This window comes from Oncorhynchus mykiss, chromosome 1, assembly GCF_013265735.2.
Source record: "Oncorhynchus mykiss isolate Arlee chromosome 1, USDA_OmykA_1.1, whole genome shotgun sequence".
NCBI lineage: Eukaryota > Metazoa > Chordata > Actinopteri > Salmoniformes > Salmonidae > Oncorhynchus > Oncorhynchus mykiss.
The window spans coordinates 25,670,073-26,713,509 of NC_048565.1; the positions used below are offsets into that span (position 1 = coordinate 25,670,073).

At 42.4% G+C, this 1,043,437-nt stretch overlaps 6 protein-coding genes, 1 long non-coding RNA gene and 1 pseudogene across 13 annotated transcripts; 5 read left to right on the forward strand and 3 right to left on the reverse strand.

The window, feature by feature from the left end:
• Positions 1 to 9,836: 9,836 nt before the first annotated feature.
• Positions 9,837 to 42,366, reverse strand: LOC110520015 (solute carrier family 66 member 2). Its single transcript, XM_021596976.2, has 4 exons — positions 42,292 to 42,366; positions 36,145 to 36,437; positions 35,702 to 35,835; positions 9,837 to 10,429 (listed from the first exon to the last, which is right to left on the reverse strand). The coding sequence occupies exons 2-4, from the start codon at positions 36,348 to 36,350 to the stop codon at positions 10,209 to 10,211; spliced, it is 561 nt and encodes a 186-aa protein (XP_021452651.2). The 5' UTR covers positions 36,351 to 36,437; positions 42,292 to 42,366; the 3' UTR covers positions 9,837 to 10,208.
• LOC110520022 (heat shock factor-binding protein 1) lies at positions 42,351 to 62,130 on the forward strand. The gene is made up of 4 exons (XM_021596988.2): positions 42,351 to 42,680; positions 43,753 to 43,819; positions 44,244 to 44,370; positions 61,813 to 62,130. Exons 1-3 carry the CDS (start codon positions 42,636 to 42,638, stop codon positions 44,366 to 44,368), a joined length of 237 nt encoding a protein of 78 aa, XP_021452663.1. The 5' UTR covers positions 42,351 to 42,635; the 3' UTR covers positions 44,369 to 44,370; positions 61,813 to 62,130.
• A 752-nt stretch (positions 62,131 to 62,882) lies between these two features.
• LOC118966628 lies at positions 62,883 to 77,147 on the reverse strand (annotated as a pseudogene).
• A 30,391-nt stretch (positions 77,148 to 107,538) lies between these two features.
• On the forward strand, positions 107,539 to 119,327 carry LOC110520029 (malonyl-CoA decarboxylase, mitochondrial). Its single transcript, XM_021597000.2, has 5 exons — positions 107,539 to 108,214; positions 113,852 to 113,964; positions 115,492 to 115,648; positions 115,809 to 115,961; positions 118,388 to 119,327. The coding sequence occupies exons 1-5, from the start codon at positions 107,666 to 107,668 to the stop codon at positions 118,928 to 118,930; spliced, it is 1,515 nt and encodes a 504-aa protein (XP_021452675.2). The 5' UTR covers positions 107,539 to 107,665; the 3' UTR covers positions 118,931 to 119,327.
• Positions 119,328 to 225,143: 105,816 nt separating this feature from the next.
• LOC110520038 (cadherin-13) lies at positions 225,144 to 831,419 on the reverse strand. Of its 4 annotated transcripts, XM_036974547.1 has the most exons (15): positions 831,249 to 831,419; positions 678,312 to 678,429; positions 627,413 to 627,624; positions 576,412 to 576,525; positions 552,867 to 552,872; positions 552,494 to 552,646; positions 491,577 to 491,721; positions 403,323 to 403,501; positions 340,693 to 340,833; positions 320,973 to 321,155; positions 319,676 to 319,929; positions 283,621 to 283,763; positions 239,170 to 239,400; positions 235,431 to 235,649; positions 225,144 to 227,255 (listed from the first exon to the last, which is right to left on the reverse strand). In XM_036974547.1, exons 1-15 carry the CDS (start codon positions 831,291 to 831,293, stop codon positions 227,248 to 227,250), a joined length of 2,151 nt encoding a protein of 716 aa, XP_036830442.1. In that variant the 5' UTR covers positions 831,294 to 831,419; the 3' UTR covers positions 225,144 to 227,247. The 4 variants fall into 4 exon arrangements, with proteins under 4 accessions (XP_036830442.1, XP_036830437.1, XP_036830432.1 ...); XM_036974537.1 differs by lacking the exon at positions 225,144 to 227,255 and having other exon boundaries at positions 233,887 to 235,649; XM_036974542.1 differs by lacking the exons at positions 225,144 to 227,255; positions 552,867 to 552,872 and having other exon boundaries at positions 233,886 to 235,649.
• LOC110520043 lies at positions 817,117 to 822,275 on the forward strand. 3 transcript variants are annotated; one of them, XR_005048946.1, is made up of 4 exons: positions 817,117 to 817,293; positions 817,697 to 817,836; positions 818,592 to 818,679; positions 821,881 to 822,275. It is a non-coding gene; the product is annotated as an uncharacterized LOC110520043 (long non-coding RNA). The 3 variants fall into 3 exon arrangements; XR_005048902.1 differs by having other exon boundaries at positions 817,118 to 817,293; positions 817,700 to 817,836; XR_002472931.2 differs by lacking the exon at positions 817,117 to 817,293 and having other exon boundaries at positions 817,561 to 817,836; positions 821,881 to 822,274.
• Positions 831,420 to 841,584: 10,165 nt separating the features above from the next.
• LOC118966629 (uncharacterized PE-PGRS family protein PE_PGRS54-like) lies at positions 841,585 to 868,290 on the forward strand. Its single transcript, XM_036989341.1, has 3 exons — positions 841,585 to 842,194; positions 842,590 to 843,072; positions 868,211 to 868,290. Exons 1-3 carry the CDS (start codon positions 841,585 to 841,587, stop codon positions 868,288 to 868,290), a joined length of 1,173 nt encoding a protein of 390 aa, XP_036845236.1.
• Positions 868,291 to 1,010,138: 141,848 nt separating this feature from the next.
• si:ch211-216l23.2 (uncharacterized protein LOC565061 homolog) lies at positions 1,010,139 to 1,025,946 on the forward strand. Of its 2 annotated transcripts, none has more exons than XM_021597033.2 (9): positions 1,010,139 to 1,010,394; positions 1,014,294 to 1,014,380; positions 1,016,035 to 1,016,111; positions 1,016,202 to 1,016,322; positions 1,019,457 to 1,019,656; positions 1,022,718 to 1,022,996; positions 1,023,256 to 1,023,417; positions 1,023,567 to 1,023,827; positions 1,024,216 to 1,025,946. In XM_021597033.2, the coding sequence occupies exons 1-9, from the start codon at positions 1,010,342 to 1,010,344 to the stop codon at positions 1,024,251 to 1,024,253; spliced, it is 1,278 nt and encodes a 425-aa protein (XP_021452708.2). In that variant the 5' UTR covers positions 1,010,139 to 1,010,341; the 3' UTR covers positions 1,024,254 to 1,025,946. The 2 variants fall into 2 exon arrangements, with proteins under 2 accessions (XP_021452708.2, XP_021452717.2); XM_021597042.2 differs by having other exon boundaries at positions 1,010,141 to 1,010,394; positions 1,014,297 to 1,014,380.
• The last annotated feature ends 17,491 nt before the right edge of the window (positions 1,025,947 to 1,043,437 follow it).

Here is a 1,043,437-nt window from a genome sequence, read left to right on the forward strand (position 1 = left end):
CTTATCATACAAAATGGATGATGGACATCCACAAATTAATACCATACCTAATGTAACATATCATACTAATTTGAGTATTCCAGCTCTTGGTTGACTATGTTACGTCTACCCCTGAGTCCAGGTTGGACAGAATGGCACAGGAAAATACTACACATGACACACTGGTATATTTATACCTCCCTCCCTCTCTGGGAGTATTTTGTGTTTCCATTGTACCATTTGTTTTTATGCTTTGGGGATGTAGCCTAACACAGTGGATTGAATGAAATATTGGATCTCTCTCTCTCTCTCTCTCTCTCTCTCTCTCTCTCTCTCTCTCTCTCTCTCTCTCTCTCTCTCTCTCTCTCTCTCTCTCTCTCTCTCTCTCTCTCTCTCTCTCTCTCTCTCTCTCTCTCTCTCTCTCTCTCTCTCTCTCTCTCTCTCTCTCTCTCTCTCTCTCTCTCTCTCTCTCTCTCTCTCTCTCTCTCTCTCTCTCTCTCTCTCTCTCTCTCTCTCTCTCTCTCTCTCTCTCTCTCTCTCTCTCTCTCTCTCTCTCTCTCTCTCTCTCTCTCTCTCTCTCTCTCTCTCTCTCTCTCTCTCTCTCTCTCTCTCTCTCTCTCTCTCTCTCTCTCTCTCTCTCTCTCTCTCTCTCTCTCTCTCTCTCTCTCTCTCTCTCTCTCTCTCTCTCTCTCTCTCTCTCTCTCTCTCTCTCTCTCTCTCTCTCTCTCTCTCTCTCTCTCTCTCTCTCTCTCTCTCTCTCTCTCTCTCTCTCTCTCTGAGAATGTACTCAAGTACGGAACATCCCTAGTTTTATAACCAGAGACCTGTATCTCTATAGGACAACTGTGGGGCTTGATGCGGAATGCTGACCCCCTAGGGAGTTCCTCAATGATGCTATGAGGTTATCACAGCATGGGAAGGTCAAACTCCTACCCAGCGCTGCAGTTTGGGCACTGACCACCCCAGGGACATGACAACTAATGAGGAAATTATCATAATTAGTATTAGCCTGAATATAATTACTTGGATAATTGATGTAACAGCCTCTATATTAAAAGGCCTTTTTACAATATCATGACCACAGAGACATCATTGAGCTCTGACTTGACCTTGGGTCTGAGTACAGCACAGTAGTCTGAATACAATCAGCACCATTTGTCCTCGGGACAGAATAACCACACTATGAGACAGCTCAGTACAGTAACAGAAGCAATCCTTCTTGTTCTGTCCTCAGTTCCATGCAGATACAGTTGAAGTCAGATGTTTACATACACCTTTGCCAAATACATTTAAACTCAGTTTTTCACAATTCCTGACATTTAATCCTAGTAAAAAGGTCCCTGTCTTAGGTCAGTTAGGATCACCACTTTATTTTAAGAATGTGAAATGTCAAAATAACAGTAGAAATAATTATTTATTTCAGATTTTATTTCTTTCATCACATTCTCAGTGGTTAGAGGTTTACATACACTCAATTAGTATTTGGTAGCATTGCCTTTAAATTGTTTAACTTTAACTGCTTAATTGCACTAGCATCGAATAGTTCCCACGATATGCAACTTTTCAGGGAAGTCAGGAACCAATACACTCAGTCAGTCAGGAAAGCAAAGGCTAGCTTTTTCACAGAAATTTGCATCATATAGCACAAACTCCAAAAAGTTCTGGGACACCGTAAAGTCCATGGAGAATAAGAACACCTCCTCCCAGCTGACAACTGCACTGAGGGTAGGAAACACTGTCGCCAACAATAAATCCACGATATCGAGAATTTCAATAAACATTTCTTTGCTTTTCTCCTGGCTACCCCAACCCCAGCCAACTGCTCCGGCACCCCCCGCAGCTACTTGCCCAAGCCTCCCCAGCATCTCCTTCACCCAAATCCAGATAGCAGATGTTCTGAAAGAGCTGCAAAACCTGGACCCATACAAATCAGCTGGGCTAGACAATCTGGACACTCTCTTTCAAAAATTATCCGCCGCCATTGTTGCAACCCCTATTACCAGTCTGTTCAACCTCTCTTTCGTATTGTCCGAGATCCCCAAAGACTGGAAAGCTGCCGCGGTCATCCCCCTCTTCAAAGGGGGTGACACTCTAGACCCAAACTGTTACAGACCTATAACCATGCTGCCATGCCATGCCAGATCATTGACCATTTCGAATCACACCGTACCTTCTCCGCTGTGCTTTCCGGTGTCCGATCTGGTCACGGGTGCACCTCAGCCGCGCTCAAGGTGCTAAACGATATCATAACCGCCATCGATAAAAGACAGAACTGTGCAGCCTTCTTCATCGACCTGGCCAAGGCCTTCAACTCTGTCAATCACCGTATTCTTATCGGCAGACTCAACAGTCTTGGTTTCTCAAATGACTGCCTCGCCTGGTTCACCAACTAGTTCTCAGTCAGAGTTCAGTGTGTCAAATTGGAGGGACTGTTGTCCGGACCTCAGGCAGTCTCTATCGGGGTACCACAGGGTTCAATGATGTAGATTTTGCTGCTGGTGATTCCCCGATCCACCTCTACGCAGACGATACCATTCTGTATACACCTGGCCCTTCTTTGGACACTGTGTTAACAAACCTCCAAACGAGCTTCAATGCCATACAACACTTCTTCCGCGGCCACTAACTGCTATTAAATGCTAGTAAAACTAAATGCATGCTTTTCAACCATTCGCTGCCCGCACCAGCCTGCCCGACTAGCATCACTACTCTGGAGGGTTTCGACTTAGAATATGTGGACAACTACAAATACCTAGGTGTCTGGCTAGACTGTAAACTCTCCTTCCAGACTCATATTAAACATCTCCAATCAGAAATTAAATTGAGAATCGGCATCCTATTTCGCAACAAGGCCTCCTTCACTCACGCCGCCAAACATACCCTGTTACCAAAGCCCCATACACCACCCACCACTGCGACCTGTATGCTCTCATCGGCAGGCCCTCGCTACATATTCGTTGCCAGACCCACTGGCTCCAGGTCATCTATAAGTCTTTGCTAGGTAAAGCTCCACCTTATCTCAGCTCACTGGTCAAGATAACAAAATCCACCCGTAGCACGCGCTCCAGCAGGTATCTCTCACTGGTCATCCCCAAAGCCAACACCTCATTTGGCTGCCTTTCCTTCCAGTTGTCCGCTGCCAATGACTGTAACGAATTGCAAAAATCTCTGAAGCTGGAGACTTAAATTTCCCTCATTAACTTTAAACATCAGCTATCTGAGCAGCTGTACATAGCTCATCTGTAAATAGCCCATCCAATCTACCTACCTCAACCACATATTGTTTTTTTATTTACTTTTCTGGTCTTTTGCACACCAGTATTTCTACTTGCACATCATCTGCACATCTATCACTCCAGTGTTAATTTATTAAATTGTAATTACTTCGCTACTATGGCCTATTTATTGCCTTACCTCCTCGTGCCATTTGCACACACTGTATATACTTTCTTGGGTAAGTGCTAATGCCGTTTTTATGAAATATAAATATATATTAATATATATATATATATAATTTGCAATGAAATGTGTGATGAAATATGTGGTTTGTTTGGGTATTTGTGTGTGTGTGTGGGTTTGTTGGTTTCTTTGGGTGTGTGTGTGTGTGTGTGTGTGTGTGTGTGTGTGTGTGTGTGTGTGTGTATGTGTGTATGTGTGTATGTGTATGTATATGTATGTATATATATATATATATATATATATATATATATATATATATATATATATATATATATATATATATATATATATATATAATTTTCCATGTCAGACATATGTATTTTCCATTTTTTTATTCAAATGGGATGGCGTAGTGGAGTAGATGGAGCTACTCCTCTCCATTTCCATATGAAATAGCCATTGGGTGCTGTTCGGGGGAGGGCAGGCCCACAACAATGGCCGGAGTTGAATGGAACAGCACTTCACCTTAGTGACTGTTCCCTCTGTACTATACAATACATATCTGTTTATTTTATGTGATGATAAAAGGCTCACAAATACAAATATTTTTTTTATGTTTTCTTTCACAGTGATAGCGACTCTGACTGGGAGTCCCCGGTGCCAAGCTGCCCGCTCTACCTCTGCCCCCTCTACTCCTGCCTCCAGTGGTGTTCATATGCCACAGTTCATTACTGCAGGCATGACTGTGCCTCAGGGCCAAAAGGGCAGAGCATGGAGGCGTCGTTGTGTTCTGTGTCGCATGACCTGCACCACTTGTTCAGTTTGCCTCTGCTTTACATCACAAAGAGACTGCTATGGGACATGGCACAGGCAGCAAAATATTGTGTAGAGGACTTCCAAAGGGTCTACTGGTTTTTTAAATATTTATTTTCTAATATTTTTTTTAAACATTTTTCTATATATTTTTTTGTGTGTTAGAATTGCTTTTTGATATGTTGTATATAGTTATTTGCACTGTTGTATATAGTTATAGGTCATTTAACCAATTCGGCCACTTGGGTACATTTGGGCAATTTGTGTGGGACACCTGGGTGACTTCATGCTAAATGTCATGTAGCTCACCCATTCCTGAAATTATCAGTCTGAAACTTTGCACACCTACAGTTGCCCTCTTGTGTTAACCATCAAAATTATCTCCAGCATCCTATCTGACTGTGTGGCTATTCTAGTACATGTGAAAGATGATGCTACAACAATAAAAAACAGAAAACATATGCTCTTTCTTTCTCTTTTATTCCACCAGATCTACTGTGTTATATTCTCCTACATTCAATTAACATTTCCACAAACTTCAGAATGTTTCCATTCAAATGATACCAATAATATGCATATCCTTGCCTCTGGGGCTGAGCTACAGGCAGTTAGATTAGGGTATGTCCTCAGGCGGAAATTGAGAACAAGGGATGCAGCCATAAGAGGTTTTAAGTGTCTGGGTTAGTGTCCCGCTCCTTGAAAGCGGAATCTCTAGCCTTTAGCTCGGTGCGGATGTTGCCTGTAATCCATGGCTTCTGGTTGCGGTATGTAAGTACGGTCACTGTACGGTCACTGTGGGGACGACGTCGTCGATGCACTTATTGATGAAGCCGGTGACTGAGGTGGTATACTCCTTAATGCCATTGGATGAATCCCGGAACATATTACAGTATGTGCTAGCAAAACAGTCCTGTAGCGTAGTGCCCGTGTCATCTGACCACTTCTGTATTATCTGTAGTATTTTACCAGACGTAGCTGCTCTGTCCTGCTGAAAAACGGAGAAGCCAGCCAGCTCTATATTATCCATGTCGTCGTTCAGCTAAGTCTCGGTGAAACGTAAGATATTACAGTTTGTAGGACTGTCTTAATTGTAGATCGTCCAGTTTGTTTTCCAATAATTGCACATTGGCCAATAATGCGGAGGGCAGTGGTGGTCTACTCACTCGGCGAGGAATTCTCACAATGCACCCAGACCTCCGCCCCCGGTATTTCCGTATTTTATTCACGCGAATGGCGGGCATTTGGGCATTGTCTTCACAAAGCAGTGTATCCTTCGCGTCGGACTCATTAATCAAAAAATCTTTGTCCAGTTCGAGATGAGTATTTGCTGTTCTGATGTTCAGAAGCTCTTTTTGGTCATAAGAGATGGTAGCAGCAAATATAGCAGCAACATTATGTACAAAATTTGATACAAAAAATGCTAAAAAACAACTACATTTCAGAGCTGGTTAGGAGCCTGTAAAAAGGCAGCCATTCCCTCCGACAACCATCCCCTCCTCAGCATTTCTGAGAGAGCAGTGTGTGTGTGTGTGTGTACCACATTGGGTTTAGTGAGTGTGTGAGTGTGAGCATGTACACTACCGTTCAAAGGTTTGGGGTCACTTAGAAATGTCCTTGTTTTTGAAAGAAAAGCACATTTTTTGTCCATTAAAATAACATCAAATTGATCAGAAATACAGTGTAGACATTGTTAATGTTGTAAATGACTATTGTAGCTGGAAATTGCATATTTTTAATGGAATATCTACATAGGCGTACAGAGGCCCATTATCAGCAACCATCACTCCTGTGTTCCAATCGCACGTTGTGTTAGCTAATCCAAGTGTATCATTTTAAAAGGCTAACTGATCATTAGAAAAAACTTTTGCAATTAAGTCAGCACAGCTGAAAACTGTAAAAAAGCAAAAAAACTGGCCTTCTTTAGACCAGTTGAGTATCTGAAGCATCAGCATTTGTGGGTTCGATTACAGGCTCAAAATGGACAGAAACAAAGAACTTTCTTCTAAAACTCGTCAGTCTATTCTTGTTTTGAGAAATTAAGGCTATTCCATGCGAGAAATTGCCAAGAAACTGAAGATCTCACACAACGCTGTGTACTAACTACTCCCTTCACAGAACAGCGCAAAATGGCTCTAATTAGAATAGAAAGAGGAGTGGGAGGCCCTGGTGCACAACTGAGCAAGAGGACAAGTACATTAGAGTGTCTAGTTTGAGAAACAGATGCCTCACAAGTCCTCAAATGGCAGCTTCATTAAATAGTACCTGCAAAACATCAGTGTCAAGGTCAACAGTGAAGATGTGACTCGGGATGCTGGCCGTGTACATGTATTTGCATCCTCAGCACCATGCATCCCACTGGATCTGGCATGTGAGCTACGTAAGAACCTCACAAAGAAATAAGCTACAAGATCAAGTTGGCAGGTACACACGAAACAAGGCCCATTGTCACGCCCTGACCTTAGAGAGACGTTTTATTTCTTTATTTGGTTAGGTCAGGGTGTGATTTGGGGTGGGAATTCTATGTTGTCTATTTCTTTGTTTTTGGTCAAGTATGGTTCTCAGAGACAGCTGTCTATCATTTTCTCCGATTGGGGATCATACTTAGGCAGCCCTTTTCCCACTTTCTGTTGTGGGATCTTGTATTTTTGTGTTGCATGTGTTTGCACTACTAGCTTTACGTTCGTTGAGTTGTTTATTGTTTTTTGGTGGAACATTTTAAATTAAAGGAAAATGTACGCCTACCACGCTGCACCTTGGGCTCATTCCAACAACGGACGTGACAGAAGATCCCACCACAACTAGACCAAGCAGCATGCTCGGGAGGAGATGGCATCCTGGTCTATAGAGGAGGTTGAGGAGAGAATAGCCTGGACTTGGGAGGAAGTATTGGAGAAGTATAAGAGCCTGCCATGGAGGCAGGCAGAAGCAGCGAAGGAGGGACAGCAACGAAGTCGGGGAGGTAGGCCACAGAAACACCAAGACATTTTTTGGGAGGGGCACATGGAGCAGTCGGCAGTGCCGAGGAGTGAACCAGAGCCAGTCTGGGAGAAGAAGGAGGATTTGGAGAGGAGAGAAATGGGAGAGTTGTTGAGTTGGTGGAGGATACACAGATTTGGTATAAAGGAACGTGTTGTCAGTTTAGTGCCACCTGAGTCAGCTCCCCGTACTCATCCTGAGAAGTATGTTAAAGTTCCGGAACTATTGATGCCGGCTATACACACCAGGTCTCCAGTGCATCTTCACAGCCCAGTGCGTCCTGTGCCAACTCCTCGCACTCTCCCTCAAGTGCGCTTTCCCAGTCAGGTGTGTCCTGTTCCTGCTCCTCGCACTCTCCCTCAAGTGCGTGTCCCCAGTAAGGTCCGTCCTGTTCCTCCTCCCCACACTCGTGAGGTGAGTGTCATCAGCCCGGTGCCACCTGTACCGGTCCCACGCATCAGGCCTCCAGTGCGCATCCACAGTCCAGTACGTCCTGTGCCTCCTCCCCGCACTCGTCCTGAGGTGTGTGTCATCAGCCCGGTGCCACCTGTACTGGCACCACGCCCTGACCTTAGAGATACGTTTTATTTCTCTATTTGGTTAGGCAAGGGTGTGATTTGGGGTGGGCATTCTATATGGTATATTTATTTGTTTTTGGCTGATTATGGTTTCCAATCAGAGGCAGCTGTCTATCGTTGTCTCTGATTGGGGATCATACTTAGGCAGCCCTTTTCCCCACTCTCTGTTGTGGGATCCTGTCTTTTTGTGTTGCATGTGTTTGCACTACTAGCTTTACGTTCGTTGAGTTGTTTATTGTTTTTTGGTGGAACATTTTAAATTAAAGGAAAAGGTACGCCTACCACACTGCACCTTGGTCTCATTCCAACAACGAACACATGAAAACTGTGCAGTGCAACCAATTTGTTTGTGGACCCGAAGCATAAAGAGAAGACGCGATTGATTAATGTGTAAAGGCACGGAAATAATAGCACAATATAGTGTTTGATACAATCAACAAATCACTGTTTTTTAAAATGTTATCATCATTAATTTTTCCACAAATTTCTTTATGCAATTAATTGTTTAGAATTGTTCATGACTGGTGCTTTTGTTTAGGAATACAGCAAATAATTTCACCTGCACACCTGGCTGGTTATATTATTATTCTCATATTTTTTTGTTTCTAATTTGTTAAAAGAAGCTGTAACTGGACTTTATTAGTTACTATAACTCTATTACTAATCAAATCTACAAATAAAGTTGATCAAATGGATTACACTGTAATGTTTTTATTGTAAGGGAAATGAAAATAGGCTACAGGCCTACGTTTTTTCTAGGACTTTGTAGAATTATACAAAACATATCCTTGACTCTATCTATCTCTGTTGTTATTTTTGTTTGTTTGCGCGCCTTGCAGGTTGAGAGCATCTGATGCATATGCTAAAGGGGAAGCCCAGCAACTTTCTCTAGCTGGTACTTATATTCTAAAAGGCTAGACGGTTCTAGTTTTAATGCATTTAATATATTATTATTCCAGTCTTTTACCGTTCTGATTGTTGGAGTAGACACGTTGTTTGCAGAGCACACAACCTATGCTACACTTGTGAGAAACAAGTTTTGGTTCATTTCATTCCATTTAAGCGCTTTGTCAATTTCGTCACTGTCTTTTGTTTGGAACCCTCCTGTCAATGTTGAGTAAGGATGCGCAACTGATTACACATAGAAGTAGGCCTATAGGCTACCGGACCTGCGCAGAAATGTATGTATATATGTGTCCATTTGGGGATATGATAGTATTTCTGATTGGCTTAATGCACCACGACTAATGAGCTGTGGAGCTTCTCAAAGTAATGTTTTCTTCACCTCATACAGCAAGAAAATGGAGTCTGTTTCTACATCCATTGAGAATAACAATAGCTCCTCAATGTATTAGAAAAATCTTTCCAGCTCTCTCCCTTTCGATATCCACTCAGCGTGAAAGGAAAAAATGTCATACTCTGACCCAGTGGAAACATCATAAAATAGGCCTACCCAAATACTTCTTATCCCTTGAGCAAATAGTCTACAGCGGTGTCTGTCCCGAGCTCACTGGCGCAGGAAACTCTGAGGGCCCAGAATATTTTATACAATGTTGCAAGGAGCTTCTGTAAAGACCCAAGTTAATAGTTGATACAATGTTTCAAGTGTGTTGCAGACAGGCCAATGTGTCAGGATATTTTCTACCTGCAGATTGCAATGTTTTCATTTGTTGGCTTTATAGGCAATTTTTACATAGTTGGCAATGGCAATAGAAGTAACTTTTTAGGTTTGTACCATTTAGATTTGGATAGAATTTTGATTAACCACATGACAATGATTTTGAGATATGAAGACATTATTATAAATTAAATGAAACTGTTCCACGAAAATGTGCATTTGAAAACCCTAACTGGCACGCAGATTGGTAGAATTTGTAAGATAAATCGGCACTCCTCGTGCAGCCTATTACCGGCAACTTCATGAGAGTAACTGCAACATTTTCGAAAGCCAGTAGGTGTGGGAGGAGGATGGTCGGGACAGGTTAGGTTTTCTTTTCTTCTGGTTATCTTGATCTCTGGCTCCCTCTTGAGTAATTTGTGTCTTATTTCATCAAACATTGTGCTTAAAGCATCAGACAAGCTCAATGCATATTTGATTGATTGATTTTTATTATAACACATAGGGTGTGTCTATATATGGAAAAATGCAAGTTTAAAAATTTCGACCAATCGATTGGTTGAAAGAACAGATTACTTTTGGTCGGCCAACGGACAGCCCTAAATCATATACAATATACAATGTACAAAGTCTTAGAGTGATGGACTGTGCCATCCCAGCGGCCTCCGCAATGATTAGTCCACTGAGAAGGCGCGAATCAGACAGGTGTCTTGTATGTCATAAAAAAAATCTAAATAAATTTGCGACCGCTCAAGAAAAAAAAAAACTCTGTCGACCAACAGCCTATTGACATACAGTATACACCACACAGGGTTCATGGAGTGTGTTACAGCCAGGCCACTCACTCACCTCATGCCGAGGGTGGAGTGGTTGTGGAAGTTCTGCAGCAGCTGTGGCACCCCCATGATGGCATCGAACAGCATAGCCAGGGAGCCTAGGCCCTCCACAAACAGCACAGAGTCCAGCAGGAGCAGGGTGAGGAAGGCACACAGCACCGTGAAGGCAAAGCAGAACAGCAGGTATTCCTCAAACGCATTCCAGCTCCAGAAGTAGCACAGGTCCAGATCTGAGAGGGGGGAGGGAGGGAGAGAGGAGGGAGAGAGAATGAGAGAGAGAAGGAGAGAGATGGGGAGGAAAGGTGAGGGGGTGGGGGTGGAGGAAGGAAAGACGGGAGAGAAAGAGAGGGAGATAGATGAGGGAAAGAAGTGGAGAGAGATTCCTTCATTAGAAAATGCAGACATTCATTGAACACAGCACATAAATCAATAGAGTGCAGGTAAGTGAATTAAACATTGGAGAGACTTTTTTAAAAAGCTTTTCACATTTACATAATATCTGGCTCTGGATCCTGCAAGCGTCATCACTGACATTATTCCATCCACATAGCGCCAATACAGAGCTACAGTACATAGAGCTATTCTAATAACTCAGTCAACCAGATTAAAAAAAAATAAAAAATTAGATTAAAAGTACAGAGTGAAGTAAAATTTAGCCCCAGAGACTAAGCCTACACTCTGACCAATGAGAAAAAGAGATGCAATGTGGCAGCTAAAATAAAATGTGGTCAGACAGAGCTCCTCTCTCACTAACAAATATTAATTATTCAGATATTTTAAGACTATTTCAACTTCCATCCATTATTTTCCATGTTTGCACTGGCAGCCCAATAGGGTAGGCCTACTGTATATAGTAGCAGAACTCAGGAGAGGAGACAAACCGTTCACAGAGAGGCATGTAAATATACAGTTCCAGATCTGCTTCACTGGCTTTTATTGCCATTGTTCATCGCATTAGAGTCTAATGGATATGGATATAAAATCCTAAAAGGAGAGAGAAGGAAGGCAGCGTGACATCAAAGCTCAGAGAAATCAGAAATAGAAAGGGAAATACCTAGTCAGTTGTACAACTGAATGCATTCAACTGAAATGTGTCTTCCGCATTTAATGCATTTAACCCAACCCTGAGTACTAAAGAGAGCCCTGGGGGTCACAAGCTGAGATAAGGGTCTAGCTGAGTGTGATACCTAAAATCCAGACACAACCATGCATATTGAGCGCCAGAGGTTCTCGGTTTGGTAGTGGTAGGTATAGGACCAGTCAGCTCCTCACAAGACAGTAATCCCACATGATGAATGGCCTCGTATTCCTTTGAAATTACCAGAGAGGGGGAATTGAACGAGCTGACATCAGCTGAATGGAATTGATAGCTAAATAAGAGCCCATTTGTAAGTGAACCGACTGGACTCTGATGTTCCATGTAGGAAGTGGCCGTGTTCCGCGTATTGTCAATAGGTTCTGCATTCTGAGATTCTGCAAAGAACACTTGGCAACACCTGTCAGGGGAACCGTGATGAAGATGGTACACCCCCGTCAGGAACACAGCACCTTTACACACCACCGCTGGGCTCACGGAATTGTGGGAGAGGCAAGAGTAAGACGTCTCATAGCGAGAAGAATGCATGATTAATGTCCTTATCATGGGACACCTCCTACAGATCCAATACAGAGATAGAACAGGAGATAGGATCTGAGGGGGACAGGACACAGGCACGAGCGTTGAAACACGCCCGCACACACACAGAGTCGCGTCCGTCCTTGTAGTGAGGGCCGGTGCGGTGCCCAGGCTATCTCAGCACATGAATAATGTTTGTAGAGTCAGACGCTGACACTGATAGCTTCTGAACAGGGCCTGGCAGAGAGGCCTTATTCAAAGAATCCTCTGAGGACTTCATTTTTCACCTGTGAATAAAATCAGATTGATTTTACCCCGCCACCTCCCACAACCCCTTATTCTAGTGTGCTGGCAGCTGCAGGGGCAAGCTCTGCCATTTGTCAGGAACATGAAAGCTCTTCTCTCCTTTAAATAAGGCAGGCAATGCTGCTGAGAGCAGCAGTACTACTGGCACTCCTAAAGCTTGACCTGTTTTCCAAACTGTGGTCTGTTTTGTCCAAATACAGTATATTGTAGTTCCCTCTCTCTATTCCCCCCTCCTTCTCTCCATCCACTCACCCTCTCCATTTAATAAAGCCTGGTAGTTTTATTTGCACAATCATAAAAACACCTACCTCAAATTGTTAAGTAAAACATAATGAAGAAACATAACCAATGGATCTGCATCACACCCAAAAGAAACAAATCAGTAAATCTACCTCTCTCTCATCTCTGCCCCTCTCTCCCTCCCTTGTCATCCTTCTCTTTCGCTCTCATCCAGGCTGCTGCACCATCTGAGGCAGGCTGGCCTTACCAGTGAGATCCCTTTCAGTGTTGTGCTTACCTTAGCCAGTCTGGAGAGCAGAGCAGTAATGATGTGCAGGTCAGCTGTTTGTTCACCCGCACCCGCCCGCAATTGGTAGCAACCCATCCCCAACCACCTGGGGATGGGTAACTAGGATGGTGCCGGAGAAGAAGGGTGACGTTTTACATGTCCCCAACCAATTTTGTTTTTTTCTAACGTATTTTTAAAATTTATTTTGAACATAATGTTGCTGCTACCGTCTCATATGACCAAAAATAAATTCTGGACATCAGGACTGCGATTACTCACCACGGACTGATAGAATCCTTTTTTTTCTTTAACGAGTCTGACAACCCCGACATGAATGACATACTGCTCTCCTGGGAACAGGCCCAGATACCCATGATTTGCGTGAAGAGAAGGCGAAGAAAAAGGGGCCAAAGTGCAGGCTGCCTTCTGAGAATTCGTAGGCGATCTAATAAACCCCCACTTCCTTCCATTCTGCTAGCAAACGTGCAATCTTTGGAAAATAAAATAGATGACCTACGCGGAAGATTAAACTACCAACGGGACATTCAAAACTGTAATATCTTATGCTTCATGGAGTCATGGCTGAACGATGACACTATTAACATACAGCTGGCTGGTTATACGCTGTACCGGCAGGATAGAACAGCGGCGTATGGTAAGACAAGGGGCGGCAGACTATGTATTTTTGTAAATAACAGCTGGTGCACGATATCTAAGGAAATCTCGAGCTATTGCTCACCTCAGGTAGAGTATCTCATGATCAGGTAGACCACACTATCTACCTAGAGTTTTCATCTGTATTTTACGTAGCTGTTTACATACCACCACAGACTGAGGCTGGCACTAAGACTGCATTAAATGAGCTGTATTCCGCTATAAGCAAACAAGAAAACGCTCACCCAGAGGTGGCTCTCCGAGTAGCCGGGGACTTTAATGCAGGGAAAATTAAATCCGTTTTACCAAATTTCTATCAGTATGTTTAATGTGCAACCAGAGGGAAAAAAAACTCAGGACCACCTTTACTCCACACACAGAGATGCATACAAAGCTCACCCTCCATTTGGCAAATCTGACAATAATTCTATCCACCTGATTCCTGCTTACAAGCAAAAACTAAAGCAGGAAGCACCAGTGACTCGATCAATAAAAAAGTGGTCAGATGAAGCAGATGCTAAGCTACAGGACTGTTTTGCTAGCACAGACTGGAATATGTTCCGGGATTCCTCCGATGGCATTGAGGAGTACACCACATCAGTCATTGGTTTCATCAATAAGTGCATTGATGACTTTGTCCCCAAAGTGAATGCATGTACACACCCTAACCAGAAGCCATGGATTACAGGCAACATCTGCACTGAGCTAACGGCTAGAGCTTCCGTTTTCAAGGAGCGTGACTCTAACCCGAAGCTGACAAGAAATCCCGCTATGCCCTGCGACGAACCATCAAACAGGCAAAGCATCAATACAGGACAAAGATCAAATGGTCCTACACCGGCTCTGACGCTCATTGGATGTGGCAGGGCTTGCAAACCATTACACACTACAAAGGGAAGCACAGCCGAGAGCTGCCCAGTGCCACGAGCCTACCAGACGAGCTAAACTCGCTTCGAGGCAAATAAAACTGAAACATGCATGAGAGCACCAGCTGTACCAGAAGACTGTGTGATCACGCTCTCCGCAGCTGACGTGAGCAAGACCTTTAAACAGGTCAACAGGTCAAGGCCGCAGGGCCAGAAGGATTACCAGGACAGGTACTGCGAGCATGCGCTGACCAACTGGCAAGTGTCTTCACTGACCTCTTCAACCCCTCCCTGTCTGAGTCTGTAATACCAACATGTTTCAAGCAGACCAACATAGTCCCTGTGCTCAAGAACACTAAGGTAACCTGCCTAAATGACTACCGACCTGTAGCACTCACGTCTGTAGCCATGAAGTGCTTTGAAAGGCTGACCATGGCTCACATCAACACCATTATCCAAGAAACCCTAGACCCACTCCAATTTGCATACCGCCCCAACAGATCCACAGATGATGCAATCTCTATTGCACCACACCGCCCTTTCCCACCTGGACAAAAGGAACACTTACGTGAGAATGCTATTCATTGACTACAACTCAGCATTAAACACCATAGTGCCCTCAAAGCTCATCAATAAGCTAAGGACCCTGGGACTAAACACCTCCCTCTGCAACTGGATCCTGAACTTCCTGACGGGCCATCCCCCAGGCGTTAAGGGTAGGTAACAACACATCCGCCACGCTGATCCTCAACACAGGGGCCCCTCAGGGATGCATGCTCAGGCCCCTCCTGTACTCCCTGTTCACTCATGACTGCACGGCCAGGCAAGACTCCAACACCATCATTAAGTTTGCGGATGCCACAAGAGTGGTAGGCCTGATCACCGACAACAACTAGACAGCCTATAGGGAGGAGGTCAGAGACCTGGCCATGTGGTGCCACGACAACAACAAAGGAGATGATTGTGGACTACAGGAAAAAGAGGGCCGAGCACGCCCCCATTTTCATAGACAGGGCTGCAGTGGAGCAGGTTGAGAGCTTCAAGTTCCTTGGTGTCCACATCACCAACAAACTAACATGGTCCAAGCACACAAAAACTGTCATGAAGAGGGCACGACAAAACTTAGTCCCCCTCAGGAGACTGAAAAGATTTGGCATGGGTCCTCAGATCCTCAAAAGGTTCTACAGCTGCACCATCAAGAGCATGGTTGCATCACTGCCTGGTATGGCAACTGCTCGGCCTCCGACCGCAAGGCACTAGAGGATAGAGCTTCCTGCCATCCAGGACCTCTATACCAGGAGGTGCAAGGCACTACAGAGGGTAGTGCGTACGGCCCAGTACATCACCGGAGCAAAGCTTCCTGCCACCCAGGGCCTCTATACCAGGCGGTGTCAGAGGAAGGCCTTAAAAATTGTCAAAGACTCCAGCCACCCTAGTCATAGGCTGTTCTCTCTGCTACCGCATGGCAAGCGGTACCGGAGTGCGAAGTCTAGGTCCAAGACGCTTCTAAACAGCTTCTACCCCCAAGCCATAAGACTCCTGAACACCTACCCAGACTATTTGCATTGCACCCCCCCCCCCCCCCCCCCTCGTAAGTAAACATTTCACTGTAAGATTTTAAGCATGTAAGATCATTTCACTGTGGGATCTACACCTGTTGTATTCGGCAATTGTGACTAATAACATGTTATTTTATTGGATAAAGACAGCACCTTTACAGACAGTCCTCCACTCCTGTTCCCAAGTCAAAATGGGGGATATAATTTTACTGCAAGAACTGCTTAATTCTGTAGAAGTTAATATTATGTAAGGCTATGTGAGAGGTTATAGACCTACAGTCAGTGTTCTCATTTCAGTTACTATTCCATTTAACCCATCCAAACAGTACAGTTCCCTTCACATGCCATATTTGAAGTAGAATTTGTTCAGTGCCTCACAGTCATCACACATAACATCTCTCCCAAACATTAGGTTACTGTTCTGGCCCTCCCTTCTCTTTATTTAAACTTTAAACCCACTCCGACATTGTCCTTTTTACCTCAGTGAATCGATGTTAAATTTTTTTGCCTAAGTTCCCAAAAGCATTTGGCAATTGCCGTGAATTTGGCAGGCTTACAGCTAAAGCTTAGGCTTACACACTAACGTCAGATAACAATAATGAAAGAAAAACCTCAATGTAGCCTATAGATCTTTATTGCACAAGAATGATGCATTTACCTATTTTAAAAAATCTTGATTTAACATGACCGCCACCCACCCAGCCTTCATCCACACAATATTGTACTACCTTAAACCCGCGTGCCCGCCCGCCATGCGGATATAACTGCGGGGACTGTAGGTTGTGAGTAATCCCGCGCATCACTAGAGAGCAGACTTGTTGACGAGCTGCACTTCAAAAGACCCACACAAGAGGCACCACATCAAGGAGGAGTGGGGTGGTGAGGTGCACTTATTTTTTCCCCCAGCTCTTCAGATCAAACATTTTAATTACTAAAATAGCAGAAAAACTCAAAGCACTCAATGGAAATTCTTCACACATCCGTGTGACAGTGTTGGTAGCCCAGGGCCGGTAGGTCTACAGCGGAGTCCAGCTCAACCACATCTAGAATGCCAGAGGGTTTACATTCTGCTAGTCATCTGTAAGACATTCAGCTCAGCAGCACTAACAACTGCTAGTGTTAGCAATAGAGGTCTTCACGGGTCCATTCCGAAATGGGCCTTGGGATTTTCCATCCGGACCCGATATACATAAATACATTTTTTTTAACATAGCGACCCGTTCCAAATTGACCCGAGGACAACTAGACCCATTGTCCCTTCACCTGCAGGGTCACCATGGCCAAACCAGCCATCCTGTCTCTGTCTGTCAGCTGAACAAATAACTCTGGGACAGGTCAACCATGGGCACAGAGATGATGCCCTTTCAGCTAACAGTACACCCATGAGTATTGATAGTTCAAAGGGAACATATAACACAAGCTAGGTTGAATCCAGAATAATAAACCATTAAATCAGACCTGCCTGACAAACTAATAGAAAAACAGGAAGTTGGCTATGCCTACATACGATCAGTGTGGTCTGCACATATTTTACACAACATCACTCAGACTGACTGGTGAGGGGACTCCTACAGTAACTCACCACTAGCAGTCCTAACAACATGGCACCTATGCCCAGGTGGCATGGCCTATGGGTAGAGAGCTGGCTGTGTGAGAGGGCATCTGGCAGGGCAGGAGGAGGTTTGTGGGTTGTGTACACGTTTTAATGAAGGCAGCAGACACAGAGGGCCTGGTTTCTGTACTCCCTCAGTCAGCAGTGGGTCTCATTTGAATAATGCAAGAGCTTCAGAAATAGTGGGCTGATTGGCCTCTCATTAAGAAACACTGGACCACTGTCCTTTCTCATATTGCACAAGTAGGCATGTAAGTGCACATACTCACATGTAAAGAAAACATACAAGTGTGCACATGCACACACATAAGCATGGACACATGTTAAACCTTCAAGCTTCACCTCTCTGTCATGTCACAGTTTACATAGGAACACAGCAGAGCAAAAGTGTCATTAAAATCTTGCCCCAGGTCAAGAAGTAGGATTTGTAATTTATCAAGTCAAATTTAAATGAACTTGATAATGGGTTTCGATTACAGCTGTATTACAGCATACAGTGCCTTGCGAAAGTATTCGACCCCCTTGAACTTTGCGACCTTTTGCCACATTTCAGGCTTCAAACATAAAGATATAAAACTGTATTTTTGTGAAGAATCAACAACAAGTGGGACACAATCATGAAGTGGAACGACATTTATTGGATATTTCAAACTTTTTTAACAAATCAAAAACTGAAAAATTGGGCGTGCAAAATTATTCAGCCCCTTTACTTTCAGTGCAGCAAACTCTCTCCAGAAGTTCAGTGAGGATCTCTGAATGATCCAATGTTGACCTAAATGACTAATGATGATAAATACAATCCACCTGTGTGTAATCAAGTCTCCGTATAAATGCACCTGCACTGTGATAGTCTCAGAGGTCCGTTAAAAGCGCAGAGAGCATCATGAAGAACAAGGAACACACCAGGCAGGTCCGAGATACTGTTGTGAAGAAGTTTAAAGCCGGATTTGGATACAAAAAGATTTCCCAAGCTTTAAACATCCCAAGGAGCACTGTGCAAGCGATAATATTGAAATGGAAGGAGTATCAGACCACTGCAAATCTACCAAGACCTGGCCGTCCCTCTAAACTTTCAGCTCATACAAGGAGAAGACTGATCAGAGATGCAGCCAAGAGGCCCATGATCACTCTGGATGAACTGCAGAGATCTACAACTGAGGTGGGAGACTCTGTCCATAGGACAACAATCAGTCGTATATTGCACAAATCTGGCCTTTATGGAAGAGTGGCAAGAAGAAAGCCATTTCTTAAAGATATCAATAAAAAGTGTTGTTTAAAGTTTGCCATAAGCCACCTGGGAGACACACCAAACATGTGGAAGAAGGTGCTCTGGTCAGATGAAACCAAAATTGAACTTTTTGGCAACAATGCAAAACGTTATGTTTGGCGTAAAAGCAACACAGCTGAACACACCATCCCCACTGTCAAACATGGTGGTGGCAGCATCATGGTTTGGGCCTGCTTTTCTTCAGCAGGGACAGGGAAGATGGTTAAAATTGATGGGAAGATGGATGGAGCCAAGTACAGGACCATTCTGGAAGAAATCCTGATGGAGTCTGCAAAAGACCTGAGACTGGGATGGAGATTTGTCTTCCAACAAGACAATGATCCAAAACATAAAGCAAAATCTACAATGGAATGGTTCAAAAATAAACATATCCAGGTGTTAGAATAGCCAAGTCAAAGTCCAGACCTGAATCCAATCGAGAATCTGTGGAAAGAATTGAAAACTGCTGTTCACAAATGCTCTCCATCCAACCTCACTGAGCTCGAGCTGTTTTGCAAGGAGGAATGGGAAAACATTTCAGTCTCTCGATGTGCAAAACTGATAGAGATATACCCCAAGCGACTTACAGCTGTAATCGCAGCAAAAGGTGGTGCTACAAAGTATTAACTTAAGGGGGCTGAATAATTTTGCACGCCCAATTTTTCAGTTTTTGATTTGTTAAAAAAAGTTTGAAATATCCAATAAATGTCGTTCCACTTCATGATTGTGTCCCACTTGTTGATGATTCTTCACAAAAAAATACAGTTTTATATCTTTATGTTTGAAGCCTGAAATGTGGCAAAAGGTCGCAAAGTTCAAGGGGGCCGAATACTTTCGCAAGGCACTGTATGAGACTGACTGGGTACCAGACAGACTGACCTGGACATGACTGCTGATCAGGGAGCAATAATGTGGGTCTGAAAGTGGATCCATTCAAACTCGACACTAGAAAGACAATGTACTGTACCCCTCAATATTTTGAACAAGGACAAAGACTGTGCCGATATAGCTATGTCATTAAGTTCATATTCAATGAGGCAGCTCTAAGTTCACAAATTAAATTGAAATAAAATATACTTTCTAAGTCATTTAGCCATTCAGGCATGTCCATATTTGCATTTAGCTATATATAGTAGATGACTGCAGTAATATTCTATTGTCTTGTGGCTCTGCTGCAGTGTTCTGTCTTATAGGTTGACCTTTCATCAACCCCTACCTCTGTGTTTAATGAATATGCATTCAAATAAATGATAAGAGGACTGATTTGCATATACTGTACATACCATTATAAGATTCCGATGCATAGTAGTATCACACTAATTTATCCTGGAAGATTATTTCAAAGGCAGCACAAACCAAGGCAATCACATCCCTGAATGCTCACTAAAGCAGGTCATGTTGAGTAAGCCTTTTCATGGTACTTTCCATAATAATCTAAGACAGGGTTCCCCAACTAGCAGAATAGTTTTATTTGTCATTGTTGGACATAAGACTGTAAAAACACCAAGGAAATCAGCTCCAAGTTATTTTAATTTTACAAATCTGTTACCAAGTATTCCCATGCATAATAAGAGAGACAGGTGATCGTATATACAAATGTAAGCAAGGAGCTGACAAGGTAAAAATCTGTCGTTCTGCCCCTGAACAAGGCAGTTAACCCACTGTTCCTAGGTCGTCGTTGAAAATAAGATTGTTCTTAACTGACTTGCCTAGTAAAATAAAAGGTCAAATAAATAAATAAATAAATAAAATCCCTGATCGAAGAGAACAAACTAAACTTTGCAGTCAGGCAGAAGACTTGAGTTTAAGATGAGCGAGGGTATCTCAAACTTTAGCATGACATCAAGTCTGCCATTGATTTAACTTAGATTAATCTCTTATACAATGGTTTAAAGTTATGTATATTAACCCCAGGTGTAAAATAGTAAATAATAATTACTTCTCAGAAAGTATTGAGCTATTAAGAGGAGTTAAACATGGCTGTCCGTTGTCTCCATATCTATGTATTATGGCCATCTCGAAATGCTAGCTATTAAAATCAGATCCAACAAGAACATCAAAGGGTTAGAAATGCAGGGATGTCAATGTAAGCCGATTACTCAAGTGTTTTCTGAAATCTGCAATCCAGATCCCTTCACAGTCTCATTGAAGATCTTGATCACTTTTCTATCCTCTCTGGACTAAAACCCAATTATGTCAAGTATATCATATTACTTATTGGAAAAGACACAATGTTTAAACTACCTTGTAGTTCACCAATAAAATGGGCGGATGGTGAAGTAGAAAATATAAATTAACTTACCACAACCAATTTCAATTGAAAGTTTGCAAAAATAGATAAGATTCTGCAACAATAGAGAGGTAAGTACTTGTCTATAAATGGAAAAATCACATTGATTAACTCTTTGGTCCTATCACAGTCTACTTACTTCCTAATAGTGCTGCCTTCTCCAGACAACTCATTTTTTAAATCACATGAGCAAAATATATTTTACTTTATTTGGAACGCAAAAACAGACTAAGACAAAATTAAAAGTGCCTGTTATATAATGAATATGGTTTAATGCTTTAAATATTAAACCAGTAGATTACTAAGTAGATTACTAAGAAAGGCTCATCCTTTGTTAAAAAAAATGGCCTTTTCCCTTTATACAGATTACAATTTAGAATTTCTGACTAATGGAAAATTCTACTTTGTTTAAAGTATGGCCCTTTCTTCAACAAGCCATACAAAGCTGGTTAAAAATAAAATGTTATCCTCCAGAAAAGATACAACAAATATTACAACAAATAATATAGTTAATCTCAAATATATTGATTGATAAAAAAAACAGTGGTATTATACAGTACCAGTCAAAGGTTTGGAAACACCTACTAATTCAAGAGTTTTTCTTTATTTGGACTATTCTCTACATTGTAGAATAATAGTGAAGACATCAAAACTATGAAAGAACACATTTGGAATCATGTAGTTATCAAAAAAGTGTTAACAAATCAAAATATATTTTATATTTGAGATTATTCAAAGTAGCCACCCTTTGCCTTGATGACAGCTTTGCACACTCTTGACATTCTCTCAACCAGCTTCATGATATAGTCACCTGGAATGCATTTCAATTAACAGGTGTGCCTTGTTAAAAGCAAATTTGTTGAATTTCTTTCCTTAATGCATTTGAGCCAGTCAGTTGTGTTGTGACAAGGTAGGGGTGGTATACAGAAGATAGCCCTATTTGGTAAAATACCAAGTCCGTATTATGGAAAGAACAGCTAAAATAATTGTATTTAAAAAATAAAAAAAACTTTATTTAACTAGGCAAGTCAGTTAAGAAAAAAATATTATTTATAATGACAGCCTACCCCGGCCAAACCATAACCCGGACAACTCTGGGCCAATTGTGCACCGCCCTATGGGACTTCCAATCACGGCCGGTTGTGATACAGCCTGGAATCTAACCAGGGTCTGTAGTGATTCATATAGCACTGAGATGCAGTGCCTTAGACTGCTGCGTCACTCGGGAGCACCGAGTGGGGACAAAGAGAAATGACAGTCCATCATTACTTTAAGACATGAAGGTCAGTCAATCTGGAAAATGTCAAGATCTTTGTAAGTTTCTTCAAGTGCAGTCTCAAAAACCATCAAGGGCTATGATTAAATTGGCTCTCATGAGGACTGCCACAGGAAAGGAAGAAGTTACCTCTGCTGCAGAGGATATGTTTATTAGAGTTAACTGCACTTCAGATTGCAGCCCAAATAAATGCTTCACAGAGTTCAAGTAACAGACACATCTCAACATCAACTGTTCAGAGACTGCGTGAATTGCTGCAAAGAAACCACTACTAAAGGACACCAATAAGAAGAACAGACTTGCTTGGACCAAGAAACACAAGCAATGGACATTAGACCGGTGGAGTCCAAATTGGGAGATTTTTGTCTTGGACCGCCATGTCTTTGTGAGATGCAGAGTAGGTGAATGGAAGATCTCAGAATGTGTGGTTCCCACCGTGAAGCATGGAGGAGGAGGTGTGATGGTGCGGGGGTGCTTTTCTGGTGACACTGTCAGTGATTTATTTCTAATTCAAGGCACACTTAAACTGCATGGCTACCACAGCATTCTGCAGCGATACGCCATTCCATCTGGTTTGCGCTTAGTGGGACTATAATTTGTTTTTCAACAGGACAATGACCTAACACACATCCAGGCTGTGTAAGGGCTATTTGACCAAGATGGAGAGTGATGGAGTAATGCATTAGATGAACTGGCCTCCACAATCACTCAACCTCAACCCAATTAATATGGTTTGGGATGAGTTGGACTGCAGAATGATGAAAAAGCAGCCAACAAGTACTCAGCATATGTGGGAACTCCTTCAAGACTGTTGGAAAAGCATTCCAGGTGAAGCTGGTTGAGAGAATGCAAAGAGTGTGCAAAACTGTCATCAAAGCAAAGGGTGGCTACTTTGAAGAATCTCAAATATTAAATTGATTTAGATTTGTTTAACACGTTTTGGTTACTACATTATTACATATGTGTTATTTCATGGTTTTGATGTCTTCACTATTATTGTATAATGTAGAATAGTCCAAATAAAGAAAGACCCTTGAATGAGTAGGTGTGTCCAAACTTTTGACTGGTACTGTATGTATTAATTATATTATGAATAGAGAATGTAGTTATGTCACATATGTAGCTATTGAAAACATATGGGAATGTCTGCTCAATTCAATGTTACAACCAACTGATTTCAGCATTACTGCAGAAAATGCAGGAGGCAAGTGGAAGAGGAGAAAGGGAGGCAACTTGTTTGTTTGCCATATATTGGGGCGGCAGGGTAGCCTAGTGGTTAGAGCGTTGGACTAGTAACCGGAAGGTTGTGAGTTCAAACCCCCGAGCTGACAAGGTACAAATCTGTCGTTCTGCCCCTGAACAGGCAGTTAACCCACTGTTCCCAGGCCGTCATTGAAAATAAGAATTTGTTCTTAACTGACTTGCCTGGTTAAATAAAGGTAAAATAAATAAATAAAAAAAAAAAAAAAAAATTAAAGATACAAATTGTCTGAAAAGGATTGGCATAAATAGAAAAATATACCAGTTTAATTTGAGGACAAAAATGTGGACAGCTGCGCCATACAGGTTGCTAAATGAATTGAAAGAGATTTTCTAGATTTTCTTCATACAGTGCCTTTCGAAAGTATTCAGACCCTTTGACTTTTTCCACATTTTGTTACGTTACAGCCTTATTCTAAAATGGATTAAAGAAAACGATTTCCTCAGCAATCTACACACAATACCCCATAATGACAAAGTGAAAACAGGCTTTAATCAATTTTAGCTCATAAAAAATAAAAATAATAAAAATAATAAATAATACCTTATTTATGTAAGTATTCAGACCCTATGCTATGAGACTCAAAATTGAGCTCAGGTGCATCCCGTTTCCATTGATCATCCTTGAGATGTTTCTGGGGAAGGATGCCAAAACATTTCTGCAGCATTGAAGGTTCCCTAGAACACGGGGGCCTCAATCATTCTTAAATGGAAGAAGTCTGGAACCACCAAGACTCTTCCTAGAGCTGGCTGCACGGTCAAACTGAGCAATCCAGGGAGAAGGGCTTTGGTCAGGTAGGGGACCAAGAACCCGAAGGTCACTCTGAGAAAGCTCTAGAGTTCCTCTGTGGAGATGTGAGAACCTTCCAGAAGGACAACCATATCTGCAGCACTCCACCAATTAGGCCTTTATGGTAGAGTCCCCAGACGGAAGCCACTCCTCAGTAAAAGGCACATGATAGCCTGCATGGAGTTTGCCAAACGTCACCTAAAGGACTCTCAGACCATGAGAAACAAGATTATCTGGTCTGATGAAACCAAGATTGAACTCTTTGGCCTGAATGCCAAGCGTCACGTCTGGAGGTAACCTGGCACCATCCCTACGGTGAAGCATGGTGGTGGCAGCATCATGTTGTGGGGATGTTTTTCAGTGGCAGGGACTGGGACACTATTCAGGATAGAGGGAAAGATGAACTGAGCAAAGTACAGAGAAATCCTTGATGAAAACCTGCTCCAGAGCACTCAGGACCTCAGACTGGGGTGAAGGTTCACCTTCCAAAAGGACAACAACCCTAAGTACACAGCCAAGACAACGCAGGAGTGGCTTCGGGACAAGTCTCTGAATGTCCTTGAGTGGACCCGCCATATCCCAGACCTGAACCTGATCGATTATCTCTGGAGAGACCAAAGAATCCCAAGAAGACTCAAGGCTGTAATCGCTGCCAAAGGTGCTTCAACAAAGTACTAAGTAAAGGGTCTGAATACTTATGTAAATGTGATACTTCAGTTAGATTGATGAGGGGAAAAAAATATTTAATCAATTTTAGAATTAGGCTGTAACGTAACAAAATATGGAAAAGGTCAAGGGGTCTGAATACTTTCCGAATGCACTGTATATCTAAAAAACTTCATTGTTGACATGCAAAATATTGTGAGACTATATCAACAACGGACTAATGAAACAATACCGAAAGATAGTTTTGCCGTGGAATATTCCTTTAATATTAGGTAGAATCAGGACAAGACAAGGACAGAGCCAATAAAGGGCTGCGTTTTATCTCTAGTTCTCTGAGCTAAATGCAAGTCACACAGCAGGATTAAGACTGCAGGACAGGATAATGATAGTGTGTGAAAGAGAGAGACACAGAGAGATTGAATAAATAAAACAAAGCAGCTCTGATAAAAGTTACATAAGAAACAACCATGCAAGCCAGAGAGAGGGAGAGAGAAAGAGTGGCATGGGGTCAAGGGCAGAGTAACAGTAACACATGCACTACAGCAGGGTTTCAGCAGGGTTCCCCCCACAGCAGCATGCTGATGATGCCAGTCTCCAGGCTCTACTCTACACAATGCCAAGCGGCACACCTGACTGGGATCCATTTAGGCTAGTTGATTTGGGAGAGAGGGATAGAGAGGGTTGGGGAATGAGTGAAAAATGAAAGATTAAAGGAGAGAACAATGACAGGATAGGACAGAAATTAAGTATAATAGACATTACATTAGACAAGGAGAGGGACAACAGTATATGCCAACTACTTTGAACCTACTTCAAAGTCAGTCTAAAATGAACAATAAAATAAATAAAGAGGAAATAAAGATGCCCAGTGCATCTATCTTCCTATCAGAGAGCCCGGTGTGGGACAGTGGGGGTCACAGTGGTTAGGCCTCCCTCACAGGGCTACCATGGAGCAATGAGACAGCAAGGACAAGCTGGATGACAAAGAAGGGGAGCGTTTTCTGACAATGACTTGGGAAGATCACATCACCAAGACAACTATTTTTTTTTTTTTTTTTTTTTTTTGTCCAGTCGGATAAACACTCCAAACAGCCTACCCGACCGCTCGGAGGTGTCCGCATGGACCTAAAGCACACCGTTGCCTTGTTTTGTATCACATTCGAATGATAAAACTGGGGGACAAAAACACAATTTCAGAATGTGGGGAGGACATGTCTTTCCTGTCCCCAGTGAAAGTTGCGTCCCTGCATATTGAGGACAGTGGCATCACTGTATTCTGGTGAATGTGGACGATATCATGGCCATGTCCTTTTTACTATTGCCCTTTGTAGCAAGAGAAATCCTAAGTAACTTCCTCAACCTTGTCAGACCTTGCTGTCTGAATCTCTCTTTAAGCCCACCGAAATGGAGCCTCCCGAGAGGCGCAGCGGTACAAGGCACTGCATCGCAGTGTGAGATGCGTCACTACAGACCCGGGTTAGATCCCAGGCTGTGTCACAACTGGCCGTGACCGTGAGTCCCATAGGGCGATGCACAACTGGCCCAGCATCGTCTGGGTTAGGGGAGGGTTTGGCCGGGGGGGCTTTACTTGGCTCCCCTGGCAACACAGGGGTCAGAGTTCAGCCAATTGATGCATTGAGAGAAAGAGAGACTGTATGCGTTGGATCATTATTGCCAATGTAGCTAATTAATAAAATCTTGTCAGAGTCAAAGGGCTGGAGGCACCAGACTACTCTGTCTAATCACACCCTTACTGGATAGCACAGCATGCAGCCACACAATCAATGAGGGGTATCAGCGCCAACGGGGAATCAGCCCCAAGGTTAGAGCAGCAGCACACTTTTTAATGGAAGACTGGCTTTACACTAAACCAGAGCTGGTTTCCCTTGGTGTGACATAAACTGGTGCTGTGTTTGGAAGGCAGGGTTTGGGGCTATGAGAACAGTGTGAGACAAGGTAGAGGAGACTGGAGCCTGCCTCTGGGAGAGCCCTGGGAACAAACAGGGCTGGAAAATCTGCAGCCCATGTTTGCGTCACAACCAGAACTCTGGAGGCTAAGAGTACACTCAACAACAAACACACAAAAACAGTCACCAGACATTTTACATGCACACACACAAATGTGTGCACACACCCCCCTTCACTGTGTCACAGCTCTTTTGTCGGACATATCACAGCTGTGCAACAGCACAGAATAACACTGCACAGGTTTTTATGTGCAATCTAATGAAATAGGGGAGATATTTTAATTTGCTTTTGATGGGTGCTGGTGTTGTCTTTAATGGGTCCATAGGGTGAGAAAAGCAGTTCATAGTGCAAGGAGCCTGACACTGTGTGTTTGTGTTTGTGTGTGTGTGTGTGTGTGTGTATTTCTCTCTGTCCAAGATGGAAATGTGTCTATTTCCAGTTTCAGATCTGTGGAAAATGGGAGTGAGAGGAAGGGAGGAGAGGAGGAAGGGAGCAGAAGAGTGGAGAGCAGGGGAATGGAGAGGAGAGAGCAAAGTGGTGCTGCAGGATAGGTCTCGGCAGGTGTCCAGGGGCTCCCTGTGTGTGATGTGTGATGAGATTACTTTAATGAGGCAGCCAGAGAGGTGAGGGTTCAGCCTGTAGACATATACTAGGATCAGAACAGACCAGGGAAGCACTAGAAAATACTTCCAAGAACCGATCAGAACCTGTGGTTTGGCAGTCTTGGCCTCTGAACACCACATTATATTCTACATTCTTTGATAGACCGTGAAGTTTGGCTGAACACTGACCCTGGGTAAACTAATGTCAGCCATGCGTTGCCTCGATCACTGTTTCAGATGGTGAGGAATATGCCTTTCGGGAGCCATCATCAGCAACCGTCTGTCTGCCACACCATTAACTTGTCATCCTCTCACTCACAGGATGGAGAGAGAGGGAATGACAGAGGGGGAGACAAAAGACTGGAGACAAGAGGGAAGGCACGGGGAAATTAATGGGACAGTGGTGGAAAGACAAACATGGCTGCTAAGAGGGGATTGAGATATACTGTTGTTAACAGGGAGATGATCTCTAGCCGTGAAGCCTATCAATAGTCTGGGAGAAAGCACAACACATATAGACCCTCTGTCTGTCTGCTCTGGATTGACACTACTGTTGGAGTGATGAGAGAACTAGTGATCAATGGTGTTGGTGGAATAGGTCATCTTTTCTCATCTTACACTGATGTGACCAGGGGGGAAGATGGATAGAACTAGAGCACTTAGATTTATATATTCATGAGTTCATCTTTGACCTATCTACAAATAACCAATGGTATTCATACAGGCCCACATTGCAGCAACTGTCAATGTGTAGTGGGGATAGGAGCCACCATAATTTGGAATTCTACTCTGCACAATGTCAATTTGACATTTTTAAGGGTGCCACAATAATGTCCATTAAAAACATCCTCGCAAATTCATACAATATAATGCAAACAAAGCAGACACAGGCACACTTTTTCCACTCTCTAACTCACAGGTCAGTCTACCGGGTATCTGCTGTATTTCTTGGAATTTTAATAATTCATATGACCCCGTGGGAGTAGCCACTGTCAGTAGTCTGACTCAACCTTTCCTAGAAAAGGACTGAGCACTCTTCTTGTTTAAGAGGGCCAACACTTAACCAGAGACAGAGCTTATGCAAACTTTCCCATGGGGATAATTCTAAAACAAGCACAAAATCAGAGACATGGACAAACACAAAACATATCAATTTAGTTAACTTCAGCAAAACTAACTTCAGCAAAACTAAGGAAAACTGAAGTGTTGGCTACTGTGTAAATTTTGCTTATGTCACCAACTGTACTCTACTCACTCATATACACCTGCCTAGCTTCATTTGACTTGTTAATTGGATGTCTGTTATCTAGGCTTCAATTAAAGTGTACACATCTATATGTAAATGCAGGGGAGTAATAAACTCTGTCTGTGCTGAGAGAGGTCACACCTGATTCGCCTCGCTGCAATGCTGTACGCTGCAGATAACGCTGCCTGAGCGGCAGACAGACTGGCAGTCACATCCCACATTGCAGTAGAGACCCTACACTGACTCAGCACAAGAAACCCACCCCAAAAAAACACACACAGACCACTCTACTAAGGCACCTGGCATAGGTACTCTCTGTACACTGTCACATCACTAAACAAGGAAGTCTACCTCTGGGTCAACAACACATCAGTCCATTCCCTTCACTTTCAACACAGGTAGTGTATGATAAAGAGATATGAACAGACAGGGTCCAGTTATGACCAGTAGAGGGCTCTGTTGTTTCATTAGAACAACATACTATACATGAGACTCAATTATTAAACAATTATACATGACCTTCACCCACATTTGTGTGTTGCAGAAGTATTTGTAATGAGGTGTGATATGTGCTGTTGAACTACTCTAGCAGATACAAGGCACCATCATTGGTGCACATTGATTTCTCTATTCTTGAGGTTGGAAGGAGGCTCTTATTTAATGCTACACCAGGACAGAGACACAACTTATGCACTAACAATTAAGCAAATAAAAAGCTTGGGAGGGGTGAGGTTAACATACAACACATTGTTCAAAAGAGTTGTCACTGTAGCTTAGCCAAGGCCAACACTGGCTTTAACAGCAGTATAGAGCAGTACAGTATCCAACCTCTGCTAAGCCTTACAGGAACTCTGAGCCACAAGGTCTTCACCTAAGGAACATACCTGGGGCCTCATCTACAAACGCTGTGTATGCACAAAAGATGCGCCAAATTATGAGTGCACCAGTTTTCACGGAACAGTTGGCCTTTATAAAAACTTGACGTGAGAATGTGCTTATCATCCACCAAACTTTAGTTTTAGTTGCAAATTATGGTGGAAAATAAGTATTTGGTCAATAACAAAAGTTTCTCAATACTTTGTTATATACCCTTTGTTGGCAATGACAGAGGTCAAACGTTTTCTGTAGGTCTTCACAAGGTTTTCACACACTGTTGCTGGTATTTTGTCCCATTCCTCCATGCAGATCTCCTCTAGAGCAGTGATGTTTTGGGGCTGTTGCTGGGCAACACGGACTTTCAACTCCCTCCAAAGATTTTCTATGAGGTTGAGATCTGGAGACTGGCTAGGCCACTCCAGGACCTTGAAATGCTTCTTACGAAGCCACTCCTTCGTTGCCCGGGCGGTGTGTTTGGGATCATTGTCATGCTGAAAGACCCAGCCACGTTTCATCTTCAATGCCCTTGCTGGTGGAAGGAGGTTTTCACTCAAAATCTCAAGATACATAGCCTCATTCATTCTTTCCTTTACACGGATCAGTCATCCTGGTCCCTTTGCAGAAAAACAGCCCCAAAGCATGATGTTTCCACCCCCATGCGTCATAGTAGGTATTGTGTTCTTTGGATGCAACTCAGCATTCTTTGTCCTCCAAACACGACGAGTTGAGTTTTTACCAAAAAGTTATCTTATTGGTTTCATCTGACCATATGACATTCTCCCAATCTTCTTCTAGATCATCCAAATGCTCTCTAGCAAACTTCAGACGGGCCTGGACATGTACTGGCTTAAGCAGGGAGACACGTCTGGCACTGCAGGATTTGAGTCCCTGGCGGCGTAGTGTGTTACTGATGGTAGGCTTTGTTACTTTGGTCCCAGCTCTCTGCAGGTCATTCACTAGGTCCCCCCATGTGGTTCTGGTTTTGCTCACCGTTCTTGTGATCATTTTGACCCCACGGGGTGAGATCTTGCGTGGAGCCCCAGATCGAGGGAGATTATCAGTGGTCTTGTATGTCTTCCATTTCCTAATAATTGCTCCCACAGTTGACTTCTTCAAACCAAGCTGCTTACCTATTGCAGATTCAGTCTTCCCAGCCTGGTGCAGGTCTACAATTTTGTTTATGGTGTCCATTGACAGCTCTTTGGTATTGGCCATAGTGGAGTTTGGAGTGTGACTGAGGTTGTGGACAGGTGTCTTTTATACTGATAACAAGTTCAAACAGGTGCCATTAATACAGATAATGAGTGGAGGACAGAGGAGCCTCTTCAAGAAGAAGTTACAGGTCTGTGAGAGCCAGAAATCTTGCTTGTTTGTAGGTGACCAAATACTTATTTTCCACCATAATTTGCAAATAAATTCATTAAAAATCCTACAATGTGATTTTCTGGATTTGTTTCCCTCATTTTGTCTGTCATAGTTGAAGTGTACCTATGATAAAAATTACAGGCCTCTCATCTTTTTAAGTGGGAGAACTTGCACAATTGGTGGCTGACTAAATACTTTTTTTGACCCACTGTATCTATGTATTTTAATCCCTCCCCATATACTACCTACTGACCCCAGACAACCTCTACAAAAGGAAGCTAAATGTTATCCGAAAGCTGGTACTTGTCGGCATGTGTGTTTATGGTTGTGCATGTTAATTATTGTTTGTGCATGTATGTGTGGTTGTGAACGTTTATTGTTGTTTGTTCATGTGTGTGTTGTTCATGTGTGTGTGGTTGTGAATGTTTATTGTTGTTTGTGCATGTGTGTGGGCGGTTGTGAACGTTTATTGTTGTTTGTGCATGTGTGTGTGGTTGTGAACGTTTATTGCTGTGTGTGCATGTGTGTGTGGTTGTGTTGTGTAAGTATGTGGTAGGGTTAGATGGGGACAGGTGCTGCTGTGCTGGTTGTCATAGAGCAGGATGTTCCGGAGGTAAGGACAGTAAAGTAATGATTGGGGAGGAAGTTAGGGCTATTCTGAGCCTGGACCACCACACCCCTCCATTCCCTCTGAAATCAGACAGCTGACCTGCCCTTCAGCTGAAAGAAGTGGCCTGGAGTGACGATCTGTTGTCCTGTAGTGTCTGTGGCAGGGTGATTAAAACTTCTCTGGGATATCCTCGCCACAGCCAGTGAAATTACAGGGCGCCAAATTCAAACAACAGAAATCTAATTTTAAAGATAAACTTCTTGTTAATCCAGTCAGTGTCTGATTTCAAAAAGGCTTTATGGCAAAAGCACACCTTGCGATTATGTTAGGACAGCGCCTAGTCAGAGAAAACCATACAGCCATTTTCCAAAGAAGGAGTGGTGTCACAAAAGACAGAAATAGCGTTAAAATGAATCACTACCTTGAATGATCTTCACCGGATGGCACTCCCAGGACTCCACGTTAGACACTAAATGTGTGTTTCGTTTGCTAAAGTTCATCTTTATGTCAAAAAACCTAATTTGAAATTGGTGCGTTATGTTCAGAAATGTATAGTCTCAAACAAACATCCGGTGAAAGTGCAGAGAGCCACATTAAATTACAGAAATACTCATCATAAACGTTGATCTAAGATACAAGTGTTATACATACGATTATAGATAAACTCCTTAATGCAACCGCTGTGTCAGATTTAAAAAAAAACATGCAATTATGTTAGGTCAGCGCCAAGCCACAGAAAAACATACAGCCATTTTCCAACCGAGGAGAGGTGTCACAAAACTCAGAAATAACGTTATAAATATTCATTTACCTTTGATGATCTTCATCGGAATGCACTCCCAGGAATCCCAGTTCCACAATCAATTTTTGTTTTGTTCGATAAAGTCCATCATTTATGTCCAAATACCTCCTTTTTGTCCGCGCGTTTAGTCCAGTAATCGAAATGCGCGAGCGCTAAATCCAAACGAAAAGTCAAAAAAGTTACATTACAGTTCGTAGAAACATGTCAAACGATGTATAGAATCAATCTTTAGGATGTTTTTATCATAAATCTTCAATAATGTTTCAACTGGACAATTGCTTTGTCTTTAGAAATGAAAGGGAACGCAGCTCTCTCTCACGGCCACGCACATGATTTAGCTCATGGCATTCTGCCAGACACCTGGTTCAAACAGCTCTTCTTTGCTCCCCCTTCACAGAAGAAGCCTGAAACAAGGTTCTAAAGAATGTTGACATCTAGTGGAAGCCTTAGGAAGTGCAATATGACCCCATAGACACTGTATATTGGATAGGCAAACACTTGAAAACCTACAAACCTCAGATTTCCCACTTCCTGGTTGGATTTTTTCTCAGGTGTTTGCTTGCCATATGAGTTATGTTATACTCACAGACATCATTCAAACAGTTTTAGAAACTTCAGAGTGTTTTCTATCCAAATCTACTAATTGTATGCATAGTGTTCTCTAATGGTTTGGTTGCTGAGCTCCTATGATACAGTACTGACAATCGATGTGAGTAAAGATGGACTGAGGACTCTGCAGCTCCCACCAGGGGACAACAGAATCAGTCTGGAACTCAGTGTCTCAGCAGACTACAAGACCACAGTCTCTCTCATACATATCCTATGCCCAAACAAGGATTATCTACAGTATAACACAAACTCAGACTCGTGCATGGATACACAGCACACACACACACATACACACAAACCCACAGTAACTCACCGATATCTACAGCATGAATAACTTAGCATCTATTCACTAATCAATCAACATGACAGATACATTATTAGGGCCGAGGAATTAGAGATCTAATAACACACACAACACACTCTTTGCATTAGCGTAATATTGCAAGATTTCATTTTGTTCCCAGTCAGACTAATAAAAAGCTGACCTAAGATTGGCTCTGTAAATGTAATGAAAGAGATTTAATCAACCTGTAGTTCTGTGAAAACACAATTATCCATAAACTCACTCACTCATAGAGCAGACCCCCTGTCACTGGCCACACACTCTCACCCTCAGAGCTGAAATAATCTCTTCTATGTGAAAGCCTAGTGACTATATCCATCCACCATTTCCCCGTTATTCTCACACACACCAATCCCCATAATTACATCCACAAGATCATCACTCAACTCAAAGGACCTCAGGCGTGAACATAGTTTACCATCTGGCCTATAAAATCTACCAATCAAAACTACAAATGACATAAGACCGATAGAGAGCGAGAGAGTGAGTAAGATAAAAAGACGGACAGAGAGAGGGAGAGGGAGCAAGATTCTAGAGTGATTATTCCTTCTCCTATGGCCCCCTCTTTTGGCAAGAGCTTAGAGTTGAAACTGAACGCCACTACATAGGCTTATGTGTACAGTCGAGGCCAAAAGTTGAGGTTGACACAAATATTCATTTTCACAAAGTCTCCTGCCTCAGTTTGTATGATGGCAATTTGCATATACTCCAGAATGTTATGAAGAGTGATCAGATGAATTGCAATTAATTGCAAAGTCCGTCTTTGCCTGAATCCCCAAAAATATTTCCACTGGATTTCAGCCCTGCCACAAAAGGACCAGCTGACATCATGTCAGTGATTCTCTCGTTAACACAGGTGTGAGTGTTGACGAGGAGAAGGCTGGAGATCACTCTGTCATGCTGACTGAGTTCAAATAACAGACTGGAAGCTTCAAAAGGAGGGTGGTGCTTGGAATCATTGTTCTTCCTCTGTCAACCATGGTTACCTGCAAGGAAACACGTGCCGTCATCATTGCTTTGACTATTTGCAAAAGGGCTACACAAGCAAGAGTACTGCTGCCAGTAAGATTGCACCTAAATCAACCATTTATCAGATCATCAAGAACTTCAAGGAGTGCGGTTCAATTGTTGTGAAGAAGGATTCAGGGCGCCCAGGACAGTCCAGCAAGCACCAGGACCATCTCCTAAAGTTGATTCAGCTGCGGGATCGGGGCACCACCAGTACAGAGCTTGCTCAGGAATGGCAGCAGGCAGGTGTGAGTGCATATGCACGCACAGTGAGGTGAAGACTATTGGAGGATGGCCTGGTGTCAAGAAGGGCAGCAAAGAAGCCAGTAAAAACATCAGGGACAGACTGATATTCTGCAAAGGGTACAGGGATTGGACTGCTGAGGACTGGGGTAAAGACATTTTCTCTGATGAATCCCCTTTCCAATTGCTTGAGGCATTCGGAAAAAAAGCTTGTCCGGAGAAGACAAGGTGAGCGAGCGCTACCATCAGTCCCATGTCATGCCAACAGTAAAGCATCATGAGACCATTCATGTGTGGGGTTGCTTCTCAGCCAAGGGAGTGGGCTCACTCACAATTTTGCTTAAGAACACAGCCATGAGTAAAGAATGGTACCAACACATCCTCCGAGAGCAACTTCTCCCAACCATCCAGGAACAGTTTGGTGACGAACAATGCCTTTTCCAGCATGATGGAGCACCTTGCCATAAGGCAAAAGTGATAACTAAGTGGCTCGGGGAACAAAACATCGATATTTTGGGTCCAAGGCCAGGAAACTCCCCAGACCATAATCCCATTGAGAGCTTGTAGTCAATCCTCAAGAGGCGGGTGGACAAACAAAAACTCACAGATTCTGACAAACTCCAAGCATTGATTATGCAGGAAAGACCTCCCATCAGTCAGGATGTGGCCCAGAAGTTAATTGACAGCATGCCAGGGCAGATTGCAGAGGTCTTGAAAAATAAGGGTCAACACTGCAACTATTGACTCTTTGCATCAACGTCATGTAATTGTCAATAAAAGCCTTTGACACTTATGAAATGCTTGTAATTATACTTCAGTATTCCATAGTAACATCTGACAAAAATATCTAGACACTGAAGCAGCAAACTTTGTGAAAATTAATATTTGTGTCATTCTCAAAACTTTTGGCCACGACTGTACTATAATTGTGTGTTCATTTTTCAAATTTGATGAGTGGTCAAGTTAAGTACATGCATTAAATTGATTTACCTAGCAATAGAATATATTTTTCCCAGCAATAGACCAATTTGCCTGTGAGGTGTTTTTTTGGTGTTGGGACCTAATTTAGTGTTGTTTAGCACTAGCTGTAATAATAATACATACATAATACAATTCAAATAGGGCTATTTGCCTGGCGTGTTTATGGTTTGGTTGGCTTACCTGTGAAGTGGCGCTTTTTGGTGCTGACGCGGTTGGTGTGCTGGATGTTGCAGCAGAGATGGAGCATAGCCAGCATGGTAATGATCATCACAACACTCTGGAGGAGCAGAGTCAGTTCAAACTGCTTCCCCATCCTGTAGGTAGACAACATTACAGTGGTTAATCAAATGACAATGTCAGCGCAGACAATGCTTCTCACTTCCTCTAACCACTGCTCTATCCGTGTTTCAAGGAAACAAAACAAACCTGCACTGTTGTATGCTCACAAGTGAATTGCTTCATTAGGTCACCATGTGAGCATACTGTACAATCATTTATAGGTTTCTTCTGTTTACTTTGAACTGTTTTCTCTACACAGCACCTGGCAGTTTCACTGGATGTGTACACTGTGCATATACCCACTGTAATCTGTCCCAAGTGAACCCTCTCTATCCTGGCCTCACCAGAAGATGCGTAGGATGTTGGCGATGAGCAGAAGCAGACAGACGCGGGTGGAGAATCCCTCAGTGATGCTGCTCCTCTGGATCTCCTGGTACTGAGGAAGGTAGGGCAGGGTCCCTCCAAACACCATTACACAGGAGGCCAGCCACGATAGCAGGGTCCACGAGCCCTCCATGTCCTCCTCCAGGATGCCCACCTCAATGTCCATCTCTAGCTAGGGCCTCGCAGATGGCAGCCTGGTCTCACAGTCACGCCCAGGACCGTGGAGTGGACAAACAGACACTTCTGATCATGACTGGAAGCATAGAAAACAAATAACGAACTCTAACTGCCGCTCCCTCTCTCATGCTTTGTTAGAGAACTCACCGTCATACTTACAAAACTAAAGATATCAACACATGCAATACTAAAACTAACTATCAGTTATCACTGTAACGCAACAACAATTCGTAAAGCATGAGTCACCTTGCCACCCACGCTCATTTTATCACACCCCTATCTGAATTAAGGATATCCAAAATAGCCCTCCAGTAATATGCCAATGCTTCAAACCTGCAAGAGACCCCAAGGTTTTCTTCTTAGTAACTTAGCTCTACCATAACCCATAAGACAGACCCTCTCACACACCTACAAAATATGGTCTCTGTCTCTCTTTACTGTAATTCAAAATTGATGCAAAAGATTCTAGAGCTTTGAGAATGCAAATAGTTTTGGAACTGTCTGTGAGCTGTTACCAGACATGCATTTAGAGTGGGCCAACTTTTAGAATTGTGAATATTGTTCCAATTCTTTCTGTTACAGAGCATTATTTAAATATTCCCCCTGCAATGTTAATGGGGGGCTGCAACTGCTGCCATAAAATGTTGTAGTGTCATGTAAGTGCACCATAATGCTCATTCTAGACTTTATATACCCATTGTAATGTTAATGGTGGCTAACAAGGCTGCCATAAAATGTTGTAGTTTCAAACAAATGCATCAGAATGCAGAAACTGCAATGGCCCAACTTTCTGAATACATTGCTCTGGCGTATTCTATTCTAGCCTATGTGAACATTACTACTATACATACCACTACACTAAAGTTCTTGCCTTTTTCCATGGAGGGTAGGAAAATTCAGGAAGGGATAACATAGACCTGAATTTGATATAATGCTCTTTCTCTTACTAGTCTCCACTCTACTCTGTTACATAAAATGCAACACGTGGGATTAATATTTGCAGAAGCTTTGCCAAATATTGAGTGCTTCTAAATATAGTCCATACAGAACTGCCAGTATTTACATTGGGGGAAACATTCTTCTTTTTCCAGTTTTCCCTCTCTTTGGCCCAATCTCAAAAATGACTCTAGCGGTACAGTAAAACAGAGGCCCACTTTTCCCCCCTAGACAGCCAGGGTAAGAATATTGAAACAACAAAATGTAACACTGCTCCTTCTGTAAAAAGAGCTCTTTAGGGTGTGATGAATAAAATATGTCCTTCGTGCTTTACCAGTGAGGCACTTCATCACTGTACACACCCATAGGAGTTACTTCAGGGCATTGTTTCCTGTGTGGAAACTGGAAGGTTGGTATGCAAGACACTATGAACAGAGTGTGTGTGTGTGTTTTGAAGGAATTTGTGTAGTCAGCTGAAGGCTGTCAATTCAAAATTATGTTTTACAAGTAAAATAACTTGACCAAGAAGTATTTTCAAAACAATGTTGCTGTGACTGCTAATATATAAAAGTGTTGGGTAAACTTAAGGCTGTGGAAATGTTCAAGCACTATAGACCACAGGCTCATATTGGAGGAATGTTCACAGTTGGCGTAGTAACACTTCATCAATAAACAGAGATACTTAATTACCTTGACATAATTTTTACTCTGCATAACTCAGCTCTAATTGTCATTCAGGATGACACAGTGTCTACCACCACGGGATTCCTCTCAATTAAACTTTTAGTAGGAGGACAGTAGGCAGTAAAGAAAGACAAAACTGGGAATGCAGAAAGAGTGGGTGACATTTCACAGGAAATAGACACTTTGGTGACATTCAAAGTCTGCAAGTGAAAATACACGTGTTGTCATTTCTAGTATATAATAGTTCATTAGACTGCATAGAGCAGCATGTGAAATGTGACAGTTAAAGAACCCTGGCCTAGAGTGTCCTTTGAAAAACAATCCATCACATTAAAACTAAAGGTCACTAGAAGTTAAGTTTTTTTTTTTTTTACTTTTTCAGCTGAACATTAAGCTACAGTGAATAACTTGGATATCCTATCCAATAATACCCAACATAAAATATTCTCTTGTTTTCTTCACAATATGCTTTTTGGCTAAAGAGTTTAGGTGGGCTGTCATTCAATGTCTGTATTATACTAGGCTAACTGTATTTGGATGATGTGGGGAAAACAGAAGAAAAAAAACACTTACAGTGCCTTGCGAAAGTATTCGGCCCCCTTGAACTTTGCGACCTTTTGTCACATTTCAGGCTTCAAACATAAAGATATAAAACTGTATTTTTTTTGTGAAGAATCAACAACAAGTGGGACACAATCATGAAGTGGAACGACATTTATTGGATATTTCAAACTTTTTTTAACAAATCAGAAACTGAAAAATTGGGCGTGCAAAATTATTCAGCCCCCTTAAGTTAATACTTTGTAGCACCACCTTTTGCTGCGATTACAGCTGTAAGTCGCTTGGGGTATGTCTCTATCAGTTTTGCACGTCGAGAGACTGAAATTTTTTCCCATTCCTCCTTGCAAAACAGCTCGAGCTCAGTGAGGTTGGATGGAGAGCATTTGTGAACAGCAGTTTTCAGTTCTTTCCACAGATTCTCGATTGGATTCAGGTCTGGACTTTGACTTGGCCATTCTAACACCTGGATATGTTTATTTTTGAACCATTCCATTGTAGATTTTGCTTTATGTTTTGGATCATTGTCTTGTTGGAAGACAAATCTCCGTCCCAGTCTCAGGTCTTTTGCAGACTCCATCAGGTTTTCTTCCAGAATGGTCCTGTTTTTGGCTCCATCCATCTTCCCATCAATTTTAACCATCTTCCCTGTCCCTGCTGAAGAAAAGCAGGCCCAAACCATGATGCTGCCACCACCATGTTTGACAGTGGGGATGGTGTGAGCTGTGTTGCTTTTACGCCAAACATAACGTTTTGCATTGTTGCCAAAAAGTTCAATTTTGGTTTCATCTGACCAGAGCACCTTCTTCCACATGTTTGGTGTGTCTCCCAGGTGGCTTGTGGCAAACTTTAAACAACACTTTTTATGGATATCTTTAAGAAATGGCTTTCTTCTTGCCACTCTTCCATAAAGGCCAGATTTGTGCAATATACGACTGATTGTTGTCCTGTGGACAGAGTCTCCCACCTCAGCTGTAGATCTCTGCAGTTCATCCAGAGTGATCATGGGCCTCTTGGCTGCATCTCTGATCAGTCTTCTCCTTGTATGAGCTGAAAGTTTAGAGGGACGGCCAGGTCTTGGTAGATTTGCAGTGGTCTGATACTCCTTTCATTTCAATATTATCGCTTGCACAGTGCTCCTTGGGATGTTTAAAGCTTGGGAAATCTTTTTGTATCCAAATCCGGCTTTAAACTTCTTCACAACAGTATATCGGACCTGCCTGGTGTGTTCCTTGTTCTTCATGATGCTCTCTGCGCTTTTAACGGACCTCTGAGACTATCACAGTGCAGGTGCATTTATACGGAGACTTGATTACACACAGGTGGATTGTATTTATCATCATTAGTCATTTAGGTCAACATTGGATCATTCAGAGATCCTCACTGAACTTCTGGAGAGAATTTGCTGCACTGAAAGTAAAGGGGCTGAATAATTTTGCACGCCCAATTTTTCAGTTTTTGATTTGTTAAAAAAGTTTGAAATATCCAATAAATGTCGTTCCACTTCATGATTGTGTCCCACTTGTTGTTGATTCTTCACAAAAAAAAACAGTTTTATATCTTTATGTTTGAAGCCTGAAATGTGGCAAAAGGTCGCAAAGTTCAAGGGGGCCGAATACTTTCGCAAGGCACTGTATGTAAACAAAGCATGAAGGGGTTGGGCTACAACATGCCCAAACATAGAATAGGTTATTTTAACTATGTCTAGTTGCGTGAAAAAGTTGAACTACTCCAAAATCAAAATTGGTACTTTTTGTTGGTTGTATATAAAGTAAAGAACCCAGATTGTGTATTGAGAAGTAAAGAACTTCTCCCAGCAATGGATCCCCCCATCTAAGAATAGTATCTCAATTTAAATCCCTTTGGTAACCAAACGAGGCTACAAAGAAAATGAATGGGACTGTAGCGACTGTGTTGACTTCAAAATCAGGGGTGTGAACTAGGTTTCTATTCAAGCGTTGATCGACATGGTAATGGCTCTATAGTATTGGAGAAAAGTTGAAAAAACGGACCCTCCGTTACATTGTGACGTGTCATAGCGTACAGCACGCATAAAGCAACTATTTCTGTCTTACAATCTCTCTCCACCAGGTGTAGCACTTCTCTCATTGTTTAAAAACAAGAACTGGACAGTGACGGTGTAAGGGGGGATACCTAGTCATTTTTTGCGTCATCATTGCATGCGATCATCATTCTCAAAGCCGCTGTTTACTTCTAAGATCACTTTAGCACCGCCCTAAAAAACAGATTCAAATTCGACACAAAGCTTCAAATAGGTATGTAATGACACATTACATAAACTCTTTATAGTGTTTTATTTACATTTTAGATGCGATAAGGTGATAAGTTGGACAGATCGACACAACATCTCACCTTCTCGCTATCACGTAGCTCTTTATTAGCTAGCTATAACTGGCATGTTCACCTATCGCCAACCAGGATCAAACTGACCATGACCTAACCATTTGGGTGGTCTTAATCATAGCATAGTATGATATGGCGGTAAAATGCATCCAATTACAATTCAGTATGTTTAAACATATGAATAGACAGTAATGTAATTGATAATGTTGGAAAGGGGAGGGATTGTGCTTTACAATGGTATTGACATTACAGTTGATCTGGAAGTAGTACGTTTTGGGGGCGCTAAAATAAGGGCAATTGTAACTAGGGATGACCATGGATGTTCTCTTGGTAAGTGTGTGAATTAGACTATTTTCTTGTCCTTTTAAACATTCAAAATGTAACGAGTACTTTTGGGTGGCAGGGGAAATGTATGGAGTTGTAAGTACTTTACACCACTGTCTAGGGAGACTATGACTTCCAGGAGTGTCCAAATTAAAACTATTAGGGGAAAAAAACTCTGATTTGTTAATAACTACACCGTAATGTGACAATAACAACGACACCATATTTGAGAAACGAATCATCATGCATGTCATGCGGTGATTCCCATATATTTTCCCCCCATAGCCAATAGTAGTTGCACTGGTCGAAGAGTAGATAGATCTCGTCTATGAATAAATTGGAGCGCGTTCTTGGGGAGTAGTCAATGAATTTGCGCGTAAATGGAAGAGGTAAATTCAAATCACCAGTGGGAACACCGCAACCGCAATATATGTACTTTTTTTTTCTTCTCACTTTCCAGGATACTGTTATTCAGGATATTCGAAGACCATGGTAGTGTATATAGATCCCTCTGCCTGTCCCAGGGTTTACCAAACTCGGTGCACGTTTTGGTTTTTGCCCTAGAGCTACACAGCTGATTCAAATAATCAACTAATCAATCATCAAACAACGTTTGGGCAAAAAAACAAAAAGTGCACCCCTTGGGCTCCTGAGGCTGTCGGTGCGCACGCTGCATTTTTTTTGTTTTGTTTCCAATCCTCTAGTATTCTTTGTTCTATTTTTATTTCACCGTTTTACACGTTTATTACCCTGTCTATTTACAGTTTCGCCTACTCTATCGCCCCGGGAATATGATCTCAATGACAGTTTCTGACAGGTGGTTAGTCCATGTAACGTAAACTCGCACATCGCCTTAGTCCTTCTGCCTCTGATCTGGCAGACACACTAATTTGTAAATTATGTCTGAGTGTGCCCTTGACTAGCCGTAATCGAAAACGTTTTTACATTTACTTTTATAAAATCTAATTATTTTAGAATTTTACTCAAGTAGTATTTCACTGGGTGACTTTCACTTTTTATATTTAATGTATCTTTACTTTTACTCAAGTATGACAATTGGGTACCTTTTCCACCACTGTCCATGGGCAGATTTGTTGCCTCCCACAATGTATCAATGCTAGTCACTTTGCATAGGGTCGGGTTTACGAGACTATGAAAACCGCGGGATTAAAATAATCGAATTTCGCCAAATCGAGGCTTTGCATACCAAAAACTAAACGTACCACATTCCGTTGGGGTCCTGCTTCAGTGTTCTCGCGATACGTGTTTTGCAAAAACAGCTGACTGACATATCTGGATTTACGTGGTAGAGCTAGGGATCCTGTATTTATTTTTGCCCAAGGTAGCTAATTTAGCTAGAGTTCATTTTACACCACTTAATAACACGCGTGTCGTGCATAGGGAAAATATGGCAGACACTGATCCAAAGTCAGTTCAGGACCTTACCAATGTGGTGAGTATATAACATTGAAGCTAGCTAAATTAGCTAGCCAGCCACGATTCACCCAGGCCTGGTGAATGGATATGTTTCGATTTACATTAGCCGATCATTTCAATAGCCTATGTAACTAGCTAGCTAAGAAATAGGATCCTACGAAATGACTGTAAAAGTAGAGTATCAAACTCTAGAACGGTAAGAAAATATCATGGCTCCAATTGCTGTAGTGCCAAAGATGTTGTTTATAACTAACCCAAGATAGACCACAATCTTTAGGCAGAACACGCAAAGAGGTGGGCAGACCCAAGCACGATTTAGCGAGATCCTATTGGCGCGTTCTAGCACATATTTGCATACGTTATTACGGAACGAATACCCTGTGAAGTGCGCGTTGGCAATAATTACATTCGCTCTTGCACTCTTACTAAACACCGCAAATGTTTTTGTTTTTTTGGCGAAGGGTAAAGTCTACAAAACATAATCTACTATATTCTTAACATATTGTAGTTGGTAACAAATCTGTATTGAGATCAAATGTTTAATTGATGATACAATTCGCAGAATTTCGGCCAAAATCCATCTCGCGCCATCTTCTCCCATTGCTGGCCACTGGTCTCCCTCTCATCACCATATTTGGTGGGGTGGAAATGCCAACCGGATGTTTCAGATGTATTCATCCAGGGAAACATCTGGCTCATTGTTCTCTCTGTGGTAGTGCTGTAGCTACATCTCCCATAATTTAGGCATCACTGATTGAAAAAGGAACACCTTCTCTTTTTATCCATGATCATGCTCTGTATAGCTTGCTTATATAAATAAACAAACATGATATAAAAACGGCCAATACGTTTTGATGTGGTTTGAATCCTGCTCAATTAAAATTTACCAAATTATTCTGAATTGACCACAAACCATCTTTGCTGTATTTTTTTTCTCTACTTTCTCCCACCCACCCATTTCTTTATTTATATCCTCCAGTTTGCCTTTTGGATTTTCATAAATTTCTTGCAAGATGGTCATTTGGTCATTGAACACAATATATCATATCAGCCTGTGTAATGATACACCTGTTACTGCTCTCTAAAAGGTCCAGACGCTGCTGCAACAGATGCAGGATAAGTTCCAGACCATGTCAGACCAGATCATCGGAAGAAATATCCTCAACATTGTTAGGTAACTTGGTATGGGCTTGGTATCTTGGTATCTTTCAAATCATTATGCATCTTTTATAAATGGGGTGTCATACGGTCACACCCCCATTAGTTCATTTCCAAACATAATGGTCTTTGGTCCATTTTGATGTTTATTTTACATGAGCTAATTTGTCAAAGATTTCTAGTAGCCCTTTATATTACAGCACAGAAAGAAGCAGTAATAACATGTTTATAGTATAATAGTGCATAGGAATACATTAGATATGTCTTACCAGTTGGAGTCAGAATCTTGGCTGGGGAGTGTCTGTTAGTGATCATCATTAATGTTATAATGGAGAGGTATTCCAGCCAGCACATCCCATCCGTCAGCTTAATCCACAAGTCCATTTTGGGCTAGCCCATTGTCTTCCTTAACCATGTTCACTTGATGAGATGAGCACCCGCATCGATGACCTGGAGAAGAACATTGCTGACCTCATGACCCAGGCAGGCGTGGAGGAGATCGAGGGGGTCAAGGAACCGCAAGTCAAAGAAGGACAAGGGTCATGAAGGTAATCTAACGGCACTTTACTAAATGTTTTCTATTTCTGTATGATACTCATCGGTCCCCGGTTCAAATGTTTAAGATACGAGTGCGTCGGTCTGCGGACCCCAAAAATATCAAAATGAGGCATGCATTGGTCAGGAAATCTATTCAAATTTTACGAATCGCTGGTTCACTAAAAACATTCTCATATTACTTTCTACCCTATCTTTTGTGACAAATTATGTGTCCTCTCCTTCACTGTCAAACTAAGCATGTAACTGTGTTGACAGTCATTGATCTACAAGTAATTTTGCATGCCGAACAACCCCAGGCAATATCAGTAGCAGTGTGCGCAGCTTCACGTGTTTACCAACGAGGTAGGCCCCTTATCTTGTACATCTGTGCCTTCAGAGTAAAAACATTTTTTTTTTTAAAGCTTGTGCAATATTTGGCTTTATTAGTTGAGTGACAACCAATGTAATTGCTAGGTTATTGTTATCAAATGTACTGTTGAAAATAGTGTTTTACCAGATTAGAAGTAAACTACCGGAGACACAACTAATCTGGCAATAGCCTACCTGCTGATTGGGGCATAGCCTACATTAGATTTTATTTTGATTGTTCAGGTTCACCATCAGCAATAGTTTTGGTAGTTTTACTTTAAGCAATCAGTGTATATGGTCAAGTTTAGATATGCAGGGTTGGTTGATAATTTCATAACGAGGACAGCAATCACTCTTGTAAACCGCACTGCATGGTCGAAGTAAAGAAAATAAAAATGACTAGTTAATTAGTGGGTGATGGTAATCTGAGCGCCATACAGCTTCCGTTTTGTAAGCTCTGACCCAAATGTACTATTTTGTCATTTAAACATTTAAACTCAGCAAAAAAAGACTCACTTTCAACTGTGTTTATTTTCAGCAAACTTAACATGTGTAAATATTTGTATGAACATAACAAGAGTCAATAACTGAGACATAAACTGAACAAGTTACACAGACGTGACTAACAGAAATGGAATAATGTGTCCCTGAACAAAGGGGGGGGGGTCAAAATCAAAAGTAACAGTCAGTATCTGGTGTGGCCACCAGCTGCATTAAGTATTGCAGTGCATCTCCTCCTCATGGACTGCACCAGACTTGCCAGTTCTTGCTGTGAGATGTTATCCCACTCTTCCACCAAGGCACCTGCAAGTTCCTGGACATTTCTGGGGGGAATGGCCCTAGCCCTCACCTTCCGATCCAACAGGTCCCAGACGTGCTCAATGGGATTGAGATCCGGGCTCTTCGTTGGCCATGGCAGAACATGTACAAAACGAGCAGTATGGCTGGTGGCATAGTCATGCTGGAGGGTCATGTCAGGATGAGCCTGCAGGAAGGGTACCACATGAGGGAGGAGGATGTCTTCCCTCTCAACGTACAGCGTTAAAATTGCCTGTAATGACAACAAGCTCAGTCCGTTGATGCTGTGACACACCGCCCCAGACCATGACGGACCCTCCGCCTCCAAATCGATCCCGCTCCAGAGTACAGGCCTCAGTGTAACGCTCATTCCTTCCACGAAAAACATGAATCCGACCATCACCTGGTGAGACAAAACCGGTGATGTCTGGTGAGGACCTGCCTTACAACAGGCCTACAAGCCCTCAGTCCAGCCTCTCTCAGCCTATTGCGGACAGTCTGAGCACTGATGGAGGGATTGTGCGTTCCTGGTGTAACTTGGGCAGTTGTTGTTGCCATCCTTTCCCGTAGGGGTTATGTTCGGATGTACCGATCCTGTGCAGGTGTCTTTACACATGGTCTGCCACTGCGAGGACGATCAGCTGTCCGTCATGTCTCCCTGTAGCGCTGTCTTAGGTGTCTCACAGTACGGACATTGTAATTTATTGCCCTGGCCACATTTGCAGTCCTCATGCCTCCTTGCAGCATGCCTAAGGCACGTTTACACAGATGAGCAGGGACACTGGGCATCTTTCTTTTGGTGTTTTTCAGAGACAGCCTCTTTAGTGTCCTCAGTTTTCATAACTGTGACCTTAATTGCCTACCGTCTGTAAAATGTTAGTGTCTTAACGACCGTTCCACAGGTACATGTTTATGGTTCATTGAAAAAGCATGGGAAACAGTGTTTAAAGTTTTTGGGATTTTTCCGAATTATCTTTGAAAGGCAGGGTCCTGAAAAAGGGACGTATCTTATTTTTGTGAGTCTATTTTTACTTTTATTTTTTCAATGTAGCTGATATCAATTACTTTCAACCGGCAATAACTTTTGACCATCAGATCGGAAGTTACTTACCTCAATTCCGGCTTCGACTTTGACTCATCTGCCCTTGGCTCTTTCTGTAATTCCGACCCAATTCCTACCAAAGAGGAAATGCAGACGTTAGAGGCAAGAGAGGGGGAACCTAGTGAGATTAAAGTAAAGGGAGAACCGGCCACCTCTTCCCTCCATTCTACTGGCCAATGTGGATGAGGGAGAGGTTGTTGTTCCTGTCCCACACTGCCACGTCTACCTTTTCTACCAAATGGACTCTCGAAATTGCAATATTTTCTGCTTTTCTGAAACATGGCTCTCGGACAAGATACCTGCCATTGCTATCCAACTTGATGGATTCTCCATTCACCCAGTGGAGTTGGGGAAATCAAGGGGGGAGGGGTTTGCCTCTTCATCAACAACAACTGGTGTGCTGACTCAAAGCCTATGGAAGTATCAACCCCATTGTTTACCAGTCTTGGAATACCTCATGGTCAAATGCCGACCCTATTACTTCCCGAAGGAGTTTTCAGCTGTTATCGTGACTGTTGTATACATTTCACCTCAGAACAAGAAAAATAACAAGCTGGCACTTATCTTCTTGGCACACCCATCCCGTTAGTGGGATCATTTTCGTCAGCAACCGCTGAATAGCATAGCTCCACAGTCAAATAATATTACTAAAAAATATTAATATTCATGAAATCACAAGTGCAATATTGCAAAACACAGCTTAGCCTTTTGTTAATCCACCTGTCGTCTCAGATTTTGAAATTATGCTTTACAGCGAAAGCAATCCAAGCGTTTAAGTTTATCGATAGCATAGCAAAACATTATGTACACTAAGCATTAAGTAGCTAGGTCACGAAAATCAGAAAAGCAATCAAATTAATTGTTTACCTTTGATCTTTGGATGTTTTCACTCATGAGACTCCCAGTCAGACAACAAATGTTCCTTTTGTTCCATAAAGATTATTTTTATACTCAAAATACCTCCGTTATGTTCAGAAATCCCAGGAAAGAGTGGTCACGACCACGCAAACGTATATTCCAAATAATGTCCACAGAAACATGTCAAATGTTTTTTATAATCAATCTTCAGGTTGTTTTTAAAATATTTATTTGATAATATATCAACCGGGTGTGTAGGTTTTTCAATAACACCGGGAGAAACATTGGCCGCTTTACTCTGTAGCGCAAAACTCACTCAGAGCCCCCACCTATCCACTTACGCAATGTGATCTTTCACGCTCATTTTTAAAAATAAAAGCCTGAAACTATGTCTAAAGACTGACACCTTAGAGAAGCCATAGAAAAGGAATCTGGTTGATATCCCTTTAAATGGAGGATAGGCATGCATAGGAACAGAGGTTTCAAAATAAGAGTCACTTCCTGATTGGATTTTCCTCAGGTTTTTGCCTGCAATATCAGTTCTGTTATACTCACAGACAATATTTTTACAGTTTTGGAATCTTTAGAGGGTTTTCTAATTATATGCATATTCTAGTTTCTGGGGCTGAGAAATAGGCAGTTTCAAATGGGTATGTTTTTTTTTTAGCCAAAAACGAAAATACTGCCCCCTACATGCAAAAGGTTAAACTGTACAAGGCTATAACCAAGCAGAAAAACGTACATCCAGAGACTGCTTTTCTGGTTGCCAGCTATTTTAATTCCATGTCATTAGGACACGTGATGCCTAACTTCCATCAACACGTCTCCCTCGCCAATATGGGTGATAAATCCTAGACCACTGTTATTCTAGTCACAAGCAAGTATACAAGGCCCTACCTCGTCCTCCATTGAGCAAATCAGATCATGACTCCGTACTCCTGCTTCCTGTTTACAAGCAGAAGCTTAAACAGGAATTACCTGTGACTCGCTCTGTTGAGAAATGGTATCCATAATCAGAGTTTATGCTACAGGACTGCTTTGCTAGCGTTGATTGGAATATGTTTCGTGACTCCGCTGATAACATCGAGTTAACCACCTCAGTCATCGGCTTCATTAGGAAATGCATTGGTGACATTGTCCTCACAGTCATCAAACAAGCAAAAGGACAATATAGGAATGAAGTGGAATCATGTTACATGCCGCATGTGGCAGGAGCTACAATCCATTACGGATTACAAAGGAAGACCCGTCCGGGATCTGCCCAACAATGTGAGGGTAACCACCGACCCAGAAAATTGGGTGATCTAGCTCTCTGATGCCGATGTGAGTAAAGTCTAAATCAGGTCAAGGCCACAGGGTCCGATTAGTATTCCAGGGCGCGTTCTCACAGCATATGCAGAACAGCTGGCAGGTACACTACATGACCAAAAGTATGCTGACACCTGCTTGTCGAACATCTCATTCCAAAATCATGGGCATTAATATGGAGTCGCCCCCCCCTCTTGCTGCTAGAACAGCCTCCACCCCTCTGGGGCGGCTTTCCACTAGATGCTGGAACATGTTTTGGGGACTTCCATCCATTCAGCCATGAGCATTAGTGAGGTCAGGAACTGATGTTGGGTGATTAGGTCTGGCTTGCAGTTGGAGTTCCAATTCATCCCAAAGGTGTTGGATGGCGTTGAGGTCAGGGCTCTGTGCAGGCCAGTAAAGTTCTTCCACACCCATCTCGAGAAACCATTTATGTATGGACCTCGCTTTGTGCACTAGGGCATTGTTATGCTGAAGCAAGAAAGGGCCTTCCCCAATCTGTTGCCACAGTCAGAAACACAGATAGTCTAGAATGTCATTGGAACTAGGGGGCCTAGCCCGAACCATGAAAAACAGCCCCAGACCATTCCTCCTCCACGAAACCTAATAGTTGGCACTATGCGTTGGGGCAGGTAGCGTTAACCTGGCATTCACCAAAACTAGATTTGTCCGTCAGACTGACAAATGGTGAAGCGTGATTCATCATCATTCCGTCTTTCGGATGGGATGTTAAATGTGAGTCCTGACTCTCTGAGGTCATTAAAGATCCCATGGCACTTATCGTAAGAGTATGGGTGTTAACCCCGGTGTCCTGGCTAAATTCCCAATCTGGCCCTCAAACCATCACGGTCACCTAATAATCCCCAGTTTACAATTGGCTCATTCATCCCTCTCCTCTCCCCTGTAACTATTCCTAAGGTCGTTGCTGCAAATGAGAACGTGTTCTCAGTCAACTTACCTGGTAAAATAACGGAAATCAAATCAAATCAAATTTATTTATATAGCCCTTCGTACATCAGCTGATATCTCAAAGTGCTGTACAGAAACCCAGCCTAAAACCCCAAACAGCAAGCAATGCAGGTGTAGAAGCACATCTTCAAATAATATTTTTGCAGGAATCTCCATGCGAATGATTTTGCCGAAGATTGTATCACCGCTGGGATATATATATATATATATATATATATATATATATACCATTTTTTTTATCACTCCAGAGAACGCATTTCCACTGCTCCAGAGTCCAATAGCAACAAGCTTTACGCCACTCCAGCTGACGCTTGACATTGCGCATGGTGATTATTAAGGTTTATTTGCGGCTGCTCGGCAATGGAAACCCATTTCATGAAGCTCCCGACTAACCGTTATTGTGCTGACGTTGCTTCCAGAGGCCGTTTGGAACTCTGTTGTGAGTGTTACAACCAAGGACAGATGAGCCACTATCACTTTATTGATCCACTATCCCTGCACATTGTAAATATGGTACTGGAACTGACCCTGTGTATATAACGTAAACTCACCCCATTCCGTACAAATGTGCGCAACCGCAACATTAAAATGAGGCTGCAAAGAAAACTAATGGGACTGTAGCGACTGTGTTGATTTCAAAATCGGGGGTAATCATGGTAATGGCTCTATAGTATTGGAGAAAAGTTTAAAAAACAGACCCTCCGTTACATTGTGACGTGTCATGCTTTAACGTACAGCACCCATAAAGCAACTTTCTGTTTTACAATCTCTCTCCACCAGGTGTAGCACTTCTCTCATCGTTTAAAAACAAGAAATGGACAGTAAGAGGGGGGGATAGTCATTTTTTGCGTCATCACTAAGTGATCGTCACTCTCAAAGCCGCTGTCTACTTCTAAAGATCACTTTAGCACCGCACTAAAAACCTAATTCAAATTCGACACAAACCTCCAAATAGGTATGTAATGACACAATATAAACTCTTTATAGTGTTTTATTTAAATTTTTAGAGGCGATAAGGTGATAAATTGGACAGATCGAGTGAAAGAGGCGTTTTCTCACACATCTCCTCTCGCTTCCCCACCCGCCATTTTTAAAAAGACCAGAAGGAGCTCATTGCCTTCTTCAATCATGCAGAACCGGGCAGCGTGGAGGTCTTGGCATGAATTCTGTTGGAAAGGGGAGAAATTGTGCTTTACAATGGTATTGACATTACAGTTGACCTGGAAATATTACGTTTTTTGGGTGTATTGTAAGGTCAATAAGGTCAATTGTACAGACCAAGGCGATGTACAAAAGTGAGTTAGTTTACGTTACTATGCTTACTTTATCATGTTCTTCTTATTTTTATATATTGTGTATTTTTGTTCTACCCTCTTATTGATTAATACATTGTTGGGGTTAGAACTTGCAAGAAAGGCATTTCACTGCATTTGTGGATGTGATATTATCTTGAATCTAGATGCCCCATCTCCCTTATTGCTCAGCTCAGGTGCTTACATACGGTACACCATATATATACAGTACCAGTCAAAGGTTTGGACACACCTACTCATTCCAGGGTTTCTTAATTTTTACTATTTTCTAGAATGTAGAATAATGGTGAAAACATCAACACTATGAAATAACACATGGAATCATGTAGTAACCAAAAAAGTGTTAAACAAATCAAAATATATTTTAGATTGTTCAAAGTAGCCACCCTTTGCCTTAATGACAGCGTGTCATACTCTTGGCATTCTCTCAACCAGCTTCACCTGGAATGCTTTTCAAACAGTCTTGAAGGAGTTCTCACATATGCTGAGCACTTGTTGGCTGCTTTTACTTCACTCTGCAGTCCAACTCATCCCAAATCATCACAATTTGGTTAAGGTCAGGTGATTGTGAAGGCCAGGTGATCTGATGCAGCACTCCATCACTCTCCTTCTTGGTCAAATAACCCTTACACAGTCTGGAGGTATGTTGGGTCATTGTCCTGTTGAAAAACAAATAGAGCAATAGTGGCTGCCAATGACTGGAACAAATGGCAAAAATCACTGAAGCTGGAGACATATCTCCCTCTAACTTTAAGCATCAGCTGTCAGAGCAGCTTACCTATCACTGTACACAGCCAATCTGTAAATAGCACACCCAACTACCTCATCCCCATATTGTTATTTATCTTCTTGCTCTTTTACACCCCAGTATCTCTACTTGCACATCATCATCTGCACATCCTATCACCCCAGTGTTAATGCTAAATTGTAATTATTTAGCCTCTATGGCATATTTATTGCCTTGCCTCCCTACTCTTCTACATTTGCACACACTGTACATTCTATTGTGTTATTGACTGTACGTTTATTTATGTGTAACTCTGTTGTCGTGTCTGGCTATGCCGGATTAAGTGATATGATATGCTATTCTGTAATTAATATTACCTGATTAAGCTAATCAGGTCAATGTAATTGACTAGAAAGTTGGGGCCCCACAAAATAATGTTTATAGAGCTGTTATCTTCCGAATACACTCTTAAAGACCTGGTAATCTTTTACATCAATAGCAGTCAATATTTAATCGTCACTTTATTCAGTCTCATCTGTAAGTTGTAAATTCTTGGTTATCTTCACAAACCCTGGCTAACAAGTTGAATCAGCAATACAACATTTGGTTTAATTATTTATTTACTAAATACCTAAATAATCACACAGAATTACTTCTACACAGAATGGATCATACATTGATTACAAATTATGTCATAAAGAAGACGTCCCTGGTGGACGGAACAGATACGACAGCTGGTTACACCAAGAGAGGGGGTTGGGTTTGAGTGAAAGAGCGGGAAGACTGAGTAACAAAGGGACAAGCTATGCTATCGTAAATACAGAATCTTATGCATTCTAAATAACCACCCATTTGAAAAAGGAAAATGCAATAAATATTTACTCTGAGCTGCGCTTCGGTAGATTGGTCGTAGATGGTAGGCCGGGTTGTCCTTTGAAGAATGTCTGGTGGTAGAACGATACTTTGTAGTATCGTTGTGTTTGTTAGACTGGATACATCGTCCTTCCTTTCCTAGCCCACGTTTACAGTGACTGCTGCTAACGTAACGGCTAGGAGGTATCACTTCTGGAGTGAATAAGAGTTCAAAGTTCATATATAAGTTGCTATACTTTTAAGCTCATGCTATATTCTGGCTGGTATAGTTGAAATTCATCCTTTCTGCATGTAGGTCGTCACCTTCACATTGAAATTTGATGCCAATTGGGTTAGGTTCTTGCTGATGTTGGCTTAGTTCTGTAGGTGGTTTTTGTCCTTTCAACGTGGGGACTGCCAGTCCGCACATACTTGGAACAGGAAGTTACATTTTCGGCAATTGGCTTATATAGGTTTGGGAGAGAGGGTCGTGTTTCATAGTCTACAACCACTGTCTGTTCACATGGGTGGGGCCACTGAGTTGGCAGAGTTTACTCTATGACAAACCGTTCTCTCATTAAGAAGCGAAATTACATTTCATCTTTTCACAAATAGTTTCATATTAAAACATTTAAATTGCACAACAATTCCATGTGAATCTGATAACTACACTGCTCAAAAAAATTAAGGAAACACTAAAATAACACATCCTAGATCTGAATGAATGAAATATTCTTATTAAATACTTTTTTCTTTACATAGTGTGCTGAATGTGCTGACAACAAAATCACACAAAAATTATCAATGGAAATCAAATGTATCAACCCATGGAGGTCTGGATTTGGATTCACACTCAAAATTAAAGTGGAAAACCACACTACAGGCTGATCCAACTTTGATGTAATGTTCTTAAAACAAGTCAAAATGAGGCTCAGTAGTGTGTGTGGCCTCCGCGTGCATGTATGACCTCCCTACAATGCCTGGGCATGCTCCTGATGAGGTGGCGGATGGTCTCCTGAGGGATCTCCTCCCAGACCTGGACTAAAGCATCCGCCAACTCCTGGACAGTCTGTGGTGCAACGTGGCGTTGGTGGATGGAGCGAGACATGATGTCCCAGATGTGCTCAATTGGATTCAGGTCTGGGGAACGGGCGGGCCAGTCCATAGCATCAATGCCTTCTTCTTGCAGGAACTGCTGACACACTCCAGCCACATGAGGTCTAGCATTGTCTTGCATTAGGAGGAACCCAGGGCCAACCACACCAGCATATGGGCTCACAAGGGGTCTGAGGATCTCATCTCGGTACCTAATGGCAGTCAGGCTACCTCTGGCGAGCACATGGAGGGCTGTGTGGCCCCCCAAAGAAATGCCACCCCACACCATGACTGACCCACCGCCAAACCGGTCATGCTGGAGGATGTTGCAGGCAGCAGAACGTTCTCCACGGCGTCTCCAGACTCTGTCACATCTGTCACATGTGCTCAGTGTGAACCTGCTTTAATCTGCGAAGAGCACAGGGCGCCAGTGGCGAATTTGCCAATCTGGGTGTTCTCTGGCAAATGCCAAACGTCCTGCACGGTGTTGGGCTGTAAGCACTGAATTTTAGATCCACTTCTCCTTAATGTAACCACTGTGTCAGATTTCAAAAAAGCTTTACCGAAAAAGCATACTATGCAATAATCTGAGTACAGCGCTCAGACAACAAAACAAGCCGTACAGATATCCGCCATGTTGTGGAGTCAACAAAGTCAGAAATAGCATTATAAATGTTCACTTGCCTTTGATGATCTTCATCAGAATGGAATCCCAGGAATCCCAGTTCCGCAATAAATGTTTGATTTGTTCGATAAAGTCCATAATTTGTCCAAATACCTCCTTTTTGTTTGCGCGTTTAGTACACAATCCAAACTCACGACACGCGGGCAAGTCCAGGCGAAAGTTCAGAAGAATGGTCATATTACAGTTAGTAGAAACATGTCAAACAAAGTATAGAATCAATCTTTAGGATATTTTTATCATAAATCTTCAATAATGTTCCAACCGGAGAATTCCTTTGTCTGTAGAAATGCAATGGAACAGAGCTTACTCTCACGTGAGCGTGCATGATCAGCTCATGCCACTCTGGCAGACCTCTGACTCATTCAGCTCCCATTCCCCCCTCCTTCACAGTAGAAGCATCAAACAAGGTACTAAAGACTGTTGACATGTAGTGGAAGCCTTAGGAAGTGCAATATGACCCCATAGGCAATGAGTTGAAAAATGACCAACCTCAGATTTCCCACTTCCTGGTTGGATTTTTTCTCAGGTTTTTGCCTGCCATATGAGTTCTGTTATACTCACAGACATCATTCAAACAGTTTTAGAAACTTCAGAGTGTTTTCTATCCAAATCTACTAATAATATGCATATATTAGCAACTGGGCCTGAGTAGCAGGCAGTTTACTCTGGGCACCTTATTCGTCAAAGCTACTCAATACTGCCCCCCAGTCCCAAAGAAGTTAAAGAACACACTTTGAGTTCTATTAGATTACAATATCGTGGATTCAGAGCTGAGGTTAAAGCCATAACACGTTTTTTTTTTCAACAACCGGTTCTGGTCAATAATATCAAAGGCTGCACTGAAATCAAGCAGTACAGCTCCCACAATCTTCCTATTATAAATGTATTTCAAACAATAATCAGTCATTTGTGTCAGTGCTGTACATGTTGAGTGCCCTTCACTATAAGCATGCTGAAAGTCTGTTAATTTGTTTACAGAGAAATAGCATTGTATTTGGTCAAAAACTATTTTTCCCACAGTTTACTAAGAGCTGGCAACAAGCTTATAGGTCTGCTGTTAGAACCAGTAAAGGCTGTTTTACCACTCTTGGGTAGCGGAATTACTTTGGCTTCCCTCCAGGCCTGAGGACAAAGTCTTTCCTCTTGGCTCAGATTAAAGATATGACAGATGGGAGTGGATATAGAGTCAGCTACCATCCTCAGTAGCTTTCCATCTAAGTTGTCAATGCCAGGAGGTTTGTCATTATTGATCGATTACAATTTTCCCAACTTTACATAATTCAAACTTGCAATACTTTTCTTTCATTTAGTTTTTTTTATGCATGAATACGATGGATTACTGTTTGTTGTTGGCATTTCCTGCCTGAGTTTGCCCATTTTGCCAATTAAGTAATCATAAAAATAATTGACAACATTAAATGGTTTTGTGATAATAAGATGGCGTTGAATGCCTTTCTGCCCATAATTTCATTTAAAGTACAAGTTTTTTCCATCATTCTTTATATAATTGATTTTGGTTTCATAATACAGTTTCTTATTTATTTTTTTTAGTTTAGTCACAATTTCAGCCAGTCAAATGTGCAGCCAGACTTAGTAGCCACTCCTTTTGCCCAATCTCTTTCAACCATACAGTTTTTCAATTCCTCATCAATCCATGGAGCCTTAACAGTATAAAGGTCAGTTTCTTAACAGGTGAACGTTTATCAATAATTGGAAGAAGCAATTTTATAAATTAAGTGCAGTGTCTGGATGCTCCTCATTAATTACATCAGACCAACAAATATTTTTAACATCATCCACATAAGTCGCAGCAAATTATTTTGTATGAGCTCTTATGCCCAGCTGTTGGAACTTTGGCTTTCCTGGAAATTGTGGTCACTGCATCAATGGGTATGGATACAGCTTTAGAACAAACTTCTACAGTATTAGTAAAAATGTGATCGAAACATGTGGATGATCTTGTTCCTGTAGTGTTTGTAAATATTTTATTTATTTTATTTATTTTATTTATTTATTTAACCTTTAGTTAACTAGGCTTGTCAGTTAAGAACAAATTGTTATTAACAATGACGGCCTACCCCGGCCAAATCCTTAACTGGACGACACTGGGCCAATTGTGCGCCGCCCTATGGGACTCCCAATCACAGCCAGTTGTGATACAGCATGGAATCGAACCAGGGTCTGTAGTAACACCTCTAGCACTCGATGCAGTGCAATGCACCACTCGGGAGCCCCAATAGGTAGGTTGATTTAATAACCTGAACCCGATTCCAGGCACTGGTTACGGTAAGAAGCTTCCTCTTGAGCAGACAGCTTGATGAAAACCAGTCAATATTCAGGTCCCCAAGAAAGTAGACCTTTCTGTTTACATCACGTACACTATTAAGCATGTCACACATATTATTTAGATACTGACTGTTTGAACTTGGTGACCTCTAGCAACACCCCCAAAAAAGGCTTTAGATGTGCCAAGTGAACCTGCAACCACACCACTTCAATAACACTTGACATAAGATCTTCTCTAAACATTACAGGGGTATGGCTCTGTGTATACATACAGCAACACCTCCCCCAAAAGCATTCCTGTGTTCTATAGATGTTATATCCTTGTATTGCTACTGCTGAAGTCTCAGAAATTGATAAAATATGAATGTTAGCAAGTTATTGACTTCATGAACCTTATTTCTAACGCTACGTATATTAATATGAGCTATTTTCAGTCCTTTCCTGTGTATCTTATCAGAGATAGACATAATGTGGAAAAGAGCAAACTAAGCAAGAGAAAAATATATATACATTTTATCAGTCCATTTAATCAATTGGTGTGTGTGTTTGAGGTGGGGTTGACGCTATTAACCCATAGGCTTGGCTGTCATCCCCTCCAGGCTTCTGGGAGGGATGGTGGACAATGAGCCTGTCAGCAATGTCCCCACGTGCTCTGCCAGCTTTCATGGCTGGGATCAGTTCTTTCCTCTTCTGGCGCACAGCATCAGGATAGTCCTCGTTGAGGAAGATATTATTTCCTCAAGTGCTTGGCTTTTTCCAGAACAGCTACCTTGTCCTTGAACCTCAGGAACTTTACCACTGGGCTGGTGGTGAGATTTCCAGTCCTGTGGGTGCGCTTCACCTCAATCTTCCTGTGGTCCATTTTAGTAGCTGAATCCACCAGTATTTGGACAAAACACCTGAAGCTATTTTCTTGTTGTAACAACTGCTTGTAGAACTCTTTGTTCATTTAAAAGATCCTTCATGTGTGATAGACACCACTGTCCTCAGTCTATGTCAATGTAGGTCACGCTGTTACTCCTCGTAGTTCCAGGAAGAGTATTTGTCCTCGGCAGCAGAGGTAACTCTGGGTCTTCCTTTTCTGTGGCAGTCCTCATGAGAGCCTGCCGCTTGATAGTTTTTGCGACTGCACTTGAAGAAACTTTCAAAGTTATTGTAATTTTCCATATTGACTGACCTTCATTTCTTAAAATAATGATGGACTGTCGTTTCTCTTTTCTTATTTGAGCTGTTCTTGCCATTATATGGACTTTTACCAAATAGGGCTTCTTCTGTATACCACCCCTACCTTGTCACAACACAACTGATTGGCTCAAATGCATTAAGGAAAGTTTTATCAAGGCACACCTGTTAATTGAAATGCATTCCAGACTACCTCATGAAGCTGGTTGAGAGAATGCCAAGAATGTGCAAAGCTGTCATCAAGGTAAAGGGTGGCTACTTTGAAGAATCTCAACTATATTTTGATTTGTTTAACACTTTTTGGGGGTTACTACATGATTCCATATGTGTTATGTCATAGTTTTGATGTCTTCACTATTATTCTACAATGTAGGAAATATTTAAAATAAAGAAACCCTTGCACGAGTAGGTGTGTCCAAACTTTTGACTGGTACTGTCTCAGCTCAGACAGATCCAGCTCAGATTTTAGTTTAGTATGGAAAATTAGTTTATGCAACAAATGTTAGTGCATTGACCCAAATCACATCGATTCATTCCTCTAATCAAACCAAATTGTTTCAAACTGGGAAAAAAATATATTTAAAAAAATAAACACAACATTCAACATTTTCTAAGATTTTACTGAGTTACAGTTCATATAAGGAAGTCAGTCAATTTAAATAAATTAGTTAGGCCCTAATCTATGGATTTCACATGAATGGGAATACAGATACAGTGTTCGGAAAGTATTCAGACCCCTTGACTTTTTCTACATTTTATTATATTACAGCCTTATTCTAAAATGGATGAAACTTTTTTTCCCCCTCATCAATCTACACACAATACCCGATAATGGCGAAGCAAAATCAGGTTTTTAGAAATGTTAGCAAATGTATTAAAAATAAAAAGCATACCATATTTGCATAATATTCAGACCCTTTGCTATGAGACTCTGAAGTTGAGCTCCAAGTGCACCCTGTTTCCATTGATCATCCTTGATGTTTCTACAACTTAATTGGAGTCCACCTGTGGTAAATTCAATTGATTGGACATGATTTGGAAAGGCACATACCTGTTTTATTATATAGTCCCACAGTTTTACAGTGCATGTCAGAGCAAAAATCAAGCCGTGAGGTCAAAGGAATTGTCTGTAGAGCTCTGAGACAGGATTGTATCGTGGCACAGATCTGGGGAAGGGTACCAAAACATGTCTGCACCATTGAAGGTCCCCAAGAACACAGTGGCCTCCATCATTCTTAAATGGAAGAAGTTTGGAACCACCAAGACTCTTCCTAGAGCTGGCCGCCCGGCCAAACTGAGCCATCTTGGGAGAAGGGCATTGGTCAGGGAGGTGACCAAGAACCTGAGTTCCTCTGTGGAGATGGTTGTCCTTCTGGAAGGTTCTATCATCTCTGCAGCACTCCACCAGTCAGGCCTTTATGGCAGAGTGGCCAGACGGAAGCCACTCCTCAGTAAAAGGCACATGACAGCCTGCTTGGAGTTGGCCAAAAGGCTCCTAAAGGACTCTCAGACGATGAGAAACAAGATTCTCTGGTCTGATGAAACCAAGCTTGAACTATTTGTCCTGAATACCAAGCGTCACATCTGGAGGAAACCTGGCACCATCCCTACGGTGAAGCATGGTAGTGGCAGCATCATGCTGTGGGGATGTTTTTCAGCAGCAGGGACTGGGATGCTAGTCAGGATCGAGGGGAAAAATTAAAGGAGCAAAGTACAGAGATCCTTGTTGAAAACCTGCTCAGGACCTCAGACTGGGGCCAAGGTTCACCTTCCAACAGGACAATAACCCTAAGCGCACACAGCCAATACAATGCAGGAGTGGCTTTGGGAAAAGTCTCTGAATGTCCTTGATTGGCCCAGCTAGAGCCCACACTTGAACCCAATCGAACAACTCTGGAGAGACCTGAAAATCTCTGTGTAGTAACGCTCCACATCCGGGTGGACTCCCCAAATACAGGTGTGCCAAGCTTGTAGCGTCATACCCAAGAAGACTCAAGGCTGTAATCCCTGCCAAAGGTGCTTCAACAATGTACTGAGTTTTAAAAAATGGGGTGTTTAGATTGTTTAAAAAATAATAATAAAAAGGCTGTAACAAAATGTGGAACATCAATGGGTCTGAATACTTAACGAATGCACTGTATGCATCTTTGTCACACATACCTTTAAAAAAAAAAAAGTAGGGGCGTGGATCAGAAAATCAGTCCGTATATGGTGTGACCACCATTTGCCTCATGCAGCGCGACACATCTCCTTTGCATTTAATTGATCAGGCGGTTTATTGTGGGCTGTGAAATGTTGTCCCACTCCTTCAATTACTGGGCGAAGTTGCTGGACTTTGGCGGGAACTGGAACACGCCGTCAATCCAGAGCATCCCAAACATGCTCAATGCATGTTATGTCTGAGTATGCAGGCCATGGAAGAACTGGGACATTTTCAGCTTCTAGGAATTGTGAACTGATCCTTGCAACATGGGCTATGCATTATCATGCTGACACATGAGGTGATGGCATTGGATGAATGGCACAACATTGGGCCTCAGGATCTTGTCACGGTATCTCTGAGCATTCAAACTCCCATCGATAAAATGCAATTGTGTTCATTGCCCGTAGTTTATGCCTGCCCATATCATAACTACACCGCCACCATGGGGAACTCTGTTCACAACATTGACATCAGCAAACCTCTTGCCCGCATGAAACCGGGATTCATGTGTGAAGAGCACACTTCTCCAGCATGCCAGTGGCTAACGAGGTGAGCATTTGGCCACTGAAATAAGTTACAACACTAAACTGCAGTCAGGTCAAGACCTGGTGAGGACGACGAGCACGCAGATGAGCTTCCCTGAAATGGTTTCTGACAGTTTGTGCAGATATTCTTCGCTTGTGCATACCCAGTTTCATCAGCTGTCCAGGTGGCTGGTCTCAGACGACCTCACAGGTGAAGACGACGGATGTTGAGGTCCTGGGCTCGCATGGTTACACATGGTCTGCGGTTGTGAGGCTGGTTGAATGTACTGCCAAATTCTCTAATGACATTGGAGGCGGCTTATGGTAGAGAAATTAACATTCAATTATCTGGTGGCATTTCCACCAGCCAGCATGCCAATTGTACTTTCCCTCAACTTGAGTTATCTGTGGCATTGTGTTGTGAAAACTGCACATTTTAAAGTGGCCTTTTATTGTCCCCAGCACAAGGTGCACCTGTGTAATGATCAGCTTCTTGATATGCCACACCTGTCCGGTGGATGGATCATCTTGGCAAAGGAGAAATGCTCACTAACAGGGATGTAAACATATTTCTGTACAACATTATTTAGAAATAAGCTTTTTGTGCACATGGAACATTTCTGGGATCATTTCTTTTTTTATTTCAGCTCATGAAACATGGGACCAACACTTTACATGTTGCATTTATATTTTTGTTCAGTGTAGAGACTTATTGTATCGTCTTGAAGGTGAAAGATTCACATTCCTAGTACTCACCTTCTGGCACTCATCCCTGTATCCATGTTGGCAGTAGTCCTGCATATACAAACATTTCAGGTGAAAGAAAAGTTATAATTTAAGCTGCATAAATAACCTCACTGGTGAACGAACATCTCTGACAAATCCCATTCAGAAAGTGTCACATGGCTAGCATTCACATCCTTTCTCAAATTATAGTTTATGGCCTACCTTTTTGATGCCACATACCAATTTGAAGTTGAAATAACTTTAGATGTCCATCAATGACACATTTGATCAAAATTAATAATTCCGATTTTTTTTTACTTGAATTGATGGAAAATTCTCTGTAGGTCAATAGGTAGATTATGATTGCAGTTGGAAACCGTAAACAATTCCATCAGGAAAAGTTAATGTCTCCCTAAGTGCATGCTAAACCAACTATAAAACACATTTCAATTACAGGTTGCCAGACGACAAGCTGTCAAGGACTTTCTTCAGGAGCAGCATACTCTTCCACTATAACCATGAACTATCTTGATTTAGTGTGTTGTGAAATGCTTTTTTATATTGACTATTGTAATAAAAGTAACAGTTCTAATGTAGTGACTTGAAGATGTGTTATTTGTAAATGAGTATTTCCCTCAGAACTTTTCAGCCCTGTTAGTAATGGTTGATTGAAGTATACAGTAGAAGCCAGTGATATTAGCAGCACTGTGCCAAGTGGAATGCATTCAAAATTCAACAGATTTTCTTCTATTAAAGTTATTTAATACAAACAAATCTTAGTCTCATTCTTAGACAAACGTCAATCAACATATTGGTTTTACTTGGAAGTTGCTTTGTTTTAAAATCAGCCTGAATGCCATGAACCTATCCTATGGGGCTCTTGTAGATCTTCCTCCTTTAGTGTGTGTATCAGGATAGTGTGGCCCTAGAGCCCTCAAACTCAACTCTGGACCTCGAAGCCATTTCCACTGCGGTTTTTCATTATTCCCCTCTAATCTGGGACTAATTTAGACCTGGGACACCAGGTGTGTGCAAATAATGATCAGATAGAAGGGAAAAGCATGAATGAATGATGAATAACCCTGCACTTGAGGAGATCTTGACTGAAGAACTCAGCTACAACAGAGGCGGCCAGCATAATCAGACCCTAACACCATGTCCCACCTGATATCTCACTACATCCACATGGGGATGATGGCCTACTCTATAATTGGGATGATAATAATTTTCCTAGGACTCCTTATTCAAATGCTTATAAAAGGACGCATAAAAGGACATGTTTACCATACTTTCTATAAGATCATCATGGTTTACCATATAACAATGGTAAAAAAAAAGAAATAATTTAAGTGCCAACAGCATTAAAACAATTTAAGTTGAAAAACGTTATGTGAAGAAAGAGTTCTGTAGTTCAATATACGGGCAGGTAAATAAAGCCTGATAGAGCAGAGGATTAAACCTGCCTCCTAGTCTTTACATTTAGGTAGAACTAGAGGGTAGAGGCTGACTTAGAATGTAAAGTCATGTCAATAGCGCAGCCAAACTTCCCTCTGAGATTTGTTATATTTTGTCCAGAAGCACCTCCATGTTCTTACACCTATGAGGAGGGCAAAACAATGTGAGAAATGATGTACAATATTAATAACAGGATAATAATATATGAATTTCAATTGCATGTGAAGACATTGAGGTGTCAGTGTTTGATGTACATACAGTGTCATATTTCAGACCTGTGTGCGCCCTCACCAGGCAATGCTGATTCATGGGTCCAGGTAAGTTGAGTTTGGAGGTGCCCAGGGGAATCTGCTTGTTCTCCTGTCTGGGGCCTGAACCTCCATCTTCATAAGCTTCTATTCACGACGCTGCACAGCCTTCTTACGCTCCACCACCCTAAACACACACAGAAAGGAGTGTTCAGTCAGGATATCGTCTTCCCTTTATGAGCAATAGTATTCCGTCTGTCTGCTACCAGTAAGGGCCACTCATGCCTGCAGCTTGCCGTCTGAGCTGTGAGCTTTGACCCCCTTGGACAGCTTCAGCTTACTCTTGGCCAGTGCCGACTGCTCACTCCTGCCGACAATCTGGAAGTGTTAAATGAAGAGAGAAGACAGACTGAAGTAAATGTTGAGCTAAAATAGGACATGACAACGTATCACCACTTTTTGTCTCTATCAAATATCTGTTGGTCCCTTCACCTTGGACTGGAGGTTGGCCTTAGACTGACCAAAGGTCTTTGGCGGCGCCCGCTGGTGGTTACACAGAACTGCAACCGCTCGGTTATCTCTGTTGTAGGAGAGCAGCTTCTCTGCCAGGTTCTGTCACTGTGGAGCAACATGGGAATAAAGGAATATGAATGGTGTTAATACAGATATGTAAACAATAACTGACTAAGATCAAATCAAATTGTATTAGTCATGCACTGAATACAACCGGTGTAGATCTTTCAGTGAAATGCTTACTTACGAGCCCCTAACCAACAATGCAGTTAAGAAAATATATGGATAAGAATAATAAATAAAAGTAACAAGTAATTAAAGAGCAGCAGTAAAATAACAATAGCGAGACTATAAAGGGGGGTACCGGTACAGAGTCCATGTGCGGGGGCACTGGTTAGTTGAGGTAATATGTACATATATGTCATGCATAGATGACAACAGAGAGTAGCAGCGGTGTAAAAGAGGGGCGGGGGGGGGGGGGGGGGGGGGGGCAATGCAAATAATCTTGGTAGCCATTTGATTAGGTGTTCAGGAGTTTTATGGCTTTGGGGTAGAAGCTGTTTAGAAGCCTCTTGGACCTAGACTTGGCGCTCCGGTACCGCTTGCCGTGCGGTAGCAGAGAGAACAGTCTATGGCTAGGGTCTCTAGTCTTTCACAATTTGACCTTGCCCGGTAATACATGAGCTCACTGGTCATTACAATATCGAGTGGATGGTTTTAATTCAGGCCATATATACAGAGCAGGAGGCAGGAAGCCCTCTTGTCCTTGGTTGTTACCTCAAATATGTAAGGGGGTGGGCTAATGTTTGACCAGACCACCAGGGAGAACTCTTCTGTACCTCCACCGACCCATCTCCTCCCCCATCCAGATCATCTGCACGTGCACCTGCTTGCCTTTTGAGCACATGCACACATATGATTTAATTGCAGGTTGCTATCCACACTGTAAACAGATTTAATATCAGTGGCAATCCAGCGAGTGCCACCTCTATCAACAGAAACATCCCACTATGAGGATGGAGGGAGAGGGATACTGGGCCCCAGCAACACAGAGGGACTAACACGCTGAGAAGAAATCGGCGAGCATACTGACTGAACACAGCACATTTGGGACTGAGAATCACAAGTGTTCTATAGGAATGAATGACTGCTAACATTAAGAGACAGGACATCAGACACAGATCCATAGTGGGATCTTCCAGGAGTTCTAAACAAAGCATTTTCATTCACAGACATTTGAATAGGTTGAGGGACGTGTGGTAAAATAATGGTATAAAACAGGTGCACCTGTAAGGATGGCATGTAAATGTAAATGTGGTGTTTGGGGGACATACTGTTGGACAGCTGTCGGAGCTGCTCCTGCACGGTGATGGATACCTTAGCAGTCAGGCCGGGCAGCAGGGAGGGACGACAGCCACGTATTCAACAAGCCCGCCTGGAGGGAGGAGAGGCAAATACACGTACGTGTGACACGAGGACTAGAACGAGACAGGTGTGAAAACACTAGATGGCAGTATAATCCTGAGGTTCTTGAACTGCAGTCAACAAAAAATGAAAATAGAAAATACTGCCATCATCATTAAAAGTAAGGAGCAGATTAAAAAAGGCCATCTTATTACTTTCCGCTGACTTAAATGCAATTCTAAAAGTATCAGTGTAGGTCTAATCTGCCAAAGACAAGAATTACATTTCCATTAACTGCACCACCACACAGCAAGGACTCTCCTCTCCAATAACAAGCTATGCTTGGAGGTTAAGAGCAGGGGTCTACAGCTGTAATGACACATACCCCAACATAATTGCATGGGCGTCACATAGGCGTGTATAGATAATTAATTAACCAAAGCAATCCCAGTGAGATCCTACACTACAGTGTTGTGGATGAAGAGTAAAGGTGATGCTGGTATAATGAAAATCTAAAATCTCATCAGACAGACCTGGGACAATCAGGACACACCCTCCCTCCCCCTCATACAGAGAGGCTGCTGGGTGGTGAGAAAGACCTTCCTTCCCTTCAACTCCTTACCCCCTCCGTTCCACACCCACTAGGGGAGCCCATTAATCCCAGGATATATCTGCATGCTTTATGAATCTCTGGCCATGTCCCCATACTTGCATTCTAAATAGGCATTTTATGTATGCGGAAATATAAAGTTTTATAGTATGTGATATTTCGAGAATGCTGTAAATGCCAGGATGTTATATTCATTTCAGCTTGTCATCTAGTAGAATTCGGCTGCACCCTTCTTAGGAAGAGAATAGTCTTTCCAGACTCACGTTTGTTTGACAACAGAAGATAATCAGCTGTAGCCAAATGAACGAATGGCGTGAATCAACGCAATTGTGCATTAGATGGCGCATTCTCAGGATGGGGGAGCCCATGTTTTTAGAGTAGGCCAACTTTTAGAATTTACAATGTTGTTCTAGACATTCAGTTAGCCTACATAGCATTGTTTAAATATTCCCCATGTAATGTTAATGGGGAGCTAAGATGGCTGCCATAGAATGTTGTAGTGTCATGTAAATTAATCATAACTCTGGTGTGGGTAGCCAAAGACCTGAATTTTCGTGTCATATGACCATAGCACCGGTTCCAATCCAAGGGCCAATGCCCTTTTAGCAAACTCCAGGCGGTGCTATGGTCAGATGACATGAAAACAGAGCTCTTTGGCCATGCACACCAATGGTGGGTTTGGCCATTGAAAGAATAATGCATATGCAAAAAATACCTCATCCCTACTGTAAAATATGATGTTGGATCTTTGATGTTATGGGGCTAATTTTTCTTCCAGTGGTCCTGGGGCCCCTTGTTAAGGTCAACGGCATCATGAATTTTACCAAGTATCAGAACATTTTAGCCAAAACTTTGTTGCCTCTGACAGGAGGCTGAAACTTGGCCGCAAGTGAATCATCCAGCAAGACAATAACCCCAAGCACACATGCAATTCCACAAAGAAATGGTTAATTGACCACAAAATCAACATTTTGCAATGGCCAGCTCAGTCTCTCTGGACTTCAATAGGGCAGTCCGTAAGCGTAGATGAAGGATATCAAGGATCTGGAAAGCTTCTGTATGGAGGAATGGTCTAAGATCCCTCCCAATGTGTTTTCCAATCTCTTTTTTTAAGGCTTAGTGTCCTTATCCTCACAAGGGGAGGGTGCTGGAGCTGCGAAAACAAGGGATCCAATAATTTTGACCCCTTTTTTTCCCAGGTTTGTTTTGTTAAAGGCCTAGTGCAGTCAACTTGATTTTCCTGTGTTTTACATATATTTCCACAAGATGAGGGCAGAATAATACTGTGAAATTGTGAAAATTATTTATGATGCCCTTTTAGTGGAAGAGCTGTTTGAAAAGACCGCCTGAAATTTCAGCCGTTTTGGTGGGATGGAGTTTTGGCCTGCCTGGTGACATCACCAGGTGGTAAATTAGTTAAAAGACCAATAAAAAAAGAGAGTTGCAGACCTCTCTGCCAATTTACAGCTAATTTTCAGTTTTCCCCTCTCCACTCAGACCATTTGTTGCTTGAGATAATGCTCTTTTACTAAGAAGCTATTGTTCCTTTTTACCATTTTAATTAAAATAATCACAGTAAGGTACTTAATTGTTACCAATAAATCATTTTATATTGACATAAAAAACACCTGCATTGGACCTTTGTATTGGTATCAAATATTACAATTGTAAAAAATTTAGATAAAATATAGCTCAGTATTTGTATTATTTATTTTATAAAGTATTTTTTTCTCATCTTTATCAAAGGATCCAATAATTCCGGACCCCTCTGTACCTCAGCCTGGCCTGATGGTCAGCTACTGTCACAAGGGTTTGAGAAGTTGGTGGTGGGATGCTAAGAGAATCTCCACATTACACACTGAATAAATAATGTTTGAACAAACCATGTTTGAACAAACCATTCTGATCGTACTCACTCAAGTAGCAACGGTGAGTCAGACATGTACTGTACTGCTGTTACTTTATATAGGCTACTGTATATGCACACTGACAGTCACTGACACACTCACACAGACCCTTGTACTGTCCACAACAGGTGGATAAATAAGGTCTCAAGCCCGGCCCAGCTAAACATGGCAGAGGGAAAGCATTCATTAGAGCTTGCACCAATTTCCTCCTGTGGCTGGTGCTTAGACCCTCTCCCAACTTCTGACCTGGCCTTTCAAAGTGTTAATCAGCCCGACTCGGAGCAGCGATTAACATTCCCCCCTCCAACATGCCCCTCCATTTCCTGATGTGCCATAGGTCACGAAAGAGACATCCCCTTCTCTGTCCGTCAACTCCTCCGCCTCTCGCCTCTCAGGAGTGGATCACAAGCATGTAATTTCGCACCAATCATAGCAATAACCTGCCTCACTGCCTGGCGACACCGCCTTACTTCTGCCTGAGGGAGGGGTGAAAGGACAGAGGATTTATGTATAATCCACCCACGCCAAGATCCGCCTCTTAACCTTCCCTCTCTCCCTATCAGGCACAGGATAGGCTGGGAACATCAGGCTACAGTAGACTGAGGCTACAGGCAAAAACATAGATGGATGGAGATTGTTCTCTGAGGCTAGATTCACACCTGTGGCTGTTATGGTCACTCACTGGGCTTTACTGTATCTTTAGGCTACAGACATCTACAGCACAGCAACACAGACAACATGCTGTGAGGGATGTTTGTTTACATGTTGAGATAAACAAGCCAGACTGGTTCCCGTGTGACTCACGTTGAGGCGATCAAACAGGTCATCTCCAGGCTCCTTATTCTCCATGAACACCTGAATAAACCAAATAAGGTCAAGAGAGAGAGACAGGTTTTAAATCCTACCCTGTCCTAGACCTCCAGACCTCCAGCCCAGACACACAGATGCTCACATCTAGTCTACACACTGATCATGATAGGAGAGCCCAGGGCTGTCTAACCTGCTCCTTCAGCTCACAGGGGAGACAGAGAGTGATGGAGGAAAAAAGATCTGCATCAATTATATTTTCCAAGAAGTCCTGTTTTCTTCCTGCTCTAAATAAACCAGCTAAAATATGCAAGGAACTAATTAAATGGTAACAGATGTGTTGCTTTTTAAAACAGACCGATTTGAATGACAATTTATCCTTGAGCCAATACTAAATAACTAAATAGGGAAATAAGAGACTTTGATGAATGTGTGAGGATTTAGAAAGATTTATTCCAGACTCAGTGTCTGGAGTGGCGCAACAGAGAGCTGACATCTGATTGATCAACCAATGTGTTGGGAGTCATCAGGAAGGACCTGAAAATATGGCAACAATCTGCACTCATCACAGGCTGTTTATGCATGAACAGATGTCTAAGACACAGCAGTATGCTGGTTCAACATTCAAAATGCTGTTTAGATGATACGCAAAGTGACCGGACACAGACATACACTTCACAATGCAGATGCTGGCAAGTGTAGATTGGTAGATAGATAATCATGTAATCTGGCTATCCAACACTTTGCATTGCAATTCATCACTCTCTCCCATGGAGCTGGAATGAGAAATCATTCTATTCAATCTGACATTTACCAGCTATCCCTTTCCCTCAGAATAAACAAACAAAAATATTCAGGACACTAATACTTTTAAATACTAATTTCAATAATTACACCTTCTGCCAGAAAACAAAAAACATTGGCTGTCAGAGGCATTGTTTCCTATTCCTCTTGGAGATAGCATGGCTGAATCCTGACACCCCCCAGCTAATGTTGTTTAGCCTCATTTTCACACTGACAGACAGCTGCTTGGCAGAACAGAATGAAATCAGGCGAAAATCGCCCTTCATTTTGTTTTTTGTGTCAGAATTACTTTGACTGACAGATTCAATATTGGGCCTGATGGGATAATCAATTAAAGTGTGAATAGACATTTGTTTGGATACATTTCTCCTTCCTCAGTAGTTTATCTTGAACATGTAAAGCAGTCATTTGGGTTTGAGTGTTGGCATATTCCTCAATTGAAAAGTATTGGAGGAATTACTGCAACATTTTGTTATGAAGAGCAACCCTAGAAGTGAAACTCCTTTTGCATAATCCCCATCAAATTGATCTGTCAATTATTTCTCTAAAAATTATTATTAAACTACTAACTTTCATTTGAACTCTTGACTTTAGAAGTTTGAAGTGAGCCTGTTCCAACAGAAGCAAACACTAGTGGTTAAATCAGAGAAATGTAAATGCTGGCAGCGACACAAATTAAATCTAAAATGATGCCCTCCAGGCATGTCTCTCTTCCTGGGGCTCTCTCCCTGTCCTCCACCCCAGGGCACCTACTCTGAGCAGACAGCTCAGTCTGAGGGTGCTGCTGGCCTTGGCTGATTCTGAAATGGCAGTGCCTGGCCAAAACTAGTGTATATAAGGAAAGGGAATAGAGTGCCATTTCAGACGCATCCCTTGTAACAGCTAGTGGTGCGGAGGCTGTTGGCTACTTACCCTCGGTGACGGGAACCTTATTGTAGTAGCAGATAAAGTCTTTACCCAGAAAGTCAAACTCCACCACACTGTCCTTGTCCTCTAGCGTGTCGTGGATGGTGATGTGCTACATCCTCAGGGAGAAGCAGCCCACCGTGTCAGCCGTCTCGTCCTTCTTCTTCTCGTTACCTGCTCTCAGCTGGAGGAAACAGCAGCAGGGGGAGGACAGGGGATATGGTCTGGCAGAATGGGGTGATTTTCTCTTCGATGTGGTCTAATACCCATCAACCTGTGTATGGCAGAGGACTGTCTCTGGCGGGTCCACCTCTGTATGAACTTGAAGGTTCTGCTGGCTGATCGCATCCACACAGCTCTTCAACACAGAGCCTAAGGAACACTCTCGTCACATCATTGTCTTTACATGGTCTCTCCACACCCATGTTTCATTACATGGAGAGCTTCCAGGCAGTGCTTTCTTATTCCATTCAGAAGCCTTGCATTTGCTACAACCGAGGGCCAATATTCAATCATAACCTTTTCAGTATTTCATGAGATTGTGGTTAAAACTATGTATTCATAGTTATGTGTTTAGTAGTTCACTTCTTCCACAAGTGTCTAGCCTGAAGGCTGAAGAAATTTGGCTTGGCCACTAAGATCCTCACAAACTTTTACAGATTCACAACTGAGAGCATCCTGTTAGGCTGTATCACCTCTGGTACGGCAACTGCATCGCCCGCAACCGCAGGGTGTGGTCTGTCCAACGCATAACCGGGAGCACACTACCTTCCCTCCAGGACACCTACAGCACCCGATGTCACAGGAAGGCCAAACATATCATCAAGGACATCAACCACCCGAGCCACGGCCTGTTCATTCCGCTACCATACAGGTGGATCAAAGCTGGGACCGAGAGACTGAAAAATAGCTTCTATCTCAAGGCCATTGTTAAATAGCCACCACTAGCTGGCTACCACCCTGTTATTCAACCCTGCACCTTAGAGGCTGCTGCCCCATATACATAGACATGGAATCACTGTTGACTTTAATAATGCAACACTACTCACTTTAACAATGTTTACATACTGTTTTACTCATTTTATATGTATATACTGTATTCTATTTTACTATATTTTAGTCAATGCCACTCTGACATGGCTCACCTTAATATTTATATATTCCATTATTTTACTTTTAGATTTGTGTGTATTGTTATGAACTGTTAGATACTACTCTACTGTTAGAGCTAAGAACACAAGCATTTCGCTACACCCGCAATAACATCTACTAAATATGTGTTTGTGACCAATAACATTTGATTTGATTTGTTAAATGTCTAGTGGAGAGAGGCAGTCAGAAAGGGTGACATTATGTTTGCATAGTAGAGTAGCGCTAGCCAGCGGCTGCTTAATTAGCTATCCCCTCACAATCTCACTGTTGCCAAGGCCACATCGTCATGGCGACAAACTGTGGAATAACTTAACCTTCAAAATAAAGAACTGGGTGATAAGAGGATGGAGGAAGGGAAGAGAGAAGGAGATGTGAGAGTACCAGGAGGCTGGGAGCTCAGGAACTAGCTATGTTGATTTTAATGGCCACAAACACACAATGGAGAGAGAGAAGGATGAGGAAGCTGGGCGATGAAGAACCAGAGAATCACAGAAACTAGTACTGGTTAATTTCCTTCTCTGTCTGTCCAATGGCAGAATGCTGTAACACCACAGAATTTCTAAACACAGAACCCCAACATCACAAGACTAGCGGGAACATTTTCGATTCAGACTCGGCAGACCAGAACGGAGTTTGAGTCAATGAGAGAAGTGAAAGATTCTTCCTTAGTTGTTAATTTTCTCGAAAGGTATAAAGGTACAACCTAGATTTGAGCCAATGTCTTAAGTATCTGAACATGTTATAACTCCAACCTCATGAAAGTGACAAAGTGACACTTTTTCATTTTCAGCAGTGCCTTTGATTTGACGGCCTGCACAGGCACAATTATGCACGAGACAACTGTTAGACCCGATGACACTTTTCTGCGCATGAGCTTAGCTAGCCAACGTCCCCATGACATCGCCTACAAGCGTGATCGGGGATTTCTATTGGTGAAGCAGTTTCTAAATATCTTCATACTAAACCATCTTTGCTAACACCCGGTGTCAGGAATCCTTCAGAAATGTTTAAGTAAAGCAGAGGAAAAGACTATGAAAATAGGAGTTGAATGGGTAGGATAGCGATGGAGGAGAGTGGACTGTGTATTCTAGTGTAAGCCTATGTTTAACCTTGTTGTTAATCTCTAAAAGACTCCAGGGAGATGGAGCAGAGCAGACTATCGCCACAGTGGAGATAGAAGGCCGGATACAGAGTGGCTTTACATGTTCTGTACACACCATGGTCAAAGCCCAGTTCATCTACCTCTGATCTCTCAGTAGCAGCAGCAGCAGTACCAGCAGCACTATGTTTACCCAACCAGTCATAGTGCACGCTTCTCTCACTAAGCAGTGGCGGGGAGATGGCAATATGAATCACAGGCACACCATACATGCCCATATGCATGCAAAACACCTCTGATTCATTACGTCAATTGCACCAAATCACACGTTCCTCTCACGCAACACAAAAGGAAATAGCTTCTAAACTCGCCGATACTGACGTGCTCCCCACAGACCTCTGCTTAAAAATCAAAACAACTGTTCAGAATATTCAAAGCTTCAGAAGTTCACAGTGCGACTTCTAGGCCTATTCAACAACTATTCAGAAGCACAGATCACACCCGCAACATAAACTCACATGGTTTCCTCTATTCAATATGGTGTGGTAAAATAGAATACAACTCCTACAACACACTCAACTGTTCTACGACAAAATAAAATAAACACCTACAGATGCAGAACCCAACCATAATGGCCACGCAATGTTCAAAACCAACTTAAATAACTGAAGCAATTTTGAGATTGAATGTAATAATTTTCCTCACTGTATGAATGAATGTGTTTGAATGAATGGAGGGTCATGGGTCATGTCATGGTCAGGACAATAGGAGACTAACAACTACAGTAGCCTTGAGTTTCTGATTCAGATTTTTTACCCATGAAAATGCCACAAGGCTGGGAACATTATGAAATGTAGGCTACTGCGTGGAAGGGGCTGGTCCAACTCAAGGTGTCACAAAAAATTGCACCCCCCCTCCCCAACGTAAAAAATATTTTCACATGACCCTCCCCTTGTACTGTAAAATAATTGCACCCCCTCATAGACTTAACTGCAAATAATGTTTACGACCACAAATAACAATTACTTTAGCCAGCCTGTGTTTATAAACGTGGATATCGACTTTGCCACGTCAGCATGCTTTTATGGCAGAGTCGCTACCACACAGGGCAACGGGACAGAAGGCTGAGGGTTCCCCGACCACCATGGACTAGCTCACTCTCCCTGCCCACTTCATTAGGGGCGGCAGGTAGCCTCGAGGTTAGAGCGTTGGGCCTGCAACCAATACGTCGCTGGTTTGAATCCCAGAGCTGACAAGGTGAAAAAATCTGTGCCATTGAGCAAGTCACTTAAGCCCAATTGCTCCAGGGATGCTGGAAAATGGTGACCCTGGCCATGACCCCACTCCCTACGGATGTTTCAGGGGGGTTGGGATATGCTAGACAACTATAGGACTAAGCACCCCCCAAATTGTCAGTAGGCCTACACCACAATCAGAGCTGGCTGCAGACAACAATCAGTTTTTCAACATTTTGATGCAATATTTATAATTATATAAAATATCTTAATTGAAAGATTCAATCATGGTCATTCTTACTGACAGTTGTGGCTGCTTTGCGTGATGTATTGTTGTCTCTACCTTCTTGCCCTTTGTGCTGTTTTCTGTGCCCAATAATGTTTGTACCACATTTTGTGCTGCTACCATGTTGTGCTGCTGCTATGTTGTGTTGCTACCATGCTCTGTTGTCATGTGCTGCTGCCATGCTATGTTGTTGTCTTAATGTACTGTAGTGTTGTCTCTCTTGTCGGGATGTGTGTTTTGTCCTATATATATTTGTATCTATATTTATTAATCCCAGGCCCCCGTCCCTGCAGGATGCCTTTGCCTTTTGGTAGGCCGTCATTGTAAATAAGAACTTGTTCTTAACTGACTTGCCTAGTTAAATAAAGGTTAAATACAAATACAAATAAATATGAAATTCATTTTCCATTTCCACCAACAAGTTTCTGTGCCAATGCACCACACAACCAATAAACAAAGCATACTGACTTCGGGTGCTTCAATATCATGGTTTGAGTTTTCAGCACCAGAATAAATAGACCGTCAATCTCGACAAACAGAAAATACATTCCCTCCCTAACTTGAAGCCCTACCCAGTATCAAAGCATTGGCTTGACAATCTCCGAATGTCATTGAACTTTTTATTTTTTTGCAGAGGTCTCTTTCCATTCATCAAATGGCTGCTGATTACTTTATTTATCAATAGAAGAAAAATACATACACTACCGTACACAAAAAGTACACAACAATTTGGGGTCACTTAGAAATGTCCTTGCTTTTGAAAGAAAAGCACATTTTTTGTCCATTAAAATAATTGATCAGAAATACAGTGTAGACATTGTTAATGTTGTAAATTACTATTGGTGTTTGGAAACGACAGATTTTTAATGGAATATCTACATAGGCGTACAGAAGCCCATTGTCCGCAACCATCACTCCTGTGTTCCAATGGCACGTTGTGTTAGCAAATCCAGGTGTATCATTTTAAATGGCCAATTGATCATTAGAAAACCCTTTGGCAAATAGAATGAAACATTCAAATCACAGCGCTTTTGCGTGGTTATTCAAATGACATTTTCACCGTAGCCTAGAGTAGAATGTTGTACTCACTTGAGAACGATAATGCAATTATTCATTGCATTGTGGTGTTGTAGGCTAGTCTAGGTAGGATAGAGGTAATGTCCCTAAACAAGATCAATAGGGGAGGTTTTTGAGCTACGTGTCTTATGTCTTCAAATATCAAATCAAATTGGATTTGTCACATGCGCCAAATACAGCAGGTGTAGACCTTACTGTGAAATGCTTACTTACAAGCCCTAACCAACAATGCAGTAACCAAATGTAAAGAAAACAAGAACAATAAATAAAAGTTACAAATAATGAAAGAGCAGCAGTAAAATAACAGTAGTGAGGCTATATACAGGGGGTACCGGTACAGAGTCAATGTGCAGAGTCGATGTGCGGGCGTTAGTCGAGGTAATTGAGGTAATATGTACATTAAAGTGTTGTTAAAATTATTAAAGTGACTATGCATAGATAATAACAGAGAGAAGCAGCGAGGGGGGGGGGGGGGGGGGGGGGGGGGGGGCAATGCAAATAGTCTGGGTAGCCATTTGATTAGATGTTCAGGAGTCTTATGGCTTGGAGGTAGAAGCTGTTTAGAAGCATCTTGGACCTAGACTTGGCGCTCCGGTACCCATTACCATGCGGTAGCAGAGAGAACAGTCTATGACTAGGGTGGCTGGAGACTTTTTACAATTTTTAGGACCCATGCCAAATCTTTTTAGTCTCCTAAGGGGGAATACGTTTTGTTGTGCCCACTTCACAACTGTCTTGGTATGCTTGGACCATGTTAATTTGTTGGTGATGTGGACACCAAGGAACTTGAAGCTCTCAACCTGCAGCCCGTCGATGAGAATGGGGGCGTGCTCGGTCCTCCTTTTCCTGTAGTCCACAATCATCTCCTTTGTCTTGATCACGTTGAGGGAGAGGTTGTTGTCCTGGCACCACATGGCCAGGTCTCTGACCTCCCTATAGGCTGTCTCGTCGTTGTTGGTGATCAGGCCTTCACTGTTCTTTCATGAGCAATAATGCAATTGGCCTCTCTGCTGCCTATCAGCGATTCCTATTGATTCTTGTGGATCCCTATTGAAAATTGATGCAGCTTTGAATGCTTTTATGTGTGGTATGATTGGTAGTGATTGCTAGTTAGCCTATTGCAGATCTAGACAAACGATCCACCTAGAGGGCAGGATGTACAGTTAGGATGGCGGACTATATTGACCTGTAGTATAATTAAACAATAAGGCATGAGGGGGTGTGGTATATGGCCAATATACCACAGCTATTGGCTGTTCTTATGCACAACGCAACGTAATTAGAGCAGTAAAAATAAATGTTGTGTTATACCCATGGTATACGGTCTCTTATAAACTTGGTGGTTCGAGCCCTGAATGCTGATTGGCTGACAGCCGTGGTACATCAGACCGTATACCACAGGTATGACAAAATATGTATTTTTACTGCTCTAATTACATTGGTAACCAGTTTATAATAGCAATAAGGCACCTCTGGGGGTTGTGATATTTGGTCAATATACCACGGCTAAGTGCTGTGTCCAAGCACTTTGCGATGCATCGTGGCCATATAGCACACCCCCCCCAGGCCTTATTGCTTAAATATACCATGGCTGTCAGCCAATCAGCTTTCAGGGCTTGAACCACCCAGTTAAAAATGAAAGTTAGGGAACGGAAAAACATTGAGCACCAAAACACCTTGGGGAGGCACATGCAAGCAGATTAGGAAATGTGGCTAGGATGGAAGAAATTATATAGTAAAACCCATAGCCACGGGGAGCAGGGGTGTTGAGGGTGCTGCAGCACCCCCTGATAAATCACAATTAAGTACAAAAATGTCAATAGAAAATACACCAATTTATTGTGCCATCATATGACAAGACACACAGACAAGATGTCTTAGAGTAGTGGAGTAGTTTGGAAAACTAACTTGTGGTCTTCCTCTAGTTACAACTAGTGAACCTTATTTGAGCGATGACTATTGGAACATTAAAACCCATTGTGGGACTGTTCCATTAGTTGACTGCTCCATAGTGTTTCTCTGGCCAGCAAACCGTCTCTTTCATTAACCCTTTCCTCTCCTGTAACTTCTCCTTTACCATCCAGTCAATGTTCTGAGCCGAGCCAGTCTCACTTTGCATAGGTGATGACATCCTGGATTCTCTTCTTCAACATGCCTTGTTTATGGTGCACCCCCCGCCCTCGGAACAGACCCGGGGGCTCAATCTTAAAGTTGCCGATGCGCTCCCGGTGGTGGTCATGCACACGGAAGACATACTCCTCCACTATTTTCTGGTTGGCCTCTTTCATTACCTGGAATTAAATATTTATCAGAAAATACTGTATATCATGACAATAAAGCCTGCTTGATCTCAACCAGTTTTAATATTGCTCTCACAATATTGTCAATCCATAGCAATTACACTCAATCCAATGTATTGGAGTAGTCATTTATCTCTTGCTTGAGTAATGGCCCTAGCTTCCACCTTTTCCTTGTGCATGGGGTGGAGCTCCCCAAAGTCACACTTAGGTCACTAATCAGCATCCTCTCCTCCATGGTCATCTCCTGCCCAGACAAACACAGGGACAATAGATGAGAAACAGATTCACTACTGAATTGTCCTTGACACAGTCAAACAGGTATCTGCGGAATAGGCCTACCTAATAAATCAAATGTAGAATATTCTTCCATTCCGCACATCAACTTCATAACCTAACTCAATTACTAACAGATCTAAGATCTGTCCTTATCAGAATAACTAAAACCTGTAGCCTTCGCTTTAATCACTTGATCAAGACAAGACCATCTCAGTCCTCACATCTCACACCTGAGACCTAGTGACAACCATAAAGCAGGCCAGCCTGGGTTCCAGCAGCAGAGCCCTTTGTGTTCCGGTAATACTGCTCTGCTCTAGGGCGCATAAGACTATGCAATTAATATGTTGAAAGTATTTTAAATGAATTATCTAACTGCATAAAAATGATTTACTCTAGTTGAGTCACAGGAACTGTAAGGTAAAGAATTGTTTAGGTTTTATTTATTTGCACCAAAGGAAATAAGTGAAAGACAAAACAGTACAGATAAAAAAAATTAAAAAAAACTGGTAAAAACAGTGTGCAGGTGAGGTTGGAAGCACAAAAGGGCTTTTCTGAAAACCACACCACAAATATAAGTACCAAAACAAAAGTTTGTTCAATCAGTTAAACAGAGCATATTCATTATATACTCAGTATACAAGAAAAAAAACATGTTTGACTACATGTGTGTGCATGTTTGTGTGTTAGGCTAGAGTTAGGCTACATGGAGGGGATTATTGTGCAGTTTGATTCAGGCTGACCCAAGCCACGGGTCCTGAATGGACGGGAGACTCTGACAGCGCTGGGCAGGAGGAAGACTCTGGCAGCGCTTGACAGGCAGGAGCACCTGTAGGAAGGAGACGGAGAGACAGCCTGGTGTAGGGGGCTGCCACCGGAGGGCTGGTGCATGGAGGTGGCACCAGATAGACTGGACCTTGAAGGCGCACTGAAGTTCTCGAGCACCGAGCCTGCCCAACCCTACCTGGCTGAATGCTCCCCGTAGCCAGGCCAGTGCGGCGAGGTGGAATAGCCCGTACTGGGCTGTGTTGGCAAACCGGGGACACCAAACCGGGGACACCATGCCATATACCCCGGCCCGAGGAGACGCACTGGAGACCAGATGCGCTGAGCCGGCTTCATGGCATCTGGCTCGATGCCCACTCTAGCCCGGCCGATACGAGGCGCTGCTATGTACCACACCGGGCTATGCCTGCGTACCGGGGACACCGTGCACCTTACAGCATAACACGTGCCTGCCTGGTCCCTCTCTCTCCAAGGTAAGCACAGGGAGTTAGCCCAGGTCACCTACCTGACTTAGCCACACTCCCCGTGTGCCTCCCCCAATACATTTTTGGGGCTGCCTCTCGGGCTTCCAGCCGCGCTGCCTCCTCATAACGCCGCCTCTCGGCTTTCGCTGCCTCCAGCTCTGCCTTGGGGAGCGATATTCTCCCGGCTGTACCCAGGGTCCCTTGCCATCCAAGAGCTCCTCCCAAGTCCAGGAGTCTTAAACCCGCTGCTCCTGGACACCACGCTGCTTGGTCCAGTTGTGGTAGGTGATTCTGAAACGGTCGTCTTCGTCCGCCTCTGACGAGGAGTAAGAAATGTCAGACCAATGCGCAGCGTGGTAAGTGTTCATCCTTTTAATAAACTGAACACTAAATACGACGTAACAATAGCGAACAACCGAAACAGCTCCGTCAGGTGCAACACACACTAAACAGAAAATAATCACCCACAACTCAAAAGTGAAACCAGACTACCTAAATATGGTTCTCAATCAGGGACAATGATAAACAGCTGCCTCTGATTGAGAACCATTCCTCCTGACAGAGCTGGTGTTACTAAGTCAGGTACAGTGCCTTGCGAAAGTATTCGGCCCCCTTGAACTTTGCGACCTTTTGCCACATTTCAGGCTTCAAACATAAAGATATAAAACTGTATTTTTTTGTGAAGAATCAACAACAAGTGGGACACAATCATGAAGTGGAATTACATTTATTGGATATTTCAAACTTTTTTAACAAATCAAAAACTGAAAAATTGGGCGTGCAAAATTATTCAGCCCCCTTAAGTTAATACTTTGTAGCGCCACCTTTTGCTGCGATTACAGCTGTAAGTCGCTTGGGGTTAGTCTCTATCAGTTTTGCACATCGAGAGACTGAAATTTTTTCCCATTCCTCCTTGCAAAACAGCTCGAACTCAGTGAGGTTGGATGGAGAGCATTTGTGAACAGCAGTTTTCAGTTCTTTCCACAGATTCTCGATTGGATTCAGGTCTGGACTTTGACTTGGCCATTCTAACACCTGGATATGTTTATTTTTGAACCATTCCATTGTAGATTTTGCTTTATGTTTTGGATCATTGTCTTGTTGGAAGACAAATCTCCGTCCCAGTCTCAGGTCTTTTGCAGACTCCATCAGGTTTTCTTCCAGAATGGTCCTGTATTTGGCTCCATCCATCTTCCCATCAATTTTAACCATCTTCCCTCTCCCTGCTGAAGACAAGCAGGCCCAAACCATGATGCTGCCACCACCATGTTTGACAGTGGGGATGGTGTGTTCAGCTGTGTTGCTTTTACGCCAAACATAACGTTTTGCATTGTTGCCAAAAGTTCAATTTTGGTTTCATCTGACCAGAGCACCTTCTTCCACATGTTTGGTGTGTCTCCCAGGTGGCTTGTGGCAAACTTTAAACGACACTTTTTATGGATATCTTTAAGAAATGGCTTTCTTCTTGCCACTCTTCCATAATGGCCAGATTTGTGCAATATACGACTCATTGTTGTCCTATGGACAGAGTCTCCCACCTCAGCTGTAGATGTCTGCAGTTCATCCAGAGTGATCATGGGCCTCTTGGCTGCATCTCTGATCAGTCTTCTCCTTGTATGAGCTGAAAGTTTAGAGGGACGGCCAGGTCTTGGTAGATTTGCAGTGGTCTGATACTCCTTCCATTTCAATATTATCGCTTGCACAGTGCTCCTTGGGATGTTTAAAGCTTGGGAAATCTTTTTGTATCCAAATCCGGCTTTAAACTTCTTCACAACAGTATCTCGGACCTACCTGGTGTGTTCCTTGTTCTTCATGATGCTCTCTGCGCTTTTAACGGACCTCTGAGACTATCACAGTGCAGGTGCATTTATACGGAGACTTGATTACACACAGGTGGATTGTATTTATCATCATTAGTCATTTAGGTCAACATTGGATCATTCAGAGATCCTCACTGAACTTCTGGAGAGAGTTTGCTGCACTGAAAGTAAAGGGGCTGAATAATTTTGCACGCCCAATTTTTCAGTTTTTGATTTGTTAAAAAAGTTTGAAATATCCAATAAATGTCGTTCCACTTCATGATTGTGTCCCACTTGTTGTTGATTCTTCACAGAAAAATACAGTTTTATATCTTTATGTTTGAAGCCTGAAATGTGGCAAAAGGTTGCAAAGTTCAATGGGGGCCGAATACTTTCGCAAGGCACTGTATGGAAACGTCTGACTTCAACTGTAGATGGATTTCAGAATTAACCTGGAAACATCCATTGAAGGATTTAGGTAAACTATCTGTGAAGTATGTGTCGAAAGTGCAAAATTGGCGCACATTCATGTTGTAAATGGACAAGTTATTGAGTTTCTTAATTAAAGGTGCAGATGGAGCCAGGTAATTAGGAGGTGGCTTTTCTTGCAAATGTATTTTGTATGATGAGTAATTTGTGTAGGTAGTAGGTATATTTCCTGGCCCAGACAATATTACAGTAAATGAGATGTGTAAATTAAGCTATAATGTTAGGAAGTAAGACTGATGAACCAAACCACTAATATTTCTGATGATACCAACAGATTTCATCACTTTGGTACAGACAAATTGAGTATGATCTTTCCAGGATAACTTTTCATCAATTAGAACTATGAGATATATAGTGGATGTGACTTGTTCCATTTCATTCCCACCTATTGATATTCTGTCTCTTTTTGTTACATTTTTTCTTATTCTTACAAGTGAATACAATAACGTTGGATTTTAACATTTAAAGATAATCAAATTACCTGGAACCCTTTTGAAAATTTGGCCATATGTGAGTTGGCTTCATTCATTTGCGAATCAACATTATTGTGAGAATCTAATTTGTATAATCAGCAAAGTGAATGAGAAGTATTGTAGAAAACACAGCAGCAAGGTCATTGATATAGATTAGGAATAACAAAGGTCAGATGCCTTCCGGTGGCATGCAGTGAATGAGTTTAGGTCATACCCCAGAATTCCTTCAAATTAAGACTTTATCCATGACAGATCTATCATTATTTTTCAAGATTACGAATTGAAACAGTGTTGCTTCACTCAATTTTATTTTTTTACTTGTGTTTGGTGCAGACCTTAAACTACACGTGGATGCTGTATAAAACACGTAGCACTCCAATAGATCCCGACGCACTTCCAAAGATGACACACAGCTGTACATTTCAATGAAACATAGTGAAGCCCCAAAATTGCCCTCGCTAGAAGCCTGTGTTTCAGACATAAGGAAGTGGATGGCTGCAAACGTTCTACTTTTAAACTCGGACAAAACAGAGATGCTTGTTCTAGGTCCCAAAAAACAAAGAGATCTTCTGTTGAATCTGACAATTAATCTTGATGGTTGTACAGTAGTCTCAAATAAAACTATGAAGGACCTCGGCGTTACTCTGGACCCTGATCTCTCTTTTGACGAACATATTAAGACTGTTTCAAGGACAGCTTTTTCCCATCTACGTAACATTGCAAAAATCAGAAACTTTCTGTCCAAAAATGATGCAGAAAAATGTATCCATGCTTTTGTTACTTCTAGGTTAGACTAATGCAATGCTCTACTTTCCGGCTACCCGGATAAAGCACGAAATACACTTCAGTTAGTGCTAGAATCCTGACTAGAACCAAAACAATTGACCATATTACTCCAGTGCTAGCCTCCCTAAACTGTCTTCCTGTTAAGGCAGGAATGATTTCAAGGTTTTACTGCTAACCTACAAAGCATTACATGGGCTTGCTCCTACCTATCTTTCTGATTTGATCCTGCTGTACATACCTACACGTATGCTACGGTCACAAGACGCAGGCCTCCTAATTGTCCCTAAAATTTCGAAGCAAACAGCTGGAGGCAGGGCTTACTCCTATTGAGCTCCATTTTTATGGAATGGTATGCCTACCCATGAGACGCAGACTCTGTCTCAACCTTTTAAGTCTTTACTGAAGACTCATCTCTTCAGTGGGTCATATGATTGAGTGTAATCTGGCCCAGGAGTGTGAAGGTGAACAGAAAGGCTCTGAAGCAACGAACCACCCTTGCTGTCTCTGCCTAGTCGGTTCCCCTCTCTCCACTGGGATTCTCTGCCTCTAACCCTATTACAGGGGCTGAGTCACTGGCTTACTGGTGCTCTTTCATGCCGTCCCTAGGAGGGGTGCTTCACTTGAGTGGGTTGAGTCACTGACGTGATCTTCCTGTCTGGGTTGGCGCCCCCCCTCCCCCTTAGATTGTGCCGTGGCGGAGATCTTTGTGGGCTATACTCGGTCTTGTCTCAGGATGGTAAGTTGGTGGTTGAAGATATCCCTCTAGTGGTGTGGGGGCTGGGCTTTGGCAAAGTGGGTGGGGTTATATCCTTCCTGTTTGGCCCTGTCTGGGTGTTTCATCGTATGGGGCCACAGTGTCTCCTGACCCCTCCTCCAGTATTTATGCTGCAGTAGTTTGTGTTGGGGGGCTAGGGTCAGTTTGTTATATCTGGAGTACTTCTCCTGTCTTATCCGGTGTCCTGTGTGAATTTAAGTATGCTCTCTCTAATTCTATCTTTCTCTCGGAGGACCTGAGCCCTAGGACCATGCCTCAGGACTACCTGGCATGATGACTCCTTGCTGTCCCCAGTCCACCTGGCCATGCTGCTGCTCCAGTTACAACTGTTCTGCCTGCGGCTATGGAATCCTGACCTGTTCACCGGACGGGCTACCTGTCCCAGACCTGCTGATGTCAACTCTCTAGAGACAGTAGGAGCGGTAGAGATACTCTTAATGATCGGCTATGAAAAGCCAACAGACATTTACTCCTGAGGTGCTGACTTGCTGCACCCTCGACAACCACTGTGATTATTATTATTTGACCATGCTGGTCATTTATGAACATTTCAACATCTTGGCCATGTTCTGTTATAATCTCCACCCAGCACAGCCAGAAGAGGACTGGCCACCCCTCATAGCCTGGTTCCTCTCTAGGTTTCTTCCTAGGTTTTGGCATTACTAGGGAGTTTTTCCTAGCCACCGTGCTTCTACACCTGCATTGCTTGCTGTTTGGGATTTTAGGCTGGGTTTCTGTACAGCACTTTGAGATATCAGCTGATGTACGAAGGGCTATATAAATTTGATTGATCAGAGTTATTGTCCGCGAGGAAATATCCTCCATCTCTTGACACCAAATTGAGTCCAATCCATGACACTCTGGAGAAACTTCAAACCACGGTAACCAACTGTGTCTCAAAAGAAAAATATCTTGAGGTTTCAGCTACCGCATTACACTCTCGGCTGTAAACGGTGTAGGAGAACTATGATAAATTGCTAATGGCAAATAAGTTGTTGGAGGAAAATATACAGGTGTTAGAAAACCACAGCAAAAAATTCAATTTGAGAATAATTTGACTCGATCATAGTGAAATGTGAAATGTTTAAAAAAACTTTTCTATTAACTTTTTGGTCAAGAGAAGCTTGGTCCCCCCCTCCTTTTGTGAACATTGCTCATCACACTGACCTATGACAAATGGCAACCGGTGTATGATAACACAGCTACATAGCTTCAAAGCAAGTACAAATTATTCTTAGCGTGGAAGGAGAGATGGGGAGGCTGAAGTACCAGGTACCGACGATCAGCAGAGCTACGGAAACAGTAAGCTACCTACAATGAGTTGAGAAGACTGCTGTGCAAAAACAACTTGAGTACGGCGTGGTTCACACGGCAAAGCTGCTGATCACCTTCAACAACAAGAACTTCACGGAAGCCTCGGAAGCAATGGACTTCTTTCTACGAGAGGCAAGTCAAGCCAGTGCTTGATTCAACTCCCCCGACCACGGTCCTGTAGGCGCATGTTGATTTTTGTCCACCCACACCAGACGCGATCTGGACATGCAGGTTGAAATATAAAAACAAACTCTGATCCAACTATTCATTTGGGGACAGGTCGAAAAGCATTAACCATTTATGGCAATTTAGCTTAATAGCTTCCTGTTGGTTGCTAATTTGACAAAAGGGTAAACTGAGTTAATTTCTAGTAATCTCTCCTCCTTCAGGCTTCTTCTTCTTTGGACTTTATACAGTGGTTGGCAACCAACTTTAAGGTGCCTTACCACAACTGGTCTGGAGTGTGGAACTCAGTTGAGGCGGCAGGTAGCCTAGCGTTGGGCCAGTAACTGAAAGGTTGCTAGATCAAATTCCCGAGCTGACAAGGTAAAGATCTTTCATTCTGCGCCTGAAAAAGGCAGTTAACCCACTGTTCCAAGGCCGTCATTGTAAATAAGAATTTGTTCTTAACTGACTTGCCTAGTTAAATAAAGGTAATAAAAAATACAAATAAAAAAAGTTAATCTTTCAATCAACCACGTGGGTATATGCTCCTAAAAACCAATGAGGAGATAAGGAAGGACTTGCTACGCACCAAGTTCTATTTTAGCGCCTGGCTACGCAGATGCTCGTTGACGTGCGCGAGCAGTGTGGGTGCAATGATTGAATAACATGTATATGTATATTTATTTTGCAACACTCGCGCATGCAATGCGGGCCGGGGTGGTCAGCATGTAACATCCACAAATATCCCAGGTATGACAGAATAAAATATGTACAATCTGCCACAGACTTTGCCATTCATAATTGATTACCTTCTATCAAAACTAACTCGTTGGACATAATCGCATCTTTCTGATTGAGCATTGTCAGTCCTGATATAAACAAGTCAATACAGATATAAACAGAACAAAGTGAGACCTTAATTCACTCCAAAATATGATTTACTCTTATGTTTGATTTACATAGATTTATCCCTCTCAACAAATAGTCTGTGAATAACAATAGAATCTTATTGGATGCCATGAAATTGTTATTTAGAAACAATACAATAGCATTTGCTTCTGGTTTGAAAAAATCTCAACTAAAAAATATAACCGAACTTGAGTCCACTTTATATTTACTAACTTGTCAACAGAAGAACAGTTTCTTCGCCGAGAAGGAGAGAGAATTATTAATCATCAAATGTGACCGACCGGATCGATTCGCTTAAGGTAGCAAAATTTGAAAGTGTTTTTTATATAGGGTAAAAGTAGAGACTCAGAGTTAGAAATGGTATATCATACACTACAGTTGAGGAACAACGGGAAATGAATTCTGCTTTGAAAGTTGATAAACTTGTAACCCCACTTTTGAGAAAATGGCCCTTGAATATTTTGGTAAACCTACTGGAGAGCTCTTCTTTGTCTACACACATTCAGCATCGTTCACACCCTCTTAAGCCTTAGCCCCACCCATCACTTTAAAAAAAGCTGTGTTAGACAGCATTACCTACACATACTGACCAGCTCATGTTATCGACAGAAGCGTGCTACATGGCAGAACAATCTGAAATAATCTCTCGGCATGTCCAGCCCATCCATTATCTCAGCCAATCATGGTTAGCGTTAAGGTTCCTATATTTTTCTGTGACTAAACCAACTAGTCTCGTAATTTGGCAATCGTATTTGTTCTTGGTCACCTCCCTGACTAAGGCCCTTCTCCCCCAATTGCTCAGTTTGGCCAGGTGGCCAGCTCTAGGAAGTGTCTTGGTGGTTCCAAACTTCTTCCATTTAAGAATAATGGAGGCCACTGTGTTCTTGGGGACCTTCCATGCTACAGAAATGTTTTGGTACACTTCCCCAGATCTGTGCCTCGACACAATCATGTCTCAGTGCTCTACTGACAATTCCGTCGACACCATGGCTTGGTTTTGCTGTGACATGCACTGTCAACTGTGGCACCTTATACAGACAGGTGGGTGCCTTTCCAAATCATCTCCAATCAATTGAATTTACCACAGCTGGACTCCAATCAAGTTGTAGAAACATCTCAAGGATGATCAATGTAAACAGAATGCACCTGATCTCAATTTCAAGTCTCATAGCAAAGGGTCTAAATACTTATGTAAATACGTTTTTTTATTTTTTTATTTAATAAATGTGCAAAAATGTCTAAAAACCTGTTTTTTCTTTGTCATGATGGGGTATTGTGTGTAGATTGCTGAGGAAATTGTTTAATTTAACCCATTTTAAATTAATACTGTAACGTAACAACACTGAAAAAGTCAAGGGGTCTGAATACATTCGGAAGGAACTGTATACCATCCTCCTGTGCAGTCCTATCAATTGATGAAGAGAAGGCCTTTGACCGTCTCAAATGGTCCTACCTCTGGTATACTATGGAATGCATGGGATTAGTCATCAACATTTTGCCAATGTTAAAAACATTGTATGGTAACCCCTTTGTAATGGTCTTGATGGGTAAACGATGCTCTTCACAGTTTGCTGTCCAGTGTTCAGCCTCCTATATGCCCTATCGCTGGTTCCTTTAGATAAATAAAATACATAAATCCCAAGGAATGTCTAGCCTAGACAACAAAGAAAATGTTAGCATGCTTCCTTTGTCCATGCCATTAGGGTACGGGGAAAATATTAAAAGTTCAATCTCAAATATTAAATGGAAAGGGAAACGTCCCAGAATTAAGATGACTATACTCCAGCAACCCAAAGGTTTTGGGGGTCTAGGTTTACCCAACTTCAAGTTACATGCTTTGTCTTTAGTGATCCGCCCACTTAAGAAATTATTTGATCAAAATAAATGTCTTCCTTGGTTGGAAATAGAGGAAAATATAGTGTCACCATTTACATTGAAAGATGTGCTATTTTCTGCCTTGTCTCCTAAGTTCTGTTGTACTCAGTTTGGACCAATCTTTGCTCACTCAATACAGACCTGGCATCAAATTTAAAATAACTCCTTATTTCTTACCATTGAGAGGGAATTATAATTAGTTTTTTTCAAGAATGGTCCAAACAAGGAATTCAGAGACTTTCAGACATAATGAATGATGAAGATTTATTATCCTTTCATGACCTAAAAAACATATGTAATTTACCTGGTTCGTCTTTTTTCTTCTTCTTCAGTTAAGAACTGCTATGCTCACTTCTGGAGTTCATGGAGTCAACCACTCTCACTCCATCCACTTGCTGAGTTGTTAGGTAGTCAGAACAAAGGTTTTGTATCCAATCTATATTTAAAAAATAACTACTAGAAGCCCTCCATAAACCAATGGGAATATTAACTGTATACAGATTGGAAAAGAATCTGGCCTCCCAAAATTTGAATCAACAATTAATACACTACAAGTTAATTCACAGATCGTTTTTGACTACGTGGAAATGCTGTCAATTTAAATGAGCTCCTCATCCAAATAGTCTGTTCTGTTCTGAAATAAATATTGGGACATATTTTACATACACATGATGTGGGACTGCCCCAGTTTGAAGACCTTCTGGTCACAGGTTGCCAGGTCTGTGTCGATGATAGTTGGTGCTGTCATTCCTTAACTTCCTAATATACTATTGTTGAATGATGACTCTTCACAGACTCTCACAGTTCCCGAGTATGGTTGTCTGGACTGACCAAGGCAAAAATAATGTTGGTGACCAGATGGAAACATCCACATAAGCTCAGCATAACTCAATGGCTACAAAACTTCTGTGGTGTCCTTTCACTAGAGCTCTCTATAGCTCATGTGAATGGCGCCATTAGATACATTTAAAAGAGCAGTTGAAAAGGTCAAAAGCGTATTATGAGTTAATGTAATGTAATTATGTTTGAATTCATTCATTGTATTTTGCATATCTGTATCTAATATTGATGTTTGCAGGCTGATTCTATCCGTGTGTGACTTGTTCCCACAAAAGTTTTACAAATACAAGATGAGTTATCCATGATGTTTTGTTTTTTGCACAGCTACAGTGTATCCACAACAAGAGCCCATGGGGGGAAGGAGGGGGTGGTGAGGGCGGGAGGGAGGGGGAATAGGGATGGGTCGCACTTACGAAGAAGGGGGAGGGAGATGAGACAGACAGGATAAATAATGCTTATTACAGTTTTTCTCTATTGTTTTTTGTTGCTTTACATACAGTATGTAATTTTTGAACATTATTGCCTGTCTGTGATTTGAACCCTTCACACCATTTTTTAAAATTAAGTTATAAACAACAAAAAATTGTCAAATTATCAAACCTTATGCCATACCGCAGGACATCTTGGCTTTGGTAGATACACAGTTGTTTGAGAATGCTATTCTAAATGCAAGTATTATTTAATAACTTTGTAAAATGAATGAATTCACATATAAAAGGAATACACTTAAGTTACAAGGCACTAACACACATTGCAAGGCATTATTCTAAGCATGATCAGAGAGGGAGAGGGAGAGAGCAAAGTCATAGCCTGAAAGGCCATGCCCCAAGAGTCCCTGGGGTGGAGAGAGAAATAAGTATTTCACCATCCAGACTAGACTAGACATAAAGACCATATACACACTCACACACACTACATTGATAGTCCCATACAAAACCCACACACATTCACATCAGTGGAAGCTCCTCAGAGGATGAAGGGGAGGACCATCCTCCTCCAGAGTGAAGAAAAAGCAGCCAACAACTGCTCAATATACTTGGGAACTCCTTCAAGACTGTTGGAAAAGCATTCCAGGTGAAGCTGTTTGAGAGAATGCCAAGAGTGTGCAAAGCTACGATCAAGGCAACAGGTGGCATGGAATAATTGAAAATATATTTTGATTTGTTTAACACTTTTTTGGCTACTACATGATTCCATATGTGTTATTTCACAGCTTCACTACTATATTCTAAAATGTAGAAAATAGTACAAATAAATAAAAATCCTTGAATGACCTTACCACTGGGCACACCTACTCAGTCAAAAGTTTGGACACACCTACTCATTCAAGGGTTTTCATTTTTTTAAACTATTTTCTACATATACATAAATAAATATATACACACACAGAAATACACACACACACACACACACACACACACACACACACACACACACACACACACACACACACACACACACACACACACACACACACACACACACACACACACACACACACACACACACACACACACACACACACACACACACTCACATGACCAAAAGTATGTGGACACCTGCTCGTTGAACATATCATTCCAAAATCATGGGCATTAATATGGAGTTGCCCCCCAGAACATATTGTTCTGTCACACGATTCCCGAGGATGACACAGCACAGGGGATGTTCTGAATGGTGGGCTTTTGCACAGAATGGGCTCCAATGATCACGGGATAGTGGGCAGGCCTCTCCACTAGATCTTCTTCAGGATAGGGTCTATTTTTCTCAATTTCCGCCTGACTGACAGGCCCAAAGTAATCTGCCTGTTGCTAAGGTCCTGAAGCCAGGATATGCATATACTTGGTACCAATGGAAAGATGACACTTTGAAGTTTGTAGAAATTTTAAAATAAGCCGGTAGGAGAAAATCCAAAGAAAAAGCAAAGGAAGTTTTTTTTTGAGAGCCCATGCGCTTACAATGGAAAGTATATGGGCATTCTGAAATCTAGCTCTCAGGATGCAATTCCTTTGGCTTCCACTGTGTGTAAGCACTCAATGTTCAAGGTTTCAGGCTTATTTCTTCCAAAATGAGGAAGAATAATATGTTTTACCACAGGGATACAGACTTGGAAATAAGTGCATGCGCGCTTGAGGAAGAGGACACGCACCTGCTAATATCGTTTTCCTATTGAACATACTTTTTTCCATATGAAATATTATAGTTTAATTATATTTTATGGTATCTGAGGATTCAATAGAAACGTATTTTGACTTGTTGAAACAAAGTTTAGGGGTAGATTTTCTGATTCCTATCTTGGCAAGTTGAATGAGTGGATTACTCAAATCAATGGTGCCAACGAAACAGACTTTTTGGGATATAAAGAAGGATTCTATCTAACAAAATGACACTACATGTTATAGCTGGGACCCTTTGGATGACAAACAGGGGAAGATATTCAAAAAGTAAGTGAATATTTAATCGCTATTTGTGAATTTATGAAACCTGTGCCGGTGGAAAAATATTTAGATGTGGGGCGCCATCCTCAAACAATCGCATTGCATGCTTTCACTGTAAAGCCTATTGTAAATCGGCCAGTGCAGTTAGATTAACAAGAACTTAAGCTTTTAACCGATATAAGACACTTGTATGTTCCTAAATGTTTAATATCCATCATTTTTATGATTATTTATTTTAATTGCGCACCAGTTCCCCCGGAGGTTGTCCCGCTAGCGTGATGCCTAACCTTAAGAAGATTTATGAATGTGTCTCCCTCTGTCATATGGACTCATTGTATGATACAACCACTGAGCTATAGTGGATAAACCGAGAGAAACTGGTGGCAAAAGAGCTGAGCGCAGATCTCGGAGATATGCAGCAGGTAACTTTGATTGTAAACTACATTGCATACACCTGTTCGCAAAACTATGTGGAGATATGGTGTCAGAGCATGACAATGTTCTGATTCACACCGAGCCTTGGTGGTTATCGAGGGGTGTGTTAAAAATATTGTTTTAATTAAGAGAGCGAGAGAGGAACTGTTGTCATTCGCAATGAATGTATAAAACAGTATTTGTATACTTTTTGAGTAAATAAAATAAAATGTGTCTCCTTGTCTATGTAACAGACATATTTGGGAAACTGAACGAACTGAACACAAGCATGCAGGGGAAATACAAAAAAATGACACAGATGAGTGACCAAATCACCTAAATCTGTTTGACCGTGATCCTGGCTCATTTGACATTGTTTTTAATGCAGATGACATCTCATTAGCATTAAAAGCAAATATTGATACAGGTTGGACGTGACAGGAGAGATGAGGCGTGCAGGGTCAACCATTCTCAACTGCGAGAATCTCCGACGCGACATGCATCAAGCACACCCATCTCATTAGTGGTGGTGAGATTGCAAACTAATTTGCAATTGACTGTCATAGCCCCACATTAAAAGTATATGATGGTGAGTTGATAATACAATCAGAAATATTATTAGAATGTTTTGCAAATGACAGCCATTACCACAATTAAAAAAGTAAACATTGGCTGTTAATTCCATTTTTCTTTCACATGGATGGGGACTTGAGAATTTTCAGATATCAAAATTGGATCGTAGGCCAAAAGAGTTTGGGAACACCCAATTTAGAACCATGGAGATTTACAGCAAGTCGCAAAGAAAACAGGAGCTTCCTCCACTATTCCAACACCATTTCAACTTCAAGACATCATCAAATCACCTATTTATTTTACCTTCATTTAACTAGGCAAGTCAGTTAAGAACTAATTCTTATTTTCAATGATGGCCTAGGAACAGTGGGTTAACTGCCTGTTCAAGGGCAGAATGACAGATTTTGTACCTTGTCAGCTCAGGGATTTGAACTTGCAACCTTTTGGTGACTAGTCCAATGCTCTAAACACTTGGCTACCCTGCCACCCCTTGGCTACCCTGCCGCCTTATGTTTAGTACAGTGACAACTAAGATACCAAAAATGATTTAGTCCAATCTACGTAAACTAAATATGATATGGCTGCCCATGGTACTGATTTCTGTGTGTGCGTGCCCAAGTATAATACAATATGTTGACTCACCCAGTAACATCAATGTCATCCTCCTCTCTTTCATGACTGTAATACAGTACTCGCCTTTAGATCTAGTTGTCCTAGGCTACCTGGCTAAAATGCTTGCTCGCCAGCCTAATTTCCTTTCATGGGCAACGATGGCACAGGCCAGCTAGTTAACATTAGCCCACTACATCTAGCTACACGTAGGCCGTCCTCTCAGGCTAGGGGCACAATGTATTCATTTGGTTAGATCAGAATCTCTGTTATAATCATTGGCTAGTATGGAGCATTAAGCAAAACCACAAATCCAAATCCCTATCTCCATCCATGGCGAATTTAGGAAAGGGATGATTTTAGCTAGCTAGCTAGCTAGCCACCAGAGGACAACGACACAACGAGATGTAAAAATTCAAAATAAAAAACGATGTAAATTATATTTGGCCTGTGATTGGTGTGAAGCCAAATCCAAACTGGCTTCCCTTAACAATGTTTTTTGGTGCACCAGGACCCTTCACAGTTGAGCTCATTCAGTTTTGGCTGATTGGCTATTATTTCATTTTTATCAAGGGAAACCAAATGCTCACTTGTTTCCCTTGCATTCGATGCTACGGGTGGTAACAATGTCATACTATTTTTGACCAGACAGCAACAGATAGAATGCCTACACATACAGAGACAGAGGGGCACTGTTTTGCTCGCTCTGACACTTTCTCTGGTGAGATACATTCAGTATCTTGCAAATTGAAGGACAATTCTGAAACACAGAGAGACGACAAATAAATGATTCAAAATATATATATACAGTACCAGTCAAAAGTTTGGACACACCTACTCATTCGAGGATTATTTTTATTTTTTCTATTTTGTTAATTGTAGAATAATAGTGATGACATCAACACTATGAAATAACACCTATCATGTAGTAACCAAACAAGTGTTAAACAAATCAAAATATATTTTAGATTCTTCAAAGTAGCCACCCTTTGCCTTGATGACAATTTTGTGCACTCTTGGCATTCTCTCAACCAGCTTCGTGAGGTAGTCACCTGGAATACATTTCAATTAACAGGTGTGCCTTGTTAAGAGTTAAATTGTGTAATTTCTTTCCTTAATGCATTTGAGCCAATCAGTTGTGTTGTGACAAGGTAGGGGTGGTATACAGAAGATAGCTATATTTGATCAAATATAAAGTCCATATTATGGCAAGAACAGCTCAAATAAGGAAAGAGAAACAACAGTCATAAGACATAAGATGTGAAGGTCAGCCAATTTGGTCAGCCAAAGTGCAGTCGCAAAAACCATCCAGCGCTATGATGAAACTGAATCTCATGAGGACCGCCACACGAAAGGAAGACCCAGAGTTAAATCTGCTGGTGAGGATATGTTCATTAGAGTTACCAGCCTCAGAAATTGCAGCCCAAATAAATACTTCACAGAGTTCAAGTAACAGACACATCTTAACATCAACTGTTCAGAGGAGACTGTGTGGCCTTCAAATCAAATCAAATCAAACATGATTTGTTATATGCGCCGAATACAACAAGTGTAGACCTTACTGTGAAATGCTTACTTACAAGCCCTTAACCAACAGTGCAGTTCAAGAAGAGTTAACAAAATATTTACCAAATAAAGTAAAGTAAAAAATAATAAAAAGCAACACGATAAATGAACAATACAGAGGGTACCGGTACCCAGTCAATGTGCAGGCGTACAGGTTAGTCGAGGTAATTTGCACATGTATTTAGGGGTAAAGTGACTATGCAAAGATAATAAACAGTGAGTAGCAGCAGTGTACAAAACAATTGGGGGGGGGGGGTAAATGTAAATAGTCCAGTGGACATTTGATTATTTATTCAACAGTCTTATGGCTTGGAAGTAGAAGCTGTTAAGAACCCTTTTGGTCCTATACTTAGTGCTCCGGTACCGCTTGCCGTGCGGTAGCAGAGAAAACAGTCTATGACTTGGGTGACTGGAGTCTCTGACAATTTTGTTGGCCTTCCTCTGACACTGCTTGGTATAGAGGTCCTGGATGGCAGGAAGCTTGGCCCCAGGGATGTACTGGGCCATACGCACTACCCTCTGTAGCGCCTTGCGGTCAGATACTGAGCGGTTGCCATACCAGGCGGTGATGCTCTCAATGGTGCAGCTGTATAACTTTTTGAGGATCTGGGGAGAAATGCTAAATGGTTGAATTGCTTTAAAAAGAACACTACTAAAGGACAACAAAAATAAGAAGAGACTTGCTTTGGCCAAGAAACATGAGCAATGGACATCAGACCAGTGGAAATCTGTCCTTAGGTCTGACGAGTCCAAATTTGAGATTTTTGGTTCCAACCGCTGTGTCTTTGTGAGACGCAGAGTAGGTGAACGGATGATCTCCGCATGTTGGTTCCCACAGTGAAGCATGGAGAAGGAGGTGTGATAGTGTGGGAGTGCTTTGCTGGTGACACTGTCTGTGATTTATTTAGAATTCAAGGCACACTTATCCAGCATGGCTACCACAGAATTCTGCAGCGATACGCCATCCCATCTTGTTTGCGCTTAGCGGGACTATCAATTGTTTTTCAACAGGACAACACCTTCAGGCTGTGTTAGGACTATTTGACCAATTTGTAGAGTGATGGAGTGCTGCATCAGATGACCTGGCCTCCACAATCACACAACCTCAACCCAATTGAGATGGTTTGGGATAAGTTGGACCGCAGAGTGAAGGAAAAGCAGCCAACAAGTGCTCAGCATGCATGGGAACTCCTTCAAGACTGTTGGAAAAGCATTCCAGGTAAAACTGGTTGAGAGAATGCCAAGAGTGTGCAAAGCTGTCATTAAGGCAAAGGGTAGCTCCAGTGAAGAATCTAAAATCTAAAATATATTTTTATTTGTTTAACACTTTTTTGTTTACTACATTATTTCATATGTTATTTCATAGATATATTTTACATCAATTCCCATCAATTCCCATTATTAAAGTGGCTGGAGTTGAGTCAGTGTGTTGGCAGCAGCCACTTAATGTTAGTGGTGGCTGTTTAACAGTCTGATGGCCTTGAGATAGAAGCTGTTTTTCAGTCTCTCGGTCCCAGCTTTGATGCACCTGTACTGACCTCTCCTTCTGGATGATAGCGGGGTGAACAGGCAGTGGCTCGGGTGGTTGTTGTCCTTGATGATCTTTATGGCCTTCCTGTGACATCGGGTGGTGTAGGTGTCCTGGAGGGCAGGTAGTTTGCCCCCGTGATGCGTTGTGCAGACCTCACTACCCTCTGGAGAGCCTTACGGTTGTGGGCGGAACAGTTGCCATACCAAATACAGCCCGATTGTGCATCTGTAGAAGTTTGTGAGTGCGTTTGGTGACAAGCCGAATTTCTTCAGCCTCCTGAGGTTGAAGAGGCGCTGCTGTGCCTTCTTCACGATGCTGTCTGTGTGGGTGGACCAATTCAGTTTGTCTGTGATGTGTACGCCGAGGAACTTAAAACTTACTACCCTCTCCACTACTGTTCCATCGATGTGGATAGGGGGGTGTTCCCTCTGCTGTTTCCTGAAGTCCACAATCATCTCCTTAGTTTTGTTGACGTTGAATGTAAGGTTATTTTCCTGACACCACACTCCGAGGGCCCTCACCTCCTCCCTGTAGGCCGTCTCGTCCAGATGGGTTGGGGCAGTGTGCAGTGTGGTTGAGATTGCATCGTCTGTGGACCTATTTGTGCGGTAAGCAAATTGGAGTGTGTCTAGGGTGTCAGGTAGGGTGGAGGTGATATGGTCCTAGACTAGTCTCTCAAAGCACTTCATGATGACGGAAGTGAGTGCTACGGGGCGGTAGTTGTTTAGCTCAGTTACCTTAGCTTTCTTGGGAACAGGAACAATGGTGGCCCTCTTGAAGCATGTGGGAACAGCAGACTGGGATAAGGATTGATTGAATATGTCCGTAAACACACCAGCCAGCTGGTCTGCGCATGCTCTGAGGGCGCGGCTGGGGATGCCGTCTGGGCCTGCAGCCTTGCGAGGGTTAACACGTTTAAATGTTTTACTCACCTCGGCTGCAGTGAAGGAGAGTCCGCATGTTTTGGTTGCGGGCCGTGTCAGTGGCACTGTATTGTCCTCATAGCGGCCAAAAAAGTTATTTAGTCTGCCTGGAGAACATGTTAGTAAAAAGTTTTGGGAAACCTGGCTTCCCTTGGCATCCATAACTACACGCCACTGCAAATCAGTCTAAAGAATAAAAAAAACAAAGAAACAGGAACACACACACCTGACATTTCAGGACTCTAATAGCTTGAACAACACTACATTGTATTAGCACTCCAAATTCGCATTGCCAATGGCACTAGTGGACTGGTGATTGTTTCCCTAATACAGATTCAGTGCAGACAGTGTGTGTGATGGGACCATAGCAGACACTCTAGCGACAGTATGGACACTTGGAGTCACTGACTCTACCTCTAAGCACGATTGACAGGCGGTGGGGGCGGGGGGGCAGAGACTGAAGGCAGTCAGGCGAGCAGAGTTTTCCTGTTATAATAAAACAGTTTAATTGGATTTGTTCATATGCAGGGAGCGACTTGTCTAGATTAGCATATCAATGCCTTTACACAAATCAAATTTTCAAGAGCATTGAGCACTAAGCAGCACGAAATTAATTCTGCATGATACGCCTTTGGGCCTGGTGGAGTGTGTACAGAGGACACCCCTCCATACACCCTTCTCCACACCCCTGTCTGTCACACTACATCTTGTTACATTTAACATCTCTTTCTAGTTTAAGAGTAGTTTCCTGATGACCACCTTCACTCTCTCCACCAGCACTCCTACTTGTTTGGTTCCCTGTAAGACTTCAAATCCAAATCCTTTTTGGCTTAAAATCTGCACCAATAAGTTTTGCAATTGAAAACAACATTTCAAGGGCTAGTCTCTCTAGGCTATCTCTCCCTCCTTCCCTTCTCATCTTCCTCCAGTCCTTGTTGTTTCGGAACACGTCTTTGGTGGCATATTCATGGTCAAGCATTTGAGCAAAGAACAGGGTCACTTCCATTGCAGAAAGGCTCAGCTTCACAGCTTTACCTGGAGAACAAGCACACACAGTTCAATAAGATCAATAAAATGTTGATCTTAGTTGGGCTATATTTTCTATAAGCACCTCGCATGTGCTAAAGGGAAAAACGATATGCAGTGCCTTTAGAAAGTATTCATACCCCCAACTTCATCCACATTTTGTTGTGCTACATCCAGAATTCAAAATGGATGAAATATATTTTTTCTCACCCATCTACACACAATACCCTACAATGACAAAGTGAAAACATGTTTTTAGAAATGTTTTCAAACGCTTTGAAAATGAAATAGAGAAATATCTCATTTACGTAGTATTCACACCCCTGAGTCAATCAATACATGTTAGAATCACCTTTGATAGGGATTATAGCCGTGAGTCTTTCTGGGAAAGTCTCTAAGAGGTTTGCACACCTGGATTGTACAATATTTGCCCATTCTTAAAAAACATCTTCAAGCTTTGTTAAGTTGGTTCTTGATCAGTGCTAGACAGCAATTTTCAAGTCTTGCCATAGATTTTCAAGATGATTTAAGTGATGATTTAAGTGATGATGAATTGTATGATTTGTATGCAACCTCAGTGTATATTTGGCCTTGTGTTTTAGATGATTGTCCTGCTGAAAGATGAATTTGTCTCTGTGTCTGTTGGAAAGCAAATAGCCTGTTGGAAAGCAGGCAACCTTTTCCTCTAGGATTTTGCCTGTGCTTAGCTCTATTATGTTCCTTTTTATCCCCCCAAAACTCCAAAGTCCTTGCCGATGACAAGCATACCCATAACAGGATGCAGCCATCACCATGCTTGAAAATATGAACAGTGGTACTCAGTGATATGTTTGGGGCAAATCCAACAGAACACAACACTGTATTCAGGACATCATTTTTTATTATTCAATTTGCCAAATTTCTTTGCAGTTTTAGTTTAGTGCCTTATTGCAAACAGGGTGCATGTTTCGAAATATTTTTTATTTTTTACTGCCATTTAGGTTAGTATTGTGGAGTAACTACGATGTTGTTGATCCATCCTCAGTTTCTTCCATCACAGCCATTAAACCCTGTTTTAAATCCCCATTAGCCTCATTGTGAAATGCCGGAGCGACTTCCTTCCTCTCCGGCAACTTAGTTGGGAAGGACGCTTGTATCTTTGTAGTGACTGGGTACACCATCCAAAGTGTAATTAACAACTTCACCATGCTCAAAGGGATATTTAATGTCTGCTTTTTTCTTTTTCTTTACCCATCTACCAATAGGTACCCTTCTTTCAGAGGCATTGGAAAACCTCCCTCGTCTTTGCGGTTGAATCTGTTTGAAATTCACTGCTCAACTGAGGGACCTGGGGTACAGAGATGAGGTACTCGTGAAAAAATAATGTTTATTATTGCACACAAAGCGAGTCCATACAACTTATTACGTGACTTGTAGAGCACATTTTTACTCTTGAACTTATTTAGGCTTGCCATAACAAAAGGGTTGAATACTTTTTGACTCTAGACATTTCAGCTTTTCATTTGTAATTAATTTGTAAACATGTCTAAAAACATCATTCCCCTTTGACATTGACACAAAATCTCAATTTAATAAATATTTTAATTCAGGCTGGAACAACAAAATGTGGAAAGGGTGTTAATACTTTCTTAAGGCACTGTAGAATCATTTTGTACTCAGCTTTACTTCTTTGTCTTTTATTACAGTCTGAAACAAAAATGTGAAAACACTGTAAATCTTGACCTTGTCATGTTCTTATAGTTGGAGGGCGGAGCGGCGCCACTTTATGTGTAGCTGAAGGGACAAAGAGGTCGCTGTGACCTCTGATATCATCAAAGTCACTCATTAAAAACAATGTCAACTGAGCCAGGATCACAGTCAAACAGATTTAGCTGATTTGGTCACTCATCTGTATAACCAAATGTGCCATATCATCCCCATAGGTCCCCTAGGAGCAGGCTCAGCTGGCCAATCGATGCCTAGAGAGAGAGGCTGAGGCCTGCAGTGAGCGGCTGTGGATTTACATTTTAGACCAATCCGATGGAGTCAAATATGGAGGCCTGGACCCAGGGAGGGATTTCACTACACACACATGGATTAAACATATTATTTTATATGGGAGCTGTCGGGGCTGCACTATGGGGAGAAAATGTAAAAACTATGGTTCTCAATCAAAATGTTTGATCCAGCCAGCCAGATACATCCCCGGGCTGTATGTCCTAAATAAAGAGGCTGATCGTTTCTGGGCCGCTGTTGATCCATGCAAATCAATACAGAGTTCAGGAACAACCTTCTGGTGTGAATGATGAGAGGGAGGGTCCTCCCCAGTGTCGTAGATAGAAGAGAAAGTGTCAACAACATTCAACTTTTAATCTGACCCAGACAGAATGTGTGGAGAGTCTAAAGGGGGCTTCATAACTCAACTCTCATGCAGTAGGAAAGCTACTTAGATCTTTCGAGTGCATGGCCTGTCTTTGATACGTGCTGTGTGTTTACTTCTAAATTGTTGATGATCTGAGGGGGTGAGTATAAGGCCTTCAAACCACCAGGGCTGTACTGACCATGGTAGTAGAAGGGGATGTCATCTGGGAGAGGCTGGCACTCCGGGGTGAAAAAGGCATCCTTGTGCTCCAGAAACTTCCACTTGACTCCATCCTCATAATGTACTTCTCCTCTTCACACCTGAGGGACAAGAGTGTGTTTCAGAATGAGACCTTTTTTAATATACTGTGCATACATCCACCTCCCACATATTCAGCATATAATGTAGAAAAACAAACCCCAATCTCCAGCACTGCTGCTCCTCTTCTTCTCTTTTTTTGATCTTCAGTGCTTTTGCCGCCTCAATTTCTTCCTTTGACTTATTCTTCTTTGTAGTGACTGGATGCTCCCCCTCCTCTTTCTTTGGCTTCTGGGTGACTAAGACAGCACCACAGAAACAAGACAACTTACACAGTAGATGATTTAGACAATCAGTAAGCCCATTGTAAACTTTCCCAAAATGTTCACAGCATTTCATACAAAAGGAAGCTTGTTTGTAATTTCAGCTGTACCAATCTGAGTCATATGCTCCAAGCCCTAACATCTTTGTGGATACAATGAAATACAATACTTAGCTCAAATTCTTGTTGATGTGGGAAAAATGATGCAACTACACAACCAGCTGAGGACTAGAACATCTGCCTGCTCAGGGAGGATGTCTAGATTCGCTTTCTTTATCCCCATCTTCTCTGTCCCCTGGCCACCCTCATCCTCCTCTGTCAATTTCTTCTTTAACCTGAGGAATGCAAATATAGTCTCTGTACAACAACAAAAAGAACAACACTATTTGCTCACCTCCAACAGGTAAATGGTGTGGTAGTCAGAACTTAGGGTTATTGAATGAGTGAGTGAGGACTAACATATAATGAGACCCACTCACATTGGGGTTGTAGTGGAACATGAGGGACTCTCCTTGGGCTCATCCTCCTCCTGTCTTTTCCTCTTGTCCCCCCTCCTCTCTGGCACAAAGTCTCCATCTGCTTTCATAGCCAAATGAAACCTGATGAGCGAGCAGAGACACTGTGAACAATGACAGCCCTTAATCTGTCACTTTCACTCACATAGCAAGCTGGTTACAAAGCAGACCCACAACCTGCTGAGGTCCCCTTTTATTTTCCATTAAGACCTGGCTATCCTTAGAGTAATAACTCTATCCAAAAGTACACAATGATGATTCAGTGACCACACATAATGACATAATTACAGTGATTAAACAACATTATAGAGAAGGGCATGATGATGATGGTATAATTATGGCAATTAGAAATAATAATCATTACAGGATGGCAAGCTTGAATTTCCCTGCAGTGTGGCTTCGAAGTGTTAAGGAAATGCACCAAATGAACAGATAAAAACATTACAAGCACCACTGCCACCAAATTACAGTAGTACTTAATTTCACATGGTTGGATGGAAGGGAATGAGGATTAGGAAAATGTCACATGATGCCGATAGGTTTGTCTTTACGGCAGAACCAGCCTGAGTAAGTCAAAAACAGTGGATTAACATATTATGTCATTCACTTTGTCAGTGTGACTGTAAGTCAGAAAAACACATAGCAAAATCGACACAATCTGCCACCCCTGTTATCTGTAGTAGATTGTATGCTACAGGCCCAGGACCAAACCGCACCTTTCAAACCCAGCCTGGACCCCCACCGTTCATCCACTCAGAAAATGACGGATTCTCATTTATTGCTTTTCTGACAAGTCACAGATATTTTTCTTCAATACAGCAATAAATCAATTTCCTGAGAGACAGCCAACGCTCCCTGAAAAATGGGAATGAATCCTGCAGGCTCTTGGACATCCAAATCACAATAATTAATTTCCATCACCTGCGGAAGAAAGGGGGAAAAAAGTGATTCAATTTGAAACGTTAATGGATTAAAACTAATTTCAAATGGCAGCAGTAAGGTGCTGATATGACACGTTCTGAGCGATATCAAGCCACTCAACTGCAACAGAAATGCTACGTGAGTAGGTCCATGACAATTAGCTGCCCTCTCATCACTAATATTGTTAATAAGACGCAGTCTCAGAGGAAAATGCCAACCTCACATACTGTAGTCATCAAAATATAAATAACTAAAATATATAGAGGTAAAACAAACAAAAAACATGTTAGATCTCAGCATATTATTATACTCTCACTGAACAGAAACTGCAAAGTGGTACTCAGTGGTATTTTTAACTACTACATTATTAGGCTACATGATGAAGAACTCAATAATTTACTAAGTAAATTTCCACACATCAACTAACAAAGGCCTGCCAAGGACTGTGAATAATGTAACATTTCAATCAAAAACACCAAAATAAATCGTAGGATGGAGGTGAAAACCCCTTTCCCTATATTTATAAATGCAGTATGAGGGTAATGGACCTTGGGCACCAGTCCAAGTACAGTATCAGGAAATCCATTCCAATCTAGTTGGTTTGGGGAGCTTCTGAAATAAACCAACATGGGGTTCACACAGGGACAAGCTGGCAGCACAGACTGAGAAGATGCAACTGGGGGTCACATTTTTCAGGAAAAACTATCCAGCATTACAAATGTCAAATATAAATTACATAAACTGTAGCAGTGGTGATTTAGGCCAAAATGCTGCTGCTACTGTAGCTGCTCCTGCTGATAGCACTACTTACATCACTTTTAGGCTAATACAAACGCAAACAAACTGTTACAATATGTAGTGTATGCCTTAAGACAAAGTGATAGACCTTTTTCTGCCCACTGAGACTCCTCTGTGGCTTTAGTTCCGTCTTTCTTGTGTTTTGTACTGTCATACAAAGCAGAGGGATAGGGAGAAATATATAGGTTATTTAACTCCCCAGCTGTGTCATATTTCTCTCCCCCTGAGTTGGTAACCTCCAACTTAACTCCAGTCTGCTATGAAATGTTATCATGGCCTGTCACAGAAGGCTGCTGCCAGTCATGCTTACAGGTGTTTTTCTTTTCTTTCGTCCTATTAATTACACTCGCCAGTGACGGATGACTCTGGATTCATTTGTCTGCTCATATAATGCATCAGATATCAAGGTGAATTAATTTATTCATATAAAGATGGAGTACCCTACTCTGGGTAATGACTGCAGGCGCCCACCCACTCACTCACTCTAGCACGTTGCTAGATTTACAATTGCTGGTGAGTCTCGTTTGGTTAGAGGCTTAATTTGTCTAAAGAATTTTGCAGCATGAAAGGCGTGTCTACACTGCAGAGTTGGGATGTGTATAACAATAGCCAGATGTTGATTGTGATGTTGAAGTTAACTGTAATACAGAAGGATAGAAGCCATGAAGAAAGGTTGGATGCAGTGGGTAGAAAAGATAGTGAGACTGACTACCTGCATGCAAAGACCATCTACACATAATGAGATTTAAAAAGAATAGTGAATATTAAGTGAACATGTTTCAGATTAGACCTAGCTAGTGCAATATACAGTATGTGTACTATTAACTTGGGTCTTGGAGATAGTGAGGAAGTCAAATTTATGGATGCCTTTGGCTGATGTGTTACTAAGATTGACATTGCACATATTAGCCTATAAAATAGGGATCATCGACTAGAATCAGCCGCGGGCAGATTATTTTCTTGAGCGGATGGTCGCGGGGCCAGAACACAATTACAAATCATTTGTAGACTGCAAATTGACCGCAAAAAGCCCAATCAGATTTAATATCCAACTAAAACATTATTTCAAACCTTGCTTACATTTGTATTCGTATCACGCTGTAAAATGATAGGAGACAAGCACTGGAATATGTAATAGGGTTTTTTATTTTCTCCAAACAAAGGAGCGAGGTGTAAACCTCAAAATAATACACGGGACGAGACCCGTAAAACAAGTGCACAATAACACGTAGCATGGAAGCCGATACAACAGCACAGGTGCTCACAAGACCAACGGACATGGTAACAAAAACCGACAAGGACAATGGGGAACAAAGGGCACATATATTCACATACTAATCAGGGGGAATAGGAACCAGGTGTGCGTAATGAGACAAGACAGTCCGGGGTTGGTGGTAATGAATCCAGTTCCGTGACGTAGACCTCTGGAGCTGTAGAACGGCATAAGCAGCAGTACAGGGGGAATCCGTGACAGTACTCCACTGACGCGCTGCAGGGGGACGACACCGGCCTCGGGGACAACCACAGGGATGCGGTGCGGGTCGGTCAGGGCACCGACAGTGAAAATCCCTGGTCAGCGAAGCGTCCAGGATATCCACCGCAGGAACCCAGCACTGCTCCTCTGGGCCGTAACCCTCCCAAACGATGAGGAACTGGAGACGTGCCGCTCGACGCCTTGGACCAGGGCTTAATTTCACGGACCAAGTACGCCGGACCTCCCTAGATGTCCAGAGGAGGAGGCGGGGTCTCACAGGGTACAACCTCAGCGAGGGGACCAGGCACCACTGGCCTGAGGAGAGAAACATGAAAAGTAGGGTTAATGCGGTAATCAGCAGGGAGTTGCAAACAGTACGTAACCTCATTAACCCTCCTCAGGACATTAAACAGCCCCAAAAACCACGGAGTTCAGCTTCCGGCAGGGCAGGCAGAGAGGTAGGTTCCAGGTGGAGAGCCAGACCTGGTTGCCTGGAGAGAAGACAGGCGCCTCAATGCGGTGGCGGACGGCCTGTTCCTTGTGCCGAAGCATGGCCCGCTGGAGACGAGTGTGCTCAGCTTTCCAGGTCTCCTCAGCGAGCCAAAACCACTCGTCAACAGCAGGGGTGTCTGTCTGGCTCGGATGCCAAGGTGCCAGTGCCGGCTGATACAGTTGAAGTCAGAGGTTTACATACACTTAGGTTGTAGTCATTAAAACTAATTTTCAACCACTCCACAAATTTCTTGTTAACAATCTATAGTTTTGGCAAGTCGGTTAAGATATTTACTCTCTGCATGAAGAGTAATGTTTCCAACAATTGTTTACATACAGATTATTTCACTGTATCACAATTCCAGTGGGTCAGAAGTTAACAAACACTAAGTTGACTGTGCCTTTAAACAGCTTGGAAAATTCCAGAAAATGTCATCATGACTTTAGAAGATTCTGAAATGCTCATTGTCATCATTTGAGTCAATTGGAGGTATACCTGTGGATGTATTTCAAGGCCTAACTTCAAACTCAGTGCCTCTTTGCTTGACATCATGGAAAAATCAAAAGAAATCAGCCAAAACCCCAGAAAAAATGTGTAGACCTCCACATGTCTGGTTCATCCTTGGGAGCAATTTCCAAACGCTTGAAGGTACCACGTTCATCTGTACAAACAATAGTACGCAAGTATAAACACAATGGGACCATGCAGCCGTCATACTGCTCAGGAAGGAGACGTGTTCTGTCTCCTAGAGATAAACGTACTTTCGTACAAAAAGTGTAGATCAATCCCAGAACAACAGCAAAGGACCTTGTGAAGATACTGGAGGAAACAGGTACAAAAGTATCTATATCCAACGTAAAACGAGTCCTATATCGACATAACCTGAAAGGCTGCTCAGCAAGGAAGAAGCTACTGCTCCAAAACAGCCATAAAAAAGCCAGACTACGGTTTGGAACTGCATATGGTGACAAAGATCGTACTTTTTGAAAAAATTTCCTCCGAAGAACACCATCCCAACCGTGAAGCATTGGGGTGGCAGTATCATGTTGTGGGGGTAGCAGTATCATGTTGTGGGAGTGCTTTGCTGCAGGAGGGACTGGTGCACTTCACAAAATAGATGGCTTCATGTGGAAGGAAAATTATGTGGATATATTGAAGCAACATCAAGACATCAGTCAGGAAGTTAAAGCTTGGTCACAAATGGGTCTTCCTACTGGACAATGACCCGACGCATACTTCCAAAGTTGTGGCAAAATGGCTTAAGGACGACAAAGTCAAGGTATTCACACATCACAAAGCCCTGACCTCAATCCTATAGAAGGTTTGTGGGCAGAACTGAAAAAGTGTGTGCGAGCAAGGAGGCCTACAAACCTGACTCAGTTACACCAGCTCTATCAGGAGGAATGGGCCAGAATTCACCCAACTTATTGTGGGAAGCTTGTGGAAGGCTTCCTGAAATGTTTGACGCAAGTTAAACAATTTAAAGGCAGTGCTACCAAATACTAATTGAGTGTATGTAAACTTCTGACCCACTGGAAATGTGATGAAACAAATAAAGGCTGAAATAAATATATTATTCTGACATTTCACATTCTTAAAATAATAGTGGTGAACCTAACGCCTCCAACACCATCATTAAGTTTGCCGATGACACAACAGTGGTAGGCCTGATCACAGACAATGACAAAACAGTCTATAGGAAGGAGATCAGAGACCTGGCCGTGTGGTGCCAGGACAACAACCTCCCCCTCAATGTGATTAAGACAAAGGAGTTGATTGTGGACTACAGGAAAAAGAGGACCGAGCACGCCCCCATTCTCATCGTCGGGGCTGTAGTGGAACAGGTTGAGAGCTTCAAGTTCCTTGGTGTCCACATCACCAACAAACTAATATGGTTCAAGCAAACCAAGACAGTCATGAAGAGGGCACTACAATGCCTATTCCCCCTCAGGAGACTGAAAAGATTTGGCATGGGTCCAACAATCCTCAAAAGGTTCTACAGCTGCACCATCGAGAGCACCACTGGTTGCATCACTGCCTGGTATGCCAACTGCTCGGCCTCCGACCGCGAGGCAGTACAGAGGGTAGTGCGAATGGCTCAGTATATCACTAGGGCCTAGCTTCCTGCCATCCAGGACCTCTATACCAGGCGGTGTCAGAGGAAGGCCCTAAAAATTGTCAAAGACCTACCACCCTAGTCATAGACTGTTCCCTCTGCTACCACATGGCAAGCGGTACCGGAGCACCAAGTCCAAGAGGCTTCTAAACAGCTTCTACCCTCAAGCCATAAGACTCCTGAACATCTAATCAAATGGCTAACCAGACTTTTTCATTGCCCCCACCCTCCCCCTCTTTTACACCGCTGCTTCTCTCTGTTGTTATCATCTTTGCATAGTATAATAACTCTACCTACATGTACATATTACCTCAACTAACCTGTGCCCCCCTTATATTGTCTCGCTATTGTTTTATTACTGCTTCTCTTTAATTACTTGTTACTTTTATTTCTTATTCTCGTCTGCATTTAAAAAAAAACTGCATTGTTGGTTAGGGGCTCGTAAGTAAGCATTTCACTGTAAGGTCTGTTGTATTTGACGCATGTGACTAATAACATTTGATTTGATTTGAAATGTAGTTACAAGGTGGGTCAATTCTGGCTGTGTTATGGCTGCCGCATCTGGGCCACTGCAGGGCCCTAATTCCAAACCACATGTGGGCGACACAAGTGGCCGATGTGGGCCAGGTCCAGCCCAGATAAATATTGCTACCTGGGATGAGCCTCCTAGGTTTTGTATTGAAGTCAGTGTACCAGAGGAGGACAGAAGCTATCTTTCCTCTGGCTACAACATGGTGCTACCCTACAGAGTGCTGCTGAGGCTAATGTAGACCTTCATTGCAAAACTGTGTGTTTTAATAAACTATTTGGCAATGTGAATATATTTAGTATAGTTTCATCTAAAAAGTCTTATTTTGGGGGGGGGGGGGGGGGGGGGACCATTGAATTAAATATGTATTTAATAAAGTAATATTTTAGGTTCATAGACATCGTTTTAATTTTAGAGTCTGGGTGGAATTTAGTAGTCTGGGTGGAACCTGTCCACTCTTTTCCAAATCAAGATGTTTATTTTTGTTACATAATTGCTCTCTCATACACAAGAGGCAAAGGTCGACCACGCGGGATAAAAATATTCCACAATTTAACCTAGCATTTTAAGGTGGGGAGAGTGTCATTGGAGGAACAGGTTTGAAAAGGGCGGTTGTGAAAGTACTGTCTCTTTAATAAGACACCGGAACGGATTGTGTTGTGTTCCGTGTGTTACGATTTATAACTGTAAAGAGTGAACGTCCAGACTGCGATGATACCCCAGCACATAATTTGTACATTGCGTAGTGGTGTGAGGTGCTGGCAACATCGAAGTGTTTTGGGAACGGTTTTACAGGTAGAGGCCTTGGAATTTCGAAGCGTGCGCTCTCGGTCCACCTCGGCTGGCCCTGTCAGATCCATGGAGGAAATACTGACGAGGGTTGTGGTACCATTACCTACATACGAGACGAGAGAGAAGTCCCCGCCTCCCCCAGAATCGAACAGTGTGGAATTTATGCATTTCTACAGAAGCCTTGAAAAGGAAGAGAAGTCACAATTACTAGCAAAGTTGTCACACGATTTTGGTGTTGACCACAAAGGAGTTTCAGAGCTAGCAGGGAAGCTGCTCGACACTCAACAAAGGGACTTGGCTACAATACTGCAAGTAGAGGACAGGTTACGATACAGTCTGACTCCTCGCTATAAACAATTGCTTAATCACATAAGTAGGGTGGAATCGGGAGTGAAGTTTCTGGTTGACCTACGTGCCGATCTGCTTGAAATAATATCATCTAAAGCAAGTGACAGTCCTCATATTCGGGTAAAGGCATTGTTTACAACTTGGCCAGTTAATGTCAATTCCGTTCGCGTTTTGGAAATATTTGACAGGTACAGCCTGTTCCTAGGGTGCAGTCAGGAATTATATATAAAAGCACAGGTGTTTCTCTCATTGGAATCGACTGTCATTCCTGAGCATTTAGCATTTGGGGAATTGCTAAGCAAAAGAGAATAACATAGTTGTCTGACTGCACCTGCCAAAATAGTAACTTTCACTATAACCAGACAGGTGTGATTGAAAATGTTAGCCATATTTCCATTGGAAACACTAACATAATACACTTGATTTGCTTACAAACAAGCTAATATATGACAGATTGCCAAGAAACAAAATAGACGAAATAGGTTCCAAATATAATGTACCCAATGAATTGAAAATGTGTGTGTCAAAGTTAAATCAGATGCAGGCCTATGTTATGTACGGACTAAATAAAGTGTTGGCATTTTGAAAAGGCCTATTGACGCGGTATGACGTGGAAGCCCCCCTTGACTTACATTAATATTGGTGTCCCATTTCAACCCGACTGCTAGAACAGTTCAGCTCAGATGACTTTTGCCCTAGTGAAGAAACGTACGTTAGTTTTATTTTTAAAATGTCATGACCATCTGACAATCTAACCTATTATATTTACTGTTAGCATAGCATATCTCCTGGGTGATTATCATTAAACCAGTTTTAAAATGTTTATAGTAAAAGGAGTTGTAAAACCATGATGCATCTGCAAAAAATGTACCATTCTAAGGACTAAGATATTGAGTTTTTGGGGAAGTGTCTTATTTTAAATACATTGTACATTTTTGCTTGAATTTTGCAAATTTTCGTATTGATTTATTTATAACTTTTTTGGACTTTGAAAACTTGCGGTAATGAGAATTTTAATGTTTGTAAAATGCATAATCTGATAAACAGAAACATAATAATAATGATGAAATAGATTATGTACAGATCCTAATCTTCATAAAAAAAATTACACTTGAGAATTTTTTGTTTGTTTGGTCAGATTTGTAAGAATAACCCCATTTCAGCATTGGCCCAGGGTAGGCAACCCTGTACCTGGAGTGCCACAGGTACTGCAAGATTTTGTTTCAACTAGGCACCTGGCATTTAGGGAAAATGCTAGATGGGATGGTCCACTTTTAGCCTACTGGGCCTGTCTTAACTTGTTTTTGTTTCTTCACAAAAGTATCATGATCTGGCTAATAATGGGCCTGTGTGCCTTGAGGGATAAAACAAATGGTCCATGTTGGGGTCTCAAGTAAAAAAAACATTGTCCGGTTTGTCAAATGCCAGACCTGATTTCTGGACCCAGTCCGCCACTGATCAGTCCAATCAGACATTCTACTCTTACACCCATCACTCCCTCCAACCCTTTCTGAGGCAATTTATCATCTTGTACCCACATCAGTGTGTCTGACAAAGACCTTATTTAATAGATACAAGTATTGTTCCCCTTGCTTCCCCTTGGGTGCTGTGGGACATGGATGTGAAAAAGCAGAGATGAAATTGCTTAACTGGAACATCTAATTGGTCATCAATTAGGACATGCTTTGTTTATTTTTCCAGCATCTTCCCTCCAGTTATTATTTGGCCTCTTTATAGATTAGTTAAGTCTCACAGGGATTTGGTTATGTTCTGCTGGACCAGCTCTTTTCCCCTTTACCTGTGTTTGAGAAATCTGCCATGATAACGAGAGGAGTTACTTTAACAAAGGTGGCACTGTCAATGCAGTAGGCGAAAATAGCTGTACTGTATACAATGTCCCTGCTTACTTTTGGGAAAGAAATGTGGCCTCCATACACTGCAACATTAGAAGAAGTTTAAATTTAACCTGGACCTCTGTCTCAATGTGCATCAGACAATTAAAATCGTGGACTTAGTTGCATGCGATATAACGCTACTTAATAGTCAAGGATGTATCATGCAATATTGGGACTCTACACTTTACAGACCTAGTGGAACAAAAGTAAACCTTGAATTTGGAGGTTTAAAATATCCCTCTGGTGGCCAGGTTGATCTATTTTATGAAATGGCTTTGGTTGGTGGATATAAAGTCTAAGGTTTTTGATAGGCGGACGCAGAATTCGTTAATAAAAAAAAATATTTAAAAAAGCTGGTGAGGTTAGCATAGGGCTATTGTGTCCCAGGCTACCTAATGGTACCAGCTGCAATATAGTGTTCTATCTAACTACATTGACGATCGTAATTGGCTGATGTGCATTTTTGAGACTGAGGTCCAGGTTCAACTTCGCAAGTATGGCCCCTCTTGAATGTAAATGAGAGCCTCTCACCTACAATAGAATGTGTTTGCGGGAAGAGAGGTTTTCATAATCGTTATAGTGATTAAAACATCAGAAAGACGAGCAGGAAATTTATTTTAAAAAACTCTGATCTATCAAATAGGCCTAGCCTAATAAGTTTGAAATGGTCAAGACCAATGTTCCGTCAAAAAAATGTTTTGTCGCTGAGCAAATTTCATGTCAGCTGAGCGCAAACAAGCGCATCTACTCACGACCGCTCATGCTGTAAATGCGGTCCAGTTCAAAGTAAATGGCACAGATCCATATATGGCAATGGTCTATTTGCGTATAGGCCTACTGCAGCTCTGATTGTTTATGCCTCACTGGTCTGTGTAGAGTACGGGCTGAGTAGTGTGTTCTGCCTACAACAAAGTCTCTTGCATAGTTTGTTTTGTTTCGGTATATTTGACTAATATTGCATTGATTTGATCACAATTGCCACAGTAAAGGGAGACGTTGATAGTGTTAACAGGGAAAACTCTAGAACGATGGTCACCAAACTTTTCTGAATCAAGATCACTTTTGAGTCGAAATGCAAGATGACTTAGTTAACCTATACAACATTGACCTATTATAAACAGTACTATAGCAATGAGGTTTGTGCAGTAAGCTATAGGCCCAATACATTATCACCGCATATTGTCCGTTGTTGTATTACTTGTTAAGCACAGCTGAGTTAGCATACATTTGAAATAATTAGCTTTACATTTTTTCATTTTACTGGGCTGATGTTGCCTGAATCTGATGGTCAGTCTCAGCTGAGGAAGAGTGCAGTAGACTGGGCCCGCCAGGAAGGCAGAGTTTGTACATGAAATGGTTGAAAATGGCAACAGTTTGTCTACCCATTTACAGAAATGTTTGGAGATAGACCAGTCGGTGACCACTGCTCTAGAAAGTTGAGTGAAGTTCAATCTCGTGCTTCTCTCTGTGGGCTGATATTTCTGCGCCACACGCGTAGCTTAGAGGGAACATTGGTCAAGACTGCAATTACTAAGGTTCTTTAGAAGTGTCACTTTGAATTCCACAGTAGATTTGTTTCCTGCTGTCAGTCTATCGATTTTATTTTCCCACCGTTTTTATTCATCTTCACCTGTGCACAAAATTACCTTGGAGATGAGGAAAATAACTGGGATTCATAAAATACTTTTACTGTGAATTTAGTGTAGTGGTCCCTCACATTTGACAAGTACGTTAGTTGTGGTTTGTCACAGAAGCAATTTTAGCCTAAGTCTCACGTCATCTAGGCCTACTGGAGCAAAAGGCACGTAGTGAAGTGGGGGCTGAGGGGCTGTCCTGTTGCACCATGGAAACTTTGGCTGCACAGCTGAATAACTTTGGCTTTGGTTCCTGTTTTATATGCATCACAGTTTCCTTCTTGTTCTCTTTGTGCATGTAATCTAGCAACTGTGTAGCTGCTGTGTAGCTGCTGTGTAGCTGCTGTGTAGCTGCTGTGTAGCTGCTGTGTAGCAACTGTGGCATGCAACACAAGTTCCTAATTTTACTGGTATGAAAGACTTAAGTCATTTTCTCTTAAGGATTTGAATCTCAAGCTTTTTTCAAAGGCTCACATTATTGTCACAGCCATTAAGTCTAGAGAAGGGGGGTTAAACAATTGTATTTGTTTGATTCCTCTTCTCTCGCTCTCTCCTACTTGCATGTCACTAAACTTGACGAATGCAAATGAAATACAGATTTTTCCCAGAGTTTCTTTTCTTTTGCGTGACTAAGAATTGTGAGCTCCTTCCACCCAGAGACAAGGCGGCAGCTGCGGTTTTATTTTCACACAGCATGATATCAATGCTTTTTCAGGGTTTTATCAATCTCAGATTTATGTATTTGTGCCTGTTATCAGATTCTAAGTTTGGCTTTTTTGGTGTGAGCGAGCAGACACACACACACAAACGCACACGCACACATTTTTTTTAAATGTGCGGTTTTTCAGTTTTTGGCCCTGTGGGTTATGTGGATGTGGTACCTCTAAAGTAGTGTCTTTCCAGGGAGGAATTCATCTAGATAAGTAAATATGTAAATAATGAGTGTTTCGTGAAGAATAACCAATTCCTTTGGCTACTTTGGAAGGGGTAGGCCTTAAATTTTCATATTGACGCCTGAAAATGATCAATGTTTTTCCTTGGGTGAGCAATTTTAGTGCATATAATTCATAGTGAACGTAGGCATGTTTGGCTGTCGACTTGCCCAGGGGCTTCTGCAAATTTGATTTATTTATATGTGTGTATATGTATGTATGTATATGTGTGTGTGTGTAATATATATATATATATATATATATATATATTTTTTTTTTTTATTTAACCTTTATTAGGTAAGTCAGATGGAGTACATTTGAGTTCATGCAGCCAGGTGTAATGGTGTGGATTTGGGTATCCCTCAATGTGTGTACTGTTTGTTTTTTGAGAGAGCCTCTCTCTGCCATAATGAAGTCAGATATTTGGAAGAGGACTATACCCTGCTCATATGGGGATGCGTTTATTGAAGTTCAAGGCCTGGGTCTATGTCTCCCCAGCATACCTCACCTCAATTTTGAGGTATTAAAACATGAGTGAGAGCTGTAATTGTTTTGATTGAGTATTTAAAAAGTGTTTTGTTGAGAAAATGGTGCATAAATTGTAGTTTTATTTGTGTGTTTTTATTGGAAAATATTTTATGGAATTGTTGCGCTCAGGGTACCATTGGAAATGAGACAATGGTCTCAATGGGTTCCCCTAAATAAATAAAAGGTAAAAAATGTAAATACAATACTGTAGGCTCCAGAACAACCTGTTCCATATCCACTACCACTAATGAAAACATCCATAAAAACAAGCAAACAACAATTACTGTCAGCCATGCCTTTGATACCAGCCTGTAAGGGAAGCTAGGCTGAATATTATTAATGCTGCCGTCAGTCACTAGATAGCGTGATGAGCTGTTCACTGTGTTTTTATAAGGGTTACACTAGAACAGATTGAGGGGAAAAAAAGAGCAAAAACACTAGTAAGCACTATGGCAGCTCATTGTGAGTGTCATCCTATTTGGATGACATTAGTCAGGTGCTGGGACTGGTAGTGTGGGGCTCTGAGGTTACGTGTTTAATTATCACTTTAATCAGTAAGCAGATGTTTTTGTTCAGAGTTAAATATAACAAGCTATGTTTTTTAGTGTCAGCAACACAATAGCATCTACAGTATACATCCTGTGTGGTTTTGATTAGTCTCCCACCTGTCAGACTAACAAGAGTAGCTGGCCAGAGCGCACAGGTATTTTACCTCTGGATTCTGATGTTTTTACCCAATCTCCCCCCCCCCCCCCCCTTTACCTGCAGGACCTGAATGGCACTCTGAAGAGTCTACTGTCTGAGTGGTTCTCTGTGGGTCTGCTGCGTCTGGAGAGGATCACCTGGCAGTCCCCCTGTGAGATACTGCAAAAGATCAGCCAGTAAGAAGCCCCTGTAGTAAACACAGAAACCTCTACAGTATGCACACACACACACCCTAAACTAGAGGTCGACCGATTAATCGGAATGGCCGATTAGTTAGGGCCGATTTCAAGTTTTCATAACAATCGGAAATCGGTATTTTTGGGCGCCGATTAAAAAAAATATATATATATATATATATATATTTTTACACCTTTTATTTAATCTTTATTTAACTAGGTAAGTCAGTTAAGAACACATTCTTATTTTCAATGACGGCCTAGGAACGGTGGGTTAACTGCTTTGTTCAGGGGCAGAAAGACAGATTTTCACCTTGTCAGCTCGGGGGATCCAATCTTACAACCTTACACTTAACTAGTCCAACGCAATAACGACCTGCCTCTCTCTCGTTGCACTCTACAAGGAGACTGCCTGTTACGCAAATGCAGTAAGCCAAGGTAAGTTGCTAGCTAGCATTAAACTTATCTTATAAAAAACAATCAATCATAATCACTAGTTAACTACACATGGTTGATGATATTACTAGATATTATCTAGCGTGTCCTTTGTTGCATATAATCTGACTGAGCATACAAGTATCTAAGTATTTGACTGAGCGGTGGGAGGCAGAAGCAGGCGCGTAAACATTCATTCAAACAGAACTTTTGTGCGTTTTGCCAGCAGCTCTTCGTTGTGCGTCAAGCATTGCGCTGTTTATGACTTCAAACCTATCAACTCCGGAGATGAGGCTGGTGTGACCAAAGTGAAATGGCTGGCTAGTTAGCGCGCGCTAATAGCGATTCAAACTTCACTCGCTCTGAGCCTTGGGGTGGTTGTTTCCCTTGCTTTGCACGCTATTAGCGCTGCTTCGATGTGGTGGCTGTTGTCGTTGTGTTGCTGGTTTGAGCCCAGGGAGCGAGGAGAGGGACGGAAGCTATACTGTTACACTGGCAATACTAAAGTGCCTATAAGAACATCCAAAGGTTAATGAAATACAAATGGTATAGCTATACTGTTACACTGGCAATACTAAAGTGCCTATAAGAACATCCAAAGGTTAATGAAATACATATGGTATAGAGGGAAATAGTCCTATAATAACTACAACCTAAAACTTCTTACCTGGGAATATTGAAGACTCATGTTAAACGGAACCACCAGCTTTCATATGTTCTCATGTTCTGAGCAAGTAACTGAAACGTTAGCTTTCTTATATAGCACATATTGCACTTTTACGTTCTTCTCCAACACTTTGTTTTTGCATTATTTAAACCAAATTGAACACGTTTCATTATCTACTTGAGGATAAATTGATTATATTAATGTATTATATTAAGTTAAAGTAAGTGTTAACTCAGTATTGTTGTAATTGCCTCCTGCTGCCTCCTGTGAATCAACACTCCACAAATACAGTTTTTTTTTAAAAATCGGCTGATTAATCGGTATCGACTTTTTTGGTCCTCCAATAATCGGTATCGGCGTTGAAAAATCATAATCGGTCAACCTCTACCCTAAACCCATATCTAACCATCACTATGATCTGCCAGGTACGAAGCTGTGCACCCTGTGAGGAACTGGACAGATATAAAGCGTAGAGTTGGGCCGTACCGTCGCTGCTATGCCTTCACCCACGCTGCCATGCCAGGGGAGCCGCTGGTTGTCCTGCATGTGGCACTCACAGAGGACATATCTGATAACATACAGGTCAGAGGTTTATATGGAATATGAAAGAATGCATAAATTGATAAGTTTGTTTGGCTGTCATGTGGATTCATATTACTTTTCCTCTTTTCAGGTCATGAACCACATTTTGATAATTGACTGTGTGTCTGACTCCAACAATGTTGTTTCTCTTGTCGAATAGAGTATCGTGAGAGAATTTGCTACCCTGGACTCGGAGGAGGATGTGAGCAAAGTCAATACAGCAGTGTTCTACTCCATCTCCTCCACCCAGGCTGGCCTGCAGGGGGTGGAGCTAGGGAACGTCCTCATCAAGAGAGTTGTGCGGGAGCTACAGGTGGGTGGAGAATGACATCACCACTGTCTAAATGAGCAGGCAGACAGAAAGACTCTGACTGCCCTTCGCCTGTGACTAGCTGAACACTGTGGAACGTCTCTTAGGAAAACCAGCTGCTCCGCTGTATCGTAATTTGTTGATTTATTAGCCAGCTCCTGGGTCCTTTACTCTCTGTTTGTCACTTGCTTCAATGTCACCTGATAATTTCCATTCACTCTTCCAGAGAAGTTCCAGAGAACCACTCACGTCACCAAGCATTTCTGGCCACGGCCAGTAAACAGATGGCAGTCAATCACAGCAATAGTTCAACATAAGCTGGAGGTCATTTCCGCGTGAAAGGAGTGGTTATTATGATTAGATAGCTTGTCTAGGGTATATAACATGCTTTGGCTATTTTTTTGATTGCTCTTAGTCGTTTGAGTTTCTCAATTAAGCCAAATACTCTCTCACAATATTGCAGTTCTACCTGCATCTGAGATATGTTTTTCAGGGTAAAGAGCGGATATCTCCACCCATCAATCAAGACCGAGAGCGAAATAATGACATTTCAGATGGTTTTGATGTGAGGGTAGTTTATGGTCTGATAGAGTATAGGCTTGTATGCTTAGAGTAAGTGGTCTGTGCAGTTGTGTGTCTTGTTGATTTGTACAGTAGCCCTATATACATTCAGCAGCATCGACATGGTAAAGGAGTTAATGTTATGTTGGCCGTTCTATTGACCAGATTGGCGCACGTTCAACAAGTCTAATCTAACAAAGTGGATATTCATCAAATCCGTCATGATTCATGTATTGTAACTGGCCCACAATGTGTTTACTTAAGTCCGATGTGGATATATTTGGGTTTATAAGAAGTGACTGCTAAATGCTAACTCCTGTTCATATAAGATGGTTAGCATAGCTAGCATACATAAATTGTTGGTGGTAGTCAAGTCGTTTTTAACTGTAATGCAGTTGATTGGTGATGATGACAAGAACGTGTTTGGGTTGGCATCCATACAAGTATTGTACTCAGATTTTTACCTCAACAGTGTGAAAGACAATGTAGGCTAAATCTAGGCTGATTTTGCTGGGGGCCAATGAGGAGACTCGGGATCTTTCCCCCACGGCCCTTTCCCCCATGCGTTTCCATGGCAATTCCATTGTTTTGGTCGAGTTCGATTGACCTCTTTACCGCAACTATTAGTCCTGGCCTAAGTGTTCTAGCCTTTCCATTGTTCTGTAAGCACTCCTAACATTGGTTAAAATTATTGAGGGATGTACATTGTTCTGTAGGGCTTGAACATCTAATCTGTAGTCCCGTCTGAACTCTGAGGATTTCGAATTGAAGCAGAAACTTGATTTTGTTTTACAAAGCCTTTTCTTGTGGCCTGTGAGTTCTGGATTTATCCCATGGCCATCCTAATAGCCCTCATATCAGTTGGGGGGGAAAAAACTAAGAACGTTGAGCTTCTGGGCTGGCTCAGGACTGTGACTGTGTGCCATGGCAGTGTTACGCCCCACATCAAGGGGAATAGAAAAGCTCCACAGCCGCTGGGAGACCACTATAATAATGGATGGATGAGAGGAAGGAAAAGAAAAGATCTTTCTGTGATTTAGGGAGGAGGATCCCGTTGTCTTTCAGCGTTACACCACACCTTTACTGTCTCCCTCATTCTGGCTGTCCTCATCTCTCAGGTCTGTGGATTGCACGCCTGCTCTAAGCCCGCTGTCCAAGGTTTTACAGTAAATTAAACTGATGAAATGATTGGAAAGTGACCTCTTGACATGGTTTTCCTCAGATCCACTAACTCGTGTGATTGAAGTACAGGGGAATGAATGAGAAAGAGGCTGAGAGGGAGAGAGAGTGGGAGAAGGAAAGGCACACTCCAACATCTGCTTCCAGGAGTTATCTGACACACGTTGCCTCCACACAGCTCTGTACCTTAACAGCCTTGACAAGCAAGAGTCAACAGAACAGAGAGGGAGAGAAATGCCAGGGATTAGAACAGAGAGGGCAAGGAAGAGAGCTTGTAAAGAAGGGCAAGATAGAAGAGTGTGGAACGTTGGCGGCAGGCAGGCAGCATGTGATGATGGCAGAGAGGCACTGGGGAATAGGGACCAGAGTCAAGAGCTTGGATGGAAGGTATTAAAAGTGAGAGAGAGGGAGGGCAGGGTACACACTGCAGAAAGTGAGCCTAAATATCTTAGTGATAATTCACTTCATGTATTTTTCTTCTTACCAAGCTAAATTATCTAATGTCACTGACAGATAATTTAGCTTATTTTAACCAAAAAGTTTAATACAATTAATGTATCTTAATAATATGTATTTCTAATCTCTCTATAATACCACATTGGTATTGTTTATTAACTGGTGTAGACAGAGTTGTTTCATACTAAGGAGGTTTACCTCAGGAGAGTTAGTCTATCTTTCTGTCTTTGCAGAGTGAGTTTCCCCACATGTCCCAGTTCTCCAGCCTGTCTCCCATCCCGGGCTTCTCCTCCTGGCTACAGGGCCTGCTCAGCCAGCACCGGAAGGAGGGCCGCGTGGAGCTGCTAACTGACTGCGAGTGGGGGAAGGTGGCAGATGTTACAAACACAACCCCTGATACCAACGCCCTGGATGCCCTGCGTAAGCTGATCAGCACCGGTGACTGGACCCGTTCTGAACACCTGGTCCACATCCTGGAGCCTGCCCTGATGCGCCTCTGTGCCTGGTACCTTTATGGAGAGAAGAGGCGCGGCTACGCCCTAAACCCTGTGGCCAATTTCCACCTGCAGAACGGCGCCACCATGTGGAGACTGAACTGGCATGCAGACACCAGCCCGCGTGGAGTGGCCAACTCCTGTGGCATCATGGTGAACTACAGATACTTCCTGCAGGAGACCACATCCAACAGCGCTGCCTACATGCACAATAAAATCATCACAGCCACAGAGCAGGTGCTGGGCTTGGTCTCACAGTTTCAGAAGAACAGCAAACTCTGAGCTCCATGGACACATATGTACACCCACACTTGGTATTAAAGATGTCTCTAGGTCCAGGACTTGCTGGCTTCATGGTGGCTCTGATCTAATTTGCCAAAACAAAACGCTTTGAAACGCGTCGTGACAATTTGGCATGATATCAGTTGTTGTTCTATTATTTTTTAAATCTAGCCCATGTAGTGCATGGGTTTTACTCTCCCTTCCTTCCCGAGGTGGGTATGTAGTGTTATCATCGCCGATAGAGACTCCCAGTGTTTTATGGTGTGAGAGACTGCAGCTAATGAAGCGAGACACATTTATCAGGTCGTGCCATGTTTCTGCTTGACAATGTGTGATGCTGTAGCACAGCAAATAAGCTGCAGAGCTATTGGAATAAATTATGTCTTTGATTCTTTCATTTGGCTGATCTGTGTGGGCGTGTGTGCATGTGCAAAGCCGTGCGGGTGAAAAACACATAACACTGACACCCACATTGTATAGAATTATGTAGAACAAAACAGTACCATATTATCATCTCATTATCTCTTGGCCCCGATTGTCACCCGACAATCTCTACAAATCAGTTATTTACTGAAGCTCAATCAAGCTATTATTTAATGAGCTGTGCTCTCAAGAGATTAACATTTTTAATTTATCTCTGTATGTAAAATGTGTAATTTTCTGCAAAAGTCATTCACACCAAAATGTGTAGGGTCTCTGTAGTTGAGACCATAGTCCTTGCTATGTTTGCCACCTGCCAACACTCAAGCCTCCCTAGAGACCAATCTCTGATGTACTGCTACATCAAAATACTGAAACTAAGTGGGATTCCTATCTGCCCCACTCCATTGTTGCGAAATAATATATCACAGCAAGTTGACTGTGAAATTACATTTTCTCTCTCAACGGAGCCTAACTTTTTTTCAGAGCCAGCCACACTGTCCCTGAAACTAATGAAGTGAGAAATAAAGTTTAAATAAATGGATAGATTTATGGAATTCACTTTAAAGCAGGGGAGGGAATCAGTGAGCATAAAAGGACAGTGTTTAAAGGATGCCCTTGAGAAAGCGTTCCTCTTGTGAAACAGACAGGAAGAGTGAACACTTGTGAGGAATGCAAAGTCCAAGGCGGTCACACCGTTCCACCACCATGGACAGGAGTTTCCATGGAAATGGTAACATTAAAATAAAATGTAGTTTGTCATATGCGCCGAATACAACAGGTGTAGACCTTACTGTGAAATGCTTACTTACAAGCTCTTAACATACAGTGTAGTTCAAGAAGTAGAAAATATTTACTTAATCAAAATAAAGTAAAAATAAAAAGTAACCGTAGAATTACATAACAATATGAGGCTATGGGGCTCCTGAGTGGCTCTCAGTGCTAGAGGTGTCACTACATACTCTGGTTTGATTCCAGGCTGTATCACAACCTGTCAGACAAGAGAAAAGAACTATAGAACATGTACATAATGCTTTAATTGATTTGATGTGTGAATGAATATGTCAATGGTGTAAATGTATAATTAGTGTGAGGGATGCGAGAGAGCGTGGTCATGTTATTGCCATCCATTATAGGCTGATACATTTAATTTGAGGAGAGTACTGCATGATAGGGGATAATCTTAGAAGCACTTGAGAATCCCATAGAAAAGCTGATTTATTCTAGGTACCTCTCAAAGGATTACTAGATCTGTCAGTCACAGCATTACATTAGTATTGAAGTCCTGTAGACCCATCTCACTCTCTATTCAGAATCCATCTCATGTGGCACTTGATGCTGCCACACGCACGCACACACACCCACACACACAGCTTTCTTCAACAGTACTCACAAAGGGTGATTACTGACAATGGCAGCTATGGTAAATCTGTATGGAATGGAAACATACAGCTTGTGTTTTTGTCAATATTAGGGTGTAAGGCTTTCATTTTGCTACTTTGAAAGTTTCCAAAGAAAATGCAAACTGAGTTGTACAAGATTAATGTGTTGGCATGAAGATGCAGATGTGTTGTGAAATATGAGGCACTGCTGGCCACACTGACGACCTGGAGATATGTCACAACATTCTAATCAACACGACTCCAGCTGCCTGCCAAATCCACATTATCATATAAGGGGCCATTTGTTAATAAGCAATTACAGTCAGAATGGATTAGTTGCCACTTTACACCCTTTTTAATGGCTTCGATCTGCCACTACACTTAGGCAAGGCACATACACTACAAAGTTATTTTCCCATATCACAGCACATACATCAACCCTCATGTTCCTGCTCTTGATATGAATATTGTGTGTCTAACATGAAATATAGTGAATATGAGAATGAGCTGACCATAGTCATACTGCCTGGTCCAGTCTAATGTCGAGTGGACAGCCTGTCTAATCCAAAGCACCTGTAAGTAATGTCATCTTTCTAAACCTGATGCATGCTGAGGACCTGATGAATATGGATATCAAAAGTTAATATTCCTTTTACATCTAAGTAAATAGCATAGCATAAAAACATAAAGTAAATTCTTAGGTTACAGGTATCATTCTCCTAAATCTTTGATCATGACATTATCTTCTATTAATTATATGCTAACAGACCAGACCATTTCAATTATGTTCTCTTTACAAATGAATCAGAGCCATAATATTCCATGCAGATAATAGGAGTTTAATCCATATTTTGACTGCAGGCCTGTCCCACTAGGCAAAGATGTCAATTCAACATATATTCCACGTTGGTTCAACGTAATTTAATTGAACTGACGTGGACTAGGTGAAAAATCTGTCAATGTGCCCTTGAGCAAGGCACTTAACCTTCATTTCTCATGTAAGTCGCTCTGGATAAGAGCGTCTGCAAACTAAACTGTAAATGTGAAACAACGTTGATTCAACCAGTGCGAGCGCAGTGGGGGGGTGTGTGTGTGTGTGTGTGTGTGTGTGTGTGTGTGTGTGTGTGTGTGTGTGTGTGTGTGTGTGTGTGTGTGTGTGTGTGTGTGTGTGTGTGTGTGTGTGTGTGTGTGTGTACAGTCTAATTACTGACTACCATTGAAATGGACTGCAAAGGGGTGCCAGTACTGAGTGCTTAGTGTTTGTTTTTTTGCATTTTCACAATGCAGTAGCGAGGTGCATTTAGAAAAGGCCAAATAAGCCAAATAGTCAATTAACACAACCCTCCTGATTACAATATGTTATGTTTACATACTGATGATATTGCCATCTTTCATCTTTCCTCAATGGAAAGGAAACAAGATATTGAAATGAGCATAGTGATTTGTAAAAAGGAAATACTGTAGACGTTAAATAAATTGTGGTTTTTCAGAAAGATATTGTTTAATTAAAATGCTAAACATTAGCATTTTATTCTCCCCCTAACTGCACATTGAAGTTGGTGTTTTCATTTGGTTAGGTTCTATGTGCCCGCCGTTCTGTCTCTAATCACAAACCTAAATCCACAGGGTCTCCTGAGGGTTAGGCCATGCTACGGAAGTAATTAAGTCAAAGAATTCAACAAGGGAAAAAGGCCTCGTTGTTTGCCTTTCTTTTCCTCTTTTTATTCAAAAGGAAAATAGTAAGAGAGATACTGTGTGGAAATTGTAAGCTTTGAAAATAGTCAGCCCAACAATTAGCATAATTATTGGGAGATTTTGGACATGATCAAACTGCTGTCTTGAAGTTCTGTTAATCCTGTTAATGGAAAATAGAAATGTGCAGCTATGAGCATAAACACTGACTTTACGAATAAAAGCTACTGTATGGAATGTTTGCACTGGGTTCTGCACCATGTTTCATGTTGTAAGTACAGTAATGCATGAAATGGTGGTCAGAATGCATGAGTACAACTTGAACTAACATGGAGCTGAATTCATTGATGCTGCTGCCTGCTTGTGGCTACATTAGTCCTCACTGTAAACAGGGGTTAATTTAGGTTATTTCCCTAACTGAGCTTCAACGTGAACTCAGAAATCATCAATAGATTCAAAGGTGAAAGGGTAAGAGCTAGGGTTTGACTGTGCGTCTCTGTGGTCTACTAGCCCAGAGCAGTGGGAGAGGGTGGGAGTGAGTGGCGGCAGGCCACCTGGGGTATTTTGGATCTAAACAAGCCTGGATTGTTCTCATCTCCAACAGCTGCTTCACAAGTGTGGGCCAGGTGTCAACACTCACTCTAATCTGCATAAGGGAATGTATGAAAATGCTTTGTTAATTTATTCATTCCAGAGGCGGATTAAGGTGACTGTGCACCAGCAATTAGGGCCAGTTGAAAAGAGCTGCCATCTTCCAGATTGAATATGCTTTGGTAACTTTAAGACTCAATCAATGCGCCTACCTAGCCTACAGTCAATCCTACATGAACTTCCAACCCAACCTAACCCCAATGCATGTCATTATGTTCCACATCACATGAAATCTATACATACTGTATCAGATGCATGCAGCCTTATGAATGTGCCTGTATGTATGAGGTGAGACATTTACTGCTTAACAAGATATTTTCTAACCACAACACTTTTCTCAGTGCCTCAAACCATTCCTCCACAAGAGTGACATGTAAACACTGACAAGGTCAAAGATCAATATTCCATCTCTCAATGTTGAATAATAAAAAAGCAATGCTTACAGCCTTGATCTCACCTTAGGCATTGAACTCTATTTCTTGTGGACAAACCCATCACAAAACCCCGTCATTCACTGGCTCTGTAAGCGTGTCTTTCTGGCAGCATGTGAATGTGTAACTAGCTTCTAAGTGTGTAATTCAGTGTGATTGTCTGCGTCAGTGATTTTGCAATTGTGTTGGTGTAGGAACATGACTGACTGCAGGGCACGGTTGATGTTTACATGCAGTAATTATGGATCTCAGGACAGATTGATCTGAAATATCCAGTACAATCACGATAAGACCTAAACAATGTCAGCAAGAAGCGCATCCGTCACTGCATTTGATTGTCAGCTATAAATAGGACATGTTGCGCCAGCCCACCAGGGGAGAAAGGGATAAATTAAAAGGTACATGCTTGCCTGCCCAGAGCTCACTCTAATATCCAGGCAGTTTGAATTACTGGCAAATAATGCCATGGATGACTCAAATCAAGGAAAGAAAGAGGAATAAATGAAAGCAAAGAAGGGATTATGGGAGTGAAAGAGCGCTAGCTATCATTACATTAATATTCAGGGTGGCATTACAGCAGTGCTAAGGGGATTCATTACTCAGCGTATCAGTCCTGGCCAGGATTTTGGGAGTAGAGGGACATAGGGGGTAGATGGGGAAGTGAGGGGTACAGGAAGGTTGCAGGGAGTGGGGAAGTTTGTTTTGACAGAGGAGTGGAGTTTAGACGACTGCAACATGTAGCTGGGTGTCAGAGATCTTTCTTAATTACAGCCATTCAGAGCAGAGGGCCCTGTTTGTTTCTCTGCCTAATGACTTAGATGGGGATTAAGCTCTCTGCTCACTGCTAATTAGCTAGCATTCCCTGGGTACGTACGTCAGACAGACCTCCGACAAGCACCATGGTCCACGTTCTGAGAGACATACGTCTCCATCGCTGCCTCAGCTCCTCATTACTGTCGGATAGAATGACTTCCGGAGGAGGTGTACTATCTCCAGGAGACGTAACAGCAGCAGAACATTATGCGGAAGCTGAAAGGATGAGATAGAACCCATAGCATCACACATTCTGTCATATCCCAGCTGAACCATAACATTCTGAGAACCATAATGTTTCTTGGTGAGATCGTGGTTGTGCTTTGGTTATTTTGCATACAATCTTCCCGCAAAATTCTGGGAATGGTGCCTCTTAAATGCTTGGTTTTGGAACATTCTCAGCACATTTAAGGAACTTGACAAATGAACTTTATTTTCTTGGCATTTCATTACTTAACAGAACGTTTCCTTAAAAGTTCAAACATGGTTACATTTAATTACATTTTTGGTCATCTTCTAGGAATGTTCTCCAACTGGTTTGACATTGGAAATGTTCTCAAATAGTTCAGAGAATGATAAGAAACAACATTCTTCTGTGGGAATTTCAATACTGAAGCAAAAGTTTCCAACAGGTTTCCTTATGTTTTTTTTCTCAGAACTTTAAGAAAACCGTCCATAAAGAACATTCTAAGAATGTTCTAAGAATGCTTTTTAAAAACATAAACATTCTGTTCTCAGCGTCAACAAAACAGCTTCTTCGGTATAATGGCGTTCGCAACAATTATATTTGCATTCCGCCACTTACTGTACAGGTGGATAATAAAGATCCCCAAAAATGTTTCTTTATTTTTACTATTTTCTACATTGTATAATATTAGTGAAGACATCAAAACTATGAAATAACACACATGAAATCATGTAGTAATGAAAAAAATGTGTTACATCATACACAATATACAAAGTGTTATACAAAATAGATTTTATATTTGAGATTCTTCAAAGTAGCCAGCCTTTGCCTTGATGACATTTTTGCACACTCTTGACATTGTGGAAAATAGTAAAAATAAAGAAAAAACATTGAATGAGCAGGTGTGCCCAAACTTTTGACTGGTACTGTATATAAAAACTTCCATACAAACTAAATGTAAATTCAACTAAATCAGCCTGCTTTTCTGTTCTAATCAGGTCCCTACACAGGCTCAGAAGTATCCTGTGAGGGCGGGACATTTTCCTGCGACAGTAGTCCTTGCAATGCGTCTGCCGTTAAGTCTTAGAGGCATAAAAATGTATTGGCTGCAGATATAATGATGTCCAGCTTCTTGGACACTTGTGAAGTGCAATTAATAACTGTGGCTATAAATGCTACAAAATCCACCTTCTTCACAATAAGTGTATCCAGATCACTTGATTGATGTATAACATTAACAACAATATCTTCTTCAGAACTGTGGCCTCTTGCCCCTTCAAATGCTTTTCACCACCTCCACCTAGGAGATCTGCTGTACAGCCCTGATCCTTGACACCTCAGCCTCTTTCACCCTGACAGGGCACTCAGGGAATTCAATAATATGATCCCCACCACAGTTGTAACATTTTACATTCACAGTCTCTTAGATAACATATTCCTTCCGTCTGCAAACACTTAACCAAACTTTTTACACTTCTTAATTTGCATTGCGTTTTGCACGAACGCTCTTAGGGCATATATTATATATCCCAGCTTTACAGGCTGGTAGATACACTTCATCAATTATACAAATAAACTTTTCTTATTTTTCCCATTCTCCATACAGGTCAAGCGATGTTCATTAACTACTCCTTGTCACGTATACTCTCTAGGTCATCAGGCTGCTGATTATCCCGCACACCTGTCACCAGTCTCATGCACCTGCGCCTCATGACCCTCACCTGGACTCCATCACCTCCTTGATTATCTTCCCTATATCTGTCACTCCCCTTGGTTCTTTACTCAGGTGTTATTGACTCTGTTTTCATGGTGGTGCATTGTTTTATTTATTAAAACGCACTCCCTGAACTTGCTTCCCGACTCTCAGCGCACTCATGACACTCCTGAACTTTTTAGCCTAAGATATTGACTATCAGTGTCCAACGGGATGTCAGATATGACTTTTTACCGGTGCCCTGTTCTGAAAATCAAATCTGTCCATGAGTTGATCATTTCAAAAGCCACAATGCATGCTCCTTTTGCTCTTTGGATACTAACGATATCAACACCATACCACTCCTGGTTACTTTGACTGCACCCACTTCCCTACGCCTTCACCATCCTCCTGACTTCAAAAGGGTTTCCCAAATCAACATCCTTATTCAAAAAACATACTCCAATTAGAAAATATTCTGACTTATTTTCCACAATTTCTTTGGCCCTTTTTGTTCCATTCTTAGACTTCAGTAGCTCCATCCTGGTGGTTCCCTAATTCCATGGACACAGAACAGGTTCAATTCTCACTAATACCTTACCTCACAAAATACATGTGTTTATGCCTAAACAAATGAATTTCCATGTCTTCAAAACAGATAACCTAAGCAAACAGTCTTAATGAAACATTTAGTGACAGTTTTTAGGAAGTAATTCAAAAACCTCCAAATAACCTATTTCTGTTCTCAGAATGACAAAACTTCCAGGAAACCATAGTTAAATGTTATTAGTACCTGCCTTCAACCTAAAAAACATTCCCAGAACATGCAACATTTTCACCTCCGCTCTCAGAACATTTAAATAAATTTGTTTTATCGGTCAGGAAACATATGGCTTCATTCCCAGAACAAATGAGAAACCAAAAACGTACATTCCCACCACTTCCAAGGAACCAAATGTGCTAGCTGGGATGAAAGTGATTTGATAGTGTTCTGTTTCTGGAAGACACGCATCTATGTGATCTAAACACTTAACTTTCACCCCGAAGTTTTAAAGTCACTGCTCTGCCAGCTTCTCCTGGGAGAGCTATAACTTCAAAACTGTTTTGCTCCTCCTCTTCAATTATGTTTAGTTTGATAGACTTCAATGGTGGTCACTCTAAGCCATGGTTCAAAGGGAATTTAAGGCACACACATTTAACACTCTGTTATACCGTCAAATTCAAGTGATAATGTACAGCAAGAGCCAGCCTAGGGAAAAATTACAGGTAAATGAATGAACAAGCTAATTGACAAATAAATAAAGTCTACCAGTCTCATGCGAGTCCATAATAAATGGGGTGTCATGACCAGAGTGGGAAACGGATTGCTAGATTCCAATCCAATGCTTCCAGATTTACGTACATCAAGGGCCTTGGGGTAGGGGCTGCTGGGCTGGGATTCGATTTGGAATTATACATCAACTGATTGAGCCTACCTATCCACTAGACCGAGAAACCTGGCCGGAACCAGCTACTGTAAACACCCTGTGATGTACTTCTACCGGTGAGTTCTGGTACATGCATCTCTATGTGGGAACTCCACTCTCTGTGCTATAATTGGTTGCTGTGATTGCTGCTCTCTGCTACACAAAAGGCTGATCTCTGCAATTACACCATGCAGTGTCAAAGAGCACAGTTCTCCGTGTCAGCGCTGAATTTCATCAGCCGCCCGTGAAAGGAGCCGGCCTGTAAAGCCTTGCTCACTTTGGCCGTTTGAAGTGACTCAAATCCAATTTTTTCGCATATCTCATTCAAATCTGTTATTTTTCCTGCAGTCCGAACAGCCAAAAAGCACATGGAATAAGATGCACTATATGAAGAAAAGTCGATTCAGATTAGTCGATTCGGCTATTTCAGCCACACCCGTTGCTGACAGGTGTACAAAATTGAGCACACAGCCATGCATTCTCCAAAGATAAACATTGGCTGTAGAATGGCCTTACTGGCCCCATGTTGAAAGTCATACAGAAAAGTTTTGACGAGATCAATGTGGAATAAATTGACTGGGCTGCACAGAGCCCTGACCTCAACCCCATAGAACACCTTTCCAACAAGTCAGTTTGTCAAATTTCTGCCCTGCTAGAGTTTTTATTTTATTTTATTTTTTGAATTTTTACCCCTTTTTCTCCCCAATTTCATGGTATCCAATTGTTGTAGTCGCTACTATCTTGTCTCATCGCTACAACTCCCGTACAGGCTCGGGAGAGACGAAGGTTGAATGTCATGCGTCGTCCGATACACAACCCAACCAGCCGCACTACTTCACTACCAGCCGCACTACACAGCTCGCAGCCAACCCGGAAGCCAGCCGCACCAATGTGTCGGAGGCTACACCGTGCACCTGGCAACCTTGGTTGGCGCACACTGCGCCCGGCCCGCCACAGGAGTCACTGGTGCACAATGAGACAAGGACATCCCTACCGACCAAGCCCTCCCTAACCCAGACGACACTAGGCCCACGGTCGCGGCCGGTTACGACAGAGCCTGGGCGCGAACCCAGGGACTCTGATGGCACAGCTGGCGCTGCAGTACAGCGCCTTTAACCACTGCGCCACCCGGGAGGCTGCCCTGCTAGAGTTGCCCCGGTCAACTGTAAGTGCTGCTTTTGTGAAATGGAAACATCTAGGAGCAACAATAGCTCAGCCGCAAAGTGGTAGGCCACACAAGCTCACAGAACGGGACTGCCAAGTCCTGAAGCACGTAAGCCATTAAGCACGTAGGCCGTCTGTCCTTGGTTGCAACACTCACTACCGAGTTCCAAACTGCCTCTGGAAGCAACATCAGCACAATAACTGTTAGTCGGGATCTTCATGAAATGGGTTTCCATGGCCGAGCAGCCACACACAAGCCTAAGATCGCCAAGTGTCAGCTGGAGTGGTGTAAAGTTCGCCACCATTGGACTCTGGAGCAGTGGAAATGCATTCTCTGGAGTGATGAATCACACTTCACCGTCTGGCAGTTCGACGTACGAATCTGGGTTTGGTGGATGCCAGAAAAATGCTACCTGACCCAATGTATAGTGCCAAATGTAAAGTTTGGTGGAGGAGCAGTAATGGTCTGAGTCTGTTTTTCATGGTTCCAGCTAGTTCCAGTTCCTTAGTTCCAGTGAAGAGAAATCTTAGTAATACAGCATACAATGACATTCTTGACGATTCTGTGCTTCCAACTCTTTGGCAAAAGTTTGGGGAAGGCCCTTTCCCGTTTCAGAATGGCAATGACCCTGTGCACAAAGCGAGGTCCATACAGAAAAGTTTTGACAAGATCAATGTGGAATAAATTGACTGGGCTGCACAGAGCCCTGACCTCAACCCCATAGAACACCTTTGGGATTAATTGGAATGCCGACTGCAAACCAGGCCCAGTTGTCCAACATCAGAGCTCAACCTCACCAATGCTCTTGTGGCTGAATGGAAGCAAGTCCCCTCAGCAATGCTCCAACATCTAGTGGAAAGCCTTCCCAGAAGAGTGGACGCTGTTATTGCAGCAAAGGGGGGACCAACTCCGTATTAATCCTCAGAATTTTGTAATGAGATCTTTGACGAGCAGGTGTCCACATACATTTAGTTATGGAGTGTATTTCAAGCCACATTTCAAATCACGTTCATAGGTGGTTTGAAATTGGATACATATCTCATTCACTCATTGTTAATCTCTTTTTTATTTTATTTTTATTTCACCTTTATTTAACCAGGTAGGCTAGTTAAGAACAAGTTCTCATTTGCAGCTACGACCTGGCCAAGATAAAGCAAAGCAGTGTGACACAGACAACAACACAGAGTTACACATGGAGTAAACAATAAACAAGCCAATAACACAAACAAGTCAATGACATAGTAGAGAAAAGAAAGTATATATAGTGTGTGTGCAAAAGGCATGAGGAGGTAGGCAATAAATAGGCCATGGGAATGAATAATTACAATTTAGCAGATTAACACTGGAGTGATAAATGAGCAGCTGATGATGTGCAAATAGAGATACTGGTGTGCAAAAGAGCAGAAAAGTAAATATAATAAAAACAGTATGGGGATGAGGTAGGTAGATTGGGTGGGCTATTTATAGATGGACTATGTACAGCTGCAGTGATTGGTTAGCTGCTCAGATAGTTGATGTTTAAAGTTGGTGAGGGAAATAAAAGTCTCCAACTTCAGCGATTCGTTCCAGTCATTGGCAGCAGAGAACTGTAAGGAAATGCGAGCAAATTAGGTGTTGGCTTTGGGGATGATCAGTGAGATATACCTGCTGAAACGTGTGCTACGTTTGGGTGTTGTTATCGTGACCAATGAACTGAGATTTTTTATATTTTTTTATGTTTTATTTTTTGTACCTTTATTTAACTAGGCAAGTCAGTTAAGAACAAATTCTTATTTTCAATGACGGCCTAGGAACAGTGGGTTAACTGCCTGTTCAGGGGCAGAACAACAGATTTGTACCATGTCAGCTTCCGGTTGCTAGTCCAATGCTCTAACCACTAGGCTACCCTGCTGCCCCAGGTGGAGCTTTACCTAGCATAGACTGGTTCCAAGATGGCTTGGAACCAGTGGGTCTGGCGACGAATATGTAGCGAGGGCCAGCCGACTAGAGCATACAGGTCGCAGTGGTGTGTGGTATAAGGTGATTTGGTAACAAAACGGATGTCACTGTGATAGACTGCATCCAGTTTGCTGAGTAGAGTGTTGGAAGCTATTTTGTAGATGACATCGCCGAAGTCGAGGATCGGTAGGATAGTCAGTTTTACAAGGTAAGTTTGGCGGCGTGAGTGAAGGAGGCTTTGTCGCAAAATAGAAAGCTGATTCTAGATTTGATTTTGGATTGGAGATGTTTAATATGAGTCTGGAAGGAGAGTTTACAGTCTAGCCATACACCTAGGTATTTATAGTTGTCCACATATTCTAGGTCAGAACCGTCCAGGGTGGTGATGCTAGTAGGGCAGGCGGGTGCGGGCAGCGAACGGTTGAAAAGCATGCATTTGGTTTTACTAGCATTTAAGAGCAGTTGGAGGTTAGTTAGCACAGTGTCCAAGGAAGGGCCAGAAGTATACAGAATTTTGTCGTCTGCGTAGAGGTGGATCAGGAAATCGCCCGCAGCAAGAGTGACATCATTGATAAATAAGTGGGCTCAGAGCATTTTATATTATTCTCAAAGTAAATTCAAGACACTCCATTATGTATGATATGTTACGTTTTATATCGTATGTATTAATTTGTAGATGTCAATCATCCATTTCATGTGATATTTTACGTTTTGTATGGTATGTATTCATTTGTAGATGTCAATCATCCATTTCATGTGATATTTTACGTTTTGTATGGTATGTATTCATTTGTAGATGTCAATCATCCATTTCATGTGATATTTTACGTTTTGTATGGTATGTATTAATTTGTAGATGTCAATCATCCATTTCATGTGATATTTTACGTTTTGTATGGTATGTATTCATTTGTAGATGTCAATCATCCATTTCATGTGATATGTTACGTTTTGTATGGTATGTATTCATTTGTAGATGTCAATCATCCATTTCATGTGATATTTTACGTTTTGTATGGTATGTATTCATTTGTAGAGGAGGTCTGCATGGAGGAATGGACCAAAATACCAGCAACAGTGTGTGAAAACCTTGTGAAGACTTACAGAAAACGTTTGACCTCTGTCATTGCCAACAAAGGGTATATAACAAAGTATTGAGATAAACTTTTGTTATTGACCAAATACTTATTTTCCACCATAATTTGCAAATAAATTCATTAAAAATCCTATAATGTGATTTTCTGTATTGTTTTTGTCTCATTTTGTCTGTCATAGTTGAAGTGTACCTATGATGAAAATTACAGGCCTCTCTCATCTTTTTAAGTGGGAGAACTTGCACAATTGGTGGCTGAAGAAATACTTTTTTGCCCCACTGTATATATATATATATATATATATATATACAGTGCCTTGCGAAAGTATTCGGCCCCCTTGAACTTTGCGACCTTTTGCCACATTTCAGGCTTCAAACATAAAGATAAAAAACTGTATTTTTTTGTGAAGAATCAACAACAAGTGGGACACAATCATGAAGTGGAACGCCATTTATTGGATATTTCAAACTTTTTTAACAGATCAAAAACTGAAAAATTGGGCGTGCAAATTTATTCAGCCCCTTTACTTTCAGTGCAGCAAACTCTCTCCAGAAGTTCAGTGAGGATCTCTGAATGATGCAATGTTGACCTAAATGACAAATTATGATAAATACAATCCACCTGTGTGTAATCAAGTCTCCGTATAAATGCACCTGCACTGTGATAGTCTCAGAGGTCCGTTAAAAGCGCAGAGAGCATCATGAAGAAAAAGGAACACACCAGGCAGGTCCGAGATACTGTTGTGAAGAAGTTTAAAGCCGGATTTGGATACAAAAAGATTTCCCAAGCTTTAAACATCCCAAGGAGCACTGTGCAAGCGATAATATTGAAATGGAAGGAGTATCAGACCACTACAAATCTACCAAGACCTGGCCGTCCCTCTAAACTTTCAGCTCATACAAGGAGAAGACTAATTAGAGATGCAGCCAAGAGGCCCATGATCACTCTGGATGAACTGCAGAGATCTACAGCTGAGGTGGGAGATTCTGTCCATAGGACAACAATCAGTTGTATATTGCACAAATCTGGCCTTTATGGAAGAGTGGCAAGAAGAAAGCCATTTCTTAAAGATATCCATAAAAAGTGTCGTTTAAAGTTTGCCACAAGCCACCTGGGAGACACACCAAACATGTGGAAGAAGGTGCTCTGGTCAGATGAAACCAAAATTGAACTTTTTGGCAACAATGCAAAACGTTATGTTTGGCGTAAAAGCAACACAGCTGAACACACCATCCCCACTGTCAAACATGGTGGTGGCAGCATCATGGTTTGGGCCTGCTTTTCTTCAGCAGGGAGAGGAAAGATGGTTAAAATTGATGGGAAGATGGATGGAGCCAAATACAGGACCATTCTGGAAGAAAACCTGATGGAGTCTGCAAAAGACCTGAGACTGGGACGGAGATTTGTCTTCCAACAAGACAATGATCCAAAACATAAAGCAAAATCTACAATGGAATGGTTCAAAAATAAACATATCCAGGTGTTAGAATGGCCAAGTCAAAGTCCAGACCTGAATCCAATCGAGAATCTGTGGAAAGAACTGAAAACTGCTGTTCACAAATGCTCTCCATCCAACCTCACTGAGCTCGAGCTGTTTTGCAAGGAGGAATGGGAAAAAATGTCAGTCTCTCGATGTGCAAAACTGATAGAGACATACCCCAAGCGACTTACATCTGTAATCGCAGCAAAAGGTGGCGCTACAAAGTATTAACTTAAGGGGGCTGAATAATTTTGCACGCCCAATTTTTCAGTTTTTTATTTGTTAAAAAAGTTTGAAATATCCAATAAATGTCGTTTCACTTCATGATTGTGTCCCACTTGTTGTTGATTCTTCACAAAAAAATACAGTTTTATATCTTTATGTTTGAAGCCTGAAATGTGGCAAAAGGTCGCAAAGTTCAAGGGGGCCGAATACTTTCGCAAGGCACTGTATATATATGAATACATTTTTGCAAGTTATAAATGACCAAAGTCAACTCAACCTTGCATTATGTTTGTTGAATGCAAGGAAGTGTCCCCCCCTCACATTCTGAAATTGTACTTTTGTCCCCCCCAGTTTTATCATTGAAATGTGATTAAAAAAAAGGTAACGGTGTGCTTTAGGACCATGCGGACGCTTCAGAGCGGTTGGAAAGGCTGTTTCGTGTTTTCAGCTGGCTGGATATAGCACCGCGTGGACACCACAGAGCGGGCGGACAGGCTGTGTGAAAAGTAAAGCTTCTGGAAGACTGGCTGGACCAGCACGGGAGAGTTTACCAAAGGCAGCTGCTGTCAGTGTGTTGCGCTCTTTCTCTGAGTTGTAAAAGCAAGCAGAGCAGAAACTGGCTACTGTTTAGTTGACTGATGTAGGCGACAAGGTAACTGCTGTTTAACTTCAAATAAAAAAAACGAAACAAGTGTATATTTCCCAGTGCTGAGCTATTTGCTAATTAGCTAATGTTTCATCCCCTTTCAACTGAGGAGAATGAATTAGCTAGCTAGTAGCTAACTTACCACAGCCAGTTGAGCTCTAGCTGTTAGATAGCGATATGTCAGATAGCGATATGACGTGGCTATTATCGCAAAAAGAAAGTATATTTTTTTTTATTTAACTAGGAAAGTCAGTTAAGAACAAATTCCTATTTACAGTGATGGCCTACACCGGCCAAACCATCACCTAACCCGGACAACGCCGGGCCAATTGGGTGATGCCTTATGGGACTCCCGATCACAGCCGGTTGTGATACAGCCTGGCTCGAATCAGGGTCTGTAGTGACACCTCTAGCACTGCGATGCAATGCATTAGACCGCTGCACCACTTGGGAGTGGCTAACAGCTGTTGTTTGTATGGAAATGTTTTGTAGCCTTTGTTTTGTCCCGTTTCAACAGAAGTAAATTAATGTACCGTTAGAGAAAGAGCTGGCCAGAAGTTGGCTAACGTTAGTTATTATTTTTGCCCCAATCACACTAGACCTGAATCAAACGATGAAACCAGCGGCCAAACGGTTGTAGACCAAAATTCGGACATTTCCTCAGTACAATGTGAGTTTTTATTAGGAAGTGTAGCAATGTAACAGTATTAATCTTTCAGTTTCCCTAGGTAATTCCCTACTTTTCACACACATACATTAATAAACGGCTCTACAGGCTTCACTTAATGGCGCACAATCAGTACACACCACTATGCTCATCATGTCTTAGCAGGATCAGATGGTGACAGGTGTCCCAGCAGGGTCAGACAGCCAGGGAAGACCAGTCTACGGAGCTCAGGTGAATTCTGCAGTATATCAGTGAATGATGCAAAGTTCCATCTTAAGTTGATAGGAAGACCTACAGTAGCTACATGACAGCAGCTTAAAGTCTGGGATCTGGGAATAATGGTCATTTCAATTTTTGAACCATTGATTCTATTCTTGGATAACATAATATATAAATGTAACCAAGGTCATTATTTGTCATGCCTCATCTTAGGAGGATCAGATGGTGACAGGGGTCTCATCAGGGTCAGGCAGCCAGGGAAGACCAGTCTGTGACGGAGCTGAGGATCATTTTTGCAGCTACAACACTTTATTCTCTCTGTGCAGCAAACACTGGACAAACCAGTTGTAATCTCAGACATACATTACTGCAGTTTAATACCATCCATAGAACGTACTATATGCCAGTGAATCTGAATATCATGCACTCTGAAATGTCATTCCTCTGCTACAGGTGGAAAACACAGAAGGGGACACATTTGCATATGTTATGGTCTTGTGAAGGCAGGCTGAATTCTGGCAAAGAGTATGTTATTTTATCTCAGTATGTCTACAGATTCTACCTTCTCCCTGTTTTTTTTTTGCTTGGAAATTTTGATTTTGTGTCACGCCCTGACCTTAGTTATCTTTGTTTTCTTTATTCTTTTGGTTAGGTCAGGGTGTGACAAGGGTGGTATGTGTGTTTTTGTCTTGTCTAGTGTTTTTTGTAATTCTATGGGGTTTTGGTATGTCTAGGTATATGTAGGTCTATGGTGGCCTGAATTGGTTCAAATCAAATCAAATCAAATCAAATGTTATTTGTCACATACACATGGTTAGCAGATGTTAATGCGAGTGTAGCGAAATGCTTGTGCTTCTAGTTCCGACAATGCAGTAATAACAAGTAATCTAACTAACAGTTCACAATCAGACAGCTGTTTATCGTTGTCTCTGATTGGGGATCCTATTTAAGTTGCCATTTACCAATTAGGATTTTGTGGGTTATTGTCTATGTGTAGTTGCATGTCAGCACTAGTTGTTTATAGCTTCACGTCCGTTTTGTTAGTTTGTTTAGTGTTTATTCGTTAATTAAAAGAAGAATGTATGCTTATCACGCTGCGCCTTGGTCTCATCAATATGACGAACGTGACATTTTGGAGACTGTTATCGGAAGAAACTGTGTAACAAAGCATTTATAGCAGCTAAGAAATGCATTGCCATTAATTGGAAGGTTGGTTATCCTCCCACAAAGTCACAATGGATGGTAGAAATGTCAAGTTATGTATCACTAGATTTAATTTATTACCAGATTAAAAGTATACTGGGCACCCTTCAAAAGGTCTGGATGCCTTACATGGAATACAGTATGACAAAAGGAGTCTGCATTGAAAACATGCCCACGTCAGGGGAGAAATCTATTTAGGCAATCCCTAGCTGCTGGGCTGCTCAGTCCTGGCCCTGGGGGTCTGCCCTGGGGGGCTCCCGAGTGGTGCAGCGGTCTAAGGCACTGTTTCTCAGTGCTAGAGGTGTCACTACAGACCCTTGTTCGATTCCAGGCTGTATCACAACCGGCCCTGATTGGGAATCCCATAGGGCGGCTCACAATTGGCCCAGCGTCGTCCGGGTTTGACCGGGGTAGGCAGTCATTGTAAAACAAAAATGTTCTTAAATGACTTGCCTAGTTAAATAAAACAATACGATCATGTGGATTGTCACTTTGGCCTTGGCCTAACACACCCAAAACCAATAATGAATGTTTCAGCAAGATCCTAAAGGTGCATTTTGTTGAGGCACTGCAGGACTGTACTGAACAAAACTGGACTATACTGAGCAAAACTGTAAACGCAATATGCAAAAATTTCAAAGATGTTGCTGAGTTTCAGTTCATAAAAGGAAATACGTCAATTTAAATAAATTCACTAGGGCCTAATCTATGGATATCACATGACTGGGCAGGGGTGGGCCTGGGATTTGGGCCTGGGATTTCCCTTGAGAAGGTGGGAAGGACATTGTGTTGTGAGAGAGTTGAGGTATGTACTAGATTGGTGGGGGTTGGGAGTGCAGGCGGCTCGGGCTGTCTGAAATGTGATATAGAGGATGACTTAATAAATAAAATCCAAATCTTTGTATTTTTTTAAGAGTTGTTAATTTGTTAGGCTATTAGTTAAAGGTGCAACACAATATTGAACGCAATATTGCTGTAGCTATACTGTTCCCTCTGACAAGCAGAAACAGAGAATGTTCCATTATAGGCACTTTCACAGTGTCCTCTTTAGACATATGACCGCAACCCACCCACAAGATGGCAATCTTGGCAATTAAACGGCTTTTAAAATATGGCTAATGTGCTCATCTGGGGCTTCACCTTATATGCCTGAAGACAGAGAAGATGCTCCACAAAGCGTGACCGCTTACTGCTCTTTCAAATTGCACACCGTCCTCACACACGTTGGCCGGTGGAATTAGCCAATTTAATTAGACCTTTCCCCAATGCCCAAGGTTACTGTGGGTGAGCCGCAGCCCCTAAGATATCAGTAATTAGTTACACAGAGGAGACCCCCCCAGCCCATACTGCCTTAAAGTTAACACAAAGTGGGGAGTGATAGAAAGAGAGAGAGCAACCAGTGAAGAACAAACACCATTGTAAACACAACCCATATTTATGTTTATTTATTTTCCCTTTTGTACTTGAACTATTTTAACATAATATGACATTTGAAATGTCTTTATTAATTTGGGACTTTTGTGAGTGTAATGTTTAATCTACATTTTTATTGTTTATTTCACCTTTTGTTTATTATCTACTTCACTTGCTTTGGCAATGTTAACACGTTTCCCGTGCCAATAAAGCCCTTAAATTGAAATGAAATTGATTAGAGAGAGAGAGAATGAGAGAGAATGAGAGAGACACTGAGCGAGAGACACCGAGAGAGACACAGAGAGAGACACAGAGAGAGACACAGAGAGAGAGAGAGATAGAGAGAGAGAGAGAGAGAGAGAGAGAGAGAGAGAGAGAGAGAGAGAATGAGACAGGGAGAGAGGTTTCGGAAAGAGGGGAGGAGAACATTCAAAGAAAACTAGTAGAGGATGGAAGGATGAAGTGCAGGGGAGAGAGAGGGCAGATGAAACTATCGGAGGAGAATGTAAAGAAACAGTATGGTTGTGGTAAACATACCAATGAAGAGGTAGATGAATAGAACAGCTAGAATCCTCTCCATCTGTTGAGCATCACCTCTCACACAGCCTTTCATGTCTGCTTCCACGTCACCATAGAAACCAGCGAGCACAGTCATTTTCACCAACTCTGTAAGAGGTCTATCTCAATGACATGTGGAGGCTGTGGCTGGGTCCAACCCACGTGAGAGACTCAACTTTTCCAAAATGTAAAACCCCTCATGCAAAAGAATACATTTGCATCACCTTTGATTCCGTGTTCACGATCCCCTGACAGGGTTGTCAGCACCGCAGGAGGTCTGTGCTACAGCTTTGCCAAAGCCATGAGGACTGTTGAGGGATCTAAAACACACAGCGATACATCTGTATGCAGTGGAGTATGAGATCTGATAACATTCTACCAGGCAGGAGAGAGATAGCACCACAGGTAGCCTCATGTAGCCAATCCACACAGCCATTGAAAGCTATTCCAGTCAGAGGCTGGGCTCAAATCATGATGTATCGCAGGAAAATGAATGCCCATTAGGATACAAAAATCAACACCCATCATTGTCCTCCAAGAGAAGTGCATAATTTTCACTTTGATGAATTTCCCATGCCACCCCCAATCAGTGAACTTGATTGCACTCAGTCTAACCTACCAATTCCTCTCTCCAGTAGCCTGCACAATCCCCTGAGTGCGGCTGGAGGAATGCTGCAGCCGTATACTAACCCCACAGTCTCACGAGGCTATACGATTGATAGAATATCAAAGGCAAACCGTGTTAAAAAGAGGTTTCTCTCATATGCTGCACTGCTGCAGTAAAATAATTAACGTGTATGTATTCACTCTCTGAGGAATTTTCAGGACAATCTTTTTTCACATGAATTTCCGTTCTGTTACAAAGATACATCAATAGTCTACACAATGTGAACTATTTTCAATCTTTTCATTCCCGGGTTTACACAACCTTAAAAGCTGAATGTTTTCTGCTTTTCTACAGTCAGCTGTTATCAGTCCGTGTGTGTTTTATGATGAGTTCATAGCTTCATACTGCCTCAATTGCCCCCTCTAGTGGTACAATACAGTCAGTGGCCGGTTTATTCGGTACCCCACACCATTCCGAAAATGGTTTGTGCCTACATACCGTCAGTCGTGTGGCTGTGGCTTGCTTCATATAGCAGGCAGACAGGCATCGAGGCATTCAGTTACTGTTCAATTGAACGTTAGAATGGGCAAAGCAAGTGACCTAAGCGACTTTGAGTGTGGTATGATCGTCTGTGACAGGAGCGCCGGTTCCAGAATCTCATAAATGGCCGGCCTCCTGGGCTTTTCAAGCACGACAGTGTCTAGCGTATACCAAGAATGGTAAACAAAATCCAGTCAGGAGAAGTCCTGTGAGCGAAAACAGCTTGTTGATGAGAGAAGTTGAAGGAGAACGGCAAGAATTGTGCAAGCTAAAAAGCGGGCCACATACAGGCAAATAATGGAGCAGTACAACAGTGGTGTGCAGAATTGTATCTCAGAAGGCACAACTTGTCGATTCTTGTCAAGGATGGGCTATTGCAGCAGAGGACCACACTGGGTTCCACTCCAATCAACTAAAAACAAGAAGAAGTAGCTCCAGTGGGTACGCATTAACCAACTCTGGACAATTGAGGAATAGAAAAACATTTCCTGGTCCGATGAATCCCAGTTCCTGTTGCGTCATGCTGGATTTTAAATGTGTGTGTGTGTGTGTGTTTGTGTGTGTGTGTCACAGATCATTAAATACCCCATGTGTTTTTGTTTATATAGAAAAATTCTAAGCAAATGTTAGCTGCCTTACTTGTATATTTCACACCCACCTAGCGAGCTAGCAAGCTCTATTTAATCATTAAACATAAGTAGCTAAGAGGTTGCTAAATACGGTTGAAGTCAGAAGTTTACATACACTTAGGTTGGAGACATTAATACAAAAATGTATTGTTAACAAATGATAGTTTTGGCAAGTCGGTTAGGACATTTACTTTAAACATGACACAAGTAATTTTTCCAACAATTGTTTACAGACAGATTATGTCACTTATAATTCACTGTATCACAATTCCAGTGAGTAAGAAGTTTACATACACCAAGTTGATTGTGCCTTTAAACAGCTTGGAAAATTCCAGAAAATTATGTCATGGCTTTAGAAGCTTCTGATAGGCTAATTTACATCATTTGAGTCAATTGGAGGTGTACCTGTGGATGTATTTCAAGGCCTACCTTCAAACTCAGTGCCTCTTTGCTTGACATCATGGGATAATCAAAAGAAATCAGCCAAGACCTCAGAAAAAAATTGTAGACCTCCACATGTCTAGTTCATCCTTGGGAGAAATTTCCAAACGCCTGAAGGTACCACGTTCAACTGTACAAACAATAGTACGCAAGTATAAACACCATGGGACCACGCAGCCGTCATACCGCTCAGGAAGGAGACGCGTTCTGTCTCCTAGAGATGAACGTACTTTGGTGCGAGAAGTGCAAATCAATCCCAGAACAACAGCAAAGAACCTTGTGAAGATTCTGGAGGAAACAGGTACACAAGTATCTATATCCACAGTAAAATCTGTCCTATATCGAAATAACCTGAAAGGCTGCTCTGCAAGGAAGAAGCCACTGCTCCAAAACCGCCATAAAAAAGCCAGACTACGGTTTGGAACTGCACATGGGGACAAAGATCGTACTTTTTGGAGAAATGTCCTCTGGTCTGATGAAACAAAAATACAACTGTTTGGCTATAATGACCATCGTTATGTTTGGAGGAAAAAGGGGGAGGCTTGCAAGCCGAAGAACACCATCCCAACCGTGAAGCATGGGGGTGGCAGCATCATGTTGTGGGGGTGCTTTGCTGCAGGAGAGGCTGGTGCACTTCACAAAATAGATGGCTTCATGAGGCAATAAATTATGTGGATATGTTGAAGCAACATCTTAAGACATCAGTCAGGAAGTTAAAGCTTGGTCGCAAATGGGTCTTCCAAATGGACAATGATGCTTCCTTAGGTGCATCCAAAGTTGTGGTAAAATGGCTTAAGGACAACAAAGTCAAGGTATTTAAATGGCCATCACAAAACCTCAATCCCATAGAAAATGTGTGGGCAGAACTGAAAAAGCATGTACGAGCAAGAGGCCTACAAACCTGACTCAGTTACACAAGCTCTGTCAGGAGGAATGGGCCAAAATTCACCCAACTTATTGTGGAAAGCTTGTGGAAGGCTACCTGAAAAAGTTTGACCCAAGTTAAACTATTTATAGGCAATGCTACCAAATACCAATTGAGTGTAGGTAAACTTCTGACCCACTGGGAATGTGATGAAAGAAATAAAAGCTGAAATAAATAATTCTCTCTACTATTATTCTGACACTTCACATTCTTAAAATAAAGTGGTGATCCTAACTGACCTAAGACAGGGTATTTTTTACTCTGATTAAATGTCAGGAATTGTGAAAAACTGAGTTTAAATGTATTTGGCTAAGGTGTATGTAAACTTCCGACTTCAACTGTACAGTCGTGGCCACAAATTTTGAGAATGACACAAATATTAATTTCCACAAAGTTTGCCAAATCAGTGTCTTTAGATATTTCTGTCAGATGTTACTATGGAACACTGAAGTACAATTAGAAGCATTTCATAAGTGTCAAATGCCTTTATTGACAATTACATGAAGTTGATGCAAAGAGTCAATATTTGCAGTGTTGAACCTTCTTTTTCAAGACCTCTGCAATCCGTCCTGGCATGCTGTCAATTAACTTCTGGGCCACATCCTGACAGATAGAAGCCCATTCTTGCATAATCAATGGTTGGAATTTGCCAGAATTTGTGGGTTTTTGTTTGTCCACCCGCCTCTTGAGGATTGACCACAAGTTCTCAATGGGATTAAGGTCTGGGGAGTTTCCTGGCCATGGGCCCAAATTATCAATGCCTTTTCATGCTGGAAAAGGCATTGTTCGTCACCAAACTGTTCCTGGATGGTTGGGAGAAGTTGCTCTCGGAGGATGTGTTGGTACCATTCTTTATTCATGGCTGTGTTCTTAGGAAAAATTGTAAGTGAGCCCACTCTCTTGGCTGAGAAGCAACCCCACACATGAATGGTCTCAGGATGCTTTACTCTTGGCATGACGCAAGACTGATGGTAGCGCTCACCTTGTCTTCTCAGGACAAACTTTTTTCTGGATGTCCCAAACAATTGGAAAGGGGATTCATCAGAGAAAATGACTTTACCCCAGTCCTCAGCAGTGCAATCCCTGTACATTTTGCAGAATATCAGTCTGTCCCTGATGTTTTTCTTGGAGAGAAGTGGCTTCTTTGCTGCCCTTCTTGACACCAGGCCATCCTCCAAAAGTCTTCACCTCACTGTGTGTGCAGATGCACTCACACCTGCCTGCTGCCATTCCTGAGCAAGCTCTGTACTGGTGGTGCCCCAATCCCGCAGCTGAACTGCGGAAATCTCTGAAGCTGGAGACTTACTTCCCTCACTAGCTTTAAGCTCCAGCTGTCAGAGCAGCTCACAGATCACTGCACCTGTACATAGCTCATCTGTAATTAGCCCATCCAATCTACCTCATCCCCATACTGTATTTATTTATTTATCTTGCTCCTTTGCACCCCAATATCTCTACTTGCACATTCATCTTTTGTACATCCTACCATTCCAGTGTTTAATTGCTATATTGTAATTAATTCGCCACCATGGCCTATTTATTGCCTTACCTCTCTTATCCTACCTCATTTTCACATGCTGTATATATATTTTTCTACTGTATTCTTGGATGTATGTTTGTTTATTCCTTGTGTAACTCTGTGTTGTTGTATGTGTTGACCTGCTTTGCTTTATCTTGGCCAGGTCGCAGTTGCAAATGAGAACTTGTTCTCAAGTAGCCTACCTGGTTAAATAAAGGTGAAATAATAAAAAAAAAATTAAAACAATGTTAGAAGACTTTCTTGGGCGCCCTGAAGCCTTCTTCACAACAATTGAGCCGCTCTCCTTGAAATTCTTGATGATCCGATAAATGGTTGATTTAGGTGCAATCTTACTGGCAGAAATATCCTTGCCTGTGAAGTCCTTTTTGTGCAAAGCAATGATGATGGCACGTGTTTCCTTGCAGGTAACCATGGTTGACAGAGGAAGAACAATGATTCCAAACACCACCCTCCTTTTGAAGCTTCCAGTCTGTTATTCGAACTCAGTCAGCATGACAGAGTGATCTCCAGCCTTGTCCTCATCGACACTCACACCTGTGTTAACGAGAGAATCACTGACATGATGTCATCTGGTCCTTTTGTGGCAGGGCTGAAATGCAGTGGAAATGTTTCTTTTGGGGATTCAGTTCATTTGCATGGCAAAGAGGGATTAATTGCAATTCATCTAATCACTCTTCATAACATGCTGGAGTATATGCAAATTGCCATCATACAAACTGAGGCAGCAGACTTTGTGAAAATTAATATTTGTGTAATTCTCAAAACTTTTGGCCACGACTGTACATGTTACTGCTAGCTTCCTACATTTAACTTTTTGCTTCAAGTCAGGAGACCAGATGTATCCAGATGTATCTTGCAGAATTTGTCATATTTGTCTGACTACTGTAACACAATAATGTTTTCAAAATATGCCAACTTATAACGCAAATATTTATTTACAAGATTTCTCAGTTACAATTTGATTTGATTTGATTTGAGTTTGACATGAACAAACTACAGGATGCAAGCCAATGTTAACTAGCATTAGCACAATGACTACAGATACCACTAGCATGCTAGCTCACAAAACTACACTGAACAAAAATATAAACGCAAATGTTGGTCCCATGTTTCATATGATTTGATCCCAGAAATGTTCCATACACTCAAAAAAATCTTATTTCTAAAAAATGTTGTGAACAAATGTGTTTACATCCCTGTTAGTGAGTATTTCTTCTTTGCAAGATAATCCATCCACCTGACAGCGATGTCATATCAAGAAGATGATTAAACAGCATGATGATTACACCAGTGCACCTTTAGCTGAGGACAATAAAAGGCCACTCTAAAATGTGCAGATTTGTCACACAACACAATGTCACAGATGTCTCAAGTTTTGAGGGAGTGTGCAATTGGCGTGCTGACTGCAGGAACGTCCACCAGAGCTGTTGCCATAGAACTGAATGTTAATTTCTCTACCATAAACCGCCTCCAGCGTCATTTTAGAGAATTTGGCAGTACGTCCAACCGGCCTCACAACCATGTCTAACGACGCCAGCCCAGGACCTTCACATTGGGCTTCTTCACCTGCGGGTTTCGTCTGAGACCAGCCACCCAGACAGCTGATGAAACTGTGGGTTTGCACAACCAAATAATTTCTGCACAAATTGTCAGAAACCTTCTCAGTAAGCTCATCTGGTTGCTCAACGTCCTCACCAGGGTCTTGACCTGACTGCAATTCGCTATCGTAACTGACTTCAGTGTGCAAACACTCAACTTCAATTGCCACTGGCTCGCTTCTCACGGATTAATCCCAGTTTCAACTATACCGGGCAGATGGCAGACATATGTTGTGTGGGCAAGTGGTTTGCCAATGTCAACGTTGTGAACAGAGTGCCCCATGGTGGCGGTGGGGTTATGATATGGGCAATTATAAGTTAACGACAAAGAACACAGTTTAATTTAATCAATGGCAATTTTAATGCACAGAGATACCGTGACGAGATCGTCAGGCCCATTGTCATGCCATTAATCTGCCTTGATAACCTCATGTTTCAGCATGACAATGCACTGCCCCATGTCACAAGGATCTGTACACAATTCCTGGAAGCTGAAAATGTCCCAGTTCTTCCATGGCCTGTATACTCACCAGACATGTCACCCATTCAGCATGTTCGGGATTATTTGGATCAACGTGTACGACAGCGTATTCCAGTTCCCGACTATATCCAGCAACTTTGTCATTGAAGAGGATTGGGACAACATTCCACAGGCCACAATCAACTGCCTGTTCAACTATGTGTCGTGCTGCATAAGGAAATTTGTGGTCACACCAGATACTGACTGGTTTTCTGATCAATGCCCCTACCCTACCTTTTTTAAAGGTATCTGTGACCAACAGATGCATATCTGTATTCCCAGACATGAAATCCATAGATTAGGGCCTAATGAATTCATTTCAAATGACCAATTTCCTTATATGAACTGTAACTCAGTAAAATCTTTGAAATTGTCTATATTTTTGTTCAGTGTAATCCCAACTTCCTTTAAATTGCACGCAGACATAAAAATGGTATCGATGAGTTTGGATTAAATTACCAGAATCTCGCAAAACACAATGAAAACGGTAAGGTGAGTAAGACAATCTCATCCTTTAAAATAAAGTAATTCTATGCACATCACTTTTATATCTTCCCTGTTCTAATTAGAATGGAATCTGGCAACCAGGAGCCCTCCTCCTCAACAATTCCCTCTAAGCGTTTGTCTCCAGAGACATAGCCTATGGCCTACTACACCCACCCATAATGATGGGTTCCAATCATCTCTTAATCTCTCATTCTACCACCCGGTTTGTAGACAAACATTTAATACCAATTAACACCACTCAATTATCCTTTTCAGTCTCATTCTATGTACACTTAGCAAGGTTAAGTAACGTTCTGATGCAAGAAGGATCATTGAATGGGCAATAGCTGTGGTAATTAATGTGTGTTAAGCCAGCCCAGAGGATCCGTCGTCTCCCTTCTACTATTCATCAGCTGTTATTTGGTGAATATCAGCCGAATGCTGTGTCCTCCCTCAAACAATGTTATCTGCTCCGTTGTCTGTCTACATCCTGCTCTATGGTGGAACAGGAAAGGATGATCTGTGGTGGACACAGAGGTCTCAGACTATTCACACACGTTGTCAATCAGTGGCTGGTTGCAGACATCCCTGTTTAAGCTGTCTGAGCTAATGCAGAGGAAAAACTAAGCCCCTACGTCAAGGACCAATCTGTATGGCTCTAGCAAAGCATGTAGTATTATTGGTAGACAAAAGAGAAGGGGTGTCAAACTCATTTTGTCCCAGTAGCCGCAATTGGTCTTCAACGAACACCGGAGGGCCGCTCTGAAAGTGATCAAATTAGCTAAAAACAGTCCTCTATTCATCATTTTGGGAATTTTCTATGCTCCCTATTTGTCTTTTATTTCAGTCATTAGTAGCGAGCTGGTCAGTCAAGAAACTGTATGAATGTACTGTAGGTTCATTATCATTTCTACATAGTTTCAATTTGGTTTTAGTCATTTTAAAATATATAGAGTTTATTCCTCTCCCCAAAAATTGTTCTAAACTCAAACCAGCTGCTGCCAGATTGGACCCCTTGCAGGCCAGATCTGGCCATATGTTTGACATCCCTGCAATGGAGAGAAGAAAAAAAGGTAGATACACTTGCTCTCTGGGGTGACCTTGATTCGTGCAGAGAAAGGATCCAGGCGCATCACTCAGGTTTGCTGGGACTTCTTTTATTTTATTTTTTTATTTCACCTTTATTTAACCAGGTAGGCAAGTTGAGAACAAGTTCTCATTTACAATTGCGACCTGGCCAAGATAAAGCAAAGCAGTTCGACACATACAACGACACAGAGTTACACATGGAGTAAAACAAACATACAGTCAATAATACAGTATAAACAAGTCTATATACGATCTGAACAAATGAGGTGAGATAAGGGAGGTAAAGGCAAAAAGGCCATGGTGGCAAAGTAAATACAATATAGCAAGTAAAACACTGGAATGGTAGATTTGCAATGGGAGAATGTGCAAAGTAGAAATAAAAATAATGGGGTGCAAAGGAGCAAAATAAATAAATAAATAAAATACAGTAGGGAAAGAGGTAGTTGTTTGGGCTAAATTATAGGTGGGCTATGTACAGGTGCAGTAATATGTGAGCTGCTCTGACAGTTGGTGCTTAAAGCTAGTGAGGGAGATAAGTGTTTCCAGTTTCAGAGATTTTTGTAGTTCGTTCCAGTCATTGGCAGCAGAGAACTGGAAGGAGAGGCGGCCAAAGAAAGAATTGGTTTTGGGGGTGACTAGAGAGATATACCTGCTGGAGCGTGTGCTACAGGTGGGAGATGCAATGGTGACCAGCGAGCTGAGATAAGGGGGGACTTTACCTAGCAGGGTCTTGTAGATGACATGGAGCCAGTGGGTATGAAGCGAGGGCCAGCCAACGAGAGCGTACAGGTCGCAATGGTGGGTAGTATATGGGGCTTTGGTGACAAAACGGATTGCACTGTGATAGACTGCATCCAATTTGTTGAGTAGGCTATTGGAGGCTATTTTGTAAATGACATCGCCAAAGTCGAGGATTGGTAGGATGGTCAGTTTTACAAGGGTATGTTTGGCAGCATGAGTGAAGAATGCTTTGTTGCGAAATAGGAAGCCAATTCTAGATTTAACTTTGAATTGGAGATGTTTGATATGGGTCTGGAAGGAGAGTTTACAGTCTAACCAGACACCTAAGTATTTGTAGTTGTCCACGTATTCTAAGTCAGAACCGTCCAGAGTAGTTATGTTGGACAGGCGGGTAGGTACAGGTAGCGATCGGTTGAAGAGCATGCATTTAGTTTTACTTGTATTTAAGAGCAATTGGAGGCCACGGAAGGAGAGTTGTATGGCATTGAAGCTTGCCTGAAGGGTTGTTAACACAGTGTCCAAAGAAGGGCCAGAAGTATACAGAATGGTGTCGTCTGCGTAGAGGTGGATCAGAGACTCACCAGCAGCAAGAGCGACCTCATTGATGTATACAGAGAAGAGAGTCGGTTCAAGAATTGAACCCTGTGGCACCCCCATGGAGACTGCCAGAGGTCCGGACAGCAGACCCTCCGATTTGACACACTGAACTCTATCAGAGAAGTAGTTGGTGAACCAGGCGAGGCAATCATTTGAGAAACCAAGGCTGTCGAGTCTGCCGATGAGGATGTGGTGATTGTCAGAGTCGAAAGCCTTGGCCAGATCAATGAATACGGCTGCACAGTAATGTTTCTTATCGATGGCGGTTAAGATATCATTTAGGACCTTGAGTGTGGCTGAGGTGCACCCATGACCAGCTCTGAAACCAGATTGCATAGCAGAGAAGGTATGGTGAGATTCGAAATGGTCGGTAATCTGTTTGTTGACTTGGCTTTCGAAGACCTTAGAAAGGCATGGTATGATAGATATAGGTCTGCAGCAGTTTGGGTCAAGAGTGTCACCCCCTTTGAAGAGGGGGATGACCGCAGCTGCTTTCCAATCTTTGGGAATCTCAGACGACACGAAAGAGAGGTTGAACAGGCTAGTAATAGGGGTGGCAACAATTTTGGCAGATAATTTTAGAAAGAAAGGTTCCAGATTGTCTAGCCCGGCTGATTTGTAGGGGTCCAGATTTTGCAGCTCATTCAGAACATCAGCTGAGCAGATTTGGGAGAAGGAGAAATGGGGAAGGCTTGGGCGAGTTGTTGTGGGGGGTGCAGTGCTGTTGACCGGGGTAGGAGTAGCCAGGTGGAAAGCATGGCCAGCCGTAGAAAAATGTTTATTGAAATTCTCAATTATGGTGGATTTATCAGTGGTGACAGTGTTTCCTATCTTCAGTGCAGTGGGCAGCTGGGAGGAGGTGTTCTTATTCTCCATGGACTTTACAGTGTCCCGTAACTTTTTTGAGTTAGTGTTGCAGGAAGCAAGGAAGGAAGCCTTGGCTTTTCTAACTGCCTGTGTATAATGGTTTCTAGCTTCCCTGAACAGCTGCATATCACGGGGCTGTTCGATGCTAATGCAGAACGCCATAGGACGTTTTTGTGTTGGTTAAGGGCAGTCAGGTCTGGGGAGAACCAAGGGCTATATCTGTTCCTGGTTCTAAATTTCTTTAATGGGGCATGTTTATTTAAGATGGTTAGGAAGGCATTTAAAAAAAATATCCAGGCATCCTCTACTGACGGAATGAGATCAATATCCTTCCAGGATACCCCGGCCAGGTCGATTAGAAAGGCCTGCTCGCTGAAGTGTTTCAGGGAGCGTTTTACAGTGATGAGTGGAGGTCGTTTGACCGCTGACCCATTACGGATGCAGGCAATGAGGCAGTGATCGCTGAGATCTTGGTTGAAAACAGAAGAGGTGTATTTAGAGGGCAAGTTGGTTAGGATGATATCTATGAGGGTGCCCGTGTTTAAGGCTTTGGGGAGGTACCTGGTAGGTTCATTGGTAATTTGTGTGAGGTTGAGGGCATCAAGTTTAGATTGTAGGATGGCTGGGGTGTTAAGCATGTTCTAGTTTAGGTCGCCTAGCAGCACAAGCTCTGAAGATAGATGGGGGGCAATCAGTTCACATATGGTGTCCAGAGCACAGCTGGGGGCAGAGGGTGGTCTATAGCAGGCGGCAACGGTGAGAGACTTGTTTTTATAGAGGTGGATTTTTAAAAGTAGAAGTTCAAATTGTTTGGGTACAGACCTGGATAGTAGGACAGAACTCTGCAGGCTATCTTTGCAGTAGATTGCAACACCGCCCCCTTTGGCAGTTCTATCTTGTCTGAAAATGTTGTAGTTTGGAATTAAAATGTCTGAATTTTTGGTGGTCTTCCTAAGCCAGGATTCAGACACAGCTAGAACATCCGGGTTGGCAGAGTGTGCTAAAGCAGTGAATAGAACAAACTTAGGGAGGAGGCTTCTAATGTTAACATGCTTGAAACCAAGGCTATTACGGTTACAGAAGTTGTCAAAAGAGAGCGCCTGGGGAATAGGAGTGGAGCTAGGCACTGCAGGGCCTGGATTCACCTCTACATCGCCAGAGGAACAGAGTAGGAGTAGAATAAGGGTGCGGCTAAAAGCAATAAGAATTGGTCGTTTAGAACGTCTGGAACAGAGTAAAAGGAGGTTTCTGGGGGCGATAAAATAGCATCAAGGTATAATGTACAGACAAAGGTAAGGTAGGATGTGAATACAGTGGAGGTAAACCTAGGTATTGAGTGATGAAGAGAGAGATATTGTCTCTAGAAACATCATTGAAACCAGGAGATTTCATTGCATGTGTGGGTGGTGCAACTAATAGGTTGGATAAGGTATAATGAGCAGGACTAGAGGCTCTACAGTGAAATAAGCCAATAAACACTAACCAGAACAGCAATGGACAAGGCATATTGACATTATGGAGAGGCATGCTCAGTCGAGTGATCAAAAGGGTCCAGTGAGTGGAGAGGTTGGTTGGGGGTCACGCGATTTAGACAGCTAAATCGGTAGCAAGCTAGCATAGGAGCAAGCTAGCATAGAATGGAGGTCTGTTATTAGCCAACTCTTGCGTTCCGTCAGTCGATTAGTGGGTTTCCGTGTGGTAGGGGATTAATCCAAATCACACAACAACAACAAAAATAAAAACAATAGATATAGTTATAGAGGCCCAAGAAGAAAAATAAATAAATAAATAAAAATAAAATAAAATAAAAATTGTCCGATTGTCTATTCAGATAGCAGCCGATAAGATAGCCAACGGCTAGCAGGCCGCAGATGGGCGCCCAGGCAACGTTGCGCCGGAGGAGCCAGCCGGACAATTCCCTCCGGTAGACAACGTCGGCAGTCCAACTGTGAAGGCCCGGTGGGGCTCCGCGTAGGCAGCAAAACGGGTCCGGATAGGTGACTGCAGCCCAGGAGTGATTGATGGAACTCTTCAGCTGGCTAGCTCCGGAACAATTGATGTTAGCTCCGGAATCAACGAAAGCCGATAGTCACACGGATAGCAGCTAGCTAGCTGTGAGATCCAGGTATGGATGTCCAGAGCCAGCGGCCGAAATACGGTATGTTCCGTTCCGAGCCGCGCTGCGCTGCACCGCGCCGTACAAAACTGGCGATAGATTCTCGAGCCAAAGGACAGCCGATGACCACAAACCGTGATTAGCTGAGTACTAACGATTAGCCAGTAAATAAGCTAACTAGCTTCTGAACCAGCTTCAGAGTAGCTTCTGGACCAGCTTCTGGCTAGCTCCCGGCTAGCTTCTGGCTAATTTCTGGCTAGCCTCTCGGAGGATTACAGATCTGAGGTAAATAATACTTTTTTATATAAATATAAATTGGTGAAGCGGATTGCAGGAGAGTGTTCTGAAGATGAGTTTTTGGAAAATTAAAAATGTATGTGAAAAAAAAAGTTGTAAATATATCTATATATTTATATACACGACAGGACGAGGACAAAAATACGTCTGAACTGCTATGCCATCTTGGGAAAAAAAGTATAAATTAATAGTACCCCCTGATGAATAGGAAGAGCTAAAATATGCTCTTCTTTTCAGGATGGCTATTCAGTAACCCATTTGGACAGCACAAAGGATAATAAGCACACACAGAGAAATTTGGTTAAATTCTTAGCCTCCTTACTTTCAACTCTCACAGAAACCAGCATCTTCTGTCAACAGTCAATTAGGCCCAGATGTGAAGAGATGAGCACCAGGTTATTATGCACTTCAAAGCTAACAGAGGCCATGTCTGTTGAAGTGGATTAGCCTTGCTCTTTAGCTCCCTGCATGATCGTCTTTTTCATTCACCTCGTCTTTGATGTGTGGTTTGTATACTTTCTCCCTCTTTCCCTCGTCCCTCTACCAAAATTATTTTTTTAAACCCTCAATGTCCGTTCCTTTCTCTAATTCTGAGAACCATACCACAAGTGGATGATGAGCATCAAATCCAATCAAAATGTATTTGTCACATGCGCGGCGGAACAGTTGAAATGCTTACTTGCAAGCTGTTTAGAAGCCTCTTGGAAATAGACTTGGCACTCCGGTACCACTTGCCGTGCGTTAGCACCGTTATTTTTCCAGGTAAGTTGACTGAGAACACATTCTCATTTGCAGCAACGACCTGGGGAATAGTTACAGGGGAGAGGAGGGGGATGAATGAGCCAATTGTAAACTGGGGATTATTAGGTGACCGTGATGGTTTGAGGGCCAGATTGGGAATTTAGCCAGTGTGTTTAGCCCCGGTGGGTTAACACCCATACTCTTACAATAAGTGCAATGGGATCTTTAATGACCTCAGAGAGTCAGGACACCCATTTAACATCCCATTCAAAAGACAGCACCCTACACATGACAGTGTCCCCCATCACTGCCCTGGGGTATTAGGATATATATTTTTTTAGACCAGAGGAAAGAGTGCCTCCTACTGGCCCTCCAACAACACTTCCAGCAGCATCTGGTCTCCCATCCAGGAACTGATCAGGACCAACCCTGCTTAGCTTCAGAAGCAAGCCAGCAGTGGTATGCAGGGTGGTATGCTGCTGGCAATCTATGACTAGGATGGCTGGAGTCTTTGACAATTTTTAGGGCCTTCCTCTGACACCGCCTGGTATAGAGGTCCTGGATGGCAGGAAGCTTGGCCCCGGTGATGTACTGGGCCGTACGCATTACCCTCTGTAGTATCTTGCGGTCAGAGGCTGAGCACTTGCCATACCAGGCAGTGATACAACCCATCAGGGTGCTCTTGATGGTGCAGCTGTTAAACCTTTTGAGGATCTGAGGACCCATGCCAAATCTTTTCAGTCTCCTGAGGGGGAATAGGTTTTGTCGTGCCCTCTTCACGACTGTCTTGGTGTGCTTGGACCATGATAGTTTGTTGGTGATGTGGACACCAAGGAACTTGAAGCTCTCAGCCTGCTCCACTACAGCCCCGTAGATGAGAATTGGGGCATGCTCGGTCCTTCTTTTCCTGTAGTTCACAATCATCTCCTTCGTCTTGATCACATTGAGGGTGTGGTTGTTGTCCTTGCACCACACGGTCAGGTCTCTGACCTCCTCCCTATAGGCTGTCTCATCATCATCGGGCCTACCACTGTTGAGTCATCAGCAAACTTAATGATGGTGTTGGAGTCATGCCTGGCCGTGCAGTCATGAGTGAACAAGGAGTACAGAAGGGGACCGAGCACGCACCCCTGAGGGGTCCCCGTGTTGAGGATCAGTGTGGCGGATACCTACAGTTACCACGTGGGGGCGGCCCGTCAGGAAGTTCAGGATCCAGTTGCAAAGGGAGGTGTTTAGGACCAGGGTCCTTAGCTTAGTGATGAGCTTTGATGGCACTATGGTTTTGAACGTTGAGCTGTAATCAATGAATAGCATTCTCACATAGGTGTTCCTTTTGTCCAGGTGGGAAAGGGCAGTGTGGAGTGCAATAGAGTTTGCATCATCTGTGGATCTGTTGGTGCGGTATGCAAACTGGAGTGGGTCTAGGGTTTCTGGGGTAATGGTGTTGATGTGAGCCATGACCAGCCTTTCAAATCATTTCGTGGCTACAGACGTGAGTGCTACGTGTCAGTTGTCATTTAGGCAGGTTACCTTAGTGTTCTTGAGCACAGGGACTATGGTGTTCTGCTTGAAACATGTTGGTATTACAGACTCAGACAGGGAGATGTTGAAAATATCAGTGAAGACACTTGCCAGTTGGTCTGTGCATGCTCGGAGTATACGTCCTGGTAATCCGTCTGGCCCAGCGGAATTGTGAATGTTGACCTATTTAAAGGTCTTGCTCACAACGGCTACGGAGAGCGTGATCACACAGTCGTCCGGAACAGCTGATGATCTCATGCATTTTTCAGTGTTGCTTGCTTCAAAGCGAGCATATAAGTTATTTAGCTCATCTGGTAGGCTAGTGTCACTGGTCAGCTCTCTACAGTGCTTCCATTTGTAGTCTGTAATAGTTTGCAAGCCCTGCCACATCGACGAGCGTCAGAGCCGGTGTAGTACGATTCGATCTTAGTCCTGTATTGACTCTCTGCTTGTTTGATGGTTCGTTGGAGGGCATAACAGGAATTCTTATAAGCTTCCCGCTCCTTGAAAGTGACAGCTCTACCCTCTACCCTTTCGTGCGAATGTTGCCTGTAATCCATGTCTTCTGGTTGGTGTATGTACATACAGTCACTGTGGGGACAACATCCTCAATGCACTTTTTGATAAAGCCAGTGTCATGACTGGCCTGCTTGGGTCAGGTTACAGTGGACCACAATCCTACAGAGAGACCTCTCACACCCACCAGAGGGAAAGAAGTCTAGAGGTATGGAGATGGTGGGGTTTTTTGACACCTCACGCCCAATGTAAATCTAAGGTAGCAGACAACATTTCTTTGTCCTCTAACTATGGAGAACCGGCCTCAGAACATTAACCTTCAATAAATAGACTTTGGGACAATTGGTCAGCCACAATGGTGGTAATGACAATAGATGGAATATGAAAATGATTGTGGTTTTTGTTATGTTACTAAAAGTTAAAAGACAACGTTATAACAAACACATTGTATATTTAAGAGTTTTCATAGTATATGTTTGATGTTTGCATATTGTACGTTGTGTGGAAAATGTCCAGATCAAAGAGAATGTTTTTGTGAAGATTAAGTGGGAAGTTAGTTGTCTAAATTGGATCTGAGTAAAATCCAGATCTTGCCTCGTAACTTGGTACGCCCAGAGAATTGCCATAAACAGGGAAACGCCCATTTCTGACCCAAGGGTATAAAACATGTGAGTTAAGAATTAACATATCAGTCTAAGTGACCTGAGCTGCAGCCAAGGTCTGAGTTGTCAGCAGCCCCAAAACGCAACACGAGGTTGAAGACAAAGTAACCTTTTATCTACCTATGCTACGGATGAGTCGCTGCGTCTCAGAGGGTGAATTCAAGCAGGACCATCCAGTCACCACTCTCCATCGAACCGTGTGTCTACACTGCTTTCATTCCTACGCTGTGAGTCCTGAGTTACAGGGCTGGCTGTTCTCAAAAGACCCCTTTCAGAACAAGGGTGAGGAAACAGACCACTAAGACAAAGGACACTGACATCGTGAGGACAGCCAGAGAGTTACACCCTGTAACCAGAGAAGTGCGTAAATTGAGAAGCCGAAACGGTCCATGCAGAGACCCCCATCGGAGACATTCAACACGTAATTACATCATTATATTCTGACCCATAGGAGCGGCAGTTCGGGGCAAGGTTAGGGTTAAAAAAAGCATAGCTGACAAATGTATTTTTCTCTCGTGTACTCTCTCTCTTTTGAAATCCCCATTATGTGTAACACGTGTCATATTGTGTTGGCCCGCTAGGGAGCTGTTTCGTTGTACTAAGTTCTAATCAATAGCCTACACTGTGTGTTTGTGTATCTTATATGATCATTTTTAGCTTGTTATTAAGTAAATAATCAACTCAATTGGTGCGGTACGGACTCATTGGTGGGACTCGGGTTTGTGCAGATACCTGGATTATGCGAAGTTCAGAATGAGGCTGTAGATGAAATTGATTAATTAGAGACTGTTGTAAAATCGATATTCTGATATTCTTTGAGTTAATTTGGGAAATAGAAACTCAATAACTCCAAACTTTCCTATGGTACTTTACGTTAATGAGCTAATAATACCTGATTTGGGGTGTCAGGGTAGCCTAGTGGTTAGAGTGTTGGACCAGTAACTGCAACGTTGAAAGTTCAAATCCCCGAGTTGACAAGGTACAAATCTGTCATTCTGCACCTGAACAGGCAGTTAACCCACTGTTCCTAGGCCGGCATTGAAAATAATAATTTGTTCTTAACTGAATTGCCTAATTAAATTAAGATAAAATAATTACCTGATTCATTTAATATCGTCACATTAATCAATACAACATCACGACTGATGTGGTGTACTCCTCAATGCCATCGGAAGAATCCCTGAAAATGTTCCAGTCTGTGCTAGCAAAACAGTCCAGTAGTTTAGCATCTGCTTTATCTGACCACTGGTGCTTGCTGCTTTAATTTTTGCTTGTAAGCGGGAATCAGAAGGATAGAGTTATGGTCAGATTTGCCAAATGGAGGGTGAGGGTGAGCTTTGTACGCATCTCTGTGTGGCACATTTAACATGCTGATAGAAATTAGGTAAAACAGATTTAAGTTTCCCTGCATTAAAGTCCCCGGGCCACTAGGAGCGCCGCATATGGATGATCGTTTTCCTCTTTGCTTTTGGCGGAATACAGCTTGTTGAGTGCGGTTTTAGTGCCAGTCTCGGTCTGTGGTGGTATGTAGACAGCTACAAAAAATACAGATGAAAACGCTCTAGGTAGATGGTGTGGTCTACAGCTTATCATGAGATACTCTACCTCAGGTGATACTCTACCTCGAGACTTCCTTAGATATCGTGCACCAGCTATTGTTTACAAAAATGCATAGGCCCCCACCCCGTGTCTTACCAGAGGCTGCTGTTCTGTCCTGCCGATAGAGTGTATAACCTACCAGCTGTATGTTCTTAATGTCGTCGTTCAGCCACGACTCAGTAAAACATAAGATATTACAGTTTTTAATATCCCGTTGGTAGGATATATGTACTTTCAGTCCGTCCCATTTATTGTCCAGCGATTGAACATTAGATTACAGAACGGAAGGCAAGGGAAGATTAGCCACTCGTCGCTTGATCCTCACAAGGCATTCTGATCTCTTTCCTCAAAACCAACATTTATTTTTCCAGCAAATCACAGGGATCTGGGCCTGGTCAGGTGTCCGTAGTATATCCCTCGCGACCGATTCCTTGAAGAAGAACTCCTCGTCCGATTTGAGGTGATTAATCCCAGTTCTGATGTCCAGAAGCTCTTTTCGGTCGTGAGAGACGGTAGCAGCAACATTATGTACAAAAGAAGTTACGAACAACGCAAAAAAATAATAATTGCATGGTTGGTTGAGAGCCAGTAAGACGGCAGCCCTACACTCCGGCACCATCAGGCTAGATTCTAACCATTCCTGATTGCAATATGGAATACAAGGCTTTTTCTGAGAATATGTAGAAAACTTTCATTGTGTCAGACGTGGTTACTATGACAACTACTTTGTTTAGCATTGGATGGAAACCCTTAATTCTTTCCAGAAAGTCATTGGAGTTGTCTGAATGTACATATACAGTGAAAACAACAAATATAAATAACATTATGTAACAAAACTGCCAATAAATACTATGAAGTAATTTACGCCTTGGAGCAGTAAATAGCTTCCATAGTTTTGCAAAGAGGCGTGATGCAAGAGCAGAACAAATACAACCAGCAGAGAGGCTCCATTTCCAGTGTCCACTGGCCTCTGCTCCTACCCATCCAGATCAAGAGGTCTGATCAAAGACCAGCTGCATCTGTAGACAACAGAAGCAGATAGCTCTCTAATTAGGGTCACTGACATGCTGTTGTGTAAAGAGACCATACAGTGCCTTGCGAAAGTATTCGCCCCCTTGAACTATTCGGCCCCCTTTTGCCACATTTCAGGCTTCAAACATAAAGATATAAAACTGTATTTTTTTGTGAAGAATCAGCAACAAGTGGGACACAATCATGAAGTGGAACGACATTTATTGGATATTTCAAACTTTTTTAACAAATCAAAAACTGAAAAATTGGGCGTGCAAAATTATTCAGCCCCCTTAAGTTAATACTTTGTAGCGCCACCTTTTGCTGCGATTACAGCTGTAAGTCGCTTGGGGTATGTCTCTATCAGTTTTGCACATCGAGAGACTGACATTTTTTCCCATTCCTCCTTGCAAAACAGCTCGAGCTCAGTGAGGTTGGATGGAGAGCATTTGTGAACAGCAGTTTTCAGTTCTTTCCACAGATTCCCGATTGGATTCAGGTCTGGACTTTGACTTGGCCATTCTAACACCTGGATATGTTTATTTTTGAACCATTCCATTGTAGATTTTGCTTTATGTTTTGGATCAATGTCTTGTTGGAAGACAAATCTCCGTCCCAGTCTCAGATCTTTTGCAGACTCCATCAGGTTTTCTTCCAGAATGGTCCTGTATTTGGTTCCATCCATCTTCCCATCAATTTTAACCATCTTCCCTGTCCCTGCTGAAGAAAAGCACGCCCAAACCATGATGCTGCCACCACCATGTTTGACAGTGGGGATGGTGTGTTCAGCTGTGTTGCTTTTACGCCAAACATAACGTTTTGCATTGTTGCCAAAAAGTTCAATTTTGGTTTCATCTGACCAGAGCACCTTCTTCCACATGTTTGGTGTGTCTCCCAGGTGGCTTGTGGCAAACTTTAAACAACACTTTTTATGGATATCTTTAAGAAATGTCTTTCTTCTTGCCACTCTTCCATAAAGGCCAGATTTGTGCAATATACGACTGATTGTTGTCCTATGGACAGAGTCTCCCACCTCAGCTGTAGATCTCTGCAGTTCATCCAGAGTGATCATGGGCCTCTTGGCTGCATCTCTGATCAGTCTTCTCCTTGTATGAGCTGAAAGTTTAGAGGGACGGCCAGGTCTTGGTAGATTTGCAGTGGTCTGATACTCCTTCCATTTCAATAATATCGCTTGCACAGTGCTCCTTGGGATGTTTAAAGCTTGGGAAATCTTTTTGTATCCAAATCCGGCTTTAAACTTCTTCACAACAGTATCTCGGACCTGCCTGGTGTGTTCCTTTTTCTTCATGATGCTCTCTGCGCTTTTAACGGACCTCTGAGACTATCACAGTGCAGGTGCATTTATACGGAGACTTGATTACACACAGGTGGATTGTGTTTGTCATCAGTAGTCATTTAGGTCAACATTGGATCATTCAGAGATCCTCACTGAACTTCTGGAGAGAGTTTGCTGCACTGAAAGTAAAGGGGCTGAATAATTTTGCATGCCCAATTTTTCAGTTTTTGATTTGTGAAAAAAGTTTGAAATATCCAATAAATGTCGTTCCACTTCATGATTGTGTCCCACTTGTTGTTGATTCTTCACAAAAAAATACAGTTTTATATCTTTATGTTTGAAGCCTGAAATGTGGCAAAAGGTCGCAAAGTTCAAGGGGGCCGAATACTTTCGCAAGGCACTGTAGTTACCATATGTCACATCCAGACAAAGCACGTACATATCCGTAACACATGACTGAGAACAGAGAGAACCTTGCCATTCAAACCAGACTGCAATGGATAGATATGGTATGAACAAGCATCTGATTGCAAAGGAAAACCTACTGCAATCCCCATTACACCGTCATACTGTGCTTATTACAAACAGTGTGACTGTTCACATGTAAATAAACTAGTTCTGCTTGACCTTTGAGTGTTTCGCACCACGTCTGTGTGATAATTGAGTGTGGCGGGATCTCACTGGGCCTCAGAATGGACACGTGGCAGTCCCATCCTACCAGCATCCCTACCCAGACCCCAGGGACACACCATAGTATACTATCTCCAACATACTGGAACACAATATGAACATGGGTAAGCAAAGCATTCCCTAGCCTAGAGTATCAATTCGTTTTCACTGCTGGCTGCTTTTTACTTTGTAATGTGATGTCTGTGATTTTTTCCCCACCTGGCTAAGATATCCTACCCAGGGCTCCATCACAGGAGTCCCAATATTACCATGCCCACATCAGAGACTCTCTCTCACAGGGCTCCATGGACTACCAGGCATTTTGGGTGTTATGTGTTGGCTATTTTTCTGTTCAGTGATTTATGCATATCATCATTGTCCTTTTGAGCCAAATATAGAATCATTCCATGCCCAAGAGTAAATAACCACTATCTTCCCACAAACCTAATTTACAACAACAGTTTAACGTCATAAAATGACAACAGACTATAGTGATGTGGAAGAGTTGTCCTGACATGAGGGAATAGGTATCTGATAGATAGATAATGTAGGAAGTAGAGTGTATAGAAAAACTAACTTGTCCAGGCACGGCAAATTTGCTGAGGTAGCTAAGCAAATGTATCACAGAATTAGTGCCATTTACCAGATATTGAGTGAAATGTCCTACATGAATTTAGCAAATTAGCATTGGGATTAACTAAATTTGCTTTAGAATTATGGAACTCTGTAGAATGAGACCATTTGTCTATAACATTTAGTTTCTTCATAGAGCATAAGAGAAATAAGAGAAGACATCCATTAACCTTAAATCCAGCAGTAGAATGCACAGCATTCAAACACTGTATCACCACAGCGAACCCATTCCGCACCCAGCGTTTTGAACTGAACCATTTTCTTAAGAAGGCCTCATTTACTCAGCATGGCTTCCTCAGAAGTCTAGAAAATACAGAGACCCCTGTGTGTTCTTTATTGAGTCAGGACTCTTTACATAACTCTAATTATTGATAGCAGTCCTGTTAATAGCCCTATCGTCTACATTTCCCTCTTACCTTATTAACTGCCACAGCAAAGTCAATTAACTCAGTGGAGCGCTGGCCTTTCCTGCTCTCGTTTGCTTCTGTGGTTCAGATAATGAGCTATCTATTGCTGAATCTTCCGCCTCAGTACCAGACGCCAGTAAGCACCTGAACGTCTGTGTGCAGTGACTACCTACCCTGTGCCCTGTGTGACTCCTACCCAACTCTAATTGTTACTGCATATCCTTGGATATCCTGTAATAATTGGCTGTTGAGGCTGTTCAGTTTTTTATTTGTTTTATTCATGGTAATTCACTACAAAGCTGTATTCAATTGTGACAAAGCTCTTAAAAGAAATTGAGAAAAAAATATGGAATGGACTCTACCTACATGTTAATTTATCCTACTGTTTTTACCAAACAAGTGTAAAAAAAAAAAAAAAAAGAAGGTCACGTAAATCACAAAGTATTGCTTATACCAAACTTAAAGCAGGCCTCTTTTTTCTCCACTTCCTGCCTGAATGATGTGTCCAAAGTAAACTGCCTGTAGCTCAGGCCTTGAAGCCACGATATGCATATAATTGGTACCATTGGAAAGAAAACACTGTAGTTTGTAGAAGAATATAAAACAATAGATATGGTATTAGAAAATCCAAAGAAAAACCAACCCAACATTTTATTTAAGAGAGAGACCATCCTCTTTGAAAGGCAAGAGAAAGGTCATATTGAAAAGTAGCTCCCTGGATGCAATTTCTATGGCTTCCACAGGGTGTCAGCAGTCCATGTTCAAGGTTTCAGGGTTGTAATTCAAAAACGAATAACAAATAACTGTTTTAGTAGAGGGACACAGTCTTGGAAATTTGTGTTGCACGTGCCGTGAAGACATTACGTACCTGCTAAAATCGGTTTCCTTTTGAACATACTTCTTTCCAAAATAAATATTATAGTTTGATTACATTTTAGGGTATCTGCGGAGTAAATAGGAACGTATTTTGACTTGTTGAAACAAAGTTTAGGGGTAGATTTTCTGATTCCCTTCTCTGCAAGTTGAATGAGTGGATTACTCAAATCGATGGTGCCAACTAAACTGACTTTTTGGGATATAAAGAAGGATTTTATCTAACAAAATGACAATACGTGTTGGAGCTGGGACCCTTTGGATGACAAATCAGAGGGAGATTTTCAAAAAGTAAGTGCATTTTTAATCGCTATTTGGGAATTTATGAAACCTGTGCTGGTGGAAAAATATTTTGATGTGGAGTGCCTTCCTTAAACAATTGCATGGCATGCTTTCGTTGTAAAGCCTATTGTAAATCGGACAGTGCAGTTAGATTAACAAGAATTTAAGCTTTTAACCAATATAAGACTAGTATGTTCATTAATGTTTAATATCCATCATTTGCATTTGGATTATTATTTATTTGAATTGCACGCCTGTCACATTCTGACCTTAGTTCCTTTGTTATGTCTTTGTTTTAGTTTGGTCAGGGCGTGAGTTGGGGTGGGAAGTCTATGTTCTTTTTACTATGTTGTGTTTATGTGTTTGGCCTGGTATGGTTCCCAATCAGAGGCAGGTGTCGTTTGTTGTCTCTGATTGAGAATCATACTTAGGTAGCCTTTTCCCACCTGTGTTTGTGGGTGATTATTTTCTGTTTAGTGTTTTTCGTCACCTTACAGAACTGTTTCGGTTTCGTTTCATTCCCTTTGTTATTTTGTTTAGTGTTCTGAGTTTAAATAAATATGATCATCAACACTTACCACGCTGCACTTTGGTCCTCCTCTCCTTCCACCGAAGACAACCGTTACAACGCCCTCCAGTTTCACCGGAAGTTATCCCGCTAGCGGGATACCTAGCCTTAAGAAGTTTGATAGTCCAGACAGGACACAACAATGGCATTATTTTCAATGACCGCTACAACTTTCCAACTATTTAACTTCCACCAAAGCATTTACAGACAAATTGACATAGTAAAATAAATAAATATAAAGGATAATTCATGCGGAAACCCTCATATTAAACACCAATGTTATTCACTTAGTTGATGGTTTATATGTAGGATAATGTTTTCCAGCTTTGTCATTCAATTTATAATTTTAAAAATAATGGTATTTGATTATTTTATATATTTGACATGTGATCAGGCCACACAACGGGCCAGAGATAATTACTGACATGTGGTAATCGGAGGTACCAAAAAAGACCACTAGATTTAATGTGATAAAATAAAACTTGAAAGTTACTCAAATTCTGGTAGTTTACTGGTAAACTTCAAACGTTTCCAGTAATATACCCTCCCTTTGCAATCCTACTTCTACCTTAAGCTAGCTTCAGTTAAATCAGCTCACCTCATTTTATATCAAAATATTTGTCACATATGCAGAATACAGGTGTAGACCTTACCGTGAATTGTTTACAAGCCCTTAACCAAAAACGCAGTTCAAGAAATGGAGTTAATAAAATATTTACTAAATAAACTAAAGTAAAACAAATCTAATGACTCAAAAAGTAACACAAGAAAGGTACATAACAATAACGAGGCTACAGTATATACAGGGGGTGCCGGTACAGGTTAGTTGAGGTAATTTGTAAAGTGACTACACATAGATAATAAACAGCGAGTAGCAGCAGTGTAACAACAAGGGGGGTCAATGTAAATAGTCTGGTTGGCCATTTGATTAGTCCTTCAGCAGTCTTATGGCTTGGGGGTAGAAGGAAGGAGCCTTTTGGTTAAGGAGCCTTTTGGTCCTAGACTTGGCGCTCCGGTTCCGCTTGCCGTGCGGTAGCAGATGCTGAGCAGTTGCCATACCAGGCGGTGACGCAACCGGTCAGGATGCTCTCGATGGTGCAGCTGTAGAACTTTGAGGATCTGGGGACCCATGCCAAATATTTTTAGTGTCCCGAGGGGAAAAATGTGTTGTCGTTCCCTCTTCACGACTGTCTTGGTGTGTTTGGACCATGATAGTTTGTTGGTGATATGGGCACCAAGCTACTTGAAACTCTCGACCCACTCTACTTCAGTCCCATCAATGTTAATGGGAGCCTGTTCAGACCTTCTTTTCCTAATGTACAGTGACAGAATTCAGAACATGGGCCGTTCTTACAGTGTTCTTACAGTGAACCGTAAGATAAATAAAGGGGGTATATAAGCAGACAATGAAAGCTCTTACAATATTCGATGATTACATGTGCACCACCAAGTCAGAACAGTAGGTGAAACTAAGACCAAATTATTAGGGTGAGGCACATGGGCTACTAAAATCTTACTACACAAGCTACACTTAGTATTACTTTCTTAGCTACAGTATACAGTGGGGCAAAAAAGTATTTAGTCAGCCACCAATTGTGCAAGTTCTCCCACTTAAAAAGATGAGAGAGGCCTGTAATTTTCATCATAGGTACACTTCAACCATGACAGACAAAATTAGAAAAAAAATCCAGAAAATCACATTGTAGGATTTTTAATGAATTTATTTGCAAATTATGGTGGAAAATAAATATTTGGTCAATAACAAAAGTTTATCTCAATACTTTGTTATATACCCTTTTTTGGCAATGACAGAGGTCAAACATTTTCTGTAAGTCTTCACAAGGTTTTCACACACTGTTGCTGGTAATTTGTCCCATTCCTCCATGCAGATCTCCTCCAGAGCAGTGATGTTTTGGTGCTGTTGCTGGGCAACACGGACTTTCAACCCTCCAAAGATTTTCTATAGGGTTGAGATCTGGAGACTGGCTAAGCCACTCCAGGACCTTGAAATGCTTCTTACGAAGCCACTCCTTCGTTGCCCGGGCGGTGTGTTTGGGATCATTGTCAAGCTGAAAGACCCAGACACGTTTCATCTTCAATGCCCTTGCTGATGATAGGCTTTGTTACATTGGTCCCAGCTCTCTGCAGGTCATTCACTAGGTCCCCCCATGTGGTTCTGGGATTTTTGCTCACCGTTATTGTGATCATTTTGACCCCATGGGGTGAGATCTTGCGTGGAGCCCCAGATCGAGGAAGATTATCATTGGTCTTGTATGTCTTCCATTTCCTAATAATTACTCCCACAGTTGATTTCTTCAAACCAAACCTCTTACCTATTGCAGATTCAATCTTCCCAGCCTGGTGCAGGTCTACAATTTTGTTTCTGGTGTCCTTGGCCAGCTCTTTGGTCTTGGCCATAGTGGAGTTTGGAGTGTGACTGTTTGAGGTTGTGGACAGGTGTCTTTTATACTATTAACAAGTTCAAACAGGTGCCACTAATACAGGTAACGAGTGGAGGACAGAGGAGCCTCTTAAAGAAGAAGTTACAGGTCTGTGAGAGCCAGAAATCTTGCTAGTTTGTAGGTGACCAAATAGTTATTTTCCACCATAATTTGCAAATAAATTCATTAAAAATCCTACAATGTGATTTTCTGTATTTTTCTTCTTCTGATTTTGTCTGTCATAGTTGAAGTGTACCTATGATGAAAATCTTTTTAAGTGGGAGAACTTGCACAATTGGTGGCTGACTAAATACTTTTTTGCCCCACTGTACATATAACCCAGGCATTTTACATAATTTATGCAGCAGCATACAATACATTTTTGGACTCACGTTGTTGTGCTGTACTCAATGGATTAGGAAGTTGGCACGGTGGTCCTTTGTGGGCAAATTTTGTCTGGTATTATATAAATTTAAGGTGCTTTCACAACAACTGGGAACTCGGAAAGAAACAAGGTTCAATCATGATGACATCATTGATCTTCAGGTCGTAGCTCTAGAAAGAGGCCGGATTTAGAATTCCGAGTTGGATGACCGTTCAAAACGTCTTTTCCCAGTCGGTGCTTGTTTATTTCCGACTTCCCAGTTGTCTTGAACACACTGAAGTCAAGCTTTCGCAGTTCTGAGTTAACAGTTGTTTTGAGTGCAGCACAAATCATGCTTCATTGACAGAATGGCCAATGTTGAATGTTTATCATTTTAAACTTGGAAAAGAGCCCCTTAATCACAGATTTGGGACCACACAGCCACTCTACTGAATAGCAGGCTAGTTATTGCTTTGCAATGCTTGCAGTTATTCACTGTCACTGATTCCTTCCAAACCACTCATTGCTGAATTTGCAATTTCCAACTTGTTGTGTAATGTTAATGTCCAATGGCCGCTGAGCAACGATACGTTTTATATATCATTTCTCTTCATATGACAAGGATTAAAACGGATTTCCCAGTAGATTGTTTTTTTAAATTTATGATGATGACTGCTAGCTAAGATTTTGAAAGTATGATGTTGACATGATCAGTCCAATCAAAGCTAATGTACATATAACGTGACTTGATGTCATTTTATCTGTGGTCAATGACCTTGAGCCTTCTTGGATAGGCACTTCTAATATAACTCTATGACAGCACCCAAGGGACTAGAATTTTCTAGCACCACCTTTAGACTTGGCAGTGACGTAGTGTTACCATGAGTGACAGAATATTGAGCCAATCATGGCGCAACGCTCTGTATTTTCTGCTGGCCTGCCCCACCACAGCAGAAAGTACTGAGCAAAGCTTAAACACCTGCATTTTGGAGTAGCCTAACTGAAGAAAACAAAAATTAGATCATGTTTGTCTGCGGCCTTATTTACTCAATGATATATATTTTTTACATTGTTTGCAAACTGATATGTGACACGTATTAATGCCAAAATAACATGCAAAACAGGCAAGCTCAAGCTCTGCCCCACCTACCTGAATGACGGGTCGCCACTGCTCTGAGGTCCAACTCATCCCAAACCACCACCACAATTGGGTTGAGGTCAGCTGATTGTAGAGGCCAGGTCATCTGATGCAGGACTCCATCACTCTCCTTCTTGGTCAAATAGCCCTTATACAGCCTGGAGGTGTGTTGGGTCATTGTCCTGTTGAAAAACAAATGATAATACCACTAAGCGCAAACCAGACAGGATGGCGTATCGCTGCAAAATGCTGTGATAGCCATGCTGGTTAAGTATGCCTTCCGTTCACCAACTCTGCGTATCACAAAGACACGGTGTTTGGAACCAAACATCTAAAATATGGACTCATTGGACTCATTGCTTGTGTTTTTTGGCCCAAGTAAGTCTCTTCTTATTATTGGTGTCCTTTAATAGTGGTTTCTTTGCAGCAATTCAACCATGAATGCCTGATTGACGCAGTCTCCTTTGCACAGTTGATGTTGATGTGTGTCTGTAACTTGAACTCTGTGAAGCATTTAATTGGGCTGCAATTTTTGAGGCTGGTAACTCTAATGAATTTATACTCTGCAGCAAAGGTTACTCTGGGTCTTCCTTTCTTGTGGTGGTCCTCATGAGAACCAGTTTCATCATAGCACTTGATGGTTTGTGCAACTGCACTTGAAGAAACTTTAAAAGTTATTTTCCAAATTGGCTGACCTTCATGTCTCAAAGTAATGATGGACTGTAATTTCTCTTGCTTATTTGAGCTGTTCTTGCCATAATATGGAATTGGTATTTTACCAAATATCTTCCCCTACCTTGTCACAACACAACTGATTGGCTCAAATACATTGAGAGGGAAAGAAATTCCACAATTTTACTTTTAACAAGGCACACCTGATAATTGAAATGTATTCCAGGTGACTACCTCATTAAGCTGGTTGAGAGAATGCCAGGAGTGTGCAAAGCTGTCATCAAAGGGTGGCTACTTTGAAGAATCTCAAATATAAAATATGTTTTGATTTGTTTAACATTTTTTGGTTACTATATGATTCCAAGTGTGTTATTTCATAGTTTTGATGTCTTCACTATTATTCTACAATGTAGAACATAGTAAAAATAAAGAAAAACCCTTGAATGAGTAGGTGTGTCCAAGCTTTTGACTGGTACTGTTGGTGTTCCTTTTGTCCAGGAGCGAAAGGGCAGTGTGGAGTGCGATTCAGATTGTGTCATGTTTGGACCTGTGGAGGCGGTATGATAATTGGAGTGGGTTTAGGGTTTCTGGCATGATGGTGTTGATGTGAGCCATGACCAGCCTTTCAAAGCACTTTCTGGCTACCGACGTGAGTGCTACAGGTGGTAATAATTTAGGCAGGTTACCTTCGCTTTCTTGGGCACAAGGACTATGGTTGTCTGTTTGAAACATATAGGTATTACAGACTCGGCCAGGGGAGATTGAAAATGTCAGTGAAGACACTTGCCAACTGGTCTGTGCATGTTTTGAGTACACGTCCTGGTAATTCTTCTGGTCCCTCGGCTTTGTGAATATTGACTTGTTTAAAGGTCTTGCTCACATCGGCTACGGGGAGTGTGAACACACGGTCGTCCGGAACAACTGATGGTCTCATGCATGCTTCAGTTTTGCTTGCATTTAGCTTGTCTCGTAGACTAGCATCACTTGGCAGCTCGAGGCTTGGTTTCCCTTTGTAGTCCATAATAGTTTTCAAGCCCTGCCATATCCGACGAGCGTCAGAGCCGGTGTAGTAGAATACAGTCTTAGTCCTGTATTGACGCTTTGCCTGTTTGATGGTTCGTCTGAGTGCATAGCGGGATTTCTTGTAAGCGTCCGAATTAGTGTCCTGCTCCTTGAAATTGGGAGCAGTCGCCTTTAGCTCGGTGCGGATGATGTCTGTAATCCTTGGCTTCTGGTATGGCTTCTGGTATGGTAATGTACGTACAGTCACTGTGGGGATGACGTCGTCGAATGCACTTATTGATGAAGGTCGTATACTGAGGTGGTATACACTGAGGTGGTATACTCCTCAATGCCATTGGAGGAATCCTGGAACATATTCTAGTCTGTGCTAGCAAAAAAGTCCTGTAGCGTAGCATTCGAGTCATTTGTCCACTTTCGTATTGAGCGAGTCACTGGTACTTACTACTTTAGTTTTTGCTTGTAAGCAGGAATCAGGAGGAAAGAATTCTGCTCAGATTTGCCAAATGTAGGGCGAGGGAGAGCTTTGTATGTTTCACTGTGTGTGGAGTAAAGGTGGTCAAGAGTTGTTTTTCCTTTGGTTGAACATGTGACATGCTGATAGAAATGAGGTAAAACGGATTTAAGTTTGCTGGCCACTAGGAGTGCATCTTCTGGATGAGCATTTTCTTGTTTGCTTATGGTCTTATAGAGTTGGTTGACAGCGGTCTTAATGTCAGCATCAGTTTGTGGTGGTAAATAGACAGCTACGAATAATATAGATGAGAACTCTCTTGGTAGATAGTGTGGTCTACAGCTTATCATGAGGTATTCTACCTCAGGCGAGCAATACCTCAAGGCTTCTTTAATATTAGACCACGCACCAGCAGTTGTTGACAAATAGACACACACCCCACCCCTCGTCTTACCAGACGTAGCTGCTCTGTCCTGCTGAAACATGGAGAAGCCAGACAGCTCTATATTATCTGTGTCGTTGTTCAGCCAAGTCTTGGTGAAACATACAGTGGGGCAAAAAAGTATTTAGTCAGCCACCAATTGTGCAAGTTCTTCCACTTAAAAGGCCTGTAATTTTCATCATAGGTACACTTCAACTTTGACAGACAAAATCAGAAAAAAAAATCCAGAAAATCACATTGTAGGATTTTTTATGAATTTATTTGCAAATAATGGTGGAAAATAAGTATTTGGTCAATAACAAAAGTTTATCTCAATACTTTGTTATATACCCTTTGTTGGCAATGACAGAGGTCAAACATTTTTTGTAAGTCTTCACAAGGTTGCTGGTATTTTGGCCCATTCCTTCATGCAGATCTCTTCTAGAGCAGTGATGTTTTGGGGCTGTTGCTGGGCAACACGGACTTTCAACTCCCTCCAGAGATTTTCTATGGGATTGAGATTTGGAGACTGGCTAGGCCACTCCAGGACCTTGAAATGCTTCTTATGGAGCCACTCCTTCTCGCCCGGGTGGAGTGTTTGGGATCATTGTCATACTGAAAGACCCAGCCACGTTTCATCTTCAATGCCCTTGCTGATGGAAGGAGGTTTTCACTCAAAATCTCACGATACATGGCCCCATTCATTCTTTCCTTTACACGGATCAGTTGTCCTGGTCCCTTTGCAGAAAAACAGCCCCAAAGCATGATGTTTCCACCCCAATGCTTCACAGTAGGTATGGTGTTCTTTGGATGCAACTCAGCATTCTTTGTCCTCCAAACACGACGAGTTGAGTTTTTACCAAAAAGTTATATTTTGGTTTCATCTGACCATATGACATTCTCCCAATTTCTTCTGGATCATCCAAATGCTCTCTAGCAAACTTCAGACAGGCCTGGACATGTACTGGCTTAAGCAGGGGGACACGTCTGGCACTGCAGGATTTGAGTCCCTGGCGGCGTAGTGTTACTGATGGTAGGCTTTGTTACTTTGGTCCCAGCTCTCTGCAGGTCATTCACTAGGTCCCCCCGTGTGGTTCTGGAATTTTTGCTCACTGTTCTTGTGATCATTTTGACCGCACAGGGTGAGATCTTGCTTGGAGCCCCAGATTGAGGGAGATTATCAGTGGTCTTGAATGTCTTCCATTTCCTAATAATTGCTCCCACAGTTGATTTCTTCAAACCAAGCTGCTTACCTATTGCAGATTCAGTCTTCCCAGCCTTGTGCAGGTCTACAATTTTGTTTCTGGTGTCCTTTGACAGCTCTTTGGTCTTGGCCATAGTGGAGTTTGGAGTGTGACTGTTTAAGGTTGTGGATAGGTAGGTGTCTTTTATACTAATAACAAGTTCAAACAGGTGCCATTAATACAGGTAACGAGTGGAGGACAGAGGAGCCTCTTAAAGAAGAAGTTACAGGTCTGTGAGAGCCAGAAATCTTGCTTGTTTGTAGGTGACCAAATACTTATTTTCCACCATAATTTGCAAATAAATTCATTAAAAATCCTACAATGTGATTTTCTGGATTTTTTTTCTCTTTTTGTCTGTCATAGTTGAAGTGTACCTATGATGAAAATGACAGGACTCTCACATCTTTTTAAGTGGGAGAACTTGCACAATTGGTGGCTGACTAAATACTTTTTTGCCCCACTGTAAGATATTACAGTTGTTAATGTCCCTTTGTCAGGATCGTCTTAATTATATATTTTACAATGATTTCACATTGGCCAATAATACCGAGGGCAGTGGTGGTTTACCTACTAGTCAGCGAATTCTTACAAGGCACCCCGCCCTCCTCCCCCTTTTTCTTTGTCTCAATAGGCAGGAACAGACCTGGGTCTCTGTGGAGAAATCAACACTCGGCCTATAAAGGGCATTGACACGACACATAATCCTTCAATAACAACACAGCTCAACCTGCAAGGTAATGTTCACAGCTGAATTCAATATATGCTAATTGTTACCCTGGTTATAAATTACAGGAAATTGTTCCTGCGATGGCAAATACCTTGAGGGCCATGCTGGCTGGCAATGCCAATACTGCAGTGAGCCTTAAGAGTTGGTTGGCTGTCTGAATAGACATTATCAGAGCTAACAGTGCTCTTGCTGAGTTATAAAGTCACCTAGATAGACCACAAACCCTCAGGTGGTCTTGTCCAAATAATTCAGACCTCTTGTCTGTGTGACCCTGTGTGTGGAGCAGAGCAGGGGCCCAGGGGCCCAAGGGCCAGTCTATTCCACAGGAGGCTTCCCTCCTAGCATCAGAGAGATTAGAGCTGTGTGCACCTGCTGGCCCCAGTGTAATGTCCCCTCTCCACAGGACTTCACAACTAGATCATTATCACATGCAACCAGGGCCCTGTCATTCTGCTCCCACTCTATCCCCAGGGAGAAGACAGGAAGAAAAAGAAAAACAGGGATGGAAAACTTCTTAGGGTGATGAAATAAAGGAAACAGAGAGGGAGAATGAGAGGGAGAGCGGTGACGTATCTTTGAGAGCTTTATAACACCCTTCCTCCTCCTTGGAAGAATCTTGGCTTGACATTCAAGCACCAAAATACATTTGGTAATAATGCCATGTTTAGCCTCTCCCTTAGACACCATTTATATTTTTCTTGCACTTTAGTCTCGCTCCCTTTCTTGCTTCCTCTTATTTCTCTCCACCTCGTCTGTCCCTTAGTTACCCCCTCTCTCTGTATCTGTCTGTCTCTCCAGAAGGGGGAGAGGGCCCTGGCTTTACAATAACAGAGAGCAGAGCCCCAGTGAGACCAATCTTTGTAGTAGAAGGCCCTGGTGCTCTCGTCTTTCCATTGTCTCTGCTCTCTCTCGTTGCTCTGCCTGCCACATCAACCTCTCCTCTCCAGGGCCTCATCTAGAATTCATTCTCTGACACTGATGTGACAAGGAAAACAAACGCTCCTGAATATTTAACAATCAGCAGCGGGGAGGTGATTCTGTTTCTGTTATTATTTACCTGCCAAAGGTTTCTGTCCTCCACAGAGCTTTGCACCATAATGTTATCAACAATGTATACTCTACAGAGATAATACATTATGAGATTACGATTCTGTGTCCAATAACGTTACATCACAGCACCTCCGATAGTCTTGTTTTAGGGAGTGATGCTATTTTGCATATTATGCATTGAAAGTGATCTATTTATACCAGAGGAGGCTGGTGGGAGGGGCTATAGAAGGATGGGCTCATTGTAATGGCTGGAATGGAATTAATGGAACGGTATCAAACTTATGGAAACCGCATTTGACTCTGTTCCATTTATTCCATTCCAGCCAATACAATGAGCCCGTCCTCCTATAGCTCCTCCCACCAGGCTCCACTGATCTATACCATTGCTGCAGATGCAGTGAGAGTGGTGAATAATCTATAAATCTGTTAGATGTTGACAGTCTGACTCTTTCTTTCTCTCACTCTGTCAGACTGACTACTGAGTCAACAGGCGTCTGGATACTGACTCATACCACAGGTTGTCTTGTTGTATGTCGTGGACAGAACTCAATGAAGATGAAGTACCCAGAAGGATTGAGCATCTACTTTGGTCTAATAAAGATTTAAACCAGTGAAGCAAAGGTACGTGCGTGTGTGTGTGCACAACAGTGGATTGATCTGAGTGATTTATATACAGACAGGTCTCCGTCAGGTGATCAGATGTGGAGTGAGAGCAGTGAACGACTGAGTCTCTCTTTATCAGACTGAGGTGTAGCTGGGTTCTTTTGGAAGTTAATTATCTGTGGATTATCTGGGCTTTTAGCCTTTTAAATCCACATGGAAACATCAGTTATATTGGGCAAACCTAGGGCTGTTGTGGTCATACATTTTTGCCAGCAGGTGATTGTCAAGCAAATAACTGCATTTCTCACGGTAATTGAGCGTTAATTAACATAAACACATTTAGAATGTCCTATCTTCCACGCATAGCCTATAAACTACTGATGCAGACATCTACATTTGAAAAATTCAAATAAATGAATGTAATTTAGCCTACACCAACACAATAAATCCTTTATTTATTTTAGATAGGTCTAAATAAATATGATATGAAGACAATGTACAATTTTATAGTATGACGAATACAATTGAACATTGCTGAATAAAATAGAAAGGATATTTTCTCCAAATGATTTGAGGGAGTGAACACGTGGCCATTCTGTGAGCGGTTAACAAACAGGTCCTCCTATATGCTTGATCTAGAGTTATGTCACTTTAGTTGTGATACAAATGCTGGGATATGTGTTTAGATGTTTTATGCATTCTAAGGCTGCATGATGCGACTAATGATGATTTGAAGTCGCATGAAAGGCATGAGCTCTGCTTTATTTTTTTGCACAGGCTGTACACACTTCATCAGTCTTTCTCACAGGCTACAAGTGGGATGCAACTGTGCGTGTCCTTTCCAATTCCGAGGCTCGTATTGAAGAAATTGGAAGAACTCTACACATTTACTTTTCGTCAGCCAACAAGAGGAGTAGGCCTAACAAACAGCAAAAACACTAGCCTAATGTCAATATACTACCTCCCCCATAGTAAAATTAATATAATCACTAGCATAAAATAAACTGTTTGAAGCAATGAGCCTGATGCAACAGATGAGAACGTTTAGTTTAATATGTTGATAAACTATTAGGCAATTTCTTCACATTATAAGCGCAGCAATGCGCACACAACATTAGACTATAAGCGTGAGTGTTCCATTAGCAAGAAAACACCATCCTCAAAAGTGACCGCAAATGTGATTATGCATGTAATGCTTTTATTATAGGATTGCATTTTTTTGGTGGACATTTTCTTCCCCAAACTTGAAACTGCATTTAACGCCCATGATCACAAGTGATGATGTATATATGGCAATTGGGCTCTACACCCATTGTAAAGCAGATTAATGTGCATAATTTTAAGAAGTTATTTGTCCACTTTAGTTGTGATACAAACCTTATTAAAACATATAAGCCTATGGGCTAGGATTAATGATGTCACGGCCGTCCTCCTCTTCATCTGAAGAGGAGAGACGAGATGGATCTGAGGACCAATACGCGGCGTGGTAAGTGTCCATGGCAAATCTTTAATCAAGAAAGACTGAACACTATACAAACGAGTAACAAAAACAATAAACCAAATTCGACCGTGAAGCTACAAAATGAGACCTGTGCTGAAACAAGCCATCAACATAGACAATCACCCACAAACAAACAGTGCAACCCAGGCTACCTAAGTATGATTCTCAATCAGAGACAACTAATGACACCTGCCTCTGATTGAGAACCATACTAGGCCGAAAACATAGAAATGCCCCAAAACATAGAAAAACAAACATAGACTGCCCACCCAACTCACGCCCTGACCATACTAAATAAATACAAAACAACGGAAATAAAGGTCAGAACGTGACAGTACCCCCCCCCAAAGGTGCGGACTCCGGCCGCAAAACCTTGACCTATAGGGGAGGGTCTGGGTGGGCGTCTGTCCGCGGTGGCGGCTCTGGCGCGGGACGCGGACCCCACCTCATCATTGTCTTAGTCCGCCTTATTGTCCGCCTCCGTGGCTCTCTCAGCATGACCACCCCTCTCAATGACCCCACTGGACAGAGGGACAGCTGCTCGGGACAGAGGGACAGCTGCTCGGGACAGAGGGACAGCTGCTCGGGACAGAGAGACAGCTGCTCGGGACAGAGAGACAGCTGCTCGGGACAGAGAGACAGCTGCTCGGGACAGAGAGACAGCTGCTCGGGACAGAGAGACAGCTGCTCTGGGCAGAGGGGCTCCGGCAGCGGCGCCGGACAGGCGGGAGGCTCCGGCAGCGGCGCCGGACAGGCGGGAGGCTCCGGCAGCGGCGCCGGACAGGCGGGAGGCTCCGGCAGCGGCGCCGGACAGGCGGGAGGCTCCGGCAGCGGCGCCGGACAGGCGGGAGGCTCCGGCAGCGGCGCCGGACAGGCGGGAGGCTCCGGCAGCGGCGCCGGACAGGCGGGAGGCTCCGGCAGAGGCGCCGGACAGGCGGGAGGCTCCGGCAGAGGCGCCGGACAGGCGGGAGGCTCCGGCAGAGGCGCCGGACAGGCGGGAGGCTCCGGCAGAGGCGCCGGACAGGCGGGAGGCTCCGGCAGAGGCGCCGGACAGGCGGGAGGCTCCGGCAGAGGCGCCGGACAGGCGGGAGGCTCCGGCAGAGGCGCCGGACAGGCGGGAGGCTCCGGCAGAGGCGCCGGACAGGCGGGAGGCTCCGGCAGAGGCGCCGGACAGGCGGGAGGCTCCGGCAGAGGCGCCGGACAGGCGGGAGACTCCGGCAGAGGCGCCGGACAGGCGGGAGACTCCGGCAGAGGCGCCGGACAGGCGGGAGACTCCGGCAGAGGCGCCGGACAGGCGGGAGACTCCGGCAGAGGCGCCGGACAGGCGGGAGACTCCGGCAGAGGCGCCGGACAGGCGGGAGACTCCGGCAGAGGCGCCGGACAGGCGGGAGACTCCGGCAGCGGCGCCGGACAGGCGGGAGACTCCGGCAGCGGCGCCGGACAGACAGGACCACCTGCAGGGAGGAGACAGAGAGACAGCCTGGTGCGTGGGGCTGCCACAGGAACCACCAGGCTGGGAAGACCTTCAGGAGGCTTGGGGTTAAGAGGAGGCACCTGAAAGACCGGGCTGTGGGGGAGCACTGGAGCTCTGGTGCGCAACCTTGGCACCACTTCCCCAGGCTGGATAACCACTCTAGCCCGGACCGTCCAGAGTGCAGGCACAGGTTGAACCGGGCTGTGGGTAAGCACGGGAGATCTAGTGCTTACTACACGCACCTCTCCCTTCGGCTCCATTCCCACAGTCGCCCGGTACGAGCGGAGCGCGGGCAGAGGACGCACTGCACCCTCCCAGCGCCCCGGAGACACAGCACGCAGAGCCGGCGCAGGATACCCTGGGCCAAAACTGCGTACCGGCGACCAGACCCGCTGAGCAGGCACCATACGCCCTGGCTCGATGCCCGCACTCGCATGACACTCTCGGGGGGCTGTCCTATAGCGCACCGGGCTATGGACACGTACTGGCGACACCGTGCGCTTAACCGCATAACACGGTGCCTGCCCAGTATCTTGCTGCTTATAATAAGCACGAGGAGTGAGCGCAGGTCTGCTACCTGGATTAGCTCCACCCCTCGTGTGCCCCCCCAAAAAAATTTTTTGGGGCTGTCTCTCGTACCTGTCGCACTGCCGTGCTGCCTTCGCCAACCTCATTCTCCTGTAACCTTCCTTGCACTGCTCCATCGAATCCCAGGCGGGCTCCGGCACTCTCCCTGGGTCGATGGCCCATCTGTCTATCTCCTCCCAAGTTGTGTAGTCCTGTGAAGCCGGCCGCTGTTGTTGTTGCTGCCGCTGCTGCTGCTGCTGTCGTCGCTGTTTTCTACCACGCCGCTTGGTCCTTGGTTGGTGGGTGATTCTGTCACGGCCGTCCTCCTCTTCATCTGAAGAGGAGAGACGAGATGGATCTGAGGACCAATACGCGGCGTGGTAAGTGTCCATGGCAAATCTTTAATCAAGAAAGACTGAACACTATACAAACGAGTAACAAAAACAATAAACCAAATTCGACCGTGAAGCTACAAAATGAGACCTGTGCTGAAACAAGCCATCAACATAGACAATCACCCACAAACAAACAGTGCAACCCAGGCTACCTAAGTATGATTCTCAATCAGAGACAACTAATGACACCTGCCTCTGATTGAGAACCATACTAGGCCGAAAACATAGAAATGCCCCAAAACATAGAAAAACAAACATAGACTGCCCACCCAACTCACGCCCTGACCATACTAAATAAATACAAAACAACGGAAATAAAGGTCAGAACGTGACAAATGAGGTGTGCGACTATGATTTGAAAAAGTCGCAAAAAAGGCATGCACTGTTTGCCTTAAGCTGGGCATCATTCACAAGTGATGATGTATAATTGACAAGTGATAGGCTAATATTGTCACCCATCATACTATTCTTGATTTAATCTTGTCTTTACACATACATTATGTATGTGTGACATTTGTTGTGATTTAGAATAGACCATTATCATGCACCTGCCTCGAAACATGCCAGCCAGGTAGGCTATAGTCCTGTTTTAAGGAGAAGCAATGTGCTTAATATTAGGAAGGTTGAGAAATAAATATAGCAAGCCTAGCCTATAGAAAGCTGATGGGATCCTCCTCTTTTTAAGAGGCCATCACTCTGTTTTCTCACGCAATTGCAAAGCCTATAGAGATGTTGCACAAAATGAGCTCATGGGCTCTCATTAAGTGTTTGATTAGATTTTTGATTGCATTTGCATAGATGTTAGAGTGATTAGAGGGACAATAGAGTGCGGAGTACCAGGCAGTTAGCAAGTTTGGTAGTCTACTAATGACCATCAGCAGCACCAGAGTTTGGAAAAGCCTAATTACCATTACTTAATGGTCACGTGGAATTTGACTGCCACCATGACTTGTGACCACCGATGTTGCGGTAATATGGTCACCATAACAGCCTTAAGCAGACCCATAGACTTGGCTTGAGACCGTTCCACATTATGACACCATGCATTTAACGCTCATGATAACAGTTAGTGTGTACTGTATCAGCATGTGTGTGTGTGAGAGAGACTGTGTGTGTGTGTGTGTTATGAGTCCTCTTAAGGATCTGCCCCTTTATGTCAATTTTCGCCTAAAATGACATACCCAAATCTAAATGCCTGTAGCTCAGGACCTGAAGCAAGGATATGCATATTCTTGATTCCATTTGAAAGGAAGCACTTTGAAATTTGTGGAAATGTGAAATTAATGTCAGTGAATATAACACATTAAATATGGTAAAAGATAATACAAAGGAAAAAAACATGCATTTTTTTTGCACAACTCTTTGAAATGCAAGAAAAAAGCCATAATGTATTATCCCAGCCCAGGTGCAGTTTTGATTTTGGCCACTAGATGGCAGCAGTGTATGTGCAAAGTTTTAGACTCATCCAATGAACAATTTAAATTCTGTTCAAAATGTTGTATCAAGACTGCCCAAATGTGCCTAATTGGTTTATTAATACATTTTCAAGTTCATAACTGCACTGTCCTCAAACAATAGCATGGTATTATTTCACTGTAATAGCTACTGTAAATTGGACAGTGCAGTTAGATTAACAAGAATTTTAGCTTTCAGACAATATCAGATATGTCTATGTCCTGGGAAATCATCTTGTTATTTACAACCTCATGCTAATCACATTAGCCTACATTAGCTCAACCATCCCGCGGGGGACCCACTGTAGAGGATGAGTGTATTTGTATATTTGTCTGTTCTTGGCTAAAGTAAGGTGTGAGAATTTTCTGGCTTTAATTTTCACTTCAGAAAGTGTTTCATCAGGAATTTGTTTACTGTAAAAAAATATATAAAAAAATCTAGAGAATGAGCACGCACACACACACACACACACACACACACACACACACACACACACACACACACAGCAAAGGGTAGTGTTGTTGTACACATAGCCTATCCTGTTCCCAAGGGCCTCCAGACTGATGCGTGATGACATCCTGTTAAGGTGAGGTTGGCCTCCATTAGAGGCTCCTATGGACTGTGCGTGTCCCCCTCACTCAGCATTTAATATGGGTCTGCCTGTAATCATCCTGTTAGGAGCTGCATTATGTGGCGATGGAAATGAACAGACTCCCAGGAATATTAAGAGAGACAGATATCGAGAACACAACAGTAATTGTGAGGATCACTGTCAGAAAAACAAAGCACAGAGAGAGTGGAGAGAGAAAGAGAGAGCGGAGGGAGACAAGGTTTTTAGCTGCCTTGATAGCTAAAGGGCAGCTTACAGCAGAGGAGTGTTGTTGGGAGATATTGGGTGTAAACTGGGTAGAATAATTTAAACAGATGTAATGAGAATGAATCTTTGTTGTCTCTATTCTCGCCAGCTGTGGTTTATAGCTGGGCCCCAGCTCAAAAACACATTAATCTCTCCACCGACTGACACCGCTTACGGAACGGTTCGGAGGACAAAAGAGAAGACAAAAAGAAAGAGAAAACATTCTCATTACAGTTAACGCTAGGGTATGATTTGCACTGAAGCCGAATGATAAGAGTTTCTCTCTCTTTTATTTGTGCACAGAGCAATTCAGGGGAGAGGGTTTGATCAGGCACCTTTAGTCTGTTTAATCATATCTCACTGGGACCAATAGGCTAAATTAACCTGTGCTACACTCTGTATGCAATCCAAGGACAGTTGAATTTAAACACAAATTTAGAGAGACATTGACACTCTAAATGCGTTAACTCCAATAATAATTGAATATAGTGATCCACTGAACTTAAAGAATTATAAGGTATTTCAAGGACAGCAGTAACAACACAGAAGCCTAATAGCTATACTTTTACCCTGAGACCATTCCTGGGATATATAGAGGTTCCTCTTGAGTAGTCAAAGGGATAGGGAAGTTTCGACCCCCTTAAAAATGCTACCTTTTCATCAACCCAGCGAACCCTCAGGCAATATAGTGTTCTTATTATTCTTCACTTCAGTGGTCTGAGTGTCCCTTGTTAAGGAATTTATACAGTGTGGGTCCTCCTAGGATGAAATATCTCATTTACCAGGCCTTGTCAGGAAGGGCTGAATCAATATCTACCATGATATATATACGTTATATGGCAGTCCTGGAGCCAAATGTGTAATATATTGATTCACATTCATGTGTCCCAGAGGTCGGGGCATTTATCTTGCTATCTGACAGGGCAGAGAGAGACAGGCCACAGGGATTTCCTGTGTCTCAACATTTTTATTCAAATCAGGTCTGGAGGATTTACTCCCTCCCGTCTCTCTGTGTGTTTTTGGCAGGGTTGTGATGGATTGCGGATCCTGCTGAAATTCAGATGTGTTGCGTTCTCAGGGAGCTGCTGAGACGCAGCCCAGTGCCCTCTCTGCTTATCGATCTGTGTTCCGGGCTGACCCCAGCCCAGTCCCTCAGACAACGGCAGCGTTAAGCTACAAGCCGAGCAGATAAACATCGCTGCATCTGGTGTTCCATTATCTTCCCCTCCTTATGGCACAGAGCCTCCCTCCCTCACTCGGACCCTGCTACTCAGCCACCACACCGCTGGTGCACACTACCACAGCTGAGACCTTCCTCTCCTCACACAGCCTTCCTCCTCCTCTCCTCACACAGCCTTCCTCCTCCTCTCCTCACACAGCTTCCATCCTTCTTCCTGTCCTCACAGCCTTCCTCCTCCTCTCCTCATACAGCCTTCCTCCACCCTCTCCTTACACAGCCTTCATCCTTCCTCCTCTCCTCACATAGCCTTCATTCTTCCTCCTCTCCTCACACAGCCTTCCTCCTCCTCTCCTCACACAGCCTTCCTCCTCCTCTCCTCACACAGCCTTCCTCCTCTCCTCACACAGCCTTCCTCCTCCTCTCCTCACACAGCCTTCCTCCTACTCTCCTCACACAGCCTTCCTCAATTCTCTCCTCACACAGCCTTCATCCTTTCTCCTCTCCTCACACAGCCTTCATCCGTCCTCCTCTTCTCACACAGCCTTCGTCCTCCTCTCCTCACACAGCCTTCCTCCTGCTTATCGATCTGTGTTCCGGAAAATAATTTCCAAAAAAAGAAGAAAAACTAGACGTGGCATTAAAAACAGCCTTCCTCCTCCTCTCCTCACACAGCCTTCATCCTCCTCTCCTCACACAGCCTTCCTCCTCCTCTCCTCACACAGCCTTCCTCCTCCTCTCCTCACACAGCCTTCCTCCTCCCCTCCTCACACAGCCTTCCTCCTCCTCTCCTCACACAGCCTTCATCCATCCTCCTCTCCTCACACAGCCTTCATCCATCCTCCTCTCTTCACACAGCCTTCCTCCTCCTCTCCTCACACAACCTTCCTCCCACTCTCCTCACACAACCTTCCTCCTCCTCTCCTCACACAGCCTTCCTCCTCCTCTCCTCACACAGCCTTCGTCCTCCTCTCCTCACACAACCTTCCTCCTCCTCTCCTCACACAGCCTTCCTCCTCCCCTCCTCACACAGCCTTCATCCGTCCTCCTCTCCTCACACAGCCTTCGTCCTCCTCTCCTCACACAGTCTTCCTCCTCCTCTCCTCACACAGCCTTCCTCCTCCTCTTCTCACGCAGCCTTCCTCCTCCTCTCCTCACGCAATCTTCCACCTCCTCTCCTCACACAACCTTCCTCCTCCTCTTCTCACACAGCCTCCTTCCTCCTTTGGACCCTGCAACTGAGCCACTGAGACAAGGCTACTCGTACACACACACACCCACACACAAACGCATGTGCACACACATGCTTAAATACATACACAATGTAACTTCAGGTAGACAGACACACAAAAGCTTTAACATGCTATGCCACCATCATCGCTTCTCCAACTCTGCACCATGCAGTGACATTGTCAAGTAAATGTAGCTCAAAACGGTTTTAAAGTCAGATGGGAATTGCTCTGTGTTTTAGACGTTAGATACCATCCCACATTTCCATTTCTCCACGGGCAGGAGCGTGAAATATCCTGGGTAGCTAGGCTTAGCAGCGTAGTTATCAACCACTTTCACAGCAATCACCCGGCATTAAGAGAGACGACACGGCCGCAATTAGGAAAAAATTACACGGGGTCTGAGGCTCAGAGAAAACGTTAAACTCACTGCTTGTTCCTTGTTCCTGATTGCCACAAATCACCTCTGACTCACACCATTGACTACATCATGTGATGACTAAATAGGGGGAAATTATTTGTTTAAAAAATGTAGATGATTTCCTTTCCATCCACGGTGGTGCTTAAAGCAAATCCACGCCTAATCAAAAACTGTTAAACTCTTTTTAGCTTGAGAAAAACAGGTAGCTAGTGGCTAATGGAGCAACACGAGCACCTAGGGAAACTATTGTAAGCTTTTAGTCTAAATAGGGAATGTGCCACTAAAAGCCACAGCACAGTCAACACAATGGGGTAGGTTTGTTACGATACCACTATTGCGATACTAGGAAGTAAGAAAGGAAAGGAGACAGAACATGAAGAACACCAAACTTGAGGGAAACATTCCTAAAGTTAGAAAAAACAGCCGTATGTTGTCACCCAGAGCCACATCTGTTTATTTCACAAGCTATACCACAATATTTTACATGAAGTAGGATTTTAAAAGAACCATAGAGTTTAGACTGCTTTGTGTTTTCTTTGACATAGTATTACAATACTGGTATCATGACAAGCTGTACTGCACTCCACAGTCTCGCCCACTCAGGGGAGGACTGTGGGAAGGGTGCAGAGATTGGAACATTGCTGCTCCATTTAGTCACAAGAATTGAATTGCAGAGCTACTGTGCTTGCTTTCTCTGATAAGATTCACAACAGCCATGTGCCACCAGACAATAGGTGAGCTTCATACAGTAGTCCCTTCCCAGGCACCCCATCCTTGTGTGAGACTAATTCTGGGCAGCTGTGTGATGCTCCCGTTGCTAAGACGATTAGAGTGTAAAGATTCCCCAACACCATTTGCTACCAGTATGGTACCATTCACTCCTGACAAGAAGCATGCTGTAATCCAATAATCGTTTTGGTTTGTAGACAAAGATTACCTGTACCAAAAATAGCTTAGGTTGTCTGCGACATGGTGTTCCACCCGTAAAGATCTCCATATCTCTGCTCGTACAGGTATATACATGCAAACACAATGAAACACACAAACTCCTGCACACACACACACACACACACACACACACACACACACACACACACACACGTGCACATGTGAATTATTCAAAGCAATATTTTCAATAACTACAATAACTACCCCAAAAAGGCATAAGGCTCTATTCTTTTTTCCTCTAACCAGGATGATGGTGAAAGGGGTAATGGAGAGTTGGGAACACTTTGAATAAAACTAATAAGAAGACAAATAGCATTCTCATTCACATCTGAGCATCAGTCTATATCAAAAGACCCAGTTTATGCATGAACATATTCCAATGAGTAATACTGGAGTAGTACTCTTAATCACATCTCAATGCCAGTCAGATGAATAACCAATACAAAGAGGTGCTAAAACTGAACATGTTTCCCAAAACCATTTAGCACTGAAGTGGATCTAGGTGGAATTAGAGAAATAGAAGCCATCCAAACCCATCTACCAAGTTAAATGCAGCTGAGCTTTCTTTGCAAGGGGATGGAGCTCTCTCTACTAGAGAGGAATGGTATGTTGGCTAGTTTGTGATGATGACATCCTTGTGAAACAATGTTCTCATGCTTCAAGATCACATCCTGACATCTTGGCCATACACATCATTATCTGTGTACTGCCAGGTTACAAGATAAGTTGTATAGTATTACATACAATGTGTCAAGCTCTACTTGTGACAGTAACAATGTATTCATTTTCATAATGTTGTGCCTTTACTGTGCATGCCGGTGGGCTTGCAGTGTGTGTTTATGCTGCGTAGGCCAAGCACAGTAAAGGCTAGCATTGATGTAGTGTGTGTGTGTATTGTGTAGGTGTTGAACTGCTGTGAAGATGTGGGTGTACCAAAGAGTGCAATAGATCTCCATGGGCTTTTTCTTAAATTGATTTAATTTAATTCTGGCCTCTCAGTAGCAAGGTCTCGTCACCTCATTGTTCTGCAGCTAATGGGAAATATGCCACAGTGGTGGAGAATTCACATATTATTAACAAAGGCTTTCTGCTCCCTGTAAATAACGATTGTATTTTGTCTCACCAAATAATAAGAATACAATTATGAGAATCCAATACTATCCCTGTGAGACGTCTCTCTCATTCCTTTCCTACGGTTGGAATCAGTGGAGGCTGCTGAGGGGAGGACGGATCGTAGTAATGGCTGGAATGGAGTCAATGGAATGGTATCAACCACATGGAAACCATATATTTGATACCAGTCCCTTAGAGGCACTTTTAATTAAACTAGTTACTGCCTTTATCATTTTATCACATCAATCATGAATAAAAATAGAGCTGAAAACACATCTGCGTTTTGATTTGCATGCACAGTGTAATCATCTCTCCTTTCATATCTCTTTCTGTAGATCACCCATCGCTCCCTGCCCATCTGGTCTTCTGACATGTTACATTCTCAAGACACACTTCTCTTTAACACTCAGCTAGTGTCTGCATTGACAACTCTGATCATTGATAATCACCAGTGGTGGGAAAAGTAACTAACAGTCATACTTGGGTAAAAGTATAGATACCTTAATAGAAAATGACTCAAGTAGAAGTGAAAGTCACCCAGTAAAATACTACTTGAGTAAAAGTCGAAAAGTATTTGGTTTATACTTATCAAAAGAAAATGTAATTGCTAATATATACGGAAGTATCAAAAGTAAAACTATAAATAATTTCAAATTCATTAGCAAACTAGACGACACCATTTTATTTTTTACAGATAGCCAGGGGAACACTCCAACACTCAGACATCATTTACAAACGAAGCATTTGTGTTTAGTGAGTCCGTCAGATCAGAGGCAGGGATGTTCTCTTGATACGTGCACGAATTGGCCAATTTTCCTCTCCTGCTAGGCATTGAAAATGTACTTTTGGGTGTCTGGGTAAATGTATGGAATAAAAAGTAGTATTTTTCTTTATGAATGTAGTGGAGTAAAAACAAAAGTGGTCAAAAATATAATTAGTAATGTAAAGTACAGATACCCCCAAAAACTATTTAAGTAGTACTTTAAAGTATTTTTACTTAAGTACTTTACACCACTGATAATTAGAACGTTACATACATACCTTAACTAATGTAGTGCTCTTTCCAGGCTGGGATCAAACACTATTCCTCTCTACTTTGTTTACTCTGTGACTTCATGACTCAATGACACAAAAATAAATCATTTTCTTCAGGTAAGTAATTGTGTAAGAATATTTTATGATAATTCTGAATTGTCTCAGCTTCGGGCATTACTTCAACATTATGATGCTGTGAACCTCTATCAGCTTTTTTGTCAGTTACAATTTGGTGGGTCACACAATTGAAAATAATTTCAAAAAAAATATATGGAGGTATGAAGGAAGAAAAACTAGACGTGGCATTAAAAAGTCTTTACCAATTCACTTCAAATGTTTACTTGTTAGGGCCAAATTCAGTCTTGTGGAAATTGCATATTTCTCCTGTCTTCCAAGCAAATTCTGTTTTGAAAGCAGCACCTGAACATAAAACATGTCATGTGATATCTAATTGTTCACTAATGCATGTAACGTTTGCTAGGGGCTGTGTACCTGTGGGTGTCTCATAAGAGGAATAGAAGTTCACATGGTCCTGACTGACTCAAGCGCTCTAGTTTCACGTCCATATACATTATTCACAGTAAGTGCCAACAATATAACATTTTCATTTTGTGTACCACAGCCATGATGGAAAGCAAAACAGCCTTTCATGAAGTCAGAAATACTGTATATAGGCCTTAGCTCAGATATCTGATAGTCTTGCTCTGCATCTCAGTCAGCATTTCCAACCACAGTTTCTTTGTGTAAGTGATCCACCCATTGCTCATGTTGTTCTGCCACCTTCCTGTCACGAATACAGGGGGTATCTGAGCAAGAAAGACAAGCAGATGCTACATGATTCCACCTCTGAAAGTAATTTGCGAACCAAGTGTGAACCGATTTTACATGTAGAATTGCATGAAAAATGTTGGCAGTCAAACTTCTACAGTGGGTGGTCTAAAACACAGCTCGCTGAACGATTGGTAGACGAACGCTTGGATCTACGTCCAGAGGTGTTAAGTATTCTCGGCCAGCAAATGATATCGGTGTCTCTGAGCCCTTAGAAAACAGCAGAAGGAGGAATGCTCCCACGGTTTGATTAGAACAGCCACAAGGGACCACGGAGAGCAGACGTAATTAAAACTCATCTAGATGGAAAATGCAGGGAGAAAAATGCCATTAGTTCAGGTGCTTTGGTCTTAGGATATATATAATCAAGGTGTAGGGGAACATGAGAGGGGCTCGCTAACCAATTGACTAATGTAAATGGGAAAGTATCACAATTATTGTGCTGCGACCACTTGGGTCATGGCCAGAAAAACACTTTTAGGTTTCAGATAAAAAATAAATATGGTAAATGAAAGACCAGTGATCAAAGTAGACATATTAAAATATTATCTTGGCAATGGAACGGACAACGTGCTATTAGGCTCTCCCTGGACCAGGCGTTGGGATACAGCACATGCCTTGCTGCCTCTGGACAGGGCACATTTCCTCTGGCACCTCATACATTCATTCTCCCTTTAATCCTTCACTGTTCCTGGGCAGCTAAACGACAGCACGCTTCTGCAATGGGCACATCTCAATCCTCCATTAAAAATAATGAGCAAGCCTTTTTCCAACGCCTGTTACTTAAAAAAAAGTCACACAGAGAGACAAGCAGAAGGCAACAATTGCAGAAAGTGAAAGTATTTAATGACCTCTTGTTGTCCTTGGTTGGGCTGCTTCTCTCCAGGGATAAACATCTCTAAGAGAGCCACAGAGAGTATTGAAGGGGGTTGCTGACACAGAAGCAGACGTGCTCTTATAGAATAACTGCATCTAGGGAGGGAGTGTAAATATTTGTGACCTTTACTTTTCTTGTAGCCACCAGTCTGGAAAGCAGAATATTATGCTCGAGATGTCATAATGCTTATGATTCATTTAAGTCTCTGATTTTGAGTCATCATCCAGCTAAGGAAAACATGTTGTTTTTCCTCACTATGTACACCATTTCAGGGGCTGAGCAACAGATTGAGGACAAGGGTCAGTAAAATTAAGTTTTTCACATTCAATGTTTGTCTGGATAAGAACTCTGTTTGTGCCACTGTCTTCACATCTCCCCCTCATCCTTGTTTATCACAGTCAGTATGAAGTTAGAATGCGTGAGTGGTTGCACAGCAGAGTCACATCATGGCTGAAAATGTGTTTACTAATCTCCCGCTAGTTCTGAGGGTGATGAGGGAACTTTTCTGTGGAAATGAACAACGTCACTGATGTTTTCTCCTCTGACAAAAGAAGTGCAGATGTAATTGAAGTCCCTGGTAGTGTTTGATGTGATGCCAGAGGGACCAGCCAATCACACTAGTGTAAATCTATGAATAACTAACATCACTTCCCTAATTTTCTCCAAATCCTGCTGAGGTCAGTCAAACATCTAATTCAATCATTTCTCTAACCTTTCCTCACTCAGTGTATGTGCCAAGAGGGAATGAGACTGTCGTTATCACAAACTGGTATGCAGCAGGTAGTCTAGTGGGGCGGGTAGTCTAGTGGGGCGGGTAGTCTAGTGGGGCGGCAGGTAGCCTAGTGGTTAGCGCATTAGACTACACAAGGCAGTTAACCCACTGTTCCTAGGCTGTCATTGAAAATAAGAATTTGTCTTAACTGACTTGCCTAGTTGAATAAAGGTAAAAAAATATATACAAATCCACTTTGGGGAATGCAACAGAGCCATTTACATGGCAGCGCTGACAACCTAAATAAGAGCATGAGAATAGAACCTGCACATGTGAGAAGACTTGGTCAAATGAAAAAAGGCTTCAGTAAACCACTGTAAGAGAGACTTGGAGATTCCTCAAATTGGAGACATTTCTGAGAAAAAGGTTGATGTCATTAGCTCCGTCAGAATAACTTCCTCTCGCTCTAATTTATAGCTTTGAGAATAGCTCCGGTGGTAACCTTATATCAATCTTGGTGATTGAAATATGACATATCATACTGTGGAAGTGGGCCAAATCCAACGTTGTCCCTAATATGAGACACATTCATACAACACAATTTCACTCTCATGTCTTGATTCCTGCGGTTCTGTGTTGTGTGTCTCTGGATGGGGAGCTATTGCAAGCCATTCAGGGAGAGCCAAAGATTGATACTGGGTCAGAGCTCTGTAAGTTCAACTGGCGTGAAATGGCTAACTAGTTAGCGATGCACGCTAGTAATATTTCACTCGGTGAAATCACTCGCTCTGAGACCTTGAAGTAGTTGTTTGCCTTGCTCTGAGGGGCTATGGGCTATGGCTTTTTTGGCATGATAGGTAATGATGCTTTGTGGGAGGCAGCTGTTGATGTGTGCAGAGGGTCACCTTCAAGCCCAGGTTGGGGCAAGGAGAGGGACGGAAGCAATACTGTTACATAAGCAGTGCTTCTGTGGTGTCTGGGATACGTCCTTGGGAAGGAGAATACATTAAGCTCTATGACAAGAGCAGAGCAGTCAGAGTGTCTACACTCTCCGGGTTTTTCTGTCTGAATGGTTAAGTTTCAGATTTAAACATGTGACATGAAGGCATCACTGAGTATATGTTGCCAACAAACGCAGTGGTTGTTGGGATTTATGATATTCATTCATGTTATTTACACTAGTAGAGATTAATTTGTTTTTTCTCCATTATTGTATAAAATCTGAGAATGAAATCATCTATCTCAGTTCAATAATGAAATATCCAGAGGCCTCATTTATAACTGTTGCGTTAATTTAACAATAAATATCTGTTTGCGACATTTCTGAATAAAACGATGAATGTACAAAATATTGAGATTCATAAACTTTGTGCACCACATGCATAGGCATGTTACCTGTTATAGATCAGACCCCTCCTGAAACTGTGCACGCGTGAACTAGCATTAAAACTCAGCCTAAAAATACATAATTCACATTTTATGGTGACATTTATGCCCTTATTTGCTGTATACTTTGTAAGTATTCAATTTTTTTGTAGGAAATAGCAATAGCAAACTTGATCAAATGTCACGGGAGGGGATGGCAGGATGTTTTTACATTTCCTGTAGGCCTAGGCTACCTGACAGACAAAAACAACTTTATTAAAGAGAAAATGTCTAATTACTGTTGCTCTGTAAACAGATTGCTGGAATTGAATATGGCCTAATGTTTTGCATTTACTATTTCCTCTGGCCTATGCTGCACTGCCCATGAATTCTCAAATATTGTCTACTTACATTGGTAGCCTACACACTTCAATGCAAATATCAACTGTCTATTCACCTGTTAAATTATATGTTATAAACCACGCTTCCTTTCTGATGCATAGAGCAAATGACTTCATAGCCTATCTAATAGGCCCAATTAAATGAGAGCTGTGCATGGTAGTTTGTTGTAGGCCATGGCTACTTAGGGAACATGAACCCATCCTGGCCAGAAAAGGCAAGAATTTATTCAGCAATGTTTGGGAAAATATGTAATATGTATAAATGACATATTGTCTACTGGAGAAATGTGTAATTTCAGCATTCAGATTTAAGCTACAGAAGTAGCCTACAACCTCCTGTTCCACCGTTAAAAAACTGCACACTGGAGTGAATGGCATAGAGCAAACCACTAGACACTTGGTGTACGCATAGTCTAAAGTTTGTGGAAGGGGATCACATTTTCACGTCTTGCATGAAACTGAAAACCACATGTTTTGTACACGCATGGTTTATAAATGAGGCCCCAGGGGAAAATGGTTCCACTTATTCAGATACAGATTGCTTGCCTGATGACAAACTCAATTCTTCGGCTGCTCTATCACTCGCTACATACTTCAGTCTGAGCCTATGATCATTGAAGTGGTTTGTGGTGATGTCAAAATGAGGGGCGTTGTACAAAACAAGGTCATCAGCTATTGGATCGTCTCTAACCAATATCAAAACCAAGTAATAATGAAGAATTTTCAAACCATCGCTTTACCCACGTGTTCTTGCTCTGGCCTAACCGATCAGTTTCTGGGACCAATCAGACAGCCCCGAATGTGTTTCCATTTGGTGAAGGGTCAGAAGGCACTCAGATCCAGGTTAAGGGTCAGCGAGGCACTCAGATCCAGAGTCATTGCGGGAAGAAATAAAAAAAAACGTCCATGGTCGTGGTATTGTAAGGAATGATGCCGGAGATGAGAACTAGGTACAGGGAGTCAACATTTAATAAGGATCAGACATGAAACAAGACAGGCACAGCGACAATCAATGCAGCAGCGGGGAACTGACAAATATAGGGGATGTAATATACAGGTGATTGAGTCCAAAAATACACTGATGCGTGTGACAGGGAAAGGCAGGTGTGCGTATTGTTGGTGGCAGGAGTGCGTAATGCTGGGGAGCCTGGCACCTTTGAGCACCAGGGAGGGGGAGCAGTAGCAGGGATGACATATATACAGTGCCTTGCGAAAGTATTCGGCCCCCTTGAACTTTGCGACCTTTTGCCACATTTCAGGCTTCAAACATAAAGATATAAAACTGTATTTTTTTGTGAAGAATCAACAACAAGTGGGACACAATCATGAAGTGGAACGACATTTATTGGATATTTCAAACTTTTTTAACAAATCAAAAACTGAAAAATTGGGCGTGCAAAATTATTCAACCCCTTTACTTTCAGTGCAGCAAACTCTCTCCAGAAGTTCAGTGAGGATCTCTGAATGATCCAATGTTGACCTAAATGACTAATGATGATAAATACAATCCACCTGTGTGTAATCAAGTCTCCGTATAAATGCACCTGCACTGTGATAGTCTCAGAGGTCCGTTAAAAGCGCAGAGAGCATCATGAAGAACAAGGAACACACCAGGCAGGTCCGAGATACTGTTGTGAAGAAGTTTAAAGCCGGATTTGGATACAAAAAGATTTCCCAAGCTTTAAACATCCCAAGGAGCACTGTGCAAGCGATAATATTGAAATGGAATGAGTATCAGACCACTGCAAATCTACCAAGACCTGGCCGTCCCTCTAAACTTTCAGCTCATACAAGGAGAAGACTGATCAGAGATGCAGCCAAGAGGCCCGTGATCACTCTGGATGAACTGTAGAGATCTACAGCTGAGGTGGGAGACTCTGTCCATAGGACAACAATCAGACGTATATTGCACAAATCTGGCCTTTATGGAAGAGTGGCTAGAAGAAAGTCATTTCTTAAAGATATCCATAAAAAGTGTCGTTTAAAGTTTGCCACAAGCCACCTGGGAGACACACCAAACATGTGGAAGAAGGTGCTCTGGTCAGATGAAACCAAAATTTAACTTTTTGGCAACAATGCAAAACGTTATGTTTGGCGTAAAAGCAACACAGCTGAACACACCATCCCCACTGTCAAACATGGTGGTGGCAGCATCATGGTTTGGGCCTGCTTTTCTTCAGCAGGGACAGGGAAGATGGTTAAAATTGATGGGAAGATGAATGGAGCCAAATACAGGACCATTCTGGAAGAAAACCTGATGGAGTCTGCAAAAGACCTAAGACTGGGACGGAGATTTGTCTTCCAACAAGACAATGATCCAAAACATAAAGCAAAATCTACAATGGAATGGTTCAAAAATAAACATATCCAGGTGTTAGAATGGCCAAGTCAAAGTCCAGACCTGAATCCAATCGAGAATCTGTGGAAAGAACTGAAAACTGCTCTTCACAAATGCTCTCCATCCAACCTCACTGCGCTCAAGCTGTTTTGCAAGGAGGAATGTGAAAAAAATTCAGTCTCTTGATGTGCAAAACTGATAGAGACATACCCCAAGCGACTTACAGCTGTAATCGCAGCAAAAGGTGGCGCTACAAAGTATTAACTTAAGGGGCCTGAATAATTTTGCACGCCCAATTTTTCAGTTTTTGATTTGTTAAAAAAGTTTGAAATATCCAATAAATGTCGTTCCACTTCATGATTGTGTCCCACTTGTTGTTGATTCTTCACAAAAAAATACAGTTTTATATCTTTATGTTTGAAGCCTGAAATGTGGCAAAAGGTCGCAAAGTTCAAGGGGGCCGAATACTTTCGCAAGGCACTGTATATATTTTTTCTCCATTATTTTACCAGGTAAGTTGACTGAGAACACATTCTCATTCACAGCAACAACCTGGGAAATAGTTACAGGGGAGAGGAGGGGGATGAATGAGCCAATTGTAAACTGGGGATTATTAGGTGACCGTGATGGTTTGAGGGCCAGATTGGGAATTTAGCCAGGACCTCGGGGTTAACACCCCTACTCTTACAATAAGTGCCATGGGATCTTTAATGACCTCAGAGAGTCAGGACACCGGTTTAACATTCCATCCGAAAGACAGCACCCTACACAGGGCAGCGTCCCCAATCACTGCCCTGGGGCATTGGGATATTTTTTTTAGACCAGAGGAAAGAGTGCCTCCTACTGGCCTTCCAACACTACTCCCAGCAGCATCTGGTCTCCAATCCAGGGACTGAACAGGACCAACCCTGCTTAGCTTCAGAAGCAAGCCAGCAGTGGTATGCAGGGTGGTATGCTGCTGGCTAAGGTCTTAACCAAGTTAGAGATAATGTATAGTGTTTGGCTGGAGCAAAGAGTCTCGGTAGCCAGGCAGACCGTTTATAACTCTATTCTGTATTCTCCTCTACATTACTCACTATTGTGTTCCGCTGTCTCAGCCATTGGGGTGGCGAGGTGAGGTTTCAGTCCCATCACGTGACAATGACAGACTGTATCATGTCTCACTCATGGAGGATAATGGTAATTCAAACCTTTGTTATCAGCATGCTACAGTACTGCAACTCCTGAATTCCAATTGTCTGTCAGCCGGCTGAATCAAACAGCCTTAATACACGGTGGTCCTAATAGCTGCTAAAATGATGGAGCCTGGAGAAAGACACATCTATTTGGTAAGAGTTTGTATTGAATTCTGAGAACAGCTGTGCTGCGAACACGAGGGGAATTTAAAAAAATCTTTAACTAAATGAGAACAATTCCCCTGACTTTAAAGAACTACTGTTGTTCTCAACATGTACAGTGTATGCTCTGGATTCACACCCCAGGGGAATACTGGGTGAACAATTTGAATAACAATGTTCAATTGCCCAAACAGAGAAAATGCTAACAAAATTAATATTCTAGAGAAACGAGAAATGCCCAGAGATAATATGATACGTGCTGGGACATACACTGCCGCTTTGAAGACGGACGGCAAGGTTTTTGGTGCTCACAGTAAGCCTTTGTCTGCTCACTCCAGCGCATCCTCAACAAGTGAAATAAACATGCAAATCTCCACCATGTGGACCCTCTGTGCACATTCACAAGACAGGATGGCCACCAGCTGATAGAGACAAATGTGTAGGGTAAATTGATTCTCTGTGTTAAATGAAGAAACACTTTATTTCCATTGTACGGAATGATTGTCAAATATATGGTTAAATCGCCCTTAGTCTGCTCATATTGTAGGACATATCATGACAGCGCCAATAGAGATGGTCACCTCGCTTTGCGTTCTTAGGAAACTATGCAGTATATTGATTTTTTATGTATTATTGCTTGCACTGTTACCCCAGGAAATCTTCTTATTACATACAGCCGGGAAGAACTATTAGATATAAGAGCAACGTCAACTTATCAACATTACGACCAGGAACATTAAGACTTTCCCGAAGCGGATCCTCTATTTGGACCACCACCCAGGACAATGAATCGGATCCCAGTAGGCGACCCAAAACAACAGCGCCGCAGAAGGGGCAGACAGAGTGGTCTTCTGGTAACGCTCTGTAGAGCTCACCGCTCTTGAGTATACTACTCGCCAATGTCCAGTCTCTTGACAACAAGGTATAGGAAAATCGAGCAAAGGTTGCCTTCCAGAGAGACAGAGACTGTAACATTCTCTGTTTCACGGAAACATGGCTCACTCAGGATACGTTATCAGAGTTGGTACAGCCACCTGGTTTCTTCATGCATCGCGCCGACAGAAACAAACATCTCTTGGGTAAGAAGAAGGGTGGGGTTGTATGCCTTATGATTAACGAGTTGTGGTGTGATCATAACAACATACAGGAACTCAAGTCCTTCTATTCACCTGACCTAGAATTCCTTACAATCAAATGCCGACCGCATTATCTACCAAGAGAATTCTCTTTGATTATAATCACAGCCGTGTATTTCCCCCCTAAGCAGACACCTTGTCAGCCCTGAAAGAACTTCATTGGAGTATGTAAACTGGAAACCACATATCCTGAGGCTGCATTTATTGTAGCTGGGGATTTTAACAAGGCTAATCTGAAAACAAGGCTCCCTAAATTTTATAAGCATATCGAATGCGCGACCCGGGCGGGCAAAATTCTGGATCATTGCTACTCTATCATCCGCGATGCATACAAAGCCCTCCCTCGCCCTCTTTTCTGCAAATTGGACCACGAGTCCATTTTGTTGCTCCCAACCTATAGACAGAAACTAAAAACAGGAAACGCCCGTGCTCAGGTCAGTTCAACGCTGGTCCGACCAATCTGATTCCACGCTTTAAGATGGCTTAGATCATGTGGACTGGGATATGTTCCGGATAGCCTCAGACAACATTGATGCATATGCTGTTTCAGTAAGCGTGTTTATTAGCAAGTGCATTGGTGATGTTGTACCCACGGTGACTATTAAAACCCTCCCCAACCAGAAACCGTGGACTGATGGCAGCAGTCACCCAAAACTGAAAGCTCAAACCACTGTTTTTATCATGGCAAGGCGACCGGAAACATGACCGAATACAAACAGTGTAGCTATTCCTTCCACAAGGCAATCAAACAAGCTAAGCGTTAGTATAGAGACAAAGTAGAGTAGCAATTCAACGGCTCAGATGCGAGACGCATGTGACAGGGTCTACAGTCAATCACAGATAATAAAAAGAAAACCAGCCCCATCACAGACAACGATGCCTTGTTCCCAGACAAACTAAACTGCTAATCAAACTTCTTTGCTCGCTTTGAGGACAATATAGTGCAACTGACATGGCCCGCTACCAAAACTTGCGGGCTCTCCTCAATGCAGCCAACGTGAGTAAAACATTTCAACGTGTTAACCCTCGCAAGGCTGCCGGCCCAGACGACATTCCTAGCCGCATCTTCAGAGCATGCGCAGACCAGCTGGCTGGTGTGTCTATGGACATATTCAATCAATCCCTAACCCAGTCTGCTGTTCCCATATGTGTCATGTAATGTCATGTTGTGTCTTGTCTCTGTCCTTTCCCTTCACCCTGTCTCCCTCTGCTGGTTGTTGTTAGGTTACCTTTTCTCCCCCGCTTTCCCCCAGCTGTTCCTTGTCTCCTCTAACTACCCATTCACCCCGTTTCCCACCTGTTCCCTTTTTCCCTCTGATTAGGTCCCTATATCTCTCTCTGTTTCTGTTCCTGTCCTTGTCGGATTCTTGTTTGTTGTGTTTCATGCCTGAGCCAGACTATCGTCATGTTTGCTGTAACCTTGTCCTGTCCTGTCGGAATCTGCCGGTCTATCTGAGCCTACCTATGTTTGGTTATTAAAGAAGCTCTGTTTAAGTTAGTTCGCTTTTGGGTCCTCATTCACTCACCATAACAGAAGAATCCGACCAAGAATGGACCCAGCGACTTCGGATCCTCTCCACTCAGCCGTCGGGATCCAGGGAGCGATGCTAGGCAGACACGAGCAGGAAGTGTCTGCTGCTCGACATGCCGTTGAGACCCTGGCCACCCAAGTCTCCAACCTCACAGAACAGGTTCACCATCTCCGCCTCGATCCACCGGCCACTTCCAGGGCTTTCGAATCTCCGGAGCCCAGAATCAATAACCCGCCGTGTTACTCTGGGGAGCCCACTGAATGCCGCTCGTTCCTCACCCAGTGTGATATTGTGTTTTCTCTCCAGCCCAACACTTACTCCAGGAGCACTGCTCGTGTCGCCTACGTCATATCTCTCCTTATTGGACGGGCTCGTGAGTGGGGCACGGCAATCTGGGAGGCAAGGGCTGAGTGTACTAACCAGTATCAAGACTTTAAGGAGGAGATGATACGGGTTTTTGATCGATCTGTTTTTGGGGAGGAGGCTTCCAGGGCCCTGTCTTCCCTATGTCAAGGCAATCGATCCATAACAGACTACTCTATTGAGTTTCGCACTCTTGCTGTCTCCAGTGGCTGGAACGAGCCGGCCTTGCTCGCTCGTCTTCTGGAGGGTTTCCGCGCAGAGGTAAAGGATGAGATTCTCTCCCGGGAGGTTCCTTCCAGCGTGGATTCCTTGATTGAACTCGCTATTCGCATTGAGCGACGGGTTGATCTTCGTCACCGAGCTCGTGGAAAGGAGCTCGCGCTCTCCGTCGCCTCCCTCTCCGCATCACTACCATCTTCCTCTGCCGGCTCGGGTGCTGAGCCCATGCAGCTGGGAGGTATCCGCATCTCGACTAAGGAGAGGGAACGGAGAATCACCAACCGCCTCTGTCTCTATTGCGGTTCCGCTGGTCATTTTGTCACTTCATGTCCAGTAAAAGGCCAGAGCTCGTCAGTAAGCGGAGGGCTACTGGTGAGCGCTACTACTCCTGTCTCTCCTTCAAGATCCTGCACTACCTTGTCGGTCCATCTACGCTGGACCGGTTCGTCAGCTTCCTGCAGTGCCTTAATAGACTCTGGGGCGGAGGGCTGTTTTATGGACGAGACCTGGGCTCGGGAACATGACATTCCTCTCAGACAGTTAAAGGAGCCCACGGCCTTGTTCGCCCTGGATGGTAGTCCTCTCCCCAGGATTCAGCGTGAGACGCTACCTTTAACCCTCACTGTTTCTGGTAATCATAGTGAAACCATTTCTTTTTTAATTTTTCGTTCACCTTTTACACCTGTTGTTTTGGGCCATCCCTGGCTAGTTTGTCGTAATCCTTCCATTAATTGGTCTAGTAATTCTATCCTCTCCTGGAACGTCTCTTGTCATGTGAAATGTTTAATGTCTGCTATCCCTCCTGTTTCCTCTGTCTCTTCTTCACAGGAGGAGCCTGGTGATTTGACAGGGGTGCCGGAGGAATATCACGATCTGCGCACGGTGTTCAGTCGGTCCAGGGCCACCTCTCTTCCTCCACACCGGTCGTATGATTGTAGTATTGATCTCCTTCCGGGTAGACTATACTCTCTGTCGGCTCCCGAACGTAAGGCTCTCGAGGATTATTTGTCTGTAGCTCTTGACGCCGGTACCATAGTCCCCTCCTCCTCTCCCGCCGGAGCGGGGTTTTTTTTTGTCAAGAAGAAGGACGGGTCTCTGCGCCCCTGCATAGATTATCGAGGGCTGAATGACATAACAGTGAAGAATCGTTATCCGCTTCCTCTTATGTCTTCAGCCTTCGAGATCCTGCAGGGAGCCAGGTTTTTCACTAAGTTGGACCTTCGTAACGCTTACCATCTCGTGCGCATCAGGGAGGGGGACGAGTGGAAGACGGCGTTTAACACTCCGTTAGGGCACTTTGAATACCGGGTTCTTCCTTTCGGCCTCGCTAACGCTCCAGCTGTCTTTCAGGCATTAGTCAATGATGTCCTGAGAGAGATGCTGAACATCTTTGTTTTCGTTTACCTTGACGATATCCTGATTTTTTCACCGTCACTCCAGATTCATGTTCAGCACGTTCGACGTGTCCTCCAGCGCCTTTTAGAGAATTGTCTTTTTGTGAAGGCTGAGAAGTGCACTTTTCATGCCTCCTCCGTCACATTTCTCGGTTCTGTTATTTCCGCTGAAGGCATTAAGATGGATCCCGCTAAGGTCCAAGCTGTCATTGATTGGCCCGTCCCTAAGTCACGCGTCGAGCTGCAGCGCTTTCTCGGCTTCGCGAACTTCTATCGTCGTTTCATCCGTAATTTCGGTCAGGTGGCAGCTCCTCTCACAGCCCTTACTTCTGTCAAGACGTGCTTTAAGTGGTCCGTTTCCGCCCAGGGAGCTTTTGATCTCCTCAAGAATCGTTTTACATCCGCTCCTATCCTTGTTACACCTGACGTCTCTAGACAGTTCGTTGTCGAGGTTGACGCGTCAGAGGTGGGCGTGGGAGCCATCCTTTCTCAGCGCTCCCTCTCTGACGACAAGGTCCACCCATGCGCGTATTTTTCTCATCGCCTGTCGCCGTCGGAACGTAACTATGATGTGGGTAACCGCGAACTGCTCGCCATCCGGTTAGCCCTAGGCGAATGGCGACAGTGGTTGGAGGGGGCGACCGTTCCTTTTGTCGTTTGGACTGACCATAGGAACCTTGAGTACATCCGTTCTGCCAAACGACTTAATGCGCGTCAGGCGCGTTGGGCGCTGTTTTTCGCTCGTTTCGAGTTCGTGATTTCTTATCGTCCGGGCTCTAAGAACACCAAGCCTGATGCTTTGTCTCGTCTCTTCAGTTCTTCAGTAGCCTCCACTGACCCCGAGGGGATTCTCCCTGAGGGGCGTGTTGTCGGGTTGACTGTCTGGGGAATTGAGAGGCAGGTAAAACAAGCGCTCACTCACACTCCGTCGCCGCGCGCTTGTCCTAGGAACCTTCTTTTCGTTCCCGTTCCTACTCGTCTGGCCGTTCTTCAGTGGGCTCACTCTGCCAAGTTAGCCGGCCACCCTGGCGTTCGGGGTACGCTTGCTTCCATTCGCCAGCGTTTTTGGTGGCCCACCCGGGAGCATGACACGCGTCGTTTCGTGGCTGCTTGTTCGGTCTGCGCGCAGACTAAGTCCGGTAACTCTCCTCCTGCCGGCCGTCTCAGGCCGCTTCCTATTCCCTCTCGACCGTGGTCTCACATCGCCTTAGATTTTGTCACCGGACTGCCTTCGTCAGCGGGGAAGACTGTTATTCTTACGGTTGTCGATAGGTTCTCTAAGGCGGCTCATTTCATTCCCCTTGCTAAGCTTCCTTCTGCTAAAGAGACGGCACAAATCATCATCGAGAATGTTTTCAGAATTCATGGCCTTCCGTCAGACGTCGTTTCGGACAGAGGTCCGCAATTCACGTCTCAATTTTGGAGGGAGTTTTGCCGTTTGATTGGGGCTTCCGTCAGTCTCTCTTCCGGCTTTCACCCCCAGTCTAACGGTCAAGCAGAACGGGCCAATCAGACTATTGGTCGCATCTTACGCAGTCTTTCTTTTCGTAACCCTGCGTCTTGGTCAGAACAGCTCCCCTGGGCAGAATACGCCCACAACTCGCTTCCTTCGTCTACGACCGGGCTATCTCCTTTTCAGAGTAGCCTCGGGTACCAGCCTCCGCTGTTCTCATCTCAGTTCGCCGAGTCCAGCGTCCCCTCCGCTCAGGCTTTTGTCCAACGTTGCGAGCGCACCTGGAAGAGGGTCAGGTCTGCACTTTGCCGTTATAGGACGCAGACTGTGAGGGCTGCTAATAAGCGTAGAACTAAGAGTCCTAGATATTGTCGCGGTCAGAGAGTTTGGCTCTCCACTCAGAACCTTCCCCTTAAGACGGCTTCTCGCAAGTTGACCCCGCGGTTCATTGGTCCGTTCCGTATTTCTCGGGTCATTAATCCTGTCGCAGTTCGACTTCTTCTTCCGCGATACCTTCGTCGCGTCCACCCGGTCTTCCATGTCTCCTGCATCAAGCCCGTCCTTCGCGCCCCCGCTCGTCTTCCCCCCCCCCCCCCCCATCCTTGTCGAGGGCGCACCCATCTACAGGGTCCGTAGAATTTTGGACATGCGTCCTCGGGGCCGTGGTCACCAGTACCTCGTAGATTGGGAGGGGTACGGTCCTGAGGAGAGGAGTTGGGTTCCCTCTCGGGACGTGCTGGACCGTGCGCTGATCGAGGATTTCCTCCGTTGCCGCCAGGTTTCCTCCTCGAGTGCGCCAGGAGGCGCTCGGTGAGTGGGGGGGTACTGTCATGTAATGTCATGTTGTGTCTTGTCTCTGTCCTTTCCCTTCACCCTGTCTCCCTCTGCTGGTCGTTGTTAGGTTACCTTTTCTCCCCCGCTTTCCCCCAGCTGTTCCTTGTCTCCTCTAACTACCCATTCACCCCGTTTCCCACCTGTTCCCTTTTTCCCTCTGATTAGGTCCCTATATCTCTCTCTGTTTCTGTTCCTGTCCTTGTCGGATTCTTGTTTGTTGTGTTTCATGCCTGAGCCAGACTATCGTCATGTTTGCTGTAACCTTGTCCTGTCCTGTCGGAATCTGCCGGTCTATCTGAGCCTACCTATGTTTGGTTATTAAAGAAGCTCTGTTTAAGTTAGTTCGCTTTTGGGTCCTCATTCACTCACCATAACAATATGCTTCAAGATGGCCACCATTGTTCCTGTTCCCAAGAAAGCTAAGGTAACTAAGCTAAATGACTATCGCCCCATAGCACTCACTTCCGTCATCATGAAGTGCTTTGAGAGACTAGTCAAGGATCACCTCCACCCTACCTGACACCCTAGACCCACTCCAATTTGCTTACCACCCCAATAGGTCCACAGACGGTGCAATCGAAATCACACTGGCCTAACCCATCTGGACAAGAGGAATATATGTAGGATCGATTACAGCTCAGCATTTAACACCATAGTACCCTCCAAACTCATCATTAAGCTCGACCCTGGGTCTCGACCCCACCCTGTGCAACTGGGTCCCGGACATTCTGACGGTCCGCCCCCAGGTGGTGAGGGTAGGAAACAACATCTCCAACCCGCTGATCCTCAACACTGGGGCCCCACAAGGTTGCGTTCTCAGCCCTCTCCTGTACTCCCTGTTCACCCATGACTGAGTGGCCATGCACGCCTCCAACTCAATCATCAAGTTTGCAGACGACACTACAGTGGTAGGCTTGATTACCAACAATGACGAGATGCCCAACAGGGAGATGGTGAGGGCCCTCGGAGTGTGGTGTCAGGTAAAAAACCTGACACTCAACGTCCACAAAACAAAGGATATGATCGTGGACTTCAGGAAACAGAAGAGGCAGCACCCCCATATCCACATCGACGGGACAGTAGTGGAGAAGGTGGAAAGTTTTAAGTTCCTTGGAGTACACATCACGTTCAAACTGATATGGTCCACCCACTCAGACAGCGTGGTGAAGAAGGCGCAACAGCACCTCTTCAACATCAGCAGGCTGAAAGAATTTGGCTTGTCACCAAAAACACAAACTTTTACAGATGCACAATTAAGAGCATCCTGTCGGGCTGTATCACCGCCTGGTATGGCAACTGCTCCGCCCACAACTGTAAGGATCTCCAGAGGGTAGCGAGGTCTGCATAATGCATCACCGGGGGCAATCTACCTGCCCTCCAGAACACCTACACCACCCAATGTCACAGGAAGGCCAAAAAGATCATCAAGGACAATGACCACCAGAGCCACTGCCTGTTCACCCCACTATCATCCAGAAGGCAAGTTCAGTACAGGTGCATCAAAGCTGGGACCGAGAGACTGAAAAACAGCTTCTATCTCAAGGCCATCAGACTGTTAAACAGCCATCACTAACATTGAGTGGCTGCTGCCAACATACTGACTCAAATCTCTAGTCACTGTGATAAATAAAAATTGGATGTAATAAATGTATCACTTGTCACTTTAAACAATGCCACTTTATATAATGTTTACATACCATACAATAATCATCTCATATGTATATACTGTACTCTTTCCCATCTACTGCATCTTGCCTATGCTGTTCGGCCATCGCTCATCCATATATTTACATGTATATATTCTTATTCATTCCTTTACACTTGTGTGCATCAGGTAGTTGTTGTGAAACTGTTAGATTACTTGTTAGATATTACTGCAAAGTCTGAACTAGAAGCACAAGCATGTCGCTACACTCGCATTAACATCTGCTAACCTTGTGTATGTGACCAATAACATTTGATTGTATTTGCATATGTTAGTGTGATGACTTTGCTGTATGCCAGCCGGTAACTATGCATATTTTCATACATTTTGGTTTATTTAAGTGTTAAGTTTAAATGACTTAGAGTTTAAAAAAAAAAATATATATATATAATTGCATACATTATATATATATATATATATATATATATATATATATATAATGTATGCAATTATGTTCACACAGAGCTGAGTGAGAAAATAGTTTTCATCAGGTGGGAAAGATGGAAAACATTATTTTGGAAATGCTTGCTGTCAGAAACAGTAAGAGAGCAAGAGAGTGTGTGAGAGAGAAGGAGAGAGAGTAGGAAAGTAAGAAAGAGAGTATATGTGTTTGTGAGAGAGAAAGAGTGAGAGAAAAGAGAAAGCAAGTGAGAGGATCAATTGTAGGACAACCCCCCCCCCCCCCCCCCCCCATGTTCAATCTCACAAGCATTAAGAGGTTGTTAATATAACTATTAGAGGACTCCACAATGTGTTTGTGTGATGGAGAGCTATCTGATAGCAGCAGCGGCAAATAAATAGCAGTTATTACTTTACACATACAAATGTGGCTAATCGCAAGAGTGAGTACTCAATCAGAGCCAGTGCTGTTTCTAGGAATAAGTGGCCGCTTAGGGCCCTGTAGCTGCTAGGGGCACCTCAACCCAACCAAAAAAGGCAAGCAAATTAGATGGACAGTTAAATACGCAATGTGCAAATTCAACATTTGGTAGTGCATCAGCAGTTTTCCTCTTGTTATGTCAGTCATTATCTATGTTTCCATTAACTTGTCCAGTGATTTGTTTGTTGACATTTCAAAAGTTAGCATTTAAAATGGATGCAACAACTGCCTGCTAGGGTGTGTTTCCATTGAACTTTCTTGTGTCCATAAAAACACCTGGACGTAATTGACGTCACACCTAAAATTAACTAATGTTGAATAAAAATGAAGAGGTTTCCAAATTGCACATTAATATATTAGCCACAGCCTGTATAGCCTTCCACTTATCTGTTTTATATCTTAGTTAGACCGCATAGGTCAGCACGGATAGGATGCAAGAATTGACCAATATTTGCCCCCTGGAGAAAATAAAGGTTAAGTGCCTTGCTCAAGGGGACATCGACATATTCTTCACCTTGTCTGCACGGGTATTTGAACCAGCAAACGCTGCCTGTCAGAACAATCCTGGTCCTGCAAAAAAAACATTTTTATAATTGAAATTTTGCTACATTGTTTTTGTCGAATAATCCTGTGTCAATGGAAACAATACTGTCGGAAATGATTTCTAAAACATCTAGATAATGGTTCTGAAAGAACAATCATTCTCCCAGCGGCCACCCGTCAGTTTAACCTGGAGGGGACCCCCGAGACCCTTCATCTCAGAACAGTGCGACATGATGTTATCCAAGTGAAAGGCTCTGATGTGACCTTCAGCTTTTCACCTTCAGGAAACAGGGACGTGGCCTTCAGGAAACAGGGACGTGGCCTATAACATCACCAATGCCTTCACGGCAGATGGTCTGAATCTCACAGAGCACTCCTGCCCGGTAAGTGTTCTATAGAAACAATATCCTCATCTCCGAGGATCGCATTTTCCTAACCTGGCCATGGTTGCGCCACTCATCCTGAGTGGGTCAGACCACCCACATCTCGCCACTCCAACCGAGCCTATACGAGCTGGACCAGCAGGAGCGCTCATTGCTGTCCATACATCCTTGGGTTGGGCTGTGCAAGGTCCAGCCCATCTACTTGTCTCCACCCAAGCTGTACAGTCACAGCAAGTCCTCTTCACCAGAAGCAATCTAGCTCCATCCCCTGTCCAGCCACTGACCTCCTTCGGAATGTTGAGATGCTCTGAAAGATGGACACCTTCTCTGACCGGAAGCTACAGGAGGTGCGAAAGCACACCTTGAAAAAGTATCAAATCTCCTGTCCAAAGGGGGATTCGAAGTCCGGCAGTGGGCATGTAACAGAGCGGAGGTTATCCAGCACCTCCCTGCACAAACCAGGTCCAGTACCAGACCTCAAACCAGACCTCAGATGGGGTGGCTTCCATACCCACCTCCCTCGTGGCAAAGACACTACTCCTCCAGCATGCATAAGCAGTAATTTTCCCTGAGGAACTAAAAGCTCTGAAAGCCGGTAGGGAAGTGGCTAAGGACAGCCGTCTTCTCTATCTTGCTCCAGAATATGACCAAATCCTCGGAGTGATCAGAGTCGGCGGGAGGCTGCGCCAAGCAGAAGTCTTGGATCCCGATGCTATCCACCCAATTATCCTTGACTCCAGACACCCTATTACCAGGCTCCTCATCAAGAATTATGATGAGAGGCTTCTCCACCCAGGGCCAGAGAGAGTCTATGGGGAGATGAGGTGGAATTACTGGATACTTGGAGGACGAGGAGCCATTCGTAAGCACCAATACGCCTGTGTGGAATGTCAGAGATGGCGGGTCAAAGCCACTGTACCCAAAATTTTCCCCCTGCTCGCTTGCACCTCCTCAAACCACCCTTCTGGTCAACAGGAGTATTGCTTTGGCCCTTGATGATCAAGCTAGGTCATCGAGTGAAAAAGTGCTGGGGAATTCTATTCAAGTGTTTGACAACTAGATGTGTCCACCTAGACCTGCTGGAGAGTTTGGATACTGAAGCCTTCCTCATGGCCCTGTGGCGGTTTATCTCCTGACGGGGGAAAACCTACGAGATCCTGGCAGACAGGGGCACAAACTTCAAGGCAGGAGAAGCTAGGTTGGAGGAAGCCTTCTAAGCCATGGACCCCAGACTCCTAGATCAGCTGATGATCCAACAAATGTCATTCAAATTGAACCCTCCAGGAGCTCCATATTTTGGAGGAACATGGGAAAGAGAGATCAAAGACGGCCTTACGAGTCATCCTGGGGGACCAAACTGTCACTGAAACTGTCTTGCGGACCGTCATGATAGAGGTGGAAGGGATACTGAACTCCAAACCCTTGGGATATCTCTGCAGACATCGCTGACTCCGATCCGGTTACACCGAATATGCTCTTGATGGGACGCCGATATGCATCACTTCCTCAAGCCATTTATGCTGATACCAACCTCATTGGCGACACAGCAAGATCTTGGCTGACCATTCCTGGGCCTGATTCATTCAGGATTACTTATCAAGCCTACAGCACAGAGGTAAATGGCAGAGAGAAATGGACAACCTGGAAACTGGCCAAGTAGTAATGATAGTGGACCCTCAGCTGCCTCGAGCCTCCTGGCCAGTGGGCCGTATCACTAAGACCATGCCTTGGGCCGATGGTCATGTAAGATCAGTGGAGATCCAGGTAAAGAACCGAACATATATCCGGCCAGTTGCCCGACTACTTCCGGGGGACAGGGATCAATGAGCCTTTTTGAGGAGTGTGGAATTTAACACATTTCCGGGGTGGCTGTGGAAAAGGCCCATGGAGTTGGTGGAAGAATCCTTTAATTCATGGCCACTTGCTCAGCTGGGCCAGGGGTGCTTTAATTTGGTCAGGTGGAAATGTCCGACAGATCTCAACTCCATAAAAGGAAGAAATCGCCATCGCCCGATCTCGCCGCTTTCTCTTCCTTAACTCCGTCTAATCCAAATGTTCTGTGCATCCATGAATCCACCACAGACTACCCAGTAAATATACCACTTTATGGTTAAAGGAATTCCTGCCTCAGTCTCATCCATTCCTCTGTCACCTGACCCGTGACCACCTGTTCACCTTCACTGTCAGTCATCCTATCTGTCCAACTACCCACACAGATTCCACTAATCTTTCAATGACATTCTAGACAATTCTGTGTTTCATCTTTGTGGCAACAGTTTGGGGAAGGCCCTTTCCTGTTACAGCAAGACAATGCCCCGTGCACAAAGCGAGGTCCATACAAAAATGTTGTGTCGAGATAGGTGTGGAGGAACTTGACTGGCCTGCATAGAGACCTAACCTCAACCATCAAACACCTTTGGGATGAATAGAACTGCCGACTGTGAGCCAGGCCCAATCGCCCAACATCAGTGCCCGACGTTACTAATGCTCTTGTGGCTGAATGGAAGCTAATCCCTGCAACAATGTTCCATCTAGTGGAAAGCCTTCCCAGAAGTGGAGACTGTTATAGCAGCAAAAGGGGGGACCAATTTTGGAATGAGATGTTCGATGAGCAGGTGTTCACGTACTTTTGTTCATGTAGTGTTGTTGCCAGTTGACTCAATCCACCCCAAAAAATCACAAGAGGATTGACACCCACTATCTCAGAGTGTTCTGAAATCCTTTCTGTAGTTAGAACCAGATAAGATTAGCATTCCTGAAACATTATTTTGGTGAAATATAATTTGATCTCTGATAAATTAAGATGATTGACTACACCCAAATTAGCCCTTTTAAAATGTATTTTAAATGTATTTTACCTTTATTTAACTAGGCAAGTCAGTTAAGAACAAATGTATCCAAACGAGGAATAAAAAAAAAAGTCAAAAGCCACCCACTGCTTTTGACTTTTTAGCCACCCACGGCTTTTGAATTTTTAGCCACCCATGGCTTTTGACGGTATTGGTTCTCTATGTTTGACAAATAGTATGGAGCTGCTGCTTGGAGTATTGCTTCTTCATCCTTTGTAATGTATTCCCTGTGAATCTGGTGGAGTTTTCCCCCCCGTTCAGTGAAATCAGCAATTGAAGTCGCTTGCATTATTTACCATGCCGTGTGAAAGTACCAGGTTTTGCGCAATCGATGCCGCTGTTCCTGCTACTGCAACCACACCCTTTAATTCATGTTGCTGTTTTCCTGTGTTTATTAAATGGATCACAACATTTTCTTTGCAACTTTGGGTAGAAAACCAATAGCTTTTGCTCATGATCAAAATAAATTGCATGGTCCTCCTCACAATTCAAACTAGTCCTCCATGAAAGCAATTCAGTTTCTGAGTTTGTTTTAGGCTTAATTTGTGTCCAGGAAACGACCCTTCTGCGTGTGGTTCATTCCCTCTAAAAAAGGTCTGGATTAGTTAGACCATTCCTGTAGAACAAGCCAACCATAAGCCTACAGCAGTCCTAATGGTTTCAATGTTATGGTCTGTAATGGTCTTCAATGGTAAAGTCCGAACTGTATGGTGTTTTGCAATGGTAATGGTATTGGGTTGGGTTTAATGGTAAATGTCACTAATCATGCTAGATATAGAAATGTTTTTTAATAATTTTATTGAATAACATGACTCCCATGCAATGGTTTATAATTATTTTATTAGGGTTGCCAAAACACTTTAGTCACTAGCCCATTTCTCCATCAAAGTTTTGGACTTGTAGGAAGTCTTCATATGAGAATTGCAACATAAGGTTAACCCTCAGAGAGCTGCCATTTGTTGGACTATTCAAGGAGAGCTGGGTTGAAGCATTAGATTGCTAAAATAAGGACAAACTGAATCGCTTTCATGGAGGAGTGGTTTCACCGCCAGTGTTGTAGTACTCAAGTCCAGTCGAGACCACATATTGAATATCTCGTTCTTGTCTAGGCGTCAGATACAATCGGTCTCAGACATTGAGGACTCCTAATTTCTTCGCAGTCAGTGCATAAAACCGCTTTGTCAGGACAAATGTATACACTCCTTTCTTAAAACATGAATACAGTAGCTTAACAGCCTTTATATCTATTAGAGACATGTTTGTGCAGTGGCGAACCTAAAGGCCTTCAGTGTGTGACAGGTTTGTGATTCTGAAAGTACAGCAACCGTAACACCAGCGCACTCATGTAGGAGAGTGCGCTTTTTGTAAAACACAAGAGCCAGTGATGTGATGTAGTGTAGGCTATACACCAGTTTAAGCTGTATACCCACTTTTTTTCAGTGGGCATTGCGTATACTCACTTCTTAAACCCTGTTGATGCGTATCAAAGTAGTTTAGTGGAGGTATTTTGATCTGGCTAGCATTAGTTGATGTTGATATGCATAACTGAGGGAGAGAGAGCCTACCTTTTCATTGTTGTTTGATCAATAGGAATGTAAAGTTCCCAAATGTAAGAGGACTCCAGTGGTGTTTACATGTTAGCAAAAATCCAATCAGCTGTATTTTGTGGCTGCTGCGAATGCGTTCTAATGATCTGAAGTCGCACAACTGCAACTGCTTGTAAACACACAGTCCAGTTCAAAGTGAACGATAGCAGGCCCTTGTGGCAAAAGCCTTGTTTGTATAAAGGCCTATTGTAGCTGTGATTGGCTATAGCGCATCGGTCTGTGTGGACTCCAGTCCTGGACAAGACAGATGTTTTTATGTGGTTTTATTTGCTGCAATGTCTATTAATTGTCCAAATGCACAGCCATTTTCCTATTCTGCATTGCAAAAAAAAAATCCCAAATGCCTTAGTATACGCGCAGTTGAAGTCAGAAGTTTACATACACTTCAATCACTTCAATCAAACTTTTCAACCACTCCACAAATTTCTTGTTAACAAACTATAGTTTTAGCAAGTCGGTTAGGACATCTACATTGTGCATGACACAAGTAATTTTTCCAACAATTGTTTACAGACAGAGTGAATTACAAGTGAAATAATCTATCACAATTCCAGTGGGTCAGAAGTTCACATACACTAAGTTGACTGTGCCTTTAAACAGCTTGGAATATTCCAGAAAATGTCAAAGATTTAGAAGCTTCTGATAGGCTAATTGACATCAGTTGAGTCAATTGGAGGTGTCCCTGGGGATGTAATTCAAGGCCCACATTCAAACTCAGAGCCTCCTTGCTTGACATCATGGGTAAATCTAAATAAATCAGCCAAGAAAAAAATATTGTAGACCTCCACGACTGGTTCATCCATGTCCAAACGTCTGAAGGTACCGCGTTCATCTGTACAACCAATAGTACGCAAGTATAAACACCATGGGACCATGCAGCTGTCAATCCGCTCAAGGAGATGCGTTCTGCCTCCTAGAGATTATCGTATTTTGGTGCGTACATTTGGTCTTCCAAATGTACAATGACCCCAAACACACTTCCAAAGTTGTGGCAAAATGGCTTAAGGACAACATAGTCAAGATATCGGAGTGTCCATCACAAAGCTCTGACTTCAATCCCATATAAAATTTGTGGTCAGAATTGAAAAAGCGTGTGCGAGCATGGAGGCCTACAAACCTGACTCAGTTACACCAACTCTGTCAGGGGGGATGGGCCAAAATTCACCCAACTTATTGTGGGAAGCTTGTGGAAGTCTACCCGAAACGTTCGACCCAAGTTAAACAATTTATAGGCAATGCTACCCAATACCAATTGAGTGTATGTAAACTTCTGACCCACTGGGAATGTGATGAAAGATATACAAGTTGAAATAAACAATTCTCTCTCTATTATTCTGACATTTCACATTCTTAAAAAAAAGTGGTGATCCTAACTGACCTAAAACAGGGAATTTTTACTCTGATTAAATGTCAGTAATTGTGAAAAACTGAGTTTAAATGTATTTGACTAAGGTGTATGTAAACTTCCGACTTCAACTGTAATTCCCAAACATTCTGAGAATTTAGGAAAATGTGAAAACATCTACTGTAAGTGGTCGCATGTCAGAATTTTTTTTTTCAAGTGTCATCTTCCTTGGGGTGTATAGGAACATATTTTTTATACGATTTCATGTTGCTAAACTGCTGTCAGTTCCATTTTAAAATGCAACGTTTTACACACATAAGTTATTTTCAAAGAGATGGCTAACAGCAAGCGAGCTGCAATAAAAAACACAGTTCCACTCACCAGATGATGATATTTTGCAACTTAACTTCTTGTTGAAAGTTATTTTTGAAAAGGGAGATGGTAACAAATTAGCAACAACATCCCCTTTGATAACACCTGCTGCAGCTGCTGCAAACTAGCCGACAACAAAAGCTAGCTAGCTAGACCGTGGGAAAACTACTTCTAGCTATTGCACAGTGAGCTGTTGGCCTTCAAGAAGGCAGAAGTGTCCACACGTTTTTGTAAAAACAGTCCCAGTCATTAAGTCAAAATGTAATTGAATGATTCCACTTTCACTCCAAAATGTTGCCCTAATACAGTTGAACGGCAGAGCAAGCAAGTTAGATTTATCTCCCCAGATACCAGCAAAGAAAAGTCCCAAAAGGATAATTTCTCTTCAATGTTAACCCCTTTCCTTTCCAACAAAAATGTAAGAGATTAAATCAGAAACCACATTAAAAATACTAATATAATTATCATTATTTTATGAATCCTTAGCCCTTTCCTGATGGCGTAGAAGGCCCAATGTTCTCCACTGTGTTTGGGTTAGTCAAACTTGTTGAGTGGCTCTATTCTCCCTTAGCATGCATTTCTTTCACTATTTTGAATGTTTAAAGAATTCATAAGTTGTTCTGAAATATTAACACAGAAATATTGGAGATTGTGAACTCTTATTATGGTGGTAAAATGACTAGATTACAATCATGGTCTTGAATTGGACTCACATTTTCTGGTCTCAGTCTTGACTCGGACTCGAAACCTTTGCCCCCTCCAAGTCTCGTTCTTGACTCGGTCTCACCCCCCCCCCTCCGGTCTTAGTCTTGACTCAGACTCGCTCCGGTCTTGCTCTTAAATCAGTCTCGCTTTAGGTGGTCTCGAACACAACACTGTTGACCGCACAATCTATTTTCATCATGAGCAAAAGTTATTGGTTTTCTACCCAAACTTGCAAAGAAAACTTTGTGATTCAATAAACCAGCCAAATGGATAGTAGCAGGAACAGCTGCATCTAGTGGGTAAAATCTGATACTTTCACACTAATTTATGGCAAATAATGCAAGCGACTTCCATGGCTAATTCTTCTAAAAGTGGGGGAAATCACTAGAATCACAGGGAATACATTACAAATGGTGAAGAAGCAAAACTCCAAGCCACAGCTCCATAATACTTGCTTGTCAAACAGAGAACTGATACTGTATACTGGTTGTTGGGGTGGGATTGGTGTGAGGTGTGGGGGTCCATGGGTGGCTTTTGACCATTATTGAAAGAAGTTCAGTCCAAATCAGATGTTGTGTACTTGTTGAATATTATGTGAATGCTATGAATCAAAAGGGCCAATTTGGGTGCAATCAATTAGCTTAATTTATCAGAGATCAAATAACATTTCAACAAAATAGTGTTTCAGGAATGCTAATCTTATCTGTTTCTAACTACTGAAACGATTTCCGAACAATCTGAGATGGTGGGTGTCATGGCTTGCTGAAATGGCATAGAATGACCCTGTTGCTTTTTGTATCTCTTAACAGCTGTGCCCTGTAAAAGAAGCCAAGCAAGACATATCATAATAAACTTCACACGACCAACAGGCAGCAGATTACAAAGGATACCATCTTCTGCCTGCTGTAGGACATCAGTACAGAAGACATGGGGCAAAATATCCTGCTTCCTTACTGCAAACACAAACATACAGTACACACAAACATAGTATACACACACACACCTGTGATCTGCGTCATGTTGAAACATTGAGCTGCCTGGTTTCTAGGAGTCTAGGAGGCTGTCTTGACCCTTTTTTTCCAATCAGGAGCTCTGCGGAAACAATTAGGTGTCTGACAGCTCTGTTTCTTTTCCAGACTGAGAAAGCATCTGCCCCCAGGGCACTCACCTGTCACGTCGAACACACACCTACCTTTCCCGCTGCATGCTCCATAGCACCAGAAGCTTTACCCACCAGCAGAGCACTAACTATAAAAATACATCAAGTCTCTTCTCCTCACAGAGCATGAGAGCCAGACACAGCGAAAAAGACTCAACGAGAGAGACAGAGAGAGAGAAAAGAGAAGAGCTGATTCTTCTTTACGTTTTTACACACAGAAATTAAGTGGCTTTTATTTGCCCATCTCCATCCAAGCAAGACGGATGTGGACACAGTATTTGGGCTGGGAATCCATCACTTTGTCTGAAGGTATTTTATGTGGAGGTAGACACGGTCTGAGAAACAGAGCTGAGCACAGCCCAGTACAGCCCTATCCTCTCTACATCCTGGACAGGGACAACACAGCCACTCAAACCTTTCAAATATACGAGGTCGCCAAAGTTTCGCTCCCTATACCATGACTGAACAATCAACAATCAGCCTTTTCAATTGCTTCTCATCACATTTTACACAGTTTACATACAAGTTGCAGATATTTTACTATATGACTAGATTTTTTATTATCTGATGGGCAAAAGCATGCAAACATGGGGAAAATAGGAGCAGAATGAATAATGTTTTTTGAATAAAATACAACATAAACGTAATTAAGTGAGTCATGTCTTCTCAAAAGGAAAGCAGAAATTGAACAATAGAGAGGTGACAAGAAGCTAAGAGTCTTTCTTTCCAGCGGGAGCCTTAGAGAGGCATCTGTATCCTGTGCGAGAAAGGATTCCTTCAGCATTCCCTTTCATGTTCTATAGCAGGGTTCTCCCAACCATGTTCCTGGAGAGCTACCCTCCTGTAGGTTTTCACTCCAATCCCAGTTTTAACTAACCAGATGCAGCTGATAAACCAGCTAATTATTAGAATCAGGTGCACTGGATAATGATTGGAGTAGAAACCTACAGGACCGTAGCTCTCCAGTGGCGGGGAGAGTAGTGGAGAGCCCTGTTCTATAGTAAGCAGTGCTGGAAGACATACCCATGGAAATCACCTGTGAGAGTGGGAAAGACTGTAGAAGCCTACCTGTGTTAGAAGTTAGCACCGGAGAGATCTGACTGATAAAGCATTAAGTTAATCTCAGGTGAACCATACTAATGCCCTCCATCACCTTGACCAATCCTCTTAGTGTTAGTGAAGTGACTGGAGCCGAACTCGGCTAGCCGAACTGAAAGAGTGTGGTCACAAACAAGCAGACCTTCGCTTGAAAAATTTGAAAAAAGCGGCAATAGTACTGTTTGTCCATTTTGAGATGCCGTAGCCGGTATACACTTTCTCAAAATAGTCAGAATTCATGTAAGAAATCTGTCATTCATCTTTACATTTTTGTCAAAGAGATTTTAGTCCCACAGTTTTACATTAAGATGTTTGGTGCAGTATTTTTCAATGAAAAAAATTGACTTTATTGAAGAATCTCTACTGTTGACCAATCACCAACGAAGCGGCGTAGACTTCGGTTTGGAACTTCGGCTTGAATTCAGAAAAAATGCTGTGTGCCCTAACAGCCAGAGCCGAAGTCCAAAACAAACCAAAACGTCACAAAATGTCATCATAATATATGCACAAACTCTACCCAAACTGTTTCAGTTGGGAAGTATGAGGAGTCTGTATTCTGCCTTTGTTCTACAATCACAGAACTAACGAGCAGCAGCCATAATTATTAATCGATTAAGATCTCTGGCAGCAAGGTTTTATAAACCCTGACTGACTGTGGCATTTCTCTGGTTGCCTCTGTCTGTCACTCAGAGTGGCTGACACAACCCACTGGGCACACTATGTAATTTCAATGTGGATAATTGGGTAATATTTAGTTAAGGCATTGATCAATGAGATTACAACCTATTCACACCCTCAAAAATACAGCCAAAAGTTAGTTCAATTTCCAATGTGTTATCACTATGCTTTCAACCATCTAAAAGCACAACCAAATTCCAATGGATAAACGATGATTTTTGGTTTAGTTGTCACCCAAATGTCTATCACTGCCCTTTAAACCATTTAAAAGCACAGCAAAGTTCAAATGTGAATACTATGTCCAATATTTGGTTTATTTTTACAATAGACTAATGTGATATCATTGTAATAGCAGAACCAAGTGACCTGGATTGTAGTTGAGATTACATAAAAACTACAGTAAATGGATGCTAGTGGTCAATGCCGTTTGAGATGCTGCATAGATTATTACAATACTTGTGAAGATCTCCACAGACCTGTGATGACCTATGCATGCTACAGTATCTTGAGCATGCACGTGTCATGACTTGCCCTGATTGGTGAGGATTATAGGTGGCAGTTTTATGACCAGTCATATTGTATATAGTGTATTGAGAGTGGAGTGTGTGACTGTGGAACGCAAAGAGAGACTTGGCCCAACTTTAACATGAAAAGGTTGAATAATGAAACAATATTTCTGTATTCCAACCAGTTGGAAATGTCCATGGGCACTAAAAGAACAAACCTGTTGAATTTGTTAATAATTTACAATGCAACTAAGGACAATAGAACAACATAACTGTATCTCTGAATGTGTATAATTCTCAGTGATCAGATTCACATCCAAATGTTGGGGAACTTATATGATTAAATATGAAACTATTTGTGAGAAAATGAAATGTGATGTTACCTTCTAAATGACAGATTTGTTTTTCATATCAAGTCTTTTTTTTCTCTGTTATTTTACCAGGTAAGTTGACGGAGAACACGTTCTCATTTGCAGCAACAACCTGGGGAATAGTTACAGGGGAGAGGAGGGGGATGAATGAGCCAATTGTAAACTGGGGATTATTAGGTGGTTTGAGGCACAGATTGGAAATTTAGCCAGGACACCAGGGTTAACACTCCTACTCTTACAATAAGTGCCATGGGATCTTAAATGACCTCAGAGAGTCAGGACACCCGTTTAACGTCCCATCCGAAAGACAGCACCCTACACAGGGCAGTGTCCCCAATCACTGCCCTGGGGCATTGGGATATTTTTTTAGACCAGAGGAAAAGAGTGCCTCCTACTGGCCCTCCAACACCACTTCCAGCAACATCTGGTCTCCCATCAAGGAACTGACCAGTACCAACCCTGCTTAGCTTCAGAAGCAAGCCAGCAGTGGTATGCAGGGTGGTATGCTGCTGGCTAAGGTCTTAACCAAGTCAGTGGCCACGCCCACGTGAGCACAGACATTACGACAAAAGGAGGGAATGTCCTTTTTTCCCCCGAGTGCTTAAATAGCACCCGTGACAAAATGTACATTTAGTCAAGAAAACACAGGGACGGGAGTCCCCACGTTGAAATGGCAACTACCCTATAGACCAGAGAGCATGGAGCTGTAGATACATTTTGAAATGGTTTGCAATTTAAATACAGGCCATGAGGACGTGAGGACGTGAGGACGCAGTCCAAAACTAAAGACTTCACATTCACAGTCTGCAGCTGTATATGTAAAATAGTCTAGGAAACATGAAAGAAGACGAGAGGAGAACATTTCCCTATCAAACGACCATTTCTGACATATCCATTAGAACAGAGACAAGCTACAACCACGAAAGACACTGTGAATTCTGGGGAACACAACCAGAGACTTTCTGTTGACTGAATCTACAGCAGATGGACCGGTGATTTCAACAGAAACAACAAAAGCATACGATCAAAAATATGTCAATTGCAATTATTTTCGAATGAGCATTCATGTGCAACGTATTAGCATTTCAATGAGCCTAGTTCTCAACTGTGTGTAGTGGGACCCATTCTGTCTTTCCCACTCTTTATCTGTTCCTACCTCTTTCCATTGTCTAACAAGCCGTCATATCGGTTTAGTCCACTAGGGATCTATCATTGCATTGTGTTAGTAACCAATAACCAACTGTTTGTGTGTTTATGTAATTCTGTGTGATAATTTAGTTAGTTAATAAATAAATAAATAAGCCAATTTGTATATTGCTGATTCATCATTTATGCTAGGGTTTGTGCAGATATCCAAGGATTTTGCGACATTCAGAATGAGACTGATAGAAGGTACACAATTAATTAATGACTGATTGGTGACTGAAATGTAAGAGATATTTAGATCTTTAAGTGTTAATTCAGAAAACGGTAACTTGTTAAATAAACTTCTTCCGTGGTGCCCCAAGATTGCTAATGAGTTAATTGTTGCGGGATTAATTTAATCATCTTAATAATTAAACATAGTTAATTGATTTTATAAAATAACAGTCAAACACATTAATTAATAGTCAAAGACATGACACGCGCTTTATATGATTAGACAGCCTTAACATTAGGCTATTTACTGCTACACAAAAGTACACATTTATTGTGTTTGGTTGACAACCCAACCAAATATCAATAGGATATATCAAATATCCTTCTGTTCACCTGACTTAGAATTCCTCACAATCAAATGTTCAAGAGAATTCAAGAGAATTCTCTTCGATTATAATCACAGCCGCATATATTCCCCCCCAAGCAGACACATCGACGGCCATGAATAAACTTTATTTGACTCTATGTAAACTGGAAACCACATATCCTGAGTCTGCATTCATTGTAGCTGGGGGCTAATCTGCAAACAAGATTCCCTAAATTCTATCAGCATATTGATTGTGCTACCAGGGCTGGTAAAACCCTGGATCATTGTTATTCTAAATTCTACGACGCATATAAGGCCCTCCCCCGCCCTCCTTTTGGAAAAGCTGACCACGACTCCATTTTGTTGCTCCCAGCCTATAGACAGAGACTAAAACAGGAAGCTCCCGCGCTCAGGTCTGTTCAACGCTGGTCCGACCAATCTGATTCCACGCTTCAAGATTGCTTCGATCACGTGGATCGGGATATTTATTTATTTTTATTTCACCTTTATTTAACCAGGTAGGCAAGTTGAGAACAAGTTCTCATTTACAATTGCGACCTGGCCAAGATAAAGCAAAGCAGTTCGACACATACAATGACACAGAGTTACATATGGAGTAAAACAAACATACAGTCAATAATACAGTAGAAACAAGTCTATATACGATGTGAGCAAATGAGGTGAGATAAGGGAGGTCAAGGGAAAAAAAGGCCATGGTGGCAAAGTAAATACAATATAGCATGTAAAACACTGGAATGGTAGATTTGCAGTTGAAGTATGTGCAAAGTAGAAATAAAATAATGGGGTGCAAAGGAGCAAAATAAATAAATAAAGAAAATAAAATAAATACAGTAGGGAAAGAGATAGTTGTTTGGGCTAAATTATAGGTGGGCTATGTACAGGTGCAGTAATCTGTGAGCTGCTCTGACAGCTGGTGCTTAGAGCTAGTGAGGGAGACAAGTGTTTCCAGTTTCAGAGATTTTTGTAGTTCGTTCCAGTCATTGGCAGCAAAGAACTGGAAGGAGAGGCGGCCAAAGAAAGAATTGGTTTTGGGGGTGACCAAAGAGATATACCTGCTGGAGCGTGTGCTACAGGTGGGTGATGCTATGGTGACCAGCGAGCTGAGATAAGGGGGGACTTTACCTAGCAGGGTCTTGTAGATGACATGGAGCCAGTGGGTTTGGCGACGAGTATGAAGTGAGGGCCAGCCAACGAGAGCGTACAGGTCGCTATGGTGGGTAGTACATGGGGCTTTGGTGACAAAACGGATGGCACTGTGATAGACTGCATACAATTTTTTGAGTAGGGTATTGGAGTCTATTTTGTAAATGACATCGCCGAAGTCGAGGATTGGTAGGATGGTCAGTTTTACAAGGGTATGTTTGACAGCATGAGTGAAGAATGCTTTGTTGCGAAATAGGAAGCCAATTCTAGATTTAACTTTGGATTGGAGATGTTTTATGTGGGTCTGGAAGGAGAGTTTACAGTCTAACCAGACACCTAGGTATTTGTAGTTGTCCACTTATTCTAAGTCAGAGCCGTCCAGAGTAGTGATGAGGCACAGGCGGGCAGGTGCCGGCAGCGATCGGTTGAAGAGCATGCACTTAGTTTTACTTGTATTTAAGAGCAATTGGAGGCCACGGAAGGAGAGTTGTATGACATTGAAGCTTGCCTGCAGGGTTAAAACCTGTTGAGGCTAGGGGGCAGCATTTTCACTTTTGGATGAAAGGCGTGCCCAGAGTAAACGGCCTTCTACTCTTTCCCACATGGGAATATATGCATATTATTATTACTGGTGGATGGAAAACACTCTGAAGTTTCTAAAACTGTTTGAATTATGTCTGTGAGTATAACAGAACTCATATGGCAGACAAAAACCAGAGAAGAAATTCAAACAGGAAGTAAGAACTCAATTTAGAAAACAGTGCCATTGGATGTCCACCTTAGATATGGATGAGCATGCACTTCCTAGGGCTTCCACAAGATGTCACCGTCTTTAGATTCTGGTTGTATGATTCTACTATAAAGGTGGGGCTCATAATAGCTCTTTGAGTGGGTGGTCTGGCAGAAAGCCTCGGCCTCATTACGCGCGGTCACGAGAGAGTGTCCTCCCGTTCCTATGCTTTTCTTCAGACAATGAAATTCTCCGGTGGGAACCTTATTGCTGATTAATGTTTAAAACATCCTAAATATGGATTGCAAACATCATTAGACTTGTTTCTACGACCTGTAATTGAACTTTTTGAGTTTTTGTCTGGAGGAATTGCTCATGCTTTTTGAGGATTGAATGCTGGGCTGAACAAGCTAACAACAAGTGGCTAAATGATGGGCTTTTTGGAACTTAATGGAACAAATCAGTCATTTATTTGTCGAACTGGGATTCCTGGAACTGCCTTCTGATGAAGATATTCAAAGGTAAGTTAATATTTATAGTGTTTTTTGTAGCTTCTGTTGACGCCAAAATGGCGGCTATTTCTTTGTGTTCTGAGCGCCGTTCTCAGATTATTATTTTTCCGTAAAGTAAAAAAAAAAATCTGACACAACGGTTGCATAGAGAATACATTTATCTTTAATTCTGTGAATAACACTTGCATTTCTCAATGTTTATTGTGAGTATTTCTGCAAAATCACCGGCTGTTTTGGAATCAAAACATTACTGCACATAACGCTCCAATGTAAACTGAGATTATATATATAGCCCCAACAGGTTTTAACACAGTGTCCACAGTGTCTGCATAGAGGTGGATCAGAGACTCACCAGCAGCAAGAGCGACATCATTGATGTATACAGAGAAGAGAGTCGGTCCAAGAATTGAACCCTGTGGCACCCCCATAGAGACTGCCAGAGGTCCGGACAGCAGACCCTCCGATTTGGCACATTGAACTCTATCAGAGAAGTAGTTGGTGAACCAGGCGAGGCAATCATTTGAGAAACCAAGGCTGTCGTGTCTGCCGATGAGGATGTGGTGATTGACAGAGTCGAAAGCCTTGGCCATATCAATGAATACGGCTGCACAGTAATGTTTCTTATCGATGGTGGTTAAGATATCATTTAGGACCTTGAGCATGGCTGAGGTGCACCCATGACCAGCTCTGAAACCAGATTGCATAGCAGAGAAGGTATGGTGAGATTCGAAATGGTCGGTAATATGTTTGTTGACTTGGCTTTCGAAGACCTTAGAAAGGCAGGGTAGGATAGATATAGTCTGTAGCAGTTTGGGTCAAGAGTGTCTCCCCCTTTGAAGAGGGGGATGACCGCAGCTGCTTTCCAATCTTTGGGAATCTCAGACGACACGAAAGTGAGGTTGAACAGGTTAGTAATGGCAACAATTTCAACAGATAATTTTTTTGAAAGAAAGGGTCCAGATTGTCTGATTTGTAGGGGTCCAGATTTTGCAGCTCTTTCAGAACATCAGCTGACTGGATTTGGGAGAAGGAGAAATGGGGAAGGCTTGGGCGAGTTGCTGTGGGGGGTGCAGTGCTGTTGACCGGGGTAGGGGTAGCCAGGTGGAAAGCATGGCTAGCCGTAGAAAAATGCTTATTGAAATTCTCAATTATAGTGGATTTATCAGTGGTGACAGTGTTTCCTATCTTCAGTGCAGTGGGCAGCTGGGAGGAGGTGTTCTTATTCTCCATGGACTTTACATTGTCCAATAACTTTTTTGAGTTAGTGTTGCAGGAAGCAAATTTCTGTTCACATATCGTGTCCAGAGCACAGCTGGCTGCAGAGGGTGGTCTATAGCAGGCGGCAACGGTGAGAGACTTGTTCTTAGAGAGGTGGATTTTTAAAAGTAGAAGTTCAAATTGTTTGGGTACTTTTAGATTAACTGTCTTCAAAGTAATGACTCGGGACGTCGGGTTTGATATGAAAGCTTCCTTTAGTAATAATACTTGTTCACGTTACATTTAACAACTTTAGATTCAACAGAGCAATGCAGGTAAGATGCTAGCGGAAAATCAGCTTAATCACTTAATCACCTTGCACCTGCACATAACTGACGCGTTATCTCTCTCATTCCTGTCACAAGGCATTCTGGAACTTGCAGTCAAAAGCGTAATTCAATACTAACCAATACAATTACATATGTAAATAACTGTAAAGAAATATCTTTAGATAATCCTCAATGAATTAACTTAACTTCTTGCGACGAGCAAACCCTTATCCGGGAGCGTAATCATAGCCTCAAACGCATTAGCATAACACAACGGACATAAATACTAAAAACTTTTCCTATTCATGAAAATCGCATATGAAATTAAATAAATATATTCAAACACAAGCTTAGCCTTTTGTTAACAACACTGTCATCTCAGATTTTCAAAATATGCGTTACAGCCAATGCTAGACAAGCATTTGTGTAAGTTTATCATGGCATAATGCTATGCTAGGCTCTGCTGGCAGCAGGCAACATTTAAGAAAATAAGAAAAGCAACCAAATTAAATAATTTACCTTTGAAGAACTTCGGATGCTTTCACTCAGGAGACAACCAGCAAGATAGCAAATGTTCCTTTTTTCAAAAAATATTATTTTTGTAGGCGAAAAAGCTCCCGTTTCTTCACCATGCTTGGCTGAGAAATCGACCGAAAAATGCTACAACTATAACGCCAAACTTTTTTTCAAAATTAGCTACATAATATCGACAGAAACACAGCAAACGTTGTTTAGGATCCAACCTCAAGGTGTTTTTAACAAATATATTCGATAATATATCCGTCGAGGCAGTTGGTTTCTCATAAGAAGCGATTGGAAAAATGGCTACCTCAGTATTTTACGCAAGGTTTTCTGCGGGAGACACCATGTGACCACATGCCATATATGGTCCCTTACAGCCATTCTTCAAGGGAAATGCCTAAAAAGACGTCACAATGCTGTAGACACCTTGGGGAAAACGTGGAAAACGTAAGCTCATTCGTAGCTCATTCACAGCCATATAAGGAGTCATTGGCATGAGGCGGTTTCAAAAAATGCGGCACTTCCTGATTGTTTTTTTATCTGGGTTTCGCCTGTAAAATCCGTTCTGTGGCACTCACAGACAATATCTTTGCAGTTTTGGAAACGTCCGAGTGTCTTCTTTCCAAAACGGTCAATTATATGCAAGTCGAGGATCTTTTCGTGACAAAATATCTTGTTTAAAATGGGAACGTTTTTCATCCAAAAATTAAAATAGCGCCCCCTAAATCCAACTGGTTAAACATTAACTCTGTAACACATTAAAGTTACAACAGGTACAGACCTGGATAGTAGGACAGAACTCTGCAGGCTATCTTTGCAGTAGATTGCAACACTTTGGCAGTTCTGTCTAGTCTGAAAATGTTGTAGTTTGGGATGAAAATGTAAGAATTTTTGGTGGTCTTCCTAAGCCAGGATTCAGACACAGCTAGAACATCCGGGTTGGCAGAGTGTGCTAAAGCAGTGAATAAAACAAACTTAGGGAGGAGGCTTCTAATGTTAACATGCATGAAACCAAGGCTATTACGGTTACAGATGTCATCAAAAGAGAGTGCCTGGGGAATAGGAGTGGATCTAGGCACTGCAGGGCCTGGATTCACCTCTACATCACCAGAGGAAAAGAGGAGGAGTAGGATAAGGGTACGGCTAAAAGCAATGAGAATTGGTCGTCTAGAACGTCTGGAACAGAGAGTAAAAGGAGGTTTCTGGGGGCGATAAAATAGCTTCAAGGTATAATGTACAGACAAAGGTATGGTAGGATGTGAATACAGTGGAGGTAAACCTAGGTACTGAGTGATGATGAGAGCAATATTGTCTCTAGAAACATCATTGAAACCAGTAGATGTCATCGCATGTGTGGGTGGTGGAACTAATAGGTTGGATAAGGAATAGTGAGCAGGACTAGAGGCTCTACAGTGAAATAAGCCAATAAACACTAACCAGAACAGCAATGGACAAGGCATATTGACATTAAGGAGAGGCATGCTTAGTCGAGTGATCAAAAGGGTCCAGTGAGTAGTGAGGTTGGTTGGGGTCACGGCGATTCAGACAGCTAGCCGGGCCATCGGTAGCAAGCTAGCATAGGATGGAAGTCTGTTTTTAGCCACCTCGTGCATTTCCGTCGGTAGGATTAGTGAGGTTCCGTGTGGTAGAGGGGATCAATCCAATTCGCAAAAAAAATTATATATATAGATATAGTTATAGAGGCCCAATAAAAAGGAAAAAAATTGTCCGATAGGTCTATTCAGATAGCAGCCGATAAGACAGCTAACGATTAGAGGACCGCAGATGGGTGTTCAGTTAACGTCGCGATGGAGGAGCCAGCTGGATAACTCCCTCAGGCAGATAACGTCGGTAGTCCAGTTGTGAAGGCCCGGTGGGGCTCCGCGTTGGCAGTAAAAACGGGTCCGGATAGGTGATTGTAGCCCAGTAGTGACTGATGGAACTCTGCAGCTGGCTAGCTCCGGAATAATTGATGTTTGCTCCGCAATCGACGTAAGCCGAGAGTCACACGGATAGCAGCTAGCTAGCTGCGAGATCCAGGTATAAATGTCCAGAGCTTGCGGTTGAAATCCGGGGACATAGAGAGAAAAATAGGTGTGTTCCGGTCCGAGCCGCGCCGTACAAAACTGGCGATAGATTTTCGAGCTAAAGGATAGCTGATGACCACAAACCGTGGTTAGCTGAATACTAACGATTAGCCAGTAAAGAAGCTAACTAGCTTCTGGCTAGCTTCTGATTAGCTTCTGGTTAGCATCAGGCTAGCTTCTGGCTAGCTTCTGGATTAGCTTCTGAATAGCTTCTATCTAGCTTCTGGCTAGCTTCTGACTAGCTTCTGATTAGCTTCTAGTTAGCTTCTATGGAGGATTACAGATTTGAGGTAAATGATACTTTCTTTTTTTAAATATAAATTGGTGAGGCGGGTTGCAGGAGAGTGTTTTGAAGATGAGTAATGGAAAATAAAAAAAATATATAAAAGGTATGTGAAGAAAGTTGGAAATATATATATATACGGGACATGACAAGACGAGGACAAAAGACGTCTGACTGCTATGCCATCTTGGTGACAATGTTATATATATATATACAGTGCCTTGCGAAAGTATTCGGCCCCCTTGAACTTTGCGACCTTTTGCCACATTTCAGTTTTCAAACATAAAGATATAAAACTGTATTTTTTTGTGAAGAATCAACAACAAGTGGGACACAATCATGAAGTGGAACGACATTTATTGGATATTTCAAACTTTTTTAACAAATCAAAAACTGAAAAATTGGGCGTGCAAAATTATTCAGCCCCCTTTACTTTCAGTGCAGCAAACTCTCTCCAGAAGTTCAGTGAGGATCTCTGAATGATCCAATGTTGACCTAAATGACTAATGATGATAAATACAATCCACCTGTGTGTAATCAAGTCTCCGTATAAATGCACCTGCACTGTGATAGTCTCAGAGGTCCGTTAAAAGCGCAGAGAGCATCATGAAGAACAAGGAACACACCAGGCAGGTCCGAGATACTGTTGTGAAGAAGTTTAAAGCCGGATTTGGATACAAAAAGATTTCCCAAGCTTTAAACATCCCAATGAGCACTGTGCAAGCGATAATATTGAAATGGAAGGAGTATCAGACCACTGCAAATCTACCAAGACCTGGCCGTCCCTCTAAACTTTCAGCTCATACAAGGAGAAGACTGATCAGAGATGCAGCCAAGAGGCCCATGATCACTCTGGATGAACTGCAGAGATCTACAGCTGAGGTGGGAGACTGTCCATAGGACAACAATCAGTCCTATATTGCACAAATCTGGCCTTTATGGAAGAGTGGCAAGAAGAAAGCCATTTCTTAAAGATATCCATAAAAATGGTTGTTTAAAGTTTGCCACAAGCCACCTGGGAGACACACCAAACATGTGGAAGAAGGTGCTCTGTTCAGATGAAACCAAAATTGAACTTTTTGGCAACAATGCAAAACGTTATGTTTGGCGTAAAAGCAACACAGCTGAACACACCATCCCCACTGTCAAACATGGTGGTGGCAGCATCATGGTTTGGGCCTGCTTTTCTTCAGCAGGGACAGGGAAGATGGTTCAAATTGATGGGAAGATGGATGGAGCCAAATACAGGACCATTCTGGAAGAAAACCTGATGGAGTCTGCAAAAGACCTGAGACTGGGACGGAGATTTGTCTTCCAACAAGACAATGATCCAAAACATAAAACAAAATCTACAATGGAATGGTTCAAAAATAAACATATCCAGGTGTTAGAATGGCCAAGTCAAAGTCCAGACCTGAATCCAATCGAGAATCTGTGGAAAGAACTGAAAACTGCTGTTCACAAATGCTCTCCATCCAACCTCACTGAGCTCGAGCTGTTTTGCAAGGAGGAATGGGAAAAAATGTCAGTCTCTCGATGTGCAAAACTGATAGAGACATACCCCAAGCGACTTACAGCTGTAATCGCAGCAAAAGGTGGCGCTACAAAGTATTAACTTAAGGGGGCTGAATAATTTTGCACGCCCAATTTTTCAGTTTTTGATTTATTAAAAAAGTTTGAAATATCCAATATATGTCGTTCCACTTCATGATTGTGTCCCACTTGTTGTTGATTCTTCACAAAAAAATACAGTTTTATATCTTTATGTTTGAAGCCTGAAATGTGGCAAAAGGTCGCAAAGTTCAAGGGGGCCGAATACTTTCGCAAGGCACTGTATTCGATAATTAGGACCGATTGGAGTAATGGCTACCTCTGTATTTTACGAGAGAATCTCTCTCGGAGCCACCATGTGACCACTTACGCAATGTAGCCGCCTACGGCTATTCTTCAACATAAATGTGTAAAACTATGTCACAATGCTGTAGACACCTTGGGGAATACGTAGAAAGTGTAAGCTGGTTGATAGGGCATTCACAGCTCAATAGGGACTCATTTGAACGCAGCGCTTTCAAAATATGGGGCACTTCTGCATTGGATTTTTCTCAGGCTTTCGCCTGCAACATCAGTTCTGTTATACTCACAGACAATATATTTACAGTTTTGGAAACATTAGAGTGTTTTCTATCCAAAGCTGTCAATTATATGCATATTCTAGCATCTTGTCCTGACAAAATATTTTGTTTAAAACGGGAACGTTTTTCTTCCAAAAATGAAAATACTGCCCCTAGAGTCGCAACAGGTTTTACGTTTTCATGTACCGAATAAAAATCTAAAGTGTAATGTGTATCCATTGTATTTTCAACTTTTCTACTGATAGTTTTGTCACAAGAACTAAATAGTAAATGTGCCTACTCTGGTCTTGGCACGTGTGCTCGAGCCAACAGCTCGCAGATACTGTAAGGTAGGCTGTGTAAGTAGGCTAGTCTACATGATGGGACTATTATGGATAAGAGCAGAATATTTTGATTTGATCGATCATCATGTCACCAGAATCAGACCCTCAAAATGTATTGCATCAAGATCACCATGCACTTTTATTACCCTGTGAAGTTCATCTTAAGTTATTTCATCTGTAGCCTAATAAATTACTGACCAGGCACGCAAGGCACATGCCCAGGGTCTCTGACCTCATGTGAGCCGCCATTGATTTTGTTAGTCATTCTCACACAGATAGCATATGTACATGGCATAAGTCATGGCAAAATGTTAAGAATTGCAGGAAATTATCTTGAAAACTTCGCCCATTGATTCTGTTAGTCACTCTCACACAGATATCATATGAACATCTTCACATTTGCAGGAAATTAGCTTTAAAACAGCTAAATGTTCTCTCCATCACATGGCAAAATATGTAGAATTGCAGGAAACTAGCTTTAAAATGGCAAGGTTCTCTCTCCTCCCCATGGCAAAATGAGTAGAATTGCATGAAATACATTTAAAAAATGCAAAATGTTTACTCTGCCCATGGAAAAATGTGTAGAATTGCAGAGAATTTGCTTAAAAGCTACAAGTTTTTCTATGGGGCGACCTCCAACGGGCCCAGAAACTATATCTAAAAAAAATGTGGTTTCTGGGCCCGTTAGTGAGTGACCTTGAGTCTCCATTTTGCTGGCAAAACCAGTTGGCAAACACACTTACTAGCCCTGTAAGTCAATCAATGGGGCTCACACAAACAATAACATGTATAGTGATGGGAATTACAGTAACAGCTTTATTAAATTAGTGCAAAAGACAGACATAACTCATTCAAAATATCATATTTTTCTTTGCTTTATCATGAATCATGGGGTCTTCCACACGAACCATACACACTTTTTTTTTACGAGCGCAAAAAACAAACCACCAATTCAATAGCTTTCCTTGACCTCTTTGTGTGACTCGGGTGGGTGGGTGGGGGGGGGGGGGGGGGGGGGGGGGTTCTAGTGGTAGTGAAACAAGATCATGTAACACAAGGCAGACAGATTACCAATCTTCAAAGCAAATGAAAACTCCAGATCGGGGGTTGGAACCGGTTCAGGTTTCAAGGAACAGAATCAGAACAGGGAACGAAAGTGATCTTTACTGTTCCGGAACAGAGCCGTAATTTGAAAAGCATGGGAACCAGTTAAACGTTCCTTTACATTCCGGGCATTTTTTCCGTATAAATGCAACAAAGCGCCTATGCAAAGCCCTCACTCTGTCACTCAGAAACGTATTCCAGCATCTCCCTGCCAGCTGAACATATTTGCCAGCTGAAAATCTTTGCCAGTGTGTGCGCAGGCTACCTGCCCCTCCCACTACTGTAGCCTACTGACATTATAAGCATGATTCAGAAATTAGAGAGGGATTTTAAATTAGAAAAGAAGCAATTCACTTTTTCAATGCTAGTTAAGGATGCAATATTTATCACGTTTCACATTGTATTTATTAACTACAAAAGGTATGGTTTTTAATTCTGGTAGCTAGCTCTGGTCCAACGTTAAGTCCACTCTCTAAAGTTCCTCCATTGAAGCCGATCCCTAGCAGGTATAATTCTGTGGGCCTAATCCAGATAATGCGTGTCATATCAAGATGCTCAACGCTTCAAGCCACATTGTTACCATCGGAGAGTGCCGACCACTCAGCAAGACCGTGAGGTTCAACGTCCTCAAGGTCACAAAGGCCGCAGGAGCCAAGAAGCAGCCACAAAATTTCTGTCGCTTCTCACGAATAGCAAGCTGCTCTATACGCCCTGATTGGTGAAGTAATTTAACGTTGAGCTGAATGCAAAAAAAATAATCAGAAAAGGAACAATATAAATTGTTACTTTTTTGGGGTTTGAACTGGTACAGAACTTTATTTTGCTGGTCGGAACAGTGGAATTGGACAACAACAAAAAATGGTTCTGTTCCGAATGAAACGATTGAACAATCATTTATTTTGGTTCCAACCCCAAAAATTGATTTACATAAAAAATAGGAAACATCGATAGCATTAGAAATAGTCCACAAAAAGGTTTCAGTTTTTTTTTCTGTAAGGGTAATTGAAGAGCCTTCAGTCCAAGTACATAGGTTAATTAATATATTTGTACAATGGTAAAAAATAAAATATATATAGTGTACTTTTTTAAAAGTTTAACACCATTACTATAAAGATATTGTTTTCCACTCCATGACAACTAATGCAATAGAAACAAAATAAATCAAAAAAGACTCCAGAAACTTCTGACTTGAGAAGGCTTATGGCTACCATCTTGCCCACAGAGACCACAACCACTGCAGACAAAAACTGGCTTTTGTCTCTCATTACAGTAGGAAACAAGATAAAATAAAGTAATACATCAAAAAGTAAATGCTTTTCCCCATCCAGTATCCAGTAGCTCAGACTATGCAGTGTTTCCTTTCCCAGAAAAAGAGTCCATTTAGGCGGTGGTGTCCATGACAACACAGCGATGGAGGGAGAAGACAGGCGGGCAAGGAGTGGGAGAGGGACGGGCAAGGGAGAAGACCAGGGGCAACGACAACTGTTCAGGTGAGGGGGAACAGAGCTAGGGGCGGTAATGGACATAGAGACGGGTGAGGTAGAGATGAATGGGGGGTGGGGGGGGGGGTAACTAAAACCTGGTGGGGAGCCTGGGGCCACGGATGGGTGAGATATCATTGGGACACCCAAGAAGCTCAGTACCACAGAGGTTCATTCTCAACTGTATTTTTTAAATTGTTTGCTAGTTGTTGTCGTTATGGTGAGAGGTCTTCTCTTTCCTTAGGCTTGGTCACGTAGGGGAGATATGTTGTTTCTCTTCAGTGTTGCATGTAGACTACAGTAGATTTCAGCCAAATTTACAGGCCTGAAAGGAGAGAATAGAAAAAGGAGAAGAGACAGGAAGAGAAAGATTAACAGATAGTTAAGGGTATCTTCAACATAGATCAGTTGCAATCAAATACACAAGACAGGTGATAGGCATCAATACATTAAAGATTCAGGATGGAGAGGACATAGAAGATTGAACAACTCATTCTTGGTTCTAGATTTAGACAGAATTTAGAAACGCAATGATCTGTCTTTTTAGCTAGACATGGAAACATCCCTGGGCTTGACAATGACATGTCCTCCTCTGTCATGTCCCAGTTGAATGGGACAATATATATGTATTTTCTATAGTTGTAATGTATCACACACTTCCAAAAACCAGCCGAAAAAAAACATGTATCGCAGCCTGTTACCTTTATATCTACACAGGGTCATATATGAAGAGTTACATACAAGTAGAGTAGGAAAGGTATCATACATATCTTACAGTGATATAAATCAGATTACAGCATGATAACTTTTAATACACAGGCTGTTACAGATAGTGCTACCAGTATATACTGTACCTTTCCTCACACACAGACACACATACACACCGCAATATGAAATGTGAGATGTTATCAATCCATCTGCCTATCTCTCTCTGCCATCCCTCTCCTCTGGACTAGTCTCCTTCCCTCTATGCTGTCACCGCAGACTGTACTCAGAACTCTCTCCATATCTGTTTCTCTCTCTCTCTTTCTCTGTTTCTCCATTATGACATATACTGTAGCCACTGTATGAGTGTGGTTGTTTTTCAGCCCTGTCTGGAAGAGAAAGAACAGACCCTTCAGGACCATAGGACTGATCCTGCCTGAGCTCACGACTCCAAGTGTATGTGTCGTTCCTGTTGAAAGTGGAGACACGCTCTCGCTCTGCCGCAGAGCAGCTGGGTTGCTCAAGGTCTATATGCTACACAGATCTGCTATGTGAATGGGGAGACATTAAAAAGGCAATATCTTTAGCCCATAGAAGAGGCATTTTATATCTGATACACAGAAAGATATAACATTTCCTGACTTTTACTGAAGACCTGTGAGTCCTGAGCTGTCAGTCCAAGAACAAATGCTGCGTACGTTTTTATGTTTATGTAGGTTTTCCTTTCGAGATCTACTAGTAAAATTCATGCAGTGTAGAAGAAGTTCATAAGAAGTATCAAGTATATATATATTTACATGATCACACTACTGTTACTTTCCTTGTTAAATTGAGCATATGGCACATTTAGTCCGCTTGCTATGTATTCTGACTGCAGCTACAGCTGTCTACAGCATCCTTTTCTTTGTTTAAGATTTTCAGGGTTGATTTAAGACTTTTCTGTTTTATTTTACGTGATATCTGTCTCTCTTTTTCTGTCTGTCTTTCCTCCTCTGTCTCACGTAAGATTAGAGTAGTTTTGAGAAATGTGAAATGTAATTTTGCGAGACATTTTGAAATGAATTGACCCGTAGACTTAACATTTTTAGGAGCGATCAAAGTGTGCCTGATTCAATGGGGGGGAATATCTAATAGAAGGTACTATTGATTTTTTTTATTCTCAGTTGTTGTTTTCCACTGGCCCTCTTTTCTATTGTGTAGGTGTAAGGGATTCTGAAAAGGAAATCTAAATTGAACAACACTCTGGAGCTGCGTGAGATAAGTTTTGAAAATGTAATGAGACTTTGGGAACTTTTATTCATGCATGCAGGCCTTGAAACATACCAATTGTTCCCCCTCTGGCTAAAAACTCATGGCCTGAAACATGAAAATACACGGGTAGATCAATTCACCTCAGCTCTCACACGGAGGCAATGAAGTCCAGCAAAGAGTGGATAAAAGAGACCCTTCCTTCCCTCACTCCCACCCACCTGAGTGAGAATGGGGAAGGAAATGTGACCATCACACCTGCTGTACCTGGAGAGGCTGAGACGAGGAGGGAATGACGGAGAAAGAAAGAGAGAGAGACGGGAGGAGATGGAGAGAGAGGGAGAAAGGGACAGAGGAGGAGGAGGCAGAGAGGGATAAAGGGAGACAGAGGGCTGTTTGATCTAATCACCATCACCTTAATTGGGTGAAAGTGCTTCTGGCAGCAGTCAGCTGGAGTTGAGGCAAATGTGATAGCTCACAGGAGGGCTGCCCTCGTAATCTCCAGTCCAGCAGAATTACCATCCTCCCTGCCTGCCTGTGGATTTACCCTGCTTCCCTCCATCTTCATCTCATTCTCAATGTCAATATATCAAGAGACAAGTCTCACAGCATATGGTTAGCCATATCCAATATCTGCTACATTTCTGAAGAGAAGGAGGAATGCAAAGTTTGCCTTTTGAACATGTAATCATATAGCAGCAACCCTCACTGTCACTCTTTGCTTCCCATTATGGCATCAACGAGAGTAGTTCTGACAAAACTAGAACCAACTCAAATAAAACATTTGATAGCATGAAAAGAAAATCAGTGCTCTTCAAATGATTCTTTGCCAAACATGAAATAGTTCTCAAAGAGCCATCATCCAGTAATACAGGCATGACTAGACTAGACACAGTATAAACATGACATTGGAGAACAATTTCAGGGTAAGAGGGTAAGAGGGTGAGAGTTTATCAGCCAGGTAATGTCATGCCTATTAAATTAGAACAAAGGGATTAAAAGAGGAATAAGAATGTTGCCAAGGAGGAGGAGGATCCTATTTCTCCTTCTCCTAAATAATCTGCTCCTGTAACTGAGTGGATTAGAGCCGAGAGAGTGGCTGTTTGGGCAGGAAAGTGGATTTAAACATCACTGTGAAGGAATTGTTGTTGGCAGACTAAGGCAGGGAGTCTGCCTGGGTATATTCCCTTATTTGTGGATGAATTGCATTTTCTCTCTGAGATTCGTCAGCCAGTCTTTTATCAGATCTCTAGCTGCTTATAAAATCCCACAGAGCTCATCTCGGCCTCAGACAAACACTAACAACAATACACCCACACAGGGAATACGTGTCAAATATCCCCTAAAGAGCCTCATCAACCTTTAACTGATAGCTAATAACAGGGGCATCATTGTGAATGTGTCCCAATGCAGTCAACATTATACTGCTAAAGCACAACATTCAGCATCTCTGTTAGATTGGAAAACAGGCCATGTTGGACTGTGGTGCTGGGCTGGTGATGTTGCATAGACTGCATAGAGGAGATTGCAGGAGGTTGACTGAGCCTTGAGACAGCCCAATGGGAGTGGGAGAGGAAATGTCAACTTGTTTAATACTGCAGCCGCTCGTTCACCCATGCCTTTCACGTTATCACCTCCGCTCACATGTGTTTTCCTCATAAGCTTAATACTTAAAAACCTATTCATCTTAAAAAGCCAGTGGTGCCCACAGCGCTCATGCGAAAAATGACTATATATTTACATGCTCCTGTCCATCCAACAGCCCCAACATCACATGATGCTAGACTTCCATTTTAGACCTGACAGAACCTGCTGGAGAGAGATAATACATACACACTGTCTTTCTGTCAGGCCATTCACTGACAGAGAGATAGGGGGCACTGTGGTCATCTCTGCCACACTCGCAAATTGGGTTTCCAATCTTATTTAGAGCATTTCTCAACAAAATAGTTATACTACATTTATTAAAATGCTACTAACAATGGCCCTTATTTTGTTATTAAATTGCAAACAGTAAGCACCATCCAGAGAATTTGATCCACAACACAAGAACATACAAAACATACACCAGCTACATCTATGTGTTCTTTGACATATGAAATCCACTATAAGCCCAGTTAGACTCTGTTGTCTGAGTTAAAGCAGCATAAATACAAGTGGTATTTGGTGTCTAATGAGTTACGGGTCTGTGGTAAAGTCCTGCTACACGTCGATCACACTGTAGAGGCTCACACATCAACAGGGACGGACTAAGCTCCTGGATTCAGCCAGGGATTTAGCAGCAGTAAATGCTACAGTAGAATATCTGTGTTCTCTCAACACCGGCTCTGTCCCAGAGGCTTACATACATCATTTAAGAGTGTGTAAAAGTAACACCACCGGAGTTCTTTATCCTTGAAAAGGATCAGGAGGGTACATGTGGACATGGATTTTTTTCTGTGGGGCTGGGCAGAGAGACAGTCACTTTGGAGCCTGCTGCCCAGTGAGGAAGATTGATGGAGCAGCGTCTCTCCTTAGGTTGAGTGCAGTCCTCTCTGGTTGACTTACAGCAACCTCCACCACCCACTCAGTGTTTAAGAGCTTTCCTTCTTGAATTACACATAGCCTGCTATAGAAGGCCTGCAGAGAGTCACAATGTTAATGTATATGCAGAAAGTACATGTGCACATGTTCTGAAAGTGTGTCTTTACAATGTGTCTGTCTATGTGAAGGTACATGTACGTACATAAGGATGGGAGAGAGTGGGTGTTTGACAGAAGTCCCATACCGTATGAAATTGTGTGTGTACGTGCGTGTGTATGACTTGTGTCTAATCTCCTCACACCTTTCTCCTCTCTATCTGTCCCTGAGTGGTTGAGCCTGGGTCAGGCTGATGTGCCCTGACAAAAGTAATCTCTCTGTGTGTGTGTATCGCTGTACTGACTCTGATACAGAGGGGACCTCTGTGGCCCAGCTCTCTTCTCTCACCAGCTCCCACTGGGCACACAGACAAAGATTGCCTCCCTCTATATATCACTACCTGTCTCTCCATGCTGCACGGCTCAGCTGAATAATATGCTGCAGTGCCTGCTGCTGAGGCCTTACTGTCTGCAGCTCTACATAACACACCCCATTCAGCTATGGTGTTGACCAATGAAAGGACATGCTTGGAGTCCTAGCTGAGGTACATGGTTGGTTAATAAATGCCAGAGTCTATCAGTATAGTATGGTGTGTCATAATGAATGCCAGAGTATCAGTACAGTATGGTGTGTCTTAATGAATGCCAGATCAAAGGAGGAGCATTTCACAATCCACACTGCCACCCAATTAACATTCACTGTGCACATACACAGACTGATTTCCACAGGGACCACTGATAACAAAGCACTGCTCATCTAGCATATAGAACACACACAGAGACAGAGAGAGAGAGACAGAGATACAGAGACAGAGACAGAGACAGAGAGAGAGGCTGCTTGGTATGATCAGAACTGTGGGTGTCTTAGGGCTCAACACTCTAGAGAGACAGAATGAAAAGTAGACAGACAGAGAGAGGACAGATGGATAGATACATACCCAAAGGGAGTGTGAGTGAGATATGGAGAGAAAATGAAGAGATGAAGAAAAGAGATAGTGATTGTAAACCAGGGATGGCTGGAGGTTGAGAGATAGATAGAGACAGAGAGTAATGAGTGATAAAGAAGAAGAAAAACAGAGAGAGAAGGGGAAGTGAGAGCGAGAGGGAGAGAGATGAGGGACAGAGAGAGAAAGAGAGATGTGAGGTTGAGAGAGGGAATCAGTGGCTGCTTGGTATGATCAGAAATGTGGGTGTCTTAGGCTCAACACTCTCAATGGCTCCACTGTGTGTTGAATTACAGATTACCCCGACGCCTCCCTCCTCTGGCTCCTCTCCTGCCGAACACTGCACAGAACTCAGCCATAACACCAGCTCAGCCCCAATCCCCCTCTGAACACAGGATAGGCATCTATATAGACTGGCTGTTAGATCTCCTTCATTATGCCTCCCATTCCCAATCGAGGGGTAAATTATACATTTAATCACTAATGGTGTAAATGAGATATACAGCTTGAGCTCCCAACAGGAGTCCCTGGGAAGCTCCTGGCTGTAACAGGGGATGCCAGACTAACGGTGGGGGAGACACAGAAACATCATAAAAAAAGGGAGAGATGCTGGGAACACACCTAAAAGTAGCTGCGAAGATGTTTGAGATTTAATGAATGCGTATACTACCCAGGGCATGTCGATAAGAGAGGAATGTGGAGTCTGGATATAACTGCTCTTGTTTACTTCTATGGTTTAGTAGTTTAAGAACATTGTGGACTCTATTTTAACAAACCTAATGCAATGGTAAAACCTAATGCAACGGTCAATCTAAGCGCTGGGGGGGTAGTGCTATAAGTTCGAGGGTGTGTCAGAAATATTTTAGCTATTTTCATAAGCACAGTTATTGGCGCAGATGCTGGTATTTGCTTGAAAGGGCTGGGTTTTGATGAATAAACAAGTTGTGGATGTGTCGAGGCTTGGCCCATGACCGGCCAATCAGAACGTGCTCCATGGCTAAATATGTGGTTGCTTCAAGTTCTGTATTTATTGTCTTTAATGTATTGCCTTGGAATAAACTCCAATTCCAATGTTTCATTTCATTTATTTGAGTAGGGACAGATGCAATAACGTTGACACATTGCAATATACAACATTAAGATGCACTTGCATCATAACGTTAGCTTGCGCTAATTTACGGTGCCCGTCCCTAGATAGACAGTAATATAACAAGAACATTCAGAAAAGAAACACAAACAAAGAAAGAAAATACTAAATAAATAAAGACATATTCATAGAAGTACATACTGTATACATACATTTATATACAGTACATACACGCACACATGCATATACATAAACAACAACAAACAAAAACAGCAAAAAATACATACTAAACATACAGTTTCACAAACACAGACCCAAACCAAGCCAACCCACGTCTTAAAAACCCAAGCCGATGGAGAATAGTCTTTGCCCTCTAGTCCAGAACCTGTCATTATTTGTTTCCAGAAACTGTTTTAGGAGGTCTATACATGAATTTTACTTTATGTTTAAACTCACTGAGAGTTTGCCAATTCTTAATGTCATCTGGAAGCAAGTTCCAGAGTCTAACTCTTTTCACACAGATTGTTGACTGAGCAATAGGTAGAGAAGGACTAGAGTTACTGTATACTCACAGAGTAGGGACAACAGGACTAGAGTTACTGTATACTCACAGAGTAGGGACAGCAGGACTAGAGTTACTGTATACTCACAGAGTAGGGACAGCAGGACTATAGTTACTGTATACTCACAGAGTAGGTAGAGAAGGACAAGAGTTACTGTATACTCACAGAGTAGGGACAGCAGGACTAGAGTTACTGTATACTCACAGAGTAGGGAGAGCAGGACTATAGTTACTATATACTCACAGAGTAGGGAGAGCAGGACTAGACTTACTATATACTCACAGAGTAGGGACAGCAGGACTAGAGTTACTATATACTCACAGAGAAGGTAGAGCAGGACTAGAGTTACTATATACTCACAGAGTAGGGAGAGCAGGACTAGAGTTACTATATACTCACAGAGTAGGGAAAGCAGGCCAATATTTACTATATACTCACAGAGTAGGGAGAGCAGGACTAGAGTTACTATATATTCACAGAGTAGGGAGAGCAGGACTAGAGTTACTATATACTCACAGAGTAGGGAAAGCAGGACTAGAGTTACTATATACTCACAGAGAAGGTAGAGCAGGACTAGAGTTACTATATACTCACAGAGTAGGGAAAGCAGGCCTAGAGTTACTATATACTCACAGAGAAGGTAGAGCAGGGCTAGAGTTACTATATACTCACAGAGTAGGGACAGCAGGACTATAGTTACTGTATACTCACAGAGTAGGTAGAGAAGGACAAGAGTTACTGTATACTCACAGAGTAGGGACAGCAGGACTAGAGTTACTGTATACTCACAGAGTAGGGAGAGCAGGACTATAGTTACTATATACTCACAGAGTAGGGAGAGCAGGACTAGAGTTACTATATATTCACAGAGTAGGGAGAGCAGGACTAGAGTTACTATATACTCACAGAGTCGGGACAGCAGGACTAGAGTTACTATATACTCACAGAGAAGGTAGAGCAGGACTAGAGTTACTATATACTCACAGAGTAGGGAGAGCAGGACTAGAGTTACTATATACTCACAGAGTAGGGAAAGCAGGCCAAGAGTTACTATATACTCACAGAGTAGGGAGAGCAGGACTAGAGTTACTATATATTCACAGAGTAGGGAGAGCAGGACTAGAGTTACTATATACTCACAGAGTAGGGAAAGCAGGACTAGAGTTACTATATACTCACAGAGAAGGTAGAGCAGGACTAGAGTTACTATATACTCACAGAGTAGGGAAAGCAGGCCTAGAGTTACTATATACTCACAGAGTAGGGAGAGCAGGCCTAGAGTTACTATATACTCACAGAGAAGGTAGAGCAGGACTAGAGTTACTGTATACTCACAGAGTAGGGAGAGCAGGACTAGTCCCAGCAGCAAGATCAGGTTGGAGCGTACAGAGCCAGCACCACTGCAGTCCATTCTGTTTTTCTTACAGGTGCACACCTGGACCTTGATCTCGGTGCTGTTGGAGAGCGGAGGCAGGCCCGAGTCTGTCACCACCAGAGGAAGCTGGTAGTTGGCCCTCTTCATATTCTGTAGCAGCATGATCTGAGCATGTGTGTCTGAAGCATATACCAGCCAATGAGGTTAACTGACAAGATAATTATGTTTTGATACTTTCATGCTGGATTACATGCCATACTCTACAAACATGGAAATTATACAGGCAACAGATAAATTACTATAAATGCATAAGCACGCACACACTCGGCTTGGGGTCAAAATCCAATGTAATCATACAAAATGTAAAATATCTATTTCATTCTCAGTAAACTGAAAAGTTTAAGCTATTTATTTCAGACATTTATCCAACTGTACATTTTTAATTCAAATCACTTCCTGAATTGACTGTATTCAATTCACTTCACACACACAAATGGTTGTGCATTAATGGATAAATGACAGACCCCTCTAGCATGCTTATAATGATAAGCCTTCTCACATGATATGGGATAAGCGGCAGAATGATGTACCCTGTAATTCCCCACTATACCAATATAAAATGCCTGTAGCAGCCTAGTGAGAGTACTGTTCAGTAGATAGCAGCCTAGTGAGTGTACTGTTCTGTAGAAAGCAGCGTAAGGGGTGTACTCTTCTATAGGTAGCAGCCTAGTGAGTGCACTGTTCTGTAGGTAGCAGCCTAGAGACTGTACCGTTATGTAGATAGGAGCCTAGTGAGTGTACTGATCTGCAGGTAGCAGCAGAGTGAGTATACTGTTCGGTAGGTAGCAGCCTAGTGACTGTACAGTTCTGTAGATAGCAGCCAAGTGAGTGTTATATTATATAGATAGCAGCCTAGGGAGTGTACTGTTCTGTAGATAGCAGCAAAGTGAGTGGACCATTCTATAGATATCAGCTTAGGGAGTGTACTGTTCTGTAGGTAGCAGTCTAGTGAGTGTACTGTTCTGCAGGTAGCAGTCTAGAAAGTGTTTAGTACCTGCAGATAGCAGCCTAGTGTGTGCCAAAAATAGCCTAGGGAGTGTACTGTTCTGAAGGTAGCAGGCTAGTTAGTGTAATGTTCTGCAGATAGCAGCCTAGTGAGTGTACTGTTCTGTAGATAGCAGCCTAGTGAGTGTACTGTTCTGTAGGTAGCAGCCAAGAGAGTGTACTGTTCTGTAGGTATCAGCCTAGTGAGTGGACTGTTCTGTAGGTAGCAGCATAGTGAGTGTACTGTTCTGTAGTTAGCAGCCAAGTGAGTGTATTGATCTGCAGGTAGCAGCAGAGTGAGTGTATAGTTCTGTAGATAGCAGCCTAGTGAGTGTATAGTTCTGTAGATAGCAGCCTAGTGAGTGAATAGTTCTGCAGATAGCAGCCTAGTGAGTGCCAATAGCAGCCTAGCAAGTGCACTGTTCTGTAGGTAGCAGCCTAAGGAGTGTACTGTTCTGTAGGAAGCAGCCTAGTGAATATACTGTCATCTAGATAGCAGCCTATTGAATGTACTGTTCTGTAGATATCAGCCTAGGGAGTGTACTGTTCTGAAGGTAACAGGCTAGTTAGTGTAATGTTCTGCAGATAGCAGCCTAGTGAGTGTACTGTTCTGTAGGTAGCAGCCAAGAGAGTGTACTGTTCTGTAGGTAGCAGCCTAGTGAGTGTACTGTTCTGTAGGTATCAGCCTAGTGAGTGGACTGTTCTGTAGGTAGCAGCATAGTGAGTGTACTGTTCTGTAGTTAGCAGCCAAGTGAGTGTATTGATCTGCAGGTAGCAGCAGAGTGAGTGTATAGTTCTGTAGATAGCAGCCTAGTGAGTGTATAGTTCTGTAGATAGCAGCCTAGTGAGTGTATAGTTCTGCAGATAGCAGCCTAGTGAGTGCCAATAGCAGCCTAGCAAGTGCACTGTTCTGTAGGTAGCAGCCTAAGGAGTGTACTGTTCTGTATGAAGCAGCCTAGTGAATATACTGTTATCTAGATAGCAGCCTATTGAATGTACTGTTCTGTAGATATCAGCCTAGGGAGAGTACTGTTCTGTTGGTGACAGCAGATTAGTGAGTGTACAGTTCTGTAGATAGCAGAAACGTGAGTGTACTGTTCGGTAGATAGCAGCCTAGTGAGTGTATCGTTCTGTAGATAGCAGCCTAGTAAGTGTATTGATCTGCAGGTAGCAGCAGAGTGAGTGTACTGTTCTGTAGGTAGCAGCCTAGTGAGTGTACTGTTATGTAGGTAGCAGCCTAGTGAGTGTACTGTTCTGTAGATAGCAGACTAGTGAATATATAGTTATGTAGATAGCAGCCTAGTGAGTGTATAGTTCTGTAGATAGCAGCCTAGTGAGTGCTGATAGTAGCGTAGGGAGTGTACTGTTCTGTAGGTATCAGCCTAGGGAGTGTACTGTTCTGTAGGAAGCAGCCTAGTGAATATACTGTTCTATAGATATCAACCTATTGAATGTATTGTTCTGTAGATATCAGCCTAGGGAGAGTACTGTTCTGTTGTAGACAGCAGATTAGTGAGTGTACAGTTATGTAGATAGCAGCCTAATTAGTGTAATGTTCTGTAGGTAGCAGCCTAGGTAGTGTACTGTTCTGTGGGTAGCAGCCTAGGGAGTGTACTATTCTGTAGCTAGCAGCGTATGGAGTGCCTGTAGCAGCCAAGTGGATGTACTGTTCTGTAGGTAGCAGCCTAGGGAGTGTACTGGTCTGTAGATAGCAGCCTAGGGAGTGTACTGTTCTGTAGATAGCAGCCTAGGGAGTGTACTGTTCTGTAGATAGCAGCCTAGGGAGTGTACTGTTCTGTAGGTAGCAGCCTAGGGAGTGTACTGTTCTGTAGATAGCAGCCTAGTCAGTGTACTGTTCAGTAGTTAGCAGCAAGTGAGTGTACCTGTCTGCAGATAGCAGCCTAGTGAGTGTACTGTTCTGTAGGTGGCAGCCTAGGGATTGTACTGTTCTGTAGGTAGCAGCCTAGTGAGTTTATGATTCTGTAGATAGCAGCCTAGTGAGTGTACTGTTTTGTATTAAGCAGCCTAGTGAGTGTACTGTTCTGTAGTTAGCAGCCTGGGGAGTGTACTGTTCTGTAGGGAGCAGCCTTGGGATTGTACTCTTCTGTAGGTAGCAGCCTAGTGAGTGTACTGTTCTGTAGGTAGCAGCCTGCTGAGTGTACTGTTCTGTAGATAGCAGCCTAGTTAGTGTACTGTTCTGTAGATAGCAGCCTTGGGATTGTACTTTTCTGTAGGTAGCAGCCTAGTGAGTTTATAATTCTGTAGATAGCAGCCTAGTGAGTGTACTGTTCTGTAGATAGCAGCCTAGTGAGTGTACTGTTCTGTAGGTAGCAGCCTGGTGAGTGTACTGTTCTGTAGATAGCAGCCTAGTGAATGTACTGTTCTGTAGATAGCAGCCTCGTGAGTGTACTGTTCTGTAGATAGCAGCCTAGTGAGTGTACTGTTCTGTAAGTAGCAGCCTGGTGAGTGTACTGTTCTGTAGATAGCAGCCTTGGGAGTGTACTGTTCTGTAGGCAGGAGCCTAGTGAGTTTACTGTTCTGTAGATAGCAGCCAAGTTAGTGTACAGTTCTGTAGGTGGAAGTCTAGTGAGTGTTTAGTTCTGTAGATTGCAGCCTAGGGAGTGTAATATTCTGTAAATAACTGTCTGAACTCACTATTGACCCTGGAGACCTTCCATGTGTTCTCCAGCCCAGGCTGCTTCCCCAGCTCGATCTTAAAGGGCCCAGTGTTGGGGTGGATGTCCTTGTCCCGTCCCCCCACTATCACCACACTGTCCCTGGCGTCTTCACACACCCGTACCACAGATGGGTGAACGTAGGGAGCATTGTCATTGTAGTCCTCCAGGTGGATGACCAGAGTGCCAGTGCCAGTGGCTGGTGGGCTACCTGTGAGAAGGACACAATTTACACATGTTAGTAAAACATCAACAACACAGCTATCTCTGTTACAAACACACGGCACTGTTCTGAAAGCCTAGTGTACTGTAACTCTAAACATTTCTCTGGTGTTTTGGGACATTTTTATTTCAGGTTTGCCAAGTCTATCCCCCTGCAATTTCCAAGTATCAGTTTCTTTCCACTTGAATCCAGTCAGGCGGTTCCAACTTCCTCAGATACTAGCTCTGTGGTTCACTTATCTCTTTCCTTTGACTCTGAGCTTAATTTAACTTGATAAAGAACTGTACAAAACAAACTGTGTGTCATTTTCAGACCAAAGGAACATGAATCACTTGGATCATGGTTAAACGATAATAGGCTCCAGAGTGGGGCAGCAGTCTAAGGCACTGGATCGCAGTGCTAGAGGCGTCACTACAGACCCTGGTTCCCTCACTACCGGCCGTGATCGGAAGTCCCATAGGGCGGCGCACAATTGGCCCAGAGTCGTCCGGGTTAGGGGAGGGTTTGGCCGTCATTGTAAATAAGAATTTGTTCTTAACTTACTTTCCTAGTTAAATAAATGGGGGAAAAAGTGGTTGAGAGAGACCTGGCTTGGCAGCGAGAGCAGGTCTTTGTTGTTTAGATGAGATTACTCTTAATTGAATGATGCAGAGAGATGGCACTGCAGCATCAGAAATTATGTGCTGTATGAGTTTGCCTAAGTCCCAAATGGCACCCTATTCCTCTAGTCTCTTAAAAACAGAAAGTTTAGTTCCAAAATGGTACCCTATTCCCTAGTGCACAACTTTTGGCCAAAAGTAGTACACTAGGAAATAGGGTACCATTTGGGACACACACTTTCTGTTACATTGAGATTAGAGGTGATTTGAAAAGTGGATGCACGCAAAACAACTCTGGAAGTCACTGGCAATTACCCACACATGACAAGATCAGAATTAGAGAATCATCTTACCGCTATCAGCTTTCCAGGTACCTGGAAAAGTTTGAGTGAATAGGAGGCGATCATGTCAAGATGAGTGTGTCATAAATGTCAAACTGTTCAAATGAGAGCCTATTTCATTTTTATGGCCGTGTTATTGGTTAGGTGGTGCTTTGAGCGGCATTGGCTGGAGAAAGACTAAACAAAGACAGGATAAACCTTTCGAAGCACTGTAAACCCCACCAAGAATTATACCTAAAGTTTTTACTATAAAAATCCCAGCAGATATAGGCTTATCTAGACTGGAGATAAACTTCTCAGACACACTGACCCGTAGGGCAGAGTGGGGTTAGGTGAGATAAAGGGTTAGTTGAACCAACCATTGCTTCTTGGAAACATACACAAACAAAATAGCTGCGAGCAGCAATGAAAAGGGTTCACAGGATGACAGAATGGACACAAGATCAGTTGGATAGCAAAGCATTTTCATGTTTATCTCTCAATACCATGATGATGATGCAAGTGAAGTTTAGTCTAATACCATAGTTTATGAATATTTATAAATGTACACGACATGACCAAAAGTATGTGGACACCTACTTGTCGAACATTTCATTCCAGAATCATGGGCATTAATATGGAGTTGATCCCCCCTTTGCTGCTATAACAGCCTGCACTCTTCTGGGAAGGCTTTCCACTTGATGTTCGAACATTGCTGCGGGAACTCGCTTCCATTCACCCACAAGAGTATTAGTGAGGTTGGGGCACTGATGTTGGGTGATTAGGCCTGGCTCGAAGTCTGCGTTCCAATTCATCCCAAAGGTGTTCGATGGAGTTGAGGTCAGGACTCTGTGCAGGCCAGTCAAGTTCTTCCACACCGATCTCAACAAAATATTTCTGTACGGACCTCGCTTTGTGCATGGGGGCATTGTCATGCTGAAACAGGAAAGGGCCTTCCCCAAACTGTTGCCACAAAGTTGGAAGCATTGTCTAGTGTACTTGTATGCTGTAGCGTTACAATTGCCCTTCACTGGATCTAAGGGGCCAAGCCCGAACCATGAAAAACAGCCCCAGTCCATAATTTCTCCACCAAACTTTACAGGTAGCGTTAACCTGGCTGGTGTGCGGCTAATCAGCCATGGAAACCCATTTCATGAAGCTCCCGACAAACAGGTACTGTGCTGACGTTGCTTCCAGAGGCAGTTTGGAACTCTGGAGTGAGTGTTCAACCAAGGACAGAGGATTTTTACGCGCTACCCTCTTCAGCACTCAGTGGTCTCAACGGTCTCATTCTGAGAGCTTCTGTGGCCTACGGCTTTGCCGTCTCTTCTCTGTATACATCAATGATGTCGCTCTTGCTGCTGGTGAGTCTCTGATCCACCTCTACGCAGACGACACCATTCTGTATACTTCTGGCCCTTCTTTGGACACTGTGTTAACAACCCTCCAGGCAAGCTTCAATGCCATACAACTCTCCTTCCATGGCCTCCAATTGCTCTTAAATACAAGTAAAACTAAATGCATGCTCTTCAACCGATCGCTGCCTGCACCTGCCCGCCTGTCCAACATCACTACTCTGGACGGCTCTGACTGAATACGTGTACAACCACAAATACCTAGGTGTCTGGTTAGACTGTAAACTCTCCTTCCAGACCCACATCAAACATCTCCAATCCAAAGTTAAATCTAGAATTGGCTTCCTATTTCGCAACAAAGCATCCTTCACTCATGCTGCCATACATACCCTTGTAAAACTGACCATCCTACCAATCCTCGACTTCGGCGATGTCATTTACAAAATAGACTCCAATGCCCTACTCAACAAATTGGATGCAGTCTATCACAGTGCAATCCGTTTTGTCACCAAAGCCCCATATACTACCCACCATTGCGACCTGTACGCTCTCGTTGGCTGGCCCTCGCTTCATACTCGTCGCCAAACCCATTGGCTCCATGTCATCTACAAGACCCTGCTAGGTAAAGTCTCCCATTATCTCAGCTCGCTGGTCACCATAGCATCTCCCACCTGTAGCACATGCTCCAGCAGGTATATCTCTCTAGTCACCCCCAAAACCAATTCTTTCTTTGGCTGCCTATCCTTCCAGTTCTCTGCTGCCAATGACTGGAACGAACTACAAAAATCTCTGAAACTGGAAACACTTATCTCCCTCGCTAGCTTTAAGCACCAACTGTCAGAGCAGCTCACAGATTACTGCACCTGTACATAGCCCACCTATAATTTAGCCCAAACAACTACCTCTTTCCCTACTGTATTTATTTGATTTATTTTGCACATTCTTCCACTGCAAATCTACCATTCCAGTGTTTTACATGCTATATTGTATTTACTTTGCCACCATGGCCTTTTTTTGTTGCCCTTATCTCACCTGATTTGCTCACATCGTATATAGACTTGTTTATACTGTATTATTGACTGTATGTTTGTTTTACTCCATGTGTAACTCTGTCGTTGTGTCGAACTGCTTTGCCTTATCTTGGACAGGTCGCAATTGTAAATGAGAACTTGTTCTCAACTTGCCTACCTGGTTAAATAAAGGTGAAATAATAAAAATAAAAATAAAATGTTCAGACCACATAATAGGGCAACAATATGTGATTACACAGATATAATAATCACAATATTTCTCATTGTTTGTCTGCTTAATTAAAATCTAACATGTATTTGCATGAGACAAAAATTGTCTCCTGTGCTGCCACTGGTGCCAATTACATCTATAGCGCCACCAACTGGTGGTTTAGGAGGAGATCAGACACAATCAGACACAACAGCTGTTCAATCTGAACTAAAGAAACAGATTAAAAAAATGGGGAAATAATAAAAAATAGTGCTATCCCAATGGGAAATACTTATTCTTTCTCACTATTAATTTGTTTATAGAAGGGTACGGACAAATTGTCACTTCTTCTGTCTGCATCCTCAAACTGTTCGTCATCGAAAAGATTTGGGGTGAGGTTCAACTAACAGGGTTTAGGACCTCCGAGATTTAAGTTTCAGTATCAAAAACTGTATGTTGCTGTAGCAACCTCTTAAGTTTGATCTAAAGAGTGCAATTAGAAGCTGGAGTTTTGATGAAGATTGAGATTGTTTGGGACAAGGCCCTGTAATTTATTTTAACACAACACTAAAAGAGACTATCAGCGAAGACAGATGTCAAAGGAAACATGCAGATAATGGTCATTTATAGTGAGACAAGCAGACACTGTGCTTGGCTAGAGTTTAATGAAGCCAATTGTTTTCTGTTGGCTTCCAAAATGAACATTCCTTCACCTAATCACTCACTGTCTCCCTCCTTCCTTCTCATCATCATCATATCCTCAGAATCAACCTGTCTCAGCAACAAACAAAACAAATGTCCTCTACTTCACTCTGCTTTGTCACGGAGATTAAATTAAACTAATATGTGTGTTGAGACATTAAATCATTATCCATTGTATGTTTGCATTCATAGGCAATTTGGTCAGAGTTCAAAATTACACTAAACAAATTAATATTACAACAGAGTAACAATATATTTCCCTTCCCCTCCATATAGGCTACACAATATTGTTAGCAGTATAAATTCACACAGTTTAAATTCATCTTTGTAACCATTGACATTGCGTGTTTAGAGAGAGAGCAGGCTTATTATGAATAATCCATTCTGGTATGCGTCAGGCTGCATGTCTAGATCCCTCCTCAGGTCCAATGAGTGAACCCAGTCAGTTCAGTTATCTGGTCTACTGTCAGAGCCCTGTCTGTGGGCCCCTGGCCTTGCAGCTCTGCTATTCTCCTGTAGCAGCCCAGAGATGAGAGGTGGATCGGGAGACGTGGACTGATTGACTTGTCGGGCTGGCAGGCTGGGAGGCTGCAGGCTGTGAGGAGAGACGCTCCCTTCTTCCTTCTCTTTCCCAGACGCTGTCTGGAGGCCAACACACTTTCCTGTTTTTCTCTCTCTGCTCTCTGGGAAGGAAATGAGGGACAGGTTTGTGTTGTGACCGGCAGCAGTTTGAAATGGAGCGAGCGGAGTTTCTCCCTGGCACACAACGTGATGGGCAAAATCTATTTCTGCTCCTCTTTTCATCTGGGGAACAGGCTTTGTAGAGCAGTACAGAAAAATGACATCACATGGGCTACAATGAAATAGAAGAATCCTGTGGTCAGTCAAATGCTCTTTATTTCTTGTAAGAGAAGGTTACTGCTGTGGAATATTTATTAAGAGAAAAGTATGTTGTTTTTTAAGAGAAAAGGCTGTCCTCTTTATAATCTCTACAAACACATCGGCTTTCTATAGATGAAAGGGCCTACTCACATTCCACTAAGAGCTGAGAATGCGGCCATTCAAAACTCGTAGAATACTTACCTGGCTGGCTGCTGCTTCTTTTCTCATTAGAACACCCATTAAGTGTAGGAATACCAGCAACAGGGAGGGAGGATGCTCTTGGCTGGAAATGCTTATTATTGTTATTATTATTGTGATTATTTTCTCAGATACTAAAGCAGCCGATGAAAATTATTCATCCTAATCAGACAGGTTTTTTACATGGATGATACATTCAAGATAATATAAGACAAGTACTGGAAACAATAGAACACTACGAAAAATCTGGGAAACCAGGCCTGGTACTCATAGACTTTAAAAAGGCCTTTGATAAAGTACGACTGGAATTTATATATGAATGCTTGGACTATTTTAACTTTGGAGAATCTCATACATTGGGTTAAAGTTATGTATAATTGTCACGTTCTGACCTTTATTTCCTTTGTTTTGTCTTTATTTAGTATGGTCAGGGCGTGAGTTGGGGTGGGCAGTCTGTGTTTGTTTCGATGTTTGGTTTCTGCTTCGGCCTATTATGGTTCTCAATCAGAGGCAGGTGTCGTTAGTTGTCTCTGATTGAGAATCATACTTAGGTAGCCTGGGTTTCACTGTTGGTTTATGGGTGTTTGTTTCCGTGTGTGTGTTTGTCGCCACACGGTACTGTTTCGGTTGTTGTAGATTTCACGTTATCGTTTATTGTTTTTGTTCGAGTGTTCATTTGTCTGTATTAAAAACATTATGGACACTTACCACCCTGCATCTTGGTCCGATCCTTACTCCTCTTCAGACGAAGAGGAGATCTGCCATTATAGAAAAACCACCACAAAAGGACCAAGCGGTGTGGTAACGGGCAGCAGCAGCGAACACAAGACTCCTGGACTTGGGAGGAGATTATGGACGGTAAAGGACCCTGGGCACAGCCAGGGGAATATCGCCGTCCCAAGGCAAGGCTGGAGGCAGCGAAGGCAGAGAGGCGCTGGTATGAGGAGGCAGCACGGCAGCGCGGCTGCCCCAAAAATGTATTGGCGAAGCCAGGTAGGAGACCTGCGCCAACTTCCCGTGCTTACCGGAGAGTGAGAGGGACCGTTAGGCACCGTGTTATGCGGTGGGAGCGCACAGTTTCCCCAGTGCATGTGCATAGCCCGGTGCGGTACATTCCAGCTCCTCGTATCGGCCGGGCTAGAGAGGGCATCGAGCCAGGTGCCATGAAGCCGGCTCTATGCATCTGGTCTCCAGTGCGTCTTCCACCTCGCCGCACTAGCCTGGCTACCGGGAGCATTCAACCAGGTAAGGTTGGGCAGGCTCGGTGCTCAAGAGCTCCAGTGCGCCTGCGCGGTCCGGTCTATCCAGTGCCACCTGGATATCCAGCCCCCCGCACCAGGCTGTCTCTCCATCTTCTGCCTACAGGTGCTCCCGCCTGTCCAGCGCTGCCAGAGCCTTCCTCCTGTCCTGAGCTGCTAGAGCCTCCCGTCTGTCCTGAGCTGCTAGAGTCTCCCGTCTGTCCTGAGCTGCCAGAGCCTTCCTCCTGTCCTGAGCTGCCAGAGCCTTCCTCCTGTCCTGAGCTACTAGAGTCTCCTGTCTGTCCTGAGCTGCTAGAGTCTCCCGTCTGTCCTGAGCTGCTAGAGTCTCCCGTCTGTCCTGAGCTGCTAGAGTCTCCCGTCTGTCCTGAGCTGCTAGAGTCTCCCGTCTGTCCTGAGCTGTCAGAGCCGCCAGTCTGTCCTGAGCTGTCAGAGCCGCCAGTCTGTCTTGAGCTGCTAGAGTCGCCAGTCTGTCCTGAGCCGTCAGTCTGTCCTGAGCCGTCAGAGCCGCCAGTCTGTCCTGAGCCGTCAGAGCCGCCAGTCTGTCCTGAGCCATCAGAGCCACCAGTCTGTCCTGAGCCGTCAGTCAGATCTGCCGTTACAATAATAACCCCAGGTGTAAATAACCCCAGGTGTAAAATAGTAAAATAGTAAATAATGGCTACTTCTCAGAAAGTATTCAACTGTCAAGAGGAGTAAAACAAGGCTGTCTTTTATCAGCATATTTATTTATTATTGCTATTGAAATATTAGCTATTAAAATCAGATCCAACAATAATATTAAAGGGGTATAAATCCAGGGATTAAAAACAAATGTGTCATTGTACGCTGACAGTTAATGTTTTGTTTTAAATCCACAATTTGGATCCCTGCACAGCCTCATAGAGGATCTAGATAATAGTTCTAACCTCTCTGGATTACAACTGTTCCATTTTTGTGGTAATGCTGCAATCAGTTGGTTGTAATTTTTAATAGAGCAGACATTTCCATATATTTCTGTTAACTGCATGTGTGACATAACTCCACCAGTCCTATTTCTCACATACAGTATTTTACAAAGATAGTTTTTTATTTTCTCCTAAAACGACGCCAGATTCAAAACTGAGTTTTTCTCAATTAAAATTATTATACAACATTATTGCAAGCAATATAATGTTATATACACTGTATATGGGGGATACAACCATACCAGCACTACAAGTTTTACTGCAAAGTGATCATTAGATCACTAGTTTTGGTATTACCCATACTGTCTATTCGGAAAATATTCTGGCCCCTTTATTTTTTCCAGATTTTGTTACGTTATAGCCTTATTCTAAAATCGATTAAATTGTTGTTTTTATTCTCATCAATCTACACACAATACCCATAATGACAAAGCAAAAAGTATTTTCTGAAATATTACATTTACATTAGTATTCAGAAAATGTACTCAATACTTTGTTGAAGCACCTTTGGCAGTGATTACAGCCTCTAGTCTTGGGTATGACGCTAAAAGCTTGGCACACCTGTATTTGGGGAGTTTCTCCCATTCTTCTCTGCAGATCTTCTCAAGCTCTGTCAGGTTGGATGGGGAACGTCGCTCCAGAGCTATTTTCAGGTCTCTCTAGAGCTGTTCAATCGGGTTCAAGTTGGGGTTCTGGCTGGGCCACACAGGACATTCAGAGACTTGTCCCGAAGCCACTCCTGTCTTGGCTGTGTGGTTAGGGTCGTTGTCCTGTTGGAAGGTGAACCTTCAGCACTCAGTCCTCAGCACTTCATCAAGTATCTCTCTGTACTTTGCTCCGTTCATCTTTGCTTCGATCCTGACTAGTCTCCCTGTCCCTGACACTAAAAAACATCCCCACAGTATGATGCTGCTACCACGATGCTTCCTCCAGACGTGATGCTTGGCATTCAGGCTAGAGTTCAAACTTGATTTCATCAGACCAGTTGCTTCTGTCTGGCCACTCTACCACAAAGCCTTGATCGGTGGAGTGCTACAGAGATAGGAGAACCTTCCAGAAGGATAACTATCTCCACAGAGGAACGCTGGAGCTCTGTCAGAGTGGCCATTGGGTTCTTGGTCACCTCCCTGACCAAGGCCCTTCTCCCCCAATTGCTCAGTTTGGCCGCGGGGCCAGCTCCAGAAAGAGTCTTGGTGGTTCAAAACTTTTTCCATTTAAGAAGGATGGCCACTGTGTTCTTGGGGACCTTCAATGATACTGGACTTCCTGACGGGCCGCCCCCAGCTGTTGAGGGTAGGTAGCAACACATCCGCCATGCTGATCCTCAACACAGGGGCCCCTCAGGGGTGCATGCTCAGACCCCTCCTGTACTCCCTTTTCACTCATGACTGCATGGCCAGGCATGACTCCAACACCGTCAATAAGTTTGCAGACGACACTACAGTGGTAGGCAACAATGACGAGACAGCCTATAGGGAGCAGGTCAGAAACCTGGCCGGGTGGTGCCAGAATAACAACCTATCCTTCAACGTAATCAAGAGAAAGGAGATGATTGTGGACTACAGGAAAAGGAGGACTGAGCACGCCCCCATTCTCATCGACAAGGCTGTAGTGGAGCAGGGTGAGAGCTTCAAGTCCCTTGGTGTCCACATCACCAACAAACTATCATGGTCCAAACACACCAAGACAGTAGTGAAGAGGGCACATACCTATTCCCCCTCACGAGACTGAAAATATTTGAAATGGGTCCTTAGATCTTCAAAAGGTTCTACAGCTGCAACATCGAGAGCATCTTGACTTGTTGCATCACTGCCTGGTACGGCAACTGCTCGGCCTCTAACCACAAGGCACTACAGAGGGTAGTACCTACGACCCATTACATCACTGGGGCTAAGCTGCCTGCCATCCAGGACCTCTACACAAGGCGGTGTCAGATGAAGGTCCTAAAAATGATCAAAGACCCCAGCCACCCTTCTATTACGCTGCTGCTACTCTCTGTTTATCATCTATGCATTTTCACTTTAACTATACATGCATGTGCATATTACTTAAATTAGCCTGACTAACCAGTGCCCCTGCACATTGGCTACCCGGACTAATTGCATTGTGTCCCACCATCACAGCACAGTGGAAAATATATTGCAGCTAAAAATCAAAACTGGATGGTCTTGGGAGGTGTTGAGGGTAGCTGAAGGCTGGGACTAAAAATGAACAAAAGATAACTAATGTAAAATATGCTGTCCGTGAAATGTACAGTGCCTTGCGAAAGTATTCGGCCCCCTTGAACTTTGCGACCTTTTGCCACATTTCAGGCTTCAAACATAAAGATATAAAACTGTATTTTTTTGTGAAGAATCAACAACAAGTGGGACACAATCATGAAGTGGAACGACATTTATTGGATATTTCAAACTTTTTTAACAAATCAAAAACTGAAAAATTGGGCGTGCAAAATTATTCAGCCCCTTTACTTTCAATGCAGCAAACTCTCTCCAGAAGTTCAGTGAGGATCTCTGAATGATCCAATGTTGACCTAAATGACTAATGATGATAAATACATTCAACCTGTGTGTAATCAAGTCTCTGTATAAATGCACCTGCACTGTGATAGTCTCAGAGGTCCGTTAAAAGCGCAGAGAGCATCATGAAGAACAAGGAACACACCAGGCGGGTCCAAGAATACTGTTGTGAAGAAGTTTAAAGCCGGATTTGGATACAAAAAGATTTCCCAAGCTTTAAACATCCCAAGGAGCACTGTGCAAGCGATAATATTGAAATGGAAGGAGTATCAGACCACGGCAAATCTACCAAGACCTGGCCGTCCCTCTAAACTTTCAGCTCATACAAGGAGAAGACTGATCAGAGATGCAGCCAAGAGGCCCATGATCACTCTGGATGAACTGCAGAGATCTACAGCTGAGGTGGGAGACTCTGTCCATAGGACAACAATCAGTCATATATTGCACAAATCTGGCCTTTATGGAAGAGTGGCAAGAAGAAAGCCATTTCTTAAAGATATCCATAAAAAGTGTCGTTTAAAGTTTGCCACAAGCCACCTGGGAGACACACCAAACATGTGGAAGAAGGTGCTCTGGTCAGATGAAACCAAAATTGAACTTTTTGGCAACAATGCAAAACGTTATGTTTGGCGTAAAAGCAACACAGCTCATCACCCTGAACACAACATCCCCACTGTCAAACATGGTGGTGGCAGCATCATGGTTTGGGCCTGCTTTTCTTCAGCAGGGACAGGGAAGATGGTTCAAATTGATGGGAAGATGGATGGAGCCAAATACAGGACCATTCTGGAAGAAAACCTGATGGAGTGCAAAAGACTTGAGACTGGGACGGAGATTTGTCTTCCAACAAGACAATGATCCAAAACATAAAGCAAAATCTACAATGGAATGGTTCAAAAATAAACATATCCAGGTGTTAGAATGGCCAAGTCAAAGTCCAGACCTGAATCAAATCGAGAATCTGTGGAAAGAACTGAAAACTGCTGTTCACAAATGCTCTCCATCCAACCTCACTGAGCTCGAGCTGTTTTGCAAGGAGGAATGGGAAAAAATGTCAGTCTCTCGATGTGCAAAACTGATAGAGACATACCCCAAGCGACTTACAGCTGTAATCGCAGCAAAAGGTGGCGCTACAAAGTATTAACTTAAGGGGGCTGAATAATCTTGCACGCCCAATTTTTCAGTTTTTGATTTGTTAAAAAAGTTTGAAATATCCAATAAATGTCGTTCCACTTCATGATTGTGTCCCACTTGTTGTTGATTCTTCACAAAAAATACAATTTTATATCTTTATGTTTGAAGCCTGAAATGTGGCAAAAGGTCGCAAAGTTCAAGGGGGCCGAATACTTTCGCAAGGCACTGTATGTAGGATATACAATATAAACTGGAAGTGGAAGCCTACTTATCGTTGTCCATTAGTTTACTCCAATTAGGGGAGGTATGCTAGGGAAAGGGGAAAATAATAAAGAAGGAAACTATATGTGACTCGTTTTAGGACACTAGACATATGTCATGTGTCACTACTTCACAGGAGCGCCATTTTAACGTAAACTTTTTTTTTAATCAAAATGTGTTATTTTGGCAGAAATGCCTTCTGGAACATGTGAACTTTCATGTGCCTTAATAACAAACATGTATGCCATCTGTAAATACAAATAAAATTGTTAAATTACGAGCCTTGTTGGTTTAGCCATGGAAAAAGTCAGCAACCTTCCCTATAGCCATGATTGGCTGAGATAATGAGTGGGCTGGACATGCCGAGAGACGAGTTTGGATGGGTGTGCAATGTAGCTATCATTCAACCTGGTTGGTTAGCTACCTGGAGATTCATGCAGGGTAGTAAGTTATTGGGATTGTGGTTCATTGTTTAGCTAGCTAGCTCCATGTCTAAACAAAAGACTCCACTATGCAAGTAAATATTTCAATAGAATGTTTATGATGTCACACCGACAACTGTTGATAGACGTAGCTTTTAAATTCGCTCTGGCAATCTACTCTGATTTCAGAGCACTCTCGTCTGAGTGTGCCAGAACACAGAATAACTGATGAATTTACAAACACTCAACACCTAAATATGGCCGGTGTCAGTAAATGTTGGCCAAAAAGCATAATTAAATTGTTGCCAGCAGCACAGTTGCAGTCACCAACAATCTGGATAACATAAAACAGCCTAACCAACTTTGCTAGGGCGAGTAAAATGGTCAAAGTGAGCTGTTCTCTCATTTATGTCTGGATGTAGCTGGCAAACTGGACAACTTTAGCCAATTAGCTTTGGTGCTTGACTGCTGTTGTTAGGTCAGAACGCTCGGATCAATCCTACTTTTCGGCAAGTCCGTCCAGTGTGCGCTCTGAACGCTCCGAGAGTGAAACGCTCAGAATTTACAAATGGCCAATCTGACAATGCTCTGAGTTTACGAACGCCCAGAGCACACTCCAAATTAAATTTACGAACACACCAGTAGTATAAGCCAGCCTTCAGTCTTTAACGCTTTGGTTTACTACATAGCCTCACATGTGAATCCTTAGAGAGATGGGTGGGGCTAAATCTTAAAAGGGTGTGAGCGATGCTGTGGGTGTAGACAAAGAAGAGCTTTCCAGTAATTAATACATTTTCAAAACAGAATTACTTTCCCATTGTTCCTAAACTGTAGTGTCTGATATACCATTTTCGAGCTCTGAGTCTCTACTTTTATCCAATGTAAAAAAATACAATTTCAAATTTACATGCTAAATAAGACCGAATCGAGTCGTTCGGTCACATGTTTAATTCGTTTACTCCAATTAGGAGATGGGTGGAAGGATTAGGGGAAAATAATAAAAATGAAAATATATTGAATAAGTTTATTCCAATTAGTGGAGTTGTGGTAGGCTTAGGGGGAAATAATAAAGAAGGAAAATAAACTGACCAAAAATATAAAGGCAACATGTGAAGTGTTGGTCCCATGTTTCATGAGGTGAAATAAAAGATTCCAAGAATTGTTCCATACGCAACAAAAAAACATTTATCTCAAATTTCTTTAATCTATTTTATCTATTTATCTCAAATTTGATCTATCTTTATTTATCTCAAACTTTACATCCCTGTTAGTGAACATTTCTCATTTGCCAAGATAATCCGTCCACCTGACAGGTGTTGCATATCAAGAAGCTAATTAAACATCATGATCAATACATAGGTGCACCTTGTGCTGGGGACAATAAAAGGCCACTCTAAAATGTGCAGTTTGATCACACAAAACAATGCAACAGATGTCTCAAGTTGAGGGAACGTGCAATTGGCATGCTGACAGCAGGAATGTCCACCAGAGCTGTTGCCAGAGGATTGAATGTTAAGTTCTCTACCATAAGCCGCATTGTCGTTTTATAGAATTTCACAGTACATCAAACCAGCCTCACAACGCAGACCAGGTGTAAGGTGTCATGTGGGCGAGCAGTTTTCTGATGTCAACGTTGTGAAACGACTGCCCCATGGTAGTGGTGGGGTTATAGTATTGGCAGGCAGAAGCTATGGAAAAAGACCACAATTGCATTTTATTGATGGCAGTTTCAATGCACAGACATACCGTGATGAGATCCTGAGGCTCAAAAGATGGATATCTGTATTCCCAGTCAGGGCCTAATGAATTCATTTTAATTGACAAATTTCCTCATATAAACTGTAACTCAGTAAAATCTTAGACATTGTTTCATTTTGCATTCATATTTTTGTTCAGTATATGTAAAATAAATATATATATATTTAAAATAACATATATATTTTAAATATACAGTGCCAGTCAAAAGTTTCTTTATTTTTTACTATTTTCTACATTGTAGAATAATAGTGAAGACATCAAAACTATGAAATAACACATATGGAATCCTGTAGTAATGAAAATATATTTTAGATTCTTCAAAGTAGCCACCCTTTACCTTTATGACAGCATTGCACACTCTTGGCTCTCCAAACCAGCTTCATATGGAATGCTTTTCCAAACGTCTTGAAGGAGTTCCCACTTATCCTGAGCACTTGTTAACTGCTTTTCCTTCACTCTGTGGTCCAACTCATCCCAAACCATCTCAATTGGATTGAGGTCGGGTGATTGTGGAGGCCAGGTCATCTGATGCAGCACTCCACCACTCTCCTTCTTGGTCAAATAGCCACTGACCAGCCTGGAGGTGTGTTGAGTCATTGTCCTGTTGAAAATGATTGTCCCACTAAGCGCAAACCAGATGGCATGGCGTATCACTGCAGAATGCTCTGGTAGCCATGCTGGTTAAGTGTGCTTTGAATTCTCACAAATACATGGCAGTTGGAACCAAAAATCTTGAAATTCTACCTGTCTAATGTCCATTGCTTGTGTTTCTTGTCCCAAGCAAGTTCTGTCTTATTATTGCTGTCCTTTAGTAGTGGTTTCTTTGCAGTAATTTAACCATGAAGACCTGGTTCACCCAGTCTCCTCTGAACAGTTGATGTTGAGATGTGTCTGTTACTTGAAGCATTTAATTGAATGCTGTGAAGCATTCAATTGGGCTGCAATCTGAGGCTGGTAACTCTAATGAATTATCCTCTGCAGCAGAGGTAACTGTGGGTCTTCCTTTCCTGTGGTGGTCCTCATGAGAGCCAGTTTCATCATAGCGCTTGATAGTTGTTGCAACTGCACTTGAAGAAACATTCAAAGTTCTTGAAATGTTCCGGATTGACTGACCTTCATGTCTTACAGTGATGATGGACTGTTGTTTTTCCTTTGCTTATTTGAGCTGTTCTTGCCACAATATGGAATTGGTCTTTTACCAAATAGGGCTATCTTCTGTATACCATTCCTACCTTTTCACAACACAACTGATTATCTCAAATGCATTAAGATGGAAAGACATTCCATAAATTAACTTTTAACAAGGCACACCTGTTAATGGAAAATGCATTATGAAGCTGGTTGAAAGAATGCCAAGAGTGTGCAGTGCTGTCTCAGTGTCTTTAGATATTTTTGTCAGATGTTACTATGGAATACTGAAGTATCATTACAAGCATTTCATCAGTGTCAAAGGCTTTCATGCTGGAAAAGGCATTGTTCGTCACCAAACTGTTCCTGGATGGTTGGGAGAAGTTTCTCTCTGAGGATGTGTTGGTACCATTCTTTATTCATGGATGTGTTCTTAGGCAAAATTGTGAGTGAGCCCACTCCCTTGGCTGAGAAGCAAGCCCACACATGAATGGTCTCAGGATGCTCTACTGTTGGTATGACACAGGACTGATGGTAGCACTCACCTTGTCTTCTCCGGACAAGCTTTTTTCCGAATGCCCCAAACAATCGGAATGGGGATTCATCAGAGAAAATGACTTTACCCCAGTCCTCAACAGTCTAATCCCTGTACCTTTTGCAGAATATCAGTCTGTCCGATGTTTTTCCTTGAGGGAAGGGGCTTCTTTGCTGCCCTTCTTGAAACCAGGCCAACCTCCAAAAGTCTTCGCCTCACTGTGCATGCAGATGCACTCACACCTGCCTGCTGCCATTCCTGAGCAAGCTCTGTACAGGTGGTGCCCCGATCCCACAGCTGAATCAACTTTAGGAGACGGTCCTGGTGCTTGCTGGACTTTCTTGGCAACCTGAAGCCTTATTAACAACAATTCAACCGCTCTCCATGAAGTTCTTGATGATCCGATAAATGGTTGATTTAGGTACAATCTTACTGGCAGCAATATCCTTTCCTGTGAAGCCCTTTTTGTGCAAAGCAATGATGACGGAATGTGTTTCCTTGCAGGTAACCATGTTTGACAGAGGAAGAACATGATTCCAAGCACCACCCTCCTTTTGAAGCTTCCAGTCTGTTATTGGAACTCAATCAGCATGACAGAGTGATTTCCAGCCTTGTCCTCGTCAACACTCACACCTGTGTTAACGAGAGAATCACTGACATGATGTCAGCTGGTCCTTTGTGGCTGGGCTGAAATGCAGTGGAAATGTTTTTTGGGGATTCAGTTAATTTGCTTGGCAAAGTGGGACTTTGCAATTAATTGCAATTCATCTGATCACTCTTCATAACATTCTGGAGTATATGCAAATTGCCATCATACAAACAGAGGCACCAGACTTTGTGAAAATGTATATTCGTGTCATCCTCAACTTTTGGCCATGACGGTACAGACGCATTCAGAAATACTTTTTCAAAATGTTGTTGTGTTACAAGGTGGGATTCACATTGATTTAATTGTATTTTTTTATCAACTATCTACACAAAACCTCTTTAATGACAAATTGGAAGAAAAATTATGAAAGATAAAACACAAATACACTAAAACACTAAGTATTCAACCCCTTCAGTCAATACAAGTTAGAATCACCTTTGGCAGTGAGACTGTGAGTCTTTCTGTGTAAATCTCTAAGAGCTTTCCACACTTGGATTGTGTAACACTTGCACATTATTCATTTTCAAATTCTTAAAGCTCTATCAAGTTGGTTGTTGAACTGTTAATAGGCCACTCAGGGACACTCAATGACATCTTAGTAAGCAACTCCAGTGTATATTTGACCTTGTGCTTTAGGTTATTGTCCTGCTGAAAGATGAATGTGTCTCCCGAGTGTCTGTTGGAAAGCAGACTGAACCAGGTTTTCCTATAGGATTTTGCCTGTGCTTAACTCGATTCCATTTATTTTTATCCCCAAAAAACTCCCTAGTCCTTGCCGATGACAATTGTGGTGACTGGGTCTATTGATACACTATCCAAAGTGTAATTAATAACTTCAACATGCTCAAAGGGATATTCAATGTCTGTTTTTTTACCCATCTACCAATAGGCACCCTTCTTTGTGAGGCATTGGAAAACTTTGCTGGTCTTTGCGGTTGAATCTGTGTTTGAAACTCACTGCTCGGGACCTTAGATAAATGTATGTGTGGGGTACATGAAACTTATTATGTGGCTTGTTAAGCACATTTTTACTCCTGAATGTATTTAAGCTTGCCATAACAAAGGGATTGAATACTTATTGACTCAATACATTTCAGCTTTTTATTTAAATGAATTTGTAAAATGTTCTATAAACACACTTCCACTTTGACATTATGGGGTATTGTGTGTAGGCAAAAATCTCTATTTAATCAAATGTTTAATTCAGGCTGTAACACATCAAAATATGAAAAGCCAATGGGTGTGAGTCATTTCTGAAGGCACTATACGTGATCGTGTACAAATGTAAGCAAGGTTTGAAATTATGTTTTAGTCAAATATTATATATGTTTGAGCATCTTGCGGTCAATTTGCTGTCTACAAATTATTTGTAGTTATGTTCTGGCCCCCTGACCATCCACTCAATAAATGTTTGTTGTTGATGATCCCTGTCATATGAGGACAGCCGAAGAACCCCTTTAGGTTCTAGATGGCAAAAAAAAATTCTAAGAGTTTATAGAGTGGTCTTGTTTAGTCTACCCAGAGAAGGCCCTTCCTTCATTCACTAAATCACTCACATTCATCTCTATCTCTCTCTCTAGCGAATTATGTGAAATACTATAGCTTCATGCTAATCTGATTGCCTGATCAATGGTGTAAATTAGTTCAGCCACAGCCAATTTAGCAGTGGGAGGGTGTTTTTAAGAAGGATGACTTCAGGGAGACAACTGAGGAGGACAGGTGCACTGATAGTTTGACATTTTACTTTCAAAATAGACTTCTGGTTATCATTTTATTCTATAAAGCTGCTGGAAAGGCTATTGATACGACTAGAAACAGCAAGTGAGGAATGAAAGCATACTATTCACTCAACTTTAAAGCAAGTGTCACGGATTCCCCCGGTACTGCTGGTCATTCCGTGCACCAGTTCCGGAGGTCTACGTCACCGGCCACTAGGCATCTCATTACACACACCTGATTCCAATTCCCCTGATTAGTAATTATATATAGGTACCCTCTGTTCTGTCAGTTATTGTTCCTATGTCCGTTAGTCTGTGTGGCCCACTTTTTGGAAGCAAATCACTCGATTTCATCCCTATGTTACATCTGCATCGAACATGTCACCCTCCCTAGGAGAGGGGGTGACCTCGACAAGTTATTGTTAAAATGAGAGGCTGCCTGGATATTTAATTTAAGACCCTTGCTCCTCTCGAGTCTCAATGTAGACTTTGATCTGAAGACATTCTTGTGATTATTGTGATTTTGCTATTGTAAATGTTTGTAGGCCGATGTAGCCAAATTGTATCTATGATTGCATATAATATCTTTTCATGTTTTTGGTATGTTCTTTTTTTATATCTGAGAATTAAGCAATGAAATCAGGCCACACCCGGCCATGATTACAGACACCTGTGTGTGTCCTTTACACTATACAAACTAGTCACAGCACAGTGTTTGTCATTATTCTTGGATTTGGAAAATGTATGCACGAATAGCATATATAATTATTATACTGTATATTATTATTATTAGAAGGTTAATCACATCTGGATATCTCATAGTTAAAAGGGGATGTGAATGTCAAAAAACACCCAAATATAAATGTTCAACACACTGTATCTCTGGTGATTTAAACATGGCAGGAAACTGATCTGTCATTAATGTCAGTGGTCTTTCTAACTAGGGGACTAGTTGGAACCTGCTATGTCAAAGACAAACCATTAAACTGCAGCCTCCCAGCCTGCTGCCCAGACCTCCCTCTAAGAACAAAGCAGCTGATTGGCCTCCCATGTCTGTCTAATGAGAGACAAACTAGGAGGATGAGTCCAGTCACCCCACTCTGCCAACGCCCTTGGCAGCTTTCATCACTAAAGCCCACAGCCATGCCACCGCTTTGTGCTGACTCTGAAATGTCCTTAAGTCCAGAGGAAGAAAATACACGATGAAGGCCTTTTTTTCTCACAGAGAGACTTATAACAGAAAGTGACAGCTGGACAATTGGTAAAGCCACTGGGCTTGTATTTCTATTACTTGTTATACTTCATTTTAATTAGAAGTGGTTAAAAGGTTCAGTGAAACACCCAGTGACAAACAGTATAGCATACATCTTCACCATGGCAAATTAATTTGACCATGGACACTAGACAGATTTGTAACAACGAAAAACAAGGCAAACTTTTCTCTCTTGCCAATTTAACAGGAGTGTCCTTTAATTACAGACATGGGGACTCTGAAGGACGACTGCTTTTCTTCTCTAAGGGCTCTCTCTCTGGCGAGGATAAAAACAACGTGTTTGGCCACAGAGAGGGAGAGAGAGAGTGGGACAGAGAGAGAGAATAGGGAGAAAGAGAGAGAGCTCCTGAGTTGTTCTGCAAAAAAGATAGAATTAAAGTTGTATAAATGTAGATAAACTTGAATTTAATCCAAATCAAAATCCCATACCTAAAACAAAATGACCTGAATGGACTATTACAAACAAGGACTATAATTTTTTTTTCTAACAAACCAAAACATGCAGAAGAAACACAGCAGAACCTGTAAATACCATCCAACACAACACCGAGTGAGAAATATTCAGTCTGAAGCTACTTCTGAAGCCAAATAGTAAAAGGCAATAATCTCTAGGTCATTTTGTTATATAAAGCTAAATAAATAAGCATACTAAGCTACCAAGATGCTGTGACAGAACAGACCTGGCGGAACCTTCAATTAGCACTGAAGTGTGAAATCAAATGTGTGATGCAAAAGCTCCAAAGGCTTATCCCTGTCCAGAAGTCATTACAATACAGTACCCTATTGATATTAAGAATAACTCTGCAAGGAATAAGTACAAAAAAAGCTCCTCAAGGACAATCCAGAGACACTATTTGCTGACTGCTACAAAGAGGGGAATGTAAACAACTTAGCTGAAGGACAAGGTCAGAAAGCTGAGGTGTGACATAGAGCAGGACTCTCCCTCAGACACAGCAGAACAGCCCACCTCAGACCAGGACCACAACCTCAACACCACAATGGGACAGACAACACAGGACTCACCAACCCAACAGACTCCACCGCCCCCTAACAGCCCTGTCAGTTCCCCCGATAGCCCTCCTGACAACCCCCCCACATCCACTGAGGACACACAGACGCCAGAGATCTTTCTCCTCATTGACTCAAATGGCAAATACATTCAAGAGGATAAACTTTTTCCTAAACACAACTTGGCAAAACTCTGGTACCCTAACACTAGGCATGCCCTGGAGCTGTTATCAAAGGACAGACTAGGTTGCCCCAGCCACATCATAATTCACATGGGCACAAATGACCTGAGGGCCCAGCAGGAAAGGGTGGCAACAGCATTCAAGGGAGTGATTGAAAAAGCTTCTTCCACTTTCCCCAATGCACAAGTGGTTATCTCCACCCTGCTACCACAAAAAGACTTTCACCGTGCCACCATGCAGCGGGTGAATGCAAGCATTTCACGAGACTGTGCCTCAAAACTTAATGTACACATGGCCCACCACTCCACCCTAGACTTGAACAGCCTTTACGACCAGGTCCACCTCTACAAGGCAACAATCCCAACTTTTGCCAGGACCCTGAAGGACGTCACCCTCAACTGTAGCCCCAGCACCTCACACAGGAGCAACAGAGCAACGGGCACCCCGCCCAGACCAGCGAGACACCCTTCCAGACCGGCAAGACTCCCTCCTGAAGGACCTGCACCGAGAGAACCCACGCCAAGAGGACATACACCCAGACCACGGTATCACCAGCCACACCCAAACCAGCTAAGACCACCCCAAGCAAACCCTGGCCACACCCTATATAGGCCCCCCCATATCAGACCCATGCTCCTTCTGCCCACCCCATGCCCCTCGCCCCTGTGGCAAGGACCTCAACATGACAGCAGGACATATGCCCAGGCCGTGAGCAGAGCAACAGGCCCAACCCTCACTATTACACCCGCCTAAGCCCTATCCTGCGACCTAAGAGGTATGTATGCAGATGCTAAAAATGCTCTGCTCACACCTACTGTGATGGTCCCGGCCTAAACCACACAAAAATAACACTAGACAATATGGAACACAAAGCTTTTACTGTCTCATCCTGGAATATTGGGTAGGCAGGTAGCCTAGTGGTTAGAGTGTTGGACTAGTAACAAAGGTTGAAAGATCGAATCCCCGAGCTGACAAGGTAAAAATGTGTAATTCTGCCCCTGAACAAGGCAGTTACCCCACTGTTCCTAAGCCATCATTGAAAATAAGAATTTGTTCTTAACTGACTTGACTAGTTAAATACAAGGTCTGTGGTCATCTGCATTTGGCCTAAAGTGTCATGTATTGTCATGTTGTGTCTTTCTGTCCTTTCCTTTCACCCTGTCTCCCTCTGCTGGTCGTATTAGGTTACCTTTTCTCCCCCGCTTTCCCCCAGCTGTTCCTTGTCTCCTCTTGACTACCTCGTCACCCCTTCTCCCACCTGTTCCCCTTTTCCCTCTGATTAGGTCCCTATATCTCTCTCTGTTTTTGTTCCTGTCCTTGTCGGATTCTTGTTTGTTGTGTTTCATGCCTGAGCCAGACTATCGTCATGTTTGCTGTAACCTTGTCCTGTCCTGTCGGAATCTGCCGGTCTATCTGAGCCTACCTATGTTTGGTTATTAAAGAAGCTCTGTTTAAGTTAGTTCGCTTTTGGGTCCTCATTCACTCACCGTAACAGAAGAATCCGACCAAGAATGGACCCAGCGACTTCGGATCCTCTCCACTCAGCCGTCGAGATCCAGGGAGCGATGCTAGGCAGACACGAGCAGGAATTGTCTGCTGCTCGACATGCCGTTGAGACCCTGGCCACCCAAGTCTCCAACCTCACAGAACAGGTTCATCATCTCCGCCTCGATCCACCGGCCACTTCCAGGGCTTTCGAATCTCCGGAGCCCAGAATCAATAACCCGCCGTGTTACTCTGGGGAGCCCACTGAATGCCGCTCGTTCCTCACCCAGTGTGATATTGTGTTTTCTCTCCAGCCCAACACTTACTCCAGGAGCACTGCTCGTGTCGCCTACGTCATATCTCTCCTTATTGGACGGGCTCGTGAGTGGGGCACGGCAATCTGGGAGGCAAGGGCTGAGTGTACTAACCAGTATCAGGACTTTAAGGAGGAGATGATACGGGTTTTTGATCGATCTGTTTTTGGGGAGGAGGCTTCCAGGGCCCTGTCTTCCCTATGTCAAGGTAATCGATCCATAACAGACTACTCTATTGAGTTTCGCACTCTTGCTGCCTCCAGTGGCTGGAACGAGCCGGCTTTGCTCGCTCGTTTTCTGGAGGGTCTCCGCGCAGAGGTAAAGGATGAGATTCTCTCCCGGGAGGTCCCTTCCAGCGTGGATTCCCTGATTGAACTCGCTATTCGCATTGAGCGACGGGTTGATCTTCGTCACCGAGCTCGTGGAAAGGAGCTCGCGTTCTCCGTTGCCCCCCTCTCCGCATCACTACCATCTTCCTCTGCCGGCTCGGGAGCTGAGCCTATGCAGCTGGGAGGTATCCGCATCTCGACTAAGGAGAGGGAACGGAGAATCACCAACCGCCTCTGTCTCTATTGCGGTTCTGCTGGTCATTTTGTCACTTCATGTCCAGTAAAAGCCAGAGCTCATCAGTAAGCGGAGGGCTACTGGTGAGCGCTACTACTCCTGTCTCTCCTTCAAGATCCTGCACTACCTTGTCGGTCCATCTACGCTGGACCGGTTCGTCAGCTTCCTGCAGTGCCTTAATAGACTCTGGGGCGGAGGGCTGTTTTATGGACGAGACCTGGGCTCGGGAACATGACATTCCTCTCAGACAGTTAAGGGAGTCCACGGCCTTGTTCGCCCTGGATGGTAGTCCTCTCCCCAGGATTCAGCGTGAGACGCTACCTTTAACCCTCACTGTTTCTGGTAATCATAGCGAAACCATTTCTTTTTTGATTTTTCGTTCACCTTTTACACCTGTTGTTTTGGGCCATCCCTGGCTAGTTTGTCATAATCCTTCCATTAATTGGTCTAGAGCCTTACGTTCGGGAGCCGACAGAGAGTATAGTCTACCCCGGGGGGGAGTGGTTCCCGGAAGGAGATCAATACTACAATCATACGACCGGTGTGGAGGAAGAGAGGTGGCCCTGGACCGACTGAACACCGTGCGCAGATCGTGATATTCCTCCGGCACCCCTGTCAAATCACCAGGCTATCCTCTCCTGGAACGTCTCTTGTCATGTGAAATGTTTAATGTCTGCTATCCCTCCTGTTTCCTCTGTCTCTTCTTCACAGGAGGAGCCTGGTGATTTGACAGGGGTGCCGGAGGAATATCACGATCTGCGCACGGTGTTCAGTCGGTCCAGGGCCACCTCTCTTCCTCCACACCGGTCGTATGATTGTAGTATTGATCTCCTTCCGGGAACCACTCCCCCCCGGGGTAGACTATACTCTCTGTCGGCTCCCGAACGTAAGGCTCTCGAGGATTATTTGTCTGTAGCTCTTGACGCCGGTACCATAGTCCCCTCCTCCTCTCCCGCCGGAGCGGGGTTTTTTTTTTGTCAAGAAGAAGGACGGGTCTCTGCGCCCCTGCATAGATTATCGAGGGCTGAATGACATAACAGTTAAGAATCGTTATCCGCTTCCTCTTATGTCTTCAGCCTTCGAGATCCTGCAGGGAGCCAGGTTTTTCACTAAGTTGGACCTTCGTAACGCTTACCATCTCGTGCGCATCAGGGAGGGGGACGAGTGGAAGACGGCGTTTAACACTCCGTTAGGGCACTTTGAATACCGGGTTCTTCCTTTCGGCCTCGCTAACGCTCCAGCTGTCTTTCAGGCATTAGTCAATGATGTCCTGAGAGACATGCTGAACATCTTTGTTTTCGTTTACCTTGACGATATCCTGATTTTTTCACCGTCACTCCAGATTCATCTTCAGCACGTTCGACGTGTCCTCCAGCGCCTTTTAGAGAATTGTCTTTTTGTGAAGGCTGAGAAGTGCACTTTTCATGCCTCCTCCGTCACATTTCTCGGTTCTGTTATTTCCGCTGAAGGCATTAAGATGGATCCCGCTAAGGTCCAAGCTGTCATTGATTGGCCCGCCCCTAAGTCACGCGTCGAGCTGCAGCGCTTTCTCGGCTTCGCGAACTTCTATCGTCGTTTCATCCGTAATTTCGGTCAGGTGGCAGCTCCTCTCACAGCCCTTACTTCTGTCAAGACGTGCTTTAAGTGGTCCGTTTCCGCCCAGGGAGCTTTTGATCTCCTCAAGAATCGTTTTACATCCGCTCCTATCCTTGTTACACCTGACGTCTCTAGACAGTTCGTTGTCGAGGTTGACGCGTCAGAGGTGGGCGTGGGAGCCATTCTTTCTCAGCGCTCCCTCTCTGACGACAAGGTCCACCCATGCGCGTATTTTTCTCATCGCCTGTCGCCGTCGGAACGTAACTATGATGTGGGAAACCGCGAACTGCTCGCCATCCGGTTAGCCCTAGGCGAATGGCGACAGTGGTTGGAGGGGGCGACCGTTCCTTTTGTCGTTTGGACTGACCATAGGAACCTTGAGTACATCCGTTCTGCCAAACGACTTAATGCGCGTCAGGCGCGTTGGGCGCTGTTTTTCGCTCGTTTCGAGTTCGTGATTTCTTATCGTCCGGGCTCTAAGAACACCAAGCCTGATGCTTTATCTCGTCTCTTCAGTTCTTCAGTAGCCTCCACTGACCCCGAGGGGATTCTCCCTGAGGGGCGTGTTGTCGGGTTGACTGTCTGGGGAATTGAGAGGCAGGTAAAGCAAGCGCTCACTCACACTCCGTCGCCGCGCGCTTGTCCTCGGAACCTTCTTTTCGTTCCCGTTCCTACTCGTCTGGCCGTTCTTCAGTGGGCTCACTCTGCCAAGTTAGCCGGCCACCCTGGCGTTCGGGGTACGCTTGCTTCCATTCGCCAGCGTTTTTGGTGGCCCACCCGGGAGCATGACACGCGTCGTTTCGTGGCTGCTTGTTCGGTCTGCGCGCAGACTAAGTCCGGTAACTCCCCTCCTGCCGGCCGTCTCAGGCCGCTTCCCATTCCCTCTCGACCGTGGTCTCACATCGCCTTAGATTTTGTCACCGGACTGCCTTCGTCAGCGGGGAAGACTGTTATTCTTACGGTTGTCGATAGGTTCTCTAAGGCGGCTCATTTCATTCCTCTTGCTAAGCTTCCTTCTGCTAAAGAGACGGCACAAATCATCATCGAGAATGTTTTCAGAATTCATGGCCTTCCGTCAGACGTCGTTTCGGACAGAGGTCCGCAATTCACGTCTCAATTTTGGAGGGAGTTTTGCCGTTTGATTGGGGCTTCCGTCAGTCTCTCTTCCGGCTTTCACCCCCAGTCTAACGGTCAAGCAGAACGGGCCAATCAGACTATTGGTCGCATCTTACGCAGTCTTTCTTTTCGCAACCCTGCGTCTTGGTCAGAACAGCTCCCCTGGGCAGAATACGCCCACAACTCGCTTCCTTCGTCTGCGACCGGGCTATCTCCTTTTCAGAGTAGCCTCGGGTACCAGCCTCCGCTGTTCTCATCTCAGTTCGCCGAGTCCAGCGTCCCCTCCGCTCAGGCTTTTGTCCAACGTTGCGAGCGCACCTGGAAGAGGGTCAGGTCCGCACTTTGCCGTTATAGGACGCAGACTGTGAGGGCTGCTAATAAGCGTAGAACTAAGAGTCCTAGATATTGTCGCAGTCAGAGAGTTTGGCTCTCCACTCAGAACCTTCCCCTTAAGACGGCTTCTCGCAAGTTGACCCCGCGGTTCATTGGTCCGTTCCGTATTTCTCGGGTCATTAATCCTGTCGCAGTTCGACTTCTTCTTCCGCGATACCTTCGTCGCGTCCACCCGGTCTTCCATGTTTCCTGTATTAAGCCCGTTCTTCGCGCCCCCGCTCGTCTTCCCCCCCCCCCCCCCCCCATCCTTGTCGAGGGCGCACCCATCTACAGGGTCCGCAGGATTTTGGACATGCGTCCTCGGGGCCGTGGTCACCAGTACCTCGTTGATTGGGAGGGGTACGGTCCTGAGGAGAGGAGTTGGGTTCCCTCTCGGGACGTGCTGGACCGTGCGCTGATCGAGGATTTCCTCCGTTGCCGCCAGGTTTCCTCCTCGAGTGCGCCAGGAGGCGCTCGGTGAGTGGGGGGGTACTGTCATGTATTGTCATGTTGTGTCTTTCTGTCCTTTCCTTTCACCCTGTCTCCCTCTGCTGGTCGTATTAGGTTACCTTTTCTCCCCCGCTTTCCCCCAGCTGTTCCTTGTCTCCTCTTGACTACCTCGTCACCCCTTCTCCCACCTGTTCCCCTTTTCCCTCTGATTAGGTCCCTATATCTCTCTCTGTTTTTGTTCCTGTCCTTGTCGGATTCTTGTTTGTTGTGTTTCATGCCTGAGCCAGACTATCGTCATGTTTGCTGTAACCTTGTCCTGTCCTGTCGGAATCTGCCGGTCTATCTGAGCCTACCTATGTTTGGTTATTAAAGAAGCTCTGTTTAAGTTAGTTCGCTTTTGGGTCCTCATTCACTCACCGTAACATAAAGACCCAGACTTCAAAGACATTTTAAATACAGACATTGTCAACCTATTAGAAACATGGTATAAAGGAGATGTACCCACTGGTTGCCCTCTAGGTTACAGAGAGCTGGTAGTACCATCCACCAATCTACCAGGTGTGAAACAGGGAAGGGACTAATTTGGTGTGAAACAGGGTATGCTAATTTGATATAGAGCAGACCTAACCCACTCTATTAAATTAGTCAAAACAGGAACATTTTACATCTGTCTAGAAATTAATAAGGAAATGATCTCAACAGAGAAAAAAATATCCTCATATGTCCGACCTATTTCCCCCCAAAAGAATCCCCATACTTTAACAATGACAGCTTCTCTATCCTAGAGGGGGAGATCAACAATTTCCAGGCTCAGGGACAAGTACTAGTCTGTGGATACCTAAAAGCCAGAACTGGACAAGAACCCAACACCCTCAGCACACAGGGGGACAAACACCTACCTGGAGGTAACAGCATTTCCTCCCCTATATGCCCCCCTAGACACAACTACGACAACATATCCAACAAACAAGGGTCACAACTCATGCAGCTCTGTCAGATGCCGGGTATGTACATAGTCAATGGTAGGCTTTGAGCAGACTCCTATGCTAGGTACACCTATAGCTCATCTCTTGGCAGTAGTACTGTAGACTACTTTGTTGCTGACCTCAACCCAGAGTCTCTTAGAGCGTTCACAGTCAGTCCACTGACACCCCATATCAGATCACAGCAAAATCACTATTTGAACAGAGCTATGCGTAATCATGAGGCATCAAAGCCAAAGGAACTGAATAATATTAAGAAATGATATAGATGGAAGGAAAATATTGTGGAAATCCACCAAAAAACTATTAGGCAACAACAAATCAAATCCCTTCCAGACAATTTCCTGCACAAAAGGTTTCAATATAATAGTGTAAACTTGGAGGTAGAAAACCTAAACAGTACATTTGACCTCTCAGCTTCCTTATCATATCTAAACATTTCAAGCAGGCCACCTTAGAAAATTAACAACGATGACAAAAACCTAAGAAAGAAATGTAGAAACCTATGCAAACAAAAACATAGATATCCAGAAAACCTGAGCCTACGCCTTCACTATGGTGAATCACTAAAACAATACAGAAATACATTACGAAAAAATAAGGAACAGCACGTCAGAAATCAGCTCAACGTACTTGAAGAATCAATAGAATCTAACCACTTCTGGGAAAATTGGAGAACTCTAAAATAACAACAACACGAAGAGTTATCTGTCCAAAATGAAGATGTATGGATAAACCACTTATCTAATCGTTTTAGCTCTATAACAATGATCAAATACAAATCTTAGAATCAACTATCAAAGACTAACAGAACCTACTGGATTTTCCAATTACATTGAATGAACTACAGGACAAAATACAAACCCTCCAACCCAAAAAGGCATGTGGGGTTGATGCTATCCTAAATGAAATGGTAAAATATACAGACCACAAATTCCAATTGGCTATACTTAAACTCTTTACATCATCCTTAGCTCTGGCACATTCCCCAATATTTGTAACCAAGGACTGATCACCCCAATCCACAAAATTAGAGACAAATTTGACCCCAATAAATACCGGTGATATGGGTCAACAGCAACCAAATTGACAAAAAAAACTAACAAAAAAAAGGCAAAGGGTTCTCATGCTTTGTTCATTTCAAAAAAGCTTTCGAATCAATTTGGCATGAGGGTCTGCTATACAAATTGATGAAAAGTGGTGATGGGGGAAAAACATACGACATTATAAAATCCATGTACACAAAGTGTGTGGTTAATATTGACAAAACAACACACACTTCTTTCCACAGGGCTGGGGGGTGATACAGGGATGCAGCTTAAGCCCCACCCTCTTCAACATATATATCAACGAATTGGCGAGGGCACTTAAACTGAAGTCAAATGTCTACTGTTTGCTGATGATCTGGTGCTTCTGTCCCCAACCAAGGAGGGTCTACAGCAGCACCTAGATCTTCTGCACAAATTCTGTCAGACCTGGGCCCTGACAGTAAATCTCATTAATACAAAAATAATGGTGTTCCAAAAAAGGTCCAGTTTCCAGGAACACGAATACAAATTCCATCTAGACACTGTTGCCCTAGAGCATACATACCTTGGCCATAACATCAGCGCCACAGGTAACTTTCACAAAGCTGTCAACGATCTGTGAGAAACGGCAAGAAGGTCCTTCTATGCAATCAAAAGGGACATAAAATTCAACATACCAATTAGGATCTGGCTAAAAAACTTGAATCAGTTATAGAACCCATTGCCCTTTATGGTTGTGAGGTATGGGGTCCACTTACCAACCAATAATTCACATAATGGGACAAACACAAAATTGAGCCTCTGCATGAAGAATTCTGCAAAAATATCCTATGTGTACAATGTAAAACACCCAAAAAATGCATGCAAAGCAGAATTAGGCCGATATTTGCTAATGATCCAAATCCAGAAAAGAGACGTTAAATTCTACAAACACCTAAAAGGAAGTGATTCCCAAATCCTCAATAACAAAGCCATCACCAACAGAGAAATTAACCTGGAGAAGATCCCCCTAAGCAAGCTGGTCCTGGAACTCCGTTCACAAACACAAACAGACCCCACAGAGCTCCAGGACAGCAACACAATTAGACCCAAACAAATCATGAGAAAACAAAAATATATTTACTTGATACATTGGAAAGAATTTACAAAAATAATTAGCAAAAAATAGGATGCCACCACCGATAAATCCACGATAATTGAGAATTTCAATAAGCATTTCTCTATGGCTGGCCATGCTTTTTCACCTGGCTACCTCTACCCTGGTCAACTGCCCTGCACCCCCCACAGCATCTTCCCCAAGCCTCCCCATTTCTCCTTCATCCAAATCCAGATATTTGATGTTCTGAAAGAGCTTCAAAATCTGGGTCCTTATAAAACAGCCGGGATTGACAATCTGGACCCTCTCGTTCTAAAATTATTTGCCGAAATCATTGCAACCCCTAATGCTAGCCTCTTCAACCTCTCTTTCGTATCGTCTGAGATCCCCAAAGAATGGAAAGCTGCCGCGGTCATCCCCCTCTTCATAGGGGGAGACACTCTAGACCCAAACTGCTACAAACCTATATCTATCCTACCCTGCCTTTTTAAGGTCTTCGAAAGCCAAGTTAACAAACAGATCACTGACCATTTCGAATCCCACCGTACCTTCTCCGCTATGCAATCTGGCTTCCGGGCTGGTCATGGGTGCACCTCAGCCACGCTCAAGGTCCTAAACAATATCAGAACCACCATCGATAAGAGACAATACTGTGCAGCTGTATTCATCGACCTGGCCAAGGCCATCGACTCTCTCAATCACCACATTCTTATCGACAGACTCAACAGCCTTGGTTTCTCAAATGACTGTCGCTCTTGCTGCTGGTGATTCTCTGATCCACCTCTACGCAGACGACACCATTCTGTATACTTCTGGCCATTCTTTGGACACTGTGCTAACTAACCTCTAGACGAGCTTCAATGCCATACAACTCTCCTTCCGTGGCCTCCAACTGCTCTTAAATGCAAGTAAAACTAAATGCATGCTCTTCAACCAATCGCTGCCCGCACCTGCCCACCCATCCAGCATCACTACTCTGGACGGTTCAGACCTAGAATATGTGGACAACTACAAATACCTAGGTGTCTGGTTAGACTGTAAATTCTCCTTCCAGATCCACATTAAGCATCTCCCATCCATAACTAAATCTAGAATCGGCTTCCTATTTCGCAACAAAGCAACCTTTACTCATGCTGCCAAACATACCCTCGTAAAACTGACTATCCTACTGATCCTCGACTTCGGCGATGTCATTTACAAAATAGCCCCCAACACTCTACTCAACAAATTGGATGCAGTCTATCACAGTGTCCTCCGTTTTGTCACCAAAGCCCCATATACTACCCACCACTGAGACCTGTATGCACTCGTTGGCTGGCCCTCGCTTCATATTAGATCGCCAAACCCACTGGTTCCAGGTCATCTACAAGTCTTTGATAGGTAAAGCCCCGCCTTATCTTAGTTCACTGGTCACCATAGCAGCACCCACAGTGTGCAATCACAGCAGCAATATTTGTGACGTGTTGCCACAAGAAAAGGGCAACCAGTGAAGAACAAACACTACCGTAAATACAGCCTATATTGATGTTTATTTATTTTCCCTTTTGTACTTTAGCTACTTGCACATCATTACAACACTGTATATAGACATATTCTTTTGGAACTTTTGTGAGCTTAATGTTTGCTGTATTTTTTTATTGTTTATTTTACTTTTGTTTATTATTTATATCACTTGCTTTGGAAATGTAAACATATGTTTCACATGCCAATAAAGCCCAATAAATTTAAATTGAATTGAATATGAAAGAGAGAGATATATAGAGCGACAAGGTTAATGAGAGAGAGACGAGACAGGGGAGAAAACTGAAGGCGAGGCAGCGTTGGACTGTAATCTCCTCCGCTTCCCGACCATATCCCATTACAACGCCATTAGATCGGACCGGATGCTGGCTCCTCTCCCCCTACCCACTCCGTCCTCCCCTGCACGGCCCGCTTCAAAACTCTGGGTCGTAATTGATTGGCTGTGCAGAAACACATGTCTGCTATGTAGTTAGCCTCCTCACCTGCAGCTTTACTTCTCATAAAGGGTCAGCTCTGACTAAAACACAGAGGGTGAAAAGCAGCACTCAGACCACTCAGAGGGGTGAGGTATCCTGGCTCATTCTCCCATCCCTTTCTATCTCTCTCTTGTATTGGAGCATGTGATCTGCAGACCTGGCTGCTGGAAGGACCTCTATGAGACAGCTTGTTTTGTTGTTAGATGTTGAGGGGAAGCAGAGGTCTTTTAAACACTTTTATTGGTGCAGCTAGCAAGCCAGCCAGCAGGCCAGTTAGAGCTGATCCAGTCCATTCAGAATGCTTCAATCTGTTAAAGTCACAATCAGTCCCAAATCCCAAATTAGCCAGGAATTGATTCATTAATGATAGGTATCACGGCCCTCACTGAGTCCCTTATTAAGCAGTAAAATCACAGCAAGACACAGATCTATAGAATTTAGATCAGCAGTCTATCAGACAGAGGCATAGTCAGTGGTGACTGATCTAGAATGCAGATGTATTGCAGTGGGCTGACACATGAGTCACACTGCTGTCCCCGTCGAGACAGTCTCCCTGTACTCTGCTAGTTAGCGTTACTCCATCTCAATTCCCTCTCTCTCTATTACCCTCTGATTCAACACACTGTCTGACTGGAGATGTGGAGCAGACATAACAGACACTTCGCTCTAAATCATTGTATCAGAACAGTTCTGAATGCTGGAAATTACTCAGGCCATTACGGGGACGAACATCTCATTCTTTGCACTTAGCATAGCAATGACGCAGGACAAGCAGAGCAGAAGTTATCTGAGGTACTGAAAGGAGAGAGGCATGCCGTTAATGGAGGGAAAGAGCACTGGTTTTCTCACTAAGTGAAGCACGGATGGAGTTGTTTTTCTTTAAGTTGAATAGTGCAGAGCACTGCAGACAGTACAGGTGTTTGATTGACAGGTCTTCAACTCATCCAGGGTTATGAGACTACATTCTGGCCTGTGGCGATGAGCTGCCAAATGAATCTGAATCATGTTGAATCAGATCTCTATGGAGCTGTGCACCAGAGCTGAGATACAAAACACACAGACACCTCGCTCGCTGCTCCTTCTTAGCTTTCAATTACACTAGAACGGAAGCCAGTTTGCTCTGATGAATACCGAGGCATCACCCTGCTTAAATGTGTGGATAATATCCCTGGGTGGGTGTGCAGTGCAGCGCAGTGCAGCGCAGCGGTGTTCTGAGCGGGCTCTCCCTCTACATAGCGTCTGTATGGAGGTCGAGTATGTCACCGTAAACAAACCGCGCTCAGCTCCTTCATGCATACATAAAGAGCTGCTGATATGAGGCAAGGTGACGGGTGGTAGGGGGCTTTGATAATGTATTCATCACTCTAACTGACAAGTGCAGCCCACCAGGAGGGTGTTTCACATTTTTAATAAAGAGCCATTCAACATCATGCAGGACACAACACAACGCTGACACTGAACATCACCTAAGACCTTGACTAGAGCATTCACATAAACATGTGCATGTTTCTTTTTCCTTTAATATTTTACTATCTCACATAGTAGTAGGGGGTTTTGGGAGTGATACCATTATTAGATAAGCAGATAGGATTCAGACCCAAACCTTGGAAATGTTCAACACAAACACGTTAACCTCTAAATCAGGGTCACACAGTGTTCCTTGGAAGTCTTAAATCTACTTTGAAACAAAAGTATACACCTCACACACATGGTTATGGGCTTAAAAAAGAAGACACCTGTACCATGTCAGATATAGAGTTTAAATGTATAAAATGTTGAGTTTGCATCCCAATATTACACTTTATATACATCACAGAAGACTGAAATATAACAAAACCGTTTGACATAGAAACACTTGAATGAATGTATTAATGATGACATTTTGAAAAATACAAATATATTCCATCAATGAGGCCACTAGAGGGCAATTTGGTCATTTGACTGCAGGAAATGGCCAAAAGCATATAAAATACACACAAGGGGGACTGAAAGAGTCCTCTGTAGGGCATTAGAGATCAGGAGAAAATCCCACTGACGAGGGAGTCCAAAATAAACACCCAGGAAACCCCTTCTCCTAAAAACAGTATCTCTCCTTTACCTTCATCTTTCTGATAGCTCCACTGTGCAAGGCCATCAGGTGTTGTAGTGAGGCAAAGCTCTGTGGAATTCACCCGGTCATTCCAAAAAGAAGGAGCGTTTTCTGACACGCAGAGAAATGTTTTACGGTGTATCTGGAACATAGTAATTCAGGTGAATCTGCAACTTCACACACCAACGAGTGCAACATGGATCCATTTATTTCTCCTTCTTGTAGAACAATGGCTCAGCCACGCAGACTGAGCACAGTCCTCACCTCACTGCTCTCTGGCTGGCTGCAGGGCAAATGGAGGACACCCAGGTCAGTTGACCCGACTGTTAGAACCAAGAAGTCCATGAGGATTTGTATTATTTTTTTGTTACCAACTTTTTATTATTATTATTTTTTTCTGTGAGGGTTTCAAATCACAGGCAGGCAATAATATTCAAGATGTACATAAATTCACCCTCCATCCTTGCGACCAAATAACCCTCCTCTTACCCACCCCTTCCCTGTGTGCCTGAAAGAAAAGAAAGTAAAAAAAGATGAAAATACAGTGCCTTCAGAAAGTATTCTGACCCCTCCTGTCTCAGCCTCCAGTATTTATGCTGCAGTAGTTTATGTGTCGGGGGGCTAGGGTCAGTTTGTTATATCTGGAGTACTTCTCCTGTCCTATCCGGTGTCCTGTGTGAATTTAAGTATGCCCTCTCTAATTCTCTCTTTCTTTCTTTCTTTCTCTCTCTCGGAGGACCTGAGCCCTAGGACCATGCCTCAGGACTACCTGACATGATGACTCCTTGCTGTCCCCAGTCCACCTGGCCGGGCTGCTGCTCCAGTTTCAACTGTTCTGCCTGTGATTATTATTATTTGACCATGCTGGTCAATTATGAACATTTGAACATTTTGGCCATGTTCTGTTATAATCTCCACCCAACAAAGCCAGAAGAGGACTGGCCACCCCACATAGCCTGGTTCCTCTCTAGGTTTCTTCCTAGGTTTTGGCCTTTCTAGGGAGTTTTTCCTAGCCACTGTGCTTCTACACCTGCATTTCTTGCTGTTTGGGGTTTTAGGCTGGGTTTCTGTACAGCACTTTGAGATATCAGCTGATGTACGAAGGGCTATATAAATAAATTTGATTTGATTTTGATTTGATTTATTCCTACCTGTTGACTTATTCCATATTTTGTTGTTACAGCCTGAGTTCCAAATTTATAAAAAAAAAAAATTCTCACCCATCTACACATAATGACAAAGTGAAAACATGCTTTTAGACATTTTTACAAATGCATTGAAAATGATATACAGAAATATCTAATGTACATAAGTATTCACACCCTTGAGTCAATACTTTGTAGGATCCCCTTTGGCAGCGATTACAGCTGTGAGTTTTTCTGGGTATGTCTCTAAGAGCTTTCCACACCTGGATTGTGCAACATTTGCCTAAGATTTTTTTCTAAATTCTTCAAGCTCTGTCAGATTGGTTGTTGATCATTGCTAGACAACCATTTTCAAGTCTTGCCATAGATTTTCAAGTAGATTTATGCCAAAACTGTAACTCGGCCACTCAGGAACATTCACGTCTTCTTGGTAAGCAACTCCAGTGTAGATTTGGCCTTGTGTTTTAGGTTATTGTTACTGAATGGTGGATTCATCTCCCACTGTCTAATGGAAAGCAGACTGACAGATTTTCCTCTAGGATTTTGCCTGTGCTTAGCGCCATTCCGTTTCTTTTTTTATCCTGATAAAGTCCCCAGTCCTCAACGATTAAAAGCATACCCATAACATTGTTTTATTTAACCTTTATTTAATTAGGCAAGTCAGTTTAGAATGAACTCTTCTTTACAATGACGGCCTACCCTGGCCAGGCCTGGACGACACTGGGCCAATTGTGCGCTGCCCTATGACACAGCCACCACTATGCTTCAAATATGGAGAGTGGTACTCAATGATGTGTTGTATTGGATTTGCCCCAAACATAATACTTTGTATTCCTTTGTATTCAGGACAAAAATGTCATTGCTTTGCCACATTTTTTGCAGTATTAATTTAGTATTAATTTAGTGCCTTTTTGCAAACAGGCTTCATTCTTTTCACTCCGTCAATTAGGTTAGTATTGTAAATTCAATGTGCCCTTTTAGGTTTTAGATAGCACCTGTTTTTCTAAGAGTGTACGATGATCATACCAGATTAATTGTTATCTACGAGCCAACATTTTAAGAGTGTTTCCCAAGCAAGCACGTAGAGAGAATGTTCACTAAGTGAGTCGTTAGACCATGTGTCGATACTATTGGCTGCTTCAATAGTGTTGAAATCAATTTCATGTTTATTCAATTGAGTTATATTTTGCAACTAGGCTACTGCCTGTAATGTTTGCATGTGTTTCATGATGTGTGACATAATGTGTGCATTGATTTACCCAATCTGTGACTTAGTGCATTATTATTGCCTAAGTACTGTATAACAAGCCGCCTCAATAGCCTACTTCCAGCCATAGGTGGTAATACACTGTATCTCTGGGAGCTGATCCGTCGTCAGTATTGTGGAATAATTGTAATGTTAAAAAGTTTGTTGCTGGCTGAAAAGTTAAGAACTACTGAATTATAAAGGAGGAAGTAGAGCGAGGAAATCAATGACGATAGTATACGCTGCCCCTGGACCACATTACAATGTCTTCCTTTCCCCTCTCACGCGGACCCCCAGCCTATATCCATAGAATAATATACAGTAAGACTTTGTTTTTATCTATCTCTCTTCTCCTTCCCATTCTCTACCGAATCCCTTACATTTATTTTTATCTATATATATTTTCTACCCTCGCTCTCTTTCTCTTGCTTTTTCTCCCTTCCCTTTAGAAGGGAAGGGAAGAAACAAGGACCATCCCCCTCAACCCCTCTCCCTCCCTCTCTCAGCCAGAGCACTCTGCTGGTCAGTTGGAGGCCTGGAACATTCCTTTGAGTGTTCCAGATAAAGTTGTGTGTCAGATCGATACCCTGTTAGTAGCTGGCATAGGTGTGTTGTCATGCAATCATCTAAAAGATCATTGTAGACAAGCTTCAGCCTGTCTATGACAGAGCACTTTCCTCAGGCCAGGTGACACGCACACACACACACACACACACACACACACACACACACACACACACACACACACACACACACACACACACACACACACACACACACACACACGTAAACAAACAAGAAAATACACACACAGAATGGCATGCAGTGCACGGAACCTCGGTTAGCTGTGGAGACATGGGCCATTACTCCAGCATAGCCCCAGAGGGCATGTTCTTAGACCTACAACACATGGCTCAAATGGCCATCAAAAACTATGATTTACGAGCAGGTTACGGCAGCAGCTAGACTGATCGGTGCATGAACATCATAACAGACAATAATTTTACAGAAAAATCTGCAAAAAAATCATGACATATTGTTATCATAACTGTCAAATCATGATGTCCGAACTAGGCTATTGAGAGCAATTGTCCAGATAGTACAGCTGGAATCAGATAATTAAACCCCTTTATTGACATTATGCATATTAATGAATCAAATACTGCTGGCACAAAATGTAGACTCATAATTCATGCTGGCAATGACAAACTACACCACACTACACCATATTCCAGATCAGTTTCTTTCCTGCGGTCGCATCCCCATCATCTGCCTCTAAGACAGTCTGTCATTTCACATGCTTGTTCTTCCAACTGCTCAAACCACTCTCCCTTGCTCCTTCTCTTCAACTCTCTCTCGCTCGTGAAAGAAGGAGTGGGACTGAAAGGGTGACAAGTGGACAGAGCTATGGTGCTGGAAACATTCACAGATATGTTTGTCTCCAGATCTCATCTGAGTCTGGTCGGCCGCTGGACTCGCCCCAGCCCTGCAGTCCCAGAGCACCATCGGACTAGAGTGGAAACCCGCCCCGGCTTCCTCCTCTCCTATCACTCCAGCTCCTCAACTCTCCTCCCAGCTGCCCACTGCAATGAGGCTAGGAAACACTGTCACCACCGATAAATCCACGATAATTGAGAATTTCAATAAGCACATCTCTAAGGCTGGCCCCTACCCTTGTCAACAGCCCTGCACTCTCCACAGCAACTTGCCCAATCCTCCCCCATTTACCCTTCACCAAAATCCAGATAGCTGATGTTCTGAAAGAGCTGCAAAATCTGGACCCTACAAATCAGCCAGGCTAGACAATCTGGACCCTTTCTTTCTAAAATTATTTGCCGAAATTGTTGCATCCCCTATTACTAGCCTGTTCAACCTCTCTTTCTTATCGTCTGAGATCCACAAAGATTGGAAAGCTGCCGCGGTCATCCCCCTCTTCAAAGGGGGATGACTCTAGACTCAAACTGCTACAGATCTACAGTGCCTTGCGAAAGTATTCGGCCCCCTTGAACTTTGCGACCTTTTGCCACATTTCAGGCTTCAAACATAAAGATATAAAACTGTATTTTTTTGTGATGAATCAACAACAAGTGGGACACAATCATGAAGTGGAACGACATTTATTGGATATTTAAAACTTTTTTAACGAATCAAAATTCTGAAAAATTGGGCGTGCAAAATTATTCAGCCCCTTTACTTTCAGTGCAGCAAACTCTCTCCAGAAGATCAGTGAGGATCTCTGAATGATCCAATGTTGACCTAAATGACTAATGATGATAAATACAATCCACCTGTGTGTAATCAAGTCTCCGTATAAATGCACCTGCACTGTGATAGTCTCAGAGGTCCGTTAAAAGCGCAGAGAGCATAATGAAGAACAAGGAACACACCAGGCAGGTCCGAGATACTGTTGTGAAGAAGTTTAAAGCCGGATTTGGATACAAAATATTTCCCAAGCTTTAAACATCCCAAGGAGCACTGTGCAAGCGATAATATTGAAATGGAAGGAGTATCAGACCACTGCAAATCTACCAAGACCTGGCCGTCCCTCTAAACGTTCAGCTCATACAAGGAGAAGACTGATCAGAGATGCAGCCAAGAGGCCCATGATCCCTTTGGATGAACTGCAGAGATCTACAGCTGAGGTGGGAGACTCTGTCCATAGGACAACAATCAGTCTTATATTGCACAAATCTGGCCTTTATGGAAGAGTGGCAAGAAGAAAGCCATTTCTTAAAGATATCCATAAAAATTGTCGGTTAAAGTTTGCCACAAGCCACCTGGGAGACACACTAAACATGTGGATGAAGGTGCTCTGGTCAGATGAAACCAAAATTGAACTTTTTGGCAACAATGCAAAACGTTATGTTTGGCGTAAAAGCAACACAGCTCATCACCCTGAACACAACATCCCCACTGTCAAACATGGTGGTGGCAGCATCATGGTTTGGGCCTGCTTTTCTTCAGCAGGGACAGGGAAGATGGTTAAAATTGATGGGAAGATGGATGGAGCCAAATACAGGACCATTCTGGAAGAAAACCTGATGGAGTCTGCAAAAGACCTGAGACTGGGACGGAGATTTGTCTTCCAACAAGACAATGATCCAAAACATAAAGCAAAATCTACAATGGAATGGTTCAAAAATAAACATATCCAGGTGTTAGAATGGCCAAGTCAAAGTCCAGACCTGAATCCAATCGAGAATCTGTGGAAAGAACTGAAAACTGCTGTTCACAAATGCTCTCCATCCAACCTCACTGAGCTCGAGCTGTTTTGCATGGAGGAATGGGAAAAAATTTCAGTCTCTCGATGTGCAAAACTGATAGAGACATACCCCAAGCGACTTACAGCTGTAATCGCAACAAAAGGTGGCGCTACAAAGTATTAACTTAATGGGGTCTGAATAATTTTGCACGCCCAATTTTTCAGTTTTTGATTTGTTAAAAAAGTTTGAAATATTCAATAAATGTCGTTCCACTTCATGATTGTGTCCCACTTGTTGTTGATTCTTCACAAAAAAATACAGTTTTATATCTTTATGTTTGAAGCCTGAAATGTGGCAAAAGGTCGCAAAGTTCAAGGGGGCCGAATACTTTCGCAAGGCACTGTATATATATCCTACCCTGCCTTTCTAAGGTCTTCGAAAGCCAAGTTAACAAACAGATCACCGACCATTTCAAATCCCACCGTACCTTCTCCGCTATGCAATCTGGCTTCCGAGCTGGTCATGGGTGCACCTCAGCCACGCTAAATGATATCATAACCGCCATCGATAAGAGACAATACTGTACAGCTGTATTCATCGACCTGGCCAAGGCTTTCGACTCTGTTGTCGTGTCTTTGGCTATGACGGATTAAGTGATATGACATGCTATTCTATAAAATCTTTTCTCCGTAATTAAAATTACATGATTGAGCTAATCATGTAAATGTAATTACCTAGAGAGTCGGGACACCACAAAATAATATTTGTAGAGCTGTTATATTCCGAATAAACTCAAGAAGACCTAGTAATATTTTACATCAATAGCAGTCAGTATTAATCGTCACCTTAATTCAGTCTCATCTGAAAGTTGAAATTCTTGGTTATCTTCACGAACCCTGGCTAACAAGTTGAATCAGCAATACAATGTATTTGTATTTACTAAATACCTAACTAATCACACAGAATTACATATACAGAATGAATTATTCCTTGATTACAAATTACATCATAAAGGAAAACTTCCCTGGTGGACGGAACAGATATGACAGCTGGTTATACAAAAGAAAAGAGGCTGGGTTTGAGTGACAGAGCGGGAAGACTGAGGGACAAAGGAAGAAGCTGTGCTATTGTAAATACAGTATCTTATGCATTCTAAATTACCACCCATTTGGAAAAGGAAAATACAATAAATATTTACTCTGAGCTGCGCTTCGTTAGGTTGGTGGTAGATGGAAGGCTGTGTTGTCCTTTGTCTTTTGAAGAATGTCTCTGGTGGTCAATTGGATACGTTGTAGTAACATCGTTGTGTGTTGGGGAATAATCAGAATTAGTTGGTAACATAGGTGAGATGTTTTATATTCATCATATGTTTGTAAGTTACTTCTCATCAGAATGTTATTTTTGTATAATACTGTGGCGGGGTTGCAGTATCTGTTCTATGTCAAGACTAAGTTGCTTGGGCCGGAGAGAGGGGAGAGGTCAAGCGTTTATCTCTTGGCTCCACAATCTCACGCTGAGGTTGGCTTAGTTCTGTAGTTGACATGTTAGTCCTTTTAACGCAGAAGCTGCAGACCTCACGTACTTGTCGTCAAGGCTTTATATAGGAAGGGAGAGGAGGGCGTGTTTGAAAAGTTTTATAACCCATGTCCCTTCACAGGCGCGGCCACTGATTGAGCAAAGACCTACCCTTATGAAAACCCAAATCTCTCATTTGGAAGCTAAAATTACATTTCATCTCTTCACCAACAATTTTATATTCAAATATTTAAATTTAACAACAATTCCATGTGAATCCGATACCTCTAATGTGTAGACTTTCCACTGTAGAGTTTATGTCATCCTATCAGATGAGAATGTCTCAGATGACAACCGAACTGACATCATATTCATTAAGTACCACCGCATATGTTCAATTGGTCGGGTTACCAGAATATAGTTCATTTCCCCCCACCTTCTGATGTTCCCAGAATCTCTATGTTAACCAAGGGGTTTTCAAATGTCACATCAATAGGGTAGAGAGAGGAAAAAGGGGGGAAGAGGTATTTATGACTGTCATAAACCTACCCCCAGGCCAACGTCATGACACTGTCAATCACCACATTCTTATCGGCAGACTCAACAGCCTTGGTTTCTCAAATCACTGCCTAGCCTGGTTCACCAACTACTTCTCAGACAGAGATCAGTGTGTCAAATCGGAGGGCTGTTGTCTGGACCTCTGGCAGTCTCTATGGGGGTGCCACAGGGTACAATCACGGGCCGACTATCTTCTCTGTATACATCAATGATGTCTCTCTTGCTGATGAGGATTATCTGATCCACCTCCACGCAGACGACACCATTCTGTAAACTTCTGATCCTTCTTTGGACACTGTGTTAACTAACCTCCAGACGAGTTTCAATGCCATACAACTCTCCTTCCGTTTTGTCACCAAAGCCCCATATACTACCCACCACTGCAACCTGTATGCTCTCGTTGGCTGTCCCTCACTTCGTATTTGTCGCCAAACCCACTGGCTCCAGGTCATCTAGCAGCACACGCTCCAGCAGGTATATTTCACTGGTAACTCACAAAGCCAATTCAGAATTTGGCCACCTTTCCTTCCAGTTCTCTGTTGCCAATGTCTGGAACGAACTGCAAAAATCACTGAAGCTGGAGACTCATATCTCCAATTCTAACTTTATGCACCAGCTGTCAGAGCAGCTCACAGATCACTGCACCTGTACATAGCCTATCTGTAAATAGCCCATCAAACTACCTCATCCCCATATAGTTATTTATTTATTTTGCTCCTTTGCACCCCAGTATCTCTACTTGCACATTCATCTTCTGCACATCTATCACTCCAGTATTTAATTGCTATATTGTAATTATTTCGCCCCTATGGCCTATTTATTTCCTTACCTCCCTTATCCTACCTCATTTGCACACACTGTATATTAGAGGTCGATCGATTATGATTTTTCAACGCCGATACCGATTATTGGAGGACCAAAAAAAGCTGATTATTTTTATTTTTTTTAAATATATATTTGTAATAATGACATTTACAACAATACTGAATGAACACTTATTTTAACTTAATATAATACATCAAAAACATCTATTTAGTCTCAAATAAATAATGAAACATGTTCAACATGTTTGGGGTTTTAAGCTGGGTTTCTGTACAGCACTTTGAGATATCAGCTGATGTACGAAGGGCTATATAAATAAATTTGATTTGATTTGATTCAATTTGGGTTAAATAAAGCAAAAAGATAGTGTTGGAGAAGAAAGTAAAAGTGCAATATGTGCCATGTAAAAAAGCTAACGCTTAAGTTCCATGCTCTGAGCAAATATATATATATATATAAAAAAAGAAAGAAATCAGACGATTAATCAGTATCAGCTTTTTTTCATCCTCCAATAATCGGTATCGGTATCGGCATTGAAAAATCATAATCAATCGACCTCTAATATACAGTGTGTGCAAATGAGGTAGGATAAGTGAGGTAAGGCAATAAATTTGAAAGCTGGTGATTCCTTTTAACATGAGTCTTCAATATTCCCAGATAAGAAGCTTTAGGTTGTAGTTATTATAGATATTATAGGACTATTTCTCTCTATACCATTTGTATTTCATATTCCTTTGACTATTGGATGTTCTAATAGGTACTTTAGCCTTATCTCGGGAGTTGATAGGCTTGAAGCACAACGAAGAGCTGCTGGCAAATGCAGGAAAGTGCTGTTTGAATGAATGCTTACGAGCCTGCTGCTGCTTACCACCGCTCAGTCAGACTGCTCTATCAAATCATAGACTTAATTATAATATAATAACACACAGAAATACGAGCCTTAGGTCATTAATATGGTAAAATCCGGAAACTATAATTTCAAAAAGAAAATGTTTATTCTTTCAGTGAAATATGGAACCGTTCCATATTTTATCTAACAGGTGGCATCCCTAAGTCTAAATATTGGTGTTACATTGCACAACCTTCAATGTTATGTCATAATTATGTACAATTCTGGCAAATTAATTACGGTCTTTGTTAGGAAGAAATGGTCTTCACACACTTCACAATGAGCCAGGGGGCCCAAACTGCTGCATATACCCTGACTCTGCTTGCACTGAACGCAAGTGAAGTGACACAATTTTCCTAGTTAAAAGAAATTCATGTTAGCAGGTGATATTAACTAACTATGTAGGTTTAAAATATATACTTGTGTATTGATTTTAAGAAAGGCATTGATATTTATGGTTAGGTACACATTGGGTGCTTTTTTCGCGAATGCGCTTGTTAAATCACCCGTTTGGCGAAGTAGGCTGTGTTTCAATGATAAATTAACAGGCACCACATCTATTATATGCAACGCAGGACAAGCTAGATAAACTTGTAATATCATCAACCATGTGTAGTTAACTAGTGATTATGTGAAGATTGATTGGTTTTTATAAGATAAGTTTAATGCTAGCTAGCACTTTACTTTGGCTCCTTGCTGCACTCGCATAACAGGTAGTCAGCCTGCCACGCAGTCTCCTCATAGAGTGCAATTAAAATCAGCCATAATCGGCTTCTAAAAATGCTGATTACCGATTGTTGTGAAAACTTGAAATAGGCCCCAATTAATCGGCCATTCCGATTAATCGGTCGACCTCTGCTGTATATACACTTTTTCTATAGACTATTGACTGTATGTTTGTTTATTCCATGTATAACGCTATGTTGTTGTTTGTGTTGCACTGATTTGACTAATCTTGGCCAGGTCGCAGTTGTAAATGAGAACTTGTTCTCAACTGGCCTACCTGGTTAAATAAAGGTGAAAAAAAAGAAAGCCTCGCTAATATAATGTCTGTTAATAGATCTGTCAGAAGTTCCCTGAGGTCCTCCTAGTAGAGAGGAGCCCCTTCTACTGTCCTCTCACTCCCTCAAGGCTCAAGTGATGTGGGTCTGAGTGTGCCTCTCAAAGCCACAGTTCCAGATAGAACCCTTTTGGTACCAAGTAGTACCGTTTTGGTTTCCATGTAGAACCCTTTCCATAGAGGGGTCTACATGGAACCCAAAATGGTACTTCCTGGAACCGAAAAGTTTTTATTACCTGGAACCAAAAACGGTTATCCTATGTGGACAGCTAAAAAACCCTTTTTATAAGGGTCTACCTGGATGTCAAAACTCCAAGGCCTATGTAAACCCATGGTTATACATCACTTTGAGGAAATAGGAGAGGAACTATCTACAACTTTACAGTAATCACGCCATACCAGTTGTCATCCGTTCTACAGCAATCCTTTTTTTGTGTTGATGTACTAATTCAAATCTGTGACTTGTAAGGGTATTATTTGAGGATTAGACATGACATATGATTAAATATTCCTTATACCATATTCTCTCCAGATGCAGAATAGATTATCATCACACCATTTTTTGAGGACTCCACATCACTATTAAAAGAGATTTACTGAAACTCTGACTTACCGTTGTCTGTGGCCATGAAGATGGCAGTGTATTTGTTGTCTTGAACGTAAGGTGATTCTCTGTCCAGATTGGCAGAGGTGTTGACCGTACCTCTAACCGGGTTCACACTAAGCCAGTTAGCCGGGTCTCTCAGAACTGCAAACCTGAAAAGGGAACAGATGACAGCTGATCAGAATATAGTCAGGGCAATGCCATGGTGTCATGACTGTCCTGTGAGGATCAAAATAGGTCAGATTCAGCATGGCAATAAAAAACTTAAACCATACCCCCTCTCACACACAGAGGGGGGAGAAGGGAACCAGAGGTGGGTGTTGACAGCTCACCCCCTGTTGTAAATCTAGGACAGAAGTTTCAGCATCTCCCGCTCCAATATTCTCCATAGGAATGTGACTCTACACAGACCTCCCGCCAAAACTCTAACATGTTCTAAAGTGAATACTGGAACAATATATCTAACATAGAATGTGGGGAATGGTCAGAGGCGACCTAAAGAAACACTGATGTCGGTTTGCTTGTTATTTTGTGATGTCATTAAAAATGTTATAAAGGAAATACTGTAACTTGGGAAGTATACCCACTATATGTGTGAAGTGTCCATCCGATGCGTTGTGCATGAAATATGAAAAATTATGAAAGTATTTTTGTTAATGATTTTAGGCGCCATAGATTTACATAACTTTTCACAGTGAAAAGTCATGCCCCTGGGGGAGGTCAGAGAGCGTGTCAGCCTGACAGAACTGCCCTTTTGAACAAACTGTATAAAATGACGGGTTAAGAATTAACATATCCAAACAGAGAGACATGGAGCTGCAGCTCACGTTTAATGTGGTTTGAACTCTGAAATCTAAACTCGTGGTAGAAGAGATAAAGTCTCCTCCCAGACAATCATTGGTACGGCTGATTAGCTGTCCTAAGTAAGGTATCTTCGAAAGTGAATTTAAGTGGAACCATTCTACTACTCTTCTCAAATCACCATAGTACCCTACTCTCATCACCCCACTGGGGACCATCGACACGGCTGGCTCGCCTATCTTCAAATAAGCATCTTCCAGAGCAAATGGAAGGAGAATAAATTCTGTAGTTCTGTTCAGGACTACACGAAAAGTCACCGGATACCGGACGACTGCAGAGGAGAACAACAGAAGAAGACCTGAAAATGCCCAACTCCCTTTCCTAGGTGGCCTGGTTCCGGCAAATACACGAAGAACCAAGACATTTCAAGTAAATACATGCATGATCTCTTACTCAAAGAGGGCGGCGGTTTGTGTGCAAAGTATATGATTACTGTGAGAGTAGTTTCTAAATGTACCAACATATTATGTCTCTGTCCTCTCCCTCTGTCCCTCTCCATGTCTTTTGTAACAAGCAGCACTGAATCATAAGTAAGGCTCAAGTTTTTTCAGATGCAGGAGGTTAGGACGGTTCAGAATGATGATATGATATGAGGTTATGATTAATAAGATGACAGTTTATGGATGTGATAGGTAAAGACATTTAGAGTTTAATTCAGGAAATGGTAACTCTTTAAAGAACTAATCTCGTGGTGACCCAAATCCTAATGAGTTAGTTGTTACAATTAAACCTAGTTAGTTGATTAGATAAATAGCAGTCATCAGATTAATGAAAGTAAAGTCACGACAATGGTATGAGACAAATACAACATGATTATATATGGAGATACATTAGCTACCGTATTTTCCTGCTGTAGCCAGTTTGCTACAGCAGGAAAACAATTCTGCAGCAACAGAAGCTATTTTAGCTATGCAAGAATATCTCAGCAACAAAAGATTATACATTTGTATAGGACATCAGCTAGTAAGAGCTTTTTCAGTAAATATATTTTAACACTGTTTCTAAGGAAGATATTGAGACACTGAAATGACAATATCTATCAAAGACACAAAACTGTTGAATTGAAGCATGATGAGACTGCATATTTGAAGTGCAACGTGTGTTGTGTGAAGTTGAAGCTGAGGTTTAGTGGACGGTCTGTGTATGTCTGTGGATGCTCTGACTGTGGTTGGAGTGTGAAGATAATGGATGAACTCAGATAACTCCTCAGAGAATAATGTATTTGCGTGGAAAGCAGCTGATTCTGTGGTTGAGGGATGACCCTACTAATGTCATCCTGAGAGCCAGGTGATGGGAGGTGCATTTTGATTGGATGGGGAATGGTGATGTGCCTCTGGGGGTTCACATCTGTGTTCATGTCACACACCGCTGATTTAGTGGCTCAATCCCATTTGGCTCTGTTGGTAGAGCATGGCACTTGCAACACCAGGGTTGTGGGTTTGATTCCCACAGGGGACAAGAATGAAAAATGTATGCACTCACTACTGTAAGTTGCTCAAGATAAAAGTGGTTGCTGAGGGGAAGATGGCTCATAATAATGGCTGAAACGGAGCTAATGGAACGGCATCAAAAATATGGACACCGTGTATTTGACACCATTCCACTAATTCTCCTCCAGCTGTTACCACGAGCCTGTCCTCCCCAATTAAGGTGCTACTAAAATGTAAAATACACACACACAGCCCCAACCCTAAACTCTTTCAGTTTATCAATAAACACTCCACATGCACCTTTGTATTTTGCACACAAATACACACACTTCCTGGTTATTAGCCCTTCATCACTACCAGGCATCACAACATCACACAAGCTCATCACTTTAGAAAGAGGAAAACACAAGATGATTATCCTGCTGCTGTGGGTACACAGATAGTCACTTGATCTATTATAATATGGCTTGTATATTGTCTGCTTGCCTATTTGTTGATATAATCTATTCAGATGCAGCTTAAATGATAAAGCTTACAAAACATTTTCCATCACAGGTTATCCACAACATCATCATGTTTGACTCTCTGCAACTGTTCTTCTCTCGCACACACACACACACACACACACACACACACACACACACACACACACACACACACACACACACACACACACACACACAAATATAGAAAAGCTCAGAGCCAAAAATTGCCTGAACTGTTAAAAATTGACTTCACTTTCATAAAATGTCCAATAGCATAGTGATTTGCCCATATTTCTGCTTGAGTGGTAGAATTTATCCCCTGAGCTACTGTATACGGCAAATCCTGGCCTGACCCCTATTCTACTAAGAACTGAGCCCATTTCAGCTTTCATCGAACAGTTATACAGTAGCCTCCCAGCAGACACCTTATAGCAGGGTTTCCCAAACTCGGTCCTAGGTGCACATTTAGTTTTTTGCCGTAGCATTACACAGCTGATTCAAATAACCAATTCATCAAGCTTTGATTATTTGACTCAAATATGTAGTGCTAGGGCAAAAACCAAAACGTACACCCAGAGGGGTTAGGTGAAGGGGGGCACAGAGTCGGAGTTTGGGGAACCCTGCCTTATAGGACAGACCTTCTAGGACACAGTACAGCCCACTCAGGGCGAGTGCTTTTCCTACATAACAGGATGAGACAGTCTATTCTAGGATAATGCCGGTACCACACAGAGAGGACGTCAAGACAATGCAGCAGCACTCTTTAGGAGTAATCTGCTCACCCACACAGTACACATACTGTAGTTATCTCTGAGGTTGAGAGGCCTTTAGGATCCACAATAACACTACCATTGCATCAGATGCATATGGATTATGCATACAGTGTGTGTGTGTGTGTATGTGTGTGTGTGCGAGCGAGAGAGAGTGTGAGAGAGAGTGAGAAAGACAATGAGAGATTTGATTGGTTCTATTGTTTCTAACACAATATCCCTTCTTACTGACAGCAACTATTTCTGAAAAAGCTTGTACTAAGTGGTTTATTCTGCATCCTATTTTAAATACACTTATTGTAAGTGCATTGGATAAGACCATTTGCTAAATGAAGGACTGTAAGTGGACTGTAGAGAAAAGGACAGATACAGTAGAGTACATAGGTACATGAAAACACAGGATGTGTGTATGCTGTAAATTAGTGAGTGTATGGCTACAGTATGGATCTGTCTCTAACATCTGTTTCAGTGCAGCATGGGGTCCTTTGTTCATTAGTGTTTCCTGTGACAGTAGTGATGTCGTAAATTTCCCCAGCAGCTGGAGAGAAATGCTGACTCATACTGTACATCACATCACATTAGACAGGCCCAAATGCTCTGCTCTGCCTGCTCACCTCCTAATCCGGATGGGCAGAGGGGACAGTAATCACTGGAACACCAACACCCTGGCCCGCTCAGGGAGCAATGCACGTGTCCACATCTAGCATGCAAGGCACAGATCTGCTAAGTCTCCAATAAAAATGCCTAAATAGGCAATAACTCATTTATCTTTTTCACACTTGCACTTTTTTACGCTGTGTCAACCAAGTACATTTCCAGAGGTGTGTTGCATATTGATGCCCCCCTCTGTGCCTCTCCGTTTCAGGCTGGGGTGCTGGGGGCTGGGGTCTGTTTGCTGCTGGAGCAGGTGGATGGAAGTGGGGAAGGGAAATGCTACAGGCTTCCTCTCTAATATGTTGTTATTTCAAATGGCTGAATATGTAGCAGCATTTCAACCAATGTTTTTCTTCAGTATAACATTTTAAATGACTGCAATGATCACATTCCTGCAGGCCTCCCCCTCCCACACACACACACCAAAACCTGTCTGGCAGTGAAATGCCAATCTACCTAATCTTGACTATCCTGAGTGCACTTTGACTTAGACAAGTACATACTTCTGAGGTATGATGTTTTGGCAGCATTTCAAAGCCACCAAACATGCTCCCTCTCTCCACTGTCAGACAGCAGTGATCATTGACTGAAAGAAACAGAGGGAAGGAAGTCAATGCTAATGCTCCTCTCTATCAGTGAGCCACAGTATGTGAAAGAGACATTTGAGGGTAGCCATTACTTAATGTGAAATTCATGTGAAAAGTTTAGGGCCTGTTTTTGGCATCGGCAGTCTGTAGACTTTATCAGAATTCAGAACTAGCTGAGCAGGAATGAAGGAGGTAGAGATAACAGTAGAATGCAGAGGAGTGTGAATAAAGAAATTATGAAAGCAAGCCCTCTCTCTCATTCTCTCTACTTGTCTTATCCTTCACTACCTCGTTCACTCTCTCTTCATTTCATCAAACTGTCTGCTACTCTGAAAAAACATGCATTTATTTGTCAGTTGATAACAAGGTGAAAAGACAGAGATGTTGACTTTGATCGAGTCTGCCCCAGAGAGAACTGCAGCTACTGTATAATCAGAGAACTGATAGGGCCTGATAGGAAAATTACAGTCCCCCATGCTGCCCAACAATGCTCTGCTCTGGACCACAGGACAAATTGTCATTGTCACACCTGGTCATATTTCTATTTAATATTAGCACAATAGCAGGGCTGTAGAAAGGAAATATATATGATGGGCCGAGTGGGCAAAATAAACACAATGTGACTGGCCATCAATCAGTTGTCAGACAGAGCAGCTCAGAGGGAGTCAGAGCCCCTCGTCTGTCAGCACCGTCACCACACATCGTACCAGGCATCGTTTCGGTCGGGCTATTTATTGTGGCCTCGTTAACACTGTGACTGTCACTCCACATCCATTCTTCTAGGTCTGATGGGGGGGGACCCCACTGACAGCTCAAACCCGCCCAGCCATCTCTCCCCAGTCCAGGACCATCCCTAATACACTGGGACTGGGAGGTAGACTAGACTACAGCACAGATATCATAGAAGTAATTGAAACAAACAGTTGACACAGTCCTTTAGAGTCAAACACACCTCCGTCAGTACCACTAACACTGCTGCAGTCAAAGGTTCTGACAGCAACTCAATTAGCCCATGTCAGCTAAGACATTTTAGATTGGTCAGTTAGTCTATCTTAACTTGAAATAATCATGGTCGAATTACTGATCGGGCGGTCCACACTGATTTCATTAGTCCCTCTCACTCAGATATATTTAAAGAACATTTAAAGAACAGGCAAACATTTCTCTCCACCTTACGGCAAAATGTGTAGAATGCAGGAAATGATCTGTTAAACCGCTTATATTTCTCTCCACCAAATGGCAAAATTAGTAGAATTGCATGAAATTTGTTATAAAACTGCAACATTTTCTCTACACCCCATGGCAAAATGTGTATAATTGCAGGATATTAACTCTAAAACTTTGAAAAGGGGAGGCCGCTAAAATATTTAGCTAAGAACCCCCAAAAGGTGTTCTGGTCTGGTCTGTGTGGATATGGATGTGGGTATGCATAGCCATGAGCCACTGTGGCCCTTCATGATGAGTTCTATTTTTTTGTGGCCCCCACCCCAATCAAAGTTGCCTATCCCTGATCTAGACAGAGGCAATTTGGAGCGATGTGGGTTCCTGCCAAGGCCTCTCAGCTCAGTGGCATCTCCACTACCAGGTCAGCAAAGCAAAGATGTCCAGAGCTGCTGAGTAAACTTTACAGAGACAGAGACAGAGAGAGAGAGAACCAGAGACTGAACCACACCGTACACAGTGGTGTATCATTGGTAATTCCATGTGCTTACAGATGTAGGATCGTAATTTGATCACTATTTTGTTGCTGAGAATTTTCCTGTACCACTGGAAATGCAGATGAGCTCAGTGATTTAAAGCTAGTAGACTATCCACCATCAAGCAACATTATGCACTAAACATTACTGTCGCTGCAGAATTATTTTGCTGTGACAATATAGGCATCTACTGTAGAAAAATAAAGACATTGGCAATGAAATGAGCCTTTTTATCATTGATGTTTTGGCTAGAAGGCTGTTTTTTATGGTAGGCTACAGAGCACTGCTGCAGACAAGCGGGGGAGAATAATGGCTGTGAATGGATATTACACACACTGTTACGAATTCCCTGCTGGTGACTTATCAGCACCTCACAACCCTGAGCTGCACACTCAACTTCCCATCTCCCACACAATACTTGCAGTGACAGAGAGACAAATCTATGTCTCTGCCCATCAACAACTGGACGTGTGGGACAGTGTGTGTAACCAAAATCCACCACCAATCTACTACCTCTCCCACTTTTCACCCCCATATTCAGCTTCCTCAGTGTGTTTAAATGAAGATCCTGTATGATGACTCTTGGGCTGCTTTATTCTTCTCTAACCAGAAGTGGTGTCAGTGAGTTACAAACCAGTAAAATACGTAGAGCCGGGTCGCTCTCTTTCAAACACACTTGCCAACACACATGCACACACACAAACACACACACACACACAAACACGCACACACACGCATGCACACACACACACACAAATGCACCCAAGTACACCCAGACAACTGCACCCAATCTCTCTGCAAGGGTAATAGCAGCCACTGTAGCATATCTCCATAAATTATCATTCAATGACATTTATTATCATAATAAGGCACAAAAAGCTGCTCTTTGCATCATTTGAAAATCATAACCCTGTAATTAACACAGAGAAAAGCAATTTATCTGCGCTTCAGTGAGGCGTTGCAGCGCAGTCTCTCTCTCTTCCTCTTGGCACCTTTTGGGATTGTTTTAATTATCTCATGGCATCATGGTTATGTGTCTGTAGCATTCCCCTCCACACATTTGGCACTCTATTACATACAGTGGGGAGAACAAGTATTTGATACACTGCCGATTTTGCAGGTTTTCCAACTTACAAAGCATGTAGAGGTCTGTAATTTTTATCATCGGTACACTTCAACTGTGAGAGACGGAATCTAAAACAAAAATCCAGAAAATCACATTGTATAATTTTTAAGTAATTGATTTGCATTTTATTGCATGACATAAGTATTTGATCACCTCCCAACCAGTAAGAATTCCGGCTCTCACATACCTGTTAGTTTTTCTTTAAGAAGCCCCCCTGTTCTTCACTCATTACCTGTATTAACTGCACCTGTTTGAACTCGTTACCTGTATAAAAGACACCTGTCCACACACTCAATCAAACAGACTCCAACCTCTCCACAATGGCCAAGACCAGAGACCTGTGTAAGGACATCAGGGATAAAATTGTAGACCTGCACAAGGCTGGGATGGGCTACAGGACAATAGGCAAGCAGCATGGTGAGAAGGTAACAACTGTGGGCGCAATTATTAGAAAATGGAAGAAGTTCAAGATGACGGTCAATCACCCTTGGTCTGGGGCTCCATGCAAGATCTCACCTCGTGGGGCATCAATGATCATGAGGAAGGTGAGGGATTAGCTCAGAACTACACGGCAGGACCTGGTCAATGACCTGAAGAGAGCTGGGACCTCAGTCTCAAAGAAAACCATTAGTAACACACTACACCGTCATGGATTAAAATCCTGCAGCGCACGCAAGGTCCCCCTGCTCAAGCCAGCGCATGTCCAGGCCCGTCTGAAGTTTGCCAATGACCATCTGGATGATCCAGAGGAGGAATGGGAGAAGGTCATGTTGTCTGACGAGACAAAAATATAGCTTTTTGGTCTAAACTCCACTCGCTGTGTTTGGAGGAAGAAGAAGGATGAGTACAACCCCATGAACACCATCCCAACCGTGAAGCATGGAGGTGGAAACATCATTCTTTGGGGATGCTTTTCTGCAAAGGGGACAGGATGACTGCACCGTATTGAGGGGAGGATGGGTAGGGCCATGTATCGCTAGATCTTGGCCAACAACCTCCTTCCCTCAGTAAGAGCATTGAAGATGGGTCGTGGCTGGGTCTTCCAGCCTGACAACGACCCAAAACACACAGCCAGGGCAACTAAGGAGTGGCTCCATAAGAAGCATCTCAAGGTCCTGGAGTGGCCTAGCCAGTCTCCAGACCTGAACCCAATAGAAAATCTGTGGAGGGAGCTGAAAGTCCGTATTGCCCAGCGACAGCCCCGAAACCTGAAGGATCTGGAGAAGGTCTGTATGGAGGAGTGGGCCAAAATCCCTGCTGCAGTGTGTGCAGACCTGGTCAAGACCTACAGGAAACGTATGATCTCTGTAATTGCAAACAAAGGTTTCTGTACCAAATATTAAGTTATGCTTTTCTGATGTATCAAATACTTATGTCATGCAATAAAATGCAAATTAATTACTTAAAGATCATACAATGTGATTTTTTTTATTTTTTCTTTTAGATTCCGTCTCTCACAGTTGAAGTGTACCTATGATAAAAATTACAGACCTCTACATGCTTTGTAAGTGGAAAACCTGCAAAATCGGCATTGTATTAAATACTTGTTCTCCCCACTGTATATTGATTGCAATTGTTCCCGAATGAGTGCGCGTTCATGTGCAAAGGATTAGCATTTCAATTGTTATAATTATCAACTCTGTAGTGACTTCTCAGCTGACCCGCACTCCCCTTTTGTCTAACAAGCCGCCGTGCCGGTTTAGCCCACTAGGGCACATTCCCCTATCATTTCTTGTAACCATATTTACTTTGTTTGTTTATGTGTGCTTTTCTGTGATTGTTTAGTTAGTTAATAAATCAATTATTTAAGACAATTGATGTATGGATGACTCATAGTGAAGACTGGGTTCATGCAGACAACCAACAATTTACGACGTTTGGAATGAGACTAACGTGAGGTAAAATAAATAAATAATTAATTCAAAGACTCATTGATCAGATATAAAATATCTGAAAAGTTATGTTAGGAAAATTATAACTTTGTAATATGAATATTTTCCTTGGTGCCCCGACTTAATTACAGTTACATGATTAGTCAGCCTAATCAGGTAATACTAATTACAGAGAATCTTTGATAAAAACTAAAAGTCGTCATTTTAATGATAGTAAATTCACGACAATGTGTTTATGTCAAGATTATGTCATCATTGTAACCAATGAACAACATAGACAAACCTTGTATGAAATAAATGTAACTTGTACTGTAGAGGAGTGTCGAATTAACACATCCACACCAGACATTCACCACAATGAGAATACACAAATAGCTCTCTTCACTGGTGTCATGACGTTGGCCTGGGGGTAGGTTCTTGACAGTCATAAACACCTCTTCCCCCCATTTTCCTCTCTCTACCCCACTGATGATACATTTGCAAAACCCTTGGTTAACATAGAGATTCTGGGAACATCAGAAGGTGGGGGGAAATTAACTATATTCTGGTAATCCGACCAATTGAACATATGCGGTGGTACTTATTGAATATGATGTCAGTTTGGTTGTCATCTGAGACATTCTCATCAATGATAAGATGACAAACTCTACAGTGGAAAGTCGAGTTATCGAATTCACACGGAATTGTTGTTCAATTTAAATGTTTGCAAATGAAATTATTCGTGATGGGATGAAATGTGATTTTAGCTTCTAAAATGTGAAATCTGGGTTTTCATAAGGTAGGGCTCCGCTCAATCAGTGGCCCGCCCCTGTGAAGGGACATGGGCTATAAAAAAACTTTTCAAACAAGCCCTCCTCTCCCTTCCTATATAAAGCCTTGATGACAATATAACCTCCTGTTCCGAGGATGTGAGGACGACGGTCCGATGTCAGAATGGTTCCGATAATAACTACAGAACGAAGCCAACATCAGCGTGAGCTTTGGTTGCAAATGGTATGAACTTCGAACTCTTATTCACTACAGAAGTGATACCTCCTAGCCGTTGAGTTAGCAACAGCAGCTGCAAACGAGGGTTAGGAAGGAACAGACAGAGTATTCTGTCTATCAAACAACGACGTTACTACAACGTATCCAATTGACATCCAGAGACATTCTTCAAAGGACAAAGGACTCCATCTTCCACCAACCTACTGAAGCGCAGCTCAGAGTAAACATTTATTGCACTTTCCTTTTCCAAATGAGCGGTAATTTAGAATGCATAAGATACTGTATTTACAATAGCACAGCTTCGCCCTTTATTCCCCAGTTATAACTTTTTAATATGTGTGGTATGCTTTTATGACAATTAGGTATTACCCTTATACTTATACTGTTTGGTATCTGTGTGATCAGACAGTTTTCACACAGGTGGTGGAAGACGTTACGAGAGTGTACAAAGTACCCTCCATTTATGTGGACAATTGATTAACTCATGCCCTGCCGTAAACCACAGAACAATGCAGGCGATGAATGGGGCTGACCTAGATCCAGGAACAATTCCTTCACCTGAACCAATCACAGCTCTCCTAATATGAGGCCTCACCTCTTCCTGTCCAGGACTATAAACTGAATGTGTGAACACCACTCCTTGTGTTCGGACGGCGACCAGCCATATGGTTGCTGTCATTTATGAATTACAAAACCATTCAAGGACACAGTGACAGTACAGTAACATGCTATACATGACGTCAGAGCTCTGGCTCTGCGCTTCACAGTGCTGTATGGGTTTCGACTGACAGACATCCTGAACTTATGCACCTCGCCCAACAAGAAGTTGCACCCAAGCTTTAAATTAAGAGGATTCTATGTATTTTGAAAGATGAGACCTTGAGGATGTTTATAAATACCGCTTTGATGTCACAAGCCAACCACCAGTGAGTCCAAATGTGCACTTCACATTTCCATGTCATAAAACTCATGCCATATTAAGTGCAGGGGTGGAAAAAGTACTCAATTGTCATACTTGAGTAAAAGTAACGATACCTTCATAGAGAAGGACTCAAGTAAAAGTGAAAGTCACTCAGAAAAATACTACTTGAGTAAAAGTTTAAAAGTAAGGGTTTAAAATATAACTAAGAATCAAAAGTAAATGTAATTGCAAAAATATACTTAATTATTAAAAGTAAAAGTATAAATAATTTCTAATCGCTTATAATAAGCAAATCGGACTGCACAATTTCCTTGTTTTTTTTATTTACGGATAGCCAGGGACACACTACAACACGCAGACATCATTTACAGTGCCTTGCAAAAGTATTCATCCCCCTTGGCGTTTTTTCCTATTTTGTTGCATTTGGATTTCATGTAATGGACATTCACAAAATGCCTAGCTCCACCATGCAGTGCCTAGTTTTCTCATTTTGTCTGTCATAGTTGAAGTGTACCTATCATGAACATTACAGCCTCTCTCATCTTTTTAAGTGGAAGAACTTGCACAATTGGTGGCTGACTAAATACTTTTTTGCCCCACTGTATATACCCCCTTTGCTATGAAGCCCCTAAATAAAATCTGGTGCAACAAATTACCTCCAGAAGTCACATAATTAGTTGTAAATAAAGTCCTCCTGTGTGCAATCTAAATGTCACAATCTGTCACATGATCTCAGTATATGTACACCTGTTCGTAAAGCTCCCAGAGTCTGCAACACCACTAAACACCACCGAGCAAGCCGCACCATGAAGACCAAGGAGCTCTCAAAACTGGTCAGGGACAAAGTTGTAGAGAAGTACAGATCAGGATTGGGTTATAAAAATAAAAAAAATTACATCCCACAGAGCACCATTAAATATTTAAATTAAAAAAATATGGCATCACAACAAACCTGCCAAGAGAGGACCGCTGTTGGGGATTAATCAGAATTAGTTGGGTAACATAGATAAGATGTTTTATTTTCATGATATGCTTATGAGATATTTCTCATAATAATGAATTTTGTTGTACTATAGTGGTGGACATTTGCAGTTATCTGTTCTCTGTCAGGACTAAGTTACTTGGGCCGCAGAGAGGGGAGAGGTCAAGTTGTCATCATGTGTAAACATATATTTTAAACCATGTGAAGGGATGATTGATGGGGAACCAATTATCTCTTGGCTCCACTGTGTCTGTGTGCCAGTCACTCCCTACTTTTCCCATCGGGGAAAGGAGGATGGCCGTGTCTCTCTCGTTGCCCCTATCTTGACCTAAAGGCTCACTTTCCTCTCCGTGAGCTTGTCCAGAATTGGTTGTATTTGTGATGGGAGTATCTAAAATGACAATTTGATATATATCATTGGGTGGGGGTAATGTCTTGGTACCATTTTGTACCAAGGATGAGATAAGAGCTTTGTTTAGGAGACCAAACTGAACGATAATTTGTAGCCAATTCTGCCTGGCTAGGGGATATTCCTCTCTGAAGTAAATTATTTCTTTGTGTAAGTTCCTAAGACCTGTGGTTTGTCATGTCGTCTAGGGGGGGGGGGGGGGGGGGGGGGGGATCTTTGCTATAAAGGATCCCAGTTGCCATTATGTTGAGCACTCTCAACTTTTCATTAGAGATACTGAACTGTTGAAAGTCAAAATGCTATTGCAAAAGCTTAAATATTATTAAAGGTGAAGATTAAGCATAACTCTGACTGGTGTGTGATTTGCTCTCTCATCATTTGGTAATTAAGGAAATTTCCACGACACCGCCCACCAAAACTCACAGACCAGGCAAGGAGGGCATTAATCAGAGAGGCAACAAAGAGACCAAAGATAACCCTGAAGTAGCTGCAAAGCTCCACAGCGGAGATTGGAGTATCTGTCCATAGGACCACTTTAAGCCATACACTCCACATAGCTGGGCCTAACTGAAGAGTGGCCAGAAAAAGCCCTTGCTTATAGATAAAATAAGCAAACACGTTTGGTGTTCACCACAACGCATGAGGGAGACTCCCCAAACATATGGAAGAAGGTACTCTGGTCAGATGAGACTAAAATGTAGCTTTTTGGCCATCAAGGAAAAAGCTATGTCTGGAGCAAAACCAACACCTCTCATCACCAAGTGAACACCATTTTCATTGGCAGGGACTGGGAAACTGGTCAGAAATTATTGAGGGAAACCTGTTTCAGTCTTCCAGAGATTTTACACTGTGACAGAGGTTTACCAGCAGGACATACTGTTAAAGCAACACTTGAGTGGTTTAAGGGGAAACATTTAAATGTCTTGGAATGGCCTAGTCAAAGCCCAGACCTCAATCCAATTAAGAATCTGTGGTAAGACTTAAAGATTGCTGTACACCAGCAAAACTCATCCAACTTGATGGAACAGGATCAGGTTTGCCTTGAAGAATGGGCAAAAATCCCAGTGGCTAGATGTGCCAAGCTTATAGAGACATGACCCAAGAGACTTGCAGCTTTAATTGCTTCAAAATGTGGCTCTACAAAGTATTGACTTAGGGGGTTGAATAGTTATGTTTGCTCAGGTTTTCTGTTTCTTTTTTGTCTTATTCCTTGTTTGTTTCACAATTTAAAATATTTTGCATCTTCAAAGTGGTAGGCATGTTGTGTAAATCAATGCAAACCCCCCAAATATCTATTTTAATTCCAGGTTGTAGGGCAAAAAAATAGGAAAAATACCGGGGGGTGAATACTTTCGCAAGCCACTGTATGTGAGAATGCTATTCATTGACTACAGCTCAGCATTCAACACCATAGGTCCCTCAAAGCTCATCACTAAGCTAAGGACCCTCGGACTAAACACCTCCCTCTACACCTAGATCCTGGACTTCCTGATGGGCCGCCCCCAGGGGTTAAGGGTAGGTAACAACACATCTGCCACGCTGATCCTCAACATGGGGCCACTCAGGGGTGCGTGCTCAGTCCCCTTCAGGACTCCCTGTTCACTCATGACTGCATGGCCAGGCACGACTCCAACACTATAATTAAGTTTGCCGATGACACAACAGTGGTAGGCCTGATCATCGACAACGACGAGACAGCCTATAGGGAGGAGGTCAGAGACCTGGCCGTGTGGTGCCAGGATAATAATAATAACAACCTCCTCAACATTATCAAGACAAAGGAGATGATTGTGGACTCCAGGAAAAGGAGGACAGAGCACATCCTCATCGACGACGCTGTAGTGGAGCAGGTTGAGAGCTTCAAGTTCCTTGGTGTCCACATCACCAGCAAACTATCCTGGTCCAAACACATCAAGGCAGTCGTGAAGAGGGCACAACCAAGCCTATTCCCCATCAAGAGACTGAACAGATTTGGTATGGGTCTTCAGATCCTCAAAAAGTTCAACAGCTGCAACATCGAGAGCATGGTTGCATCACTGCCTGGAATGTCAACTGCTCGGCCTCTGACCGCAAGGCACTACAGAGGGTAGTGTGTACGGCCCAGTGCATCACTGGGGCCAAGCTTCCTGCCAACCAGGACCTCTATACCAGGCGGTGTCAGAGGAAGTCCCTAAATATTGTAAAAGACTCCAGCCACCCTAGTCATAGACTGTTCTCTCTGCTACTGCAAGGCAAGCAGTACCAGAGTTCTAATTCTAGGTCCAAAAGGCTTCTTAACAGCTTCTACCCCCAAGCCATAAGAATCCTGAACAGCTAATCAAGTGGCTACCCAGACTATTTGTATTGCCCCCTCCCCCCTTTTACGCTGCTGCTACTCTGTTTATTATTTATTCATAGTCTTGTTAACTCTACCTACATGTACATATTACCTAATTTACCTTGACTAACCGGTGCCCCCGCACATTGACTCTGTACCAGGACCCCCTGTATATAGCCTCACTACTGTTATTTTACTGCTGCTCTCTGATTTTTATTTTATTTTTAAAATGTATTTTTTACTCATCTATTTTTTACTTAACTGCATTGTTGGTTAAGGGCTTGTAAGTAAGCATTTCACTGTATGGTCTACACCTGTTGTATTCGGAGCAAGTGACAAATCAGATTTGATTTGAAAAAACGCATTTGTGTATAGTGTGTCCTCCAGATCAGAGGCAGTAGGGATGACCAGAGTTGATATCTTGTTAATTGAGTGAATTGGACCATTTTACTGTCCTGCTAAGCATTGAAAATGTAACAAGTACTTTTTTGTGTACTCGTTACAATATTTTCTTTTGGAATGTAGTGAAGTGAAAGTAAAAGTAGTCCAAAATATAAATAGTAAATAGTAAAAAACTACTTAAGAGGTACTTTTCAGTATTTTTACTTAAGTACTTTATACCACCAGTGCCACTGCTTATTATTACTACGTTTGACGTACAGTTACAAGATGACATGGCGTCATACCCTGGGTTGTTCTGAACAAAATTTGCTGTGGCACACGCACTTGAATGCACTCATGACTCATTTCTATGAAAACCAAAATTATTATCTGTTTCCCTGAATTGCACAGTGAAAGCCTAACACTGTAAAATTGTATTTTATAACTTAGCTAGTCATGCTGGCAGTAGAACAGGCTTTCAGATGATGACCGCCTGACCCAGATTGCGATTTATAATGGACCGTTCTTGGATTGCGTAATCAACAACAATAATTGTGTGATGGTGGGGATGCAGGGTTGTGTGTCAAATAAAACAACTACAAGTATGCTTGCTCTAGTTCCTCAACGGCACAGGTAGGAGAACTAAAAAAATCACCTTATATTTGAAGACTATTCTTAGAGTCATAAAAGTGCATTGAAATTATTTCAGAACTATGCACACGTTGGAGAGGGGTGTGGCCACTTTGAGACACCGGTTAGTCCTCTCACTCAAACCGTACATTTTTTTTGTGTTATGTTGCACATGCCCCACATTTTCCAGGAATATTCTTATATGTTACTGAATGTGTCCAGAGTATTTTCAGATTTGTTATGAAAAAAAGATAGCGAAAAGTACAGTAAATGTAAAATGCACATAAAATCAACATTGTAATGTTTGGATATAGTCTTGTGTCAGGTGAACTGGTGTGTCCTCACCTTTGGTCTAAACATTTTCCAATAATCTCTGAACTGCTCCCTTTCAATTGCTACCATTGTTATGCATATGATTTTCACATTTCTACTGTAAATAAAACAACATTTCAATTTAACCCTATCCACATGTGCCAATTCCCACACGAGTAAAGAGTTAACCAAGCCCTGCTTAGCTTTTATATTTGTCACTGACTAGAGACCTCTTAACAGTGCATTCTGTAAGTTCAGACCCCTTGACATTTTCCGCATTGTGTTAACTTACAGCCTTATTCTAAAATTGATTAAATAGTTTTCCCTCATAAATCTACATACAATACCCCATAGTGACAAAGCAAAAACCAATTTTTATAAATTGTTGCTAATTTATTAAAAATAAAAACGTAACACATTTACATAAGTATTCAGACGCTTTACTCAGTACTTTGTTGAAGCACCTTTGGCAGCGATTACAGCATAGAGAATTCTTGGGTATGACACTAAAAGCTTGGCACACCTGAATTTGTGGAGATTCTCCCATTCTTCTCTGCAGATGCTCTCAAGCCCTACCAGGTTAGATGGAGAGCGTTGCTGCACAGCTATTTTCAGGTCTCTCCAGAGAAGTTTGATCAGGTTCAAGTCCGGGCTCTGGCTGGGCCACTCAAGGACATTCAGAGACTCCTGCGTTGTCTTGGCTGTGTGCTTAGTGTCGGAGGTCAACCTTCGCCCCAGTCTGAGATAGCAGGTTTTCATCAAGTATCTCTCTGTACTTTGCTCCGTTCATATTTCCCTCGATGCTGACTAGTCTTCCAGACCCTGCTGATGAAAAACATCCCCACAGCATGATGCTGCAACCACCATGCTTTGCCATAGGGATGGTGCCAGGTTTCCTCCAGACTTGATGCTTGGCATTCAGGCCAAGTTCAATCTTGGTTTCATCAGACCAGCGAATCTTGTTTCTCATGGTCTGAGAGTCCTTTTGGTGCCTTTTGGCAAACTCCAAGCAGGCTGTCATGTGCCTTTTACTATGGAGTGGCTTCCATCTGGCCAATCTACCATAAAGGACAGTTTGGTGGAGTGCTGCAGAGATGGTTTTCCTTCTGGAAGGTTCTCCCATCTCCACAGAGGAACTCTGGAGCTCTGTCAGAGTGACCATCGGGTTTTGGTCACCTCCCTGATCAAGTCCCTTCTCCCCTGTTTGCTCAGTTTGGCCGGGCAGCCAGCTCTAGGAAGAGCCTTGGTGGTTCCAAACTTCTTCCATTTAAAGAATGATGGAGGCCACTGTGTTCTTGGGGACCTTCAATGCTGCAGAAATGTTTTGGTATACTTCCCCAGATCTGTGCCTCGACACAAGCTCCTGTCTCAGAGCTCTACGGACAATTCCTTCGACCTAATGGCTTGGTTTTTGCTCTGACATGCACTGTCAACTATGGGACTTTATATAGACAGGTGTGTACCTTTCCAAATCATGTCCAATCAATTGAATTTACCACATGTGGACTCTAATCAAGTTGTAGAAATATCTCAAGGATTATCAATGGAAACAGGATGCACCTGAGCTCAACGTCAAGTCACATTGTAAAGGATCTTATGTAAATAAGGTATTTCTGTTTTTTTATTTATACATTTTCTAAAATTTAGAACGACCTGTTTTTGCTTTGTAATTATGGGGTATTGTGTATAGTTTGCTGAAGATTTTTTATTTATTTAATCCATTCTAGAATAAGGCTGTAACGTAACAAAATGTGTAAAAAGTCAAGGTGTCTGAATATTTTCGAAGTCATTCCAAAGGGTAGGTTTAACAGCGCAAATTAAATGTAACCATACTTTATATCATACATCATCAATGAATCTATTAAAGTCCTCAACAGCTATTGTTAGGGTTAGGGTTAATTTAACCCAGAGTTCAATTTAACCCAGAGTTCAACAACAAATAGGCAATAGATACAGTATAGGCATAGGGTTTCAAGCTTTGGTTGATTAAAGTGTAACATGTAATCAAACTTTATTTAAAGTGGATTTAACGTTTTAATAGATTAGATTTTATTCCTTTTCTTTAACTAAGATTTTTGGTTGAGATGGAGACATATATAGTACAGTGCTCTCAGTAATTATTGGGACAGTAAAGCATTTTTTCTTCTTTTGTCTCTATACTCCAAATGTTTTCATTTGTAATCAATAAATTACTATGAGGTTAAAGTGCATATCGGGTGAACCGTTTAGAAATTGCAGCAGTTATAGACTCCCCAGTTTTAGGGGAGCAAAAGTATTGGGAAAAATTCACTGTGCATTATGTGTATTAAAGTAGTAAAATGTTAAGTATTTTGTCCCGTATTCATAGCACGCAATGACTACAATATGTTTCTAAACACTTCTACACTAATGTGGATGCTATCATAATTACAGAAAATCCCGAATGAATCGTGAATAATGATGAGTGAAAAATTAGTGGCAAAAGCATTAGATTTTTTTTGTTTACCTAGACAAGCCAGTTAAGAACTTAAGAACACATTTTTATTAACAATGATGGCCTACCCCGGCCAAACCCTCCCCTAACCTGGATGAAACTGGGCCAATTGTGCACAGCCCTATGGGACTCCGGATCACAGCCAGTTGCGATACACCCTGGGATTGAACCAGGGTCTGTATTGACACCTCAAGCACTGAGATGCAAAGCCTTAGACCGTTGCGCCACTCGGGAGACATGCTTACCTCTCACCAGTACAATAAGAAGGGAGGTTAGCATATTTTGGGGCGTTATGATATTTGTGCGTCTGTAGCTTTCTCACACATCATTCTTCACAATTCATTCAGGATTATCCATAATTATTGTAGCAACCACATTCATGTAGAAAGAAGTGTTTCTAAACATATTCTATTTCTACTTAATAAAGCTATTTTATTGATAGGAGTGGGAAAAATGTGCTCGTGGTTGTGCATTGATAATAAGCACACCAAAGCACACTACAGTTGGTATTTACATGCTAACTTTACATGGATGAAGCCTGAGCTGGAATGTGAAGCTAACTGAAGCTTGCTTGTTAGCTTTAGAAAAACCTGAATAGATCTAGCTTGCTTCGTCAGATACTCCTCTGGTATGACATCAACTCATGCTTTGATTTTGTTAACCTGGCCACTAGCTGATTTGCTAACTTTTTAGCATTTGTGCCTCAAATCCAATGCAAGTCAACGGTACCTATACTAGTATTTTCACACTTCATGTCCAAATCATCCTAAAGTATACAAAAATGTATTGTGTAACTCAATGATGTTACTTATAGATGATTTTGATATGAAGCGTGAACATGCTATTATAAATACCAAAGACTTGATTTGGAGTTATGCCACAAATGCTAAAAAGTTTACATTTGAAACATGGTGGCCATGTGAACAAAACCAAAGCATGGGTTTCTGTCATGCCTGGTCCATAGACTGGTTACAGGGTATGAAAACCAATATGTAATTGTGTAATCCCTTTAAACAATGGGGGGGTTAAAAAAAAAATGTTTTTGCAAATGTATGAAGACCCTTTACTTAGTACTTTGTTCAAGCACCTTCGGCCAAACAATTGAATTTTACCACAAGTGGCCTCCAATCCTGTTGTAGAAACATCTCAAGTATGATCAATGGGAACAGGATGGGTCTGCATGCTTATGTAAATAAGGTATTTATGTTTTTTATTTTTAATACATTTGCAAGAATAAAAAAAAAATGGTTTTCTCTTTGTCATTATGGGATATTCTGTGTTGATTGATGAAGGAAAACAATTATTTAATCCCTTTTAGAATAATGCTGTAACTTAACAAAATGTTGAAAAAGTTAAGGGGTCTGAATACTTTCCAAATGCACTGTATATCTCGGTCTACCCATTCCTCTCTCACTATATATCTTTCCTCATCCCCCTCTCCCTCTTAATTCTCTGTTTCTATTCCTTTCTCAATCTCTACCTCTATCCTTTTTTTAAAATCCCCATCTCTAATTCATTTTAGGGAGTTTCCGTGAGCTCTCCATCCACTTACACGAATACTCATCCATCAGTGTTCAAACCACCAGAACTCCCGCTCTCATATGTAGACTGTCATCTATAGAGAGAGCAGGGGAAATCAGAAGCTCAGGTTTCATATCTCATTTAATACACACAAGGATATGAGAAACACTCAAAGATAAAATGTCAAGATGCACCACTAAGCCACTATAATGGCACTAGAACTTGAAGTTGAGGATTCACAGTCTCAAAAAGGATTTGCACTAGAACATGGACAGATGAACCCTCTGAAGAATGTCACTGCAGAAGAACAACTCTAAGGGCATTTAAAACCAGGTACCCAGTACCAGTTTTCTAAGACCACTCAAAAAGCCCAAAGTGCATGCATTGTTCTGAGCTAGAGTATACTGGTACTATGTGAAAGTGCCTGAAGAATAAGGGTAAATACTATGTACTCTTCAGCCATGATAAAACAGTGGGGAACTTCAATAGTTCCAGGAAAGGTAGTTCCAAGATGTCACTTCAGGTGGGCAGCCACTTCTCTTGAGTGACTACAGTGTCATTAAGAATGTCCAGATGGCATGAGAGCCACTGGAGCTCCAGTCCAGTACACCAGCAGAAGGCCTGGTCGGAGCAGGTACAGTGCAGGACTGTCTGTCATCCTGCAGCTAGCATTCCTGTAGCACAGCTCTCACCTGGGTCAACAAGTCAAGACCACAGCCACACTGACACAGATCCAGGTCTCTGGACTGTCTTTCTACACAGTCTATTACATAATCCCAGGGTCACAGAAAGCACACCGAGACTCAATAGGATAACTATATCATAATGTTATGTGTTTGCTCTCATGTGATTTGTCACAACAGATACAGTACCAGCAGTGCTACAGTAGATTACCATCATCCCTCTACAATGGGCACAGGACTTTAGTGTTTATTACAGCCCTTATTACAGAGCCTTGTACAGCTGTAGATGTGGCTCTGTCTACTAGTTCCACTAGCAGTGCGTGTGATGGGGCTCTCTCTCTCTCTGTGTGTGTGTGTGTGTGTGTGTGTGTGTGTGTGTGTGTGTTGACTACATGGAGGGGGAGTCAGACTCAGCAGGGAGTCAGACTTAGCAGTGCTGAAGGGAGAGAGATGGATAGAGGAGAAAGAGACTCTTCATGCCTCTTCCATTCCTTTAAAGTCTCAGCACTTTTAACTTAAATATGGCCAAAGAGAGGGGAACGTTTTGAATTATGGATAACTTGGTCTGTTTGAGACTCGGTCTGTACTTTCAAGGGAAGAAAAAACAACCCAAGTATGTCTTTTAAAATGATTTGGCTAGGGGATAGGAGATGGTCTGAGGGGTTTGTGTAAGGCAGAGGAGTTGATTCTTTGCATGATTCCACTGGGGACAGTCAGCGCTGCATGGATGTCCTGTCAGTCTGGCGGGCAAGGGTGAATGTGATGAAGTAAATTCCTGTCAACTTAATTCACCCAACAAATTCAACTTTAGGCAAGAAGCCCAGAATTCCAACGATGTACAGGGCATTCAGAAAGTATTCAGATCCCTTCACTTTTTCCACATTTTGTTACATTACATCTAAAATTGATTACATAAATACAAAATCTCATCAATCTACACACAATACCCCATAATGACAAAGTGGAAACAAGTTTTTAAACATAAAAATAAAATACAGAAATACTTTTTTTTACACATCCTCTTTCCATTGATCATCCTTGAGATGTTACTACAACTTGATTGGAGTCCACGTGGTAAATTAAATTGACTGGACATAATTTGGAAAGGCACACACCTGTCTATATAAGGTCTCACCGTTGAGAGTGCACGTAGAGCAATAATCAAGCCATGAGGTCAAAGGAATTGTCCGTAGAGCTTTGAGACAAAATTGTGTCTAGGCACAGATCTGGGGAAGATCCACAGATCCAAAACATTTCAGCATTGAAGGTCCCCAAGAACACAGTGGCCTCCATAATTTTTTTAAATGAACAAGTTTGGAACCACCAAACTGAGCAATCGCGGGAGAAGGGCTTTGATTGGGGAGGTGACCAAGAACCCGATGGTCACTCAGACAGAGCTCCAGAGTTCCTCTGTGGAGATGGGAGAACATTCCAGAAGGACAACCATCTCTGCAGCACTCCACCAATCTGGCCACTCTACCATGAAGGCCAGGCGGAAGCCACTCCTCAGCAAAAGGCACATGACAGGCTGCTTGGAGTTTGCCAAAAGGCACCTAAAGGAATCTCAGACCATGGGAAACAAGATTCTCTGGTCTGATGAAACCAAGATTGAAAGCTTTGGCCTGAATGCCAAGCATCACCTCTGGAGGAAACCTGGCACCATCCCTATGGTGAAGAATGGTGGTGGCAGCATCATGCTGTGGGGATGTTCTTCAGCGACAGGGACTGGGAGACTAGTCAGGACCTAGGGAAAGATGAACAGAGCCAAGTACAGAGAGATCCTTGATGAAAACCTGCTCCAGAGTGCACAGGACCTCAGACAGTGACGAAGGTACATCTTCCAGCAGGATAATGACCCTAAACACACAGCCACGACAATGCAAGAGTGGCTTCGGAACAAGTCCCTGAAGGTCCTTGAGTGGCCCAGCTAGAGCCTGGACTTAAACCCGATCTAACATCTCTGGAAGACCTGAAAATAGCTGTGCAATGACGCTCCTCGACTAACCTGATAGAGCTTGAGAGGATCTGCAGAGAAGAATGGGGGGAGAAACTCCACAAATACAGGTGTGCCAAGCATGTACCGTCATACCCAAGAAGAATCAAGGCTGCAGTCGCTGCCAAAGGTGCTTCAACAAAGTACTGAGTACAGGGTCTGAATTAGTGAACCTTCCTTCCTGGTACGGCAACTGCACCTCCCGCAACCATAAGGCTCTCCAGAGGGTGATGCGGTCTGCCCAACGCATTACCAGGGGCAAACTACCCGCCCTCCAGGACACCTACAGCACCCGATCACCCATCCGAGCCACTACCATCCAGAAGACAAATACAGTACAAGTGCATCAAAGCTGGGACCGAGAGACTGAAAAACAGCTTCTATCTCAAGGCCATCAGACTGTTAAACAGCCATCACTAGCACATTAGAGGCTGCTGCCTACATGCATAGACTAGGAATCACTGGCCACATTAAGGAATGGAACACTAGGCACTTTAATAATGTTTACATCTCTGGCATTACACATATCATATGTAAATACTGTATTCTATGGTATCTAAGTGACTTAATGTTTACATATCTGGCATTACTCATCTCATATACTGTTTTCTATACTATTCTACGGTATCTCATTCACCAATTAATGCTTACATATGTTGCATTACTCATCTCATATGTACAGTATATACTGTTTTTCTATACTATTCTACATACGCTGCTGCTTTTGTCTTATCTATCCTGTTGCCTAGTCACTTTACCCCTCACTTTACCCATACTCCTACCCAGTGCTTAAACTCTTAGTTTTGGACTGTTTCATTCTGGGGCCTATTTGCCAGGATCTGGTACCTCTCATGGCATGAAACAAAAAATTATATCACAGAGCTAGAATGCGATTCACTTTATATGATCTCCCTCTCTCTGCTCTGATAGACATGATTCTGTATCTCTCATCTCTCCAGCGTAACACTTCATCATTTATTTCCTTATAGAATCATATCCGTGGGAACCGTGCTGCAGCACCTGTGATACATTTTAATAAATTTGCAAAAGTTATAGAGTTAGGCATACTGCTGTCTGTTCAGAAATAAATAAAATCATTCAGAATACTACCAGGATTATGTCAATAGGCCTAATTTAGAAGAGGATCAACAGCGTCTTTAAATAAATAGCCGAGCTGTGAATTGTGTGTAGCCCAATCACAAGGGTTTGGAAATCTGTCAGTGAACAGCATGCAGCCAAAACAGGCATTTTTCAATGTTTCAAATACAACCGTGGGAAAACACAGGTTGGAAAGCAAATGGCTCCTGCTGAAAAGAGAAGACTCTAATCTGTCTGTAGGCCACCATAATATTTTAGCAACTTCCAAATAGGCCTAGCGAACAGTAGTCTATGCTACAAAGTATAACAAGAAAGAGATAGGCATTTGGCACGAGCACATCGTGTGTTTGTCAGTGAAACTGGAAAAATATTTTAGGGCTATAATTTCCTCCTCATATAGTACAATATGTGTGTCATCATACACCTAGGATAGTGATGGATTCAAGACAAGGTTTCTTTTATTGATCTTAGATTCTCAGTTTGTCAGTGTCAAAGTGGTCATTACAGTGTCTTCAGTATTCATACCCCTTGACTTATTCCACATTTTGTGTGCCTGAATTCATAATGCATTAAATACAAATGTTTTTCACCCATCTACACACAATACTCCATAATGCCAAAGTGAAAATATGTTTTTAGAAATGTTTGCAAATTTATTGAAAATGAAATACAGAAATACTGTATCTCATTTACATAAGTATTCACACCATTGAGTCAATACTTTGTAGAAGCACCTTTAGCAGTGATTACAGCTGTGAGTCTGCAGTTTGCAGTTGCAAACCATAGTTGGGCTTTCTTATGGCGGTTTTGGAGCAGTGGCTTCTTCCTTGCTGAGCAGCCTTTCAGTTATGACAATATAGGCCTCTTATTACTGTGGATATAGATACTTTTGTACCTGTTTCCTCCAGCATCTTCACATAGTCCTTTGCTGTTGTTCTGTGATTGATTTGCACGTTTCGCACCAAAGTACATTCATCTCTAGGAGACAGAACGCGTCTCCTTCCTGAGCGGATAACAGCTGCGTGGTCCCATGGTGTTTATACTTGCGTACTATTGTTTGTACAGATGAACGATGTACCTTCAGGCGTTTAGAAATTGCTCCCAAGGATGAACCAGACTTTGAACCAGGATTTTTTCTGAGGTCTTGGCCGATTTCTTTTGATTTTCCCATGATGTCAAGCAAAGAGGCACTGAGTTTGAATGTAGGCCTTGAAATACACCCACAGGTACACCTCCAATTGACTCAATTGATGTCAATTAGCTGTCGTGTCTTTGGCATCATTAAACTCCCTGTAATTATTATTACGCAATTAAACTGATTAATCATGTAACTGTAATTAAATAGGAAGTCTGGGCATCAAGGAAAATATTCAGATTACAAAGTAAAAATGTTCCTAATATAACTTTTCCGATATTTTAATATCTGATCAATTAGTCTTCTGATTAATGACTTATTCTTTATTTTACCTCACTAGTCTCATTCCAAACGTCGTAAATGGTTGGTTATCTGCACAAACCCAGTCTTAACTATGAATCATCCATACATCAATTGTCTTAAATCATGTATTTACTAACTAAGTTATTCACAGAAAGGCATAAACAAACAGTAGATAGTTACAAGGAAATGATAACGGAGTTTCCCTGGTGGGATAAACCGGTATCGTGGCTTGGTGGACGAAAAGGGAAGTGGGGGTCACCTGCGATGAGACACTACAAAGTTGATAATTATAACAATTAAAATGCTAATCCTTTGCACATGAACGCTCACTCATTCGGGAATAATTGCAATCAATATATATATTTACGCTCAGTGTTTGGTCGGGATCTCTGTTGAAAAGTTAGTTTCTGTTGGAGAGTCTGTCCTCCGTCTCTCTCTCTCTGTCGTGGTTAGAATGGATAGTTCAAAGTGACATTCATTCATGTCATTATTGAATAGGTGTTTCGGCGGTTGTCGGTCTTTGCGTTCAATGATACCAAATTCCTAGCTGCAGACTAGTAATTATTATCAAAGACTTGTTCTTATTCTGTCGGTATCGATAGTCTAACCACCAGTTTAACCACGTGGGATGGTTAAAAGATTCAGCAGTCTGGTCTCAAACCGGCCCTCTCGTTATCAAGGTAAGCTGGTCTGCAACCTTTGTCCTCTCTTAATTGAGAGAAACATGGTCTGGTGAAAGAAAACCCGGGTGGGGGTTTTATTCGGAAGAGCAGAAAAGGAACTGTCCCAGGATGCCCGACCATAACTGTGCTCATGGACGGTCCTCTGATTTAGTTCAACTCCAGTGCTCGCTGTACCCAAAGAGGGCAACGTCATGACATAGCCTATCGGAAGCTTCTAAAGTCATGACATAATTTTCTGGAATTTTCCAAGCTGTTTAAAGGCACAGTCAACTTACTGTATGAAAACTTCTGACCCACTGAATTTAATACAGTGAATTATAAGTGAAATAATCTGTCTGTAAACAATTTTTGGAAAAATTACTTGTGTCATGCACAAAGTAGATGTCCTAACCGACTTGCAAAAACTATAGTTTGTTAACAAGAAATTTGTGGAGTGGTTGAAAAAGGAGTTTTAATGACTCCAACCTAAGTTTATGTAAACTTCTGACTTCAACTGAATTTAGGCTTGCCATAACAAAGGGGTTAAATACTTATTGAATCAATACATTTCAGCTTTTCATTAAAAAATAAATAAAATTATTCCATGTTGACATTATGGGGTGTTGTGACTAGGTCAGTGACCAATACTGAAAGCACAGTAGCTACCTCAATTACCTCGTACCCCTGCATTTTGACTCAGTACTGGTACTCCCTGTATATAGCTATGTTTTTTTAAATTAATTCTTGTTATTTGTTGTTCACTGTGTATTTATTCCTTGTGTCACAATTTTTACAAATCTTTTACTCTGCATTGTTGGAAAATTACCCGTAAGTAAGCATTTCCCTGTTACTCTACACCTGTTATTTACGAAGCATGCAACAAATAACTTTTTATTTTATTTGACGCACACACACACACACGCACACACACACACACTTACACTGTCACACCTTCTCCCAATTATTCTCTTTCACTGCTCTCTATACGCTCTTTCTCCATCTCCATCTCCACCTCACGTCTTCCCCTGTCCTCATTCTCCTCTAGCCTCAGGTGAAAGCTGTGGCACTTCAAAGTCCATTTCACTGGCAAAAACAGATCAAAAGACATAAAAGTCCCCAAAAGAGAGAGGGAGAAAAATGAATACAGAGAGACACAGATAAAAGAGAGAGCAAGACAGTAAAGTACACTCTTTGAAAAAAAGGTGTTATCTACAGTGGTTCCTCCTTTAAAAGTTGCGAGCTTACACCGCGGGACTTAGAGGTACCCAGCGTCACGGCTTCATTGCTCCAGACCACCAAGGGGGAGATGGAGCACTCATTATGCAATTGGGTCCCAAGGTTTTTGTATGACCAATCATATCGGGGAGACTGGTAGCCTAGTGGTTAGAGCGTTGGACTAATAACTGAAAGGTTGCAAGATCGAATCCCTGAGTGGACAAGGTAAAAATCTGTCATTCTGCTCCTGAACACAGTAGTTAACCTACTGTTCCTAGACTATCATAGAAAATAAGAATTTGTTCTTAACTGACGTGCCTAGTTAAATAAAGGTATTAGTTTTAAAACAAAATATTGACAGGTTCCAATGACGAATTAGATGTAAGTCGCTGGTGACTTTCTTCAGCAAAGATGGCTGAAGCAAATGTAAGTAACTACGAGTCAAGTTAAAAATGTACAATTGAGAGGAATATGTAAGTTATGTAGAGAAACCATTGTGCATATTTTTTTGTCATGACGTTAATTTACGTAAATCGCTATTTAGCAAGTTAGCTGACTAGCTTACATTAGCCAGCTAGCTAGCTAGTGTTATGACATGAGTGTGACATTGTAATTCGTGTTGTTTAACCTCTTAATGTTTTAGGGACTCTTGAGAAAACCAGAAAACCAGGCTGTCCTCTTGTGGAACAGTGGATGTAAAGAATCTAGCTAGCTAAAGCATTTACTGCAAATTGAATGTACAATTGTGTAAGCTTGCTTTGCTTATATTTTAGTAGAAGTAACATAGCTAGCTAACTATTTACTTGCTTATTGTGTCGCGGAGGATAACAATAACTGTATGCCTATGGATGTATGGCTAGCTACAGTATGTAACAGATCTGTGTATGGACCCTAAAACGTTTGGTGTGAATATTAGTTCAGAACCTATCTATGATCCTCAGCTATCATATTTGTTGTATCGACTTAAAGTCTGAATGGCAATAATGAAGCCTATGGATTGAGTAGAATATAATAACTTTATTGTGCCAAGAATGCAAGTCCTATATACATGTATTTATTACCAAGCATGAGTTCCCCACATTGTGGCCTGTACATTGAATATATTTATTGATCATGTACTCTTTCTTGACAAATGAATGTGCGGTTCAGGTATGAATCTCTGTGAGACATTCTTTTTCAGTTATATCCAATACCAGCTGTATCAAACTCCATTCTTTGAATAATGCTGTTACTGCATGTATGTATAACAATTATACACTTCAACAGTGTTTACCACTCCTGGGACATCAGTGATTACACATTGTAACTATACAATAAACTAGAAGCATGATTTAAGTAAAGGCTGATTTGTAATTCATATATACAAAGAAAACATTAAACCACACTTCCTATGCATATCTAACTCCCTTCATCTGCATTAATCTGAGGACACAAGATAGGTGTAGTATTTCAATGAGATACTTAATTCCAGCCAGTGGATAATGTAAAACTCTTTATTGGAATTTCATTATCCAGGTGTTATAAATACATAATATATGCATTATACATATTAAAATTTTAATATTATATTATGAATTATAAGTTAAATCTGTACTTCAATGCACATATTATAAAAAAAGAGGAAGAAAGAAGAGAGGTGTAGAGACAGAAAGGGAAATAGGAAAGAGCAGAGAAGACAGCATTGTAACGTCTGCTTCCAACTCGTAGATCCACTGAACGCAGCTCACTTTCCAGCCCACTTTCCAGCTCACACTCTCAAACACCTACATCCCCTGAACGCAGCTCACTCTCCAGATCCCAATCACCTGAATTCTAATCACCTGTTCACACACCTGTATGTCATTATCACACAGTATTTACTTCAGTTCTTTGCACCCCATCATCTTTCCACCTCATAGTTTTTGCCTGCCTCACTAACGACGCCTTTTGCCTATTCCCTGCCTGCCTTTATCGGATTTCCTGTTATCTACGTATTGCCTGATCTCCTGAACTACTTTACTAGCCTCACTTTTCCACGCCCTCTTCAATGAGGTGTTTGATCATCAGTTTCAGGTCGTCACACCGGGGACCTGTTACGTATGTGAGCTGCAGCAGGGCCGTTGCTCCACCACTAAGTATGCCCTTGAGTTCAGTATCATGGCTGCCAGCAGTGGATGAGTGCTCTCCTTACTGTCTACCGGAGGGGTCTTAATCGGGAGTTACAGACCGAACTGGCCTGCAGAGGAGATTTAATGGATCAAAACCAATACACCCGGATGTCCATATCCATTGGCAACCTACGAGTGGACTGCAGACCGATACAGTCGCCCATGGCCTGCGAGTCTTCCACGCCCTTCTCTCGTCCACCATGGTCCAATAGCCCTGAACCCATGCAACTCGGCCGCACCCCTCTCATGCCTGCCGAGAGACACCAGAGGTTACATGAAAACCTGTGCCTCTATTGTGAAGAGAGTAACCACCTACTCAATAGCTTTCCGATTCGCCCCCCACGAAGGGCTGACAACAACCCCTCTACTTCCGCCCGGGTAAGCACCTCTACGTTTTTGAACATTACCAGAAGGCAGTTTGGAATCCCGGTTCTTCTTTCTGCGAATGGGGTCACTCAGTTTGTGGAGGGACTAGTGGACTCGGGCAGGAAATTTCATTGACGAACAATTGGCACAACAGGTAACGGTCAAGATAATCCCTCTTAATCCTCCCCTTAAGATCAATGCGCTGGACGGACAACCTCTCAGAAATGGTCTCTGGTGACTCACATGACCGAAAGTATCACCCTTCAGATTGGCCTCCTTCACTCCGTGGTCATTCAGATAACGGTGTTATCTTCACCTAAAGAACCCTTCATCCTCGGTCATCCCCGGTTAAGCCTTCATGACCCTGCCATCTCCTGGCGGCAAGGGGAACAGCTGTCATGGTCTCCCGCCTGTTTTAAGAACTGCTTCAGTCTACCCTGTCGAGCCACCTATATAAAAGGATCAGAGTTTCCCATTCCAACCCACATCCCACCTGTATATGCCCAGTTCCTGAGTGTCTTCAGCATGAAAAGGCGTCCATTCTGCCCCCTCATTGCCCGGAGGACTGCGCAAACGACCTCCTTCCTGGGGCATCGCCCCATTAGGGTCGTATATACCCCTTGGCCATCCCAGAGAAGAGGCTTTTGACATGGGATTCATCCGTCCATCCACATCTCCGGCTGCAGTTTCTTTTTTGTAAAAAAATGGGTGATAGTCTCCGTCCCTGCATAGATTACCGACCCCTCAATGACCTTACCATCAAGAATCACTTCCCTCTTTCTCTGATTCCGGCCGCACTAGAACAAGTTGGACAGGCTACCATCTACTCCAAACTGGACCTACGTAGTGCTTACAACCTGATCCGTATCCGAAGTGCGGATGAGTGGAAGACGGCGTTCATCGCCGGGGGTCAATACGAATGCCTGGTCTTCCAGTCCTTCATGAAGGAAGGTTTCCAGGACTTGATCAACCAGTTCCTCATCGTGTACATTGACGATATCTTGATCTACTCACTAAAGACACCTTTTGCCTATTCCCTGCCTGTACTTTAGCCTATCGGATGTCCTGTTATCTACGTATTGCCTGATCTCCCAGACTACTTTACTAACCTTTTCCCTGCCTGTACTGTTACCACTTTTGGAGCCCCTGTATATGACCTTCTGCCTGCCCCTGGACCCAGATACCTGCCTCCTTCTGTGGTCCTTTGCAAAAAACACCTGCTGCGCCCTGCGCTTGAAACCAGCTCTCTGTCTCCACTTGTATTCATTACAAGCATATGATTAATGAATTACAGTGCTACCCTAATATTTTCTCAGTTCATCACAATTACATAGTGTCTATAGCGGTGTCTCCTGACCAGCCTTGGGCCGCCAGTTGACCCAAAAGTTATCTTAAGGTGGCGATGACTGGACTGGCTTCCTCTCTCACATCAAAACATACCCACAGACTAGAGACAGATGGATAGAGAGCATGATTAAGATCTGTTTCTTTTTAATTCTACCACAGTCAGTCATCATAATCATTAGGAGTTGAAATTCTAAACTGACCTTGGATTATTAACTCTGGAACTACTACATCTCTATCTGTATTTCAATGTAAAGTAACTATTTAATAATACTTCCTGTTGACCTGACCAAGTGACCTCTCATCTATGATCATGCTGTGCACTCAATGTCAGTCAGGTCACAGCTGATATAACCTAGAGGATTTCGGGTGAAGGGGGTGAGGGATGAAGTGAAGGAGAGAGACTGTTATTGAGAAAATAAGGTAGTTAAAGATACTGCGTTCAACAGGAATCTGTGTGTGTGTAGTCTCACCTAATGTCCACACTAAATGGCTACAGAGTACTTTATGCTGAAAAACAGACACATGAGGACAAACAATAGAAGATAATGTCATTATTATACTTTTACATTACCAGTTCATTGTGAACAACTAAAGTATAATATCCCTTATAACAAATCACGACAACATTGGATAGACAGATACATGTGTAGCACGTGACAATAGCAGGATCATATCAAGGATAGCGTCACAAATGAATACATAAATACCACTTGAAGCTTGATAATGACTTGATCATTTGAATCCGCTGTGTAGTGCTGAGGCAAAATCAAAAATATGCACCCCTTTTAGTCCCCAGGACCAGGACTGAGAACTGCTGCTCTTCATTGGGACCTCTTCATCTGCAGACAGGCTTTCATAGTTCTCTGTATCTGAGGACTGAAAACATCACAAGAAATAGACTTCATTATACTCAAATTAGACAGCACTGAATATGATATTCTCTGTCCTCACTTCTAAGGACTGAAACTACACAAAAGTACCTGCTCTATGCAGAATAGCCTACTCTCTCACGTTGACAGCTGGGCCTGCTATCCTTTCACCCTCCTCCATGGCTGTTAGCTAGCTACCTACACATGTACTTTACAGTGTTAAATATTTCAAGATAGCTAGCTAATATGGAGTTCGGTAACTGGTAAAATGTATTTAACTTAGCTAGCTATCTCTACATTAGCAGCTCATTTTAGTTAAAATGCACTGTGGCTAGTTACTGTAGCTAATAATACATTTTTCTTTTTTTTTACATTTTTGAAATGTGTTTACTTACTTGAATAGGTTCTCCCAGCCATGTGGACAACTGGAAACAGGGCAGCAAAGTTTTTTTGTCACCAGAGCGGTTTAGAGCATATTACTACTTGCCTGTGAATAACCAGACCTTCATACAAACTTGCTATAATAATAGTAGAGAGAATGATTTATTTCAGCTTTTATTTATTTCATCACATTCCCAGTGTATCAGAAGTTTACACACACTCAATTAGTATTTGGTAGCATTGCCTTTAATTTGTTTAACTTGGGTCAAACGGTTCGGGTAGCCTTCCACAAGCTTCCCACAATAAGTTGGGTGAACTTTGGCCCATTCCTCCTGACAGAGCTGGTGTAACTGAGTCAGGTTTGTAGGCCTCCTTGCTCGCACATGATTTTTCAGTTCTGCCACAAATGTTATATGGGATTGAGGGCTTTGGGATGGCCACATTTCAATATCTTGACTTTGTTGTCCTTAAGCCATTTTGACACAGTTTTGGAAGTATGCTTGGGGTCATTGTCCAATTGGAAGACCCATTTGCAACCAAGCTTGAAATTCCTGACTGATGTCTTGAGATGTTGCTTCAATATATCCACATAATTTCCCTCCCCCATGATGCTATCTATTTTTTGAAGTGCAGCAGACCCTCCTGCAGCAAAGCACCCCCAAAGCATGATGCTGCCACCCCCGTACTTCACGGTTGGGATGGTGTTCTTCGGCTTGCAAGCTTCCCCCTTTTTCCTCCAAACATAACGACGGTCAATATGGCCAAACAGTTCTATTTTTGTTTCATCAGATCAGAGGACATTTCTACAAACCTACGATCTTTGTCCCCATGTGCAGTTGCAAACCATAGTCTGGCTTTTTTTATGGCGGTTTTGGAGCAGTGGCTTCTTCCTTGCTGAGCGGCCATTCAGGTCATGTCGATATAGGACTTGTTTTACTGGAGATATAGGTACTTTTGTACCTGTTTCCTCCAGCATCTTCACTAGATCCTTTGCTGTTGTTCTCGGATTGATTTGCATTTTTCGCACCAAAGTACGTTTATCTCCAGGAGACAGAACGCGTCTCCTTCCTGAGGGGAATGACGGCTGCGTGGTCCCAAGGTGTTTATACTTGCGTACTATTGTTTGTACAGATGAACGTGGTACCTTCAGGCGTTTGGAAATTGCTCCCAAGGATGAACCAGACTTGTGGAGGTCTACAATTTTTTCTAAGGTCTTGGCTGATTTCTTTTGATTTTCCCATGATGTCAAGCAAAGAGGCACTGAGTTTGAAGGTAGGCCTTGAAATACATTCACAGGTACACCTCCAATTGACTCAAATGATGTCAATTAGCCTATCAGAAGCTTCTAAAGCCATGACATCATTTTCTGGAATGTTCAAAGCTGTTGAAAGGCACAGTCAACTTAGAGTATGTAATCTTCTGACCCACTGAAATTGTGATACAGTGAATTATAAGTGACATAATCTGTCTGTAAACAATTGTTGGAAAAATGACATGTGTCATGCACAAAGTAGATGTCCTATCCGACTTGCCAAAACTATAGTTTGTTTACAAGAAATTTGTGGAGTGGTTGAAAAACGAGTTTTAATGACTCCAACCTAAGTGTATGTAAACTTACGACTTCAACTGAATATCTTGACTGAATATAAGCAAGTGATGTCTGCTAAATAATCAAGTTAGGTTTCTCCAGAAATCATTCTAAAATACAAACTGGTTTTATTTACAAATGAGTGAGAATGTCTCAAGGAATGCCTTTTTCTCGCTCACTCTAGGCTCAATGAAAATGAAATCTCCAAAATATTGTTACTTTATAAACAAAGTGATTCTTATTATTATTAATTAATTTAGAATTATGTAAAAAAAAAAAAAGATATTCTCAGATATTCTCACAGATCCTCACAAAAAATGCCCCATAGACATTAATTTAGAATCCTCCAATCCTCTATTGGTGGAGAGTCACATCATTGAATTCTTTTTTTTTTTTAGATATACTTTTGGCCTACCATAGGCGAAATGAGTATTGGTTACACTACAATTAGGGTGTGTAAATGTTATGCCCCTTAGATATTAATTTAGAATTGTCCAAACCTCTCATGCTGTAGCCTAGTCCCGACCGTCACATTGTACAGTGCAATATTTTCCATTCCATCCTAACGGAAACCCTGAGGGTTTCATTTTTCTCGGAATAGAAACACCATAATATTAATTAAATTAATTAAGCCAAATTTCTTTCATTCCCATGTACTATGTTATTACCAAAAAGGTTTTAAATTCTCTAGTAACGTCAATATGGGAGAATATCAAATGTTTCTCAAAGATGCCCTCCGGTGGTCAAACTAGCACTAACTTGCATTAATGTAATAAATGGCTGACAATTAAATAACGTGCCATAGAATGCTGAAGCAGCCCCCAAGGTGTTCTGCAGTATGGCGCAACTTTTAAAGGAGGAACCACTGTAGAACCTAAAAGGGTTATTTGGCTGTCCTCGTAGGAGAACCATTTGAAGAACCCTTTTGGATTCCATGTAAAACCCTTTCCACAGAGGGCCTGATATCTATGACCTGATGTATTTACATGAAAATCTTAAAAATTTGATGTAACACCAACAATTTACGAGCTGTAGCATCACACATTTAGCATAAATCTCTCCTTAAAGCCAATAAAGCAATCACAACTTCCCCTTTTGTAATGCAAGAGAAGTTCACCTACATGTAATGGCTCCCCAAGGCTGCCAGGGAACAATTTGACTGTTACACACAGCAAAAAGTAATAGACCTCCTAGACACAGAGAATAGAGTTGACCTGAACACGCCTCTCTAGTAATAGGCCACCCTGGTGACAGAGGAATAATTGGACTGTTTACAGAGAGTTGACAGTCAGACAGGCAGTTTTATAAGAGGCGGTTGGCTGACATGCATAAGATGATAAATAGGGTGTCTGGAGATAGACAGGGCGGGACAGTTGAGGGATGGAGGGATGGAGAGAGAGGTGAGAGCTGAAACAGATGGAGAGATTTCTGGAAACCATGAGGTGTGCTGTCATGCCAGGCTACACTTCTGATAGGTCGTCTTTGTTAAATCACCTTGTCACACTTACATGGAGAAGCTCACTGAGAAGAATCTCTCTCTTTCAATACCATAGACAAACTCTGCAGTTGAGAGATGGTAAAGAGGTGAAAAGAGAGAGAACAAACTTCCTTGTACATGATCGTTTTTGAACTGCCCGCCTTGACCAGTTTCAATCAATAACAAAGGGGAGTATCTGTGGAATCAACACCTGATGTGATTTACTGCACATTAATATACCTGCACACAGCTCATTGTTGTCAAGCTGGCAGTCAGTGTGGACCTAATGTCCACGCTGAATGTGTGGAACTCCGAATGCTGCAGAATGTTCTACCTGGTGCAGCTTGATGACCTCATCACTCACCTGATGCTCTGTGATTGGAGGACGTCTGGGTCGGTGGCGTTGAGTAAGGCCACGAAGCTTCCCAGGGGTACGTTCTCCATCTTGGTGACCTGAAGGGGGTCGGGGAAGAAGACTGGTCCTTCGTTGACGTCCAGGATGGTGATGTGTACGGTGGCTGTAGAACTGGAGCCGTAGCCCACATCTGGCACCAGGGGGTCCTCGTTCTCCACCTTGATCAGCAGCGTGTGGAACACTAAGCTCTCATAGTCTAGAGGCTGGAGGAGGAGAGGAGTGGAGAGGGGAGGAGAGGGGAGGGGAGGAGATGAGAGTGTTAATCATGTAGTTAACATGTCACTTCCACACTGAGTGGACAGAACATTAGGAAACCCTTCTTAATATTGAGTTGCACCCCCTTTTGCCCTTAAAACAGTCTCATGGACTCTGCAAGGTGTCGAATTGTTCCACAGAGATGCTGGTCTATGTTGACGCCAATGCTTCCCACAGTTGTGTCAAGTTGCCTGGATGTCCTTGATACACATAGGAAACTGTTGTGCGTGAAAAACCCAGCAGCGTTGCAGTTCTTGCCCCACTCAAACTGGTGACCCTGTCACCTACTACCATACCCCGTTCAAATGCACTTAAATATTTTATCTTGCCCATTCACCCTCTGAATGCACAATCCATGTCTCAATTCACCCTCTGAATGCACAATCCATGTCTCAATTGTCTCAAGGCTTAAAAATCCTAATTTAACCTGTTTCTTCACCACTGATTGAAGTGCATTTAACAAGTGACATCAGTAAGGGATCATAGCTGGTCAGTCTATGCTATGGAAAGAGCAAGTGTTCCTAATGTTTTGGACTCTCAGTGTGTAACAGGTTTCTCTTATAGTATGTCAATAGTGTAGGAGAAAATTACACATGAGAGTAAAGGGGCAAACTGCAGTGTACTAGAGTGAAACATACAACGTTACCAAGGTTACAAATATCCTGTATTTCTGTATCCTGTATTGCTATATTGCATGATAACATACATTTATTGGAATAATGAGAGCAATAAAAACTGTTGGTGCTACAGGTTCTTTACTGTGCAAGCTGTATATTCATATCTCCAGTGAATTGGCCAAATCGTGCCGTATATAATATCACCATCCAACCTGCCTGTTACTGTGACACCAAAAACACACCTTTATTAGCTATTCCATGAACAAGAGAGATGAGAGATATTTGAGAAAGATAATTCAGAGAGACATTTGAGAGATAATTGAGAGAGATATTTGAGAGAGATAATTGAGATAACTTTCGGGCCCTGTGGTTACCTTAATGAGGGAAAGCATGCCCTCATTGTTGTCAGGGTTGGTTTGGATCTCAAAGCTCTGGGTGGGGTCACCTTTGATGATGGAGTAGATGGCTCGCCACGCCCCCGTCGCAGGGTCATCTCTGTCGTCCACAGTCAGGTTGACCACCACCCCTGTGGAGCCCTCATCCACATTGGCCTGGAACTGGAGGAACAGAGAGAGACAGAGGGACAAGACTGGTCAACTGACATATAGACAGCTGGTTTCTATTCAGTGGTCTGGAACTGGAGGGACAGAGGTACACTATTAGTCAGCACATACAAGGGCATCTGGAAATGTGTCAGTTAGGTTTAAAATAAGGTTTTTGTATTCTTCATCACGTCAGTGGACTTGGCGCTGACAAGTGAGGAATAGTGTATGTTGTTTTGTTCAAGGTAGGTTACCCAGTGTGAATCACGCTCCACTTGAAGTGACTTACATTTAGAGGCTATTAAACACACCATGTTCTCTCCCTCGCATTATTCACATTTCTCGAAAGCTATTCAGTTGAACATGAATCCAGTGTCAAACTCATCTCTCTGTCTCTCTGTCCTTCATTCCCAACACTTCCATCCCATCCCTTCACAGACATCATTTGAACAGTTTTAGAAACTTCAGAGTGTTTTCTATCCAACACTAATAATAATATGCATATATTAGCATCTGGGACAGAGTAGGAGGCAGTTCACTATTCATCCAGGCACGCTATTCATCCAAAAGTAAAAAGAAAGGGGAGAGAAGATCCCTTTTTTGGCTTAATCTACACCATCCTCAAATTAAAGAATGCTGGAACAATTTAACTCAGGCTTTGACTAGAAGAGCAACCCAAACTGCTCTCTCTAACACCTCACCCTCTTTACTTGAGAGATTGCTTCTCATACCCTCCCTGCTCTCTGTCTCATTCACTCACTCTTCACTCTCTCTCTGACTTTCTCTCTCTCTCTCTCTCTCTCTCTCTCTCTCTCTCTCTTCAATTCAATTCAAGGGGCTTTATTGGCATGGGAAACATATGTTAACATTGTCTAAGCAAGTGAAGTAGATAATAAACAAAAGTGAATTAAACAATAAAAATTAACAGTAAACATTACACTCAGAGAAGATCCAAAATAATAAAGACATTACAAATGTTGTATTATGTGTTGTAACGACTTGCAGATGGTTAAAGTACGAAAGGGAAAATAAATGAACATAAATATGGGTTGTATTTACATGTTGTTTGTGCTTCACTGGTTGCCCTTTTCTTGTGGCAACAGGTCACAAATCTTGCTGCTGTGATGGCACACTGTGGTATTTCACACAGTAGATATGGGAGTTTATCAAAATCGGGTTTGTTTTCGAATTCTTTGTGGATCTGTGTAATCTGAGGGAAATAAGTCTCTCTAATATGATCATACATTTGGCAGGAGGTTAGGAAGTGCAGCTCAGTTTCCACCTCATTTTGTGGGCAGTGTGCACATAGCCTGTCTTCTCTTGAGAACCAGGTCTGCCTACGGCACCCTTGCTCAATAGCAAGGCTATGCTCACTGAGTCTGTACATAGTCAAAGCTTTCCTTACGTTTTTGGTCAGTCACAGTGGTCAGTTATTCTGCCACTGCGTACTCGCTGTTTAGGGCCAAATAGCATTCTAGTATGCTCTGTTTTTTTTGTTAATTCTTTCCAATGTGTCAAGTAATTATCTTTTTGTTTTCTCATGATTTGGTTGAGTCTGATTGTGTTGCTGTCCTTGGGCTCTGTGGGGTCTGTTTCTGTTTGTGAACAGAGCCCCAGGACCAGCTTGCTTAGGGGACTCTTCTCCAGGTTAATAATCTCTCTGTAGGTGATGGCTTTGTAAAGGTTTAGGAATGACTTCCTTTTAGGTGGTTGTAGAATTTAACGTCTCTTTTCTGGATTTTGATAATTAGCGGGTATCGGCCTAATTCTGCTCTGGATGCATTATTTGGTATTTTACGTTGTACACTGAGGATATTTTTCAGAATTCTGCATGCAGAGTCTCAATGTGGTGCTTGTCCCATTTTGTGAAATGTTGGTTGATGAGTGGACCACAGATCTCATAACCATAAATGGCAATGGGTTCTATAACTGATTCAAGTAATTTTAACCAGATTCTAATTGGTATGTCGAAATTTTGTGTTCCTTTTGATTGCATAGAATGCCCTTGCCTTGTCTCTCAGATCGTTCACAGCTTTGTGGAAGTTACCTATGGCGCTGATGTTTAGGCCGAGGTATGTATCGTTTTTTGTGTGCTCTATGGCAACAGTGTCTAGATGGAATTTGTGTTTGTGGTCCTGACGACTGGACCTTTTTTGGAACTTGTTGTTCCTTGCTTTCTGGGTGTCTATGTTTATGGTTGGACAGGCTTCTCAATTTCTTTCTTAGGTTTTTGCATTCTTTATCAAACCATTTGTCATTGTTGTTAATTTTCTGCAGTTTTCTGCTTGAAATTTGTAGATTTGATAGGGAAGCTGAGAGGTCAAATATACTTCTAATATTTTTACTGCCAGGTTTACACCTTCACTAATACAGTGGAACGTTTTGTCCAGGAAGTTGTTTAAAAGGGATTGAATTTGTTGTTGCCTTATTGTTTTTTTGTGGTAGGTTTCCACACTACATTCTTTCCAGCTATAGCATTTCTTAATATTACTCAGTTCCTTTGGCTTTGATGCCTCATGATTGACTATTGCTCTGTTCAAGTAGACTGTGATTTTGCTGTGATCTGATAGAGGTGTCAGTGGGCTGACTGTGAACACTGAGAGACTCTGGGTTGAGGTCAGTGATAAAGTAGTCCACAGTACTACTGCCAAGAGATGAGCTATAGGTGTACCTACCATAGGAGTCCCCTCAAAGCCTACCATTGACTATGTACATACACCGCGGGCGACAGAGCTGCTGGAGTTGAGACCCATTTTTGTTGGTCATGTTGTCATAGTGGTGCCTAGGGGGGCATATGGGGGAGGGAATGCTGTCACCTCCAGGCAGGTGTTTGTCCCCCTTTGTGCTGAGGGTGTCAGGTTTTTGTTCGGTTCTGGAATTTAGGTCGCCACAGACTAGTACATGTCACTGGGCCTGGAAATGATTGATTTCCTCCTCCAGGATGGAAAAGCTGTCTTCATTAAAGTATGGGGATTCTTGTGGGGGGATATAGGTAGCACACAGGAGGACATTTTTCTCTGTTAAGATAATTTCCTTTTGAATTTCTAGCCAAATGTAAAATGTTCCTGTTTTGACTAATTTAATGGAGTGGGTTAGGTCTGCTCTATACCAAATTAGCATACCCCCTGAGTCTGTAGAATAAGCTTTTTCTATCACTCCCTTGAATGCTGTGGCCACCCTTTCCTGCTGGGCTCTCAGGTCGTTTGTCGTGTATTATTATGTGGCCAGGTGAACCTAGTTGGTCCTCAGACAAAAGTTCTAGGGCACGCTGGGTGTTTGGACCCCACAGTTTAGACACAGTGTTTGGGATTTTTTTTTAAAATTGTATATATTTCCTTTTTGAGTCCATAAGGAGTACAATCTGTGTCATGTGTATGTCCTCAGTGGGTGTGTGTGTGTGTGTGGTGGTGGGAGGGGGGGGGGGGGGGGGGGGGGCTGACAGGGGGGGTGCTCAGAGGGGGTGAAATCCCCAGTGCTTGGGGTTCTTCATTTGTCTGTCCCGCTGTGATGTTGAGGCTATGGTCAGGCTCTAGGGTGGACTGTTCTGCTGTGGTGTCAAGACTCTTGTTGGGAGCAGAGGTGAGCTCTTATGTTGGCTTCTCTGCATGGGTGGCCACCTCTCTAGCAGGTTGTTCTCTGTCACACGCCATCCCCTTCACCCTCTCCTCCAGAAGTCTGATCCTCTCCTCTAGTGCTCTGTTCTTCTCCAGCTCATGCTTTTTATCATGTTAAAGTTGTCTCACCACAGTCTAGAGTGCAGATATGTCTCTCTCCACCTCCAGCACTCCGGGTCTGGTTAAGGGGGTGTTGGGCTGGACTGTTGTCTGGGTCTGTGCTGACTGGAAAGTAATCACCTGCTGTTCCAGCTCCACCTGCCTTACCTCCAGCTGGGTAAATGTATCCTTCATTTCAATGAGGGAATAGAACTATGTGCTGAGAGGTTGACTTTTTGCTTGGGGTTGCTCGTCTGTGGGGTTATATAATGAATAGGTCTGGTCTGACCTGCTCGGGGTGGGGGTATCTTTCTCAAGGGAGAGCTTCTCCTGCTGAGCTAATTCTTTGATTAGGTGGAAGTCCAGCTGAAACTGTTTGGGGTTGCCCTGTACCAATACTGTTGAAGACCTATAGAAATGTATATTAGCTGACTCCGAGTCCTCGTTGTCAAGTATCTTAAAATTCCACCCATCAGTAACACCCTCCCTCTTAACAGAGGGGTAGTGTGTTGACATAGCACTGTGCCATGCCAGGGGATGGTCTGTGTGGAAGATGAGGTTGTTGATGTTCCCATTTTTATAGTAGTCAGCAAAAAGTGTCTCTTGATTTTTCATAAGAAGCTTCATTGTGTACTCATTTCTTGTCTTATTATTCTTTACATACACAGGGCACTGTATTTTAATTATCTATTACCAGCGGAAGGCAGCTTCTAAAGCCTCTCCATTAGGTTGGAGTAGACTGTGTGACTCTCCTGCCATTGTTGGGCTAAAGGGCTTTGACACCTCTCACTTGACACATCAGTGCTAATTGAAGTTGTATCAAGCTTGGCAGCCTTAATTTGGCATTCAGTCCTTATATAGTAATGTAATGTATTTTTCTTCTTGGCTTTTGGAAATAAAATATAGCTTCAGACTAAACATACTCACTCAGTTCCAGGTTGGATGGTGTTTTCAGGTTAATGTTGTTTACCAGAGCATTTGCTGTATAGCTTTGGAATAATAAGCTTTGGTAGTTGTAAACCTTCCAGGTGATTCAGTAATCCCATCCAAAATCAGGTTGTAGGTTTGGAGTTTGGATTTTGAGTGAAGGTTATGTTGTAGAGTGTAGCATTCTGTATATGTCCCTGACAAAAAAATCTAAGTTTATCTAACTCTAAATCTCTATATTTTTTAAGAACATGCTGAAACATGCAGGAGCTCATATGCTCATGACCTGTCTGTCTCCCTCTCTCTCTTCCAAGCAATGAGAGGTCGGTTTCAATCAGCAGTCAGCAGTTCTCTGTCCCTAGTTCCAGAGATTGTCTCCTTTCAAAGGCATCATCCAGGCCAATCTCACAGGCTAGTTGGTGTGGATGGAGTGTTTATTTTAGGCTTGACCAGGCCCATCTGACCAGACCCTGCTATCATCCCTGTTCAACACAGTATCAAGGCTGTCCTCTTTCAGCCCCAAGGGGATGGGGTGGGGCGTGGTGATGTTCACCTCTCTTGGGAATGATCTGACTCAGAGAGAACATGCGGCCAGGGGACACTAATACTGGTTGTGTCCCACATGGCACCATATTCCCTTTATAGTGCACTACTTTTGACAAGGGTCCATCGGCTGCATTTGAGACACAGACTCCCTATCTGTCTGTGAATGCCAGGTTAAGAAGTCTGAGGGCTGTACTGAGGCTTTCCGGGGTGAAGTAGCAGCACTAAAATATTCCATAGCTCACCTCACCTGAATTGAAAGTTTGTGTGGAAAGAAAGAGATACAGACATATGTATGCAAGCACACACACACAAAGGACCCTGTTGTTGTAGCAGCCCTTAATTAGATTTATATCAGAAATGTATTCTGCTTGGCAGACACTGTTGCATGGTGCATTGTGAAGCGGAACACTCTAGAAGCATTACAGCATCCAGCCAACAGCAATTCCCTCTCTCTCTGTTAGGACCATTACTGTATCACAGCTTACAGCCTAACATTTCAAACACAGAACACTCTGTTAAAGGAAAGTGTTGTATCCCAGATCACAGTGTATTCTGTCAGGATGGTATTGTGTCATAGATTACCACTCGATCTCCCAACACCGTGAGCAAAAACATAGATTTTTGCCAAGAACCATTTTCAAAAACACACTTTAAACAACGCAGTCATTTAGGCTAATGAGGAAGGTAACAAAATGTTCTTCTGAAGGAGAGAAAGAGAAAGAAAGAAAATAAACACAGAGAGCGAGACAAATACAGAGAGAGAGAGAGGCAAATACTTAGAGAGAGAGATCTGAATCTAAAAATTTCAAATAGAAAACCGAAGAAAATTAACAATGACAAATGGTTTGATGAAGAATGCAAAAACCTAAGAAATAAATTGAAAAACCAGCAGCAAACCACCCTGCATCCCACTGCTGTCTTGCTTAAGAAGCTAAGCAGCGTTGGTCCTGGTCAGTCTCTGGATGGGAGACCAGATGCTGCTAGAAGTGGTGTTGGAGGGCCAGTAGGAGGCACCCTTTTGTCTGGTATAAAAATATACATATATATCTCAAAAATAAAAAAATCCATCCAAAAACATGAACCTTTGCCTTCACTATGGTGAATCACTAAAACAATACAGAAATACACTATGAAAATAGAAGGAACAGCATAACAGAAATCAGCTCAATGTAATTGAAGAATCGATAGAATCTAACCACTTCTGGGAAAACAGTAAACAAACAACCACACAAAGAGATATCTATCCAAAACGGAGATGTATGGGAAAACCACTTCTCCAATCTTTTTGGCCCTATAACAAAAAACAAACAGCAAAAACATGATCAAATACAAATCTTAGAATCAACTATTAAAGACTACCAGAACCCACTGGATTCTCCAATTACATTGAATGAATTACATGACAAATACAAACCTTTTCAACACAAAAAAGGCCTGTTGGATTGATGGTATCCTCAAAGAAATTATAAAATATACAGACCACAAATTAAAATTGGCTATACTTAAACTCTTTAACAAGATCCTTAGCTCTGAAAGTTTCCCCAATATTTGGAACCAAGGATTGATCCCCCCAATCCACAAAATTGGAGACAAATTTGACCCCAATAACTACAGTGGGATATGCGTCAACAGCAACCTTGGGAAAATGCTCTACAATATCATTAACAGCAGACTTGTACATTTCCACCACAATGAAGACAATGTACTAAGCAAATGTCAAATTGAATTTTTACCGGACGACAGACCATGTATTCACCCTGCACACCCTATTTGACAAACAAACAAAGCAAAGCAAAGGCAAAGTGTTCTCATGAAAGTGGTGTTGGGGTAAAAATAGCAACATTATAAAATCCATGTGCACAAACAACAAGTGTGCGGTTAAAATTGGCAAAAAACACACACATTTCTTTCCACAAGGCCATGGGGTGAGACAGGGATGCAGCTTAAGCCCCACCCTCTTCAACATATATATCAACAAATTGGTGAGGGCACTAAAACAGTCTGCAGCCCCCGGCCTCACCCTACTAGAACGAATTGGTGAGGGCACTAAAATAGTCTGCAGCCCCCGGCCTCACCCTACTAGAACCTGAAGTCAAATGTCTACTGTTTGCTGAGAATCTGGAGCTTCTGTCCCCAACCAAGGAGGGTTGGGCCTACAGCAGCACCTAGATCTGCTGCACAGATTCTGTCAGACCTGGGCCCTGACAGTAACCTCAGTAAGACCAAAATAATGGTTTTCCAAAAAAGGTCCTGTTGCCAGATCCACAAATACAAATTCCATCTAGACACCGTTGCCCTAGAACATACAAAAAACTATACATACCTCGGCCTAAACATCAGCGCCACAGGTAACTTCCACAAAGCTGTGAACGATCTGAGAGACAAGGTAAGAAGGACTTCTATGCCATCAAAAAGTACATACAATTTGACATACCAATTAGGATCTGGCTAAAAATACTTGAATCAGTCATGGAACCCATTTCCCTTTATGGTTGTGAGGTCTGGGGTCCGCTCAGCAACCAAGAATTCACAAAATGGAACAAGCACCAAATTGAGACTCTGCATGCAGAATTCTGTAAAAATATCCTCAACGTTCAACGTAAAACACCAAATAATGCATGCAGAGCAGAATGAGGCCGTTACCAGCTAATTATCAAAATCCAGAAAAGGGACGTTAAATTCTACAACCACCTAAAAATAAATGATTCCCAAATCCTCAATAGCAAAGCCATCACCTACAGAGAAATTAACATGGAGAAGATCCCCCTAAGCAGGCTGGTCCTGGAACTCCCTTCACAAACACAAACAGACCCACCGAGCTCCAGGACAGCAACACAATTAGACGCAACCAAATAATGAGAAAAATAAACGACAATTACTTGAAACATAGGAAATAATTAACAAAGCTTTGACTATGTACAGACCCAGTGAGCATAGCCTTGCTATTGAGCAAGGCCGCCATAGGCATAGCTGGCTCTCAAGAAGACAGGCTATGTGCACACTGCCCACAAAATGAGGTGGAAACTGAGCTGCACTTCCTAACCCCCTGCCAAATGTATGATCATATTAGAGAGACATATTTCCCTCAGATTACACAGATCCACAAAGAATTCGAAAACAAACCCAATTTTGATAAACTCCCATATCTATTGGGCGAGTGTGCCAGTGTGCCATCACAGCAGCAAGATTTGTGACCGGATGCCACTAGAATACAACCCATATTTATGTTATTTATTTTCCCTTTTGCGCTTTTACTATTTTCACATAATATGACATTTTAAGTGTTATTTTGGAACTTTTGTGAGTGTAATGTTTACTGTAAATTGTTATTGTTTATTTCACTTCTGTTTATTATCTACTTCACTTGCTTTGGCAATGTTAACGTATGTTTCCCATGCCAATAAAGCCCTTAAATTGAATTGAATTGAGAGATAGAGAGAGAGAGACAAATACACACACACACAGAGAGAGAGAGAGAGAGAGAGAGAGAGAGAGAGAGAGAGAGAGAGAGAGAGAGACCCTGTCCTGATGTTAAACCTCAAACGGGATCCTCAATGGAAGAGAACATGATAGGTTGCTGAGCACCATGACATCCTGTTCTATGTCTGCTCTCTTACACCACACACTGATTAACAAGCTGCTATAGCGACAAACCAGACCTCAGTCTCCCATCTCAGCCATGCTGTCAGATGAATGTATTCAATCTCTGGGCTGTTGCCACTTAGCCCTGCCCTGCTACTGATAAGACCCCAATACCACTGAGTGTACAAAGCAACCAGCGGTGTGAGAGAATGGGGGAAATAACCACCAACTCAGGCTCTCCTGGGTATGTGTGCTTTTACAACGTGTGTGTGGTTATGTGTGTGTCTGAAAAAAAGGGCCATCGCTACAACACATACTGCTTGTTAACTGTAAAAATGTCCTGTCTTATCTCTCCGTGCACTCACCATTTGTTTCTGACAATGCATGCATATTGATCTAATCTGGCTGTATAATTGGAGCAGGGGGTAAATATCAAACCTCATTAACACCATTTTGGAAAATACCCATTCCTCCCTTCATTCATCATGCAATGCCACCTGGCACTATGAGCCTGTTGGAAGGCAGCGACCCTGGCTTTATTTCAGTTGAGATGTCCTCTCTATGTGCTGTCAATGAGTGGTGTCTACTCTGCCTGTCTGTCAGTCCCTGGCCTTCCTCTCAGCCTGCACTAATGTTAAGTGGAGTGAAGAGGAGAATGAACATCTCTCTATATCCACCTCTCTCTCTTCTCACAGTGATATAAATTGTACCATCACACGTCCATCATACACATCTTTTTACACCTCAACCCATCCTTCTCGGTGGCAGCCCCCCCTTCCTCTGACAGACTGCAGAGAAGAGAGATAAAAGTGCAGAGATTCCCGACCGTCAGACATAATGGCTTATGAATATAAATGTGGTTTGATTTGGTTGGTCTGACAGAGATACAGCCATGCAGGGAGAGAACACAGAATACAGCAGAGCAACTGTTCATCTTAATGGAAAGTGCTTTGTGCCACGTTTCTGTGGCCCCGTAGATTGAGCTGACAACAAACACACAGTGGCATGTCACTTTAGTCCCTGGCGAGACAACACTATTCCCTTAAGGAGCCTTGCCATCACAGCCAAGATTCTAACGCTCAAAGGTACATGTCTTTCTACAGACAGTAGTGTTCTCTCTCCCATCATCATCTGACCTGACTTCACAAAATCAACTGAAAAGCCCCCAAAGAAAAATCCTATGCTGCAACTTTTCTCATAATTTTTCCACTTAGGTTTGATACTTTTGAAAGGTTAATTTATTTGAACTGTGCATGCTCTTATTCATATGTGGGTAATTAGCATGCTAGCAGTATTTTGAGAAAATATCCTCACACACACACACACACACACACACACACACACACACACACACACACACTCCTCCTACATACATGGGCCAAGGAAGGTAATGAGCTTACCTGCATCATTATTCAATTTGAAGAGATCCAGCTCAAGCTGTTCCCATAGATACACTTCAGCTGAACATGTGGCACAGAAAACCAGCTCTGCCTTTATTAGTTGATATAACTATAACAGTAAAATGGACTCTAATCATTGCATTAACCTAGACAGTGAAATAACATCAATACTTTTCAACCAAACTTGAACATAACAACCTGGCTGACAGCTATAACAGACTTGTGTTGCTATGCAGGTTGCTTTGCACATATACAATGAAGGCAATGTAAATAACTTTGTTTGCACCTTGAACCCACAGAGAAAATGATGTACACACTACTGCCAACTCTTAACTTCACGGGAAAAGATGGGCACACAAAAAACAAGTTCCACAGTCAATTATAACCTTATACAACCAGTCCTCTAGTGACAACAGCTTGTCGCCAACTACAGTTTGCCACCATGTATAGTAAAAGTGCTCAGTGGGTGCTTGACTTCAGAGTGATGTCATTATTGAATGGACAACAACCTTTTTTTTGTATACAGTTTCAGTTAAAGATTCAGCCTTAACACCTTCTAGGCACGCAGTATGTAAAGTAAGTATGAAAAAAGTTCCAATGTTTTTTTCTAGTTCACTTTCAGAGAAACGGTTATATTTTGTATTTCAGATAGAAAGGATCAGCTAGCATTCAAAGGCATGCAATAACAACCACTACTACATTAACTGAACACGAAGCTAAATGAGCTTGCACCACCTGACCCAATGCTTGACATGACAAAAGGCTACAGGCTACAAGGTATGATATACACTGCTCAAAAAAATAAAGGGACCACTTAAACAACACAATGTAACTCCAAGTCAATCACACTTCTGTGAAATCAAACTGTCCACTTAGGAAGCAACACTGATTGACAATAAATTTCACATGCTGTTGTGCAAATGGAATAGTCAACAGGTGGAAATTATAGGCAATTAGCAAGACACCCCCAATAAAGGAGAGGTTCTGCAGGTGGGGACCACAGACCACTTCTCAGTTCCTATGCTTCCTGGCTGATATTTTGGTCACTTTTGAATGCTGGCGGTGTTTTCACTCTAGTGGTAGCATGAGACGGAGTCTACAACCCACACAAGTGGCTCAGGTAGAGCAGATCAATGCGAGCTGTGGCAAGAAGGTTTGCTGTGTCTGTCAGCGTAGTGTCCAGAGCATGGAGGCGCTACCAGGAGACAGGCCAGTACATCAGGAGATGTGGAGGAGGCCGTAGGAGGACAACAACCCAGCAGCAGGACCGCTACCTCCGCCTTTGTGCAAGGAAGAGCAGGAGGGGCACTGCCGGAATCCTGCAAAATGAACTCCAGCAGGCCACAAATGTGCATGTGTCTGCTCAAACGGTCAGAAACAGACTCCATGAGGCTGGTATGAGGGCCCGACGTCCACAGGTGGGGGTTGTGCTTACAGCCCAACACCGTGCAGGACGTTTGGCATTTGCTAGAGAACACCAAGATTGGCAAATTCGCCACTGGCGCCCTGTGCTCTTCACAGATGAAAGCAGGTTCACACTGAGCACGTGACAGACGTGACAGAGTCTGGAGACGCCGTGGAGAACGTTCTGCTGCCTGCAACATCCTCCAGCATGACCGGTTTGGCGGTGGGTCAGTCATGGTGTGGGGTGGCATTTCTTTGGGGCGCCGCACAGCCCTCCATGTGCTCGCCAGAGGTAGCCTGACTGCCATTAGGTACCGAGATGAGATCCTCAGACCCCTTGTGAGACCATATGCTGGTGCGGTTGGCCCTGGGTTCCTCCTAATGCAAGACAAAGCTAGACCTCATGTGGCTGGAGTGTGTCAGCAGTTCCTGCAAGAGGAAAGCATTGATGCTATGGACTGGCCCGCCCGTTCCCCAGACCTGAATCCAATTGAGCACATCTGGGACATCATGTCTCGCTCCATCCACCAACGCCACATTGCACCACAGACTGTCCAGGAGTTGGTGGATGCTTTAGTCCAGGTCTGGGAGGAGATCCCTCAGGAGACCATCCGCCACCTCATCAGGAGCATGCCCAGGCGTTGTAGGGAGGTCATACAGGCACGCGGAGGCCACACACACTACTGAGCCTCATTTTGACTTGTTTTAAGGACTTTACATCAAAGTTGGATCAGCCTGTAGTGTGGTTTTCCACTTTAATTTTGAGTGTAACTCCAAATCCAGACCTCCATGGGTTGATAAATTTGATTTCCATTGATCATTTTTGTGATTTTGTTGTCAGCACATTCAACTATGTAAAGAAAAAAGTATTTAATAAGAATATTTCATTCATTCAGATCTAGGATGTGTTATTTTAATGTTCCCTTTATTTTTTTGAGCAGTGTATTTAAAACTGTTTAAATTACTATTTTTACCCAGTAAGCACCTGCAACTTACCACAGGTCAGGTGAGATAAATTACACTTAAATGAGAATCACTTGCCTTCAACCAAATTATTTGGAATTTTGAATAATTTCGTCCCAGCCATTTCTTTTAATTTCTAAGGGAAAATCTATATTTCAGTTTAGATATTTTTTTCCCCTTAGTGTGAACAACAAATGGTTTTTAAATTTCAACTTATTTTTCAAGAAAAAGTTAATCGTGCTAGGGTGCCGCAACTGTGCAACATACAGAAAGGGCCCTCAATGTTACATGCTTTGTGACAAAGTGAAAAGGCCTAGGCTGACAGTATACAGTGGGGGAAAAAAAGTATTTAGTCAGCCACCAATTGTGCAAGTTCAACCACTTAAAAAGATGAAAATCACATTGTAGGATTTTTAATGAATTTATTTGCAAATTATGGTAGAAAATAAGTATTTGGTCATCTACAAACAAGCAAGATTTCTGGCTCTCACAGACCTGTAACTTCTTCTTTAATTAAGAGGCTCCTCTGTCCTCCACTCGTTACCTGTATTAATGGCACCTGTTTGAACTTGTTATCAGTATAAAAGACACCTGTCCACAACCTCAAACAGTCACACTCCAAACTCCACTATGGCCAAGGCCAAAGAGCTGTCAAAGGACACCAGAAACAAAATTGTAGATCTGCACCAGGCTGGCAAGACTGAATCTGCAATAGGTAAGCAGCTTGGTTTGAAGAAATCAACTGTGGGAGCAATTATTAGGAAATGGAAGACAAACAAGACCACTGATAATCTCCCTCGATCTGGGGCTCCACGCAAGATCTCACCCCGTGGGGTCAAAATGATCACAGGAACGGTGAGCAAAAATCCCAGAACCACACGGGGGGTCCTAGTGAATGACCTGCAGAGAGCTGGGACCAAAGTCACAAAGCCTACTATCAGTAACACACTACGCCGCCAAGGACTCAAATCCTGCAGTGCCAGACGTGTCCCCCTGCTTAAGCCAGTACATGTCCAGGCCCGTCTGAAGTTTGCTAAAGAGCATTTGGATGATCCAGAAGAAGATTGGGAGAATGTCATATGGTCAGATTAAACCAAAATAGAACTTTTTGGTAAAAACTCAACTCATTGTGTTTGGAGGACAAAGAATGCTGAGTTGCATCCAAAGAACACCATACCTACTGTGAAGCATGGGGGTGGAAACATCATGCTTTGGGGCTGTTTTTCTGCAAAGGGACCAGGACGACTGATCCGTGTAAAGGAAAGAATGAATGGGGCCATGTATCATGAGATTTTGAGTGAAAACCTCCTTCCATCAGCAAGGGCATTGAAGATGAAACGTGGCTGGGTCTTTCAGCATGACAATGATCCCAAACACACCACCCGGGCAACGAAGGAGTGGCTTCGTAAGAAGCATTTTAAGGTCCTGGAGTGGCCGCCAGTCTCCAGATCTCAACCCCATAGAAAATCTTTGGAGGGAGTTGAAAGTCCGTGTTGCCCAGCAACAGCCCCAAAACATCACTGGTCTAGAGGAGGTCTGCATGGAGGAATGGGCCAAAAAAACAGCAACAGTGTGTGAAAACCTTGTGAAGACTTACAGAAAACGCTTGACCTCTGTCATTTCCAAAAAAGGGTATATAACAAAGTATTGAGATGAACTTTTGTAATTGACCAAATACTTATTTTCCACCATAATTTGCAAATAAATTCATTAAACATCCTACAATGTGATTTTCTGGAATTTTTTTTCTCATTTTGTCTGTCATAGTTGAAGTGTACCTATGATGAAAATTACAGGCCTCTCTCATCTTTTTAAGTGGGAGAACTTGCACAATTGGTGGCTGACTAAATACTTTTTTGCCCCACTGTATGTATGTCATTAACTAGACAATGCAAGGTTATGGCCCAACAATGCAAAAGCCCAACAATGCATCTGGCTGAGGATTGCGTTCTTGCAGATAAACTATTCATTTTACCACTGATAGCTACTTTATTGTGAACTTACTATGCCTGCAATATGTGGTTATCTTAAGATTAATGCACTAACTGTAAGTCACTCTGGATAAGAGAATCTGCTAAATGACTAAAATGTAAATGTAAACAAATATCAATTTGGCTACTACAACCCATACTTGATGAAATTAATGCTTTAACTTTTAAAGTACTTGATCACTTACATTAATTAACAGTCACTTGAAGCTTGTGAGGCCATGTGAGGAAGACAATGGAAAGAAATGTCATACATTCAATGAAAAGTAGATACAATAATGTGTAACTTCATACAGCAAAGTATTGTTGGTGGTAGGATGGTACTTTAACAAGAAAGGCTATCAGCTATTTGAATGGGGACTCTTCAGTGCTCCCTGAAGAGACGTCTTGTGTTCTCCAGACCTGAAGGACGGCACTACTCTGAACAAACCACTCAAGTGTTCATACACTCTACACAGACCCTCTCAGGACCACTGAGTGTCTGGCGAACATGAGAGGATTCCTATTCATCTCAATATCTAAATGACATGAGGAAAGATATGGAATGCAATTGGCCCTCTTCAGACACTGTGGGTTTAAGATCATGTTTATACACCACATGGTCGTTCATACCAAATGGCTTCGTCTATTTGAATACGATAGAGAAAGGAAAGGTTAAGCTAAACTACTGCCACTTTGATATACAGTACCTTGATAGGTTACAAGGAAAACACACAAAATCTTATCTATTTGGATATATTTTGTCAGCACAAAGCATTCAAGCAGAAATAAAGATGGTCTGAACCCCAGGTTTCTTCCTGCCTCCTCCCCATCACTATCCTCCCACACGGACACAGCCCATTCCATCAAAGCAACAGACAGTATGGCAACAGTATGGCAGCCTTCACTGAGACAGCCAGCCCAACCCTGACAAATAGCCCAGCCTAGCACAGCCTGGCCCTGAGGACAGACCTCAGTGTTTCAGTTATCACCGTTAAAGGGGCAGTGCAGTCAAAAACTCAATCTTCTGTTTAAAAAAAACAACAATATTTCCACACTACGATGTCGAAATAACACTATCAAATTGTAAACATGATGATAATGCCCGTTTAGTGTAAGATTTTTTTGCCTGGAATTTGTCTTTTCAGGTGGGATCGAGTTTTTGGCCCAGAGCATGAAATCGAAATCTGATTATTCTGACCAATGACTAGTCTTCCTTTTTGCATATGTATCCTCCTACTTCGAATGGATAAGCGGGGTAGATCACAGATGATCACAGGTGTCACACTCATTCCACAGAGGACCAAGTGGCTGTTGTGTTTTTGCTCATCCCTCATGATGAATTAAGGTCACTAATAATTTTTTTTAACTTGGCAAGTCAGTTAAGAACAATTTCTTATTTACAATGACGGCCTACCCCAACCAAATCTGTACGACGCTGAGCCAATTATGCACTGCGCTATGGGACTCCCAATCACGGCCGGTTGTGATTCAGCCTGGAATCAAACCAGGGTCTGTAGTGAAGCCTCTAGCACTGAGGTGCAGTGCCTTGGACCGCTGTGCCACTCAGGAGCCTGAAGTAGTAAGGAACTCGCCACACATGGTTGTCTAAAACCTGCAGACACTAGGCCCTCCATGGAATGAGTTTGACGCTCCTGCTCTAGACGATCCTATCCGCTAATCAGGGCTGTGTATGCAAATATACTTAAATGTGTATCAACACGCCCACGTGAGCAGACTGAGCATTTCAATGGCAAAAGGAGGCTCAGGGAAATAAATTATTACAAATACATTTAGAGTTATTTTTATGAGAAAAAAACACACACAGTGATTTATTAGACATGCAGTGATGATTTAAATAAAATAAACAATGTAAGACTGCATGGGGGCTTTGATATCATTATCATTTGGAGGGCATGCATATTCTCCCGTCACCATGGGGGAGCAAGGGCATGGATTGGCTGTCAGGCTCCCTGTGTCTCAGTGGCTGCTAAGAAACTATGAAATGGGCTAGTCAGAAATGAGATGCCAGTTATCACCCAGGGCCAGATGGGGGCCAGATGGGGTTTGCAGGTGAGGGGGTGGCAGCGGTACACTATCCACTTGAACCAAGAGGTAGTATCACCAGCCTATCCTCTCTGTGTCACCACAGGCTTTCATTAGGGAGACTTCAGGTCAAGCAGAAATTGTGTCATAGGGGCTGTTACGGTCCTCGGTCCTACTTTGAAATGTGTGCTAATGTGTGTTTTAGTGGTGTGGATCAGTGGTCAGAGCTGTACTGGAGCAGCAGTTAGACTACAGGCTGATATGTAGACTGACAGGAAGAGTCAGAGTCCGTCCATTGGTCAGTTAACAGCAGTGGTCAATAAACACATTTCAAAGACAGACAATGCACAGTAACACACACTGTGAGGTCTAGTTAGTTGTCAATGCACGGAGTGGTATTGGTTAGTGCTATATCTATATTTTGAATCCCAAATAGGAACAAGGTCCAACAGAAGTATCTGTCAATCATTATGCTAAGATATTAGCATAGTATTGCATTGCAGAATAAATCAATACTATAAGACAATATAAGCCAGTGGTTTATTGCTGTTGGTTTTTATCAGGAGAGGCATTAATGTCCTACTATACATATTCTGTCTTTAAGGGGATTCCAAATCATCTTTTGTTGTTTCCGCTCTCATAAAAAACTTGTTCAAAAAAAGTTAAGCATTGTGGATCCCAATTCCCCAAAAAAGCTTCACAGAATGTAATACATTCGTAAGTATGAAAGAGCAATTTAGCCTTAGATTAAAAAAGTTGGGTGGATAGATTTACACAGGGCCCTCAGAGAAACTTGCTAAGGAGAACAATATTGCAGCTCGACAGACTCATGAGTGTTTATAGTATATGTATGCCCATACACCAACCAAGAACACTATGATAGATTTACTAATGACTCACTGTTATATACTGTAGTCTGTCCATCTTTACCAGAATGAAACAAGTCCGTTCTATGATGAACCCACCCTGCCCTCCAGCTACACGGGACTGCATGGTGACCTGTGCGAGTCCATTTCACTCAGAATCGTTGATGAGTTAAAGTCAACCTGAACTTGTTAAGTGCATTTCCAAGTAGTTTCACACTGTGTGAGAGAGAAGATATGGAATACAAATCCAACAGAATTTCCTCTTTGAGAGGTGTTTAGATAGCACTAGAGAATGTGTAATACCTTACAAACCATGTTTGCCTTTGTGGAGCTTTATCATATCTCACTACTCTGTATGGGAATCATAGGTTCTAAAGTCTATTTCAAGAGTGCGGCGGCTAGGCAGGGTACTTTGTGAATCCCCTACTGGTTGACTTAAGCACATCTTCAAGTAGACTAGTGTTATGTGGAGTCATGCCAACACTATCAGCACCTGTGTGTACTGCAGGGCAGGAAGCCTAGCTCCTCTCTGATTGATGAATAATGAAAGGTAAAGCAGAACATGTCTTTCTCAGCATGAATGCTGCACATACACGATGCAAGAGATGCACTTCCATGTTTGTAGACAGAGTTTTCAGTTGAAAAACGTTCAACATCCAGAAGGATATGTTATTTTAAAAGGTTTTTCAAGAGAGTGCAGAATATTTGCACTCCAAGTGGAATTCAATATCTATGAATGTGCCCACATTCACATTAACATGTCCGCTCATGGACACCCACACCCACAATAGTTGGAAGTCATAAGAGATGATTCATGGCCAGGTTAGTGGCTGCTGAGCGGGTGGGGACTTATATTAGGAGTTTAGCACCTTAAATGGCTGTGTTTTTAAAAGGAACATTTCTCCACACTGTTAAACGGATCACCAGAAGAAAGATGGAGGCATTAAGTGAGGACATGGACAGAGTGCACTCAGCATGGCCCCAGCATGCCTACTCAGCCAGAATATTTCATTGTGAAGATCTCACAACGCTCTGACATGGCAATGCATTATGGGAGCCCGTCTAGTGGAGGTTGGGGTTGATGTGTCTCAAAGCCTGACAACAGCTCTGGGCATTTCCATTAAAAACCACACAACTCAACATTACGACCTCTCCTCCAGGGCCTGATGTGTTTTTCTTCACCTCAAGAAGAAAAAAACAGCAACAGTTGCAGTTTTTTGAAAGACTCATCATGAGTTGGCACAAACAGGCAAATAGGTTAAGTTTGTTAAGTGCATTTTTTTCTGAATGACGGAGATAGTGTGGCTGGTGGATATTGGGTTACGTGTGCCATACAGGGTTTCTACTAGATCCTTGAGGCTGTGCTGACAAAGGAAACCAATACCATGATCATAGCAGCACAACACACACACACACATATTTCCTTATCTCCCTTGTGAGCCCCTACCACCTGACTACTGTGATGTGTTGTTTATTACATGAGGACACACACACACACACACACACACACACACACACACACACACACACACACACACACACACACACACACACACACACACACACACACACACACACACCCAGGACGACGACTGATGTGAGCTGAGCCTTTCCTCTGGCAGGCTCTGAGAATTATAACACTATCATTTTAAATTGGATAGCAGAGGACATGGTGGATAACTGGTGTGTGTGTGTGTGTGTGTGTGTGTGTGTGTGTGTGTGTGTGTGTGTGTGTGTGTGTGTGTAACCCACTCCATCACCTGGACGTGAATCAAGCCCGTCACCAGCTGTATCTGCGAACAGGGACCAATGACAGAGTACAGGGGACAGAAAGTGATGACAAGGACAGAGGACAGGGGACAGAGAACAGGGGATATGGCAGAAAGGACTGACAGAGTACAGGGGACAGAAAGTGATGACAAGGACAGAGGACAGGGGACAGAGAACAGGGGATATGGCAGAAAGGACAGACAGAGGACAGGGGACAGAGGACAGAGAGGACAGACAGATTTCAGGGGACAGAGAGAGAGAACAGGGGTCAGGGGACAAAGAGGACAGACAGGGAACATGGGTCAGGGGACAGAGAGGACAGACAGAGAACAGGAGTCAGGGGAACAAGCAGGGGTGCAGGTACTTACCAGTGAGTGGGTAAACTCTGGGGCGTGGTCGTTCTTGTCTGTGATGGTGATGGTTGCCGTGGATGTTCCTGTTAGTCCCACGTCTCTTCCCTTCATGTCCTGGGCTACGATCTCCAGCTCATACTGCGTAGTGGGGAGTGTCTGGAGGGACACACACACAGACACACACAGTGTCATAAAGTCTGTCATTATCACACATCCATTTCAGGGGTTACACACAACACAATCATCATTAGACACAGGATTTGTTGAGGAAGATCAAATTAATCCACTGAATACAAATGATAACAAATGATTAACTGACTGACAAAAAGCAATTTAGACTGAATGATTGCTACACCAGTGTGGATTCATTTTGGAGTAAACATATTCTAATAAAAACACACCCCCTTGGCGTCTTATTATGTTGACACTTAGTACATTTCTATCAAGCCTCTTAGAAAGCTCAGGAACAAAGCACCAGACTTTTGGAGGCATAGAGCCAGACAGGTACTGGAGTGTAATGATCACATAGTCACATAGCCCAAGTGACTCATACACACAAAACAAACAAAAGAGTGTTGCTACGGTTTGGTCTCCTGTCTGGGGGTGGTAGTGCAGTACTCTGTAGTCAACTAAATATGACATCCATTTCTTGACATTTAAATAGAACTAAACAGATGTCAAATGTCTGTTATAACATAAGCTTATCACATTATAGAAACCAACAAACACCCACATCATCTATTGGCATCTATCAGGCATCCAGGTCTTTTGCAAACCAGATGAAAAAATCCCCAAACAAATGTATTTACAGTCTGTGTAGAACACCTCTCAGCACACATGATTATGAATAGACGTACGACACACAGTATTTTACGTTCATCCATTTTTAAATACCTAGGGGGGTGAGTTGCTTCAATACTTCCCCTTCAATGGCTCAGAAGACATAAGATCAAGGTTTGTATGCTTGGCAGACATGCAAGCGGCGTTATTAACATTTTTCTCCCAGCTTTCATGATGTGCTACATTAAAAGAGAAAGGATCCTCTTTGGAGCTTGGCTCTCCCGGATAATTCTAAGGCGAGGGAAGGCAGTGCGGAGGGACCCTGGAGGACAGAAGCTGGCCAGGCATTAGTGTATGTTGGAGAAGTGGAGTGTGATTGCAGTGCAGGTTAAATGCCAAGCTTAATTTGGAATATGTAGCTCTGCATACAGCATAGATTATTTTGTTGTGTTTAAAGCCATGGTTAATATTCACCTGCAGACTACAGAAAAAAAAAAATCCAAAAGGAATCTTCAGTCCCCTCTTGGTTCCAGGTAGAATCTTTTTTGGTTCCAGGTAGAATCCTTGTGGGTTCCCTGTAGAACCCTCTGTAGAAAGGGTTCTACATGGACTGCAAAACGGTCTACCGGGAATAAAGTTGGATTTGATCTAGTGCTGTTCTTTAACTTTGATTCTTGGCTGAGATGGAGATTTAAATCCAACTTATAACCAAAGCTTGAAACCCTAGGCCTATGCATTGTATATTTGAAAAAAGCTGTTGATGAATTTGCAAATGCTATATAGGCCTAAATACTATCATTGATGATATGACTTATAAAGTATGATTACATTTTATTTGCTCTGTTAAACCTACACTTTGGAATGACTTCAATAGCAATATATTTAATTATCTAAGAGGTCTCTCAATAATGATTCTGACAATAGCACATTGATAGTAGTCAGTGGCAAATGCGTTTTTTTTTTTGGCAGAAATGCATTCTGGAACATGTGAACTTGTATGTGCCTTAATAACAAACGTGTATGCCATCTGTAAATATGAAATCATTTGTTAAATTACGAGCCAAGTTAGCTTTGCCCCGTAAAAAGACATAAACCTTCCCGCTAGCAATGATTGGCTGAGATAATGGGGCAGGAGGTAGCCGAGTGTTGGTCTAGTAACCGGAAGGTTACAAGATCAAATCCATGAGCTGACAAGGTAAAAATCTGTTGTTCTGCCCCTGAACAAGGCAGTTAACCCACTGCTCCTAGGCTGTCATAGTAGATAAGAATTTGTTCTTCACTGACTTGCCTAGTTAAATAAAGGTTACATAAAAAAGAAAGTAATAATGGATGGGCTGGACATGCCGAGAGAGGAGTTCAGATTGGTCTACCTTGTAGCACACCTCTCTCTATAACAAAGGGCTGCATAGTACATGTAAGTAATCCTTTCTAACACGGGTTTTCTGAAAGATATCATGAATAACTACAAAAGTGTTGCTCTTTATTTTCTGGAGGACAGAGTTTTTAAATCAGTGGTGGAAGCCCGTGGAAGCAGAAAATGATAGCTAAGGAGATGGAGAAAATTCTGCCGTTTGATTGCAAAGATGCGGAGGAGGTCGCAAAGAGAACACAGAGGGGGTTGTATATTATTATCAGTGTAACCCCTGCAATGGATGTGTGATAATGACAGACTTTATGACACTGTGTGTGTCTGTGTGTGTGTCCCTCCAGACACTCCCCACTAAGCAGTATGAGCTGGAGATGTTGTTGTATAAAACACCTTCAAACTAAGGAAAACCATGTCATCCGTGACAGAGAGGGAGAAGCATTTATCCACGTATACGAGTATATGGATAAGAGAGTCTAGCTAGCTATGTTTTCAGATATTAAACGTTTCTAATTTTGTCAGGAGGTTGTTTTCATTGCAAGTTAAAGTGTACTGTTAGCTAGCTAGCTAATATTAGCTGGATGGCTGGCTCGCTATTTAATGTTACATGTATGATCTGTGTAGTAATATTATTCATATCTCAGATCAATTTGCATTGTTAGTTATAGCCTAATTATAGCCTAATGTTAGCTAGCTAGCTAACAAGGCATCTAGCTAGCTAGCAAGGCATCTAGTAATGTTATGAGTTGGGATTATGGTTAATTGTTTAGCTAGCTAGCTACATGTCTAAACAGAATACTCCGCTATGCAAGGTACCATGTGACAAATACAATTAGATTTTATTTGATATAGCTAGTGTGTGTTTACCAGACATGGTAATGTGAAGAGCAATATGACCTGCACCAAAGTCAAATTAGGATATAATGTTAGGCCAACGAGACAGTGTCAAAGTTAAAACATTCTCTGGTAGAACGCCCTGCTTTTATTTAGTCTGCTATTTTCTGTAATTAGCTTGCCATTAATTGATAAATAATTATCTTGTAGTGAATTTATTTTCCTGTAATAATGAATACAAATTAGCTCAAGTTAAGACGATGTCAGCTATATGATGTGGTCATTATTTGAACTGGCTAGCCACCTAACTTACTGTTAGCTAGCTAACAAGCTAGAAACAATGTTTAGAACATTGCTTTTAGAGCCCTGGTTTGCTAGATTGACATATACTAAATAAATGTTGAACCAGATGGGTTTATTGCTGTTAAAATACACAAGTTTTGGACCACCAGGTTGCTGATGTCATGCATGTGAATCCTTAAAGAGATGGATAGGGCCAAGGCTTAAGAGCAGTAAATATACTTCTTAAGTAGTTTTTTGGAGTATCAGTACTTTACTTTATTTTTGACAACTTTTACTCCATACCTAAAGAAAACATTGTACTTTTTACTCAATACATTTTCCCTGACAACCAAAAGTACTCGTTACATTTTAAATGCTTAGCAGGGCAGGACAATTCACACACTTATCAAGAGAAGAACACTTAGTCATCCCAACTACCTCTGGCCTGGCACTCACTAAACACAAATACATATTTTGTAAATAATGTCGTGTTGGAGTGTGCCCCTGGCTATCCATACATTTTAAAAACAAGAAAATGGTGTCGTCTGCTATGCTTAAATTTTTGGGATAGGGGGCAAGGCAGCATTTTCACTTTTGGATGAATAGCGTGCCCAGAGAGAGTGTTGGATAGAAAACACTCTGAAGTTTCTAAAACTGTTTGAATGATGTCTGTGAGTATAACAGAACTCATATGGCAGCTGAAAACCTGAGAAAAATCCAACCAGGAAGTGGGACATTGAAGGGTTGTAGTTTTTCAAAGCTTTGCCTACCGAGTACACATTGAGATATGGACGACATGGGCTTCCTAGGGCTTCCACTAGATGTCAACTGTCTTTTGAAACTTGAATGAGGATTCTACTATAAAGGAGGGGCTCTTGAGACCTGTTTGAGTCAGTGGTCTGGAATAGTGCCTCGGTCTCATGACGCGCTCCCGACAGAGTTACCTCTCGTTCCAGTGACTTTCTGAAGACAAAGGAAATCTCCCGGTTGGAACATTATTGATGTTTTATGTTACAAACATCCTAACGATTGATTCCATACATCATTTGACATGTTTCTAAAGACCTGTAACGGAACTTTTCGAGTTTTTGTCTGGATGAAATGCTCACGCCTCATGAAGATAGATTACTGGGCTGAACACGCTAACAACAAGTGGCTATTTGGACATAAATGATGGAACTTTATGGAACAAATCAGGCATTTATTGTCTAACTGGGATTCCTGGGAGTGCCTTCTGATGAAGATCATCAAAGGTAAGTGAATATTTATGGTGTTGTTTCTAACTTTGTTGATTCCAAAATGGCGGCTATTCCTCTGGCTGTTTTGGGTGCTGAGCACCGTTCTCAGATTATGCTTTTTCCGTATGCACATTTTCGAACAAAACATACATGTATTGTGTAACATGATGTCCTATGAGTGTCATCTGATGAAGATAATCAAAGGATAGTGATTCATTTTATCTATATTTCTGCTTTGTGTGACTCCTATCTTTGGCTAGAAAAATGGCTGTGTGTTTTTTCGACTTGGCGGTGATCTAACATAATCATATGTTGTGCTTTAGCTGTAAAGCATTTTTGAAATCAGACACAATGGGTAGATTAACAAGATGTTTATCTTTCATTTGCTGTATTGGACTTGTTAATGTGTGAAAGTTACATATTTCAAAAAAATATTTTTGAATTTCGCGCACTGCCTTTTCATCGGAATGTTGTCGAGGTGTTCTGATAGTGGAACCCCTGTGCTAGAAAGGTTAAATGATTTATACTTTTGATATATATTTTTTAGAAATTACATTTACTTTTGATACTTAAGTATATTTTACTGGCTGACTTTCACTTTTACTTGAGTAACTTTCTATTAATTAAGGCATCTATACTTTTACTCAAGTATGACAATTGGGTACTTTTCCCGCCACTGCTTAAGAGGGTGTGAACGATGTTGAATGGGTGTAGACAAAGAAGAGCTATCCAGTACGTGTACCAAAACATTCAAGAGCCATTTTCTCAAAAGTGGGGTTACAAGTGTATCAACTTTCAAAGCAGATTTAGTTTCTCATTGTTCCTCAACTGTAGTGTATGATATACAGTACCTCTTTACTTTTATCCAATGTAAGAAAGCACAATTTCAAATTTTGCTGCATAACACCGAATCGAGCCGGTCGGTCACAAATTAATAGCTGTAGATCAGGGTGTGCTGCCCAGCCTATTGTTTTTATAGCGGATACAACGTTAAAGAGCTGATGTTGTTACAAATTCAACATATTTTATGCATGGTTTGTCAATGTTGAAAATTGGTTACAATTATGACATAATCACGAGGTTGAAATTTCACCCTCAAAACAACAGTTGATTCCTTAATTTTTTTAAAATGTAGATTCAACGTCCCAATACATTGACAAATTACGTTGAAACATCATTGATTCAACCAGCTGTGCCTAGTGGGTAGGCACTATGAGATGAATCTATACAATTTATTCTGTGCAAGTGAAATAATCTATACTGAAAGATACTTCATTTTTACCCATAATCACGGAAATGTTTCAAAGCAAAGACATCATCACAATATGATTCTATTAGAGTCAATTCTGTAATGGAATATAGATTAATGAGATGAGGAAATGGAACTACTAATACTTCTTCTAATTGGCCATTTGTGTAATGACCCTGCCCACATTACCAACCTTGTCCAACCCCTCTACTGTCTCTCCTGTTCTACTGGTCTCATTAGAGAGATGCTCTTTGTAAACCACACACAGTCACACACACAGTTACAGTCTTACACACATATGCGCAAACGCACATGCACACAAACACACCAGGCCCCGCTGCAGTGGCTCAACAACACTAGACAGGAGTGTGACATCACCTGTGTCCTCCACCCTCTCTGCCTCCATTCTATTTCTCCTTTAAAACTCTCTATTTTCACATCTCAAATCTCTCCCACATAGCCTCTTTATTGTGGGAGTAACAGCCTAAAACAGGGCCTATCAACAAGGGGGCCATGCTGGATCTTTGAGACCAAGAGAGGAGAGGAGGCAGTAGGCAGTGAGGAGGGCCTGCTCCGTTCCTCTCCTCTCTGCTGTTCCTATCACTGATAACATTGGGATCGATCAGACCCCAGGTAGGGGGAGACCAGACGATCAATGCCTGAAGCCCCTCAGGCACATTTTAATTATCATGTCAACACAGAGTGATAGTGTAACATAGACACTGGAAAAAGTAGGCTACAGTACATAAAGTCTGTCTGGAAGTTCACTGCTGTGTATGTATATTTATACAATATATGTACTTAAGAATTACGTTCCCGAAACACATGTTTCTCGATTATGCTGAAGCATAAGCTGCTTTACTATTACATTATACAATCAGCCAAATACTTCACTGTGGCATTCACACAGCACTGTAACATTTGAGAAAGCAGTACAGTGCAATACATGAATATCCTGGAGTCCAGTCCTCTAGCCGTGATTATGCATACACAGTACAAACACTGAGCTCTCCCATGAATACAGTATGATGCAACAGGAGTGTTCTTACCATTGTATCTCATTACATCTCCCTGTGTTTTCTCTCCTGGGCCTCGCCACACCGCGCCACGGAGACATCCTCAGCACAGCGGGAGACTCTTTACATCAATGTGAAGTAAATCTAGGCTCCTTTGACCCCCACGCCCCACCTATTCCACTCTTCTCCTCCACTCCCTTCTACTCCCACGCACAATGCTCTACCCTACGCCAGACACAAATCTTCATTCCTCACTCATGAACTGAGCTGTTTACTGGTGTCCCTGTCAAAAGTATACCACTATATAGAGAATAGGGTGCCATTTCAGATACACAGTATGTATACAAGAAGCAGCAGCACAGTAGGTGTTTATGCCACAGATACTGGGTGACAGAGGTGTCTGTGACAGTCAACTGAGGATATATCAAACCCTCATAAACAGATGGTCTTCCACAGACCTGTGAGTTGAGAAAAAACCCAGCTCCATCTGGAAGAGAGCTGGGCTCAGAGACACTTCATCTCACTGGCGTCACAGAACTCCACAGAGTCCTCCTATGGCGTGACAACGTCTTAATGACTAGTGTCTCTCGTGTTTACTCTATTAGAGAACTCTGGGAATACTTCACTAACATGCAATATTTTCCATGATATGAGGGTCAAGGAGCATTCACAAATGAGATCGCAGTGTGCCAGCAATTACACCAAAGTGGAGAATAACATGTTCTCTGTAAGTGCATTAATCATCTTTTCACAGAACTAAAGAATAACATGGCATAATTGCAGTAAACGCAGCCAGCCACGGGACCGAACAAAACTTAAATTAAATTGAACATCTCAAATTAAATGACAGGCTTTTAAAGATATGTATCCCATTATGTGGTCATCCGATTTTGTGGTTATCCGATTTTCTCTTAAAATAATTCCACAGCTTTCAGGAATAATGCCATCACAAAGTAAGTAGAGACGGGAGCGTAGAGTCAGGCAGAGGGGTTATGTTCCACTGTCTCAGATACTACATTACCTTCATAAATAGGTATGATGCCATAATCAAAATTCCATTAGCTCTTTCTTTTCACTCTGGGCCCTTCAAAAGAAGATGGCTACCCTTGCCAAACCTTTGGGTGATTTACAATTACAGGTTAACACAGGAACCAGGGTCATCCTTAGAGGTTTACCAGAGCCAGAATGCCGGCTCCATGATATGGTTGGGCCATAAAGGCCACCGGGGACAATAGCTCATATGCACCGCCCTTTATTTACGACCCTGAGGAGATCAGGAGATAGGAGACAGACAACTTAAAAACAGCAGATCACCTTGTGATTTCCCTGGGTTATTACACGAGTGGGGAGGTGATTATTAGAGACTTTGGCGCCAGAGCTGTGTTAGAAGAAAGAAAGAAAACGCGGGGACTTTTTGTTCCTCACTCTCCGTAACAAAGAGAAAAGGGCTCCAATAATGCCAGAACATATTAAACACAGTTCTTATCAATGTATTAAACTGTTGTATTCATGACATGTTGATATAACCTGAAACATAATGTGAGATTTCTCTTCTGATCATTCTGTTATAAACATATAATACATATAATACATATATACATATATACATATAATGGGTATTTCACTGTAACATAAAATGTATGGATTTTACACAAGAAGTGTTTGGTATTGTGACCGTAGATTGCTTTGTATGTTTCTATTTTTAGTTTGGTTAGGGTGTGATGTGGGTGGGTATTCTATGTTATATGTCTAGGTGTTGTGTTTCTATGTTTAGGCCTGGTAAGGTTCCCAATCAGAGGCAGCTGGTTATTGTTGTCTCTGATTGAGAACCAGGCAGCCTGTTTTCCCACTATGGGTGTGGGTAGTTGTTTTCTTTTTTTTTTCTTTTTTTCTTTATTATTATTATTATTATTATTTTTGTTATTTAATTTTTTTACCACTTTTTCTCCCCAATTTCGTGGTATAGGCAGCCTGTTTTCCCACTATGGGTGTGGGTAGTTGTTTTCTTTTTTTTTTCTTTTTTTCTTTATTATTATTATTATTATTTTTGTTATTTAATTTTTTTACCACTTTTTCTCCCCAATTTCGTGGTATCCAATTGTTGTAGTAGCTACTATCTTGTCTCATTGCTACAACGCCCGTATGGGCTCATGCGTCCATCCAACCCGGAAGCCAGCCGCACCAATGTGTCGGCCCGGCCCGCCACAGGAGTCGCTGGTGCGCGATGAGACAAGGACATCCCTATCGACCAATCACTCCCTAACCCGGACGACGCTAGGCCAATTGTGCGTCGCCCCACGGACCTCCCGGTCGCGGCCGGTTACGACAGAGCCTGGGCGCGAACCCAGGAGGGCGTTGAGTTAATTTACAAGCGATTGGATTATTGAAGTTTCCGAGCTCAATGACCGTTCAGAATGAGAATATAGTAAATTGACAGCTGATTAAGACTATTGTTGATTTTGAATGAATGATATAACAGTTAATGATAGAGTTAATTCAAGGTATCTCTCTATATCAAAACCCTTAAGGGTGCCCCTCTTAGATTAATTTGGATAAGATAACCAAATTAATTAATAAATTAGATCAAATAATTATTCCAATAATTAATCAGTAAATTATTTTGAATATCCAAAAGTCACAACAGCTCCTTCATTTTGTTATTTTCCTGTCACCACTCCGCCAGGTCCTCCCTGTAGTAGGTTGTAGTAGGCTGTCTCATCAATGTTGTGTCGTCAGCAAACTCGATGATTGAGTAGGAGTCCTGGATGAACAGGGAGTACAGGAGAGGGCTGGGGCCTCCGTGTTGAGGGACAGCGTGATGGGTGTGTTGTTGCCTACCTTCACCACTCGGGCCGGCCTGTTAGGAAGTCCAGGACCCAGTTGCACAGGGAGGGGTTCAGACCCAGGGCCCTGAACTTAGTGATGAGCTTGGAGGGTACTATGGTGTTGAAGGCTAAGCTGTAGTCGATGAACAGCATTCTTACATATGTATTTCTCTTGTCCAGGTGCGGTAGTGCAATGCAATGATGACTGTGTCGTATGTGGATCTGTTGAGGCGATATGTGAATTGTAGTGGTTCTAGAGTGTCGGGTAAGGTGGAGGTGATATGGTCCTTAACTAGTCTCTCAAAGCACTTCATGATGATAGAAGTGAGTGCTACAGGGCAATAGTCATATAGAATAAGCCTTATGACATTCTCTCACAAAGCAACACTTTTTTCTCCCACCTTTACACCTCTCATTTTTATTGTTTTTCTTCATGACTCTCTTTCATATCTCTCACTATCTCACCAACGAAAGCCCAAGTTCAACTTTGTTCTAAGCTATTGAATGATGCTTTTCTTTTTTTATTTTCTTTTAATCATATCCCATTCCCTTTCTTTACTTTCCCCGGCTGTGATTCCACCGCTGTTCACCCTACTGTCTCTCTTTGAATGTCTCCTACCCCCTCATGTGTTCTGTATGTTTTATGTTAAACAGGGTGTATACTTTCTGCTAGTCTTTCAGATATCTTCATTGACATCTTCACACATCTTTCAACGATTCCTCAAAAAAAAATCTCAATCAATTAATAATGCCCTCTTTTTCAGTTTTGTAGTTAACCAAGCACATTTATCCTGAGGCCTTGCTGAGGTAGGAAAGTGGTAGACAGAGGGATAGAGAGAGTTTTGTATCTCTGTTGATATGGGACCACTTTAAGACTGTAAAACACTTTCACTGTCCTTCCTTCTGGTAGATTAAGCAGCATGGAGAGAGAGAGGGAGAGAGGGTGCAGTAAGTACATATCTCTGTCTGTTTCTCCCTCTGCTAGAATTGTGCTATCTTCCACAGCAACAAAGGACCTCTTGACATTCATGCATATCAACTACAGTTCACTGTTAAACACATACACAGTCGCTTTCTCTTTCTCTCTCTGAACTTGATACGAATTAGAATGGGAATGGGAGCAATGTTCTGAGAACAAATCCCATTCTCAAGTTACTACTTGCACCATATCAGAAAAATGTTTTAATCAATCAACCTATAGTTTTATCTCATCTATAACAAAGCTCCTGCCAATGGCCCAGGGCTGTTAGAGAGGCATTAATGGACAATACAGTACACATCACAGCTCAGAGCTCAGTTCATCAGATCATCAGATCATGGCACATAGCCTGCAGCCCCCTGTCTGTGTCTGCTCAGAGTGGAGCCAGCCTGCTAGGCAGTGAGCGGATCACACCAGGGGATCCAGCTTAGGCACATCACTCTGGACCCTGGCAGCTAACACACAACATTCTCACAACCTTGATGTGGGCTTGATTCCATCCACAGCAAAAAAGAAAAGTAGCTGGATGTTTACCCAGGAGAGCTCACTTGGCTCTCTGCACTATCTGCCTGTAATGAGGGGCCTTTGAAAACAAAGGCTGCCTCTCCTTCACTATAACACACACACATGTACACACTCTCTCTTTCTCTGTCTCTCTGTCTCGCTGTCTCTCTCACTCTCTGAAGAACAGAGAAATAGTGTCACCAAGAGGTGTGGATTCGAGTCACATGACTTGGACTCGGGTCTGACTTGAGTCACAAATTTGATAGAAAATGAAACAACTTGAGACTTGACTTCAACTTGGAGCCTCAAGACTTGGGACTTGACATATACTTGATACTGATGAATTGAAATGATCTGGCCATGTTTTGTAATGTTTTGTCACTCATTTTGTGGCACAGAGTCTCTGTGGGATAGGCTATTCTCCATTTGCAAAAAAAACCAACAGATTGGCTAGTGAAATGCACACTCGGGGGTCGCGAGTGTGAAACTGAATGAGAAAAATACATACAAATATCATACATATTTGATTAGGCTAGATATAGCCTACCATTTGTATTTTATATTTATACTTTTGCTTATTTGATCTGGTCACCAACAAAGGCCTACGACATTGCTCCAAATTCTTGTAATCTGTGCTTCAGAACCAAAAAGTTGCGCGTCTTGACTGTTGACCAATGACCAGTCATCAGCACTGGCGCACAAAGGCAGGTGCACATATCCATATTAGTGACCAGAAGCACTTATTTATTTTCTCTGGTTTTGCCTGGCAAAAAAAGAGTAGCCTACCTACTTTGATATTATCCATATACAATTCAGTTTAGCAATCTGCTACGGATTCATTTTTTGACAGAAAAATAGGCTGGTGATTTCATGAATCATTTTCAGATTTCAGATAGGCCTAGTTTGGACGGATTATATACCTCAGTGGTGGTACTGGCTATAAAGATAGCTGTAACATCGCACTACCTTCAATACTTATGGGATGAAGATGTAACATATTCCAGCTAATTAATTACGATTTTTGTGAGAAAGAAAAAGGCAACAGACAGATTATGCTTTCCATCCGATCCTGCAAGCCCCCTGCATACAGGTAGGCCATATGATACTGCCTGCTCTGGACTCGAGAGAAGTGAAAATGTGACATGAAGTCCCTAGTTGAAATTGACTGGTAACATAAATGACTTTCAGCTCAAAATGAAGGTGTAAAGCGCAGTTTATTTCTGTATCAAGCATTTTGAAACAGCATCAACTGTGCGCGCGTACATGTGCAAGCGCGGAGGGTCGCAAGCTTTGAACCGCTCCTTTTTGGGAGTCATGGGTAAAAAAGTTTTAGAACAACTGAGCTAGCGAAGAGATTGCTGATTTGCTGTACAGCTATAGAATCGGGTGCAGGGCAAACATCAAGTTGTAGGGAGAGGATTGACAGAAATAGACAGTAATAAATATGCAGCTCCAAAAGTTGTTTGGTGATCACTAATATGAACGGTTTACTTTGCATTCTCACCAGCAATGAAGCATCAAGTCACAATTACTAGCATAGGCCTACTGGTCTTTGATAATTGGGTTATGAAGCTTCAATTTGGAATTTGTTTTTAAAATTAATTATTACATAATCAAAATGTGTTGTAGACAAATGAATGAAAGGGGCGGTCTGGTAGCCTCAATAAATAGACATATTCTGTGACCTTGGGACTATAAGGTTCTACATGCACTAAGTTCTGAGATGTTGAGCATAATTTTTCACATTCCAGATCTCAGAACTGTTTTGTCGTGAAATATTTTTTCAGAACCCATTAAGGTCTTCACCTTAAAGGTACCTAAAGAACAGAGTATCAACATGTTTAGGGGGGGTGCAATAGCAGATAGAACCTTATGGCTATGAAATGTCCATCTGGGTTCTATCTGATACTTAAGAATTAGACATTTTTAGTAAGAAAAATACTTGAGCTATCCGAATACATAAATTATAGAATAACACTGTTACCATATAGAGTCAGAACACATTAAATACATTAAGAAATGCATTGTGATCATTAGACAAATTACTGTCATCACTTAGCAATGATGTGACATCACTTACTTTAAGACTTCTGACAGTGTTGTTTTTTTGCTTGCGTGCAATTATTGCTGGCTAGACTAGCCTAGATCATACTTAGAGGGAGATGGCAAAGACACGTGTTCTGATTGGTCTGTCTGTATTTATTCAGGCTTGTGATTGGATTGCAGAAATATCTAGAGGTGAAATATATGCACACCTATTTAGGTGAGGTGCTGGCTAGTGGAATTGAACACTTGAAAAATTAAAGGAGAGCCGTACACTCCAGGAGCTCAGATGCAATAATTGAATAACCTAATATCCAAAGTTTCGACAGACAAGCTGTCTTCATCAGAGTATTGCAGATAGAACCTTCTAGCACCAAGTTTAAATGGGTTTATGCAGGTAGAACTTTCTTGTTTTTCCTTTTTTTTTTTTACTTAAAATGTACTTTTTCAGAAATATAACATTACAGACATATGAAGAAACATCTAAAGATCTATTATATGCGAAACATTTTTTGTAGTTAAACAAGTCATTGCATGTACTGTATATATATTTTTAAATTGACTTGAGACTTAACTTGGAAAAACTTGTGAATCGACTCATCTTGCTTTTAGAATGCATGACTTGGACTTGACTCGAGGCTTGACCCGTTCTACTTGGGACTTGACCCGTTCTACTTGGGACTCGACTTGAGACTTGACCCGTTCTACTTGGGACTCGACTTGAGACTTGGACCTTGTGACTTGAGACTGGTTTGTGACTTGAATAATAGTGACTTGGTCCCACCTCTGGTGTCACCTTACCTCAAATGTGTCACAGCTAGCTGGCAGGTGGGCTCCCAGTACCCAGCATGCACCACAATATATATTTGATGCCATGCCAACCATTAATAGTCCAATGCAGCTGTTTTTATCTCAATATCAAATCATTTCTGGGTAACAATTAAGTACCTTACTGTGATTGTTTCCAGTTAAAATGGACGAAAATAAATGAAAAAGTTATTGGCAAAGAGCAATTTCTCAAGCAAGAATTATGCTAGGACTGTCTGGGAGTTAAAAACTAGCTGTTGGCAGAGAGGTTTGTGGCTCTATTTCTTATTGGTCTATTACTTAATTTACTGCCTCGTGATGTCATCAGACAGAACAAAACTCCATCCCACCAGAACAGCCTGAATAAATACAGACAGACCAATCAGAACACGTGTCTTTGCCATCTCCCTCTAAGTATGGTCTAGGGCATTATCGTTTTCACAATTTCACCTTCCTAATAATTTCCCCCCCTCTCTACCTAATAAACAATCAACTTCAACAAAGGTATGAAAAAGGAAACTCATTCAGGTAATATATTCCACATGATAAATATTCAAATTTTATTATCAATATTTTTTTTTGCTTCTCATCAACCGTAAATCATCATCAGTGTCTAGTTAATCATAAAGGAAGTCTTTAGATTAAGTGTTGGATGACATAGGACAATCATCACAAGTACAAAGGGTGCTCAAAAAATCTCTCCTTTCTTTGCTTTTTGTTGTTTCCTTCCTCAGTCTCTGTGATCTTTGACTAGTATTGATTTCAAGTTCTTTCCTTGGATAGGACTTTCTTATAAGAGGACTCCCAACAGAGTTAGTTATCCCAACAGAGTTAGTGGAATAGTCCGTTTTCCAGATGCTAAACTGACGACGATAAAACTCAGAACACTCCAAGACTTTGCTTCAAAAGGTTCTCATATTATATATATTGCAAGATAAAAGTGGTTGTTAATCAACATTATTTTGATGCAAAACCTTGATTTGTCAGAAGTTGGGAACTGCTCTCAGGGATAAGTATGTAGGATTCACACACTGTAAATTCACCAGCTTGAAAGACTGCCAGACAATTCTGACTTGATAAGAGCTTGAAGGATAAAGAATCAGTCTTTTCCTCTTTTAATTAACTTTGTGGAAAGCTAGCTATTCAAGAGGTAAGCAAGCCAAAATAATGAAAGCAGAATAATATTTACCTGCGCATACAGTGCAGTGCATTTTCCTTGAAAAGTTCAGAAATAGTAGATGAGATAACGGATGCATTCTGAATCCTCCTCATATGAAGAAACATAAGCACCCCCCTATACAGGCACATTGATCAGGGGATTACATAGCGCACTTGACTATATTTATCGTGGCTCATCAGCCCAATTAGGTGGCGGATGATAAGAATGGTGAGGTGCTGATGTCCCCCAGCTCTTCTTGATGAGTGCGGGGCTAATTGCGGTCAAGGTTGCGTTGGGTGTGGTGAAACCGAGCAAAAAAAAACCTACAGTAATCTAATCAGGTGCATCATCAGACCACAGCCTAATCGCTGTCAATTACCCACCAGTTAGAGACATTGGGGAATAGCCTCCATTAGGCTACGCTGAACCCCTGTTAAGAGAGAGAGAGAGAGAGAGAGAGAGAGAGAGAGAGAGAGAGAGAGAGAGAGAGAGAGAGAGAGAGAGAGAGAGTAACAGCTCCCTTCCCTCATCGCCCAACACCATCACAGCCATCAAAGGCCCAGCTGGGATGTGGCAGCAACACTTTTAGTGAAGAGCACAGGTGTTCCTGTGTATTAATTAGATTGGCGCAGATCAAATGGGGGCGTCGCTCGCCAGAGAGCGAAGGTGGAGGGGGCATCCCGCAGGGTCTGGGGGTCCAACCCCTTCTCCTCACTAACCTATTAGGATGAATTAATCAGTTGATGGAATAATTGTATTGGATTCCCTGAAGCTGGGATGGAGACTTGTAGGTTCACACGCAATAGCATGGTGAGGCTTTCTGATGGTCAACCTAAGTTGAGACCTTTCTCGTGGGGTCCATGCGATCCGGGACCCTTGGGACATCCCAACTCTGAATTCACCCCATTGAAAGTTAAAATGGTTAAGGTAAAGGTTAGGGTTAGGTAAGGGTTATGGTTATGGTAAAGGTTAATTAAGGTTTAGGGTAGGGATGTTCCAATGATCCTGGATTGCATCAACCTTTCTGGTGGTAACCAAGGAGAAGCGTGGCAGTCTACAGGGCTGGCTGGATCAAAACAGGCACAACAAAAAATAGCACACAAACGAAAAATCATATTTTTAAAGCGTGGAGTGTCTGAGCTGTGCCTGACAAACTAGCCATGACAGGCCTGAGTTTTTTTTTCTCTTCTATGTATTGTGCCCTAACTCTTTTGAGGAACTCAGTGGTGTTTGTGTGGGTTCTGTGGGGGCGTGGTGATGCTACAGATGGGACATGTTCTCAGAAGCAGGTGCTGGAGCAAGAAGAGTGGAACCATGGGAACCCCTAACTCAATTCACCCGCCTTCCTCAAAGTTAGAAAACAAACCCTTATGTGTGACATCTCCCAGAGCAGATTGGGACTGCCATATCAATGACACTACACATCAATGGCATAACACATACTCTATCAGCCTCTGATGCATTGTCTTAAGTCAGATAGAATGTTGATTCTGCCTGCACTGATCTCTCCCAAATACTAATCTGAAAGATCGAAAGTAGTTTGGCTACAATGCACTGTCTCACATTTGAAAATATCACCTAGGTGACATTGTCTGCCCATTGAAGCCCATTTCTGCCTGAAAACAGTCTAAATGAATCTAAGCTAAAACGATAAATCTGTCAATAATATTAGTCGTGCCATTTTACATCTAGCTAAAAAGTCTTGTGCTTCACCGAGCGGAACTGAAGTTTGACAATGGGCATGGAAGCTAGAATAAATTTGTCCAACTTTAGCTTGCTGAGCCAGTTACTGAAACGATGCTGCTAACCAAACAGCTACCTACTTAGTGCATATACAATGTTGAATGCTTCCAACAAAAGCTAGGTAGCAAGCAACTGTAGTAGTGCTAATGCTAACATTACTTTGAGTTTTTCAGTGGTTTCCCGAGGCATCTGCTGTGCTTATCTGACCCAACGATACAAAGTAGCGTGGGTAGCTAGCTAAAACAGCTATGAAGCTGATCAAGTCACTGCACTGACGACCAACGTCTTGGCCCATCATTTTTGCAGGAGATAGCTTTGCTTTAATTTTCTCACAATTGCAAACTATTAAATTACAGTTTTTATTACTTTAGCTAGTTATTTGGTCTATTTCATGGAGAGTCATATGAGAGCTAAGTGATATAAAAAAAATGTGGAACTATGTTTTCATTGTTGAATGGCAGATGCTCAGGAACATTCACATTTTGAATATGAGTTCCACATCCTACAAGACAAATCGGTTGAGGGACGAGCATTGTGGTTAGTGACACCATCTGATGCAAAATAATGCCTCTGATGTGGATAGCACTATTCTGCAGCATCCCAACACAAACGGTTCCTGGTTTGTTTGTTTGTTTGTGTGTCTGGCTCTTCTTCCCTTCTCATGAGTTAATTGCTACAGTAACGGCGCAGTGAACTGCACCATCTCAATCCTCTGCTGATATTGTATTTGTGTCCTTCTGTGCATGCGTATGCGTGAGAGTATCTTTATGGCATGCTTGTGCATGTGTGAGTGTGTGTGTGCGTGTATGTGTGCATGCGTGTGTTTGTAAGGAAAGGAGCTTAACATGGTTGCACAATCTGCAAGTCGTGCTAGACAGGTCCGGCTTTGCAGGTATTAGCTTTCATGTGGTATCAGTGTCTGCTCACCTGGTTTCACATAGCGTGACTGAGCACTGGCAAAGCCCCTGTCTCAACCCCCGGGAAGGCTGTCCTCTCTCACAGCCCCAATTTACCAAGCGGACCTGAAAGAACATTATAGAGATGCTATAGGTATCGGGACCGTCAGAGTGTGCTGAACCTAAGTGTGTAGGTGTCTGCTGTGTCATTCTGTGTGTGTGCAAGCGTGCCTGCATGTGTGTGTGAAACCATGCCTCCGTGCAGCTATGTGTGTGTGAGAGATTATGTAATTTTTAACTGAAGATAAAGAGTGGAGACAAACGGAGGGGTCATAACTACACTTCAGCTGTTGAAGGGGGCCAGAGGGTGCTAGCACATTAGGAATGGTGACTATAACTTGTGCGCTGCTCTAACAATCATGATCATTACTATAGCCATAAACGTGTAGAACAGGACAATAAATCAGATTTTATGACCATAAACCAGAGGCTGCTTAAATAATCAGAATATTGACCTTAATTTCACTGCCATGCACACAAATTACATTCAGAGTTGCTAAGTACTCCCGGCCAGCAAATGCTTTTGGTGTGTCTAAGCTCTAGAGCTGGAGGCTACACCGTATCTTGATGCAGCAGGGACAAAGCACACCAAAATCTGCAAGACCAGTCTACAGAGAAGCAGAACTGTATTTGTTTTCCTCTCTCTCTTTAGTGGGTGCAACTTTATCAACAGAGAGAGGAGAGAGGAAAGTGAAGCCAAGACCACACACTGAGAGCAAAAATCTGTCTGACATAATCAAGTCTGTTCCAGGCTCTTCTTCAGAGCAGAGCTGCTTTCTCTGTGAGAGGAACAAACAGGCTGGAGCTTCTCTCATGCCTCCCCCAGGAGAATATATACAGACAGGACCCTCCCAGGTGTTCACACACAGTCAGAGTAGCAGTCTATAGTACCTGGGACACTTCTACTGTAAGTGTTCAGACACAGAGCAGTCTATTGGAGCTGTGAAACTTCTAAATGTTCAATCACAGAACAGTCTATAGGAGCTGGGACACCTTAGGATTAGAGAGGCACACTACTCTCTCCACGGCATCTCATCTGTGATCTGTCAAGTCCATCTCCTTTACAGGGAGAGGACAGATAGAAAAATGTTTTCATTCATACATACAGCTTGCATACATACTGTAGTTTTATCAACACACTAACTCACACAGCTGAAACACTTGACGACTACTACTCCAACTTCCGGGATGCCTACAAGGCCCTCCCCCGCCCTCCCTTCGGCAAATCTGATCCCGATTCCATTTTGCTACTCCCTTCCTATAGGCAGAAACTCAAACAAGAAGTACTCGTGCTAAGGACTAATCAAGGCTGGTCTGACCAATCCGTATCCACACTTCAAGGTTGTTTTGATCTTGCGGACAGGGATATGTTCCGGGTAGCCTCCGAGAACAACATAGATGAACATACTGATACGGCAACTGAGTTTATCAGGAAGTGTATAGGAGATGTTGTACCCACTGTGACTATTAAAACCTACCCTAACCAGAAAGTGTGGATAGATGGCAGCATTCACGCAAAACTGAAAGTGAGAACCATGGCATTTAACCATGGCAAGGTGACTGGGAATATAGCCGAATACACACAGCGTAGTTAATACTTCCGTAAGGAAAAAACTCAGACAAAACGTCAAAATAGAGACAAAGTGGAGTCGCAATTCAACGGCTCAGACACGAGATGTATGTGGCAGGGTCTACAGACAACCACGGACTACAAAGGGAAAACCAGCCACGTTGCGGAATACAACGTCTTGCTTCCGGACAAGCTAAACACCCTTTTCGCCCGTTTTGACAATAACACAGTGCCACTGACGTGGCCCACATCGGTGGCAGTGTAAGACAGTTAAGCGTGTTAACCCTCGCAAGGCTGCCGGCCCAGACAACATCCCTAGCCGCGTCCTCAGAGCATGCGCACACCAGCTGGCTGGAGTGTTTACAGATATATTCAATCTCTCCCAATCCCAGTCTGTTGTCCCCACAGTCTTCAAGATGTCCACCATTACCCAAGAAAACAAAGGTAACTGAACTAAATGACTATCTTCCCGTAGCACTCACTTCTGTCATCATGAAGTGCTTTTTTGAGACTAGTCAAGGATCATATCACCTCTACCTTACTTGACACCCTAGACCCACTTCAATTTGCTTACTGCCCCAACTGATCCAATCGCCATCGCACTGTACACTGAAATATCCCATCTGGACAAGAGGAATACCTATGTAAGAATGCTGTTCATTGACATTAGCTCAGCATTAAACACCATAGTACCCCCCAAGCTCATCATTAAGGTCGAGGCCCTGGTTCTGAATCCCGACATGTGCAACTGGGTCCTGGACTTCCTGACGGGCGGCCCCCAGATGGTGAAGGTAGGAAACAACACGTCCACTTTGTGGATCCTCAAAAGTGTGGCCCCACAAGGATGCGTGCTCAGCCCCCTCCTGTACTCCCTGTTCACCCATGACTGCATGGCCACGCACACCTCCAACTCAATCATCAAGTTTGCAGACAACACAACAGTAGTAGGCCTGATTACCAACAATGATGAGACAGTCTACAGGGAGAAGGTGAGGGCCCTGGGAATGTGGTGCCAGGAAAATCATCTCTCACCCAAAGTCAAAAACAAAGGAGCTGATCATGGACTTCAGGAAATTGCAGAGGGAGCACCCCCATCCAAATTGATGGGACCACAGTGGAGAAGATGGAGAGCTTCAAGTTCCTCGGCGTACACATCACTGACAAACTGAAATGGTCCACCCACACAGACAGTGTGGTGGTGAAGGCGCAAATGCCTTCATCACTGAAGGCTGAACAAATTTGGATTGGCACCTAAATCCCTCACAAACCTTTACAGATGCACACTTGAGAGTATCCTGTCGGGCTGGGACGGAGAGGCTGAAAAACAGCTTCCATCTCAAGGTCATCAGACTGTTAAATAGCCATCACTAGCACATTAGAGTCTGCTGCCCTATAAATGGACTTGATATCACTGGCCACTTTAATAATTGGAACACAAGTCACGAAATAGTGTTTACATATTTTACATTACTCATCTCATATGCATATACTGTATTCTGTCCTATTCCACTGTATCTTAATCTATTTGTGCAAAGCTGTCATCAAGGTAAAGGGTGGCTACTTTGAAGAATCTAAAATCTAAAATATATTTTTATTTGTTTAATACTTTTGTGGTTACTTGTTAAGGGAATTTTTTATCAATGATGACTAATTATGTATACATTTCAATCAGGACTGACTAATCAGAATACTATTATGTTACTGTATATGTACTAATCAGAATACTATTATGTTACTGTATATGTATGAATTTTCTTTTTAATCCTAGTACTGAATATAATGTGTGTAAATATAATCAAGAATTAGAACAATGACTGTCTGTTCCTTGGTAGAAATGAATGAACTATATCGCCAGACTGGCTAGAATGCTTATCTATACTGGCTTACCTTGGCTCTAGGCGAGGTGGGAAGGCTTGAGAACTATAGAGCCTTTCTACCAGTGTCAAGAAGAGACGGAACATTTAGAAAACGCTGATTTTATTTTAAGTTTATAACCTGTGGTAAAATGTGTAAGGAGCAGTACTCTCGTGAATAAAATCTGCTGTTTGACTTTAAGACTGGGCTCTGTCCATTTTTATAAAATAAGGGTCATACAAATCCTTATGAATTGACAGTGTTTAATTTTAATTGGGTATTAAAACAGAGGAATTTAATTCCTGCAACATTACTACATGACCCCATATGTGTTATTTCATAGTTTTGGTGTCTGCACTAGTATTCAACAATGTAAAAACATTTTTAAATGTTGGCACTGGCACTGACCCTGTATACAGTATACTGTAGTTCCCTCTCTTTTTTCTTATTTCTCATTTTTCTTTTGTATTAGTTAGATATTAAATACTGCACTGTTGGGTAGGGCTTGCAAGTTAAGTATTTCACTGTACTTGTGACAAATAAAACATAAAAACATACATGCACACACACTAATTTATACGCGATTACACAGACCCACACAGATTAAAGTGTGTTGTGGAGTATACAGTCATTTCTGGCAAGGAACGTGAGAGAATAATAGGGCCCTGATTGGAGTTAAATCCTTTGATTCCCGACAAACGGGTTGTCTGATCTCTCTCTCTCTCTCTCTCTCTCTCTCTCTCTCTCTCTCTCTCTCTCTCTCTCTCTCTCTCTCTCTCTCTCTCTCTCTCTCTCTCTCGCTCTCTCTCCTCTCTCTCTCTCTCATGGCAAGGAAGGTGTTCACATCTTGTCATGATGGCAGAGGCAAATCAAGGGATTTGTTTAAACTCCTTGGGAAGTATAGATGGCATGGGCATAATTGCTGGAAAATGTCACCATGGAGGATTACAACAAATAGTACAGATGTAGGATCTTAATTTGAGTCTGTTTGCTACAGCAGGAAAATCATCCTGCACCAACAGGAAATGTGAATGATTATGTGGATTATAATTAATGGACATTTTTGTAGGGGTTGATACACTTTTCGTAAAGGGAAAATCAAGTGTGAAATTTCTGGGTGGAAATTACAAACTTTAGAAACATTTTTAAACCTCAAATAGACTAGTTTTAATAACGTTCTCCTGCAACAGATCCTACATCTGTACTTCCACGAAGGGAAACCAAATAAAAAAGCCCCTTGATGAGTGAATATTTAATGAGGCACCACATGGTAATGTACCACTAATAGGACTCCACTCAATTTCAACACATAAACATATGTAAATTCCTAGCAGAAGTGGAAATATATCAAGTTGTTCTAATAAGTGGAGTACAGACAAATATTGCACGCTATCATTCCTCTGCTAAATACCACTTTCATAACTACAGTAAAGTTAACACACTGCTGTCGGTGTGGATGGTGAGTTTAAGTGGGGATGCTAGGTAGGTAGGTCTTCAGAGCAGTGTGTTGCTATAAAGTATGTGCATGCTAATATTAGTGTAGCGTTGAAGCTGGCCAGGCCCAGCTGGGTGTGTGAATGTGTGGCAGGGTGTAATATCGAGGACAAGGCCCCCGTCTGAGAGACTAATGAAACAGTCACAGATGCTGAGAGCTGTCTTTCTGCTCATCTGCTATTACTGAACAATGTGACACTCAAATCTACTAGATGGGAATACTAATGCACAGGAATAGATTAATAGTTAGGAAAACATATCAAGTCTACCCATTGAGCAACAGCACAACAAAATTATTTAGTTGAATAGATTTTTACGCTGGGGCAATCTGACTAATCAATATTCAGGCCATCCCAAAATATCCTAACCATGGGATGTTAACATTTTCAGTGGTATACTACACAGCCTGTAGTTTCTGTGGACCCATAAGTTCCTATGAACTACCACTGAATTACCGCTATATAACCTGTTCACAACGAGGCACATCATCAGTATGTCACATTCAGTTGGGAAGGCACTGACTGAAATGGACGTGCTTTCCCCACTCTAAATGCCAGTCATGAAAATGCCATAATGATTTGGCCAATGAGATTACATCTAAGGCTAGATATCGATATTAACTAATTAAAAACACATTTTCCTTTCAGTCCCTCATCTGGTGTTGCATTCCTTTTCTTCACACACATCCAAGAACATGAAAGAACTGATGGAAGATATACTTCAAATAATTGCCTTTACATGCTGACCACACCACTCATGTTGCAAAATAAATTCACACATACAGTGAGGGAAAAAGTATTTGATCCCCTGCTTATTTTGGACGTTTGCCCACTGACAAAGAAATGATCAGTCTATAATTTTGCAAGATTTCACCTCTTGGAGTTGCAATGATCATGAGAACGGTGAGGAATCAGCCCAGAACTACACGGGAGGATCTTGTCAATGATCTCAAGGCAGCTGGGACCATGGTCACCAAGAAAACAATTGGTAACACGCTACGCTGTAAAGGACTGAAATCCTGCAGCGCCCACAAGGTCCCCTGCTCAAGAAAGCACATATACATGCCCGTCTGAAGTTTGCCAATGAACAGCTGAATGATTCAGAGGACAACTGGGTGAAAGTGTTGTGGTCAGATGAGACCAAAATGGAGCTCTTTAGCATCAACTCAACTCGCCATGTTTGGAGGAGGAAGAATGCTGCCTACAGTGCCTTGCGAAAGTATTTGGCCCCCTTGAACTTTGCGACCTTTTGCCACATTTCAGGCTTCAAACATAAGGATATAAAACTGTATTTTTTTGTGAAGAATCAACAACAAGTGGGACACAATCATGATGTGGAACGACATGTTTTGGATATTTCAAACTTTTTTAACAAATCAAAAACTGAAAAATTGGCGTGCAAAATTATTCAGCCCCCTTAAGTTAATACTTTGTAGCGCCACCTTTTGCTGCGATTACAGCTGTAAGTCGCTTGGGGTATGTCTATCAGTTTTGCACATCGAGAGACTGAAATTTTTTCCCATTCCTCCTTGCAAAACAGCTTGAGCTCAGTGAGGTTGGATGGAGAGCATTTGTGAACAGCAGTTTTCAGTTCTTTCCACAGATTCTCGATTGGATTCAGGTCTGGACTTTGACTTGGCCATTCTAACACCTGGATATGTTTATTTTTGAACCATTCCATTGTAGATTTTGCTTTATGTTTTGGATCATTGTCTTGTTGGAAGACAAATCTCCGTCCCAGTCTCAGGTCTTTTGCAGACTCCATCAGGTTTTCTTCCAGAATGGTCCTGTATTTGGCTCCATCCATCTTCCCATCAATTTTAACCATGTTCCCTGTCCCTGCTGAAGAAAAGCAGGCCCAAACCATGATGCTGCCATCACCATGTTTGACAGTGGGGATGGTGTGTTCAGCTGTGTTGCTTTTACGCCAAACATAACGTTTTGCATTGTTGCCAAAAAGTTCCATTTTGGTTTCATCTGACCAGAGCATCTTCTTCCACATGTTTGGTGTGTCTCCCAGGTGGCTTGTGGCAAACTTTAAACAACACTTTTTATGGATATCTTTAAGAAATGGCTTTCTTTTTGCCACTCTTCCATAAAGGCCAGATTTGTGCAATATACGACTGATTGTTGTCCTATGGACAGAGTCTCCCACCTCAGCTGTAGATCTCTGCAGTTCATCCAGAGTGATCATGGGCCTCTTGGCTGCATCTCTGATCAGTCTTCTCCTTGTATGAGCTGAAAGTTTAGAGGGACGGCCAGGTCTTGGTAGATTTGCAGTGGTCTGATACGCCTTCCATTTCAATATTATCGCTTGCACAGTGCTCCTTGGGATGTTTAAAGCTTGGGAAATCTTTTTGTATCCAAATCCGGCTTTAAACTTCTTCACAACAGTATCTCGGACCTGCCTGGTGTGTTCCTTGTTCTTCATGATGCTCTCTGCGCTTTTAACGGACCTCTGAGACTATCACAGTGCAGGTGCATTTATACGGAGACTTGATTACACACAGGTGGATTGTATTTATTATCATTAGTCATTTAGGTCAACATTGGATCATTCAGAGATCCTCACTGAACTTCTGGAGAGAGTTTGCTGCACTGAAAGTAAAGGGGCTGAATAATTTTGCACGCCCAATTTTTCAGTTTTTTGATTTTCAGGCACTAAAATAGAACTTGGTTCTATTTGTGATGCTTGACGTGCTGCAAATCCTGCCTCTCCCATCTCCTCATTGGTTTTTAGGAGCATATACTCACATGGGTGAATGAAAGATGAACTGAGGTCCACACTCCAGTCCAGTTGGTAGTGGTAATGCACCTTAAAGTTGGTTGCCAGCCGCCATATAAAGTCCAAAGAAAAAGAAGAAGAAGCCGGAAGGAGGAGAGATTACTAGAAACAAACTTTTACCCTTTTATCTGTGAATGAATTGTCGGAGTAGAGGACCTTGTGCATTTCAGGTAAAATAACAACCAAATGTTTATATCCCAGGACAAATTAGCTAGCAACAGAAAGCTATTTAGCTAATTCGCCATAAATGTTTAATCCTTTTCGACCTGTCCCCAAAATGATATAGTTGTTTTAGAGTTTGGTTTGATATTTCAGCCTGCGTGCCCTGATCGCATCTGGTGTGGGAGGACAAAATCAACTGTGCATGTACGGTCTGGTTAGCATGTCTTTTTCTCTATTTTAATGGGGTTCTCCTTTTCCCTTTTATTTTTCTGATATCTCACTGGTAGAATAAGCCGAGTGTTTCTCACTTTCAGGCACTGGGAAGAGAGTTTAAGACAGATGTATACATATGTTAGACCAACTTAGTGGCCTTGTGGTTAGAGCTAAGCATCATGTAGAGTGTCCGCCCTGAGATTGGAAGGTTGGGAGTCCAGCCGAGTCATAACAAAGACTGCAGGCATCTCTGCTTGGCACTCAGCATGAAGCAGATAGATTGGGGGTAAGGCCCTGAGATAGACAAGCATCCTGTTCAGGGGATGTACTTGTACATCAAGCTGCCACACGCTTCATAAACAGCAGATGGGCTCCACACCACAGTGGTAGGCTTGATTACCAACAACGACGAGACGGCCTACAGGGAGGAGGTGAGGGCTCTCGGAGCGTGGTGTCAGGAAAATAACTTCACACTCAACGTCAACAAAACAAAGGAGATGATCGTGGACTTCAGGAAACAGCAGAGGGAGCACCCCCCTATCCACATCGATGGGACAGTAGTGGAGAAGGTGGATTTTAGACAAATCTCCGGACACATCTTTTAGGATGAGAGAAATGTTCTTTAAAGTCACAGAGGGCTATTACAAGAAACTACATACGATCTGTTAATATCCATTATTGCCATTTATTTTTGTATTTTTTTTACACTTTTTTGGAGGAGAGTTTGAAATTGGGATCCTTTGACAAGGGCATTTTCAGGCATAGAACAGACATGCGTCTCCCCCCTTGCGGGCACTGTGGGGGTGTATACTATGCCGGTGAGTAAGCATTCACTATGACACCCACCATCTGTTGAGTGTTGTAATGGACATAATACATCAGACATGATGGGTACTGAGGGAACACAATATTTACCCTATATCACTTCAGTAGATAAGAAGCCTAAATGTCACCTGCTTGGAAATATTACCATACGCAAAACAAATATACTCCTGAGTTTATCCACCAGCCCTTCAGTCTCTAAGGGCTGTACAAAACAATTAATTACAGGGCGGTATTAGGGAAATCAAACAAGCAGATTTGGCATGCTTTATCTTAAATAAATAATTTGTGAACTAAACTCATTAATGATACAACACAATTCTATTAGTAGGGGTGGGTGAGGATGGAGGATCTTTGTGCCTCTCAGCAGGGCACCTCAGTAATGTCTGACTGCACACAGCCTCCCAATCCCCTAGTTTATCTGAAAGCAAACACTCACTGCCTACTCAACAAGTGTTGTCTGAACATCTACAGGAGGCATTGACAACTTCATGACAGCAGATATTCTTACCTTGGTGACAGTATAATGAGTGTCTGGCAAGTTTTGCTTATAGCTAGGGAGTGTACTGTGATTAAGCCCAATGCTATGCTGGCTTTGTCCAAAGCTCTGTGGGCTGCACCCAGGCCCATGCTCTGGCATGTTTATCGATCCTACAATATTCTACTCGCGGGGAGGAAAGAAAAGGTTTCGTATAATGTCATAATGCCAGGGAATACAGTCTGTAATGACCCTCACGGATACCACACAGCAGCTTCCCCCTTTCCTCTCTTACACACTCAGATATAATATCCTTTCCTCATCCTCCCATACCTCATTAATTTCCTCAATCTCTCTCTCTCTCTCTCTCTCTCTCTCTCTCTCTCTCTCTCTCTCTCTCTCTCTCTCTCTTCCTCTTTCACAGAATTTCAGACATTTGAGTCGCATGGCTGATGAGACACAGATAATCAGAATGCTCGGTGTGGTGCAGCGGGAGGATGGTGGGGTGAGTTGCAGCTTTCCTCTGCGAGTGGGCTGTGCTTATCTTGGAGGCCCAGAGGCCCTAGCTCTTATCACAGCCATTCATCAAGGTCAGTCTCCCGGAGAGGCTGCAGTAGCTCTCCTCCCCAGGGCCTCCAAGGGCCGCACCACACCACACAGCAGGGACGCACCACACCACACAGCACCACAGACACTAAAGTACCAGCCGTGGGAGCGCTATGGAACCACGAGCAGGGCCAGCAGCACCGCTCTCACCTCTCTCTCTTTCTACCTTTGTTTCTCTCTCTATCGTCAACTTGAAGGTTGACAACTATCAGGCATACAGACTCAAATGTGTCATGTGGTTCCTCCCTACTGCGAGTACCAGTGGCTGTCAGTGCTGTTTAAGATGAGGGAGGACCATCTTTTTTATGAGCATGGCCTTATTTCTATAACAGCATATTGCATGACTCTCGTTCATATTCCATTCACCCAGGTCAATGTAACAGCAAAAGGTTTAGGCTACGACATGATACTCTAATTTTCCCTATACCCATCATGAGGTTGCTATAACCTAGCCTATGAATGAAAGTTTACAATGTAGGTGCACACAGGTCGAGATACACTCTTGCCTGCATCTAGCTTATATAGGGTGTAATCATTAGTCCAACTGTTGCAAATGAGAGTTTCTATTGGACAAATTCAGGTATGTTTATCCCCATTTTGTTCCGTTTGCTTCCATTTAAGAAACGTTTTTCGGAATGAATACACCCCTGATCACGCGTGTCACAGTTCACTTTCATAGCAGGCACGTTGTATTCCTTCTCACATCTCTCATCTCTTCCCTTCGCTTGTGGACCTACCTAAATGCACAACACATCAGCTGTATATGAACAGGCGAAAAATCCTTTCTAAGCCAATCCGATACACACAGCCTACATCGTTGTCACCATATTAGTGTCATAGTCAACATAGCTAAAAGAACTAACACGTTAGTAAGCCCGCTTCAATAATGCAGTAACGTTTCAGTGTAGTCAGTAAGCAGTTACACCAGCGAGTCCAGTTGGCAATAAATTGGTAATACCAAAAGCTTACCTTGAATTGGAAGAGTTCCAGTGTTGTGTTGGAAAGTCATAGCCAGCTAGCTAACAGGGTAGCAGGGTAGCCTAGTGGTTAGAGCGTTAAATCCCCGAGCTGAAAAGGTACAAATCGTCGTTCTGCCGTTCTGCCCCTGAACAGGCAGTTAACCCACTGTTCCTAGGCCGTCATTGAAAATAAGAATTTGTTCTTAACCGACTTGCCTAGTTAAATAAAGGTAAAATAAAAAAAAATAGCATCCCTCAGTTGCTTTGAGCAGGGTGTTCCAGTAAGTTAAACTAGCTAGCTGCATTTGTTGGCTAAGTAAGTGAAACTGAAAAAAAATGGCATTGTCTCTCTCCTGGGGAGGAGAGCTCTCTTGCTTTTCCTTCATTTTGGAAGACTTCTTCATTTTGGAAGAACTGCTGCCCCCTTTTTGGGATAGGGGGCAGCATTTTCACTTTTGGATGAATAGCGTGCCCAGAGTGAACTGCGTCCTACTCTGTCCCAGATGCTAATATATGCTTATTATTATTAGTATTGGATAGAAAACGCTCTGAAGTTTCTAAAACTGTTCAAATGATGTCTGTGAGTATAACATAACTCATATGGCAGGTAAAAACCTGAGAAAAAATCCAACCAGGAAGTGGGATATCTGAGGTTTGTAGTTTTTCAACTCAGCCCCCATTGAAGATACATGGTGATATTAGTTATGTTTCACTTCCCAAGGATACCACTAGATGTCAACAGTATTTAGAACCGGTTTTGAGAATTCTACTCTAAAGGAGGGGCTCATAAGGGCTCTTTGAGTGAGTGGTCTGGCAGAGTGCCACAGCCTCGGTCTGGCCCGCTCACATGAAAGGTAGCTACTTTCCACTTCATTTGTACAGACAAATGAATTGTGTGGTTGGAACATTAATGACGTTTTATGTTAAAAACATACTTTGTTTGGCATGTTTCTACAGGCTGTAATGGAACTTTTTGAACTTCATATCCGACGTTCGGCGCGACCTTAATGCGCTTTTGGATTTGTTTACCAAACGCCCTAACAAAAGAAGATATTTGGACATAACTGATGGACATTATCGAACAAATCAAACATTTATGGTGGAAATGGGATTCCTGGGAGTGCATTCTGATGAAGATCATCAAAGGTAATTGAATTTTTAAAATGCTATTTCTGAGTAACGTTGACAACCCAATATGGCGGGTATCTTTTTGGCTGCTTTGTTGTCTAAAGGCTGTACTCAGACTATTGCATGGTTTGCTTTCTCCGTAAAGTTTTTTTGAAATCTGACACAGCGGTTGCATTAAGGAGAAGTTCCATGTATAATATTTTATCTTTAAAATGGTGTAAAATACTTGTGTGCTTGAGGAATTTTAATTGTGAGTTTTTTGTTGTTTTGAATTTGGCGCCCTGCACATTCACTGGCTGTTGCGGACAGGTTAAAAACTGTTGAAATATTGTCTTTATCTCTCTTTGAGTCAACTACTCACCACATTTTAAACACTGCTGTGCTAGCTAGATGTAGCTTATGCTTTCAGTACTAGATTCATTCTCCGATCCTTTGATTGGGTGAACAACATGTCAGTGCAAGAGCTCTGATAGGCTAGAGGACGTCCTACGGAAGCTGTCATAATTTTATTTAACTAGGCAAGTCAGTTAACTTCTTCGATATAGGGGGCGCTCTTTTAATTTTTGGATGAAAAACGTTCCCGTTTTAAACAAGATATTTTGTCACGAAAAGATGCTCGACTATGCATATAATTGACAGCTTTGGAAAGAAAACACTCTGACGTTTCCAAAACTGCAAAGATATTGTCTGTGAGTGCCACAGAACTGATGTTACAGGCGAAACCCAGATAAAAAATCAATCAGGAAGTGCCGCATTTTTTGAAACCGCCGGAGAAGCTAGGAGTCAGCTTACGTTTTCCACGCTTTCCCCAAGGTGTCTGCAGAATTGTGACGTATTTGTAGGCATATCATTGGAAGATTGACCATAAGAGACTACATCTACCAGGTGGTCGCTTGGTGTTCTCCGTCGCAATTATTGCGTAATCTCCAGCTGCAGTATTTTCCCGTTTGCCTTTGATGAGAAACCGACTGCCAGGAATGATTTTTCATCGAATAGAAAAGTGAAAAACACCTTGAGGATTGATTCTAAACAACGTTTGCCATGTTTCTGTCGATATTATGGAGCTATTTCTATTTCTCTTACACAAATAATATTTTTGGAAAAAATGAACATTTGCTATCTAACTGAAAGTCTCGTCATTGAAAACATCCGAAGTTCTTCAAAGGTAAATGATTTTATTTGAATGCTTTTCTTGTTTTTGTGAAAATGTTGCCTGCTGAATGCTAGGCTTAATGCTATGCTAGGCTATCAATACTCTTACACAAATGCTTGTGTAGCTTTGGTTAAAGCATATTTTGAAAATCTGAAAATCTGTTGTTAACAAAAGGCTAAGCTTGTGTTTCAATATATTTATTTCATTTCATTTGCGATTTTCATGAATAGGAAACGTTGCGTTATGGTAATGAGCTTGAGGCTATGATTACGCTCCCGGATACGGGATTGCTCAACTCTAGAGGTTAAGAACAAATGCAAACAAATCATGGTCCACAAACACCAACACAGTCTTCCTTTCCTGTGGCAGTCCTCATGAGAGCCAGTTTCATCATAGCGCTTGATGGTTTTTGCGACTGCACTTGAAGAAACTTTCAAAGTTAGTGAAATTTTCTCTCATTGACTGACCTTCATGTCTTAAAGTAATAAACTGTTGTTTCTCTTTGTTTATTTAATTTGTTCTTGCCATAATAATGTCTTGGTCTTTTACCAAATAGGGCTATCTTCTGTATGCCACCCCTACCTTGTCACAACACAACTGATTGGCTCAAACGCATTAAGAAGGAAAGAAATTACACAAATTAACTTTTAACAAGGCATACCAGGGGACTAGCTCATGATGCTGGTTGAGAAAATGCCAGAATGTGCAAAGCTGTCATCAATGCAAAGAGTGGCTTTGAAGAATATAAAGAAGAATATAAAATATATTTTGTGTCACGCCCTGATCTGTTTCACCTGTCCTTGTGCTTGTCTCCACCCCCCTCCAGGTGTTTCCATATTCCCCACTTAAACCTGTGTTAATAAAACTGGTATATTTTTTTTTATTTATGCTGATTTTTTAACCTGTTGAGTGTAGGGGGCAGAATTTTGATGTTTGGATGAAAAATGTACCCAAATGAAACTGCCTATTTCTCAGGCCCAGAATCTAGAATATGCATATGATTGGATAGAAAACACTCTAAAGTTTCCAAAACTGTCAAAATATTGTCTGTGAGTATAACAGAACTGATATTGCAGGCAAAAACCTGAGGAAAATCCAACCCGGAAGTGCTGTTTTTCCTGAAAGCTCTCTGTTCCATTGCCTGCCTTTAAAGGGATATCAACCAGATTCATTTTCCAATGGCTTCCACATGGTGTGAACAGTCTTTAGACGTAATTTCAGGCTTTTATTTTGAAAAATGAGCGAAAAAGATCACATCAAGTCATTGTATATCTGGGTGCCAGCGCAACAGCTTGGAGCAGACATCTCTCTCTCTCCTTTTGAAGAAGGTACAGTCTGGTTTAAATATTATCGATTATATATTGTAAAAGCAACCTGAGGGTTGATTATAAAAAACGTTTGACATGTTTCTACGAATGGATACTATTTGGAATTTTCGTCTGCACGGTCGTGACTGCTCGAGCCTGTGGATTTCTGAACATAACATAACATTGGATATAAAATAATCTTTATGGAACAAAAGGAACATTTATTGTGTAACTGGGAGTCTCGTGAGTGCAAACATCCGAAGATCATCAAAGGTAAGCGATTCATTTTCTTGCTTTTCTGACTTTCGTGACCAATCTACTTGGCTGCTAGCTGTTTGTAATGTTTTGTCTGCTGAGAGAGATGTCCTCACATAAACGCTTGGTATGCTTTCGCCGAAAAGCTGTTTTGAAATCTGACACGCCAGGTGGATTAAGAACAAGCGAAGCTGTGTTTTGCTATATTTCACTTGTGATTTCATGAAAATTAAATATTTTTAGTTTTTTTCATTTGAATTTGGCGCTCTGTAATTCAGCGGATGTTGACGAAAATGATCCCGCTGCTAACGGGATGGGTGCATCAAGAATTTAAAAAAATCAATTTCCCTATCTTCTCCTCCATCCACTCGCCTCCTCCATTTTTTGAGGTAATGCTGCAATCAGTTGGTTGCAATTATGGATTGAGCAAGCATTTCTGTATATTTTTGTTAACTGCATAGCACCACCTTTCCAATTCTTAATATCACTAACAAATATAATTCCGTTAAAAAATATAAATTCCATAAATAATGTTTTTTTTTTATCAATTAGTATATTTGAGTTTAACTATAAGGTTTGTTGCAAAATTGGTTCGATCTTTTCTGGAGGATTAAACTGGAATTGCAACCAGCTTTGTACGGCTTGTTTTAGATAGGGCGGTATTTTGAAAAGGGTGAGCCATTCTTACTAATCTACTGGAGAGCCAGTTCAGGTTTAAGCATAACTTTTGTATGACTGAAGCATTTAGTGAGAGGTTTAATGCTTTAATATTTAATCATTTGTGTCCCCCACAAACTCAAATTCATAATTTACTATAAATATGAAAGTTTCATTTTGTCCGGCTTGTTGTTCCAAATAAAGTGAAATATCTTTTGATCATATGATTTAAAATAAAATTCATTCAGCACAGGCAGGGTCATAAGTAATAGGAAACTGAGATATCAGTATGGAATTAATCAGGGTGATTTTTTCCACAAATATACAGGTATTTAACTTTCCATGGTAGAAAGATCTTATCTATTTTTGCTAACTTTCCATAAACCGTTGTTGTACTATGTCCACTTAAACCCGTCAGACCATTTTAATGGTTAACTACATGGTACTGTAAATGGTTTTGGTACTGTAAAAGTTTTTAGCGATCCAACATGTAATACGATATACCCTTATCATAATTTTGTTATAATCCAGAGAGGTTAGACAAATTATCTAGATCCTCTATGAAGCTGTGCAGGGATCCATATTATGGATTTAAGAGGATATATAGTCCTGGATTTTTAGCCCCTCTATATTGTTGTTGGATCTGATTTTAATAGCTATTTCAAAGGCCATAACAAATAGATACGCTGACAGTTGACAAACTTGTTTTACTCTTCTTGACAGATTAATACTTTTTGAGAAGTAGCCATTATTGATTATTTTACACCTGGGGTTAACATACATAATCCATTGAATAAGAGATTCTGCAAAATTAAAACACTCCAGGCAAACCTAGAAGCTCCTTTTTTGTTTATAGGTATTTTCACATGGTAATGAGTAAAAAGTTATTGTACAGAAATTGCTCATAGGTAACTATAAAGTTACACTTCACTTTAAATAGCTAAATCCTGTGTAACAACTAGCCTTGTACTTGTCCAAATATTACAGATATGTACTCTGTGATGTATTAGTGTGTTTATTTTCTCACTTGGATGGTGCTTTCAGAAACTGACAATTTGATTGTCAGAATGGGTAACGTACTTTGTACATACACAATAATTACAAATAAGTACACCTCAAGATACACTTCATTCTAGCTAAATCCTGTGTAACACTTAGTAATTAGATTGTATTTATGCAGATATTACATGTACACTGTGGCGTACTAGTGTTTATCCTCCCACTTGGATGGCACTTCCGAAATCATTAAAATAAGGGCCAGGATGTCAGGATGGGTAATGTACTATTTAAATGCACGTTAATTACAAGTACGCCTCAAGATACACTTCTTTTTAACTAGCTAAATCCTGTGTAACACCTAGTAATTACATTGTACTTATAGGGATAGTACATGGACTCTGTGGTGTATGTAACGCTCAATGAGTGAATGGGTGTGGAGTCAGGCGCAGAGAGCAAAGGATGCGGGAAAAAATCAAAAAGAACAAAATAGTTATACCCAACACAGGTGTAACTATTACTACAATAAGTACCCTTAGGTGAAATACCAGGACAGCGAGAAAACCCAACAAAACACTAACACTTCTCACAAATACAGAAGAACAAGCCCGCACAAACAGAAGCGGGCTAAACAAACTTATATAACACCACCCTAACAACCAAACAATGAACAGGTGAAAACAATTAGACAAAACCAAACGAACACGGAACAAAGGATCTGTGGTAGCTAGTAGACTGGCGACGACGACCGCCGAGCGCCACCCGAACAAGAAGGGGAGCCACCTTCGGTAATATTCGTGACAGTGTACTTGTGGGTTTATCCTCTCACTTGGATGGCAAGGAGGTCCAAGTTGTCATAATGGGTAATGCATACATTAATTATACTTAAAAAAAAAAAAATGAATCTGGGATGACACCTGTATGGTAGACCCCAGTCAGTGAGAATGACCTATATCTGATCTGTTTTTTGAAACTCAACCAAGTTAACCCAGAAAGTACACGTTTGGGCTCAAGTGCTAGCAACAACACTGAGTGGAGATTTTGAAGAGTGTACATTTACGGGTAGATAATTAGAGCCTATTGAGCCTTTAACCTTTGTTAAAGGCTGGTAGAGGGGAGGTCACCTGATCCAAGATGCTTTGGATGGCAGTGCAACATGCCAACTTCACCTGAGGTGACCCAACAACCCACTTGATGAATCAATGCACTTGTTCTTCAAGACATCCAAATGGTTCCTAACTTGAAGACTTTTGTGGAGGTACGGAGGTACACAGGAGAAATAAGGCCATTGACAGATCCTCCCTCTTTGCCAGGTCAGTGAGGACAGAAATGGAAGGAGAGAAAGAGAGGTGAGGTAAGGGGCGTGCAGTCTCTCTCTGCGGCAAGCTACCTCACCATAACCATATTGACTCTGCTGAGGCACTCAATGCCACTTAAAGCAGCCTGATGCCTGATGCATGCTCCAGATACACACCTAGTTATTATTCCTCCTTTTATCTCCATCTCTCTGTCTTGATCTCCCACTCCACTGCCTTTTTCCACCGCTCTTTAGGACAGAGATAAAGTCGACCGGCTATAGCAACTAGATTGTTTCTGAATTTTGAATTTTGAAAAGGTCTCTATGATATTTTGCAGAATATTAAAAAATATATATATATATATTTTAGGAGCTGTTCTTATACTCAACCACTTAATTATGTTCATCAAGACGTAATCAATCTCCACTTTCATTATGGGTGTCTAAAGTAAACATAATCAAAATCAAATTATTAAAAATTGTCTGTGAGAATAAACATTGTATTAAACACATTAACTAAGACAAGCATTGAGGGAAAAGAACAACACCTAAAAAGGTAATGTCCTGGCCTTGAGAGAATTAAAGTAGCAACACCTACAGTACCCTTTTGACTGCTGACTCAATATTTCCCTGAAACCTGACTGGACCTATAGCTGTATACATGTGAATAATCAACTATAAACGCATGTCGGATCAAATGCATAGAAACACACATCTCTCTAATGCTGCGGTTAAGGAGAGTCATCGATCCACTGTACAACTGGGTGGTGAAGCAGGCCGATCTAGCCGTTTAACCCAGAAGGGTATATCAGTGGGGCTCCATCAGTGTGTCCACAGGGCAGTAGGAGGATGTTTCTCCTTCTCACTCTTCCTATCTGGTCAAGCCAGAGGACCATCTCTCAGTTCAATGGTCATCTGAGTGTAGTTCTAATCCTGTCACATAGCCAATCTCTTCTTAGTCCTGAACTCTAGCCATACATCCATGCACGAACACTACACTTTAGAAAAGGTGCTATCTAGAACCTAAAAGGGTTATTTGGCTGTCCTCATAGGAAAACCATTTGAAAAAACCTTTTTGGTTTTTTGTTTCAAATTGAAACCTTTTGAGTTCCATGTAGAACCCTTTCCACAGAGGGTTCCACATGGAACCCAAAAGAGTTCTACCTGGAACCAAAAGGGATCTCCTACGGGGACAGTACCCTTTAAGAAACCCTTATTTCTAAGATTGTAGACTGAACCACAATTCCTACCAAGACAAGCACCAGGTGACAAAAAGTGATGAAAAAGCTAAAATTAAGGACATAATTAATGGGGTAAGTCAGCATTACCTCATGTCAGAGGTATACAAAGTGTATGAGATGTATAAGCTAGCACTGTTCTCCTACCTAGTGTCCTGGCTAACAACTACTTAATACTGATACCACTCTCCTCCACTGCAGTAGGATCAGACTTCCCAGATACAGCTGAGAGGAGAGAACACTGTGGGGTTGTCAGTTTATCCCATCTGTCTCTTAATCTTTCATCTCTCTGTTTCCCTATTCTCTGTTCCATCCATGTTCTCTGTTCTCCTCGTGAGAAGACAATGCTCATCTGGGCTGTTCCCTCTGTTTTTGCAGACCCTCATTGACTTAGCCAAACTGTCTGTGAGACTCAATTAATAACAGGAGAAAAATATTAACTACTTGAATGTTTTACTCATGATACCCAAGGGGCTCAATTTATCTACAGTAATTCACAGCTTGAAAAAAAAAGTGACTGACACTCCTAACCTCCATTGGGATGTAATCTTCATCTTTAGCACTGAGATCTAATTAATTAGTGGAATCTCATTTCCACACTAAAGCATCTGGACAGAGGCGTGATGGAGGAGGGAAGAAGAGGGGAGGAGAAGGTGCCATCACTGTCTGTGAACTGTGTCTACCTTTTTCATTCCAGCAGAGCGAGTGGGATATCTAGATAGGGGTCATTGTCCACAGCCACTGGTACACTGGCTACGTGCCATCTCACTTTCACACAAACATCACACCATAGCCCTGGGATCCGTTCAGGCAAAGCTTTGCATGGTCATGACCTTGAAGTGAAGCATCTGTTTACATGGAATACATTGAATAGATTCAGAATAGTATTTCACTTTTCTAGACTTTTGTCTAGAGCACCAGTATCAGAGCAAATAGTATAAGAGCAAAAGTTTCTAAATGAATGTCCAAAAGAGTGTATGCTTGTGTGTCAGAGAAAAGGAGTGTGGGAGCGTGAGAAAAGAATAGAACGAGGAAGGGTAAATCAAAGAGAGTGTGTTTGTTGAATGTGCAGTGGCTTTCAACCTGACCCATTTCTCTTAGATGCTAATTGACATTGATGTAAAGTTGTAGTCCTCTTAAAGTAGGAGGTCATTCTTCTCTCAGATCAGTACATTTATCTTCCACATAATCTGCTGTTTGTGCTGACCTTCTCAAAAATGTCAACAAAGGCCTATGATAACAATACAAGGCCATAAACATCCCTTCCAATATACACTTTAGGAGCTTTGTAAAAAGTACATCTCTGTAAAAGTCCTTCTTATTTTTTTGACCTGGCATTCTAATCATATGCAGTCTATAAGCATAGAGAGTCACAAAAAGCCAATTTAAAGGTGCATTGCGATGTCAGAAGATGAAAGGGCTGAGGAGAGAAAGAGGGGTGAGAGAAAAGGTAGAAAAGAAAGAGTAAGGCAGCAGAAAATGAATCCATCCCTCCATTCTATCTGCGAACCCCATGTTACTCCCTCTCTCCCACTCTTCACTGCTCCTTTTAGAGCACCAGGATTTTATTTCTCAAACAATCTCTGGATCATAATAGGGGAATGAAAGGGAGTTCATAAACCGGAGTGCACACATCAGATCTGCAATAATGACATTTCATCAAACGATGTCGCAGCTGTATTTGCATATAGATCACATAATATAACAACTCTCTACCATACCTGGAGAAACAGTAAATACTTTTCTGTCTGCTTTGTCTCATGGTGGTAACACAGGGAACCAGCTGCTAATTGCGGAGAGGAAGGAATCTTTATGTGGCGACTGACATTCAATTATGTCTGAGGGATCAGATTAGGTGGCGGATGAGGAATGTCTGAAAACAACATTTTGCAGGTTGTGGCATGGGAGAGGAAGAGGCTGTAATTTGAATGGCTGTTTGAGGCAGGGGTGAATGTCGCTGCTCTGAATGAAATCACTATGCTATGACCCGGGAGTAATTGGATGTCCGGAGTGAAGCGTTGAGAAATGGAGGTGGCGAGAGAGAGAGAGAGAGAGAGAGAGAGAGAGACAGAGAGCGAGAGAGAAAGACAGATAGAGAAAGAGAGAGAGAAAGAGACGAGGTAATAGAGGGAGCAGTAGAGGTAGAGGGAAAGAGTGATAGGCAGGCAGAATGGTAAACTTGTGATGAGGATAACTTGCCAAAGCCAGGGTTGTCATCTATCACAACAAACACACAGCCACAATCTCATCACCAAGCCAAATAAGCCATCACACAAGCAGTGCTTTCTTATCAGTCCAAACAACATGATGAAATCACAACAGCAAGGTCACCACTAACAAACACTGGGGTCATTTTGTAGTGCATCCATTACTCATTAAGTACTACTGATCAAGCTGAGTGCTATGGATTCCTGTCATGCCTAGGAGCCCATAACTAGGAGCACTGTAAAAAAAAATGTATTAAGTAACTGGTTCCACAGCCTTTTTTAGTTTACTCAACTTTTCAGTCAAAGTATTACCTGAAGTTGAAATGTATAGTTGGTCCAAAATTCTGTTAACTTAAAATTATGTGTTTGCTCAACTTGTCTCATATGTTCATTAAACTAGAAAGTATTATTTGGGCATCTTCATTAAAAAAGGCTGTGGAACTACAATAGTTGCACCTGTACTGTTACACTTCACTCTTAAAAGTAAATCTCAGCTCTGATAAAAGTACACTCAAGTAAAACTATTTTATTTATCATAGTGATTAAGTAGTCACATTAAAACAGAGTAGTACACTGAGTATACCCAACACTAGGAACACCTTCCTAATATTAAGTTGCAACCTCCCCTTTTGCCCTCAGAAAAGCCTTAATTCTTCGGGACATGGACTCTACAAGGTGTCGAAAGCATTCCACAGGGATGCTTCCCGCTTCTTCCACAGGGATGCTTCCCAATGCTTCCCGCAATTGTGCCATGTTGGCTTGATGTCCTTTGGGTGGTGGATAATTCTTGATACACACGGGAAGCTGTTTAGCATGAAAAACACAGCAGTGTTGCACTTCTTGACAGAAGCTGGTGAGCCTGGCACCTACTACCATACCACGTTCAAAGGAACTTACATGTTTTGTCTTGCCCATTCACGTTCTGAATGGCACACATGCACAATCCATGGCTCAATTGTCTCAAGGCTTAAAAATCCTACTTTAACCTGGATTCACCTGGTCAGTCCATGTCATAGAAAGAGCATGTCTTCTTAATATTTTGTATACTCAGTGTATGCCCCACTAATATTAGATAACTATATAGAAAACCCTACAATGGCTTAACCTTTTACTGCAGTGGGCTAAATCAGGGTCACACAGTATTTCTAGGTATTCTTAAACAAATCTACTTTGAAACAAAAGTATACACCAACACACATGGTTATGGGCTTAAAAAAATAAGACACCTGTACCATGTCCGATATGTGACTCGTTTCAGGAAACTAGGCGTATGTCGCAAGTCACTACTTCACAGGAGAGGCATTTGAACGTAAACATTTATTTTTTTATCAAAATGCGTTTGTTTTGTTAGAAATTACTCCGGGAACATGTTAACTTTCATGTGACTTAACCTTTTCATGCTTGAATTCCAAATATCTCTGAAGGCCTCCCCAGCGTGAATTTATATGCGCGTGATGTCATAATGTGGTCACTGTTCCAAATTATGGGTGCGTCTAATCCTGAACGCTGGTTGGTTAAAAAGGCATTCAAACCGGTGTCTATTCCACAGATTACCACCGGATAAATCTATGACATTAAAATGCTTATTTACTCTGTTCCATCTGACTGCGCAATCCACTGTCTCATCTGCCCAGGCAGGCAAGTCATAAACTTGATCTCCACTATAAAAAGCATCTAGACATTATCTCACATTTATTTTAGACTAACATTTAGTTTACCAACAGTGGAGATTTGTATAAACCTTGCTGTTTGTCTCTTCGACAATTGCAACATTGTTTCAATATTCAAAATCGATCTCCATCTGTCCCATAATAATGCAGGGATCGGGAGTCGGGATGAGAGAGAGAGGCAGGCAGTGGCGTAAAGTGCTTAAGTAAAAATACTTTAAAGTACCACTTAAAACGTTTTTGGGGGTATCTGTACTTTACTATTTATATTTTAGACAACTTTCACTTTTACTTCACTACATTCCTAAAGAAGATAATGTACTTTTTACTCCATACATTTTCCCTGGCACGCAAAAGTACTCGTTACATTTTGAATGCTTAGTAGGAGAGGAAAATGGTCTAATTCACACACTTATCAAGAGAACATCGCTGGTCGTTCCTACTGCCTGTTATCAGGCAGACTCACCAAACACAAATGCTTTATTTGTAAATTATGTCTGAGTGTTGGAGTGTGTCCCTGGCTATCCGTAAAGTAAAACAAGAAAAAAATGGTGCTGTCTGGTTTGATTAATATAAGGAATTTGAAATGATTTAAACTTTTACTTTTACTTTTGATATGTAAGTATATTTTAGAAATTACATTTACTTTTGATATTTAAGTATATTTAAAAACAAATACTTTTACTCAAAATACTTTTACTCAAGTAGTATTTCAGCTTTTACTTGAGTAATTTTCTAATAAGGCATCTTAACTTTTACTAAAGTATTACAATTGGGTACTTCAAATCAAATCGTATTGGTCACATATGTCACGCCCTGGTCTTAGTATTTTGTGTTTTCTTTATTAATTTGGTCAGGCCAGGGTGTGAAATGGGTTTTTTATGTGGTGTGTTTTGTCTTGGGGTTTTTCGTAGGTATTGGGATTGTGGCTTAGTGGGGTTTTCTAGCATAGTCTATGGCTGTCTGGAGTGGTTCTGAATCAGAGGCAGGTGTTTATCGTTGTCTCTGATTGGGAACCATATTTAGGCAGCCATATTCTTTGAGTGTTTCATGGGTGATTGTTCCTGTCTTTGTGTTTGTTTTTGCACCAGTATAGGCTGTTTTTGCACCAGTATAGGTTTTTGTGTTACGTTTCTTGTTTTTGTATCGTTTGTTTTTCATCGTTATTAAATATGTATAAAAATGACCACGCTGCATTTTGGTCCTCCTCTCCTTCACCGCAAGAAAACCGTTTTTTATTTATTTTTTTTATTTTACCTTTATTTAACCAGGCAAGTCAGTTAAGAACAAATTCTTATTTTCAATGACGGCCTGGGAACAGTGGGTTAACTGCCTGTTCAGGGGCAGAACGACAGATTTGTACCTTGTCAGCTCGGGGGTTTGAACTCACAACCTTCCGGTTACTAGTCCAACGCTCTAACCACTAGGCTACCCTGCCGCCCACCGTAACAACATACACTTGATTAGCAGATGTTATTGTGGGTGTAGTGAAATGCTTGTGCTTCTAGCTCTGACAGTGCAGTAATATCTAACAAGTAATATCTAACAAATTACACAACATATAACCAACACAAACAAATCTAAGTAGGACCAACCACTGCTCCCGCACATTGGCTAACCGGACTATCTGCATTGTGTCCCACCCACCACCCGCCCACCCCTCTTTTATGCAACTGCTACTCTCTGTTCATCATATATGCATAGTCACTTTAACCACATCTACATGTACATGCTACCTCAATCAGCATGACTAACAGCTATGTATGTATGTAGACTCGCTACTTCTAAGCCTTGCTACTGCATATAGCCTGTCTTTTTTTACTGTTTTTATTTCTTTACCTATCTATTGTTCACCGAATACCTTTTTTGCACAATTGGTTAGAGCCTGTAAGTAAGCATTTTACTGTTGTATTCGGCGCACGTGACAAATAAACTTTGATGTGAAGACTATATACATATGGACGAGTGATGTCAGAGCGGAACGGACTAGGAAACAGTAGAATAATATAGAAAAACAGCATGTACATATGAGATGAGTAACGCAAGATATGTAAGCATTATTAAGTGGATGAGATACCGTAGAATAGTACAGAAAACAGTATATACATTAGAGACGAGTAATGCCAGATATGTAAACATTATTAAAGTGACTAGTGTTCCATCCTGAAAATGGCCAGTGATTCCTAGTCTATGCCTATAGGCAGCAGCCTCTAATGTGCTAGTGATGGTTGTTTAACAGTCTGATGGCTTTGATGCACCTGTACTGACCTCGCCTTCTGGATGATAGTGGGGTGAACAGGCAGTGGCTTGGGTAGTTGATGTATTTTTTGGCCTTTCTGTGACATCGGGAGCTGTAGGTGTCCTGGAGGGCTGGTAGTTTACCCCTGGTTAATGCGTTGGGCAGACCGCATCACCCTCTGGAGAGCCTCGTTGAGGGCACTGCAGTTTCCGTACCAGGCGGGGATACAGCCTGACAGGATGCTTTCAATCGTGCATCTGTAAAAATGTGTGATGGTTTTAGGTGACAAACCACATTTATTTTAGCCTCCTGAGGTTGAAGAGGCTCTGTTGCGCCTTCATCACCACACTGTCTGTGTGGGTGGTCCATTTCAGTTTGGCAGTGATGTGTACGCCAAGGAACTTGAAGCTTTCCACCTTCTCCACTGCGGCACTGTCAATGTAGATAGGGGGATGCACCCTCTGCTGTTTCTTGAAGTCCACGATCATCTCCTTTGTTTTGTTGACCTTGAGTTAGAGGTTGTTTTCCAGGCACCACACTCCCAGAGCCCTCACCTCCTCTCTGTAGGCTGTCTCGTCATTGTTGGTAATCAAGCCTACGACTGGTGTGTTGTCTACAAACCTGAATGTTGAGTTGGAGGTGTGCTTGGCCATGCAGTCATGGGTGAACAGGGATTACAGGAGGGGGCTCGGAAGCCAGCTGCACCAATGTGTCGGGGGAAACACCGTTCCACTGAAAAACTACGTCAGCCTGCAGGTGCCCGGCCCGCCACAAGGAATCGCTGCACCACTCGAGAGGCCCTAACTTTTTTTTAAGTGTGTGGACCACATTGACAAATGGAAGGTCAAGAATCAAGAACAAAGAAAGGGAAGACAGGACAGAAAGTCCACATGATACCTTGGCCATCATATCAACATGATTGTTTATAACGAGACAGTTACACAGGTACAACAAACACGGAAAATAATGTTTATCTGTCATCCTGTCACTCTTACTTAAATATTGTGTTATTGTAGCGGCTCTATTTTAAGTGTTACTTTGTGCCTGACAGAGTTTGGAGCTTAATAAGCAGCTTTCATAGCCCATCTGTTTACACACACTCAGAGAGACAGAGGTACAGAAGGACCGAGAGACAGTGGTATAGACAGACAGACCCTCAGAAGCACTCAAGCCACTGATTTGTACACATCCATTTTGGCTCCATATATTTCATCCGTATGGAAGTGGACACCGAGGGGCTGCCAGGCCTATCGATTGGCCGCCGTCACCAGTGACAGGTCCTAGATTGCCCAGTGAAAATTAGAAACCCACAGAGTCACCACCATTAACAGCGTGTCCACATCAGTTAGGTTAAAGCCAGACCAGCAGCACCACAGACCTACACCATAACCTACACCCCCAAAACTGCTGCTTCAATCACATTAGCCTGTGTATGTCTGTGTCTGTGTGTGTTCATATGTGCATACGTGCATGCTTGTCAATGTGCGTGTCAGTGACACTTGGCAAAGCCACCGCAAAGGAATCTAAATTAAAGACACAGCCTGAAACATCAGAGATGTTCAAATAATTCATAGCAGGGTGTTGATCATTGAAAAGTGCAACCATTGCTTTTCATTAGTGTATGACTATGACTTGCCATTACGTCCTTTTCCTTTGGACTCACTTTTAATTATATTCATTACAACTTACTGCTTTGTCTTAACCTAAGGAGCTTAACACTGCTCTGTAGTTTAGCAAAAAAGTAACAAAAGGTCATCTGGCTTGTACATACTTTTATTTTATTTTTATTACCAATACTTTAATCTTTTTCTAGTGATTTTAAGCACAAGTGTATCTTAAAGTGTTGGTATTATGAACCAAGTGGAATTCCCCAATGACTTTAAAAGAGAAACAACACACTACACAATGCTGTCTGTCACTCAGAGCGCTTTACATCCTCAGAGCAGCAGCAGCATTGGTCAGAGGAGTTCCAGAAGAGATAAGTGGCAGAACATCATTATACACACAACCTCTCGCTGACCTTTCATTGTGCTTCATCAGAAATCACAGACTGTAATGAGGGGAGATGAGTGGAGGAGTGGAGGCACACTTAGTATAGACCAAAGCCTCCACTAACTATGGTACACGCACACATCATATAAGACGTGTGCTGTAAATAATTTCAAATGATAGAGGAATGTGGGAATGTGGTATGTATGGGTGTGATTACTGTGATCTCACACTTTCTCAGCTTGACCGCCTAAGACATAAGATGTAAAAATCAGTAAGCATATCGTTTTTTTTAAATAATTCCCATTGCAGGGACACCACACAGAGAGTTGATAAACTACATAGTGCCTGTGGTGGGTGGTGGTGGGATACCTGATAATCAATGATGAAAACACCATGAGCCTGACTCATCTGAGAAGCTGACTAGTACTGAATAAGGGGTGTAGGCCAGATAAAACCTGGACTGACAGATAAAGCCTGGACTGACAGTGCCTCTGTGGCATGTAGAGTGATGAGCCCTGGGTCCTGGAAGGTACAAGGTGATACTGTCTGTCAGAGGGGAGCAGAGCGAAAGTTCTACTCTGCTGTGATTCAGGTACTGATGACTGTAGACAGGATGTAGGATAGTCTTAATGAGGGGATGGGAGGTGGGCTGTGTGAAGAGGGGAGGCAGGCCCTGACAGCACAGTGGACTGGGAAGTCCATTAATCACAACGCCTCACAGCCGGGAGACTGAGACAACAGCTCGAAACACTAATATAACACATACACAGGCACGCACGCACACACACACGCATGCATATACAGTACACATATACATAATAACACATACACAGCCCATTATTTAGGGCCATCAATCCGACAGACAGCTAGTATGAATCATACGTTGTGCCTGTCAGTCAAATCACATCTGCCATGGAAAGGGCCACGGGAGGTACAAGTAGAGGCCTTTTTTAAATGACAACATACTTTTACCCCCACTGAAACATACTTTAAGTTTATTCCTTTTAATTTAAAAAAAACAATCCAAACCCATTCCCACCAATCGATTTTGCCACGAGAGAAATGTCTGAGCATGAGAGTGCTAGTTCTGTCCAGTGTAGTTGTGTCCAGTGTCAGTGAGACCGTGTGTGTCCATCAGATTGACTACTGATAGACTACTGCCCTATGAGACTTGCAGATATTGAGAGCGACCTGATCTCTAAAATCTGTCTTTTTTGTCTGATCGGAGACATGAATGCTAAATCACAAACCCAAGGAAAATGGCCCTCATCAGTGTGTGATTTTAGCTGTAAAAAATGATATTCTCCCATTGATCCAAAAAGTGAGAGGCACATAGAAATGAGAGAGGAGCAGATAAAGTGGAGGGAAAAAAATATACTGTATGGAGGAAATAAATATGCATATCAAGACAGAATTCAATGCCTGAGAGAGAAAGCAGCGCAGGGAAAATCAACTTGATTTCAAAGTGACACAATTGATTTGTAATTTTCTCTGGTTTGCTTTGCCTCCCGGGCGCCAGAGAATATCTATCCAAATACACTTACAGGTCAACCTGAATTATGTCCAATGCATTCACATACTGTAGTAGAGGGACAAAGATTTAATCCAGGTTTTGTGTGACAGACAGAGGTGTGACATGAGGGATACATACAGTATTTATGAATACCTGTTTAAGCAGTAGAGGTTCAAATATCTCCAGACACCTAAAAAAATGATAGGTTTAAAGACAACACATTTTGGGTTATTTGGTAACCCAGCGCAGGGTAAATATTGGACAGAACACAGGCTGGGATATTTTGACCCAGTCAGTTGGGTTGTGTGAATAACCCAACATGTTGGGTTGTTTGGATTACCCAAACATGCATGAATTTAACCATCAGTTGGGTTTTTATTCACTTTCATATTGGGTTGACCCAGGATCCATATAAAAAAGAGACGTGGCCTATTAGGTGTGTGCCTTTAAGGTAATTATCTTTGACCACACTTGAGAGTAAATGTCTGTACACTGAACATTTCAATTTCCCTTGACCATGTTTGCACTTTACATATAGTAATATAAAATTATATATATATATTTTAAATGTAACCATTATTTAACTAGGCAACAAATTCTTATTTACAATGAAAGACGACGCTTGGCCAATTGTACATAGCCCTATGGGACTCCCTATGGGACTCCCAATCACTGCTGGTTGTGAACCTGGGTGCCTGTAGTGAAACCTCTAGCGCTGAGAAGCAGTGCCTTAGACCACACATTTCCGATTTTTACACATTTAGCTCTATCATCAGAGTTACACAGAAAGTAACTGCGTGCTTTTCATGATCAATACACATCCATTGATTGTGTATTTTCAGATACGTAAGGTTAGCCTACCCATATATGTAGGTATGTAGCTAGTGAGCTAGCTAGGCAAACAACATCTGTCATTTAGCTTGCTTAATCAGAGATTAGGCTTTTGGAAAGAGCTTGACATTGGCAATTCCTCATGCTGGTAAAGTTGTCGGAATACTGTCATCACTATCGGGGGCAAGCAAATCAAACAATATTTTAAATAACATCTAGTTTATCCCTTGAAAATTAGCTTTTTAATTAGCTAGCCATATTGGCGTGATCTGTTATTAGCTAGCTAGCGGATTTGATGTGGTCCATCAAGAAAGTTAGCCTATCGTGTCTGTCAGCAGCAATTGTGATTAAACATTAAAAAATATGCTGAAAAGGGGATAATTGTTAGCCCACTTCACTAGGTTGGCGCTGTAGGTAGCGCTGGAGATGGCACTAGAGGGAATAGCAGCCGATTTACGGTTCCTGACCAATTGTGTTATTTTGTGTATTCTTTTGCATTTATCTTATATTTTTTGGGGTACGTAATGTTTCAGTCATCGTTTCTCATGACAAAAAATAGCTTTTGGACATCAGAACATCTATCACAAACGTTGATTTGTTTTAGAACTTCTACTTCAATTAGTCAGAGGCAAATTACATATTGATTATCCAGGACTAAGCTCAAATAACCAACACTTGGAGAAGGAGGAGGCAGTGCTGTTGAGGCTGGCGTGTGGCATACCTGATGAGACTACGTCGGAGAGTGGATAAACAGCCTCTACTCTCCAGTCTATTGGCAAACGCTCAAACACTGGTGAATAAACTGGACGAGCTCTGTTCGAGACTATCCTGTCAACGTTATCTGAATATCTGTAATATCCTATGTTTCTTTGAGTTATGGTTAAATAAGGACATGGAAAATATATATCTAGCTGGTTAATCTATACATCAGCAGGACAGAACGACAGCTTCGGGGAAGCTCAGGGGAGGGGGTGTGTGTCTTTTTGTTAACAGCTTGTGCACAATCTCTAATATTAAGGATGTCTTGAGGTTCTGTATGCCTAAGTTAGAATGCTTTATGATAAGCTGTATAAAATATTATTTACCAAGAGAGTTGTCATCTATATTTTTCATAGCTGTCTACTTACCACCACATACCGATGCTGGCCTTAAGTCCGCACTCAACGAGCTGTACATGGCCATAAACAAACAAGAAAATGCTCACACAGAGACAGCTCTCTCTCGCCCTCCATTTTGCAAATTTGACCATAACTCTATCCTCCTGATTCCTGCTCACAAGCAAAAACTCAAACACGAAGTACCAGTGAAGGCCCCAAAAGGAAGTGGTCCAAAGAAGTGGATGCTAAATTACAAGACTGTTTCCATAGCACAGACTGGAATATGTTCGGGGATTCATCCGATGGCATTTACCACATCAGTCACCGGCTTCATTAATAAGTGCATTGATGACCAACCAGAAGCCATGTAATTACAGGCAAAATCCGCACAGATAAAGATCTTCCGCTTTCTAGGAGCAGGACACTAATCCGGTTGCGTTAATCCCGCTACGCCCTCCAATCAAACAGGCAAAGCGCCAATACAGGACCAAGAAACCAAGCCGCGACGTGAGCGAAATATCTTCTATGCTCGCTTCAAGTTGTGACTTGATTTTTACATTAATCTGAAGACTGTTATTTATCTAATTACGAAAATATATTTAATTGTTACCCGATGAAATTAATCATGTAACAATTAAATGATTAGGAGTTTCTTCAAAGAGTTACCAAGAGAGAGGTTATTTAAAGAGTTACTATTTCCTGAATTAAACTCTAAAGGCCTTAACCTATCACATCTACTTTTTAGTCATAACCTCGTATCATATGATCATTCTGAACAGTCGTAACCTCCTTGAATCTGCAAAAGTCGAGCATGACTCATGTTTCAGTACTACAGAAATTGGTTTGATTGTGTATTTGCTAGCTAATTAAATGGAAACACAGAATAAACATACACACTTAATACATTAAGAACCGGTCCCTAGCAGAATGACAACAATATGGCTGTTTGTTACAAAAGAGATGGGGGGGGGGGGGGGGGGGTCAGGGAGGGACAGTGACACTTAATTTTGGAACATTTAGAATCTACTCTCAATTACAGTAATCATATACTTTGCACACGAACCACCACCCTCCTAGAGTAAGAAATTGTGAATGTATTTACATGAAATGCCTTGGTTCGCCGTGGATCTCTCTAGGTGGACAGTGCAGATTTGGAAAAGGGGTTGGGCCTTTTTGCGGCACACTTCTAAAGCTCTGATAGTCCCAAAATGGTTCCCACAAGTCTTCTACTGATGTTCTTCTCTGTAGTTATCCGGTAACTTCTCGTGAAATCCTGAACAGAACTATAGAGTTGACTTTCCATCCATTCGTTCCTTAAGATGCTTATTTGAAGATGATTGCCAGTGGGGTGATGAGAGTAGCGTAACACAATGGTTTGAGCAGAGTAGTAAGATGGTCCTATTTAAATTTGCTTTCGAAGATACTTTACTTAGGACAGCTAATCAGCCGTACCAGTAATTGTTCAGGAGGTGAGTTTATTGTCTCAACCTCGTGCTGATATTCAAAGTTCAAACCACTTTAAAAGTGCAGCTACAGCTCAATACTTTTCTGGTCTAATGTGTTTTTTATACAGTTTGCAGTTTAGCAGATTTTATTGCCAGGTGTAGCAAAATGCTTGTGTTTCTAGCTCTAACAGCGCAGTAATATCTAACAGATTCACAACAATACACACACATTTAAATTACAGGAACGGAATTAAGAATGTATAAATATTTGGATAAGCAATGTTGGACAATATTATAGTGACTAGTGTTCCAATTATTAAAGTGGCCAGTGATTTCAAGTCTATGTAATCTCAGCAAAAAAAGAAATGTCCCTTTTTCGGGATCCTGTCTTTCAAAGATAATTCATAAAAATCCAAATAACTTCACAGATCTTCATTGTAAAGGGTTTAAACACTGTTTCCCATGCTTGTTAAATGAACCATAATTAATTAATGAACACGCACACCTGTGGAATGGTCGTTAACACACTAATAGCTTACAGACGGTAGGCAGTTATGAAAACTTGGGACACGAAAGAGGCCTTTCTACTGACTCTGAAAAACACCAAAAGAAAGATGCACAGGGTCCCTGCTATTCTGCGTGAATGTGCCTTATGCATGCTGCTAGGAGGCATGAGGACTGCAGATGTGGCCAGGGCAATAAATTGCAATGTCAGTACTGTGAGACAGCACTACAGGGAGACAGGACTGACAGCTGATCGTCCTCGCAGTGGCAGACTACGTGTAACAACACCTGCACAGGATCGGTACATCCGAACATCACACCTGCAGGACAGGTACAGGATGGCAACAGCAGCTGCCCGAGTTACACCAGGAATGCACAATCCCTCCTTCAGTGCTCAGACTGTCCGCAATAGGCTGAGAGAGGCTGGATCGAGGAATTGTAGGCCTGTTATAAGGCAGGTCCTCACCAGACGTCACCGGCAACAACGTCGCCTATGGGCACAAACCCACCGTCGCTGGACCAGACAGGACTGGCAAAAAGTGCTCTTCACTGACGAGTCGCAGTTTTGTCTCACCAGGGGTGATGGTCTGATTTGCGTTTATTGTCGAAGGAATGAGCGTTACACTGAGGCCTGTACTCTGGAGCAGGATCGATTTGGAGGTGGAGGGTCCGTCATGGTCTGGGGAGGTGTGTCACAGCATCATCGGACTGAGCTTGTTGTCATTGCAGGCAATCTCAACGCTGTGCATTACAGGGAAGACATCCTCCTCCCTCATGTGGTACACTTCCTGCAGGCTCATCCCGACATGACCCTACGGCATCACAATGCCACCAGCTATACTGTTCGTTCTGTGTGTGATTTCTGCTAGACAGGAATGTCCTTGTTCTGCCATAGCTAGCGAAGAGCCCGGATATCAATCCCATTCAGCGCGTCTGGGACCTGTTGGATTGGAGGGTGAGGGCTAGGGCCATTCCCCCCAGAAATGTCCGGGAACTTGCAGGTGCCTTGGTGGAAGAGTGGGGTAACATCTCACAGCAAGAACTGGCAAATCTGGTGCAGTCCATGAGGAGGAGATGCACTGAGGTACTTAATGCATCTGGTGGCCACACCAGATACTGACTGTTACTTTTGACCCCCCCCCCCCCCCCCCCCTTTGTCCAGGGACACATTATTCCATTTATGTTAGTCACATGTCTGTGGAACTTCTTCAGTTTATGTCTCAGTTGTTGAATCTTGGTATGTTCATACAAATATTTACACATGTTAAGTTTGCTGAAAATAAACTCAGTTGACAGTGAGAGGACGTTTCTTTTTCTGCTACGTTTATATAGGGCAGACCTGTACGGAGCTAGTGATGGCTATTTAACATTCTGATGGCCTTGAGATAGAAACTGTTTTTCAGTCTCTCTGTCCCAGCTTTGATGCACCTGTACTGACCTGGGGTGAACAGGCAGTGGCTCGCGTGGTTGTTGTCCTTGATGATATTTTGGCCTTCCTGTGGTATTGGGTGCTGTAAGTGTCCTGGAGGGCAGGTAGTTTGCCACCGGTGATGCGTTGGGCAGACCGCATCACCCTATGAGAGCCCAGTTGCCATACCAGGCGGTGATACAGCCCTACAGGATGCTCTCAATGGTGCATCTGTAAAAGTTTGTGAGGGTTTTAGGTGCCAAACCACATTTCACCAGCCTGCTGAGGTTGAAGAGGCACTGTTGTGCCTTCTTTACCACCCTGTCTGTGTTGGTGGACCATATCAGTTTGTCAGTGACGTGTACGCAGAGGAACTTAAAGCTTTCCACCTTCTCCACTGCGGTCCCGTCAATGTGGATAGGGGGGTGCTCCCTCTGATGTTTCCTGAAGTCCACGATCAGCTCCTTTGTTTTATTGACATTGAGTGAGAGGTTATTTTCCTGGCACCACACTCCCAGAGCCCTCACCTCCTCCCTGTAGACTGTGTCATCATTGTGAACAGGAAGTACAGGAGGGGGCTGAGCACGCATCCTTGTGTGGCCCCTGTGTTGAGGATCAGCAAAGTGGAGGTGGCCCGTCCGGAAGTCCAGTACCCAGTTGCACAGTGCGGGGTTCAGACCGATCAATGATGACCTTGGAAGGTACTATGGTGTTGAATTCTGAGCATTAGTCAATGAACAGCATTCTGACATATGTATTCTTCTTCTCCAGAAGTGATAGGGCAGTGTGCAGAGCGATGGCGATTTCATGGTCTGTGGATCTTTTGGGGCAGTAAGCAAATTGAAGTGGGTCTACAGTGTCACATAAGGTAGATGTGATATGATCCTCAACTAGTCTCTCAAAGCACTTCAGGATGACAGAATCCAAATAAAATAAAATCAATTTCTATTAGTTGCATGCACCGAATACAACATGTGTAGACCTTAAAGTGAAATGCATACTTACGAGCCCCTAACCAACAATGCAGTTTAAAAGTATGGATAAGAACAAGAAATAAAAGTAACAAGTAATTAAAGACCAGCAGTAAAATAACAATAGCGAGACTATATACAGGGGGGTACCGGTACAGAATCAATGTGCGGGGGAGCTGGTTAGTTGAGGTAATATGTACATGTAGGTAGAGTTATTATTAAAGTTACTATGCATAGATGGTAATAACAGTGGGAAGGAGAGCCCACAGTTCTTCGTAGCTGGCCGCGTCGGTGGCACTGTGTTATCCTCAAAGTGGGCGAAAAAGGTGTTTAGCTTATCCGGAAGCAAGGCGTCGGTGTCCGCGACGTGGCTGGTTTTCCCTTTGTAGTCCGTGATTGTCTCTAGACCCTGCATCATACTTAATGTGTCTGAGGGGGTTAAAGAGGCGGAGAAAGACTATGGTGGACTGGGGTCCACAGCCCGCCGCAGAGCAGCCACCGCGGACAGATACCCACCCAGTCCCTCCCCTATAGGTTCAGGTTTTGCGGCCGGAGTCCGCACCTTTGGGGGGGGGGGTTACTGTCACGTTCACGTTCTGACCTTAGTTATTTTGTTATGTCTTTGTTTTTGTATGATCAGGGCGTGAGTTGGGTGGGTTGTGTATGTTCCTTTTTCTATGTTTCCTGTGTCTGTGTTTGTACCATACAGGACTGTTTCGATTTTCGTTTGTTCATTCACGTTGTTCTTTTGTATTTTTGTAGTGTTCAGTTTTATATATTAAAATGGACACTGACCACGCTGCACATTGGTCCGACATCTCTTACTCCTCGTCAGAAGAAGAGGAGAGTCATTACAACCGCTCAGGAAGGAGACGCGTTCTGTCTCTTAGAGATGAACGTACTTTGGTGCGACAAGTGTAAATCAATCCCAGAACAACAGCAAAGGACCCTGTGAAGATGCTGGCAGAAACAGGTTCCAAAGTATCTATATCCACAGTGAAACGAGTCCTGTATATCGACATAACCTGAAGGCCGCTCAGCAAGGAAGAAGCCACTGCTCCAAAACCGCCATAAAAAAGACAGAATACAGTTTGCAACTGCACAAAGAGGGGGGGACAAAGATCATACTTTTTGGAGAAATGCCCTCTGGTCTAAAAAAATGCCCTCTGGCAGCATCATGTTGTGGGGGTGTGTTGCTGCAGAAGGGACTGGTAAATTTCAGGAAGTCAGGAAGTTAAAGCTTGGTCGCAAATGCCCCTTCCAAATTAACAATGACCACAAGTATGCTTACAAAGTTCTGGCAAAATGGCTTAAGGACAACAAAGGCAAGGTATTGGAGTGGCCATCACAAAGCCCTGATCTCAATCCTATAGAAAATGTGTGGGCAGAACTGAAAAAGTGTGTGCTTGCATGGAGGCCTACAAACCTGACTCAGTTACGCCAGCTCTGTGTGGGAGGCCAAAATTCACCCAACTTATTGTGGGAAGCTTGAGGAAGGCTACCCAAAACATTTGACCATAGGTAAACAATTTAAAGGCAATGCTGCCAAATACTAATTGAGTGTATGTAAACGTCTCACCCACTGGGAAAGTGATGAAAGAAAAAATAGCTGAAATAAATTTCTCTGCTATTATTCTGACATTTCACATTCTTAAAATAAAGTGGTGATCCTAACTGACCTAAGACAATTTTTACTAGGATTAAATGTCAGGAATTGTGAAAAACAGAGTTTAAATGTATTTGTCTAAGGTGTATGTACCTTTCCAACTTCAATTGTACATACACAGGTTAGAAATGACTAATTTCACTAAGATAAACGTGTTATAAATGGGTGCTCAAAATGGCGCTTACAGATAGGGCAGATGTACTTCTAGCACCTTAGAAATGTTTTTTTTTCTTCTGTTATTTCTTACATTAATAGCCCTGAAAATGTATTGTGTTATTACATACGTACAGAGCGGAGGTAACTCATCAGCATTACCAGCATTTTTGGCCAGAAATACGAATTTCGCGAATCGGATGCTTTGTTCGTACCCCCCAGAGCATTTGAACTGATTCTAGAGGCTGATAAAAACACAGCCGGTGGAGAAGAGGTATTCAGAGTGGACTCTGAATACAAACTCAGGAGGCTCAAGAAATTTGGCTTGGCCCCTAAAACCCTCACAAACGTTTACTAATGCACAATTGAAAACATCCTGTTGTGCTGTTTCACCACTTGGTACGGCATCTGCACCGCCCGCAACTGCAGGGCTCTCCAGAGGGTGGTGCGGTCTGCACAACGCATAATCGGGGGTAAACTACCTGCCCTACAGGACACCTACAGCACCTGATGTCACAGGAAGGTCAAAAATATAATCAAGAACAACAACCATCTGAGCCACTGCTTGTTCACCCCTCTATCATCCAGAAGGCGAGGTCAGTACAGGTGCATCAAAGCTGGGACCGAGAGACTGAAAAACATCTTCTATCTCAAGGCCATCAGACTGTTAAATAGCCATCACTAGCACATTAGTGGCTGATGCCCTATATACAGTGGTTCCTCCTTTAAAAGTTGCGTCATACTGTGGAACACCTTGATGGCTGCTGCAGCATTCTGTGGCACGTTATCTAATTGTCAGCTATTTCTTCTGTTGATAAAAGTTATTGCTAGTTTGACCAGCCGAAGGCATCTTTGAGAAGCATTTGATAGTCTTCTATATTGGCATTACCAGAGAAATGAAAACCTTTTTTTTCTCATTACATAGTATATGGGATTGATTTTAAGAAATTTGGCTTAATTAATTTGATTAATATTATGGTGTTTATATTCAGAGAAAAATGAAAACAATTAAAACCTTCAGGGATTCCGTTAGGATATAATGGAAAATGTGGCACTGTACAACGTGACGGTCGAAAGTAGGCTACAGCATGAGGATTGGAGGATTCTACATTGTTTGCCTTTATTAGACAACTTTGTTCCAATATTTCTGTAAATCAGTGATATTCATTCCCATAGTAATTCGTTATGGATTCATAACTAAATCAACATCTGCATTTTGAAAGAGTGTTTTTATCATTATTTTATTAACGAAAGCATAACGATGCTGATGAAGAAATACAGTACTGTACATTATATGCTTTTACATTTGGATAATAAAGCATTTAAAGCATTTTTAAGAAAAAAGCCACCTGCATTTGTGTATTAGGCTACTGTGCAGTCTGACAAGTAAACATAGCATACAGTACATACTGTAGTAAACATGGGAAAGTGCCTAATTCCTTACATAAGGGAGAGCAGGCCATGTCCAGACATTCTCAGTGACCTCAAGTACTCACTGACTCTGTCTTTAATGCTTTTTCGGATTGCATCGGTCATGGGCGGAAACTCCTGAGACACAGTATTTGCCTCGGGATCCATCCCAGTTTGTATTCTGTGCCCACGTGTGGTATATCTCATCGGTTACACATCCTTGGAATAGCAGAGCAGCATAACGGTCCGGGCGGCCCTTGCTGTGCCTGGTGAGCATTTGGTCAAGTTATGTTGTCAGAAGAGGAATGGAAATGTCAGGGTGAACAGACAACCTGACGAACCCACCACGTATTTTGACTCTGCCCGTCGGAGGTGGAGTTCCAGACACCACATGTGTGCCTGGCATGGATTGTGACTCCATCTCCTTCCTCGCCCGCCAATGCCACCTGACTCTCTGCTAATGAGGAGTGACTCTCCGCCAATAGAACCTGGTTCTGAACCAATGCATCAGCTGTTGCCCGTATCTCTGCCCTCAGAGAATGTTTCTCTTTCTGATGGTTTGCCTTCAATGACTCAATCTCGGTCTTCAAAGTTTGAATCTCACCCATGAGCACCTTCATCAGATGAGCAGAATGGTACCGCCCTGAGCCCCCATCGATTACAGTGGCCTATGATAGAAATGGTATATCAATTAAGAATTCAAAGTGATTACAACAACAAATGCTGATTACACATTTTAAGAATCTAGCTTAACTAACCGCTTTCTTGGCAACCATGAGGTTTTTCGGTGCGGCCCGTTGTCCAGCCCTTTGTCCACTGATCTCCATGGATGGTTGTCAGCATGGATGTAAGCTCTGCAAAAACACATCCACGTTTGTAGTACACAATTATCAATTTTATTACACAGTATGCCTACACATTGATAGGCTATATACCTTATTCATTCATATATAAAATGCTATGAAACCAAAATACCTTTAGTTTTGGTGATCCTCTCAACTCCGGTTAATTTTCAAGTCCTTTGGTGGTTACAGTCCTAACCCTGGAATGGGTAGAACCATAGAAAGAAGCTGGCTTGATGAAAACAATGTCTGTTATCTTTGGTCGCAATGTATTTTTTTGTTGTTAAACAACTCGTTTTTGAATGGGAACTGTGTTAAGGGTGGAGTTTCGGGCGGGGTGAGGAAAGGTGTGACTTTCAGGTTACAATAGGCTATAAGTATACAGCAGATTGCTGATTGTCCTCACTCAAAGGCTTTTCAAGAGTCCTTCAGTAGAGTCAAGAGAGAAAAGGGGGTAAGGTACTTATGGGGGGTCATAAACCATACCCGCAGGCCAACGTCATGACAACACCTAGCTCGGCTATTAGACAATTCTTCAGTAAAGGTTGAATAGTCTATTGTTCAGCTAATAGCCCATCTTACTACGCTTGTGAAAAACTAGTAATAATACTTTTTACCCTTTCCACATGTTAAAGATTCCAATAGATGAAGTGTTTTTATCCACAATCGGCCCCAACCCCAATTAATACATTTGGACACAATTGATAGCGTGCTGGACTTCGGGCTAGAATGTTGAGTGTTCGAAACCTGCTCCCTGCTTGTTTCATTACATTATTATGCCGGTCTCAGAGCAAATTGCCTGGATTGTTACTACCATCTCATTCCTTGCCCTCTTCCACGAGTCAGTCTCCGCCTGAGTGGCTCGCCTCTGGGCGTGCTGGCGGGATGTACTGTTTTTTTCTGTATATATAAATTACAAATCAGCATTTACTTAAATCATGTTTCTAGTCTATTGAATATTTACAATGTGTAGTCATTGATGTCCCAGGAGCAGGAGTGGTAAACACTGTTGAAGTGTATAATTGTAATACATACATGCAGACACATCATCATTCAAAGAATGGAGTTTGATACACTTGGTAATGAATATGACTGAAAAAAACTTGCTAAATCGAGATTTTCATAATTTAACTTTATGACAAAAAATATGCACAATTGTTTGTCTCTACATTAACTAAAATATTCCTCTCAAATATAATTTTTTGCTTGACTCGTTATGACGTTATAACTACTTACATTTGCTCCACCATAATGTTTTGTCAGCCTTCATTTCTGAAGAAAGTCATCATGGACGTGTGGCTCGCGTCAAATTCCTCATTGGAACGCTGGGTACCTCTAAGTCCCACGGTGTAAGCTCTCAACTTTCAATAGAGGAACCACTGTACATAGACTTGACATCACTGGCAACTTTAATAATGGAACACTAGTCACTTAATTATTATTATTATTTTTTTACATATTTTGCATTACTCATCTCATATGCATATACTGTACTCTATTCTATTGTACTGTATTTTAGTCTATGCCGATCTGACATTGCTCATCCAAATATTTAGATATTTTTAATTCCATTCCTTTAGATTTGTGTGTATTGTGTGTATTGTTGTGAAATTGTTAGATACACAAGCATTTTGCTACACCGGCAATAACATCTGTTAAACACATGTATGTGACCAATAACATTTGATTTGATTACATTCAATACAACTCTGTAATCATGCATTGATTTCTCAACAGAAATCAATAGCATCCTTCATGAGCACACAGACCAGGCACTCAAAGTATGCATTAGACACAACACTAACACATTTATCAATTCATCATCTACAGTATGAGAGTTATTGAACAGAGATCCACACATTGCTGTTTGCTAGTGATTCCCCTGTTCCAGCTGAGAGGTTTCTGTTGGACTTGTTGGACACAGCCAATGCTGGTGGATGAGTTTGTATTACGTCAATTAAACCGTGCTTTAAGTGTCTGACAACAGCTAATATTCCTCTTCCACGAGCACAGTGAATCGATGTTCTGGCATTCGTCACCCCGCTGAAAAAGCAATCATGTAGTTGCCTTGCTCCAGTTAAGGAAGACGCTGCCTCTGCTTGCTCATTGGAATGCACCACCGACACCCACACAACCACTACGCCTTCCCTCATCCCCCTCCTCACCTCCCCAGCACAACGACCCCTCTCCTGCTTCCTCCGTTCGCCTGTCTCTAGTCTCTTTAATGATAGTCCAATTCAGTTTTCTCTCAATATCAAATCATTTCTGGGTAACAATTAAGTACCTTGCTTTTCGATTAAAATTGTCAAATGATCAATGGTCAAACATATCTTCTCAAACAATAATTTTGCTCTGACTTTTTGTATATGGTCATGGTGGTAACTCCAAGTCACCCCACTTTAACAGATAATCATAGTTCACCATTCCCGTGCATCTCACTAAACCGCACTCCTGCCATCAGAGCGAGATCGCAGTCAGAAGAGAAAGGACTCATTGGATTGTTCCTCAAGTTTCTGTATATGACTTTTGTTAGTGTGTGCATTTAATTGTCAGTAAGGGAGAGTGGGATTATGCCTAAATGGTACATTGAGCCACCCTTGTTTCTAGGAAACCATAAAAAAAATGAATAATTTGACCAAATATTTGAGAAGAGGTCATAATTTCATGGAGACTGAAGGGAGAAACCACATGGAAAAAGTTAGCTCCCAAAAACTTTTCACAAAGTAAATTCATTTGTTGTGTTAGAGGTTTAATGATGCTTGTATCTAAACCAAAGTAGATCATTTTAAGATAGTACAATACATCAGTTTGTGTCTTTATAAGCTTCAATATGAGGTCCAAAACCTAGCATGAAAGTTTTTCCTTGTAGTTGTGTGGGCTATCATAGTAAAAATGGTGACCTTGGGAAAAGGTCAGCCAATGGTTGAGCCAAAGGCTAGTTGAGTTTTCTTCCCAAGCCTAATGCAAGGCATTACCACTAAGATATGAGCTAACAATAGTGCCTGGCCTATGGTAAAAAGTGTTTTAAAAAAGTACAAAGTGTTGTTAGGTGTTGTTAAAAAACAAAAAATTGATTGTGATCGTGTTGAATTTTGTTTGGGAAAAAGACATGATGGACATGGTTTTAAAAAGGTAGAGGCAATATTTCATTCAGTACAGAAATGTATAACTTTGTCCCGCAACTCAACTTACCAGGGTTACACAACATCCTGAAATATATGTAGATATCTTTGTTAGAAAGAATACTACAGTATATTTCCCTTGACGAAGTGATGCTGAATGTAAAACATGGCTCAACTTACCTCAATCTCCCCTGCTTTCCTACATGTCAATTACTTCAGTTGGGTGTTGTTAATTAAGGAAGTCAAGTTAATATTTAACATGTTCATGAATTATTTCCTTTCATGTGTCTCATGCTACTGCTAGCCAGTTATGCCAGAATGTTAGCCAGTATTGTTAGATTGTAAGGCCTGGTGGTGAAGCTCTCATGTATTGTTTCAAGGGAAATATATTCATTTTGTATTGTCTGTTTATGCAAATACTGTAGCTGTGTTTATGGACATTCAGCACCTTTATGTAGCCTCATGCTACCATGTACTGTATTTGTGATATGTAGCATATAATTTAGCCTGTGCCTCATGGCACAGTTACTATTCCATGTCATGGTATTGTGCACATCTTGGATACATTGCAGTCACATTTCAATTACTTAATATGTCATTCCATTGATGTATATTTAGCAAATGCCTACCAGTAAATGGGCCTTTAATAGGCTGAATTCATAAGGCGATGGGGAATCATATTGTGTTAGCTTTCTGCTGTGTTTGAGAATTCAAAGCCCTTTTGGATGAGTTATTTGTACAGCTGTCACTGCTATCTTGATATCCTTGCGTTTTTTCTCCTCTCCGTTCTCGGCCGTCTGCTCCGCCCCCCTCTTCTCTGAGAAGAGGTCGCCAGGTCGCAGTTGCAAAAGAGAACTTGTTCTCAACTAGCCTACCTGGTTAAATAAAGGTGAAATAAATCAAATAAAAAGAGCAGGCAGGCCCGTTGCCCTAGGAACCCCAGACTCCACACAGAAACAGTACTGTTCTTCCTTCAGACGAACATGAGCCAAAACTTTGTTCATTTGCACAATGTCTCTCGATCACATTCGCTTGTAAATGTCCAATCTCACCAAACAATGACATTTGGTAGCTTCTACCTATATATGTATAACTTTATGAGCTGGATTGCCTGTCTATGCACTTAGATTATTTTTGTTTGCACTCATTAGCATATTTAGCTAGCAGCCCCAATGGAAATTCGCTATTACAATGGGTCGGACCCCTAGATGGGGAATTATTTGTATGTGTGTGACCCGCCTGTTAGCTTGCACGATTCTTGCCATTCTCCTTCGATCTCTCTCATCAACATGCTCTTTTTGGCCATAGGAATGCCGCTGACAGGATGTTTTTTGTTTGTTGCACTATTTTTGGTAAACCCTAGACACTGTTGTGTCTGAAAAGCCCAGGTGGAAGGCCAGTTCTGAGATACTGGATCTGGCAAGCCTGGAACTGACAATCATATCATGCTCAAAGTTGCTTAGGTCACTCACTTTTCCCATTCTAATGTTCAATCGAACAGTAACTGACCACCCCGATTCCTGTCTGCTTGCTTTATATTAAAAGTGAAACAGCCTCAAATCTTCTTGGGTATGATGCTACAAAAGCTTGGAACACCTGTATTTGTGGAGTTTCTTCCAATAATCTCTGCAGATCCTCTCAAGCTCTGGCAGGTTGGATGGGGAGCGTCGCTGCACAGCTATTTTCAGGTCTCTCCAGAGATGTTCAATCGGGTTCAAGTCCGGGTTCTGGCTGGGCACTCAAGGACATTCAGACGTGTCCTGAAGCCACTCCTGTGTTGTCTTGGGTGTGTGCTTTGGGTTGTTGTCCTGTTGGAAGGGGAACCTGCGCCACAGTCTGAGGTCCTAAGCGCTCTGGAGCAGTTTTCATTAAGGATCTCTCTATCGTTTGCTCCATGCACCTGTCCCTCGGTCCTGACTAGTCTCCCAGTCCCTGCCGCTGAAAACATCCCCACAGCATGATGCTGCCTCCACCATGCTTCACCGTAGGGATGGTGTCAGCTCTGCTCCAGACGTGACACTTGACATTCAGGCCAAAGAGTTCAATCTTGGTTTCATCAGACCAGAGAATCTTGTTTCTCATGGTCTGAGAGGCTTTCATGTGCCTTTTACTGAGGAGTGGCTTCTGTCTGACCCCTCTACCATTAAGGCCTAATTGGTGGAGTGCTGCAGAGATGGTTTTCCTTCTGGAAGGTTCTCCCATTTCCACAGAGGAACTGTGAAGCCCTATCAGAGTGGCCATCGGGTTCTTTGTCACTTCCCTGACCAAGGCCCTTCTCCATCGACACAATCCTGTCTCAGAGCTATACAGACAATTTTTTGGACCTCATTGCTGGATTTCTGCTCTGATATCCACTGTCAACAGAGGGACCTTATATAGATAGGTGTGTCTCTTTCCAAATCATGTCCAATCAATTGAATTTACCACATTCTACAACCAATCAAGTTGTAGAAACATCTCAAGGATGATCAATGAAAACAGGATGCAACCTGAGCTCACTTTCGAGTCTCATAACAAAGGGCCTGAATGCTTATATAAATAAGGTATTTTATTTTCGCTTTGTCATTATGGATAGATTAAGATTTTTTTTAAACCCATTTTAGAATAAGGTTGTAACATAACAAAATGTGGAAAAAGTGTAGTGGTCTGAATACTTTCTGAATATACTGTATATATAAAACACAAGAAAATCAAAAAAAAAAAAAATCTGTCTGCACCGGGCCTTTAAAACTTCATGGTAGCGAGGCAGTGAGACAGAAGCAGTGTTTTGGGGGCCCATCAGATCAGTCTGGAGAGGCTCCCAGCCCAATCAAAGCACACCCACCTCTCTGTCCAGAAGTGTGGGGGAGATGACAGTGACAATGTTGCCGCTCTCTGGGTTGATGTAGAACATGTTGGGTGAGGGTTTGTCGGGCGACTGCCTCACAATGTTGTAGCGCAGCACCGCGTTCTGCAACCTGGGGTCATCAGCATCCTCCGCTGTCATCGTCATCACCACGGTTCCTATAGAAACAGATAGTTTACTGTTAGAAGGTTACAGCACTATCTCAGTTCTTATTTATGTATATGATTTTATTTGATATTTTATAAACAATACAAAACATACACATACAAATGACTACATCATACAAACATCACTACATCACACCTGCCCAGAACCACTATCCCCCACCCCTAAGGGCACCTTTATCACTTTCTGCCACATGCACTCAAACTGCACAATTTTGGTACATTTTTTGATAATAAAGCATTTGACCTTTCCATTGCATGAACGACGGAGGATTGGCTGATTTCCAGTTTTTGAGTATACATTTTTTTTGTCCAACCCATCTGGTATCTCACTGCACCCTCATATGGCATGTGTTGAAATATACAGACAGACAAATTAAAAGTACATTTACATTGCAATATCTCTGACATCCATCTTTCCATCTCCGCCCATAACATTATTGAGTCATTAGTTTACACTTCAGACATGACTCTGCCGTTGTGCTGTCAAAGTTCTTTACGTCACCAAATCACAATTATGATGAAAATATGAGCCTGTCAAACCTACACTGAGACAAAGGCCAAGAATGGCGACAGACATCAGTCAGAATACTCTGGGTCACTCTGAACACACATCCTTTTTACTAATGCATTCTCTTCAAAAACATTGGTCATAACGATATACCTAATGTAATTTAGTAATGGAACAAAGATGTGGTGCCCTCCCTGCATCGGAGCTGAAATCCCAGTCAAACCTTGACATATCCTCAACCCCCCATACTCTTGTCTGACCTCAGTGACGAACCTCACACCTCCACTCTACAGGCAAGAAAATATGTTTACTGCTGTGAAGCCAATCTCTCTCCCACCTCATATCTCTTCTGAGAACAGCAAGGCATTTCTGTGGAGACTGAAAATTGAGTTTGGAACGCTATGGTTCACTCATAGAATGCAGAGTGCAAATTACGAGTGGGCCAGGGGGGGCTAAACCGGCCGGAACGAGATATATATATATATTTTTACATTTAACCTTTATTTAACTTGGCAAGTCGGTTAAGAACTAATTCTTATTTACAATGACAGCCTACCCCGGCCAAACCCGGGCGACGCTGGGCCAATTGTTCGCCGCCCTATGGGACACCTAATCATGGCCAGATGTAATACAGCCTGGATTCAAACCAGGGACTGTAGTGGTGCCTCTTGCATTGCCTTAGACCACTGTGCCCTTCGAGCCCGACATCTATTTAAATAATTACATTTGTATTCATTTTATTAATCATATAAATTATAAATGTTAGAATTGTTCTTCCACTTTGACATTATTGATTATATTGTGTTGATTGTGGACAGAAAAATGACAATTATATCCATTTTAATCCCAGTTTGTAATTATTATTTTTTAAATCAAAAGGTGTCTGAATACTTTTACAAGGCAATATAAAGTGGGTAAAACAGTATGTAGACATTATTAAAGTGACCAGGGTAAAATTCCTATATGTACATAGGGCAGCAGTCTCTAAGGTGCAGGGTAGGGTACCAGGTAGCTGGCTAGTGACACTGTATTTTTAAAGCTTTGTTGTGTGTGTGGGTGAGTGTCTGTGTCTGTCTACTGAGAGCTCTAATTAGCCTGTAGACGGATTACTGCTTTACCGACCACTAATCACCTCAGCAAAGCCTCATAAAACATTGAGGTGAACAGTCAAGGATGTCGGCTAAAACTAAAAAGCCTTGCCAAAGAGACTTAAACAAGGCCTGTGTTTCTGTATGGGTACTATCAGAGTGTGAATTATACCGTGACATTAGGTCTACAATCTTGTAGTCTGAATTTATTGATACCTTTTTTTGTAAAATGGAAACAGGGAGTACAGGAGGGGCTGAGCACACCCCCTTATGGGGCCCCAGTGCTGAGGATCAGAGAAGTGGAGATGTTTTTTCCTACCTTCACCACCTGGGGCAGCCCGTCAGGAAGTCCAGGATCCAATTGCACAGGGCGGTCTCAAGCTTAATGATGAGCTTGAAGGGTATTATCGTTTTTAATGCTGAGCTGTAGTCAATGAACAGCATTCTTACATAGGTATTCCTTTTGTCCAGATGAGATAGGGCAGTGTGATGGCGATTGCGGACCTATTGTGGCGGTATGCAAATTGCAATAGGTCTAGGGTGACAGGTAAGGTGGAGGTGATATGATCAATAACTAGTCTCTCAAAGCACTTCATGATGACAGAAGTGAGTGCTACGGGGCAGTAGTCATTTAGTTCAGTTACTTTTGCCTTCTTGGGTACAGGAACAATGGTGGCCATCTTGAAGCATGTGGGGACAGCAGACTGGGATAAGGAAATTGAATATGTCCTTAAACACACCAGCCAGCTGGTCTGCGCATGCTCTGAGGACACGGCAAGGGGTGCCGTCTAGGCCAGCAGCCTTGCGAGGGTTGACATGTTTAAATGTCTTACTCACGTCGGCCATGGAGAAGGAAAGCCCACAGTCCTTGGTATTGGGCCTATAGGAAGGGAGATACAAAATAGAATTGTGGTCAGAGATGCCGAAAGGAGGGTGCGGGATGGTCTTGTATGCATCGCAGAAGTCAGAGTAGCAGTGAACAAATGTTTCGCCAGCCCGGGTTCTACAATCCATATGCTGATAGAATTTAGGTAGCCTTGTTAAAATCCCCAGCTACAACAAATGCAGCCTCAGGATATATGGCTTCCAGTTTGCATAGAGTCCAGTGAAGTTCCTTGAGGGCCATCGTGGTATCGGCTTGAGGGGGAATATACACTGCTGTGACAATAACCGATGAGAATTCTATTAGGAGATAATACGGTCGGCATTTGATTGTGAGGAATTCTAGGTCAGATGAACAAAAGGACTTGAGTTCCTGTTTGTTGTTACAATTACACCATGAGTCGTTATCATGAAACATACACCCCCACCCTTCTTCCCGGAGAGATGTTTATTTCTGTTGGCATGACGCGCAAAGAATCCCGGTGGCTGTACTGACTCTGACAGCATATCCCCAGAGAGCCATGTTTCCGTGAAACAGAGTATGTTACAATCCCTGATGTCTCTCTGGAAAGCAACCCTTGCCCTAATTTCATCTACCTTGCTATCTAAAGACTGGACATAGCAATTAATAGCAATCAAAATACACATATTTAGCAATAACAATATGTTTATGTGACCAATATATTTTGATTTGCTTTGTTTGCAAAGGTACATTGTCCCAAGGGTGTTGGCAGTCATAATGTAAGTAACCTAATTTATGTTTTCTAACTCCCCTGAATGCCTCTGTCAATCCAACAACTATTATCAGCAGTAATAATGTGCCTATGAACCTGAGTTATACTGTTAGCACAGAGGCATTTTGGCCTCGTAGGAAGCCAACAGCTCAAACATAAATCTCACTGTCATGTCTACCTCTGATAAGCTTCCCTCCCAGTAAAGCAATAAAAATAATAAAGAATTCAAGAAAAGCACTACAAATAGCTCACATTATTAACATACATAGCCTCAGAAACAAGGTTCATGAAATCAATAGCTTGCTAGTAACAGATCAAATACTGACTTTCACTGGAACTCACTTAAATAATTCCTGTGATTATATAGTGGCAATACATGGTTTCAACATCTACAGAAGAGACAGGAATGCTAATGCTTTTTATATACGGAGTCATATTCCTGTAAAGCTTAGAGAGGATCTCATGTCAAATATTGTTGAAGTAATATGGCTACAGGTTCACCTGCCTCACCTAAACGTCTATTATTGTGGTAAATTTTTATAGACCAACAAATGCTAACAGTTAGTGTCTGTATAATATATACAGTATATAGGCAGAAACTTCAATAGGAAGTTCAACATTGGTCTGATCAATCAAAATCTATGCTTCAAGATTGTTTTGATCACGTGCACTGGGATATGTTCCGGGTTGCCTCTGAGAATAACATTGACCTATACACTGACTCGGTGACTGAGTGTATCAGGAAGTGCATTGGCAATGTTTTTTCCACTGAGACGATTAGAACGTATCCAAACCAAAAAACATGGATAGATGGAAGCATTCAGGCAATTGTTAAAGTGCGAACCATCACATTTAACGACGGCAAGTTGACTGGGAACATGGAAGAGTACAAATAGTCCAGCTGTGCCCTCCCGTTAGGTAATCAAACAGGCAAAACGTCTGTACAGAGACGAAGTGGAGTTGCATTTCAATGGCTCAGACACGAGAGGTACATAGTAAGGACTCCAGACAATGATGGATTAAAAGAGGCAAAACCAGTGATGTCGCAGACACCGATGCCTTGCTACCGGACAACCTAACCACCTCCATCACCCTCAAAAAAACAGTGCCACCCATGCAGGCCACCTCTGCTCACGAGGACTGTGAGCACTCATTCCCTCAAGGCTGCCGGCCCAGATGCCATGCCTAGCCGTGTCCTCAGAGTATGTGCAGACCAACTGACTGGAGTGTTTACGGACATATTCAATCTCAATGCTTCCAGATGTTCACCATTGTTCCTGCACCCAAGAAAGTGAAGGTAACGGAACTACATTACTATCGCCCAGTAACAGCAACTTCTGTCATGAAGTGATTTGATTTAGGGGGCGCTATTTTAATTTTTGGATGAAAAACGTTCCCGTTTTATACAAGATATTTTGTCACGAACGGATACTCGACTATGCATATAATTGACAGCTTTGGAAAGAAGACACTCTGACGTTTCCAAAACTGCAAAGATATTGTCTGTGAGTGCCACATAACTGATGTTACAGGCGAAACCCAGATAAAAATCCAACCAGGAAGTGCCGCATTTTTTGAAACCGCCTCATGCCAATGACACCTTATATGGCTGTGAATTAGCTACGAATGAGCATAGTTTTCCACGTATTCCCCAAGGTGTCTACAGAATTGTGACGTTTTTTTACGCATTTCCATTGAAGAATAGCCGTAAGGGAGCATATTTAGCAAGTGGTCACATGGTGTCTCCCGCAGAAAATCTTGCGTAAAATACTGAGGTAGCCATTTTTCCAATCGCTTCTTATGAGAAACCAATTGCCTCGACCAATATATTATCGAATATATATGTTAAAAACACCTTGTGGATGGATCCTAAACAACGTTTGCCGTGTTTCTGTCGATATTATGGAGTCAATTTTGAAAAAAAGTTTTCCGGTCGATTTCTCAGCCAAGCATTATCAACAAACGGGAGCTATTTCGCCTACAAAAATAATATTTTTGGAAAAAAGGAACATTTGCTATCTAACTGGGAGTCTCCTGAGTGAAAGCATCCGAAGTTATTCAAAGGTGTATTTCAAGGCCTACCTTCAAACTCAGTGCCTCTTTGCTTGACATCATGGGAAAATCAAAAGAAATCAGAAAAAAATGTGGAGACCTCAACAAGTCTGGTTCATCATTGGGAGCAATTTCCAAACGGCTGAATGTAAAACGTTCATCTGTACAAACAATAGTATGCAAGTATAAACACCATGGGACCACGCAGCCATCACACAGCTCAGGAAGGACTCAGTTACTCCAGCTCTGTCAGGGGGAATGGACAAAAATTCACCCAAATGATTGTGGGAAGGTTGTGGAAGGCTACTGAAACGTTTGACCCAAGTTAAACAACTTATAGGCAATGCTACCAAATATCAACTCAAATCAAAGTTTATTTGTCACGTGCGCCGAACACAACAGGTGTAGGTAGACCTTACAGTGAAATGCTTACTTACAGGTTCTAACCAATGGTGCGGAAAAAAAGAAGGTATGTATGTGTGTGTTTGTTTGTGTAGGTAAGTTAAAAAATAAAACTACAGTAAAAAGACATTTGAAAACAGAGTAGAAAGGCTATATACAGACACCTGTTGGTCAGGCTTATTGAGGTAGTATGTACATGTCAGTATCGTTACTGTGTGTGTATGCATACAGTGACTATGCATATATGATGAACAGAGAGTAGCAGAAGCGTAAAAAGAAGGGTTGGCGGGTGGTGGGACACAATGCAGATAGCCCTGTTAGCCAATGTGCGGAAGCACTGGTTGGTCGGGCCATTTAGGTAGTATGTACATGAATGTATAGTTAAAGTGACTATGCATATAAGATAAACAGAGAGGAGCAGCAGCGTAAAAGAGGGGTTAAGGGGGTGGGGGGGGGCAGTGCAAATAGTCCGGGTCACCATTTGGTTACCTGTTCAGGAGTCTTATGGCTTGGGGGTAAAAACTGTTGAGAAGCCTTTTTGTCCTAGACTTGGCACTCCGGTACCGCTTGCCATGCGGTAGTAGAGAGAACAGTCTATGACTGGGGTGGCTGGGATCTTTGACAATATTTAGTGCCTTCCTCTGACACCGCCTGGTGTAGAGGTCCTGGATGGCAGGCAGCTTTGCCCAAGTGATGTACTGGGCCGTATGCACTACCCCCTGAAGTGCCTTGCGGTCGGAGGCCAAGCAATTGCCGTACCAGGCAGTGATGCAAGCGGTCAGGATGCTCTCGATGTTGTAGCTGTAGAACCTTTTGAGGATCTCAGGACCCATGCCAAATATTTTTAGTTTCCTGAGGGGGAATAGGCTTTGTTGTGCCCTCTTCACGACTGTCTTGGTGTGTTTGGACCAGTCTAGTTTGTTGTTGATGTGGACACCAAGGAATTTGAAGCTCCCAACCTGCTCTACTACAGGCCCGTCGATGAGAATGGGGACGTGTTCAGTGCTCTTTTTCCTGTAGTCCACAATCATCTCCTTAGTCTAGGTTGTTATTTTGTCACCACTCGGCCAGGTCTCTGACCTCCTCCCTATAGGCGGTCTCGTCGTTGTCGGTGATCAGGCCTACCACTGTTTTGTCGTCAGCAAACTTAATGATGTTGTTGGAGTCGTGCCTGGCCATGTAGTCGTGGGTGAACAGGGAGTACAGGAGAGGACTGAGCACGCACCCCTGGGGAGCTCCAGTGTTGAGGATCAGCGTGGCAGATGTGTTGCTACCTACCCTCACCACCTGGTGGCGGCCTGTCAGGAAGTCCAGGATCCAGTTGCAGAGGGAGGTGTTTAGTCCCAGGATCCTTAGCTTGGTGATGAGCTTTGAGGGTACTATGGTGTTAAACACTGAGCTGTAGTCAATGAACAGCATTCTCACATAGGTGTTCCTTTTGTCCAGGTGGGAAAGGGCAGTGTGGAGTGCAATAGAGATCGCATCATCTGTTTGGGCGGTATGCAAATTGGAGTGGGTCTAGGGTTTCTGGGATAATGGTGTTGATGTGAGCCATTACCAGCCTTTCAAAGCACTTCATAGCTACGGACGTGAGTGCTATGGGTCTGTAGTCATTTAGGCAGGTTGCTTTGTGTTCTTGGGCACAGGGACTATGGTGATCTGCTTGAAGCATGTTGGTATTTCAGACTCAATCAGGGACATGTTGAAAATGTCAGTGAAGACACCTGCCAGTTGGTCAGCACACGCCCGGGGCACACATCCTGGTAATCAGTCTGGCCCCGCAGCCTTGTGTTTGTTGACCTGTTTAAAGGTCTTACTCACGTCGGCTACAGAGAGCGTGATCACACAGTCATCCGGAACAGCTGATGCTCTCATGCATGCCTCAGTGTTGCCTGCCTCAAAGCGAGCATAGAAGTGATTTAGCTCCTCTGGTAGGCTCGTTTCACTGGGCAGCTCGCGGCTGTGCTTCCCTTTGTAGTCTGTAATAGTTTGCAAGCCCTGCCCCATCCGACGAACGTCGCAGCCGGTGTTGTACCATTCAATCTTAGCCCTGTATTGACGCTTTACCTGTTTTATGGTTCGTCGCAGGTCATAGCGGGATTTCTTGTAAGCTTCCGGGTTAGAGTCCCGCACCTTGAAAGCGGCACCTCTACGCTTTAGCTCATTGCGAATGTTGCCTGTAATCCATGGCTTCTGGTTGGGGTATGTACGTACAGTCACTGTGGGGACGACGTCCTCAATGCGCTTATTGATAAAGCCAGTGACTGATGTGGTGTATTCCTTAATGTCATCGGAAGAATCCCAGAACATGTTCCAGTCTGTGATAGTAAAGCAGTCCTGTTGTTTAGCATCTGCTTCATCTGACCATTTTTTTATAGACCGAGTCACTGGTGGTTCCTGCTTTAATTTTTGCTTGTAAGCAGGACTCAGGAGGATAGAGTTGTGGTCGGATTTAACAAGTGGAGGGTGAGGGAGAGCTTGGTACGCATCTCTGTGTGTGGAGTACAGGTGATCTAGAATTTTCTCCCTCTGGTTGCACATTTAACATGTTAATAGAGATTTGGTAGAACTGATTTATGTTTCCTTGCATTAACCCCTCTGGGATATGTGAGAACAAAAGCCAGGGGAAAGGCAGCGCACCAAATTCAAATAAATTACTATAAAAATCAAACTTTCATTAAATCACACATGCAAGATAGCAATTTAAAGCTACACTTATGAATCCAGCCAACATGTCACATTTCAAAAAGTATTTTCGTTGAAAGCAAACAATGCTATTATCTGAGGATAGCACCTCCGTAAACAAAGAGAGAAACCATATTTCAACCCTGCAGGCGTGACACAAAACGCAGAAATAAGAATATAATTCATGCCTTACCTTTGACGAGCTTCTTTTGTTGGCACTCCAATATGTCCCATAAACATCAAATCAAATCAAATCAAATCAAATCAAATTTTATTTGTCACATACACATGGTTAGCAGATGTTAATGCGAGTGTAGCGAAATGCTTGTGCTTCTAGTTCCGACAATGCAGTAATAACCAACAAGTAATCTAACTAACAATTCCAAAACTACTGTCTTGTACACAGTGTAAGGGGATAAAGAATATGTACATAAGGATATATGAATGAGTGATGGTACAGAGCAGCATAGGCAAGATACAGTAGATGGTATCGAGTACAGTATGTACAAATGAGATGAGTATGTAAACAAAGTGGCATAGTTTAAAGTGGCTAGTGATACATGTATTACATAAGGATACAGTCGATGATATAGAGTACAGTATATACGTATGCATATGAGATGAATAATGTAGGGTAAGTAACATTATATAAGGTAGCATTGTTTAAAGTGGCTAGTGATATATTTACATCATTTCCCATCAATTCCCATTATTAAAGTGGCTGGAGTTGAGTCAGTGTCAGTGTGTTGGCAGCAGCCACTCAATGTTAGTGGTGGCTGTTTAACAGTCTGATGGCCTTGAGATAGAAGCTGTTTTTCAGTCTCTCGGTCCCAGCTTTGATGCACCTGTACTGACCTCGCCTTCTGGATGATAGCGGGGTGAACAGGCAGTGGCTCGGGTGGTTGATGTCCTTGATGATCTTTATGGCCTTCCTGTGACATCGGGTGGTGTAGGTGTCCTGGAGGGCAGGTAGTTTGCCCCCGGTGATGCGTTGTGCAGACCTCACCACCCTCTGGAGAGCCTTACGGTTGAGGGCGGAGCAGTTGCCGTACCAGGCGGTGATACAGCCCGCCAGGATGCTCTCGATTGTGCATCTGTAGAAGTTTGTGAGTGCTTTTGGTGACAAGCCAAATTTCTTCAGCCTCCTGAGGTTGAAGAGGCGCTGCTGCGCCTTCTTCACAATGCTGTCTGTGTGAGTGGACCAATTCAGTTTGTCTGTGATGTGTATGCCGAGGAACTTAAAACTTGCTACCCTCTCCACTACTGTTCCATCGATGTGGATAGGGGGGTGTTCCCTCTGCTGTTTCCTGAAGTCCACAATCATCTCCTTAGTTTTGTTGACGTTGAGTGTGAGGTTATTTTCCTGACACCACACTCCGAGGGCCCTCACCTCCTCCCTGTAGGCCGTCTCGTCGTTGTTGGTAATCAAGCCTACCACTGTTGTGTCGTCCGCAAACTTGATGATTGAGTTGGAGGCGTGCGTGGCCACGCAGTCGTGGGTGAACAGGGAGTACAGGAGAGGGCTCAGAACGCACCCTTGTGGGGCCCCAGTGTTGAGGATCAGCGGGGAGGAGATGTTGTTGCCTACCCTCACCACCTGGGGGCGGCCCGTCAGGAAGTCCAGTACCCAGTTGCACAGGGCGGGGTCGAGACCCAGGGTCTCGAGCTTGATGACGAGCTTGGAGGGTACTATGGTGTTGAATGCCGAGCTGTAGTCAATGAACAGCATTCTCACATAGGTATTCCTCTTGTCCAGATGGGTTAGGGCAGTGTGCAGTGTGGTTGAGATTGCATCGTCTGTGGACCTATTTGGGCGGTAAGCAAATTGGAGTGGGTCTAGGGTGTCAGGTAGGGTGGAGGTGATATGGTCCTTGACTAGTCTCTCAAAGCACTTCATGATGACGGAAGTGAGTGCTACGGGGCGGTAGTCGTTTAGCTCAGTTACCTTAGCTTTCTTGGGAACAGGAACAATGGTGGCCCTCTTGAAGCATGTGGGAACAGCAGACTGGTATAGGGATTGATTGAATATGTCCGTAAACACACCGGCCAGCTGGTCTGCGCATGCTCTGAGGGCGCGGCTGGGGATGCCGTCTGGGCCTGCAGCCTTGCGAGGGTTAACACGTTTAAATGTCTTACTCACCTCGGCTGCAGTGAAGGAGAGACCGCATGTTTTCGTTGCCGGCCGTGTCAGTGGCACTGTATTGTCCTCAAAGCGGGCAAAAAAGTTGTTTAGTCTGCCTGGGAGCAGGACATCCTGGTCCGTGACTGGGCTGGATTTCTTCCTGTAGTCCGTGATTGACTGTAGACCCTGCCACATGCCTCTTGTGTCTGAGCCGTTGAATTGAGATTCTACTTTGTCTCTGTACTGACGCTTAGCTTGTTTGATAGCCTTGCGGAGGGAATAGCTGCACTGTTTGTATTCGGTCATGTTACCAGACACCTTCCCCTGATTAAAAGCAGTGGTTCGCGCTTTCAGTTTCACACGAATGCTGCCATCAATCCACGGTTTCTGGTTAGGGAATGTTTTAATCGTTGCTATGGGAACGACATCTTCAACGCACGTTCTAATGAACTCACACACCGAATCAGCGTATTCGTCAATGTTGTTGTCTGACGCAATACGAAACATGTCCCAGTCCACGTGGAGGAAGCAGTCTTGGAGTGTGGAGTCAGCTTGGTCGGACCAGCGTTGGACAGACCTCAGCGTGGGAGCCTCTTGTTTTAGTTTCTGTCTGTAGGCAGGGATCAACAAAATGGAGTCGTGGTCAGCTTTTCCGAAAGGGGGGCGGGGCAGGGCCTTATATGCGTCGCGGAAGTTAGAGTAACAATGATCCAAGGTCTTTCCACCCCTGGTTGCGCAATCGATATGCTGATAGAATTTAGGGAGTCTTGTTTTCAGATTAGCCTTGATTAGCCAGATTAGCCTTCGTCCTTTTGTTCGATAATTCCGTCGATATATATCCAGAATGTCCATTTATTTGGTGCGTTTGATCCAGAAAAACACCGGTTCCAACCTGCTCAACGTGACTACAAAATATCTTAAAAGTTACCTGTAAACTTTGCCAAAACATTTCAAACTACTTTTGTAATACAACTTTAGGTATTTTTTAACGTAAATAATCGATAACATTGAAGACGGGATGATCTGTGTTCAAATACAGGAAGTAAACAAACTGAAGCATGCTTTCTGGTCACTCGCCTCTATCTAACAGTACACTTCAAGTGACCCTAGTTCAAGATGGGCGTATTTCTTTATTACACAAAGGAATAAGCTCAACCAATTTCTAAAGACTGTTGACATCCAGTGGAAGCGATAGGAACTGCAAGAAGGTCCCTTAGAAATCTGGATTCCCATTGAAAAGAGAGTGACCTGAATAATTTTGTCCTTGGGGTTTCGCCTGCTAAATAAGTTCTGTTACACTCACAGACATGATTCAAACAGTTTTAGAAACTTCAGAGTGTTTTCTATCCAAATCTACTAATAATATGCATATCTTATCTTCTGGGGATGAGTAGCAGGCAGTTGAATTTGGGCATGCATTTCACCTGGATGTGAAAATACTGCCCCGTCACCAAGAAGTTCAAGTCTTCGGCCACTAGGAGCTTATTTCCTTCTACAGCTGACTGAGTGTGGTCTTAGTGCCAGCATCTGTCTGTGGTGGTAAATAAACAGCCACGAAAAGTATAGCTGAGAACTCTCTAGGCAAGTAGTGTGGCCTGCAGTTTATCACAATATACTAGCAGTATATCCTTAGATTTCGTGCACCAGCTGTTGTTTACAAATTTGCACAGACCGCCCCCCTCGTCTTACCGGAGTGTGCTGTTCTATCCTGCTGGTGCAGCGTGTATCCCGCTAGCTGAATATCCATGTCGTCATTCAGCCATGATTCCGTGAAGGGAGATGATTCCGTGAAGCATAGGATAACAGTTTTTGATGTCCCGTTGGTAGGATATTTGTGATCATACCTCGTCTAGTTTATTGTCCAATGATTGCACGTTGGTGAGTAATATTGACGGTAACGGCAGCTTTCCTCGTTGTCTTTTGCGGGTCCGGATGAGGCATCCGGCTCTTCATCCTCTGCGTCGCTTCCTTTTGCGAATAATTGGGACGTCTGATCTGTGGGGTGTTTAGAGAATATCGTGTGAGTCCTGCTTGTTATTGTTGTTGTTGTTGAAGAAATCTTCATCTAATCCGAGGTGAGTGATCGCTATCCTGATATCCAAAAGCTCTTTTCTTCCGTAAGATACGGTTGCAGAAACATTGTGTATAAAATAATTTACAAATATTGCGAAAAACCCCCACATAATAGCACAATTGGTTAGGAGACGGCCATCTCCTTTGGCGCCATACGTGTCAATTGAGTGTATGTAAACTTCTGACCCACTGGGAATGTGATGAAAGAAATAATAGCTGAAATAAATAATTCTCTCTACTATTATTCTGACATTTCACATTCTTAAAATAAAGTGGTGATCCTAACTGATCTAAGACAGGGAATTTTTACTAGGATTAAATGTCAGGAATTGTGAAAAACTTAGTTTAAATGTATTTGGCTAAGGTGTATGTAAACTTTCGACTTCAACTATATATTCGTTCAAATATTTCTTAATTTCTTACATTTCTTTCTTTAGCTTTTGGGGATTTGTGTGTATTGTTTTATGTTGTTTTGTATTGCTACACTGTTGGAGCAAGGAACATAAGCATTTCGCTACACCTGCGATAACATCTAATAAATATGTATATGCAAACAATACAATTGTATTTTATTTGATGTGTGAAATGCTTGATGTGTGAAATGCTCTCTGTTGGTATGTGATACCAACAGGGAGGTATATTTTCTAGGTGACCTAAATATTAACTGGCTTTCATCAAGCTGTCCACTCAAGAAAAATATTAAAACTGTAACCAGTGCCTGCAACCTGGTTCAGGTTATCAGGCAACCTACCAGGGTATTTACAAACAGTACAGGAATGAAATCATCAACATTTAATGATCACATCTTTACTAATGCTGCAGAAATCTGCTCTAAAGCAGTATCCACATTCATCGGATGTAGTGATCATAATATAGTAGCCATATCTAGGAAAACTTAAGTTCCAAACGCTGTGCCTAATATAGTGTATCAGAGATAATACAAGAGGTTTTGTAGTGATTTTCTATGTTGAAGATGTAAAGAATTTTTGCTGGTCTGTGGTGTGCAATGAGGAGCAACCAGATGCTGCATTTGACACATTTAGGAAATTGCTTTTCCAGTTACTAATAAGCATGCACCCATTAAGAAAATGACTCTAAAAACTGTTTAATCCCCGTGGATTGATGATTAATTGAAAAATGGTATGGTTGAGAGGGATGTGGCAAAATAAATGGAAAATAAGTCTGGCTGCACAGCCGATTGGGATCATACTGTAAATATAAAAATCATGTGACTAAACTAAACAAAACGAAGAAGAAACTGTACTATGAAACAAAGATAAATAATATGATGACAGTAAAAAGCTTTGGAGCACCTGAAATGATATTTTTGGGAAAAAGGCAAACTCAGCTCTACCATTCATTTAATCAAATGGCTCATTCATCACTGAGGATGATAGCAGACTACTGTATATTGCCACTACATATGTTTCCTTCTCTTCAATCTAAGCCTACAGGAAAGTATGTTCCCTCAGGCCTGGAGGGAAGCGAAAGTCATTCCGCTACCCAAGAATAGTAAATCAACCTTTACTGGCTCAAACAGCCGACCAATAAATTGGCTGAACGAAACTGATAAGAAGATTGTGGGAGCTGTTTTGTTAGACAACAGTGCAGCTTTTGACATTATTGATTATAACCTGCTGCGGGAAAAACTGATGTGTTATAGATTTACATCCCATGCTATATCGTGAATCGAGAGTTAACTATCTAACAGAACACAGAGGGTGTTCTTTAATGAAAAGCCTATCCAACGTATGTCTGTCTTTGACCTGCCACTGGCAATGAGTAAGGCATGTATTCTGATGACTCAACACTATACACGTCAGCTACCACAGCGAGTGAAATCGCTTCAACACTTAACTAATAGCTGCAGTCAGTTTTAGAATGGGTGCCATGAAATAAGCTAGTCCTTAATATTTAAAAACTAAAAGCATTGCATTTGGGACAAATCATTCACTAAACCCTAAACCTCAACTAGATATTGTAAAGAAATTGAGCAAGTTGACTAAAGACTAAACTGGTTGGTGTAACCTTGGATTGTAAAACTGTCATTGTCAAAACATACTTTAGGTAGACACACACACAGGCACACACACAGGCACACACACACACACACACACACACACACACACACACACACACACACACACACACACACACACACATACATACATACATTGCAATGTTGTTATATTGCTGTATTATGGATTTTGTATTGCATATACAGTGCCAGTATTCGCCCCCCTTGAACTTTGCGACCTTTTGCCACATTTCAGGCTTCAAACATAAAGATATAAAACTGTATTTTTTTGTGAAGAATCAACAACAAGTGGGACACAATCATGAAGTGGAACGACATTTATTGGATATTTAAAACTTTTTTAACAAATAAAAAACTGAAAAATTAGGCGTGCAAAATTATTCAGCCCCTTTACTTTCAGTGCAGCAAACTCTCTCCAGAAGTTCAGTGAGGATCTCTGAATGATCCAATGTTGACCTAAATGACTAATGATGATAAATACAATCCACCTGTGTGTAATCAAGTCTCCATATAAATGCACCTGCACTGTGATAGTCTCAGAGGTCCGTTAAAAGCGCAGAGAGCATCATGAAGAACAAGGAACACACCAGGCAGGTCCGAGATACTGTTGTGAAGAAGTTTAAAGCCTGATTTGGATACAAAAAGATTTCCCAAGCTTTAAACATCCCAAGGAGCACTGTGCAAGCGATAATATTGAAATGGAAGGAGTATCAGACCACTGCAAATCTACCAAGACCTGGCCGTCCCTCTAAACTTTCAGCTCATACAAGGAGAAGACTGATCAGAGATGCAGCCAAGAGGCCCATGATCACTCTGGATGAACTGCAGAGATCTACAGCTGAGGTGGGAGACTCTGTCCATAGGACAACAATCAGTCGTATATTGCACAAATCTGGCCTTTATGGAAGAGTGGCAAGAAGAAAGCCACTTCTTAAAGATATCCATAAAAAGTGTTGTTTAAAGTTTGCCACAAGCCACCTGGGAGACACACCAAACATGTGGAAGAAGGTGCTCTGGTCAAATGAAACAAAACTTGAACTTTTTGGCAACAATGCAAAACGTTATGTTTGGCGTAAAAGCAACACAGCTGAACACACCATCCCCACTGTCAAACATGGTGGTGGCAGCATCATGGTTTGGGCCTGCTTTTCTTCAGCAGGGACAGGGAAGATGGTTAAAATTGATGGGAAGATGGATGGAGCCAAATACAGGACCATTCTGGAAGAAAACCTGATGGAGTCTGCAAAAGACCTGAGACTGGGACGAAGATTTGTCTTCCAACAAGACAATGATCCAAAACATAAAGCAAAATCTACAATGGAATGGTTCAAAAATAAACATATCCATGTGTTAGAATGGCCAAGTCAAAGTCCAGACCTGAATCCAATCGAGAATCTGTGGAAATAACTGAAAACTGCTGTTCACAAATGCTCTCCATCCAACCTCACTGAGCTCGAGCTGTTTTGCAAGGAGGAATGGGAAAAAATGTCAGTCTCTCGATGTGCAAAACTGATAGAGACATACCCCAAGCGACTTACAACTGTAATTGCAGCAAAAGGTGGCGCTACAAAGTATTAACTTAAGGGGGCTGAATAATGTTGCACGCCCAATTTTTCAGTTTTTGATTTGCTAAAAAAGTTTGAAATATCCAATAAATGTCGTTCCACTTCATTATTGTGTCCCACTTGTTGTTGATTCTTCACAAAAAAATACAGTTTTATATCTTTATGTTTGAAGCCTGAAATGTGGCAAAAGGTAGCAAAGTTCAAGGGGGCCGAATACTTTCGCAAGGCACTGTATGTTGAAGTAGAGTTGAGAGTAGTAATGTACTGTGTGATGTATGGTTTTATTTTGTATTTGCCTTAATCTTGTTTAGATCTCAGGAACAGTAGCTACTGCCTTGGCAGCAGCTAATGGAGATTCCTAATAAATACAAATACAAATTACACATTTGCATCATACTTCTAATCATTATTCTTGACTCTCGAAACAGAGATGTAAATGTATAAACCTGGAAACTTTGTTCCTGTGCTGTCACCTTCTGCTTGTAGTGGTAGAGATAAAGAACTAAGAAAGTGGATCTGGTTATTACTTGTCTAGCCTAGTGGTTAGAGTGTTGGACTAGTAATCAAAAGGTTGCAAGTTCAAATCATCCCTGAGCTGACAAGGTACAAATCTGTTGTTCTGCCCCTGAACAGGCAGTTAACCCACTGTTCCTTGGCCGTCATTGAAAATAAGAATTTGTTCTTTTAACTGACTTGCCTAGTTAAATAAAGGTAAAATAAAAAATATCAGGAGTAGGATTTACCCTTGGACATAATGCTAGGACGGGTGGGATCGGTGAGGTAAGAGAGTTCAATTCCATGTCTCTACAATGGATAATCATGGAGTACACTCTACTTTAACTTGCTCTCTCTGTAGACACTGTGGTTCTCTATCTAATTCTACAAAACTGCTACAGTAACCATCCACAACATGGGGTAATAAACAGCTCAGCCATCAGTCTAATATAACTGTTGGTGAGCTCTTGTGACTCGTCTCCCAAACCCTCTCTATGTCATCTGGTGGAGCTCCCTGGTCGCATGCCAAAGGTCAAATGACTGGGCTCCTGACATGATTAACATCTACTGACCCCAGTTGACCTCTGACCTGTCTGCTCAGACAGGCTGATAGGAATGACAGAGGCATCATGTACTATATCTACTATCAATATGGGCATGCAGGGAGATAGCAACCAGCTACTATCAGCACAAACACTCCCGCGTATGCACGCACGCACGCACGCACGCACGCACACACACACACACACACACACACACACACACACACACACACACACACACACACACACACACACACACACACACACACACACACACACACACACACACACACACACACACACACACACACACACACACACACAAATAAATAAATCAAGTATCCATAATTGGATAATGGAACTAGATAAAAAGCAATAGCTGATTGCCAGTACCTAATCATAAACCAATTACAGCTACCTAGACTCAGTGACGAGTCATTGTCCTTTCTCATGAAGCCCATGTTCTCATCAGTGCTAAGGCAGAATCAATGTTAACTGGATTGGATGGTTAATGGGAGGATCTGAAATAGCTGGAAATGAATCCACAGGTCCAAACTACTGTATTATAAACTTCCCTCATCTAATGGAGAGGATGAGATCAGCAAACAAGGCGAAGGCCTTCCCTCCTCTCTTCTAGCCTACATTCTCCTCCACCCTTCTCCCCCTCTCCTCTCCACTCCTTTTGTGGATACATATTTCAATACATAGATGTCTGTAGACCACTACTGTTTAAAACCAACAAATTAAGAAATATGTTTTACTTTCAATCTCTTTCTTTCCCCATCTCTCTCTTTACTGAGGCAGAGGGGTCCCTGCTCCAAGTTCCCTGCTAGCAGTTATTTCAGACATAGTGGTGTCGGTCTCCCTGTGATTACCCCATAGCTGGGTACTGACGGTGTGTGTGTGTGTGTGTGTGTCTTTCTGTTTTCTATATGTGTACGTATGTGTCCACGTGCACCGGCATCCATCTGAGGCTGAGGTGCTACCCACTTACTGCAGCTGGAGAACCATGGGAACCAATCACAGAGGCCCCCACGATGGTGCAGGGAGCAGGTCTTTTCTACTCTTCTATGCTGTTACTTTAGCTCAACCCCAGGAGTCAGCCACATCAGCACTCAACCCATCCACACAACCCAGTTAACTCCAGCTGACTCACTACAGTCAACCATGAAAGGATGAAAGGGCTGCGTGGTTAATGTGCATGGACAAGTAGGTAATTATGAAGATGTCACACAGTATTATTAGTTCATAGGGTGCTTCAAATCCTAAATTATCCATGAATGAATAAGGGGAAAGTAATACTGATTCAGTGTCCTAACATTTTCTGGTCACGTTATATAAAATTTATTGAAACTCAGGATCAAAGATAACAAAAAGCTCAATGGGAAATGGAGAGTGGGAGAGAGAGAAAGAGAGAGAGAGAAAGCATTTTTACAGCTCCTTCCCCAACTATGTGGTCCTCCGGGTGAACTAACTGAATAGGATGGTTCTGAATGAGCTTAGTCAATGCATGCAGCAGGTGCACTTTACCTCATTCCACAATGTTGCTGTTGCTGTTGCTGCTATTCAGAAAGAACACTTATAGTAGTACCATGAGTTTTTGTGCTGAATATTTTCCACCCGGGGTATTTGGTAGATTAACGCTGAGGTTTTTCCTTTCCTTAGCCCATGCCCCCCTACGCAGAGCCCAAACGAAAACACACAGCCACAACAAATATCGAACATCCATCCTCCTATTCAACCGTTAATACTTCAAGTCCATTGTGCACTACCAATGGGGAGAGGGCACAAAATGGAGACTGAATGTTCCACTGTAGAGACACACAATTACATTGAACAAGCCATTCGCTGCCTTCTGCTGCTGTATTACCATAGTCAAGGACATTTTCACTGGCCTTTTTATTGTATGTTCATGTGGTGGTTAATTCTCATCCTCCCTCAGCAGGTAAACTGTCATGCAAATAAACTAGCGACACAACTAAACATTTCTGTGGCTCAGGATTCTCTCATAGCAGTTTCCTTATGGAAGTAAACCTCAAAGGTCCTTGATGAGAACACAAAGAAATAGTGTCACCATCTTGGATAGACAATTGACAGAAAAGGAAAGATTGCATTGTAATTATTTTCAATAATTAACAATGAACCAATTAAGCACAATAATTAACACTTCATCTGTTAAACTGTGACGGTTAATCTGAGGAGAATTATAGGTCCTTCTCCAGGGACTAAAAAAAGTTTACCAGGAAGTTTACAACTGTTAAACCAAAACTTTTCCCATTCATTCATTTACAGCACTTGAGTATTGTTGGTGGAAATAATTCACATGCTATGAGACTAGCAGCAGCAGAAGTAGGAGGCTATGAACTGCAGACCAGACTGCTGTACTGAAACACAATGGGCTTTAATGAGTACTGGGCTGATAGTGAGGGGAATTGACTCAAATAGTTTATTCCCAACTGCTTACCACTCATCACAGTCTAATTGTCTTAAAAGGCTTAGCCAACTCAGATCAGATCAGAACCCAGGGGTTGGCAGATTTAATGCATTTAATTTATTTAACCTATATTTAATGAGGCAATTCAGTTCAGAACAAATTCAATTATTGATCAAGAAAGTCAATAATTGATCTATGGCATACATGTACACTACTGGTCAAAAAGTTTTAGAACACCTACTCATACAAGTTGTTTTATTTTTTTATTACTATTTTCTACATTTAGAATAATAGTGAACACATCAAAACTATGAAATAACACAAATGGAATCATACAGTTACCAAAAAAAGTGTTAAACAAATCAAAATGTATGTTATATTTGAGATTCTTCAAATAGCTACCCTTTGCCTTAATGACAGCTTTGCACACTCTTGGAATTCTCTCAACCAGGTTCACCTGGAATGCTTTTCCAACAGTTTTGAAGGAGATCCCACATATGCTGAGCATTTGTTGGCTGCTTTTCCTTCACTCTGTGGTCCGACTCATCCCAAATCATCACAATTTGATTGAGGTCTTGGAATTGTGGAGGCCAGGTCATCTGATGCAAAACTCCATCACTCTGCTTCTTGGTAAAATATCCCTTACACAGCCTGGAGGTGTGTTGAATCATTGTCCTGTTGAAAACCAAATGATAGTCCCTTTAAGCCCAAACCAGATGGGATGGCGTATCACTGCAGAATGCTGTGGTAGCCATGCTAATTAAGTGTGTCTTGAATTCTAAATAAATCACTGACACTGTCACCAGCAAAGCACCCCGTGACCTTAATAACACTTCCTCCTCCATGCTTTACGGTGGAAAATACACATGCGGAGATCATCTGTTCACCCACACCGCGTCTCACAAAGCGATTTGGAACCAAAAATCTCCAATTTGGACTCTAGACCAAAGGAAACATTTCCACCGGTTTAATATCCATCGCTCGTGTTTCTTGGCCCAAGCAAGTCTCTTCTTCTTATTGGTGTCCTTTAGTAGTGGTTTCTTTGAATTAAATTGAGATTGTCACCATTTTGGAACAAAGTATTGACCAATCGTGGGGTAAACTATACCAAAGTTTTGTGGATTTCAAAAAAGGACTTCCTTTGTTTGGTATCACTGTTTTGTTCCCTATGAGCACTTAAGCTCTTCTGTGGGCATTCACAACAGACTGACAAACCATTCAACCAGAATTAAAGCGTGTATGAAATACACAAACAAAATGTCTGCCGGAATCATCTTCTCTCTTTGCTTCAGCAGCAACACAGCAGCGTACCACACATCTCACAGCAATAAATAGCAAATAAACTCCACTGTGTCATCCTGATAACATCTGACTAGACGACATGATCCATGGCTGTGACGACATGTTCAGCAGAGTGAACCATGCCCTCTCCACATGAACCATGCCCGCTACACACAGGACCACACAAGCCCAACCCAACCTGGCACCCCAGAGCCAAGTTCAATCAGCACACTTCCACACACCTCCTGTCAAAGGATTACACCTACTGGTGGGCCAGCAAATGTCACTTATCAATAGATGAAGAAATACAAGATATGTGGATAATTGCCTCAGTGTTTGCCTCTCTACTGCATCTAAATATGTCTCTCAGAGTCTGCTGGTGGCAGGACAAAGTTGATTATTTCACAGCAACAGTAGAATATATCCCTGTCCCTCCAAACTAGCAACCAGCCAAAAAGCTCTATTTATTAATCAAAGAAACTATGCCCTAATATATTGTTTCTTCTATGAAAACCTACACCTCTCTAGAGAGAGACAGAGAGAGAGAGAGAGAGAATAAATAAACCCATTATGGAGGACAAGGACATTCCCTTGGGTAAATACCAAGCTATAAACAGTGTGAAGTGAATTACGCTAGGTAATTATATTAAATATAATTCCTTCCATTGGCAAACATATGAATCATAGTATTTGAAATTATTAAAAGGGTACAGTAATAAATAAATACATTGAGAGAGACATTTCAATGACCTGGTGTGTAGAGATAAATAGACCGAGTTGTTGTTTTCAGTCCATCACAGTGTCTTCATTATAATCGGCTCCATGTGTAACCTCCATCCATCACTTTAAGTCTACTGGGAATAACTGCTTACATATTTAATATTCTGTAGCTGATCATGATGTAGATCACTGATTATAACTGTCACTGGTACAGTATGTCTATTTCAGAATACAAGCTTTTCAAAAAATATTTGTATTATAGCACATTGATTACAGTCCAGCTTTCTTGGGTTATACCCTGTATCCTCTTTTCCTCCTGCTTATAAACCCCCCATTGCCCCCTCTGTAGTACTGTTCATGCTCTGCAGTAGTATTCATGCTCTGCAGTAGTGTTCATGCTCTGCAGTGGTGTTCATGCTCTGCAGTGGTGTTCATGTTCTGCAGTGGTGTTCATGCTCTGTAGTAGTGTTCATGCTCTGAAGTAGTTTTCATGCTCTGTTCTGTAGTGCCTGTAGTTTTCAACGCCTGTCAAATACGATCCCTAGTCAGTCTTCAGCTGTTCTCATGGTTCACTTTCTGCCTCATACCTGCAAACCAGCTGTCCAGCTCTGAAAGACAGACAGACAGACAGACAGACAGACTGACAGACAGACAGACAGACAGACAGACAGAACACTGGCCTCTAATACCCCGTAGACAGCATCTAACACAGGCAGCCTACCTTCTGCAACACCACACATACACCTATTAGAAACAATGGTGCTATCTAGAACCCAAAAGGGTTCTTCGGCTGTCCCTGTAGGAAAACCCTTTGACAAAGCCTTTTTGGTTCCAGGTATAACCCTTTTGGGTTCCATGTTGAACCCTTTCCACAGAGGGACCAAAAAGGGACAGCCGAAGAACCCTTTTGGGAAAAAAAATGTAGGTGTAGGTAACCTCTGCTGCAGCACCTCACACAGGCTACCCCATCAGACAGCCTACCCCATCAGACAGCATACCTGTAACACCTCACAACCCAACACAGACACACAGCCTGCATCCCAAGGCACCACTGGGCAGTGATATGCCTACAGTGCAGGGAGAGCTCTCATCTTTTGGAGGCCCTAAGCGAGATATGATTGTGGGCCCCCCCCCCACCAAGCTGGCACATGTTTTTTGAAAATATTCCATTTTTTTTAATGACTTTTTTTCATTTTAAAATAGTTTTTTTTTATAATGTGTGATTCAGTTTTAATATTGCGGAAAGATTGTTGCTTCCATCAATGTAATTGTCTGCATCATTTCCAATCCTCCATATCTTTTTGGGGTAAATACAGCAGTATATACATACATACATACATACATACATACATACATACACACACACACACACACACACACACACACACACACACACACACACACACACACACACACACACACATATACATACATATCATTGGGTTTACTTGGTAGCTACCTACACAAATAGCTAGCTAGAACAAAGTGTTAATAAGATAAATTCATTTAAAAAGATTAAAAGCAATACAAATAATTTATATGTATAAATACACATTCTGTCACGCCCTGACCTGAGATATCGGTTTTCTTTATATTTTGGTTAGGTCAGGGTGTGACTAGGGTGGATACGCTAGTTTTTTGTAGTTTTTGTCTAGGGGTTCTGTATTGTCTAGGGGTTTTGTAATGTCTAGGGGTTTTGTATTGTCTAGGGGTTTTGTATTGTCTAGGGGTTTCGTATTGTCTAGGGTTTTTGTATGTCGAAGGTTTTGTAGGTCTAGGTATTTGTGTGTTTATGGTGGCCTGATATGGTTCCCAATCAGAGGCAGCTGTTTATCGTTGTCTCTGATTGGGGATCATATTTAGGTAGCCATTTCCCTTTGGTGTTTGTCGGTTCTTGTCTATGTGTAGTTGCCTGTCAGCACTCATTTGTATAGTGTCGTTTTGTTATTTTGGTTAGTTTGTTCAGTGTTCATTCTTATAATAATAAAGAATGTACTCATACCATGCTGTGCCTTGGTCCGATTCATCCAACGAGTGTGACACATTCATACATATACACATACATACACATACATACTTTTTTTTAGAATATACCTTTATTATTCCCAGCAAACCCTACCACTCGTACCCCAATTGGAGTAAACTAATAAACAATAACACTTAGGCTTCTACCTTCCGTTTATACATATTAAACAAATTTTACAGACACAATTTAAAATAGTTATATTTTGTTTGTTTTTAGTCCTTCCTCAATTTCTGATGTTCATCCAGTTTGATTTATATTTGTAACTGTGCTATTTCACAGCATTTCTGAACCTAGATCCATTTTACAGACCCCATATGTTTTACATTGGTTATCTTTGTATTAGTCCCATCCTTTAGCTCCATTCAACCCCTCCCATCTATCTCTTAACACCATCCATTTTGGATTTCTATTTGCCATATATTTTTCAACTGTGCTGTGATGCTTCACAAAAGTACTGAACCTTTCTATTCTCATAGCTTCTACAGATTGTAAATTAAAGATAAACATTTTTGTTAAAATATTTATTATATTATTGATTGACTGACTATGACTTTTCAAATCACCCAGTATTGCTATCTGCAGCGTTAGTTCTAGGTAAATGTTGCAATTCTTCAGCTATTCCTGGACCTGTGACCAAAAACAAGCTTCATATGGACAGTACCAAAATAAATGATCTAATGACTCTGCCACCTCACAGCAAAATATGCAGAGCTTGGAAGATTGTATCCCCCATATATTTAACATTCTAATGGTTGCAAGAATTTTGTATAATAATTTAAATGGAAAAATTTGACGTTTTCAAAGCAGCTCTCACACCCTGATCAGTTTCAACAGTCCTCGTTATTGACTCCACCCCCTCCAGGTGTCGCTGTTTTCCCCAGTGTATTTATCCCTGTGTTTTCTGTCTCTCTGTGCCAGTTTGAATGGTATGTCCAAGTCAACCAGTGTTTTTCCCGTACTCCTGCCTTTGCTATTGTCAAAGTCGTGTGTATAGGTGGCAGGGAAGTCAGGCGCAGGAGGGTCGAACGGAGTGTAAAATGGAGTATTTTAATGAATGTCCACGTAACATGCTCCATAACACTAATAAGAAATGGATCAATGATGGCTAGAAGACCGGTGACGTCGACCACCGAGCACCGCCCGAACAAGGAGAGGCAACGACTTCGGCAGAAGTCGTGACAGCTATTCTTTATTTTCTAGTCCTCACGGTTTTGACCCTTGCCTGTTCTGGACTCTGTACCCGCCTGCCTGACCATTCTGCCTAACTTGACCACAAGCCTTTCTGCCACTCTGTACCTCCTGGACTCTGATCTGGTTTTGACCTTTTGCCTGTCCACGACCATTCTCTTGCCTACCCCTTTTGGATTGTTAATAAAACATCTTGGGCTCTAACCATCTGCCTCCTGTGTCTGCATCGGGGTCTCGCCTTGTGTCATGATGCCGGCGTTGTTTTGCGTTTCCATTCATAAACCGTGTGCCATGGAACAGGTACATCGCAAATCTCTTCCCAACTATTTTGCAATATATATATTGATTGCAATTATTCCCAAATGAGTGAGCGTTCATGTGCAAAGGATTAGCATTTCAATTGTTATAGTTATCAACTGTGTGTTGTCTTATCTCAGTCGACCCCCACTTCCCTTTTGTACACCAAGCCGCGATGCCGGTTTATCCCACTAGGGATCTAAAAATTGTTAACTGACATGGCTAATTTGAGTGTGTTATGGCTCTCGATGGTGGTAGGAAGAGTGGACCAAAGCGCAGCATGGTAAGTGTTCATGATTCATTTTATTCAAAAAACACAAACAAAATAACAAAGCGAAAACGAACAGTTCTGTCAGGCACAGACACTAAACAGTAAACAAGATCCCACAAAACCCAGATAGAAAATTATAACATATAGATGATCCCCAATCAGAGACGACAGCTGCCTCTGATTGGGAACCACACACGGCCAAAAGCAAAGAAATAGAAAACATAGACATCCCACCCGAGTCACACCCTGACCTAACCAAACATATAGAATAATGAGGATCTCTAAGGTCAGGGTGTGACAGTATCCCCCCCAAAGGTGCGGACTCCGGCCGCAAACCTGAACCTATAAGGGAGGGTCCTGGTGGGCATCTACTCTCGGTGGATGCTCCGATGTGGGACGCAGACCCCGCTCCGCTTGAGGCTCCCCCCACTTCGGTGCCTCTGGTGCAGGGATCGTTGCCGGTGCCTCCGAACCGTAGATTGTTGCTGTAGACTCCGGACTGGGGACCGTCGCTGCAGACTCCGGACTGGGGACCGTCGCTACAGGCTCTGGACTGGGGACCGTCGCTGCAGGCTCTGGACTGGGGACCGTCAATTCAGGCTCCGGACTGGGGACCGTCGCTGGCGGCTCCGGACTGGGGACCGTCACTGGAGGCTCCGGACTGGGGACCGTCGCTGGAGGCTCCGGACTGGGGACCGTCGCTGGAGGCTCCGGACTGGGGACCGTCGCTGGAGGCTCCGGACTGGCGACCGACGCTGGAGGCTCCTGACTGGGGACCGTCACTGGAGGCTGTGTGCCTTGGATCATCGCTGGAGGCTTCGTGCCATGGATCATCACTGGAGGCTTCGGGCCATGGATCATCACTGGAGGCTTCGTACGTGGAGCCAGAACAGTCTCATAGGACTTAGGAGACGTACGGGAAGCCTGGTACGTGGAGCTACCACAACGCGTCCTGGCTGGATACCCCTTTAACTCGGTGAGTGTGGAGAGCTGGCACAAGACGCTGGGCTATGAAGGCACACTGGAGGCATAGTGCGTAGAGCCGGCGCAGGATATACTGGGCCGTGGAGGCGCACTGGAGGTCTGGAGCGTAGAGCTGGCGCAACGCATCCTGGCTGAATACACCCTGCAGCACGGCAAGTGCCGGGAGCTGGAATAGAGCTGCCTCTCGGGAACCACACACGGCCAAAAACAAAGAAATAGAAAACATAGACTTTCCCACCCGAGTCACACCCTGACCTAACCAAACATAGAGAATAATGAGGATCTCTAAGGTCAGGGCGTGACAGAGCAAAACAAGAGAGAAACTGCTGATGCACAACCAAATTTCAAACATTCACCTTGTGTATTATACTATTCTAAGTCTCATTAGTAAGTTGAGAACCTAAAAAGTCAACAAAAAAAATTGCTTGTGTCGCTTATGACTGGAACTGACCATGCTACAGCGTTACAGAGTATTCATGGATACAGTGTTGGGATGCCCAGCTTTAAAATAATAACTGACAGAGCTTCCTCTGGGTTTTAGCAAAGCAGCATGAAGTAAAAAAGCCAATATTGTCAAATTCAGTCAGTGGGTGTGAAATTCAAAAGGCAGAAGTGCTTATAAACTGTAGTATGATCCTCTTTTATAAAAAGCACTAAACCCCAAAACACCATGATTATTTACATGCACTGCTAACAATCATATCAGATATTCTACCAGCTCCCTCTTTTTGGACCTTCAGTGCCTTCAGAAAGTATACACACCCCTTGACTTTTTCCACATTTTGTTGTTACAGCTTAAATTTGAGATTTTGTGTCACTGGCCTATACACAATACCCCATAATGTCAATGTGGAATTATGCTTTTAAAATGTTTACAAATTATTTAAAAGATGAAATCTCTTGAGTCAATAAGTATTGAACCCCTTTGTTACGGAAAACCTTAATAAGTTCAGCCTTAAGTTCAGGAGTAAAAATGAGCTTAACAACTCACATAATGAGTTGCATGGACTCGCTCTGTGTGCAATAATAGTGTTTAACATGTTTTTATTGATGACTTTCTGTACACCCCACATACAATTATCTGTAAGGTCCCTCAGTCGAGCAGAGAATTTCAAACTAAGATACTACCGAATACACCAGAGAGGTTTTCCAATGCCTTGCAAAGAGTGGCACCTTTATAGGGAAATGGGCGACGATAGACATGGCAGCTCAGCTTCTAGCTCCTAAACAACTTTTCAGTATTTTTTCTTTATTTCTTTAAATTTTTTGCTCAGAATGTTTGTTGTGTTATTACATACAGCTGGAAATAACTATTGGATATCAGAGCAGCGGTAACTCAACAGTATTCTGACCATAAATACGACTTTCCCGAATAGGATTCTTTGTTCGTATCCCCCAAAACAATTTCACTTATCCCAGAAGACATCTTCAGAGTGAATTTCTAGTCCGACTCAGGAGCCGTGCACGCCTTCCACCACTTCCGAGTATATTACTTGCTAATGTTCAGTCCCTGGACAATATAATAGACGAGCTCAGGGCGAGGATGTCCTTCAATAGAGACATCAGGGACTGTAAAATACTCTGATGAAATCATGGTTCTCTCCGGATATACTGTCCCTATCCATAGATCCAACTGAGTTTTCAGTACATAGCTCAGTCAGGGATAAAGAACTCCCTGAGAAGAAGAAAGGAGAAGGTGTATGTTTCATGATTAACTACTCATTGTGTGATTGTGATAACGTACAGGAATTCAAGTCCTTTTGTTCACCCAACCTAGAATACCTCACAATCAAATGCCAACTGCATTACTTCCAAAGAAAATTCTTATTGTCACAGCCGTGTATATTCCCCCTCAAGTCAATACCATGATGGCCTTCAAGGAACTACACTGGATGTTGTGCAAACTGGAAACTACATATCCTGAGGTGGTATTTTTTTCTAGCTGGGGACTGCTTTTTGGAGAAATGTCCTCAGGTCTGATGAAACAAAAATACAAATGTTTGGCCATAATGACCATCCTTATATTTGTAGGAAAAAAGGGAAGGCTTGCAAGCCGAAAACACCATCCTGACAGTGAAGCACGGGGGTGGCAGCATCATGTTGTGGGGGTGCTTTGCTGCAGGAGGGACTGGTGCATTTCACAAAATAGATGGCTTCATGAGGGAGGAAAAGTATGTGGATATATTGAAGAAACATCTCAAGACATCAGTCAGGAAGTTAAAGCTTGGTCGCAAATGGGTCTTCAAGATGGACAATGACCCCAAGCATACTTCCAAAGTTGTGGCAAAATGGCTTAAGGACAACAAAGTTGAGGTATTTGACTGGCCATCACAAAGCCCTGACCTCATTCCCATAGAACATTTGTGGGCAGAACTGAAAAAGCATGTGGGAGCAAGGAGGCCTACAAACCTGACTCAATTCCACCAGCTTTGTCAGGAGGAATGGGCCAAAATTCACCCAACTTATTGTGGGAAGCTTGTGGAAGGCAACCTGAAACATTTGACCCAAGTTAAACAATTTAAAGGCAATGTTATCAAATACTAATTGGGTGTATGTAAACTTCTGACCCACTGGGAATGTGATGAAGGAAATAAAAGCTGAAATAAATCATTCTCTCTACTATTATTCTGGCATTTCACATTCTTAAAATAAAGTGGTGATCCTAACTGACCTACGACAGGAACATTTTAGGAGGATTAAATGTCAGCAATTTTGAAAAACTGAGTTTAAATGTATTTGGCTAAGGTGTATGTACACTACCGACATCAACTGTATAGACAATTCCATCCTACATATTCTACAGATACACTAAATATTCTATCAATATATGGTCCATAATGTCTACTGTACATCCCATCACACACACATACAGTACCAGTCCAAAGTTTGGACACACCTACTCATTCAAGGGTTTTTCTTTAGTTTACTATTTTCTACATTGTAGAATGTTAGGGAAGACATCAAAACTATGAAATAACACATATGAAATCATGTAGTAACCAAATCACAAAATATGTTCTATTTGAGATAATTCAAAGCAGCCATCCTTTGCCTTGATGACAGTTTTGCACACTTTTGTCATTCTCTCAACCAGCTTCATGAAGTAGTCACCTGGAATGCATTTCAATTAACATGTGTGCCTTTGTTAAAAGTTAATTTGTGTAATTTCTTTCCATCTTAATGTTCTTTCCTTCTTCAGTTGTGTTGTGACAAGGTAGGGGGTATACAGAAGATAGCCCTATTTGATAAAATTCCAAGTCCATGTTATGGCTAAAAGAGCTGTAATAAGCAAAGTGAAACGACAGTCCATGATTTTTTAAGGCATGAAGGTCAGCCAATCAGGACGATTTCCCGAAATTCTAAAGTTTCTTCAAGCGCTATGATGAAACTGGCTCTCATGAGGACCGCCACAGAAAAAGAAGACAGAGAGTTACCTCTGCTGAAAAGGATAAGTTCATTAGAATTAACAGCCTCAGAAATTGCAGCCTATGTAAATGCTTCACAGAGTTCAAGAAACAGACACATCTCAACATCAACTGTTCAGAGGAGATGCGTGAATCACGCATTCATGGTCAAATTGCAAAAAATGTTGTAATCTAAAATCTAAAATATATTTAGATTTGTTTAACACTTTATTGATTACTACATGATTCCATGTGTTATTTCATAGTTTTGATGTCTTCACTATTATTCTATAATGTAGAAAATAGTAAAAATAAATAAAAACCTTTGAATTAGTAGGTGTGTCCAAACTTTTGCCTGGTACTGTATGTTTTTCAATTTTTACAAATAATTAAACATTGAAAAGTTATAATATTTTAGACATGAGTCTAATGAAAACCATCAATATGTAGGACACATGTTACACGGGTCAGGGAAAATACTTGGCCCAGTCAAATGGAATATAAGCCATATCTAAGAGTTATTTATTGTCGTTTTTCAATGGCAGGTCCCTGTAGACTTTTAAAACATATTTTAAAATATCTTTATTCATTAGCAGTTGACCGGGGGCCAGTAACACGTATCCTTAATTACACCCCACACCTCTGGCTCCCACTCACTCCCATAACTCTCTGAGCACTCCCGTGTGCTGTCTTTGCTGGTCTGTGCTAGATTCTAGCTAATATTTATCACATCCAACACTGCCTTGTCAGTCAAATCCCTACAGAGTCAGTGTAATATTGGGAGTCAGAGAATGCCTCTTCTATTACCTGTCCTACACTGTCTGAGGAGAGACTGCATCTGTCACTGAAGTTGCTTTAAACTGAAGCAACAGCTATGCCACTTCTGACCACCTCTATCCCCAAAGCCAAAGAGAGAGAGAGATACAGCTACCCCACAAGACAAATAAATTATTGAAATCAAATTACATAAATCAAATGAAATGTGTTCTGATCCCAGGTTCTGCTCTGTTCTATTCCCTCTGTTTGTTAACTTGGATTTGGAACGGTTAGGTGACGGCAACAGGCCTGGACCAATGACTAACCCACCCCAGCAATTTACATCTCATCTCCCTTTCATCATGCACAATCACACACCAGTCTGCCTCTCTGACTGCCTTCTTTCTATAAGCTTCCAGTTTCATGCCCGGAAGGGGACACATCAATTCTCAGACAGACGCAGGCACCTGCACACATACACACACTCACAAAACTGATTATTAGGATCAAATGACATTGCATCAGACCAGTGGGGTGCCAATCAGGTCCCATTATTTCTCCCAGTCTCCCTTGTCTGTCTCTGTACCTCTCCTGAATGGCTTTCAATGTCAGAGTCTGTGCATATCTCTGCTGATTTCCTGTGCCCCTTCCCAGTCTCTCATTACAGAGCAAAGGCCATGCTAGAGACAAATGTCTGAGTTGAGCGATATTCCACAGAGGATAATACCCAGGTCTGCTGCCTCTCAGGGCCCACTAAAGGACAGAGACCCAAGTGGATGTGCCTGTGGGAATGAGGTGGTAGGGGTGCTGGGGGTGGGGTGGAGTGGCTCACTGCTCCTGCTATAAGGCCTATCTGCAGAGGACCAGGGCTTACCTCTCTGTGCAGGCAGGTAGAGCAAGCGTTACAAATTACTGTAGAACTAGTGGAAATGAATGGGAGATGGAGAGAGAAAAAGAGAGGAAGAGAGAGAGAGGAAACGGGAACGGGAGAGAGAGAGAGATGGAGAGATCCAACCTTTTCAAAGAGTGACTGCTGCTTACCTCACCAGAGACGAATACATTAAGCAGTCTTCTATTTGCATCAGCCATTAAGATTAACACAGATGTAATGCTACTGCGATCAACCATCTTCAATAAATATATTTCTTAATATTGATTAAGAAAAAAAGACGAGAAACTATGGTAGATGCATTCATTAAACAAAATCAAATTTTTTCATGCCATGAAACATGTATAATATATTAATGTTTCGCTAAAGTTAGACTATTGAAGCTCATTTTAAAACAAGTCATTAATCTGGGGAGGGATGTGACAGAATATTGCTTTAGTTCTCCAAAGCTTAATTTATCATTCTGGCCTGCATCATCAGACAGCAGATTAGATCTGAAGGTCCTGCACTGGGTAGTGTTTCACCATTGGTTGGTCAGTCGGTCGGTCGGCCCCTCTCTCGGCCCCTCACTCAGTCACTCAGTTACTATGTTGTTGTGACTGGTCTGAATCAAAACAGACTACCTTCAAAGTCTAGACCCTTCAGACACAGGATAAAGAAACAAGGGGTACAAACTGTTCATCGTCATTGTCAGATTGAATGAAAGGTGCATCGATGTTGAGTTGATTGATGGGTTAAATCAGAGGAGACTACCTTCAATGTCTCTAGATACTATTCAGTGACTAGACCATTTGTTTACTAAGAAGAAATAAACAGCAGGCTAGAGTTGATAATACATCTCAGAAATTGAAACCATTTCATGTCTCTAAACAAGATAGATTGAAATAACTTAGATTGAACTCAATTAAAGACCCACTGGGCACAAACTGTTTTAATCAATGTTGTTCCAACATACTTTGTCAACGTATTATGACGTGGAAAATACAGTGGATTTGAGAAAAGGAATCAATTTTTGTTCTGAGGGTAACATTTCAACCAGAGAATTATGTCATCATGGTAACCAATTTTCAACATAGACAAACCCTGTATACAATATGTTGAATGTGTACCTTTTAAACATCATCAGATCTTCAAAGTTATGTCCATTATCAGAAAAAAAACAATAGGCTGAGCAGCACCTACTACTGGAGAGTTGATCTATCTACAGCTTCCATATGGTCTGCCATCCAGGGTTTTAACCAAGCTCTGCTTAGTTTTGATATTTGTCACTGACTACTACCAATGTGCTATTGAGAGAATGATTATTGAGAGATCTCGTAATAACTAAATAGATTCACTGTTGCTATCAAAGTCATTCCAAACAGCATTTTTAACAGAGTAAATGAAATGTAAATTAAATGAAAACCATACTTTACAAGTCATACAGTATGTCATCAATGATACTATTTATGCCTATATGCCTATAGCATTTTCGAAGTCATCAACAGCTATTGTTTCAATTCAAACCAGAGTTCAACTAAAAATAGACAAGACATCTTCAGTATCAGTCAAAAGTTTGGACACACCTACTCATTCAAGGGTTTTTCTTTATTGTTACTATTTTCTACAATGTAGAATAATAGCGAAGACATCAAAACTATATGGAATCATCTTGTAACCAATAAAGTGTTATATTTCAGATTCTTCAAAGTAGCCACCCATTGCCTTTATGACAGCTTTGGACACTCTTGGCATTCTCACAACCAGATTCACCTGGAATGCTTTTCCAACAGTCTTGAAGGAGTTTCAATATATGCTGAGCACTTGTTGGTTACTTTTCCTTCACTCAGCGGTCCAACTCATCCCACACCATCCAAATTGAGTTGAGGTCATGTGATTTTGAAGACCAGGTCATCTGATGCAGCACTCTATCACTCTCCGTCTTGGTCAAACAGCCCTTAAACAGCCTGGAGGTGTGTTGGGTCATTTTCATGTTGAAAAACAAATCATAGTCCCACGAAGCGCAAACCAAATGAGATGGAGTATCGCTACAGAATGCTGTGGTAGCCATGCTGGTTAAGTGTGCCTTGAATTCTAAACAAATCACTGACAGTGTCACCAGCAAAGCACCACCGCACCATCACACCTCCTTCTCCATGCTTCACGGTGGGAACCACACTTGCGCAGATCATCCGTTCACCTACTCTGCGTCTTACAAAGACACGGCAGTCGGGACCAAAAATCTCAAATTTGGAATCATCAGACCAAAGGACATATTTTCACCGGTCTAATGGCCATTGCTTGTATTTCTTGGCCCAAGCAAGTCTCTTGTTATTATTGGTGTCCTTTAGTTGTGGTTTCTTTGCAGCATTTTCAACCACGAAGGCCTGATTCACGCAGTCACCTCTGACCAGTTGATTTTGAGATGTGTCTGTTTCTTGATCTCTGTGAAGCATTTATTTTGTCTGCAATTTCTGAGGCTGGTAATTCTAATAAACGTATCCTCTGCAGCAGAGATAACTCTGGGTCTTCCTTTCCTGTGGAGGTCCTCATGAGAGCCAGTTTCATCATAGCGCTTGATGGTTTTTGCAACTGCACTTTTACTGAGAACACTGACCTTCATGTCTTAAAGTTATGATGCACGTTTAGTTTCTATGCTCATTTGAGCTATTCTTGCCATAATAGGGCTATCGTCTTTTACCAAATAGGGCTATCTTCTGTATACCCCCTACCTTGTTACAACACAACTGAAGAAGGAGAGAACATTAAGATGGAAAGAAATTACACCAATTAACTTTTAACAAAGGTACACCTGTTAATTGAAATGCATTCCAGGTGACAACTTCATGAAGCTGGTTGAGAGAATGCCAAGAGTGTGCAAAGCTGTTATCAAGTCAAAGGGTGGCAACTTTGAAGAATCTAAAATATATTTTGATTTGTTGAACACTTTTTTGGTTACTACATTACTCCTTATGTGTTATTTCATAGTGTGGACGTCTTCATTATTATTTTACAATGTCGAAAATAGTAAAAATAAAGAAAACCCTGGAATTCTTATTTATTTTTTAAAACTTGAGTTTATTTGGTAAATATTTTATCAACTCTATTTCTTGAACTGCGTTGTTGGTTAAGGGCTTGTAAGTAAGCATTTCACGGTAAGGTCTACAGCTGTTGTATGTGGGACAAATAATGATTTGATTTCAGTAGGTGTGTTTAAACTTTTGACTAGTAATGTAGGCCTAGGGTTTCAAGCTTTGGTTTATGTCAAATGTCATTTTTAAGTTAATAATGAATATGTTGGATTTACGTCTTCATTTCAACCAAGAATCTAAGTTAAAGAATAGGACTAAATCGTATCAAAAATCATTTCAAGTACATTTCAAGTTTGATTTTATTTTATTTAGTACACTTTTTTTTAAACTTGATTTTGGTTGAGATTGATACATGAATCCAACATAACAATTATTAATTTGTAGACAAACAGGAATTAAAATCAGACCGAGTCAGTGGCACAAAATATACATCTCCTTCAAATGTTAATATTTGGATGGGTTGACAACCAAACACAATTCAATATCACTTTTGCTATACAGTAAATAGCCTATTAACTTGCTGACAAGTTAATTAACAAATTATACTGTATGTTGGATTCACTTCTCCAACTACACCACAAATAAATATAAACAATAGGATTTAAACTTTCCAAGAAATCTCCTTTAAATGTTGATATTTTGTTGCGTTGCCAACCAGACACAATTCAATTCCTTAAAATGAGTAATGGCCTATTATGTAATCAAATATCTGTGCAGAATCTCGATTGATCACTTGCACCATGGACTTTTAATGTAATCTCTACTACAATCCAGGTCATTTGTTTGAGCTATTAGATGAAGCACAGTGATAACACATGAAGTTGTTGTAGAAATACAAAATAATTGACATTGGATTCCCATTTGAACTTTGTTGTGCTTTTAAATGGTTGAACGTGCAGTGAACACATTTCCAAGACATCTAAACAAAAAAATCTGACATTGTTTTTCCATTGGAATTTGTTTGTGCTTTTAGATGGTTGAAAACATAGTCATAACACATTGGGAATTCAACAAACTTCTGGCTGTCTTTTTGAAAAGGTGAGTAAAGGTTGAAATCTCAATTATCAACATCTCAACCAACAATTACCACCATTTCTATGTTAAAACGACATAATATGCCCAGTGCGGCGCTTCCCTGCATACTGCACACCTTGGTGAGTCAACTATTTCAAAGTATTTTAAAGGAATACTGAAAACATTCTTTAACTTTACACCATGTTTCCAACAATAGTATGATGCTGTTTGGATGTACTATACAGTTCAGGTAAAGTGCTACCACAAGTGAACAGGGATACAAAAGTCATACATTTGGATACAAAAACAGATGAGTAGAGAGATGTGAAGCAAAAAGGTGCTTTGAAGTAGCATGTCAAAAACATCCTTCCTCCTCCTCCCGTTGGGAAGCCCCTTACTGAGATACAACATGGATATACTGCAGCATCATAGCTTTGTGATATTATTCATATTACAGTATGTGATTATGATCAAAACAAGACATTTAACATGCTGCTCCACAAAAAAGAAGAGATCCACAAAAAACTGTGACATCAATCAAATTAAAAGGAGATTATTTATTGCTTAAAAAAAGGTGAAAAAAATAAAACATTTGTCAGGGAAAGAAACAATCTCTTGATAAAAACACAATGTGAGTTCTTCAGACAAACCCCAGCACTACATCATGTATAAAACTCCACCAGCACAACTGTACTGTCATGTGTGAAAACTATATGACTCCCAGATCAATACTTCAATCTTTATAATGTGAGCTGACTACTGTCCGCGGTTAAAGTAATCTAAACATAATCTACTAAAAATCAATCAAAGCAGTAATCCCAAACCTCTCTCAGAAATCTTTATAGACTTGAGTCTATTGGACTCCGCTGACATACAGTAGGGTGCCCAGGGGAGCACAAAGAACAGTGAATGTGGCATCATTGGTTCATGGTTTGATTGACATGACAGAATAGGGTTCACAAACTGGCCGTAGTTATGTGTGTGTGTGTGTGTGTGTGTGTGTGTGTGTGTGTGTGTGTGTGTGTGTGTGTGTGTGTGTGTGCATGCTGTGTGGGTCTGTTCGTGCTTGCATGTGTGTGTGTGCCAGATGTATAAGTCCTGTATGAGTGCTTTGTGTGCCTGCTATGCTGCAGTGAAGTGGGAAGGCTGCTGGCTGGAACAGAACTGACAGGGTGCTCACAGCAACATCTGTAACTCTGTACCCTCACATCTGACATATCTGTGTCATCGTACTGTTATTGTGCTGCAGTCAGCCAAAACTACTTTAGCCTACTGTACCAGCACTGTGGTATTACTGATAGACTGACCTTACATGTAGCTACTGTACATTTGTTCAAGGTCCCATTAGAGGCATTGGGTGAAAAGGGGCAACAGTTTCTGTCCTGTTGATTATCAGGTGTTTTAAAGTGTATTCAGTCTGAGTTGCACAGGAACAGGCCCGAGCTAACTGTGATTGGCTGTACTTTCTGAGAAGCCTCACTGCCAGTTCTGCTGTTAGCTGCTCTAAATCAGGAGAAAGGAACTGGGCTCTTTGAAGAGGCACGTCTATTAATGACCTATTCGCTGCTATTTGTCCGAGCAGCTCAAAGACTAGGAAGCAATCAATAACCACTCTGTGGCTCAGTTGGTAGAGCATGGTGCTTGCAAAGTGAGGGTTGTGGGTTTGATCCTCATGGGGGACCAGTATGAAAATGTATGCACTCAAATTCTGTAAGTCGCTCTGGATAAGAGCATCTGATAAATGACAAAAATGTAAATACAGGGCAAATATGTGGTGGGGAGATTGGAGCGTGTGACAGGGGAGTGGTGAAAGAATTCCAATTAAATGAACCACAGAGACAGGTTGTGTGTGAATGGGTGAGAGATGGACACAAACAAATAATGAAGTAAGAGTGCAACAGGGCAAATGACAGGTTGAGATAAGGACAGTATAGTAGAGGGACAGAGAGAGCATTATCAAGCTGAGCAGCAGAAATATAGAAAGAGGAAAATGGGTTATTCTACTGATGTAAATCCCACTGTTCCAAAATGCAGAGACAGCCTCAGGTCAGAATAATGGATTAGGTAGATACTGTTCTAATGAGATGGATGTGCCATTGCTTGACTGCCTCTTCAGACTTCTGATTTATTTTTACTGGGTAACATTTTAATGCTACTGCTTTGAGATATTTCAGTATTAATCAAATCCAAGCGGCAAAACTTTGTTTTCTTTGTTCCTCAGCAAGCAGAGATTTATGAGGAGTGAACATTGTTAAAAGGGGAATTATACACACTTTGATATTACACGTGTGCAAGAACAAACACAGAGTGATGAGGACAAAAAAACATCAAAACAAGCATATCCCCAAACAAACATTTAATTTGATTTTCATTCTAGATAATGAAAATCAATATGAGTGAAAGGCACAGTCCAGCTCAAACCTTAGTAAGGTGAGAAGCTGCCACTCAAACTCTCTTTCTGTCTACACAATAAACAGAAATGTTTACCATTGTTCTGTTTGTGAAGAAACTGAGCTTCATTTCATGACGTACTGCCAGTACATGAACTCTAAAGAGAATGACAAACAAGTAATTTGCAAAAACTGTTGGCTACTTGGAAAAATATGTTTTATGTTATGTAATTCACTGACGTACATTGTGATAACGGAAGAGAAAATTGCCCGCTATCCAAAAGTAGCAAGTCAATGTGAGGTTTTTATGGTTCCTTCATTGTTGTTTGTCCTCCATTCATATAGGATACATCAGTACATTAGCCCTGATGGGCAGGCAAGAAAACACGATGGAAGGACATGTTTGATCTCAATGGCCGATGAAGCAAAAGTACTCTATGAATCGTTAGACGCAGAAATATATCATTCTACTAAAGAGCTGAGGAACTGCCTGGTTATTATCCTGTCCCAATAGGAGAACCCTGTAAAAAAAACATTTTAGTTCCAGGTAGAACCCTTTTGGTTCCAAGTAAAACCCTATTCGGTTCTACGTAGAACCCTTTCCCCAGAGGGTTTTACAAGGAAACCAAAATAGTTCTACTTAGAAGAAAAAAGCCTTCTCCTATAGGGACAGTTGAAGAACCCCTTTGGAACCCTTTTTTTCTAAGAATGTATATCTGCTGTGAATACTTTAGTGTACTTGTGCATGTGAAACTGGGATGTCCATTCTTCTCTATCCGCCATTATGGCTTTGAGTGAACTCTGTCTGTCTTCTGTCAGCCGCAGGAAACTCTATAGCTCACCTTGGCAAATATATCCTACAAAGTGGCCTGGGTTGAGAACTTGAGAATCACTCTTTACCAGTCCTTGTGTTGGAGGCCATTTGAACGCATCTGCTACAGCCTGGAGACCTCATTACCCCCCAGTGCTCTCTATTACCTGGGACCTAGACTGGGAGAGGCCAGGGAGACAGCCAGCAGGGAACCCCATATCTACCCGTAACTCATGTTGCTATTCTCACAGTGTTCAATCTTACAGTATGTTTGTTTGATAGAACTGTGGGAGTGGCCGTCTCCAAACAGGGTTCTGCTCTGGTCTGGTCAGGTCTGGACAGGTCTGCTCTGGTCAGCTCTGGTCAGGTCTGTAAAAGAATGGCGCCGACAAAGAGAGCTGCCGTGCTTCTAGCTCTTAGGAAACTTTGGCCAGATTTTTGTTTTGTTTGTTATTACATACAGCCGGGATGAAGTATTGGATATTAGAGTGGCGATAACTCACCAGCACTACCAGCATTACGACTTTCCCGAATCGCATCCTTGTTCGCCAGGGCAATTGAACTGATTCCAGAGGTCAACCCAAAACATCGCCTTCGCAGAAGCAGTATTCTGAATAAACTTATTGTCTGACTTAGGAGGAGCACACACCACCCACCACTTCTGAGTATATTACTCAAAAATGTTCAGTCTATGGATAATAAAGTTGCGGAGCTCAGGGCAAGGATTTCTTTCCAGAGAGATCAGGGATTGTAACATACTCTGTTTCTGTAACGATCGTCGTAGGTGGAAGCAGGTGAGGACCAAGGTGCAGCATGGTACGTGTTCATAATTATTTTAATAGAACACTGAAAAATACAAAAACAACAACGTGAACGAACGAAACCGAAACAGTTCTGTCTGGTACAGATACGAAACAGAAAACACCTACCCACCACACAAGGGCGAAACCAGGCTGCCTACGTATGGTTCTCAATCAGAGACAACGATTGACAGCTGCCTCTGATTGGGAACCATACCAGGCCAAACACATAGAAATACAAACATAGAACAAAACGTAGAATGCCCACCCCAACTCACACCCTGACCAACCTAAAACAGAGACAAAAAAAGGAACTAAGGTCTGGACGTGACAGTTTCACAGAAACATGGCTCTTCCGGGAAAACTGTTTGAGTATGTCCAGCCAGTTGGGTTCCCAGTTCATCGCGTATAAATATCTCTCCGGGAAGAAAAAGGTGGGGAGTATGTTTCATGATTAATGACTCATGGTGTGATTGTGGTAACATACAGGAACTCAAGTCTTTTTGTTCACCCGACCTAGAATACCTAACAATTCCGACTGTATTATATCACAAGATAATTATCTTTGGTTTTATTCACAGCCGTATATATATACCCCCTCAAGCCAATACCACAACGGCCCTCAAAGAACTTCACTGGACTTTATGCAAACTGGAAACCACATATCTTGAGGTAGGATTTATTGTAGCTGGGGATTTTAACAAAGCAAATTTGAGAATAAGGGTGTCAAAGTTCTATCAACACAATGAATGTAGCACTTGTGTTGCTAAAACACTCTGCCACTGCTACTCCAACTTCCTGGATGCCTACAAGGCCCCCCCCGCCCTCTTTTCAGCAAATCTGACCACGACTCCATTTTGCTCCTCCCTTCCTATAGGCAGAAACTCAAACATGAAGTTCCCGTGCTTAGGACTATTCAATGCTGGTCTGACCAATCGGAATCCACGCTTCAAGATTGTTATGATCACATGGACAGGGATATGTTCCGGGTAGCCTCCGAGAATAATATTGACGAATATACTGATACGGTGACTGAGTTTATCAGGAAGTGTACAGTATAGGAGATTTGAGTTGTACTCAATTATTATTGCCCGATAGCACTCACTTCTGTCATCATGAAGTGCTTTGAGAGACTAGTCAAGGATCATATCACCACTACCTTACCGGTCACCCTAGACCAACTTCAATTTGCTTACCGCCCCAATAGATCCACAGATGATACAATCACACTGAACACTGCCCTACCCCATCTGGACAAGAGGAATACCTATGTAAGAATGATGTGACCCACTGTGACTATTAAAACCTAGCCCAACCAGAAACTGTGGATAGATGGCAACATTCGCGCAAAATTGAAAGTGCAAACCACCACATTTAAACGTGGCAAGGTGACTGGGAATATGGCAAGAATACAAACAGTGTAGTTATTCCCTCTGTAAGGCAATCGAATATCATCCAGAAGGCGAGGTCAGTACAGGTGCATCAAAGCTGGGACAGAGAAACTGAAAAACAGCTTCTATCTCAAGGCTATCAGACTGTTAAAGAGCCATCACTAGCACATTAGAGGCTGCTGCCCTATACATAGACTTGAAATCACTGGCCACTTTAATAATTGGAACACTAGTCACATTAATAATGTTTACATATTTTGCATTACTCATCTCATATGTACAGTGCCTTGCGAAAGTATTCGGCCCCCTTGAACTTTGCGACCTTTTGCCACATTTCAGGCTTCAAACATAAAGATATAAAACTGTATTTTTTTTGTGAAGAATCAACAACAAGTGGGACACAATCATGAAGTGGAACGACATTTATTGGATATTTCAAACTTTTTTAACAAATCAAAAACTGAAAAATTGGGCGTGCAAAATTATTCAGCCCCCTTAAGTTAATACTTTGTAGCGCCACCTTTTGCTGCGATTACAGCTGTAAGTCGCTTGGGGTATGTCTCTATCAGTTTTGCACATCGAGAGACTGAATTGTTTTCCCATTACTCCTTGCAAAACAGCTCGAGCTCAGTGAGGTTGGATGGAGAGCATTTGTGAACAGCAGTTTTCAGTTCTTTCCACAGATTCTCGATTGGATTCAGGTCTGGACTTTGACTTGGCCATTCTAACACCTGGATATGTTTATTTTTGAACCATTCCATTGTAGACTCCATCAGGTTTTCTTCCAGAATGGTTCTGTATTTGGCTCCATCCATCTTCCCATCAATTTTAACCATCTTCCCTGTCCCTGCTGAAGAAAAGCAGGCCCAAACCATGATGCTGCCACCACCATGTTTGACAGTGGGGATGGTGTGTTTAGGGTGATGAGCTGTGTTGCTTTTACGCCAAACATAACGTTTTGCATTGTTGCCAAAAAGTTCAATTTTGGTTTCATCTGACCAGAGCACCTTCTTCCACATGTTTGGTGTGTCTCCCAGGTGGCTTGTGGCAAACTTTAAACGACACTTTTTATGGATATCTTTAAGAAATGGCTTTCTTCTTGCCACTCTTCCATAAAGGCCAGATTTGTGCAATATATGACTGATTGTTGTCCTATGGACAGAGTCTCCCACCTCAGCTGTAGATCTCTGCAGTTCATCCAGAGTGATCATGGGCCTCTTGGCTGCATCTCTGATCAGTCTTCTCCTTGTATGAGCTGAAAGCTTAGAGGGACGGCCAGGTCTTGGTAGATTTGCAGTGGTCTGATACTCCTTCCATTTCAATATTATCGCTTGCACAGTGCTCCTTGGGATGTTTAAAGCTTGGGAAATCTTTTTGTATCCAAATCCGGCTTTAAACTTCTTCACAACAGTATCTCGGACCTGCCTGGTGTGTTCCTTGTTCTTCATGATGCTCTCTGCGCTTTTAACGGACCTCTGAGACTATCACAGTGCAGGTGCATTTATACGGAGACTTGATTACACACAGGTGGATTGTTTTTATTATCATTAGTCATTTAGGTCAACATTGGATCATTCAGAGATCCTCACTGAAGGGGCTGAATAATTTTGCACGCCCAATTTTTCAGTTTTTGATTTGTTAAAAAAGTTTGAAATATCCAATAAATGTTGTTCCACTTCATGATTGTGTCCCACTTGTTGTTGATTCTTCACAAAAAAATACAGTTTTATATCTTTATGTTTGAAGCCTGAAATGTGGCAAAAGTTCGCAAAGTTCAAGGGGGCCGAATACTTTCGCAAGGCACTGCATATGCTCTATCCTATTCAATTCTACTGTATTTTAGTCTTTACCGCTCTGACATTGCTCATCCATATATTTATATATTCTTTATTCCATTCCTTTACTTAGACTTGTGTGTATTGGGTATATGTTATGAAATTGTTAAATATTACTTGTTGGATATTGCTGAAATGTTGGAGCTAGAAACACAAGCTTTTCCCTACACCCACAACAACATATGCTAAATGTGTCTCAGTGTCTCCTGACCCCTCCTGTCTCAGCCTCCAGTATTTATGCTGCAGTAGTTTATGTGTCGGGGGGGGTAGGGTCAGTTTGTTATATCTGGAGTACTTCTCCTGTCCTATCCGGTGTCCTATGTGAATTTAATTCTCTCTTTCTTTCTCTCTCTCGAAGGACCTGAGCCCTAGGACCATGCCTCAGGACTAGCTGGCATGATGACTCCTTGCTGTCCCCAGTCCACCTGGCTGTGCTGCTGCTCCAGTTTCAACTGTTCTGCCTGTGATTATTATTATTTGACCATGCTGGTTATTTATGAACATCTTGGCCATGTTCTGCTATAATCTGTTATAATCTCCACCCGGCACAGCCAGAAGAGGACTGGCCACCCCACATAGCCTGGTTCCTCTCTAGGTTTCTTCCTAGGTTTTGGCCTTTCTAGGGAGTTTTTTTCCTAGCCACCGTGCTTCTACACCTGCATTGCTTGCTGTTTGGGGTTATAGGCTGGGTTTCTGTACAGCACTTTGAGATATCAGCTGCTGTACGAAGGGCTATATAAATACATTTGATTAGATTTGATCAAGAAATATAGGAGATATAAGAAAACTCAGGATTTTTTTTCTTCTACTTCCATTCTTCCATAAAAACAATGAACTGGTACTGGTTAACATCTGGCGAATCCTGTGACACTTGTGTGGTCGTCGTACAAAACGGAGAACATCACCGTGTTTGTGACATTTTCCCCATTCCATAGTGGGGTCATATTAGTTTGTAGCCCAAATGATTCGGACGCGACAGACAGAAGTTGGCACATTGGCGGTTCCGACTTCAGACGGGTTGGGGCTTGTGGGGGGGGGGGGTCGTAGAAAAAAACAGAAAACACGTTTGTGAGAACCACATCTTTGGGATGTCTCGTGGTCTGACAAACCGCGCTGTAGCTCTGCCACTTTCCACTGTAGATGCAGAAGGCCGACATAGGCGGAGGCGGTCCATTTAACCTGATATCTCTGAATCTCGGATAGATTTTTATGGGATTTTTTAAAATTATATGTATTAGATCGATGCACTGGTTTGTCAATCGACTACAGTGTGTTTATAGTACGCTTTGTATACCGTTTTGCCAGTAGTTCTGAAAGTAGAGCTCACAAGCCAAAAGTGGTCTTTCAAACAGTATCTTTCAAACTAGGGATTTCATGGAAAATTGAGATGTGACAGTAGTTTTGCTCATATATTATGAATGTATGAACTACGCATTGACGCATCCAGCCCAAAGCTGGAGGTTTAAAAATACTTAGTGGTCGCTAAAGTTCCGGAGCATGTCTTTAAATGTTAGAAGCTGTGCTTTTATACTGTGGACTATGCCCATAATCAAAAAATACACAAAAAGCATATTCACAGAAACCTTCTGATAATATGATGAGACAATGGCATCAATTATTTATATAATTCCAGCCCTCTATAGATAATGAAGAAAAATAGAAACGCAACATGTAAAATGTTGGCACCATGTTTCATGAGCTGAAATAAAATATCCCAGAATTTTTCCATATGCACAAAAGGTTTATTTCTCTCATTTTGTGCACAAATTTGTTACATCCCCGTCAGTAAGCATTTATCCTTTGCCAAGTTAATCCATCCACCTGAAAGGTGTGGCAAATCAACAAGCTATTTAAACAGCATGATCATTACACAGGTGCACTTTGTGCTGGGGACAATAAAAGGCCACTCTAAAATATACAGTTTTGTCACACAACACAATGCCAAAGATGTCTCAAGTTTTGTGTTGAGAATGGAATTTGCTTGCTGTCTGCACACAAGCCGCATCCAACTTCGTTTTAGAGAATTTGGCAGTACGTCCAACTAGCCTCACACCTGCAGACCAGGTGTAACCACGTCAGCCCAAACCTCCACATCCGGCTTCTTCACCTGTGGGATCGTCTGTGACCAGCCACCCGGACAGCTGATGACACTGAGGAGTATTTCTGTCTGTAATAAAGCCTTTTTGTTGGGAAAAACTAATTCTGATCAGATGGGCCTGGCTCCCCAGTGGGTGGGCCTATGCCCTCCCAGGCCCACCCATGGCTGCGACCCTGAGCGGTCATGTGAAATCCATAGATTAGGGACTAAGGAATTTATTTCAATTGACTGATTTCCTTAAATGAACTGTAACTCAGTAAATTTGTTGAAGTTGTGGCATGTTTCATTTATTACAGTACCAGTCAAAAGTTTGGACTCGCCTACTCATTCAGATGCTGGAAATGTCTGGGACTACTGTAACAATTGTCCACATACAAAGTGTGTCCTTTGCTGAGATGAGGAGCCAGTATGGTCATCACCACGGACCCGGACGCCCAAAGCCCCTAATAATGTTGGATGTCAGTGGTGGACCCTGTGTAAACTATAATGTCCTGGACAAATCCTGTCTTCACGTCGCACATGAAAAAGAACTTGACTGCAAACCTGTGCCTTTTGGAGGGAATATATTGACAGAACGCCAGCCTACCTTTCCATAACATCAGGGACTCATCAATGCATAGATCCTTGTAAGCAACAAAGACCCGACCAAATGCTGATGTCAGGCTGGTAAGGCCATTTCTTATTTTGTATAATTAGTCAATTAGGATGGCAGTAGCATTGTTGACATGGGAAAAGAGGGTGGCAAAGAAGGGAGCTGCAAACATAGGATCTGTGTTCCAGTACTCTCTGAGGGAGTTCTTCTTTACTATCCACATGAGAAGGACTATCACCAGGAAGGTATACATTTCACTAATTGTGGTGTCACCCATTTAGCGAGTTTCCCCCTCACTCCTAGTTCTCTTCTCATGTAGCTCCAAGGTATAGTGATTGGTCTCCTCTACTAAGTCTCCCACCAGCTCCTCTGTCAGAAACAACTTAAAACACTCTGCCTCAGATGGAAATGGCAAGGGGCGTTGCACCCCAGACTGGGTCTCATCAAAGCAAACAGCAGGGCAAGGAGGGGTGAAACAGCTGGCGGCCTTCCAGCTACCACAGAACTCCTGCACTTCATTCACTGTCGGTCTGCCTCCAACACCACCAGCATCTTCAAAGGGACCTGGGACTTCGTCAGTGGACAAGGAGTCCTCAGATTCAGGGTTCTCAGTGGCTACAAGGTTGGGGGGCAGCTCCTTACTGTCAGTATCTGATTCCCGACTTTCATACTCAGACTCATTGTCAGAATAAAACAAATCTACATAATCTCCGCATTTGTGAGTTGTCTCCTTTTGAAAGACATTGCTAATGCTACAGCTCATCGCACTAGCTACATACATAAACATACAAAAACATTGAACCACTCAGAGTGGGAGTGAGAGTTTGCGTGATTGACTGCTGGCACGCACCACTTGTATCAATAAATCACAAAATCAGAAAATGTTTTGTGTGGTAATTATTTACATATTTAGTGTTTTATTCACGTTTCAAATTCTATTGACAAATCACGCATTCCGATTCTTGCATAGATTGCAATGGGCACATATGTGTGTAAAAAACTTTCTTGAAGGTTGTATTTATTATGATGAGCTAAGCTAATTCCAGATATGTGTGGAGCCATGTTTGTTGACATACAATGCATTATGGGTGTCACGTAATCATCTGTTGGACCAAAGATGTTATAACAAAATGAAATGAGTAAGGGTTCACTCATTTTTTTGAGAATTTCAATTCAAATCAAATGTTATTAGTCATTTGCGCCGAATACAAGAGGTGTAGTAGACCTAACAGTGAAATGCTTACTTACGAGCCCCTAACCAATAGTGCAGTTCCAAAAAATATGGTAAGAATAAGAGGTAAAAGTAACAAGTAATTAAAGAGCAGCAGTAAAAAATAACAATATATACGGGGGGTGAAGGTACAGAGTCAATGTTTTATTTTTTTATTTATTTCACCTTTTTTAACCAGGTAGGCTAGTTGAGAACAAGTTCTCATTTACAACTGCGACCTGGCCGAGATGAAGCATAGCGGTGTGAACAGACAACACAGAGTTAAACATGGAGTAAACATTATTAACAAGTCAATAACACAGTAGAAAAAAAAAGAAAAAAAAGAGTCTATATACATTGTGTGCAAAAGGCATGAGGAGGTAGGTGAATAATTACAATTTTGCAGATTAACACTGGATTGATAAATTATTAGATGGTCATGTACAGGTAGAGATACTGGTGTGCAAAAGAGCAGAAAAGTAAATATATATAAACAGTATGGGGATGAGGTAGGTAAATTGGGTGGGCTATTTACCGATAGACTATGTACAGCTGCAGCGATCGCTTAGCTGCTCAGATAGCAGATGTTTGAAGTTGGTGAGGGAGATAAAAGTGATTTTTTTCAGCGATTTTTGCAATTCGTTCCAGTCACAGGCAGCAGAGAACTGGAACGAAAGGCGGCCAAATGAGGTGTTGGCTTTAGGGATGATCAGTGAGATACACCTGCTGGAGCACGTGCTACGGGTGGGTGTTGCCATCGTGACCAGTGAACTGAGATAAGGCGTAGCTTTACCTAGCATGGACTTGTAGATGACCTGGACCTAGTGGGTCTGGCGACGAATATGTAGCGAGGGCCAGCTGACTAGAGCATACAGGTCGCAGTGGTGGGTGGTATAAGGTGCTTTAGTAACAAAACGGATGGCACTGTGATAAACTGCATTCAGTTTGCTGAGTAGAGTATTGGAAGCTATTTTGTAGATGACATCGCCGAAGTCGAGGATCGGTAGGATAGTCAGTTTTACTAGGGTAAGTTTGGCGGCGTGAGTGAAGGAGGCTTTGTTGCGGAATAGAAAGCCAACTCTAGATTTGATTTTAGATTGGAGATGTTTGATATGAGTCTGGAAGGAGAGTTTACAGTCTAGCCAGACACCTAGGTACTTATAGATGTCCACATATTCTAGGTCGGAACCATCCAGGGTGGTGATGCTAGTCGGGCGTGCAGGTACAGGCAGCGAACGGTTGAAAAGCATGCATTTGGTTTTACTAGCGTTTAAGAGCAGTTGGAGGCCACGGAGGGAGTGTTGTATGGCGTTGAAGCTCGTTTGGAGGTTAGATAGCACAGTGTCCAAGGAAGGGCCGGAAGTATACAGAATGGTGTCGTCTGCGTAGAGGTGGATCAGGGAATCGCCTGCAGCAAGAGCAACATCATTGATATATACAGAGAAAAGAGTCGGCCCGAGAATTGAACCCTGTGGCACCCCCATAGAGACTGCCAGTAGTTGGTGAACCAGGCAAGGCAGTCATTAGAAAAACCGAGGTTACTGATTCTGCCGATAAGAATATGGTGATTGACAGAGTCGAAAGCCTGGGCCAGGTCGATGAAGACGGCTGCACAGTACTGTCTTTTATCGATGGCGGTTATGATATCGTTTAGTACCTTGAGCGTGGCTGAGGTGCACCCATGACCTGCTCGGAAACCAGATTGCACAGCGGGGGCACCGGTTAGTTGAGTTAATATAGGTAAAGTTAATTAAAGTGACTATGCATAGATGACAACAGAGAGTGGCAATGGTGTGGAGGGGGGGCAATGCAAATAGTCTGAGTAGCCATTTGACTAGATGTTCAGGAGTCTTATGGCTTGGGGGTAGAAGCTGTTTAGAAGCATCTTGGACCTAGACTTGGCGCTCCGGTAGCACTTTCCGTGCGGTAGCAGAGAGAACAGTCTATGACTAGGGTGGCCTTCCTATAACACCGCCTGGTATGGAGGTCCTGGATGGCAGGAAGCGTGGCCCCAGTGATGTACTGGGCAATTCGCACTACCCTCTGTAGTGCCTTGTGGTCAGAGGCAGAGCAGTTAACATACCATGCTCTCAATGGTGCAGCTGTAGAACTTTTTGAGGACCTGAGGACCCATGCCAAATCTTGTCAGTCTCCTGAGGGGGAATAGATTTTGTCATGCCTGCTTCACAACTGTCATGGTGTGCTTGGACCAGTTTGTTGGTGACGTGGGCACCAAGGAACTTGAAGCTCTCAACCTGCTCCACTGCAGCCCCATCAATGAGAATGGGGGCATGCTCAGTCCTCTTTTTCCTGTAGTCCACAATAATCTCCTTTGTCTTGATCACGTTGAGGGAGAGGTTGTTGTCCTGGTACCACACGGCCAGGTCTCTGACCTCCTCCCTATAGGCTGTCTCGTTGTTGTCGATGATCAGGCCTATCACTGTTGTGTCATCTGCAAATTTAATGACGGTGTTGGAGTCGTACCTGGCCGTGCAGTCATGAGTGATCAGCGAGTACAGGGGGGGGGGGGGGGGGGGGGCTGAACACGAACCCCTGAGGGGCCCCTGTGTTGAGGATCAATGTGGCGGATGTGTTGTTACCTACCATCAGGAGATCCAGTTGCAGAGGGAGGTTTTTAGTCCCAGAGTCCTTAGCTTATTGATGAGCTTTGAGACAGTATGGTGTTGAACGCTGAGCTGTAGTCAATGAATAGCATTCTCACATAGGTGTTCCTTTTGTCCAAGTGGGAAAGGGCAGTGTGGAGTGCAATAGAGACTGAATCGTCTGTGGATGTGTTGGGGCAGTATGCAAATTGGAGTGGGTCTAGGGTTGATGGTGTTGATGTGAGGCATTGCCTGCCTTTCAAAGCACATCATGGCTACAGACATGAGTGCCACGGGTCAGTAGTCATTTAGGCAGGTTACCTTAGTGTTTTGGGGCAAAGGCACTATGGTGGTCTGCTTGAAACATGTTGATATTACAGACTCAGACAGGGAGAGGTTTTAAATGTCAGTGAAGACACTTGCTTGTTGGTCAGCGCATGATCGCAGTACACGTCCTGGTAATCCGTCTGGCTCTGCGGCCTTGTGAATGTTGACCTGTCTAAAGATCTTACTCACATCGGCTGTGGAAACCGTGATCACATAGTCTTCTGGTACATGTTTCAGTGTTATTTGCCTCGAAGCGAGCATAGAAGTAGTTTAACTCGTCTGGTAGGCTCATGTCACTGGGCAGCTCTCGGCTGTGCTTCCCTTTGTAGTCTGTAATAGTTTGTAGGCTCTGTCACATCCAAGGAGCGTCAGAGCCGGTGTAGCATGACTAAATCTTAGTCCTGTATTGAAGCTTTGCTTGTTTGATGGTTTGTCGGCAGGTATAGCAGGATTTCTTATAAGCTTCCGGGTTAGAGTCCTGCTCCCTGAAAGCGGCAGCTCTAGCCTTTAACTCAGTGCAGATGCTGCCTGTAGTCCATGGCTTCTGGTTGGGGTATGTATGGGCGGTCACTGTGGGGACGACGTCATCGATGCACTTATTGATGAAGCAAATGACAGATGTGGTGTACTCCTCAATGTCATTGGAGGAATCCCGGAACATTCCAGTCTGTGCTAGCAAAACAGTTTTGTTACCTTGCATCTGCGTCATCTGACCACTTTTTTATTCATCTAGTCACTGGTGCTTCCTGCTTTAATTGTTTCTGGTAAGCAGGAATCAGGAGGATGGAATTATGGTCAGATTTGCCAAATGGAGGGCGAGGCAGAGCTTTGTATGCATCTCTGTGTGTGGTGTATTGGTGGTTCAAAATTATTTTCCCTCTGGTTGCAGATTTAACATGCTGATATAAATTTTGTTTAACGGATGTAAGTTTCCCTGCATTAAAGTCCCCGGCTACTAGGAGCGCCACCTCTGGTTGAGCGTTTTCTTGTTTGCTTATGGCGGAATACAGTTAATTGAAGGCTATCTTAGTACCAGCCTCTAACTGTGGTTTTATGTAAACTACAAAGAATACAAGCTACAAAGAATACAGATAAACTCTATCGGTAGGTAGTGTGGTCTACAGCTTATCATGAGAAACTCTACCTCAGGTGAGCAATAACTCGAGACTTCCTTAGTTATCATGCATCAGCTGTTGTTTACAAAAATACATAGACCGCCTCCCCTTGTCTTACCAGACGCCGCTGTTCTATCCTGTGGTACATCGTATAACCAGCTGCTGTATGTTGATATTGTCGTTGTTCAGCTACGACTCCGTGAAGCAAAATATGTTAGTTTTTAATGTCCTGTTGGGAGTTTAATCTTCCCCGTAACTCGTCAATTTTATCGTCCAAAGATTGCATGTTTGCTAGCAGAATTGAGTGAAGTGGGGGTTTATTCGATTGCCTCCGACTTCTCAGAAGGCAGCCCGCTCTCCGGCTTCTCTTTCTCCGCCTCCTCTTGATGCAGATCACTGCGGTCGGGGCCTGTTCCCGGGGGAGCTGTATATCCTCCGCCTCGGTCTCGTCAGAGTCGTGAAAGAAGAAAAAGCATTCTGCTTGTCCGTGGTGAGTAATCGCAGTACTGATGTCTAGAAGTTATTTTCGGTCATAAGAGACTGTAGCGGCAACATTATGTACAAAAGGAGTAAAAAAATAAGATAAACGAACAAAAAAACACAATCGGTTGGGGGTACGTAAAACGTCTGCCTTATGCTCCAGCGCCATCTTCCGGAAGTGAATGGTGGGATGTGAATGATGTTAGACGACACACCCGCTTCAACATGCGTACTATCAACAGATCAAACTCATCTTGTCTTCTCTTTTTATCTTTGGTTTCTGTGAGAAAAAAATCATGGTGGCGCGCAGAAACTACCCATCGTCAGATTACTTTTGATTTCTAGAAAATGTTTTACTCAATTATTTTGATCAATGGTGAGCTCACCCGTGATGTGATTAATTATAATAGTAATTGCTATTAGTTAATTCATATTGTGGTTTATGTCAGCCGAGAGTAAAAAAAATATGACCCCTTGTGTTACGTCATTCATTCCTCAGTTAGCGCTAGGACATATGTAGCCTACATTTTTTCGATTTGGATGATTGTGTTATACTGTAGATACTTCTGTGAATGTCTGAACATTGCCTCCAAAATAAACTGCTCACATTCTGGACAACTTTGTAAGGAGAATGTGTTTATGCAAAATGTTTATGAAAAAAACATTGTGGCCAGCTCAAACGCTGATTGTTGCGTCATTCGAAACTGGCCGTTCTAAATAAGCGTTCTAATCACACCAGTTTGATCGTACGCTACAGGGACCACTGTAGAATGATCACACCCATGTGTTGGTACGTGTGAAAAGGTTAATTGAAATGCATTCCACGTGACTACCTCATGAAGCTGGTTGAGAGAATGCCAAGAGTGTGCAAAGCTGTCATCAAGGCAAAGGGTGGCTACTTTGAAGAATCTAAAATATATTTAGATTTGTTTAACACTTTTTAAGTTACTACATGATTCCATATGTGTTTTGTCATATTTTTGATGTCTTCACTATTATTCTACAATGTATTCTACAATGTAGAAAATAGTCAAAATAAAATAAAAACTTGAATGAGTAGGTGTGTCCAAACTTGACTGGTGCTGTATATATATATATATCCATGCGCACTGTCCAAAGAACTTGTGTACTGTTTATGAGTGTGTCTATGAGGGTCTATGTTATTTGTTAGTGTAAAATTTATGTTCTCTCTGTTTGGAATGGTGAGGAGCATTTCTTTTCAGAGCACACAATTGGGCTGTATTTACTTTGCTGCTAAAAGGGAGTGGCATTGTGCTGGAGTACTTCTGGTTAAATGGAGTGCTCTTTAGAGTGGAGAATGCACTTCCATATCAACATTATGCCCATTCACCTCCACCTATCCCAACTCTCTCCACAGAGCCAAGCTCCCTGCCTGCTCTCTGCCACAGCCAGCCACTGTCTCTTGGAACCACTTCGTGCTGCTCTGAAACTCAGCACAACAACACTCCAGTGAGGATGACACGTGACAGCAAATCATTTCCCAAGGGTGCAAGGGGAAGCTTGTTAAGTGAATGTTAATAAGAGCTAATGCTGCACTTCGCTTGCAGCACACTGACGGCAGAAAATACAACAAACTGTCAAGGAACAATGGTTTCCCTGGTCCCCCAAACTACAGGTACCATGGAAACGGCATCTGTAGAAATATAAAACTGACATGTACGAGATAGGTTCTGAATGCCCGTCAAGGCAGGTTTAATTTCTCCAGAACTTTCCTCATCCAACATGAGGAGCATTGGAGCTTGCTTAGATCAAGTTATTTTGAAGTTCTCTATCCAATAATGGCTGAAACACCTAATTAGACATCCAGTATCATCTTAAGTGTAAAGTATAATCTCACAGAGAGAAACATACACCACTAAATCAAAGCATGATCATCTAGTAACACAGTGTCTCAAGTTCAGTACAGGGTCAAAGCAAGCCAAATCTAGCCAAAAACAGCAACATGTTAAGTTTCATCCTCGGACTCTTCACTCTCCTGCATCATAACATGCATGGGTTCCTGAATCATGATGCAATCAGAGGCAAGACCAAAGACAATGTAACAACAGGGCCAGTATTTTGCATCTCTTTAGACTCGAGACATGGTCGAGACGTAGGTAGTCATTTTCTGTGTCTCTGCTGTACAGTACCAGGAACCCCAATAGACATAGCTTGCTGCTCCCAATCTGACCTTCAGAGGTTTGGGGAGGATAACCAATATGGCTTTTTACAAAAAATGGTGTCAGTTTGATGCTGACAGCTGGTAGACATGATGAAGAAACAAGAAACGGATGGTTCCCCTCCACATGACACTGCTCAATTACTCTCTCCAGCCAGTCAGAGATGACACAATGAAGGATGTTCACAGATACTAACACGTTTGACCGAGCCCAGTTAAAAGGAGTGTTTGCCTGTATATTGTATGTACAGTGCATTCGGAAAGTATTCAGACCCATCCCTTTTTCCACATTTTGTTACATTTCAGTCTTTTTCTAAAATGGTTTACAAAAAAATACCCCATATTGATGAAGCTAAAACAGATTTTTAGAAATGTTTTCACATTTATTACAAATAAAAAGCAGAAATACCTTCTTTAAATAACTATTCAAACCCTTTGCTATGAGACTCGAAATTGAGCTCAGGTGCATCCTGTTTAAATGGATCATCTTTGAGATATTTCTACAATTTGAATGTTCACCAGTGGTAAATTCAATTGATTGGAAGTGATTTGGTAAGGCACCTGTTTATATAAGGTCACACAGTTGACAGTCCATGTCAGAGCAAAAACCAAGCCATGGTGTCGAAGGAATTGACCGTAGAGCTCTGAGACAGGATTGTGTCGAGGCACAGATCTGGGAAGGGGACTAAAACATTTTTGCAGCATTGAAGGTCCCCAGGAACACAGTGGCCTCCATAATTCTTAAATGTATGAAGTTTGGAAACACCAAGACTCTTACTAGCGCTGGCCACCTGGCCAAACTGAGCAATCGGTGGAGAAGGGACTTGGTCAGGGAGGTGACCAAGAACCCGATGATCATTCTGACAGAGCTCCAAAGTTTCTCGGCGAAGATGGGAGAACCTTTCAGATCGACAACCATCTCTGCAGCACCACCAATCAGGCCTTTATGGTAGAGTGGTCAGATGGAAGTCACTTCTCAGTAAAAGGCACATGACAGCCTGCTTGGAATTTGCCAAAAGCCACCTAAAGGACTATCAGACCATGAGAAACAAGATTCTCTTTGGCCTGAATGCAAAGTGTCACGTCTGGAGGAAACCAGACACCATCCCTACGGTGAAGCATGGCGGTGGCACCATCATGCTGTGGGAATATTTGTCAGTGGCGGGACAGGGAGAGTAGTCAGGATCGAGGGTAAGATGAAAAGAGTTCAGAGATCCTTGATGAAATCCTGCTCCAGAGCGTTCAGGACCTCAGACTGGGGCAAAAGTTCACCTTCCAACAGGACAACAACCCTAAGCACACAGCAAAGACAATGCAGTAGTGGCTTCGGTACAAGTCTCTGAATGTCCCTGAGTGTCCCAGCCAGAGCCCAGAGACCTGAAAATAGCTTTGCAGCAACGCATCCCATCCAACCTGACAGAGCTTGAAAGGATCTGCAGATAAGAATGGAAGAAACTCCCCAAATACAGGTGTGCCAAGCTTGTAGCGTCATATCCAAGAAGACTTGAGGCTGTAATCGCTGCCAAAGGTGCTTCAACAAAGTGCTGAGTAAAGGGTCTGAATATCTATGTAAATGTGATATTTCAGTAGTTTTTTTTACATTTTTACACATTTCTAAAAACCTGTTTTTGCTTTGTCATTATGGGGTATTGTGTGTAGACTTATGAGGGGAAAAAGCTATGTAATCCGTTTTAAAATAAGGCTGTAACAGTACAAAATGTGGAAAGTCAAGGAGTCTGAATACTTCCGAATGCACTGTACATACATTTAATCCACATATTCAATCTAAAAAAATGTCATATTTGTGGTATAATTATAATTGTTCCTTTCTTAAACAATCTCCAGTTGTGTGTGACAGGACAGGATACATTCAGTATAAAAAGTCTGATAATTCTCAATGAATGGACCCCTAGAGATCCAATTGAAGGTGGCTCTGTGACTAGGCCTGTACAGTTTCTCTGGGCACAGAGGGTCAGACTTTTCAGACTTTCAGATGTATATTCCACCTCATGAGCCCAGTATTTAACCACTGGTGTCTCCGAGAGATGGTGTCTAAAGCCCACTCAGTAGAGCAGAACACTGAGGTTAGCTGACATCCAACTCGCCCCAGCCCTGGCTGTCAGAACACAAGTCCAGCCTGACAGGGTGCTGTCTCATTCCACAGACCCATCAAACAGAGAGCCAAGCCACCAAGGACAGGAATCTCATTAAGATTGACCAGATTGCCAGGATTAAATGTCACTCATAAATATCCCAGCCATATCTGATTTATCTCTGCTTTCACAAAAACAGAGGACTATGAAACAAAATTACCGCATTCCCGCGAGCCAACAGATGCCACAGATTGTTTCAGTGTGTACTGACTGTAAGGACAACCAAATGTATTTCACGTCCACAATGAGTACAAACATGGGAACTGCGGTCTGCTGCCCTCAAAGCATTGAACTGCATAAACATGCATAATTATGGAAATGTGGATTATTGTCATGATTGTCAAGTCTTTAGATCCTATTATTACAATAATTCCATTTACATGTGTTCCTTTGGAGCCATGACTTCTCTGGGCCAGTACAAGTGTGTAATCTCATTTCTACATTTTGGTGTATTCACAGTGATTGCAGTGGGAAATTCAGGACTAATCAAGAGAACACTAATACTGACTCAGCTCTCACTGAACACACACGCACGTACACACACACACACACACACACACGCACGTACACACACGTACACACACACACCATTTTGTTCTGTAGAAAGCATAGACACCAACTCAAAGTCATATCTGTCAAAAAAAAGAAGAGACATCCTAACCCTCCAAAAGGCAATATTCAGAATAAAACATACCAAGCCTATTTTAAGAAGGGCTCCCATAGACCGGGGTCTCTAACCCTGTTCCTGGAGAGCTACTCTCCTGTAAGTTTCACTCCAAACCCAGTTGTAACTATCCTGATTCAGCTTATCAACCAGCTAATTATTCGAATCAGGTGCACTAGATTAAGGTTGGAGCAAAAACCTACAGGACGGTAACGGGGTTGGAGAGGCCGCCATAGACCCATAATAATGGCAAAACAATGAGAATTTTAACATAAACAGTGGAGTCTTTGTGGCTCAAATATAATAGAATAAATCAAATACAATTTTATTTGTCATGTGTCGTAAACAACATGTGTAAATTAACAGTGAAATGCCAATTTATGGCCCTTCCCAACAATGCAGTGAGAAAAATAAGGAATAAATAAGGAATAAATACACAATGAGTAACAATAATTTGGCTGACGTTTTACATTCTCCCAACCAATTGTGTTATTTTGTTGGTGTTTTTGCATTATGTGAAACTTATTTTTTTTACTTATTGTGTACATAATGTTGCTGCTACCATCTCTTATGACAGAAAATAACTTCTGGATATCAGAACTGCGATTACTCACTGCAGACTGGAAGAAATGTTTTCCTTTAATGAGTCCGACAAGAAGGATATCCTGCTTTCACTGGAACAGGCCCAGACTGGCACATTTTGCGTGAAGAAAAGACGCAGGAAAACATAGAGCAAGCGGGATTTTCCATGCACCGGCAGAACAGAGATGCTACTCCTGGTAAGACGAAGGGTGGGGATGTGTCTTTTTGTCAATAACAGCTGGTGCACGATGTCCAATATTAAAGCAGTCTTGAGGTATTGCTCACCTGAGGTAGAGTATCTACAGCTTATTTTATTAAGCTGTAGACCACAATATCTACCAAGAGAGTTCTCAACTAAATTATTCTTAGCCGTCTATTTACCATCACAGAACAAAGCTGGCACTAAGACCACTCTCAACCAACTCTATAAATTCATAAGCAAAGAAGAAAATGCTCACCCAGAAGCGGCGCTCCTAGTGGCTGGAGATTTAATGCAGCCAAACTTAAATCAGTTAACAAATTTTTATGCAACCAGAGATAAAAAAATCCTAGGCCACCTTTACTCCACACACAGAGATGCATACAAAGCTCTCCCACACCCTCCATTTGGCAAATCTGATCATAATTCTACCCTCATGATTACTGCTTATAAGCAAAAACTAAAGCAGGAAGTACCAGTGGCTCGCTCAATACGGAAGTGGTCAGATGATGCAAATGCTACACTACAGGACTGTTTTGCTAGCACAGACTGGAATATGTTCCGGGATTCATCCAATGGCACTGAGGAGTACACTACCTCAGTCATCGGCTTCATCAATAAGTGCAGCGACGACGTCATCCCCACAATGACTGTATGTACATATCCCAACCAGAAGCCATGGATTACAGGCAACATCCGCATCGAGCTAAAGGCTAGAGCTGCCACTTTCAAGGAGCAGGAGACTAATCCGGACGCTTATAAGCAATCCCGCTATGCCCTCAGACAACCATCAAACAACATTGGGACGCTACAGTCCCACCTGGCCAACATCCGGTGAAATTGCAGAGCGCAAAATTCAAATGACAGAAATCATAATATTAAACAGTCATGAAAATACAAGTGTCATACATCATTTAAAAGCTTAACTTCTTTGTCAGATTTGAAAAAGGCTTTACGGCGAAAGCACACCATGCGATTATCTGAGGACAGCGCAGACAAAATCATTACATACATTTTCCAAACTGTCACAGCCGTTGAAAGAAGTAGACCAAGGTGCAGTGTGGTGAGCGTACATATTACTTTATTTATATGACACCGACAAAAACAATAAACAATCCAAAAAAACGTGGCGCTAAAGGCTATAGTTTCAACAAACAAAGACAACTACCCACCAAGACAGGTGGGAAAAGGGCTGCCTAGGTATGGTTCCCAATCAGAGACAACGATAGACAGCTGTCCCTGATTGAGAAGCATACCCAGCCAAAACAAAGAAATACAAAACATAGAAAAATGAACATAGAATGCCCACCAAAATCACACCTTGACCAAACCAAAATAGAGACATAAAAAGCTCTCTTAAGTTCAGGGAGTGACACAACCAAGCAGATGTGTCACGATAGTCCGAAAAAGTGAGAAAATAAATCACTTACCTTTGAAGATCTTTAACTGGTTGCAGTCACAAAAGTCCCAGCTACATAACAAATGGTCCTTTTGTTTAATAAAGTCCTTCTTTATATTCAATGACGCGCTTGACTCTGTAATCCACCGGTTTCCCTCGTTCAAAATGCATACAAAATAAATATCGTAAGTTACCAATAAACTTCTTCTAAACAAGTCAAACAATGTTCCTAATCAATCCCCAGGTACCCTATTATGTAATTAAATGATACAATTTAAGACGGAGAATACCGGAGACCATTAACAGAGATAAATAACAAAGTACGCGCACTCAACGGAACGCGCTACAAACATTACAGCCAAAATGGAAGCCATAAAGAAAAACTTCAAATTCTAGCTCGTTTTTAAAAAAATAAGCCTGAAACTCTTTCTAGGGACTGTTGACATCTAGTGGAAGCCCTAGGAACTGCAATCTGGGAGGACTTCCTTTTATATTCCCATTCCCAGTCATTGTGGGGCGGCAGGGTAGCCTAGTGGTTAGAGTGTTGGACTAGTAACCGGAAGGTTGCGAGTTCAAACCCCCGAGCTGACAAGGTACAAATCTGTCGTTCTGCCCCTGAACAGGCAGTTAACCCACTGTTCCCAGGCCGTCATTGAAAATAAGAATTTGTTCTTAACTGACTTGCCTGGTTAAATAAAGGTAAAATAAAAAAAATAAATAAAATAAATTGTAATCAGAGGTGAGCTGATGTCAGTTCTGTTATCCTCACAGATAATATTTTAAGATTGAATCCTACAACACCGGCTCTGACGTTCGTCGGATGTGGCAGGGCTTGAAAACTATTACGGAATACAAAGGGAAACTCAGACGCGAGCTGCCCAGTGACGCGAGCCCACCAGACGAGCTAAATGCCTTTTATGATCGCTTAGAGGCAAGCAACACTGAAGCATGCACAAGAGCACCAGCTGTTCTGGATGACTGTGTGATAACGCTCTCGGTAGCTGATGTGAACAAAACCTTTAAACAGTTCAACATTCACAAAGCCGCTGGGCCAGACGGATTACCAGGATGTGTACTCAAAGCATGCGTGAACCAACTGTCAAGTGTCTTCACTGACATTTTCAACCTCTCCCTGACCGAGTCGGTAATACCTACATGTTTCAAGCAGACCACCATAGTCCCTGTGCCCAAGGAAGCGAAGGTAACCTGCCTAAATGATTACTAACCCGTGGCACTCACGTCAGTAGCCATGACGAGCCTTTCAAAGCATGTCATGGCTACTGACATGAGTGCCACAAGGTGGTAATCGTTTAGGCAGGTTACCTTCGCTTCCTTGGGCACAGGGACTATGGTGGTCAACAGCATCCTCCCGGACACCCTAGACCCACTCCAATTCGTATACCGCCCCAACAGATCCATAGATGACGCAATCTCAATCGCACACCACACTGCCCTTTCTCACCTGGACAAAAGGAACACCTATGTGAGAATGCTGTTCAATGACTACGGCTCAGCTCAACACCATAGTGCCCATGAAGCTCGTCACTAAGCTACGGACCCTGGGACGAAACACCTCCCTCTGCAACTGGATTCTGGACTTCCTGACGGACAGCCCCCAGGTAGTAAGAGTAGGCAACAACACATCTGCCATGCCGATCCTTAACACTTAACACTGGTGTGTATACGTCCTCTCCTGTGTTCCCTCCACGACTGCGTGGAGTTAAGTTTCTTGGTGTCCACATCACCAATGAACTATCATGGTCCAAACATACCAAGACAGTCGTAAAGAGGGCACGACAAAACCTTTTTCCTTCAGGAGACTGAACAGATTTGGCATGGGTCCCCAGATCCTCAATAGGTTCTTCAGCTGCACCATCGAGAGCATCCTGACCAGTTGCATCACTGCCTGGTGTGGCAGCTGCTCGGCAAGGCACTACAGAGGGTAGTGTGAATGCCCCAGTACATCACAGGGGCCAAGCTACCTGCCATCCAGGACCTATACAATAGGCAGTGTCAGAGGAAAGCTCATAAAATTGTCAGAGACTCCAGTCACCCAAGTTATAGACTGTTTTCTCTGCTGCCGCACGGCAAGCGGTACCATAGTGCCAAGTCTAGGACCAAAAGGCTTCTCAACAGCTTCTACCCTCAAGCCTTAAGACTGCTGAACAATTAATAAAATCGCTATCGGACAATTTACATTGACCCCCCCCCTCCCTTTTGTACAATGCTGCTACTCACTGTTTATTATCTATGTATAGTCACTTCACCCCTACCTACATGTACAAATTACCTGAACTAATCTGTACCCCCGCACACTGACTCGGTACCAGTGCCCCCTGTGTATCTAGCCTCGTTATTGTTATTGTTGTTGTGTTACTTTTTATTGTTACTTTTTATTTTCATCTACTTGGTAAATTTTTTCTTAACTCTTCTGGAACCGCACTGTTGGTTAAGGGCTTGTAATAAACATTTCACGGTAAAGTCTATACTTGTTGTATTGTGCATGTGACAAAGTTTGATTTGATTTGATATAAACGTGGTACCAGTGCTGATTCAGTGTGCAGGGTTACGAGGTAATTGAGGTAGATATGTACATATCGGTAGGGGTAAAGTGACTCTTTGTAAGGGCTCTGATCAAAACAGATTCCCAGTTTTCAAGCGGCCTATTTCACCAAGGTCCATTGAAGTCATGTCTGTGTCAGCATTATAATACTTCTACAGTTGACTTAAAATGAAAGTTGCTGACATTTTCACATGCATTATTCAGCTTTTTCACGAGGCTAGGGGAGGAAAAGTAAAAGTTCAGAGTTGAACAGTAAGTGAGGGCCATGAGGATGCATCAGTAGTACTTTGTGGTGAGTGGAGAAATATGGGTCAGAAAGTTTAATGAAGAGCGTCCCTGAATCAATGAGCCTCCACAATAAACACTTGAAGTGCACTGAAACACAAAAAGTGCTTTTTCAAAGAGGCAGATACATAGCTGTTGGTCGATGTCTTGAGTGCAAGTTTGCACTTTATAAGGCTATCACGGATGACTTGCTGATTTAGTCTTGCACATAGAATGGCTTGTGATATCTTATCTAAAACATTCAGTTAAAATACCAGAGATAATGTAGATAAGCAGTAGGTTGTAGATTGCAAACATAGAAATAGGATTAATATAAAACAAGACAGGGCCTCCCGGGTGGCGCAGTGGTCTAAGGCACTGCTGTGCCACCAGAGATTGTGGGTTCGACCCCAGTCTCTGTCTCAGCCGGCCGTGACCGGGAGGTCCATGGGGCAATGCACAATTGGCCCAGCGTGGTCCGGGTTAGGGAGGGTTTGGCCGGCAGGGATATCCTTGTCTCATCGTGCACTAGTGAGTCCTGTCGCAAGTTGTACAGTGTTTCCTCCGACACATTGGTGCGGCTGGCTTCCGGGTTGGATGTGCGTTGTGTCAAGAAGCAGTGCGGCTAGGTTGGGTTGTGTTTTGGAGGACGCATGGCTCTAGTCCTTCGCCTCTCTCGAGTCCGTATGGGAGTTGCAGAGATGAGACAAGACTGTAACTACTACCAATTGGGGAGAAAAAAGGTGTAAAATATTTAAAAGAATATATATATATATATATAACAAGATGACCAACTGGCTTATGAATCACAAACATATACACTATATATGCAATTAGTGGATTCGGCTATTTTAGCCACACCCATTGTTGACAGGTGTATAAAATCGAGCACACAGCCATGCAATCTCCATAGACAAACATTGGCAGTAGCATGGCCTTACTGAAGAGACTTTCTTTTTTTTTTCTTTTTTGAATTTTACCCCTTTTTTCTCCCCAATTTTGTGGTCTCCAATTGTTGTAGTAGCTACTGTCTTGTCTGATCACTACAACTCCCGTACGGGCTCGGGAGAGATGAAGGTTGAAAGTCATGCGTCCTCCGATACACAACCCAACCAAGCCGCACTGCTTCTTAACACAGCACGCATCCAACCCGGAAGCCAGCCGCACCAATGCGCCGGAGGAAACACCGTGCACCTGGCCACCTTGGTTAGCGCACACTGCGCCCAGCCCGCCACAGGAGTCGCTGGTGCGCGATGAGACAAGCCCTCCCTAACCCGGGCGACGCTAGGCCAATTGTGCGTCGCCCCACGGACCTCCCGGTCGCGTCCGGTTACGACAGAGCCTGGGCGCGAACCCAGGGACTCTGATGGCACAGCGCCCTTAACCACTGCGCCACCCGGGAGGCCCCGAGCTCAGTGACTTTCAACACGACATCATCACTTTCCAACAAGTCAGTTTGTCAGATTTCTGCCATGCTAGAGCTGCCCCGGACAACTATAAGTGCTGTTGTTGTGAAGTGGAAATGTCTAGGAGCAACAACGGCTCAGCCGCAAAGTGGTAGGCCTCACAAGCTCACAGAACGGGACCTCCAAGTGCTGAAGCACGTAGCGTGTAAATATAATCTATCCGCGGTTGAAACACCCACTACCGCGTTCCAAACTGTTCGTCAGGAGATTCATGAAATGGGTTTCTATAGCCGAGCAGTCTCACACAAGCCTAAGATCACCATGCGCAATGCCAAGCGTCGACTGGAGTGGTGTAAAGCTTGCGCCATTGGACTCTGGAGCAGCGTGGAAATGTGTTCTCTGGAGAGATGAATAACGCTTCACCATCTGGCAGTCCGACGGACGAATCTGGGTTTAGCGGATGCCAGGAGAACGCCACCATAGTGCAAACTGTAAAGTTTGGTGGATGATGGGGATCTTCTTCATGGTTAGGGTTAGGCCCCTTAGTTCCAGCGAAGGGAAATCTTAACGCTACAGCATACAATGACATTCTAGATGATTCTGTGATTCCAACTTTGTGGCAATAGTTTGGGGCCCTTTCATGTTTTAGTATAACAATGGCCCTGTGCACATAGCAAGGTCCATACAGATCGGTGTGGAAGAACAACTGGCCTGCACGGAGCCCTGACCTCAACCGCATCGAACACGTTTGGGATGAATTGGATTGCCGACTGCAAGCCAGGCCTAATCGCCCAACATTAGTGCCCGGCCTCACTAATGCTCAGGGCTGAATGGAAGCAAGTCCCCGCAGCAATGTTCCAACATCTAGTGGAAAGCCTTCCCAGAAGAGTGGAGGCTTTTATAGCTGCAAAGGGGGGGACCATGATTTTGGAATGAGATGTTTGATGAGCAGGTGTCCACATAATTTTGGTAATGTTGTGTACTAGCTGCATTAAAAGCCACATCATAAATCATCACTGTATGAAGGTCTGTATTCCAAAAGCACAAACTTAAGATGCACTGCTAATAACAACCCAACTTAAACACAGATTGACCAAAAAACAGAAAAGTAATTAAGTGGTTATTTTGCTTTTTTCTGTAAATGAAATTCTGTGCTTGGTTTTTCCCCAGGGGACATAACAAACGGGTGCGCTTGACAAATTACAGAGGAAAAAGCAATTTATTCAAAAACTTTAGGTTAATATGATCTTGACAGCATTCCATTTTAGTCAAACTTGCAAGTGTTTTAGTGTTTTGTTTTGGTGAAAACCATTTTTCAAGCTGTCAAAAAGAAAATGGAAATGAATAAAGCAAAAACATGGAAACATATTTAAATAATGTGCTTCCCTGGTTTTCACTTGACTAACTCCATAATACCATTTAGGCTACCCATGCGTCTCTTTAAGTTGTTTTGGTTGTACAGTGTAGGTAGGGATCTGAATATGGATTTTGAACCTTCGCTCCCACCACTCTAGGTAGGGATCTGAATATGGATTTTGAACCTTCGCTCCCACCACTCTAACCCCCCCCCTCCCCCAACCAGCCTTCAACTCCAGAAAAGTTCATCTCTGTTTTCCTATTGATTTGTTTCTTCCATTTCCTGACTCAAAAGTAAGCAGCATGACCTATTGTACTACTAATTCCATACTTAAATATATTTTTTATTTTAACCTTTATTTTAGCAGGCAGTCATGCTGAGACCATGGTCTCTTTTGCAGACGAGCTCTGCATGAAAATATCAATAAACAACAAATACATGTTAAATACTGGATCTATATACCCATCAACTACACAATACAGGGAAAGCAAAACACAATCATATGAAACAAAAACATTCTTCTGTAAAAAAAGGCCTTCTAACATCTGCCTGAATTGCCGTAGAGGCACCAACTTCACAAACTTTAAGAACTTTTGGAGATCATTCCACATGAGAGGCACAAAAAAACTAAAAGCAGATTTAGCTAACTCGGTGAAGGGATCTCCAGGGTTAGCCATCCCTGAGTCCGGGTCTGGTAACTTATATGTCTGAAGGTTAGTAATGAGGTAAGGTATGGCGGAAGTTTATACAAGACAGCTTCCCACATAAAAAATACTATAATGTATACTATGGTAGAAATACTATAGTATTCACTGTACTGTTTTTGCGGACTGTAGTATTTACTGTAGTGTTTTTGGGGACAATACTGTAGTATTTACTAAAGTGTTTTTGTTTTATTATCTTTGACATTGAAGTGGAGGCTTTCTCCTTGAGGAAACATACAATCCACCTGCAGTGAATCCAATCAAACATTGACATTACATACCAGTCATCTAGCAGGCGCTCCCATCCAGAGCGACCCACAGGAGCAACCATGGTCAAGCGCCCTGCCCAAGGGTAAATCGACAGATCCCCCACCCAGTTGAATAGGGGACCCGAACCAATAACCTCTAGACCACTGGCCCAACGATACCAACCGCCAGGCCACCAACCATTCAAGATACCCCTCAACCATGCAAGACCACCCCACAGTCCTCCCAGAGGGCGTACACATGGTATTTACTATGTGGATCTAATGCACAAAATAAAATAATAATATGGTTCACAGTTACTCTCCTGATGGTTTGATGCAATGTTAGATTGACTTAAACAGCACCCATATCATCTGCACGGCTCATTGCCTCTGGGAGCTATGTCTTGTCTCAGAACTACCTGAACTACCTCTGCCACCTCTGTGACCCTGTGATACTCTGTAATGTAATTAGCTCTTTGTTTCAGTGTAAAAGCCACATAGTTGATAACAGTATAGGGAATACAGCAGAGCTCAATGTACAGGCCACGTCCAGGCCGCTCGTCTGACAATCCCCAATCGATACTCAATCAAAGAGTTCATACCCTGGAGCAAAACTGTACTAGTTCCCTGTGGCAGCTGAGCCATGGAGCTCTTCGTATCTCAGCAAACTGGAACATGCCTCTGACAAAGACAGAGCACAGCGCAGGACACAACGGGTGGAGAGAGATTTTGATGTCCATGTACTGTAGGTCTCTCTGTACAAACACTCCCGGCCACTGTAATTTGAAAGACACAGGAACAGGTAATGTAATTAGTGCTAGATGGAAGGTCTGTGTCAAGACCCTGAGCAAACACCTACTTTAAGTTTGACCTATCTAATCATAACATTGCCCATGGAAATGTTTTCAATACACAGTCAATAACTTGAGCAAAGAAAGTTTATAGTTTTAAACTTTTAATGTGAAAAAGGAAATAAGGAGGGGGGGGTTCTAGCTTTCACAGTCTCTCAGAGTTATCCCTTTCACAGTCTCTCAGAGTTATCCCTTTCACAGTCTCTCAGAGTTATCCCTTTCACAGTCTCTGTGGTCACAGTCAAAGGTCTCACACACACAGACATATGACCGAATGTCCAAGGACTCAACTCAACACTTCTAAGAAAAGCAGCCTGGCCCTTGTATAAGGATACACTCCAGATTCAATCTACTAAAATACGCTATGGTAATAAAACATGTCCTGGGTAAATGTTCATTTCTATAAATACAGCCTGTTGTTTGATTTAACATTCCCTCATCATCTGCTGCATGAATTACCCACTAAACATCCTAACTGAGTATCAAACATGAAGACATAGCTAAAACAGCACCAAACCTTCTAAACCTGACAGCAACAACTGTACATCGGGGATACTCTCAGTCTGTGCACTTAGATTAGTCTTCTTCCCAATAAAAGTTTAGCTCAGCGGAAGGAGCAGGGGACTTAGGACTTTATGTAGGTGAACTCCAAATCAGTTCTTGATGTTTTATCTATTTACGTAGAGAGAGAGAGAGAGACCATCAAAGGCTCGATATCAGCAAGTTTTAAACAGCCTTGGGTATGCAAGGCATCATGAATACTAAACCTCCCAGATGTAAACAAACTGAGAAGCTGAAGTTAAACCGCAGCTATCAGCAGGCTCAGGGCTCCCAGTTATAGCTCCCTCTTTATTAGCCCAGGACCCAAAGATTAGACTAGCATTGATTTAAATTGAACAAAACATGTCAAGATCTTTTTAAATGCTATCTCCATAAAAAACTTTTCTGGCTCTCTTGCCTTCAATATAAACCTTTTAAAAGTCCCACCAGGGGACGTGGGCCAGTTCTAACGGGGTTATCTTGTCGGCGAACACTTATGTAAAACAATGAGGGCAGATAAACTAAATTGGAGAACTGGAAAGAGTGCAGGCTCTTAAAATTCCCAGGCCGTTGGAGCAAAGGCAGATTGAGGCAGGGGAGAGAAGACGGGGGAGAGATTGGTTTGTCTGGTCTAACTCAGTGGGGCTGTGTGAGTCAGAGCAGGGTTCCCTCGTCCCCTCGTCTCTCGGAGAGGGGGACAGATAATCAAGCCTCAGTTGATGTGGGACAGTGTAGAGTTACAGATGGAGAATAGAAACTCTTTAATAGATTAGCAGCGTTCATGTAGTGGATCTGCCACCAGGGAGACCACAGTGGCAGCCACAGCCGCACCTCACAACCCACAGTATTACTTGATTGTCCCTGGAAGTCTGGGAGAGAGCTCTGATCTGCATAGCACTCAGGCATGATGAACAAAGAGGGGGAGAGGGAGGGAGGGATGGGCCCTGAAATATGCAATTTAGAGAGGGATGGGCCCAGAATGATGCAATTTAGTTCAGAGATGAACTAAGAGCCACCACATCTACCGCAAAAAGAGTGGTTTAATTTACCCCAAACCACTGAAATGTATTGGAATAAAGGCATATTCGCATATATTCAGATCAAATCGCACTGAGAATAAAGCATTTTTAGAGAGCTATTTCTTCCACAGAGGAGTCATGCATATTGCTCCTTATGGTAATTCAAAAGAAGAAAGCTCACTTATGATTGCTCCAGACAAATTTAATTGTAGTCTTTTGAGGATAAAAGTGTATAAATGAATGACTAAACAATGAGGGAGTTTTTATAGTTTCTCTAGACGAGAGACAGACTTTTCACTGTCTACCCCTGAGAGACAGTTGGCTACACCACGATACACATCAGGACGCCTGCAGCACCTGTTCCAGGAGTCTCCCGTCTCTAAATGAGGAAGTAGGACTGTCATGTGATGTGTCTCAAGTAAGTATCCCATAACCACTCTAACTAAAACATTTAAACCAAGTACAACAATTGTCCATACATTGTCCATAAGAGTGTCCAGCCATCAGTATATTGAGTAACCACTTTACTCAATCAACAACAGAGATAATTGCTGCACGAGAGGACAGTCCTAAAGACACTGGGCTCCACAGATCCCACCAACATAAATTTGCTGGGCAGCTGCTTGGCTTGAAGAACAGATAATGAGGCATTGTGTGAAAGGCTCCCCAAGCTGTGAGCAGTAGTGGGTCTGTGCTGTGAGAGACCCAGACGGCTATGTGAGGAATTCCTAATGGTACAGACAAGGTGCCATTATGCTACAAATTACCTGCCAGCATTAGCGTCACCCTTAGCCCAATAATTTTCTCTCCCGGATCAATCTGGGCTCTGGCCTCCCTAGCCCTCCACGGGGCCCTGTCTTGGCAATTAGGTATTGATTTTGTTCTCCTTTTATTTTCTGAACCTGATGACCCAACACCCCGGTAGTCTCTCAACTCTGCCGCTCCGTTTTCAGTTGTGACAAGTGGGAAACGCAGAAATGTCTCCTGTCAGACGGTGAACTACCGGGAGGTAGAATAGGCTGCAGTAGGGTGATCAGTTCAGCAAGTCTGGACAAGGGTTCATTAAATAGAGCATCATTGGACACTTTAGCATGTTCTCACATGTGAGGTCATTAGATACTGGGATAGTGCTAATGGATTTGAGTGTCATTGAATGGTTTGTAGTGGATGGCATGTCATGTCATAGTCCTGTATGGCTCAGCTGGTAGAGCATGGCGCTTGCACCACCAGGGTTGTCGGTTTTATTGCCAGGGCCATCCATACGCAAAAAGTATGCACGCATAACTGTAAGCTGCATTGGATAAAAGCATCTACTAAATGGCATATACTATTATGTATTATTATCAATATTATTATTATAATGATTATATTATACAGTGCCTTGCGAAAGTATTCGGCCCCCTTGAACTTTGCGACCTTTTGCCACATTTCAGGCTTCAAACATAAAGATATAAAACTTTTTTTTTTGTGAAGAATCAACAACAAGTGGGACACAATCATGAAGTGGAACGACATTTATTGGATATTTCAAACTTTTTTAACAAATCAAAAACTGAAAAATTGGGCGTGCAAAATTATTCAGCCCCTTTACTTTCAGTGCAGCAAACTCTCTCCAGAAGTTCAGTGAGGATCTCTGAATGATCCAATGTTGACCTAAATGACTAATGATGATAAATATAATCCACCTGTGTGTAATCAAGTCTCCGTATAAATGCACCTGCACTGTGAGTGTCTCAGAGGTCCGTTAAAAGCGCAGAGAGCATCATGAAGAACAAGGAACACACCAGGCAGGTCCGAGATACTGTTGTGAAGAAGTTTAAAGCCGGATTTGGATACAAAAAGATTTCCCAAGCTTTAAACATCCCAAGGAGCACTGTGCAAGCGATAATATTGAAATGGAAGGAGTATCAGACCACTGCAAATCTACCAAGACCTGGCCGTCCCTCTAAACTTTCAGCTCATACAAGGAGAAGACTGATCAGAGATGCAGCCAAGAGGCCCATGATCACTCTGGATGAACTGCAGAGATCTACAGCTGAGGTGGGAGACTCTGTCCATAGGACAACAATCAGTCGTATATTGCACTAATCTGGCCTTTATGGAAGAGTGGCAAGAAGAAAGCCATTTCTTAAAGATATCCTTAAAAAGTGTTGTTTAAAGTTTGCCACAAGCCACCTGGGAGACACACCAAACATGTGGAAGAAGGTGCTCTGGTCAGATGAAAACAAAATTGAACTTTTTGGCAACAATGCAAAACGTTATGTTTGGCGTAAAAGCAACACAGCTGAACACACCATCCCCACTGTCAAACATGGTGGTGGCAGCATCATGGTTTGGGCCTGCTTTTCTTCAGCAGGGACAGGGAAGATGGTTAAAATTGATGGGAAGATGGATGGAGCCAAATACAGGACTATTCTGGAAGAAAACCTGATGGAGTCTGCAAAAGACCTGAGACTGGGACGGAGATTTGTGTTCCAACAAGACAATGATCCAAAACATAAAGCAAAATCTACAATGGAATGGTTCAAAAATAAACATATCCAGGTGTTAGAATGGCCAAGTCAAAGTCCAGACCTGAATCCAATCGAGAATCTGTGGAAAGAACTGAAAACTGCTGTTCACAAATGCTCTCCATCCAACCTCACTGAGCTCGAGCTGTTTTGCAAGGAGGAATGGGAAAAAATGTCAGTCTCTCGATGTGCAAAACTGATAGAGACATACCCCAAGCGACTTACAGCTGTAATCGCAGCAAAAGGTGGCGCTACAAAGTATTAACTTAAGGGGGCTGAATAATTTTGCACGCCCAATTTTTCAGTTTTTGATTTGTTAAAAAAGTTTGAAATATCCAATAAATGTCGTTCCACTTCATGATTGTGTCCCACTTGTTGTTGATTCTTCACAAAAAAATACAGTTTTATATCTTTATGTTTGAAGCCTGAAATGTGGCAAAAGGTCGCAAAGTTCAAGGGGGCCGAATACTTTCGCAAGGCACTGTATATAATAATATTATTATTATATTATGATGTTAGCTGATGCAATGTTAGTGGATCATGCAAAAGAGTACACAAGAGCTTCGCCCTGACCATCGTGGTATGGCACGACTTCCGCCGAAGTCGGCTCCTCTCCTTGTTCGGGCGGTGTTCGGCGGTCGATGTCACCGGCTTTCTAGCCATCGCCGCTCCATTTTTCCATTGTTCCATTTGTTTTGTCTTGTTCCCTGCACACCTGGTTTTCATTCCCTAATCACACTGCATGTATTTATTCCTCTGTTCCCCTCCATGTCTTTGTGTGAAATTGTTTTTGTTACATGTTCGTGTGCATGCACCAGGCTGGGTTTTTCCCCGTTATTTCCGTGGCTTTTCACTAGGGATGTTAATTGTACACATTTGCTAAATTTCTGTGACTGTTTCGCGCATAGCACTTTTACCTTTCGCCTGCAGCAAAAGCCTCTATCCCGTCCTCTGGCTAGACAGAGGAGTCCAGATGAGTCCTTTAGGATTTTAGTCACTTCGGTGTAACAAGGGCCTAGCCGTGCGGCCCTACCAACCCCTCTTATTTATTCGTAATGGCCCTTCGTGTGAGTTGGGTTTGTTCCTTCATTCACGTTGTCACTGCCTATATAATTCTATCGTGGGCTCTTAGAGTATTATATTCCTTCTAGCTACTCAAGTTTATACTAAGATCTCCTTTTAATCACCTGTCCTTTTTGTATATTTATATATCAATACCTAATAATGTCTTATTGATTATTATGCTTGTCAGCTAGTAGTCGCTTGGAATCTAGTATTGTTATATGTGGGATGTAACTTCTAATCCCTGATATACTTTTTATTGTCCACACAATCAAGTATTCTTTAGTGCTATAGCCTTAATTAACCTATAACCAGTGTCACTTTCTGTTCAGTTAGAGTGTCAAAGGTGTTTGCTCTCCAGATCGTTAAACTGGCCTAGTTAAATCACTGTTTTTGTCTTATACACGTTACCATACTTCAATGGTCATACAGTTCTCCTTAATACAACAATAGTGCTCAATCAATCCTTAATACACTTTATATCAATGCCAGCTAATTATTGCAAATATTAAATGCATTAACACTTCTAACAATATTGACTAAATAGCAAAAATAGTTAAATTACCTTAAATGCTCAGTCCCTTGGTCCTTCCCGAAACTGGTCTTTAACTGTTTCCTATGGTTACACTTTTTACTGCCTGCTGTTTAGATATTGACTTCCTTTTTTCAACCCTTGGCTACTACGAGGCTTACTTATTTCTGGGCTTTTTCAATCTTGTCAAACTGCAATTGTCTCTGGTACCCAAAATATGGAACTTGTTGATCTCAAGTGACCTATACACCTCGCTCAGTTGAGGGGTAAAGTTCTCTCCTACTCACTGTTGTTCGCTTCTTCTGTGAGTTTCCAGAGTACCATACAATTATTAAGATATACCAGTCAATAGTTTGCTCGTGCCTTAATGTCGAAGTAGTCAATACATATATAAAGTATAAAGTAATTTACCTTGCCTGTGATTCTTTATGATATCCAAATCATATATGTTGAGGATCATGGTCTCTTATGATCTCTGTTCTCTTTATATACCTTTTTACAAGGGAAGTTCACACTGGCACTGCAGACCTACGTAATCTTAGACCTGTGTGTAAACGGAAGCTTCCTATTATTACCATTCAAGTTCATGCACTACTGACTCCCACATTGCTGCTTCCGTGTTACTGTGGCTGATTCTACTCAATGATACCAGCTGGTTGTTTCTACCACTGGATGTGGCATGTCAAGCGTCAGCTGGGAGAAGTCTATGCTAGGTATCTCCTCTGCTCCCCCTTGCAGTCCAGTTTCTGCAGGTGTGGTCCGTGGTTCCAGGAGGTCCCATGGATGCCCTGTATTGTTGTCCCCATTGCTTGATGGAGTGGGCAGATTCTTTTCGTCTCTTGTCACAGGAGCATGTGTCGATGCATCTTACCTCAAAATTTGAATTATTCCACAATACTGATGAGCTCCAAGATATATATTATCACCTACACTCGTAGAAAAAAAGGTGATATCTAGAACCTAAAAGGGTTCTTCCGCCGTCCCCATAGGATAACTCTTCGAATAAACCTTTTTGGTTCCAGGTAAAACCATTCTGGTTCCAGGTAGAACTCTTTATGGGTCCATGTAGACCCCTTTCCACAGAGGGTTCTACATGGATCCCAAATGTTTTTAGCCTACTCTATTGCACACATGTTGTTAAACATCATGAAATATATTGCGGTACAGACAGTAGCCTACAAATAGCAAATTAGAAATCAATTGAGTGAGCTTGAAATTGATTTCAATATAATTGTACAGGCCTATGTAGCCTACTATATTTATATTTTAATACAATAATCTCAGTTTTCATTTGAATCATCCTTTGTTGTTTGTAGCCTAACAATTGCAGACATTGGCAACTTTGTATTTCTAGTCAACTGCGTTCTGAAGTTATTGGACGTCACAGAGAGACAAACATCTCGATTCTATTTTTTAGCAGAGATCTTCTGTTTATAAAGTGACACGGAAGGGCAAAAAATGGTCTGACAACGCACATGTCTGTTCTACGAGTGGTCTGAGGCAGTCAGTAAATAAGAAGCATTTTCAATTGCTACTTTTGTACCAATGGTTTTGGGAAACAGCTTGGAGATTTAACGATGCTCCTAGGAAGGTTCTTACGATTAACTTAGCCTTAAGATGCTTTTGGGAAACTGAGCCGAGAGCACAGCAGAGTCAGACTGCGTAGAGGAATGCAGAGGCACATCCACTCTCACAGCTGGAGCCTAGGCCCTAATTACTTATGATAGAGACACAAATTTGATGGTAAAACTCGCACAAACTCAGTTATCTGGAATATGTTAATTTATTCCTCATCATGTTCAATTTCATGAGAAGGATTTGTTCAAATACTTAGCTGACAAAAAAACAAACATGGCCTGAGCACCGAGGGCAGATATAGAAAAACACCCACCCCCAAAACAAATGGCCAAATAGAGGCATGCCATTTATTCCACAGATACCTTGAAGATGTACTGTAAATGTTTTCATGAACTGTAGCAAGGCAGACCAACTATTCCAAGGCTGTCAAAAAAGATGGGGTGCTTGGGAAATACGAGAAATTGAGAGAGTAAAAAAAAAAAGCAAACGAGAGTGCATGTCGAAATGTACAAACAACCTTGGGGCATGCATGGCAGTGAGAGAGGAGTAAGATAGAGAGAGAAAGAGTAAAAAAGGAACTGAAAAGGAGTGTGGGTAAGTAAACAGAAGGGGAGAAAGGCTTGCCAGGAGAGCTGGGCTTGGGGTTGCTCAGTTATCAGTTTGCACAGAAATGTCAGGAGCAGTGAGACACTGTCCCCTGCAGCCTCCCCTGTTGCCTGCTGGCCCCCACAACAGAGACAAACACATCACACATCACCATACTGTATTATACATACTACAGTAAAACACACACTCCACACAAACACAATTTCCATAATTTCCATGGTAGTTTAGAGGGTTTGTTTGGGGGCAACTATACTAAGTATATTGTGGTATGGTTAAGTTATTCTTGAAGAAATATGGTGTGGAATATTGCAGAACATATGTAGGGTAAAGAGTGAGGTAAATAAAATAAGGCAACCCACATTAAATAATACTATAGAAGGCCTAAATACTACAGTATTCACTCAGGTGTTTATATTCTCTTTACTGTAGTATTCACTGTAGTATACTGCAGCAATAAAAGTTAACGATAATATAAAAACTGTAGAAAAAAACCTGTATATTCAATAGTAATTCATGTATTGTTTCAGATTGTAGTATACTGTAGTTTTTACTGTAGTGTTTTGTGCGGACTGTAGTATACTGTAAAATGTATTGTAGTGTTTTTGGATACAGACCTTAGCAGTAGCATATTGGCCATATATCACAAACCCCCGAGGTGCCTTATTGCTATTATAAACTGGTAACCAATGTACAGTAATTAGAGCAGTAAAAATAAATGTTTTGTCATACGCGTGGTATTCGTCTGAAATACCACATCTGTCAGCCAATCAGTATTCAGGGCTCAAACCACCCAGTTTATAATGTAGTTTATTATTTATTAACTCTAGTGTTTTTGAAGACCTTTTTGTAGTATTTACTAGAGTGTTTTTGGGGGGATAATAATGTAATATTTACTATAGTATTCTACAGTATATTACTAACTTCTATAGTAAGTACTACACATGTTAATGTGTAGTGTAATATTCTACAGTATACTACAGTATTCGATTTTGGAAAGCACACAAACACATGCTTGCTCCTCACACATTAATATTGAAATCACACAAACAAATCAACTCCTCTACAGGTTGTGTGGTACAGTAATGGTATGGGAGAGTAAGGGTTAACCCTGGGGAGCATGTTTGAGGCCAGCAGTAGGGTTGTGAGGTCTCTGATTGGACCCCTCCTCCTGGGAAGTCCATATTAATGACAGGACAGGACAGGCCAGAGGTCCAGGACGCATCTAGGACCTGTCCACCTCTATGATTAATGATGCTGGAGTCAGTGGTCATTTGCTGAGGCTGTGGGGTTGAGTCCTGATTAGGATGGTATTGGCAGGGGCATAATTATGAGACTGATCCCATTAACCTCATCTCACACCCACCCCTGTCCACATAGACACCTAGCTAAATAACTACTGTACACCTTGCCTGGTGCAACCTCTCAGGAGCAGGGGCAAAGTGCACTAAATTCATCTCATTACATTCTACTGGCACTGTGTGTGATTGACTGAAAATGTATCCCATCTACCCCACACCCCCCCACATAACCCGCTTCCAACAACCCTGAGCACTGTAGAAGTGAAATGAGAGCAGGATTTAATTGTCTCCTCTGTACATCATCAGTCAGATCGCTCATCTCAATTTGATTTACCATGGCAACTGCGCCAAAGAGATGTTATGAAAATATAGTGAAATTAAATCAAGACCACAGCGTTTTTGAAACATATCATAGCAAATAAAACAAATCAGCTTCAATCTTATTAAAGCGAGTCACTCGGAGGACCTGATTCTACTTTCTAGATTAAATCGAATCCAAACTAGGCAGGAAACTACACAACATAGCCAAAAGTATGTGGACATACTTTCAAATTAGTTGATTCGGCTATTTTAGTCACACCCATTGCTGACAGGTATATAAAATCGAGCACACAGCCATGCAATCTCCATAAACATTGGCAGTAGAATGGATGTTATTGAAGAGGTCAGTGACTTTCAACGTGGCATCGTCATAGGATGACACCTTTCTAACAAGTCAATTCGTCACATTTCTGCCCTACTAGAGCTGCTGTAAATGTTAGGTACAAAGTGGTAGGTCACATAAGCTCACAGAACGGGACCGCCAAGTGCTGAAGTGCGTAGCGTGTAAACATTGTCTGTCCTTGGTTGCAACACACACTACCGAGTTCCAAACTTCCGCTGGAAGCAACGTCAGCACAATAACTGTTCGTCGGGAGCTTCATTAAATAGTTTTCCATTGCCAAGCAGGCGGCTACACAAGCCTAAGATCACCATGTGCAATGCCAAGTGCCGGCTGGAGTGGTGTAAAGCTTGCCGCCATTGGACTCCGGAGTACTGGAAACGCGATCTCTGGAGTGATGAATCAGGCCACCATCTGGCAGACCGACGGACGAATGCCATGAAAAAGCTACCTACCCGAATGCACAGTGCCAGCTTTAACGTTTTGGGTGGAGTAATACTGGTTTGGGCTAGGCCCCTTCGTTCCAGTGAAGGGAAATTTAACACTACAGCATACAATAACATTCTAGATGATTCTGTGCTTCCAACATTGTGGCAACAGAATGTGGCAACATTGTGGCAACAAAGCGAGGTCCATACAGAAATGGTCTGTCGAGATCGGTGTGGAAGAACTTGACCGGCTGGCACAGAGCCCTGACCTCAATCCCATCAAACACCTTTGGGATGAATTGGAATGCCGACTGCGAGCCAGGCCTAATTGCCCAACATCAGTGCCCGACCTCACTAATGCTCTTGAGGCTGAATGGAAACAAGTCCCAGCAACAATATTCCAACATGAAGTGGAAAGCATTCCCAGAAGAGTGGAGGCTGTTATAGCAGCAAGGGGGGACCAACTCAATATTAATGCCCATTATTTTGGAAAGAGATGTTCAACGAACAGGTGTCCACATACTTTTATTCATGTAGTGTAGTTCTGAAATGTTAATGCAGCGGAATTTGCAAAGCCTTAACTTGTCTCAGTAAAAAGATTCACACTTTTAACTAAGATGATTCATCTGTATTTTGGCCTGAACCTCCATATCCCAATAAAAACCTAGCTCGCTGGGTATCTGTCATATTCCTGAAACCCACCCAATTCACTGCAAGGCTTTAAACCATAACATTACTAAGAGCTACAGGGATATCTAAAGTAATTCCATAATTTGGACCATTGGCTATTAGAAAAACCTGCTTTGGTTCTTGATATTAGTTCAGTGTGCAACCAAGAGCTCTGTGCCTACTGTTTTATTACCCCAATGATAGTTTGCACATCATTATGCCTTCATTAGCCAAGCTGTATGCATCCATACAGCCAAACTGTGCAGTTGAAGACTATTGTCACCATGGGGAATAACACTGTGTTACTCTACTGACTGTGGGATTCATTTCTCTCTTTGCCTGCTGACTTTCCTCCCTCATCTTCTGCTTTTGGAGATGTAGTGGTATGTACAGTATATTTGTTTGTGTGTAGGGATAGTCATATGAAATTATGTCACTATGCAAATAATATCATAAGATTTTTTCAGATTTCCGGAGAGTTCTGATGTTTTTTGTAACTGTTTAAACTTGGACACTTGCTTACTGCGCAGCCTACTTAACAGCTGCAGCACATGTCTCTCCTGAGTCGCACAGGTTGCACATTAAGCAACTTGGGCAGGGGCCAGCAGTGTGTGTGACACCTGAGGGAGAGAGAGAAAAAGTAGCCACTGAATCGCGTTAGTTAGACAAACTTGTAAAAGTCATAAGTTATCTATCATCCCATCTGGTAGTGCCGGTCTTTACAGCATCAAATCAATGTAAAGAAACTAGCTAAGATACCCAGAGGCTATTTTGCTGCGCTACCCATCCTTGTCTACAACGTTCCATTCAGATTAAACAACAGCCCACCTGTCGGTTTCTTGTTGTAGCCTACTCCTTCTCATTTAGCTAACTTAATTTCGTAATTGTTATTCCATTTCGCATTGATTGTAGATCTCCCACTTCATGTTGCTACACATGGAGCCTCTGTAGTGCCAACAGCAACAAGCTACACACGTTAGCGCTGTGTAGGCTATTAGGTAGCCTATGTCTTTTTATGGGGAATAAGTAAAATAAACTCAATTCTAAAGTTTGTTATTTTATTAAATTAAGTGTTTCAAATGGCATGCTATATCCTTGTGTGTAGCAATGTCACATAGATCATTATATTTAATTGAGACAAAGCCTTTTGATTTGATGTGATTTTCATTGATAAAAATGATTTATTTCACTCAAAAAGGAATACTTTCGCAATGTATTCGAATACCAACGTCCGTTCAAATATTCAAATGGCTGTGCCCATCCCTATTTGTGTGCTAATGATAAGAGCACAAGTCAGCTCTTTACAGAGGTAGGCCCTTATATCATCTCAAATCAAATCAAATTGTATTGGTCACATACACTGTTCAGAAGATGTTATTGCGGGTGTAGCAAAATGCTTGTGCTTCTAGCTCCGACAGTGCAGTAATATGTAACAAGTACTATCTAACATTTTCACAACATATACCCAAGATACACGTACAGTGCCTTCCGAAAGTATTCGGCCCCCTTGAACTTTGCGACCTTTTGCCACATTTCAGGCTTCAAACATAAAGATATAAAACTGTATTTTTTTGTGAAGAATCAACAAGTGGGACACAATCATGAAGTGGAACGACATTTATTGGATATTTCAAACTTTTTTAACAAATCAAAAACTGAAAAATTGGGCGTGCAAAATTATTCAGCCCCTTTACTTTCAGTGCAGCAAACTCTTTCCAGAAGTTCAGTGAGGATCTCTGAATGATCCAATGTTGACCTAAATGACTAATGATGATAAATACAATCCACCTGTGTGTAATCAAGTCTCTGTATAAATGCACCTGCAGCTTGGAAAGACAGTACCGTTGTCACGGTTTTCTTTATGTGATGGAGAGTCGGACCAAAATGCGGCGTGGTAAGTGTCCATGGTAAATCTTTAATAAAGAAAATACTGACACTGCATACAAAACAATAAACAAATGATGACCGTGAAGCTACAAAATAGATCTGTGCTGACACAAGCCACTGACATAGACAATCACCCACCAACAAACAGTGCAACCCAGGCTACCTAAGTATGATTCTCAATCAGAGAAACTAATGACACCTGCCTCTGATTGAGAACCATACTAGGCCGAAACATAGAAATAGACAAACTAGACATGTAACATAGAATGCCCACCCAGCTCACACCCTGACCAACCAAAACATAGAAACATACAAAGCAAACTATGGTCAGGGTGTGACAGTACCACCCCCCCCCCCCCCCCCCCAAGGTGCGGACTCCGGCCGCAAACCGTGAACCTATAGGGGAGGGTCTGGGTGGGCATCTGTCCGCGGTGGCAGCTCTGGTGCTGGACGTGGCCCCAACTTCACCTTAGTCTTCCCCCACCTTGTCCTCTTCCGTGGCCTCCTCACCATGGCAACTCTTCTCAATGGACAGAGGGGCGGCAGCTCGGGACAGAGGGGCGGAAGCTCTGGACAGAGGGGCGGCAGCTCCTGGCTGACAGATCTGGAAGAGTCTGGTTGACTGGCAGATCTGAAAGAGGCTGGCTGACTGGCAGATCTGGAAGAGGCTGGCTGACTGGCAGATCTGGAAGAGTCTGGTTGACTGGCAGATCTGGAAGAGTCTGGCTGACTGGCAGATCTGGAAGAGTCTGGCTGACTGGCAGCTCTGGCTGCTCCATGCTGACTGGCTGCTCTGGCTGCTCCATGCTGACTGGCTGCTCCATGCTGACTGGCAGCTCTGGCTGCTCCATGCTGACTGGCTGCTCTGGCTGCTCCATGCTGACTGGCTGCTCCATGCTGACTGGCTGCTCTGGCTGCTCCATGCTGACTGGCGGCTCTGGCTGCTCCATGCTGACTGGCGGCCCTGGCTGCTCCATGCTGACTGGCGGCCCTGGCTGCTCCATGCTGACTGGCAGCTCTGGCTGCTCCATGCAGACTGGCAGCTCTGGCGGCTCCTTGCAGACTGGCAGCTCTGGCGGCTCCTTGCAGACTGGCAGCTCTGGCGGCTCTTTGAAGACTGGCAGCTCTGGCGGCTCCTTGCAGACTGGCAGCTTTGGCGGCATCCTGCAGACTGGCAGCTCCTTGCAGACTGGCAGCTCCTTGCAGACTGGCAGCTCCTTGCAGACTGGCAGTTCTGAACAGGCGGGAGACTCCGGCAGCGCTGTAGAGGAGGAAGGCTCTGGCAGCGCTGGACAGGCGAGGCGCACTGTAGGCCTGATGCGTGGTGCTGGCACTGGTGGTACTGGGCCGAGGACACGCACAGGAAGCCTTGTGCGGGGAGTTGCTACCGGAGGGCTAGGGTGTGGAGGTGGTACTGGAAAGACCGGACTGTGCAGGCGCACTGGAGCTCTTGAGCACCAAGCCTGCCCAACCTTACCTGGTTGAATGCTCACGGTCGCCCTGCCAGTGCGGCGAGGTGGAATAGCCCGCACTGGGCTATGCAGGCGAATCGGAGACACCGAGCGCAAGGCTGGTGCCATTTAAGCCGGCCCAAGGAGACGCACTGGAGACCAGATGCGTAGAGCTGGCTTCATGGCACTTGGCTCGATGCTCACTCTAGCCCGGCCGATACGCGGAATTGGAATGTACCGCACCGGGCTATGCACCCGCACTGGAGACACTGTGCGCACCACAGCATAACACGGTGCCTGCCCGGTCTCTCTAGCCCCCCGGTAAGCACAGGGAGTTTGCACAGGTCTCCTACCTGGCGTAGCCATACTCCCTGTTAGCCCCCCCCCAAGAAATTTTTGGGGCTGCCTCTCGGGCTTCCTTGCCAGCCGTGTTCCCTCATATCGCCGGCTCCTCTCTCCGGCTGCCTCTGCTCTCCTAGCTGCCTCCACCTGTTCCCATGGAAGGCGATCCTTTCCCGCCAGGATCTCCTCCCATGTGTAGCAACCCTTGCCGTCCAACACATCGTCCCAAGTCCATTCCTCTTTGCGCCGCTGTTGCCTGTCACCACGCCGCTTGGTCCTGTTGTGGTGGGTGATTCTGTCACGATTTTCTTTATATGATGGAGAGTCGGACCAAAATGCGGCGTGGTAAGTGTCCATGGTAAATCTTTAATAAAGAAAATACTGACACTGCATACAAAACAATAAACAAATGATGACCGTGAAGCTACAAAATAGATCTGTGCTGACACAAGCCACTGACATAGACAATCACCCACAAACAAACAGTGCAACCCAGGCTACCTAAGTATGATTCTCAATCAGAGACAACTAATGACACCTGCCTCTGATTGAGAACCATACTAGGCCGAAACATAGAAATAGACAAACTAGACATGTAACATAGAATGCCCACCCAGCTCACACCCTGACCAACCAAAACATAGAAACATACAAAGCAAACTATGGTCAGGGTGTGACAACCGTGCAGTATCGAAAAGCCTTTACTGCTGCTCGATCATCCTATTTTTCCAACTTAATTGAGGTATAGGGGGCAGCATTTTCACTTTTGGATAAATAGCGTGCCCAATTTCAACTTCCTGCTACTCATGCCAGGAATATAAGATATGCATATTGTCAGTAGATTTGGATAGAAAACACTCTGAAGTTTCTAAAACTGTTTGAATCATGTCTGTGAGTATAACAGAACCTATGTAGCAGGTAAAACCCAGAGGACTAACCGTTCTTATTTTTTATTTTTTTTTGGTCTCTGTTCACTGATTTCTCATTGGCAAATTATATTTCTTAGGAACCTGTTTTCAGTTCCTACCGCTTCCACTGGATGTCACCAGTCTTTGGAATTTGGTTGAGGTTATTCATTTGTGCAATGAAGAAGTAGGCCATCTAGGAATTGCGTAACACTGTTGAGAATGCACAAGACTTGAAAAGTAGCAACTTTTGAAATATTTTGTGGTGACGTTGCGTTTTTTCCTGGATCAAACGCGTCAAGTAAATGGACATTTGGATATATATGGATGGAATTAATCGAACAAAAGGACTAATTGTGATGTTTATGGGACATATTGGAGTGCCAACAAAAGAAGCTCGTCAAAGGTAATGCATGTTTTATATTTTATTTATATGTTTTGTGTTGCGGCTGCAGGGTTGAAATATGCTACCCTTTTTGTTTACTATTGTGCTATCATCAGATAATAGCTTCTTATGCTTTTGCCGAAAAGCCTTTTAAAAAGCTGACATGTCGGCTGGAGTCACAACAAGTGTAGCTTTAATTGAGTATCTTACATGTGTGATTTAATGAAGAAAAAAAATTATCCTGATATAATTTTGTTTTTATTTGCTGCGCTGCATTTTTCCTGATTTCTGCCCAACTGTCCCCTATCCTAAAGAGGATAAGAACAATCCGAAATGTATTTTGATACTGTCACACCCTGACCATAGTTTGCTTTGTATGTTTCTATGTTTTGTTTGGTCAGGGTGTGATCTGAGTGGGCATTCTATGTTGGATGTCTAGTTTGTCTGTTTCTGTGTTTGGCCTGATATGGTTCTCAATCAGAGAAAGGGGATTAGTCGTTGTTTCTGATTGGGAGCCATATTTAGGTAACCTGTTTTATCATTGTGGGTTGTGGGTGATTGTCTGTTAGTTGCTTGTGTCAGCACAGTTCTCATATTAGCTTCACGGTCGTTATTTGTTTATTGTTTTGTATAGTTTGTATTCAGTGTTTTCTTTAATAAAAAAATTATCATGAACACATACCACGCTGCATTTTGGTCCGCTCCTTACGACGATCGTGACAGATACTGTCGCAAAGCTAACTAAAAAGCAGCATTCCCCAAGTGAGGATGGCTTTCACTTCAGCAGTAATAAATTCATGAACTTCATTGAGGAAAAGACCATGATTATTAGAAAGCGAATTACAGACCCTTTAAATCTCAGTTGTCCTGAGTCTGCACAACTCTGCCAGGACCTAGGATCAAGAGAGACACTCAAGTGTTTTAGTACAAAATCTCTTGACATAATGATGAAAATAATCATGGCCTCTAAACCTTCAAGCTGCATACTGGACCCTATTCCAACTAAACTACTGAAAGAGCTGCTTCCTGTGCTTGGTCCAAAGCCAAACTTTGACCCAGAAAATATAAAAAACTATCAGCCTATATCGAATCTTCAATTCCTCTCAACATTTTTAGAAAAGGCTGTTGCACAGCAACTCACTGCCTTCCTGAAGACAAACAGTGTATATACGAAATGCTTCAGTCTGGTTTTAGACCCCATCATAGCACTGAGACTGCACTTGTGAAGGTGGTAAATGACCTTTTAATGTTATCAGACCGAGACTCTGCATCTGTCCTCGTGCTCCTAAACCTTAGTGCTGCTTTTGATAACATCGATCACCACATTCTTTTGGAGAGATTGGAAACCCAAATTGGTCTACACGGACAAGTTCTGGCCTGGCTTAGATCTTATCTGTCGGAAATATATCAGTTTGTCTCTGTGAATGGTTTGTCCTCTGACAAATCAACTGAGCATTTCGGTGTTCCTCAAGGTTCCGTTTTAGGACCACTATTGTTTTCACTATATATTTTACCTCTTGGAGATGTCATTCAAAAACATAATGTTAACTTTCACTGCTATGCGGATGACACACAGCTGTACATTTCAATGAAACATGGTGAAGCCCCAAAATTGCCCCCGCTAGAAGCCTGTGTTTCAGACATAAGGAAGTGGATGGCTGCAAACTTTCAACTTTTAAACTCGGACAAAACAGAAATGCTTGTTCTAGGTCCCAAGAAACAAAGAGATATTCTGTTGAATCTGACAATTACTCTTAAATGGTTGTACAGTCGTCTCAAATAAAACTGTGAAGGACCTCGGCATTACTCTGGACCCTGTTCTCTCTTTTGACGAACATATCAAGACTGTTTCAAGGACAGCTTTTTTCCATCTACGTAACATTGCAAAAATCAGAAACTTTCTGTCCAAAAATGATGCAGAAAAATGAATCCATGCTTTTGTTACTTCTAGGTTAGTCTACTGCAATGCTCTACTTTCCGGCTACCGGATAAAGCACTAAATAAACTTCAGTTAGTGATAAATATGGCTGCTAGAATCCTGACTAAAACCCAAGAATTTGATCATATTACTCCAGTGCTAGCCTCCCTACACTGGCTTCCTGTCAAGGCAAGAGCTGATTTCAAGGTTTTACTGCTAACCTACAAAGCATTACATGGGCTTGCTCCTACCTATCTCTCTGATTTGGTCCTGACGTACATACCTACACGTGCGCTACGGTCACAAGACGCAGGCCTCCTAATTGTCCCTCGAATTTCTAAGTAAACAGCTGGAGGCAGGGCTTTCTCCTATAGAGCTCCATTTTTATGGTATGGTCTGCCTACCCATGTGAGAGACACAAACTCGGTCTCAACCTTTTAAGTCTTAACTGAAGACTCATCTCTTCAGTGGGTCATATGATTGAGCGTAGTCTGGCTCAGGAGTGTGAAAGTGAACGGAAAGGCTCTGGAGCAACGCACCGCCCTTGCTGTCTCTGCCTGGCCGGTTCCCCTCTTTCCACTGGGATTCTCTGCCTCTAACCCTATTACAGGGGCTGAGTCACTGGCTTACTGGTGCTCTTTCATGCCGTCCCTAGGAGGTGTGCGTCACTTGAGTGGGTTGAGTCACTGATGTGATCTTCCTGTCTGGGTTGGCGCCCCCCCTTGGGTTGTGCCGTGGCGGAGATCTTTGTGGGCTATACTCTGCCTTGTCTCAGGATGGTAAGTTGGTGGTTGAAGATATCCCTCTAGTGGTGTGGGGGCTGTGCTTTGGCAAAGTGGGTGGGGTTATATCCTTCCTGTTTGGCCCTGTCCAGGGGTATCATTGGATGGGGCCACAGTGTCTCCTGACCCCTCCTGTCTCAGCCTCCAGTATTTATGCTGCAGTAGTTTTTGTGTTGGGGGGCTAGGGTCAGTTTGTTATATCTGGAGGACTTCTCCTGTCTTATCAGGTGTCCTGTGTGAATTTAAGTATGCTCTCTCTAATTCTCTCTTTCTCTCTTTCTTTCTCTCTCTCGGAGGACCTGAGCCGTAAGACCATGCCTCAGGACTACCTGGCATGGTGACTCCTTGCTGTCCCAAGTCCACCTGGTCGTGCTGTTGCTCCAGTTTCAACTGTTCTGCCTGCGGCTATGGAATCCTGACCTGTTCACCGGACGTGCTACCTGTCCCAGACCTATTATTTGACCATGCTGGTCATTTATAAACATTTGAACATCTTGGCCATGTTCTGTTATAATCTCCACCTGGCACAGCCAGAAGAGGACTGGCCACCCCTCATAGCCTGGTTCCTCTCTAGGGAGATTTTCCTAGCCAATGTGTTTCAACACCTGCATTGCTTGCTGTTTGGGGTTTTAGGCTGGGTTTTGTACAGCACTTTGAGATATCAGCTGATGTACAAAGGGCTAAATTAATAAATTTGATTTGATTTGATCACTCCTGTGTTCCAATGGCACGTTGTGTTAGCGAATCCAAGTTTATCATTTTAAGAGACTAATTTATCATTAAAAAACCCTTTTGCAATTATTTCAGCTCAGCTGAAAACTGTTGATGGTGATTAACCTTTTGTGACTAGAGGGCAGTATTTTCATTTTTGGAAAAATAACGTTCCCATAGTAAACGGGATATTTTGTCAGGACAAGATACTGGAATATGCATATAATTGACAGCTTAGGATAGAAAACACTCTAAAGTTTCCAAAACTGTAAAAATATTGTCTGTGAGTATAACAGAACTGATGTTGCAGGCGAAAGCCTGAGAAAAATCCAAACAGGAAGGGACTCTTATTGAGAAGGCTCTGCGCTCCTATGCGTCCCTATTGAGCAGTGAATGGGCTATCAACCAGATTACTTTTTCTATGGCTTCCCTAATGTGTCTAGTGTCACAATACATAGGCTTTTATTTTGAAAAATGAGCCTGAACGTCAACATTGCGTCAGTGGTCAGCTGAAGTGTCTCATAGTGTTTGGTGCGTAAAGGACAAATGCGACCATTGTTTCTCTCTCCTACAATGAAGCCACCAGTCCCGGTTGATATATTATCGAATAGATATTTGAAAAACACCTTGAGGAATGATTATAAACAACGTTTGCCATGTTTCTGTCGATATTATGGAGCTAATTTGCAATATTTTTCGGCGTCGTCGTGACCGCAATTTCGGTCGATTTCTCAGCCAAACGTGAAGAACAAACGGAGCTAGTTCGCCTACAAAAATAATATTTTTGTAAAAAAGGAACATTTGCTATCTAACTGGGAGTCTCGTGAGTGAAAACATCCAAAGCTCATCAAAGGTAAACAATTTAATTTGATTGCTTTTCTGATTTCCGTGACCAAGTTACCTGCTGCTAGCTGGACAAAATGCTATACTAGGCTATAGATAAACTTACACAAATGCTTGTCTAGCTTTGGCTGTAAAGCATATTTTGAAAATCTGAGAAGACAGGGTGATTAACAAAAGGCTAAGCTGTGTCTCAATATATTTCACTTGTGATTTTCATGAATAGGAATATTTTCTAGGAATATTTATGTCCGTTGCATTATGCTAATTCGTGTCAGATGATGACAACGGTCCCGTTCACGGGATGGGGTGTCACTAGATGTTAAAGAAGCAATTAAACTTGCCTTCTTTAGACTAGTTGAGTATCTGGAGTATCAGCATTTGTGGGTTCAATTACAGGCTCAAAATGGCCTTTCTTCTGAAACTCGTCTGTCTATTCTTGTTCTGAGTAATGAAGGCTATTCCATGTGAGAAATTACCAAGAAACTGAAGATCTCACACAACACTGTGTATAACTCCTTTCACAGAACAGTGCAAACTGACTCTAACCAGAATAGAAAGAGGAGTGGAAGGCCCCGGTGCACAACTGAGCATGAGGAAAAGTACATTAGTCTCTCTAGTTTGAGAAACAGACGGAAAAGTGATCCGTGCATACGTATTCACACCCTTTGCTATGAAGCCCCTAAATAAGATCTGGTGTAACCAATACCTTCAGAAGTCACATATTTCGTTAAATAAAGTCCATCTTTGTGCAATCTAAGTGTCACATGATCTCAGTATGTATACACCTGTTCTGAAAGGCCCCAGAGTCTGCAACACCACCAAGCAAGGTGCACCACCAAACAAGTGGCAACATGAAGACCAAAGAGCTCTCCAAACAGGTCAGGGACAAAGTTGTGGAGAAGTACAGGGTTGGGTTGTAAAAAAATATCAGAATATCAATAATATACTGAGAACTCAACTTGCTTTAAAGAGTCAAACAGAGAGTGCCATGTTTCCGTGGAGCAGAGTATGTTACAATCCCTGGTGTCCCTCTGAAAAGCAACTCTCACCTTGAGCTCATCAATTTTATTATCCAGAGATTGGACATTAGCGAGTAAAATACTCGGGAGCGGTGGGTGGTGTGCACGCTTCCTAAGTCGGACCAGAAGACCGCCTCGAGTACCTCTCCTTCGCCTGTGTTGTTTTGGGTCAGCCTCTGGAATAAGTTCAATTGCTCTGGGAAGAGCAAACAAAGGATCCGCTCCAGGGAAGTCGTAATCCTGGAAGTTCTGGTGAGTTTCCCTTTTGTGTCGTGCAAACTCATTCTCTCTCTTTCTAACTGTCTTTTTCTCTGTCTCTCACAAACACACACACTAATTCACACACGTGCACACATACACACTAATACACACGGACATACATATATGTATGCACACACACCCACACACACACACACACACACACACACATAGTGAGTGACAGCTGAGGGAGAGGACAGTGTGTGGTAAGGGAGGGTGTGTGATATGGTGGAATGAGTTCAGACCTCAAAGGGCTCTGCTCTCTCTCTCTCTGACTTTCTAATTTCTGCAGCTCATAGAAGTGGAAAGAAGAGAGAGGAGAATTCATCCACTTTCCAAATGGTCTGCTTCCTGTGTGATTCATTGAACAACAAAAAGACAACAACACTGACCTCGTAAAAGGAGGAAAGGAATGAAAAGCTCAACTGATGATGTTCACCTTTCTATGGTCACATTGTTTGCCAAGGTGTGTACTAAACACGTGCATTATTCTGACACATTCATGGGTTTTTTCAAAATGTGTCTCAGTGTATGTCTTTCAAAATTGAAGAAGCACTTGAGAACAATTATGTTCTCAAGTACTGAGTACAAATAATCAATATGACAAAGTAATTACTCCAAAATTTTCCTGTCTCTCTTTTGTCCCCTCAGCAGCTTTCACAGAGACCACAATTAATGCAACACTATATAGTCTAGTCAAAGACTGGTGACAATCAATCACCATCTTCATACTAGCTTTCCCTTGACCCAGGGTTATCTTCAGTAGGAACCAAACGGCCCGAAATGGGGAGAGTCTCCAATAACTTGTCCAATAAGAAACGCTTGTTTTCTTTATCCATTGCAAAATGTTGGCAGCAGTATGCACTAATTAATATTACCCAACATGGCCATAGAAAATCAGAGAGAGCAGCGTCTCCTACCTGTAGGTGAGCCCTCCAGCACCTCTCCAGCGTAACGGGTCTCCTTGAAGATGGGCCTGTTGTCATTCTGGTCATTGACGTCCACGAGCAGGGCTACAGGACCCTCCACCAGCTTCCCATTCTGGTCTGTCACAGACACCTCCAGCTGCAGTCAGGACACACAAGGGTCAGGACAGGAGTTCAAAGGTCACAAGAGTATTTCACTCATCCAGTTGGCATTGTAGGGTTTATGCGGGATGAACACGGGTCGATAGACTTGTGAAAGTATAGAGTACCTGATTGCGTGTTAAACACCTCAGAGATTAATGTATGAGAAGAAGAGGTCAATCATGTGGTTGAAAATGTGTAAAAAAATATATATATTTTGTATGAACAAGAGTAGTTTATGTATTTATTCTCGGACTCAAACACACACACACTCGACACATAGGTACGTAACACATAAAGTAGTGACTACATTGTTTCCAATGATATTCCACTTAAAGCATTGTAAACTCTATGTAAAAAAAAAACAAAGTGGTACCAATCTAGTGCTATTCCATTTGCCCTCTCTCTCTCTCTCTCTCTCTCTCTCTTTCACAACACTACAGCAGCAGAACATATAATGTAATGAATAGATGGACAGTGATGAAAGTTAACGACTGTAATTTTCACCCAAATGATGTCGCAAGCATTTATCTCCCGCTGAAGTGAAAATGTCACTTAGAGAGAGACTTTGAAACATCAGTCCTAGGCTCTGTGCAGGGGGAGTAATTACTTTGCGTTTTGTTGCCCATGGTCCTCAATTACTCTCAACCAGCAGGAGAGATGAGTGGCTGTTCCTGTTCCTGAATGAAGTGGATGGATCTGGTGTTAGAGACCTGTGCTGCTTTGCCATGTTACCAATGAAAAGACACAATGAGAGGACACATTAGGCCTGCTCTCAGATATGAAGTGGTCCTAGTAAGCTCCAAACCACAGGAAGCATCTCAAACTCACTCACCCCACTGAGTGCAAACGTCAGTTCAACATTTAGTTTAGATTTACATTTAGTTGAGTTGTCTGTTGTGAATTGAATGTGAAATCAACAAAACATTTCCCCATGTGATTGGATTTGGATTAAAAGTTATGTGAAAAAAAGACAATTCCCTTTGATGATGGCTTTTTGCAAATTCAATGACTTTTCAAAGTCATAAAAATAATTTTGGGGGGTTGAAATGACGTTGAAACAATGTTGATTCAACCAGTTTTTGCGCAGTGGGACCCCTAACTCTCTTCCCAGAATGACTCTAGAGTGTGCTCTCATCAAACTATGGATTCTTTCATTCACCATAGTTATTTATCTCTCCCTATCATCCCACTTCACAATGTCCCCTTCTCTCCATCTCCACTTCTCTCCCTTCCTAGCTCTTGACACTGTATCAGGTACCTGTGTGATGAAAGGCACTCCCTCCCTCCATCCAGCCCGCTGTCCTGCCTGCCTGCCTTGCCTGCCTGCCTTGCCTGCCTGCCTGCCTTGCCTGCCTGCCTTGCCTGCCAGCCTCGATCAGTCTCTGGAGCTCCTGGAGACAGATTTTACATAAGCCCTCAGTGTTGTGGTGCTTATCCTGCCTTTCTCTGCCATACAGTTCCTGGTTTCTCACTGTGATATCTCTTAGTTTAGTCTCTCTCTCCATCTCCCCCTCTCCCCTCCCCCTTCTCTCTCTGTAAAAGTGGCTAGGCTGGGGGTGGAGCTTCATTGGCTCTTCCTCTAAGAAAAGTTGAGAGCCCTCCCCCCACAGGCCCATATAATTTATTTATGTATTCAACATCTCCTTACACTGCTGTATGGGCCCAGTCAGTCAACCCCACACAGGCGGGACCTCGCCGGCTTAGCAGAGCACAGGCGAAACAAACAAATTCCAACATCTGACACAAGCAAGCTGATTGAATTACTATGAGTCAGAGTGTGAGCCCCAGCTCTGCTTAGTTAACATACCCACCCGTCTGAGATCCAATTTAGCATCATGTGTCGTACACTTCAACTTTGAAATGAGAAGCCTTAATGTTAATTCTTCCCTACCTGCCCCATAGTTTATATGGAGAGCTACTCAGTATGCTCATTGTACTCTGCACTGTCTGAAGATATTGTCGGAAGACGTCACGTACCGGTACCTTGAAAGTGTTTAACCCCAGACTGGATCAGTGTCATTTCAACAGATAATGAACATAAGGAGCCGCTCTAAAACTAAAATGAAAAAAAATTGAATTAGTGTATGACATCACTTGACATTACAGTCACACAGTCACCTCTGTCCACTGTTTCACACCATCAGAATAACTTATGTACCCGCTTCCTCTCTGCCGTCCAATAGAAATAGCTAACAGGATAATTCCCCTGAGAGTCCGACCCAAGGTATCCATCACAGAGAGTGGTTCGGTGGCAGTGCCCTTCTCTTCTCTTATCTAGCACATGAGCTGCTCCTGCTCCCCTCACTATCAGTACTGCACGACATCTCTCCCCCTCTCTATCACACAGGTCATCCACTCTCCCTCTACCTCTTCTATCTCGCCATCTCCAGTGGTGGGCCCCAGGCCAGGCGCACAAGGCATAATGGTAGTATTGAACAGAAGGTGAAGTGAGAGCGTTAGGGGTTAGAGACCTAATGGCCCTATACATTATCAACTCTTCTCCTCTGTCCTTTCTCCTCGGCTGTGTTGTCGATGTGGAAGCAGCAGCACAGACTACAGTACAGTAGCAGTGGATTTATGAGGGGGCATTTCCTCTACCTACATGTATGTCTTCATCAGCAAAACTGACTCCCAACTAATGGTGCTCATATGAGCAAAGTCACAATCTCATTTTCTCCAGCAAACCATGTCCCACACAAACACAAAGGTTAAAATCATAAAACACATATAGTATATATGTCTGTATATGGCCTAGACTAAAAAACACATACCATCTAGTCCTGTGTATCTGATCCAGCTTGCCTGAACCATCAAAAGTAATTAATATTTCAGTGTTTTGTACCGTAGCATATGTGTGGTTTAAATAAGCCGCCTAACATGACATAAGCGGCTCCTTATGTACACCTAATAAATTCTAACAATCAAAACACAGACTAATCCTGATAATTACAAACACACCCACACACACATGCACACACACCAAAAGAACAAAACATGAATAGGGTAACACCTAAATGAGAACACATTCATTTAGGGATATTTAGGAACACAAAAGGCTTCCTTTAGAGACAGGGATTTATAAACAGGCCCCCTGTGAGTCCTATTGATATTCTCCTTGACACAAACACACCTCACAGCGTGCCGTGTCTGAGCGACTAAGATAATATTAGCTGTGAGTGAGGCACCTCACATCTGATCTTCGGAGAATGTATGAACAGAGCCATCATCTGATTGGGAGACAAAGGAAACGGCTAACATAAGCCCGACTTCAAACGCAGGACTGTGCATACTGTATGCAATAACTTTTCAAATGCCACTGTCACGGATGTGAAACGGCTAGCTTAGTTAGCGGTGCGCGCTAAATAGCGTTTCAATCGGTGACGTCACTTGCTCTGAGACCTTGAAGTAGTAGTTCCCCTTGCTCTGCAAGGGCAGCAGCTTTTGTGGAGCGATGGGTAACGATGCTTCGAGGGTGATTGTTGATGTGTGCAGAGGGTCCCTGGTTCGCGCCCGGGTATGGGCGAGGGGACGGTCTAAAGTTATACTGTTACACCACAAACTCACCCCATCAAATAGCTTTGATTTTCCAGTCTAACTCCGTGACAGTCAACACACACCTCAGCTAAATGACACTGGTTGTCTTGTACTCTTACCTTTGTTGTTTTCAAACATTCCATTTCTTTAAAATGTTTACACCCTGTCAATTGCACTTAATTTCACAGTACACACTCCTGGTGCTGTACAGAGAGAGTTTTAGACAATGTACACAAATTATATGTACTACAGTGCATTTCTTTACTTCTTTCTTTGTCCATGTGACTAGAGCTCTGTCTCTGGCGAGGTGAGGTGAGATGACCCTTCTGGCTGGTGGAAAACCATGTCATGATGCAAGTATCTCTCATTACAGACCGTCCCTGCTTTATCTGTTGATTTATTTCTAAATCAGGGCCAGATGAATGAGAGATACCAGACCAGTGATTTAAGAGATAGCTAAAGAAAGCCACACCGTCCGCTGCCCGTGTGTTTGCATGTCCATTATGCATTGTAACTATAAATTCATTATTTATACATACTTTGGGTATCGAATTCACCTCATTGATTTCAGTAGCTTCTACAAATTATCAGGCAGCCATCTTTTGACGAGCATTTGTATTAAACAATATAACATTTGAGATTATTATGTGTAAGTACTTGGAATGAGTCTGTAGCCCAGGACCTCTAACTGAGATCATTTAAATTGTGGGTGAAACAAGTCAGCTACAGCAATGCAGTAAGACAGGGCTTTGTATACAGCTGAATAAGTCAAATGCTGTAGAAGACAATAGATAGAAGACAACGACTGAAGTCAGTGACAACATAGTATACCTAGCATAGCTGGGTAATTCAATTCTCGAATCTGTAACTCCTCTCTCTTTCTTTCTCTGATAGACATGCCAGCAACTACTTACTATGGGACTATGAAACATATGCACCACCCCCCATAGTCGCACACAAGTTCTGTGGAGTCGACTGAATTAGCACTCCCATGTCCCCATGTGCCATGGGGACCTCCCCATGGCACATGCTTAACTAGTATCTCAATGTGGATGAAAGCCTGTGACCCCAGAGGAATAGAGCATTGGTACGGCATGTATAGGAGCCTATATACTTAGAAAAAAGGGTTCCAAAAGTGTTCTTCGGCTGTCCCCATAAGAGGACACATTTGGGTTCCATGTAGAACCCTCTGTGGAGAAGAACACTTTCAAGTTCTAGATAGCACCTTTTTTTCTAACATGTAAGAGCATGCAGCTCACTCCCAAAGGTCAAAATTAATGAAGGGAGAATTGTCATATACTTAAAATACAGTCATTGAGCATTCTTTGCTAAATCTGCATACATTGCTGAATGACTCGTAATGCTCTTGTAAGCATGTGGTGCCCTAAGAAAATGAGCCAAAGGCAGCGAGAGAATTTCACAGTCCAAACTGAATCAATGGCAGGCACGTTGCCCTAATTTCCCAGTGCCATTCCTGAGGGAGGCAGCTAGCTGCTAATGGGAGCCCAGTGACACTGCATTGCATTCTGTACACAGCTCTGTGCTTGTTAGGAAAATGAGTTAGCGATTTCTATCACTCTAAATATTTCCTAAAGTTTAAAATGTGTGTGTTTTTAAGAGGAGGCAGTGATTTAATTTGGAGGAAAATTACTTAAAGGTAGGAAGAATGAGAGAAGATGGGTTTCTCTCACTCTCTGGTGAGAAAATTACACGCAGCACACATCACTGGCTGTCAGAGTCCGCCATTACAGGATGTTTATTAGCTGAGTTGGCCATGCCTTCACAAACTGCAGACATCAGACCACTCACTTCTCCATGATTATATAATTCTCTTTTCCTTTCTCTCTCTCCCTCTCTCTGAGTGGTTAGATATCTTTCTATCTTTGTCACTGTAAAAAACTAAGAGATGAAATATTTCAAATTGAGCCATAAGAGCTCTCTACTACCCTTCATGGTTGATCAGCCTTCTCTGACTACCTCCCTCTCTGAGTGGTTTGCTAGCTCTCTCTCTTACTTTCTCTCTCGCTTACTCAACATTCAAGAGTCAACTCTACCATTTACTAGCCTCACTGATATCGCAAGCTTACATGGATGTTCGCTTCATGGTAATAGCGCAGCGGTAATCAGTCTGGTAATTACGAGGCTAACCATTTACTCTAGATTGAATGAAACACAATGGATAATATCTGCTTGAGTCATGAACGGTTGACAGTTTCCACATTGACGTCTCACAAAAGGGATCGTTCAAACATAGCCTTAGTCCAAAAAAGAACATTGATGAAAACCATTTCACATGCACACACCTCTGAAGAAAAAGTCAGTAACCTTGACATGAGAGGAAAGCCATTTATTGGGTTCCCTCCCTGAACTACAATAACCACTAAAACAGAATACTGTACACTTTGAATAAGCATTATCTGACTAACACAGAGGATGAAAGGAGCTACAGACCGCTGCAGAAGCAACCATGCATTGCAAAACTGGAGAGCAATCTGTCCGGTGAAGTCCACACAACACATTGCATCTATCAAACATGACCTACAGCAGGGATGATCAACTAGATTCAGCCATTGGTCAGAGCGGATGGTCAGAGTGTAACGCTCGTCGTTGGAATGAGGTGAGGACCAAAGCGCAGCGTGGTAAGTGTTAATCTTGTTTTATTAAACCGAGAACACTAAACAAAATAACAAAGGAGAAACGAAACGAAACAGTTCTGAACGGTGAAACAAAATACAGAACAGAAAATAATCACCCACGAAACACAAGTGGGAAAAGGCAACCTAAGTATGATTCTCAATCCGAGATAACTAACGACACCTGTTCAGGATTTGTATTTTTATTGGGGGGGCAGGGTCGAGATGAGGAGGGGGATAATTTAAGATACTCTTTGAACTTTGAAGAGGTAGGTTTTCAGGTGCTTTTGGAAGATCTGTATGGACTCTGCTGTCCTAGCTTCAGGTGGAAGCTGTTTCCACCATTGCGGTGCCAGGACAGAGAAAAGCCTGGACTGGGCTGAGCGGGAGCTACACTCCCATAGGGGTGGGAGGGCCAAGACACCAGAGGTGGCAGAACGGAGATCTTGGGTTGGAGTGTCGAGTTTGAGCATAGTCTAAAGGTAGGGAGGGGCAGTTATTCTTGCTGCTCAGCAGGCAAGCACCATGGTCTGAGCGCACATGCTGATTGGCTATTATTTTATACTAGCTGGCTTCCCTTGCATTCAATGCTACGGGAGGCAACAATGCCATACTCTTTTGGACCAGACAGCATCAGATAGATATGCTACACATACTGAGACAAAGCGGAGCTGTTTCGTTCGCTCGGATGCTTTCTCCGGTGAAATACATTCAGCCTATTACGAATTTAAGGACATTTATGGTCATTTTTCAGGGGGAAGCCTGGCTTCCCTTGGCATCCATGAATACATGCCACGGAGTTTCTCTCTAATCAGTTAGTAATGCTACAGAATATTGGCTGCTGATTATGTTGACTCTTTTGGAGAAAAGGCTTGGATTAGCTTAAAGACTTGAAGTACCTCAAACAAAACAAATCCTGCCTCTTTCCTTTTCCTCTCGCTCTTGCTCACTTGCTCACTCTCTCGCTCGCTCTCTCTGTCTCTTTTCCTCTCTCAGTATGGACACATTTACTTTGAAACTAAATCCCTGTGAGGGCAGGTAGAGAATGGTTTCATTAGAAAAGAGGGACCTGTGCTACGTGGCTGTGTGTGGCCTGGACCACAGTGGGGCTCTGCTCATTGTGACGGTGAAATAGAGCTGAGCGGGGACTTTATCATTTACCTTAAATATACTCAGAAAGGACTGTATTGAACTGCTGAAAGAGCCAAGTCAAGCATTTGGAAGCCGCTCCACTTCATCATGTTGAAGATTCACTCTGTATTTAGCTCCTCGTAGGCATTCAAGAACATGCTGCTCATTCCTCACATTCCAGAGAGACTGCTCTCCTCTCCTGCAGCTCTGCCTATTTCAGGCTACCTCTACCTCCAACACATCACACCTGCCTCAGTGGACTGGGCTGGCCCTAGCCTTTTGGGGGCCCTAAGCGAAATTTGGTTGGGGTGGCCCCCCACCTCGCGTAAAAAAAAATAGTGGCCCCTCACTTGACAGTGGAGAGACATTTTTCCTGAAATTCTACTTACTTTTCCATAAGGCAGAAAAAAATATATATGTTTTACAGTTAATTTCCTGCAAATCTAACCATTTTGCCATGTGATGGAGATACATTTTAGCAGTTTTAAAAGCCTACAAGAGCGGAAATAAATGTTCAGCTGAAAGACAAATTCCATAGCTTACCCATGATGTTGCAAAATGATTTAAGTAATCGTTTTTGTCAAAGTATGATATATTTGGGTTTGAAGTGGTAACTTTTGATAACGTGCTAATACTTTTCAGTCTACATTTCTTTTCAGGGCTGGGTTTTATTTGAATGTTACCAACCACCAGCATGGCATTGTTAATTAATCAGAAACACATGCAAAGTTCTTTCTCTTTGTGAGTCGCGACAGATCTGAGCAATATTATAGATAATCTTTAACAGAGCTGAACAGCTTTTTGCCCTAGCCTACACTTGGCCGCCTGAGCTATGAAGCAAATTAAAACAGGGTGTGAAAACCTCCATGCACCTCCACTTTTTTACCAGCAAATTATCATAATCCTTTGGATAATCTGTGAAGTTTCACTTCTGTTTAGCTAGTCTGTATCGAGCCAAGTCATTGTAGCCTATCATTTCAGCTGTGAATACTTGTAACGGTTTTCTTGATGAGAAGGAGAGTCGGACCAAAATGCGGCGTGTCTATTGCAATCCATGTTTAATGAAGTAACACACTAAACACAAACACTATCAAAACAATAAACTTAACGAAAACCGAAACAGCCTATACTTGTGTAACCTAACACAGAACAATGACACTAAGGACAGGAACATCAGGACACTAAGGACAATCACCCACAACAAACTCAAAGAATATGGCTGCCTAAATATGGTTCCCAATCAGAGACAACGATAAACACCTGCCTCTGATTGAGAACCACTTCAGACAGCCATAGACTTAGCTAGAACACCCCACTAGCTACAATCCCCATACATACACACCACATACACAAACCCATGCCACACCCTGGCCTGACCAAATAAATAAAGATAAACACAAAATACTTTGACCAGGGTGTGACAGAACCCCCCCCCCTAAGGTGCGGACTCCCGAACGCACCTCAAAACAATAGGGAGGGTCCGGGTGGGCGTCTGTCCATGGTGGCGGCTCCGGCGCGGGACGTGGACCCCACTCAATCAATGTCTTAGTCCCTTCTCCTCGCGTCCCTGGATAGTCCACCCTCGCCGCCGACCATGGCCTAGTAGTCCTCACCCAGAACCCCACTGGACTGAGGAGCAGATCGGGACTGAGGGGCAGCTCGGGACTGAGGCAGCTCGGGACTGAGGGGAAGCTCAGGAGTGAGAGGAAGCTCAGGAGTGAGAGGAAGCTCAGGCAGGTTGATGAATCTACCAGATCCTGGCTGGCTGGTGGTTTCGGCAGATCCTGGCAGATCTGGAAGAGTCTGGTCGACTGGCAGATCTGGTCGACTGGCAGATCTGGAAGAGTCTGGTCGACTGGCAGATCTGGAAGAGTCTGGTCGACTGGCAGATCTGGAAGAGTCTGGTCGACTGGCAGATCTGGAAGAGTCTGGTCGACTGGCAGATCTGGAAGAGTCTGGTCGACTGGCAGATCTGGAAGAGTCTGGTCGACTGGCAGATCTGGAAGAGTCTGGTCGACTGGCAGCTCTGGCTGCTCCATGCTGACTGGCTGCTCCATGATGACTGGCAGCTCTGGCTGCTCCATGCTGACTGGCTGCTCCATGCTGACTGGCAGCTCTGGCTGCTCCATGCTGACTGGCTGCTCCATGCTGACTGGCAGCTCTGGCTGCTCCATGCTGACTGGCTGCTCTGGCTGCTCCATGCTGACTGGCTGCTCCATGCTGACTGGCTGCTCTGGCTGCTCCATGCTGACTGGCTGCTCCATGCTGACTGGCAGCTCTGGCTGCTCCATGCTGACTGGCTGCTCCATGCTGACTGGCGGCCCTGGCTGCTCCATGCTGACTGGCGGCCCTGGCTGCTCCATGCTGACTGGCGGCCCTGGCTGCTCCATGCTGACTGGCGGCCCTGGCTGCTCCATGCTGACTGGCGGCCCTGGCTGCTCCATGCTAACTGGCAGCTCTGGCGGCTCCTTGCAGACTGGCAGCTCTGGCGGCTCCTTGCAGACTGGCAGCTCTGGCGGCTCCTTGCAGACTGGCAGCTCTGGCGGCTCCTTGCAGACTGGCAGCTCTGGCGGCTCCTTGCAGACTGGCAGCTCTGGCGGCTCCTTGCAGACTGGCAGCTCTGGCGGCTCCTTGCAGACTGGCAGCTCTGGCAGCTCCTTGCAGACTGGCAGCTCTGGCGGCATCCTGCAGACAGGCAGCTCTGGCGGCTCCTTGCAGACTGGCAGCTCCTTGCAGACTGGCAGCTCTATGCAGACTGGCAGCTCCTTGCAGACTGGCAGCTCTATGCTAACTGGCAGCTCTATGCTAACTGGCAGCTCTATGCTAACTGGCAGCTCTATGCTAACTGGCAGCTCTATGCTAACTGGCAGCTCTTTGCAAACTGGCAGTTCTGAACAGGCGGGAGACTCCGGCAGCGCTGGAGAGGAGGAGGGCTCCGACAGCGCTGGACAGGCGAGGCGCACTGTAGGCCTGATGCGTGGTGCTGGCACTGGTGGTACTGGGCCGAGAACACGCACAGGAAGCCTGGTGCGGGGAGCTGCTACCGGAGGGCTGGGGTGTGGAGGTGGCACAGGATGGGTTAGACCGTGAAGGCGTACTGGAGATCTTGAGAGCGGTGCTGGCACAGGACGTGCAAGGCTAGGGAGGTGCACAGGAGGCCTGGTACGTGAGACTGGCACCATCTTCACCAGACGACTAACACGCACCTCAGGACGAGTATGGAGCGCTGACCCAGGTGCCATCAAATCCCCGACACGCTCCGTCGGGCGAATTCCATGTTTAAAACACCAACACAGCAACTCCCTCATTTCTCTCTCCTCCAATTTCCCCATTAACTCCTTCACAGTCTCTGTTTCGCTCACCTCCAACACCGGCTCTGGTCTCCTCCTTGGCTCCTCACGATAAACAGGGAGAGTTGGCTCAGGTCTGGCTCCTGACTCTGCCACACTCTCCCTGAGCCCCCCCCCAAGAAATTTTTGGGGCTGACTATGGGGCCTCCGTCCACGCCGCCTTGCTTGCTTCGCAAACTCCATTCTCCTATATCCTTCCGCGCACTGCTCCATCGAATCCCAGGCGGGCTCCGGCACTCTCCCTGGGTCGACCGCCCACCTGTCTATCTCCTCCCAAGAAGTATAGTCCATACTGTACTCCACTTTGGGCTGTTGTTGCTGCCTGTTGACACGCTGCTTGGTCCCTTTGTGGTGGGTGATTCTGTAACGGTTTTCTTGATGAGAAGGAGAGTCGGACCAAAATGCGGCGTGTCTATTGCAATCCATGTTTAATGAAGTAACACACTAAACACAAACACTATCAAAACAATAAACTTAACGAAAACCGAAACAGCCTATACTTGTGTAACCTAACACAGAACAATGACACTAAGGACAGGAACATCAGGACACTAAGGACAATCACCCACAACAAACTCAAAGAATATGGCTGCCTAAATATGGTTCCCAATCAGAGACAACGATAAACACCTGCCTCTGATTGAGAACCACTTCAGACAGCCATAGACTTAGCTAGAACACCCCACTAGCTACAATCCCCATACATACACACCACATACACAAACCCATGCCACACCCTGGCCTGACCAAATAAATAAAGATAAACACAAAATACTTTGACCAGGGTGTGACAATACTATGGCATGACCATGGGTTGACTTGGCATTTCTTTAGAGAAGCTGAATAGCCTGCCGGCAGCCTATCATTGCAATGTCGAAAAACAAATCTCTAGTCCAAACTGTTCAATAGCTAGACTTTCTATCTCTATGGAGGATTTGCGGATGCAATTAATGGAACATCCCAAAACTTTAAAGATAACAATAGATGGCAAAGTTAAAGATACTGTTTTCCCCTATCCATCTGTGGAACAGGTTATCCTAAATCTTTATGACAAATCCAGCTCCAGCTGTCAGTGCCCTTCTTGTCGTTATTTGTCCACTCCATGTGGAAATCACCACAATGTTCCCACCCTCAATTCGTTCCCACCCTCAATTCCCACCCTCAAGCCTGCTGAATTCTTTGGAGGTGGAACCTAAACGGGAATTTTCGCTGTCGGAAAGGAATTATGTTGGAATAGGGGCAGCATTGCCCTCTGGTGGTGCCCTTTAAAGCTACATTCCTACAATTCTACACCTTCTGCGACGGCTTATGCCATGTTATTATGATATCTGAGTGAGAATGACTAACAAAATCAATGGGGGTCCCATGAAGGTCAGGACCTCTAGGCATCTATTCAGCCATGATTACTACAAGTTCAGATAGCTGGATAAACTAAATACCAATCAAAAAAATGGACATGGCTTATTGTCAGCTAATTGAGTGACATAACAAGAGAAAAACTGCTGATGCACAACCAAATGTACAGTATAAAAATCAAAATGTTTTTTTGCGGCCGGGGGGGGGCCCTAAGCGACTACCTATGTTGCTTATGCCTGGAGCGGGCCCTGTCAGTGAACAAACGTATAGGTTAACCTCAACACAGCCACCCCTAGAGACCGAGAGGGAGGGTTTCCTACTTTCCATAAAGCACTACTCTGCTTTCACACTGTCAAATGCAGCAGCAGGGAGAATGTGTGTGACTGGACAAGTCTTTCAGAAACAAAGGCATGAGAGTGTATGATTGGCTATGGGTGTAATAACTAAAAGTGAAGGAGAACATCCAATTGTAAATCCTGGCCAGAGATGTGTTGAATGTAGCCTACAGGGAGAACAGACTGAGAAAAAGCCCAAGTGGCTTGGACACAATTTGAGTTCCCACCTGTTCACAGTTGACAGTTCCTTCACTGTTGAAGGAATTTCGTAATCCAGTATTGCAGTATTGTACGAAAAAAAATACAAAAAGAGAAATGAGTGATAAAAGATAAAAGTGAGTCTGCTAAACAGAAAAAACATTTACATGCTTGAGAACATCAAATTGCATAAATTTAATAATTTTGCCACTACACCATACTTCTCAATCTTCAGAGTAGAAGATCCCATTTCAAGTTGATCTTTTTAATAATATATCTCATGGGTTTCTAATCTGGTCCAGTGAGATAAAGCACTTGCATCGAAACAACAGTGTCTTGTGCTTGTGCATCTCTGCTATTAGACAGCAAGCATGTGTGCGTTTTACTCTGTTCTTCTCTGTGCAGAGTCAGGGCTGCTCAGAGCAGCTTTTCACACAGGCCCACTGGGACGGGCTCTAATCCACAATTCCTGTCCACATCTATTGCCTACCTACAAAGCACTAAATATTTGAAAGGGTCAAAAACAAATGTTTTCCTGTCCATGTTTTCTCATTGAATCTCGGAGGGACAATGCCAAGAGAGTTGCAGAGAATGACAGAGTGAGAAAAATAAAGATAGAGCATTCCCAACATGTCCCTTGTGGGAGGATAAACATAGTAGATGCAGAGTGAGATATTATAGACTGGGACCTCTGTCTCTTGTCCCTGTTGTGTCTGTACATGATGCCGTTTGCATCCACAAAATGCTCAATAAAGAGCATGTTTATTAACAGATCAGCAACTTTGCAAACACTTTGTATCCAGTAAATCGTTCAATCAATATTTACATGCTACCACGTAATGATTTCCACATAAGCTTAGCCTTGTACACGTCTGTCTGTGAGGAGACTGTACACTGTAATGGCTCGTAAGCCGTCTATTTAGTTTCTTCCTGACAGGAGAGGGAATCATCTGCTCACATAGTGGTGCCACTGTGTTCGGTTTTAGTGTCCAGTGGGTTACTAGGTGGCCAGATTACTTGTGATTAAACTGCCATTGATAATGGTCATTCAAAGACCTCTTTAATCTTCTCTCTTTCAACATAGAATCTTTGTTCAAGAGAGAGGTAGAAAAATTGCCCACTCCTCTCTCAAGGTATTACTCAACACCTTTTGAGTGTTACGTGTGCTGCCCAGGCTGACTCGCTCATGCCGAATTTGCAGGTTCACATGTGAAAATCACATTTTTTTCAGAATTTATGAAAATAAATAGCTTCTCCAATTATTGATAAACATGCACCTGTTAAGAAACTGACTGTTAGAACTATTAAGGCTCCATGGATTGATGAGGAATTGAAAAACTGTACGGTTGAAAGAGATGGGGCAAAAGGAGTGGTTAATAAGTCTGGCTGCACATTTGACACTGACTTGATGCAAATGGAGAAAACTCAACAAAAAGAAGAAGAAACGGTATTATGAAGCCAAGATCAATGATATAAAAACTTTGGAGTACTTAAAATGAAATGATGGGCAGAAAGACAAATTAAACTCCATCTTTCATCAAATCAGATGGCTTAGTCATCACAAAACCTGTTTATGTTGCCAATTATTTTATTGATTACTTCATTGGAAAGTGGGCAAACTTAGCCAGGAAATGCCAACAACGAACAGCCTTGTACGAATCCATAAAATAATGAAAGAAAAGCATTGCAAGTTTGAATTTTGTAAAGTTAGTGTGGGAGAGTTGGATTTTTTTGTTGTTATTGATCAATAATGACAAATCCCCTGGCATGACACATTAGATGGAAAGCTACTGAGAATGGTAGCTGACTCTATAGCCACTCCTATCTGTCATATCTTTAATCTGAACCTAGAATAAAGTATTTGTCCTCGGGCCTGTAGGGAAGCCAAAGTCATTCCGCCACCCAAGAGTGGTAAAGCGACCTTTACTAGTTCTAATAGCAGACCTATAAGCTTGCTGCCAGCTCTTAGCAAACTGTTGTGAAAAAATCTGTTTGACCAAATACAATATAATTTCTTTATAAACAAAGTAATAACAGACTTTCAGCATGCTTATGAAGAAGGGCACTCAACATGTACTGCAGTGACACAAATGGCTGATGATTGGTTGAAAGAAAATTATAAATACAAGATTGGGGGATTCTGTAATATTAGACTTCAGTGCAGCCTTTGACGTGATTGACCATAACCTGTTGTTGAGAAAGCGTACGTGTTATGGCTTTTCCAACTCTGCCATATCGTGGATTCAGAGCTCTCTATATAATAGAACACATAGGGTTTTCTTTAATGGAAGCTTCTCAAACATGTAAAGTGTGGTGTACGGCAGTGCAGCTCTCTAGGCCCTCTACTCTTTTCTATTTCTACCAATGACCTGCCACTGGCATTAAACAACGCATGTGTTTCCATATACTGAGTGCTAATGATTAAACAATATGCACATTAGCAACCACAGCTAAAGAAACCCTTAACAAAGAGTTGCAGTCTGTTTTGGAATGAGTGGCCAGTAATAAACTGAACATCTCTAAAACTAAGAGCATTGTATTTGGTACAAATCATTCCCTAAGTTATAGACTTCAGCTGAATCTGATAATGAATGGTGTGGCTGTCGAACAAGTTGAGGAGACTAAATTACATGGTGTTACCTTAGATTGTAAACTGTCATGGTCAAAAAAAACAGATTCAACGGTTGTAAAGATGGGGAGAGATCTGTCTGTAATAAAGAGATGCGCTGCTTTTTTGACACCACACTCCACAAAGCAAGTTCTGCAGGGCTTATTTTTATCTTATCTTGATTATTGTCCAGTCATATGGTCAAGTGGTTCAAAGAAAGACCTCGTTAAGTTGTTCCTGGCCCAGAACAGAGTGGCATGTCTTGCTCCTCATTGTAATCAGAGGGTTAATATTAACACAAAGCTAAGAGTTGAGGAAAGACTGACTGTGTCACTTTTTGCTTTTATAAGAAGCATTGCATTGGAAATTCCAAATTGTTTGCATAATCAACTTACACACAGCACTCACACACACACTTACCACACCAGACATACCACCAGGGGTATTTTCATAGTCAGAAGAGAACCATCATGCTCTGCCAGAAGCTTGGCTGGTGCGTAAACCCGCAAATTCAGACAAACAAAGAGGTGTAATAGGTATTTTCATTGTCCCCCGGTCCAGAACAAATTCAAGGAAACGTACAGTATTATACAGAGCCATGAGTGCATGGAACTCCCTTCCATCTTATATAGCACAAGTGAACAGAAAACTTGCTTACTAAAACAAATAAAGCAACACCTCATGGCACAACGTGTTGTGTGTATATACTGACATGTATATGTAACTGATAGATTCACACACACCATATGTTAATGTTATTAAATGTATGTAAATTGTAAAGTATTTTGTCTGTAATGTCTTTTCGATATGTCGGATCCCAGTAAGACTAGCTGTCACCATTGGGGTCTGCTAATGAGGATCCTAATAAATCCAATCAAATGTTGGGAAACCACCTGTCTGAGTTATGTGAAAAAAGTACATGTGAAAACGTGAAACTTCACACGTGTCCGAAAATAACGTGTCTGACATTTTTCAGGTGATTTGTTTACATGAGAAAAATGCTTGTGAAGCGTCACGCGTGTTTGGCCAGTGTAGGCCGTCATTGTAAATAAGAATTTGTTCTTAACTGACTTTCCTAGTCAAATAAAGGTTAAATAAAAATATTAATAAATACATTAATAAGTGATTGGATGGAGAGAGACAAAATCTGAACAAAGTATAGATGGATCAGATATCACTATTTGGTCCCACCTCTATTTCGAGATGTGCCTGCTAACATTTAGGCAGTTTTATTATAGAAATAGCCGTAAATGCCCACTTCTGTCCCTGAACCTACTGTGCGGTAAATGTCCGTCCATAATCACAGGGCTAAGAGTTTTGGCTCCAGACATTTATTCCTGAATGTGGTTGAAAGTAGAGCTGTCCTTCCTGGCTCTCAGGCAGGCCGAGCAGAGTACATTATGGGCCGTGCCACACAGCGGGGGCGACAGAGTGACTGAATTACTGACAGTAATGCACAAAATATGGCCGAGCGGCGGGGCACTCACAGCCTAATATATTTATCTGGGCCTGAGGGCCGTGGGGTGTCTGGGGAATGAACACTTCTCAGTCACATCCAAGAACCAAGGAAGTGGACATTGTTTTCTGCACAGAGGAATAACTTATGATAGCAACTTTAGATAGAACCTTTTCATGAGGTAGGAAGTTACATTATTGGTAGATTATAGAAATGGTAGCAGCTCACTAGAGTCTGCAAATTATTTCAATTTACAGGAATAAGATGACTGTACAGATTAATCAGAGGTGTACACTTGTTGGGTCAAATAGGATAAACTGTAGATAAATCTCTGAGACAGTAATTGAAATCAAAGCCTCACTTTGAATAATGAAATAAACATGACTGTAATAGCAATAGTTTTGCCTGTTCTTGACTGCATTGATGCATGATAAATTTGCCATTACGTTAGATGCCATTTTTCAACATCACATATAACTACCACTACGTTTACCACTACCGCTACCACTACCACTACCAATAACTTAACCTTACTACCACTATCTTTACCAAGTGATTATGTATGTAGAACAACAATTTTATAACTTCAGGTCTCATCTAAATGCGACCAAGTCATGCATGTTTGTGGCCTAGTAATCGCTGTAGGTAGGTACTTCTGTGGGGTACGAGCAGGTATAAGTAAGGGGATGGGGGAGTGGAGAGAAAGATTTGGGGTCGTGGCAACAGCAGCAGTGTGGGACTTATCACAGCGACACACAGAGTAGAAGCACTTAAGGCCTGTTTTCCTGTGTGCAGGTCGGCATAGCCTGCTCTCCAAAACCCAGGAAATGATTGTCCAGCCAAGCAGGAAAGAGGAGTTGGATTTGGACACAGGCACCTCCTGTCTCAGACCATCTCCCCAAAGACAGGCCTAAATGAAGTAGACAAACTGTTTACTCCCCCAGCCTCCCTGCATGTCCATGTGTACACTAGCTGACAGGATTGGCCGCTGTCTCCTCCCGTTATCTCACTGCACTGCTCTGTTCTAAGATCTCAGCGACTAAGATTCGTCAGAAAAACTTTCCTTCCTTCAACCTTCCTCCACATCACTTAAAGAGGTGAACTAGCCACTGTGAAAATACAGATGGGCATCAACTGTAAAAGTTAATTAAACAACACGTTTTTGTATATCAGTCATTGCTGTATGTGGTGTTACAATTCCGCTCAAATGCTGCAGTGGAGATATAAGTGTTGGAGCAGTGTACGTGCAGGAAAGAAAGTGCATTTAAATATTTCTTTATGACTTTTAGATAAGCCTGCCCATGTATACAGTGGGGCAAAAAAGTATTTAGTCAGCCACCAATTGTGCAAGTTCTCTCGATTAAAAAGATGAGAGAGGCCTGTACTGTAATTGTCCTCATAGGTACACTTCAACTATGACAGACAAAATCAGAAAAGAAAATCCAGAAAATCACATTGTAGGATTTTTTATGAATTTATTTGCAAATTATGGTGGAAAATAAGTATTTGGTCACCTACAAACAAGCAAGATTTCTGGCTCTCACAGACCTGTAACTTCTTCTTTAAGAGGCTCCTCTGTCCTCTACTCGTTACCTGTATTAATGGCACCTGTTTGAACTTGCTATCAGTATAAAAGACACCTGTCCACAACCTCAAACAGTCACACTCCAGACTCCACTATGGGCAAGGCCAAAGAGCTGTCAAAGGACACCAGAAACAAAATTGTAGACCTGCACCAGGCTGGGAAGACTGAATCTGCAATAGGTAAGCAGCTTGGTTTGAAGAAATCAACTGTGGGAGCAATTATTAGGAAATGGAAGACATACAAGACCACTGATAATCTCCCTCGATCTGGGGCTCCACACAAGATCTGGGGTCAAAATAATCACAAGAACGGTGAGCAAAAATCCCAGAACCACACAGGGGGACCTAGTGAATTACCTGCAGAGAGCTAGGACCAAAGTAACAAAGCCTACCATCAGTAACACACTACGCCTTCATAGACTCAAATCCTGCAGTGACAGACGTGTCCCCTTGCTTAAGCCAGTACATGTCCAGGCCCATCTGAAGTTTGCTAGAGAGCATTTGGATGATCCAGAAGAAGATTGGGAGAATGTCATGTGGTCAGATTAAACCAAAATATAACTTTGGAGGATAAAGAATGCTGAGTTGCATCCAAAGAACACCATGCCTACTTTGAAGCATGGGGGTGGAAACATCATGCTTTGGGGCTGTTGTTCTGAAAAGGGACCAGGACGACTGATGCGTGTAAAGGAAAGAATGAAAGGGGCCATGTATCGTGAGAGTTTGAGTGAAAACCTCCTTCCATCAGTAAGGGCATTGAAGATGAAACGTGGCTGGGTCTTTCAGCATGACAATGATCCCAAACACACCGCCCGGGCAACAAAGGAGTGGCTTCATACGAAGCATTTCAAGGTCCTGGAGTGGCCTAGCCAGTCTCCAGATCTCAACCCCATAGTAAATCTTTGGAGGGAGTTGAAAGTCTGTGTTGCCCAGCAACAGCCCCAAAACATCACTGCTCTAGAGGAGATCTGCATGGAGGAATGGGCCAAAATACCAGCAACAGTGTGTGAAAACCTTGTGAAGACTTACAGAAAATGTTTGACCTCTGTCATTGCCAACAAAGGGTATATAACAAAGTATTGAGAAGTATTTTTTTATTGACCAAATCCTTATTTTCCACCATAATTCATTAAAAATCCTACAATGTGATTTTCTGGATAATTTTTTCTCATTTTGTCTGTCATAGTTGAAGTGTACATGTGATGAAAATTACAGGCCTCTCTCATCTTTTTAAGTGGGAGAACTTGCACAATTGGTGGCTGACTAAATGCTTTTTTGCCCCACTGTATGTACGTGGCTCTGTGTGTGTGTTTCTGTTTGTGAGAATGTGTGTATGTCAGGATGTGCTAATACACACACACACAGTAGCAGCCAAAAATGTTTTCTGTAGCACCGTCAGTAGGTGACAATGCATAGGGAAATGGCAGTATGAGGAAAGACACAGAGGAGGAAGGGGGGATTAGAGCGTGGTACCTCTCAAATCTGCTGTCAAGAGCTAGGGAAAAAAGAGCATAACATCTGAGAGTCCTGCAGTCTACTGCAACTCAGAGCCTTCCCCTTACAGTACAGTACCAAGAGTGCTCCAGAGCCCAATACAGTATGAAACTGCATTTAAATCACACCTAGGAAATGTTAATAATGTACATATCCCAACTTTTACATTGCTAATTTATGAACTTAAAATCTTATTAGAGCTTTTTAAATATTCAAAACTGTCATTCAGCCATTTGTGTTTTAGATTAACATTTTAACCAGATTTAACAATGACTCCGATCTCCTATTTCAAGGTTGACTTATGTATTATTTTATCCTTTCTATATTCAGATCTTCTGCAGTAGCATTTAGCTGGCAATTAATCTCTCTCTCTCGCTCTTCCTCATTCTCCTGTCTATCTTTCACTCTCTCTCTGTTGAACAGATAGTAATTACTGAGTAGTGCTGATGGGACCATTAACATGGATCAGTTGTCAGTATAGACAATTTCTTGACCAATTAACTGCTGTGTGTGTGTGTGTGTGTGTGTGTGTGTGTGTGTAGGTGTGTGTGTAGGTGTGCGTGTGTGTGTTTGTGTACAAATGCACATGCTGAATGAATAATGGAGCAATATATTGGGTCTGGGAGTAACAGTGCTATCTATTAGTGTGGAACTGATATCAATTGTATGGAAGTTGAGGAGTAATATCATATAATATGCAACCATGCTATTTGTGTGGGTATCAAGCATGAATTGGGTATTCTGAAGGAGACTCATGCCTGTCTCATTTACAGGCTACATTTGCTGTAGCCGCCATAGAATTCCAAAAGGTTGATCATTTAGAGCCATCAGACCCCATGCAAGGACGCACATACCTATCTATACACACGCACACACACACACACACACACACACACACACACACACACACACACACACACACACACACACACACACACACACACACACACACACACAGTAATCAAGGCATGTTGTTTCTGTCCTAACACGTGAGCAAGACTCAACAGGACTGAACACTCAACACGTGACCAGATTCTCCAGTATCTACCTGGCTAAATTAGTGTGTTATTTACCACTCCACACTCTGCCTGCCTGACCATCATCCTCCCACCAATCAGCAAGCTGCATCCCTCTCCTCCTGACCCAACCAACATTGAGCTTGTCTCCACAGTGATGGTGAGGACGGTCAGAGAGACAGGTGGCTCCATCTTCGAATCTGACTCCCTCTGTCTCTCCAGCCCCCCAATCTATCTTTCTCTCTCTCTTTGTTATGCTCAATTTATATCTCATTAACATTGATTTTTACTCTAATTGAGCTTAATAAGAAAATAATAATATTCTGTTGCTCTGTGTTCTTGTGATTCACAAGGTAATATTTGTATTCTATTGTTTGCTTTGTTCCTGCGTCAATTACTCTATTAATCTTGCCCTGCTTGAGACAAGTACCTGAAGAAACTTTGCAACGACAGGAATGTCTCCTTTTGTGACAACTTTTATTTGCTGTGGGAGCAACCAGCACTTTTTAAAAGAGACAGGATTAACCGCAGGGGTTCCAGGATTATTTCCAGCAACATCGCAAACTGTTTTAGAGTCTGACGACAGGGTCTGGTAGTGCTCCAGTCCTCCCTGTCAGAATAAGCAAGAGGACTTGGAAAGCATACAGTATCAACTCCTGTGGAAATGGCACTATGGTTGTTGTGAGTAACCTAATTTATATCCCTCTAACTCAGCCTTCTAGTGCGTTTATACAAAATGTCATATCCTACCATTCTGATAGATTGGAGACTGTCAGAAAACGTGGTTGTAACATTAATCATTTGTTGTCAATCCATTGACTACCTCGAGGCAGATGCCCCAGGGGCAGAGTGGCCCACACTCATTGAATATGGTACTTTCAAACAATTGCACTGAAACACGGCTGTCTCTTATTGAAGCCCCCCCCCCCAGACTACAGCTTTTCATACTCTATCAGAAAAGGGAAAAAGGGTGGGGGGACTTTTAACTTGGCAACTTTGGGTCTTTGAGCATCATGCTATACTGTTTTCCATGCTATATATGTTATCCACCAGTGCTGGCTATAAACCTTTGTAGGCCACCAAAACACTGTCCCGTTTTCTTTACTGATTTCTCTGAATGATTATCTATTGTCCTTGAGAACTATGTTAAATAATTGTGTTGGGCGATTTTAATATTCATGTTGACAAAGAGACTAACTCCAAGGCCCCACTCCAAAGCCATTCTCTGGCTTGGTTATTGCCGAGGCATGTTGATGTTGCAATATCTGATCATCACTGTGTATTGTTTTACTACCTTGGTGACCATAGCACAGGGTAATATTGAATGCATTATTATTAAGAAACTCTATCTTACGTCTGAAGTTGCTACAGATCAGATTTTATTAAGCTAATGATCAATACACCGACACCTATTCTGCCTTCCTCTTGTGATATTTTAGTTAATAACTTTGATAGCAAATAAAGGGCAACCATTGATGCCATAGCTCCAGTAAGGTTGAAAAAGGTGTCATCCAAATGGAGCAAAACTGCAGAAAGGCAGAGTGGACGTGGAGAAGTCACAGTTGCAGGTCCATTATGATATTCTGAGATATCATATTTATTCATTTATTTTATTTATTTCACCTTTATTTAACCAGATAGGTAAGTTGAGAACAAGTTCTCATTTACAATTGCGACCTGGCCAAGACAAAGCAAAGCAGTGCGATAAAAATGTAGGGAAAGAGGTAGTTGTTTGGGCTAAATTATAGATGGGCTATGTACAGGTGCAGTAATCTGTGAGCTGCTCTGACAGCTGGTGCTTAAAGCTAGTGAGGGTGATAAGTGTTTCCAGTTTCAGAGATTTTTGTAGTTCGTTCCAGTCATTGGCAGCAGAGAACTGGAAGGACAGGCGACCAAAGGAAGAATTGGTTTTGGGTGTGACCAGAGAGATATACCTGCTGGAGCGCATGCTACAGGTGGGTGCTGCTGCTATGGTGACCAGCGAGCTGAGATTAGGGGGGACTTTACCTAGCAGGGTCTTGTAGATGACCTGGAACCAGTGGGTTTGGCGACGAGTATGAAGCGAGGGCCAGCCAACGAGAGCATACAGGTCGCAGTGGTGGGTAGTATATGGGGCTTTGGTAACAAAACGGATGGCACTGTGATAGACTGCATCCAATTTATTGAGTAGGGTATTGGAGGCTATTTTGTAAATGACATCGCCAAAGTCGAGGATTGGTAGGATGGTCAGTTTTACAAGGGTATGTTTGGCAGCATGAGTGAAGGATGCTTTGTTGCGAAATAGGAAGCCAATTCTTGACTTAACTTTTGATTGGAGATGTTTGATGTGAGTCTGGAAGGAGAGTTTACAGTCTAACCAAACACCTAGGTATTTGTAGTTGTCCACATATTCTAAGTCAGAGCCGTCCAGAGTAGTGATGTTGGACAGGCGGTCAGGTGCAGGCAGTGATCGGTTGAAGAGAATGCATTTAGTTGTACTTGTATTTAAGAGCAATTGGAGGCCACGGAAGGAGAGTTGTATGGCATTGAAGCTCGTCTGGAAGGTTGTTAAAACCTGTTGTGACTAGGGGGCAGTATTTTCAATTTTGGAAAAAAAAACGTTCCTGTAGTAAACAGGATATTTTGCCAGGACAAGATGCTAGAATATGCATATAATTGACAGCATAGGATATAAAACACTCTAAAGTTTCCAAAACTGTAAAAATATTGTCTGTGAGTATAACAGAACTGATGTTGCAGGCAAAAGCTTGAGAAAAATCCAATCCGGAAGTGCCTCATGTTTTGAAAGTCCTGCGTTCCTATGCGTCCCTATTGAGCAGTGAATGGGCTATCAACCAGATTACTCTTTCTCTGTATTCCCGAAGGTGTCTACAGCATTGTGACGTAGTTTTAAGCATTTATGTTGAAGAATACCCGTAAGCGGCTACATTGCGTAAGTGGTCACCTGATGCTCCCAGAGAGATTCTCACGTAAAATACAGGAGGTAGCCATTACTCCAATCGGTCCTACTGAAAAACGAATTGTCTCGATGGATATATTATCGAATAGATATTTGAAAAACACCTCGAGGATTGATTATAAACAACGTTTGCCATGTTTCTGTCAATATTATGGAAATAATTTGGAATATTTTCGTTTTCGTGACTGCAATTTCCGGGTGATTTCTCAGCCAAATGTGAAGAACAAACGGAGCTATTTCGCCTACAAAAATAATAGTTTTGGAAAAAAGGAACGTTTGCTATCTAACTGGGAGTCTCGTGAGTGAAAACATCCAAAGCTCATCAAAGGTAAACGATTTAATTTGATTGCTTTTCTGATTTCCGTGACCAAGTTACCTGCTGCTAGCTAGACCAAATACTATGCTAGGCTATCGATAAACTTACACAAATGCTTGTCTAGCTTTGGCTGTAAAGCATATTTTGAAAATCTGAGATGACAGGGTGATTAACAAAAGGCTAAGCTGTGTCTCAATAAATTTCAATTGTGATTTTCATGAATAGGAATATTTTCTAGGAATATTTATGTCCGTTGCGTTATGCTAATTAGTGTCAGGCAATGTTTAACGCTCCCTCATGCGGGATGGGGAGTCAGAGGGCAACACAGTGTCCAAAGAAGGGCCAGAAGTATACAGAATGGTGTCATCTGCGTAGAGGTGGATCAGAGACTCATCAGCAGCAAGAGCAACATCATTGATGTATACAGAGAAGAGAGTCGGTCCAAGAATTTAACCCTGTGGCACCCCCATAGAGACTGACAGAGGCCCGGACAACAGACCCTCCGATTTGACACACTGAACTCTATCAGAGAAGTAGTTGATGAACCAGGCGAGGCATTAATTTGAGAAACCAAGGCTGTCGAGTCTGCCAATGAGGATGTGGGGATTGACAGAGTTGAAAGCCTTGGCCAGGTCAATGAATACGGCTGCACGGTATTGTTTCTTATCGATGACGGTTAAGATATTGTTTAGGACCTTGAGCGTGGCTGAGGTGCACCCATGACCAGCTCTGAAACTAGATTGCATAGCGAAGAAGGTATGGTGGGATTCGAAATGGTCGGTAATCTGTTTGTTGACTTGGCTTTCGAAGACCTTAGAAAGGCAGGGTAGGATAAATATAGGTCTGTAGCAGTTTGGGTCATTAGTGTGTCCCCCTTTGAAGAGGGGGATGACCACAGCTGCTCTCCAATCTTTGGGAATCTCAGATGACACGAAAGAGAGGTTGAACAGGCTCATAATAGGGGTGGAAACAATTTCGTCAGATAATTTTCGAAAGTAAGGGTCCAGATTGTCTAGCCTGGTTGAATTGTAAAGGTGCAGATTTTGCAGCTCTTTCAGAACATCAGCTGACTGAATTTGGGAGAAGGAGAAATGGGGAAGGCTTGGGTGAGTTGCTGTGGGGGTTGCAGTGCTGTTGACAGGGGTAGGAGTAGCCAGGTGGAGAGCATGGCCAGCCGTAGAAAAATACTTATTGAAATTCTCAATTAAAGTGGATTTATCGGTGGTGACAGTGTTTCCTATCTTCAGTGCAGTGGGCAGCTGCGAGGAGGTGTTCTTATTCTCCATGGACTTTACAGTGTCCCAGAACGTTTTTGAGTTTGTGTTGCAGTAAGCAAATTTCTGCTTGAAAAAACTAGCTTTGGCTTTTCTAACTGCCTATGTATATTGGTTTCTAGCTTCCCTGAAAAGTTGCATATTACAGGGGCTGTTCGATTCTAATGCAGAACGTCATAGGATGTTTTTGTGTTGGTTAAGGGCAGTCAGGTCTGGAGAGAACCAAGGGCTATATCTGTTCCTTGTTCTAAATTTCTTGAATTGGGCATGCTTATTTAAGATGGTTAGGAAGGCATTTAAAAAAAATAACCAGGCATCCTCTACTGACGGGATGAGAGTAATATCCTTCCAGGATACCCCGGCCAGGTCGATTAGAAAGGCCTGCTCGCTGAAGTGTTTCAGGGAGTGTTTGACAGTGATGAGTCCAGAGCACAGCTGGGGGCAGAGGGTGGTCTATAGCAGGCGGAAACGGTGAGAGACTTGTTTTTAGAGAGTGGAAGATTTTTAAAAGTGGAAGTTCAAATTGTTTGGGTACAGACCTGGATAGTAGGACAGAACTCTGAAGGCTATCTTTGCAGTAGATTGCAACACCGCCCCTTTCGGCTGTTCTATCTTGTCTGAAAATGTTGTAGTTAGGGATTAAAATTTCAGAATTTTTGGTCAGGATTCAGACATGGCTAGAAGATCCGGGTTGGCAGAGTGTGCTAAAGCAGTGAATAAAACAAACTTAGGGAGGAGGCTTCTAATGTTAACATGCATGAAATCAAAGCTATTGCAGTTACAGAAGTCATCAAAAGAGAGTGCCTGGGGAGTAGGAGTGGAGCTATAAACATCATTGATTCCAGGTGATTTCATCGCATGTGTGGGTGGTGGAACTGAAAGGTTGGATAAGGTATAGTGAGCAGGGCTAGAGCCTCTACAGTGATAATAAGCCAATATACACCAACCAGAACAGCAATGGACAAGGCATATTGACATTAAGGAGAGGCATGCTTAGTCGAGTGATCAGAAGGGTCCAGTGAGTAGTGAGGTTGGTTGGGGTCACGGCGATTCAGACAGCTAGCCGGGCCATCGGTAGCAAGCTAGCATAGGATGTTTTAAGTCTGTTTTAAGCCACCACGTGCGTTTCCGTCGGTAGATTAGTGGGGTTCCGTGTGGTAGAGGGGATCAATCCAATTGGCAAAATAGATACAGTGACCCTAAAAAATATATATAACAAGGAGATTAGAAATACCTGATTAGAAATACCGGTCCATTTTTTCTAACTTGATCACTGATAATCAGAATAATTTGAGAGTGCTCTTTTCGACCTGATAAAGCCTTCCCTGGCAAAACCATGTGAACTTTCCCCCACATCTAAATGTGATGAGTTTTTTGCATATTTCAGAGATAAGATAACACACATTAGGCTGGGTATCAGTCATGAAAGACCGGATGAGAAGTTTGAAGATGTGCCTTAGCCTTCCACACAAAGACACTACGGAGATTTTCCTTGGTTGACACAGATATGATCAGGAAAGTGATATCACAACTTGAGCCTTCTACCTGCCTTCTTCATCCTTTCCCACCACCTTCTTCAAAACAGTGTTTAATTGCATAGCTGAAGAAGTGCAAGATATTGTTCATCACTGTCCGTTCCCATGCACTTATCCCACAGCACTAAAAAGTCCTATGGTGAAACCCTTTCTAAAGAAAAGTAATCTAGGTTCTTCAGCTCTTAGCAATTTTCTGCCAATCTCCAACCTTCCATTCTTAAGCAAAATTCTTGAGAAAATGGTTTTCAAACCGCTAAAGGATTTTTTTTATTTTTAAGAATGGTTTAAAATTCAAATCTGGTTTTCGTGCCCATCACAACACAGAGACAGCCTTAGTTAAAGTGGTAAATTGTGATCCGATTCAGGAAACTAGGCATATGTTGGAAGACACGACTTAACAGGAGAGCCCCTGGAATGTTAAAAAAATGTTTTCATCAATATGCGTTTTTTGGCAGAAATGCCTTCTTGAATGTGTGAACTTTCCTGTGCCTTAATAACAAACTTGCATGCCATCTGTCAATATGAATAAAATGTTTAAATTATGAGCCTTGTTGGTTAAGCCACAGAAAAAGTGAGCAACCTTCCCAAGAGCCGTGATTGGCTGAGATAATGAGTGGGCTGGACATGCCGAGAGAGGAGCTCGGATTGGTCTGCCATAGAAGCTCGTCAGTCTGTGTTGGTAATCCTGTTGAACGCTGCTTTAAAAAAAATGTATTGTGTGGTGGAGCTGCACAAGTGTGGCTCTACTCTTTCTGGAGGACCTAGGACCAAGAGAGACACTCAAGTGTTTTAGTACTATATCTCTTGACACAATGATGAAAATAATCATGGCCTCTAAACCTTCAAGCTGCATACTGGACCCTATTCCAACTAAACTACTGAAAGGACAACAACCCTAAGCACACAGCCAAGACAACGCAAGGATTGGCTTCAGTACAAGTCTCTGAATTTCCTTGAGTGTTCCAGCCAGAGCCCGGACTTGAACCCAATCTAACGTCTCTGGAGAGACCTGAAAATACCTGTGCAGCAACGCTCCCCACCCAACCTGACAGAGCTTGAGAGGATCTGTAGAGAAGAATGGGAGAAACTAACCAAATACAGGTGTGTCAAGCTTGTAGCGTCATATGCAAGCAGACTCGAGGCTATCATTGCTGCTAAAGGTGCTTCCACAAAGTACTGAGTAAAGTGTCTGAATATTTTTGTAAGATGATATTTCTGTTTAAAAAAAATCATAAATTAGCAAAAAAAATAAAAAATGTGTTTGCTTTGTCATTATGGTGTGTTTTGTGTAGATTAATTACGGGGAAAATGTTTTAATCCATTTTAGAATAAGGCTGTAACCTAACAAAATGTGGAAAAAGTAGAGGGGTCTGAATTGTTTCCAAATGCATTGTATATGGCTGAAGACAAATCTCTCTCTCCAGGAGGAGAGGAGACCTCAGAGGAGAGGAGACCTCCAGTTCCCAGTGTAACGCTCGTCGTTGCATGAAGAAAGAGTGGACCAAAGCGCAGCGTGGTACATGTTCATGATAATTTATTTAAACTGAACACTGAGACAAAATGGAACAAAATGAAACAGCTCTGTCTGGTGCAGACACAAAACAGAAAACAACAACCCACAATCCCAGGTGGGGAAAAGGCTACCTAAGTACGTATGATTCTCAATCAGAGACAACGATAGACAGCTGCCTCTGATTGAGAACCACACCCGGACAAACACAAAGAAATAGAAAACATAGAAATAAAGAAACTAGAATGCCCACCCTAGTCACACCCTGGCCTAACCAAAATATAGAATAAAAGCCTCTCTATGGCCAGGGTGTGACACCCAGCCCTATTTGCCTTTAAGCTTTCATCAGTGTACTGGAGATTTTAATCTTCCTTTGAATATTTCATGTTTCATTTCCACACTACCATAAGTGGAGATGGCCACAGATAACACCGCTGGAGCTAAACCCTGAGCACCAGCGGATATTATAAAAAAGGTGAATTTGTAGAATGGAGGGGATGGCTGTTTTACGTGCTCCTAACCAACTTTGCTATTTTGTCAGAGTTTTTATATTGTTTGAAACTTATTTTTTTTACTTATTTTGTACATAATGTTGCTGTTGCTGCTTATGACGGCAAATAACTTCTGGACATCAGAACAGCGATTACTCACCTCAAACTGGAAGATTTTTCCTTTAATGAGTCTGACGCGAAGGATATACTGCTTTCTCGGGAACATGCCAAAATCTCAGTTATTTACGTGAATAAAAGACGGAGAAAAAAGAGGGCGGAGGTTGGGCTGCCTTCTGAGAATTCGTAGGCAAGCGAGTAACCACCACTGCCATCCATTCTATTGGCCAACGTGCAATCATTGGAAAATAAAATGGATGACCTACGAACAAGACTGTCCTACCTACGGGACATAAAAAACTGTAATATCTTATGTTTCACTGAGTTGTGGCTGTACGACGACACTGTTAATATAGATCTGGCGGGATTTACCTTGCACAGTCAGGATAGAGAAGCTACGTCTGGGAAGACAAGAGGTGGGGGTGGGGGTGTATGTCTATTAAAACAGCGGGTGTTAATAACAGCTGGTGAGCACTGTCTAATATTAAAGAAGTCTTAAAGTATTGCTCGCCTAAGGTAGAGTACCTTATGATAAGGTGTAGACCACACAATCTACCACATGAGTTCTAGCAGTCTATTCACCACCACAAACTGATTCTGGCACTCAACCACTGTATAAGGTCATAAGCAAACAAGAAAATGCTCATGCATAAGTGGTGCTCCTAGTGGCTGGGGACTTTAATGCAGGCAAACCTAAATCTGTTTTACCTCATTTCTACCAGCATGTCACATGTGCAACCAGAGGGAAACAACTCTAGACCACCTTTACTCAACACACAGAGATGCATACGAAGCTCTCCCCCGCCCTCCATTTGGCAAATCTGACCATAATTCTATCCTCCTCATTCCTGTTTACAAGCAAAAACTAAAGCAGGGAATACCAGTGATGCTATGCTACAGGACTGTTTTGCTAGCACAGCCTGGAATATGTTCCGGGAATCATCCAATGGCATTCATGTACATATTACATCAATTACCTCGACACTGGTGCCTCCGCACACTGACTCTGTACCGGTACCTCTTATATATTGTCCCGCTATTGTTATTTACTGCTGCTCTTTAATTATTTGTTATTCTTATATCTTACTTTTTTAATTATATTTTTTTGGCTTGTAAAATAAGCATTTCACTGTAAGGTGCGCATGTGCCAAATAAAATTGGATTTTGAGTATTCAACCTCAGTCATCTGAGGACAAAAACTTTCCTCTAGGCTCAGATTAAAAATATGACAGATAGGAGTGGCTATAGAGTCAGCTACACTCCTCAGTAGCTTTCCATCTAAATTGTCAATGCCAGGATGTTTGTCATTATTGATCGATAACAATAATATTTCCATCTCTCCCACACTACCTTTAGTAAATTCAATCTTGCAATGTTTTTCTATCATATAAGTTTTTTTATGCATGATTTCAATTGTTCACTGTTTGTTGTTCATTTCCTGCCTAAGTTTGCCCACTTCGCCAATGAAATAATCATTAAAATTTGTCTTTCTGTCCATTATATCATTGATCTTGGCTTCATAATATAGGTTATTCTTCTTTTTGTTGAGTTTAGTCACATAATTTCTCAATTTGCAGACAGTAAGCCTGTCAGATGTGCAGCCAGACTTAGTAACCACTCCTTTTGCCCCATCTCTTTCAACCATACAGTTTTTCAATTCCTCATCAATCCATGGAGCCATACGAGTTCTAACAGTCGGTTTCTTAACAGGTGAATGTTTATAAATATAAATATATATATATATATATATAACCTTCATTTAACTAGGCAAGTCAGTTAAGAACACATTCTTATTTAGAATGACGGCCTAGGAACAGTGGGTTAACTGCCTTGTTCATGGGCAGAACGACAGAATTTACGTTGTCAGCTCGGAGATTCTAGGATCTCTGAGGAATACATACAAATGTGATTTGACTGGTTGAAACAACGTTTAGGGTTATATTTTCACAGATTCTTTGCAAATAGAACGAGTGGAAATAGAAAATCGATCATGCATGCTATATGGACGTTTTTAGCATATGAAAAATGACTTTATCTAATAAAACGACACTTCATGTTATCTCTGGGACCCTTTGGATGATAAAACAGAGCAAGATTCCAGAATGTAAGTACACATTTTACGTTCAGAGGGGAATTTATCAAACCTATCTCGGTGAGAGAAGTGTTTTGTTGTTAGGAGCTCTCCTCAAACAATAGCATGGCATTTTTTGCAGTAATAGCTACTGTAAATTGGACAGTGAAGTTATATTAACAATCATTTAAGCTTTCAGCCGATATAAGACACTTCTATCTACTGACATGTGTTGCTTCTCTAAAATCTACAATCGTGACACAAGGAGCTGCATGATTTACAACTGTCCAATTGACGGGACGCCGATCCCTAAGAAGTTTTCAATTGCTGTGTGTGCTGCGGGGTTGAAGCTACGAACCCATAGGCTTGGCTCTCTCATCCCTTCCAGGCTTCTGTGAGGGAGGGTGGACAATGAGCCTGATCTAAGCAATGTCCCCACAAACTGGCAGCTTTCAAGGCTGGAATCAGTTCTTTCCTCTTTTGGCGCATGCTCTTGGTAGCCGATGTAAGCAAGACCTTTAAACAGGTCAACATGCCATGATAAACTTACACAAATGCTTGTCTAGCGTTGGCTGTAACGCATATTTTGAGATGACAGTGTTGTCAACAAAAGGCTAAGCTTGTGTTTGAATATATTTATTTCATTTCATTTGCGATTTTCATGAATAGGAAAAGTTGCGTTATGGTAATGCGCTTGAGGCTGTGATTACGCTCCCGGATACGGGATTGCTAGTCGCTAGAGGTCAACATTCACAAAGCCTCAAGCGCATAAAGCCTGTAAACAAGTCAGTAATAGCTACATGTTTCAAGCACACCACAATAGTCCCTGTGCCAGGGGAAGCGAAGATAACAAGCCTAAATGTTTACCGCCTAATAGTACTCACGTCGGTGGCCATGAAGTGCTTTGAAAGGCTGGTAAGGCTGGTGCACTTAGTTCCCTCCTGTACTCCCTGTTCACCCACGACTGCGTGGCCAAACACAACTCCAACACGTCATTAAGTTTGCTGACAACACAACAGTGGACGGCCTGATCACAGACAACGATGAGACAGCCTATAGGGAGGAGGTCAGAGAACTGGCAATGTGGTGCCAGGACAGCAACCTCTCCCTCAATGTGAGCAAGACAATGGAGCTGATCATGGAATACAGGAAAAGGCAGGCCGAAAACATCCACTGGGCTGTAGTGGTGCAGGTCTAGAGTTTCAAGTTCCTTTGTGTCCACATCACCAGCGAACTATCATGGTCTAAACACACCAAGACAGTCGTGAAGAGGGCACGACAAAACCTTTTCCCCCTTGCGAGACTGAAAAGATTTGACATGGGTCCCCAGATCCTCAAAAGGTTCTACAGCTGCACCATTGAGAGCATCCTGAGCAGTTGCATCACTGCCTGGTATGGCAACAGCTTGGCATCTGACTGTAAGGCGCTACAAAGGGTAATGCGTACGGCCCAGTACGTCACTGGGGCCAGTGTACTCCAGTCACCCAGGTCATAAACTGTTTTTTCTGCTACCTCAAGGCAAGCGGTACCGGAGCGCCAAGTCTAGGACCAAAAGGCTCCTTAACAGCTTCTACCCCCAAGCCATAAGACTGCTGAACAGTTAATCAAATGGCCACCAGACTATTTACATTGACACCGCTCTCCATTTGTTTTGTACACTGCTGCTATTCGCTGTTTATTATCAATGCACAGTCACTTCACCCCACCTACATGTACAAATTACCTCGACTAACCTGTACCCCCACACATTGACTCTGTACTGGTACCCCTTGTATAAACCCTCATTATTTTTATTTTATTGTGTTACTTTTTGTTATTTTGTACTTTTTAAAAACGTTTAAGTAAGCATTTCTTGGCAAGGTCTACACATGTTGTATTCGGCACGTGACAAAAAAAAGTTATTTGATTTGAATATTGCCCCATTTTTTTGCATGAGTTGACCATCCATAAGAAGACAGAGAGGTCCCAGTCTGCAGAATGCTGTGTCTGGTCCTTTCCCCTCATTATGAGTGAGCATGGGGACAGAGTGGTACTGTACTGTATGGTCAAGGCTGCAAGCCTCAGACACATAAATAGATAGGGGAGACAGCCGTGTATATTCCCCATTCAAGCCGATACCACGATGGCCCACAAGGAACTTCACTGGGCCTTATGAAAACTGGAAACCATAAATCCTGAGGCTGCATTTATTGTAGCTGGGGACTTCAACAAAGCACATTTGAGAACAAGGCTACCTAAATTCTATCAGCATATTAACTGTAGCACTAGCATTGATAAAACACTGGATCACTGCTACTCTAACTTCCGCGATGCATACAAGGCCCTCCTCTGCCCTCTTTTCAGCAAATCTGACCACAACTCCATTTTGCGACTCCCTTCCTATAGGCAGAAACTAAAACAGGATGTACCCGTGCTAAGGACTATTCAACGCTGGTCTGATCAATCGGAATCCCTCTTCAATATTGTTTTGATCACATGGACTGGGACATGTTCTGGGTAGTCTCAGAGAATAATATTGACGTATACACTGATTCGTGAGTAAGACATTTAAACATGTTAACCTCTCTGCGCAACAGAACCTGCTAGCGGGCTGAAATTCCACAACTTACGGTGATCGCTACATAAATAGTCATATTAAACATTCCTGAAAATACAAGTGTCTCACATATATCGAAAGCCTAGAATCTTGTTAATCCAACTGCGTTGTCAGATTTAAAAAAAGATTTACTGCGAAAGAATACGATGCGATTATCTGAGCATAGAGCCCCATAAAAACAAACAATTTTAACCAGCACAGGCGTAACACAATCACAAACTGCATTAAAATAAATAATTTACCTTTGAAAATCTTTGTCTGTTTGCAATTCCAATGCTCATTCTTACACAATGAATTATATTTTGTTTGATAAAATCAGTTTTTTATAGCCTAACACGAAACATTTTGTGAACCGCTTGTGTCGTGAATTCCGTCTCATTCCATTTTCGACGACACATTCCAGGTAAATAACCTACACAGAACGTGACTTTTCCAGTCATGTTTGGTTTCACTGCAATCAACTGGTTTGTTTGTAACACAATAAAACGTGATGGGCCATTTCGCGGGATGTATTGACTGAAAGAAACCGATTTGAAGACAACAAGTCATGACATCATTGTGCCTCAATGATTTGCCCGCTGTTTCGTTGATTGACTGTATTTTAACCCAATGACCACTGAACGTCTTGAAATCTAGCTGGGTAGATAGCCAATGAGCTGAGCTAAACGGCAATACGCCATGTTTATGTGTTGCAAGACCAACCCATGTAGTAAGCTTCAGCTTAAAGTGAGTCATTCGCTATTGAAGTTTCATACCGGAAGGAGCTACGCATATTACGCACTGCATTGTTTGGTGAATGCGCAGATTCAGCTGTTTATACATCAATCATTATGGTGACTAAGTCAGGGAAAGCTAAAAATAAGTCTAGATATACAGATGTACACACAATTTTTGAATAAATTGATTGGGAAGGTGAGACAGAGATTGTTGTAGGACGCTTCATTTAGAGATTGTGGAGGAATATTTTTTGAACGGGAGAGGACATCGTTTTGGACTGGTAAGTTCTTATCATGCTAATGCCCTTGTTTGAAATTAATAATATAAAATATTATTTACGATTTTTGGTCTGACATTCTGACGGGCCACCTCCAGGTGGTGAAGGTAGGAAAACATTTCTCCACTTCGCTGATCCTCAACACTGGGGCCCCACAAGGGTGCATGCTCTGCCCCCTCCTGTACTCCCTGTTCACCCATGACTACGTGGCCATGCACGTCTCAAACTCAATCATCAAGTTTGCAAACGATACAACTGTAGTAGGTTTGATTACCAGCAATTACAAAACATCTTCCTGCGTGGTGTCAGGAAAACAACCTCTCACTCAATGTCAACAAAAAAAAGGAGATAATTGTGGACTTCAGGAAACAGCAGAGGGAGCACCCCCCTATCCACATCGACAGAACAGCAGTGGAGAAGGTGGAACGTTTTCAGTTTCTCGGCGTACACATCATGGACAAACTGAAATGTTCCACCCACACAGACAGTGTGGTAAAGAATGTGCAACAGGTCTTCTTCAACCTCAGGAGGATGAAGAAATGTGCCTTGTCACCTAAAACCCTCACAAACATTTACAGATGCACAATTGAGAGCATCCTGTTGGGCTGTATCACCGCCTGGCACGGCAACTGAACCGCCCACAACCACAAGGCTCTTCAGAGGGTGGTGCGGTCTTCACAACGCATCAGCAGAGGCAAACTACCTGCCCTCCACGACACCTACAGTGCCTTGCGAAAGTATTCGGCCCCCTTGAACTTTGCAACCTTTTGCCACATTTCAGGCTTCAAACATAAAGATATAAAACTGTATTTTTTTGTGAAGAATCAACAACAAGTGGGACACAATCATGAAGTGGAACGACATTTATTGGATATTTCAAACGTTTTTAACAAATCAAAAACTGTAAAACTGGGCGTGCAAAATTATTCAGCCCCTTTACTTTCAGTGCAGCAAACTCTCTCCAGAAGTTCAGTGAGGATCTCTGAATGATCCAATGTTGACCTAAATGACTAATGATGATAAATACAATCCACCTGTGTGTAATCAAGTCTCCGTATAAATGCACCTGCACTGTGATAGTCTCAGAGGTCCGTTAAAAGCGCAGAGAGCATCATGAAGAACAAGGAACACACCAGGCAGGTCCGAGATACTGTTGTGAAGACGTTTAAAGCCGGATTTGGATACAAAAAGATTTCCCAAGCTTTAAACATCCCAAGGAGCACTGTGCAAGCGATAATATTGAAATGGACGGAGTATCAGACCACTGCAAATCTACCAAGACCTGGCCGTCCCTCTAAACTTTCAGCTCATACAAGGAGAAGACTGATCAGAGATGCAGCCAAGAGGCCCATGATCACTCTGGATGAACTGCAGAGATCTACAGCTGAGGTGGGAGACTCTGTCCATAGGACAACAATCAGTTGTATATTGCACAAATCTGGCCTTTATGGAAGAGTGGCAAGGAGAAAGCCATTTCTTAAAGATATCCATAAAAAGTGTCGTTTAAAGTTTGCCACAAGCCACCTGGGAGACACACCAAACATGTGGAAGAAGGTACTCTGGTCAGATGAAACCAAAATTGAACTTTTTGCCAACAATGCAAAACGTTATTTTTGGCGTAAAAGCAACACAGCTGAACACACCATCCCCACTGTCAAACATGGTGGTGGCAGCATCATGGTTTGGGCCTGCTTTTCTTCAGCAGGGACAGGGAAGATGGTTAAAATTGATGGGAAGATGGATGGAGCCAAATACAGGACCATTCTGGAAGAAAAGCTGATGGAGTCTGCAAAAAGACCTGAGACTGGGACGGAGATTTGTCTTCCAACAAGACAATGATCCAAAACATAAAGCAAAATCTACAATGGAATGGTTCAAAAATAAACATATCCAGGTGTTAGAATGGCCAAGTCAAAGTCCAGACCTGAATCCATTCGAGAATCTGTGGAAAGAACTGAAAACTGCTGTTCACAAATGCTCTCCATCCAACCTAACTGAGCTCGAGCTGTTTTGCAAGGAGGAATGGGAAAAAATGTCAGTCTCTCGATGTGCAAAACTGATAGAGACATACCCCAAGCGACTTACAGCTGTAATCGCAGCAAAAGGTGGCGCTACAAAGTATTAACTTAAGGGGGCTGAATAATTTTGCACGCCCAATTTTTCAGTTTTTGATTTGTTAAAAAAGTTTGAAATATCCAATACATGTCGTTCCACTTCATGATTGTGTCCCACTTGTTGTTGATTCTTCACAAAAAATACAGTTTTATATCTTTATGTTTGAAGCCTGAAATGTGGCAAAAGGTCGCAAAGTTCAAGGGGGCCGAATACTTTCGCAAGGCACTGTAAAGCACCCGATGTCACAGGAAGGCCAAAAAGATCATCAAGGACCTACAACCACCCGAGCCACTGCTTGTTCACCCCAGTACCATCCGGAAGGCGAGGTCAGTACAGGTGCATCAATGCTGGGACCGAGAGACTGAAACACAGCTTCTATCTCAATGCCATCAGACTGTTAAACAGCCGTCACTAACACAGAGAGGCTGCTGCCTACAGTACATACAAACTTGAAATCATTGTCCACTTTAATAAATGGATCACTAGTCAATTTAATAATTCCACTTTAATAATGTTTACATATATTGCGTTAGTCATCTCATATGTATATACTGTATTTTATACCATTTATTGTATCTTGCCTATGCCGCTCTGTCATTGCTCACCCATATATTTATATGTATATGTTCTAATTCCATTCCTTTACTTAGATTAGTGTGTATTGTTAGATTACATATTAGATATTGCTGCACTGTCGGAACTAGAAGCACAAGCATTTCACTACACTCGCAATAACATCTGCTAACCATGTGCATTTGACCAATACAATTTGATTTGAGTTTATTTGAGTGAACGACTGCTTTAGCACTTTTGGTTGGAACTTGGAAAATGGACGGCTTCTGGGATCAGAACTATTAGAAGGTAAATAATTATCATAATTAGTAATAGCCGGAACTTAATGAGAGACATAATTGATGTTAGATTCAAATTTAACTTAAGGCCCACTTTCAATTGACATATTGGACTCCTCCCTTTTTCCACCTTAAAAGTAATATTTAGTCAGCTGAAAATGTTTATGGCTGCAGGGGCAGTATTGAGTAGCTTGGATGAAAGGTGCCCAGAGGTGCCCAGAGTAAATGGCCTGCTCCTCATTCCCAGTTGCTAATATATGCATATTATTAGTAGTATTGGATAGAAAACACTATGACGTTTCTAAAACTGTTTGAATGATGTCTGTGAGTATAACAGAACTCATATTGCAGGCAAAAACCTGAGAGGAAATCCAAACAGGAAGTGAGAAATCTGAGGTTGGTCGATTTTCAACCCAGGCCCTATTGAATTCACATTGGGATATGGATGAAGTTGCACATCCAAGGGCTTCCACTCGATGTCAACCGTCTTTAGAAACTGGAATGAGGCTAGTGTTGTGGGCTTGAATAAGAGCTGAATGAGTTGAATGAGTCAGGTTACTGGCAGAGAGCCATTTCCTGGCCACACGCATTTCACATGATATCGACCTTGCTTCCCTAGACACAAAGGAATTCTCCGGTTGGAATTGTATTGAAGATTTATGATAACAACACCCTAAAGATTGATTCTATACTTAGTTTAAAATGTTTCTTCGACCTGTAATATAACTTTTTGAAGTTTTTGTCTGACGTTTGGCTGGACCTGCATGAGCGTTTGGATATGTGTACCTAACGCGCTAACAAAAGTAGCTACCTGGACATAAATAATGGACATTATTGAAAAAATCTAGCATTTTAGTGGAACTAGGATTCCTGGGAGTGCATTCTGATGAAGATCATCAAAGGTAAGGGAATATTTATAATGTGATTTGTTTGTTTGATATTTTCATGTTTCGTCCCTTTTTCTTGGTCTTCTAACAGAGCCACAGATATGGTGTAGAATACACACTGTGTGCGTAATTACATTAGGATGGGTATGAGATACCCTGATGAGGCTATGGAGGCCACGTGAGAGCCAGGCAGAGAGAGACAGAGACACAGAGAGAGAGACTGCACCACAGAACAGAGCTTAGCTGTGTTCCAACAGTCGAGGACCTGAGGACCACACAGGGGGAGGGAGGCAGCAGATCGATGGTGAACAAACAGCTGACACAGTGATTCCATTACTACCCTACAGTGGATCAAAACATTCCCTCCGCCAACTGTAAACGATACTGCCCCTCTGGTGGCTGAGCTTATGGTGACAGCAGGAGAGCAACACCACTACACAGAGGAAACCTACTCTCAACTAGCTGGGGGGGAGGAGAAATCACTGCTAGTGAGCTCTTGAACTATGTGGAGGAATTCATCAGACCCAAGAAGCATCACACTGACATACTGTACATATCATCAGGAAAATATGCAACACTGTTCTGTAGCAGCAATAGTACAGACAGTAGGAACAGTGTGGTACCTGACCGCATATGAAGAGACAACAACAAACAAACTATTCTTGACGGATGACTGAAATTCTTTCTGTCTCTCTTTCTCTCTCTCTTTTTCAATATTTATATTTTTCTGTCTCGCTCAGTCACTCCGTCGCTCTTTCTCTCTATCTGTCTTACTCCATCCATCTCCTACTCTGTCTCTGTCTCTTACTCTCTCCATCTCTCTCTGTCTCTCTGTTCTCTCCTGTGTTTCCTCCTCTGTGTCTCTCCCCATCCTACTGTCAGTATCTACGAGGCTGTGTAGACTGCAGTAACCTGCGGGGGATGAGGTTGTGCTGCCATTGTGTCATTCTACAGCAGTGTCTGGGAACTGATTAGAATAAGGTCTTATCTGACATCAGGAGCATGTCTCTGTCCCCTGCTCCCCATTCTCTCAGCTTTTATGTACCAGTCTCAAGGAGGCTGGGTGACTCAGAAATAACCTTTTCTCAGCCTTTTCAGAACATTTTGGTAGAGAGGAGAACAACTATTATGAGATGTCAGGAAGCTATTTCACAGTGTGCTGAACATACAATACATGCTCAACAAGTACACAACCACTCATAAAATATTGTCCAACAACATCAATGTTTAACCAAAGATGGTTAAAGTCGATAGAGGGCTGACTATCTTTAAAAGAACAGAGCGTTGACTGGTCAGACACACACACATATACACACACAAAACCAAACATACCTTACTGTATATACTGTATATTTTCTTTCTGAGTCTGGCTGTGTTTCTGACTGCAGATTAAGGCAGTCTGGAAAGCTGAGTGATATCCAGTCCTTTAAACTCTCCTCCAGCTCTCTCATACCTTTACACTCCTCAGCCAATGATAACAGATCACTTATTTCCATTTACCCAGGAGCCTCTGTTAGTTTTTTTATTCTCTAACTTCTCTATCTCCTTTAACTTCCTACATGTCTTGTTTCTATGGAAATAGCTGCATGTATGCTCTCCTCTCTGACTATACAACTGTAAATAGTCATGAAATCACTATCAAGTCCTATACAGGAGTGAGTGACCTTCTCATATTCTCTGTACTACCCTAGGGATAAGAGACTAGAGGACCAATCAGTGGTGGAAAAAGTTCTCAATTGTCACACTAAAACTAAAGATACCTTAACAGAAAATTATTCAAGTAAAAGTCACCAAGTAAAATATTACTTAAGTAAAAGTATAAAAGTATTTGGATGTAAATGTACTTAAAGATGCACTATGCAGAAATAGCTCCGCCATTTCCTGGTTGCAAAGATTATAATAGTTTGTCTAATTTCAGTTCATGTGTATAGTAGAGAATCATTGTTCCATCTAATCGGCTTTAAAATATATTTGACATAAAAAATAGTGTATTTTCAACTGTTTGAAGCTGGTGTACAAAACCGAAAGTAAAAGACACAAAATCTAAACTTAAGCACAGGAAGCACTAGAGCACTTACAGTAGAACAATCTACCGTTTCTGCGAATGACAGATCTATAACTGAAATTTCTATTTGAAAAGTTATATATGCAAAGCTCCTAAAGGCTCACCCAGAAAGACTCACAGCTGTGATCGCTGACAAAGGTGATTCTAACATATATTTACTAAGTGGTTTGAATACTTATGTAAATTAGATATTTCTGCATTTCATTTTCAATAAATTTGCTAACATCTTTTCACTTCACCATTACAGGGTACTGTGTGTAGATGGGTGAGAGAAAACATCTATTTAATCATGTTTTTATTCAGGCTGTAACAACAACCTTTGGAATAATTTAAGGAGTATGAATATTCTGAAGGTACTGTATACACTTAAGTATGAAAAGTAAAAGCTATAAATCATTTTCAGTTCCTTATATCAAGCAAATGAGGAAGCACAATATTTTTTTAGATTTTTGTTTTATTAACGGATTGCCAGGGGCACACTCCAACACATCATTTACTAACTAAGCATTTGTGTTTAGTGAGTTCGCCAGATCAGAGGCAGGAGTGATGATCACATGTTACCGAGATAAGTGCGTGAATTGGATAATTTTCCAAGCCTGCTGCTAAGCATTCAACATGTAACGAGTACTTTTGGGTGTCAGTGTAAATGTCTGAGAGTAAAAGGTACATCTATTATTTAAGAATGTAGTGGAGTGAAAGTACAACTTGTCAAAAATATAAATAGTAAAGTACAGATACCCCCAAAAAACAGGTAAGTACAAATACTCTGGAGTACTACTTAAGTTATACCCCTTTCAAACTAAAACATTTTTCCGTCAACTTTAGCATTCCCGACACCTTTTTGCCGAATTTTCTTTATATATGAAATATATATGAAAGGTATTGCCGGTGGCAAAAACTCTACTTTTATTACCGCCAAATCGACCTAGTCAATATTCCCATAAAGTTCTGACTACGGCTTAGAATTTAATGTAGCCTTGAAGCTGAGGCGGCATTGGCACTCCATCTTAAGTTCCTGGTGGTTGCTAGGCAGACAGAAATTGACATTAAATTCTCTAGCAACAGGTCTGCTGGCCATCGGTTTGTCAGCATGCTAATTTCACACTCTGTGTTATTGTGTTGTGTGACAAATCTGTGGTCATTTAATGTCCATAGCACAAGGGGCACCTGTGTAATTATCATGCTGTTTAATGAGCTTCTTGATATGCCACACCTGTCAGGTGGATCTTGGCAAAGGAGAAATGCTCACTAACAGGGATGTAAACAAATTTACACTCAACATTTGAGAGAAATACGTTTTTTGTGCATATGGAGAATTTCTTGGCGTTACGTGTTGTGTTTGCATTTTTGTTCAGTGTACAGTATAAGACATTTCATGTAATACGTGGATCAAGCATGGGTTTGCCTTGGTCTCTGTTTCAAAATACTTTTTTAATATGACAGCGGTTCCACACGTTGCTGTGGCGCAAGTTGTGTGGGAAAAATATTTGTTGTATTTAATTTAGTTATATTTCATTGTATTCTTAGCCTAATATTAAATAGCCTATGTGTGTGTTGACTGTGTTCAGAGTAGCCTAAGTGTGTCTTGTCTGGTTAATCAACAAAATAACTATTGATTTCATGTACATGGCACAGCCATTTAGTATATAGGCTGCACAGATCAGAAATGTTCCCTCTAAGCTGCATGCGGGCGCAGTAGCTAAATACAGTATCAGCCCACAGAGGGAAGCACAAGATTGAACTTTCTTGAGCAATGGTCACCCATCGGTCAATCCCCATCGACTGTTATTCCAAGTCTATTGCCAAACATTTCTGTAAAAAAAAACAATAAAGCCTTGTATTCCAAAAAGTTGCCAAAATAAATATTGCTTTTTGATGAAACATGTCAATCACAGTGTTTAGTTCAACAGGTTACTATTGACTACTGGAAGACACATTGTCAAGATTCTGTCTTTCTTTTCCATATGGACAGACAGACAGATAGAAGAGTGCCGATCAATATGCGGGCTGTCAACCCTCAATAGGCACAATGCGTGTGTGAAAAGAGAATAAAGCTCCAACGTTGCTGACACAACAAACAGAAGTCTGAATCACATTTACAGTTTTTCTCAATTGTTAACCTCTCACAGCTCCCCTCCTACTTTGTGCAATTTCTGCCTGAAGACATACCCAAATCTAACAGCCTGTAGCTCAGGCACAGAACCAAGGATATGCATATTCTTGGTACCATTTGAAGGTATACATTTTGAAACAAATAACTATATACAAAATACCAAAATGGTATTCTAACACACCCCCCCCCACCCCCCTCCAAAAAAATTGGAAAAATAAATGAAAAAAAAAAAGGTATATTTTTTATTGATATATATATATATATATATATATATATATATATATACATTTACAAAATAACATGGGTAACTATTTACACACTTTCACATTTGGAAGACCCTCAGTCCTCTATCAAATCAAATCTATTTATATAGCCCCAGCCTAAAACCCCAAACAGCAAGCAATGCAGGTGTAGGAGCACGGTGGCTAGGAGAAACTCCCTAGAAAGGCAAACACCTAGGAAGAAACCTAGAGAGGAACCAGGCTATGAGGGGTGGCCAGTCCTCTTCTAGCTGTGCCGGGTGGAGATCACAGTGGTTGTAGAGGGTGCAACAGGACAGCACCTCAATAGTAAAAATGAACAGTTTAGGGTTCCATAGCCGCAGGCAGAACAGTTGAAACTGGAACAGCGGCAAGGCCAGGTGGACTGGGGACAGCAAGGAGTCATCATGCCAGGTAGTCCTGACGCATGGTCCTAGGGCTCAGGTCCTCCGAGAGAGAGAAATAGAGAATTAGAGAGAGCATACTTAAATACACAGGACACCGGATAAGACTCGCATTTGGAATCAGTGTCACTGTGAAAGAAAATGTTCAGTTAGAATAGTTTCACATATGAGCCCTGTATCAACAGGTATAATAAACAGATATATATAGAGAGTTGAAGGTTGAATATATTAGGTTGAATATATTATTATATTATTATTACCTGCTAGATCTACTGTCTCTTTTATATTATGACATTTCAGCTAGATCTACTGTCTCTGTTATATTATGACAGACTAGCTAGATCTACTGTCTTTATTATATTACAACAGACCAACTGTATCTACTGTCTCCATTTCACTTTGGCCATTGATGTGGTCCTGCCCTCTCCTAAACAGCCTCAAATAGGCTATTTCATGTGGGTTGGGGTGGGGCGGCAGACACACGCATCTCACATTTCATGATATTACATGTTTATATATTGCTTCTAAATTTTAAAAAAAATCACAAATAATATTTTATATTATTAATTTCAAACAAGGGCATTAGCATGATAAGAACTTACCAGTCCAAAACGATGTCCTCTCCCGTTCAAAAAATATTCCTCCACAATCGCTAAATGAAGAGTCCTACAACAATCTCTGTCTCACCTTCCCAATCAATTTATTAAAAAATTGTGTGTGCATCTGTATATCTAGACTTAGATTTAGCTTTCCCTGACTTAGTCGCCATAATGATTGATATATAAACAGCTGAATCTGCGCGTTCACCAAACAATGCAGTGCGTAAAATGCGTAGCTCCTTCAAGTATGAAACTTCAATAGCGAATGACTCACTTTACGCTGGAGCTTACTATATGGGTTGGTCTTGCAACACATAAACATGGCGTATTGCCGTTTAGCTCAGCTCATTGGCTATCTACCCAGCTAGATTTCAAGACGATCAGTGGTCATTGGGTTAAAAGACAGTCAATCAACGAAACAGCGGGCAAATCATTGGTGCACAATGATGTCATGACTTGTTCTCTTCAAATCGGTTTCTTTCAGTCAATACGTCCCGCGAAATGGCCCATCAGGTTTGATTGTGTTACAAACAAACCAGTTGATTGCAGTGAAACCAAACATGACTGGAAAAGTCACGTTCTGTGTAGGTTATTTACCTGGAATGTGTCGTCGAAAATGGAATGAGACGGAATTCACGACACAAGCGGTTCACAAAATGTTTCGTGTTAGGCTATACAAACTGATTTTATCAAACAAAATATAATTCATTGTGTAACAAAGAGCATTGGAATTGCAAACAGACGAAGATCGTCAAAGGTAAATTATTTATTTTAATGCAGTTTGTGATTTAGTTATGCCTGTGCTGGTTAAAATTTTTGTTTTTTATGGGGCTCTATGCTCAGATAATCGCATTGTATTCTTTCGCAGTAAATCCTTTTTTAAATCTGACAACGCAGTTGGATTAGCAAGAATCTATGCTTTTGATACATGCGAGACACTTGTATTTTCAGGAATGTTTAATATGACTATTTATGTAGCGATCACAGTATATTGTGGAATTTCAGCCCGCTAGCGGGTTCCGTGCGCAGAGAGGTTAATACGTTTAAATGTCTTACTCACGAATCAGTGTATACGTCAATATTATTCTCTGAGACTACCCAGAACATGTCCCAGTCCATGTGATCAAAACAATATTGAAGCGTGATTCCGATTGATCAGACCAGCGTTGAATAGTCCTTAGCACGGGTACATCCTGTTTTAGTTTCTGCCTATAGGAAGGGAGTCGCAAAATGGAGTTGTGGTCAGAGTTGCTGAAAGGAGGGCGGAGGAGGGCCTTGTATGCATCGCGGAAGTTAGAGTAGCAGTGATCCAGTGTTTTACCAGTGCTAGTGCTACAGTCAATATGCTGATAGAATTAGGTAGCCTTGTTCTCAAATGTGCTTTGTTGAAGTCCCCAGCTACAATAAATGCAGCCTCAGGATTTATGGTTTCCAGTTTTCATAAAGCCCAGTGAAGTTCCTTGTGGGCCATCATGGTATCGACTTGAATGGGGGATGTACACAACTGTCTCCCCTATCTATTTGTGTGTCTGAGGCTTGCAGCCTTGACCATACAGTACAGTACCACTCTGTCCCCATGCTCACTCATAATGAGGGGAAAGCACCAGACACAGCATTCTGCAGACTGGGACCTCTCTGTCTTCTTATGGATGGTCAACTCATGCAAAAATGGGGCAATATTCAAATCAAATAACTTTTTTTTGTCACGTGCCGAATACAACATGTGTAGACCTTGCCATGAAATGCTTACTTAAACGTTTTTAAAAAGTACAAAATAACAAAAAGTAACACAATAAAATAAAAATAATGAGGGTTTATACAAGGGGTACCAGTACAGAGTCAATGTGTGGGGGTACAGGTTAGTCAAGGTAATTTGTACATGTAGGTGGGGTGAAGTGACTCTGCATAGATAATAAACAGCGAACAGCAGCAGTGTACAAAACAAATGGAGAGCGGTGTCAATGTAAATAGTCTGGTGGCCATTTGATTAACTGTTCAGCAGTCTTATGGCTTGGGGGTAGAAGCTGTTAAGGAGCCTTTTGGTCCTAGACTTGGTGCTCCGGTTCCGCTTGCCTTGAGGTAGCAGAAGAAAAAAAATGATGACCTGGGTGACTGGAGTCTCTAACAAGTATTTGGGCTTTCCTCTGACACCGCCTATTACATAAGTCCTGGATGGCAGGAAGCTTGGCCCCAGTGATGTACTGGGCTGTACGCATTACCCTTTGTAGCGCCTTACAGTCAGATGCCAAGGAGTTGCCATACCAGGCAGTGATGCAACTGCTCAGGATGCTCTCAATGGTGCAGCTGTAGAACCTTTTGAGGATCTGAGGACCCATGTCAAATCTTTTCAGTCTCGCGAGGGGGAAAAGGTTTTGTCGTGCCCTCTTCACGACTGTCTTGGTGTGTTTAGACCATGATAGTTCGCTGGTGATGTGGACACCAAGGAACTTGAAACTCTAGACCTGCACCACTACACCCCAGTGGATGTTTTCGGCCTGCCTTTTCCTGTAGTCCATGATCAGCTCCATTGTCTTGCTCACATTGAGGGAGTGGTTGCTGTCCTGGCACCACATTGCCAGTTCTCTGACCTCCTCCCTATAGGCTGTCTCATCGTTGTCTGTGATCAGGCTGTCCACTGTTGTGTTGTCAGCAAACTTAATGACGGTGTTGGAGTTGTGTTTGGCCGCGCAGTCGTGGGTGAACAGGGAGTACAGGAGGGAACTAAGTGCACCAGCCTTACCAGCCTTTCAAAGCACTTCATGGCCACCGACGTGAGTACTATGGGGCGGTAAACATTTAGACTTGTTATCTTCGCTTCCCCTGGCACAGTGACTATTGTGGTGTGCTTGAAACATGTAGCTTGGCCAGGGAGAGGTTGAAAATGTCAGTGAAGACACTTGCCAGTTGGTCCGCACATGCTTTGAGTACACTTCCTGGTAATCCGTCTGGCCCTGCGGCTTTGTGAATGTTGACCTTTAGCGACTAGCAATCCCGTATCCAGGAGAGTAATCATAGCAAATGAAATGAAATAAATATATTCAAACACAAGCTTAGCCTTTTGTTAACAACACTGTCATCTCAGATTTTCAAAATATGCGTTACAGCCAACGCTAGACAAGCATTTGTGTAAGTTTATCATGGCATAATGCTATGCTAGGCTCTGCTGGCAGCAGGCAACATTTTCACGGAAATAAGAAAAGCAACCAAATTAAATCATTTACCTTTGAAGAATTTCAGATGCTTTCACTCGGGAGACTCCCAGTTAGATAGCAAATGTTCCTTTTTTCCATAAATAATATTTTTGTAGGCGAAAAAGGTCCCGTTTGTTCATCAGTTTTGGCTGAGAAATCGACCGAAAAATACTTAAACTATAACGCCAAACTTTTTTTAGGATCCATCCTCAAGGTGTTTTTAACATATATATTCGATAATATATCCTTCAAGGCAATTGTTTTCTCATAAGAAGTGATTGGAAAAATGGCTACCTCAGTATTTTACGCGAGATTTCTCCGGGAGACAGCATGTGACCACGCGCCAAATATGGTCCCTTACAGGCATTCTCCAATGGAAATGCCTAAAAAGACGTCACAATGCTGTAGACAGCTTGGGAATGCGTGGAAAACGTAGCTCATTCACAGCCATATAAGGAGTCATTGGCATGAGGCGGTTTAAAAAAATGCGACACTTCCTGATTGGATTTTTATATGGGTTTCGCCTGTAACATCAGTTCTGTGGCACTCACAGACAATATCTTTGCAGTTTTGGAAACATCAGAGTGTTTTCTTTCCAAAGCTGTTATATGCATAGTCGAGCATCTTTTCATGACAAAATATCTTGTTTAAAACGGGAAAGTTATGAAATTTCAGACAGGAAGTGCGCCAGATTTTGAATGCGTGTGTTCCAATGTCTCCTTATATGGCTGTGAATGCGCCAGGCATGAGCCTCCACATTCTGTCGTTTCCCCAAGGTGTCTGCAGCATTGTGACGTATTTGTAGGCATATCATTGGAAAATTGACTATAAGACTACATTTACTAGGTGTCTGCTCGGTGTCCTCCGTCGAAACTATTGTGTAATCTCCAGGTGCGTGCATTTTTCCATTTCGTTCAGAGGAAAAACCAAACTGCCACGAGTGATTTATCATCGAATAGATATGTGAAAAACACCTTGAGGATTGATTCTAAACAACGTTTGCCATGTTTCTGTCGATATTATGGAGTTAATTTGAAAAAAGTTTGCCGTTGTAATGACTGAAGTTTCGGGTTTTTTTCTTAGCCAAACGTGATGAACAAAACGGAGCGATTTCTCCTACACAAATAATATTTTTGGAAAAAATGAACATTTGCTATCTAACTGAGAGTCTCCTCATTGAAAACATCCGAAGTTCTTCAAAGGTAAATTATTTTATTTGAATGCTTTTCTTGTTTTTGTGAAAATGTTGCCTGCTGAATGCTAGGCTTAATGCTATGCTAGCTATCAATACTCTTACACAAATGCTTGTGTAGCTATGGTTGAAAAGCATTTTTTGAAAATCTGAGATGACAGTGTTGTTAACAAAAGGCTAAGCTTGTGAGCCAATATATTTATTTCATTTCATTTGCGATTTTCATGAATAGTTAACGTTGCGTTATGGTAATGAGCTTGAGGCTATAATTACGCTCCCGGATACGGGATTGCTCGTCACAACATTAACTGACTTGCCTAGTTAAATTAAGGTAAAATATATATATATATTTATAAACATTTACCTGTTAAGAAACTGACTGTTAGAACTCGTAAGGTTCCATGGTTTGATGAGGAATTGAAAAACTGTATGGTTGAAAGAGATGGGGCAAAACGAGTGGCTACTAAGTCTGGCTGCACATCTGACAGACTTACTGTCTGCAAATTGAGAAATTATGTGACTAAACTCAACAAAAAGAAGAAGAACCTATATTATGAAGCCAAGATCAATGATATAATGAATGATGGAAAAAAACTTGAGTACTTTAAATGAAATTATGGACAGAAAGACAAATTCAACTTCATCTTTCATTGAATCAGGTGGCTTATTCATCACAAAACCATTTAATGTTGCCAATTATTTTAATGATTATTTCATTGGCGAAGAGGTTAACACGTAACAGGTACTCAAAACTCTAAACACAAAACACAAAACAGTTAGCCAATTTCCCCAATCCTACAGTCATCTATTTTTTTATTTTTTTGCACCCGATTCAGCTGCACTGAGCGCCGAGTTGGCGAACTCTTGCCATTTTGATTGATTTCATATGTCAAAAGGAACAAACTCTGCTTTCCCGGTGGGTCCGGAAAGCAAATCAAGTACATTATAGGCCTGCCGCAGGCCAATTGGATGTCTCAGATTACCATATACGAGGTAACAGCTGGCTTAAATGCTATAGCAAAACTGATACTGTGAGATTTCAAAAAGTTTAAAACCATGACTAGAGTGACACTGTAAACAAAAACATCAAATAGCTGCTGTTTTTATGAGTGAGTTTACGTTTAAGTTGATACTCAGCGCTGTCAACACTTTGTATTCATCTCTTTTATTAGCCCATAAAATGTGCTTTTTTCCTATTTCCACTTAGCGCTACAACCAGCAGTGCAGCAGTAATGAATAGGCAGGAAAGTGTATCTATAGCCTTGCGTTGCTGTTATTATTAGGAATATTTTACTTTCTCTGTTCATAGGAGTAACAACATTAATTTGTGCATGAGGCAGAAATAATGAGATGTGACTCGAGTTTCGCCATCAGCTGGAAGACGGTGTCCCTTTTTGGTCAGTGTGCAGGAAAGGGAGAGCGGAGGGATGTTGAGAGGTGGACCCTCAGTCTGCTGCGCTCTCCCTTCGCTGAGACTGACCATCAAATGCATGCACCATCAGCCCAGTAAAAAGCACATTATTTAAATGTATGCTCACTCAGCTGTGCTTCACATGTAATACAACATGGATCTATTACCGGTGTGATCATGTAGCCTTCATCACATTTTGAAATATATATTTTCTAAATGGCCCGAACAACAATGGGCAATTCAAGTAAAGCCAATATGCAGTGGTAATGTATTGGCTATAGCTTTGCGCAGAAAGCTCATTGCTACAGTCTTGTTTTAAATTGGTTAATGATGCATAAGCTTTACGTTTTTTAAGTAGATTTCGGCTTGCATTTTTACTCAGAAAGTGATCTCGACTCAGAAAGGGTTGGTGACCACTGTTCTGGAGTTTTCCTTGTTAACACTATCACAATCGTGATTGAATCAACGCAATATTAGCCACTTTTATTAATGCAACATACCAAAACAAAACAAACAATGCAAGAGATTTTGTTGTAGGCAGAACACATCCAAGTAGGATTCTATTGGATTGACATGCACGACTCAGCCCGTACTCCAGACAGACCTGTGCAGCATAAATAATCAGAGTTGCAGTATGCCTATATGCAAATAGACCATTGACATATATGGATCTGTGCCATTTACTTAGAACTGGAATGTGTTTACAGCATGAGCGGTCATCAGTAAATGGACTTGTTTTGAGATCAAAGCGAGAGCTGCATGTAGCCACGTGTCCACATTTTGTTCATATCCTTTGCTAGTTAGTGAGTTATTAGCCCAGTTATAGACCATTTGTAGTCCTCAATGGGGGAGTGACTGTTTCCTACAAGAGCACAAAACATGTACATTTCTAGATATCTTTGAAAAGCGAGTCAGGTAAAGAGTTTTTTTTGTCTTAAAGGGGCAGTGTTGTATTTTGAGATAGATCATTCAAGCCTAAGTAGCCAATAGGCTGAGGGTAGCATAATTGGTCTGATTCTATGTAATAATGGAAAGGGAATAATAGTGGATTTTATTTTGCAAAGTGGTGTCTTGCATCAAACAACACAACATCATTTTCAGTCACCTCCTCATCTGAAGGAGAAGTGGATAAACAGGTTAATGTCAAGCCCTGCATGTTTAAAAAAAAAAGTATCATAGAATGTAGGCCTACTTTGAACACCACACATTGGCTGCTACTGTAGACTGAATGATAGAATAGCTATTTCCATTTAAATTGTTATGGTAGGCATTTTCTCCATTGTTTTTGATGGTAGCCCACACTGGTAGGCCTACATTATGATCAAATAGCCACAGTAGCCTACTTTGCCACTGTTAATACTGTAACTTAACGTGAGTACAGCCTCAGTGTTCACATTAAATGTGCGCTGGAAGTTGCACAGAATTTTCAAAACGTTCAAGTTTGTGCTCAGCAGACCTGAAATTTGCTCAGTGCCGGAAAAAGATGAGGGAAAATTGCAGACCAGTAACATAAATATTCCTTTCTATTATAATAAATAATAGTGTTTCTTAGGACCTGCCTACAGCAAATGAGTAATGAATTTCTTTGTGATAATGTATATTCAATGGATTTATTCAAATAGACTCATATCGGCCCACATCTACTCCCACTACTAAACTTGCCGGCATGTGCATGAGAAATGTGGTAAAAATGGGACTGTATGAATTGGGCTCTAAAAAACATTGCCATATTTTTTCGTAAAGGATATTACTTCACACCACTGGGACAACTTAAATGCATTTGGGAGCTTCAGATCTCGACCAGCAGCAGGAAGGGAGTACATTGTCATCTGTCATCTACCCAGAGCCAGACTCACTCTGAGGAGGATTATCCAAGCATGACATAGGCATGGAGAAAGACTTCGGAGTTAGTCCAGCTCAGTGTCTCCAGAACTCTATGAATACCATGCTTAATTAATGATTCATTGCAAATGAGAGAGAGAGCGAGAGAGCGAGAGAGCGAGAGAGAACATCCTCTGTGTACACCATAAAACACCAAATACTACTTGCAGAGCAGAATTAGGATGATACCCGCTAATGATCAAAATCCAGAAAAGAAGCATTAACTTTTACAACCACCTAAAAGGAAGCGATTCGCAAACCTTCAATAACAAAGTCATCACATACAGAGAGATTAACCTAGGGAAGAGTCCCCTCAGCAAGCTGATCCTGGGGCTCTGTTCACAAACACAAACAGACCCCACATAGCCCCAGGAAAGCAACACAAATAAACCCAACCAGATTTGATTTATTTATTTTTATTTCACCTTTATTTAACCAGGTAGGCTAGTTAAGAACAAGTTCTCATTTGCAACTGCGACCTGGCCAAGATAAAGCATAGCAGTGTGAACAGACAACAACACAGAGTTACACATGGAGAAAAGAATAAACAATAAACAAGTCAATAACATAGTAGAAAAAATAGAATCTATATACATTGTGTGCAAAAGGCATGAGGAGGTAGGCAATAAATAGGCCTAAGGAGTGAATAATTACAATTTAGCAGATTAACACTGGAGTGATAAATGATCAGATGAACATGTGCAGGTATAGATACTGGTGTGCAAAAGAGCAGAAAAGTAAATAAAATAAAAACAGCATGGGGCTGAGGGAGGTAAATTGGGTGGGCTATATACCGATGGACTATGTACAGCTGCAGCAATTGGTTAGCTGCTCAGATAGCAGATGTTCAAAGTTGGTGAGGGAGATAAAAGTCTCCAACTTCAGAGATTTTTGCAATTCGTTCCAGTCGCAGGCAGCAGAGAACTGGAAGGAAAGGCGGCCAAATGAGGTTTTGGCTTTAGGGATGATCAGTGAGATACACCTGCTGAAGCACGTGCTACAGGTGGGTGTTGCCATCGTGACCAGTGAACTGAGATAAGGCAGAACTTTACCTAGCATAGACTTGTAGATGACCTGGAGCGAGTGGGTCTGGCGATGAACATGTAGCGAGGGCCAGCCAACTAGAGCATACAGGTCGCAGTGGTGGGTGGTATAAGGTGCTTTAGTAACAAAACGGATGGTACTGTGATAAACTGCATCCATTTTGCTGAGTAGAGTATTGGAAGCTATTTTGTAGATGACATCGCCGAAGTTGAGGATCGGTAGGATAGTCAGTTTTACTAGGGTAAGTTTGGCGGCGTGAGTGAAGGAGGCTTTGTTGCGAAATAGAAAGCCGACTCTAGATTTGATTTTGGATTGGAGATGTTTGATATGAGTCTGGAAGGAGAGTTTGCAGTCTAGCCAGACACCTAGGTACTTATAGATGTCCACATATTCTAGGTCGGAACCATCCAGGGTGGTGATGCTAGTCGGGCGTGTGGGTGCAGGCAGCGAACGGTTGAAAAGCATGCATTTGGTTTTACTAGCGTTTAAGAGCAGGTGGAGGCCATGGAGTGTTGTATGGCATTGAAGCTCGTTTGGAAGTTAGATAGCACAGTGTCCAAGGAAGGGCCAGAAGTATACAGAATGGTGTCGTCTGCGTAGAGGTGGATCAGGGAATCGCCCGCAGCAAGAGCAACATCATTGATATATACAGAGAAAAGAGTCGGCCCGAGAATTGAACCCTGTGGTACCCCCATAGAGACTGCCAGAGGACCGGACAACATGCCCTCCGATTTGACACACTGAACTCTGTCTGCAAAGTAGTTGGTGAATCAGGCAAGGCAGTCATTAGAAAAACCGAGGCTACTGAGTCTGCCGATAAGAATATGGTGATTGACAGAGTCGAAAGCCTTGGCCAGGTCGATGAAGACGGCTGCACAGTACTGTCTTCTATCAATAGCGGTTATGATATCGTTTAGTACCTTGAGCGTGGCTGAGGTACACCCGTGACCGGCTCGGAAACCAGATTGCACAGCGGAGAAGGTACGGTGGTATTCGAGATGGTCAGTGATCTGTTTGTTGACTTGGCTTTCGAAGACCTTACATAGGCAGGGCAGGATGGATATAGGTCTGTAACAGTTTGGGTCCAGGGTGTCTCCCCCTTTGAATAGGGGGATGACCGTGGCAGCTTTCCAATCCTTGGAGATCTCAGAGGATACGAAGGAGAGGTTGAACAGGCTGGAAATTGGCTTGCGACAATGGCGACGGACAGTTTCAGAAATAGATGGTCCAGACTGTCAAGCTCAGTTGATTTGTATGGGTCCAGGTTTTGCAGCTCTTTCAGAACATCTGCTATCTGGATTTGGGTAAAGGCGAAGCTAGGGAGGCTTGGTCGAGTAGCTGCAGGGGGGGGGGGGGGGGGGGGGGGGGGGGTAGGTTGGAGTAGCCAGGAGGAAGGCATGGCCAGCCTTTGAGAAATGCTTGTTGAAGTTTTCGATTCTCACGGATTTATCGGTGGTGACCGTGTTACTTAGCCTCAGTGCAGTGGGCAGCTGGGAGGAGATGCTCTTGTTCTCCATGGACTTTACAGTGTCCCAGAACTTTTTGGAGTTAGAGCTACAGGATACAAATTTCTGCTTGAAAAGCTGGCCTTTGCTTTCCTGACTGACTGCGTGTATTGGTTCCTGACTTCCCTGAACAGTTGCATATCGCGGGGACTATTCGATGCTATTGCAGTCCGCCACAGGATGTTTTTGTGCTGGCCGAGGGCAGTCTGGTCTGGAGTGAACCAAGGGCTATATCTGTTCTTATTTCTGCATTTTTTGAACTGAGCATGCTTGTCCAAGATGGTAAGGAAGTTACTTTTAAAGAATGACCAGGCATCCTCAACTGATGGGATGAGGTCAATATCCTTCCAGGATACCCGGGCCAGGTCTATTAGAAAGGCCTGCTCGCAGAAGTGTTTTAGGGAGCATTTGACAGTGCTGAGGGTTGGTTGTTTGACCGCGGACCCGTAGCGGATGCATGCAATGAGGCAGTGATCGCTGAGATCCTGATTGAAGACAGCAGAGGTGTATTTGGAGGGCAAGTTAGTCAGGATAATGTCTATTAGGGTGCCCATGTTTACGGATTTAAGGTTGTACCTGGTGGGTTCCTTGATGCTTTGTGTGAGATTGATGGCATCTAGCTTAGATTGTAGGACTGCCGGGGTGTTAAGAATATCCCAGTTTAGGTCACCTAACAGAACAAACTCTGAAGCTAGATGGGGGGCGATCAATTCATAGATGGTGTCCAGGGCACAGCTGGGAGCTGAGGGGGGTCGGTAGCAGGCTGCAACAGTGAGAGACTTATTTCTGGATAGGTACATTTTTAAAATTAGAAGTTCAAACTGTTTGGGCATAGACCTGGAAAGTATGACAGAACTTTGCAGGCTATCTCTGCAGTAGATTGCAACTCCTCCCCCTGTGGAAGTTCTATCTTGACGGAAAGTGTTATAGTTGGGTATGGAAATCTCAGAATTTTTGGTAGCCTTCCTAAGCCAGGATTCAGACACGGCAAGGACATCAGTGTTGGCAGAGTGTGCTAAAGCAATGAGTAAAACAAACTTAGGGAGGAGGCTTCGGATGTTGACATGCATGAAACCAAGGCTTTTTCGATTACAGAAGTCAACAAATGAGGGTGCCTGGGGACATGCAGAGCCTGGGTTTACCTCCACATCACCCGAGGAACAGAGAAGGAGTAGGATGAGGGTGCGGCTAAAGGCTTTCAAAACTGGTCGCCTAGAGCGTTGGGGACAAGGAATAAAAGGAGCAGATTTATGGGCGTGGTAGAATATATTCAGGGCATAATGTGCAGACAGGGGTATGGTGGGGTGTGGGTACAGTGGAGGTAAGCCCAGGCACTGGGCTGTATCTTGTATCTCTGGACATGCTGGTTATAATGGGTGAGGTCACAGCATGTGTAGGAGGTGGGACAAAGGAGGTATCAGAGGTATGAGGAGTGGAACTAGGAGCTCCATTGTAAACTAAAACAATGATAACTAACCTGAACAACAGTATACAAGGCATATTGATATTTGAGAGCGACATACAGCAAGGCATAAAGTAATTGCAGGTCTTGATTGGGAGAGCTAGCTAAAACAACAGGCGAGACAACAACAACTAGTCAGCTAACACAATAACAGCAGGTAAAATGGCGATGACTAGGCAGAGAGGGTCGGATTAGCTACACACAGAGCCTGAGTTCACGGCTGGGGCCGACAGATAAAACATAAATAAACAGAATGGAGTACCGTGATTAATGGACAGTCCAGCAGGCATCAGCTATGTAGCCAAGTGATCATAGTGTCCAGGGGGCAGCAGTAGATGGAACAGGGAAGCCGCCACTACGCTAGCACGCGGGCGACACGACACAGATCATGAGAAAGAAAAAAATCTCTTCCCAACTATTTTGCAATCTATATGGCACAGCTGTCAATTTTTTGGTCTTTAAATGAAAATGGTATATATTTTTATTCATCACAATTCTCCTTAACCAATTTTGGTCTTTAATGCAGGGCTGACATAAGTTCCTTACTTTTTTCCTTTTTTTCCCCCATTTTATTTTAATCAATTCGTATATTTGAGTTTAACCTCAATATTTGTTGTATTATTTGTTCTGTCTTTTCTGGTGGATTAAACTGAAATTGCAACCAACTTTCTATGGCTTGTTTAAAAAATAACAATATTTTGGGGATTATTCCGTTTTCAAATAATAAAGGGAAAAAGGCCATTATATAACATGGGGTGAGACTTTCTTACTAATTTGTAAATAAATCCAGTTTGTTATGTAGAATTATTTATTTCAGTTTTTAGAGGGAGAAATCAAAAGCTCACTGTGTCTATTTTTTGAAAAATGTCAGTCCACAAGTCAAGTGTAATTTCCCCATTGTATTTACCCAAGTTCTCTCTTAACTCCAGGACCATCGATGCAGGACTCTCGTGCCAGAAGAGAGACTCTCAGACTGAAAAAGCCTCCATTAATTTACGAAAAGATAGTCAATTTGTGCCACAGTTTAGACTACAGATAGATAGATCAGTGTTCTAACTCCCCCTTGTGATAGTGTGGTGCCACCATCTACCACTAACAGCCGCGGCATAAGTTCATAACTTTTAAAGGAAGAATATAATGTATATGTATATGTATATAATTATTTGACACATTGGAAAGAATTAACCAAAAAACTGAGCAAACTGGAATGCTATTTGGAAACTGAGCTGCACTTCTCTCAGAATTACAAAACAAATACAATTTTGATAAACTCCCATATCTATTGGTGAAATACCACAGTGTGCCATCACAGCAGAAATATTTGTGAACTGTTGCCACAAGATAAAGGCAACCAGTGAAGAACAAACACATTCTAAATAAAAACACATATTTATGTTTATTTATTTTCCCTTTTGTACTTCAACTATTTTCACATTGTTACAACACTGTACATAGCCATAATATAGCATTTGACATGTCTCTATTCTTTTGAAACTTTAATAAACTTTAAACTTTAATCTTTACTGTTAATTTCTGATTGTTAATTTCACTTTTGTTTATTATCTATTTCACTTGATTTGACAACATAAACATATGTTTCCCATGCCAATATAGCATTTTTAATTGAATTGATAGAGACAGATAGAGAGAAAGACAGAGATAGAGACAGAGAGAGAGTGAGGGGGGATGCTGTGATTACAGTGTGTATAGAGGAGGAATGATTGGAACGAGGACATAGTCCAGTGAGTCCAATATCACACAGAGACCTCTGGCCTGCGTGTGTGTACTGTACAGTACATGTTCTACTATACTTGTGAGTACCAAATGTGTGTGTGTGTGTGTGTGTGTGTGTGTGTGTGTACACAGGTTTTACTATACTGGTGATTACCAAATGTCACCACAAGAATAGTAAACCAACAGCAATTCTGAGAAGTGCCGGTCCTCACATGTAAAATACTATTTTTGGCATAGGGGTTAGGTTTAGGGATAGAATTAATGTTAGAGCTGTGGGTTGGCAGTGCACTACATTGCTGCCTGCCATAAAATGAGGGACATTGTCTGACAGACCAAACAACCTGCACATGTCTTCTATGTCATTGTTTTTATCCATTAAATGATTATGTTTACTCTTGATTGTTGTTCCTACTGATTTCCCGTTTACAATCTTAATTTAATTTTTTTAAATTATGTTAATATAAATGTATCACTTAATCTACATTTGACAATATGTGACTTGTCAGGAAACTAGGCATATGTCTCACATCACTACTTCACAGGAGAGGCATTTGAATGTAAACATACATTTATTTTTATCTAAGTACGTTCTTGGGCAGAATGCCTTCTGGACATGTAAACTTTTATGTGCCTTAATAACAAACATGTATTCCATATTTATATATATATGGCATGAGGACATAGTCCAGTGAGTCTAACCTCAGAGAGACCTCTCTGGCCTGTGTGTGTGTCAGCCTGAATTAGCAGCCATGTAATTATCCCTGATGTGATGCTGTTTCCGGGATTAGCTGGAAATGCAGTAATTTTGCCCAGATACCACAGAATTAGGTAAAGAGTGCTTCATCGTTGAAGCCACTTTGTGTGGGTGTGTGTGTGTATGTTCCTGTCTGTGTGTGTATGTTCCTGTCTGTGTGTGAGAGAATGTATGAGAAAAGTCCTGGGAATCAATTCATGACTCATTTCCAAATTCTGAATACAGTGCCTTGCGAAAGTATTCGGCCCCCTTGAACTTTGCGACCTTTTGCCACATTTCAGGCTTCAAACATAAAGATATAAAACTGTATTTTTTTGTGAAGAATCAACAACAAGTGGGACACAATCATGAAGTGGAACGACATTTATTGGATATTTCAAACTTTTTTAACAAATCAAAAACTGAAAAATTGGGCGTGCAAAATTATTCAGCCCCCTTAAGTTAATACTTTGTAGGGCCACCTTTTGCTGCGATTACAGCTGTAAGTCGCTTGGGGTATGTCTCTATCAGTTTTGCACATCGAGAGACGGAAATTTTTTCCCATTCCTCCTTGCAAAACAGCTCGAGATCAGTGAGGTTTGATGGAGAGCATTTGTGAACAGCAGTTTTCAGTTCTTTCCACAGATTCTCGATTGGATTCAGGTCTGGACTTTGACTTGGCCATTCTAACACCTGGATATGTTCATTTTTGAACCATTCCATTGTAGATTTTGCTTTATGTTTTGGATCATTGTCTTGTTGGAAGACAAATCTCCTTCCCAGTCTCAGGTCTTTTGCAGACTCCATCAGGTTTTCTTCCAGAATGGTCCTGTATTTGGCTCCATCCATCTTCCCATCAATTTTAACTATCTTCCCTGTCCCTGCTGAAGAAAAGAAGGCCAAAACCATGATGCTGCCACCACCATGTTTGACAGTGGGGATGGTGTGTTCAGGGTGTTGCTTTTACGCCAAACATAACGTTTTGCATTGTTGCCAAAAAGTTCAATTTTGGTTTCATCTGACCAGAGCACCTTCTTCCACATGTTTGGTGTGTCTCCCAGGTAGCTTGTGGCAAACTTTAAACTACACTTTTTATGGATATCTTTAAGAAATGGCTTTCTTCTTGCCACTCTTCCATAAAGGCCAGATTTGTGCAATATACGACTGATTGTTGTCCTATGGACAGAGTCTCCCACCTCAGCTGTAGATCTCTGCAGTTCATCCAGAGTGATCATGGGCCTCTTGGCTGCATCTCTGATCAGTCTTCTCCTTGTATGAGCTGAAAGTTTAGAGGGACGGCCAGGTCTTGGTAGATTTGCAGTGGTCTGATACTCCTTCCATTTCAATATTATCGCTTGCACAGTGCTCCTTGGGATGTTTAAAGCTTGGGAAATCTTTTTGTATCCAAATCCGGCTTTAAACTTCTTCACAACAGTATCTCGGACCTGCCTGGTGTGTTCCTTGTTCTTCATGATGCTCTCTGCGCTTTTAACGGACCTCTGAGACTATCACAGTGCAGGTGCATTTATACGGAGACTTGATTACACACAGGTGGATTGTATTTATCATCATTATTCATTTAGGTCAACATTGGATCATTCAGAGATCCTCACTGAACTTCTGGAGAGAGTTTGCTGCACTGAAAGTAAAGGGGCTGAATAATTTTGCACGCCCAATTTTTCAGTTTTTGATTTTTAAAAAAGTTTGAAATATCCAATAAATGTCGTTCCACTTCATGATTGTGTCCCACTTGTTGTTGATTCTTTACAAAAAAATACAGTTGTATATCTCTATGTTTGAATCCTGAAATGTGGCAAAAGGTCGCAAAGTTCAAGGGGGCCGAATACTTTCGCAAGGCACTGTATATTTGTACAGTATATTGGTCTAGCAGACAAAGGGGAGAGAGAGTGTAACTATATGCCATCCTTGTAGTTATGTTTTTTTCTGGATCTACTGTGACTAACAGTACAACAGCCATGCCAGCACAAAGCCTGCAACTAGTAACAACCATGAACAGCACCTTTCAATGTATAACTCAAAACCCACACACAATTCTTTAAACCACTGATACATGACCATCAAACACAGACAACTAGACAGGCAAACAGCCCCTTACACAAACTCATGCAGGTGGACGCAGTCACACTCCTTTATAGAAATCTAAATGTAACTGAAGTGAAATGGCAGCCTTTAATGCGTGCATGATTGCCAGTGGGGAATGAGATTGGCAAATCAGTGTGTGTGTTTACGTGTGTGTGCATGTGTGCTTGTGTGTGTGTCTGTGTGGGCGATCTTTTGTGTGTGCGTGCATGTCTGAGTGTGTAGCTGGGGAGAGCAGAGGAGGGAGATGTAAATGTCAAGTGTTGTGCTTGGCTGTGTCTTATTTGAACCCACCTGGGCCTGCTGACTCCCTCTTCTCCTCTCACTTTCTCAAGGTAATGCTAACCCCAGAGGCACTAGTCTAAACTAGATTCTCACAGTCTCTTTATGACTCTTTTGTCACAAAGCTCCAACCTCTGACGGATAGTGTCAAGTCACCAATAAGAGAATATGAAACAATTTTCACTCAGACAGATTCTGCTAGAAATATACACAGTCTAGATCTGGCATCAAAGTCTGCAGCTGAAACCTAAACACATCTTCTGTGAATTTTCTCTCATTTTATGTTTCAGCCATTTTTGTTGTACATAAACGGATAAGCATCAGCTGATGGAATCAAAATGTCGGTGTTTCTTTCTGCTGCGGTATGGCAGGGTACTCACCATGTAGGAATTGATGGCCTCTCTGTCCAGCTCTTGGCTAACAGACACCTCTCCAGTCAACCTGTTGATGGTGAACACCCCCTTTGGGTCCTGATCTGCACCCGACCCAGTCATATGGAAGATGTGGTCATCCTCCATGCCTGACGACATCACCTGGAGCAACACACAATAAAGTACAACAAGTAGTCATTAGCAAACTGTCAATGCTAAACGATAACTGACTGTATAAATCCAACTAAAAATATGGATTGTGTATTCATTACATATTCAAATAAGGCAAAATCTTCCAAGCAAACGTCCCATTGATGTCAAAACATGAAATATTGAGATGAGAATATGGTTTGGCCAGATGCCTAATCAGATGTGTACTCACAATAAGCTAGCAAAGGCAACAACATCCACAGGTCCCAGCAGGAGAAGGCAGGTTAGAAGCAAAAGAGATCAGAGTATGTTAGATTCACACTGTACTGCACACTCACATAAGGCTACACATGTCAAACACAGACTAGTTTACAGACTGGTCCCAGATCTGTGTGCTGTATAACCAACTCCTATCATTGTTGTGATGCCAAACATCAAAGAAGATGGCAAGATGGCACAAACATATCTGGGACCAGGCCACAATGTCTATACTACAGGAAGATATACAGGTAACTGACAAAATAATGGAACCACTTGATTAAATGAAGGATACAAAGTTTATTGAAAGCAGGTGCTTCCACACAGGTGTGGTTCTCGAGTTAATTATGCATTTAACATCTCATCATGCTTAGGGTTATGTATAAAAATTCTGGGTAGGCCATTATTTTGGATACCATGGCTATGCCCCCATAGGATAACAATGCCCCCATCCACAGTGCATGGCAACGATGTCAGCCATATGCCACTTGAACACTTATGGGAGATCCTAGAGAGGTGCCTGAGACAGTGTTTTCCACCATCAACAAAACACCAAATTTATTGTGGAAGAATTGTGTCACATCCTTCCAAAAGAGTTCCAGACACTTGTAGAATCTATGTCAAGGTGCATTGAAGCTGTTCTGACTCGTGGTGGCCCAATGCTCTATTAAAACCTCCTCGAGTTGATTTCAGCGACCCCACTGAAATCTAATTAGCATAATAAAACGTTCCCATCAAAATCCGTCAGTTTAAACTAGCGATATATTTTTTTTGCAGTGGATGCATCTCAATCCACCACATCTGCGGTAAAAGATGACAGAGCTAGAGCAATGTTTGTCAGACCATAAGACTTTCCGGAAATCGGTCTTTTCACAACATCGTCTGTAGCGTCCGAATGGTTTGGCCGACAAACTATGAGACTCTCACAATGGTGTTCTCCGTTTTGCTCTACAACCCCCCATAAGCATTTTGGAACTTGTCTGGAGTTGATGCAGCCGATCTGACAATTTCTGTCTGTAGCGTCCGTACAGTTTGGGCTACACACTAATATGAGCTCTATGGAAAGGTGAGACTCTCATGAATACGTACATGTCAGTTGTGTTGCTCTAGGATACCCACAGGCCTCCAAAGACATTGTCTGAAGGTCCCCTGGTACCAGTTAAAAAATGAAATACAGTAGTTCCAAAAAGAAGGGGTTAAATATATGTAAAAAATAATAATTAGCTTGACTATCTGTTGTTCCATGTAGTGAATCTGTTATTCAATTTGTTTGTGTGGGCTAATAGCAGTAAAGCCAAATTAAACATTTTAGCAAATCATTTTTTACATTTATTTTTTATACTTTAAGGGCAGATACAGTACATGTACGTATATTAATTTAAAATACATTTATACGGTGTCCTTCAAACCACAAGGAAAACAATGGGTGGTTAGTTAATTTCAAACACAGATTAATGTTCTGCCGATTGACATTTTTCCCAAAATATCCTTGATTTCCTTTATCCCATAGATGCTGTACAATAGAACATGTGTTTTGAGGACAGCGTTATCATTTTTTTTTTTGAGAGAGTGCATGATGTCCATGATGAGAGTCTAATTTAGTTGCTACTCAAGTCACATGGCACACAAAGAAAACACATACAGCACATGTATGTATAGGCACAAGTGTAGTCCTGTGTCTATTTGTGTACAAGGAAGGCAGCATTTCAAGGTCATCTGTTGTTCCTGTATAGACACTGTGCTAATCCGCTGGTGGGGTTTGCTATTTAGAGCCGTTGAAGTCCAGAGCCTTATAGTTCTAAGAGGAAATCCAACTGGGCCAGTGTAATCCCTGCAACAAATCTACAGCTTGTTTCAGCACTTCCCAGTGGAGAAGACAGGGGAGCAATGGATCTGCTGACTTCTACAGGTTTCAGAAATACAAACAATAGATCCGTTTTCAATCAGACTGCCCCCTGGAGTTAGTCTTGGGGGCGATGGATAAAGGGTGTCTTTAAACATGTGTTGGTTTTCAAAGCCGAAATTTACCATTATTTAGGACATTTAAGCAAGCTGCCTTTTTCAGGGTCATGTCCCTTTAATCAAACCATCTCTGATCCCTACCAACACTTTCTTTCAGCACTCCACCACATTGCGGCCCAGTCCAGTGGCTAACCTAAGCCGTATATCTCATAGGGCTGTGAATCATTGATGTTGGCCAGTGTATGCCTCCATCTCCACTACGGACGCAGAAGGAGCCATGCTCCACAGTGGGGGTAAATGGCCCCTCCCCTCTGCCTTCACCTCTCAGGGAGCTAGAAGGTCATGTCTAATGAGAGATTGCTTCAAGCGTTCCTGGGGACTAGTGCTAAAATCCAGCCTTTCTACTCTCACTTGAAAGTGCATCTGGTATGAGGCCAGCATTCTGAGCTAGGCTTCCCCTCTCTCTCTCTCTCTCTCTACCCCCCCCCCCCACTCTCTTTCCACTCCGAGACTGGGCACATTGCACGTTCCACAGGCCCCCACTACTCCCTCTGTTCTCGCACTCTCCCTCTGTGCATCTCGTTTGAAGTAGCAAAACGTCAGACTCTCAACAGTCCCAAGCCACTGGAGTATGTGGGAGAAGAAACTACAGCACCTACTCTTCATTCAGCCTTCATATATTATGTAGTACCCCTCCCTTCCTCCTCCTCCTCCTCCTCCTTCTCCTCCTCCTGTTCCCTCGTGTGGGACGCTACCGTTCTCTAGATAGGCTCTGTAATGGCCTTCGAAGAGTCCCGTGAGATGTTGCTAAGGGAGTGATTCTCTTGTAGAATACCAAGTTTACCCTTTTTTCTCATACACAGTAGCTACACTAAACACACACAGCTAGCAAATGCAATAGATAGAACTGTTTTAAAACAGTTATTAGGTAGGCAGAAAAACCCTGCAGAGTGAGTGTTAAACTGGGTCACATGAAAAAAGAACCCAATATGTAGTCAGAGTTTGCACATGTAACATCTTAATGAAGTAGCTATACAGGCAGTGGGGAAGGTGAGTGACAATGGGGCAATAAGTTGAGATGAATAGCAACAGGAAGTGTCATGAGGAGTTTAAAGGGTGTGTGGAGGGGGAGTGTGATTCTCTGAGCTGCTGCTGTGGCGATTCATTTCACACACATGCACGCACGTGCGCAAAAACACACACACACACACACACACACACACACACACACACACACACACACACACACACCCACACCCAAACCCAATTGGCGCTCTCCATAGTCTTGAGCACCCCTGTGTGGGAGCTCTAGTGGGAGAAGCTCACATATTTCTATCAACACTCTTAACCATTGCAGCAAACATGAAATAGTGCAGGGCTCTTGCTGTAACCTGCTGATGACAGGGGTGTGTGGATCCTCTCTCCATCTCCACACAACACAACAAGAGAAGAGAAGAGGAGGAGGAGGGAGCTCTACACCACTGGAGCACTTTGCAGTAGTCTCCTGATAAGCTCTGGTTGGATGAATGCTAAATCTTTTCAAGTGCAATGTTGTGCATCACGCCAGTCCAAACTCATACGACGGCTTGACTGTACACCTGCCTGTGAGATCTAAAGTATGCTAATGCATGATGGCTCAGTCCACCAGCACTGTAAGACACTTCACTGACTGTAGATGAAATTCTGCCACTTAGAATTTTGGGCAAGGTGAAGTTTCCAGTAGCATGAAAGTCAACAACAACTTGGGGCAAACAAGGCAAATGAGGAAATACAGACAGAGACGTAGAGAGCACTTACACACTCCCAGTCTCAGAGAGTGTCTTTCCGTGTCAGGGAAGAGTGGAGATACAGTCTCTCCAGTGAGCAAACAGATTGCACCAAGATGTTCCCAAGGAGCTCTTTACAGCTATGGAATATATTCAGAACAGAACAGGAGCCACACAATGAGTATCTCTCTGGTTGCATAATAGGGTCATCACTGGCAGGCAGGTGGAGAGATCTTCTGCGGTGCTTCAGATATTCAAACAAAGTAAAAGCAGCAGCTGATAATAGCAATCAGAGGCTAAGAACAGCCTGATTGTCTACCCACTCTGCTGGTAATTAGCAGGAAGTATCTGGAGGGGCCCCTGGTCCCTGGGCCTCCTGGTCCCCCCTGGCCTTTGAGGTGGTGATGAGCCTCGTACTCGTTGCACAATGTCCATCCGCTCACATCAGTGGGGAAACAATGGTACAATTAGTGCCTCTGATTGGCTGTTAAGTCCTCATTAAAGGAAATCAGCCAAGGTGGAGGTGGAGGTGAGGAACTTTCAGGCTAAGATGAAAATGTGACAAAAGACAGTGTTAACTCTTTGCGCAAAGAAAGTTAAAGGTACTGTAAGCTTCAGTAAATTCAGTGAAGTTATTTATATGAAGACACAGGCTGATCCACTCAGTCTGAATTAAGCTGTGTTCTGCACTGCCCTCCAACAGCATATACTGTAGTCTCTGATAGTGAAAGTCCTACTGCTCTCCCTGCAAGGTAACCATCAGAGCATTCACAAGAGAAGAACTCTATGTATGTTAAATAAAACTGGAGGCTTTAATTTGTACATTTCTGTCACACCCTGATCTGTTTCACCTGTCCCTATGCTTGTCTCCACTCCCTCCAAGTGTCACCCATTATCCCCTGGGTATTTATACCTGTGTTTTCTGTCTGTCTGTGCCAGTTTGTCTTGTTTTGTCAAGTCAACCAGCATGTTACTCCGTGCGACTGCTTTTTCCTTTTCTCTGTTTTGCTAGTCCTCACAGTTTTGACCCTTGCCTGCCTTGACTCTGATCCTGCCTGCCTGATCATACTGCCGGCCCTGACCTCAAGCCTGCCTGGTACTCTGTACCTCCTGGACTCTGACCTTGTTATGATCCTTTGTCTGTCCACAACCATTTTCTTGCCTGCCCCTTGGATACCAATCAATATCACAGACTCAAACCATCTGCCTCTCGTGTCTGCATCTGGGTCTTGCCCTGTGCCCTATACATTTCTATCATTCCTTACCATCCTGACCAGCTTCCTTCATTTTCTTCCAGTTCCTTCTATCTTTCACTATTTTTCTCAGTCTTATCTCAATATCACAAATAATCATACCGTTCTGATTGAGATGTTTCTCTGAATGCATTACTGTGAACTCAAAGTTTCAATGTGACCATTAATAGAGTTATCTAGGAAACAAAATATCATACTCATAAAATAGCTCTTAATATGAAGTTGATAGCAGTGGTGTCTTGACGTTGCCCTTTCTGGGTGTAGCTCGTGGCTGATCCCCCCCCCCCCCCCCCTCCACTCTCTCTCCTAAACCCAGGTTTTGTTATCTCAGATCATAAATTCCTGGCAGAGAGAGAACAAAGGACTTCACTTGGCCAAACTCCTAAATCCCCAAAATTAAACAATTACCTCTACTTTTGAGAATGTGGGAAGGGTCCATGAACAGGTGTGACGAGTGTGTTTCATTTGGTGATCTCATGAAGGACAGGAAACACACATAACTGTATCTCCTGAAGTGTACATTTCTCAGCTGTCAGGTTTGGTTTACATCTAAATATTGTGAAACGTATGTGATTAAACATGAAACTAATAGTGAAAAGATGTAATGTGACATTAACATAACATTCTAAATGAGTGTATGGACTTTCATATAAAGATGAACTTGTCAGTGGCCACGCCCACATGAGCATAGACATTACGTTGGCGTCATGGACCGCCCTTTTCTACTGAAACACATAAAACCCACTCCTGATGAAATTCACACCAGACCAAGCAAACCCCGGTTTAAGCTAAGGTTGAAAATGGTTGAATTTCTAAGAACAAAACATGCCGGGTGACACTGGTGTGTGAAGTGGTTTAAACTACAACTCTACCAAAGGACAAGACCATACCACGTGGAGCATTGGCTACACGGCTGGAAATGGTTAAACTCTGAGACTATCGACCACTACAGAATAAGAGCAACTCAGACGTATAATTACTAGTCTTCAGCTAGAAATGATGTAAGTCTAGAACGAGAGTACCGACAACAACCGAAGAACATATTCTATGAGAACGTTTCTGAATGGTAGTCTAAAGTATCCATTCTAATAACCACAAAATACTTTGATCTTCGGGGAAACACAACCAGAGAGACTCTGTTGACTCTCTCCAGCAGACAGACCGGATTCCAACAGAGAAGATAACAACAACTAATGGTCGGAAATAAAATATTTTTATTTTATTTTTAAACAAGCGGTTGTTCATGTAAAGTAGTAGCACTTTCTAGGAGTGTAGTAATCCTCAATGAGTTTCCCACTCTTGAACTGCACACCTCTTTTCTTTTGTCTACCAAGCCGTCATATCGGCTTTGCCCACTAGGGACTTTTTCTTTGTATCATTGTTAGCAACCCAATGTGTAATATTTACTGTTTATGTATTTCTGTGATTTCATTAGTTAATAAATAAATAATGAAGCCAATTTGTATATTGCTGATTCATAATGTATGCTAGGGTTTGTGCAGATAACCAAGCATTTTACGACGTTTGGAACAAGGTAATAATAATACATTAATGAGTGACTAATCGATCAGATATTAAAATATCTGAAGTTATATTCGGAAGATTATAGCTATGTAAATCAACATTTTCCGTGGTGCCCTGACTTCCTAGTTAATTAAGTTTACATGATTAGTTTAATCACGTAATAATAATTTCACATACAGAATTGATTTGATAAAATAACAGTCTTCACATTTAATGATAGTAGACACGACAGTGGTCAGAGCGATAACACCTTTGTTATGCTATAAAGTGCAAGGTGAGTACTCATATATATTACATCTCCCATAAGCCACCACAAGGCCAATGTCTTACTGGGAGTGCAAGCCAGGTAAATCTGCTCTTTATTGCTTTTCCCCTTCTTCAAGCTCATCTCATCAAAATGGATTTCACGTCACTTTGATTCATCTGGGGATCTGTATTAGAGGCTGTGTGAGACTGTTTAGCCTAACATTGGCACTTTTCACCATAATAGTTATGATTAACATGTATAAAAACAGAAGGGAAGGAAGGATTGGATTCCTCCCCTACAGTCATCCTAACACAATTAACACAATCAATTAGACTAAATGAACAAGGCCCCAGGCACCAACCCGGGGGACTGAGCAAACCGCCTGGACAACCACTTCCTGTTCTGCTCTGGAATAGTTCAAATAAATGGTAGCTAACAATAGTTCTAATAAATGGTAGCCAACTACACTCCTAGAAAGAAAGAGAAAGAAATGGAGAGAGAGACTGAAAGATACAGAGAGTGTGTATTAAGAATGAACAAAGTGCTCCTCTATTATTTTGCTGAGTTAGAGCAGGATACTGGTATTATTATTTTGATATTTTATTAGGATCCCTATTAGCTGTAGCAAAAACAGCAGCTACTCTTCCTGGGGTCCACACAAAACATAAAACGTGACACAATACAGAACATTAACACACAACAGCTCAAGGACAGAACTACATACAGTACATAATTTATTTTTACAAAAGGCACACGTAGCCTACATATCAATGCTGCAATACACACAAACTATCTAGGTCAAATAAGGCTGAGACGTTGTGCCATGAGGTGTTGCTTTATCTGTTTTTTTTTATATGAGATGGATCGGAGTTCCATGCAATAAGGGCTTCATATATTACCGAATGCTTTCTTGGTGCCTGTGAAAAGACCCCTGGTGGCATGTCTGGTGGGGTAAGTGTGTGTGTCAGAGCTGTGTGTAAGTTGACGATGCAAACAAGTTGGGATTTTCAACACAATGTTTCATATAAAAAGAAGAAGTGACTCAACTCTTAACCAAGAGAGACTGGCATGCATAGTATTTATATCAGCCCACTGATTACAATAAAGAGCAAGACGTGCCGCTCTGTTCTGGGCCAGCTGCAGCTTAACCAGGTCGTTCCTTGCTGCACTCGACCACACGACTGGACAATAATCAAGATAAGACAAAACTATAGCCTGCAAGTCTTGCAGACAGGCCGCTCCCCATCTTTACAACATTTGAATCTACGTTTTGACCATGACAGTTTACAATCTAAGGTAACGCCTTGTAATTTAGTCTCCTCAACTTGTTGAACAGCCACTCCATTCAGTACCAGATTCAGCAGGTCTAGAACTTAGGGAATGATTTGTACCAAATACACTGCTCTTAGTTTTAGAGATGTTCAGGACCAGTTTATTACTGGCCACCCATTCCAAAACATACTGCAACTATTTGTTAAGGTATTCAGTGACTTTATTAGCTGTGGTTGCTAAATCATTTATTGTTGAATCATCAGCATAAATTAACACACACGATCGGTTTAATGTCCGTGGCAGGTCATTGGTAAAAAAATAGAAAATAGTGCCTAAAGAGCTGCCCTGCGGTACACCACACTTTACATGTTTGCCATTAAAGAATCTTCAATTAAATAAAACCCTTTGAGTTCTATTAAATAGCTCTGAATCCACGATAAGGCAGAGGTTGAAAAGCCATACCATATACAAAACCATTCAAAAGTTTGGGGTCACATAGAAATATCCTTGTTTTTGAAAAAAAAAAATTGAATTAAAATAACATCAAATTGATCAGAAAAACAGTGTAAACATGATTAATGTTGTAAATGACTATTGTAGCTGGAAACTGCTGATGTTTTATGGAATATCTACATAGGCGTACAGAGGCCCATTATCAGCAACCATCGCTCCTGTGTTCGCTGTGTTAGCTAATCCAAGTTTATCATTTTAAAAGGCTAATTGATCATTAGAAAACCTTTTTTGCAAATATGTTAGCACAGCTGGAATCTGTTGTTCTGATTAAAGAAGCAATAAAACTGTCCATCTTTTGAGTATCTGGAGAATCAGCATTTGTGGGTTCGATTACAGGCTTAAAATGGCCAGAAACAAAGGACTTTCTTCTGAAACTCGTCAGTCTGATGTTGTTCTGAGAAACGAAGGCTATTCCATGTGAGAAATTGCCAAGAAACTGAAGATCTGGTACAACGCTGTGTACTACTCCCTTCACAGAACAGCTCAAACTGGCACTAACCAGAATAGATAGAGGAGTGGGATGCCCCGGTGCACAACTGGGCAAGAGGACAAGTACATAAGAGTGCCTAGTTTGAGAAACAGACTCCTCAAATGTCAGCTTCATTAAATAGTACCCGCAAAACACCAGTCTCACCACCATGCTGAACAGTACAGCTCCCACAATCTTCTTATTATGAATTTGTTTCAACCAATCATTAGTCATTTGTGTCTGTGCAGTACATGTTGAGTGCCCTTCTCTATAAGAATGCTGAAAGTATGTTGTTCATTTGTTTACATGGAAATAGCATTGTATTTGGTCAAGAACAAAAAAATGCTAAGTGCTGGCAGGAAGCTTATAGGTCTGCTTTTAGAACCAGTAAAGGCCTCTTTATTACTCTTGGGCAGCGGAATTACGTTTGCTTCCCTCCAGGCCTGAGGACAAATACTTTCCTCTAGGCTCAGTTAAAGATATAACAGACAGAAGGGGCTATAAAGTCAACTACCATCTTCAGTAGCTTTCCATCAAATTTGTTATGCCAGGAGGTTTGTCATTATTGATCGATAACAAAATAAAATCCACCTCTCCGACGCAAAATTGAAACTTGCAATGTTTTTCTTTCATTTTTTTGTTTGTTGCATGAATACGATGGCTAACTGTTTGATGTTGGCATTTCCTTGCCCACTTTGCCAATGAAGTAATCATAAAAATAATTAGCAATATCAAATGGTTTTGTGATGAACAAGCCATCTGATTCAATGACATTTTTTTTTTCCATCATTCATTATATCATTGATCTTGGCTTCATAATAGAGTTTATTCTTCTTTTTGTTGATTTTAGTCACATAATTTCTCAATTTGCAGTAAGTCAATCAGTCAGATGTTTAGCCAGACCTATTAGCCACTCCTTTTGCTCCATCTCTTTCGACCATACAGTTTTTTAATTCCTCATTAATCCATGAAATTTAACAGTTCTAACAATCAGTTTCTTAACAGGTGCATGTTGTTCAATAATTAGAAGAAGCAATTTCATAAATTAATAAAGTGCAGCATCTGGATGCTCCTTATTAATCAGTCCAACAAAATGTTTTAACATCATCCACATAAATCACAGCAAAATATTTTGTATGATCTCTTACATAATATTTTAAGCCCAGCTTTTGGAACTTTCCTGGATATAGCCACTATATTGTGATCACTGCATACAATAGGTACGGATATAGCTTTAGAACAAATTTCTGAAGTTTTAATAAAAATGTGATTGAATCATGTGGATGAACTTGTTCCTGTAGTGTTTGTAAAAAACCTGGTAGGTTTATTAATAACCTGAACATGATTACAGGCACTGGTTACAGTGAGAAGCTTCCTCTTGAGCGGACAGCTTTGATGAAAAGCAGTCAATATTCAGATTCCCAAGAAAGTAGACCTCTCTGTTTACATACACCATCAAGAAATTCACATATTATTTAGATACTCCCCTAAAGAAAAGGCTTTCGATGTGCCAAGTCAACCTGCAAACACAACACTTCAATAACACTAATCTTCTCTAAGCATTACAGGGATATGGCTCTGAGTATATACAGCAACACCTCCCCCATAAGCATTTCTGTCTCTTCTATAGATGTTGTATCTTTGTACTTCTACTGCTGTATCATCAAATTAATTATCTAAGTGAGTCTCACAAATGGCTTATATATGAATGTTATCGGATGTTAGCAAGTTATTGATTTCATGAACCTTATTTCTAAGGCTACATATATTAATATGGGCTATTTTCAGCCCTTTCCTGGGTATCTTATCAGAGATAGACATAATATGGAAAAGAGCAAACAAAGCAAGAGAAAAAATATACATTTTAGCAGTCCATTAATCACTTGGTGTGTGTGCTGCGTGGTTGAATCTACGAACCCATAGGCTTGGATCTCTCATCCCTTCCAGGATTCTGGGAGGGAAGGAGGGTGGACAATGAGCCTGTCATAGCAGATGTAAGCAATGTCCTCACGTGCTCTAGAAGCTTTCACGGCTGGGATAAGTTCTTTCCTCTTCTGGCTCACAGCTTTAGGATAGTCCTCATTGAGGAAGATATACCTTCCTCTCAAGTTCTTAGCTCTTTCCAGAACAGCTACCTTGTCCTTGAACCTCAGGAATATGACCACTATTGGCCTGGGCCTGTCACCTGGGCCGGTGGTGGGTTTTCCAGTCCTGTGGGCGCGCTCCACCTCAATATTCCTGTGGTCCATCTTACATTTCTGAGAGATAATTTCACTCAGACCGTCCAGGTTTCATGTGGAGATTCTGCAATTCCGTCCACAGCACATTATTCCGCCTTGATTGTCCCTAGAGATAGTCTGAATTAACCATCATTGTTATCATGGATTCACACACAAAACTGATGTCCTCTCTCAATGACATACAGATTGCTGTCATCTTACCATTCTTTTTAAACTCATCGAGCTGAACCTGGGAGATCTGCAAACTGTTTTTCAGGTCCTGGACCTCACTGGTCAGGTCATCCATTCCTTTATTAGTTTAGTCCACCAGTATCTGGACAAAACACTTGAAGCTATTTGTTGTTGTAACAACTGCTTGTAGAACTATTTTTGTTTGTTTAAAAGATCCTTCACCTGGGATAGAGAGACACCACTGTCCTCAACGGTACTCCCGCCATCTTTGGTCTTTGTCATGGTAGCTAAATCAAATAAAATAAAATACAATACATACACATGTTTAGCAGATGTCATTCCGGGTGTTGCAAAATGCATGTGTTTCGTTTGTAGCTCCAACAGTGCAGTAATATCTAACAATTCACAACAATACACACAACCTAAAAGTAAAGAATGGAATTAAGGAATATATAAATATTAGGATGAGCAATGTCGGCATGGCATAGACTAAAATACAGTAGAATAGAATACAGTATATACTGTACATATGAGATGAGTAAAGCAAAAATATGCAAACAATATTAAAGTGACTAGTGTTCCATTATTAAAGTGGCCAGTATATTCAAGTCTATGTATATGGGGCAGCAGCCTTGAAGGTGCAGGGCTATTTAACAGTCTGATGGCCTTGAGATAGAGCTATTTTTCAGTCTCTCGGTCCCAGCTTTGATGCATCTGCCTGCCTTCTGGATGATAGTGGGGTGAACAGGCAGAGGCTTGGGTGATTGTTGTCCTTAATGATCTTCTTGGCCTTCTTGTGACATCGGGTGCTTTAGGTGTCCTGGAGGGCAGGTAGTTTGCCCCCGGTGATGCATTGGGCAGACCGCATCACCCTCTGGAGAGAACTGCGGTTGCGGGCGGTGCGTTGCCGTACCAGGCCGTGATACAGCCTGACAGGATTCTCTCAATTGTGCATCTGTAAAAGTATGTGAGGTATTTATGTGCCAAAACAAATTTCTTCAGCCTCCTGAGGTTGAAGAAGCGCTGTTGCACCTTTTTCTCCACACTGTCTGAGTGGGTGGACCATTTCAGTTTGCCAGTGATGTGTACGCCGAGGAACTTGAAGCTTGCCAACTGCTCCACTGCAGTCCCGTCGATGTGAATAGGGACGTGCTCCCTCTGCTGTTTCCTGAAGTCCACGATCAGCTCCTTTGTTTTGTCTACATTGAGTGAGAGGTTATTTTCCTGGCACCACAGAGGGAGAGGTGTTGTTTCCTACCTTCCCCACCTGGGGGTGGCAAATCAGGAAATCCAGGACTCAGTTGTACACGGTGGGGTTCAGATCCAGGGCCCCGAGCTTGGAGGATACTACGGAGTTGAATGCTGAGCTATAGTGAATGAACAGCATTCTAATATACAGCTGAAGTCAGAAGTTTACATACACCTTAGCCAACTACATTTAAACTCAGATTTTCACAATTCCTGACATTTAAACCTAGTAAAAATCTCCTGTCTTGGGTCAGTTAGGATCACCACTTTATTTTAAGAATGTGAAATGTCAGAATAATAGTAGAGAGAATTATTTATTTCAGCTCTTCTTTCTTTCATCACATTCCCAGTGGGTCAGAAGTTAACATACACTCAATTAGTATTCGGTAGCATTGCCTTGAAATTGTTTAACTTGGGTCAAACGTTTCGGGTATCCTTCCACAAGCTTCCCACAATAAGTTGGGTGAATTTTGGTCCATTACTCCTGGCAGAGCTGGTGTAACTGAGTCAGGTTTGTAGGCCTCCTTGCTCACACACGCTTTTTCAGTTCTGCCCACACATTTTCAATAGGATTGAGGTTAGAGCTTTGTGATGGCCACTCAAATACCTTGACTTTGTTGTCCTTAAGCTATTTTTCCACAACTTTGGACGTATGCTTGGGGTCATTGTCCATTTGGAAGACCTATTTGCGACCAAGCTTTAACTTCCTGACTGATGCCTTGAGATGTTGCTTCAAAGAATTCACATACTTTTCCATTCCTCATGATGCCATCTATTTTGTGAAGTGAACCAGTCCCTCCAGCAGAAAATCACAACATGATGCTGACACCCCAACAACATGATGCTGCCACCCCCGTAATTCACGGTTGGGATGGTGTTCTTCGGCTTGCAAGCTTACCCCTTTTTCCTCCAAACATAACGATGGTCATTATGGCCAAACTGTTCTATTTTTGTTTCATCAAACCAGTGGACATTTCTCAAAAAAATACAATCATTGTCCCCATGTGCAGTTGCAAACCGTAGTCTGGCTTTTTTATTGTGCTTTTGGAGCAGTGGCTTTTTCCTTGCTGAGCGGCCTTTCAGGTTATATCGATATAGGACTTGTTTTTACTGTGGATATAGGTACTTTTGTACCTGTTTCCTCCAGCATCTTCACAAGGTCCTTTGCTGTTGTTCTGGGATTGATTTGCACTTTTGAACCAAAGCACGTTCATCTCTAGGAGACAGAACGTGTCTCCTTCCTGAGCGTTATGACGACTGTGTGGTCGCATGGTGTTTATACTGGCATACTCTTGTTTGTACAGATGAACATTTGGATTTCCCATTCAGGCATTTGGAAATTGCTCCCAAGGATGAACCAGACTTGTGGAAGACTTGTGGAAGTCTACAATTATTTTTCTGGGGTCTTGGCTGATTTTTTTTGATTTTCCCATGATGCCAAGCAAAAGTCACTGAGTTTGAAGGTAAGGTTTGAAATACATCCACAGGAACACCTACAATTGACTCAAATTATGTCAATTTGCCTATCAGAAGCTTCTAAAGCCATGACATAATTTTCTGCAGGACCCACCACCATCAGCAACTTCTCTCACTCCTCTTTGCCATACTCTGTTCCTTAAAGGCACAGTCAACTTAGTGTATGTAAACTTCTGACCCACTGGAATTGTGATACAGTGAGTTATAAGTGAAATAGGGATGCCGTCTGGGCTGGCAGCCTTACGAGGGTTAACACACTTAAAATGTCTAGCACACATCAGCCACGGAGAAGGAGAGCCCACAGTCCTTGGTAGTGGGCCGCATCGGTGGCACTGTGTTATCCTCAAAGCGTGTGAAGAAGCTGTTTAGCTGTCCGGAATCAAGACAACGGTACCATTTTTACCTACCTCATCCCCATACTGTTTTTATTTAGTTTCTGTTCTGCTCTTTTGCACATCAATATCTCTACCTGTACATGACCATCTGATCATTTATCACTCCAGTGTTAATCTGCAAAATTGTAATTATTCGCCTACCTCCTTATGCCTTTTGCACACAATGTATATAGACTCTCCTTTTTTCTACTGTATTATTGACTTGTTAATTGTTTACTCCATGTGTAACTCTGTGTTGTCTGTTCACACTGCTATGCTTTATCTTGGCCAGGTCGCAGTTGCAAATGAGAACTTGTTCTCAACTAGCCTACCTGGTTAAATAAAGGTGAAATAAAAAAATTAAAATCTGCGATGTGCCTGGTTTTCCCTTTGTAGTTCGTGATTGTATATAGACCCTGCCACATACAGTGGGGACAACAAGTATTTGATACACTGCCGATTTTGCAGGTTTTTCTACATACAAAGCATGTAGAGGTCTGTAATTTTTACCATAGGTACACTTCAACTGTGAGAGACGGAATCTAAAACAAAAACCCAGAAAATCACATTGTATGATTTTTAAGTAATTAATTTGCATTTTATTGCATGACATAAGTATTTGATCACCTACCAACCAATAAGAATTCCGGCTCTCACAGACCTGTTAGTTTTTCTTTAAGAAGCCATCCTGTTCTCCACTCATTACCTGTATTAACTGCACCTGTTTGAACTTGTTACCTGTATAAAATACACCTGTCCACACACTCAACCTCTCCACAATGGCCAAGACCAGAGAGCTGTGTAAGAACATCATGGATAAAATTGTAGACCTGCACAAGGCTGGGATGGGCTACAGGACAATAGGAAAGCAGCTTGGTGAGAAGGCAACAACTGTTGGCGCAATTATTAGAAAATGGAAGAAGTTCAAGATGACGGTCAATCACCCTCGGTCTGGGGCTCCATGCAAGAGCTCACCTCGTGGGCCATCAATGATCATGAGGAAGGTGAGGGATCAGTCCAGAACTACACTGCAGGACGTGGTCAATGACCTGAAGAGAGCTGGGACCACAGTCTCAAAGAAAACCATTAGTAACACACTACGCCGTCATGGATTAAAATCCTGCAGCGCACGCAAGGTCCCCCTGCTCAACCCAGCGCATGTCCAGGCCCGTCTGAAGTTTGCCAATGACCATCTGGATGATCCAGAGGAGGAATGGGAGAAGGTCATGTGGTCTGATGAGACAAAAATAGAGCTTTTTGGTCTAAATTCCACTCGCCGTGTTTGGAGGAAGAAGAATGATGAGTACAACCCCAAGAACACCATCCCAACCATGAAGCATGAAGGTGGAAACATCATTCTTTGGGGATGCTTTTCTGCAAAGGGGACAGGACGACTGCACCGTATTGAGGGGAGGATGGATGGGGCCATGTATCGCGAGATCTTGGCCAACAACCTCCTTCCCTCAGTAAGAGCATTGAAGATGGGTCGTGGCTGGGTCTTCCAGCATGACAACGACCCGAAACACATAGCCAAGGCAACTAAGGAGTGGCTCCGTAAGAAGCATCTCAAGGTCCTGGAGTGGCCTAGCCAGTCTCCAGACCTGAACCCAATAGAAAATCTTTGGAGTGAGCTGAAAGTCTGTTTTGCCCAGCGACAGCCCCGAAACCTGAAGGATCTGGAGAAGGTCTGTAAAATGGGCCAAAATCCCTGCTGCAGTGTGTGCAAACCTGGTCAAGAACTACAGGAAACGTATGATCTCTGTAATCTCTGTTTCTGTACCAAATATTAAGTTCTGCTTTTCTGATGTATCAAATACTTATGTCATGCAATAAAATGCAAATTAATTACTTAAAAATCATACAATGTGATTTTCTGGATTTTTGTGTACCTATGATACAAATTACAGACCTCTACATGCTTTGTAAATAGGAAAACCTGCAAAATCGGCAGTGTATCAAATATTTGTTCTCCCCACTGTACATCACGTCTGAACCATTGAATTGCGACTCCACTTTGTCTCTATACTGACGTTTTGTCTATTTGATTGCCTTACTGAAGGCATAACTACACTGTTTGTAATTGGCCATATTCCCAGTACCTTGCCACGGTTAAATGGGGTGGTTCTCGCTTTCAGTTTTGCACAAATGCTGTCATCTGTTAGAGCTGTGTCACATTGCTATATGGCTTGTGTATGTAAGCTGTCATGTTTTCTCTCAATGGCCATGTATTGTAGCAGTAGGAAATGCACTTGGAGCTGGAGGTGGGAGACGGTCAACAGAGTTTGAGAAGCTTACAGGTGGCAGGGAAAGTTTACTGAGTTAAAGAGTATAAGTGGCATTTTGAGTGATTAATAAAAGAGAGAGAGCGAGAGAGGGGAAAGTGAAAAAAAGAGTGAGAGCCCAAGCTAGCAAGTGATTGAGAAAAAAGTGGGCCCAGCTAACAATTCTAAGGAAAGAGAAAGTTTTTGTAATGTTTCCCTAACGTTTGAGTGACCAGTGACCAACATTTTATCTAATCTATGTTAGCAAAACACTTTTTAGCATGTCTTGGTATTACATGATGACCAAACCAGACGTGCGCCATCACGTGCATGTTGATTTTGTACCCCCACACCAGACACGATAAGGACACGCAGGTTGAAATATCAAAACAAACTCTGAACCAATTATATTAATTTGGGGACAGGTCGAAAAGCATTAAACATTTATGGCAATTTAGCTAGCTAGCTTGCTGTTGCTAGCTAATATGTCCTGGGATGTAAACATTGGGTTGTTATTTTACCTGAAATGCGCAAGGTCCTCTACTTTGACAATCCACAGGTAAAATGGCAAACCAAATTCCTTTCTCGTCATCTCTCCCCCTTCCTCAGGCTGCTGTTTTACTTCTTTGGACTTTATGTGGCGGTTGGAAACCAACTTTACGGTGAATTACTACAACCGACTGGAGTGTGGACATCAGCTCATCTTTCAATCATGCTCCTAAACACCAGTGATGAGAACACATATGCTCCTAAAAACCAATGAGGTGATGGGAGAGGCCGGACTTGCAGCGCGTTGAACATCACAAATAGAACCTATTTCTATTTTAGTGGCCACGAAGACGCTCGCTGAGGCGCTCGAGCAGTGTGGGTGCAATGATTGAATAACATGTATGTGTATATTTATTTTGCAACGCTCGAGCACGCCATGCGAGCGGTGTGGTCAGCATGCCAGAGTTCCCTTAAGGTCAAACAGACCATACCCAGAACGCGGTTACCATGTTCTCAGAATATATAATATCAATGTTTTAGGCACGTTTCATGGGATGTTGCAGGACCAATCATGTGTTCAGTTTTCTGAGGGTGAGGAGAATATTCCATCAACCAAACACACACAGAACATGGTTGCCATGTTCTCAGAATATAAGATATTAATGAATGTTCCTTGCACAATACAGGAACAATACTATGAACATATGCTATTCAGGTTCTCCTGATATGAAATAGCTACAGTAGTCCTGGAACGCCAGGGGGAGAACATATGATAGACCCTATATCAAATCCATTCCCTTTCCCAGGCTCACCCTCATAGGGGCAACACATGGGAAATCAATGGCTACCATGATGGTGGTGAGGAGGATAAGGAGGAGAAGCTGTATCCATTTTGAAAATAAATAGTGCCTGTTCTCCGATGTATAGCTGCCATCAGATAAAATAGCATAACTATGGTGAGAAGGTGAGCGCAGGGAAAGAGAGAGAGAGAGAGCGAGATAGAGAAAGGCTTGGTAGTGGGAACATTCCCAGCACAGTCTTACTGAGCTTCTTCATAAGATTGTAACATAATCTCTCTATGGAGCGATGACTACTCCAAATCAGGAGCATGTCAACCCTCATCTCGTTCTGCCATCAGTGGAGGCACATCACTGATGCATGACATACAAGGATCATGCAATATACTGTAACACTGAAATGAATCTTGTACGGACAGAAAATAAAGGATACTGTGTGTCTGTATCTACCGTATGCAATCAGTAAGTGCCTGAAGAAAACAATTCCAAGGTGTATGTTTTCTTTTCAACTAATTTAACAGTTTGTCCATAACACCTATAGAACTCCTGTAAGCCAATCTAATCTGCTGACTGTAGGTCTCCCTCACGCTCCCTGTCTCTTTCTCTCACATTGGGGGCATGACACTTTGCCTTGGTGCTTACCCACCACTGAGAGCCACAGGGGGAGGGAGGAAGGCTATACTATGAATCCTCCACAGACCCCTCAGGGACCCAAAGTTCCCCAGATACCACAGGACAGAGGGGGAATAGAGAGAACTTAGCTTCAGAAGAACTCTCCAGTCTGCAATTATCTATTATGTGCATTGCTCAGCTTTGTGATGTCTCTCTTTTAAGGTTTCATTTTCAGACTCTCTTTCTGGGTGTTCTGAGAAGTGGTTGATTCTTTAGTCTCATCTGCAAAGCTCTCTCTCTCGGTCGCAGACACGCACAGACACACACACACACACACACACACACACACACACACAGTCCTGAAAATACATTGCTTCATGTCTTAGTGTTCCTTCTGCAAATGAGGCTGTGAGGACTCAATTATGGAAGGTATAACCTCTGTAAAAGTCCAATAGCTGTTCCACATAAACATTTTAAATCTATTCCTGTTTTTACAGATGGTCTGTAGGCTTGAACCTGTATGTCTGAGTTCCTAAATGGAACAGCAGTAAAATGGGCCCTCCATCTATCTCATCTAAGCTGAATTACTTGTACACACATTAACACCAAACAACTCTGATCAAATGACCTAGCCACCAATGTATTCCGAAAAATCAATCAAAGAACTTGAGCATGGTACTGACTAAATGTTGTTTTTTATCAACCCTTGGTAACATAACCAGATAAGGATGTCAAGGATCTAGCCTTTTTATTAAAAAGGAATACATCAAGTTATATTCATCGAGTCATATATTTGTTTTGACTGTCATCCAAAACGGATTGGGTAGTTTTAGTAGTAGTAAAAATAGAAAAATATCCAATTCAAACACACACAGTTTTATTTGTGAGGGGTAATTGTTTATTCTGCTTAAATGCTAATTATTCTTGTTATTCAAATCAAATCAAATTGTATTTGTCACATGCATAGTGAAATGCTTACTTACAAGCCCTTAACCAACAATGCTTTTTTCTGGGATATTGGTGTTGATGTGAGCCATGACCAGCCTTTCAAAGCACTTATTGGCTACAGACATGAGTGTTACGGATCAGTAGTCCTTTAGGGAGGTTACCTTAGTGTTCTTGGGCACAGGGACTATGGTGGTCTGCTTGAAACATGTTGGTATTACAGACTCAGTCAGGGAGAGGTTGAAAATGTCAGTGAAGACACTTGCCAGTTGGTCAGCGCATGCTCGGAGAACACGTCCTGGTAATCCATCTGGCCCTGTGGCCGTGTGAATGTTGACCTATTTAAAGGTCTTACTCACATCGGCTATGGAGAGCGTGATAACACAGTCGTCCAAAACAGCTGGTGCTCTCATGCATGCTTCAGTGTTGCTTGCCTCGAAGCGAGCATAGAAGTAATTTAGCTCGTCTGGTAGGTTCGTGTCACTGGGAAGCTCGTGGCCCTGCTTCCCTTTGTAGTCTGTAATAGTTTTCAAGCCCTGCCACATCCGTTGAGAGTAAGAGCCAGTGTAGTACGATTCAATCTTATTCCTGTATTGACGCTTAGCCTGTTTGATGGTTCGTCGGAGGGTAGAGCGGGATTTCTCATAAGTTTCCAGGTTAGAGTCCGGCTCCTTGAAAGCGGCAGCTCTACACTTTAGCTCAGTGCAGATGTTGCCTGTTATCCATGGCTTCTGGTTGGGGTATGTAAGTAATGTCACTGTGGGGACGACGTCATCCATGCACTTATTGATGAAGCCAGTGACTGATGTGGTGTACTCCTCAATGCCATCGGAAGAATCCCGGAACATATTCCAGTCTGTGCTAGAAAAACAGTCCTGTTGCTTAGCATCTGCTTCATCTGACCACTTTCTTATTGACCGAGTCACTGGTGCTTCCTGCTTCAGTTTATCTTGTAAGCAGGAATCAGGAAGACAGAATCACAGTCAGATTTGCCAAATGGAGGGTGAGGGAGAGCTTTGAACGCATCTCTGTTTGTGGAGCAAAGCTGGTCTAGAATTTTTTTCCTCTGGTTACACATTTAACCTCTTGAACATCTGGGGCAGTATTTCATTTTTGGATGAAAAACGTTCCCGTTTTAAACAAGATATTTTGTCACGAAAAGATGCATATACAGTGCCTTGCGAAAGTATTCGGCCCCCTTGAACTTTGCGACCTTTTGCCACATTTCAGGCTTCAAACATAAAGATATAAAACTGTATTTTTTTGTGAAGAATCAACAACAAGTGGGACACAATCATGAAGTGGAACAACATTTATTGGATATTTCAAACTTTTTTAACAAATCAAAAACTGAAAATTTGGGCGTGCAAAATTATTCAACCCCTTTACTTTCACTGCAGCAAACTCTCTCCAGAAGTTCAGTGAGGATCTCTGAATGATCCAATGTTGACCTAAATGACTAATGATGATAAATACAATCCACCTGTGTGTAATCAAGTCTCCGTATAAATGCACCTGCACTGTGATAGTCTCAGAGGTCCGTTAAAAGCGCAGAGAGCATCATGAAGAACAAGGAACACACCAGGCAGGTCCGAGATACTGTTGTGAAGAAGTTTAAAGCCGGATTTGGATACAAAAAGATTTCCCAAGCTTTAAACATCACAAGGAGCACTGTGCAAGCGATAATATTGAAATGGAAGGAGTATCAGACAACTGCAAATCTACCAAGACCTGGCCGTCCCTCTAAACTTTCAGCTCATACAAGGAAAATATTGATCAGAGATGCAGCCAAGAGGCCCATGATCACTCTGGATGAACTGCAGAGATCTACAGCTGAGGTGGGAGACTCTGTCCATATGACAACAATCAGTCGTATATTGCACAAATCTGGCCTTTATGGAAGAGTGGCAAGAAGAAAGCCATTTCTTAAAGATATCCATAAAAAGTGTTGTTTAAAGTTTGCCACAAGCCACCTGGGAGACACACCAAACATGTGGAAGAAGGTGCTCTGGTCAGATGAAACCAAAATTGAACTTTTTGGCAACAATGCAAAACGTTATGTTTGGCGTAAAAGCAACACACCATCCCCACTGTTAAACATTGTGGTGGCAGCATTATGGTTTGGGCCTGCTTTTCTTCAGCAGGGACAGGGAAGATGGTTAAAATTGATGGGAAGATGGATGGAGCCAAATACAGGACCATTCTGGAAGAAAACCTGATAGAATCTGCAAAAGACCTGAGACTAGGACGGAGATTTGTCTTCCAACAAGACAATGATCCAAAACATAAAGCAAAATCTACAATGGAATGGTTCAAAAATAAACATATCCAGGTGTTAGAATGGCCAAGTCAAAGTCCAGACCTGAATCCAATCGAGAAGCTGTGGAAAGAACTGAAAACTGCTGTTCACGAATGCTCTCCATCAAACCTCACTGAGCTCGAGCTGTTTTGCAAGGAGGAATGGGAAAAAAATGTCAGTCTCTCGATGTGCAAAACTGATAGAGACATACCCCAAGCGACTTACAGCTGTAATCGCAGCAAAAGGTGGCGCTACAAAATATTAACTTAAGGGGGCTGAATAATTTTGCACGCCCAATTTTTCAGTTTTTGATTTGTTAAAAAAGTTTGAAATATCCAATAAATGTCGTTCCACTTCATGATTGTTTCCCACTTGTTGTTGATTCTTCACAAAAAAATACAGTTTTATATCTTTATGTTTGAAGCCTGAAATGTGGCAAAAGGTCGCAAAGTTCAAAGGGGCCGAATACTTTCGCAAGGCACTGTAATTGACAGCTTTGGAAAGAAAACACTCTGACGTTTCCAAAACTGCAAAGATATTGTCTGTGAGTGCCACAGAACTAATGCTACAGGCGAAACCAAGATGAAATGTCATACAGGAAGTGAGTCAGATTTTGAATGCTCTGTGTTCCAATGTCTCCTTATATGGCTGTGAATGCGCAAGGAATGAGCCTACACTTTCTGTCGTTTCCCCAAGGTGTCTGCAGCATTGTGACGTATTTGTAGGCATATCATTGGAAAATTGACCATAAGAGACTACATTTACCAGGTGTCCGCTCGGTGTCCTCCGTCGAAACTATTGCGTAATCTCCAGGTGCGTGCATTTTTCCATTTTGGTCAGAGGAGAAACCAAACTGCCACGAGTGATTCATCATCGAATAGATATGTGAAAAACACCTTGAGGATTGATTCTAAACAACGTTTGCCATGTTTCTGTCGATATTATGGAGTTAATTTGGAAAAAAGTTTGCCGTTGTAATGACTGAATTTTCTGGTTTTTTTCTTAGCCAAACGTGATGAACAAAACGGAGCAATTTCTCCTACACAAATTATCTTTTTGGAAAAACTGAACATTTGCTATCTAACTGAGAGTCTCCTCATTGAAAACATCCGAAGTTCTTCAAAGGTAAATTATTTTATTTGAATGCTTTTCTTGTTTTTGTGAAAATGTTGCCTGCTGAATGCTAGGCTTAATGCTATGCTAGCTATCAATACTCTTACACAAATGCTTGAAAAGCATTTTTTGAAAATCTGAGATGACAGTGTTGTTAACAAAGGCTAAGCTTGTGAGCCAATATATTTATTTCATTTCATTTGCGATTTTCATAAATAGTTAACGTTGCGTTATGGTAATGAGCTTGAGGCTATAATTACGCTCCCGGATACGGGATTGCTCGTTGCAACAGGTTTTAACATGCTGGTAGAGATTAGGTAGAATGGATTTGAGTTTCCCTGCATTAAATTCCCCGGCCACTATTCACAGTGGAGAGGCATGTTTTCACTGGAATATGGTTTTCAGTGGAATATGGTGGTAAACTCACCACAATCCGTCTATTAGTGTATCAGAAGGTGTCCGAGGTGGGACGGACAGGTGAGGCTTACCGTGCCAATGACTTTCGGGAATGGGGGCTCCATGTTCTCACTGACATGCATGCGGGGGGCGAACAGGGCTCTCTTTGATCTGTAGGGCTGGATCTGTCCAAGGCCAAGGATCTCCTTTGAACACACAGAGGGAGGGGTGGCATTAAAACAACATATTGTATAGTTTATACATTACCTATGTGGTCTGGTGTGGCTCAGTTGGTAGACTATGGAGTTAGCAATGCCTGGATCATAGGTTAAATTCCTGCTGGGGCCACCCATATATAAATGTAGGAACTCACTTTAGTAAGTCCCTTTGGGTAAAAGCGTCTGATAAATGGCATATATACAGTCAGTTCTAAAAGTACTGGGACAGTCATACAGTTTTGGTTGTTTTGACTCCATACTCCAGCAATGAAATGACACAATGACTATGAGGTTAAAGTTCAGACTGTCGGCTTTAATTTGACGGTATTTCAATGCATATTGGGTGAACCGTTTAGATATGACAGAGCTTTTTGTGCATAGTCACCCCATTTTAATTCACATGTACCGTACATATACTGTACCACTCAAAAGTTTGGACACCTACTCATTCCAGGGTTTTTCTACATCGTAGACTAGTAGCGAAGACATCACAATTATGAAGTAACACATATGGAATCATGTCGTAACTAAAAAAGTGTCAAACAAATCAAAATATGTTTTATATTTGAGATTCTTCAAAGTAGTCAGTCTTTGCCTTGATGACAGCTTTGTACACTATTGGCATTCTCTCAACCAGCTTCATGAGGCAGTAACCTGGATTACATTTCAATTAACAGGTGTGCGTTGTTAAAAGTTAATTTATGGATTTTCATTCCTTCAGTATTCGGAAGGTTGGATGACTGAGGTGCCCAAAGTAAACTGCCCGTTACTTAGGCCCAGAAGCTAGGATATTAATGGTAGTATTGGATAGAAAACACTCTAACGTTTCTAAAACTGTTAAAATAATATCTGTGAGTATAACAGAACTGATTTGGCAGGCGAAATCCCGAGGACAATCCATCCAGGAAAATTATTTTTTGAGGTCATTCGACTTTCCAATGCTTTTCTATGGGAAAGCCAAATTATTTGGTCCCAGATTGCAGTTCCTATGGCTTCCACTAGATGTCAACAGTCTTTAAAAATTGTTCAATTTTATTATTTTTTTTAAATGAAGAAGTAGTTGTATTCTTTCTAAGTGTCACAGAGGAGGACTCTAGTATTTTGGTGAGCATGAATGAATGCGCGCTCCTTATTGTTGTTTTTTCCGGTATTGGAAACAGTTTATTCCGTCTTAAATTTGATTGATTATTTACATATTAGGATACCTGAGGTTGGATTAGAAATGTTGTTTGAAATGTTTGGACCAAGTTTATAGGTTACTTTTTAGATTCGATTATAGGCATGTTGGGTGAGTTGGAACAGGTGTTTTTCTGAATCAAATGTGCCAAATACATTTTAGAGATATAAAGAAGGACTTCTTTGAACAAAACGACCATTCATTGTGTAACTGGGATATTTGGGATTGCAAAAATATGAAGATCTTCAAAGGAAAGCAATACATTTTATGGCTATTTCTGACTTTTGCAATTTTTTTTATTTAACTTTTTATGGCTGCAGGGGTAGTATTGAGTAGCTTGTATGAAAAGGTTCCCATTGTAAACGGCCAGCTCCTCAGTCTCAGTTGCTAATATATGCATATTATTATTAGTTTTGGATAGAAAACACTCTAAAGTTTCCAAAACTGTTTGAATAACAGAACATTTGCAGTTGATATATTATCGATTATATATTTTAAGAACAACCTGAGGATTGATTATAAAAAACGTTTGACATGTTTCTGTGGACATTATGGAAACTATTTGGAATTTTCGTCTGCGTTGTCGTGACCACTCTTTCCTGCGGATTTCTGAACATAACGTGACAAACAACGGAGGTATTTTGGATATAAAAATAATCTTTATGGAACAAAAGGAACATTTGTTATGTAACTGGGAGTCTCGTGAGTGAAAACTTCCGAAGATCATCAAAGGTAAACGATTAATTTGATTGCTTTTCTGATTTTCATGACCAAGCTTCCTGATGCTAAGTGTACTTAATGTTTTGTCGAGCGATCGATGAACTTACACAAACACTTGGATTGCTTTCGCTGTAAAGCATTATTTCAAAATATGACACAATAGGTGGATTAACAAAAGGCTAATCTGTGTTTTCCTATATTGCACTTGTGATTTCATGAATATAAATATTTGTAGTAATATTTATTGAATGCTATTCAGCGGTTGTCGATGACACTTATCCCGATAGGGGGATTGCAGCCATAACAAGTAAACCAGGTAGGCAAGTTGAGAACAAGCTCTCATTTACAATTGCGACCTGGCCAAGATAAAGCAAAGCAGTTTGACACATACAACAACAACACAGAGTTACACATGGAGTAAAACAAACATACAGTAAATAATACAGTAGAAAAATAAGTATATATACAATGTGAGCAAGTGAGGTGAGATAAGGGAGGTAAAGGCAAAAAAAGGCCATGGTGGCGAAGTAAATACAATATAGCAAGTAAAACACTGGAATGGTTGATTTGCAGTGGAATGTGCAAAGTAGAGATAGAAATAATGGGATGCAAAGGAGCAAAGTAAATAAATACAGTCAGAAAATATGTAGTTGTTTGGGCTAAATTATAGATGGGCTATGTACAGGTGGAGTAATCTGTGAGCTGCTCTGACAGCTGGTGCTTAAAGCAAGTGAGGGAGATAAGTGTTTACAGTTTCAGAGAACTGGAAGGAGAGGCAGCCAAAGGAACAATTGGTTTTGGGGGTGACCAGAGAGATATACCTGCTGGAGCGCGTGCTACAGGTGGGTGCTGCTATGGTGACCAGCGAGCTGAGATAAGGGGGGACTTTACCTAGCAGGGTCTTGTAGATGACCTGGAGCCAGTGGGTTTGGCGACGAATATGTGGTGGGTAGTATATGGGGCTTTGGTGACAAAACGGATGGCACTGTGATAGACTGCATCCCATTTACTGAGTAGGGTTTTGGAGGCAATTTTGTAAATGACATCGCCGTAGTCGAGGATTGGTAGGATGGTCAGTTTTACAAGGGTATGTTTGGCAGCATGAGTGAAGGATGCTTTGTTGCGAAATAGGAAGCCAAGATGTTTGATGTGAGTTTGGAAGGAGAGTTTACAGTCTAACCAGACACCTAGGTATTTGTAGTTGTCCACATATTCTAAGTCAGAGCTGTCCAGAGTAGTGATGTTGGACAGGCTGGCAGGTGCAGGCAGCGATTGTTTGAAGAGCATGCATTTAGTTTTACTTGTATTTAAGATCAATTGGAGGCCACGGAAGGAGAGTTGTATGGCATTGAAGCTCGCATGAAGGGTTGTTAACACAGTCTCCAAAGAAGGGCCAGAAGTATACAGAATGGTGTCGTCTGTGTAAAGGTGGATCAGAGACTCACCAGCAGCAAGAGCGACATCATTGATGTATACAGAGAAGAGAGTCGGTCCAAGAATTGAACCCTGTGGCACCCCCATCGAGACTGACAGAGGCCCGGACAACAGACCCTCCGATTTGACACACTGAACTCTATCAGAGAAGTAGTTGGTGAACCAGGCGAGGCAATCATTTGAGAAACCAAGGCTGTCGAGTCTGCCGATGAGGATGTGGTGATTGACAGAGTCGCAAGCCTTGGCCAGGTCAATGAATACGGCTGCACAATATTGTTTCTTATCGATGGTGGTTAAGATATCGTTTAGGACCTTGAGCGTGGCTGAGGTGCACCCATGACCAGCTCTGAAACCAGATTTCATAGCGGAGAAGGTATGGTGGGATTCGAAATGGTCGGTAATCTTGTTTGTTGACTTGGCTTTCTAAGACCTTTGAAAGGCAGGGTAGGATAGATATAGGTCTGTGGCAGTTTTGGTCTATAGTGTCTCCCCCTTTGAAGAGGGGGATGACCGCAGCTGCTCTCCAATCTTTGGGAATCTCAGACGACACGAAAGAGAGGTTGAACAGGCTAATAATAGAGGTGGCAACAATTTCGGGAGGTAAATTTAGAAAGAAAGTGTCCAGATTGTCTAGCCCGTCTGATTTGTAGGGGTGCAGATTTTGCAGCTCTTTCAGAACATCAGCTGACTGGATTTGGGAGAAGGAGAAATGGGGAAGGCTTGGGCGAGTTGCTGTAGGGGGTGCAGTTCTGTTGACAGGGGTAGGGTAGCCAGGTGGAAAGCATGGCAAGCCGTAGAAAAATGCTTATTGAAATTCTCAATTATAGTGGATTTATCGGTGGTGACAGTGTTTCCTATGTTAGTTAGGGATGTACATTTTAGAATTTTTGATCGTCTTCCTAAGCCAGGATTCAGACACGGCTAGAACATCCGGGTTGGCAGAGTGTGCTAAAGCAGTGAATAAAACAAACTTAGGGAGGAGGCTTCAAATGTTATCATGCATGAAACCATGGCTATTATGGCTACAGAAGTCATCAAAAGAGAGCGCCTGGGGAATAGGAGTGGAGCTAGGCACTGCAGGGCCTGGATTCACCTCTACATCACCAGAGGAACAGAGGAGGAGTAGGATAGGGGTACAGCTAAAAGCTTTGAGAATTGGTTGTCTAGAATGTCTGGAACAGAGAGTAAAAGGAGGTTTCTGGGGGCGATAAAATAGTTTCAAGGTATAATGTACAGACAAAGGTATGGTCGGATGTGAATACAGTGGAGGCAAACATAGGTATTGAGTGATGATTAGAGAGATATTGTCTCTAGAAACATAATTGAAACCAGGTGATGTCATCGCATGTGTGGGTGGTGGAACTAATAGGTTGGATAAGGTATAGTGAGCAGGGCTAGAGGCTCTACTGTGAAAAAAGCCAATAAACACTAACCAGAACAGCAATGGACAAGGCATATTGACATTAAAACCTGTTAAAGAGGCTGCGAATTTTTGCAGCTTTTTGTTAAAAATCGCGCAACATTTCAACGTCCTGCTACTCATGCCAGGAATATAGTATATGCATATGATTAGTATGTGTGGATAGAAAACACTCTGAAGTTTATAAAACTGGTTAAATCATGTCTGTGACTATAACAGAACGCGTTTAGCAGGAAAAATCCCAAGGAAAACCCTAAAAATATCCCTCCGCCAGTCTCTGTATTGTCTATGGCAAGGGAAAATAGATAGGGCCCTGTTTACAATGCCTACAGCTTTCACACGATGTTGCCAGTACTGTCAATTGATTTTAAATTAAATTAATCCTTGGTAAAATGAGGAATAGGCACTTCCTGTCGTCGAGCACACCACAGGAAGTAATGAAAGAGAGAATGTGGACTATGATTTCAAAACGTGCTGCTATTGAATACAGATCGATTATTTGATCGATTATTAACGTTTACTAATACCTAAGGTTGGATTACAAAAGTAGTTTGAAGTGTTTTCTCAAAGTTTATAGGTAACTTTTAACATTTTTAAAAATGACGGCTTTCGCCGAAAAGCATTTTAAAAATCTGACATGTTGGCTAGATTCACAACGAGTGTAGCTTTAATTGAGTACCCTGCATGTGTGTTTTAATGAAAGTTTAAGTTGTATCGAGTGATCATAAGGGTCCAGTGAGCAGTGAGGTTGGTTGGGGTAACGGCAATTCAGACAGCTAGCCGGGCCATCGGTAGCAAGCTAGCATAGGATGGAGGTCTGTTTTTAGCCACCTCGTGCATTTCCGTCGGCAGATTAGTGGGGATCCGTGTGGTTACCCCATAATGTTAACTTTCACTGCTATGCAGATGACACACAGATGTACATTTCAATGAAACATGGTGAAGACCCAAAATTGCCCACGCTAGAAGCCTGTGCTTCAGACATAAGGAAGTGGATGGCTGCAAACATTCTACTTTTAAACTTGGACAAAACAGAGATGCTTGTTCTAGGGTCCCAAGAAACAAAGAGATCTTCTGTTGAATCTGACAATTAATCTTAAGTGTTGTACAGTCATCTCAAATAAAACTGTGAAGGACCTCGGCGTTACTCTGGACCCTGATCTCTCTTTTGATGAATATATCAAGACTGTTTCAAGGACAGCTTTTTTCCATCTACGTAACATTGCAAAAATCAGAAACTTTCTGTCCAAAAATGATGCAGAAAAATTCATCCATGCTTTTGTTACTTGTAGGTTAGACTACTGCAATGCTCTACTTTCCGGCTACCCGGGTACAGCACAAAATAAAAAATGTGATCATATTACTCCGGTGCTAACCTCCCTACACTGGCTTCCTGTCAAGGCAAGGGCTGATTTCAAGGTTTTACTGCTAACCTACAAAGCATTACATGGGCTTGCTCCAACCTCTCTCTCTGATTTGGTCCTGCCGTACATACCTACACGTACGCTACGGTCACAAGACGCAGACCTCCTAATTTTCCCTAGAATTTCTAAGCAAACAGCTGGAGGCAGGGCTTTCTCCTATAGAGTTAACTTTTTACCCCCCTTGGGTTGTGCCGTGGCGGAGATCTGTGTGGGCTATACTCTGCCTTGTCTCAGGATGGTAAGTTGGTGGTTTAAGATATCCCTCTAGTGGTGTGGGGGCTGTGCTTTGGCAAAGTGGGTGGGGTTGTATCCTTCCTGTTTGGCCCTGTCCGGGGGTATCATCGGATGGGGCCACAGTGTCTCCTGACCCCTCCTGTCTCAGCCTCCAGTATTTATGCTGCAGTAGTTTATGTGTCAGGGGGCTAGGGTCAGTTTGTTATATCTGTGGTACTTCTCCTGTCTTATCCGGTGTCCTGTGTGAATTTAAGTATGCTCTCTCTAATTCTCTCTTTCTCTCTTTCTTTCTCTCTCTCAGAGGACCTGAGCCCTAGGACCATGCCTCAGGACTAACTGGCATGATGACTCCTTGCTGTCCCCAGTCCACCTGGCCGTGCTGCTCCAGTTTCAACTGTTCTGCCTGCGGCTATGGAATCCTGACCTGTTCACGGGACGTGCTACCTGTCCCAGACCTGCTGTTTTCAACTCTCTAGAGACAGCAGGAGTGGTAGAGATACTTTTAATGATCGGCTATGAAAAGCCAACTGACATTTACTCCTGGGGTGCTGACTTGAGGCACCCTCGACAACTACTGTGATTATTATTATTTGACCATGCTGGTCATTTATGAACATTTGAACATCTTGGCTCTGTTATAATCTTTACCCGGCACAGCCAGAAGAGGACTGGCCACCCCTCATAGCCTGGTTCCTCTCTAGGTTACTCCCTAGGTTTTGGCCTTTCTAGGGAGTTTTTCCTAGCTGACATGCCTCAACACCTGTATTGCTTGCTGTTTGGGGTTTTAGGCTGGGTTTCTGTACAGCACTTTGAGATATCAGCTGATGTACGAAGGGCTATATAAATACATTTGATTTGATTCGGTAGAGGGGATCAATCCAATTGGCAAAATAGATATAGTTAAATTGACCCAAGAAACATTGTCCGATAGACCTATTCAGATAGCAGCCGAATAGACAGCTAAAGATTAGCGGGCCGCAGATGGGCGTTCAGGTAACGTCGCGACGGAGTGGACAGTTTGATAACTCCCTCGGGCAGATTACGTCGGTAGTCCAGTCGTGAAGGCCCGGTGGGGCTCCGCATTGGCAGTAAAACGAGTCCGGATAGGTGATTGTAGCCCAGGAGTGGCTGATGAAACTCTTCAGCTGGCTAGCTCCGGAATAATTTATGTTTGCTCCGGGATCGACGTAAGCCAATAGTCACACGGATAGCAGCTAGCTAGCTGAGAGATCCAGGTGTAAATGTCCAGAGCTTGTGGTTGAAATCCGGGGACATGGAGAGAAAAATAGGTCCGGTATGTTCCAGTAAACTGGCTAGCTTCTGGCTATCTTCTGGCTAGCTTCTGGCTAGCTTCTGGCTAGCTTCTATTGTGGATTTCAGATTTATGGTAAATAATATATTTTTTTAAATTGGTGAGGCAGGAGAGTGTTTTGAAGTTGAGTTTTTGGAACATAAAAATATATAAAAGATATGCGAAGAAAGGTGTAAATATATATATATCCGGGACACGACAAGACGAGGACAAAGGATGTCTGACTGCTATGCCATCTTGGGATGAATAGGTTGGAATCTGTTTGGTTGGAAAATGTTTTTAATGCTTTTGTATGTGGGGCGCTGTCCTCAGATAATTGCATAGTGTGCTTTTGCCGTAAAGCCTTTTTGAAATCTGACAACGCGGCTGGATTAACAAGAAGTTGATCTTTTAAATTATGTATGAAAGTTTAATAGTACGATTTTTGTCATTTGAATTTGGCGCTCTGCAATTTCACCGTTAGTTGTCGAGGTGGGTCGCTTGAGACACGCCTAGCCCAAAGAAGTTTGAGCCAATCATTTGTGTTGTGACAAGGTAGGGGTGGTAAACTGAAGATAGCCCTATTTGGTAAAATACCAAGTCCATATTATGGCAAGAACAGCTTAAATAAGCAACGAGAAATGAAAGTCCATCATTAATTTAAGACATTTCAAGAACTTTTAACATTTCTTGAAGTGCAGTTGCAAATACCATCAAGTGTGTCACGGCTCCTCCTCTGCATTGCAGGGGCGGTTCCTCCTGCAGGCAGAGGAGGGTCGTTAGTGATTAGAGTCACCTGGGATCAGAGTATTTAAACTGTCACTAATCACCTCTCTCTCTCCGCTCCTCCAGGTATGAACCTGTTTTGTTTGTTCTTTTGTAGTTTTCACTCAGTCATTCACACACACAGATTCACACATCCATGCACTTTACATACACCTTACATTATGATACTTCCACACCTCATTCCTTTTTCTTAGTTTAAAGTTAATAGTTTTGTTTACAATAAAGAACATTTTTTAATTGACCTATACCTGTTGTTCGCATTTTTGCCACAGGCTATGAGCCGGCCTGTGACAAGTGGGGGCTCATCTGTAAAGTAAAGTTAATTGTACTTTAGTCTTACTTTAGTATTTTAGTTTTGTTACAGGAATTATATTCCTCTTTGTTTTAATACCCAATTAAAATTAAACACTGTCAATTCATAAGAATTTGTAAGACACTTATTTGTATAAAATGGACAGAGACCAGTCTTAAAAGTCAACCAGCAGCGTTTATTCTCGAGAGTACTGCCCATGATACATTTTACCACAGGTTATAAACTGAAAATGACGTCATTAGTTTTAGTACTAGCCCGTCTCATCTCCGCTCCAGTACAATGGCTGTATGGTTCTCAAGCTTTCCCACATCGTCTCTCCCTATTAAGATAATTTATGAACAGAGCCAAGGTCTGCCTGTGTAGATAAGCATTCTAGCCAGTCTGGCTATAAGTTCATTAATTTCTACCAAGGAACAGACAGTCATTGTTCTAATTCTTGATTGTATTTACACACATTATATTCAGTACTAGGATTATAAAGAAAATTCATACATATACAGTAATATAATAGTATTCTGATTAGTCAGTCCTGATTGAAATGTATACATACAGTGCCTTGCGAAAGTATTTGGCCCCCTTGAACTTTGCGACCTTTTGCCACATTTCAGGCTTCAAACATAAAGATATAAAACTGTATTTCTTTGTGAAGAATCAACAACAAGTGGGACACAATCATGAAGTGGAACGACATTTATTGGATATTTCAAACTTTTTTAACAAATCAAAAACTGAAAAATTGGGTGTGCAAAATTATTCAGCCCCTTTACTTTCAGTGCAGCAAACTCTCTCCAGAAGTTCAGTGAGGATCTCTGAATGATCCAATGTTGACCTAAATGACTAATGATGATAAATACAATCCACCTGTGTGTAATCAAGTCTCCGTATAAATGCACCTGCACTGTGATAGTCTCAGAGGTCCGTCAAAAGCGCAGAGAGCATAATGAAGAACAAGGAACACACCAGGCAGGTCCGAGATACTGTTGTGAAGAAGTTTAAAGCCGGATTTGGATACAACAAGATTTCCCAAGCTTTAAACATCCCAAGGAGCACTGTGCAAGCGATAATATTGAAATGGAAGGAGTATCAGACCACTGCAAATCTACCAAGACCTGGCCGTCCCTCTAAACTTTCAGCTCATACAAGGAGAAGACTGATCAGAGATGCAGCCAAGAGGCCCATGATCACTCTGGATGTATTTTGTTATAGTTGGTTAAGGTTTTGTCTAGATTGTCGTTGTCTTATTATTGATATGTTTGTTTATTTGTAATTTGGCTTATTTGATTATTGTTTTGTGGTAAGTTTAGTTCAGATTGCCAATTTTTTTGTTTGAGGGGATGTGTTGGTTGGGCCAATATTGGAGAGAGCATTGAGAGCCATGTGTTCTTTTGGTTCAGTTAGCTTGGTAGCTAAATTTGGTTAGCAATTCACTCTGGGTTTTTCTGGGTTTTGTTCAGGTGGGAGTCCTCTCATGTTCAGGCTTATCAGTGAGTGTCAATAGGAGGCTCGTGGTGTTTTTGTTTTAGGTGGCAGTGAACGTAGTTAGAGCATCCCTTTACCTTTCCCCTTACATCGGCTCGGGAGCACCTCCGTGGTTATGGGGGGGGCCGCCAGTTTCTGGTTGTCTTTTCCACTCCACTGGTTTTGTGTGCATAAAACCCCACCACATGTAACTGCATGAAGACCAGGGCCAGTTAGTTAGTTGTTTTTGGAGGATAGTGGGGTGTGGCTCCTGTCCTTAACTCACCTGCTGTCAGTCTGGGTTCGTTTTTTTTTAGCATTTGTAATAGTTGTATTGGTTGAGGAAAATGTCTTCCATTTTGAGTAGTTTTGTTCAAGCTCCTTCAGAGGTAACCTTAGAGTTGTGTACTAAGGAGCAGTTAATTGAAATTGCTGAACATTATCAAATTGATAAAAAATTAAAGAGACTGTTAAAACTAGATTAAAGCAGGGTCTTAGAGAAATGGGTGTTTTTTTGGGTCAGTCTGCAAGTAGTGAGGGTGCAGGTTTTCAGTCTAGCCCTTCATTAACTTTTGAGCAGCCAAGGGAGCTGTTGCAAATGCAGTTAGAGAGAGAGTGATTGAGAAATGCTAATAGACCAGAAGGACTACTACCACAGTTTAATGATTCACAGAATCTTTGTTTGTTGCCTAAATTTGATGAGTCAGATCCAGACACGTACTTTGCTTTATTTGAGCGTATTGCGGAAGTTAGAGCTTGGTCAGATTTGGACATGACTATGTTGTTGCAATGTGTACTTACAGGTAAAGCACGTGAGGCTTTTACAGCACTGAGTGTAGCTGACAGTAAAGTTTTTACTAAAATTAAATCAGCAGTTCTGAAGGTCTACGAGCTTGTGCCAGAGGCATATCAGCAACGTTTTCGTTCAGGAAAAAGTTAGATTCACAAACCTATTCTGAGTTTGTTCGTGATTTGACTTCTGCATTTAATCGTTGGTGTACAGCTTCTGAAGTTAGTACTTTTGAGGGTCTGTAATTTGATTGTGTTAGAACAGTAAAAAAATTCTGTGTCTGACCAGGTTGCTACATACATGAATGAACGTAAAGTTAAGTCTCCAAATGATGCAGCAATCCTTGCAGATGAGTACAGGCTAACACATAAAAGCCATTTTGAGTCAAACAGTGACATGTACCATAAAAATAACTTTACTCCTAGGAATAGTAGGTCACCTTTTCCTGGGGCTTCTTTCCAAAGACCTCAGCAGAAGTTTGGGTCTGGAGGACTTAAAGCACCAGTTAATGCTAATACCTGTCGCTACTGTTTAGTTGAAGGACATTGGAAGAAAGATTGTCCTCTGCTTAAATCAAAAAAGTCAGGTCAAGTTAAACCTGCTGTGATGGCAAGTCCTGTTGCAGCCTCGGACCACCAGGGTGAGCTTTTTCAGCCACTCGTTGAGTTTGATTCTCATTCTTCCCACTGTGATTTTTCAGCCTTTATTTCAGATGTTGTAGTGTCCCTGGTAGATGGCAACCAAAATGTTTCAATCAAGATCTTAAGAGACACTGGAGCTTTAGATTATTTTATTCTGGCATCTGTTTTGCCGTTCTCTAAAGAGTCTGATACTGACAGTTGTGTAATGGTATGTGGTATGGGTTTAGTTCCATTCTCTTGTCCTTTACATGAAGTTACCGTAAAATGTGGTCTGGTAGAGGGTGATGTAGATGTTGGGATTAGACCCCAGTTGCCAGTAGAGGGAGTCTACATGATTTTTGGGAATTACTTGGCAGGTAGTAAGGTGTGGGCAGATGGCAAACTAAACATCTGTAAGAAGCAACCTTCAGTGTCACCTGTAAGGGAATCGCCGGATCAAAACTGTATGTCTCCTGAGGTATTTCCAGTTTGTGCTGTTACCCGCGCGGCCTCTCGTAAGGAGATTGAGAGTAAGCCAGAAAGTCTTCAGTTGCCAGTCAAACTCCAGACAGAACAGTTGACTAGTTCTAGAGATTCATTGATGGCTGAGCAAAAGGCCAATACTAACTTGGCTGATCTGTTTGATAAAGTTGTTCCTGATTCAGTGGTGAGGAATAGTGCTTAGTGTTATTTTCTTCTTGATGGGCTGTTGGTCAGGAAATGGGTTCCACACTATGATCAGGGTCTAGGTGAACCAGTCTTTTAAATAGTTGTACCTACTACTTTGCGAAATAAAGTGTTGCAAACTTCACATGGTGATGTGGCAGGTCATATGGGTGTTCGTAAAACTTATGATTGCATATTTCGTAATTTTTTCTGGCCACGTTTAAAGCGGGATGTATCTCAGTTTATTAAAACCTGTGATACGTGTCAGCGCACAAGCAAGCCAAACCAGGTTGTAAAGCCTGCACCTTTGTATCCAATACCAGCCATAGGGCAACCTTTTGAGCATCTTATCGATTGTGTTTACCAAGGTCCAACTCAGGTCATAGCTACTTATTAACCGTTATATGTCAAGCAACCAGATATCCGGCAGCTTTTTCCTTGCGTACCATAACTTCAAAATCAGTAGTTGAAGCGTTAACTCAATTTATTTCAACATTTGGGATTCCAAAATCATCCAGTCAGATCTGGGGTCTAACTTTACCTTCCATTTATTTGCTCAGGTTCTCAAACAGCTTAAAGTTAAACACAACAAGTCTACTGCGTTCCATGCCCAGAGCCAGGGAGCTTTGGAACATTTTCATCAAACTTTAAAATCCTTGCTTCGCGCATACTGTACAGAACTGTCTGCAGATTGGGAGGAGGGGTTACCTTGGCTGTTACTAGCTGCTTGTGAAGTCGTGCAGGAAAGCACAGGGTTTAGCCCAAATGACTTAGTGTTTGGTCATAAGTTGCGTGGGCCTTTAGCAGTGTTGCAGGATGGTTGTTTGCCTGAGGAACCACCTCAGAACCTTATTGACTATGTAAATGGTTTTAGGTTGAAGTTGTATAGGGCTGGTGAACTGGCGAAAGAAAAACTAAAATCTTCTCAACGGAAAATTAAACTGAAATATGACGGACAGGCTGAGCTGCGTGAGTTTAGTCCCGGTGATTGTGTACTTGCTCTTCTGCCTCTTGTAAGTTCACCTTTTCAGGCAAAATATTGTGGTCCTTTCAATGTGTTGCGTAAAGTGTCAGATTTGAACTATCTTATTGAAACCCCTAGTCATAGGAAGTCCTCTAAATTATGCCATGTGAACCTGTTAAAATGTTATCACTCCCATGATTTAAGCAAAGTTGAAGGCACTCCAGCTGTGAGGTCAGCGTTTACTGCTGCTCCAGTCACTGTATCTTGTGGCTTTAATTTTGTGGAGGGGGGAGAAGAGGAGGACGTTAGGGTTTTGGATGAGGTCTTACAAGGTTGGTTGAAAAACTCCCATACTTTGCAAAACCTTGGGGTTTTGGTAGATCATTTAGACTGAGAAACGTGATGAATTGGTAGCTCTTATTAGAAACTACCCTGTTTTGTTTTCTGACACTCCATCGCAAACCCACTTAATTGAGCATGATATAGACATCGGAAATGCTAAGCCTATCAAACAGAGATTTTATCGTGTATCTGAGGAGAAGAGATTGAAACTGGAAACAGAGGTGCAGTATATGTTGGACAATGGTATTGCGGAGCCATGTTGTTCAAATTGGGCTTAACCCTGTCTTTTTGTCAAAAAGTCTGATTCCACTTTCAGACCTTGCACTGATTATAGAAAGGTTAACAATGTTACTAAAGCAGACCTTTACCCTCTTCCTAGGATGGAGGACTGTATTGATCAAGTTGGGTCAGCAAAGTATGTTAGCAAATTTGATCTTTTAAAGGGATATTGGCAAGTACCCCTTACCAAAAGAGCTTGTGAGATTGCTGCCTTTATAACTCCATCTGGTTTGTTCTCTTATACAGTGATGCCTTTCGGCTTGGGGAATACTCCAGCCACCTTCCAGAGGCTAATGAATTGGGTGGCATCAGGTCTGGAAGGGTGTGCCGTGTATTTGGACGACGTGGTCATCTACTCAGACTCCTGGGAGGAGCATGTTTGGAGAGTACAAGCCCTGTTCGAAAGACTGGTGTGGGCCAGGTTGACTATTAATTTGGCAAAATGTGAGTTTGCCAAAGCTATGGTCAGGGTTTTGTCTGTCCCGTGGAAGCCAAGGTCCAGGCTGTGAAGCAGTTCCCACAGCCGTCCACAAAGAAAGAACTGATGCGCTTCCTGGGAATGGCGGGGTACTACCGTGCTTTCTGTAAAAACTTTTCAGTAGTAGTGTCCCCCCTGACCAATCTGTTGAAGGCCAAGGCTGAATTTATCTGGTCCACCCAGTGTCAAGAGGCATTTGATGCAGTTAAGGCTCTTTTGTGTTTGGCACCTGTATTGGCAGCACCACAATTTGGGAAACCTTTCAAATTGCAGGTAGACGCCAGTCAAATCGGCGCTGGGGCTGTGCTTCTCCAGGAGAATGATAACAATGTTGAGTGTCCAGTCAGTTTCTTCTCCCGGAAATGTAATAAGTATCAGAAAAACTATTCTGTAATTGAAAAGGAGGCTTTAGGTCTCATTTGGGCTTTACAGCACTTTGAGGTCTACGTTGGTTCTGGTTTGACCCCTTTAACTGTGTTCACTGACCACAACCCACTTATTTTTCTGAGGTCCCTGCAAAATCCCAACCAGCGCCTGATGCGTTGGGCTTTGTTCTTGCAACCATTCAACCTTGATATTAGAAACATTAGTGGTAAGGATAATATCATTGCTCATGATCTGTCCCGTGCTCCTTTAACCTAGTTTGTATCTTCTCTCTGCTGACCCCTACGGGCTGTCTGCGCCTCTTTCCTCTTAAATTGCTTCCCAAGTACCAAGGCTGCCAAGTTTGAGGGGTGGACAGTCAGTTGGGGGACACGGGGCTACTACTAGGAGCTGGGACTGGTATCCTTTTTTTTTATTTTGGGGGAAATTTGAATTGTTCCTCCTGGAGGCAGAGGAGGGTCGGTAGTGATTGGAGTCACCTGGGATCAGAGTATTTAAACTGTCACTAATCACCTCTCTCCCTCGCTCTCCGCTCCTCCAGGTATGAACCTGTTTGTTTGTTCTTTTGTAGTTTTGCATAGTTTTCACTCAGTCATTCACACACACAGACTCACGCATCCATGCACTTTACATACACCTTACACTATGATACTTCCACACATCATTCATTTTTCTTAGTTTAAAGTTAATAGTTTTGTTTACAATAAAGAACATTTTTTAATTGGCCTATACCTGTTGTTTGCGTCCCCTCATTTTTGCCACAGGCTATGAGCCGGCCTGTGACAAGTGCTATGATGAAAATGGCTCTCATGAGAACTGCCACAGGAAAGGAAGACCCAGAGGTACTTCTGCTGCAGAGAGTGAGTTCTGAACCTCAGAAATTGCAGCCTAAATAAATGCTTCACAGAGTTCAAGAAACAGACACATCTCAAAATCAACTGTTCAGAGGAGAATGCGTGAATCAGGCCTTCATGGTCAAATTGCTGAAAAGAAAATACTACTAAAGGACACCAATAATAAGAAGAAACTTTCTTGGACCAAGAAATATGGGCAATGGACATTATAACCGTGGAAATCTGTCCTTTGGTCTGATCAGCCCACATGTGAGATTTTTGGTTCCAAAAAAACCTAAAGGAAAAACAGCCAACAAGTTCTCAGGATATGTGGGAACTCCTTCAAGACTGTTGAAAAAGCTTTCCAGGTGATGCTGGATGAGAGAATGCCAAGAGTGTGCAAAGCTGTCAATCTAAAATCTAAAACACAGTTGAAGTCGATGGTTTAACATACACTTAGGTTGGAGTCATTAACTCGTTTTTCAACCACTCCACAAATTGTCTTGTTAACACGCTATAGTTTTGGCAAGTCGGTTAGGACATCTACTTTGTGCATGACACAAGTAATTTTTCCAACAATTGTTTACAGACCGATAATTTCACCTATAATTCACTGTATCACAATTCCAGTAGGTCAGAAGTTTACACTAAGTTGACTGTGCCTTTAACTTCTTCGATATAGGGGGCGCTCTTTTAATTTTTGGATGAAAAACGTTCCCGTTTTAAACAATATATTTTGCCACGAAAAGATGCTCGACTATGCATATAATTGACAGTTTTGGAAAGAAAGCTGACGTTTCCAAAACTGCAAAAATATTGTCTGTGAGTGCCACAGAACTGATGTTACAGAAAAAAAACAGATAAAAATACAATCAGGAAGTGACGCATTTTTTGAGACCGCCTCATGGCAATGACTCCTTATATGGCTGTGGAGGAGCTAGGAGTCAGCTTACCTTTTCCACATTTTCCCCAAGGTGTCTGCAACATTGTGATGTATTTGTAGGCATATCATTGGAAGATTGACCATAAGAGACTACATTTACCAGGTGGTTGCTTGGTGTCCTTCGCAATTATTGCGTAATCTCCAGCTGCAGTATTTTTCCGTTTGCCTCTGATAAGAAACCGACTGCCAGGAAAGATTTTTCATCGAATAGAATTGTGAAAAACACCTTGAGGATTGATTCTAAACAACGTTTGCCATGTTTCTGTCAATATTATGGAGCTAATTTGGAAAAAAGTTTGGCGTTGTAAGTGACTGCATTTTAGTTTTTTTTTCTTAGCCAAACGTGATGAACAAAACGGAGCTATTTCTCTTATACAAATAATATTTTTGGAAAAAATGAACATTTGCTATCTAACTGAGAGTCTCGTCATTGAAAACATCTGAAGTTCTTCAAAGGTGAATGCTGTTCTTGTTTTTGTGAAAATGTTGCCTGCTGAATGCTAGGCTTAATGCTATGCTAGGCTATCAATACTCTTACACAAATGCTTGTGTAGCTTTGGTTAAAGCATATTTTGAAAATCTGAGATGACAGTGTTGTTAACAAAAGGCTAAGCTTGTGTTTCAATATATTTATTTCATTTCATTTGCGTTTTTCATGAATAAGAAACGTTGCGTTATGGTAATGAGCTTGAGGCTATGATTACGCTCCCGGATACGGGATTGCTCGACGCTAGAGGTTAAACAGCTTGGACAATTGCAGAAAATGTCATGGCTTTAGAAGCTTCTGATAGGCTAATTGACATCATTTGAGTCAATTGGAGTACCTGTGGATGTATTTCAAGGACGTCCTTCAATCTCAGTGACTCTTTGCTTGACATCATGGTAAAATCAGCCAAGATCTCAGAAAGAAAATTGTAGACCTCCACAAGTCTGGTTCATCCTTGAGAGCAATTTCCAAATGCCTGAAAATACCACGTTCATCTGTATAAACAATAGTACGCAAGTATAAACACCATGGGACCATGCAGTCGTCATATCGCTCAGGAAGGAGACGTGTTCTGTCTCCTAGAGATGAACGTACTTTGGTGCGAAAAGCGCAAATCAATCCCAGAACAACAGCAAAAGACCTTGTGAAGATGCTGGAGGAAACGGGTACAAAAGTATCTATATCCACAGTAAAACACGTCCTATATCGACATAACCTGAAAGGCCGTTCAGCAAGGAAGAAGCCACTGCTCCAAACTATGTTTTGCAACTGCACATGGGGACAAAGATCGTACTTTTTGGAGAAATGTCCTCTGGTCTGATGAAACAAAAATATAACTGTTTGGCCATGATGAAAATTGTTATGTTTCAAGGAAAAAGGGGGAGGTTTGCAAGCCGAAGATTACCATCCCAAACGTGAAGCATTGTGGTGGCAGCATCATGTTGTGGGGGTGCTTTTCTGCAGGAGGGACTGGTGCAGCTCACAAAATAGAATCATGAGGAATGGAATAGTATGTGGATATACTGAAGGAACATCTCAAGACATCAGTCAGGAAGTTAAAGCTTGGTCTCAAATGGGTTCTCCAAATGGACAATGACCCCAAGAATACCAGCTCTGTCAGGAGGAATGGGCCAAAATTCACTCAACTTATTGTGGGAAGCTTGTGGAAAGCTTCCCAAAATATATGACCCAAGTTAAACAATTTAAAGGCAATGCTACCAAATACTAAGTGAGTGTATGTAAACTTCTGACCCACTGGGAATGTGATGAAATAAATCATACTACTATTATTCTGACATTTCACATTCTTAAAATAAAGTGCTGATCCTAACTGACCTAAAACAGGGAAGTTTTACTAGGATTAAATGTCAGGAATTGTGAAAAACTGAGTTTAAATGTATTTGGCTAAGGTGTATGTAAACTTCCGACTTCAACTGTATATTTTGATTTGTTTAACACTTGTTTTGGTTGTACATGATTCTATGTGTTATTTCATAATTTTGATGCCTTCACTATTATTCTAAAATGTAGAAAATTGTGAAAATAAAGAAAAACCCTTGACTGAGTAGGTGTGTTAAAACTTTTTTTCTGCCCTCGGAGTGCTGCCCCGGTCAACTGTAAGGGCTGTTATTGTGAAGTGAAAACGTCTTGGAGCAACAACGGCTCAGCCGCAAAGTCAACAGTATTCAGAACCTTTACTCAGTATTTTGTTGAATCACCTTAGGCAGCAATTACAGCCTTAAGTCTTCTTGGGTATGATGCTACAATGATGCTTGAAGCACCTGTATTTGGGGAGTTTTTTCTCATTCTTCTGTTGTCCTGTTGGAAGGTGAACTGACACAATCCTGTCTGGGACCTTTACGGACAATTCCTTCAACATCATGTTTTTGCTCTGACATGCACTGTCAACTGTGGGACCTTTATATAGGCAGTTGTGTACCTTTCCAAATCATGTCCAATCAATTGAATTTACCACAAGTGGACTCCAATCAAATTGCAGAAACAGCTCAAGGATGATTTAATGGAAATAGCATGCACCAGAGCTCAATTTCAAGTCTTATAGGAAAGGGTCTGAATACTTATGTAAATAAGTTATTTCTGTTGTGTTTTTATAAATTTGCCAACATTTCTAAAAACCTGTTTTCGCTTTGTCATTATGGCGTATTGTGTGTAGATTGATGAGGGAAAAGTGATTTAATCCATTTTAGAATAAGGCTTTAACATAACAAAATGTGGATAAAGTCAAGGGGTCTGAATACTTTCTGAATGCACCGTACATGTAGGCCCTTCACATATAGTTTATGTGCAGCACTTCATTTTAAGCATCAATTTATCTAATCAGTTATTGTTTTCATGCAACACTTGTCAAGCTCAGACATTTCTCTCAAAACACAGGGATGTTGATTCGCACAGGACAAGTATTATCAGAGGACCTTGGGGTTAGTCGAAAAACAGTTTTTTTTGCCTGGAATTATTACTCTCCTGCTATGTAAAAATGATAGACATGGCAGATTCGGTCGGGACTTAAATTACGGATGTGGTTATTTGTGCTCGTGTACATAATTACATAATCCTATCTCCCCAGCAAAACTAATCCTGTGCAAATAGTGCTATAGGCTACTGACGGTTTTGGCCGATGCGCTCGTCGTGGCAATAGCCTATCTCAAGATGAGCTACTTTGAAAAGCAGTGCCGCTGTTAACTACAAATTGGTTCTACAGACAGATTATTCTCTTTTCAGCAGTATGCATTTGTTTTCCAAACTATATGTTTTTCCTGCAATTGTATTTTGAAATCTGCAAAAGGCAAACCGACAGCTGCAACCAGCCATAGAATTATAATCCATAGATGGCAGTTCTCATTCAAGTCAGGACTGGCATCCATTGCTTGTGTACCCTTGAGTTTAACAGTCAAATTGCCAGGGTAGAGGTTTTAAATACCCTTGTATGGATTGTATGTCTATGGCCACAATGCAAAAAATCTGTAACCTATATTTGGCACTCATGCTGCCCAAACTGCAGCCTTTCCAAATACAGGTAACTGCCAAAATAAAGGAAACACTTGAATAAACAAGGGACCTGTATGTTATAGTGTGGGGTGCATTTCCTGGCATGGTTTAGGTCCACTTGGAGAATCTATGCCATTGCGCATTGAAGCTGTTCTGCCAGCTCGTGGTGGTGCAATACAATTTTAATACTTTATGTTGGTGTTTCCTTAATTTTGGCAGATACCTCTATGTGCTTGTGATAAAACTTAATCTTGAATTAAATATTTTTTTATATAAACTATTGAACCTGTGGCTAAATGATGCTCTTTGGTGTATTTTGAACATTGAGAGCGGGCTACTGTGGTTGGAAAAAAAATGTTATATAAAATGTTTCAATTTGTATTGGTCTTTTTTTTCTCGGGCCCAGCCCCTGTCTCACACAACTGACCAGTCACATTCCTTTATTATGCAGTTCATTTTATTTTGATCAGTTACCCAACCAAGGCAGGGCCCCCCATTTACCTACATGGGCCCCCTACCTCCTCTACTCCCCCAATGTGATGATTAGCAGAGCGGCAGCAGCAGGCTGTCTACACTCATTGAGACCGGGCTCCTGAGTCTTCCTGTGGTTGGCGGTTGCAGTGGGAAAACATAAAATATATACTACATACACTATCTTTACAAAATTATGTGGCACCCCTTCAAATTAGTGGATTCGACTATTTCAGGAACACTGACAGGTGCTGACAGGTGTATAAAATTGAGCACACAGACACGTAATCTCCATAGACAAACATTGGCAGTATAATGGCCTTACTGAGGAGCTCAGAGGCTTTCAACGTGGCACCGTCATAGGATGCCACCTTACCAACAAGTCTGTTCGTAAAATTTCTGCCCTCTTACAGCTGCCTCGGTCAAATGTAAGTGCTGTTATTGTGAAGTGGAAATGTCTAGGAGCAACAAAGGCTCAGCCGTGAAGTGGTAGGCCACACAAGCTCACAGAACAGGACAGCAGATTGCTGAAGCACATAAAAATGGTCTGTCCTCGGTTGCAACACTTACTACCGAGTTCCAAACTGCCTCCAGAAGCAACGTCAGCACAATAACTGTTCGTCGGGAGCTCAGTGAAATGGGTTTCTATGGCCGAGCAGCCAGACACAAGCCTAAGATCACTATGCGCAATGCCAAGCGTCGGCTGGAGTGGTGTAAAGCTTGCCACCATTTGACACTGGAGCAGTGGGAACGCGATCTCTGGAGTGATGAATCACGCTTCACCATCTGGCAGTCCGAAGGACGAATCTGGATTTGGTGGATGCCAGGATAATGCTACCTGCCCGAATGCATAGTGACAACTGTCAAGTTTGGTGGAAGTGGAATAATGGTCTGGGGCTGATATTCATGGTTCGGGCCAGGCCACTTCAAGTGAAGGGAAATCTTGACGCTACAGTATACACAATTCTGTACTTACAACATTGTGGCAACAGTTTGGGGAAGACCCTATCCTGTCTCAGCATGAAATGGTTTGTCAAGATCTGTGTGGAAGAACTTGACTGGCCTGCACAGAGCACTGACCTCAACCCCATTGAACACATTTGGGATGAAATGGAACGCTGACTGCGAGCCAGGCCTAATCGCCCAACATTAGTGCCTGACCTCACTAATGCTCTTGTGGCTGAATGGAAGCAAGTCCCCGCAGTATTGTTCCAACATCTAGTGGAAAGCCTTTCCACAAGAGTGGAGGCTGTTATAGCAGCAAAGGGGGACCAACTCCATATTAATGCCCATGATTTTGGAATGAGATGTTCGACGAGCAGGTGTCCACACACTTTCGGTCATGTACTGTAGCATAATACAGGAAGTTTCTAGAGATCAAGTCCCACATCCAATATGACAGCGAGACCCATGTACGATTAGGGAAGACAACCCTGCCTCCTGGTCGGAGCATTGCACGTCTCCACTGACACATCGGGTTTGCTGCTACACCCTGACGCGACCCACATATTCCCCTGAACAATGTTACTTCAGGGACACTCCAGGGACACTTATGAAGCTACTGAAATCCTCCAGAACTGTTTTGAGTCCACTGACTGGGTGACCCTGACGGACAGCGCCGACGACCTGGAAGAGGCAGCGGATACTGTCTCGGAGTACATCTGTTTCTGTGAGGATCTCGTTATTCCCCAAAAGAAAGTCAACATCTTCCTCAATAATACACTGTGGGTAACTTGGAAATTAAAAGAGCTCCTCAATCAAAAAAAAAGTTTTTAAATCAGGTGGCAGTAAAGAGGAAAGGAAAAATACTCAGATGTGACTCAAAAGCAAAATTAAGGAGTGCAAGGCAGCATACAAAGACAAATTAGAAAACCTTTTCAAGGACAAGGTCAGTAGAAAAGCCTGGCAAGGGCAACAAACCATCACAAACCAAAGAGACATTGTTTGACAGTCGGAAAAGACCTTGCTTTTGGAAATTATTTGAACAGTTTTCATTGTTGGTTTGACGTGTGATTTTATATCGCAGCAGAAAGTACACTTGGACCGTATAGACAGCATATCAGATGTTGATATACAGATCTCTGTGAAGGACGTCAAGCAATACTTTCAACGTGTCAACCCACAATAATCATATGGTCCGGAAGGCATCAGCAGCAAGGCTGTTCAGGCATGCGCAGACCAGCTCCTATTACCTTTTTCAGCTCCTATTACCTTTACAGAAGTTGTTCCAGCTGTCACTGGGCAGTGGGATAATTCCAGATGAATCGACGACGTCACTGATTGTCCCAGTACCCAAAAACAACAGGCCGAGAGAAAATAACGATTTATGACCTGTAGCCTTGTACCTATGATTTTTTTTTTTTTATGAATTCAAAAACAAATTCTCTCTGGTCTCTCATTCCAATTAGATCCAAACCAATTCACCTTCTGTGCCTCTAGGGGTGCTGAAAATATGTTATTGGTCATGCTGAACAATATCTATGAACACTTAGATAAGGCAAATAGTCTAGAGAAAATTTTATAAATTAACTTCAGTAGCGCGTTTAACACCATCCAACCCCACCTACTAGTAGATAAGCTGGTGAATTTGGGTGTCAACTCTCTACTGATCAAGTGGATTCATAGTTTCTTTGTGAAACAAGTGAACTTTTACTCCGCCATTTTTACATCTTGAATGGTTAATGCGGTAGCCCCTCAAGGATGTGTACTTTCACCCATACTGTACACACTCTACACAAATGATTGTCAAGCCTCTGACTCAGCCCACAAATTCTTTAAAGATGCAGATGACACCACTGTTGTGGGTTTCCTCCACCCAGACCAAAAAAAACAAAAGAGATGGAAATTGATTTCAGAAAGAACAAAACTCCACTACCCCTACAAATATCATTGGGGAATCAGTCGATTCACCGCACACAAATACCTGGGAATCGGAATAGACAACAAACTGAAATTCAATGACTGTGCCTTTGTCAAAGATTAAGAAATTGAAACAGAAAAATTTTGACCACCATATCTTCAAATGTTCTATAAATCTGTCTTGCTGAGTGTGCTGTTCTTTGGTCTGATATTTGTGTTTGGAAACACGCGAGCGCAAGCCCAAGTCAAGCTTCTGCACTTTATCAAGACGGTGGGAAGGATAATTGGTATAAACCAAGAATCAGCCACCAGCCTGCACACAAAACACATCCTCCTAAAAACCTGAAAGCATTTTACGGGACAGTACTCGTCTCCTTCACTCAAAACTTGGTCACAGAAGCAGCTGGACAAAGGGAAAGAGACATCTTAAAAAGAAAAGAAAAACTAAATTTTGGACACACCTACTCATTCAAGGGTTTTTCGTTATTTGTTTTATTTTCTACATTGTAGAATAATAGTGAAGACATCAGAACTATGAAATAATACAAATGGAATCATGTATTAACCAAAAAAGTGTTAAACAAATAAAAATATATTTTAGATTCTTCAAAGTAGCCACCCTTTGCCGTGATTACAGTTTTGCACACTCTTTACAATCTCTCAACCAGCTTCTTAAGGTAGTCACCTGGAATGCACCCCCACCTGATCACACCAGTGGAACCAGTCCGTCTTGGCCCAGCAGCAGGCCCAGCTGGCATTAAGACCCTCCTGGGTTGCAGAGCACTGCGCAGGGACTGAAATACAGCCTCTCAGACCAGCAATGCTATGTCACCTCTACGCTTTTCCAATCTGCTGACCTGTTCAGTCAGGTTGAGGAGTTGTGGCAGATGGATGTACTGCCATGGCGCAGCAAGAAGATCAGCACCAGATCTCACCAGGATCAGGAGGCGATAGACCTGCTGTAGGCCAGAGCAGTGAGAGTTGAAGTGGATGGAGTCCAACGTTACGCGACTCCCCTCCTTTTCATCAAGAACATGCCCCAGCTGCAAGCCCTTAAGGAAGCTGTGCTCCCACTGCTCATATCACAGAGAAGAGGCTGGCGAAGTCACTAGAGCAAGCATTCAAAGTAGCATTCAAAGCGAAGATTCAGAAGTTGGAGCAGGCCAGCTACGCCGTCAAGCTAGCGACAGGCGCTGAAGACGACACTGTTAATAGCTGGTACATCCCACACCACAGCATCACGGCAAGAATGTTGTGGTATTCAACTTATCGTTCAAGTACAAAGGGGACCACATTAACAAGCTCCTGCTCCCAGGACCCATGCTGGGCCCCTCTACTTGCAGTGCTCCTCAGATTTAGAGATCACTCTGTTGCCATCAGCAGTGACGTTCGTGGGATGTTCCACCAATGGTGAGGTTGGTCTGGAGAAGACAAGAGAGTCGATAGAGAAGTCCTTCTACATGGACAACTGTTTGCAAAGCCTGACTGACAAGGAAGATGCCAAGGCCCTTGTGGACAAACGTTCCTTGGGGTAAGCTTGCACTGTCAGTCCGACACCCTGTTGTACAAGTCCCGCCAGTCGTACAAGTCCAACAGTTACCATGCACGCTATTTACAAGGTCCTGCATAGCAATACGATCTGCTGGGGTACATCACCCCAGAGTCGGAGAGAGAACTTCCAGACCTGCACCAGATAGCCCTTCCAAGGTGCCACACCAGCCCAGAGATGGACTCCCCGGCTTCCCTTAGGGACATCCACTTGTTCTGTGACGCCTGTGGCCTGCAGAGGCTAGGCCCTTTAGGTTAGAGGCCTTTTAGTGGATGCTAATATAGGCCAGAGGGGGTGCCATAAATCTTTATCTTGTCAGTCTTAGTAATTGGTTTCTCTCTCTCCTACAAGAGGTTCATCTTTAGGTTCATGTTTGTGCTGCTCTGTTAATAGCTGTATGTAAATAGTGTAATCTTATTCTTATTCATTCATGTTTATATAGCATTATTTTTATTTTGCGTAATTATGACACTTTACTGATACTGTTATGTTGTGCATGTTTTTGCCTTATAGAATTACAATTCATTTGGATTGACACAAGTAGTATTCCACCAAGTGTGGCGTACAGCAGGTCAGCCACCAGGGGGAGAATCATCGAGGCCTGGTGACAGGAGTCGACATCACGAGGCGATGGCTCCCTCTGCTGGATGTGCCAGGTCTCGACGGGCTCTCCTGCCAAGACTAATTGGGGCTGATTGTGCTTGGTGAGTAATCAAGGGGCTGATTGCTCACCAGCTGGATGAGTCCCATAAAGGTGCCAGAAGTGCAGCACACGGTAGAGGGGACTGGGGGAAGAGAGGTTACCCTTGTATAGTTGTGCACAGTCCCAGGGATAACGGAGGGAGCTCAGTTTGGTTCCCCTAGGATACAGCAAGACCCCGGAGCCCAGAAGACGGTATCTCAGAGGAGGTCTCCTGGAGGAGATTCTTTTATTTTTCTTTGTTGTTTAAATAAACACCCTTGAAATCGAGCTAATCCGTGTCTGATCTGTGTAAATGTCTTGACCAAACCCCCTTGTCTGCCACACAAGATTCACTCCCAGTCAAGATTCATGGTATAGCCAATAGTGTGTGTGTGCTTAATGTGTGTTGGTGAAGAGGAAAAGGAAATACATAACCCGAAAGGAGAAGCATCAGCATTGTTCTTACCGGACATCCTGTGGAGGGTCAGAATCCAAATCACAGTCAGCATAAGTGTACTAGCGGGTGAGGGCATTCACAGCCGTCCGCTCAGATGGGTGAGGGCATACCAGTCAACTATTATCTAACATTGACACAGCAACCAGACCTTTGAGTCTAAGTCTTTAGATGCAGTTATCAATTCAGGTTCTGTGTCTCATTCTTTCTTTCTCATTCTATGTGGTTGTAGACATTCACTTGGATGGAATTACAACCGAACAGCAGCATGAGATTGTTATAACCTTGAACAATAAGTAATTTGTTTAATTTAATTTATTTTCATTATTTTGTGTCCATCAATGCTCTAATTGACCCTAGCTTTCCATGTTAGATGAATACTTGGGGCAGTAGAAAAGGGCAGGAAACTTGGAAGAGAGAGCTACAGTGATATGAAAAGAATGAGACGGAGAGAGAGATGATGAAAGATGACAATACTTTCATGGAGCAAACCTATTTATGAACTTTTCAACCTATTGTTGATTCAGCCAGTACCTTTTGACATGTTATTTTCCATCTTCAAAACGCTACAGAATCTAACTTTCATCTCAGAACGTGCAGAAACAAGAAAAATTGTCATGCTTTGTGACTACCACACTATGAGTAATTCTGTGACAATATGGAAAATGTGTGTACTCTGTATGTAAATGTAGGAAGTGGTATGGATTAGTGGCTTTTCTCTCTTGCACCTCTAACACACTATGAGCAATTCTGTTGAAACTCAAATACACTACAATATCCTGCATTTCACGACAGTTCTACTGCAATAAGGTGATCAAATTAAGATCCTACATCTGTAGCTGCAGTAACCCATGTGAGTGCACCTCACTCTGGCTGTCCATTCAGCAGGACACATGCCAACATAATGCTGCCACAATGCCTGCCAACACATACACACACAACTCCTGCATGAGCAACGTGAAAGCCTAAGACTTCATGCATGTGTTTACAATAAAATAGCCAGAGACAACAAATAGACAGAATCACTCACAGAGCAGATGGGGAAGAAGAATGGTTTGGTTCACTCAACTGTAAAATGGACCATACCCGATTTATACCCTAAGAATAAGGTATAGATAGGGTATGAATAGGGACACTGGTGTAAGAATAATTTATAAATAAGGTATGAATGGGGACACTGGTATAAGAATAGGGTATACATAGGGTATGAACAGACACACTGGTGTAAGAGCAAGTCGCAAGATTTTGCAATATTTTCGAAAGCATTCCACAGGAATGTTGGCCCATGTTGACTCCAATGCTTCCCACAGTTATGTCAAGTTGGCTGGATGTCCTTTTGGTGGTGGACCATTCTTGATACACAAGGGAAACAGTTGACGGTAAAAAAACAGCAGTATTTCAGTTCTTGACACACTCAAACCGGTGCGCTTGGCACCTACTACCATACCCTTTTCAAAGGTACTTAAATATTTTGTCTTGCCCATTCACCCTCTGAATAGCACACATACACAATCCATGTCTCAATTAACTCGAGGCTTAAAAATCCTTCTTTAACCTGTCTCCTTCTCTTCATCTTCACTGATTGAAGTGGTGATGTCAATAAGCTTTCATATGGATTCCTTTGGTCAGTCTATGTCATTGAAAGAGCAGGTGTTCCTAATGTTTTATACACTCCGTGTATGTCATTGTTGAGAATGTTATGTCTTTGTTAATGTGACTGGATAATTACAGTTGAAATTTGAAAAGGTGTAATTTTAATTTTTTTATTTCTTTATTTTTTTGAAGACACAGTTGTGTGTCTGTGTCAAGACTACAGCACTGCTACCGAGAATCTAGCAGGCCCTGCTCTCATTACAACACTAATCCACAGAGAGGAATTACAGGGTCAGGGCAGGAGAGGAAAATGTCAGAGTGTTGGCAGACTGGCTGAAAAGCAGCCGCCTCGCTCTCTATATTTTATACATTCTCTCTTTCTCTCTCTCTCTCTCTCGTGACAGCCCTGTGCCCACTCGGCACAGGTCCTCCTGATCCCCTGCTGCCCTGGCATGTGGTGCCCATGCCCACGCTGCTTCAAGAAACAACCGCTGGCACCAAGGCAACAGTCCTGCTAAAAACCGAAAGAAGCGGTGACAAGTCATTGTCCAAGGAATAACATGACAATATAAAAAAACATCTCTGGGGTTGAGATTAAATTTGCATTAAAAACTGAAGTCTCTCCTTTGTCCTTCCTCTTTATGGCACATCACACAGATACATTGGCAGTCTTTTACACAATGTGGTGCTGCGCTGCAAGCTGGCAGTGCTCGCCCCTGTCAGAATGACAGAGAGGGACAAGGTAAGGAGGTTGGGGGATGGAGGCATTTGTTTACAACGCTGTATGTTGACACTGAGACTAAGAGGGCACACTGACTGCTATGCAGGCAACTCAATCCAAGTCACCTTCCTTTCCTTTTCCAGACAACCTTCAGAGGTTGGATGAAACATGAAAGCCATCAAAAACCCAACCTGACCAGAACAAGGTACATAGTGTTCCTGTAATGGACAGTCTTTTCCAGGCACAGAGTGATTCTCAAATGTCAAGAGAACATCCCTGAAGCAGTTAACCAGAGTGACACATAATTGCTCTAGATTAAATTGACTATTATGTGTTTAACGAGCAGGTTCAGAGGTGGGTTGTCCTCTGTGATTGGTTTCAAAGATAACTCCTGGTCTGTGGGTGGCCCTGTAAAACCTTACTTAAGTAAGTTGTTTTTGTACGACCGCATCAATCCACTACTCTTGGCTCCTTTATTGCTATGATACAGTAAGATACCTTAATTTTCAGCATCTCAATGGAAAATAGCCGAGAGTGATGACAGGTATTACACTGAAGATGGAACACACTGTCACTCTCCCTTTTCTGAGCTGAGAGATGGTGAGAGCAGTGGAGGGATAGGGATTTGATACCCATCAATGCTCTGCATATGGGCTATGACCTTGGGGATATTGATGAACACACTCTGTTTGATACACATACACATGTAGGAACTTAATTTGATCAATCTTTTGTTGATGAGAATTTTCCTGCACAACAGGAAATGCAAACTTGTAGTGTATTCAAGGTTTAAAAAGGCTTCCAAAGTTTGTAATTTCTACTTTAAAATGCCAGACTTAATTTGCCCTAACGTAAAATGTATCAACACCTACAAAAAATATCCATGACTTCTAATCGACATAATAATTGGCATTTCCTGTTGCTGCAGGATTATTTTCTTGTTGTAGCAAACTGGCTCAAATTAAGATTCTACATCTGTACTTATCCAAACTATCAAGGACAGAGAAACGTGAAGCTCGCACTGAATGCTGGGAGTCTAAACATAACATGTCCCTCCCTCTCCTTTCTCACTATGCAGATGATGAATAAACCAGGCGCTGTGCTCAGCTCTGTGACACAGGCTCAAATTTGAGCAAAATTATAAAAAATAAATAACAAAAATATCACATTTACATACAGTTGAAGTCGGAAGTTTACATACACCTTAGTCAAATACATTTAAACTCAGTTTTTCACAATTACTGACATTTAATCCTAGTAAAAATTCCTGCCTTAGGTCAGTTGGGATCACCACTTTATTTTAGGAATGTGAAATGTCAGGATAATAATAGAGAGAATTATTTATTTAATATTTTATTTCTTTCATCACATTCCCAGTGGATCAGCAGTTTACATACACTCAATTAGTATTTGGTAGCATTGCCTTTAAATTGTTTAACTTGGGTCAAACGCTTTGGGCATCCTTCGACAAGCTTCCCACAATAAGTTGGGTGAATTTTGGCACATTCCTTCTGACACTTCTGTAACTGAGTCAGGTTTGTAGGCCTCCTTGCTCGCACACGCTTTTTCAGTTTTGCCCACACATTTTCTATGGGATTGAGGTCAGAGCTTTGTGATGGCCACTCCAATACTTTGACTTTGTTGTCCTTAAGCCATTTTGCCACAACTTTGGAAGTATGCTTGAGGTCATTGTCCATTTGGAAGACCCATTTCCGACCAAGCTTTAACTTCCTGACTGATATCTTGAGATTTTGCTTCGATATACCCACATAATTTTCCATTCCTCATGATGCCATCTATTTAGTGAAGTGCACCCGTCCCTCCTGCAGAAAAGCACCCCCACAACATGACACTGCCACCCCATGCTTCACGGTTGGGATGGTGTTCTTCGGCTTGCAAGCCTACCCCTTTTAACTCCAAACATAACGATGGTCATTATGGCCAAACAGTGCTATTTTTGTTTCATCAGACCAGAGGACATTTCTGCAAAAAGTACGAACTTTGTCCCATGTGCAGTTGCAAACCGTAGTCAGGCTTTTGTATGACGGTTTTGGAGCAGTGGCTTCTTCCTTGCTGAGTGGCCTTTCAGGATATGTCAATATAGGACTTGTTTTACTGTGGAAAAAGATACATTTGTACCTGTGTCCTCCAGTATCTTCACATGGTCCGTTGCTGTTGTTCTGGGATTGATTTGCACTGTTTGCACCAAAGTACGTTCATCTCTAGGAGACAGAACGCGTCTCTTTCCTGAGCTGTCATGTATTGTCATGTTGTGTCTTTCTGTCCTTTCCTTTCACCCTGTCTCCCTCTGCTGGTCGTATTAGGTTACCTTTTCTCCCCCGCTTTCCCCCAGCTGTTCCTTGTCTCCTCTTGACTACCTCGTCACCCCTTCTCCCACCTGTTCCCCTTTTCCCTCTGATTAGTCCCCTATATCTCTCTCTGTTTTTGTTCCTGTCCTTGTCGGATTCTTGTTTGTTGTGTTTCATGCCTGAGCCAGACTATCGTCATGTTTGCTGTAACCTTGTCCTGTCCTGTCGGAATCTGCCGGTCTATCTGAGCCTACCTATGTTTGGTTATTAAAGAAGCTCTGTTTAAGTTAGTTCGCTTTTGGGTCCTCATTCACTCTCCGTAACAGAAGAATCCGACCAAGAATGGACCCAGCGACTTCGGATCCTCTCCACTCAGCCGTCGAGATCCAGGGAGCGATGCTAGGCAGACACGAGCAGGAATTGTCTGCTGCTCGACATGCCGTTGAGACCCTGGCCACCCAAGTCTCCAACCTCACAGAACAGGTTCACCATCTCCGCCTCGATCCACCGGCCACTTCCAGGGCTTTCGAATCTCCGGAGCCCAGAATCAATAACCCGCCGTGTTACTCTGGGGAGCCCACTGAATGCCGCTCGTTCCTCACCCAGTGTGATATTGTGTTTTCTCTCCAGCCCAACACTTACTCCAGGAGCACTGCTCGTGTCGCCTACGTCATATCTCTCCTTATTGGACGGGCTCGTGAGTGGGGCACGGCAATCTGGGAGGCAAGGGCTGAGTGTACTAACCAGTATCAGGACTTTAAGGAGGAGATGATACGGGTTTTTGATCGATCTGTTTTTGGGGAGGAGGCTTCCAGGGCCCTGTCTTCCCTATGTCAAGGTAATCGATCCATAACAGACTACTCTATTGAGTTTCGCACTCTTGCTGCCTCCAGTGGCTGGAACGAGCCGGCTTTGCTCGCTCGTTTTCTGGAGGGTCTCCGCGCAGAGGTAAAGGATGAGATTCTCTCCCGGGAGGTCCCTTCCAGCGTGGATTCCCTGATTGAACTCGCTATTCGCATTGAGCGACGGGTTGATCTTCGTCACCGAGCTCGTGGAAAGGAGCTCGCGTTCTCCGTTGCCCCCCTCTCCGCATCACTACCATCTTCCTCTGCCGGCTCGGGAGCTGAGCCTATGCAGCTGGGAGGTATCCGCATCTCGACTAAGGAGAGGGAACGGAGAATCACCAACCGCCTCTGTCTCTATTGCGGTTCTGCTGGTCATTTTGTCACTTCATGTCCAGTAAAAGCCAGAGCTCATCAGTAAGCGGAGGGCTACTGGTGAGCGCTACTACTCCTGTCTCTCCTTCAAGATCCTGCACTACCTTGTCGGTCCATCTACGCTGGACCGGTTCGTCAGCTTCCTGCAGTGCCTTAATAGACTCTGGGGCGGAGGGCTGTTTTATGGACGAGACCTGGGCTCGGGAACATGACATTCCTCTCAGACAGTTAAGGGAGTCCACGGCCTTGTTCGCCCTGGATGGTAGTCCTCTCCCCAGGATTCAGCGTGAGACGCTACCTTTAACCCTCACTGTTTCTGGTAATCATAGCGAAACCATTTCTTTTTTGATTTTTCGTTCACCTTTTACACCTGTTGTTTTGGGCCATCCCTGGCTAGTTTGTCATAATCCTTCCATTAATTGGTCTAGTAATTCTATCCTCTCCTGGAACGTCTCTTGTCATGTGAAATGTTTAATGTCTGCTATCCCTCCTGTTTCCTCTGTCTCTTCTTCCTTTCGGCCTCGCTAACGCTCCAGCTGTCTTTCAGGCATTAGTCAATGATGTCCTGAGAGACATGCTGAACATCTTTGTTTTCGTTTACCTTGACGATATCCTGATTTTTTCACCGTCACTCCAGATTCATCTTCAGCACGTTCGACGTGTCCTCCAGCGCCTTTTAGAGAATTGTCTTTTTGTGAAGGCTGAGAAGTGCACTTTTCATGCCTCCTCCGTCACATTTCTCGGTTCTGTTATTTCCGCTGAAGGCATTAAGATGGATCCCGCTAAGGTCCAAGCTGTCATTGATTGGCCCGCCCCTAAGTCACGCGTCGAGCTGCAGCGCTTTCTCGGCTTCGCGAACTTCTATCGTCGTTTCATCCGTAATTTCGGTCAGGTGGCAGCTCCTCTCACAGCCCTTACTTCTGTCAAGACGTGCTTTAAGTGGTCCGTTTCCGCCCAGGGAGCTTTTGATCTCCTCAAGAATCGTTTTACATCCGCTCCTATCCTTGTTACACCTGACGTCTCTAGACAGTTCGTTGTCGAGGTTGACGCGTCAGAGGTGGGCGTGGGAGCCATTCTTTCTCAGCGCTCCCTCTCTGACGACAAGGTCCACCCATGCGCGTATTTTTCTCATCGCCTGTCGCCGTCGGAACGTAACTATGATGTGGGAAACCGCGAACTGCTCGCCATCCGGTTAGCCCTAGGCGAATGGCGACAGTGGTTGGAGGGGGCGACCGTTCCTTTTGTCGTTTGGACTGACCATAGGAACCTTGAGTACATCCGTTCTGCCAAACGACTTAATGCGCGTCAGGCGCGTTGGGCGCTGTTTTTCGCTCGTTTCGAGTTCGTGATTTCTTATCGTCCGGGCTCTAAGAACACCAAGCCTGATGCTTTATCTCGTCTCTTCAGTTCTTCAGTAGCCTCCACTGACCCCGAGGGGATTCTCCCTGAGGGGCGTGTTGTCGGGTTGACTGTCTGGGGAATTGAGAGGCAGGTAAAGCAAGCGCTCACTCACACTCCGTCGCCGCGCGCTTGTCCTAGGAACCTTCTTTTCGTTCCCGTTCCTACTCGTCTGGCCGTTCTTCAGTGGGCTCACTCTGCCAAGTTAGCCGGCCACCCTGGCGTTCGGGGTACGCTTGCTTCCATTCGCCAGCGTTTTTGGTGGCCCACCCGGGAGCATGACACGCGTCGTTTCGTGGCTGCTTGTTCGGTCTGCGCGCAGACTAAGTCCGGTAACTCCCCTCCTGCCGGCCGTCTCAGGCCGCTTCCCATTCCCTCTCGACCGTGGTCTCACATCGCCTTAGATTTTGTCACCGGACTGCCTTCGTCAGCGGGGAAGACTGTTATTCTTACGGTTGTCGATAGGTTCTCTAAGGCGGCTCATTTCATTCCCCTTGCTAAGCTTCCTTCTGCTAAAGAGACGGCACAAATCATCATCGAGAATGTTTTCAGAATTCATGGCCTTCCGTCAGACGTCGTTTCGGACAGAGGTCCGCAATTCACGTCTCAATTTTGGAGGGAGTTTTGCCGTTTGATTGGGGCTTCCGTCAGTCTCTCTTCCGGCTTTCACCCCCAGTCTAACGGTCAAGCAGAACGGGCCAATCAGACTATTGGTCGCATCTTACGCAGTCTTTCTTTTCGCAACCCTGCGTCTTGGTCAGAACAGCTCCCCTGGGCAGAATACGCCCACAACTCGCTTCCTTCGTCTGCGACCGGGCTATCTCCTTTTCAGAGTAGCCTCGGGTACCAGCCTCCGCTGTTCTCATCTCAGTTCGCCGAGTCCAGCGTCCCCTCCGCTCAGGCTTTTGTCCAACGTTGCGAGCGCACCTGGAAGAGGGTCAGGTCTGCACTTTGCCGTTATAGGACGCAGACTGTGAGGGCTGCTAATAAGCGTAGAACTAAGAGTCCTAGATATTGTCGCGGTCAGAGAGTTTGGCTCTCCACTCAGAACCTTCCCCTTAAGACGGCTTCTCGCAAGTTGACCCCGCGGTTCATTGGTCCGTTCCGTATTTCTCGGGTCATTAATCCTGTCGCAGTTCGACTTCTTCTTCCGCGATACCTTCGTCGCATCCACCCGGTCTTCCATGTCTCCTGTGTCAAGCCCGTTCTTCGCACCCCCGCTCGTCTTCCCCCCCCCCCCCCCCCATCCTTGTCGAGGGCGCACCCATCTACAGGGTCCGCAGGATTTTGGACATGCGTCCTCGGGGCCGTGGTCACCAGTACCTCGTTGATTGGGAGGGGTACGGTCCTGAGGAGAGGAGTTGGGTTCCCTCTCGGGACGTGCTGGACCGTGCGCTGATCGAGGATTTCCTCCGTTGCCGCCAGGTTTCCTCCTCGAGTGCGCCAGGAGGCGCTCGGTGAGTGGGGGGGTACTGTCATGTATTGTCATGTTGTGTCTTTCTGTCCTTTCCTTTCACCCTGTCTCCCTCTGCTGGTCGTATTAGGTTACCTTTTCTCCCCCGCTTTCCCCCAGCTGTTCCTTGTCTCCTCTTGACTACCTCGTCACCCCTTCTCCCACCTGTTCCCCTTTTCCCTCTGATTAGTCCCCTATATCTCTCTCTGTTTTTGTTCCTGTCCTTGTCGGATTCTTGTTTGTTGTGTTTCATGCCTGAGCCAGACTATCGTCATGTTTGCTGTAACCTTGTCCTGTCCTGTCGGAATCTGCCGGTCTATCTGAGCCTACCTATGTTTGGTTATTAAAGAAGCTCTGTTTAAGTTAGTTCGCTTTTGGGTCCTCATTCACTCTCCGTAACATGAGCAGTATGACGGCTGCGTGGTCCAATTGTGTTTTTACTTGCGTACTATTTATTGTTTGTACAGCCGGACATGGTACATTCAGGGATTTGGAAATTGCTGCCAAGGATGAAACAGACTCGTGGAGGTCAACCATTTCTTTTTTTGAGGTCTTGGCTGATTTTCCTTTGATTTTCCCATGATGTCAAGCAAAGAGGCACTGAGTTTGAAGGTAGGCCTTGAAATACATCCACATGCACACCTCCAATTGACTCAAATGATGTTAAATAGCCTATCAGAAGCCAAGTCATGACATCATGTTTTGGAATTTTCCAAGCTGTTTGACCCATTATGGGCCTGGTGTCTCTGTATTCCCTGAATAACTGCCAAGTCAGTACATCCCCAAAGTTGACCATCACAATCTTCAAAGAGAAACCTGTTTTCCATACAGTGCATTCAGAAAGTAATCAGACTCCTTGACTTTTTCCACATTTTGTTACGTTACTGACTTATTCCAAAATGGATTAAATAAAAATAATGCCCATGAATCTAAACACAGTACCCCATAATGACAATGTGAAAACAGGCTTTCATTTCTTTAGCAAATGTATTAAAAATAAAAAGCAGAAATACTACTTTATTGACATAATTATTTAGACCCTTTGCTATGAGACTCGAAATTGAGGTCAGGTGCATCCTGTTTCCATTGATCAGCCTTAAGATGTTTCTACAATTTGATTGGAGTCCACCTGGGGTAAATTCAATAGATTGAAAGACACCTGTCTATATAAGGTCCCACAGTTGACAGTCCATGTCAGAGCAAAAATCAAGACATGAGGTCGAAGGAATTGTCTGTAGAGCGTCGAGACAGGATTGCGGTGGGGCACAGATCTGGGGAAGGGTACCAAAATTATTCTGCCGCATTGAAAGTCTCTAAGAACCCAGTGGCATCCATCAATCTTAAATTGAATAATTTTGGAACCACTGTCATGACATTGGCCTGGGGGAAGGTTTATAACAGTCATAAAAACCTCTAACCCCGCTTTTTCCTCTCCCTACCCTACGGATGTTACATTTGCAAAACCCTTAGTTAACATAGAGATTCTGGGAACATCAGAAGGTGGGGGGGAAATTAACTATATTCTGGTAATCCTACCAATTGAACATATGCGGTGGTACTTAATGAATATGATGTCAGTTCGGTTGTCATCTGAGACATTCTTATCAATGATAAGATGACAAACTCTACAGTGGAAAGTCTGCAGACAGGGAGTTATCGGATTCACATGGAATTGTTGTTCAATTTAAATATTTGAATGTGAAATTATTCGTGATGGGATGAAATGTGATTTTAGATTCTAAAATGTGAGATTTGGGTTTTCATAAGGGGCGGCAGGATAGCCTAGTGGTTAGAGCGTTGGACTAGTAACCGGAAGGTTGCAAGTTCAAACCCCCGAGCTGACAAGGTACTAATCTGTCGTTCTGCCCCTGAACCCACTGTTCCTAGGCCGTCATTGAAAATAAGAATTTGTTCTTAACTGACTTGCCTAGTTAAATAAAGGAAGTAATGGGAAATAAGGAAGGGCTCTGCTCAATCAGTGGCCCGCCCTTGTGAAAGGACATGGGCTATAAAACTTTTCAAACACGCCCTCCTCTCCCTTAGAGCCTTGATAACAATATCACCTCCTGTTCCGAGGATGTCAGACCGAAGGTCCGATGTCAGAATGGTTCAGAAAATAACTACAGAACGAAGACAAAATCAGCGTGAGCTTTGCTTGTGAATGATATGAACTTTGAACTCTTATTCACTACAGAAGTAATACCTCCTAGCCATTGAGTTAGCAACAGCAGCTGCAAACGCAGGTTAGGAAAGAACGGACAGAGTATCCCGTCTACCACACAACAACGTTACTACAACATATCCAATTTACCATTCTTCAAAGGACTCGGTTTGGCAACACGGCCTTCTATCTACCACCAACCTACCGAAGCGCAGCACAGAATAAATATGTATTGCGTTTTCCTTTTCCAAATGGGTGGTAATTTAGAATGCATAAGATATTGTATTTACGATAGCACAGCTTCGCCCTTTGTTCCTCAGTCTTCCCGCTCCTTCACTCAAACCCAGCCCCTTTTCTTTTGTGTAACAAGCTGTCATATCTGTTCTGCCCACTAGGGACGTTTTCCTTCATGACGTAATCTGTAATCAAGTTATAATTCATTACGTGTAAATGTAATTCTGTGTGATTAGTTAGGTATTTAGTAAATAAATAATTAAACCCAATTTTGTATTGCTGATTCAACTTGTTAGCCAGGGTTCGTGCAGATAACCAAGAATTTACAACTTTCAGATGAGACTGAATTAAGATGACGATTAATATTGACTGCTATTGATGTAAAATATTACTAGGTCTTTAAGAGTTTATTCGGAAAATAACAGCTCTTTAATATTATTTTGTGGAACCCCGACTCTCTAGTTAATTACATTTACATGATTTGCTCAATCAGGTAATATTAATTTTGGAGAAATTCTTTTAGAGAATAGCATGTCATATGACTTAATCCGGCATAGCCAAAGACACAAAACCACCAAGACTCTTCCTAGAGCTGACTGCCCGGCCAAACTGAGTAATCAAAGGGTGAATAGCCTTGGTCAGGGAGGTGAATAAGAACCCAATGGTCACTCTGACAGAGCTCCAGAGTTCCTCTGTGGAGATGGGAGAACCTTCCAGAAGGACAACCATCTTTACAGCACTCCATCAATCAGGCCTTTATGGTAGAGTGTCAAGACGCAAGCCACTCCTCAGTAAAAGGCACATGACAGCCTTTGAGTTTGCCAAAAGGAACCTAAAGGAAACAAGATTATCTGGTCTGATGATCCAAGATTGAACTCTTTGGCCTGAATGCTGAGCGTCACGTCTGGAGGAAACCTGGTAGCATCCCTATGGTGAAGCATGGTGGTTGCAGCATCATGCTGTGGGTATGTTTTTCAGTGGCAGGAACTGGGAGACTAGTCAGGACCGTTGGAAATATGAACAGAGCAAAGTACAGAGAGATCCTTGACAAAAACCTGCTCCAGAGTGCTCAGGACCTCAGACTAGGGCAAATGTTCACCTTCCAACAGGACAACAATCCTAAGCACACAGCGAAGACCATGCAGGAGTGGCTTCGCGACAACTCTGTGAATGTCCTTGAGTGGCCCAGCCAGAGCCCGGACATGAACCTGATCATTCATTTTTGGAGACACCTAAAAATACCTGTGCAGTGACGATCCCCATCCAAGCTGACCTAGCTTGAGATAATCTGCAGAGAAGAATGGGAGAAACTACAGGTGTGCCAAGTTAGCGTCATACCCAAAAATAGTTGAGGCTGTAATCACTGCCAAAGGTGCTTCAACAAAGAACTGAGTAAATGGTCTGAATAATTACAGTTGAAATCGGAAGTTTAGATACACTTAGGTTGGAGTCATTAAAACTCGTTTTCAACCACTCCACAAATGTATTGTTAACAAACTATAGTTTTGGCAAGTCAGTTAGGACATCTACTTTGTGCATGACACAAGTAATTTTTCCAACAATTGTTTACAGACAGATTATTTCATTTATCATTGACTGTATCACAATCCCAGTGGGTCAGAAGTTTTCAAACACTAAATTGACTGTGCCTTTAAGGAACAGAGTATGTCAAAGAGGAGTGAGAGAAGTTGCTGATGGTGGTGGGTCCTGTAGGCATTGTGACAGACAGAGCCTTCTTCACTCACTGACTGAGAACAAAGTTATTGTGGCAACAATGTCACGTCCTTGTCCATTCTGCCCATGAATACTATATTGAGAAGTGTCATTAGTCATTCCTGACTGTCTTTTGGAAAGGTGGCACTTACACGTGGACACAGTAACATAACACACGCTAGTCTCCAGACACAACAAACAAGAACAATCCTGGTTGTTATTACATACATGAAAGTGATCACAACCTATGAACTGTGGAGGTCAATAGCAGGTCAACTAAGCACTTTGGAAGTTTGCTAAAGAATTTATTGACAGACATTACTGACGTTAGTGTAATGACTTGTAGGACAGACAGTCCTAACACAGTGACCCAGGCCTACACATGCATAAATAGAAAACAACAGAGAGACTGACAGAGATACAGGACAGTACTTTAACAGAAAGAGCAAGTGCAAGCTTTACACTGCAGTAAGAGTAGTTGTAGTATGAACTGTCAACTGCTAGGTTGTGGCAGCATTATATAACTTTTTATGTTGAAACCAAAATGGCATAGCAGTCAGACGTCTTTGTCCTGTCATGTCCCTTGTATATATCTTTTTACATATTTTTCTTCACATATCTTTAAAAAATATTTTCCTAAACCTCAACTTCAAAATACTCTCCTGCAACCCGCTTCCCCCAATGTGGTGTGGATCTGCTTTTTTCTATAGTATGTATATTTATTTCGGATCTCGATTCCATCAACTGAAGCTAGCCAGCTAACTACCTACCAGCTATCAGTCAGCAAATCATTGCTAGCGGTCATCAGCTAACCTCTAGCTCGTAAGGTTCTCGCCAGTTCGAAAAACGTGACTCAAACCAGAGCATAACGGACCTATTTCTCTTCTTATCCCCGGATTCCTACCGCAAACTCTGAACATTTTCATCTGGATCTTCGCAACTAGCTACAGTGCCTTGCGAAAGTATTCGGCCCCCTTGAACTTTGCGACCTTTTGCCACATTTCAGGCTTCAAACATAAAGATATAAAACTGTATTTTTTGTGAAGAATCAACAACAAGTGGGACACAATCATGAAGTGGAACGACATTTATTGGATATTTCAAACTTTTTTAACAAATCAAAAACTGGAAAATTGGGCGTGCAAAATTATTCAGCCCCCTTAAGTTAATACTTTGTAGCGCCACCTTTTGCTGCGATTACAGCTGTAAGTCACTTGGGGTATGTCTCTATCAGTTTTGCACATCGAAAGACTGAAATTTTTTCCCATTCCTCCTTGCAAAACAGCTCGAGCTCAGTGAGGTTGGATGGAGAGCATTTGTGAACAGCAGTTTTCAGTTTTCAGATTCTCGATTGGATTCAGGTCTGGACTTTGACTTGGCCATTCTAACACCTGGATATGTTTATTTTTAAACCATTCCATTTTAGATTTTGCTTTATGTTTTGGATCATTGTCTTGTTGGAAGACAAATCTCTGTCCCAGTCTCAGGTCTTTTGCAGACTCCATCAGGTTCTCCATCAGGTTCCATCAGGTTCATTCTTCCAGAATGGTCCTGTATTTGGCTCCATCCATCCTCCCATCAATTTTAACCATCTTCCCTGTCCCTGCTGAAGAAAAGCAGGCCCAAACCATGATGCTGCCACCACCATGTTTGACAGTGGGGATGGTGTGTTCAGGGTGATGAGCTGTGATGCTTTTACGCCAAACATAATTCAATTTTGGTTTCATCTGACCAGAGCACCTTCTTCCACATGTTTGGTGTGTCTCCCAGGTGGCTTGTGGCAAACTTTAAACAACACTTTTTATGGATATCTTTAAGAAATGACTTTCTTCTTGCCACTCTTCCATAAAGGCCAGATTTGTGCAATATACGACTGATTGTTGTCCTATGGACGGAGTCTCCCACCTCAGCTGTAGATCTCTGCAGTTCATCCAGAGTGATCATGGGCCTCTTGGCTGCATCTCTGATCAGTCTTCTCCTTGTATGAGCTGAAAGTTTAGAGGGACGGCCAGGTCTTGGTAGATTTGCAGTGGTCTGATACTCCTTCCATTTCAATATTATCGCTTGCACAGTGCTCCTTGGGATGTTTAAAGCTTGGGAAATCTTTTTGTATCCAAATACGGCTTTAAACTTCTTCACAACAGTATCTCGGACCTTCCTGGTGTGTTCCTTGTTCTTCATGATGCTCTCTGCGCTTTTAACGGACCTCTGAGACTATCACAGTGCAGGTGCATTTATACGGAGACTTAATTACACAGGTGGATTGAATTTATCATCATTAGTCATTTAGGTCAACATTGGATCATTCAGAGATCCTCACTGAACTTTTGGAGAGAGTTTGCTGCACTGAAAGTAAAGGGGCTGAATAATTTTGCACGCCCAATTTTTCAGTTTTTGATTTGTTAAAAAAGTTTGAAATATCCAATAAATGTCGTTCCACTTCATGATTGTGTCCCACTTGTTGTTGATTCTTCACAAAAAAATACAGTTTGAAGTCTGAAATGTGGCAAAAGGTCGCAAAGTTCAAGGGGGCCGAATACTTTCGCAAGGCACTGTAACTGCAATCCCGGGTGACCACTCCTGGCTAGCGTTTCCATCCCAGAGCAAGCACCAATTAGCCGGAAGCTAGCCTGGCCAGGGCTTCTGTGCTACCACCGAAGCCTACTTCCAGGCTACAATATCCGGACCCCTTCTACTGCCGGTACGGGGCACGGAACCCCGTCGATCCTGTACGACTGGAATACCGACATAATCTGCCTGAGGATTCCAACAGGCTCCACAGGCGCGACGCCCACTGAAGGCCCATTCTGCTAATCTGCTAGGCCTGCTAGCTACCTAGAGCTACCTGGAACCCTACTAATTCCACGACTGGTCTATCGACGTCACAGCACGAAGAGGCAAAAACAGACTTATCCCCATCTGCTAACTACTAGCTTGCCTGCCCCGGTCTGCTAACTGTTAGCATCGGCCTGCTAACTGTTACTCTCCGTTCCGAACGTGCTAGATGGCCAGTTCGTATTGCATTTAGCCGTACCCTTATCCTACTTCTCCTCTATTCCTCTGGTGATGTAGAGGTTAATCCAGGTCCTGCAATGCCTAGTTCCACTCCCACTCCCCAGGTGCTCTCATTTGTTGACTTCTGTAAATGTAAAATCATTGGTTTCATGCATGTTAACATTAGAAGCCTACACCATAAGTTTGTTTTACTCACTGCTTTAGCACATTCTGCAAACCCGGATGTTTTAGCCATGTCTCAATCCTGGCTTAGGAAAACCACCAAAAACCCTGACATCTCCATCGCTAACTATAATTTTCCGCCGAGGTAGGGGGCGGTGTTGCAATCTACTGCAAAGATAGCCTGCAGAGTTCTGTCTTACTATCCAAGTCTGTACCCAAACAATTCAAGCTTCCACTTCTAAAAATGCATCTTTCCAGAAACAAGTCTCTCACTGTTGCTGCTTGCTATAGACCTCCCTCTGCCCCGAGCTGTGCCATTGATACCATATGTGAATTTATTGCCCCCCATCTATCTTCTGAGCTTGTGCTACTTGGTGACCTAAACTGGGACATGCTTAACTCCCCAGCCATCCTACAATCTAAGCTTGATGCCCTCAATTTCACACAAATCCTCAATGAACCTACCAGGTACAACTCCATATCCGTAAACACGGGCACCCTCATAGATGTTATCTAGATGTTATAGATGTCATAGATGTTATCAGAAATTTGCATCTACCAGCTCTATTCCAAAAAGTTTTGGGACACTGTAAAGTCCATGGAGAATAAGAGGACCTCCTCTCAGCTGCCCACTGCACTGAGGCTAGGAAACACTGTCACCACCTATAAATCCACGTAAATCGAGAATATCAATAAGAATTTCTCTACGGCTGGCCATGCATTCCACCTGGCTACCCCAACCCCGGCCAACAGCTCTGCACCCCCCGTAGCAACTAGCATCCATACAAATCAGCTGGGCTGGAAAATCTGGACCCTCTCTTCCTAACATTATCCACCGCCATTGTCGCAACCCCTATTACCAGTCTGTTCAACCTCTCCACCTGAGATTCCTAAAGATGAGAAAGCGTCCGCGGCTGTCCTCCTCTTCTAAGGGGGAGACAATCTAAACCCAAACTGTTACAGACCTATATCCATCCTGCCCTTCCTTTCTAAAGTATTCCAAAGCCAAGTGAACGATCAGATCACTGACCATCTCGAATTCCCCCGTACCTTCTCCCCTATGCAATCCAGTATCCGAGCTGGTCACGGGTGCTCCTCAGCCACGCTCAAGGTCCTAAAGGATATCATAACCACCAAAACAGTACTGTGCAGCCGTCTTCATCGACCTGGCCAAGGCTTTCGACTCTGTCAATAACAGTATTCTTATCGGCAGACTCAACAGCCTTGGTTTCTCAAATGACTGCCTCGCATGGTTCACTAACTACTTCTCAGATAGAGTTCAGTGTGTCAAATCTATGGGGGTTGCACAGGGTTCAATTCTCAGTCCGTCTCTTTTCTCTGTAAATATCAATGATGTCGATCTTGCGTGGGTGATTTTTTGATCCACCTCTACGCAGATGACACCATTCTCTATACATCTTGCTCTTCTTTGGACACTGTGTTAACTTTTTATGGCTGCAGGGGCAGTATTGAGGGGCTTGGATGAAAAGGTGCCCATATCAAACGGCCTGTTCCTCAGTAATAGTTGCTAATATTTGCATATGATTATTAGTATTGGATTGAAAACACTGACGTTTCTAAAACTGTTTGGATGATGTCTGTGAGTATAACATAACTCATATTGGCAGGCAAAATCCTGAGTTGAAATCAAAACAGGAGGTCAGAAATCTGAGCTTGTATCTATTCACCAGAGTCCCCAATGAAATCGCCTTGAGATGTGAATGATGTTGCACTGCCTAGGGGTTCCACTAGATGTCAACAATAAATATAAATTATAATGAGGCTTCTATGTTGTTGTGGGAGTGAATGAGAGCAGAATATATCAGGCAGCCATTTTGTGATCCCACTTTTTCATCATGGTAGTCACTTGCGTTCCATTGCTCACGAAGACAAGAAAGAATACTCCGGGAGGAACTTTATTGAAGCTATATGTTAAAAGCATCCTAATGATTGAATCTGTACTTAGTTTGAAATGTTTCTTCAACCGATATAACGCTGACCAGAATTAGCGTTTGGATGTGTATACCAAACGCTCTAACAAAAGAAGGTATTTGGACATAAATAATGGACATTTTCGAACAAAACAAACATTTATTGTGGACCTGGGATTCCTGGAGTGCTTTCTGATGTAGATCATCAAAGGTAAGGGAATATTTATCATGTCATTTCTTGTTTATGTTGACGCCATCTTTGCGGCTGTGGTGTTTTTAAATTGAGAGCCGTCTCAGATTATTGCATGCATTTCTTTTTCCGTAAAGTTTTTTTAAAAATCTGACACAGCGGTTGCATTAACGAGAGGTATATCTGTAATTCCATGTGTATAACTATATTATCATCTGTATTTCTGTTGAATGATGTGGCTATGCAAAATCACTTGATGTTTTTGGAACTAGTGAATCTAAAGCGCCAATGTAAACTCAGATTTTTTTTATATACTGTAAATATTAACTTTATCAAACAAAACATACATGTATTGTGTAACATGAAGTCCTATGAGTGTCATCTGATGAAGATAATTCAAGGTTAGTGATTAATTTTATCTTTATTTCTGGTTTTTGTGAAGGCTATATTTTGCTGGAAATGGCTGTGCTTATTGTGGTTTGGTGGAGACCTAACATAATCGTTTGTAGTGCTTTCGCTGAAATAACGAAAATAGATTTCAAATGATATAAGACACATGTATGTTTTAGGAATTGTAATTATGAGATTTCTGTGGTTTGAATTTTGGCACCCTCTATTTTCACTGGTAGTTGTCATATCGATCCCGGTATCGGGATTGCAGCCATAACAGGTTAAGAAACCTCCAAACGAGCGTCAATGCCATACAACACTCCTTCCGTGGCCTCCAACTGCTCTTAAACGCTAGTATATCTAAATGCATGCTCTTCAATATGCCCGCACCCGCCCGCCTAGCATCACTACTCTGGTTGGTTCTGACTTGAATATGTGGACAACTACAAATACCTAGGTGTCTGCCTAGACTGTAAACTCTCCTTCCAGACTCATGTTAACCTTTTGAGGGCATGGCAGATTTACGCCCCCTTTGGAGAAATTGGGTACCCCTAGTAAACTGAAAAAAAAATTATCAAAAATTGCTAATATATGCATATAATAATTATTATTGGATAGAAAACACTCTAAAGCTTCTAAAACCGTTGGAATTATGTCTGTAAGTATAACAGAACTCACAGGGCATGCATTCTTCCAAACTAGTTTTTGTGGCCATGAAAGTTGGAGCAACTTTGACGTCATGGCCCCCACCCTTCCCGACCACTTATGGATCTGGGGACACTTTCCATCTCTTCCACTAGATGTCCTCTTTCTTTAGAGCGTTCAATCGTTCAAATCACGCGAGAATTGGCCCTATGGGAGTGATTGGAGTAAGTGTCGCGAGAAAAAAACCTGTGCGTTAGGGCGCGAATTGGTCACAGCCATTCCTTTGTTCCAGCACTCCTGGGAAGAGCAAACGATGCCCGGTTGAATTGAAATTTGTTTTGTGTGTTAAAAACATCATAAAGCTTGCTTCTGCACTTAGTTTGACCTGTTTAGTCGACATATAATATGTAATTTTGAAGTTTTGATGCGCAACGTTTCCGGACCGGAGGACGTTTTGGGTGCATTTCAGCTGATGTTATTAGCAGTAGCTAATACAAAGACGCAAGACTTGAAACCAAACGATGTATTGGGTAAGTATGAACCCTTCCAGAACATTCTGAACGAAGACCATCGAAGGTAAGGGAATATTTATGCTTAAATCTGTGTTTCTGTTGACTCCAACATTACGTGGAAATGTAGCTTGGAACTGAGCGCTGTCTCAGCATATGGAATAGTGTGCGATTTCTGTAACGTTAAAAATAAATCTAACACAGCGGTTGCATAAAGAAGCAGTGTATCTTTCTAAGCATCTCCAATCCAAAATTAAATCTAGAATCAGCTTCCTATTTCGCAACAAAGCCTCCTTCACTCATGCTGCCAAACACACCCTCGTAAAACTGACAATCCTGTCGATCCGTGTCTTTGGCGATGTAATTTACAAAATAGCCTCCAACACTCTAGCCAGCAAATTGGACGCAGTCTATCACAGTGCCATCCATTTAGTCACTAAAGCCACATATACTACCCACCATTGCGACCTGTATGCTCTCATTGGCTGGTCCTCGCTACACAAACCCACTGGCTCCAGGTTATCTTTAAGTCTTTGCCTGGTAAAGCTCTGCCTTATCTCAGCTCACTGGTCACCATAGCAACACCCGTAGCATGCGTTCCAGAAGGAATATTTCACTGGTCATCCCCAAAGCCAACACCTCTTTGGCCTCCTTTCCTTCCAGTTCTCTACTGCGTATGACTGGAACAAATTGCAAAAATCATTGAAGCTGGAGTCTTATATCTCCCTCACTAACTTCAAGCATCGGCTGTCAGAGCAGCTTACTGATCTGTAAATAGCCCATCCAACCAACTACCTACCTCATCCCCATATTTTCTTTCCTGTTCTTTTGCACACTAGCATTTCTACTTGCACATCCTCATCTGCACATCTATCACTCCAGTGTTAATTGCTAAATTGTAATTACTTTGCCATTATGGCCTAATTATTGCCTTACCTCCTGACCTCGTTTGCACACACTGTAGATTGATTTTCTATTGTGTTATTGACTGTATGTTTATTTATCCAATGTGTACCTCTGTGTTGTTTTTGTCGCTTTATCTTGGCCAGGTTGCAGTTGAAAATGAGAACTTGTTCTCAAGTGGGTACCTGGTTAAATAAAGGTGAGATAAATAAATAAATAAATAAATAAAATGATTCTTTGAATTCAGAGCTTCCTTGTAATGGCATTCATTTATCAGCAGCCTCCCTCCCGCTGTAGCCCACATTAATGTCTGTTCCCCCCACTGAGGAATTAAAAACACTCTCCACTCAGACAGCACTTATCAATTATCAAATGCCAATAAGTCTGAACTATACCATTGATATATCAATATACACACCCAGGGACATTTCCACTGGGCATTAGCGAAGAATTGGAGGGGTTGGAGTAATGACAGCTTGGCAACAGAAACATGGGAAAAGGGTTTTAAGGGAAAATAAGTTTTGTACCGTTATTTTCTGTGGTTGAGATTGATTGTGTTTACAGGATGTCACATTAAAATGTGGAACCCAATTCTATTTTTCAATTTAATTATGTTTCCTCTCATTCTAAAATAGCTCTGTTCCTAACATAAAATCAATTGCTATGACGTCAGCCTAGTCCGATTGGTGTAGTGGAGTTTGTTCGACCAAAACAAACTCCAAACACAACCCTTACTAAACTATTTTTCCAGGCTTTGGGGCATTTGGCGGGGACAGTCAGCCCTGTTTGGTGGATCAATTGGGGAGTAATTATGATGACTGAATCTTGAAGTCTGCATCATGAAGAAATTCAATGTATGATAGGGGGGGGGGGGGGGTGAGATTGGTGGTTCTGTTACTTTGTTCTGTGGATATCTGCTCCTCAAAGCAGAGAGCCCCTTGTCAATTAATTGATTGTGAAATAATGAGAACTCTTAACCACATGACATTAATAAAGGACTCATCCACCCAGCTAACAATAAACGTTCCCACAAATTTTGAGAACATTCCGTTAAGAGTCTCTTTAGGTCATTACCTAACGTTTTAATAGGAATGTTCCAGTGATGTTCAAGGACTGTTTCCAAGAGACCATTCCCTTAATGTCAAATAGAACTTACCCAGAACGTGGTTACCATGTTCTCCGATAAATCCATTAACATCCCACGAAACATACACAGAACATGGCTTCCATGTTCTCAGAACATACTGTATGATATAACAATTCTAGACACGTTTAATGGGAATGTTGCAAAAACATGCATGTGTATCAATTGTCAGGATGTAACCTGATGTTCAAGCCAATCACGGCCCTGATTGGTTAACTACTGATCCATTCACAGCTCTTTGACTGTTGGCAAGGTAAAGGAAAAACTTTTAACATACTGTTTTTAACAACTGGACAGTGTTTTCAACCTACATATATATATTTTTAAATCCCACCCAATTTCGTGGTATCCAATTGTTAGTAGTTACTGTCTTGTCTCATCGCTACAACTCCCGCACAGACTTTGGAGAGGCGAAGGTCGAGAGCCATGCGTCCTCCGAAACACAACCCAACCAAGCCGCACTGCTTCTTAACACATTGCGCATCCAACCCGGAAGCCAGCCGCACCAATGTGTCGGAGGAAACACCGTACACCTAGCGTCCTGGACAGCGTGCGCTGCGCCCAGCCCGCCATATGAGTCGCTAGTGTGCGATGAGACAAGGATATCCCTGCCGGCCAAACCCTACCTAACCCGGACGATGCTGAGCCAATTGTGCGCCGCCCCATGGGCCTCCCGGTCGCAGCTGGCTACCTGAGTTCGAACCCAGAGTCTCTGGTGGCACAGCTAGCACTGCGATGCAGTGCCTTAGACCACTGCGCCACCCGGGAGGCCTTAACCTACATATTTGACACACTTTGACATGCAGGATTTCATTGTGCATGCTCATTTACAGTGCCTTCAGAAAGTATTCATACCCCTTGACTTATTCAACATTTTGTTGTGTTACAGCCTGAATTCAAAATGTATTATTAAGAAACATATATCGCCCATCTACACACAATACTTATTATGTGATTTGTTTATACTTCTGAACTTATTTAGGCTGTCCACATCAAAAGGGATTGAATACTTATTGACTAATTAATTTGTATTTATTTTTTTAACATTATGGGTTATTGTGTGTGGATCAGTGACACAACATCTAAATTAAAATTCAAGCTGTAAAACAACAAATGTGGAACAAGTAAACGGGTGTGAATTTTTTCTGAAGGCACTGTACACAGTATAAAGGGATCCCAGTTTGCAAAATAGATCAACATCTCAATGGGACTCCATGCTAAAATAAAGGTGAAATAAATGTTTTAATAAAATAGTTTTTCTTGAGTGTACTTTTAACAGAGGTGAGATTTACTTCAAAGTGCATTCACCCTGCTGCTTACACCTATCCAGTTATTTCAGATCAATCCGATTATTGTGCCAGTATAGTTAGGCCCTGTCGAGAAGAAAACCCTGACCCCTTCTCCTTAGATCTGAAACAACTGGATAGGTGTAAGCAATAGGGGGTATTCACTTTGAAGTAAATCTCAGGTAGGGGGCATTTCTGTGGGATCATCAGGCAACATCCATGAAACATGTCTAGAAAATTAGTATCTAATATTCTGAGAACATGGCAACGATGTTCTGTGTAACGTTGATGGAATATTCTCCTAACCTTCAGAACTGGACACATGAATGTTCTTGCTAACATACATATAATATTGCCCTAAAAAACAGAACTGGATACTCAAACATCAAGGGAACATTACATGTAACATCACAAACATGTTCTCTCCCTCGCAATGTTAGCTGGGCAGTCACATCTGCCTGTTTTTCCCCCTTTTCTCCGCCTGTCTTTCTGCCCCTTTTGTGTTCAATCCTTTTCTCTTTCTCTTCTTCAAATATAACCTTATTATGTCTAATATTCGCCTCTGTCTCTCTATTCTTTCTTTCCCTCTTTGCCTAAGTCATGAGGTTCATGTGTCCTATGCAATTAAGACTAATATCACCCACTGGGTAGAGCAGCAGAGAGAGATATCAAAGAGCCAGAACAAAGGGAGGGGACAATGGATGATCTGGGATTGGAGCTGGTCTGACACGGCTGCAACAGAAAAATTCTGAAGAAAAGTTCAAAAGGTAAAATTGGGCCATTGCCATCCAACTGGCCATTGCCATCCAACTGGCCATTGCCATCCAACTGGCCATTGCCATCCAACTGGCCATTGTCATCCAACCATCCAACCCAAAATAATTATATAACAGTTATTCTTGTCAATATGTGTAATGTCTCGTTAATGTATGGCAAGGAAATTATATATAGCGGAGCTTCTTTTAACTTGCATTGGTAGACTAAGAACAATTAAAAAAAAACAGAGCGCCTTCGCATTCGCCCACAAGCACAATATAGTGACATTACTCATGAGGAAATCTTCTCTACCCACTCACACACAGAATGGAGATTACTAATTCACTTATGTCCTCCCAGGCCTGCCAAAGACATACTAGTGGACTGGCTAACTAAATAAATGATGGGAAAGGCAAAAACAAATGAAGGCAGTGTGATGCATGGAGATGGAGAGAGAGAGCTGCTCATTAGGCCGCGAGTCGGAGAAACGACACCAACGGGACACCTGGGCAGCGAGCAGGAAAGAACAACGATTGGAGGAGAGATAACAGAATATCTAAGATGGCCCTGGAAAGTTGGCAGCACTAGTGCTGGCCTGGAGGGTGGGGACTGGAACAGGCTAGAAGGTAAGAGGAGGGGGTAATGAATGGAGTGGGCCTATATGAATACTGTGAAGTTGATTCATTTGGTTTTGTAGATTTTTGGACAAAAATCAAGTACCTGTATTTGTTACTTTGAACAAAGAGGAACAAATATGTGAAATATGTAAAAAGAAGTAGGCACAGTGGGCCCTTCTATAAACAGTACTTGCATGACAAAAGTAAGATGCAGGTAATATCACAGTCATTTCATCAACCACCAGCTCTCCAAACCCAAATTAAGTCCACTCATCCCAGCGGGAGGAAGTCACTCTAAATACATGCATATTGTAGATGAATATAATGAAAAGACACAAGGCTGTAATTTAAAAAACGATGACCTCTGACCCTCAACAACATGTTGTTGGTACTAAATGCTGAATAGTGACAATTATCAGCATCTCTCATAGTAAGAGATATCCATTGGACAGCTAGTGACTCACCCTGAGTGTTTGGGGAGACCGCGGTAGAGCTCCTACAATGTCCACCTGTGCCATGTCCTCAGCATGCTCATTGACACCATGGATGAACATGACGGTGCCGCTGTCCATCACATCCCGTCTGGCCACCAGGTTCATCTCCTCATCCACTTGGAAGTCTGGGTGGGACACCTCAAACGCCATGCCCTCGTTCCCCACACAGTCATCAAATAACACTGGGGGGAAAGAGAGAAAGAGGAATAAAATACCACAGCTGTTACCAACACTGTTTAGACAGCTTTGCAAGATGGTTGTCCCTTCACATATCTTTATTGCGTTCCTGTGCATCACAGGGACTCTCCCTAATCTACATGTGCTGTCTCTGATCATTAGCAGTCTCTTCCAGGGTGCAGTGATCCCTACGAGTGAACAACGTCACATGAATGACACCTGCCATGGTAGCTATTCAAATTAGCTAAACTTTGGCTCCCTCTCTGTCAATTACAAATACACACATGGGCAGACACATATACACACATCCACATCTGCTAATGCTGTACCTACTACTCCTACTCCTTATACATAAGTATTTTTTTTATCGCTTTGGTGCAATTTTCATAAGTATGTGGTACATTTTCACAATGCTTAGTACAAAACTCAAAACAGATAATCAAAAAGGAAGTTGTTCCAAAACTCTAAGCACATTTTCAATTGACTTGAAGTACAGCACAAAATCATACAGTCTTCATTCAGTCTTTCATTCAGTCTTTCATCTATAAATACATGGTTCACATTGCAATACATGTTCATATTAAGTAATTGCTTTTCACAATGTAATGCTCACATTACTATTGATATGATTGTGTTCTCACTCGTTAAAAGCCCAGTGCAGTCAAAAACATGATTTCCTGTGTTTTATATATATTTCCACACAATGTGGTTGAAATAATACTGTGAAATTGTGAAAATTATGCCAATGCCTTTTTAGTATAAAAGATGTTTGAAAAGACCACCTGGAAATGTCTACCTGTTTTGGTGGTGCCTGGTGACATCAGTTAATAGACCATTAAGAAAGAGTGTTCAAAACCTCTCTGCCAATAACAGCTAGTTTCTGGTTTTGCCCTCTCAACTCAGACCACTCCCAGACTGCCCTAGCAAAAATGTTGCTTGAGAAATTGCTCTTGGCTAAGAAGTTATTTGTTTCTTTTTTTACCATTTTAATTTAATGCAATCACAGTAAGCTACTTAACTTCTTCAGGCTAGGGTCTATTTTTCTCCACTCCCTGTCTGAATGACGTGCCCAAAATAAACTGCCTGTTACGCAAGCCCGGAAGCCAGGATATGCTTATAATTGGTACCATTGGATAGAAAACACTTTGAAGTGTGTAGCAATGTTAAAGTAATGTTTGAGACTATAACACCATAGATATGGTAGGAGCAAATCCAAAGAAAAACCAACCAGAATCTTCCAATGGAAAATATAGGGTTGTATCCAAATCCAGCTCCCAGATTGAAATTCCTATGGCTTCCACTAGATGTCAACAGTCTTTATTCAAGGTTTCAGGCTTGTTTCTTCCAAAACGAGGAAGAATTTTAGTACTAGGAGTCAGAGTTGGAAATCAGTCTGTGCCCTAACTTAACAACCATGCATGTTGTAGCTGGGACCCTTTGGATTGCAAATCAGAGGAAGAATTTCAAAAAGTAAGTGAATATTTAATCGCTATTTGTGATTTTATGATGCATATGCTGGTTGAATAATATTTTGATGTGGGGGCGCCGTCCTCAAACAATCACATGGCATGCTTTCACTTTAAAGCCTTTTGTAAATCGGACAATGCAGTTAGATGAACAAGACTTTTAACTGATATAAGACACTTGTATGTCCCAAAATGTTTAATATCCATCATTTTTTGAATTATTTATTTGAATTGCACGCCCTCCAATTTCACCGGAATTTGATGACCGGTTGTCCCGCTGGCCTAGCCCTAATTATAAACCAATAGCAAAAAATAGAAGATACACATTTCAAAACTATTCTTTTTGAAGTGCTGGTTAGAAAGAATAGTAGATGGTAAATATCATTTTCCACACAGTATTCGAATAAAACATAACATTAACAATTTTTGATTATTATTTGTATCCAATGGCAGGTTGTGAGCATGTTGTGTAATACGTCAGTCTTACAGTTTCATTATCCTTATACAGCACATACGTAGGACAAATCATCATAATTGGGGTATTGTAAAGCAGTTGGCTACTGTAAAAACGTAGCACGCTGTTGTATGCCATTTCTGCCCAACCCAGCATTGTACAAGATCACCTTTACTACATGACTTGTCAACTGATACAGTATCGCCTGTCTTTTTGCTGAAATTCATCAGCTTTTGTAATACACAACACAGGTATTTCAGTAGTGCATTGTAAACTACACCATAATTCCAAATGGTAGCACATAGTATGCGACTCTTTCCACTTTGTCCTATTGAAACACACTGGCTGATGAAGAATAATGATTTAGTATTTACAGCCACATAGGATTTTGTTTTAACAAATATAATATTCCAACATAAATTGATTTCAGATTGATACATTTATGAGGTAAAAATATAGAAATTGACAGCTGTCAGTATTTATCAAAACATATACACTGAGTGTACAAAACATTAAGAACCCTTTGCACCCTTTGCCCTCAGAAATGCCTAAATTCACCGGGGCATGGACTCTACAAGTTGTTGAAAGCGTTCCACAGAGATGCTGGGCCATGTTGACTCCAATGCTTCCCACAGTTGTGGTAAGTTGGCTGGATTTGTTTTGGGTGGTGGACAATTCTTGATACACAAGGGAAACTGTTGATCATGAAAAATCCAGCAGCGTTGCAGTTCTTGACATAAACCGGTGCACCTGGCACCTACTACCATACCCGGTTCAAAGGCACTTAAATCTTTTGTCTTGCTTTTTCACCCTCTGAATTGCACACATAAACAATCCATGCCTCAATGGTCTCCTCCCCTTCATCTACACTGACTACAAAGGGAAAACCAGCTGAGAGCTGACCAGTGACACAAGCCTACCAGACGAGTCAAATGCCTCAAGGCAAGCAACACTGAAGCATGCATGAGATCACCAGCTGTTCCAGACGACTGTGTGATCACGCTCTTCGTAGCCGATGTGAGCATAAACTTTAAACAGGTCAACATTCACAAGGCCGTAGGGCCAGAAGGATTACCAGGACGTGTACTCAGAGCATGTGCGGACCAACTGGCAAGTGTCTTCACTGACATTTTCAACCTCTCCTTGACCGAGTCTGTACTACCAACATGTTTCAAGCAGACCATCATAGTCCCTGTACCCTAGAAAGCGAAGTTAACCTGCCTGAATGACTACCACCCCATTGCACTCACATCGGTAGCCATGATGTGCTTTGAAATGCTGGTCATGGCTCACATCAACACCATCATCCCGGAAACCCTAGACTCACTCCAATTCGAATACCGCCCCAACAGATGTACAGATGAATACCTCCAAATACCTCGATCTGCAACTGGATCCTGGACTTCCTGAAGGGCTGCCCCCAGGTGGTGAAGGTGGGCCAATCAGGGGTGTGCACTTAGTCCCCTCCTGTACTCCCTGTTCACCTACGACTGTCATGGTTCCACCTGTCAACAGATGGCGGCAGAGACCGTCCTAGAGACATTAATGACTCTCAGATGTTTCCTATTACACATTATGATTTGCCTGTGCCAGGACAACAACATCTCCATCAACATGAGCAAGACAAAGGAGCTGATTGTGGACTACAGGAAAAGGAGGCCCGAACACACCATTCACAATGGTGGGGCTATAGTGGAGCGGGTCAAGAGTATAAAGTTCCTTGGTGTCCACATCACCAACAAACTATCATGACCCAAACAAGCCAAGTCAGTCGTGAAGAGGGCACTACACCTCCTTTTCCCCCTCAGGAGACTGAAAAGTCTTGGCATTGGTCCCCAGACCTCAAACAGTTCTAAAGCTGCACCATCGAGAGCATCCTGACCGGTTGCATCACTGCCTGGTATGGCAACTGCTCGGCATCCGATTGCAAGGCGCTACAGAGGGTAGTGCGTAAGGCCCAGTACATCACTGGGACCAAGATTTCTGTCATCCAGGACCTCTATACTTGGCGATGTTAGAGGAAGGCCCCCAAAATTGTCAGACTCCAGTCAACCAAGTCATAGACTGTTCTTTTTGCTACAGTGACGAGAACAGTTTCTACCCCCAAGTCATAAGACTGCTGTACAATTAATCAAATGGCCACCCAGAATATTTACTTTGACCCCCCCCCTCCTTTTGTTTTTACACTACTGCTACTCGCTGTTTATATATGCATAGTCACTTCACCCCTACCTACATGTACACATTACCTCGACTTGATACCAGTAACCCTTTATATATTTTGTGTTACTTTTCTGTTTATTTAGTAAATATTTTCTTTACCAACAATGCAGTTCAAGAAATAGAGTTAAGGGCTTGTAAGTAAGCATTTTACGGTTGTAATCATTGCATGTGACAAGTAAAGTTTGATTTGATTGAAGTGGTTTTAACAAGTGACATCAATAAGGGATCTTAGCTTTCACCTGGTCAGTCATGGAAAGGTGTTCCTAATGTTTTGTACACTAGGTGTACATTAACTAGGCACTGTAATTGATAATCACTTAACCATTTGGTAAACCTATATAGTTTAAACTTGTGTCTAGTACAGATTGAGAACTACATAATGAACATGTCTGTTTTTAAAGTATAAACACATTGTAGCAGGTTCAAGGGTGTGGGGTTTCCACGTCACCAAATTCAATAACCAAACACACACAAGGAGCACAGATAGAATGCAAATGAATCATTTATTAGGGAGTTTTGCATGCTGGGGAGAATTCACCAACCATTTCAGAGTCCACAATCCGTTCTCGTTGTCCGTTCTGTTCTCTAGGTGTAATCCTAAAACTCAGGTCCTCAGCCAAACCGGTTCGGTACACAGTGGGGGTAATCAGACCGCTATTTCTCTCCTCTCACACTCTCCATAAAATACACTTCCCTCTCCATTCTCTGCCCCTTTGTGCAGGCCGTTTCCTATTTTATCCCCAAGCACTCCCTGGCTTAATGATCAGGCTCGCCTCATTGGGTCTGGAAGTCTATATAAGGCTCGGGGGTGGAGCCAGCGGGCTGCAAGATGCAAGATATCTCCCTTCAATTATCACTCCCCTCACCTCTCCCTGCCGTCTGCCACAATATACAGTATAATACCTATTGTAATGTTCTACTATGATGATAACTATTATGATTTTACTTCACAGTAAATTTGATCAAATCTGATATTGACGAGATCAGATAAGTACTGTATGTAACACGCATCCCCTATACAGTAAAGGTTTATGATTGCCATCCCCATGAGTGTACCACTCTCCTTCAGGCCATGGAAAAGGCACGCAAAGACATCAATCCAAACCAATGTCAGGCTTGGCTTGGCCATGCCAAAAGGCTTTTCTGCAGGTGCATGAACAATAAGGACATTTACTGCGATGTCGATGAGAACTTAAGGCCAAATGTTCAAGACGGGCTTGATGCAAACTAGTGCCTGTTAAACGTAATGTATCTTTCATTAATTTAATTTGTTTAATTTGATTTCAGTACACCTATGCTATAATTATATCTGATCAATACATTTATTTGTGCATCAATGATTGTGAAATATGTCTTTAATGATCACACCTTTGATCAAACATGGGATAGAAATTATAGAAATGTTTATGGGTAGAGCAAGTGTATTGACTAATGTGGAAAGTTTACGGTAGTGTAGCATATTACATTCAAAGGGCAATTTTTTAATATTTGTCTTGCATTTTTTGCTGTTGAATTAACTGGAAAGATATCATTGCTATGCATGCTGTGTTTTGCAATGTTCTAATGGTATTTCACAGAAAACATATTTTGGACCAATGCTGTGTGGTGAAAGATGAATGTACAATAAAATGATTTGAATGCAATACTTGCTGTGTTACAAGTGTTACCAGTTTTGAGTTTTGTACTAAGAGTTTTGAAAATTCACCACATACTTGTGATAATAACACCAAAGTGACACTGCAATAGAGATAATTAATACTTCAATCAGCTTTTATCACCGTCATGTGCTTTGCCTCAATTTCCCTCCACATCCCTCATCATTCTCCAGCCTGTACCATCACCATCCTCCTGCTGCAATTCCATGTCTGTACAAGGAAATGGAGTGGTAAAAAAATAATTTGTGTGAGTGTGCATGCATGTGTGAGTGTGTGTATGCATGGACACATGTGTAAAAGGCCTTTGTGTTCTGACTGAGAGAGATACCGGCACTCCACCATGGTTTATCCTCCCTGATCGTGTTGATCCTATCCTTATCTTACTTTACCACACTCCCCTCCTTGGCCCAACAAGTACCCTTCTCTCATCCACCCTACCCCATTCCACTGCGAGGAGCCCTAGAGGGAGATGGTGGGGTGAAAAGACCTCCCTCTGGATTCTAGACTCACCACATTCTAGCTATGGGGGTGAAGAATAACTTATATAACACTTCATTATTACATGTTCTGATTCGCTTTGAGATCATAATTGTTTGAAAATCATGATGATTTATGGGATATACATGGTTGGATGGATGCCCAATTTTTCAGTTTTTGATTTGTTAAAAAAGTTTGAAATATCCAATAAATGTTGTTCCACTTCATGATTGTGTCCCACTTGTTGTTGATTCTTCACAAAAAAATACAGTTTTATATCTTTATGTTTGAAGCCTGAAATGTGGCAAAAGGTCGCAAAGTTCAAGGGGGCCGAATACTTTCCCAAGGCACTGTATTTTGATTTGTTTAATACTTGTTTGGATAATACATGATTCCATATGTGTTAATTCATAGTTTTGATGTCTTCACTATTATTCTACAATGTAGAAAATATTACAAATAAAGAACAACCCTTGAATGAGTAGGTGTGTCCAAACATTTGAATGGCACTGTATATTTGTGAGTTTACTCTGTTTCCAACATTAGTGTTTCTTAATTGGTCTTGAGTGCTTGAGAAATCTAAAGGAAGCATCATCTAATTCTAGTCTTCACCGTTGCAGAAGGCTATTGCTGGATTGCAGGGATATGTATGTTCAATAAAGCATCCAATTATTTGGATGGCACCAATGCCTGAGAGAGTGGAATAACAAGCAATTATGGCTGATTCTTCACAAAAAAAATACAGTTTTATATCTTTATGTTTGAAACCTGAAATGTGGCAAAAGGTCGCAAAGTTCAAGGGGGCCGAATACTTTCGCAAGGCACTGTAAGACTTTAAAAGTGTACTGGTTGAAAATAAAATATACGCAGGTTTTGCATGCGTAGAGTTTCGGCTGACATCACCAAGCAGTAAATTAGTTATTAGACCATTAACAAATCGAGTTCCAAACCTCTGTTTTAATTCAGTATATACTGTATAAAGTGAGGGGTTAAGAGGTTGGTAGGATCATCAACACACAATTGCTATCTGTAAATATGATTAAAAGCCAAATATGCATTCACACATGCACATACTCACACAGAGAGAAAGAGAGAGAAAGCCATGTATGCAGACTACACACACAAAACACACAGAGCTGTCCATACAAACACCAGACACTATGATGTGCAGCGGGCCATAAAAGGCAGTTCTATATGGAGGGAGGCAGTGTTTAACAAGGAAGAGGCTGTGTGGAAGGAAATTAACTAAAACGCTCATAAATAATCCCTGATGGGTGACCAGACGACACACACACACACACACACACACACACACACACACACACACACACGCACACACACACACACACACACTCGCAGCCTAGCTGAGTTTCCCACATGTTTCCTGTATGACATTGGAAAAACACTTTCTGGTCCAGGTAGCTTGTAAGAAACCTCCTTCTAACCCAGGCAGGCGGCTAGCAGTCCCACAGTGGGACATGTTAGCAGGGCAGACTACGGCAGGTCTGGTGAGGAAGACAGTGAGCGGGGCCTGTTTGGCACACTGACACTGACAGTACATTGACAGAAGGGACTGATGGACAGTTAGAGTTACATGTGAAGCGTTGTTCTTTTCTGGTACTCCCACTGATCACTGTGACACTAACAAGCCCACACTTGCCTGCCATCATCCCTGTCATTATAATTACTGTTATTATGAGGAACGGGGGGCACAGCAGAACACAATGGCTGTGTATCTATAAAAACTGCTCATCGCACATTTATTTCAATCCCTGTCTCTCTCTACCTCCCTCTACCTCTCTTTTTTTTCTCTCTCTCTCCTCCCTCTCTTTCTCCCCTCTCTCTTTCTCCTCCTGTCTTAGTCTGTACTTAATGTTGGGGGATCTGTGAATGCTGACATAATTACACCATTGCCTCTTGGCTGAGGACAGGAAATAAAGGAGATAGAAGGAAGTGTTTCTCAAACATAGATGAAACTTGTACCAGGCTCTCAGCAGTGTTTCTCTTCTTTGTTGTGTGAAGCTATGGTGTGCAAGCTGAACTGGACCTCCTGCTCTCAGACTATACTCTCAACACCTCAGGACCATCTGAAATTGGAAAACCCTACAGTTAGTGCTGTGTGCCTACAAAACCATTAGGAATCATATCTATCAAAGTAGTCGTTCAATGCTCTTAACCTTTTCAACTCTGTCGTGGGGCCTTTTCATCGTTCTCTCCACCACAGCCACTTTAAATTCCCCTCTGGCCACAATCACACACTCACTCTGGCTATGGACTGACAACACAGAGGAAAGGAAGAGAGGCAAGGCTTCCCCATGCTGGAGAAATGCGCAGTAGAGTATGAGACAGTCCACAATACACTCATGGGAAACAAACCACTATTTATATATTCAACTATCATTGCTAACCCAAAGCATGACAGATGTGTTCATTTCATCCACATGTATTTCAATAACACACACAGTTCTTTACAGCCTGCAAAGTGTGCAGGGAACAGTGACAGAAATTTCAAAGGCAGTCAGTGAGAGTTTGATGGTATTCTAATGTTGTCAATTTTGGGAGGATTTCAGCAGGAGCATGGCGGGCTGTGCTTTGATTTCAGGCAACAATGGCAGAAGGCCCCATCGTCCTCCGAGAAGTGTCTGAGTTTAAAGCACTGCACAACACGGATTAGCTGGCTAAAAACCCTCACTGAGGATGGTGTCACACAATTTGACATGAGTTCCTTTTAGGCCATAAAACCAATCATGGCAATATAAAATACCTAGCTGTCCTCTCATGACTGGGCTTGGTCATTTAGCACACTGTATAAGTAATATGGTATTACTGTATATCCACTGAAAATCCCAAAGGACTCTTTTAGAATGGAATTTACTGAGGTTCTTGCATACAGTAATACTTACAATTTGTGATTTTGGGAATTTCAGCCTGTAAAATTAAACAACAGGGCTGGTCATGCAGCTAGTTATTGTAGATGTTTAATTCCATTTGAAATGTCAATAAATAATTTACAAACAAATTAGATGGGCTCATCACATGTAAGGAATGACAAGTAATGTCCATTTATTTTGAAGCATTTTTCAATACCTTTACCCCAAAAGAGTTTCCTGTGCTTTACAAATGGAGATGTGGTTGAATGTGATGCCTGACATTACTGTCTCCTTTCATCAAATAAGCATCCTGATCATTAAATGCGCTCTCTTGAAAGTATTACAGTTATGTTGTCTGCATCCTAAAAGGGTACGGAAACACCCCAACAAATCTTTGAAATCAAAACAGGACACTTCAGATGTGTAACCTTTTCTGCTTAGCTTTGATCAAGGGAAATGGGCTTTCATCTTACAACATGATCCACTCATATTTACTTGGGATTCCTTTTCATTGTCAGGCAAGAAATTAGATTTTTTTTCTGTCAGGTATTAAGGTTTTTCTACTCTGTGTTTCTGCCTCCTAACTAAATGTCAAGACGCTATGATGGGGAGAGATGGGAATCTGAAGACTAATCTGAAAGGTGACAGTGTCTGCATCAGAGCTGATAGCTCAGTCCTACTAGAGTGTGCTCCGCCTCAAAAGGCCTTGCAAAAACATGACACTAAGTAATCCGGCATGACAGCGCTGTGCTACTTCTGAAACTATTCAAACATAATTCCATATAATGCAAATAAGAAAGTCTAGCAAGGAGCATTGTGTACAACACACCACAGCCTTTGAGAGGGAACAAGGTTGAGCTTCTCCTGTGAGCAGAACGCCCTGGGACGCATTCACACCAGTATCTCACTTTTAGGAGGACATTTAGAAAGCTGGAACCTGACTGGGGCTTTCAGACAAGTTCTACAAAAAAGTAGAAGCAGCATGTCTTATTCCACATAAAATTCTCTCTCCCCCCTCTCTCTTTTTAATCTTTCACTCACTCTCTCCCAAATATGAAATATGGTCTATGAAGATTAGTTAAAACAGACTACTGATCTTAGTCTAGCTCTTGGGACTTACACACATTCTAAGCCAGGGAATAGACCAGACAGACCTTAAGAAAATAAGTGCAACATGTTGAATAACACATCTGACTGGCACAAAATTACTATAATCATGTTAAAGTCTCTCTGCTGTGCCTTTTACAGTACATCTCTCCATTGCACCAAGAGTAATCATATAGAAATGGACAGGGATATTTCTTCTTATTGAAGGCATTACAGTTATGTTGTCTCTAACAAGATGGCACTGACAGATAGGTCAGCTCTGCTTCTAGCTCCAAAGCAACTTTGCAATATTTAATTTTTTTGTCTGTTATTTCTTACATTATTACCCCAGATTTGTTTTTGTGTTATTACAAACAGCCGGAAAGAACTTTGGGACTCACCAGCATTACGACCAGGAATATGACTTTCCCGAATTGGATCCGTTGTTCGTACCCCCCGGGGCAATTGAACTTATTCCAGAGGCTGCTCTAAAACACCACCGACGGAGAAGAGGTATTCAGAGTGGACTTCTAATCGGACTCAGGAGGCGTGCACACCTTCCACCACTTCCGAGTGTATTACTCGCTAATGTTCAGTCTCTGGATAATAAAGTAGACGAGCTCAGGGCTAGGATCCCCTTCCAGAGAGACATCAGGGATTGTAACATACTCTGTTTCACGGAAACATGGCTCTCTCGGGATATACTGTCCCAGTCCTTAAAGCCAGCTGGGTTCTCAGTACATCGCCTAGACAGGAATAAAGAACTCTCTGGGAAGAAGAAAGGCGGGGGTGTATGTTTCATGATTAACTACTCATGGTGTGATTGTGATAACATACAGAAACTCAAGTCCTTTTTGTTCACCAAGCCTAGAATACCTCGCAATCAAATGCCAACCGTATTACCTACCAAGAGAATTCTCTTCGGTTATAGACACAGCTGTGTATATTCCCCCACAAGCCGATTGCACGACGGCACTCAAAGAACTACGCTGGACGTTGTGCAAACTGGAAACCACATATCCTGAGGCCATATTTATTGTAGCTGAGGATTTTAACAAAGCAAATTTGAGTAAAACGCTACTGAAGTTCTACCAACACATTGGCTGTAGTACTTGCACTGGAAAAACATTGTACCATTGCAACTCAACATTTCGAAATGCCTACAGGACACATTCTGTCTCCTAGAGAGGATCTTACTTTGGGGCAAAAAGTGCAAATCAATCCCAGAACAACAGCAAAAGACCTTGTGAAGATGCTGGAGGAAACAGGTACAAAAGTATCTATATCCACAGTAAAACAAGTTCAATATCGACATAACCTGAAAGGCCGCTCAGCAAGGAAGAAGCCACTGCTCCAAAACCGCCAGTTTGCAACTGCACATGGGTACAAAGATCGTACTTCTTTCAGAAACGTCCTCTGGTCTGATGAAACAAAAATAGAACTCTTTGGCCATAATGACCATCGATATGTTTGGAGGAAAAAGGGGGAGGCTTGCAAGCCAAAGAACACCATCCCAACCGTGAAGCACAGGGGTGGCAGCATCATGTTGTGGGGGTGCTTTGCTGCAGGCAGGAATGGTGCACTTCACAAAATAGATGGCATCATGATGCAGAAAAATTATTATGTGGATATATTGATGCAACATCTCAAGACATCAGTCAGGAAGTTAAAGCTTGGTCGCAAATGGGTCTTCCAAATGGACAATGACCCCAAGCATACTTCCAAAGTTGTGGCAAAATTGCTTAAAGACAACAAAGTCAAGGTATTGGAGTGGCCATCACAAATCTCTGACCTCAATCCTATAAAAAATCTGCGGACAGATTTTGAAAAAGCATGTGCGAGCAAGGAGACCTACAAACCTGTGGAAGGTTACCTGAAACGTTTGACCCAAGATAAACAATTTAAAGGCAATGCTACCAAATACTAATTGAGTGTATGAAAACTTCTGACCCACTGGGAATGTGATGAAAGGATGATTTATTCCAACTTTTATTTCTATCTACTATAATGCTGACACTTCACATTCTTAAAATAAAGTAGTGATCCTAACTGACCTAAGACAGGGATTTTTTACTTGGATTAAAAATGTCAGGAATTGTGAAAAACTGAGTTTAAATGTATTTGGCTAAGGTCTATGTAAACTTCCGACTTCAACTGTATGGACGAGTGATGTCACAGTGGAACGGACTAAGACAGTGTATAATAGTATAGAATATACTATACGTATGAGTTGATTAATAAAAGATATGCAACCATTATTAAAAGTGACTAAGATACCTTAGAATAGTATAGAATATAAAATATACATATGAGATATATATACACTAGTCACTTTAATCATGTTTAAATAATGTTTACATACTGCTTTACTCATCTCATATGTATATACTATATTCTATTTTACTGTATTTTGGTCAATTCCACTCCGACATTGCTCAATCTAATTTTTTACATATTTCTTAATTCCATTCTTTTACTTTTAGATTTGTGTGTATTGTTGTGAGTTGTTAGATACTACTGCACTGTTGGAGCTAGGAACACAAGCATTTCGCTACACCCACAATAACATCTGCTAAATATGTGTATGTGACCAATACAATTTGATTTGATTTATTTAAAAATAGCATACCCACATTCACACACGCATGCACACACACGTTATAGTAGTCCTTTGTGAAGTCTTTGGTGACTGTAGAGTCCAATCTGAGATCCACAAACTTTATTGCAGGTAGGACAATGTGCAGTCTGTGTTGGCGGGGGCATGGTTGTATGTCTCCTGAGCTGTTTTCGCTGCTTCTTTGTGCTCCTCTCTTCCTCCCACCTCTGTACACCGCTCTGGCAGAGCTCCCGGACAGGTGGAAAACTCAGCAGCATCTTTCTCCAGGTCTGTTGGTTTGATTTTGCACTTCTTCAACAACGTTTTCAACTGGTCCTTGTATCACTTCATCTACCCTCTAGACCGCCGGCTAAGGTGTAGCTGGCCATACAGGATCTTCTGCGTCAAGCGCTCCTGAAACAAACATTCTAATGACATGCCCAAGCCAGCACTGTGCTGGCAGCATGTGCTAAAGGCATCTTATGTGGAATTGCTCAAGCTGCTTGTTGGGGCAACTGTAAGTGACCCAGTCTTCACAGCTGTAAAGAAGTGAGGTTATCCAGACGGCTTGATAGACGGCGACTTTGGTGTGGAGGTGGAGATCCCTGTTTTGGAAGACCTTGCACCTGAGATTCCTGAATGCAGCTGACCCTTGTTTGATCCTGTTTTGCATTTTGAGGTTGATTCTGAGTGGATGCTGCCCAGGTATTTAAAACGGGACTATTGCCAGTGATTTGTGTTCAATGGTGAAGACAGGCATGGTGGGTGGAGGGTTGGATCTTCATTGGCAGACCACCTGGTGTTGATAGATAGTCCCATCCAACTATAGACCTTCACCACCACTACAAGGATGGACTGAAAGTCTTCCGGAGTGTGGGCGACAAGAATAACAGTCATCAGCATACTCAAATCAAATACAACAGGTGTAGACCTTACAGTGAAATGTTTACTTACAAGCCCTTAACCAACAATGCAGGATTTAAGAAAAAAAGTGTTAAGTAGAAAATAAGAAGTAAAAGTAACAAATATTTAAATAGCAGCAGTAAAATAACAATAGTGAGGCTATATACAGAGGGTACCGGTACCGGCCTTGCGTTCGGAGGCAGAGCAGTTACCATACCAGGCAGTGATGCAACCAGTCAGGTTGCTCTCGATGGTGCAGCTGTAGAACTGTTTGAGGATCAGAGGACCCATGCCAAATCTTTTCAGTCTCCTGAGGGGGAATAGGCTTTGTCGTGCCCTCTTCACAACTGCCTTAGTATGTTTGGACCATGATAGATTGTTGGTGATGTGCACACAAATGATCTTGAAGCGCTCATCCTGCTCTACTACAGCCCCATTGGTGCGTGCACTGTCCTTCTTTTCCTGTAGTCTACTATCATATGCAGGTCAAGAACCCACTCAGTCAAAACATTGGTGGTTGCTTGGAAACCTCCTGATGTTGAATAGGTTTTCATCCAGCCTGAAAACCACTGCTACCCTACTTCTGTTCTCAAGCTCCTTGTGGAGAAGCTGGGTGACACATAGGAGGAAGATATTGTAGAGTACAGGTGAAAACACACACCCCTGCCTCACACCGGTGCTTACTCCAAAGGGCACTGACTCCTGCCTTCCTATGGCCACCCGAGCCATCATGCCATCATGGAACTGGCAAAGGATGTTGACAAATTTGACTGGACAGCCAACTTTGAGTAGAATGCCCCATGGTAGTTCCCTGCTCACAGTGTCGAAGGCCTGGGAGAGGTCGACAAAGAACATGAAAAGGTCCTGCAGTTGCTGTGCCGTGAACATCATGTTGACCTTACTCCTCTTCTTTCTGAAGCTGCATGGTGACTCTGGCAGCATTTTCTCTGTGATCTTGTTCACCAGCCTGTGTAGCATCACCTTGGCCAGGACCTTGCCAGCAACAACTAGAAGGGATATCCCACGGCTGTTGACGCAGATGGACTTGTCACCCTTGTTCTTATAGATGGTGGCAATGTTTACATCCCGCTGTTGGGAGACGATCTCCCAGTCCCAAACCTCAGTGATGTACTGGTGGAGCGTTCTGGTGATGAAGTAACCTCCCTTCTTAAGTAGCTATGCTGGGATGCTGTCAGCACCAGGAGTTTTGTTGCTCTTGAGCGAACGAATAGCTTATAACACCTCTTGGAAGGTTGGCAAATGGTTGAGGCCTTGAATGGGTGGACGGACAGGGAGTTCTTCCAGGATGGAGTGGTCTGTAGGAGAATGCTGATTGAGTAGTGCTTCAAAGTGTTCAGCCCACCTCATCAGGATCTGTTTTTGGTCTTTCAAGAGAGTCAGACCATCAGCATGATGGAGTGACTTCTAGGGCCATAGTTAGCTTCAGCTGAGTTGTAGAAATTGTGCATGTAAACTCAGCAAAAAAAGAAACATTCCTTCATCAAGACCCTGTCTTTCAAAGATAATTTAAAAAAATCGAACAGATCTTCACAGATCTTCATTGTAAAGGGTTTACACACTGGTTCCCATGCTTGTTCAATGAACCATAAACAATTAATGAACATGCACCTGTGGAACGGTCGTTAAGACACAGTCATTAAGACACAGACGGTGGGTCATAGTTATGAAAACGTAGGACACTAAAGAGGCCTTTCAACCGACTCTGAAAAACACCAAAAGACAGATACCCAGGGTCCCTGCTCATTGTCGTGAACGTGCCTTAGGCATGCTGCAAGGAGGCATGAGGACTGCAGATGTGGCCAGGGCAATAAATTACAATGTCCGTACTGTGAGACGCCTAAGACAGCGCTACAGGAAGACAGGACAGACAGCTGATCGTCCTCACAGTGACAGACCACGTGTAACAACACCTGTACAGGATCGGTACATCCGAACATCACACCTGTGGGACAGGTACAGGATGACAACAACAACTGCCCGAGTTACACCAGGAACGCACAATCCCTCCATTTTGTATTTATTTTACCTTTATTTAACTAGGCAAGTCAGTTAAGAACAAATTCTTATTTTCAATGACGGCCTAGGAACAGTGGGCTAACTGCCTTGTTCAGGGGCAGAATTACAGATTTGTACCTTGTCAGCTCGGGGATTCAATCTTGCAAGCTTCTGGTTTCTAGTCCAACACTCTAACCACTAAGCTAGCTGCCACCCCCTCCCTCAGGATACCTGCCGCCCCCTCCATCAGTGCTCAGACTGTCCGCAATAGACTGAGAGAGGATGGACTGAGGGCTTGTAGGCCTGTTGTAAGGCAGGTCCTCACCAGACATCACCGGCAACAACGTTGCCTATGGGCACAATTCCACCATCGCTGTACCAGACAGGACTGGTAAAAAGTGTTCTTCACTGACGAGTCACGGTTTTGTCTCACCAGGGGTGACTGTTGGATTTGCGTTTATCATCAAAGGACATTAGTGTCAGAACGTCTCACTATGACGTAGTCGATTAGGTGCCACTGTTTGGCGCGTGGGTGCATCTATGATGATTTATATTTGTTCTTCTGCTTGAACAAGGTATTAGTGAAGATGAGATCATGCTCGGCACAGAGTTAGCAGTCTCATGCTGTTCTCATTTGACCTGGCCAACTTTCTCAGCACTTCACTCCAATTCCTGTTGGTCTGTCCCGCCCTAGAGTTGAAGTCACCCAGCAGAAAGATCTAGTCATTCCTGGGGATGTGGTGAAGGGTCTCATCTAGTGACTGGTAGAAGCTGTCCTTTACCTCATTTTCAGATGGTAACATTGGTGCATATGCACACCCACATTCACACACACACACTCATAACTTTAGGGCGAGCGTTTCACAGGGAGGCTAGCGAAGTGTGCTAAGTATGAGCTGGTTTCAGACAACCTTGTATTTATCATGTCACTCTCTGTGGGCTAATGGTGTCCCTCAGTGTGTACTCGGGGAAAGGTGGGGAGCAGGGGGGAGTCATCACACAGTACATATCTACTTCATTGTCCAACTGACTGCTACACAGACAAACTAAAAGTACACTTAACTTTTTCATAATTGACAGCCTTAGACAGAATGTCCTCTCATCTACAGTTAAAGGTCAGCCATGCATGCTAACTGCTCTATTAAATGTGTTTGTCACCTTGGGATATGCACTGCATTCCAACTAACTCAACCGCATCGAAGTGAAGATGATTATTCTTTCTGGATGATTGTCCCCTCTGATGTCATTCCAACAAGAGACGTCTATTTTTTACTACGCAAACCACAATGATGTATTATGTAATATGACTATGTAATTACCATGTAAATACATGGTTTTAGAGATACTGAATAAAGTGGGACCAACAGCACCGTGTGGACTATCAAAGACAAATGCTTAAGCGTGTAGAGAAGCAGCCTGCATCAGCCTGCCCTTACATACACACACACACTTTTTCATCCTCGTGTACACACACACACACACAGGCCTGGCACGTGGGCTGACAGAGAAGTGGGCTGTGTGGCACGTCACATGCACAGAATCTTTTATTTTTTATCTGAGATGAACATGATGCTGTGGTGTTCTAATGAGCCACTCAAGTTATAACGCTGTGTAGAAGTAGAGGTTAATTGCTTTGTCTCATGACTACAGCAAGCTTTTATTTCATTTCAAACTGCAAATATGAAACCGCAAATTGTTTTTTGTAAGGGAAGAGCATACTTGACAGCATTGAGGGTGCTTATTGGACAAACACACTTGAGCACTCTGCAGGCTGAGGCTACAACAATATATCTAACAGCCTTTGAAACTCTAAGGCTGACGTTTAGAGATTTTCTAGACAAAAATAACACCATGCTATTTTCCCTAATCCCTCTCTTCTGCCTTCCACACATACACTATTGCTCTCTCTCTCACATTCACGCCATTAACAACAAACTAATATGAGCCTGGAATGAGTCATTGCTCTTCTGTATTCTAGCAGAATTATATTGAACTTGAATCCCTATAATAGGTCAGGTGACAGGAGACTAATTACACTAATTACAACACTCAGTGGCTTTCTCAAAGTGCACTTACAGATTCAATAATAATTCAATACATTTACTCAGAATATAAAACTATATTTGGAAACACACATGCATATTTTCATACCTGTGTGATGAATTACAAAACTGGGTCAGTTATACCGTAAGCTCAGAATTCCACAAATGTCATGTTTTTGTTAACAAATAACAGTATAAATAGCTAATTAATCTATAGACTGATGTTATTCCAGTATTTCCCCTCAGAAATGTTTTTATTAAGTCAAAATAAGTATGCACACATCATAGTAGACACTGGATGTCATCCATTATACCATCTAAATGAGTGATGGTGAGCACAGAAAACACCATCGAGTGGTGTTGTTTCTTTGGCTATACCGGATTAAGTGATTTGACATGCTATTCTATAAAAGCCTTTCTCTGTAATTAATATTACCTGATTGAGCTAATCATGTAAATGTAATTAACTAGAAAGTTGGGGCACCACAAAATAATATTTATAGAGCTGTTATTTTCCGAATAAACTCTTAAAGACCTAGTAATATTTTACATCAATAGCAGTCAATATTAATCGTCACCTTATTTCAGTCTCATCTGAAAGTTGTAAATTCTTGGTTCGCAAACCCTGGCTAACAAGTTGAATCAGCAATACAAAATTGGGTTTAATTACTTATTTACTAAATACCTAACTAATCACACAGAATTACATATACACAGAATGAATCATACATTGATTACAAATTATGTCATAAAGGAAAACGTCCCTGGTGAATGGAACCGACATGGCTGGTTAGGAAAGGGGGGTTGGGTTTGAGTGAAAGAGCGGGAAGACTGGGGAACGAAGGGAGAAGCACTGCTATCGTAAACACAGTATCTTATGCATTCTAATTTACCGCCCATTTGGAAAAGGAAAATGCAATAAATATTTACTCTGAGCAGCGCTGGGTAGATTGATGGAAGGCCGTGTTGCCCAACAGAGTCCTTTGTCCTTTGAAGAGTGTTTCTGGTGGTGAACGTGAAACATTGTAGTGTCGTTGTTGTGTGGTAGATGGGATACTCTGTCCGTCGTTTCCGAGCCCACATTTACAGCTGCTGTTGCTAACTCAACGACTAGGATGTCTCACTTCTTTAGTGAGTAAGAGTTCAAAGTTTATACCATTCACAACCAAAGCTCACACTAAGGTTGGCTTAGTTCTGTAGTTGACATGTTAGTCCTTTTCAACGTATGGACCGTCGTCCTATCGTCCTCGGAACAGGATGTTACATTTTCGTCAAGGGCTTATATAGTGGAGGGAGAAAAGGGTGTGTTTCATAGTTTACAACACATGTCTCTTCACAGGGCGGGCCACTGATTGAGCAGAGCCCTAACCTTATGAAAACCCAATTCTCTCATTTGGAAGCTAAAATTACATTTAATCTTTAAACATTTGAATTGGACAACAATTCCATATGAATCTGATAACTATAATGTGTAGACTTTCCAGATACAGTTTAGGTCGTCCTGTCATCAGTCATAATGTCTCAGATGACAACCGAACTGACATTAAATTCATTAAGCACCAACGCATATTTTCAGACTATGTTTGACAAAGGCTATTCAAGAGTCCCTCTGTAGAGTCAAGTGAGAGGGGAGGGAGAAATGTATTCATGGGGGGGGGGCGTCATAATCCTTACCCACAGGCCAACGTCATGACAGTGGCATTATGGTTGACCTGATTACTACTACAGGGACAATGTAAATGCCCAGGAAATGTCCAGGAACCAGGTGTTTCATTACATCAGGCTTGCTACCCAAATGTGCATTTAGGGCAAGAGAGGAGAGTGGTGTGTGTGTGTAATGATGAGGTTTTACTCTCTAACTGGAGGCTCATGGTGATCAGCTCCTCATTATCTCTCTATCTGAGTTACAGGCCATCCTCTACTCACCAGACCACAGTGTCAGGGCCCAGCAATAAGAAAAGCCAACACACAAGTACAAGCACACAGTAATAAGTAATATACCCAAACCATGCACATGTATCTTAGCACAATTATTCTAAAATAAAATTCTCAGCTAAATAAAGCAAGCTTAGGACCAGCGAAACAAACATTTTCACCCTCTTTAACCACTACAGGTCAAATCATTGATGATCAGAGACATCATTTGCATATTTTACTACACTGGCTATTATTCTATTAAACTCTGTCACCAAACTGATTTGTGGCTAATAGGATTTCCCATCGTAGCCAATTCAATTGCAATATTTCTGTTCGAGAATTTTAAATTAAATGTTTTATTCAGTTAGTAATTTACAATAAAAATATATATATACAGTTGAAGTTGGAAGTTTACATACACCCTAGCCAAGTACATTTAAACTCAGTTTTTCACAATTCCTAACATGTAATCCTAGTAAAAAGGTCAGTTAGGACCACTACTTTATTTTAAGAATGTGAAATGTCAAAGTAATAGTAGAGAGATTTATTTCAGCTTTTATTTCTTTCATCACATTCCCAGTGGGTCAGAAGTTTACATACACTCAATTAGTATTTGGTAGCATTGCCTTTAAATTGTTTAACTTGGGTCAAACATTTTGGGTAGCCTTCCACAAGCTTCCTGCAATAAGTTGGGTGAAATTTGGCCCATTCCGCCTGACAGAGCTGGTGTAACCGAGTCAGGTTTGTAGGCCTCCTTGCTCGCACACGCTTTTTCAGTTCTGCCAACACATTTTCTATAGGATCGAGGCCGGGGCTTTGTGATGGCCACTCCAATACCTTTGCGTTGTTGTCCTTAAGCCATTCTGCCACAACTTTGGAAGTACAGTATGCTTGGGGTCATTGTCCATTTGGAAGACCCATTTGCGACCAAGCTTTAACTTCCTGACTGATATCTTGAGATATTGCTTCAATATATCCACATAATTTTCCACTCCTCATGATGCCATCTATTTAGTGAAATCCCTCCTGCAGCATGCTGCCAACCCCCGTGCTTCACGGTTGGGATGGTGTTTTTCGGCTTGCAAGCCTCCTCCTTTTTCCTCCAAACATAACGATGGTCATTATTGCCAAACAGTCCTATTTTGTTTAATCAGACCAGAGGACATTTCTCCAAAAAGTACGATCTTTGTCCCCATATGCAGTTGCAAACCGTAATCTGGCTTTTTTATGGCGGTTTTGGAGCAGCGGCTTCTTTCTTGCTGAGCGGCCTTTCAGGTTATGTACTGTGGATATAGACATTTTTGTACCTGTTTCCTCCAGCATCTTCACAAGGTCCTTTGCTGTTGCTCTGGGATTGATTTGCAATTTTCGCACCAAAGTACGTTCATCTCTAGGAGACAGAATGTGTCTCCTTCCTGAGCGGTATGACGGCTGCATGGTCCCATAAGTGTTTATACTTGCGTACTCTTGTTTGTACAGATGAACGTGGTACCTTTTTCTCTGAGGTCTCTGCTGATTTATTTTGATTTTCCCATGATGTCAAGCAAAGAGGCACTGAGTTTGAAGGTAGACCTTGAAATACATCCACAGGTACACCTCCGATTGATTCAAATGATGTCAACTATCAGAAGCTTCTAAAGCCATGAGATCATTTTCAGGGGTTTTCCAAGCTGTTTAAAGGCACAGTCAACTTAGTGTATGTAAACCTCTGACCCACTGGAATTGTGATGCAGTGAATAATACGTGAAATAATCTGTCTGTAAACAATTGTTGAAGAAATTAGTTATGTCATGCACAAAGTAGATGTCCTAACCGACTTGCCAAAGCTATAGTTTGTTATCAAGACATTTGTGGAGTGGTTGAAAAACAAGTTTAAATGACTCCAACATAAGTGTATGTAAACTTCTAACTTCAACTTTATAATAAAATAATATATACACTGTGCAGTATATAGAGTACCTGTCAAGTTTGGACACACCTTCTCATTACAGGATTTTTATTTATTTGTACTATTTTCTACATTGTAGAATAATAGTGAAGACATCAAAACTATGAAGTAATACATAATGTAGTAACCAAAAAAGTGTTAAACAAATCTAAATAAATTGTAGATTTGAGATTCTTCAAATTAGCCACCCTTTGGCTGGATGACAGCTTTGCGCACACTTGGCATTATCTCAACCAGCTTCATGAGGTAGTCACCTGGAATGCATTTCAATTAACAGATGTGCCGTGTTAAAAGTGAAATGTATTTATTTCTTAATGCGTTTGAGCCAATCAGTTGTGTTGGTAAAAGACCAAGTCCATCTTATGGCAAGAACATATCAAATAAGCAAAGAGAAACAACAGTCCATCGTTACTTTAAGACATGAAGGTCAGGCAAAACGGAACATTTCACGAACTTCAAAAGTTTCTTCAAGTGCAGTCGCAAAAACTATCAAGCACTATGATGAGACTGGCTCTCATGAGGACCGCCACAGGAAAGGAAGACCCAGAGTTACCTCTGCTGCAGAGGATAAGTTCATTAGAAAGGAGTGTGCTGGAGTACTGCATCAGATGACCTGGCCTACACAATCACCCGACCTCAAACCAATTGAGATGGTTTGGGATGAGTTGGATCGCAGAGTGAAGGAAAAGCAGCCAACAAGTGCTCATTATATGAAGGAACTCTCGGTTGAGAGAATGCCAAGAGTGCACAAAGCTGTCATTAAGGCAAAGTGTGGCTACTTGATGAATCTAAAATATGAAATATATTTTTTGGTTACTACATGATTCCATATGTGTTATTTCATAGTTTCGATGTCTTCACTATTATTCTACAATGTAGAAAATACCAAAAAATATACATAAAACAATTGAATGAGTAGGTGTGTCCAAACTTTTGACTGGTACTGCATATCTCGTAACTACATGGTAAAGTATACAAAAGCCATGGCTTGTGCATCACTATGGTAACAGACCAGCCATAAGGGTGGCAGGTAGGTTAGTAGTTAGAGCATTGGGCCAGTAACCGAAAGGTTGCTAGATCGAATCCCTGAGCTGACAAGGTAAAAATCTGTCATTCTGCCCCTGAATAAGGCAGTTCACCCACTGTTCCTAGGCTGTCATTGTAAATAAGATAAGACTTTGTTCCTAACTGACTTGCTGAGTTAAATAAAAAATAGTTATTGTACAATAAACCCAATCACACCAAGACCCATAATTAGTGGAAGAAAAGGTGTGTGACAAGGTATGTTTTGCAAAACTGCATAACACATACTGGCACAGAGAGATACAGCAGGTGGAACAAGAGACTCTGAGCAACATGACACAGTGGGGACACCCTGTACATGGCTCCTCACACCACTGTTGGCCACCTGTTGTATTCCTCCCCTCCATCTTTACAATCCCTCATAATGTTCTGCCATCAAAGACCAACAGCTAAAAATAACTTAGGGCTTGTTCAATTGTAATAAGGTTCTCCAGGCATACAACCACCCCCCCCCCCCCCCTCCCCTCCCCCTGTAATTGCTTTGTTTATTTCCCCTATGGGGACTAGCGCTCTTGTTTGTTATAGGCGTTTGTTATAGGCGTAGAGCCACGGAAGTCACAGACTAACTGTGCTGGCTCCCTCCCCACATGCCCCAGCAGCCTCTCTTCTCCCACAAGCAGTACAAAAAAACACAATCACAATGGAATATTACGCTGCATGGCCTAATTATTATAGATTTTTTCTCCTTTTTCCTTCATTATTTTGAACAAATGCATGTAAAGTCTTGAAACTGCACTTCGTTTGACTTCATTGTGTGTGTTACAGGAAATTAGCTTGGCCTGTCAGACTGAATTGATTCGTGCATTGTGTTATTAGGAATCAGGTTGTCACATTGATTCAGTTGGTTAACGTATTTAAAGTCATATCAAGCATGGGCATAGAGTATGAATATAGTTTCTCTATAAAAGTCATATGAACAGTATAAACTGTCATGTTTGTTGAGAAAAATACGATCCCTATTAACACTATGAGGGGTGGAGTAGGCAGTGGTGCACTCTGAGGAGATGGGTAGGCATTTCAGCTGGGACACATGCAGCGAATCAGAAAACCATTCCAGGGGAGAAAGACCTTTGTCCATAATAACACTCAGTCCCTGCTTAGCAACCAACATAATAAATACCCAGTTATTTATTTGTTGGGAGGCGAATACCTTGAATAACTAGTAGAGCACTAGAGTTAGTTATTAAGACAATCTGCATTGGAGGTGACTAAATTCTTGTCAACCCTAACAACTCTCTACACCTTCACTTCACATGGCTTTTGGAAGCATTGTTAGACACCTTCCAGAAGAACACCTGAGACTAGAGGAACTCATGTAAACTTAATCGCTTGTGATAATGATTTCCACAGGATTGGGGAGTAACAGATTACATGTAGGGGATTACAAAAAAAGGCAACTGTAATCCATTACGTTTCAAGCAAAATATTGTCATCAGATTACAGATACTTTTGAAAAACTAGATGATTGCTTCGAGGATTACTTTAAAATTCAGAAAGGATGTTTGTGCAACAAATATTTTACACTTCTCTGTTTTCTCAATGACATTCAAATCAGCAGGTTTAATTTTGTTCCACCTGAGCGAGTCTGACCACAAGTCAGAGACCACTTTGATGACATTGCAGTCCAATGGTGTCGGCATCCAAATATTATCCAACTTGAATAAACCCTTGGAGGTAAGGAGGACAACAGTGGTGTAGTCTACAGCCAGTGAAAAATGTGCTCTTGCAACAGCTGCATAGTGTGGATCCCAGCATATGGAATAAAAAAAGTTGGGCTTTTATTGCTCAATCTAATTCATGCTGATAAAACAAAAATGCATCCATAGGCCTAATGGACACATGCTCAAACTCACACAATTTTGATAGACTTAAAGGGGCAATCTATAGTTGCTACATCCATTTTTGGACTTATAAATTATATATTTTAACGTAAAGATATAATTTAATTGTATTATTATATGTATTAGAATGTGATGGGTTAAGAAGAAGCCTACATAACCAACCTATAAAGTAAAATTTAATATCCATATATGGCCAGCTATGTAAAGTTTGACATTGATTTATCCTGCAATAGGTTCAATTGGTAACATACATTTTTGTCTTCTTCTAATGGGAAAGTAATCTAAAAGTAACTGAATGCAATCAAATTCCGTTACTAAGTATGGGTAATCCAAAAGTTACATTGCGGATTACAATTTTGGACAGGTAACTAGTAACTGTCACAAATTACATTTAGAATGTAACCTACCCAACTCTAAATTTCTATCACTGGATCAGCAGGAAACACATAAGAGCAACTGAGGTGTTAGCAACTTCTTATGGGCAGGTGGGACGGTCGCGTCCCACCTCGACAACATCCGGTGAAATTGCAGTGCTCAAAATTCAAAATACAGAAATACTCATAATAAACATTCATAAAACATACAAGTGTTATACATAGGCTTAAAAATTAACTTCTTGTTAATCCAGCTGCCGTGTCAGATTTAAAAAAGGCTTTACGGCAAAAGCATACCATGCGATTATCTGAGGACAGAGCCCCTCTTACAAAAGCATACAACCATTTTCCAGCCAAGAAGATTAGTCACGAAAGTCAGAAATAGCGATAAAATTAATCACGTACCTTTGATGATCTTCATATGGTTGCACTCACAAGACTCCATGTTACACAATAAATGTTTGTTTTGTTCGATGAAGACCCTCTTTATATGTTGGCGCGTTTTGTTCAGTAATCCACTGGCTCAAAGGCGGTCACAATAGGCAGACGAATAGATCCAAATAGTACCGGTAAAGTTCGTCGAAACATGTCAAACAATATTTTTTAATAATCCTCAGGTTGTCTTTTGTCTTTATAATCGATCATTTTTAAACCGGACAATAGCGTATTCAATACAAAGGAAAAATAATGTTCGTGCAGGCAAAAAGCTCTGGTTCACCACTCAGATAATGTTGTCATTCTTACTAATTATTTCAGAATAAAAGCCTGAAACAATGTCTAAAGACTGTTGAAATCTAGTGGAAGCCGTAGGAACTGCAATCTAGGTCCCATCCATTTATATGGTGGATAGGCTTTCAATAGAAAAACACAAAAAAACATAAAAAAAGAATGCCACTTCCTGGATGGATTTTCCTGAGGTTTTCGCCTGCCATATCAGTTCTGTTATACTCACAGACATTATTTTAACAGTTTTGGAAACTTTGAGTGTTTTCTATCCAATACTACCATGCATACAGTGCCTTGCGAAAGTATTCGGCCCCCTTGAACTTTGCGACCTTTTGCCACATTTCAGGCTTCAAACATATTTTTTGTGAAGAATCAACAACAAGTGGGACACAATCATGAAGTGGAACAACATTTATTGGATATTTCAAACTTTTTTAACAAATCAAAAACTGAAAAATTGGGCGTGCAAAATTATTCAGCCCCCTTAATTAATACTTTGTAGCGCCACCTTTTGCTGCGATTACAGCTGTAAGTCGCTTGGGGTATGTCTCTATCAGTTTTGCACATCGAGAGACTGAATTTTTTTTCCCATTCCTCCTTGCAAAACAGCTCGAGCTCAGTGAGGTTGGATGGAGAGCATTTGTGAACAGCAGTTTTCAGTTCTTTCCACAGATTCTCGATTGGATTCAGGTCTGGACTTTGACTTGGCCATTCTAACACCTGGATATGTTTATTTTTGAACCATTCCATTGTAGATTTTGCTTTATGTTTTGGATCATTGTCTTGTTGGAAGACAAATCTCCGTCCCAGTCTCAGGTCTTTTGCAGACTCCATCAGGTTTTCTTCCAGAATGGTCCTGTATTTGGCTCCATCCATCTTCCCATCAATTTTAACCATCTTCCCTGTCCCTGCTGAAGAAAAGCAGGCCCAAACCATGATGCTGCCACCACCATGTTTGACAGTGGGGATGGTGTGTTCAGCTGTGTTGCTTTTACGCCAAACATAACGTTTTGCATTGTTGCCAAAAAGTTCAATTTTGGTTTCATCTGACCAGAGCACCTTCTTCCACATGTTTGGTGTGTCTCCCAGGTGGCTTGTGGCAAACTTTAAACAACACTTTTTATGGATATCTTTAAGAAATGTCTTTCTTCTTGCTACTCTTCCATAAAGGCCAGATTTGTGCAATATACGACTGAATGTTGTCCTATGGACAGAGTCTCCCACCTCAGCTGTAGATCTCTGCAGTTCATCCAGAGTGATCATGGGCCTCTTGGCTGCATCTCTGATCAGTCTTCTCCTTGTATGAGCTGAAAGTTTAGAGGGACGGCAAGGTCTTGGTAGATTTGCAGTGGTCTGATACTCCTTCCATTTCAATATTATCGCTTGCACAGTGCTCCTTGGGATGTTTAAAGCTTGGGAAATCTTTTTGTATTCAAATCCGGCTTTAATCTTCTTCACAACAGTATCTCGGACCAGCCTGGTGTGTTCTTCATGATGCTCTCTGCGCTTTTAACGGACCTCTGAGACTATCACAGTGCAGGTGCATTTATACGGAGACTTGATTACACACAGGTGGATTGTATTTATCATCATTAGTCATTTAGGTCAACATTGGATCATTCAGAGATCCTCACTGAACTTCTGGAGAGAGTTTGCTGCACTGAAAGTAAAGGGGCTGAATAATTTTGCACGCCCAATTTTTCAGTTTTTGATTTGTTAAAAAAGTTTGAAATATCCAATAAATGTCGTTCCACTTCATGATTGTGTCCCACTTGTTGTTGATTCTTCACAAAAAAATACAGTTTTATATCTTTATGTTTGAAGCCTGAAATGTGGCAAAAGGTCGCAAAGTTCAAGGGGGCCGAATATTTTCGCAAGGCACTGTATATCCTAGCTTCTGGGCCTGAGTAACTGGGCACCTCATTCATCCAAGAGAGGTTATCAACATTAAAAAACATTTTCACCCATTTGTGCCCAATGAATGCTGTCGATGTAAACACCTGAAAACAAACCCACAGAGAATGTTCTCACTGGAACCTGAAGGTGCAAAACTCTGCATGAAACCCTACACAGACAGACAAAACCACTATGAAACTCAATTTAAAATGTATTTTCTCACTTATCTGACAGGAAGATGAGACTTGCTATTTTCCTCTCCCTGAGAAATTACATGCCCGTTTCCAACAGTGGAGTAAATTGGCTGTACCTATGACGCAGAGAGAGCAAGTCATTTTCCAATGCGGGGCCTGCATGGCTGACAGGAACAGTTGTCTCCTAAGAGGAGGTGATCGGGATGGATGTGCTCACAAGATACTAGCTCTGTGGTAGAAAAATCACTCACTGCTAGGGCCAGGATAACAGACAATCTCCCACTTGAGCTGAAAGGAGTCATCCCTCTCCCACACCATTACCAGCCCTCTCCCCTCTCTTCACCCGGAGGCAACCCACTGGGCACAGACCTCAGTTCAACTTTTAGTTTTGATTTACATTTGGTGTAGTTATCAACTAGTGTGAATTCCACGTGAACCCTGCCATCGCATTAAGTTTAAATGTTGGATGAAAAAAAGACTAAACTCCCTTATGTTGATTACTTTTTGCAAATCCAATCAGTTTTCCACGTTGATTCAAAGTCATCACATATATTTATTTTGTTGAAATAACATGGACACAACGTAGGTCAACTAGTTTTTGCCCAGTGTGGGGGGGGGGACTCTCTGACACCCCAAGACTGTGGAGCTCTGGACAGCTGTTGACAATGCCAGGACAAACTGCCCCATCTCACTGTCGAATGAAGAAGCACTGATGAAGAAGGGCAGACCTACAGATAACAATGCCACAGGAAAGAGAGCAACAGACAATTTAAAGGTACTCAGATATTGAAAAAAGACTCAGAGAAGCTGAAACAATTCTCTGTCTCAGGAGAGGGATTAGGAAATATTTTCTCTTCACCTCTCTTTTCAAACAAATTCAGTGATAGCTGAATAAGTTATGCTGCGTGGAAGGTGAGAGACGATATGCACACGTGCACCCAAGTACTTATGAAAGCTATCACAAAGTATTAAAAAATAGATCAAATTCAGGTCTAAACTGTAACATTTTGACAGAATGCCAGCATCTGTAAGACGACATCACCTACTGTGCAGCTCTGAGAAAGAATCTGACACCATCTCCTGCTCGATCTCATCACAGGTATGACTGCTCACTCAGACTTAACTATTTGCTATTCCACACATATCGCTTAAACAGAACTATAGAAGTAAATAAACACACAAACCAGCATCAGTTTTTTAAGCCTAAAGCATTGGGTCATTCCACCAATTTTAGGTGTCTTCTGAGGACTGTAACTTGCAGGGGTGTATGGATATGGCAGAGTATGACAGTCCCAATATCCCAGCTTAACACTAACTATTTAAAATAGGCTACTAGAAGGCAAATGCAGTGTAGTGGTACTAAGGCTGACTTTAGGACAATGCGGATGGCTCAGAGAAGTGCAGGGCGGGAAGGCTGTTTGCGCGGCTGGCTAATATCAACGCATCTATCCAGTAAACAGTACAACTTTTCCCTCAAAATAGTGCAGAGGTGGAAGATGGCTGTACATGGCTATAGGTAACTGCTGTTTGACTTGATATGAAACTAAAGAAGTTGCAGCAGCTAAGGTGATAATGACTGGGGTGTCAATTTTGGTTATTTTTTGCTGTTCGTTAAATTGCATTTTAGAGTTTTTGAAGGTGGACTCAGCAAAATGACATTGCCACGAGCAGCACCGCACATATTGAGAAAAGCGAGATGCAAGACCTCAATCTCACACAATCACACACAGTATCTGCGCATGAGCACAGGTTCGCTTCACACTGTTAGTGTTGAAGCCACGGGACCAAAACAGAGGAGAAGTTGACCCTCGTGATTCAACGTTCTTAGTTGTTGAAATTGACCCACTATGCTGTTAACTTTCTGAACCTATGTCATTTCGGTGACTCTACTTTTATATTGTGTAGAAATGCAGTAAATGAGCTTCAACATTATAAAAAATCCTTACCATACCATACGTTTAGCTGAAATGACACCCGTGGTAAGTTGGTGAAAAGGAAAAAAGTTGTATTTCATCTAATTTTTACATTCTGTCATGAAGACCACCTGTTCAACTTAATAAGAGGCTAAATGAAAAGATGACTACAGTAAGTGCCAAAATAAAGTTACAGGGTTGATGATTTCATCTTAAATCGGCCATGAATCCCCACGTGATAGGGGGAATGGAAGCTTGTTGTGTGTAACAAGGAGGGGCAATTGAAAACAATTCTAGCCTGTCTATCTATGTAACAGGGTTGCCGTTTTATGCTCGACCAGCGCAGTTTCCCACCACAAAACACCTGAAAATTGCCAATAAGAGTAGATCCAGCTCACCTGCTTTTACACTATGATTTGACCATTAGATGTTCAGTGTTTCTATTGAAACTAGAGTTCAGTTCACGTAACAGGTTGTTGTTTTTTACCTTAAAATGAATCACTAATCACATTAAATAAATATTAATCTTCAGAAATTACTGTGTCAAAGCAACAAAATAACTAGGGCTTTACAATACAAACTTGGAGTGTGTTAAAATCTTCCTAGAAGTCACAGAGGATGCACAGATGGACATGTCTTTATTCATATAAAAATACTGCATGGAAAAAATCTACAAATCTGTATTAAAGGGCACTTCATTAAACCCTCCTATTACGTCGCGGGTCAATTTGACCCATTTCCACTTTGGAGTTGTCTAAAATACTAGTTAACCTCTCTTTTTTGCCATGAAATTAAATTACTTTTCCTCATTTAGGGTCATGAACCGAACTTCAAAATGTGGTAACACTGATGTGTTATGGAATGTCTGTGTAGATTTTGTATACAAACATGATGTTTTTGACCCGGAGGCTTTCATGTGTATACATATTTGCACAGGTCCAAACTAAACAAGTGTATTTGATGTATTTTGTTTTGTCTGGTTCTGGTTGCATTTTAATAATCATGTTTTGGTGAAAAGGAGTTTCCCCAATCTTCTCTTTCTCAGTGTGAGAGCAGCAGATATCTGACACAGACAGTCAAAAATGAGCTCCAAAAGATTTTCAGTTAATGAAGACTTATCACAAATTCTGGATTGTGACAGTGAAATAGAAGAAGAGGTTTCGGAGACAGAGGACATTTCAGAGATAGAGGACAATGCTGTTGATGATCCAGATTGTGAATTTTTCTTTGGTGAAGAGAATCTCCTCCATCAGATGAGAGAGAGAGAGCATACAACAACCATCATCCAGAGAAGAGAGGACATAAGTCTAAAGATGGTAATATAGAATGGTCACTGTCACCACAACAAAGTCAAGGTAGACTGTCAGCTTCCAATGCAATCAAAATTGTTCCAGGGCCTACATCATTTGCTCTGTCCTCCTTGACAAGACAGTAAAACTAGCACCACTTGTATAGAATGCAATAAATACATCTGCAGAAAGCACATATGTAGATTGTGTTCAACATGTGGAGAGAAAGACTGAAGTGTTACTGCTACCGGGAAATACCTACTTGGGGAAACAGAAAATGCTTGTTTGTGAGAAGGAAATATGTTTAACAAATAAATATTGAGTTTTTGAAATAAAATGTTCTTGTATTTCTTCATTCTGAAAGGTTTGACAAGACAAAATAAAGTGTTGGCTGTTTACTTGATTCTTTGACAGTCTAGAGTTTGTTTAAACTGTGCTGGTCAATCTGACCCAAACCACTATGGACATCATTTTTCTCCAAAAAAGCCCAAGGGTTAATATAACAGGCTTTTAAAATGCAATATTTGTGCACAATTCCTAAATAAAATATCAAAGGGACGCAAAAGGCACTCATTTACATTTGAGTCATTTTCACTTAGAAGACGCTCTTATCCAGAGCGACTTATAGGAGCAATTAGGGTTAAGTGCCTTGCTCAAGGGCACATCGACCGATTTTTACCTTGTGGAATGACCCCCTTGTTCTTTGTAGTTTGCAGTTAAGTTTGTGCTTTTTTCTTAGCAGCCATTGCATTTTGAACCTTTTTTTATATATATATATACGTGTATATATATACGTGTATATATCCATGACTCTGTCAAATCCCTATAGCCCATTGTTAGTATTGAGACCTCTGTTTGATCTGAGGGACAGCTCACTGGAGACTGGAATTTATTTTATCACCACAACAAACTTCAAAAAGTTTTTATTAGTCTCTGCCTGGGCATGGCTGTCCATCAAAGGGTTTTGTTGGGATAGGGACAGACACCGGTTACACTAGATAAAGGAACCTTACAGTGACTCAAAACCACGGCCTCATTCGTCACTGCTTGCAGCTAGTGCAACTCAGCAAATGCTCCCAGCCCTGCCTACTGACACAGACCACACGCTTCAGATGCAGGAGATTGTGATTTGGGTAAAGAATAGCAATGATGACCTGATACTATTTCCTGAGGGGTGAACAGGTGAAGGATCTTAATTTGATCATTATTTTGTTGCTGATCATTTTCCTGAATTCATTAAAAAAACACACTAACACATGGTCACATTAACAATATTGCACTTTTCTTGTAGCCTACTTTCTATCAGCTAATAGCCTAACCACCGATCAAGCAAGATTATGGACTAAACATTAAAATCCTGTTGCTGTGAGGAATTTGTTGTAAGAAAATACTTTAGGTCAAATTAAGACCCTACATGGTCTTGTGTGGCTCAGTTGGTAGAGCACAGCACTTGCATGGCACTTGCAACACCAGGGGTATGGGTTTGATTCCCACAGGGGACCAGTACAAACAAATATGAAAATGTATGCACTAAGTTGCTCTGGATAAGAGCATATGTAAAATGTACATCTGTATCAAAAAAAGACCATGTATTTTATTTTATGTTCATAGCTCTCAAGTTTTACTTTAATATCATTAGTTACTAATAACTTAATATCATTAGTTTGTCATCTCCACCACAGGAGGTTTGTTGCCACTTAATTAGGGAGAATGGGCTTTTAATAATGGCTGAAACTAATAAATGGAATTCAAACTGAAACACAGCTTCCATGTGTTTGATACCATTTCATTTACTCTGTTCCAGCCATTATTATGAGCCGTCCTCCCCTCAGCAGCCTCCTGTGATCTCCACCTAATCATTCAGTATGGCAACAGTACTTCAATAGACGCTCATTTGAAGGGATACTTCGGCATTTTTGGAAGGTAGAGGTAGTTTTGCTAGCCAATGCAAACAAGCATTAGCGCAATGACTGGAAGTCTATGGTATCTGCTATAGACTTCCAGTTATTGCGCTAACGCTAGTTTGCGATTGCATTCGAGCTTGTTAGCAACTCCCTTCAAACTGCACTCAGAGACACACAAATGGTATCTGACTCTGGGAAAGTAGATAGGGCATCATTGCTAAAATCCTGAAATATCCCTTTAACTAATTTTTGAATAAACCTAACATACATACGTATCAAGTAGTGCGTTGTCTGTACATATCCATAATTCCAAAATTGTAATCAGTAACATAACTTTTGAATTAGCCAAACTCAGTAACGTAATCTGATTACATTACTTTTAGATTACGTTCCCGTTAAAAGGCATTAGATGAAGACAAAAATGAATGTTACCAATTGCAGGATAAATCAATGTTGAAGTTTACATAGCTGGCCATATATGGATGTTACGTTTTACTTTATGGGTTGGTTATGTAGGGTTCTTGTAACCCATCGCTTTCTACTACATATAATAACACGTTAAATTATATCTTTACATTAAAAACCAAAGTCTATCAGAATTCCAGTAATTCCAATAAATGTTATACCCCTTGATCTTCAAGAATAGGACTAGGAAATGGAAGTATAGATTAGCCAAATTGTTTTACCTGAGCATAACCCCAAAAACTAAGGACCTATTAGCCAGCCCTATTCTGTTGTTTATGATTTTGTTGTCATGGAGGACTGATTGGGCTCATTGATTCGAGTTGAGAAATAAATGCTCTGCTCATGGAATGGCATGCTTTGAGCACTACTGAAAAGTGCTATTTACATGTGAAAATGAATGCCATATGCTGCATTTGCTATAGGCCTATTGTTTACCTTTTTGTTGGTGACACTTCGATATCTTGATAATATGCAGTTGTTTAAAGGGCAAATCCACAGATGAAACAATAACAAAACCTGGAACCCGCCTCTGTTTTGGTAAAAAGCTGAGGGATGGACCTGGAGAAATGTAACCACTCTCAGATTAATAGACAGAGCTATGGATGCAAGGACTGACCATCCATGCTATCAAAATAATTTTTTAAAACATGGTATGAGGCTAAACTGTGTGTTTATTTTTACAATGTTGCATTTACAATGTTTTCAAACATTGGAGAAAAACAAGCTTATTTTTACATTTGTTTAACACTTTTTGGGTTACTACATGATTCCATATGTTATTTCATAGTTTTGATGTCTTCACTACTATTCTACAATGTAGAAAAAAGTACAAATAAAGCTAAATCTTTGAATGTGTAGGTGTGTCCAAACTTTTGACTGGTAGTGTATGAATGGGCTAATAGCAGTAAGGCCAAAATAAAATGTATGTTCTGAGATGTTAACTAAAAGTTAAATTATCCTTGGTATGACCATCTTAGTTTAGTAGAACTCTCCTCCCCGGCTTAGACTCTGGTGTGATTATGAATGTTCTCTGAAAGCATTGTGTTCAATAGGTCTGACTAGTAGGGGAGGTTTGCAGTCATTTAACAGTGGAAAAACGTTCTGCTTGCAGCAGTAACAGCCTGATCTGTCACTCACACCTTCCGGTCCGGGCCGCTGCAACTCTCTACAGCACAAGACACAGGCAGATAGATGGGCTCTCAGGAAGCCAGTTCAGCCATGTTGGCTTCTCTAGCCAAGTTACTCAGCACTTTCTGTGGCCACTCAGGAGAGAAGGACCTGGGAGCACATCCAACAGCTCTGATTGCCACCAGGAGTGAAAAACACGGGTGAGGCAGAAAACATTCAACAAAAGATTATAACTGCAACTCTACGATCACACCCGTCATTATCCAAGGTTGTTGTGGGGTACAATTTGTAACATTCAATGTCTTGAGAAACTTACCTTAATTTGTGCAACTGTAGAAAAGGTAAACAAACCCCTTCTGAAGTGAATTTAGAACATAATATCCTATCTATAAAATCAGGTCATACTGTGTTGCTCACTGACTAGGGAGATAGTGTATTGTATGAACACTGTAAACCGCTGTCACATCTCTCATGTTTGAACATGTAAAGACTATGATGGAGTGCTGTGATCTTTTATGAAGAGGCTAATGAAGAAGTGATCTGTGATGGGTAGAACACAGTATCGTGCATGATAACAGAGTCCCAGTCCCCATTCCCCCACTCAGGCGAAAAACAATCTGTGGTTCCATGGGTTCATTGTGTGTGTGTGTGTGTGTGTAATTGCACCAAGTGAATGCATAATTTGGACAACAACAGACTACTTAAGGTAAGGCTTTGAACATGTATCTTTTGTGGGAGACTGTATAGACATCAAAACCCTTTTCATGTTTCTACTTTATATCTATAATTATAATATACTGAGTATAACAAGTACTGTATGGATTTCACCCAAACCAAATGCATCAAGAATACCAAACGAGTACCATGTCTGTACTTGAGTAGAACATTTGGGTAGAGAACGTTCTATAGCGCCAACAGAACAGCAGGAGAACGCTGGACACGAGGTTATTAATCGTGACAGTTTGTAGATGCTCAGAAAATGCAACTCTTTAAATTATTCTTCAAAGCTGCAATTGAAAAGCTCATGTTACTAATTGATGAACACCCTCCTTGGTGAACAGGCTGTCTTGAATTAAACATGTTTGGTTATTTCTTCCCTGGGTGTTGTTGTGAACAAAGTTAGTTAATTCCAGCAGTTGTATCGTAAGTAGGTTAGTGAGGCGATCACTGCCGATTTTTCTGAGGGAAGCCGATCAAATGGAGTCAAACTGTGTGGTGCTTGCAGATGGGATCCTGGCATGGTTGGCCCTGTGCTCCGGATGCTCTCTTTGGCCAGGCACTCAGGCTGTGTCTCTCACCAACCAATGGTGCCGGCTCTCAGCTAGCTGCAGGTGTGGCAGCATGGCAGGAAGGTGGATACTAACTAACAACACTTCCCTGCTTCCTCTGCACCATAGTACAGTAATGTATACATCTCTTCCTGCTCCCTCTCTCTTCTCTTCCTCCCAACCTTCTCTATCCCTCAGCAGAGTCCCTCACTTCCTGCCCCACATAACAGTCCCGCCCCGGGTAACTGTGCCTCGGTAGGTCATTGTGCCTTAGTAGGGAGAGGGACAGGCTGTGGTAACTAAGTGCCACGGTGGAACCTAGCCTGGTTGTACCCATTCAAACACAACAGCATCACTCCCCGCCGACACCTTTTCTTCTGAGGGAAACACTCTCTCTCACCATAATTGCCTCTGTAATTACTGTAATTTGTCAAAAGCACACCTGATTTATAGTCAATTAAAATATATACCGGAAAAGAGACAGTGGGTCCTGCTGGAACAGAGGAAAGTGATTAATGTAGCAGAATTACTACAGCCATGAGAGTGGCATGATCTGGATATGAATGCTGCCATGCGGAAAACACTGGGAACCCCAGTCCTCAAGTCAACCATGTCTTTCAGAAATCACCCGGAGTTAGAAAGTAGAGCAACAGTAGGATATTTCAGATATTCAGGTTACACTAACAGCTATGGACTTTACTATGACACCAGCGGTCTAGTAAAAGGTGGATCGACGGATCAACAAAGTATACATGCACTGTATGGGAATGCAGCGGAAGTTAAGTGCAGGGAAAAACAGACAGAATATAAATCCCAAATTCTCTCTTTAATATTCAACATGATAGAAGATTTTGTTGTGGGTGAATAGGTCTCAAGGTTGGGTGCGCTTATCAAATGAACAAATCTTGAAAACTGCAATTTGTGTGCGTGGGGGGGGTCCACAAACATGCTACTGAGAATGTGTGAGTGTGTGCCTGGAGCACAAGGACAGAGTACTTTATCATGTAAACTCCAATCTTGAAGCGGAACCTCAAGAAGTAAAAAATAAAACAGATGAGAGAGCATGTTACATTTAACCAATTTATCTTAAACCAGTGGGCTATATCAGAATCAAAGTCCTTTTAAATTGGCCCGATGATCAAGTCAGAGTGAACACAGGCTAGAGACAGGGATCCTGCTCGAGAAGGAGGTCTTAGGAGCTCAATACAGTTAATAAGACATGGGCTCAGAGCCAGTAAGGAGAGGGCTCTATCCTCAACTGTCCATTATGCATAAGAAGAGTCCCTCATAAAGCTAATGGAGGTGTGGCTCTGCCTGATATAATGCTGGAAAGGAAGTATCAAAAACCTCAATAACTGCATTGCAATTACGTATTGTATATGAACAACTTTATGAGATGGCATTGTAAGTGAAACACTTGGGCTCCTGAGTGGCGCAGTGGTCTAAGGCACTGCATCTCAGTGCAAGAGTCTGTCACTACAGTCCCTGGTTCAAATCCAGGCTATAATTGGGAGTCTCATAGAGTGGTGCACAATTATTTGGCTTGGTTAGGCTTACATTGTAATTAAGAATTTGTTCTGAACTGACTTGCCTAGTTAAATAAAGGTTATAATTAAATGTCTTCCTCGTAGTTTTTTTTCTCTATGAAACATCAACTGGTGGGAACTTGAGCTCCTACTTGAGCTCCAACTTTAGTTATGGCACAGTAAATGTGATTTATATTGCAATGCTGAGAAGTCAAAATTAGTATAAATGTGAGTGGCTGCCTTTGGTTTGTGATTTTCCTGGGATGTGTTTGAAAGTGACACTAAATCCCACTGGTAGTGGGGTTCTGTATCAGAATACAGTCCGTTACATTTTACTTCAGCGAGATATAATGCCTTACTGACACTGGAGCTCATGTTGAACTGGTGTGCTGAGAGAGATTACAGGATCAATTTCATTGCGTTTTCATAAATTGAGCTACATTACATTTTTTATTCATTACCAAACAGAGGAGATATACATTTCCAATCTGCCCAACTCTAAAACTCCAGCACTGAAACTAACATACCTGATTGAACTTCTCTCCACATCGCTAATATGAAAGCACTCCAAGTCTATTCTATTAAAGGGTCTCTATTACTTTTTCCATTTAAAAGCAAATTATTTCATTTTGAGATTTGCTTTTCAGACCAAGCTTACCGCCAGAATAGGTTAACTATGCCTTCAAAGAATATGCTGAAGAATTCAAAGAATAAGCTCACCTCACATAACATCTAGGTTCAAGACTTGAACTTTTCTATGTCCAACTAATTTCAGACAGACAGAAAGCTGAAAGCTGCCTACTATACCAGAAGCACAATAAGTCTGGAACAATGTGTTTTATAGAGTGTGCTATTCCGAGGACGCCTGATCGTTTATGTATGCTTAACATCACTTCATCAGTTAGGCAGGACAGGGGCGGAATGGGACAGGGACGGTGGCGGGGATAACTTCATCTTTATTCACGCCACCCGCTCTCTGCACATTTGCTTATGGATTCCCATTTGCATTTCTGACATCAATTATTCATGTAATTAGGTGCTGTCCATCTGGAAGTAATGGTAATTGAGTGTGAATGTGGCTGTGTGTCTGTTGGTCGCTGCCTAGTTTCTAACAGAACCCATTAGAAAGATGAATGTCCTTGACCTAGGCCTTCCCAAACATGTAGCGGCCCCCTACATACCGCCCCTATCCTGGTAATTACAGGACTTCCCTGCCTGAATGCGGGCGAGGGATAGGAGTGCAGCTGGGACGATTTAAATAAATCTGCATGTGTCACCTACAGAGCCAGCACCCAGCCTGAGTCACAGTGTCTCTCTGACTGGCTCACTGCACAGCCTCACTACAGAGTATACCTGCAGCTCACAGGGGCTCAGTCTGCTTTGTGCTGCAGTGTCTAATGAATCTGACTGCATCCCTCTATCCCTGATTCTCTGCAGTCTGAGTGCTTATGCTATAGCCCAGCATACTAACTCTTTTTATCTTCTTGCTAAACTATTTCAGCAACCGTGCATCTCCTCCAATTGGACTAGAAGAGATTATAGACAAAAAGCTGGGTGTCAAAGCTTTTTTTCATTGAGAATGTGTGCACAAGGATGTGTGTCTCGGGGGAAGATGTGTTGTGAAGTAGACTATCTACTCTTCTGTGTGAGGAAATGTTTGTGCGCTAACCCCCCATGGTGTGTTGTGTTTCTGCTGACAGGAGCATACTCAAGGTAATGGAAGTGTACTGCTGTCCCAGAGTGGTGCACTAAAACAGAACTATGCTCTTTCTCAGAGGACCTCAAGATTACAAAAGGCCTCACTGCTTCTCCCAATCAAGCACAATGGAATAAAAATATTGAAAGACAAAACTTGGGCAGAGTCGTCATGTTACGGTAGAGAATATAAAATATGTTTTGTTGTACTGAAAAAGCAGCACTCCCTCTGCAGTGCCACTTCAGAAGTGTGTTCTATAGTCAAATGCCACTATGAACCATGACTTTTCAGTCATTAATGAAATGTCAGGCTGTGACTGCATGTACATACACACGCCACACTAATTTATCACTTGATTTATCACTAACGAGACTAATTAAATCTTTAAGTGAAACTGACAGCATTTTAGCAACATCAAGTCCTATTAAAATCTGTTTATATACATACAGAGGAATATGACACCTTTTTTTTGTTGGTAAGCGAGTACTGAGATATGGTAATTTTCAAGTTTTCATACTTTCATATATGTTTGGGAATGACGTAGAGAAAAGGCATTTGTGAAAATTCTATAGCAATATACTGGGAAAGCGGCCGTTCATTTGGACAATATATAGACACTGCAGTAAATAAAACCTAATAAAAGCATGTCAGTCTTGTCCAGGACCGGACTCTACACAGACTGGTGCGCCGTAGCCAATCAGAGCTACAGTAGGCCTATATGCAAATAAGCCATTTGCCACATGGGCCTGCCATCATTCACTTTGAACTGGACTGTGTGTTTGCAGGCAGTAGTAACAGCATGAATTTCGATCATTAGAAAGCATTCACTAAAAGCCACATAATACACCTGAATGAATTTCTGCAAATATGTGACCCGATTCAGGACACTAGGCGTATGTCGCAAGTCACCACAGCAGAGCCGTTTGTATGTAAAACATAAAAACATAAATCAAAATGCGTTTTTTGGTAGAAATGCCTCCTCGAACATGTGAACTTCCATGTGCTAAAGCTTAAGAGGGTGTGAAAGATGCTGAATGGGTGTCGACAAAGAAGAGCGCTTCACTAGATACCAAAACATTCAAAGTCGATTTTCTCAAAAGTGAGTTTACAAGTTCCTCAAATGCAGTGTATGGTATACCATTTTGTAGCTCTGAGTGTCTACTTTTATCCAATGTAAAAAAAAACAATTTCATGTTTTTCTACATAAGACTGAATCCAGGTGGTGAGTTACATGTAAATACCAGAGGAGTCCTCTTACATTTGGGAACTTTACAGTCCTATTGATCGAACAATCGTGAAAAGGCAGGCTCTCTCTACCTCAGTAATGCACAGGGGTGCAACTTTCACTGCGGATGGGGCACATTCACATTCAGAAATTGCATTTTTGTCATTGGAATGTGATACAAAACGAGGCAGGGTGTGCTTTAGGACCATGCGGAAACCTCTGAGTGTTTATCTGACTGAATAAAAATCTAAATGTATGTCCCCCACTTCTAAAACCAAAGTTGTGCCCCTGGTTATGTACATCAAAAACACCAAGATCAACAATTAATGTTAGCAGGAGCGAGATGAGCTACAATCTAACGAGGGAACAGTAGACAAACCCTCTCAAACTTTTTTAGCTTGTACAGTGCCTTCAGAAAGTTTTCATACCTCTTGACTTTTTTCACATTTTGTTTTGTTCCAGCCCAAATTCAAAATGGATAAAAACATGTTTTAAACATATCATCCATCTACTCACAATACCCCAAAGTGAAAACATATTTTTAGAATTTGTTGTAAAGGTATTGAAAATAAAATACAGAAAAGGCTCATTTACATAAGTGGTCAAACCCCTGAATCAATACATGTGAGTCTTTCTGGGTCTCTAAAAGCTTTGCACACAGTGGTTCCTCATTTAAAAGTTGCATAATAAGGCAGTATAGTGTGCAGTATGCTGTGGTACAATTCGGTTTTTCGCAGTGCTTGCCGTTAATACTAATTTCTTATCACCAGAGGGCACATGTGACGGAGAAGTCCGTCACTGGCCGCAGCCAGCGTTTGGTACACTAACACACACATCGCCCCTTCTTGCTCCGTTATCAGCTACGTTAACAACGTGGGTCGACACACAAGTTAACTTCGCTGTCTTAGTACATTCGTTACACTTTATAAGGACCAGAGCTACGGCAATCGGGCTGGCTTTGTAGTGCCTGTCCCTGGCTCGTTCATGTAAAAGACACCATGTCAGTAGTGATGGGATTTTGTAATTGTGTTATAATGTTATATTGTATCATGAGAAACAGATTGCAGAGGTGCAATGTATATAATTCATGATGTTTAGCTGAGTCGAAAATTTAGGCTTTGATGATGGTAATTTCTTAATTAATAAGTGCTTTGTATTTTTTGATGGGAGGGGCTTCCCCTACAAAAGGAACCTCTCTTTCAGTTCAAAGAGGGGACCATTTTGGATTGAGCTGTTGATGGGGGCAGCATTGTTTTTAGCTGTCCCATAATGTAAACGTTTGATGGCAGTACTGTTGTTTTTCTTCCGTATTCACTAGGTAAATAAACACCCTTGCATAGAAGTACTTTTGTGGCTCTGCCATCTTTTTATTTGATAGAGGTTAGGTTTTTCAGTTTAGCCTTCTTGCCTACTTTAAGTGACATATGTCAGCGGTGGGATGGCGCACCGCAAATCAATGAATTCCAGAAAGAGATGTAAAGTATCATGTACAGTGTTGCGTTCTCAGCAGCAGCATCAACTGTCAGGAAAGGTACCTAAAATTGAAACGGGGTGTAATACCATGGAATAGTCTGGTGAGGAAGAGGTCAATTATGAGAAAATAGGAGTCCGACCAAGGGGCCAAACACAACCAGAACTGCTTGAGCTACCGGGTGAACCAGCAGATACAGCCATAAAAGACCAGCTGACTTAAGGAACAGTTGGGGGACCCGAACCACATCCAACCATGGTAGCCCTTTTCCAGCAACTTTTCACCTGCCTTGACAGGAGGGACAAAGACCTCAAGCAGGAGTTCCGGGGCCTACGCCAATCTATCCTCACAGCTCCTCACCAAGCAGAAGTCGTCAGTGAGAGCCTAAGATTGGGTCTGCCAACACCAGGATGACAAAGGTTCGATTGAGCAGGGACTTCAACTCCACAGCAGGATCCCCAAGCAGTGATAAGGCCAGCCCCAGTACCAGGAGACCAGCCCAGCAGTGCTAATGTCCACCCTCCAGCATTCCTGAGGAAGGAGCTGAAGATGCCTTCCTACCAGCAGGGGGAGAACATTGAAAACTACCTGCTGAGGTTTGAGCGAATGGCCAAGACGTGGCCAGAGGTTTATTTTATTTTATTTTTTCACCTTTATTTAACCAGGTAGGCTAGTTGACAACAAGTTCTCATTTGCAACAGCGACCTGGCCAAGATAAAGCATAGCAGTGTGAACAGACAACACAGAGTTACACATGGAGTAAACAATTAACAAGTCAGTAACACAGTAGAAAAAAAAGGGGAGTCTATATACATTGTGTGCAAAAGGCATGAGGAGGTAGGCGAATAATTACAATTTTGCAGATTAACAACACTGGAGTGATAAATGATCAGATGGTCATGTACAGGTAGAGATATTGGTGTGCAAAAGAGCAGAAAAGTAAATAAATAAAAACAGTATGGGGATGAGGTAGGTAAAAATGGGTGGGCTGTTTACCGATAGACTATGTACAGCTGCAGCGCTCGGTTAGCTGCTCAGATAGCAGATGTTTGAAGTTGGTGAGGGAGATAAAAGTCTCCAACTTCAGTGATTTTTGCAATTCGTTCCAGTCACAGGCAGCAGAGAACTGGAACGAAAGGCGGCCAAATGAGGTGTTGGCTTTAGGGATGATCAGTGAGATACACCTGCTGGAGCACGTGCTACGGATGGGTGTTGCCATCGTGACCAGTGAACTGAGATAAGGCGGAGCTTTACCTAGCATGGACTTGTAGATGACCTGGAGCCAGTGGGTCTGGTGACGAATATGTAGCGAGGGCCAGCCGACTAGAGGTAGAGAGGGCCTGCAGGCTTGTCCCACTGCTCACGTGCAAGGCCTTAGAGGTGCACACAGCAATGGATGAGGGGTTGTCCAACGTCTATAAAGACTTGAAGGAAGCTCTGCTGGTGAAGTTCAACATCTCCCCAGAGAACTGCCGTCAACGCTTCAGAGCTGCATCGACGTCATTCGGGTGAGTCACCGACGGAGACGTACCACCGCCTCAAAGGCCTCTACCGACAATGGGTTTGACCGGAGGAGAAGACACAGGACGAGATCAGTGAGGTCGTCATCCTCGAGCAACTTCTACAAGTACTCCGACACAACATTCAAACCTGGGTCCAAGAACACGAGCCCAAGGATGGGTTTATGGCGGCCAAGCTTGCACTACAGTATCTTAATGCATGTAAAGCGGGCCCACCACGACCTGCATCACCTGCTCCAAGGAGTTTGAGACACAAGGGACATCAGAGACGCTCTCAGGTTACTGTTGTGTGCCCAGAGAGGGAGATGATGTTCAGCATAGGCAGAGTGGGGAAGGATCAGCCTTGGTACCTGTGAGTGAATGGTAAAATTGTTACTGCAATGATTGACACCGGCAGATGCCTGTCGTTGATCAGAAAATTGAATGTGCCTGTTAATTGCATTGATTACGGTCACCAGACACTGATCCAATGTGTCCACGGTAACCAGTTGCAGCAGCTCACAGCTGAGCTCACAGTTGAGATTCAGGGTCAGAAATACGTCCTCAAAGTTGGGGTAATGGAGAAACTACCTTTTGAGATTATTTTGGGGGAGGGATGATCATGTTTCATGCTCGATTGTCACTCGTGCCCAGTCCAAAGCTGGTTTACAACCTCTGCCTGACTTCTGTGATAGTTTGTGTGAGGGGGGAACCAAAGGGCCAAGAAAGTCAGCCAGTGGTGTCTTGAGAAGTATGTAGGGACCCATGTACCTGTTGCTGATGTGTCTGGGTTAGAGGTGCAATGGGATGTTCCACAAAATTTTGCTACACTTCAGAAGTCTGATGCAACCTTGAAACGTTGGTTTGGCTGTTCCTAGCTAAGACCATGTCAATCTTCATATGGGGGAATTTACACTGTAAACAACCACATACTCTACCTTGGGTCAAAAGCAGATAGCAGGAAGTTAGTGGTGCCGTCTAGTTTTAGACCACTTGTTCTCAACCTTGCACATACAGTTCCATGGGCAGGCCATCTAGGACAACATGAGATCTATCTTAGGCTCATGTTTCTTGTGGCCCTCCATGCCCTCCATGCATACTAATGTGCAAAACATGCCCCACATGCCAGAAAAACAGTGCTCTCCATAGGTCTGACCGGGCTCCTCTATGTTCACTGCCGGTGCCCTCTACCCCCATCAAGAGAATTGCAATGGATATTGTTGGACCCTTGGAGAAGAGAAGCACAAGTTACGAGTATATACTGGTGATCTGTGACTATGTCACCCGGTTCCCAGCAACCTTCCTTCTCCGTTCCATAACCACTCCAAAAATAATCAGTGCTCTTGTTCAGCTCTTTTCTCGTGTAGTCCCAGATAGTCCCAGATTAATTCCTGACAGACCAAGGGACAAACTTCACCTCACGATTGATGGTTCAACTCCACCAACAGCTGGGCATTAAAGACTTGAGGACCACCCCCTACCATCCCCAAACGGATGGGCTCGTAGAGAGGTTCAGCCAAATGCTCAAGAACATACTGAGGAAGTTTGTGGCCGACACTGGTAAAGACTGGGATAAGTGGTTACCCTTTCTGCTTTTTGCTTACAGGGAGGTGCCCCAGGCGTTGACAGATTTTTCACCATTCAAACTCCTCTATGGGTGGCCAGTGCAGGGACCACTGGACCTGCTGAAGAAGTGCTTGGAGGGTCCCCCAGTAGCTACCTCGGGACAGGAAATTGTCCAGCATGTCCTCCAGATGTAAGACAGTCTGGAGTGGTGCCGAGAGGAAGCTAGGGAAAACATTCAGCAGGCCCAGAGAGGGTATGACCAGCACGCTCGCCACAGAGTTTCAGCCAGGACATAAAGACGTACTCCTCCTCCTCTTGTCTACCAGCAAGCTCCTTGCGCAGTGGAAAAGGCCGTAACCTTTAAACTGCGGTTTATTTACGAGATTTGTCCATTTTTTCATTGTCTTTTGTTTGGAGTGTTCCATGTTAGCAATGAGAATGTGTTTGGTATCTCTGTCCTGATAATGTTGAGGGAGTGCACGCGCCTGAGCATGCATAAAGGTACCTGGCCTGCTATGCGAAAATGTAGGAAAGTGTTTTTAACATCCATGATGAATGATGATATTTTGAAACTATAGTTCCTCCCAGTAAGCAATTTGAATAAACATTTCCAACAATCTCCCCTTTCATAATCACCAATCCTCGGTGTGAAAGAGGAATGGAAGTTATAGTCCTACTGCTGCATTGGCCTATAGGCTATCTCTGAGTTCCATGCTCTCATTTCTTTAGCCAACTTGGATCACATTTCAGGAAACTAGGCATATGTTGCGCATCACTACTTCACAGGAGAGCCATTTGAACGTAAGTATTATTTTTTTAATCAAAATGCTTTTTTTTGGCAGAAATGCCTTCTGGAACATATGAACTTGTATGCCATCTGTAAATACGAATAAAATTGTTATATTACAAGCCAAGTTGGTTTAGCCACGGACAAAAGACGGTAAACCTTCCCGCTAGCCATGAAAAGAGAACACACCTTCAACACATCTTCAAACTAACGGCAACCAGGGCATCTGTGACACAGAGGGAGAAGTGTCCATCCATGTATACGGTTAAGAGTCTAGCTGCCTACATTTTCAGATATTACACATTTCTAATTTTGTCAGAAAGTTGTCGTCATTTCAAGTTAAAGTGTACTGTTAAACTAGTTAGCTGGCTGGCTAGCTAACGTTATGTTTAGGATCTGTGTAGTAATATTATTTGTACCTCAGAGCCATTTTACTTTGCTAGTTATAGCATAATATTAGCTAATACTAACATTGAACTTGATTGGTTGGCTACCTGCAAATTCATGCAGGGTAGTAATGTTATTGTAAGGTTCTGCTTTTCTTTTCTTAGTCAACCTTGTGTCCTTTTTCTTTGTGTTCTGGAATGTAGACCTGTCTTTCATTTTTGTTCATTGATTTCACCTGTGTTCGTTTCTCACCTAGTCTCATCAGCTCCCTATTTAGTACAGTTCTTTCTGTTTGTATGGTTGTGAGGTACTGTAAAAATCTTGACTGACAACCTGTGTTTGACCATTGCCTGCGACCAAGATTCCTGCCTTCTGCGAAGGCTTAATAAACATCTGCTGTGCTCTGCGTGTGAATCTACACCTTTTTCTCCCTGAGTATTCATTACAAAATATCTCACCTAAAAACGGAATGGATTCAGCGGAGCTACAGCGGCACCTAACCCAGCAAGCGGAGATTTTGGAGGAAATCTGCTATCTCCTCCGCCAGCCTATCCCTACTCCTCCGATGCCAGGTATCGTAAACCATAGTGCTCCTTCGTTCATACCCATGCCTGGAAAATGACTGTTCGCCTGGGAAATGTCAGGGATTTCTGATGCAATGCAGCAAATACATTGAGCACAACCCCACTAACTTTGCCACCGACAGAGCCCTGGATTGGGCCACCGCCATATGGACTGCCAACAGCACAGAACTCGGATCCGAGACCCATTTCCACACCCTCTTCAAAGAGGTACTCGATAACTGTCCCTCCAGTAGTCCTATAGGAGACCAAGGATGCAATTCAGCTGCCTAGTATGCCCTTGAGTTCCGCACCATGGCTGCAGGGAGTGGATGGAATGAGCCTGCTTTACCATCCGTCTACCGAAAAGGGCTCAACAGGCAACTTCAGGTGGAGCTGGCATGTAGAGGTGACCTTCAGGATTTAAATCAATACGTTCATATGTCCATCTCCATCGACCACCTCATCGTTGACCGCCGAAGAACTCTGCCTCCCAGGAACCCGAAACCTTCTCTTTCCATGATTCCGTCATCCCGTCCGAGTTTTCCGGAGCCCATGCAGTTGGGCCATGCTCCTCTCCCGTGTATCGAATGTCAAAAGCGGATCCAAGAAGGGCTCTGCCTATACTGTGGAGGGAAAGACCATCTACTCAGCCATTGCCCTGTTCACCCCTACAAAGAGATGAGAAGGGTCCCCCTGCTGCCATGCAGGTAGGTGTACTAATTTCTATATATCTCCCAGAAGCAATTCTCTGTCCCAGTATTGATAACCGTGAAGGGGGTTACCAAGTACGTAGAATGCTTGATAGATTCGGGAGCAGGAGGTCATTTTATCGATCACCAGCTAGTACAAGAGCTTGACATTGATCTAACACCTGTCACCCCTCCCTTGAGGATTAACACCCAGGACGGGCAGCCATTGGGCAAGGGCTTCATCACGGACCTGACACAGAGCGTCACCCTCAAAATTGGAGTCTTCCACAGCGAAACCTTTTAACTCATGGAACTCTCATCTCCCAAACATCCACTCATCCTCGGACACCCTGGTTTTGTCTTCATGACCCTGCAATCTCATGGCAACAAGGTGAACTACTTTCCTGGTCTTCTACCTTTTTCTCCAGTTGTCTAAGCCTACCCTGCAGAGCCGCCACCATTGAGGACTCTGCCTCGACAGTGCCACCCACCATACCATCTGAATATGCCCAGTACAGCAATGTCTTCAGCAAAACCAAGGCCTCCACTCTACCACCACATCGCCCAGGAGACTGTGCTATTGACTTACTCCCTGGAGTGTCCCCACCGAAGGGCCGTGTTTACCCCCTATTTATCCCGGAAAATGAGGCAATGGAGAACTACTTTGATGAATCACTCACACGGTTTCATTCGTCCTTCTTCCCCGGCTGCGTCCAGCTTCTTCTTCGTTGGAATTTGTCCATGTATTGATTATCATTCCCTGAATGACGTCACGGTCAAGAACCGTTATCCTCTTCTTCTGATCCCAGCAACTCTTGAACAAGTGGGCCGTGCCAACATCTATACTAAACTCAAAACTGCAAAGTGCATAAATGTCCGTATACGTGAAGGTGACAAATGGAAGACGGCCTTTATCACCGCTCGAGGGCAGTATGAATACATGGTCATGCCTTACGAACGCCCCTGCCATCTTTCAATCCTTTATGAATGAGGTTTTCCAGGATCTGATCAACCGCTTTCTCATCGTCTACATTGATGACATCCTGATTTACTACTACTCCCTGAAGGAACACATACAGCATGTGCAAAAGGTTCTTCAACGGCTCCTTGACCATAACCTTTATGTGAAGACTGAAAAAAGTGCCTTCCATGTAACCTCTGTAAACTTCCTCTGCTTTGTACTGACACCTGGAGGGGTCAGCATAGATGAGAACAAAGTCACCGCCGTCAGTAACTGTCCCAGACCCACCACCGTTATGGAACTCCAACGCTTCATTGGGTTCTCCAACTTCTATCGCTGGTTCATTCGGAACTTCAGCTCTACGGCCGCTCCCCTCTCTGACCTTACCAGCAGAAAGACCCAGACCCTTCAATGGATTGATACCGCCCTGAATGCGTTCAACAACTTGTAATGCCTCTTCACCTCAGCTCCTGTCCTTCGCCAACCTGATCCGACCCTTTCTTTCACCCTGGAGGTGGATGCCTCTGAAGTAGGAGTAGGAGCCATACTCTATCCCTCCAGGAAGTTATCCCCCGCTGAGAGGAATTACGATGCGGGGATCAGAGAACTCCTCACAATCAACCCGGCCTTCGAGGAGTGGCACCACTGGTTGGAGGGTGCACAATATCCCTTTCTCGTCTTAACCTGTCTGGGACACAGGTTCCACTAGCGGAACCCCCCCCAACATTCTGCTGAAAGGGCAGCGTGCGAAATTCAAAAATATTTTTTAGAAATATTTAACTTTCACACATTAACAAGTTCAATACAGCAAATGAAAGATAAACATCTTGTTAATCTACCCATCGTGTCCGATTAAAAAAAAATTTTTTACAGCGAAAACACAACATATATTTATGTTAGATCACCACCAAATCCAAAAAACACATCCATTTTTTTTAAACTTTAGTAAAAAAGCACACCATGCAATAATCTGAGAAGGCGCTCAAATATAAATAACATTTTTCCGCCATGTTGGAGTAAATATCATAAATATTCCCTTACCTTTGATTATAATCATCAAAATGCAATGCCAGGAATCCTATTTCCACAATAAATTGTTTTTTTTTTGTTCGATAATGTCCATTAGTTATGTCAAATTACAAGGACTATGGTGGTCTGCTTGAAACATGTTGGTATTACAGACTCAGACAGGGAGAGGTTGAACATTTCAGTGAAGGCACTTGCCATTGTATTGACCTTCCCAGCCTTTGTTACATTTGTCTGTTTTTGTCCAAAATATTGAGTCATTTAACTGAAACAGTGGATCCTGAATGGCTGGAGGCAGCAAACAAATGTATTTATGAATTATCTATTTTAATCATGCATTGAACTGCATCCAACTATTCTGCCAACAACGACTTACTCTACGTCATGGAATTTGTCAAGTATAACCTATTTTAAAACCTCTTATAAAGTTGGTTTTGTAGCATAAACTGGGAATGTGATACTTTGAATGACATTAGGTTTGTTTCATATTTGCTAAGTTTTTAAAACGCTGTCATTTCCACTTCAATGACTCATTCTCACCATTGCAATCTTTCATTGTTGCTGAGAAGAAACACCACTCCCATGCTGCTGTGTACCCTGTTGACATCCCTGTCAATCTCAGAGGACCTAGAACACAAGCAACCAACCATAACTCATCTCTCTGAGCAGTAGGAAGCTAGCTAGCAGACATGGCTAGAAATCCCACTGGAGATGGAGACCAGCAGGCAGACATTACTGCCGATCCCACAGGAGCCGAGGACCAGTGAATTGTGACAGTAATGAGGTGGGGGCTGTTGGAGGAAGAGCGAGAGGGATCTCCTAGTACAGGGCTCTGTAGAGGCCATATAGAAACACTGTCAAGATGACCAGGCCTTCTCACCACAGACTCAATAGAACTGCTGTATCTGTGGTGATGACATCGGTCATGAACTCGCTGACTCTCCTCTGAGATCAAATAGACTTCTGTAAAACATCTCTATGGATACTGAGGAGGATTGATACCTCTCGAAACATTGAGCAAATTCCTACGCAACAGTTAACATGTCAATCAGGCTAACTGTGTCCGTGTGATGTGTTTTTTTCCCACAACAGCAGTGTTTCTCAGTTAAAGACACTACAATTCACGGCAGCCTGCGGGAGAGGATCAGCAAGGTTTTGTAAAAATCACACAATCAAGGAAAATAATTCATAAGCACAGTAACATTTTGTTGTTGTGTTTGGAAACCATTGCTTCTATTTCCTGTTTTTAATAAGATTTTGCATGAATTATACTGAATGTTGGGAACATAACAGCCAGCCCACACAGAATCACCTCTTCTACAACACCAGGGGAAACTGCCTGACGCTAGGAGCTAGACAATGAGCAACTGTAGAGCTACAGTCTGCATGAAAATGTGTGTGCGCGTATGTCCGTGCATGCATGTGTGTATGTGTCCATGATTGAGACAGAGAAGGAAAGATAGATAACAGTAATTAAATACATTTGTATCTGAAGTGTTGTGCGCCTGCTTGACTTTCTCTAATCCTCCATATGTCAGGATGGTATCAGGTCTCTCACTCACTTTGTGTGAGAGGATGGTCCTTCTGGAAACCTCTGTTGAACTCCACCTGGTACTCCTTCACCTGAAAGCCAGGCACGCATCCCTTCTCCCCCTCCTCCTGGGTTCCAATATGGACAACCTGACAGACAACAGAGAAGAGAAGGATAAAGCTCAAGTTCAACTTCAGTAAAACGTCTGTCTTCTCTGACGCACTTCTTTAATGATAATTAACATCATTAGCAGAAGACAGCGTCATTCTACTGCCAGTGTTTGTCTATGGAGAATGCATGGCTGTGTGCTCAATTTTATACACTTGTCAGCAATGGGTGTGGCTGAAATAACCAAATCCACTAATTTGAAAGGGTGTCCACATACTTTTGTATCTATAGTTTACATCCTTTAATAGGTGTCACTTCATCTCATCACTGTTCAGACAAGAGGTCATGCATGGGTCATGTGATATTATCACCACACGAACCCATTGGAGTGACATGGTGTCCTCCAACTTATTCCATTCACATTGTTTCATGCTGCAGCCATGACAACGGTCACAGTGCAGAATTATTTGCAGTTCCTGATGGTAGCTCCTCTGCAAAACAGTACAATAATGCTCTCATTGCACAGTCTGAAAAATATCAACAGTGCACATATCATAACACCCCTGATAACACATCATATTGTGACTCACATGGATATTTTATTGGCATTTCAATCATTACATAACCTATAGTGCAACACAAAAAACATCCTCTTTTAAATGTAATGTATTACAAGAGGGGAAAATGTCTGTCAGAATAAATACAGCCTCTTCAGGGAATTTTTTTTTATCACTACTCCAGTCACTGGGTCCTCTCTGTTGTTGTTAAACCAAAAGTTCAATGTAATTAAGTCATCGCTCAGAAATGTCAGAATGCTCCTTTCCGTCACTGTAATGGTTGAGAGAATAAGAGAGATCACAGAGAGAGATAACGGCAACTGCGCAGGTAGCCAGCCAGGTGGGGAAATTGACTTATGCTCTTTCTCACTCATCATCAGATCAGGGATATGGAAATTGATGTGATAATTATGGGATATGATGCTGTTTTTTGATGACGTAAAAGTGATTTATGTAAATAAATTGGCCTGATTATCATGTAAGACGCCGGAGATGTGCTAATAAATTAGTTTAGGATTCCAGAGGTCATCATTATGCTGTACAGGTACATGAGTTCTCATACCACAGGGTGGCTATGGGGATGTGCAGTAATTGCACGGCAGGGGAATATACAGCAGAGGACTTCTTGCAGAATGCTGATGTCTGATTGTACATCTGGTATTGATGGTTGGTAACCATGAGTTTAGCAATCCTTATTAGAGGTTGGGGTCAATCAAACATTTGATTGTCATTTTGGATTGGCTAGATACCTGGACTGTGGGATCATGGCTAACCATTTAGCTATGCAGTAATATGGAAATGAGGTGTACAGTCTGCTAAGGATAATATTGGTTTGGCAGGGCCTCAGGTATAGAGCCCATTATATGTAATGTATCTGCTAATATTCACTATATCCTGCCGGTCTCAAAATGTTAATTCAATTATATCTGGGGGGCCTCTGTCAGAATAGATACAATTCTTGTTAGTCACATTTATGGGCCAGCCGGCTTGACGAGGGCCTGACGACATGTAAGGCTGTCACTGTTTCTTCACCTCGGCAGAGGATCAACAATATCAGACCAATTTAATAAGAAGTAAGACAACACAGTAAGAGCATATCAAACAGCAGTACGGCAACTACATTAGGGGATAAGACGAAAGTGGTCGTATCGCCATGAGCTCGCCCGAGCATTTGCCAGGCGCAGAAGGAAGACAGCGCCATTTTGACGGATGTTCCAGTAAAAGACAGACAGAATGGTCATAATAGTCACTATACATCTGCCTGCTGCGGTGAATAACCTTTCTACCTGGCCCCCTGCTCGGTCTGTGTTAAATTAACATTAAATCTGGAAGATAAAGAGAAAACATGGAGTTTTTTATGACAGAGTGCCCATGCTGAGAGGAATATGCTGGAATGTGTGTGTGAATGAGCCTCTAGTGTGTGCGTGTGCGTGTGTGTATGAATGAATGTGTTAGTTGAGTGTGCATTGCATCGGAGTGTGTCTGGGCATGGGGGCATGGGTGGATTTGGAAGTACCCTGGGCTTAGGGAACGGGATAAAAAAGTAATGAATGTAAAATATTTGTTTTGTTTGCAGGTGCACAGTGCCTATGAACATAAGAGTGGGCAGGCAGGTGTGAAATAAAAGTTTGAGAGAGTGTGTGTGCAGCCGTGTGTGTGTGTGTGTGTGTGTGTGTGTGTGTGTGTTTGAAGTGAGATGGAAGAAAGCAGGACACATGGGTGTTCTGCAGGCCTTCCTTCATCTGGAGGTGTCATGCTGCATTTGGGGAGCTTCACATTCTGTCTATGGAAACCACCTGCTGTCTGCTTCAGCCCAGCACAGAGGATTAACATACACACGTATGAGCACACACACACATACACACACACTGAATCTGTCACCACACATACATCCCCTGGGCCTACAGCAGTGGAAATACTAATTGATTTGTTCACATTTCATCCTCTGTATCATGCTTTTTGATGTCTGTGTGAAGACAGCGTTGTTTTGGTGTGATTGGCTCAGCAAGACTCTACACAGCCGAACACAACATGGGAGGATTACTGCTCTAGTCACATCTGCTCAACAAAGGAGCTTGGTGAACAAACACAACATGGTGTCAACATGCAAAATATTTTTTCAAAGCTACATCACTGAAACGGTCTTTCTTTTACATATATGACAGATTGAAAGAAGGAGAGACAGAAGGGGGATAAAATAGAAAGAAAAACAAATGGAGAGAGAGCATGTAGTATTATAATGTAACGATATGATATCCTTGGTTGTGTGCTTTAAGAAACCTCAGTGGGAATGGTCATTGAATGGGCTTAAACAGCAAGTGATGAGAGATGTGTTTGTTATTTGTTGGAGGGGGAGCAGTGGGTGAGTTTGAGAGCTTCAAGCCTCGTCCATGTCTGCCCTGATAAACTACTGCTGGTAATAAGCCTAATGTGACGTGATGCTCTCTATCAATAAAAGGCCCGCTGACACTGAGACAGGATTAGCAGAGCCACTGAGGACGACACTTACAGCCACAATTCTCTGAGTTGACATTTTTATCATGGGCCAAGCACAGATTTCATGCAAATTCACTCATCACTAATGCTACAAAATGAAAACGCAGCGGAATTCCTAAATGGATACCGTAGAGAGAGGAAACTCGCTCACTCAAGGCAGTTTCCATGGCTCAGTCTGATCCTTGGAATATTCAAGCAGCCCAATGTTTGGGTCTTGTACACTCTTAGAAAAAAAAAAGTTATTCGGCTGGGTTCTTCATGGAACCAAAAAGGGTTCTTCAAAGGGTTATCCTATGGGGACAGCCAAAGAACCCTTTCAGGCTGTAGATGTCACCATTTTTTCTAAGAGTATATGCATCTATTTCCCTAAATCTATGGCACTAATAGAAGGTCTGCAGTATATTAACAAAGTATTCTACAGCATTGTTAACTCCTGGGCATAGTTTCTGCTAGGGGGTGTACATTCAAAATGTTGGGGCAAGCCCATAAAATAGGGGGAGAACACTTAAATCCCATTTACCATATACAAGGCCTTCATTGAGTACGTTACATCCCCCTACTGTTGTACCACTATCTGAGTGTGCAGCTGGCACTTAAAGACAATGTCCACACTCTGGTCCAAACTGGTTCAGCTCATTGTAAGTGATATAGTAAATCTTTATGAAAGGACACACTACTCTCCACAGCATCCCATCCTGGTCCCAGAGAACACTAGGGAAACAGATCTCTAGAATAGAGAGGAGACTGCTGTCTCTGTTAGCTTGATACAGTGCCATATCCTATATAATCAATTACAGGGACCACACTGGCAGAATAGCAGGGAGAGGTCCTTTGTATCCTATGGATTATTTTGCAGCGGAAAAGTAAACACTGTAATCTATTGATAAACACTTATTTGCAGAGTGTTTATGTGTGTTTTATTGCTTTAAGTGCACCAAGGAAATGCTTTCCTGGAATAAAAAAAATCTATACCCCCTGCTTTTCCAACCCTTTAACATTGATCACATGACGATGGGAATGCTACTTCAGACATGAAGACCGAACGAGGATCAACAGAACAAATAGCTACAGTATTATGCTTATTGTATGTCCTGTTCGTATGGTCTACAGTAGTCTTGTTAAACAGGAGATGTCTTTTTTGCCTGACTGTTTTGGATAAATCAACTCGCTAGTAGCCAGGTATATTTGGTCATGTCATTATGTGTGGTCTGCATTTGATGTGATAGATCTAACTATCCAGTATGACAGTAACCCCACTAATGACAGCTAGGATGGTCTGTCCCATTATATGAGTGGTCTCCAAAGTGACAGTCCCACTGCTGGTAATAACTATCTGCATTGACCATTTTTTTACTCATAACATACGCTGCTGCTACTGTTTTATTATCTTTCCTGTTGCCTAGTCACTTTAGTCCCCGTTATATGTATAGTTATCTTGTAACGGTTCTCTTGTTGTGGAGTAGAGGCGGACCAAAACGCAGCGTGGTGGTTGTTCATTGTAGTTTAATGAAGACACTATACATGAACAAACTAACGAAAACAAGAAACGTGAGAACTCAAAACAGCCCAATCTGGTGTAAACACAAAGACAGGAACAATCACCCACAAACACACAGTGAAACCCAGGCTACCTAAATATGGTTCCCAATCAGAGACAATGACGAACACCTGCCTCTGATTGAGAACCATATCAGGCCGAACATAGAACTAGACCAAAACATAGAAAAACAAACATAGACTGCCCACCCAACTCACGCCCTGACCATACTAAATAAATACAAAAACAAAGGAAATAGAGGTCAGAACGTGACAGTACCCCCCCCCAAAGGTGCGGACTCCGGCCGCAAAACCTTGACCTATAGGGGAGGGTCAAGGTGGGCGTCTGTCCGCGGTGGCGGCTCTGGCGCGGGACGCGGACCCCACTTCGCCATTGTCTCAGTCCGCCTTATTGTCCGCCTCCGTGGCTTACTCACCATGCCCACCCCTCTCAATGACCCCACTGGACAGAGGGGCTGCTTGGGACAGAGGGGCAGCTTCTCGGGACAGAGGGACAGCTGCTCGGGACAGAGGGACAGCTGCTCGGGACAGAGGGACAGCTGCTCGGGACAGAGGGACAGCTACTCGGGACAGAGGGACAGCTGCTCGGGACAGAGGGACAGCTGCTCCGGGCGGAGGGGCTCTAGCGGCCCCTGGCTGGCTGACTGGCGGCCCCTGGCTGACTGGCGGCACTGGCGGCCCCTGGTTGACTGGCGGCGCTGGCGCTGGGCTGACTGGCGGCACTGGTGGCCCCTGGTTGACTGGCGGCACTGGCGGCCCCTGGCTGACTGGCGGCACTGGCGGCCCCTGGCTGACTGGCGGCCCCTGGCTGACTGGCGGCACTGGCGGCCCCTGGTTGACTGGCGGCGCTGGCGCTGGGCTGACTGGCGGCACTGGTGGCCCCTGGTTGACTGGCGGCACTGGCGGCCCCTGGCTGACTGGCGGCACTGGCGGCCCCTGGCTGACTGGCGGCACTGGCGGCCCCTGGCTGACGGGCGGCATTGGCGGCTCCTGGCAGACGGGCGGCACTGGCGGCGCTGGGCAGACGGGCGGCACTGGCGGCGCTGGGCAGACGGGCGGCACTGGCGGCGCTGGGCAGACGGGCGGCACTGGCGGCGCTGGGCAGACGGGCGGCACTGGCGGCGCTGGGCAGACGGGAGGCTCCGGCAGAGGCGCCGGACAGGCGGGAGGCTCCGGCAGAGGCGCCGGACAGGCGGGAGGCTCCGGCAGAGGCGCCGGACAGGCGGGAGGCTCCGGCAGAGGCGCCGGACAGGCGGGAGGCTCCGGCAGAGGCGCCGGACAGGCGGGAGGCTCCGGCAGAGGCGCCGGACAGGCGGGAGGCTCCGGCAGAGGCGCCGGACAGGCGGGAGGCTCCGGCAGCGGCGCCGGACAGGCGGGAGGCTCCGGCAGAGGCGCCGGACAGGCGGGAGGCTCCGGCAGAGGCGCCGGACAGACGGGAGGCTCCGGCAGAGGCGCCGGACAGGCGGGAGGCTCCGGCAGAGGCGCCGGACAGGCGGGAGGCTCCGGCAGAGGCGCCGGACAGGCGGGAGGCTCCGGCAGCGCTGGAGAGGAGGAAGGCTCTGGACGGATGGGCCGGAGAGACAGCCTGGTACGGGGAGCTGCCACCGGAGGGCTGGGGTGTGGAGGTGGTGACGGATAGACCGGGCCGTGCAGGCGCACTGGAGCTCTTGAGCACCGAGCCTGCCCAACCTTACCCGGTTGAATGGTCCCGGTCGCCCTGCCAGTGCGGCGAGGTGGAATAGCCCGCACTGGGCTATGCAGGCGAACCGGGGACACCGTGCGCAAGGCTGGTGCCATGTAAGCCGGCCCAAGGAGACGCACTGGAGACCAGATGCGTAGAGCCGGCTTCATGGCACTTGGCTCGATGCCCACTCTAGCCCGGCCGATACGCGGAGCTGGAATGTACCGCACCGGGCTGTGCACCCGCACTGGGGACACCGTGCGCTCCACAGCATAACACGGTGCCTGCCCGGTCTCTCCAGCCCCCCGGTAACCACAGGAAGTTGGCTCAGGTCTCCTACCTGGCGTAGCCATACTCCCTGTTAGCCCCCCCCCAATAAATTTTTGGGGCTGACTCCCGGGCTTCCATCCACGACGCCGCGCTGCCTCCTCATACCAGCGCCTCTCCGCTTTCGCCGCCTCCAGTTCTTCTTTGGGACGGCGATATTCTCCTGGCTGAGCCCAGGGTCCTCTTCCGTCTAATTCCTCCTCCCATGTCCATACCTCCTCGCGCTGCTCCTGCTGCTGCTTTTTCCGTTGCCCATTACCACACCGCTTGGTCCTGTTGTGGTGGGTGATTCTGTAACGGTTCTCTTGTTGTGGAGTAGAGGCGGACCAAAACGCAGCGTGGTGGTTGTTCATTGTAGTTTAATGAAGACACTATACATGAACAAACTAACGAAAACAAGAAACGTGAGAACTCAAAACAGCCCAATCTGGTGTAAACACAAAGACAGGAACAATCACCCACAAACACACAGTGAAACCCAGGCTACCTAAATATGGTTCCCAATCAGAGACAATGACGAACACCTGCCTCTGATTGAGAACCATATCAGGCCGAACATAGAACTAGACCAAAACATAGAAAAACAAACATAGACTGCCCACCCAACTCACGCCCTGACCATACTAAATAAATACAAAAACAAAGGAAATAGAGGTCAGAACGTGACATATCTACTGTACCTCCATTACCTCGCACCCCTGCACCACAGAAGGCTGCTGAGGGGATGCGGCATTCCAATAGGTATCTCTGCATCGTTGGAACAAGCCAGTGAGTAAGCATTTCACTGTTAGTCTACCCCTGTTGTTTACGAAGCATGTGTCGAATACAATTTGATTTGATTTTGCCCAGTAGGGTTGGCTTGTTCTATGCTGCTGTATGATAGGCTAGGCTGTTCCATTGTGGCAGTGATCCAGCAGGTGTGACAGGGCAGCAGTGTGATTAAGGGAGTGGCTCCATTGATGAGCACCGGAAGCAGAGCAGAGCAGAGCCACTTGGCACAGCCAGCTGTAAATGTCAGCTTTGGAGGAAATCAATAAGGCAATATGAATCCTCAGGAAAGCTGATAGGAGACAGCACCTGGTCTCTGGCGTGACTCTTGACTGTATGTGGGTTTGTATGCCATGTGTGAGAGATCATAGAGATTGTGTATCATAGAGAATGGCAGGTGCGTGGGTACCTATATGTGCATGCCTGTGTGCATGTGTGGTCTCTGTTAAGTCCAAGAGACAACTTATTTCTGTGTCCAGCATGTGTTTGGCTTTCTTCCTCATGCATTTTGACATCTCTGTTTGAACCGTGGCCAGCTCTCCACTCTTCTTCTCTCCCTGCCATGCTCCCTCCCTGCTGGACTGACCAGCCCAGATATCGCCCTCTGTGTTTGGCTACCCTTACAAAAAAAATGCAGTTTCACATATAAGAAAACTGGAATTGCAGATTCACATGTGGGCTTGAAATAATGTTATTCTCCTCACATGGGAATAGCTGGTGTTAACATGTTGCAGTACCAATGTTTCCACCAGTGGAATTACGGTGACCACATTTAAAAGCCCAAATGCGGGACAAGGGAACGTGGACATTCAAGTTACAGTGTACATGTGAAATCAAAAACATTGTATTCTCCTCATGTGAAAAGTGGGTGTTAAAATGTAAACTCCAAATGTAATACATGTGAAAATATGATTTCACGTGTGAATTTAAGCTCAACATGTGAAAACAGCTATTTAAAAATGTACCAAAAAATATTGATTTCACATATGAAACTGCACATTTGACATGTTCTTTTTTTTAAAGGCAGCCAGTCATCCAGTCATCCACCCACTCAGCCAGCAAGCCAGCATTCAGCCATCTACCCAGCCTTGGACAGGCAAAGAGATGAATACGCCTCCTCCCTCTCCTTACACTGCTGCCCCTCAGGCCTGGTCCTCTTGACTGTGGTAAATGTCAGTGCACACCCCAGACTGTGCTTGGCCGACCCATGCCTGGACCCATGCCTGGCCAATATACTACACCCCAGACTGAGGAGAATCAATCAAGCTGGGCCTAAAAAACCTGCAGCTGGCCAGCCAGCAGGAGCACCTGTGTCTTTGAACCATCTGGAGCCTGGACACAGCACCATACCTGCTGGGCCTGTGAATGAGGATTGCAAGCAATAAACACACACCTAGGAGGGGAGGCGAGAGTGGAGAGCGCTAAAACCACATGTAGCCTACAATACTCTAGCACTAGCCTTTATCAAAGGCACATTTCCATTCCCAGTGTATGAAACATTCAGAACACCTTGTAGAATGTTATCCAGGTTATTCTATGTCATCTTCTAAGCATAGAAAATGCACCTCATGGTGTCCATGACCTGTTGACTCATCAACGAGAGGCATGGAGGTTGGGTGCTCCTCATTCACAATGTGGAAATTCCATAGAATTCAGGACTTTCTGCGCTGAGACCAACAGATCAATTCCGGTCTTCCCAGTGATGTGAAATCCATAGATTAGGGCCTAATTAATTTATTTTAATTGACTGATTTGATTATATGAACTGTAACTCAGTAAAATCTTAGAAATGGTTACATGTTGCATTTATATTTTTGTTCAGCATACAGTGCATTTGGAAAGTATTCAGACCCCTTGACTTTTTCCACATTTTGTTGTTACAGCCTTATTTAAAAAAAATAAAAAATCTACACACAATACCTCATTATGACAATGTGAAAACAGGTATTTAGATTTTAATATTTTTTTGATAAAAAGCATAAATAACTTCTTTACATAAGTATTCACACCCTTTGCATTGAGACTCAAAATTGAGCTCCGGTGCATCCTGTTTCCATTGATCATCCTTAAGATGTTTCTACAACATGATTGGAGTCCACCTGTGGTAAATTCAATTGATTGTACATGATTTGAAAAGGCACATACCTGTCTATACAAGGTCCCACAGTTGACAGTGTATGTCAGAGAGAAAAAAAAGCCATGTTGTCGAAGGCAATTGTCTGTGGAGCTCCGAGACAGGTTTGTGTTGAGGCACAGATCTTCTGAACGAAGACTCGTGGCCGCCCATCCAAACTGAGAAATTGGGGGAGAAGGACCTTGGTCAGGGAGGTGACCAAGAACCAGAGTTCCTCTGTGGAGATGGGAGAACCTTCCAGATGGACAATCATCTCTACAGCACTCTACCAATCAGGCCTTTATGGTAGAGTGGCCAGACGGAAGCCACTCCTCAGTAAAAGGCACATGACAGCCCACTTGGAGTTTGCCAAAAGGCATCTAAAGGACTCTCAGACCATGAGAAATATGATTCTCTGGTCTGATGAAACAAAGATGAAACAAAGATTGAACTCTTTGGCCTGAATGCTAAGCCTCATGTCTTTAGGAAGTCTGGCACCATCTCTATGGTGAAGCATGGTGGTGGCATTGTCATGCTGTGGGGATGTTTTTCAGCAGCAGGGACTGGGAGACAAGTCAGGATTGAGGGAAAGATGAACGGAGCAAAGTACAGAGAGATCCTTGATGAAAACCTGCTCCAGAATGCTCAGGACCTCAGACTGGAGTGAAGGTTCACCTTCCAACAGGACAACAACCCTAAGCACACAACCAAGACAACGCAAGTCTCTGAATGTCCTTGAGTGGCCCAGCCTTAGCCCGGAATTGAACCTGATTCAACATCTCTGGAGAGACCTGAAAATAGCTTGTAGCCAAGCTTGTAGCGTCATACCCAAAAAAGACTCGAGGCTGTAATAGCTGCCAAAGGTGCTTCAACAAAGTAAAGGGTTTGAATACTTATGTAAATATTATAATATTTTTGGCAAATATTTGAAAAAAAACAACATGTTTTTCCTTTATCATTAACAGCAGGGGTTCAAACTGTAGAACCCAGTTCCTACATTTGAATATAAAAATTGATTTTATCAAACAAAACTATGCTACATTTCTTCTATGGGCACCTCAGGATGACACAACAGAGCAAGATTATTGAATGTAAGTACATACTTACCTTCAGAGGTAAATATATCAAACCAGTTGACGTGAGAAACGTTTGTTGTTGTTGGGCACTCTCCTTAAACAATAGCATGGTATTTTTTCACTGTAATAGCTACTGTAAATTGGACAGTGCAGTTAGATTAATAATAATTTAAACTTTCTGCCCATATAAGACATGTCTATGTCCTGGGAAATGTTCTTGTTACTTACAATGTCATGCTAATCACATTAGTGCACGTTCGCTCAACCGGGGGAATGACGACGATCCCGTAGAGGTTATTAAGGAATGTGGTGAAGTAAAAGTAGTCAAAAATATAAATATTAAAGTACAGATACCCCAAAAAAGTAGTACTTAAGTAGTACTTAAGTATTTTTACTTAAAAGTACCTCACACCAGTGTATATGCTACATGACCAAAAGTAGGTGGACACCTGCTTGTCAAACATCTAATTCTAATGGCCATTAATATGGAGTTGGTCCCCACTTTGCTGCTATAACAGCCTCCACTCTTCTGGGAAGGCTTCCACTAGATTTTGGAACATTGCTGCGGGAGCATGCATCCATTCAGCCACAAGCGCATTAGTGAGGTCGAGCACTGATGTTGGACAATTAGGCCTGGCTCGCAGTCGGCATTCCAATTCATCTCAAAGGTATTCGATGGGGTTGAAGTCATGGCTCTGTGCAGGCCAGTCAAGTTCTCCACACCGATCACGAACAAACAAACCGTTGCTGTATGGACCTTGCTTTGTGCACGGGGGCATTGTCATACTGAAACAGGAGAGGGCCTCCCCCAAACTGTTGCCACAAAGTTGGAAGCAAAGAATAGTATAGATGTAGTCTTAAGATTTCCGTTCACTGGAACAAAGGGGCCTAGCCGAACCATGAAAAACAGCCCCAGACCATTATTCCCCTTCCACCAAATTTGACAGTTGGCACTATGCATTGGGGTAGGTAGCGTTCTCCTGGCATCTGCCAAAGCCAGATTTGTCCGTCAGACTGCCAGATGGTGAAGTGTGATTCATCACTTCAGAGAATGTGTTTCTACTGTTCCAATGGCAGCGAGCTTTACACCAATCCGGACGATGCTTGGCATTGCGCATGGTGATCTTAGGCTCGTGTGCGGCTGCTCTGCCATGGAAACCCATTTCATGAAGCTCCCAACAAACAGTTCTTGTGCTGATGTTGCTTCCAGAGGCAGTTTGGAACTCGGTAGTGAGTGTTGCAAACGAGGACAGACAATTTTTACGTGCTACACGTTTCAGCACTCAGCAGTCCCTGTTCTGTGAGCTTGTGTGGCCTACCACTTCGCATTTGAGCCGTTGCTGCTCCTAGACATTTCCACTTCACAATAATAGCACTTACATTTGACCGGGGCAGCTGTAGCAGGGTATAAATGTTATAAATTGACTTGTTGGAAAGGTGGAATCATATGTATTGTTATTATTATTTATTTTATTTTTGTACATACAATTCTGTTAAACAGCAGCAAATAAACTCCAACCTAAATCTAGTTGATGATTCCTGGTCTAGAAGACATTGCGATGTCAGTGCCACCATTCCAGCAGCTTACCATTCTCCATCTCACTGTTGGCTTTGTTCTGAAGCTAAGCTGGGTTGGGCCTGGTCAGTTCCTGGATGGGAGACCAGATGCTGCTGGAAGTGGTGCTGGAGGGCCAGTAGGTGGCACTCTTTCCTCTAGTCTAAAAAAACAATCTCAACACCCCAGGGCAATGTTTGGGGACATTGCACTTTGTAGGGTGCTGTCTTTTGGATGGGATGTTAACCCTGGTGTCCTGGCTAAATTCCCAATCTGGCTCTCATACCATCATGGTCACCTGATCTTCCCCAGCTTACAATTGCCTCATTCCTCTCCCCTTTAAATAACTATTCCACAGGTTGATGCTGTAAATGAGAATGTGTTCTTAGTCAAATGTTAAAAAATCAATACACTTGTAACAATCTCTACACAGGTGTCAGTCTGTCAATGCCTATTCTCTAAGCACCTTTTCAGTTCACCGAGCAGAAGCTGAACATGGATTAGAAAAATAACTTTCAACAGAATCTAGCCTCTAATTTACACTCCCATTACTTTTACTCTTGGGGTTGTTGAGGAAATAAATGTAAACTTTTTAGGTCAATAAACAAAGTTTAGGTGATAGGACTGTCACTGACCATGATGGATGAAAGTTCAATGACCAAAAAGTTGATTTGTAAACCCAGCAAACAAAAGTGCAAGAGAGTAGGAGTGTGCCTTTCCAATTACTGTCAATCAGATCACATTAGACCGGAGATGGAATCATGGTTCCGTCTCATGATGCACAAATACAATCCAGGGTTGAATGACTACAATGAGGCTGTTCCCAGACACAAGCCTATCAGTGGACATCAGGGGAGAAGTGCTGAGTTGTGTGATAGGGGAGGGAAGGTGGCCAGCCTCTATAGCTCAGGAGGCAAGAGACCCTGTCTGCTCGTATTGTGCTGCTGGGGGTGTTATTGGTTGGGGTGGTCATATGGAACTGTGATTAGGAATAAAGGGTTGGCCTCTGTTTCTGTTTCCTCATTCCAGGTTTTGCGGTTTGTCTCATCTGATCTCGCATCTGCCTGACTCCTATTCATCAGTGGAAAGGCCGATGGTGCTAATAGTCTCTCTGGCTGTCCCGCCCCTCTCTCTCTTTTTCTTTCCTCTTAACCTCTATTCTATAAGCACTTCTCTCTGCCTGGTTTGCTGGTGATACTGAGGATTATTTTAAAAGGTTGTAGACTTTAGTAGACTTTTCTTTGGTAGACTATATTTCCATCAACTGTGCTAGTTCCACTCCTCCATCCAGTCCTGTATGGCTCTGTGTATCCCTCTTCCTTTGGGTTCTTAAACAAGGTGCTTACTGAAGTGTACCAGGGGACAATCCTGAGGATCAACAATACTGTATTGATTAATCAATCGGTACAGGAAATAAACTGACACTACAAGAGAGATTATGCAGTATGTAAAAGATTTGTGTTCGATCTCTCTTTTTCCAACTGTGCAGCAGTAATTGTGAGAGCCACATTCATATTCCTCTCATAGATTCTAACTGTTGATTATATTAAGTTAAGTTTCTAATCCATGGAGGTAAGTGTCAGTGGGAACAGATAGCAAAGTTCTTTGGGTTTGTCTTTCCTACAATCCAAAAAGGAAAATAATAAATGTATATCTGAATCAATATTTACCCAAGATGTCTCTTCCCAAAAAGAATTGTGAATAATCCTTTCACACCAATAAACCAAGTCAAAGGTTACCACAGAAACGTTTATTTGAAACCCCGCAGAGATTTTACTCTACAAAACAGAACAAGTTTTTTTTCCTTCTGTACCCCAATAAGATAATTCCTTCTCAACAGAAAAACCTGTTAAAAGTAATAAGCCCAGTGCTTGACTTGGGCAGGAGCTCAGCGGAGCTGAGTACTGGCACCATATATGTGCTTCAGCTCTCAAACGTATTGTGAAGCTCCTGCACCTAAATGTAAACAGTACTGGCACCTATTTTAATTCAAGTCGAAATCCCGATGGATAGATGATAAATTGAAAAACTATATGTCTGAGATGGATGAGGCAAAGGGAATCGCAAATGAGTTTGATAACACAGCAGACTGGCAAACATACATTTGTGGCCAAAAGTTTTGAGAATGACACAAATATTATTTTCACAAAGTCTGCTGCCTCAGTTTGTATGATGGCAATTTGCACATACTCCAGAATGTTATGAAGAGTGATCAGATGAATTGCAATTAATTGCAAAGTCCCTCTTTGCCATGCAAATGAACTGAATCCCCAAAAAACATTTCCACTGCATTTCAGCACTGCCACAAAAGGACCAGCTGATATCATGTCAGTGATTTTCTCGTTAACACAGGTGTGAGTGTTGACGAGGACAAGGTTGGAGATCACGCTGTCATGCTGATTGAATTTGAATAACAGACTGGAAGCTTCAAAAGGAGGGTGGTGCTTGGAATCATTGTTCATCCTCTGTCAACCATGGTTACCTGCAAGGAAACACATGCCGTCATCATTGCTTTGCACAAAAATGGCTTCACAGATAAGGATATTGCTGCCAGTAAGATTGCACCTAAATCAACCATTTATCGGATCATCAAGAACTTCAAGGAGAGCAGTTCAATTGTTGTGAAGAAGGCTTCAGGGTGGCCAAGAAAGTCCAGCAAGCGCCAGGACCATCCCGTAAAGTGGATTGATCTGTGCGGGATCAGGGCACCACCAGTACAGAGCTTGCTCAGGAATGGCAGCAGGCAGGTGTGAGTACATCTGCACGCACAGTGAGGAAAATACCTTGAGGATGGCCTGGTGTCAAGAAGGGAAGCAAAGAAGCCACTTCTCTCCAGGAAAAACATCAGGGACAGACTGATATTCTGCAAAAGGTACAGGGATTGCACTGCTGAGGACTGGGGTAAAGTCATTTTCTCTGATGAATCCCCTTTCCGATTGTTTGGGGCTTCCGGAAAAAAGCTTGCCGGAGATGACAAGGTGTGCGCTACCATCAGTCCTGTGTCATGCCAACAGTAAAGCATCTTGAGACCATTCATGTGTGGGGTTGCTTCTCAGCCAAGGGAGTGGGCTCACTCACAATTTTGCCTAAGAACACAACCATGAATAAAGAATGGTACCAACACATCCTCCGAGAGCAACTTCTCCCAAACATCCAGGAACAGTTTGGTGACGAACAATGCCTTTTCCAGCTTGATGGAGCACCGTGCCATAAGGTAAAAGTGATAACTAAGTGGCTCGGGGATGAAAACATCTATATTTTGGGTCCATGGCCAGGAAACTCCCCAGACCTTAATCCCATTGAGAACGTGTGGTCAATCCTCAAGAGGCGGGTGGACAAACAAAAACCCACGAATTCTGACAAACTCCAAGGATTGATTATGCAAGAATGGGCTGCCATCAGTCAGGATGTGGCCCAGAAGTTAATTGACAGCGTGCCAGGGCAGATTGCAGATGTCTTGAAAAATAATGGTCAACATGAACAAATTGTTGCTATCTATAATTAAGAACAAACCACCTGGTACTGAGAACCTGGATGGTAAATTGCTGAGGTTGTAGCGGAATACATTGTGACTCCTGTTTACCACATCTTAAATTTAAGCCTAGCAGACAATGTGTGCCCTCAGACATGGAGAGAGAATAGCAGAACACCCTTTAATGGATCAAAGTTGAGGAGAGATTGACTGCATCACTATTGGCCTTTGTGCTAGGTATTGATGTGTTGAAGGTGCCGAATTGTCTGTTCAAGCAGTTGGCACACAGTTCAGACACTCATCAGGACAAAACAAGACATACAACCAGATGTCTCTTCACGGTCTCCAGGTCCAGAACAAAGGCTGGAAACGCACAGTATTAAATAGAGCCATGACTAAATGTAACTCCGCCACCTTAGGTAACTCAAGCTAGCAATGAAACCTGTTAAACAACATCTTCGGGATCGGTGTCCCTTCCATGTGACAGTTGAGCTAACATAGGCTAATGCGATTAGCATGAGTAAGTAAACAAGAACATTTCCCAGGACATAGACATATCTGATATTGGCAGAAAGCTTAAATTCTTGTTAATCTAACTGCACTGTCCAATTTACAGTAGCTATTACAGTGAAATAATACCATGCTATTGTTTAAGGAGAGTGCACAATTTTGAACAAGAAAAGTTATTAAGGCCTTAATGCTAGCTTGCTAGCCCCGGGCTGCAAACTGTCTGAATCGCCGTGTCCCCAGCCAGCCCAACCACTCACTGGACCCATACGATCACTTGGCTATGCATGCCTCTCCCTAATATCAATATACCTTGTCCATTACTGTCCTGGTTAGTGATTACTGTCTTATTTCACTGTAGAGCCTATAGCCCTGCTAAATATGCCTTAGCCAACAATGTTGCCTCACCTCCCACAAATGCAATGACATCACCTGGTTTAAACGTTTCTTGACACTATATCTCTCTCTTCATCACTCAATGCCTAGGTTTACCTCCAATGTACTCTCTTCCTACCATACCTTTGTCTGTACATTATGCCTTGAATCTATGCTCTTGTGCCCAGAAACCTGCTTCCTTTACTCTCTGTTCCGTATGTGCTAGACAGCCTGTTCTTATAGCCTTTAGCCGTACCCTTATCCTATTTCTCCTCTGTTCCTCTGGTGATGTAGAGGTAAATCCAGGACCTGCAGTGCCTAGCTCCACTCGTACTCCCCAGGTGCTCTCATTTGTTGACTTCTGTAACCGTAAAAGCCTTAGGTCTCATGCATGTTGACATTAGAAGCCTACTCCATAAGTTTGCTTTATTCACTGCTTTAGCACATTCTGCCAACCCGGATGTCTTAGCCGTGTCTTAATCCTGGCTTAGGAAAACCACCGAAACCCCCTCCAACACTCTACTCAACAAATTGGATGCAGTCTATCACAGTGCCATCCGTTTTGTCACCAAAGCCCGATATACTACCCACCACTGTGACCTGTATGATCTCATTGGCTGGCCGTCGCTTCATACTCGTCGCCAAACCCACTGGCTCCAAGTCTCTGCTAGGTAAAGCCCCTCCTCATCTCAGCTCACTGGTCACCATAGCAGCACCCACCCGTAGCACGCGCTCCAGCAGGTATATTTCACTGGTCACCCTTAAAGCCAATTCTTCCTTTGGCCGCCTCTCCTTCCAGTTCTCTGCTGCCTATGACTGGAACGAACTGCAAAAATCTCTGAAGTTGGAGACTCTTACCTCCTCACTAGCTTTAAGCACCAGCTGTCAGAGCAGCTCACAGATCACTGCACCTGTACATAGCTCATCTGTAAATAGCCCATCCAATCTACTGCATCCCCATACTGTATTTGTTTATTTATTTATCTTGCTCATTTGCACCCCAGTATCTCAACTTGCACATTCATCTTCTGCACATCCTACCATTCCAGTGTTTAATTGCTATATTGTAATTACTTGCCAGCATGGCCTACATATTGCCTTACCTCACTTATCTTACCTCATTTGCACACCCTGTATATAGACTTTTTCTACTTTATTATTGAAAGTTTGTTTATTCAATGTGTAACTCGTTGTTGTTTTATGTGTCGAACTGCTTGGCTTTCTCTTGGCCAAGTCACAGTTGCAAATTAGACCTTGTTCTCAACTTGCCTACCTGGTTAAATAAAGGTGAAATAAAAATAAAACAAATTGTAATTATTTCACCTCTATGGCCTATTTATTGCCTTACCTCCCTACTCTTCTACATTTGCACATACATAGATTTTTCTATTGTGTTACTGACTATACGTTTGTTTATGTGTAACTCTGTGATTTTGTTTTTGTCGAACTGCTATGCTTTATCTTGGCCAGGTCGCAGTTGTAAATGAGAACTTGTTCTCAACTGGCCTACCTGGTTGAATAAAGGTGTTCTCAACTGGCCTACCTGGTTAAATAAAGGTGTTCTCAACTGGCCTACCTGGTTAAATAAAGGTGAAATAAAATAAAATAAAATAATATAGTCGCCAAAATGTAAATTGCACCTAGGCTGGAATACATTATGGCCTCTCTTGCATTTCAAAGATTGTACAAAAAAAATACAAAAGAGCAGTAGGTTTTTCTTTGTATTATCTTTTAAGGTTAGATGAAAACAGATAAAAGAACACCTTATTGCACAGAGGGGACTGTGAAGATACACAGCCATTTTATATATCTGTCAGGTTGTATAAAGATCGGAGACAGGCGCAGGAATACAAAAAAAACGGTTTACATTACTCCACCGAAAATACAACATGGCATGGGGAAAGCCCAAAACAAACACGTGTAAAAAAAATACACAGGGATGTAACCCAAACAAAAGAGTGAGGTATTAACCTCTAAATATTACACAGGACGAGACCCGTAATAATACTACACGAGATGAGATCCGAAATAACAAGTGCACAAAACACATAGCACGAAAGCCGAATCAACAAAGCACAGGTTATCACAAGACCAACAGACATGGGAACAATAACCAACAAGGACAATGGAGAACAGAGAACACATACATAACATACAGGGGGAATGGGAACCAGGTGTGCGTAATGAGACAAGACAGTCCGGGGTTGGTGGTAATGAATCCAGTTCAGTGAGGCCTAGAAAGCCGATGACGTAGACCTCCGGAGCTGGTGCATGGAATGAGCCGCAGTACTGGGGGAATCAGTGACAATATCGTGTATTGTAATTTGAGCTGTACTGTGTAATAGACCTAGATATTGTGTACATGTACTGATACATGTATGTAGGCTATGTGTGACATTTTAAAGGTATGTATTTCAGTCCTTGACAAATGATGTATTATGTCCTGTTTCATGTGGACCCCAAGAAGAGGAGCTGATGCTTTTGCAGCAGCTAATAGGGATCCTAATAAATACCAAAATACCAAGTCAAGCACTGAGAAATCTTACATTGGTTATGCATATTCATGACAAAATATTGTATTTTTTAGAATACATTTTCTTACTGTAAAACATTGTATTTATCATCTGTAAGAACAAACAGCAACTTCCACAGGAAACAGTCTTATAGGATGTGAAATGGACAATCCAACACAATCAAAATAAGCTTATAAATGGCCAAATGGGAACTAATCCACCTTCCACATATAGTGTCTATAGAAATTATACACCCCCTTGAACTTTTTCCCAATTCTGTTGCTTGACAATGTGGGATTGAAATAGATTTCATTGTATTTTTTGTCTTTATCTGAACAAAATACTCCATCATGTCAAAGTGAAAAGAAAAATCTACACATTTTTTCAAATTAATAAAAATGTAAGAACTAAAATATAGTAAGTAGTTGCTTAAGTATTCACCCCCTTTGTTTAAGAAATCCTAGTTCAGAAGTAAAATGTGGCTTAACAAATCACTTAACAAGTTATATGGACTCACTCTGTGTGAAATATCCTAGAGGAAAACCTGCTTCAGTCTGATTACACCAGACACTAGGAGAGGAATTCACCTTTCAACAGGACAATAAGCTACAACACAAAGCCAAATCTACACTGGAGATGTTTACCAAAAAGACAATGAATGTTCCTGAGTAAACAAGTTACAATTTTGACTTTAATCCGCTTGAACATATATGGCAAAGACTTGAAAATTGCTGTCTAGCCATGATCCCCAACACCTTGACAGAGCTTGCAGAAAACAATAAATGGGAAAATATTGCACAATACAGGTATGCAAAGCTCTTACGAGACTTGCCCAAGAAGACTCACAGCTGTAATTACTGCCAAAGGTGTTTATAACATGTATTGGCTAAGGGTGGTGAATACTTATCTAATCAAGGTATAGAGTTGAAGTCGGAATTTTACATAGACTTTAGACAAATACATTTAAACTCAGTTTTTAACAATTCCTGACATTTCATCCTAGTAAAAATTCCCTGTCTTAGGTCAGTTAGGATCACCACTTTATTTTAAGAATGTGACATTTCAGAATAATACTAGAGAGAATGATTTATTTCAGCTTTTGTTCCTTTCATCACATTCCCAGTGGGTCAGAAGTTTACATACACTCAGTTACTATTTGGTAGCATTGCATTTAAATTATTTAGCTAGGGTCAAATGTTTTGGGTAGCCTTCCACAAGCTTGCTACAATAAGTTGAGTAAATTTTGTCCAATTCCTCATGACAGAGCTGGTGTAAATTAGTCAGGTTTGTAGGCCTCCTTGCTCACACACACTTTTTCAGTTCTGCCCACACATTTTCTATAGGATTGAGGTCAGGGCATTGTGATGGCCACTCCAATACCTTGACTTTGTTGTCCTTAATTAAGCCATTTTGCCACAACTTTGGAAGTATGCTTGGGGTCATTGTCCATTTGGAAGAACCATTTGAGACCAAGCTTTAACTTCCTGACTGATGTCTTGAGATGTTGCTTCAAAATATCAACATAATTTTCCTCCCTCATGATGTCATCTATTTAGTGAAGTGCACCAGTCCCTCCTGCAGAAAAGCAACCCCACAACATGATGCTGCCACCCCCGTGCTTCACGGTTGGGATAGTGTCCTTCGGCTTGCAAGCCTCCCCCTTATGGCCAAACAGTTCTATTTTTGTTTCATCAGACCAGAGGACATTTCTCAAAAAACTACGATCTTTGTCCCCATGTGCAGTTGCAAACCTTAGTCTGTTTTCTTTATGGCGGTTTTGGAGCAGTGGCTTCTTCCTTGCTGAGTGGCCTTTCAGGGTATGTCGATATAGGACTCGTTTTACAGTGGATATAGATATTTTTGTACCTGTTTCCTCCAGCATCTTCACACGGTCCTTTGCTGTTGTTCTGGGATTGATTTGCACTTTTTCCACCAAAGTATGTTCATCTCTAGGAGACAGAATGCACCTCCTCCCTGAGCGTTATGATGGCTGCGTGGTCCCATGGTGTTTATACTTGCGTACTATTGTTGGTACAGATGAACGTGGTATCTTCAGATGTTTGGAAATTGCTCCCAAGGATGATCCAGACTCGTGGAGGTCTACAATTTCTTTTCTGATGTCTTTGCTAATTTCTTTTGATTTTCCCATTTTCCCAAGCAAAGAGGCACTGAGTTTGAAGGTAGGCCTTGAAATACATCCATAGGTACACCTCCAATTGACTCAAATGATGTCAATTAGCCTATCAGAAGCTTCTAAAGCCATGACATAATTTTCTTAAATTTTGTTTAAAGGCATAATCAATGTATGTTAACTTCTAACCCACTGGAATTGTGATTACGTGAATTATAAGTGAAATAATCTGTTTGTAAACAATTGTTGGAAAAAATACTTGTGTCATTCACAAAGTAGATGTCCTAACCGACTTGCCAAAACTATAGTTTGTTAACCAGAAATTTGTGGAGTGGTTGAAAAACAAATTTTAATGACTCCAACCTAAGTGCATGTAAACTTCCAACTTCAACTGTATTAGTGTTTTATTTATCTTTCACTTTGACATTACAGAGTATTTTGTGTAGACATTTACATCTATTTTAATTTCACTTAGTTACACAATAAAATGTGAAGAAATCCAAGGGGGTGTCGACCTTCCATAGGCACTGTACTTTCAATATTTGCTCTGGAAGGTATCCGTATAAGTAGAAAAAAGTTCAAAAGACATCAAGCCTTACAAGTTCACCTAAACAGAAAAATGCATTTATAAATCCAATAGAAAAATATCTAAGGTAGTGCAATGTTATTCCTTGATGGAACTTCAGTGCAAGCTAGTAACCCGATTTCACGAGGCAGGAAAGTAAGTTTCCAAAACCTGCAGTACATCCAATCCCATTTGATCCTGTCAAAAGTACATTGTAAAGTGGGAATCGTATTCCATGCTGTTTTGCTGCTGTGTGCACACTGCCAAATGGATAGATTATTCTCTAAAAGAAACAACCGTCTTGGTCTATCGCCGTGTGAATACATAATAGTTTATGTATAAATATACTGAGAAATACCTCCTGCTGTTATATTTTTGTGCCATTGTCGAGTTGCTCCGGTATCAATCAATAGGAAAGTGCAGCACTATGATTTGTGTGACTATTTCTCATATAGCCATACTGTGACATATAGCAGACATGTGTTATGTGATAATGATGCCCCCCTCATTACATTTTGATTGTATTACATCTTACATAAATGATAATCTCTTGCAAGAGTTAGACATTGACCACAATAGTTAACCATGAACAAATATGTGGATGCTACATATTTGAGAAATTATTCAAGCTCAGTAGAGCATAACCTATGAGTTCCTGACTGCTGTGTTTTAACAAATCTAAGTGTGATGTGGAGGGTAAAGAGTAAGACGCTTACTCATTGGATGCTCTCAAGCTGTCCATACTGTAGCAGTGGATCTATCAGTAGTGGATGAAGAGGAGAATTCTCTCACAAGCTGTCCCCAAGCTGTATTCATTCAAAAACTGTTCTCTAAAAGCAGAACTCATTACTAGGGTCCGCAGTGGCTCGTGGGAAAGTATCATGTAGTAGCCTAAACCTATCGAGCTGGGTGAATGGAATATAAATTACAGTAATCCAATATGCTGTTAAACGGCACCGACCCCCACTGCTGGTCAGTTTATGTAATGGAAAGAGCAGGTTTTCATAACATTTTGTTCACACAGTGTATGTAGTGCCTGGCCAGCCTGAGAGTGTGTGAATGTGTCCTCCACACAGCTGCTGTATGTGTCCCTGTGATGAAGTGACTGTGGGCTGGAGGTCATCTGTATCTGCCTGGGAGTGCAGTTCTACATCATCATAGACTTAAAGCACAATGCTCCATCATGGTCCTGTCGCTCAATATTGCACTCTGCAACGACTAGAGGAGACACAAGCAGTCACACACACACACACACACTGAGGCAGCTCACAAAGCAGTGACAGGTAAAGTTGTGATCGATTCTGCCCTAAGTGACATTCAATGATGTTTACTCACTCCTTCACATAAACACACAGGCACCTACACACATAAGAATAGTTAATGGAGTCAAGAGGAGGTCAGTTTCTGTCCTTGGTTCTAAGCCACAGACACTGTGTTACAGCACAGGGCTGCCTGTCAGAGAGGATGAGATTTCAGAGAAAATTAAAAGCATAGGATATTATTCCCATCTAAAACATGGGAAGCACAGTAAAGCTAGGGTCACTTATCAGAGGATTGAGAAGTTTCGTAGACAGAACATTGTCGCTTATGCCTTGTTCACTTCTCACACTGTCTGAAGCAGATTTAGCTGTAAGACTCTCCCTCAAAACGAACAGCTGCTCTGGTTATAATCTTAAATCAAGACACAAGCAGGAGGAGATTGCTGCTCCTTTTTTTCAGAATCTGCTTCCTATTGCCTATTTAGGCTTCCTATTGCCTATTTAGTGCACTAATTTTGACCAGGGCCAATGGGGCTCTCGTCAAAAGTAGTGTATTATATTGGGAATAGTGTGCCATTTGCGACACCCTGTGAGACATTATATTCGATTTAGGCTGTTGAGCCATGTAATATTTAAGTGAGTCTGGGACGTTGACCATAGTTGTTTACTCATTACTGTAGGGGTTAATGGCTGTTTCCTGGTGGCTATATTTTGGAACATTAGTCCATCATCAGCCATAATTGCTTGTTATTCCACTCTCTCAGGCATTGGTGCCATCCAAATAATTGGATGCTTTATTGAACATACATATCCCTGCCATCCAGCAATAGCCTTCTGCAACGGTGAAGACTAGAATTAGATGATGCTTCCTTTAGATTTCTCAAGCACTCAAGACCAATTAAGAAACACTAATGTTGGAAACAGAGTAAACTCACAAATATACAGTGCCAGTCAAATGTTTGGACACACCTACTCATTCAAGGGTTGGTCTTTATTTGTAATATTTTCTACATTGTAGAATAATAGTGAAGACATCAAAACTATGAATTAACACATATGGAATCATGTATTATCCAAACAAGTATTAAACAAATCAAAATACAGTGCCTTGGGAAAGTATTCGGCCGCCTTGAACTTTGCGACCTTTTGCCACATTTCAGGCTTCAAACATAAAGATATAAAACTGTATTTTTTTGTGAAGAATCAACAACAAGTGGGACACAATCATGAAGTGGAACGACATTTATTGGATATTTCAAACTTTTTTAACAAATCAAAAACTGAAAAATTGGGCGTGCAAAATTATTCAGCCCCTTTACTTTCAGTGCAACAAACTCTCTCCAGAAGTTCAGTGAGGATCTCTGAATGATCCAATGTTGACCTAAATGACTAATGATGATAAATACAATCCACCTGTGTGTAATCAAGTCTCCGTATAAATGCACCTGCACTGCGATAGTCTCAGAAGTCCGTTAAAAGCGCAGAGAGCATCATGAAGAACAAGGAACACACCAGGCAGGTCCGAGATACTGTTGTGAAGAAGTTTAAAGCCGGATTTGGATACAACAAGATTTCCCAAGCTTTAAACATCCCAAGGAGCACTGTGCAAGCGATAATATTGAAATGGAAGGAGTATCAGACCACTGCAAATCTACCAAGACCTGGTCGTCCCTCTAAACTTTCAGCTCATTCAAGGAGAAGACTGATCAGAGATGCAGCCAAGAGGTCCATGATCACTCTGGATGAACTGCAGAGATCTACAGCTGAGGTGGGAGACTCTGTCCATAGGACAACAATCAGTCGTATATTGCACAAATCTGGCCTTTATGGAAGAGTGGCAAGAAGAAAGCCATTTCTTAAAGATATCCATAAAAAGTGTATTTTAAAGTTTGCCACTAGCCACCTGGGAGACACACCAAACTTGTGGAAGAAGGTGCTCTGGTCAGATTAAACCAAAATTGAACTTTTTGGCAACAATGCAAAACGTTATGTTTGGCGTAAAAGCAACACAGTTGAACACACCATCCCCACTGTCAAACATGGTGGTGGCAGCATCATGGTTTGGGCCTGCTTTTCTTCAGCAGGGACAGGGAAGATGGTTAAAATTGATGGGAAGATGGATGGAGCCAAATACAGGACCATTCTGGAAGAAAACCTGATGGAGTCTGCAAAAGACCTGAGACTGGGACGGAGATTTGTCTTCCAACAAGACAATGATCCAAAACATAAAGCAAAATCTACAATGGAATGGTTCAAAAATAAACATATCCAGGTGTTAGAATGGCCAAGTCAAAAGTCCAGACCTGAATCCAATCGAGAATCTGTGGAAAGAACTGAAAACTGCTGTTCACAAATGCTCTCCATCCAACCTCACTGAGCTCGAGCTGTTTTGCAAGGATGAATGGGAAAAAATGTCAGTCTCTCGATGTGCAAAACTGATAGAGACATACCCCAAGCGACTTACAGCTGTAATCGCAGCAAAAGGTGGCGCTACAAAGTATTAACTTAAGGGGGCTGAATAATTTTGCACGCCCAATTTTTCAGTTTTTGATTTGTTAAAAAAGTTTGAAATATCCCATAAATGTCGTTCCACTTCATGATTGTGTCCCACTTGTTGTTGATTCTTCACAAAAAAAGACAGTTTTATATCTTTATGTTTGAAGCCTGAAATGTGGCAAAAGGTCGCAAAGTTCAAGGGGGCCGAATAATTTCGCAAGGCACTGTATACTTGAGTTTTGAGATTCTTCAAAGTAGCCACCCTTTGCCTTGATGACAACTTTGCACACTCTTGGCATTCTCTGAACCAAATGTACATTTACCGATTTTAAGGTTGTGTAGTTAGATTTGGAGTGTGGCGTCACCAGAAAGTCTGGAGAATAAAATGGGGTCCCCGCTGAAAACATTTGAATACCACTGGTTAAGCAATTTGTCTGGAGAAATGATGTACAATTAAAAAGAAAACATTGTATTTTTAGAATATTAACTTAAGATGCTCTCATTGATTGGTCCCTCAGATGTGTACCTATTTCTGTATCTCCTAGCTGTGTGGATGTTACCCAGGGGTCAGAGAGATGAAAATGAATTCTGTTCAATACTCAGGCAATAATCTGTACTGCTGCTGTTCGAGCAGCCTGAAGTGTCCCCACTTGCACCCCCAAATAACTAGTTTGGCTGTGGCACAACTGGTAAGGTGCTTCAGGAGTGCAGTCCCATGTGTTTGCAAGGCAGAGGTCCTGGGTTCAAACCTTGGTATGTGCCAAATTAGGAGGAAACGGTTCTTACTAAGCAAGAGGCATGCCACCTGTTACACTGTGCTCACTGCGAGCAGGGTGATAACAGAGGTCTTTCACTGGTGACATGACAGGGAAGAACATTTACATTCCAATAGAAAACCTTTTCAGCTAGATATTTCCGCAGCATGGAATCACTATCCTGCTTTAGTATCAGAAATACTTCCAGACAAACATACGTGACTTCAGAAACAGAAATGCAGAGTGGGTCTGGATCTAGAATTCGAAATAATGTTGCAGGTCTGGGTCGGATCAAATGTGATTTTATTGGGTCTCGGGTATGTGTAATTTTAACTGACTTGTCCGGAAGGACCTGTACAGATCCGACATGACTGCTGCAGTAGAGAGAGAGAAATGTTTTGTTGTTGTTGACTTTTCTACTGCTTACCTCACTCACATTGGATCAGGTCTGGATTCAACCCGGTTTATACGGAATAGGTCTAGTTGTCCTCGGGTCAGTTCGGAACAGGTCTCTATATGTTTTCAATTAATTTATGCCTATCTGGTCTGAATGGAAAAACTCTAGGTGTATTGCAGAACAGGACCAACTTTTTGGACCCATGTAGTCGACCAGTGAATTCCAAACGCAGATTCATCCACAAAGACCAGGGAGGTTGAATATTTGTATTCTTATAGCCTTCCTTCTTTTCACTTTGTCAATTAGATTAGTATTGTGGAGTAACAATGTTGTTTTCTCCTATCACAGCCATTAAAAGTGTTTTAAAGTCACCATTGGTGTCATGGTGAAATCCCTGCAAGGTTTCCTTCCTCTCTGGCAACTGAGTTAGGAAGGACACCTGTATCTTTGTAGTGACTGGGTGTATTGATAAACCATCCAAAGTGTAATTAATAACTTCACTAAGGTCAAAGGGAAATTCAATGTCTGCTTTTTAGGTGTCCTTCTTTGGGCAGGCTATAAGGAAGGAAGGCTATAAGAATACAAATATTACAAAACATGCATCCTGTTTGCAACAAGGCAATACTTCAAAAAAATGTGGCAAAGCAATTCACTTTTTGTCCTGAATACAAATGTTATGTTAGTGGTAAATTGAATACAACACGTGACTGAGTACCACTCTCCATATTTTCAAGCATAGTGGTGGCTGCTTCATGTTATGGGTATGTTTGTAATCGTTAAGGACTTGTGAGTTTTTCAGGATAAAAAAGAAACCCAATAGATCTAAACACAGGCAAAATCCTAGAGAAAAGCCTGGTTCATTCTGCTTTAAACCAGACACTGTAGAGATTAATTCACCTTTCAGCAGGGCAATAACCTAAAGCACATGGCCAAATCTACACTGGAGTTGCTTACCAAGAAGAAAGATGATTTGATTTGATTTAAATCTCCTTGAAAACCTATGGCAAGATCTGAAAATGGTTGTCTAGCAATGATCGATAACCAATTTGACAGAACTTGAAGAATTTAGAAAATAATAATGGGAAAAAGTTGCACAGTCCAGGTATTAAAGCTGTTAGAGACTGACCCAGAAAGACTTACAGCTGTAATTGCTGCCAAAGGTGCTTCTACAAAGAATTGACTTAGAGGTATAAATACTTACATAAATGAGAAATGTCTGTTTCATTTTCAACCAATTTTAAAACAATTCTACAAATTCTACTTGTCATTATGGGGTATTGTGTGTAGATGGGTGAAAACAATTGATTGAATTTTGGCTGTAAAGAATACGTCAAGGGGTGTGACTACTTACCGAAGGCACTGTAGTTTTACAGCAATATACTACTATTTTACAGCTTGGATCAAAGTCTGTATTTTTTTTAAACCTTAGTGTGCACAGTTTTAATGAAGATAATATAAAAGTTTGATTTAATGGTAACTCATGAGTTTAACAAATGTTAATATAAAGTATTAATAAAGTATTAATACATATAATTTGATCTGTTTCCCATACATCCTATTGATCAGTTCCAGGGCTATAGTAGCAGGTCAGCAGTAGTGGATGTTCCTGCACCCCTCTCTCCCCGTCAGTGACCTTCCCCACGTCTCCACCCCAGAGATGGGATGTTAATGTTGGTGTCTGGAGCCCTGCCACACTGCAGGCTGCACTTTAATTGATTGATAAAAAAGCTCAGAGCAGGGAATCAATCATGATATAAACCTGGCCTGAGCTTGTTAAATTCCCTGAAAGTTCCTTTTCTTAATACCTCTAATATTCTGCCATGTGCCATCCAAAGAGAAAATCACAGGACTACTCTCCCATGCATTACTAAGCTGCAGATGATGGACCAGAGAACTGCAAAATAGGAAAAAGAGGACATTTTGAATAATTTCTGTCAAAAGTATTGGCAATAATATAAAGAGAAAGAAATGGTTGAGGAAACTGTACTTTGATAACTTGGCCCCTGATAGTAAAAACCTAAATGATATATAGGTAGCAATTTTAAAAAGAGAGAATGTAAGTGACCAATTCCTGTATATGCACAGGGATATTAACTGTACATAGGTATATTTGCACAGGATGTGCAATTTTAAAGTATCAGTATGAATATATCTAAATGCAGAGAGATGGACAGAGTGCAAATACAGTGCAATTATTTTGTACAGTTCTGAGATGGCTTGATGCACTGTGCAGCATAGAGTGCATAGTCCTTTAGTCTCCATGGGCCAGTTGGCGGGTTGGTGAGGGCCAGAAACTGTTCAAGTGGCGGGTGGCTTTGGTCAGTATTGACCTGAACCACCTGCTAGAGGACAATTTGTGACCTGTTTCAGGAAACTAGGTGTATGCCGCGGGTCACTACTTCACAGGAAAGCCGTTTGAATGTAACTTAATTTTTTTTAAACACCTTCTCGAACATGTGAACTTTCATGTGCCTGAATAACAAACTTGTAAATACAAATACAATTGTTAAATTATGAGCCAAGTTGGTTTAGCCAAATAAAAAAACAGCAACCTTCCCGCTAGCCATGATTGGCTGAGATAATGAGTGGGTTGGACATGCCAAGAGATGAGTTTGGATTGGTCTGTCGTATAGCATGCTTCTGTTGATTTGAGCTGGCCAGTCTGTGAAGGTAATCCTGTCTAACGTGTATTAAAACTGCATAAGTGTTGCTCTCCACTTTCTGGAGGACTGAGTTTTGAAATCAGTGGAATTCGAGTATGATAGCTAAGAAGATAGAAAACACGGATGACATATTCAAACTAAGGGGAACCATGGCATCCGACACGAGACGCATCCAACCATGATTGATAGTCTAGCTAGATACATTTTCAAATATTACATGTTTCTAATTTTGACAAAAATAGCTATTTGCTTGGCTAGCTATAGCCTACTGTTAGCTAGCTAACATTAAAACTGGTTGGTCAGCTACCTGCAGATCAATGCAGGGTGGTAACGTCATGATTTGTAATTATGGTTAGCTAGCTAGTAATTAGCTCACCAGCTAACGTTCATATCTCAGAACCATTTGCTTAACTAGCTATAGCCTAATGTTAGCTAGCTAACATTGTACCTGGTTGGTTAGCTACCTGCAGATTCATTCAGAGTAGTAATGTCATGAGTTGGGATTTTTTATTTGTTATATTTTTTATATAACCTTTATTTAACTAGGCAAATCAGTTACGAAAAAATTATTATTTACAATGACGGCCTACCCCGGCCAAACCCGGAAGACGCTGGGCCAATTGTGCGCTGCCCTATGGGACTCCCAATCACGGTCACCAATGCTCTGGATAACATGAACACAGCCTAACCAGCTCTGCTAGGGTGAATAAAATGGTCAGAGTGGAGTGTTCTCTCCTTATGTGTCTGGAAGTAGCTAGCAAGCTAGCCAATGTTAGCCAGGTAGCTTGGGTAATTGACTGCCGTTGCGAGGTCAGAACGTTCGGATCAACCCTACTCATCGGCCATAGTGTCCAGTGTGTGCTCTGAACGTGAAATGCTCTGAATTTACGAACAGACAATGTGACAGCACAGATGCAGTCACCAATGCTCTGGATAACATAAAAGAGCGAACCACCGCATTTAATAATGGCAACACCAAATACAGTGTTGTTATTCCCTCCGCAAGGCAATCAAACAAGTAAAGCGTCAGTATAGAGACAAAGTAGAGTCGCAATTCAACGGCTCAAACATGAGACGTAGGCTGCAGGGTCAACAGACAATCATTGATTCAAAAAATAATACCAGCCCAATCGCGGACATTGATGTCTTTCTCTCAGACAAATTAAACAACTTCTTTGCGCGCTTTGAGGACAATAGGGTGCCACCGACATGGCCCGCTATCATAGACGGTGGGCTCTCCTTCTCCGTGGCCGACATGAGTAAAACATTTAAACGTGTTAACTCTCGCAAAGGCTGCCGGTCCAGACGGCATCCCTAGCCGCGTTCTCAGAGCATGCGCAGACTAGCTGGCTCGTGTGTTTACGGACATATTCAATCAATCCCTATCCCAGTCTGTTGCCTGTTCCCAAGAAAGCTAAGGTAACTGAACTAAAGGAATATTGCCGTGTAGCACTCACTTATGCCGTCATTAAGTGCTTTGAGAGACTAGTCAAGGATCATATCACCTCCACCCTACCTGATACCCTAGATCCACTCCAATTTGCATACCGCCCCAATAGGTCCACAGACGATGCAATCGCCATCACACTGCACACTGCCCTATGGATTTAATAAAGGTATCACTAGTCACTTTAAATAATGCCACTTTAATAATGTTTACATATCCTACATTACTCATCTCATGTAAATACTGTATTTTATACCATCTATTGCATCTTGCCTATGCCGCACGGCCATCGTGCATCCAAATATTTATATATACATATTCTTATTCCATCCCCTTACATTGTGTGTTTAACGACGTCGTTGTGAATTTGTTAGATTACTTGTTAGATATTACTCGACTCTCGGAACTAGAAGCACAAGCATTTTGCTACACCCGCATTAACATCTGCTAACCATGTGTATGTGACCAATAAAATTTGATTTGAACAGCCTAACCAGCTCTACTAGGGCGAGTAATGTTCAGTGAGCTGTTTTCTCTCACTTAGTTGTCTGGAAGTAGCTATCAAGTTACCCTGGGTGCTTGACCACTGTTGTTAGTACATTCGGATCAACCCTTAAAGAGATGGGTAGGCTAAAGCTTAAGAGGGTGTGAATGATGCTGAATGGGTGTAGACAAAGAAAGGCTCTCCAATAGTAGTACCAATACATTCAAAGGCCATTTTCTCTAAAGTGAGTTTACAAGTTTATCAACTTTCAAAGCAAAAATACTTTCCCATTGTTCCTCAACTATAATGTATGATATGCCATGTTGTAGCTCTGAGTCTCTACTTTTATCCAACGTAAAAAACAAAATTTCAAATGTAGCTACATTTGAGCAGGTTGGTCACATTTTTGGAAAATGGGGTGACCGGGGTGGGAGGCGTTAGCGATGATCTTTCCTGCATGATTCCTTTCCCTGGAGTTGTGCAGGACCTCAATGGAGGGCAGTTGGCAGATGATGACACTCTCTGCAGACCAGACAGTGTGTTGCACCCTGCTCTTGGAGCGAACAAACCCAAACCAGATGGTGATGGAGGAGGTGAGGATGGACTCAACAATTAATGTGTAAAATTAAATGCGTAAAAATGGATCAGGATTGATTGGGAGATTTTTCAGCTACCGCAAATAGTACATCCGCTGCTGTGCCTTCTTGGTGACTGCTGTGATGTTGTCTTCCCACCTGAGGTTGTGATTCAGCTGTGCTAACAGCTGAGCCATCAATCTCAAGGGCGAGAGATGGTGGGGAAAGTTTTCTGAAGTCAACCACCATCTCCACGGTTTTGTCGGTGTTGAGTTCCAGGTTATTGCGACTACACCAGGCCACCAGCCAGTTGACCTCCCCACAGTAAATGGAAAGAAGAGTTATGGCTTCTCTTCAGATCAATACCAATCAGAGATACAATATCCACTGAGAGACCATGAATCTCTATAAGATTGTCCATATTACACCTATCACCTACAGAGGTTAAAGATCAACTAAAGACCTGGGGATTACAAGTTTTCCATCATAGGAGTCGGTTATCTCTATGAACTGAAAGCAGTTAGTTATTAATCAGAGTGTACAAATATCTACAAATCCCCTATTACAAAACAGGAAATAGAACGCCGATGCAGGCTACACCTCTGATTGAGAGGGTTTATGGCAGAGGAGAGAATCATGCCTCTGCAATGTTACAATGAGGATGGGAACCCCTGCTCTATATTTCACCCAGCCAGCCCTAGCCAGACCCAGCCCTGGACAGCCGGATTTGCAGAGCAGAGGAAGCTCTGTGCTAGCTGAGGATGATGACCCAGACAGACAAACTGGATGACAGGACAATACAGGGATGCCCATCTCCCCTCTCTGTGGACCCCCTCCAGAGCTCTGACAGCTACATCACATCAGACACATTCATAATCAACTGCTGACTACTGACTGCCATTATGACAACACCAGCTACAATGAAAAAAAAGAGAGAAAAGGGGGGCGGGGGTGTTGTGAGCTCCAACCACAGCCTTGTTATAGTAGCTGGAGATGTGCTTTCAGCAGGTTGTTCCTTTATCTGCCATGAACAAACACAGAAACAAAAACACTTAATATTTGCACTGAGAATCATCCAGGATAACAAATCTTGGTGCCTATTTCAATAAATAACTAGGTTAATACATGTATGAGTTGTCAATATTGGTGTGCAGTGACTGTTCTTAAATGCCAAAGTAAATGTGTCTATTTTGCTAATTGATAAGAATGAAACGAGAAAAGTAATTAAGAACCTAATCTTGAGCACAACTGACTGTGCCTTTTCCCTCAGAACTCCTCATGCTACTTAATTAGATAAAACACATTCTAGCTAAAATGGTATATTTTAAATCAATATCAATTAGCTCTAAATATAACATACACAGCTATTTTTTATTACCGTTCATGTGCCATCTTGCGAGGCTTCATTACCATTTTAGTTCCAATTACTACTTAGCACATCCTTACCTTGTTAGTTCATGAACAAGGCACAGTAAAATGAAATTTAACCACAGTGTCTGCTAAGAACATCCAGATAGGCCTGTGTTGTGTTGGTGCTGGGTAAGTGCATAATATCTCGTCCAAGTGCTTCCCCAACCAGCCGTTTAATGATGTGGAGCACAGGGCCAGAGGAAGCTCTGATGATCAACAATGCCAATATGGTGATAAGACCATCATTAGACAACCAAATTTAGGCAGCAGCACAGAACATACCGCACCTCAAGATGACTTTCTGAATGTTCCCTTTCTTTCTTCCTGATCCATCTCTTGTCTATGTCTATCTTAACTTTTCATCCTGCTTTTGTACACAGGGAATACGTGGTGTATACCTTTGAGCATTCACTGTTTAACAAAATTCACTGAATACATGGCTTCAAGGTTGTCTTCTTTAATGTAGCATGTGAACATAGACTGGCTGAATCAGATGTAGTCACAATGCAATTCAATCTATTGTTCTCTCTCTCAATCTTTGTCCTACGATCTCTCTCCATCAACATCCTCTTAACCCTATCAATCCCGAGACCCCAGCAAAAATCGTCTTTTCATTTATCTGACTTTCATTTAACTGCATTTCCAGCTCATATATTTAGCCTCACAATGATCTGTTTTACCATTGTCTTTTCATGACAACCAGGGCTACAAGTAGAAGAAAAAACATTTGACATAAACAGTTGTATTCATGAGTTTTATTGACAAAGAAAAATATAGTCAGTCAAAGCAAAAACCTAATAAAAATGAATTTATATGAATGTGGTAAGTGAAGAAATTGATTTCTCACTGGGAAATGAATATCCAACTAGTCAGTGACAACTGTGTGGAGTTTGGAGATTATGTGAGCTTAACTATGTAAGGTCTACTTTCTTAGCGACCTGAATACTGACTGGTTTTCATCAAGCTGTCCTCTCAAGAGGAAGCTTCTCAATGTAACCAGTGCCTGTAATCTGGTTCATGTTATTAATCAACCTATCAGGGTGTTTACAAACACTACAGGAACAAGATCATCCACATGTATTGATCACATTTTTACTAATACTGTAGAACTTTGTTGCACTTGGTGAATTTATGAAATTGCTTCTTCCAATTATTGATAAACATACACTTGTTAAGAAACTGACTGTTTACAACTGTTAAGGCTCCATGGATTGATGAGGAATTGAATTACTGTATGTTTGAAAAAGATGGGGGAAAAGGAGTGACTAATAAATCTGGCTACACATCTGACTGGCTGACTTAATGAACATTTAGAAATTACATGACAAGATTAATGATATAAAAAATGAATCAGATTACTTTTTTATCGAAAAACCAGTTGATGTTGCCAATTATTACTTAAATTGGCAAAGTGGGCAAACTTAGCCAGGAAATGCCAACAATGAACAGTGAGCATAGCAAGTTTGAATTTTGTTAGTCTGGGAAAGGTGGAAAAATGATTGTTAGCGATTAATAATGACAAACCTCTTGGCATTGACAACTTAGATGTTAAGCTACTGAGGATGGTAGCTGACTCTATAGACAATACTATCTGTCATATCTTTTATCTGAGCCTAGAGGAAAGTATGTGTCCTTAGGCCTGGAGGGAAGCCAAAGTATTCCACTACCCAAGAGTAGTAAAGCAGCCTTTACTGGTTCTAACAGCAGACCAATGAGCTTGCTGCCAGCTCTTAGCAAACTTGGACAAAATTGTGTTTCACCAACTACAATGCTATTTCTCTGCAAAACAAATGAGCAGACTATCAGCATTTTTGAGAAAATCTCACCTTAAACGTTGTTTCAAAGAGTGAAATCATGTTCGTATCTATTTGTCAGAGATCCTAGAAGGTAACAAGACTTCACTATTTCATTAGAAGTGTAATATATCCTATAGGACACCATATTTGGTCAGAGAGCAACGTTGCATGGCACGCAGATGACGCAGGTGGCCATCACTTGAACGACTGTATCTTTGTTAAATTAGCACTAATCAGGGTCGAACAAAGCTATCTAGATAGTCAATGAGCTGGGCTTCACAGGAGTATCTGGAAACCATGTATATGTCGTAAAATGTAGCTTCTAACCTTGTACGACAGCATGTATTTTCTTTTTGGAAAGAATTATAAGAATATTCATAGTTACGTATGAAGTTATGAAAACTGGTTGTTTTTCAAATGTTGAACTTATAATATGGCTACTAATACTTGGAAAGCTAAATCAAAGTCCAAGTATACAGATTTGACGATATTCTTGCTGACAAATGGAATATGAATGCGAATGTCTCCTTCACGATTTGCCCAAGTGTACATGGGGACGTCACACTAAAAGTCTTGAGGATCAGTCATACTCTAAGTCAGGGGTGTCAAACTCAAATACCCAGTGGGCCAAAATGTAAAACCTGAACAAAGTCACGGGCCAACATTGAACAAATTAACCTTTTAATATGGACCCAAACAAGTTTTGCTTTAACATTGAATATGGAACAAGCATCGCTTATTACCATACAATATATAATTTAATAGTGGAGACATGCAAAATCGAATTTCAAATGAAAAAACACATCAATGGCATTCATTTATTAAATAAATAAAATTTAAATAAAAATTGTATGCCTCTTTTCTATTTGCAGCCTTCTGATTTAAATACCAAAATAAACTTTTTCCACTGGCTAATAATTTTACAAATAAAATGATAATAAATCAATCAACCATTCAAGCCCATGCCTTGTAGCAAGAAAAAGTGCATAAAGAAAACGTTAATTGTTGCACACTGGTCTAATCTGATGTGCCCAAGCCAGATACCTGGCATCTCTTCTTGGATGCTAGTTCATCAATGTCTGGGCTCAAGCTCTGAGCTGAAGAAATCCTCAGTATCGAGCGAAGATGTTCATCAGTCAGACGTCTCCTGTGAGTTGTTTTGGTCATCTTCATCGAGGAGAAAAGTTACTCGCATAGATAAGTGCTGCCGAACATGGAGAGCATCTGAGCAGCTTGGGTGCGGAGCTGAGGCATTGTGTCAGGGATGAACCGTGGAAACTGTGCGGCGCCCACAGCATCATACTTTGACTTCAGCGTGTCGTTGCACTGGAGTTCAATCAGCTCCATTTGGATGTTGGTTGGTGCATTTTCCACATCAACTGCGAAGGGATTACTAAGCAGTTCAAACTTGCATTTCTGGGCATCGAAGTCGGCAAATCGGCGGCTAAACTCAGCGGCGAGAACACTGAGTTTTTCAGCAAACTGTGCGCATGGGAACACGGCGGTAGAGATCTGCGCTTTTATGGATTGGCAGCAGGGAAAATGGCAAGGGTTTCCTTGCAGCATCTGATTCTCCCACAGGCACAGTTTAGTTTTGAAGGCCCTCACTGCAGCGTACATGTCTGTGATGATGCGCCCCCGCCCCTGAAGCTGCAGGTTCAGCGCATCGAGATGGCTCGAGATGTCACAGAGAAAGGCCAGCTCACACAGGAACTTTTGCTCCCGGAGCTCTGCTGTATCCTTCCCTTTGGTTTCCAGGAATTGACATATTTCCTCACGCAGCTCGAAACATCTGTTCAGTACTTTTCCTCTGCTTAGTCATCTCACCTCTGTGTGATACGGCACGTCTGCGTATTCCGAACCACACTCCTCCAGAAAAGATTTAAACTGGCGGTGATTTAGACCTTTGGCTCTTATAAAGTTAACTACCTGTGTTACTGTGGTCATAACATGTTCCATCTTTAGGGCTTTGGCACGCAGTGGTAAACAGTTAGATCACCTGCACAGTTCTCTTCCCGCATCTTCTCCCGAACCATGCCCACCAGTCCACTCTTTTTACCGCACATCGCTGGCGCACCATCTGTCGTTAATCCAACGAGTTTATCCCACGGCAGCTTTATTTCAGTTACACATTTGGAAACCTCCTCAAAGATTTCCTTTCCTGTGGTTGTGCCATGCATTGATTTGAATCCTAATAGCTCCTCCGTAACACACAGATTTGAGTCCACTCCACGGATGAAGACTGACAGCTGAGCAGTATCAGATGCGTCGCAGCTCTCATCCACAGCGAGGGAGAACGCAACAAAATCTTTTCCCTTTTCCATCAGCTGGTCATACAGATTGGTGGCAAGATCACATGTGCGATCAGCTACTGTGTTCCTGCTCAGGCTCACGTTTGAAAATGCTTGTTTTTTCTCTGGGCATACGAGGTCACAAACCTTCATCATGCACTTTTTCATGAACTCTCCCTCATTAAAGGGCCTGACTGATTTTGCGATCTCTGCTGCCACTATATAACTAGCCTTTACAGCAGCCTCGCTTTGTGATGTGGCTTTTTTAAACATATTCTGTTGTGAAACCAAACTTCTTTTCATCTCCTCTACTTTCTGGCTCCTTTGAGTCATGTCCAGGTCCTTGTATTTGTCATGGTGTTTCGTTTCATAGTGTCGTCTAATGTTGTACTCCTTACTTACAGCCACGTTGACTCCACAAACAAGACAAACAGGTTTGTCTTTTACATATGTAAACAGATATTCTGCCTCCCACTTGTCCAGAAAGCTCCTGTTTTCTGCCTTTCTTTTCGCCATTTTTGGGAAGTGTTCGCTCGCTGACAGTTGTAGCGTCTATGTTGCTATGACTACTGTCACAGAGGAGAGAGCGTTTCTGGGTCCTGTCCTGATTGGCGCGCGAAAACAGCAGAGCATTATGGGATTCGTAGTATTAGTGGTGAATGCGCTGTATAATACCGGCGGGCCAGCTCTAGTAGTAATTTGGTATCGTCTCGCGGGCCAAATATAATTACCCCGCGGGCCAAATTTGGCCCACGGGCCAGAGTTTGACACCCATGCTCTAAGTTATCTATCTGAAACTTTACACATACACTGCTGCCATCTTGTGGACACTATTGGAATTACAACCAGAGTAATAGCTAAAACAGTGACCTTTCCCTTGCATTTCAAAAATGGTAGTAAAAAAACACTGGTTGTTTTTATCTTTGTATTTTCTTCTACCAGATCTATTGTGTTATATTCTCCTACATTCAATTCACCTTTCCACAAACTTCAAAGTGTATCCTTTCAAATGGTACCAATAATAAGCATATCCTCTCTGAGCTACAGGTAGTTAGATTTCAAATGGCTACTCAGACTATTTGCATAGTCCCCCCCCCCCAAGCTGCTGCTACTCTCTGTTATTTTGTATGCATAGTCACTGTAATAACTCTACCTACATGTACAGTGGGGCAAACAAGTATTTAGTCAGCCACCAATTGTGCAAGTTCTCCCACTTAAAAAGATGAGGCCCGTAATTTTCATTATCGGTACACTTCAACTATGACAGACAAAATTAGAAAAGAAAATCCAGAAAATCACATTGTAGGATTTTTAATGAATTTATTTGCAAATTATGGTGGAAAATAAGTATTTGGTCACCTACAAACAAGCAAGATTTCTGGCTCTCACAGATCTGAAACTTCTTCTTCAAGAGGCTCCTCTGTCCTCCACTCGTTACCTGTATTAATGGCACCTGTTTGAACTTGTTATCAGTATAAAAGACACCTGTCCACAACCTCAAACAGTCACACTCCAAACTCCACTATGGCCAAGATCAAAGAGCTGTCAAAGGACACCAGAAACAAAATTGTAGACCTGCACCAGGCTGGGAAGTCTGAATCTGCAATAGGTAAGCAGCTTGGTTTGAAGAAATCAACTGTGGGAGCAATTATTAGGAAATGGAAGACATACAAGACCACTGATAATCTCCCTCGATCTGGGGCTCCACGCAAGATCTCACCCCGTGGGGTTAAAATGATCACAAGAATGATGAGCAAAAATCCCAGAACCACACGGGGGGACCTAGTGAATGACCTGCAGAGAGCTGGGACCAAAGTAACAAAGCCTACCATCAGTAACACTCAAATCCTGCAGTGCCAGACGTGTCCCCCTGCTTAAGCCAGTACATGTCCAGGCCCGTCTGAAGTTTGCTAGAGAGCAATTGGGAGAATGTCATATGGTCAGATGAAACCAAAATATAACTTTTTGGTAAAAACTCAACTCGTCGTGTTTGGAGGACAAAGAATGCTGAGTTGCATCCAAAGAACACCATACCTACTGTGAAGCATGGGGGTGGAAACATCATGCTTTGGGGCTGTTTTTCTGCAAAGGGACCAGGACGACTGATCCGTGTAAAGGAAAGAATGAATGGGGCCATGTATCGTGAGATTTTGAGTAAAAACCTCCTTCCATCAGCAAGGGCATTGAAGATGAAACGTGGCTTTGTCTTTCAGCATGACAATGATCCCAAACACACCGCCCGGTCAACGAAGGAGTGGCTTCGTAAGAAGCATTTCAAGGTCCTGGAGTGGCCTAGCCAGTCTCAACCCCATAGACAATCTTTGGAGGGAGTTGAAAGTCCGTGTTGCCCAGCAACAGCCCCAAAACATCACTGCTCTAGAGGAGATCTGCATGGAGGAATGGGCCAAAATACCAGCAACAGTGTGTGAAAACCTTGTGAAGACTTTTGACCTCTGTCATTGCCAACAAAGTATTGAGATAAACTTTTGTTATTGACCAAATCCTTATTTTCCACCATAATTTGCAAATAAATTCCTAAAAAATCCTACAATGTGATTTTCTGGATTTTTTTTCTCATTTTGTCTGTCATAGTTGTGTACCTATGATGAAAATTACAGGCCTCTCATCTTTTTAAGTGGGAGAACCTGCACAATTGGTGTCTGACTAAATACTTTTTCCCCCACTGTACATATTACCTCAATTACCTCGACACCGGTGCCCCTGTACATTGACTCTGTACCGGTACCCCCTGTATATAGCCCTGCTATATAAGTAAGCATTTCACTGTAAGGGTGTATGTGCAAATTGCAAAGTTGCATGTGACAAATAAAATTTGATAAGGGACGTTTCTCTAATGTCAAACATGTAAAGTGTGGTGTACTGCAGGGCAGCTTTCCAGGCCCTCTACTATTTTCTATTTGTACCAATGACCTGCAACTGTAATTAAAACAAGCATGTGTGTCCATGAATGATGTTGATTCAACCATATACACATCAGCAACCACAGCTAATGAAGTCACTGAAACCTTTAACAAAGAGTTGCAGTCTGTTTTGGAATGGGTGGCCAGTAATAATCTGGTCCCAAACTCTCTAAAACTAAAAAAACATTGTTTATGGTACACATCGTTCCCTAAGTTCTAAACCTCAACTGAATCTGGCTGTTGAACAAGTTGAGGAGACTAAATTACTTGTTGTTACCTGTAATTGTAAACTGTCATGGTCAAAACATATAGATTCGATGGTTGTAAACAAGGGGAGAGGTCTGTCCATAACAAAGAAATAAGTAAGTCATGCAGGCTCTAATTTTGTCTTATCTTGATTATTGTGTGGTCGAGTGCTGCAAGGAAAGACCTACTGTAGTTAAGCTGCAGCTGGCCCAGAACAGAGTGGCATGTCTTGCTCTTCATTGTAATCAGAGAGCTAATATAAATACTATACATGCCAGTCTCTCTTGGCTAAGAGTAAAGGAGAGACTGACTGCATCACTTCTTCTAAGAAACAATGTGTTGAAAACTCCAAATAGTTTGCATAGTCAACTTACGCACAGCTCTGACACACACACTTACCCCACCAGACATGCCACCAGATGTCTTTTCACAGTCCCGAAAATCAAGAACAAATTGAAGAAAGTGTACAGCATTATATAGAGCCATTATTGCATGGAACTCACTTCTATCTGATATTGCTCAAATGAACAGCAAGCCTGGTTTCAAAAAACTGATAAACACCTCACGGCACACCACCTTTGACCTAGATAGTTTGTGTGTATGTCACAACTTGCAGACTTGTTTACGTGCTGCTGTGCGTTTTGTTGCCAACCTTACTTTGCTACCTGACAACTTTACGTTTTTTTCTTTTTAATTACCGTTTATATTTTTGGTTTTTACCTCACTCAACTTTTTTTCATTCAACTTTTTCACTCCGGATGTTTTATCTGGACATGGTTCGTCAGGACCTCCAACAGCCGAAGCTAAGTAGTAACATTAACATGATGCCATCTAATTGCAGTCGCTGTACTCATAATATACAGGGGAACGATCGCCTTACGGCGAGGATAGCTGTGCTGCAAGCCCAGCTTCAGACGCAATCATTAGGCAAGGGTCATTTCAGTGTAGGAAAGGATGAAACAGCGTCTGTGCCATCAGTAAGTACAGCTAGTAACGTTAGTATAAATACCCTCGCACGATCCCCGCAGCCGGAAACTTTCTCATGGCTTCTGGAGGGAAGCTGTGCTGAAGCTGAGATATTGTTATTGATGTTGGCACTCAACCGGTGTTGCTCATTCAGCCGACATTCAGCGGATTGGAGTCAGAGGCTGAGCCTTCTCTGGTCTCTACTCCTCCCGTCACTGGGTCTGAGACGCCGAAGCTTCCCACCATTAGCTATGACAAATTGAAAACCCTAGTCATTGGCAACTCCATTACCCACAGTATTAGACTTAAAACTAATCGTCCAGCGATCATACACTGTTTACCAGGGGGCAGGGCTAATCTGAAGATGGTACTGGCTAAAGCTAAAACTGGCGAGTGTAGAGAGTATAGGGATATTGTTATCCACGTCGGCACCAATAATGTTAGGATGAAACAGTCAGAGGTCACCAAGCGCAACATTGCTTCAGCGTGTAAATCAGCTAGAAAGATGTGTTGGCATCAAGTAATTGTCTCTGGCCCCCTCCCAATTAGGGGGAGTGATGAGCTCTACAGCAGAGTCTCACAACTCAATCGCTGGTTGAAAACTGTTTTCTGCCCATCCCAAAAGATAGAATTTGTAGATAATTGGCCCTCTTTCTGGGACACCCACAAACAGGACCAACCCTGGCCTGTTGAGGAGTGACGGACTCCATCCTAGCTGGGGTGCTCTCATCTTATCTACGAACATAGACAGGGCTCTAACTCCCCTAGCTCCACAATGAAATAGGGTGCAGACCAGGCAGCAGGCTGTTAGCCAGCCTGCCAGCATAGTGGAGTCTACCACTAGCACAGTCAGTGTAGTCAGCTCAGCTATCCCCATTGAGACTGTGTCTGTGCCTCGACCTAGGTTGGGCAAAACTAAACATGGCGGTGTTCACCTTAGCAATCTCACTAGAATAAAGACCTCCTCCATTCCTGCCATGATTGAAAGAGATCGTGAAACCTCACATCCCAAAATAGGGCTACTTAATGTTAGATCCCTCACTTCAAAGGCAGTTATAGTCAATGAACTAATCACTGATCATAATCTTGATGTGATTGGCCTGACTGAAACATGGCTTAAGCCTGATGAATTTACTGTGTTAAATGAGGCCTCACCTCCTGGTTACACTAGTAACCATATCCCCGTGGATCCTGCAAAAGAGGAGGTGTTGCTAACATTAACAATTAGCAAATTTAAATTTACAAATAAACCCAGAAATGTTCGTCTTTTGAGTTTCTAGTCATGAAATCTATGCAGCCTACTCAATCACTTTTTATAGCTACTGTTTACAGGCCTCCTGGGCCATATACAGTGTTCCTCATTGAGTTCCCTGAATTCCTATCGGACCTTGTAGTCATAGCAGATAATATTCTAATTTTTGATGACTTTAATATTCACATGTAAAAGTCCACAGACCCACTCCAAAAGGCTTTCGGAGCCATCATCGACTCAGTGGGTTTTGTCCAACATGTCTCTGGACCTACTCACTGCCACAGTCATACTCTGGACCTAGTTTTGTCCCATGGAATAAATGTTGTGGATCTTAATGTTTTTCCTCATATTCCTGGACTATCGGCCCACCATTTTATTACGTTTGCAATCGCAACAAATAATCTGCTCAGAACCCAACCAAGGAGCATCAAAAGTTGTGCTATAAATTCTCAGACAACCCAAAGATTCCTTGATGCCCTTCCAGACTCCCTCTGCCAACCCAAGGACGTCAGAGGACAAAAATCAGTTAACCACCTAACTGAGGAACTCAATTTAACCTAACGCAAAATCCTAGATGCAGTCGCACCCCTAAAAACTAAAAACATTTGTCATAAGAAACTAGCTCCCTGGTTTACAGAAAATACCCGAGCTCTGAAGCAAGCTTCCAGAAAATTGGAACGAAATGGCGCCACACCAAACTGGAAGTCTTCCGACTAGCTTGGAAAGACAGTACCGCACAGTATCAAAGAGCCCTCACTGCTGCTCGATCATCCTATTTTTCAAACTTAATTGAGGAAAATAAGAACAATCCGAAATGTATTTTTGATACTGTCGCAAAGCTAACTAAAAAGCAGCATTCCCCAAGAGAAGATGGCTTTAACTTCAGCAGTAATGAATTCATTAACTTCTTTGAGGAAAAGATCATGATCATTAGAAAGCAAATTACGGACTCCTCTTTAAATCTGCGTATTCCTCCAAAGCTCAGTTGTTCTGAGTCTACACAACTCTGCCAGGACCTAGGATCAAGGGAGACACTCAATTGTTTTAGTACTATATCTCATGACACAATGATGACAATAATCATGGCCTCTAAACCTTCAAGCTGCATACTGGACCCTATTCCAACTAAACTACTGAAAGAGCTGTTTCCTGTGTTTGGCCCTTCTATGTTGAACATAATAAACGTCTCTCTATCCAAGAGCCGTATACAAGTCTTTACTGAAGACTCATCTCTTCAGTAGGTCATATGATTGAGTATAGTCTGGCCCAGGAGTGTGAAGGTGAACAGAAAGGCTCTGGAGCAACGAACCGCCCTGCTGTCTCTGCCTGGCCGGTTCACCTCTTTCCACTGGGATTCTCTGCCTCTAACCCTATTACAGGGGCTGAGTCACTGGCTTACTGGTGCTCTTCCATGCCTTCCCTAGGAGGGGTGCATCACTTGAGTGGGTTGAGTCACTGACGTGGTCTTCCTGTCTGGGTTGGCGCCCCCCCTTGGATTGTGCCGTGGTGGAGATCTTTGTGGGCTATATTCAACCTTGTCTCAGGATGGTGGCTGAAGATATCCCTCTAGTGGTTTGGGGTCTGTACTTTGACAAACGTGGGTGGGGTTATATCCTGCCTGTTTGGCCCTGTCCAGGGGTATCACAGGATGGGGCCACAGCGTCTCCTGACCACTCCTGTCTCAGCCTCCAGTATATATGCTGCAGTAGTTTATGTGTCGGGGGGCTAGGGTCAGTCTGTTATATCTGGAGTATTTCTCCTGTTTTATCCGGTGTCCTGTGTGAATTTAAGTATGCTCTCTCTAATTCTTTCTTTCTCTCTCTCGGAGGACCTGAGCCCTAAGACCATGCCTCAGGACTACCTGGCATGATGACTCTTTGCTGTCCCCAGTCCACCTGGCCGTGCTGCTGCTCCAGTTTCAACTGTTCTGCCTGCGGGTATGGAACCCTGACCTGTTCACCGGACGTGCTACCTATCCCAGACCTGCGGTTTTCAACTCTCTAGAGACAGCAGGAGCGGTAGAGATACTCTCAATGATCGGCTATGAAAAGCCAACAGACATTTACTCCTGAGGTGCTGACTTGCTGCACCCTCGACAACCACTCTGATTATTATTATTTGACCATGCTGGTTATTTATGAACATTTGAACATCTTGGCCATGTTCTGTTATAATCTCCACCCTGCACAGCCAGAAGACCACTGGCCACCCCTCATAGCCTGGTTCCTCTCTAGGTTTTGTCCTAGGTTTTGGCCTTTCTAGGGAGTTTTTCCTTGCCACCGTGCTTCTACACCTGCATTGCTTGCTGTTTGGGGTTTTAGGCTGGGTTTCTGTACAGCACTTTGATATAGTAGCTGATGTAAGAAGGGCTATATAAAGACATTTGATTTGATTTATGTATTGACATGTAGGCTGCTTGTACCTTTTTCAAATTGATTTAATTCTGTCCTTGAGCTATTGTTGTCTTAATGTTCTGTATTAAGTCATGTTTCATGTTTTGTGTGGACCACAGCAAGAGTAGCTGCTGCTTTTGCAACAGCTAATGGGGATCATAATAAAATACCACAAATTATAGTATTGTAGACATTAAGTCTTTGGATTTCCTATGATCCTATATCTAGAAGAACCCCTTCCCTTCTAACGGCTCGTGTAGTTTGGGAGCGTCATAGAGCAAAATATTACATGTGTGTGTTTGTGAGACTCTCAGCTTTTCATAGATTGCTTTTAACAGTTTGTAGTTCAAACCATTCAGACTCGACAGATGTTTTTGTGTAAAAGTCCTGGCCCCGGGGCCCTCTTCGGGATCCGCCCCCAGATCTCACAAACACCACTCTAGCACAACCCCAGTTAATCACACAGACTAACGGTACCAACGGATGTAGAAGAAACAGACAAATCCAATGGTACAACCCAAAAGCCTGCAGATCAAACATACAATGCTTGTTAGGAGTTAGAAGTCCCCATCGCGCCGGCGTCGTGGTGGGACTCATTGGGTTAAACACCCTTTCAAACTTCAGATAAAACTGACAGGGTGAGATGTAGGAATGGTTTATCTAAAGCATTCCTGTGCTCATATAAGCATTCAGCCAGGCTCTCCACAGTTATTCCAACAGAGCATATTTAGAACTGCTGTCCCTAATTCCATTTCGCCCCAGTGTCATTCCAAAATGGAATGTTACCAATTCCAGGGAGCAAATTGAGGGGCCATCAATTTTGCAGGGGCTGTATTGTCACCCTGGGCCGTTGGGTGATTAGCGGAGGGGAGGGGGCGGTTCCCCGTTCCCCAGCAGGCAGGCAAGCAGAGCAGTGGGTCAGACACCATTCTATCGCCTGATGATAAATCTGATTTAATATCCATTGTGCTTCCTTCCTTCCTGCCGGGCCACGCATCGAGACGGGCTGGGGAGGCTGGATGGCGAAGTGGCATAAATAAAAAGTGAAGGAAGCAGAATGGATATTGGAAAGCATTGTTATATTAAATCAGAATAATAAAGCTGTGCATGCACAAATAGGATTTAATAGAGATGTCTCGGAGCAGCACAGTGGAGAGAAAGAGACGCAAAGCCACAGCTTGGCGTGATAGCATGGCCATCAACAGCACAAGGACACAGCTGCAGCAGCCAGTCTTAATCAAAGCTAGCGAATTCCTTGGCTGGAGTAAAGTGTGTTGTAACAACAGACCCTGAGTCAGTCTAATGGCTAATGTCAGGAGACCTGTGTGTATGATGTCAGGTGCTACACTGTTTTATATAGCCTACTATGATAGATCCAGCGCCTTGTGTACTGTATGGCAACCCCATTTAAACGACAACCACTATCCTTTTCCTCCACTATGACTGTGACCTTCCTAGGGGTCATGGAACATCGCATGCACCATGTTTACAACTCATTAGGCTGTGAATAGCCCAGTGGGACACATAGTTGTGATGTAGGCTCATGTTTCAGATTCTGGGGGAAATAAAAGATTGGCATCTGACACAGCACACAGACTACAGCAGCAAAGTGTACTGTACACAGACAGCATGTCAGACATCCAGACCAGATTGCTTCTAGCCCGGGCAGAATGGTAGCAATAGCAACAAAGATTTTTCTAAATCAGTGTCAGTGTCTTCTATGGCCTACACAGCATTTAACGTCAGAGAAAACAAAACAATCTAGTGAGTCATCCAGAAATTAACATCCTTCGCCCTGTTGAGTCCCTAATTGCTGCATACATTGAAGAACCAGATCTTAATGTGTTACACTGTTTATTGTTGGGGTAGAATAGAAAACTAACCTACTAAAAATAATGAGGATACCAATTTACACACATTCAAACTGTCTCCCTGTCATTGAAACAGCAGAGGTATTTCAAAATATGATGAGTCATCTTGTTGAGTTTGGTTGTGGTCAACATCGTTGATTCCTCAGGGAGTCACAGGGAGGGTGACACAGCCAAAAAGCCACAACAGGTTCTTTATGTGAACTGAATCAGATATTTGAATGAAAGGATAGGGTCTAAGCTTTCTATGAAAAAGAGAAATGTTTCCAATCCCAACATTTTAATCAAGAAAAAAGCTAAATAAATGAGCCAGGAAACGAGATCAAGATGATAGATAAAAGTAGACTTCTGCACCTATATTTGTTCTCATAACGTTATTTATCTTACCAACAGTAAGATAGCTTATGTTATTGCTATACAAACCCATCCGGAAACACCAGCCCTTCCAGACAAAGAGAAGAAACTCTTGTACATACGGTATATTTAATGTATACTGACTCCAGCGCTTCTATGTCAAAGGAGCAGGATGTAGAGCGAGTCAGTGCATCTTTATGGTGTTTGACAAAAGACCTGTTATGAGGAAGGATGCTATTGTTAGATTCTGCACTCACTTTCCTCACATGCTATTTGTCTTGTTTCTGGAGGATAGGTTAACACTGTATAGCAGCTGCTGCCGGCGAGAGAAGGATGAGAAAAGGCTCCTCACCCGGGCCTCTCCTGTTCATATAGAATAGTCGAAGAGTAGTGATGTGATAGTAGTAGAGCCGTGATAGAGACATAGTAGTAGTAGTAGTAGTAGTAGTAGTAGTAGTAGTAGTAGTAGTAGAGACTTGATTTGGCCCAGATGTCTTGGTGATTTATAGTTCACATTTAGAGAATAGCACTGGTCTGGGAATAGCAGTGGAGCTGGGAAAACCGTATAATCATCACACTTGTCTGAGAACACATAACACTAAGCAGGGCCACTGCTTCAGCCAACTACATGCCAGACTCCATCAGTGTAAGCAGTGCTCCACTGTTACAGACAGTTAAGACATGTAATCACATTGAACTCTCCTTCCTCATTCAGTTAGATTTAGTGTTGATCTCAGGATCTCTCTGCTCGCTACACAGTGAGAGAATCACTGTTTGAGCAATTGTTCATTATTTTCACACAGACTGTTCCGGAAGCCAGTGACCCCAGTCTGGCCCAGTCAATCTATACTACAGTCATTCTGATAACAGAGCTCAACAACACAGTTAACACTGTGTTGACGCTACATACCTCCACAGGGTGTTATCACCTGGCTGGCTTCATGTACATCTCACATTACAATACAGTGGATCAAAACCTCTCTCCACTCCAGCCCTGAAAAAGCCACAGCGTGATACACAGCCCCAAAGACATGGGTGTGAGAGCATCTCGTCTCTGAACTGCACTGACTTCCTCCATCTTCTGAATCATTATCTTATGAGCTGATGTGTGTTTTTCTCAGAGGGGATCGGGTTAGCTGTGCCAGGTTAGAGGTGGCATGGCGCGCAGCGTTGCATGGCGCAGGGTGGCACGCTGGTGAGGACAGTGCCCGCAGGGAGATTAATGAGAGGTGGTGAGGAGTGCCAGTGGATGTCAGTCAGTCCTGCCAGGGAGCAAGGAAGGGCAAAGCGCTGCCTGTCAGAGCCTGCAGACACAGCAGGGAGAGAGTGAGAGAGAAAGAGAGAGATATAGGGATAAAGATAGAGGGAGATAAATTATTACCGCCCCATAGCACTCACGCTGGTAGCCATGAAGTGCTTTGAAAGGCTGGTCATGGCTCACATCAGCAGCATCCTCCCGGATACCCTAGACCCACTCCAATTCGCATACTGCCCCAACAGATCCACGGAAAACACAATCTCAATCGCACTCCACACTGCCCTTCCCACCTAGACAAATGGAACACCTATGTGAGAATGCTGTTCATAGACTATAACTCGGCGTTCAACACCATAGTGCCTACAAAGCTCATCACTAAGCTAAGGACCCTGGGACGAAACACCTCCCTCTGCAACTGGATCCTGGACTTCCTGACCGGCCGCCCCCAGGAGTTAATAAGGGTAGGCAACAACACATCTGCCATGCTGATCCTCAACACTGGGGCCCCTCAGACGTTGGTACTTAGTTCCCTCCTGTACTACCTGTTCACCCACAACTGTGTGGACAAACACGACTCCAACACCATCATTATTTTTGCTGATGACACAACAGTGGTAGTAGGCCTGATCACCAACAATAATGAGACAGCCTATAGGGAGAAGGTCAGAGAACTGGCAGTGTGGTGCCAGGAAAACAACCTCTCCCTTAATGTGAGCAAGACAAAGGAGCTGATCATGGACTACAGGAAAAGGCGGGCCGAACATGCCCCCATTAACATCGACTGGGCTGTAGCGGAGCGGGTCAAGAGTTTCAAGTTCCTTGGTGTCCATATCACCAACGAACTATCATGGTCTAAACACACCAAGACAGTCAAAGAGGGCACAACAAAACTTTTCCCTCTCAGGAGACTGAAAAGATTTGGCATGGGTCCCCAAATCCTCAAAAAGTTATACAGCTGCACCGTCGAGAGCATCCTGACCAGTTGCATCACCGCCTGGTATGGCAACTGCTCAGCATCTGACCGTAAGGCGCTACAGAGGGTAGTGCGTGGGGCCCAGTACATCGCTGGGGCCAAGCTTACTGCCATGCAGGACTTCTGTCAGGCGGTGTCAGAGGAAAGACCATACAATTGTCAGAGACTCCAGTCACCCTAGTCATAGACTGTTTTCTCTGCTACAGCACGGCAAGCGGTACCGGGGGGGGGGGGGGGAAACGTCTAGGACCAAAAGGCTCCTTAATTAACAGCTTCTACCCCCAAGCCATAAGACTGCTTAACAATTAATCAAATGGCAACCGGACTATTTACATTGACCCTCCCCTCCCTTCCATTTGTTTTCTACACTGCTGCTACCCGCTGTTTATTATCTATGCATAGTCACTTCACACTACCTACATGTACAAATTACCTCAACTAACCTGTACCCCACACACTAACTCTGTACCGGTACCCCCTGTATATATCCATGTTATTGTTATTTTATTGTGTTACTATTTATAATGTTTTACTTAGAGTTGGACCAATTCCCCATCAGTCTTAATTGAGGGTGAAGAAGGGCCTGGTGTCTCAGTCAGGGTAACCTCTGGTGAGTGTCCTTCCTTCTGCCTCCAGCATGAGGAACATCATTAACAAACTCACTCATTGTCGAAGGAGGACAATAATTAAAGAGCTCCCACATTAATGCAAGTGGCTTGATTGGAGGAGCAGGGGACACACTGATTTTACCCCATCACATCGTCACCACCGATGGATTGACCTTCACTCAACCACTCCACTAACCTATAGCTGCTGCTCGGTCAGCAGAACAGGCAGGAAACACAGGGAAGGACAATTAGAGAAAGACTAGACAACCTCTACCTTTGTTCTTCATTGAGTGAACGAAGCAGCAGTGATCAGTGGCAGGAAGTAAAAGGCCAGTACAAACGACCAGTACCAGAGCAGAGAAGAAAGTTGTCCTCCTGCTGTCTAGGACCTAAAACCAGAGCAGAAACATAATGTTGTTCTCTCTTAGTACCCCTGAGTTCACAGAGGGCTTTGTGTGTTTACTGTAAGCCAGGTGTTCTGAGGGTCTTCTGAAACAAAGGGTGTATAAGAGACAGGATGGGCCAGGGCCAGAGCTCACAGCCTGGCTGTCTGACCCTGTTACATCCCCTAGAGGACTGGAGGTCAGTAGTTTAATATGCAGTTCCTCTGCTTGTGGGTGGACAGCTCCAGCATATAAAACAAACACAAAACAAACTGCACATACACATCATAGAAGAGTGGCTGCCACATGTTTTAGAGTGTAATCCAATGCGGAACTAAATTGTTCTACACAGTATCCAGTAAGCTGAGGAACTCAGTTAACCCTTGTGTAGTCTTAACATTCGGTATACTCCACTAAGGGTAAAAAATTACCAGCCTTCACTAAACCCCTAAAATAAAGCAGCTTCATTGAATTTTAAACAACATGTCAATCATCACAAACTTTGTGAATATCTGAGTTTTCCCTCTTCACAATGCAGCAAAACTGCATTTAATCAGTGGACACCACTCATTTTCATTACAACACACATGTCATAATTGTTTTCTTTACTAAAGTAGAGGTTCATTATTATTATTGCTATTGCTAACGGTACTGCATAGGTGTAAACATGCTTTTTTTTTAAAGCAAGAGATAGCACTTGTATAGCCTAAGAAAGTAGCAGAAATGTGCAGAAAGTAGTTATGAATGCATTTTATTGAGGGGAAACAATAACAATCTTGAACTTTTTTGGCAACATAGTGATATATTCTTATATACTGTACAATGAGGATTTCAACTACAAAATAGTAGTCTTCTCCCATTTTTTTTACCCATTGCCCCCACCCACTATATGTATAAACAACAACAGTAATGAATAATTCAATAAGATAATAGATACAAAACAAAAATGTGAAGAACATAAATCAATCACATGTAGAACAGTATGCATGTTTGTGTGCATGGACTTTGCAGATGTATTTCTCACATGTAGAACAGTATGCATGTTTGTGTGCATGGACTTTGCAGATGTATTTCTCACATGTAGAACAGTATGCATGTTTGTGTGCATGGACTTTGCAGATGTATTTCTCACATGTAGAACAGTATGCATGTTTGTGTGCATGGACTTTGCAGATGTATTTCTCACATGTAGAACAGTATGCATGTTTGTGTGCAGGGACTTTGCAGATGTATTTCTCACATGTAGAACAGTATGCATGTTTGTGTGCATGGACTTTGCAGATGTATTTCTCACATGTAGGACAGTATGCATGTTTGTGTGCATGGACTTTGCAGATGTATTTCTCACATGTAGAACAGTATGCATGTTTGTGTGCATGGACTTTGCAGATGTATTTCTCACACGTGCAGCACATAGTATTTGTTTTCCAGTCCTTCTTTGGGGGGCAGAACTGGCATCTCCTCTTGCCTGCCCCAGCTGCAGCCTCAGGTGGATCGGGACAAGATTCAGCCCCCTGAACAGCTTTCAAAAGCGCTGCAGAGGCTGCTGTGCGGGGGAGGCGCTCCCTTCTTTGAATGTGTGGGGTTATAAGTGCCTTTCCCAGCTGCTCCAGGAACACCCTCATCTTGTTCCTCTTACCAGGCATCCAGGTAGAGTTGATCTTGTTCCATATCACTAAGGGATTGTATGAGGACACATCAATGATGTTATGGAAGATGACCAGAGGCCAGCGGGTCATCCTCCTGCAGCTGTAAGTACCAATCGCCTTGTCCAGGTTGTCCACGCCTCCTTTGACGTAGTTATAGTCCAGGATTCCTTTCCTCACGATCACTGATCTCAGTCGTTTTGTGCAGTGTGCTCAGGAGGACCACATTCTTGTTCCTCTCTGGGAGGTAAGAAACTAGAGTGGTGGTGGGGTTAAATGCAAACTTTGATGAGAAGGCCTCTCTCCCCCTTGTTGCGAGGAGTGCAGGGGGGAGCTCAGGCTTGATCTTTCTAACTGTGCCAACCATGGTGATCTTCCTCTTCAGGAGCTGCTGGCTGAGTTTATAAGAGGTGAAGAAATTGTCACATGTGACATTGTGCCCCCTCAGTCCATCTGTCACATCAAGCACAAACCGCATCCCCTGGTTCTTCTCCGGGCCTCCACTGTGGTCGGCTTCTCTGTGTAGACTTCCAAGCGTAGCTGGATTGTACGTCATGCATGCTGGGCATATACTGCCGGAAAGGACAGCGACCTTTTAACAAAATAGATTACTATCAGTAATTAGTATCAGTGTCACAGAAAACAATCACATACATCAATTATATTACAGCAAAACATAATAAAATGAACAGTGAAAATCACTTAAAAAATGTACTTCTGAATGGAACCAGTTGCTCATCCACTGTCACTTCAGGCCAGGGTTGTAGAGGTATGGCAGACGCTCCACCCACTTCTCCCAGACCTGGCCGCCAGATTGTCTCTCACACGTCTTGCAGGTCTTGACTCACGGTTATCAAACCATAGCATTCTTGAGAAAGTGTGAAAGACTTTCAGTGGCATCGTGGCATGGAAAATTGCCCTTCCAATCTCTGCATCCCAGAGACTACATGTAGCCTCACCTCGGGACCTATACACACCCGCTAAGATTAGTAGCCCTATGTAGGCACGCAGGTCAATCTCATCCAAACTTTTCCAGTTGTCTCCATATTTACAGAAACTCTCAACATTTGTCATCTCCAGGATGATTTTTTCGATGGCTGGTGTGATGAACAAGTAGAATGTTGAGGCATGCCCTGGGCATGGGCAACTGCATGTCTTGTGGGCCCTGGGGTCATCCTTATGACATTTTGTGCTGCCATCCTGCCCTGTTTATCATATGGTGACAAGGACCATTATTTTGTTTGACAAAATTGTCTCTCTTTCAGCTTGGGGGATTTGAAGATGAGGCACCGTGCTTTGGGTTGTATTCTTCCCCATCTTCTTCTTCAGATACAGTGCCTTGCAAAAGTATTCGGCCCCCTTGAACTTTGCGACCTTTTGCCACATTTCAGGCTTCAAACATAAAGATACAAAACTGTATTTTTTTGTGAAGAATCAACAACAAGTGGGACACAATCATGAAGTGGAACGACATTTATTGGATATTTCTAACTTTTTTAACAAATCAAAAACTGAAAAATTGGGCGTGCAAAATTATTCAGCCCCCTTAAGTTAATACTTTGTAGCGCCACCTTTTGCTGCGATTACAGCTGTAAGTCGCTTGGGGTATGTCTCTATCAGTTTTGCACATCGAGAGACTGAAATGTTTTCCCATTCCTCCTTGCAAAACAGCTCGAGCTCAGTGAGGTTGGATGGAGAGCATTTGTGAACAGCAGTTTTCAGTTTTTTCCACAGATTCTCGATTGGATTCAGGTCTGGACTTTGACTTGGCCATTCTAACACCTGGATATGTTTATTTTTTAACCATTCCATTGTGGATTTTGCTTTATGTTTTGGATCATTGTCTTGTTGGAAGACAAATCTCCGTCCCAGTCTCAGGTCTTTTGCAGACTCCATCAGGTTTTCTTCCAGAATGGTCCTGTATTTGGCTCCATCCATCTTCCCATCAATTTTAACCATCTTCCCTGTCCCTGCTGAAGAAAAGCAGGCCCAAACCATGATACTGCCACCACCATGTTTGACAGTGGGGATGGTGTGTTCAGCTGTGTTGCTTTTACGCCAAACATAACGTTTTGCATTGTTGCCAAAAAGTTCAATTTTGGTTTCATCTGACCAGAGCACCTTCTTTCACATGCTTGGTGTGTCTCCCAGGTGGCTTGTGGCAAACTCTAAACAACACTTTTTATGGATATCTTTAAGAAATGTCTTTCTTCTTGCCACTCTTCCATAAAGGCCAGATTTGTGCAATATACGACTGATTGTTGTCCTATGGACAGAGTCTCCCACCTCGGCTGTAGATCTCTGCAGTTCATCCAGAGTGATCATGGGCCTCTTGGCTGTATCTCTGATCAGTCTTCTCCTTGTATGAGCTGCAAGTTTAGAGGGACGGCCAGGTCTTGGTAGATTTGCAGTGGTCTGATACTCCTTCCATTTCAATATTATCGCTTGCACAGTGCTCCTTGGGATGTTTAAAGCTTGGGAAATCTTTTTGTATTCAAATCCGGCTTTAAAATTCTTCACAATAGAATCTCGGACCTGCCTGGTGTGTTCCTTGTTCTTCATGATGCTCTCTGCGCTTTTAACGGACCTCTGAGACTATCACAGTGCAGGTGCATTTATACGGAGACTTGATTACACACAGGTGGATTGTATTTATCATCATTAGTCATTTAGGTCAACATTGGATCATTCAGAGATCCTCACTGAACTTCTGGAGAGAGTTTGCTGCACTGAAAGTAAAGGGGCTGAATAATTTTGCACGCCCAATTTTTCAGTTTTTGATTTGTTAAACAAGTTTGAAATATCCATTAAATGTCGTTCCACTTCATGATTGTGTCCCACTTGTTGTTGATTCTTCACAAAAAAATACAGTTTTATATCTTTATGTTTGAAGCCTGAAAAGTGGCAAAAGGTCGCAAAGTTCAAGGGGGCCGAATACTTTCGCAAGGCACTGTACCTCCTCCTCATTGTTCTCTTGTTCCTCCAGGACGTCTGAAAAAATCTGATCTACGACCTGTTGGGCACTGAAACGTGCACTCATGGCTTCAGCAAAGAGAGAAATGGGGGGACTGTCATCTGCAGCACCTTTATATAGCCTCTGACTGCATTCCCCATTAGTAAACAACGCTTTCAAGAAATGTTTATTTTTGTCTGAAATTGTTTTTATCTTGTCTGTGAATTTGAGTAATGTGTGGGGTGATGCTGCACATGCACAAGAATGTTTTGGTTTTGCCTGTTCAATCAGTAGCACACAATTTCAATTTCTCATTGTGTGTGTGTGTGTGTGTGTGTGTGTGTGTGTGTGTGTGTCTGTGTGTGTGTGTGTGTGTGTGTGGTTTTTGAGGTGTGTAAATGATTCTATAACTGACCCTAAGACAATCTTTGGTGGTGTACAGTTTTCATGGAAATGTGAACAAAGGCGATGTTTAACTTTTTCTAATGTTGGGGTCACTCTAGGAAAATTCATAAAATTTCAAGAGGAAAAAATATTATTTAGGAGGTTTTCTCTGCTGTTAAACATAGTGGCTGTCATTTTTTACCCTTAAGACAACACAAGGGTTAATGGCCAGTTGATAGCGTTTTGCACCACAACCATTGCATCCTACTCCTCCACTACAGACCACTGGAATTAATTTCCTCTACTTTCCCTCCACCGCATTCCAGATAATCATATGATCCGCGCGGGGGTGGTGGCGGATTGCGCTCCCAGAATGTGGAGTCATGTGTAAAACGTATCAATTTGCTTGGCTGTGTAGATGGCCTTTCTTATTCTGCACAACCTTGACAAACTCCACACATGTGCAAAGGTAAGAGCTACAGTGAACGCCTCATTCTCTGACCACAGCGCTTCCTTCCTGGAAAACCTCTCTCTGACTGACTGAGGGACTTGGGCCCCAGCTTCTGCACAACACACAGCCCAAAGCTCTCTCTCTCTAGATCTCTCTCCGCACATTATCGCCGCCGACATCTCATCATCAGTAAACAAATACCTATATGTTCACGCTGGCTGCAGAAGTCTTCGTCGTGGTATCGACTGTGGCAGCCCTTCACTCAGCCCCCACCACCACTCACACTGTCAGATAATAATAACATAACACCCGGAGACACACAATCCCTTTAACGAATGCCGAGCCTATTTCCGCTGCAATTAAAGAGATACAATAGATTTTTTCAGCCACGCTCACCCCTAGCAGCCAGCCAGGCACCCACCCATCTGAAGTAGAATAAGACAGCCGAGGCAATAGCATTGAAATAGTGTTCGTCTCAATGCTCCATCACATTGTGTTTCGCAATTTATTTAATTCCTTCCAACACTGTCTGTTAAACACATTAAGCACCATTAGTGATGCTGCTGCATGCTTAACTCAAAAAACAGTGTTATGAGAGAATTCATCACATCACTGCAATACAGTACCTTATCCATTGTCGGTACAATGGATGGGTCCAGTCCTGGATGCTGATTGACTAAAACTGCATTCCAGCCGGTGTCTATTCCACAAGTTAACACCGGCTAAATCTATGACGTTGAAATACTTATTTATTCTGTTCCATCTGACTCAACAATCCACTTTCTCATCAGCTCAGCCAGGCAATGTATGTACAAGATCTACACTGTAAAAAGCATCTAGACATTATCTCCCATTTCTTTTAGACTAACATTTGGTTTTCAACTGCGGCGTTTGGTAATTACCTTGCTGTCTGTCTCTCCGACATTTGCAACATTGTTTCAATATTGAAAATCAATCTCCAGCTGTCCCATAGTAATGAACGTGTTGGGAGTAGCGACGAGGCAGACTGGCTGGCAGCTTTTCTCAGCCAGTCGAAATCATGAATCAGCATTATTTTTATGTATATACATAAAGAAAAACACGAAATACAGATAGTTTGCTGAAATTACAGCTTCATTTTGAAGTGATTGTGTTAGCTGTGTAGTTGGCTCTTTCTTCTAAACAGTGACCTGGAAAGAGACCAAATGTTATTTTCCAGGCGAAATAGCATATTATTAGCTACTTGTTATGGATGTATCCTCCAAAAATCACTAGAAAACAGCTTAGACAAATGCTAATGCAGCTATTTTGCAGTTATTCTGGCTGCACTGTTTGACGTGACTCTGTTACCCAAAGTTGGATAGCGAGAAAGCAAGGGATAAGAACCTTGCCAGCCATCATGAAAATGGAACATTTAGAATGAACGACTGGGTTGCATCCATAGATTTAGAAAAAAAAAAGACTTAAAAGAGCGAGTTGCGTCACTGGCAACCGAACCGATAGAACAAACAGACTGCTCGGGGAGCAACCCTAGATTTGTGTCAGGACTTTATTTAGTGGAAGGGTCAAATAGTATAAATAATTAATCAAATAACATGTTTAAATATGTTGGTAACCCGTTGTTTTACCTTTAGGCAAGTCAGTTAAGAACAAATTCTTATTTTCAATGACGGCCTAGGAACAGTGGGTTAACTGCCTGTTCAGGGGCAGAACGACAGATCAGTACCTTGTCAGCTCGGGGATTTGATCTTGCAACCTTTTGGTTGCTAGTCCAACACTCTAAGCACTAGGCTACCCTGCCACCCCTGTATATAAAGTACCAGTAAAAAGTTGGGACACATTTCAGGGTGTCCCACTCATTCCAGGGTTTTTCTTTATGTGTACTACTAAGGTGCTCAAAACAGAGAGCTAGTAAAGGAACATTTGCCGATACTGAAAAGACAATAGCTAGCTAATAACCTCCTTTTCCATGTGGAAAAGACGGACAGAGACTTGTTAGCTAACTAGCTTGGATTTCTACAAGGAATCTGCCTCCCGAAAAAAGCTTCTCCCAAGTGTGTGTGACACCTTCTCCCGTTGCCTGCTGCAATGCCGCTTAGATTCCACCTGGCAATCTGTTCACCGTCTGCCCTGACCTGTCTCCCCCTGTCTCACCCGAGCTTTCACTCACCTCCAGCACACATGCACTGGTGAGGCGAGTGACTCTGAACTTACAATGGCTAGTGCCAAGTTGTTATATATTTCAGTTGTGCTTTATGCTATTTGCCTCATGACTCCTGCATGCTTTTTTGACTATGAACATGCTTTATTACCCAACCGTGGGACAGCCTGTGTTTGATCCCACACTTGGGACTCTGACTCTTTATTGGTTACATCCTATTCTAACCGCCGGCTTTGTATTCATGTTACCTGATGAAATTACAGTCCAATATGATATTGTTGCCATCTATTGCACATTAAAATGTTATAAATCAACACTGAAGAGCTTTCCCTGTCCTCTGATTGTATTACTGCTGATTACATCTGGAAATGTGCATGTACACCCTGGCCCATCTACTGTTGCTAGCCCCAATTCTGATTTGTACTCTAATATCTGCTTCACTACTTTCTGCTCTCGTAAAAGCCTAGGTTTTCAGCACGTTCACACTTGAAGCATATTACCTAAAATTGATCAATTGAAAGTGTGGGTTCACAGCTGCAATCCAGATGTGTTGGTCATTACAGAGACGTGGTTAATAAAGAGTGTTTTGAACTCTGATGTTAACCTTTCTGGTTATGACCTTTTTCGGCAAGACAAATCTTCTAAAGGTGGTGGAGTGGCAATCTTACCAAGGACTGTCCCCAAACAATTAGATTTTCTGGTTTTACACCTTAAACTTTAAAATAACTATTTTTTGACTGTTGCTCGGTGTTAATAGCAAGTCCAAAAGCAATGGGACTCAAATCAAATGATATTAGTCACATGCGCCGAATACAAAATACAGTGAAATGCTACTTACGAGCCCCTGCTCAATAATGCAGTTTTAAAAAATACAGATAAGAATAAGAAATAAAAGTAACAAGAAATGAAAAGAGCAGCAGTAAAATAACAATAGTGAAACTATATACAGGGGGTACAGGTACAGAGTCAATGTGCGGGGGCACCGGTTAGTTGACGTAATATGCACATGTAGGTAGAGTTATTAAAGTGACTATGCATAGATGATAACAACAGAGAGTAGCAGAGGTGTAAAAGAGGGGGAGGGGGCAATGCAAATAGTCTGGGAAGCTATTTGATTATGTGTTCAGGAGTCTTAAATCTTTCTCAGATTATTACCAATCCCACAAGGTATGACTCCAAACACCCAGAAAAGGCTACTCTCCTTGATGTTATCCTTACAAATAATCCTGATGGGTGTCAGTCTGGTATTTTCTGTAATGACCTTAGTGATCACTGTTTTATAGCCTGTGTTTGTAATGGCTGCTCACTGAAATGACCGTACCTGACTTGTCATAGACGATACCTAAAAAAACTTTAATGAGCAAGCCTTCCTTCATCATCTGGCCTCTGTAAATTGGTATAGAATCTGTCAAAGACGCTTGGACCTTCTTTTTTGATATTTTCAGAAAATGAGAATTAAAACAGGTTCAGCCCATGGTTCGACCGTGATCTGGCAGAGTTACTCCACCTCAAGAATTCAATTTGGCAAATTGCCTGGCACACGCATACTCTCGTGAGTGGCTCTCGTTCAGGCAAATTAGAATTAAGTGCACTCAGGCTATCCGGAAGGCCAAAGTTAGTTACTTTAAGGAGCAGTTCTCTCTCTATGGGTCTAACACCAAGAAGTTCTGGAAAACGGTTGAAGACCGGGAGAATAAACCCTCCTCCTCACAGCTGCCCATGTCCGTTAATGTTGATGATGTGGCTGTTACTGAGAAGAAGCACATGGCTTAGCTCTTCAATTACCACTTTATTAAGTCAGGATTCCTATTTGACTCTGCCATGCCTCCTTGCCCATCCAACATTTCTTCATCTCCCATCCAGTCTAATGTCATTATCCCCAATGCTCCTCCCTATTTTTCCCTGCCACAGTGTTTCTCCCTACAGTTGGTCACTGAGTCCAAGGTGTTAAAATGAGCTCCTTAATCTTAACCCCCAAAAAACATCTGGTTCAGATGGTTTAGACCCTTTCTTCTTTAAGGTTGCTGCCCCTGTCATCGCCAAGCCTATCTCAGAACTTTTTTAACCTGTCTCCGCTCTGGGGAGGTTCCCATTGCTTCAAAGGCAGCCACAATGGGTACTTTATTTAAAGCGGGAGCTCAAGCTGATCCTAACTGTTATAGACCAATTTCTATTTTGCCCTGTTTACCAAAAGTGTCCGCTCAGGTTATGTCTGTGTTACCTTAAAGGTCCTAAATTATGTCACAATTGCCCTTGATTCTAAGCAATGTTGTGCTGCTATTTTTATTGACATTTTCAAAGCTTTTGATACAGTAGACCATTCCATTCTTGTGGGCTGGCAAAAGAGTATAGGTGTCTCTGAGGGGTTTGCCAACTACCTCTCTCAAAGTGTGCAGTGTATAAAGTCAGAACATCTGCTGTCTCAACCACTGCCTGTCACCAAGGGAGTACCCCAAGGCTCGGTCCTAGGCCCCACGCTCTTCTCAATTTACATCAACAACATAGCTCAAGCAGTAGGAAGCTCTCTCATCTATGTATATGCAGATGATACAGTCTTATACTCAGCTGGCCCCTCCCCGGATTTTGTGTTAAATGCTCTTCAACAAAGCTTTCTTAGTGTCCAACAAGCTTTCTCTGCCCTTAACCTTGTTCTGAATACCTCCAAAACAAAGGTCATGTAGTTTGGTAAGAAGAATGCCCCTCTCCCCACTGGTGTGATTACTACCTCTGAGGGTTTATTTAGAGTTGAGGAAGTCACCTCATACAAGTACTTGGGAGTATGGCTAGACGGTACACTGTCCTTCTCTCAGCACATATCAAAGCTGCAGGCCAATGTTAAATCTAGACTTGGTTTCCTCTATCGTAATCGCTCCTCTTTCCCCACAGCTGCTAAACTAAAACTGATTCAGATGACCATCCTACCCATGATAGATTATGGAGATGTAATTTATAGATCGGCAGGTAAGGGTGCTCTCGAGTGGCTAGATGTTCTTTACCAGTCGGCCATCAGATTTGCCACTAATGCTCCTTATAGGACATATCACTGCACTCTATAGTCCTCTGTAAACTGGTCATCTCTGTATACCCGTCGCAAGACCCACTAGTTGATGCTTATTTAGAAAACCCTCTTAGGCCTCACTCCCACTGATCTAAAATGCATACCCCACATCTCATCCTCCACATACAACACCCGATCTGCCAGTCACATTCTTTTCAAGGTCCCCAAAGCACACACATCCCTGGATCACTCCTCTTTTCAGTTCACTGCAGCTAGCAACTGGAACGAGCTGCAACAAACACTCAAACTGGGCCGTTTTGTCTCAATCTCTTCGTTCAAAGACTCAATCATGGACACTTACTGACAGTTGTGGCTGCTTTGCGTGATGTATTGTTGTCTCTGTCTTCTTGCCCTTTGTGCTGTTGTCTATGCCCAACAATGTTTGTACTAGGTTTTGTGCTGCTACCATGTTGTGCTGCCGCCATGTTGTGTTGCTACCATGTTGTTGTCATGTTGTGTTGCTACTATGCTGTGCTTTCAAGTGTTCCTGCCATGCTAGGTTGTTGTCTCAGGTCTCTCTTTATATAGTGATGTGTGTCTCTTGTTGTGATGTGTGTTTTGTCCTATATTTATATTTAATTTTAATTTTAATCCAAACCCAGTGCCTGCAGGAGGCCTTATGCCTGCTGGTAGGCCGTCATTGTAAATACGAATTTGTTCTTAACTGACTTGCCTAGTTAAATAAAGGTTCAATAAAAATAAATAAAACAATTCAGATGGTTTGGGATGAGTTGGACATCAGAGTGAAGGAAAATCAGCCAACAAGTGCTCAGTATATGTGGGAACTGTTGGAAAAGCATTCCATGTGAAGGTGGTTGAGAGAATACCAAGAGTGTACAAAGCTGTCATCAAGGCAAAGGGTGGCTACTTTGAATAATCTAAAATATATTTTGTTTTGTTTAACACTTTTTTTTGGTTACTATAAGATGACATATATGTTATTTCATAGTTTTGATGTCTTCACTTTTATTCTACAGTGTAGAAAATAGTAAAAATAAAGCAAAACCCTTGAGTAGGAGTGTCCAAACTTTGACTGGAACTATAAGTGATAATGTCCTCGATGCCAGTGTTTGGAGGATATATTGGCACGAGACAATATATCCTCCAAACACCGGCTTCTCAGGCATTATCACTTAACAGGATGGAAGACCACTGATCCTGGGATGACAATCAATTAGCACTGGGGACATACTGTATAGTGTGTATAAGTCTTATTTAAACAAATTTTGCCATCCTTGTCGGCCATTGCCATTTACAGTGTGTTCATTGAGTTCTCAACCTTAATGCTGATCCCTTGAAAAAACTACAACTGTACATCCTATTGATATATGCAACATGTAACCAGTTGCACTCCTAGTATAGCACCTACATACAGTACTATAGGGGGACCTAACACGGCAGAGATGGAGAGAAACACTGAGAATAAAACATGAAGCATGACACACTCTCCTGCGCTCTCTTTGAAAAACAATCTTTCTTTAGTGTTATCTTGTCATTGTCCATACAACAACCCTGGCCTAACATCCCCATGAGTGAGCCTTGATTAGAAGGCCTGGGCAGGGGTAGAGCAGCAAATCTACAGGCAACAACAAGCACCGTCAACATCGTACATGAATAGTACGTGTTCAGTACCGATATGCTGCATGTGCAGGCAATGATCTATGGCCTTGTTGCAATTGTCATACAGTGTTATATATATATATATATATATATATATATATATATATATATAATGTACAAGGCGAGATTTCTGTGATACTTCCTCAGATAATGTAGAATAAATAACAGTTTCGTTGAACAGCTACAGTATAGAGTGAGAGAACATATTTTATAATAGCAGGAGCAAAGAGAGGAGGTCAGAGCATACAGCACACCGCCTTAGAGGCATTTTAGAGAGACCAGGCCATGTGTTGAAACCTGACTAAAGATAGACAGGAAGCTGACATGTTTCATTGTGTTAAACTCTCCTGCTCTGGGCTAAAAACAGAGAACACACTACAGAACAGGCCTAAAAATCAGAGCAGTAGACAGTATTTATACACTATCATATCTAGACAGCTCCTGCTTGGGCTGGAGGCTATGGGGGGGAGGGGGGGGGGGGGGGGGGGGGGTCAGATGAGTCGATGTGTTCATGCAGAAAATGTGAAGGCTATGCCTCATGATTTATTTCCAATTTTTTTCTCATTGCTATCCCTCCTCCTCCCCTCTGTTTATTTGCATTCAATGAATTCACATCTCAGTCAAATGTCACCCGTTCCTCAAGCTGTTTGCAGAGATGACAATGAAATGAAATTATCAGGGATTTACTACATACAAGTGTGTTATGGGTATACCTGTAACAATGTAATGACTTACATTTCAGCCATTTAGCAGATGTGAAGGCTTGCAGGTATGTCTTAAATACATATTCATAAGGTTGTGTGCGTCTGCAGAAAAAGTTATTTCCCATGAATGAGACCAGGAATATTATAAAGATCACCAACCCAACCTGGCTTTTCTTCCACCCTACGTCTTACACATTTCACACTTTTCACAATTCTTTACCTTTGTAGTGAGGATGCACTTAAAGAACTGCACTTGAATTAACCTAGTAAATATCACTTTGCAAATCAGCACGCACACCATTAAAGTGAACAGACACTTTCAGGGAAAATAGGATTTTAAATGGGATTGATTTGTGTGTCCCCGCAAGGTTAGTTATACAATACTGTGTGTGTGTGTGTGTGTGTGTGTGTGTGTGTGTGTGTGTGTGTGTGTAAGCATGTGTGTGTGTTTGTGTGAGCATGTACATAAGCACCAAGTTGTGTGTGTGATGGTATATTGGTGACAGCAGAGAGATGCAGTGTCCAGGCTCTGTTGGCTGGGCCTTTGTTTTCCATTAGGCAGAGTTATGGTCCTTAAGACAGTGTGTGAGAGCACTCAACCAGGTGATAAATACACCATCCCACTAAAACAAGGCCGGTCCTGTCAGCTCAGGGACACCACACCACCATGCCTGGGCTAAAGCCGCTTTAATCACAGCTCTGGACTTCTCAACAACTCCACACTCAGAGATAAACTTTTTACTGAGGAAATACACAAAACATCTCTCCTGACCTAGCCAACCCCACAGCCAACACCACTCAGAGACTGACACTCTGGTCCACATCATTAACAACCAGGGAATCAGAGGAATCTGGGAATCTGGGCATATTGAATTTAAGATGAAACAAAACAAACATTATTGTAGGATAAATCTGATGCAAAGTTGCTGAGCGCAACAGAGAACAACATAACAAGGCCTGTGTTTCATTAGTAAGAGGACAAGACTCAATCCCAGAGAAGACATTTAATAGCCTTCATACTGCCAGTAATCAATTGAACATGGAACAAACCCTGAAGATAACTGGTAGAAACTGGCAGCGTCACCCCAAACAAAATCACATCTCCATGTCAGCGAGAGGATGGCATGTCAATTCTGTGTTTGTTTGATGGGGTCGAACATCAATTCATCTTTAATAAAACATGCTTCCCAGAAATGAGGAGCAAATTCTGCAATTCTCTCTTGAGCAGTTGCATACTTTAATCACAAACCAGAAATTAAAACTCACTCTCAATAATATCCCTCTTAGCAGCAGGATATTTTGAAAGATCAAACAGGGAAAGACACTATACAACCAGTTTTACTGTACCTAAAATAGTCTGTTCTGTGTTAAGTCTATAAACAGTCTCTTGTTGAACTGAGCCTTGGGATCAGGCAGCCTTCAAAGCACTTCTGTTCTGTCTCTCATATAATGTGGTTGCTGCTCTCTTTCTGTGGTGAGAAACAACTTTGCCCTGTGATGCTCTGAATACACATCAGAATAAACCTCACCACTGTGACAATGAGAGATGAAAGAGGATGCTAATGTGTTCTCTCCTTCACTGTGTGTGTGCGTGTGTGCATGCTTGTGTGAATGTGTTCTCCCGCACGTGTTGTGGGAAATAATATTGAACGAGACAGACTCAGTTAAGCCTTCAGCTGCTTTTCCCAATCAGGAAATTATGAAAACCATCAGGTTTGACAGGATCCATGATATAATGCTGACAGACAAGAGTTGAACGGAGAAGTGAAAGAGTGAAAAGTGCAGGATGCCAGTTTCTCCCTCTCAGACCAGCCTATCCTTGAGTAAACATCACCCAGGGTAGACAACGTGGACAAACATACTGCATAATCCAAGAGGGGCAGAGAGGGAAACAATCAAATCAACACAAAGGCTGATCAATTTCTCTCCACTTTCTCTAACTGCATAACGTAGATTTGAGATACCAAAATAGAGTTACCAGATTGATTTTCAGAGAGCCGGAGTTGGTGTAGCGCTCAGTGCTTTCAATAAAGATATCTCACCTCCAGCACGGGGTGCTGATGTAGGTTGACAGGTGCCCAGCCTAAATACTACTAGTCTATTGTGTTCAAAGTAAAAATATATATATTTTCAGATCATCGATAAAATGCCGGCTTAGGTGCAGTACTTTCATATATTTTCTTCATATCTTGGGGGAAATCTTGGGGGAGAATGTTCTATTTTACCATTATCCCTGGAGATGATAGTTCAACTGCTGAATTATCAGAGATCCTGTCTCCATTACTCATTAGTCCACAGCTACCAGAGCACATCATATGACTACACAACCAAGCACTCAGGCCTTGTTTCCTCCAACTAATACCAAAATAAAGTTACTTTATCAACGTAAGAGAGCTGTACCACACCTCCTATCATCCTCCAATCATGATTGTCAGTTACCCTACTTCTCTCCCCGGGGCTCTTAGCCTATGTCCAACACATTCCCAGCACTGCAGATCTAATGTGTGTTGCACTGTGTGCATTAGCTGGGCATTAGCTGTGCCAACCAGGCACCAACATGGTGCGTTGTGTCCACAGCGTGACATTCTGGTCCAGGCAGCACCATGAGACACAGAGTCAGAGCAGATGGGCCACAGCACCAGGCAGCCAAGGCCTTAATGGAGTCACAGCTGGTGAAAGAGAAAGTGAATCTTCCTACATATGCACTGCTTTGTTTGATGCCTGTTTGATACAGTATGCAGCTCTGACTGAATCCAGTGACGCCTTGTCTGCCTGTCTGTATGCCTGGCCTGCCTGCCTGGACCATCTTATTTGATCACCCTGTTGCAGGAGAACTTTCCTGCAATGCAGGAAATGCAAAACTTGCAGTGTATTTGAGGTTTAGAAAGGCGTCTTAAATATGTAAATTTCCACTTTGAAATTTCAGGCTTGATTTTCCCTTACGAAAAATGTATCAACCCCTACAAAAATGTCCTTTAATTATAATCCACATAATTCACATTTCCTGTTGCTGCAGGATTATTTTCCTGCCTCAGCCAACTGGCTCAAATTAAGATCCTACATCTGTAAGACAGACACATGACCACAGATATAAAGACCACAGCTACAGTTACAGTTAGCTAGCTAAAGCTTCTGGTGCCCACCCAGGGAGAGGAGCTCTGCTGTTATCTAGAGTTGACCACTGTGTTACTTACCATGCCAAACTCTCAAAATGTAATCATTTGATACTTCAACTATCAGTTGTGCAGTAATAACCTACCGTCCTAAATATGGATATATATATATAGAGTATGGATAATTGACAATGTTGGCCACTAGACCATATCCTACACTGCTGAAATTCTGATTCAGTTGCATCCCTTGTCAATTTCAATCAGACACCAAACAAAACACAAAGGCAATAGCCCTATAATATATATATCTACCTCTATTTATGTGTTAATTGATAGGGGTCTCGCCGGACCCCGCTCTGCTGCTCTATAACACTTATCTACATTTTACATTGTCTGTATTCTACGGGGTTTGGATTAATAGTTGTTTGTCTCCCCAAGTGCTTATTATGCTTAATTAGCACAAGCCACTTACTTCCAACATTTAATGACAATCCAGACTCAACAGTTTTTACACTAGAGCTACAGTATGCTCTGCTTAGGGTGCTATCATCAGTCACATTGAGCAGGAGGAAACAGCTCACCCCTTCACTCATCACTTCACTGTCAGCTGCAGCTGTTTTACAATACTTGCCAACACAGACTACTGTACATTTTCAACAACCACTCCAGGAATTGGGACTTCTGCAGTCATGCATACACTGTAGACACATCTCTTATCTATCTCGCTATGTAAATTTGTCCCACACATTTTACTTTCTCACGTCTTAAGGCTAAGAAAATCACTTTATTTTCCCGAAGTGTCTCAAAAGATGACACTGTGACAGCTTATAATCACTATTTTCTGAAACCATACATGCAAGAGCACAAAGCTGTGAGAGACAAGTGCTGATTCACGATGGGCAAAGAGTGTGACAGGAGGGGGGAATATGAATTGAGGGAATAGAGAAGATGTGTGTCTCTATCTATCTAATAAAGGTCCGTAATACCTGGGAAGACCAGGAAACAGACAGGCATGGCTACTGAGACAAGATCCCGAGGATTGAAGAGATTGAAGGAGGGAGAGGAAGGAGGAGAGGAGGGAGAGGAAGGATGTGGAAGGATGACGTATGAGTTAAGCCTAGCCATTCTTCAATTAGACAGCGAGACAGTGAGAGTGAGTGAGTAAGAGAGCGTGAGAGAGAGAGGGGAAGAAGAGAAGAGAGAGGGAGAGAAATTAAGTGAGGAAAGGAAAAAGAGAGAGAGAGAGCTGAAGCCCCAGACGTTGTGAACTATTCAATTAACCTTAATTGAATCGCTCTCTAACGCTGAATGCTTTGTTTACCGATCGGCAGCCACCACAGTCCCTCAATCTCACCTTCTGCAAGGGATAACACACACTCACTCAAGGTGTGTCGAGAGGCAGTCTGGGAAATCTACGAGGGAGAACTCATTAAAACTACTGGTGAGCATTTAGACAGGGAGGTGTGGAGGATTGCAGGAGACAGATATCACCAAACTTCAGTCTGCTTCAAAATACAAACAGACAGCAACCCAGCAACAGCGTGTTAATCTGCTTACACAATGCCCAAGAGACGACAATTTGCACAAGTTTGTCTTTCAGTGTTTAAGTGTTATCTCATCTGCTGCAGCAGTCCCATCTCAGGTGTCTCTTAACAGTTTCTACCCAGCTTCTGCCCCCAAGCCATAAGACTGCTGAACAATTAATCAAATGGCCACCAGACTATTTACATTGTACACTGCTGCTACTCGCTGTTTATTATCAATGCAGTCACTTCAACCCTACTTACATATATTGTACAAATTACCTCGACTAACCTGCACCCCCGTACATTGACTCGGTACCGGTAGCCCTGTATATAGCCTCATTATTGTTATTTTACTGTGTTATTTTTATTGTGTTACTTTTTATTATTTTTTACTTTAGTTTATTTGGTCAATATTTTCTTAACCTCTTTCAGCTAGAGGGCACTATTTTTATGTTTAGAAAAATAACGTTCCCAAGGTAAATGGCCTTTTTCTCAGGCCCATATGCTAAAATATGCATATAATTGACAGATTGGGATAGAAAACACTCTAAAGTTTGCAAAACTGTCAAAATATTGTCTGTGAGTAAAACAGAACTGATATTGCAGGCGAAACCCTGAGGAAAATCAAAGCAGGAAGTGGCTTCTATTTTGAAAACTCCCTGTTCCATAGCCTCCCTTTGCTCCATTTAAAGGGATTGGAACCAGATTCCTTTTCCATTCGCTTCCTCAAGGTGTCAACAGTCTTCAGACATTGTGTCAGGCTTTTATTTTGAAAAATGAGCCAGAATGATAACATCGCGTCAAGTGGTCACATGAGTTTTGCAAGCGCAACTTAGTTTGGATAGGTATTGCTTTTCCCTCTCCTACCGTGAAAGACATTTGCGGGTTGATATATTATCGATTATATACTTTAAAAACAAACTGAGGATTGGTTATAAAAAACGTTTGACATGTTTCTGTGGACATTATGGAAACTATTTGGAATTTGTCTGCATTGTCGTGACCGCTCTTTCCTGTGGATTTCTGAACATAACGCGACAAACAAACGGAGGAAATTTGGGATCTAAAATTAATCTTTATGGAACAAAAGGAACATTTGTTGTGTAACTGGGAGTCTCGTGAGTGAAAACATCCGAAGATCATCAAAGGTAAACGATTAATTTGATTGCTTTTCTGATTTTCGTGACCAAGCTTCCTAGATTTTTAAAGGGGTGGATCAGCTTAAAATTGAGGAAAGATTGTTGCTCAATCGTTGTCCCTGATTGAGAACCATATTTAGGTAGCCTGTTTTCTATTGTGTTTCGTGGGTGATTGTTTTCTGTTTTGTGTCTACACCAGACAGGACTGTTTCGTTTCGTTCATTCTCCTTTGTTATTTTGTTTAGTGTTCTCCTGATAATAAATTATCAATATGGACACTTACCACCTTGCGCATTGGTCCTCACCTTCTTCCACCAACAACGGCCGTTACAGAATCACCCACCAACAAAGGAACAGGCAGCAGCAGCAGGAGCAGCGCTATAAGGCGGAATGGACATGGGAGGACATTCTGGGTTGTTACACATGGGAGGAGATCCTGACTGGAAGGGATCGCCTCCCATGGGAACAGGTGGAGGCAGCCAGGAGAGCAGAGGAAGCTGGTAAAGCGAGCCAGCGCTTTGAGGGAACACGGCTGGCAAGGAAGCCCGAGAGGCAGCCCCAAAAGTGTATTGGGGGAGGCACACGGGGAGTGTGGCTAAGTCAGGTAGGAGACCTGAGCCAACTCCCCGTGGTTACCATGGAGAGAGGTGGACCGGGCAGGCACCGTGTTATGCCATGAGTCGCACGGTGTCCCCGGTGCGCAGGCATAGCCCGGTGCAGTACATAGCAGCGCCTCGTATCGGCCGGGCTAGAGTGGGCATCGAGCCAGGTGCCATGAATCCGGCTCAGCGCATCTGGTCTCCAGTGCGTCTCCTCGGGCCGGGGTACATGGCACCAGCCTTATGCATGGTGTCCCCGGTTCGCCAGCACAGCCCAGTGCAGGCTATTCCACCTCGCCGCACTGGCCTGGCTACGGGGAGCATTGAACCAGGTAAGGTTGGGCAGGCTTGGTGCTCGAGACCTCCAGTGCGCTTTCATGGTCCAGTCTATCCGGTGCCACCTCCACGCACCAGCCTTCCGGTGGCAACCCCTGCACCAGGCTGTCTCTCAGTCTCCTTCCTACAGGTGCTCCCGCCTGCTCAGCTCTGCCAGAGTCTATACATACTTTTTTTTAGAATATACCATTATTTCCCGCAAACCCTACCACCCTTCTCCCAATTGGAGTAAACTAATAAAACAATAACACTTAGGCTTCTACCTTCAGTTAATACACATTTTACAGGCACAATATATTATACAATAGTTACATTTTGTTTGTTTTTAGTCCGTCCTCTATTTCTGATGTCCATCCAGTTTGATTTATATTTGTAACTGCTATTTAACAGCAGTTCTGAACCTATATACATTTTACAGACCCCGTATGTTTTACATTGGTTCTTATTAGTCCCACCCTTCAGCTCCATTCAATCTCTCCCATCTGTCTCTCAACACCATCCATTTTGGATTTCTATTTGCCATCCATTTTGGATTTCTGTGCTGTGAAAAGTACTGAACCTTTCAATTCTCATAACTTCTACAGATTGTAAATTAAAAATCTTTTTTTTTGCTAAAATAATTGTTATATTATTGATTAATTAACTATGGCTTTTCAAATCCCCCAGTATTGCTATCTGCAGCATTAGTTCAAGGCAAATGTTGCAATTCTTCAGCCATTCCTGGACCTGTGACCAAAAACGAGCTACATATGGACAACACCAAAATAAATGATCTAATGACTCTGCCTCCTCACAGCAAAATCTGCCGAGCTGGGAAGATTGTATCCCCCATTTATATAACATTCTATTGGTTGCAATAATTTTGTATTGTAATTTAAATTGAAAAATTTGAAGTTTTGAATCTGGCGTTGTTATGTATCAATTCAAGTGTCATGGAATGGTACATCGAAAATGTCTTCCCAACTATTTTGCAATTTATATGGCACCGCTGTCAGTTTTTTGGTCCTTAAATGAAATTGGTATATGTTTTTATTCATCACACTTTTCTTTAACCATTTATGTTCTTTAATACAGGGCCTACATACAAATTCCTTACTTTTTTCCCCTTCTACTTGCCTCTTCCATTTTTATGGTAATGCTGCAATTAGTTGGTTGTAATTTTGGGTAGTGCAGACATTTCCATATGTCTGTGTTAGCTACATGTGTGACATAACTCCACCAGTACTATTTATATCATTCACTAAAAAGATACCTTGTTTAAAATTTATTAGAAAAATATTTATTTTTTATAAATTAATATATTTGAGTTTAACCACAATATTTGATGTATTATTTGTTCTGTCTTTTCAGGTCGATTAAACTGAAATTATGGAGATTATTTCCTTTTCAAACAACGGAGAGTGAATAGGTGTAATCTGAATAAAGGGAAAAAGGCCATTCTTGAACATAGGATGAGACATTCTTACCAATTTACTAGAGAACCCGTTTGGATTTATGTATAACTTTTGTATGACTGATGCCTTTAGTGAGAGGTCTAATGCTTTAATAATTTGTATACTTTCTATTCGTTATCTTAATAGGCCCTTTTAATTTTGTCTGGCTTGCCATTCCAAATTAAATGTAATATTTTTTGTTCATATAATTTAAAAAGAAGCTCACTAGGTGTAGGCAAAACCATAAGCAAATAGGTTACCGGTGATATGACTAAAAAGTTAATCAGGGTGATTTTCCACAAATAGACCGGTCTTTTCCTTTCCATGGTAGCAAGATCTTATCTCTTTTTACTAACTTTCTATAAAAATATGTTGGAGTGAGACCATTTCTTTATTTTAGGATTTATATACCGAGTATGTCTACATCTCCGTCAGACCATTTAATTGGTAAACTACATGGTAATGTAAAATTAGCATTTTTTTTGTGATCCAATATAATTTGGTTTTAATCCAGAGAGGATAGCAAAAGTATCTAGATCCTCTATGAGGCCGTGGAGAGATTCTAATTGTGGTTTTAAAAGAAAACATGAATCATCAGCATACAACGACACCTTCGTTTTAAAGCCATGGATTTCTAATCCCTTAATATTATTGTGTGATCTAATTTTAAGAACTAACATTTCGATGGCAATAATAAACAGATATGCCAATAGTGGACAACCTTGTTTTACTCCTCTAGACAGTTTAAAACTTTCTGAGATGTAGCCATTATTTAACATTTCACACCTAGGGTTATTATACATAACTTTAACCCATTTTATAAGAGATTCCCCAAAATGTAAATATTCTAGGCATTTATTTATAAACTCCTGTCGTAGTTTATCGAAAGCTTTTTCAAAATCAGCTATGAAAACCAGGCCTGGTGTCCCCGATATTTCATAGTATTCTATTGTTTCCAGTACTTGTCTTATATTATCTCCAATGTATTGTCCATGTAAAAAACCTGTCCGATTAGGATGAATAATATCTGACAATACCTTTTTAATTCTATGCGCCAATCATTTTGCCAGGATTTTTGCATCACAACACTGAAGTGTAAGAGGTCTCCAATTTTTTGAATGGACTGGATCTTTTTGTACACCATTTGGGTGCTGTTTCTGTAATAATGATATCAGACCTTCTTGTTGTGTGTGTCTGATAATCTACCATTTATATAGGAGTGGTTAAAACGTGCTAATAATGGTCCTCTGAAAATATATAAAAAAAAGTTTTGTATACTTCCACTGGTATGCCATCCAGCCTTAGTGTTTTCCCAGCCTTAAAGGCTTAAATTGCATCAAGAAGTTCCTCCTCTGTATGGAAAGAAATCCATACAATTAGCTTCAGTTAGTGGAGATAGAGGAGACTGAAACTAAAACATATTCCTAAAGTACTTTACTTCCTATTTCAAAATATAATTTGATGAATCATGCGTGACCAGAACAAGTTTCAATAATATGTTTTGGTAGCATTTCTATATTGAAGAAAAAGAATTTGGTGCATTTTTCCCCATATTCCATCCAGTTCTCTTTATTTTTATAATATATTACACTGGATCTTTCTTGAATAAGTTCTTCCATTTCTTTTTGTTTTTCCTCTAACTTATTCTGTGCCCCTATGGGACAGTTTTTATTGCTTTCGAACTGGACTGTTAGTCCATCAATTTCCTTTGTTATTAATATGGACTCTTTTGATCTAAATTGCTTTTGTTTTATAGGTGAGTATTGAATTGCATGGCCTCTAAAGGCACATTTAAAAGTGTCCCATACAATAAGGGGATCTGCTGTACCTATGTTATGTCTGAAAAAGTCAGTTATAAGTTATTCTGTCCTAGTTCTAAACAATTTATCATCTAGTACGCTTTGATTCAATTTCCAATATCCTCGCCCATGTGAAAATTATGTAAGAGTAATATATACAGTGCCTTGCGAAACTATTCGGCCCCCTTGAACTTTGCGACCTTTTGCCACATTTCAGGTTTCAAACATAAAGATATAAAACTGTATTTTTTTGTGAAGAATCAACAACAAGTGGGACACAATCATGAAGTGGAACGACATTTATTGGATATTTCAAACTTTTTTAACAAATCAAAAACTGAAAAATTGGGCGTGCAAAATTATTCAGCCCCTTTACTTTCAGTGCAGCAAACTCTCTCCAGAAGTTCAGTGAGGATCTCTGAATGATCCAATGTTGACCTAAATGACTAATGATGATAAATGCAATCCATCTGTGTGTAGTCAAGTCTCCGTATAAATGCACCTGTACTGTGATAGTCTCAGAGGTCCGACAAAAGCGCAGAGAGCATCATGAAGAACAAGGAACACACCAGGCAGGTCCGAGATACTGTTGTGAAGAAGTTTAAAGCCGGATTTGGATACAAAAAGATTTCCCAAGCTTTAAACATCCCAAGGAGCACTGTGCAAGCGATAATATTGAAATGGAAGGAGTATCAGACCACTGCAAATCTACCAAGACCTGGCCGTCCCTCTAAACTTTCAGCTCATACAAGGAGAAGACTGATCAGAGATGCAGCCAAGAGGCCCATGATCACTCTGGATGAACTGCAGAGATCTACAGCTGAGGTGGGAGACTCTGTCCATAGGACAACAATCAGTCGTATATTGCACAAATCTGGCCTTTATGGAAGAGTGGCAAGAAGAAAGCCATTTCTTAAAGATATCCATAAAAAGTGTCGTTTAAAGTTTGCCACAAGCCACCTGGGAGACACACCAAACATGTGGAAGAAGGTGCTCTGGTCAGATGAAACCAAAATTGAACGTTTTGGCAACAATGCAAAACGTTATGTTTGGCGTAAAAGCAACACAGCTGAACACACCATCCCCACTGTCAAACATGGTGGTGGCAGCATCATGGTTTGGGCCTGCTTTTCTTCAGCAGGTACAGGGAAGATGGTTAAAATTGATGGGAAGATGGATGGAGCCAAATACAGGACCATTCTGGAAGAAAACCTGATGGAGTCTGCAAAAGACCTGAGACTGGGACAGAGATTTGTCTTCCAACAAGACAATGATCCAAAACATAAAGCAAAATCTACAATGGAATGGTTCAAAAATAAACATATCCAGGTGTTAGAATGGCCAAGTCAAAGTCCAGACCTGAATCCAATCGAGAATCTGTGGAAAGAACTGAAAACTGCTGTTCACAAATGCTCTCCATCCAACCTCACTGAGCTCGAGCTGTTTTGCAAGGAGGAATGGGAAAACATTTCAGTCTCTCGATGTGCAAAACTGATAGAGACATACCCCAAGCGACTTACAGCTGTGATCGCAGCAAAAGGTGGCGCTACAAAGTATTAACTTAAGGGGGCTGAATAATTTTGCACGCCCAATTTTTCAGTTTTTGATTTGTTAAAAAAGTTTGAAATATCCAATAAATGTCGTTCCACTTCATGATTGTGTCCCACTTGTTGTTGATTCTTCACAAAAAAATACAGTTTTATATCTTTATGTTTGAAGCCTGAAATGTGGCAAAAGGTCGCAAAGTTCAAGGGGGCCGAATACTTTCGCAAGGCACTGTATATGCCAATTATGTGATGATCCAACCGCATTCTGTTCCCTATCAACACTTTTGAACTTTTTGTGCCAGAGAGAATGGTATAAGAAAGCAGTCAAGATGACTAGCTTGATTAAGCCTATATTTTCAAAGAAGCTTGGATCATCATTATTTGGACCATATAGGTTAATAACCCATACCTTTTAATTGTCCAATAACATATTGATGATCTCTAAGCCATTACAATTGTAACTGGCTATACTTATTTCACCACTTACCATAATGAGACAACTTTCAATTCTATTTATCAAAAATATGTTTGTAAACGTACCATTAAAAAGTAACATGATGAATGAGTGTCTATATAGATGTACCATGATATTTGCATTGCTACTAAGTAAACCTCCAATTGTTCCCCACTATTCCCCACTATAAAAGCCCTCCTCATCCTGAGTTGGGTTGTCATCCCAATGCCCGGCTGACCACCCCCGACCCCCATATCCCATAGCCCTGAAAAGACTGGGATCCATCTACTTTCAAGGAGTGGGACACTAATTCAAACGCTTAGAAGAAATCCTGCTATGCCCTCCAACGAACCATCAAACAGGCAAAGCATCAATACAGGACTAAGATCGAATCCTACTACACCGGCTCTGATGCTCGTCGGATGTTGCAGGGCTTGCAAACTATCATAGATTAGAAAGGGAAACCCAGCCGCGAGTTGACATGTGACGCAAGCCTACCAGATGAGCTAAATGCCTTCTATGCTCGCTTCAAGGCAAGCAAGACTGAACCAAGCATGAGAGCACCCGCTGTTCCAGACAACTGTGTAATAACACTCTCCGTAGCCAATATGAGTAAGACCTCTGATAGAAAAATTACACATTTACCTGATTTGTTTCATATTAATAGTTAGCAATTAATATTTAACAAATAGGAGGGTATTTCTGTCCTGTCAGTGTCTGTGTTTTTATGGTCTCAACTCTGCATACCACCCCAACAGATCCACAGATGACGCAATTTCTATTGCACTCCACACTGCCCTTTCCCACATGCACAAAAGGAACACCTATGTCATTCTGTTCATTGACTACAGCTCAGCATTCAACACCATAGTACCCTCCAAGCTCATCACATAGCAAAGGGTCTAGAACACCTCCCCCTGCAACTGGATCCTGGACTTCCCGACGGGCCATCCACAGGTGGTGAGGGTAGGCAACAACACATCTGCCATACCGACCCTCAACACAGGGGCCCCTCAGGGATGCATGCTTAGTCCCCTCCTGTACTTCCTGTTCACCCACAACTGCCTGGCCATGCCCGATTCCATGGCCGTAGGCCTGATCACCGATGACAATGAGACAGCCTATATGGAGGTCAGAGACCTGGTAGTGTGGTGATTGGACAACAACCTCTCTCTCCCTCATTGTCAGCACAAAAAAATAAGTTGATCGTGGACTACAGGAAACTGAGTTATTTTGTGTCCACATTACTAAGGACCTATCATGGTTCAAACACACCAACACAGTCGCGAAGAGGGCACGACAATGCCTCATCCCCCTCAAGAGGCTGAAAGAGGCTGAAAAGATTTGGCATGGGCCCCTCAGATCCTCACAAACTGCACCATTGAGAGCATGTTGACTGGTTGCATCACCACTTGGTATGGCACTGGGGCCGAGTTCCCTGTCATTCAGGAACTCTATACCAGGCCGTGTCAGAGGAAGGCCCTACAATTGTCAAAGACTCCAGCCACCCAAGTCATTGACTGTTCTCTCTGCTACTGCACATCAAGCAGTACCGGAGCGCCAAGTGTGGGACCAAAAGGCTCCTGAACAGCTTCTACCCCCAAGCTATAAGACTGCTAAAAAATTAATCAAATTGCTACCTGGACTATTTGCATTGATCCCCTTTTTTTGCACTGTCTTGCATTGGCCCTTTGCACACTCACTTGACTCCCACACACTAACACATACTACACTGACACTCTAACACACACACACACACACACACACACACACACACACACACACACACACACACACACACACACACACACACACACCACCACAGACAGCGTCTAGCTCTGCCCACAGTCTCACCATGGCAACGGCATGGCACCAGCTGCCAGTGGCACCAGGCTGGACTGGCCCATCCATCTGAGCCACAGTACCCAATATGTCCATTAATCTCCACAGCAGTGGTTAGCCAGCCTAGGCCGACCATCCCTGCTGGACACACACTGACCAGACCAGACGGAAGGCAGCAACAGGAGCCATTGCCAGAGCAAAGGCCTACCACATCACTCAACATCAATCCCCACACATCACTGCAAAAGCAGTGTGCAGATGTAGGATCTTAATTTGAGCCAGTTTTCTACAGAAGGTAAATAAACAATAATTATTATAATTAATGGACAATTTTGTAGGGTTTGATACATTTTTCGTTAGGGGCAATTACAAACTTTAGAAATCTTAAACTCAAATACACTACAAGTTTGCATATCCTGCTATGCAGGAAAATTCTCAGCAACAAAAGAGTGATCAAATTGAGATCCTACATCTGTACATCACAAATCAGTTAAACTTCTGTAGTTCTCATTACCGACTTTTGTAATGTCTGCTTCCAACTCACACCCTCAAACACATAGATCCCCTGAACACAGCTCACTCTCCAGATCCCAATCACCTGAATTCAAATCACTTGTTCACACACTATTTAGTTCAGTTCTTTGCACCCAATCCCTGTGAGGTATTGTTTGTTTTGTGACACAAGTCTTTCAGAGCTCTGTTTTTCCCGTGAATTATGCCTCCTGTGTATGATAGTTTTTGCCTGCCTCACTAACGTTGCCTTTTGCATATTCATGCCTGTACTTTAGCCTATCGGATTTCCTGTCATCTACGTATTGCCTGATCTCCCAGACTACGTTACTAGCCTTTTCCCTGCCTGTACTGTTGAACTTTTGGACCCCCTGTGTATGACCATCTGCCTGCCCCTGGACCCAGCTACCTGCTTCCTCCTGTGGTCCTTTGCAATAAACACCTGCTATGCCCTGCACTTGAAACCAGCTCTCTGTCTCCCCTCATGTTCATTACAACTTTGTTCATACACAGGGAGATAGTTCATAGCTGTCTTTGATATAGTGATCAATCTACACTAAACTAAAATATAAACGCAATATGCACGTTCTCTAAAACGATGTTGGAGGTGGCTTATGGTAGAGAAATGAATATAAAATTATCTGGCAACAGATCTGGTGGACATTCCTGCAGTCAGCATGCTGATTTCATACTCCTTCAAAACTTGAGACATATGTGGCATTGTATTGTGTGACCAAACTGCACATTTTGTGGCCTTTAATTGTCCCCAGCACAAGGTGCAGCTGTGTAATCATCATTCTGTTTAACGAGCTTCTTGATATGCCACATCTATCAGGTGGATGGATTATCTTGGTAAAGGAGAAATACTCACTAACAGGGATGTTAACAAATTTGTGCACAACATTTTTAAGAAATAAGCTTTTAGTGCGTATAGAACATTTCTGGGGGTTTTTTCAGCTGATGAAACATGGAACTAGTACTTTACATGTTGCGTTTATATTTTTGTTCAGTATAGTTCATCTACCCAGTTCAAACTTCACTCTATTACCAAAACAATCAGCCATGGTGTATGGTTTTTGTGGGACCCGTAACCTAGTAGGGGTGGACAAGTTGGTCAGTAACTGGGCAGGTCTAGATCATTACTGTGAGGCCAGCAGAGGAGCTGGAGCTGGGACTGGCTGTCTCCTCTAACCCCCCAATGTCCCCTCCCCTAAGCTGCTGCCTACTGTGCCCTTGGCTCAAGGTCCTTCACCTGGATTGCTTCAGAGCAAACCCAGCTGTGTAAATGTGCTGTTAGATTTGGAGAAATGGATTATAAATTATGAACGTACCTCAATCCAAAAGGTGCTAACGCAATAACTATTGAGGCCTACACTAAAAAAAACATTTTTTTACCGAGACAACGATGACCCCCACATGCACACACACACCCTTGTAGACATGCACATACAAACACACACAAACATTCATTCACACCAATAGACACAAACGTTAATACACACAAACCTGCAGGGACGGAAAAGTCCTTGGCAGACAGATTCGCAAAAACGACTTCCTCTATCTGTTAAAGTAACTCAAAAGTAGTGACAGGCAGCACTAATCGTCCCAGTTTGACGATCCATTAACCTAGCCTTTATTCTCCTGGCTAATTACAGAGAAGAGCTAGCACACAGCAGTCACAACACAGACAGAAGGCACCAATCAACTTCTGATAGGGGGAGATAGAGATGAGTGAGAGAGAGAAAGAGGCGATACAGAGAAAACATAGACCTAGACATATGTTAAATTCATTATTAGCATCTCCTTAGTATTTTGGCAGAATGTACGCTGATTCCCATCCCTTGAAGAGCAGGGTATTGGCTCCAAGTCAAACCCAGAGAAAAAGCTATTTGTTTCCAATATCCCTCTTGAAGGAATTAATGCCATGTTAATTGAGTTTTTCCCTATTAAGACTGACTGATTCATCTCAACTTGAAAATGTCATTTCCCAGAGAGCTGACTGGGATATTCATGTCACGGTCTTTGTCAGGTAATTTACGAGGGAATATTAAGTGTTTAATACATATCCTTACAAAAATGGGGAGATTTAATGGTGTTCCATAAATGAGCGAACTTCACTTCAATAATGTTTTGTGATGAAGTTGGTTAGGCCCATCATTAGAAATGAGCGGTGGAAAGCATAATGTACTGGACAAAAACTGGTTGAATCAACGTTCCCATGTAATTTCAACCAAAACAATCAATATGATGACATTGAATAAACGTGGAAAAACTGATTGGATTTGAAAAAAGTCACCAACCAAAGGGTCTTTTTTTAACCTAAATCCAATGACAGGGTGACATTTTCTGTTGATTTCATGTTTAGTTCAGGTTAGTTGACAACTGAACCAAATGTAAAACAAATCTAGACGTTGAAATGACGTCTGTGCCCAGTGGGAAGCTGCAGCAGCTTCAAAGCCGAGTGTGAAAACACACCGACATGAGTCTAACCTAAAGCGTTTGGATTCGTTTGAAGCTAAAACAGCATGTGAAAGTACCCTGACACGTGAGGTACAACTGGGAGATGGAAGTCATCGTTCCTGGAAAGGTAATGACATTCCTACCCAGGAAAGAGACACACAGCGTGAAAAAGTTCATCCATGTTAGAAATACTGTAATCGTCATGAAGGATGATCAGGAAGCTGAAAATGATGAAGATGAGGTTCAAATCCATGTTTCTGATGTCATGCTCCTGCCCTCCCCCGCTCCTCCATGGTAGAGCATGACACTTGCAACACCAGAATAGTAGGTTTGATTCCCGGGACCATCCATACTTAAATTATATGCATGAATATAAGTCATGGAACCAGAGAGGATGGCTGCTGTTTTATTGGCTCTTTAACCAACTATGCTATTTTGTCTGTTTTTTTGCATTGATTGTAACTTATTTTGTACATAATGTTGCTGCTACTGTCTCTGAAGACTAAAAAGAGCTTCTGGACATCAGAACAGCAATTATTCACCTTGAATTGGACGAAGAATGTTTCTTTAATGAGTCGGACGAAAAGGATATACTCCAAACACCCGAACAGGTCCTCATCCCAGTCATTCGTTGAACAAAGAAACTGAGATTTCGTGGAAGGAGATCGGAGAGCCTTATAGAAGATCAGGCGACGAGGGGATAATCTGCCTTTGCCATCTGTACTGTTAGCCAAAGTTAAATCGCTGGAAAATAAATGTGACGATCTAAGAGCACGTATATCCTACCAACGGGACATTAAAAACTGTAATATCTTATGTTTCACCGAGTCGTGGCTGAACGACAACATTAATAACGTTCAGCTGGCGGGTTATAAACTCTATCGGTAGAGTAGAACAGCAGCCTCTGGTAAGACATGGGGTGGCAGCCTACGTATATTTGTAAACCACAGCTCGTGCAGATATCTAAGGATGTATCGAGGTATCGCTTGCCTGAGGTAGAGTATCTCATGATAAGTTGTAGACCACATAATCTACCTATAAAGTTTTCATTCGTATTTTCCGTAGCTGTCTACAGACCACCATATACTGATGCTGGCACTAAAACCTCACTCAATGAGCTGTATACCACCATAAGCCAACAGGAAAACGCTCTTCCAGAGGCGGCCGGGGACTTTAATGCAGGGAAACTTCAATTAGTTTTACCTAATTTCCATCAGCATGTTAAATGTGTAACCAGAGGGAAAACAAACTCTCAAACACCTTTATTCCACAAACAGGGATGGGTACAATGCTCTCCCTCGCCCCCCATTTAGCAAATCTGACCATAATCCTATCCTCATGATTCCTGCTTACAAGCTAAAATGAAAGAAGGAAGTACCAGCGACTCAGTCAACAAAAAAGTGGTCAGATGAAGGAGATGCTAAACTACAGGACTGTTTTGCTAGCACAGATGGGAATATGTTCCGGGATTCTTCCGATGGCATTGAGGAGTACACCACATCAGTCACTGGCTTCATCAATAGGTGCATCGATGACGTTGTCCCCACAGTGACTGTACGTACATACCTCAACCAGAAGCCATGGATTACATCCAACATTCGCACTGAGCTAAAGGTTAGAGCTACCGCTTTCAAGGAGCTTATAAGAAATCCCGCTCTGCCCTCCGACAAACAGTCAAACAGGCAAAGCATCAATACAGGACTAAGATAGAATTGTACTAAACCGGCTCCAACGCTAGTCGGATGTGATAGGGCTTGTAAACTATTACAGACTACAAAGGGAAGCACAGCTGAGAGCTGCCAAGCTGCCCTTTCACACCTGGACAAAATGAACACTTATATGAGAATGCTATTCATTGACTACAGCTCAGCGTTCAACACCATAGTGCCCTCAAAGCTCATCACTAAGCTAAGGACCCTGGGACTAAACACCTCCCTCTGCAACTGGATCCTGGACTTCCTGACGGGCCGCCCCAGGTGATAAGGGTAGGGAAAAACACATCTGCCATGCTGATCCTCAACACGGGGGCCCCTTAGCAGTGCATGCTCAGTCCCCTCCTGTACTTCCTCTTCACTCATGACTGCACGGCCAGGCACAACTCCAACACCATCATTTAGTTTGCCAATGACACAACAGTGGATGGCCAGATCACTGACAACGATGAGACAGCCTATAGGGAGGCGGTCAGAGACCTGACCGTGTGGTGCAAGGAAAACAACCTCTCCCTCAACGCGATCAAGACAAAGGAGTTAATTGTGGACAACAGGAAAAGGACGACCGATCACGCCCCCATTCTCTTCGATGGGGCTGTAGTGGAGCAGGTTGAGAGATTCAAGTTCCTTGGCGTCCACATCACCAACAAACTAACATGGTCCAAACACACTAAAACAGTTGTGAAGAGGGCACGACAGTCTCTCCCCTCAGGAGACTGAAAATATTTGGCATTGGTTCTCAGATCCTCAAAAAGTTTTACAGCTGCACCATCGAGAGCATCCTGAAGGATTGCATCAATGCCTGGTATGGCAACTGCTCGGCCTCCGACTGCAAGGCACTACAGGGTAGTGCGTACGGCCCAGTACATCACTGGGGCCAAGTTTCCTGACAACCCAGGACCTCTATACCAGGTGGTGTCATTGGACTGCCCTAAAAATTGTCAAAGACTCCAGCCACCCTAGTCATAGACTGTTCTCTCTCTACCAGCACGACAAACGGTACCGGAGCGCCAAGTCTAGTTCCAAGAGTCTTCTAAACAGCTTCTGCCCCAAGCCATAAGACTCCTGAACATCTAATAAAATGGCTACCCACTATGCTGTTGCTACTCTCTGTTATTATCTATGCATATTCACTTTAATAACTCTACCTATATGTGCATATTACCTCAATTACCTCGACACCGGTGCCCCCGCACATTGCCTCTGCACCGGTACCGTCTGTACAGTATATAGCCTTGCTACTGTTATTTTACTGCTGCTCTTGAATTATTTATTACTTTTATCTCTTACTGTTTGGGGCTGTTATCTTAAAACTGCATTTCACTGTAAGGTCTACACCTGGTGTATGAACGTGACAAATACGATTTGATTTGAAGTCGCTTTAAAGACAGAATTTGGTTCTGGGTGCAGATATTAATAAGAGTAATAGTAGATGAGTCATCAAAGTCTTTGTGTAAGAGGAAACCTGCTCCTTATGGAATCCATTCTGGTGCAGGAAACATCACTCAGCATAGCTGTTACATCTCAGCAGAGGTTTGGAGTGACGCATTGATTCAACACTCAATGCATCATCACTCCCATCCTTTACACTGTCAACCCGGGAGATCAGTGCAAAGTTAAATGGAGAAAACCAAAAGAATAAAAAAAATTATTGAAATCATCGATCACTTCCTGTGACGTTTAGACACAGACATTTAATTCCGATAGGTTGTCATATTAGCGAGCTCGGAGCTGCTTCTTCACTCTTAAAAAGCCCTCAAATGGACTAGTGGGAATGAATGAGCTCACCACCAGAGGCTTACTGAAGATTAAAACCACATGGGAGTCAACCAGCCATATGACACAGTCATATCACTGGTTGAGTTGTGTCATGCATACAGTATACAACGTAAGGTTTATGTGGATCAGACATTCATACCACAGAGTATTACCAGGGAAACTGCTATGAGATGAGCCTTGCTTGATATTGGTTGAATGCACATTATGATGCCATTTATCAACATGTATTTGACCAATCCAATTGATACTTCAAGTGCACTCTTGCATGCTAACTTGTAAAGTACTGTAATAACAGGATCCAATACAAATGTTTTGACTTGTGGGCATTATGTGCTGTTCTCTCTGAGGCGTGGACAGCCCAGGGTGGTATGGACCTCAGTGTTAGCTCTTTTGTTAAATGAGACAGGACAGTGAAGTCAGGGGAAGGGAGTACTGTGCGTCTACCTCCCAGTAGCAGGTATCTGTTCAATGAGCTAACACCTGTCTACAGCTCAGAGGACTGAGGAGAGACACACTTTCCCTCATCTGTCCTCCTCAAAGCTTTATACACAGTGAGAGGTGTGTTGCCCTGGGGGTGGTTTTGTGTGTTGGTGTGTATATGGCTGGGGTGCGGGGTTGTTGTGGGTAGTTATCGAGGAATGTGTATGCACTTTGCTTTCTCACTCCTCCTCCCTCTCTCTCTATCCTTGTCTCTCTCCCTCCCTTCCTCCACTCCTTTCCTCTCTATCCCTCCCTCCCTCTTGGTATAGGAGATGGAAGCTGTTTTCTTCTCCTCCATCCATCAGGGAGGCTGACAGCAATCCTGTATGGATGGATTGGAATAAATAGCTTTGCCTTTCATTATCGGCAGCCACTGTCAATGAGTTGAATGCATGGCTGCCCCATCTCACAAACAAACTCATTTATTCTAATAACATGATGTCTCCATTTACATCCATGACTGCACATATTAACTCCATATTCTCCCAAGGCAATGTAGGTGCCTCCCAGCAAATTAAACAATTAATCTAGTAATTCATATTATGATTAGCTAAATAACTTTAGAAAATTCTAACCATGCAAGGCAATATCTAAGACAATATCTAATATGACACGATTATACAATTATAAATGATTACTCTATAATATGCTAGATGAATACAAAGAGACTGCAGGGCCACAGTGTGCTTGACTGGCATTCCATTGTTTTATGTTGCTCTCCAAGTTTGGATGCAGAATAGAGCATCTAGACAAGGTATACACTCTTCCAAAAACAAAATCTATCTAGAACCTAAAAGGGTTCTTCGGCTGTCCCCATAGGAGAACCCTTCGAATAACCCTTTTTGGTTCCAGGCAGAACCCTTTCGGTTCCAGATAGAGCCCTTTGCACAAAGGATTTTACATGGAACCCAAAAAAGTTATACCTGGAACCAAAAAGGGTCCTCCTGTGAGGAATGCCGAAGAACCCCTTTGGAACCTTTTTTTTAAGAGTATAATAGAAACGTTTGCTCAGACTTGGCAAACAAAATCATCTTATAGAAGTGAGTGACCGTCACTAAGTCACTCAGTCACTCACATACTGGGAGACAGAGACATGTTACTGAGAAGACAGCACTTAACTTCAACTACACAGTCAGAGACAGGCTTCGATACAAGCTTTCTCTGCTCCAAATCTAGGCCATCCCATCTCTCCCTCTCTCTTTCTCCATCTCTCCCCTTCTCACTTTCTCCCTCTCTCACTCCTATATATAGATATACATTCCCATTCAGACAGGCAGTTGATCAGATAATGCGTATGGAAACAAATTCTACAGTAATCCTAACATCATACCAAGAAAACACAGCATTTTTGAGTGAACACCGGTCATCTTAACATGGTCTTCCTATAAGCATCCTCCCACAGTAAAAAAGAACAGACAATACACGTGAAACTCAGAAAAGCCCTTGTGTTTCTGTCCCCAAACCCCCTGAAATCATTGCACTCAATAACAGCAAAACCAGAGCCGTGGAACTGAGGACAAACTAGGAAAACTACAACCCCAGATTGGAGAGCTGGATCAGTGCAGTGTGGCATATGTATTTTCTAGCTACCTGGCCGTGACTGGCTCACTGATTCTGAGCATCCAGTGCTCAGTGGCGGCTTCAGGAAGCACTCCCATAAGAGGAGCTGTCAATCAGTGAGCCCAGCCTGACCCACCAACACAATAACCACCAGCACCAAACAGCACCCGTCAAAAACCTCTGCTTTAGATTGATCCCTTGATGTCAGATGTCTGCGCTGAACAGAGAAATGAAATTTAACATATGAGTTATTGACTGGATCAATCAGGCCAGTGCTCCAGCCACAGCTCTTATCTGGCTGGAAAATGAACATAAAACATCATGGCCTTACCCTCGACCGTCCCCGAAGCCATCATCACAACCACCATCACAACCATCCTGACCACCACCATCATGACCATCACCATCATGAACACCACCATCAAGACTATCAATACGACCACTATCACGACCACAACTCTCACTGCACCCGGCTTCAGGGGGAATACGGATGCAGTAATACCCAGAGGTCTTGAGGTCCCTCTCAGGAGATGGGTGTTTGGGGGAGATCTATACTGAGCTGAGGATTCATCAATAAGCCATGAGATGCAGCACACAGTCACTTCCAGCAAAACAAGAACTAAAAATGGCAGAGAGCATGTTTAAAAATAGATCACCCAGGATCTAGGGAGTGAGTTTAGGTTGTGAGTAGTCAGAATACATCAGTGCAGTGTGCTCCAGGTGAAAGTCCGAAGCTTGACTGCTCCAGGTTTCCACCATCAAAACACAGGAGTTCAGAATAGTCAATGTTCCAGCATTAGAATGATGGAGGAGCAGGAGGATGAATTCTTAGCTTTCCATAATGCTCGACACACTGGAAGGAAGGTCCACAACTCAGGTCATTGGTAAAGCGCCTGGTAGGATGTCAGTGAATGAGAGTGAACAAATTGGGGACTGCTAGACAAACACACTCTCGTCAAGAAAAGGAAAGTTGTGCCTGTCTGTTTTTCCCTCCTATGTGAGTGAATGCATGTATGTGTGTGGTCTCTACTGAGTAAGTGTGGTAATGCATGGCTGTGTTCATGTGCATGTCTTCATGCCATTGTGTGTGAGTGCTTGGTGTTACAGTACATGGTTGTTTATTTGTATGGATCCATGATGAGGCCATGGAGAGTACACCAGGGGTTCTTGGGGAATAGAGGCAGTGCTCACCCTTTCTCACCTATATTGTCCAGGCTGAGAAGCTTCCCTCTGTCATGTTTAATACTTAACTCTGCATGTAGCCTAGTGGTCATAGAGTTGGGCCAGTTACCAAAAGGTCGCTGGTTTGAATCACCGATCATACGAGATGAAAAATCTGTTAATGTGCCCTTGAGCAAGGCACTTGACCCTAATTGCTAAGTCGCTCAGGATAAGTGTCTGCTAATTGACAAAAATGTAAATAAAAGCAATGTCAAAGGCTGAAAAGAACCACAGGTTTTCCTCTTTGTGGCAATTCAAAATGCAAGGCTATGTATGTTACATAAGGTACCACTTTGACCTATTACTGAGAATAAATGAAGCATACATAACACAGACTACAAAAAAATAATGTTAATGTGAGTCTTAATTTACATATGTGTAGGCCTATAGTATCTGCTGTACTGTACACCCCCTCGCCCCCTGCAGTAGCACCTCCAGTAGCGGCCCAACTTGGCAGAAGCAGCACCTCTCATTAATCACAACGTGTCAGGTCTTTAATAAGTCCTTGACGGAGGTTTCGGCTCAAACGACATTCTTTATCAAAGGTTTACACTGGCACTGTGTCCTGGCGCTATGATTGATGCCCTGCTCGGCCGCGTAGGTCTACGTCTGCCCTTCATGCTGACTGACAGAGCAACACCCACCCTGCCAGGCTCTGGGCTCCGCTGCAAGGCTAAAGCAGGGAGACGCAGGGAGACACAGGGAAATGTAGGGTGGGTACTGCAGCAGGGCTGGCAGAGACCAGCAATGATGTCAAGGAGATGGATCATTTCACCCATTCATTTTTCTCCCAGCGTACCGCCTGACGCAGGATGCAACACTGCGCAGAATCCAAAAATGTAAAACAGTCCCTTTATAAATGATGCAATGCAAGTGATCAGTTCACCTTGTCTTGGCTGTTTCTGAAGAGGAAGTGGGCAATCCACTTAACAAATGAAGTGATATCAAAGATCTGTTAACCTTGTCTGCATGCTTATGAACATTATGAATGAAGCAGTATGTATGATCTGTTGGGCTTGCCTGAGGGGCGATGGAAACATTGTGGTTCGCTGGAGTACAAACTAGTTCTCAGCCTGCTATTATCTTACAGCAGACACCATGACCCTGTGAAGAGCACAACTGAAAAAGGTCACATTTCCACAATTTCTTTCTCTGCTGAAACAAATGATCAAAGGGCAATAATTACACACTCAAAAGATGTCTAATTTTATAATGGAGGGGCCCATTAAATGACATCCTAACTGTCTAGCGTAGGACAAAAAAATATATTGGAGAAAAGCAGCAGCATGGCTGAGAGTGTCAGACTGAAGGAGTGCTTCATTACACATGGCCATGATGAGATCATCTAAATAATACCAAGATTGGACTACAGCACAGCAAAAAGACCGAACATAACGGCTACATGCACAAATACTAGATTACGGCTTTAAACTGCTTTTAAGTTAATTGGTGCTGGAAAGATGAGGAGAAGGGGGGGCAGAGATTTGTTCATATATGTTACTTATAAATTAATGTATGATTAATTTCAGAATAGGAACTACCTAGGGTGACATTAGTATATTGGTAAAATCTTTGGTGAATTGAACATACAACAGATATAATTATTTCATATGTGCTATACTTTGGGGTTAAGTAAGTACATATTTTCCCAGAAAGGCTACCATACTGTGGGTATTCATTACACATCTCACTATTGTAAGCGCTGCTGTTTCTACTGGATCCAATCAGCAGAAATTGGCTACGGTTTACTTTACAGTACGCCGTTTACCTAATATTTATGAAGACATTACATGGTAAAATAGTAATGAGCTCATAACAACCTCGTACGCCTAATTACTTTCTGATTTCTTTGGGATTCATTGAAACAATCACAGCCACGTACCATTTAGTGTTAATAGGAATGGCGCAGCGGTCTAAGGCACTGCATCACAGTGCAGGAAGCATCACTGCAGTCCCATATGCCAGTGCACAATTGGCCCAGCATTGGCTGGGGTAGGCCGTCATTGTAAATAAGAATCTGTTTTGGAGAGTGGTTTTTGTTAGGAATTTCGGATGACTGACGTGCCCAAAGTAAACTGCCTTTTACTCAGGCCCATAAGCTATGATATGCATATACTTGGTAGCATTGGTTAGAAAACACTCTGACGTTTCTATAACTGTTAAAATAATGTCTGTGAGTATAACATAACTGATATGTCAGGCGAAAACCTAAGGAAAATCCATCCAGAATGAATTTTTTTGAGGTCACAGGCCATTTCAGTGCTAGGCTATGGGAAATACAAATAAATAGGACCCAGATTGCAGTTCCTATGACTTCCACTAGATGTCAACAGTCTTTAGAAAGGGTTTCAGGCTTGTTTTTTGAAAAATGAGCAAGTAGTTGGAAAAACTACAAGGTGTCTCATTAGAAAAGTAGTCTTGTTGGCGCGTGATTGAGATGCGGGCTCTTCATTATTTATCTTCTCTATTAAACATACTATTCTCTGTCTTAAATATGATTGTTTATTTAGATATTCGAGTACCTGAGGATTCATTAGAAACATCGTTTGACTTGTTTGGACGAACTTTACTGGTAACCTTTTGGATTCGTTTGTATGCATGTTGAACGAGTGGATTACTGAGATCATTGGAGCCAACTAAACTGATTATTTTGGATATAAAGAAGGACTTTATCGAACAAAACGACCATTCATTGTGTAGCTGGGACCCTTGTGATTGCAAACAGAGGAAGATCTTCAAAGGTAAGTGATTTATTTAATCGCTATTTGTGATTTTGTGACGCCTGTGCTAGTTGAAAAAGTATTTTGGCGTGGGGCGCTGTCCTCAGATAATCGCATGGTATGCTTTCGTCATAAAGCCTTTTTGAAATCTGACAAAGAGGTTGGATTAACAAGGAGTTAGGCTTTTAAAAGATGTATGAGACTTCTTTTTCATTAATGTCTAATATTACAAGTTTTTTATTTTGAATTTCCCTCTCTGCAATTTAACCGGATGTTGTCAACCGCTAGCGGTTCATGCGCCCAAATAGGTTTTTAACTGACTTGTGCCTAGTTAAATAAAGGTTAAATAAAAAAATGTAAATGTCAATTTTAACTTTTGTACATGTCTTACATCTACAGATGTGGCCTCTGGGACGAATGAAACCATCACAATGAGAATGAATGAAACTTTAACATTTTGGGGACTTTCTTGAAACACATAGGGCCATAAATAGTTTGGGGATTTTCTCCCACTCAGACCTGAAGAGAACATTTGGTATTCTCTGGAGAAGCACAGCAAATTGGAGCGTTTGTGTAGCAGCCTACATGTACATACTAACACACATGGACGGGGTCTTGGAAGAGGCCAGGCTGTTTGATGAGCAAAACTGCCCCTCTGCCAGGAGAGAACTGGTAGCTCTGCCATCTGGCATGCTGGGCATGGAGAGGGAGAGAGGAACGGACAGATAGGCTACAGCAAAGGGAGGGGGCATGTGATAGTCTGTCTGATCCAGCCGTTTGAGGTTCGACCTAGAGGGTTTCCCCATGGACAGCCAGAGCTCTTCTGCCCCCCGGCCACACATTACCACATCCTATCAGCCATTGGGCCCATAGGCCACTCAAACACTGCTCAGGTATTCAGGCTCTTTGTGTGTTAAAAAAAACACATGTTCACACCCCTGTCCTCACATTGTTCACCTCAATTTGGTTGTACAAAATTACACAGCTATGTGGCCAAAGCACGCCTACTGAATGTGACTGTAATAACAGAGAAAACCCATGTTCTGTCTGAGAGCAGTAAAAAGGCCATTGTTAGCTGACAATGTGTTGGTGATGGAACAGACAGGAAACACAACCCTGGGATGGACTGACTCTCAGTACTCCATCCCTCCGCCATCCAACACCAGCATCAGCTGAAAGCAGGATAGCGTAAAAAGGGAACATTTCCACAGGTTTCAGGAGCAGATCAATGACAGATAGGACAACCACCATTATATTGTTTTGAATCCCTCTGAGAGGCAATCCTCTCAATGCATTTTGGGGTTGAATAAATTGGTAGTAGCACAAACAGAGTAATGGATGGAATTGGTGAACAGCAGTGACAGACGTAGAGCTTCCAAAAGCACAATGTTTACACTTTTCCCTACAATGCCACAAGTCAGATGCATGTGCCAAAAGGATCAGTGATTACCAGTGTGGAGCCATATCCTGGCATGTTTTTGTTAAAAAGGAGAGTGGAAAGGTAGTTTACGGTTAAGGCAAGTCAAGGCCAAGGATACAATGCATCAGATTGGTAGGCACTACTCAGCTGCAATTATACAAAGAGGAGTTTGATAAAGAGACGGAGGAACAAATTAAATGGCCAGCCAGAATGTCCTTGTCTCATCGTGCTCTAGCGACTCTTTGTGGCGGGCTGGGCGCTTGCATTCTGATTTTGGTCACCAGTTGTACGGTGTTTCCTCCTACACATTGGTGCGGCTGGCTTCCGGGCTGAGTGGGCAGTGTGTCAAGAAGCAGTGCGGCTTGGCAGTGTCGTGTTTCGGAGGATGCATGGCTCTCGACATTCACCTCTACCGTGTTCCTACGGGAGTTGCAGCGATGGGACAAGACAGTAACTACCAATTTGATATCACGAAAAAGGGTTAAGAAAATGTAGGCCAAGCGTCTATATTTTTGAGAAATTAACACTTTACACTTGTGGGAATTAGCTTATAGATAGGGCAAAATTGAAATGTTTCTTACAGAAGAAATATGAAATGCATACCGTATGCATGAGCAAGGTAGCAATGGAAAGGGAACAGTTTGAAGAAAATTATCAAACAAAGTTGAGGACACAACAGTTCACCTGACACAAGACTGAATCCAAATATACTGTGGGTTTTATGTGCATTTTACATTTACTATAATTTTTCACCTAATTTGTTGATAACGAAATTTGAAAATATTCTGGATACACTCAGTAACATGATATGGATATTCCTGGAAAATATGGAGTAGGTGCAACATAAGACAAAAAAAATGTCAAGGGTTTGACTGTACATAGTTCTTTAGTGATTTCAATGAATTTTTATGACAAATAAAAGTCTTCAACTACTGCATGAGGTGCTTTTTGAGCTCTCCTAGCTGTGCCGTTGAGGAACTAGAGCAAACACACTTGTAGTTGTTTTGTTTGGAACACAACATTGCATCCCTGCCATCACACAAATACTGTTGTTGTTCCCGCATTCCAAAAACAGCCCATTATAAATCGAAATCTGGGCCAGGTGGGCATCATTTGAAAGCTTGTTCTACTGCCAACATGACTAGCCAAGTTATAAAATATAATCTTGCAGTGTTAGGCTTTCACAAGGGAATTCAGAGAAACAGATCATATTTTTGGTGTGCAAAGAAAGGAGTTATGAGTGCATTCAGGTGCATGTTCTGCAGTGAATTTTCTTCACAATAGACAAACATCGTCTCATTCTGTTAGAACATACCAGATTATGATGTCACCAAACATAGTGATTATAAACGTTGACACTGTATATGACATGAGTTTCATTATATGGAAATGTGAAGTGCACATTTGGACCCACGGGTGTTTGGCTTGCTTGTATGATATAAAAGCGGCATTTATTATAATTCTCAACATTACATCTTTCAAAATACGTAGAGCCCTCTAATTTACAGCATTTCCCTCACTCAGACAAAAAAATGTGTAAAAGTTGGCCAAATGTGCAACACTTCTGGTAGGCATGCATTGAAACATATGGCTATCTCTTGGATTTATTTTGCAAAATAACTATAAATGAACATATTTATTTTCAAATAATTGTCAACATAAAACACCATATTAAGGCATGGGATATTCACTGTATTACAACGAAAAACAAGCAGGTCTATTTTGCTCCAGCAGCTAGCATAATCTGTCCGTTCACAATACACCAGTGGGAACATGGAGGCTCTCAACACCTGACAACAGAAAAAGTTGGCCGCTACTATCTGAGAGATTGTTTGTGAGGAAATTACCTCTGCCCTCATCTTGCAACTAAAACCGGAAAAATTAGTCTCTTGCACTACTCACTTCCAAAGTGGATACCACCTCAAGTTGAAAGTTTGGAAACAGCGGCCAATGTGACATAAGCGCGACTCCCTGACCTAGAAACAGCCCAAACTAAGCGAGAAGGGGAAATCAAACTCCTATTTTTTTGACAAAATCACTTGAAAATGATTCCCAGAAATTCAATGTGCGGGTCACAGGATTTGAAACTGTTGTCGAAGCGGACAACCCAACTTCCTTAATGAGAAACATTTTCTATGAACTGTTTGGGCAGGAGAAACTGGGTCCCATGCCGATGATTAACATTGCGCACCACACACGTCCTCGCCACAATGGATCTTGATGTATAATTGTACAAATCCACAGATTTGAAGTAAAACAGCGAAGTGTTCGCTTTGCAGCGGATTCGGGGGCTCTGACTTATACAAAAAAGAGGATCAGCTTCTACCCAGATCTGAGTGCCGAACTGAAACAGAGGGCGAGATCCCAGCTACACAAACTAAATCTGAGATGTAACTTCATCCACCCAGCACAACTCATCTTGAACTTCAAATATACAGCACACATGTTTTACACTGCCAAGGAAGCTCAGGACTTCTTCTAGAAGCACATCAAGCCCAACACACAAGGGGACTAGCCGACAGATCTAAGATTGGCTCAATACTTAGGTATGCTATCCATGCATAATCATGCAGCCTTGCCTATTGCTATGATGCTGCCCTCAGCATAAGAACATGACGACATCCCCTCAATTGGGTAAAAGGAAAACCTTTATTATTATTATTATTATTGCTGAACATTGAACTTTGTTGTTATTAGCCTATTGACCAGAAGACTTAGACAATGATGACACCAATTAATAAAAAATTGACAAACTATTGAAGTGTCATACAGACTGGGGCTGCTTCTTTGTGGTCTACAGCGCATTGCATCACTATGGGCTAAATATGGCAATATAAATTGAAAGATATTCCCACAATATTTTTATTGTATTACTGTTTAGGATGGAGGGCCAGTCCAATATTGGCTACCACACAATTCCCTTTTGTTTGTTTTTTTCTTCTTGTTGATGGCTGTCCCCCTCCGGTTACATTATTGAATATATCTCAGAGTGAAGGACTTGGCCTACAGGCCACAAGTCATTATTGTGAAGATCTAGATTATACACTACATTTCTTGCAGATACCATAATCTTTTACATTTTATTTGACATAATATAGAGCACTTACAGTATCTTCAGAAAGTATTCATACCACTTGACTTATTCCGGCAGGGTAGCCTAGTGGTTAGAGCGTTGGACTAGTAACCGGAAGGTTGCAAGTTCAAACACCCACTGTTCCTAAGCTGTCATTGAAAATAAGAATTTTTTCTTAACTGACTTGCCTAGTTAAATAAAGGTTAAAAAAATAATAACAAAAATTCCACATTTTGTTCTGTAACAGCTGAATTCAAAATCAATTAAATATTTTTTTTTCTTCTCACCCATCTACACACAATACCCCATAATAACAAGTGAAAACATGTTTTTAGAAATGTTTTTGAATTTGTTAGATATGAAATACAGAAGCATCTCATTTACATACAGTACCAGTCAAAGGTTTGGACACATTCCAGGGTTTTTCTTTATTTTTACTAGTTTCTACATTGTAGAATAATAGTGAAGACGTTAAAAATATGGAATCATGTAGTAACCAAAAAAGTGTTAAATTCAAAATATATTTTTATTTGTTTGAGGTTCTTCAAAGTAGCCACCCTTTGCCTTGATGACAGCTTTGCACACTCTTGGCATTCTCTCAACCAGCTTCATGATAGTCACCTGGAATGCATTTCAATTAACAGGCGTGCCTTACTAAAAATTAATTTGTGGAATTTCTTTCCTTCTTACTGCATTCGAGACATTCAGTTGTGAAAATGTAGGCGTGGTATTACTGAAGAAAGCCCAATTTATTAAAAGACCAAATCCATATTATGCCAAGTACAGCTCAAATAAGCAAAGAGATCCAACAATCTATCATTACTTTAAGACATGAAGGTCAGTCAAATACAGAAAATGTCAGGAACTTTTAAAGTTTCTTCAAGTGCAGTCGCAAAAACCATCAAAACCATATGATGAAACTGACTCTCAAGAGGACCGCCAGAGGAAAGGAAGACCCAGAGTTACCAATGCTGCAGATGGTACGTTCATTAGCGTTACCAGCCTCAGAAATGTCAGCCCAAATAAATGCTTCATAGAGTTCAAAATCAACTGTGTGAATCTTCTAATGATCTCCGCATGTGTGGTTCCCACCTTAAAGCATGGAGGAGGAGGTGTGATGGTGTGGGGGTGCTTTGCTGGTGACACTGTCTGTGATTTATTTAGAATTCAAGGCACACGTAACCAGAATGGCTACCACAGCATTCTGCAGTGATACGCCATCCCAGCTGTTTTTGCACTTAGCGGGGCTATCATTTATTTTTCAACAGGACAATGATCCAACACACCTTCAGGCTGTGGAAGTGCTATTTGACCAAGGAGAGTGATGGAGTGACCTGGCCTCCACAATCACCCGTCCTCAACCCAATTGGGATGGTTTGGGATGAGTTGGACCGCAGAATGAAAACCAGCCAACAAGTGTTCATCATATGTGGGAACTCATTCAAGACTGTTGGAAAAGCATTCCTCGTGAAGCTGGTTGAGGGAATGCCAAGAGTGTGCAAAACTGTAATCAAGGCAAAGGGTGGCTTCTTTGAATAATCTAAAATATGTTGGTTTGTTTAACACTTTTTTGGTTACTACATAATTCCATATGTTTTATTTCATATTTGTGATATCTTATGTTATTCTACAATGTAGAAAATAGTAAAAATAAACGTTTCACTGTTACTGTAAGTATTCACACCCCTGAGTCAATACATCTGGGTAAGTCTCTAAGAGCTTTGCACAGCTGGATTGTACAATATTTGCACATTATTCTTTAAATAATTCTTCAAGATCTCTGTAGTTGTTTGTTGATCATTGCTAGACAGCTGTTTTCAAGTATAGCCATAGATTTTCAAGCCAATTTAAGTCAAAACTGTAACTAGGCCCATCAGGAACATTAAATGTGGTCTTAGTAAGCAACTCCATTGCATGGCCTTTTGTTTTAGGTTATTGTCCTGCTGAAAGTTGATTATGCCTCCCATTGTCTGTTCAAAAGCATACTGAACCAGGTTTTCCTCCAGGATTTTGTCGGTGCTATTCCATTTCTTTTTATCCTTAAAAACTCCCTAGTCCTCGCTGAAGGAGCCACAACCATGCTAGAAAATATGAAATCAAATCTAACTGTATTTGTCACATGCGCCGAATACAACCTTATATTGAAATGCTTACTTACAAGCCCTTAACCAACGATGCAGTTTTAAGAAAATAGCTAAAAAATAATATTAAGAAAAAAGTAAGAGATAAGAAAAACAAATAATTAAAGAGCAGCAGTGAATAACAATAGCGGGGCTATACAAGGGGTACTGGTTCAAAGTCAATGTGTCAATGTGCGGGGGCACCGGTGTCGAGGTAATTGGGATAATTATGTACATGCAGGAAGGGTTGTTAAAGTAGTTATGCATAGATAATAACAGAGAGAAGTAGCAGCGTAGGAGGTGTAAATAGTCTGGGTAGTCCTTTGATTAGCTGTTCAGGAGTCTTATGGCTTGGGGGTAGAAGCTGTTTAGAAGCGTCTTCGACCTAGACTTGGCGCTCCGGTACCGCTTGCCGTGCAGTAGCAGAGAGAACAGTCTATGACTAGGGTGGTTGGAGTCTTTGACAATTTTTAGGGCCGTCCTCTGACACCACCTGATGGCAAGAAGCTTGGCCCCGGTGATGTGCTGGGCCGTACACACTACCCCCTGTAGTGCCTTGCGGTTGGAGGCCGAGCAGTTGCATTACCAGGTAGTGATGTAACCCGTCAGGATGCTCCCGATGGTGCAGCTGTAAATCCTTTGAGGATCTGAGGACCTATGCCAAATCTTTTAAGTCTCCTCAGCCCTCTTCACGACTGTCTTGGTGTGTTTGGACCATGTTAGTTTATTGTTGATGTGGACGCCAAGGAACTTGAAGCTCTCAACCTGCTCCACTACAGCCACGTTGATGAGAGTGGGGGCGTGCTCGGTCCTCTTTTTCCTGTAGTCCACAATCATCTCCTTTGTCTTGATCATGTTGAGGGAGAGGTTGTTGTCATTGCACCACATGGTCAGGTCTCTGACCTCCTCCCTATAGGCTGTCTCATCATTGTCAGTGATCAGGCCATCCACTGTTGTGTCATCAGCAAACTTAATGATGGTGTTGGAGTTGTGCCTGGCCATGAAGTCATGAGTTAACAGGTAGTACAGGAGGGGACTGAGCATGCACCCCTGAGGGGCCCCCGTGTTGAGGATAACATGGCAAATGTGTTGTTACTACCTGGGGGCGTCCCATCAGGAAGTCTAAGATCCAGTTGCAGAGGGACCTGTTTAGTCCCAGGGTCCTTAGCTTAGTGATGAGTTTTGAGGGCACTATGGTGTTGAACACTGAGCTGTAGTTTAATGAATAGCATTCTCACATAGGTGTTCCTTTTGTCTAGGTAGGAAAGGGCAGTGTGGAGTGCAATAGAGATTGCATCATCTGTGGATCTGTTGGTGCGGTATGCAAATTGGAGTGGGTCTAGGTTTTCTGGGATAATGGTGTTGTGATCCATGACCAGCCTTTCAAAGCATTTCATGGCTACATACATGAATGCTACGGGTCGGTAGTCATTTAGGCAGGTTACCTTAGCGTTCTTGGGCACAGGGACTATGGTGGTGTGTTTGAAACATGTTGGCATTACATACTCAGACAGGGAGAGGTTGAAAGTGTCAGTGAAGACACTTGACAGTTGGTCAGCGCATGCTCAGAGTATACGTCCTGGTAATCCGTCTAATGAATGTTGACCTGTATAAAGGTCTTACTCACATCGGCTGCAGAGACCGGGATCACACAGCCATCCGGAACAGTTGATGCTCTCATGCATGTTTCAGTGTTACTTGCCTCGAAGCGAGCATAGAAGTGATTCAGCTTGTCTGATAGACTCGTGGTGAAGAGTGGTATTCAGTGATGTGTTGTGTTGAATTGCCCCAAACATAACACTTTGTATTCAGGACATAAAGTTAATTTATTTTACACATTTTTTTGCAGTTTTACTTTGGTGCCTTATTGCAAACATGTTGTGGAATATTTTTTATTCTATACATGCTTCCTTCTTTTCACTTTGTCATTTAGGCTAGTATTGTGGACTAACTACAATGTTGTTGATCCATCCTCAATGCTCTCCTATCACAGCCATTAAACTCTGTAACCATTTTAAAGTCACGATTGGCCTCATTGTGAAATCCCTGAGTGTTTTACATTATCTCCGGCAAATGAGTTAGGAATAACGCCTATATCTTTGCAGTGTAATTAGTAAAAGTGTAATTAGTAACTTCACCATGCTCAAAAGGAATATTCAATGTCTGCTTTTGTTATTTTTACCCATCTACCAATAGGTGCCCTTCTTTGTGAGGCATTAGAAAACCTCCCTGGTCTTTGTGGTTGAATCTGTGTTTGAAATTCCCTGCTCAACACATTGTTTCTCCTGAACTTATTTAGGCTTGCCACAATAACAGGGTTGAATACTTATTGACTCAAAACATTTAATCTTGAATTTATAATCACATAATTCCTATTTGACATTATGGGGTATTGTATGTGACATAAAATCTAAATTTCAAATTCAGGCTGTAACAAAATGTGGAAAAAGTCAAGGGGTATGAATATTTATGAAGCCTATGTTTGCGTCAAAAATCCTTGCATCAAAGACCCTAATCCTTGAAAGTTGTGTATTGTTTATATATAGCATATGTGATGAATAATGATAACTACAATCAACAGCTGCAGTGTTGTACATTGGATTACCCCATATCATGGAATAGGCTATGTAAAAATGTATAAAGACAAAAGGCGGACACATGGAATGACTTAATTTGGATGGATGCTCGACATGGGAGAAAGGTAGGTGGATAATCACTGTTCTTTGAATAAATGTGTTTTAGTAAAATATTTTGTGGACATTTGTAACTTTGCAAACAATGGTTTTTGCTTGGAATACTTTTAAAGCGTCATTCTGTTGCCGTGGAATTAACCAGGGCCCGATTTCCCAAAGGCATTTTAAGGCTACATTCATCGTTAGAACTATAGAATCATATGGCTCTAATGATGAACTTAGCTTTAAGATGCTTTTGGCCCAGGACTAATGTCCTACACATTTCTCAATGTCAAGGACTCCAGGCAAAAGTCTGAAGATACCTTGAAAAAGTATTTGGATTGCAGGCAAAAGTCTGTGGATTACAGACAAAAAGTTTGTGGATTCCAGGAAATAGTTTGTGGATTCCAGACAAAAACTTTGTGGATTCCAGGCAAAAAGTATGCGGATTCCAGGCAACTGTCTGTAGATTCCAGGAAAAGGTTTGTAGATTCCAGGCAAAAAGTGGAGCTCTATTGTCTGTCTATTGAATGAGCTCCCAGAAATCTCCTTGTAATCTCCTTGTCATTTCTAGTATTATCCTCCCTTGCTAGTGTATAAAGCAACCATTATGTAACACTCTTTATTAGTAAAAGGAAAGCAAGATTCAGAATGTCTCCCACATGAGACCCTCAGACTACTTTCTCTGTGCTGTATTGTCCAGTGGGCTGATAAAGAGATGCCACACATTCTTTCATTTCCCTACCATTTGATGCTTTCCCTCCAGTCTGCACCACTGGCCCACTTTACACAAATGTCATTCTCCTTCCGTCTTCTTTTAAAGTGCTCACAACACACTATACTATTGTGGTGGTCCATACTAGACATGTTGCCGAAAATTTTCAAGTACTTGCTTAGAGGCAAACACAAACACATAACCCAGTTTAACAGCCCTTATAAACAGTGATTTATCAGGAGGAATAATAAAGGTGTAGCTCAGCAGAGAGGGGGGAATGAGTGTAGCCCACAGCAGAGGAGACATACAGTGGCGACTATAGCCAAGAGGAATGGTTTAATTAAAATTCCCCAAAGCATAGTTTCCCCTATTCTAAGCATCCTAACATAAGCCTCAACCCCAAAACCTGCTGCCCTATAGAACCATTCCTGACTCAATTTCACAGGCTGATGCTGCCCACTGATCCGCTATCAGCTGGTGCTAAGCAAACCGCAGCAACATTCCATATTAATGTCTAATATGGAGCTATAGGGTTTGATGGATCAATAGCTACCGTACGCACAGCACATCTGAGATGCACTACAGTATAAGATCACAGGCAAACGGGAGCAAATTACGTGTGACGGTTAAATCTAGGTCTCACCATTACCATTTGTTAAGCTTATAATGATTGAGCATCATCCATTATACAAGGCTTCCAATATTACGAATGGTTATGAAGGCACTTGTTCCGATCAAACAAACCATTTGCAAAGAGTTACCATTATTGGATATTAATCGTGTGGTTGACCTACACATCTGTTAGCTGATATAGGCTATGTAATGTGGCTGAGGTCCTCATGTCAGCTAGCAGTTGTCTCCTCTCCTCTCCCAGACTGCCCAAACCGCAGGGCTGTCACAGCTTCACACGTCAGGCCGTGATCTACAACCCACTTTTCAGCTTTAATGCATTTGAATGGGGATATGAGTCCAGGAGACCAACAGGCCCAATTTCAAACCTATGGTTAAGACTCGACCTCATCTACCAATGTGGGACTGCTGATGTACATGTGGAATGGAAAATAAAAATCCATCACACACACACACAAATTATAATTTTTTCTATCACCACCTTCCCACTGCCCTAAATCTTTACATTTCAAAGATGTACAAGAAGGACTGTGTGATGATCTGTCTGCTGATGTAGAAAGCTAATCAAAAGCTAAAATCAGATTTACAGCAGTAATTGAACTATTGCAGAGAGCAGGATCCAAACGCTGCACCCTCAGTGTGACTATTCTACATTTAATTTGATTACTGGATCCTGCTCTCACTCAACCTCTGCATAACCTCTGCAACTTCTGTATACTTCTGGCCCTTCCTTGAACACTGTGCTATCTAACCTCCAAACGAGCTTCAATGCCATTCAACACTCCTTCCGTGGCCTCCAACTGCTCTTAAACGCTAGTAAAACCAAATGCATGCATTTCAACCGTTTGCTGCCTGCACCCGCACGCCCGACTAGCATCACCACCCTGGATGGTTCCGACCTAGAATATGTGGTCATCTATAAGTACCTAGGTGTCTGGCTAGACTGTAAACTCTCCTTCCAGACTCATATCAAACATCTCCAATCCAAAATCAAATCTAGAATTGGCTTTCTATTTCGCAACAAAGCCTCCTTCACTCATGCCGCCAAACTTAGCCTAGTAAAATTGACTATCCTACCGATCCTCGACTTCGGCAATGTCATCTACAAAATGGCTTTCAATACTCTACTCAGCAAACTGGATGCAGTTTATCACAGTGCCATCCGCTTTGTTACTAAAGCACCTTATACCACCCACCACTGCGACCTGTATGCTCTAGTCGGCTGGCCCTCGCTACATATTCGTCGCCAAACCCACTGGCTCCAGGTCATCTACAAGTCCATGCTAGGTAAAGCTCCGCCTTATCTCAGTTCACTGGTCACGATGGCAACACCCACCCGTAGCACGACCTCCAGCAGGAGTATCTCACTGATCATCCCTAAAGCCAACACCTGATTTGGCCGCCTTTCCTTCCAGTTCTCTGCTGCCTGTGACTGGAACGAATTGCAAAAATCGTTGAAATTGGAGACTTTTATCTCCCTCACCAACTTTAAACATCTGCTATCTAAGCAGCTAACCGATCGCTGCAGCTGTACATAGTCCATCGGTAAATAGCCCACCCAATGTACCTACCTCATCCCCATACTGTTTTTATTTATTTGCTTTTCTGCTCTTTTGCACACCAGGTAAATGACACATGACTACAGTGCCTTGCGAAAGTATTCGGCCCCCTTGAACTTTGCGACCTTTTGCCACATTTCAGGCTTCAAACATGAAGATATAAAACTATATTTTTTTGTGAAGAATCAACAACAAGTGGGACACAATCATGAAGTGGAACGACATTTATTGGATATTTCAAACTTTTTTAACAAATAGAAAACTGAAAAATTGGGCGTGCAAAATTATTCAGCCCCCTTAAGTTAATACTTTGTAGCGCCACCTTTTGCTGCGATTACAGCTGTAAGTCGCTTGGGGTATGTCTCTATCAGTTTTGCACATTGAGAGACTGACATTTTTTCCCATTCCTCCTGGCAAAACAGCTCAAGCTCAGTGAGGTTGGATAGAGAGCATTTGTGAACAGCAGTTTTCAGTTCTTTCCACAGATTCTCGATTGGATTCAGGTCTGGACTTTGACTTGGCCATTCTAACACCTGGATATGTTTATTTTTGAACCATTCCATTGTAGATTTTGCTTTATGTTTTGGATCATTGTCTTGTTGGAAGACAAATCTCCATCCCAGTCTCAGGTCTTTTGCAGACTCCATCAGGTTTTCTTCCAGAATGGTCCTGTATTTGGCTCCATCCATCTTCCCATCAATTTTAACCATCTTCCCTGTCCCTGCTGAAGAAAAGCAGGCCCAAACCATGATGCTGCCACCACCATGTTTGACAGTGGGGATGGTGTGTTCAATTTCAATTTTCAAAGTTAAATTTTGGTTTCATCTGACCAGAGCACCTTCTTCCACATGTTTGGTGTGTCTCCCAGGTGGCTTGTGGCAAACTTTAAACAACACTTTTTATGGATATCTTTAAGAAATGGCTTTCTTCTTGCCACTCTTCCATAAAGGCCAGATTTGTGCAATATACGACTGATTGTTGTCCTATGGACAGAGTCCCCCACCTCAGCTGTAGATCTCTGCAGTTCATCCAGAGTGATCATGGGCCTCATCTCTGATCAGTCTTCTCCTTGTATGAGCTGAAAGTTTAGAGGGACGGCCAGGTCTTGGTAGATTTGCAGTGGTCTGATACTCCTTCCATTTCAATATTATCGCTTGCACAGTGCTCCTTGGGATGTTTAAAGCTTGGGAAATCTTTTTGTATCCAATCCGGCTTTAAACTTCTTCACAACAGTATCTCGGACCTGCCTGGTGTGTTCCTTGTTCTTCATGATGCTCTCTGCGCTTTTAACGGACCTCTGAGACTATCACAGTGCAGGTGCATTTATACGGAGACTTGATTACACACAGGTGGATTGTATTTATCATCATTAGTCATTTAGGTCAACATTGGATCATTCAGAGATCCTCACTGAACTTCTGGAGAGAGTTTGCTGCACTGAAAGTAAAGGGGCTGAATAATTTTGCACGCCCAATTTTTCAGTTTTTGATTTGTTAAAAAAGTTTGAAATATCCAATAAATGTCGTTCCACTTCATGATTGTGTCCCACTTGTTGTTGATTCTTCACAAAAAAATACAGTTTTATATCTTTATGTTTGAATCCTGAAATGTGGCAAAAGGTCGCAAAGTTCAAGGGGGCCGAATACTTTCGCAAGGCACTGTATCTGATCATTTATCACTCCAGTGTTCATCTGCTAAATTGTAATTATTTGCCTACCTCCTCATGCCTTTTGCACACAATGCATATAGACTCTTTTTTTTGTTAAATTATTTTTTTTAAATTATTTTTAAATATATTTTTAAAAATGTGTTTTATATATATTTTTTTCTACTGTGTTATTGACTTGTTTATTGTTTACTCCATGTGTAACTCTGTATTGCTGTCTGTTCACACTGCTATGCTTTATCTTGGCCAGGTCGCAGTCGTAAATGAGAACTTGTTCTCAACCTGGTTAAATAAAGGTGAAATAAAAAATAAAAATAAAAAATAGCATACCATCGCACTGTAATCATAAAGTCACACCTGACAACTTTCTAAATAATTTAGCATGCATTAAGTCTGGCACTGTTGCTAGACTGACTACATGGGAATGCTAAGGGGTTTGATTATGTGAGGAATGGAATGCATGGAGTATATCATAGTGGGCCCTGAGCAGACAGAGAGACAGCTCCTGCTGATGTCCACACGCCATGGCAAGCTGGACGGGCTCCAACAGACAAGACATTCCTCACTCACTGCACTGGGCTGATAAAGACCAGCAGACAAGACATTCCTCACTCACTGCACTGGGCTGATAAAGACCAGCAGACAAAACCACAGCAGACGGCCTCCCCAGGGGTCAGGGTGACGAAAGGCCCCTTTCTCTCTCTCCCTGTGACGGTCTCAAATAGCAGTGCCATCAGTCTGCCAACTGCTGTCTGCATACACATACACAGGTACAATGTAGGAGGAGCAGGCTGGCAATGTAGCAGGCAGGAAATGTCAGTGTATACTGACAGGTGGACCAGTTTCCTCTTGGTTGGTGGGGAAGCACAGAAATATCACCATGTGCAGAGTCCATGGCCCTGTACATGCTCTCTGTTGTGGTACTGTAGCCCATCTGGGGATGGCAATGGACCTTGGAGGTGCTTTTCTGGACCCCTGCTAAAGGGTCAGACCCCACAGGGAGATGGATATGTACACATACAGTATGTAACACAAAGGAGTGGTCAGTGGTCACTTACTCCCCAATGTGACCAGCAGACGAGTGATGATTGGCCAGGCAGTTCCTTCCTAACACTCCAATACCAGTCATTGTTCTATCCATCAGGCCTGTCCAAGCAAACAGTCATTCCTGTTATGGCTCATTGTGAGTAGGAAAGGTACAGGAGGTACAGTGATACAGCACTATCATTATGTGTCCAGGGGTAGTGATTATTGATTCAGCCCTGTCACTACTACAGAAAGACTAGCTTCCATTAATAAGACAGCATTTTAGGAGAACCCACTTTAATAGCATCAATGGAATACAAGACCTGCACTTATTTTGTGAGAGTTTGTCAATGCAAGTTTTGATGCATTTGCATAAGAAAAGCATGCTTTCAAATCCATCATTTTATTTATAAAAATACGTACTGTATGCTACTGAAGCAACTGTTATCCACAAACAGTGTCACACAAGAGCATGTTGAGCTTCTGAGATACAAAAGTTCTGACTTTGTAGTAGCTGATGGGTGAACTGAATGGGCTAGGGTGAATGAGCCTCTTGGTTATTCCAGAGAATTATTCCACTCTGTTATTAGCATACCATATATGGTATGAGACAGCCTCTGTCTCTCTCTCTCCATATATGGTATGCTAATAACAGAGTGGAATAATTCTCTGGAATAACCAAGAGGCTCATATATGGTATGCTAAGAGCTAGTGTTAATAGCTGACCAAAGCTGACTGGTCCACCATCTCCTGTGCTTTCTAAAGTTGTCCCAGACCCTGCCTCTGCTTTCTTAAACAGTCTAAATTGAATTAGGGCATTCTTCCAGCCAACAAATTGAGTAGAAGTGTACCCTGAGATTGGGCATGCGATACGAGCTGCAGGATTTAAACACTTGAAAGGAACACAGTCGGATCAGCTCTGTACGTCTGCCTGGGCACTGCATTCTTAACACGGAGAGTATGGGGGAGATAAGGGACATCTGGCATTCACACAGTGAGGGAGCTGAAGAGATGTGTGTGAATGTGTGCATTCAGTAGGTGTGTGTGTGTGTGTGTGTGTGTGTGTGTGTGTGTGTGTGTGTGTGTGTGTGTGTGTGTGTGTGTGTGCGTGCGTGCGTGCGTGCGTGCGTGTGTTTGGCGCACATGTGTGTGCAACATGCATTTTTTCTCTATCCCAGCTTTAAACTCTCAGTGCACAAAGCACAACAGCTGCTCAGCTGCTGGATAAAACATGACTAGAGACTACAGGATGGGAAAACATTACACTGTTGATCTGAATGTTTCATCACACACACACACAGAGTTGCTGAATTCATCCGTCAAACACATTCACAGACTTTTCTCTATCCTGGCCCATCCTGCAGTAGTTCTTCCTGCTAACATACTAGAAGAGGGAAGGAAGACCTGACTCCTGACCAGGGACCACGCACACAGAGATAAAACAGACCTGACTCCTGAACAGGGACCACGCCCACAGAGATAAAACAGACCTGACTCCAGAACAGGGACCACGCCCACAGAGATAAAACAGACCTGACTCCTGAACAGGGACCACGCCCACAGAGATAAAACAGACCTGACTCCTGAACAGGGACCACACCCACAGAGATAAAACAGACCTGACTCCTAACCAGGGAACACACACAGAGATAAAACAGACCTGAATCCTAACCAGGGAACACACACACAGATAAAACAGACCTGACTCCTAACCAGGGAACACACACAGAGATAAAAACAGACCTGACTGACCACAGGCAGGTTGAGGTGTCATCTGCATTAGGCCTGGTTTTATTTCCAGCCAGGGTCTGAGTGTTGGCTTACTAAGGCCTAACTGGGATGGGGCCATCTCCTGACTCAAGCCTGCTCCCTGCTGCCAATTAGGAGCCAAATTTAGCTTCTTCCCCTGGCCGCTGATGGATGGACCTGACCCCACCGCCCGACTGCAGACGCCAGTAGCGCAACAGCACGAGAGGGTTGAAAAGAGAGAAATACACTGAGACTCAGACAGCCTCTGTCTCTCTCTCTCCTCCCAGGGTTCTCATGGCTCTCTGTGTCCAGGTAGGTCACTGTGGGGCTGGTAAAGGTTAGTGGTGTGGGCCACTTAGAAAAGAAAAGGAAAAGCTGCACTCTAGTGGCTCCGATGCAATAATTTATTTCACAGACGTTTTGACAGCTAAGCTGTCTCCATCAAGGCTTCCTCGAAAGGACACATACCTGACTTCTGACTCCTCATCTACTCTATGTGTATAAGTTGAGGGCTTGCTCATGTGCTCGTATTCTATCCCCCAGGACGAGGATATTAGCCAATTGAGTAAGCCCTGCAGCAAAACAAGGAGAAGAATTCTGATTATGCACTCTGTCTTTATTTTAAAAAAGAAGATGATTTGGTGCATTGCAATGAATGCTTTGTTTAAGGGAGCCTGGTTGTTGCGTCTTTACCAGAACAGCACCTTAGTTTCAATTCACCCTCTCTAGGTAGTCTAAATCACCACTCTCACTGTGCCCTGGCATCATGCATGGCTGTTATCCATCAAAGCAGAGCACAGGCCTTCCTTCCCTCAGCTAATCAAAGCCCTGCATACCAATCTCTCTCTCAGCCCTCGGAGACACGACCGACTCCCTTGACAACCCCCCTCACAGCCCTACACATAGCCCTTACCTGCACCAACAATGGCCCATTCCATTTGACACACTTATTGTGCTCCTTGCTTCCACTTCAGCAATGGTTCATTCCACCACTCACATCCACATGCAGCTGCTTTATACTTCAGTGGTGTGACTGTGAGGCAGAGAGCTCTGCTCTGTCAGGACTAAGATAAATAAATCCGAGCCACAAAGCAAAGGGGATAATTATACTCAATCCCTGGATATCATAGTTAGGCTGTGGCTGGTACTGAGCCTGGTACTGGGGGTGGGGATGGGTCTGCAGCCGGGGCTAAATCAAATCAAATTTTATTGGTCACATGTGCAGAATACAACAGGTATTTTACCGTGAAATGGTTAATTACAAGCCCTTTCCGAACAATGCAGAGTTAAAAAGTAAGCCAAGTAATAGCTAAATAAAAAAAGGAAATAGTAACAATAAAATAACAATAACAAGACTATATACAAGGAGTACCAGTACTGAGTCAATGTGCATGATGTAGTTCAGGTAATTGAGGTAATACAGTATGTACATGTACAGTACCAGTTAAAAGTTTGGATACACCTACTCAGTCAAGGGTTTTTCTTTATTTTTCTAGGAAGGAAAAGCAGCCAACAAGTGCTCGGCATATGTGGGAACACCTTCAAGACGGTTGGAAAAGCATTCCAGGTAAGGCTGGTTGAGAGATTGCCAAGAGTGTGCAAAGAGAATGCCAATTTTCTACTAGGTAAGAAAACATTCTAATTTACAGCAACAACCTGGGGAATAGTTACAGGGGAGAGGGGGGGGGGGGGGGGGGTGAATGAGCCAATCATAAACTGGGGATTATTAGGTGACGGTTTGAGGGACAGATTGGGAATTTAGCCAGGACACTGGGGTTAGCACCCCTACTCTTACAATAAATACCATGGGATCTTTAATGAACTCAGAGAGTCAGGACACCCATTTAACAGCCCAGCACTCTGCAGTGTCCCTATCATTGCCCTGGGGCATTGGCATATTTTTTAGACCAGAGGAAAGAGTGCCTCCTACTGGCCCTCCAACACCACTTCCAGCAGCATCTGGTCTCCCATCTAGAAGCAAGCCAGTAGTGGTATGCTGCTGGCAAAAGAGAGTGTGCCAAGAGTGTGCAAAGCTGTCATCAAGGCAAAGGGTGGCTACTTTGAAGAATCTCAAATATAAAATGTATTTGATTTGTACAACAGCGTATGTGAAGAGTGTGAAAATGTGTCTATGTGTGGCGTTAATATGCATGTGTGTGTGAGCGTATGTATTGTGCGTGTGAATGTGTGTGTGCTAGAGTGTCAGTGTAGTATGTGTGAGTTTGTGGGTAGAGTCTAGTGAGTGTTCATAGAGCCATTGCAAGTCAGTGCAAAATAATAGATACAACATTTAAATAATAAAGAACATCAATGCCCTCTTCATGAATTTGTTGGTGTGTTTTGACCATGATAGGTCCTTAGTGATGTGGACACCGAGGAACTTGAAGCTCTCGACCTGCTATATTACAGTTCTGATGATGTGAATGGCGGAGTGTTCGGCCCTCCGTTTCCTGTAGACCACGAGCAGCTCCTTTGTTTTGCTGATGTTGATGGAGAGGTTGTTGTCCTGGCACCACACTGCCAGGTCTCTGATCTTCTCCCTATAGACTGTTTCATGGTCATCGGTGAATGACGGTGTTGGAGTGCGCGGCCACACAGTTGTAGCTGAATGGGGAGTATAGAAGGGGACTGCGCACGCAGCCCTGAGGGGCCCCGGTGTCGAGGGTGGATGTGATTTTTAATGGTTTTATTGAACCTTTATTTAACTTTCAAGTCAGTTAACCAGTTAGAGCTCTAGGGGCGCTATTTCATTTTTGGATAAAAAACGTTCCCGTTTTAAGCGCGATATTTTGTCACGAAAAGATGCTCGACTATGCATATTCTTGACAGTTTTGGAAAGAAAACACTCTGAAGTTTCAGAATCTGCAAAGATTTTGTCTGTAAGTGCCCCAGAACTCATTCTACAGGCGAAACCAAGATGATGCATCACCCAGGAATTAGCAGAATTTCTGAAGCTCTGTTTTCCATTCTCTCCTTATATGGCTGTGATTGCGCAACGAATGAGCCTACACTTTCTGTCGTTCGCCCAAGGTCTTAGCAGCATTGTGACGTATTTGTAGGCATATCATTGGAAGATTGGCCATAAGAGACTACATTTTCCAGAGGTCCGCCCGGTGTCCTTTGTCTAAATTTGTGCGTAATCTTCAGGTGCAGGCATTTTCTCCTGGGATTCAGGAGAGAAACCATGTTTCCAAGAACGATGTATCAATGAAGAGATATGTGAAAAACACCTTGAGGATTGATTCTAAACAACGTCTGCCATGTTTTCAGTCGATATTATGGAGTTAATTTGGAAAAAAGTTTGCGTTTTGAGGACTGAATTTATGGATTTTTTTTGGTAGCCAAATGTGATGTATAAAACGGAGCTATTTCTAATACACAAGGAATCTTTTTGGAAAAACTGAGCATCTGCTATCTAACTGAGAGTATCCTCATTGAAAACATCAGAAGTTCTTCAAAGGTAAATGATTTTATTTGAAGGCTTTTATGTTTTTGTTAATGTTGCGTGCTGGATGCTAACGCTAATGCTAACGCTAAATGCTAACGCGAAATGCTAACTCTAGCTAGCTACTTTTACACAAATGATTGTTTTCCTATGGTTGAGAAGCATATTTTGAAAATCTGAGATGACAGTGTTGTTTACAAAAGGCTAAGCTTGAGAGATGGCATATTTATTTCATTTCATTTGCGATTTTCATAAATAGTTAACGTTGTGTTATGCTAATGAGCTTGCTGATAGATTTACACAATCCTGGATACAGGGGTTTTTTCATAGCTAAACGTGACGCAGAAAACGGAGCGATTTGTCCTAAACAAATAATCTTTCAGGAAAAACTGAACATTTGCTATCTGAGAGTCTCCTCAATGAAAACATCTGAAGTTCTTCAAAGGTAAATGATTTTTTTGAATGCTTTTCTGTTTTTTTGTGTAAATGTTGCCAGCTGAATGCTAATGCTAAATGCTACGTTAGCCATCAATACTGTTACACAAATGATTGTTTTGCAATGGTTGAGAAGCATATTTTGAAAATCTGAGATGACAGTGTTGTTAACAAAAGGCTAAGCTTGAGAGCTAGCATATTTATTTCATTTGATTTGCGATTTTCATGAATAGTTAACGTTGCGTTATGGTAATGAGCTTGAGTCTGTATTCACGAACCCGGATCCGGGATGGGGAGATCAGAAAGGTTAAGAACAAATTCTTATTTACAATGATGGCTACCCCTACCCTCACCACCTAGGTGTGGCCAGTCAGAAAGTCCAGGATCTAGTTGCAGAGGGAGGTGTTCAGTTCCAGGCTCCTTATCTTGCTGATGAGCTTGGAGAGCACTACAGTGTTGAACGCTGAGCTGTAGTCAATGAACAGCATTCTCACATAGGTGTTCCTTTTGTTCAGATAGGAAAGGGCAGTGTGAAGTGGGCTAGGGCTGGGTCTAAGGGTGTAGCTTGGACTGGCTCTAAGGGTAGGGCTGGGACTGGGTCTAAGGGTGGGGCTGGGACTGGGTCTAAGGGTGGGGCTGGAACTGGGGTTGGGGCTGGGTCTAAGGGTGGGGCTGGGACTGGGTGTAAGGCTAGGTTTGGAACTGAGTTGGGGCTGTGACTAAGGTTGGGGCTGCGACTTAGGTTGGGACTGGGTCTAAGGGTGGGGCTGGGACTGCAGCCCATCACTAGGGCACTGTGTCACATTGAGAGTCATGGGCATAGGTCTGGCTGAAGGGCCGCCCCATGGTACAACCTACCACAGAGTACAAGTGCTCAGTACTCGGCACAGTGGACAGGTGTGCTATCTCCAGCACCATGGTCAGCTGCACTTGCTGCAATTCAGTGGACAGCCTCACTAGAAGATACAACAATGAATGAAGGAAGCAGCAGGTTATGGATTGAGAGGTGATACAGAAGAGTAAAGGAACAGAGGGAGAGATGGAGACAGGGAGGATAGGTAGAGGGAGAGATGGAGACAGGGAGGATAGGTAGAGGGAGAGCCAGATGCAGACAGGATCCTGAGGGATTCACTCTTCTGAGAGTGTATTATATTTCTCTGAATTGGACTTGAGTTGGGTGGTTTGCCATCATTTTGTTTGATCACCCTGTCATCTGTCTCCATCTCTGATGTGATGTAGTCATTTTGTTTTAAGTTAACTTTTAATCTGAGTAGCAGCTGGTTTTGTGTTGTGCTCTAACCTCTTCATCATCCTCTACCGTTATTATCAGTCTCTCTATAATGCTGTCAAATATGTCTCGTAGGTTTCATAACCACGTCTTTAAAACAATTCAGTAATGATGAGACGAGGGATAGGAATCAGTTCAATCATTTATATGAACGTGCTCATCTCAACACATAAAATCTGCATGATGCTCTGCGCCACAACCCCAACATACCTCATCTGCTCCCCACCTACTTAAATTGTCCCCATCATTAACAGCTGTCCTGAGAAGGTGACTGTGAGCCCCTAGGTGATGACTACTGAGTCAGGGTGTCACCCAGTAACAGTTCTGGGCCCGGATTCCTAAAAGCATCTTAAGGCTAAGTTCATCGTTATAACCTTCGTAGGAGCATCGTTATAACCTTCGTAGGAGCATCGTTAAAGATCTCCGCTGAACATAAAAATCCGTGTTTATCCGTCTCTCCATCACCGCAGATAACTTCACAACGAAGTTGACCACAAATATAAAGTTGCCAATGTCTTTGCAATTGTTACAAACAAGTGAAGGATACAAAGATACTTCAAATGAAAACAGAGATGACTGAATTAAAAGATAAATGGCCTACCTACAGTATAGGTTATAAGCCTACACATTGAGTATACAAAACATTATGAACATCTGCTCTTCCATGACATAGACTGACCAGATGAATCCAGGTGAAAGCTATGATCCCTTATTGAATCCATTTCAATCCGTGTAGATGAAGGGGAGGTGACATGTTAAATGATTTTTAAGCCTTGAGACAATTGAGACATGGATGATGTATGTGTGCCATTCAAAGGGTGAATGTGAAACAAAATATTTACAGTGTTTTTGGAAATTATTCAGACCCCTTCCCTTTTTCCACATTTTGTTACATTACAGCCTTATTCTAAAATTGATGAAATTCCTCATCAATCTACACACAATAACCAAGCGAAAGTTTTAAAAATACAGAAATACCTTATTTACATAAGTATTCAGAACCTTTGCTATGAGACTCAAATTGAGCTCAGGTGCATCCTGTTTCCATTGATCATCCTTGAGATGTTTCTACAACTTGATTGGAGTCCACTTGTGGTAAATGCAGTTGATTGGACATGACTTGGAAAGGTACACACCTGTCTATACAATGTCCCACAGTTGACAGTGCATGCCAGAGCAAAAACCAAGACATGAGGTCGAAGGAATTGTCCGTAGAGACAGGATTGTGTCACGGCATAGATCTGGGGAAGAGTACCAAAACATTTCTGCAGCATTGAAGGTCTCCAAGAACACAGTGGCCTCCATCATTCTTAAATGGAAAAAGTTTGGAATCACCAAGACTCTTCCTGGAGCTGCCGGCTGGCCAAACTGAGCAATTGGGGGAGAAGGGTCTTGATTAGGGAGATGACCAAGTGTTACATCCGTTGTTAGGAGACCAAGGTGCAGCGTGGTAAAGTTCTGTGGCGCTAAACAGCAACTATACAAAGACAAGATCCCACAAACTCAGGTGGAAAACAGGCTGCCTAAGTATGATTCCCAATCAGAGACAACGATAGACAGCTGCCTCACAAAGAAATAGAAAACTAGAATTGCCACCCAAATCACACCCTGACCTAACCAAATAGAGAAATAAACAGGCTCTCTAAGGTCAGGGCGTGACACCAAGAATGGTCACTGGTCACTCTGACAGATCTCCAGAGTTCCTCTGTGGGGATGAGAGAACCTTCCAGAAGGACAACCTTTTGGTATTTTATTAGGATCCCCATTAGCTGTTGCAAAAGAAGCAGCTACTCTTCCTGGGGTTCACACACAACATGAAACATGACATAATACAGAATATTAATAGACAAGAACAGCTCAAGGACAGAACTACATAAAAAAAATTAAAGGCACACGTAGCCTACATATCAACACATACACAAACTATCTAGGTCAAATTGGGGAGAGGCATTGTGCCATGAGCTGTTGCTTTATCTGTTTTTTGAAACCAGGCTTTCTGTTTATTTGAGCAATATGACAGGGAATGGCTCTATATAATACTGTACGTTTTCTTGAATTTGTTCTGGATTTGGGGACTGTGAAAAGACATCTGGTGGCATGTCTGGTGGGGAAAGTGTGTGTGTGTGTCAGAGCTGTGTATAGGTTGACTATGCAAACATTTTGGGATTTTCAACACAATGTTTCTTATGAAAATAAGAAGTAATGCAGTCAGTCTCTGCTCAACTCTTAGCCAAGACAGACTGGCATGCATAGTATTTATATCAGCCCTCTGATTGCAATGAAGAGCAAGATGTGTCACTCTGTTCTGGGCCAGCTGCAGCATAACTAGGTATTTTCTTGCAGCACTGGACCACACGACTGGACAATAACCAAGATTAGACAAAACTAGAACCTGCAGAACTTGCTTTTTGGAGTGTGGTGTCAAAAAAGCAGAGCATCTCTTTATTACAGACAGACCTCTCCCCATCTTTACAACCATTAAATCTTTACATTCTAAGGTTACACCAAGTAATTTAGTCTCCTCAACTTGTTAAACAGCCACACCATTCATTACCAGATTCAGCTGAGGTGTAGAACTTAGGGAATGATTTGTACCAAACACAATGTTCTTAGTGTCAGCGATGTTCAGGGCCAGTTTATTTCTGGCCACGCATTCCAAAACAGACTGCAACTCTTTGTTAAGAGTTTCAGTGACTTCATTAGCTGTTGTTGCTGATGTGTATTTGGTTGAATCATCAGCATACATGTACACAGATGCTTTGTTTAATGCCAGTGGCAGGTCATTGGTAACAATTGAAAAGAGTAGAGGTCCTAGAGAGCTGCCCTGCGGTAGACCACACTTTACATGTGTTAGAGAAGCTTCCATTAAAGAAAACCCTTTGAGGTGGATTCAGAGCTGTCTGAGGTTGAAAATCCATTACACGTGCATTTTTCAACAACGGGTTATGGTCAATAATATCAAAGGCTGCACTGAAATCTAACAGTAAAGCTCCCACAAGCTTCCGATTATCAATTTATTTCAACCAATCATCAGTCATTTGTTTCAGTGCAGTACATATTGAGTGCTCTTCTCTATAAGCATGCTGAAAGTCTGTTCATTTTGTTTACAGAGAAATATCACTGTATTTGGTCAAACACAGTTTTTTCCAACAGTTTGGTAAGAGCTGGCAGCAAGCTTATAGGTCTGCTGTTAAAACCAGTAAAGGTCGCTTTACCACTCTTGGGTAGCGGAATTACTTTGGCTTCCCTCCAGACCTGAGGACAAAGTCTTTCCTCTTGGCTCAGAAGATATGACAGATAGGAGTGGATATAGAGTCAGCTACCATCCTCAGTAGCTTTCCATCTAAGTTGTCAATGCCAGAAGGTTTGTCATTATTGATCGATAACAAAAATGTTCCATTTCTCCCACACTAACTTTACAGAATTCAAACTTGCAATGCTTTTCTTTAATTATTTGTTTTTTATGCACTGTTCATTGTTGGAATTTACTGCCCAAGTTTGCCCACTTTGCCAATGAAGTAATCATAAAAATAATTGGCAACATTAAATGGTTTTGTGATGAATAAGCCAGCTGATTCGATAAAAGATGGGAGTTGAATTTGTCTTTCTGACCATAATTTAATGTAAAGTACCATTCTTTATGTCATTGATTTTGGCTTAATAATATAGTTTATTCTTCTTTTTGTTGAATTTAGTCACATAATTTCAGGCAGTCAGATGTGCAGCCAGACTTATTAGCCACTCTTTTCGCCCCATCTCTTTCAACCATACCGTTTTTCAATTCCTCATCAATCCATGGAGTCTTGACAGTTCTAAGAGTCAGTTTCATGACATGTCATGAGTTTCATGACATGTTTATCAATAATTGGAAGAAGCAATTTCATAAATTAACCAAGTGCAGTGTCTGGATGCTCATCATTAATCACACAAGACAAACAAATATTTTTAACATCATCCACATGAGTCACAGCAAAATATTTCTATACATTATTTTAGGGCCAGCTGTTGGAATGTTGTTTTTCCTGGAAATAGCCACTATATTGTGATCACTGCATTAAATGGGTACGGATACAGATTTAGAGCAAAGTTCTACAAAAATGTGATCGATACATGTGGATGATCTTGTTCCTGTAGTGTTTGTAAACAACCTGGTAGGTTGATTAATAACCTGAACCAGATTACAAGCACTGTATACAGTAAGAAGCTTCCTCTTGAGCAGACAGCTTGATGTAAACCAGTCAATAATCAGGTCCCCAAGTAAGTAGATCTCTCTGTTTACATCACATACACTATCAAGCATGTCACATATTATTTAGACACGGACTGTTCTCACTTGGTGGCCTATAGCAACACCCCAAAAGAAAAGGCTTTAGATGCGCCAAGCGAACCTGCAACCACAACCATCTCTACAGCACTCTACCAATCAGGCCTTTATGGCAGAGTGGCCAGACGCAAGCCACTCCTCAGTAAAAGGCACATGACAGCCCGCTTGGAGTTTGCCAAAAGGCACCGAAAGGACTCTGAGAAACAAGACTTTCTAGTTGGATGAAACCAAGATTGAACTATTTGGCCTGAATGCCAAGTGTCACGTCAGAAGGAAGCCTGGCACCATGCCTACGGGGAAGCATGGTGGTAGCAGCATCAAGCTGTGGGGATGATTTTCAGAGGCAGGGTCTGGGAGACTAGTTAGTATCGAGGGAAAGATGAACAGAGCAAAGTACAGAGAGATCCTTGATGCAACTCAATATTAGGAAGGTGTTCCTAATGTTCGGGAAACTCAGTGTTCATTTTTTTAAAAGCTTGAAACGGTAATGGAATGGGATTAGTGTGGTGTGAAGAATCCAATACTTTAACTTGTATGCAGTGATTTCTTTCCAACCACGACCGTACGAGTGGTGCTGGAGAGTCTCCTTTCAAGACAAAGAGTGGCAGCTTTTGTTTAACTGAACTATGATCTGTTTAACTGAACTATGGCCTCAGTGATGCCTCTCACAGCGACAGATTCACCTGTGTTAGTCTTTAACATGAGGTGTACGGTCTGAAGTGGAAGGTGTTTGTTTATTTTTGTAGACTGTGTCTGACACAAGAGATACAGCTACACTGTGGAAATCTCCATATGCACTGGCTCCCCTCAAGCAAAGGAGAGACATAGTTGCCATGCAGTTCCCAAGCAACATATCCAGTGCAACTTCCTCATCTGATGAGTCACTTATCTCAGTGTTGTCTTGCTCAACCGCGTGAACATTTCTATTTTTCTTTCTTTGGAATGTCTCTTGTTTTCAGTCTGACTTTTCTCTGAACTCTATTTGTTTCTGCACTCTCGTTCGATGTGGCCGTTTTTACCATAGGCTCGGCAATCCATGTCTTTACACCAGCCTGATGTCTCGCTTGCCACAGCGGAAGCATGTGCCTCGACTTCCCTGTCTCGGATTTTCAGTTGTAACTCTGTGCACTTTCCCTGATGAAACTCAACTGCTGAGCCTCTTTTTAGCAGCTAGTTCCATGGAAACACTGACTTCAATGGCCTTTCCCATCATCAGATAACTTTCAGTAAATAGTCTATTTTGTGTAGCTTCATTTTGTAGCCCACATACTAATCTGTCTCTAATTGTGTCATTTAGAACATCATTAAACTCAGTGCTCTGATAGTTTCTTTAACGCAGCGGCAAACATTGTCACTGATTCTCCCTCTTCCTGATTTCTTCCGTGGAACCTAAACCTTTTAGCAATAACTAGTGGTTTTAGTGAAAATTGCCCTTTTAGTATTTCCAGAATATCCCCATACGTCTTATTACCTGACCTGTCTGACTGTAGCAGGCTGAGTAGTATATTACATGTCTGACACCATTACACAAAAAAAATGTGTAGGCACAATTTTGCCCTGATTAATGTCATTAGCAAGAACTAAATATTATAACTGTTCAGTAATACTTTTATCAAACTGTCCAATGTTTCCAAAATTCCAGGCATGTTTTTTCCTCAAAAGGCTACCAATTGTCACAATTCAATATTGTCCTCAAACACAGAAATAATTTCCTCTGTCACGTGATCTTCATTCACTTCACTCACTAACGTGAGTCACAGTTTTTAATTTCTTCTTCACAGTTGAATAAATGTCCTTCCTTTACTCACTGTATATTCCTTACTTTTTAATCAGGTTGTTTTCCCACTCTGATGTCCATCTTGAATCCTTTTTCTGCCATCCATGACGTTGCTAACTTTCTCTTAGCTAGCTGGACTAGGTACTTTCCTCTGCTAGTAATACACTGTGCGATTCCATAATGATGACATGGGAGACAGGAATCAGTTCAATCATTTATAGGAATGTGCTCATCTCAACATGATGCTCTGCAGGGCATCATGCACCCCAAAAATCAGAGAGGTCACAAAGTACGTGAGGATGACTGGGGGTGGTCTGGATAGAGTTTAGGTCCCCTGTCCGTTAGTTGGAGAATTTAGCATTTGTATCTTTTGAAATCTAGCCATAATCATTATGCTCAATTATAGGTCAAAATATGTATATTTTTCTGCATACCTAGGCATACCTCTTGAACATTATTTATTTTTATAAACTAAATGTGTTTCTCTGCATCTCTGCTAAAATCTGGGTAATAAATTGAAAGCCATTCCAGCTAAGATAGTTAGGCAAGCTAGCTACTCTAACTTGATTTATAGCCTGAAATGGCTACTTGGTAGCTAGTTATTAGGTTGGGGGAGATTGGGAACCTAAAGCCAACTTAAGATTGCTAAGTGGCTAGTAGTATTTCAGAGAAACAACAAAAATATACAGTACCAGTCAAAAGTCTGGACACACCTACTCAGTTTTTATTTTTTTTACAATGTTCTACATTGTAGAATAATAGTGAAGACATCAACACTATGAAATAACACATATGGAATCATGTAGTAACCAAAAAGGTGCTGCAAAAAATGTCAAAATATTTTATATTTGAGATTTATCGAAGTATCCACCCTTTGCCTTGATGATAGCTTTGCACACTCTTGACATTCTCTCAACCAGCTTCATGAGGTAGTCACCTAAAATGCATTTCAATTAACAGGTGTGCCTTGTTAAAAGTAGATTTTTGGAATTTCTTTCCTTCTTAATGCGTTTGAGCCAATCAGTTGTGATGTGACAAGGTAGGGGTGGTATAAGAAGACAGCCCTATTATGTCAAGAACAGCTCAAATAAGCACAGAGAAACGACAGTCCATCATTACTTTAAGACATGATGGTCAGTCAATCCGGAAAATGTCAAGAACTTTGAATGTTTCTTCAATGGCAGTCAAGAACCCCATGAGGCACTATGATGAAAATGGCTCTCATGAGGACCGCCACAGGAAAGGAAGAGCCAGAGTTACCTCTTCTGCAGAGGATAAGTTCAGTAGAGATACTAGCCTCAGAAATTGTAGCCCAAATATATGCTTCACATAGTTCGAGTACCAGACACATCTCAACATCAACTGTTCAGAGGAGACTGCGTGAATCAGGCCTTCATGGTCAAATTGCTGCAAAGACACCACTACTAAAGGACACCAATAAGAGGAGACTTGCTTGGGCCAAGAAACACGAGCAACGGACATTAGACAAGTGTAAATCTGTCCTTTGTTATGAGGAGTCAAAATTTGAGAGTTGTGGATCCAACCGCTGTGTCTTTGTGAGATGCAGAGTAGGTGAACGGATAATATCCATATTTGGGGTTCCCACCATGACACATGGAGGAGGTGTGGGGGTGCTTTGCTGGTGACACGGTCAGTGATTTATTTAGAATTCAAGGCAAACTTAACCAGCATGTCTAACACAGCATTCTGAAGCAATACGCCATCCCATCTGGTTTGCGCTTTGTGGGGCTATCATTTGTTTTTCAACAGGACAATGACCCAACACACCTACAGGCTGTGTAAGGGTTATTTGACCATAGAAAGAGAGTGATGGAGTGCTGCATCAGATGACCTGGCCTACACAATCACCAGACCTCAACCAATTGAGATGGTTTGAGATGAGTTGGACTGCAGAGAGAAGGAAAAGCAGCCAACAATTGCTCAGCATATGAATCTCAAATATAGAAAACATATTTTCATTTGTTAAACACTTTTTTGGTTACTATATGATTCCATATGTGTTATTTCATAGTTTTGATGTCTTCACTATTATTCTACAATGCAGAACAGAGTAAAAACAAAGAATAACCCTGGAATGAGTAGGTCTGTCCAAACTGTTGACTGGTACAGTATATACATATATTATTTTAAACATGACAAATCTGAGCCCAATACGGGCTCTGCGGCACAACCCCAATATAGCTGTGCTCCTGCCATCCAGCAAGTGCTACAGACTCCCTCTGTGAAAACTGGTCAGGTATAAAATGAATTTGTGCCACACATACTGACCCTTATAAACAAATATAGAGGACATTAGGGACATGGGGATACATTCACTCATTTTACTGTGTAAAATAATAATGGCTATCAAAACTATATGGTTGTGCAATAACATTATGTGCAACGCTCAGGGACCTTGGACATTAAGGGGGTGTGTAACATTGAGTATGGGAGGGAAAACCATGTAATGTGGAAGGGAGGAGTAAGAGTCCTTTCATTTTTGTTTTGTTTTTTCATGAATGTATACGTTTGATGTTATGACTTGCCTATACCATGTCTCTCACCATATCGCAGTGGATTTTCGTATACGTAAAAAGCAAATATCTGTGAAAATCAGATAATAAAGAAATATCTAATCTAAAGGACACTCTGTTACCATTTGAGTGAATTATTATTTGTTTTCTCATTGCCAAGTATTATCTTCATATCATTCAGAGTAAACCATTAATTTCTGTGTTGTTGGTTTTATGGCGCCTCAATGACACTCTAGGGCTAAATTCACATTGATAAAATACTGGATTGGATTTCATAAAACAGGCTATTGTCATGGCTGATGTGTAGCGAGAAAGGTGATGGGGAGTCATGTGAAACGATAAGGGGAGCCAAAACGCTCACAAGATGTCTCATAAAAAAAATCAGCTTGAACTGTCTTTCTCTCCCTCTATCCCTCTCTCTCTCTCCTTGAATATGTTTTTCCTCTCCCTCACCCGTTCCACAGGGACAGGCCACTGATAGCCACAGGAGAATCCATCTCCCTCTCCCTCACCCTCACTATTCTTCTCTCCTAGAGCCTAATCAGAACTCTTAAGCACCATGTAACGGTGTATTTGTCTTAGTAATCTAAATGATCCTCCTGAGTCCCAGAGAGCCATGATCAGGCCTGGAGTAGCCTGCCATTTCCCCTGGCTCCCCTCACTGCAACCAGCATGAGAGGAGGAAAGGAGGGGACACTCCTGGATAGAGAGCTGCCTGCATGCAACAGGCCCCTTCACACCCCTCACCCCTCGCCCTGATAGAGGAAACACAACACAGGCCTCTCACCACAGAGTGATACTTCAGCCCTGCATTGCACAAGGAGAAAGGGATTTAAGTCAAGAGCTGCTCTTTCATGCCACTAACACACTGCAGCCACCAGCCAGCGGCCCATCGTGAGAAGAAACCACTGGTCCCTTATGATAATAGCACAGTGCTCTCTAAAAATTGCTGGGTTAAAAACAACCCAATTTGGGTAAATATTGGACAGAACACATTGGGTCAATCAGTTGGGTTGTTGGGTTATTGATGCTGGTTTATTGAGCTATACCCACCAGCAAGACTGGAGGCATGGCTTAGGAGAGGTGTGGCTTTCAGATAGTTATTTTTGGCCACCTGTGAGAGTAAATTCAATTCTGGTTAATCTGTTCTGTTGTATTGTTATCTGTATTTTTAGCACTGACATTTTTGTAGCTTTTGTGAGGCTTACCCAAGAGTTCATTAATATGCCTATGCATGTCCCAATGTTGGGGTTTGCTATAATATTTAAATAATAATTTTATAGTAGAATATAATGTAAAAATATTGAAACGGAAGGAAAAGTGAAACTTGCAGTGTACAAACTTAGCATGATCAACAGGAATACCATTTACTCTCACGAGTGGCCAAAAATAACAATCTGAAAGCCACGCCCCCAAACCCTACCCTACCCTCCCTGTACACTGAAAGATCACATGCTTTGCCTTCTTTGAGCTCACCACTTTCTTTACTCATGTTTCGATTTGACTCCTGTTTTGTTGTTTTGCTTTTTCATCACTATAATTTTGGGTCCTTGAAAAGCGCTATAGAAGTCCCATGTACTATTATTATTATCATCAGCGATCACCTAAATAGCCCTCATGCCACTGGGTGAGAATGTTATTATTGTGTTTGGGCAGAATAATCCCGCCCTTGTCAAACTGTCACTCTAGGCGGCTTCCTAATCCTGCCTAATGGGCGGGCCGGCCGTGTGGCCGAATCACATAATTATATTTAGTCCCTATTAATTCAATAGCATCTCTGTGGGCCTAGTCATAAAGATTTGTCATTTGACTTTTAAAATCTTTGACATTTTATTGTGGCATAGACGCAACCATCTGATTGTCAAACAATCACTTCAAAGGGCTCCTTTACTACCCTACCCGCGCACGATCATCCACTCGCAACATATTTCCAGCTTCCAAACAGTGGTGAATGGAAAGAGATATCTGTTACACAAAACACCAACAAATTTAATGACATTTGGCATTTGTCATTAGGCCAGAGTTAATGCCTCCACTGCTGTCCGCGCGCGTCTTGTTGTCAGCCAATCATCTCTGCAAAACGTCAGTGTTCTCGTCTAACCACATCGCATTTTAGAGCGTAGAGTATACCACCAGTTTTCGAGTCCATTCTCTCATTTTTAATGCCTCTAACATGCGGTAATGATAAATACTGGTGTAATAGCCTACAGTTTTCTTGACATTTTGTTTTCATTAAGGTGATAGGCTCATGTTTTACCGGTATGACATACCCCCACTATTTATTTTTACCAGACCATACCGCCTTCCTTTCACTCCTGCAAATACCTTAAAAAGGTAGAACTCCTGATACATTGTGCTTAGTTACATTCAAGCGGAAAGCCCATTTTCTCCAGCCACCCCAGCCCAGCCACCAGCACCGCTACAAATCCAAGACACTTGTGCAGTCACACTCCCTCGCTGTAAAACAAGCCTAATTTGTTATTTCCCATGGCAGAGCAAAGGGAGGCTGCTATCAGACAGTGTGGTGCTGTTGTTGTGATAAAACTCAATGCAGAAAAACAATAAGGAGGAGGAATATCAACAGGGTCCGTGCTATCTGGGATCCTCGGGCAGGGGTTCTCAAACTTTTTGGGCCCTCAACCTCATTTTGATATCAGATCAATTTCGCCACACCACCATGCTACAAACCACAAATCAGTCTGACAGTACTTTTGGAAAAATTTAAATCTGAAGGAAGTATGATTTGAAGTGATAGAAATGCATCAAAAAGGTATTGTGAAGTTCAGGAGATCATCAGGCAATAATTTTGTATGATGTTATTTTTTCCCCCAGTCTGATTCATTGCCTGGTCTTGTCCACTCTGTTCTGGGGCTTGTGGGCATTGTAGATGGAAACAAAATATACAATATATACATCCAAAGAGTCTTATCTTTCAGTGATGGGGTATTAATATTTTGTAGCTTAAACCATTCAAAGCTTCGAGACACATTTGTAGGAAGAAAACAGAAACAGCTTTGTTAATTACAACCTCATTTAGCGGCTAGAGGAGGTTAATGATTTAACCCCGGTTCTATGAACCAAGCAATATGTTTTTTTGTTTCTCTTGCCACCCCAAAATAAGAACACCTAGTTTGGGAAACGCTGAGGTAAGGGTTACGGTTATAGTTAAGGGTAGGGGTTAAGTTTAACGTTAGGATTTATGGTAAGGACATCCCAAGGATCGCACTGACCATATCAACAGGTTGCTTGGCCTTAATCTCTCACTGCTTTGAAAAGGCCAATAACCAATGAAAGAACTGTTCTCCCTATCTCAATCATTACCCAGAAAATCAATTATTTACCCACTGAAAAGAAAACATCTTTGGATATGACTTGGATATGGATTAGCTGTTGTAGTGCTGTATGTATCAGCCACGCACATGTTGGTCTCTAGGCGCGGTGGGATATACAGTGCATTTGGAAATTATTCCGACCCTTTGACGTTTTCCACATTTTGTTATGTTACAGCCTTATTCTAAAATTGATTAAATTTTTTTTTTTTGAAAGTTTTGCAAATGTACTCAAAGTAAAAAACAGAAATACCTTTTTTACATAAGTATTCAGACCTTTTGCTATGAGACTCAAAATTGAGCTCAGGTGCATCCTATTTCCATTGATCATCTTTGAGAGGTTTTTACAACTTGATTGGATTCCACCTGTGGTAAATTCAAGTGATTTGAGATAATTTGGAAAGTCACGCACCTGCCTATTTAAAGCCCCACAGGTCAAAGGAATTATCCATAGAGCTCTGAGACAAGATTGTGTCGAGGCACAGATCTGGGGAAGGGTACCAAAATATTTCTGTTGCTTTGAAGGTCCAAAAGAACACACGGGCTTCCATCATTCTTAAAAGTGAAAAGTTTGGAACCACCAAGACTCTCTTCCTAGAGCTGAACGCCTGGACAAACTGAGCAATCGGGGGATAAGGGCCTTGGTCAGGGAGGTGACCAAGAACCCGATGGTCACTCTGACCGAGTTCCAGAGTTCCTCTGTGGAGATGGGAGAACCTTCCAGAAGGACAACCTTCTCTGCAGCACTCCACCAATCAGGCCTTTATGGTAGATTGCCCAGATGGAAGCCACTCCTCAACAAAGTCACATGACAATCTGCTTGGAGTTTGCCAAAAGGCACCCAAAGGACTCCCAGACAATGAGAAACAAGATTCTCTGGTGTAATGAAACCAAGATTGAACTATTTGGCCTGAATGACAAGTATCACGTCTGGAGGAAACCTGGCACCATCTCTACAGTGAAGCATGGTAGTGGCAGCATCATGCTGCGGGGATGCTTTTCATCGGTAGGGACTTGGAGACTAGTCAGGGTTGAAGGAATGATGAACGGAGCAAAGTACAGAGAGATTATTGATGAAAACCTGCTCCAGAGCGCTCAGGACCTCAGACTGGGGCAAAGGTTCACCTTCTAATAGGACCCTAAGCACACAGCCAAGACAACTCAGGAGTGGCTTTGGGAAAAATCTCAATGTCCTTAAGTAGCCCAGCCAGAGCCCGGACTTGAACCTGATCGAACATCTCTGGAGAGACCTGAAAATAGCTGTGCATCCAACCTGACAGAGCTTGAGAGGATCTGCAGAGAATAATGGGGGAAACTCCCCAAATACAGGTATGCCAAGTTTGTAGCATCACACCCAAGAAGACTTAAGGCTGTAAACGCTGCCAAAGATGCTTCGGAAAAGTACTGATTAAAGGGTCTGAATACTTATGTAAATGTGATATTTCAGCTTTTTTTCAGCTTTTTTTGTATTGTATGTAGATTGATTATCCATTTTAGAATAAGCCTTTAACGTAACAAAATGTGGAAAAAGTGAAGGGGTCTGAACACTTTCCAAATGCACTGTAGTTTACAGTATTATTAAAAGGGGGAAAGTAACACAGGCAATACTGCTGTGTCCACTACAACTAAAATTAGCATTACTACTTAGCACCTACTAGTATGGTGGATGTTGTATTGGTATTCAAGGGTATTGGCATAAATGGGCTAAATTTGGCAAATAATTCCCAGTTATCTACAGGAGATAGATACAGCACCACAAAGAGTTAACTCAATTAAGGTTCAGCTTGATATTTCACAACCTTAGCTCTGACTGAGTAAAGCTCCTCCATTCTTTCATGCATCATGACTGAAGGTTTTACACAGCAATAAATCAATCACTGATCAAACACACAAACACACACACACACACACACACATTTACAATTGCATGGCTAAAAGCTGTTCCCTGTTGCTAGCTACCAAAGGCAGCCCTTAATTCCTTCCAATCACAACTACAAAGGCCAATCTCTCCATCCAGCAAGATAAAAGTGATTGCCTGGAACCATTCACACACCACACACTCTACACTCCAGCAGCAAAATCACACACAGGTACACACACAAACACGCACACACTGGGTTGTTAAATGTTTGTCAGTTTTCATTTTCTTGCTTATTTACTATGGCTGTACCACAGAACATTCAATAATGGAAAATAAGTTGTATTTGCTATCCTTTTTTTCCTTCTTTAAAGATATTGAAAACTTATTTGTGTCACCATTGTTTATCGCAATGTTTAAGGGGAAAATTGCACCATGCCTCTAACCTACTTCAATTCATTTTCTATTTTCACTTTATCACAGTAAAGAATGGAACAGATTATTTAGAGATGTATTGGAGGGAGGTCAGTGGGAGTACAACAACAACCACATGACGAATGCTGGTTCCTGATGCTACTGCTACCGGGATGGCAATGATAACCACTTAGTAGGAAAGCCTGTTAAAACCAGGAGATGGAACCAGTTCAGGGAACCGAACAGAAAAACGGAACAAACTAAGTTATTCAAGGAACAGAATCAGAACAAAAGTGATCTATTCTCTTCTGAAACAGAACCATTATCTGAAAAGCATGGGAACCGGTTAATAACGTTATTTTACATTCTAGGCCTTTTTTTCAGTCCCACAAAAATCACAACATGCAAAGCCCTCACTCTGTCACTCAGAAATGTATTCCAGTGTCTGCCTGCCAGCTGGAAATCTTTGCCAGTGGGTGTGTGTGTGTGTGTCGGCTACCTGCCCCTTCCCCTCCGAAGCATATATTGGGGAGAACAAGTATTTGATACACTGCCGATTTTGCAGGTTTCCCTATTTACAAAGCACGTAGAGGTCTGTAAGTTTTATCATAGGTACACTTCAACTGTGAGAGACGGAATCTAAAACAAAAATCCAGAAAATCACATTATATGATTTTTAAGTAATTAATTTTCATTTTACTGCATGACATAAATATTTGATACATCAGAAAAGCCGAACTTAATATTTGGTACAGAAACCTTTGTTTGCAGTTACAGAGATCATACATTTCCTGTAGTTCTTGACCAGGTTTGCACACACTGCAGCAGGGATTTTGGCCCACTCCTCCATACAGACCTTGTCCAGATCCTTCAGGTTTCGAGGCTGCCGTTGGGCAATACGGACTTTCAGCTCCATCCAAAGATTTTCTATTGGGTTCAGGTCTGGAGACTGGCTAGGCCACTCCAGGACCTTGAGATGCTTCTTACGGAGCCACTCCTTAGTTGCCCTGGCTGTGAGTTTCGGGTCATTGTCATGCTGGAAGACCCAGCCATGACCCATCTTCAATGCTCTTACTGAGGGAATGAGGTTGTTGGCCAAGATCTCGCGATACATGGCCCCATCCATCCTCCCCTCAATACGGTGCAGTCGTCCTGTCCCCTTTGCAGCAAAGCATCCCGGAAGAATGATGTTTCCACCTCTATGCTTCACGGTTGGGATGGTGTTCTTGGTGTTGTACTCATCCTTCTTCTTCCTCCAAACACAGCGAGTGGAGTTTAGACCAAAAAGCTCTATTTTTGTCTCATCAGACCACATGATCTTCTCCCATTCCTCCTCTGGATCATCCAGATGGTCATTGGCAAACTTCAGATGGGCCTGGACATGCGCTGGCTTGAGCAGGGGGACCTTGCGTGCGCTGCAGGATTTTAATCCATGACGGCGTAGTGTGTTACTAATGGTTTTCTTTGAGACTGTGGTCCCAGCTCTCTTCAGGTCATTGACCAGGTTCTGCCGTGTGGTTCTGGGCTGATCCATCACCTTCCTCATGATAATTGATGCCCCAGGAGGTGAGATCTTGCATGGAGCCCCAGACCGAGGGTGATTGACCGTCATCTTGAACTTCTTCCATTTTCTAATAATTGCACCAAGCTGATTGCCTATTGTCCTGTAGCCCATCTCAGCCTTGTGCAGGTCTACAATTTTATCCCTGATGTCCTTACAAAGCTCTCTGGTCTTGGCCATTGTGGAGAGGTTGTAGTCTGTTTGATTGAGTGTGTGGACAGGTGTCTTTCATACAGGTAATGGGTTCAAACAGGTGCAGTTAATACAGGTAATGAGTGGAGAACAGGTGGGCTTCTTAAAAAAAACTAACAGGTCGTGAGAGCCGGAATTCTTACTGGTTGGTAGGTGATCAAATACTTATGTCATGCAATAAAATGCAAGTTAATTACTTAAAAATCATACAATGTGATTTTCTGGATTTTTGTTGTAGATTCCATCTCTCACAGTTGAAGTGTACATATGATAAAAATTACAGACCTCTACATGCTTTGTAAGTAGGAAAACCTGCAAAATTGGCAGTGTATCAAATACTTGTTCTCCCCACTGTAGGTTACTGTAGCCTACTGACAACGCTACAAGTGTGATTCAGAAATTATGGAGAGAGAATGGATTAACTTTTTTAATGCTAGTTATGGATACTAAAGTTTTACATTGGATTTATTAACTACAAAAAGGTAAGACGTGTTTTAAATTATAGTGCTGCTCTGCACACACAAGCTTGTTAGCTAGCAAGCCAGCTAATGTTAGCTCTGGTCTAATGTTATGCCAACTCTCAGAAGTTGAAAGACATTTAAAGTTCCTCCATAGAAGCCATTCCTCTGTAGATAAAATTCTGTGGGCCTAATTCAGATAATGCATGTCATAAGATGCCCAATGCTTCAAGCCAAGCTTGCTCCTACACCCTCTCTCACTCTCTCCCCAATCGCAAAATTTCCGTCACATCTCACACCCTAGTGACTGGCTGCACAGTGCACAGTGTGTGGTTTGTCTTTCATTATGATTAAACCATGCTGTTACGGCAAAACACAATTAGCTTTTAACAACTTTCCTATAAAGGTTAAATAGCTTACCTGCTCCATAGCATTCTGGGTAATACTCATATAGAAACAATTATCTTACTTGAAATACATGAATTACAATTTTCTTTACAAGAGAAACAATGCTCTTACTTGAATTACAGTTGTTGTAGGTGTTAGGTTGGAATGGAAGGTAAAATCTTGTTTACAAAGTACAATAGCTGGAGTGGAGACCTGGAAAATAAATACTATTCTTTCAAAAAGGGTATTCTCACCTCTGTTTGGATGTATGGTGTGTAAGTTCAACATTTAATCATATAGCTCACTGGTTCAAGTTGCAGGCTTCAGGCCAATGATCATTTGACATACAGGTAACATCATCTAGTTAAATGCTGGCTGCTTTTGACAAATATAAACTAGGAGGACGAGAGGAAAGAGAGCAAGAGAAAGAGGGGGATGAGTTCTCCTCATTACCTTTCCCTGTGGCCATGACAGTCCTAAAGGCAGGGAGAGAAAGAGGCCAGTGTGCTCTGCTCATCAATTTCTGCACATACCAGCAAAATAAATATGAATCACTTCAAGAATGGAGCAGGGGTTTGCCAACGCAGTCCAAGAAGACTCAAACAGCATCCTTGTCTTTAAACATTTCTTGTATTGGTGGAGATGTACTGTAAGTTTGAGCTTTAGTTTGTGATCATTAGAGAGCAGATCTATGGCTGTGGCTGTTTGAGGCTGAGCTCCTGACCCCTAAGTGCCCTCTGAGTGAGCTGGCAGTCTGAAGGTATGCTGGGGAGGGATACAGCTGTTGGTCAGACACTACATACTCATTACGTTCCCTTCAATAACGTTCCCTGAGTTGTGAAGAGACAACACCACACTACAGGAGGGGAATTTTCCATGAGGCAGCCAAGCAGAGCCAAGCCAACCAGCACAGCCAAGAGAAGTCAGAAACAGCAGAGGGCGGGAGGGAGATGGGAGGAGATGTGATTGTAAACCAAACTATGTAAACCAAAAAAAACGTGACGGTCAGGAGTAGGCTACAGTAATTGTAATTGTAGTGTTACCAATACCCAAACAGTGAAAATAAAATCCCATTGATTTATTAAGACCAGTCCCCATGCTTGTCTCAGAGCAGCGCGAAACGATGCTGAAATAGTTATTGCTTCAAATCCTATTGCTTCTTACTTCAATATCCTTTATCAATAAATAAGACCTACATCACTTTTAACAGCACATTACTCAACAAGTGAGACTCATTTTGCCTACGGTAGGCGTACAGTATATCTAAAAATATATTTTTCAATGACCTGACTCTCCGCCAATAATTATCTTTAGATGATTGGAGGATTCTAAATTAATGTCTAAGCAGCATTTTTAGTTAGGGTAAATCTGATCTGTGAGAATATCTAAGGGATTTTATATAATTCTAAATTAAATAATAATAATCGCTTTGTTTAAAAATATTGATATTTTGGAGATGATTTAATTTGCGTTTAACCTAGAGTGAACCAGAAAAAGCCATTCTTGAACATTGGGTGAGACATTCTCACTAATTTGTAAATAAAGACAGTTTGTTACTTAGAATTATTTATTTCTGTTTTTAGAGGGAGAGAAACCAAAAGCCACCTCATGGGTCTCCCGGTGGTGGCCTGCAGGGGCATTGAACCAGCATCTGTAGCAACACAGTTTGCACTGCGATGCAGTGTCTTAGACCACTGCACCCCTTGGGAGGCCCCACCCACAAAGTGTTTAATGCTGATCAATTGCCTTGCACAAAGTATCAAAATACAGAGAGGTGTTGGTAAGCGTATAATGTCCTGCTAATAGCCCATAATACTTTACATGGTGTCCAGGTCAGGATAACCAAAAAATGTATTTCTTAAAGACTATCAGAAAGAATGTTATTTATTTTGATCCAAAGCCATGAATAAGTGAGTCACTCATCTTTATGTAGGTGCCGAGGCTATATGACTGTGCCATTGACTTGATTATTTATCAGACATTTGCATTCCAAATAAATGCTTCACAGAGTTCAAGTATGAGACACATCTCAACATCAACTGTTCAGAGGAGACTGTGTGAATCAGGCCTTCATGGTCAAATTGCTGCAAAGAAACCCCTACTAATGGACACCAATAAGAAGAAGATACTTGTTTGGTTCAAGATGGACATGAGACCGGTGGAAATTGGTTCTTTGGTCTGGAGTCCAAATTGGAGATATTTGTGAGATGCGGTGTGTGAACGAAAGGATCTCCGCATGTGTATTTCCCACCGTAAAGCATGGAGGAGTAGGTGTTATGGTGTTTTGCTGGTAACACTGTCTGTGATTTCTTTAGAATTCAAGGCACACTCACCCAGCATGGCTACCACAGCATTCTGTAGTGATACAACATCCCATCTGGTTTTGGCTTAGTGGGACTATCATTTGTTTTTGAACAGGTCAATAACTCAACACACCTCCAGGCTGTGTAAGGGCTATCTGACCAAGAAAGAGAGTGATGGAGTGCTGCATCAGATGACCTGGCCTCCACAATCCCTCGACCTCAACCAAATTGAGATGGTTTGGGATGAGTCGGACCGCAGAGTGAAGGAAAAGCAGCCAACAAAGCTAAACATATGTGGGAACTCCTTCAAGACTGTTGGAAACGCATTCCAGGTGAATCTGGTTGAGAATATGCCAAGAGTGTGCAGAGCTGTCATCAAGGCAAAGGGTGAATGCTTTGAAGAATCTCAAATATAAAATATATTTTGATTTGTTTAACACTTTTGTGGTTACTATATCTCCATATGTGTTATTTCATAGTTTTGATGTCTTCACGTTTATTCTACAATGCAGAAAATAGTAAAAAAAATAAAGAAAAACCCTTGAATGAGTATATGTTTTAAAACTTTTTGACCGGTAGTGTATGCTTTATCCGACATGTTGCAGTTGCATGAGGTCGCCCACACGCACTTTAAACATTTGGATAATAAAGCATTTAAGGGGTTCCTATGTTATGCTTGAAAGTGTACAAAGTAGGATTAGCTTGCACGAGATGCTAAAGCTAACAAAGGGAGAGCAGACATTTTGTTTTTCCTGTGTCACATTGAAATTCCTCTGTCTTGGGCGACAGAAGTTCTGCCCTCTGTACTTTCGTTTGATTTCAGCTTTCTGATATCAGTGACCCCTGGGGGTGAAGAATCGCCCGTTTTTTTACCTTCTAATTATTTATGTGACACCCAACGTGTATCACGTTTATTACAAGTGGTACCTTATGATATCCAGTCAATCTCAACTGATTGGATATTGATGTCTCATTCAATTTAACTAAGAGCTTTTGATTGTCCTATGATGTCAAGCAAAGAGGCACTGAGTTTGAAGGTAGGGCTTGAAATACATTCACAGATACAACTCCAATTGACTCAAATGATGTCAATTAGCCTATCAGAAGCTTCTAAAGCCATGACATAATTTTATGGAATTTTCCAAGCTGTTTAAAGGCACCGTCAGCTTAGTGTATGTAAACTTCTGACCCACTGGAATTGTGACAGTGAATTATAAGTTAAATAATCTGTCTGTAAACAATTGTTGAAAAGATTACTTGTGTCATTCACAAAGTAGATGTCCTAACCAACTTGCCAAAACTATAGTTTGTTAACAAAACATTTGTGGAGTGGTTGAAAAACTAGTTTTAATGCCTCCAACCTAAGTGTATATAAACTTCCGACTTCAACTGTAACTCTTAAGATATTTTAATATCTGATCAATTAGTCTTCTATAAATTAATTAATTATTATTTATTATTATTATTATTCTTTAACTCACATCAGTCTCATTCCAAACGTCTTAAATTGTTGGTTATCTGCACGAACCCAGCCTAAACCATGAACCATTCAAACACCAATTGGCTTAATCATTTATTTACTAACTAACTAAATAATCACAGAAATGCGTAAACAACCAAACAGTAGATATTGGTTACTTACAATGATAGGGAAGATTCCCCAGTGGGCTAAGCAAAAACAGTTTGGTTATAACACGATAGATTCAGAGAAGAAACAGGGTTTTGGAAGGAAGGCTGAGGAACATTGGTCTTTATCGGACCTGGGAAGCTATTCTCACATAAATACATATGCCACTAATGATCGCTCATTCGGAAAAGCAATGCATTGTATTTACATGAAGCTGGTTTTGTGAGGCTATGGTTTGTCCTGTCCTTTTGTGGAATCTTCCGGGTCGTCGTGTGATCACGTGGTCTGAGAGGTTAATCTCAATCTGGAGATTTGTCTACGTCGCTCAGTGTTCTCGTACTATATTATCTACCTTTTCAGTGCAGTCTGTTAGGCTGTCATCTACGACTCACTTCTCCTTGAGTGATCAATAGTTCAGAATTCATACTATTTCACGTGTAGCGCAAGCTCTCACGTTTCCTGGCCTGTAGGGTTGAAGTCCTCCCGTTATTTGGAACTTAGGTGACTTTGGGTCATGGGGGCTTTTATAAAAATGTAGAAAAGGGGTTGGTTCATAATTTCCAACCAATGCCTATTCACTTGGGCGTGACTACTGACTTAGTTAGACTTTATAGGGAGGATGATTTTCTAATTTTAAAAGTTCACATCACATCATTTCACAAATAGTTTCATCTTTACTCATTCATTTTATACAATAATTAGATGCAAACCTCATAACTGAGGCACCTGTATGAACACAGTTAGGGTAATGTGGCTGTATTGTCTTTCATGAGGTCACAAACATTAAACAAAACGGACCGGGTCGTATCTGGCTTCTCCACCAACCGTTTACACATTCTCCAAAATATGAGCATTGCTCAATTCTCAAATTCGGGGATGTAGTAGAATTTGGCAAGAGTTCCTTTGTTCTACTGTGAAACTCTCTCTCTCTCTCTCTCTACTACATGGTCAGGGAGAGTCTCTTTACGGAATTTATGATGTGGGGGTTAAGTTGTAAAACTGCCCCCCCCCCCTAACATGACATTACCATGTTTATTACAGTATGTACTGTTGGCTATTTTTACTTGTCAGACTGCACAGTAGCCTAATAAATAAATGCAGCCGGCTTCTATCTTCAAAAAGCTTTAACATGTTTTGGGGGAATGATCTTTGTGAATCTGTAACTTCCTCACTCATAGTTATTCACAATTTATTAATGATTATCCGTAATCATGGTAGCAGTGTTCAGAAACGTGTTCTATTTTTATTTACAATAAAAGTGACTCCAAAATGACACAATACATTATTTACCATTCATTTCTAGTGGGCACAACGTAATCTGAAACACAACCAAAAACAAACTGCATGAAGCTTGATGACGTCATTGTGTTCTAGGAATATGGGACCAAATACTAAACTTTTGACTAAATGTAATGCACTAAGTGAAGTTGTCCAAATACTTATGACACCTATCAGGAAACATCAATGAAAGTTTAATACCAACATTGGTTATTATGATGAGCTTTGAGGTCTGCCTGTTTAGATCAGCCTCTCTACTGCACAATAAACACCACGAAGTACAAAAACACACAATTATACAAAAAGCACTTAGTTGTGAACAACGCAAATTGAGGATTTATACTCCCAGAAAGGGTTGGAGCAGCAGAATATGTGACTCATTTCAGGAAACTAGGCATATGCCGTGCGTCACTACTTCACATGAGAGGCATTTGAACGTAAACATTTTATTTTTTTATCAAAATGATTTTTTTGGCAGAAATGCTTTCTGGAACATTTGAACTTTAATGTGCCTGAATAACAAACTTGCAAGCCATCTGTAAATGCGAATCTCTAAAATTACGAGCCGAGTTGTTTTAGCGGTAAAAGACAGTAACCTTCCCGCCAGCCATAATTGGCTGAGATAATGGATGGGCTGGACATGCCGAGAGATGAGTTTGGATTGGTCTCTCATGTAGCACACTTCTGTCTATAACAAAGGCTTGCTCAGTATGTGTAGGTAATCATTTTTAGTAGGGCTTTCTTGAAAGCTATCACGAATAACTGCAGAAGTGTTGCTCTCCACTTTCTGGAGGACCGAGTTTTTAAATCAGTGGAATGCCCGACGGAAGCAGAGTATGATAGCTAGTAACATTATGAGTTGGGATTATGGTTAATTGTTTATGTAGATAGCTAGCTACATGTCTAAACCAAAGACTCCACTATGCAAGATACGATTTCACTGTACCAGTTACACTTTCTGTATCCAGTGCATGTGACGAATAAACCTAGATTTGATTTGATATAGTGTGTGTTTACCAGAGACGCTAATGTGAATAGTCAACACGACCTGCACCAAAGTCAAATGTTTCTGAAATGTAACCTTTATTTAACTAGGCAAGTCAGTTAAGAACAAATTCTTATTTACTATGACCGCCTACACCGGCCAAATCCAGGTGATGCAATGCCAATTGTACGCTACCCTATGGGATAAAGCTTGGAATCAAACCATGGTGTCTGTAGTGATGCCTCTAGCACAGAGATGCAGTGCCTTGGACTGCTGAGCCACTCGGGAGCCAAATTAGAATATAACATTTGACCAATGAGACAGTGCCCAAGTAAAAAATTCTCAGGTAGAATGCCCTACATTTATTTCATGACACTCACAACCTGAAGCTTTTTTATTTAATTAGCTTGCCATTAACTTATAAATAATGTAGTGTATTGTATAAAATGTTTTAGTTCTACGTTTATCCAATGTAAAAAAAAACATTTCAAATTTTGCTACATAAGACCGAATCAAGCCGATAGGTGTCAAGGTTGTGAGCTACTGGTGTAGAAGTCAGGTGCAGGAGAGCAGAGAGTTGTGATCAGGCACACACTATATTAGGCAGAAGTAAACAACAGACGGACGTAACTGTGTCAAACAAACCTCCAGCCAAAAGCGAAAGTGTAAAGCGCAACAAGGTCACAATGAAGAAAAAGAGTTAACAATAAACATACTACGGGTGAAATACGGTACCCGGGAAACACCAGCCTGGTACGCCACACGTCACACAAAACACGTAACAAATAACAATTCCACACAAAGACATGGGGGGGAACAGAGGGAATATATATGTAGTGTGATTAGGGAATGTAAACCAGGTGTGCGGGGAAACAAGACAAAACAAATGGAACAATGAAGCGGCGATGGCTAGAAGACCGGTGACGTCGAACGCCGAACGAACAAGGAGAGGAGCCGACTTCGGCGGAAGTCGTGACAGTCAGTCACATACATGTAAGAGAATGTGAACATAGTAAGTCAACCTGGACTCAGGGTTAGACGTAGCATAGTAAAGTTAAATCCAGGACATTCCAATTAATATGATATGTCACGTTTCATATGACATGTATTGATTTTTGGATGTCCATCATTCATGTCGTATGATATGTTACAAATTACAATTCATGCAATATGTTAAGAATTCCAATTTGTTGTTGCTAACGTCAGCTAGGTGGCGAACGTTAGCTGGGTTAGCGTTAGGGGTTAAGATTAGGCTTAAGGTTAGGAGTTAGGTTAAAGGGTTAGGGTTATGGGAAGGGTTAGCTAACATCTAGTAAGTAGTTACAACGTTTCTAATTAGCTAAAATTGGAAAATGCTACCTTTGGGTTGCTAGACATTCGCTTTATACTCCCACCCCTCCAGCCCATCTTACTTTCAATTTTGCCTTAAGTAACCTGTCTTACATAACCATACCAACCATAACATATCATACTTATTTGAGTGTCCCGGATTTACATTTACTATGTTACGTCTAGTCTATGAGATCAGGCTGAGTAAATGAGCTGGCACAGGAGGATTCACCATGCAATAAATGATCAGACAGTGCATGCTAATATAAGCATGTCTGTTGCACACTACACTAGGCCTTTAATGACCATGGCTTCTCTTACTGGGGAGATAACATAGATCAGGGCTGTGACCTACTAGATAACCAGCTCTGGAGCCAATAGAGCATGGACTCCTAATAAAAGTCAGACTACTGAAGCCACTCACATGCTCATTATATGATTCCCAAGTACTGTATTGGTAGTATCAATACTGCATCCTAAGTTAACAGAAGACTCGGTAGATTAGAATACTGTAAACGGATGGGAACATGAATAATTCAGTAATGACTATGGTGCTGACAGGCAGTATATTTCCAGTGGTGGTAGACATACAGAAGCTTTTATTTAAAGAACTGGAGTCCTTCCTACTTAAGGCTCAGAGATTAGTGAGTCATAATGCTGGCCAGCCTTGTGTTGTGTGAGTCTGACCATGCGATGTTATGAAGATTAACATGCATTTTGACTGGCACTTGGCTCTCTGTTTGCTTGTGTTTAATAGTCTGGGCAGTCTGTGTGACATTTACATTAGGAAATCATTGAGTGAATGATGAACAGAATATTTCCTCCAGATCAACGCCTTTCTACTCTTCTGATCGCACCACATTATCTCACATCCATTCAGCTCTCACACAATTGGATAAACATTCAGTATTACCACAAACATCAACAGACTTTAAACACACACCCACATGTGTTGCCATTGGGAATGTGGATGTGTATGTTGTTATTTGTGTGTGTGGGTTTGCATGTGTGAAGATATGTAGGTGTGTGTGTTGTGTTCTGCGTGTGTAGGAAGCAGGGGGTGGTGTTTTGAGAGGGGCCGGACAGCCCCCTCAGTGCGAGAGAACACATTGATAACCAGCCACCCGGTGTGGATCAAGTGCAGCATAAAAAAACAACCAGTCCACCGTGTGGGTCCACCGCAGCGGAAAATTGTGTCCACCAAAGCATGCAGGGTGGGGAGAAATGACAGCCAAGACATGAAATCCTAATGAAAATCAAATCCAGTCTGGTGGCTCCAGTGACAAATCTAGACTGCTCACTAAAACTCCCCACAGATAGAAGTGGTGAAAACCAGATAATGGCATGTGATTGAAGGTAAATGTATAACGAGCGTGCATATGTGTGATTGAATGTGTGTGTGCCCTGTGTGTGTGTGTGTGTGTGCCGTGTGTGTGTGTGTGTGTGTGTGTGTGTGTGTGTGTGTGTGAATTTCTGTGTGCAGTCTTCTGTGCATTGGGAGGGAAGGAGTGTTAAGTGAAGAGTCAGCCTGTATCATTAAAATGTTACTGAAATACCTTTCCCTCCCTCTTCCATGTCTCCCGCACACCCTAAGCACAGAGCATCCAGCACAGGCAGATGCTCCAGCAGTCTCGCCGGACCGACCTGCCTCACCTCACCTAGCAGCTTCAGAGCAACGGTCAGAGCAGAGACTCGAAGCAGAGCCTGGGCTACTGCAGTTTAATTAAAGACCCCCTCACCTTAGAGAGGCACATATAGGACAGCAGGATAATTACAGCCTGGCTTCACCCAGGATAGACACACAGCCTACAACAACAGGAAATGAACCAAACTGCCAAACGTCTGCTAATTTCTTCCACCGATGCGGGTTGTTTCATAGCTAGTTTCCCAAGGACTTGTGTCATTTTGAGAAGTATTTGTTTTTTACAGGCTGTGGTTAGAAATATTACCAGTTGTCCTTGTTTCCTCAATTCCTCTCAAAACTCATTGGAGGAGAATAGATAGACCCTGGATCCTCTCCACCAATGCAATCCGAAAGGAACTGCAGAACAATGGACGGAGGAAGCAAGGATTTGACTAGTAACGATTACAGAAACAGTCTGTGTATTGTCGGTGACTAGGTAAAACTGATGCTCTACCTCAGAGAAGAAACTCTGACTTTTGTACTTCCTGTGTATCCGCCGGGGCATGCTGGTCACTCCACAGGGAGCGACCAGCAGTGGGTCCCATGCTGGCTCCAGTGACAGACAGGGGTTTGATGGAAGTGCCTTACTCAACACATGACAGAGCTGTAATCAGACAGGTCTAAATCTTCTCAACGCTCGCCCATCCATCTCGCTCCCTGTAAAACAATAGCTTCCAGTCCCCCCAAAAGTAGCTACGCAAGCCCGCTTAATGACTAACACGTTTTGGGATTTCTTTAAACCAATCATCACAGCTTCTTTTCTAAATCATTGACTTAAGAATAGGTTCTTTAGTGGAACATTCAGCAGAGGGATCTTCTAAAAATATATGTATTTTCTTTGAAGTGTACTGTACATGTCACACCCTCACCATAGTTTACTTTGTATGTTTCTATGTTTTGGTTGGTCAGGGTGTGATCTGAGTGGGCATTCTATGTTACATGTCTAGTTTGTCCAGTTCTATGTTCGGCCTGATATGGTTCTCAATCAGAGGCAGGTGTTTGTCATTGTCTCTGATTGGGAACCATATTTAGGTAGCCTGGGTTTCACTGTGTGTTTGTGGGTGATTGTTCCTGTCTATGTGTTTTCACCAGATAGGGCTGTTTAGGTTTTCGTTACGTTCATCACGGTCTTTATTTTGGTAGTGTTTGTATTGATTCGTGTTTTACGTTTGTTCATTAAAACATGGATCGCAATCTACACGCTGCATTTTGGTCCGATCCTTGTTCTACCTCTTCATCAGAGGAGGAGATAGAAGAAAACCGTTACAGTACACATAGACAACTGAAATGTTTGTTTTTTTATGTGTCCAAAAGACAGGCAGCTCCCAATTTCTAATGTTCCTATCAAATTGACTGTTACAATCTTCACGGGATTTGTCGCTCATGTCTGATGGTATGTAATTAAAGTAGGATGATGGATGTGATGCTACACATCAAACACTGTATGGGTTACAAAACAAAGTACATGGTGGATGATGACTATGGAATGGAAAAGGAAATTGGCAATAACATCCTGTCTATTTCACCATTTCAGACTGCATTATACAATGAAATGCCTCCACTCAGTCACGATACACAACCAAACCATTAAGAAAGGACAATAATTGCATCTAAACGAATTTAATTGAACTCCCAGCCCCATGTCAAAGGCAGACTAAAGCTCTGGCAGTATCCTATCCCCATACTTGCTAAATAGCAAGCTGTTTGAGTTTGCGAAAAAATATGGTCTAATAATATGTGAATTTTTGTAAATCGAGTGTGCCAGGATGTTGTACTAATTTTGGCTTTTCATCTAGTAGAATTTGCTGCAGCCTTTCTGAATTTCACAGCCACAATGCATTGGAAGATGGAGGCTGTGAGTTCTGATAGCTAGATCTCTTCAAGTAAACAACTTGGAAGATGGCGAATAGTGAAGCTTCTGCGGAGGTGTTCAAATGTAAGTCATTTTTGTTCTGCTTAAAATTACCATGACGATTTAATTGTAATGTTAAATCTTTGAAAACAGATCTGCAGCCTACTGCCTGCCGTGTCTTCAGCTAGCTATGTGCTTTAGAAGGCCTAGAAGTTGTAACTGTTCAAACAGTAACGTTAGCTACAGGGTTAATTGCTTGCTGCTGAGAGATTTTTCATTTAACAATGGCCTAGTTGGCTAGCTAGCTATCTACTTGTTGTAAATACTTGTGTTCAAACTTTTCCAGGGTCTGATGACTATACCAGGCATTTAATTCAGTGGCAAACATGGCAGGAGAAATGCAGCAAAAAAAGGTTTTGTCATGTGGCCATTGTTAGCTCTCTTGCTACTGCACTATGAACTGCCACTAGCTATACGTTAGGAACATGGTAGCCTAGCTACATTCCTATTTTCCACAGTGGTGCTCAACCTAACACTTCTCTTTTCTTCTATTTCTCCTGATTTGACACTTCAGTTTATTTGTGTTGAGCTGATTGTAATGTTCATGCTACGTAATATTAGTTTCTACCTGAACAGTTACAGCCTGAATGGGTCGAAGTAGGTTCATTGCACATACCATGTTATGGTGAAAGTAATGATAAGCTGGTCTTGTTACTGTTTCACCTTGCCACTCCAATTTGATCAAGTATGTGGCAGTCTAGACTTCTGTAGAAAGTACTCACAACAATAACTTTGATAATGTTTTGGTTAATGTTGTATTTCATCTTATGTCTTTTCAGGATCTAGGTGAAGGAGTGTGAGTTGGAGGGGCAGTTGTCACGTGCATGGGTGAAAAAGAACTGGGAGAACCATAAGCAAAAATACACGGTACGCTACTGTATGTTATCTTTACATGGATTGCTGTATTTGGCTAATAAAGGTTCCCTTTCTCTGTCAGCAACAACAGATATACAGTCGTGACCAAAGGCTTTAAGAATGACACAAATATTAATTTCCACAAAGTTTGGTGCTTCAGTGTCTTTAGATATTTTTGTCAGATGTTACTATGGAATACTGAAGTATAATTACAAGCATTTCATAAGTGTCAAAGGCTTTTATTGACAATTACATGAAGTTGATGCAGAGTCAATATTTGCAGTGTTGACTCTTTTTTCTCAATGGGATTAAGGTCTGGGGATTTTCCTGGCATGGACCCAAAATATTGATGTTTTCTTCCCCGAGTCGTTTAGCTATCACTTTTGCCTTATGACAAGGTGCTCCATCATGCTGGAAAAGGCATTGTTCGTCACCAAACTGTTCCTGGATGGTTGGGAGAAGTTGCTCTCGGAGGATGTGTTGGTACCATTATTTATTCATGGCTGTGTTCTTAGGCAAAATTGTGAGTGAGCCCACTCCCTTGGCTGAGAAGCAACCCCACACATGAATGGTCTCAGGATGCTTTACTGTTGACATGACACAGGACTGATGGTAGCGCTCACCTTGTCTTCTCCGGACAAGCATTTTTCCGGATGCCCCAAACAGTCGGAAAGGGGATTCATCAGAGAAAACTTTACCCCAGTCCTCAGCAGTTCAATCCCTGTACCTTTTGCAGAATATCAGTCTGTCCCTGATGTTTTTCCTGGAGAGAAGTGGCTTCTTTGCTGCTGTTCTTGACACCAGGCCATCCTCCAAAAGTCTTTGCCTCACTGTGCGTGCAGATGCACACCTGCCTGCTGCCATTCATGAGCAAGCTCTGTACTGGTGGTGCCCCGATCCCGCAGCTGAATCAACTTTAGGAGAGAGTCCTGGGCGCCCTGAAGCCTTCTTCACAACAATTGAACCGCTCTCCTTGAAATTCTTGATGATCCGATAAATGGTTGATTTAGGTGCAATCTTACTGGCAGCAATATCCTTGCCTGTGAAGCCCTTTTTGTGCAAAGCAATGATGACGGCACATGTTTCCTTGTAGGGAACCATGATTGAAAGAGGAAGAACAATGATTCCAAGCACCACCCTCCTTTTGAAGCTTCCAGTCTGTCATTCGAACTCAATCAGCATGACAGTGTGATCTCCAGCCTTGTCCTCGTCAACACTCACACCTTTGTTAACAAGAGAATCACTGACATGATGTCAGCTGGTCCTTTTGTGGCAGGGCTGAAATGCAGTGGAAATGTTTTGGGGGGATTCAGTTCCTTTGCATGGCAAACTTTGCAATTAATTGCAATTCATCTGATCACTCTTCATAACATTCTGGAATATGTGCAAATTGCCATCATACAAACAGAGGCAGCAGACTTTGTGAATATTAATATTTGTGTCATTCTCAAAACTTTTGGCCGCGACTGTACAGTGCCTTCAGAAAGTATTCACACCCCTGGACTTATTCCACATTTTGTTGTGTTAGAGCCTGATTTCAAAATGGATTCAATTGTGTTTTTTCTCACCCATTTACACACAATACCCCATAATGACAAAGTGAAACAGGTTTTAACCCTAACCCTAATCTGAACCCTAACCCCTAACCCTGACCTCCAAAATGATTGAAAATGAACTACAGAAATATCTCATTTACATAAGCATACACACCTGAGTCAGTACATGTTAGAATCACCTTTGTCAGTGATTACAGCTGTGAGTATTTCTGGGTAAGTCTCTGAGAGCTTTACACACCCGTATTGTACAAACAAATATTGTTGATCGTTGCTAGACAGACAGCCTTTTTCAAGTCTTGCCATAGATTTTCAAGACGATTTAAGTCAAAACTGTAACTCAGGAACTTTCTTGGTAAGCAACTCCTTGGTAAGCAATGTCGTCTTGGTAAGTTTGGTAAGCAACTCCAGTGTATACTTGGCCTTGTGTTTTAGGTTACTGATCTAGTACTTGCCGATGACAAGCTTACGCATAACATGATGCAGCCACCAATATGCTTGAAAATATGAAGGGTGATGCTCAGTAATGTGTTGTGTTGGATTTGCCACAAACATAACGCTTTGTATTCAGGACATAAAGTTAATTTCTTTGCCATATTTTTTGCACCTTCACTTTAGTGTCTTATTGCAAACAGGATGCATGTTTTGGAATGTTTTTATTCTGTACAGGCTCATTTATTTTCACTCTGTCATTTAGGTTAGTATTGTGGAGTAACTAGAATGTTGTTGATCCATCCTAAGTTTCTCCTTTCACAGCCATTAAACTCTGCAACTGTTTTAAAGTCATCATTGACCTCATGGAGAAATCCCTGAGCGGTGTCCTTCCTTTCCAGCAATTGAGTTAGGAAGAATGCCTGTAACTTTGTAGTAACTGGGTGTATTGATACACCATTCAACAAGTAATTAATAACTTCACCATGCTCAAAGGGATATTTCATGTCTGCTTTTTTAATCTACCAATCAGTGTCCAACTTTTGGTGGCATTGGAAAACATCCCTGGTCTTTGTGGTTGAATCTGTATTTGAAATTCACTGCTCGACTGAGTAACAATAGTATGTGTGGGGTACAGAGATGAGGTAGTCATTCAAAAATCATGAAAGACTATTATTGCACACAGAGTGAGTCCATGCAACTTATTATGTGAGTTGTTAAGCAAAAGGGTTGAATACTTATCACGGGCGCAACTTTGGTTTTAGAAGTGGGGGGGACATAATTGTTTTTTTATGTATCCAGTCGGATAAACACTCAAACAGACTACCCGACCACTCAGAGGTGTGCAATTTCAGAATGTGGGGGGGGACATGCCCCCCCGTCCCCGTCCCCAGTGAAAGCTGTGCCCCTGACTTATTGACATTTCAGCTTATAATTTATTATTCATTTGTTAACATTTCTAAAAACATGATTCCTCATTGACATCATGGTGTATTGTGTGTAGTCCAGTGACACAATTTAATTTAATTCATTTTAAATTCAGGCTGTAAAACAAAGACATTTTGAAGAAGTCAAGGGGTTTGAATACTTTCTGAGGGTACTGTACATTTTAGAAATGTAAAACTATTCCAGAGAAATGCACTGCAATTGGCATACTACTTTTTACAGGCCTTTACATGTAGTACATGTATGTTTGATGCTGAAAGCTATCCTTTTCTATATTTTTCAGGAGTTGAAAGCTCCCTGCACCAGAGTCAGCACGGAGGGAGGGGAGGCCACAACCGCATACTGGAAATGGTATGCGGTGATGGATGAGGTGCTGCAGGGTATGCCACTCCATCACCCCACCGGTCATCATCTCCTCCTCTCCCTCCCAGAAGGGTCCAGATGTGGTGGCGGGAGAAGGATGTGACTGCCAGGGAGGCACGCCGTTTGGCTATTTTATAGGCCATGATTAAGAAGTATTTTTATGTATTTTATGCATAGCTATTCAGTTATTCATTTTCTACTGTTTTTAGTGAAATCCTTTTTAAAACCCAAAGTGGATTTCTGTTTTCATTAAAAAGTATTTATTGTTTGTAATAAAAACATATGTTTGATACCGGTACATCTACTGTTGTGTTTTACTTTCAACATTTCAACATTAAAAAATGCACTCGCACATTTGAGCATCTTGTTGCAAATGCATGGTAACAATTAGATAAGTTGAAAGTAAAAATAAACCTGCATACTGCTTTTGCTAGTATTACTTTTACTGAAGCTTGAGTGTCAGGCCTTCATTAGAGCTTTTTGCTTAACTAAACTAAATAAACCATCTTTTGTATAATAATTGATTACATTTCAATAGCGCTGTTCATCATCTCGAAACATGAAAAGCGAAAAACAAACAAGCTATACATAATGTGTAGCCTAGCTATAATTGTCTAGGTCAACCAATAGAGGACAAGTCTGAGTCCATGCATCCTCCAAAGATGGAGAAGGACAGTTAATGGGGCTTGAACATAGGAAGGTGGTCAGAGATATGGTTGATGAAGGTGAAGTCTGGTGACAATCTCCCCAAATACAGGTGTGCCAAGCTTGTAGCGTCATACCCAAGAAGACTCGAGGCTGTAATCGCTGCCAAAAATGCTTCAACAAAGTACTGAGTAAAGGCTCTGAATAATTATGTAAATGTCATATTTTCGTTTTTTCAAAAACCTGTTTTCGTCTTTGTCATTATGGGGTATTGTGTGTAGATTGATGAGGAAACAAATTAATTTAATCAATTTTAGAATAAGGCTGTAACGTAACAAAATGTGGAAAAGGGGAAGGGGTCTGAATACTGTCCAAATGCACTGTTTATCGGTCCGCTAATACAGCACTAAAGGCCCAGTGAATGTATATTTTTATTACATGCTATTTGTTTTTATTTTTTAAGAGGGTGGTGCAGTACCCTACTTTCCGGGGATATGGTAGTAGGCAAGCCAGATTTCGGACACGGCCACTGGTTCCCTCATTACACCACATGCTCACATCAAAATCAAAAAAAGGGGAAAGCTATTCCAATTGCCTGCAAGTGGCCTCCTCGGTCATCAATATAGTGCTTTGTGTACGCTACTTCCTAGTCCTCTGACGGCAACTCACTTCTTCTAACGGCCAAGGTAATCTCCAATCTGCTGTAGGATATCTGGCACCATGTCGCCATCTAGGAGACCAGGGGAGGTACGGCGGATGTCAGGGTGAATGCAGGCTGTGATTGATTCCCTCTCCCACAGATGTGACATTTTGTTCCGACCATCTGATATGGATCACAAGGAATGAAAGGCAACAGGCAGACCAGCGAGCAGAGCGAGGGGGAAGAGCTTGAGACAGAGGTGAAACAAGTCCAACGCTCTCTGGCCTCTCATGTCTGCACCGGTTACCACCCTCTCTCCGAGCTGGAAGGGTGGCGGGGAAAGGGCATAATGGGCTACTTTCAGAACAGGCATTCCCTTTGGCTTGTAACGAGACTGTTGTAATGCTCAGCCACATTGAAATGACACAGAGTTCATCCCATCAGAGACGCACTGGACAGAATCATTAAAATCGCAGGCACAAGGGCAGAGAGATAGAGGAATTGAGAAGTGAAGATGGTGTGTAAAAATGTAGCTCACGTGAAAGTTCTGCAATCAGCTGGTGTGTAGGTGTGTGCGTGTAGTGGACAGCTATCATGGCCACACACACACACAGTGACACACACAAACAGCACTCATCATAAATCAGCACTCACACCTCCCCATCCAGAGAAGAGAGCATCTCCTTCTTAAGCACCAAAGTCATTACCATCACCCCATTAGTATTTCACAACCATTTTACTTCAGCAGGGATAGTGCCCTATAAGCAGCTCTACATCATGTATCCTCACTCTCTTCTGTCAGCTGGCTGAGGAGATGATGCCTTCGCAGGGTTCAGCATATGTCTCTCTCTCCACACACACACACAGCAGTTCTTACTTATACAACGGGATGGAATCATCACAGACGACACTGGAACACAGACTTATAATGAGCACCATCTCTGTCATGAATTCACTCCCCATATACACAAATACAACTTAAAGTCAGAGAATGATGGACCAGAGCAGAGAGCGAATGGAGAGAGAGAAGAGAGATATACAGTCTGGCACAGAGACAGACAAGGCTGCCTGCTAGCAGTGCAGTATGGTCAGCCTCAGACCATCACTGGTTCCCTCTTTCTTTCTTTCTGGTTGCCTGGCTGTTTGTATTTGTACGGAGGATTTGGGAGTACCGGGCTTTGCTGCTCTTCCCCATCAATTACCTGCCTGACAGAAGGATGATCTGCGCATACAAACGAAGAGATGGGGATGTTGCGGAAACAGGATGACGGCGATCGCACTGCCACCTCCTCTCCTCCTGCACGACACGCTATTTGTTATATTGTGCGCGTGTGTGATTGCGCGTGTGTGTGCTCATGACATCAAGACAGCCAAACACGGTCGGTTAGTCCACAAGTTTCTCATTCTCTCTCTACACTACAGTACCACAGGCACACAAATAAGCCATTATTTAATTTTCCCAAGACAGTAGCCTTTTCAGTTGGCACATTTAATTAATTTATATCCATTGGCATTTTGTATAATTAGGCAACAACGGGCTGATATCAAACCTGGCTCTCTCCTTGTGGGGACATATTTACTCTAATTATCAGTTTCTTGCCCGGGAAAATGGTCCCCTCCTACCTATTGCTTCTTTCCCTCTTTCTTAAACCCATGAAAGTTAAATTGCTTTGCTCCAGTCAGAGAAAATATGGATGGTTAACTTTCCCCACAAGGTCAAACCCTCCCTGAACAAGAGTTAAGACTTGGGTTGACCTTACAGTCCATTAAAGTCAACCGCTAAACCACAGTCATCAAGGGAGAGAGCACTGAAGATCTGCTCACTCCCTGCTTTGCTTAGTCTTACAGAAATGTGTGTGTGTCTGTGTGTGCATGTGTTTATCAGCAGCATCATTTACAGGAAGCTTTTACTCCAGTATGGATGCCGTCAATACCAGCTACAACCAAATACATTTTTAAGAGCACTAACATCACAGGGTTGGCTATCTGCTTCGATATCTTCCCTTCATTAAGCCACTGGAGAGCAAGACTTTCAACTCCTCCAACAACCCTCCAACAGCTAATATCTCCAAAGGTACTCAACAGTACTAGACAAGCAGCTCATCATAACATGTAGGAGGATACTGGGGTCAAGCCACCTGACCTATGTGTTTATGGCCCAGGGCGGAGTATCGAGAAGCAGTGATCCATAAAGACATGATAACAGGCTGTTTTTACGCTCATCTGTAACTCAGTCTCACACACAGCGCCAGGGGTGAGAGATACGCATCAGGTACATCTAGCACAGCTCAGAGCTGACATTGGGTGGAGCGCTGCACCCCTCACAAAGCGGAGAAAGAAAAAGAGCAGGAAGAGAGAGCGAGAGAGAGAGTGTGTTTCAGATCGCCATCAGCACTAATGACTGGCTTCCATCATTACTGTCAACATTACTGCCACTGCGTTGGGCTTATTGTGCTCCTTCACCAGACATAATTATCACTAATTCAGGATCTTTAAAATACAAAGCTTCTCAAAACACCAGACACAGAGTGTTAGGAGGGATGTGGTCTAGCCTAATCTGTATCCAAAACCTCTCCAAAACTTTCATGTTCAATGCAAAGGTAAGCTAAAGGGTCAAGTGAGGGCATGGCTGGGGATTGTGTATGGGTGAGGGACAGGTGTGTTTTTACTTTTTGGCTTAGCTAAGCTTGATAAGATCACAATAACAGATATTTTCTACCTTTTTACCTTTGTTTTCTAAATGTGTGAGTTCGTATCTTGAATTTTGGCAGTGTGTTTGTATCAAATCAAAATAGATGTGTCACATGCGCTGAATACAACAGGTGTAGTAGACCTTACAGTTAAATTCTTACTTACATGCCCTTAACCAACAATACAGTTAAGAAAAATAAGTGTTAAGAAAGTAATTACTAAAATAAACTGAAGTAAAAAATTAATAATAATAATTAAAGAGCAACAATAAAATAACAGCAGCGAGGCGATACAGGGGGTACCGGTACAGAGTCAATGTGCGGGGGCACAGGTTAGTCGTGGTAATTGAGGTAATATGTACACTACCGTTCAAAAGTTTGGGGTCATTTAGAAATGTCCTTGTTTTTGAAAGAAAATTGAATTTGTTGTCCATTAAAATAATATCAAATTGATCAGAAATACACTGTAGACATTGTTAATGTTGTAAATGACTAGTGTAGCTGGAAACAGCAGACTTTTTGGGAATATCTACAAAGGGGGCCATTATCAGCAACCATCACTCCTGTGTTCCAATGGCATGTTGTGTTAGCTAATCCAAGTTTATCATTTTACAAGGCTAATTGATCATTAGAAAACCCTTTTGCAATTATGTTAGCACAGCTGAAAATGGTTGTGCTGATTAAAGAAGCAATAAAACTGGCCTTCTTTAGACTAGTTGAGTATCCGGAGCATCATCATTTGTGAGTTCGATTACAGGCTTAAAATGGCAAGAAACAAAGACTTTCTTCTGAAACTCGTCAGTCTATTCTTGTTCTGAGAAACGAAGGCTATTCCATGCGATAAATTGCCAAAAACTGAAGATCTCGTACAACGCTGTGTACTACTACCTTCAAAGAACAGCGCAAACTGGCGCTAACCAGAATAGAAAAAGGAGTGGGAGGCCCCGGTGCACAACTGAGCAAGAGGACAAGTACATTAGAGTGTCTAGTTCGAGAAACAGACTCCTCACAAGTCCTCAACTGGCAGCTTCATTAAATATTACCTGCAAAACACCGGTCTCAACGTCAAAAGTGAAGAGGTGACTAACATCTGCTTCCAACTCCCACCCTCAAACACGTAGATCCCCTGAACGTAAAATGTATGTAAGTTTCCCTGCATTAAAGTCCCTGACCACTAGGAGCGCTGCCTCATGATAAGCATGTTCTTGTTTGCTTGTGGTTGTATACAGCTCGTTGAGTGCAGTCTTAGTGCCAGCATCGGTTTGTGGTGGTAAATAGACAGCTATGAAAAATAAAGATGAAAAATCTCTTGGTAAATAATGCGGTCTACAGCTTATCATGAGATACTCTACCTCAGGCGAGCAAAACCTTGAGACTTCCTTAATATTAGGTGTGTGTGTGTGTGTGTGTGTGTGAACTGGCCAAGGGCAGTGGAGTGTGTGTAGTCCACATCCCTGCACCTGTTTCTGCAGTAATAAATGGAGTTGACATGCAGCCATGGCTGTGTCCCTTTCTGAGCTGCAGACAGGGGAGAAGAGGGTCACTGAGGTGGGCACACCTCCTGACTCTCTGTAATCAAGCACCAAGGTAAAGCGTACTCTCCCATTCCCCCATGAATGGCCACTTTAACATTCACCTGGACACTATGACCATAAAGGACCATGCCAACACCCCGTCACACTCACACTTCAGGACGGCTTAGAGGGGACTTATGGCTGGGGGCAGTATTGAATAGCTTGGATGAATAAGGTGCCCAGAGTAAACTGCCTGCTACTCTGGCCCAGTTGCTAATATAGAAAACACTCTGAAGTTTCTTTCTTTTTTTAAAAGTATGTCTGTGAGTACAACAGAACTCATATGGCAGGCAAAAATCTGAGAAAAAATCCAAACAGGACTTTTGTAGTTTTTCAACTCATTGCCTATCGAATATACAGTGTCTATGGGGTCATATTGCACTTCCTAAGGCTTCCACTAGATGTCAACAGTCTTTAGAACCTTGTTTGATGCTTCTACTGTGAGGGAGGGGGGAATGGGAGCTGAATGAGTCAGAGGTCTGCCAGAGTGGCATGAGCTGACCACACGCGTTCACGTGAGAGTTAGCTTGCATTCCATTGCATTTCTGAAGACAAAGGAATTCTCTGGTTGGAACATTATTGAAGATTTATGATACAAACATCCTAAAGATTGATTCTATACTTCGTTTGACATGTTTTTACGGACTGTAACGGAACTTTTGGACTTTTCGTCTGCTCCAGTAATTTGGATTATGGGGCTAAAAGCACGAACAAAAAGGAGGTATTTGGACATAAATGATGGACATTATCGAACAAATCAAACATTTATTGTGGAACTGGGATTCCTGGGAGTGCATTCTGATGAAGATCAAAGGTAAGTGAATATTTCTAATGCTATTTCTGACTTTGTTGACTCCACAACATGCCGGATATCTGTATAGCTCGTTTTGTTGTCTGAGCGCTGTGCTCAGATTATTGCATGGTGTGCTTTTTCGGTAAATATTTTTTGAAATCTGACACAGCGGTTGCATTAAGGAGAAATGGATCTAAAGTTCCATGCATAACAGTTATCTTTTATCAATGTTTATTATGAATATTTCTGTAAATTGATGTGGCTCTCTGCAAAATCACCGGATGTTTTGGAAGCAAAACATTACTGAACGTAACGCGCCAATGTCAACTGAGATTTTTGGATGTCAATATGAACTTTATTGAACAAAACATACATGTATTGTGTAACATGAAGTCCTATGAGTGTCATATGATGAAGATCATCAAATGTTAGTGATTAATTTGATCTCTATTTCTGCTTTTTGTGACTCCTCTCTTTGGCTGGAAAAATGGCTGTGTTTTTCTGTGATTAGGTGCAGACCTAACATAATCGTTTGGTGTGCTTTCGCTGTAAAGCCTTTTTGAAATCGGACACTGTGGTGGGATTAACAACAAGTTTATCTTTAAAATTGTGTAAAATAGTTCTGTTTGAGGAATTTTAATTATGAGATTTCTGTTGTTTTGAATTTGACGCCCTGCACTTTCACTGGCTGTTGTCATATTGATCCGTTAACGGGATCTACGCCATTTAATTAACACTCTGTTGACCACCAGCTCCATAAACATCCAGAACAACAAATGTACCTGCTGTGCTCACTGACTCGCAGGTGTACCACTTTCTTTACCTTCATTTTTCCATTTTTATTCAAACACACCTGCACTGTCCTGAGCCTTTTGGAAATACTTAGACAAGTGCATGAAATAGAATACGAAAAAACTCAAGTTACCCTAGATCACTTCATAGAAAGAGATAGAGAAATAGAATGGAGAGAGAGTCAGAGAGAGATAAAGAGATGGGGGAGAAAGAGAGCCAAAAAGATAGAGAAATATGGGCACCTGCACCTCCCGGTTGTGCTGTGCTGTACTTATCGTTGAGGCTCTCGACTGCTTAGTGTTTCATTTCTAATACAGGGATTTATGGTGAGAGGGAACACACCATCAGCTTATTCTGGAGGCAAATTTGGCGCCCTGCCTGAGCTAAAAGATAAATAAGAAACGTGGATGTTGTGTTGTCCTGGCGTTTGGTAAGCTTTGCTGTAGCGTCAGAGGAGAGTAAAAGTATCGGACACAGTCTCACCAGACACAGAATTATTTTATTTTTTTCTCCTTAGTTTACATGTCGCAGTCAGCGGCCTATTAACTCTATTTTCAATCTAACAATTTATGTTTGTGTCTCCCAGTTTAGCTAGACAATTGCAGTATCAGTGGAAAGAGAACTGTGTACATTTTGCAGCAGTTTCGGGATTGTTATTAACCTTAGAGTGCTGATGATGTCATACTCTTAGCAAAAGGTGTGTAACAAACATCTTGTCTCATCACACACTAATAACCATGTAATCTATCAACAGCAATACATATGGAAAGTAAAGCTCCCTATCGTGATGGGTAAATTTCTGAGGAAAAGCCCGTCATTAATTCGACACCTGCCTCTGCTTGAACCTCGCCCTTTGATGGAGAGAAATAAGAATGCGCAGCAACTGGGAATTCGTGGGAAGGCGCGCACCTTCAATGCAGTTGTTCTCCCACAAGTCTAGTTTACTAGGAATCCAGGTTTAATACAATACCATTGAAGGAGAGGAGATTCAGCAACACTTGGAGGACAATGGAATTAAATGTTTTTTTAAAAAGCTCCTTGCTAAATGTAGAACCAACGCATTTCGGTTTTCAACAGTTTTTCCCAACACATTCCATTAACAGCAACTGTTGAGTGCACGCACACCTTTGTAAAATGTCACCATGTTTCTATTCTATCAAATCAACTGATTCGCGATGACAAGATGTAGCCTAGGCTATGCTTCATATTTTAATTGCTACTTAATTTTCCAATGATGAGCAACGGTTGGCCTACTACTTTGCTGTGTCACTATTCAGCCATATTGCCCTCTACCACTTTAAATAGAGTAAAATGTGACTGAGGGAGGCAGCTGCTCCAAGTTATCAGTCACTCCCAAGTTATCAGTCACTCCAAATTAATGCCAGATACGATCGGCAGCGAGCTATCAAAGAAAGTATAGCCTACATAAGAGGCTGTGTCAATGGGAAACGGGGAGGGAAATATCTGAAATAAAATAATTCTAAATGACATTCCTATCTTCCAACACCACCCTTGTTTTTGAAGTTAGAAGCTGACTGTTTCGGGGATGCTCTGGGAGATCAGTAAGCGCTGATTGCCTTGAGAATCCTCCCCTCACACTGTTCGTTCACCCACATGAACACAGAGCCAAAGAAACGTTCAACTGGGTATCTGAGCGGAATATAGATGTGGCTGTTGACAAGAGTTCGTCCGTGATTTGCACATAGCTCCACACTTTCCCCTGTTCCGCCCATTGGACGCCTATGTGAACGGCATCCGTAAAAAGACTGATTGACCACTGCAGATTAATGTCAAACTCGACACTCTCCCCAAGACTACCAGGTGCCGCAAATGCAACATGTAACACATCATCGACTGCCTCCTAATCATATCTTTCGTGGTATTCAGTTATTAAATCAATGTATGTGTACTGTTCTGAAATTATTAGGCTATATTGGCTTCATTTAGTTTCTCTTTAATTGTAGGTTTCATTCAATCTACAATATCGTAGGCTATAGCCTATGCAATGCCAATAATCATTACCCCTTTGCCGTTCATTAAGTGTGACATGTTAAAGTTCAGAATTTAAATCATTGATAAAGATCATACTTTAAATCATTGATGAACAGCTGCGGGAGAGCGCTGTGCAATGCCACATAAAATGTCCCTGCTTACCTGTGAGAGGAGGAACGCAATGAGGATGCCGATGCTCATCTCCATGGTCTCAATTCTCTGGGAATAAAATTCAAAACAAGGTACAGGATTGACCAGCTCTGCTCATAATTCCAGAGTCGAACTGCCAGTGCGAGAGTAAAAGAGCTTGCCGCGAGCTGCCAACTTCCCAAATAGAACTGCAGCCTCTAAGCATTGGATAGGCGCGGAGCCCACAACCAATAGATTTATAGGGGGATTTTTTATATCCACCGGCGTCTGTAGGAATCAGAAAAATTATAGGGTTCGAATTTTATTATATACAGACAAATGACATGGAATGACTCACATTCATATGTGTTTGAAAAGTGTATTATATATAATTAGTCAGAAATAAACGTTGGATGTAGGCAAACAAATTATTGATCTGTAAATAAAAGGGTGCCATGTCTGCATATCAGATGAGAAGATGTATGTCTTAATGCAAGATCTGTCATTTAAAATGAAAGAGCGAGAGAACATAGCCTATATCACATAGCCCAATAAAATGAACATAAAATGTGTTGACACATGCAATGTTTCATGAGACTACATTCTTGAAGAAGCACTGGCAGAACCGTACACCTTTCTCTTTTTCTCATCTCACTATTCTTCATTTGGAAATATGTGGGAGTTTGACAGCCCTTCAGAAGTGGCATTTTATTCCCTCAGTCTGCGTGCCTCGAGCCTCGGGGCATGTTTTTTTTGTGCCAAAGACAAGAGACGTGACCGTTACATCGAAGGTTGCGTTTGGGTGGAAAATATAGCCTCTAAACGCTATTCACCGGGAGCCCCTGAGAAACTGATGCTTGCTGTGACCCCACTTTGGTAAATCGAACACATTTTAGTTCAGAAAAATATTGCTTGTTGTGAACACAGAATGTGTTATTTATGGCTAAGGTAGAAAAGAAGAATGCTATTTGATGGGTCATATAGATTGGAGAGAGAGAGATCGAGAGGACTTGTTTAAAGACTTGACCATTTTAATTGTTATTCAGGATGATCCAGTGGCTTGCCTAAATCATACTGATGCATCCATACTGATACATAACACTTCTGGCATATTGTGCCTAAGAATATGAGTTGAATGGTTGATTTGTTAAAGTACCTGCTTTAACAAAAATCTATGTTGAGATTATGTGCAACATGACGGCCATGGGTTTGGTTTGAGGAGAGGAAAAAAGTCCACACCCCTCAGAGAAGGTTACCTTGTGAATACAAAACATTTCTATTTTAGGACCCAAGCTCAGGTGTCTTATATGGCTGCCCATCTCTCCTTCTTAGGTGGCAAAGCTGTCATGAAGTTAATCTTCATGCAAAGTACCCTTCAGACTTCTAATGGCAGACACCGGGGGATGTTCCTGAAGAGAGAGATGAGATGAACTTTGAACCAAGAGAGAATGAAAAAAATAAGTTAAAAAACTCAGAGCCCCACAGAGACATGCGTTCACAAGGATGCATATTATGACGATGAAGGATTTGTACATATATCCATTTTGAGTAGGGAAGGAAAAAGGCCATGCCACCCAACAAAGATAGGTTTCCTGTATTCCTTCTGCTCAGGAAGCAGTCAGATTTCTTTACTCTTCTCTCCGGATGTGAAACATGAGGCTGGGAATAGTTGTGACGGTCAGAGGAATTGCTTTCCAAGACAATATTGCACAATTATTGCGCCATATTTACTTATCTAAAGAATAGGAGGGGAAACGGCACATTAACATGGCTCTGATGGCTCTGTTTCAGGTCCAGACGTTCTGGTTATCAAATTCTATAAATGAGGTGAAATAGGAAGTATGGTAATAATGAATGAAATATGACATAATGGTGGATCAGAAGTGAAATGTCAAAGAGAACAACATTTCTGGTGACACATTCTTAAAATGCCTTTGATATTTTAGACGTTGAAAATTGAAATTGTTTTGTTAAATGTGAAGACTTCAGTCTGAATTTCATGCTTGAGAGTCTACAAATCAAAAGTGGAACCTTTGCATACTGAAAAGCCATTCGGGGCTTTACTAAATCAACTTGACAGGCTTTACAGATTTGGCCTTCATTAGGCTACTCCATGCATCAGTCACTTATTCATTGATTTCTAATGTTAAAATAAAATACTGGAATATTCTAATAGTCAAATTAACTAATATTCTAATATTCTAATTAACTAAATGAATGACTGCAAATCAGGTACATGTCTTCTGTTTTCATGACAAGATTGTCCTTGTTGTGTCCCTAATTTATTACTAATGTGAGTGTCTCTACATACCAAACACTGCAGCTCATGTTTGGGTGAGGACTTGGCTTTAAAAACTTCTTATGGCTGCAGGGGCAGTATTGAGTAGCTTGGATGAAAGGTGCCCAGAGTAAAGGGCCTGCTCCTCAGTCTCAGTTGCTAATAAATGCATATTATTAGTAGTATTGGATATAAAACACTCTGACGTTTCTAAAACTGTTTGAACGATGTCTGTGAGTATAACAGAACTCCTAAGGCAGGCAAAAACCTGAGAAGAAATCCAAACAGGAAGTGAGAAATCTGAGGTTGGTCGATTTTCAACTCAGGCTCTATTGCATTCACATTGGGATATGAATGAAGTTGCACTTCTTAGGGCTTCCACTAGATGTCAACTGTCTTTAGAAACTTGAATGAGGCTTCTACTGTGTTGTGGGACTGAATAAGAGCTGAATGAGTCAGGTTACTGGCAGAGAGCCATTTCCTGGTCACGCGCATTCCACATGATATCGACTTGCGTTCGGTTGCTCCTGTAGACACAAAGGAATTCTCCGGTTGGAACTTTATTGAAGATTTATGATAAAAACATCCTAATTTTTGATTCTATACTTAGTTTGAACTGTTTCTTCAACCTGTAATATAACTTTTTATAAGTTCTTGTCCAAACGCACAAGCGTTTGGATATGTGTACCTAACGCTAACAAAAGTAGCTACTTGGACATAAATAACGGACATTATCGAACAAATCAAGCATTTATTGTGGAACTGTGATTGATGGGAATGCATTCTGATGAAGATCAAAGGTAAGGGAATATTTCTCATGTAATTTCTGGTTTCTGTTGACTCCAACATGGCGGCTAATTTGATTAATTGTCTGAGCGCTGTACTCAGATTATTGCATGGTTTCCTATTTCTTTAATTAAAAAAAAAATCTTACACAGCGGTTGCATTAAGGAGAGGTATATCTATAATTCCATGTGTATAACTTGTATTATCATCAACATTTATGATGAGTATATCTGTTGAATCGATGTGGCTATGCAAAATAACTGGATGTTTTTGGAACTAGTGAACAATGTAAACTCAGATTTTTTTAATATAAATTTGAACTTTATCAAACAAAACATACATGCATTGTGTAACATGAAGTCCTATGAGTGTCATCTGATGAAGATCATCAAAGGTTAGTGATTCATTTTCTCTCTTTTTGTGCTTTTTGTGACTCCTCTCTTTGGCTGGAAAAATGGCTGTGTTTTTCTGTGGCTTGGTGTAGACCTAACATAATCATTTGTGGTGCTTTCGCTGTAAAGCATATTTGAAATCGGACACGGTGGTGGGATTAACAACAAGATTACCTTTAAAACAGTATAAAATACGTGTATATTTGAGGAATTTTAATTGTGACATTTCTGTTGTTTTGGATTTGGCGCCCTGCACTTTCCCTGGCTGTTGTCATATCATCCCGTTAACGGGATTACAGGAGTAAGAACTTTTAAACATGGTGCTGAAAAGCAGATAGGATAGAATAAGTCTTAATTGCCATAATCCTCTTGGCCCCTTGGAAGCATAGGGCATACTCCATGGCTCTCCCCCTCAGTAGAAAGATGGGAGATGTATTATGATCCTCTTGGGTTTGACTCATCAAGCTGATGGGAAGGAGGAGAGAGGAAAGTTAGGAAGAGAGGTTAGAGACTCGACTGCCTGGTAACCCCCTTAGGACCCATAGGACCAGAGGCTAGATTAACTTTAAACAAACCCTGGGGCAGAGAGCAAGTGCACCCTGGACTGGACCAGGAGATAGAGTAATCATTTTACAGTATCATTTTACAGTATCATTTTACAGTATCAACTGTGCCTCAGAGAAGCAGGGGTCAATAGTACATTGTGAAATTCACTGTGGAGTGTTGTAGCTTTACCAAAATAATGTATGGATTTTTAGTTATTGTGGAAATTCAGGAGCTTTAATTTATTATCTTAACATTGAATTGGTAGCACAATTATAGCATCAACCATCAATTGAAAACCATTGTGAAAACTGGTCTATAAATAAATGTGAATAATTGACAGTTATGGATAGCTTTTTGAATGATTGAGGGATATTGATTCAGCATAGTGAAATCTGTCCACCCATGAGAATACTGATTCCCTCTATACTGAACCTAAACTAAACTGAGGTGAATCAAACCATCTATGCATGTTCTAAATTATTTGCATTCATTTGTTTAATCATCTGGAACAAAAACAAGAACACACAGGGGACACACGGACTGAAGAGCCTGATTTGGTTGAATTATACTGCAGCGCACCACTGGATGCAGACAGACAGACCACCTCTCAAGGCCCGAGCACCACTAATGAAACATAACATATATTCATTCCTTAATCAGCTGTCCGCGAACACTGTGTCAATTCGTTTCAGAGGAATTTCCTAAGAAATCAAAGAATCAATATGAATTAGACCGGATGCAAAATCTCATTTGAATGACTCAATGGTGTGTAAAGGTGGATTGGGGTTGGTCTGTCTCCAAGGTGTTTTTCTCCTATCTGACCACTAGGTGGGAATGAAGTCGTCCTACTCCTTTCTTGATCCGGTGCTGGCAGCAGCGGAGCTCTGTGGCCAAAGAGGGAGTTGAATTTTGGGCCTGTTTGGAGCAAATTTATGGTCTGACTTCTGTCGGTTGATCACACCCTCTCTCTTTAAGTGACTCAAATGGTTTTCCCATCCAAAATTGGGGTGTGTGTAAAGTATCCCTGCTAGGTGACTGAGGATGCTCTCAGTGTGGTGTGGCTTGCTTCTGGGTTAAGAGGGCAGTGCGGCTTGGCGGAGTCCTGTTTTGTAATACACATGTCTCTTGACCTTCCTCTGTACGGGAGTTGCAGCGATGGGACAAGATTGTAACTACCAATTGGATAGAAAAAAATTGTAAAAAAATAGTTGTGGCAACATGAAGTTAATACTATGCTGGGTGTCCACTACATGACTTTCAAAATACTAACATTGCTGAGCCTCTCATTTTAAACAACCATATATATATATATATATATATATATATATATATATATATATATATATATATATATACTTATACTTATCTCAGCTCGCTGGTCACTATAGCATCCCCCACCTGTGGCACGCACTCCAGCAGGTATATCTCTCTGGTCACCCCCAAAACCAATACTTTCTTTGGCCACCTCTCCTTCCAGTTCTCTGCTGCCAATGACTGGAACGAACTACAAAAATCTCTGAAACTGGAAACACTCATCTCCCTCACTAGCTTTAAGCACCAGCTGTCAGAGCAGCTCACAGATTACTGCACCTGTACATAGCCCACCTATAATTTAGCCCAAACAACTACCTCTTTCCCTACTGTATTTATTATTATTTTTATTTTTTGCTCCTTTGCACCCCATTATTTTTATTTCTACTTTGCACATACTTCCACTGCAAATCTACCAGTGTTTTACTTGCTATATTGTATTTACTTTGCCACCATGGCCTTTTTTTTGCCTTTACCTCCCTTATCTCACCTCATTTGCTCACATCGTATATAGACTTGTTTCACTCCATGTGTAACTCTGTGTCGTTGTATGTGTCGAACTGCTTTGCTTTATCTTGGCCAGGTCACAATTGTAAATGAGACCTTGTTCTCAACTTGCCTACCTGGTTAAATAAATAAATATTTGTTGTTTTTTTTCTTCTCGTGCCAACGTAGTGGTATAAACCTTAATTGCGCCGACGAATAGAACTGTTGTTGTCCGAGCCATTAGGAAACTTTGCTGAATTTAGTGTTTTAAATGTTATTTCTTACATTATTAGCCCAGGAAATATTTGGTGTCATTACATACAGTCGGGAAGAACTTTTGGGTATCAGAGTGACTGTAACTCATCAGCATTAACAGCATTACGACCAGGAATACGACTTTCTCGAACCGGATCCTTGGTTCGTATCCCCCAGTGCAATTGAACTATTCCCAGAGGCTGTTCCAAAAAGGCACTCGAAGAGGACTTTTAGTCTGACTCAGGAGTCGAGCACACCACCCACCGCTTCCGAGTATATTACTCATTAATATTCAGTTTCTGGATAATAAAGTTGACGAGCTCAGGGCAAGTATTTCCTTCCAGAGAGACATCAGGGATTGTAACATTCTCTGTTTCATTCTCTGTTGCTCTCACGGGATATACTGTCTGAGTCGCTCCAGCCAGTTAGGATCTCAGTTCATCGCTCAGACAGGAAAAAATATATCTTGGGAAGAAGAAGGGCGGCGGAGTATGTTTCATGATTAATTACTCATGGTGTGATTGTGATAACATACAGGAACTCAAATTATTTTATTGATCCCACAACCAAAGGCCAACCATATTACAGTACCTCCCAAGATAATTATTTCCTGTTATAGTCACAGCCGTGTATAATCCCCTGTAAGCCGATACCACGACGGCCCTCAAAGAACTTCACTGGTCTTTATGCAAACTGGAAACCACATATCCTGAGGCCGCATTTATTGTAGCTGGGGATTTTATCAATGCAAATTTGAGGAAAACGTTACTGAAGTTTTATCAACACATTGACTGTAGTACTGGCGCTAAAAACACTCGACCACTGCTACACCAACCTCCGGGATACCAACAAGGCCCTCCCCCGCCCTGCCTTCGGCAAATCTGATCATGACTCGATTTTTCTCCTTCCTTCCTACAGGCATAAACTCAAACAGGAAGTACCTGTGCTAAGGACTTCAACGCTGGTCTGACCAATCAGAATCCATGCTTCAAGATTGTTTTGATCAAGTGGACTGGGATATGTTCCGGGTAGGCTCCGAGAACAACATAGACGAATATACTGATATGGTGACTGAGTTTATCAGGAAGTGTATAGAAGACGTTGTACCCACTGTGACTATGAAAACCTACCAAATCAGAAATCGTGAATAGATGTTGCGCTTTCAGTTTTGCTGAATGTTACCCTATCGCATTTAACTATGGCAAGGTGACTGGGAATATGGACAAATACAAACAGTGTAGTTATTCCCTGCGTAAGGAAATCAAACAGGAAAAACGTCAGTATAGAGACAAAGTCGAGTCGCAATTCAACGGCTCAGAAACGAGAAGTATGTGGCAGGGTCTACAGACAGTCACGGACTACAAAGGGAAAACCAGCCACAGAGGACACCGACGTCTTGCTTCTGGACAAGCTAAACACCTTCACTCGCTTGAGGTTAACACAGTGCCACCAACGCGGCCCGCTACAAAGGACTGTGGGCTGTCCTTTGTGGTCGACGTAAGACAATCGTGTTAACCCTCGCAAAGATGGCGGCCCAGACAGCATTCCTAGCCCCGTCCTCAGAGCATGTGCAGACCAGATGGCTGCAGTGTTTTTACGAACATATTCAATCTCTCCCTATCCCAGTCTGTTGTCCCCACATGCCTCAAGATGTCCACCATTGTTCCTGTACCCAAGAAAGCAAATCTAACTTTACTAAATGACTAGCACTCACTTCTGTCATCATGAAGGTTTGAGAGACTTATCAAGGATCATGTCACCTCTACCTTATCTGACACCCTAGACCCACTTCAATTTGCTTACTGCCCCCAACAGATCCACAGACGACATTGCACTGCACACTGCTCTATCCCATCTGGACAAGAGGAACACCTAATGTGCGTAAGAATGCTGTTCATTGACTATAGCATTTTTGAGTAATTTCTGAACATGAGTACATTGTAAATGGACATTTATGGATATATATGGCATATTATTGAAAAAAAAAATGTACTGTGTAACATGTCCTATCACTGTCATCTGATGAAGATTTTCAAAAGGTTAGTGAGCGATTTATTTTTTAATCCTGCTTTTATAATTTTATATTTTCTGGGACAAAATGGCTGCCGCTTGTCTTTGTTTCGGTGGTGGTCTAATATAAATGTGTGGTGTGTTTTCGCCGTAAAACATTTAAAAAATCTGACATGCTGGGTAGATGAACAAGGTGTTTATCTTTCATTTGAGCTATTGGACTTGTTAATGTGTGGAGGTTAAATATTTCTAAGAATATTTTTGCGTTCCATGCGCCACCGTTTGAGCTGAACGGGGGGGAGGGTGTTCCTCCAGAGGAACTCCTGGCATCAACAGGTTTTAAGATCAAGGCCCTGGGTCTGAACCCCGCCCTGTGCAACTGGTTCCTGGACTTCCTGACAGGCCACCTCCAGGTAGGAAATAACACCTCCACTTCGCTGATCCTCAACTCTGGGGCCCCACAAGGATGCGTGCTTAGCCCCCTCCTTTACTCCCTGTTCATCCATGACCGCATGACCACGCACGCCTCCAACTCAATCATCAAGTTTGCAGATGACACAACAGTAGCAGGCCTGATTACCAACAATGATGAGACAGCCTGCAAGGAGGAGGTGAGGGCCCTGGGAGTATGGTGCCAAGAAAATAACCTCTCACCCAATGTCAACAAAACAAAGGATCATGGACTTCAGGAAACAGCAGAGGGAGCACCCTCCTATCCATATCAATGGAATGGTCCACCCACACAGAGAGTGTGGTGAAGAAGGTGCAACAGCGCCTCTTCAACCTCAGGAGACTGAAGAAATTTGGCTTGGCACCCAAAACCCACAAACTTTCACAGATGCACAATTGAGAGCATCCTGTATCACCGCCTGGTATAGACCAGTTTTCACCGCCCGCAACCACAGGGCTCTCCAGAGGGTGGTTTGGTCTGTCCCAACGCATCATCGGGGGCAAACTACCTGCTCTCCAGCACACCTACAGCATCCGATGTCACAGGAAGGCCAAAAAAAAAAAAATCAAGGATAACAACCATCTTAGCCAATGCCTGTTCACCCTGCTATCATCCAGGAGGCGAGGTCAGTACAGGTGCATCAAAGCTGTGACCGAGAGACTGAAAAACATTTTCTATGTCAAGGCCATCACTGCTAACCTTGTTGTCCTCTTTAGCCTTGTCTACAAGGATTGCTTCAACCGGGTATGATCAAAAAACATTTTTCGAAGGGCTCTTTGTTGTTTTTTTTTGTTGTTTTTTTTACATCTGATGCATAGCCCAACTTTGAATTCTGCTTGACAAGCCAGGGGTTATACTTTTCTCCAAGCACTTTGTCGGTGGATGCACTGCCCCCCTCCCCCCATATCCCCATTTCCTGCTGAGTCTGACTTGCAAGTAGACCTACTAGCTAATGGAAGTGCGGGTGGTGATACTGAACTGGCGGGATTAGCATCGCCATCAGGAACAATTTTCCCCTCATTCCTCTCCTCTGGCACTGACAGTTCTCTGGCTGGGTTCTATTCACCAATTTTCTCTGGATTTTTGGGACAAAACTGATAAACTCAATTGCCTTTTCTCATTAAATTTTATTTGGCTTTCAAACGATACAAATTCAGTTGGGAGACAACTCAACTAGGCTACATGACGCAATTACGTAGGGACCTCTATAATGCAGGCAAACTTAACTTTGTTTTACCAGCATGTCATGTGTGCAACCAGAGGGAAAAAAACTCTAGACCACCTTTACTCCACACACAGAGACGCTGTAACGATCTTCTTCATCTGAGGAACACGAAAGATCGGACCAAAACGCAGCGTGGTAAGTGTCCATGTTAATTTAATATAACTGAACACGAAATGCAAAAAAACAAAGTGAAACAAAAATCAAAACAGTCCTGAAAGGTGACAACACAAAACAGGAAACAACTACCCACAAACACCAGGTGGGAAAAGGCTACCTAAGTATGGTTCTCAAACAGAGACAACGATAGACAGCTGCCTCTGATTGGGAACCATACCAGGCCAAACACATAGAAAAGAAAACATAGAAAAACAACAGAATGCCCACCCCAACTCACGCCCGACCAAACCAAAATAGAGAAATAAAAAAGGAACTAAGGTCAGGGCATGATAGTAGTACCCCCCCCCCCCCCTCCCCCCAAAGGTGCGGACTCCGGCCGCAAAACCTAAACCCATAGGGGAGGGTCTGGGTGGGCATCTATCGACGGTGGCGAATCTGGCGCGGGACGTGGACCCCACTCCACCTTAGTCTTGGCCCACTTAGGTGGCGGACAGGGGGGAGACTCGCGGCCGATGGGGGGGAGACTCGCGGCCGACGGGGGGGGAGACTCGCGGCCGACGGGGGGGGAGACTCGCGGCCGACGGGGGGAGACTCGCGGCCGACGGGGGGGGAGACTCGCGGCCGACGGGGGGGGAGACTCGCGGCCGACGGGGGGGAGACTCGCGGCCGACGGGGGGGGAGACTCGCGGCCGACGGGGGGGGAGACTCGCGGCCGACGGGGGGGGAGACTCGCGGCCGACGGGGGGAGACTCGCGGCCGACGGGGGGGGAGACTCGCGGCCGACGGGGGGGGAGACTCGCGGCCGACGGGGGGGGGAGACTCACGGCCGACGGGGGGGGGGGGACTCGCGGCCGACGGGGGGGGGGAGACTCGCGGCCGACGGGGGGGGGGAGACTCGCGGCCGACGGGGGGGGGGAGACTCGCGGCCGACGGGGGGGGGAGACTCGCGGCCGACGGGGGGGAGACTCGCGGCCGACGGGGGGGGGGAGACTCGCGGCCGACGGGGGGGGGAGACTCGCGGCCGACGGGGGGGGAGACTCGCGGCCGACGGGGGGGGGAGACTCGCGGCCGACGGGGGGGGAGACTCGCGGCCGACGGAGGGGGAGACTCGCGGCCGACGGGGTGAAACAATTAAAATCGAAACAGTCCTGAAAGGTGAAACAGGCTGAAAACATAGAAAAACAACATAGAATGCCCACCCCAACTCACGCCCCGACCAAACCAAAATAGAGACATAACAAAGGAACTAAGGTCAGGGCGTGACAGACGCATTCAAAGCTCTCCCTCGCCCTCCATTTGGCAAGTCTGACCATAATTATAACCTCCTGATTCCTGCTGACAAGCAAAAACTAAAATCAGGAAGTACCAGTGACTCGCTCCATACAGAATTTGTCAGATGACACGAATGCTACGCTACAGGACTTTTTTGCTAGCACAGACTGGAATATTTTATGGAATTCATCTAATGGCATTGACAACTGTATGTACATATCCCAACCAGAAGCCATGGTTTACAGGGAAAGTCCGCACCGAGGGGGGGGGAGACTCGCGGCCGACGGGGGGGAGACTCGCGGCCGACGGGGGGGGAGACTCGCGGCCGACGGGGGGGAGACTCGCGGCCGACGGGGGGGGAGACTCGCGGCCGACGGGGGGGGAGACTCGCGGCCGACGGGGGGGGAGACTCGCGGCCGACGGGGGGGAGACTCGCGGCCGACGGGGGGGAGACTCGCGGCCGACGGGGGGGGAGACTCGCCGCGAGTCTCCCGTCCGCCACCCCGTCCGCCACCCCGCGGCCGACGGGGGGGAAGCGGCGGCAGACGGGGGGGAAGCGGCGGCAGACGGGGGGAACCGGCGGCAGACGGGGGGAACCGGCGGCAGACGGGAGACTCGCGGCGGACGGGAGACTCGCGGCGGACGGGGGGGGAGAGACTCGCGGCGGACGGAGTGGCGGACGGGAGACTCACGACGGACGGGGGGGGGAGACTCGCGGGGGATGGGGGGTGGGAGACTCGCGGCGGACGGGGGGGGGAGACTCGCGGCGGACGGGGGGGGGAGACTCACGCGGACGGGGGGGGAGACTCGCGGCAGACGGGGGGGGGGGGGGAGACTCGCGGCAGACGGGGGGGGGAGACTCGCGGCGGACGGGGGGGGGGGGGGAGACTCGCGGCGGCGGCAGACAGGGGGGAGACTCTCGCATGGCACTTGCGGGGAGCAGGCCTATAGCGCTCTGGGCATGAGCGCGCATTGGCGACACCGTGAGCTTCACCACATAACACAGTGCCTAACCAGTACTACGCTGCTTCCGGTAAGCACGGGGAGTTGGCTCAGGTCTATCGCCTGACTCCGCCACTTTCCCCGTGTGCCCCCCAAATTTTTTTTGGGGGGGGGGGGGGGGGCCTGCCTCTCGTGCCTGCTGCGCCAACTTACCTCATATCGCCGCCTCTCCGCTTTTGCCTCCTCGAGTTCAGCTTTCAGGCGGCGATATTCCCCAGCCTGACTCCAGGGTCCCTTACCGTCCAATATCTCCTCCCAAGTCCAGGAGTCCCGAACCCTCTGCTCCTCCTTACCACGTTGCTTGGTCCGTTGGTGGTGGGTTGTTCAGTAATGATCTTCTTCATCTGAGGAACAGGAAAGATCGGACCAAAACGCAGCATGGTAAGTGTCCATGTTAATTTAATATAACTGAACACGAATTACAAAATAACAAAGTGAAACAATTAAAATCGAAACAGTCCTGAAAGGTGAAACAGGCTGAAAACATAGAAAAACAACATAGAATGCCCACCCCAACTCACGCCCCGACCAAAGCAAAATAGAGACATAACAAAGGAACTAAGGTCAGGGCGTGACAGACGCATTCAAAGCTCTCCCTCGCCCTCCATTTGGCAAGTCTGACCATAATTATAACCTCCTGATTCCTGCTGACAAGCAAAAACTAAAATCAGGAAGTACCAGTGACTCGCTCCATACAGAATTTGTCAGATGACACGAATGCTACGCTACAGGACTTTTTTGCTAGCACAGACTGGAATATTTTATGGAATTAATCTAATGGCATTGACAACTGTATGTACATATCCCAACCAGAAGCCATGGTTTACAGGGAAAGTCCGCACCGAGCTAAAGGCTAGAGCTGCTGCTTTCAAGGAGCCGGACACAAATCCGGACACTTATAAGAAATCCCGCTACGCCCTCAAATTAACCATCATACAGGCAATTCCTCAATACAGGACTAATATTGAATCCTACTACACCGGCTCTGATGCTTGTCAGATGTGGCAGGGCTTGAAAACTGTTATGGACTAAAAAGGGAGCCCCAGCCGCGAGCTGCCCAGTAATGTGAGCCTACCAGACTAGCTAAATGGCTTTTATGCTCACTTCGAGGCAAGCAATACTGAAGCATGCATGACAATACCAGCCGTTCCATACGACCGTGTGATCACACTCTCGGTAGCCGATGTGAGGAAGACCTTTAAACAGGTCAACATTCATAAAGCCACGGAGCCAGACTAATTATCAGGACGTGTACTCAAAGCATGCAAGGACCAAATGACAAGTGTCTTCAATTACATTTTCAACCTCTCCCTGACTGAGTCTTTAAAACCTACTTGTTTCAAGCAGACCACCATAGACCCTGTGCCCAAGGAAGCGAAGGTAACCTGCCTAAATGATTACCGCCCCGTAGCAATCATGTCGGTAGCCATTAAGTGCTTTGGAAGGCTGGTCATGGCTCACATCAACACCATCATTGCAGAAACCCTAGACCCACTCCAACAGATCTACAGATGACGCAATCTCAATCGCACTCCACACATTGCCCTTTCCCGCTTGGACAAACATAACACCTATGTGAGAATGCTGTTCATTGACTACAGCTCAACATTCAACACCATAGTGCCCACAAAGCTCATCACTAAGCCAAGGACGCTGGGACTAAACACCTTCCTCAGTAACTGGATCCTGGACTTCCTGGCAAGCCGCCCCCAGGTGGTAATGGTAGGCAACAACACATCTGCCACTCTGATCCTCAACACTGGGGCCCCTCAGCGGTGATGCATGGTTGCATCCCGGCCTGGTATGGCAACTGCTCGGCATCTGACCGTTAGGCAATACTGAGGGCAGGGTGTATGGCCCAGTACATTCCCGGGGGCAAGCTTGAGTCATTAAAACTTATTTTCAACCACTCAAAAAAAGTATTGTTAACAAACTATAGTTTTGGCATGTCGGTTAGGAAATCTACTTTGTGCATGACACAAGTAGTTTTTCCAACAATTGTTTACAGACAGATTATTTCATTTATAACAGTGGTTCAGAAGTTTACATACACTAAGTTGATTGTGCCTTGAAACAGCTTGGAAAATTCCAGAAAATTATGTCATAGCTTTAGAAGCTTCTGACAGGCTAATTGACATCATTTGAGTCAATTGGAGGTGTACCTGTGGATGTATTTCAAGGCCTACCTTCAAACGCAGTGCCTCTTTGCTTGACGTCATGGGAAAATCAAAAGAAATCAGCCAAGACCTCTGAAAAATATTGTAGATCTCCAGTCTGGTTCATCCTTGGGAGCAATTTCCAAATGCCTGAAGGTACCACGTTCATTTGTGCAAACAATAGTACATATGTATAAACACCATGGGACTACGCAGCCGTTATACTGCTCAGGAAGGAAACGCGTTCTGTCTCCTAGAGATGACGGTACTTTGGTGCGAAAAGTGCAAATCAATCTCAGACCAACAGCAAAGGACCTTGTGAAGATGCTGGAGGAAACAGGTACAAAAGTATCTATATCCACAGTAAAACGAGCCCGATATCGACTTAACCTGAAAGGCCACTCAGCAAGGAAGAAGCCACTGCTTCAAAACCGCCATGAAGCCAGATTATGGTTTGCAACTGCGCATGGGCACAAAAATCTTACTTTTGAGAAATGTCCTCTGGTCTGATGAAACAAAAAAAGGACTGTTTGGCCATAATGACCATCGTTATGTATTGAGGAAAAAGGGGGAGGCTTGCAAGCTGAAAAACACCATCCCAACCGTGAAGCATGGTGGTGGCAGCATCATGTTGTGGGGGTACTTTGCTGCAGGAGGGACTGGTGCACTTCACAAAATAGATGGCATCACGAGGGAGGAAAATTGTGTTGCTTCAATATAGCCACATCTCAAGATATCAGTCAGAAGTTAAAGCTTGGTCGCAAATGGGTCTTCCAAAAGGACAATGACCCCAAGCATACTTCCAAAGTTGTGGCAAAATGGCAATGTCAAGGTATTGGTGTCGACATCACAAAGCCCTGACCTCAACCCTATAGAAAATGTGTGGGCAAAACTGAAAAAGTGTGTGCATGCAAGGAGGAAAACAAACCTGACTCAGTTACACCAGCTCTGTCAGGAGGAACGGTTCAAAATTCACCCATCTTAAATACTAATTGAGTGTATGTGTAACGGCAGATTTCTTCGTCTGAAGAGGAGTAAGGATCGGACCAAGATGCGGCGTGGTAAGTGTTCATGACGATTTTAATAAGAAAAGCACTGAAAACTATGAAATACAAAAACAATAAACAAATACGTGAAATAACCAAACCTAAACAGTACCGTGTGGCGACAAACACTCACACGGAAACAAACACCCACAAACCAACAGTGAAACCCAGGCTACCTAAATATGGTGCTCAATCAGGGACAACGATAAACAGCTGCCTCTGATTCAGAACCATATCAGGCCAAACAGAAATAGAAAAAACATAGACTGCCCACCCCAACTCTCGCCCTGACCATACTAAATAAAGACAAAACAAAGGAAATAAAGGTCAGAACGTGACCGTATGTAAACTTATGACCCACTGGGAATGTAATGAAAGAAATGAAAGCTGAAATAAATCATTATCTCTACTATTATTCTGATATTTCACATTCTTAAAATAAGTGGTGATCCTAACTGACCTAAGACAGGGATTTCTTACTAGGAATAAATGTCAGGAATTGTGAAAAACTGAGTTTAAATGTATTTTTCTAAGGTGTATGTAAAGTTCCGACTTATATGCTAGGCGGTGTCAGAGGAAGGCCCAAAAAATAGTCCAAGACGCACCGCAAGTGGTACCAGAGCACCAAGTCTAGGACCAAAAGGCACCTTAAAAGGATTGGCCCCTTTTTTTCAATTTTCGCCTAAAATGACATACCCAAATCTAACTGCATGTAGCTCAGGCCCTGAAGCAAGGATATACATATTATTGGTACCATTTGAAAGGAAACACTTTGAAGTTTGTGGAAATGTAAAAGGGATGTAGGATATATAGAATATAACAAATTAGATCTGGTAAAATATAATAAAAAGGACAAACAACCTTTTTTTGTACCATCATCTTTGAAAGCCCATATTCTATTATTCCAGCCCAGGTGCAATTTAGATATTGACCACAAGATGGCAGCAGCATATATGCAAAGTTTTTGTCTGATCCAATGAACCATCTCCTCAAACAATAGCATGATATTCTTTCACTGTAATAGCTACTGTAAATTGGACAGTGCAGTTAGATTAACAATATATTAAGCTCTCTGCCAATATCAGATATGTCTATGTCCTGGAAAATGTTCTTGTTACTTACAACCACATGCTAATCGCATTAGCCCACGTTAGCTCAACCGTCCTGCAGGGGACCCACCAATCCTGAAGAAGTTTTAACTCTTTCTTGTTCTGCATAGTTGGTTAAGGGCTTGTAAGTAAGCATTTCACTGTAAGGTCTACTACACCTGTTGTATTCGGAGCATGTGACAAATCAAATTTTATTTTCTTTGACCTCTTCACCAGCTGACCACTACCACCACCACCAAGACCTGTGTCAAGATCAGTTATTTAACCCACAGGCCCTCCCCATAACCTCTTTGTAGAAATAAGAGCGCAGGTCTGGAGTCAGTGTAGCAGGATCACCTCACTTTTACATTATACTTTTTCTGGGTGGCAGGAGAAATAATGAGGAGGCAACTTGTTTTAATGCTGATCGTTATTATTAGAATGACTACAGTGTGAACGTTTAAATAATTAATAAATCATGCCTCGAGTGGTACCGGATCTGGGAAAATAGGTGCCGGAACAAATGAAGGAAAATCCGAGAGGTGCCGAATCCTGTTCTGGCAGAATCCAGCTCAAATTTAGCATTGAGTGTAAGGTGTCGTTACAGTGCCTTCGGAAAGTATTCAAACCGCTTAACTTTTTCCACATTTTGTTATATTACAGCCTTATTCTAAACTTGATTAAATAAATGCAAATCCTCATCAATCTACACACAATACCTCATTATGACAAAGTGAAAACAGTTTTTGATTTTATTTTAGCAAATGTATAAAAAAAAAACAGAAATACATTATTTACCTAAGTATTCAAACCCTTTGCTATGAGACTCGAGCTCCTGTTTCCATTGATCATGGTTGAGATGTTTCTACAACTTGGGGTTCAAACTTTAGGGGTTCAAAAACTGCAGGGGTTGAAATTTCAGAATTTTTAGAACCCAGATCCTACATTTGAATATGAAAATAGATTTTATTTTATTGCCCTTCTCTGTAAGCATGCTGAAAGTCTGTTAATTTGTTTACAGAGAAATAGCATTGTATTTGGTCAAAAACTATTTTTCCCACAGTTTACTAAGAGCTGGCAACAAGCTTATAGGTCTGCTGTTAGAACCAGTAAAGGCCGTTTTATCAGTCTTGTGTAGCGGAATTACTTTGGTTTCCCTCCAGGCTTGCGGACAAAGACTTTCCTCTTGGCTCAGATTAAAGATATGACAGATGGGAGTGGCTATAGTCAGCTACCATCCTCAGTAGCTTTCCATCTAATTTGTCATGAAAGGAGGTTTGTCATTATTGATCGATAACCCAAAAATGTCCACCGCTCCCACACTAACTTTACAAAATTCAATGTTTTTCTTTCATTATTTGTTTTTTTATGCATGAATATGATGGCTAACTGTTCACGTTTGCCAATGAAGTAATTATTCAAATAATTGGCAACATCAAATGGTTTTGTGAAGTGTAAGCCATCAGATTCAATGAAAGATGGAGTTGAATTTGTCTTTCTGTCCATAATTTAAAGTACTCCATCATCAGTTTTCCATCATTCATTATATCATTGATCTTGATCTTCATAATACAGTTTCTTCTTCTTTTTGTTGAGTTTAGTTACATAATTTCTCAATTTGCAGAAAGTCAGCCGGTCAGATGTGTAGCCAGACTTATTAACCACTCCTCTTGCTCCATATCTTTCAACCATACAGTTTTTTTAATTCCTCATTAATCCATGAAATTTAACAGTTCTAACAGTCAGTTTCTTAACAGGTGCATATTGTTCAATAATTGGAAGAAACAATTTCATAATTTCATCAAGTGCAGCATCTGGATGCTTCTTATTAATCACATCAGACCAACAAATATTTTTTGCATCATCCACATAAGAGTCACAGCAAAAAAAAATTGTGTGATCTCTTAAACACTATTTTGGGCCCAGCTTTTGGAACTTTGTTACGGTAAATAAATACAATAAATGAAATGATATTGATCACATACACATATTTAGCAGATGTTATTGCGGGTGTAGCGAAGTGCTTGTGTTCCTAACTCCAAGAGTGCAGTAGTATCTAACAATTCACAACGATACACACAAATCTAAAAGTAAAAGAATGGAATATATAAATATCAGGACGAGCAATGTCGGAGTGTTATTGACTAAAATACAGTAGAACAGAATACAGTATATACAGTACCAGTCAAAAGTTTGGACACACCTAATCATTCAAGGGTTTTAATTTATTTTTACTATTTTCTACATTGTAGAATAATAGTGAAGACATCAAAACTATGAAATAATACATATGGAATCATGAAGTAACCAAAAGTGTCTTAAACAAATCAAAAAATGTTTGATATTTGATACTCTTCCAAGTAGCCACCCTTTGCCTTGATGACAGCTCTGCACACTCTTGGCATTATCTCAACACGCTTCACCTGGAATACATTTCCAACAGTCTTGAAGGACTTCCCACATGTTGGCTGAATATCAATGCATTGGCAAGGCCTAAAAAATACATTAATCTTAAAGTGGTAATGGCCTACTTTTTAAAACACTTTTTGCATGCTTTTTTTGGGGGGGGGGGTTCTATATTAGGCCCTGTATGTACAATTATATAAATTATACAGTTGTATTACATTGAGGTCCTTGAAAATTACAACGTAGCGCTTAAAAAAGTCCCTGACAGTCCTTGAATTTGACTTGCCAACGTCTATATGAACACTTGCTTAAAGGATGTATAGTCCTAAGCCTATGTTGTTGTGTAGGTGGCATTATGGGCCAATTTGCATATTCACAAGTACACATGTGGAACTGCATGAAAATTATTTTATTTTTGTTTCAAAGCATTTTGGCCCCATTATTTATAGAAAGGCCCATCTGAGGTTTAAGAAGTTTGTAATTTCCACTTTGAAATGGGACTTAATTTTCCCTCACAAACTTGTATCAAGCCATACAAACATTTCCATTCATTATAATCCAAATAATAATTCACATTTCCAGTTGTGTAATGAGGTGCGTACTGGCGGCAGAAAAGTCAGGCGCAGGAGAGCGAAAACTGATTACAACGGTGTCGTTTAATCAAGATAAACCACCGTCAGCAAAACATACATGAAATGGGTCAAACAAAACTCGGTAATCACCAGCACCCCGTGCACAAGCACTACAAGAAACAATTACAGACAAGGACATGGGGGGGGAACAGAGGGTTAAATACACAACATGTAATTGATGGAAATGGAACCAGGTGCAATGTAAGACGAGACAAAACCAATGGAAAATGAAAAGTGGATCGGCCATGGCTAGAAGGTCGGAGACGTCGACCGCCGAACGCCGCCCGAACAAGGAGAGGAACCAACTTTGGCGGAAGTCATGACAGTACCTCCCCCTTGACGCGCGTCGACACCAGCCTTGGGGACGACCCAGAGGGCGAGGCGCAGGGCGATCCGGACGAAGACGGTGTAAGTTCTGCAGCATTGAAGGGTCCAACAAGTCCCAGACCGGAACCCAGCACCTCTCCTCCGGACCGTACCCCTCCCACTCCACAAGATACTGAAGGCCCATCACCTGACACCTCGAATCCAGTATGCAGTGAACGGTGTACACCGGGGACCCCCGATGTCCAGAGGGTTGCGGAGGAACTTCCCGCACCTCAGACTCCTGGAGCGGGCCTGAGGAGAGACACATGGATTGAGGGGTTAATACGGTAATCGGGTGGAAGCTCTAACCTATAACATACTTCGTTCACTCTCCTCAGGACTTTAAATGGCCCCACAAACTGTGGACCCAGCTTCCGGCAGGGCAGACGGAGGGGCAGGTTTCGGGTCGAGAGCGAACACCGGGGCCTCACTGCGATCTACGTTCTCCTTTTGGCGCATCACGGCCTGCTGAAGGTGAACACGGACAGCCTCCCATGTCTCCTCCGCGCGCCTGAACCAGTCGTCCACCGCATGAACCTCGGTCTGACTCTGATGCCAAGGCGCCAGAACCGGCTAGTACCGCAGTACACACTGGAAGGGAGAGAGGTTAGTGGAGGAGTGGCGAAGCGAATTCTGTGCCATCTCGGCCCAGAGCACGAACGCCGCCCACTCCCCCGGCCGGTCCTGGCAATAGGACCGCAAAAACCTGCCCACATCATGGTTCACTCTCTCCACCTGCCCATTACTCTCGGGTGAAACCGGTGGAAAATCAGTCTGAAACTCCACCGACAGGTGCGACCAAGGCAGCTGTGGAACAGGTAAGGGATGTAGTTTACCTCTGGGCAGGTGCCTAGGAGCCTTACACTGGGCACACACCGAGCGGGAGGAAACATATACCCTCACGTCCTTAGCCAAGGTAGGTCACCAGTACCTCCCGCTCAAACAGCGCACTGTCCGACCGATCCCAGGATGACCAGAGGAGGGTGACGTGTGGGCCCAATAGATCAACCGGTCACGAACAACAGACGGGACACTGGACGAGAGTGGGCTCTGCACGTAACGCCTGCTCAATGTCCGTGTCCAGCTCCCACACAACCGGTGCCACCAGGCAGGAGGCGGGGAGTATGGGAGTGGAATCAATGGGCCGCTCCTCTGTGTCATACAGCCGAGAAAATGTGTCTGCCTTCGCGTTCTGGGAGCCTGGTCTGTAGGAAAGGGTAAACACAAAATGGGTGAAAAACATGGCCCACCTTGCCTGGCGAGGGTTCAGTCTCCTCGCTGCCCGGATGTACTCCAGATTGTGGTGGTCAGTCCAGATGAGAAAAGGGTGTCTAGCTCCCTCATGCCAATGCCTCCACGCCTTCAAGGCCCTGACGACAGCCAACAGCTCCCTGTCCCCCACATCATAGTTTTGCTCCACTGGGCTGAGCTTCTTAGAGAAGGCACAGGGGCGGAGCTTCGGTGGCGTACCCGAGCGCTGAGAGAGCACAGCTCCTATCCCAGCCTCGGACGCGTCCACTATGAACGCCAAAGAGGGATCCAGATGAGCCAGCATGGGAGCCGAGGTAAACAGAGCCCTCAGGTGACTAAAAGCCCTGTCCGCCTCAGCCAACCACTGCAAACGCACCGGGCCCCCCTTCAGCAGTGAGGTAATGGGAGTCGCTACCTGACCAAAACCCCAGATAAACCTCCGGTAGTAGTTGGCAAACCCTAAGAACCGCTGCACCTCCTTTATCGTGGTGGGAGTTGGCCAATTACGCATGGCTGAGATGCGGTCACTCTCCATCTCTACCCCTGAGGTGGAAATGCGAAAAACAAGCATTTCTCAGCCTTGACCTACAGGTCATGCTCAAACAGGCGACCAAGTACCTTGCGCACCAGGGACACATGCTCGGCGCATGTAGCGGAGTATATCAGAATGTCATCAATATATACCACTACACCCTGCCCGTGCAGGTCCCTGAAAATCTCGTCTACAAAGGCTTGAAAGACTGATGGCGCATTCATCAACTCGTACGGCATGACGAGGTACTCATAATGCCCTGAGGTGGTACTGAAAGCCATCTTCCACTCGTCTCCCTCTCAGTTATGCACCAGGTTGTAAGAGATCCTGAGATCCAGTTTGGTATAGAGGCTCGCCCTGTGCATTGACTCAATCGCTGTGGCTATAAGTGGTAGCGGGTAACTATACCTCACAGTGATCTGGTTCAGATCCGATAGTCAATACACGGGTGCAGACCTTCCTCCTTCTTCTTCACAAAATTGTATTGATCTTTTATTGATCTTCAACAAGGCACTCATTACATCATAGACATCAAATGGTTGAAATGAAAATGATAAATGCGTAACTACAGTATTACACCGAATTAGTCAGCAGTCATTGAATAATAAAGAAAATGTATTTTTTAAGGAAAATAAATTACACCTGATGGATTTTGGCATAGTTCTGACAATTAAACATAGTGACACAGGAGGGGCTGCCCCATGGGGTGCTGTTGTAATGGTTGACAACTGACATACCATATTGAGAATGACATGGTTGCTCTCTTATCTTTCTTGTGTTCACACAATTACACTGTTAATTGTGAAGGCTACACTGCTGAGAGAAAAATAAGATAAAATAACAGATATTGAAAAAGCTATTATGGTTGAAGCACCAGTCTAAGGAATCTATTAACAATCGCATCTCCTGCCAAGTATAAAATGTTTTATTATACTACTCACACTGTAAGGTGTAATGTACTGGCCCTACACTATCCATACTCTGACACTGTGCTTACAGAGGCAACTGAAACACTTAACATGCAGAGCAGGGGTATTCAACTCTTACCATACGTGGTCCAGAGCCTGCTGGGTTTCTGTCCTACCAGATAATTAATTGCACCTACTTGGTGTCCAAGTCAAAATCAACCAATATAAATGTAAGCAGTCCATATGGTGTGATTTATGTTTTTGTTACCCAGAGGGTCACTTTCTCAGGGGTGTTATTGTTGGGGAAAGGGTTTATTTATCCTTCCACACTTGACAGAAGTAGATTTATAACTGTGTGAGATGGAACAGCGAAACCCCTTTGAGAATTAATGTTGGAGATCAACAAGATAGAACAGACACTCAAAGATAAATCGGTTATGTTAAAGAAGCAACACAGACAGGGTTGCAAAGTTAAAAGCACTCTATAGTGGGTGTTGTTGATGAGGAAGCAGGTGGGAAGCAGGCATGTTGGTTTTCTTTCACTATGACACTGTATGGACAAACACTAGCTTATGTACATTTTTTAGGCCTACCCAAGCCCCCACTTAAATCTGCTCTGATGCGCCAGAACCTGTGCCAGTGCCACTCAGAAGCAAAAGGCTAAAACACCCTGCAAGCCACCAACTAATTGTACCAAGAATTGCCATGATGTTGTCCAATATTTTACTGCAGAGAATATTGATCCTTCATGCTCCATGGAGAGAAAGGTCACCTTCTTCCTCTTCAATTGAGAGATCCCCCTCACCAAAGCACTGCAAAGGCTCAGACCCTTTACCTATGCCGGAAGCAAGTATGACCCATTTAAACTATTTTTAATGATATTGAAATTAGGCTGTTATATTTGTTGTATACTTTGTGAGATCCGTGACCTTTTTAAACTTCAATCTGAAGATTTACTGAAGATCGAAGAGCATCTAATGGAGAATAGTTTCTGAAAATACATGGTGAGAAATTAAATGTTTCATGGAATGAGTTGAATGACATTATACACTGAGTGTACAAAACATTAGGAACACCATCCTTATATTGAGTTGCACCCCTTTTTGTCCTCAGAACAGCCTCAATTCGTTGGAGCAAGGTGTCAAAAGCGTTCCACAGGGATGCCGGCCCATGTTGACTCAAGTGCTTCCCACAGTTGTGTCAAGTTGGCTGGATGTCGGTAGGTGCAACATTCTTGATACACTTGGGAAACAGTTAAGAGTGAAAAACCCAGCAGTTTTTGCAGTTCTTGACACACTATAACCGATGTGCCTGGCACCTACTACCATACCTCATTCAAAGGCACTTAAATCTTTTGTCTTGCCCATCCAACTTCTGAATCATACACAATCCATGTCTCAGTTGTCTTAATGCTTAAAAATCCTTCTTTAACCTGTCTCCTCCCCTTCATCTACACGGATTGAAGTGACATCAATAAGGGATCATAGCTTTCACCTGGATTCACCTGGTCAGTCTGTCATGGAAAGAGGAGATGTTCCTAATGTTTTGTACACTCAGTGTATGTTAAAAGTACAAAACATATGCTTAAAATTATTCAAATACAGAAAGAGATGGTGATTATGTCGAATGTTGTTTGGTAAATAAAGATAGACATGGTTTTTAAAAGGTAGTGGTATTTCATTCCGTACAGAAATTTGTAGGCGGTGTGACTTACTCTGTCCTGCCTAGAGACTACTTCTTTAGACAAGCTATGCCCAGCAAACATCTTACGTAACCACGACCAACCCTGACGTAATGAATTGGTAATGAATGTCATTACCTTCGCACAACGTTATGGCAACGTATTTGGAAGGTTATATCATAAGCATCGCATTTGATCATCTTCCCTACCTCCTCAATACGTCACAGCAACGTGAATTCATAATGTTTCATAGTTGCCCTGAAACTCAATTATACCCACGGAGAACATCACAGTATGACTGATATGGGTTTTTCAAGGATGCATGGGCATTTGCATTGCTGTGTTTATTAAATCATTTGGTGTTGCTATTTCTGTATGGCTCTAAAGCTAGTGACTACTTTGGCCATAGAGATGTTTCTCTGATCGTTCCAAAATAACATTTAGCATGCATCACAAATGTATTTTGAATGCATAAGATATACGGTTTCGGTCAATTCAATGTTAAGATTGGTTTTTCAGTAACACAAGATCTCCCTTAAAATGATAAAGAATACATTTAATATTTTCAGCTGGAGCGTCAATATTTACTACTGCCCCTAGAGGGAGACGTTAAGTGTTACAACTGCCTGAGCAAGCTGCTCTTCTTCACATGCTCCCATCTCATTCATTTATCCTGTTTTACAGGATTGTAACATGTATAAGCATATATTTATATTTTAAATCTTCACATAACATGTTCAACATAACTGTGATGAGTTTTGGTGTCATTTACATGTAGTTCAAATTATTTAAAGATTCTTCCATTCAAAGTTAATAAAGCCAGGCTAGCTGGATAGTTTTGTATCTAAGTCTATGAGACAAAATGTCAGCCACAATGTTTTTAGCTCGTAATGGTTTAGTTTGCACGAACGAAGGCTCACGAAATTTTAATGTATTTTAACATGTTACATTTCATGAGATTTGTTAGTTACAGTTCCTTCAGAAAGCAGTTACTTATTCCACATTGTGTTGTGTTATAGCTTGAATTCTAAATGGAAAAAAAAATATCATAATTCTCACCCATCTACACACAATACCCCATCATGACAAAGTGTAAACGTATTTTAGAAATTTTAGCAAACTTATTGAAAATGAAATACATAAATATCTCATTTACATCAGCATTCCCACCCCTGATTCAATACATTTTAGAATCACCTTTGACAGTGATTACAGCTGTGAGTCTTTCTGGATAAGTCTCTAAGAGCTTTGCACACCTGAAATGTACAAATGTGCAAATTATTATTTAAAAAATTCTTACATTTCTGTCAAATTGGTTGTTGATCATTGCTAGACAATAATTTTCAAGTCTTGCCATAGATTTTCAAGCAGATTTAAAACTGTAACTCGGCCACTCAGGAACATTCACTGTCATCTAGGTAAGCAACTCCAGTGTAGATTTGGCCTTGTCTTTTAGGGTATTGTCCTGCTGAAAGGAGAATTAATATCCCAGTGTCTGCTGGAAAGCAAACTGAACCAGATTTTCCCCTAGGATTTTGCCCGTGCTTAGCTCCATTCCATTTACTCTTTTGTCCTGAATAACTCCCCAGTCCTTAACGATTACAAGCATACCCATACCTACATGCACTCATTACCTCAATTACCTCGACTAACCTGTACCCCCACACATTGACCTGGACCGGTACCCCCTAAAAATAGCCTTGTCATTGTAATTGTCTTGTGTTACTTATTTTTTTTTTTTTTACTTTAGTTTATTTAGTAAACTCTTTTTTTTCTTAAAACTGCATTGTTGATTATAGGCTTGCAAGTAAGCATTTCACAGTAAGGTCTACAACTGTTGTATTCGGCGCATATCACAAATACAATTTGATTTGATACCATGATGCTGCCACCACTACGCTTGAAAATATGGAGAATGGTACTCAGTAATTGGTTGTATTGGAATTGCTCCAAACATAACAGTTAGAATTCAGGACAAAAAGTGAATTGCTTTGCCACATTTTTTGCAGTATTACTTTAGTGCCTTGTTGCAAACAGGATGCATGTTTGAGAATATTTTTAATTCTGTACAAACTTCCTTTTTTTCAATCTATCAATTAGGTTAGTATTGTGGAGGAACTAAAATGTTGTTGATTCTTCCTCAGTTTTCTCCAGTAACTGTTGTAAAGTCACCATTGGCCTCATGTTGAAATCCCTGTTCAGTTTCCTTCCTCTCCGGCAACTGGTGACTGGGTGTATTGCTATACCAAGTGTAGGGATATTGAATGTCTGTTTTTTTTACCCATCAACCAATAGGTGCCCTTCTTTGCGAGGCATTGTAAAACCTCCCTGGTCTTTGTGGTTGAATCTGTGTTTGAAGTTGACTGCTCGACTGAGGGACCTTAGTTAATTGTATGTGTGGGGTACAGTGATGAGGGTTGCCAATCAGCAGAGACAAAGAGTCCATGCAACTTATTATATGACTTGTTAAGCACATTTTTACTGCTGAACTTATTTAGGCTTGCCATAACACATTAAAGATTTTAATTTTGTATTAATTTGTCAAAAATTCGAAAAACATTATTACACTGACATTATGGGGTATTGTGTACAGGCCAATGAATTTTCTTTTAGCAATTTCATCCATTTTAACTTTAAGGCTGTAACACAAATAAATGTAGAAAAAGTCAAGGGCTGTGATCACTTTCTGAAGGTACTGTAACTGTTGAATGTTAACCGCTGTCACGCCCTGACCTTAGTTATCTCTGTTTTCTTTATATTTTGATTAGGTCAGAGTGTGACTAGGGTGGGTACGCTAGTTTTTGAATTGTCTAGGGTTGTTGTAGGTCTAGGGGTTTTTGTATTTCTATGTTGGCCTGATATGGTTCTCAATCAGAGACCGCTGTTTATTGTTGTCTCTGATTGGGGATCATGTTTAGGTAGTGTCGTGGAATAATCAGAATTTGTTGGTAACATATGTAAGATGTTTTATATTCATCATATGTTTGTAAGTTACTTCTCATCAATAATGTTAATTTTGTATAATACTGTGGCAGGGTTTGCAGTATCTGTTCTATGTCAAGACTAAGTTGTTTGGGCTAGAGAGAGGGGAGAGGTCAAGCGTGTATCTGTGTGTCTGTGTGCCAGTCAGTGTGTCTCTGTGATCTTGTCAAGACAGGATTGGTTGTATTTAGAGTTGGTTGTATCTAAATGACAATTTGATATATGCCTGTTGATATGGAGGATTGGTTTATGGTTCTGGGGTTTGAGTAAGGAGACAAAGCTGAACGATTTATTATGTCTATGCTGTCTGACTATGTGTGTTTTTGCTATAAAGGAAATCAGCTGCAATGAGAAGTGGCTCTCAGAGAATTCATGGTTAGACACTGAATTGCCTGAGAGTCACAGGATTGTGACAGAGCTGATATAATTAAAGATGGACTTTGATAACTAACTCTGACTTGTGTGTGGTTTGCTCCCATGATTTGGTAAATAGAGGAAATTTCCACGACAGTAGCCATTTCCCTTTTGTGTTTTGTGGAATCTTGTCTATGTGTAGTTGCCTGTCAGCATTCATTTGCATAGCTTCACGTGTCGTTTTGTTATTTTGGTTAGTTTGTTCAGTGTTCATTCTTATAATAATAAAGAATGTACGCATACCACGCTGCGCCTTGGTCCGATTCATACGGCGAAAGTGACAGAAGATCCCACGAGCGGACATCCTGGGCCCGGGAGGAGGTAATGGCAGGGGACAAGACCCTGCCATGGAAGCAGGTGGAGATAGCGCAGGGGGAACGGCGACGATACGAGGGGACACGGTTCGCACGGAAGCCCGAGAGGCAGCCCCAATCATTTTGGGGGGGGAGCACACGAGGAGATTGGCTGAGTCAGGTTGGAGACCTGAGCCAACTCCTCGTGCTTACCGTGGGGAGCGTGTGACTGGTCAGGCACCGTGTTATGCAGAGATGCGCAAAGTGTCTCCAGTTCGCATTCATAGCCCTGTGCACTCTATTCCAGCTGCTCGCATTTGCCGGGCTAGAATGGGCATCCAACCAGGATGGATGATGCCGGCTCAGTGCTCCTGGTCTCCAGTACACCTCCTTGGACAAGGATATCGGTGCCACCTGTACCGGTCCCACGCACCAGGCCTCCAGTGCGCCTCCACAGTCCAGTACGTCCTGTGCTTGCTCCCCTCACTCGCCCTGAGATGCGTGTCTTCAGCCCGGTACCACCAGTGCCGGCACCACGCATCATGTCTCCAGTGCGCCTCCACAGTCCAGAGCTTCCGGCGACAGTTCCCAGTCCAGAGCTTCCGGCGACGTTTCACAGTCCGGAACCTTCAAAGACGGGCACAGTCCGGAACCTCCAACGACGGGCACAGTCCGGAACCTCCAACGACGGGCACAGTCCAGAACCTCTAACGACGGGCCACAGTCCGGAACCTCTAACGACGGGCCACAGTCCGGAACCTCCAACGACGGGCCACAGTCCGGAACCTCAGTCCGGAACCTCCTCCGACAGGCCACAGTCCGGAACCTCCACCGACGGTCCACAGTCCGGAACCTCCACCGACGGTCCACATTCCGGAACCTCCAGCGACGATCCCCAGTCCGGGGTCTCCAGCGACGGTTCCCAGCGATGATCCGCAGTCCAGAGCCTCCGGCAATGATCCACGGTCCGGTTCTACAAAGGCAGAGGGATCAGCGTAAAGAGTGGGGGCTGCGTCCAGAATCGGAGCCGCCACCGAGGGTAGATGTCCACCCGGAACCTCCCCTATAGGTTCAGGTTTGCGGCCGGGAGTCCTCACCTTTGGGGGGGATACTGTCACGCCCTGACCTTAGTTATTTCTGTTTTATTTATATTTTGGTTAGGTCAGGCTGTGACTAGGGTGGGTACGCTAGTTTTTGTATTGTCTAGGGTTTTTGTATGTCTAGGGTTGTTGTAGGTCTAGGGGTTTTGTATTTCTATGTTGGCCTGATATGGTTCTCAATCAGAGACAGCTGTTTATCGTTGTCTCTGATTAGGGATCATATTTAGGTAGCCATTTCCCTTTTGTGTTTCGTGGGATCTTGTCTATGTGTAGTTGCCTGTCAGCACTCATTTGTATAGCTTCACTTGTCGTTTTGTTATTTTGTTCAGTGTTCATTCTTATAATAATAAAGAATGTGACAACCGCTAACTAACTTAGCACTAGGTCCTAGCTAGTACGTTATTACGCCAAACTTTTTTAAGCTTCTGTTATTAGCTAGCTGTCAGTGGGTCTTTGTTACACTGAATATATACATGCCTCTTCTATGCTTAATTTTACTGTTAGCCTGTATAATGGGAGAATTCTGTAACGTTAGCTACTGTTGTAGCCTATGTAATACAAGGGCGTTATTTCAGTGGTTTTGTAATGTTACACCACCTTATTTTGGTGTAATGCCATCACTAATTACATGAGTAGCTGAGAGCTATATCATATTATGAAGTACACTATAGATACAAAAGTATGTGGACACCCATTCAAGTTAGTGGATTCAGCTATTTCAGCCACCCCTGTTACTGACAGGTGTATAAAATAGAGCACACAGCCATGCAATCTCCATAGACAAACATTGGCAGTAGAATGGCCTTACTGAAGAGCTCAGTGACATTCAATGTGGCACCGTCATAGGATGCCACCTTTTCAACAAGTCAGTTTGTCAAATTTATGCCCTGCTAGAGCTGCCCCAGTCAACTGTAAGTGCTATTATTGTGAAGTGGAAACGTCTAGGAGCAACAACGTCTCAGCTGTGAAGTGGTAGGCCACACAAGCTCACAGAAAATCGTCTCTCCTCAGTCACTACCCAGTTCCAAACTGCCTCTGGAAGCAACATCAGGACAATAACTGTTCATCTGAGCTTCATGAAATGGGATTCCATAGTCGAGCAGCCACACAGCAGTGGAAACACATTCTTTGGAGTGATGAATCAGGCTTCACCATCTGTCTTCTGACGACGAATCTGGGTTTGACGGATGCAAGGAGAACACAATGGTCTGGGTTCGAGCTAGGCCCCTTAGTTCCAGTGAAGAGAAATCTTACCGCTACAGCAAACAATGACATTCTAGATGATTCTGTGCTTTGTAGAAACAGTTTGGGGAAGGCCCTTACCTGTTTCAGCATGGCAATGCCCCCATGCACAAAGCAAGGTCCATACAGAAATGGTTTGTCAAGATCCGTGTGGAAGAACTTTACTGGCCTGCACAGACTGCAAGCCAGGCCTAATCGCCCAACATCAGTGCCCAACCTCACTAATGCTCTTGTGGCTGAATGGAAGCAAGTCCCCGCAGCAATGTTCCAACATCTAGTGGAAAGCCTTCCCAGAAGAGTGGAGGCTGTTATAGCAGCAAAGGGGGGACCAACTCCATATTAATGCCCATGATTTTGGATTGAGATGTTGGACGAGCAGGTGACCACATACTTTTGGTCATGTAGTGTAGTTCCCCAACGTAGCCTGTTTGAAAAATCTTTCCAGCTCTCTCTGTTTCAATAACCACTCAGCATGAAAGGGGAAAAAATGTCATGCTCTGATCCGGTGGAAACATCTTAAAATAGGCCTACCTGATGACTTCTTGTCCCTTGCGCAAATAGTCTACAGCTGTGTATTTGTCCAGAGCTCACTGGCGTGGGAAACTCTGAGGGCCCAGAATATTTCATACAATGTTGCTAGTTTGCTAACACAATCATAACTGGCAGATCAGTAGAAATGCTATGATAATGCGGCACTCCAAATGGAAAAGGTTTTCCCGACCGCTGGTGTAGCCTATTACCGGCAACCTAAGGAGCATAATCTGCAAAGACCAGCAGCAGTGGGCAGCAGGAGCAGGAGGGTGGATAACAGGTTTTTACCTTCTTCTGGTTAGGGTAAATTGATCTTTGGCTCCCTCATTAGTAATTTGTTTGTCTTCATTTTAAAGCATCAGACAACCTCAGTAGCCTACACATAGTTGATTTTATTCAAACATAGAGTTTGTCTATATATGGAAATATACACATTAAATATTTCTACCAATTCCTGGAAGCTGAAAATGTCCCAGTCCTTCCATGGCCTGCATACTCACCAGACATGTCACCCATTGAGCATGTTCGAGATGGATCAACATGTACGACAGTGTGTTCCAGTGCCCGCCAATATTGAGGAACTTCGCACAGGCATTGGAGAGGGAAGAGACAACATTCCACAGTCCAAAATCAACAGCCTGATTAACTCTATGAGAAGGAGATGTGTCGCGCTGCATGAGTCAAATGGTGGTCACACCAAATACTGACTGGTTTTCTAACCCACGCCCCTTCCTTTCTTTTTAAGGTATCTGTGATCTGTATTCCCAGTCATATGAAGTCCATAGATTTGGGCCTAATGAATTTATTTCAATTGACTGATTTCCTTGTATGAACTATAACTCAGTGAAATCTTTGAAATTGTTGCATTTTGCTTTTATATTTTTGTTCAGTGTATGTATATATATATATTCATATTCCGGATTTTGACATTGCTAGTTATAATATTTCTGTTTCTTAATTCCTTTCTTTAATTTTGGGGGATTTCCTTGTATTGTTTTATACTGTTGCTGCACAGTTGGAGCAAGGAACATAAGCGTTTCGCTACACCCGCGATGTAACGGCTTTCTTCCATTGAAGGAGAGGAGGACCAAAATGCAGGGTGGTTAGAGTTCAACATGTTTAATAAAGACCATACACGAGAACACTACAAAATACAAAACAACACATGTGAAAACCGAAACAGTCCTATCTGGTGCAATGACACAAAGACAGAAGACAATCACCCACAAAATACCCAAAGAGCATAGCTGCCTAAATATGGTGCCCAATCAGAGACAACGATAAACACCTGCCTCTAATTGAGAACCAATCTAGGCAACCATAGACTTCCATAAACACCTAGACTTGGACACACCCCATAAACATACAAAACCCCTAGATCCCCCATGTCACACGCTGAGCTATCCAAAATAATAAAGAAAACAAAGATAACTAAGGCCAGGGCGTGACACGCGATAACATCTGCAAAATATGTGTACGCAACCAATATGATTTGAACAGATTTTGACCAAATCTTCAGTGACAATGGGCAAAATGCTATCATGGTCTCATAGATTAGACGTAACATAGTAAACAAAAATGTGTGTAATATGTTACGTTTGATGTGGTTACGTAAGACAGAAGATTACTTAAGGAAAAAACTAACCCAAAGGTGGATGGTAGGGGTGGATGGGTAGGCTATAACAACTTTGCCACTACTTAGAATGTTAGCTAACCCTTCCCCTAACCTTAAACCTAACTTTAACCCTTTAACCGAACTCCTAAACTTAACCCTAACATTAACCCGTGCCCCTAGACTAGATAATATTTTCCAACTAGCTAACATTATACTTTAGCCACTTAGCCACTAGCTAACATTAGCCACAGATAATTGGAATTTGTAACATACAGTATCATACATTTAGCAAATTTGTAACATATTGTACAAATTGCAAATTTGTAACATATTGTACAAATTGTAATTCATAACATTTCATACAAATTGTAATTTGTAACATATCATATAAAAATGAATGATGGTCATTCACAAATAAATACATACCATATCAAATGTAACATATACTAATTTGAGAGTCCCGGATTTAATCCTTAAGAGCCTATTGATGCATCCGTGCGCCAATCTAAGTAACATAATACAAAAGATCCACCAGTGTAAGCTAGAGATAAGTCTTTTTTTCAAGGGCTGCGTCAGTGGTGTTTGTAAGACCATGAGACATCCCGAAAATTGGTCTCACGATGGTGTTTTGTTCTAGTGTCACGGGACTCGTCTAAAAGTCAACCCATACAGATTCATGGAAGTATGGGCATAGATTTGTGCCAGCAAAAATAAGGGGTTAAATATGTGTAAAATAAATAATAAAAATATATATTTTCTGAGCTTTCTCATATCTCGTAGATATAGGACAGACACATTGTTCCCCAATGAAGGATGTTCCCCAATGCTGAAAGGGGGGCCTGAGTGAAAACATTTGGGAACTCCTGATCTGGAGCTCATACAAGATGTAGCATCTTAATTTACTCCAGTCTCCTGCGCTGCCCTGGTAGTGTAGTGGCTAATATATGGAATGTAAACACACAGCCACAGCCCAAATTCCATCTTTATGCTGTCACTTTCACTGAGGAACTGCTATTAAATTACTGTTGCATGGAAAAGGATGAACTCTCACAGTGCATTTTTTATGAAAATTACTTCAGATGCAGTAAACATTAATTTCCAGCTCCACATGCGGCAGCAAGTTCTGCAAATTAACTTTGACATTATTTATCCTCATCTTTTCTTTCACCGACTGAAGTTGAGCTCCCACTGAGAGCTTATTTAGACAGTTGTAAATGGAAGAAAAATACATATTAGATTGGAATGGTTGCTTGTGTGACTTTTTGTATTGTGTCTTCATGTTTGTGTGCATGAATGTGCGTGTTTGTGACAAGTATCACAGGCTTACATGTGTAAGGACTGAGACTGTTAAATATATGTTTGATTGACAGAGGACAGTGCCATTTATTATTGCTAATAACAATGGTTTATAGTTATCAGTTATTTAAGTTAGACTATAACTACAGTTTATAGCATGTTCTGTAGCTCTGTGTCTATGAAGCCATCTGTTCGACCTCCCCAGTCCTGAATCAATGGCTGTAAATATTGTTGCTAAAGAGCTCCATAATGGCAGTGTCAGCGTTTTATAACACAGAGACAGTTAAAGGAAAGAATGGTTCACCAAAGTAACACAAGCATTTTACTGCACCCGCTATAACATCTGCTAAACTGTGTACGTGACCAATACACTTTCATTTGATTTGAAGTGTGCTTTATAATGCACCCTGTTTGATCAATGAAGAGTTTCTGAGATCATGTTGGTATTATGGAACGTCCTATGCAATTCACATTATAGGTACAGCGATGCCATTTGTTTTTCCCAAAAACATTCCTTACCCCCAGGATACTTCAACTGGCAACTATCTGGGCGAAAAAAGCAAAAGGAGCACTGTTTCTGCACTCTGTTCTGTTTCTGCACTCTATTCTGTTTCTGCACTCTGTTTCTGCACTCTGTTCTGTTTCTGCACTCTATTCTGTTTCTGCACTCTGTTTCTGCGTAAATCCGACAAACAAACAATAGGCTTACGTTTCTGCATGAATTGCCTTCATCCCCTTAACACTAAATAAAATATATTTAAAAAATAGACACTACAGCCAGAGTCTTCAGCACACCCTTAGAAGGAGGCTAAACATCATTGCCACATGCTCACTCATGGCTTTGAGCAATAATTGATTGATTTATTTTATTTGAAGTTATATTCTGAGATTGTGATATCTGTTCTACTGCTACATTGATGTCTTGAAAATTATATACAATTTGGCTCTTGTTAGCCCCACAGCTGAGTTTGTGTGCATATGGCGGGTGTTCTGCAGTGTCGTCTAAAAACTGTGTTGTACATTGATGTCTAGAAAACTAGGCTATAAGAAATGTGGATTGTGCAAGCCAGTAGGCTACTTAGCTGCTATGTTGTGTTTGACACTTTTTTTCTCAATGTGTTCTGGTACCTCAGAGCCCTCCGGATAACCCCCCCCCCCCCCCCCTCCCCTATGTGATCCGGGACCTACAAATGTACAAACTTTGCACTGCATACACTGACATAAATGACACCAACCGTGAAAAAGGGTTAAATATACGTTTTAAATCAACTCTTGAATTGTATTGAATATGGATTATTATCAATGACTTATCCACAGCTGTAACAAGTTGTCCAGTGTAGGAACTCCTCACTGGTACCTTAGTTAATAGAAATACTTCAATACACTTAAAGTTTTTCATTTCCACACACACAGAAAAGCATCAAACTACACACCTAGTGCATATAGCACTTTGTAATTTTCTCTTACCACTTCTTGGCAGAGAATAAAGGCTCTATGTTGCCCCTGCTTGATACAGGGTCATTCTTTGTAAAGGGAGGTATAATCCTCTGACCCTTCCACCACCCTAAAATGGGTGGATCTGTCAGCCATGGGGTGAGGTGTAAAATATGTGTACAGATGGGCAGATAGGGAAGAAAAGCTTCAGAGGAGATACAACTCATTGATTTGTGCTCCAGATGTAGGATCATAATTTGATCAGTATTTTGTTGCTGATAATTTTCCTGCACTGCAGAAAATGCAAACCTGTGGTGCATTTGAGTTTTAAAAAGGCTTCTAAAGTTTGTAATTTCCACTTAGAAAATTCAAACTTTATTTGCTCTGACAAAAATGTACCACCCCTACAAATTTGTCCATTCATTATAATCCACATAATAATTCACATTTCCTGTTGCTGCAAGATTATTTCATGCCGTAGAAAACAGGCTCAAATTAAGATCCAACATCTGTATATACTTTTCCCTCCCTTCGCCCCTCTCTCTGTCTCTCTGCCGCGCCTCCCCTTCCCTTCACTTCCCATTTTCCTTATCCACCCACAGCCCTAGCAGACGTCTATCACCCCACATCAGACACACCGCACATTAAAACATCCCAGCAATCCATTTAATTTTCTATTACTGGTCCAAACCTGCAGTGACTGTCTGGATTGATGGTGTTTATTCAAATGTCTGCAAACACATCCCTGAATTATTATGGCTGCCCATAAAAATATAATTTACTCCTAATATTTTTCTCCCATGTCATATCGAAGTGACTTTGATGTATCCTTTTATATCTGCTTCATGTGTGATGTACTAGTAGGAATATACACAACACTGGAGAAAACAACTTACATGCATGTGCACATACACATATCCATTTCCATATCTTCTGATGTACACATAAATAGGCAAAAATTCAGACATCAACATACATATCCACATTTATTTGCACAACACTCATTCACACATAAACGTACAGTATGTATGTGTGCACAGATTGAATTTGCAGACTACTTAAATTGCTCATGCCGCTTGATTGCAGAAACACATTTGGAGCGTCAAAAGAGGAAACACTTCAGCAATAAACATTTTAAATCAGGTTGGTATTCTGGAGCAGTGGCTGTGTTAGAGTTACATATGTTTAGCATACTTGTCTTTCAAAGTTTTAAGTGTGATCTGTAATTAAAATGAATGATACAAATTAATTTTCAACAACTGTGTGTCTGCGGGTGGTGGGAGTAGGGAGGGACACACTGAGGCTAGCTAGATGACAAGATACACTTGTGGATAGTATAGCACACAAGAGCTTGGCCTGACTGGGCCTTGCCTGTCATCTCTGTTAATATAATGTAGTATCAAACGTAATAAGAGTATCACACGAAACTTGACATCAGTAATGATATTCAGGATGATAAATGAACAATTTCCTAAGAAGTGGGACTGATATTGCCACATAAACATCATAGTAGATGCCTGGGTATGGTTCTTTCACTGCATCCTAACCAGCATGCTTTTAAATCAGCATAGAGCAGGCAGAAACTTGAAAAAAAAATGTAAACTATGGAAACAAAATTCCTGATGAATGTCATGAGTGCTAATTGTATTATTTACTAGAGAATGAGTTGTCATTAGCAGCTTTAGAATAACAGCCCGGGTTACATTGTTTCCCACTCATCACTGTGTGTGCAGTTTTGTGTAAAAATATTCTCAAAATTTTTCAAAAGACCTTCTCAGTAGGAGAAAATAATGACACCTACACTTTCTCTGAAACTAATTGTGGAAAAAATGTCATCCTGTTGCACAGAGACACTGTCCACTATGTACTCTTCTGCTGTTCTGTTCTCCAGTATGGGAGTTTCTATTGTCCCATGCATTCACACGGCAGCAGCACAGCTCCCTGTGTCACATCATTGCATCCTGCAGTTAGCCTCAGACAGGAAGTACTGAAAGAGAGTGGACCTGCTGGGACCACCGTCTGTGGAGAAAAAAAGCTGCTTTTACACTCTGTCCTTCTCAAAGGAAAACATGACATATGTGACTCACCACCTGGATTCGGTCTTATGTAGCAACATTTGAATTTATGTTTTTTTTTTACATTGGATAAAAGTAGAGACTCAGAGGTACAAAATTGTAAATTATACACTGCATTTGGGGGAACAATGGGAAAGTAATTCTGCTTTGAATTCTTTTTAATTCTACTCATTTTTGAGAAACCCGTTTTTCAATGTTTTGGTACTATTGGAGAGCCCTTCTTTGTCTACACCCTTTCAGCATTGTTCACACCCTCTTAAGCCTTAACCTCAACCATCTCGTTAAGGGTTGATCCATCCGTTCTGTACTAACTTGCCAGCTACTTCCAGACATCACAGCTCACTGAACATTACTCACCCTATCGCTCTATCTGTGGTTTCGCATTCAGTGTGCACACTGGATGCTCTGGCCAATAAGTAGGGCTGTTCCAAAAGCTCTGACTTCACAACTACGGGTAAGCAACCAAGCTAACATTGGCTAGCTACTTCCACACACATAATGAGAGAACACCCCACTCTGACTATTTTACTCACCCTAGCAGAGCTGGTTAGGCTTTTTTCATGTTATCCAGAGTGTTGGTGACTGTAACTGTGCTGCTAGCAACAATTGAATTATGATTTGTTGCCGATGTTTACTGACAACGCACATATTCAAGGTGTTGAGCGTTCAACAACGCATCAGTTATTCTGCGCTCTGGCACACTATGTGTATTTTGTTAAGAAATGTAGCTAGGATAGCTAGCTAGGTAAACCATGAATCCTGATGCATGACGTAACGTTAGTTAGCGAGCCAGCCAGCTAACGTTAGCTAGCTAACAGTACAATTTAACTTGAAATGAAAATACTTTGTCAAAATTAGAGTGGAGTCTTTTGTTAAGACATATAGCTAGCTAGCTAAATAATGGACCATAATCACAACTCATGACGTTACTACCCTGCATGAATCTGCAGGTAGCTAACCAACCAGGTTCTATGGCTATAACTAGCCAAGCAAAGGTGTCTGAGATATGAAGCTAGCGACCCAGCCAGCTAACAATACACTTGAAATGAAACCACTTTGTCAAAATTAGAAACGTGTAAAATCTGAAAATCTTACCAGTTTACGGTTGGACAAGTCTCCTGTCTGATGCCATGCATGGTTTCCTTAGTTTGACGATGTAATCCAGACTGGTGTTTTCTCCATCTCCTTAGCAATCATACTCAAATTCCACTGATTTCAAAACTCGGTCCTCCAGAAAGCTAGCGAGCCCGCCAGCAAATGTTAGCTAGCTAACAGTACACTTTAACGTGACATTAGGTTAATGCAGTTTTACTAAACAATACATTTTTTTTTAAAGTCGTGTTCGACATGATTACCATGATAAACATCCTGACCAGCTCCAATAGACAGACGCATGCTATATGGAAGACCAATCCAAACTCATCTCTCGGCATGTCCAGCCCCCTCATTATCTCAGCCAATCATGGCTAGTGGAAAGGTTGCTCACGTTTTCTGTGGCTAAACCAACTAGGCTCGCAATTTAACAATTGTATTCATATTTACAGATGGCATACAAGTTTGATATTAAGGCACATGAAAGTTCACATGTTCGAGAATGTATTTCTGCCCAAAAACGCATTTTGATGAAAAAAATGTTTTCCTTTCAAACAGCTCTTCTGTGAAGTCGTGACTTGCAACGTACGCCTAGTTTCCTGAATCGCGTCACATATACAGTGCCTTCAGAATGGATTTTGTGTCACTGGCCTTCACACAATACCCCATAATGTCAAAGTGGAATTATGTTCATAGACATTTTTACAAATTAAAAATCTGAAATGTCTTGAGTCAATAAGTATTCAACCCCTTTGTTATGGCAAGCCTAAATAACTTTAAGAGCAAAGACGTGCTTAACAACTCACATAAGAAGTTGCATGGACTCTGTGTTCAATAATTGTGTTTAACATGATTTGCCTCGCAAAGAACGACACCTATGGGTAAACATTTAAAAAGCAGGTATTGAATATCCTTTTGAGCATAGTGAAGTTATTGATTACACTTTGGAGGTTGTATCAATACACCCAGTCCCTACAAAGATACAGTTGACTTTCTACCCCAGTTGCCAGAGAGGAAGGAAACTGCTCAGGGATTTCACAATGAGGCCAATGGACGGATAAAAACTGAAGATGGATCAACAACATTTTAGTTATCCCACTATACTAACCTAAATGACAGAGTGAAAAGAAGGAAGCCTGTACAGAAAAATATTTCAAATATTTCAATAAGGCACTAAAGTAAAACTCCAAAAACGGTGGCAAAGAAATTAACTTTATGTCCTGAATACAAAGCGTTATGTATGTTTGGGGCAAATCCAACAACACATCATTGAGTACCACTCTTCATTTTTTCAAGCATGGTGATGGCTGCATCATGTTATGGGTATGCGTGTCATCGGCAAGGACTAGAGAGTTTTTTGGGGGGATAAAAATGAATGGAATAGAGCTAAGTACAGGCAAAACCCTAGAGGAAAACCTGGTTCAGTCTGCTTTCCAACAGACACTGGGAGACAAATTCACCTTTCAGCAGTACAATAACCTAAAACACAAGGCCAAATCTATACTGGAGTTGCTTACCAAGACAGCTTGAAAATCTATGGCAAGACTTGAAAATGGCTGTCTAGCTTGACAGAGCTTGAATAATTGTTATAAGAATAATGTGAATATACAGTATTGTACAATCCAGGTGTGCAAAGCTCTTAGAGACTTACCGAGAAAGACGCACAGCTATAATTACTGCCAAAGGGGATTTTAACATGTTTTGACTCAGGGGTGTGAATATTTAATCAAAGTAGATATTTCATTATTCATTATTGTTTCGTATTCAATACATTTGCAAAAATTTCTAAAAACATGTTTTAACTTCGTCATTATGTGGTATTGTGTGTAGATGGGTGATCATTTGTTTTCATTTGATCCATTTTGAATTCAGGCTGTAACACAACAAAGGGTGGAGTAAGTGAAGGGGTATGAATACTTTCTGAAGGCACCATAGCTAGGTCAGGTGTATGAAGTGTTAGCTGCAGTCAGATGTCAGTCACAGCATGTTTCAAGAACAGGCGTTGGTGTGTTGGGGTTTCTAAAAGGCATTAACCTCACAAAGCTATGAGATGGTAGACAAACAAGACCAAGAGCAAGTCTTGGCAGCATGGTAGCAAAGATTCAATCATATTGAACACATCAATGTTAATTTAGCGCTTTAATCCATAGTAGCCCACTAATTTGCTGCATTCAGTAAATTATTAACCCCACAAATCAATTCCGAGTGATATATAGGTATGTCATACAATTTTTTATTTAACCTTTATTTAACTCTTTTGTCATACAATTATCCCTGGTTAAAACCTCCATAAATAAACAATGCAAACTGCAACAATAACATTTAGACAACATGCAGTACAGTTCAATGCTGTGAAAAGGCATTGGGTTGGGCGGGAACTGGTTCCTTCCATTGTCACAGAGGAGAGACTAGCATGGCAGGTAGAGCAGAGAGTCCTAGCCAAAGAAATATAAGTAATAGAACAGGAATCCATTCAAGTCAATGATGACATGATGCCAGAGTTAGAGGTTCCAAGCCCGTTCTATTCATTCTATTTCTATGGTCCTAGCCCCCTATGGAGAACTAGCTACAGAGGACAGAGGGAGAAGGAAAGGAGTAGGAGGGGGAGGAGAGGAAGAGGAGTGGAGAGGAACAGGAGAGGAGGGGGAGAGAAAAGGGATAGAGGAGGGCTGAATGCAGATAGAACACAGCTCCCTGTTGACAGTCAACAGCACACCATAAGAAGATTATGGACTATAAAACAGCTGCATCAATTGAACAAGGGAGTTATTTAAATTACCCCACACTGTATGATCAAGAAATTGACAGTAATGAAGATGGCTTCCATGTTATTGTTGCTACAGATAGAAAGGAAGGTGCATGCATGAAGTAGAGAATGATGTGTGTATTTTTTGTTATTATTTATTTGCTTATCTGACATTCTTATTGAGGACACCTTCCATAATTGATCTATCTACAGGTGAGGTGCATTCAATAAGCATTTCTCAACGGCTGGACATGCCTTCCGCCTGGCTACTCCAACCTCGGCCAACAGCTCCACCCCCCCCCGCAGCTCCTCGCCCAAGCCTCTCCAGGTTCTCCTTTACCCAAATCCAGATAGCAGATGTTCTGAAAGAGCTGCAAAACCTGGACCCGTACAAATCAGCTGGGCTTGACAATCTGGACCCTCTATTTCTGAAACTATCCGCCGCCATTGTCGCAACCCCTATTACCAGCCTGTTCAACCTCTCTTTCATATCGTCTGAGATCCCCAAGGATTGGAAAGCTGCCGCAGTCATCCCCCTCTTCAAAGGGGGAGACACCCTGGACCCAAACTGTTACAGACCTATATCCATCCTGCCCTGCCTATCTAAGGTCTTCGAAAGCCAAGTCAACAAACAGGTCACTGACCATCTCGAATCCCACCGCACCTTCTCCGCTGTGCAATCTGGTTTCCGAGCCGGTCACGGGTGCACCTCAGCCACACTCAAGGTACTAAACGATATCATAACCGCCATCGATAAAAGACAGTACTGTGCAGCCGTCTTCATCGACCTTGTCAAGGCTTTCGACTCTGTCAATCACCATATTCTTATCGGCAGACTCAATAGCCTCGGTTTTTCGGATGACTGCCTTGCCTGGTTCACCAATTACTTTGCAGACAGAGTTCAGTGTGTCAAATCGGAGGGCATGCTGTCCGGTCCTCTGGCAGTCTCTATGGGGGTGCCACAGGGTTCAATTCTCGGGCCGACTCTTTTCTCTGTATATATCAATGATGTTGCTCTTGCTGCGGGCGATTCCCTGATCCACCTCTACGCAGACGACACCATTCTATATACCTTCGGCCCGTCATTGGACACTGTGCTATCTAACCTCCAAAGGAGCTTCAATGCCATACAACACTCCTTCCGCGGCCTCCAACTGCTCTTAAACGCTAGTAAAACCAAATGCATGCTTTTCAACCGATCGCTGCCTGCACCCGCATGCCCAACTAGCATCACCACCCTGGATGGTTCCGACCTTGAATATGTGGACATCTATAAGTACCTAGGTGTCTGGCTAGACTGCAAACTCTCCTTCCAGACTCATATCAAACATCTCCAATCGAAAATCAAGAGTCGGCTTTCTATTCCGCAACAAAGCCTCCTTCACTCACGCCGCCAAGCTTACCCTAGTAAAACTGACTATCCTACCGATCCTCGACTTCGGCGATGTCATCTACAAAATGGCTTCCAACACTCTACTCAGCAAACTGGATGCAGTCTATCACAGTGCCATCCGTTTTGTCACTAAAGCACCTTATACCACCCACCACTGCGACTTGTATGCTCTAGTCGGCTGGCCCTCGCTACATATTCGTCGCCAGACCCACTGGCTCCAGGTCATCTACAAGTCCTTGCTAGGTAAAGCTCCACCTTATCTCAGTTCACTGGTCACGATGGCAACACCCATCCGTAGCACTCGCTCCAGCAGGTGCATCTCACTGATCATCCCTAAAGCCAACACCTCATTTGGCCGCCTTTCGTTTCAGTACTCTGCTGCCTGTGACTGGAACAAACTGCAAAAATCGCTGAAGTTGGAGACTTTTATCTCCCTCACCAACTTCAAACATCAGCTATCTGAGCAGCTAACCGATCGCTGCAGCTGTACATAGTCTATTGGTAAATAGCCCACCCATTTTCACCTACCTCATTCCCATACTGTTTTTATTTATTTACTTTTCTGCTCTTTTGTACACCAATATCTCTACCTGTACATGACCATCTGATCATTTATCACTCCAGTGTTAATCTGCAAAATTGTAATTATTTGCCTACCTCCTCATGCCTTTTGCACACATTGTATATAGACTCCCCCTTTTTTTTCTACTGTGTTATTGACTTGTTAATTGTTTACTCCATGTGTAACTCTGTGTTGTCTGTTCACACTGCTATGCTTTATCTTGGCCAGGTCGCAGTTGCAAATGAGAACTTGTTCTCAACTAGCCTACCTGGTTAAATAAAGGTGAAATAAAAAAATAAAAATAAAAAAGTACATTTCCCAAACACAGAGAGAATATAATAAGACAGTGGCACATGTCTTATAGGACTCCTGAGGTAGAATGGAATGTTATTTCCATAAGGAGAACCAGCTGCCTTCTCATTGGCAAGAAAGGTTGCGCTAGGATTAATGTCACCTAATTGGAGAGAAAGTAGGGGACAGGGATAGCACCTATAGAATTAATAATAACATGAAATCCATAATATTTAAACTCCCTAGATTCTATTGACACACCGGTGCATCAAGTAGTTCGTAGCCCAAATGGCATCCAAACTGTTTGGACTAGAAACAAATATGACCCCACTGTAGAATGGGGAGACTCTCACAAACACGATGGTGTTCTCCAGTGTCACAGGACCCATCTAAACACAACCCATACAAATTAACGGAAGTATTTCCTGAGCATTCTTACATCTCCTAGCTATAGGACTGAAACTTCAAAACCTTATTCCTTATGATACATTTTTTTACAGTATTTTTTGCCTTTTATGAATGTATTATTTAGTGTGTTTCTATGGGCTAAAGTAGTCAAGACCAAATTCAATATTCTATCCCCCAAAAATTGTTATATTTTTTAAAAGCTAAACGGGTTCTAAAATTCCAATAGCTAACGATTTTGACTTTTAAGATTTAAAAACATGTTGTAAGGCATATATCTTTTTTTTTATAATTTTTTTACAGATGTAGTAATTATTGACAACACAATAAACCCACATTATTAAACCTGCAATTACAGCACCCCTGTAAAGCAGTGCATGACACTTATATGGATTTGCAAGTGCAGTGGACTCATTCTGGAATTAAAAACTGAGAAGGATAGAATGACAATTGGCAATGACAGGGGAAACATATTATATAGTCCAATTAATGCAATATTACAAGCCAACAGCAACATATCTTACGATGCACTATAAACTAAAGCATCACTGTATACAGCTGTGTCTTGCACCCATTATTTCAGAAGGGGCACAAACTGCATGAGGATGGAGGGGGTCGGGGGGTGTTAGTCGGAGAATTTTGCGTTGTTCAAACACCTGAAACAGTGTTTCTCCCTGAGCCATATTATGCCTAATTCTATGTAATTTTTCTGCATAGGTTATCTAAGCATACCTCTTTAACTGTTCAATTGTCATTTTAATTAATAATGCACATGTATTATTTTGAGAGGTTTTATACCTAAGGAGATGCAGTACATCTGGCATACAGGTACAGTTGAAGTCGGAAGTTTACCTAAACTTAGTTTGAAGTCATTAAAACTCGTTTTTCAACCACTCCACACATTTCTTGTAAACAAACTATAGTTTTGGCAAGTCGGTTAGGACATCTACTTTGTGCATGACACAAGTAATTTTTCCAACAATTGTTTACAGACAGATTATTTCACTTGTAATTCACAATCACAATTCCAGTGGGTCAGAAGCTTACATGCATTAAGTTGACTGTGCTTTTAAACAGCTTGGAAAATTCCAGAAAATGATGTCATGACCTTATAAGCTTCTGATGGGCTAATTGACATCATTTGAGTCAATTGGAGGTGTACCTGTGGATGTATTTCAAGGCCTACCTTCAAACTCAGTGCCTCTTTGCTTGACATCATGGGAAAATCAAAAGAAATCAGCCAAGACCTCAGAAAAATATTGTAGACCTCCACAAGTCTGGTTCATCCTTGGGAGCAATTTCCAAACGCCTGAAGGTACCACGTTCATCTGTACAAACAATAGTGTGCAACACCATGGGACCACGCAGCCGTCATACCGCTCAGGAAGGAAAGGTGAACCTATCTAGCTGGCTACCTAAAGAAAACTTCATCAAATTGCTAGGTGGCTAGTATTACAGAGAAACAAAAAAATGTATTTATTTATTTATCAAGATGGAATCAATATGCTACATAGCTTGATCAAATTAATTTACAAACATACCTCCTGCCCCTCACCGGCAGCTAAAATCAAATCAAATCTCTCTCTTTGCCGAATAAACCCTTTAGGTTCTAGATAACATATTTTTTCTAAGAGTGATCTGTAACTGTTTAAAAAGCTATGTGCCCTTGGTGATGATCCTGTGATCTGTGGCTGGGCCCTGGGGGGAGTGCTGCAGTGCAGCCTGCAGTAAGGAGCAGGACAGGAGGGGAACAAAACAGGATCCAGTGAGATAGGAAGTCAGGGACCTGCTGAGTTTCTCTGCTCATTAGCCGCCTACATACTGCGCAGGCAGCTCCCCGCACCTCTTTCAGAGGGGTTGGGTTAAATGTAGAAGACACATTTCAGTTGAATGCATTCAGTTGTGCAACTGACTAGGTATCCCCTTTCCCTTTCCAATCCCTTTCCTAGTATGGTGTTGCATTGCATAGCAGCAGTTTTTCGTTCTCCTGACCAATTCTACTATTTATTCATTTATTCTTTACATAATGTTTCCGCCAACATTTCCTATGACCGAAAAGAGCTTGTGGGCATAATAACAGCGATCACTAACTTCGAGGCGCAAGACATACTGTTCACCCTGAACCAGGCCCGAATCAAGCATTTCACTACACCCGCAATGTCATTTTCTCAACATGTGTATGTGACCAATAACATTTGATTTGATTCGAACCTCTTAGACACAGAAAATAAAAAGGTGGCTTAAGAGAGGCCTATGTGCGGACACCCCGGTGAAACTGAATCAGCAAGTACATAAACCGCTTCTACCCTCCGTTCTATTGGCGAACGTACATTCAATGGAGAAGAAATTGTACGAGCTCTGTTCGAGACTATCCTGTCAGTGGGACCTGGAGAGCTGTAATATCCTATGTTTCACGGAGTCGTGGCTGAAGGGAGTATGTGTGTGTCTCTTTGTTAACAACAGCTGTTGGGCAATCTCTAATATTAAGAAAGTCTCAAGGTTATGCTCACCAGAGTTAGAATATTTCACGATAAGCTGCAGACAATACTATTTACCAAGAGAGTTTTCATCTCTATTTTTGGAACTGTCTATTTACCACCACAAACCGATGCTGACGCTAAGACCGCATTCAACGAGCTGTATAGGAAATAAGCAAACAATAAAATGTTCATCCAGAGGCTGTACTCCTAGTGGCCAGTGATTTTAATGCAGGATAACCTAAATCCATTTTACCTAATTTCTACCAGCATGTCACGTGTGCAACTACAGACGACACAAACTCTAGATCACCTTTTACTCCACACACAAAAACGCATACAAAGCTCTCCCTCGACCTGCATTTGGCAAATCTAACCATAACTCTGTACTCCTGATTCCTGCTTACAAGAAAAAACTCATTCAGGAAGTACCAGTGATGTGCTCAATACAGAAGCGGTCCGATGAAGTGGATGCTAAGCTACAGGACTGTTTTACTAGCGCAGACTGGAATATGGTCCGGGATTCATCTGATGGCATTGAGGAGTTTATCATCAGTAACCGGCTTCATTAAAAAAATACATTGACAATGTCGTCCCCACATACATGCATATCACAACCAAAAGCCACAGATTACGGGCAAAATCCGCACTGAACTAAAGGCTAGATCTGACACTTTCAAGGAGGGGGACACTAATAAGGACCCTTCTAAGAAATCCTGCTAGGCCCTCTGATGGACCATTAAAATGGCAAAACCTCAAACAGGACTAAGGTCAAGTCCTACTACACCGGCTCTGATGCTCGTCGGATGTAGCATACGATCACAGATTACAAAGGTAAACCCAGCCGTGAGCTGCCCAATGACGCAAGCACTTCAAGGCAAGCAACACTGAACCATGAATGAGAGCACCAGCTGTTTTGCACGACCGTGTGATCACGCTCTCCTGAGCCGATGTGAGAACGACCTTTTAGCAGATTAACATTCACAAGGCCGCAGGGCCAGTTGGATTACCAGGACGCATACTCATAGCATGAGCTGACCAGTTAGTGTTTTCACTGATATGTTCAACCTGTCTCTGACCCAGTCTGTAATACCAACATGTTTCAAGCAGACCACCATAGTCCCTATGCCCAAGAACGCCATGGTAACCTGTCTAAATGAATATTGCCCTGTAGCACTCACTACTGTAGCCATGAAATGCTTTGAAAGTCTGGTCATGGCTCACATTATCTCCATCATCCCAGACACCCTGGACCCACTCCAATTCGCATACCACCCTACCAGATCCACAGATGACACAATCTCTATTGCACTCCACACACTGTTCTTTCCCACCTGGAGAAGAGGAACACCATCGTGAGAATGCTGTTCATTGACTACACCTATGTGAGAATGTTGTTTAATTACTACGTTCAAACACCGTAGTGCCATCCAAGCTCATCACTAAGCTAAGGACCCTAGGACTAAACACCTCCCTCTGCAACTGGATCCTGGACTTCCTGACAGGCCATCCCCAGGTGGTTAGAGTAGTACTCCCTGTTCACCCACAACTGCGTTGCTCCAACACCATAATTAATTTTGCAGACGACACAGAGGTGGTCACCAATGACGATGAGACAGCCTATTAGGAGGAGGTCAGAGACCTTGCAGTGTGGTGCCAGAACAGCAACCTCTCCCTCAATGTCAGAAAGACAAATAGCTGATTGTGGACTACAGGAAATGGCGAGCTGTAGTGGAGCAGGTCGAAAGCTGCACATTCCTTGGTGTCTACATCACTAAGGGTCTATCATGGTCTACACACACCAACACAGTCGTGAAGAGGGCACAACAATGCCTCTTCCCCCTCAGGAGGCTGAATTTTTTTTAAATGGACACTCAGATCCTCAAAAGGTTACACAGCTGCGCCACTGAAAGCATCTTGACTGGCTGCATCACTGCTTGGTGTGGCAACTGCTTGGCAATCGACCGCAAGGTGCTACAGAGGGTGGTGCGTACGGCCCAGTACTGGGTCCGAGCTCCATGCCATCCAGGACTATATCAAGCTGTGTCAGAGGAAAGCCCTAAAAATTGTCAAAGACTCCAGCCACCCAAGTCATAGACTGCTCTCTCTGCTACCACATGGCAAGCGGTACCGATGCCCCAAGTCTGGAACCAACAGGCCCCTGAACAGCTTCTACCCCGAAGCCATGACTGCTACATTTTTAGTTGAATAGTTAAGCAAATGGCTAGACTATCTGCATTGACCCTTTTTGCACTAACTATTTTGTCTCATCACATACGCAGCTGCTACTCTTAATTATCTGTTACTTTCTTCCTAGTATATCTACCTCAACTAACTCATACCCCTGCACATTGACTCGGTACTGGTACCCCGTGTATATCGCCAAGCTATCGTTACTCATTCTGTATTTATGATTACTTCTATTTGGTATCTATTTCCTTTCTCTCTGCATTGTTGGGAAGTGCCCGTAAGTAAGCATTTCACTGTTAGTCTACTTCTGTTTACGAAGCATGTGACAAATACAATTTGATTTGTTCATATTTAACATATTCTATGCCACCTCTGAGCACTAATACGAATACTTTTTCAGAGGGGGAGAGAGAGAGAGAGAGAGAGAGAGAGAGAGAGAGAGATAATGATATACATGTCTACAGAATGCATGAGAGAAAGACGGAGAGACAAGACAGAGAGAACCCGCACAATATAAAGAGAGTTTGTGTCCTAGCTGTCTCTGCTCTGTGAATGGCAAGTACAAGAGGTGGATATAACCCAGTAAAGTTAGAGCTGTGATTAGCAACGGCAGTGCTTTTCACAGCATGCCTAGAAAGACAAGCTCACCCTGACCTTATCATTCCTGCTTAACTAAAACAACACAACACTCTCAACAAACTTAACCACACACTTAATTCTCTGAATCACTTTTTCACTAACGTTGGTTTTCCATCGCTCTACAATCAACACTTGACAGCAAATAGCAATTTTGATTGAGCCAGGATGTACATCAATAAGCAGCTGCTTCAGTAACTCAGCATGTTGTGTGGTGATGTTATACACAGCTAGTTATAATTGATTGGTGTGATTTATCCTGGCATGGGGGTTACATTCTCCTATTATCTGATCATTAACAGGAGATTAATTAATCAGAGAAACAATAGCAAACTTAAAACCTGGTTCCTGATTCCTGGTTCCTGGTTCCGGCAAATCACAAGAGCATAGCATTGTGTAATTTCAACACATTTTCACCCAGTGAGAATTTAATGTAACTTTGAAAACATCCAAGGCTGCAACGGACATTTTCTTTCTCTCTCTCTCCCTCTGCCTGTTCCCCCTCAGCAGAGCAAGGTAAAGCTGAGTGGACCGGGGCTGGGCCTGGCACTGGTCTTGGGCTGGGGCAAGACCTGGGGGGGTTGACTGGCTGCTCACAGGGCTCCTCAGTCCTCATCCCTCTATTGAGTGAGAAAAGTGAGGAAGAGAAAAAACATCAAATTATTTAGAATGTAGCATAATGGCCCATTAAGTTCTAGAATTGCATTCTGCTACCTGCAGCTCAGCAGCCCCTCGGTAGCATAAAGTCAATTCATTATGTGCTGGGATGGAAAAACGCTTTTCCATTAACAGCTATCGAATGATTCTCAATTAATAAAACAATGGCTTTCACTGCCATTGATGGTGAAAGGAGGCTCTTTACCGCTCTGGCATTGTAGATATGTTAACATCATTAGGCATGCTTATGATCAGGATTAAGAAATCATAGAGGGCTTGGATATTTTATAGCCCCCCCTTAATATTTAATTGTAAAAAATATATTTTAAAAATCTCTGCCTCTTGGACCCCTTAGGTGCCATGGCCCCAGGCCTGTGTTTGGCAGTTGTACTTTAAAAAATACAATATATACCCGTATAGTACATTTCCATTTTTCTCTGCCTCAAGGGCCCCTTACGAGCTTGGACCCCATGGCTTCAGGCCCTGATTCTGATAGCTACTGTGGTAATAACGCAGAGGAACTGATGTTAGGTGCCTCAGAGAATAGAAACTGGGATAGTTAGGGTGACAGTGATAGCTGCATTGGTGAACAGGGATATGTAACCTCTTTCAAAATACAGTGATAAACTATTTGCTAGGATTTCCCTGAGGAATTATCAATTTCATAATATAAAATAAAGCCATTATTGAAGGCTGATAAATATAATACAGTGGTGAGAGAATAACACAATCATGAAGTGATGCTGAGGAATGAAAACCCAACTACCTCTGTTGCTCTGGTAACAGTAAACTTTATTCAGTGTTTTGCTTCTTTCAGTTTGGTAACTATCAGGATTACTTGTTTTTAGATGTGAGTACTACAAGGATCAAGTTATGAATGAGATGACTAGTTAACAGGTAAATTATGATGAATGAGGCCTTGCACTCAAATAAATGACTTCTCCAGAGTGCTCTATAAATAGGTGTCTGTGAAATAATGCCAAGACAATTAATAGTTATTGATTGATATTACTGTCATTGGATGATGACAGGGATTAGACAGCACTGCAGGGAGGGAGTGTATTCAATACTTATGCATGAAAGGTAGACCATAAATCCAATCAGAATATCTAGAAGACATGCCAAATATAGAACATGGCCACCGGCAATATTTACAAAAAGAAACCCGATACCCTCAATGTTTGAATTAGCGTTTTGAATTACTGACAATATTTTAGATATTCTCCTTACATTTTGACATAAAAATAATGACGATCTAATATAGGTTTACATCCATCACATCAACAACCTGTCTACAGAGATCCTTCACTCACAGAGTAAAATGTGTTGCCTGTAACCTGACAGTTTTTGCTGCAGTATAAGCTGGGGATCCCACGGGTCAGGTTAATGTGTTGCCTGTATGACGGAGGACATAAGCACTTCCGATAGGGGGATTTCTATAGTCTTAGGTAGGTAACATCACTGAAGCAAGATCATGAGTGGCAGCAGAAGTAAGGCAGATGGATAGGCAGAATATATAATATTGTAATGCTGCTGATCTGGATGCACCAGTATGTGGGAGTTACAGACCTATAGTACAGTGGTGGGTCTTTACTGGGATAAGAATGATGGATGACTCATGATACAACCAGCAACATCCAGTAAGCTTGTCTTAGATACTGTGAAGGTAATTCCATTTTACCAACTCAATAACATAATCACTTTGACCAATGTGATGCTACCCACTAATTTAATAATTATGGCTTAATGCTAATATAGGCAGCAGAGAACAAAAAGCTTATTACAGTTTTTCTCAATTGCTAAAACACTAAAACCCATTGGCTGAACAAAGTTCTCAGATGCCTGGACTCATTTAGCTAATTATCAAGTCTGTTGTCAATACCTTAAACCATTTCACATGGAAAACACAATTTGCAGATCTCACTTAGACTTTTCAGCAAAACTCTAAACACATTCTGGATTCTAATGCACATGTCATCCATACTGGTAAACACGAGTGGCAACAATCAAATACAAATAGAGAACACATGTAATTGATTGATCACAACCACTCAAAAATGATTTAACCTGTTTCAAATGATGTGACACAACCAATATAAGCCAGTTCAGAGAGCAAACAGGTTGTTGAAGGTGGGAAGGAGAAAGTCTGAGAATGGATACTGTAGTACAGTGCATTGTAGGCTGTATACTGTACAATGGACAAATTGTATGGCCCTGAACATTGTGCTTTCCATTTATTAACAGTACTGACTGCTCAATATATTGACTGGTTGCAGGTTCATATCAACAAAGAACAAGCATTGCAGTATCATAGAGACAAAGGACAAGTTTGTGAGATGCAGGGTGCAGTACTGTAAAAATAGGGGTACAATGAGGAGGAAGAACAAAAAACAAAATTGCAAAGAGCAAAGCAGAGTAGTAATTTCTGATCAATTTTGAGGTACTATGCCAGAACATGTTTTCGTTCACCAAAAGACAATGACGGAAAAATATGAATATTTCTTTAGATTAAAAATGTACTTCTCCCTGAGAACTGTATGTTTTGAAAAATGTGTTTTCTATTTTTCGGTGTATTGTTTACTGACTGCTTGAGAGTGTATATCATTTTGATCACTTTGTTTATGATTTGAGAGCAGTGTTTGATTTTGAACACAGGTAAAACTGTTTTGAGGTGAATGTTTAATTTTGCAAGAGGAGTCAGAGGTTATGTAAATAGTGCTTGAAGATGAGGTTTTTTGTTTACTGTTTTCAGGAAATGGAGCAAGGCTTCAGAAATTGTGTTTTAGCAATTGAGAAAAACTGTAACAGATTTCCATGAACTGTGTGTGTGAGAGAAAGAGAGAGAGAGACTCAATGTTTGTAACTGAGTGTTGCTTCGAATTCATTGGGCTTATCCACACAGCCACATAACTCATTCCCCAAGCCATTAGTTGGATTCCATTAAGATGTATTTAGATTCGCAAAACACTCGCCACACCTGAATTTCAGCTGGGTTTGAAAAGCAATAGGATCTAACAGTTGAACTGATAAAAAAATGTGGTGAAGACAGTTTCACTCCATGATTTATAAAATGTAAATAAGTGTGAGCGAGCAAAGATTTACACAGCAAATGAAAAGGGCTCTTCAGCTCCTGAAGGAAAGTTTCTTATCTGCCACTTACTACTGCTACTTCCCCCATATCAGCGGCTGCCCACACAGGTTCCTGTTGCAGACTGGGATGAATCTCTGCCTCACCCTCTCTCTCTCTCTGCCCTCACCCTCTCGCGAAGGAGAAAATGTGACAGGTGCATACACACCCAGCCACTCACTGCTGGTCACCCAGCAATGCCAGTGATGTCATTTGAACTTGAAGTCATGTGGAGCCCGTTCTACTGTTTTTTTCTCATTGCAACCATTAGCTTATTGAGTTTCATTATTTCAAACGCCTAAAAATGCTTTTCCATTTAATTAATTATTTTGTTTGTTGTGTACAGTTGCCACTTCAAGTGAAACAAACTCACAACACAGCATGCTTCCACCACACATCTCCTCTTAATTGCACAATTAACCTAATCAAGAGATGTTTTGACATTTTGAATATTTCCCAGCTAAATAGCTTGAGAAAAACTAGATAAGAGACCATCCTCAAATGGTTTAGTGGACTGGCTAAATAGAAAACATCAGGCCCAGTTCAATAATGAGATCAATTAAGCCAGTGAGCAATCAGATGCAAAGAAGAGCAGCACACAAGATCTCCTTCAAATGATTTCCCCTGTGAACCTTCAGCTATCATTGTCCTAAGAGAACCTCCATCTCATCTGGACTCATGAGCAGATAACACACACCTTTGATGGATGTTTATAGGATAATTGTGTGCACACATTATGCACATAAGCTAACACAAAATCCAAGCCCCTCACAAGAGAAGGATAGGATAATTGCCACTACAGAAGTTACTGGATCTGTACAGTGTTACGTTCCCCAATAAGAAACCAAAAATTGTCGCTTAACGGAAAAAGGGAACTAACAAATGATCCATTAGGCACACACTGTTTGAATCAACCTTGCTCCCACGTAATTGTAATGGAATTATGTTGAACCAACCTGGAATAGACGTTGAATTGACATCTGTGCCCAGTGGGGAGCCACGGACTACCAAAACAAAACAGGTGGGTTTTTAACATGGGTTCTGAAAGGCATCCATGGAGGGCCTGAGTGCTGGCCAAGCAACTCCAGTTAGGTCTTTTAAAAGATCCCCACCATAGAACACACACTAGATTTGCCTGACATCAGATACATTTTTTTTATATTAGGATAGGGACTGAAAACCCAAACAGGGAAAAACACAGGTAAAGGCTCTGTTCAACAACCTAAAGCAGAAGCAATAAACAGAGGTGTAGCTCTTCCAACATCTAATTTCCACAAGAAGCACTGGGCCACAGCTCTCAAATAGCAGTTGTGCCAGCATAGGCAAAACACCTTCTGACTAATGTGTTAAGGTGGCGCCGGAGAAGAAGGCAGACGTTTTACGTGCCCCCAGCCGATTGTGTTTTTTTGTTAGTTTATTTCAGTTGTTTGTAACATATTTTTTTTACTTATTTTGTACATAATGTTGCCACTACTGTCTCTTATGACTGAAAATAACTACTAGACATCAAGACTGCAATTACTCACCACGGACTAGCAGAATCCTTTTTTTCCTTTCACGACTCTGACGAGCCCGACGCGAAGGATATACTGCTTCCTCGGAAACAGGCCCTGATCCACATGATCTACTTGAAGAGGAGGCGGAGAAAGAAGGGCCGAAGGACGGGCTGCCTTCTGAGAAGTCGTAGGCAATCGAATAAACCCCCACTTTCCTCCATTCTGCTTGTAAATGCGCAATAAAATCGATGAGTTACGCTGAAGATTAAACTACCAACGGGACATTAAAAACTGTGAAATCTTATGCTTTACGGAGTCGTGGATGAACGACGACACTATCAACATACAGCTGGCTGGTTATACGATGTACCGGCAGGAAAAAACAGCGGGGTCTGGTAAGACAAGGGGCGGAGGACTATGCATTTTTGTAAATAACAGCTGGAGCACGATATCTAAGGAAGTCTTGAGCTATTGCTCGCCTGAGGTATCTCATGGTAAGCTGTGGGTAGACCACAATACCTACCGAGAGAGTGTTCATCTGTATTTTTCGTAGCTGTTGTCATGACATTGGCCTGAGGGGGAGGTTTTATGACCCCCATAAATACCTTCCCCCTTTTTCCTCTCTCTACTCTACCGATGTGACTATTGAAAATCCCTTTGTTAACATTGAGAGAGAGTCTGGAGACATCAAAAGATGGGATACGGAACCATATTTCGGTAATCCAACCAATTGAAAATATGCATTGGGACTTAATGAATATGATGTCAGTTCAGCTGGCGTTTGAGATATGATTATTGATGATCATGGGACGACAAACTGTATCTTGGAAAGTCTACACATTATAGTTATCAGATTCACATGGAATTGTTGTGCAATTTAAATGTTTAAATAATAAACTATTTGTGAAAAGATTAAATGTAATTTAGCTTCTTAATGAGAGAACGGTTTGTCATAGAGTAAGCTCTGCCAACTCAGTGGCCCCGCCCATGTGAACAGACAGTGGTTGAAAACTATGAAACACGGCCCACTCTCCCATTCATATATAAGCTCCTTGACGAAAATGTAACTTCCTGTTCCGAGGACATTAGGTCCTATGTTAAAAGGGCTCAGATAATAACCTGTTCCAAGGACGTGCGGACTGGCAGTCCCTACATTGAAAGGACAAAGACCACCTACAGAACTAAGCCAACATCAGCAAGAACTTAACGCAATTGGCATCGAATTTCAATGTGACGGTGACGACCTACAAGCCGGAAGGATGAATTTCGACTATACCAGCCAGATTATAGCATGAGCTCAAAGTATAGCAACTTGGTATGATCTTTGAACTCTTATTCACTAAAGAAGTGCTACCCCCTCCACCCGCTAAATGTGAGCTAGGAAAGGACAGACAGAGTATCCATTCTACCACACTCCAGTTCTCCACTAGACAGTCTTCAGAGATCCAAAGGATTACCCGGCCTACGATCTGCGATCAATCTACCGAAGCGCAGCGCAGAGAAAATATTTATTGAATTTTTCAAATGGGACGTAATTTAGAATGCATAAGATACTGTATTTACGATAGCACAGCTTCTCCCTTTGTTATTCATTCTTCCCACTCTTTCACTCAAACCCAACCCCCCTCTCTTTGTGTAACCAGCTGTCATATCTGTTCCGTCTGCTAGGGATGTTTTCCTTTATGACATAATTTGTAATCACATTCTGTGAATATGGAAATCTGTGTGATTATTTAGGTATTTAGTAAATAAATAATTAATTCAAGTTTTGTATTGCTGATTCAACTTGTTAGCCAGGGTTCGTGAAGATATCTGAAAGTTGTAAATTCTTGTTTGAGACTGAAATAAGGTGATGATTAAATATTGACTGCTACTAATGTAAAAGATTACTAGATCTTTAAGAGTTTATTCAGAAGATAACAGCTCTATAAATAGTATTCGTGGTGCCCCGACTTTGTAGTTAATTATTTACCTGAATAGCTTAATCAGGTAATATTAATTACAGAGAAATTATTTTATAGAATAGCATGTCAAATCACTTAATCCGGCATAGCCAAAGACACAACACTGTTTACATACCACCACTGTCAGAGGCTGGCACTAAGACAGCATTGAATGAGCTGTATTTCGCCATAAGCAAACAAGAAAATGCTCACCCAGAGGCAGCGCTCCTATTAGCCGGGGACTTTAGTGCAGGGAAACTTAAATCCGTTTTCACCAAATTTCTGTCAGCATGTTAAACGTGCAACCAGAGGAAAAAGACCTCTGGACCGCCTCTGCTCCACACACAGAAACTCATACAAAGCTCTCCCTCACCCTCCATTTGGCAAATCTGACCATAATTATTTCCTCCTGATTCCTGCCTACAAGCTAAAATTTAAGCAGGAAGCACCAGTGACAAGATCAATAAAAAAGTGGTCAGATGAAGCAGATGCTAAGCTACAGGACTGTTTTGCTAGCACAGACTGGAATATGTTCCGAGATTCCTCCGATGCCATTGAGGAGTTCACCACATCAGTCATTGGCTTCATCAATAAGTGCATTGATGACGCATCCCCACAGTGACCATAAGTACATACCCCAACCAGAAGCCATAGATTACAGGCAGCATCCGCACTGACCTAAAAGCTAGAGCTATCGCTTTCAAAGAGCTGGACTCTAACCCAGAAGCTTATAAGAAATCCTGCTACGTCCTCCGACGAACCATCAAACATACAAAGCGTCAATACAGGACTAAGATCGAATCGTACTACACCGGCTCTGACGCTCGTCGGATGTGACAGGGCTTGCCAACCAATACAGACTACAAAGGGAAGCACAGCAAGCGGTAACAGAGTGCCAAGTCTAGGTCCAAGAGGCTTCTAAACAGCTTCTACCCCCAAGCCATGAGACTCCTGAACATCTAGTCAAATGGATACCCAGACTATTTTCATTGCCCCCCCCCCCCCTCTTTACACCACTGCTATTCTCTGTTGTCATCTATGCATAGTCATTTTAATAACTCTACCTACATGTACATACTAACTCAACTAACCGGTGCCCCCGCACATTGACTCTGTATCAGTACCCTGTATATAGTCTCGCTATTGTTATTTTACAGCTGCTATTTAATTACTTGTTACTTTTATCTCTTATCCATATTTTTGGGAAACTGCATTGTTGGTTAGGGGCTCGTAAGTAAGCATTTCATTGTTAGGTCTACACCTGTTGTATTTGGCACATGTGACCAATACAATTGGGTTTGATTTGATAATGAGGGCAATAGGTGCAACACACCCGGAAATACAAGGATAGTTCTTATCTGTACGCCACACCCAAAGAGAACCAACCTTGAAATTGAAAATGTATTGAAAAACCAAAGCCTGTAACAACAGTCCTGTAACTCTGACAACCCCATCCACCGACAACCCACACAGGAAATTACCCTCAAAACTCTCCTGTTGTAACGCACAGATCATCTGCACCTTCTTTCACTCTTATAGGCCATCATATCAAATCACTTTTACAGTGCAATATCCCATCTCTCCCCCTCTTTCTCCTATAATTGTACTTCATCATAAACCACATAAACCATCATAAACCACTAAAAGTACAGCTGATTAGCAGGAAGTGATCTTGAATCAAGAAGGCCGATGTGTAAAGGCCAGTCATGCATGCCCCTGGGTACAGATCATCATGCTCTCCAACGGTGGTGATAAGTTAATAACTGCATAGGTAATGTGAATGGACTGCTGTCCATCAGAGTGGAGACAACTTAATTCAGATATGATGAACTTCACAAGGTGGTTAAAGTGCATAAAGATGAGTTTGATGCTCCTTTCAAATAAATACTGAGGGTCTTATTCTGATGACATAATGATCAATGCTTGGATGTCGTTTGACAAATAAAAATGATCTGTAATAATTGCATCATGTACAGTTGAAGTCGGAAGTTTACATACACCTTAGCCAAATACATTTAAACTCAGTTTTTCACAATTAATGACATTTAATCCTAGTAAGAATTCCCTGTTTTAGGTCAGTTAGGATCACCACTTTATTTTAAGAATGTGAAATGTCAGAATAATAGTAGAGAGAATGATTTATTTCAGCTTGAATTTCTTTCATCACATTCCCAGTGGGTCAGAAGTTTACATACACTCAATTAGTATTTGGTAGCTTTGCCTTGAAATTGTTTAACTTGGGTCAAACGTTTTGGGTAGCCTTCCACAAGCTTCCCACAATAAGTTGGGTGAATTTTGGCCCATTCCTCATGACAGAGCTTGTGTAACTGAGTCATGTTTGTAGGCCTCCTTGCACGCACACACTTTTTCAGGTCTGCCCACAAATTGTCTAAAGGATTGAGGTCAGGGATTTGTGATGTCCACTCCAACACCTTGACTTTGTTGTCCTCAAGCCATTTTGCCACAACTTTGGAAGTATGCATTGTTCGTTTGGAAGACCCATTTGCGACTAAGCTTTTACTTCCTGACTAATGTCTTGAGATGTTGCTTCAATATATCCACATAATTTCCCTCCATCATCATGCCATCTATTTTGTGAAGTGCACCAACCCCGCCTGCAGCAAAGCACCCCCACAACATGATGCTTCCACCCCTGTGCATTACGGTTGGGATAGTGTTCTTTGGCTTGCAAGCCTCCCCCTTTTTCCTCCAAACATAACAATGGTCATTATGGCCAAACAGTTCTAATTTTCTTTCATCAGAACAGAGGAAATTTCTCCAAAAAGTACGATCTTTGTCCCAATGTGCAGTTGCAAACAGTAGTCTTGCTTTTTTATGGCAGTTTTGGAGCAGTGGCTTCTACCTTGCTGAGGGGCCTTTCAGGTTATGTCGATATAGGACTCGTTTTACTGTGGATATAGATACTTTTGTACCTGTTTCCTCCAGCATCTTCACAGGGTTCTTTGCTGTTGTTCAGGGATTTATTTGCACTTTTCACACCAAAGTACGTTCATCTCTAGGAGACTGCGTGGTCCCATGGTGTTTATACTTGCGTACTATTGTTTATACAGATGAACGTGGTACCGTCAGGCATTTGGAAATTGCTCCCAAGGATGAACCAGACTTGTGGAGGTCTACAATATTCTTCTGAGGTCTTGGCTGATTTCTTTTCATTGTCCCATGATGTCAAGCAAAGAGGCACTGAGTTTGAAGGTAGGCCTTGATTAAATTAATCATGGAACAATCAACTCATTAGGATGCGGGGCACCACGAGAGCAGTTCTTTAAAGAGTTACTATCTCCCGAATTAAACTCTAAAGGTCTTTATCTATTACAGTACCAGTCAAACATTTGGACACACCTACTCATTTCTTATTAATACTATTTTCTTCACTGTATAATAATAGTCAAGACACAAAACTATGAAATAACACACATGGAATCATCTAGTATCAAAAAAGTGTTAAACAAATCAAGATATATTTGAGATTCTTCAAAGTACCCACCCTTTTCCTTGATGACAGCTTTGCATACTCTTGGCATTCTCTCAACCAGCTTCATGAGGTAAGTCGACTGGAATGCATTTCAATTAACAGGTGTGCCTTAAGTTCATTTGTGGAATTTCTTTCCTTCTTAGTCCAATCTGTTGTGTTGTGACAATGTAGGGTTGGTATACAGAAAATAACCATATCTGGTAAAAGATCATATTATAGCAATTACAGCTCAAATAAGCAAAGAGAAATGACAGTCCATCTGTCATGTTCTGACCATAGTTCCTTTGATTTGTCTTTGTTTTAGTATGGTCAGGCGTGAGTTGCGTGGGTTGTCTATGTTCCGTTTTCTATGTTGTGTTTGGCCTGGTATGGTTCTCAATCAGAGGCAGGTGTTGTTAGTTGTCTCTGATTGAGAATCTTACTTAGGTAGCCTTTTCCCACTTGTGTTTCGTGGGTGTTTATTTTCTGTTGTTTGTATTTCACCGTTCAGGACTGTTTTCGTTTCATTCTCGTGTTTTGTTGTTTTTGTTCGAGTATTAGTTTTCTTTAAAAGAGAAGATGAATACTTACCACGCTGCACCTTGGTCCTCCTCTCTTTCTCCCAACGACGGGCGTTACACCATCATTACTTTAAGACATGAAGGTCAGTCAATGTAGAGCATTTCAAGAACTTTTAAAGTTTCTTCAAGTGCAGACGCAAAAACCATCAAGGGACTATGATGAAGCTGGCTCTCATGAGGACCGCCAGACAAAAGGAAGACGTAGAGTTAAACCTGCTGCAGAGGATAAGTTCATTCGAGCTACCAGCCTCAGAAATTGCAGGCCAAATAAATTCTTCGCAGAGTTCACGTAACAGACAGATCTCAACATCAACTGTTCAGAGGAGACTGCGTGAATCAGGCCTTCATGGTCGAATTGCTGCAAAGAAACCACTACTAAAGGACACCAATTAGAAGAAGGGACTTGCTTGGGCCAAGAAACATGAGAAACAGCCTTTTCCCACAAAATGTAGAGGAATATGAGATTAGATACAAGCCGATGGTTTTTGAAATTTTCCCGCGTCAATGTTTGGCTTTTTCAAGGGAGGCTTTATTACTGCCACTTTTAGTGAGTTTGGTACACATCTGGAGGATAGGGAGCCATTTATTATGTTCAACATAGGAGGGCCAAGCATAGGAAGTAGCTTTTTCAGTAGTTTTGTTGGAATAGGGTCCAGTATGCAGCTTAAAGGTTAAGAGGCCATTACTATTTTCATGAATGTGTCAAGAGATACAATGCCTTCGGAAAATATTCAGACACCTTGACTTTTCCACATTTTGTTACATTACAGCCTTGTTCTAAAATTGATTACTTTTTTTTCACATCAATCTACCCAATAATGACAAAGTAAAAAATGTTTTTTAGAAATGTTTGCAAATGTATTTCAAATAAAGAACAGCAATACCTTATTTACATAAGTATTAAGACCCTTTGCTATGAGACAAGAAATTGAGCTCGGGTGCATCCTGTTTCCTTTGTTCCTTCTTTCCACAACTTGATTGGAGTCCAGCTGTGGTAAATTCAATTGATTGGACATGATTTGAAAAGACACACACCTGTCTATATAAGGTCCCACAGTTGACAGTGCATGTCAGAGCAAAAACCAAGCCATGAGGTTGAAAGAATTGTCCATGGAGCTCCAAGACAGGATTATGGTGAGGCACAGATCTGGGGAAAGGTACCAAAAAATGTCTGCAGCATTGAAGGTCCCCAAGAACACAGTGGCCTCCATCATTCTTAAATGAAAGATGTTTGGAACCACCAAGACTCTTCCTAGAGCTGTCCGCCCGGCCAACTGAGCAATATGGGGAGAAGGTCCTTGGTCAGGGAGGTGACCAAGAACCCGATGGTCACTCTGACAGAGCTCTATAGTTTCTTTGTGGGGATGGGAGAACCTTCCAGAATCAAGCCTTTATAGCAAAGTGGCCAGACGGAAGCCACTCCTCAGTAAAAGGCACATGACAGTCAGCTAGAAGTTTGCCAAAAGGCACCTAAAGACTCTCAGACCATGAGAAACAAGATTCTCTGGTCTGATGAAACCAAAATTGAACTCTTTGGCCTAAATGCCAAGCTTCACGTCTGGAGGAAACCTGGCACCATCCCTACAGTGAAGCATGGTAGTGGTAGCATGCTTTAGGGATGTTTTTCAGCGGCAGGGCCTGGGAGACTAGTCAGAATCAAGGCAAAGATTAACAGAGCAAAGTACAGAGAGATCCTTGATGAAAACCTGCTCAAGAGAGCTTAGGACCTCAGACTGGGGCGAAGGTTCACCTTCCAACAAGACAACGACCCTAAGCACACAGCAAAGACAACGCAGGAGTGGCTTCGATTGTAGTTGGTCTTTTAGACTTGTCCCGCATGTCCAAAATAGTGTTAGCAGTTGATGTTATTATTTAATAACACAGACCCAAAGCAAATCAGGGGAGAAAAATAGGTTTATTCAAGGTGTTATAATGAGAGGTAGATGGTTGTTCCTTCCCTGTCCTCAGTGATTCTCTCCTGTGATTTTCTCCAGTGATCAAAGGAACAGGATGTAGTTTATAACCCAGCCCTAGCCTGTGGTTGACCAATTAGAATTTCTTGCAATAAAACTGGGCCAATGGCCAAATAACAAGTATCCTGTTTCAGGCTCACTGTATAGACAAATTCCTCCCATGTCTCTGATCCATTGCTCATTATTTCCCTATTACAGAAAAAACACTATATCCATTGATCGTTAGTACTCTATTGACTTTTAGTCCTCTTGACCTCTCATACTCTAATGACCTCTCGTCCTCTGTCTCTGCGTTGTGTATTTATCTTAGAAATATTCTTATAATAGCATTCATGTCTGTCCCTATAACCAGATGGAATTCAGTTAATTCTAACAATATGCTGATCCGAGAAACAAAAAAATTGGATCATGTGAATTTGGAGTGTACATATTAATAAAGACAATTTTCTTTCCATTATGGATACATTTAAAGAAAGGGATTCTGCCTTCGCCTTTACCCAAGATGGTGATTCTGAGTTTCTTATGTATCTTTATGATTACACCTTTACTTTTGATTGGGGCTGATGAAAAAGAAGCCAGTTTGTACAAATGGTTCTCTTTCTCTATTATATGTGCATTCATTTGGAGCAGGTGTGTTTCTTGGAGCATTGCTATATCGATATGGTTTCTTGCTAGGACATCAAGACAGCTGGAACATTTGATAGGACAGTTCAGGTCTTTCAAATTCCAAGAGGGAAACGTTAACATTGCCATCGTTTATCAAGAAAGAAGGTATTATTAATAATGTAATTCTTATCTATAGTGTTAATAAGCCCATGGATGTGAAAAAAAAGTAGGACCCACAAGAAAACTCCACATTGGTTGGTCCCCACCTGTCATGCCCTGACCTAAGTTATCTATGTTTTATGTATTATTTTGGTCAGGTCTGGGTGTGACGAGGGTGGGTATGTGTGTTTTTATCCTGTCTAGGGTTTTTGTATATCTATGGGGTTTTTGTATGTCTATGTAATGTAGGTCTATGGTTGCCTGAATTGGTTCCCAATCAGAGGCAGCTGTTTATCGTTGTTTCCGATTGGGGATCCTATTTAGGTTGCCATTTCCATTTTGGATTTGTGGGTTATTGTTTATGTGTAGTTGCCTGTCAGCATTCGGTTTATACAGCATTCGGTTCCCATTCATTGTGTTAGTTTGTTTAGTGTTCTTTCTTTATTAAAGGAAGTATGTATTCATATCACGCTGCACCTTGGTCTCATCGATATGATGAACGTGACACCACCCAGAACAACAAGAGAAAAGGACACAACTAGAATGGAGAAGAAAATATTGAAGAGATTACACTGAAAGAGAGGTGAGGGTAGGATGTAAAAATCACATTTACAGTTTGACATGTAAGAAAACTTCACCTGTAAAAGGTAACTTAGCCTGTCTGAGTATGATAATTAAAGTGTCTTAAATAATCATTTCTTATTTTTGAGCCATCCATTCAGAGTTTTACTGCTGCAGGCGCATGCCTCTCTTCTTCATACATTGGTCAGCGACCTCTGAAAATAACAGAGAAGCTAGAGCTGCGTGCCTCCTTATTTATCCTTTTTAACATGTTAAAATGTGCGCTGTCAGAATTAATCATTTACTCTCCACCCTGCAGGTCTCGTTCAGAAAATAGTTAAAACTCTCACTGTGTACTTCTCTATTTAGAACAAAGGAGAATTGAAAAAGCTCTGCAGGTTGCCTGACTACTTTGAAATCTAGAAAGCAAAGCTTTTGAATTAACATTTGCCTCACAGTGCTGTCCCTGAATGCCCTGTGTCTCTGTCTGTCCCTCTCTAGTATCTAAATGTGATCCTCCCTCTCCCTCCACTAAAGGATTCAGCAACATCTGCTGGGGAGGACCAGGGAAATGTATGTCTGTCTGTCCATGCATTGATGTGTCTGCTTGTCTTTATGAGTGTATACTGTATGTGTATGAATGTTTGATTTTCAAAAAATAAAACGAGACATTGGTTGTAAATCTCAGGGCCACATAATGGAGTGTCCATGCCAGCAGGATGTCTTGAAGCAGATCCAGGGCCCTGCATGTCCAAATATCTGGCGCCTCTCCTCTGCTAAGACTGCAAAGCCATTTAACTCCCATTCACTTGGCCCACATCGAGAGTTATCATCACTATGCAATACACAAGGGAATCAAACAAAGACTGCTCATTGCATTTAGTAATTACTGCAATAAATTCACAGAATTCAGTTACATCTATGGGTCCAATCAGAGAGTGAATGGTTTTGGTCTACCATAACCAGAGTTTGGTTTCCAGAAGTACGTCCTCTCCTTGCAGAAACAGATCCTCAGTTCGTTTGAATCATAACACTCCAAGATTCCTCAAACAAAAAATCTGTCTCACTTTCACTTTTTCACTTTCACTTTAACTTCGCTTTTCCTGATTTATTCGCCATGATATCTTCAATGAAATCGTTGAAACTACAACTTTCCGAAATACAGCTGCGCTTAAAAAGCCTTACAGCAACTCCTCTAATCGTCAAGGCGAGAATGGAGTGCCTTGCACGTGCGATTACAAACATGGAATTGTGGTCCAACCCAAAACCATTACATACTGGCGTTTACCTCAGCTCATTGGCTATCTACCCAGCTAGATTTCAAGAAGATCAGTGGTCATTGGGCAGAAATATAGTCAATCAATGAAGCTTCGCTAAAATTATTGGTGCGTAAGGATTGCTCGTTGTCTTCAAATCAGTTCACTTCGGTCAATACTCCCCGCAAAAAAAAACAATGACTTTTGGCTGTGTTGCAAACATCCAGAGGAATGCACTGAAACCAACCATGACTAGATAAACGATTGTTTACGGTGTGTAATCACTTCGAATGCTCCGTAAAAAAAATTGATAGAGATGGAATTCACGGCACAAACGGTTTACAAAATGTTTTGATTTAGGCTATAAAAATGGATTTTATCAAAGAAAACGGCACTTCATTTGATCACTGGGACCCTCAGGAAGAGAAATAAGAGCAAGAATCAGAATGTAAGTCATAATTTTACCTTTAGATGTGAATGTGTAAAAACTGTCATGGCGGAAAATGTTTCTGTTGTTGATTGTTCTTCTCAAACAAAAGCATGGGATTTGTTCTCTGTAATAGCTATTTTAAATTGGAAAACGTAGTGTGATTACCAAGATTCTAATATTTTGAAGGGTGTAAGGCACTTGCATTTTCAAGAATGTTTAATGTTACGAAGTAACATGGCTCACGTACTGGTGACAAAACATGCATTCTGATTCTTGCATAGATTGTAATAGACACATGATGGGTGTAAAATACTTTTTTGTATGTTGTACTGATCATGATGAGCTAATGCTAAGCTAATTGTCAGCTATGTGTGGTGCCATGTATGTTGACATCATACAATGCATTCTGGTTGTCACATAAATGTTTGTCATACTAAATATGTTATAACAAAACAAGTTGAGGGGATGGTTCACTAGTTTTTCGAGTAAACTTCTGGTAGTGAATGATGGAAGTGACTAATGGTAGAAGATTCACACCCCCTTCAACATGTAAAATTGAAGTTGGATGTTTACATACACTTAGGTTGGAGTCGTTACAACTTGTTTTTCAACCACTTGTAAACTAACTATAGTTTTGGCAAGTCGGTTAGGACATCTACTTTGTGCATGACACAAGTAATTTTTCCAACAATTGTTTACAGACAGATTATTTCACTTATCATTCACTGTATCACAATTCCAGTGGGTCAGAAGTTTACATACACTAAGTTGATTGTGCCTTTAAACATCTTGGAAAATTTCAGAAAAATATGTCACTGTTTCAGAAGCTTCTGATAGGCTAATTGACATAATTTCAGTCAATTGTAGGTGTACCTGTGGATGTATTTCAAGGCCTACCTTCAAACTCAGTGCCTCTTTGCTTGACATCATGGGAAAATCAAAATAAATCAGCCAAGACCTCAGAAAAAAAATTGTAGTCCTCCACAAGTTTGGTTCATCCTTGGGAGCAATTTCCAAACGCCTGAAGGTACCACGTTCATCTGTACAAACAATAGTACACAAGTATAAATACCATGGTACAACGCAGCCGTCATACCGCTCAGGAAGGAGACCCATTCTGTAAACCTAGAGATGAAAGTACCTAGAGATGAAAAGTGCAAATCAATCCCAGAACAACAACAACCTTGTGAAGATGCTGGAGGCAACAGGTACAAAAGTATCTATATCCACAGTAAAACAAGTCCTATATCAACAGCTACAAAACCACTAATAAAAAGCCAGACTACGGTTTGCAACTGCACATGGGGACAAAGATCATCGTTTTTGGAGAAATGTCCTCTGGTCTGATGAAACAAAAATATAACTGTTTGGCCATAATGACCATCGTTAAGTTTGGAGGATAAAGGGTGAGGCTTGTAATCTGAAGAACACCATCCCAACCATGAAGCACGGGGGGTGACAGCCTCATGTTTTGGCAGTGTATTGCTGCAGGAGGGACTGGTGCACTTCACAAAATAGATGGCATCAATAGATGGCATCAGTCAGGAAGTTAAAGCTTGGGCACAAATGGGTCTTCCAAATGGACAATGACCCCAAACATACTTCCAAAGTTGTGGCAAAATGGCTTAAGGACAACAAAGTCAAAGGTTTTGGAGTGGCCATCACAAAGCCCTGACCTCAATTCTACAGAAAATGTGTGGGCAGAACTGAAAAAGCGTGTACGTGCAAGGGGGCCTACAAACCTGACTAAAGTTACACCAGCTCTGTCAGGAGGAATGGGACAAAATTCACGCAACAACTGTGGGAAGCTTTTGGAAGGCTACCCGAAAAAGTTTGACACAAGTTAAACAATTTAAAGGCAATGCTGGCTTTACTCTAGTGAAGATTGAAAAACGTAATGGGCCTAGACAGCTGCCCTAGGGAATTCCTGGTTCTACCTGGATTATGTTTGAGAGGCTCCCATTAACCTCTAGCGTCGCGCAATCCCGTATCCGGGAGCGTAATCATAGCCTCAAGCTCATTACCATAACGCAACGTTTCCTATTCATGAAAATCGCAAATGAAATGAAATAAATATATTGAAACACAAGCTTAGCCTTTTGTTAACAACACTGTCATCTCATATTTTCAAAATATGCTTTTCAACCAAAGCTACACAAGCATTTGTGTAAGAGTATTGATAGCCTAGCATAGCATTAAGCCTAGCTTTCAGCAGGCAACATTTTCACAAAAACAAGAAAAGCATTCAAATAAAATAATTTACCTTTGAAGAACTTTGGATGTTTTCAATGACGAGACTCTCAGTTAGATAGCAAATGTTCATTTTTTCCAAAAATATTATTTGCGTAAGAGAAATAGCTCCGTTTTGTTCATCACGTTTCGCCAAGAAAAAAAAACAAAAATGCTGTCACTTACAACGCCTAACTTTTTTCCAAATTAACTCCATAATATCGACAGAAACATGGCAAACATTGTTTAGAATCAATCCTCAAGGTGTTTTTCACATATCTATTCGATAATCTATCAGTGGTGGCAGCTGGCTTCTCCTCAGAAGAAAACGGAAAAATACTGCAGCTGGAGATTACGCAATAATTGCGACGGAGGACACCAAGCGACCACCTGGTAAATGTAGTCTCTTATGGTCAATCTTCCAATGATATGCCTACAAATACGTCACAATGCTGCAGACACCTTGGGGAAAACGTGGAAAAGGTAAGCTGACTCCTAGCTCCTCCACAGCCATATAAGGAGTCATTCACTTCACCATTTTGGACTATTTTGTGTATGTCCATTACATGAAATCCAAATAGAAATCCATTTAAATTACAGGTTGTAATGCGACAAAATAGGAAAAACGCCAAGGGGGATGCAAGGCACTGTAGGTCCTGGAAGGCAGGAAGCTTGTCCCCTGTGCTGCATTGGGCCATACGCACTACCATCTGTAGCGCCTTAAGGTCGGATGCCGAGCAGTTGCCATACCAGGCAGTAATGCAACTGGTAAGGATGCTCTCGATGGTACAGCTGTAGACCTTTTTGAGGATTTGGGGACCATGCCAAATCTTTTCAGTCTCCTGAGGGGAGAAAGTTGTTGTTGTGCCCTCTTCAAGACTGTCTTGGTGTGTTCGGACCTTGATAGTTTGTTGGTGATGTGGACACCAAGGAACTTGAAACGCTCGCTCAGGCTCCACTACAGACCCATCCATGTTAATGAGGGCCTATTCGGCCTTCCTTTTCCTGAAGTCCACAATCACATCCTTTGTCTTGCTCACATTGAAGGAGAGGTTGCTGTCCTGGCACCACACTGCCAGGTCTCTGATAAGTTTTCAGTGTTGTTTGCTGGCTTCCAGCTAATGCTAGTATTGTTTATTGTATGTTCCCTGTGCATGCTACTTCGTTCTGGTATTGTTATCATGTGTGCTTAGCAGTATTTGCATGCTTCTGCTGCAATATGCATAGCCTTAAATGTTATTTAAATGTTATTATTCTGGTAGATGGCACCATTGTACATTTTCTAGGAGTTGCTATAGTGTCCTTTTTCTGTGTGTCAGCGCATGCGCAGTATATTCCTCTCTGGATAGTTGTAAGTCATCTCTTTAATAGTATTGCATGCTGTATACAGTAGCTTATAACGATTGTACTGTTTCTCCCTTTTTAGACCACAACAATATACTGTTTTCACTATATACAGTGCTTTCGGAAAATATTCATACCCCTTTACTTTTTCCACATTTTGTAACGTTACAGCCTTATTCTAAAATGGATTTAAAAAAATCCTCAGCAATCTACACACAATTCCCCATAATGACAAAGCGAAAACCGTTTTTTACAAATGTTTGCAAATGTATTACAAATTTAAAACAGACACCATATTTACATAAGTATTCAGACCCTTTGCTATGAGACTCTAAACTGAGCTCAGGTGCATCCTGTTTCCATTGATCATCCTTGATATGTTTCTACAAATTGACTGGAGTCCACCTGTGGTAAATTAAATTGATTGGACATGATTTGGAAAGGTACACACCTGTCTATTTAAGGTTCCACAGTTGACAGTATATGTCAGAGCAAAAACAAAGCCATGAGGTCGAAGGACTTGTTAGTAGAGCTCCGAGACAGGCTTGTGTTGAGGCACAGGGTACCAAAAAAGGGTACCAAAAAATGTCTGCAGCATTGAAAGTCCGCAAGAACACAGGGGTCTCCATCATTCTTAAATGGAAGAAGTTTGGAACTACCAAGACTCTTCCTAGAGCTGGTAGCCTGGCCAAACTGAGCAATCGGGGGAGGAGAAGGGTCTTGATTAGGGAGGTGACCAAGAACCCAATGGTCACTCTGACAGAGCTCCAGAATTCCTCTGTGGAGATTGGAGAACCTTCCAGAAGGACAACCATCTCTACAGCACCACCAATCAGGCCTTTATGGTAGAGTAAACAGATAGAAGCCACTCTTCGGTAAAAGGCCCCGTCACATCTGGAGGAAAGCATGATGGTGACAGAATGTGAATGGAATCAGTGTGTCTGTGTGTGCAAGTGGTAGTGATCAAGTATTCATTATGGGCATCAACATCATGTTCTGACCGGACAACACTGTAGTAAGCAGCAACTCATTATCATGAGTTTATATTGGTTGAGGGAATTCACAGCCTACTGCTCAGTCGAGCTACAGATGGACATTTTCTTTCACTGGATTTAGCCACCAACAGTTTTTTTCACCTATTTTTTTTCTCTGTTTTTTCCATCTCTTACAGTACTTAGTCTGTTTTAACAGCCATCCGTCTTTCTTGATGTCTATTCTCATCCCACACTCGTCATATTTATATACCAACACATATTACTCTCTTTCAGGGCCATGCACAGACCTTTGGAGGGGCAGGTTCTTTGGAAGGGCACCCCCCACCAAACACATTTTTTGGGACTTACATTCATAGCTAATTATCCAATGCTCTTTTAGAAACATTTCAACATATATTTTTTAGCATGGGCCTTTATTTTATTCAAAATCACACTTACTGTATAACCTGCTCAAAGAGAAGGCAGAGAGGGGTGGGCTATCGGCTAATCATAGCTAATGTAGATTATGTAAATCAGCTAGTTAGCTATGCTGTTGAAATAATCTGACTAGTATTGACATGTGATTGGAGTTTGTTCTGCTGCTGACATCTGCCTCGTAGGCCTATTAACAAACAGTCAAATTGAAACCTTCACTGTTCCTCACCAAGAGATGACACATGCAACTCAAAAGGGAGCCACACTAGCTAATACACTGCCGTTCAGCGCCGGTAGCTTCTGCCTGCAGGACGTGTGCAGTGCTCGTTCGTTTGGGGCCAGAGAGGAGGGGGGGAATTTTCAGTGATTCAAAAATGAGAAACGAGCTAGTTTGATAGGCAATTCATTTAAATAACAAGAGAGAAAATGTACTAAAAGTGAGCAAAAAACGTGATAATTAAAAAGACCATAATTAAAAAAGCCCACCAATCTGAAAGGTCCATTTTCTCATAGGATGGCAAAAGGGCAGGTTCTCAGGCACCCTTAGACCTTGATCTGTGAACGTGCCTGCTGTCACGTTCTGACCTCTATTTCTGTTGTTTTGTATTTATTTAGTATGGTCAGGGCGTGAGTTGGGTGGGCAGTCTGTTTGTTTTTCTATGTTTTGGGGCATTTCTATGTTTTCGGCCTAGTATGGTTCTCAATCAGAGGCAGGTGTCAGTAGTTGTCTCTGATTGAGAATCATACTTAGGTAGCCTGGGTTTCACTGTGTGTTTGTGGGTGATTGTTCCTGTCACTGTGTTTGTTGTCACAGGATAGGACTGTTTTGCGTTTTCACATTTCTTGTTTTTGTTAGTTTGTTCATGTGAAGTTATTTATTAAAAACATGAATCAAAACAACCACGCTGCACTTTGGTCCGCCTCTCGTACAGACGAACGTCATTACAGAATCACCCACCACAACAGGACCAAGCGGCGTGGTAACGGGCAACAGCGGCACAAGGAGGAATGGACTTGGGACGATGTGTTGGACGACAAGGGTTGCTACACATGGGAAGAGATCCTGGCGGGAAAGGATCGCCTTCCATGGGAACAGGTGGAGGCAGCGAGGAGAGCAGAGGCAGCCGGAGAGAGGAGCCGGCGATATGAGGGAACACGGTTGGCAAGGAAGCCCGGGAGTCAGCCCCAAAAATTTCTTGGGGGGGGGCTAACAGGGAGTATGGCTACGCCAGGTAGGAGACCTGAGCCAACTTCCTGTGGTTACCGGGGGGCTAGAGAGACCGGGCAGGCACCGTGTTATGCTGTGGAGCGCACGGTGTCCCCAGTGCGGGTGCACAGCCCGGTGCGGTACATTCCCGCTCCGCGTATCGGCCGGGCTAGAGTGGGCATCGAGCCAAGTGCCATGAAGCCGGCTCTACGCATCTGGTCTCCAGTGCGTCTCCTTGGGCCGGCTTACATGGCACCAGCCTTGCGCACTGTGTCCCCGGTTCGCCTGCATAGCCCAGTGCGGGCTATTCCACCTCGCCGCACTGGCAGGGCGACCGGGACCATTCAACCGGGTAAGGTTGGGCAGGCTCGGTGCTCAAGAGCTCCAGTGCGCCTGCACGGCCCGGTCTATCCGTCACCACCTCCACGCACCAGCCCTCCGGTGGCAGCCCCCCGTACCAGGCTGTCTCTCCGGCCCATCCTTACAGGGGCTTCCTCCTCTCCAGCGCTGCCGGGGTCTCCCGCCTGTTCGGCGCTACGAGAGCTACTCAGTCCGGCGCTTCCAGAGCCTTCCTCCTTTCCAGCGCCGCCAGTGCCGCCCGTCTGCCCAGCGCCGCCAGTGCCGCCCGTCTGCCCAGCGCCGGCAGTGCCGCCCGTCAGCCAGGGGCCGCCAGTCAGCCAGGGGCCGCCAGTGCCGCCAGTCAGCCAGGGGCCGCCAGTCAGCCAGGGGCCGCCCGAGCAGCTGCCCCTCTGTCCCGAGCTGCTATCGCCCCTCTGTCCCGAGCTGCTATCGCCCCTCTGTCCCGAGCAGCTGCCGCCCCTCTGTCCCGAGCAGCTGCCGCCCCTCTGTCCCGAGCAGCTGCTATCGTCCCTCTGTCCCGAGCAGCTGCCGCCCCTCTGTCCCGAGCAGCTGCTATCGTCCCTCTGTCCCGAGCAGTTGTCCCTCTGTCCCGAGCAGTTGTCCCTCTGTCCCGAGCAGTTGTCCCTCTGTCCCGAGCAGTTGTCCCTCTGTCCCGAGCAGCTGCTTCACCTCTGTCCCGAGCTGCGCCTCTGTCCCAAGCAGCCCCTCTGTCCAGTGGGGTCATTGAGAGGGGTGGGCATGGTGAGTAAGCCACGGAGGCGGACAATAAGGCGGACTAAGACAATGGTGAAGTGGGGTCCGCGTCCCGCGCCAGAGCCGCCACCGCGGACAGACGCCCACCCAGACCCTCCCCTATAGGTCAAGGTTTTGCGGCCGGAGTCCGCACCTTTGGGGGGGGGGGTACTGTCACGTTCTGACCTCTATTTCCGTTGTTTTGTATTTATTTAGTATGGTTAGGGCGTGAGTTGGGCGGGCAGTCTGTTTGTTTTTCTATGTTTTGGGGCATTTCTATGTTTTCGGCCTAGTATGGTTCTCAATCAGAGTCAGGTGTCAGTAGTTGTCTCTGAGAATCATACTTAGGTAGCCTGGGTTTCACTGTGTGGTTATGGGTGATTGTTCCTGTCACTGTGTTTGTCACAGGATAGGACTGTTTTGCGTTTTCACATTTCTTGTTTTTGTTAGTTTGTTCATGTGAAGTTATTTATTAAAAACATGAACCAAAACAACCACGCTGCGCTTTGGTCCGCCTCTCGTACAGACGAACGTCATTACACCTGCTCTCTTTTTCCACTGCTCTCACATTCTGTTTACCTTTCCCGTTTCATTGACCTTTCTATGACAACCTTTTCTCTCTCTCTTTATATATTTCCTGCTCTCTCTCTTCTTGGCATGTCCTCAATGCAAAAATTGAACATTACACAAGCTGCCTCCATAACATCATCATCATCATCAGAGATGACTGAGTCTGTGTCCTCCAGCAAACACGGAACATTTACTCCCTCACTGACGTTTCAAATCTTCCTCCAGCTGTGATTTTATCGATAACTACATTGTGGAAACAAATGAATGAGCATGCATCAGCCGTTCACTATTTCTCTCACATTTCCGTCCCACTGGAGGACAGTAGGTAGAGGCAGCGACAGAGACGGGGGAACTATGATTGAGTAAATTGATGCTTTTAGGAAATAAAGTGCTATAGAAAACGTGATCAAAGTGGCCGTGCAGTAGAGTAATTTCCTCTCAGACTGTAAGAGATTTAAACGTGCATATTTTACCCAGTAAACCTCAGTGGCCTGATCAAAATAACAATATTACATGTTCCAACACAGCCATTGTCATCCATTTGGAGTGCTCCTAAACCTTGACTCAAAGTGTGGATGATGACAACAGGTAGAGGCAAGTTTTCAAACAGGACACGTCTTTCCTTTCCAAAACAAACTCCCTCTCCCGCTCTCTCTCTCTGAATAGGGTGTTGGGTCTGTGAAAGCAATATTCTGATTTCTGTCATCATATGATGCTCTTGGCTGAACTCCCAGGCAATACCAAAACCTTTTAGAATATAAATGGCTAGGAGCCCCATGCACCTGGTGTAGAAGTAACAAGTAATACAGTATGTCATATATGCGATATGAAGTAATGTCACTTTTCTGACATACAAGTAATGTCACCTATGCAACATATAAATACATGTCAGCTAAAGCAATAAATCAGAAATCGTTGTCCTCCCATCACCCCTTTCAACAACCCCACACCGTGATTTGATTAGTTTTTGCACACAAATGAGGACATGCCATTAATATTTCACAATGCTTTGATTCCCTATCAATAATGGATAGTATTGTCACAATTCCCTCATTGTACATGTTATGAAACCTTCTGACTCATTACTAAAAGATCAACTCACATTTTGTTTGAGGTACATAAACCGTCTGATTGTATCATAATGGGTTCTAGGTCGTGTGAAAGATCTAGAAATGTTCTGCCTTTTTGACTCAAAGCATATGAAAGTTATTTTAGATTTTTAGTGGACCTGTTTTTTACACAGTCTGTTTGTTATTGGAGATAGTTCCTCCATGCTTAAAAGCCTTCTCATCTTTATTCAAGACAAATTATCCTCACTCTGGTTCCACCACACTGTTGATTTCCACCAATACATGTTTTGGGGAACAATTTAGAATCCAGCCAGAATCCTTTACGTGAATGTAAGGTGATTAATCGAAAAATCTTTTTTTTTCTCATGTAAAAGAGAGATGTGTGTGGGGAGTGGTTAGTAATCTTCAAGCTTCACAACAGTGAAGCCATGCCAGTGTGAGACTCAGAGCTGAATCAGTGCATTACTGGAGAGCAGGGGCATCCTGACACATTTTTCCCTTTCCACTTAGCGGAATGCAGGAAAGAGAGGCAGCTGCTATTATTACAGACAACGAAACCCATCTTTCAATTCCAGGGTAGCAGAGGGTCTAATTACAACGTTAGTATGAAATGAAAGGAGGTTCAGGCCGTACGTACATATCCCAACCAGAAGCCATGGATTACAGGGAACATTCACATCGAGCTGAAGACGAGAGCTGCTGATTTCAAGGAGCGGGACACTAATCCGGACGCTTATAAGTAATCCTGCTATGCCGTCAGACGAACCATCAAACAAGCAAAGCGTCAATACAGGATTAAGATTGAATCCTACTACACCGGCTCTGACGCTCATTGGATGTGGGTGGGCTTGAAAACTATTACGGACTACAACGGGAAACCCAGACGCAAGCTGCCCAGTGACACGAGCCTACCAGATGAGCTAAATGCCTTTTATGCTAGCTTCGAGGCAAGTAACACTGAAGCATGCATGAGAGCACCAGCTGTTCTGGATGCTCTCGGTAGCCGATGTGAGCAAGACCTTTAAACAGGTCAACATTCACAAAGCTACATATCTCAGACTGACCAATAAAAAGAAAAGATGTGCAAAAAAACACAGACACTGTACAGAGGAACGCTGCCTAGAAGGCCAGCATTCCGGAGTCGCCTCTTCACTGTTGAGACTGGTGTTTTGCGGATACTATTTAATTAACCTGCCAGTTGAGGACTTGTGAGGTGGCGCTTCTCCATGCAGGATGTGGGAGGGGGGAGGGACGCACACTCTGTAAACAGGAATAGGTGCTTCACCGGTCACTGAGCTAGTAAGCTAAAGTTAGCTAGTTAGTCACAGAAATGTACGTTCAGCCTGTTAATTATTTCAGTCCGATTTGTCTTATCTTACAAAGTCAGCATGGCTTAACATAGTTTATTTCATTTTTTACCTCGACACTATTGCTGGAAATATGCTTTTATAGCTGGCGCTGCTAGCCTCACTCTAGTTCCTTAGAATGTGCTGCAAAGTAAACCTTGCTTTCAAATTGTAACATTGTTTTACATGCAATCATACAAGCTAGATAGTTGTTTTGTTAAAAAAGCCTGTTGTCATTCATTAGGTGGATATTTTTATTTAACTAGGCAAGTCGGTTAAGAACAAATTCTTATTTTCAATGATGGCCTAGGAACAGTGGGTTAACTGCCTTGTTCATGGGCAGAACGACAGATTTGTACCTTGTCAGCTCAGGGATTTGAAGTTGCAACCTTTCAGTTACTAGTCCAACGCTCTAACCACTAGGCTACGCTGCCGCCCCATAATAATGAGATGTACATTGGGCTACAGTAACATTACAGTGTTACTGAACGACAGCAATATAACCTTGTCACTATTAGTTGGCAAGTTGGTTAATATGGGGTGCAGTAGAATAATATAACATTACCAAATGTTATAACATTACTATAACATTAGTAAATGATAACAACGTAGCCTTGTGACCAGCTAGTAGTTGGTTTATGGGGTAGGGTACAGTATACAGCAACAATATCCTTCCGACTGTTTAGTTATTCGTTGGGTCCCTTGACAAAATTCTGTTATTTTTTACTTGGTAAAATTAGCTAATGGTTGTGTGCACTCTCACTAGATAGAATTGTGTGGTTTGGTGGCAGATTTTCTAAATAAAATAGACATATACAGTATATCATCATCAATTCTCAATCAGATGAGATTCACAGCTAACCCATATTGAATTTCATTCATTCATAAATGTGGACACAAATTATTGTTAATAATTCCAATGCTCTAGGCCGTCCATTCCCAAACCTGAAGCCCCCTGTCCCCAGCAGGAAAGACCAGGAAAAAGTGTTGGCTTAAGGTACAACTTCCTATTGAGGAAATGTAAGACAACTCAATGTCATATTTAGATTTAGAGTTACTGACATGAATAGAAGCATATACAAGCAATCTATCAAATGTGTTTTATAAAGCCCCTTTTACATCAGCAGTTGTCACAAAGTGCTTATACAGATACCCAGCCAAAAACCCCAAAGAGCAAGCAAAGCAGACGTAGAATCACAGTGTCTAGGAAAAACTCCCTAGAAAGGCAGGAACCTAGGAAGAACCCTAGAGAGTAACTAACCTCTGAGGGTGGCCAGTCCTCTTCTGGCTGTGCTGGTGGAGATTATAAAAGAGTACATCCATTTAGGTGAGATTATTATTCAAGACATTTAAATGTTCATAGATGCCCAGCAGTGTCAAATAATAGAGGGTGCAATAGTTCAGCACCTCAGGAGTAAATGTCAATTGCCTCTTCTTAGCTGAGCATTTAGAGGTTGAGACAGTAGGTCTGGTAGAGAGAGACAGGATCAAACAGCAGGTCTTTGACAAGGTAGTGCCTCCGGTGAGCCTTGAGCAGGTCAGGGTCCCATAGCTGCAGACAGAAACAGCTGAGACTGGATCAGCAGAATGACCAGGTGGACTGGAGACAGGGAACGCCAGGTAGTCCTGAGGAATGGTCCTAGAGCTCATGTCCTGCATCCTTTATTGAACTTGAGTGTAGACTAAGCCCTAGAGGTTTGTAACTTCACATGATTTAGCGTACTTTGTAATCCAGATCTGAATATTTGTTATCCTTTTTACTGTACACTTGATAGTATTTTTTTCCAAAGCTAATCACTGAATGTCCTACTACAAGGATGTGGTCAGGTTGACACGTCTAAGTCATAATAACACAGAACACACACACATATATCAGATTGCAAGGGCAATGAGCAGTTGGGAAAATAAAGTCTGCTGCGTGGGTTGCCAGATATACACACACACACAAACATAATTAATTTGTTGTATTTATTATGGATCCCCATTAGCTGCTGCCAAGACAGCAGTTACTCTTTTTTTTAAGGTAACCTGTATTTAACTAGGCAAGTCAGTTACGAACAAATTCTTATTTTACAATGACGGCCTACCGGGGAATAGTGTGCTAACTGCCTTGTTCAGGGGCAGAAGACAGACTTTTACCTTATCAGCTCGGGGATTTGATCCAGCAACCTTTCGGTTACAGGCCCATAGCTATAACCACTAGGCTACCTGCCGCACCAAAACTCTTCTTTGGGTCCAGCAAATTTAAGGCAGTTATAGAAATTTAACTTAATACATTAGATTCACAATACATTCACAACACATTAAGTGTGTGCCCTCAGGCCACTACTCTTCTACAACACAAAATCCTTGTGTACCTGTGTGTACAGTGCTATGCATGTATGCATGTGTCTCTTCACAGTCCCCGCTGTTCCATAAGGTGTATTTTTATCTGTTTTTTTTAAATCAAATTTTACTGCTTGCATGAGTCACTTGATGTGGAATATAGTTCCATGTAGTCAGGGTCTGTTCTGTTTAGTGTGTCATCAAGGCTTTGTCATTAAAATTATATTGTGCCTGTTTTTCAGATCTGCCAATCTGCTCGGTGGGTGTGGAGTGGCATGCTGGAACTTCCAGAGTCTTGCAGAGCTGAAGCAGTGTGATGTGGTCCAGGTATTTATCAAACACACGTATACACACTTACTCATTCACTCGCTCTGTTATGTTGTATAATTATGTGCATACACTGGGTCTATCAAGACTGACAAAGCAGAGATGGGTGTCTGCTTTGTCAACATACACACACACACACTCACACAAATTATCCACAATGTAAATAAGTTGTAAATACATGTTCATCTACACCTTCATATCCATTCTCAATATCTACTGTACATATTATTATATTACTGTACATACATTATTCTAAATATCTCTCAAATCAAAGTGTGTTTGATAATATTGTTAAAGACTATGGCTTAATGTGTACAGTTTTAGGAAATTCTCTGTGCTTTTTACTGAGTTGAAGAACATGCCTCCCTCTCTCACACACACACACACACACACACACACACACACACACACACACACACACACACACACACACACACACACACACACACACACATTAGACCCAATGCAAATAAATTGTAATAACTTGTTTATTTTATGTATGCTCCATTTTATTTGAGGAAAATATATGCAATAAAGTACATTCACAGTTAAAGCAGTGTCTTTGGTTAATTGGATATTTCTCAGAACACAATGTGTGAGCAAAAGGAAGTCGGCAGACCTGCAACCCTTGGACTGTGTGCAGGTTTGGTCATCTGGTGCTGAAAAATAGAGAGATGGGGAGGAAGAGTGCAGTTTTAAAGGTTTATTGTTAATAACTGACAATTCTATAATGAATACATATTAGAATAATAATAATAATCTATAATAGAGTGACCAATAGTTACTGTGTAGTGTTTTATTTACTCAACAAGTAGTGCTCTAAGAGGGAACGAACCGCGTCTCAAAAGCAACAGAAAAAAATGTCACAAGTTTCCGTTACGGCTATACACGACTGGCCCTTTTTTTTTGAACACACCCATGCCTACAGTATGCTATTAATGGATTCAAGGTCATTTTTATTGATCTCAGATTCTCAGTGTCAAAGTAGCTTGTGATTTCGATCATTGGTGTATAAAGAATAAAAAATATTCTTCCAAAGTCTCCTGTCATGTAGAATTGCATGAAATGCGTTCATAAAAAGGCCAACATTTTCCCGAACCCTAGGCAACTAAAATGTTCCTCATGTGTAAATGCCTCTACTCTACTGCTTTATGCCACTACCCAAATGCGATGATATTTTTATTTATTTATTTATTTCACCTTTATTTAACCAGGTAGGCAAGTTGAGAACAAGTTCTCATTTACAATTGCGACCTGGCCAAGATAAAGCAAAGCAGTTCGACACATACAACGACACAGTTACACATGGAGTAAAACAAACATACAGTCAATAATACAGTATAAACAAGTCTATATACGATGTGAGCAAATGAGGTGAGATAAGGGAGGTAAAGGCAAAAAGGCCATGGTGGCAAAGTAGATACAATATAGCAAGTAAAACACTGGAATGGTAGATTTGCAATGGGAGAATGTGCAAAGTAGAAATAAAAATAATGGGGGTGCAAAGGAGCAAAATAAATAAATAAATTAAATACAGTAGGGAAAGAGGTAGTTGTTTGGGCTAAATTATAGGTGGGCTATGTACAGGTGGAGTAATCTGTGAGCTGCTCTGACAGTTGGTGCTTAAAGCTAGTGAGGGAGATAAGTGTTTCCAGTTTCAGAGATTTTTGTAGTTCGTTCCAGTCATTGGCAGCAGAGAACTGGAAGGAGAGGCGGCCAAAGAAAGAATTGGTTTTGGGGGTGACTAGAGAGATATACCTGCTGGAGCGTGTGCTACAGGTGGGAGATGCAATGGTGACCAGCGAGCTGAGATAAGGGGGGACTTTACCTAGCAGGGTCTTGTAGATGACATGGAGCCAGTGGGTTTGGCGACAAGTATGAAGCGAGGGCCAGCCAACGAGAGCGTACAGGTCGCAATGGTGGGTAGTATATGGGGCTTTGGTGACAAAACGGATTGCACTGTGATAGACTGCATCCAATTTGTTGAGTAGGGTATTGGAGGCTATTTTGTAAATGACATCGCCAAAGTCGAGGATTGGTATGTTTGGCAGCATGAGTGAAGGATGCTTTGTTGCGAAATAGGAAGCCAATTCTAGATTTAACTTTGGATTGGAGATGTTTGATATGGGTCTGGAAGGAGAGTTTACAGTCTAACCAGACACCTAAGTATTTGTAGTTGTCCACGTATTCTAAGTCGGAGCCGTCCAGAGTAGTAATGTTGGACAGGCGGGTAGGTACAGGTAGCGATCGGTTGAAGAGCATGCATTTAGTTTTATTTGTATTTAAGAGCAATTGGAGGCCACGGAAGGAGAGTTGTATGGCATTGAAGCTTGCCTGGAGGGTTGTTAACACAGTATCCAAAGAAAGGCCAGAAGTATACAGAATGGTGTCGTCTGCGTAGAGGTGGATCAGAGACTCACCAGCAGCAAGAGCGACCTCATTGATGTATACAGAGAAGAGAGTCGGTCCAAGAATTGAACCCTGTGGCACCCCCATAGAGACTGCCAGAGGTCCGGACAGCAGACCCTCCGATTTGACACACTGAACTCTATCAGAGAAGTAGCTGGTGAACCAGGCGAGGCAATCATTTGAGAAACCAAGGCTGTCGAGTCTGCCGATGAGGATGTGGTGATTGACAGAGTCGAAAGCCTTGGCCAGATCAATGAATACGGCTGCACAGTAATGTTTCTTATCGATGGCGGTTAAGATAACATTTAGGACCTTGAGCATGGCTGAGGTGCACCCATGACCAGCTCTGAAACCAGATTGCATAGCAGAGAAGGTATGGTGAGATTCGAAATGGTCGGTAATCTGTTTGTTGACTTGGCTTTCGAAGACCTTAGAAAGGCATGGTAGGATAGATATAGGTCTGTAGCAGTTTGGGTCAAGAGTGTCACCCCCTTTGAAGAGGGGGATGACCGCAGCTGCTTTCCAATCTTTGGGAATCTCAGACGACACGAAAGAGAGGTTGAACAGGCTAGTAATAGGGGTGGCAACAATTTTGGCAGATCATTTTAGAAAGAAAGGGTCCAGATTGTCTAGCCCGGCTGATTTGTAGGGGTCCAGATTTTGCAGCTCATTCAGAACATCAGCTGAGCAGATTTGGGAGAAGGAGAAATGGGGAAGGCTTGGGCGAGTTGTTGTGGGGGGTGCAGTGCTGTTGACCGGGGTAGGAGTAGCCAGGTGGAAAGCATGGCCAGCTGTAGAAAAATGCTTATTGAAATTCTCAATTATGGTGGATTTATCAGTGGTGACAGTGTTTCCTATCTTCAGTGCAGTGGGCAGCTGGGAGGAGGGGTTCTTATTCTCCATGGACTTTACAGTGTCCCAGAACTTTTTTGAGTTAGTGTTGCAGGAAGCAAATTTCTGCTTGAAAAAGCTAGCCTTGGCTTTTCTAACTGCCTGTGTATAATGGTTTCTAGCTTCCCTGAACAGCTGCATATCACGGGGGCTGTTCGATGCTAATGCAGAACGCCATAGGATGTTTTTTTGTTTGTTAAGGGCAGTCAGGTCTGGGGAGAACCAAGGGCTATATCTATTCCTGGTTCTAAATTTCTTGAATGGGGCATGTTTATTTAAGATGGTTTGGAAGGCATTTTTAAAAAATATCCAGGCATCCTCTACTGACGGGATGAGATCAATATCCTTCCAGGATACCCCGGCCAGGTCGATTAGAAAGGCCTGCTCGCTGAAGTGTTTCAGGGAGCGTTTTACAGTGATGAGTGGAGGTCGTTTGACCGCTGACCCATTACGGATGCAGGCAATGAGGCAGTGATCGCTGAGATCTTGGTTGAAAACAGCAGAGGTGTATTTAGAGGGCAAGTTGGTTAGGATGATATCTATGAGGGTGCCCGTGTTTAAGGCTTTGGGGAGGTACCTGGTAGGTTCATTGATCATTTGTGTGAGGTTGAGGGCATCAAGTTTAGATTGTAGGATGGCTGGGGTGTTAAGCATGTTCCAATTTAGGTCGCCTAGCAGCACAAGCTCTGAAGATAGATGGGTGGCAATCAGTTCACATATGGTGTCCAGAGATATGCATGCAATGCTTTATTATAAAGGTGATTTTTTTCATGCATTCCGGTACCTCAGAGCTCCCCAGGTCACCCCCCTCTCACACTCACTTTCTGTTCCAGCACCTCTCGATTTACAAATTATGGACTGGGTTTACCAGTATCCAATTATTAAGAGGCTGAGGAACAAGGAACTAATATCTTGCAATCAATGTCCTAGAATTAAACGATTGAGTTAACCATAGCTCAGAGATGCACAGTTAGAGACCAAGCATATATTCTATGTGTATTCTTAAGAACATTTACCATTAGGCATTTCACCAAAGAATAATTCAATGAATATTACTGAGAAATGTGACAACTACGGTTCATATCTGTCACGACTTCCTCCAAAGTCGGTCTCTCTCATTGTTCGGGCGACGTTCGGCGGTCAACGTCACCGGTCTTCTAGCCATCGCCGATCCACCTTTTAATTATCCATTTATTTTGTCTTGTCTTCCCACACACCTGGTTTCAATTCCATCAAGTACATGTTGTGTATTTAACCCTTTGTTCCCCACATGTCCTTGTCCAGTATTGTTTATTGTAAGTGCTTGTGCACATTGTGTCTGGGGTGCTTGTCCCATTGTATATATTGTTTTTGTTCATGGTGATTTTTATCATTAAACTGCACAGTTGTAACACGGGTCTTTTCTCTCCTGCGCCTGACTTCTCTACCGCCATTACGCACACCTTACAATATTGATTTAAAAGTAATCATATTTATTACAGTTAAGCAATAAGAATACAATTAACAAATGGTACATACCAGAAATCTTCATGATACAAATAAAACAAAACATCCTACGTCTTAACAGCATTGAAAATTCACCACTATGATATACAGATGTACATCAGGAGATCAGTTAACCAATGACTCCATGATCAACATTTAAACCCAGCTTTTATTCTTCCAAGAGCACCAAATCCCAGTATCTCCCATTGTCTGATTATTAACATAATATTTTGGGCCATGCAAAGTTAAAACAAAAGGCATAACATTTCACAATCATTCTTTAATTTAATCACCATACCTCATAACTGTATGATAAGAGCACAAACGTGTCGCTCGTCTTTTAACTATCCAGCATCCGATGAACAGAATAACACAGTTTCTCTGTAACAATTCATCCATAGCACTTAGCAGTACAATGAAACAAAAAATGCATAGCTCTTTATGAACTCTTGAAACAATCCAAACTTGACAATTTCATTCACACAGTAACATTAATTTAGTCAATTCAAGTTTCATCAGTCTTAACACCCCTCTTGGTGACAGTGACGCCAGGACGTCGTGAGAACATCTCATCCTGGAGATAGTCACTCCTTCGCTGTGACACTCTCCTGTGAGATGCAAATATACAGCCATCCATCCGAACAATGCCAAATTGGCCAGGCTGGCGTTAGGAAGTCGCTAGACACATCATCATTGGCCTTCATCATCGTTAACATTTTGTTCACTCTCTTTATTTTAAAGTTCTCCAGTCAATTACCTGATCCAAACAGTTGACAAGTTAGGGGACACATGACCAAGTTGGATGAAAGAAAAACAGGCAAAAAGAAACACACAAAAAACGTACCATTCAGCATCATTGGAAATAAAATTTTTAACAATATACGGTAATGAACAATTAGCATACTCCTCCTCTGAGAATGATGAGTTTGGAAACAAATGAGAACACTCTAAAACGATCTGTATAGTGTTGAGCAAATACCTTTCCCACCCCTATGGTGCAGGAAGTAAATGAGATCAATAAAATCCTAAGAATATTCAAATCAAATAAACAAAGCATGAAATTGGAAACTACATTGAATAGTAAGTAACACATGCATCTATGCTCTGTGAAATTTCCAATCAATCAGTCAATATTTTTGGAAAAGCTCAAATGAAACTATATTTCCATGTTCTCAGCAGACAAACCATAAAACCAATTGTGTTATAAATTTCTGACTGATTTCTAAACCAGCATTATTCAGCACACTAAATCAGCTGAAATGTTACTTTAGACCCATTATCAAAAAACATGGATTAAACTCAACAAACCATGTCCCAAAACGATAATGAGGAATTATGCAATGCTATTCAGAGATTAAAGTATGCTAATTGTATTAAATCACCTTCTAGCAGGCCGTTAAACAGACTTCTCAGTATCTTTAGCCACAACTGACTTGAAAATGCAGTTGTCTAAAAGTTCTTGAAATTTTCTGGATTGACTGACCTTCATGTCTTAAAGTAATGATGGACTGTTGTTTCTCTTTGCTTATTTGAGCTGTTATTGCCATAATATGGACTTGGTATTTTACCAAATAGGGCTATTTTCTGTATACCAACCCTACCTTGCCACAACACAACTGATTGGCTCAAACGCATTAAGAAGGAAAGAAATTCCAAAAATGAACTCTTAATTGAAATGCATTTAATTAGGTGAATGTGGTTGAGAAAATGCCAAGAGTGTGCAACGTTTTCATCAAGGCAAAGGATGTCTACTTTGAAGCATCTCATATATAAAATATGTTTTGATTTGTTTAACACTTTTTTGGTTACTACATGATTCCATATGTGTTATTTCATAGTTTTGCTGTCTTCACTATTATTCTACAATGTAGAAAATAGTAAACAAAGAAAAACCCTTGATTCCTTTGTTATTATACAACGGGTGGGTCTAATCCTGAATGCTGATAGGTTAAAGCCGCATTCCAGCCACTGTCTATTTCACAAGTTACCACCGGCTAAATCTATGACTTTGAATTGCCTATTTATTCTGTTCCATCTCACTGCGCAATCCACTGTCTCATCAAACCTGCCAGGAAATGTATACATTTGATCTCCACTATAAAACACATCTAGACATTATCGCCCATTTCTTTTAGACTAGCATTTGGTTTTCAACAGCAGAGATTTGGCTAAACCTTGCTGTCTTTCTCTCCGACCTACTCCATATTGTTTCAATATTGAATTGCGATCACCACCGTCCCATATAAAGTGAATGTGTCTGAAAGATACTGACAGCAAATTAAACTTGTTGCTATAGCAACATACACAACTTTATATTTTTGAGTTATGGTAATCAACTGATGATTTGATCAAAACAGATAAGAAAGGGCTTACATCTGATTTGACTAGGGAGGAAATTCTTAATTACTGGCAATATATTGGCATGCATAAGAACACATCAAAGAATATGTTAATCCTAGAGTTTGTTGTGTTTTTACTTGGAAAGAATGAACTGCGACACCGCAAACAAGGGTTGAACATGCTTGATAGGACTGTGAAGTCCCAGAGGACATCAGAGCGCAAAATAGTTGCAATCAGAACTTCAAGCATGTGAAAAAGAGCACAGAGATTTGTTAGAACAGAGCGCAAACGCTCCAAAGTTATTTGTCTGTCTAGGATACAGATAGCGGGATGGACCCACAGTTAGTCCAACCTACAAGTGTTGTATGCATGTCCAAGCTTCTCTCTGGTGTGCAAGTGGGCCAAGCTACCGAAATAGCTCCTATTGCAGCTATCTGGACAGCTACAGAGGCTAATCCCAAATGGTTTACAAAGCGTTGTGATTTTTGTAAAAGGGAAGGGCATATGGTCAGGTGTTGTTCGAACCTAGGCAGAGGAAATTCTCCTGCACATTTTAGGCAGCCTGCTGGCCCACAGAGTAGAACCAACTATTTTAGTTTGTTTTTGTAACTCTTGTCACAGAAATGCAGTAATGTTGGGATTTAGGGAGGGGCAGACCGTCTAGATTCCTCATGCAGCATAGGGTAGATTTAGAGTTTTCTCTGAAAATGTTGGGTGTTGATTATTTTTATGATGATTTGTTAATAATTTCTTACTTTGCAACTTAATAATTTCTAGATCCATTTGTGATGGCTATTGGTTACTTTTGTTCATGTGCTTTCTTATATGTATACACAGTGCAAGACAAAATGTAATGGCTCCTGTTAAGACACAAATAATGGTTTGTTTTCCTATGCATGGTGCACATGGTTAAGTCCATCTGAATGTTAGATGTGTGTGTGCTATGAAAAGTCTGATTTGTTTGTCACAAAATCACCTTTGAACTTTCACCATTATTATGCTAATGTTGGGTGCTGTAAACTGAGATGCTAATACTGTAACGGCTGTTAGTGGAAGAAGGTGAGGCCAAAGGTGCAGCGTGGTACGTGTTCATCTTTTTTATTTGAACGGAACACTGAATAACAAAGAGCATGAACGAAACAGTTCTGTCTGATGCAGACACAAAACAGAAAACAATTACCCACAAAACCCATGTGGCAAAAAGCTACCTAAGTATGGTTCTCAATCAGAGACAACGATAGACAGCTGCCTCTGATTGAGAACCACACGGCCAAACAACAAAGAAATACAAAACATAGACAATTTACATAGAATGCCCACCCTAGTCACACCCTGGCCTAACCAAAATAGAGAATAAAAGCATCTCTATGGCCAGGGCGTGACAAATACATTACATTTTCAAATTGCTTGTTATACCACTCTAAACCTACATTGTAATTCTCACACATAGGCTAGACCTAAAACGTGTTAGATTAATATTTTCAGTTGCTTGAAGTAGTTTTGATTTAACTTTGATTTAAGTTGTTTTGATTTATTTCAAAATTCAGTTTTTTTTGTGTGTTTTTTTCTCATATTCAAAGGCAAACTAATTTTCTCTCAAAGGAAGGACAGTTTTGGAGGATTTTAATTACGCAATCAGGCCCAAGGTGGTATATGGCCAATATATCATGGCTAAGGACTGTTCTTATGCACGACACATCGCAGAGTGCCTGGATACAGCCCTTAGCCGTGGTATATTGTCAATATTCCACAAACCCCTGAGGTGCCTTATTGGTATTATAAACTGGTTACCAAATTAATTAGAGTAGTAAAAATAAATGCCTTGTCATATCTGTGGTTAACGGTCTGATATACCACGGCTGTCAGCCAATCAGCATTCAGGGCTCAACCACGCAGTTTATAATTTAAAATATACTGTTTTTAGGATGCAGTGATTTTGATCTTTTATATTCATCTGATTAATTTGATAAAGCCACATCTGAAGTTACTATTGACCAATCCAGTCAGATAAACAAACTATTTTATGTTCATTTAAATGTGAATGAATATATGATGTACCTTCAGTTATGTGTTTGCTCATATGAAGAAGAATGGAGTATTCCTTTCTAGCATGCTTGCAGGAAAGGTGTTTTGTAAGGACCTTTGCTTGTCTGAAGAAGACAATGCTACCCACCAAAAGGACTCTTCTGAAGTGATGCTGTTAGGATCATGAACTGCTGGTCTGAAGATTGTCTACAGTGCTGGCAATCCGGTTTTGAACACTTCTGTTTGACTTAGACTCACATGTGTTCAAGGGAGGATCGGTAAGCCCCCGAAAACTCTTATCAACTGTATGGAAGAATTTCAGGAATCTCTGTGTTGATCTTGCCAACCCCATTGTCTCATCCTGAGGTTACATCCTGTAGATCTGATTGAAGGTTAACTTTACAGGAGTACTTTTGGTCAACAACTCTGTTTTTGAATCAAAACAACTCAGATTTATTTCACCAGGGAAGTCAGTTAAGAACAAATTCTTATTTAGAATGATGTGATTCAGCCTGAATTTGAACCAGGGACTGTACTGACACCTCTTGCACTGAAACGCAGTGCCTTAAACCACTGCTCCACTCGGGAGCCCAGATGCTTATAAAAGGGTCTTAAATTCATTGTCCTTTTTCTTATGTTCCTGAACTGCTGTGGTGAGATGGTGTAAATAAGATTTTTTTCTTAATTGACTTGCCTAGCTAAATAAAGGTTAAACAATTATTTATTTATTCCTTGCTCCCTCCCAAGAGCTGTGGGCCATGGCACAAGCCATGGTTTCTTTGTCTCTCTCTGCTTAGGATAATGCATTGTCATGCTTGGTAATGCTTTGAAACTTAAATGTTATGCCTTATATGCGAATAGATTCATTTTACAAAGTAATTACTTCCGGCACCGACAGAGATGGCCGCTTCATTTTGCGTTCTTAGGAAACTATGCAGTATTTTGTTTTTTTTAATGTATTATTTCTTACACTGTTACCCCAGGAAATCTTAAGTCTTATTACATACAGCCGGGAGGAACTATTGGATATAAGAGCAACGTCAACTTACCAACATTATGACCAGGAATACAACTTTCCCGAAGCGGGTCCTCTGTTTGGTCCACCACCCAGGATAATGGATCGGATCCCAGCAGGTGACCCAAAACAACGGCACCACAGAAGAGGCAGACCGAGTGGTCTTCTGGTCAGGATCCGTAGACGGGCACATTGCCCACCGCTCCCGAGTATACTACTCGCCAATGTCCAGTCTCTTAACAACAAGGTACACAAAATCCGAGCAAGGGTTGCCTTCCAGAGAGAAATCAGAGATTGTAACATTCTCTGTTTCACGGAAACATGGCTCACTCGGGATACGTTATCAGAGTCGGTACAGCCACCTGGTTTCTTCATGCATCGCGCCGACAGAAACAAACATCTCTTTGGTAAGAAGAAGTGTGGGGGTGTATACCTTATTAATGAGTTGTGGTGTGATCATAACAACATACAGGAACTCAAGTCCTTTTGTTCACTTGACCTAGAATTCCTTACAATCAAATGCCGACCGCATTATCTACCAAAATAATTATTTCCGGTTATAATCACAGTTGTGTATATCCCCCCCCCAAGCAGACACCTCGACGGCCCTGAAAGAACTTCATTTGGACTCTATGTAAACTGGAAACCAAATATCCTGAGGCTGCATTTATTGTTGCTGGGGATTTTAAAACTTCTTAGGGCTGCAATCCCGTTAACGGGATCGATATGACAACAGCCAGGGAAAGTGCAGGGCGCCAAATTCAAAACAACAGAAATCTCATAATTCAAATTCCTCAAACATACATGTATCTTATACCGTTTTAAAGGTAATCTTGTTGTTAATCCCACCACAGTGTCCGATTTCAAATAGGCTTTACAGCTAAAGCACCACAAACGATTATGTTAAGTCACCACCAAGCCACAGAAAAACACAGCCATTTTTCTAGACAAAGATAGGAGTCACAAAAAGCACAAATAGAGAGAAAATGAATCACTAACCTTTGATGATTTTCATCAGATGACACTCATAGGACTTCATGTTACACAATACATGTATGTTTTGTTTGATAAAGTTCATATTTATATAAAAAAAAATCTGAGTTTACATTGGTGCGTTACGTTCAGTAGTTCCAAAAACATCCAGTGATTTTGCATAGCCACATCAATTTTACAGAAATACTCATCATAAATGTTTATGAAAATACAAGTGTTACACATGTCAGATTTCAAAAAATCTTTACAGAAAAAGCAAATCATGCAATAATCTGAGAACGGCGCTCAGAAAAAAATATATATCCGCAGTGTTGGAGTCATCAGAAATAACATGACAAATATGCCCTGACCTTTGATGATCTTCATCTGAATGCACTCCCAGGAATTCTAGTTCCACAATAAATGTTTGATTTGTTCGATAATGTCCATTATTTATGTCCAAGTAGCTACTTTTGTTATGGCGTTTAGTACACAAAACCAAATGCTCGTGCAGGTCCAGCCGTAATATTCAATAACGTTCCAACCTGAGAATTCCATTGTCTGTAGAAAAGCCATGGAACGCAGGTCGCTCTCATGTGAAATGCGCGTGACCTGGATCTCTGCCAGACCACTGACTCAAAGAGCTCTCATCCGGCCCCACATCACAGTAGAAGCCTCATTCAAGTTTCTAAAGACGCTTGACATCGAGTGGAAGCCCTAGGAAGTGCAACTTGAACCATATCCCACTGTGTATTCGATAGGGCTGAGTCAAAAAACTACAAACTTCAGATTTCCCACTTCCTGTTTGGATTTTTTTCTCAGGTTTTGCCTGCCATATGAGTTATGTTATACTCACAGACATCATTAAAACAGTTTTAGAAACTTCAGAGTGTTTTCTATCCAAATGTACTAATAATATGCATATATTAGCAACTGGAACTGAGGAGCAGGCCGTTTACTCTGGGCACCTCTGGGCACCTTATTCATCCAAGCTACTCAATACTGCCACTGCAGCCAAAATACATTTTTAACAAGGCTAATCTGAAAACAAGGCTGCCTAAATTTCATCATTGTTCATTGTTACTCTAACTTCCACGATGCATACAAAGCCCTCCCTCCTTTCGGCAAATCTGACCACGACTTTTGTTGCTCCCAGCCTATAAACAGAAACTAAGACAGGAAACGCTGGTGCTCAGGTCTGTTCAACGCTGGTCCGGCCAATCTGATTCCATGCTTCAAGATTGCTTCGATCACGTGGACTGGGATATGTTCCAGATAGCGTCGAACAACAACATTGATGTATACGCTGATTCAGTGAGCGAGTTTATTAGCAAGTGCATCGGTGATGTTATACCCACGGCGACTATTAGAACATTACCCAACCAGAAACCATGGATTGATTGCAGCATTCACGCAAAACTGAAAGCGCGAACCACTGCTTTTAAGGGACACCAAATTAAATTCCTACAGCTTCCACACAATGTCGCCAGTCTTGTCAATTTCCTGGGAGTTATTTCTTGGTCAAACAAAGGAGAGAGACCCCATTCCATCCGGTCTCCGACAGGAAGTTTTGGAAGAGAGATTTCCGAACATGATTTGAAGACGTGGAGCTATTGAATACACATCGCCCCGTGATCAATTTGATAGATTATTAACGTTTACTAATACCTAAAGTTGGATTACAAAAGTATTTTGAAGTGTTTTGTGAAAGTTTATCGTCAACTTTTTTAATTTAAAAAAATGACACTGCGTTTTGAAACAGTGTTTTTTTCTGAATCACACAGTTTCCAATATTTTGGGTATATATGGACCGATTTAATCGAAAAAAAGACCCAATAGTGATGTTTATGGGGCATATAGGAGTGCCAACAAAGAAGCTCGTCAAAGGTAATGAATGTTTTATATTTTATTTCTGCTATTTGTGTAGCGCCGGCTACGCTAATTCTTTTGTTTACGTCGCCTTCGGGTATTTCGTGGTGTTGCATGCTATCAGATAATAGCTTCTCATGCTTTCGCCGAAAAGCATTTAAAAAATCTGACTCGTTGGCTAGATTCACAACGAGTGTAGCTTTAATTCAATACCCTGCATGTGTGTTTTAATGAACGTTTGAGTTTTAACGAGTACATTTAGCATTTAGCGTAGTGCATTTGCATTTCCAGGTGTCTAGATGGGACGCTTGCGTGTCGGGTCGACGTAAGAGGTTAATCAGGGCAAGGCGATTGGAAACATGACTGAATGCAAACAGTGTAGCTATTCCCTCCGCAAGGCAATCAAACAAGCTAAGCGGCTCAGACACGAGAGGTATGTGGCAGGGTCAGTCAATCACGGACTACAAAAAGAAAACCAGCCCCGTCATGGACCCCAATGTCTTGCTCCCAGACAAACTAAACAACTTCTTGGCTCGCTTTGAGGACAATACAGTGCCACCGACACGGACCGCTACCAAAACCTGCAGGCTCTCCTTCACTGCAGCCAATGTGAGTAAAACATTTAAACGCGTTAACCCTCGCAGGGCTGCCGGTCAAGACGGCATCCCTAGCCGCGTCCTCAGAGCATGCGCAGACCAGCTGGCTGGTGTGTTTACGGACATATTCAATAAATCCATATCCCAGTCTGCTGTTCCCACATGCTTCAAGAGGGCCACCATTTTTCCTGTTCCCAAGAAAGCTAAGGTAACTGAGCTAAACGACTATCGCCCGGTAGCACTCACTTCCGTTAACAATGAAGTGCTTTGAGAGACTTGTCAAGGACCATATCACCTCCAACCTACCTGGGTCTTGACCCCGCCCTGTGCACCCCCAGGTGGTGAGGGTAGGAAACAAAATCTCCACCCTGCTGATCCTCAACACTGGGGCCCCACAAGGGTGCATTCTCAGCCTCTCCTGTACTCCCTGTTGACCCATGACTGTGTGGCCATGCACTCCTCCAACTCAATCATCAAGTTTGTAGACGACACTACAGTGCTAGGCTTGATTACCAACAACGATGAGACGGCCTACAGGGAGGAGGTGAGGGCCCTCGGAGTGTGGTGTCAGGAAAATAACCTCACACTCATCGTCAACAAAACAAAGGAGATGATCGGGGACTTCAGGAAACAGCAGAGGGAGCACCCTCCTATCCACATCGACGGGACAGTAGTGGAGAAGGTGGAACGTTTTAATTTCCTCGGCCTACACATCACGGACAAACTGAAATGGTCAACTCACACAGACAGAAGGCGCAACAGCGCATCTTCAACCTCAAGAGGCTGAAGAAATTTGTCTTGTCACCAAAAACACTCACAAACTTTTACAGATGCACAATCGAGAGCATCCTGTCGGGCTGTATTACCGCCTGGTACGGCAACTGCTCTGCCCTCTCCAGAGGGTAGTGAGGTCTGCACAAAGCATCACCGGGGGCAAACTACCTGCCCACCAGGACACCTACACCACCCAATGTCACAGGAAGGCTAAAAAGATCATCAAGGACAACAACCACCCAAGCCACTGCCTGTTCATCCCGTTATCATTCAGAAGGGATGGAGGACAGTACAGGTGCATCAAAGCTGGGACTGAGAGACAGAAGCTGTTTTTCAATCTCAAGGCCATCAGACTGTTAAACAGCCATCACTAACATTGAGTGGCTGCTGCCAACATACTGACTCAAATCTCTAGCCACTTTAATAATAAAAAATTGGATGTAATAAATGTATCACTAGTCACTTTAAACAATGCCACTTTATATAATGTTTACATACTCTACATTACTCATCTCATATGTATATACTGTACTCTATACCATCTAATGCATCTTGCCTATGCTGTCCGGCCATTGCTCATCCATATATTTTATGTACATATTCTTATTCATTCCTTTACACTTGTGTGCATAAGGTAGTTGTGAAATTGTTAGATTACTTGTTAGATATTACTGCATGGTCGGAACTAGAAGCACAAGCATTTCGCTACACTCGCATTAACATCTGCTAAACATGTGTATGTGACCAATAAGATTTGATTTGATTTAATGAAATACACTTGTGTTTAGAATTCCATTCTCAGACATTTCTTCATCGCCTATTACTGTAACTCAACCATAGTCTTGTGTATTTTGCTCATTATCTTTATGTAGTCAAATAAACAATAGGCTAATTGCTTAGTCTTATTATGAGTCCCATGTGATGTGTAGATATGATACACTGCATATACACTGTCGTGACATTGTATTAGTTAATGTGACGACTGTTGCTCATCGAATGATTAAAGGTTTCTATTTGCGTGATAAACTGAATCAAGCAATTATTAACTCATTAACCTGGGGCACCATGGGAAAATTAGTTTTATTGAGTTTCTATTTCCCAAATTAACTCAAAGAATATCGATTTTACAACAGTCGCTAATTAATCAGTTTCCTCTACAGTCTCATTCTGAACGTAGCATAATCCGGGAATCTACACAGACCCGGGCCTCACCAATGAGTTTGTACCACACCAATCTTAGTTGAGTATTTATTTACTAGAAAGCTAAAATGATGATAAAAGATACACATACACAGGCCTCCCGGGTGGCGCAGTGGTCTAGGGCACTGCATCGCAGTGCTAGCTGTGCCACCAGAGACTCTGGATTTGAACCCAGACTCTGTCGCGACCGGGAGGTCCATGGGGCGATGCACAATTGGTCTAGCGTTGTCCGGGTTAGGGAGGGTTTGGCCAGCAGGGATATCCTTGTCTCATTGTGCGGTAGTGGCTCCTGTGGTGGGCCGGGCGCAGGGCACGCTAACTAGGTCGCCAGGTGCACAGTGTTTCCTCCAACACATTGGTGCGGCTGGCTTCCGGATTGGATGCGCGCTGTGTTAAGAAGCAGTGTGGCTTGGTTGTGTTTTGGAGGACGCACGGCTTTTGACCTTCATCTGTCCCGAGCCCGTACGGGAGTTGAAGCGATGAGACAAGATAGTAACTACTAACAATTGGATACTATGAAATTGGGGGTAAAATTCAATTTTAAAAAAAGATACACAAAAACACATTCTAGGCTATTGATTAGAACTTAGTATAACGGGCCAACACACTATGGTGCGTGTCACCCAAAATGGGGATTTAAAAAAAGAGAGAAAAATAGAAAGTACACAAGAGAAATATACATTTGGGTGCATTTGTCAGCCATGCTTATTTTAACCCTAGCCTTGCCCCAAACTGCCGCTCTTATGGGTCAGAATATAATGATGTAACTCTGTGCGGGAGGTCTCAGATGGGAAGCTCCGCGTGGGTTGTTTAGGCTTCCCAATGACGCACTTCTCTGGCGCAACTCTCTGATTGTCCTCACGATGTCAGTGTCCTTTTGGTCTGATTCCTCGCCTTTTCTCTGGGAGGGGTCTTCTGAGGACAGACAGCTCTGTAGCTCAGAGCTCACAGCGTAGGAATGAAACATTGTAGATACCACGATTTGATGGAGAGTGGAGGTTAGGTGGTCCGGCTTGAATTCACCCGCTTAGACACAGCTACTCATCAGTAGCATGGGTAGAAAAATATTTCTTTGTCTTCAACCTTGGGTTGAGTTCTGGATTCGTTGACTTTTTAGACCTCGACTGCAGCTTGGGTCACTTAGTCTGATATGTTAATTCTTCACTCACACGTCTTATACCCTCAGGTCAGAAGTGGGCGTAACCGCCTTTAGGGCAATTCTCTGGGCGTACCAAGTTAAGAGGCAAGGTCTAGATTCTACTCAAATCCAATTTTAGACAACTAACTTCACATTTCATCTTTATCAAAACATTCTCTTTGATTTGGACATTTTCCACACAACGTACAATGTATAAACACTAAGCATATCCTAGGAAAACTCTTACAGTTACAATGTTTTCGTAATAACGTAATCTATTAACCTTTATTAACAAAAACAAAAATGACATACATTTTCATATTCCATCTATCATCATAACCACCATTGTGGCTGACGGAAACCATTGTTCCAAAGTCTCTTTATTGCATGTTTAATGTTCTGAGGCTGGTTCTTCATAGTGAGAGGACACAGGAATGTTGTCTGTGGCCTAAGATTTACCAGGGGCATGAGGGGTCATAAACACCCCACATCTTCAGACCCCTAGATCTCTCCTCCTCTGTTGGGGTTGAGAGATAATCTGTAGGGTTGTGGTCTCCTGTAACCTGACCTGATCAGGACAGTCATGACAACACATATCAAATATTATTGCCTACTACACAATTAATACTAAACTCAGCAAAAAAAGAAATGTCCCTTTTCCAGGACCCTGTCTTTCAAAGATAATTAATAAAAATCCAAATAACTTCACAGATCTTTATTGTAAACACTGTTTCCCATGATTGTTCAATGAACCATAAACAATTAATGAACATGCACCTGTGGAACGGTCATTAAGACAAGAACATCTTACAAACTGTAGGCAACGTGCCTTAAGCATGCTGTAAGGAGGCATGAGGACTGCAGATGTGGCCAGGGCAATAAACGCCTAAGACAGCACTACAGTGAGACAGGATGGACAGCTGATCATCCTCGCACAATCCCTCCACAGGTACTTAGACTGTCCACAATAGGCTGAGAGATGCTGAACTGGAGGCTTGTAGGCCTGTTGTACAGGCAGGTCCTCACCAGACATCTATGGGCACAAACCCAACATCGCTGGACCAGACAGGACTGGCAAAAAGTGCTCTTCACTGACGAGTCACAGTTTTGTCTCACCAGTGGTGATGGTCGGATTCGCGTTTATCGTCGAAGGAATGAGCGTTACACCGAGGCCTGTACTCTGGAGAAGGATCGATTTGTAGGTGGAGGGTCCGTCATGGTCTGGGGCAGTGTGTCACAGCGTCATCGGACTGAGCTTGTTGTCATTGCAGGCAATCTCAACACTGTGCGTTACAGGGAAGACACCCTCCTCCCTCATGTGGAACCCTTCCTGCAGGCTCATCCTGACATGACCCTCCAGCATGACATTGCCACCGGCCATACTGCTCGTTCTGTGCGTGATTTCCTACAAGACAGGAATGTCAGTGTTCTGCCATGGCCATCGAAGAGCCGGATCTCAATCCCATTGAGCACGCCTGGGACCTGTTGGATCGGAGGGTGAGTGCTAGGCCATTCCCCCCAGAAATGTCCGGGAACTTGCAGGTACCTTGGTGAAAGAGTGGGGTAACATCTCACCGAAAGAACTGGCAAATATGGTGCAGTCCATGAGGATGAGTTGCACTGCAGTACTTAATGCAGCTAGTGTAACAGTAAAACTTTAGACTGTTCCCTCGTCCATACCCGGGCGCAAACCAGGGACCCTCTGCACACATCAACAACAGTCACCCACGAAGCATCGTTACCCATCGCTCCACAAAAGCCGCGGCCCTTGCAGAGCAAGGGGAACCACTACTTCAAGGTCTCAGAGCAAGTGACGTCACCGATTGAAACGCTATTTTGCGCGCACCACCGCTAACTAGCTAGCTATTTCACATCCATTACACTAGTGGCCACACGAGATACTGACTGTTACTTTTGATTTTGACCCCCCCTTTGTTCAGGGACACATTCAGTTTCTGTCACGTCTGTGGAACTTGTTCAGTTTATGTCTCAGTTGTTGAATTTTGTTAAGTTCATACAAATATTTACACATATTAAGTTTGCTGAAAGTAAACGCAGTTGACAGTGAGAGGATGATTATTTTTTTGCTGAGTTTATAGGTATAAATAATAATAAACAAAGTTACCATAGATCACTGACGATTCGGTTTTTTTCGGTAAATGAATGGTAGCTTTGCAACCCTAGTCCTACCATTCCAGACCAGTTGGGAACCACGTTTAGTTATTGTTTGTAAATGACTGTCAATAATTTCAATACTACTTTACTTTCCTATTTTATTTACAATCTCAGCACAGCTGCTCATAGCCCAAAAGTAGAGACTTGGCCATGGCCAACTCTCTATCATGGGGCCATAATATGTACTCTCCCCACATTGTTGGCAGCTTAGTGTATCAGCCAAGGGCTTGACTCTCCCTGGAGCAAGATTCTCATCAGTGTATAACACACACACACTCACACACTGACACACATGCATGCAAGCACATTGCTCCTTGGCCAGGATCAAGTGTTGTTTTTAGGAATGTTGAAGTTTGCTGGAAGTTCAATGTACTTTTAAAGAATTGTTCCCATAAGGAAAATATAACCACATGACTCACTACAATAATTTTGCTCAACTTTGACTCAACTGCAAGCTTTATAAAGACAGAAGAAACAGCTCACTTCTTGTTATTTATAGTTGTCTATCAGCAGTGGCTGAACAGAGTGGTGTTTATATCTGAACACACCTCACCTCGATTCAGACTAACCATGATTTTGCCAATGTAAAATGGTAGGAGTGATTATGTGTCATCTTAACTAAGTCTGGGTTAACAGACAAACCTAATGAAAGCAGTTTGACATTAACCGCAGACACCGAAATTGATCATTTTCACCATTATGTTAAATACAATAGCTATTCAATTAAATTACCTTAAAACACTATGTACAGAATGTCCGACCTCAGCACAGCCAGAGTTGTCAAATACATACGTGCAAAAGTTTGGGGTCACTTAAAAATGTTCTTGTTTTTGAAAGAAAATCTTTTTTTTTGTCCATTAAAATAATATCAAATTGATAGAGGGTAGACATTGTTAATGATGATGATTGTAAATGAAGCCAGAACTGCCAGTCAGCCAGACTCTTCCAGATCTGCCAGTCAGCCAGACTCTTCCAGATCTGCCAGTCAACCAGACTCTTCCAGATCTGCCAGTCAACCAGACTCTTCCAGATCTGCCAGTCAACCAGACTCTTCCAGATCCGCTAGTCAGCCAGGATCTGCCAGAACTGCCAGCCAGCCAGGATCTGCTGGATCCAACTACCTGCCTGGGCTTCCACTCAGTGCAGGGCTTCCTCTCAGTGCTGAGCTTCCTCTCAGTGCTGAGCTTCCTCTCAGTGCTGAGCTACCCCTCAGTCCCGAGCTACCTCTGTCCCGAGCTGCCCCTCTGTCCCGAGCTGCCACTCTGTCCCGAGCTGCCAGTCAACCAGACTCTTCCAGATCTGCCAGTCAACCAGACTCTTCCAGATCTGCCAGTCAACCAGACTCTTCCAGATCCGCTAGTCAGCCAGGATCTGCCAGAACCGCCAGCCAGCCAGGATCTGCTGGATCCAACTACCTGCCTGGGCTTCCACTCAGTGCTGGGTTTCCTCTCAGTGCTGAGCTTCCTCTCAGTGCTGAGCTTCCTCTCAGTGCTGAGCTACCCCTCAGTCCCGCGCTACCTCTGTCCCGAGCTGCCCCTCTGTCCCGAGCTGCCACTCTGTCCCGAGCTGCCCCTCTGTCCCGAGCTGTCATTAAGGAGGGTAACCTATCTAGGGACGCTAAGGAAGTGGACTAAGACTATTATGGAGTGGGGTCCACGTCCAGCACCAGAGCCGCCACCGCGGAGAGATGCCCACCCACACCCTCCCCTATAGGTTTAGGTTGTGCGTCCGGAGTCCGCACCTTGGAGGGGGGGTACTGTCACGTTCTGACCATCGTTCGTGTGTGTTTTCCTTGTTTTAGTGTTGGTCAGGACGTGAGCTGGGTGGGCATTCTATGTTGGATGTCTTGTTTGTCTATTTCTATGTCTGGCCTGATATGGTTCTCAATCTGAGGCAGGTGTTAGTCATTGTCTCTGATTGGGAACCATATTTAGGTAGCCTGGGTTTCACTGTGTGTTTGTGGGTGATTGTCCTTAGTGTCTTGATGTCCTTGTTCTGTGCTAGTTTACACAAGTATAGGCTGTTTCGGTTTTCGTTACGTTTATTGTTTTGTAGCGTTTGTAATTTAGATTTGTGTTGCTTCAGTTTAAATAAACATGGATCGCAATAGACATGCCGCATTTTGGTCCGACTCTCCTTCACATACAGAAAACCGTTACAGAATCACCCACCACAACAGGACCAAGAGGCGTGGTAACAGGCAACAACAGCAGCAGGAGCAGCGTGACAAGAATTTCTGGACTTGGGAGGAAATCCTCAACGGGAGAGGACCCTGGGCTAAACCAGGGGAGTGTAGCCGCCCCAAGGTGCAGCAAGAGAGGGAATGGACATGGGAGGACGAACTGGACGGTGAAGGACCCTGGGCTCAGCCTGGAGAATATCGCCGCCCCAAAGAAAAACTGGAGGCGGTGAAAGCTGAGAGGCGCAGGTATGAGGAGGCAGCACGGCGAAGCGGATGGAAGCCCGAGAGTCAGCCCCAAAAATGTATTGAGGGGGGGGGCTAACAGGGAGTATGGCTACGCCAAGTAGGAGACCTGGGCAAACTCCCTGTGCTTACCAGGGGGCTAGAGAGACCGGGCAGGCACCGTGTTATGCTGTGGTGCGCACGGTGTCTCCAGTGCAGGTGCATAGCCCGGTGCGGTATATTCCAGCTCCACGTATCGGCCGGGCTAGAGTGAGCGTCGAGCCAAGTGCCATGAAGCCGGCTCTACGCATCTGGTCCCCAGCGCGTCTCCTTGGGCCGGCTTACATGGCACCAGCCTTGCGCACGGTGTCTCCGGTTCGCCTGCATAGCCCAGTGCGGGCTATTCCACCTCGCAGCACTGGCAGGGCGACCGGGACCATTCAACCGGGTAAGGTTGGGCAGGCTCGGTGCTCAAGAGCTCCAGTGCGCCTGCACGGTCCGGTCTACCCAGTACCACCTCCACACCCCAGCCCTCCGGTAGCAGCTCCCCGCACCAGGCTTCCTGTGCGTGTCCTTGGCCCAGTACCACCAGTGCCAGCACCACGCATCAGGCCTACAGTGCGCCTCGCCTGTCCAGCGCTGCCAGAGCCTTCCTCCTCTTCAGCGCTGCCGTAGTCTCCCGCCTGTTTAGCGCTGCCAGAGCCTTCCGCCTCTACAGCGCTGCCGGAGTCTCCTGCCTGTTCAGAACTGCCAGTCTGCAAGGAGCTGCCAGTCTGCAAGGAGCTGCCAGTCTGCAAGGAGCTGCCAGTTTGCAAGGAACTGCCAGTCTGCATAGAGCTGCCAGTCTGCATGGAGCTGCCAGTCTACAAGGAGACGCCAGAGCTGCCAGTCTGCAGGATGCCGCCAAAGCTGCCAGTCTGCAGGATGCTGCCAAAGCTGCGAGTCTGCATGGAGCCGCCAGAGCTGTCAGTCTGCATGGAGCCGCCAGAGCTGTCAGTCTGCATGGAGCCGCCAGAGCTGCCAGTCTGCATGGAGCAGCCAGGGCCGCCAGTCTGCAGGGAGCAGCCAGGGCCGCCAGTCAGCATGGAGCAGCCAGGGCCGCCAGTCAGCATGGAGCAGCCAGGGCCGCCAGTCAGCATGGAGCAGCCAGGGCCGCCAGTCAGCATGGAGCAGCCAGAGCAGCCAGTCAGCATGGAGCAGCCAGAGCTGCCAGTCAGCATGGAGCAGCCAGAGCTGCCAGTCAGCATGGAGCCGCCAGTCAGCATGGAGCAGCCAGAGCAGCCAGTCAGCTTGGAGCAGCCAGAACTGCCAGTCAGCCAGACTCTTCCAGATCTGCCAGTCAGCCAGACTCTTCCAGATCTGCCAGTCAACCAGACTCTTCCAGATCTGCCAGTCAACCAGACTCTTCCAGATCTGCCAGTCAACCAGACTCTTCCAGATCCGCTAGTCAGCCAGGATCTGCCAGAACCGCCAGCCAGCCAGGATCTGCTGGATCCAACTACCTGCCTGGGCTTCCACTCAGTGCTGGGCTTCCTCTCAGTGCTGAGCTTCCTCTCAGTGCTGAGCTTCCTCTCAGTGCTGAGCTACCCCTCAGTCCCGCGCTACCTCTGTCCCGAGCTGCCCCTCTGTCCCGAGCTGCCACTCTGTCCCGAGCTGCCCCTCTGTCCCGAGCTGTCATTAAGGAGGGTAACCTATCTAGGGACGCTAAGGAGGTGGACTAAGACTATTATGGAGTGGGGTCCACGTCCAGCACCAGAGCCGCCACCGCGGAGAGATGCCCACCCACACCCTCCCCTATAGGTTTAGGTTGTGCGTCCGGAGTCCGCACCTTGGAGGGGGGGTACTGTCACGTTCTGACCATCGTTCGTGTGTGTTTTCATTGTTTTAGTGTTGGTCAGGACGTGAGCTGGGTGGGCATTCTATGTTGGATGTCTTGTTTGTCTATTTCTATGTCTGGCCTGATATGGTTCTCAATCTGAGGCAGGTGTTAGTCATTGTCTCTGATTGGGAACCATATTTCGGTAGCCTGGGTTTCACTGTGTGTTTGTGGGTGATTGTCCTTAGTGTCTTGATGTCCTTGTTCTGTGCTAGTTTACACAAGTATAGGCTGTTTCGGTTTTCGTTACGTTTATTGTTTTGTAGCGTTTGTAATTTAGATTCGTGTTGCTTCAGTTTAAATAAACATGGATCGCAATAGACACGCCGCATTTTGGTCCGACTCTCCTTCACATACAGAAAACCGTTACACCAAGTTTATAATTTTAAAAGGCTAATTGATCATTAAAAACCCTTTTGCAATTATGTTAGCACAGTTGAAAAAGGTTGTTCTGATTAAATAAGCAATAAAACTGTCCTTCTTTAGACTAGTTGAGTATCTGGAGCATCAGCATTTGTGGGTTCGATTACAGGTGCAAAATGGCCAGAAACAAAGACTTTCTTCTGAAACTCGTCAGTCTATTCTTGTTCTGAGAAATGAAGGCTATTCCATGCGAGAAATTGCCAAGAAACTAAAGATCTCGTACAACACTGTGTATTACTCCATTCACAGAACAGTGTAAACTGTCTCTAACCAGAATAGAAAGAGGAGTGGGAGGCCCCAGTGCACAACTGAGCAAGAGGACAAGTACATTAGAGTGCCTAGTAGATGCCTCACAAGTCCTCAACTGACAGCTTCATTAAATAGTACCCGCAAAACACCAGTCTCAACGTCAACAGTGAAGAGGTGACTCCGGGATGCTGGCCTAGGCACAGTTCCTCTGTCCATTCTATGTTCTTTTGCCCATCTTAATCTTTTATTGGCCAGTCTGAGATATGACTTTTTCTTTGCCTCTTCACTGTTGACATTATGTCTATGTACTGGGAAATGTTCTTGTTACGTACAACCTCATGCTAATCGCATTAGCCTACGTTAGCTCAACCATCCATAAGAAGTTAACCCAGATGCCAGCTGCACCAATGTGTTGGAGGAAACACTGTTCAACTGACAACCGAAATCAACCTGTAGGCGCCCAGGCAGCCACATGGAGTCGCTAGGGCACGATGTGCCAACTGAAGCCCCCCCAGCCAATCCATGCCCTAACCCGGACGATGGCCAATTGTGCACCGACCTATGGAACTCCTTGTCACGGCCAGTTGTGACACAGCCTGGTATAGAACCCGGGTCTGTAGACCGCTGCGCCACTCAGGAGGCCCCTCCTAATAGTGTTATTGTTATTGTGATGAGTCTGATGGTCCAGTTGTGTGGTATTGTGTGATATTCCAGGGCCTCTGAGGCATTGTGCTGGGGATGTAAAATCTAATTTTAAAAAATGTGGTCCTATGCTTTTGAAACCACAGGTAGACTAACAGTGAATTCCTTATTTACTGGCACTTCCTAACAATGCAGAGAGAAAAAGAAAAAAAAAAAAAATATATATATATATATATATATATATATATATATATATATATATATATATATATATATAAATAATAACACTTGGCAATATCGAGTCAATGTGCGGGGATATGAGGTAACAGAGGTAGATACCAGTGGGGGCTGCTGAGTGGAGAACGGCTCATAATAATACCACCAACCTCTTGAGGTAGATACAGTAACTTCAGAAAGTCTTCATACCCCTTGACTTGTTCCACATTTTGTTTTGTTACAACCTTGACATGAAAATATATTAACTAGACTTTTTCTCACTCATTTACACACAATAACCCATAATAACAAAGTGAAAACATGTTTTTAGAAATGTTTGCATATACAGAAATTTGCCTGTGCTTAGCTCCAAACTTCCCGGTCCTTAACGATTGCAAGCATACCCATAACATGATGCAGCCACCACTATGCTTGAAAATATGTAGAGTGGTGTCACGTTCTGTAATTTGGGATTTCTGTGTTTGGCCTGGTATGGTTCTCAATCAGAGGCAGCTGTCAATCGTTGTCCCTGATTGAGAACCATACTTAGGGAGCCTGGTTTCACCTTTGAGTTGTGGGTGATTATTTTCTGTTCTGTGTTTTGCTGCACCGTTCAGGACTGTTCGTTTTTGTTGTTTTATTGTTTTTGTTCAAGTGTTCAGTATTTGCATTAAATACAATATGGACACCTACCACGCTGCGCATTGGTCTGACATTTATTACTCCTTGTCAGAGGAGGACAACAAGCGTTACAAATTGTACTCAGTCATGTATCATATTGTATTCAGGACAAAACGTGAATTACTTTGCCATATTTTTTGCATTATTACTTTAGCGCCTTGTTGCAAACCAGATGCATATGTTGGAATACCTTTTTCTGTACAGGCTTCCTTCTTTTCACTGTCAATTAGGTTAATATTGTGGAGTAACTACACTGTTGTTAATCCATACTCAGTTTTCTCCTATCACAGCCCTTAATATGGGGTTGGTCCTCCTTTTGCTGCTATAACAGACTCCCCCCTCTTCTGCGAAGCCTTTCCACTGTATATTGGAACGTTTCTGCAGGGACTTGCTTCCATTCAGCCACAAGACCATAAGTGAGGTCGGGCACTGATGTAGGGCGATTAGACCTGGCTTGCATTCCAATTCATCCCAAACGTATTTGATGGGGTTGAGGTCAGGGCTCTGTGTAGGCCAGTCATGTTCTTCTACACCGATCTCGACAAACCATTTCTGTATGAACCTCACTTTGTGCACAAGGGCATTGTCATGCTGAAACTGTTGCCACAAAGTTGGAAGCACAGAATCGTCTAGAATATACCGTCAAGATTTTCCTTCACTTGAACTAAGGGGCCTAGCCCGAACTATGAAAAACAGCCCGAGACCATTATGCTCTTTATGGTGCAGCTTTAGAACTTTGAGGATCTGAGGACCCATGCTTCATGACTGTGTAGCTGTGTTTGAACCATAATAGATCCTTAATGATGTGGACAACGAGGGACAGAAGGATTAGGGTTGACCTGTTCCACTACAGCACCGTCAATGTGAATAGGTGCTTGCTCTGCCTTCCGTTTCCTGTAGTTCACGATCAGCTCCTTTGTCTTACTGACGTTGAGGTAAAGGTTGTTGTCCTGGCACCTCACTGCCAGGTCCCTAACCTCCTCCCTATAGGCTGTCTCGTCAACTTGATCAGGCCTACAAACGTCATGTCGTCTGCAAGATTAATGATGATGTTGGAGTTGTGCGTGGCCACACAGTTGTGGGTGAACAGGGAGTACAGGAGGGGACTAAGCACGCACCCCTGAGGGGCGTCCATATTGAGGGTCAGCGAGGTGGATGTGTTCTTGCCTACTCTCACCACCTGGGGGAGGCCCGTCAGAAAGTTCAGGATCCAGTTAAAAAGGGAGGTGTTCAGTCCCAGGGATCTTAGCATATTGATGAGCTTTGAGGGCACTGTGGTGTTGAATGCTGAGCTGTAGTCAATGAACAGCATTCTCACGTAGGTGTTCCTTTTGTCCAAGTGGGAAAGGGCAGTAGAGATTGCGTCATCTGTGGATCTGTTGGGACAACAACACAACTAAAGACTATAAGTACTGAACACAACTCCTGACCACAACTACTTGCAACAACTGACCGAACCTATTGACCACAACCACACAACTACTGACCAAAACGCCTGACCACAACTACTGACAACAACTGACCAAACCTATTGACCACTACCACACAACTACTGACCAAAAGTACTGACCATAACCACACAACTACTGACCAAAAGTACTGATCGCAACCACAAAACGACAGACCAAAACGATGGACCCTAACCCCACAACTACTGACCACGATTGACCACAACCACACAAGTGTTGACCAAAACTGCTGACCACAATTACTGACCACAATCACACAACTACAAACCACACAACTACTGACCACAACAACACATTGGAAAGCTTTCGCGGTCACCCCCCTCTTCTAAGGGGGAGACACTCTAGACCCAATCTGTTACAGACCTATATCTATCCTACCCAAACAGATCACCGACCATTTCGAATCCCACCGTACTTTCTCCACTATGCAATCTGGTTTCCGAGCTGGTCATGGATGCACTTCAGCCACGCTCAAGGTCCTAAACGATATCGTAACCGCCATCGATAAAATAAAATACTGTGCAGCCGTATTCATAGATCTGGCCAAGGCTTTCGACTCTGTCAATCACCACATTCTTATCGTCAGACTCAACAGCCTTGGTTTCTCAAATGACTGCCTCGCCTGGTTCACCAACTACTTCTCAGACAGTTCAGTGTGTCAAATTGGAGGGCCTGTTGTCCGGACCTCTGGCAGTCTCTATGGGGTGCAACAGGGCCGACTTGTTTCTCTGTATACATCAATGATGTTGCTCTTGCTGCTGGTGATTCTCTGATCCACCTCTACGCAGACGACACCATTCTGTATACTTCTGGCCCTTCTTTGGACACTGTGTTAACTAACCTCCAGACAAGCTTCAATGCCATACAACTCTCCTTCCGTGGCCTCCAACAGCTTTTAAATGCAAGTGAAACTAAATACATGCTCTTCAACCGATCGCTGCCCGCACCTGCCTTTCTGTCCAGCATCACTACTCTGGACGGTTCTGACTTAGAATATGTGGACAATTAGACTGGTTAGACTGGTTAGACTGTAAACTCTCCTTCCAGACTCACATCAAGCATCTCCATTCCAAAATGAAATCTAGAATCGGCTTCCTACTTCGCAACAAAGCATCCTTCACTCATGCTCCCAAACATACACTCGTAAAACTGACTATCCTAACGATCCTTGACTACGGCGATGTAGCCTCAAAAACACTCTACTCAGCAACACTACTCAGCACTCTACTCAGCAAATTGGATGCAGTCTATCACAGTGCCATCCTTTTTGTCACCAAAGCCCCATATACTACCCACCACTGCGACCTGTATGCTCTCGTTGGCTGGCCCTCGCTTCAAACCCACTGGCTCCAGGTCATCTATCAGTCTTTGCTAGGTAAAGCCCCACCTTACCTCAGCTCACGGGTCACCATAGCAGTACCCACCCAGAGCACGTGCTCCAGCAGGTATATTTCACTGTTCACCCCCAAAGCCCATTCCTCCTTTGGCCGCCTTTTCTTCCAGTTCTCTGCTACCAATGACAGGAACGAACTGCAAAAATCACTGAAGCTGGAGACTCATATCTCCCTCACTAACTTTAAGCATCAGCTGTCAGAGCAGCTCACAGATCATTGCATCTGTACACATCCCATCTGTAAATTGCCCATCCAACTACCTATTGAGATTTATTTTTTTGCTCCTTTGCACCCCAGTATCTCTACTTGCACAATCATTCTCTGCACGTCTATCACTCCAGTGTTTAATTGCTAAATTGTAATTACTTCACCACCACGTCCTATTTTTTTCCTTACCTCTAATCTTACCTCATTTGCACACACTGTATATAGATTTTTTTTCTTCTATTGTGTTATTGACTGTACGTTTGTTTATTCCATGTGTAACTCTGTGTTGTTGTTTGTGTCGCACTGCTTTGCTTTATCTTGGCCAGATCGCAGTTGTAAATGAGAACTTGTTCTCAACTGGTTAAATAAAGGTGAAATAAATACAAAAATGTAACAATTACTGACCACAACCACACAAATGCTGACTGTAACCACATAACTAGTGACCACAAAGCTCTTGACCACAACTACTGACCATAACCACACAACTACTGACCACAATTACTGACCACAACTACTGACTACAACTGCTGAACACAATACCACAACTGTTGACAACTACTGACAACATTCACTGAACACAACTACTGATCACAACCAAAAAACTACTGACTAGAACTACTCGCCACTACTGACCACAACTACTGACCAAAACCACTGACCAAAACAACACAACTACTGACTACAACAACACAACTCCAGACCTTAACGATTACACAAAACTACTGACCACACCCAGACGACTACTGCCGACAAGCATACTACTATTTACCACAACTATTGACCAAAACAACTTACCACAGCTACTGACCACAACCACAAAACTACATACCAAAACTACTAACCAAAACTACTGACCTAAACTACTGACCACAATAACTAAACTACTGAACCACACACCTACTGACCAAAACCACACACCTACTGACCAAAACCACACACCTACTGACCAAAACCACACACCTACTGACCACAACCACACACCTACTGACCACAACCACACAACTACTAACCACACAACTACTGACCACAACTACTGATATAACTTACTGACCTAACCTGCTCACCTAACCTACTTACCACAACCAGACAACTACTGACCACAACTACACACCTTCTGACCACAACTACTAACATAACCTACTGACCTAACCTGCTCACCTAAACTACTTACCACAACCATACAACTACTGACCACAACAACAGAACTACTGAACACAACTATAGACCACACAACTACTGATCACAACCACACAACTACTGACTACAACTACTGAACAACACAACTTTGACCCCGCGTTGGTTTAAGAAGTCTGATGCCATTGGGCAAAAACTGGTTGAATCAAAGTTGTTTTCACATCATTTCATCCCCCCAAAAATTATGTGATGATGTTGAATCAACGTGGAAACCTGATTGGATTTGCAACATAAAGGAATTCATTTTTTTTTTATCATTCAGGACTAAAACCTAATGTCAGTAATATTGCAGGACTGTAGTCTTCCACTGTAGAGCAAACATGACTTTATACTGCCTTTATTCATTTCTAGTGTGTGTTGGTGCCATGTTGGGCTGACCTTTGGTAGTTGTTTGATGCTGTGGTGGGGGTGAGAGAGGAGGTAATGGCCCTGCGCTTTAAACCAGCCTTTTGTTTAATACTTGTTCTGGAGCGATTGTGTGTGCAAGAAACTTGATGTTTCAATAAGTAGTTGAAAACGCTCTGATTCGCATCCAGAGTTACCTTATCTCCCTATGTGTATGCAAGCTGTGAATCTGCATGTACCCCAGGGGTCCTGGTGGCCAATGTAGAGAGAGGGAGGGCGAGAGGGAGAAAGAGAGTGGGGAGGTTGGCTGATGGAAATAGTCTGTGAGAGATGAGGTCCTTATCCAGCGGTACTGTCTTCTTTGTAGTGGTCAGAGATCCCCCCCGGTGTACTCTAAGGGATAGGGAAGAGTACCTAAGATGAATGCACTAACTGTAAGTCACTCTTGATCAGAGTGTCTGCTAAATTACTCAAATGTAAATGTAAGGAATTATGTCAAGTCTTTTCTGTCTTAATCCTTTCACTTTCAAAATGGTCTCTTCCTCTATCTCTACTGTGTCTCTCTATATATCGATTTCTCTCATTATTCTCCTTTTCACTATCATTTACTTTCATCATTTGTTTCCTTTAATCTATTGAACAAACTCATTCTCTAGGCATGCATATTATGCCATTGTTGCCACAGTGTAACTCTGGGAGGAACTTTCTGGCGGAGATCAATACTGGATATAACTCTTTCCCTGTGGCACTTCTCCTTTAGAATTACGATGCTAAAAAGCAATGAGAAGGGTGTCTGAGAGAGTTTCTCACCAGCTCTTGACTCATCTAATACACCTTGAATTACAATTCTTGGATTTGCTAAGAGGAACAATAGAGCCATTCATCTTGTCTGGATATCCCGTGAAGAGGGTTTCCATTCAACACTGGAGACAGAGAGGGATGAAAGTCAACATAGCCCTCATCCGCAGCTTCCGCCAGCTCCCCTGTTTCTCGTGTTCCTCGCTCGATAACAGGCCGGGTGGATGCGTGAATGGAGATACCAGGCCGGGTGGATGTGTGAATGGAGATACCAGGCCGGGTGGATGTGTGAATGGAGATACCAGGTCGGGTGGATGTGTGAATGGAGATACCAGGTCGGGTGGATGTGTGAATGGCGATACCAGGCCGGGTGGATGTGTGAATGGAGATACCAGGCCGGGTGGATGTGTGACTGGAGATACCAGGCCGGGTGGATGTGTGAATGGAGATACCAAGCCGGGTGGATGTGTGAATGGAGATACCAGGTCGGGTGGATGTGTGAATGGAGATACCAGGCCGGGTGGATGTGTGACTGGAAATACCAGGTCGGGTGGATGTGTGAATGGAGATACCAGGCCGGGTGGATGTGTGAATGGAGATACCAGGCCGGGTGGATGTGTGAATGGAGATACCAGGTCGGGTGGATGTGTGAATGGAGATACCAGGCCGGGTGGATGTGTGAATGGAGATACCAGGCCGGGTGGATGTGTGAATGGAGATACCAGGCCAGGTGGATGTGTGAATGGAGATACCAGGCCGGGTGGATGTGTGAATGGAGATACCAGGCCAGGTGGATGTGTGAATGGAGATACCAGGCCGGGTGGATGTGTGAATGGAGATACCAGGCCAGGTGGATGTGTGAATGGAGATACCAGGCCGGGTGGATGTGTGAATGGAGATACCAGGCCGGGTGGATGTGTGAATGGAGATACCAGGCCGGGTGGATGTGTGAATGGAGATACCAGGTCGGGTGGATGTGTGAATGGAGATACCAGGTCGGGTGGATGTGTGAATGGAGATACCAGGCCGGGTGGATGTGTGAATGGAGATACCAGGTCGGGTGGATGTGTGAATGGAGATACAAGGCCGGGTGGATGTGTGAATGGAGATACCAGGTCGGGTGGATGTGTGAATGGTGATACCAGGCCGGGTGGATGTGTGAATTGAGATACCAGACCCGGTGGATGTGTGAATGGAGATACCAGGCCGGGTGGATGTGTGAATGGAGATACCAGGCCGGGTGGATGTGTGAATGGAGATACCAGGTCGGGTGGATGTGTGAATGGAGATACCAGGCCGGGTGGATGTGTGAATGGAGATACCAGGCCGGGTGGATGTGTGATTGGATATACCAGGCCGGGTGGATGCGTGACTGGATCTTAATAGATGAGGGCCTATGTTGTTTCTGCCATTAGTTTGCACCACCAAAAGACCTACTCAGCTCTAAGACCAGGTTTTCTGAGTAGTCCACAATTATTGTACGTTGACATTGGGTGTGCGCAGCATTGACAAAAGTGAAGAATGATTACCAATACTTTATAGGACTGGTAGTTTCTTATACGGCACTACATTGGTACTCTGATCAAAAGATACATCAAATGTCACGGTACGGCCGGAAGCCTTAACAATTGCACGTAATTGCTCCTAGCTAAGTACATTGCAATTGTTATTGACATTGTAATCCTATTATAGGTATGTATGCACTTATCACAAGTTCGTTCTCTTCTTCAAGAGTACCCTGACAAGTTCTCCAGCAAATTACGAGAAGTGTTCAGATAGATCTCTGATGAACAATGGTAATTGTCCATTATTAAGTCCTTGCATCCCAGTAATTGGCACTTATTATCCTCATCTCAGTTCTGCGGTGCCATGGTTTACCACGTTCTTTATCCAGGGACACCCATTTCACAAAGGAGAGAGACAGAGAGAGGACGACCCAGTCCCACGCTCCTGCATGTCTCCTATAGCATGGTTACACAATGGATGTGCCATTCCTAATGACATCATGGCACCTCTGTCCCCTCCCGGGCTGGGAGCAGGGCAGCAGGGCTGGAGGAGAAGCACCTCACAGACCTCAGCATCATTACTATCATGACGGATGTCAGAGAAGTGACATGGAAGTACGGGAGAGAGATTAAGGGAGAGAGGGAGCAGGAGGTGGAGAGCATGGATAGAAAACACTGGCTCTTATTATCAGGCCTGTGACAGATGAATAAAAGAGGAGTCAAGCTATACATTCACTGTACAGGAAGTGTGGCAAAGTTGATCATTATGAAAGAACCACATAATGGGATCATTTTGATTCTGACAGCAGCTGGCTGAGAACAGTCTGTTATTGTTACTGGTCTCACTTTGTGTGGTTTAATGCTGCCATGTGTTTGAATGTGTCTGGTGAATTTGAGAAGCAACGATAAGCAGAGAGTGGTTTCTATAATGTTAGAAGTTTTAACTCAGCTCTGGTGGAGAAGTATGTTTGAATGTCGCCCACTTTACCTCAGATCACAACTATTTCATTGCCAAAATCATTACATTAAAAACAGTTACAAAGTTTAGTGGCAGTGAAAAGAGAAAACAGAGGATAGATCAACAATATTGTAGTTACTCCACAATAATAAACTAATTGACAAAGTGAAAAGGAAGCCTGTACAGAATACAAATATTCCAAAACATGCATCCAAAACAAGGCACAAAAAAAATACCCCCAAAAAATGTGGCAAAGCAGTTAACTTTTTTGTCTTGAATACAAAGTGTTATGTTTGGGGAAAATACATCATATTTGCTGAGTACCACTCTCCACTTTTTCAAGCATAATGGTGGCTGCATCATGTTATGGGTATGCTGGTAATCATTAAGGACTGAGGAGCTATTCAGGATAAAAACGAAACGGAAGCTACAGTAAGCACATGCAAAATCCTAGAGAAAAACCTGGTTCAGTCTGCTTTCCATCAGACACTGGGAGATTAATCAATATTTCAGCATGACAATAACCTAAAACCCAAGGCTTACCCAGAAGACAGTGAATGTTCCCGAGTGTCCGACTTACAGTTTTGACTTAAATCTGCTTGAAAATATATGGCAAGACCTGAAAATAGTTGTATAGCAATGATCAACAACCAATTTGACTCAATGAGTGAAATGGGTGTGGAGTCAGGCGCAGAGAGCAAAGGATGCGGGAAAAGACACGCTTTAATGTAAAAAAAAATCACAGGAACAAAATAGTATACCCAACACAGGTATAACTACAAAACAAAATAGTACCCTATCGTGAAATACAAGGACAGCAAGAAGGACAGCGAGAAACCCAACGAAACACTAACCACTCTAACACATACAGAATGAACAAGCCCACACAAACAGAAGCGGGCTGAACTAACTTAAATAACCCCACCCTAACAACCAAACAAGGAACAGGTGAAACCAATTAGACAAAACCAAACGAACACAGAACAAAGGATCGGTGGCAGCTAGTAGACCGGCGACGACCGCCGAGCACCACCCAAACAAGAAGGGGAGCCACCTTTGGTAATATTCGTGACACAGAGCTTGAAGAATTTAGAAAATAATAATGGGCAAATGTTGCACAATCCAGGTGTGAAAAACTCTTAGCGACTTACCTAGCAATATTTACAGCTGTAATCGCTGACAAAGGTGCTTCTACATGGGTGTGAATATTTATGTAAATAAGCTATTTCTGCATTTCATTTGCCAAATAAATAAAAAAACATGTTTTCACTTTGTCATTATGGGGTATTGTGTGTAGAAGGGTGAGAAAAATTATCAATTTAAACCATTTTGAATTCATAATTCCGGCTGTAACACAAAAATATGTGGAATAAATCAAGGCCTATGAATAATTTCTAAAGGCCTAAAATGATCCTTGAAAAGAATACAGTAGATACACTAAACAGAAATATAAACATGTAAAGTATAGATCCCATGTTTCATGAGCTGAAATAAAAGATCAGACATTTTCCACATGCACAAACAGCTTATTTCTCTCCAATTTTGTGCACAAATTTGTTCACATCCCTGTTAGTGAGCATTTCTCCTTTGCCAAGACAATCTATCCACCTGACAGTTGTGGCATATTAAGAACCTAATGAAACAACATGACCCTAAAAATTGTCAAACACCCCAGCCACTTCATTCGTAGACTGTTCTCTCTACTACCGCATGGCAAGCGGTACCGGAGTGCCAAGTCTAAGACAAAAAAGGCTTCTCAACAGTTTTTACCCCCAAGCCATAAGACTCCTGAACAGGTAATCAAATGGCTACCCGGACTATTTGCATTGTGTGCCCCCACCAACCCCCCGCCCACCCCAACCCCTCTTTTTACGCTGCTGCTACTCTCTGTTTATCATATATGCATAGTCACTTTAACTATACATTCATGTACATACTACCTCAATCAGCCTGACTAACCGGTGTCTGTATGTAGCCTAGCTACTTTTATAGCCTCGCTACTGTATATAGCCTGTCTTTTTACTGTTTTATTTCTTTACCCACCTATTGTTCACCTAATACCGTTTTTGCACTATTGGTTAGAGCCTGTAAGTAAGCATTTCACTGTTGTATTCGGCGCACATGACAAATAAACTTTGATTTGATTTGATTAAACAGGTGCACCTTGTGCTGGTGACAATAAAAGGCCACTCTAGCTTTGTCACACAACACAATGCCACAGAGGGAGTGTGCAATTGGCATGCTGACTGCAAGAATATCCACCAGAGCTCTTGCCAGATAATTTTATGTTCATTTCTCTACCATAAGCCGCCTCCAAAAAAAACATTTTAGACAGAAACCAGAAACCCTCTCATGCTCGTCGTCCTCAGTAAGGGTCTTGACTAGAGGTCGACCAATTAATCGTAATGGCCGATTAATTAGGGCCGAGTTCAAGTTTTCATAACAATCGGAAATCGGTATTTTTGGGCGCCGATTTGCAGATTGTTTTTTAGATGTTATTAATACAGTGCCTTGCGAAAGTATTCGGCCCCCTTGAACTTTGCGACCTTTTGCCACATTTCAGGCTTCAAACATAAAGATATAAAACTGTATTTTTTTGTGAAGAATCAACAACAAGTGGGACACAATCATGAAGTGGAACGACATTTATTGGATATTTCAAACTTTTTTAACAAATCAAAAACTGAAAAATTGGGTGTGCAAAATTATTCAGCCCCTTTACTTTCAGTGCAGCAAACTCTCTCCGGAAGTTCAGTGAGGATCTCTGAATGATCCAATGTTGACCTAAATGACTAATGATGATAAATACAATCCACCTGTGTGTAATCAAGTCTCCGTATAAATGCACCTGCACTGTGATAATCTCAGAGGTCCGTTAAAAGCGCAGAGAGCATCATGAAGAACAAGGAACACACCAGGCAGGTCCGAGATACTGTTGTGAAGAAGTAAAGCCGGATTTGGATACAAAAAGATTTCCCAAGCTTTAAACATCCCAAGGAGCACTGTGCAAGCGATAATATTGAAATGGAAGGAGTATCAGACCACTGCAAATCTACCAAGACCTGGCCGTCCCTCTAAACTTTCAGCTCATACAAGGAGAAGACTGATCAGAGATGCAGCCAAGAGGCCCATGATCACTCTGGATGAACTGCAGAGATCTACAGCTGAGGTGGGAGACTCTGTCCATAGGACAACAATCAGTCGTATATTGCACAAATCTGGCCTTTATGGAAGAGTGGCAAGAAGAAAGCCATTTCTTAAAGATATCCATAAAAAGTGTTGTTTAAAGTTTGCCACAAGCCACCTGGGAGACACACCAAACATGTGGAAGAAGGTGCTCTGGTCAGATGAAACCAAAATTGAACTTTTTGGCAACAATGCAAAACGTTATGTTTGGCGTAAAAGCAACACAGCTGAACACACCATCCCCACTGTCAAACATGGTGGTGGCAGCATCATGGTTTGGGCCTGCTTTTCTTCAGCAGGGACAGGGAAGATGGTTAAAATTGATGGGAAGATGGATGGAGCCAAATACAGGACTATTCTGGAAGAAAACCTGATGGAGTCTGCAAAAGACCTGAGACTGGGACGGAGATTTGTCTTCCAACAAGACAATGATCCAAAACATAAAGCAAAATCTACAATGGAATGGTTCAAAAATAAACATATCCAGGTGTTAGAATGGCCAAGTCAAAGTCCAGACCTGAATCCAATCGAGAATCTGTGGAAAGAACTGAAAACTGCTGTTCACAAATGCTCTCCATCCAACCTCACTGAGCTTGAGCTGTTTTGCAAGGAGGAATGGGAAAAAATGTCAGTCTCTCGATGTGCAAAACTGATAGAGACATACCCCAAGCGACTTACAGCTGTAATCGCAGCAAAAGGTGGTGCTACAAAGTATTAACTTAAGGGGGCTGAATAATTTTGCACGCCCAATTTTTCAGTTTTTGATTTGTTAAAAAAGTTTGAAATATCCAATAAATGTCGTTCCACTTCATGATTGTGTCCCACTTGTTGTTGATTCTTCACAAAACAATACAGTTTTATATCTTTATGTTTGAAGCCTGAAATGTGGCAAAAGGTCGCAAAGTTCAAGGGGGCCGAATACTTTCGCAAGGCACTGTATATATATATTTTTATACCTTTATTTAACTAGGCAAGTCAGTTAAGAACACATTCTTATTTTCAATGACGGTCTAGGAACGGTGGGTTAACTGCCTTGTTCAGGGGCAGAACGACAGATGTTCACCTTGTCAGCTCGGGGGATCCAATCTTCCAACCTTACAGTTTACTAGTCCAACGCAATAACGACCTGCATCTCTCTCATTGCACTCCACAAGGAGACTGCCTGTTATGCGAATGTAGTAAGCCAAGGTAAGTTGCTAGCTAGCATTAAACTTATCTTATAAAAAACAATCAATCATAATCACTAGTTAACTACACATGGTTGATGATATTATTAGGTATTATCTAGCGTGGATAAAAGCATCTGCTAAATTGTATATATTCTATTTCACTATCATATTTCTAGGTTTCTAGATTACCATTTTGGGTACATTGTCAATATTGGACCTGACCTCAACTTCCCCAAAAAATGTTGTTAGGGCCTTTATAAAATTATATATATTTTTTTGCCTATTTCTTTTTTTTCCCCCCAAAATCTGTTTTCTTGGTTTTGAATATTACCGTTTTTGGATTACACCATTTTTGTTCCTGATTTACCTGTATTTTCACACTTTTTTAATAGAACAACAACAAAATTGTATTTTCTATGTTCACTACAATGCTTAAACCACACCAGGAGATTACTATTGAGGTCTGGGAAAAATCTAAGAAATGTAGATATTTTAGTGTAGTTGCACATTCATTCAGTTAGCATGCCCTGCGCTGTTTGGTCTGTGGGTTTTATGTAGTGCAGGAAGTACACGTGATGTAATTCAGCCACCAATAGAATGGGTGGAGTAAAAGGCCAACAACACTCCGTATTGAAATGACACGATATACTGTATACATTCTACAGACCCTACTGAGTATTGCCTACAATACTTTTACTGCAGCACCCAAAAAAGTTCAGCTCTGAGCCAGTGGTTCCCAAACTTTTTATTGTCGTACCCCTTCAAACATTCAACCTCCAGCTGTGTACCCACTCTAGAACCAGGGTTAGTGCACTCTCAAATGTTGTTTTTTGCCATCATTGTAAGCCTGCCACACACATGCCTTACGATACATTTATTAAACATAAGAATGAGTGTGAGTTTATGTCACAACCCAACTCGTGGCAAGTGACAAATAGCTCTTATAGGACCAGGGCACAAATAATAATAATCAATCAATTTGCTCTTTATTTTGCCATCTTACATATAAAACCTTATTTGTTCATTGAAAATGGTGAATAACTCACCACAGGTTAATGAGAAGGGTGTGCTTGAAAGGATGCACATAACTGGAGAGACTCTCAGTCTTAAATCATTTTCCACACAGTCTGTGCCTGTATTTAGTTGTCATGCTAATGAGGGCCGAGAATCCACTCTCACATAAGTACATGGTTGCAAAGGGCATCAGTGTCGAAACAGCGTGATTTTCCAAGGCAGGATACTCTGAGCGCAGCCCAATCCAGAAATCTGGCAGTGACTTCTAATTAAATAAAATTTTCACAGAATCTCTTGTTACAATTTCAATGAGGCTCTCTTGTTCAGATATCGGTAAGTGGACTGGAGGAAGGGCATGAAAGGGATAATGAATCCAGTTGTCTGTGTTATCCGTTTCGGTAAAGTACCTGCGTAATTGCGCACCCATTGTACGTAAGCTTGAGTTCATTTGCACACAAAAAAATCATACAATGATGGAAAGACCTGTGTGTTGTCCTTGTTAATTAAATATATTGAGTATAGTTGCGGAGAGTCTCTGTAATCCTAGATTCAGATCATTCAGGCAAGAAAAAACATCACCTAGATAGGCCAGTCGTGTGAGAAACTCGTCATCATGCATGTGGTCAGACGAGTGAAAATTCTGGTCAGTAAAGAAAACTTTAAACTCTTCTCTCAATTAAAAGAAATGTGTCAATACTTTGCTCCTTGATAACCTGCGCACTTCTGTATGTTGTAAAAGCGTTACATGGCCACTGCCCATATAATTGAATTGGGCAGAAAATACACGAGAGTTCAGGGTCCTTGCTTTAACAAAGTTAAACATTTTCACTGAAGTGTCCAAAACGTCTTTCAAGCTGTCAGGCATTCCCTTGGCAGTAAGAGCCTCTCGGTGGATGCAACAGTCTACCCAAGTGGCATCGGGAGCAACTGCTTGCATGCACGTTACAACTCCACTATGTCTCCCTGTCATGGTTTTTGAGCCATTAGTACAGATACCAACACATCTTGACCACCAAAGTCCATTTGATGTCACAAAGCTCTCCGGTACTTTAAAAATATCTTGTCCTGGTTTTCAGTGGTATGAGCCTCCATGAATGTAATGGACATATACCAGGAACTGTGCCATTTTTTTCATTAAATGTGAATCACATTTTTATTTGGTGTTACCCCCGACGGCATTGCGCGTACCCTTGGGAATACCTTCTCTAAGCCAATATGTATTCCATATACAGTGATTCACATTGGGGGCATTTTTTGACCTTGGAACATGTTTTAAAACCCACTTTTAAAGCAAATGTCACATAAATATGAACAAATATGTATCATTTTTAATGTTTAGACAATTATTTTTCATCTCATGAATGGTTATTGAATTTTTTTTACTATTACGTGGGGATGTTTATTTAGAACATTTCCAAAATTCTGTGATCCGGAAGTACATTTTTAGTGTTGTGACGAGACGCTGATCATGCAAAAATCAAGTAAGTTAATTAAGCTTTATTTATTGTAATTTAATTTTGTTTGTAGTTGTTAAGTGTAGAGTTAGATTACATACTGTAGCTACCTCAATTGTTATTTTATTGTTATTATTTAACCTTTATTTAACTAGGCAAGTCAGTTAAGATCAAATTCTTATTTACAATGACGGCCTACCAAAAGGCAAAGGCCTCTTGGTGATGGGGGCCTGGGATTAAAAATAAAACATAAATATAGGATAAACACACAGCATGGTAGCAATACAACATGGTAGCAGCACAAAACATGGTACAATCATTATTGGGCACAGATAACAGCACAAAGGGCAAGAAGATAGAGACAACAATACATCACACAAAGCAGCCAAAACTGTCAGTAAGAGTGTCTACGATTGAATCTTTGAATGAAGCGATTGAGGTAAAACTGTCCAGTTTGAGTGTTTGTTGCGGCACGTTCCAGTCGCTAGCTGCAGCAAACTGTAAAGTGGAGCGACCCAGGGATGTGTATGCTTTGGGGACCTTTAACAGAATGTGACTGGCAGAACAGGTGTTGTATGTGGAGGATGAGGGCTGCAGTAGATATCTCAGATGGGGAGAGTGAGTAAGCATCAACCAGTGGGTTTGAAATGGGTATACAGAGATGACCAGTTTACTGAGGAGAATAGTGCAGTGATGTGTCCTATAAGGAGCATTGGTGGCAAATCTGATGGCCGAACGGTAAAGAACATCCAGCCGCTCGAGAGCACCCTTACCTGCCGATCTATAAATTATGTCTCCGTAATCTAGCATGGGCAGGATGGTCATCTGAATCAGGGTTAGTTTGGCAGCTCGGGTGAAAGAGGAGCAATTACGATTGAGGAAACCAATTCTAGATTTAACTTTAGCCTGCAGCTTTGATATGTGCTGAGAGAAGGACAGTGCACCGTCTAGCCATAATCCCAACTACTTGTATTATGAGGTGACTACCTCAACCTCTAAACCCTCAGAGGTATTAATAACACTTGTTGGAACAGGGGCATTCTTCTTACCAAACCACATTACTTTTGTTTTGGAGGTGTTCAGAACTAGGTTACGGGTAGAGAAAGCTTGTTGGACAGTAAGAAAGCTTTGTTGTAGAGCATTTAACACAAAATCCGGGGCGGGGGCCAGCTGAGTATAAGACTGTATCATCTGCATATAAATGGATGAGAGAGCTTTCTACTGCCTGAGCTATGTTGTTGATGTAAATTGAGAAGAGCGTGGGGCCTAGGATCGAGCCTTGGGATACTCCCTTGGTGACAGGCAGTGACAGAGACAGCAGATGAGAGAGGTAGTTAGCAAACCAGGCCAAAGACCCCTCAGAGACACCAACACTCCTTAGCCGGCCCACAACAATGGAATGGTCTACCGTATCAAAAGCTTTGGCCAAGTCAATAAAAATAGCAAGACAATATTGCTTAGAATCAAGGGCAATGATGACATCGTTGAGGACCTTTAAGGTTGCGGTGACACATCCATAACCTGAGCGGAAACCAGATTGCATACCCGAGAGAATAATAGACATCAAAAAAGTTGATTATTGACAAGTTCTCAACACTTTTGATAAACAGGGCAAAATAGAAATAAGCCTATAACAGTTAGGATAATCTTGATCACCCCCTTTAAATAAAGTATGAACTGTGGCTGCCTTCCAAGCAATGGGAACCTCCCCAGAAAGGAGAGACAGTTTAAAAAGTTTGGAGATAGGCTTGGCAATGATAGGGGCTGCAACCTTAGTGAAGAAATTGTCTAAACCAACTGATCCAGATGTTTTTTGGGGATCAAGTTTAAGGACCTTCTTTAGTACCTCGGACTCAGTGACTGCCTGCAGGGAGAAACTTTGAGGTGGGGAAGGGGAAAAAGAGGGAGAAGCATCGGGTATAGTTGCATTAGAAGGGGTGGGAGATGAGGAAATGTTGGACGGGCAAGGAGGCATGGCAGAGTCAAATAGAAATCTTGACTTAATAAAGTGGTGATTAAAGTGCTCAGCCATGTGCTTCTTGTCAGTAACAACCACATCAACATTAAGGGACATGGGCAGCTGTGAGGAGGATGGTTTATTCTCCAGGACTTTAACCGTTTTCCAGAACTTCTTGGGGTTAGACCCACAGAGAGAGAACTGCTCCTTAAAGCACTGTAACTAACTTTGGCCTTCCAGATAGCCTGAGTGCACTCATTTCTCATTTGCCCGAATTTGCCACTCATTTGCCAGTCATCCTGAGTATGCGTGTGCCGAGGGTCCAAGCGTCTTCGACACAGGGGATCAATGTAAGGGTTTTCTTCCTGGGAAGGAGAGGAGGACCAAAATGCAGTGTGGTTATTTATAAACATCTTTAATGAAAGATGAAAACGTGAACAATAAGAAAACGTGGGAAAAACGAAACAGTCCTAACTGGTGCAAACCACAGAGACAGGAACAATCACCCACAAGATACCTAAAGAATATGGCTGCCTAAATATGGTTCCCAATCAGAGACAATGATAAACACCTGCCTCTGATTGAGAACCACTCCAGGCAACCATAGACTTACCTAGAACGGGGAGCTGCCACCGGAGGGCTGGTGCGTGGAGGTGGTACTGGATAGACCGGACCATGCAGGCGCACTGGAGCTCTTGACCACCGAGCCTGCCCAACCTTACCTGGTTGAATGCTCCCGGTCGCCCTGCCAGTGCGGCGAGGTGGAATAGCCCGCACTGGGATGTGCAGGCGAACCGGGGACACCATGCGTAAGGCTGGTGCCATGTACGCCGGCCCAAGGAGACCCACTGGAGACCAGATGCGTAGAGCCGGCTTCATGGCACCTGGCTCGATGCCCACTCTAGCGCGGCCGATACGAGGAGCTGGTATGTACCGCACCGGGCTATGCACCCGCACTGGGGACACTGTGCGCTCCACAGCATAACACTGTGCCTGCCCAGTCTCTCTAGCTCCCCGGTAAGCACAGGAAGTTGGCGCAGGTCTCCTACCTGGCTTCGCCATACTCCCTGTGTGCCTCCTCCCAATACATTTTTGGGGCTGACTCTCAGGCTTCCTTGCCAGCCGTGTTCCCTCGTATCGCCGGCTCCTCTCTCCGGCTGCCTCTGCTCTCCTAGTTGCCTCCACCTGTTCCCATGGGTGGCGATCCTTTCCCGCCAGGATCTCCTCCCAAGTGTAGCAACCCTTGCCGTCCAACACATGTCCATTCCTCCTTGCGCTGCTCCTGCTGCCGCTGCCTGTCACCACGCCGCTTGGTCCTGTTGTGGTGGGTGATTCTGTAACGGTTTTCTTCCTGGGAAGGAGAGGAGGACCAAAATGCAGCGTGGTTATTTATAAACATCTTTAATGAAAGATGAATACGTGAACACTATACAAAATAAGAAACCGTGGAAAACCCCGAAACAGTCCTAACTGGTGCAAAAAACACAGAGACAGGAACAAACACCCACAAGATACCTAAAGAATATGGCTGCCTAAATGTGGTTCCCAATCAGAGACAACGATAAACACCTGCCTCTGATTGAGAACCACTCCAGGCAACCATAGAATTACCTAGAACACTCAACTGAACACAACCCCATAGACTACAAAACCCCTAGACAAAACAAGACACATAAATCACCCATGTCACACCCTGGCCTAACCAACATAATAGAGAAAACACAGAATACTAAGGCCAGGGCGTGACAATCAAGCTGATTCTTTACCATTTTACAGAAGCCATGAAGGCCAGAGGCCAGTTCAGGAAGGACAGAGGCCAGTTATTTCAAATAATTTCAGTGACTAGCTAGCAGGTTGAGCTACATACAAATCCCCCTGGATACAGCCTTGTCTCAGTCACGTCATGAGATTTGTAAATGAAAGAGAAATATAATAATATGAATTGAATGGAGCAAAAGCACCCCCACACCTCCTCCTCCATGCTTCATGGTGAGAACCACACATGAGGAAATCATCCGTTCGCCTACTCTGCGTCTCACAAAGACACGACGGTTGGATCAAAAATCTTAAATTTGGACTTATCAGACCAAAGGACAGATTTCCACCAATCTAATGTCAATTGCTCGTGTTTCTTGGCCCAAGCCTATTGGTGTCCTTTAGTGGTGGTTTCTTTGCAGCAATTCGACCATGAAGGCCTAATTCACACAGTCTCCTCTGAACAGTTGATGTTGAGATGTGTCTGCAATCTGAGGTGCAGTTAACTCTAATGAACTTATCTCTGCAGCAGAGGTAATTCTGGGTCTTCCTTTCCTGTGGCGGTCCTCATAAGAGCCAGTTTCATCATAGCACTTGATGGTTTTTGTCACTACACTTGAAGAAACTTTCAAAGTTCTTGAAATTTTCCATATTGACTGACCTTCATGCCTTAAAGTAACGATGGACTGTCATTTGTCTTTGCTTATTTGAGCTGTTCTTGCCATAATATGGACTGTGTCTTTTACCAAATAGGGCTATCTTCTGTATACCACTCCTACCATGTCACAACACAACTGATTGGCTCGAAAGCATTCAGAAGAAAAAAAAAATCACAAATACAATTTTAACAAGGCAAACCTGTTAATTGAAATGCATTCTCATGCAGGTGGATGAGAGAATGCCAAGAGTGTGCAAAGCTGTCATCAAGGCAAAGGGTGGCTACTTTGAAGAATCTAAAATCTAAAATATATTTTCATTTGTTTCACTTTTTTGGTTACTGCATGATTCTGTACGTGTTATTTCATAGTTTTGATGTCTTCACTGTTGTTCTACAATGTATAAAATAGTCCAATTAAACAAAAACTCAGAAAAAAGTTATGCTTTTCCATCTATCCTCCGAACTGGGGTTAGCCTCTCATCCCCCGAGCGAACTGCTATAGTAGCAGACACGCTAACAAATTAATAATTACCATGTACACTCACTTGTTAAATTAAATATGCAGATACATTCATAGTTTTTTTCCCTGCATATGTTGCAGGTTTGGCATTTTTTTCCCTGCTGCGGTTGCCTACCTTGTAGAATATAGAATACAGAGTTCAGTAGGCCTAGTTCTGGAATAGAAATATAACTTATAGTTCTGTGGCACTAAGTGACTGGGATTCACTGTTAGAACCTGAACCAATGGCCAGTGTGGGAGGGCCCGTATTAGATGAACAACAGTTGCTGTAGGGGTCTTCATCTTGGGACCGATTTCCTATTCCAGTGTGTTTCTCTATGATGTGTCTGTGTGAGATGTGCCTGTGGACTCGCTACTTTACAGTGACTGTGATGTTGTGTCAAAGTGCAAGGCCTGATTGAAACTATTAAAGGAAGATGAGTTGAGTGATGAGGCAATAGCTGGTACGGTAGGGGGTGAGGCTCTGCAGGCCGCGGGCTTCATGTCTTTATCATCTTGTGGGGCGGGAGGCTGGAGTCTGTGCTGCTGCTACTCAGCTTCATTTGAATCATTTCTCCCCTCTACACATTCATATTGCATAATAATGCTGATGTTCTGTGATGCCACTCACTGTATCTGTTTTACTGCCTTCATAATTACAGGTTCTTGAAGTGTGTGGCAGACATCTAATTGGAAGATGAGTTAACATGCATTACGTTAAGTGATTTTCATTTTCAGGCAACCAATTGGTCGGTTCTACCATCCCTCCCTCCCTCCCACACACACACACACACACACACACACACACACACACACACACACACACACACACACACACACACACACACACACACACACACACACACACACACACACACACACACACACACAGAGCAAAAGACAGACAGACAAAAATGCATTTGTCTCTATTCACTTCCTATTCTGTGAAAAAGACAGTTAATATTTACCCTGAGTAAAGTAGTTTTACTTCAGTCGCACAATTATTAAACACACTCCACTGAATGTGTAAACTCTGTTTTTCTTTAATTACTTGAATACGCAAACTATCAATTTACTTGCTGCGTTTAATTATAGAACTGTGAGACCTGGGGTTCTAGTCTAAGGCTTGGCAAAACAATTGTTAATTGAACGGGTATTACAATAAATGTTCATGATTTTCTGTTGGATGCATCCTTTGTAGGAAAATAACAAACCATGGAATTGATTCGATAGTCTGTTTGTTCAATCAAGAAAGAGGAAATCATTGAAACACACCCGCACGCACACAAACAGACAGACAGACAGACAGATACTCTACTAGGTTCTATAGGAGACCACCTTCAACTTAGAAGTGAATAAACTGCCCTTCCACAAAATGTTGTTTGATGTTTTTTTGTTAGTGAACAAAAGAAGGCTTTGAAAGGCATCCTTCAAAGCGAAGTACAGTACCTGTAAGGACCGAGTCCAGAGACGAGAAACAGGTACAGGGAGTTGACATTTAATTAGGAACAGACAAAGAGCAGAACAGAAACAGCATCAGTACACGGATACACAATGACAAATGACAATCAGTGCAGCAGCGGAGAACAGAGATGAGGAACTGACAAATATAGGGGAGGTAATAAACAGATGATTGGGTCCAGGTGAGTCCAATAATACGATGATGCTTGTGACGGGGGGAAAGGGTGCGTAATGATGTTGGCAGGAGTGCGCAATGCTGGGGAGCCTGGCGCTCAAGGGGAAAGGGTGCGTTCTGAGCCCTCTCCTGTACTCCCTGTTCACCCACGACTGCGTGGCCACGCACGCCTCCAACTCAATCATCAAGTTTGCGGACGACACAACAGTGCTAGGCTTGATTACCAACAACGACGAGACGGCCTACAGGGAGGAGGTGAGGGCCCTCGGAGTGTGGTGTCAGGAAAATAACCTCACACTCAACGTCAACAAAACTAAGGAGATGATTGTGGACTTCAGGAAACAGCAGAGGGAACACCCCCCTATCCACATCGATGGAACAGTAGTGGAGAGGGTAGCAAGTTTTAAGTTCCTCGGCATACACATCACAGACAAACTGAATTGGTCCACTCACACAGACAGCATCGTGAAGAAGGCGCAGCAGCGCCTCTTCAACCTCAGGAGGCTGAAGAAATTCGGCTTGTCACCAAAAGCACTCACAAACTTCTACAGATGCACAATCGAGAGCATCCTGGCGGGCTGTATCACCGCCTGGTATGGCAACTGCACCGCCCTCAACCGTAAGGCTCTCCAGAGGGTAGTGAGGTCTGCACAACGCATCACCGGGGGCAAACTACCTGCCCTCCAGGACACCTACACCACCCGATGTCACAGGAAGGCCATAAAGATCATCAAGGACATCAACCACCCGAGCCACTGCCTGTTCACCCCGCTATCATCCAGAAGGCGAGGTCAGTACAGATGCATCAAAGCTGGGACCGAGAGACTGAAAAACAGCTTCTATCTCAAGGCCATCAGACTGTTAAACAGCCACCACTAACACTGAGTGGCTGCTGCCAACACACTGACACTGACTCAACTCCAGCCACTTTAATAATGGGAATTGATGGGAAATGATGTAAATATATCACTAGCCACTTTAAACAATGCTACCTTATATAATGTTACTTACCCTACATTATTCATCTCATATGCATACGTATATACTGTACTCTATATCATCGACTGTATCCTTATGTAATACATGTATCACTAGCCACTTTAAACTATGCCACTTTGTTTACATACTCATCTCATTTGTACATACTGTACTCGATACCATCTACTGTATCTTGCCTATGCTGCTCTGTACCATCACTCATTCATATATCCTTATGTACATATTCTTTATCCCCTTACACTGTGTACAAGACAGTAGTTTTGGAATTGTTAGTTAGATTACTTGTTATTACTGCATTGTCGGAACTAGAAGCACAAGCATTTCGCTACACTCGCATTAACATCTGCTAACCATGTGTATGTGACAAATAAAATTTGATTTGATTTGATTTGATTTGAAAAGCAGGATCAGGCGTGACAGTACCAGTCAAAAGTTTGGACACACCTACTCATTCAAGTGTTTTTCTTTCTTTTTTACATTGTAGAATAATAGTGAAGACATCAAAACTCTGAAATACACATATGGAATCATATAGTAACCAAAAAAGTGTTAAACAAATCAAAATACAATTTAGATATTAGATTCTTAATTCAAAAGGCACTTGCACATCTGAGCTATCTTTTTTGCAGGTGCATGGTAACAGTTGAATAAAATGAGAAAAAAATAAGAAACCTGCACACTACATTGATAGTATCTCTGCTCTTTAATAAGCTTTATGTATCGAGCTCTGACAAAGGCCATGAGGCTGATACGTAAAGCTTATTAAAGAGCAGTGATACTATCAAGAGCAGTGTGCGGGTTTCTTATTTTTCCTCATATTTTAGATTCTTCAAAGTAGCCACCAAATCTGAAATATGTGTTGATTTGTTTAACACTTTTTCGGTTACTACATTTTTCTAGATGTGTTGTTTCATCATTTTGATGTCTTCACTATTATTCTACAATGTAGAATACAGTAAAAATGAAGAAAAACCCTTGAATGAGTAGGTGTGTCCAAACTTTGGACTGGTACTGTATGTCACACAAGTGATGCTACTATGCCACTGTCTGGGAGGTATTCAGAGACATGGCATTCTGTATGACACTAAAGTAATTGTTTGGTTACCTAGCATCAAAGTTAATGCAACTCTGTGCCAGCATTTACATATTAACACCTGGCTTATACCAACGTTACTATCTAAAGTAGCATCATTCACCCGCTGGCACACTAGCACAGCACCACCCACTTGATCTCACTCAGATTCATGTAGTGTCATGTAGAGCGCTGTGAGCAGTGGCTTGTTTGACAGATACCAAGAGCTCATCAGTCATTCATGTTTAGTGTCCCTCATCCTGTTTGTGTATGACGCTGACAGCCCCCACACTACCACCTTGATTTATGCTTCCCTTAGCTCTTCTGCTAAGGGAAGCAATAATTACAATTTTGCACCAATCTCTCTCCCTCCCTCCATATATTTCTCTACTCGCTCTCTCCTTTGTTCCCCCTCTGTCTGAGAGAGAAATAAATAAAGTTTACATTGTGCTTAGTCAGGCACTCGCTGGAGTGACAAATGCAGCTCTCGTCAGGCAAGGAGAGGAGGAGGTGCAATGTAGAGGAAATTGTTGTTGCATTAGATGTTGTTACACACTGTTCCTTCACTCCACAACATTCAGTGTGGTTCAGTGTGGTTATCAGGAAGAGCAGAGAGCACACCAGTGATTATGTCTTACAGCTGATCCAGATTTCCAGATTTGGTCTTGGCAAAGCGATGCAGGCATCCCTCCAGGATCCCCTGTTTCTCCCAATTACAAGATACAGGGACGGTGTGGTGGAGAGGATAGGCACCTGAGTGCTGTGATAGTGACTTGGGCTAGGTATCAAAAAACAAAGATCAGCCCTGATTCTCAAGACAGTACTGCCTCCTAAAGTCCTAATATCAGTGTTGTTCTTCTTAGTTGAATGGGTGGTTCAGTTCATTCACAGTGCTCCTCAGTTTCTCCCTAATTCAGACAGGGAAGTAGAACTGGCCCAGAATAATCAGTATGCTGATTGTCTAAGTGGCTGACCTGGGTTCAGCTGCTGGTCTTTAGCCATCAGTCGTTATTATAGAGCTCCTGATGAGACTTCAGTCTAGGCTTAAAAGCCACTGCAGACAGACAGAGCACCAAATCACTTCCATCTCAGATTTTTATGTTTTTCTTTCCTTCCCCGTGTGGTTTGACTTGTTCTGATGTCCACGCAGAGCAGGAGCATGTTGAGATGTGAGCTCCAGAGTCGAGCTGTTTAAAACGTTGCCAGGAGAACGGGAGCTGAGACGATGAGCGGAGATGAAATAGGCGCCTCTCTTTCTGTTTTTCAATTTTTTCCCACTCACTGTGTGCAATGCAGCACCTCACACTCATTACCTTAGACACTTTCATCAGCTTGGTAGGAAACAGCCATTTCGCTCCATCTCCTCTGCCTCTCCCTCTTTTCCCTCTCCTATCTACCCCTCTGGAATGGGATGACAAAGTCTTGTAGCACCATTGACAGGCCTTTGATACTTCTCTGCTGCTCATTGATCATAATAACATTCAAACTGGGATCACGTTCAGGTAGGGACAAAAGGCATTCATGCATTCAAAATGGCTCTACTCTCTCTGTGCTCAACTTCTACACGCCAGAGTGCCATTTTGTGGCCTAAATCAGTGTTTTATTTATAGCGAAGGTGGTGGAGCCACAGGTCATAGCATAGAGGGGATGATCCAAGGCATCGATATCCTTGGACTAATCATAATGCTACTGTCACAAAACAAACACTTGGGTAGCATTTGACTGACCTTCTAAGCTTTGTGTCAAAAGATGTGAGCTGACAGGTGGAAAATGTGATCTGGAACACAACCACACCTGTTTTGGGAGCTAACATGTTGAAATTAGTTTGAGTGCCAATGCCGTTTAGCAATTATCAATGGAGGGTTTTTCGTTTGAAAGAACAATGCATATGCAGAAATGACCTCATCCCTAGTGTAAAATATGGTGGTGGATCTTTGGTGTTAAGGGGCTATTTTGCTTTCACTGGTCCTGGGGCCCTTGTTAACGTCAATGGCATCGTGAACTTTACCAAGTGAACTTTAACTGTTCATCGTTATAACCTTTGTAGGAGTATCGTTAAATCTCGGAGCTGTTTCCCAAATCCATCATTATTAACATTGCACTGGAAAGCGCTCGTAATCTAACACCTGCCTCAGTCCACTCGTAGAACAGCTAAGATCGTTGTTAGATGTTTTTTTTGCCCTCCTGCGTCACTTTATTTATACACAGAAGACCTCCACTTGTAAGCCTAAGTACCATCGCTATCGGGAAACTGTGCCCAGGACATTTTAGCCTAAAACCTGGTTTCCTCTGAAGGCCAAGAGAATCTTCCAGCAAGACTATAACCCCAAGCACACATTAATTGACTACAAAATCAAAAAATCAATCTCGCCGGATTTAAACACCATTGAAAACCTATGGTTTTATTTGAAGAGGGTAGTCCATAAGCACAGACAGAGGATATCCAGGATCTGGAAAGAGTTTTTAGGGAGGAATTGTCTATTCATCCATACAGTGGAGGAATTGTTTTCCAATCTCATAAAACATTTTAGAAAAATGCTCAGTGTTGTTATTGGAGAGTGCTCTGGAGTATTGAAAACAGGTGATCCAATCATTTTGACCCCTATCTTTTTTAGATGTTTTTTGTATTACAAAATCTATTTTTCTGAGCAATTGTGTAAGTATGAAATCATATCATTTATACATTTTTTGAGCATACAATATAGCTCAGTATTTGTATTATTTATTTTATAGTATTTTTTGCTCTTCTTTATCAAGGGATCCAATAATTCCAGCCACTTTGTACATTGTACAGCTCGAAATATCATACAGGGCCATCTGTGGGAAAGCCAGACAAGAAGGGCACACTGAGTATCTGGGAGGCGATTCGTACAGACAGACTTCTGCACCTCTGGAGAGAGATGCCATTTCAAATGGATGCAGTGTGCCAACCCAGCCACTCCAAATCTGTCCAACCCAGGGAGTTGCAGTGATAACACCCACTTAGATCTACCAAAACACTGCCGTCCACAAACACCCTCTTGGCCCGCCACAAGTTCATTGTCTGGGATTCCTAAAGTCAGGAGATTAGTGGGCAACCTGCTAATGACCCTCTCCCAAACTTCCCGTTACTGATCAGACCGGTAAGTACTGTATGTCTCAGATGGAGGAACTGAGAGTTTTATGTTTTTTAGCCTCTTATCTCTCCCCCTCTCTCTCACTCCTCTCTCTCCCTCTCACTCGCTCTCACACACACACACCACCTTGCTTTTTTTGTCAGTCTCAATCTTGCAGCCTTATCGCAGGGCCTACAGTTTGACTGAACTGCACACGGTGGCTATAATCTTTTCCTTTCTTTTCTACAGTTTGTTTTCCTCCAATTTGTTTTTCTCCAGATGGGAAATTCCAGATATACTAGGATACTCACCAGCAACATCTAGATAGCAAGCAATGTATTTCATTGGGTTCAGATAAAACAAGTTAAACTAGGCTTGAAATGGACAGAACAGTCTGTTTTCTCAAAATTACAAGTACGAGAGAATCATGTTAGCTAGAGCAGCTTTGCCCTTTAGAGTCTCTATGTGCTGTTGCTCCATCTGTGCAAAGCCTCCTCCAACATATTCATTGATTTGTTTTGTTTTGAAAGTTCAGTAAAACAGTCAATTGAATAATAATGTGGGTTTGGCTAAGCAATAAGGCCCGGGGGGGTGTGGTATATGGCCAATATACCACAGCTAAGGGCTGTTCTTAGGCCAGACACAACGCGGAGTGACTGGATTCAGCCCTTAGCCGTGGTTTATTGGCCATATACCACAAATCTTAGAGGTGCCTAATTGCTATTGTAAACTGGTTACTAATGTAATTAGAGCTGTTAAAATACATGTTTTGTCATACCCTTGGTATACGGTCTGATATACCATGGCTGTCAGCCAATCGTCATTCAGAGCTCGAACCACCCAGTTGATAATATAGTATATAGTAATGTGTAGTGTTCCAACATATCTGACTCATTGGCCTTTTTATCCAAATAGTAGAATAACGACACCACTGTTCATTGCCCAATACCCACATATTTATAGAACTGGAGCCATGAGAATGAAATAGCATCTATCTAGTATTAAGAAGAGGAAGCATCCCGATGGAAGACAGACAGCACTCATTACATTCAAAAGAATGAAAGGAGATGAAAACAAAGATAGAGAACAATCAGGGGCCTGTGGGATTCCACATGCAGAGTGAAAATAACCCAGAGCTGAAATACAGGAATGATCTCATCTGACAGTAATAAGCTAACACTGCTAGCTCAATGTCGGAGACAGCGCCTTCGGGCTTCTATAGGGTGGGAGGAATGGCTCGCCCATATAACCAAGCTCTGTCTGTCACGGTTTTCTGTATGTGAAGGAGAGTCGGACCAAAATGCGGCGTGTAGATTGCGATCCATGTTTATTTAAACTGAAGCAACACGAATCTAAATGCAAACACTACAAAACAATAAACGTAACGAAAACCAAAACAGCCTAATACTGGTGCACATACACACAGAACAAGGAACATCAAGACACTAAGGACAATCACCCACAAACACACAGTGAAACCCAGGCTACCTAAATATGGTTCCCAATCAGAGACAATGACTAAACCTGCCTCTGATTGAGAACCATATCAGGCCAGACATAGAAATAGACAAACAAGACATTCAACATAGAATGCCCACCCAGCTCACGTCCTGACCAACACTAAAACAAGGAAAACACACACGAACGATGGTCAGAACGTGACACTGTCTCTGTGTCCTATTATCTTCATAACTTTCATCCTCTTTCTACCTTCATAGTCTGATTTGAAAAGGTTGGGGTCAGATAGCTCATTAATGACGCTGTCATTGAGTAAACACTGACCTGATAAGCCCTCAATAGGAGTCTATTGAGACACAATGTCAACGTGATAATATAATCATAGTCATAAGATTTATGGACTATAAAAAATAGGAGTCAGATCTAATGGGTAAAACAGTAAAATGGAAAATAGTGTTATTTAAATAAATCAATGAAATTCCATCTCGGAAAATGATTGTTTTTATGAGCAGTCTGTGGGAAGTAAAATGTGTCAGTTGGCTATGCCCGGTGCTTAGGATCTCTGCACAGAGGGTGATATCACATGGCTGCCAAATTGGTGAGCGGCCATTATGAGCACCAGTTTGGGTGCAACGGTGCAAGGGAAGGCACTGTTCAAAGGCCATTGTTTAGTCCCTGCAGTGTATCAACCTTGCATCTCTCACTGTGTGTGTGTCCTCCCTCTTCCTGTCTGCTCTTTAGTCCTTCTATTAGTCTGTTTTATGGAGTTGTGCCACGACCCGACCTAACAAAATCTCAAAAAGCTCAGACACCCATGTTTTTCATCCCTGAATGTATAAGTGCCCAGGATAAAGGTTGTTGATCCATCAAGGCCATTCAGGATTCTCCCATTCTAACATTAGAGAAGTAACAAAGATGCCATCCCAGTGCACAGTGGAGTCACAGTATTAAAGAGGGACTTCTCCCTCCCTTATAATATCAGGAAAAGATAAATGGTGCTTCCATGGACAGAATCTATTCTGAGAGCTAAGGTAAAGGCTGGCTGTGAGAGAGCCAGGTATCCTGTCATTACTCATGGTCCCCAGCCCAGAGCCGCTACTCACACAATCACACAGATCAAATAGACATCAAAGGGACAAATGCTAATTTCAGATATGCACACACAACTTCAATTTTCGCCCAAATCCTTCACTGACATCAATGCATGATTTATGCCAAGGTTTGAGTTATTTGCATTTATCTCAAGTTTTGGCCCCGAAGTCACTCTTTACACCACTCACTAAAGTGGTCATCTGAGGATTCCATCTGTACTTTTTAGGAAAGCTTGTATCTAATTTAAAAAAATTATAATTACATTTTAGGCGATCGCCACACTAATTGGAGGTGTGTTTAAATTACTAGAGGTAGGGGTTACATGGTGTTCATATGGATGCTGCTGTTTGAAGTGTATGAATGGTCAGACACACAGCTTAAGACCACTTGGTTCCCCCAGCTCTGTATCTTCCCCCCCAGCCCTCCCTCATCCCATCCAGATATCTATTAATCTGATGGCCCAGAGGCAGGCAGACATGATTCCCCAACCCCAGGGCTAATTATAAACCTCATTATGTCCTGCTGTCAGATGATGTGGCAGGGCTGGCTTTAGGCTGGCAAATGATGGGCTGGGGGGGGGGCAAGTACAGTCATACAGGCTAGCCCGGCTAGTTTCTGAAAGAAAGGTCTGGTCTGTGCAGGTAAACACTGTCATAAATAACAGGTACTGAAGAAAAAAAAACTTGTAATTACGGCTCTAACAAGTATGTTACATGATTTACAATTTAGACTATGTGCATACAAATGAACCCTTTCAATCACTGACCTGGCGCTGTGTGAACAAGAATGCAAATAGTTCAGCTGGACATGACTATTAATAAGAAAATACTACACTGTACATAATAAGGGGACATGGAGGAGACATTGAATGAACGGGAGAAACAGGTTTGATAACAAACAAGGATTAAAATATCATACTGATTGATATTTTAGGAGAGATAAGTAGTCAGATGGCGATAAATGTTGCTGCCCAGTAAAGTCTACTTTGGGTTTGCGTCAAAACTTGATGTCTAAAGCCTCTTAAGGATCCACCCCTTTTTTTCAATTTTCACCAAAAATGACATACCCAAATCTAACTGCTTGTAGCTCAGGACCGGAAGCAAGGATATGCACTTTGAAGTTTGTGGAAGTGTGAAATTAATGTAGGAGAATATAACACATTAGATATGGTAAAAGATTGTTTCCTAAATCAGTGTTTCTTTCTATGTTATTGCTGCCATCACTGGATAAGGTTATCAATCCCTTCAAAGCTAGCACAGTGGATCTAGGCCGATTCCGGCTGAGAGTCGGGGCACTCGGCTGAGAGTCAGACTCGGCCGACGTCAAGTAACCCGAGTCTGGGCTGCCTTTGGCAGTATTACTGATGACTAGGATGCGCTCGGGCCGATTCCGGTGTGAGTTATCTGGCCCAAATGTATTACTTGGGCCCGGGCCGATTGTGGCTACTCTCTGACAGATGATTACACAGGCTGCTTTATATAATTAACATTTAATTATTTATTAATGTATCCATATTTTCTCATTGTTTCTGTGATTAAAACATTTAATTAACATTTAAATTAAATTCTTTAAGACTCCTGTTTAAGTTGCATTTTAGTATTTTGAGACTTGGAGCATTGGTGCTGCTGGCTTCCGGGTTAAGCGTGCATTCTGTCAAGAAGCAGCAATGGGACAAGACAATTGGATATGACTAAAAGGGGGTAATTTTTTTTACAATTGTTTAAAAAATATTGTGGATGGGTATAATTTGTATGTATGAAATGTATAATTGTAATATTTAAAATTACTAAATTGGGTAATTTTGTATACATTTATTTAAAATTGCATTGAGCCACTTCTGGGGAGATTCTGGTAAGATGCCGGCAAAGTCCGGATGAAATCCGGTAGATGGAAACAGGCCCGATGTACAGTACTTGGGCCGATTCTGGGCAGTCATTCATTTTGATTCCGGGCTAAGTCCGACACCCAATTCCAGGGCGATTCAATCAGTTCTGGCCCCCAGGAAGAGTGCCGCTTCTGGGCCGATTCCTAATTGCTTGCTGGGTTGTAGTAGTTTTTGGATCCCCTATGATCCTTATAGGTTTACAGTATCACACAGATCAAATCTCCCGCATTACCGGCCAAAGCCACAGTCATTATTTCTGTATCTATTTATCTGTTACTGTGCTGATGACAGAAAGCAGCGCTTCATTAACCTCCATTAGAGCCGACAGAAAACAACAGCGCTAGGTTAATGGCCTCCATGCAGCAGCAAACTAGCTCTGATTTGACACCTGTGTGTTACAAGCTCTGCAGTGTGGTGAGTGTGTGAGGGCCTGGGGAGAGTGGGTGTGGGCTGGTCACTTAATGCTGACCTACAACGCTGGGTAGAGCCGATGGACTGAGCAGCAAGCTTTCACGAAAAAATAAGATGTTCACTCAGATATTCATGCAAAAATATAAAGAGGTTTTCCACAATAACAAAACAACTCACAATGTGATAGAGTATTTACTTTGGTAAGTTGGTTGCCAAAGTACAGTGCTGGGGAAGCTACCAATTACTTATATCATGGCTTTAGCGGCTTCTGATAAGCTAATTGACATTAATTGAGTCAATCAGAGGTGTAACGGGTCAAGGCCTACCTTCAAACTCAGTGACTCTTTGCTTGACGTCATGGGAAAATCTAAAGAAATCACCGGAAAAAAATTGTAGACCTCCGCAAGTCTGGTTCATCCTTGGGAGCAATTTCCAAACCCCTGAAGGTACCACGTTCATCTGTACAAACAATAGTACGCAAGTATAAACACCATGGGACCACACAGCCATCATACGCCCAGGAAGGAGAAGCGTTCTGTCTCCTAGAGATGAACGTACTTTGGTGAGAAAAGTGCAAATCAATCCCAGAACAACAGCAAATGACCTTGTGAAGATGCTGGAGGAAATGGGTACAAACGTATCTATATCCACAGTAAAACGAGTCCTAAATTGACATAACCTGAAAGGCTGCTCAGCCAGGAAGAAGCCACTGCTCCAAAACCACCATAAAAAAGCCAGACTACGGTTTGCAACTGCACATGGGGACAAAGATCGTACTTTGTGGAGAAATGTCCTATGGTCTGATGAAAGAAAAATAGAACTGTTAGGCCATAATGACCATCGTTATGTTGGAGGAAAAAGGGGGAGGCTTGCAAGCCGAAGGACACCATCTCAACCGTGAAGCATGGGGGTGGCAGCCTCATGTTGTGAGGGTGCTTTGCTGCAGGAGGGACTTGTGCACTTCACAAAATAGATGGCATCATAAGGGAGGAAATATATGTGGATATATTGAAGCAACAACTCAAGACATCAGTTAAAGTTAAAGCTTGGTCGCAAATGGGTCTTCCAAATGAACAATGACCCCAAGCATACTTCCAAAATTATGGCAAAATGGCTTAAGGACAACAAAGTCAAGGTATTGGAGTGGCCATCACAAATCCCTGACCTCAATCCTATAGAAAATGTGTTGGCAGAACTGAAAAAGTGTGTGCGAGCAAGGTGGCCTACAAACCTGATTAAGTTACACAAGCTCTGTCATGAGGAATGGGCCAAAATTCACCCAACTTATTGTGGGAAGCTTGTGGAAGGCTACCCAAAATGTTTGACCCAAGTTAAACAATTTAAAGGCAATGCTACCAAATACTAATTGAGTGTATGTAAACTTCTGACCCACTGAGAATGTGATGAAAGAAATCAAATCTGAAATAAATAATTCTCTCTACTATCATTCTGAATTTTCACATTCTTAAAATAAAGTGGTGATCCTAACTGACCTAAGACAGGGAATTTTTACTCGGATGAAATGTCAGGAATTGACTGAGTTTAAATGTATTTGGCTAAGGTATATGTAAACTTCCGACTTCAACTGTACATCTGAAATGTCATAGACTACAAATTGAAAGTACAGATCACTCTGGAGTCAGATGTTGACAGAATGTGTAATTTAGCCTATTAAACACAAAACTAAGTTTCAAGTGAGAATTAGGCTGGTCTGATGCCGAAAACAAAAGGAGATTCTTGCCTACTTCATCTATATTTTATTTTTGCTAAAAAAAGTAGTGTGTAATGCCAGTAGTTAGCTACTCCTCCACATGGCAAAAAAAGTTATTAATCCTTTACTCTCGTACCCTCTCTCTGATAAGCGCTTAAATTGGAGAACAATTGTTGTACAGTAACCTGCTATACATGAAGTCAGAGCTCAGGGTCTCCGCCTCACAGCTTTGTATGGACTTTGACTGACAGGCTTTCTGAACATGAGCACAGCGTGCGACAAGAAGTTGCCCCCATCCCTCCCACTAATTTAGCAACTTTTGAACAAAAAAATGTCTGAGTAAGGGAAATGCTGAGAATTACCAAAACTCAATACATTTTGAAAGATGAGAAGTTGAGGATTATCATAAATACCGCTTTGATGTCATACAAGCAAGCCAAACACTGGTTAGTCCAAATGTGCACTTCACGTTTCCATATCATAAAACTCATGTAATATACAGTGTCAACGTTTATGATCACTGTTTGATGTACAGTTACATTATGACATGGCGTTATACACCAGGTTGTCCTGAACAGAATGAGCCTTTTTGTTGTATTGCCGCGGACCACGCATCTAAATGCACTCCTGAGTCATGACTCCATTCTATTCTTGTGAAAGCCTAATGCTGTAAGATCATATTTTACAATTTAGCTATAGAACAAGCTTTCAAATGATGCCCACAAGGCCCAGATAATTGACCGTTTTTGGATTGCGTAAACAACAACAGTAATTATGTAAAGGCGGGGATGGAGAGTTGTTTTCCAAACTAAACAACTTCAAGTATGCTTGCTCTAATTCCTCAACGACACAGCTAGGAGATCTAAAAAAAAGCACCTTATAGTTGAAGACTCTTCTTTGAGTCATAAATGTGCATTGAAATGACTTAGGAACTGTGCACACTTTGGAGAGGTGTGTGGCCACTTGGAAACACCAGTTAGACCTCTCACTCAAACCCTTGTCATTGTTGTACCTACCCCAATTTTCCAATAATATTCTTATTATGTTACTGAATATGTCCTGAGTATTTTCAGATTTCGCTATCAACAAATGAGGCGACAAGTACAGTAAATATAAAATGCACATAAAATCAACATTGTTATGTTTGTACTCAGTCTTGTGTTAGGTTAACTCTTGTGCCCTCACCTTTAGTCTAACAATTTCCCCATAATTTCCAAACTGAATTACTACCATGGTTATGCATATGTTTTACATATTTCTTCTGTAAGAAATATTTCAGTTTAGCCCTATCCATATAGGCCAGTTTTCACAAGTGTAAGGGGTTAACTACAGAAAACACTACCAATATTTGAATTGTTTTACTACCACCAAGCTACTGCAAAATGTAGTTACATTACTAGTTGAACTACATTTAGTTCACTACTCCTTAACACTGCCAAAGTACACAATAAAATGTGCATATTATGAAGGGAGATGGTATTGTGCTGTGGTAGATGGTATTGTGCTGTGGTAGATGGTATTGTGCTGTGGTAGATGGTATTGAGCTGTGGTTTAGAAAGGGCTCAGCTGTTGGTGTGTCCTTGAATGTGGCACTTTAACCACTTTCACTGTCTCTGACTGGCCAGATCCAGCTGTATTTATACAGCAGAGTGAACAATACTTTATATGCACTCTGCATTGTATTGGATTAGAGAGTTTTCTGCCTGCACAACACAAACAGACAGCCATAAAAATAAGAGATGTTTCTTTTTCAAAACATCCAGTGTGTCTTGCCATCAAATCAGCTTTGAGGAACAGTTAGCCTTTACATCGCTCTCAATCATGCAGAGTAAGCCTACCTACTGCATCGGTTTACATTCAAACATGTAATATCTGTCAAGGGTAAAGAGAGGATCTGAACCCATAGTAATCTAAGGTGATGGCACTACACTCATATGACAGTAACAGAGCTCCCATAGATTTGAAGTATATACATGGCTGAGTATGACAGCAATAGAGATAAGACTTAGATGATGGGATCCCTAAACAAGACATTATGGCTTCAGTTACTGAGGTAATTATAGTGAGAGACTGGTGGTAGTGGTAGTCTTTACAGATGTAGGATCTTCATTTGATCACTCTTTTGTTGCTGAGAATTGTCCTACACCGCAGGAAATGCAGGTGAGCTTCGTGATTTACATAAATTCACTGAAAACCCACACTAACTCACCTTATATGAACAATATTGCACTTTTGATGTAGCCTACCTTTGGCCAGTTTATAGTCGTTCTACCAATCAAGCATTATTATACACTACACGCAAAATGCTCAAATCCTGTTGCTGTAGGATTATTTTGCTGTTACAATATAGTTCAAATTAAGATTCTACATCTGTAGCTCTCTCTTTCTTCTGTTGGCATGGGCTGGAGAAAGCAGCCAGTACCTGTCCAGTGTCACATTTTAGGAATACAGTGACAGAGAGAGGTTGCTTATAAAGCATAACTGATTGCATGATTTCACATAACTTAGATCATGTAGTTTTCCTACAAATCGTTGTCTGTTCCAATCAAATAACAACAAAGAACTATCTTGAATTGAACTGAGAGCAATATCAGCATAATTGTTGATAATCTGTTGATTAACAACTGCTTGCTAAGGTTATGGTTAGTCTTAAATTTAGAATGAGGTTTAGGGTAAGGGTTAAGGCTAGAGTTAGGGTAAGGGTAAGGGTTAAGTTTAGGGTTAGGATAAGGGTTACGGTTAGTAGATAGTTGAAATGTTACTGATAGTCTGTAGAACATCTACAGATAGACTATCCAAGCGTTACCAAAATATAATTTTGAATGACAGCACTAATTGTAATAAGGTGACCCTGAACATTACATAACATCGAGTGAAATGTTTGTGATAATTGATAGATATGCTTGTGATGACGTAAGTGATGAACAGAAGTGAGCATATTGAAAGATGCCAGGCAAATCCTGGATGACTATCTGATTGACATAAAACGAGGGCCAAGCACGCTCCCATTGTCCAAACACACCAACACAGTTGTGAAGAAGGCACGACAATGCCTCTTCCCCCTCGGGAGGTTGAAAAGATTTGGCGTGGGCCCTCAGACCCTAAGAAAGTTCTACAGTTGCACCATTGAGAGCAACGGGACAGGCTGCATCACCGCCTGATATGGCAACTGCTTGGCAATCGACCGCAAGGCGCTACAGAGGGTAGTTCGTATGACCCAGTACATCACTGGGGCCGAGCTCCCTGACATCCAGGACCTCGATACCAGGTGGTGTCAGAGGAAGTCCCTAAAAATTGTCAAAGACTCCAACTTCCCAAGTCATAGACTGTTCTCTCTGCTACCGCATGGCAAGCACTACTGATGCACAAAGTCTGGAACCAACTGGACGCTGAACAGCTTCTACCCCCAAGCCATAAGACTGAAAAGTAGTTAGTCCTGGTAGCTATTACTATCTGTATTAACTATTTTGACTCTGTATACGCTGCTGCTGTTTGTTATCTAGACTGTCACCTAGTCACTACCTACAGTGCATTCGGAAAGTATTCAGACCCCTTGACCTTTTCCACATTTTGTTACGTTAAAGCCTTTTTCTAAAATGTATTAAATCATATCTTTTACTCAGCAATCTGCACACAATATTCCATAATGACAAAGCGAAAACAGGTTAAGAAATGTTTGCAAATGTATTACAAATAAAAAACAGAAATACCTTATTTACATAAGTATTAAGACCCTTTGCTATGAGACTAGAAATTGTGCTCAGGTGCATCCTTTTTCCATTGATCATCCTTGAGATGTTTCTACAACTTGATTTGAGTCCACCGGTGGTAAATTCAATTAATTGGACATGATTTGGAAAAGGCACACACCTGTCTAGGACCAAGTCTAGGACCAAAAGGCTCCTTAACGGCTTCTAGCTCCAAGCCATAAGAAAATTAACTAAATGGCCACCGGACTATTTACATTGACACCCCCCTCCATTTGTTTTGTACACTGCTGCTACTCGCTGTTTATTATCTATGCATAGCCACTTCATCCCTACCTACATGTACAAATTATCTAAACTAACCTGTACCCCTGCACACTGACTCGGTACCGGTACCCCCTGTATATAGCCTCATTCTTGTTATTTTATTGTGTTACTTTTTCAAATTTTTTACTACAGTATATTTGGTAAATATTTTCTTAACTCTTCTTAAACTGCACTGTTGGTTAAGGGCTTGTAAGTGACCATTTCACAGTAAGGACTACACTTGTTGTATTTGGTGCATGTGACAAATAAAGTTTGATTTGATGTCAGAGCAAAAACAAAGCCATGAGGTCGAATTAATTGTCTGTAGAGCTCTGAGACAGGATTGTATCGAGGCACAGATATGGGGAAGGATACCAAAAATGTATGCAGCGTTGAAGGTCCCCAAGAACATCGTGGCCTCCATTATTCTTAAATGGAAGAAGTTTGGAACCACCAAGACTCTTCCTAGAGCTGGCCACCCGGCCAAACTGAGCAATCGGGGGAGAAGGGTCTTGGTCAGGAAGGTGACCAAGAACCCAATGGTCACTCTGACAGAGCTCAGAGTTCCTCTGTGGAGATGGGAGAACGTATCACCCATTTTCCCCATTATTCTCAGGGTATTTATTCCTGTGTTCTCTGTTTGTCTGTTGCCAGTTCATCTTGTCAAGTTAACCAGCGTGTTTTACCGTGCTCCTAATTTTTCCTTGTCTCTGTTTTTCTAATCCTCCAGGTTTTGACCTTTTGCCCTGACTCTGAGCCCAACTGCCTGTCCATTCAGCCTGCCCTAACCTTGAGCCTGCCTGCCTCCCTGTACGATTTGGAACTCTGACCAGATTAATTAACTTTTGTATGTCCTCAACCTGCCTCTTGCCTACCCCTTGTTGTTCAATAAATATCAGAGACTCAAACCATCTGCCTTCTGTGTCTGCATCTGGGTCTTTCCCTGTGTTCTTATAGCAGGACTCCACCAATCAGGCCTTTATGGTAGACTGGCAGCCAGCCCGCTTGGAGTTTTCCAAAAGGCACCTAAAGGACTCTCAGACCATGAGAAACAAGATTCTCTGGTCTGATGAAACCAACATTGACCTCTTTGGCCTGAATGCCAATCATTACATCTGGAGGAAACCTGGCACCATCCCTACGGTGAAGCATGGTGGTGGCTAAATCATGCTGTGGGGATGTTTTTCAGCGGCAGCGACTGGGAGACTAGTCAGGATTGAGGCAAAGATGAACAGATCAAAGTACAGAGAGACCATGATGAAAACCTGCTCCAGAGCGCTCAGGACCTCAGACTGAGGCGAAGTTTCACCTTCCAACAGTACAATGACCCTAAGCACACAGCCAAGACAACGCAGGATTAGCTTCTGGACAAGTCTCTGAATGTCCTTGAGTAGCCCAGCAGGAGCCCAGACTTGAACCCGATCAAACATCTCTGGTTAGACCTGAAAATAGCTGTGCAGCAACGCTCCCCATCCAACCTGACAGAGCTTGAGAGGATCTGCAGAGAAGAATGTGAGAAACTCCCAAAATACAGGCGTGCCAAGCTTGTAGCGTCATACCCAAGAAAACCTGATGCTGTAATCACTTCCAAAGGTGCTTCAAGAAAATCTTGAGGAAAGGGTCTGAATACATATGGAAAAGTGATTATCAGTTTTTATTTTTATGAATTTTTCTTTGTCATTATAGTATATTGTGTGTAGATTGATGAAGAAAAAAATTACGTAACAAAATTTGGAAAAAGTCCAGGGGTCTGAATACTTTCCGAAGGCACTGTATATGTACATATCTATCTCAATTACCTCATACCCCTGCACATCGACTCGGTACTGGTACCCCGTGAATATAGCCAAATGATCGTTACTCATTGTGTATTTATACCTCATGTTATTATTTTTCTATTATTTATATTTTCTTCTCTGCATTTTTGTGAGAGAAAAGTACACTTTTCACTGTTAGTCTACTGTTAGAAGCATGTGAAAATAACATTTAATTTGATTTTAATATTCAGTACTAATTATGTTACGAAGTGAATACAATAAAGTATAGCTTTCAATTAAAAGTCGGCATTTAAATGCATGATAAACCAGTGAACCTTAGTTTAGCGTGTTAAAAGTACGTTTCTGCTGTCTTTCTGTTCTCCATCTAAAAAAACATTATTGATTGAAGCTCAAAGACATGGACACCTAATCACACATTATCTAGGCCAGGCAACCAAGGTACACACAGAAGATAAAACACGCGCACGCTCACCTGCTGACTACACAATTACCATCACCATCAGTTCCACTACCCTTGTGAGGAGGATGATGATGACAATTACGTTCACTAACAAAGCATGAAATCATCAGAGACAACGGCTGGGCTACAAGTCACAAGGACACTACTAACAAGGCATCCTACTGAGAGCCAATACAAATATAAATACATAAACAGGCTAGTAGAGCAATCAGCTGCACAAAAACTATAATCGCCACAACACAGAGAGAAGAAAGACAAAAGGCTACATATATAAACTACAAAATATTGAAACACCATACACTGTTGGTCTACAGCAGTGTATACAGGACACATCAAGATCCACATAGCACCAGAGGGCATTCTGGCTAAGCCAACACTGTTTACACTGCCTATACAGTATCTCTTGAAACAGTAGTGGTAAAACATATTTAGATGGTTTGATGTGTCTGGTTGTCTGTTCCCTCCAACAGCAGTACCCCCAGGAATGTAAAAGTAGCGGTTTACTGTAAAAACAGTCCCATAATGTAAGCACATTATACATTGATGTAGACATGTATACTGTAATATCATGCACGTACAATTGTATCTGCTTAACTATTGTTTATTATTGTTTATCATCTGCTTAACTATTGTTTATTAACGGTCAACATCTAATCATCTCATCATCAATTCAGATGGTGGTAGGAACAAGTGTTGCACACATGCACTACCGTTCAAAAGTTTTGGGTCACTTCAAAATGTCCTTGTTTTTGTCCATTAAAATTACATAAGATTTATCAGAAATACAGTGTAGACATTGTTAATGTTGTAAATGATTATTGTAGCTGGAAACTGCAGATTTTTTATGGAATATCTACATAGGTGTACAGAGGCCCATTATCAGTAACCATCACTCCTGTGTTCCAATGGCACGTTGTGTTAACTAATCCAAGTTTATAATTTTAAAAGGCTAATTGATCAATAGAAAACCCTTTTGCAATTATGATAGAACAACTGAAAACTGTTTTTCTGATTAAAGAAGCAATAAAACTGGCCTTCTTTTGTCTAGTTGAGTATCTGGAGCATCAGCATTTGTGAGTTCGATTACAGGCTCAAAATGACCAGGAACAAAGAACTTTCTTCTGAAACTAGTAAGTCTATTCTTGTTCTGAGAAATGAAGGCTATTACATGCGAGAAATTGCCAAGAAACTGAAGATCTCGATCAACGCTATGTACTACTCCCTTCACAGGACAGCGCAAACTGTCTCTAACCAGAATAGAAAGAGGTGTGGGAGGCCCCGTGCACAACTGAGCAAGAGGACAAGTATATTAGAGTGTCTAGTTTTAGAAACAGACACCTGACAAGTCCTCAACTGGCAGCTTCATTAAATAGTACCGTGTAAATAGTAACAGTGAAGAGGCGACTCCGGGATGCTGGCCTTCTAGACAGAGTTCCTCTGTCCAGTGTCTGCTCTTTCGCCCATCTTAATCTTGTTATTGGCCAGTCTAGATGACTTTTTCTTTGCAACTTTGCCTAGAAGGTGACATAAAACAAAACAGTTTCAACATATTCCCAACACTCTGTAGATGAGAACTATTTCTTCTGATTGCTCTACATTAAGAAGCAAATAATTGCCAATTCAAACACGAGCCGTCTCTGCAGAAATATTTGTGAATAAGCGGGATACACACCATAAAAATGATTGATGGCAGACTGCGGGCACTCCCAGGGATCAGTCCCACACACAGCCCCATATTCATTACTCTAGCCCACCAACCAAACCAGTAGCTCACAAGCCTCAGTGTGACTGGCAACAGTGTGAATGTTAACATTATGCGTGTGTGTGCATTCGCGCGTGTGTGTCCATGCATGTGTGTTTGTGTGTATATGCATGTGTGTATTCGTGAGGGTTACTGTGTTTTTATTTATATAAAAGTGCACTTGTCTGTGCATGCATCACCTGACCTACACCTGAGGGAATTTGCTGTAGGCTGCCTGACAGTAAGCATGATGGAGCCACTCATCAAGGATTAGCCTTAAGTGAATTTCTAAAGGCCGGTGCACGCAGCACCTAATCTAAACTAACTGAGTAATCTGCATTTACCTTAGCAGCAGACTCCTCTACCACGCACCCATGGCCAGCGTTTACTACCTGTCCTGCTCTCTTTCTCCCCCTACAGCCAGAGACCTGCTCAGCAGGCTTTCTGTGGTACTGATGCTGACATCATGGGTAAAATAACAAGCCATTTGTTACTGTTGTGCTGCTCTAAAGAGAGCTTGCCTTGCAACGCTGAGCACTCAGAGCAATATCTAACTCATAAATCACTCACCCTCAAGTACACATATATCCATGTGAAAGTGTACAGTATCTCCCACCATTAGGGTTTAATACACCAAGAAAACACATGTTGATGGTGTCCATCCTGTATTGGGATAAATTACCATCATGCTTATGTTTAATGCATGTTGGTCTGACTCCATCAAACAAAGAGAGCAGCGGAGCAAAAGCATGACCAGTGAAGAATAGCTACTTTATATCTCCTTGTGTATATCTCCCTGATCTGTTTCACCTGTCCTTGTGATCGTCTCCACCCCCTCCAGGTGTCGCTTATTTTCCCTGGTGTATTTATCCCTGTGTTTCCTGTCTCTCTGTGCCAGTTCGTCTTGTATGTTTCCAAGTCAACCAGCGGGTTTTCCTGTTCTCCTGCTTTTTGCTGTCTCCTTTTTCTAGTCCTCAAAGTTTTGACCCTTGTCTGTTTCTGGACTTTGTACCCACCTGCCTGACCATTCTGCCTGCCTTGACCACGAGCCTGTCTGCCACTTTGTACCTCCTGGGCTCTGATCTGGTTTTGACCTATTTGCCTGTCCACGACCATTCTCTTACCTACTCCTTTTGGATTATTAAACATTGTAAGACTCCAACCATCTGCCTCCTGTGTCTGCATCTGGGTCTCTTGATACCTTGGTACGGGAGAACACACATGTAAACACTCTGTATTTGTCGTACAGTATGTGGGCACACTTTGCTCCAGACAAAGTGTGCTGTATAGGATAAAATGTCCTACTCAATTGCAAGGGCGTTCAGCATCGTAGACCAATGCATCATACATGTATTCATTAATTCATTTCACTCATTCATTCACTACAGGTCAAATGCTTGAACAAGAAATGTATCAGTTATTCTCTTCAGACATATATTATTGTATGAGTGTGGGCATCTGTGAGTGGGTGGGTGCATGACTGTGTGCCTGCATGCTACATGGTTTCTCCCACTATTGCCTGCACTATGCAGATTGGGGAAAATACAAAGGCAAAAGCATTAGACAGACAGCACAGAGACAGTCAGAGGACGTTATTAGACAGAGAGTTAAGTCAATTCTCCTGTAAATGCCTCTCCCCATTATCACATTTACCAGGAATTAACTGTGTGGCTTACTCTCTCACATACAGATAGGCAGGCTGCACTGCCTCTACTACACTCCAGTCAGCTCTATTAGGAGATACAAGCCTGTTTTCAGATAGAACTCACCATTTGAATCATGGTTAGTATTGATACGTAGTGCTACAGTATGAAGTTGTCCAATAGAAAACAATGAGTTAAACATGCACATAGTCTAAGACGAGCACTGAAATCTATCATAATGAAGAACTGTTCTACAATGCCACAGATACAGTTGCTTCCACTTCATATTCAAACTGATATAGTATACAGCAATTCATTACTGTCAGATTATAATAAACAGAACTTGAATCCTAGGAATGATCGAACACTGGGAAAAATAAGGGCAAGACATTTGAGTAAATTATACATTAGAGTATGTCTATAGTCCACATAAATCTACTACTCAAATCTACATTTAGTCAATGATAAGTATAAGTAACCATAGAAGTTTCCACACCAAAGCCTACCACTGTGGACTAGTCATAGTTGGTCAACATAATAGCTTCTCCATAAATGAAAAGCAGTCCAAACTGTTTAAACATACAACACAGCTGCACTAATTTTGGAAGTTGGTTGTGTGGTGCTTATTGGTTGTGTTGTGCATTGGCACAGACACCAGTTGGTGGAAATTTTATATGCAACAACTTTTCCACCAGCAGGTTTCTGTGCCAATACACCACACGAACAATAAACAAAGCATACTGACTTCGGACGCTTCAATATCATGGTTTGAAGGGTTAGGCTCTAGGTGAGCAAGCAATAGCCACTCGGATTGGAAAGGAGACAGAGTGTGCATTAAGCTTTTCTGAATAACTAGACCTTCCATATGTGACCACATTATTATAGGACGACTTGGGAGAATGATGATCTGCAACAGACAGCGCATTCAGTATCAAAAGTAAAAATACAGCCAGGCTGGCCTGCTACTGTCCCTTTCTAGACATTATGAACTGTCGAGAGTAGACCCACAACTGATCCAAATGGAATTAATGGGATGAAATATTCAAATTACATTGCTTTTGCGCCATTATTCAAATGACATTTTCACTGCAGCCTAGAGGAGAATTGTGTACTCACTTGAAAACAATAATGCAACTATTCATTGCACTGTGGTGTTGTAGGCTAATCCAGGTAAGAAAGGAGAGCTTTTTGAGCTGCTTGTCTCACTGTTATGAGTAATGAGGCATCTGGCCTCTCCGCTGCCTATCAGCTATTCCTATTTGTGTGGAATCATATTGAACATTGGTGCAGCTTTTGAATTATTTGATATGTTGTATGGTTGCTAGTTACCTACCCTATTGCAGATCTGGACAAACATTCCACATACCACTATTGTCGCAATGAATAGTGGGCAGGATAGACTGACTGGTAAACTATTTAGCCTGTGGTGTACAGTAATAGTTAGCTTGTGGAAAAGCTTAGTGCATAAGGGAAGTACCAAAACGCCTTGATATAGGGGAGGTGCATTCAAACAGATGAGGATATTTGACTAGGATAGAATACATTAATTAGTAAAACCTGCAAAGGGGTCAATGTAAACCAGGGAAAAAACACAATACCCTGCACTGTGGCCCAATAAAAAATAAACAAACATCCCTGCCCAACGCAAAAAAAAAGAAGTTAGACAACCCTCTCCTACGTTGGCCCACTCCCCTAGTATTGACACATGTCCTTCTAAGGAAGTGTACCTTACAAAGAAGTGTGACAATCTCACACCAAGGGTATATCAGACTTATCGTGCTTAGATATGCAAATGCAGCATGTAATGAATAGTAATTAGGGCCAGTTGTTTTGGTTGGTTATTGTGTTTTATTTCTTTCTATGACTGCTTTTTCCAGTATTATCCACTAGGTTTGCTGCAGGTAGAAAATCCTATGAAATATTATTTAATTGACACAATGTCACGATTTCCGCCGAAGTTGGCTCCCCTGCCTGTTCGGGCGGTACTCGGCGGTCGTCGTCACCGTCCTACTAGCCGCTACTGATCCCTTTTTTGTTTGTCTGTTGGTTTTGTCTTATTAGTTTCACCTGTGTGTATTTTGGTTTAATTAGCTTCCCTATATGTAGTAGTTTGACCCGCCCTTGTTTTGTGTGGGATTGTCTTTTGTTACGTGTGTACATATTAGGTCGTGGTGTATTTTATTTTCTATACTGGACACTCTATGGTTTTGGGTTGTCTGGTATAGTGTCCTGCGCCCTGTATTGTATTGGGCTTATCAGTTTGGTGTGCAATAGTAAAGAACTTTACTCCGTTACTCTCTCTCTGCGTCTGATTCCTGCACACACACCTAGTCCCGCGTGACAGAATCCCGCACCGCAACATGGAATCAGCAGGAGCAGCCGCATCGATGGAGGAAAGGGTCCTCCATCATACCAGCGTTCTCCATAGGATTGGTTCGGCCATGGACCAAATGATGGAGAGGATGGATCGATGAGAGAGGAGTGGCCTTCCCACCTCCTCTCCAGCACCCCCTCCTCCAGCACCTCCTGTTCCTGCTACCGCATCTGGCTCCAGGGCTCTTTGGCTGACACTCACACGGGAGTATGATGGAACGGCGGCGGGGTGCCAGAGTGCGTCCTGCTCCCTCCGGAGAGGAGAGCGTGAGCGCCCTCGAGTGGGCCAACGCAGTGTGGAATGTTCCGGACTCGGCGAGGGATCATTACCCCGAGTTCACCCGCCGATTCCGAGCTGTGTTTGACCATCCACCAGAGGGTCGTGCGGCGGGTGAACGGCTGTTCCACTTGCACTCATTGACATGGCTATCCGTCTCGACAACCTGCTGGCTGCCCGCGGGCGTTCGGATCAGGTCCTGTCGTTTCTACTTCCCAGCCCTCCTGCCCCTATCCCTATGGAGTTAGGAGGGGCGGCTTCGATGGGGACCGGAGGAGGAGTATCCTCCTGCACCAGTTGTGGTCAGCGAGGGCACACGGCCGACTGGTGCTGGAGGAACTTGTCTGGGAGTCGGGAGGGCAGGCGGAGCACTACTCGATCACCCCAGGTGAGTAAGCACCAGACTCACCCAGAGCTTCCTGTCGGTCATATGTATGTGTTAACTTCTTTCCCTGGGTTTCTTCCCTCTCTACAGCATAAGGCGCTAGTCGATTCAGGCGCAGCTGGGAATTTCATGGATTGTGGGCTCGCGTTAAGGCTAGGGATTCCCCTGGTGTCGTTAGACCTACCTTTCCCGTGCACTCCTTAGATAGCGACCATTAGGGTCAGGAGTAGTTAGGAAGGCTACGGTGCCGCTGGAAATGGTAACGCAGGGGGGTCATAAGGAGCAGATTAGTCTGTTCCTTATAGATTCACCTGCGTTTCCAGTGGTGTTGGGCATTCCCTGGCTAGCTCAGCACAACCCGGTGATTTCCTGGCGACAGGGGGCTCTTAAGGGGTGGTCAGAGGAGTGTTCAGGCAGGTGTATAGGAGTTGCCGTTGGTGCGACTACGGTGGAGAGCCCAGACCAGGTTTCCACCGTGCGCATTCCCTCTGAATATGCCGATTTGGCTATCGCCTTCAGTAAAAAGAGGGCATCCCAATTACCACCCCATCGTCGAGAGGACTGCGCAATAAACCTTATGGAGAACGCTGCACTTCCTAGGAGTCACGTGTATCCATTGTCCCAGGAGGAGACAGTAGCGATGGAAACATATGTTGCTGAATCGCTGGGACAGGGGTACATTCGGCCCTCCGCATCACCCGTCTCCTCAAGCTTCTTTTTTGTGAAGAAGAAGGATGGAGGTCTGCGTCCGTGCATTGATTATAGAGGTCTAAATTCCATCACAGTGGGGTTTAGTTACCCACTACCTGTCACGTTCTGACCTCTATTTCTGTTGTTTTGTATTTATTTAGTATGGTCAGGGCGTGAGTTGGGTGGGCAGTCTATGTTTGTTTTTCTATGTTTTGGGGCATTTCTATGTTTTCGGCCTAGTATGGTTCTCAATCAGAGGCAGGTGTCATTAGTTGTCTCTGATTGAGAATCATACTTAGGTAGCCTGGGTTTCACTGTGTGTTTGTGGGTGATTGTTCCTGTCACTGTGTTTGTTGTCACAGGATAGGCTGTATAGGTTTTCACGTTCCGTTTGTTGTTTTGTAGATTTGAGTTATTTCATGTATCGTTCAGTTTTCCATTAAAGAACATGAATAACCACCACGCTGCTTTTTGGTCCGCTTCTCCTCCTACAGACGAACGTCGTTACAGAATCACCCACCACAACAGGACCAAGCAGCGTGTCAACAGGCAGGAGCAGCAGGAGAAGCAACAGCGGCTGCAGGAGATACGTAGTAAGGAATTCTGGACATGGGAGGAAATCCTCGACGGGAGAGGACCCTGGGCTAAGCCAGGAGAATATTGCCGCCCCAAGGCCGAGCTGGAGGCAGCAAAAGCAGAGAGGCGGCATTCTGAGAAGCAAGCACGGCGGCGCGGACGGAAGCCCGAGAGTCACCCCCAAAAATTTCTTGGGAGGGGGCACAGGGGGAGTGTGGCAGAGTCAGGAGTCAGACCTGAGCCAACTCCCCCCGTTTATCGTGAGGAGCCAAGGAGGAGCTCAGAACCAGAGCTGGTGTTGGAGGTGAGCGAAGCAGAGACTGTGAAGGAGTTAATGGGGAAATTGGAGGAGAGTGATATGAGGGACTTGCTGGTTTGGTGCATGAGGCACGACATTCGCCCGACGGAGCGTGTCAGGGATTTAATGGCACCGGGGTCAGCTCTCCATACGCATCCTGAGGTACGAGCGAGGGGTCTGGTGAAGACTGTGCCAGCCTCACGCACCAGGCCTCCTGTGCATCTCCCTAGCCTTGCACGTCCTGTGCCATCTCAGCACTACAGTGCTCCTAGCAGTGCTAACTGTGGCGGGCGTGGTGCTGGTCAGGCACCGTGTTATGCAGTTGTGTGCACGGTGTCCCCAGTACGCGTGCTTAGCCCGGTGCGCTACATCCCAGCTCCCCACATCTGCCGGGCTAGGGTGAAGATCCAGCCAGGGCGGTTGGTGCCAGCCCTGCTCTCAAGATCTCCAGTACGCCTTCACGGTCCGGTCTATCCGTCACCACCTCCACGCACCAGCCCTCCGGTGGCAGCCCCCCGTACCAGGCTGTCTCTCCGGCCCATCCTTACAGGGGCTCCCTCCTCTCCAGCGCTGCCGGAGCCTCCCGCCTGTCCGGCGCCGCTGCCGGCGCCTCTGCCGGAGCCTCCCGCCTGTCTGGCGCCTCTGCCGGAGCCTCCCGCCTGTCCGGCGCCTCTGCCGGAGCCTCCCGCCTGTCCGGCGCCTCTGCCGGAGCCTCCCGCCTGTCCGGCGCCTCTGCCGGAGCCTCCCGCCCGTCCGGCGCCGCTGCCGGAGCCTCCCGCCTGTCCGGCGCCGCTGCCGGAGCCTCCCGCCTGTCCGGCGCCGCTGCCGGAGTCTCCCGCCTCTCCGGCGCTACCAGGGCCTTCCTTTTCTTCAGCGTTGCCGGAGCTTCCCGTCTGCCCAGCGCCGCCAACGCCGCCCGTCTGCCCAGCGCCGCCAGCGCCGCCCGTCTGCCCAGCGCCGCCAGTGCCGCCCGTCTGCCCAGCGCCGCCAGTGCCGCCCGTCTGCCCAGCACCGCCAGTGCCGCCCGTCTGCCAGGAGCCGCCAGTGCCGCCCGTCTAACCGGAGCCGCCAGTGCCGCCCGTCAGCCAGGGGCCGCCAGTGCCGCCCGTCAGCCAGGGGCCGCCAGTGCCGCCCGTCAGCCAGGGGCCGCCAGTGCCGCCAGTCAGCCAGGGGCCGCCAGTCAGCCAGGGGCCGCCAGTGCCGCCAGTCAGCCAGGGGCCGCCAGTGCCGCCAGTCAGCCAGGTGCCGCCAGTCAGCCAGGGGCCGCCAGTGCCGCCAGTAAGCCAGGGGCCGCCAGTAAGCCAGGGGCCGCCAGTGCCGCCAGTCAGCCAGGGGCCGCAAGTAAGCCAGGGGCCGCCAGTGCCGTCAGTCAGCCAGGGGCCGCCCAAGCAGCTGCCCCTCTGTCCAGAGCAGCTGTCGCCCCTCTGTCCCAAGCTGCTGCCGCCCCTCTGTCCCGAGCAGCTGCCGCCCCTCTGTCCCGAGCAGCTGCCGCCCCTCTGTCCCGAGCTGCTATCGCCCCTCTGTCCCGAGCTGCTGCCGCCCCTCTGTCCCGAGCAGCTGTCCCTCTGTCCCGAGCAGCTGTCCCTCTGTCCCAAGCAGCTGTCCTTCTGTCCCGAGCAGCTGCCGCCCCTCTGTCCCGAGCAGCTGCCGCCCCTCTGTCCCGAGCAGCTGCCGCCCCTCTGTCCCGAGCAGCTGCCGCCCCTCTGTCCCGAGCAGCTATCGCCCCTCTGTCCCGAGCAGCTATCGCCCCTCTGTCCCGAGCTGCTATCGCCCCTCTGTCCCGAGCAGCTGCCCCTCTGTCCCGAGCAGTTGTCCCTCTGTCCCGAGCAGCTGCTTCACCTCTGTCCCGAGCTGCCCCTCTCTCCCGAGCAGCCCCTCTGTCCAGTGGGGTCATTGAGAGGGGTGGCCATGGTGAGTAAGCCAGGGAGGCGGACAATAAGGCGGACTAAGACAATGGTGAAGTGGGGTCCGCGTCCCGCGCCAGAGCCGCCACCGCGGACAGACGCCCACCCAGACCCTCCCCTATAGGTCAAGGTTTTGCGGCCGGAGTCCGCACCTTTGGGGGGGGAGGTACTGTCACGTTCTGACCTCTATTTCTGTTGTTTTGTATTTATTTAGTATGGTCAGGGCGTGAGTTGGGTGGGCAGTCTATGTTTGTTTTTCTATGTTTTGGGGCATTTCTATGTTTTCGGCCTAGTATGGTTCTCAATCAGAGGCAGGTGTCATTAGTTGTCTCTGATTGAGAATCATACTTAGGTAGCCTGGGTTTCACTGTGTGTTTGTGGGTGATTGTTCCTGTCACTGTGTTTGTTGTCATAGGATAGGCTGTATAGGTTTTCACGTTCCGTTTGTTGTTTTGTAGATTTGAGTTATTTCATGTATCGTTCAGTTTTCCATTAAAGAACATGAATAACCACCACGCTGCTTTTTGGTCCGCTTCTCCTCCTACAGACGAACGTCGTTACACTACCTCTCATCGCTATGGCGGTGGAGTCATTTCACAGGGCGAGCTTCTTCACAAAACTGGACCTGAGGAGTGCGTATAATCTGGTACGTATCCGGGGAGGAGATGAGTGGAAAACCGCATTTAGTACTACATTTGGTCATTATGAGTACCGCGTCATGCCATATGGGTTGAAGAATGCTCCAGCCGTCTTCCAATCCTTCGTAGATGAGATTCTCCGATACCTGCTCGGGCAGGAAGTGGTAGTGTACATCGATGACATCTTGATCTATTCTGCCACACGCGCGGCGCATATGTCTCTGGTGCGTAAGGTACTTGGGCATGACCTGTATTGCAAGGCGAAGAAATGTGAGTTTTTCAAACAGGCCGTTTCCTTCCTGGGTTATCGTATTTCCACCTCCGGGGTGGTGATGGAGGAAGACCGCGTTACAGCCGTGCGTAATTGGCCGACTCTGACCACGGTGAAAGAAGTGCAGCGGTTTTTAGGGTTTGCCAATTACTACCGGAGGCTTATCTGGGGTTTTGGTCAGGTGGCTGCTCCCATCACCTCACTGCTGAAGGGAGGACCGGTGCGCTTGCGTTGGTCAGCAGAGGCGGGCAGAGCTTTCAGTCGTTTGAAGGAGCTGTTCACCAATGCGCCCGTGTTGGCGCATCCGGACCCTTCTTTAGCATTCACAGTGGAGGTGGACGCATCCGAGGCGGGGGTCGGGGCCGTGCTGTCCCAGCGCTCGGGCGTGCCACCCAAGCGAAACTATGACGTGGGGGACCGGGAGTTGTTAGCTCTAGTCAAGGCTCTGAAGGTGTGGAGACATTGGCTTGAGGGGGCGAAACACCCTTTTCTCATCTGGACTGACCATTGTAATCTCGAGTATATCCGGGCAGCGAGGAGACTAAATCCATGTCAAGCTAGATGGGCCATGTCTTTCACCAGGTTTCGGTTTACCATCTCATACCGGCCAGGCTCTATGATATCGAGGAGCGGTCCGTTGAGCCAACTCCCATCATTCCACCTTCATGTCTCGTGGCACCGGTAGTATGGGAGGTGGACGCGGAGATAAAGAGGGCCTCACGGTTAGAGCCGGCCCCCCCTAACTGTCCAGCGGTGGCTCAGTACGTGCCGAGGGGGGTCCGGGATAAGCTGATCCGTTGGGCTCATACTCTCCCCTCCTCGGGTCATCCTGGCATCGAGAGGACAGTGCGGAGTCTTAGAGGGAGATACTGGTGGCCCACACTGGCTAAGGACGTGAGATTTTATTTCTCCTCCTGCTCAGTGTGCGCTCAGAGCAAGGCTCCTCGGCACTTGCCTAGAGGGAAGTTACAACCCCTCCCCGTTCCACAACGGCCGTGGACACACTTATCGGTGGACCTTCCCCCGTCCCAGGGAAGTACTTCAATCCTGGTTGTTGTGGATCGGTTTTCTAAATCCTGTCGTCTCATCCCGTTGCCCGGTCTCCCTACGGCCCTGCAGACTGCGGAGGCCTTGTTTACCCATGTCTTCCGGCACTATGGGGTGCCTGAGGACATCGTTTCTGATCGGGGTCCCCAATTCACGTCCAGAGTGTGGAGGGCGTTTATGGAGAGACTGGGGGTCTCGGTCAGCTTAACCTCAGGTTTTCACCCCGAGAGTAATGGGCAGGTGGAGCGCGTAAACCAGGATCCTGCGGTCCTATTGCCGGGACCGGCCTGGTGAGTGGGCAAGGTATGTTCCTTGGGCTGAGCTCGCTCAGAACTCCCTACGCCACTCCTCAACTAACTTGTCCCCTTTTGAGTGTGTGTTAGGTTACCAGCCGGTCCTGGCCCTATGGCATCAGAGCCAGACCGAGGCTCCTGCGGTTGAGGAAAGGGTACAGCGCTCCAAGGACACCTGGAAAGCCGTCCAGGACTCGCTAAGGTTAGCGGGAGAACGGCAGAAGAGGAGCGCTGACCAGCACCGCAGTGAGGCCCCCGTGTTTGCACCGGAGGACAGGGTCTGGCTCTCGACCCAAAACCTGCCCCTCCGCCTGCCCTGTCGGAAGCTGGGGCCGCAGTGTGTGGGGCCGTTCAAAGTCCTGAGGAGAATAAACAAGGTGTGTTACAGGTTACAACTTCCTAGGTATTACCGTATTAACCCCTCGTTTCATGTGTCTCTCTTTAGGCCAGTGGTGGCTGGTCCCCTGCAAGAAGGTGAGGTGCCTCCGCCCCCTCTGGACATCGAGGGGTCCCCGGCGTACACAGTCCGTGGCATTCTGGACTCGAGACGCCAGGTGAGTGGCCTACAGTACCTCGTGGACTGGGAGGGGTACGGTCCGGAGGAGAGATGCTGGGTTCCGGTGGGGGACATTTTGGACCCTTCTCTCCTGAGAGATTTCCACCGCCTCCACCCGGATCGCCCGGCGCCTCGTCCTCGAGGCCGGAAAATCTCTCGGGAGCCGCGCATCACGGGGTACTGTCACGACTTCCGCCGAAGTTGGCTCCCCTGCCTGTTCGGGCGGTGCTCGGCGGTCGTCCTACTAGCCGCTACCGATCCCTTTTTCGTTTGTCTGTTGGTTTTGTCTTATTAGTTTCAGCTGTGTGTATTTTGGTTTAATTAGCTTCCCTATATGTAGTAGTTTGACCCGCCCTTGTTTTGTGCAGGATTGTCTTTTGTTACGTGTGTACATATTAGGTCGTGGTGTATTTTATTTTCTAAACTGGACACCCTGTAGTTTTGGGTTGTCTGGTATAGTGTCCTGCGCCCTGTATTGTATTGGGCTTATCAGTTTGGTGTGCAATAGTAAAGCCCTTTACTCCGTTACTCTCTCTCTGCTTCTGATTCCTGCACACACACCTAGTCCCGCGTGACACACAATCTGTCTCCAATCAATGTCTGGTTCTGTGTGAGTGTTTGGTGGGGGGATTGCCTAAGCCAGGGGACGAGTGGCTCTATGGATTTTAATTGCACAAAGCCTATTATATGTCAGGGAATACTATTTGTAGATCAGTGATTCTACCCCTCACCTTGCTCAAGCTGATCCTCTGCAACAGACTTGAAAGTTGTAGCAAAAACGAGTCAATTAGGTGCAGTTGAAGAGGAGAGTCAATGAAACCAACCATGGGAGTATGTTGTAGCGAACTCAACGGGTAGCCCCGACAGTGACTCGTACCCAGATGCAGCGACTGTCAAGCCAACACTTTAACCGTTACGCCTAGAGGTCCGAACCGAAGAGTAAGACGCCCTCCTTGTCCACCTCTGTAACATCCATCCACCTGAGGTTGTTGCAACACTGGAGCCAGACAGGCACACAGCATCATGCTCCCCCTCTACAGGGAGTGAGCCTTATGGTAACTAATCCCTGGAACCTGTGTTCTCCAGCAGATGCTTGTCTTTCCCACGCCTCTGATGTTAAATGGAGATATCATTCTAGAATGTCACATACTGTGACTTCAGTGTGCACACATCCAGAACACACACACGCTGTATGTCTTTGTGAAACATGTAGATATGTGTAAAGGTCAGACAGACTGAAAGAGAGACAAACAAAGAGCTATCCATCCAACTAGGCCACCTCACTTCCTTAAAAATATGAAAAGAGTGTTAAAATGTGCCACCAGAGCATTGTAAGCAATGTATATCTAATGGAAATGTAATCTATATCTGATGTAAAATAAATGATGCACAGGAGTATAGACAAGATACAGGCATATCACAGGGGAAGCTGAATTGAATGTAAATCGGATGAGGTGTGGTGGGGCACCAGAAAGTTGACCGAGATTTGACTTCCACGTACCAGCTTCTTCTTAAATTCACACCTGAGTTCAGACAGAATGCTAGTGATTCACATTTTAACAGCAGAATATACTGAACACTCAGCAACCGGTAAACGGCCTATACCCGTCCCAGAATCACCCCTCCCTGCATTACCCTCTAAAACTTGACATCTTCTTCCACCCCCTCCGATCCCTAAGCAATTTAATTCCTTTGTTTTATCTGCATGACATTGTCACAGTAAGATTACATGCATTGTAAGTGTGAGGTCAGGAAGATGGGCAGGACTATTATAGAGTGGGAGTCCAATCGGGAGGAGTAAGCTCAGCCTGGAGACAGTTATTGGGGTCACTAGAGGGAAGGAACAGCAGCAGGAGCTTCTGTTAGAAGAAGACGATAAGCTGCATATCGCATATTAACAGCCCAACTGCCAAAGGGATGTTTCCTTCTCTCCTTTACTTCTTATTTCTTTCTTTCTGTGTTTTGGCTTGGATGGGTTAATCTGGCTGGGCTTGTGTAAGAACAAGATTGTTTAAGACTTTTGTTGGTGGAAGACAAGAGGAGGCTTGATAGATCCGTTAATGTCTTTGGTCTTCCATTTCAAGGCTGTGCACAATGTGCAGACACTCTAATGCCACTGTCTCAGTGTTCTCTCTCGGTAGAATTGAGAGCAAGGAACACCAACTGAGAAAAGCCTGTGTGTTTAGAGGACAATTCATGTACTATAGGGCATTAATAACACGTTCTAATGTTTAACAAAAAGCTGTTACATCATGTTGATTTGGTGTTTACAAATTATTGATGTAAAGTAGATAGTTGACATATTGTTACCACATAGCCAAAGTACGTATAATTCTACTCCTATCTCCTTCCACCAGTAGACCCTCCCCTGCAGCATTGTAAATAGAACACAAATGTTCACCTGAAAATCCTCCACTGATTAACACATACACCCACAGGCCACACAACACTCAGGTACTAGTTCTCTGAATCAGCTTCTCATTTCATCTTGCCCTACAGGGGAGGTACTGTATCATATTTCAGAAACAGTTAGGAACACCACATGTAGTACAGCAACACTATTCAGAGTGATGCAGTATACAACTCATACAACGCAGTTTTACACCGCTTCCTCCGTGTGTCGCAGACACGCACAAACACACGTACACGCGCGCATGCACACACACGTGCATCTCAAGATTCTGTGCGAGACCACCCTTAAAACATAACTCCTAATTTTCCCTCCTAAACCAATCAATCTCTTCCTTATTCTCTCCCTTAGTCAGTACTGATGAAGGTTAATCCTCTGACTTCCGTGTGTACCTTGACTGAACAGTTGTTTTATTAACTGTAAAAAGCCCAGCGCCTCAGTGATCAATGCCTCAGATCATTGCTCATCCTGATCCGCTAACAGGCCAATGGCTGCTGTGATGGAGAGGGATGGATACCCTGCAGGGCTCAGAGTGGTGATGGAGTGTGTTGGTGTTGGGAGTCTGATGAATTGTTATACCCTTGATGTATTCAAGTACTTTAATTTCCAATGCTACTTTTACCCAACATCAATTTCCTAACAAGCCCACATGCTCTTCAGGTAAAATAATGGTGCTAATTTCCTTTCCAATACATCTAATATTAAAGCAAATAAATAAACAGTACATAATGAGATGGCACTTACTCAAGGCAAGTGTTTTATTTTTACTTGCCTGCCTGGCAGCTTTATTGAGCTGTTTCTCTGGCCTGCCTATATCTCTAACATTTCAATTAAATCAAACTGGGCTATATCTGTCATTCACCTTGTCCTGCCGAACCAACTTTGTGTTTATTTTTGATTTTCTCTATTTCACTGCAGCATTGGAAAGTGCCTGTGAATGAATGAATGAATGAATGAATGGCTTGAATTGGATTAGCATTTATATGAAACTTTTTTTCCCCAGAGTCTGGCAGAGGGAGATGCTCTTGCCAAGCTCTCAGAGAAGCCAAAGCGGCGGCGGCACCCAGAGATAAAATTGGCACCTCCATTGGCCCCTTCCACAAAGCAAGACAAAGCAGGGGCCAATTAATCAGCTCTATTACTGCAACGCAGACTCCACAAAAGGAGAGGAGGAAAACGTAGGGAGCAAGAATTAACCTAGATCTAGCCTCAGTGAAAAAAGAGAAATAAGAAAACACAGAATCCGCCTCTTCCTTCCGCCCCCAAGAGAACATGGAGTCATGAGGCAACGACTGTCAGCCCAGCTGGCGAAGCCATTTAAATTAGCTCTCAGTTCATGAAGTGAGACTGTGTTCCCTTTCAATATGTCACACTGTGCATCGGGAGAGAGCCATATTCCACTGTGTATCTATCTGCGCGATACATCCCAATGCAGTGTTGTGAATGACACTTGAAATGGCTGTTTAAGATTGCATGCAGGGGACATTTATACATTCGACAGGTCATCTGAATTCATGCGGAAAGGCTAAAAGGCAAAGACAAGAAAAAAAATGAAAAAATGGTGATACTGACTTCTATGAATATGGCCGGCAGCGAATAGAGAATGGGTTAGATTGGGAACTCAAAGTAAGCTATGAATTATTCATTGCCATTAGTATAAAACACTTTTCATCAGACCAAAAAATGCCTCAGAGAGAGAGAGACAGAGAGGTGGGGGTTAAGGTAGGTTGGTAAACTCATTCAGTGGTGACATTGCACAACCCATTAGAGCATTCGATTTTTATTTTGCATTAAGTCACACACCTGATCCCTGATTGCCTATGACTAGAGATAGAGGGGAAATGATCAACTGATCCTGATCCAGCGGAGGCGCTAACATAACAGACATTGCAAGACACAAGAAAAGCAGTGGCGACCCAATATTCAAGGAACATTTTTTTTTAAACCAAAAAAATCTTTGAGTTAATAAAGCCGCATACAAACATGGTCTATTTTTTGCCTTCTTGAGTAAGGCAGCTCTAAAATGCAGGTGTTTCAACCGAGCTCAAGGCTTTCTGTGGTGGTGGAGCAGCCAACGGAAAATACGTAGGGTTGGTAATGTTCTCTAGTAGCGCCATAATTGGCTCAGTGTTCTGTCACTCATGGGGACACTACGTCACCACCAAATCTAAGGGTTGAGCTCGAAAATTCAGGCCACTAGGATGCTGCCATATAATTATATTAGAAGTGACCATCCAAGAAGGCTCAAGGTCATTGGCCACAGATACAACGTAATTTGATGTCATTTTATCTGCAATAGCTTTGACTGGACTGATGTACATATTGTTGTGTCTGTGACTATCTTTAAATGTGAAGACTTACTGTATTTTATCAAATAAATTCTCTATGTGTAATTATGAATACGTGATTAAACGAATCATGTAAACTTGAACTAACTAGGAAGTCAGGGGACCACGGAAATTTTTTTATAGAGTCTATTTCCCAAATTGACTCTTCTGATATTTTCATATTTTATCAATTAGTCTTCCATTAATGATTATTAATTGTTACCTCATTAGTCTCATTCCAAACGTCATAAAATTATTGGTTATCTGCACGAACCCTAGTTTCCATAATGAATCAGCAATATACAAATTGGCTTAATTATTTATATACTAACTAACTAAATAATTACAGAAATACATAACAAACAAACAGTAGATACTGGTTACTAACAATGATTTTAAAAAGTCCCGAGTGGGCTAAACTGATATGACTGATAGCGGGAAAGACAAAATGGATTCACTACACACAGTCTTTAATTATATTAATTGAAATGCTAATCCTTTGCACATGAACGGCCGCTCATTCGGGAATAATTGCAATTTATATATTTACGCCCATATGCCGTTGTTGTCTTCTCTGTTGGAATCCTCGATCGTCCTGTAGGGTTCATCAGAGTCTCTGGTTGACTTTCCCAGAAGTCACAATGTCTTTTGTGGTTGTACGGTGGTTAGAATGAATACTTCAGAATACCATTCGGAAATGTTGTCATACACTTCATGCTTCGGCGGCTGTCGGTACTCTCGTTCTAGACTTACATCATTTCTAGCTGAAGACTAGTAATTATGAAATGTACACTTCAGGAGATACCTTTATGTGTGTCTCCTGTCCTTCATGAGATCAGCAAATGAAACGCACTCTTCATTTTAGTCCCTTAAGTGTCCACGGACCATTCCCACATTCTCAAAAGTAGAGATATTGTTTAATTCTCCCATTTTGGAGATTTAGTAGTTTGGCCAAGTCTCTCTTTGTTCTGGTAGATTTTCTCAATACTGCATGGCAGTTTCTACTATGTATTAATGACCTGTCGTAAAGTCATAAACTGTGGAGCGAGAGGGGGGGGGCTATGATCCTTCCCCCAGGGCACTTCATGACAACACCATACTTTAAAATCTTAGCTAGCAATCATCATCATTAATTAAGTTGACAAACTACTGGCAAATCCTTTTTAATCATTGTCATATGAAGATAAATAATGAAAATAAATTATAGATAAAATGTATCGGTGCTCATCGGCCATTGGACGTAAACATTACACAACAAGTTGAAAATCGCAAATTCAACAATGAGTGGTTTGGAAGGAATCAGTGGCTAACTCCAAGCATTGCAAGCAATCACTGGCCTGCTATTCAGTGAAGTGGCTGTATGGTCCCAAGTCTGGGTTTAAGGGTCTATTTTCCAAGCTTAAAATGATAAACATTCAACATTGGCCATGCTGTCAATCCAGCAGTATTTCTGCCACGCTCAAAACAACTGTTAACTTGGAACTGGGAAATCTGACTTCAGTGAGTTCAAGACAACTGGGAACTCGGGAGAAAATGAGCTCCGACTGGGAAAATACTTTTTGAATGGTCATCCAACTCGAAATTGTAAGTCGGGAACTCTGGACTCTTTCTAGAGCTCCCAGAAGTCTTGAAAGCACCATAATCCAGAGAATGCCAGACTTTGATGACAAAGTTTAATGACAGTATTTGCCCACGTAGGACTGCCGCGCCACCTTCCTGCTCATGTGATTACAACACAGCAAGGTTAGTCCAAAAATGTATTGTATGCTGCTGCATAAATTATGTAATATGCCAGGGAGATATGTAGCAAGCTGTTAGTAGACCACACCCTAATAATTTGGTCTATTTTCCCCTCTTGATTTTTCCCCTACTGTTCTGACTTGGTGGGGCACATTTAGCCTTCAACCTGTTTTAGAAAATGTAATAATTGAAAATTGTAAGAGCTTTCATTGTATGCTTATATGTCCCCTATATTTATCCAACGGTTCTGACTTGGTGTACAGAGAGAACACTGTAAGAATGGCCAATGTTCTGAATTCTGTCGTTCGCTCATTAATTTGCTTATTAAGCTCGCTCATTGATGTCTTAATCGAAATTACGGATGGCCTCTTATCCGCTTGTCATCCCCTCATGCCATAGCTTGTACATGTCAATTGTCAGTAGAAACCACATTTATTTAAGCAGGTCAGCCGTATCAGCTAAAAAAAATTAGAGGCTGAATTAAAAGTTTCGCTGCCGGACAGGGCTCTGCTGATAGCCAGGTGTAGTAGTGATAAGGTGTTGAGACTGCTGTTGGGACTCTGTTGTTAAAAGAGCTTTACGTAGGCCCTAACAGTTTGTAGGCACCATTTGTCACTGTTATAGTGCAATTCATATATTGTTTAGTGTGGAGTTGTGTAGTGTCTTTGCTGGCATGCATCCTCCACATTTTGTTTTGTCCCAACCAAGATTTACATGCTAAAATCGCCACTGATTAAAAGATTAGGGTATAATCCACTTCATTAATGTGGATGGCACTGTGTGGTGGTGGTGGTTTGGTGGATTAGGTTTGTATGATGACTAACTTTCCTTGAGACCTGAAGACTCCCATAGCTCAGGCCAACAGGTTTAGCTCACTGGACTAATGCAGATTAAATCTCAAAGACAACCCAAGTTTGATAATTGCTCAGTCACAGGCAGCCTACTGAAACTCAAATTCACTCTGGATCTTGACACATTTACCATTAAAATGAATTCTGCATCCATACTTCCTAAAATGTTAAGCCTACAGCTGTCACTGTGATACTCTGGTGGTCTTGTGGGCTGTAAATCGAGAGCAGTCCCAGTGCCTGGGCTACACAGAGAAGTGAGACTGGTGGAGGAACAGACAGGAGAGGTTTTAAGGATTTATCTTCCTGTGTAATCTATCACATTCTGAGCTCTGAGGGTTTACCTGATCAATAAGGCAGAAGAGCCTATCATGCATTATAGAATACCTATAACTCCTCCATCCATCCATCGGCCTGAGAGGAGAGCCGTCCCAGGATACCCAAGGGGGTGGTGTCTTTGCCTGTTTGCAATCCCCTCCCAATAACTCTATCTGATGCTATATGTTAGGAACCCAATACTGTCTGTAATTGGAAGGCAAGGCGGGGGCGGAAAATGCCATCAGCGATCTAAATTAGTTTTAATTACAGCTGATAACCAGAAATAGCCAATCCGTCAATCTCCTCCAACTCATTTGTCAGTGGAGAGAGAGGGTGGAAATAGAGGAAAGGCAGAAAAGAGGGAATGTAAATAGTGATCTGTTAATTATGACTGCACACCACTGTGTTGCTCCCTGCCAGGGAGGAAGAGCATGCTCAAGACCTGAACACAACACACACTCTCTACACACTGCTCTACTGCGTGTAGTACTGCTGCCCTCTATGGATAGCTTCCCCACCAGTCAGGGGCGAGTGGGCGTCTGTTCTGCTGCCATGGCTGCTCAGAAAGCGTGAAACCCTTTGAAGGGAAACGGGAGGATTGAGTACATGGGGGGAGATGAGGCATGGAGGACCAGCACACCGAAGAGTGGATTAGCACAAAGCAATACTTCTCTTTCCCTCGCTCCATCACCAGCCACATTCCGCTGTCAGCTAGCTATTTACATGCACTGTGCTGACTGTTCTGTCACGTCCCTACCTACCCTGATACGGAGAGAGGAGAGCCTTCCAGGCCAGACCAAGCCTCCCAGGAGCAGAGCAGGTGCCTGACACAGAACCTCTACAGAGAGGTCCCGTGTGGCTCAGTTGGTAGAGCATGGCGCTGGAGTTGTGGGTTGATTCCCACAGGGGACCCGTATGAAAAAGTACAAAAATGTAATCAGTCACTACTGTAAGTCGCTCTGGATAAGCGCATCTGCTTATTAATTTAAATGTATAGCATAAAACTACTCATATGGGCACTCCTGCTTCTCTGAATTCACAATCTAAAGATGGCTAAAATAAGTGTTGGTTGAACATCATGAGGAAAAGGATGTCCAATAACTAAGCCCAATAGAAAATGTGAAGTTGTTGGAAATGGCCTGGTGAAAACTTTGGTTTTCAGATATCAAAGATAAATCGCCTACTGAGATTACTACAGTAAAAATAAATACAGACACTACCAGGTTTCAGGTAAGACCCATGTGCAGACTATGTTGAAGTAAACAATGTTTATTGCAACAACAGGGGCAGGAAAACGACAGATGAAGCCAGGCAGGGGTCAATAATCCAGAGTAGTGGCAAAGGTACCGGGCGGGAGGCAGGCTCAGGGTAATCCAGAGGGGGGCAAGGTACAGGTCATCAGGCAGGCTCAGGGTCAGGGTCAGGGTCAGGACAGGCAAGGGTCAAAACCAGGAGTGTGAGAATAGAGAAAAAGCAGGAGCTGAGATACAAAATGCTGGTTGATTTGAACAATCAAGACAAACAAGCAGACAGAAAACACAGGTATAAATATCCAGGGGATAAGTGGGGAAGATGGGCGACACCTGGAGGGGGGTGGAGACAAGCACAAGGACAGGTGAAGCAGATCAGGGCGTGACCTCGTGTGAAATCCATAAAGTGTGGGAAAACATAGCAGATTGCTCATCCTACCAGATCTTGCCATCCTTTGGCATGTGTAACAGGAGTAGTGGTGTAAACCTTGGTGTTCAAGCTAAATGCCCCACCAGGCCCCTCATGCAATCATTGCTACATAAACATCCCCATGTTAGAATTGGCTCATTTAGACCCCACTACAACATTGAATGAGAGTTCGTCAAACCAAGTAAAATAGGCCTAAAAGTCCTCACCTTGGAGACCACTCATCAGGAAAAACGATTTGTGGAGGAGAAGAAGAATTGAGCTGTACTTATAGAGAAACTTATTGAGAAAGCGACAAATTGTTGGTTAAAAAAAACTCTAACTCATATAATATATTGTCGAGGAGGTCTCCACATCTGCTTGCCTCCATTAGAGCCTCCACATATCCTTATTTCGTCTCGGCTCTGTGTCTGCTTTAAATGGTGGAGCTGAAACAGATTTAACAATGAATGCACCAAAGGTTGACATTACTTCAAATAGCATTGAATAATTGTATTTAATATCGATTTTACATCCATTTACAGGCTAAGTGATTCAAGAATGGGATGTTAAAGACATTTTTACTGATCACATATTCATATTAGAGCTTCTAAAACAATCATTTATTTAATCTCAGACAGAAATCGAGGTCTTTCAAATGTTCTGGCACACCTTTCTTTTTTATCCGAGCAGAGAAAGCCTACCACCCACTGTCTCTCCTGGTCATTCTACCCCTGAAAAGAGATTCATTTATTTGTAAGACTATTCCCTTTGAAAAAAAGGGAATGGGAAATAAGAAGTGCAGAATTAGTTTTAGATTAAGGATGAATTCCAGTAGAGACCGCTTTAATCAATTCTAATTCATTCTCCTGGTTTTGGCCAACAGTACACAGAGAAAGACCTGCAATATTGAACTGCGTTGAAAATCCATTAACACCTTGTTTTGGACAGGAAGAGTAACAAAACTGAACTAAGAGTTATACCGATGTGTCAGTGTCTCTATGGAACACAGTGCAAACACAAAGCACTGTGCCAATCTATGAGCAGGTGGGTAAAGAAAGAATCCATTTCATCCTAATAAATCATATAAAGCCAGCTTCTATTTCCCCCATTTTAGTCTTATCTCTACTATTTGAACATGGTTGTTGGCATTTGTTACTTAGATAATTGCTAAACCCTTGTTCTTGCCTTCCAGTGTTTCCTCGTGAAAACATTAACCTTGTGACTGCTTTGTTTTCAATTCATTATTTTTGTTTCAAATGCACACAACACTATGTTACAAAACCAATAATTAGCCTACTGATTTTGCTGAACTTGTTATGTATAGGGGTCCTCATGGCCACCAAACAAAACAGCAGCATCACGGCTTGCAAGCTGGGACACGAACTGACCATCCTTTAATTGGCAGCATCTGTCTCCTTATCAACTGGGCTCAGCATTTGGACATGGTTGCTGCTGCCCCCTGGGGGAATGGAGTGTGGAATTGGTAGTGTTCTGTCTAAACTACCTAACCTATTCCATTACCACCCAACAAGAAAATAAAAACCCTGTATCTATTTTCCATAAAACTTCCTTAACAGAAGAGACTAAATATGTCCACTATAAACACTAAAACTGGGCCACAAAAAAAACTCAACTCTGAGATAAAGCCATTCTCTAAACCGGAAACCAGTCAAAACTAAAACCATCCAATTCACTGCTCTCCCCATGCCTCTTTGCCCCAGCCCTGAGAAATCAACTGAAGGGAACAGCTAGTCATATCCTCCTCAATTTGACTTTTAGAGAACCTACTGAGACCCTTCTCTATCTTCCTCTGAGCTTCAGTGTTCATCACACAAGATTTACCAATGAGGAAAACACGAACAATATTCTCCTAACCTTATTCTCCTCACTTCACTCCAATTTAACAGGAGACACACTACATGCTGGAGGAACTGTCACCACTCTTCAATAACCGGAAGTGACAAGACCAGTGGATCAGTTTTTTCTACCAAACTCACTTCTTCAAGCTCCTGATTCTCATCACAAAACACAGCCATGTCACCCGCAAAACCCAGACCAGGTCTTCCAGTAAATCCTGACTGTGCTGTCTAAACTATCTAACCCAGTGGTCGCCAACCGGTCGACTGGCATTCCTAGTCGATCACCAAATATTTATGTATAAAAGACAACAACAATAAAGGCTTGCGCTCCTTTTTTAAAATCGTGTTGAGCTGTTGCCGGTAGGTGCACTTGATTCAAAGGTCCTGCGCACCGGGTAAGCAAAGTGTTCCCATAGGACAAACTCTGCCTACCTAGCGGTGGCAAATCTGTGACTAAATCGAGTGCACCTACTGCGCTGCCCAATCTGATAGCTCAAATCACTGTGGCTACAGAGCATCCATGACCCTGGCCACAGCCAAGTTTAATAGGCTACTAGCCTACGTAAGATTTAATAACGTTTAAAACCATGACCACAGAGAGACTGTCAACGAATACAGCAAAGAGCTGCTGTCTTCATGAGTTCATGTTTAAGTGTATATTCAGCACTATCACTGTTTTTATTTAACACTATTACAAAACGCGTTTCTCCGTACTTCCACTCTGGCTGCAGCTGCAATGAATGAGTAGCCATGTTCTGATAGCCCTGCGTTTTATTATTATTAGCAGCTCGTTGTGTCGATTTTAATATTAAGGATTATTTCACTTTCTCTGGTCATGGGAACAACATGAATTTGTGCATGAGGCCGATGCGGTGCGACTCGAGTTTCGCCATCATATCAAAGACGGTGTCCCCTCTCTCTGGTCAGTCTCACCAGAGGAAGGAAGGAGAGAGCAGGGACCGTGAGAGGTGGTTGGAAAAAATAGTTTTATATGGTCATCCAACTTCCAAGTTGGAAACGCTGGCCTCTTTCTTGAGCTCCCGACTTTCCGATCTGAACATCACTGATGTCGTGATTTCACCTCGTTGACCATCAGATGCAGGTACCATCAGTCCAGAAAATGGAAAAGCAAATTATTTCAATTCATGCTCCACAGTGCCTCACAAGTGCTAAACCAACTGATCTATTCTGTTATCAAAGCTCGAGATTTGAAATATAATATGGTCTGATTAACAATATTGGCAGGCCAATCATATATCTAATATGCTGTGATAATGTATTAGGCCTACTGCCCAAACCCCATTACTACAAAACTGTTTGTGTGAGGTTAATGTAAAAAATCAATCTGGGCAGTAGATCTCAGCTTTCTTTTTGTCTGCGAAAGTGATCTTGACTCAGAAAAGGTTGGTGACCACTGACCTTACCTATTCCATTACCCCCCAACAAAAAAATAAAAACCCTCACAGTATCTATTTTCCTGAACTTTCCTAGCTTTTGTACTTTTCTTTCTATTTATTTTCCATAAAACATGCAGGCTGTTGCCAATTTATTAATGCACAATTTGCCTAACTGGGTAATGGAAACACTTCAACCACTACATTTTATTCAACCCCGTAGGTTTTAGCAGAATCTTCTTCTTTTTTAGGTGTGAAGTCATTACGTCCAGCTGTTTTTATCGACACAAGATATAGTTAAATGAAAACGCGCTGTAGCAGGAAATTGCCGCATCTAATTTTTATGTGAATGTCCTAAATGTCTACAAAAGAATCACTGGACAAGTTAATGGAAACCTAGCTATTGACAACCTCTGAATCGAACAGATTCCGTTATCAGATCAAACCGTTATCAGATCACCAACAGAACCTAGTTGCTCAGTGTCACTCAACCCAACAAAGAACATCTCTCCTAAACTGACACATGAATCAAACTCATCCTCAACCTGCAGAGGGCACATTACATCACATATATCTGCCCAGAAGGTCTCAGCTAGAGACACACAATAATCACCTTCCTCACTAGGGGGAACCATTTCCTGTGAATCAAATGTATTTATAAAGCTATTTTTACATCTGTCTAGTTTGGCAGAGAATGTTTCCTCCAAGTCTGCAAACACTTCATCCTCCTCCTTATCTGGTTTGCCATCAGCACTCTTCTGAACCTGATTAATTTCACAAATTGAGAATATGTCAAAACTCTCCTTGAGAGACTTCGCCCCCTAAGACACCTGACTTTTCACTGGGTTTACATCAACCTGATCACTTGGGAAAACTAGTTCATCACTCTGATCACTGGAAGAAACTGGTTTAGTGGCAAGACTGTCAGCCCTTCACTCATCTGCTGTTTCAAAAGTGCCATTTCCTGTTTTAGCCTCACTTTTCCAACAAATATTCTTCCTCCTGACTGTTATCCACCAGAACCGGTGGCATGAACTCACTCCCATAACAGCATTGCACCATCTAACTTGAACAACTCTGCTGCTATTTCTTGTTGCTACCACCGTGTCTTATGACCAAAAATACATTTTTTGATATCAGGGCAGTGATTACACACCCCGTACTAGAGGAATATTTCTTCAACGAGTTGGACAGGAAGGATTTACTGCAAACACCCGACAAGGCCCTCATCACTGTCATTTGCAGGAGGAAAATAAGGAGATATCGTGGTAAGACAAGGGGTGAGAGCATATGTATATTTGTAAACAACAGATGGTGCACGAAATCTAAATAAGTCTCAAGGTTTTGCTCGCCTGAGGCAGAGTATCTCATGATAAGCTGTAGACCACACTATTTACCAAAAGACTTCACATCTATATTTTCCATAGCTGTCTATATTCCTCCGCAGACCGATGCTGGCACTAAGACGGCACTCAATGAGCTGTATACGGCCATAAGCAAACATGAAAACACTCAGCCAGGGGCGGGGCTCCGAGTGGCCGGGGACTTTAATGTAGGGAAACTCAAATCAGTTTTACCTCAATTTTATCAGCATGTTAAATGTGCCACGAGAGGGAAATAAAACTCTAGATCACCTTTACTCCACACACATGGGAGTGAGGAGTGAGTGTTATGGGAGTGAGTTCATGCAACCGGTTCTGGTGGATACCAATACAAAGCTCTCCCTCGCCCTCCATTTGGCAAATCTGACCATAATTCTATCTTCCTGATTCCTGCTTACAAGCAAAAACTAAAGCAGGAAGCACCAGTGACTCGGTAAATAAGAAAGTGGTCAGATGAAGCAGATGCTAAGCAACAGGACTGTTTTGCTAGAACAGACTGGAAATATGTTCCGGGATTCTTCCGATGGCAGTACACAACATCAGTCACTGTGTATCGATGACGTCGTCCCCTCAGTGACTGTAAGTACATATCCCAACCAGAAGCCATGGATTACAGGCAACATCCGCACTGAGCTAAAGGGTAGAGCTGCCGCTTTCAAGGAACGGAACTCTAACCTGGAAGCTTATAAGAAATCCCGCTATGCCCTCCGAATAAACCATCAAACAGGCACAGTGTCAATACAGGACTAAGATTGAATTGTACTATATCGGCTCTGACGCTCGTCGGATGTGGCAGGGCTTGCAAACTATTACAGACTACAAAGGGAAGCACAGCCACGAGCTGACCAGTGAAATGAACCTACCAGACGAGCTAAATTACTTCTATGCTCGCTTCAAGTCAAAGAACACCAAAACATGCATGAGAGCACCAGCTGTTCTGGATGACTGTGTGATCACGCTCTCCGTAGCCAATTTGAGTAAGACCTTTAAACAGGTCAACATTCACAAGGCCGCAAGGCCAGACGGATTACTAGGACATGTACTCTGAGCATGCGCTGACCAACTGGCAAATGTCTTCACTGATATTTCCAACCTGTCCCTGACTGAGTTTGTAATACCAACATGTTTCAAGCAGACCACCATAGTCCCTGTACCTAAGAACACTAAGGTAACCTGCCTAAATGACTACCAACCATAGCACTCACGTCTGTAGCCATGAAGTGCTTTGAAAGGCTGGTCATGGCTCACATCAACCCCATTATCTCAGAAACCCTAGACCCACTCCAATTTGCATACCACCCCAACAGATCCACAGATGATGCAATCTCTATTGCACTCAACACTGCCCTTTCCCACCTGGACAAAATTAACACTTACGTGAGAATGCTATTGATTGACTACAGCTCAGCGTTCAACACCATACTGCCCTCAAAGCTCATCACTAAGCTGAGGAACCTGAGGACCCTTAACACCCCCTCCCTCTGCAACTGGATCCTGGAATTCCTGACAGGCCGTCCCCAGGTGGTAAGGGTAGGGAACAACCCATCTGCCACGCTGATCCTCAACACGGGGCCCCTCAGGGGTGCGTGCTCAGTCCCCTCCTGTGCTCCCTGTTCACTCATGACTGCATGGCCAGGAATGACTTCAACACCATCATCAAGTTTGCCAATGACACAACAGTGGTAGGCCTGATCACCGACAATGATGAGACAGCCTGTAGGGAGGAGGTCAGAGACCTGGTTATGTGGTGCCAGGACAACAACCTCTCACTCAACGTGATCAAGACAAAGGAGATGATTGTGGACTACAGGAAAAGGAGGACCGAGCACGCCCCCATTCTCATCGACGGGGCTGTAGTGGAACAGGTTGAGAGCTTCAAGTTCCTTGGTGTCCACATCATCAATAAACTATCATGGTCCAAACACACTAAGACAGTCGTGAAGAGAGCACAACAAAGCCTATTCCCCCTCAGGAGACAAGATTTAGCAATGGTCCTCAGATCCTCAAAAGGTTCTACAGCTGCACCATCGAGAGCATCCTGACTGGTTGCATCACTGCCTGGTATGGCAACTGCTCGGCCTCCGACCGCAAGGCACTACAGGGGGTAGTGCTTACGACCCAGGACATCACTGGTGCCAAGCTTCCAGCCATCCAGGACTATATCAAGCGGTGTCAGAGGAAGGCCCTGAGAATTGTCAAAGACTCCAGCCACCCTAGTCATAGACTGGTCTCTCTGCTACCGTATGGAAAGTGGCACCAGAGCGCCAAGTCGAGGTACAAAAGTCTTCTTAACTTCTTGTTGCACCCATCTCGTTAGCGTGATTATTTTCGTCAACCACCGCTGAATTGCAGAGCGCCAAATTCAAATTAAATTACTACAAATATTTCATTTTCATGAAATCACAAGTGCAATATAACAAAACACAGTTTAGCTTGTTGTTAATCCACCTGGTGTGTCAGATTTCAATAAAGCTTTTCGGCGAAAGCATACCAAGCGTTTATGTACGCACGTCTCTCTCAGTAGAGAAAATATTACAAACAGCTAGCAACCAAGTAGATTAGTCACGAAAGTCAGAAATGCAATAAATTAAATCGCTTACCTTTGATGATCTTCGGATGTTTGCACTCACAAGACTCCCAGTCACACAATAAATGTTCCTTTTGTTCCATAAAGATTATTTTTATATCCAAAATACCTCCATTTGGTTGGCACGTTATGTTCAGAAATCCACAGGCTTGAGCGGTCAAGACATCACAGACGAAAATTCCAAATAGTATCCGTAATGTTCGTAGAAACATTTCAAACATTTTTTATAATCAATCCTCTGGTTGTTTTTACAATATACTGTGTAATCGATAATATATCAACCGGGAATGTAGCTTCTTCTTTAGGAGAGAGAGAGAAAATGGCTGCTCCAAGCTGTTGCGCATACAAAACGCTGCTGGCTCCCAGCCATACAATGATTCGATGGGATCTTTCTCACTAATTTTCAAAATAAAAATCTGGAAATCTGGTTGATATCCCTTTAAATGGAGCGAAGGCAGGCTATGGAACATGGAGGTTTCAAAATAGAGGCCACTTCCTGGTTTGATTTTCCTCAGGTTTTCGACAGCAATATCAGTTCTGTTATACTCACGGACAATATTTTGACAGTTTTGGAAACTTTAGAGTGTTTTCTATCCTAATCTGACAATTATATGCATATTTTAGATTCTGGGCCTGAGAAATAGGCAGTTACTTTGGGTACATTTTTCATCCAAACATCAAAATACTGACCCCTAACCCCAGGTTTTAACAGCTTCTACCCCCAAGCCATAAGACTCCTGAACAGCTAATCAAAGGGCTACCCAGACGCCTCTTTTTTAATGCTGGTGCTACTTTCTGTTTATAATCTATGCATAGTCACTCTTCTTACCGACGTGGTTCCTGCACAGGAACACCTCAGCGGAAATTTCAGAGCGCCACCTATAGTACTATAGTATAGTACTCGATAAATCTCAAACTTTCATTAAAACACACATGCAAGGTACTGAATTAAAGCTACACTCGTTGTGAATCTAGCCACCAAGTCAGATTTGTAAAATGCTTTTCGGCGAAAGCATGAGAAGCTATTATCTGATAGCATGCACCCCCCCCCAAAATACCAAAACGTCACCTAAACAACAGATTTTGCGGTAGCCGGCGCTACACAAAACGCAGAAATAAAATATAAAACATTCATTACCTTTGACGAGCTTCTCTATTGGCACTACTATATGTCCCATAAACATCACAATTGGGTCTTTTTCCCGATTAAATCCGTCAAAGTATGCCAAAAATGTCCATCTATAAAGGCCGTCTGATCCAAGGAAAATGCAGCTTTACACGACGCAACATCACTTTTAAAATTAACAAAGTTGCCTATAAACTTTTACAAATCACTTCAAACGACTTTTGTAAACCAACTTTAGGTATTAATAAACGTTAATAATCGATCAAATTGATCACGGGGCGATCTGTATTCGATAGCAGCAAGTCTTGAAATCATCGTCCATTTTTTTAACTTTCATAATTTCCTGGGTGCACCCCAAGACAGGAAGTGCCTATACGTCATCACACCAAGGATAAATGTACAAAGAAATGCCAGTATTGGCGACATCGTGTGGAAGCTGTAGGCGTTGTAAACGGAACCGGATCTATTTTCTTTCGCCTTAGACAATTCAAAGACTGGCGGATGCATTTTTTTTGTGTGTTTTTGGTGAACAGTTTTCCCTGGGATTTTTACTCCTAAACACGCTCTGTTATAGCCACAGACACGATTTTACCAGTTTTAGAGACTTCAGAGTGTTTTCTATACACACATACTTATCATATGCATATACTATATTCCTGGCATGAGTAGCAGGACTTTGAAATGTTGCACGATTTTTAACAAAAAGCTGCGAAAATTCGCAGCATTAACAGGTTCTCTACCTACATGTACATATCACCTCAATTACCATCGACTAACCGGTGCCCCCGCACGCTGACTCTATACCGGTACCCCCTGTTTTTAGCCTAGATTGTTATTTTTCTGCTGCTGTTTAATTATTTATTTTATTTTCTATTTTCTATTTTTTATCTCATTTTTAATTAACCATTTATTTTTCTTAACTTCTTAAATCTTGTTGGTTAAGGGCATGTAAGTAAGTATTTCACTGTAAGGTCTACACCTGCTGTATTTGGCGCATGTGACAAATCAAATATAAATTTGATTTGAATCTCCAGCATTTTTGCCACCTGACCCGTCATTGTAAATAAGAATTTGTTCTTAAAACTTGTTATGGCTGCAATCCCGGTAACGGGATCGATATGACAGCTACCAGTGAAAATAGAGGGCGCCAAATTCAAACCACAGAAATCTCATAATTACAATTCCTAAAACATATTATATCATTTTAAAGCTATTCTCATTGTTAATCCCACCAAAGTGTCCGATTTCAAATAGGCTTTTCAGCGAAAGCTCTACAAACGATTATGTTAGGTCTCCACCAAACCACAATAAGCACAGCCATTTTCCAGCAAAATATGGCATTCACAAAAAGAAAAAGAAAATGAATCACTAACCTTGAATTATCTTCATCAGATGACACTCATAGGAATTCATGTTACACAATACATGCATGTTTTGTTTGATAAAGTTCATATTTATATTAAAAAATCAGAGTCTACATTGGCCCATTAGATTCACTAGTTCCAAAAACATCAAGTGATTTTGCATAGCCACATCGTTTCAACATAAATACTCATCATAAATGTAGATGATAATACAAGTTATACACATGGAATTATAGATATACCTCTCCTTAATGCAACCGCTGTGTCATGAATTTCTCCAAAGAAATCAGAATCAAATAAAAAAATCCAAAATCAGGATTTGGCCTTGGGAAATGGGCTACGGGTAGGTCTAGTCCGTGAAACAACGCCTACCCCCATAGCCTACAGATATTGTACTCTTCCCTTCAGAGTTTACAGTACACTGGCAAAGTCAGGTAGAAATATCTTGTGCCACTCACTACCTGGGCTAAATCTTAGCCACCAGAGCAGGGGTACCCAAATTAACTGGTTGAACCCTCTTTTACCCAAGAGAGAGGCTAAAGAAACATCAGAATAATACCATCAAAACCACACCGGCCTTTCCAATTCAAACAACAACTAAGATCTGATGAATTAATAAACAAAATAATAAATTGATAAAAGGATGAAAAAATGGGTGTGCGCCTCACACAGACAGAGGACGTGCACGAGAAGCTCTCGGAGCTCCGAGAGGTGTCAACGAACAGAAGAGAAAAAAATGTTTATTTTTATTTGATTTTATTGTAACCAGACACAAATGCAAATCAACAGCAAAGGTAAAATGAAAAATACATCAAAATATATTTAAGATGAAAAACTATTCAGAAAACAGACATCTGAAGGAGATAACCACCCTAAGTGGTGACCTGCGGAGGCAGAAGAAGGCTTTTTACAAAGCAAGGGAGGATGAGAAACCAGCGTTGAAGGATACCTGATATTAAGACCTTGTTACTTGCACATGAAAAGCTTGTGCCGAGGTGAGTATCATGGCAGGGACAGAAGGAGGCAGATGAAGGAGAGCATTGATTTCCACAAAGATCCTCCCAATATCTCTCAAAACTCCTGGGGTGACAAAAGATCAGGAGAACTGAAAGCAATAAAGAAAGAGGTGGAGGAGCACATTTGTGGAGTCCACAGCGACCTCAGATGTGAGGACGAGCTAGAGGAGATGGCAAAACTCATCAAACCAGATGAGCCCACCATCCCCTTTGAGGTGTCGTAACCCATCTGGCAGGAGGTAAATTACTTTCTCAAGAAGGCCAGAGGAAGATCAGTGCCCGGGCCTAATGGTATTCCATACAAGGTGTTAAAATACTGTGAGAGGCTCAAGAGGAGACTCTGGAGGCTGCTGAAAGTGGCTTGGAGAAAATATTATCTTGCAGAAAGATGGCCAGATGCTGAGGGGTGTTTCATTCCAAAAGAAGAAAACTCCACAAACATCAAGCAATTCCAAACCATCTCACTCCTCAATGTGGAAGATAAAATCTTCTTTGGAATTCTTGCAAAGAGGCTGACAACATTCATGTTGGACAAGAACTACATTGACACCTCAGTACAAAAGGGTGGAGTTCCAGGAGTGTCCGGCTGCCTTGAACACACGTAAGCAAGGAGATCTGGCAGTCCTGTGGCTAGACCTAACCAATGCCTACGTAACCATACCCCACAATCTGGTGGAAACCACACCCAAACCCACCATGTTCTTGTGAGATTGCAGAAGCTCCTCCAGTGCTACTTTGACATCTTAAAGATGCGCTTCATAAGTGGAGACTTCACCACCACATGGCAAAGGCTGGAGGTAGACAATGTCACCGGGTGCATCTCAGTTACTCTGTTTTCTGCAGTGATGAAACTCCTTGTCAAATCAGCAGAGATGCTAAGAAGGGGTGTAGTACTGGCAAGCGGCATCCAGCAGGCTCCAATCAGAGCAGAAAAGTCCGTTCCAGGAGGCAGATGGATTCCGGAAGATCTGGTAGAGCTCACCAATTGGGCCAGAATGGTGTTCAAGCCTACAAAATCCAGAAACCTAGAACTGAAAAAGAGGCATGTCCAGGAACGGTAAACGATCTATTAAGATCAGAGAGGAGACCATCCCCACTGTCAGAGAGGAGCCTCAACGACAAAGAGAGTGTGAAAGAGATGCTCTTGCAAGTCAACCTTTAGATGACATCAACTTCTTGATGACTCAACTTGCCACTATTTGCCTATGAGGTTAAGCTTTCAACCATGGAGGCTCTCGAGAAGAACATTAACAACTTCCTCAGGAGATGGCTGGTAGTCCCAAGAAGCTTCTACGCCATTGACCTGGCATTGATTATCATGTCACCAGAATAAGACCCTAGACATTTATTGGAAAGGAGCATCAAGCACATCACTTTGCACTTTCACCACCCTGTGAAGTTCATCATGATTTATTTTGTCTGTAGTCTAATAAACTGCATACTTTCCTGACCGGTCATAGTGGGAGGACCACACAACATGTCTTCGCATGACTCCAAGTTTACTTTGATATGATGGTTATTATAACAATATCTGGATGGATGGATGGATGGATGGATGAATAGATAGATTGATGCATAGATAAATGCCCCATGACTGTGCGACCTAATCATGATGAAACCTGTATTCAATCAAATAAGCCACACGTAAGCCATTTTATTTTTTGTTAACCAAATTCAACACTCTCATTTGTATTTATTATGGAACCCTGAGCTGCTGCTCTTCCTGGGGTCCAGCAACATAAGACAGTTACATACAGTTTAAAATACTATATGACATTACATTTCATAACACCTTGCCCAACACATTCAGTGCATTCCCTCAGGCCACCACCACATATTTACAATACAACATCCATGTGCACGTGTGTGTAGATTGCGTGTCTTATCATGTGCATGTGTGTCTCTGCTTGTATGTGTCTCTTCACAGTCCTCGCTGTTCCATAGGGTGTATTTTTATCCCTGATGTGGAATAGAGTTCCATGTAGCCATAGCTCTATGTAGTACTGTGGGCCTCCCATAGTCTGTTCTTGACTTGGGGATTGTGAATAAACCTTTGGTTATGTCTTATTTGGTATGCATGGGTGTCCGAGCTGTGTGATAGTAGTTTAAAACCTCTTAAGCGTTGCAGTGATTTCACTCGCTGTAGTAGCTGACATGTATAGTTTTGAGTCATCCTCTTATATAGCCACTCTGGCTTTACACAAGGCCAGTGGCATGCCATAAGTAAAGATTGAAAAAAATATGGGGCCTAGATAGCTGCCCTGGAGAATTCCTGATTCTACCTGGATTATGTTGGAGAGGCTTCTATGAAAGTACACCTTCTGTGTTCTGTTAAACCGGTAACTCCTTATCCACAATATAGCGGAGGGTGTAAAGCCATAATATATATGTGTTTCTATCAGAAGACTATAATCGATAATGTCAAAAACTCCTCGCTTGGTGAGTGAAAAACATGAAAAAGCAACACCTACTGGAGAAGATGTTGGGCCCAGTCATCTTGCTTCGCCTATTCCTCTCTGACGGTTTCTTTTAAGATTCCCAGTGACACAGACTCGGTGGAGAGCGTGGTGAAGCAGAGAAGATGCTGTCTGTCCTGCTGAGTTTGGATGCAGAGTCTTTATCCGACAAGGTCAAGTTATGATGTGTCAGTTATCCTGTGAGAGCTTTTGTCCCGAACCCATTACGGTATTTTAGGTGCCAAGCTTATGGTCATGTTGCAATAGTGTGTAGGAGGGAAATTCCTAGATGTGAGAATTGTGCAGGAGCGCATGAGACAGAGGAATGTGTAGTATCAGTGGGAAAAGTTGTGTGTTAACTGTAGGGGTATCCATGGTGCATAGTGCTGGAGATCAGAAGTGTCCAAGGAGAGAATGGCAGGTTGAGGATCCGATAGGGCCAAGTAGTGGAATAGTGGTGAGGTAATGGGTCTATGTTAGTTGGTAGGGCAATGTTTCTTCCCTTTTTCAATATATAAATATATATATATATACATATATATATGTGTGTGTGTTTTATTTAACCTTTATTTAACTAGGCAAGTCAGTTAAGAACAAATTCTTATTTACAATGACAGTCTACCCCGGCCAAACCCAGACGACGCTGGGCCAATTGTGCGCTGCCCTGTGAGACTCCCAATCACATCCAGATGTGATACAGCCTGGATTCGAACCAGGGACTGTAGTGACACCGCTTGCACTGAGATGCAGTGCCTTAGACCACTTGAGAGCACAGGAGCCCGTTTCCAGTCATTTTTCCTTCCCTTTTTGTGTCACAAAGTGTAAAGAATTCACACTCCAGATCAGTAGACGGGAAACACAGGGCATGATGACTTACGAGGCCGTGACCGGTCTCACACTCCAGTGCAGTAGGTGGTGATGTATGCAGCTTTCAGTTGGTTGCGATCTGCCAATTCAAATTTAAAGAAGAAGCCTGTGGCTGTGTTCGAGAGCATCAACACGACTACCCATTGACTGATTTATAAATCACTTTGCGTTGTAAATAACGATTCATTATTATTTGTAGATCAGTCCGAATGTACCACATGATACATTGCGGTTTTGATCCTTTCAAATACGGCCTGGTTATTTAACCTACGTTAGGGCGCACTGTTAGCTAGCAAGCCATCATTCGTCTGTTTGGCCAAATACTTATTATTTTCCACGGTTTATTTAGAGGTATTCCCACTTGACGAAAGTGCAATGTCGTCGTGGGCACCAGGCGGCAGACGGCCTCAACCCAACCCAAATGGAGGGTAAGTGGCTAGCTAGCGTAGCTTGAATCAGCCTCATTCTTGCCTGATTAGCTAGCTAACTAGCTAGATATGAAACTACCTATAGCAGAAGTCATATCTGGAGCCTAACTAGCTAGCCAATTAACCGGATAACTATTGTATTGTGGGTGGGTGTGTGTAACGTTTTTAGCTTAGCTAGCTAACGCAGCTATCCACAAAGGAATGGCTAACGTTAGATGTTCAGAGTATGTGAGCAGAGTTGAGCGGTCGGAAATCGTTTTCCTACGGCACTCCACGTACTCTCCAGCGACACTGCTAAAAACTGCTCTTGCACAGGAGGAGGGGGGGGGGGGGGAATATTGCCGCGCCAAATTCGCTCTTAAAATTGAAATCACAATTTAACCAACCCCCATCTATTTGTGTGGCTACATGGACCTAACATTCGGTTTTGAAGTATTGAAACCAACCCATTTGATTTCAATGAATGTATTTTAATAAACATGAAAGGGTGACTTTAGAAGCGTTGATCATTTCAAATAGTCTTGCTACTGTACATGTTTTGTTAAACAGTATAGCCGGACAGGTAGCCTAAGAAGGAACGAAAATGAATGTAGGCTATATTAGCCTATTTAACTATTTTGTTTCATTTGCGAGTCCGACACACTAGACTGGCAGGAACATTACGATCACATAATCATTTAACGCGTTCATCATTTTTTTATGTAGTTATTACAAATTGATTGTTTATTTTTTTTACGTAGTTATTACACACTGGTGTTTCATATGTTATAACGATTCGTCGATAAGAATGTTATGATGCTGGTAAAGTTGTCTCGCGCGCACCTACAGTGCTGGCCATTAACATGTTTTTTTTTAATATAAGCTATCTAGCTCATGGATGCAAACAATGTCCTTCCCCAAAAAGATAGCAAAACGTAATCTGTTTCAGTAGTAGTTAGCTAGCTAACAATATAGCTAGGTGTCATCATCTAAAATAACCCTAAATTATAAGACACTTCTTAGAAGCTAGCCACAATAAGTATTAGCCACAATAGTGGTCTTTGCAGTTAGCCTTCAAAATATACGTATGTCATTGACAGTGATGCAAATTAATACAAATAGTAGAATTATGCCATAATTGAATAAGCCATGCTAAACAAGTTTGGAATGTTATAAAATCAACAAAAGACAATCATTTGTTAATTTGACAAAAAATCTGTTGAAATCACCCTGGATGTATTATACTTTAGAATTGCACTGGGGACATATTTATTTCACTGTACAGTCTGTCATTGATCCACAATCCATAGGTATCAGTCTACTCCGTGACACCCAGAGAATTAGTGTCGTAGCTCTTATTGCGGGACTCTGAAACATCTGTGAATTGAGCCACATTTATTATCAATCTATGTGTATTGAACACTATTCCAGAGGAAAACCAATACTGCGTGGATGTTTTTGAGTCTGATAACTCTAAGGACGTTGGGGAAAAATATATTGGGTGTTGAGTAGACTGATACCCCATTTCATTGATCCTCAACTCTTAGGTAAAACTGTACAGTGCAAAATGAATGTCAATAGACACAATAGGTTGACTGGGGTGTGATGTCCCACGAAAAGAACTACAACGCTAATATTTACGTAAACTCTTCACAGTTGTGTTCTGTGTGTGTCACCTAGTAGACTAATACCCTATTTCATTGCTTCACATTCCAACCTTCTTTAACATTATCTAGTCTAAATATGGTATGATTCCACCAATTGTAACCTTCTGCATCACTTTCAAAGAGGTACTTTTATTTTGAAGGCAAACCGCAAATTCCACTATTGTGCCTAATCCTTATTGTGGCTATTTTCACAACACGTAAACTGGTACATCGAGCCTCACTAGCCAGATGAAGCTAGCTGGCTGATTATAATGTTAGCTTTGGGCATCAGGGTTAAGTTGCTGACTAGCTATTTATTTTCATAAACTGAAGTTCAATTTCAATAGGCGAACAACAAGTGGCAACCGAGCTAATACTTACTCACAAGGATTCCTAAATCGTTGCTAAGAATAATGAAAATGACTGCAGGTTCTACTGGTCATTGTTTTCTGTCAGGTTGTATTGGTGCTAGCTAGGTACCAAGCTAAAGCTAGCTACCCCAGAAGTTGTGGTTGAACAAATGATGCTTTATTATTGACGCAGTATTGTAAACACGTCGTTCGTGGCCGGTGTTTACATCTTTGCATACTTTTTTTTGTACAGCTTTGACAGTGCTACTGTATCTTTTTTGACACGCAAAGACCCAGACAATGTTCCATAGTATGTATGTCGTGAAGCTAATGGCAGTGACACCATTACTGTGTAACTCCGGTAGGGCAACATCTGAAAAGTAGCCCACTTGGTAGTGTGTACCAGTGCTCGACCAGTCGGCGAAAGCCAACGACAGAGAGCGGTTGATTGTCAAGGGAAATGAATTCCATTATCTTGGCTTTAATGGATTTAGCCTTTTTGTTACTCTTTCAAATGACTGCTATATCCACACAGCAGACATTATGGGCTAGTTTAGGAATGCTGTGTTGCATGTATAGTGCAACATTTTCCATGGTGTCAATACGTCAATACGTCACGTTATATAGGTTATATAGGTATAGACATCGCCCGATACCGATGTTGGCATTTTTTTGCTAATTTCGGCCGATTCCGATATGTTCACCGATATATCGTGCATCCCTACTCGGTACACATGGGACAGAGACACAGCAAGATTTATATACATCTCTGCTGTTAAACTAAATGTTAGTCTAAAGAAATGTGACAATGTCTAGATGTTTATATAGTGGAGATCAAGTTTATAAATTGCTGGGCTGATGAGACAGTGGATTGCACAGTCAAATGGAACAGAGTAAATAGGAATTTTTATGTCAGATTTAGCTGGTGGTTACTTGTGGAATAGACACCGGCTGAAATGCAGTTTTAACCCATCAGCATTCAGGATTAGACCCACCGTTGTATAAGTAGAATTAAAGAGAATTCTAATGAAAAATGCCTAACTAGGCTGTCTACAGTGCCTTTGAATTCACTTTTAGAAACACGAGTTTGGCCAGCGTCTATGGCTTCAGGCTCATGCAATGGTGCCTGGTGAGCAGGCAGCGGAGAATACTCTCTTTGCGCTTGTAGAGCCACTGGGGATGCTAAACACCCTTCAGGCCACTCTAGCTGGGCAGGGATGGAGAGTTTTTATTTATTTATTTATTTTTAATTTAAAAAAATATATATATCTAGCTAGCTAGCTAGGCCTGAAGTTTTTTTTTTTAGGCAAAATGGCCCTATCAAAATGCAAAGCTCATTGAAAGAGGTAATATGTCAGGCCTATTGGGTCTAAAATCAATGATTGCCTATTGTATAGATAATAGAATGAAAATGAGCTAAACTTTAAAGAGATCACATTTTTTATTTATAAATACTTTGCTACAATGACACAGCCAGCTACCCATCTTTTTTTCATGTTAGCATGTGCACATAGTTCACATCATGCTTTCAGGATATGTATTTTCAGATTCCACAATGATTCTTTAGTTGGTGACACTGCATCACCGCACTCCCACTCTTGGTCCTTCTCATCTTTCTAAGTCACCTTGATTTTGCACCTGTGTTGCGCCTGTTTCTTTATGAATATATTTAGCGAACTCCATGACAGTAGCTAAAGCATGGGGCTGTAACGGCACACAAGTGGCCTACAAATGCATTCTGGGCCAGGCATGCCCTGAGCTTGTGAAGTGAACAGTACTGGAGAGGCGAGAAGTCCGACGCTCCAGCCTTTGGGGGGGAAACTCGCTCTGCGCTCCAGTCAAATGGGTCAATCTCCATTCCTTGCTCCGCTCACGTACTTATTGCTGTGATGCTAATAGCTGGCTAACTCTAAATCTCCTTCAGCAGTGTTAAACCTCTTCGGCCTTTTCGAAGACCAGCACCATACCCCGTGAGAGAAGACCGGACCGACGACCACAAGGATTCTGAGAGGTAGTTAACATTGCAGCTAACAAAGGGTGGCTTTGTTAATTTTACTCTGGAGTGCTAGAGTACGCTCTGGGCGTTTTTGTAAATTCAGAATGTTGTCAGATTCTCTGTTTGTAAATTGAGTGTTTCACTCTCGGAGTGTTCCCAGTGCACACTCGACGCTCTGACGGGGGAGTAGGGTTGATCCGAGTTTTCTGACCTCACAACGGCAGTCAAGCACCCAAGCTAACTGGCTAAAGTTGTCTAGCTTGCTAGCTATGTTCATACACAAATGAGAGAACACCTCACCCTGACCATTTTACTCGCCCTAGCCAAGCTGGTTAGGCTGTTTTCATGTTAACTAGAGCGTTGGTGACTAACTGTGCTGCTAACAACAATTTATTTCCTTTTTGTTTCTGACTTTTACTGACACCGGTTATATTCGACGGTCTTGTACGTTCGTAAATTGATTAGTTAATCTGCGCTCTGACAGACTTAGACGAGACTGCTCTGAAATCAGATTAGATAGCCAGAGTGAATTTACGAACACACCCTAAGTTCCTTGATTGACTGTTGATAAATGTTCATGGCAGGTTTTGAGGGTAGTGGACTAAACTCAACTCTACAGGACGTGTAAATGCAGGCTATTTTCTTTTTATTTACTTCGTTTTGTCTGATGTCGGAGCTCCAGTCCAACCACACTAGTTGCCGCTCAACTCCATCATAAATTGTGGAGTGTAGTTGGCTAGTTCCGCGGATATCAGTCTGAAACAAGTCTCTGTAAAAAAATAATAATAATAAGACACGATAGTCTCTACAAGCAGAATGTTGAATAAACAATATTTACACTTCCATTACTGGTTGTGCATGCTGCTGGTCCGTCTGGCGGTAGGTGGAGTTAGGGTATCCACAGGAAAGTGTTGTTTACCCTACATTGCCGGTAGTTTCTGTCACTTGTATTTTCAATCTGTTGACGCATTGCATGTGATGCACAATATGTAAACAAATCTGAATGTCGTTGACCAAAGCACTTTTCTAGCAATATTGGCCATATTGTGCAAGTGTTTGTCACCTGCGAATTGCATCATTATTGAAAATAAAAAACAGAAATACAAACTATACAGACCAACGTACTGAAGGTCTGGTTGATAACAGTTCCCTGTGGATATTTTGTATCCAATTTACCTCCGACATGGGGACAAAATCGGCAGACAACCGGTAAAGTAAGTTGAAATGAAGTTTGTTTCAACATTCTGAATTTTAATGGGACAGTGAGGGAATGCTGAGCCTGCATGTTGGTGTGTAAGTATTTCACTCTAGTATTCTAAAAAGGCTAGTTTGAAGGTCATGATGCTGTGTGGTGAGGTGGCGTGTCAAAACATGCAATCAAATGGTTTGTGAATATGTACCATAATCTGCTAATGTCAAATACTTGTTATGATGTCCGCTCCATCTGAAGAATAAAGTAGGCACACCTGTGTGTAGGGTGGAGAAAGGGGTGAACAAATGCTACAAAGCCTAGTGAGGTTTTTGTTTTACGGGGGAGCTATTTTTACTGAAAGAGCACAGCATGACATGTTAATCTCTGAAGTCATACAGTAGGCCTGTACTAATATGGTGCATATGTCTTTGCCATTGTGAAAGCCACTTCATGCATGAATGTCTGTGTTACTTTCAGTTACGAGGAGTTAGACCAACACCATGACTACTCCGGTAACAACATGGACTATGAAGGATATCAACATCAACAAAATGGTAAGATCACATTTCTCTTATGTGGTCTGTCAACTAAATACATTTATTTGCCAACGACCTGTTTAGAAAATGTATTCTCTCCCTTCTCAGCTTCTCCCAAAGTTTACAATGCAGCTGACAAACGTAGCGCCCTCTACCAGCGGTTCTATAAGCAACTCCAGGAGAAGACACCTGCCGACTGTGTGGTTCTGTCTGTGAGCAACCAGAGCACGTGAGTAGCTCACCTTTAAGAAAATAGGGTATTTATGCGTTTTGGATTTTCCTTTCGGCAATATTTTCTATGCCCTTGTAAGGGGAGGTGCATGTGTGTTTCTCCAGGAGTGAGGATGGAGAATTCAGCAACTGTGGTGGTTGTGTCTGAAAAGGAATTAAAATACCCATACACCTGTTGGGGATGACTTGTGTGGGAATTTAACTGTAATCGCCAAGAAGAACTATGTATGAATGGCAACAACCTGGAAAAACTAAACTGAAGTCAATTATGAAAATTATGAAAGGTAAATGTAAAACTATTGTTTTAGCTTATCTAAACGGGCCAAATGCTACTACTGTTCTTTTTTTGTTTGTTTCTTACACACTTGCATAAACTTCCATACTACTCATGTCTGTCTCTCCAGGTTGGCTGACATTTTTTTTTTTAAATCTACTTGTAGAAAACTGCCCCCCTGTTTTATGAATCAGTCCCCCCCCCCCCCCCCCCCCCCCCCCCTAAGACCAATAGTAGTTTTTGTTTTCCTTGCAATCACTTATAAATGAGTTTCTTCACATGCAGAAATTCAAACTCTCTCTGCTTAAAAAAATATGAATTGCACCATCCTCGGCTTAAAGGAGATTTGCCATATCAACATCTCCTGTGAAGCCAGATTTTCGTTCAAATTGCGCCCAGTTAATTAAACTTGACTAACTCTATTAGGGATTGTTCGATATACCATAATATGCCAACTTGATTTGTTGAAGATACATATTTGGTTGATTCTTGACATAACCATCAAAAACATGAATCCAGACATTCACCACAGACACTACAGAACAATCAACAGAAACATAACACAATGTGTTATGAAAACTAAAAACATCTTGGAGAACATCACTTTTTGTTGTGTTCAAAGTGCACTCTCAATTCTTAATCTGATCATCATCGGTCTGACAGTGAATATTGTACACACTTTTCTGGAATGTGTCACGTAATACATGTCATGTAATACATGCGTATTTAACTCTACTTTTCACCCGTTCATATATTTCATGAAATGGGATAGATGAGTTAGCCATCCAAACTCATGAAACGGAATGAAGCTTTTATATCCATCTCTGAAGAAAATGTAGAAGTTGTCCAGTTCTTGCAGCAATCGAAGAGACTGAAGGTCCATTGACCTCCATGGGTTCACTCTGCCTTTTAAAATATAAGTTCTGTTACAATGAAAGGCTAACTTGTTTTAATTTCATACTGTAAGTAGCCTGCTTTAGCACTGCTTTGGTAGCTACTTACACCTGTAAATAGTAGTAACAGGATGGAATTGCTGCCATTTTTAAATGATTGTATGCTCCCCATAAAACACTTGCCATGTCTACCCCTAGCAAACCTATTCAATTCCCTGCTCAAAAGTGTTATTGCAACACTCACATAAAATGTAACAATGTTACATTTGAATATAGCCTACCAAAAAATGCCCTGTGTAGTAATAATAACACTATCGGCTGATCTTTTTCCCTTTTCTTCATAGTGTGCTATAAAGTTATGTTTTCTCAGTGTTATATAATGTAAACCCGGATGACCTATGCAACTTCCATCTTTATACTGTTAACTCACGCTCATCTTGACCCTTGTGGACACGACACATTCAACTTGCGTCTTTTGAAATGCTCACCCCTGCCTAAACGTTTTGCTGATACTTTCTCTGAGAAGAAAAGACCTACAAACTAAAAACTGGTGCCAAAAGATGCTGTTTTGTGGAGAAATTCAATAAGTGCCGTGTTAATTGACAGTAGTGTTCTTACTGAAGCAGCGTTTTAAACATTCATCAAAAGTGTTATGATGTGTACCTGTTGTGGGCTTTGAGACATCACTGTCCCACCTTCCTCAACATATTGTATGTTACACACACAGTAGTGACTGTAGGTTCAATGAAGATTGTCACTGGTCAATACTGTTCATGCTCTTTCAATACTGTAGATTTATTTATGTTTATAAGCATATTTAAATACAAAATGCACATCAACAGAAAGAACTCACAGCAGGCTGGATTTAATCACCTTATCACATACATTTTTATAATATTAGGCCTATGGATATTAGGCTTGGGCGGTATCCAGATTTTCATATTGCCATACCTTCCCTTCTCTCATCCCGTGATTTACGGTATTACCGGTATAGCACACAAGAGGGTGCTAAAATCACAAGAGAAGCCCATTGGGCCTCTGTTACCAGACTACTAAAAATATGCACAAACTAATAGCGAAATCACATAAGACGCTTTTAGTATATGCTAACGAGCAAAAAATGAACAAACTAATTTGCAAATCCAGCACAGTTGTACAAGCATTGCTCATAGCTACAGAATGTCAATTTCGGTTGAGTGTTGACATTTACAAGCAAAAGTGAATGAGATACATTGTTCAAATGAACAAAGTTGTGATACATGCTTTTCTGAAGGGAGAGCAGCATGTGTACACGGAGCACAGGGGAGAAGAACGCAGGAGAAAAGCTATTAGGAAGCACAGGGGAAAAACAGCAACTGTACAGAACTCATCCAGAGATCTGACTACTGACAGAAAGCTTTTTATAAGATATCTGATGGCAAACATTTACTAGTGAATTGCATAGAAGTGTAACTTCACCTCGTGTGATGCACAACAGAGACTCACCGATATAGAAAGCTATGGACTCACTAGCTCCCATTGTGCTATTTACAAACAAACACATGACTGGATCAACTTTTCTGGGGAAGTATGGTAAGCTTCATAATGTGACAAGTGAAATGATGAACGCATTCTGCTTTATCTCCTAAAGTATTGTACAAGTTGACTGCAGGTATTAACAAACAAAAACAGTACCTACAAATATTCAAATGTATTGATATCGCATGGTTTTTTCCAAATACCCCCAGTATACGGTATACCGCCCAAGCCTAATAGATATACCAGGTTATCCTGCTCTTCACTGGTCACTTAACTACACCTTGATAGGAGTTGTGATTCAGTTGAGGTGTCTTTGTGGTTGATTGAAGCCAGGCCTGGACATGCTGCCACAGCACAGCGGTGCTGCTCTCCTCTCACACGACATGCCTGCGCACCCCTCGTTTGTGTGCAGAAGTCAATAACCAGCTTTCTTCTCTTCTTTCAAAGGGATTACCCCAAATCTATAGGCCACTGTTTGCAGGACCGTGGCCTCTCGGTGGAAATGATTTACCTGCAGGCGGAGTCGGGCCTGACCCGGGCCCTACAAGATGTCCGCTCCGACGGTTCCCCCTTATGTATTCTCGTCGAACAGACTAACGTAGCTCTGTCCTCGTGCACAGTAATCATATTTTCAGAATCACTCAAAAGTAAGTCCCCCACAGTCACCTGGCCCCTTCTAACTAAACAATTAAAAATGTATCTCTGAAAGAGCAACAATACCAAGTCTCACACTCCTGATAAAACCTATTTTAATTTAGATAATTTAAGGGTGATATATAATATTAGGCCTATGGTGATTTTAGTTTAATTCTGTAGTTGAGTACTCAGCAGTTCACATTTGACCCACTCATCAGAGGCTCTCACATTAAACTTAATATTAATTTAGGTTTGAAATAATACTGACATATATATACAGTACCTGTCAAAAGTTTGGACACACCTACTCATTCAAGGGTTTTTGTTAATTTTTACTATTTTCTACATTATATAATAATAGTGAAGACCACTATGAAAAAAAATATGGAATAATGTAGTAACCAAAAAAGTGGGAAACAAATCAAAATATATTTGAGATTCTTCAAAGTAGCCACCCTTTGCCTTGACAGCTTTGCACACGCTTGGAATTATTTCAACCAGCTTCATAAGGTAGTCACCGGGAATTAATTTCAATGAACAGGTGTGCCTTGTTAATTTATGGAATTTCTTTCTTTCTTAATGCGTTTGAGCCAATCAATTGTGTTGTGACAAGGTAGGGGGATATACAGAAGATAGCCCTATTTGGTAAAAGACCAAGTCCATATTATGGCAAGAACAGCTCCAATAAGCAAAGAGAAACGACAGTCTGTCATTACTTGAAGATATGAAGGTCAGTCAATCCAGAATATTTCAAGAACTTTTAAAGTTTCTTCGCGTGCAGTCGCAAAAACCATCAAGCGCTATGATGAAACTCTCATGAAGACCGCCACAGATAAGGAAGACCCAGAGTTACCTCTGTTGCAGAGGATAAGCTCATTAGTTACCAGCCTCAGAAATTGCAGCCCAAATAAATGCTTCACAGAGTTCAAGTAACCGACACATCTCAGCATCAACTGTTCAGAGGAGATTGCGTGAATCAGGCCTTCATGGTCGAATTGCTGCAAAGAAACCACTACTAAAGGACACCAATAAGGAGATGAGACTTGCTTGGGCCAAGAAACAAGAGCAGTGGACATTAGCCCGGTGGAAATTTGTCCTTTGGTCTGATGAGTCCAAATTTGAAATTTTTGGTTCCAACCGCCGTGTCTTTGAGATGCAGAGTAGGTGAACGGATGATATCTGCATGTGTGGTTCCCACCTTGAAGCGTGGAGGAGGTGTGATGATGTGGCGGTGCTTTGCTGGTGACACGGTCTGTGATTTATTTAGAATTCAAGGCACACTCAACCAGCATGGCTACCACAGCATTCTGCAGCGATACACCATCCCATCTGGTTTGGGCTTAGTGGGACTATGATTTGTTTTTCAATAGGATGTTGACCCATCACACCTCCAGGTTGTGTAATGGCTATATAACTAGAAGGAGAGCGATGGAGTGCTGCATCAGATGACCTGGCCTCCACAATCACCCAACCTCAACCCAATTGAGATGGTTTGGGATTAGTTGGACCGCAGAGTGAAGGAAAAGCTGCCAACAAGTGCTCAGCATATGTGGGAACTCCTTCAAGACTGTTGGAAAAGCATTCCAGGTGAAGCTGATTGAGAGAATGCCAAGAGTGCAAAGCTTTCATCAAGGCAAAGGATGGCTACTTTAAAATATATTTAGATTTGTTTAACACTTTGTTGGATACTATATGATTCCATATGCGGTGTTTCATAGTTTTGATGTCTTCACTATTATTATACAATGTAGAAAATAGTACAAATAAAGAACCACTTGAATGAGTAGGTGTGTCAACTTTTGACTGGTACTGTATGCACGTATCAGTCACACTAGAAAAAGTATTAATTGCTTGATATAAATCCTCAGGAAATGTCAAACTAGCAGATGACAAAAAAAAAATACATTGTATTATATATATATATTTTTTTTTTTACATTTTAATGTCTTTTTAAACTACTATTGAATAGTTTCTTAAAGGTGTACTATGCAGCATTTTATATCAGGCTTAATACCCATGCCGATATATCCTCCAAACCACGGCTTCTCAGGCATTATCACTTAAATCATTTTGATTTCGGGGGAATAAGACTTAAAAATACCTGAAATAAATGAGTACAATTTATATATTTTTTTGTGAAAGAAGCAGTATTGTTGTTCGTACCTCTGAGAACGAGAACCAATCGTGCAACAGGAAGAAGCTGTTTGTGTACATTGAGGGTGGCCAGACCGTCCACTTACCAGTGAACAAGCAACTTTACAGCTTCAAATGATGTTCAAAAAATGTTTTTGTCTCAATGATGTATTACTTTAATTTGACCTATCCTAGACATGTAGGGCTATTACTAGGTGGATACATCATGTAAATTATATAGCCTATGGCATTTATATCAATAATGGTAGTATCTAAATCATAACAGCTAAATCATGAACAGGCCATATGCTTGTATTTCTTTAAATATTATCAACAAATACTATTTAATAAGTAAAATTGTTATTGTACTGTTATTTAATATGAACTTTTTCCTGTTCAGCACATGTGTGGTTATGGACCTATATCATATAAAAAATGTTCTCTGGAACTGAAGTACATAATCCTCAACTCTCAAATGATCCTCAAAGATGCCTTTCCTTAATCCACATACAATGTTATCCTTGAAGCGATACTGCATGTCATGCAAAATCTGTATAGTGAAATAATACTGTGTAGTTAGTATTTATGCACAAATGGATAACTAACCTTTTTCAACTTTTATGCATAAAACATACCAAAAAATACATATTTGCTGTACATCAAAGTAACATTCACCTTATCAAATATATAATACCAGTATTCAAAGTATATGTATTAAAAACATTGTTTAAAATGTGTTAATTTATTACTGATTATTACATATAAATGCAATATGAACTGTTTTGAACACAAATGGCATTGCATTTTCACTCAACCCCAAAGTAAAACCCCATATCAAAATAAACTTGTCTGAAAGAAGTGGGACATATCAGAGCAAGACCTCCTGTATGATTAACTTATATAATGTCTTAACTTTTAACCTTCAAACCCCTCTACTAGTCCACCGCAACATGCCCAAGGACCATGCCATGGACTTTGTGATGGCGGAATATGGCCGTGGGCTTGGGGAGCGGACGCAGCAGAAGGACCCTGCAGCAACAGGGGCGCGGGCGGCCGAGCTGGTGGATGACTACCTGGAGAGAGAGAAAGTGGAGAGGCATGCTGTGCCCTCTGACACCCGCCAGCTGCTCTTCTTCCTGGCCGAGGGAGTTCACCTGTACCCCGAGGAGCTGAGCACCATCGCGGAGTATCTTCGCAACCGCCAGGACCATCTGCAAGGTGCAGCCACACAACCATAGTGTCCATAGTCTTTATGCACAGTACAAGCTTTTTATTTAGGACAGCAAATGAAATCTCCTTTTTTTTCTAAGAATTTATGTGATTGTTCGTTGTCTCTAACTACACCATACATTGCAATTTGTTAATGGAAATACAGCATTCTTAGATACTAAAGTGACAATGCTGAGTTATAATTTGTCTATTTTTAGGATGTTATACACTCCTATAAAGGGTTGTTCTAATGTTTTCTCTTTCCCAGCCACGTCTGAGACTGGTGATGGCCCCCGGCCTGAGAGGAAGAAGATGTTGCCTCCTGGTTTAGGTAAACCTCCACCGCTGCTACCCACCCCCTCAGGCCCTCATGGCAGAGAGCCACCCCCTGGGATGGGAGAGCAACCTGTCACCCCCCTCATGACTCCAGGTGAGTTACCATTCTCGAAAATAGAAATGTTCTGCAGGGCAGATGGGATCGATATCAGATGGGAATGTTAAAATCAATCACTCATGAGTCACTTGTTATGGCTATGCTTGTATATGTAAGTGTTGAGTCTCTCTGATCTGTTTTCTTAGGCTCATACCCCAAGACCAAGCCCCCTCCACTGCTGTCCATGCACCAGGGACAGGGGCTACCTCATCGTCCCACTCATGGCCCCCACGGTCCACTACCTCGAGGACCCCCACACCACCATGGGCCCCCTCCCCCCCGAGGGCCCCCTTCCGCCCGTGGTCTTCCACAGAGTGGCCCCATGCCCCCACACGGCCCCAGAGGAGCCCCACCATCACTGAAGAGCCTTCACATGGGACCCCAGCCTGGGCTGCTCCCCTGTCCAAGTTAGTCACATGGTTTACTGTTCTACTATTTCATGCCCTTCACGTGTCATCTTAGGTTAGGCTCACTAAGAGCCTTGGACCAGAGCATCAGAGTGTACTTAAAAGCAGCGGGTGGCAGTCCTATCGCCTCGGACCACAAAACATCAGACATTATCTTATTTTAATTTCCCAATGCTTCTACATGTTGAATTGTCACTGTTCTTCAACACCAAGCACATTGTTGACTGCACGGCCAACGTTTGTTCTAGAGTTTTCCCTCTTGTCGTCTTAGGCAGGGGTCAGCAACACATTACAGTACAATACAACAGTAGCATTTCTATAACATGTCAATATCCACAAAACTATTGTACATTTAATCCAATCATGTTCCTGTCTCCTGTCTGATCAGGTGGTCTGCCTCCACACCCTAACACACCCAGGCGCTGAGAGAAGAACACCTCTAGACCACCATGGACAGACAGCAGAAAGCATTAGCGCTGATCAGAAAACACTGTCATACTGGCCTGAGGAGTGGGATCTCCTTCAGCTCAGTGCCCTGCTGCTGCTCTCTCAGGACCCCACACTACCACTCCTCATCTCAGAGCCCTGTATAGATAGTGTCTGCATCCATAGTTTAGCAAGCTGAAATGGAATGTTGGTTTTATTTGACTATTTGGGAGTTCAGAGCTCAATTTTTTTGAGTTGACCCACAACGATGTTCAGGAGCCAAGTCAGAACAAATGACTTTTTTTTTTTATTGCATTCTCAAATTCTTTTTTTTTTTTTTCATTTATCTGTTATTAGTTTTTATCTGAAAATTGGCTATCAAATATTATAATAAACAATAGATTAAAGGCAAATCAATCTCATATCTTTTGCGATCATCTCATCACACTCAATGGTCTGTCTTTGGATTTTTCCTAGGAGGATCTGATGCCAGTATGCGATCAATTTAAGAACATAGTAAGAAATTCATGGTAAAGTCTGCACCTGTTGTATTTGGCGCATGTGACAAATATAATGACATTTTAATCTCGTGATAAATATGAAGGTGATATGTTCAGGAGTAGGTCTGAGCATGTGGTTATCGACTTCAATATTTATTTAAAGTAAATTGGTAATGATACTGGAGTAAAATTAGCTAGTTAACAAGAACGGAACTCAGTTTCTTAGGCTCTATTTTAAAATATGTTCTACAGGTGTTTTATTAGAATAAAACATTCCATTGTAGCTTTTTAAGTTGGCGGTCTGAGAGAAATGAATGCTGTTTTAGAGAACTTAATGTTAATTCCTTTTTCTGTGTTATCTCCCATGATCAAATAAAAAATGTAGCCCCAACCATCACTCAGTGTTTAGGACAGTATAAAAGGTGTGACTAAACAGTTTCTGGCAGCTGTTTCCTATTGGGAACCCTCAGTATGTGCACATGAAAATTAAGAAGTTATTGTGGAGATGTTTTTTTTTACATACACGGTACTATATAAAACATGAGATACTGTGTGTATCTAAGTCAACCTTGGCAGTGGTCTGATGTAACTTCAGACAAGTTGTAGTACTTATCACTAGATGGTGCTATAGATCCATTCAACTATCATCTTTGAAACCACTGCATCGCCAATATCAAATGTGTTTTGTCTTCTCTGACATTGAAAGGCTACAATCAATTTATTTGAATCAGAAGTCCCAGTTATTTTTTCATTGTTTTTGCAACAAGCCTGTAATGTTGTTTTGCATGAGATTGTTTCCTTAGTAATTACTTATTCTGTGTCAGTTTAAGCGAACGAAGCACCTCACTGAATTGATTATTAAGATTAAAGGAAATAATCTTGTTACTGAAAGTGTTCTGAGACAGATAAAGGTGCCAGACTTTTTGAAAATGAAATCAATTCCTCTTGAATTCAATTTTCATCCATTTCATATTGCGCTTCATGTCAAAGTGTACACCATTGAGTTTTCTATGTGGGCATACACAATAGATGTCTAATAACAGTAGTGGTGGCTCTATTCAAAGTTTGAAACAAATAACTATTTTCAGAGAAATGGCTGATGTCCTACAACAATGCTGAGAAAGAAAGACATTGTCGGCTAAGATTCAGACAGTATATGTATTTCCAGTACATTGTCGATTGTACAATGCTTGCAAAGTGAAAATCAAATATCGATCCTGTTTGTTTTGTCCTTTGTCAGTGTGTGTCTTACAGGATGCACACATCAAATCAAAGTTGATTGGTCGTGTACACAGTATAGCAGACTTAGTGGGTGCGGCCAAATGCTTATGTTACTAACTCCTAACAATGCAAGAAAATGTCAAACGGTACACAATTATTTCTGTTTTGAAATGTCGGAACAAATCCAATTAATTTGATCATGGTTAAGTTGTGTTAGTATGTGGTTGTGTTAGGTGATTGTGATGTAGTGTTCTGTTTAGGAGTGAGTGTGGCATACAGTCACTGTGAGTGGGTGGACGTGTGTGGTCAGGCATGTTCTCCAGTTGTTTTTGTCTCCCAACTCCTGATCACAGGCCCTCGGCTGCAGCTGTGAAGAATCCATCGACTCTCAAAGTAATGGAGAACTGTTTATGCTTCATTTCACCAGCTGAGAAATGTTGATTGGAGCTTTGTGGGAGAAGGGAAAAACAACATCCTATAAATCAGTTGAATGGCTAGACTGAAACATGGATAATCAGACAGACAGATTGACAGATCAACCGTTTGAATACAATCTTTTTGCACACATACCGAGAACTTCTTACCCATGTCTTTGCACATGTAGCCCATGTACAGTAAGTAATCACCTTAGATGCACAGCAACACCGCCCTCCCGTAAAGCCTTATACGTTTACTTTCTACTTCTGCGTTAGCTTCACAATTGGATATCAATCAAAATGTATCACTATGACTATTCCTGGCACCACTGTGTCAGAATTCACAGGATCTGATCTGCAGTTGGCTCTTAATGGGACTTGTTTCTAAATTACCTTAACCCCAAACTGGGCCTGTGTGTGCTGCTGAGAATGAGATCTTCATTAGGATCCTCCAGCTCTGACCCCCCCCCCATCGCCACAGATGAGTGCCAGGTAAGCACTCTAACAGCCAAACATGTTGATAGTTAGACCCGTTATTGGAAGGTGTTATCACAACAATTAACACTCCAATGTGTGGGTATCTATGGGTGGGGTTGAGTGATTTGGGGTAGGTGGCTTTGTGTCTAGATTGAAAGCCCCCTTCTCATTTAAATGTGACTAAATGCCTATGAGAAAGCCTCTAGATTCTGAATGAGCACAGTTCTGTAGGGTACATTTCATTTAATGGTATTTAATATTGAGGGGAAACGTGCTATAAGTCTGCATGTATTTGTGTATATGTGGTATGTAGTGTATGCATGATATTAGTCACCCACTCTGACGCAGTAAAGAGAGATAAAAGGCCATGTATTTAGTGTTTCCATCCATTCTTCAAGAGATTTCTCTTTTTCTCCACTGTGTATTTGGCAAAAACGTGCTCCTCTTTCTCTCTTTTTTTCTTTATGTTTTTGGTTGGCTTGGCTGTGCCGCTGTTTCTTCGTTCCTCAGCATCAGGCCCCTCTGCACAATGGGCTTTAATTGGGTTAAGTTTGTCCGCCACAGATAACATTTATTTCTGTTGAGAATAAAACAAATTGCTGGCGCTAATGGCAATGTTTAATGTAGCTCTTTTTATTATGGATGGAGGAAATTAGGAGACGACTCCCTACAGAGAGCTGATGTCGTGGGAGTGTTGCAGCTCATCAGAAAATCATTTTCACTGGAGTGCTGTCATCCTTGCCACTCCCTCCTCTTCCCCTTTTCACTGGCTGCCTGGCCCCTGCATAAGATAAACATACGCCAAAAACACACATAACACAGTATGGGAAGCAGAAATCCCATTGAATGTGTATTAACACAGAAGTCAAGGATTTAATTAAATATTCTAGGTGGGGGGAAAAGATGAGGAAAACAGTTATTACTTAACAAATGGATGACATAATTGATGTACAGTACATGGATGCATGACTATCCCATCAACCAGGACCCCTCTCCACCCCCATCCTCCGCCAATCTCCCCTCATCATCATTACCATTATTGTGCTCTGGTCCATAGTGGCCTGCTCATGTAGAGCAGTTGAAATCACTCCTGCAAACCCTCCAAACTGTGCTAGGGAACCTGAACAATGGTATAACACAAATTCCTCTATGCACATTTGGCTAGAGTTTAACACAGTCAGAGGAGAGGGATGAATCCTAATAGACCAAAAACATTAAATTAAATATTGGTAAACAAATGTTTATTTTCCCATGCATATTTATTAAAAAGATACTAGAGGCTAAATGTTTTCTATGCTCTCACCTTTGTGCTCATCATCCACACACACCACGCTAACGAGACAAAAGAGTGTGGCTTTGCAGTATTTAAATCAGTTATGTATAATTATTTCCTATAAAAATAGCTTATCTAGGGCATAACCAATGAGATGTAACATTGTCTGTGGAGGGGGGACGTAGCGGAGCTGGCAAGAGTTCAGCTGAACAGAACAGAACAGAGAATCCGCTGTAGGCAACATAAATATAACATGAACTCTCCAGGCTTGTGACAGTACAATGTGGGAGTCTTTAACAGGGCTTTCTGGGGCTTCACTAGGCAGCTAGTCTACTACACAAAGAATATAAGGCGTGAGTCAGTGAGTCAATGAGTGAGTGAGTATGCTGTTTCCATCAACTGGGTTGTCTATGATTTGTGTGACACATCCTAATGTGTCATCATTAAACGTGTTACCAATAATCAAACAACATTTCAAATCAAGGAACAAACACAGTGATGTCTGTATTGTAAATGTGATTGAGTAAAATGCACATTGAAGTCACATCTCAAATGTTGTTCTAAATCAGCAGGTCCTAAACTAAGGATCGCCTTGATTCGAAAATGGGGTTGTGGGAGATTTTCCAAAATCCTGAAGGAGAGAATATATACAAAAATAAATAAATAAATAAAATATATAAATTATAATATCGTATTTGTATCTCAATAGCATTGTAATGTGGTTAACCTTAAAAATCTAAATGAAAATTATTAAAATCTAAAAGATATAGTTAAATCAGAGAGCGCCCTTAATATCATGGGCAGCACTTGAATCATTCCCAAGGTGAGTGGCTTGGCTGGCCAGGCTGGCTACGGTATGAAACGACACACTATTACAGAGACTTTTATATTACCGGCCGCAATTGATATGGTGAAAACAATGTGTGGGGAGGCAGATGCAAAGAAACTCACATCAAAACCTTTGTCAGATAACACTTAAACAAAGAGTTTATGCTATTGCTAGAAATCAAGAGGAAACTGACTGAACGACTCCAAAACTCCCCAGCTTATGCTCTCCAAATGGACGATAGCTGTGAGGGCCGAGATGCCCATGCATTGGCTTTTGTTCGCTATACAGTGCCTTGCGAAAGTATTCGGCCCCCTTGAACTTTGCGACCTTTTGCCACATTTCAGGCTTCAAACATAAAGATATAAAACTGTATTTTTTTGTGAAGAATCAACAACAAGTGGGACACAATCATGAAGTGGAACGACATTTATTGGATATTTCAAACTTTTTTAACAAATCAAAAACTGAAAAATTGGGCGTGCAAAATTATTCAGCCCCCTTAAGTTAATACTTTGTAGCGCCACCTTTTGCTGCGATTACAGCTGTAAGTCGCTTGGGGTATGTCTCTATCAGTTTTGCACATCGAGAGACTGACATTTTTTCCCATTCCTCCTTGCAAAATAGCTCGAGCTCAGTGAGGTTGGATGGAGAGCATTTGTGAACAGCAGTTTTCAGTTTTTTCCACAGATTCTCGATTGGATTCAGGTCTGGACTTTGACTTGGCCATTCTAACACCTGGATATGTTTATTTTTGAACCATTCCATTGTAGATTTTGCTTTATGTTTTGGATCATTGTCTTGTTGGAAGACAAATCTCCGTCCCAGTCTCAGGTCTTTTGCAGACTCCATCAGGTTTTCTTCCAGAATGGTCCTGTATTTGGCTCCATCCATCTTCCCATCAATTTTAACCATCTTCCCTGTCCCTGCTGAAGAAAAGCAGGCCCAAACCATGATGCTGCCACCACCATGTTTGACAGTGGGGATGGTGTGTTCAGCTGTGTTGCTTTTACGCCAAACATAACGTTTTGCATTGTTGCCAAAAAGTTCAATTTTGGTTTCATCTGACCAGAGCACCTTCTTCCACATGTTTGGTGTGTCTCCCAGGTGGCTTGTGGCAAACTTTAAACGACACTTTTTATGGATATCTTTAAGAAATGGCTTTCTTCTTGCCACTCTTCCATAAAGGCCAGATTTGTGCAATATACGACTGATTGTTGTCCTATGGACAGAGTCTCCCACCTCAGCTGTAGATCTCTGCAGTTCATCCAGAGTGATCATGGGCCTTTTGGCTGCATCTCTGATCAGTCTTCTCCTTGTATGAGCTGAAAGTTTAGAGGGATGGCCAGGTCTTGGTAGATTTGCAGTGGTCTGATACGCCTTCCATTTCAATATTATATTAATTTTGCACGGCCAATTTTTCTAACAGAAAACAGTATCAGTACATTTCCCACACGAGTGATGACTGCTCACCTCCAACACTTGGAAGAGCACTTGAGGACCTACTTCCCAATCCATTTGTCTGGGATCCTTGCTCAGTTGACATGCCAGTAAGTGAAATCGAACAGCTGATTGAGCTGTCGATCATATGACCGAATTCTGCAGACAACACATTCACGTGTCACCACGGAGGAGTTTTTGTTCCTGACTCGAAGTCAAACCCTGCTGTCTCCCTCTGAGCATTATTGCTACGTTTATAACAACTGAGAACTGGGAACTTGGAATCTCAGACTTCTGACTTCAGTGCGTTCAAGATAGCTGGGAACTCTGGAAAAAATAAGCTCCAACTGAGAAAAATTGTTTTGAACAGTCCTCCAACTCGGAATTCCAACTCGGGAATTCAGGCCTCTTTCTAGAGCTCTGACTTTCCGACCTGAAGATCACTGAGGTCATGATTTGACATTGTATTTTTCAGAGTTCCCAGTTGTCTTGAAAGCACCATAAAACTCATGGTACCCTTCGCCAGCTCATATCTGTGTAATGCTGGTTTTAATGCCCTCGTTTGCATTAAAACCAAATATCGATCCAGATTTGATGTGACAGCAGAGATGAGGTGCACACTGTTGACCACGCCCCCTGACTTTGAGACGCTCCGACGCGACATGCATCAAGCACACCCATCCCATTAGTGGTGGTGAGATAAGAGACATTATGTCTGACTAATTTGCAATTGACTGTCATAGCCCCACATTAAAGGTATGAAATTAAATTGACTGCCATAGCCTCAACTTAAAAAGTTAACATTTGCCGTTAATACATTAAAAAAAATCACATGGTTGGGCTCGTGTGAATTTTCAGAAATCAAAATGGGGTCGTGGAACAGAAAAGTTTGAGAACCCCTGTTAATAAATGTATACCTACATGTGTCTACATTCTAAATTTGATTAAGTCAAATGCACATTGGAGTCGCATCTCACATGCTGTTCTAAATCAATGTTATCCTAATATACATGAATTAGCCATGTAGAATAGATGTCTCCAAATCAGACTGGTTTTCTTCCACAATATCAGTTAAACAGAACAGCACTAGGTACAGTGCCTTCAGAAAGTATTCATACCCCTTAACTTATTCCACATGTTGTTGTGTTATAGCCTGAATTCAAAATAAATAACTTTTTTCCCCACCCATCTTCACACAAAAGTGAAAACATGTTCTTAGAAATGTTTGCAAATGTACTGACATTTATATTCAGAAATATCTCATTTACATAAGTATTCACACCCCTGAGTCAATATTTTGAAGGAGCACCTTCGGCATGACTACAGATGTGAGTCTTTCGGGGTTTGCCTCTATGAGCTTTCCACACCTGGAATGTGCAACATTTGCCCATTATTATTTTCTAAATTTTTCAAGCACCGTCAAATTGGTTGTGGATCATTGCTAGACAATCATTTTCAGGTCTTGCCATAGATTTTCAAGCAGATTTAAGTCAAAACTGTAACTCAGCCACATTCACTGTCTTCTTGGTAAGCAACTCCAGTGTATATTTGGCCTTGTGTTTTAGGTTATTGTCCTGCTGAAAGGTGAATTCATCTCCCAGTGTCAGGTGGAAAGCAGACTGAACCAGGTTTTTCTCTAGGATTGTGCCTGTGCTTCATTCCACTGTATTTTTTATCCTGAAAAACTCCCCAGTCATTAACTATGACAAATCAATCAAATCAAATCAAAGTTTATTTGTCACGTGTGCCGAATACAACAGGTGACCTTACAGTGAAATGCTTACTTACAGGCTCTAACCAATAGTGCAAAAATGTATTAGGTGAAAAATAGGTAGGTAAAGAAATAAAACAACAGTAAAAAGACAGGCTATATACAGTAGCGAGGCTATAAAAGTAGTGAGGCTACATACAGACACCGGTTAGTCAGGCTGATTGAGGTAGTATGTACATGAATGAGTAGTTAAAGTGACTATGCATAGTCAGAGAGTAGCAGCAGAGAGTAGCAGTGTAGCAGAGTAGCATAGAGTAGAGTAGCATAAACAGAGAGTAGCAGCAGCGTAAAAAGAGGGGTTGGAGGGGGGGGGGACACAATGCAAATAGTCCGGGTAGCCATTTGATTACCTGTTTGGGGGTAAAAACTGTTGAGAAGCCTTTTTGTCCTAGACTTGGCACTCCGGTACCGCTTGCCATGCGGTAGTAGAGAGATCAGTCTATGACTGGGGTGGCTGGGGTCTTTGACAATTTTTAGGGCCTTTCTCTGACACCGCCTGGTGTAGAGGTCCTGGTTGGCAGGCAGCTTAACCCCAGTGATGTACTGGGCCGTGCGCACTAGCCTCTGTAGTGCCTTGCGGTCAGAGGCAGAGCAATTGCCGTACCAGGCAGTGATGCAACCAGTCAGGATGCTCTCGATTTTGCAGCTGTAGAACCTTTTGAGGATCTCAGGACCCATGTCAAATCTTTTTAGTCTCCTGGGGGGGAATATGCTTTGTCGTGCCCTCTTCATGACTGTCTTGGTGTGTTTGGACCATTCTAGTTTGTTGTTGATGTGGACACCAAGGAACTTGAAGCTCTCAACCTGCCCACTACAGCCCCGCCGATGAGAATGGGGGCATGCTTGGTCCTCCTTTTCCTGTAGTCCACAATCATCTCCTTAGTCTTGGTTACAAGCATACACATAACATGATGCAGCTTCCACCATGCTTGAAAATATGAAGAGTGGTACTCAGTTATGTGATGTGTTTTCCCCAAACATAACACTTTGTATTCAGGACAAGAAGTTAATTGATGTGCCAGATTTTTTGCATTAATGCTCAAGTGCCTTGTTGTAAACAGCATGCATGTTTTCAAATATTTGTATTCTGTACAGGCTTTTTTCTTTTCACTGTCATTTAGGCTAGTATTGTGGAGTACCTACAATGTTGTTGATCCATCCTCAGTTTTCTCATATCACAACTGTTAAACTCTGTATCTGTTTTAAAATCACCATTGGCCTCATGATGATATCCCTGAGCAGTTTCCTTCCTCTCTGGCAACTGAGTTAGGAAGGACACCTGTATCTTTGTAGTGACTGGGTGTATTGATACATCATCCAAAGTGTAATTAATAAATTCACCACGCTGAAAGGAATATTCAGCGTCTGTTTTTTTTATTTTTACAGATCTACCAGTCAGTGCCCTTCTTTGTGAGAAAATGAAAATCTCCCTAGTATGTGTGGTTGAAATCGTGCTTGGGGACCTTACAGATAATTGTATGTGTGGGGTACAACGATGGGGTAGTCATTCAAAAAAGTTTACCTCTATTATTGAACACAGAATAAGTCCATGCAACTTATTATGCGATTTGTTAAGCACATTTATACTCCTGAACTTATTTAGGTTTGCCATAACAAAGGGGTTGAATACTTATTGACTTATCACAGTTCAGCTTTTCCTGTTTTATTAATAAAAAAAAAAATTATACTAATAAAATTCCACTTTGACATTATGGGGTATTGTGTGTAGATCAGTGGCACAAACTCTCAATATAATCCATTTTAAATTCAGGCTGTAACACAAAACAATTTGGAAAAAGTAAAAGGGTGTGAATACTTTCCGAAAGCACTGTATATAACTAGCTACATTATATTTCTCTTCTATAATAATGATAATGAATCATTTTGTGGGTGCTTATATTTGCCTGATGTTCCTCCATAGCCCAGGGTAGTGGGAAATCAAAATGACAAGCAGGATATTCATATGTCCCTGCCTTGTTACTGGTAAACCAGATATTGTCTTAATGAATTTCAGCCACATGTCTATTTGCCTTAATTAAAGGTGGTATATGCTCTATAAAAGCAAATCCGACCGAAGATGACAGAGGGTGTAATCGCTTGCTATGTGATTCAACAATAAGACTTTTTGAAACCATTCATGTCTCGGCTGTCCTTGACCTTAAGGAGCTTGTAATGTGGGCTATTTTCTTCCTTTGTATTTATCTGAGAATAAGGGACCTGCGGAGAGCTTTCACCCCTGCGTGCCAGCGGCCTCTCTCTGGGACGCCACTAGCGCTTTAAGAAGCGGTCTCCAGGCGTGCGCTCATTTCAGGGGGAGTTCAGAGGAGACAAGAGGGGCCCCCACCTCGATGGGGGGTCAATTTTAAAGGCCGCTCCGTCTCACGACGGGGGGTGAGGCTCAATCTGCGGGACACCCCGCTGGTCAAGACTGGGAGCCCACCAAGTTATCCATGACAACGCCCGGGCAGCTCTAGCTCGGTCAAAGAGCACTGCACAGGAGAGAAAAGAACAAAGCACCATGTGATTTAAAATATTTTTCTGTCTCTTATTGGCAACATGTCCTTTTTCTGTATGGGACAAATACACAGATTGTAGACCTAGTCTGAACTGTAAGTAACCTTTATAGGCTACTCAAATCGAATTATGGTTAGATGAGGGTTCAGCAGCTTGCCCCAAGAAATAAATCCTGACATTATGATTTCCTTTAGTGCTGAAAACATATGGCTCTGTAATAGGACATTTCCGAGGGTTTACTGTGAGGGCCACGGGAGAATGACTGCCCCCTCTCTTATTGAAGCCACTGAAGTTCAAGGCCGACTGTGGTATTGCAGGCATTGTTAGCAGAAAATTAGATCCCCCATTATATACTTTTTTAGTGAATGGAAAAATTGCAATCTTCGTGGTGAATCTTTGTGTAAATAAAAAATGGTTTAGAAGATAATCATGTGGCGAATAATTACTTTGAATTCACCAGATGTGTCCTTCAACAGATTGCTGTAAAATCGCACGAAGAAGAATTTTAAGGATAATTTAGTTGCTAATGGCAGCCTGTAGTACCCCGGTTGGACTTTAACTTGAGTTACTCAGTGAGAGGGAGCAGCACTGAGCTAGCCTTCAACATCACTTCCTGGAGTCGCTTGTAGGAGAAAATGTTATTGTCTGAAGAGAGAGCCTTGAATTGTACACAATATGCATCTTTTCTCCCTCTATCTTGGTTCAGGCAAGTGACTGTGACCTCCTCCTCAGACCAATTGGCAGAATGCCCAGGATATGATCTGGAAGTTAAGATAGAAGATATTGCTCAGTTCCTTGGGAAACTGAGCCTGCGCGATAACAGCCAGTCAGCTGCAGGAACCAACCCTATGAACGATGCTTATGTAGCTTTTTTGCAGAGCAGTACATAAGAGGACTGAAGAGACCGCCCTGGCGGAGCTTGTGGCAGACTTGTACTTTGTACATGTGTTTGTTGTAACCTCCAGTCAGCTGATAATAAAAAGTAATTCATTTAAATTGACTTCAGGTGTCCCTGGTGTTGAATATCCACCACAATATTGGTGTCATGGAATAGGATCAGTGAATTCTACCTGTGGAGCATCCCAGTGAAGCTCTGCGAGAGAACATCGGTGGCGCATTCCGTGTGAAGGTGTAAGGGACATTACCGTCTGATCAAAGATGATGTGGACCTGTCCAGACCAGACTTTTACTGTGATCTGCTCAGGGGAACCTGATCTGCGAACCTCTGAGGGACACATTTACTGAATTTCAGTAAGTCAATTTAAATAGATTTGTCTAAAAATAATAAAACCAATTAAACTAGATCATAAAAATTAAGAAAGGACCATTGTCTTAGAAGAAGGCTAGAGTGAGGGCAGGAAAAGCATGAATTACACTTGTCTGTAGGCATTTATGAGAAGTGTCTACGTGGTCAAATTTTAAGATAATAAATTGTGGAAATGGTCAGGGTTCAGCAATAATTATGACTTTTTGACTGTGCTAAGTAGTGATGTTGACAAATACTTTACTCATTAAGGGACAGATCGAAATGTACTGGGAGGGGAAGGGTGATCCAAAATAGGGGAGGGTTGTCAACCTTTTTTTTTGCTTCGGAGAGTGTTTTGTGTTTATTTGGCAGGGGAGGGTAGTGCATTTTTTCCCTTGTTTACATTTGCTCTTCTGCTCATATTTTTCCTATAAACAATGGCTTTACTTACTTTTCTGCTCATACTTACTCTTAAATACTCTTCTGCTCGTATTTTCCCTATAAACAATGGCTTTACTTACTTTTCTGCTCATACTAACTCTTAAATACTCTTCTGCTCGTATTTTCCCTATAAACAATGGCTTTACTTACTTTTCTGCTCAAACTTACTCTTAAATACTCTTCTGCTCGTATTTTCCCTATAAACAATGGCTTTACTTACTTTTGATATTACCCTATAAAAGTTTAGAAACGTTTGTGGTACAAACAGTGTCTTAAATAATCCTCCTCCTCACCTCGACCCCCCCCCCCCCTCCAAAAAAACAAAAACAACTAAATAATACTTATCCAGTTGACCTTATCCAGTTTATTTGATCCATTTTAGAGTAATAAGGCTGTAACGTAACAAAATGTGGAAAAAGTCCAGGGGTCTGAAAAATGTACGAATGCACTGTAATATGCTTTGTAATATGCTACACATTGAAATACAAGGAATAGTTTTTGTAATTTGTTATAGACACCCTAAAGACTCTGGCAAGTGCACTAATAAAGTGTCACTCTGATCATACCTGCACATCATGGTTCACCAGTTGCCCCAAACGTCTAAAGAATAAGCTACCAGCCAAACAAGCTTATAAGAATTGTACTCCCTCCTCGTATTCATCTGGAGGTTGAGCATTTCTTTTACTCTATCTCTGTAATGTGTCTGTATCCATGTAATTGTATATGTAAGTCCCCGACTTTAATGTGCAATCTCGGTCACAATTCTTTCTATTGTTCAAGAATCAATGGTACACTACCGGTCAAAGGTTTTAGAACACCTAATCATTCAAGGGTTTTTCTATATTTTTACTATTTTCTACATTGTAGAATAATAGTGAAGACATCAAAACTATGATATAACACATATGGAATCATGTAGTAACGAAAAAAGTGTTAAACAAATCAAAATGTATTTTATATTTGAGATTCTTTAAATAGCCACCCTTTGCCTTGATGACAGCTTTGCACACTCTTGGCATTCTCTCAACCAGCTTCATGAGGTAGTCACCTGGAATGCATTTCAATTAACAGGTGTGTCTTCTTAAAAGTTCATTTGTGGAATTGATGTCCTTCTTAATCCATTTGAGCCAATCAGTTGTGTTGTGACAAGGTCGGGGGTTATACAGAAGATATTCCTATTTGTCCATATTATGGCAAGAACAGCTCAAATATGCAAAGGGTAATGACAGTCCATCTTTACTTGAAGACATGAAGGTCAGTCAATATGGAACATTTCAAGAACTTTTAAAGTTTCTTCAAGTGCAGTTGCAAAAACCATCAACCATTCATCATATGATGAAACTGGCTCTCATGAGGACCGCCACAGGAGTGGAAGACCCAGAGTTACCTCTATTGCAGAGGATAAGTTCATTCGAGTTACCAGCCTTAGAAATTGCAGCCCAAATAAAGGCTTCACAGAGTTCAAGTAACAGACACATCTCAGCATCACCTGTTCAGAGGAGACTGTGTGAATCAGGCCTTCGTGGTCGAATTGCTGCAAAGAAACCACTACTAAAGGACAACAATAGGAAGAAGAGACTTGCATGGGCCAAGAAACACGAGCAATGGCCATTAGACCGGTGGAAATTTGTCCTTGGGCTCCAACCTCCGTGTCTTTGTGAGACGTGGTGTGGGTAAACGGATGATCTCTGAGTGTGTATTTCCCACCGTAAAGCATGGAGAAGGAGGTGTTATGGTGTGGGGGTGCTTTGCTGGTGATACTGTCCGTGATTTATTTAGAATTGACCGGTTGTGTATGTATTTAAAATGACAAATTAAATCAAACAATACAAACTGTGCAGCTGCCAATTGATGAATGGAAAGAGAGATCTGTTACAAAACACCAAAAGGATTAATGGCATTCTGAGATTTTCTAGCCAAGCCTTTGATACTGGGTGAACCTACAAGGTCAGGAGGGGTGTATACTGAACAAAAATATAAACTCAACATGTAAAGTGTCCCATGTTTCATGAGCTGAAATAAAAGATCCCAGAAATGTCCTATACATACAAGCGTATTTCTCTTAAATTTTGTGCACACATTTGATTACATCCCTGTTAGTGAGCATTTCTCCTTTGCCAAGATAATCTATCCACCTGACAGGTGTGGCATATCAAAAAGCTGATTAAACGACATGATCATTACACAGTTTCACCTTGTGCTGGGGACAATAAAAGGCCAATCTAAAATGTGCAGTTTTGTACACAACACAAGGCCATAGATGCCTCAAGTTTTGATGGGGGTGCAATTGTAATTCTGACTGCAGGAATATCCACCAGAGCTGTTGCCAGAGAATAGAATGTTAATTGCTCTACCATAAGCCGCCTCCAATGTTGTTTTAGAGAATTTGGCAGTATGTCCAACCGGACTAAAAAACGCAGACCACGTGTAGCCATGCCATCCCAGGACCTCCACATCCGGCTTCTTCTCCTGTGGGATCCTTTGAGACCAGCCACCCGGACAACTGATGAAACTGAGGAGTATTTCTGTCTGTAATAAAGCCCTTTTGTGGTGGAACTCTTATTCTGATTGGCTGGGCCTGGCTCCCCAGTGGGTAGGCCTATGTCCTCCCAGGCCCACCCATGGCTTCGCCTCTGCCCATTTACATAGTGTATTTATTGTGGTGTTGAAATCGCAAACCATGATATTGAAGTGCCCAAAGTCGATATGTTTTGTTTATTGGTTGTGTGGTGCATTGGCACAGAAACCTGTTGGTGGAAAATTTGTTGCATATATTTTATAGAATTTTAAATATGGCATAAAAATGCAGAAAATCTGATTTCCTCCTAGCTGATCATTGTCTGCAGCCGGCTCTGATCGTACAGGCAGGGAGAGTGAGCTCGTCTGTGGTGGTCGGCGATTCCTCGCCCGTAGCCCTGTGTTGACTGTGCCAGAAAAGCATGCTGAAGTGGCAAAGTCAATATCCACGTTTATAAACACATGGTCACTACAGTTATTATATATGGACGTAAACATTATTTTTAATTGATTCTATGGAGGGAGAAGGATGTTCAATTTATTTTACCATACAAGGAGAGCGTCGTGAAAACATTTTTTACTTTGGGGAGGGGGCTGCATTTTAATTTTATGACACCTTGAGTTGGACCAGCCCCTCCCCACCAGTACATTTTGACCTGTCCCTAGAGAATTCTATGCTCACGCCTACTAAGCCCAACTTTGAATGGTTGATATTCCAGTATTATACCTGTGTGTGCTGTGTGTGGAATAGCCTGGGGATGACGTTACACCTTGATGAAAGCCCCCAACCTAAAGACATTGAAATGGTCTTTTTTCTTCAGTAAACAAACACGCACACAACAAAAACGAGCCATAGGGCGCGGTGCTGGGCCCAGTCAGGTGTTTGACACATTCACCCACTTCCCAGCTGAAAGATCAGCCACAAACTGTTGGCACCATTGTAACAGGTTGTAATCAAGCTCTGGTCTCCTTCATGGGATCAGAAGAGGAATACCTGATGTGGTAGTCTCAGGTTGGACTGCTCCAAATCAACTTGGTTGACACACATATACGCACACAAATGCAAGCTTTGTAGGTCCTTCAACCGATTAGCCTACCTCTCATAGCCTACAGTAACCTGTGGACCATGAGAACCTTGAGGTGTGGAAGACTGCTTCAGCAGAACGTTAATAACATATTTATTAGCACCATGTAGTGTCCTGTAATACTTAGTTTTAAGTGAGACACCTTCGGTCATTCATAACACATCCATGAAGACTATATCACATGATGCTGTACTTAATTTAAAGTCAGACCGCTTTGGTCATTCGTAGCACATACATAAAGGCTTAACGATCTAAACACAAATGTATTAACACTTAGGTAATTATCACTAACTGCTAAAACAAATAAACATAACAATTTAAATCATACATTTCCTTTTATTTGTACATTTTTCAAACAATACAAATACATGAAGTTTCAAAAAGTACAGCAATACAATGACATTGAACATTACACAGGGCTGTGAATAGTGCAGCTTGTCCCTGAGCTGGTGGATGAATGGATCTTGCCTCTCTTCCCACTGGAGGTACTGCATGTTGGTTCCAATCTTAAAAGTAACATCAAAGAAAGTTAGGAAATGCCTTTGTTAATATACCATCTGGATAAGGGCATTTCTATGCTGCACCAGAAAATCTAAATGGGAAAATGGTCAACATTGCTGTATGTAGGGAGATTTGTATTTAACTGCGCCTGCATTTCGGCTAACTAGCAATTGCTGTGTAGTCACCTAAATCATTTCAGATAACGATGGAGGTAGCTACAATGTGTAATCTAACTCAACACTTAAATAATACAGACTCATTTAAATTACAATAAATAATGGTTAACTTGTGTTTCGCTGTCCAGTGACAGCACAAGTGGGGTATTTCATTTGCCAACTCAACACAGGATCAGGATCTCGTCAGCAACATGCAATTTTAAAAGAAATTCAAAATAAAAGTCCCCACGTAATAGTAGAAAAGTATCAATAACTGTGTATTTTATTTAACCAGATAAGTCAGTTAAGAACAAATTCTTATTTACAATGATGGCCTACCCCGGCCAAACCCGGAAGACGCTGTGTGCCGTCCTATGGAACTCCCAAACACGGCCGGATGTGATACAGCCTGGAATTGAACCAGGGACTGCCTCTTGCACTGAGATGCAGTGTCTTAGACCGCTGCGCCACTCGGGAACCCGTGAGCCCTTATCCGTCTGGCCACTCTACCATAAAGGCCTAATTGGTGGAGTGCTGCAGAGATGGTTGTCCGTCTGGAAGGTTCTCCCATCCACGCAGAGGAATTCTTGAGCTCTGTCAGAGTGACCATCGGGTTGTTGGTCACCTCCCCAACTCCCCCAATTTCTCAGTTTGGCCAGGCGGTCAGCTCTAGGAAGAGTCTTTGTGGTTCCAAACTTCTTCAATTTAAGAATGATGGAGGCCACTGTGCTCTTGGGACCTTCAATGCTGCATAAATGTTTTGGTAACCTTCCCCAGATCTGTTCCTCGACACAATCCTGTCTCGGAGCTCTACGACAATTCCTTTGACCTCACGGTTTGGTTTTTGCTCTGACATGCACTGTCAACTGTGGGACCTAATATAGACAGGTGTGTGCCTTTCCAAATCATGTCCAATCAATTGAATTTACCACAGGTGGACTTCAATCAAGTTGTAGAAATATCTCTAGGACAATCTATGGAAACAGGATGCACGTGAGCTCAATTTTGAGTCTCATTGCAAAGTTCTGAATACTGAAGGTATTTCTGTTTTTTATTTGTAATAAATGTGCAAAAATGTCTAAAAACAGTTTTCAGTTTGTTATTAAGGGGTATTGTGTGTAGATTGCAAAACATTGTTTTATTTAATCCATTTTAGAATAAGGCTGTCACGTAACACAATTTGGAAAAAGTCTAGGGGTCTGAATACTTTCCGAAGACACTATATAACGTTTAGCAGACACCTTTATCCAAAGCTACTTACAGTAATTTGTACTTTTTATTAGGATCCCCATTAACTAATGCTGTAACACTAGCTAATCTTCCAATTAATAAGACATTACAAACAACCAATAACATTCAACAAGTAGACAATACAGACAGTTAAAATACCTGACAGGAAACACATTTAACATCCAGGTTGATGCTTTCCATTTCCTGTCCAGTCTTATGGTCTATCGCGTTAGATGTTCTTTTATTTTTTTCTTGAAGGTGGATTTACTTTTTGCCTGAGAAATATGGATTGGTAAAGAGTCATGCATGAATACATTTCTACGTATGGGTGATCCCAGGAATCAAACCCAATATCCTGGCGTTGCAATGCTCTACCAAGATGCTTTGTGAGGCCTCAATTTAATAGGACTAACAAGGCCTTTATTAAGAGGTGCCACCCTTTATAATACACAGGTGTGTCATATTTGACATATTGGGTTATGTCACATTTGACATCAGTGGTTATGTCACAGTTATGCCACATTTATTAACCTTTTATAAAGAATGACATAGTTACAGAAGATTTGTAACACATTTATGTAGTGTTTATGAAGCCTTTATGAGCTGAACGTCATTTAAAGTAGGACCAAGTGAATAACGACATGTCCATCTGTGCATCCTCTGTGACTTCTAGGAAGATTTTAACACACTTAAACCCAACATTTCTCCAAGTTTTCACCATCATTGTGACATTTGAGACCCCTGACTCTCTAACCAATGAATTGTACAAACGGTTTCCAGTTTGTGAGTGTGTGATATGACAGTTTATTTCAACATTTACACAGACAACATTTTATAAACAATAACAGCTATGTTGACACTGCCATCTTCATCTGAGCTTTGCTGTTGGAAAACCACTACAGCAGGGGTATTCAATTCTTACCCTATGAGGTCCGGAGCCGGATGGTTTTCTACCTGATAATTAATTGCACCCACCTGGTGTTCCAGGTCTAAATGGGCTCCCGAGTGGCACAGTGGTCTAAGGCACTGCATCTCAGTGCTTGAGGCATCACTACAGACACCCAGGCTGTATCACTACGGGCTGTGATTGAGAGTTCCATAGGGTGTGGCAGGTGTAGGACGTCATTGTAAATAAGATGTTTTTCTTAACTGACTTGTCTGGTTAAATTGTACAAATCGCCCCTGATTAGAAGGGAACAATGAGTAAATATGCAGTGGAGCTGGCTTCGAGGTCCAAAGCTGAGTTTGAAGGCACTACAGTATCCGACTTTCTGCTGTTGCACTGACCGACTTTCGTCTACAGTCGGCTTCGTTGGGTTTACCGCTCTCACACACTCATTGATTCTTCACATAAGGAATGAATGGTGTCACGTGATCGATGACTTTGCCCATTCATACAGCCATTGGTGAGGGCCCAGACCCCCTTGAAAACACAACACAGAAATACACCGCATTATTTCACATTTAAAATCATTCTGAATAATGAAATGACAGACTTTGTATTAAGGTGCGTTAAAAAGCCATTTTGCACTGTTAAGCACGGCAAAATAATAGTCAATATTATTAATTTA

Excerpts from the sequence above, each read along its gene's own strand:
- LOC110520015 (XM_021596976.2), bottom strand. The coding sequence starts at position 36,350 with ATGGACATTGAGGTGGGCATCCTGGAGGAGGACATGGAGGGCTCGTGG. Across the intron at positions 35,836-36,144 it reads AACATCCTACGCATCTTCTG|GATGGGGAAGCAGTTTGAAC; the intron begins GTGAGGCCAGGA and ends GTCTACCTACAG. Across the intron at positions 10,430-35,701 it reads CAAAAAGCGCCACTTCACAG|ATCTGGACCTGTGCTACTTC; the intron begins GTAAGCCAACCA and ends CCCCCCTCTCAG.
- LOC110520022 (XM_021596988.2), top strand. The coding sequence starts at position 42,636 with ATGGCAGACACTGATCCAAAGTCAGTTCAGGACCTTACCAATGTG. Across the intron at positions 42,681-43,752 it reads TTCAGGACCTTACCAATGTG|GTCCAGACGCTGCTGCAACA; the intron begins GTGAGTATATAA and ends GCTCTCTAAAAG. Across the intron at positions 43,820-44,243 it reads AGACCAGATCATCGGAAGAA|TTGATGAGATGAGCACCCGC; the intron begins ATATCCTCAACA and ends AACCATGTTCAC.
- LOC118966629 (XM_036989341.1), top strand. The coding sequence starts at position 841,585 with ATGGGGGGGAGACTCGCGGCCGACGGGGGGGGAGACTCGCGGCCGACG. Across the intron at positions 842,195-842,589 it reads GGAGACTCGCGGCCGACGGG|GGAAAGTCCGCACCGAGGGG; the intron begins GTGAAACAATTA and ends CATGGTTTACAG. Across the intron at positions 843,073-868,210 it reads AGACTCGCGGGGGATGGGGG|TATGGGAGTTTCTATTGTCC; the intron begins GTGGGAGACTCG and ends TCTGTTCTCCAG.
- si:ch211-216l23.2 (XM_021597033.2), top strand. The coding sequence starts at position 1,010,342 with ATGTCGTCGTGGGCACCAGGCGGCAGACGGCCTCAACCCAACCCAAAT. Across the intron at positions 1,014,381-1,016,034 it reads GACCACAAGGATTCTGAGAG|TTACGAGGAGTTAGACCAAC; the intron begins GTAGTTAACATT and ends TGTTACTTTCAG. Across the intron at positions 1,023,828-1,024,215 it reads TGGGCTGCTCCCCTGTCCAA|GTGGTCTGCCTCCACACCCT; the intron begins GTTAGTCACATG and ends CTGTCTGATCAG.
- LOC110520038 (XM_036974537.1), bottom strand. The coding sequence starts at position 831,293 with ATGGAGATGAGCATCGGCATCCTCATTGCGTTCCTCCTCTCACAG. Across the intron at positions 576,526-627,412 it reads GGTCTCCCCAAACACTCAGG|GAGATCCTTGGCCTTGGACA; the intron begins GTGAGTCACTAG and ends GTGTGTTCAAAG. Across the intron at positions 235,650-239,169 it reads GAAGGTCTCCAGGGTCAATA|ACACACATGCTCAGATCATG; the intron begins GTGAGTTCAGAC and ends TATATGCTTCAG.
- LOC110520029 (XM_021597000.2), top strand. The coding sequence starts at position 107,666 with ATGATACCCCAGCACATAATTTGTACATTGCGTAGTGGTGTGAGGTGC. Across the intron at positions 113,965-115,491 it reads ATACTGCAAAAGATCAGCCA|GTACGAAGCTGTGCACCCTG; the intron begins GTAAGAAGCCCC and ends ATGATCTGCCAG. Across the intron at positions 115,649-115,808 it reads ACATATCTGATAACATACAG|AGTATCGTGAGAGAATTTGC; the intron begins GTCAGAGGTTTA and ends CTTGTCGAATAG.